Source organism: Thermobia domestica, chromosome 4, assembly GCF_964235325.1.
Source record: "Thermobia domestica chromosome 4, izTheDome1.hap1.1, whole genome shotgun sequence".
Lineage (NCBI taxonomy): Eukaryota > Metazoa > Arthropoda > Insecta > Zygentoma > Lepismatidae > Thermobia > Thermobia domestica.
Genome location: NC_137457.1, coordinates 168,559,694 through 169,531,692, shown reverse-complemented (window position 1 = coordinate 169,531,692; position 971,999 = coordinate 168,559,694). Strand labels below are relative to the sequence as shown.

At 34.8% G+C, this 971,999-nt stretch overlaps 1 long non-coding RNA gene across 1 annotated transcript; it reads left to right on the top strand.

Annotated features, from left to right (window-relative positions):
• The first annotated feature begins 412,930 nt into the window (after positions 1 to 412,930).
• LOC145683394 (uncharacterized) lies at positions 412,931 to 935,546 on the top strand. Its single transcript, XR_014131076.1, has 7 exons — positions 412,931 to 412,945; positions 436,996 to 437,019; positions 608,812 to 608,859; positions 744,993 to 745,040; positions 836,844 to 836,855; positions 896,073 to 896,092; positions 935,383 to 935,546. It is a non-coding gene; the product is annotated as an uncharacterized LOC145683394 (long non-coding RNA).
• Positions 935,547 to 971,999: the final 36,453 nt, after the last annotated feature.

Genomic DNA, 971,999 nt, shown 5'->3' with positions numbered 1-971,999 from the left:
CAACCTAGGCCAATATCGCTCAACTCAGGAGCCCCTGGGAAATTGAGCACCTTACACCGTGAACCCACGGTCTTTTACGAACTCCATTTTAGGGGTGAATTTGTTCCCTTTTATGAACACTTTTTAGGGGCTGAACTCGTTCTCTTTTATGAGCACATTTTAGGGGTGAACTCGTTCCCTTTTATGAGCATATTTTCCAACCCCTACGAACACATAGCAAAGCAGATAATACATAAGACTACGGACACAGCACAGCTAATAAAAGAGTATGGTATATTTTCCAACCCCTATTTGAACATAGCACATCTAATAAAAGAGTATGGCTTATTTTTCAACCGTTATTTTACGTGAACCCACGGTCTTTTACGACCTCCATTTTAGGGGTGTATTTGTTCCCTTTTATGAGCACTTTTAGGGGGTGTACTCGCTCTCCTTTATGAGCACATTTCCAAACCCCTATTCGAACATAACAGAACTAGTAAAGGAGTATGACTTATTTTTCTGAACATAGAGCATCAGACAGAGACTACGAAACATAGTGAACTCGTTTCCAACTCCTATTTGAACATAACGAACATAGTAGAGAATAGGAGTGGTGAACACACAGCTTTCCAACCCCTATTTTAATTACGAAACATAGCAAGGGTGTATTCGTTTTCAACCCCTTAGCATAAGACTATGTAACATAGCAGAACTAGTAAAAGAATATGGCTCATTTTTCAACCTCTATTTAAACATAGCACATAACACATAGCAGACATAAGACTACGGGGGTGTACTCGTAATTACGAACATACAGCAGAGCAGACCACCCTTATGGCTCATTTTTCAACCCTTATTTTACCATAACGAATTATAGCGAAGATTAAACATAGTTCGTTTTTTCCAACTTCTATTCGAACTTAGCAGAGAATACTTCAACCCCTATTTTAACATAACTGAAATAGCAGAGGTATACTCGTTAAAATGTAGCATCGCAGTTGGGTTTACTTTTCCACCCCTATTTGAACTCATTCCCTTCTATGAGCATATTTTGAACATAGCACAGAGGTTGTATTTAAACATAACAGAAACAGCAGGGTGTACTTATTCCAACCCTCTACAGCAAAGATTATTTTCTTTTACGGGGGTAGCAACCCCCAACCCTCCTCCTTTCTCATCCAGGGCTTGGGACCGGCAATGGCGGAGAGAAAAAAATAACATGATCATACTATCATAAATGAATAAAGCATAATATCATTAGCATCAATTTGGTAAGTGAGAATTTGTTTAAAAAATCGTGCAGTGAATAACCAGATGCACAACATGCTAGATATAGAAAACAGTAATGTCCACAAAATTGAGATAAATCACCTTGAATACCTCTATTATTCCATGTATAATACAGACAATTTCGTTTTAAAACCTTATATGATGTTGTATGTAGGGAGGTATACCATAGCTATCGAAATACTCTTCCACATACATATTAGATATATAAACAGCAACCCAATGTTCACCAGGCTTGTCACTAGAATTAGTATTTATAATTATGGCGGCTGGAAATGTATGAATAAACATAGGTAACTCATCAGCAGCATATACAACAATAAAATGATCTTTAGGCAAATTTTGTTGTAACGCTTCATAAAGTTCAATTGTATTTAACATTTTTTAATTAATATATATTTTTCTCTGGAAATCAATTTCTAATTCTGAAGATAATTCACCATAAATAATTGCTGTTACATGAGATGGCAGTGCTTCTTTCAAATGGACCTTTAAACGTACACTTCCTTGCTGTTGTGGACTAGTATGAAATGCAGCACTTGCGCTTGAATCAGGAGTTAAATCAAACACCAGTAGAGTTTAACTATTAGAATATTCAGCAAGTGAAATTACATTACCTTGAATAGAATAATAAATACTTGAACCTGTAGATAACGTAGAATATATGCTTGTATATATATATATATATATATATATATATATATATATATATATATATATATATATATATATATATATTATCAAAATCTGGTTGTAATGTTTTGGATGGGACCGGTGTTCCATCAATATACAGTGTAAAAAACGACATACTAAAATTTGGAAATTGAATGGATTTGTTTGATAAGTACCATTGAAAGCAGTATTAGTAACAAAACCAATAATAATAAGTTTAGGCACTATGCCTGAAAAGAGATCTGGAAGTGTACTATCCATAATTCCTTGTGGCAGAGTTTCTGTCTTCACCTTCACTTTTGTTCTACGATATTTTATTCTAAATTTAGGATTTTGTAATACTTTATTTTGTGCTACTTTAACTGCTGGTGATAATCAACCTTTTTCACAAGCAATGTTGCATCTGTAATTACAACTCTTCCACCAGCATCTGCGTCACCCGTTAGACAAAATGTAGGTTTAGCTGGAATTAGTGTAATACGCACTTGTACACCATTCAGTAAAAATTTATCCTGATTGAAAAAATCAGCATGAATATAACCCAATAATTCAAATGACTGACTTAAAGCAATGAGAAAAATCCTACATTACTATCGGCCACACTGTCCATATGCCCTGCAGTATCTTTAAACCACATTGATGTTTGAAAATGCGTTGTTTTAGCTTCAGCATTATAATTTAGTAGTTTTTCAATATACGATGATTTTCAATATACGAGAAAATCATTTACAGGGCCGACTTTCTTATCGGCAAAAGTTAAATTAGAACCATCTGATTTGGTGATTTTACCTTTAATATAAAACATTGGGTGGGGTAAGTCTTTATAATCATCCCCATGACCGGGGACTTCAAATTCTATTGGTGCATTATCAGATATCGAAGCCACAGGCTTACATATAACTATTTTATTACCTATAATACTGGTTTCTGTGGGTAAACCAGCAAATAAATCTAATTCTGATCTCATACACTCACACTGCATTTTTCTTACTATTAATATTCACACATGGTAAAATTTACAATACTGTATTACGTCTACGAAAATATAATTTTACACATACACTGCCATATTAGAAAGGAAGCGGATTACCTGTACTTTCTCTTAAATCAATAATAATTCGATCAAACTGTTTACGCTGCACGGGCACATAATGAGGATTATCAAAAATATGTACATTATTAATACCATGCTCTATAATATTTGTATTTATAATACGTAACAATGGAGCTATGGTGTCACCTACCATTTGTGGTTGTACAATATTACTGTAAATATACATAAGTGCAGGTAGCGCTTTTTGTAAATCAGGTGGATAACGAGCATGATGAGCAACTGCAATATTTTCCTGCTGTATATGATCAAACCCTAGTATTCTTGCTAGTTCAGAAGATAGGCGTACTTCTATATGCTTCTCTTGATATTTTATTACTCTATTAACCTCAATTCGTTTTACAGATGCTTTGACTTTTAATTGTAGATTTAATATATCACTTTTATGATTAATTTGAGGTAGAATATCATCAACATGATAATAGTGGTCTGTTAAGATTTGAGTTATGTTCCAGTTTTTTGTATTCATGATACGGTAATAAATATTACTTGTATATTTGGAAACATTCTGAAATGAACTTTTATAATGTACTTCAACAACAGCTGTTTCCCACACTCCCTTTTCCAGTACAATAGGATGATATAATTTAGTAGTATAACAAGCAAGAGTATTTTGAGGAAAATATTCCATAGAACTTTTGCTAGGAAGTGTTAGATAAAAACTACCACTTTGCACCATAATCAATCAAAAATATCTTTGGATCTTTTTAGCCGTTTCACACCACCACCACTAAAATGAACTTTCTTTCTTTTTCTTCCAGATCCTTCCAACACCTGATTTAATTTATTTTAGGCTTTGTTTTTTAAATTTGTTTTAGCTTCTTGCCACCGATTTTGTAAAGACTCTTCAATAGGTCTATTATTATATAGTACATCTCCTGCTACATTAATTCCTGTACGTATCCACTTTTTACCAACAGTTTTTGCACCTTGTTTTAATAAAGGAAATACAGTACGGAATAAACCTCCTAGAAAACTTCCAATGCCATAATCTTCTTGATATGCTGTACCTTTATACACGTTATAACCACCTCCTGCTTGATTAGTGTAGTATGTAAAGTACGGATCATTCATCTTTCTTTCTATATACTCACAAATATCAATAGATTACAATTGAATATTGTTATTATTGCTTATAAGTACACCATTTGCGTTTACATGGTGGAGGACCATCCTCTTCGTCCTCTTCGTTTTCAGTTAGTTTTCTAATATAATCTATTCGTTGAGGATTACCAATGTACTCTAGGGGTATATTGGCTTTTGCTAATAATGTAGCAAAAGGTTTACAACGGGCAACTGAAATATTTCTCTTACGACATCTAACAAAATCGGATATCAAATCCACTATATTTGCACCTGGAATTAATTTATTATTAATATTCACATTTCCATTATCGTCCCATTGAATATTTGGATTTTGTATCAATTTACGTAATAATGGTCTTGCTTTACGTTTACAAATTTCAGGGAGAGTCGATATTATTTCATCCTCCTCCTCTTTATCAATAGTAGTAGTAGTAGTAGTTGCTGTTGTTGTAACTGCTGCCGGTTTTTGAATTATATTTAAATATTTTTGAAAGACTTCTTTATATCTTATCCATTTTTCTTCTGCATTTAAACTTTTATTATTTAAAATTTCTTTCATTTTATCATCAATATTAGATATTGTTTGATAATGATGTAATTTTTCTGGTGAGATTAAAATAAGTTTTTGTGCGTTTTGCATAATTATTTAATTAAACTAGATAGTATACCTCCTAAAATAGGTGCAAGTAATGCAGTAAGAAAACCACCTTCCTGTATAATTATTCGTTTTTTCTTTTGTTTTAATGACGGACCTTTTTTCACCAAATACCTCAGTTCCTTTTTATATTTTTTTAAAATTTATATATCCCTGTTTTATTTAATGGAACATTTCCCTGTAACACGTTATAGGAACATTAACAAATAGAGCAAATTAAATCAGGATCTGCATATTGTAAAATTGTCTTACGTGCTTTCGGTTTCGACTTTGCTAAAAGTATTATCAAATGTGCATTTTGCTTACTAATCATTTTTACGGCTATTAAAGCACAAATAGTTGTTAGAATAAAAACCATATTCCAATTATTTTTTACAGGCACATAAATATAATTAAAAGAATCTGTTGGAAAGATATTTGTTCGAACTCGCTGCTCATCAGGAGTATTTTGTTTTAAATCAAAAATTAATAACCATGTGCAATTCGAGTTCCATCTTGATATGCTTCTTGAATAAATTTTGTATTAACTGGATACAATTGTCGTGCGAGATAATTAATTTGAGCTTGGTCTCTAGGATTTTTAAAACAAACAATATAATGACAATTTAACGAAATATTCCGCATTCCTTTTTGTTGATTAAAAATATTCTGTGTTATAAATATTACACTTATATTTCTATGATGGCTACCCTTAGTAAAAATATCTACAATCCGATGGTCACACTCACGCATTAAATCATCAAAATGATAAGATGTGGACCCTCGTGTGCTTGAAATTCATTATTTTGAGGTAAACCTTCTTTAAACGTACAGCTTGAAAGAGTATCGTACAATGGTTGCCATTCACCATAACACCATACAATATTTTTAAATAAATTACTATAATGGTCAAGAAATGTTTTAACAAAATATGGTTTTCCACAGACTGTAGGACCTGCTACCATACCTGTAAAAGGAATTTTCCATTCCATATTTTTTCTCTCTATTACAGATATATCACATTTATTTTAAATATCGTTTTTAAATATTTTGCCTTCTTGTCCCTTTATATAAAAAATAGCGTTTGTTGAAGAACAAATTTGATTTAATATACTTTTTACTTGTGATACTGATAGACCTCGTTATGATGATGATTATGACAATTTAACGAAGCAACGAAAATTTACAGTGTTGCTAGAATTTAAAGTATAAAATTCACTTTCTGAAATTATAAAATCTACAAGAAGTACTTGTGACGACATGCTTCATCTATAAATTCTTGACTTTTCTTTTTTACAATATAGTATGCTTTAAATCAATCCAAGAATTTTCACTTTTTGGCAGACCTAACCATTTCCCCTGGCCTTATTATTTTTATTTCGCAAAACTTTTTCAATTAAATATGTTTTTGGAAATTTCGTTAATTGTAATTAGTGTCCGTAAAATCTTTCTTCAATAAGTTTATTATTTGAGTCTACTAAGTGATATGTTGGAGGATTAGTGAAGAAAATTTTAGGAATTCGAAAAATTTCTGTACTCCAATTGCGTGTGAAACCCCTATCAAAACCAGGACGCTTAAGTTTACTAATTCTTACATATTCACCTACCTTAAATTTACTATTTCTTTTTATCACAGAAAACCTTTTGCAATAGATGATTGTCAATAGATGTTTTTCATTTTCTTCTTTAATAGCGTCGATAGGTTTCATTTTAATAGTGGAATAAATAGTATTATTATATTTATTTAGTAATTCCGGCAGAATGCCAATCCATTTATTATTTCCCTGCAGTGTAAATTGTCTCCACATTAAATTACGTAATGATCTATTAAATCTTTCAATAATACTTGCTTTCACATCACTGTACGTGGAATAATGTTTAATGTTATTTTGGTTCATCGCCTTCTGAAACTCTGAATTATAAAATTCTCGACCCCTGTCAGTTTGTAAAAATTTGGGGCTTTTGTTTGCTTTTCTCAGTACTGTTATAAATGCTTGTGTAATTTCTTTCCCAGTTTTATTTTTCACAGGAATAGCCCACTCATATTTAGAGAATGAATCTATCACAGTTAATAAATATTTGAAATTTCGATTAATGTTTGCCAGATCTTTCAATTTTCCACTATTCATTTCAACTAAATCAGCTTGCCATAAATCATGAATTCCTTTCGTTATAACGGGTATTCGAGGATAGTTTCGTCTTGCACCTTTATGTAATTCTGCAACTATTTGTTCTCGAACTGATTGTGACATATTTTTTGTTTATCAATACTAATATATAGAAAAATTAAATTGTCATATTTAAAATATACAAATCTCACATGTTAAATTTTTATTATGATACCCCCAAGGAGCAGTATGTATATTACAATTTAAAATTTTTCTCTTGTCATAATACGGATCTAGCGCTAATTTTGTTACCTGATTTGTGGTTAAATTGTGTTTTATAAATCGTTTCTGTTTGAAATTGACATGATTTATAATCGTCAAACGTAATTTATTCTTTAACTACATTTTTCTTGATCCCTTTACATTTTTTCAATTCTTTATTTTCATCAGTTTTTATTGCATAATTTTTCGCTCGTAAACCAACATATTCAATGATAGGAACTCCACTTAACTCATCTTTCACTTTACCCAAAACGTGTTTATTTTTTGTGCTATATAAAGCATGATTTTCCGCATAATTAGAAGTATCAAAATATTAGTTCATGTCTTTTATATCTTTATAAATATCGTCGGTTTTAATGTAGTAAATGAAAGAGTCAGTATCGATGTTAGTAATACTAATCTCATCTCCATATCGAGGTTTCATTATATTGTAATGGAATTCATATATTGCTAATTTTGATAGTTCTAAAAGTGTAGCTGCTACATAGATCGGTTTATTTAGAGTTACAGATTTTTTTAACATGGAATGATGCAAGATTATCTCCTAATTTTACCCAATTTTGAAACTGATCTTGCGCTACTAATTTTTTACAATTTTTTCATTGTTAATTAATTTTATATCAATGTGTTTTCGAACATTCTACATTGTCTTTCCGTATACAGAATTATTTACTAACTTATAGAAATGTTTTTCAAATTCAATTGTGGCATTTGCACGACGTTGAGTATTTTCTTGTATATAAGATGCAAGCCATTTAGATTGACGAGACCATAATATTTTATGAACTTTTACCAATATTAAACCTTGTTTTAGATAAAATTGTAATACTCTATAATGCAAGATGTAATTCGATTTCGATTTAAGTGTTAATAGTAATTTTGAGTATTTACCATTTGGTGGAACTTCATTAGTGGAAGCACACGGAAAATCAGAATGGTATTCGTGTAAATAATTTGGATACTCTAAGTTCACTTCTAGAAAAAAATTCACTATCAGTGTTCCAATTGATAATTTTGTTCTTGTCTTGCAAATTGTCAATTTTATCCTCGCACCGAAAACCACCATATGGTAAATAGTCAATCATTCATAGTCCGTACAGATTATTCATGTCAGTATATAGTAAAAAGGATTTTTCTTTTTCCGCATCAAAAATAGAGCTTGTGTAATCTCTCCCCGAATCGATTTTTCTACAAACATATACATATTGATATTTGATAAAAGTTCAAGTTCAATTTTTGTTTTATATAACATGGCTTGCCATACCAAACCAGGTGCAGTAAAACAATTAATTGGATCAACAAAAAAGTATTTAAACGCGTCTTTCGAAAATTTTCCAAAACATCTGCTGTGAGACGTACATCACATTTTAAATATAGATCATGGTAGTATCCTAAGTTTTGACACTTAAACACACGCCAAATCAGTTTTGCATATTGATAGTCGGTCTCGTAAATTTGTGTTCCATTCAATTTGCTATTAAATGCCTCTCTTTTAGGAAATTCAGTTTCTTTAAATGTATTTAAATTTGTTATGTAATCATAATAATAAATTCCTTTACGGAGAATTAAAGGAAACTTGTCATCAGAAAAATATTGCTTTGTATATACGAATTGCTCAGGTTCTTAATTTTGACACCAAATTTTCGAGACTGTACGGAAGAAATTTATATAAGTCTACAAAACGTAACTCGAGAGGTCTACCATTAAAATTAAAATGTTTAGAGAATTAGATGTATTTCTCAGTGCTTTCAGCAATTACAGATATATTGGCAGGCGTGCAACTTAGTTCTTTCACAAATAAATGTGCATCATAGGCAGATAAATTATGGAAGAATACAGGGATAAAATTACTCTGGCGTTTAATTTGCAAATTGCAATTATTGCACACCGTGGCAATATATTTACCAGTTAAATGGTTATGATCTTTAACTTTCCTATTGTTACTCACATATTTACTATCGCAAACACAGCACTCAGTGAATAGGTTATACTCCTGTAACTTAGAACTATTTAATAGTATTATTGGTTATTGTTGAACTAATATGTTTATTATTTTTCTTAGTTCATTCTCCATAGCAGACATAAACTTATTCGATACACATTCCCCCCGATAAATAACTAATTCTGATTTCATATATTTGTTGCTCCAACACACAATATAACCAAAACTGCATGGTATATATTCCTGAATTTGTATTGTACTAGATCCAATTTGTTTATTTATAGGTTTTAATAAACTTTCGAAATCTGCAACTATTATCATATCATTCTGTAATAACAATTTCAGATTTCGAAATTTTAAAACATATCCTTGTTTCGGCATGTTAATTTTGGTTGGAGTGTATTCTTTACATAATTTCTCATGTTCAACTAATTTTGATTTGTCATAAAAAGATACTAAACATCGTCTACAAATAAATGTTTGATGAGTACCTAATTGAGGTCTAACTAAACTATTTACATTTGTAATTAAACAATAATAAGTGTTTAAATATATTAAATCTATATGGTTACATACAGCTGTGTTTTCGCTTATACGTAACGGGAAAATGGTTTTATTATCATAATTAATGCCATATATATTAATAGAAATTTGTTCCTTAGTAAATACGGAATTATACATATGTTCAAATTTGCTTATGTGTTCTACTTGAGCGGGGAATTTTATATTCGTTTTTTCAAATAACGGTAATAAAGTAGTAATATATTGTATGCAATTATTCACGCGATGTGGATTATCTTTTACTAGATATCATGCAGCTAGAATGCAGTACATAAAACATCTAATATCGTTATTTTCAATATTTATCATTTTGTGGATAAAATCCATTGAGGCAATTTTACATAAGTTTTCTCTTTATGACTTTTCAATAACGCATTGAGATTTTTTATGACAATAATGATTATTGAAATTTTCTTCACAATACAGTAAATCTATACGTTTATCTACAGCTGTGTTTTCGCTTATACGTAACGGAAAAATTGTTTCATTATCATAATCAATGCCATATATATTAATAGAAATTTGTTCCTAAGTAAATACAGAATTATACAAATGTTCAAATTTGCTTATGTTTTCTACTTCAACAGGGTATTTTATATTTGTTTTTTCAAATAACGGTAATAAAGTATTAATATATTGTATGCAATTATTTACACGCAGTGGATTATCTTTTGCGGGATACAATGCAGCTATAATGCAATACATAAAACATATATTATCGTTATTTTGAATATTTAGAACACAATTCTTTTTAGATAAAATCCATTGAGGCAATTTTATATAAGATGAAGCTGACAGGGGATCATATTTACTGATTTTAATTTCTAAGTGATGGTTTGGTTCAGAACATAAAGACCACCCTGATTTCTTAATTGCTCTGTTTTCTTGTTCAACTAAAATTTAATTAAATAGTTTCTCAATTATGACATTCACATCTGTACTCGGTAAAGTAATTTCGTTACCACTACTTACAAAGAATCTACATGTTTCTAAATCTACTGGTTTTACAAAAGTTATAGCCAAAGAAAAATTTACTTTAAAAGATGTATTAGTTTGTTCCTGTTTTGATCTATCTAAACAGTCTTTTCTTTTATTATTTAAGAAACATCCACTATCCTCATTTAGAAGATTATCACACTTTAATTTTTTTTAATTATTATTAAATATAGTAACATTTGGTGAATTGATAGTATTTCGTTTTATCTTTTTGGTTGCCGTTTTTTAAACAAAGTTACTATAATATTTCAGAAGTGAGTTTTTATAATATGATATTATTGTTATAAGATGTCTTACCTAAAAACAACTAAAAAACATAACCACACAAAAAATCTTACCACGATTAAAAAGAACTTCTCTATCAGTTATTTATACCATTGTAATTTGCATTGCGCAATATTGCGCAATAGGGATGATATCATCAAGTCACGTTCGGGGTTTCCCTTTTTTACTCCTATCGTTTAATGGCAAGTTATACCGCGAGCGATCAACATATACCTGTGTGATTGCATTACGTAATATTGCGCAATAGAGATGATATCATCAAGTCGCGGTCGGGGTTTCCCCCTTTTTTAATCCTATCGTTGAATGACAAGTTATACTATTAAATCCGTATTGTCTGTTAAAGAGAAAACTAGATCAATGTTTTTAAAATCCGGATGAATGACGTAATGAGAATTATCCACATATGGCGGAAGTTATTATGTAACTCATAACAAAACACGGAAGTTTGCGTTCCTTTGCAATCTTTAAATAATCTCTGATATGTTCAAATATAGGTTAGAACAAGTGCACTCCTTAAAAGAATCTTTGCCATAGGGTTCGAATGTTTTATCTGTTATGTTCAAATAGGGGTTGAAAAAGAGAACGAGTACACCCCTAAAATGAGTCATAAGGGTGGTCTGCTCTGCTGTGTGTTCGTAATTACGAGTACACTCCCGTAGTCTTATGTCTGCTATGTGTTATGTGCTATGTTCGAATAGAGGTTGAAAAATGAGCCATACTCTTTCACTAGTTCTGCTATGTTACATAGTCTTATGTAAGGGGTTGAAAACGAATACACCCTTGCTGTGTTTCGTAGTTAAAATAGGGGTTGGAAAGCTTTGTGTTCACCACCCCTATTCTCTGCTATGTTCGTTATGTTCAAATACGGGTTGGAAACGAGTTCACTATGTTTCGTAGTCTCTGTCTGATGCGCCATGTTCAGAAAAATAAGTCATACCCTTTTACTAGTTCTGTTATGTTCGAATAGGGGTTGGAAAATATACCATACTCTTTTATTAGCTGTGCTGTGTCCATAGTCTTATGTATTATCTGCTTTGCTATGTGTTCGTAGGGGTTGGAAAATATGCTCATAAAAGGCAACGCGTTCACCCTTAAAATGTGTTCATACAAGAGAAAGAGTTTACCCACTAAAAAGTGTTCATAAAAGGGAACAAATTCACCCCTAAAATGGAGTTCGTAAAAGACCGTGGGTTCACGGTGTAAGGTGCTCAATTTCCCAGGGGCTCCTGAGTTGAGCGATATTGGCCTAGGTTGGCCTAGGTTGTTCCAGATCGATCCATTTTCTACTACTGTACAGAGAAGTGAAAAACGCTAACGTAATACTTCCGTTACAAAACAATCTCTGAAATCTGTACTTTCAAAGTTAAAAACTTCATTAACAACAGATTCTTCGGAGGTCGTCAGATAGTGAAGTAGATGTGAAAGCGCTGAATAGTCAGGAAAAGAGGAAGAAAAACAAAAAATAGTTAAGCAGGAGGCTAGTGAACCGGAAGTGCAGAGTCAGTCAAGTAATCAGGCACAAAGTCCAGTTAGCTACGATTAATTGCAGTCGTTGGAGAAAAAGTTAGAGAATTTAACTTTACAAATTAGTCAGCAACAATCTAATCAGAATAACAGTAATAGTAGTAATAAAAACAATGGTAATAAAAACAGACAGAATTTTCAAGGAAAAAGGAATCATTTTCTTCAGAGAAAACAGAGGAAATCAGAATCATAACTATAGTCAAAGAGGAAATTTTAGAGGTCGATTCCGTGGTAACTATAGAAATTTTAGAGGCCAGTCGAGAAATCAGTTTTATCCTAGAGGTAATTTTCATAATTACCAGTTCCAAATACCTATGTATGGTAGTAATTATCAACATTATCCGACTCAGGCACAAACACATCCCATTCATTCTGTTTCTGGTCATGGATTTCACACAGAGGATACATGTCTATTGCGAAAACAGTCTCTAAACTTGTAATGTCTGTAAATGTGGCAGGTACATTTACAGATAACGCAGTATTCGGGAAAAAGGGTCATGTCGTAAAATCCTCCATTACCACTCAAAACAATATGATTTTAATGCTAATGCTGATAGAAGATAAGAATGCTCATGCTGTGTTAGATTCTGCTTCACAGATATCAATAATTAGAGAAAATTTTGTCACCAAATGCTAAGATTCTGTATATTGATACACGCATAAAAGGAATTAATAAAAATTCTCTTTTGATAAATAAAAAGCAATTGTTCGTTTTAAGATTAATGGGAGAACATTTCATCATGCTTTTCGAGTGTTAAACAATTTTTCCCAAGACATGTTAGGGAATGACTTTTTAGTATCCCAGAGAGCACAAATAGACTTGAATAGAAATGTTTGTTGCTCCGTAGATTTGGGAAATCTCCTAGGTTTGCTATAAGTGGTAACAGGGATGTTTCAAAGGAATTATCACCACAGGCTAATAATTTATTTTGTAATAGTATGAACCCTTCGTTGGTTTTGGTTAATGATGTTACTATTCTGCCTCGAACGAAACAATTTGTCAAGTAAAATTAGCGAATTCAAAGACAGGAAAAGAATGGTTACTTGAACGATACAAATCGTTACAAGACAAGACAGGAATTTTGATTCCTATGACAGTTTTATCTCCCAAACAACACTTTGTACAGGTTATTTATCCTTTTGTGTCTTCAATTTCGTTAACGAACACGAGATTATAGGGTATGCCGAAGATTTAGCACATTTAAGTGATTTTCAATGTTTCAATGTACAGTCAGACGATGTAGATTCAGAGCAGTTGTTGAAAGATCAGAAATTGTTTGATAGCACAAAATTGGATGTTGGTACAGAGGTTAAACCAGAGATTAGAGAACAATTGATTTATTTATGCTATAGGTATGCCGACCTCTTTGCTTGGTCAGAAGATTCTATAGGAAGAATTAAGAATTATGAGCATGTAATAGAGTTAAAAACACAGGTTCCTTTCTGTAGAAGACAGTATCTTATTCCAGCGGACCTTAGACCACAAATTTGAGAACAAATCAACCTTCTTTTAGACCAAAAAGTTATTGAATATAGTGAAAGCCCATATAAGTCTCCCGTGCTGTTTGTAAAGAAGAAAAATGGAGATTTACGTCTATGTTTGGACTCACGTCTCCTTAATTCACACGCAGTGTTACAATCTGTTTCTTTACCAACAATACATGACATTTTATCTACTATTGGAGGAAGATTGTATTATTGTTCGTTAGATATCAAGAACGCATTTCATTGTGTTCCTTTGTCAGAATAATCTAGACTATATACAGCTTTTAATTTGCCACAAATTGGGTCATTTCGCTATCGTTCAATTCCCTAAGGTTTCTTAAATTCTCCAGCAATATTTAGTAGAATTATGTCCATGTCTTTATCGAACGTTTATCCTGAACATGTGATGTGTTATATGGATGATGTCCTGATTTCAACAAATTTTCAGGAGCAGATGATAGAATTTTAGAAAGAGTGTTTCAAAGATTACGTAATGTAGGTCTGAAGCTTTCTGTTGAGAAATGTAAGTTTATCCATGACAAAGTAATAGCGTTAGGACATGAATTATCCAGGTTTGGTTACAAAATTTCGGACAAGATCTTTAATTCAATCAAAACATTTCAGACACCAGCATCAACAAAAAAATTATAATCATTTTTGGGACTTACGATTTATGTTAGGAAATTCTTCAAGGTCTATGCAGAAATAGTGGACCCTCTTCAAAAACTGACGAGAAAAAATGTGAAATTTCACTGGTCAGACGAACACCAGAGATGTTTTGATAGACTAAAATCAGAATTGATGAACACACCCATATTGAAGCCCTACGATCCGAAGAAACCTCTAGCTTTGTACACAGATGCTTCCCGAAAATCTGTGAGTGGAATTTTGATGCAATACGATGAAGATAAGAAGTGGTATCCATTAGCCTACTACAGAAGGAATTTGCGAGACAGTGAGAAGATTTTGGACATTTATTCTTTAGAGTTACTCGCAGTGCTAAGTGCATTCAAAGCGCTTAGAGTATTTTTAATTGGTCGAGAGTTCAAGTTGGTTTGTGACAATAGGTCAATTACCTACTTGAAAAATACTCCTAACCTACCATCGAAGTTGGCAAGATGGCAATTATAGCTAGCGGAATATCACTATATTCCTATTCATGTTAAGTCTTCAGACAATATGGTAGATGTACTTTCCAGGGAAACAAGTAATCAACCAACAAAAGAGGACTTTGATGTTGAAGACCTGAATACATTCATTTCAATTAAGGAGGACGTTGATGTCGGCAAACTTCAGAGGGAAGACTCTTTTTGCGGTCCAATCATCCGAGATTTGGAAGGAGAAAAACCGAAGGACGCGAAGACGGAAAGACAATCGTACTACTTTGAGATTAAGTAGGGACGCCTTTTACGTAAACAAAAACATCCTGGAGGAATTAATTATTTATTATGTATTCTATGAGAGACTATGTTTTTGACTGTGTCCATTCTTCTAATCTAGGAGGGGAACATTTAAGTTTCTCAAAAAGGTATTCAGCCGCAGTCAAGAAAGTTTACATGCCAGCCTTAAAGCAGTACATACAGAAACGTTGTCAGCAGTGTATATGTTGTCAGGTGAACAAACGAAGATCTGGTCGAAAACCTACACATCCAGAAACCTATCCAGCATACTCTGCTATGAGTACGATAGTGATCGACGAGTGTGGGCCTTTTCCCTTATCCGCTACACACAGACATAAATACATTTTAACAATGGTGGATTCTTGTACAAGATATTTGGTGACTAAAAGTCTTCCTGACATTTCAGCAGAAACGATTACTAATGGAATTTATGAGAAAATAATTCTCAAGTTTGATATTCCTCAATTGATTTACTTATATAGATTGACATCTCACAAATCGAAGATCGTAAAAGAAATGACAGAATGATTCAACACCAAGTTGAAATTTGCGAATACAGCCAGCAGCTATACCATTGGATTAGCTGAGAAATATAATGACAACATACAAGCATGCCTTCGACATTTTGTAAACAAGAAATCAAATGACTGGGGCACGGCTTTGGCAAATAGCTCATTTTGTATTAATACCTACAAACATGAAGGTACTCGTTTTTCGCTTTTTTATCTTCTTTTCGGATTTGAAACGAGAACGATGTTAGATGCAAAGTTAGATCTTCCATGCAAGTTCATGGAGAACGAAGTCCAAATCAAGAATGTACAGGATGCCAGGGAGATTGCGCGAAAAATCTTTCCAAGAGATTTGAGTCGCAAAAGCAATACTTTCAGAAAAAAGTACTGCAATCAAAAATTTCATTTAGGACAGAAAGTGTTAATCCAAGACGTTAACCCGAAGAAAGGAGTTCCGGCTTGCTTTGGAAACAAATTTAGAACGCAATGAACAATTGTTGAAAAATTGAATGAGAATTCGTATCGAATTCGCTATCGAAATTCGAAAAATGGAGAAGTCGAGGATTCATTTGACATTAGAGGACTATGTCCGTTTTACGAAGATTCCAATTGCCAAATCGGAACGTTAGTGTAAAGAAAAGATTTATGAAATCTAACATTATCTAGTATAGGTATTAACTGGTTGTGGACTATCTTATTATTTTGCGTTTTGATATGCTTCAGCGAGTTCTGGACCCTGAACCTCAACCAAGTCCAGACAATCGACGGAAGTTGACATAGAAATATGTTAACATTTTCTAAATTTCAATATCAAAACGTAATTTAATAATCTTCAATTGTGTCGTTTTCTATTCTACCTTTTTGGGTTAGATTAGGAATTATGGATTTTTCTTCTACACTTAGAGAAACGAATCAAAATTGAGGAAACAATTATCCTGTAAAGTAAACATTATATTAGAGAACATCCTATAAATAAATTTTAAATCTGAGATTTCATTGTCAACAAGCCGCTTAGTGGAAATTTTTATTCATTTCAGATGAATTGGATTTCCATTACTCTGATTCTTGTGTGGTCCATGAGTAACTACTGTGAGCTAAATCTTGACCCTCAGCAACAAATTACTTTAGCAGAACTAGGCATTGCTTTTTTGCAAGCAGGCTTCGCAGCTCATGATGCAGAGAACATCTATACTACGCTTCTGATTCATCTGGATATTAATTTTACGTTACCACACAATGATAGTTATACAGATTAGACTCAATTCAGGCAAGAATTATTGGAACATGAAAGATAATTTTTTGCAGAAATCAGAGACGTTATACCATGTGCTTTCCAATTTTCGAACTATTCAGTTCATTGTGTACCTAAACAACGTAATCGTAGATCATCTTGGATACTTGGTCTTACATCTTTAGGTCTTTCAGGTTATAATTTTTACCAAACCAGTCAATTAAAGGCATCTGTAATTGCGTTACAGGAACGTGATCATTTGTTAACAACTGAAGTTCAAAATCTCAAGAAAGCTTTTAATCATGAAGTTAAAATTATACGCAATGTAGCCTTAACAGTCAAACACACTATGCTGAAAATGAAGTCACAGATAGTGGAAGAATTTTGTAAAGTAGTTAGCATAGAAACCTATTTGCTTGCAATGTTTACGTACTATCAATCACATCAAAGGGTTATGAGATTGTTATCCGATATTTTTCAAAATAGAGTGACTCACGAAATATTAAATTCAAAGCAAGTTTTAAGTTTAGTTAAAAACCATGCAATTTTAAAAGATACTTTGTATGTCCATGATATAGGTTTATTTTATTCAATTTCATCTGTAGTTTTGGTTAATTTCAATTTTGAGACACTGAATGTTGATTTAGTTTTGAAAACACCAGTAGTAACACCAAACCAAATTTCAAAATTATTTCAAGTTTCCAATTTAGGAATGTTACATTCTGATAAGCTTTTGAAGTATAATATTCCAGAACAGATATATGAAAGCGACAACTAATTCATGGAAATCAATAAGTTGTTATTAAAATTGCATTCATTTTTACTTTTATGCGAGACGTCTAGTTTACGAGTCGCTTCTCCATCGAAATGTTTAACGAACATGGTTTTCAATAAATCATTTACAGATTGGAAGTTCAAACTATCCACATAAGCTTGAGTATAGTCATCTTTACACTCCTGCAGGATAATTAGTTAACTCCTTAATACCCGGATACATTACAAAAAGAACATCTCGTAATGTTCTTCATTCTGAACCGTTAGTCTATGGTAACAACAAAACACAATTCATTTTTTATGTAAACTTTGAAAACATCTTTATAAAACACACTGTATTGCCCTCAAGGCAAACTCTTAATGTGGTCAACACAAATGTTGTTTTGGCAACAAATATCTCAGCTCCACATTTAAATGTAACGTATGCAATTAAATCTCTACATCAAATCAGTGCTGAATTAGAATCACTCAAACTCAATGAAAATAGTTTACATATGCTACATTTTGACAACTTGCATAGCATTTTTTCAATTGTAGTCCCGATTATGTTAGTATTGTTTCTTGCTCTATCGTTGTATTTGTTTTTTAAATTGCGAAAACTAGAAAAAAATTACGCTAACTCACATCCACACAATCTTGAAGGTAGTAATCATTGAACTACTTACCGAACTATGTATATTTATTTTACCCTTTTCAATATATTTATGTATTTAAATTTATTATGTATATCATTAACAGCATACATACCTGGAAAATATATTTTAAATAAGAAAAGAGAAACAAAATATTAGTTTTCTTTTTACTTAAATACTTCCAAATATTAGTAGAAATAAGTTAGTATTGTAAGTTAATAGAGATAGTTCACAGGAATGTGGGCACTGTACCTTGCATGAAGCACAAGTACACTTCCACACCTCATTCCAAAGTTCAGTAGCAATTTTGAGAACTTTTAAAGTTTCTTCTAAATAATTAAAATAGAATGACTATGGAAATAATTCATAGATGTATTTAATTTCTAATTTGAATTAATTCAATTCAAGATTTAAGGCTACGAAAGTGTGAGACGTCATGCTAAATTTGTTAGTCTTATTTTCATGTAATTATGTTAAGAGTATTTTTGTCTGCGTATTAAAGCGAAGGGAACATTTAGTTTTTTTGGAATATTTTATTAAGGATATACAATGTTAATAGTAAAATTAGTGCATTGAGGAATGAGATTCAACCTCTCTCCCTATTTTACAGGCTTGAGACTGTTCAGGACATACAGTATCCTGAGCTAGGTTAAGATTGAATAACGTACCTTTCTTTATGATGATTATAGAAACTTATAGTTGCTCTCAAAGTTTCAGACATATGAAGAGAACACAAAAGAAAGTAGTTCAGAACGAGAAAATAAGTTTTATTATTGCTTGTAGTTGTTGTAGATGTTATGTTATTTTATTTTGTTATGCGCAAAATATTTAGTAGTTCCTTCACTCTCTTTCTTTTACAGAGAATGGATCGAAATATTATTTTTATCATCGAAGCTACGACATTAGTTTGTATAATTATTACAGTTATATTACTTATAAGACTGTTGTTCAAATATGATTGCTCCTTCTCGAAATATTGTATGCAAAACTTGGCAACACCGCAACCCACTGGTACTCACGTACCTCATTATGTTTCTAATCTGTCATTCGAGTCACGTGACAATGCGTTTATTGTTTCATCTACGTCAAATTCATTACATTTATATGACGATGTCAATATTTCTATTTTTGGTAATTATGTTTCTAATATTCCTCTATCCAGTAATAACTTTACTTCCATTTCTTTGAATAAAACTCGTTTAGAAGTTTGCGATATGCAAATGACTATTATCTAAAACAGAGCTTTCCTTTACCCTATATATCCTTCCTTGGCAATGCAGGTCACGAATTTTTATAACAACTAAAAGCAACATGACTGATTGATTAGAGGATAATTTCTACAAGATAATTATAAGAGGACTAGCTATGAAAAGAAGTGAGGATGGATAAAGAAAGGGAAACAGTGGTTTCACGTCTGATGCACAACACCTCTGAACTGTAGTTGAATTCACGACATTTTTTTCACTTTTGTTAACAATCCACTACAACTTTTAAAACACAAAGGACTATCACTATATTATGTTGGAAGCACCATGAATTACAATAAAGTAAGAAACACCGAAAACAGCAACTATTATTTTTAATAAACTTTTGTGCTATTAACTAATTTCACACACAGACAAATAAAGACAAGATGCATTCAGCGCCAGTTTCTGTAGCGTCTTACGAGAGGATTCTACCAATTAGTGTCATTCTACGCTTCTCCAGTTTTCCCCGTGCTTCCGCTGTCCTTGAACACTACTACGCTTCATTTCAGCTATCAACTATAAATATTCAATAGTGTTGCTAACTCTGAATATTCCAGAGTTACTGAGATAGTGATGTGATTTAATTTACTTTTTGTTATTTACACATACTTAGTGATGAAATAAGTGAGTGAGTGTATGTTCCTAAACAATATTTTAGTGTTGTGTGCAAGCGCTTATTCCAGTGATTATGTTACTTACATACTTTGAGTGACTAAAATTTGGTGAATTTAAATACAGTTGGCAACGAGCTGTGAACATTCATGAGAACTTGGTCTCTGAGCCAACAACAGAGAATGGTTGTTTACTTCCCACACACATAAAGTGATAAGTCGACAGAAACATAATCTGTTATCTAACATGACTTCATACCATCTTTGCTTATTCTACGTTCCTGAACTGTTATGTGTCTGCTTTTTACAGACTTTAACGAACAATATTGCAGAGACTTATTTACCATTGCAATAAAATGTTTTTTTTTTAAATACAGGATAATCAAATGTGGACAAAATTTCACAACATTTTTTATTCTGAATCTGGCATTATTTTTATTCTTTTTTCATATTGACGTTCATTTTATACATCATGTATTACGTATAGGATACTTCATATAACACATATAGGGTGTTTCATAATTTATGGGTCAATATTTTACAGAGAATTAGTCATTATTATTATTATCATTTTAAGTATTTTTTGGTTTTGGTTTAACTTTTTATTATTTTTTCACGCTTTTGTTTCAACCACCAGAGAAACCAAATATTTAATTAAAGCACAGGGAATATTGTGTACCACAATGTGTAATAAAACAAAATATTTAATTGAATTGTAAAATGTGTATAGAATAGGCATGTATGAAGTGGAGTCAGTTTGAATATTCTTTGGCATTCATAATCCAATGGAAAATTTAAAGTGCCTTGACTTCTACAATGCAAATGACCGGCTATGACTTCTAGAACTAGGAAGGCTCAGAAAGAATGTGCAGGAATGTTGATATGACGGAAAAATCATATAAATATTTCCGGATTATCTTCGGGGTATGAGAAGTTCTATTTTGACGTCGAAACTCTGCGAGTCTGATTATTCATAATTAGTTTTGTCACTCCGGCATTCTGTCCATCAGAGGTTCTGCTCATCATCATTACCAAAAGTAAGTGATTATGCATTGTCTTCTCTAGTCTTTAAGTCATACCAGTCCATACCATGCTCTGTGAATATTCAATTATTCAAGATCAGATTATTAAATTCTTATTCTAAATTATTTATTCTAAATTACTTCTTGGAGGAACTGGGTGGATGTTAACGTCATTCAGTAGTTTCCATATATGAGAATTGTTTGGGGATCGCAACCCAAAATAAAGGTCTCCGTTCGATATGCCTCCGGAAGTTTCTAACCGCCTTTTACGTCACATATCCCGTTACGTTTAAGGTAGATTGTTAACCTATTTTTAAGGTTTTAGGTAATACACACACGCATACACAGACACACACACACACACACACACACACACACATATATATATATATATATATATATATATATATATATATATATATATATATATATATATGTGTGTGTGTGTGTGTGTGTGTTTGTGTGTGTATAAGTACTTAATTGCCAAAAACAACTTTAAAAAAAGGAAAACAGTTAATACTATACGAAAAAGGAAATGAAATTGATAATGATTCTTCGTAAAAAAAAGTAAAAATACAGATGATTTATTCGTTATAATAATATTAGCACAAGAGAAAAATATGTTTTCGAAAAGAAACATACTATAAAATATATATTGTTCATGATATGGAACAAGGAGTCGTAATTACGTTAATTGGTTTTTCAAATTAATTATTAGAGACGTATGCTGGCCTGTTCTTAATGCTTTAATGTTCTTTCTATATGTCAGTGAAACTTTAACTGGAATTCGAACTAAATATTGTTAAAACTCTTTCTTAGTTGGAACTTTACAATTACGAAATGTTTTGATACTGATAACCCTGATGATGTGAACTACAAGGGTAAATGTATTGAAGAATAATGAAAATTTAACACAAGGTTTTTATTCTATCCTCTTAAATGAAAAAATGATAGAACCCATAATTTAAAATTATTTTACGTATAATAAGGAAATAAAGAAACAATAATGTATGTAATTAATTATTGCAGTCACGTATATTTTATAAACGATGTAGTTAATCAAATATATGGAAGAAGATATAACAGAAATAAAACTATTAAAACTAATTGTAACTATTAATAAAACTGCAGTAACGTATACATTAAGGGACAATCATTTCTTTTGGATGTTGATGAAAGTTTATTATGAATATCATGTAATGATTTTCCCTTCAATTTATATAATAAATATAGGTATGAATAATGTGAACAAATTTTGAAATTTTTTACTATTGAAATTATAATAAATAGAATTTAAACGTAAAAATCGAAAATGCTGTAACGCATATCTAGTAAATTTATTTCCACGTTCCTAATTATATAAATGTTCGACGACTCAATGTACGTCTATTTTAGAAGAAGGCTTTTAATTTATTATAATAGCTGCAAGTAATTAAACATGAAAGTGTAATTTGTTAGCTGCAGCGTTACCTATTTAACGATTACAAAATATAGAATTTGATTGGATAGCATGGAATAAGTCTAGCGTAGAATACATCATGTATGTATAGATAGATAGATAGATACAACATACTTTGATACTGTCTCAAAATTGCATGATCCATTTCCGAAAGTGATCGAACTCTCCACTCTATTGGTGTTGGTTGGGGCCTCTTGAAGGGAATTTGCAAACACGAACGACCATGTTTGTGAGGTTCCAATGCTGCAGAGCGCTGCCTTTTCCAGCTGCGGTAAAATCAAATACGAAGAAAGTGTATCACTGAGGAAATTGAAATAGAGGTATGCTATTGTTATGGTTGCGAAAAAGAAATGACTGAAAGGCAGATTCAGGTGTGATATGAAAAATACGTAAAAGTTGTTTCCAAATTTTGTCATAATGATCTGCAGTAAAAAATTCTCCATCGTTATATAGTGGCATGGAATTAATATCAAAATGGATTTGAAATTTTGTGAATTTGGAGGTACCTTTTCTATGTATACATTATTCTGATTAAATGCCGCAGTCAACCGAAATAGTTGAACGAACATAAATACATTATATTATTTTTGTTTGTAAATCTTTCGGAATTGCGAATATCCTTTACATTGTAGTGACAGAATAATTTCGGAATGTTGACTGTAGTAATTTATATACCTTAGTTTATTGTAGAATTAACGGTGATGTTTTAATTTGTAAAAGAGGTAGACAAGTGCGATTACTATGTGCAGATAAGAGTATGAGGAGCTGTAAATAATTTGCATGGGGCAGACGCTCCCTATCACGATGACTGTAGAAAAAGATTCATGGGAAAACGGGATGTGGTTGACGGCTGCCGTATCTAATGAGAAATCTGAGCTATCGTCGGAAGATGATATTCTCAATGATGTTATTAATGATATGAAAGGAAATCGGAAAAAGAATTGAAACGCTATTGAAGTATATAACTTGTATTTACAAAGAGGAGGGTAACGTGTCAGGAAACTTGTGATTAAGAATGTGATTAATTCGCTCGGTTGCGAAAATTGTAGTTCTCTCTTCAGTGGGAGTTGCTAGCCTTTTAGTTTTCAGAGGAACTGCATCATCTCAGGTCCAATTGGTGGCAGATGATGAAGGTTCGTCTCACGTGCAGCAAAGAGCGTATACTGTTGCTGAGTAAGCAAGAATTCTTCGAAAACGGGCAGATAGTTATGATATTAGTTTGGACAAATAAAAACTAACTGGTAATGTGAATCTTGCATTGTTGTAGCTGCTTGGTGAAATATCAAACAGCCTTAACTAATCGTTACCAGCATATCTGGTCGCCAGTGTCAGTACGTCTGCTGTTAATCACACTTTCACTCCTCTTCAAATAGCACTGTAAGTCATTTTACATTTAAAAAAGTAATTAAGACATTTTATGATTAAGGTGTATGTTTTCGTACGTTTAGGGGTTCAGCAGCAGCTTCCGCAGCACAGCAGACTACACTAAGAGGCATTCCATCCAACAATGAAACATTTGTTCAGAGAATTGCTAATAATTTTGATTGTAAAATATAATCCCCCAATGGCTTGGCAAATACTCATTCAATGACACTGCTTGTAACTAAGCCAAAGCCTGAAAACGAAATTTCATCACCCATTATTACCAGCATTTCCCATCTTTCTAGAGGTGATTTTGAGTTCACATGTGGAGCAGATCATTTCCTTATATCACTATTACGGACCCAAGAAATCACAAATGCCTGAAAAAGTTTGCTATACCTTTTATATACCAGAAGAAGTTATGCGTCGACAACAAGTATCTTACACAAGATGAACACACCTTGATTTTCAGTTCCTGAAAGCCATTGCGACAAGTGACCAGTGTCTTGAATATGGGGTTTCAATGCTCAAGTATATTGCCAGTAAGGTTAGGCAATTAGGTCTATGACACATGGATATCCAGGAATGACAACAATTATGGAGGCGAAATGACTAACTGAGAAAGCAGATCAGTAACATGCAGCTTTCACAGCTGGTCAGGCACTGTATTTAATTGCTGTTGATATAACGTGGTCTTACTCTGAGAAGTTAAAGAATTTCACTGTTAGACTTGGTGGGATGATACTGTAATGAGCTTCGTGGGGAGTGCTGGAATTCTCATGGCAAATAGTGGGATTGAAGAAATATCCCCATGTTCATTTGGAGATCTTCATTCAATGTTTTCGGGATATAAATTTCCAAAAAACGTAAAGAGCGTTACGAATATTAGCAGAAGATACACTTAGGGCGCATATACGAAGTGTATCTATCAGTGATGAAAGGTTACTTATGGAGTACCTTTCATGTAAAACAGTCATGAGCAAGACATACAAGCTGTGGGTGAATTGCCTAGCGAAGCCTGTATTAATAATGATTCTGTTTGTGGGAGTTGAACGAAAGGCTAATTTTCCATTACCCTTGCATGCCCTGAAGGAAATGATTTCATATTTTTGGAAGCAGGACATTTCAACTGTGCTAGAAACTGTCTTTATTATCACTCTTCGATGTCCACATTGATAGTAATATATTGGAGAACTTTCTGAAAGGAGAATATGTTAGAAGACACAGACGAGGTATATGGAAAACTATTTGGAGTGACATGTTTATTGAAACTATCTTCAGGAGGTACGGGAAGAGTCATATGGGGCTTTGTTGGTGTCACTCTAAACGAAAGGATGGTTGCAACGTGGACACAAAATTTTCAGATTTGCACCCAACTGCAGAAAAACATTGAAAAATTACGAAATGATAAAAACTTCTATTTCTTTTTCTATATTCACAAAGAAGAAACTGAATACAGAAAGAAAAGAGACAACGAAGACAGAACAAAATTCGAGAAAAACTACTTCAGTTTATTCATCCCTGGTTTCATTGTAGCACACTCCTGAAATTATCAATATCGTTACCCGATGACTTGCAGCTGCTTGGAAAGCTAACGATTAAATTTCAAAGGTCATGGTCTGAAGCTTTTCACAGCACCATCTCAAAGGAAATCATAACCATTGCCTCAATGAAGAGAAATGCAACCATAACTGGGTTTCTGTTTATGACACAAATGTCATAGACACATGTGTGATTGGTTTATTGTGTTCCAGATGAGAAGATTTTCCGACTTCTTTAAGCTTGAACTAGCACCACTTCCAACCGCATTATTTAATGATGGTGTCTCTATGAGATCAACATCTAAGCCAATCTTAAAACAAAGTATAATAGATGAACTCTTTAATCGAGTTCGAGCTTATCCCAGTACTTTAGTTATAGACGGTTCTGCAGTTCTTTGTGTGACATTTTGGGCACCGAATGGAACTGTTTTGGATATTTTGAAAAATACCTAGAATATATCAACGCTCTTCTACAAACTGCTGACCTTTATGTTGTAATTGACAGGTACAATGATAATAGCATTAAAAGATGTACACGGACACACCAATGTGTAAAAGTCAGCACTAAGTATCAGCTGAGAATGAATACTCTGCTTTCACTACATGAATTTATTCTTGCAGTTTCTGAAAACAAGACTCAAGTAATTTAACAAACTACTTGCGTGAATGGAGAAAGTTTTTCCCTACTATTAAGAAGCTGATAGTATTTGGCCTCATATTACTACTATCGATGTGAAAGCAGATGGAGCGTTTCCACTTCCAGATCTAAGTAATGTAAATGAGGAAGGAGAACTTACTCATGTTCATCAAGCTAAGCTATTAGCTAGAACTTCTGCTTCTGATATTACAGTTATTTACGATGACACGGACGTATTTCTCCTACCCCATAATTATGCTGGAATTGTTGAAGATAGTAAAGTGTTTATGGAATCTGCGATCAGCCACAAGACAGCGATTGATATTTTAGTATCAAAGGAAAAGTTGGTAGATAGCGTTGAACATTTGTTAGAAGCTAACGTGTTAACAGGTTGCGACACTATTCGAAATATTTATGGAATAGGAAAGAAATGACACTTCTCGTTTAAAAGAAGTTGTGAAAATTGCAAAACTTAGAAAACCCTGCCGCAGATATCAAAACAGTCTTGCACGAAGCTTCAGAATTTCTTGCAACATACTATGGGCTTGAGCATCAGAGGAATATGTCTCAGGTACGGTACTCTATTTGGGACAAGAATTCAAGGCTGACGTCCTTTCATTTAAGAGTTCTTCCTCCAACTCAAGAAGCTTTCGTTCAACAGCCAAAAGAGCCCACTCATAATGTGCTATCTGGCATGATACCATACAATAAAGACCTCCAGTTATGGATCCAGTTGAATGTGGTTGCCTTCGAGACGATATAAGTAAGCCCTTTGTTCCAGTTATTCTTCCAGTTACTTCAGCTGTAGCTGCAGATGTGGTATTACGAATGATTCGCTTCCATGTTCACAAGAACGGAGTGTTTTACTGCTAAATGTGGTTGCTCAGCAAACAAGCTAAACTGTACAATGTTCTGTGTATGTGGTGGTAGTAGTAAATCTGACAATCCACTCACTAGAGCAGTGGAAGGCAATGTCAGTGACTCTGATGAAGACAATGATAGTGAACAAAAATAGTTCACTGTGTATGAAATTAGTGAAAAGAAAGTTCTGATAGTGTGGTTTTACATTGTGTGTATTATTGTCTAACAATAATGTTTTTTTTTTTAAAAAAAAGTCCACTTCATACTTCTAGAAGCAATATGAAATGAAAGGACACTACCAAGTTAACCTTAATCGCAGTATATGAGATCCTGAACTAGGTTGGTGCATTTATCAGTGACATTTAGACATTTCGATAAAGGCTCTTCTTACTTTTCACCCAGTTGCATCACTCAAATTTATGCAGTATTGCTATAGTCTGAATACATTTTTCTTTTGTTTTCTTCTGTACAAATAATATAAAGGTATACCTATATTTTCCCTTTACAACTTTATTAAAATCCCTAAAAGAAAATAGACATAAACGTAAACCATTATTTTGAACCTGATAACACAGCTGGCAGTCACTGCATTTTTTTCAAATTGGGAATGAGATTAATGTTAATGACTTGTTACTTCCTACACACAGAATATGATAGTTCTAGAATGAAAGGTTTCTGAGATATTGAAGAAATGTCTAAAAATAGTGTCGTAGCATGATTTACAGAGACCCTCAATTTGAGACGCTCACATCTCATTTTACCTAACAATGAGAGACCCTTATCCGACAGATTCTTGCTTAGCACACACAAAACTGAAACATGCAGCAAAGGAACTCGAGTGTACAAGAATTCAGGTTCAAATGTAAATAAAATAATTATCATTAACATTTCGTTTTCTTAACTGACAATAGTGCTAACAGTTACCGCAACTTTTCAAATTGGGAATAGGATAATGTTAATGACATTGATATTCACTTACGTACCGAATTGGTAGTTTTAGGATAAATGCTTCCCTAGGTATTGAAGGAAATGGTAGAAAAATAGTGATGTATCATGATCTAATAATACAACCAACTTCAGGTGTCCATATCTCAGTTTGTATGACAGATCGCCACCCGGCGTATTCTTGCTTAGCGCACTCAAATCAGTAAAAAAAGTAAATAACTTTGGGCATACCACAATTCAAGGTTTAATGATCTCGCTACCAGACTACTCGTTTCAAGCTTCACTACGATTCTTACACACTCTGCAAAAATCATTTGAGTAGATAAGATTATGTAACGTACATTATGTTGGAAATTGAATGACTTGGGCAATGATGCATCACATCACGTGTCTTTAGAAACTGCAGACAAGTAGCCCTGATGACGTTATCATGAACAGCATCAATTACCAGCTTCGCTGAGTTAAATTTAAGAAAAAATAGTAATACGTTTTGTTAGTCAGTCACTTCTTACTATTACTAAAAGCGCTCCTTGATATTGGTCCAACACCCTATCCTCCGCATGTTGCTGGAAACGGCATTGGAAGCGTCAATGTTCACTTAAGCGACTCCGAAAAGTATGAATTTGACACAGATATTTGTCATTTTGATTATATACATCCCCTCCCGCAATTTTTCGTTGTTGAGTTTGGATTTAAATGGCATCAGAAGTGTCACTGTTCATATAAACAACCTCAAGAACTACAGATTCGACACTAATACCGGTCACTTTTGATCATTTGCAAAGTCTTTCCCTTCCTTCAAGATACATCGTCAAAGTGATATGACGAAAATTGTCTCATGTTCGAACTTCATATAGGTTGAGAATTTGACAGAGATCATTCGGTGGTTCAAGAGTTAAGTTTTAGTTCTTTTTATACATCTCCCTCTCCTAGTTCCTTCCATAAGTACTATCGCCAAAGTAAATAGATAAATACCATCCCAGTCACTTCTTACTATTACTAAAAGCGCTCCTTGATATTGGTCCAACACCCTCTCCTCCGCATGTTGCTGGAAACGACATTGGAAGCGTCAATGTTCACTTAAGCGACTCCGAAAAGTATGAATTTGACACAGATATTTGTCATTTTGATTATATATATCCCCTCCCGCAATTTACGTTGAAAATTAGACCGAGGTTGGTCAAATTGTTAAAGACTAAAGTCACTTAGACAGTAGCTTTCATTTTTATTTTTTCAAACATATCTCCCCCCTCCCCTATGTTGCACTGTCAAATTTAAATGATAAAAAATATTCAAAGCCCGAAGTCATATATGTTGAAAATTTGATCAAGATCGGTTATGTGGTTCAAGAGTTATTAAGTTTTATTTCTTTTATATATGTCCCCTCCCCGACCATAAGTTCTACCCTCAAAGTGATACTATAAAAACTACCGTAGGAACGAACTTCATCCATATCGAAAATCTAAATAAGATCGATTTTGTTTTTAAAAGGTGATGAAGTGGCAAAAAGGTCACTTTTATTTTTATTATTTTTACATATATCTTCCCATCTCCTTACCCTAGGTTTCATAGTAAAAGTGAAATGACAAAAACATTCCAGGCCCGAACCTTATCTAAAGTCTTTCAAGCCTTAGAAAAAAGTAGACATATACAAAGCGAAATATATTACTCCGCGGCTCACACGTTCTAAGGCAACGAGAGACGTGAACAGCAATATCGCCTGCTAGCTTGCTGTCATCCTATATTTTCCAAAGTATAAAGCTAAGTTTGGTTGATAATAATACTGCTCTACAAAATGAAACATTTTGAAAGCTGTTTTTGATTTGACTCTTGATTTTATATAATTTGAGGTTGCTAATTACGAAAATGAAATTAGTTTTCCCCCATCACGTCAGGTTTTTTCACAAATCGGAAAACATGATTGCGTAAAATGTGCTATTTACACAGCAACGCTGCTAATAGCGTAACATTATGACTATATATTTCTAATAAAGGAACATTATTTTGCGTCAGAACTAATCCGAACATCGATATTCTCAATAATTAAGGTCATCAGTGGCGTGACTAGGGGGCAAACGAGGATTGGGCTCCGGGCGCCGGATTGGGAGGGCCCAAATTGGGCAAATATTTTGGTTAGCGTTTTGGTTTGGTTGGTCTCAGGGGGCGCTAACACGCGTTTTTTCCCACGCGACAACTAGCTTATTTACGTCGCTGAAGGTCATTGATAAACAATTTACCTAATTTTTGTCTCTGTTTCTACACTTGGAAGCTTCTAAAACTAGACTGCCTTTGTGAGTAGTGGGTGAATCTTCACGTACTAACGTTCCAACAGTAATCCGCCAACATTGTTGTTCTCCAACGTCCCTGATAATGGAATTCAATTGCTTTGATGTCCTGGTGAAATCTTTCATAATGTTCTTCACTTTAATCACCGAAATTAGAAGGAAAGCTGTCTAATTGTGAATACAAAAAGTAAATTTTAAGACTCATTTTGTACCCTAAGCTTTTAAACTTCTGGAGCATATTAGACACAATGTACTTGTAATTTTCGCCTCTGTTGTTCCCGGGAAAATTATGACGCGTCCCCGAATGCACTTCATGCTTCCCTTTCAACACTTGTCATACAATGTTCAAAGTCTGACTGATCTGAGACTTTCTGATCTGAGGACCGATGAATATTCTTTCTTTTAACTTAGCACTTGAAAATTGTGGGAATTTTGTCACTAGACGTTGGAAGCACTGCCCATCTTTATTCAGACCTTTGACAAATTGTTTCATTAGGCGCAGTTTAATATGCAAGGTGGTAATATGACTTGTGAAGGGTCTACGAGGCATATGTTTTCGAAATTTTTACTTCTTATATTGCGACTTTCGCTGACCAACAATTTGAGTTCAGTGTTTATTGTGTTCTCTGCTGTTCCATTTGCAAAAAAATGGCATGGATATTTGGTGTACCCTTACTGCTGTCAAAGAAGCATATATATCACCTTCAGATCGCCGCACAATAACCACTGATGATCCTCCTATTTTATTTTAAAAAAAAAACATTTCCATATTTTCGTAAATCTCCTTTATATGTACAGAATGAATAATGAGTATACAGAGGGTTGTTGGTTGCTATTTTGAAGAAGCAGACCGTTCAAACTTCTCTTGTTGGAATCAATGAATAGCCTCCATTCCTCTGCATTATAGTTCGCGCAATCACAGCTTACATAGCGCTGTTATTGCGTTCCCAACGTGTAGCGCGTTGTGATATCATTCAGTGCTACCAGATACAGTACATATTTTTTCAATGTTAGCAAAATAAGTAACTGCACGTCTTTTATTACAAATTCAAAGTTAATCAGAAGGCAATTGCATTGAAAGTATATTTTTATATTTGTAATTATAATCAGTACTTCTTCCGAAATATACATTTATACGGTTATTTTCCTCTCCCCCTCCCCTCTATTTTAAGAAAACTGTACGTGATAGCACAAAACTAACGACATTTTTGGATTTCTCAGGTCAAAGATATTAAGAAAAATTTTAAAAATTTCCAAACAGCAAAATTATTGTAGAGCAGTGAATTAATGCACTGACACTGACGACTACTAAGTTGGAAAAACATTTTCTTAAAATATTATATAAACGAGATTGCCTCTCTTCCTGTTGTCCTCTTTTGTGTTTTATAACACGTGAGGAAGAAGGATTATTATCACTCGTCGTCATGATATTCTGTATCCTACAATTTCAAATGAGGGATCAGCATGGTAACGCAAGCGCATGCGCAGCAGATACTATATGTCCAAGTACATGTATGGTTGAAATAAAGCTACATCTGTTGTTAAATACTATGTATTTTGCGTGTCTTATCTAAAAATGCATGATAAATTCAGATATTTTTATTCGAAACTATTATTTGACTAGGGGTGATATTGTTGTAGAATACTAGTGCAGTGAGAACAACAACCAATCACTGGTCATTGACCGACTCGTAGTAAGGTTGGTTTGTTTACGTCTACTTTTTTCTAAGGCTGGAAAGAGAATATGTTGAAAGTTTGTTCAAGATCTGTCTCGTAGTTCAAGAACTAAGTTCTGACAACCCGAATATTCGTGCCTAGAAATGGAGATGCAAAATTTGAATTGAGCAGATCACCTTCCACACACCATCTAGAATTAGTGGGCAAGTTACGGTTTTGTATGCGAGAGGTTTTGCATAAAGCACATTTCTGTTGGGGATTAAATCGAAATGACAAATCATGAATTCAATTATTGACTAACAGTTATATTTCTTATTTGAAAGTTTGTTGCTTGTGCAAATGTTGTGGATAATCGGATATTTAGAAACTTTCCCAGAAGAGCATTGCATACCAAACATTGAGCATTTGAACTCTGAATTCGAAGTCACACATACCTCGATTGATGTCTTCCGTTGATGATCCCTGATGATGCTCTCCGGGGTTGTTTGGTTGATGTTGATATCGCTAAGTTGATATCGATGCTGACAGGCGTCTCTGGTCAATAAATGGTCCACATTGGAGATGGCGTCTCAATCCAATGCTCTGGTATAACTAACATTAACCGTTAGTTGTCGGAAGATCGGATTACTAATGTTCTGATTCAGGTCGTACTTTCTATTCACATTCGAAACTTAATGACGATTAATTACTCCTTCCAATAACTCAGAACTTCCCCTCGAAAGGCTCAGCACTTCTTTCCTCTAAAGGCTCGGTACTTCTCCCTCCTAGAGACCTCCTGTCCCCTGGTTTTGTTTCAGTGTTGACTCCCGGAATTCGGTGGCGTTGTCTGACGTCAGGCACGTGTGTCCTCCTTTCTTTCGGAAAACAAGTCCTTCCTCAATTACGTGTTATTGCTTATTTTCATTTGCTGACGGCATAAGTAATATAATTTTACAAACTTGCATTGACCTGAATTATGACTGTTATTCTCCTTCACCAAACAATTTTAATATTTTACAAAAGCCAATATCCTGAAAAATAAATAAAATTAATCATTAAATTATAAATTTTGTTAATTAAAATACTGGCTCTGCCACATGCCCCTTCTTGAGAAATTGGTAGCTACCCTATCAAATTAGATCTCGTTGGAGATCGTGAATCAACAAACACCCTGTAGATATATAACAAAGTATGTGAAAATAAATGAAAACTAAAACATAATACTGACAAAATAAATAAAGAATATATATCTACATAAATAAATATTTATAGATCAACTAAATCATTTCCTACACCCAAAATTTACTTAATATATATATAATAATTATTTAATAATTTCATTCAATTGAGATACAACATAGAAAATATACAATTTAAAAGCGTACACTCACTCCATCTTGTGAGTGTAACTGAAAACAAAACAAGAGCATAATCGCTCTGTGCTCTGTATTAATTGCAACTCTCTTAGTTTCTCGCAATTAAGCTTTTATCTGTTGCCATGTTAGAAGCTGGAAATTTCCGTTACTTAATTGTCCATACTTGCCAACTTGGACACTTGTTGACAGTATAAGCAAAGTTTCATTTTCACCTTTCCAGTCGTATTTATTCTTTATTTTTAAAGAAAAACCGAAACCTTTCACTAATAATAATGACATATTCACTATTGTGACACTTTACTAACTAAAATATGTCACATCACAGCTTAACTTTATTTTTTTAAAAACAAACTGAACACTGAATTTTAACTGAAGAAGAAAATTTTTTTCTAGTCGTTTGCAACGCTGTAGGTGACTTTAAGCGGGAACCGCAAAATCAGCAGTTTTTAAAGAAGGTTAATCTGCACTTCCGTTGGCACATCCATTTGCGCGTCACCTTGATCCAATGTTAATACGTTGTCGAAAACGCACTTAAAATTAAACTAAATTTTCCAAAAGTCTTGCGTTTTACAATACTACGACGTCACAGGGATAAAAATATTCCCTGTTGGTGTCTATCGGGCATTCAGTTTTTCCGTGGTTTCCAGGATTTATTACGAAAACGTTCGATTCCATGGTCTTAACTTGTCCCTTCTGCGTTTTGTGGTTTTCATCTTTTCTAGTGGTGAATTATTTACTAGTATAACCCAAATTTCAGCATCAATGCTAGTGTCTAAGTATGTTTTGCTCAATCTGGCTTTTATTACTTATGTAGTGAATCAAAAATAGTGAATTAAAAATAGTGATGTCTTCCGATAACAATAAACCAAAATAATGGACATAAACAATGTGGATAATAAGAATCTACTATGGTAGGTACAGTCATTTAAATTCTAAATATGTATATATGTGTATGAGAATATATCTATAACCACTTAACTTATTCTAACTTATACTACAATGAACTATATTATATCTAATACTAGATAACTGAACACAAAACTCATTTAAGATTCAGGGATAAAATCGATGGAATCTCAAATTTCCTTAGGATTCGGCAGAGCTTTGGTTGTTAAACGGCTGCTCGACTAGCCGTCCATCCAAATCAAGAATTGGTTCCAGCTATCACATTTACAATCAATTAAAATATATATCTACAAAATTATAAAAATGTGACGAAATAATATTAATTTAGAAAACTTAATTCTTCTTCATACTCGATATTTCTTTTTTTCACTAAAACGACTTGTGACGAAAATATTCTTAATCTACCAACGTAATCAATAATTTCAATACATTTTAACACTTTGGTGAACATAGACATATTACTTATTCTACCTAATTTCATTGTTTTGGTTGGCCATTCGCAAAAACAAATTCATTAGCTAAAACTAAAATATTTATATATTAATTATGCCTTTTATAACGCGCGCATTAATTATCTTTTATTATTACATATTATATTATTATTACTTACTTATTATTATTATATTATATTTATTAATATTTATTCACTATTATTATTATTAACATATGCCTACAGGGCCTTGCGTCTGAAATGGAACCTCATAATCAGTCCTCAGACTCCATTATACTTGTCCATCTCTTAAATGTTGTAACTTGTTTAGGGATACATTTGCAGAATCTCCTTGTCTGCTTGTCCCCAAATCTATAATATTTTCTTCTTCTTTTGCGCTATATCTATCAACATATTTTATTTGTTATATTCATATACCATTACTTAGCGCTAATAACTCTTATATATATATATATCAACGTTGCATGCACTCTTTCTTTTGTATAATACTTATTTCTATTAATTTTCTTCTTCTAGTATTATTTAATAACTATTTATCTATTTATCTATTTATTTATTATTTATTATTAAATATCTCCATTTTTCTTTACACTCATATTTTTCTTATTTTTATGTCTATGTCATATTTATTTATCTACTAATGTTCATTAAGTCTATTTGACTCTATTTATCTAATACTTTACTACTTCTCCTATAATCCATTTTATTTACTTTTTCCTTCTTCTCACTACTCACATTCCTTCCAACATCTTCTCTATTTCTCTCTTCCTTCAATCCAAATACAAATATGTTAAAATTGAACTAGACTACTTTACATGATTAATAATAACACTAAAATAATGAACTATTTTAGTCTTTACTATTTACTCTAGTTTCACTAGGTACTTCTTAAAATCTCTTGTAATCACTCTTCTTCGCTATCCTATTCTTACGTACAAGGATACTGGATTACCTAATCATTACGCTAATTCTACCTTAATTTCGTATCGCTAGTTTCTAGTCTAAAAATGAAGGATATCTCCAGAAAAAAAATATTCACTGCGTTGCGCGTGATATACGAGTCAACTCTTGTGTCTCTTTGAAATTATCACGGAAGACTTATGTGATTCCATAAATAAATTATTCTCATCGATGTTCGGTAATCGCCCAATTTCAACTCGACGAGAATGGGATTTCCTTCCTAATTAGAGTTTCCCCTAATGAAAGGTTTGCCTAATTTCACTGTTTCCTAATTTTAATATTACTAATCTAGCTTAATTTTACCTCATTTGCATCATTCATTGTCTTTTGTTGTTTTATTCTTTCTTGCCTTCCTTAATTCTACTTTTCCCTGATTCAATTCTAATTACAAAAATCATTCAAAATTTTGTTCATTCTTCTCCATAGTCATGTCCGTAAAATTGATCTTTTCTTAAAATTAATTACGTCATTATGAACTTACTAAAATCTTATTGTCTAAAATTAACTATATGCCATAAAGACATAGTTAAAATCCTAATAAAAACCTGTCAAATTTCTATTTCCTTATTACTATCACTACAATAATTATATATATACGTATTCTCATATTTCTAACATTCATTTACTTCTTAAAACTAACTCGCTAATTAAAATAATTACTTAACAAAAATATTTAGTTTATAAATACTAATATTCCTATCCTTAACCTATATATCTCTCTATCACCAATAATAACAATAATATACTATATACACATTTCTTATGCCTACATGTCATCATCAACCTAATAACCATGGCGTCCTTTGTTTAAACAATGAGGTGAAGGCCACTAAATCTAGTACTGACTTATCGCTAGCTACTACGATTTTTGCCTGTTTTTCAAACTGCGCTAATGTAGTTATGAAATCTGAAATTTTCACTGCCTGACTACACACAAATCTGTTTCTGAAGCGATTTAGCCATTCATTCACCAACTCCTGGCTAGCTCCACAACTAAATAAAGCGCATACCTTATATTTCAGCTGTTCATCTTTAATCGCAAAAAAATACAGAATTGCGTATTAAGGTATTCGTCTCGGATATACCTGTTAATATAGACAAAAAATGCCTCCTAAAACCTAAATCAACCAGATCGTCTACATTAAAATTCTTGTCATAAAATTCAATTAGATAATAGTTCTTGTATCTTAGTCCAAGCACGTTACATCTGAACGTCTGTTCCTTAGATTCATTTAGGTAGGACAATATTCAATAAAGTGCTTAAGAACACCCAAATCTAAACAATAATACCTTGATTTACTGAACATTGTTGCGGGTTTGCCATTATCCTTTAAAACGGGATAATGAGCCCTGTGATTGTTCTTGAGAGATAACATTTTATGATCTTAATACTACTACACCCAATTTACTATTAACTAAAATGATTTAACTAATTTTAAGTGTATTTCTACGTCATTATTCCTCTATAGCAAAATTACTCATATGATTATATTGTTGTCTGCTGTTCAGCGCTCGACCTTGAATAACAGCGATAAATACCTCTCACGCAACGAGCTTCGTATACCGTCGTCTCCGATCGGCAACGTTCGTTTCTAGTCGCTTGGTTTGTGGATTGTCGCGCAATCTTGCGTTCGCTATGCAGGATTCACACAGCTCGTTCGTTCTAAACATACATTAACTTTCTTAAAAATATTTCACTTTGTTTATTATTATGTTATTTACTATAATGATGTCTTCAATTATTACTAAATATGTCATAACGCTAAATAAATATTATTGACCACGCCACAATCTAATTACTTTGTTCGTTGAACACTATTCGTCACTAAATTAAAAAAAAATATCACCACAACTCATCACTATAATGCAGTCGAGCATCGAACTCGTGACTGTCACTCCTTTATTGCTATTGTATGAGCTGTACTCTTAAGTAATTACGTGGGGCTCTAATGTAATTGTCCAACGACTGTATTATCCGTAACATTCGTAAGGGTGGGTGGGTGGTAATAAGTTATAATTACAGCAACTAAAATTAATATTAAAGAACTATTCTTCCAACATAACATTAGCGAGGGTGGAAGGGTGGGAATTAACTTGCTGAAGTTAATAATCCACATGAATTTGCTTGAGTTGTACTAAGTTGAGTTGTCTTCACAAAGTAGACTAGGATCGTTACCAAAACGAGCAATCGACACCATGACAACCCGCTCAATTCGTGCCTAGAAATGGGGATGCAAAAGTTGAATTGAGCAGACCACCTTCCACTCACCATCTAGAATGACTGGGTAAGTTACTGTTTTGTATGCGAGAGGTTTTGCATAAAGCACATTTCTGTTGGGGATTAAATCGAAATGACAAATCATGAATTCAATTATTGACTAACAGTTATATTTCTTATTTGAAAGTGTGTTGCTTGTGTAAATGTTGTGGATAATCGGATATTTAGAAACTGCCAGAAAAGCATTGCATACCAAGCATTGAGCATTTGAACTCTGAATTCGAAGTCACACATACCTCGATTGATGTCTTCCGTTGATGATCCCTGATGATGCTCTCCGGGGTTGTTTGGTTGATGTTGATATCGCCAAGTTGATATCGATGCTGACAGGCGTCTCTGGTCAATAAATGGCCCACATTGGAGATGGCGTCTCAATCCAATGCTCTGGTATAACTAACATTAACCGTTAGTTGTCGGAAGATCGGATTACTAATGTTCTGATTCACGTCGTACTGTCTATTCACATTCGAAACTTAATGACAATTAATTTTCCTTCCAATAACTCAGAACTTCTCCCTCGAAAGGCTCAGCACTTCTTTCCTCTAAAGGCTCGGTACTTCTCCCTCCTAGAGACCTCCTGTCCCCTGGTTTTGTTTCAGTGTTGACTCCAGGAATTCGGTGGCGTTGTCTGACGTCAGGCACGTGTGTCCTCCTTTCTTTCGGAAAACAAGTCCTTCCTCATTTCGAGAACAAAAACTGCAACACTTGGCATGCTTTGATTTCCCGATTCTAGGCAATTTCTATATATCCGTGAATGTGTCTCATGTTCACAAACATGTTACAAATGCAACTCGTAATTTTACAGAATGTTATAGCCGACGCATTTCATGGGTTTATTTCCTGCATTCGCAGACTACCAATTATGTGTTATTGTTTATTTTCATTTGCTGACGGCCAAAATAATATAATTTTACAAGCTTGCATTGACCTGAATTATGACTGTTATTCTCCTTCACCAAACAATTTTAATATATTACAAAAGCCAATATCCTCAAAAATAAATAAAATTAATCATTAAATTATAAACTTTGTTAATTAAAATTCTAGCTCTGCCACAGTTCTATTTATTTTTATGAATTTCTCCCCTCTCCTCCCCCTCCCTGAGCTCTACCTTTTAAGTGAATTGGAAAAAAGACCTCAGGCTAGAACCTCATCTATGTTGACTTATTCTAAGAACAGGTTTGTGGTTTAAGCGTAATGAAGTCACATAAACAGTCACTTTTATTTTTACTTTTTTGACATATATCTAACCCACTAATTTTCGTTGCACTGTAAAAGTGAAATGAACAAGTTCCTCCAGGCCCAATCCTTATCGATTTTGAAAGTTTGATCGAGATCGGTTGGATGGTTCAAAAGTTATTAAGTTTCATTTATTTTTATAGATTCCTCCCCTCCCCTCCCTAGCCCCTAAGCTCTATAGCTAGGTGATATGATAGAAACCACCTCAAGTCTGAAACTCATCTATGTTGAAAATTTGGTTAAGATTTTGGGGAGTTTAGACGTGATGAAGTCACAAAGATTGTCACTTTTAATTTTACTTTTTACATATATCTTTTCCCTCTCTCTCCCCTTCGTTGTGCTGTAATAGTGAAATGAAAAAAACATCCTGTTCCCGAATCTTATCCATGTTGAAAATTTGATCGAGATCGGTGGGATGTTTAAAGAGATATTTAGTGCTATTCATTTTCACATATTTGCCCTCGAGTATAGAAAACTTCTCACCTATGTGGTTTCAATTTCATACACGAGTTTTCATTTTCATATATATTGAAAATTTGATTGGGATAAGTCGGCTGTTTCAAAAGTTATTAATTCAAGAGCTTTTTGTTTATATTTATTGATTTTTGTTTATCTCCCCCTCCACCCGCTCCCCTACGTTTTCTCCGTCAAAGTGAAACAATAATAAACATGTCAGACCCAAACCTTAATTACAGTGAAAATTTGATCAAGATCGGTCGGGTGGTTCAAGAGTTATTAAGTTTTATTTTTTCCATGTCTTCCTCCTCCCCCTCCTCTAAACTCTACCGTCAAAATGAATAGCTAAAAGCACTCCCAGGCCAGAACCGCATTTGCCTTGAAAATTTGATCGAGATCGGTCTGGCGGTTCAAGTGATTAAGAGTCACAAACATAGCCAGTATATATATGGGTTGGACAAAAATATAAAGACACTTCATACAGGACACGTAAGTGCGACCCTCCACTGTTCACCAAGTGTTGCGGTTGCCGATCGTATTTTGCTTTCAATGTGTCGTGTGGAACTTCGTCTTCCGTCAACAGTATCCAGTTCACCTGTGAGTGTTGTGGTGTGGAAGTGATGCGGTAAAATGGGCGACCTAACAGACTTCCAAAGAGCCATGATCGTTTGTGCCCTTCTGGTTGGAGCTTCAATGGCAACAGTGGCGAACATTGTGGAGGTATCGAAAGGGACTGTGTCCAATGTCTGGGCACAATTCATGGGCAAATCACGTCTGAAAAGCACAACAGTGGTCGAAAGACAATCCTGCCAGATAGGGACCTGAGGGCAATAAAACGTTTTGTTGCTGCTAAAAAGAAGACCAATGCATTCAAAGTTACGTAGGCACAGAATGAAACTCAATTCCGGCCTACAGTACCCGGTTTCATCGAAAAGAGTGCGACGAGAACTTCATAAAATGAAAATTCATGGAAGGGCAGCTACCGCCAAACGCTTGGTCACAAAAGTAAATGCGAAGATGCGTATCCAGTAGTGCAAGGATCACAAGGCTAGGCCTCATGAGCAGTGGAAACACTTAATGTGGTCCGTTAAATCGACATTCACCTTGTTTCCAACAACAGGTCGTGTATGGAGAATACCGTCGCAGACGTATGATACAGATGTATGCTCCCAACTGTAAAGCATAGGGGTGGTTCTGTTAGAGTATGTTCAGTGATAGCCTGGTTTTCTGCAGGTTCTATCATAGCATTTCATGGAATGTTGAATGCTAATGCGTATGAGGCCATTTTGGGGAACCAGGTTTTACCTATGGTCCAAATATTGTTCCCTGATGGTGATGGCATATAGCAAGATGATTAGGCAAACTTTTACGCTGCAAAACGGTTAAATCGTGGTTTGAGGAGCACGACCAGGAGCTATCACACCTCCCCTGGGTCCCAGAATCACCAGACCTGAACATCATTGAGCCATTGTGGTCTGAGTTAGAAAAGCGTGTTCGATCTCATTACCCTCCACCAACATCCCTTAAGAAACTGGAGCATGTTTTGGAGAGAAAATTTTTACAAAATTCCACACACCACGATTCAGGAGCTGTATACGTCCACTCCACGTCGGATCCAAACTATTTTGGACGCAAAAGGAGGCCAATACCATAGTAGGTATGATTTTCACACTTTTGCAAACGTTTTAGCTTTTTTGTCCAACTCCTGTATATAGGGTGGTTCAGTAATGTTGGACAGCCCTGAATAAATCGAAAACCAGAAGAGATATTAGCAAGAGTTTCGTGGATCCAGATACTTGTGGAAGGGGGACGTCGTTTGAGGTACCACACAATGTTACCAGGTCAACAGTGTTGCCAGCTCAGTACAAAGTTGTATTTTTTTAAATAGAACATATAGAAGTTTATGCAATCAAAAGAATTAGTACAAAATGTGAATACCAATAAGCGAAACCTCACCTGTCAGTGTTGCCAAATAAGGAAGTCATAAAGCTTCAAAGATCAAGAAATTAAAGTGTCCGTAGAGCAAAACTAGCACGAAGGCAAGAAAAATAATACTACGGAACGAAAAGGAGTAACCGAAAGAGTAAACCAAAGAACGCACAGCATCCAGTGAGTAACAGGGTTGCCACAGCAAAGGGGGAAAACATTGAAAATTTTGCCGTTGCTATAGGAGGAAAAGTGCCCATATGACATAATGCTGGAAACACCATAGAAAGTTCATGTAAGATTCAGGAATCCTAATAGCGTTTGTTCGAAATCAATATCTCTAACAGTTTCCGAGAAAGGTGTGCGGAGTTTGCAACACTGCATAATAATTCCCTCGCCCTCCAAACTACAGGAACGAGTAATGAAAATGATACGCCCAACAAAATGTAAGAACTACACGGGTCTAATCGTCAAATCAATTATGCAGTGTTGCGACCCCGCACACCTTTGGTGTATCTCGAAAACGGTTAGAGATATAGCTTTCGAACAAACGCTATTAGGATTCCAGAATCTTACATAGACTTTCTATGGTGTTTCCAGCATTATGTCATATGGGCACTTTTCCTCCTATAGCAACTGCAAAATTTTCAATTTTTCCCCCTTTACTGTGGCAACCCTGTTACTCACTGGATGCTGTGCGTTCTTTGGTTTACTCTTTCGGTTACTCCTTTTCATTCCGTAGTATTATTTTTCTTGACTTTTTGCTAGTTTTGCTCTACGGACAATTTAATTTCTTGATCTTTGAAGCTTTATAACTTCCTTATTTCGCAACACTGACAGGTGAGGTTTCACTTGTTGGTATTCACATTCTGTACTAATTCTTTTGATGGCATAAACTTCTATATGTTCTATTTAAAAAAATACAACTTTGTACTAAGCTGGCAACACTGTTGACCTGGTAACATCGTGTGGTACCTCAAAAGACGCCCCCCTTCCACAAGTATATGGATCCACCACACTCTTGCTAATATCTCTTCTGGTTTCCGATTTATTCAGGGCTGTCCAACATTACTGAACCACCCTATATATATATATATATATATATATATATATATATATATATATATATATATATATATATATATATATATATATATAAAATGTGTGTGTTTGTGCGTGTGTATATATGACGCTATGAAGTAATTCTGATAACGTAATGACGTTTCATTTCCATCTTGTGATAAGTACTATATCATCCTGATGAAAAACCTTTGACAGATTTGTGTTCTAAATATTTCCAGTTCTTTTAGAAGCGATTCTTTACCCATGAATGCAAGAATTTACAAGTTTGAAAAAATGAAACTTATTTTTTCCAATTAAACTTTTGAAATAAAAATAAAAAATCAAATTACAACAGTATCAAAACAAGATTTTGAAACACTTTTTTCAGAGAAAATTAAATGATTTTTTTTCAAACAATTTTTAAACTAAAATGGTGGAGCATTAAATTCAATCAAAAAGCTTGAAATAAATATTTGAGAAGTAAAATTGAAACATCTCTCTCAAACTAAAAGAAATCTAAAAAAAATTTAGGATAAAAATTTCAAATAAAATTTTTGAACTTAAAATTGATAAAACAAAATTGATAATTTATAGAACTTGGAGGGAGGGACAATAAATCCATCTCAAATTTTTAAGGATTCACCAATGTAGCTATGTCTAATGAAAGAGAACATACATGCTGATATAATCATATAAATTAGTAAAACACCTTCAAAGGGTATAAATTGAGTGAATAACCACCGAATGTTAATTATTTGGCAATTTTTTAACTATGAAAGGAAACAAGATAAACCACACATATTTATATCTATATTTATTAGTGTCCTAAACTACTGTACCGAATTTTTAAATGCGACAGTTTCCAAGATTTGATGGTGGGCTAATGTAAACTTCCCGGTTAAATTAGGTGAAATCTCCATTCCAAAATATGAGAACCTTCGCTCACACAATCATGAAAAGGAAAAGAAGCCCTTGTTAGTACGGTGGTTGGTGGATGTTCATAGATGTCCTGTCGCTGGTTGAAGAAACATACACACGAAAAACTAGTGGAAGATAAAGACAATGTTAATACTTTTGTTGATTGATGTGACATAAACATTATTATTATTATTATTATTATTATTATTATTATTATTATTATTATTATTATTATTATTATTATTCAGGAGTGATTACAAGGGAGTTTAGGTTACAAGATTTGTTGATGATATTGTTTCAAAGAGGAACAATGGTGTACTGGCAATGGAAAATCAAAATTATTTTATGCTTTAATGACACTCTTCTGAACTGGAAGAGTGGAACTTCGCATAAATAATATATTAATTGCATCAACAGATGCAAAAAGGGGATAGGTGACATGTTTCTGCAAACATGGGATAATGAGAGGATTGAATTGTTAGGGATAGATACACACAACCTGTGCTAATAGGAAACATGCGATGCAGTTCCTTCCCGGTGAAAGAAGTGACAGTGTCCCGGGGTAATACAATAGAGTGTAGGTCAGTTGCTATGAGGTCTATTGACCTTTTTGGCTATTCCTAACAGTTGCGCAACAAAGGACAGCACTTACATTTAAATATTACCCCTTGTGCAGTAAAATACTTTATACTGAAAGATGGGCAAAATATTCTAGTGGGCGTAGTCCACCATATCTTACCACTGGTTTGAATCCCGCAGGGTTGAAGGGTACATGTCCATCCTCTTAGATCTCAGGGACTGTCCCCAATAATCCGATTGGAAATGTGTTTTAGGGATAAGTGCGATGTTTTGTGTTCCATATAGGAAAGTAAGATGGAATTGGTGTTCCTTCCTGGATTATATACAACAGGTTGAAACATCAGATTCATCTACCGTAATACGAATGTCACCTTCTCCCAGAATAAGCTTCAAATCTACCCTACTACCAATGTCGAAGACTACTCTGTTCCTCTGATCCTCCATACCATTGTTTTTTAACTTACTTAATATTTTGAATACATGTTTCTTTTTTTTAAAAAAAAGCGAAGATAATGAGAACGGTCTTGCCAGTCCTTCTCAATGTTGGTGACAGATTTGCACCTATGTGTATTACAACAGAAGATAAAACTTTTCGTGTAATAATCCATCATTTATTTATGTGTTTATTTACTTATTTATTTTATTTTTACATTCAGCACCCTTGAAACAGTTCAGATACAATTTTAAAGTCCATACATCGATACATAACAGAAACAATAACAACAAAGGTAATTATTTTGTGACGATGTAACCAGATACATTTGTTGTGCACAATCCTGATATGATGTGTTATTTTTCTGATAATACTAGGAATGCCTGAAATCCGTAGTAAGGATGGTCGGCGTTGATTGTAGGACCCATGACCTTCTAAAATACGAAGAAAACGCTCTACCAAATTAAATCGTCTTTTTACGATGTCACTATCAAGGGTTCCTTAATTGGAAGATCTTTAATCGAAAAACTAGTGTCAAATATATTTGATTTAAAAGCCTGTGCTATTGATAAAATAAGAAAACCAACTAAAACGTATATAGTGAAAGGCAGAAATGGCGTGGGTCAATAACAACTTGACCTATAATCCACTGACCCCCAGAAATTGTGACCCACGAAACATTGATCCACCACCCATCGTGGCCCACTCTGACCCATTGTCACAATCACTTCGATCCACCACCCACAATGATCCAGTCTGATCTACCATCCACCGAAACACATGATCATCAAATCTAACGCACGATCCATACCCTCCTCTTCAATGACTAAAGATATTACACTTGTAATAAAACAATGGTGTGAAATTATCACTAATAGGAGTTTCAATTTTTACGGTCAATCTCTCAATCACCGGTCTATTACAATAACGGTGGATCTGGCCTTTATGATGCAAATGATGAAGAGTTTGTCATTGGCCATATTACAATGAACTTCAATTTTATTGTTTTGCTTTATTACTTCCTTGTTGAAATAAGACACTTTTCAGTGGAAAAGGATGAATGTTACAAATCACATGAAGTAAGCCAATATGAAAGGAAATAAATATATAAATGTGGACTGTTTTTTGAAAGCCAAGTAATGAATCCTACTGTGTCAATCCTTGCAATATGATCACGAAAAAAGTAAAGTTGCCCTTCGACCTTTTCAAAAAAATCTAATTCTTCATGAATGTGTATTCTCTATTACAGTATTTCAAAACAACAATTATTTTTACAACATTCCATGGCGACGCAACGGCTGCCGCTATTTTACGTTTATCGATTTTAGGCGTTTACGTTATTTTGAATATGCCAGCATGTATTTGTCATAACAAATTGAAAATAGCTGTACGTCTCCAACTAGTGCAGAGCTAAAACTTAGATCTCTCAAAATTATTCCCTAAAACCGTTTTAAGTTTGTGAAATCAGGGCCTACAGTAGTAACATTTTTGGAGCTAGTTTGAGATTCTCAAAAACAAGACTTATCATTTGATAACGTTCTTATGATAAACTAATTTGGAATTTTTTACTTGATTACTCTCCTTAAATCTGCCATGAATGATAAAAGATAAAGCCGCACAATTGTTTAAAAGAGATTATCTCAATCACAAAACTGAGAGAAAGTGCATTTGACGTCCACTGTGTGCATTGCTATATGTAGAATTTTATATACAAGTTTGCATTTTCGACACTGTTCCATTTACGTGCATTGCACACACTTTTCCATCTGCATTTTTCAACTTACGATAAAGCAGATTGTTTGTTGATAAAATGTTATTGTTTATTTGTCCCTTTGCATATTTTTGTTGTGTCAAGGAAGAATTTAAGCAATAACTGAAAAAATAATAAATGTTTATTTCTGGGAGCTTAGGTGTGATTTATCGAAACCATCTATCCTCTATATTATTATTGAAATGCAGCAATGAATTGAGATACTTCTCTGCAACTCTACTTCGTTAAATGAGAGTTAAATATTTTCATAACCTCGAGAGCAGATACAAACAGGAGTTACTTACAACATTATTTTTGCTTTTCATCAGGTGTTCTACTAGTATATTGTAATATAATATTATTCTGGATACAAAGGTCATCACAATTTTAATAAACAGATTTTTCTAGTCAATATAAATCTGAATACGTTTGTCCTGATAGATCAGGTTATTAAATGTTAATTGATTACTTGGAAACAGTTTCAATTCATAATTCTCAAGAACTTCGATGTACAAAATAATTATATCGAGTTGTGGAAAGTCTAATAAATTTAAAAATTACTAATGTTATTGCCCTTGCTGTTAATACTGGCGATTTACTGAATCTGAAGTACAAAAAGAAGAGGAATAAACCCAATAACCTCTGTGAAAGGATCCTCAACCTATTTTTAAGTTTACGCTCTTATCCTGAGTTCTTCCACACATAACTTTTATATTGTACATCTATATAGACCTTACTATTTGTCGGTAATCATTTTTTTTATTTGACGGGAAAGAGATCTATCAACGAAACTTCACATATGATTTATAAGCTAGTAATGGGAGATGTTTTATACGTAAGTTCAAAAACTCTATTATTAGCCATTCGCAAGAGATATATCAGATTATACTAGATTTCACTACTTCTGGCCTCGTTTAATGGGAATTATGTGTTGTATTTAAGTATGTCATCCTTAAGTAGCGTCTCATTTTTCCACGTGATACCAACATAATACGAATTACAACATGCGACTGCCGTAATGTATAGTATGTGCTTATTTATAATTTCGTTAACACTATATAAATCTTGGATTTAAAAAAATACGTTGAATCAGAACATAAGCTATTCGTGGTAACAAAAAGCAGTTGTAGTTCCAATCACAGAGCAGCAAAGCAGCTAGGTGTCAGCATCAATCTGAATAATACACTCGTGCATTTGAAGCAGCTTGTTTGTGTAATTTTCAAAACGCACACAAAACTAATTAGAACGAACGAAATATACTTAGGTTTCCTCTTATTTGCTTGTTTGTCCTCAGTAGGGTGGCGTCACCTGACCCCAGGTAGCTGAAAAATCGCCTTCCTTCCAGGGTGTCCTGAGATCAAGGACTCAATTTTCCAGTGTCTCACGATACGCTATGACCCACTTACCGTCCACTCAAGGTCTTTCACGACCTCCAATTTAGGGGTGTATTCATTCTTTTTTATGAGCACTTTTTAGGGGGTGTATTCATTCTCTTTTATGAACACTTTTTAAGGGGGTGTACTCGTTCTCTTTTTCCCCCTACTTTAACATAAGATAGCAGACAATGACCATATTATCGAACACCTATGTAACATAGGAAAGACTCGTTCCCTTTTATGAGCAGTCTCCAACCTCTGTTTTAACATAGCAGAGACTACGAGCATAGCGGACAATACATAAGATTCGTTCCACCCATATTTAAACATAGCAGAACTAATAAAAGAGTACGACTTATTTTCCAATCCCCATTTTAACATAGCAGAAATTACATAAGACTACGAAATATAGCAGGGGTGTATTCATTCCCTTTTATGAGCATTTTTTTCAACAACTATTTTTAACTGTTAACATAGCAGACAATTAATACCTATGTAACATAGCAAAGGGAGTGTACAGAAGATTACGATCACCCAACTATTTAACATAGCAGGTTTGTATTCGTTCTACCTCTATTTAAACATAGCAGAAGTTACACAGAGACTACGAACACACAAATATGTAACATAGCAAAGACTAATAAGACAATAATGAGGGTGCACTCGTTACATTTGTGAACCTATTTTACCTTAGCACATAGCAGGAGTGTATTCAGTCCATCCCTATTTTAACGTAACACTGATTTCGTTCCCAACCCCTAATTTAACGTAGCGGAAATGACAAAATCATGTCCCCAAACTACTGACCATCGAGAGCAGAGGTCAAACTCAAACACGGAGTCACGTTTAGTAACAGGTATTCAAAGACCACATGTCTCAAAATGTTGACCTTCGAGGTCAAAGGTAAAAATACTTAAAACCTAATAACTCGAAAATGGAGCCACATATTGAGGTGCTGTTTCCACATTTAGTAATTGGTCATCAAGTACTGGAAGTTGAAAAAATACTGACCATCGAGGTCAAAGGTGAAAATACTTAAAACCTAAGAACTCAAAAACGGAGCCACATATTGAGGTGGTGTTTCCACATTTAGTAATTGGTCAACAACTACTGCATGTTCCAAAAGTACTGACCATCGAGGTCAAAGGTCAAAATACTTGAAACCTAATAACTCAAAAACGGAGCCACATATTGAGATGCTATTTCCTCATTTGGTCATCAACTACCGACCATCGAGGTCAAAGGTGAAAATACTTAAAACCTAATAACTCGAATACCGATCCACGTGTTGAGGTGCTGTTTCCACATTTTAGTCATTTGTCATAAACTACTGACTAAACGTGGAAACTCCACCTCGATATGTTTTTTGGAGTTATAAGGTTTTATTTATCTTTGGTAAAATCACTATTTTTTAAAACGTGACAATATTTTGATCCCCAAAACGGTTTTTCGGCCATATCTAGGCCCTATAGTCTCTGTAAGTTGTCTCCAGTTATAATGCAAAAAAAAAAAAATCACCAAGACATTCATACCGCAGATATTTCCGCTCCGTTAGTCATTGATAAAAACGAATAATAAATAACAAAACCAATATTTACATTGGAGGGGATGCAGTATCTCTTACCAGTTTATTATAATTTCTAAAAAGTGGAGGAGTACGATACCTAGTGTATCTTGTAATTGTCTATACATGAATAAAATATGTGACATTATAACCTGTAATATACCTGAATAGCGTTAGGCTCACGAATTGTTATACATTCACATACACATGCTCATGTAGGGTTACCACATGTTCGGGTTTCCTCCGGACATTCTGGGAATTAAACAATTCGTCTGGAGTAACATCTACTACGTATGCCAAACGTCCGGGAATATGAAAATTGATAGCCTAAATCTACGTTTCGTATCTGTATCTTAATCCGTAAGCCGTAGAAGTTCAAACAAACACTATCGTATACTTGTCTATTGTCTATTTTCTAATTCTTGTCTATTAATTTCCGGCTTCCGAAATTTTAAATACCGCTAGCTTTTTTATAGTTAATGAACTGTTTTGTACTTTATTCGGAGGTTAAAATGATTGGATGATAAGACGGGAGGGAAAGGAAACTATAAAATTATTTCATAGCCCTATTGCATATTAGTTTTCAGAAAACGTCTCGTAAATAAGAGTGAAAATTTACACTCAAATTAAAAAAATATAAAATCCTTCCGATGACAAAAGTTTCTAACTACTTTTTGTAAATGTTTACGAGTATAGATACTGTATAATAAGTGAGTCTCTCCACTTCACTCATCCGGAGAACTTCTGTTTGATTCGCGATCATATGATGTCTGAACAGGGTCGCATCCTAAATACCTAGGGGCCGAAACTAATTATTATTGTGATGACTCTTGATTATACAATTAATAATGTTTCGTTCGATTAAGCATCGCTCGTCGATTATAGGTACTTGATAATATTACATTATTTAGCACATTTTCTCAACTTTTGTCTCATTTATTCCAAACTGGAACCTCTGGATTATGGTGAATAAAGACTCAGCAGAGCTACATATCATTTGATAGCCTTTTGTATGTATTACGTCTCAAAATCTCTGAATAAAAGTGAAGAAAACGCTAAGAGAACAGAAAAAATCAACTCAACCGTTGATACGATTTATATTACAGATCTGCTTTTACTTGACATCTAGGAGTTAAAACCGAGTTATTATTGTTATTATTATTATTATTATTATTAATATTATTATTGCTATTGTATCCTATATTTTAATATTTATTTTAATTATCCAACACTATGGGATTGCTAATATTATAGATTTCCTATTCCTGTTTTCGATGTCAGATATAGGTTGTGATTGAGACGAGACGAGACATTCCAGTATCAAAAGATAGTGTTTCGATTCAGGATTCTATAATATTATTATTAGTAGTATTATTATAATTATTATAAACCTATAATTTATCCATTTTTCATGTGAAATAAGATATTGTCTACCTGATATAAGACGTATCAAGTTCTGATCCCTTGTACGATTATGATTATACAGGATACGATTCTAACATTTAGATTCTCTATTATAGGTGGTAGTTGTAACCCTTCCTTCCGTTTCTATATTGTCTACTCTAGTCTTTACTGCTTCGCCATGTTAGGGCCGCATCTAGAAGGAAACATACTACCTACAATCGCATCAGTAAAGAAGAAATGAATCGCTGGAGATTAATACTAACAGAATATTCCTGAAAACAGAATATTTCCGGGGAAGTAGTTCTTATTATTAAACTTCTAATAGTTGTCAACTTGACCATTCTTCTTTTTGAGGCACGGTTTAAGAAATGTTGTTTACATAACCTATCCGGAATTCATAACACTGTAGGCGTGAACAAATTACCAAAGCTTAGCCTACTGTTCGAAAGCTCGGAAGAGAATTTAGCTATTGAAAGAGGGAAAGGTCATCCAAAAATTGTTCAGAATACCAAAGTAAAATCATTTTTAATTTATTATAAACGATACGACGGACGGGTGTTTGCAATCAATCGATTCCCTACAATAATGAAATTCATCATAAAAGTTTAGGAGCTACACTCATATATCAGACAAAGAAAACAACCAATTTCCAGTGTTTCGAGAATATCAACTTTCTTTATAAATTTAGAAACATTATCCACGCAAACTGTTGGAAATCAAAAAAGGGACTACAAGAAAATTTAGGCTATAAATCACATTTAATTCTGCTTCAGAACAGAAACATTAAAGTCGATCTCAAACTCAAAATGACAACAAATCATTTTTCAACTTTAAACTCTTTTAGTATGCCTACTATTTTTTGGGGTCATGTAATATTAAAGGTTAGCACTAAGTCATAATCAATTTCCGAACTAAGAAAAAATCGACAACTTAGATCTACATTCCTATTCGTAAATATTAAATGGTCGAACAACAATCAATAAACACCAAAAGAAAAAAAACAATTAAACTACAACAATTTGAACTATAGTGCATCTTACATACTTCATATGCCTAGCTAATTTTACTAGATCTTCTCTAACAGCTAATAATAGCTTACATATGTCGACTAAAAGCAGGAAATATCTTGTCGTCGCCAATTTTGTCGAGGAATTTGAAGCTACAAATGTATAAAATGAAAATCATGCCTGTTGTTCTGTATGCTTACGAAACATGGTCGCTTTCTGTGAGGGAAGAACATAGATTCACTAAATTGCTAAATTTGGTATACATATAATAATCATGACTGTGTACGTACAACTATTCGCCGATCGCCTCCCTGTGGATTCGACCCTGGAGCTGTTGCACAACGACAATTAGTCTAGTTGTCTACGTATCAAACTGCTGAGCCAAAGGACGAGGGATCGAATCTCGGAAAAGGAATAGAAAATTTTATTACTTGCAGAATTATACATTTCAACCATAATGAAATGAGCATTCAAACAGTTTATGTTTCCCTGGAAGAGTAAGAATTTACTTCAAGTTAAACTTGTTAGCAGTGAAGCAAAACGAATTGGGCTCATGGTTATCCGAATACCTGACGATTTGAATAAATCATACGACACGTCTTTAGTATGGAATTAAAGAATTTTCTGATACGTATAAAGAAATCTCACTGGCCAAAAGTCCATTACGAAATAGGACCTACCAGAAGCTTCAACACCACACCTGCGTCACTTCGGTGACCGCTGCAGCGAAACCTTCTATATAAATTTCACTCACGTGACGTCTAGTCTGTCGACCGTACTTGGTTTGTGAACTAACTAAATTGAAGGGCTATAGACGAAAAATATGCAAACTCCATTTTTCAATTTTGTCAGGAAACAAAGAAAATGTGACGTCTTTATGTTTCAGAATTTTTGAACTTTTTTTGGGGTGGGGGTAGATTTCACTCATTTGCTGTAAGTAGTAACTACTGCTGTTAACCATTGCTTTCTTTAATTTTTCATTTACACATTCTATCCTCTTTCAAGTTCAGTTCCACATGCCATTCCATTTAGTTTAATATATTCAATTCGATTACATACACATTCCTCAATCCCTTATAATATGTCCAAATTAACAAAACGGTTCTCTTGCCTTCTTTCTAATAATGATGATTTAGATTTCAAGAAAGTTAATTTTAAATAAACATGCAACCAATTTGTTAATTACTACGAGCACTAAGTTCTTCCCCATTGTGTGTTAATATATATTCTTCAGTGTTTATATTCTAATAATATTAAATATTTATGTCAAACTTAAATATAATTGCAATATACGAAGGTAAAGTGGGTAATAAACCAGCTCAAGGCAATATCTTACTTCAATCTCTATCGTAGATTACAATTATCCTTAAAAGAAATTGAATATTCGTATCAAAAATTAATTTTGTCAAAGTAAGATGGATAGGGATGCGCACGAGACAAGATTTGAGGCCGTCTCGTCTCTACAATATGCTGTAGAAGTGATGTCTCGAATCGAAAATGTATATTTTTTCTATTGGAAAAACTGTGTCTCGACGCTAATTATGTCAGGAAAATTCTGTCTCGACTCGACTCTGTGCATCGCTAAGAATGGACAGTTTGAAGAGCCCAGTATTCCAAAGCTGCGGGGTAACCTACTACACCATTACGCAACATCTATTTCAGATACAACCATTATTATAAATTTCATTTTCACAAGCTTCTTCTTATAATAACAATATCGATTTCCTACTTAAATTCAATTATAGATAATTGTTTGTTATGTAGCAGCTAATATTCATGCTATACAGTATAAAACAAGTACACATTCAATGTAAATAAATAAAAATGTAAGATATTACAGATTACTGGCATTGCAATTTAATCCGATTTTAAACAGTTCATATTTTCTAAATACTTGTTCAAATTGCTTTATAAGAACCCAGATTATGAGGTACCCTAAGCTTTTATAGTAAGTATAAGAAGTAAGGTGACCTATATTATATAAAAACAAATTTGTGCTCAATAGACTGTACCTGAGGACCCTCACTACCCTAACAATACAAATGTTAGGTAACGCATTCGTAACGTTGCTTAAATATCTGCAGCAACCGAAAGAATAATAGTTTTGAGAGGTGAGTGATTCCGCACTTTTTATAGATGGTGGGCAACATGGAATTTGAAAACTTTTCTCATTCTTGATTAGCTGATTTTTACGTTGATATGATCTCATTTTCGTCTGGTTTCCCTTCTCCAAGCTAATTGCTATGGAGTCTGCTCTACAGAATTAAGTTAAAATGCAATGTATGACGCTACTCTTCTCTGTAACCAATGGTAGCTCTGCTTGGTTAAATCTTACGTTCAAATATGTAGTCAATGACGGGAAACTTTGGACTTCAGTGTCGGTGTTAGCATTTTGTCAACCGATACTAAATGTAAACTTAATTCGCTAAAGGCACGTCTATTAACCATATAACTATGAGCCTTACTTAGTAACGGGAGAGGCAATTAAATTTTATTTAGCAATGCTACTTTACATTGGCCCTTTCTCTGGAGACACAAAATAAAAAAATCTAGCACCACAACTAAACAGACCACTCAAACTTATTCTTTTGTTTATTTGAAACACTCAGAAAGGTATAAAATGCTACGCTAGTTAAAATGGAACTTCTTTGCTTTTCTTCTGGTTGGTACAAAAATAAATGAGCCACCCAAATTTATTCCTTCGTTTACTTGAGTAGCACAAAATTTTACAGAAATATTGAGCTAGTGGTAGTTAAAATGGACATTCTACGCTTTTTTCTTGGTTGGTACAAAACTAAATGAGACACCCAAATTTATTCCTTCGCTTAATTGATTAGTACAAAATGGTACTTCCTTCCTTTTTCTGCTTGCTACAAAACTGAAAAGATCAAACAAATTTATTACTTCGTTTATTTGAGTACTACAAAAGATATAAAATTCTGAGTTAGTTAAAAATGGTCCTCCTTCGCTTTTTCTGGTTAGTACAAACTTATTTCTTTGTTTATTTAAACAGCACAAAAAGGTATAAAATGCGGAGTTAGTTAAAACGACATTTCTTGTTGGTACCAAATTGAATAGGTCACTCAAATTTATTCTTTCGTTTATTTAAGTAGCACAAAATAGTACAGAGATATTTAGCTAGTTGAAATGGACCTTCTTCGCTTTTTTATGGTAGGTACAAGACTAAATTTGGCACCCAAATTTATTCCTTCGTTCATTTGAGTAGTAAAAATTGTATATAAAAATGGAGTCCTTTTTCGTTTTTCTGCTTAGTACAAATTTATTCATTTTTTAATTTGTGGAACACAAAACTACTCAGCTAGTTAAAATGGCCCTTCTTTGCTTTTCTTCTGATTGGTACAAAACTGAATAGATGACTCAAATTAACTCCTTCGTTTATTTCAGGAGTACTAAATGGTATAAAATACTCAGCTAGTTAAATTGGTCCTTCTTCATTTTTTTGGTTGGTATAAATTTATTCCTTCTTTTAATTGCGTAATAGAAAAGTTATAAAATTCTCAGTTAGTTAAAATGTCATTTCTCGTTGGTACAAAAGTAAATAAACCACTCAAATTTATTGCTTCCTTTGTTTTAGTAGTAAGAAAATATATAACATGCTGAGCTATTTGAAATGGTCTTTCTTCACTTTTCTGATTAGTACAAATTTATTCCTTTGTTTATTTGCGTAGCAAAAAATTATTGGTTAGTTAAATGGTATTTCTTTGTTTTTTCTGTTTGGTACAAATTTATCCCTTCGTTTGTTCAAATGATATAAAAGGTATAAGATTGTAAGCCAGTTAAAAATAGTTCTTCTTCGCTTTTTTCTCGTTGATACAAAAGAAATAGGACACTCCAATATATTTATTATTTTTTTAATGGCACAAAAGGTATAAAATATTGAGCTTGTTAAAATAAACCTTCATTGTTTTTCTTCTGATTGGTACAAAAATAAAATAGACCTCGATTATTTGAATAGCGCAAAAAAGATATAAAGTGCTGAGTTAGTTAAAATGATCCTTCTTCGCCTTTTCTGGCAAGTGTAAATTTATTCCTTTGTTTGCTTGTTTAGCACAAAATGTTAATTCTTTCCTTTTTCTGCATGGTACAAAACTAAATTCGTCATCCAAATTTATTTCTTAGTTTATTTGAATATTATAAAATGTTAGAAAATTCTTAGTTAGTTAAAATTCTTCTTGTTGCTACAAAATTTAAATGCCTAATCAAAAGTTATCCCTTTGTAAATAGTACGAAAGTAAATAGTACAAAAAGGTATAGAACTTCTGAGTCAGTTAAAATTGTCCTTTTTCGTTTTTTATAGTTAGTACAAATTTATTCCTTTGTTTATTTAAATAGTACAAAATAATATAAAATACTCAGATAGTTAAAATGGACGTTCTGTTTTTCTCGTGGGTGTAAAACGTAGAACACCTAAATTTATTCTTTCGTTAATTGGAGTGGTGTACTTTAGGGTCATGTGGTAATTGATGACCTATCGCTAAATGTGGAAACAGTATCTCAATACGTTGCTTCGTTACAAGTCATTCGGGTTTAAATATTTGACCTTTGACCTCGATGCTCAGTACTTCTGGGACATGTAGTAGTTGGCAACCTATTACTAAATGTGGAAACAGCTCCTCAATATATTGCTCCGTTTAAGAGATATTCAGGTTTATGTGTTTGAACTTTGATTTCGATGGTCAATACTTTTGGGACATGTAGTATTTTATGACCTATCATTAATTTTGGAAACAACACCTCAATATGTGACTCCGTTTACGTGTTATTCGTGTTTAAATATTTGACCTTTGACCTCGATGGTCAATATTTTTGGGACATGTAGTAGTTGGTGACTTATTACTCAATGTGGAGATAATACCTCAATACGATGCTTCGTTTAAGAGTTATTTTACCTTTGACCTCGATGGTCATTACTTTTGGGACATGTAGTACTTGATGGGCTATTACTAAATGTGGAAACAGCACCTCAATATGTGACTCCGTTTACGAGTTATTTGAACTTTGATCTCGATTATTAGTACTTTTACGACATGTAGTGCTAGATGAATGTTTGTGTAATTTCTACTATTTTACATAGAGGTTGATTAAATGGAACGAATACACTCCTGTTATTGGTTCGTGTTCTCTGCTCTATTAAATAGTGGTGTGTAATCTGTGCAAAGTTAAATAGTGGTTAAAAATAGGGAATAATCTTTCATCAGCTCTGCTATTTTAAAAATGCTTCTAGCCTTTCTTGTGTAATCTCTGCTGTGTTAAAATAGATGTTGATAAAAGGGAAGAGGTACACCCCCATTATTCTCTGTTATGTAATTAGTCTTTGCTTTGTTACATACTAGTGCTGCTAAAATATGCGTTCGTAATCTCTGTGTTCATTGTCTTACGTAATTTTTCTATGTTAAAATAGGGGTTGAAAGAAGTGGTCATAAAAGAGAACGAGTACATCCCTAGGCTATGATAAACAATTGTTAAAAAGTTGGCCGTAGGGGTTGCGAAGTGTGTTCGTAGTCTTATGTAATTACTACTATGTTACATAAGGGATGGAAAATGTGCTCATAGTATTTTATTATCTCTGCTTTGTTCGTAGTTTTATGTAATTTGTACTATGTTAAATAGGCGGTTGGAATATGTGTTCATAGTCTTATGTAATACGTACTAAGTTAAATAGTGGTTGAAAGAAGCTATATCCTTTTATCAGTTGGCTACATGTTCGTAGTCTGCTATGTTAAAACAGGGGTTGAAAAATAATCCATACTCTTTTATTAGCTATGCTACGTGTCGTAGTCTTATGTTAAACAGGGTTGAAAAATGTAATCATAGTCTTTCATTATCTCTGCTATGTCCGCAGTCTTATGTAATTTCTGCTATGTTAAAATATGGTTGAAAAAGTGCTCAGGATACAGAACGAGTACACCCCAGGTTACTAAATGTGGAAACACCACCTCACACTTCCAGGACATGAGGAAGTTGATGACCAATTACTAAAAGTCGAAACACCACCTTAATATGTGGCTCCGTTTCTGAGTTATAAGGTGTTAAGTATTTTGACCCTTGACCTCGATGGTCAGTATTTTTGGAACTTGTAGTAGTTAATGATCAATTACTAAACGTGGAAACACCACCTTAATATGTGGCTCCAATTCCGAGTTATTAGGTTTTAAGTATTATGACCTTTGACCTCGATGTCAATATTTTTGGTACTTGTAGTAATTTATGACCAATTACTAAATGTGGAAACACAACCTCAATATGTGGCTCCGTTTTCGAATTATTAGGTTTTAAGTATTTTGACCTTTGAACTCGATGGCCAGTATTTTTGGAAATTGTAGTAGTTGACGACCAATTGCAAAATGCAGAAACACCACCTCAATATGTGGCTTCGTTTTCGGGTTATTAGGTTTTAAGTATTTTAACCTTTGAGCTCGATGGTCAACACTTTTGGGACATGTGCTCTTTGATGATCCATTACTAAGTGTAGCTTCGTTTACGAGTTCCACCTTTGTTCACGATGGTCAGTAGTTTGGGGACATGCTTGTGTCATTTCCGCTATGTTAAATTAGGGGTTGGGAACGAAATCTGTGCTACTTTAAAATAGGTTTGAAGAATCTGTTCATAATGTTATGCAATTTCTGCTATATTAAAATAGGGATTGGAAAATAAGTCGTACTCTTTTATTAGTTCTGCTATGTTTAAATAGGGGTGGAACGAATCTTTTGTATTCTCCGCTATGCTCGTAGTCTCTGCTATGTTAAAATTGGGGTTGGAAACTATGCTCATAAAAGGGAACGAGTCTTTCCTATGTTACATAGGTGTTGGATAACATGCTCATTTTCTGCTATGTTATGTTAAAGTAGGGGTGGAAAAAGAGAACGAGTACACCTCCTTAAAAAGTGCTCATAAAAGAGAATGAATACACCCCTAAAATGGAGGTCATAAAAGACCATGGAAGGACGGTAAGTAGGTCATAGCGTATCCAGAGACACTGGAAAATTGACTCCTTGATCTTAGGAGACCCTGAAAAAAAGGCGATTTTTCAGCTACCGGGGTCAGGTGACGCCACCCTACTCTTCTCTAAAAATATCATCATAATCTAATTAAACGCTGTTGACATGAATACGCATATTTAACAACCTAGGGTAACATAGACTATTCTGCATATTTTGAAAGGAAATCTTAAAGTTTTACGTCCCAGTGTTATGCCGGTGAGGCTAAAGGAGACAGTGATGATGAGAGATGAGTGAAATGGAGGAAACGGGACAACCCCGAGAAAACGTAGAAGCACGGAGTTTGTCCACCACAAAGACCACACGGCGCGAGGTGGGATCGGAACAGGGACCCCAAGCACCGCAGGTGAACGCTCTACTACTAAGCAGCCGCGCCCCTCTGCATATGTTGTTTTATGTTTTTTGAATATTAGTTGAACGATTTTTTACATCATTATTTATGGGGAAACGATACAGCAATATATATATTAGGGTGTCACATATAAAGGAAAATTTGTCTTACGATAGGCACATTCGCGAACTGTAGTCTGTATTTCAGTAAACACACGTTACTGAAAGGGGAACTCCCTGTGAGAAAGTTTACCAGTTCCGTTTGACGACGAAATCATGAAATGATGTTTCCACATAGTAATATAATTTAGAATGTCCAAGCGTCATAACAAAAGCAGACATAGAAACGAAACTTTCTCCAACCAACCACCTAACCGTGTGGTGTCGGACATCACCGAGTGTTCACTGTTGCCTATCAAACATAAAGTTATGTTTCTTGAAAATTGAGAGACGTAGTTTAAGTATCATCACTGATACTTAACACAAAACTAAAAACAATACAGATGGCAAATGCAGATAAGTGTCGGTAAATTTTAGAGAAGTAACCAGAAACATGTGACAAAAAAGCCGTTGGCCTACGCTACTTTGTAACATCTTTTACAAACTACACTTCTCAGCTTTAACAATATAACGAATACCTCAGTCAGTATGTGGCTTATCAGTTTCACATACCCATTGTACTGCTCCTCATGCTTTACCATCCTACATTGTGAGTTTTAAGCAATACTGCACTAGGGACCTATTCCGAGTTATGGTACCTTTTCCAAACTCAACATCTCTTTTCTGTTGAGGGCAACACTTTGAAATGGACCCTTCTAAACAGGGAGACAGAGTAAATAGTACTTCTGAATATTTAATTAGAGGTGTGCAGAAATTTAGTACCTCAGTACCTTTGTGTGCCAACGGCGTATTTATTTATCGTATGTTTCGAGTTAAATTTCGAAAGGTTGCTACACTGATCTGCATTTGCCATTTCCTTTGTCCTTATTTTTCTTTCTGTTTTTCATATTGCTTTCCAATTTAGGACCTTCCATTTAAAAAATCAAAACTTTTCCGTTAATTAGCAACAATGTTCATCCCGGACAGATGTACCCCCTTCTCTACTTGCTTCCTCCTATATTTCTTCTCTCCTTCCCTTTTGGTTTCTGCGTTATTATGGTTGGTAATTGTTAATTGTGTAACAAAGGGGAAACGGCATTTGATGATTTTGCCGTCAAGTCGACACCGGTTAACGTTTTCTTAGGGAGCAGCTATTTCACTAAGGCGTGTTTACGGTCACATAGACCACATTTCGTGGATGTTATCTTAAAACGAAATTTCCTTGTGTAAAGGATACCGTAATGCGTAAAGAAAATGTATGCAGGGTGTTAATAACTAGACTGATGAACAGAAACAGTTGTTTTCTCACATTAAAATAAGGAAAAAAATCATATGCACTTGTGGGCAAAAGTGCATAATTACAGAGCTAGGACTGCAAGAAACCATGTGAAAATGAAGTTTGTCAGAGACTACCCCATACACTATTAGCTATTCAGCTGAGGGAGCATGTTATTTTGTTGGACCTGTAATCAGCTCTATCCAAGAATGCATGATTCTGAATCGTTCAGGTCGGAGCAAGGAAGTCCCGCACAGGTTAACGGATATTCCCCTAGGACAGATGAGCCCGATTAATGATAGGCAGAACAACATACCACTACGTAACACAAATCTATAAAAGACCATCAATATTATGAACAAAATCGTTATGGCGAAGGATTTTTAAATGTGCGTGGGTGCATAGCGACAGTTTGCACTGGATGTAGTGAGTAAATGGAAATAAAACAGAATATCGATGTCTGCAGGTTAATGATCCACGGTCGTGATCTGTGTGTTAAAGCATAAATACATTAATAACACGTAATGATTTTGGAAGAATAGATCCAATGAGAATTCGCGAGAAAAAGGGAGTATCCTCCTAAAACACGAAGATGGAAACAATGGATACAAACTTTTCATCAGAAACTCTCGTTTTCGTAGATCTAAATCGGAACTCCTTGCCATATAAGTGCACACTGACACTGAGTTACCATGTGGGAATTTTCTCCTTCCACATAGTGAACAACAGATTATTTACAACGTATGGAAGCAAATGACACATAAAAGCAACAGTACGGATTATGTAAAGAACAGGGAAAAGTCGTATTAAAAAGGCCGTAACTTATCCTTTCAGATTTGTTGGAAACAAATTAACATTGCACAGTGTTGCATCTTAGTCTAATGGAGGTGGATAATTAAAGAAATATGAAAAGAGTTGTGGGAATTAATATGCTATACAACAGAAGAACCGCGAGAAAACCCATGGAAACTCAATAGAGTTAGTTGCCTCTTCCTATCGTACTGTAAGGTACATGAGTGAAAGATCTTCTGGTATTGAATTTATACTTGTAATATTCATGACATATGAGAAGTAGATTGTTTTGTGTTACGTTCATTTGCAACCCTGCTGTCACTTCCCAACAAGGGAACTAGTGGATTAAATTTTCGAGTATGGAAAACTTGGTGGTTGTGGGCGACTGGCAGCCAGATTATATCAAGAAGATATCCCACGAGACAAACACCTCATCATTTCATCTTTCTAATTGCCTTACCACGGCTACGCAGATCTAGATCTGTGCTACCGGATATCCACGACACCAGTGTTCTGCAGTTGTCATCACTATTATTTGGAAGAATTTGTACTAAAAGCAGTTGGGCAAAGCTCTTGTTCGAATGCGAGGAACAAATTGTCAGTGTGAGACAAGTATTACGAGAACAACTGTTAAATTCGTTTCATTGACAATAAGTACATACCCTCTTTGACAATAATTACGGTCGGCATGTGAACTTCTGTGAATGGAATGTGTTAAAGCGTTCCAGTGTTTTGAACACAAATATTCAATAATGATGAAAGTGCATTGCAAAAGATATTGTGTTGAGTAGCCAGGATAGTCATGTATCGTGCGAGGAAAGTCCCTACGCCATAAGCCATATCACTCACCAATATACGATCACAGTAAATACCTGGGTTTGTGTTTGAAGAGATTAGTTCATTGGTCCATGTCTTTCACCAGCTTCATTAAATGGACAGTTTTATTGTTATTTTATGGCAAATATTATACAAGTAATACTTCGAAATATTTTCGTCAGCACATTTGGTTCCAACTTGAAGGTACCTCGTCCCATTTCTCATATGACACGTAATACCTGAATCATGTCTATCCGGAGCAATAGATAGAAAGATATCTTCCTCCGAGTAGTCCAGTTCGTTCACTGTATTACTTACCTTTGTTCCCATATAAAAAAATATACCACGATACTTTTTCTGTGTGATATATGAAACCCTGTTCTACGAAACACCTCTACTGTCTGATAGAAGATAGTTGCGTGAACTGTTACCACTAGCCGCAACGTCAAGGGAATACAACATATGCTAACACGTATTAGTTACTCATTACGTCGCCTTTGCAATGGCAGTATTGACTTTGGAGGACGGTGTTTTACAGACCTTCTCTAGCGATATAAAGTATTTCTTGCAATTGTAGTAGTGTTCTGATTTCATTGCTGTTGTGATTTATTGTTTTATTGTTGTACAATAAATACAACCCGCATGACCCGACAGGAAATGACCCACATCTAATCCCATCTCTAGATCAAATACTCAATAACACATTCGATCAAAGATTACATTTTGGCAATGTTCGAGTATGTCTGGGAATCCATTATGCCTTCTGCCTAATCGCTTCCTACTTACAGGACAATGGTGACCTCCGAATTTTGATAGCTTGTGTATTACTTGCTCTATGTATAGTCTGTTAGATTCACGGTTCATCCTGTTCGAAATAAAACGTGTTACACTATCGTCTTCTACAGTTTTAGGGTCTGCTCTAGGCCCAGTTGTGTTCTTTACTGCACTGGCTGTCTTATATTCTAATATTTTTCAGCACCGGCGTTACTACAAATATGGTATGACCATGTCCGTTGTGGTCAATATATGCACCCCAAAACAATGAGTTTAGAATGTTCCTTCAATTTGTTCACAGTATCAATCTAATATGTTGATATATCAAAGAGGGTGGTGAAGGGATTGGGATTACTTTCAGTGTAGATTAAGCTATTGCTCCCAGACATTACCTGTCCTTGTGCTCCTAAACCGTCAATAATAATCCCATCATTGTTTCTGTCTAGCAAAACCATGTGTCATACTTCCTATTACTACGTACAACATGACTCACATAGCAAAGAAGCAACTCATGTTGGTCATTGGTGCGAGCAGGTATATTTCCAGAAGTGCTCATGGTTTCCTCATTGTTCTTCCATTATATAGCGTATTTTCATTCCCACATATCTTTTTACATTTCCTTCATTATCTGCCACTTTTAGACTAAGAGTTAACAATTTGGGGTGTTAATTTGTTTCAAACAAATCTGAAACAACTGAGTTCTAAAGTTAGGAACAATTCACGAGGTATCTATCTTCTTAATATGATTTTTCACTCTTTTTGTAACACAATCAGTACTCTTGTTTTTATGTATCTTCAGCTCCCATTCAGTTGTAAACAATCTGTTGTTCGCTACTTGGGAGGGGGAAAACTGGCACATGTGGACTCAGTGTTAATAGTCACCTATAAGGCAAGGGCTTTAACTTTTGATTAACGTCGAAGGAAATTTGTGTTGAGAATCATTGTGTCAATTGCTTTATTTTAGTTTTCTTTTGTCGTGGGATATTTTCTTTCCATTTTTTTCGCAAATCCTCATTGGGTCAATTCTTCCAAAATTTTTAGGTATTATTACTGCCTGTCTCCTTTAGCACACAGCCTATGTCTATGAGTCATGAACCCGCGATGTAATGATTTTATTTAATTTCCCTTCATCCACCGTATTTAGTCCCAACTGCCATTATGCAACGACACACAACAAACCAAAAATGTTCGCCAACTTCATTTTGTTCAAAATAATTATGGTTTTTCAAAGACATGTTCTCACTTGGTTGCGCGTTTTCTATCTGTCTTAAGTCTGGCCCTCCAGAAAATCTGGGACCTCTTCCTGTGTGGGATTCCCTTGCGCAGCCACTGAACTATTGAGAATAGTGCGTTTTTGTATAGAACAAATTACAAGTCTAACATAATAAAATGTGCCCAGCTCAATAGGCAATACTTTTGGTTATATTCACCCCCTAATGTCTATTTGGTGTGAGGAATAACGTGTTTCAGTTTGTAGGAGTAGTTCACTAACACAATCACTCCACCTCTCTTTATATATATATATATATATATATATATATATATATATATATAGATAGATAGATAGATAGATAGATAGATAGATAGATAGATATAGCTATATAGATATATATTTAGATATATAAATAAGTTGATAGATAGATACATAGTTATATATATGAAATATGGGTCTTACTTAAACGTGACTTCTTGTTTAATTCGGAATAATTTTCTTATTTAGAATACATAAACCAATATGTGATTTAAGAGTGTGTATCAGCAAATAACATTATATATTTTATACTACACAAACACCCTTACGGAAGTGAGAACATTTTAGTAACTTTTGATAAAAGATAATTTTTAATAAAAAATGGAAAAAATATGTTCATATTATAACATAATTTTTATACTTTAACAGCACATTGCGAAGGTAAGTATTATTATTATGCTATATTGCAAATTAGTCTTAATAATGTTATAAATAATACTAATTTTATTATTGATGCACAAATTAATCTGAAATTATACAGCAGTAAAGTTGTTATCCCAATTAAATCTATTAATTTTCGGTATGATTCGGCATAACGGAAACAATTGTTTATTATTAGTAAAAAGAAAGCATTGTTCTTCCAAATATTTCTGAGCCTAATTTGTATATGTTTGTAGTATATTTCGATTGGTAATATTTAATAATAAAGGTATATTTAATGAATATAGTCTTAAACATAACACTGTGTTGTCATTCTGTAGAAATAGAGATATGACGCTTTGATGAAATATGTTAATAAACTTTAGAATCAAAGAAATGAAACCCTATATCATTTAAAGAACAAGAAAAATACTTATTTACATAGTGACCACGACATCGTAGCATATAATGACAAATGGACAACTGCTACTAGTTTAAGCTTGCTACTGTTCATGCGAATAGGCGTTACTGCATATGATAAGATACAAAAACGAACCTGTATATGATGCTCGATACGATATCAATATATTCACAAAAGCTATTTTTCGTATATGATAATTCCCAAAAATAAATTTATAGTAATCATTAAATATTATATTGCCCATTGCAAAACGCAAATATCGAAGTGACAGTTTGTCACGTACAGTTTACTGTTTCAAATTAATTTGTTAATAAATGAAAAGGCTTTAAAATAATATTCTGTATTTTTTTCTGACATAGCATTCAAATTCTTCAATAGTTCCAGTAAACTGCCCCGGGCAGGGCTAGGTTTCAAAAATTGATAATGTTATCCCCTCTAAGTATTGGGAGTTTCTAATTTGATCAAATCTTCATATTTCAGAAAGACCGCATTGCGCTACTTCATAAAATTTATACGTAAATATAAGCAAAGTAAGCGTTTCGTATTGTATTTGAAATCGGGCTGTGTATAACAGATATTTTGTTTTTGTGTTCAATCTCGTTGTCTTCAAAGAATGAGTGTCAGTTACAAACTAGAGATACGTATTTTTAACTAATATATCTGACTTAATGGCTCTTTATCAGGTTATGTGATCGCTCATCTATGATCTTTGCTTATAATCTTTGCTTATGAAGCAGAGTTAGATTTTGTAATTTTGCATATCATAAATAATTGTGTGAGACCTCCAGTCACTGTTTTCTTTTGTTGAAACAAATCCATATGTTCGGGAAGGACTGAGGTGTGAATAGTCATCCTACATATGTAATTGAACAATTTACGGTGAAATTTCCAGTTGGTCGGGTGCAAATATTGGGTGTTATGACAAATACTGGAAACGTTCAACACAATTTATACGCAAACTTTCAACCAGGTGAACATTTGGAACATTGTATCAGACTATTTCTTAGAAGTTAATAAAGCAAAAAGTATAGTCGGGGCAATAGAAAACAGAACATGAGGAATAGAAAACAGGGACACAATATCAGCATCACGGCACGGCCTGTTTTCTGTAGAGAGCCTGGCGGAAATTACATATTAGTGTATAGAATGCTATCGTATACGATACTGAGCTCATTGCTAGAAGGTAAACAAGTAAGCGTTTTTACATATATACCTTTCTCCACTAATAGAACAGTACCACTATCACTGCATTGAAGATTACCAAAAAAGTTCTCTCTACGAGCGTCACTACGAAAGTTTTGAGATACGCATTGTTGTGGCACAGTATTTGAAATCCAACAATTGCGTTCGGTAGTGGTATCCAGAGCGAAGAAGCGAAATAAGTTTCAACTCGCCTTCACTTGTTTGTTGATGTGAGCAGTATTCAACTGTCTAGAATGGAGCTCGAAAGGGAACATTTTCGAGCAATGATCCTTTACGATCTCAAAAGTGGTTTGAACGAGACACAAAGCCTTGACCTTTTGCAGCGGGCTTTTGGAGATCTTGTTCCTTGCCGTGCTACAATTTTTCGGTGGTTTGGTGAATTCAGAAGAGGCCTGACATCGCTTAAAGACAAAGAGAGAGCTGGTCGTCCGGCAACAGCTGTGTCAGATGAAAACATAGCCGCTGTGGAACAAATGATTCGAGAAAATCCTCGTACAACTTTCAAGGACATTGAATCTACAGTGAACATTGGATCGCCAGAAGTAACAAATATTCTTCATGATCATCTTCGGCTCAGGAAGGTTTCATCTCGTTGGCTGCCTCACATTTTGACTGAACAGCAGAAGCGAATGCGTGTGGAATGGTGTGAAGAAATGCTTGCAAGATTTTATGGAGGCAATTCTCGACGCGTCTCTGACATTGTTACTTGTGATGACACTTGGATCTATCAATTTGACCCTGAATATAAACGCCGGTCTACAGTTTGGATCTTTCCAGACAAAAATCCACCCACGAAAGTGAAGCGACCGCGAAGTGTGGGGAAAAGAGGATCGCAACTTTCTTCTCCAAATCTGGCCATGTTGCAACTATTCCACTTGAAGAACAAAGGCCTGTTACTGCTCAGTGGTACATCACTGTTTGCCTAACAAAAGTGTTCCAGAAGCTTCGGGAACGGCGTCCAAGAACTAGATTGCGTGGGATCCTGCTTGATCATGACAACGCGTCCGCACACACGGTGAACATCACAATTCAGTTTTTAGAACCTACGGAGGTCAAACTTATGTCTCATTCGCCGTACAGCCCTGACCTGGCCCCGTGTGATTTTTTTCTGTTCCACAGGATCAAAGATCGCATGCGTGGTAAGAGATTTTGCAGCCCTGAAGAAGCTGCAGTGACTTATGAGAATGAACTTTCAACACTTGAAGAAAAAGACTGGCAACACTGCTTCCAAAAGTGGTTTTCGAGGATGCAAAAGTGTGTACAGCGTAATGGTGAATGCTTTGAGAAAATGTAAGTGTTAAATTTGATTTTAAGTATGTAAGTTTTTCCACATCTCAAACCTTTCGTAGTGACCCTCGTATCTGTGAAACTTAATTCAGGAATCGTTGGAAATTTAGGATAGCAATAACATTGGTTAAGTAATGGATATAACTAATTATGTCATTTAAATTGAAAGTACCCAATTTACATGCACATTAAACTAAGACGTACCCCTTTGACGTAAAGTTATTAATAGCAGTAAATCTGTAAGTTAAACAAACTGCATAATGGGACACAACGAACAGAAATAAAATAACTCTTTTCATTTTGATTATTTGCACTGTCTACTTGTATTGTATCTTCAAGGGCGGTCTATAAGCTAGGTTCCGAGTATGTAACCGAAGCACCTCTAACATTCTCAATTGATTCATGGGCCACTACAGCTTTGAGTTGATCTGTATTTGCTTAAATTTTCTTATGTGTTAAATGCAATCCTACCTTCTTTTTAAATTATTCAAACCATTTTCACAGTCTTGCTGCTTCCCTAAACTACTGATTCAGATAATGGAGAAGAAATGTCGTGAGATGTTGCAGTAAGTGGAATCTGAGAAGCTCTTGCTTTGGAGGTATTCTCTATTCCCAAAACAATGATTTACGACTAGGAGTCAAGACTTGATGTAAAATGGGCGAATCTCATAAAATTTGGGGGAAGAAGTATTTACTGAATTCTGTATCGTGGTACCCGTGGATTGATACATGAAAGTAGGCACAGTCAGCACAGAAGAAACTCATTGACGCCCTGTAGCGAAGTAGCACCTTCGGATAATGTGTGGGTAACGTGTAAGATAAGCAGTTGTTAAGATATTATTAGCAGTTTCATATTACTAATATGCTGAGTAACATGGAGTGTAAGGATAATTCCTGCAGATAAGTGGAACATATTTAGCGTCAAAGGAGTTGTACTCACATGTTTCGAGCGCTGTAGGGAACAAGCTTTGATCATGTTATCCACCTGTTTCCATCTGAAGCAATTCTGAGGTCGTCCTATTTATATAACACTTGCCCTGTAACCGTGGATGAGTAATTTCGATGGAATTTGCTTTATTTTATAGGCATCATACATCATTAAACACAGGGAATTTGAACTTCTGATACCATTGCTCATTGTCTACCTTTTGAACAATTCCGTATATACTGAGACCAGAATTCAGAAAACTTATATCGAGTTCAATGGGGAGATCTGCGATACGCACACATGTAAATTTATCGGAAGCATTTTGAAGAACAGCAGTGTTAAGAGGATCTTACTTATAGGTATTTGGGAGTTACTGTTCGAAGTTTTATGGAGAACTATATTTTTAAAATAATGAAAATCAGCCGTTTTAATCTAATACTGTCGGTCTTATCCAAATTCACACCTAGCTGCTTACCCAGACAAGGATATTCAAACAGTCGGATGTATATGTTCCGGAGGCTCTTCGAATTTTACTGTGTTCTGTCGTAAACCACGTAACATGTTGCGCTCAAAATCAAACAATAATTGTCAATGAGCAATTAAAGGTTCAAACGGTATCAAAGCTGTAGCAGAATAACCGCTAGTAATTGTGATATAAACTAACACTAAACTAGTCATGCTTAACTGGCTACTTGGGAGACACAACGTTTGCACTCCTTTATACGTTCCAGTGAACTGGAAACCCCTGACTTTGTGTCCAATAAATAGTCCATACATACAGTGAATCATTGGATAGTTCTTTTACTTTGTTGTACGAAATCCTTCGATAATAATGGACAGGTAGATGCAATATATACGGATTTCCATAAAGCATTTGATACTGTGGGTCATGACATACTAATTCAGAAAATTGCCACTTTCAATTTTAGTCCCCCTTTTATAATTTTTTTTTCAAGTCGTACTTCAGTGAAGGTAGACAATCCGTTCTGTATAAAGAATTTAAAACTAAAAGCTTTCGTGTAAATCCCGGAGTCCCCCAAGAATCTAACCTTGTACCTCTTTTGTTTTTATTATGTATTAATGATCTGCCATTTTATATCCATAACTCTCACAAATTACTCTTTGCAATGATTTTAAAATATTTGCAAATATTTCCAACAGATATAGATATAGATGACGCAAATATAGATGACTGTCTACTTCAGCAACAGGACCTGACTGATATACTACACTGGTGTACTACCAACAGACTTCAAGTAAATATTAATAAGTGCAGAACCATGACATACAGTAGACGTGAAAAACGTATGACTTTACTTATTCGATAAACGGAATAATTTTAGAAAAGATTTGGGTGTGATATTTGACAAAAAAATAGCCATTTCTCATCAAGTGGCAAATATTACCAAAGATGCATATACAAATCTTGGGTTTCTTACCAAAAAATTTATAAACGGTAAACCTTTAAAATGGCTTTATTTTTCTTACATAAGATCAAACATTAAATATGCCTGACTTATTTGGAACACTTCTGTGAAAACACTACCAAACAAGTGGAGCCGATACAAAGAAAATTCATATGTTTTCTCATTTACAAGAGGAGAGCACTTTACCCCAAATACGAACCGTATGATAATTTATTTGATAACTTTACACTTCGGACACTTGAACTAAGACGCACGTTGAACGATCTCCTTTTCTTACACAGACTTTTGCACTAAAAATAGACTCTATAGACATAAGTACAAAAATAATGATACAGGTTCCAACCATCAAAACACGCCTGGGAAATAGTGCCCTATTCTACTGCAGAAAGGCACGTACAAATGCACTGAATATGTCACCTAGATGGAGAATTTGTGTTACATACAATAAAATCATTAAAGATTACGAAGATGTAGACATATTTCATTGTTCAGAAAAATCATTCAAAAAACTAGTATTGAATGTTTTGTAAAAAAGGTAAAATGTATTATTTTAATTTAGTATTATGTGTTCAAGCATCAGGTTCATGATATATATATATATTGGTATTCAAGTTTTATGTTATACTGTAACATTGTGTATTTAAGCTCATATATAGACACTGTAATTGGGCAGTAATGCCTGTTGTGTTGATAAATAAATAAATAAATAAATTGAAAATCCAAATTACTTTCCTTTCTGGCAAGACTTAAATTGAATTTAAAATATATTTATATACAATGAACCGTTTTCTAACTAATGAAGAAAGTTTTCGTGTTTTAATTGATGTCTTTCCCATTTTTATTTCTTTTTTCCCAAATACAGTTACTTTTCATTGTTTAAATTTACCGTATTTCTTAACAACATCGAATGTTCGTTTTCAATGAACAAGAACCCCTAGTGAAATGTTTTGTGCGTATAAGTTACTCATTTTGGAATGATTGTACTTCATCCTCTAATAATATACACTATATTCTTAAGTATATACACTTATATACAAGAAGAAGAAAGCGAATGGTCTTTTATTGGTACGAACACCAAAGTAAAACTTTACACGCGATGACGCGCCTCATACATTCCTGCTGTTGTAAGTACATACCAGAATATGGTGGAGTCACTTGGTGGAAGGTTTGTAACCAGATATCCGATTTTTGTAAACAGTTTCGCCAATTTTTGTACACTTTTATTACCTTTATCTTTGATGAAAAAAGAGTATGGGATGTGTCGTCTTTTTTTTTACAACTTCTTTATCGAACCCTACTTATCATACCAGATAGTACATATAATTCCTACTTTTTATGTAACCTTTTGTCAACATTGCAAATTTAATAAAAGAGTACGGCATATTTTTCAACACGTATGAAAAAGCAGAGTTGACTCGTAATTTTGATGTCTCTTTCTCTATGCTAAAAACGGTTATGGGGCGCGTACTTGTTCCTTTTATGGTACATTTTGCCACTTCTATTTAGCACACCAGAGATTACGTAAATAAAAAAGTATGACTACTTTTCTCAATCTCTAATTAACATAGCAGATACAAACAGTTGAGAGGGAAAGATAAAAAATAACGAAACAAGCAATTTCATATCGGTTATTACACTAAACTTCTCGTAACTAAATACATTATAACATCATTTCTCTTACTAGTAGTGTTGAAAAACAATGAATGAAACATAGGCAGTGAATAACCTGAAGCCCTAGAGACTAAATATAAGGAACAATAACGAACACAAAAAATGAGAAAAGTCACCTTGATTACTTCTATTATTCGATATATAAAATAAAGAGCGTCGGTTTAAAAATTTTATTTGATATTGCATATAGAGCCGAGGCCCATAACTATTTTCAAACTCCACGACATGCACATTATATGTAAATAACAACCAAATGTTCACAAGGTTTATTACTAGAATCAGTATTTACAATTATGGCCGCTGGAAATATATGAATAAACTGGGGTTGTATATCTGCAGCATGTACAATTATGAACTGATTTTTAGGCAAATTCTAATGTAATGCCTCATAACGTTCGAGAGAAATCAACATTTTAATTAATATGTATATTCCCTGCAAATCAATTTCTAGCTCTGAGGGAGAATTCACCAAAGATAACTGAGGAGTGTATTTCCAAAACGCGCTAACTCCAAAAATTTTGAATTGATTACGGAAGAGTAATCTATGGAACCTCCTACGTTAAATTGTTGATTATTTTTTGTGAGAACACGTTATTTCTTCTTTACATTCTCTTTGGAATATCACTTTAGTACGGAAACATGTTAACAATGAAAATAATTTATTTCTTAATATATTATCTCGAACGTCATAACATAAAATGTATGGTAGAAGAATCACAGAAAGAAACTTGTGTTACGCATATGGTGTATAGAGCTAGAGCAAAGCGTTGTTTTCAAAAATTTCATCCTAGGTCATATAATACAATTATGGTAAACTACGACTTAATGCAAAACCATCCTCTTCCGAAGATGTCAAAAAGATAGGCCTATTATTCACGACAGCTGTGGCAATACATCTTCTGAGTGGTTTTGGATGATAAACATGGCTCGCTTAAGAACGAAAATGTTCATCGTTTTAGATGGTTGGAAACCGAATGTGGACAAAGCTAAAAAAATGTATGATGTTTGTCAGTTTTATTTAACGGCGTGCTCACTTCAGTTACTTTCGAGGGAAGTACAGATTTCTGATACCTCTCAGATTCGTGCACAAGTGGAAACAAAAACTATGCTATGCTGTGGACGCACCTAACAGTAACAGAATCATATGAAATCATCTTTTGGTTTGAAATCAGTTAGAGACATTACACAAGCAAGTAAAGACAAAGTTAGGGATGTAAAGATTTTTTCTTACAACAAATGTACCTCGCGTGGGGCACAATGGACTACTACCAGGACTGCCTTAAATTTTGCAGATGAAAATGTTGATTTGTATATTTAAGAGGAATAACGCATGGAAGTGCAAAGAATAATATTTTGTAAGCACCTGAAAGAAAGAGCTTATTATATTACATAACCTGTGTTAGAATATTATGTTCACGTAAAGGAGCGTTAGTGTAAAGGAAATTTTCCTAATATTTCCATTAAATGTTCGTTAATATACCAGACAAGAAAGAAAAATGCTAACAACATTAAACATTTTTCTTGTTTTTGAATGCTTTCCATACATTTTGTAACTTTGTTTAAAAGATCAAAGACTTTGTTTAAAAGATTTGTGAAATCGTTGTTCAATACTTCGCTTTTTAGTGTCAAAATATACTAAATACTCAAATATTGTTTTCAAAACGTGCTAAACAACAAGTTGTTGCCTAAACATTTAACTAATTTTCCCTAGCCACCAGATCTTTGATCTGTTTAAAATTCTGCCATCATAATTCTCTTCCTAGAGTCTATAACTGTTTTTCGTCATTGCGATAGAGTCTCATTATAGAAAGATATAGTTTCTTGTCCTTTCTGAAAAGTTCTACCAAACGGATTTAGCATCCGTTGTAAGCACACTTTTCAATTGCGTTAACAGTAGATGTTATTGCTTGCTGAAACCTCTAATAGTACACTTCCTTGGTGTTGGGGACTAGCATGAAATGTAGCACCAGCATTATAATCGGAAATTAAATCAAACACCAGAAAAGTATAAACATTAGAATATTCGGATAGTGATGTATCATTACTTTGATTAGAATAATAAATACCATAATCTGTAAATAACGTAGAATATTCTTTTCTATTCAGTTTATTATCAAAATCGGATTACCGTAACTTGCTGGAGGCAAGCGGCAACTGCCCCTCGAGGGAAAACACCTGCTGGTAGAGTGTGTCACATTTTAAGACAAAATTTTCTTACTCTATTTACGATAAGAACATAAAATAATAAGTGAAGCATCTAACAGGTTTACTCCATTACATAAACAAAACAGCACACAAATGGTAAATAAACAAAAATGAGTCATGTGCAAGTTTCAGTGAAAATGTCTACTATTAGGGTCCCTAGGAAAATTATTTATTTTTATGGCTTTGAGATTTGACAATATTGTCCTCTTTATAAATTTGTCATATTTGGACCGGTCCAAGATTCTTAACTAACGGCTCCGCAAACCTGGCCGTGCTAGAGGGCCCACAGGCACGGGGTGCCCATAAAGGGTAAGAGAAGGATGGAAGAAGGTTTTCCAAGAATTAGAAAAACAACCTTTCCAGGAAGCCCAAATACGCAAAATAATGCTTGCCCCAAGAAAAAAAAAATTCAAATTACGGTGTTATCGGGTTGTAGTTGTTTGGATGGTACAGGCGTTCCAACAACATACAACGAAAAGAAAACTTACTGAAATACTTTCACTTAAAAGAATTTGTCTAACAAGTACCGTTAAAAGCTGTATTAGTAAGAAACCAAATGATAATAGCCTTGGCTCTATGCCTGAAAACAAATCTAGAGTGTACTATCCAAAATTCCTGGTAGTAAGGTCTGTTTCTTTACCTGCACTTTTGTTATAGGACATTTTATTCTAAATTTAGGGCTCTATAATACTTTATTTTTTCTACTTTAACCGATTGTAACACTTCAACTTTTTCACAAGCAATGCTGAATTTCTAGTTACAAATTTTTTCTCAGCATCGGCATCATTAGATAAAATGCACATTTAGCGGAATTTAATATGCAATTATATACCATTATGTAGAAGTTTCTTTTGATTCGAAACATAATCACGAATATAATCCAGTAACTCAAATCACTTAAATTAATAAAAAGTAATCGTTGTTTAAATCCTAAATTACTATCAGAAACACTATCCATATGACCTGCAGTATCTTTAAAGCACATGGATATTTGAGGATACCTCTATTTTGCATTGTCGTTATATATTATTAGTTTTTAAATATACCATCGATATGGGAGTAGAAAATACGTTGATTATTCAAATTTTTTGAATTTAATGAAAAATTATTTAGATCAACAATTTTGTTAATCAGATTTTGTTAAAGTAGATATATCTTTTAATAATTTTAACACATAACATTTTATGGAGTAAATCATTACGATCATCGCCATGATGTGGAAAGTTTATTGGTGTTTTATCAGTTATTGAAGCCATGGGTTTATATGGGACAATCATATTACATCTAATACTTGTTTGAGTGGATAAACCCATAAATAAATATAATTATGATTTCATACACACACACTGCGTTTTCCTTCCTTTGCTATTAATATTCTCATTAATTAGTTTAATAGTAACTTATTATTTTTATTATAACGAATCTCGTGATCGAAAATGCAATTTTACACATACATTACTATACCGAAAAAGAATTGATATATATGTATTATCTCTTAAATAACTAATATTTTGATCAAATTGGTTACGTTGTACAGTGATATAATGAAGATTTTGAAAAATATGCACTTTACTAGCACCGTGCTTTTAAATGTTTGCTTTTATAATACGTAACATCAAATCTACTGTACCGCCAACAAATTGTGGTCCTACAATGTCACTCCAAATATTCATGAGTGTAGGTAGAGATTTTTTCTTAATTAGGTAGATAACAAGAATGACGCAGCACTGCAATACGTTATTGTTGTATATAATCAAAACTTTGTATTCTGGCTAATTCGGGAGATAGTAGTACTAGTATATGCTTCTCCTGATCTGTTCTTACTATGCTAACCTCAATTCGTATTACGGATGCTTGAGCTTTTGATTGTAACTTTAATATAGCAATTTTATTATTAATTTGAGATAGAAGATAATAATAGTGTCCTGATAATATTTTAAATATGTTCCAGCTTCCGTTGTACGTGTAACGTTAATTTATATCATTCGTGTATTTTTTTTAAACTCTGAAATGGAGAAATGAACTTGTATAACGATTTTAAATGATAAATGTCTCCCACATATCTTTGTCTAGCACTAAAGGATGATATAGTTTGGTTGTAAACATGGCGGAGTATTTTCTGGAAAATATTCCATATAAAGTTATTGGATAATGTGAAGAAACTACTACTCTGCTGCATGTTTACTAACTAATCAAAAATACATCTCTCCAACTTCTTATTTTTACAACTTGTCTATGCAAAATGGTATTTTCTTTCCCTCGATCCTACCAATGCCTAATTTATTTTATTTTGAGCTTTTAAATTATTTTTTGATTCTTGACAGAATGATTTTAGAACCTCGTCAATCGGTGTGTTTTCATCTAGAACATATAAAACTACATTAATTCCTGTACGCAATATTTCTTTAGCTACTGTTCTAGCACCTTATTTCATAATGGAAATACACAACTACCAATGCCATAATTTTCTAGGTACAATGTACATCTATTTACATTGTAGCCACTACCTGCTTGATACTAATATTATCGAAAATGAAAATCATTCACCTTCGTGACTACAAACTCAAATATAACATTAATTTATAATATTCTATTGTTGCTAATTGCTCTTTATATTTGATAGAGGATTTCGTGAATTAAAAGAAGGAGGGTACCTCTGTCAACAAACGAATACACCTTTACATTTGAAGTTTAAAATTTCATTTATTTCATAAATTTTAGGCAAGGACACTTCTTGTGATTCATACCTTTACTGTGTAATCAATTACATCACTATTTAAATTTTCTAAAACAAACCATTATCTGTTCCTTATAATGTATCTGTTTTATTTTAAATATTTCCAGAATCCAATTTTCTTTGTAAACTTTTAAAAAATGACGTTTTGCTTTAATAACCCGTATAGTATACCTTTCTTTATAATTTTCATACTTGAACAATGCTAGTTTGAGACGAATGTTACCTTAAATTATTCCACATTTGTGGAAGCCTATGTTGACCAACAATAGAGGTTGGTAATTAAAGAGCACTATGTGGTACAGAATGATATGAGTAAAAAATTTATGTAGCACATCTATATTTCGGTAAGTCTTCTTTTTGATGTAAAATATTTCCCAATTCGTTTGTTTGGAGTAGGATTAAAACGTTCCCCACTCTTGCCTCAATACCAAAGTTTTGTGTAGTAAAGAAATGAATATTTTGCCATTTTTAGTACGACCGGAAATGTTTATTAACAAACTCTATACTTTCAAAATGTTACATTTGAGCATAAGGCCCGCTCTAAGCCGGCCGAAACTAGGATGTTGCTATACTGGAATAAGGTAGTATGCTCTTTAACGCCTACCGGATGTAGAAACAAGATGAAACATGTTGTTTTCCTCTTCTTCTTCTTCTCGTCTTGTATTGGGTAGCTATTCTGGACCCCGCCTCTAATGCAAAAAGCGTAAGTGTCCCTGGGAGAAGACTGTATAAAATGTGTCCTTTTATCGAACTGGTCATAGTTGCTAAGGTGTATATCGTACTTCATGATTTTTTGAAAACGTGACATGAGAATTGTTATATGCAGGTGCCACAATACATTTGACGCTGAGTTGTTTGTTGCTAGATGGGAACAACGTACTATGACTGTGGCCTTAGGCCCAACGTGAAAGTTGCAACATTAGAACTAGCGTCGAATTTTAGCTTTGGTCCTATTCCCCCAGTGATGCTTCTATAAACAAGATGAAACATAATTTATTGGTCGTTGCTATGTACAAGGGTCATTTGCCAGTTCTTGAGTGAATAGCTCTGGATAACATGATGAAAAGTAGCTAATAAAAGGATGTAGACGTCGTAAACGGAACTTGGTGTGTGCACATATGTGTTTGTGTAGATGATTTCGTTAGCAGCTCTCGCGAAGGGAGAAAAGTCAAATTAAAGATGGTCTCGTCAATGAATTTATTACATAAGCTTAATATGCCATCATAGATTCCTTTTACAAAAATGGGACATTTAGAGATTAGCTCACATTATGTATTGTAAACAGTAACAATATTTCAACGATATACGGCAGGAAGGAATCTATGACATTTGAAGGAGGCAAATAAGTGATTTTATCTGGACGGTGTACTGAAAAATCGGAAGAAGATAATATTGCATTATTAACGTATTTGCAAGTGGGAATGTATATTTAGCGATTTGGGTACAAAATCTCGCGGCCAGAACCTCGCGGACCAAAACCTCGCCTGGCCAAATCTCACCTACCAAAACCTCGCGGCCCAAAATCTCGCCGGGCCGAAATTTCGCGTGGCCAAAACCTCAACGCCCAAAACCTCGCCGTCCAAAACCTCGCGGGACCAAAACCTAGCCTGGTGAAAATCTCGCCACCCAAAACCTCGCGGGCCAAAATCTCGCCGGGCCAAAACCTCGCCTTGCCAAAACCTCGTCTTCCAGAACCTCGCGCCCCAAAATATCGCCATACCCAAAATCTCGCCTGACCAAAACCTCGTTGTAATGATCTCGTGACACAAAATCTCGCCTGGTCTAAATTAAGCGAGACGTAGTGTCGCCTGGGAAGAAATGTGGTCAGGATAAAACGTCTTCACGACGATTTCTTCAATGTAGAATGTACTAATATATGTATATATTTACTAATAACACATAGAAGAGCTGTGAGAACTGCGCCAACCTTTAAATAATATATACTTAAAATTTTGGCAAAAATCTAATACTATTTATGAAAGTATGAAATAATATATGAGTTACTACGACGTCCCTTGATTATGTCCTATAGGTTAAAGGAGACGTAGATGACAAAGATGAAGGAAATGATCGAATAAAGAAAGTGATAGGAAACAGGAGTAACCCGAGAAAACCCACGCACACGATGTTTTGTATCTTCTTCTTCTTCTTCTTCTTCTTCTTCTTATTATTATTATTATTATTATTATTATTATTATTATTATTATTATTATTATTATTATTATTATTATTATTAAATGTGGAAATGCATATTGAGAAAAACATTGGGTAAATTTTAAAGAAAAGTTTCATTCCGCAAGGTTTTGGCCAAGCGAAATTTTGGTTCGCGAGGTTTTGGACGGCGAGGTTTTGACAGGCGAGATTTTGGCCCGGCGACATTTTGGACAGCGATGTTTCAGCCGCGAGATTTTGTCCGTATCCCATGTCTAGCATATAAGGAATGGATATTAATTTATCTGGACGTAACATGCACGATCTTGAATTTACTGAAATAGTATGTTCATCGTAAGTGTATGGTGGGATGCATAAACAAGATGATACATGAATTTTCCTCTTTCATATCCCCTTTATGAATACACGGACACCTGTATGCATAGTGCTGTTATTCTGTGTTGATCAGCTACAGGAGTTGTTAAATGTTGAATATGGACTTAATTCAATGAAAATCAAATTAAATTCTATTGGACTGGATAGTCATACCTTTGAACCAGTGATTCGTATTGGGAATAGACTTGTGTTTGGAGTGAAGTTAAGTTTGAGAGAGTGGGAAACTTGTACATTTAACCCCGTTTGTTCCGGACTATTTAAATTCTAAAGTGGAATTACATTTATAAAATCTCTTAGACGAAAAAGCGAACTGTGGTTTGAAACTAATGGGTGAAAGTTAGTGATGTTACAGAAGAAAGGAACACCTCGAAGCACTTTGTACATAACTACAAGTGATAGGCTTTATTTCTTGAAAATATTAAAGTTTATTGAACATGCTGTGAAATAGTAGAATTTTCAGTATTGTGCTACGTGAATATATTGACTTGTGTACAGATACTATTCGTAATCACGTACAATCGCAATGCCTTACATCTAGAGGAGTTACCGGGATTCATACATGTGTGGATGAACAGAGCATTATTAATGGAATGAACATCAGGTTTCCAAGCGTATCCCTTGATAAAAACTTTGATTTGAACATTGATGGTGAAAGATTAAAATGTGTAATGAAATTATTTTCTGAACAAAAACTCATAGATTCAATTGTAGCTGATTTACTTAATAGTTCACAAAAACAGCAATGGTAGGGGAATCCTATACCTAACCTGTGGAGGGTATCGATAAATTTGAAGACTGTTCATAAAGGGGAAAAAGTGTTTTGTTTTTTAATGTATACTAAACAGTGTAGTAATAAAGTTACTAATAACAATATAGTGAACGTGAAATGTTTTATTTGGAAAAAATGTGTTTTGTGTTCGTTTCATACACTTTAATAATGAATGATTTTTTAATTACTGTACTAATGTTTTTACGATAAGAAAAATCCTATCATATTTTTCCTTCTATGCTATATGTATTATGTATAATAATAATAAATTCAAATACTTGAAATGTCTGATAAAATTTGTATTTGAATTCATTAATATTTTAGAACTTTGTCTTAAGTACGATAGACCTTTTTATTTAAAAAAATATAATAATTAGTTTTAAATTTTAAGAACAAAGTCCATCATATTAATAGTAGTGCTGAATTCACATACTTATTTTAATACGTAAGAATAACTGATTAAGTATTTGGATTTATTATTATTTTGTCATATGATCACATCATTGAATGTTGAAAAAAATCAGATCTAGATCCTGTTTTTAAAAACATAATATGAAATTCTTTGATTCAATAAGTTTACAAAATGTAAAAAATAGGTTTTATGATATGTTGTTTTAAATTAATAATTGATCATAAAACATATTTATTAGGAAATGGAAGAAAATAATAAATAAAACGTTTGTTTAAAAAATGAGGAATACAAAAATTTGGATAAAACGTATTTCAAGGGGACACATTTTTATCATCTCTTTCAATCTTCAACAAGAGAGCAAAAAGTCTTCCCTTGCTCATCCAACCGAGAAATGTCTTTGGAAGTAATCAGATAAGAAATTTTGCAGGTGTCCACTCAGCCGTGGACTCAACACCTCTCGTTATCTTTCGATCAGCTTTTTCTTCAAGGAAGTGATTCATTGTCACGCATTAAAAGTAACAAGAAATCACTAACTAGTTCATTTTTAAAATACTGATTCCATTTCACAGGTAGGGAGGTATATGAAGACACAATTATATATAAATCTCCAAAATTGAATTATAAATAAGATATTTAAAACAAAAAAATCTGTGCATTGAGATTTATATAAAATTCGTTTATATGAGTTTTACACTCGTAAGCAACAAAAGCTCAAGTTGCTATTTCGATTCAAATAGTCTAATATATATGATAAATACATATTCCTTTTTTGATATGCGAGACGGGACATAAGTGGATTTGAACCACTACTCAAGTTTGTATTTCCCCGGTTAATACGGTTCTATAATAATATCCGGAGGAATTGGTGCGTACATAAATAATCATACAAAATCAAATTCCTCGTAACGGGGAACAAATGCATCAATAATTATGTGCCCATTAACTCTACAATTAATTAGTAAATCAAAAATCATGTTATATGAGTATATGGTAGATTTTTCTCACTACTGTTTCTCGCTTCCAAGAGATGGCTTAGGGGAGCATTTACATCCATTTGAATATACGTATATACTCGTACTTTGAATTTTCATTATCTAAGTGTAAGTTTAGAGACCAGATTCAAATAAATGCAATACCTATAAAAAACAGAGTTAAAGAATAAGAATATAAATAGATTTTTCAAATGGAAACATAGAACAAATTACTAGAATACTTTACGATTTATGAAATTTTAGAAAAGGAGATGCTAGATGACAAAAATTGCAATTTTTGAATGTGGTTCAAGTACCAGAAGTAGGCTAAAAATACAAGTGGATGTATCCCAACATTCCTCTCACGAATCGAACACTAACATTTAGTATGTTTAAAGCTTTGAATTAAAAAAGTAAAAGGAAAGAAACTTTTGGATGTAATAGTACGCAAGAAATAAAAAAAACACATGTTGTACTAATATATCTAATTATTTATTGGAGGCAGTTAGTGAGGCCAGTGGGACCATAGGGGTTAAAACCTAGGATCATGTGTCTCTAATGGTGTCTTCTCGTTTGACCAATTTTCTTGTCGCCTACTGACTTAACTACCAGTTTACACTATGATTTTTATCTCATTTTAGACGGCGAAATGGTATGTCCATCTCACTGACGCTCACTCAGCAAAGCATATTTAGTCTGATGGAATTTCTAACAGAAATTTATTAAGAAGATGCATTTCTCAGAGTGAACAACAGCACCCACAGCCATCTATAACAATATATGTAGTGACGAGGTGGAAAATTTTCCGCTATATTTTTCCGGAAAATTTTCCCTTCTAAAAAAATAATCAGTAATCAAGTAACAATTCCTCAGCAATCATAAAATTGGTAAATTCATGTACAGAAATGCAAAAAAGTGAAAGATCGTTTAAAGAATCTGAACATTTGCATGGCTCACACAATTTTCAGTAGTATGTAGGAACAAGTTAAACAATTATTCATGAATCGAAATATTTTGTCTTATATGGAAAAATTGAAGAACTTTTTATAAGTCGGAAAATTTTCATCATTTTGAAGCAAAAGGTAAAACAACTTTTTGTGAATCGGAAAGTTTTATTGCTCTGTAGAAACAAGTGAAAGGAATTTTCATGAATCGGAAAATTTTCATCACGATGTAGAAACAAGTGGAAAAAACGTTTCATAAGCCGGAGAATTTTGGATATTATATATAGTGATGTTAGGTGGATAATTATCCACTATATTTAACTGCACATTCAGCTACAAAATTGAATTTCTGTAGAGAAAGTTAGTCAGCAATAAATTATAATTTTTCAATTAGCTTTCGGGAACCGGAAAATTAACTAATATTTCAAGTTCGGAAGTAAACTTTTACACAGTGTTTCTCTCTCTCTCTCTTCATCTGTGAGCTCCTTCGTTGCTAAGCGGTTAGCATACGCGCCTTTGGCATGGAAGACTTGGCTTCGATTCCCAGCGGGAGCTCATGTAGTTCGGATTTCACGTTAATCAGTTGGTCCCGTCTTATATAGTCTCGCTGCTGAAAGGGATGTTAAACTCAAAACCAACTCAATTCAACCTCTCTCTCTCTCTCTGTGTGTGTGTGTGTGTGTGTGTGTGTGTGTATGCAAAGAACAGAGAACATGAGCTCGTAGAGTACAAATATCCCATTCTATTAATTAAAATTTCAATTTATTAAAAGTCATGAATATTTTCCGATTCATAAAAACATACTCCACTTATTCCTACATCGTTGTTTAGCCGTAGAATTTATTGGTAATAAATATTGTCTTAAAAAGTTTCATGAAATGAAAATTTAACGATTCTTCATTTCAAGAATGTTTCAAAAACTTCAATACGTTCTTCCCTCAGAATCCACCTTTGATCTTACAATATTAGATTTCGTCAGTTTAATACGCATAAGACGGTTTTCTCATAGCTTTACTACTTTTATAGATTTACATTCTGCAACATTTAGAAATAAGTAGATATAAGAGAGAGAGAGAGAAACACTATGTAAATTTTTACTTCCCAACTTGAAATATTAGAAAATTTTCTGGTTCCCGAAATCTAATTGGAAAATTATAATTTGTTGCCTCTACAGGAATTGTAAAATGAAATGAAATTTTTGAGTTTTACGTCCCACGGTTATGCTAAAGGAGACGGTGATGATGAGTAATGAATGAAATGGTGGAATGAAGAAAGTGGGAGAACCCCGAGAAAACCCACGCACACGGTGTTTGCCCACCACAAAGTTCACTTTGCGGGAGCAGGGTTTGAACCCGAGACCACTAGCACCAAAGGTGAACGCTCTACCACTGAGCCACCGTGGCCCACTACAGGAATTGTATATCTCAATGTGTAGTTAAATATAGTGTAAAATTTTCCACCTAACATCACTATATATAATATCCAAAACTGTCCGGATTATGAAAAGTGTTTTCACTTGTTTATACATCGTGATGAAAATTTTCCGATTCATGAAAATTCCGTACATTTGCTTCTACAGAGCAATAAAACTTTCCGATTCACAAAAAGTTGTTTTAATTTTTGGTTCAAAATGATGATAATTTTCCGACTCATAATAATTTCTTCAATTTTTCCATACAAGACACAAAATATTTCCATTTATGAAACATTGTTTCACTTGTTCCTACATACTACTGAAAATTGTGTGAGCCACGAAAATTTTCAGATTCTTTAAACGATCTTTCCATTTTTAACATTTCTACACATAAATTCAATCAATTTTATGAATACTGAGGAATTGTTACTTGATCACTGATATTTGTTAAGAACGGAAATTTTTCCGGAAAAATATAGAAGAAAATTTTCCACCTCACATCACGGCTAAACAACGATGTAGGATTAAGAGGAGTATGTTTTTATGAATCGGAAAGTTTTCCGTTTCAGAATACTGAGCAAATGCTAGGTTAGTACCTTGATCTAAGGCTCTGGAGACCTTCCTTTCACTCCTTTTCCAATGTTGTTTTCATCTGTTGATTACTACAGTGTAAAGTGGCCTCTGAGGATGTATCTGGTAGCTTATAGTAAATAAGCAATAACGACATAATATATCTTTACGAAACGTGTGGGTTAATTTAACTACGGCCTTACAGTCCCAACAGATGGCTCAAGTTTTAATATCAATTTCCTGACTTTTAAATACTATTTTTTATATTGTTTTAGCTTCAAATTGTCTCATGTATGTTCCCACCGAGAGTTGAACCTGAGATCACATGAACAAATGCGAATATGTTAAATATTTTTGAACACTTTAATATACAAAACACAAAAGGCTTCAATGATACGATGCATTAATATGTTTTGGTTACGTCCTGCCATGTATGATAAAAGAAACTTGAGGGTGAAGAAAAATAACAGAAATCTCTTTTATATTTACTCCTTCAACAAACTCCCGACTTCAAAAGGGCAAGCCATAAAGTACGTGATAAAGTCATACAACGAACACTTTTATTAATACTAATATTACTACATAACCATATCGCTTTCCTGAAATTCTCGTGTGTATGTTTAAAAATCTACTGTTGTTCCACGCCAACCAGTCTATATTTTTGTTGTACCTTCGAAGTGAAAGATATTCATTATTACATTTGTTGGACTCTACTGAGTCACAAACTACAATTAATAAAGTGTTTGTTTTGTCTAGTATTCCTGCGATTAGAAGGGCCTTATCTAAAAGATATTTCATTTGCATATGAGAAAATAGTAAAGTTTATTTTCTAAGAATAAAATAAACATTTTCAATGTGAAGCTAACATTAAGTTTTGAAGAGGAGCTAAACAGAAGAATTTGTTACCATTTACATCAGTTTTCAGACAGTTCACTATACTCTGAAATGGGAAGAAATCAAACTTGGAAATATTTTACTAGACTTCGTCAGAAAGTGCAACATGTAAAGAACATTACAAGGTTAAAATAAAATAAAGAACAAAGGTAGCACAAACGTGTTATGGAAACATTTAAAAGCACAGCAACCTACTATATTAGTGAATCCGAAAAAAAGTTTTAACGAATTTTAGATATTCAATTTTATCATCACAATTTCAGATGTAGGTTTGGATACGAATCAACATCTGAGATTCGAATTTCGGATCCAGATCCGAGATTCGAATTTTGAATCCAGATTCGAGATCCGGATCTGAGATTCGGATCCGAGGTCCGGTTCTAGGTCCGGATCCGGATCTCATTGGGTCCGGGATATCCGGATCCGAAAATGTTTGGCAATCCCTACCTAATATTGCTAAAACTTATAATATTCAGAGAGATAAGAGATACATAGTATCAAAAATATGTTTCTCTAAGTATAATACTTGACTCTTTGACTATTGGATGGGCTTCGAAATGGCGATAATAAATGCTTTAAAAAAAGTTTCGGACCGAGTGTAAATGTGAAAGGCTGTTTCTACCTTTTGTCGCAGTCTGTGTGGAGAAGATTCAAGCATTAGATTCACGAGCTGTATACAAGGAAGATAAATCAGTGCGTACACGTAGTGAAATGATTTGTGCTTAGCACTTCTAGCAGTGAACCAAGTTGAAAGTGGCCTGAGATATATATGTAATGTAGAACGTATTGCAGAGCGTACTGAAGAATGAGGAACAGCGGACAGACTTGATAGATTATTTTGACTTGTGTAAGGAAATCTTTTGTCGAACTCAGTAACTAACTAAGGAACCGAACAGTAATGGCATTATATCTGCCAGCATAGAATGAATGTTGTCTATCACATACGAATAAATTCTGCGAAGCGTAAAACAAAGACTTCTCGCACTTGATTGGACATAAGCATGTGAATTGTAATACGAGGTATCAAAGAGGACCCAAGTTTTCGGAGCTACAATACAAGAGCAGACGGAAGTTGGCATTGAAAAAAAGGCAATACTTCGATTTGAAAAAGGAACTTAAAACTTATGCACTAGTCTAATTGGCAATAAACTAAGGAAAACTGATTTCTAGAAAGTGCAATACATCTTATATATCTAGATTAAAACGCACATGAGATGTGATTAACGTGCATTAAGTTGTGAAAGTAAATATTTTTGTCTTATTACAGGGCCCACAAAAGTTTGTCATATAGACAAGTATAACTAATGTAAAACTTTGAGGATAGAGAAATAAATACGTTCCTTTCTTGGGACATTGAATCCATATGAGAACAGTGGCGGCATTTCAGATTCAGAGACGCAAGATTATGCTCCGACAAGAGCTTGACGTTTTTTGTTATATATTAGTATAGGCTACATTTAAAAAAAATGTATTTCTCAAACTTAAGTAGGAACAATTGCTTCCCTGCCCTCCCAAATGACGGCCCTGTATTAGAAAGTCATTACTCGCTATAGTTTACAGTTTTTGATCTTCGGTGATCACATTTTAAACCGGAAGAAGTAAGAAAAATTAAACTCTTCCGGTTTTGTAGAGTGCAAATAATAGGATTCGTTGAAACGCTGAACCAATTTCCAAAATCCGTTCGTCTCTATCTATTACCGTTTATATGGTACGGCTATCAACGTTAAAACTAGAAATTGTTGATTTTAACACTCCCGGTTTCAATAGAAGGTTAACGGAGTAGATAGCATGTATTGTTGGAACGTTTAATGGATTCCAGGAAAACATTTCTCGGTATCTCTCGCCGTTTTTGTTTAATGGAAATCAATAATGAAACCAAAGGTACTAGTGAATTTCAAAAATGTTCGATTTTAGAAGAATGTTAAAAGTAGAGATGATATATTTTATTGAGAATTTGATTCAATTCTAAAAATACAGCTTCTAGCCATGTACTATCGCTTTTTGTTCTATGTCAATCAACGTAAAGCCCTAACTTCAACGTCCATACATTTCTACACTTTTATAAACTATTCCCAATGATCAGCAATAAGAAATTCAAAGCAAGAATATTTATTTGAAACATATACTAGACAACTTTAACTGGAATAGCACTGACGTTTGGAGATTCATATACCTATATAATTGTGCCTTTATATACCTCACTACTTGTGAAATGGAATCAGTATTTTAAAAATGAACTAGTTAGTGATTTCCTGTTATTTTTAATGCGTGACAAGGAATCACTTGCTTGGAGAATGTTTATAGTGATCTTAGAAGAAAAACGCTGATCGAAAGAAAACAAGAAGTGTTGGGTCCACGGCTGAGTGGACATCTGCAAAATTTCTTATCTGATTGCTTTCAACTACATTCCTCGGTTGGATGAGCACAAGGAAGACTTTTGCTTTCTTATTGAAGATTGAAAGAGATGATAAAATGTGGCCCCTTGAAATGCGATATATCCCAAAAATTTTATTGATGATAATAATATTTACACAAGAAAAAACGGCAAGAATAGTTTATATTTTTTAAAAAATTAATCAGTTCTTTCTTCTTCATGTGAACTGTGTGAATTATTTAAGAAAAGATACCTTCTTACACACACAGTATAATAATAATAGTCTTTAAATGTAGAAGATGATGACTTCACACTAAGTCCCATATAATGGTGCTGATGGTGATGATGGTACGTAGATGCAAACCCCACTGTACAATGACGCTTCCCATACACAAGCTGAAATCCGCTATTCTCTAAAATAAAAAAGGTAAAAAATAACAAAACTTATTTTATCTATAAACATGAACAAATAAAACAAACGAATAAATGATAATATGTGTACAAAAGACGTTGTAGTAAAGACGAAGGAGAAATTACTACCTGCAGTAAAGGATACAATATAAGGTTTGTTTTATCTGTAACAAAAAGTATCCAAAACAGACGAAGAAGAAGAAATAAAAGCCATAATAATATTAAAGACATGATAATATGTATACAAGAGAAATGATTACCTGTAACAATAGTTAGAATAATCGAAGATCATTTTTTCGGGTGTGGATCCCAAGGTATGAAAATCGTTTAAGAACTTTCCATTAGCTCTGAAGCAAAGGAATAAGTACGAATAATGCCCACATAGGGAAGATTTCGCACTTTGAATTTATTATTAAATGATTAAGAAAGTTAATTCCTACGTAGAAATTTAATATGTTGCATTACATATAGAGAAAATCCAGATGTTTCAAAATAGTCAGAACGTCCATCAGTATTAATATATACGGATACTCAATGAGTACCGATTCTACTAGCCGGATCTGTATTTATGATGATAGCTGCAGTTAGTGGAACATGCATTAGTAATTTGTTCGCTGCATATAAGCCAACGTAATGATTTTGAAATAATGAATTTGTTTGAAATGCATGTATTAAATCTAGTGTAGAGGACAACCTGTATAAAAATGCACATATGTACATATATGTTGCGGTATTTAAATAATAATAACGTACCTTTTGAAAAATGAAATGAAATCTTTAAGTTTTTCGTCCCACGGTTATGCCGGTTAGGCTAAAGGAGACGGTGATAGTGAGAGATGAGTGAAATGGTGGAATGAAGAAAGTGGGCGGAAACGGAAGAACCCCGAGAAAACCCACGAGCACGGTGTTTGACTACCACAAAGTTCACTTGGCGGGGGCTGGGATCGAACCGGGACCCCAAGCACCAGAGGTGAACGCTCTACCACTGAGCCAACGCGCCCCCAACGTACCTTTTGAAATCCATAGTTATGTTCACCTGATGATTCATTTCTAAGAGTGATTGGAATTCCCCACATGTAATGCGTGAGGCAGGTGCTGGTAGAGGGTTCTTAAAACGAACCTCCAAACGAACACAACCATGCCGTATGAGATTCCAATTCTGCACAGCGCTGGCTTCTCCATCTTGCGTAATGTCGAAAACAAAGATAGTGTATCCTTGAGGAAAGTCGAGACAAGGAATGTTGAAATGATTGGAACAGTGAATACCTGATCCACAGATAATGTATGATATGAAGAGATATATAGGTTGTTTTCGAAATTTGGTTGATAAGATTTTGTAGGTAAAGGTTTTCCAGAAATGTATAAGGAAAATAAATTGATTTGAAAACCTTTGAAATGAAATGGATTTGATGTTATCGTACCTGTAAGCATCAGTTTGTGTAAACGTCACAATCACTCGAGTTGGTAATACTCCCATAAATAAATTATCGCTTGTTATTGATCAAGATCCTTTGGTATGACGAATGACTTCATTTGCACTCTTGTGAAAGGATATTTGGCGGTTGTTGATTGTATCTTGATATGTGCTAGTTTTATTATAGGACTAACATTAACATTTTTAATATATGAACCAGCGTCTAAAATACTCACTTTAGCTTCAACATACGAATCACTAGCGATGAGACAAATGACTGGCTTTGCAGGAATTAACTTGATGCGTAATTATAATCTTCGGATTAAACGATATCCTGATTAAAAATCACAATGAAGATGTCGAAACATGTCGAATTTTGCACGGTTTTTAATTCGATTACAAATTATCACAAACAAGATGTACAAGCATGTCGAAATTCGCACTTGTTTTAAATTCTTAACGTTGTTGAAATCCTCTATTACCACTAGATGTTGAATCCATATGTCCAGCTGTATCTTGAAACCAGAATGCACATTGAAGATTAATATTTTTAGCAGAATCTCCATGATTTAGCAGTTTTTCGATGTATGATTGATATGAATGAGTATGAGATGGAAATGAGATCAGTTTGTTATTTAAATAGACTTCAACTTCACTGAACATGGAATTTAGAAAGCCATTAATTTTAACCACAGCTTTATCACTTTCAAAAAATGCTGATCCACCAGGCTTAACAAGTTGTGTTCGATGTAAAGCAGAGTATGTGGTAGATTTATGAATTCATCACTTGTTCCTGGGATGACAAATTCAATGGGTACATTATCAGCTTGTGAACTGATTGGTTTATGTGTAATACCTAATATACCTGTATACGTGTACACCTAATATACTGAATTGATTTATCTTTGTAGAAAATATATCTATTTCACTTTTTAGATACTCCCAAGATTGATGATGTAAGAAAGCCATGCTGAAGATGACAATTTAAAGAAAGTTATTGTGTCATAATTTCCTCTTCTTATAAGTCTGTTTTTTTTGTTTCCTTGTACGTTTCCACTTTTCCTTCTTCTTTTTCTTCCGCTTGATGATGTGTAATGAGGAAAGGTTAAAAATTGAATGATATGTAATTCTTATTTTCCTTCGCTGATATCCAGATCCTATGATAGATTTCAGTTTATGTTTTGCTTTTCTTGCAAGATGAACTTCGCTTCACTTATTCGTACAAGAAAGGATCCGTTAGTAGGTTGTTTATTGATGATGACATCATTAATACCATTTCCTCCAGATTTCAACAATTCCCTTTCTATCGTTTTAGCTCGTTGTTTTACTAATGACATGACAGAACGAAATAATCCTCAAGAGAAATTCCAATACTATGTCCAACTTGATAAGGTGATCCAAAATAAACCATTTCAGTTCGAGAAAGAGCTTGTTTTTTTTATAATATTGTAAATGTGGATCATAATTCTATTGCTGATATAGACTCACTGGTTTAAATGTAGTTTAGTGCATACAGTTCCGAAAGTAAATGCCAGCGGAGAGCCTGTACTATAAATTATATCTATTCAGATGTGTTCAAAATGTATCTTTTCTATAGGAACATAATGTGGAGGATTAAAAATTTATATAGCACAACTTCCAAATGTATAATCACAGGATTAATATTTATGATACGTAGTAATGGTGCTACCGTATTTCCAACAAACACGAATTGAATTATATCTCATTATATATACGTTGTAGATGGAAGTCCTAAACGTAAATTTGGAACTCTGGCCTTGTAGCGCATCCTTTTAATCAACGCTTGGATCAAACCACATAATCGCACTAACACTTGATGATAATGCAACGTCTACTTCTACGTCTTTATGAAGACGTCATATATAGTACATATTACTGTCACGAATGCAGGAATCATGTAAATTTGCGAATCTGTTGTGCGTACTAATTATCTTTATCAACCTTAAAAGGTCAGTGTAATAACGTAAGGAATAGTTACAAATTTCCATTCATCACTTTCTGTAGGTTGTAAAAAATATTTTGTTCATTAAATATTAAAAATTTAATAAGGGTAATGAATCTCAATAGTAGCAGCTTCCCATTTTTCCCGCAATTTCATTCTTTGATTAATTTCAGTTGTATATGATGGCAAGATGTTGTTAGGAAAATATTTAATAGAACTATTAGTGGGAAGGGTAACGTAAAAATCCCCATCTGGTTCACTTGTATTTCTTGATCTTCTTTAAGGATCATGCAGGTATCCAGGAATCGAAAGAAGAAGGATATCCTTTCCAATTAAGAAGATAGTTTCTGCACCTTTTCTTCTTGTGCATATGATGTATGTGAAACGATTTTGATAACGTCACAAGTTGTAATTATTTTATGAAGTAATCCATTCAGTGGTTCGTTCTTGAAATCTTCTATTTCATAAACAGGTGGGTCTCTATGTATTAACTTCTTCACCCTAAATATTTCACAAGTACAGTTTTCCATGTATCCTTAGTTAAATGCAAGTTCAGTCTTACTAATTCGTACTGTATCACCCATCTTAAAATATTTTCAGAAATCCGGATTCTTCTTCTTCTTCTTCATTTTAGTATCAAACTAATTATGATATAATTGTAATAGGTTAGTTTGTGAAACATTTGCAGGTTATCATTTTAATTCTTCACAAACTATTTTACAAGCAAAGCTATGTATGATTTCACAAGAAGAGGTAATACATTTACATAATTGCACGTTTCATACTTTGCGAAATACTTCCACAATTTTTCTTTTAGACTTCTGTTAAAAACGCTCTACAATACTAGCTTTACATCAGGATTTTTAGTATTAATATGTTTTATTTTCATTCCTTCCAAGTATTTCTGTTTTGTTTTATTAGTAAACTCATTTCCTTTACCTGTTCGGAATTTATTTGGTTTTCAGTCTTTGAAAACAATTTCTAATACTTTTAAGACATCATTTGTACTTTTAGATTTCAATGGCACAGCCCAGGAAGATCCACTGAACACGTCAATTACTGTAAGAACATAACGATATCCATCATTAAATTTATGAAGAGATTGAAGATCATTAATATCACTTTCCCACTCATCATCAATGTTATTCACTACATAGAAATCTCTTTTAAAGCGACGATGTACTACTTTGTGTAACGTATATGTTGTTCGCTTCAGTAATAATTTTCTTATACAGTGTATAGGAATTTTTCATTGTACCTGCGCATAATTTTTTAGCAGTTGAAAAGGAAGCAAAATGTGAAGAGTAGTAGTAAATTTTGCTTATCTGTCTGTTTGCGGTTTAAATCTTAATAATACTTGACCATCACACGCACGTTTGCTTTTCCTTATAGAAGATAGAACTTTTTTCTTTTCTTCTTCCTCCTTTTCTTCTGCATTTTCGTCTTTTGCAACCGATTTCAGAGGTAATGTTTTCCTTGGCGATGATGCTACTGATGATGTTTTTGTTCGTTATAAAATATATGACAAACATTTTGGATTTTCAATTAGTTCTTAAAGTGTGTTATTAGAAGATAAATAATTACAAATTGTTCCCACTCAAGTGGATTTGCGTGTTTCCGTGGTCGTGGCACACAGAAATTTAATGTGAGATCATTCTAGTTTATCATCGTCGATGTAAATTGTTCTTTTATTGTCCCATGCGATATTATCATCATGTTTCATTCTATGTGATAGTAACTCAGCTTTTTTACAATCATTTTTGGAATAGAGAACAATATTTCTTCTTCTACTTCAGGCTTCTCTGATTTAGTTGACTGCGTGTTCTGTTGCACTAACGGAAAAGTAATCTTAACAATGGACCTTTTAAAATAGCTGATAATCTTGATAGGAAACCACCGTGTTGCACTATTAAATGCTTCTTATTCTTTTCGATGGAGTTTTCTTTCTTAACAAGATATCGAAGCGTCCTCTTGTATTTCTTTAATTTGGCTTTCTGTATCTTTGTAAGAGCTACATTCATTTTAGTACATTATAACAACATTCGCAAATACTAAGAATCACTGAACAGTCTGCATTTGTCACTATAGTTCAACGTAATTTAGGATTTCCTTTGCTCAACGTACGAAGATCTCAATGCTTTCCTCTTGGAGACATATTGACAAAATTAAGAAACACTGTATACATCTAGCATTATAAGCACATGTTCTTCTTCTGTTTCGTTGGAACATAAAGGTAATGATAAATATCACCAGGAAAGATATTTGTTTCAAAAATACGTTCGTCTGGCGTATCCTGTTTTATATCAATAAATAACTATCCATATGGTAACTATTGCATCATTGAAACTTCCTTGAAGAAATTTTGGATTCTCAGGGCTAAGCTGAAAAATCGTAAGTTTAATTTCTGATGTATACCTCAGATTTTTAAATAATACGAGATAAGAAAAATTCAAGCTCCTATCCCTGCTTCCTTTTCCCTGATTAAATATGTTTTGTGTAATAAATAGTACACTAAGTTTTCTATGTTGAGAACCCTTTGTAAAGAAATCGAATATATTGCGCTTCACACCACACATATGATCATTAATAATAAAAAAGATGAAGTCCAGTTTCATGTAAAAAGTCGTTTGTTCGAGGTAATCCTTCAATAAATTGCACTTTAGTCAAAATTTTTCTGTATGTGATTTGCCATTCTTCATAGCACCAATAAATATGATGAAATAACTATACGTGATAAATTGGACAGGAACCGTGTTACAAAGGAAGCTTATCCATATCCACTTGGTTCTGTAACAACACATGAAAGGGGATGTTTCCACATCGTGTCCTTGTTAAGAAGTAAGATACTTCTCTCTTCACACGTATATTTATGAAGAGGCGTATTACATTTTTCTTCTTTTGTTGGAAGGATTGTAACCTTATGGAAATGGATCGTATGAATTTTGAATTTTACGTCCTTTTATATAATTCGTCTTACGGACTGTTGTTTCGGGCATGCTGACGATAGTAAGATCTTTCCTACATGAAGTTTTTTTTCTCATTTGTAATTTTTCTCATATGTAAATTTGATCGGATTCTTCTTCCTCTCCCTCCCCTTCATTACCTGCTACAATTTTAATTACTATATCAAAATATATGTTTGAAAGATTCATAATTTGATGAAAAGCCTCTTATTTTACAAACAGGGTACTCCTTTTTCGTATTGGGATCAAAAATACATTACGCATAAATATTCGATCCGGCTGATACATATTCTGTCTTTACAATATTCGAGTAATTCATTTGTTTAATCACTTAAAAATCACCAGTTGGAATTGTATCTTCACCAGGTTCTGTAGTATAAATTACTGAATCAGTATCATAATACAACATATCTTTATTTACTGGAAATATTAGTTTATCATGTATCATGGTATGATAATTTCTCATATAACTCCGTAGGGTCATTAATGATGTTCACATGACCCATGTTCTCACGTTGACCAAATTTTCCACAATATTAATTTACCATTAATTTAGCTAAACTCCTAAATTGTGGATAATGTTTAATTTTCCTTACATCTTGATGTATTCTTTCCTTATCATGAAATTGCTGTATGTACTTCACTTTTAGCTTACCTGTTTCACACCATGGTAGCCATCGACTACATTCCGTTTTTGCTTTCAGGAAGGTGTTTATGTATTTTCCAAATACTCATCCACTTTTTGTTTCTTCATCATATTCAGCAACATCATAAGCCCAAATTTCATGAATATCGTTTATTTTGTATCCTTTTTCGAATGCCTTTCTTACCTCATCTGCTACACACGTACCATGTAGAATTCGGTGTTCATCATTGTGAGAACAATGTGCCTTGTTTAATCATCAAAACATGTAACACAAACTGGAAACATTTATCTATCATTTCATTTCCAAGGGAGCACTGGATAGAACAAATTTTTGGGGGGAAGAATAGTTAACATTACTATCCTTCTACTTCTTCAATGCTGGGAAAATTTGAATCTTCAGGCAAATAAATAGTGGTTTGACGAATTGGAAATTTCTTACTTTTAGATTCGTAAGGGTACAATCAATACTTTGTGACATATTGTTTCTCTTTCAGACTCTCGTGCTTTATGATACAAAATTATGGCATTCACACAACCTCGATAAAAAGCGTCATAAGTATTTAACGGAGTTTTCTTTCAGCACGGACGATTACTGACATATTTGTTCATGTCTTCATTTCCTGTCACTTGCTTTTTTAAATCCACAGCCCCATATTTCGACAACCTAACAGCCTAAATCTCTTAATTTTTGAATCTTATTCTTTTTTGCTTCATATCGAAATTCCATGATGTCTGTAACAGTATTATATATGCCTTTATCTTTGTCGTTAGGGTACCAAAAAACACAACCATGTGTAAAACATCATTTATACTCCAACACGCGTATTGTTCCCATATCAGGGTCTCTACACTCACTATCTACTTTAATTGAAGAAATTAGTTTTTCCTTACTACGTACAGCATTGATAACACGGACGTTTCTTGTTTTTTCCAAAGCTATCCATTTTCCTGCTTCAATTGATTGCACTTCTCTCCATTGATATCCGTTCTTTGGTATGATACCAATAGTATTTTCCTATAATATATTTCTGCGATACACCATGTTACATGCACGAGCTGTTTTAATACACTCAAGTAAAAGATTTACATTCGTTTCTTATTCAAATGTATTCATAAAAGAATTACATGCTTGGCGTAAATCTCTGACATCCCGTACACAATACTTTATGAGTCCATCTTTCATTTCGCAGGTACCATTACGGTGTTCAGTAAAACATTGGAAAAGCTTGAGTCTTTCGTCTACCTTCATGCTATCTGCTCCATAATATCTAATGTTTTGAATTGTACGTTTGGTTCTCACGTCCATTGAAACCCAAATGCACAACTTAATTTACTTAAGGGCATAAGTAGAAAACTTAATGAATCCATGAAAGTTACATTCCCTACTTTCTGAAATATCATTTTCGCCCAATTCGTGATCACTTTTGTAGTACAATTTATCTTCTCAACCATGGTCCTTATGAGGAAATGTGCATCATAGCCCTTCCAATTATGGGCAATGCACATTACTGATTTAATGTTTAGACCTCGTTTCCTTAAATGTTTTTAGAAAGTCCTCTATAACAGTTTCTCCATCAAATATATTTTCTGATTTTCCACAATCAATACAATCATTTTTATGTTGTTATCTTCATAACATCGGTAACATGTATCCTGACTTTCCAAGATATTAGGTATATGTTTATATATGTTTGCGTCCTCATCTTCTATTTCCGTATCTTGTGTACATTCAATATTAAACTATACGATCAAAGCTTTTTTCTCGATGATAATTTATTCATTGGCTTTTCTGAACTTATTTCATTCACTTTCATGTAGCATTGGTGATGTGGTGGTAGTGCTGTATAGCAAATATTGCAATAAGTTTGTCGACATACGAGAGATCCTTTTTCTTTCACTACATAAATTTTCAAACACAATGAAAAATATTTCACAATTGAATATAAAGGCTTTACATCCTGATAAGGAGCCGACTTGTGATATTCATAGTATGACCTACCATAGAGTTCTCGATTACAATCATTGTGCGTAATACGACCTTCTCTAAACTCACATGGTGTCTTCTGATGGTATCGATAACACACAGTTATACATTGTAATAATAGGTGCTTGCTTTGTTGTATTTTTCTTATGACAGCTTTCGCAATAATAATCGTAGCTACAACATGATGTCAAGCTTTCAATGACGTATTATTGAATGTATGAAAAGTAAATTTAAAGATGTTCAGTCGTTATCACCTGGTTGAGCTTCAAACATGACATCACTTCCTGAAAATCCTCTATACACTGTGATTTTAAAATCCTTTAAATATTTCTGAAATTTACGAATTTCAGGAATTCCACCCGTATATCTCAGATATATATCGGCAGCTTCACACCGGTCTTACGCTTCTTCCTGTATTAAATATTTATTTTGATTTTTTCATCTATTGCAATGGGTTTGATTTCTCCACTTGTGTTTTTAGTCCGTTGGAAACGACAATTACATGTGTGAAACGTCTTTACCTGTGTTCCTAATTGTAATAATACAACGTTTTGCCTTTCCATATTCCTCGGTATCCATAACATGTTGTCTCAAAGGACCTTGTCATCTTGACATACGTAAACGACGAAAGTTCAAGATTCAGTCTTTGCAAATAAGAAATGAAGAGTTACTTTCCCGTACTTTCTCATAACTCGTCCATAAAACTTCTGCTGATAGATTTCTACCTTCTCTGAACAATAACCAAAAAAGTGTGATGTCCTTCTCTTTCATATGTTCGTGTTATACCTACGGAATTATGTTAGTCCATATTACGTAACAAATAATCTATTAGAACCCGTAAACTTGTTTCAATTGCAGTAAAAGGATTTTCTTCCCATTCTTCTTAACATTGTACACCTTTTTTCTGCATTGTCCGTTACGTTCTTCTATGCTACGAAATATATTGTCTACAAGATTACGCCTGTTATTTCCAAATGCCGCACATTTGTGTATCATTCTGCTTTAAATCCAGATAGCAATTCATCCATTCCCTTCTCTATTTCGTCTAAATCAACTTCTATTCCTTGATGTTCTGTTTTAGCGTCTGCTAATATTTCCATAAATGTTCGATATATTTCTTCTTCTTCCTCTTCTTTTCCAGGATTCGGAAACAAATTGTTAAGCCAATTTTGTAATTCATTTTTGTAAAACTCTTTTTCTCTATTCTTGTCTTACTCAATGCAAGACTTTCCTATTATCTGCGAAAACGTAACTTTCAACTTTATCAACTTTTCAACTGTGATATTTTCTATATGTAGAAGCTTCCTTTTGTTATAAATAAATACAAACTAATTATTTCCTGAGCAAAACTATGTAGACAATTGTACAGTTATCCTGTATCACATAATGTCTGATGAAGCCAAAGAGTTGTTCGTGAAACTGTAATCCCTGGTGAATTTTAATCAAAATATATAGTTTTGCTCAGTAAATAATTAGTTGGTATTTAACTCTTCAACATTTGTACTTTCTTCAACGTTTTCTTCTGCTGTTTCTTCTAATATTTTTTTTACTTTTCTCACTAAAGACGAATGCTTGCTTTTACTCTTCTTGTGTTATCATTCTATTACCTCTGTTTTCTAATATTTCTATTTCTTTTTCTTCCTCATCTTCTACAGCTTCGTTTATCATCTCTTTTTTCTTCTTCTTCTGCTATTTGAACTTCATTAAGTGCATCTCTTTCTTTGGCCATTACATCTTATGGTATTCTTAATACTTCCTTATGTGTTCTTTCTTCTTCTTTTCATAATGTTCTTATTTGTTTCTTCTTCTTCCGTCCTCTCGTCATGTTACTCTTCATCTTCTACTTCTATTACAACTTCTACTTCCATTAGAAGAACTTGCTTTACTTTATTTCGTACGCCCACTTCTTGTTGTTTTATGTGGTTAATCAAATCTATAATCTCTTTTAATAGTTCTTGTGTACTCTTCTTAATTCCCCTATATGTGCATAAGTAATTCAAAAAGGATGTTTTCTGATATGTATTTAAACGGGATATATACGTATATATGTAAAACGGGATATATATATATATATATATATATATATATATATATATATATATATATATATATATATATACTGTTTTATATGTATAAATATAAAACGGGATATATACGTATTTAAAGAGGAATAACAATACAGATAAAGATAAGGAAAGGAATATACACTTATCTTTGTTTATTTGTATTCAACGTAATATGAAAAAAAGAAATTTCTCCCGTTATTATTGAGAGGTTGTTCATTCTACATTTGGCCAATTTCGACTTACTTAAAAATTTAGAAGAATCCAAGGTCCGTAAGTGTTCGATGTGTCTCTCTTGGTTCCTAATAATAACCAGACAGCCTAAGTTCCTCTGTAATAGGCTTCTCTGAAAAACTGGGGGGAAATCTTGTCCCATTCAATTGCACATCTTTCCAAAATCCTTACACAGTTGTCACATGCGGTTTTCCCAGAGCCCGCTTCAGAAATCCAAAAAACAGTAGTCCCTAGGACTTGCATCTGGAGATTTAACAGGTACTTCATTGAATGGTATCACCTGCATACCACTTCCCTCCTCCAACTCCCTGTAGAATGCGAGGGACGATCGTGAGGTATGTGATGAGGTCTTGTCGATGTGAATGCGCAACATATTGGTATCCTTTCCGTACGTTGTTGGAATCTCATGCTCGTAGATCGGAAGCACGATCTGCCACTGCATATACTGCGACTGTCTGTTTGCAGTTCTTCGCCATCTTACAAATCTTCAGTTTCCCTCTGTAACAATAGTCATGAACCCTTTTGGGAAGGATTCTTTATAGACACGGGCCCACTTTCTGAAGTTCCTCGCGTCTTTCTCTCGGTACATGATGCCTCTCGGTTTGCCGCAGTCGGAAAGGTAAATCAATGCTCCATCGTTACGACGTACATCACCTTTGTTTTACCAGGTGCCGTTAGTACAGCTTCCAGGAGCTACAGTTTCGTTCCTTTTCGTTGTCATCCGTGAGAATATGACCGCGAGCTTTCATGAACATTTCCAGCTTGAGTTGATGGTGTAAGGTCCGGCTGACAGTCCCCAAAGACACGTCAAGACGATTAGCCATACACCTCTGTGTTGGCGTGTTTTCTTGCATTGATACTTTTTGAAGTTTCCTCAGCTTGGTGGAGGTGGCCTTGGTGCTTCGTAGGCAACTTCGTTGGTGATCCAAATGATGGAGCTTCGTTGTCTTGTACTTTTAATAACATTTTTACTCCACTTTAACTGATGTTGCAAGCATTTTTCTTGCACTGTTTTCTAATGACAGAAACACTCAAGTGAGTTTCATGAAGGTTCGCAACATAGCCTTCCCAAAACCGGCTTCGTTTGGGCGGCGTTTTAGTCACAGAGCGCAAACCCACACACTTGGAAACAAATTGAGCACAACACTCACAACAATGGTCCCGTTTTGTGTGTTGTTTTCGTCCGCGCGGAAAACCAACTCCGTTCCCAGGAAGCCACTGTACAACACTGCAGGATGCGACGAGCCAGGTCAGGCGAGTCCATTCTGTCTGGGAGGGGAAAGGAACGAAATCGGCCGAACGTAGGCTGAAGAACCTCTGTAAACACATTCGAAATAGTTATTAATCAGTATATATATATATATATATATATATATATATTATATATATATATATATATATATATATATATATAGATTGCAATACGTTATATAGAACAATTAAGGCAGAACTTTATGATATAAAGGAAGAAGCATACCTCTTAAGTTTCTCACGTGTATTAAAATGATTTCTTAATTTGTTTTCGTATTCCATGTGACTGAAACAAACGTATGTTTACAGTTTGCTTTATATGTCTTCTCTCATAAACAAACGTTCTGTACTTGATTTTTTATACTTATTGTTTCAGAGTTTCATCATTAATTTCAACGACAAGCTAACCTTATTAACATTCTATACGCCTTTTTTAACTTTAGAATTCATTCTCATTACCAAGAATGTGTCTTTCAAACTCTTAGTAGTTAAACAAAGATATAACATGCAGTTTAAAGCATCAGGCCTATTCATCGGACATAACATTTTAGTAATTCATTATTTATTTACTATTAATATTTCAAGTTTTTACTTACATATTTTAATACAAGCAGCAACCGAATTCGGATATTGAGTTCACTCCAAAACGAAATGAAATGAAATCTTTGAGTTTTACGTCGAATGCTTATGTCGGTTATGCTAAAGGAGACGGTGATGACGAGAAATGGATTTAGGAGTGGAATCAACAAACAGGGAGAAAAGTGGGGGGAACGGACATCAACGAGAAAGCCCAAGAGCAAGGTCTATGTCCACCACAAGTCCAAACGGCTCGAGCTGGGATCGAATTAAGGAACCAGAAACACCGGAGGTGAACTCTATTGCTTAGCTACCGCCAATGTAAGACGAGTCACTGCACACACCTGTACACTGTATCACTTATGAATTACAACTATTCTTTCAAACTTTCGTCACACGCACAGGTGAATACCTTCGACAAAACATGTCCTAAGATTAACCTGGGGCTTAATTATGAGATTTACGTATAAAGGACTTTTCACATTTCATTCAGACTAAAGAAGGTGGCTTTGAAACATTAGTTTAAGCATTATTCAACTTCAAACACGCCATCAACTATTAAGGGACGCATTAATCACAATCCATTTTTCTTGTGACCTCAAGAGCATATCAACTTCCAGTTCATTAACGTAGTTTGATACTTGGCCTATCTGAGAAAGTGACTTTGAATACTAGTCATAGCATCGTTTTATATGGGAATGTGCTTCGAAAAATATCTGATCACAGCATCAACACAGGAATAGTATTCGTTGATGTAGTTCTTCATCACGGGAACGCTAGGTAACTATGTTACTTGAGTATACAAATTTTCATCTTAGGTTGTCAAAACATTATGAAATGCTATGAAAAGCTTCCGTTCTTGGATCATGCTCAATGGAATACAAATAACAAACTATTCACTCAAGACCTGGAGAAGACATGTTCCATCTTGTTTCTAAAGGCATGTATTGGGTAATAGGACCAAGGTTAAATTTCGACGCTGATAATAATGTTGCAACAACTTTCACGTGGGACTTTAGGCCACAGTCATAGCAAGCTATTCCCATCTACCACCTAACAACTCAGCGTCCATTATATGGAGGCACCTGCATATAGGAATTCTCATCTCAGGTTTTCAAAAAAAGTCATGAAATATCATGTACACCTTAGCAATTTAAGCCCAATTCGATAAAAGGACACATTCCATATAGTCTGCTCCCATGGACACATGCTTTTGTGTGAGGTGGGGGAGTGCAAAATAGCTACCCCATACAAGACGAGAAAAAGAAGGAGATGAAAACAACATGTTTCTTCTTGTTGTTTTCAAGAAGCGTCCAAGAGCATACTATCTTATTCCAGCATAGCAACATACTAGTTTCGGCCCGTTTAGGCCGGGCCTAAGGGTCAAGCTTCATATTACGACCAAGTGTACTTTTCCTACTATTGCATTTATGTCGGTAAACTATTTCATTGATATTACCATAATATATAACTCATGTAAAAGGATCTATGTAACTAAAAACACTTCGAAATATAAATTCGAAAAAGGTAAGTAGGTGCAAATTATAAAGGTCTTTCCAATCTCTCATTTTTCTTTGTCACACACCACGCAACTTCCTGTAATAAAGTCTGGGCCGGCCTCCAAGTCGTCTGAATGTTCTATGGTATCATCTTCAGGTTCATCTTATTCCTCATCACTTCTTTCTAGAAATATTACATCAGCACTATCACTATAGTCTTCGCCACAATATATATATCTTCCAAAAATTTCTTATTTGGCTATTCCACGTTCTTTCTCACGTTCACCCCTAGTTTTACAAACAAGGAAAGTAAAATATAGTTATCATACTGAGACACATTTATATGCACTATTTATTGTCTAAAGTAATCATTCGTTACATATTAAAAATTTGAAACTAGATTTATGAAAATTGATTTTTAAAAAATTACACGGAGATAAACCTTTCGTAAAAAATACGAGTAGACCTTCAAAAAATGCATGATACAACCAACAGATATGGCTCTCAAACCAAAATTGTCCTTTGCAAGAGGTAAGACGATACTAGGGGAGGGCGGCCGCGCATATGGTTTTGGAGTATTCAACAATTTTGGACATGGTGTTTCGTAAAATTCACCAATTGTTTGAAATCCAGGGTTAAATAAAGCTACTTCTGTTCGTCAATATTGAACATTAATAATAATTTCGTCGAAATTATTTACTTGCAGGATTAAGCAATGTATATTTCGGTTGTTCATTTAACCGCAGTGGCACTCTGTGTAAAGATACTGATTTCTTCGCAGTTCTCCATAATGCCGTAACAGATGAATGAAAGGAGGGTGTGAAGAATTATTAGAAATATTAGCCAGGTTCCTCATAGTTACAATCAGGTCATCCATTCCAACTTTATTTTTACGTGGTGGCTCTTCCTCTTCCTCTTCCTCTTCCTTTCTCCCTTCTTTTGGATCTGCACAAATTGCTGTCAACTTTCGAATAAATTATATACGTTGAGGGATTCCCATATACATAAGGGTATATTAAATTTTGCTAATAGTACTGCAAAGGTTCCCAAGCTGTGAGTGGAACATTGTTTGCGACATCTAACAAAATCCGCTATTAAATCTACTATATTTTCACCAGGAATTAATTTCTTACAAACATTAAAACTATAATTGTAATCCGATTGAATGTTGGGATTTTTTGTTTCAATTTACGTAATACTTTACGAAGGGAATTTTCGGAGAATGTAGATATAATTACATGCTCTTCTTCCTCCTTCTTTGCCTGTAAACCGTTATTACCAACAATATTTGATGTTGTTGCGAAGGTTTTTGAACAATATGAAAACATTACTGTAACACCTCTGTATATCGTATTTCTTGTTCTTCAACACTTATACATTTATTATATATTTTCCTTAATTCAACATCTAAATTAGATATAGTTTGACAATGATGTAATTTTCTGGCGAATTCCATAGTCTCTTCTTTCAGTAGTCTTTCAGCAGTCTCTTCTTTCGTAGCGCCTCCTTAAGTTTCCGAAGTGAGTTTATGTACGTTTTGGTGTCAATTGTGCTAAACTTATACAGAAAATCAACAAGAATAACACCGTGTGTATCCCAAAAGACTGTTGCTATAATATTCTGTTTTGATCTGGAAGACTTGATTTTCTTCGGACGGGGCGAATCACTCTGACGCAATTGATTGGTTTGTATTTTCATCTCAGGGTGATACAGGTATGCCCACGCCTAATTTCCAATGACAACATTTTTGAAGAAGCCTTCATTTTCAACCGCAAATGCGTCCAGAAGCTCTTGAGAATTCTCCAGTCGCCTTCTCCGATTATCAACAGTCAATTGCTTAGGTAGCCTTTTAGCATGCACTTTCTGATTTCATAAGTCACCAATTATTCCTTTAGCAGAGCCATACGATATGTTCAAGGCATCTGCAATGCTCTGAACTGTAATGCGCCTGTCTCCTCGAATCAATTCCTCAGCACGTTCTCGATGTGATCAATATTGTCGGCCGGCCGCTTCTTGGTTTATCAGCAATTTCCGTTTCTCCGTTGCTAAACTTCTTCACCCAATGCCGTACATTGCTATTGTCCATTACCTCATCCCCATAAAAACTCTTCAAGCACATATGTACCGTGTCATGCGAAAACGAACTAAGCGCCACTTTCGTACTTTTGAGAAAATTACGTTTAAAGGTTGATGTCCAGCATTAGTGTAGCCGTAATCAAAAGTGAAATTATGTTTCTTTTTTTGGAAAGGTGTTGGTTTCCCTCTCTTTTCGATTGTGCAAAACGTTCTAATGCTTTTCAGGAACCAATCGTCGCATTTATGTGGATTTTCAAAATTTGGCGCTTAGTTCACTTTTGCACAACACGGTACATATAGATTTCTAAGGTGGACAACCTTCTTTCGTCCAAAATTCGAAGACCACTTCAGATCCATGGTTCTAATAACTCAATCTGAAAATGAATAGACTACATTAGAGGAGCAAGACTAGGTCTATAGCGTCATGCATATGTCAGTCAGTAGCTGTAATAGAAAAAAGACGAGGGAGGCATAACTTTTTCATCCTTCCTTGTATAGGGTGTGATTATTCCGCTGATAATCTTAACTTCTGGTAATCTTTTTAAATTTATAAAACATACGAAAAGTTTCATATAAGGGCTATTACTCACCATATATTATTTTTCCACTGTTCCATATAATGTTTTCATAAATTTAGTTTTATAACTTTACATTGTCTTTGTATAATGCTTCTGTTTACATCCTATTCACGTTTACTTATAGCATATTCACGTTTACCTATACTATATACTTATAGTTTACTTATAGCACAAGAAATGAATTATATACATAATTTCCCATTAACAGTTTTCAATTGCTACAAATAATATATATGCGTTATAAAACGTTCGATTAATCATTAGTATGTTTACGTTCGATTAATCATTATGAATATCAGACATAGGCTAACGAAGTTAAGAATCCAAAGACGAACTCTTATCCCATTCGGCTATATCATCGTCATCATTACTGTCAGTACCACCAATTTCAACTACAACATTTTCCACGGTATCGTCTATCAACTCTCTTTCTCCTAGAGCTGCTGTTCGACGCTGATCATGTGTTCGTTGTACCCCTCCCAATCCTCTGGTATCAGATACTTTAGAGCGTATCTGGATACTTCCTCCAATTTAGTCAAAGATAAATCAAACTTTATATTATTTCCCCTAACATTTCGTTTAATTTTTGCCCAAGCTCCTTCAGTGGCATCACGCTCAAACATGTAATTCAGTAGGTGAAATATTATACCATCGACCATCGATGGCAATCGATATTCAAAAATTCCTTAATCCGATCTACTCCCTCCTGTGGCTTATCTTGTTATATCAGCTGATTTCGCTCAAACGTCTTCATATTTTGAGAAAAGAGAACTTGGTTGTCTTCAAGGGATTGCATTATCTCTTGTTTCCAGAACACTTTGAGAATAGTTTCCTAGTTTCCAAATACGTCGTGGTATGGAAAATTATCAAGAACAATGACACTTTAAGTAAGATTCTGCACAAGTTTCTATCACTAGTATCTCAATATTAAGTGAGTTAATTTGTTCGTGAGAGTCTCCTAAACCCGTTAGAACTCTAAACTTTAAACTTCCCCATCAATAAAAACGCTACTTGCTCCAGCATTCACTAAAATTAACCGGTTCGAACAACATGTATTAGTGAACACGGCGTGTAAAGTTTCGTTCTGCGAACATTTCCCAAATGTGAGACTGTTTCTATCCGAATTTCGTCTATGTAAACGATATTTCTATTTTGTGATCTCTAAATTCTACTTTCTAACCGGTTCACAATATTTGGACACTCGATGAGAACCTTCTTATCATTGCGACATCTTTTGCATTGAAACCTGTTTCTGAGATGCAGCCGAAAGTCTAAACCTTCCATGGGGATTCACTTTCTTCTTGATGACTGACACTTATATAGTCGCTCTAGAAACAATTTTGTTCTCTATATCATAGTCTTATATAATAACACCTATATCCCACCTGTAAAGTGATAGTGACCAAGATGATTTTATATCACTTACATTGAACATCCACGATCATAACGAAATTTTATTGGTAGATAATAGACATAAATTATAGTGACCAATATTTTTTCGTTTCTGTGGAAAAACGGTTTGAAACGTCTATGGCCGTTCGAAATAATTTTTAAAGCTCGGAACCTGTAAAAACCTTCGAATAATAAAAAGACGTACATACATAATAGGTAGAAAATTAGCGAAAATCTTTCTTTGTGTGAGAAAACTTACTAAGGGGATAAACGGCACCCGGATAACAAATGACAAAGTCCAAAATTTGCCAAAAGGCGGAAGCACCTCCTAGAAAATTGTGCATAGTTACACTACATGTAAAATTAAATAATACGTATTTCTTAGCTTCTTCTAAAAACGGAAAAGAGCGGCTTAAGGGGGTCTAAAGCACTTACGAAGAATTTTCAAAAACTGGAAATATCTAAGAGGACGTAAACAATTGCAGAAAAAGGCGTATCCACATACTAGATATACAAGTTAAACATACGTTTTAGTTATTTGCTTTAAGGGGAGGAAATTCGTTTGTAAGGAGACGTGCATCCCCGACAAATGTCCCCAATAGTTGAGAAGACAAGAATCGACAAGATATCACAAACAATTTGGATCAAAATATGAATGGTCATATTGGACGGGAAATGAAGAAATGCATATTGGAAGTACTATACAGGCCCGTATCCAAAGGGAGGTCTCTGGGGCTGGGCCATCCTAATCTCTACAGGCCCCCTATAATGTCCACGGTAATCTTGCAAACGAACTATAATATGGTCGGGGCCCGCGTAACGTAATCCGCCCCCTACATTATTGGGCTGGCTACCGGCTTGGTATTATCCACTATTTATAACACCAACAGTTTCTTAAGCACAATATCTTTCGCAACAAATGCGTCACAATTAATGATATTCCACCAAGAAATGTTGTAAACAAAGTAGTCCCTGATACCAACCACAAGGAATCATTGAAACCTGTCCACAAATGTCACATGTCGGGCTACGATTCGTGGCAGAGGTGAACTCTGCTCAAATCTCAATTTGCTCCGGCTTATATGTTGTATAGCCAAAGTAATAACACGCCTATTTGGTGAGATCCTTAAAACTTGGTGAAGAGAATTATGTGTCAAAAATTGTAGTTTGACTATGTTATCCCGTAGACGCAAATTAATATAAGACTATTGGCGATAAGAGTGTCCGAAAAGACAATGCATTTACAGATGTCCCTAACAACTGTAAAAGGTACTTATTTAGTGGTTGCAGCTTCCACGTTAAATCTTGTGGTATTGTAAGCAACACATTATATCTTTCAGGTTCATAAGTGCGTAGATTACTTTCACAATATCCACTCCAAACGTTCAACAAAAGAAACTTTTGATGCTGGGTTGTAGGGAAAGCCAAGTGCTCTTGCCAACCACGAAAAGTTTCTTCGTAAGTTTTCGTTATTGAGGGGCGGTAAGCTGTAACTTATGGGAGCGAAAGAGTTTGTCGTGTATACGTGGGTCGAATTCACATGTTGGCTCCTTCAGAGGAATAAGTAGTGGTGGCAACAAAGCTTCATCGGCGAATATGTTCAGTGGTATTGTATAACTGTGTGTTGTCGAGCTCACGGATTGGAAAACAGTTTCCAATTTCTTTATTCCCCAGCTTCCAATGCTCGACCCTCATACAATTATAGCTCGAAACCACTTTGCTCTTAAATTTTACGCAATACCTGGCCGAATTTTACACAATACCAATAGTTGCCATATACTGTCACTAAAAGCATTTCTGTTCTCCATATCTCGTCTTTATCTTCAGACGTGTTTGTCGAAGAAATCCATTTCATCACATTCTTCGATACGATTTTATTTCCTGATTTAAATTCGCACAACGAGATACTTAATGCTTTAGGTTAAATGTTGGAAGGTTAAATATATTGCTGGCCTGCATAGCTCATCATTGTAGATCAGCATAATGTACTTGAAACTGTGATTCACAAGCGTTTGGAATTGCCGAGGAATGTCTTGAGAAACCTGCGATATCTTATCCTTCCGTTTTTCTCCACCAGTGACTTACCTTTTCCAGTGAACTAGCTACTACTTTGAGGTTACCTTTTTCAACTTTACTTGTAGGGATCGAAAAGAAAGCGGTTTCTTGTTACCACTTCTAAACGACAGCCTTTTGTTTGTACGTCAACGTAAGTCTAGTTGTCTATGTACGATTGTGCAGCCATCGTTCTCTTCTACGTCGTCATCCACTGGAAAATATTGGGGGGTATCCTCTTCCCTTTCCCTATCGTCCTTCGCAAATCTTATTCGTCCTTCTGTGTCCAACGTAATCATATCGTCCATAAAGTCTTCCAAGAGTCATTGCGATATGCGTGCTATGTGTTTTTTGTGCTGTTATTCTCGACTCTAGACGATCTACATTTTCTCTCATTTAACAATGACAGAACTACGCTTTAATATCATATACATGTGAGTGTAGCATGCTGTGGAATTAATTTCAATGTTATGTAAAGTGTACACATGGTACATATCGATATTTATTTTGTGCATGTGTGACTAATTTTCTTAAAGTTCTCTTTTTTGGGAGTCCTGTATCATTATCACAAATAAAGAAATTGTTGCTCACGAGCAGTACCAGTGAAGTATAATTGCACATCACCTTGTTCATTATGTCATGCATTTTGCAAACATATAATTAATATAGCTCGATCGTATCACTTGCAGTAATGGGCAAGATCACCTCGTAGCCTTGCTATGGCAAGATAAAATGATACACATTTCGTAATAAAGTTTATCTTATGCTGCCCAATTTTAAGCACACAACCTTAGGATAATACAGATATCACGCATTGTTTACTTATCAAGAACATTTTAAAAACTTCTTGTCTGTCATACAAAAAATACTTGTAAGTCCCTTATGAGGTTGTTTTTTATGTGTTGTTTCTCCCTGTGTTGGATTATACATTTATCAGTAATACGGAGACTAATCACGTCCCAAGAATGCGTTGGGAATTTCACGTTCACGCTAGATCAGGGTACATATTAGCATTTGATTAAGGTATAAATATATTTATAACGTACATATAATTATCACGTAATTTATTTGCATTAGATATTGGAAGTTTACAAGTTATCGGGGCCATTTGAGCCTTCTACTACGCATACTTCCTCCTTGCCAACATTCCCAAATATATGACATACTTCATATGCCATAGGTCCATTCCACAAGGTTTTTCGTGGATGCAAGGCAGACGTATTTCTTATTTTTGCCTCTAGTATCTGCATGCATTCTTTCAACTTAGTGGCTTGTACCCTTTTGTAGAATTTATTCTTTGCGATATTATTTGTGTATATTTGAATGAGGGGCTGTTGCTTACCTTGCAACAATTTTCTCACACAAAGGAAGAAAAACATACTATTTAATTTTCTATCCAGTATGTGTATAAGCCTTTTTCTGCAAATTATGTGTGCCATTTTTAAGATTTCGAGCATTTTAAAACGAACTCGCTAGAGAGACTTAGGCTCCTTCAAACTAATTTACCGGAGGAAAGAAAAAAATATGAACGTCTTACTTTGAAGATTGGTATCTTAATCTATAGTGCCCTTTGAATAGCTTGTGCAATTTTGAATACTTTAACTTTTGTCATATTATTTGGAGATATTTGAATAGGAATCCTTTCTTATAACGCAAATGTTTTCTAACACAAAAGAAGAAAGAACGTATTCCCTAATTTTCAAGCTAATATATCTGAGAGTCTTTTTTTGCATATTATTCGTATTTTTTGTTTTTCTCGAACCTTTTTAATATACCTCGGAAGGGGCTTAGGTACCTTCAAACCATTCACCGCAAAAACGAAATAAATATGGGTCACCTTATATCTACTATCTACGTGCGAAATTTATTTCAAACCAGCGTGCAAAAGTTTGCGGATTTTCCATGTTAGACATGGAACAAGTCACATTAAACATATTGAACAATAGGCCAGTTAGTTACATTTTTTCTAGAGAGGTAGATAGAAACCGTTTCTGTTTCTATCAAGCACCAGACGTTGTTCAAATGTGTGTCTCTCTTCTAACGTATTCGGGGTGGCACAAAAGGGATAATCCTGAGACGTTTCATCGGCACCATGCGCCAGGTTGTTGGTTTGGAACAACCAGGAAGTGAAAACTCCCTGACATCCATAATTACGGACTCGATGGTTGTATACAAATACTACCCAATTCTAGATCAGTACTCTTACCGGTTCTGGTTCAGTATCTAATTCGCTTGTAACTATACTTCCTGTTCCAGACCTGCTCACCCTCATCACATTTATTTACAATCCGTTATAGACTCTTTCCAATACTTGCCCCTGGAATGTGTCAGTCTCTAAAAGAACTTAGTAGAGCAGGATTCTTCTACACCTGCGGGTCGCTTTCACGGTTTGCTTTTATGGTAATTAAAAAACTTATTGTTGCCACAAAACGAATAAACCATGCATAGTGCATTTTCAATATATACAATTTTCAATCTATCTAGAACTGAAAATGGGGATGGAGTTAATATCAAAATATTGCCCTCAAACTGACAATTGAAGGTATTCGTAAGTCAGATACTGATCCAACAGGATCACCCGAAGTCCCAGAGGATAGAAGCCACGGGGTAGGATAGGCATGGTGGTGAACCAAGTGAGAAGGAATCATTGGAAATTAAATTACGATGCAAATATTGTTTGCCTGGAGGAAATACAAATAGTGTTTTGTTGCTCTTCGTCCTTTGTCACCTGCATATGTTGCGCAATAGCCTTTAAACAGAGTCTACTTTGCTCCCGAGACTTCTGCCTATTGCACAAGTTTTACTGGTCATAATCTCATATACCCCTTTGATTTTTTTCTGTTTAGGCTTAGGCAACACACATGCGTAGAGCTCATGGTATATAATGCGTTTAGTTCTAAAATTTCGTTTACAGTTAGTTTTTAGTTTTCTCATTTTTATAATACATAGTTCATAATCCACAAATAAGGAGTAAGATATACTAGCACACTATGAATATTATACGACTGTATAGACTAAAAATATAGGACTAATATTAACAATTAAACTAAATGACTATGTTAAAGGTGTCTATACTGGAAATAGGTAAATGTTTTATATGGAAGTAGACTGAGTTCCAAGTTATGTTCGGTTCGCAGAAGTGGTTAGAGAGTGTCTTTTAATGGCAAAGTGTACCAAATTTTTCCAGAATCTTTAGTCAATGCCTTCATGTGCCGCATCGACGCTTTATGGAAAAGGTATCATTTTTCAGTTTCTTGGCTGTGTAAAATGCACATATTCTCCCTTTTTTTAAGATTCAATTTTAGGGATAGCTTGAACTATACGTAATTCATTTTCCCAAATCCAACTTTTGTTCTGTCTTTGTGTTCGATTGGTCAAATTCTAACACTTAAGGCAAAAATGTTACGTTTTCCATAGGTATATATATATATATATAAAATTTATATATTTCTTAGCCTGAGAATAGAGTTAATTTTTTGCTCTATCATCATTCATTATTCATTATCAACATTCTCGAACATTTATCCTTTACCCAAAATAATCCAGACCTCACCACGATGATGTGACTGGACTGCGAGTTCCGCCCTCCCGCGATGTTTAACTTTCCGCCTTGGCTTTTCAATGTCCTCACATATAATTTTTACTTTTCTATACGTCATAGTCTCTTTTCGATCCAAAAGTTTTATTTTATTGGAAGAAAGGAAGGCACAGCGTACGAATCTGTTGAAACTTGCCGGAGCACACATGGAATGGGATGCTGGCGTCACCAATCTACCATTTGCTCTACTGCTTGGGTAAGAAACGGAAGCACAGCTTTATCTTCTAAGGGCAGTTGCACTGATTCTATTTAATCATTTCAACGGAGCGCAAAGAACTTGTTATTGATATAAACTTAGTTCAGAAGAGAAAAGAAAAAATAGCGTATTTGTTCAAGATAATGACAGCATAGTCGAAAAATATGTTACAGGAGTGTTCTTTAAAATATGTCAATATACAAACAGATTAATCAACTAAAATTTGTTCTTGTGTGTGCACGCTCGGAAATGCACAAACTTTCTTGCAACGTGGTGTGCGAGAAATTAGTGCAACTTAATGTGAACTTAACCTGAAATAACTGAAATTTTTACTGTTGATCAACATTGGCTTGTCGTATGAATAAAACATAGAAAGAACGAAGAAATCTAAGATAAACATTGTTTCGTACTCTACATAAGTTATTATTTCTGATTTTATTATTGTTTACATCCACAATGTAAAATATTTTGATAAAAAATCCTTGTTTTTTTAGTGTCCTATATACAAGACGTTGGACATTTAACTTACCGGTTTTTAAGATATTTCAATTCTGGCTAAATATATTAAGTAAAATGCAGTATGCAGTAATTATAAAATACACGGTAGACTTTCTTAATCTAAAATACATCATGGATAAATTTTCAACAAGAGAATTAACAAGAGGTGGGCCTTCAGCATGTATTTACTTTGCCTGAACACTAGTAGTACTGTGCCATTGCTCCTGTTCTCCCCACCAACAAGAATTCACCTTGGGACACAGTGACTCTGTGGTATGTTCTAGACCGAATAGTAATCAAACATACGTTAATACGGAATCGGAAAAAAGGATGCAAAACTGAAGAAACCGATAACATTGTATATTCAATTTAAAGTTCGATTCTGCAAAGTGTCATTGTTTGATGATGATTATCGCTAATGTAAGAATGCTGTGTATTTGTATTAGACCATAATGCACCAGTCTGTAGTCCTGCAAAAATATTAGTTTCATCAAACTGACATGAGTCGAAATCACGTATAACTTTTACTTGCTAAAAATTATCAACTTAAAAGGCCAATATCCTATATATAGGAAAGACTACCGGACGTATCCCGCTACACACAACCGAACTGTTTCCGTTTTTTGAATATGTGTTTCATGTATAAGAACATATGTAAGATGCAATAATATAATCCCTCAACCGGAAAGGTTATTTCTTGAGACGATCACGGATGCTAGTCCAAAAACTCTTCCACTTGGCTGGAGGAAGATTAAGATTCCAGCCACATAAAATGAAAATCAATCTAATAATTTAAAATTCCTGAAATAAATGTTCACTCGTACGATTACAGTGACATGGTGGAGTGAATGACCTTGTCCTCAACGTAACCTCCACTTATAAATATGTTCTCCGACGACGAATTTGAAGAAAATATTAGGTCAATTGCAATGCCCCGAGAAGGAATACATGCATTTCCTTGCCGTACTTAAGCAGTAGAGTGAATGGTGCGTTTTTTCGCGAACACTTCTCAATCCATATGTGGGCAATAAATTTGCGATGGATTCATACGTTGTGCCTTGCTTTCTCGCAAGCAAATGCCAATATTTTGATCGAAAAAAGACTATGCCATTTAAAAAATAAAAATTAAGAAAGTGAGGAAACATCAAGGCCATTGCCGAAAATTAAACAGCGCGGGGAAATTAAAAGGGAACTCTAATTGCAGCCACGTCCTCTTAGAGTGTTCTGTATTACTTTTGTGAAAGAATAAATAATCAGAAATGTTGCATTAATATACACAAGATATAGAAAACTAAAAGACCACAGGAGCAGTGTCTATCATCTAGTAAGCTCAAGCTACAACATGCAAAATGCCAGTAATACGCGTAGGCGTGGACCTCAGGTACGGCCTGGCCAGTAACTTACCACACAAGCGCAATTCGTGTCTCATCAGCGAATGAAGGTATTGCTCAAACATCATCTTACATACATATTCGAGGATACACAATAGCCGACTCTGCTCAACCTAGCGTTATGTACCAAGTCTATTACACTTGCTTATACTACTTATAATAAACACCTGAAGCTAATAACGCTCATAAAACTGCGGAATCGAAACTGAAGGAAGCAACAACATGTATTCAATTTACGTTAATTTTATCAACCAAGTTATGAGGCAAGCCTAATGTGAATAAATTTTTCAATTTTTAGAAAAGAATAATTAACTTATTTAATAACAACGAAAAACTTGATAGATAATATCATTACAAAACTATCACAGTAGAAAATTAGAACAACAATAAATAATTTTAATAACACTTAGCCTAATTTGAGAAATAGTAATCCAGAAGGGAAGATGATAAAATTACATATTCGTAAAATCTGTATAAACCAAACTACGGCACCACCAAATTATTATGGATAAAATGTTTCTGGATCAACGTAATCAGTAGTTTATTCCACACATAGTTAACATGAGCTGGCCATAGCAAAGAAACGCGGGATAAACTTAGTGTAAAATTAGGCCTTTGGTAAAGGAAATATTTTATCTCTTAATTTGTGTTTCTTTCTCATAATTCTTCTAAACGACCCAAAATGTATCAACTTATACTCCCGGGAAGACCTTCCAATACAAGTTACCACAAAACGGTCGTGATAAACAAAAGCTCGAAAAAAATATTGAAGATATTGATATAAGAAAAATATAAATTTGTAATATGAAGAAAAATTACTAAACCCATAACGAGAATCTATATCAATACTTATTTCATATGAATAAATCTTCCAAGATAACGAGACCAAAACTTGTTCTCACTTTGAAAAAAGGCTTTCGTGTGTAGATGTTCTCTTCCCTAAGCCGCGTTGCAATTGGCAGCGTCACTTCAAACAAAGATTGAGTTGAAAGCTAGTCATGTGATCCATGCGAGCAAGTCCTCTGCTCGCCGCATTAATTAACGAAAAATGCTAAACAACCTGACACTGCGATAGGTAACCCATTCCAGAATACTATTTAACATCTGAACCAGCGAATTAAAATATAATATTCAGGCAAATACATATTACTCTCTTCCACTTAACACACTTATAATAACCAGAATATTGTACACATATTCAAAGAGAATATTAAAATCCGTCGTCAATGTTCAACGAAACCTCAAAACAAAAAATTGACACCCCATAACATGAAGCTCATTATATGAAGAAAATATCACTGAATCCATCATTTTAATAAAGGCCCCACTCATTCCTGTGTTCATATTATTTTCCATTTGTGTTATTTCTAAGCTTTTAGTTCACATCTAGGTCGAGAAGCTTTCATTTTTTTCCAATTTTACAGAATCTAATCTCAGGTCGTTCACAATGACCATGCACAGTATAAGGGAACTCTTCAAGTCCAAATTGGGCTTAATAAGTAGCCAACCTACGTTAGGTTGTAGTTCTGGTACTAAGGTCAAAGGTAGAAGGCAGGCCCCGCTAGATCCAAACATGTCAGTTGAGTGGAAATTAAAGAAATAAAATATATATCCAGATACCCAGAAGGGCAGAGAGACCAAGAGTGAGAATGATGACACCATGGCATCAGAGCAAAATATTCTTTTCAGCACATTTCCTAAAATTGATTCCGTTCCTCCCACTTAAAGTTAATTTCTTACGCTATAAAAAGTTATTAACATTTCTTTGTTTTTTTACCTGAAGATTCAACATCAGATATAAGATCGACTTCAACCGAAGTATGAAATCAGAAAACCACATACTGTCAATCTTAGGAACGTCAAGAAATTACAAAAAGAAAATCTAAGTGACTACTGGTGATCATTTGCATTTGACGAAGAAAATTTTAGCCCTCGCAAATAATTGGAACGAAGCAGAAGTTTAAAATTAATATTTCTGGATGATTGGAAAATAACCCCACTTCACTATTAAAGTCCTTCATGCCACTTATAGAGAAAATACTTTAAATAATTCTGATATAAAATAAAAGCTATTCCTCCCTGTTCCAAAAATATTTAATGGAGAAGATAGTTATTTAGAGATAGTTTTAATTAAAGAATCACAGGTAAAATTACAACCTGGGAATTACAACCTGGATTAAATTAAATTACATTACAACTGGATGCAATAACATGTATGGGAAGACTCCAATTCTGTGCCGAGCTTACCAAGACATAATATTTTCTTCCAAATGTCAGACATTTCCTCAGTTTAGTTAAAAAAGAACTTGGACAACTATTTCACCCAATACTCAAAATTAAGACGCCTACAGCTATGTATAAGAGCATCATTTCTTGAATAAGCTATTTCCTCAGTTGTACAAAATTATTACTTACATTCCACTAGATGAATAAAAACTAGTGCTTATTAATTACCGAAGACACAACATTACACACAAGTACTCGAACCAGCGATTCAATCCAGTCCTTCTAAGATGGACAACTGTTCTTAAAATGTATGATTCCAGTATGCGTCAACAAATTAGTTTTAGTAGTAATACTAGCTTCAAAAGTATCTGAGGCAATACAATGTTAACCCACTACAAATAAGCCTTATGTATAAGAAAACACGAAAATAATTCAATATTATGGCCAGCCATTACAAACGTTGTGCTATTGACTTCATTAGCCTCAGGCCGTAAGGGTTTAAACCAAATATGGGAAGACTTGGCCAAAGTTCTAGTAGAGAACAAGTCTAATTCAGGCTGAGTAAACAACCTCTTAACGTCACCTTGACAGATTTATTCCAGTATGATGGGATGACCGTGAACTTCCACCCGTGAAAATAGCCAAGAACCAAACTACATTGTGAACTCTGTATATATGGTAATTCACATAGTTTGTCACACGACTACAGCAAAAGTTCACTACAATATCCTGAGAGCTTATTCATCAACGATACTGGAAGTTCTGTTTCACTGATGAAAAACTTTCCACCATATTTTCACAAAGTTAGCCACTACAACTCATATGTCCAGCAGCCCGTATGTTCTAAAGGTACATTCATTGATTTAGGCACTACACTAGATAGTAATAGTAAAGTGAGTGAAGTGGACTTTCAAGCAATCTAGCAGCATGGAACACTTTAACCATATTCAAGACCATGGTAAAATAAACTTAGACTCCAAAATTACTCAAACTCACTACCCTCCCCCTTAGAAGCTGCACATCATGAAGGTCATGCCAACCTATAAATTGGAACATACGAATATGTCGACCTACAATGAAAGATGGATCAACATTCTAGTGTGGACAGTGTAGTGACAACACAGGACAACTGGATGTACCTGCAATGTAATGAAAAGACTGCCGTAATTTGTTATTGTGGATAGTGATTAACAAATGATTTCAAGTGATCTGTGATTAGCAACAGTGACATCCAGCATTGCTAACAATTCATAATATGGAAAACACAGAGGGAAACCAAGAAGGTCGACAATTATACTTGTAACCGGAAGATATATATTAACGAGACATTACAAATAGCCTAATATAAAGAAATAAAAAAAACATGACAAGAAATCAAATACATCTCTGTTTGTTACCGGATTTTTTCTAAACAGAGTGACTTATTGTAAATCTTAATCAGGACACAACTGCAAGAATCGGACTATAATCATTTTGTACGGAGGCATGAAATTATTACAATTTGGGAGTCCTTAATCCGTTTAACTACTAATTTTAAATTGTTTAATTTTTATTGTCGGTATGATATATTGTATACTTCTAATTGATAATTGCTAACAGATATGTAATGTAATAGATTGGAAACAGATTCAAGATAGTAGAGAAAATAAGAATCGTATTCGAATATTACTCCCAAGAGGTACTATGCCTTCCTAAGGATGAAAAGAACCCATGTTTAGTAGAGTGTAACGTTTTGCACTTTTGTTGCAAATTGTATGATGGCTAGTTGCGGTAAAGGTGCTATTAGTGGCACCGAATTTTTTGATGGTTTTTGTTTATTTTCAAAACTTCTTACTCTGCCCCAACGGATTTAAAGTTTTTTAAATGCTTGGTGAGGCAACACAAATCACACGAATGAGAGAAAAACGACTTACGGCCGTTGTTAGAGTTACCTGATTTCTATAATACAATTATTTTATTAAAAGGACTTGCAGCAATACCAGTAAATATTTTAAAATGTTTATGAGTCAAAGTACAGCCATATTAGCTAAGTTGTTGGGATTAATATCCAGATTTTGTTTGGAATGCAAAGTTAACGATGACTATAGGCATAGCTTTTGATTTGTTTTGGCAATTCTTCGCTTGTTATGTACACCGACAGCAAATGCCATCTAGCGGTAGGCTACACAACTTGGTAGTTGCTTACTTTGGGCAAACTCTTCGAGCGTCGACGCAACGTAAGGCTTCGTCCACAAGATTCGCGCACCTCCCGCTCGTCAGATAGGCTCCAGAACCTCCGCCGACATTTCTAGAATATTCGCTCTCAAAGTTCGGCGGTGGTGTAAATATTGCGTACTTTGGCCAACCAATCGAACAGACCAGTTTATTGCAGCTTAAGCTTTAGCAGTTCAGTTCGCTACTGTTCCTTTTAAGACAGAGAATTTGTGCATTTACTTCAAGCTACAATCTTCTTAATGCAATACGGTTTAGAGACATTTTGTATACTTTGGTTTCCAAGTTCGGAAGCAATAGAAAGCAAAATAAAGAAAAAGTCTCATAGCAGACCAACTCGGGAAAGTGTGAATCGTGACTTCTTTGAGACTCCAAGTGAAATGAGTGAATTGCATTTACATATGTATGTTGACGTTATGCGACGCTATAATTGGTTTCAAAGTGGTTGAAGTGGGGAAGAAAGTGTAACTAAATTACCAGTGACTTACATTTGTAAACTACTTGGACAAACAGTTGTATATATTTGGCGTAAAGCAAGTATTTCTGTGGTTTCAAAAAAGAGAGTTTTGATATGCTGAAAACATTTTATAATAAGTTTCGCACCAAGGCAAAACATTTCAGTCGACAAGGAAGAAACAACACTTCCTGGAGGTTTTATTGTACACGGGGAAAAGTCTTTTTTTATATTGCGTCCGACAAATGTAAAAGTGCCGAAGATTGCAACTATGAGGGAACACGCAAGATTCTAGAAACGAGAATTCAAGTTTCTTTGGGACCAGAGAACATCACGAAAAATGAGCATTTGTAACGTTGACGTCCGAACAAGCAAATCTTTGTCAAATATGTTTTCCCGTAAATTGAGGAGATTTAAGGCGCAGACAACTAAGAAACAGTTTGAAGTATTGAAGCAAGTCAACCAACTACTGGGATTAGGCATAGGCACAGGTCAAAGATACTGGAGTCGTCAGAGGAACACAGGGAAGCTGTTGAATCAGGAATCACGTCGGGATCTGACTTCGAGCGGGACCAAAAAGCAAGCCTAGCCTATAGGGCACCTGTCTTCAAAATACAGCGGAGGCAGCGTTTAGAACTGGTACTTCAGACAGATACATTGCTTTTATGCTTCTGACGTACTTCAGGTCGCGAGACTCATAATGCCAGAGAACAAAAATCTTGTTGTTGATAGATCTAAGATACGAAGAGGAAAAGATAAACTGGGTGAGAAGATCCAGAAAGAAAAGCCTGAAGTAGACTGGGCGATTACAAGTATCTATTTCGACGGAAAAAATAATACAACTCTTGTGCAAGAGAAAATTAGTGACAAACTACGAAGACAAGAGGTTACAGAAAAGCATATCCACCGGCACCACAGTTCCACCGGAGCCCGGTTCAGAATACTTGGGTCATGCCATACCTAAGTCATGCACTGTCAAGGATATTGCCGAAATATATTGCAGCTTTTAGAGAAGAACCAGTATGACGTCACGTCTTGAGGCTGTCGGCAGCGATAGTGAACCCATGAACACGGGATGGGATTATGTCGTGATATTCAGGTACAAAGATCGCTAGAAAAGGAAGCGCAGAATCTCATCTGCTTTCCTCGTACCAACGATTTGCCATTTCAACACCTGATTACCGAATTTTATGGTAATACGGCCGGACCCAACGCATTTTCCGAACCCATCGGAAAGAAATTAAAGGATTTTGAACGTTTACCGATCGTCTCCTTTACGCCCATTCCCGTTGAATGGGTGTATGAAATGGAAAAAAACAGATGGTTTAAACAGCGACCAGAATAATCTCTTTGACATTTGTAAGCCTCTTGCTACAAGAATGTGTACTACCGATCTAGCAAATATAAAACCAAGAGCATTGTCACATTCACGATGGCTTACCTTGACCTGTAGGTTGCTTCGCCACTACGTCAGTACTGATAAACCTAGTTCAATTTTGTGCCTACTTTGCCAGTACAGTGTTAAAATATACGCTCCCGTCTTGTTTTCAACACGGCGAATCTTACGTGTGAAATGGGCGACATGCATCTGTTTAGCATAATTAAGCTATACTGTTTTCTGCCAGAAAATATACAACACATAGTTCATTCTGTTCTACAAACAAACGGATAAAACGCTCATCACGAAAACCTGCTGATAGCGATGACAGCAGATACAAATCAGCATATTCGAACGTTTGTCTGGAGAAGGATTAAAAGTGAAGCAGCCACAAGACTCCGAGATCAAGCCGCCCACGTGACTTCATTGTTCCGAAATTAAACTTTACAGCTCAAAATTACTACGACATAATTAATTGGCCTAAATGTCTAAAAGAGCCGCCAATCACACGAAACATAACGGACCAGCACCTTGTAAAAAACATTCCAACTTCAGCTACTTTAACAGCAACATTCCCTTGAAATAGTCAAGCTGTGGAACGCATAATGAAGCTGGTGTCCGATGCAGGGTCAAAAAAGTGCAGCAAGAGCTCGAGAGATATCTAAATTAGAACCAAACCGAAGACTAGAACCACAATCCCCTTCTTCCAGACCAAGGAAAACTGCGTGACCTAACGTCAAATGTAAACGTATGCCAGCTGAATGCATGGGTGCGCAGAACTCAATGTGCAACCAACTCCCCGTGGCGAGTTCTGGGATCTTTTCGTAAAGAGCAAAATAAGCGCATGAGTTGCACAAAGGAAACCGTGTTATATCAAGAGCTATGCCTATAATCATCGTTAACGTGGCATTCCAAACAAAATCTGGACATTAATTTCAACAACTGAGCTAATTTCGCTCTACTTTGACTCATAAACATTTCAGAATTATTTAATGGCATTGCTACAAGTTTGTTTCAATAAAATAATTGTCTAATAGCCATCAGGTAACTCTAAAAATGACCACAAGTAGGTTTTTCTGTCATTGGTGTTGTGCGTGTTGCTTTACCAAACACTGTTGGGGCAGGGCAGGGTATTCATTGCACGCTATAAGGGATTCCACAGAAGCAGTGTTGCAATCACAACATAAGTTGCAATTTTTCTAGTAGCACAATGTATGAGCGTACGGTATCTGGGGTTCTGCTGGCCCCCGAAATATTTTAGAACTTTTTATAAATAATTAACATTTTAGTACAATAAGGCATTTTAATATCTTTTTGAGGATAAGTGAGGTTAATCATATTTTCAAAAAATACAATGATCAAAAAAGTAACATACATGAATAAAGGCGTATAATTTTAATAAAATGTACTTTTTCTTTCATGTTATTTATATTTCAATTCAAAAATTGCAATGAGTTTAGTATCGTAGATATTCAAATTTAACTTCTGCTAAATCAATGGCACTATCTATGTAGAATTTTTGACCTTGTGTATCTGTCGTAAGTTTACACTACGAATAATGCGTAACGCAAGGACGTCGATCCATGGGGAATTCGTAGCGATAAAATTGAAATGGACCTCCTAATGGGGGAGAGAATGCTAAGTTGAAGCAGGTTCCCCTATTTCTATAGTACATAGTCATTTTTTTCTCCTGGTACTAATTTGTATCCTCCATAGGTCCCCCGAATGTTAACAGATATTAGCGCCTTTGCGGTGGCGGAGTTGAAATTTAAACATATATGATTTTGGAATTTGAACTGATCATGATTTCCTTCAAAAGAAGACTACTTTAATGTCAAATCAAGTCTTAAACTCAAGAATATTTTAGTAACTCAAGTCTTGTGTTGAGCATATGATACAACTTGGAAGTAAAAAGGGTCCAACGCTGCATAAAGGACTTTCTTTTTAGCTATTACCCTGTGGGTAAACTTGTGCGTATAACAGGAAATTAGCTTGTGATGCAACGAAATAGATGATTTCAGATCAACTGGTTGAAACAGTTTGCACGGCTAGTGTATTCATAATATGCGGTTTGCGCTCTTTGTAAAATATGTGTTTTATTCGGCAAAGAACTTGTAGGCAAGGGTTGTCATGAAATTGCAGGAGACTTAGTTGTTGAAGAATTCACAAAATACAAAAATGCACTTGAAAAATTTAAAGATCATGAAAATACTGCATACCATAAAGTGCCATTGACATGTTCACAGAACTTTGCAAAAGTTGTGGAAGGAGAATCTCAAAATGTATTATCTTAGATTGACAGAGATCGTCCTATTCAAGCATTAGGAAATGGAGAGAAACTTAAATCCATTGCGAGTACCATATTATTGTGTGGTCGGCAAGAAATTGGACTTAGGGGAAAAGTGGATTGTGGAAACGTACTGCAACAGGATGTGTCGCTCAATGATGGGAACTTCCGAGCACTTCTCTGTTTTCGAGTAGAAGCTGGAGATAATGTTCTTAAGCAAAACCTTGAAAATTCATAAGCGGTAGCAAAGTACACAAGTCCTTGAGCTCAAGATGAACTTATACACATATGTGATAAATCGTAAGAAAGCAAATAATTTAGAGGGTGAACAAAGCAATACTTGCGGATGAAACCACGGACATTGCAAAAATAGAACAAATGTCATTATGTCTGAGGTATGTTGATGAAAATTCAAAATGTGTCAAGGAAGAAGGTTTGGAATTTGTTCCAGTAGATAATCTCACAGGTAGTGGACTTGCTAACATTATTTTGACAAACCTCAAGAGGAATGAGGTTAATGTGGAATATATGATAGGACAGGGTTATGATGGTGCAGCTTCTATGAGAAGTGAAGCGTGTGGTGTGCAAGTTCATGTGAAAGAAAAATGCACTTAATCTTTTTATGTTCATTGCAGTGCTCATGTTTTAAACCTTGCACTTTCTCACTCATTCAAAATTACAGCTATTAGAAACTGTCTTGCCACAATTTTAAGTATTGGAAATGTTTTTCATGTTCCCCACGGAGAAGCAAGGTTCTCGAAAAGTGTATTTTCAAAGATACACCAGAAAAAAGTGCAGTAAATTACTTTCATTTTGTGAAACAAAGTGAGTATACAAGAATAGTGCTGTAGTAAGATTTTAGGAGTTATATATATGAGTTGTTCATGCTCTCGAACAACTCGAAGAAGTTTCTAACAGAGAAACATCAACTTCAGCACACCAACTATTACTATCCATACTAGATGGTCAGTTCATAGTGGCCCTCGTTCTAACGGAAAAAGCATTGTCTTGAATTTACAACTTTCCAAAGCTCTTTAGAAAGTAAATTGCGACCTTACGGAGGCGTATCACCATGTTGATGATACTTTAACGTCAATAGATTCCTGGCGTTCTAAAGGAAATAGTAAATTCAAGTTATGTTTTGAAGAAGTCAAAGGTATTGCCGCTAAAATTGGAGTTGTCGTCGAGAAAACAAGAACTGCTTCTCACCAGTGTTACAGGGTAAATATTAATTCATCTGATCCAGAGAGTAGAAGATCAGTTTTCATACCGTTTCTAGATTCTATCAGAATTGAAAGAGCGATTTTCAAATCACATACAGATTCTTTCAAATATTCAGGCATTTATTCCAAGCCATTTAGGTAAGAATATTTCTACCACTGAACTTCGGAAGTGTATATAGTTTCATCAAGGTATTTTGCCTAATCCCGTTACTGTACTTTCTGAGTTTAAACTATGGAAGTCGAAGTGGAACAACACTATAGAAAGTGGAAGACAACTAACAACAATTGACGCATTGATTCAATGCAATCAAATTTTATCCCAATATATGTACAATGTTGCAAATACTAGCTACTTTACCTGTGTCGACTGCTTGAACTGAAAGAAGCTTTTCATCACTGAAGAGGCTAAAATGCTACCTGCGGAATACAATGGGCCAAGGTCGACTTACCAGCCTAGCTCTTCTTAGTATTCCACGGGAAATTCCTGTAAATCCTGAAGAAGTGGTTTCAGAGTTTGCCAAAAGTGCACGGCGTGATTTATTCATACTGTAAACTGAGATAATCGTAATTATGTATCAGCGATGCAATATTTTAAACTTTTCTTTTTAAAAAAATCAAAGAAAAAATAATTTTAGTAAGGTTTATTGTTTCTGTTCGTAATTTAGAACTATATTTACGTAAGATGTGAGTCAGCAGATTTATATATATATATATATATATATATATATATATATATATATATATATATATAAATCTGTAACCTGTTTAATTTTGCCGCAAACTGTACATGTCCGGCAATATGTTGTCTATTTAAAGATGATAGGAGTAGAGAGTCTCTGTTCTATATAAATTTACAATAGTGGCAGCACACTACCTGTCATATATAATTACGTTATTCATGCCTTAGTAGTACCACAGGTAGTACATATTTTTCTCTAAACCGAGCAAAATTTCACCGTACGTCCTCGCACAACGTCTGGTTTTCGCAGCTATGGAATGAACATGTAAGACGTAAGGAAACACTATGCTTCTTGTCTGTCAGTTTTTAAAACTATGATCACCACAACATTACGAATATTGCAAGCGATTCATTGGAAGAAACGTACCACTACTTCCATTAATTTCATTTTCATTACCAAATAAAATGTTCAAATCACTGTCTTTTGCGCCAACCTCTAACAGGATTATTTCCACCATGCTATACTCGAGCTCACTACCTTCTATGTGAGACTCATTGAAAAGTTCTGCAAGTTCTTTCTCAATTGAACTTGGGCAAAGAGCAGCATTTGTCATTGTTCCAATATTGCTGCAATATTCCTACATACAATCACAGGTACAGACAAGCGAACTGAGAATTTCCTATGAAATATGCGTCTTCAGTAATGTTGCAGGCTGCTACTTGGAGATTTCATGATTAAAAATACTTGATAACGCAATAGGTGCACCAGCATAATTCTTTTCCACCAGTATTCAAACTTGAATCTGTGTCTTTGCTGATGTATATATATATATATATATATATATATATATATATATATATATGTGTGTGTGTGTGTGTGTGTGTGTGTGTGTGTGATTAAAATATAGTGACATATTTAGGTGTTAGCAGATTTGAAGGAATAAGCGAAAATAAAATAAATTCAAAAAACACCTGAATATAACAGTAAGCGTATGCGATTAATATCCCCCTTAGTATTAACAAGGGGTAGTCTGTGAGGCCGACAGCATTTTCTCTATTTATAAATAGAAATTACAAAACACTAAAAACTAAGCAAGTACGTTTTATGATGAGTGGGGTCATGCTTGACAATATCATTTTTTTGAGTTGTTGTTTTTTTTCAATTAGAAATGGTACAAAATGTAACAAGAATAATTTGTGGGCTAAGAGGCAACCATTACGTGTTCCTATGAAAGCGTTGATCACCTGATAATAACCACACATTTTGAGTCTGATTATTTACTTTCTCCTTTTCTCAAATTACCACACGGTATTTGTGTTTTGATTTAATACTCGTGTTTGGTGGTAACGAGAAAGTCTCTATTTTCAAGGAATTACTAATACTTTCATCATTAACATTTCAAGCACGTAGAATTATGAGCATAGACACAATAAAGATAATATTCCACTGCAAACAATCACAAAATTAATTGCAAAGAAAAATTAGCCGAACAATTAAGGATTAAGTGAACATTAAAAATTAATCATAGAAGGCAATTAAATACAAGTATTGATTGTCCAATATCTCCCTCAGTTTCGTCCCAATTCGGTGATATCGTTACTAGCTTCGTTTCCATTACGACACTGAAGTCACATTATTATTCCGTGTTCAATATAAATTGGAGCAATACAAGCATTACACCTAACGGTCGTTTAACAAATTTTATTCGGGGGTCAAAAGCTACACTTCACCCTTTTTGGCTCTGAACAGATGCTGGTACTTTTTTTTTATTGGGAAAGCCATAGACACTTCCTTATCTGAATCTTGAGATCATTCTTGATTATTGAAACCATTGTGGTTATTAAGTTTCTTGTGACAACCAGTGCGAGTTTTTTTCTCTTTTGGCAAAATATCGCCGGTCATTTGCTCACCCGTGTTGCAATTAATGTATAACGACAATCCCGCAGCAAGGACCACTAAATTATATAACAACATAATGTCCATGGAAAAATGTGATGTAATCCTGGAGTGGAAAACACCAAAATTATATAAGGTCCCCACACCAAATATTATGTATAAATGTTGTCGTTATTTCTAAGGTTCTCAGTTTGTTCTTTTATATACATAAAGCTACCAAGACACCCCAAAACATTTCATTGCATTCTAATATTTCCTTTTATATTTTTGGCACATAATCACTAAAATAAATACACACCTTAAAGATGTAGCGTGTAGCTTTCTATAAGATGATTGTGGAATTACATTTTATTTATATTGTGTTACTATGACAAAGAATCTCTCTAGCAACGTGTCAACAGCAAAACAAACTACAATTGAATCTATATATGCCTTCTGTACATTTTTCTTCTTCCTTTTCTAACATAGCTCCTGCTTCATTTTGAAGTACCTTCTACCACAAAGATATTGAAATATAATCATAAAATATAAGTAAATGACGATCTGAATTGTTGTAAATGATGATCTGAAAATTAATGGTACCAAATTCCAGAAGGTTGAAAAGGATTCTGGTTGACCAATGCTAGGATAGTCTTGCAACAATGTCGTTTGACTTCATTGTACCGACAATATCCACATACCCTTTTCTGAGATTGTAGAATGTCACAATTGTTGGTTTCTGTTTATCGCGAGATGTTTGATCAATTTCATCCGAATCATGCATACTTGAAATAAGAATTACTTGTAAATTTCTTTTTGGGGGGAGAGAAGTGAGACACAAGAAACAACGTATATTTTTCCCGGAAAGGAAACAGACTGCTATTCAAAATTCGTGGCTTGATATTTACGACTTCAAGTTGTAATTCTGACTTATTTCTTTTCTAAGTTTCAGGCACTGCCAAATTGTCTTGAGGTTCATCCGTTAGTAAAATGGACGAAAACAAAATATGTATTTTAATATTTCTTCCTGAGCTTTTGATAGGTTCAATCATCCTCTTGACGTCATCGCTTGATCTAGTATCTAACAAAGAGAACCCAACTGGCTGCACAGATAAATAAATTTCCATGATAGCGGTATCAAACATCCTTGAGTTTAGCATAGCAAATATTTTATTTTCATACTTAGCTGGCATTTTTTGAAATGTACTGTCTAAATGTACATCTGTCACGAAATAATTAAAGCATTTCTTCCATGGTAACATATTCACTAACGCTGTAAAGTTGTAAATGCGTTTGCACAAAATGGTTGAACACTTTGTGCAAAGTCTTTAAAATAAAGGAGCTCTCGCAGCAACATGAATCTTTAGTACGTAAAGGTAAGTCGAAAATACTCAGTTTCACGAAAAGCTTTAATACACACAATTCAGACCATACATAATTTCAATATATAAATTGAAAGTAAGTGAACTGCATTTCACGTAAAGTGTGTGATGTAATTTCACTGCCGCCATAGATCGAGGTACTAGCGCAGCGCTCACTCGTTTTACACTGTAATACAAAACCGGTATAATTCACACTGACTCTTACCGCAAAACTAATACCAAATACATTATGTTTGTAATAACTATCAGATATGTGACACCGCATTTTGGTAGAAAATTATAACTACCAATGGTGGCTGCAGTAATTGAAAGATCAGAGCTACGCTCACCCCTCGACTAATGGAGGGTTAATGTAACATGCATGCCAAATCTTGTAGTCACGCACTTATAATTTGCATAATCTGTTATATATTAGAAGTCCTGTATTATATAAAGGATTATCTGCTAGCCTAAAGAAGAAAACCTCGTCATAATCTCCATCACCCCTACGCGGGGCAACAATGTTATTGAAATTAACATGTTTCAGGAAAAACCCAAATATATTCACATAGATGAACGAATTCAGATATTCTTCATGAACCTCTGGTGACCATGACTTCAGTGTCTGTAGATTGCGGCTTCTTGAATTCTCTGTGCAAATTTATATTCCCATCTCACTGATGTCTTTGGTCTAAATGTTTTTTCTTCCTGCGTTTTCTAATAATTGGTACTGAACACAATATCTTCCAAGGTTTCTTCCCATTGTTTTTTTACCAAATTTCGAAAGGTGTAGTTTCATATCAGCAGAATATTTGGTCTAACTAGTTTGTTTATAGTTTGTCTAGTTATTAAATTAGTTTGTTTATAAAGTAGGTATCTTGTGAGCTCACAATATACTGTACCACATTAACAACATTATTACAGTCAATATTGTCCACTTGTAAAGAATTCTAATAAACAATTCGCAATATCCGAGATACCGTTGTTATATCCGGCATATTTTTTTTAAAAGGTGGAAACGTGCCGAAGTTATTACAATTCTCTTCTTTAGTGTTTCGCAATAAGGCAGGCGACTACGCAAGTTGACAGTCCAGAAACAGATTGCATGTTATTGGAAAATTCTGATTTCAAGGAAGGACTCTAGTTTTAGTAGATAAATTTCCATAAATTCCTTGCAAGTGGAAATTCTTCTTTGCAACATTTTCACAACATGAACCGGGAATGGCAGATCAATAGCTTCTGAGTAATTTACACATGTATGGTTAACGAGGGGACGTTGACTAACTTTCACCCCGAGCCAGTTCCGCATATCGTAGAGCAATAAAATTTTAGATACAAAATTCTCCGCACCAATGTAGTTCATGTGGTGGTGAGCACGTCGTACTCTCCACGGCTGTTGTGTTATAGCTCCGAACGTGAAGTAGGGTGTAGTGGTCCAAAATTATTACTACACCTCAGAAACTAACATGGCAACATCGCAGAAGTACTTGTCCCTAGAAAATGACTACTAGTTTTATGCAATGGCATTTTACAAAACATATTTTTATGTTTGGTTGTCTAAACTTATCATTACATGTTCCTTTACATTAGAACCAAGGTTTCGTTACGTATATGTATATTTATAATGCATATGTATATGAGTATATAATATTTTGTTATTTCAGCTATTGTGGACACTTTTAGACAGTTATACTTAAGCTGCTCTTCAATGTTATTTTCAAGTTTTGCAGGAAATTAATGACTACTCTTTCCTTCGAATTTAAGCAGAGTCATAGAAAAGGAATATAATTATTATTTGAAGATGTGATACTTTCGTACTGCTATTGTATATAATTGAGTATTTTAAATATTGTTCACTCCCATATGTGTGAATAATTCACCGAAATAACGGTATGAATTTAATGTTTATTAAGATAGTAATTAGGCAATATATTTTTAGAAAAATTTCTTGTTTTCTCATCTCATAAACTAAGTATATGTATTCTTCAATTTGTTATTCTAGAGGTCACTTGTAAGTATATATTTCCATGTGTTATTACTATTAGAAAATAGTTCGAAAATAACAAATATGCGAAGATGTATCTAGCTCAAACTCTTGTTTCATCTTTACACAGAGAAAAAGATGTCTGTGTTTTATCCTTACATGCGTTTCAAGTTATCACGTTTCCTTCATCTATTTTAAGAATAACGGAAGAATAATCCATATTCAATTTTATTCCAAGATCTTAAAGTAGTTCTAACTATTTAGTTTACATGAATGTAGTTAAAAACCCTTTACTGAAAATTAGAGTAAAATGTTCATAAGGCCTTAACTGGTGAATATTACTCATACTTAACCATTATATAAGGTGCTCGACCTTCAAGTAAAAGCTAACTTCGAGTTAGAACTGTCTTACCACCACAAGAACTCCAACTACAATTAAAACGTGAATTATCTACAACTCCTACCCAACACACAATGAACCCATTTTTATATTTATGTTTTTCCCTATGGTTTTACTTTTTCATTTGATGGATCGCCTTGTATAAAACAAAATAACATAGTTATGAGCATGAAATACTTAGTTCTATCAATACTTTATGTTTAAAAAAGTATGAAATTCAAAAACATTAACATAACAATTACTTTAACCATAGTAATTAGTAATGCTTATAACGTCTGATAAATTGAATGTTATTTACTGATTGTTTTCTTCCAAATTATCACAATTTAGCTGAAATATTATGGAATTATACATTATATGTCAAAAATAAAAGCAAAAATGAACACCCTCAAGCAACATAAACACCCCCAATGTAAGGGAGAATAGTGTTCTATATGATTTTGAAGTAGAGGAAGTGAAAGTCGATCCCGTATAAGATTCTTTATGTCTCTTAATATGTTACTTGAATCTAATATAAAAGTGCACATGGCTAGTTCAAACAGAACATACAAAGATTTAAAAATCTCTATCGCTTTTTGTGCAGTTCTCTGTTGAATTGCCTCTCACACCGTGAGTTGGGGCCAACGTAATATATACAACATACTACCAGGTTGTGGCAGTTCAGTTGGAACGTAAACTTGCTTAAGGACAGAAGGAACATGGGACTTTCACAGAGCGTCAGAGAACAGCGTGTATGCTGTACAAGTTCGAATTTGAGCAAACGCTGTTACAGCAAGATGGAAGATACTTCAGGCCTTTGGTGAGGGTGCCGTGATTTCGCTGACAGTGCAGCGGTGGTTTCAGAAGTTTAATTGACGGTGGCGAAACTCGCGAAGACTCATTACGTACAGGATGACCAAAAGATGTTCTAAATGGAGATGTTCAGGCAGAATTTGAGGCGAACTGTGGCCAGGCATGTGAGGAAGTGGACCAGGCATGTGCTATTCAGTGTGAGTGGAGAAGCCATTCGGGAGCACCTCCATTAACTTGGGAAGCACCGCAAGTTTAGTCGATGTGTCCCATGATTTGACTCCCACAGAAAGAATAGCGAAGAGTCACATGTGTTTATTTGCTTTCTCGCTTGTCGAAGGAGCCGTTTCTGGTCATGGCAATGACATGTGGTGAGATGTGGGTTCTCCATAAAGCTCCACGACGAAGTCATCATTGGTTAACAACCCACGAACCAGTTCTGAAACAGACGAAACCAGCACTGCATAAGACGAGGTTCCTTCTGTGTGTTTGGTGGTCTCCTTGCCGCATCGTTCGTCGGGAAGTACCACATGGTCAGAGCATCAATGCGACTGTGTACTGTAAAAACGTGAGATCTGTTCAGAAAATACTCAAAACTCTGGAGTCAGTGCTTCTAAATTGCAAAGGTTCCTAGTGTTGCTCCAAAACTCTAAGCGGTCGAGTAGCTAGGATGATTTGGGACACCATTATCTACCCTGGATTGGATAATTCCCAGGATTTGCACTGTCCAATTATCACCCGTACCATTCCTTGGACAATCACCGTCGAAGAGCCAGTTCAAATTCAAAATTGGAACGTAAATTACTACTGTCACACCTACCCATTCACTCCCGTTGTTTGAATATTGGAAGATGCTAGTTTAGAACGCTCCAAAGGGGAAAATAATGAGCGTTCTCGAAAACCAATTATATTACACTAAAGTTGCGAGTTAACATAAAACTGTCTATGTTAAAAAAAAGTAGTTACTTTGATTTGGAAATGATGATGTTATGAAGCGATACTAGACAAGTTTTATAGATTATACCTCACCTATGTATTTATTTCTATATTATACAAATAAACAAAGATTTTAATGTTTCATTTTTGGAAATGCGCGCATAAACGGGCTAATTGAAACGTTTAATACCTCTTGTGTTTATGAACCGATTGGTAAATTCCAACGATTATGGATTACAATTATTTTTCTGTTAATTCTCGGGTTTTCAGAAATTACCTATATCTATGGATGAAGAAAGCAAAAATAAAGCCTCTTAGTTGTTTATGAATTGGTTTGAAACATACAAACCTCAGTGAATTAATAACAATATTGTATTCCACCATATGGCCGGTTGGATAAGTATACAATTTATACATTTTAATTGCTTATCAACCAACCTTTAAAGAAAACAACAAAATGTGTGTCGTTTGACAACATAACTTTCTATTTTGCTAATGTACTGGTAGTTGAACATACCTTTATACAAAATTACAAAAACTCAAATATTTCTCGTTCGTATATTTTGTATTTAACAATAAACTAATCATAATTATCTTCTCTGATAGAACAAACGAACGATAGCAACAAATTGATGAGTGTATGAACCAGACGCTAGAATTTAAAAGGCATAGAAGAACTATGCTATTGCATCGCTGAATGATCCAATATTCCGTAGATACACCTGTGTTGTCTTCTTTGTAAGCCTCGTTAAGCAATATGTACAACGTAACAATTGCTTTCGCAGCATAGTTCTTGCTTCCGTAACTGATGTAACTTTCAGGGAAGTTTGTGCTGCTCTAAATCTTGTAATTTCTGAGTTTTCAGCGATACCGACCCACCAGCTATTGTCCATTACTTTTCCAATAACACGTAAAAATGCCTGTTTATGTGAAATGGTGCAAACATGATGGCACATGATGCATCTCCGTACTGTTTTTTATTCTTCCATTGTCTCTCCTAAAAGTGAACACACACACAATGGCACATACATGTATATAGCTTTTACTATTACATTGTTGATATCTTTTCAGAAATAATAAGCTTGTAACATTTCAACTCCGCTTGTCAATGGAAAGTACTCTTTCTATTATATTAGTGAGTATGTTAATTCATGTAGCTTTATACATTGAAAAGAAGAAGAGGATAGAGCCTAATATCCTGAAGTATATTTATGTTTGTAAGTATATTATTAACTAGACTTTGGATTAGTGTTCTACTCCAAACACGATCTACTTGGGCAACGTTTACAAAATTTCGATCTGAGGACGCTATTTAGGAAAATAGCAGGCACCTTGGATCCTAACAAGATATATTCGCGAAGTGTCCCCTCGGGATTCGTCTAAAATTTATTTAAATGCAAAGTTCACCGCAGCCTAAAGTATATTGTACTAATTTTAGAGGCCCATACGGGTAATTTGCATATTAATGGACCTCCATATATCAGAATTCATACACTACTATAACGCTTTAACAAAATTGCTTTTGGTTTCTTTAGGTGTAACTGAATATGAATGTGGGCATATGCAAAACAAATTGGAACAAATACTGCTTCTCTGACACGTATTATCCACACCAACCGCCATCTTGTATCCACCATATTAGATTCAACTTTCGTTTTTTCAAAAGGGAATAGGTGCATGTGGTACATCAAATTCATAAAAAATTTTCTCGGAAATTCATTGGTGTAGAGAGGTTTACGTTAACTTGTATCATTAGCAAGATATTGCGTGTTAAATGTGTGGCACTTCACAATTCAAAATTTGTGCACGGCCCCGTATGTATATGTGATCTTTTACGTGATTTATTGTTGACGAAATGTTTTTTGAACGTATATACACACACATACGTAAATAGGATATATTAGAATTTCACCAAAATCTGGTTGTATCTAGATTTACATTAGGCATTTTGTTCGTAATGCAATACTTCCTTGTCCGTAGTATAACATGGAAGTAATAACAATCAATCACAGAAATGGGAGATTATGACACCAATGTTGTAGAGAGTTTGTTTATACCTACAGTACTTTTCCAGTTAGAAATGGTTTTGATTTGTCATCATCAAAAAGGTAACTGTAACTGATATTATTCTGCATTGTCTATTCGCGAAGTGCATAGAGGGATGTGTCATGTAATATCTCGCAAATGGCACAATTTACAATAAAACTCGCTACACAATGAATTTCCGAGAAAATTTTATATTAATTTGCTGTATCACACACACCTATTCCTATTTGAAAAACCGAAAGTGAAATTGAATATGGCGGATCCAAGATGGCGGGCGGTGTGGATAAAAAACACAGAGAAAACAGAAATCAAGTTTACGATATTATAGCTCTAAAAGAGTCTTTTCCATTCCTTTGTTCTGAAATATCTTTTAAGAGCCTATTTTTTTAAATAAAAAGTCACATAATCTTCCCATAGCTTCATTAATACCATTAGTTTCATTCTTTTCCTTCTTTAAGGGCTGCAAGGTAGTAATACGCTCCCTAAGAAATCTATTGAAGTTGCTAATAACGGCAGTAGGTTTTGTACTTCCAGAAGGAGTAAAGACTCCACCTCAAACAAAATCTAAAATGACTGCTTTTAGGAACACACCTATAGAGTTACGATAGCACATTGCTAGAGAGCTTACATTTGGTTTCAAGAGTCGAAGGTTTGATCTCAAGCCATATGAGTTCCTGTGCGACATTGAGAGAGACAGACAGAGAGATAGATTGAAATATGGAGACAGAGAGGAATGATTTATATACACAGATTTAGAACTGGAGAAAAATGATAGGACAGCATTTGTATTATGACGAAAATTGTGATTTTGTGATACATAACAAGGGAAGGTTTCGCACTGCGAGGATCACATTAGGCAGTCGTCGAATTAAGGTAGAGCACACTTATGAGACCATCAGATGATTCCGAATGGAAAGAAAGAGGTTGAGAACTGAGGAATTAGGAATTTAAAAAAAAATCTGAAGCTTTCGAGACGCGTTTCGAACCGCAAACTTTGTAGTTATCGAACCACGACTTTATCCATTCTGCTACGGAGAACTCTCTACTCATGCACACACGTTTCCTTTAGCTACCTTGAAAGCTAACTTAATGGAATATTTCAAAAGTTGACTTGGTAAATGCGCCGTTCTGATAGGATATAAACCTCTTGTAACTTAGTTACAATGTGCATAATGAACTTCTCCTTGTTGAGAACACTTTCTAGGGAAGTAAAAGTTGTTACTATTGTGTTAATTAGATTACATTTGATAGAACCATCTGATAAAGTAGTGCTAAACCCTGTGCGTCATTGTCTGTTAGGTGAATGGTTAATGTCTGTTACTCCTACATGTATGGTCAGAACTTCGAATCAAGACCATTCTTATTGATTATTTTCTTTGAGCTACGCTCATACTGTGCAATTTCGAAGTAATGTAGTCACAGCTAGTTTAATTCGAAAGTATTTTCAAATATGATATTTGATATTACATGCGTTTCTTAAAATTGCTATGTTTCAAAATTGATATTAAATCTTACAACCTTAATGTAACTCATTTCCCTACGGTATATCATCATGAATGTTTGCACAACGACGACTGACAGGCGTTAATACAAAATTCAGTTCTTACTGTAATGTATGTAAATATATTTAGAGAGTTTGCCTAAGAAGAAAACGTACGCCAGAGTGTAACATTGACTCTTGGACGAATTTCAAAGGAATTTTTTATACGTATAACTTACCATCACAAAAATCTACTTTGGGGGATAAGGCACTGAAACCATTCCAGGAAGGGAAAAGGGATATAAGTAAAAAAAAAAGTAACAGATTACAAAATATTTTGGTGTCAAATTCATAGTTTTCTGGTTCGAAGAGATGAATAGTGTCTACCAAATGGCACTTCCCATTGTTTGTAGCCTTGCATAAATGGAAAATTGTTTTAAAAGTATACTTTACATTCAAGAATGATTGTTTAAAAAAAGCTTGTCCTTCAACATTATGTTTCATAATCATTTTCTACTGTATTTCTTATTTATAATAACATATTGTCTATATATGTTGTATTCTAGGTTATACTTTTCTTAATTACATTTTACGTCTTACATTTGAAGAGGAGTTTATGACAATTTAGAGCATCAGGGACATACACAGAATACAGGCATAGCAATCCAGAGCTCGTGCCCCACGAAATCACTACTTTTCTGTAAATGATATTTAATTTTAGAGATGATGGTAGACATTTTAGTAACACACGCCCTCAAAATGCCTTGTCTACTCCCCTGCAAAGCAGTAAAAATTTTAGAAAGTGAGCAGTTAGTAATGTTTCCCCAGAAGTTATATCTCCGATTTTTCCGAGTGTGATATCAGTATCTGTGCATTATCAGTTTTCAGCCGCAGGGTATTGAAACGTACTAAAAGGAACTGTTCTGAATTCTTCACTGTTTCCCCTTATGACCTCATGCCAATAGAGTCATCTTTGGATATATCCACATCTAAAATATCAAACTTTGTGTCAGAGATTACGCAAACTATACATTCGACACAAATATAGGATATTTTTGATACTTTTTGCCTGTCACTCTCCCATTGTCAACTCCATGACAACCAAGGCTTGATTTAGACTTACGCAGCATGCGCAGTGTCACTATTCTTCTTTGCACATGAATTCAACACTCATATTATTCGTAATTGACGTCTTTTACATGTCATGTTCATCTCTTGGTAGGGGTGGTTTCAGTGTCTATCCCCAATAATTATAGAGAAATTTCAATCAACGTAATTATAATTATAAATTACCATTTGAAAAATAAGTGTACAAGTGACCTTTTTCGGAGAGGAATTCGTTAACTACTTTTTCGATATCAATGTATTGCGTTTTTTTAAATAAGTTCCTATACTCAAACACAAATCATATCTTTGAAAGCTCTAATGGAAAACGAAACGAATCGCCGTATACATATTACGTTTTTGAAGAGAAAAGAGCAAAACGTATAATGGTATCATTTACATGCAAATATATAACTTATAAAACGTGTTGGCTTGATAGATGAGGCGTTGGTGAACGGATTTTCTGCTGCTGGTCCTACCTTCGAATCTCGTCCATTCTTGTTGCGTTTTTCTTTTAGCTATACTGAGTTTGTCCATTCCAGATCTTCAAGCTTGAACCAAATCTAATACCAGTTAGTCAATTAAAATCAGCTGATATTATTTTGAAATACGAGACGTTATTACATGCTTTTTGTTAGCTTACAGTACTCAACTTCGATATCAACTCTGCCATCCTTCCTTTAACTCATTTCTTGTCGTGACGGAAAAAATACTTTACCACTTAATGGTGACTGCTTTGAAAGCAAGTGCAAGGTATGAGAATTAAATTTTTGTCACATCTGTAGCTTCGTGTGTAGAAGAAACAAACTTGTGAACCAAAGGTTTAAGTACAACTCAAGTTATTAATATAAACTTTGCCGGAGATTATCCACTTATATCATCATAAAAGACGTACGAAAGACGTTCTGAAACGAAGAAATATAACATACAACATTGCAAGCGGAGGCAAAGAAACCTAATGTAACCAGACTAAAGACGATTTATTTACGGCGTAGTGATTGTGGTTGAATGGTCAAGGCACTGGATTAGTAATCTGGAGGTTCGTGGTTCGAATCAGCATCGGGATCTTTTCTACTTTAGGATTTTTGATAACGATTGATCGACGATGACAAACGTTTTATTATATTCAGATATTTCAATATTCGGATGTTTTAATACTTGAAAAATCAAATCTTCAGGGATAATAATAGTAATAATAATAGGTACTATTATCTCGTAGAAGATTAAAAGCTAGGAGCTAATTATCGCTGCGATCATACCATTGCAAGCAGAAACGTGACATTTGGCAAGAATATTTCTGTTTTATTTTTTGTTGTCCACGAGAAGAGAATTTTCTCATCTTGTTTCTAAAACAAACAAAACAACATGAGTATTAACATTTGACATTCGAGACGGGATAAGGGTAACTCAAATTATAATGTCGCTTTAGAGATGAAAATCGAGACGAGATGAAAAGTATAGTAAACATTTCTCGTCTTGTTACGATTCTCGAAATATTGCATGTCCATTGTTTAAGTAACAATTGCTCGGTAGACAATATACATTGGAACAGTTTCTACCTGAATCGTAAGTCGAAACATTTTATTTAAAATGTGGCTAGTTGCAGAGGTGTATCTTCAAGGTACGGAATCCCTTCTCCGAAATCCGTACGTTTAAGTAAGTTTTTCCAAATTTTAAATCTACTTTAAAATTTAGAAACGGGGCATCGTAATTCCATTCAAAAGTGAAACAGCAGACTCATAATACCTTCACCTAAAACGAAACGCGATTACGTTTGTCCGTTTTTTTCTACATTTTTTGTGAAAACATTTTAATGAGCAATAATATGCACATATAATTTTTATAATATGAGCATATAATTTTTATAATATGCTTTTTGATTTGGATTGGTTTTGGTTAACAGCTAGAAAATGTAACCTAAACGTTTAATGTCCCACGTTTATGCATGTTAGGTTGAGGAAAATTATGATTAAAACAAATGAACTATGATGGACAAATTAGTAAAATGAGAAAGTGGGAGTATCCCGAGAAGACCCACGAGCATGATGTTGTCCGTCTCAAGCTTACCTGCCTTGGGAACAAACCAGGCACCCCACCCATCAGATAGTTCAGTTGGCGGGGTCTCAGTTTCGATTCTCAATGGGAGAACCTTTGAAATATTAAATGTCCTCGATGTATTTCTGTTCGTATCCCTGTCGTTCAACGTTGCTAGAAATAAATGTAAAACGAGAATAACCGAATATAATAGACGTAAATTACGGAGATACTTTCGGTCTTTTTTTAAATAAAAAGCTTAAATTCTGTGGACTATAGTATTTTATCATGACCGAAATCAGTGTTTCATCGTTAATAAAATATTGCAATCGTAAACGTTTGCAATTTGTTATATAGATCAGTGCTTCTTGACTATTAATTAGAAGAGCAGTGTTAGGGTAGTGGGTTGAGCGGTCGTTTCGTGAATCAGGGGTCCGCGGTTCGAGTCCCGCCGAAGAAATTCCGAAATGTTTTATAATTTTCAAAGTTGATATTTCTGGTGTATAATAGCACCAAACATAGTCAATTTCTCTCGTTCTTACAAGTTAGAGTTGAAACGACTTCCTTCACAGGGGAAAACTAAAATGACGTAACAGTCTACACTCTCGATTCCTACTGTCCTACTACGTGTTTTGCAAACAATTCATGAATACAAAACGGTCATCCTTAAGGTCATAATTTTGTCTGAAATGACATTGTGAAATTGTTTCTACGTTCTTTCACTCTTACTAAAAATAATAATAATATTTCTTTTCGTCATTTTCAAACACGTTCCATATATTCCTTCAACCAAAATTGGTAAATACGTACTATTTTTTGTATATATATTTTGTTAAAATATCAGTATAACGCAAATATCATTCAATGTCTTTTACCCAAAGAAAGGGTGTTACTATGCATCATGATGCAGATAAATCCTACTTAGTTTCTGTTAAGGCATCCAAAGGTTCGATTTTCGTATTGTTCAATAGCTGACACCTTTTTCCTCCCATCTTTCCCTTCCAAAGTATCTCTAATAAGGCAATTCATCCTTATAGAGGGTCTAACAAATTTCTTTTGATTTTTCTTAAGTTCAGTATGCTCATTTGCATTGGAATAAGGCGTGATATTTAGGTCTCAAATATTCATTAATAACAACAACAACAAGCATAATAATATTAATAATAATAATAATAATAATAATAATAATAATAATAATAATAATAATAATAATAATAATAATAATAATAATGGTATTAAAAATTTAAAGTAGGTCTAAAATTTGGAAAAACTTACTTAAACGTACGGATTTCGGAGAAGGGTTTCCATACCTTCAAGATACACCTCTGCAACTACCCATATTTTAAACAAAAGGTTTCCGCTAACGTTTCATGTAGAAAGTGTTCTACTGTATGTTTTAAGAAAAATAAATGTAATAGAAACAATTGAATATCACTCAACAGTAAGGTATATAATATACGAAATTTTAGGATGTGCAGAGATAAGTATAACAGCTTTGTTAAAAAAATACCTAAACGGACCATAATCCAATGAGCTGTAAAATACAAAGTAACAAAAAGCTTGTAAGATTCCATCTACAGAGCAATTGTTACTTAAACAATGGACATGCACTATTTAGAAAATCGTAACAAGACGAGAAATGTTTACGATATTTTTCATCTCGTCTCAATTGTTATCTCTAAAGCGACATGATAATTTGAGTTACCCTTATCCCGTCTCGAATATAAACTGTTAATACTCGTGTTATTTTGCTTGTTTTAGAAACAAGATGAGACATTTCTCTTCTCGTGGACAACATTAAACAAAACAGAAACATTCTTGCCAAATGTCACATTTGTGCTTGTAACGTTATGATCGGAGCGATAATTAGCTCCTAGCTTTTAATCTTCTACGAGATAATAATAAATATTATTATTACTATTATTGTCACTGAAGAATTGGTAGTTCAAGTATTGAAACATCCGATATTGAAATATCTGAATATAATTATACATGTCAGCGTCGATCAATCGTTATCAAAAATCCTAAAGTAGAAAAAGTACCTGACGCGGATTCGAAACACGAACCTCAAGATTACAAATCGAGTGTCTTGACCACTCAACCACGATCATTACGCCGTAAATAAATCGTCTTTAGTCTTGTTACACTGTTAAAAATACTTACTTAAAAATGAGTAAAATTGACTCAAATTTGAGAACATTGTGTTCTCAGAATAGTTCCGAGTACATTGTTGTCAAAAGTGAGAAAGTGTGGGTGTTCAGAATATAAGAACAATATGTACTCAAATTTGAGTGAATTTTACTCACTTTTGAGTAAAAATTCTCTTAAAAGCGAGATAAAACATTCTTAAATGAAATGAGAAACTGCTATTTCTCAAAAATAACGAGAACATATTTTCTCAAAAATGCGAAAGCTAACCGTAAAATGAGATAAATGTAATCAACATTGAGAAACTCTTTGTTCAAAAGCTAGTCATGCTCTTCTCACAATTGAGAACATGTATACTCAAAAGTGAGTAGAAAAGTATTCGAAATGCTCAGATAGCCGCAAAATTGAGAAACACAAATTCTCAAAAATTGAGAATATTTCCTCTCAAATTTAAGAAAAACTCTTCTCAAAAATGAGTTTTTTTTAAAAAAAATGAGTAAACAAGTACTAAAAAATGAGATTTTATTAGTATTCAAAAATGAGAAAAAAATACTTATCCTGCTGCCTTGCTGGCACAAGGAAAGTTTCCTGGAACTAGAAAGGTAGATTACTCTCACACTGCACTGGACAATTTATAGTAAGTACGCCTTCTATACATTAATATTGAAGTTAAAAAATTTTCCTCTTAAAAGTTGGAAAATAGAAATCAGTTTTTGAAAAAATACGCGTACTTCAAAAATTACTTCTATTTCCCAGCTTTGAAGATGAAAATGTTTAACATCAATATTAATGTGTAGAAGGCGTACATACTATAATTCTTTAGTACAGTGTGAAATTCATCTACCTTTGTAATTTTGGGGAATTTTCCCTGTGCCAGCAAGGCAACAGAATAAGTACCCCCTTTCCTATTTTTGAATACTAATATAATCTAATTGTTAAAGTACTTTTTTACTCAATTTTGAATCTGCAATGTTACATTTTTATGCTGAGACCTGTTGTTTCCATAAATAGCATAGATGAGAATTTTAATTTAATCAACACACAAGCTCCTTGTAACTTAAAATTTTATTATGTTGGTTTGCGTAATTTTAAACAAGTAAGCCTGATATAGTGGACAAATTTTATGTGCACTGGTTTTCTCTATGTATTCTCGTTTCCTCCTAGTTTCTTCATTGCATCACTTCATTATCATTGCCTTCTCCTTTAGCCTTGAAACATAATCATGCGACGTTACACATACACACACACAAAAACTTAAATGTATATATATATTTCATTTTGATTAAAGGAAAATATGTTTGTACATTGTATTTTTTATTTGCCAAATAATAGACTAAGTCTATACATTATGTACTTCACATACACTCGAATATGTACATTCTTTTTACAAATTCCTATCTCTTATCCAGTATTCAGTTATAATGTTAGTGTGACTTCTTAACAAATGTCTTTGATAATTAAATAATTTGCTAAATACTTCAGCACAATTTTTATAACAACTTACATAAGACCATGAGGATACATGAACCCTTTGAATATGTACAAAGTACTATGACAGATGTATGCATTCGTTGGAAAACAGTGTGTGTCGTCTGCCAATGGTCAACGGCTATGTACGAGATCCTCCCAGATGTTTTTCATTTGCTATAAATGTGTCTATGCCTTCATCTCCCTGGAAACAAAGAGATTATGGAATTAGTGACAATAGAAATAAAAATAAAATGAAATACTTATAAATCTTATTCGTGTATGGCGATATCTCGAATAATATTAGTGTTGCTACGTTCTAATTTGAATTAGTATCAATTGAAATACGATTATATAGACTCTAGTAAAGACAGTAAAAAGAATCACGCAATATTTCTTCAATTAATATTGAAACCAGAAGTTGTAGTAGATCTACCATTTAGTGTTTTAGCAGAGTGATTAGAGTGGAAATGGAATATATTCTAGGGACGCTTAATCGATTAAAAAATATACAATGTGAGATTACTGTCTATTCTCTATAGTGATCAACGTTAAAACTGGAAATGATTTATTTCTATCACTACAAGTAGGTGGATCACATCCATTAACGAACTCCTCCGAGATAATTATCTAGCTGTTGATTGCAGAAAACGATTTTAAAATTATCTTTTGTTGAAGAGTTAGAAATGTAGAGTTGTAGAGTTAAAAGCGGTGTAACGGACGTACTAAGCCAGAGGTGTTTACCCTCCCGAGGATGGCCCTTTCGAGGGCATTCTCACCCTCAAATTCCCTCTCAACCATAATGACGCGATTGCGATGACAAGCTTGGACAGGGAAGAACAGGGCCAACTGTCACTTTCAGGACTAGAGCTAGGACAAATTCCCAACACGAAGGCGAGAGGATGACGTCCCTCAGCGAGCCCACTATACGATGAAAGGGAAGAAAGAAAGGATTGAGAAAGGAAAGAAGCAGCCTGAGACCATTATATTAGGTACCTCCATCCCTGCATTTGAATGGTATGAAAGAAGGAAACCCAAGAAAAACTTCACTCAAGATGGCAGGTCTAAAAAAGCTGTTACACTCTTTCGGCCGAGTGTCCCCACCAGGAGTCGAACCTGGGACCGCTCATCTCAAAGGCAAGAGCAGAAATAATTTCTTCCTAACGTTCACATTACAACTAACATATGAAAACTCGTCAAAAATTGTGTATCTTGCTCTCATATTTCTAAACCGGTGTATTTTTTTCGGAGAGTAATTCGCTGACTACTTCCTCAATATCAACGTGGTGCCATTCTTCGCTTTCAGTGCTCAGGATTGGCAAAGGGCTCAACCAATGCCGTATCCTTTGCGGGGGAATGGGGAAACTGCCCTCCCAATTAAGCTTCCAGTTGTTTGATAGGATTGATTTAAGTTAAAACGCCGTTATTTGTATGATGTGATATGAACAGGAAGGTATAAATAAAGCTTGGAATATGTTTACCACGTAACAGGGAAAAAAACGATACGAAAATGTGTTCCGAGCCTCATTCAATAAATTGTGTCTATTACAGCCCCTGACAGTATATATATATATTTAGTAAGGCACAACACACTGACACAACTTACCTATAGCTCTGCAATGAAATATTCGTGGCTCCTGTAAGGTGCCGACCTCCTCCTTATTATTTTTGCTCCTTTCTTACGTGTGATTACACCTTGTGGTAGTAGAAATGGAAGCAAATGTAGTGCGCAATTGATTGCTATAGAGAGAGAATATGACTAAATCAGTATATAATAATGTTTGGAATTAGCAGATATTGCTGTTGTCTACCAAAACTACTTCCATGAGTTGAAATATGGTTTTACTTAGTACATTGTGAGCTAGTGGTCTACTATGCCACGCTTAATTGCCTGCTTGGAGAGCATGACCGCGACCGTTCGTTCTATTTAATGGACGGGTTCCGCAAGAATGTAATGCACCCCGCCCGCTGTTGCAGAATATACACTATTACAATATACACCAAGTGCACCGTCAAGATTTGTCCCTTAACCTTGACACCAAAGTGTGTCACCCCCATTCTCTGAGGGAGTGGGATACGCCCACTGCGCGGCCAGACCGAAGTCCTGAGTGCCTACCAGTATACCTACTGGTTGAGGCAGACTGCTAACGAGTCAGTCCTACCATGCTCTGCAGGCATGGCGCTCGAGCGTTATAAGGCAAGCTCACCTCCCACCCGTGTTCACCGTTACGCAGATTCCTAGGATTGGCTCCCACAAGCTACCGAATCCCACGGTATGACCACAGCCCGGCAGAGTTCAAACCAATCCGGGGCCCCAGGCAAAAGCCCGAGGGGGCTTGTTCAATCCCCTCCCTGCCTACCTCTATCGTTCAACAGGAAACCGCCTTGTCGTGTAGAGGTACCACGCACACGTCGAGATACTCCCGTATCTCATCCCGGACCCAATAATACGTGTTGAGTCACCATTTGGGTTTGGTGCCGGCAATGTCCCACGGAACTTCCTCCCTATTAGCAGGAACAGAACCTTTACCCAGATTCCTGGGATTGGCCCCTCCCCCGCCTCCAGTTGGTCCTCCCGCAGGCTGGAATCCGACACTCCCCCCACTCGGTAGGGTCGTCCGAACAATACGGGACTTCCTCTAGTTACTGTAGAGGTACACCGTACATTACCAGAGCCAATGACTAATGGAGACCGTTTGCTCAAGGCAGACATTGTCATTTGGGAGCCGTGTCTCCCGAGGGAGCCGTGTCTCCCCTGGTAGGCCCGCAAAAACAATACGGGGTACCTATCTTTAACGTCTTTAGGTACTACGTACACGTTGTAGCGATGCTACTTGTCCGAATCCCAATGGTACGTGTAAGCCACCATTAGAAGGGACACCCACACCCTTCCTTCGGTAGGGTCGTTCAAACAATACGGAACTACCTCTTCTTACGGGAGAGGTAAACCGTACATTACCAGACCCAATGGCTGATGTAGACTATCTACCGTTAAAGACAATGGCCATTTGGAAGCGGCGGCTCCCCTGGTAGGGTCGAGGCTCTTGCACCCAGCTCAGACAACCGGGTCGAAGGAGGGACCCACTTCCTCAGTGCTCATGAGGTACGAGTATGCGTTACGATACTAGGTATCCCATTACGGACCCAAGAGAACGCATTACACTCTCTTTGAGGGCATCATCCTCCCGGTAGGACGTTGGATCCGCCCACCCAGGGACACCAACTACCCACTCTTTTGGCGTGTTGAGGTACCATGCAGCCTTATCTCCCGGGCCCAAGGGCAGGCTTAGTTGCCCATTTCAGGGGATACCCAAGGGCTCACCCCGACGGTAGATACGGCAGCCTAAGCTACCTACCCCACTAAGGACGTGATGGGGTCACACGTACTCTCTCAGATCCAATGGCACGAGTTAGTCGCCCATTTCATAGGATGCCCCCCGAAAGCTCACCTCCGCCGGTAGGTTGTGGACACCGCGTGCTTACCCACTACCATAGAGCAGTTAAAGTACCGGTAGTGAGTTCGGGTATCAGTGCCACCCTATCTCCCCGTGACGGGTTCACGGGTCACCACCGGGCATGTGACCCGGGATATACACAGGGGGTCCCTCCCCCTTTCTCAGCACGGGCCTGGGACCGGCCACTGCGGGGTTATTCCTTAGCACAATGATGAGGAAACATTTTGAGTCGCAGGCCAAAGAAAATCAAAAAAACTATAGGCGGGCCAATATAATTTGTAAAAAAGAACAACAGTCATTGTATTACTCTTTTAAAAGCAAGCTCTATTAATACTCGAAAGATGATGAAGGGGAATATGATAAATGGTATTGTGAATACATTTCTAAACATTTCTCATAATTTGGCTGGAAGTATAATCCACTGATTCTCTGAAGTGAAGTTATATTCGTCAGGAAATGAATCACATGGTAGGCTGGGTGGAAACGTTTAAGGAGCTACATCTAATTCGCGGGCCATGCTTTGCCCATCACTGGCTTAAGACGTGAAGATGATAAGCCCAAGATGTGCAATTTTGAGTTCATGTACGTTTATTTAAAAGGCATTACGTGTTTCAAAATACTGACTTATTTTTACTTCTCAAAGTAAAGCATATAAAAGCTACTATTTGCTGCGATTGAATTATAACAATAAAACAATGTTTGTGACAAGACACTGTAAAAATATAATGTAAAGAAAAAACGAATGGGTGCTTTGCCAGAAGTAGGATTGTGTTGATGACAAATAGACTCTTGTATACATATTTATACATGCAACCTGGAATATCATAAATATACACGAAAACTTGATCTTACTCACCAAGAACTTTCTCTAGGGAAACCTTAAAGAAAATTATCACTGCCAAACTGATGACATTGAAAACAGACTGATAAATTGAAAGTGCTGATTCTCATGAAGGTAATCAACTTTTGGTAGCTCTTTTCCATCTTGCAATACATTATGTTATGTCTTTCCGCTGGTCTAGTAGCTAGCATGCACGCCTTTGGTGTAAAGGGTCCCGGCTTCGATTCCCGGTGGGAGAGCGTTAAAATAGTGGTTCATTATGTTCCACTCTTCCATTTTAAACTGTAGGTCCACTCTCACATAGTCTCGAAGTTCAAAAAGAAGGCTCGCCGAACAAATATTTAAATTCAGCATCGATCTGAAATATAAAGATTTAATTGTTATACAAATATATGCTATTAAATAAAAAAATTTACATTTTTCTAGTCATGAAGTTCCAAAGTAGTTCATTGTCATAATGTTTTACAGCAATGTTAGAAATGCTCATACATGAATAATGTGAAGTAGCAATTAGACTCTTGTTTAGGCAAAGTAAATTATGATGAAACCAAGCAGATCGTACTGTTACTGATTGTACGTACAACTAATAAGGCAGTTATTCCCGAAATTAGTATGATAAATTTTTACCTAATAATATTTAATTTTATATTAATTTGGTATCTGATAAAACACTGAAATAAGCTACTTACTTTCTTTCGAGCTAAACGTGTAAACCTGTTCTTCAAAACCTCGAAATATTTTCGGTTTACTTCGTGTTCTTTAGTATTGAGTATTATATTCGTGACATTTCGGTAGCGCTTGCTATCTTCTCAGCTGCACGAATAACTCACACGGAAAATATTACACCTCTCACGATGTCATCGTAAAGTTTTGCATGTATGCTTTGCTTGTAAAATTCCCAACTCTAATGAGGAAGGTAGTAGGGGCTACCAAAATTGTTTGGATTAGAATACTGACTACTATAAAAGACAGAATAAAGATAAATGCCAGAATTATTTCGTTACTATTAAAAACCCTGCCAAATCATATCGTTGCAAACACTCAAATGAAACAAATGAAATCAAAGTTTCAGTATAATGCCTCACATTTATACTCTGTATGCTACAGAGGTTGAAGTCTTGAAGGCCAAAGTCCCGAAACAATGAGATCGTGTGTTTTGTAAAGCTGTATATGAGGATGGTTATTTCTTATTTTGAAGGGAAAGAAAATCAGAAGTTTATTGGTTTCTTCTGAAGCCTACTTTTCTTTAATTGAAGTAATAACTAAATTTGATACTGATTGATAGAATTGGATATTGGGGACTAGTCCTTTTCCATCCAGGGGCGTGTACAAGGAAATTGCGAGCGGGGGAGGAGTAGAATAGTACATAGTAGTCATAAGTATTGAATATTCTCAAGGCAGATTTTTAATTGTAGATTCCATTACAGGGAAAACGAAGGTAGTAGTTGAATAAAAAAAGACTAAAAAAATCTATCCCTTAAACAAGGTGTTTTTCTTTCATGTGTACGCAGGGGTAATAGCACATATTTTGAGAGATGAATTTGCCACTTGAGAAATAAAGGAAATGGGGGAATGAAGAAGAGGGAGGAAACGGGAGAACTCCGAGAAAACCCACGCACACGGTGTTTGTCTACTACAAAGTTCACTTGGCGGAAGTTGGGATCGAACGAAGGACACTATGCATCACCTCCGCCCTTGGTATGACGGATTCAAGAGCACTGTACTGTCAGATTCATATCCTGACTGAAATGTACTAGTATAAAGTCCCAGCATTGTACGGACAAGACATTAACCAGGTTGAACTGCACCAAGTCAAAGAATCTAACCAGACGGTAAAGGGAGACAGTGATGGATGAGACGTATGAATAATAATACAAAAATAGGTACAATGAAGGAATTGACATGAAACTCGAAAAAACTAACCTTCTGTGCAACTCGCCTACCTTCATTTTTCAGGCTCCCACACTTCCCGATGAGCAAAGAAACCAACACCCGTGTTAAACAATAAGTAATTCAGCTGTAACAGCCACCGTAGTGTTTGCAGTTTGAGGGAAAGTTCCCTAATCTAGGGAAATTTCATAGGTAAATTTAGCAAAAAGGAAAAAGGGAATTATTCGATAATACATAAAAAAAATTAAGGGGAATTCTCCAGTTAACTGATTGACAAATATCACTGCTTAAATTGTTCTTTGTTATTCAGAAATAAACCAATACAATTGCAATAGTTTGTGTGTGGTGCGAAGTAGCATAATTTGCACCCATTGTTAGCTGGTGGGGTGCACGGTGCCTCAGTGGGGAGCACTTACCTCAGGTGCATGGTTTCCTTGGTACGATTTTCACCCAAGCAAGCTTGTGATAAACAACATTGTGTTCGTGGATTTTCTCGAGATACTCCCGTTTCCTCCCACTTTCTCATTTTTCCATCATCATTCACTTGCTTTAATCATCGTCTCCCTTAACTTAAAAGCATAATCATGGGACGTTAAACTGAAAGATTTCACTATATTTGATTTTCTTGGGTGAGTGTATACTTTTGTAAAAAAAAAAGTAATCGTAAAAGTAAAAGGAAAAAGGAAATGAATAAAACAAATGTGGTGGGTAGCAGAAGCTTCATTTCAGATTTTGCTTGTCAGAGGGCAAGACCCCTTGATATTAGTAAAATTTTGCGTTTTTCACTGACTACTATTCTATTCAAAAAATCTACATAAATCTCAATCTCAGGGGTGCAATTTCTTTTATAACTGTATCTCACTTTTCCTGTGATGATAACAACATATAAGCGAGTATTCAGTGAATTAAATCACTGAAATCTATATTCATAGCACAATTGTAGAGATGAAGTTGAGCCCTTTGGCAATTTTTACCATGAAAGCAAAAAAGGCAATATATTGATATCGTAAAAGTAGTTAAGGAATTCCTCTCCGACAAAGATCACCTGTACACTTATTTTTCAAATAGTAATTTATAATTATACTTACGTTGGATAAAATTTCTCCATAGTTATGGGCTCGACACACTGAAACCACCCCTACCAAGAGGTGAAGATGACGTGTAAACGACGTCAAATACGAACGACATTAGTGTCGAATTTATGTGTAAAATTGAATAGTGACACTGTGGATGCTGTGTAAGTCCAAATGAAGCCTTGGATATGTCCAAGGTTGACCCTATTGGCATGAGGTCATAGGGGGAACTAGTGAACACTTCAGAACTGTTCCTTTTTAGTACGTTTCAATACACTGCGGGTGAAAAGTGATAATGCACAGATACTGATATCACACTCGGAAAAATCGGAGATATAACTTCTGGGGAAACATTACTAACTGCTCACTTTCTAAAATTTTTACTACTTTGCAGGGGCGTAGACAAGGCTTAATGAGGGCATGTGTTTCTAAAATGTCTATAATCATCTCTAAAATTAAATATCATTTACAGAAAAGTAGTGATTTCGTGGGGCACGATCTCTGGATTGCCAAGGCCTACATTCTGTGTATTTCCCAGATGCTCTGAATTGTAATAAGCTCCGCTTCAAGTGTAAGACGTAAAATGTAATTAAGAAAAGTATAACGTAGAATACAATATATATAGAAAATATGTTATTATAAATAAGAAATACAGTAGAAAATGTTTATGAAACATAATGTTGAAGGACAAGCTTTTTTTAAACTATCATACTTGAATGTAAAATATACTTTTAAAACAATTTTCCATTTATGCAAGGCTACAAACAGGTGAGGAGTGCCACTTGGTAGACACTATTTACCTCTTCGAATTACAAAACTATGAATTTGACACCAATAGTTTTCGTATTCTATTGCTTTTTTTAAACTTATAACACCTTTCCGTCCCTGAAATGGTTTCAGTGCCTTATCCCCCAAAGTAGATTTTTGTGATGGTAAGTTATACGTATAAAAAATTCCTTTGAAATTCGTCCAAGAGTCAATGTTACACTCTGGCGTACGTTTTCTTCTCAGGCAAACTCTCTAAATATATTTACATACATTACAGTAAGAACTGAATTTTGTATTAACGCCTGTCAGTCGTCGTTGTGCAAACATTCATGATGATATACCGTAGGGAAATGAGTTACATTAAGGTTGTAAGATTTAATATCAATTTTGAAACATAGCAATTTTAAGAAACGCATGTAATATCAAATATCATATTTGAAAATACTTTCGAATTAAACTAGCTGTGACTACATTACTTCGAAATTGCACAGTATGAGCGTAGCTCAAAGAAAATAATCAATAAGAATGGTCTTGATTCGAAGTTCTGACCATACATGTAGGAGTAACAGACATTAACCATTCACCTAACAGACAATGACGCACAGGGTTTAGCACTACTTTATCAGATGGTTCTATCAAATGTAATCTAATTAACACAATAGTAACAACTTTTACTTCCCTAGAAAGTGTTCTCAACAAGGAGAAGTTCATTATGCACATTGTAACTAAGTTACAAGAGGTTTATATCCTATCAGAACGGCGCATTTACCAAGTCAACTTTTGAAATATTCCATTAAGTTAGCTTTCAAGGTAGCTAAAGGAAACGTGTGTGCATGAGTAGAGAGTTCTCCGTAGCAGAATGGAAAAAGTTATGGTTCGATAACTACAGGGTTCGCGGTTCGAAATCGGATGCTGTAGACTTTTTAAATTCTTATTTCCTTGGTTCTCAAGATCTTTCTCTCCATTCGTAATCATCTGATGCTCTCAAAGGTGTTCTCCACCTTAATTCGACAACGGCCTAATGTGATCCTCCCATTTCGAAACCTTCCCTTATTCTCTTTCACAAAATCACAATTTTCGTCATAATACAAATGCTGTCCTATCATTTTTCCCCAGTTCTAAATCTGTGTATATAAATAATTCCTCTCTGTCTCCATATTTCAATTTCTCTTTCTGTCTGTCTCTCTCTATGTCGCCCAGGAACTCATACGGTTTGAGATCAAACCTTTCACTCTTAAACCCAAATGCAAGCTCTCTAGCAATGTGCTATCGTAACTCAATAGGTTTTGTCCTAAAACCAGCGTTATTTTACAGTTTATTAAGGGGGGTCTCCGCCGCCAAAAATTTTTCACTTTTTCATTAGTGTATTATTATATATTTGCTAAAACAATATTTATTTATGAAGCTCAAGGGAGGGGAACTTACACCCTCCTGTCCTGCCCAAATTTTGCTTGCAATTATTGAAAAGAAATTAAGTGAATCATTTAATAACACTCATTTCTGTCAGTAGATGTTCTCGAGCTCTGTGCGTGCATTGCAGACTTTAGGAAGCACAAAACGTACTGCTGTTATTGGCAATTTCCATAAATTTTTAGGGAGCATCTTACTAGCTTGCAGTCTTTAAAGAAGGGAAAGATTGAAACTAAAGGTATTAATGAAGCTATGGGAAGATTGTATGCCTTTTCTTAAAAAAATAAATTAGGCTCATTAAAGATATTTCAGAGCACATGAAAGAAAAAGCCTATTTTAGAGCTATAACATTGTAAACTTGGTTCCTGTTTTTTTTTTTTTTTTTTTTTTTTTTGTCTAAATGGAAAGAGTGTAGTACGTCACACACACTGCGTTAGACAAGGAGAGGTGGGGGAGGGAGGGAGTTGGATTGAAGACAAGAAATAAGTAATCGATTGAGACATGTATTTCTGGATTGCATAAGAAAACGGGGCAAGAGTTTGTTATTAATTTGGACAGACTGTACAAGAGGGTCAGCATTACGAAAGAAAAGTTCTTCACTAGCTTAAATATTAAACAGAAGTTAAAATTAAAAATATTACTATATTCACCAATGATTGTATCCCAAGTTTGGACAAATAAATATCACATGTTGCGAAAACCGAGGAGCACAAAACTCAAAAGCTAACTACAAAACAATCTTCGTTTTAGGGGTGTAAAGTTAAAAAGAATATTACTCGGCACAACACACAGTAAACAACAGCCAAACGAGTTTGTAGTGCTTTTTTCATTTAATCTTTCAAACTAATTTTAATCACTGCACCTAGATAGCTCTGAATTCAAGAAAAGCACAGGTATTCAAAGCTACATTGTTTCAAAGGTACAACGCCTTCCCCTATTTTGCGGGGTGACGAAATGTCTGATTTTTTTTAAGAAGGAGTTTTTTATCTTTCTACAATTATAAACATTGTACATTATATATGATCAACCCATGAATTAAGAATACTCATAAGTACTCTATTTTATATTTTAAGCGCTGTGTCATGGTAAGTATTGAATAATTTATATTGACAATCAGCATGAAAGTAATGTTTGTGGTTTACAAATATTAAGTTTACTAATGATGTTAAAACATCGTTAATAATAATTAGTACAAGATTGTTTATTCAATCTACATTTTAAGTTTATTCTCTTATTTTCTGCGTTATATGTAGCGTTTTAGCGAGAGGAAAACAAACCAGACCAAAGGCCAGAACAAAGGCCAAATATGCACCAATGAAAGAAAATCAAGTGTTCCCTTTCTTAAAAATTATATTTCCGCAAATGTATTAAGAAATATGATTAATAACAAACTTCTAGAGATTGGACGTAATTTTAATTAGTTGGTGTACTGAGAATAGTTATGTTTCTTGTAAATGATGTTTTGTAAAAACATATATTTTTATATAAGTTCGTAATGGTTTAAGGTTACAACAGGGGAAGTTATTACTGTAACATTCATTTGGAATATCGGTGAACAGTAATAAAACTCAATAAATAAATATCAAGCAGAATATTAAAACATGGGCTACGTTACTCCACTATCAAAATTTTGCTATATAATATGGAAGGAATTTCTAGTGGAAAGTGCTGAACCTTGAAACGTCAATCGGAAGAGAAGTAATATGGTTTAAGAAGCACCTAAAATCACTTCCTCACATCATACGTAGTACGTTCTGACATACTATACAATTATGACAATCATCATCTGTAGTAACATAACGTTTATTTCTAAGCTTTACGTAAAGTCAACAAGGAATATATCAATAAAATATTGCAAAAAACTTTCTTAGCTCTCTCTATACGTAACCGAGAAGATAACGCTAATTGTGATTTGACATTACTTCAGCTTAAAAATTAAATATATGAAAAAGAAATCGAAATTTATAGAACAAAAACCAGTCCTTCAAATCCACAGAACAGAAAGAAAGCTCAAATAAAACTACCTGATTTTATAGAACCTTATATCCATTACTCAGCGGCGGCGGTTGGACGTTAGAAGTGGGGGGCGGGGCAAAACATGATCTTAACAATTGTATATCAATGTTAGATTTCCTGGTTGTTTCTAACAGTGGTTGATGAAAGGTTGCATAACTAATAGGATACTATCTTCTTCCACTTAAAATGCCGTATATCGTATTTCTGTTTTATTAAGTAAATTCGTAAGAGCAATACAGGTAGGTACCTAGCCCTTTATACTCTTAAACAACGAAAATGTAAGAAGAGATTTGATTCCTTGCTCATGAATATCTTACAATTCTGTCTGGAAAATTCTGTGATCAGATTATTTAATAACAAATTTGCAAAACAAATAAATAGAAAGGACAATATTAATCATAGTAATGAATAATGATGCCTGTTTTGCAAAAGTTATATTAAAACTGGGAATTAATGTACAACTTATGCTTTTAATTCCACACATGCCATTACCTGAATGTTTTTACTCTTAGAAAATGTAATACAGTAAGTGCTGCAAGCATATGCTATGACATTTAAGGAAATATGCAATTGCAATATTAATTGCTTTGAACTGCAATTAAAACGCAATTCCTGTAGCTTTCTTCACTCTACGGGAAGACATATATCCAATACGTACTCAGGCAATGGCAAATATCATATGGCACCATTTGTTTTCCAATGAAACAATAATACATACAAAACCTTTAACAGGGTGTCCACATTGTTGTAAATAAGTGAAAGTCAGGGAAAATCAGGGAAAAATCGATTTAGGTCCATTGTTTAACTACTGAATTTATGAAATAGGGTTGATTTCTTAACTGTTACTGGATGCAAAATGTAATGTTCTCTTATATAGTTGTTGAAACTAATTTTCTGCGAAAAATACATCTAACTGCATCCTGTCATATTTGCTCAAAAGGGTAGACACTGTTCTAGAAGAATTGCATGGTGCCAAGAGGATATCTGAACAAGTGGCTGAGAATGCGAAGAAATATTATCTCCAGCTCATAGTAAAAGCTCAGACTGAAGAATTTAAAGAACACTCGAATGAATTCATAGCCAATGGTAGAGATGGTATTGGAATTCATGAGTTTTTTACTTAGTCTTAGGAAATGGGAAGAACTTCGTTGACTTATGGTCAGTTATGAAATTGTGTTTTATCTTCATTCACGGAAACGCATTTTTTGAAAGTGGTTTCACAATAAATAAAATTCTCATTGTTGACAACTTACAAGAAGACTCTCGGGTTGCTCAACGGATCATATATGATTCTGTGATGATAATATGTGGATAATCAGGATTAATAATTACGAGAGGTATGATAAATTCAGTAAGAAGTTTAATGAGAAAATACCATGTGTATCTGGAAAAGAAAAGAGAAATAAATGCTGGAAACGAGAAGAAGAGAGAGAAACGGAAAATTCAGCAACAACTAAAGGAGCTGGAGGAAGAAGGAAAGAAAATTAAACTGCGGAGACAAGAAGGATATTCAGATCAATGAGAAGAAAACTATGCGAGAAAGGATGAAAACAAATTTCTAAATGTGTTGCATTTAACAACTGTGTCTGTGTGTATTTTTTAAATAATAAGTAAAATAATGTATGAACTGTTTATTACTATAGGCAATATTATAATGCTGTGTAATCGGTATTATAATGTTTAAGCATATAATGTATATTTTTTTCATATCATAACTACTCTGTATACTGCTCACTTTTTTTTGTAATTTACATTCAGGCCTAATCAATATCGGTCTAATGCATATGTTTGTAAATTTACATTCCTTTGGAAAGAAAATTGAAAAAGGAAAGAAACAGAAGCGGAAGAGAACAAGCCCAGCTATGTGTAGTGTGCAGGCTGGGGTTTCTTTCTTTTTAAGTTATTCAGGGGTCAGGGAAATCTGGAACTTTGGTCATGGAAAGTCAGGGAAAAGACAGAGAGCTCTTCTCCAAATTGTGTGGACACCCTGTTTACATTTCTAGATGAAATTATATAAATTACGGCGTCTCTTCAAAAAACTGAGGGGGGCAACTGCCCCCTCTTGCCCCCCTCTAATCGCCGCCCATGCCATTACTGATGTATAAAAATACTAAATTTGTGTACTATACACTTATCCGAAGCAGGGCATTTTTGTACTACTTTGTTGCACCATAAAGTTACTACTGTTCCGCAAAGCAAATGAAAAAGCTATCTTCTCAAATTACATTTCTAACCTACAAGTAGATACTTCTGGTGCAGGCCTACGTAACAAGGATACCACTCTTTTGAAATCATTCTAAAACAACCACGTTAGCAGAGTTTTATATTATTATTAACATAAGTGTAATGTAGAGTGACAATCACATCTACAATACCTTAATTCTAAAACATACCGTCATCAAACCATGCATTTGAAGCTGGTAGAAAGATAGATTCAGGAGATTAAAACTTCTTTCCAAAGTACTTTATTAAAGTATTTAGGTGTATATTATATTAAATTAGTATATGGTTTTAAATATAAATTACATTTAATTATTATGTTTACATAAGTGCAAATATATCTTGAAACATGAAAAAGTGGTGAAATTGGTATACTGCTTAAAATAGAGTATGCACGAAAACTTTCAGAATGATTTGTTCCACAATAATACAAACTTACGGTCTTTCAAGTGTAATTACAATTACTCCAGAATTAAATTACTTAAAATAATCCTCAAAACTTTATCAGCCTTCACCACATCTCCAGATTGGTTTCAGATTCCATATTAGTGTAAATATTGTTGTGATCTTCGAATGTATTATTAATCATCTATGTAATTGTACGAAATAAATGTCATTTGTTTCTTTCCCTTTCTGAAATTTCACGCTTCTGAAGAATAACATATTTTCATAATTAGAAACTCTATTGGTTTTCTTTGGAAATAATTTATATTATTACTATACATTATACACTATAATGTCATTGCCTTGTCTGTTTCATATCCTATATTAATTTTTGGGACATTTGAAAGTTTTTAATATGTAAAATTGAATGATAAATGTATTGCAAGTTATGGTTTAATATATGTATTCGGAATTTATATTTCTCTGACGTGTTACTATTTGATAAAGTTCATTTTACGTAACATTGTTATTATAGAAGTGTCACATAAAAAGGCAAGCTGCTTATGTTAGTATAATTCAAACATTTAGCAATTGTGTCAATTAGTTTAAATTTTACGTATGTGTATGGCGATAAATGCCAATGAAAATCAATATACTGCAACCACTCATGACAATATATTACAAAAGGTGTACATTCTTGCGATTTTCTGTAAAGTGGAATGATATAAACATATGCTTATAGAGGCCGTGACAGTAAAAATTCATTGTTATTTGTGCCAGTTTAAGGCTCGTAAGTCACGCATGCTGAGGCGGTGCCATATCGTTAGAGGTTGAATCAATCTAAAGGAGGAATGTGATCAATTAGGAAAAGGGAAGAACTGTCTTTGGATATTAAAGTATGTGTGACAAAATTGCTGCCCTTATTAGCCAGGCCCTACGAAATTTCATCGATTGAAATTACGTTGAAAGGGTGTGTGTAAGCTCTAATTGTCCATCACTTACTTGTGGTATGACATTCAAAAGATGTGTTATCAGCTTGTCAAGTAATCGGGTCATATGACAACGATCCGTGAATTCAAACCTACTATGAGCTACTTTTTTCAGGAATATACGAAGGGAGTACCTAAACTACGAAAAAATCCGACATCTCCTGCACAGATCCTCCCACAATAAGGTTGGTTATATAAGGAAGATGCGGGGCTAAGGAGTTATCAATGCCTGAGCTGTACATTTACCTACAAAATCCTTCTACCCGTGCCGATATGTATATATTCCTTAATCCCTACTACCGGTGCTACTATAATATATGGAGTATAGTCCTTTAAATCCCTGTTTCCATGTCTGTATGAGCTACAGAACAATCTTCATTTTCGTCCAGTTCTTACTTTCTGAGTCCGCTTTAAAAATACTGAAATAAAGTTTCTACGAAAGGTCAATATAGGATGCCAGAGAATATTGTTTTTAATTTAATCACAGATAGTCTTTAGAGTGAACAAAAACCTAAGGAAAAACACTAAAATATATTGTGCAACAATCTATAAAAACATATTTTATACTGAAGAGTCAAGTATAAAATCCCCGTGGACTTTATTTTCAGTATATCTATAGAACCTTACTTGGTTGATAGGCGCGGTTTCTCAGTTATTTACATCGAACACTAAGGCTAGGGAAATTGCAATTGCGCATTATTTCGAGAATAAATTTTGACTTTGACTATTGAATAGACACCATTTTAGTTTAGAACATCCTCTTTCGGGTTCTAAGCAGTAGCAAACTAAGCCAGAAGTAGGATTGTTTTACATTTATATGTGATAAACTACCCAGGAAAAGAAATATTTATAGCAGATAGTTACAGCATCAGACCAGTCATACAAATTATGTAGGGTGCATCACTGACGTCTATTAACATTTCACATTTGAACAAGTCATAACATATCATAACAGAGGATACCGACCGAATTTTTATGTTGTATGATCATATGGTAACACAGTAACCCGGACAGCCGTCCTCTCAATGTACCTACAAAGGATACTGCTCTAGATTTCACGTTTAAGCTCAAGAACCAAAATCAGAACAATATGAAAATTTAAAGCCAAGACTAGTTGGCTTAAGCATACCGAGGAACCTCTCTAGAAAGTTGAGCAGCAACATACAGAAAACATATCAGATTAACGACAATTGACACTTATTTTCGTAGGAAAGTACATGCTATACGGCCGCTTGCGTCACATTCGTCATAGGAACAAACAAATCTCACCTTTGCTTCAAGTGTCTACGCTACTTTCTTAGGAAAATAGAATGAGAGTCATTTAGTATAAAGTAGGTTATTATACTAGATACGACACAAGAGTTAACGCAATAAAGTCACTACGTGGAGTTTTCTCAATGTCTTAACGCTTAGTACGACCAAAAATTACTATGTCACACTTCACTGGTAAGGATCCTTGTTTCCAGTACATTTGCTACATGAACAATTACCTGTCTTTTTACAAATACTATCCGCTCCACTCCAAAAACAATTTTTTACTACCACACCTGTATTTAACTAATCGCAAATAAAACTGTACTTATCCCCATCCTATACGGAGCCAGCAGCACTTAATCGAACAACTTCTATCAATTCGATCCTAGAGTATCACCGATAAAACCATGTACATCACAACAATAAAAGTTGCAGCCGCAGCACAGGGAACCGGACCTCAACTCTAATGAATAAACACACCAATAGAAAAATCCAACAAAGAATAATTTATATTCCCGTGCCAAGAAAATGGCCTAAGTATCCCTGCTTGTTGCGCAGATCACCACATACAACCGAAATGGAACAGGAAGGCAGGGGAGGTAAAAGGGAAACATACTTTATATTCAAGGAAGACAACATCAGAAAAGAGAGCACATAATATAAGAGTTAAACAACTCGGTTTATTTATCGACACGTGTCAAAGAGAGCTGCGTAAACGACAATGTGTTCACTGAACAAAAAAAAATACCTTAAGCAGTACTATAAAGCTAGGAATCCAATCTACCGGTTCTACATATTTCGTATCGTATGCCTTATCAATATAAGAGTTGTAAAATTTACAACCGCTGTTTAATTGACAGTATACAAAAAACAATTAGAAAGATAGATTAGATATTTTCACACTGTTTCAGCACAATGGAAAGTTTAAGTATCTGTCCATTTTTTTTTGCCCAAGACTTGACAAAGATTGTAAGTCATGATTAAACTGCCATGATCCCCTCAACTAAATATCCTAGAAAACCACTGTAACAGGGAAGTTGACAGGAAAATATATTATCAGAATACACTATTCACGTGCTTAAGAAATATGAACATACATGTTTTTTCACCGACAGACAACATATTGCCACCACGTGCTCATATAGTTTCCAGAGATAACAAAGAAGAACATTGATGGCTTTGAATATTCCTATTTGTTATTTGTTCACACCTAAATCGGGCTATTCACCAGAGAATATCAAAAGACACTTTGAAATTTCTTGTGTCAAATGCAAACAGATGTCCCATTTCTTTAAAGAAAAATGCACCATGAATATCGGTTGAAGGATTTTGGGATAGTCTTTACTTCAACGGAAAACGCACCTAAGTTGGAAGTCCTAAATTTCTCAAAGAATGAAGTTAAAAAGCAATTAAATACACACCGAAATTTGTTAATATTATTTTGTTCGATATCAATCCAGATGTAAGACAGTCTTAGACATCGATCGTACACAAAGAGCTCTACAAATACAGAGATTTGTTTCGTAAGCCCCTGATGGTATAGGCCATTTCTAGCACTACGTACACAATATGAGAATTTGAAATATACTGCATTCCACCAAAACCTTTCCACGAACTCTTTCAACTGAATAAATACACAAAACAGCTCACTATCATCAAAAGTATTCACATTACAGGAACAATATCTTTGGTTCCGAATGATTATCATCACAAGCCAAACTCGAATGAATTATAATTTTGATTATCTTTAAAATATAACGACTACATTAAATATCAGCATTACTTCAGTAAATATTGCCATTCAGTACCTCCTACTTTCAAATATGCTAAATCCAAAATTTCAGAGGTATATGACCTTAAGCAGCACTACAGTAAAACTTAACCATACTAGAGTTTTTTTTATGCATTTCTCAGAAGCCGTATGGGACAGACAACTTCTTCACAAGCGTTACCAATGGCCTGCAAAATGATTCTAGATGGTATGCCGGATAGAACAACATCATTTCCAGATGACAATATACTTGAGGGTCATAATTTTCAGCAAGAGATGTTAGATTTGCAAATTTTGTTTTATGAATTATAATAGCATGTTGTTCGTATAACGCCGAAAGAGGCGTAATTCTTTCAACAAAAAAATCGGAGTGTTGTCTCAAGAGTTTTAGGAAAATATATTAAAGTATCAAAGAAATGTTAATATTTGAGACTAAAAAGGCTGCAACAAAAGTAATTTGAAAAGTTTTATCGGCTTATCTAACTCATATATCAAGAGCTATAGTAAAAGAATGGCGTTATTTAAGAGCTTGGGTTTCAACGTTGAAAATTTAATTGGATTTAAAACAATATTTCATTTCAGAAATTGAAACAAAACTATATCGTAATCACTATGTCTTTGTCTCATTTTGACTAATTCCCGCACATTCAAAGGTACTAGTATTGCAGCGACATGAAGCTTCAGTTCCTTGGCATTCCATTAACAAAGCTAGGTTTTTGATGAAAATGTCTATATGCATATATTTACACATAGGGAAATTTCCATATAAACGCTAGATGTACTTATCCTTGACATAAGCAAGTAAGCCGTTTAAATTATTTTTTGCCAATTATCGGTTCTACATTGATTGCCTATCAGTTTCACGTCATTTGGTATACGTCATTAGCAAATTGGAACAAAGGGAAATCATTCGGCTCAAAGAGGGAAACAAAGCTGATGATTATAAGAAAAGTGTGGATGTTCATACTTTTCGCTTAATGAATTAAACGACAACATTACAGCTTGCATTACATTAATGGACAACAAGTTTCTATTGAAGCTTTCCTGGGACGCATTGTGCGACGTAGTCTTCAAGGGCTAGCAGCCAAGTAAATACAGTTATATCCTACGATGTTTCGCAGGTTGACATCGACCTCATCTTCAGGTGAATGTGGTGTGGCAATACTGTGTGCAAGTAGACTATTCACCATCTACTGTGTTCCTATTACTGTTTGTTAATTGGTTGGACCATTTCTATCACAAAATCTGTCAATGAATACAAATAGAAACCTTGCATATTTTTCTTGTTGTTGCGCTCAAAATGTCAAGGATTTACAGAAATATGTAACACAGTAACTCCGAGAATTAAGGTCCATTATTAAGATACAAACCACTATTGGAATTCTTGATTTTCTACTTGCACTTTCTTTATAAACATATAAATTCCCGCTCTTAAAAAGTTCCGATTTTCTTCTTTACAGAAACTATGCTTCTGATCCTGCTTCCTGTATCTAACTACATTCTAGTTTCTAAATTCATTATCACCTATTTCTGTGTGATCGTCTGTAGTACCGTGTACTGAGTGAGACCATAAGTTTTGCTTCTTACTTAAAGAACCATTTTGCTTTCTCCTTATATAAAATACACACATAATGACAACATAATTAGTGTATTCGTTTATACATATTAACTACGTAAAAATATTCCAAGTCCCACTGAGGGAGATGAAACCTTTCAGATAGATTCTATTTAGCTTAGATGGACTCACAGTTTAACATTTTGCAGTACTCTAAACAGTGTTTTCAAAGTTTCAGAGTATTCTAGTACATGTAGTATTTTGGTGTTTAGAGCATATAGAGTACTAGTAATGCTCGGTCATACAATACTGCTCCATGTACATATTTGAAAAACAATCTTGAGATTATTTTTCCTCCAGTATAGGCGTTCAAGGATCCATGCGTCCTCACATACCGTAAATTACCTGGCTGAATCACAAACACGCGCTTTAACGATTATAAACAATCAGTTGCAGAGGAAACTATACCTTTCAGGAAGAAACGAAGAAGATAAGGAATGCTACGAAAAAATCCGAAAACCCCTCCATAGGTCCGCCCTCAAAGAGAAGGTCTTTATCGTGTATAGAAGCACGTAGGAGCGTAACTCGCAAAATTGTCAATTTGAGTTATTAGCACAAGCTTCTTGTTTAACCTCCTCTATCTGCCGTAAGCTTTCAGAACTGAACTCCTTATATGAATGGAGATATGATTGCATGTAAAAGGCGTATCATGAAAGTCAGAGTGTAAAACATCTAAGAAAAAATGAAACTAACATATAACTTTTCTCCCTTTGATTAGTTCCTTCCTGATGTTTATTTGGGAACAAGTAAACTGGCATTCCTTATTTGTATGAAGAAAAGGGAGCAAAACAAAAGAAAAAAAATAGAAATGAAAGTTGAACACATTACATATTATATTATTAAAGCGTTTAGAGAATTTCCTCCTGGTCTTTCTTCAGTCGTACTTTATAATGAGTTGCTGAAGTCCAGGAATTAAGTGAGGAGCCGAGGATAATAATGGCAAATCATAACCAAACTCCATTTTGTAAAGAAGGTGACATCATCCTTTACACTCTAATGTTCATTTGCACAACATGTGGATTTAAAAGTGGAATATGCGAGTGGTAGGGATCCTATGTTTCTGTTCTTAAGAACCTATACCTGTCTCAAGCGCAGTTAATACATGCTATGAACATTACCTCCTTTAACATTTAATTTGATGAATAATGATATGATGAATATAAAGAAGTTCAATGTTTTGCTTGGTATATAATTTAAAAAGTGATTTAAATGTTCCGGGATTAAAGGGACACCGTATTTTACTCGAAACTATTAGCAATTGGAAGTTTTCGGATTACTTAAGTTGCATTTAAAGCCACATTTTTTAAAATTATTATTGTGTTGTAAAGTATTCTTATTTTGTAACGAGTATAACACTACAAAATTTCTTATTTAAAACATAAAGTGCGAGAAGCAAACTTTCTTAATGATAGTTCAATTTGTTCTTTTGAAAAGAAGCAACATATTTAGGTATATCAGGGGCATAACTATTTCCTAGCCGCAATTACAACCACACTGGAGTGTCGTCATCAGTGACGTACGGCCACGGTGATTACCAAAGCACCGAGGCGCCCAATCAAGTGTATTTGTTTCTTATTTTTATTGTTGTTAATATTGTTCTTGTTCATGTTCTGGGCTTGAAAAATCCACTCGCCTGCTCGAGAACTTTCTTTTGCATTGGCTAGTAAAATCACAACAATCAAAAATTTGAATTCAAGAACCAGATATCATTCTTTATTTCTAAAAGATATGCCAATAAACAAACAAAAAAATGTATTGACATGTTTACTGTGTTGCAAAGTGATTTTCGCTTATTGCTATAAACACTGTGACTGCAAAATAGTCTTGCTAATAATTTTTTGTTGCTAGCGAGTACTTCCAAGCAAGATTTCTCAACCTGTATTCATAGTACTAATTTTATTATTATTATTATTATTATTATTATTATTATTATTATTATTATTATTATTATTATTATTATTATTATTTTAATGTAACAATGACTACACAGACTATGGGACTTGCATATTTCTCCATTCAAACCGTGGAACATCAAAGCACAAATTGTCTCGCAAATCAATATAAAGATTGGTACTCATTACCTAAGAATCTACTGGGGCGCTGCCCTGGCAGTAAGTAAACTACTAGAGCATCGCTTAGGCGCAACCCTGCTCGACTTCGTTAATGGTCATCTGTGTATTCATGAATACATAACACTATAGTTGTATCTTATTTTCAATTTCTAAAGGGCGTAACTTAATCTTTTTCACTTAGAAGACGCGGCGGAAGGAAGTAACTGATTGAGGCACATTTTTTCCCGTCAGAAATAAAACGTAGTCAAACTTATTAACTTCAGAAACACCAAATTGAAAGATCTCATGGTACAAACTTTCGCAACAATGTTACACGTAGAATTTCAAATCGCTATTGTGTAAAATTAAAAACATGCAAATACGCCTGGACGCGTGAATTTACCAACCATATATGCAAGCGATAGCACGAAAAAATAATTAATGGCATTTTGCTTATTCACCTGAAACCCTCATCCCGAGGGCTCCATGGGCTACGGATGTATTTTAACATCTACTAATAAGACTGTTATGAAACACAAGGTATAATCCTTTGATTACCTAATCTCAGTGTTGGTATGACATTCGGAGTTTAACCTATTCCATCCGAGGCCGTTGTCAGCAAAGACAAATATCTTTTCTAAATAAAGGACGCATCGTATAATAGAGTATACATGACCTACTGATACGTAGCATGTTTTGAGTGATCAAAATTTAGAGACTTCTTCTATATACATTGTACAATATCGTATATGACACATATTTTATAATAAACAAAGTTAAGCCGCGCACGTTATGTTCAGCCTATTTACAGAAAGTTGAAATATGCAATAATATGATTATATAATATACTTGTTTGCTAACTATATGTGAAAAATATCTAATTCACTTCTTACAAAACAGCAGGACTGGTGATGTAAGTAAGCCGCGATGATCATGGTAATTTAAGTGGTGTCGTCTCAAAGTTTCTTATTCATGTAAGAAATATTTTATTCTTTTGGTGTACGTTTCCTCTGTTTGGCATTCTACTTCTTTGTCCCCTTTTCCCTTAAAGATGTGTAGTGATAAACAGTTGAAGACAGAATGTTAAGCGGCTTTTCTTTTCTTTCGTTGATATCCACACAAAACTAAGTTTTAAGTTTTTTTTAGCTTTTGTATAAATATGGAATTAGCTTCACGTGTTCCATGATTCAAGAACCAGTTAATAGGTTACCATCGCTAACGTTCTTAAAAAGGTTTCATTTTGCATGGTGGCTGAGTGGTAGAGCATTCATCCTCGTTCGATCTCAGGGAAAGGACTTCTGTCGGGGATAACATCTTTGTCCGTGGGTTTTCTCAGGTTAACCCCGTTTCCTCCCACATTCACATTCCAACAATTCTTACACCATTATACACTTACTTTAATTACCTTCCTTAGGCTAACAGGAATAATCGTGAGGCAATTAACTTAAATGTTTCATTTCATTTTCATTAACGTTTGTTCCACATTGCAATAATTTCATTCCTGTTGTCTTAGCAAAATGTTTTGCTATAGTACATGGCACTCAAACTGACGTAAGAGCTTCAGCGCCGCTCTCACGTCCACCAAACCGGTAGAAGCGACTTTGACAGCGCAACAAAGTAAAGGACTAAAGTGACACATAAATTTGACATTTTTAATCTGAAACAGGAATTGAGACTTGTAGAGCATATTTTGCTGAGAATATTTGTGAAACATACACGTTAGTGGCTTATTCGTTTCGTATTTAACAGCTGTTTCTATTTACCTATGATTTTACTTAGATTAGTATTTAATCATAAAAGTTTATTTTAGCAATGAAAATTAGCTTACAAAAGATTAATTTTATGAATCCCTTGTAACTATGAATATCTGTTGTGAAACGCGCTATAACACTTCGGTGATTACACAAGTTTCTTCCAGCCACACTTTAAGTAAAGAGGAAGGTAAAATTACAATTACTAAAATATTGATAGACCAGGTTGACGATCGTAGAAATGTTCTGGAGAGATTTTAGCCTTGGGCTTCCATCTGAAATCATCACTTGTCATCAGAAATATATTTAGTCTTTGTTCTCTACGAGCTTCTTGTGCCAGAAGTTTAGATTAACTTTTTAATTTTAAGGACGAAGAAAAAAAACTAGTGTCTCTATTATAGTGTTTTCAAATTTAGAATATACATATCTTCACCGATAAAATCAAAATATCAAAGGCAAAATTCTTATTTTCGGCAACTGTGGTTTAGTGGTAGAATACTCGCCTATGGTGTGTGGGCTTCTGATATCGATCCCAGCTCTTGACGTGTGCTTCCTGGATGACAATACCGTGTGCGTGAATTTTCTTGATGTTTCATTTTCCCATTTTCTCCATTGTGCCACTTAGTTTGGGTGAATGCTCGTGAAACGTTAAACTATAAACTAAATTATTTATCCAATGAACCTCGCATATTCCCTCTGTTTTAAAACAGAGAAAAAATAAGTAAAATTATTGATAATGGGTGAATTTTCAAAGCAATGGGAGGAATTAAAATAATGGAAGGAAATGGGAAAATCCCAACAATCCTACAACACATTTAAAAAATATTTAAAGGCATTGTTGAAATCTAAGATAATTATCATTAGAGGTCATGTATCCTCACTGGACCATCAAGCATTCCGTATGAACAATTTATGAATTGCTGGGTATCATGTTGTTTGCTTACTGAGATACCTTTTTCGCCTCTGATGGAAATATTGCCCTTCGCTTTGCGGACTCATACGTTTCATCCTCGGATGCATCTAAATAAAGATGAAAACAAGGTACCTTGCCAACTAATGTCAAGTATGTGTGCATTCATTTGCTTATCATGTGAATATTCGAACCAAACCAAATATAGTATTCATACCAATTAGAAACAGAAAACAATAGCATTAGTAAAATACATTCATTAATGATCATATTACTGTCAAAGATTTGTGTTTTATGGAATAATGGGTGTAGTTACTGAGACTTGTACCACACAATTTGCCTGCTAGAAGCTAAATTTTTCACCAGACATTTGCCAACATCGCGCTACGGACACGAAGTTGACACCATATGCGAGTTCGGCTGTCTCGGACTATAGAGTCATCAGTGAGCAAAACAATTTTCCAAGGAACCTTTCCATACCATGACCAACTTTATGCAATGATCCAACCTCCAGTTGCAGGAACAGATTGTCTTTGATAATATTTTAAATATGGATTATTCTCGATTTTTATGTTGTCGCAGTAGTTGGAAATTCAATTACAACACACTATTTCGTAAGTAGATCTCAATGAATAACTTATACTGACTCACACCTATTTTCATGTGTTGAAAATGGATCTTTTTTATGCACGTAATTAGGGAATTAAAAATTTATATTGCATTACTACAAAATGCATGATTCACATGATTCATGTTTATGCGATATACTATTCATGGCAACGAATTCCCAACAAATACGCTACCTTCAATACAATATCAATATAAACCCATCGTGTTTGGGAGACCTAAACCTAGAGCTTGATCCTCTGTCTTTGATGGAAATCAATTAATTTTGCTCTCGGCTCATGTTCTCAAATACATGAAAGAAGAAATAAATGAAATCTTTAAGTTTTACGTTCCACGATTATGTTGTAAATTTTCTCTATAATGTTGTTTATATATTGGGATCCTTGAACAGGTATATTTCTGGGCAATAACTTCTTTCGTTTAAAAAAATCGCCAGCCAGGTTTTGCATGTATCTTTTATGAAATTTACGCTTAGATTTATTAATCCGTATTGTATCACAGAACATGAGATGTTTTGTAAAGTTCAGATTTCCATTCTTTGTTTTCTTAGCTTACTGATTATATCACAATTTGAACCCACTCTTTTCGGAAACGTGTGTATATTGTAAACTTCATTATGATTTCAGAGAAGTTATAATTATTCCTCTCCTATTTTGAGGAATACTTCAATTTTTAGAGTTCTGATTAAACGATTTGTAATGCTAATTTTTATATCAATGTTATTAATTATAAAATGTGTTTTTCCCTTAAAGCAAATTCCTTACTTTATTGATAATTTGCTTTATTTATATGCTGGTAATATATGAGTGGACTTTTATCTATGAAGAAAACATTGAATGATTTAATACACCATTTATATTTTTTAAATTTTATTAACATACCCCCAAACATATCTGATGAGCAGGGCTATTACAACGATACAACGATACGTTGTATATACTTATGGGCAATGAGTATTTCTTTATATGTACTAACCCAGGTTATTTCCAAGAAGAAGTTAGTTACATATATATAATTGTAAAAATAATGAGTTTGTCAATATCTGGTTGGCAGACAACCAGATAAATAAAAATAAATAATATATAAATAAAAAATGGAATCAATATAAGAGACGAAGTGTGCGTGTTATTTAATGTGGCTCAGTAATAAAGAACCAGTGTCCAGATTTATCGTTGTAAATGGTACAAGAAACCCGGGAAGTTGAGAAGGAGCGTTTTTTTTAAGTTTAGTAAAAAAACGACCAAAATTGACTCAGACATCAATTATATTTGTTTAAGAAGCGGCCGAGTTATATATCGGAGCAGATTGAGTGACATAGATGGTGAAACGATGGACAGCCCAACAATAGATTCATCCAATATGTTGGAAATTTTGAAGGAAATGTCCCGACATCAAGCAGAACAATTTGCTCAATTGAATCAGCAACAAACGAAACAATTTGCTCAATTGAATCAGCAACAAACGAAACCATTTGCTCAATTGAATCAGCAACAAACTGAACAATTTGCTGAATTGAATCATCAGTTAGAAAAGCTAGATCAAAAGACGAATCACCAAGCCCAACATGTTGATGAGCGCTTGGAGCAATTGCAACAACGGAATGACGGTTTGCAACAGCAGTTGCAACAAATTAATCAACAGATCAAAGCTAAATTTGAACATCATGAGGATGAAATGGGCAAACTAGTTCAAAGGTGTACTGACATTCAAGATTCTGTGAATGCTGTCGAGACGGTCGTAGAAGAACATGAGAACCTGATTAAACAACTCCAGGAGGAATTGAATTTTATAAAAGAAAATCGTATGTCAGAAGGCGCAGTGCAAGATGGTGGGCACATGAATTCTGCACATCCCACTTCCAATGATTGGGTATCTCTACGTCATCACCGAACAACGCTTGAAGATAACCCGTCTTCGGGTAATGAAGATAGTACAGAAGGAGAAAGAAGAGTGAGGCGATCATTTCAGCAGAAGCGTGCCCATCACAGGTATTTAAGGGTTAAAGCAAATAAATCTTTGCGTGTTATTGAAGTGAAGTCAATCACAAAATTTAGTGGTATACCAGAAGATATAACTGCGAGGGGATTTCTCGAAAAGTTTGAAGATGAATGTGAGTTGATGGACATAGACGAATCTCAATATTTGAAATTACTGCCCCATGCATTGTTGCCACCATGTCTAACGTGGTTTAAGGCCATATGAAATAATCTCCATACGTATGCTGACTTTAAAAATGCATTGCTCTCTAATTATGAAAACGACTTCATAATAGCAAATAGATACGCGCTGTTAAGATCGAAACCCTTCAATCCAAAGCTGCATAAGAATATTACAGAATTCGTAATTTCTACATTTAATGAGTTGAGAGTGTTAAATCCGGGTCACCCGGAATCAAGGATTATCGCCTCTATCCGTATACTATTGCCCTTTAGATTACAACAGCTTTTAATGCCCACGCAATGTGTTAACTTTAGTCATTTAATAATGCTTCTTCAGGGTTATGAAAGTCAATTTGTAGCACAAAATTGTAATAGAGGACAGGACAAAGGTCAAAGCAATTCTATTCGTGGTCATGTACAATATGCCCCAGTGCGCAATTGAAGTATACATTTAGAAAACACAGTTGATGGCAGAACAAACAATGCTACCGGTAACCCGGTGCAAGCAAACCGTGGAAACGCAAACAGGAGAAATAACCACAGTAACAACAACTGTCGCTCTTTAGTGCAAAATAGAAATTCAAAATGGTAGAAATTACTTTGATAGAAGATATACAGATGGCTGTAATTACACATGTAGAAATCCGAGTGCTGTAGCAATGCATAATCACCAAGGAAGTACCCAAGAATGTGGAGTACAGTGTAATTTAACCGAAGTTATGAATCAAAGTAATTTAAACTAGATTGTGCTGATGTGGAAGGGGTTGTAGCCACGTCAGCGTTAGACACTTCCAATCAACTTTTTGATTGTGAGACTGGATTTTGTCTTTTTAAAAACCTTTTGTACGGAGAGAGTGAATATAAAAGTTAATGATATTTCCATTCATGCTTTAATTGATACAGGAGCTACCGTATCCCTTTTGTCATATGCTTTTTGGCGTGAAATTACCTAAAATTATTAAAATCCTACATTACAAAAGGTAGACAATTTGTTATTGGTTAATTACACAGGCAAGCATAAAAAAGAATTCTAGGCAAAACACAAATAGAAATTGAAATACAAAATTATAAAATCACGATCCCTATTCTAGTTATTAGTGAATTGAACGAAAAGATACTAATTGGATTAGACTTTTTAACGCAATTACGTACCGTTTTAGATTTTGAAAACAAGACCTTTACTATACGTACATTAGATGACGTAGTAATTCAGAAATTAATCCCCGCTAAAGATAACATCGCATCTCAATGTCAACCTTTCGTAAATAATGTTTTAGATGTTAAAGCTAATGAGTTGAAGAAAGCTAATGCTAGTAAAAGGATGATAGAAAATGGGGATCTTTCTTTTCGTAATTGTGTAGATGATATTCTAAATTCATTGGGTTCTCTTGATAACCGAATTATTTCATCGTTTAAAGATATAATCTATAAACATAAGAGAGTGTTTTCACTTAACCCAGGTTGCTGTAAGGACTTTGTATATACTATTGAAGTAGATACTAAAGATCCCATTGTGACGAAACCTTATATTATCCCATATCGATTTAGAGAAAATTTGCGTAAACAGATATCAGAGATGTTAGAGCAAGGAATAATTAGACCTTCTCAAAGCATACATTTAAACCCGTTGCACGTAATACCAAAGAAAGACGGAAAACTGAGAATAGTGATGGATCTCAGAAAATTAAACTCACATGTTAAGTTACAACAAGTAAGATATCGTTTGTTTTTGTTTGAAGGTCAGTTATATGAATATAATCGAGTGGTGTTTGGATTGATAAATGGTAGTGCAGCATTGGCATCTTGTTTAAATCAAGTGCTAAGGCAAGATTTATGTAGTAATGTCGTATATTATGCCGATGATATTTTGATTATGGGAAAAACACCCGAAGATTATTTGAAGAATTTAGACTTAGTTCTTCAGCGATTAGAAAATTTCGGCTTAACTCTAAATATTGAAAAATCCAAATTCTTTCAAAGGTCTATTGAATTTTTTGGGTACTCAATCGATGCAAGTGGAATGTGTTACAGTGATTCCAAAGTGCAAGCAATTAGAAATCTACCAGTCCCCATTAATTTGAAAGAAACTCGACAAATATTAAGACTTTTCAATTGGTTCAGGAGATCAATCCCAAAATTCGCCGAAATCGCCGAACCTTTATTCTCAATAACCAAGAAAGGAATACCATGGCGATGGGGAGATGCCCAAGAACAAAGCTTTCAACATTTGAAAACATGCATTATGAAAAATATTCGTTTGAATCATCCTGACTATAATCGTCCTTTCTATGTTCAATGTGATGGTGTACCTACAGGAATTTCTGGGATACTTTGGCAACCTGGTGTTTCTACAAATGAACCTTCTGTAATACATTGTGTCAGTCGAACTTTGAAAAACGCTGAAAAATGGTATACTATTACGGAAATTGAACTTTCGGCGGTACGTTTTTCGTTACAAAAATTCGCTGCATATCTCAGTGGATTCATTTTACGGTCATTTCGTACCACAGTTCGTTATGTCACTTGAAGAAAATACAAGGATATAATCGCCGTTTATTAAGATGGTCATTAGAGTTACAATCTTTTGATTTTGAAGTTAAACACATAAAAGGGGTGGAGAATGTTCCAGTAGATACGTTATCCAGATTGTTCCCTAGTGAAACTCACCATGTGTTATAGATAAATGTGTTCAAAATTTTACAGGAAGAAATTTCCAATATTTCCGTCGATGAATTGCAATATTCCCAAAGAGAATATGCACCTAATGCAAACATTATTCAACATTTGACGTCATGTGCAGATAAATGTGACTGTCCTCGTTCCTGGAACACTCTGTATCAAATGTCAAATAATATTTTGGTAATTAAAGACTTCAGATATGAACATAGAATCAAGATTTGTGTTCCACCAAAATTGGTTCCGTGTATATTAAAGGCGTATCATGATGATTATAAAAGTGTATTCCCTAATTAAAAAATCCTTTTACTGGAAATTGCTTAGATCCCAAATCAAGAATTATATTAATGATTGTGAAGGATGTATGAAGATCAAGCATAATAAATCGATCCATATATAAATCTATGTTGTCCATAATACCTGAACGTCCACATTCGTTCATTTCTATAGATTTGTATGGACCGCTTCCTAGAGCTCCTACTGCCGAAACATTTCTGCTTACCGTAATGGATATTTTTACGAGATATATAGTCGCTTATCCTCTGCGTAGAGCTACCTCATCAGCGATTGTTAACCGTATACTGAACGTTTACATCCCAGATTGTGGTCCGGTTCAACATATACTATGTGATAATGGAGGACAATTCCGCAGTGATATATTTTTGCGTGCCATGAATACTGCTGGCATTAAAATACACTTCGTAACGTTGTATCATCCCAGCAGTTCAGTTGTTGAGAATATACATCGAAACCTTGGAATGTTATTCCGACATTACTGTCGTGGTAAACAGAGTAATTGGGTCAAACATGTGACTGAAATTACATATTTTCTAAATTATTCGGTGTCTGATACTTTAGGAGTTGCACCTGCCAATATTCATAATGGGACCGACTATGTCGCACCAATTGGACAACATTTTGGGATTCAAACTGATGGAAATAATGAAATTGATTATTCACATCTTGTGAGTATGATACTTTTTCTTAGAATGCAAAAATTCAAGTTTCGAAACTTGAAAGTTGAAGAACAGCAATTGGGTAAAATTAAAATTAAGCCTAATGATTTGGTATTCGTAAGATTATATCCCCAGAGCGATGCTTCATTAAAAAAATACATACATTTTGCGATTTGTTTGCTGCACAGGCTTATGTACGAAACAAACTAATCCTAAAGTATTTGAACATATGGATATAAGAACTGGGAAAATTTTAGGATTACGAAATATTGATGAAATTAAGTTATGGCAGCCTACTAAAACACAAGAAAACGATGAATGGATTTAATCAAAACTTTTGTTCCTCCTGAAGTCATAACGAAAGCTAATGTAAAGAACACTTAACAGAATGGAAATATGTGAGTTGATTTAATGTATTTTTAGTTTATGCTATTTAATCTTGAGTTCATATGCCTTGATGTTATATTGTGTATTACTTAATATTTGTGTTTCATATTATTTATGCTTTTTTATTTTGTATTATCAATCTCGTTATTCGTGTTCCATTCATGTAACTTAGACTGGAATTCCGATGTTTGAACAGACCGTACTCAATTGATTTTGCTTCAACTATCATTATGATTTCTCGATTTTACTTTATGTTATTTAATCTTGAGTTTCTCAAATGTTCCATACTATTTATATGTTTTCTTATGATTGCCAACATATAACATTAATTTCATTATTCATGTCATGATGTTAATAAGATATTAATTAATATGCTATGTACTGATTATTATCGACAATTCAATCTCAATTTATATTTTGTTTAATTATATGTTATATTTGATCATTTTGGCGTTCAAAGAACGACTATATGACTATCACATACATCTTTTTCAAAACCTTCTTCATGATGCCCAAGTAAATAATTATTAAATTGTAACAAAGCATGTAATGGCCACGAAAAGGAATCAAATAACTCCTAAAAGCTTTTTAATGAACCCGAAAAAGGACTTAAATAATTTCTTAATCTAATAACGAATGCGCCTCATGATAATAAAGTTTAAAATAAATATGATAAATAAATATGATAATGATATTGTTATAGAATTAAATATGATATATTTATGTATAATTATATGATTTTTTTAATATACGAGGTGCATTTGAAAACTCGAATGATCCATGTGTATATAAACGGTCCAGAATTCTTTTCCTTTTCATGAAAGTTAATGAATAAAAAGGAAATTCCGTTCGGGTGTCATTATATACAACGATACGTTGTATATACTTATGCGCAATGCGTATTTCTTTATATGTACTAACCCACGTTATTTCCAAGAAGAAGTTATTTACATATATATATAATTGTTAAATAATGAGTTTGTCAATATCTGGTAGGCAGGCAACCAGATAAATAAGAAAATAAATAATATAAATAAAAAAATGGACTCAATATAAGAGACGTATTATTTAATGTGGCTCAGTAATAAAGAACTTGATTCATCGTTGTACTATCAGTATACGATTTTAACCCTTTCCAGCCAGTTGATAACTTTTGGAATCACTAAATATTTATAATCATAAATGTAATAATAATTCATGCCATTTCCCCGTGTAATCATTACATTCTTCATTCGGGTCAATTTCATAAGTTGACACCTCTGCTTACGCGCGTAGAAGGATCTTGAGCGCCAATGATGAAGGTAATGTGTTACTGCTGTGAAAGAGGAAAAAGTGGCTATGTTGATTTTGCTATAAATGAAGTAAGTAAGGTACATTTTCATAAATGTTTTCATGTTTTGCTATCGGAAAGAATCATAAATTACAATGACAAAACAAACAATTCATTCCGTATGAATTTTCTTTGTAAACAATACGACCTTGTTCGTTAGTTGCCATATGTCCTCAATTGACACAAATAATGTAGTACCAAACGTAATGCCAAACGCAACCTGACCGGAACGTTGCGACACAAGAAAAAGATATACTATTATTTTGGTTACGGTTTTGTATGTATGGAAACTATCTCCTCTTTTCAAATTCACACGTGAGTAAAGATTTTAACCCTTTTCAGCCCGTTGATAACTTTTGGAATCACTAACAATTTTTTTTTAAAAAATAAACTAACTAGCTCTATAGCCTATGGAACCCGGAGGTTCAATGCCGCGTTCAGAAAAGCTCTCCACTGACTTCTATCCTTAGCCAATTGGATCCAGTTTCTACTTTGTATTTCTATCTCTGCGAGATACATCTTAATATTGTCCTCCCATGTGCGCTTAGGTCTTCCTAATGCTCGTTTCCCGATTTATCTTCCAGTCAAGACTTTGAAAGCGTTTCTGCTTTCTTCCATTCTAGCTACCTCACCTGCCCACCTAAGCCTCCTAGATTTACTACCCTAACAATGTTCGGTAAACCGTATAAATTATGTACTTCCTCGTTATGAAGTTTCCACCATTCCCATTCCCGTTCCTCTTGGGTCCGAATATTCGTCTAAGGATCTTGTTCTCAAATACTTTCAGTCTATGTTCTTCCCTCAGAGTAAGCGACCATGTTTGGTGACCGTACAGAACAACAGGTACGATTATTATTTTGTATATTTTAAGTTTCAAATTTCTCCACAGAATTCGCGACGACAAAAGATTTTGAACCGAATAGTAACACGAATTCCTTGCTTTTAGTCGGCATATAATTTCTCGTGAATATGGTTTTCGTCTGATAATATTGATCCTAGATATTTGAAATTATTGACTTTATCAAATGTATTATTTAATATTTTAACGCATCCACAATTTGCCGTATTACGGTCCCGACGAACTTCCATGTATTTAGTTTTCTCCGCATTTAAGTTACTTCCAAACTCATGTCCCTGCAAGCGTTTAATAAGATCTCTGCATTTCTTTCTATTGTTCTCCTATCATCCCCTATTAAAATTTACATCATCAGCATATGCTGTAACCTGGTGAATACCGTTCAACCTGGCCCTGGTTGCTATCTTTGATTTTCCTTATAGCGTATTCCAGAATAAAGTTAAATAATAATGGCGACAACGCATCTCCTTGTTTAAGCCCATTTTCGACGTGAAAGTTCGTGGATTTATAATCATAAATCTAATAATATTTCATGCCGTTTCCCCGTGTAATCATTGCATTCTTCATTCGGGTCAATCTCATAAGTTGATACCTCTGCTTACGCGCGTATCTGCCACACAAAGGATCTAGAGCGTCAATGGTGAAGGTGATTTTGTACTGCTGTGAAAGAGGAAAAAGTGGCTATGTTGATTTTGCTATAATTGAAGTAACTAAGGTACTTTTTCTTAAATGTTTTCATGTTTTGCTATCCGAAAGATTCATAAATTACAATGACAAAACAAACAATTCATTCCGCATGAATTGTCATTGTAAACAATACGTTTTTGTTCGTTAGTTGCCATATGTCCTCAATTGACACAAGTAATGTAATTCCAAAAGTAATGCCAAACGCAACCTGACCGGAATATTGCGAGAGATGAAAAAGATATACTATTATTTTGGTTACAGTCTTGTATGTATGGAAACTATCTCCTTTTTCAACTTCACACGTGAGAGATACGTGTCGAAACGGAAATGAGTGAACGGAAATGAGTATATATTTTTTTGCGAAGGGATTATTATTATTATTATTATTATTATTATTATTATTATTATTATTATTATTATTATTATTATTATTATTATGAAAAAGAAGAGGAGGAGCAGGATGAAAACTATTTCTTTGAATTATATTTTATTCATAGTCTTTTCGGCATTTTGGCGCAGGTTGGGACAGAATAGGGTTAATAAAGACAGGATATAAGACAAGGACTTTTATAAATACTTGGCTGTTGAAGGTGAGGAAAATCGTGGAAAAAATGTCAAGATAGACATTCTTGGGGCTCGAAGTCACGCACTTACCCGCTGCAGGTTCAAAGACATTTTCTTTGAATGTGTACATTTACCTGTACACACATAACCCATCCACCCAGCCACAGCTTTTTGTTGAGGAGTGCTTTCAACACATCGGCTCACTTCATCCTGTTTATGCTGCTCTGTTGACCAGAGTTCGAAAGTATTTGTAGAACGATGTTCAATGATAATTGTATTAACAATAACAATTCTCGTTCCACTTTCTAGAAGAAACAATAAGTTCTCGCACCGCAGGCAAATTTACAATATGACCTGTTTGAGTGAATGATGTGGCATTGACACGGGTGCTTTTCCAGGAATTCAGACCTAAACATTTGTTGACTTTTCGACCCCTTCAACATTCTTCAAATTGCTCCTTGCCAAAACATTTTACTTTCCGCGTGAATAGATAAATATTCTAAGAAACAAAAGTGTGTGATTCTAACGGCTACAGAAAGGCTGAAAAGTGAGATGTAAAATAAACTGTTCGAGTTCAATTAAAAGTGTTTCCCTAGTTTGGCTAGCCAAAATAAGTCATTTCATCTATCTTCGTAGCCAGTCGAAAAAAATGTAGAAGAGGGAAAGTTATAACTGCCAGATATGAAAATTTTCTTCTCCAGGGAAATACGTTTCCTGAAGGGGTAAATTTCTAGCACCTCAATAAAGTTGCACGGTAAGGGTGACTTTGAAAAGTCAAAATTAAGTCGTTAACTTATTATCAAAACTATTCTCAGAAACGAGAAAAACGCATTTGCTCTTGACCATCTTTAGATGTTTACTGAAAATAAATAAAAACAGCGATTTTTATTATTGCTTGGAACAATTAGCTCAGATTTTTTTCAATTTGAAACAGTTTCTGAAAATTGTAAATTGATTTCGACATGAATTTATAATTCTAACAGTGAATGTAAAGAATTTGGCTGCATTTGAAAGACAAAAGCGTCTGGAACCCTCATGAAAGGAAATAAAAAATACCATAACATTCAAGCTAACACTAATAATGCAATGCTGTTTCCGATCAAACACATGAATTCTTTGAAAACTAGAGAAATTTTCTTCCCAGAATAGCAGTACCTCTGAAATCATCACTGAGCCAAAGAAATGGGGTGAATTTAACCCCAACTTTGGAGTTTCCGCATATAATGTGGGAACAGGTGACTTTTCTAATCGCTTCGGTAAAAAGTTTTAATTTTGATGTAACATAGTCTTTGAGGTTTACCTACCATCTTCATTGCTTCAAGATGATTAATCGTGCGCAAGAGAATTTTCCATGTTTATTTTAAATATTCTTTGTAATACAGTATTGCATTTCACAGACAGTTCACAGTGTGTTCAGAGCTGTATGTTACAAACCGTGTTCTTATAGTTGTGCATTTTTTAAACTTATGTCGAGTAACATTGCTGAAATTAAATGTATTAACACATCATCAACCTGTATCTGTGTTATAAGGGAAGATCGCAAAACTATGTCAAAATAATCTTTCAATTTTACGTTTCAATTTCAGTTTATGTCCTGTAGGTTTAAGGAGACGGATGGTTAATGAAACAAATGATTGCGTAAGAATTAGTGGAATGGCAATATTGGAGAAAAAGCAAGAACCGAGAAAAAATCCACAGACAAGATTTTGTCCTCCATAAATTCACATAAACTGAGATCCAACTGGGAGGGACCCTCGTATGAACACCATATCTCTGAGCCACCATACCCCCAATTCCCAGTCATTTCTACCACCAACTGTTGCTAATGGATGAGTTCAATACAAAGCTCCCTCATGGCTATATGGTTAGCATGGAGACCTGGGTTCGATTTATGTGAGTGCTCATGTAGTTCGGATCACATGTTAAGCTGTAGGCCTACATCTTATATAGCTCCGGTGCTGAAAGGAACGCTCAACTCAAAAAGAAAACGAATGCCAATCTTAGCCTAACATTTCACACGACATTATATGAGATTTGATTGTAAATATAGATGTGAAAACATAATCTTATTAACACCCACCAAAGATAAGAATACTTATGAGTTAACCACAATGCAGGTCGAGTTAGTATTTCTTAGTATTGGTTTTAGTAATCTATTCATTCTATCTTCTTAGAAAATTCCATGTATTTTTCAAATGTAATAATAATGATAATAATAATAATAATAATAATAATAATAATAATATGTTTCATTTCAGATAATGGCAGATTTCCAAACTTGAAAATTTATGCAATTTAATATTAACTTGAAGTAGCACATCTATACTATAACTACTGGTTCTTTATTTAACTTTATTTATACATATTTCTGGGTATTACCGATATCTATGGCATTATACTCGTTACTTGGTAGGGATGACGTCCATCGGCGAGCTCATTATCGAGGAAAGCAAGGAAATGTCCTGGAGCTTGTATATTAGGTACTATCCCGCTATTTCCTTAGTAAGCCAAGGGAAAACCTCACTTACAGTCAGGATGGCTAGCCTGAGAAACCTTTTGGACCGAGGTCTCTACTATGAATTGACTTCGGGACCGCTCGCCCCAAAATACCAATATTAAGTTGACTGCTATCCTACGCAGGGCAATGTGCTACTGATTGTAATAGAGAAATAAGATCAAAGGTAGAATCTGTTCCTCGAACTCTGAATCTATATGCAGAAGGCCATTACCCGATATCTCTTACTATTTTTCTCTATGAAAATCAACATTTAAACCAGATGTGTTCATTGATGTTTAACACTTTCGGTGTGTGAGATATGTATATACAATCAGAAACAATATTAAGTATAAGTTGGAGCTATAAGAAATGATAGCTCCAATCGATGTCTAATATTGTTTTTGATTGTACAACGTAACTAATGATAATAAGTATTGTAGGAGCGAAGTTATATGTAATGTTTAAAACTGCATTATAAAAATGGGTTAAAAGAACGAATCGCGTTTAGGCACCAGAGCCGAAAGGAATATAGGTTTTACCACTTCAGGACAGGGGCGTCATTTGGGGATTAAAGGTTCATTTGCATCCCTCTGAGATTGAAGAAACCCTATATATTTAATCAATGCGATAAGGATTTCGGAGTGCATTTTCAAATTTACCGGATTGACGTGCTATTGCCTCCTGGAGATGATGTTAATATTTTAATGGCTGTGTAGTTCCGAGGAACTATTTTATTTATTTTATTCAGTTGATTTACAATGACATTTGCTTTTCATGTAATGTTTATTTATCTTTTTTCCTTAAAGACCTATACAGGTAGTCATATTCTGTTAACTATATACAGCATATAGCAGGTGCGCACACGAATTTTTTGTTCGCAGAGGTCCAGTTTTTTTTGGGGTTTCCAATACGTTTATGTAGTATTATACCTGTGTTTTTCGGCACCCGAAAAAACGATAAGTAATCGTTAATTATTGCTATCTATATTCGCAGAAAATTTGATACGACTAGATTTATTTTTACGAGGAAACGAAGAGTACAGATGAGGAGTATAATCAAGTTATATCTCTGTGGCAAATGTGTACAAATGATAGTCGAGTTATGAAGTTTAGGTGAGAAAATAAAATGAAATCTTTGAGTTTTGGGATCTGGACCCGGTAGACACCATGTGGGTGCGCCCCTGGCGTAGGTATATTGACCTATAACCATTGAAAATCCTGTATGTTTGCAAATCTGGCACTCCAGAGATCGGAGTTTTTTTTTTCTTTGTCAACCTGTACTTACAAAATGCACTAATATTTGTTTCCAGGAATGCCTTATAATGCTGTAAAACCCGACAATTATGCCATGAGTGGCTATCTTCATTGATGCCTATAAGGAAAGACCTACAAATTGACGTGGTTTTGTGGTCTAATTCCTTCTGCCACAGTTGGAAGTCCTGTCTGTCATGGTATTGAATCCCGCTCTAAGCATATTAGCTATGTATTATCATCGTTTCCTTATTCTTGTATGGCGGACATAAGCTCACCGGACGTAAGCTCACCTGTGTTAACTAATTACATTTATAGGTTAACTAATTTAATTGCAAAGGAAAATAAACCTGAATAAACTTAATACGCAACGGAAAAATGGCATGCGGGAAATATGTCAGACGTGAAAACTAGATTTTGAATATTAAAATGAAGTAGATTTTGAATGTTAAAATATAAATTGAAAACAGATTTTGTCAAACAAAAGAATACTACTTTCTTTTAATGAAGAGAGCAATCCAACCCCCTCCCCTGTGCTGAAACTTTCGGTGCATGATATTATGCAGCAAAGAAATGTGGGTAAACGAAATTTTGATGGTAGGGTATCTCCTTGTTATTTTTTTCTCACCATGGCTGAAAGTATCTGAGATATACATTTGATTTTGCTTTAGAGAAACGTATAATGGGTATGAAGAGGTATTAAAATTTTGATTGTGACTAGTAGTAGGCCTAATTCAGTAGAAAATAGAGCTACAAATGCTATATATCAATTGGTAGACATCAGAAAACAATAAGGATGTATCAGCATTTAATGTGTTAAACGATATTTAAATATGGGCTTTGGCTACTAGTAAGCCTAGTTCCTCAATAGAAAATAGGCTATATGACTAATGTCATATAGGAGTTATCAGAATTAAACATTAAGAATGATGCAGAGTTTAAGTCTTAAGGCTGTCATCATACTTTCAGACCAACACTCATCAAATGAATCTCTTTGTTATTTACTGGGAACAAAACAACAACTTATGAAACAAAAAAAACTTGGGGTTAGTAAATAAGAAAAATATTTTTTGAGTGTTGGTTTGTAAACACGACCGCAGCACTAACGCAGTGATGAATTGTCCGACCTTTAAGAAAAATTTGGTTCAAAATTTCCAGGGCCAAAATTAGGCCTACTGCCACCTATGTTTAGCACATTAAACTTGCAACATCTCTATTTTATTCTGATATTTGATAACTGCTATATGCCATTAATAGCTCTACTTTCTACTATTATTAGGCCTACTTGTAATTTTAGTCAATGGTTAGATTTTAATATCCAGGACATTTTATTACAAGTTCCTCAAGGTCTGCCTACGTTTAATACAACGCAACTCAGCAAAGTCTTTATTATTTTTTATACCTGATAAGTAATGTAAGATAGTAGCTCCGTTTTCTGCTTAGGAAATAGCCAAAGCCTAAATTTCAATGTTCGGTGAATTTTATTACAAGTCCCTCAAGGGAGCTTATGTTTGCTATCGGTGAGATTTTGTCCGACCCTGTAATATAAGACTGACAATGAGCTTTTTGCCGGTGAGCTTATTTCCGACACCCGTATAGTCCCTACACTGTAAAAAATCGTTTTGTTATTTTAAGAACGTGACTATTTGTTAACATGATTGTGTTAAAATATAACAGAAACAGGTGGTTAGAACAATTCACTCTCCATTCGGAGTTGTGTACCAAATGCCGATAGTTGAAATGTCACAAAGCTTGTGAGTAAGGTGCATATGTGTGTTCTGCAGACACTTTCCCATTCCACTGCCTAACTACCAAAAAAAATTATGAAGCCACCACTGACCATTACACTTTAACACAGAAGGATAACCCAAAGTGAGATTTAATATGCTTTTATAAAATTTAAGATCATAAAAACTTACATCTAAAACATATAACTTATAGTGCTTTCTTTGGTTGAAAAAATAGTTTTTGTTTGATCGAAATCGGCCTACTAATAGCTGAGTAATACGAACGTAAAGTTAAGTATTTTGATTCGCTGTTACGTACATATATATATATATATATATATATATATATATATATATATATATATATATATATATATATATATAAATATATATAAATATATATATATATGTATATACTTTCAACACACGCATATACATATATTCAGTTGAGAGAAGCATGAGCATACAGGTACACGAGATTTATAGCCTCTCTCTTTCCTTCTCCGCACGCTAACATACATACATATACATTAGCCTCTTTTTTCAACACAACTTCTAGCTAGCAGCAGTGAGATGGCGCTGTATATCAATGACGTAGTATCCTCCAGGGAGCCAACGTAATACATGACATCACTGAATCCATGACGAAATATCTCTTGGGTCTCTTTCTCTCTTTACTTTCCATCAACACTCAGTGATAAACATAATGATAAGCAACACCATCTATTGAGTAAGTGAGCAACTGCTTGAATATGTTCACCTAGCTGGCAAATTTAGCTACAACTTCAATGTTCAAGAAAGAAAAAATGTCAGTGTTGCCAACCCACTCACCAAATATTAGTGTTTACCCAAAATATTTTTAAGAAGATAGTTTTACCCCTCCATAGTTATAATGTGCTAACTCATCAAATAAAAACTTGGCAAATTCCAGAAAAAAATATGAGTTGGCACACGGCAAAAAATAAAAATTCAGATATTTGAAAAATATAAAATACTAGCATAATCTACACAAAATTCTAAGACTTTTTAAAGAATAACATTTTTCCGAAAACTCAAAAATAAACCCGAAAAATTTCTCGAAATTTTGAATTAGTTATTAACATATGTTCAAAATTCAAACGGCAATCAATAGAGAAATAAATTTACTATCTGTCAAATGTCCTGTAGGTTGCATGTCTTGTAGGATATTATTACAAAAAATCAAATAAACCCCTTATTTATACATGTCTCTTTAAAATTCAAACGGCATTGTGTTCTGTATGCCCAAAGGTCTTAGTTTTTATAGTAAAGAAACCATAAAAACACTTATAACACTTAGAACACTTAGAACATACTTAAAATTGCAAGTCTGGATACTGATAATGGAATCTTCTGCTAACTTCGTTCATATTCTAATCATTTTTGTTATTTTTTGGATTCATTTCTAAAGTAAAACTGATGTATTTTATAACCATTATCTAAATCTTTTAAACCCTCATACTTAACAATTAGCTTATATTTTTTCAAATCTTTCAACACTTGCTCAGTTTTGTCATTATATCTTTGTGGTAATAACGTCTTATATTTCTCATTTAAATGTATTAAAACTCTTTGAACATAACGTTGTGTTTGAATCAATTTCCATAATGTTATCTCGTACGTTTTACTTTTTTCTAACTTATCTATGCGAAGGAATCTCAATGCTTTAACGTCATTTTTTTATTTAAATAATTAGCCATAGCTGCTTATTTGATATAAGGAAAATGTTCGTTTTATGAAAATATTCATAAAACCACTTCTCATTTGAAATTCACATACAGAAATCAACAGTTGGATAGTTATCTTTTAGACCAGTGTATTTGATTGTTATTCTCATTTGAAATTTACATACAGAACTCAACACTTGGATAGTTATCTTTTAGACCAGTGTATTTGATTTTTATTCCATTTTTAACGATCTCATCAATCATTTTATCTGTTAAGCGTTTTGTAAATCAAGGTGGAAGAAAGACCTTAAACTCCTCACACTCAATTAAAATGCTCTTTCCAAACTTAGTTTTAATCCTTTCCATTTTCACAATCTTATATTCTGTATCTAATTCTAATTCTCTGAATCCAATAACTTGTTTTTGCTCAAGACTTCCAAGTTTATTCAAAACCTCAATATGACACGCCATCGTATTTATTATATAGAAAATCAATGAACACTCCTCAACTTTTATCTTTAACAAAAAACCTTTTTAATCATTTTTTGCTAATGTCGTTTATGGAAAAACCTTCACAAACGTTACAAAAAGTACATGTAATTATCTAAAACTCTTCTACTACTTTCTCATTCTTAGGATCATATGTGAAATTCTTTTGTTCAATTAAAATCGCATAACATAGTATTAGCAGCCACAGCTTCTGCAAAGTTTACTACAATCTTTATGTTTTTTTCTCATTTACCCATACATTCTTCCTCTTACTACAATTATTCACATACATTGAACTATTATCTATAAACTCCTTAGGATCATAGTACATTTTTTAAATGCAGTATAACCTTCATACACCTTAAAATAATCTCTGTTAGCGATATCTAAGTTGCTTGATTCTTTTGAAAATACCTCATTCCTTCCATTCTTAAGACAGATATTCCTTACCTTACAATGATCGAACTTACTTGCATCTGCTGTATGTTTACCACTTCTATCAGTTTGGAACATTACAACTACGAAATCAGGCATATCAAATTGTATAGAATTAAATTGAGTAGTAACATCAAATTCTAAGAAAGAACCTACAACAGTCTTCTGAACACATTGATAAGTATGGAATGGAAACACGATTTTAGGTTCCTTAAGAATATTCAACTTTAACTGGTTTTCATAATTAGATTCGTATTCAACAATAGGAATTCTTATTTCCATACTTTTTATTGTTATTTTTACATCATGAGGAGCTGTTGCACCTGCTTCTGTTTAAGCCCATTTGTATAAGACGTCGTTATTTTTTTTAGCTTTTGTAAATGTTGTTCTCAATCCACCTTTCCACATAACCTCTTTATAATCTTTTAAAAAGCCTGGAATTAATCTTAATGGATACAAAACGCTAGAGTCCTTTCTTGGACCTAGTGTATCATCTGTTTCAAATCCTGCTTGTTTTAGATGTTCAAATTCTGGTTGGGAAATTTTTAATGTTCCATAGCTGTATATGTTATTCCTGGTAGTTCAATTTTATCTGTAACAACTCCATGCTTTCTAACCTCAATTTGAGAAAAGAATAATGGTAAGAAATTATGTGCAAGTTTTATAGTATCATTTGCACCAAATGTTCCTCCAACTGATGCACCAACAACTTCAAAAGTCATATGAAAATCTGCTTTGTGTGGATGTATGAAGCCATCCCCCACATCGAAATCAAACTCAATATCTTTGTTAGCTTCATTCAAATTATTAAATGTTCTTGTGTTAGCTTTAAAACTCTGTAACTCGTAACTCTTAATACTATACATTTATTATAAAGAAAATCTTGAAACAACGCTTTTATGGGATATACCCATAAAAGAATCATACATAATAACATTTAAAAACTTATAATCCCCATCCTAACTTAACCTTAGCATTCATTGCAGTACCAACTCCAAAAGCAGCTAATCGTTCACCAATTGATGCATCACTACTAAATGCTCTATTTCATGCTTTAGTTTCTAGTTCCTTATCTCCGATATGTCTTGACTCTGTATCTGTATTGTCTCTGTAGTATATATCGTTCTCTTTACAAGCCTCATCTAATGGGTTAATACCTTCATCACCTCTTTCTAATCTTTCTTGAAACTTCGTAATACCATATGTAACTCTGGTATTACCTTCATGTTTAAAATCTTCTTCATTAGTCCTTTTCCGAGCTTCTCATCATTCCACAATCGTGGTGGTAACGTATTTAAGATCTTAATCAAATATCTATACATTTCTTATCATTACGAATAGATTGTTAAAGCTTATTATTAATCGTACTCACTATACCTACTTTCTCATTATAAAGTTATTATTACCAGTCTTTTCTTCTCTATCTATAACTATTAGCCGATCAATTAACTTTCTCACATCATCCATCCATATATATTCTTTAGGTATCTCTGTATATTGTTTAATTCTTTCACCAGTCCTTTTAGGTGTCCTGTTCTTTTTAGGAGTTGGAGGTAAATTTGACTTAATATAATCATCCCAAATAGGCTTGATAATATTAATGTACTTAGAACCTCTATTAGATGCTACTTTTTTATCTCGATTATATTTTCTGGAAGGCAGCATGTGGTTCTATTATTATTTTCTTGTACTGTTCAATATCGTCATCGTCATAATCTTCAATGGTTTTATTAGTATTCATCGTTAACAATTCCCATAGTCCTTCTTTTCCTTTATAAGTTTTACCATTAATTATCAAATCATCACCACTCACTTTAACTTCAGAATTTCCTATCTTATTTACAATTCTTCCATCTTCTTCAACAGCTCTTATTCCAGATACACTATCATTTCTTTTACTATAATATTTTGTTGCAATATTACCAAATGATTGTGCGGTTGTTAAAGGCTCTACTCCTTCCACTTTGTTTTTAATTTGTTTTCTCATCTGCTTTATTACTCCTGTTATAGGTGTATCACTACTACTTGGAGAACTATCATAAGTTATATTTTTAGGTGTTTCTAGTAGACTAGTATCTATTGAAGCCGTCTTATGTACAGCTGGAACAAGTTCAGTTATTAGATTTTTATTTTGTTCTGCTACTTCTTTGATCTCACTTCCCAAGTTTTGAATAGCATCAATTATAGACTGTTCTTGCGTCTTAAATTTATCGTATATACCTGCTCTTTCTTTCTTCCATGATTTGAAGCCCTTTATCAAGAACTCCTTTAACTTAATATTCTTATTAATCTCTTTCTCACCCATTTATTATATAGAAAACGAAAAAACGTCAATAAACGTCAATAAACGTAAAAAAACGTCAAAAAACGTAAACCGTTAAAACGTAAAAACGTGAAAAAAAGTCAAACGTTTATAAAGTGTTTCATCTTGTTCCTATAATTACCATTGTTTACCTTTTTTGTCATATCAATTACTATAAAACCATAATCTTCCTGCTAACATTTTGAACAAACCTCTTTAAATTTATCATAAGACATATCTCCTCCAACAAACTCGTTATACACATGTTTAAGATTAGTATCATCTTGTCTAAATATGCATAGGAAGTTAACGTTATCTCTTATAAGCTGTTTAGGTACTTTTGAATATGTCTGTGCAAGATAGAAACAGTCTAAATATCTATGTCTACCTCTTGTAAAGTAATTTCTAACAGTATCTTGGTTCTCTAAAATGTAATCATCAAACACAATTACAGAATATTTTTCACATTCATCAATAGGTACAATACAATCATTACTGCTTAAGAGCGTTGCTATTTGTTTATTGAACTTTAGTTCTGCTTTTTCAAATCGATCTTTTAATTGTTCGTACTTTGGTTGATTCATGCTTTTAGAATATATGTAGAAGTTATTATTGTTTAACCAACCTGGATGTAATAAGAAGTTAAATAAGAATAATGTTTTGCCACAACCAGATGGACCCACAATAAGGCATCGAATATCATCAGGTATAAGTTCTCCATTTCTTTTCTTAGCTGTTGTTTCTTTAATCATTTTTTTACATCCCAATTAATAGTTTTCTTACTCATTTATTATAGAGAAAATCGTCCTGTCCCCCGATACCAATACCTTTTATGATCTTATATCTTTAAGTTGTTCTCTAAAGTTATGCAGCGTATCTTTTATATATTCGTTTACCATTTCACCATTTAATGTTATTATCATCTCTACCTGTTCTTTAAATGAATTAATACAAGTGACAATGGTTTTATATTCATCTTTTCTTTTGCTTATGTTTAACTTAGAAGACAAACCTGTTATAATAGCTATTCCAGTTGCAATAGATGTCGTTAATATTGAGTAAATTGTTACAGGTATAAAAATATTAATAGAATCAGTTGTTGCAGAAAGTATGACCGATAAAGTGATCAAAGTGTAGTATGCATATTTAACAATTCTTAGCTTTCTCTTTTTCTTACAGGATAGAATTATTCCCGAAGATGTGTTCAAGGTGTTAAATGATGACTTTAGAGATATACCAAAACATTTAATATCAACAAAAGATACTTAAGAAACTAGTTCTAGAAGTACTAAAGAAAAATAAATACACAAAATATTATGATGATGTCTATTTAATACACTACAACGTTACCGATCAAAAACCATTAAACTTACGACAGATGGAAAAAACACTTATAAACGAGTTCGAAGGCTTACACGAGACCTTTATAGAACTGTATCCGAAAAGAGTATTGTTCATTAATGTGTTTTGTACTATCTGTTCAAAAAGCATAATGTTCATGTCGATATTGATTTTAAACACTCACCTAAACGAATAGAGATGTTAAAGAAATGTTTTGAAAAATTAGGATGGGCATTTTCTGTATAATAAATGAGTATGGATATATTTGGTAATGTTAAAGATAGAAAAGGTGATGTTGATATTAGTGAAGAAAGATTAAAATTGTTGGAGAATTTAAATGATGTTGTTAGCGTAAGTCAACTTAGATCAATAGAAGCTCAATTAGAGAACGATATAAAACTATTTGAAAATGCATTAGAAATGTTACACGACACACACATAAAGAAAGAAGATTTTCAAAAGATTAGGATGTATACTCCTAAATTGATTATGCCGAAAGAAACTATACCTCTATTATATCGATTGAGAACTAAGAACGTTAAAGGCCCAACCTTTAGAATATTCAATCTTTCTAATGGTCACAAATTTCTCTTTAATGGGAAAATAATGCATATGGAATTAAGTTTGGATAAATACTTTCTAGAGGTATATTTGGGTGAAACTTTGATCGAAAATTTACCTTTTAACTCTAACAAGAATGATATAATTAAAATTAAACCAAATAAAAATTCAGCTATGGAAGAAGGACAATTATTGTTTGTTGTAATGTACATAGAAAGAGAACTTTCCTAAAGACGTTTGCTATATAATAAATATGGATATTTTTGGTAACATTAAAAGTATAAAAGAAGAATCTAGAGAAGTTTTTACATCCTGGGTTGATTTTAAGAACAAAAGATTGGTTAATGTATCTAATGCTATTGATAAACAAGATGTTGTAACATTAGAACAGCTTGAATCAGTGAAAGAAGAGTTTAATTTACTTATACTAAAAGAAATTGTTGAATTTCCATGTCGATTGGCAGAAGATGATCTTGGGAAACCAGCCTTTTTTGTATATAATTTTGCTGCTGCTTTCAAATTTCTTTATAGATGTAGGTTAATGCATATAGAATCAAGTCTTAATAAACATCTTATAGATCTATTTTTAAATGACGCTTTAGTTAAGGTTTTCCATTACACTTTAATATGCATGATCAGTTAACAATTAGACCATCCAAATATTATGAATTGAAAGAAGGTAAATTAATATTGCTTATTATGTATATAGAAGTAGAAGATGAAGGTGAAAACGAATCAAGTGATGATGACGATAATGTTAAAAGTATAGTATTAGGTAGTGATAAATTTTAATTATTTTGTTGATTTTCTATACAATAAGTAATGCTGATGTATTGTGTTAAATGTAAGAAATCAACAGATACGGAGAAAGATACCATTAGAATTGAACAAACAAAGAATGGAAGATATCTAAAGATAGATATTTGTTCTGTATGCGGTGTTACTAAAACTCAATTCGTTAAAAAGAATGATTGACTATGATGGTAAAGGTGTTAGAGAAGACATTATAGAAGAAATTCACAAACCATCTAGAAAAAACTTTGACAGATTAAGTGTGGTTATAAAAGGTATCGATGATCTTTGGCAAGCTGATCTTGTAGAAAAGGACAGTGGAGTATTAAAAGGTGTTTCCAAATTAAATAAAGGCTATAAGTATCTCCTAACGATTATAGATGTGTTTTCAAAATATGCGTTTGTTGTTCCTCTTAAAGACAAGAGCGGAAAAAATGTTACACAGGCATTGGAATCCATATTAAGAACGAGAAAACCTAGTAACTTACAAACTGATCAAGGTAAAGAGTTTTACAATAAAGAGTTTAAGAAGTTGATGGAGGAAACTAAGATTAATCATTACTCAACCTATAGCGGTAAGAAAGCTTTTGTTGTTGAGAGATTTAATAGAACACTTAAACAAAACATGTGAAAAAGGTTCACAACACAAGGGAATTATAAATGGATAGAGATATTACCAACACTGGTTAGTGAGTATAATAATAGAGTACACAGAACAATTGGTTTAAAGCCTATAGAAGTTAATATGAAGAATGAGCGGACAATATTGGAGAAAGTGTATAAGAAAGAATATAAGCGTGTTAAACCCAAATACAAATTAGGCGATCATGTTCGTATAAGTAAGTCGAAATGGTTATTTGAGAAAGAATATACACCTAATTGGTCAACAGAAGTATTTGTTATTAGCGAAGTTATTCCATCTAATCCGCTTACATATAGAATTAAAAATTTAGAAGAAGAAGATGTACAAGTTAGATTTTAGGAACCAGAACTATTAAAGACGAAACATAAAGATGAATAGTTGGTGGAAAAAGTGTTACTAAAGAAAGGTAACAAAGTATACGTTAAGTGGTTAGTATTTGATGATTCACATAATAGCTGGATAGATAAAAGTAATGTTGTAATGTAAATATAAATGCTTGTCTTTTATGGAATAATAACCATAAAGTGCTAGCGAACCGTTACTCTCTGTGTTAGATGATTATGTAAGGGTGTAAGGGTGAATGTAAGTTTGTAAAATTTTTAAACAGTCTTCAACTATGAAAAATAATGATGTGTTTTATGATAACTACCATAAAATTCTAACGTGTACAAAAAGATTAAACATATCATAGCAATACAACCTGACATATCAAAACAACCATTACACATACAATCTACCTTAAATACAATACAGAGCATTCATCTTAGTTTAAACATAACCATTTGATCTGTGGATGGAGAAGTTGATGAGTTTGTTATTGATTTGTTTTTAAGTATAAGAGACAATTAACATTAAGTTACGTATTTAGATATTCATTATGGTAGGGATAATGAGTTTTGGACATCCCTATCAGAAGGTGAAGATTTGGTTAATATCTAATAATTAAGGTTACGACTTTTATGGTATAATAGCTATAAAAGGTAATTAATTAAACATTAAACAAACCATCTGTTGTAACATCGAATGCTAAATTCAATATACTACCTAAATCAGAATTATTATTATATTTTCTTATTATAACTCTCCAATCTACAAAGTGTCTAAATACATATACAAACTCTACAGAGAAGTCTTTGTAAATTGAAATGTTATCCCAATAAACGCAGTCTTTGAACTCTGCAATAAATTCTTCTGTTAAATTTTGAAATATTGAAATCGTTCTCCAATCTACTTTATCAGCACAATCTCTTATAAGGTTATCTGATAATTGCTGAGTCCTACATAAGCGCTCCCAAGAAAGTTTATCTGCATGTTTTCGTATAAAGGCTTCAGAGAGTTTGCTTCCATAAGATATAGTATCAAAATCAACTTTGTCTATAAAACTCATTAATAAACTCTTCAGATAGGTTTTGATTTAACGATACTTCTTTCCAACCATCTCTATCTGCAAATTGTCTTATAAAGTCTCCTGATAAGTCTTGGCTTTCTGAAATAATCACCCAATCAACTTTATCAGCTAATTCTCTTATAAACTCTTCCGATAATTTTTTCCATGAACATATTTTACTCAAATTAACTTTCTCCTGATATTTGCGTATAAAGTCTTCTGTAATATGATCATAGTTATATTCGTCCTCATAATCATCATAACCTATAGATAACTATTGTTTATCAGTCAGTTAATCTAACATCTCATCGGACAAGTTCATAACGTTTGCATAGAGAATGTTTTGTATAAGAAATTAGTTATTTTCTTTAGTGGCTTTCTTGAACAAATGATCCAACATACCTATGGACACGCTAAAATTTATTTTGTCTTTATCATTATAGCCACCAATATCTAAATGTTTACATACACAATCAAATATAGGTTTGTAAGATAATATTTCCTTAGCACTAGTCATATTCACCTGTTCATTTTTATTCTTAGATTTTTTAAATTTATCTCATTTTTGTTGGTTTTCTATATAATAAATATGGAGAAAGATTTTGATTTATTACATGATAGACTTAAACTAATTCATCATGATCTTAAACTCTTAGCAGTACTATTAGAGAAACAAATACTGTTAAAGGAAAAGGATTTATTAATAATGCAACAAAAAACTCTTGAGGTGGATAGTGATTATGAATATAAATATGGTAGTGATGATTATGACCATGATGAGTAAGTTTACAAAAATGATTTAATTTTAATATATGTGTATGTAGCTTTGATGGGTTATTCCCATGAAAGTCGTGTTCTAATACAACACGTAATATGTAGACAATGGCAGGAGTGTACAATGGTAGGTGTTGTATTAGGAAGTATGGAAGTAAAAATAGTACAAAAATGATTAGAAATAATCTGGTGAAGATAAAAATTGAGTAATAGTAAGATTTTCTATATAGTAAATAAGATAAGCAATTATAGTAGATTTACTGTAATAGAGTTAAGGCGACAATGTAAAGAAAAGGGAATCAAAAGATATTCCCGATTAAGAAAAGCAGGACTAATAAACCTTCTTAAACAATATGATGATGAACAAAGCAGAAGACAGATTAGAAATATATTTCCATTTAAACAAGAAGTAATTGAAGAACGTAAACCAACACGTATACCTATAAAAGTAGAATGAGAAGAAACAGCAGTCAAGAAGCATTTACAAACTATTAAAGTTGAAAACATAGGTGGATATAAAGATCCAATAAAATTTTTAGATACAAGTGGAAGAGTTGCTATTAACAAAATCAAAGAAGAATTAAAATTTCACCCTGTTAAAGTTATCCTTGTTTTCATTTGTGATTAAATAAAAGATAAAGAAATACAAGAATGCAATTTCTAAACATCAAACGAGAGAATATTAGAGTCAAGCGACTTAAATGAATATATATCTTATGCAAAACAAAAACTTCGTAGAGAAATGGAAGAATTTGAAGGTAGAGGATCAGGATGGACATTACACCAAATTAAATACTTGCAAATCAGATTAAACAAGTATGTATCGTTAAAAGCTTCTTCCTATATTGAACATCCCAAACCAATTAAAGATAAGAAAGCAGTGATTAATATTAAAAATAAAGAGAATAAATGTTTCTTGTATTCTATTGCAAGCTATTTAAAACCTATAGACAGATGTTCCAAGTATTAAAGACCTTCACATTATAAACAGCTTGTTAATGAGTTGCAAAAGAAACATTGTGATAACATTGAATTTCCAGTACAATTAAAAGATATTCAAAAATTTGAAAGAAGATGTAATATTTCTATCAATGTTTACAGCTATGACAAGAACTATAATGTATATCCACTTCAAATCACAAAAACAAAGCAGGAAAAACATGTTAATTTATTATATATAAAAGATGATCAAAATAATAATAATTTTTGTTGGATAAAAGACTTATCACGATTAATAACAAGTCAAGTAACAAAACATACAGAGAAGTTATACTTTTGTGTTAGATGTTTAACAAGACACTTTCGAAATGAGAAGCAGTTACAGAACCATGAGCTATATTCTAAAGAGCATGAGGCTGTTAGAATATAACTTCCAAAACCATACGACAATCAAATAGAGTTTCAATACTATAATCGATCATTAAGAGTTCCATTTGTCATATTTGCTGACTTTGAATGTATCTTATGTGTTTTTGTTACTATGTCAAATATTCAAATGGAGATTATAAAAGTCCAGTTAGCTATATAGGTCCAGATGCCGCAAAAGTATTTATTGAAATGTTACAAAAAGAAGCAATAGAAATTATGGAAATATATAAAAATATAGTTAATATGAATACGCTTACCGTGGAAGAAAGAGAAGCTTATAACAATTCAGATACTTGTCATATATGTGAGAAAAACTTGAATGACTTACCACCAACCGTTGAGAAAAAAATAGATATATTAAGGAAGAAAATACAGTTCTACAAGGATAATGATGATAGGAGTGAAAAAATAAAAGAATGGAAATACGAATTAAGAAAATGTTTGTATAGGATAAATAAAAATAAAGCAAAAGTAAGAGATCATGATCATTTAACTGGAAAGTTTAGAGGTGCAGCTCACAGTTATTGCAATTTAAACTATAAAAAACCTAACTTTGTTCCTGTATTTCTTCACAACTTAACTGGCTATGATACACATTTGTTTATTAAGGAATAAGCTTATGATACACAGAAAATTAAACTGATCGCTAATAATGAGGAAAGGTAAATAACATATGAAAAATACATAAAAGCAGGACCAAAAAAGATGGAATAAATTTAAGATTTGTTGACTCATTTAGATTTATACCAAAGAGCTTAGCAAAGTTAACTAGTAATTTAAAACCAGAACAATTTCGAGAAACATTAAAGTTTTTCCCGATTAATAAACTTGATCTAGTTAATACTAAAGGTGATTGTCGATATGACTTTTTTGATTCATTTGAAAAATTGAAAGAACCTGTTCCATTATCTCCAGACAAATTTACAAACAGATTAACAGGAGAAAAAATGAGTCCTGAACGCCATAACCTTCATGTATGAGTTTGTAAAGAAATCGATCTAAAGTTAGGGGAGGACTTAACTGAACATTATAACAAAATAGATGTCCTTCAATTAACAGATATATTTGAAAACTTTAGAGATGTGTGTTTAAAGGCATATGGATTAGATCCTGCTTGGTATTATACAGTGGTATTATCGTGGGATGCAATGTTGAATATGACTAAAATTAAATTAGAAATGTTAACTGGTGATGATAAAATACTAATGCTAGAAAAATGTATACGAGGTGGAATCTCACATGTCCACCAGAATGTGAACAATCAAAATTATTAACCACACTTTATAATAAGGAAAGATATGTTATTCACTATAAAAACTTAAAACTATATATGTCGCTTGGAATGGGATTAAAGAAAGTGCATAGAATATTAGAATTCAAACAATCAGTAGGTTAAAGAAATACATTGATTTAAATACAAATATGAGAATGCAAGCTAAAAGTGAGTTTGAAAAAGATTTTTATAAGCTCATGAATACCCCGGTATTCGAAGAAACAATGGAAAATATTAGAAAGAGGCAGCTCATACAATTAGAATGTGATCCTGAAAGAGTAGAAAAATTAATTGCAAAACCTAATTTTGGTTACAGAACAATATTTACGGAGAATTTGTGTGCTATACATATGAAAAAAGAGGGTCTGACATCTAATAAACCAATATATGTTGGTATGAGTGTATTAGAACTATCGAAACTACTAATGTATGATTTTCATTATAACACTATGAAGCCGAAATTTGGAAACAATATAGATTTATGTTACCTGGATACTGATAGCTTTATATACGAGATTGAGAGTGAAGACTTTTACAGAGACATAGCACAAATAATTGATCAATTTGATACGAGTGAATACGAGGAAAATAACATATATGGACTGCCACTAATAAACAAAAAAGTAATAGGTAAGATGAAAGATGACAATAAGGGTAAAATAATGACGGAGTTTATTGGATTGAGATCAAAGATGTATGCTTATAGAGTAGAAAATAAAGAAGAGAAAAAAGCTAAAGGAGTAACTAAAGCTGTAATATCAAAAGAGTTGCAGTTTAATGATTATAAAGAAAGTTTATTTAAAAATGTAAAAAACATATATAGACATAAACCTCACTAGGAGTTATAAGCACTAGCATAACCATTCATAAGCTGCACTAGATTCCTGGGACGATAAAATATATATAGCGAGAGATGGTATAAATACATTAGCTTGGGGTCAATATGGGATAGAGTAAAAAGTGTAATTATAAGTAGTGTAGTGTAGTGTAGTGTTGTGTAGTTTTAGATTGTAAGTTTTTATGATTTAAATGTCATAAAAGCTTATGTGCAGTGCAATTACTCAATATCACTTTGGGTTATCCTTCTGTGTTAAAGTACAATAGTCAGTGGTGGCTTCATAATTTTTTTGGTAGTTAGGGGGTGGAAGGGGAAGTGTCTGCAGAACATACATATGTACCCTACTCTTGTGTGTTAAATTAACAAAAATGTAGAAAATCGGTAATTTTTTTGCGTGATTTTCCAATACGTTGGGCATCTAATTGTAAAGGCTTACGTAGAAGGTACAGACAAACACAGTAGAACGAAATACTTAAACAAATCCAAGTATTCGCAAAATTTCAACATGCAAACCGCGCGATATGTTTTCAATTGTCTTACATAATGTTTCTGAAGAAATATATCAACAGCGAAAAACAACACCATATTACTGTGTCACATCTTCACTGTACTTGAACTCACAGGTCAGCAACGTAAACTGTGTTTCAAAAATGGAGGAAAACAAGTAGAAAAACATTTAAGAGGCAAACACATTATAAGGATACAGATAAGAGTTTCCTATCATTCTTTAACAAGATGTTGTTGAAGGTTGTGTTTCGCACCATCAAGAAATACTTCACAATAAATGTTGGGAAGGAGAACAAAAAATTTTTGATGCTTTTCTAAATGAAACGTTCTGTAGTTTGCTATTCTTATTTTAAAATTAAAATGCTCGGTAAGCGTAGGCATGTATACCACAAGGCTTTGGCCGAACACATGGTTACATCAACACCGCACACAGACTTCTTTCAACGCCGAAATAGGTGTCATAGTAACACAGAAGTAGAGCCGAACTAACACTAAAAACGGTGTTAATCTGGTTGTCTGACTTCGAGTTTTAACACAGGGAATGTTGAATTAACACCAGAACGGTGTAACTTATAAGGCTTTGACCTTGAATTATAACACAGATTGTGTATTGAAATAAGACATTGATGTTGAAATAACACAGAGACCATCTTATATTGATACATGACATGATGTAATATTAAAACAAAATGATTAACACACTACACACTGTGTTATTTTCTGCGTGATGGTGCAACACCGCCACAAGTAACACTCAACACGTTTCCCCACACTACCGACCCTGACATGATATCGAATCAATACCGAAAATACTAACACATCAGAGTTTAACACCGCTCAACACCAGTCGTGTGTTAAAAACGTAACACACCTCCTGTGTTAAACGCCAACATTGCTGGCTCTGTGTTGAAGTAACATCGCATAGAGATAGGCACGCTGAAACCACTGCCCTGTGTTAAACGCCAACATCGCGGCCTCTGTGTTGAATAAACATCGCATAATGATAGGCACGCTGAAACCACTGCCCTCTGTTAAAATTCACTTGAATTAACACAATCATTTTACTGTGTATATAGGGATGCACGCAAGACGCGAGAAGCCTGGTCTCGTCTCGCATTTGCGAGACGAGACACGAGACAAGAGTGAAAATTTTATGCGAGACGCGAGACAAGACTAAACCATGCGCAACGAGACGCTAAACGAGACTCGCAGTCTCGCAACATTTATGAATTACATGTAATTGTATTTTTAGTGATTTTACATTTATTGAGTTTTCTATGTTGAGCGTTAATGCCTCCAGGAACAAAAAAGTGATTGGGGCAATAGGCATTTTCTGGGATTTATTATTATTCAAGATTGATTTTCAGAATTAAAGCCTTCTTTAGTTTCTAAGCATCATTAAAGAAGAAAAGCTGTGTGAATTGGAAATTTATTACAGCATCGATTTAGGACTATATTTTGCAACACAAACACATAGACGCGGGTGGGGACGAATACATGAACTTAAGTTTTTGGTCTAAAAACCGAATAAGACTCCCTATTGCTGCGAAATGTGATATTTGTGTTGTTTCTGTCTTTTTCACATTACTACTAGCGATTAATGTTGGGGGATGGCGGGGAAATCCCCTCTCGTCAAAGTTTATCCCCGGTCTGGTTCGCATAAATAACATGATATTTTTACATGGAATAAGGATTTTCTTTCTATATATTTATCAAAAACATCCTCCTCTAGTTCGCAAGTTTAATTCAAACACTGGTTTGGTAGGATGACCTTATAGGTTTGGTGCGAGATGGTAGGAATGTCCCTATATCTGTCAGTAATTTTATTTTCTAGATCTGGCAACACTATATAAGTTGAAAGCGAAAGTTGATAAAATGCGATAATGCAACCTTACTACAAGCGCGAACGAACCGAAAGAATTGGGTCGTATTGTGTTGTGACGAATTCTTTTGTTGTCTACAAGCACTTTTGGTGGTATAAAAACATCTTTATAATGGAAAATCACCCTTCAAGGAAACGACCAAACGTGTAAATGTTGATAGTGGCGACGGTATTTTAGAGGAGCCAAATATTGCTGGAGACCTCTAAACTGGAAAACAATGTTGGATTCAGCAACAATTTATGCTGGTTTTGCTGTAAATTATGCTATTAATTTGACGAAAATTAATGGTCCACCAATCAAATTCCAGCACAACTTTTCTTTTAATTTGGAGCGGAGGGACAGAAGTTCGGATACCATGTTGAACTCTAGGTTCCGTCTCCTTAGGATGTTATGAACATTCATCCCATGGAAAGCAATGGCAAACCACCATGGATTCACGTTGCCAAGGAACTTTTAGGTCAAATACCTCCCTTCGGACAGAATATCACATCATCATTCCTTAACAGCCATAGAACAACACATTGCAAAATTTTGAGCCAGAATATATGCGAGACTGCGAGACCATGCTAGAAAGTCTCGCGCGAGACGCGAGACGAGACTCAAAATTTTATGCGAGATGCGAGACGAGACTTCACATTTGCCAGACGAGACCAACATTTGAGGCTGCGAGACGAAATGAGAATTTTGCATTTCTCGTCTCGTCTCGTCTCGCGTGCATCCCTATGTGTATAGTCTCGTTTAACCAAAAGGGAACAATCATGAGAAGTCAATTTAATATTATGCAAAGTTAAAAATATCGGCAGTACTTACTTACTTATTTACGTATGTATTTTCTGTTTGTGATTGGATCTACATTCATTACAAAAATAAAAATTGCTTGGTTGATCAGTTTAATGCTTGTATTGTGATCAATACATTTGTTTAAATATTACTGAGTTTTGCGTTTCACAATTATGCTCTGTAGGCTAAAGGAGATGGATGATTAACGAAAGTGTGAATCGTATTATGGAAACATCTGTAGAACAATAATCTGAAAGGGAATATGAGAACACTCAGAAAAACATGGAAACGATGTTATCTACCACAGTTTTACATTGCCTGTGATCGAACTAATTACTTTTTGCACCAGAATGATAATACTTTGAAGTAGTTTAAAGTTCAAGGCACAATTCACCACAAAAGATATGTTAGACATCTACAGAGATCGATAGCTTGTCATGAAATTCGAACACATGGATTCCTATCAGGAACCGAAGCCGATCGTCAGTAGGAAAGGCGGTTACGTACGTTACTATACAGCTACGAGTAACCTATGAAATAATACTTACTGTAGGAGTAATTTACCAATATTTGTCAGTGTAATGTTCTATGGTGAACACATCAATCAAAGAAGAAAAAGTAGGAGAAGAATGAATGATAAATTAAAATTTCAAGCGTAAAGTTTGCATGGTGCTGCATTTCAATGCATTTCGCTTCCATCTATAAGTTGTTTATGTGAAATTGAAGAGCATTGATTCCTTTTGGTCTCAACAGTGTAGATCTACTGCCTAGAAGGAGACCAGATCCTAAATTTAAATTTTTATTGAAAGTTTCGTATTTTCATAGATATCGGTGCACATAAAGGTGCTTGAAGCCTTTAACTCACCTTTGATAATATGCAAAACTAAAAATTTACCATGTTAAGGTATGTTCACAAACACCTGGAATTAAAACTTGGGAGATTGAACTTTTTTTGACGAATTCCTGTGTACGTAGCTACACATGGGATCGAACCTGTAATCACACGCACAGAAAGCAAAAACAGCACTCATTTGGTGATGAAGGGATATATATACTACAATAATTCTGCAATAAAGAATAATGTAAAAACATAAGAGAAAACGACAGATTATAAAAATTATACTGCTTATTCTATACATTTTTCTTTATTTCACACGAAAATTCTTTTGAAACTATCGGGACGAGACGGAGATCGAAACGGCGATTTTCGACTCGGGATGTGACAAAGACCAATACAACTATTTGTCAATTAAGACGAGAATGAGAAGAAGTAGAAAAGAGACCAGAAATAAAAGTTCACCAAGTTCATATGCGATTGAAGCAGGGATTCTTTGATGTGGGTAAACCTTTTACCACTTTCCCCTGATAAGAGGATCGTCTCAAAAATGGAATGAAATGAAGGGGTGGATAACTTAATTCTATGCGCAATATTTGGAATTCATTGTCCGTTTCTGTTTCCTAACCCATTTCTGCACATGGTAAATAACCTTATTAGTCAGCGTAACTTCTAAAATGGTATCTCTGAATAACGTTATTCGCCGGAATATCCTTTACTTTGGTACTGTAGTTGAGTTGATTTTGAGTTTAACGTCCCTTTCAGCAGCGAGATAATATAAGATGTGTCTGTAGTTAGCCACCAAGGTAATAACGTTATGTTAAAATCTACCTGTGTCTTAGTAGCGTTATTTTGAAGGCTACCTGTGTCTTGCCTGTTTCAGATTATTAAGGTACCATCTCTCTCTCGAACCCAAGTTGTTTTGTTCTTTGGCTTAACGATATGAAACGTATTGGATTTTCCAGACCATTTTTGTAAGCAAACATATTTTCGTTATGATGCATACCATTTCTATGACTTTCTTTTCTTTTTCGATTACCTTTTATAAATGTATTCCTTTTTCTACAAATTCTGATGCTCTTGGTGTTACGCTTGAATAATATTATAAACATAAGAATCTCCATTATGCTGGTAAACTCTAAGTTTTTTTTATTTTTTCCATACTGAATGTTGAATAAGTACACTAGGATGAAGGCACATGTCCTATTCCTTTGAGAATAGAATTATTTTAATTGTTAAAAGAGAAGAGATTTTCAAGCAGGTTAACAGTGAATTTTTTAATTCAAACTTGTTGATAGGACTTTTATTTCCTTCTGATGATAGTGCCGATAAGGCTTGTGCTGACTTAACACCAGGAATCGAATCCGGAACCACATACGCCAAACGCACACGCACTAGCCACTAGACAAGCGGCTAGGGCTCTTCATTTGCTTGTTAGCAATATTATTTATCTTTACAATACTGTCGATATATCAGATATGATCTACAGCTTAATGTGATATCAAAATTACGGAAACCTAACTCGTGTATCATAGTTAGAATACTAGCTATTTAGCCACAAGGTAGCCCTCCTCATGATTCACGTAGTTAGGTAAACTGTTCATGTAAAAAAACAAATAGTTACAAACATTGTAGATGAGTGATTTCTAACCTGGACGACAGGAGCGTGAAAATCGATCAATGGGATGCAAGCAAGCGATTGACAGAAATGAACTGTTATAATACTGTATTTAAAAATATCTATACTGAAAAAATACTAAGCAAAATTTAAACAATTTATAACTGATTTACAAAGAGCCAAGAATGTAAATTAAAATTAAGCTGTTTCCTATGATTATTCAACTGACAAATATTACGAATGTTGTGACAAAGAGGTATAAAATACCAAACACAAAGTAACTACTGAGTAAGAACTGTAGTTTCAACAAAGCTGGTGTATCATAATAATAATAATAATAATAATATTACTAATACTAATAATAATAATAATACTGCACGATAGTGATATGAAGAAGTCTTTATGGAAATAAAAGTAAACTGTCAAAAATGTGGTTATTATTATTATTATTATTATTATTATTATTATTATTATTATTATTATTATTAAAGATTCAAGAAATCATGTTCCATCTGAAATCGTAAAATGAGTCAAACATAAACACGTATGAACAACGAGCGGGAGGGTGCATAAAGTAGGCAGGATTTATTGAAGGGAGCGCGAGAGTTCAAGCTGAAGAACTTCGTGAATAAGAAAGGATTGTCTCTGTAAAGCTAAACTAAAGTATGTTTTTGAGATGGAAGAATTCTTTAGTGTGATACCGTCAGACATCAGCATCAGAAGTAAAAATATTTGCAGGGAACTCTGCAGTCCATGCATAAGAAGGGTTGATACCGGTTGTGGAGTTGATTGTTTGAGAGGCTACAAGGTCAGCCATCCTTCTAACCACTGGAATTCTAGCAGAACTAGCTAAAATAAATTATTTTAGAAAGATAGTCAACATCCGATGAAGACAGAAGGCATATTTTTGACAAGTTTGCATAATAAAGAAAATGTTATTGTTGCTCTAGAATTGCTTAATTAGGATAATAATAATAATAATAATAACAATAATAATAATGTTTATTATTATTATTATTATTATTATTACAACAGTGATGCTAGGCTTGAAGTAGCAATCGATACTTTTCCTTCATATCACTAATTAGAACGCGAAACTATAGGAGTAAATCTTTAAGCTTGAACAAAACAAATATTATGTTTTATAAAACTCGAAGCTTTTTGCTTTTAAAGACTATGGACATCTCGTGTTCAAAAAGGTTCAACTTTTTACACTAGTTGTTATCTGTATTTAGTGATAAGAAGAAACTAACTATATGTAAGGTAAAAGACTGTTAGATAATAGGGTTCTTTCTAAATAACTTAGAAAACAACGACAATTTTTCCTAATGAAGGGCAAGTCATATCAATGTAAAGGCTAAGAAAGTTATCTATGGTAAGCTAAACTTATTATTGTCACGCTTTAGAAGATGTTCTACAAACTATACTTGTATATGATGTTTTAAATAATAACAATTATTATTATTATTTGTTTCAGAAGCATTAATTCTAAAAGGTTAATTAGTGGAGCTTTACTAACAAACAATGAGTGTTACGTTTACTACAACCTAATTTAGTAACTTCAATTTGCTTTCCACCAACGATTATTATACGCTGATTAAAAATTTTAAACAAATATGATAGTCATTTCATACAGGAAATTAAAATACTTAGGACAATTTAACATAGATCATCAGTCAGCATTCTCGTTTCACAATTTAAAGTAGTGCCGATAGACTCCCGTACTAGGTTATCCTTACATGTTTTCCTTGGGTTTATCTTCACAAAAAAGACGAAAAAGGTGCGGTTATAATATAGAAGCTGTTTGTCTATCCAAAGGAGTACCCCAGGGATGTATGGGGGTTTACATGCTCCCTTGAGTGACATATTATGGAAAATAAGCATTTGTTATATTACCACATGAAATGTGCGTTTTTTACACGAGCTAAATAGATTTATGGAAAACATTTCAGTTTTACCTCTACAATATTGTTTTTCAGATTTAAGTCATATGTTCACCAAATTGGTTGAAATTGCTTAAGGTGCTTCAGAGCTATGTTGGAGAATAAACACACAAAGCGAGACACATTCATCCACATTTTCATTTATATTGAATAATGATGGCCAGTTTCTAACGCACCATATGTCAGGACATAATAAGAATCAAACCTGGGGACCTTTTCCACTATCCTTCCATTCTGAAGCCAGAGTTTACTAAATGTGTGTAAATTGTACATTTTCTGAATCTTCGTTGTTCTACGTATCTTGCTTTTTTTGTGAGTAGGCCAACTAAAGCCTAAAGAACGAACACTTGAAAGTACTAATATGATACTTGCTTTTTTCGAACAATCTGTCCATTGTCAACTTGCAGCATGGCCTTGGTAACTGAAATGTTACGAAAATATTTTCACAATTAAAAATCAAGTCGCGAGTCAGATATATTTTGATGGTCAGCTACACACTGCCTCTTATGTCTGGAATTAAAAAGTTAACAAATCATACAATATTCAATTCCATTAGCGGGCCGAATCTGGTCTGCGGGCCGCCACTTGGCAACCGCTGAAATGCAATATTCCATTCTCTTCTCATGAGGTAACCAAAGAGTGTATTACTGAAATAGATAACCAATTTTAACTTTCCCGTCCTGCATGTTGGTGATAGCACCCATATAAACTGGTTTTAAAAATACCAAGACAACAAAAGTGTTTAAAATCCACTCCTCTCTTTTGAAGTTGTAACCAGCAACCACAACTTGATTCGCGGACTGTGTAAGGTACAGTTGATTTCGTATTCCAACAGATTTTAGGAGCTAAGCGTGGTATTTCTTATCTTGTAGTGTCATCTCGCACTGGTACTAATTCTGCGACTAGTAGCTCGATGATTCATGTATAAATGTGGTCGCACGATTTCACGCTCTACCAAACACCACAGGAAATAGTCTATTGTCATTTATTTAAATTTGAAACGTTCAAGGCTAGATGTAACATTTTATTTCTATCATTGTCTGATACTTGTCGCTGAACTAAATTCTTGTACGACAAACATTTTGTTAATGAACCAGTATACATTTTCTTAAAATTTGAGTTATATAGAAGCCCATTGAACACAATACGAAATTACAGAATAAGGCGTATTGAGATTTAAAAAAATGCCTGGAACAATAATAAAGCTAGATACAGTTAAAATTATTTTATTTTTGACAGTACGTAGAATGAAATTTTGTTTCAATGAGTTTTAAAAATAACAACTTTCAAATACTCAGCTCCGTTTTCAATATATTGAGAGCCTGTTTCGCAAGCTAGTCATGATTGCGAGTCATATTCCATGAAAAAAGTTTATTTCTTCAGCAATTTCAGACTTCAGTTCATCGATAGCTTGAAGACGATGTATGTACACCTTTCCATTGAGGTAGCCTCACATACAAAAATCGCACTTGTGAAATCAGGCCATCTACGAACCTCACTCGTATTACCCCACAGACAAAATGATCAGAAAATATTTGTCTTAGAATTTTCATTCAAGGACAAGAGATTTAGGACGTAGTATCATCTTGTTGGAAGCGGATATTTTGTAGGTCAAGATCTTAAAAATAAGTCATCTAACTTCGTTACAAGAAAAGTTCAGACCCGCGATAATTGAACAAAAGACTTCAATGTCTTTCAAAGAAGTAGGGACCTCGAAGACCATAATCGGAAACAGCGAACCACACCGCCACTCGAGAACTGCCGATGAAAATTCTGAAGGCTATCCGCAGCTCAGTTGAGGAAATTTTGTTTATTTACAGTATCGGCAAGTGAAAATGAGCACGATCACTTCAAATTAAAATAGAAGTCGAAGGGATATTCTGCAGAATGTCGCTACATAAATTTCTTCATATTTCAGTCACTCTCTTTTATTTAACTCTTGCACCAGCTACATCTTATAAGGATGCATTTTTAGAGCTCTATGAAGGATTCTTCTAACACTCCGGGTAGATAACTCAAGTTCAAAAGCGTGCTTGTGTGTAGAACACTTGGGGGATTGGGAGACTGAAAGCCACAATTGCTGCTGATAAAGTTCTGAACATTTTAAAAGGCTATGTTGAATGCAAGTAGTGCATTGTGAACTGTGTACTCTCTGCCATGTGAAAAAAATGTATTTACTGATATTCTGTTGTGGTAGAATGTTTGTCACATATTCAAGTTTTATAAGGTTGTCTACAAAAGTCCACAACAGAGCTCATTCGTGGCTAAGCGGTTAGCGTAAGTGCATTTGGCTTGGGAGACCCGCATTCAACTCCCGGCGCGAGCGCATGTGGTTCGGATGCCACGTTAATTAGAAGGTCAACATCTCATATACCCTCGGTACTGAACGATGCGTAAAACTCAAAACACCTCGCAAGTCCACAGTGTTGTTAATTTAGCTCCTACGGGAGATTTTCCTTCACAAAGGATTTTTAGGAACCCGCTATACAGCTGTCCCTAATTATTACCTAGTATTATTACGAGTAGTTATAATTATCATAATTAGCTTATACCATTGAGCTTGCATGCTCAACTCTTTCACTGGGGCGTGACAATGATATTTGTGGGTGTTGGTTAGAACCTATTTTCAAAATTAAGAATTTTTTTAGTTTTAGAATGTAATGTTTTTAAAATAAATTCATGGCATAGTTGCGTAAGAGGGGTACACCGTGAAATGCCACTGGAGACGAGGTGTTAGGTGCTTTCCTGGGACCAGAGTAGAAAGAGATATCGAGAGGGAAAGGAAATTCTTGAAAGTTTACACTTGTACCTCGTAGTACATAGAAGAAAGAGAAAAAGCAGTTGAGAATGCTCTAAGAGCATTGCCATAATGAACTTTAAAAAGAAACATTTGCTGTCCAAGACTAATTGCTTTTATTAAAAAATGGTAGGCTATTTGTCTCTTATAAGTAGAGGGAGAGTAATTGCATATGGAAAGCTGGAATACCTAAAAAGCATGTTGCTTGAGCCATGAACGTGGATATTAAAACAGTAAGATATTCAATTGAATGATTCGAACTAGAAGGGGAATAGGGATTACATACTAAACAGAAGCTGAGTAGACTGCAAGTGAAAGCGGAATACGAAAATGTTTCGATTATTTTTGAAGCTAACGCTTCAAGCCCGTTCGCTGCTGCAACAAACCTGAAAACAACTTTAGATCTGGAATGCAATGCAGACCTGTAACTGTACTCATATTAATTGTTCTGCTATGCAAGTCAATCTAACAGATGCACATATACATGGTGACTTAGAGTTCGCAAGGGCCCACATCAACAAGTCACAGGAAGCATGTAATCGGGAAATTGTTGAATTCAGACATATTCGCCCCCGGAAGGGGGCGAAAAAGAACTCCTGGAAGGAGAGGAGTTTGGATGAAGTAATTTCTACATTTTGTGATTGAAATTTTGGGAGTGTCTTCCGGGGAGAGATTTCTCTCGGGCTATCCCTGAATTAATCCTTGATTGTGAGTGATAAGAAAGTGTTTAGTTTATACCAAGGATGGTACCTGTTAAGAAGTTCTACGATATGTTTTACGGAGACAGGTGATCAAAATACAGGGCTCAAAATTTAAAAAGATACGCAAAATATAATCTGACTTACGGTTCCCGAGATATTGCTCCTTAAATCTCCCGAAATTGGATTTTTTGCCGAATATCTCGGGAACGGTAACAGCGACGGCAAAAATTCCATCAATTTCTCTTTTATCTTTTGATGCTCTAACGAATAGATTGCTCAAAATTGAAAAATTCGCAAATAACACACTCACAGACGTGGAGAATTCAGTGACGAACTTTTCAAGTTCGTTGAAAAATAGCCAATATCGGTTGGGGAACAATTGCACCTACGTATACCTTTTTTCTCTAATGTCTCAATTTGTAGTATAAAAGCATTTTATAAGAGACAGAGTGCAAATGCAAGGACAGGGGGCAGATCTTGTCATCTTGTAATAGAATAAACTCGTTTTTGGCCTAAAAATAGACACTAGCTTCATACAGTCAGTGCTGTTATTAACAGGCTCACCTCTAGGCAGTCAATTCACTTGACACGTGTAGTAGAAAATGGATCGATCTGGCTCAGCGTTTAACAACTCACGAGCCCGTGGGAAAATGACCACCGTGCACCGTGAGCCCACGGTCTTATACGACCTCCATTTTAGGGGTGAATTCGTTCCCTTTTATGACCTCCATTTTAGGGGGTGTACTCGTTCTCTTTTACGAGCACATTTTAGGGGGTGAACTCATTCCCTTTTATGAGCATATTTTCCATATAGCATAACATCAGACTACGTAACATAACGAACATACAGCAGAGAAGACTCGTTCCCTTTTCCAACCCCTATTTTAACATAGCAGATAGCACAGCTAATAAAAGAGCATGGCTTATTTTTCAACCCTTATTTTAACATAGCAGGCCTCCATTTTAAGGGTGAACTCGTTCTCTTTTATGAGCATATTTTTCAACCCCTACGAACACATAACAGAACAAGGGTATACTCGTTCTCTTTCATGAGCACTTTTTCAACATAGCAGACAATGAACATAGCAAAGGGGTACGAACACGTAACATAACAAGGGTGTATTCGTTCCCTTTTATGAGCATATTTTCCAACCCCTATTTTAACATAGGAGATAACACATAAGATTACGAACACATAGAAGAGAAGATAACACATAACACTACGTAACACACAGCAGAACAGATAACACATAAGAGTACGTAACATAACAAAGGTGTATTCATTCCCTTTTATGAGCATATTTTTCAACCCCTATTTTAACATAGGAGATAACACATAAGATTACGAACACATAGAAGAGAAGATAACACATAACACTAGTTTAACATAGCAGATAACATATAAGATTACGAACACACAAGGGTGTACTCGTTCCCTTTTATGAGCATATTTTCCAACCCCTATTCTGAACATAGCAGATAACACATAGAAGAGCAGATAACACATAGCACTATTTTAACATAGTAGGTAACATAAGATTACGAACACATATAAGAGCAGAAGACTACATAACATAGCAGGCCTCCATTTTAGTAGTGAACTCGTTCTCTTTTATGATTACTTTTTCAACCCCTATTTGAACATTTTAACATAGCAGAAATGACATAAGCATGTCCTCAAACTACTGACCATCGTGAACAAAGGTCAAACTCGAAAACGAAACAACATATCGAGGTGTTGTTTCCACATTTAGCAATTGGTCATCAAAAAAGTACTGACCATCAAGGTCAAAAATTAAAACTCGAAAACAGAGTCACATTTAGTAATTGGTTATCAGGTACTACATGTCCCAAAATCAGTGGCCATCGAGGTCAAAGGTCAAAACTCGAAAACGGAGCCACATTCTCAGGTGCTGTTTCCACATTTAGCAAGAGGTCATCAACTAGTACAAGTTCCAAAATAATGACCATCGAGGTCAAAGGTCAACATACTTAAAAAAAAAATAACTCAAAACCAGAGCCACATATTGAGGTGCTGTTTCCACATTTAGTAATAGGTCATCAACTAGTGCAAGTTCCAAAATAGTGACTATCGAGGTCAAAGGTCAAAATACTTAAAACCAAATAACTCTTAAATGGAGCCACATATTGAAGTGCTGTTTCCAAATCAAGTAATTGGTCATCAACTAGTACATGACCATCGAGGTCAAAGGTCAACATACTTAAAACCTAATAACACGAAAACTGAGCCACATATTGCGATGCTGTTTTCAAATCTAGTAACTGGTCATCATCTACTACAAGTTCCAAAAATAATGACTATCGAGGTCAAAGGTCAAAGTACTTAAAACCCAATAACTCGAAAACGGAGCCAAGTATTGAGGTGCCGTTTCCAAATCTGGTAATTGGTCATCAGGTACTACAAGTTTCAAAATAATGATCATCGAGGTCAAAGGTCAACATACTTAAAACCTAATAACACGAAAACTGAGCCACATATTGAGATGCTGTTTCCACATTTAGTAATCGACCATTAACTACTACAAGTTCCAAAATAATGATCATCGAGGTCAAAGGTCAAAATACTTAAAACCTAATAACTCGAAAATGGAGCCACATATTAAGGTGCTGTTTCCACATTTAGTAATCGGTCACCAAAGACCACATGTCTCAAAAGTGTCAACCATCGAGGTCAAACTCGAAAACGGAGCCAAATATTGAGGTGGTGTTCCCACATTTAGTAATAGTTCATCAATCACTGCAAGTTCCAAAATAATGACCATCGAGAGCTTGTAAACGGAGCAACGGATAAATTTTGTACAAAGCAGAAAAAGTGAAGGAGGAATAAATTTGAGTGGCCTATTGAATTTTGTACCAACGAGAAATGCCATTTTAACTAGCTGAGAATTATATGTCTTCTTGTACTAATTAAATAAACGAAAAATTTTTGTACCAATGAAAAATGCCATTTTTTCTAGACCATGTTCTAATATTTAAACAAACGAAGGGGTGAATTTGAGTGACCTATTCAATTTTGCACCAACGAGAAATAATTGAGTATTTTAAACAAACAATCAAATAAATTTAACCGGCTCAGAAGTTGAATACTATTTTGTACTCTTGAGTGAGCTTTCCAATTTTGTAGCAAGAAGGACCATTTTTTAAACTAACTCAGAATTTCATTTCATTTTGTAATACTCAAATTTGGATGGAGTGTTTAGTTTTGTACGAACTAGAAACATTTGATTGGATTATTTCCTTATGTACCAACTGGAAAAAGTGAAGGGCCATTTTATTTAATTTTGTAGTACTCAAAATATACAAAGATATAAATTTGTGTGACCCATTCAGTTTTGTACTAAGCAGAAAATTTGTTGGTTTTTGTGCTTTACAAATAAACAGAGGAAAAGCAAAGAGAGACCATTTTATGTGCCTTTTGTAACGAAGAAACAATCCTGCTGCGAGTAGATCAATATGGCATTATTGCGACTTTCATTTTCGAATACATACGGATTAAGCCACTATGGCAAAAAATACTACTCTCTCCTTATGCTTTAGAAACCCGCTAGTAGGGCGTCGATTCAGTAATCCATATTGGAGTATACCTTTTATACAACAAAACAAGCTTCTTAGCCCCACTCCAGAAATTAGAAAACAAATTCTTTCTTCTACGGTCTTCGGCAGCAAGATTCGATTCTCTCGATCTTCTGCTTTATCCTGCAACTTCAATAAGCATGTGTAAATATTCTTTGATGTGTAAAATTGGATCCACTCATCAGTATAGTGGTTAAAGATAATTGCTTCACATCTCGTAATACCCTGTAAACGCTTGTCTGAACAATGAAGAAAATCAATTAGATAGTTGTCATCCACGGAATCATCGTTATTACAAATAGTGTTAATAGGCATGTTTTTCCACACCAAAATTAAAATAGAAGTTCTGAAATTTTTCTATTGGCACATCCTAGTACTTCTTAGTTATATCTCCCAAATACTGTACATCTCTTGCCCATTTAATTTAGCCTTAAATCTGAGAAATTGAATCGTATAAATGTGTTCGCAGAATGGCGGTGTAATTGTTATCTTTACCTAATAACTCTCTTAGAGATCATTATTGCTGGAGAGGTTTACAAGCTCTCGATGGTCATTATTTTGGAACTTGCAGTGATTGATGAACTATTACTAAATGTGGAAACACCACCTCAATATGTTGCTTCGTTTTCGAGCTATTATGCTTTAAGTATGCTGACCCTTGACCTCGATGGTCATTATTCTGGAACATGTAGTAACTGGTGACCAATTACTAGATTTGGAAACATCATCTCAATATGTGGATCCGTTTTCGAGTTATTAGGTTTTAAGTATGCTGACCTTTTACCTCGATGGTCATTATTTTTGAAACTTGCAGTGGTTGATGAACAATTACTAAATGTGGAAACAGCACCTCAATATGTGGATCCATTTTCGAGTTATTAGGTTTTAAGTATGTTGACCTTTGACCTCGACGATCATTATTTTGGAACTTGTAGTACCTGATGACCAATTACTAAATGTGCAAACAGCATCTCAATATGTTGTTTCGTTTTCGAGATATTAGGTTTTAAGTATTTTGACCTTTGACCTCGATGATCATTATTTTGGAACTTGCAGTGATTGATGAACTATTACTAAATGTGGACACACCACCTCAATATGTTGCTTTGTTTTCGAGCTATTAGGCTTTAAGTATGCTGACCTTTGACCTCGATGGTCATTATTCTGGAACATGTAGTATCTGATGACCAATTACTAGATTTGGAAACACCATCTCAATATGTGGATCTGTTTTCGAGTTATTAGGTTTTAAGTATGCTGACCTTTGACCTCGATGGTCATTATTTTTGAAACTTGCAGTGGTTGATGAACAATTACTAAATGTGGAAACAGCACCTCAATATGTGGCTCAGTTTTCGTGTTATTAGGTTTTAAGTATGTTGACCTTTGACCTCGATGATCAGTACTTTTTAACATGTACTAGTTGATGAAATATTACTAGATTTGGAAACAGCACCTCAATATGTTGCTTCGTTTTCAAGATATTAGGTTTTAAGTGTTTTGACCTTTGACCTCGATGGTCATTATTTTGGAACTTGTAGTACCTGATGACCAGTTGCTAAATGTGGAAACAGCACCTTGATACGTAGATCCATTTTAGAGTAATTAGGTTTTAAGTACTGTGACCTTTGACCTCAATGGCCACTATTTTGGAACTTGTAGTAGTTGATGACCAGTTACTAGATTTGGAAACAGCATCTCAATATGTGGATCCATTTAAGAGTTATTTGGTTTTAAGTATTTTGCCCTTTGACCTCGATGACCACTAATTTTGGGACATGTAGTACCTGATGACCTATTGCTAAATGTGGCTCTGTTTTCGAGTTTTAATTTTTGACCTTGATGACCAATTGCTAAATGTGGAAACAGCACCTCGATATGTTGTTTCGTTTTCGAATTTGACCTTTGTTTACGATGGTCAGTAGTTTGAGGACATGCTTATGTCATTTCTGCTATGTTAAAATGTTCAAAATAGGGGTTGAAAAAGTTATCATAAAAGGGAACGAGTTCACCCCCTAAAAAGTGTTCATAAAAGGGAACGAATCTTATGTATTATCTGCTCTCCTATGTAATTTCATTAGGGGTGGAGAAAATGAATACACCCCCTGTGCTATGTGCGCCATGTTTCGTAGTCTCTGTCATGTTGAAATAGGGGTTGGAAAATATGCTCATAAAAGGGAATAAATTCACCCCTAAAATGGAGGTTGTTTTGTTTATTATCTGCTCTACTATGTGTTCGTAACTGCTATGTTGCATAGTCTTATGCTAAGGGGTTGAAAACGAATACACCTCTGCTATGTGTTCGTAGTCTTCTGCTATGTTAAAATAGGGGTTGAAAAATATGCTCATAAAAGAGAACGAGTCCACCCCTAAAATGGAGGTTGTTGTGTGTTACGTAGTCTTATGCTCTGCTATGTGTTCATAGTCTCAGTGTAATTTCTGCTTTGTTAAAATAAGGGTTGGAAAATAAGCCATGCTCTTTTATTAGCTGTGCTATGTATTATCTGTTCTGCTGTGTGTTCATAGTCTCAGTGTAATTTCTGCTATGTTAAAATAGGGGTTAAAAAATAAGCCATGTTCTTTTATTAGCTGTGCTATGTATTATCTGTTCTGTTGTGTGTTCATAGTCTCAGTGTAATTTCTGCTATGTTAAAATAGGGGTTGAAAAATATGCTCATAAAAGGGAACGAGTTCACCCTTGTTATGTTACGTACTCTTATGTGTTATCTGTTTTGCTGTGTGTTACGTAGTGTTATGTGTTATCTGCTCTTCTATGTGTTCGTAATTTCTGCTATGTTCAGAATAGGGGTTGGAAAATATGCTCATAAAAGGGAACGAGTACACCCCTGAAAAAGTGTTCATAAAAGGGAACGAGTTCAATTTGCTCTTCTGTATGTTCGTTATGTTACGTAGTCTGATGTTCTGCTGTTTGTTCATAGGGGTTGGAAAATATGCTCATAAAAGGGAATGAGTTCACCCCCTAAAATGTGCTCGTAAAAGAGAGCGAATACACCCCCTAAAAAGTGGTCATAAAAGGGAATAAATTCACCCCTAAAATGAAGGTCGTAAAAGACCGTGGGCTCATGGTGCACGGTGGTCATTTTCCCAGTGGCTTGTGAGTTGTTAAACGCTGGCCCAGATCGATCCATTTTCTACTACTGACACGTTGCTCCAATACAGACATCCCCACCAATAGCTGATTATTCGTAACACATTAGAAGACTTTGTGGATCTGTTATGCTATGAGCCTGATTTTGTTACGTTATAGTCAAGGTGCAGCTGAGGGGGATCGAATCTATCTGAGCCTAACTATACTGTTTCAGAGTTTGTAACCTATTTAACTACATTTTGGTAAACATAAAGAAGGTTCCCATGTCAGCTTCTCCCAAACATGTTTCCCGTCACTGGATAGCACTATGAATTATGAAGCGTTATATGTTCAAAAAGCAAAATCGAGTAAGGTGCGAAGAATCTTTAAAATAAAATTTGACAAAAAAAAAAAATACATAGTAATACGTATGCGATACTACTCCTAGACTCTACGTAGTATTGTAAAAATGTTAAAGAAATCCCTAGAAGCTTATACATGGATGATGATCATTATTATATTTAATTTCCAATAAGTTTTCGGTAAATCAAAATATTTCAATTATGTTTACGATTCTTAACAGTTATGTATTCACCAATCATCAAAAAACACGAATTTCGGCGATAGAGAGTTTATTATTATGTTACACTTTATTTTTGTTAAAGATTAAAAGGAAGGCGTCAAAATACCTGTATCATTAAGGAAAAGTTATAGAAAAACACCGAATATAGTTATAAAAATTTCGTTTAACAACACATTGTTTCATGCAAATTTGTTAATTTAATTAATGTTTTAGTAATGATTTTTTTACCGAAAATAAAAATGAATTATTCCTGTCCCTTATTTTTCTGATTACTATCTGAATCCAACCAAATGTCTCGAATTCTTGTTACCATGAATGTTAGCATGGAAATTAGTAAAGGACAGGAATACGATTTCAACAAGTGATCTCTCTGTGCAGCCGTCTTAAAACTAATATGCTATTTTGTTGTTTTTTTAAATAACAGACATAAAGCAAATCTTAAAAATATAATAATAGCTAGAAATTGGCTCTCTACATGTTAAGAATATATTGTATTGTAAATAAAGTAATAGGAACATTTTACTTCATTTGGTGTATAATACATAACATTGAAACCTAATAATATAAAATAAAACTGACTCATGATCTTCCGAATGAAAATTAGGGATGCGCACGAGACAAGATTTGTGGCTGTCTCGTCTCGACAATGTGCTGTAAAAGTGATGTCTCGACTTGAAAATATATATTTTACTATTGAAAGAGCCGTGTCTCGACTCGAATTTTGTCAGGAAAATCCTGTCTCGATTCCTAATGAGAATGCTGAATCTCCAAAGATTTCTCAGTTTTTACTAATAGTATACAGTATATGTATATACAATGATGTAAGTTAATAGCATATACTGACATGCCAGAGGCTGCGGAACCGTCCTGGCTGGCTAGGATATTGCCCGGTCAATATTTAGGGAGGTATCAATTTAAAAATTCACGATGTATTCAGAATAGTAATAGGAATCATTTAATGAATAACTATTTTCAGTTTTCCTTGAAATGAATTATTGACAAGAACGTGACAATAAAATAATATTCTGTTTTTAAAGATCGTATGTGTTGCTTTTTTTCAGTCATCATCCCTACCTCCGAATAGTTGTCCTTTTCTTTCTTTCTTCAGTTTTACCCACTCAAAAACTGTGTTATTCTGTGAAATAAACTAGGATATAAGCATAAGCTGTGTTGTTTGGCTTCCGCTTTGTCACTTGTCTGCTCCTTCCCTTTCCCTGTTGAACTCAGTATCCAAAGGGTGATTGACCACACATAGACACATAAATGAACAAGGAAGGAAATCTTCGGAAACAAAATCTTCGTGAGATAATTTAAATTATAATACTAATATTAAGTTGGTAAATTCTACATAGCGTAGTTTACGTTTGAAATCAAAATTACTTAATATGTAACGCAAACTTAGAAAGACATGAAACACAACCCTTTTGCACTCCATTCGAAAAAGTAAATAAAATATATGTAACTAAAAATAATGTGAGCCTGCAAAAAAAATCTAATCTAGTCGACATAATCTTCCCAAAATTCAAATTATAAGATAAATAATCACTAGTAAAAATTAGATACCCTTTCCATTGAAGTTTGAAGGCGTGAAAATGATTTCGAGAAGATGGAAGTTTTGCGAAAGGTTAAGTGAAGATAAAGTCGAAATGAGATCAATGTGAGGTGAGTGAGTTGAATTGAATGCGAATGAGTGTGATGTCGGACTAATAATATAAGCATGAGGTTGAGTAAGTTTGATATCGGACTAGTGATGCGTGGGCGTGAGATATAAAAGATATTGTGAGCATGAAGTCAAGTGAGGAGGATGTTTGGTTAACGATATGAGATTGAGGTGGAGTAAGTGTGATGTCGAAATGAGTTAGTAAGTGTGAGGCCGAAATGACATAATAAGCTTGTGTTTGAGTTTAGTCCAAAGTGAGCATATTTGAATATGTCATATTCCTGTTCTATTAGGTATAGTTTTCCGTCTGTTCCAAATTTTGCGTTTAAGTCCTATAGTGTAAAGAAATGATACTTCTATTTTAAAACTAAGTAAATAACAACAAATGTCATGTGTACACTACATGAAGAAGTGTAGACTGAATGGTGTGATATATCTTGATTATTATTTAAACCCGAAGTGGTAGTAGATTTATATCACTTTCGGTTTTACTAGAGAGATTAGAATGCACTTGGAATTTATTCTTCGAAGGATTAAATGCTTGCAGAAAACAGTTTGAATCTATCAACTATCACTTCTACTCTATAGCTATCAACGTTAAAACCGGAAGGGTTTGATTTCTGCCACTTCTTGTTTGAATAGTTATGAGTGTACATGAATCATTTTCGAAAGTAAAGTCTATTCCATAAACGCTTCTCGCTACCTTTACTTATGTTTAGCCTATAGATCAATATTGAAACTGGAAGTTGTGGTGATTTTCTACACTTCCGGTTTTAATAGAGTGTTAAAAATGGAGACAAATGGTATTTTAAGATTATTAATCGTTTGCAGAATACAACTTCTCATCTATTCCTTTTTGTTATGTAAGATACTATTGCCATTCCCTTTATATCTCCTCGAATTCGAACGACAAACTTGATTCTTAACTTTTGACCCTCTATATTCGGACAAAATTAGGTGGTAATCCCTCAAGATCCCTATACACAAAGTAAATATATGATGGAGCTCTTGTAAGCCAAAATCTTTGAATACAAAATGAAATTTGTTAGTTTAACGTTATAGGACTATACTCTTTCTGCTAAAGGAGAGGCAAAATTAATGAAAATAAATGATTGTAAAATTATGCAATGGTGTGCTATCTCTGAGGATTTAGCCTGTGACCCTGTTTACCACTGGCACATGCGATAACCACTAGACCAATGATGAGAAGGTTAGGAAAATGAAAACAATAGCTCAAATGGTATCAGTTAAATTTGAACTAACCATTAATATTCTTTCTACTTATAAGGGAGTGGTAAAACATGATGTGTACTGTACATTCAAACAGGTAAGTACATTTTAACATTATGAATTAAATTTAAAATAATTTCAGTTCACTGGTGAAAATGAAATATTGGTAATGCTTAACAGGAATACAGAGGCAAATACGTCTTTAAGTAGATCATCCGTTGAACGAATGTTATGAGGTCTTGTGACATTGATACGTCATACACGGATGCTTTTCAAAAAATTGCAAACTTAAATATTTCGTGACCTTTAGACACAGACAAAATGTATGAATTATTTGTCTGTTTGCATCTCCTTCGAGGATCTTTAGCTGGCTTCTGACAAAGTGAATGCATTTTCTGCATGAATAAATAAATATTTCAAGAAGCAGAGTGTGTAAATCACTAGTGACCAGGGGCGGATCCAGGACGGACTTATGGTGGGCTTTCCATTGTAATACTGCTACTTAGAGCTACTTTTAAAGGTTGTAAACTCTGGAATGGGTTTTATTTATATATATAATAAGAGTTTCATCTCTGGAATCCGCCCCTGCTAGGGACTGCAAAAAGATTGAGAAGTCAGATGTACAATAACCTTTTCTAAGTGAGATAAACGTACTATTTTAGTTTGGTTGCATAAAATAACTTGTCTCTACATGACCATTTGAAATAGGATTCTAGAGGGATGGAATTTTTCCTGTCATGATTAAGAATGTTCTCCAGGAGGAACAAATTTTAGTCTCAGGGTATATCACTTTTACCTTCTCCATCATTTCGTACACTGAAGCAGCTGATGGTTTACGATCGAATTACGCTCTCTGTGTCAACCAGGCTCTGTATTATAACCTCCAACAATAAAGTTCAGCGCTCGATTTGGCAATGCTGTCGCAACGACACACTGCGCGCGAGCAACGACACGTGCCGCCACTCTGGACCAACCGTTGTTCAGTTGTGAGTCAACTGTGTTCTGTGTGAGACGCGTTAACCCAAGTGGGTTTTCCAAACTGATAACGGTAAAATGTTAGAACAAAGGATCAATTTGAAGTTTTGTTTTAAATGGTATGACTGCAATGGCATAATCCACATCGAATTTCTTCCTGAGGGAACCACATTGAATGCTGATACGTACGTTGAAACTTTGAGACGTTTCATGTAACGTGTACAAAGGGTACGACCCCAGTACTAAAAACGAGGTTCATAGTTTCTGGTTCACGACAATACTCACTTTTACAGAGCTAATATCGTCAGACAATTGATGGTCCATAAGAAGTGGTGCAAATTGACCATCCACCATTCTTGCCAAATCTGAATCCATCCGAATTCTTCCTGTTCCCATGTCTCAAATTTGCGTTGAAAGGATAGATATTTGACAATATTCCAGACATCCAACGAAACGTGATGGAGCTGCTGAGCACCATCTCGAAAGAAGACTTCTCAAAAAGTTTTCAGAACATGTACCTCCGTGCTCAGCGTTGCATAGCTGCGAGAATAGACGACTTCGAATAACAGTAAGGTACGTTTCATTCATATTGTAACTACTTTCTTTTTACGGGATCATTCACCGAACTTTATTGTCAGAAGTTGTATTTCAATCATTTTCTAAAAATAATAACTTCTCAAACGGACATCTTTTGGAAATTCATTTTGATGATGGGTACTTAACCCATATTCAACTCCCTCAAACTCACACTAACTCGCCCTCATCCTCAATAGACTCCTTCACACTCACTCGCTCTCGCACACAATCAACTCTCTCACGCTCACACGCACCCACCCTCACCCTCAAATTATTGTTGACTCCCTCACCTTCTCTCACCGCCAATCTACTTCTTCGCACTCACTCTCAGTTGCCCTTACTCTCTCTACCAAAATTACAGTGAGTGAATGTGAGTATCGACTTCTTGAGGACAAAAATGTGTGTTCAATCTTTAGTTAGGAGTGATAAGTATTTATATTTTCACTCAATTCAAAAATCATATATTCGCTCTAGATAGAAGTGTATTGAGTAAAGTATAATGAGAATAATTAATATTCGCTCGCTTTTACATTAGTTGTTCCGAACATGATTCCGGATTGAAGCTTATTGTCTAGGATATCAAAACCTACCTAACAAAACACAATTTTTCTCTAAACATTTCCTCTGTTATCCTCTCTTTTGAATTGGCGTTACAGTTTACCTGTACATAGCGGCCTTATTAATTGAATTAATTATGATATATTTCAGTTTCATAGTCATTTAAGGCTCCCATGGTTTCATGTACGCAGTGGCGTATTTAAGGGGGTTTCCGGACATGAACCACCCCCGAAATCTTACTTAATATAGTAAAGTAAATGAAATATCTTGCAGAATTTTCACATTTTCCAGGCAAAGCCCTTTCGAAAGTTTTCCAAGGCACCCCGAAACAAAATCGTAAATTTGCCAGTGCATGTGCGTATAATTGCATTACTTCTGAGATCTGAGATGAAGGATATTTTCTCCCAATAGACTTAATCATACTATATTGCTTATTATAGATGCAGCTATTATTCATTATTACAGTCGTATCTCGCGTCTCAAACTGCATACACACTTTGTTATGATAATATTGTCCCACAAAAGAATTTCAGAGTTAAACGAAGATTTTCATGAGCAGTTCCGCTATATTAGCTCCGCTGACAGATCTGATGGCAGATATGTAAGTAACTCTCACTGCGGTTATTAATTTCAAATCTTCCTTGTATTTTCTATCAACCCTTATTTATTCGTATTCTCTACTTAGCTACATTTTTCTTTGGGACCGTTCGGCAAAATTTAGAGCCCGCACGAGATCTTTTGAACTTGATTGTCTATAGTTTAAAGAGGGTTTGATTTTAACATCAATATACCAATGACAAGAAAATAACATTCAGCAGCTTTTGTGATAATTCCATTGGCTATAGATGCAGTATTTCTTGTGTAGTACAAGAGAAAGTCTTAGTGTTCCTGCTTCTATTGGTAAAGAAGGAGCAGTGAAAATGAAAATGCTGAACCATTATACACCGTCACAAAATGAAGTAAAGCACTGAACTTTTACTTTCAAATTCTAGTTTCAATTAAGAAATTAAGTACTTTTTAAGGAATTAAAGATTTGATAGTTTCTTTAATTTTCAAGTATCCTTTTCTATTATTGAAATGAATACTCATTGATTGTTTTAAGAGTAAATAGAACGATCAATATAATTCCTTAATGATGTGAAAATGTTTAAGGGAAACGCCTACGAGAAGATGGACGTTTTCATTAATATATTGTTACTGTTACAGAACTAAAGATATTTCATGTATAGCACAACAGACTATCCAGTACATTGCTGTAAAATTCCTTGTAATTTCTAAATTAATAAAGCGATTACCCTATCATTATCGACATCAAAAAATATGCATCATATCTACCATTACATAACATTTATTATCTAAATAAGTTTTAAAGATACATGTCTAATACATTTTCATTAGAAAGTTTTTGAAGTACCCTACAATGATTGTTTGGAATTGTTGGTGTTCATAGTGCTTGCGAAGATATTTGACCTTAAGCATGAAAAACGTACTTGGAAATCACCCGTTTTCTCACTTCCTTGCACAATATTTAAAAATGATGGCAACATTTGGAATCAGTTTATCTTAGAAAGTAATTTCTCTTATGTTCTCTTAAAAGCCATACAAGAATATAGTCGCCATCTTAAAGTATATGCTTATAACAATGTCAAATTTAAGAGACGACTTCCGCTGGCAGCCATATTGATGACAGCATATCTGTTGCGTTTAGTGGGATTCCTTGAGACTTTTATTATGATTATTCATAAGTATAGTGGAATTGATAGTGCAAACTTCAGTTTGTTATTACGAATTTCCACATTTAACCACATGTGATCTAACTTTACAGGACTAATACATGGATAATACCACTGGCGGCTCAATTATTTTCGGCCAGGAAACACAATTCATGAGTGTTCACCCCTCCCGAACCATCATCATCTTTGTTGCCGTAATCGATGTTATACAACTTAGGGTCTTTGCGAAATACTACAATGTATATAAAATAACATAACTTGTAAATTTTAAGAGATAGAACTACCCTGCCAACAAAAACTTCAAGATTATTTTTAGATCTGCAGTTAAAATTATATTTCTCTGCTTTATCAAGATAAAAATTATTACTCTCCTTAGATATGTATTTGATTTAGTTCCTCAAACTTCGAATATTTTTACGATTTTTTGCGTATAATTGAAAAACACATTCTGAATGTAATTTAATTACATGTTAAATGAACAAACTAACACTCGTTACTCTTTAGTATAAAGGCCAGTCCAGCTCTAAGCTTCCGTAACATAAACAGCCACCTACGACTAGGCAATTCTTTTTAGTGATGTGAACTAAGACCATAACATTCATATATATTATTCACAACAAATCCAAAGAACAACACATAATGACAAAATTAGTAGCTGAGACCGAAATATATATCTATTCTCCCTCCTATAAGGGCTCCAAGAGTTCGGTAGTTATCGACAAAGGTGCAGGAAATATTCTCAGTTCACTCTTACTTATAAACGGACGTAAAAAAACATTTGCAGCCTTCCGCTACAAATAAACCTGATTTGTTCCAATATAATCACGTTCAGGCAGTCTGGACAAAACACCTACTTTCTTGATTTGAAACTTACGCCAATCTCAGACACGTTACACCCGAGATGTGCATACGTAAACATAACACAACAATTATCAAATTAAACTATTATTAGCCACCATATTAGTATTGGATATATGTAGCTGCCATCATTGGAGATTTTTCCTTTAGAGTATTATTCGCTAATTACTGAAATTAATATTTGTAACAAGGAATTACTTTACAGAAGCCCATAGGAATAGGTAGGCTAAGAAGCAATGGAAATGTTATAGCTCACGTGCTTTTGTTTTCGCCCTTTTAGAGGTGAAAGTGAACAGGAAATATCATAGTATAAATTTCTATATTCTAGAAAATTAGCACCGTTTTGGGAAGATTCGCAGATTGTAAGATTTTGAACTTTCGCCCTTGATGCAACACTTGGAGCCACCACTGATAACGATTCTTTAAAATAGATAGATATGTAATAGATATGTAATAGATATGTAATATCATGTTATACAATTCATTTATTTAAAATAAAATGTTGCCTGTTACTTACAATACCTATTTCTGGATAGCTTTGTGATATATCATTTTGCAGTAAACACATTCTTTCTGTTACTCAGCAACCGCATTAGTATTTCATTTTGTATCCTATCCTTAGGCTAATTTGAAACTGCTCAGAAGAGAACCTACAGTTTAGAATTAACGAACATTCTGAATTCCTTAAACGTGAACCCGAGACCACGCTCACGGAAAACAAGCGAATTTACTAACCAATAGGGTAAGCGTGAACCTTGACCGTATTTGTGCACTGCGTTCCTTAAGAACTACTTCCTCTCCGTATCAATGCGTATTAAAATACAAGGATGGTTGATGGCGTACGTGTTATATCAAACCCGTTGAATAATACAATAAAACTATTTCCGCCTAACTGTACAGCTAATGTGTTGATTTTGAACGAGAAGTCTAGTACGACGTCTAGTTTTCGATTTCCATTAAGTATTCATCAAGTGCTCCTTCGGATTCCAGTATAAACTGTCTAACCCCTCTTACAGGTGCTGAACGGGAAAAAAGTTAAGCTATGTTATTCATAAGGGTTATGTGGATGTTTCATAAACAACACCACTTCAAATCCTCAGTCAATGCTACCCTTAGCTACGCTTCTGACTTCATAAAGGAAACATGTACAGTATATCGTTTTACAATATAAGAACCTGCGGCATCCGCTAGAAATGAAAATCTGACAATAGCACTGGATTCCATGTGACTTTAAATTCTATATAAATATACTCAAAAAGACGCTAAATGGTAATAAACTTATAAATGGAATATTCTCGGACGCAAGATGACTTCAAAATGAAAAGACGCCACATGGAATGTATTATGTAAACACCCGAATTTATTATTTTATCGAAACTCTGAGAACGGGACATGGTTCTCCATATCTATAAACTATATATATACTGTAATCAAAATATAATATACTCCAGTACTTCAAGGGGATGCCAAATGACTGCAATATGAAAAGACGCCACATGGATAGCGAGATGTATATATATATATATATATATATATATATATATATATAGTTAAATTATTTTGTTTATTATTTATTGAAGCTCCTTTCTTGTTTTTACAGATGGCAGCAAGCCACTGCAACGATGTGATGCAGTTCTGTTTGAGGATGACATATGATACACACCTCGACTTATCAGAAGATGAAGACAATTAGTTGGTACATCTTCTTACTAAACTCAGGACACCTACAGATAGATCCACTTTAATTACAATGTGAAAAGGGTGGAAGATGTACTTTTCAACGCATTGAAGCCAAGTTGGTTCCAGTTGTTAATGCAGAGACACTTAGACCAAATACACTTCCAGAACCACTTAGGAGGGATATCGGTTGGCGTAAAAGGATCCCATTTTCCAGCTCACCTGGTATTGAGTTAACTCCGTTACAAAATTGCAAATAATTTGCACCGACGAAGGGATGGAGAACGTTGTAGAACAATCAAAGCTGTATTTTGTCCCTCAAACTGAGTGATCCCTGAATACTAACGAAAATAAAATAGAACACTATTAGGAATAAATATGTTGGCAGGTGTTAGACATGTATATTGTGAATGCCTGGATATTGTATCGCAGACCCTACATACAACACGATAAAACTAGGTACAAAAGTTTCCTGTACTTCAGTTTTCAAGTGGCTGCAACGTTGATGACGTCAAATAAGGGTATGACACTCAAACGAGGAAGACGTTTCAATAATGATGATAAATATCTTCCACCGGATAAGCAGAGGAACCTATTGCTTTAAAAACAATTGGTAATGTAACGTATGATGGTGTTGGTAATTGACCAGAGTATGCAACACAGAAGCAGCGCTGTGAACTTTGTTCGCAGAAAATCAAATCTAGACAGGGTTAATGGTATCCAGGATTAAATTTATTTAAATTTATTATGTGAGTCTGAAGACCACAATATCACTTTCCCATTGATCATCAATATTGTTGACTACGTAGAAATATATTTTAAAATTACGAATTACTGGTTCACGTATTGTATATATATTAATTTTTTTGCTTTACTATCCACTTTCTTATAGAACATATGCGAATGTTCTTCGTTGTAGCTGTAATCAACATTATAGCAATTAAACTATTTTGTGGTGTTTTCCTTTAACCTTTTTTTTGTTTCTAAATGTAGGATACATACTGGAAATTTACACATTAGTTTCCGTTTTTATTGAAGTTAATGCGCTTTGCTTTTTATTGTTTCAATCAACTTCCACTTCTTCTTGTTCAAACAATATTTTGAGTACTTTTGCCTTGACTATGAGCGCAAATCGGTGATCATGTTCTATTCTAGAAAAGGTGATAAACAATTTCATTTCCAAAAAAATCTTGAGAGGATAACTATTTGCAAAATTTATCGCAACTACTTACTTTAGTGAATGTCGTCGGTTGCCACATATCACTAGTAAAGTCTACAACGTCCGTTTTTTTATATAATGTGTCCTTCTTCTTTACTACCTCTAAAATAAACAGTTCCTTTATTATCTCACTTGATTATAACATCTTTTGATTAGCTGCTCTAATAATTCAACTCTTTTCTGATACATTTTGGGTATTGGCTCTAATATTTTTTCACCATCTTCGTTGTTCTCCGATTTAGGTGACGTAATTAAATATTGTCCAAAATTAGTTTTGATTATCTACTAAATGTAAATATTTTTGAAGATGATTCTTTTGGTAATTCAGTTTTTCTTCGTAACTAGGAAAGGGATTAATTTAACTTTTTCTTGCAATTCTTGATTGAAACTATAGTTACTTTTCTCCGGAGAACATAATCAATCTGATGGTGATATCCCATTAAGAACTTCAGGTGGAAAGGTTTCATTTAATCGTAGTGTGACATATTCAAATTTGAGACTTAACCACCACAGAAGTTTGTGCACATTTTATCCATTTTTCTCCAAACAACATTTTGTACCATTCAAATCAACAGAGGAAGGTCCTTTTAAAATTTGGTTAACTTGGACCACCAGCAGTGCGACTTTTTAAAATTCAAATTTTAACTTGCTTGAAACTTTGCCAAATTTGTGCAAACATTCTCCCAGAAAACAATAAAACATGTGCTATTCACTTCAACAAGAGAGTTCCTTTCAAACTTTGACCACTTTCATCGCTTACAGTGCAACATCTTCAATTTCGAAAATGTCCATATTCTCTCAATTAATGCCCAACCAATAAAACCAAGTTGTATAAAACAACAGTAAATTTATATTTATCTATTTACGTTCAATCGTGATGAAGATATTGCTATTATATCTATGTATTGCCCATTATGTCAGTTCCAGTGGCCGTTTAGCTTTTTTCTATGTTGTTGATATCTTCTTTAAAATTTGCGCTTGATTTACTGCATTATAGTACCGTACGGTAATATCCCAAAGGAACGCTTTCAGTTAACAGTGTCTTTTGGGATTTGCTCTGAAAAATCCATAAAATTTATAGTCATCATCAATGCAAGTATAATTATGGTGTATTAAGTAGCCCAGGCCACACGTCTTTTTCTCCCTTTCGAAAGTAAAATTTGTTATCGAGGCAGAGTAAGTGTTCTAAACCAACTTCAGACATTCACTTTTTACTAATGGATATATTATATGTTATTCCAATGGAAGGTATTTTAATGGAAAATAATAAAGATTTTCAATTCTGCAGAATAACATTTCGCTTTCAAGTCGTACGAACAGCAAGCGTTATTCAAAGCAGAGATTACATAACAAAGCGTCAGTGTGAAGAGCTCTTCGGTCTGACAATTTCGTATTTAAAAGTGCTTCCAGGTGTTGATAATAATTTACATTGGAAAGTATGCACGATATTGGATCAGTAGCCAAAATTCTGAGTTTGTAACTCTACTCAAGAACAGATAAAAAGTTCTCTTCTCCTATCCTAATTAGATAACCTGAGTTCAGTAAAGAGAAGATCCTTTATATTATTCTCGGCGCAAACATGTCTGGAGCATATCTGCTTGCAGAAGAAGAAAGGCAGTTTCTGTGTTGCTATAAAGTGTCCCGAACGAAGAAAGAAAATCACTTTTTTACTTGAATCATTTTTACTTTTTTACTTGATTTAACGATTAAAAGTCGACAAAATATACAGTTTCTCCAATAAGTCAGTAGTGGCGAACCTGACAAGCGTAGCGTGATCCTCCGCATAGATCCAGCATATTGCTAGTTAGTAAATTAGCACACGTTGAGAACCCTGGGTAAAGAGTGTTAAAATATTGAATTTAGAATATTTTAATCCATCTTTTAAACAACAGTGCTTGGGATTCACTAAAGGTGGATAATTACGAGCAAAACATTAGCAACATTATTTTCAGCGAGCACTATCGGAAGTGGATAATTCACAACATATGGATTTGGAAGTAATATTACTAAGGCTATATACATTTTATTAGTTTGATGTACTGTTTGATGATGCGAATGGATTGCTAATCGCATGAATAATTCCTGAAAATTTCATATTCAGATGTTTCTTCCTTCTACTGTAAGAATTCCAGTTGGTGTGAAATCGGGAGTCTTTATCAGTTGGGATTATTAACCAAAAAATTATCGTAGCAATTACGTTGAAAGTTTTTCTGGTTTCCTTTTTCGAGACACTGTAAGAATGAATATTCTCGTTTTGCTGTAAATACTTGCTTTAAAATAAGCTTTTAGTATATGAGAAACTAGTTGGTGATATGAAATACACTTTTTAACAAAGGGGTTGTGAAGGATAAATGTGTGTCTTTAACTGTATATCTATAATTGTTATGTGTTAAGTTTCGGCCTTCATGCTTGGATCGTCAAAATGTTTAAAGGGAAACTAACAAAACATAGACATATTAAAATCTTAAAATGCAACAATGCTGAATGTCTTTCGAAATATATAACTTTATCGAGGGACTACATTAATTATAAATAAGATTCCTAAAAGAGATTCATTTATTACTCTGGTTAAGAATAACTTATGAATATTGGATAATTCAGTGAAAATGGATGTTCGAAATCCAGTTGATTTATAGGATCAAACATAGTTATATTGGCATTGTATGTAAACTTTAAGAACGCAAAATGATACTTAATTACAAACAAAACGTTTCAAATATCCAAATCTGTGTAGGATACAAGTATATATTAAAAAAGAAGTATCTCAAAACACATTCTGGAAGTTATGATCATTCATAAGTATCAAACATATCTCATAGATCCACAAGAAAATACGTATATGTGTTTGCGGAATCATTTTAGGTAGCTTCATTCATTAACTACTTAAAATACCAAGTTTAAATGAAGTATTCTGTGATAATATTTAAAAGATTAGTTAGTTGTTTGTAAATAAAGCATTAAAAATATTCCTTGGGATTTCTATGGCACCACGATGTTGCACGAGACCTCGGAAGACAATACATATTATATTCAAAATGATAGATAAGAATATCACTAACGAATATTAATTTTCCAAACTTCGAAGAAGGTACTTATAATCAGGCTTTTCATGCCTTTGAGAGTAGAATAAATTTCTGTTAATGCAACATCAGTAGTACATGGCGACAATGTATAGGCATATTTATAAATGCAATCGTCTCTTATGACCAGAAAATTCATTTTAGACGAACAGCTTGTTGTGGCATAGAAGTTGAACTGTAATGTACTTCGAAAGAAATATTTTTTAATATTTCCGGATGGATATAGTGCGCAAAATTTGCCGTTTGTATAGACAAGGAAAAAGCCAGAAAGAAAATCTATTTATATATCTTCCGGTCCCGCATCGACGTTGGAATGTGCAAAATCAGGTAAAAACAATATTTTTTTTTCAAAAGGACAGACAAATATAGGAAGATGGTCCTATATACCCTAAAAATTTATTCAAGAATATAGAAACAACTTTAAAATAAGTAAACTATATTTGTATAGTACCTTCTGGTTGCTCATCGTTGTCAAAAAATTGGAAAATTTTCTAATTTAGGAATATTTGAAAGTTTAACATGTTTTTTTTTTTATATTTTCTTAAAACAAGTAAGATAAGGACGCTACGCACCACGAGGGGATGGGTCGACTCGGAGTTTTACTACCCAACCTCACATCCATTGAATTAGGCTGTATTATTTACAATTGTATTTACAAATTTATTATTTAACATAATTCGTTCTCTACAAATGTCATTTTTCCCCTTTTCTCAAAATGTGGGCATGGATGATCTTGACAATAGTGTAGGTCACATGAAGCCGTCTCTAGCACTGTGTCCACACACTATACCGGAAGCTTCCGTCACAAGCTTAATGCATCTTCCGACAGTATGAATATGACATGGGAACTACTTGAAATTCATAACTAGCTTAATGTCGGCTTATAAACAACCTTAGTTCGTCATTAGTCAATTCTTTTAACAAAGGAGGAGAAGTAAGATTACAAGTATCTGATTGTATTATTTCTGTGTAATATTTAGCTACAAAGTTAATGTGTGGTGGCGAAAATATCTAATAGCATCACATTCAAAAGCTGCTTTCTTTTCCTTCAAATGTCATCTGTACCTAAGCTCTCGAATGTGGTTTCTGTCATCAATTGCTATCGCCAGAGGCAAATTTTGGGGATGAGTGAAGTAAGCATTTCGTTCTATAAGGGGTTCTCTAACTTATATCAGCTCTTGTGGCAAAATACCAACTTTTCTAAATGGTCTTTGTAAATATGATTGGATTTTCGGTCAAATTGTTGCTCAACTTAATGAAAACCACATGGGCATACATAACATTAAGATAAAGGTGAAAGTTTGCCTCATTATCTGAAGGATTTTCCATACTAATGCATAGCCTCAGAGCTATATTAGCTGTAGTGAGCCAAGTTGGATGTGATAAAGGAACTGTAAAGTCTTCAGAGCAGTGGAATGAGATAAAAAAAACTGGAAAGTCTTCAGTCCACCTAGTAGTATTTATCATATTTTTTTTCAGATCTCTGCATTAAAATAGGTAGGTCCAGAGGGGCAAAAAGTTGGGAAAAGGGATATTTAGACCAAAAAATCCATTTCTTCGGGATTGTCCCGCCTTAGATACATGATGGAAATAGGTGAGTCGTACCGTCTCAAAGGCAGTTCTATTCTGAAGAGAATGATGGGCGAAACATGACACTAGACTAATTAGGGATGTCTCAGGGAATATTTATCAAAATATACTTCTCCATAGGGAAATATTGGACATTTTCGGTGTTGTTTTGGGGACTTATTTTTGCACCTAGATGATTTTAATTGTGCACAAATATTTAGTCCACCGAGAAGTATTTAGCAGTTTTTTTTCAGATTTCTGCGTTAAAACAGGGGGGGTCTAGCGGAGTAAAAAGTTGAAAAAAAGGGATATTTATACCACAAAATCCCTTTTGTCGGGATTGTCCTGCCTTAGATATATGATGGAGATATATGAATGGTACCGGCTGAAAGGCAGTTCTATTCTGACGAGAATGGTTGGCGGATTATAGTCCTAGTATATACAGAGATCTCTCAGGAAATTTTTTACCTGAAATCATAGTCTATAGCGGTAACTTGGGGCATTGTGGGGATTCTTGATAAAATTTCCCCCGCCCTTAGTGTTCAATATAGAAACATTCAGTGTACCAAGTACTATATATTGATTTTTTTGAGATCTCTACGTTCACACAGGGCCGTTCCAGAGGGGCCCAAAGTGTGAGAAAAATTTCCCTCCGAAATTTTCCTTTGACATCACTTTTCCCTCTCTTGGTATACGGTATAGACATGCAAGTGGTACCATTTGAACGCCATCTTCATTCTGAAGAGAATGAGGTATGAACCATGATTCTAGGATAAATAGTGACGATACATTAGCTGCTTGACTCAAAGTCTAAAAATACCCCCAAGATCCTTGTACCCGAAAGAGTTATCAGTTTAAATAAGACTACATGAGTTAGAACTGCCAGGGTATATTGAAGACTTTAGTAGCATCTTTTGAATGAGCCCATTAATCTTGATGCTATAAACCCAAAAACAAACTTATCGACAAGGTCTTTAGGTATAATTTGAATACAACAGTAAGTTTGATGCTCGGTCTATCAACAAAATGAATAAAAGTTAGTTTCTATGTTATGAAGTAATTAGTTTTAGAATTAAATGCATTCTTGGTTTACTAAAGAAGTAGGAATAGTGGTAATTAGCTATGTAAAAATACATTAATTGAATTGTATCATAATGTATAGAAACACAATATTGAAATACATTTTCGTATTCAAAAATAAATAAATAAATAAAGTATGGGTTACATAAAAATGTTTCTGATCTTGGTTGAAGTCCACTAAAAGTATCAAAATGGCATTTATACGTATTATAAAATACACAAATGTTGAAACGATAAAGGATAAAATGTTAAAGCAATGCGACATTTTTATATCTTAATATTAAGTGTACATAGAAACTTATGTCGGAAACACAAGATATGAATAATAAAGTTGCAATGAAATTTAAACGCTTATATGAAGAAGAGGAAAATATTGGAACAATTACAAAATGATGGTACAATTATTGGGGTGGTCCAAGTATTTCGTCGTACACCAAGACATCTATGCGTAGAATGCAGCTAGGAAAAGACATTTTATAACACCCTCATTAATATTACATAAATTGTCCTCCTTATAGATTGGTAATATCAGTATGCTAAAAAGGGAAAAAATGTTAATGAGAAGCTCCAAATGTTAGTATAGATTCAAAAAGTGTTTAGTTACGGTAACTTACAAAACCGAAATACACAACCGTAGATATTGAAGAAATGCCTTCTTCTGTTTCCTAAAAGAAGGAAAAACTAGGTAAAGTCTTAAATAATATATATCTTCAGAACTATATAATTTACGCAGCTTGCCAAATCTAAATATTAAAATATAAATATACGAAATTCAAAGCTATATAAACGTATTAATTCCGCATATTAATACTAACGTGCTTAGGACGAAATTTGCATACTAAAACGAGTTTTACATTTAAAAAAATATTTAAATACGCTAAGTCATATCCTGGTAATTCAAGAGTCAAAACTCAACTTTAAATCTCCATTAAGTCTGGTTTTTAATTTTATTCATTTTTTAATAATTTCATACAGGTAGTGCACATAGTTTTACTGCACTGAGAGCTTAAATTTATATGTAAGTAGATTAATAATCTGGCTTCTATTACTGATATTATAATATTAAATATCATAAACAAATTTGTTAGGATACCTGCTAGAAAAAACATCTCTCACAATTTTATCAACATTTGCACATACAACGTTATGTTCACAATATTTGCTAGACACTTACTTATCCATAGAATTTTGCACTTGCCAAACACGACTTTTTTCCTAGCCATTTCACGAAATTTAATGGACTAATTCACATGTAGGAGTAGTCCGAGTACATATTCAGAAATTCGAGTCACAGAGAGCAGACAGACAGAAGTCTATTACTAACGGTGGTTCGATGTGTATTAATAGTACTTCATCTCCAGTGTTGCCAAAGTCCTAGCTCTGGAGGGGGTTGAAAAATAGCACCATGGTGAACAAAACAGGGCTGAATTCATTATTTAATGCGAATGAAATACATGGCTGTAGAACACGAATCTAAAAGAGTTAGAGTTCTAAGACCACTCCCCTATTCACCTTCCAGAGGTCCGAATAAGGAAAGTGTTCGTTTCTTAAAAAAAAAAATTAAAAAATCATCCAAATAGGATTACCCCGAACAACCGTGGAAGTACGTGAATCTTTTCTCGCATGTAGGAAGTAACACAGAGGCTGAAAATGAAAAGAGAAGACAGTTATAATTTTTGGCATGTATTGTAAGGAAACAAAACGTGCCTCAATATTCAAAGTGAGCAATAAACCAATAGGGTACTATGGCCACTTATAAAAAGAGAAACAAATAAAATCTCCGAGTTTCTATGTAAACATTATGTTGTAATAAAATATTAAAATTTATATTATTACGACGAGTTCTCGCTTATTTCCCGGTATAGTTAGATTTACGAATTTGGCACATAAATTTCAACAGTTATAACATAACGGAATCAATATACAACAGAATTTTTTTAGATCAACACAAAGTATGAGTAATGTGAGATGTAGAAAAAGTTGTTTTTTAAAATTGTTAAGTATTCGTTAAAAGATGCTGAATTCAGAGAATTGTACCAATTTTTCACAGAAGGAGTTGTACAAACAATGACAAAAAGGACTGAATTTGGAACAATTTTACCAAGTGTTCACTGTTCGTCTCAATTTTTACATAATTTCTACATTACCTTACAAACTGTATTAATTTCATTCTTTCTAAATTAGTACTTGCTACTTTCTAGTGGTAATGGAAATGGAACTTAAAATTATACTATTGATTAGTTGTATAAATTACAGTCAACGAATTTTGTGTTTCTGGACATGCAAATCATATAAAACCTAGATGTAAAATGCAATAAACTAAAAGTAACCAGTTAGTCATGTAGCTTTTATCATTTGAAAAGAAAAGGTAAAAAATAGAAATAAATTCCTCTCCTGGAATTTATATGCTGGCAAAATCCGGGAATATTCCCATTTTGTTCTTTCCTTTCCACTGGGAATATTTCCAGGCCTCATCGCTAATCGTGACGTGTCCAGTAGAAGTTTCGATAACGTCTTTTCAGCTTCTTAAAAGTCTTAAATTTCTGTTCCCTGTTTAACACCAGCTTAACGAGACACACTCCAATAAATAAGGCATAACTTATACTAAGGTATTTTCTGCCAATTTATCAACTTGAGTTGTTAACGCTAATTTGCGAAAATATTAGTATACTGACCGAGTAGCAGGATCACCCTTAACATTAGGCGAATATTTGATAATTTTAGTCATAAGATGGTATCTCAATTTACCTATTTCCGTTTCCCTGTATCCATTTCTCCTGTTATTCAATCGCAGATTTCTATTTTGTGCTAATAGTCTCAGTATGTTCAGTACAATGTCAACCATTCTTAGGTTTGTATCTACTTCTTACATGAATGCCAATGTCCTATTGTGTTCTGATACTTGTGCCTGATATACTAATGCAAATCACCCTTAATCTCTCCTACTTCCCGCTGAGCCACTTAGATTTTAGCGTTTTTTCGAAAGCCACATCTCGAGTGACTCTTCACCCGTTTAGACCAGCTCTTTTGAATCTAGAAGCTTACTGACGCTCGCTAATGGCTGCACCTCAGACTACTGTTTATGACTTTGCTATGAGTGTTAACTTATTAAAAAGTAGTGTAGAGGAACTTACTTCCTATTGCAGCAGGCACATTCTACAGAGCACAACTCAATTCAAACGTTATGATTTCCTCAATATTATATTAAATTGCAAATAAACAATTTGCTCAAAAAAAAAACTTTATGGCCTTTAAAAATCATTTAGCGTGGATGAACAAGTCAGAACCATCATATGTTTAACAAACCTCGAATACAGACAGTAAGAAGGTAGAAAACATTAATTGGTTTATAAAAAATATTGAAGTAGAATCTTTGTTATATTCATTGTTAGTTGTTATTCCTTAAAGCTAAGAAAACGTTTTTAACGTAACGAAACACTGATCCTTAAACCGTAATACGATATACATCTACTTACTGAATGGATCAATGAGCAAGAGACAAACAAAGGTACTCAAAACTAGTAAAGAAAATATTTCTGAAAATTGTCCGATTCATAGAAACACACTTCACTTGTTTACATCGTTGTTTAGCCCAAACATTTATTGGTAATAAATAGTAATATCTGGTGGAGAATTTTCCTATATTTTTTCGGAAACTTTTCTGTTCTAAATAAATATTACTAATCAAGTAACAATTCCTCATAAATCATAAATTGATGGAATTCATGTACAGCAACTTTAAAAAGTGGAAGATTGTTTAAAGAAACTGAAAATTTTCATGGCTGAGAAGTTTTTCAGGGACAAGTGGAATTTTTTCATCAATCGAAAATTTTCTGCCGTGGATGGAAAAATCGAAGAACTTATTTTAATTGGCAAACTAAAAATGCATGTCATTTTATGGATGTACTTGTTCTATCGAATAATTATTGCTTACAATGACCTTTTCGATACACAATAACCTTACTTCTACAGTACAAAATATCTACTCTAAGATATATATTATACAAAACTCAATATTGTAATTATAACTTACGAGTGTTAAACGTAATAAAATCAAATCATTTCTTCTTATTTTCTGATACAAAAGTAGTCTTCATAATTACATTTTATGTAGTTACTGTATTACATAGGCAAACCTATATGTGAAGAAATAGTGGAATTGCATTCTTTTGAAATAGTTGATACATTCACAAAGGTTAATATTTAGATTTCTTGTTACATTATAAATAAGTGGAAAGAGGCATTTGTATCCTAGTTTCGATGTATCGTCCCTATACCTTACACACACATACTCAGGGAGAGAGAGAGGGAGAGAGAAAGAGAGAGTTGGGTTGAGTTGATTTTGACTTTATCGTAATTTCTTCAGCGAGGTTATATCAGACGAGATCTAATGATCAAAGTTTAATCCGAACCATATCAGCCACAGCTGGGAATCGAACCCAGAACTCCAATGCAGAAAAGGGCGTACGTTAACAACTTTACCATGAAGGACACGTAGAAAGAGAGTCAGAATTAGGGAAACAATATATATATTTTTACTTTGCAACTTGAAATATTAGAAAACTTTCCGGTTCCCAAAAGCCTATTAAGAAATTAAAATTTTTCAATGTCTAGCATTCGTCCGCAGGAATTCGATTGTATAGTTCAATGTGCAGTTAAACGTAGTTAAAAATTTTCCCGTTCTTACCAAAAGCTTTGTTGTCTCCAGAGTGTGTCTAAGTATGTGCATGCGTGATCATGTTTCACAACAATTGCAGTGCATAAAATTCTTTTCTGCAGATTTTGCATAGCACGTTCCATATAAATCAGTTTAGCAATGTATATCCCCTGTAATTATCCGTTGTTGTTCCAAGAACTCCAAAAGAATCATAATTCCTTCTTCTGAGAACTTATGTATAGCGATCTTATTTTTAATTTTTGTTTTGTTTTAGAGCAACTCGAGTTACAGATATACTACCGATTCGACTCTAGAGTTGTTTACGATATGTCGGTTTCATTCCATATCATGTTTCAAAAACAATCATTTATATACTCCCACATTTGGCTAGAAATTCAAGCGCAGCGGTCTCTGTTTGCTCTTAGCCAGCACCTGGCTGCATTTGTGAAATCACCATGCAAACAGTTTCATAACCTAAGCTGCCGTTTCTAGTTTGATGCAATGCTGTCACAGACACTTCTGGATGTCCTTTGGTGGTTCAGTAATTGTGAACCGGCGATGTGATCGCACTTTTTCATCAAGGCTTACTTTTCACCTTCATAAATATTTTTGTAGATTTTCCTCTACATTTGGCGAAATTTTAAATTATCAAACCCATTTTGAATTGTTGCTTTTCGCACTTAGGAGACCCATTCGTACAATTGTCTCTGTGGAAAGCATAGAATAAAGAGATAGTTTTCTCAATCATCAGTATTTAAATAGTGTAGGCAATACAGCCAAAAATATTGGCATATTTTTTACATAGATTCCGTATATTATATATTAAATGAATATAGAATTAACAATTCTAGAGCACACCTATACCAACTTAACTATTAAAACAGCTTTGGATATATGAGTTACATCAGTAGAATCAAACATAGATGAAATTTATGGACACATGGGATGACACATTTTTCGAACGTCTTAGGAATTTGAAACATGTATATTTTGTGATGGGTTAGAAGGCCAAAATGCAATTTTAAAGTTGAACTTGCAAATTTATAAAGCATTGTTTTCAGATCAGAAACTTTAATCAGACTCTTTGAAATGATTTCTTACGAAGGCAATGACATTGATGTTGAAATAAAACATTAACTTCAGTAGAAATATTTGCAAAAGCTTATATCATAATTTTTGGAATCAAAACAAAGATAATCTACATCAAAGTAATACGTATGGGTAAAAAAAATATATTTTTTTGAATATCTCATTTGAGGTTAAAACAATCCCTAATAACAAGTACAGGGCTTACCAAATGATTTCATAAATACGATCGCTCTCTAGTCGTTTTGGTACGCAATCAAAACACCATTTTAGTATACATATTGCATTATTAGGATTAGGATTAGGACATTATTAGGATTAGGTGTTCTTTGTATAACTTGATTGCATTTTGCTGCAAACACATACAGCAACGTCCGATTGGACAGCCTTAATAGTGTACTGTTATTAGAAACGTGTGAACTCTAATATATTTCAAATCATGCTACGGACATTCGTGAACCTCATTAGTTTAAATACTGGTATAATTCTTTACAGCGCTCCTAATTGACTTACACTAACACTTTAGATGTAATCTTCGACCACGATGTAGAATGACTCTGGATTTAGATATTAGTAATTGGAAATTAAGAAAATAGTTATGCTTCTAAATGCTGAACTTTGAAACTTTACTCCGAAGAACATGATTATCAACATGTGATTATCATGTATTTTACATACATTCGAATCTCACTATCGAATCTTCTTATTTTGATGCCTTGATATTATTAATAATACTAGAATGACAGTCCTAATATTGGAATTACACTAAATCGTTAAATTCAAGAAGTGGATGAATTTGAAAAATAATCGGAGAACAATAATAATGAAAAATAAGTAGAAAAAGTATATTTGGTAGTCTTTATATCTAAGCCAGTGACTACATACTAATGCTAAACAGAGAAATAAGAAAGGCAGAACACATAAGATAAAGATTAAAGTTCTGAATTAAGTCCACGAATTCGATGTTTTCTTGCTAAGTCAGTAAAATTAGGAAATAAGTGAAAATATAGTGGGATAAGATAAATTCTTATAAAATAATATTATCCATTCCAAGCAATTTTGCTTTATACAAAAATATAACTTTAACGAAGCAATAGCTATCAGTTTTCGTCATAGTTGAAATGTAGATGTTTTTACAGCAAGAACTTCAGACCCTAAAATGCAGTTATTACTGCGAAAAATGTCATATACTTCCTAAGTGTGTAATATGAGAACTTCCGATTGGAAATGAAACTCGCTTTTCTATTACCGAATAGTCAAAAGAATTAAAAATATATTTGTGTATAAATAACTGTTCATTATTTTCCAAGTATATAGCAGTAGAATACAACAGAATAAAATAGAATAGAATAATTTTATTGTCATTAAGTCTGTATACATACAATTCAAAACTAAAATAAAAACCTACAAAAAGTTCATATTTTACCTATACCAATATACGTTTATCTTCCTAAAACTCCTTAACATTATAATAGGGTAAAGCAACTAACCAATTATACATTTTGCTTTACATTTGAGCAATTGATACATTTTGCGTGTTTATTGGTAGCCTGTTCATGAATTATGAACCTTATATTGTACAGCTATTATTTTTTATTTTTGCTTCCTATACGATCTTAAAACTTCTTTAGCAGATTTCGTATCATATGGAAGAATATCTTGTCTTCGCTGCATATCTGACATATTTTGAGTTACACATACTGAAAATGTATATACAGGATGTTTCGAAACAACAAAGACTAAGCTTGGGAAGTCATTCCTGACACCAAAATAAGACAAAACGTTAAACCAACCTGGGTACACAAATGCTTCCTTTCGGATATATAGGCTGCCGAAAACGCGAAAAAAATGAATTTTAAATATCCATATCTCCAAACCTATGGGATCTAATGTAGTCCAGTCAAGTCTTTACTGAGGAACTAATATGCGCCCTATTTAAAAATCCATGTTTCATAATCCTAAGATACTCACTCACAATTTTTATAGACCTAGTTGGCTACGGGCACGTAACTTGTAGTACTTACCTACTAACCGTATAAAAATTATTGCGGAAGTACATTAGTATTATCAAACATGCTTTTTGAAGTAGGTACCCAAAACCCAATCCATGCTTGTTTCGTTCTACGTTCAACTACAATTTCAATTTTTCCTCGGTTAGGACATGGCCCTGAACTGTTCCTTCAATGTACACTTCTTGCTCAATCCCGTCTTTTATCTGAGGGACGAGTCCTACTCTCTCTCCCTCAATTATAATGGGACATCCAGAAACCACGTTCTCCCAATTGACTGAGAGTTTCAGCTTTTTTAAATTTCAACAAAAGAGGTATCCAGTCTCTCCAACTACTTGTTTCTTCGTCCACGCTTTGTAATAACCGAGATAACAAATACGGACGCAGACCGGCTAAAATTGTATAGTTTACTTCCAGGTCCATCGGTGTTCTTCCAAGTCTACGGAAATCTCTAATTAAGCGATAAATAAACGCTTTGACTGCATTCTCCATTAACTTGTTGTCTCATATTTATACTTTGTTTAAACGCGCCTTGTACCCTAAGGATTTAAATGCTTTCTTTAAAAGTCTTTGAAACTCGTCGTATCTGATAGATTCTAACAATTCTATTTCTAGCAAATGCCAGTCAAGTACAGATCCGCTCAGATATGCGATTACGTAACATGTTTTACATTCGTCATCCCAGCCATATATAGGGCAACAACAGAATATTCTTCTATTAACCGATCCGCGCTCACCAACAGTGAACCACTAAATTTTGGTAGCTTCAATTCGGTGCAAACACGTGCAAACTCTAGCTCAGATTCAGTTTCCGAAAAAATAGGAGAATCTGAATGCGGTGGAGGACTCAGATGGGTGGCGTCTCTTTTCGTGATGTTCGTCGAGATTCGTCCTAAAGTAACCGGCGGTTTAGAGTAGTTCTTCTCCTTATGTGCAACTGGTGGTTGATTATTACTTTCCATGTTTGGATTAGAAGTTTCGTTATTCGTTGGTAATTCAATAATATTGGACCTCATTGTCTGATTTGCAAGGATGGTCCCTAAGACCATCGATCGTTTTTTTCATACAGGTGAATTATAACTTGAGATTCTGCGCGGCCATCTAACAAAGGACCGATGTCGGAAGTTCGTGGCTGCTTAATATGTACATCAGGATACAAAGACGCGCCGCTGATCGAAGATCTTCCGAGCCATTGGGTATCCACTTTACCCTGCATCGTTTGCAAATTATCTGCAGGTAGTTTCATATCTGTTGAATGCGCAAATTTCCAGGTGCAGTATTCAGGGCTCCCCTGGTATGGCAAAGTAGTATTAGGATTGACCTTCACAGTACCATTGCCTGTATGTGATTCTTCAGTAACATCTTTATCCAAATATTGTTTTAAAATCCATACCGGAATTGTCTGCGAACTTAACGATACAAACTCTGGAAATCGTTCGTTTACACCCGCGTGGGCAGAACACGGCCGCACGAGCGCTTTAGGCTTTTGAACACTAGTGTCCACGCCTTGTAACGCTAACTTAAGATCTTCTCTATCATCGCCCTCATTTTCGTCCGCTATCGGGGAACTGCCTGTACATAGTCGGTTTGTATTGACCGTGTAATATATGTTTTTGGTTCCATTCCCTTGACCTTCTCTTCAATTCGTTCTAGAATTATGGTTAAATTAGTTTAGTCTTGCGTCGCAATTCTGGATGCATGAGTAATTTTCTCTGTCACTTCTGGAGGAATTGCATCATTCAGCAGTGACTCCGTATCCGATGAAGGGTTTGGGTCATGTATACCAGTGGACGTTGTAGACTGAAAGTCATACTTGGAGTCCCATTCCATACTAGGGAGTCGGGAAGTATCACTAAGCATGTTGACGGGAGAGTCGGTCGTCATGGCCGAGCCAGCTGAAACCGGTGTGTCGGCATTCTTCGTTCTTCTACTCGGTTCCACCGTTTCCCGATTTTCTATCATCGTTTCCCCATTTTCGAACAGAGGTGCGTTACTTTGACCATCCTCCATTAGTTGAGTTGGTTCTTTATTTGTTTGTTCCAGCTTTGCACCCTCAAAGCCTGCATCGCCAGGATATTGCATTGAATGAGACTCAGCATCGAAATCCCGGGCAATCCGTTGAGTCTCGACCTCCTCTTTAAAGAATGAATCTAATTCTTCGTCTCCACTGAGACTTTCAGCATTCTCATCGTCTGTAAACACGAGAAACTTTCGAGGAGCAGGGACAAGCTTTTCATTCTTTACTGAAATAGGAGAAGTCGAAGGCTGGGCATCGTCGACCATACTCGAGGCGGCTATCGGAGTTGGTTGGAGCCTTCTCCCTCTTTCTCAGCCATCGCGCGGAGTGCTGGAAATTGTGCCTCGATTGGGGAGCCGCTTTCTGCCCAAGTATCAATAAATCTTTTGTTTTTCTTATCATATTTCCATCTTCTCCATTGAGGTTTGCGAGTTCCTCTCATCCAGATCTGATTACAGGAGGTTTTTGTGCAATAAACATTACCAAGTTCGCCGATACAAAACGAGGGCTCATGATTAATTTCGTACCATATGTTCGGAATAAATTCCTTTCTATTTTCCGCAATGTCTCTCGGAATCTCATGATTATTCTCTACTAAAGAACACACCGAGGAAAATTATTTAACTGAGAGATCGCGCCTAACACCACACTATTGCTGGTGCGCGAAACACTAAGCATGCTGAAACAATATATAAAACGTATAGTACTTACATGAAAAATGAAGAATCCCTTTTGACGTAAACATCGGTTAAGTTTTCAGCACTAGCTTAGACTACACATATCACATATTAACTTTTTTCTTTTTATCATAACATGAAACAATTTCTTCGGTGTATAAATCGAACGAATACGTCCCTTTTTCAATTAACTCCAAACCAAATACACAACACAAATATCAGTTGTATAGAGGGGGGTCATCAGGGCGAGCGGCAGAAAAGTACAGTAAGGCAGTTGACGCAAGGCAATTCAAATACCCGGCGCCTCGACAAATTTTGTTACAGAGGCCCGTAAGTATAAGATTAACAATGTGTTGTAGTGACACATGGAGCAGCTTCAATAATACCTGGGTCAAGACATTCCCGGTACATCTCGATTTCACCCGAAAACTTGGTTGAACTCAAGCAGTCAAATCACACTTCGAGAGAACCCGAAGTGTATGGGATTCTTTACAAGGCTCGGCGTCCGTCATGTGCCATCGAGACCAAGAAATGGTAGAGATTTGAAGTTAATCACTAAACTTGGCACCTACGAGAGGTATGCGAGCGAAGCACTGGTATTTGAGGATTGCCCCTTCATACAACATGTCGTCCAACATAGGAAAGAAATTCGCTTCTTACTGCACGTCATTTCCTAAGGACTTCTCTAGAAATTAAATCCAGTCCCTCAATTAAATAACTTTATTAAAGAAATTGTAAAAGAAAAAATACAAAAATGTATTAACAACATACCACTCGGCTAGGGCTGAGAATGATCCTCTAGATTTTAAATTTCCTGTTTACTTTTGACTAGGTTTTCACATAACCTTTGCGTTGGTCATGAGTTTCCTTGGAACACTAGAAATAATCATAGAACAACGCTTTAGAATTTCAATTGATCTCGGGCCACGGTTCACAAAGCATTCAGAGAATTTTCGAGAAATGTCAACAATCCCCATGTGGTTTTTGCTCCCAATAGTCTACTATTGATGAGAATTGCCTTGAATTGAGATCAGTCGACCACAATCCAGTGTAATTATTAGTGGGAAGGCTTGCTAGTCGCAAAACCTAAGTTTTCAAGAAAACTGGAAAAATTGAAATAAATCTCCAAATAAACCAAATTTGCTTGGAACAATGGGAAAATTATACGCTCGTCGGGCGCTATTAATATTGGTGCTAACAGTTCTAATACAAGATGTCAACAAGGGACGAGTACGTTTCAGCTCATTCCGAGACTATCTCATTAAAACAGAATGAAAATTGATAAAGTTGTTAAAATTATTCTTTAATGCTTAAATTTTCGAGAAATCTAATTAAACCACATTACAGCATCAATTCAGACTATTTCAGCCGAATACAGCTTGAGTCTACAGTGCATAGACTTCTATACCATGCCTAGCTCGGCTGGGTTCAGTTTATGGTTGCTGACACAGCCGACCAAACGCGGCTAAATAGTTTCTGGGACGGAAGAGAAGGTTGCTTACTCTCGGTCTTGTTCTTAAGCTGGCGGATATGGTTGTATGTCGACTATCTTACTGGCTTTAACCACCGCACGCGAGTTTGTTATTTTCACATGTATTTCTTGATTACATACTTACTGCGTGAAGTCTACACACGTAGCGAGTCCAGATAAACACTGCGAAAAATCTTCTGTCGCGCCCGCGGGGCTCCGAACTCGCTTTTGTATACTCGGGAAGTAAGGTAACCATAACTTTGGGTCGGGCCAGAAAAAAGAGGGATAGGATTTCTGTAACCTTGGACACGCCTCTTTAAAGTGAGATGGGAGAAAACACAACAATAGAGAGAGAAATTTTATTTCCGTATTTGTCTGAATATCGGAAATCGCATCTTTTCATGAATTCCTGTATCCCAATTTTTTAAACAATTTTTTTTGTGAGAAACAGATGGAATTTCTTGAAGAGAATAATGATTTAGCAGAATGCATTAAAGTAAATTTAATGGGAGAGAATATTCTCCACGTACTTATCGTTTAGAACACCGTTTTTCCTCCTTATCTCCGTTAAAAATCAGAGATTGCCGTTAATTCTGCTTGCCATCACTCACATACAAATCTCTCTTTACTTTACACGTCCTTTATTTATCTCTTGTATTTCATTCATTACACTCCTAACGCAAAAGCCAGGAATCCAGGTTCCGACCGATTCAAAGCAAGTTTACGGCTTTTTACGGCTTCGACAGTAACTTAATTCGACCTAGGATAGAACTTGCACACATTAGGTATGATCATGGATTTACACGTCCTTTATTTATCTCTTGTATTTCATTCATTACACTCCTAACGCAAAAGCCAGGAATTCAGGTTCCGACCGATTCAAAGCAAGTTTACGGCCTTTTACGGCTTCGCCAGTAACTTACTTCGAACCTAGGATAGAACTTGCACACATTAGGTATGATCATGCAAACAGTCGACCAAGCTTCCTGTTGCGTTCAGCCAACCAAGTACAACTCAGTGTCATACTTGGTCCTCCTATTGCTTTATTCCGTAACATTTTAGTGTCTACAGAGCTTGACTGGGAGTCGAACAGGACGCCTCTCCTTCATGTTCCAACTAAGCAGAAAAACACCATTTTTCTACCCTGGCGTCACTGAGATTTTAAGATGAATATAAAATCTATCCACATTATCAACTCATTATTATGTTTTAAATTTTTATTGTTTTATTATTCTTTTCTGTTGCGTATGAGTATATTGTTTAAACTTAAAAAGAAGTAAAGTTCTTATCTGTCCGCGCTTCCAGTGCTAAACTCGGCGACGATTTCCGGCAACAATCTATATTAATGTTCAACATTTGTGTCTCTCTCAGCTTCACATATCTGGGGTACGTGTGTTTGATGCCCGGTTACAAATCTAGACAGGGCCGTATTCTAAAAGTATAGGTGCTCCTGAAACTATAGGTCCTTGTCTATGTTTCGTAGATTCTCTGGACAGAATATGTGATTTTTTAGCCTCATGTTCTTTTAATACTAATTGCAGGTTATATAAAATAAGGGCTGGTCTTATTCGTAATCCTAAGGTACTGTTAATTCCCTTTCTACGTTCTCCAACGTAACACGCTTGTACCAACCTTTCTTCTAAATTCCGTTCATCTTTTCCAAATCTTCACAACCTAAACCTCTTACCATAATGTCAGAACATGAACAGTGTGTGCATTTAGCCTATCTCTGTGCATCGAAATATACAATTTTCAAACAATGAAGAACAGAATAGTAATAACAATATCACAAATCTCTAATGATTTATGAATTGACAACTTAAGTTCGGAAATAAGTGTGTAGATCGAACGAGCTAGTGACTTAGGGCTCGTTGATAACCCAGCTAGTGACAACTAATTGAAAATAAAGAGTAGCCTCTGTAATATAGAAACCATAAATTTGTTTTATAGCAATAATTATATGGTGCATATGAAAATATGATAGCAAAAGACAAATGGAAGCTGTGAAAGTGCCTGATAGGTAATGTGACATTGACAATCGTTGCAAGTAGCGAGATAGGACTGGTAAACTCACCAGAAAAGAAAATAAATAAAATATAACATATATATATGTATATATATGTGTGTGTGTGTGTGTGTGTGTGTGTTATATAAAACATCCATATATATCAAGTGTTGCAAAATAAGTGTTACAACTCTTGGGAAATGACTCCTGCCACCGAGACAAGAAAAAAAGTTCTCTTGAACTTTCGGCTGTCGGACGTAGTTTCGGATCTACAAGGTGCCGAGAGCGTGAGAAAATGACTTCGGCGCCAATAGTTCGGAAACTATCCAACGTAAAGAGGGCGGGTAAAAAATTCACTGAAGAAGTCATACCTGCTGTATTGAATTTTGCATGTTTCACAATCCTACCATGCACGCGCAAGGGATTCCCCAAAGGAACATAGGGAGTCCCAAATAATCTGCCAAATGAAAATTGGTCTAAATGGATATGAATTGATAGGATTTCTACCAGGTAAAATAATTTGTTTGTATTAAGTCGATATCTGGAACAAATACAAAATGGCGGACACCTTCATCCCGTTGTGTGTGGATGTATAATCGCCAGGTATGGATGCTGGCCAACAGTGACGTATTGTGCTATTACATTTGGTGCATTTTTTTGTAGAACGTAACTAGAACATGATTGTATCAATTTCTCTCTTTGTTTGGGACATTGTTCCGCAGTCGAAACATATAAAAGGAAATCTCTTAATTCATGGTTCAAATTCTGATAGAGCGTGAAAATGTGCACTATGCCGATTTGTTTTATTTATTCTTCGTTGAAATGTGCACTGTACAAGTTTACGGCTTTATTTTCCTATATTTTGAGTGCGTAATATTGTCCCAGAAGAAGTGGGACATTCTAACATGTTGTTACTTTCAAGTTGTATCAGAATTTGAACCTTGTCTTTTAGAGAGTTATTTCCCATGTTTCGAGTGTGGGACAATGTTCCAGACGAAGGCATCATAGATTCAATTGTGTTCTATTTACCTTGTACCAGAGTGTGACTTATGTGTACTAGAAAATAACACAGTTATTCTCCTATGTTTCGAGAGTGGGACAGTGTTCCAGTAGAGGTGGGGCATGGATAGAATTGTGTTTTTTTACGTTGCACTACAATACGAACCAAGTGTAATAGCAGAATTTACAACGTTAGTTTCCCATTTTTCCCACGTGGGACGATGTCCTAGCTGTAGTGGGACATGTTAATATTTGTCCATTAGCAACATGTCGATATCAACACACACATTGGCCACATTTCAATATCGATCATGCGATCCCACTAGTGGCATTCATTTAGTTTACCCAGTTTCTTAGTGAGTCCCTTTGCACAATTTCAACTAGGCCTCAGTTGTTGCATCCTTATTGGTATGCAACTGTGCACATTATACTGCATCGGTTTGAGGGAATATTATTGGTGAATTGGCAATGGCTTTCATGTTCTTGCCTTAATCCTTACATTTCCGTTTCCACACATGTGAATCACCCTGCTTCATCTGTTGTGCCCTACCGACACTCCAGATGTCTTTCTAGAGCATATGACTACAAGTTCGCTACACTTAATACTCAGAACATCACTGTTGGCCAGCATTCGTACCTGGCGATTATGCAACCACTCACAACGGGCATGAAGGTGTCCGCCATTTTGTATTTGTTCCAGATATCGAATTAATACAAACGAAGTATTGTTACCTGGTAGAAATCCTATCAATTCATATCCATTTAGACGAATTTTCATTTGGCAGATTATCCGGGACTCCCTACGTTCCTTTGGGAAATCCCTTGCGCCTGCATGGTAGGATTGTGAAACATGCAAAATTCAATACAGCAGGTATGACTTCTTCAATGAATTTTTTACCCGCCCTCTTTACGTTGGATAGTTTCCGAACTATTGGCGTCCGAAAGTCATTTTCATACGCTTTCGACACCTTGTAGATCCGGAACTACATCCGACAGCCGAAAGTTCAAGAGAACTATCTTTCTTGTCTCAGTGGCAGGAGTCACCTCCCAAGAGTTGTAACACTTATTTTGCAACACCTGATATATATATATATATATATATATATATATATATATATATATATATATATATATATATATATATATATATATATATATATATATATATATATATATATATATGGATATATGAGAAAAGACTGACTTCAAACTTCATACAATATTTTTTAATTTTTTCTCTTTCCTACTATAATTTTGTCTGATGTTAATATATGTTAATAATTTCTATATGTTAATACTTTCTTTTGTACTATGCAATTCAAATAATTTATCTATATCCGTATTTAGATACCCAAGATTTTGTTTAAAGTTTCTGTTAATACATAGATATACGTCATCCGGACGTTATTGTGTAATTTAATATGTATATTACTACATTTTTTATATATTCATAGCATGTTCTCAACAATTTATATTGTTTTTTTTCTTTAATAGATGTATAAAATGTACAGTGAAATGAAGTTAGAAGGTTTCTTTGAGACTAACTTATCCATGTTTATACGCTGTTCCGTGTATATATATGTGTGAATCAGTAATAACTCTAGTTGTAAGTCGTAACAGTCACGTTAACTTATTGTAATGATTTTAAAAAGCATGGCTATGGTTATAAAGAATAAAGGCTAAAACTGATTACAATCGGCTCTGGGAGAAAAGCCATAAATGAAAGGATACGCCTCAATAAACGATGATCTTTGAGGAATGTCAAAATTTCCTTCGTGACAAATGTAGCCATTACTCAAAGTATTTTGTTCTGGCTGATTCGTATGTGTGATCGACCTCTGAATAGTGGAGTTCGAAGACTGGATACTAGGTAACATTCGTTCTAAAATAATGGATAAACAATAGAACCAAACTTTCTCGTACCCGGCCGGGTACAGTGCAACTCCTACTTGTGTAGTTGCCTGGATCCATGTCGGGGTTGTAAGAGTGAACATGTGTCTATTCCGGATCCCGCCAGTTTTGATCCTCGAGCAATAACATTTTGAATTCAAACTGCTTTTTAGAAATCATTCAAGGTTCTTCACCAAATTTCCCATAATTATCCAGTAATTTGTTCTCCTCAGATTTCCTATATTCTTCTTCTTTCTCTTCTTCACCTTGTCTTTTCCTTCCTACCTTCTTCGTTCCCTTTCTCACTCTTTCTTTCTCTATTTTCTTCAAAAACAAGACTGGGGTAGTCGCTATTGACACGGTCATAAAAAAATGTTTGATATTTCTTCGGAAGTCTGATACGAATTAGTCAACCCAAACGACAAGCATTTCAAGTTAGAATTGTAAAATTCCCATTTATTTTTATTCGCATTTAATTAGATTATATTCCATTCGAAAAGGATTTACAAACACAAAATTCAGCGACTTCATCCCGCTCACGACTTACATTCGCATTTCAAAGAAATGGCGGACGTTCGCCACCCATAAGTTTTTTTCCTTTTCCTCTTTTGAAACTGAATAATTCATTAGTGTACTAATGCAATATTCAGTTTTTTTTTTGGAATATGGCTAGGTACTTGTATCGAGCATCTTTGAGTAATACAATACCATTTAAATATATTTTAAATATTAATAGTTTAGAAATTAATGATTACTGTTTTAAGATATTTATTATATTTTTAAAACTCAAAATACTGTTTTATGTATCTTCATATTTTGTTTGCTTGTCCTCTACACAATTAGCATCATAATCGAAATGAGCAATATTGTTCCACAATAAGGAACATAACGAAAACACAAACCGTTCCAGTAAATCATATTTTCTTGTATCTTATGTAAGTATAATATGGATATATGGATATTTTTAATCACTTTCGAACGTTTTACAGATTTGTGCGAAGGTAAATATTGTTTTTATGCTTTATTGTCAATTAATGCGTTAATGATAACTTTAAAGAATACTAATTTGATTAATGGTGCACATTATATTTTGAAATGAAGCAACAGTGAATTTTTTAGCCTAATCATTAGTCTAATAATTTTAATCATTCGTGAAAACAAAACAACAAGTTTTCTTTAAAAAATATTTGTGAACGAAATGTATATAAGTTCGTAGTTTACCTTCATCAATAATATTTTAATGATAGTGATACGTTTAATGCATATTGTTATCAAATGTAACCCTGTGTACACCTTGGGTACAAGTAGTGTTATAATACAGTGATCAAAGCTACTTATAGGGATTGAAATATAAAAAAGACAAAATTTTTAATATTTAAAGAGTAATGAACAATACAAAACAGTAATGTCCATAGCGCTCATCTCAACATAACTTATAATGACAAACGGGAAAATGTAGCCTTTTCATTCAATTTATGTGTAAATGATAATGAAACTGACTAATGTTAGAAAAGTGTATCAATGTTAAACTTCAGCAGCAAAGAAAAATTCAAAGTTACAAACAAAGTTTTAACGTATACTTAACGTTTTAACGTATACGTAACGTAACAAAATTGAGAAAAAACTCCTCATACTCTAATCTTACGGTGAGCTTGGAGCAACATATTCATCTTCTCCAAATACATCGGTCCAGATCATCTACTTGAAATAATCAATCGTAATGTCTATAGAGTTAATATCCCGAATTCTTCTCGTCAGAAAATAAAAAAAATAATTCTGTCGACAGCGTTGGAACCTATTATGAGAACTTAGAAATAACTTAGTATAAAGATAATTAGCTTAGTATAAAGATAAGAGCGAAGACATTTAAAAACCTCTTAGGACAGAGATGCAAATCGGAACACATAAATAGACTTTAAACATTCACTACAAGCGGCTTCACGTTTCATTATATTTACAACAAATGAATACAAAGACAAGCATTCAGATGAATAAAACATCCGCCGATTTAATACAAGCACTTATTCTCCTACTAGAAGCTGATTCATTATTCTTCACTGCTGAATAATGAAAAAATCGTGACATAACACTTTCGCATTTAAAAGTGCAAATTATTTATAGGAAGGTGAGTAACCTATAATTTTTCGTTCACCTCGATTATTGTTTTCTTCCTCATTATGGATTTATTCAACATATATAGGATGTTCCAATGTACAAGTTCACAGTTATTTTATATATGATTTCCAGCAAACCTGTTCAAGTCCATCATTATAATTATCGTTGAAATTTAAAAATGTATTATTTTATTTAAATATATACGTTTAATGCAAGTATTTTAGAAGCATTGCACTTTACACAGTGTGTCAAAGAAATCACGAGGTTCTCATCACAAACTTAACAGTATGGACTATCTTAATATTGCAGTGCTAATTGCATTTTTTAGTATTCGCAATACTCTTTATCTCCTATCTTGTCTTGGGAAGCTTAAACATCGAAACAATCCCTCCTAGATATATCACTGGCAACTCCAATTGGTACTTTGAATAAAAATTTTATTTTAATGGACAGTCTGATTGATAGACTCCTACACCCCTTACCATTTATGGACAATTTTAATGATTAACAATCGAAGGATAAAGATTAAAACAACAGTTTCTCGTGTGAAATGCAATAACGCATTTAATATAACATGCACCGCCCCTGCGTGAGTTAAGGGAATACGTGTTTAATGCTTTCTTAAACTGCCTTACTAATGCTTCGACAGTGATTATTTTTAAGTGTCTATCGTCAAATCCAATTTTTGGATTTTGGGTTTTTAGGGTATTTTTAGACCTTCCGTCAAGCAGCTACTGCATCGTCGCTATTTATCCTAGGACCATATTCTTTACCTCATTCTCTCCACAATAGAGAAGGTTTTCAAATTGTTATATGGTCATAACATATACCAGGAGAGGGGGGAAAGTGAGGTCAAATAAAATTTTGGGGGAAAACTTTTTTCACATTTTGGGCCCCTCTGGAACGGCCTTGTTGGAACATAGAGATATCAAAAAAGAGCTGACAAATACTACTCTGTAGACTGAATAGGTGTGCAAAATTTCAAGTTTCTATGTTGAATAGTAAGTTGAATAGTATCAAGAATTCCCACAATACCACAAATTACCGCAAAATACCTTGATCTCAGGTAAAAAAAATCCTGAGACATGCTATTTACCTTAGAGTTATAATCCGCTAATCATTCCCTCCAGAATAGAACTCCCTTTCAGGTGATACCAGTCACATGTCTCCATCATGTATCTAAGGAGGGAAAATCCCGGAGAAAGGAATTTTTTGGGTTAAAATATACTTTTTTCAACTTTTTGTCCCTCTGGACCCCCCTGATTTAACGCAGAGAGCTGAAAAATCTGCTACATACTACTCGGCAGACTGAATGTTTGTGCAAAATTGGAATCTTCTACGTGCAACAATAAGCCCGCCAAAAAAATAATGAAAATAGGCTTAATAAAAGAAAACATATTGTTTAAAGTTATGACGTCATCGCCTCCTATGCCTCGACGCAAGAAAGTGTGAAAGCATCTGTAACGCCTTTTACAATCCTCTGGACTTGAAAAACAAAGAAAAAAGCGACGAAAAACTCAAATAGAAGAGTTATAACGCAATGTACCATTAAACACCTGTGTGGTACAAATTGTCCCATAAGATCCCGAAAGGGAGCACTCTCAGCGCGTTTAGTAATTTTTGTGTTTGGGCCGTTAGTGTTTCTCCCCAACCTGAAGAAAAAATAACTTTTTCTCTTTTATAAACAAGCAAGGGTGTGTAATATTCCACGTGGCATTGTATAGAAACGATACTTTACCCTTGTGTTTATAAACCAATTTGACGTACTGATTGATGATCAGCTGAAAAGTAAATTAGCTCATATTTTTAAACACATTAAATTCCATTCTTCACGTCGTGCCTCAGGGCACCGAGGAACAAAAAAAAATAAACCTTCTTTGTGTTTAAGGAAAAACTTCTTACATACGGTCGCGTTGGTAACATTGAGACTCAATATCTAGGTATCCTCGAGTAATCCGACGTGACCATGTGCTGAATTGCTGAAGCCAGAGATCCGTCGACTGGTGGTTGTAGTAAATCCACTTGCTGCGTAGTATCCTGACGTAAAACCATGTATTTGTGTTTATTGATGCATCAATGTGTTCATTTTCTCCAAAGAATCTGAAGAGTTTCAAATTTTGATGGATACGCTGGAAGTTTTACCTACTTAAGTCCGTTAATTTTCTTATCAGCTGATCATCACTCAGTGTATCGAATTGGTATGTTGCGTTTACTTGTAATATCAAAACGAAAACCAGGTACTGAAGATACATGGGAAGGAGTGTCTTCTTTCTCCGGCATTCCAAGAATGCAACAGCGCAAGGTTTTCGAACATGAAAAGCCTATCAGGAGCTTTTTAACGTGTCCAGAGTAACGCGACGGACATTAAAAGGTTGATTGGAGTTTTGTCTGCCATATTTCCGATGCCTTTCCGAAAAGTATTTTCCGCTGATCTCGTGGGAGCCATACACTAAAAATATGGTCACGTCTAAGTCACTAAGTTCACTGATAAGAAAAATCGCATAAATATGAATTTAAAAGTCTCGCTTATGGTTAATACAAATACCGAACTAGGAGAGTATTCAGTAAAACTGAGCTAGTCAAACCTTCTTCTATTTAAAACTCTGTCCCATATAGGTTGTAAGGAGACTAAGGTAAATAAATGGGTGTCCGTAATCGACTCCTACTACAGAACTTTATTATAAAACTAACTATATAACAATTAAACAATAAAGTTATTCTCGTCTACAGACGCCAGTAGTACGCTAAGCGGAATGGGAAAGGAGTTCCCAATGCTCCGTGGCCAGCAGTGAGGAGCTACTATTGATAGTGTACGGTGGCATGCTAGGTAACTAAGAGATGATTTACTATAGAGCCCCGTAGCAGGCTACGCCAGGTAGAAAGGAATAGCCAAGAGTCCCGTAACACAGTAGAGGCTTGAGGTTCGATTATTCCTAATTTACCGTGACTAACAATAGGACGGATACCAGAGAATTGAACAGAACTGTCGGTGGCGTCCCATCACATAGGCACCCTGGTGACCGTAGCGCTGCTGATCCGATGTCGCCATGCGCTTCGTACGGGGAGCAAAAGATCCATCTGCATGTTGTAGTAAATTCACTTGGTGCGTATTAAGTTGACGTAAAATGATGTGGCGCTCTTTTCAAACACGAGCGAAAAGCATTGTTTGTATACAACACCACGTATAATGGACATAATTCTTTTATTTTACTGATAATGATACATTTATATTTTGAACTTAGAATTGTGCTCAAGCTGTTGGTGATTTTAATATAGGAGACAGGAAAGGAGGAGGGATAGCAGGGTCTATTTACCATACACGATTATGGGGCAAGAAGGCTTATATCAGAAGGCCTAGCTGCACGGTGTTAGCTGTTACAATTTTCTTGATGCGGAGTGTATATGTGCAGTTCTTCAGGATGAATAGGGTCAACTAGAAGTGTTTTTGTAATGATTAACTAACATGGATTGTGAAACCAGTTTGAACAAACTGTCAAGGTTTCAGATTCAAGAAACTTTAAATTTTGAGGTAACGATTACCCCGAAAACTTTTTAGCCACAATTAGCATAGAGGACTAATATTAAAAAAGTAAAAGTCTGTGCCAGATGCTGAAGTCTTTTACTCTAAGAAAAAGAAGGATATATCTCACTTCTTGTTCTACTAGTCTTGTAGATCTATGTCTATGGCAAAAGTGCTAATAGGAATAAGGAATATGAATTACGATTATTTTGCAGAATATTCCACTTCCGTACAACACGAAATTATCTTTTCTTTGTTGTGAAAAATTATAGAGTATATCGCTATATTATGTAATGGCTATACTCTGTCTAACTTGTGATGGCAATGAGAAAATGCGTAATAGTTTTCGATTAATAGTTTTCTATTAAGTGGAAAGTATAACTAATTTATTTCAACAATTTGGTGGCTTAAAAAGAAAAATAAAGGCCATTTTAACTAGTTTAGCAGACGAAGGGTAAATTTGAGTGACCTATTCAATTTTGTACCTAGCAGAAAAAAGTGAAGAATGAATAAATTTAGGTGTCCTTGTTTCGTACCAAAGAGAAAAAAGCAAAAAAATGTTATTTTAACTAACTGAGAATTTTATACCTTTTGTACTACTCAAATAAACGAAGGAATAAATTAGAGTGGTCTATTTTATTATTGAATCAAGCAGAAGAAAAGGAAAGATGGTCCAGTTTAACTAGCTTAGCGTTTTATACATTTTTGAGGGATTTAAATAAACGAAGGAATAAATTTGAGTGCTCCATTTAGTTGTGGTGCTGGACTTTTTACTATATTGTATATTCTTGTATCACTCAGAGAAAGGACCATTTTAGTACTTTGCAGACAAATTTTTAGGAAGGAAATTACCAATTTACAATTTTATAGTATTTTTTGAACAAGCAGAGCCATATTACTATGTTTGTGCATATTTGTATACCATAGAAAATAAACGAAGAAAGGCCATTACGTTATGGTACTATATTTTAAAATACTAATTGTTGTACCAACAAAAAACAAATAAGCAACACATTGTTGTGATACTTCGTTTTTCGTAGAATTCTAGGATCGTAGGTCAAGTTCGTTATAACCACCAAGGTTAAACAAGTTGTATTGCTAAAAAAAATGTGCCTCTCCCGTTACAAAATAAGGCTCATAGTCATGTGGTTAAAAGACATACGTTTAGCGAATTAAGTCTTACGTGTACTTATAGGTTGACAAAATACTAACTGGGGCGCAAAAGGCCGAATTTTCCCAGTCCCTAACTAAATATGCTACCGTAAAAGAAATGCACTATATAAGCAGTTTTTGCCTAATGAAATTAAACTAAAGCAAAGAAAGAATATGAATAGCCGTTTGTCTTCCACACTAGTAAAGTACCCTATGATATATAAAATACGAATTTGCACCCGATAGTCTGTGCCTTAAGAACATGACTATACTATCAAAACATATGTTAGGTAACGCAATTCTTAACGTTACATTTTTTATTTTATTTAAAGTGCATTAATACTAAGAAGGCTAAATTTCTCCAGGAATAGAATTTTTAATATACACAAAATAAAAAAAATAATACCTTTGAGACCTGAATAAAAATGTTGTCAGCTAATATTTCAGCATTTCTATAGCAAAATTCTTCTTGTGTATCTCAAACGTAGGTTGTGGGCAAGATGGAAATTTTAAAATATTTCTCTTCTTTGGTGAGCAGATTTTTACTTCAATATGATATCTTCTTCAGAACTGTATCTAAATATTATATCCTGGTTTGCTTCTACCCTTTCCTCTATCAGCATGGTGCTCCAATAGGAGTGCCGAATAAAATGGCCAAGATTGCTGTTTCTTCTTCTTTTTTTTTTGAATTATCGTCATAATTCGTCCTCCTTCAAATAGGTTAGAAAATCATTTCCGCGTTACCGATTCCGGTGGCAACCAGATTTAATAACTTGTTGTGTTTTATTGCCCTTTTTATATGGTTCTAAAAGTCTTAAACCCTTTACAAAACTACAGTACTAGGCGTTTTAATTCTTGGATATTTTTAAATTGACTTGGAAAAATATATTGTGTAGAGAAATGTAGAGAAGCCTCATTCGTAAGCTATTTAAAAATAATATAAAAATAATTTAAATATTAAATTGTTTATAACCATTCCCTTGGGAATATGTTAAAAAGATAGATAAACCAAAAGAAGGGAATTACAATATAATATTCTTCTTTAGATAAAAAATAGTGTGAATAATTCGTTTTAGAATACGTACAGATTAAACCATTATATCAAAAAATACATCAATCAAGAAATTTTCTAATTAAATAAACAAACACAAATTTATAACAACAGTAAATACAAATCTCTCCTTATGCTTATTTGGGACAGTCTTAAGAGGACCAAGGTTTACTTTAACTTAATATTTAAATCTAGTTGCTTACCTTTTACCTCGTGCTCTACCCAGCAATTAGAAGCATACAATTGGGAAATACCTGCAAACTTTAGAGGGTACTGAGTTTTATCTCTATATTCTAATAATTGGATAGTCTCTATTAACAATTCAAGTCCTTCCTGCAAATTCTCTAAGCACTTGCAAGATCTCATTTTAAAATTAGTTTGTATTTTTTCCCATTAATAGAATATCGATCTCTTCCAAAGTAACCTCTTTCGAATTAAACTCTTCGCTATTTAAAAAAAATAACTATTAAAATAACTTACATCACCTGTTACAAAAGAAATAAAACTAATAAGTTTTGGAAAATGAACATTTCATGATGCTTTAGAAAACAAAATCCCTCTTTCTTCAGGTAATCTGTATTTTAATATAACTTTACAAATAATCTCTAATGACCACCTTTTAAATAACAATCTTATTTTCCTTGTAGTTCTTATTAGCTAAGAATGTACTTATATATTTAAAAGACTTAATCTCTCTAACAGTAAAAGCAAACATAAAATAAGTCGACTCAGTATCCATCTCGCTCCAGAAATTACGAAACTAATTCTTTAGTTCTTCTTCTGCCTGTTTCCTTTCTGTAATAATGGTTCGAAATTATATTTATGTACTCTTTCTTTTCCGGTCTTCTTATTTAAGTCTCGATATTCTGGGGTCATCTATTGTATTTTTAGCTCTTCTAATTTTTTCATTCTTTTCTTAATACACTGCAAATAAAACTTATTAAGTGAAGGCATTTCCCGAATAGTAAGTGGATACAAATAGTTGGTAATATTAAACCTTTCTCGAAACGTATATGGAAGAACATTCCCCGTGTCCACTAGACCAAGAGCGGGAAGATTAATATTTTTGGAAATAGTAAAGAAGACAGACTTTGCCTTAGTAAAATATGAATTCCTCTATTTTAAATAACACTTCTGATGTATAGGAATTCGATTCTTCTTACACTCTTTTATAGCAATGCGATTCAATTAAACAGACAATGCAATTAAACTAAACGCAGAAAGTACAAACATTAATAACGTCTAGAGATCTTCTGTTTTATCTCTCGATCTTTGCTCGCAACTTTATTGGAATCGTGTTTTCAGTATGTAACTTACCCCAATAAGCATATTTTCAAAGCTCTTTTGTCTTGAACTACAAAACAACTGTTCTGTAAACTATCTGTTAGCTTTATGAACATCTTAAAATCGGGATTTTATAAAAAGGAGCATCTGTAAAATAATCTTTGCTGTGTAAAAGTAGATGTAAAGAGTCTTGTATTCGACCCTACTTACTACAACTAGTCCACTCGTAAGTAGAATAGTTAAAGATAGTCGCTTCCAATCTCGTAATTCCATTTTGTTTTGCCAAGTTACTCTCGAAAGTACCCTCTAAACACTTGTCTTGAGAATGAACAAAGACAATTAGTTGATTAAACAAAATTTTAAATACGCATGGAGAGGTAATTTAGCAAATAAATTTCTTGTAAATTTTAATAGTAGAATTAGCTGTATTTCATCTAGTACAATCTGAACTCACGGAATCATCTAAGAATGGTGTTAATAGGCGTGTCCTTCTCGAAATTAGTTATAGGAGAACTTTCCATCCTAAAATTAAAATTATTGATAAGATACTTTTACATTTCTCTCTTAATAAAAATACCTGCAAAATCTTGTGTAACATCGAGGTCAAAAAGAAAATAATATTCTGTTTGTAAATGTCCTAAAATCTCTGGAAAATTATTTAGTAATTTTTCTATTGTCGAATTTTTTATTCCACCTTATATAGTGTAATGATCGTATCCTTGTATTTCTCAGTTATATCCAGCAGATGTTTTTACATAATATGCAGTACACCTTTTTATCTTTCTGTAGAAGAATTTAGAAGGAACGGTAACTTAGCCTTAACATCATGTAAAGCTAAAGAAAACGCAGAGAAATTAGATCGTATAAAAGTGTTAAAACAACTACAAGCTTTCTTCTTATTACAAACTAATTGTTAACTCTCTGTCTCTCGCAACATAGTTCCGCGTAGCTTACCTTAAAAAAGAAATAAATTATCACAAAATGGTGGTATAATTGGTTCTAAAGATTGTAATCTTGGTGCTCCACTAGCATAAATAATATCTCCAATGCTTGTAAGTGAAATATTATCGTGAAACTTTTCTAGTAATAGCCATTGGTTAAATCTCACTGCTGTTGTGTTGTTTTATCTAATAACTCTGTAAGAGAATAAACTGTAGTAATTTCAGCGTCCATTTACTATATAGAATGAGAAAAAAAGAAACAAATTCTGCCGCTATTATTGATAGCAGACCAGAAAAACACTTTTAAAATGTAGAGTATAATAAACAAATTTAAAACAGAAAGAATCTTAGGACATATAATAGAAACAGAGAGTTCGATAATTTTATGCAGTGGAATTTATTTAAAAAGTGATGTTTGTAAAACACCCTAATTATTGGAAAATATTTGGCAATGTAAACTATTTAATACTGCTGGCATTGTTCTTGTAGCTATTTAATACCGCTGGTTGGGACATTACCTAAGAAGAGATTGTATCATGACGGATGTCCTATATGACCCATTGTATCATAATATCATCCATTGTATCATGACGGCGGGAAAGAGAGAGAGGGGGTGATGAAGACTACAATTAATGGATGATATTAAAACAGAAAGATCATTCGCGAAAACGAAGAAGTTAGGGGAGGACCTTGGATCATGGAAGCTTCCCAGGTGCGGCAAGTGACCTACCAATAAAGGCAGAATACCTATGATGATGATGATGATGTTCTTGTAAAACCTAGTATTAATCGAGAACTTAAATACACTATAAAAGACTGTTATTATTATAGAAGTATAGCGTAATACCGTCCAATTACTCAGATGACTGCTACTAATTGGAAAATGTTGCGCAATATAACATATTTAAAACTGTTGGTAAGACATACTATTAATTGTACTACTATAGTCCATTATTGTTATCGAAGTATAATGTAATACCCGCGAAATTATCTTAAGACTGCAAGAAAAGCTTAAGGAAAAAGCGGTACTAACTATTGATTAATATATATTTTTATTTGTTTACTTAATTAGAATGTTGATTTTATTTTATATTTTTGTCGTCATAATGGTTACATTTGTATATATTCTAAATGAATTATTAAGCCTCCACTTATTTAAAGCAGGATATTGTATATTATATTATTATATTGCGATTCATTTTGTGTTTTATATGTCTATTTATTATATTGCGAAGCTATTGGTATATTCTGCTATAAAGGAATAAATATTATAGGATTGTTTGTTATTTAAAATCAATGTACTTACTGAGTTTGTATTTATCTCTACTCACTCTACACTACTACTACTAAATCTGGTTGCTGCCGAAATTAGTAAATTGTTTTCTAACCTATTTGATAATAACCTATATATACAAACTTATTCTACGTTATTTATAGCCTCTCGTATTTATTATTCTTATTAAGGTATTGGTATTTCGCTTGCCGAATAGACTAATGGTTATACTCTATTCATGTTTGACTTAATGTCAGATTCTAGTGCTAGTGCTTCTATTCAAACTAGTCCACAACAACAAGAAAGTGTACGATTAGAGGTTGCGGTAGCACGTTTCTCATTAAATACTCTATTAACTCTTATCGATTTCTCAATCAATACAAGAAAATTTTCACCTTCTTGAGGGGGATTTATGTCGATGGTGATTAAAGTGCGATTATCCTTAAACTGTTTATAATAGCGATAGGATTCGGATACTATAGTAATTGTTTCCACCCTTATGAACTTATAGAACCATAAGTACCATTTTATATAATATATTATTATGATTAACCTTCAGCATTTTTGAATAACCTGAAATTTTAAACAAAAAAGATAAATTTTCGATAGGTTACAGTTTACTATATATATCTTGGTTAATTTAAATAGCACAAAAGGTATAAAATTTGAGCTATTTAAAACGGTAATTATTCGCTCAATTCTAGTTGGTACAAAATTAAATAAGAGAACCTAATTTATTCCTTCGTTCACTTGAACAGTCAAACAGTATAAAATTCTCAGCTAGGTACAATTCCTCTTCTTCGCTTATATTTCTTGTTGGTATAAAATTAAATAGGCCACCCAAATTGTTTCCTTCGTTTATTTAAATAGCAGAAAAAGGTACACATTCCGATTTAGTTACAATTGCTCTTCTTTGCCTTTTCTCGTTGGTACAAAAATAAATAGGTCACCCTAGTTTATTGATTATTTTCTTTAAATAGCATAAAACATATTAAAGCCTGAGCTATCTAAAATCCGTGTTAAAGACGTAGGTATATTAATAATCAGGATGTTCGAAACCTACTTTACGCAGAATTCCATACAAATTGGTTAACATTGTTATAATAGGGTTATTCAACATGAACTATAGGACTAGGTAAAAATGAAGATTATCTTAATCAGCATGTTAGGAAACCTTCATATATATTGTTTCATCCAAATCGGTTAGAACCGTTTAAAAGGACTTATCCCATATAAACTAAAATAATATTCGTAAGTAGCATGTCAAGATAAGGTTTAAAAAGAACAAGATTTCTGCTACAGAGTGGGAAAACGGTGTTTGTAGCTTTTGATAATAGGAGTTAAGAAGAGGTCATTGTCTTTTACAATCTCTGCTGTGTTAATTAGGGGTTGATGATAGGTACCGTAAAAGGGAAAACGTACATCCTTCCATACTAAATAGGGGTTTAAAGGTTATTTTATTTGAGTATAGTCAACACTTTTGGGACATGTAGCACTAAATAACCTATTGTTAAATGTGTAAACATTACCTCAATACCTTGCTACGTTTAGAATTTAATCAGGATTAAGTATTTGTCTTTGGCGCCTATGGTCAGCACTTTTGCGGCATGCAGAACCTGACGATCTATTGTTAAATGTAAAAAAGAGCACCTCAAAACGTGGCTCCGTTTACGAGTTATTGTGGTTTAAATATTTGAAATTTGACATCGATGGTCATTACTTTTCGGACTTATAGTAGGTGATCCACTGTTATTAAATTTCAAAATTTCACCTCAATACGTGGTTCAGCTTACAAGTTATTTGGGTTTAAATAATTGTTCTTTGACCACGATATGTTCTCAGGCACGTAGTAGTTGATGAGCTATTACTAAATGTGAAAAAAGACCTCAATACGTTGCTCCGTTCACAAGTTAATCTGGTTTAAATATTTGAACTTTGTCCTCGATGGTCAGTACATTCTTACCATGTAATATTTTATGGCATTTTGTCAAATGTGAAAACATCTCAATACGTGGCTACGTTTAGGAGTTGTTGCGGTTTATATGTTTGACAAAATGCCATAAAACGTCATTATATCCAAACCTTACTAGTCCAAATCCTTACTAGTCGCTCCCAGACCGCAAGATTCTCTACATATTGAGGCGTCCACTAATTTCCAAGCACTATACCTACTAGAAGTAGAAGAAATGAAAATTCATGGACATTTGGGTTTCTGGACATGCTGTTAAGGTAGTACTAGATTATATTGTAATAGATTTACTAGATTATTTCATCCTATCCAGTTTGTCACCTCTACGAACAATAACAAACTTGGTATGGTCGGGTGACGAGGAAAACAATTTCAAAGCTGCAGAGTATTATCATAGATGCAAGACAATCTCATATATTTAGACTGTACCAATTCTGCAAACAACTATTCTGTTACGTAATTAACAGCGAGATATCAGGGATCCTTTGCTATATGCTTATTGTTTGTATTGTCAGAGTGGATCATAAAGTAACTGGTATATTTATAATGGAATGGCGTGCCACTACGTGAAAATACCATCCATCATTATTTACGTATCACACCACTCTCATATAAAAACACTACGTGATAATTAATACACTAAGAATATATATCAATATTTCGTAGCAAACTTTAGGACTGGGTACACATACACATGGGCGTCCTACTACTTATTCATACTTCTTATACACATTTATACACTAATAATAATATCATTACTCACTTATTCATTTATCTATGTACCCTTCTCTACAAGCCCAATTTATTTTCAGACAGCCTATACTTTCTCAAGAAGCCCAATACTGTTCAAAGCAGTCTGATTAACTGTATTAAATCAATAAATTATCGAAAACTGTCAACAATGCAATTGCTCACAGAAAGCAACGGATAAAGAGGATTATTAAATGTAGCGTGACAACAAAAACAGTTCTATATATATATATACATATATATAAACTTCGAGTTAAGTGGGACAGCGAAGTTAATTAATATTTTGATTACTAGGTTAGATAGACGATAGTGTATTTCAAGATAGGTAGTTCACGATGTGAGTGATCTAGAAATCCATTAATATACGCCTAGACTGATATTTACTCATTGTTTATAGCAAAAAGGAGTCATTTTCGTGTTGACAAGATCACTAGTTATTTGAGTAAGAGAACACTAGCAGCGAATAATACTGAACGAGGACGCGGTGTCGCTAGTAGCAGGAAACAACCTGTGCACGATTGAATATCCTTTAAACTACTAGTCATCTTTTTGCACTTTCGTCGTTAAATATAAGCTATTACTATGTAATTACGGTACGGAATTACTATCAAATATTCATTATGGAGTAACGTACTTATTATGGCGGAACAAAGAGATAAATAAACAAACAACAATACACTGCTCATCAATACATATATATTACTTTCACTCACACCTTACTACTAAAATCTTTATACTCAATCCACACGTACATTATGTTCCACATAACCAGGAAAGCAAATATTAGTACTCATCACTACGCATGTTAATCAATATTGCTACACAACTCAATTATATTTAAATCAAAACAATCACTAGATTCTCCCACATTCATAATCGGCCCCGGGAAAGTAGCGTCTTAATAATGGCCATTTGTCTTTCTATTAACTGTGTCATGGTTTTTCACTTACATAATAATTGCCAATGCCCCTGGAGGGACATATTGAAACTACTAGTGGAACAGGTCCCCTTCCTGATGCGAAAAGAACTGCATGTTTTTTTTTTTTTTTTTTGATTTAGCCCATTATCGTTGGAAACTGTGATCAATTCAGGAGAAAATGCGAGACCCTGTTAACGTATACTCTGACATAATAAAATTCAACATATCTACGAAGTAACCTACAAATACCGTCATCGTACTACTAATAATAAGAAATTACCTACACTCCATACAAAATATGTATAGATGGACAAGCTGCCGTAATTCTAAACTGGGCCTTTGGAGGGTAAAGTAAAATTTCAAAAGGAAGGCACTAATTTAAAACGTACGTTGTTGAAATCACACTATCAAATTTCACTTCAATGATCCTGTTCACAGCTATTAGTTAATGTAAACGTGGCGGCTGTTGTACAGCTTTCGGTATGTTACGCTTTTCAGTCTATTTTCATTGAAGAATTTTACTGTCAAATACGCTTTTCGGCTTCCAACGAGTTCATTTCTAAAATGAAAGTGAATTACCTTAATAAGGCAGATTTTCGGTCCAAATATTTCAAAATTTGAAAGAGCTGATGTAGCATGTTATGGTTTAATGTTTGTCCAGACAAGAATAAGAAATATCGCGCCTTAATACGTCAGAGTGAGAAAATATTTCAATCAGAACAAAGAGTTTTGGCGGCGAAAAATTATAACAACAACGAAATATAACAAAAACTGAATAAAACGTGGTATTGGTATAATATAGGCATCTCAGAGGGACGAAGTGGGTTTAAATTATTCTGCCAAATATCAGGTTGGTGGATAATTTCAAGAATTTCTGTCCAACTGCGGGCCTATGTTTTCGTATAACATTAAAGTGTATAATTTCAATACTGATTCATTTGAAATGCCTATATACGGGACTTCTAATTAAACAACGTATCAATAAAGATATTATTCCCCAAAATATAATTGCTACTAGATTATTCAAAGCTTCCACATTAATTTTGAGTTCAATAAGGAACGAATAAATATACTACAAGGACCAATGTTATATTTTTAAAAAATCACGTAGTACAATGCGTTAAAAATTATTGGACCACACCAAAAAATCCCATTATCTGTAATGGTACATTACAACCATACAGTACAATAGGCATGACTAGCATTGTATAAACTTTGAGATTCAAATTCCTAAACAGAATTTGTGACGACAAAAAATTTTTTACTGAACAGAAACACTGAACATAAACTTACTTAACCAGGGAGCGAAGGAAAGACTTACGCAACAAAGATAATGTAACATAATGTTTGGATTCCAATTCAAGAAAAAGAAATTTCTTGTTTCTATTAATAGTTTTATAAGTCTCGTCTAGTTTTATTTGCTCATTGTAGTGTGTTCTCATTTGTTATTATAAAAAAAATTCTAGTTCCAGATATTCGTATTTTTCTTCTTTTTAGTAGATTTCTCATCAGTAAAAGAAGAAATTTCTGGTCATGGCTAATAGTTTTGAAAGTGTCACGTTTGATTTATGAACGAAGAAACTTTTTGTCTTAGTACGATTATTGTGTAAAGCGAAATAAAATGAGATAACTGTTTCCCTCTATTTGGGTCCACTGTGAAATTATTTTCCTTATTCCTATAAAGCAAACATCGGAATGATACCTAACTTAAATAGTTTTCACCAGATAGTTTTCACTTACAAAGAAGGACAACATGAAGATAATTTTTCGTTTTACATACAATGTAACTAAAGTGAAATGTTCACAAATCAGAATCGGAAAACTCTTCTTGAGCTTTTTGTTCTCTTTTAAGTTAGAGGGAAGACATTACGTCGAACGTAAATCTTAAGAAGAGATAAGATAAAAAAGAACTTTTCATCTTAGTTAAATTCATGTGAAATCTATTTCTGCGTAAATGAGTTCGTATGAAACAAAACAATCATAAATTATCATGTACGTGACCAAACAAATCATTCGAAACTCAACAGGAATTTGCGACAAGTTATGTTGAGTCGATTTAATGTCGTAGAGCAGTGTTCTGCAATCATTTTCTACTCGCGACACAGCATAAGTTAAACATATAATCGGGGAGCGAATGTCGCATTTCTCTCTCTATTTCATCTTAGGATGAAAGAGGCCCACATTCGCCCAGTGGTACAGCGTTCAATTTTCATGCAATAGTCCTTCGTTCGATTATAGCTAAGGCAAGTAAACTTCCCACTTTAATGTCTAGGAGGAGCTTGATTATACAAATTCTCATCCTACGTTTAAAAAAAAACATGAAATGCGATATTCGCTTTAGAATCTATGACCAATTCGAACAAATGACAAATTTCATACAGTCTGTTAATAAATTCTGTTCCCACGGACACTTATTAGTGACTTCGTACTACCCCTAAAGGCCAAATTAAACCTAACAAATACCTTCAATGAAACACTATATTTCCCTTAGCAACTAATCAATGATGTGGTATATACGAGTCTCACCCTATGGCTTGAAAGCATTATGAAATACTGTGGAAAGGTTTGAGGACCAATTTTCACTAGATGAAGAGAAAAACGAGAAAGTTGTACCTTTGATCCTGTTTGATTCTGACAATTTCAATTCTCAAGTGGAAATTATATTTATAAATTCTCTTGGACGGAATAACGAATTGGTGGTGCGCAATGTAGTGGGTGCAAAATTAGTGAAGTTATAGAAGAAAGGAACACTGCGTGCATCTCCAAACACTATGTACTTCAATTTAAAGAAATGAAATGAAATATTAAATTTTACGTCCCAAAGATATGCCGGTTAGCCTAAAGGAGACGCTGATTATAAGAATTGAAGGAAATGGTGGAATGGAAAAATCCGTAGAGCTCCGAGAAAACCCACAAGCTCGGTGTTTTCCACCACCAAGTCCACCACAAATTCCCGGACGCAACAATGATTGGATTTTTGTTACCCTTGATCTTTTGTACAACACTTTGCCTGGAGTTGGGCCCGTAAAACTAAAGCTCTCTCGAAAGTATTTAACGCAAGTTTTTAGATTTGTTCCGTCATGATCTAAGACGAGGACTTCTGGAATAGACGTTTTGTAGGGCATTCGTCGAGCTCGATTGTAGAATAAAAGGGTATAATCGGTATTAATCTTAAAATATAGCTTATTATGTTACTTGTGTAATGCCGAATCAAAATTATTTTTTCCAGTTTTGTGCTACAGTGAACTTATTCCATTAGAATAACTATAAGTACCAATATTATAAAAGCGAATTATCTTTAATAGCGGGTATGAAACACTAAAGAGGAATGATTTCAACCACTTTCAGCCTTATTTATAAGAAGAGTATCATGTTTTAATAGAGCATTGGATAATATAAATCAGATTTGCGAGTGTGTGTTTACTGCAGGATAATTGTGGGAATCGTTACAGAACACCTGTACTTAAAAAATGAAATCTTTGAATTTTAAATCCGGCAGTCTAGGCTAGAGCAGAGGATGATTATGAGAAATGAATGAATTGGTGGAATGAAGAAAGTGGGAGGAAACTGGAGAATGAAGTTTCCTTCTTTTGAGCTGGTATGGAACCAGGGACCCCCATGCACCATTGCTAAAACAGTACCACTGAGCGATTGCTGCCTGAACTTGAACTACGAATATCAAATACTAACACGTCCATATATCATGTTAATAATATGATATATTCTAAACAATCTTGAAACTTCAAAATTGCATCGTACTGTTATTTAATTGATTTTGACCTTAATGTTTCTTTTAACCTGGATCAAGAGCCTGAGGTGAGATTCGAATCATATATGTTCCAACTGGGGATCCAATGCGGTTATCTCAAGACAAAGAAGTGTAAGTTATCTGCTTTACCTCAATGGAGGTCCCCTTGTTGTATCATATTAAAACATTAAACACCAGAATAAAAATTATCAGTTTTCACCAGATAGAGATCACACTTTTTTCTATGTAAATGAAAAAAAATCATTTTATCTTCATTCTATCTTACGTTAATAAAACCAGGATCATTGTTCTTTTACGTACTTTACCGAAACATTAACTGTGAGTAGCACATAAGTTTCATTGTCAATTTCAAATTTATCATATATCATTTTTAACACTTATGCATATTAATTCTTACAAGTATACCTTCGATATGCAAGTTGCATTTGAGGAAAAATAAAGGTAAGTAAATCGTTTAACACCGCATAAAAAGTATAGTGTATCTTTCATATTCTATCGTGGAAAGTAATTCAGAACCGTGCTTTGTTATGAAAAGCTAATGAAAAGTCTCTGGTTCTCATATCTTACTGTAATTATATATATATATATTAGAAAACTCCACCGAAAAAATTGGGGAGGTGATTCCCGACACCGAAACTAGAAAAAATCGTGTTGCACTTTTCTCTAGTACCCATAGTTTGGGTGCTACATGGTGCCGAAAACGTGGTAAAATACACTTTAGAGCGCTATATCTTTTCTATTGCGAATGATAGAGCATGGTCAACTCAAACAACGAAACCTGCTCTTATCAATGTCGCAATCCTGAAATCAGTGCAAAAGACATTCCCCAAAGTCCTTCCCGCAAAGCGTCACAAGAGGCTCGGACTCGTTGTTCCAAGGTTTGGATATCAGGCACCGGAGCAGCATAATCAACAGTTTTGAGATGCCCCATAAATAGAAATCCAGAGGGTTTAAATCCGGCGACCGGGCAGGCCATGCCATAGGACCGCCACGGCCGATCCAATTGCCCGCGAAAATAGTGTTCAAATATTCACGCAGGGGGTGACAGAAATGATCCTGGACACCATGGTGCATATACCACATACGTTGTCATAAAACCAACGGCACATCCTCCAAAACTGTTTTAAGTATTTCGCGCTAGAAGTTCAAATTGATAGGCCCAGTGAGTCGTTGTGGAAGAGCAACTGGTCCAATGAGATGGTCACCCAGAATCCCTGCTCAAACGTTGATACAATACTGGTGCTGGTGACGGGCCTGTATCATTCCAGATGAATAATTCACTGACCACAGATGACTATTATGAAAATTCTGGATACCATCCCTTCAAAATTGGGTTTCATGTGTGAACAAAATGGAGGAGAGAAAATTGACAGTTGTTGTCACCAAATGGAGATCCCGATAAGAAAATTCCAGCCTGGGAGGAAACTCCCCTGGCGATAGACTCTGTACCCGTTGCAAATGATAGGGGTAAGTATTATTGACATCAAGGATCAATAACACCTTCTCATGACAGTAGATAGTCAACCTAACTTCTGGCGCATTTCCCCTTCCACCCCCTAACCATTACACTTTAACACAGAAGGATAGCGCAAAGTGAGGTTGAATATGCTTTTATGACATTTAAAAAAATAAAAACTTATATCTAACTAAAACAAAAACTACAACTAAATTATTCTACACATTTACAAATATAATCATATCCATAATTTTCACATCTACTACATCTTCCAAAGCTACAGAAGTCACTTGTACAATCTTTTTTAGTTCGCGTTGCAATTGATTTACATGTGCAATAATATCGAAAGTAGTCTAGTTTTATTATGTTTTGTTTAGGCATTTATTATATAAATGAGTTGTATATATATTTCATTTTTCTTCTAACTTATAATGTCCCCATGGTAGGGTATTGATCCCATCCTTTAAAACACAACTCTTATCATCCACACAACTTAAAGCTAACTTATTTACTTCTATACTGTACAAATCGTGCTTATAACTTCTAATCAAATTCATCTTCTTATAATATTCTCTTTGGCTAATCAAACAGTCCTTATATTCGTTAAATGTAAGTTCTTTATACACGACACTCTTCTTAACACCTTTAGCTTTCTTACAACACTTTTCTTTATCGAACTTACCTTTAAAGTCTTTATCTGTTAAATCTATTTGAGGTGCTTTTATACTGTACATCTTACTTCTTAAACCCACAAACTCTTCTATGATTTTGCCTTTAATTTCATCCTTCATCTTACCAAGTATTTTCTTATTGATTTGTGGTATCTTATATTTGTTATCTTTAGGGTAATCACTCGTGTCGAAGTAATCAATGTAATTTTTCATGTCCCCGTACACATCTTCTGTTTGGATATGGTATATATAACTATCGGTATCTGTATAACATACTTCTATTTTGTCTTGATATTTTGGTTTCATCACATTATAATGGAAATCGTACATTAAATATTTCGATAAATCTAGAATTGACATACCAACATAAATCGGTTTGCTAAATTGCACTTTAACCTTGTTCATGTGAACTGCTACTAAATTTTCCGTAAAAACTGTAGTACTCTTATAATTCGGTTTTGCTATAAGCTTCTCATATTTTTTCTCATCACAAGTTTAATATTAACTCTCTTTCTAATATTCTCCATAGTCTTCCCAAATACTGAATTATTCATGAGCTTATAAAAGTCTTTTTCAAAATCATTTGTTGCTTTCGTTCTCATTTGTGTGTTTAAATCAATATATTTGTTTAACCAATCTGATTGTTCGAACTCTATTACTCGATGTATCTTGTTAAGTTTTAATCCAAGTGAAAGACATTGTTTTAGGTTTCGATAGCGAATTACAAATTTTTCTTTGTCATATAGGGTTGTTAATAGCTTCGATTGCTTTGAACCAGGCGGACATATATTTTGAGGAGCTAATGGGTAGTCTTTGTGATAGCTATGTAATTCTTTAGGATATTCAAGATCAACTTCTAATATGTAACCAGTATCAGAATCATCAGGTATATTTGTGAAATCTATTTCTCTTATCTCATCTTCACTTAACCATCTAAATCCCTTATACGGTAAATATTGACTGATTGCCCACCCATACAAGTTATTGGCATCTAGATACATTAAGTAAGAATCTTCTTTATTCTTATCATAATCTTCCATATACTTATTGTTTGCTTTTACATATCTTTTTGAGCATTGACTAATCCCACCTCTTATACCTTTCTCTACCATTAATACCATATAATAATCCCAAAATAATTCTAATTTTATATTTGCCATCTTTAACATTGCATCCCAAGCTAAACCTGGTGCTGTCATATACCTAGCAGGACCAAGGTCATAAGCAATAAGACATGTTTCTCTAAAGTTCTCAAACACACCTGCTAACAATAATACATCTGTTTTCAAATATAAATCATGGTATTGTCCGAGATTCTTAAGGTCAAATGTTTCCCATACTTTCTTCGCATGTTCATAATCCTCATCACTTATAGGTGTGTTCATAAGCTTGTTGAAGAATGCTTCCTTTATCGGTAATTTTCTTTCTCTAAACCTATCCCAATTGTTAACATAATCATATGGGTAATCACCTTTTCTTATTACAAGCTGAAACTGTTCTTGATTAGGATAAAAGTGTTGGGTATGTATCATTTGCTCAGGTTTCAAGTTCGATGACAATTTGTCTAAACTAGAAGCCATAAATCTAAACGAATCTACAAATTTCAATTTAATAGTTCCAACCTTTTTACTGAATGATATGTATCTTTCTTCATTATTGGGTATTAGATCTATTTCTTCTTTATTACATCCGAGCTCTTTTATAAACAAGTGTGAGTCATATCCTGTCAAGTTACGTATGATCACTGGTACAAACTTTGGTACTTTGACTTTTAAATTGCAGTTATTACATAGAGGTGCTACAAATTTTCCTGTTATATGATCGTGATGCTTCACTTTATGATTTTCTTTAGTATACTTCTGCTTACAGTAATAACAACATTTAGATTCATTGAACTCTTTTCTCTGACTTTTTGTTAATGGTAATTCGTTATTCTGTTTGTATATGTTCGATATGTGTTTAGCTTCTTTTGTTAACAGTCTTATAAATTTCTTAGCAGCGTTTTTACCTCTATACAAAACTGGATTGGTTTTACTTCCATCACTCTTTACTACATAATAACAAAATCCAGATGATTTATGTTGTTGATATTTTTTCGTATATGGCTCGTTATTCGGATAACATTCTTCACAACCCACAACTTTATGTAACAAACATTCAAAATTAGCATAAATCACAAATGGCATTTTCATTGTGTATTGGTAGTTTTTAAATTCAACACATTCACCTTCTTCAGGCATTATTATTTTTACTGGTTCATTTAACGAACAATCTTGCTTATGTTTATTTAAAGCGTTTTGAGAGTAAAAGTATAACAAACATATGTCACATAAATATTTTCGAGCTCTCCATTTAGTTAACTGTGTACATACTAGTCTGCTTAAATCCTTAATCCAACAATAGTGTGTTTTAACATTGGTCTTCATTTTGTTCTTTTATATATAATAAATTAACGATTTTCTTGCTTCTTTTGTGTGTGATGTAGTATATAGATCGAATAGTCTTTATCATATGCATAAACATTTATAGAAATATTAAGTAATTTTTCAGCTCTTGGAATATCGCTTAGTTTTACAGGAAAATGAATATTTTTAATTTTTCTTGTAAGTATTTGACAGCTTGCTTGTACTTGGAAGGTCGTTGTGGGTCTTTATTAACTGGGTATAGTGCAGAACAAATTGAATATAAGAAACATTTTTCATCTTCATTCTTTACATTAATTACTGCATTTTTGTTTTGAATTTGTTTAGGTAATTCTATGTATGTTGATCCTCTATATGGTGTATATTTGACGATTGCTAGTTGTAAAAAGTTAATGTTTATAAGAGCCCAGCCAGAACCTCTAGCTTGGAGCTCATCCATTCTTGTTCTTAATCTTTGTTTCATCTTAGTTATTTCTTCTTTTAAATTACTTGATTGATATATTTCTTGGTTTTCAGTGTTAAAATAGAAGTTTTGAGTTTCTTCAACTTTCTTATATGTGCAGCTTATATAAAGATTAGCTTTTAATGAACTATGTTTACTTAAGCTAATTTGTAATCTGTTTTATATTTCTTTAGATGTTGCAGTAATATATTGTTCAAGTGGATCTTGTGGTTTGTAATCTGTTGTAAATCTCCATCTTTCTAATCTTGATTTTAATGCAATGTTCTGACGTTTTACATCGATTGGTATTGATTCAACTTTGATTCCTGATTCTTCAATTACTTCTTGCTTAAATGGGAATATATTTCTAATCTGTCTTCTGCTTTGTTCATCGTCATATTGTTTAAGAAGGTCTATCAGTTCTGCTTTTCTTAATCGGGAATATCTTCTGATTCCCCTCTCTTTACATTGTCGTCTTAACTCTACTACAGTAAATTTATTATAATTATTCATCCTATTTATTATATAGAAAATCTTAGTATAACTCAATTTTTATCTTCGCCGGATTATTCCTATTCCTTTTTGTTAACTAATACAACAGCTAATATTCATGTGACCTGGGAAATCTCGATGTCTATTAGCATATTGTATTAGAACACAACTTTGATGAGAATATCCCATCAAAGTCACATATACACATATTAAAATTAAATCATTTTTGTAAACTTACTCATCATCATCATAATCATCATTACCATATCGAAAACCAACAAAAATGAAAAAATCTAAGTATAAAAACAAACATGACTAGTGCTAAGGAAATATTATCTTACAAACCTATATTTGATTGTGTATGTAAATATTTAGATATTGGTGGTTATAATGATGAAGACAAAATAAATTTTAGCGTGTCCATAGGTATGTTAGATCATTTGTTCAAGAAAGCCACTAAAGAAAACAACTCATTTCTTATACAAAACATTCTCTATGCAAATGTTATGAACTTGTCAGATGAGATATTAGATTCACTGACTGATGAACAATGGTTATCTATAGGTTATGATGATTATGAGGGGGAATATAACTATGATCACATTAGAGAAGACTTCATACGTAAATATCTGCAGAAAGTTAATTTGAGTGAAATATGTTTATGAAAAGTTATCGGAAGAGTTTATAAGAGAATTAGCTGATAAAGTTGATTGGGAGATTATTTCAGGAAGCCAAGACTTATCAGAAGACTTTATAAGAGAATTTGCAGATATAGTTGATTGGAAAGAAGTATCGTATAATCCAAACCTATCTGAAGAATTTATTAATGAGTTTATAGATAAAGTTGATTTTGATGCTATATCTTATAGAAACAAACACTCTGAAGCCTTTATACGAGAACATGCAGATAAAGTTTCTTGGTGGTACTTATCTGGAACTGAACAATTATCAGAAAACCTTATAAGAGATTACGCTGACAAAGTAGATTGGGAAATGATTGTGATGGTGATTGGGTGATGATGATTTGGGGATTTATTGCAGAGTTCAAAGACAGAGTTCATTGGCATAACATTTCAATTTATCAAGACCTGTCTGTAGATTTTATATATGTATTTAGACATTACGTAGATTGGAGAGCTATAATAAGAAAATATCATAATAATCCCGATTTAGGTGATATATTGAATTTAGCATTCGATCTTACAACAGATGGTTTGTTTAATGTTTAGCTAATTATCTTTTATGACTATTATATCATAAAAGTTTCTGCTGATAGGGATGTTCAAAACTCAATATCCTTACTTTAACGAATATCTAAATACGAAAGTTAATGTTAATTGTCTCTTATACTTGAAAACAAATCAATAACAAACTCATCATCTTCTCTCCATCTACATTCTTTAGATCTACATGACAACCATGCGAAATAACACAATCATACTTTTCTTTTACTTTATTGAGAAGGTTAACCGAGTTTGGGTCTTTGGTTTTAGACAGTATAGTCATGTCTGGATATTTTTCTTGGAGGCATTGTAATCTTGCCTTTATGTTACACTCTTGAATCCTTCCAACCCAATACCTGTAGCTCTCATAGCTCTTTACTTGTTCTCTTTTGTCTGTTTCGTACTTTTCTAATATCTTTTGTAGTTGAATAGGGGAGAGATTCTTTTTAATAATAACTAGTTTGTGTACTTTCCCTGGATCTTCTGTATGTTCAGCTGCTATGTCTCTAAGTTTTGTGTTTTCTATTCTTAAATCGTTCATTAATTGTTCAATGTCTTCTACTCTTGATTGCAACTCTTCTTGGTTTTCTTGAATCTGCTTAAAATTAGAAACGAAATAGTCTTCGATAATATCATAGCATTTGTCATAGAAGTCTTGTGATACCCATAAAGCAATAGCTAGAAATATCTTTTTATACATATATGTTCCTGATATTAGATTGTTTATTTCGTTACCAGCTAGTTTTACTGTGTAAGATGAGTTTCTGAAGTTCCTAGAATCCGAGGAACTTCGAAGTTTGTTGTACTAATCTAATAACTCTTTTGATTCTTTATTTTTCAGCCAGTTGTCAAACCTCTTACCTCCGCTCTGACACAGCTTAGTAGCATTGAAGTATCCAGTGTTCTTATCTATAATCAACTTGAAATCACCAAAAATACCATACCAATAATTGTCTTTAATCTGTTCATAGCAAATATCGTTTAAACTAGGACAATTATCCATAGTACTCATATTTATTATATAAAAATGTTTATTTAATCATTTTCGTTATGTTAGTGTTAACTTTATATTTGTCTCTCTTTCTCCACACGTAGTGCAATTCCTCGTATATGAGGAGTTGCTTATTTTTTGATCGTAGTATCTTATCAATTCCTTTGATTCTTTATTTCTCAACCAGTTATCAAACCTTTTTCCACCTTTGATTGTGTACATAGAGCGGTTGGTAGAATCGCCCCCCATAAACGTTCTGTAAGGGGGAGTAAAACTCCCCCTTGTCCATAAACATAAACAGGCTCGTTAAAATTTCTAGCTTGATCAGGTTCTTTGGAAGTCTTGTGATAACCAATTGGCGATGTCTAGTATTATCTTCTTGTAAACGTATGTGCCTGATATGGTGTTATTGATCTTGTTACCTGCTAATTTGACTTCATATGATGCTTGTTTGAAACCCTCGGAATTCCGATGATTAATTTTCTGCTCATAGTACCTCATTCGTCTTTTGGAACGTATATGTTCAAGCCAATGTTCGAGTTTTTTGCCTCCAGTCTTACACAACTTAGTAGCATTAAAATATCCTGTACTCTTATCTAAAGTCAAGTCCTTAAAGATAACGTAAGACCAAAGTTTCAGAGTAGATTTGAAGACCTGGAAACTAAGAGTGTCTAAAATACTGACACATTATTATCGATCGTGCACCCTCACACAACCTTCATCAACGAACCGGGCCTGTACTCTCTAATCATGAAGTCAAAAAAAGAAAGAGGCTTAGCGGTTTCAAGATTGGGTTTACGAAGACGTGTTACCAAAGATTAGACAAACAGGCAAGTACGAACTTACACAACCCAACGAGCTCTTCGAGATAATCAACAGTTTTCAAAACCATTGCTCAAAAAGACAAACAGCTAACACAGAGAGTAACGATTCGCTATCCTTTTATGGAATAATAGCCATAAAAGACAACATTTATATTTACACTACAACATTACTTTTATCTACCCAGCTATTATGTGAATCATCAAACCCTAGCCATTTAACATATACTTTACCACTTTTCTTTCTTAACACCTTTTCTACCAAGTATTCATCTTTATCTTTCGTCTTTAATAGTTCTGGTTCGTAAAATCTACCTTCCACATCCTCTTCTTCTAAATCTTTAATTCTATATGTAGGCTTTTGGATGGAATACTTCTGTTGACCAATTAGGTGTATATCCTTTCTCAAATAACCCTTTCGACTTACTTATACGAACATGATCACCTAACTTGTATTTGGGCTTAACACGCTCATATTCTTTTTGAAACACTTTCTCCAATATTGTTTGCTCATTCTTCTTATTAACTTCTATAGGCTTTAAACCAATTGTTCTATGCACTTTATTATTATACTCACTAACCAATGTTGGTAATATCTCTATCCATTTGTAATTCCCTTGTGTTGTGAACCTTTTCCACGCGTTCTGTTTAAGTGTTCTATTAAATCTCTCAACAACAGAAGCTTTCTTACCACTATAGGTTGAGTAATGATTAATCTTATTTTCATCCATTAACTTCTTAAACTCTTTATTGTAAAACTCTTTACCTTGATCAGTTTGTAAGTTACTACTTTCTCATTCTTAATATGGATTCGAATGCTTCTGTAACATTCTTCCCACTCTTATCTTTAACAGGAACAGCAAACGCATATTTCGAGAACGCATCTATAATCGTTAGCAGATATTTATAACCTTTATTTAATTTGGAAACACTTTTAATACTCCACTATCCATTTCAACAAGATCAGCTTGCCAAAGATCATCGGCACCTTTTTATAACTACACTTAATCTGTCAAAGTTTTTTCTAGATGGTTTGTGAATTTCTTCTATAATGTCTTCTCTAACACCTTTACCTTCTTCTAGTCAATCGGGCTTTTTAACGAATCGAGTTTTAGTAACACCACATACAGAACAAATACCTTTCTTTAGATATCTTCTATTCTTTGTTTGTTCAATTCTAATGGTATCTTTCTCCGTATCTGTCAATTTATTACACTTAACACAATACATCATCATTCTTCATTGTATAGAAAATCAACAAAAAAATTAAAATTTATCACTACCTAATACTATAGTAAGAATGAGTAGAGACCGGGTTCGTTAATGAAAACAGTTTGAGGATGAACCGTAGGGTGAGCGTTTTGCTCACCTTTAAAATCTCTATATGACCTTTGGGCTTCTTTGATGATAACACTAAGGAATACAGACCAGACTCGTTAATGAAGATTGTATGTGGTTGTGGATTAACGCGGGGGCATTGATTCAATGCCCCTAACTGCTGAAAAATTTTTCTTATCTTCTTCGTCTACATGATCTTGGATGGCGTTTCTAGGTTGTGAATACTCTAAAATTGTGGCAACGTCTTTATCTTCCATATTTATTACATAGCAAACGTCCTTAGGAAAGCTCTCTTTCTATGTACATTACAGCAAACAATAATTGACCTTCATAGCAGAATTTTTAGTTGGTTTAATCGTAATTATATCGTTCTTGTTAAAGTTAAAAGGTATATTTTCAATCAAAGTATCACCTAAATATACCTATAGAAAGTCCATACTTAATTCCATATGCATTATTTTCCCATTATAGAGAAATTTGTAACCATTAGAAAGATTAAATATTCTAAAGATTGGCTCCATAACGTTTTTAGCTCTTAATCGACATAATAGAGGTACAGTTTCTTTCTGCATAATCAATTTAGTAGTATCCATCCTAACCTTTTCAAAATCTTCTTTCTTGATGTATGTGTCTTGTAACGTTTCTAATGCATCTTCAAATCGTTTTCTATCGTTCTCTAATTGAGCTTCTATTGATCTAAGTTGACTTACGCTAACAACATCATTTAAATACTCCAACAATTTTCATTTTTCTTCACTAATATCAACATTATCTTTTCTATCTTTAACGTTACCAAATATATCCATACTCATTTATTATACGGAAAATGGCCATCCTAATTTTTCAAAACATTTCTTTAACATCTCTATTTGTTTAGATGACTGTTTAAAATCAATATCAAAATGAACATCGTGCTTTTTCAACAGATAATAAAATACACATTTGAAGTTAATAAACAATACTCTTTTCTGATACAGTTCTTTAAAGGTTTCGTATAAGTTTTCGAAGTCGTTTATAAGTGTTTCTTACATATGTCGTAAGTTTAATGATTTTCGATCGGTAAGGTGATCGAATTTTTTGTGTATTTGTTTTTCTTTAGTACTTCGATAACATCTTTTGTTTATATTAAATCTCTTGATATATCTCTAAATTCATCATTTAACACCTTGAACACCTCTTCAGGAATAATTCTATCCTGTAAAGCCTGCAAACGAGGTAACTGTAACTTAAATCTTTTTGTAGTATCATACCATGATTTTCTCAAACAAGCAGCTCCCATTCCTTCTCAAGTACTGTAAACAAAACCAATTGCTAGAGAATAATCATCAAAAATGTATGTGCTTACACCTTTTGTTAATGACTTGCTACCACAATTACTACATTTTAATGGTGCGGTGCTATAATTTGACAACTCCTTTAAGGTAATTATTGGACGTAGCTTTTCCAACTCTTCTTCCGTGTACAAAATTTTGGTATTAATATTTTCCATAAATCAATAACATTGTACACGTTGTTTTTATCTTTTAAGTCTATCTCGCTAACATCCTGAAAATACTGATAAAAATATATCTATCTAGTGCATCTAGTTCATCCTCATGCTTCTCAAAATAATCTAAAAATCTATTGTGTATAGCTTCCATATTTATCTTAAACAAAACTTTTATGGATACAAACAATAAAAGCACTTAAACTTAATCATTTTTAATCATATGCATAACATCACTAAAAGAATACCCTTGATTTAGAAGATTTAAAACCTTAACACAAAGATGACCACATATAACTGAATTAAAGTCTTGTATTCGATCGTCATTGTAAAATAAGTTTTTGGTACCAAGATATTGTACTAGTTGTTTAGGAGGAACACCGCCATAAGAATCGAACACGTACTTTATGTTGTTATCTTTCCAATAGCATATCCAGTGAGTACCAATGTCTTCTGATTTATCAAGTTTAACTACACCACACTCATTTACATAAGGTTTTTGTGGAAGTTCATCACTCATAAATACGCCTCTAAATCGTTTTATCTTTAATTCTTTAGCCAACCTCTCTATATCGAAGTTGGTCAATGGTTTTAGTTTTTTGACTTCTTTGGTTTACCTGCCCCCTGCTTTTCTTCCATAGCCGTATTGTGCCTTTTTTGTTCTTCAAGTTCTTGTTTATTCTTGTTAGCATCAAGTACAGTTTTAGTAATCGCTGCTGCACCACCTGCTAATGAGCCTACTGCTCCTAAAGCTGCTAAAATGGCTGGAATTGTAAAAATAAAACCACCCTTATTCTCTTTCTTAATCTTTTTCATTTGTGCAGTAGTTAAAGTTAAATCCATTCCTTTACCTTCTTTAATTTTCTTAGATTTATCACTAGGTTGTTTCTTTGTTAATACATGATCAATATTTAAATCCTTTTAGTTCGTTGTAAGGAACGCTAAACATACAACCTTTAATAGAACACATCTTCCTATTTATTTAAGAGAAAATCTTAGTTTGTAAAAGTACAGATGTTGTAGCTCCACCAAAATCAATTAAGGAATCATTCTCATCTGTTATCCTTATCCCAAAATTATCAACCTTGTCTTTGGATATAGGGAAAAATAATGGATAAGTAGGTTCATAAATAATACTATGTTTAAACTCGGCATCTGTTTTAAATGATGCTATAATTCCTGTTTCTCTATGTGTGTATTCTGTATCTTTAACAAACATACCTTCTGCTATATTACAGTGAACATTTATAGTATCGAATGGGTGAAACTTAGGCAACTTACTTCCAATATGTGTTTTGTTTTTTCTAAAGTTTGAAAATTCCTAAATGCAAGAACAGTATCTAAATTTACCATTGTGATATCAATATCACCTGTTTCTATTTTTACTCTATTTCTTATATAATCCTCTTTTAACGTTATGTTCAGGGAGCGAGATTTTAAATAATCATTAAGACTGTTTAAGCTGTATTGTCCATTTGGTATACTAACAACTCGATTTCCATAGCCAAACGACGCAAGTGTAAGGTTTGGTGTTAGATATGTACTGTAAAACCCAACTGGTCCTATACTTAAATTGCTGTTACTGTTGTCTAATTCGTAATGGACTTTCTTCTTTAAAACAGCAGTATCACTCGTTAACTTAAATACCTTAGCCATTTATTATATAATAAATGAATGAGTTTGATTTACATAGAGATATTCCAAGAGAGAAAGTAATCAAGTTATTAGAAGATGTCATTCAAAAGTTAGAATACAGTTTAAAGAAGAAAAAGAGAAAACTACGAATTGTTAAATATGCATACTACACTTTGATCACGTTGTAAGTTATACTTTCTGCAACAACTAGGTTTATTAATATTTTTATACCTGTAACAATTTACTCGATATTAACAACGTCTCTTGCAACTGGAAGTGCTATAATAACAGGTTTGTCTTCTGAGTTAAACATAAGCAAAAGAAAAGATGAATATAAAACCATTGTCACTTGTATTAACTCATTTAAAGAACAGTTAGAGATGATAATAACATTAAATAGTGAAATGGATAACGAATATATAAAAGATACGTTGCTTAAGATCAGAGAAAAACTTAAAGATATAAGATCATAAAAGAGACGATTTTCTCTATAATAAATGAGTAAGAAAACTAAAAATTGGGATGTAAAAGAAATGATAAAAGAAACAACAGTTAAGAAAAGAAATGGAGAACTTACACCTGATGATATTCCATGCCTTATAGTGGGTCCATCTGTGTGTGGTAAGACGTTTTTCTATTTAACTTCTTATTACAGCAAGGTTGGCTAAACAATAATTACTTCTACATATATTCTAAAAGCATGAATCAGCCAAAGTATGAGCAATTAAAAGATCGATTTGAAAAAGCAGAACTAAAATTCAATAAACAAATATCAACGTTCTTAAGCAGTAATGATTATATTGTACCTATTGATGAATGTGAAAAATACTCTGTTGTTGTGTTTGACGATTACATTTTAGAGAATCAAGATACTGTTAGAAATTACTTTACAAGAGGTAGGCATAGACATTTAGACTGTTTCTATCTTGCACAGACATATTCAAAAGTACCTAAACAGCTTATAAGAGATAACGTTATCTTCCTATGCATATTCAGACAAGATGATACTAATCTTAAACATGTGAATAATGAGTTTGATGGAGAAGATATGTCTTATGACAAATTTCAAGAGGTATGTTCAAAATGTTGGGAAGAAGAATATGGTTTTATAGTAATTGATATGACAAGGAAGGTAAACAATGGTAAGTGTAGGAACAAGATAAAACACTTTGTAAACGTTTGATGTTTTTTGATGTTTGACGTTTTAACGTTTGACGTTTTTTCACGTTTTTTACGTTTTTTGACATTTGTTCGTTTCCATATAATAAATGGATGAGAAAGAAATTAATAAGAATATCAAGTTAAAGGAGTTCTTGATAAAGGGCTTCAAATCTTGGAAGAAAGAAAGAGCAGGTAGATACGATAAATTTAAGACACAAGAAGAACCTGTAATTGATGCTATTCAAAACTTAGGAAGTGAGATCAAAGAAGTAGCACAACAAAATAAAAATCTAATAACTTGTTCCAGTTGTATATTAGACTGCTTCAATAGATCCTAGTCTACTAGAAACACCTAAAAAGATAACTTATGATAGTTCCCCAAGTAGTAGTGATACGCCTATAACGAGAGAAATAAAACAAATGAGAAAACAAATTAAATACAAAGTGGAAGGAGTAGAACCTTTAACAACAGCACAGTCATTTGGTAAGATTGCATCGAAATATTATAGTAAAAGAAATGATTGTGTATTTGGAATAAGAACTGTAGAAGAAGATGGAAAAATAATAAATAAGATAGGAAACTCTGAAGTTAAAGTGAATGATGATGATTTGATAATTAATGGTAAAATTATAAAGGATCAGATGGTCTATTGGAGTTGTTAACGATGAATACTAATAAAACCATTGCAGATTATGATGATGACGATTTTGAACAGTACAAGAAAATAATAACAGAATCGGATGCTGCCTTCCAAAAATATAATCGAGATAAAAAAGTAGCATCTAGTAGAGGTTCTAAGTACATTAATATTATTAAGCCTATTTGGTATAATTATATTAAACCAACTTTACCTCCAACTCCTAAAAAGAACACGACACCTAAAAGGACTGGTGAAGGAATTAAACAATATACAGAGATACCTAAAGAATATATATGGCTGGCTTATGTGAGAAAGTTAATTGATCGGTTAATAGTTATAGATGGAGAAGAAAGGGCTGGTAATAATAACTTTTATAATGGGAAAGTAGGTATAGTGAGTATGATTAATAACAAGCTTTCACAATTTTTTCCTAATGATCCAAAACGTATAGGTTATTTGGATAAGATCTTAAATACATTACCACCACGATTGTGGAATGATGAGAAGCTTGGGAAAGGACTAATGAATAAGATTTTAAACATCAACTGAATACCGGAGTTACATATACCAGGCTTCAGATTTTGCGGGCCTTTTACGAAGCTTCAAGAAAGGTTAGAAAGAGGTGATGAAGGTATTTACCCATTAGATGAGGCTTGTAAAGAACACGATATATACTACATAGACAATGAAGATACAGTGTCAAGACATATTGCAGATAAGGAACTAGAAACTAAAGCATGGAAAAGAGCATTTAGTAGTGATGCATCAATTGGTGAACGATTAGCTGCTTTTGGGGTTGGTACTGCTATGAACGCTAAGGTTAAGTTAGGATGGGGACTATAAATTTTTAATTGTTATTATTATGTACGATTCTTTTATGGGCATATCCCATAAAAGCGCTGTTTCAAGATTTTCTTTATAATAAATGGATAGTGTTGAGAGTTATGAGTTACAGAGTTTTAAAGCTAACACAAGAACATTTAATAATTTGAATGAAGCTAACAAAGATATTGAGTTTGATTTCGATGTGGGGGATGGCTTCATACATCCACACAAAGCAGATTGCCATATGACTTTTGAAGTTGTTGGTGCATCAGTTGGAGGAACATTGGTGCAAATGATACTATAAAACTTGTAGATAACTTCTTACCATTCTTCTTTTCTCAAATTGAGGTTAGAAAGCATGGTGTTGTTATAGATAAGATTGAACTACCTGGAATAACATCTACAGCTATCGGAACATTAAAGATTTCCAAACCAGAAATTGAATATCTAAAACAAGCAGGATTTGAAGCAGATAATAAACTTGGACTAAGAAAGGACTTTAGTGTTTTGTATCCATTAAGATTAATTCCAGGCTTTCTAAGTGATTATAAAGAGGTTATGTGGAAAGGTGGATTGAGAATAACATTTACAAAACCTAACAACAATAACGATGTCTTGTACAAATGGACTGGATCAGGAGCAAATGTAGCAGCTCCTCATGATGGAAAAATAACAATAAAGAGTACGGAGATGACAATGCCTAGTGTTGAATACGAATCTAATTATGAAAACAAGTTAAAGTTGAATATTCTTAAAGAACCTAAAATCATGCTTTCATTCCATACTTATCAATGTGTTCAAAAGACTGTTGCAGGTTCTTTCTTGGAGTTTGATGTTACTACTCAATTTAATTCTAGACAATTTGATATGCCTGATTTCGTAGTTGTAATGTTCCAAAGTGATAGAAGTGGCAAACAAACAGCAGATGCAAGTAAGTTTGATCACTGTAAGGTAAAGAATATCTATCTTAAGAATGGGAGTAATGAGGTATTTCCAAAAGAATCAAGAAACTTAGATATTGCTAACAAGGATTATTTTAAGATGTACGAAGATTCTACTGCATTTAAGAGAATAACATGTGGCAATACCGAAATGTACTATGACCCTAAAGAGTTTATAGATAACAGACCAATGTATGTGATTAATTGTAGTAAGAGGAAGAATGTATCGGTAAATGAGAGAACAAACATAAAGATTGTAGTAGACTTTGTAGAAGCTGTGGCTGCTGATACTATATGCTATGCGATTTTAATTGGACAAAAGAACTTTACATATGATCCCAAGAATGAGAAAGTAGTGGAAGAGTTTTAGATAGTTAAATGTATGTTTTTATTGTTTTATGGAAGTTTTTCCATAAAACGAAATTAACAAAAATGATTAAATATTTTTGGCGAAGACAAAAATTGATTTTCTATATAATAAATACGATGGCAAGTCATGTTGAACTTTTAAATAAACTTGGAAGTCTTGAACAAAAACAAGTTATTGGATTAAGAGAAGTAGAATTAAATGCAGAATATAAGATTGTGAAAATGGAAAAGATTAAAACTAAGTTTGGAAAGAGCATTTTAGTTGAGTGTGAGGAGTTCAAGGTCTTTCTTCCACCTAGATTTACAAAACACTTAACAGACAAAATGATTGATGAGATCGTTAAAGATGGAATAAAATCAAATACACTGGTTTAAAAGATAATTATCCAACTGTTGAGTTCTGTATGTAAATTTCAAATGAGGATCGGTTTTGCGAATCCAAAAAATAACAAAAATGAACAAAAATATGTCGTCAAAAGTAAAAAATGTAGTGGATAGAATGGATCCTCAAAATAAATTTATACTTACTAATAATTTCAATGTAATTGTAAAATATGTGCAAACCGAAATTCAAGTAGTTTTTGATATTAACGGTTGTCTATTCGGCTTGAATTATGACCAGTGGACAGAGTTTAAGAAGTCATTCTTTAATATAGAGAACCAGGTTAACCGAAGATTCCATTATCAATATCCGAAATTGTAATTTTAAGTATGTTTGAAGTGTGTAAGTGTTTTTATAATATCAAGACTATAAAAACTAAGACCTTTGGATATACAGAACATATAATAATGTGTCAGTATTTTGGACACTTGTAGTTTCGAGGTCTTCAAATCTACTCTGAAATTTTGGTCTAGACTGCAAATTTATTTGTCTATTGATTGCCGTTTGAATTTTGAAAATCGGTTAATATTTGATGGTTACAGCAAACTCGAAATTTCGGGAATTTTTTACGGGTTTATTTTTGAGTTTTCGGGAAAAGTTTATTCTTTAAAAAAGTCTTAGAATTTTATTTTAATTATAAAAGTATTTTTATTTTTTCAATTTGTTGAAATTTTGTAGTGATATTGAAAAATGGGAAAATATCCTTTGGGTTATGCAGCCATTTATGCATTTTTGAAAAATGGTTATGTTATTAGTATTCATCTGCCGTTTGAATTCTTGAAATCGGTTAATTAGGGACTGAGCTATTGAATGTTAACTTTATTTGGGGGTAAGACTGCCAGTGTTGCCAACACATTTTTAACAATTATCATATTTATTAGTAATGGGGTGAATTCATCCCGTTGTGTTTTAAAGCGTTATCTTGAAAAATTAAAATCCTGGAACGTCCCGAAAAAAATATTGAGTTGGATACACTGATTCTAAAAAAGATATCTAGTGAGAGCAGCATGTACAATTTGTGAGTTGTGAATTTCTTTCTTTTATTTGAGGAAATGATGTTGAGGAAATCATGTTGAGCTATATGCAAGTCATTCTCTCTCTTTCTTGCTGAAGGTGGAAGGATATAATGACGTGTATCAATTGCGTAGTCCCATCCCGTGGGATTACATCATAGTTATTACGTAGTCCCATGCCGTGGGATCACGTCATAGTTATTGCGTAGTCCCATCTCGTGGGATTACGTCATGACAGCTCCATCTGGTGTCTGCTGCAGCTAGAAGTTCTGTTGGCATGAGGAGAAGGAAAGAGGGAGGCTACAAAACAAATGCATATATGTATACTCTTTGCTTCTCTGAACTGAAACTGATTCGTAAGCTGAATATATGTATGTGCGTCTGGTGTAACCAGGGAATCAACATACTTAACTTTAACTTATCATCATTCAGCCATCTATGGGCCGATTTCGATCAAACAAAAACTAATTTTTCAATCAAAGACAGCACTATAAGTTATATGTTTTAGATGTAAGTTTTTATGACTTTAAATGTCATAAAAGCCTATTCGCCGTTCGCTCAACTCAATCTCGCTTTATGCTATCCTTCTGTGTTAAAGTGTAATGGTTAGTGGTGGGTTCATAATTTTTTTGACAGTTAGGGGGTGGAAGGGGAAATACGCCAGAAGTTAGGTTGACTATCTACTCATGACTGACATTGTGATGACGGGCAAGCTCCCAGGAACTTGAACTCGGGTCATCGAGCAGATTTTGTAAAATACGTTCTTCGTCATGCACAGTGCGTTCCTCACGTTGTCTTCTCGCGTCTTACATGGCAGGGTGGAACGTTGCGGTCTCATACCAACAACAAAATAGCGTTGCAAATGTTGTATGATCCAGTTGGCTTCTATTGGGATATCGATCGTTGTATAATCGGGCTGCCTGCCTACCTTTTCCATGTGCTTCTCCATACACAAAATCATCTCCGCCGGTTCCAGATTGGTCCCAAGCCGTGGCCGGTCCCAAGCCCGTACTGAGAAAGGGAAAGGGACCCCCACTGGTTCTATTCCTGTGGCATGCAACGTGGCCACAGTGTACCGGTGGGGGAGATTGGTTCGAGAGGGAGCTTGGAAACAAATTTCCATTTATAATGTCCTGTTCAGGTTCAACCTCTCATCAGTGTGAGTTTGAACACCCTGCAGGACAACAACCTACCGTGATCCTTCGTGTACCCTCTGAAATGGGCGGTTAACTTGTGCCATTGGATCGGGGAAAGTACGTGTGATCCCATCACGTCCTCAGTGGCGTAAGTAGTCCTTGACTGCCGTACCTACCGGCCGGGGTGAGTCTTCGGGTATCCCCCGAAATGGGAAACAAGGTCGTGCACTTGGGTCCGGGAAATAAGGCTGCGTGGTACCCCAACTCGCTAAAATGAGTGGGTAGCTGGTGTGTCGAAGAGTGTGGGCGGATCCAGCGCCCAAACTGGAGGATGATGTAGGTACAACTCTCAAAGAGAGTGTAATGCGTTCTCTTGGGTCCGGGATGGGACACAAAGTATCCTAACCCATACTCGTACTTCAGGAGCGCTGAGGAAGTGGGTCACTCCTTCGTTCCAGGTTTTCTGCTTTCTACTGGGTGCAGGAGCCATGACCCTACCAGGGGAGCCGCCGCTCCCAAATGGCCATTGTCTTTAAACGTAGACAGTCTACATCAGCCATTTGGTCTGGTAATGTACGGTTGACCTCTCGCGTAAGAAAAGGTAGTTCCGTATTGTTTGAACGGCCCGACAGAGGAAAGGAGTGTGTGTCCCTTCTAATAGCGGTTTACACGCACCACTGGGTTTTGGAAAAGTAGCTTAACTCCAACGTGTACGAGGTACCTAAACACGTTAAAGATAGGTAGCCCCGTAATGTTTAGGCGGGCCTACCAGGGGAGACACGGCTCCCTGGGGAGACACGAATTCCAAATGACAATGTCTGCCTTTGAGCAAACGGTCTACATCAGTCATTGGCTCTGGTAATGTACGGTGTACCTCTACCGTAATTAGAGGAAGATCGTATTGTTTGGACGACCTACCAGAGGGGTGTTGGATTCCAGCCTGCAGGGGGACCAAACGCAGGTGGGGGAGGGCCAAGCCCAGGAATCTGGGTAAGGGTTCTGATCCTGCTAAATGGAGGAAACTCTGTGGGACGGCACGAAACTCAAGTGGTGACTTTACAGGTACCATTGGGTCCGGGGTGAGATACGGGAGTATCTCGACGTGTGCGTGGTACCTCTACACGACAAGGCGGTTGCCAGTTGAACGATAGAGTTGAGTTGAGGTTACCGTCCCGTTCAGCAGCGAGGCAATATGAGACGTGGATCTACTGATTAACGTGGAATCCGAACCACATGAGTTCCCGCCGGGAATCGAACCCGGGTCTCCCACGCCAAAGGCGCGTATGCTAACCGCTTAGCCACGGAGGAGCTCTAGTTGAACGATAGAGGTAGGCACGGCCGGCATTGAACAAGCCCCCTCGGGCATTGCCTGGGGCCCCGGATTTGGGTTGGACTGTGCCGAACTGTGGTCATACCGTGGAAGTCGGTAGCTTGTGGGAGCCAATCCCAGGAATCTGCGTAACGGTGAACACGGACGGGAGGTAAGCTTGCCTTATAACGCTCGGGTGCCATGCCTGCAGAGCATGGTAGGTCTCGCTCGCTAGCAGTCTGCCTCAACCAGTAGGTCTACTGGTAGGCACTCAGGACTTCGGTCTGGCCGCGCAGTGGGCATATCCCACTCCCTCAGAGAATGGAGGTTACATCGCTTCGGGGAGTCAGAATTAAGGGACAAATTCTAACGGTGCACTTGTGCACGAGCAATCAATGGCGTATTGAGAAACTACGGGCGGGTGCATTACATTCTAGCGGAGTCTGTCCATTAAATAGACCGAACGGTCGCGGGCATGCTCCTCATGCATGCAACTAAGCGTGAAACAGTAGACCACTAGAATCAACATGTTCCTGATTGGTGTAAATGGCAATTGTCACAACACACTACACTATGCACGTGATTCACAACACACAACGTTGTAGTTTCCCGCTTCAACATCACGGATGCCTTTGACAGAGAAGGTACGTCTGCTCAATGGTGATGCATTGTTTGTTAGTTGTGCACTCAGTGTGTCTTCCGTGCTAACTCCGTGTGCATCGGAATTACCTGGACTAGTAACTTGGGGTTCCTCTCGAGGCAAATCAACGAAGTATGTATGTAGTGTGGTTTAGCCGTATGGTAGCTATGGCTCTTTGTTTGTGACCGTGCAATGTTCCCGAAAATAGTCAATGTTTCGATGTCGGCAGTGTTCGAATAAACGAGGGCTGCAAAAGAAATCACCCTCACGTAAATGCTTATCCCCGGGTTATATCATGAAAAGAACATAGTATCCCTGGAATGAATAAGCAATACCACTGTTGTTGGTTACCATCAGTACTTGGCGATTATGGATTTTCACCACAGCGGAATGAAACTCCCACTAATTTTAAAGTTTTTTTCATAATATCTTGAAAACAAATAACATTATTGGAAAAACAAAAAACAGGACATTAGATAATATTCTGCATGTGATGCTTTTATCCCAACTCAGCTATCTTCTTTGTGTGTGCCGCTATTTACAATACTCGCAAAAAATGCTAAACCTTGCGGCAGTTGCAAATGGAGTTGTGATGACGGCAACACATGCAAAATTATAATATCTAGCACACTATGTTTTTGCTTTCCCAATATTTGTATTAATTTTGAACATATTACAGAAAAACTATAAAATTAGCGGTAGTTTAATTTTCGCTGTTGTGAAGACCTTTATGCAACCACACATAGCGAATATGTCGTGTTCCCCATTTCGTCTCCGAGATCTCGACATCGTTACAACTAATTAAGGTTAAACCTATCCATTCACGTCAATATTTTCCTGACAGTTTCTCTGGGAGTCCCTACGCTCCATTGGGGAATCCCTTGTACACCTATATCACGATTGCGACATACCCATCTTTCAATGGAACAGGTTCCGTTAATTTGAGGTGACCATGTCTCCTTGGCTCTATCATTCGAAATAGAGAAGATATAGCGCTCTGAAGTGTAGTTTGCGACGTTTTAGGCATCATGTAGCTCCAAAACTATGAGTCCTAGAGAAAAGCGCAAAATGACTTTTTCTTGTTTCAGTGCGGGCAATCACCTCAAGAATTTTGTGGGTGCTGTTTTCTAGCACCCTATATATATATATATATATATATATATATATATATATATATGTATATATATATATATATATATTATGAGTATAGGGGTTAATTCCTGAATTTCAATAATGAATAACCAAAAGATAATGAACAAGAACTCTAATTAAAATGGAAAGAAATCCCCACTCACAGTCGTTACGTTCGGGCGAATTCGATAATTGTAAAAGTGTTCACCGTATGCCCACCGTTACTGACGAGTCCCGCATAATGAAAGTTTATCAATATCCTCAAAAGAAATTTTGAGGTTGTAACAACTAGCATCGGTATCACGAGATGGTTGCAGAAAGACAAAAATATAACTTTCTACTGCGCTACTTTCGATGTACTTTACCTGTAACCTGATGCTGGTCCAAATTATTGACATAGTATGGTTTGAAACTTCTTTCACTAACTAAAAAAAACACTAATGTCACACACAATAGAACTTTTGTATATTATCTCATGGTTAATAAAAATAACTTGTGCAACAAATATGTTGACTGGTATTTATATTTGAACTTTTACTAAAATTAGAACATACTAAATATCAGTCACAATACGTATATTGATCAAAACACAGAAAAATAATAATGATGGCTCTTCGAAATCAATAGGGACGCGCGTGAAACGATACCGACAGAAATACACGGATTTCACGTTAGCAGAACTTCACTGAATTTCATGAAGATTTTGAAGACCATACTAAAGACAGTTTGTTCTTCTTCGCTTCACCAGCAAGAACGCTTGTTACGATTTCCAGTTTGAGAGTCCTTCTATGTGCCATTTCAATCTGTTGTTCAATATTTCACCTTTTGTATTTTTATTTTGTTATTTTCGTTTTTTTACAACATTTCGCGTACTTTAACTTTATTCGAAATATTTACGCCATCAGATGAGTGCGTGTTGTCGCTGTTATTAAGTCTTGAAGAGCACTCCCGCGCCTCTTTTTAGCGTCACTTCTCTTGGTTCGTTTCGGAGCGTATGAATATACTGGTGGAACACAAAATAGTTCACCTAAAACATTTGGTTTTTATCACTGTTCCAATGATAGGAAATAATGGATTGATTACCTTTTGATTGAAAGTAAATTGATAATATTGCCATACATAACAATGTAAAAAAATATGTAATTATTCACAAAAAATCACATTCTGACGCATAATTCAGTACTGTTGGTTTAGAATCAACTTTATGTGGGTGTCAGCGAGGGAACAAACGAATACCTGACTAAATAAGGACCGACTAAATAAGGAAATAAGAAAAATTCCACTGTTTCGCTCTTCCGCGAATTCTGACTGGCTACACATTAATTCCAAGAACTAGCATTGGAAATATGAGGGTTGGTTAAGAAGTTGATAGAACAATGTCGTTATAACTGGCGCCTAGCAGGAATGTCCACTAATGGCACTAAATGAGTGGACAAGAACCTTGTAGTCCTATCCTTCCTAATGCACTTGATCGTGATAAAACAATTACAACACAAATTGTTTGCCTATTCCAGTAGTCCACTAAGGGTTAAAGTTATTGGAAGTTTGTTCACACCAAAATGTAACAATTCCCATGTTCACTCGGACACACGAAATCACGAAAATTGGAACGATAAGGTACGCGTGGGCCATTTGCGGAAACGCGTAGGCCATACCATAAATGTCTTTGAGTCTTTCAATAATTATTATTGATTCATATTTTCCTTTTATTTTAATCATCTCTTAAGATGTATATGCAAACACAAATGTAAATCAAAGGTTCCCTATGATCTGACATATTATTCAACATTGTACTCCATAATATGTTTCAAAATTTAAACTAAGTTACACAAATACTAATATTGTATTCAATGCCATTTCTAACAATGCACAATAAAATATAGGTAACACAAACTAAATTTATGGCGACTAGTTTAAAAACAATAATAATTAATTCAATGTCATATACTGAAATAATATCTATCTATTCTAAAATAAAACATGCAGCACTATTTAGCAACAATTTGTTCATCAATAAATGATTCAAATTACCATAATTTCAATTTTCATGAAAGTGGAAGTACTCGTTGCTATTGAGTACACAAAGAAATATTTATTACACTTGACACAGACAAAATATTGGAAACATTGACATTATCCATAAAAATTCAAAGTTATATATTCTTTTACACTCTAACATAGGATATTTATAAAACAATTTTCGAAGTAATTCGATACAAATAAAACATAAGACATAATTCACATAATTATTTTATCATGCATGAAGATTACACAATATAGCACATATATATACTTAACACTAAAAAATATTTCATTTATTTAAAATGAAATAGACTTATCAGATGCAAGCTCGTCATACTAGAAGTATATATAAAGATACCCCTTGCATTAAGTGTGTAAGAACCTACCCCAATTGTTTATTTATATGTTTCTATCCCCGAAGCAAAGTGGAAAAGATAGAAAATAAGGTTATAAAATCAAAATAATATAGAGGGGACAAATAAGAAAATTGCGTTTCCAACGCTTTAAATAATATGATTAAGCCACAATCTTGGAGGGATTTTGCTTCCGTAATTTCAAGTTCAACTTGAAGTGTTTTCGTATTAAACGAGAAGATTAACACAAGATAGGTGCAACAACAATTGCTAACAGTTGGCGTATGAGATTTAACTTTAATAAATTCACATCAACATCTATTGCTGTGCCCTTAATATTATCTGTCTCGCCTTTCTCATTCATCATTATTATTATTATTATTATTATTATTATTATTATTATTATTATTATTATTATTATTATTATTATTAGTATTATTATTATTATTATTATTCCTCAGATTCTGACTCAGTGGTTCACCACGTAGGCGTGTTTAGATGGAAACAAGGCTGCGGTAGCCTACCACATAAGTAGCAATCACCCTAAGTTGATCACTGTGATCTTACCAAAGTTCTAATTGAACAAAACGAGAGGATTAATAAAATTTACTAACGTAAATTCTAAATTGTCAACTTTACACCACAAAGATTTAAATTAATTTTTGAACCACATTGATTTGAAAGGTTTACAATTATACATTTTACAATTATGTCCCCATTTACGAATAGATATGACTTTCGCTAGCTCTTCCTGTTCAGTTGTAGTATACGCACGCTGAGCTTTATTTGGACTTTTACTGTAAAATCCAATAATATTGCGTTTACCGTGAATTCCTTGAAAAAGTATGCCGGCTACCGCCACCTTTGAACTGTGGGTAATTAGTGAGAAATGAGAGTCAAGCTTCGGATGATTAAGCAGAACGTCTTGAACCAAACTATCTTTAAGAGACTGAAAACTATGTTCACATTCTGGAGTCCAGATCCATTCTTTCCCTTTCTTGATAACTTCAAATAAAGGAAAAGCTAATGCAACAAATTTATGCACAAATTTTGAACACAACTCAAAAAGACCTCATACTTTTTGTAGTTGTTTCATATTCGTAGGACGAGTTAACTGACGAATAACTTCTACATAAAAAGGATCTTTACGAATACCTTCAGGTGCTACAACAAATCCCAAAAATTAAATGTAGTTTTACAAAATGAAGGTTTCGAAAGGTCAACAGTCGTGTTAGCCTCATTTAATTTAGTAAACAACTGATCTAATAAATACAATTTCTCTTCAAAAGAAAGAGTTGGGATACTGAGATCATCAATATATGAGACAAGTTTATTATATATCGCATAACCTAACACCTTTTGTAATGCGTAATCAAATCAAGAGAAACATTTATATATCCAAATGGGATTACTGTAAATCTGTACATGTGCCCATTCCACAAAATGGCTATAAAATCATTAGATTTTTCAGAGACAACAATTTTTGAATACGACGATGCAAGATCAATTGGACTTACATATTTAGCACCGTGAAAGTTTAGCAGTAAATCATCAATCTTATTTACCTTTAATTGTTTCAATTTAACATTGTCGATTTAACTCAGTTAAATCAACTACTACTCTAGTTTTGGTTGTATTTTTGTTAGGAACACAAAAATTGGGTGGCTATGTATCGAAACTGCCTGTTCAATAACATCTAATTTTAACCATTCTTAAATTTGCTTTTCAATACTTTCTTTAAAACGGTAAGTAAGGTATACTCTCTTTTTATAATGGTATCAGTAGTATCAACATCTTTGGAGTATTCATATTTATTGCATCTACCTGGGTAGTCAGTAAATATTTTACGATGTTTTACCAATAGATCAAAAAATTGTTGTTTTTCTTCGTTATTTAAATGATCACCTTTTCCCTAATTTCATTTATCGTTGCTACGTACATTATCGAATACAATGCCATTTCGTAACACCTTATTCCTACAGCTTTCCTGTTTTTTTCTGTATATTACCATGTGCATTTTTAATTTCATTATCAATTTCTGATATTTGTAAACCGTAATATTCGAGTAAAAAGTCTTACTCTACAGCTTGATTTATATTCAGATCCTTTATTCTAAAATCTTTGGAATATTTTCTAAATTGCGAATATGCTTGATTTCGTTCATTTAAAGCACGGATCCACTCTTGTACTAATTTATCTCGTTCTAAAACCAAACTCTTAACTACAGGACATACTGAAGATGAATGCTTGTGGTCGGATTCGAACTCTGAACTTTGTATTCCCTGAACTCTGAACTCGAACTTTGTGCTGTATTTCCACACAAACATTTATTTCACCCTTATCCTGCTTTTTTCGTTTACCTGAATAATCTACCAGGAAAATATCAGTTGCAGGTTTTAATTCCGGATGGGAAATTACGGAAGAAATACGTTTCCACGACTCAAAGCTAAGAAGTGATGCTGATGCACCTGTATTGCACATTGCTTTCATTTGAGTATCTAATATTTTACAATACATTTCTGAGGTACGAGGATCGTTACACTTTTCTACACCTTCTTTAATTTCGGTTTCATCTTCAGACACTTCAACATCCCAATTAATAACGCTATTAAAATTTTTACTCAGCATTACATATTCTACAGGAAAAGTTCGGGTGAGTGCGTTTTCATTAATAAAATTTTGAACATTACTAAAATTTTCATTAGCCCCAACAGAAGCACTCTCTCGGCAGAGCATTTCTAGTTTAACGATGTCTGTCTACTATGATTACCTGATGATGTAGGAGGAGGGAAGGTACGAAGTTGACTGAACCTTGGGTGGTTGAGTGAAGGGTACTTACCAAAATGAGGAATTGAAAAGGTTGGGGCATATGCCCACCACTATCAACGCGCCTTTCTTGAGTATAATTTATATCTTCCTCATTTCCATACGAATTGTGAGTGCCTGCAGTTTCAGAATTTTGCTAGGAATATACATTTTTAGTTTTGTACCCTTAGTTTTGGAATTTTGATTTTAACCTTTACCTTGAAATTGCTTTTTACCTTCATTTTTAGTTTGATGTTGCGATTCTTTTACCTGTTGTTCACTACATTGATTCTCCTGAACATTAACCTGATTCACATGTATTTGTTTCTTATCAAATGCATTATTCTTTTTAAAATTTTCATTATCTTTTGATAAATTTTCAAGGGTTTGAACATTTAACATGGTTTGTAAATCCAAGGATGGCAACAAAACTAATTGTTTTTGGAAATAATTACGTAACAACAAATAGATTGTGTTCAATATTGCTCTAATCACAAATTCTGGAAGAAATAGTACTGCTCTAATCACAAAGACAACCCAAAGCAGGCCTAGAATTAAAAGATCTTATGGTAATAATCAGTTACTAGTCATTTATATAACTTTAGTTTCTCATGGTTGTTACGAAAACCTAATGTCCATAAAAACAATGTACAGTGAAGATAATTCTTAAGAGTTGCTGTCTTTCGCTGATCCGTACGTAAACCTGTAAACATGAATTAAAATTAGGCATAAATATATAATCTGGTTCTTTTATGTGCTATATTGAGTTCTCCGTATGAGTATACTACAAATATTTTAGCATTCATTTGTAACAAATGCTATTTAGATTGTAATTCTTATTTTTCCTTTTGCATCATACGTTTTGTAATAAAAAAATAACAAGTAAAAGGTTGACTCCGTATTACACTCATCATATCATACCACGTTGCTCTAGAACACAAAATGTATTTCCGTTTGTTTTCGAAGTGGGTTAACTCCTTTTATTACTAGACCCTAGAATGATTACGTTTTGAACTTTGTGAAAAAAACAAGGAAATTCAGGTATCTCTAATATGATATATTTGACAGTATTTGGTAATATATAAACTACTCTTTCTCGCTTCATATTTGCCTGAATAATAATGTTCTCTGATACTTGTATAAGGTAATCTTGCATTGAAAGTTAGGCATGTATGCTGTGAAAATATATATCTGCTAGCGATTAAATCTGGCCTTCAGTACTGCATTTATGTTTTAGTATTAAATAATTCTAAGCATGGACTACGAAACTCGGAGATTGATTGGTGCGTTTACAATAGTACTCCACTGACTTCTATTCTTAGCGAACTGCATGAAGTTTGTAATTTGTATACTTTTTCTATGAGATTCCTATTCATTCTGCCCTCCCAATGGCGCCTAGATCTTTCTAATGGTTACTTACAGACTGGTCTTCCAGTTAAGAGATTGAAAGCATCCTTACATTCTTCCATTCTGGCTCTAAGACTTTCAAACCTGACCCCCTAGATTTACTAATTCTAACAATCTGTGGTAAACGACGTAATTTATCCAATTCCTTGTTATAAAATTTCCGCCACTTTCCATTGCCGTCCATTGCGGCTTACATCTGAATATTCTCTCAGGATCTTGTTCTCAATACTTCAGTCTACGCTCTTCCTTCAGAGTAAGGGACCATGTTTCCGAACCATTCTAAACAACAGACATGGTTATTTTTTCATACATTTTAAGCTTCACATTTGTAGACAGAATCCGTGGCAACAAGAGCTTTTGATTTGAATGATAACCCCAGGAAGTGACCAATTCTTAATATATTGACAGTTTCGGCAGCAGTAGTTGGTGATACACAATCACACTGCTAATCCATCTAGTATTTCTATCCTCCTATTATACTTTGTAGTTTCTCCTCACGTTAGATTGTTTAACGTTATACTAGTCCTGTATGCAGTATTAATCATTTGTTGGCGAAATCACTTGAGATAATTAAGTTATAGCATCTATTATCAACTAAGTAATCTTTGACATCTTTTTAAACATGGTTAGGGATGAATGTTTCAGACATTCGAGATTTCCTACATGGCAGCTTCGCTCGGTTTTTTCACAATATCACCCAGATTTCCTGGGATTGATGGCTCGCTGACAGGAATAAATCTTACATTGCTATTGCCTGAAGGATAGTTACACAGTCATTGGTTCCCTGTTAATTTATGAAAGCGTACATGCTCCTTAAGAGCACACATTTGTGTATGGGTTCGAATAACATTTTCGTCCTTACCGAAATGAAATTATGTAAATCATAAGTAGATATGTAATTAATGTAATACATGTATTCATAGTAGGTTATGTAACTCATAGAAGATTTGTGGAACCTTTAATATCTTTACAATTCAACTCTATACGCCTCCTTATAAAATTTATTACGAGTCTTCATTATCTGACATATATTGAGATATTCTTTATTATCTTGGTTTATCAAGTAGAGTTTAACAGACCTAAATCAACTCATACAACTAAATACAGTATAATTTAAGTCATTTCAAGTATTATGCTCAGTACTTTACATATCTTCTTTTGTTTTTAGTGTAAAATGTTTTATAAAGTTGAGATACAAACATACACCTTCGGAAAAAAATAACTGTTTTTAGGTCTTAATCTTCAAGATGTTAAAAGATATAACATTGAATCATTAACGAAAACTTAATCATCGGTCTGAGTTCAAGAGTTCCCTCACTCGCATCACAGGGTCATCCTTGGTTGTCGTGGATGGCCGTCCGGAAGGTCGTCGATGTAGACATCTTCACGGCCCTCCAAAAAGACCTTGTGCCACTGAAACAATTGCTGATCTGGCTGGGCATGTTCTTTGTAAGCAGTCGTAGTTGTAGTAACAGATTCCGTAGTGGTCATGCCAAGTCTTACTGAAAACATGATGACCAATCTTTGTTCTAACAAGCGCTGCATTTTCACATGCACAAGATCAAGAAACAACCCTCACGGAAAAGACCTCTCTTTACTCTACCGATACTTAGATCACAGTAAAAATCGAAGCGTTGCTTATCTCTGTTTCCCCATTAGCAGTTTCAGTCCCTCGGACGTATAGTAGCGTCGCAATCGCTGACAATACTTTCAGGACAGGCATTATATATATAGTTGGGAACGAAGAAAAAAATAATTAACTTACACTTGCCAGTGGTTTGAATATATAATTGTTTGTTTGTGATACACCAATTTCACAAAGATTAAATTGTAACTGAACAGTTCCCTTACCTTCCGGTAGCATAGTCAATGCACTGTTACTTTACAAACCATCAGATTAACTTTCGCAAGCAATAATACATGCATTGTTCTGCAGTACATATTTGTAAGCTACAGCTTTAAGCTGTGTCGTGTTGATGCTCTGGAATGAGAAAAATAGTCCATATAGGTTAGATCTAGTTACTCTTGCAGAACTGTGGATTATCAATTCTCCAGAACAAGAATTGAAGGAATACAACTTTCAGTCTTCATAATGTGCTGAAGAACCATTTAACTTGAAATTTATTGGCCGACGTATATCGAAATATGCAAGTTTCCGAATTAAAACTGATATTATGATGTACAATATCACGAATTATTGCCTGACTTATCTGGCAATAGGAAAGGATTGATCAATTACCTGAGTATCCAAACTGAAGTCCCATTCATTAACGGCCCATCGTCGTTTCATCTTGACTTGTTGCATACAATGTCAATTTCTAGAATGCATACAATCTATTATCATCACTGCAGAATGTAAATAAACCAGTTCACAACATGAAGACTCCTAAATTAGGATTTTGTAGCAAATGGTTGATTACCCAGTTATAAGAAGAAGCTGTCAGCATCAGAGATGGATACTATTACTCATTTTTGCCCTCACGAAGAGCGCCTCACCCTTATTTTGGTAGATGAGGGTGAGAGTAGCTGAAGGTGATGGTGAAGGAGTCGATTGAGGGTGAGGGTGGCTGAGGGTGAGAGAATCGATTGAGGGTGACGGTGGCTGAGTGTGAGGGTGAGGAAATCGATTGATGGCGAGGCTGGCTGATTGTGAGGAAATCGACTGAGGGTGAGCGTGAAAGAATCGATTGAGGGTGAGGGTGAGGGAATTGACTGAGGGTGAGGGTGAGTGAGGTTTAGCAGAAATACCCATCACCAAAATGAATTCCTGAAGGATGTTTGTTAGAAAGTTATTTCTTTGGAAGATGGTTGGAATAGCTCTTCCCTGCAAACTTCAAATAGAGTAGCAACCTAGTTGCCACAGAGTGACGTAATTAGGTCATAAAACATCTGCTGGTTCAGTGTACGAATTGACGGAAAAGGTGAAAGGGATATTCCCTGTGACAAAAATTTAGTTCGCTCCCTGAAGAACTTTTTGATTTTCCCCCTCTCTAGGATTTTTTGAGTGGTCATATAGCTAGAAAAAATAAAATGTCTTAATGTAACCAAACAAAAACATAGTATTTATATCTGACTTAATACAGATTATAAACATTTTTGCAGTCGTTAGAATCACACACTTTCTTTCTTGGATTAGGGGGGCGCGGTGGCTCAGTGGTAGAGCGTTCACCTCTGGTGCTTTGGGTCCCGGGTTCGATCCCAGCCCCCGCCAAGTGAACTTTGTGGTTGACAAACACCGTGCTCGTGGGTTTTCTCGGGGTTGTACCGTTTCCTCCCACTTTCTTCATTCCACCATTTTCACTCATCTCTCATTATCACCGTCTCCTTTAGCCTAACCGGCATAACCGTGGGACGTAAAACTCAAAGATTTCATTTCATTTTTTCTTTCTTGGATTAGTTACTTTCCCATGTGAAAAACACATTCGTTTTGTCAGAAGCAGACTTTATAGACTCGAGAGGGGAGGAAAAGTCACGAAAATTCTGTAATTCTTGGAAAGGTATACCTCGTAAGACGTGTCAATGTCACACGTTCTCATAGCATTCGTTGTAACGGATGATCTATAATTTAATAGTTTGTCGTATTAGCTTCTATATGCCTGTTTAGCACTATATATATACATATAAATATAACGTAAAGCTTAAATGCATATAGTGTAGCACATTTTAATCTTTCCACGGAAATATCTCGAAAACGGTCGAAAATGAACTAAACAAAAACTCAAATAGAAAATACTATGGGGTAAATCGAATGTTGATGTCCTGGTGCCCCCAGGGCCTCTCTTCAAGGTGATCGGGGCCCAAATTTAAATTTTTAAATGGAAACGTGGGGCGAGTAACTACTCGTTCGATAGATCTTTTAAAACTATATAGCGATGTGGCAAAAAAAAAAGTTCCTATCGGTCACCGCATTCAAAATCGCCTCCAAGATATGTTACCTATATCACAATAACGTCAAGTACCAACTAATATGAAAACGGTTGAACATTTGTAAACCAAACAAAAGCTCAGATAAGAAAAATATGGATCAAATAAAATGATGTCGCCGTGCTCCCAAGGGCCGCCTTTCATGGGGGCCCAGGCCCAACTTAAAACTTTTAAACGAAAATATTGATTAAGTGATACCGAATTCGATAGATCTTCATACACTAAACAACGTTCTTTCAAAAGATTGTTCATATGGGTCAACGTTTGCAAAATGTCTGCCAAGACATGGTGCCTTTATCAGATAATACGTGCAGTATCACTAATATGAAAACGTTTGGAGATAAACGAACAGGATAAAATTCGTATAGGAAACCACAGAGGGTATTTATCATTCCACGCTTCGAGAATAATCCAACGGAGAAAAATATTATTAAAATATAAGTGACATAATGCTAAAAAGGAAATATAATTCTTAGAAAATTATCTTTCCGATCTCCCTGTAGGGCCACTTTTTTGAAAACAGAGAAGGTACAGTAATTCTTGATTTCGGTAAAAATGAATGAAACCATGATGTGTTGTAAATATTGTGGTTCTGAGAAAAGTTTCAATGGGAACAACCACCAATCACTGACCGTTTGGTAAATATAGGGACACTTTCTTTAAAACAGTGGAAGGTAACGGCATTCTGTATTTCGGTAAAAATTAATGAAACCGTGATGTGTTGTAGATATTGTGATCCTGAGACAAAGTCTTAACGCACGTAACAACCAATCACTGACAGTTTGGCCACTACAGGGCCACATTTTTGAAAACAGTGGAAGATAATGGTATTCTGGATTTAAGTAAAAATGAATGACACCATAATGTCTTGTAGATATTGTGATCCTGGGAAAAGTCTCAATAGGCACAGCCACCAATCACTGACCGTTTGGCTATTGTAGGACCACTTTTTACGAGAGGAATAGGGATTTGAAGAAAATCGTAGATCTTTACGTTGGCGGCAATAATACTCCATCTGATTCTTATATTGACATGAACCATACCTCGCTGTGAAGGTTATTGAACGCAGATTCCAACGAGTTAACTTTTGTACACCTCGTGCCAAACTCGTAGAAGAAGAAGACAACGAAATGTTTGATGACAATGAGATTTTTTGTTTTTGAAAATTTGTCAAATCCTGGTATCACTTTTACTTATATCACTGCAGGAAAAATATTTTAACGTGTACGCCAGACATTGATTACCATCATGTAAAACAGTGAAGAGCGAAAGTTCAATATCAAGTGAGGAAAAATTCCCAATGTGTTTCCTACGTCAATCACCCTGTACATATTTTTCGAAATATTTTAGTCTACCCTGAAATACAGAGATATGATTCATACCTCATTTAAAAGCTTGTAGTACACACAGTGCAACGAGGTAACTTGTGTCCCTCATTCCCAACCCGTAAAAAATTTCAAGAAGAAATTTAAAAATATGAAATAAAATATATTTTCTTGACTTTGGCAACACTGTTATTTGTCGTGCGCAAGAATGGCCATACACAGGGTACCGTTAGTTAGGATGCTTATTTATCTTTTATTGGTACAACTTTTTATGCTTGTAGCTCCTTTGCAGGGAGTCTCCCTCCCCCAAATGCTGAGGGGTAGGGGAACTTGCACATCCAACTTATCTCTCACCCTTTCGTTGCTGGACTCCCGATGTAGATGAAATGGACACCATTCGAAAATTTGATCCTTCCTAAAGTGATGGACATTTAAGTCATCTCCTTAGGTTAATTAGGAGTGAAGTGATAGAGGTTTAAACTGCTGGCTCAACCTTGAGGCATTCGTCCTGTAAATGTTAAATGAGAAGGTAACGGTATTCTGTATTTCGGTGTAATTGTTTGAAACTGTGATATGTTGCGGACCGCTTGGCCACTACGCGGCCATTTTGTTGAAAACAGTAGAACGTAATTGTATTCTGAATTTCGGTGGAATTCCATGAAGCCATAATACCATGTGTTATTGCATCCTGAGAAAAAGTTTCAATGGGCACTACCACCAACCACCACCACAAACACCAACCACAACCACAACCACGAACCACTGACCGTTTGAACATTTAAGAGCGACGTTTTATGACAACAGCAGAAGGTAGGACTGGATTACAGTGGTATTGGTTGAAACTGTGATATCTTGTAGATATTGTGATTCTGAGGAAACGTCTCAATGGGCACAACCACTAATCACTGACCATTTGGCAACTACGGGACCACATTTCTTAAAACAGCAGAAGGTAAGGTTATTCTGGAATATTGGTGGAATTGCATAAAGCCACAAAAGTCCTATCCATCAGCCAGAAAAAAGAATATTAAGAGTAACTTCTAACATCATTTAATAGACTGTTGACATTACTACCCAGGTTAGGATTATTCTTGGTGTCGAAAATTCGACCGCTACACTAAAATTATTAGACATTACTTCTTACATTTCTCGTAGCTTTCGCTTTTCAGTCTGACCATTTAATGACACCATAATTTCAAAAGCAGCTAAACAAGCTGAACGAGCGAGCCATTTATCAAACTCGACTCGAGTCGACATTTTTGCACATGGTTTTGTTGTCCATATCAAAGGATATTATGAATTAATGTATGTAGCTAGAGTTCAGTGGAAGTTATTTTTTAAATTAGAACTGCTATAAGCAATGAATAAAACTACATCATACAACCTTTCTTTTCTTCTCCTTGGCCAAAAACTACATGAATACTCCATATTTTAAATTACGGCAATGAGGTGGCTCAATGGTAGAGCGTTCACCTTCGGTGCTTGGGGTCCCTCGTTCGATCCCAGCTCGCTCCGTGTGGACTTTGTGGTGAACAAACACAATGTTCGTGGGTTTTCTCGGGGTTCTCCCACTTTCTTCATTCGACCATTTCATTCATTTATCATCCTTACCGTCTCCTTTAACCTAACCGGCATAACCGTGGGACGCAAAAGTAAAGATTTCATTTCATTTTAAAATTACGGCAAAATATTTACAATCATCTACGAGCGTCTTCCTTACACCGTGTCGAGAGTTCAAGTCTTGATGAGATGAGCCTTGAAATTTGATCGTTTTACGTTGCTTACGACTCTACCTTAAATGTAAAGTCACCGTATCATATAATCTTGATAATTAACGGGATGCTCGAAAGGATTGCATTAAGCAGGCCTATCTGCTGGTGTAGAGGCTAGCCCGTATTTCCTTTATTGTACGTGTTTCCAGGTTTGATTCCCGGTAGGAGAGAACAAAGTTTAATTTTTCATCTTCATTAACCATTTATCTTCTTTAACCGAAAGACCATAATGGTGGGACATTAAATTAAGCTTTTTTATTTAATGAGCAATCGAATATGGTTTAAGTCTTTGATCTATATACACGGAAGAATAAGAGGCTTATTCAAAAAATTGGAAATGAATATTTGAAGAGAAATTTATTTGTTATCACAATCTTCTAGTAGGTTCAATATTTCTATTCATATCTAAAAGTTATCAAAGGTTCTACGGAGATATATTTCTTCTATTAGACCAAACTTGAGCTTAATTGTCATCTTAACTCTCACCAATCAGCTTAGAAACTCTTAAAAATGTGAATTTGACATGAATATAGATCATTCTCAATTATTTTTATATGACATCCACCGCAAGGGGACATGAGATGTCTTATCCCTACAATATTATTTTCTGATCTTACGTCATATGTGTACCAAACTCGATTGAAATTGCTACTATTATTCCAGAATTATGCTTGGACATACATAACATACTCTAGTGATGATACCGAGAACGACACTACTCCAAGTATATTGTTTCTCGTTTTGAAATTTCGAGGCGAAACCGATTTCGAGACAGACTTTAGTAAATCGAAAGGAGACCGAGAGTCAACATAACGAGCCTTTCTCGAGAGCCCGAAACAAAAGCATGAACGAGACAGACAATTGTATTTCGAGACATGCCGAGACAAGACCAAGCTCAATATTAAAAGACTTGGTCTCATGTCGAATATTAACAGAAATTACTGAAATTACATGCCTTGCTCAACATTTGTTACTGTTGTGTTATATGTTACTTGGTCGAACATTTGCACTTGGGTGGTCTAAGTCATAGTCGTGTGCACGGGAGAGAGGGAGAAAATGCCACCTCTAATAACTTGGTATTTAGGTATAACGAAAATGTTTTAAACAACATATAATTTGAATTGGGAATCAATATATTTTATTCTCTTTCCAGTCTTCAAAATGACCGAAAAACTAGTTTGCCAAAATAATACGAAACTTAGTTTTGTAAATATAAACATATAATGTTTGAGTTTGCAAACATTTCTTTTCACACAGCTTAATAATTTTCCTTGGAAATATATGTTTGTTTTATTTTACTTTTTACTGCAACTGCTCGTGTTGTATCAACTTTGTTCTAAAACTGAGAATAAAATTTTAAGATTGGTAGAGAATAGGAATTTCAGAATAAGACATGATCATGTGAAGAGAAAAATTATCATATTAAACCAGAGAATTGATTTAAAATATCAAGATGTAAATTGCATTGTTAGTTGACTTGGAATTTAGCGTCCCTTTCCGCACTGAGCAATACGAGATGTAGACCTACGATTTAAGGTGGAATCTAAGCTACCGTTATGCGTTGAAACTTTTCAATGACCTTTCACCAAAATTTGAACCCGGAACTCTATGCTCCAAGGCCCGTGCTCTGGCTAGTAGTATAGTAGTAGTAGTATAGTATAGTGTTAGTTAAGAATAATGCAATGCAAAGTGTTTTAATTAATTGATTAGGTTCAATGTTGATTTTCGATACCGATGATATCTCAACCAAAATGTTTGCTGCAAAATATCACTTTCGACCATATCAGCGAGGCTACATTAGATATAAACTACAGCTTAACGTGGGATCCTAACCGCTGGAAATGAAGGGAATGGAATTCGGATTTACCAAGACGAAGGCACGTACGCTAACCGCTTAGTTAAGATGGAGCTTCATATATTGATCGAAACGACACCGAGACTGATACATTTTTTTTAACTCGAGAAGAGACCTAGAATGTATTGAGTTCCATTTTGTTTCTATACCATTCCTAACGTACACATCCTTTTTATCCATTTGCATAGAACAATATGGATGTAGGAATAAATCGAAATAATATAACACCAACTGAAATTATTCCCAAGTTTGATTAAGATAAAGTTGCTGTTTTGGTTGTTTACTTTGTATGTACTTAGTTCAACAAAGTGGTAAAAATAACTGTGACAAAGCATCCTATATGCTAATACTATGGTGATAAATTTACCGATGACGAAATTACTGTGTAAGAATTACTAGTGACGAAATTACCTACATGCTAATATTTGGTTTCAAAATTACCTAAGTTCGGCAAATCACTCAGAATGGAGGTGGCACAATTTGATGCAAATTGTTCTGTGTCAAATTCACATGCGTTCCTTAAATGGAACTTCTATACAGTTGATCCTGAAACCACGTGCACGATCACTATGATCGCGCTAAATTTGGTCAACATAACTCAAACGATTTTCGAGAGAATTATCTGTAAATAAACGTTTACAGTCGATTCATAAGTTACGTTTCCCTTCGTTTTTTACTTTTCCCTTAAGAAAAAAATACATTGAATGTTATAAAAAAGAAAAGATCAGATATACTTAATACGAAGATAAATAGAAAGTGATTAAAGCTCCATAAATTTCCACAAAATCATCTTCGTACTTCGGGTAGATAATAAGTTTCTACTTCAGATTAAACTATAAGTCTCGATGATGAAAACGATCTTTGAAGTGGCACCACTTACAGGCCCAAAACATTCGACTTGGAAAGAGTATTCCTATCTACTGCTTTGGCATTCAATGATAAAACTGAAATATAACGTGTTTCTGTTCCCTGAGATAGAAGATGCTCGAAAATAATAATTTTCAGTACAAAACTTTTATTAATATCAGTAAATTTTTCGACTTTTGTGTAGTAGGCATGATGGTAATTACAATCTCATCAGTATTTAAGAAAAATTGAAGAAAATATCGAATGTGTAATACCAGCTGCCTTCTTGGAGATTTCCCTTCATGCGATGAGGAATAATTCTTAAAACCATCTAATTTTCAGCCTGCTTCGGATTAGGAATCTCAAAACCTAATATACCGTAAGCAAATTAACTTCGAGGAGTAAAATATTTCCAGATTTTTTTTAAAAGTGAGTGTGGAAATGGGAAATATCTAATTTATCTGTATATGTAAGATATATTGAATATGAATACTTACAAATATCTTATTTTAGTAGGTTGTCATTCTTCGAGAGAATTTTGAGAGGGCAACATCAGAATGTTAAGGGATGCACTGGGACACTATTCCCTAGAACAACGTTCACAAAAGTAACATATGTTCGAAACATATAATTTATCCTAGTTCCGAGGATTTTGCCTCAAACAGCTCTGTAGGTAAGAAAAGAACTCGCTAAAATGAGTCAGGGACCCAAGAGATACTGCTAACAATTAACTTATGTTCTTTAAGTGACTATAAAAGCAATGAAAACATATTGAATTATTAATGGAGGGTCTCCTTCCTGAAGGGAAAAGAACCCATAATAATTTATTTAACCCATGTTTACTGGGACGAGGTTCAAATCAGGATTAGATGAGAGCGCGTTAGTTTTGTTTACGCTGATATAATGAACATTATTCTCACTACACGAAAACCTACCGCCATGTTAGTAATGATAAAAAGTATATCACACTGACTACAAGTACAAATTACAGCTACATATATGGACAGGTGCATCGACCCTATGAATAGTTAATTTCTTAAAAGATTTTCCTGTCGTTACTGATTTTGGACTGAGGAAACCCAAAATGTACCTAGAACGAGCTGGCGTATTGCTGCTCAAATCGTTGCTGGTACTGAACTGGAGATTCTCGCGGCGTAATACCATGGTTTGTAAAATAGTTCCAATTACAGCAGAGATTTTGGCGGCGGAGAGTACAAAACGAATACATAATGGTAAACTCTGGATCAAACCGTATTGCAAAGAGGATATGGGCATCTCAAGAAGGACGAGTGGGGTCCAAAAAATTCTACCAAGTTTTCTATTCGTAATTTTTTATAAGAATTCCTGCCCAATAGCGGGACTAGTTTTTGTATAGCATTAATGTTTCCCTATTTGAAAAACCCATATACTGAATGTTATCGTGAAAATAATATATGAATAAAGATATTTCCCCAAAATATAGTTACAACAAAATTATCCTGAATATCCACGTTACTTAAAAGTATAATTATAATCAATTGAAGATCATATATAAATTGAAACCTATTTCGGAAAATTTTAGCAAGGTACAGTCGGTGATAAAAGTAGAGAGCCCCTCGGAGCGGAGACCACATTACGTGATTGTAAAGGTACATTGCAAGCCAAGAAGGCACACACACACACATACCGAAAGAATCAATTCCATATGGCACATCAAAATATAAACTAGATGAACTTATTTGAAGACACCAAATATGAAAAACAAAAGGTAAGAAACAGATGTCGATATTGTCATCTTAGAAATTATTTCTACATAAGAAATGAACTCTTTTTACGTTGAAAGCTATTCGTGATTTATGATGTTTAAAATGGGTTTATTAATTTGGTATATAGCATCTACTCTCCTGTGACGGTATGTCTTGATCCCTTAGAAACCAGAAGCAGTATGCCTTCATCATTTAAATACCAGCGCATAGCGTCTCACTGCGACCACTGAGTATATATTTTCCGTAACTCGTAATTTGCACCTTAAAACGTATCTGAAACCGGGTTTATTTCCTGTTGGCCTCGAGAAATTTTTCGTTGGAAATCCTCCGCAGTCTAATGATGTCCATCCTTAAGCATGTAGAGCCACTTTGCGGCCCCGTATTTCGGAAATTTCTGCGTATGGGCAAAACGCGAATTTACGTGTCTCCTACCTTGGTCTCCAGTAACAAACATCCGGACCCCAGCCAAATCGGTTGTGTACAAGTAACGTCATTCGCTTCTTACACTGTAAATCATATGGTGTAATGAAACACCCCAAAGTAGCTTTTTCAAGTGTGATGTAGCACTTATGAGGTGTTTTTCTGAATAAACCCCCCCTAGGTGTCACGTATACACCCTCTCCGTATTAAAGTTCCACATACAGGTGTAGCGAAAGAATAAGGTGTCACTTTACACCCTTTGAAAAGGGTGTAAAGTTAGTAGGCTAGGGAGTAAACGATTACGCAGAGGTGTAAACTGCTCAATCAGGAAGTTCACATTAGTCGTTTTATTATTCTGGTAAGTATATATTATTGTCAGGTAGGCAAATATAGTATTTTTTTCTAATGTAAATATTGTTAACTTTGATCTTCAAACGAAATGTACGACAAGTGTAAATAATAGCGGACGGTGTAAGAAATTAGTATGACTAGTTAATTCACGTAGTGCTGGAAACTGATTTGTGAGTTACATAATATTTTGCGTGTATCGTACGGGCTTTTGTAAGAAGCACATTACAGGTAAAGTTCATAATGTTAGTTAGTATCATTGGGGATAACATTTTTATTACTTAGTATTGTAAAAAGTTAAGAAATGTTTAAGAACGATATATTGAAGCAACTCTTGCATGCTGCATTCAAAGTTGGAATAGACGTTGTTATATTTAATTCGCAAAAGCTGGAACACGCACTTTTGTCTGCTACAACTTTGAACCTTGAGCACAACGCTACAATGGGATGGTCCTAGAATCTTTCATAAATGACCGCTTGGCATTACTGCGAAATAACATTTCTGTAACACTAGGTAGACCATTGCCACAGGTAGGCCTACTGATTTCAGGGAGCAAGTTTAGTAGGCAAGGTTCTCCAACACAGGTCTCCCTTCCCACTGAGTTGTAATAAAGATAGAAACAACGTATCCTGCGGGGCACTAACGCGCTTTCACTCCCTGACGCTCGCTCGCCAACCTATTTGTATGTTAGTGTATTACAAGAAATGCATATTTTTCTACCATTTTCTGTTATTCTCTGGGTCGATGAAAACAGTTTAACATTACTAAATACGGGGAGGGAAGAGTTTCACTCTGCAGTGTTTCCAACTATTTTTAAAGGTTACAGTTTAGGTCCATATGTTATAAGTAGCCCAATCTGTTTGTGCTTAATAAAGAACGCAATAAAATATATAGTTGTTATTGAATGGATGGATTGTTTACCATTCTTGTAGTAATGCAGAGCTATTTTGTATAATGACATATGCATGGAAATTACCAAATTAAGAACCACGTAAAACATACGTAAGTGAGATTCTACCATGTATTAAGCAGCGTGCGGGTTTACGTTCGATGCATTAATCGAAATAATTGTTGAAAAATTATAATTCTTTCACCAATTTCCTTCCTATTGTTTCCTAAAACATTTGTGCTGAGTGACATGACAATATCTCAATTTGCGTAGATAAAAGTCAAGGGGGCCACCAGAGATAATTGTTGAAAGATTGCAATTCTTTTTCTATTTGCTTATAAATACAGTTTCCGGATATATGTCATAAGAACTACAGTGAAAAAGCATAAATCAACCTGTGATAGGTGGTCACTAAAAAGCACGAATGTTACCTAACCGATTCAGATTAGGCGAAGCTGGTGTGCCCGCGCTGGGTGCGTACGAAGAGAGCAGGCGCGTCAGTGCTGGTGGGTATACGCGTAAGCGAAGAAATGGATTTTGGCAAGTATATGAATTTCAATAGCAGTTATCATGGTTTCACACTAGCAACGTTCCACTTGAAAACATAAAACACTGCTTCTGTATATTGTGGAGATTACACCGTTAGTGGAAAATAACATGTAATGGAGTAATCTCTCATATGCACTCACTTATTTTATCCACCGTAAGGCTCTTGTAATGATTGTACACTAGTAACGCTACATTCGTAAACTTAAGTACAGCTGTATTACTTTGCATAAAAATTTTTCGCCTGCAGAAATATATTCCTTATAAATATATCTTTTCGTGCAAAGTATTAAATTTTACCTGTAAATCTTTCAAAATGTGGTGCGCCAAAACTACACCACTACCTTAAGCAGATCGGTTAAAAAAAATACGTTTTATTCGAGTTCATTATAAAAGAGGAGCAACCCGAAAGCACAGCACTGACGATGTCAATGACTAAAAAAGTGCTTTAGGGTTGATAACTTAGAGACTTACACAATATCTTGTAACTGTAAGATTAAATCAATTTAAAGCTCACTATGCTTGAGTTTGTTTTAAGTATACATTTATCGGTTGACAAATGATTTCTTTTGTTTAACCAGGGAAGAATTCAGATATGTTTCCACTCGAGAACTGTGGAAGTCCTAGCCGTTGCTCTATCGGCTAGCGCATGTGCCTTTGCTGTACGTGGTTGTGGCTTGAATTCAAAGTGAGAACCAAAAATTAATTTTAGAATCCTTTACTTGCTAAACATCTGTCTTCTCTATCATAAAGAGGGTAAGCATGGGACGTTAAACTAACGAATTTTCATTTCATATTTTTTCGATGAATGGGAGTCCTTTGGGGGGAAAAGGAGGTGAAGAAGAAATTTTCCTTTATTTTTTAAAAAGGCTATGGGATTGGATATTTTCTCTTTCGGGATTGACTAGTGAAACCTGATTATAGTGCATCTTTCTTTTAGGATTATTATTGAAATCCAGCATCTTGGTAAATATGGAATAAAAATATTGATACAACATCAGCGTGTGGATAGTGTAAGGGTAAGTATAATTGCTTCAGCACATAATAAATTTACAATTCCTTTCAGATTTTAGGTCTCAAATGGAAAGAATTAATTTTATTGTTTTAACATACAATATAATTTTGAAACTTGGGAACCTAATGTTATCTTTGTGTCTGTTATACATACTTATTTGTCGATTGACTTCAGAGGACTGAGTTTAACCCATAAGCACAATTTGAATAAAGTACAAACATATCAGATGTACGATCGTCTTTAATAAAATCTGACCCTCTCTTTCCTCTACATGAAAAGCCGTGTATTGTTATCAACATATGAAATTCAAAGACAAATTCAATCGCCATTAACCAGTTGTATTTTTATTTCAAGTATAAGTATTAAACTGAGCTTCGTATGGTTGTAAAATGATTTTTTTCGTTAATCTTGAATTTAGGTACCTAATATTTGCATTCATCTTCTTCATGAATTGATGTAAGAAGAGTCCGCGTGATTTTCGGCCAATTGTTTTATCACCGGTATCTTTGAGCACTGAGGTAACAGTGGAAGATAAACTTCGTTCTTCTTAAGCTTCATACTTTGAAAAACTTATGCAAGTTGTTTTGTTATTGAAATACTCAAATAGAATGAATAAATAAGAATCGAGTCTCATTGTTATCTTCTACGGAAAATAGATGAGTTCGCGGTGTTTCAGTGGTAGAGCGTTCACTTCTGGTGCTTGGAGTCCCTGGTTTGATACCAGTTCGCGCCGTGTGCACTGTGCTGGACAAACACCGTGCTCGTGGGTTTTCTCGGAGTTGTCCCGTTTCCTCCCACTTTCTTCATTCCACCATTTCATTCATTTCTCATAATCACCGTCTCCTTTAGACTAACCGGTATAAGCGTGGAACGTAAAACTGAAAGATTTCATTTCTATGCAAAATAGAGTTATGTAATACTATCACCACTGTTTTAATTAAAAAAATATATGGCTACTCCAAGAAATCTGAAATGGTTTGGAAACCAACGGGGGACGCTGGAGTAAAACTTCTTACCTCGATACGTTGTATTTTCCTTTTTAATGATGATACACTTTGTTTCTGCTTTTCTATCTGTGTCACTGTTTCACATTTAGAGGAGGGGCCACAGACTTTAACGAAAACTGTGTTGAGATTTTGATCTTCCGCCAGTTGGCATAGGATTAGCGTAGAGACTCGAGACGGTATGTAGATACTGGAAACAAGTTAACTGTGTTGAGATTTTGTTCTTCCGCCAGTTGGCATAGGATTAGCGTAGAGACTCGAGACGGTATGTAGATACTGGAAACGAGTTAATTGTTCTGAGATTTTCCCTCTGATTTTAATAGCCGCAGTTACCTTTAGTATGAGTTACCTTCGCTGTGGCTTTTTGTTTTATTCTGTAGTCTTCGCAGCTTCTTCTCTAATTCTTTAACATTGCATTAATTTTGATTTTAGATTCCGGGAATTGTTCCATCTTTTTCTTTTAAGAATACCTTGCAAACGATGTACTAATTGGTTCCTCTTGTCATTTGAAAATTCTGTAGTTGAACCTTTACTGGAACAATTCCCGGAACTCTGTGTGAATTTTGTTAACTCGATATGTGATACGGTACAGAAATGAAGAAATACGTATTTTCTCGTTTTGACATCTCTTTTACGGGATGGCAGTGGACTTCATGTCCATACTGTATATTTAAGCACAGTCAGCATTGGTTTCTCTCTGAAATGAAAAGCATTTAGACAAGCAGATATATATATAGTTTGATATCGATTAGTTTGTTTAGGCTTAACACCCTTATTTGACCGCTGGGTTGGGGGAAGGGATCTCATCACCGGTTTGCACCCTCATAAGTTCCTAGCCCACCGGGTTTCGAGCCTGGAATTTTCTGATTAAAATTCGAAAAATAGATACAACCAACGTAGATGGATTGACTTTCACATATAGAGACATGTGAGCCTGAAGTTTACACGATAAACTATTTAAATAGAGCTTAATTCTGTGATGGCTAACTTCTCAGGACTACGGGGCCGCGGAGTGCATATTTCGAATCTCGAAGGCCGCAGTCCTGTTTCAATTTTTAGTGTCCCTTTTATTTAGTTCATCAAATAAATAAGGGAATCACTTTTGATTGGGATGGTTGATCAAACTCTTTGCAGCGGTTTAAGGCTTCCTTAGGAAATAAAACATTGCTTGTTGGTTTTCCGAAACCTCGGGGGAAAAATAGAAGTAATACCAGGTTAAAATACCTTTCTAGCTTCAGCAAGATTTAAGGCTGGAATTATTATAGAAACTTGCTGGGTTTTGCTGAATTTGCTCGATGCGGCAACAGGTTTCAAAACCCATCAGACATGCTTGAAAATTTTACTGTATTGAGCTGGATCAGGAAAGATTTTCCAGCGCAAATTTAAACCTGTGTAGTTAATAAAAAGACAAATGCTAAATCTCTAAAATTGTCAGAGATAGTACAAATGTTAAAAGCCTCCACAAGTTAATATTTATGCAGAGTTCCTACTGGTCAGGGAAGTCAGGGAAAATGACTTGAAATCAGGGAAATTTTATAAAACATATTTTTTCTAACATTAATTGTAGCTACACCAATTTCAGCTTAGCCAACAATTAATGATCACAGTATGGAACGTTACTCAGATTTATGTGGGTGGTAAGTGGAATGTAAGTATGAGCAATTGATTACTATTTGCCTCTAAATGTTCTCATATATAAATATTCACCGTTATTTATTCCTTATTTATGTCAACGTCATCCAACACCAGCGAGAGAAGTCAGGGAAATTTTATAAAATATATTTTTTCTAACATTAATTCTAGATACACCAATTTCAGCTTAGCCGACCATTAATGATCACAGTATGGAACGTTACTCAGATTTATGTGGGTGGTAGGTGGAATGCAAGTATGAGCAATTGATTACTGTTTGCCTCTAAATGTTCTCATATATAAATATTCACCGTTATTTATTCCTTATTTATATGTCAACGTTATCCAACAACAGCGCGGGACGTCAGGGAAATTTTATAAAACATATTTTTTCTAACATTAATTGTAGCTACACCAATTTCAGCTTAGCCAACCATTAATTATCACAGTATGGGACATTGCTGAGATTTTTATCGTAAGCAAGTGAAATATACATATGAACAATTGATTACTATCTGTCACTATAGAATAAATGTTCTCATATATAAATACTCACCGTTATTTATTCCTTATTTATGTATTGTCATCCAACACTAGTCATGAAAGTCAGGGACTTTCCTACCAAATGTCGGGGAAGGTCACGGAGAGGTAGTACTATTTATTAGAAGTACTAATTATCCAGCGTAGAAAGTGTGGCTTATTAAATCATTTAAAAAGGCATATATATCTGTTCTTTTTTGGGGGTGGGTCGCCATGACCTCCATTTTGTTTTCCGTTCTGTGTGCACCGTCTATATTTCTAAAGTTCAAAGAATTTCTCGATAACTTCGGCAATTTGTTTTCAATATAAGTACTATTTTTACCTGAATTTTAACCTGTTCTGTTTAAGAAATGGATATTTCAAAACTGTGCGGTACTTGCCCAAGAAAAGAGCTTGACGAGTCAACAGTAAATTTCATTGGTTCATCATAGCTCTGGGGAATCCCTTGCGCACGCATCGCACAGTTTCCAAACGCATTTTTAAAATAAAACATTTATGATTTCGTAAGTGATTTGTTAAGCTGCACTTTCTTCTACGTTGGATAATATTTGAAATATAGGCTTCTGAAAATCATTTCCCACCCTTTTGTATGCATATATCTCTGAAACGTATATTTTGTCCAAAGTTCAAGTACATTTTTTTTCTTGTTTTCACATCCAGTATCTAACATTCATTTTTTGTATACGTATTAATCTAACACCCTGTATACACCTAAAAACTTCTAAATTGTGACAAGGAAAAGGCTAAAAATTTTCGGTTGCCACAAAAGTGGGAATCCTGTCATATTTCCTTGTAGGTTACTAATGGTAAGGCATGAAGGCCTGTAGTATCTAAAAAATTGGGTTCAATTGGCGGATTTAATCAAAAGTAGTATACGTGAAAGTTTATGCAGCTTTTCAGATGTAAATGCTGACTACATCACTTCGCATGATGGGCTGTTCTCACTTTGTTTTTACTTGTCTGTGTGTTTTTCCTCAAATACGAAGAAGAAAACAAAATTTAAAGCACTGGCCCATCATGCGAAATGATGTAGTCAACAGTTACGTCTGAAAAGTTGCATAACCATTCACGTATACTATTCTTGATTAAATCTGCCAGTTGCACCCAATTTTTAAAGACTACAGACCTCTAGGCCTTATAATGTAAAGCAATATACAGATCAACACAAGACATTGCAGATAACGTTATGCAACCAGCATTCACCGGTACGAAGGGGGAACACCTGAAAAGTGATTTGTTACACCTTCGGTGGGAGCATATTCCATTACACCTTTCGCGTAGAAGCATTTACACCCTAAGGTGTAACTCAAGGGTTACACCCCAACCCTAATTTTCCACCCTAAGTTGTAACTGGGGTGAAACAAGAAAAAATTGTTTCACCCTAAGGTGTAATGTTACACCTTAATTTTCAGTTACACCTTCCAACTTGTCAATTGCACCTCAAAGGTGGCAGCATTTAGGTTCCAAATAAGGGTGTAAGTGAAGGCAGTGAAGTTACTCCTCAAAGGTGTTTGTTTACACCCAAGGGGTGATAGTTTGGCGGCAAAATTTGCAGGTTCGTTACACTTATAAAGTGTTAGGTAGCACCTTACAAGTGTTAGTTAACACTTTTCAGTGCAACCTTACACCTCGTAGGTGTAGTTGTGCGAACTCGATACTGTACACCTTTGGAGTGTAACAAATAAGCCGGTGGAAACTTTACACCCTTCACTTACACCTTTTTGATTTACTGTAAATCATATGATGTAATGAAACACCCAAAAGTACCCTTTTCAGGTGTGATGTAGCACCTATGAGGTGTTTTTGTGAATAAAACACCCTTAGGTGTCACGCATCCTCTCCGTGTTAAAGTTCCACATACAGTTGTAATGCAAGCATAAGGTGTTACTTTACACTCTTTGAAAAGGGTGTAAAGTTAGTAGGCTAGGGAGTAAACGATTACGCAGAGGTGTAAACTGCTCAATCAGGAAGTTCACATTAGTCGTTTTATTACTCTGGTAAGAATATATTATTGTCAGGTATGCAAATATATTATTCTCTTCAAATATAGATATTTTTAACGTTGGTCTTCAAACGAAATATACGACAAGTGTAAATAATAGAGGGCGGTGTAAGAAATTAGTATGGCAAGTTGATTCACGTAGTGCCGGAAATTGACCTTTGATTTACATAATTTTTTGGAGTGTATCATACGGGCTTTTGGAAAGAAACACAACATTACAGGTAAAGTATAACATTTCATAATGTTAGTATCATTTGGATTAACATTTTTATTATTTAAGATTGTAACCAGTTAAGAAATGTTTAAGAACGTTATACTGAAGCAACTCTTGCATGCTGCATTCAAAACTGAAATAGACGTTGTTATATTTAATTCGTAAAGCTTGGAACACGAGATGCACTTTTCTCTGCTACAACTTTGAACCTTGAGCACAACGCTACAATGGGATGGTCCTAGATTGCTCTTTAACCAACATCTTTCATACATGACTTCGCTTGGCATTCCTGCGAAATAACATTTCTCTAACACTGGGTAGAACATCGCCACAGGTAGGCTTACTGATTTCAGGGAGCAAGTTTAGTAGGCAAGGTTCTGCTCAGCACTGACAATGTCACCGCTGACAATGTCACAACCCTTCCCACTGAGTTGTAATAAAGATAGAAAACAACGTATCCTGCGTAAAGATAGAAAACACTCGCTGACGCTCGCTCGTCAACCTACTTGTATTTTAGTGTATAGCAAGAAATGCATATTTTTCTATCATTTTCTGTGATTTTCTGCGGCGATAAACAGTGGTAACAAACCTAAATACGAGGAGGGAAGAGTTTCACTCTGCAGTGTTTCCAACTATTTTTAAAGGTTGCAGTTTAGGCCCACATGTTATAAGTAACCCAATCTGCTTGTGCTTAATACCATAAAGAACGCCATAAATTATATAGTTGTTATTGAATGGAGGACTGGTTCACCATTCCTGTAGTAATGCAGAGCTATTGTGTATAATGACATGTGCATGGAAATTACCAATTTAAGAACATTGTAAAACATACGTAAGTGAGATTCTACCATGTACTACGGGGGTAGAATCGCACCATGCAGCGTGCGGGTTTCCGTTCGACGCACCAATCGAAATAATTGTTGAAAAATTATAATTCTTCACCAATTTCCCACCTACTGTTTCGTATGACATTTGTGCTGGGTGACATGAAAATATCTCAATTTGCGTAGATAAAAGTCAAGGGGCCACACGAGATAATTGTTGAAAGATTGCAATTTTTTTTCGATTTACTTATAAATACAGTTTCCGGATGTATGGCATAACAACTTCAGTGCAAAAGCATAAATGGTGATAGGTGGTCACTAAGCACGAATGTTACCTAACCGAGTCAGGGTAGGCGAAGCTGGTGTGCCCGCGCTGGGTGCGTACGAAGGGAGCAGGCGCGTCAATGCTGTTGGGTATACGCGTAAGCGAAGAAATGGATTTTGGCAATTATATGCATTTCAATAGCAGTTATCATGGTTTCATACTAGTTACGTTCCACATGCAAACATAAAATACTGTTTCTGTACATTGTGCAGAATACACCGCCAGTGGAAAATATCATTTAATAGAGTAATGTCTCATATGCACTCACTCATTTTATCCACCGTAATGCTCTTGTAATGATTGTACACTAGTAACCCTACATTTGTAAACCTAAAATACAGCTGTATTACTTTGCATAAAAATTTTTCGCCTGCAGAAATATATTCCTTATAAATATATCTTTTCGTGCAAAGTATTAAATTTTACCTGTAAATCTTTCAAAATGTGGTGCGCCAAAAATACACCACTACCTTAGCAGATTGGGTAAAAACAAATATTACGTTTTAGTCGAGTTCATTATAAAACAGGAGCAACCCCTAAAGCACAGCATTGACAATGTCAATGACTAAAAGATTGCTTTAGTGTCGATAACTTGGAGACATACACAATATCTTGTAACTGTAACTTTAAATCAGTTAAAGCTCACTATGTTTGAGTTTGTTTTAAGTATACATTTATCGGTTGACAAATCATTTTCTCTTGTTATAGCCAGGGAAGAATTCAGATACGCTTCCACTCGAGAAGTGTGGAATTCCTCGCCGTTGGTCTCTCGACTTCTGCATGTGCCTTTGCTGTATGTGGTTCTGGATTGAATTCAAAGTGAGAACCAAAAATTAATTTTAGAATCCTTTACTTGCTAAACATTTGTCTTCTCTATCATAAAGAGGGTAAGCATGGGACGTTAAACTAACGAATTTTCATTTCATATTTTTTTCGATGAATGGGAGTCCTTTGGGGGGAAAAGGAGGTGAAGAAGAAATTTTCCTTTATTTTTTAAAAAGGCTATGGGATTGGATATTTTCTCTTTCGGGATTGACTAGTGAAACCTGATTATAGTGCATCTTTCTTTTAGGATTATTATTGAAATCCAGCATTTTGGTAAATATGGAATAAAAGTATTGATACAACATCAGCGTGTGGATAGTGTAAGGGTAAGTATAATTGCTTCAGCATATAATAAATTTACAATTCCTTTCAGATTCTAGGTCTCAAATGGAAAGAATTAATTTTATTGTTTTAACATACAATATAATTTTGAAACTTGGGAACCTAATGTTATCTTTGTGTCTGTAATACATATTAATTTGTCGATTGACTTCAGAGGACTGCGTTTAACCCATAAGCACAATTTGCCTATAGTACAAACATATCAGATGTACAATCGTCTTTAATAAAATCTGACCCTCTCCCTCTGCATGAAAAGCCGTGTATTGTTATCCACATATAAAATTCACAGACAAAGGCAATCATCATCAACCAGTTGTATTTTTATTTCAAGTCTAAGTATTAAACTGAGCTTCGTATGGTTGTAAAAGGTTGGGTGGCTTTTTTCTGTTAATCTTGAATTTAGTTACCTTATATTGGCATTCATCTTCTTCATGAATTGATTTAAGAAGAGTCCGTGTGATTTTTGGCCAATTGTTTTATCACCGGTATCTTTGAGCACTGATGTAACAGTGGAAGATAAACTTCGTTCTTCACAAGCTTCATACTTTGAAAAACTTATGCAAGTGGTTTTGTTATTGAAATACTCAAGTAGAATGAAGAAATAAGAATCGAGTCTCAACGTTATCTTCTATGCAAAATAGATGAGTTCGCGGTCTCAGTGGTAGAGGTTTCACCTCCGGTGCTTGAAGTCCCTGGTTCGATCCCAGTTTGAGCCGTGTGGACTGTGGTGGACAAACACCGTGCTCGTGGGTTTTCTTGGAGTTATCCCGTTTCCTCCCACTTTCTTCATTCCACCGTTTCATTCATTTCTCATAATCACCGTCTCCTTTAGCCTAACCGGTATAAGCGTGGAACGTAAAACTGAAAGATTTCATTTCTATGCAAAATAAAGTTAGGTAAAACTAAAACTACTGTTTTAATTTAAAAAATATATGGCTACTCCAAAAAATCTGAAATGGTTTAAAAACCTACGGGGGACCTTCTTACCTCAATACGTTTTATTTTCATTTTTAATGATGATACACTTTGTTTCTGTTTTTCTATCTGTTTCACTGTTTCACATTTAGAGGAGTGGCCACAGACTTTAACGAAAACTGTGTTGAGATTTTGATCTTCCGCCAGTTGGCACAGGATTAGTGTAGAGACTCAAGACGGTATCTAGATACTGGAAACAAGTTAGTTGTTCTGAGATTTTCCCTCTGATTTTAAAATAGCCGCAGTTACCTTTAGTATGAGTTACCTTCGCCGTGGCTTTTTGTTTCATCTTGTAGTCTTCGCAGCTTCTTCTCAAATTCTTTAACATTGCATTAATTTTGATTTTAGATTCCGGGAATTGTTCCATCTTTTTCTTTTAAGAATACCTTTCAAACGATGTACTAATTGGCTTTTCTTGTCATTTGAAAATTCTATAGTTCAACCTTGTCTGGAACAATCCGCGGAACTCTGGGTAAATTTTGTTACCTCGATACGTGATACGGCACAGAAATGAAGAAATGCGTATTATCTTGTTTTGAGATCTCATTTACGGGATGGCAGCGGACTTCATTCCCATCCTGTATATTTAAGCACAGTCAGCTTTGGCTTCTCTCTGAAATAGAAAGCATTTAGACAAGCAGATATATATATAGTTTGATATCGATTAGTTTGTTTAGGCTTAACACCCTTATTTGACCGCTGGGTTGGGGGAAGGGACTTGATCACCGGTTTCCACCCTAGTAATTTTGTAGCCCACCGGGTTTCGAACCCGGAATCTTCTGACTAAAGTTGAGAAAATTAGATACAATCAACTTAAATGGATTGACTTTCAGATATAGAGAAATGTGAGCCTGAAGTTTACACGATTTGTTGCCCTAGTTCTTGGGTATAAACTATTTAAAAAGATGTGATGGCTAACTTCTCAGGACTACGGAGCCACGGAGTGCATATTTCGAATCTCGAAGGCCGCAGCCCTGTTTCAGTTTTTTGTGTCCCTTTTATTTAGTTCATCAAATAAATAAGGCAATCACTTTTGATTGCGATGGTTGATCAAAGTATTTGCAGCGGTGTAAGGCTTTCTTTGGAAATAAAAGATTTCTTGTCGGTTTTCCGAAACCTCGGGGAAAAATAGAAGCTATACCAGGTTAAAATACCTTACAGGTTTCAGCAAGAATTCAAGCTGGAATTATTATTGAAGCTTGCTGGGTTTTGCTTAATATGCTCGATGCAGCAACAAGTTTCAAAACCCATCAGACATGCTGGAAAATTTTACTGTATTAAGCTGGTTCAGGAAAGATTTTCCAGCGTATATTTAAACCTGTATAGTTAAGAAACGACAAATGCTAAATCTCTAAAATTGTCAGAGATAGTAAAAATGTTAAAAGCCTCCATAAGTTAATATTTATGCAGAGTTCCTACTGGTCAGGGAAGTCAGGGAAAACGACTTGAAATAAGGGAAATTTTATAAAACATATGTTTTTTTACACTAATTGTAGCTACACCAATTTCAGCTTAGCCAACCATTAATGATCACAGTATGGGACATTGCTGAGATTTTTATTTGAAGTAAGTGAAATGTAGGTATGAACAATTGATTACTATTTGTCCCTATAGAATAAATGTTCTTATATATAAATACTCACCGTTATTTAATCCTTATTTATGTATTGTCATCCAACACTTGTCATGAAAGTGAGGGACTTTCCTACCAAATGTCAGGGAAGGTCACGGAGAAGTAGTACTATTTATTTGATGTACTATTTATCCAGCTTAGAAAGTGTGGCTTATTAAATCATTTAAAAAGGCATATATATCTGTTCTTTTTTGGGGGGGAGCTCGCCATGACCTCCATTTTGTTTTCCGTTCTGTGTGCACCGTCTATCTTTCTAAAGTTCAAAGAATTTTGCGATAGTTTCGGCAATTTGTTTCCAATGTAAGTACTATTTTTACCTGAATTTTAACCTGTTGTGTTTAAGAAATGGATATTTCGAAACTGTGCGGTACTTGCCCAAGGCAAGAGCTTGACGAACCAACAGTAAATTTCATTGGTTCATCATAGCTCTGGGGAATCCCTTGCGTACGCATCACACAGTTTTCAAACGCATTTTTAAAATAAAACATTTTTGATTTGTTGAGCTGCACTTCCTTCTACTTTGGATAATATTTGATATATAGGCCTCTGAAATTCATTTCCTATCCTTTTGTAAGCATATATCTCTGAAACGTATATTTTTCCAAAGTTCAAGAACAGTTTTTTTCTTGTTTTAACAACCAGCATCTAACATTCATTTTTTGTATACGTATTAATCTAACCCTGTATACACCTGAAAACTTCTAAATTGTGACAAGAAAAAGGAAGAAAATTTTCGGCTACAAAAATGGGAATCCTATCATATATCCTTGTAGGTTACTAATAGATATATAGATATATATAAGGGTGTAAGTGAAGGCAGTGATGTTACTCCTCAAAGGTGTTTGTTTACACCCAAGGGGCGATAGTTTGGCGGCAAAATTTGCAGGTTCGTTACACTTATAAAGTGTTACGTAGCACCTTACAAGTGTTAAGTTAACACTCTTCGGTGCAACCTTACACCTCGTGGGTGTAGTTGTGCAAACTCGATACTGTACACCTTTGGGGTGTAACAAATGAGCCGGTGGAAACTTTACACCCTTTACTTACACCTTGAGGTGGAACCTAAATGCTGCCACCTTTTTGGTGTAAAGTTACACCTTTTTGATTTACAGTGTAGAAGCAAAAGATGTTTCGAGAAAATCTTAAGATAATTCATGTCACATTGCCTCCGCTACCTTTTGAAAAGCCTTCAGATGCCAATACTTGACAATCGAAATGGTTAGCTTTAACCGTGAGAAATTTTTCAAATTACTAAAGCTCGTCACTGATGGAAGGAGCCGATATAGCTAATGGATTTACGAAATAGCTAATGGATTTACAGATATATTAAATAAATAAGTACAACAATTTCTCAAATTCCTGTACGTGGTTTTTCTTATTCACATCTTTCTTCGCCATCCCTTTATCAGGTAGTGTTTTGGTCATTGACCTCCAAGAACAAATGTATCTTTTTGTTTTTTCGTTGAATACATTTTTTGGAAGGGGTGTTTATAATTATGTTCATATTCTTGAAGCTGTCAATTGTGGGTAAGGTAACCTTTGTTTTCTTCCAGTTAGCAATATGGGTCAGCTATTATTTTGCGAAGCTCTTTTTCCTTGAAACACTCCTTCTCAATGGAAATGTGTCCCATGCAGCGCAGACACAAGCCAAAGTGAAGATCTAATTGTCAAGATACATTACTTTAGGAATACACATGACTGGATGATAGTACCAGCTGCTTTGTCTGCTGCGTTTCTCTTCCGGTCTTGCTCTAGTAGACCACGAACAATGCTGAATATCCTCATGGGGGCAGATAACATGTTGTGCAGTGTAAAAAATGATCAACCAGATAGTCATATGTTGTATCAATATCTGTGAAATAAGTAGTATCTTTGTCATGGATAATACACATGCTTTTCTTTATTTTCCAGACAACAATTTATAATGTCAATCACGTCTGGACATACTGAAACTGGAAATAAAAAAAATGCCTTAAGAAGGCAGAAACTTCATTACCACAGAGAAAATGTTTCTTTAAGGAAATGACGTACTCAGAAATTCTTCATGGGGCTTAAGTTTCCAAATTCATATAAGTTCAAATGTACATCTCAATATGGTAAATAATTATTCTAGCATTCTATCTTACTAAAGAGGAAAGAGTTTAAAGACAGACATTACCCCTTGCTTCCGTCACCGAAATAAAAAGGAAAAGTAAACAACTTTTTACTTTACAAAACTTTTATTCAGAACAAGGATTAAGGTTAATTAATTTAATAAATCATATTTTACTCTTAAAGTAAACATTTTGTAGTGACAATTCAACCAAAGTAATTTAATAAACTACAGCATAATGTCCCTTCTTCGTGCTGAAAGTATAAGGTTTAGGAAAATATTTCATATATGAACAAATTTTCTTAATTTTGGTACATGTTATTAGAATTTTCATTTCACTGGGATTACGTAAATCTTCTCACATGTCCTCTCTAACTAACTTTTCATAACGCCAATGCTGATTCGGGCCGTTTATTCACACTACGGAGTAACGATAATTAGCAGTTCTTCACAAAAATAGTTATTCTTCATCCTATTAATTGCTCTGTTTGATGTCAGTTTTCGTGGGATCTTTACAAATTATCCTGTTGTCTGTTTGATATCTCAAACACGACTATTTGTAGTTTATTTGCCAGTAATTTGGTTCGATTCGGTATTGGGCCACTGATGGTAACTTGATTTCATTTACATGAAACAATTTCATTTTCATATATTGACTATGTTTATACTCAGATTTCGTGGGAGCTTTACAGATTATTCAATTGTACATTCTACGTTTGAAAGATGACAATACCTGTATGTAGATAATTTGGGAAAAACTTGTTTCGATTCCGTGGAGGGGCACTGATGGTAAGTTGCATTCATTTAGTTAAAATAATTATTGTTTATATTGACTCAGTTCATTGTTCGTTTCTGTGAGATCTTTACGGATCATTCAATTGCCTGTTTTACGTTTGATAGACGACAGGATATAGATAATTTCGGAATAGTTTGGTTCGATTTCATGGTGGCCACTGATGGTAATTTCCATTCATTTACATAAAATATTGGTTTATATATATATATATACTCAGTTTAGTGTTCGTTTTCGTAGTATTGTTACCAATCGTTCAATTATCAGTTTTACGTTTGAAAGATGATAGTATTTAGATAATTCGTGAATAATTTGGTTCGATTGCGTGGGGAATCACCGATGGTAATTTGCGTTTAATTACATAAAAGAGTTATTTTTTATATATATTGACTCAGTTTATTGTCCGTTTTCGTCGAATTTTCACGGTTTTTTCAACTGTCCGTTTTACGTTTGAAAGAAGGCAGTACGTAGATAATTTTCTAATAACTTCGTTTGATTCTGTGGGGGGCACTGATGGTAATTTCCTTTCATTTGAATAAAGAAGTTATTTTCTTATGTATTGACTCCGTTTATCGTCCGTTCTCGTAGGATATTTACGCATTCTCCACTTGTCCGTCTTACGATTCAAATATAATGCAAGTATTATGACAGCCTTAATAATTGAACTCTGCAACATTCTTAATATTTTATTCTAATGTCTTATAACTCCTATATGGACGGACTCAGGGTAATAGGTAACAAGTAGGTTTTTTTTTTCATTTTTCAGGAGAGTCATCTTATTCCCTTTTTCCCAGTGTGGATTCCATTGTAGCTTAATTATTCCCCTTTGCACGTCCCTTGTACTTGTTTTTGGTCACGTTTTTTTCATAGAGCTTTTCATACAAAAAAGCGTCATTTAAAATACTACAACTCTGTGTTAAAAACTAAAAATTGAAAAAAAAATGTGACTTGTTACCTTTTACCCCGAGTCTGTCCATATGACATTAGTCATATAGCCTACTTTCTATTGAGAAGGGAGGTTTTTTATTAGTCAAAGCCCAGGTTTAAATATGTGGATCATTTTATTACAAATTCCTCAAAGCCAACTCACATTTAACACAATAAACTCTGCAACATACTTATTCATTTATTCTGATATCTGACAACTGATATATAGCATTAGTACCTCTATTTTCTACTGAATTAGGCCTACTGCTAGTCAAAGCCTAGATTTTAATACTTTTTCATACCGATCATACATTTTTCTAAAGTGGAAATGGTGGCTGAGCGGTAGAGCGTTCACCTCTGGTGCTTGGGACCCAGAGTTCCATCCCAGCCCCCGCGACGTGAACCTTGCGGTGGACAACCACCGTGAGAGTGGGTTGTCCCGTTTCCTCCATTTCATTAATTACTCATCATCACCGTCTCCTTTAGCCTAAAACGCATAAACGTAGGACGTAAAACTCAAAGATTTCATTTTTTCTAAAAGAAATTGAAATATACATGAGTTCATTTTATCCATAGTGAAAAAAACAAGGAGATACCCTTCCACTGAACTTTTGTTTACCAATATTTCTGTGCTGCAATATTCGCTGTACCGAAAGTTTCAGCACACTGGAGGGGGTTAGATTGATTTTTTCAGTAAAACGAAGTAGTATGTTTTGTTTACCCAAATCTGTTCAATTTAAATTTTAATATTCAAAATCTACTTCATATTAATACTCAAAGTCTGGTTTTCATTTTGGTCTTTTTTTCCATTGTCATAAAAATCTATTGTACGTAAAAAATCTATTATGCCCCTTACAGAATTAAACCAAATTACTAGCAAAGTATCTACATACTGTCGTCGTTGAATCGTAAGACGGACAAGTGGAGAATGCGTAAATATCCTACGAGAACTGACGATAAACGTAGTCAATACATAAGAAAATAAATTCTTTATGCAAATGAAAGGAAATTACCATCAGTGCCCCCCACAGAATCAAACGAAGTTATTAGAAAATTATCTACGTACTGCCTTCTTTCAAACGTAAAACGGACAGTTGAAACAACCGTGAAAATTCGACGAAAACGGACAATAAACTGAGTCAATATATAAAAAAATAACTCTTTTATGTAATTAAATGCAAATTACCATCGGTGATTCCCCACGCAATCGAACCAAATTATTCACGAATTATCTAAATACTATCATCTTTCAAACGTAAAACTGATAATTGAACGATTGGTAACAATACTACGAAAACGAACACTAAACTGAGTCAATATATATATAAACAAATCTTTTATGTAAATGAATGGAAATTACCATCAGTGGCCACCATGAAATCGAACCAAACTATTCCGAAATTATCTACATCCTGTCGTCTTTCAAACGTAAAACAGACAATTGAACGATCCGTAAAGATCTCACAGAAACGAACAATAAACTGAGTCAATATAAACAATAATTATTTTAACTAAATGAATGCAACTTACCATCAGTGCCCCTCCACGGAATCGAAACAAGTTTTTCCCAAATTATCTACATACAGGTATTGTCATCTTTCAAACGTAGATGTACAATTGAATAATCTGTAAAGCTCCCACGAAATCTGAGTATAAACATAGTCAATATATGAAAATAAAATTGTTTCATGTAAATGAAATCAAGTTACCATCAGTGGCCCAATACCGAATCGAACCAAATTACTGGCAAATAAACTACAGATAGTCGTGTTTGAGATATCAAGCAGACAACAGGATAATTTGTAAAGATCCCACGAAAACTGACATCAAACAGAGCCAATTAATAGGATGAAGAATAACTATTTTTGTGAAGAACTGCTAATTATCGTTACTCCGTAGTGTGAATAAACGGCCCGAATCAGCATTGGCGTTATGAAAAGTTAGTTAGAGAGGACATGTGAGAAGATTTACGTAATCCCAGTGAAATGAAAATTCTAATAACATGTACCAAAATTAAGAAAATTTGTTCATATATGAAATATTTTCCTAAACCTTATACTGTCAGCACGAAGAAGGGGCATTATGCTGTAGTTTATTAAATTACTTTGGTTGAATTGTCACTACAAAATGTTTACTTTAAGAGTAAAATATGATTTATTAAATTAATTAACCTTAATCCTTGTTCTGAATAAAAGTTTTGTAAAGTAAAAAGTTGTTTACTTTTCCTTTTTATTTCGGTGACGGAAGCAAGGGTTAATGTCTGTCTTAAAACTCTTTCCTCTTTAGTAAGATAGAATGCTAGAATAATTATTTACCATATTGAGATGTACATTTGAACTTATATGAATTTGGAAACTTAAGCCCCATGAAGAATTTCTGAGTACGTCATTCTCTTAAATAAACATTTTCTCTGTGGTAATGAAGTTTCTGCCTTCTTAAGGCATTTTTTTATTTCCAGTTTCAGTATGTCCAGACGTGATTGACATTATAAATTGTTGTCTGGAAAATAAAGAAAAGCATGTGTATTATCCATGACAAAGATACTACTTATTTCACAGATATTGATACAACATATGACTATCTGGTTGATCATTTTTTACACTGCACAACATGTTATCTGCCCCCATGAGGATATTCAGCAATTTTCCTGGTCTACTAGAGCAAGACCGCAAGAGAAACGCAGAAGACAAAGCACCTAGTACTATCATCCAGTCATGTATATTCCTAAAGTAATGTATCTTGACAATTAGATCACCAGTTTGGCTTGCGTCTACGCTGCATGGGACACATTCCCATTGAAGAAGAGTGTTCCAAGGAACAAGAGCTTCGCAAAATAATAGCTGACCCATATTGCTAACTGGAAGAAAACAAAGGTTACCTTACCCACAATTGGAAAGCTTCAAGAATATGAACCTATAAACACCCCTTCCAAAAATGTATTCAACGAAAAAACAAAAAGATACATTTGTTCTTTGAGGTCAATGACCAAAACACTACCTGATAAAGGGATGGCGAAGAAAGATGTGAATAAGAAAAAGCACGTACCGGAATTCGAAAAACTGTTTTACGTATTTATTCACTATATCTGTAAATCCATTAGCTATTTCGTAAATCCATTAGCTATATCGGCTCCTTCCATCAGTGACGAGCTTTAGTAATTTTAAAAAAAAATCTCACGGTTAAAGCTAACCATTTCGATTGTCAAGTATTGACATCTGAAGGCTTTTCAAAAGGTAGCGGAGGCAATGTGACATGAATTATCTTAAGATTTTCTCGAAACATCTTTTGCTCCTACACTGTAAATCAAAAAGGTGTAACTTTACACCAAAAAGGTGGCAGCATTTAGGTTCCACCTCAAGGTGTAAGTAAAGGGTGTAAAGTTTCCACCGGCTCATTTGTTACACCCCAGAGGTGTACAGTATCGAGTTTGCACAACTAACCCACGAGGTGTAAGGTTGCACCGAAGAGTGTTAACTTAACACTTGTAAGGTGCTACGTAACACTTTATAAGTGTAACGAACCTGCAAATTTTGCCGCCAAACTATCGCTCCTTCGGTGTAAACAAACACCTTTGAGGAATAACTTCACTGCCTTCACTTACAAGCCTTAGGTGGAACCTAAATGCTGCCACCTTTGAGGTGCAATTGACAAGTTGGAAGGTGTAATTGAAAAGGAAGGTGTAACATTACACCTTAGGGTGGAAAATTAGGGTTAGGGTGTAACCTTTGAGTTACACCTTTGGGTGTAAATGCTTCCACGCGAAAGGTGTAATGGAATATGCTCCCACCGAAAGTGTAACAAATCACCTTTCAGGTATTTCCCCTTCGTACAGGTGAATGCTGGTTGCATAAAGTTATCTGCAATGTATTGCGTTGATCTGTATATTGCTTTACATTATAAGCTGTGAAGGTCTGTAGTCTCTGAAAATTGGGTGCAACTGGCAGATTTAATCAAGAGTAGTATACGTGAAAGGTTATGCAACTTTTCAGATGTAACTGCTAACTACATCAATTCGCATGATGGGCTAGTGCTTTAAATTAAGTTTTCTACTTCGTGTTTGAGGAAAAACACATCAACAAGTAAAGACAAAGTGAGAACTGTAATATATGTTTGTACTATAGGCAAATTGTGCTTATGGGTTAAACGCAGTCCTCTGAAGTCAATCGACAAATTAATATGTATTACAGACACAAAGATAACATTAGGTTCCCAAGTTTCAAAATTATATTGTATGTTAAAACAATAAAATTAATTCTTTCCATTTGAGACCTAGAATCTGAAAGGAATTGTAAATTTATTATATGCTGAAGCAATTATACTTACCCTTACACTATCCACACGCTGATGTTGTATCAATACTTTTATTCCATATTTAGCAAAATGCTGGATTTCAATAATAATCCTAAAAGAAAGATGCACTATAATCAGGTTTCACTAGTCAATCCCGAAAGAGAAAATATCCAATCCCATAGCGTTTTTAAAAAATAAAGGAAAATTTCTTCTTCACCTCCTTTTCCCCCCAAAGAATTCACATTCATCGAAAAAAATATGAAATGAAAATTCGTTAGTTTAACGTCCCATGCTTACCCTCTCTATGATAGGGAAGACAGATGTTTAGCAAGTAAAGGATTCTGAAATTAATTTTTGGTTCTCACTTTGAATTCAATCCAGAACCACATACAGCAAAGGCACATGCACAAGTCGAGAGACCAACGGCGAGGAATTCCACAGTTCTCTAGTGGAAGCGTATCTGGATTCTTCCCTGGCTATAACAAGAGAAAATAATTTGTCAACCGATAAATGTATACTTAAAACAAACTCAAACATAGTGAGCTTTAACTGATTTAAAGTTACAGTTACAAGATATTGTGTATGTCTCCAAGTTATCGACACTAAAGCAATCTTTTAGTCATTGACATTGTCAATGCTGTGCTTTAGGGGTTGCTCCTGTTTTATAATGAACTCGACTAAAACGTAATATTTGTTTTTACCCAATCTGCTAAGGTAGTGGTGTATTTTTGGCGCACCACATTTTGAAAGATTTACAGGTAAAATAATACTTTGCACGAAAAGATATATTTATAAGGAATATATTTCTGCAGGCGAAAAATTTTTATGCAAAGTAATACAGCTGTATTTTAGGTTTACAAATGTAGGGTTACTAGCGTACAATCATTACGAGAGCATTGCGGTAGATAAAATAAGTGAGTGCATATGAGAGATTACTCTATTAAATTATATTTTCCACTGGCGGTGTATTCTGCACAATGTACAGAAACAGTATTTTATATTTGCATGTGGAACGTCACTAGTATGAAACCAGGATAACTACTATTGAAATTCATATATTTGCCAAAATCTATTTCTTTTTCACTATCTTCGCTTACGCGTATACCCACCAGCACTGACGCGCCTGCTCCCTTCGTACGCACCCAGCGCGGGCACACCAGCTTCGCCTACCCTGACTCGGTTAGGTAACATTCGTGCTTTTTAGTGACCACCTATCACAGGTTGATTTATGCTTTTGCACTGAAGTTCTTATGCCATACATCCGGAAACTGTATTTATAAGTAAATCGAAAAACAATTGGAATCTTTCAACAATTATCTCTGGTGGCCCCCTTGACTTTTATCTACGCAAATTGAGATATTTTCATGTCACCCAGCACAAATGTCATAGAAAACAATAGGTAGGAAATTGGTGAAGAATTATAATTTTTCAACAATTATTTCGATTGGTGCGTCGAACGTAAACCCGCACGCTGCATGGTGCGATTCTACCCCCGTAGTACATGGTAGAATCTCACTTACGTATGTTTTACGATTTTCTTAAATTGGTAATTTCCATGCACATGTCATTATACACAATAGCTCTGCATTACTACAGGAATGGTGAACCAGTCCTCCATTCAATAACAACTATATAATTTATGGCGTTCTTTATGGTATTAAGCACAAACAGATTGGGCTACTTATAACATGTGGGCCTAAACTGCAACCTTTAAAAATAGTTGGAAACACTGCAGAGTGAAACTCTTCCCTCCCAGTATTTAGGTTTGTTACCACTGTTTATCGACGCAGAAAATCACAGAAAATGATAGAAAAATATGCATTTCTTGCTATACACTAAAATACAAGTAGGTTGACGAGCGAGCGTCAGCGAGTGTTTTCTATCTTTACGCAGGATACGTTGTTTTCTATCTTTATTACAACTCATTGTGACATTGTCAGCAGTGACATTGTCAGTGCTGAGCAGAACCTTGTCTACTAAACTTGCTCCCTGAAATCAGTAAGCCTACCTGTGGCGATGTTCTACCCAGTGTTAGAGAAATGTTATTTCGCAGGAATGCCAAGCGAAGTCATGTATGAAAGATGTTGGTTTAAGAGCAATCTAGGACCATCCCATTGTAGCGTTGTGCTCAAGGTTCAAAGTTGTAGCAGAGAAAAGTGCATCTCGTGTTCCAAGCTTTACGAATTAAATATAACAACGTCTATTTCAGCTTTGAATGCAGCATGCAAGAGTTGCTTCAGTGTAACGTTCTTAAACATTTCTTAACTGGTTACAATCTTAAATAATAAAAATGTTAATCCAAATGATACTAACATTATGAAATGCTATTCTTTACCTGTAATGTTGTGTTTCTTTCCAAAAGCCCGTATGATACACTCCAAAAAATTATGTAAATCAAAGGTCAATTTGCGGCACTACGTGAATCAACTTGCCATACTAATTTCTTACACCGCCCTCTATTATTTACACTTGTCGTATATTTCGTTTAAAGACCAACGTTAAAAATATTTATATTTGAAGAGAATAATATATTTGCATACCTGACAATAATATATACTTACCAGAGTAATAAAAACGACTAATGTGAACTTCCTGATTAAGCAGTTTACACCCCTGCGTAATCGTTTACTCCCTAGCCGTTAACTTTACACCCTTTTCAAAGGGTGTAAAGTAACACCTTATCCTTGCCTTACACCTGTATGTGGAACTTTAACACGGAGAGGATGTATGCGTGACACCTAAGGGTGTTTTATTCACAAAAACATCTCGTAGGTGCTACATCACACCTGAGAAGGGTACTTTGGGGTGTTTCATTACACCATATGATTTACAGTAAATCAAAAAGGAGTAACTTTACACCAAAAAAGTGGCAGCATTTAGGTTCCACCTCAAGGTGTAAGTGAACGGTGTAAAGTTTCCACCGGCTCATTTGTTACACCCCAAAGGTGTACAGTATCGAGTTCGTAAACTACACCTACGAGGTCTAAGGTTGCACTGAAAAGTGTTAACTAACACTTGTAAGGTGCTACCTAACACTTTATAAGTGTAACGAACCTGCAAATTTTGCCGCCAAACTATCACCCCTTGGGTGTAAACAAACACCTTTGAGGAGTAACTTCACTGCCTTCACTTACACCCTTAGGTGGAACCTAAATGCTGCCACTTTTGAGGTGCAATTGACAAGTTGGAAGGTGTAACTGAAAATTAAGGTGTAACATTACACCTTAGGGTGAAACAATTTTTTCTTGTTTCACCCTAGTTACACCTTAAGGTGGAAAATTAGGGTTGGGGTGTAACCTTTGAGTTACACCTTAGGGTGTAAATGCTTCTACGCGAAAGGTGTAATGGAATATGCTCCCACCGAAGGTGTAACAAATCACTTTTCAGGTGTTCCCCCTTCGTACCGGTGAATGCTGCTTGCATAACGTTATCTGCAATGTCTTGTGTTGATCTGTATATTGCTTTACATTATAAGGCCTGGAGGTCTGTAGTCTTTAAAAATTGGGTGCAACTGAGAGATTTAATCAAGAATTGTATACGTGAAAGTTTATACAACTTTTCAGACGTAACTGTTGACTACATCATTTCACATGATGGGCCAGTGCTTTAAATTATGTTTTCTTCTTCGCGTTTGAGGAAAAACACACCAACAAGTAAAGACAACGTGAGAACAGCCCATCATGAGAAGTGATGTAGTTAGCAGTTACTTTGCAAAGGGTGTAAAGTAACACCTTATGCTTTCCCTACACTTGTATGTGGAACTTTAACACGGAGAGGGTTTATACGTGACACCTAAGGGGGTTTTATTCAGAAAAACACCTCATAAGTGCTACATCACACTTGAAAAATGTACTTTGGGGTGTTTCATTACACCATATGATTTACAGTGTAAGAAGCGAATGACATTACTTGTACACAACCGATTTGGCTGGGGTCTGGATGTGTGTTACTGGAGACCAAGGTAGGAGACACGTAAATTCGCGTTTGTGCCCATACGCAGAAATTTCCGAAATACGGGGCCGCAAAGTGGCTCTACATGCTTAAGGATGGACATCATTAAGGTGCGGAGGATTTCCAACGAAAAATTTCTGGAGGCCAACAGGAAATAAACCCGGTTTCAGATACGTTTTAAGGTGCAAATTACGAGTTACGGAAAATATATACTCAGTGGTCGCAGTGAGACGCTATGCGCTGGTATTTAAATGATGAAGGCATACTACATCTGGTTTCTAAGTGATCAAGACATACCGTCACAGGAGAGTAGATGCTAAATACCAAATTAATAAACCCATTTTAAACATCGTAATTCACGAATAGCTTTCAACGTAAAAAGAGTTCATTGCTTATGTAGAAATAATTTCTAAGATGACAATATCGACATCTGTTTCTTACCTTTTGTTTTTCATATCTGGTATCTTCAAATAAGTTTATCTAGTTTATATTTTGATGTGCCATATGGAATTGATTCTTTCGGTATGTATGTGTGTGTGCCTTCTTGCCTTGTAATGTACCCTTACAATCACGTAATATGGTCTCTTCTGTACCTTGCTAAAATTTTCTGAAATAGGTTTCAATTTATATATGATCTTCAATTGATTATAATTATACTTTTAAGTAACGTGGAAATTCAGGATAATTCTATTGTAACTATATTTTGGGGAAATATCTTTATTCATACATTATTATCACGATAACATTCAGTGTATGGGTATTTCTAATAGGGAAATATTAATGGTATACAAAAACTAGGCCCGCTATTGGGCAGGAATTCTTATAAAAAATTACGAATAGAAAACTTGGTAGAATTTTTTGGACCCCACTCGTCCTTCTTGAGATGCCCATATCCTCTCTGCAATACGGTTTGATCCAGAGTTTACCATTTTGTATTCGTTTTGTACTCTCCGGCGCCAAAATCTGCTGTAATTGGAACTATTTCACAAACCCTGGTATTACGCCGCGAGAATCTCCAGTTCAGTACCAGCAACGATTTGAGCAGCAATAAGCCAGCTCGTTCTAGATACATTTTGGGTTTCCTCAGTCCAAAATCAGTAACGACAGGAACATTAGTATCTTTTAAGAAATTAACTATTCAGGAAGCTTCGAGAGCCAAACTAATTGATAATTCATCTAAGATAGGCCGAAAAAGTATAAAAAAAGAAGTCCGACTCAAGGACGCCAAGTTTCCACATACAAACAATGATGATGGACAGGATTCAGTTGCAGAGTGAAACATTTTCAAATCCAGTTTCGAAGATTAGTGGTTTTCCCTGAAAATTACTTTCCCTTGAAATTTATTCCTCTTTTCTCTTAGGGTCGATGCACCTGTCCATATATGTAGCTGTAATTTGTACTTGTAGTCAGTGTGATATATTTTTTATCATTACTAACATGGCGGTAGGTTTTCGTGTAGTGAGAATAATGTTCATTACATCAGCGTAAACAAAACAAAAACGCTCTCATCTAATCCTGATTTTATCATCGTCCCAGTAAACATGGGTTAAAAAAATTATTATGGGTTCTTTTCCCTTCAGGAAGGAGACCCCCCATTAATAATTCAATATGTTTTCATTGCTTTTATAGTCACTTAAAGAACATAAGTTAATTGTCAGCAGTATCTCTTGGGTCTCTGATTCATTTTAGCGAGTTCTTTTCTTACCTACAGAGCTGGTTGAGGCAAAATCCTCGGAACTAGGATGTTGCCCTCTCAAAATTCTCTCGAAGAATGACAACCTACTAAAATAAGATATTTGTAAGTATTCATATTCAATATATCTTACATATACAGATAAATTAGATATTTCACATTTCCACACTCACTTTTATAAAAAATCTGGAATTATTTTACTCCTCGAAGTTAATTTGCTTACGGTATATTAGGTTTTGATATTCCTAATCCGAAGCAGGCTGAAAATTAGGTGGTTTTAAGAATTATTTCTCATCGCATGAAGGGAAAGCTCCAAGAAGGCAGCTGGTATTAAACATTCGTTATTTTCTTCAATTTTTCTTAAATACTGATGAGATTGTAATTACCATCATGCCTATTACACAAAAGTCGAAAAATTTACTGATATGAATAAAAGTTTTGTACTGAAAATTATTATTTTCAAGCATCTTCTATCTCAGGGAACATAACACGTTATATTTAAGTTTTATCATTGAATGCCAAAGCATTAGATAAGAATACTCTTTCCAAGTCGAATGTTTTGGGCCTGTAAGTGGTGCCACTTCAAAGATCGTTTTCATCATCGAAACTTATAGTTTAATCTGAAGTAGAAACTTATTATCTACCCGCAGTACGAAGATGATTTTGGGGAAAATTATGGAGCTTTAATTACTTTCTATTCATCATCGTATTAAGTATATCTGATCTTTTCTTTTTTATAACATTCAATGTATTTTTTTCTTAAGGGAAAAGTAAGAAACGTCAAACGTAAATGTTTAATAATAATTCATTTATAAGAACTAGCAATGCCTTTAATTAACAGAAAATTAAATCCAAATTAAATTATTTTCCTTGTACAGAAGAAGTGGCGTACTGCAATTTCCAAATTAATATAGAGGTTCGCCTTTCATAAACCTCGTTAAACGTAATCAATCAACTAAGCTTTATTAAGCTGAACTAACGTAACTTATGCATCTACTGTAAACGTTTATTTACAGATAATTCTCTCGAAAATGGTTTGAGTAATGTTGACCAAATTTAGCGCGATCATAGTGATCGTGCACGTGGTTTCAGAATCAACTGTATACAAGTTCCATTTAAGGGACGCATGTGAATTTGACACAGAACAATTTGCACCAAATTGTGCCACCTCCATTCTGGGTGATTTGCCGAACTTAGGTAATTTTGAAACCAAATATTAGCATGTAGGTAATTTCGTCAGTAGAAATTCTTACACAGTAATTTCGTCATCGGTAAATTTATCACTATAGTATTAGCATATAGGATGCTTTGTCACAGTTATTTTTACCACTTTGTTGAACTAAGTACATACAAAGTAAACAACCAAAACAGCAACTTTATCTTAATCAAACTTGGGAATAATTTCAGTTGGTGTTATATTATTTCGATTTATTCCTACATCCATATTGTTCTATGCAAATGGATAAAAAGGATGTGTACGTTAGGAATGGTATAGAAACAAAATGGAACTCAATACATTCTAGGTCTCTTCTCGAGTTAAAAAAAATGTATCAGTCTCGGTGTCGTTTCGATCAATATATGAAGCTCCATCTTAACTAAGCGGTTAGCGTACGTGCCTTCGTCTTGGTAAATCCGAATTCCATTCACTTCAGTTCCAGCGGTTAGGATCCCACGTTAAGCTGTAGTTTATATCTAATGTAGCCTCGCTGATATGGTCGAAAGTGATATTTTGCAGCAAACATTTTGGTTGAGATATCATCGGTATCGAAAATCAACATTGAACCTAATCAATTAATTAAAACACTTTGCATTGCATTATTCTTAACTAACACTATACTATACTACTACTACTATACTACTAACCAGAGCAAGTGCCTTGGAGCATTGAGTTCTGGGTTCAAATTTTGGTGAAAGGTCATTGAAAAGTTTCAACGCATAACGGTAGCTTAGATTCCACCTTAAATCGTAGGTCTACATCTCGTATTGTTTCAGTGCGGAAAGGGACGCTAAATTCCAAGTCAACTAACAATGCAATTTACATCTTGATATTTTAAATCAATTCTCTGGTTTAATATGATAATTTTTCTCTTCACACGATCATGTCTTACTCTGAAATTCCTATTCTCTACCAATCTTAAAATTTTATTCTCAATTTTAGAACAAAGTTGATACAACAGGAGCAGTTGCAGTAAAAAGTAAAATAAAACAAACATATATTTCCAAGGAAAATTATTAAGCTGTGTGAAAAGAAATGTTTGTAAACTGAAACATTATATGTTTATATTTACAAAACAAAGTTTCGTATTATTTTGGCAAACTAGTTTTTCGGTCATTTTGAAGACTGGAAAGAGAATAAAATATATTGATTCCCAATTCAAATTATGTTGTTTAAAACATTTTCGTTATACCTAAATACCAAGCTATTAGAGGTGGCATTTTCTCCCTCTCTCCCGTGCACACGACTATGACTTAGACCACCCAAGTGCAAATGTTCGACCAAGTAACGTATAACACAACAGTAACAAATGTTGAGCAAGGCATGTAATTTCAGTAATTTCTGTTAATATTCGACATGAGACCAAGTCTTTTAATATTGAGCTTGGTCTTGTCTCGGCATGTCTCGAAATACAATTGTCTGTCTCGTTCATGCTTTTGTTTCGGGCTCTCGAGAAAGGCTCGTTATGTTGACTCTCGGTCTCCTTTCGATTTACTAAAGTCTGTCTCGAAATCGGTTTCGCCTCGAAATTTCAAAACGAGAAACAATATACTTGGAGTAGTGTCGTTCTCGGTATCATCACTAGAGTATGTTATGTATGTCCAAGCATAATTCTGGAATAATAGTAGCAATTTCAATCGAGTTTGGTACACATATGACGTAAGATCAGAAAATAATATTGTAGGGATAAGACATCTCATGTCCCCTTGCGGTGGATGTCATATAAAAATAATTGAGAATGATCTATATTCATGTCAAATTCACATTTTTAAGAGTTTCTAAGCTGATTGGTGAGAGTTAAGATGACAATTAAGCTCAAGTTTGGTCTAATAGAAGAAATATATCTCCGTAGAACCTTTGATAACTTTTAGATATGAATAGAAATATTGAACCTACTAGAAGATTGTGATAACAAATAAATTTCTCTTCAAATATTCATTTCCAATTTTTTGAATAAGCCTCTTATTCTTCCGTGTATATAGATCAAAGACTTAAACCATATTCGATTGCTCATTAAATAAAAAAGCTTAATTTAATGTCCCACCATTATGGTCTTTCGGTTAAAGAAGATAAATGGTTAATGAAGATGAAAAATTAAACTTTGTTCTCTCCTACCGGGAATCAAACCTGGAAACACGTACAATAAAGGAAATACGGGCTAGCCTCTACACCAGCAGATAGGCCTGCTTATTGCAATCCTTTCGAGCATCTTGTTAATTATCAAGATTATATGACACGGTGACTTTACATTTAAGGTATAGTCGTAAGCAACGTAAAACGATCAAATTTCAAGGCTCATCTCATCAAGACTTGAACTCTCGACACGGTGTAAGGAAGACGCTCGTAGATGATTGTAAATATTTTGCCGTAATTTTAAAATGAAATGAAATCTTTACTTTTGCGTCCCACGGTTATGCCGGCTAGGCTAAAGGAGACGGTAATGATGATAAATGAATGAAATGGTCGAATGAAGAAAGTGGGAGAACCCCGAGAAAACCCACGAACATTGAGTTTGTCCACCACAAAGTCCTCACGGAGCGAGTTGGGATCGAATGAGGGACCCCAAGCACAGAAGGTGAACGCTCTACCACTGAGCCACCTCACTTGCCGTAATTTAAAATATGGAGTATTCATGTAGTTTTTGGCCAAGGAGAAGAAAAGAAAGGTTGTATGATGTAGTTTTATTCATTGCTTATAGCAGTTCTAATTTAAAAAATAACTTCCACTGAACTCTAGCTACATACATTAATTCATAATATCCTTTGATATGGACAACAAAACCATGTGCAAAAATGTCGACTCGAGTCGAGTTTGATAAATGGCTCGCTCGTTCAGCTTGTTTAGCTGCTTTTGAAATTATGGTGTCATTAAATGGTCAGACTGAAAAGCGAAAGCTACGAGAAATGTAAGAAGTAATGTCTAATAATTTTAGTGTAGCGGTCGAATTTTCGACACCAAGAATAATCCTAACCTGGGTAGTAATGTCAACAGTCTATTAAATGATGTTAGAAGTTACTCTTAATATTCTTTTTTCTGGCTGATGGATAGGACTTTTGTGGCTTTATGCAATTCCACCAATATTCCAGAATAACCTTACCTTCTGCTGTTTTAAGAAATGTGGTCCCGTAGTTGCCAAATGGTCAGTGATTAGTGGTTGTGCCCATTGAGACGTTTCCTCAGAATCACAATATCTACAAGATATCACAGTTTCAACCAATACCACTGTAATCCAGTCCTACCTTCTGCTGTTGTCATAAAACGTCGCTCTTAAATGTTCAAACGGTCAGTGGTTGGTGGTTGTGGTGGTGGTTGGTGGTAGTGCCCATTGAAACTTTTTCTCAGGATGCAATAACACAAGGTATTATGGCTTCATGGAATTCCACCGAAATTCAGAATACAATTACGTTCTACTGTTTTCAACAAAATGGCCGCGTAGTGGCCAAGCGGTCCGCAACATATCACAGTTTCAAACAATTACACCGAAATACAGAATACCGTTACCTTCTCATTTAACATTTACAGGACGAATGCCTCAAGGTTGAGCCAGCAGTTTAAACCTCTATCACTTCACTCCTAATTAACCTAAAGAGACGACTTAAATATCCATCACCTTAGGAAGGATCAAATTTTCGAATGGTGTCCATTTCATCTACATCGGGAGTCCAGCAACGAAAGGGTGAGAGATAAGTTGGATGTGCAAGTTCCCCTACCCCTCAGCATTTGGGGGAGGGAGACTCCCTGCAAAGGAGCTACAAGCATAAAAAGTTGTACCAATAAAAGATAAATAAGCATCCTAACTAACGGTACCCTGTGTATGGCCATTCTTGCGCACGACAAATAACAGTGTTGCCAAAGTCAAGAAAATATATTTTATTTCATATTTTAAAATTTCTTCTTCAAATTTTTTACGGGTTGGGAATGAGGGACACAAAGGTTACCTCGTTGCACTGTGTGTATTACATGCTTTTAAATGAGGTATGAATCATATCTCTGTATTTCAGGGTAGACTAAAATATTTCGAAAAATATGTACAGGGTGATTATCGTAGGAAACACATTGGGAATTTTTCCTCACTTGATATTGAACTTTCGCCCTTCATTGCTTTACATGATGGTAATCAATATCTGGCGTACACGTTAGATTATTTTTCCTGCAGTGATACAAGTAAAAGTGATACCAGGATTTGACAAATTTTCAAAAACAAAAAATCTCATTGTCATCAAACATTTCGTTGTCTTCTTCTTCTACGAGTTTGGCACGAGGTGTACAAAAGTTAACTCGTTGGAATCTGCGTTTAATAACCTTCACAGCGAGGTATGGTTCATGTCAATATAAGAATCAGATGGGGTATTATTGCCGCCAACGTAAAGAACTACGATTTTCTTCAAATCCCTATTCCTCTCGTAAAAAGTGGTCCTATAATGGCCAAACGGTCAGTGATTGGTGGCTGTGCCTATTGAGACTTTTCTCAGGATCACAACAACTACAAGACATTAGGGTGTCATTCATTTTTACTTAAATCCAGAATACCATTATCTTCCACTGTTTTCAAAAATGTGGCCCTGTAGTGGCCAAACTGTCAGTGATTGGTTTTTTCGTCCGTTAAGACTTTTTCAAAGGATCACAATATCTACAACACATCACGGTTTCATTAATTTTTACCGAAATACAGAATGCCGTTACCTTCCACTGTTTTAAAGAAAGTGTCCCTATATTTGCCAAACGGTCAGCGATTGGTGTTTGTTCCCATTGAAACTTTTCTCAGAACCACAATATTTACAACACATCATGGTTTCATTCATTTTTACCGAAATCCAGAATAACTGTACCTTCTCTGTTTTCAAAAAAGTGGCCCTACAGTGGCCAAACGGTTAGTGATTGGTGGCTGCGCCTATTGAGACTTTTGCCCAGGAACACAATATCTACAACACGTCACGGTTTCATTCATTTTTACTGAAATCTAGAATATCACTATCTTCGGCTGCTTTGAAAAAAATGGTCCTGTAGTGTCCAAATGGTCAGTGATTGGTTGTTACATCTGTGAAGACCTTTTCTCAGGATCACAATGTCTACAATACATCACGGTTTGAGTCATTTTTACTGAAATTCAGAATATCGTTATCTTCGGCTGTTTTCAAAAAAGTGTCCCTGTAGTGTCCAAACAGTCAGTGACTGGTGGTTGTTCCCATAGAGACTTTTCTCAGATACACAATATCTACAACTTATTACGATTTCAAACAATTCCACCGAAGTCTAATTTCCGTAAGAATTATCCGGGGTGCTTTGTCATTTCGAAGGGAGTCATTGCCCACTGAAACACTTTTCTCGCAAAAACGACAAAACCCGTATTTCTTACTTTGAAGTCATCTTTGCATTCGCAGTGTTTCGTTTCTTTAATGTGGCCCTTTTAGTAAAGGGGGACTTTTTTGAAAAGGGCCCTTTGCCCCCCTTAACCCATTTTCCGAAAGAAAGAAAAAGAACCTACCGATTTATTTTCAGTCTAGTATATATGTGCTAAGTTTGTATTAGAAAATCGATCAGGGTAGCTATTTTAATCTTTCCACGGAAATGTCTCGAAACCGGTTGAACATCAATGAACTGAACAAAAACTCAAATAGGAAATACCATAGGGCAAATCGAACTCGGATGTCGCGGTTCCCTCAGGGCCGCTCTTCAAGGGGTCCCGGGGACCAACTTTAAATAGAAACATGGGGCGAGTGACATCTTGTCCGATATATCATTAAAAACTACAAAGCTATGTGGCAAAATATTGTTCACATGGGTCACCGTTTTCAAAATGGCCCCCAAGACATGGAGCCTTTATCAGATAAAACGTCCAATATCACTGATATTAAAACGGTTGAAGTTAATAACGAATGAACAGAGTAAAACTCCTATAGAAATCACAGAGAGTATTTATCATTACAGGGCTTGAAAATAATGCAACAGTGGGGAAGATGATTAGAGTAAAAGTGTCATAATTCTAATTCCTAGAAAATCATCGTTCCAACGTCCTCCGTAAGTGGTGAACTGGGACGGGAAGGAGCGGTGAATTGCAAATGAGAGCCTTAGCTTTATCAAATTGTCTTACACAAGAAAATTACCCGAAATGTATTTTTATAAGAGATAGATGTCTGTAATGGAAACAATGGTACCTTTCATTTTGATTGCAGGCAATGATTTGTGCAAAAATGAATCAACTGAAATGCGAAAGCGATTTGGTGAAGAATGCAATTTTATCAACGTGTACAAACGTTGGTTTTCTTCAAAAGTCGTCTGCACAATATCGGTTCATTACAATCCCAGTTACTTGTACAATCAATTGTTTTAGACAAACAATACCTATTGCAGGTAAAAGTGGGTTTCTCATTTGAGATTTTACCATTCACTCCCGCTTCACCCACTTAGGGAGGGAGATCGGAAAGGTAATTAGTGGTATTGAAATTTGAAATACTTTTAGGCCAAATTGAATTCAATAAGTGATTGTATTTCTTTTTAGGAGCTTTAACTTTTTACTTTGACAGCTCGCCGCACTTTAAACTGCCGAAGCGTTTGTCCCTTGCCCTATATCTGGCACTGATTATTGGATATTACTGTGATCTGGCTTAGTTGTATACATCATCATCATAGGTATTTTGCCTTTATTGGCAGGTCACTTGCCGCAGCTGAGAAGCTTCCATGCTCCACGGTCCTCCGCTAACATCTTCGTCTTCGCGTATGATTTTTCTGTTTTTATATCATCCATTAATTGTAGTCTCCTTCGACCCTTCCCTCTCTTTCCCGCCACCATACCCTCTAGGACGTCCCTCATGATACAATCTCTTCTTAGGCAATGTCCCAACCAGTTTCCCTTTCTCTTCCTAATAATATCTAAAAGTATTCTTTTCTCACCCACCATCTCTAACACTCTCTCATTCGTTTTCCGCTCGACCCAACTAATTCTTTCCATTCTTCTCCACACCCACATTTCGAAGCCTTCCAGTCGATTTTCATTACCTTTACGTTATGTCCACGTTTCCGCCTCGTTCAGTACAACACTCCACACGAAGCATTTTATGTATATTTTTTTCAACTCTTTATTCAAGGTCCCACAAAACACTTTTCTTCCTCCTAAAGGCTTCTTTCGCCATCCCTATCCTTGCTTTTATTTCACGTTCTCACTTCATGTTATTACTTAGAATACTACCCAGATATAGAAAACTATTCACTTCTTCTATTTTCTCCCCTTATACTTCTATATTTGGCACAGACGCCTTCGTTTCAATCACCATGGCTTTTGTCTTTCTAACATTTATTTTCATCCCATATTCTTGAAACCCTTTCTCATTGTTTCTAACATTTTATTGATTTTCTTTTCAGATTCTGCAAATCTTATGCTTCTAATCATTCTACCTCCTACGGAAATGCCATCATCTTCATGTAAACTCTTTTTCACAATCTCTTCTAGATAGACATTAAAAAGTGTTGGCGAGAGGCAGCATCCTTGTCGAACTCCCCTTCCCCGTCAGTTCTTCCCCTATCATAACGCTTACTTGTTGGTTCATGTATAAGTTTCTTATGAGTCTTCTATCTTTCCATTCCAACCCTATCTTCCTTAGAACTCCCAACAACAATTCCGAATTCACGCGGTCAAAAGACTTTTCTAGATCAATAAATATAACATATACCTCTTTTCGCTTTTCTATAAATCTTTCACCGATCGCCCTTAGTAATCCAATTGCATCTCTTGTGCCTTTGACTCTTCTGAACCCGAACTACTCCTCCAACAACTTATTTATTTGTTCTTTCATATAACCTTCTGTTCAGTATTCGGAGCAGAATTTTAGCTGCATGAGATATGAGATTAATAGTTCTATAATCCTCACTTCCTTTGGGTTCGATTTCTTAGCCATTGGTATCATGATCGTTTTCAGAAAGTCAGTTGGCCATTCTTCTGTTTCATATATTTCATTGCATAGTCGGAACAATTCTTTCTTTCCCTTGTCTCCTATATTTTTAATGAATTCGATTGGTATGTTATCTATTCCGTTTGCCTTACCATTCTTAATCTCTAGTATAGCCTTTTCAAACTCATCCCAAAGAATACTAAATCCTTTATCATCCTCTCCTACTTCATTTTCTAATTCAACATTTAGGCTACACTGTCTATCCCTACTCTCATATAAGTCTTCAACGTATTCTTTCCACCTTCCTGTGACTTCGTTTCTCTCGCTGACTACCTTCCTATTCTTATTTTCTACTGCCATCATAAAACCCTCTTGTTTCCTCTGAAATTCCATAGATTTCACCTCCTTGTACATGTCCTCATATTTCCCAACTCTTTCTAATTCTTCTATGTCCTCGAATTTTCTTTTGTAAAACTCTTCCCACGCTCTGTCTGTTTCTCTTTGTAATTCATTATTTAACTTTATGTACATCTTTCTGCCCTCTTCTGTATCAACCTGTTTCCACATCTTCTTCTCCCTCATTTTCTGCTACATCTGCTCTGTAAATCATGGTTTCTTAGCAGTTTTGTGCTCGCGGTAACCTACTGATTCTCCTGTAGCCTGATGTAATCAAAGTTTAATATGTTCCCACCGTGCGTTACTACCTGCATCTATTCTTTCCTCGTTTGAAAATTTTTCTTCGAATTTTTCAACGAAAAGACTTCTTATTTCCTCGTTTTTCAAGTTTTTAGTATTCAACACTTAGCTACCTACTTTTCTTCTGCCTACATTTTTCAGTTGAATATCTACTTCGGCCAGCACAAGATTATGACCAGAGAAAATATCAGCACCAGGAAGGGTCTTCGCGTTCTTTAAGCTATTCCGACACCTCTCCTGAATCACAACATAGTCTAACTGATATCTTCCGCCGTATATTGGTGATTTCCATGTATATCTTCTTCTCTTGTGCTGATTGAACCAAGTGTTCCCAATTACTAGTGAATTCTGTCTACAGAAATCCACCAGTCCCTCTCCTCTTTCATTTCGTTCGCCTAAACCGTATTTGCCTGTTACCTCTTATTTTTTTTCGACAACTGCATGGAAATCTCCCATTAGAATTATGCATGCACCCTTCTTCTCCCTATCTATAATTTCTTCTATGTTCTCATGATTTCTTTCTACTTTTTCAGTTGCATGCGAAGTCGTCTGTGCATATGTCTGTATCACCACTAGATCCTTCGTTTTCCCTTTAAGTCTTAACATCATAACTCTATCATCAATAAATTCTACTTTCACTACCTTCTCCTTTAAGCGCTTTCCAAGAATTGTTCCTACGCCATTATGACCACCCTTTTCATTACCTGAATAAAACATTCTATATCCTTCGCTGTTAAATACCCATTACCTTCCCATCTAACTTCTAAAACGCCTACCAAATCTAAATTATTTTGTTTCATTTCTTCTTTAAGATTTTCTAATTTTCCTCCCTGTAACATAGTACGTACGTTCCATATCCCTATCCTAAACCTTTTGCTCTTCCTTGTCTTTCTTTCTCTGTCTGTCTTTCCCCCATCATTACTTTCTCGTCCAATAGTCTTTCCCGAACCATCCTCCTCCCGGAGATTCGAATGGGGAGTTGTATACAATAATACAGCAATAAACTAAAACGTAAATATAGTGAGAATAATAACTACTCGCTCATTGTGCGAGCAGTTTTTCTCGCTTTTTTTCCTCAGCTGATCTAATTGTGACTGTGCCGCACTCAGAACACGTACAGAAGATTTGGCAACGCCACACGCGAGCTCGTCTGAAACAAATACGAGCTGAAGCTACTGAGTAATTTTTCCAAACTGCACTCAAGGTTTCTTTATAATGACAAACATTATATCGCATATTTTACGTTGAACTTCACTTACAATAGTTTGTTATTCTCTCCAAGAATTTAAGTTCAATCCTCTTCTTTTCTTTCTCCTCGTTGATAAAAACAAACGACCTTTTTACTTACTCGTGAAATGATTTATTACACACAAGACTGAACTTTGAATTTAACGCTTGAGAGTATCAGAAGCATACGAGCGTGATATTCCTCCGCGAGACCAACATCTACTCATAACTGAGTTATGTTGCTCGCCACTAGATGGCAATGTAATATACAGTTACAAAAACGAGCTATTACGATTAGAATTCCACTAATTTCACTTACAAATGTTAACCTATTGCGTTAGGACTGTATCATATGTTTTTCTAAGATAATGTATGTTGTCTTTTGCTTTTTCATTACTCTCAATTTCCAATGCTTTTGATCTTCACTAGCGCATTTTTCTTTCCATTTTAAATAATATTATATTTTCGTACCAGATAAATTAATTTAACTAAGATACAGACAACTTTATAGTTACACAGAAGAAATCAATACAATCATAATCTTGAAAGTCCGTGTCGTTTCGGCTCGAAAAGTGGAATAGTTTCCCATATAAATGAATGGGGAACATTTTGAAAATAGCAGCGGTATTAAGTCGTCTTAAGTGATACTGTCGCCGATCATTAGAAAGTTAATATGGGAGAACTATCAAATAAAGTAAACAGACTCGCGTCATTTTGTAATAAAATTACCTGGCGAGTGTATTTTATCTAATCTAAAGATGTTTTCGTCGAATATATATGATTAAAGGAGCTCTGATTAGCTAAATTAAAAATACATCAGCCATTTATTCCTCTAGACGAGAATTTTCGTTCGTCGGCACGGGAAGCCTGAAAAAAATAAAACTGTTTAGGTGAGACACAGACCCCTCCAAAACTTTGATTGTGAAATATCAAAAGTGCTAATAACAGTATGTTAGAAGTGTTGGAAGGACATGAAGAATTGTAACGACATCTTGTGTAAGTTCAATACGCAAAAAATAAACGAATATATTATTTTTTTTATTTTCTGCTGAAAAACAGTTTTAGGGGATAAAACCTCCACCCACCTATTCTGAAATTTGAGGTCGAAAAGCAAGAAAAATGAACCGAATCAAATGACATTGTGCACAGATATTGTAGAGCTAAAATGAGACAATTAGGTTTCGTATTTTCCTGAGAAAAAAATCGGTTGAGTGAGTCACGGACCTTTTAAACCGTTGACTACGAAATATCAAAAGTGCAAATAAGCATACGTCAACATTTCGTAAAGAATATGGAGAATTGCAACGAAACTTCGTATAGGGACAATTTGCAAAAAATAAATTAAACGTGTTTTAATCTTTGAGTAAAAACCGTGTTGCGGCCTAGGCCCTATCAGAAAAAAAAGTACATATTACCGTAATAGGGTAGGAAGGATTGGACCTAAGCAAATGAAATTGAGTGTAGATATTATTTTGTTCCTATGTAAAATAAGGCATTTCGTGTTTCTCAAATGTCTCTATCCATTTTGCTTCAACTTTGGCAGATCAACAGCAAATTGGACATAAATAGTTTTATTGTTTAAAACTTTGTTAGGGTTAAAGATCCCTCCTGAAATACTATAAAATACGCTATACTGTTACCGCTTGTAGTCAATCTGCCTAATTAGAAAAAAATCGGATGGAGGCAAGACACTTGTGAAACACAAAGGCCATGTTTTACATATCCTATACCTACATACAATTTCGTTCGCTTCGGTCCACACATCCCGCCACTCAACGCCTCAGTACACTCAACAGTTTTATTTTCTTTCATGAAAATACCCAACACGTATTCCCTTATCTTACCTCTAGAATATTTCTGCACATTTTATTCCTTTCGGTCCACTTCTTCTTGCCTTTTGGGTCAAATTCCAAAATTTTTGACGTGGGCTCTTGCCCACAAAAGCCGTTTTCCCCGAAAATTAAAAAAAGTATTCGTTTACTTTTTGCCTATTGTTCATACACAATGTTTCGTTGCAATTCTTCATGTCCTATACACACATCTGACACTCTGTTACTCGCACTTTTGATATTTCGTGATCAAATGTTTGGAGGGGCCCGTGCCCTACCCAACAGCTATTCCACTGAAATAAGAAACACGTATTCACTCGTTTTACATCTACAATGTTTGTGCACAATTTCACTCACTTGAGCTTGCCTTTCGGGTGTCAACTTTTAAAATTTTCGGTTTTTATATGAAATCTTTGCATTATATAACTCTTTTTCTTTTTTATGAGATTCGTTTTAGGGGTGAAGGAGAGAATGGTTAGCTTTGATATTTTTTGTTGCCATTCATATTGTTTGAACTGCTTAAGTAAGATAATTTTGTAACATTTGATGTTATCCAAATCAGTCACAATAGTAAAATTGTCATTCTTATCAATTTTTTTTATTGCGTTATTTGCAGTTTGCCACGCTGATATATCTGTTACAAAATAGAGGTTTGGTTCAACGCTTTTCGAATTCCAACATACCCAACTGCCGAGCTTTGTGGGTTGCCTGCTACTGCAGGAAAGAGAGAAATGCACTTTTCCAGTCGTGTATATATCCAAATATTGTCGAACATTAACACTGAAGTGTAATAGTGCCCTAAACCTTATAGTAACACAGAGCATACGAGAACATTACTGTAAACTGCACACCAAACATTAACCAAGTGTCAACTTTATTAAGGATAATTTCGATGACATGAGGTTATCTATTTGACAGTCCATCAAAACTAAATATATCCCTGAGGGAAAATATGATGTTTGTCAAGAGGTTAATTGTGTGTGTCGTGTGTGTGTAAAACATTCACAGAATTTAAGTCGTTTAACAAGTGCACGATGGGTACTGGTAACACTTGCATGAGTTGCATTATTTTGTTGTCATTAAATAGTCAAAGGAATAATGTTTGTATGTCATTCTCGCCCATCAAAGAAATTCGGGTTGATACATCTCACGTTGGTGACTTTTACATTTTTTATCACTTTCAAATGTCATACGATATATTATCGTGTCTCGTCTCGTTTTCAAATCTTATGCTTTCCAGAGACAACAGACTAGACAATAGTGAAAACGAAATTAGCCAAGACATAAAGTTTGCTAGTCGTGACTAGACCTTCGCATGAATAATAATATTCACTAACAGAACAACTTTATTTAATTAGTCAAGCAAATAACAAAAGTAGAGATTTGGTTTCCACTCCAAGGTGACCTAAGCCCTTCGGGTGAGTCTAGGACTGGAAAAGTATGCGGCCCTTTTGTGAGAAAAGGGACCGTCCGAGCATGCAAAGAAAAGGACTGAGGAAAACCAATTATTACTTTACTCAATCTGACCTTCGAAGGAGTAGTCCCGCCCACGTTTGAACTTCAATAATGCCATGTAGCATTTCAGCATGCTACTCGTACACCACATACTTGATAGTAGGTAATTAATCCGAATATATTCAATTTGTATCGAAACGTGACGATACAGACGCTTGATTTGCAAGACGAGAGAACAATTGAATAATGAAACAGCATATCTATGTGCATCGATAAGTAGAATTTAATGTTATCTTCAAAGTTGTCTTACGTCCTAGCAGATAACATTTCTGAAAAGATTACAGCTTACCCTGGATGTTTTCTATTAAAAAGCGTTTACAAGGCAGCAGTACTCCTTTAATGAAGCAGTTTTCTTTATCTTCTGCAGTATATTAGTATAAAGCACAAAAGGTTGGTCCAATTCCGAAAATTCCAACATTTTTATTAAAGCGTGTACTTTCCAATAACATCGATGCTTTATCATTCTTTGGAATGTTTAATATTTACCGAGATGGACCATGTAAACGTACACTATTTATCTATAATATATATTGGTACACACGAGGTTTTCTTATGTTCCTGAGCACAAGCCACTTTTGTATATTCGTTAGGCGAAAGAGGAATTTTTCGAAAATACCGACTACCGCTTTATCGTTTGAAATTTCTCTTATTTCTTTTATAGCATAGTGCAATGGAATTCTGAAGGAGGATATATATTCAAAGGTGATGTATTTGCAGCAGAACAAAGAAAAGAGAAGATAATTTATGAAGAATTCATTCTGTGGTATTTGTAATAATGTACGGGTACCAAGCCAAACAACGCATGAGATCCGTTGAATCCATCTTTAATGACATCAGCCGGCGGATTGGCATCACAAAAGAGGAGGAAGTCCAATAAGAAAAAGATAAATAAGAAGAGAATAGAATGAATGAATATCCACCTCGACCACTTCCTTTACTCCCACTTCAACTTCTGAGAGTGGTACTGCACTAGAGGACAGAAATTATTTGGTATAAAAAAATAGGGCTTTCCTTATTTAGGTTGGCTAGTTAGTTTAGTGTAGTCCTCTTTCTGACGATGTTGAAGCCTTCGGTATGGCTAAGACCTAAGTTAAGAGTCGTTTTACTTAGTAACTGTAATTAAATACAGTGGGCCACCTAACACTGAATCTTGTGGAATTTAGTATTCGGGACAGGCTTGTACTTGTTTATTCTTCCGTAACGGAAAAAATGTCCTTACTTACTGTAACTCACCATATTTATATATTTTCGATCTCGCTTTAGCCTCGGCATTAACGGAGAGATACATACAATTTGTAGTATTTAATAGTAAAAAAATTGGGGTTACTATGAGCCTATTACAAACAATAAGGTTCTGGCGACACTTCTTTATTTTGCATTCTTTACATTGGGCCGTAATTAGAATTTCATAATTTTTACACGACATCTCACATTCCTCCTTGACTGGTCGCCCCTAAGCGACATTTAAATATATCTTCAAAATATTTTTTCTGTTTCAGTTCGAGTTCGGAAATCAGAAGGAGGATTTTTGCATTCTTCACTTAAAATTAATATGACCTTATTATAGATCGTTACATAATATGGAACCGAAGAATATGTGAGTACATTTACGGATATATACATAAGGCAAGAGGTGAAAATCTCATATGGAAATGTTTCCGGTTTCGAAATCTTCGCTCATTGGGTTAGCCTTCAATATAATGAAGAAGTTCTATTACTTTCAAACTAGCATTGCAGGGACCTTCAATGACATGTAACGATGGCTTGCGGTAGGAGTTTCGAACTATGCAATAACAATTCATCTGCTACAAAGGAAATGATAGAAATAAAACATAGAAGAACATAAGGCATTTCACAATTTGGTGATTCATCCAATATTAGTACTATACGCTTTCCTACTGAATTTAATATCTAAGGAAATGTGATACTTTTAAGAACTGATGATAATCAGATCATGTGATCCGGTGTTTACTCTGATAGTCCTTTTCCTGACACATTCATGAGACAGAATGTTAAACCAAGAAACTTCGCTATACACAGAACAGGTATCAACGAAACGATGAGTCGTACCGACACTCGCAAGATGGAGAAGTCGTATAATATTATCAAGCTCAGTACTACATTGGCAACTGAAGAGATCCTTCATGATAGTAGTATGAAGATAGTAAGATAGCGACAGTTTTAGACCCCTATGTTAGTCGCGCATCATGTTTCCGGAAATGAAGAATATTCCTAGTGATTCCTCTGTAACACCAAAGGTCGGAATTGACTTATTCACAATTGGTATAATAATAGTAAAGTTTTCAACAAGGAAAATAATCTATTCGGTGATAATTAGTAGATGCGACAATTTAAGCACACTTAACCAAGTTATACCCAATTAAAATTATTAACAAATAAAATTCAGTAACCAACCCTTCGTATTGTGTGACACTAAAATAGCTAAAAATAATCGAAAGAGAGTTACACAAAATCACAGGGTAGATATATCGTAAAACCGAGCCTCTGCCTTTACACCAGCCCATTGTAACAGTTCCCAAATAAGATGGTTATCATTGTCTTGGCTTAAAATATAGGTAATTTAAATGGATATTTTGAATAAATCTTTAATATTTGTGCCGAGCATAGAAGAGACGCTGTTGCTTTCGAGTTGAACTAAACTTATAAATACTTTTTATTTATATACTCGGTACAACGATGTAATTATTAATAACGTCTAAAATGTAACGAATATAACGTATTATTAGTATATTTTTTCACGTTACTTTAGCCCACAGTTCGTGTGATTTTTAAATATTTGTCAACACGTTTAATAATACATGAATGATACACGTCACTTATATCACTATTACCTTCTATTATTCTTTCACAACCCCATTTATCATAATAATTTCTCCTTGCGGTTGTCAGAGCAACCCTTAGATAAACAAATATCTGGTGTTACGGTAACTAAAATAAGTGTTTATACATATAAAATCAACATAGACTTTCAGTCACTACTATTAAGTCTTATTTCTTTATATTTAGAATCAACAACATATAATCTCGTTTTCTTCTTTTTCTTATACTTAACAGATTGTGAACTTTTACGCAATATTGCCCAAAGAAAGATACAAAAATGGAAACAATTTATAGCATAGATATACAATATCGTTTTATATATGGCTTCCAACGATGCAACTTGAATTGGTTACAATTTAAGAAAAAATCCTGGACTGTTACATAGTTTTACATATATGGCTACATTATTTTCGAATAGTCTGTATATATAAATTACAATACATATATATTAATTTCATTTTACATCAACAATGATCTTTCATTATTTAATAATCAATTATATTTGAATTCTATAAATTATCGTAAAATAGGACTTATTCAAAAAATACTATCAACTTGTTAATTATTTAGTTCCTAAAATATATTATTTTAATCAATATTACGGAAGCTCGTTGACGAGTCAACTCAGTATTTGTTGACATACTATATAACTTATTTATTCCATTTGGGGAAAGGTGCAACACTGATAAGTAAAACAAATTACAAAGCAATCATAACAATACACAAAATTAAACAAAATAATCAAATACCATAAAAATTTAAGAAATTATTTTATTAAGAATTAATCTGAAAATTCAACATTATCTATGTTAATCTTGGATAAAACTTCTGAACATTTAAAACGAAACGATTAGTTTACATTATCCATGTGGAAGTTTAACAAAGTACGAATTACAAATTAAATCATTACGGCATTAAATTCAATTAAAGAAAACTCAATTGAATATTTTCCTTAAACGCTACAACATTAGCTTAAGTTACATTGCCAAAGGTTTCATAAAGCTCCACAATCTTGAATACAGTTCTGAATATTATGTACGTCGACGGTAATTAGATTTCTATTTTAAGAATTTCTGCTACCTATGAATCTAATACAAGATCGATTTCGTGAAAAATTAAACTTATTATTCGCTTGGTTCCTAAATGCATTACGATCATTGTTCTTGTTTCCCGTAAAATTAGATTTGGTTCTCTTACCGGTAAAATTGGATTCAGTTCTATTGTAGTTACTATGGCATGTTTTATTATTTCTCGCATTAAAATCGCTGTATTCTCTGACATGGGTGTTACTAACAGGTACATAACTAACTTGATTGCGATTAGTATTACCTTGATTTCAATTACTATTAGCCTGCAACATATTGACTTTCAAAATTTACACTATCATAATAAGGTGATTGAAATTATCCCATTGTGCGGAAATCAACATTTGCTACAACTTAAAATGTAACAAGATTCGGTTTGATGCTATTACTCTTGATTCTTGTTGGTACGGATTAATTAGCTTCAATTCATTATATACAGATATCAAAAAATCAGTGAGAAACTTATCCAATTTCGGGTTATAATTTCTATTTGAAACTAAGGCGTCTCTATTGGCCCCATGAAATCGCTTTAAAAATTGGAAAGTAAGGAATTTTTAAAATCTAAATAATTATGCAAATTACTTCTGATTGCTTTAAACCAGACGAAACACGGTGGTAATAAAAGATGTGGCAGAATTTTCAAAAAAATTAGATCTGTCTACTCCAATTAAAGCACATTCTTCCTCGAACTTTTCAGGGAATGTGCTGTCAGAGATGGCATCCGTCTTTAGACTAAATTTATTTAACGATCTAATTTCACTACATCAAAAATGCTTATAATGCCTGGAATTTACGGGAATGTGTTTTCGGCAGTGAGATGGATGATTTCTTTTCCCATTTCTCTCTATAGTAGCTGCACTACCATCTTGTTCTGAATATTCTTCCTATGAATTATTATCTTCTACTACTGCTCTGGATACATATGGAATAGATTCAACATTGATAGCTGAATTCGATCACTATTTGCAGTCTTAAACTTCTCCTTAATCGCATTTACTTCTTCCTGCAATTCCCTGATCTGATTCGAATGCTTATTATCCAAAGTTCGCAGAACTTCTACCGAAATTTGTACATCAGTAAATCGATTTAAAATATGTTCTAACATATGGTCTGTTTGTTCCGACTTGGAATGTATTTGTTGGTTTATTTGCTCAAATTTAGCGTCCACCTTTTGTGTTAGTTGATGTATTAGGGATTGGGTTATTTGATGGGACATTTGCTCAAGCTTGGTATCCATTTTTGTTGTTGCTGTGATATTTGCTGACCAAGCTGTTTTATAATATCAGCACGTTCGCGGATGAGTTCATACCTGGTAGCTCTACATCATCAGTTCCCTCATTTATATTTTCGTTCCTTGAATCACTCATTTTTATGTTCCTATAAATTCTTTTTCCACTTCTGAGTAAAATATAATTTGTGTCGAATGCTATGATGAGATCGCTTTGCTGAATTTCAAACTAATGTCAACGTCCTGGTCGGTAAATCACCATCCAAAATGAAGCGATTAATAACATATAAAATGTAACGATTATAACTTGTTATTCTTATATCTCTTGACCTTACATTTAGCCAACAGTTCATGTGATTTTTAAATATCTGGCAACACGTTCAATAATATATGAATCAGACCCGTCACTTATATCATTATTATACTTTATTGTTCTTTCACAACTCCATTAATAATAATTTCTCCTAATGGTTGTCATATCAACCTTTAGATAAAAACCATATAATGTTATGGTAATTAAGGTACTGCTTACACGAACAAAATCAACATAGAGTTTCAGCTACTACGATTAAATCTTGTTTTTTATATTTAGAATCAACAACATATAAGTTCTTTTTCTTTTTTGTTCTACTCAACAGATTGTGTACTTTAACGCACCGTTGCCCAAAAAAGATACTTAAGTGATAGTAATTTATAGCAAAGATATACAATAACTTCTTGTAACGAACTTCTCTTGAAACTCAGTAATATTGAAATTTCGTCGTCTATAACCTTCACGATTTTGAATTTTTGGGACGGCCTTCCAGGATAGAGACCGTTCATGCCCTATTTCAGATCATGATTGATGTAGATATCCGGGCCTAAATTGAAAATACCTTATCTACTACTTACATTATATAATATGTGCAGACCGGAAGGAACGTGAGACGTACTGAAATATGTAAGAATTGGGTTCTAGCTAGTGTAGTATAATTCCTAGGTATATTCAGGTCAAGCAATCTTCTGTGGTTGACACACTGCTAGGCTATATAAGACACTGTTTTAAGAAAAAGAATTATCAATTTGGATCAAGTCCAACCAAGAAAAGTAATTAAGGACATCATTGCTTAGTTCTTCATAAAATCTTATTGTAGCACGTAAAGGAGAGAGGTTGGAATAATAAGTGGAAGGAGTAGTCTGGACAATCACAGTTTGAAGGTAAAAATCACATATTAAATGGGTTATTTACTGAAGGATCTTTATGGTTGGGAAGTTTTTGAATTTCATGCAGAAGCTCCACCTTGCGTGACAAAACTACAGAACTGTTTAAGCTTATGGAAATCTTTCTTAACTTGATAAGAGGGGTCAACTCATTAAACAGTTGAGGCATTGGGTCTGAAATATCAAAAAAAGAGAATATTTCAAATTGGAAAATATTCTTTTTTACGACCGGTCTAACTAGAGCAGTGTGATGGAAAAATGATGGACGCATGTATTTTTCTTCACGTGTCCTAATGGAGCCGGTACTGACTCTACTGTTATTCGTTATTTTATAAAAGCGGGTGCGGTATTATCTCTTTGAGAGTAGTAGATTCATTCCAATAATAGCATTTAATATAATTAAGTTATTTTCATTTATATATATATTTGTGTTGTGTTGTGTGTGTGTGTGTGTTTGAGTTAGAATAAATTATTTTACAAGCTTCACCTGGTTATATAAGTAATTTTTGTGGAAGCTGTGAATTTTCAAAGACAGAAAATATTGTTTCATTCTTTGATGTATATTTTCTGTTTAAATCGCAAATAATTTCTTTTCTTCGATGATAACTCCTAATAACCCAATTTCTCTCCCACGAATTAGGACAATTGAGTCGTTCCTCGTTCTCCAATACATATATGTGAAACGTTTTTCATGGTGAGAAGATTTTAGTGAGTAAGAAAAACCACATTCAATTGGTGTGCTGTATGTTTGAGAAACTTGCATCGTATACCTGGGAAATTCAATGTTTCTTCTTTACTCATTAATATGCAAAGACTACGCTATGTAATTGTCTGGAGCAAAATTAAGTGTTTTCTTCTATTAGTTATGGTAACACTAGCATGACAGTCGCGATCTAACCAGACTGTCGAATAGCAATATTGTTCAGCCACTTTTCATCTTAAAGTTTTCACGATCTAGCTATCGTAGTCTTCTTCTACATTGCGGGTAGTGAACTGTGAGAACCCAAATTCTTGCAACATCTGCATAAAATTAACCAGAAAAGCGTAAGCCAAGTAACAGTCCATGAACTTGCACAGCAGATAGTTCCCATTAGGTAAAGTCCCGGGTCTTTTGAACCAGTTCGAATCAGTTTAATGTTTGCAGTAACATTTCGATTTTTATACCGTGCCGATAGAAATGCATTCCATTGATATACCACGTCTAGTTTTCGGTGAATTCTCAGCATAGTCGCAAGGAATTTACGTCATGGGATTACTTTCATTGTTGCTCCACAGTGCTAACAGATATGTGCATTATTTGTGGTGTGAGATAAGTGCTTGTGGTGAATCCAAAAATGTATATGTATGTGTGGGTGTAGTTGTGATACAATTTTAAAGAGGTACTGTGATTATCTTTCATGTAGTACACTTTTTTATTTAATGTGTTTCTGTGCCATGTGTGAGTCGTGTTTTTATGTCTCAAGGTTTGACCATCATCTAGATGTTTATTATGATTTCGAAACGATGCATCCAAAACCTGTCGGTGCGTTATGCTCATTTTATTACTGAGATAAAAGAGAGATCAGGGAACAAAGTTCTGTAATCCCTCTTTGGAAATGCTCTTTAATGTCTTTCAGGTAAATTCAGATCTCTTCAATGCTCTGGTTGGTGGGACGCCGGGAACAAATCCGGAAAGCTCTTACAATTTAACAGAGTATATAATGAAACCAAATGGGGTTAATAAAATTGATTTACCTTATGAATTTTATTTTTTTTTATTTCTTGTCTGGTTCGTGAATGGAAAGAAGCATGTATGAGCTATTGGTTGACTGCACAAGTAAATTATTTCCCGAGCTTTCCGAATGCATAATGGTTACAAATGTATTCTTGAAGTAACATTCCTCTATAAATTAAATGTTATTAGTTTTTTTAAGACAATAGAAATAAAAATTTGTGATTGAATAATTATTCCATTTGATGTTATTAGTGCAATATAACTTATGTTTTCTTATTCTGTTTTCACTCTTTCACCTGTCTCCTTGCAGCTCAGTGCTCTGAGTTGCCTGTCTTTTTAGAATCAAGAATCTAACCTAAGCTGTTTAAATATTAGGCACTCAAAAGTTGCTTTTATCTCTAACAGTCGCAGAATGAAGTATGTGCGCATTTCTAAAAGAAATAAAAAATTTCAAGTTTTCTACAGATGTTTGCTTAAATAATTTCTTCTTTCTGTCATAATCTTGCCTATCTGAACTTTCTATTTTATTCTTCTGGATTCTCTTTCCTATTGTCTGTTTACCTACAATAGTATATACAGTTTTAATATTCAAGAAATATGTCTCTACGCATGTACTTTTGTCCAGAATACGAACGGAAATGAGACTGGTATCCTGTATTCTTTTAAATATTGAGCTATTATTATTCTTTACGTTATTATACATGCTATTATTATGTTATTAGGTATGTAATTTAAAGTGTATTACCATACAGTGAGGTAAAACAGTAATTAGTCATTTTGTATATATTTGAAATAAATAAGTAAATAAATAAATAAATACCATGCTTACCGTTCTTCTCACTCGAAAAATTATGGAAATTTTATATTTGTCTTTAATTTATTCATCACTATTAACCCTCCAATACGCGCGCGGGCTACTATTGTAGCCCAGAGTTTTTGTTTTCCTTGCCGCAAAGTAATTCGAGATGCTAACTCAAAGGATGTCTGTGTACCTTTCTATCAACCATCATTCTGTGTGTTTAGTGTGTGGTCGAACGTTGAATCGAAAGGAGCTCATTTTTGTTCTGCTTGAAAGTTTCATGGGCTACATCTGTAGCCCGCGCGCCTATTGCTGTCACGAATGTTCCAAAACATCAAACTTTTTTCATTATAGTTTGAGTGTTAATCACATGATCAATGAGTTTGCAAAATGCCAATTCTGATTAGGAATGTTTTCTAGATGGCGATAGTGAACATTTTGAGACCGCAGAAATGCATTTTTCGGACACAGGAATAGTGAAAATTCAGAAGATGTGACTGAGAATTCCGGGCGGCAGGAATCACTGAAACCTGCTGATAATAGTAGTAAAGACAGTTGTGAAGTAAATTATTATGTACCAAAGGACAATTTCAAATACAAAAAACACTCCTACTTGTAATACAGATTTTGTATTCACACTCATGCTCATAATATTGTGCTTCGTTTTCCAGGATCTAAAGGTGAGGCTAGGTCTGCGTTATAGCAGCTTGAATATTTAGAAATGCTTTTAGATGCAAACAGTTTGAGACTTATTACCAATATTTACATTGACAGTGTTAGATTGAGATCTGTACTTAACCGTCATGCAAAACTTACAGGCGAGACTGTACATTCTCTTATTGACATTTTGATGCTTTTGATGAGTGGTCAATGCTTGAAGGAAACTGTGCATTAACCACTCATCACGCGTGTGCAGAACATGCTTAGAAAACATGAATAGGGAAATATAAAAAGAAAAATATATGAGTGTAAATAGCTTATGTATAATGGTCCAAAATCGTAATCAAACTTTGATACCAGAAAATCATTATGCTGAAAAAGTATGTTTTATGCATAATAGGTTTATTTGTAAGGTTTGTAAAATTTTAGAAATATTATACTTAATTTTTAAAGAATTCTAACATACATGTTTACGATGAAGGAAAGTTTAAAATGAGCTAGATTGGTCCATTTATTGCTAAATACAAATAACTTTTACAGTCTTATTCGTGTATCGCTTTTGAAACAATGAATGGTGTTGGTCTTATTTGTATATACATAGCTTTCAAAATAAACATATTTCTCAAATTGTGTATAAAAGCCTTAAAACAGTTTATAAATACAATTTTCTACAAGAATGATAGAAATATTAACAAACTACGCAATATAGTAAAATAAAAACAAATGGGCTACAGTGGTAGCCCGCGCGACTATCCACGTCACAAAAATCCACGCGCGTATTGCAGGGTTAATTATTTGTGTTCGTAGTTTTTGAAGTTTCGTGTCCCTTCCAGCACTGACCTACATGAATCTGTTATAATAGTTATAATAGTTTGTGCATTAGCACCTGCTTAAGTGAATCGAATGTAAACATTTATTTTTAAATGTTCCTTTTCTTAAGCAATAATGGATCTTAATAGTGAAATAATTATTTATTGCCTTAACTTGCAAAAAGTATGTTCTTTGGTTTCACATTTTTAAAGACGGATGAAGAAAACTGGGACTCAAGCACATATAATCAAGCACTAGTGGTCTCTTCTATACCAAAGCTTGTTTTTGTTTTCCTACTTCCTGGACAGATGTTTGGCAAAGCAAGTAAAATATTAATGTCCTAGATTGACACACTATATGATTAGGATGTTATGAAAATGTGCATATACGTTGCAGAAAGTTACATATTTAAGCACCCGTGCTTGATAACACACTATGTAATTCTGCTTTTCCTGGTTAAATTTCTGTGGATAAATGCCTTTCAGTATTATATTTACAGCTTATTTTAAACCCATTTAATTTGAAACTCATATCTTAAGCCTATATTAATGTTTAATGAATTTATTTGTTATAATATTTCTACTACAGATCCAGTGAATCTGTGTAGTGAGCTGTGTTTTCATCAGAGAAATTGCAAATGAGTGAGGGAAAATCTATTTAGGGGAAATCTTATAAAGTGTTGCAAATAATTGTCTGGAAGTTAAAGTTACGGAAAATTGAAACATTATGTTGATGATACTCTTCTGCAATAAATTTGGTGACCACTAAACAGGTAATATCTAATAAAGTTTTAACAAGAAAATTGGTGTTGGAATCAATACAGTGCACTTGCGCTAATTACATGTTAATAGAAATGATATACATTAGTTCAGTAATTGTTCCTATCAAAGACTCAAAATGTGAATTTTATGAATATAAGGAATCAAATGTCGTTTGAAAAAAAGGAATTAAAATCTTTGAGTTTTCGTCCCACGCTTATGCCGGCTAGGCTAAAGGAGACGGTGATGATGAGAAATGAACGAAATGGTGTTATGAAGAAAGTGGGAAGAAACGGAAGATTTTGATTTTGATACTTATAAATTTATACAATTATATATAAATACCAAATTGAAAATCTATGGTGGAGGTATTACTGACATTTGAGACTCAGGATTCGACGTACAGTCGAATCGAAACTGTGATCGATGATTGTAATTCATGTCTGCTTAACGTAATTAACTGTCAGAGTCATCTCGTTAAGAGTGATACTTATTGCTTTTATGTGATCCCTGTAGCCGCTACATAATGGTTACACCGAAAAGAATGACACATGATTCGAATCAGAAACATTAGTCGACTGTCCAGTAATTGTAACTGTAATACCTCAAATACGTGTGTGGACTTTATCATCGACTAATAGTCATTCATATATTTTCACGTATGAAATAGTGAACCCAGCGTACAGTACTACTTTAACCAAACGCGTTTTGGAGTTAAAGGGATTGCAAATCATGTCAACAACTAAAGCCAAATGTCATAAATTGATACATGTATCAGCTAGGTAAAATGATTTAAAGTCTTGTATTGATTACTATCGATAGAACATTTTGGAGTTAGACTTAATTTTATTACATAAATAATTCCCTTCTTATAGAAAAAGCGTAAAGTTAATTAAAATAACGTTTGATCTTTCGTATTCAATCTCTTCTCATATAATTTTAACCCTAGATGGGTAGACTTCATAAATATCACGTAAAGGGTAGATATGCGTAAAATTTACGTATTTTTTGTTCGTTGTTTTGTTTTGAGCTTACGCAAGTCAAACTTAATAATACAATACTTTCAAATATGCTGAATTTATTATAGAAATGAACAACTGAAAATAAATTACATTTAGAGTACAATACATAAAATACACAATACACAATAAAAATACAAAACAATAAAATACACAATTTTGGAATAGCAGAAACTAGATAATCGTGAACAAAGGGGCTTCCAGCCCAGTCTCTGCACCGGCCATGGAATCCAATGAGCTGTTCGTCAATGTTAAGGAAAGAACTGGGTCAGTACATTTTCTTGCAGTTTTCAATGAATATTTGGAAGATTTCTGATATAGAAGCGAATGTTGTAAGTTTTCTCCGCTCGTTTCGGGTACATTTAGCATCAAATCGCCGTGTGTTGATCAAAAAATTGAATCTTCTTTCAGACATGGTTGATTTCTATCGTGAGCCGCAATATGAAGAATTGAACAGCAGTTCACTTGACAGGTAATTGCTTTTTGTTTCTCCTGATAATACAAGCAAACCCAGTATGGCAAGCAGTTCATCCAAAGTTATATCGGCAATGGAAGGGTCACCTTTCTTTGAGTATGACTGACGTGTTCTTTAGGCTTCAAGATTTGTACAGCTCACAATATTCTCTAAGATGTCAGTTGATAAAAATAACTTAAAACAGTCACTAGGTGACTTAGCTTGCGTATCCTGTGTGGGGCCTGGTCGGCTGTGGACTATGTTCTTTTGAGGAACCTTGTCAACAAATCGAGTTGTTTCCGTTTTCCATACATATCCATTTCTTCCTACAAGTTGGGAATCCGGAAATTTTAGTATGTACTTTTCGTCTACTGTGGCAATAGAATTAGTATTTGATCTTTTCCTCTTTATTCCCTTTGTCTCTACACTGAAGACAGTCTCTAACAACCTTTCTTCTACTTGTTCTTCATTAAGTTCGACAGCGTCCTCTGCTCGACTATCAGGTGCATCGTAATCTGGATCATCCACATCATCGTCGCTTAGATCATTAATAACGTTATATTCTTCTTTAGAAACATCTTCACCAAATAATATCGCCAACACATTCTCGTCAGGCACACGTTCCATCCCGTTTCTCTCGGGTTAAGGTAGACATGCGAAAAAAAACTTGTAGATAAATGTATTCGTGTATGGGTAGATATGCGTAAAATTTACTCACTCTTTTTCAGAAGAGACGCAGCGAGAGCAGCAGCTGAAGCAAGACTAGGAAGTTCTCTCGGCTGCAGATAGAGATTGCTACAATGGAGGCATTCCAGGCAGTAAAGCCTCCTGCGCGAGCTGGGTGCGCAGTGCCATACATAAACACAAGGTGAATGCGTAAAATTTACGTAGTCTACCCATCTAGGGTTAATGAGACATTAATTATAGTTTGTTTCATTTTCTTTTGATTATCGATATGATTTATTATAACATGAAATATGTTTTCTGCTTTAAAAACAACTGTGCCCGATGGAAGAACAAGGCTAATTTTTATCCTATTGCATTGCTTACGAACTATGTTCTCTGATTTTATGATAAATTCACGCGAACATATGAACATCCTAACATTCTATTATAAATTTTAGTGGCACTAAAGTTAACAAAAGAAATAATTATTAAAAATAGAGTTCTACTATGGACCCGAATTTAATAGTTTTAATGTGTCCTTTTCTTTGTTGTGTAAGTAAAATATAGATAATTATAATTAAATAAAATATTAAAATGTGATATATTAAAAGTAGCCTGTAAAAGAATTAATATTAATGCATTTATTTGATGTATATAAAAAATTTCAAAAAGTAATGGGAGTATTATGTAATTAGTGTATGTAAAGTAGTCTTCGTTCCAGTATTCGTTCTGAAATTGAAAATTAATATAAGCACAATAATTTGTTAGGGAAGTATTATACAACGATAACGTTCTATATGCTGTATTTCGATTGCAATGGATTCAGCAGTGCTCAAGAACTATCCATAGACAAAAAAGAAAATATTTAGTAGATTGATAAATATGTTTATGAGTTCGTGGTTATGGTGATGATAGCAGTTGTCAATGGGATGTTTATAATATATACAGTAATTGTGTTATCATACTCGTTAAATGGATGTTTTAATAGTTAACATTGTAAGATGTAGATTATGTTGGAATCCAAAGTTTTGTATGTTTATTAAAGTTATCGTTAATGTGCGTAATAGTTAAAGTATAAATGACCCGTGGGCAATGTGTAAGGTAACATTATATTTTATTACTGATTTCAGTGTAAAAGTCAATGAAAACTGCACTTATATCAATATCTAGGTTTGTTGGAATATAGTATATGGCCATCCTACAAACAATAATTCATACAGAAGTTCCACTTTTAATTTTCTTTTTTAAATTGTGAACTATCATAGCATATGATTCGAGTATCTGCTCGGAATATTCAGGAATAATAGGGAGACATCAATCTCTGCCCTACTTCAAAACGTACCTAATTTTTACAAAATTCTGGAATACCCTTGAGCCTCATTAATGTATTATTTTCCTCACAAATCGTAATGTAACATATGCAATATTGGTAGGGTGGTTTAGTATCCACCATTGACGGTTAAGAGAGAGACACAAGCCACAAGTCTTATTCGTATATCTCTGTTCACTAGGAACGTGGGAGAATAAAGAGAGTGTCCAACACAAAAATTCAACACTATCGGTGTCTTCAGTAGCTTCTTAAAAGAACACACTATTCTTTAATTTAGAGTCATAAAATTATTACATAAAGATTTGAATAAGTTCGAAGTGTCTGGTGTAACTATTTTTCTTGAATAAATCTGCACCTTTTTCAGAGAAAAATTGCATATCTTCTACATATTTCGGAGGATAAGGCTATTTCGTTAGATCCTTCAACGGTTTAGGTGGTTACCACTACCACTTAATAGGCGCCGTTCAATTAGTTTTCTTTCTTTTTAAAATATCATGCGAAATTTACACTTCATAACCAAGAAATAGTAGAACCAATAAATATGATGAGGTCTCCGCAGTTTCAATCTAAATAGGAAGAAGATGACAAATGGCGTTAGATCGAGGTAAGGAGTTTGTGAGACTTACGTTATGTTATAGTTACCCGATATAAATGCTAAGTTTCATATTAGCTCCGATGCCACAGTCAAAATTGAAGGAACACTCCAATAAAACGATAGGAGTAATATATTAATAGCAGTTAACTCTTTTTCAGATGTCCAAGTTCTTATTAATTAAAACAAACCTATCTACGAATTGAAACTTATGGCGTCGTTTAAAACCATTGAATGCTTTAGTTCATATTCAAATGTTAAATTCGAACTTTGAGTAAATAATCCAGGATTAATGCGTACCATAAGGAATATTAAATTTATTAAGAAGTATGGGAGTTTGATGTGTGAACTATTATTATCCAATTTGATCCAAAATGTATCATCTAATTTGAATATTTTTTCATTATATTTCAAGGACCAATGTTTCAAAAATAATTGAACAGGTTGTGATAGAACAAACATACGATAATAATGTTTCTGGAATACTACTTATGCTTGTAAGGTTATAAATGAACATAAAAGAAAGGAAGTAGAACTAAAGAATATAATCGAAAGACGTTTACGAATGTAGTTTTTCTCTGTGTTCTATATATATATATATATCTGCTTATGATTATGACATGAAATATGATCCGAAGCTTTCTGGCATCCAGTGGAAAGCTTGGAGTATATTAATATTTGTTTGCATATATTGTTATTGTAGACTGTTCCCATAATGACCATCGACTTCGATTTTATAAAATTTGAGAGAGAAATTTAACATTTTATTTTGTGGTCAATTTGAAGGTATTTTATTACACTGTCATTAACAAACTCATATACATCATCTTACGAATCAATCATTATGGAAGAAGTGCATGTGTATGTTGCAGCAGTGGTACCAATCTTTGAAAATTTCATTTACAACTATTCTTTTTTTCTTTCTTAATTGATGTTCTGAGTAATTGTGCGTTCTGTGTAAAGGTGCAATAAGATTCTCTCTCTCTCTCTGTGTGTGTGTGCTTCCAGCTACCAGCATAGGCATATGGGAACTACCAGATATACTTTCGTGTGTACATAAGTTAGTGTGTGTGTGTGTGGCGGGGTCGAGGGTATGAAGTATTTATTACGATCATTTAGTGGAACTTACCATAACATTCCGCACGATAACTTTTGAACGAATACGAATTTTTTAATTCTGTTTTTTGAAATACATAAATAGGGTAATTAATTGGAGGGAGTTCGTTAACGGAGATGATTTAGTCAACAGAAAGTGGTATAAATGAGCCATTTCCGGTTTCAACGTTGATCACTCTAGAGCACATACTGTAATAGATAACGACAAACGGTTTTCGGCAATCGATTAAACGTTTCAAGGACAACTCCCATATTCATTCTTAACACTATTCCAAAACCAGAAGTGGTATAAATGAGACATTTCCGGTTTTATTGTTGATCACTATAGAGCAAAAACGGTAAAAGATAGCAAGAAGCAAATTTCGGCAATCGATAAAGCGTGTCAAGGATAACTTTCATCTTCATCATTAACATCCTAGTAAAACCGGAAGCAGTAGAATTTAACTATAATTTCCGACTTCAAATTAATCTACATAGGGAGATAGGGAGAAGCTGTTTTGGGGAATCAGTTTAGCGTTGCGGGAATAAGTATCGTCTCCTCTCTTAAACTTCTAAATTAACCGGGAGTGGCAAAACCCAACTACTTCCGGTTTTAGTGTTGATCACAATAGATTAGAAACCGTAATAAATAGCGAGAAGCGGTTTTCAGTAATCAATTAATTGTTCCAAGAATTTTCTAATTCGACTTTAATCATTCTACTTAAACCGGAAGTGACAGAAATCAATCACTTCCAGTTTAAGCATTGAGTGTTATAGAATATATAGCGAGAAGGGAATAGAATGGAAAATTTATTAAGTGCTCAAGAGTGTGTTCCATCTCGACAGTAATCACTCTACTCAACTAGGAAGTGAAAAAAAATGCTACAACTTCTGGTTTCCAAATCAATTGAGAAAATATTACGTAAATCTTTACTGTTTTTACTATTAGGATTACGTAGTGAAACTTATAACATCATAATGTTTGCACATACGTCCGCCCGTTACTCCGTACGATGACATTTGGATGGATGCGAATTTTTAAATTGTTTTTGCAATAGAAAGATACAATGATTTCCGGTTTTAATGTTGATCATTATAGAACAAAAACGCTAATAAATAGGGAAAAGCGGTTCTTGGCAATCGATTACACGTTTCATAGCCAACTCTTATTTTCATTCTTAATAGTCTAATAAAACCGGAAGAGGTACAAATGAGCCATCGAGAATGAACAATCGAAAAAGCGTTTCAAGATTAATCTACGTCTTCACCCTTAATACTCTAGTAAAACATGAACTGGTACAAATGAACCATTTCCAGTTTTAACATTGATCACTATAGAGAGAAAAAGGGTCATAGATAGTAAGAGGTAGTTTTCGGCAATCGATAAACAGTTTCAAGAATAAATTCTTTTCATAATTAACACCTTAGTGAAAAAGATGTGGCAGAAATTACCTATAACTTCCGGTTTCAATTTAATCTATATAGTGCAAAAACTATAAGTTATAGAAACTGTTTTTAGGAACTAATTTAGCGTTGTAGGAACAGGTATCATCTCTATTAAACTTCTAATCGAACCGGAAGTAGCAAAACCCAACTACTTCCGGTTTTAGTGTTGATTGCTATAGATTAGAAACTAACTAGCGATAAGCTGTTTTCTGTAATCAATTAAGTGTCCCAAGAATATGTTCTATCTCGACTCTAATCTTTCTACTAAAACTTGAAGTGGTAGAAATCAATCGCTTCCCGTTATAACATTGAGCGTTATAGAATGGATAGCGAGAATCCTTTTTTTGGTAATTCATTAAGTGCTCCAAGAGTATATTCCATCTCGGCAGGGATCCCTGTACTCAAATCGGAAGTGAAATAAATGTACTGGAGCTTCTGGTTCCCAAACCATTACACAAAATATAACATGATCCTCTTTAAGATTTTATTATTATTAGGATCACGTAGTGGAACTTGTATAATCGTAATGTTAGTACGTACGTACATACATACGTCCGTTACTTCGAAAGATAACATTTGAAAGGATGAGAATTTTCTATTATTATTATTATTATTATTAATAATAATAATAATAATAATAATAATAATAATAATAATAATAATATTTTCAATAAGTAGATAGTGTGATTTTTTCGATAGAGCTCATTAATAGAGGTGATTCGACAAACAAAATGGTAGAAATGATTTTTTTCAGGTTTTAACGTTGAACAATAAAAAACAAAAACGATAATGGATAGCGAAAAGTGGTTCTGGGCTATCGATTATACGTTTCAAGGGAATCTCTATTTTTATTCTTAACATTCTAGTAGAAATAAGCCATTTCCGGTTCTAACACTCATTACTATAGAGGAAAAACGATAACAGATAACGAGAAGATGTTTTGGCAATCAATTAAAATTTTCAAGGATAACCTTCTTCACATTTAACAAGCTAGTAAATTCTGAAAGTAACAGAATTGAGCCATTTCCTGTTTCAACGTTGATCATTATAGAGTGAAAACGATAATAGATAGTAAGAAGCAGTTTTCGGCAATCCATAAAGCATTCCAGGAGTAACTTTCATCTTCGTACTTAACACCCTAGTAAAAAGGAAGTGTAGAAATCACCTATAACTTCCGGTTTCAATTTAATTAACATAGAGCATAAACTATAAGATATAGGGAGAAGCAGTTTTATGGAATCAATTTAACGCTGTGGGAACAGGTAAGTTCTTATCTCTCTTAAACTCCAAACCAGAAGTAGCAAAATCCAACTACTTCCGGTTTTAGTGTTTATCGCAATAGATTAGAAAGGATAACAGATAAAAAGAAGCTGTTATCTATAATCATTTAGTGTCCCAAGAATATGTTCTATCTCGACTCTAACCTTTATACTAAAAGCAGAAGTGGCAGATATCAATCACTTCCGGTTATAAATTTAGTGTTATAGATTGGAGAGCTAGAAGGGATTTTATGTAATTAATTAAGTACCACAAGAGTGTATTCCACCTCGACAGTAATCTCTGTATTAATACCAGAAGTGAAAGAAATACGATACAAATTCCGGTATCCATATTAATTGAGAACATATTACGTCATCCTCTTTACGGTCTTTTCTAGAATTTATTTTTAAATTAAATACTAGCCGGATGTTTACTAAATTTTGTGAGCTACTAGCTCATTCCATAAGGAAAAAGTACTGGCATATTCTGTAGTCAAACTCGGCCAAGAACAGGGTGGACGCGGGTTGCATTTCATACCTTATTTCTCCATAACTACTTAATTAGCCATCAGCATTTTCTTGATAACTATTGGCCGAATCGGAACAAAAATCGGTGGTGGGCAGCCCTCAACCTAATTAAGATCTCTACATTTGCTGGTCGAGTTTGGACATGTTTTGGGTTTGATTTGCGTGTGGTAATTTATTTTTCGGTAATCTCTTGTCAGATCCAATCTAAAGGATTTGCCATTACAGAAAGCCGCTCGTAACTATTTATCGATTTTGCTTTATAGTGTTCAACGTAAAACCGGAAATGGTTTATTTCTACCACTTTCGGTTGGTAACGAAAGGAGATGAAAAATATTCTTGGAATGCTTAATCGATTACCGAAAACCGTTTCTGTTTTATAGTGGTCAACGTTAAAACTTGCAAAAGGTTGATTTCTACCACTTTCGGTTTATGGGTCAGTTCAATTAACTAGCTCCTCCGAAATAATTACTCTACCCATAGTTTGCAAATAAATAAATAAATAAATAAATAAAATAAAATAAAATAAAAATTTGCTTTCTTTCTAGAGCTATCGTGCGCAGTAACTCAGTCGCAGCAGCTATCGTGGTCTATTATTATTATTATTATTATTATTATTATTATTATTATTATTATTATTATTATTATTATTATTATTATTATTATTATCGCGTCTATGTTCTGTTATTCTTTTAAGTGTTAGAGGAAAGGTTCATTTCTTCTACAGTCTCAGTTCGGTGTTATACTTAATGTTTAGTTAACTCAAGAAAAAGCGGATCTAGTTGTGTGAATCCTCCATTTCATGTTAGCCTTCGGTGATCATTTAGTACTGTTCAGCGAGGTAAATTAACAGAAGTACAATGTTCTTCTAGAGTATTCGTTGTAGTGTTATAAAGTAGGAAATTATACAAGACGCTGTGTTTTCTAAATTAAAGTTTTTGGATCCTATAAGGCAATTGCTCCAACATTTTTAACAAGCGCCCACATTATTAAACCCTACATACTTCACGCCTACATCTTTCGCGATGTCTTTGACCGTTTCTGCAATTTTAGTTGCAGCATTGTATTCTCAAATCATCAGTAATAGAAACAAAAATAATAACAATAATAATAACCTATACCCTATATAAGACAATATAAGTAAGTTACTCATTATCGACCAAGCCATAATGTTATAATTAGCAAGAATAATCTTTTTGACGAAAGCAAGGGATAAAGAAGGATTTTTGGAAACGTGTATTCTTAGGGGCGTAAATAGGATAGTGTATCTTGCTAATCCCTGAGGTAAGGAAGAAGAAACTAGGCATATAAACTAACCATTCAAAATAACTGAACATGTTTCTCACAGTTTCTGGAAATTCCGCACCTAAACAAGAAAGGAGTATTTCGTATAACATTAATTTTCAACTGTATTTTATTTCATTTATTTTTAGAAAATGATAAATGTCATCATCATAGGTATTCTGCCTTTATTGCCAGATCACTTGACGCAGCTGAGAAGTTTCCATGCTCCACGGTCCTGCAAACTGCGTGAAACTTGGCCCAAATCGCAATCAAATTCGCTTTTGAGAATGTTACTAAATATAATGGTTTGTTAGAGAAAAGGTCATGAAACCTCATTTTGGAATTTTAGTATACACCCTGTCACTTCTGATTTTATTAGAGTTTTATGGATAGACAAAATGTATTCTTGAGATGCTCCGTCGATTGTCGAAAACAGCTTCTCGCTATTTATTACAGCTTTTGCTCCACAGTAATGAAAAGTAAACCGAAAATTCTTGATTTCTGTCGGTTCTAGTTTTATCAAAGTGTTACGAATAGAAATGAAAGCTGCACTTGGAATCTTTTAGTCAATTTCCCAAAACTGCTTCTCGCTATATATTACCGTTTTTCTCCATTCAATGTTAAAGCGGGAACTTGTTTATTTCTGCCACTTTCTATTTTAATACAGTATTAAGGATGGAGTTGAAAGGTATTATTTTGATGCTAAATCGACTGCCGGAAACCGTTTCTTGCTATCTTTTTGGTTTACAGGATCAACGTTAAAAGCAAAAATGGTTGATTTCTACCACTCCTGGTTTCTGATCCACAACCTCCTGGTTTATGATCCTCTACTAATGAGCTCTTTCGAGATAATTACTTTAGCTATCAATTGCAAAATAAGGAAGTTAAATTCAGTTTTGTTCAAGAGTTTCGTGCGGAGTAACGGACGATATGGACCAAAGCACTAACTGTACAATATTATTATAAATCTTACTCTGTAATCCCAATAATTAAATACATATTTCAGCGTTTTTCATTGTGATCTAGAAGGGAAGAAAAGGGTTTGGAAGAGAATAGAGAATTACAATTATTATTATACTAAGATGTTTATATCTCGGGATCCAGTGAAGTTGAAGACATGAAACGTGGTATTTGAACTGAAATTGGTGTGCTTCCAGTTATATAAAGTGCAAGGCCATAGGTCGAACAAACACGGTGCCCTGGCAGCAAAGCTCCGAGGTATTTCAACTGAAATTCAGTATACTTGCAGGTATGTGAGGTGCGAGGCCGTAAGCCGAGCAAGCACTGATGATTGCAGGTTTGAGATGCAAAGCGTTAGACCGAACAAATTTGCGGGTCTGAGGGCAAAGCCTTCAGCGAGACAAAGCCTTGTATTGAATAAACTCTGATGAAAACATTAAGGAGGATCACACAATATTTTCTTAATTAATAATGAAATAGGAAGTTATAGTAGATTTATACCACTTCCGGTGTTAGTAGAGGGATTGGATTGGTGACACAATTATATTCTTGGGATGCTTAACTGATTGCAGGAAACTGCGTGTTGCTACCTACTTCCGTATAGAGGTTGATATCTACCAGTTCCAGTTTTAGTAGAGGATAAAGGATGAAGATGAAGTGTATTCTTATTCGATTGTAAAAAAACGGGTTACGGTCTCTGCTCTGCAGTGATCAACGTTAAAACCGGAAAGGGTTGATGCCTACCACCTCCGGTTTTAGTATAGGGTTAAGAATGGAGATGAGAACGGACGGTTAATCGATTATGGAAAACAGCGTTTTGTTATCTATTACAGTTTTTCTTCCATAGTAATCAACGTTAAAAGCAGGAAATAGTTAATCGCTAGCACTTCCTGTTTTAGTTGTAGGTTAAGAACAGAGATAATATACATTCTTAGGACGCTTAATCGATTTTCAGAAACAGCTTCTAGTTTTCTACTAACGTCTTTTGTTCTACAGTGATCAATCTTAAACCGGAAGTCGTCGATATCTGCCACTTCCACTTCAAGAGTCACCTCCATTAATTTTAAAACATTTTTCCGACATAATTATGTAACACTTGGATTAATTCTAACTTAACTTGATGCATATATGTCTTACAATCTGGAAAGAAATACTCGGGAGGGTAAGGAACCTCTAGCATCCCAAGGAGTGGGGATGTGAGAGCTGACATTTTAAAAATAATTGTAATGATCGATATTTGTGTTGAATCCATAGTTTTCGGTGAGTCGCTGATATGGATAATGACTGTTTCCATGCCGTTCAAGTTCATCCCTGAAGAATCGGGAAGAGTGACATTTCAAAAGTAATCGAAAATGACGGATACTAAAGGCGAATCCATAGTTCTCATTAGTGTTAAGACGAATAGTGGTACTTTTGATAAAATTTAAAGAGAATTAAGAATGCAACTTTTGAATTTAATTAATGTAAACTTCTGCATTAATAAAAACTTGACTATTTGCCATCCAAAGTTGTAGGTGCGACTGTAGAGTTTATTATTATTATTATTATTATTATTATTATTATTATTATTATTATTATTATTATTATTATTATTATTATTATTATTATTATTATTATTATATACCTTTCAACTAGCACCACGACATGGGAGGGAGAGAGAGTGAGAGATTTCTGGCCTTTTCAACTTATTCTTAAGCGTTTATAAAGATTTTATTAAGATTTTCTTATAATTTTAATTTATGTTTGTTTCTTATATTGCAAGTACACACAACTTGTAAGATGTAAATACAATTTAATTTTTAAGAGACTCAAAAATGGTGACGCCATTTCCGGTGTTCTAGTAGCTAGCACGCGCGCCTTTCGTGCACGTAGTCACACGTTCGATTCCCAGTGGTGAAGTATGTTTATGATCGTAATGTCCATACATATTCATATATATATATATATAGTGATGTAAATAAATGACGAAATAAAGCAAAATAAAGGTTGCAACTGTAACCACGCATCCCTTAGATCCTCTCCCAATATCCTAGTCCACCCATTTTTCTTTACATCCCATTCCTAAAAGAGGGCTTCCCCCTCTAAAAGGTTGCTAACTTCCAAGCTAGCTTAAAAAATCACGATTACTCGATACTTAGCTGTGTTCGAAGCTTTCTCACTAGAGGCATTCCTGTAGTGTCAAGTCTAAGCTGAGAATATTACGCGTTTGTGGACGCAAGCGTGGCAGTTCTCAGTTTTTGGGTGAGAGAGATCAAGAGTTTTACCCGAGTAGAGGCTGCACTACCGTACATTAGTGTACTAATTTTTGGAAGCTTTTGCTTCATCATTCATCACATCATCTGTACTACAAGAGACATCTGCTACACACACATACACAACATCTAGAAATCATCTTGTCCGGCTACTATGGAGAGTGGGCAACATCCTTGTCTTCCGGCTGCAATTCCTACAGCTTCTATTGTCTCTACGAAGGTAGAGAAGCGCAAGGGTTACAAGTACGATTTTGTAACTTCAGATAGCGATCAAGGATTAGTGGGTAACCCTATTGTCGGCTACACAGCATCTAATCCAAAATCACCACTTCATAAAAAGCATCATGATGACAATATCAGCATCGCCAGTTCAGACGACAACTCTCGCCTTATGATTGTTGATGGCATTCAAAACTTTCCTCAGAAACCACAGATAAAACTCATAACTTTCTACTCCAGGATTATGATCCGAAATTCCGGAACACCAAACTTCTTCTACAGCAACTTCTCAAATATAACTGTTAGACCACGGTCTGGAATCACACAGATCATACAAACTCAAAACGGATACATCATTAAATCGCCATTACCTAACTACGCAACCACAGTTAGAGACACACATATTTTTGAGATATTCGGAAAAACAGCAAAACTCACAAAACTGAATGACCACCCTAAGAAACAAATGCCACCACGCAGACGAATTCCTATTATATCCGTAGTCATGCGCAGTGTTGATCCGTCTTACAGTGACGAAGAAATCGAACAAGAACTACACCACGACGTATACACCTTCAAAAAATGCATTCGTATTAGAAATAATCAAGGAGCTATTTATATGGTCAGGGTACTGACAGAGTCTCAGGAAACTATAGAAGACCTGCTTGAACATGGAGCATTCATATACAAGCAAAGACATAGAGTGGAACCATCCAAAATATCGCCTCCTCTTCCCATACGCTTTGATCCATGCCAGGAATACACGCATCCTACACCAAAATGCGTAGATTCGTTTAAATGTGCCTACTGTGGTGGCCGTCATCCTACCCGCTCTTCTCTAAATATACAACGGCCACCTGAGTGCTCAAGCTGTCAAGAACGTCATCCAGCCTATAGCTAGAAATGCAAAGCCAAATTTACTCCAGAAGAAGCAAAACCTGAACTAGTAGTTCCACTTAGAATGCATGACGCACAGAATGAAGCTTCCGAAGCCAGCACATCTGATCAACCAGTAACTATTAAACAGCTTCTTGCTTTCATTACTCTTACTCTACAAAACATCCATCCGTTTGCACGTCCCTTAGTTCTACAACACGTGCAGTATGCTGCTCAATCAGTCTTCCATCTTGAGATCCAAGCGACTTACAATGGTCCAACTGCCTACTTTCATTCATTTCCATCTTCCCAAACCTTCTAAATATAATCACAGTATGAACATTATGGGTATTGTTTTTCTGTTTGCTAACATACGCTCTCTCTGCACCCACAAAATACTATTTGAACGACTGTTACTCGGGGAGAAAGTCATTGCTTTCCTCCTTAACGAAACACATCTGACTCCTAATATGAAATGCAAAATAACAGGGTATACAATCATTCGCAAAGACAATACTTTACCAGCACGTCGGGCAAATGGCGGGGTAGCTGCTGGGTTTTCACCTCACATTCCATGTCGTATCCACACTCCAGCAATTCAGAACCTCCCAGAAAATCTAGTAATCACTCTTTACTATAAATCCGATTATATTACAGTGGCCACTATCTACGTCCGCCCAGGGCATACAATTCCTCTGTAATTTTTTTAAATCCATATGAAACTGAGCTCTACATCATTTTAGCCGATATAAATTTCTATAGTCGTTCGAATAGAGACCAAACTCATTTTTTGAATTTCATTCTCACCAGTACGACGGGTATTTTTCACCTTTCTAGACCAACCAAACATAAATCAAATACCACGCCCGATATCACTATCACGTATGCTTCTCTAACACCACCCTTCGCTATAGATGTCCTCGATCCTTTCGAGAGCGACCATGTGCCCGTAAAACTCAGTATCCAATGCCGTACCCCTCGACATCTCGACGTACCTCCCTCGCATGCTTCCTCGATATGACAAAGCGGACTGGGATAAATATCGAACATAACTCACGGAACATGTCGAAGGTCTAAATCCTCCTACAACAGAGTCAGAGTTATATCAATGATTAGAAACTATTACCAATCATATCAATCAGACATCTGCACAATATATACCACAACCTCAATAAGTACCACACAAACCTGTACTTCCACAACAATATCTTGCCATGGTAAAACGATCACGGCAGTTCTGCCGTGAATATACTCACGCATTAAATCTAGAGGCACTTAAACATCACCGAGCACTCCAGCGCACTGTTCACAATTATGTTAAAGCCTTCAAATTAAGACTTGCAATTCTCTCTCCGAAACCTCTCATCCTACACGATATTGGAAACGGCTAAACGCTCTGTCTGGCAAATATAACAAAACTTCATACCCGCTTATCATACATGACTCATCCTTAGACAGGGGTCCCGGGTTCGATCCCAGCCCCCGCCAAGTGAACTTTGTGGTGGACAAACACCGTGTGCGTGGGTTTTCTCGGGATTCTCCCGTTTCCTTCCGCTTTCTTCATTCCACCATTTCATTAATTACTCATCATTACCGTCTCCTTTAGCCTACCTGGCATAACCATGGGACGTAAAACTCAAAGATTTCATTTCATTTTTTCACCTTTAGACACTGATCTGGACAAAGCAAACGCCTTCGCCACTTATCTCCAAGATATCTTTACACCGCTCACGCCCAAACATCCAGTTCGCAATTAACCTTTGGATCACTTCGACATTTCTTCACCTCATCTTCAGCCAAACAGTGCTTATCCGCGTAATACATCACGTCCTCTTACAAAGCCCATCACTCCAAAAGATATCATCACAGCTATTGCACGAAAACGAAACACCGCACCTGGTACTGATAATATGAGATATTATCAGTACCAGGTGCGGTGTTTCGTTATCAAGGAAGGTACATACGCACTATTATACATTTTCTCTCTCATCTTTACATTCATCCTCCGCACCAGCTATATACCATTAGAGTGGAAAACTTCTAAGGTACTGATGTTTCTCAAACCCAACAAACCGGCCGACTGTGTCTCCTCATATCGACCTATACAATTGATTCCAGTATTCAGCAAAATCTTAGAAAAGATTCTAGTATACCGTTTTCATACACATCTTTCCAGATATAAATTATTATTATCACATCAAGCAGGTTTTCGTCCAAATTTCAGTATTAATGATCAGTTATTCCGCCTTCTTAACTACATCACAAAACACTATAATACTTCCTGGCCATCTTGTTTAACTCTCTTTGATGTTGAAAAAGCTTTTGACAAGGTTTAGCACCATGGTTTTGTATATAAAGTTATTAACTTTCGTCTTCCTCTTACTTACATCAGATTCATATATAATTTTCTGTTCTGTCGCCTAGCATACGTTACCATTAATCATACCTTTTCTTGTCCGATATTTCTTCATTCTGTTGTACCACAAGGATCGTCTCTTTATGCATTATTGTATCTGCTCCATGTAGTTGACTTTCCAACTCTGCCCGATAATATACATGTTTTCCAATACGCAAATGAAGTCTTTTTTAGTGCTGGGCAAAACCATCCATCAACTAAATACTTCTATAAAATCCGCCATATATTCATTTGTCCAATGGTGTAAAGTGTGGCGCTAAAGATCAACGCTCTCAAGACACAAAATATAGTTTTCCTACACCCGAAACAGCGCACAAAAGTACATAGAAATCCCACACTCCTTCACCTCACAATCAGCGATACACGTTTTCCACTCAGGAAAACAGTAACATATTTAGGACTTGTCTTAGACACACATTTCACCTGGAAGGTTCGTTTGCAGCACATCACCACCAAAGATTACAATCGTATTAATTTACTTAAACGTCTTACAGACACTACTTGGGGTCTCAGTCCAACAACTGTACTAAATACCTATAAAATATTTCTACGTCCGGTCATCACATATGCTCATCTACCCTCGATTGCCACACCCCTCTCATTCTACAATAAACTGAAGATATTGGAACGACATGCACTGCGCATTGCTTACAGAATCAAATTACCCAGTCCGACATACGAACTTTATTAACGCAATTCCTTTCCACATATTCCTTTCCATCTTGAGTCTCCCCGTCTTAAGAACATCACTACTCGTCTTGAGGATCGCCACCCACTCCTCATCGATACGATGACAGTACACATCGCCTTTTCACTTCGTGCCCATACTCTCCATACACCATTGGATTCCTTTTTACACTCTATCACTACACTCTTCCTCCAAATCACCACCATCTCGTGTTAGTCGAAGAATTGAAGTCCGACGTGACCCCACCCTTCATATGTCTATCATTCGCACAGTAACTCCTTTGTAACTAATCTGGGCTCCCGTTGTATTTTCATCAATAGTTGGAGCAGCCCCCAAGCGAGAAGAATAACATGCATCTGTCCACTAACATAACCCTGTATTTAGTTTGCTGTATATCGCACTTCATCACATCATGTTCATCACCTCTGTCATCTCTTCATGATTGTGATCCAAAGATCACAATGTCCCTTCCAAAAGTGAAAATAATAAATATATATATAAATAAATAATAATGCAATTCACAATCTTCCTTCTTTGTTTCACCATTTCCTTTCTCTTTATCCTTAACCATCTAGATATCAGTATTCAAATATCACATAGACCAACTCTCACTGTTCTCCTTATCAGTTCCCACACATCTACCTTCCCATAGAGGGCATAACCCTCGCACGGCTAGCAAAAAAAAAAAACACGAATACTACATACTGAATCAAGAGGCCTTACCTCCAGGATCAAGTAATGCAAAACGCGTTTGTGAGCAAAACACACGTACTGCACTTATAGGGTTGACGAAAGTTTTCACTTTCGGAAGGCAGCTTGCTTTTTGAACCTCATCTTATCATACTTTCCTTCACCTTCATCCTCATTTGGACTTCGGCTCTTGGCTACACTCTTACGATGACTGAATCTGGCAAAATCTTTGGATAAATGAATCTTGGCAGACATTCGGGCTTACCATCTTTATCTCCTTCCATCCCCAGCACATCAGTAGTACAACCATCCAATCGAACTCGGCATTTTTCTTGGGGCCGTTAACCGATTAGTACATCTCGAGATAGACACCCATTAAGTGAATCTACGCTATCCGCGAAACGCACCCCATCTCGCTCACCAATAACACAAATGGATATCGAGTTTGCATGACAAAATACAGGTGTACCTTCTGTAGTGTTTTCAACTATTTCGTCAAGTCACACTCCTGTATTTCATTTCATACTTACTGATTGTGACTCTAAGCACACGAACCGTAAAATGACTTTTATTCTAATTTCCAAGTATGTTCCTCGGGTGCGAAAGACGCTAGTTCAAATCATAAAAACCAAAAAATGGCTACATTTTAAAATCTAACGATCCAAAGTTTGGTATCGCAGTCCGTAATAAAGCTTCTTACGAAATTTTTAGTAAAAACGCTAAATTCACGAAATTCACACAAAGCTAATTAAACAACAGCCACCTCCTAGAAAACCACCGTTTCTGTTGGTTGTCATTAGAGTTTTTTCCCCGAACTAACTGACGCAGAAATGCAAGATGAATTAACTCAAGAAGGGATTTCAGTGGAAAAGTGTATTCATATTCCCAATAATAATGGACCTACGTATATGGTACGCATTCTATCACAGCGGCAAGATACCATTGACCATCTTCTTAGATTTGGGGCACTCATCCATAAGAAAATTAATCGCGTCGAACCATCTAAAACGCAGGGTCCTCCTCGAATTCGTAGCGAAAAGTGTTAGTTATACAACGACCACACTACCTCCAGTTGTGGTAATTAACCTAATTGTGGTCACTGCTCCGGACTGCATGACACCAAAACATGCCGCAACTTAAAAGGGCCACCTAAATGCAATACATGTGGTAGTGGGCTTCACCCTACATATAGCTACCGTTGTAAGGCTAAACCCGCGCCAGCACCTGAGCAACCGGAACTAACTGTTTCCTTAAAAACAGAACACAAAACTACATCACCTACACAATCACTATTGCCTCCGTCAACTATCGAAGTTCTCATATACTATGTTAGTCTCGTGTTACAAACCATTTTTCCTTTTCATCGAGCTCAAATCATTCAACATATCATTTCTGTGGCCAAATCTACTTTTAATATTATTCCTCATGCAACTTATTCTAATATATATGTGCATTTTCATATTGGAATCCTGGAAACCGCTGTTTAAAACAATCTACATCGTTTCTTCATAATGGGGATTAAGTTTCTTTTCGTCAATATTCGATCCTTTTCTCAAAATAGACTGTTACTTGAATCTTCATTAATGGAAGAACATATTAGTTTTTCTGCTTTAAATGAAACCGCCTTAAAATTGAGTATGCTTGCTCGTATTTCTGGATAGCAACTCCAACGCTGCGACTTTCAAGACCAAGCTCAACGGGCCCAAGGACGAGTAGCAATAGGATATTTCTCAAAGTATCCAGTCCCAGCCTATACTCCACACGCTTTAGGTAATCTCCCGGAATACATATTATTCACTATATACTTTCCATCGATCATTATCAACTTCAGTACAATCTATATTAGAGCACGTCAACGTATCTCATTCGAATATTTCAGCTATATAGCCACCAACTTTCGGAATATTATAATCATGGCGGACATTAATATCCACAGTAATACTGATCGCAAAAGAGCCGAATTTGAGGACTACGTAACTAACGATTTTCAGCTCTATCTTCATGTTCTTCCTGCACACACCAGAGCTATTAGTCAAAATACACCGGAAATCGTCATCACCTCTATGACTGTCAACTTACAATACTAGACACTATTGGCTCCGATCATCATCCAATAAAATTAACGTTCACTCGTGAACAACCCCAACGCCCTGTACGAGCACCTCATCGAGTTCCGAGGTTTGACCAGGCGAACTGGCCTCATTTCCGAGAAGACCTAGAGCACTCTCTTTTCTACCAAAAATACTGAAACTGAACTTGCTTCCTGTCTTACTGCTATTTCTGTGGCAAATCAAAGCAGTGCTCATCAGTACATTCTGATGCAGCAAGTACATCCGCAAAACCGGCACTACCACCGACATATCTTCCGCTCATATGGAAAGCCCGACAACATCTTCGGGAATATTATCGGACCGGGAATGGCGCATGTCTTCGTCAGCATCGCCAATGCCAACGAGCTGTTCATAGCTACCTTATTGCATATAAACGCCGACATTGGATTAAAACTTGCAATACCTTATCCGAGGATGCGCATCCATCTCGCTACTGGAAGCGATTGAATCAGCTTACTGGCAAAAACACCGCAATAACCTACCCGCTAGTTGCAGATGACATTCATATGTTCACCAACAAAGAAAAAGCAATCGCCTTTGCTACACAGCTCCAGACCGTTTTTACACTAACAGCGGCTTCTAAACACTCTGAGCGGAAAGACCTATCTAGTATTCCTGCTTTACAACTTTAAAAAAATAATGTCATTGATCCGGAGCATCCACTCGCTACACGCATTACCACCAATGAAATCTATTCTACACTAAAACGGAAGAAAAATGCAGCACCTGGTATTGACAACATCTCTTACCGACAAATAAAAGAAGCTACACACTCATCCCTCCTAAACCAGTCAACAATATATACTTTGATACTTCCAATTTGTTTCTATCCTAGTGATTGGAAAGTTTCAAAAATTTGTATGTTTCATAAACCAAATAAACCTATCCATTCTGTTTGTTCATACAGAACAATCCAACTCACATCTGTTCTCAGCAAGATCCTGGAAAAAATCATTGTTGCCGCCTTCATAAATACCTTGAAAATAATGGTCTATTACCTATTCATCAAGCAGGTTTTCGGCCTAGATCCTCCATCCATGACCAACTGCTTCGTCTCAGTACCATAATTTACAAATCAATTTTAAAAAGGCTTTCCATCTTGTGTCATTCTAAAGGATTTAGAAAAGGCATTTGTTAAAGTGTGACAATATGGGCTAATTCCAAAACTGGAGTCATTCAAACTTCCCGTCTGCTACCTAACTGTAATTTACTCTTTCATTACAAATCGCATTGTGTATATCGCAGTTGGTAAAACACTTTCTTGTTATATTTTTCCGTTTACTGGAGTACCCCTGGGGTCTGCACTCGGCCCATTATTATATATTCTTTACGCTTCCGACATTCCTTCAGTGCCACGAAATGTTTTCACATTCCAATATGTTGACGATACAGCTTTTCCTTGCACTTGACAACACAGTCCAGCAAATTAGTTTTGCTCTAGAAACAACACTCGACAATTTCATCAAGTGGTGCCACAGATTGCATCTGCCTATTAACAATGACAAAACGCAAGCGCTAGTTTTCCTACCACCTAACATTCGTTCCAGGGTTTACCGAAATCCCACACTCTTACTAGTAACTGTTGATGGGTACATTGTTCGTCCTACCAATACTGCTACCTACTTGGGCGTCGTCTTCGAATTCCAAACTGACTTGGAATGAACATTTGCAAAAATTAAAACATAAGGCACTATTCAATTAAATCTCTTACATCGTCTCACAGCGACTACTTGGTACCTCAAAACAGATGTTTTACTCCACACCTATAAGATGTCTCTCAGACCTATACTCACTTTTGGGCATACTGCCTGGTTCAATGCTTCTGCTTCCTTCAACTTTGCATATTGGAGCATAATGCTATTCGACTAGCTCAAGACTTAAGCTTCCATATCCCACATGGCTTACGTATGAGTACATTAACTTTCCAAAGCTCAAAGAACATCTTGCACAACTCCGCTTTCGGTACTTACTTCTCGCATTGGCCATCCGCTATTCCTGAACATTCTTCGGTCTGATACTGTAACTGACGCCGCATACCACTATAAGCATTCTCCTTTAAATGTACTCATTTCCTTATATGTCCAATATGCAAACCTCACAGAGGACGAACGGGACATCTATGTCATTTACATAATTCATGATCATATTCCTCATGTTTTCCCTATTAGCACAGAAATCCTCACAACTAACAAGGGCTTCCCCTTTGATCATTAGTCCCGAGTCGCCCCGGAAGAGAAGATTTAACTTTCATCTGTCTAACTAGTTTCTGTTTGTTTGTAATGTGCTGGCACTTCACCTCATCTTTTCTTACATTATCTTACATTTTCAATCAGTTAAAATACTATCTCCTATTGTATACATTTTTAATATATATATTCTTGCACATGTGCACCTATATATTCTTCACTTTATGTTTCGCTATTCACATGATAACTTTTATCATTTTATTGCCTTATTTGAGTTAAGTATTTTGTCATATATTTACATTTGGAACCTCGATTGCTCTGATTAGTATTGTGTACCTTATAATAAAAGGGGTGGAGCCAAGAGGGAGAGTTACGTTGCTATAAGCTAATCAGAAAACAAAATAATAATGAGCAGTATGACACGTGACCTGTATCAAACAATCAACATAGGAGTTGAGGTAAGAGAAGGCGGTTAAAGGAACATAAATTTTTCCTTCATTAGTAGGCGTTAACTTCACTCTAGGCCGTCGTGTGAATGAATTTCGTTCTCCACTTTGGTTTGTTCCAAAGATCAAAACTAAAGTAAATAATATTAGGCTTGTAACTTCAGGTGGCTCGAAAGTATATAGGTTACGTAATGGCCTTATGAATAATAAACTTATCTAACGGTTTCAAATCCTGTTCAGGAATTTTGTAGGCGAATGTATTTATATTCATTCAGATCTACATTTCTGTACAGACATCTCTCTGCGTAATTCGTTCGTATTCATATAAAATATACATACACATTTTGTAGTATTGTGTTGGATTTTCAAACTCCATTTACGGAACCCTTAGTGAGATGAGAAAAACATTACTTTATTTTCGGAATCAGCGAGACAAAAACGATTAAATTCACTTATCAAATTGAAAATAACTTTCAGATGACTTTCATTTGCAGCCCTGTGATATTATGGAGTCTTTTTCATATTCTATCGCCGTAAGTTAATTGACAACCGTTACTTTCTTTTGCAAAGTTAACCAAAACTCTCTGTTTTGTACATGTTACTGTTATTGTATAAGACCTTCTCGCTGCAAATGACTTTGGATGTGAACACTTATTTTAGCAACATATTATAAAATCTTGCAAAAACAGCAAACTTTGTACCTGTTTCTCCGTGTTGAATTATTTGATTCAAAGGCAGAAACAAACACTTTAAATGAATGTTATAGGATCATATCTTGAAGGTTACCATTTTAAAGAATAACATTTGGAACAAAATCCAGATATACTTTATTCTTAATATTAACATTTTCTTGTCCGATAAAAAGGAACTATCATTTGTGCGTCTATTGAATGACAATTTTTTATAACTTTTAATTGATATTTCTCTGTAATAAATGTGTAATTCTTTTATTATGTATATTAATTTCAGAAAGTGATCCAGGTAAGAATTATTCAATTATTCAATTAGTAATCTGCGTAGGCAGCTAATACAAGTTTACGTTAAATTCGTAAAAGTAATCTCTTAAGTATTGAAGTAAAATAATGAATAAATTTATACATGAAACCACTGTCCCTTTCAAATAACAAGTGTTGCATGATTCCCTTTCTTTTCTTTACAATTCAAGGTGTTTTTACTCTAAGATTTTCTTTAAAATATGCATTATATGTGTTTAATCTCTTAATATGTGTCTACGTATTATCATTCGGATGTCTTGAAATTAACTAAGTGTTTAGTGAATAAGGGAGAGAGCGGTATGCCACAAATGTTAAAAAGATAGTTTCCGATATTTCTGCTCTTCTACTCTAATGTCATCTATCATGTGAACTACAATCTCGTGACATAGCTCATGTGCTTTATCACCAGATATTCTGAGATAATGAATACATCCTCAACATCATCCTCAGTATCAACCAATCAACATAGGGGTTGAGGTAAGAGAAGGCGTTTAAGGGGCGAAGTGGGAAAGGGTTGGGGCTTAGGGAAGGGGAGAGGACGTATTTATGTTACCATTTCACTGTTACCTTGGGTAGAAACGGGGAAAGATTTGCTGACCTTACGAAAAGTAGTGCGGGTCTTACTACAAAAATATTCCATTTACTATCACCATAGGTCAAACCTACAACTTTTAAAAGTAGTACAAGAGATAAAATATTTTAGCCTAATTTATGCATTACAACTGAATACTTAATTAAACATAAATTTTGCCGAGTGTTTCAACAGAGTGTATATCCAGGTTATTGTCAATGTCGGCTATGATATTTCTTCCTAATACTAACAAAGGTACTGTTTCTAGAAGATTCCGTGAAACGTCACCGCATGTTAGAGGCAAAATAAATGTCTAAATGAGCTACTTTTGCACATTGGTTTTCTTCGTACGTCTTGCTACGTTTTCGGATGTCTTAGTACCACTACGTTTACGTCAATCATACTTGATGTTAAAGTCCACACAAGTACAAATAAAAACGTGACTGATAGAATTTTCCGAGTTCCAGTAAAGTTATATCTAACTAACTTTATGACTAAATATTCTATTTGAAAATGTGTCCTATTTCTCATAGAACGATTTTTCAGACTATGTGAGGTCGACATTGATCATGAAGACTTTTATATTACTCAGCACTTAGTTCTGATAATATGAACATTGTTTTTTAATATATAAACAGAAATTTGAGAAGACTTTGTAGAGAAAAAATGGTAGAGGAATTGGTGCATTCATTGTATGAAGAGTATTAATATTGTATGTTTGATACGGATTTATTGTAATTAGCAGTATCAGCAAACAATTAGTATCTGCATATATTAATTAAAAGTAATCTATATTTTTAACTTATGATATATTTTTTTACGAAAAAAAATACTAAATAGCTTGTGATTAACTTTAAACCATGTTACGTACACTTCCTCTTCTGCATAGTGCTGTAACAGCGTGTTATTCTATACTGTTGCTACTCTTTCCAAAATATTTATTTTTACACAAATACTTCAGAGTTCAGTATCAAAGCCAGCAAAAAATCCAACTAAAGCAGGGTAAAACGTAAACTAAACTTATATCTATCAAACGGTTTTGAAACGGAAATACATACAACTTTCCAATTAAAAGACTTAATCACTTAAAACATTAATAGAGTATCAACTATTTAACTTTAGGAAATGAAATCATGCTTGAAAATTGTTTAAAAACAATAATTTTCCAGATGTTTCTTACTTAAATAAGGTAGTGATATATTTTTGTTACAAAAACATTCAATAAAGACATACACTTTCAATACAAAAATTAATAAATAACTTCTTCTGAATTTTAAATTCACAAACGTGAAAATAATTAGCAAATACCTTAAAAATGTGTGATTATTTTTTTAAAGAAGTTTTAAGAAATCTTTTCAAAATGTTTATCTTATCAAGTTGCATCAATTTGAGCATGAAACAAGTGTAAGTAAATCTAACTAGGGAATGTCGCAAGTGATTAGTCTGAAATCATATTGATACTATGCTCAATTGACTAATTTTTACATATGAAACAATCACGCAAACGAAAATATAATCGATCGAAAGCCTGTTGGAAGTACGAGCGTTCAAAGTTCAAAATTGAACATATTTTATAAAAAATTTGAAGTAACTATTGTATTAGATTTGAACTTCACTTTTGTCACCGGCTTGTTTTCTTTGCTGACCATCACAAGAAAGAGTGGAAATACAGTATTTGCGTTTTGCAAGATAGTAACATTTCCTATGGTGGAGCTGAAGAGTATAAGGTAATGGTGTCTTTCCAAATTGCAATTTGCACTATGTTTGCCACACCAGGTCATCAGGGTGATAAAATGTATTTGCCACCTGTATTCGACTATAGTGTAATTCAAATGGCACTTTTCCGTGTGGACACCTTCAAATTGAAAATTACATTTGTCTCCGAAACACTTGGCCGCAGAACTAACGTAAACGAGACTCGAAAAGAGTCGGCCTCTGTGAAAAACCGTGTTTCAATATCTCATCACTACCATTTTTTGGTTTTAATGGCGATTCTAGGAAAATAGTGACAAACCTCAGGGTATATTTTACGACAATGCCAAAAAATGTGGCAAAATAGCAAACAATCAACTGGCGACAATGTATTCAAACATCGGTTGTCTTCAGAATAAAAGCCAATTTTCCGCAGCTTTGAGCTCACTTCGCCGCTAATAATTTCTTTTAAAACATTTCGGCTTCCTTTATCTCTGAAAATTTTCAAATATTCCCTGGACATTTTCCAATATTATTCCATATTCTGCATTTAAATTGGCTGGAAACTCAACTAACATGGCAAGTGATGATGTATAAGCATACCTTGACATTGTTGGGAGTACCGCAGAAGATAGTTACGCAGCCGACCGCTCTGGCGCATAATTAGTTTGAAGTGCCAATTCCACGCGATGGACTACAAATCAAATGCCTGTGGTATAAACTGATATTAGTATTCACTGGCAGTTGCAGGCGGTTGTGGATAATTAATTGGATTTACTTCGAATTAAAAATAGTCTATTTTTGTTTTCCACATGTGATACTTTGCTGTGGACACCAGTGCAAAATAGTTGTTGGACAGCGGGTCTGGGCAAAACAACACATTGTTGATGGAGTCTTTTAAGAAAATACTGGTTTCACTCCCACCTACAGAATGAAGGGAACACTTCGTATGCCTTGCAAAGCGTTCCAGAGAGTAATGTAATTCTTCAGTTTGAAGTTGGGCAGAAATAGAAGTGTTGTTTGATTGATAATGGAGTCGAATAGACGTACGAAATAAATTTTATTAGGGTATTGATACTGTGTGCGAAACAGGAGGCAATCTGCTATTTGTAAGACGTCACCCTTCATACCCCAATAAATGCCTTTATCTTGCAAACGGCGTATGGTTTTACCTCACCAGTGTGTTGGGTACGCAAGAAAACCCCCCTATAACAAAAATGAAGTGTCCCCATATTTTAAAAAGTGATAACTTCAAAGTATTCGAAAAATCGGTTCAAATTTTAACTTTGAACACTAGTAATTAGACAACTTCCGATTGAGGATTTATCCATTTGCTTAATTGTTTCACATGTAAAATCGAGTGAATATAGCTTAATATCAACGTGAAGTCACAGAAACATATCGTGATCTTGGGTAGTAACACTATTCTTTAGTTTTATTTATATATATAATATCTGTAACATTACCAATATATATATATATATATAAGTACATTTCAGTGTAGAAGCGAGTTAACGACCAAACGCAAAGTATCCCATTAAGGTACTATAATACTATATTTAAGAACTTATGACGTAAAGGGAACATTGAAAAGTAATTTGGTATAAGAAATAGCTGCAAACAAATACATAACCAAAACTTCTATATTGCCATTATATGTTTTACTTAATTTGAATCTAATGTTCACATATAATATAATATATTGACGTTCTATCAACATCTATCATATATTAGATGTTACATTTTAAATACAGCAAATATTTTTGTCGTGAAATTATTATATGAATATACATACAACATATTATTTTAATGTCATCACTTTATAAAATTTTCATGCATTGAGGGAAATAGATTTCCATACCAATAAAGTTTTGCCCAAACGTTTTAAACTCAGTTCTTTACGAATTGAACTTCCACGGTTTACCACTGAAAATATGAAGATAAGCTCTTCCTACGGAAATGAAACAGGATTTAGAACACAATGACACTCATATCCGTTTCAAATGCTGTCTCTTTCTCCATTCTCCATTTTACTGTGCATGAATCGTATCATATTTTCTATGTACTTACTTTTGTTGAATTTTTTAACCTGCAGAAATAGATGGTCATTTTTGGACATACTATTGCTAATTATCTCTTTCATCCCGAAACTATGAAGTCTACATTGGTATCAGTAGTTTTGAATCATTTTATGTGTTAATGCTTCCTGGATGTAGTAGAGGGTCTAAGTCTCACTTAAAGACCCAAAAGCTAAGGATTTGACACAAACTTTGATCATTTTCCATTATTTTTACATGTCAAAGCTTCACAAACATCTTCAGAGTGCGAATGAAGGCTGAACTTAATTGGCATCTGGAGTGCTATTCTTTATCAAAACACCCCAATGTTAATGGATTCGACACTAGTATCGTTTTTTTGGTCATCTAATGTCTGCTCTTTCCCAACTTTCTAGAAGGGCCAAGGAGAAATTGGATGCGCTAGGTCTGAATTTCGATTTAAATGTCATTACTGCTGTTACCAATTTACTTAGCTACACTTTTGACACTAATGTCTGTCGATTCTAATATTTTTACCTCACAATATCACTCCCAGGGCGTAAATTGGGGCTGAATCGAAGTTAAGCAGAATCGGAAATGACATTATTTACCAAAGCGACCAAGACAACCTTTCATTTGTCACTATTATAGAACGTCTCGTAGAATTTTTACATGTATTCCCTCCCACTCCCCACAACTAAAAAGCAGTGTATTTTGCCAAACCAGAATTATGTTTGAATAGAGATATATATACTTCCTACTTCCACTTATACATAAAGAGATTTATGCAGTATAAAAGAAAGAGATTAGAGCTAGCGATCAATGTGTGACCACTTCCATATACCAAAGCGTATCGGAATATTGATTTCAAACCCAATATATAAAAAAATCGTTCTGGCTTCCTAAAACAGAATTTTACTTTCTTCATCTGCCTGTGAGGTCGTGAACTTTTTGTGACTGTTTGTGATAGCAACTTTATTCTCTGAAGCTACGAATTGACTTTGGATATTCTCTACGTCTCTGATACCATTTGAAGAACATGAATCGCACGTTGTAATGCGAATATAGAGAAGTTACCAACATATGATAAATATATGGAGTTTTCTTAACCGCTATTACACGATTTTCTTAATATATATTTAGTATGTAAGTATAATATACATACATTGTTTCAAACTTACCATATTTCAGATGTTATAATTTAAACAAAATAATTAGTTATGTCCTAAATTTATGGAATGAATATATATATATATATATATATATATATATATATATATATATATATATATATATATATATATATATATATATATATATATATATATATATATATATATATAACAGATCTACTTTATTGTAGTTATTTTATATAATTTTCAAGCATTCAGTAAAATAAAATAACATACAAATCTTTTGTATCAAACGTTAATCAAATTCAGGAACTAACTATTTGAAGACCTGCCGGTTTCCTGCTCAGGAAGCATGACCAATAATAATAATAATAATAATATTAAAATAATTATATATATATATATATATATATATATATATACATATATTATGGATTCGCACGGCGAAATTACTGCAAAATATATTTTACTTCTGTAATTTTTCCTTCATTAGTGGGCATTACCTTCACTCTAGGCTGTCGTGTGAATTAATTTCGTTCTCCACTTTGATTCGTTCCAAAGATCAAAGCTAAAGTAAATAATATTAGGCTTGTAACTTCAGGTGGCTCGAAAGTATAGGGGTTCCGGAATGGCCTTATGAATAATACACTTATCTGTTCACTTATCAGTTTCAAATCCTCTTCACGCAAAGATATTTTTTTTACAAAGTGATGTGAAGAATTGACAAATCATACTGTACAAGCAATTCATAAGAATGTGGAAGCATATGCAGATGGTGATCAGAAAAATGGAAAAACCTGAACGAAATTGCAACTTATTGTATTAATATGGTGTCGGGCCACCTTTCGCCTTCAGAACTGCCATGATGCGACGTGGGATGGAGGCATAGAGGTCGTGAACGGTAGCAAGTGGAATTTTACACCATTCCTCGTGCACGGCATCGGCCAGTTTTGTGAGACAGGATGGAGGAAATCGTCGCCGTAGCCGTGTTTCCAAGACGGACCACAGATGTTCAATTATGTTGTGATCTGAGGATTGGGCGGGCTAGGGGAGGTGTTGAACTTCATCCCGATGTTCCTCAAACCACGCTGCAACAACGCCAGCTGTGTGAATGGGTGCATTATCATCCTGAAAGATGGCGTCATTGTCCGGAAACGACATCCGGACCATAGGATGCAAGTAGTCTCCTAAAATTGAGACATAATCGTTGGCAGTGATTCGTCCGCTAAGTGTGACCACAGGACCCAATGAAAACCATGATATGGCGGCCCACAGCATCACCGAGCCGCCGCCATGTTTCACAGTTGGGCGGAGATACTGCAGATCATAAGCTTCTTTGGGCGTTCTCCACACACAAACACGGCCCATGGTTGGGAGTAGGGTGAAGGATGACTCATCCAACCATATCACACGTTTCCAGTCCTCAACGGTCCAAGTTGCATGGTCGCGGCACCATTTGCGACGTGCGAAAGCGTTATGGTCCCTGATGAGCGGTTTGGCCCGTGCAACACGACCCCGTAATTTCATGTCATGTAATTCGCGGCGGATTGTGATTGTCGAAACAGGGTGGGGGAGGTGCTGATTGAGTTCCTCTTTCACTTGCTCGGCAGTGAAACGACGGCTCTGCGTGACAATACGCTTTAATACCCGGCGTGACTTGTCACTCATGATTTTCTTCCGCCCACTGTTCCGCTTCCCCGATGAGATTTTCCTGTGTGTTGTGTAGGCCGTCATCACCTTCGACACTGTCCCACGCTACAAGTAGCCACTGCCGTTACACTCACTCCACATAACCGCGCACCAACAATTTGCTCTCTTTGATACTCTGAGAGGTCTCCCATTTTACACTACCTCCGTCTGGTGCAGCCACTGAACACTGCTGTTCCACGGCGCCTGACGTAGTATGGAGACCTACCTAACGCACCACCACCAGCGGTCCGGCGCTGTTTGCGCCATGACACCACTGCCAACCCATACAGCTGACGTGTTGCCAACTACAGGTGTTTCCCTTTTTGTGAACACTATTTGTACCTGTATCATGATAGAAAAGACTCACGAATGATGGTTGGGAAAGGGTAAGGGAATTACCAGGACATTCCAAAGACATAATTGATGTAGAGTATACAGTTTTCATGTTATCGTACTCAGAAAGAAGCACTACACCATTTGTTAAAGAAATTTTAGCTAAAGCAATCGGTGGTGTAGTGGTAGTGTTCTACACTTTCAAATAAAAAATCAAGGTTCGTTTCCACATCGGATAGTATGATTGTTTCGCATAAATTAATGCCTGCAAACAGAGATTCATCTTGTGATGGAGAACTTACAAGCTTCACTGGCGATAATTTGCGTAAAACTTTTGTGTGTTCTACATGATACACTGCAATAATAAGTATGTTTCATATTTATACTAGTCCTCCCTCTCTCTTTGTTGACGTTTCCCTATCCTGTCTTTGTATCTTTCACTTCTCGCCTACTCTCTCTCTCTCACACGCACACAAGCACTTCATGTTCGAAAGTTAAAACGGAGCAAGAGTGCGATATACCTGGTGTGAAGAATCTAATTAACTGGGAACTTCGGCGTCGTGTTTTTCATGCTCTGGGAATAACATCTCCAGTCCTGGTCATCTCTTACAGAAATACTCTTTGAGCGCAAATTAATAAATAAAATCCCTTTTCTAATTCCCTGACTTACCGAGTCTTAGTTAAATTACCGGGTCATTATGGATTTGAATCCTCGACCCAGTGGTGGTCGACATCATTCGACTGACACGATGATCCGTTTGAGCTCTTGGTGTTGTCATTCTATCTGGGCAAATTACGTTATATCCGGAAAACATGAAATCAATGTTGAGTGTTCGGAACAGATATATCCTCCGAGAAGACTAGAAAATGGCAACCTCCTCGGTTATTTGAAAACAAAATTTTAATTTTACTAGTTCGACACAAAATTTGTTTCCATCCTATAATTCAATGTGTTTTTTTCAAGTTGAAATTTGAAAGATACTACATCTATGAGGAACATAAACTTTTCATTTCGAACATTTGTAACTTTTCATTATGATACAGTTTGGACTTTTCATATAGGGTATTTTTGATTACTCCTCAATTTTCTTTTTCTATCTTTTCTTTCTTCTCTTTTCTTTTTTTCAGTTTACATTAGTAGTCTGAAATGGAGCATATGACCAACGCTATTTGCTGGGTATAAGAATGTATTTTGGATCCGTACGTCCAACGAACACTTCGAATTTGCAATCAAGCCACGCGGAAAAAAAGCATGTGTGTTAAACTTTTGACATTATCCTATATGTATATCGGAGATATACAGTTCTAATGGAAATTGAGTATGCTATTCATTATGAAAGTGACATAATGAATGTTTAAAGCATTATCTATATATTCGACTAGTTCTGAAAAAATATGTAAAAACAAACGTCATTTCTATATTACTGTTGGATTTCTTTAAAAGGAACTCTATAATGTTATTTTCTGTTATTACGTTTGAATTCCCGTTTTATCTGTTTTCCGTTTTTTTCTTCTTCTCCTCTCCTCTTATCTCTCTCTCTCTCTCTCTCTCTCTCTCTCTCTTTCCGTCCCTCATTTATGAATCTCTGTGTAATAGACATTCATTAGTATCAATTTTTCATTGTGTGTGTTTCAGTTTCTCTCTACATCAAAATATGAATCTTACAGCTTTAGTTACTCCTTTAGCTTTTTTCTCTCCTTTATTTTCTACTCTATAAGCATACATCTTTGATCTCAATCCAATAAACTCTGTCATTATCTTACCTTTATTCTCATCTTTCATCTTACCTATTACTTTTTTGTTTATTAGTGGTAGTCCATATATATTATTTTCCTTGTATTCACTCGTATCAAACTGGTCAACTATTTCTGCTATATCTTTATAAAAGTCTTCACTCTCAATCTCATATATAAAGCTATCAGTATCCATATAACATAAATTTATATTGTTTCCATATTTCGGCTTCATCTTGTTATAGTGAAAATCATACATTAATAGCTTCGATAGTTCTAATACACTCATACCAACATATATTGGTTTATTAAATGTCAATCGCTCTTTTTTCATATGTATAGCACACAAATTCTCTGTAAATATTGTTCTATAATCAAAATTAGGTTTTGCAATTAATTTTTCTACTCTTTCAGGATCACATTCTAACTGTATGAGCTGCCTCTTTCGAATATTTTCCATTGTTTCTCCGAATACTGAGTTATTCATGAGCTTATAAAAATCTTCTTCAAACTTGTTTTTAGCTTGCGTTCTCATATTTTATTTAAGTCAATGTATTTCTTTAGCCAGTCTGATTGTTTGAATTCTAATATTCTATGCACTTTCTTTAATCTCATTCCAAGTGACATATATAGTTTTAAGTTTCTATAGTGAATTACATATCTTTCCTTATTATAAAGTGTTGTTAGTAGTTTTAATTGTTTAGATTCTGATGGACACATATTTTCTGGAGCTAATGGCAAATCAGAATGTTTGTTGTGTAAATACTTTGGATATTCTAAATGTACTTCTAATATGTAACCAGCTTCTGAGTCATCTGGAATGTTCATTATATCTATGTAAGGTTTAACCCACTTAAAATCTTTATAAGGCCTGTATTGACTCATCGGCCATCCATATAAGTTGTTTGCCTCTAGATATGCTAGGTATGTTGAATACTCATCTTTATTATAATCTTGCATATATTTGTTGTTAGCTTTTACATATCTTTTACTACATTGTGAGATTCCTCCTCGTATACCCTTTTCTAGCATTAGTATTTTATCATAATCAGTTAACATTTCTAAGTTAATTTTAGTCATATTTAACATTGCATCCCACGATAGACCCGGTGCTGTATAATACCATGCAGGATCTAATCCATATGCCTTTAAACACACATCTCTAAAGTTTCCAAATATATCTGTTAATTGGAGGACGTCTGTTTTGTTATAATGTTCAGTTAAGTCCCTCACTAACTTCAGATCGAAATCTTTACAAAATTGTACATGAAGCTTATGACGTTCAGGACACATTTTTTTTCTCCTGTTAATCTGTTTGTAAATTTGTCTATAGATAGAGGAACAGATTCTTCTATTTTTTCAAATGAATCAACATAATCAAATGGATAATTACCTTTAGTACTAACTAGATCAAGTTTATCAATCGGGAAGAACTTTAATGTTTCTCGAAATTGTTCTGGCTTTAAATTACTAGTTAATTCTTTGACATAAATCTAAATGAATCAACAAATCTTAAATTTATTCCATCTTTTTCTGGTCCTGCTTTTACATATTTTTCATATGTTATGTACCTTTCCTCATTATTAGCGATCAGTTTAATTTTCTGTGTATCATAAGCTAACTCCTTAATAAACAAATGCGTATCATAACCAGTTAAATTGTGAAGAAATACAGGAACAAAGTTAGGATTTTTATAGTCTAAATTGCAATAACTGTGAGCTGCACCTCTAAACCTACCAGTTAAATGATCATGATCTCTTACTTTTGCTTTATTTTTATTTAACTTATACAAATACTTTTTTAAGTCATGCTTTCATTCTTTTATTTTTCACTCATAACATCTTTATCCTTATAGAACTGTATTTTCCCCTTTAATATATTTATTTTTTTCTCAACAGCTGGAAGCAAGTCATTCAAGTTTTTCTCACATATGTGACAAGTATCCGAACTGTTATAAGCTTCTATTTCCCCCTCACTAAGCGGGGTCATATCAACTAGCCTGTTATATATGTCCATAATTTCTATTGCTTCTTTTTGCAACATTTCAATAAATACTTTCGCAGCATCTGGACCTATCTAACTAACAGGGCTTTATAGTTCCCATTTGAATATTTGACATAGTAACAAAAACTCATTGGTTCATGCTTTTGATATTTTACTGTTTTACTACAATTGTGCTCTATTTTTAACTTACATAAGATACATTCAAAGTCGGCAAATATGACAAATGGAACTCTTAATGATCGATTATAGTTTTGAAACTGTATTTGATAGCTGTATGGTTTTGGAAGTTCTATTCTAGCAGCCTCATGTTCTCTACAATATAGCTCATGGTTCTGTAATTGCTTCTCATTTCGAAAGTGTCTTGTTAAACATCTATCATAAAAGTATAACTTCTCAGTATATTTTGTCATTTGACTTCTTATTAATCGTGATAAGTCTTTTATCCAACAAAAATGACTGTTTTTTTTAATCTTTTACATATAATAAATTGATATGAGTTTCCTGCTTATTTTTTGTGATTTGAAGTGGGTATACATTATAGTTTTTGTCATAGCTGTAAACATTGATAGAAATATAACTTCTTCTTTCAAATTTAGGAACATCTTTTAATTGTACTGGGAATTCAATCTTGTCACAATATTTCTCTTGCAACTCATTAACAAGCTGTTTACAATGTGAAGGTCTTTGATACAGAGAACATCTGTCTATAGGTTTTAAATAGCTTGCAATAGAATACAAGAAACATTTATTGTCCATATTTTTAATATTAATCACTGCTTTCTTATCTTGAATCTGCTTTGGAAGTTCAATATAGGAAGAAGCTCTTAATGGTACATACTTGTTTAATCTGATTTGTAAATATTTAATTTGGTATAATGTCCATCCTGATCCTCTACCTTCAAACTCTTCCATTTCTCTACGAAGTTTTTGTTTTGCATGATGTATATATTCACTTAAGTCAGTTGATTCTAATATTCTCTCGTTTGATGTTTTAAAATTGCGCTCTTGCATTTCTTTATCTTTAATATAGTCACAAATGAAAACGAGATTTACTTTAACAGGGTTGAATTTTAATTCTTCTTTGATTTTGTTAATAGCAACTCTTCCACTTGTATCTAAAAATTTTATTGGGTCTTTATATCAACCTACGTTTTCAACTTTAGTAGTTTGTAAACGCTTCTTTAATGCTGTTTCTTCTAATTCTACTTTTATAGGTATACGTGCTGGTTTCACTTCTTCAATTACTTCTTGTTTAAATGGGAATATATCTCTAATCTGTCTTCTGTTTTGTTCATCATCATATTGTTTAAGAAGGTTTATTAGTTCTGCTTTTCTTAATCGGGAATATCTTCTTATTCCCCTCTCTTTACATTGTCGCCTTAACTCTACTACAGTAAATCTACTATAATTACTCATCTTATTTACTATATAGAAAATCTTACTACTCAATTTTTATCTTCGCCGGATTATTTCTGTTCATTTTTGTACTATTTTTACTTCCATATATCCAAATACAACGCTTAACATTGTACACGCCTGCCATTGTCTACATATTACGCGTTGTATTAGAACGCGACTTTGATGAGAATAACCCATCAAAGTCACATATACACATATTAAATTTAAATCATTTTTGTAAACTTACTCATCATCATCATAATCATCACAGCCATATTTATATTCATCATTACTACTCAAATCAGATGTTTTTTGTTGCATTATTAATAATTCTATTTCCTTTAACAGTATTTGCTTCTCTAGTAGTGCTGCTAAGAGTTTAAGATCATGATGAATTAGTTTAAGTATATCATGTAATAAATCAAATTCTTTCTCCATATTTATTACATAGAAAACTAACTAAAATGAGATAAATTTTAAAAATCTAAGAATAAAAACAAACATGACTAGTGCTAAGGAAATATTATCTTAGAAACCTATATTTGATTGTGTATGTAAATATTTAGATATTGGTGGTTATAATGATGAAGACAAAATAAATTTTAGCATCTCCATAGGTATGTTAGATCATTTGTTCAAGAAAGCCAATAAAGAAAAAACTCATTTCTCATACAAAACGTTCTATATGCGAACGTTATGAACTTGTCTGATGAGATATTAGATTCACTGACTGATGAACAATGGTTATCTATAGGTTATGATGATTATGAGGAGGAATATAACTATGATCACATTACAGAAGATTTCATACGCAAATATCTGCAGAAAGTTAATTTGAGTAAAATATGTTCATGGAAAAAGTTATCGAAAGAGTTTATAAGAGAATTAGCTGATAAAGTTGATTGGGAGATTATTTCAGAAAGCCAAGACTTATCAGAAGACTTTATAAGATAATTTGAAGATAGAGTTGATTGAGAAGAAGTATCGTATAATCAAAACCTATCCGAAGAATTTATTAATGAGTTTATAGACAAAGTTGATTTTGATGCTATATCTTATGGAAGCAAACTTTCTGAAGCCTTTATACGAGAACATGCAGATAAAGTTTCTTGGTGGCGCCTATCTGCAACTCATAAATTATCAGAAAATCTTATAAGAGATTACGCTGACAAAGTAGATTGGGAAATGATTTCAATGTCTCAAAATTTAACAGAAGGATTTATTGCGGAGTTCAAGAACAGAGTTCATTGGCATAACATTTCAATATATCAGCACCTCTTTGTAGAGTTTATATATTTATTTAGGCATTATGTAGATTGGAGAGTTATAATAAGAAAATATCATAATAATTCTGATTTAGGTGGTATATTGAATTTAGCATTCGATGTTACAACCGATGGTTTGTTTAATGTTTAACTAATTACCTTTTATGACTATTATATCATAAAAGTCGTAACCTTAATTATTAGATATTAACCTTATTTATCTTTTCTTAATTATTAGAAATTAACCTTATTTATCTTTATCTTTATTATATCATAAAAGTTGTAACTTTATTTATTTAATATTAACCTTAATTATCAGATAATAACCGATCATATAAAAAATCAATTTCTTTAACCAATTCTTTTTCTTATAGTGATGTCCAAAACTCATTACCCTTACCTTTACGAATATCTAGTTCTTGCTGCATTAGGTTGAATAGATTAATACTGTTAGGATCTCTAAACTTTTCATATATTATTACATGATTCGGATATTTTTTCTGCTTCATTAAGAGGCTTATATAGACTTCTCTTTTGACATCTGAGAGCATAATAAGGGAAAGGATCATTAGGTTTGTTTTTCTTATATATGATTAGACAATTGTCTTTTGAAACATCATCTGTATATGGTGCTGCAATTTCTTTTAAGCCCTCGTTTTGAATCTTTAATCTTTCAATTGTTTGTTCTATTTCTTTTACTTTTCTTTGCAGCTCTTCTTGGTCTTCTTGAATTTGTTTAAAATTAGAAACGAAATAGTCTTCGATAATATCATAGCATTTGTCATAGAAGTCTTGTGATATCCATAAAGCAATACCGAGAAATATCTGTTTATACATATATGTTCCTGATATTAGATTATTTATTTCGTTACCAGCTAGATTTACTTTGTAAGATGAGTTTTTGAAGTGGCCTGAATTCGGTCCGCTTAGTTTGTTATTGTAATATTTTAATATTTCATTTGAATTTTTATTTTCTAACCATTTTTTAAATCTTTTACCACCACTCTGACACAACTTAGTAGCATTGCAATATCCTGTCTTTTTATCTATAATCAATTTAGAATCACCAAAAATACCATAGCAATAATTGTCATTAATCTGTTCATAACAAATATCATTTAAACTAAGAGAATTATCAATAGTACTCATATTTATTATATAGAAAATGTTGATTTTTAACTTTATTTCGTTATGTTCCTCTTAACTTTATATTTGTCTCTCTTTCTCTACCTTTGATTGTGTACATAGAGCGGTTGGTAGAATCGTCCCCATCGCCTGTTCTATGTAATCTTAAACCAGCCTTTTATGGTTATTATTCCATAAAAGACAACATTTATATTTACACTACAACATTACTCTTATTTACCAAACTATTATGTGAATCTACAAATCCTAGCCATTTAACATATACTTTATTACCTTTCTTTCTTAACACCTTTTCCACCAAGTATTCATCTTTATGTTTCGTCTTTAATAGTTCTGGTTCGTAAAATCTACCTTGTTCAACCTCTTCTTCTAAATCTTTAATTCTATATGTAGGCGGATTAGATGGAATAACTTCACTAATAACAAACACTTCTGTTGACCAATTAGGTGTATATCCTTTCTCAAATAACCCTTTCGATTTACTTATACGAACATGATCACCTAACTTGTATTTGGGCTTAACACGCTTATATTCTTTTTGATACACTTTCTCCAATATTGTTCGCTCATTCTACTTATTAACTTGTATAGGCTTTAAACCAATTGTTCTATGTACTCTATTATTATACTCACTAACCAATGTTGGTAATATCTCTATCCATTTAAAATTTCCTTGTGTCTTGAACCTTTTCCACATGTTCTGTTTAAGTGTTCTATTAAATCTCTCAACAACAGAAGCTTTCTTACCACTATTGGTTGAATAATGATTAATCTTATTTTCCTCCATTAACTTCTTAAACTCTTTATTGTAAAACTCTTTACCTTGATCAGTTTGTAAGTTACTAGGTTTTCTCGTTTTTAATATGGATTCGAATGCTTCTGTAACATTCTTACCACTCTTATCTTTAACAGGAACAGCAAATGCATATTTTGAGAACACATCTATAATCGTTAGCAAATACTTATAACCTTTATTTAATTTGAAAACACCTTTTAATACTCCACTATCCACTTCAACAAGATCAGTTTGCCAAAGATCATCAATACCTTTTATAACTACACTTAATCTGTCAAAGTTTTTTCTAGATGGTTTGTGAATTTCTTCTATAATGTCTTCTCTAATACCTTTACCTTCTTCTAGTCAATCGGGCTTTTTAACGAATTGAGTTTTAGTAACACCACATACAGAACAAATACCTTTCTTTAGATATCTTCCATTCTTTGTTTGTTCAATTATAATGGTATCTTCCTCCGTATCTGTTAACTTCTTACACTTAACACAATACATCATCATTATTTATTGTATAGAAAATCAACAAAAAAATAAAATTTATCATTACCTAATACTATACTTTTAACATTATCGTTATCATCACTTGATTCGTTTTCATCTTCTGTTTCTATATACATAATAATCAATAATAACTTACCTTCTTTTAAATCAGAATCTTTGGTTGGTCTAATTGTTAACTGATCATGCACATTAAAGTGTAATGGAAAACTTTCAACTAAAACGTCGTTTAAAAATAAGTCTATAAGATGTTTATTAAGACTTGATTCTATATCCATTAACCTACCTCTATAAAGAATTTTGTAGGCAGCAGCTAAATTATATACAAAAAAGTCTGGTTTCCAAGATCATCTTCTGCCAATCGACATGGAACTTCAACAATTTCTTTTCTTGTAAGTAAATTAAACTCTTCTTTCACTGATTGAAGCTGTTCTAATGTTACAACATCTTGTTTATCAATAGCATTAGATACATTACCAAAAATATCCATATTTATTATATAGCAAACGTCTTTAGGAAAGCTCTCTTTCTATGTATAATATAACAAATAAAAATTGTCATTCTTGCATAGTTGAATTTTTATTTGGTTTAATCGTTATTATATCATTCTTCTTAAAACCAAAAGGTATATTTTCAATCAAAGTATCGCCTAAATATATGTCTAAACAGTATTTATCCAAACTTAATTCCATGTGCATTATTTTTCCACTATAGAGAAATGTGTAACCATTAGTGAGATTAAATATTTTAAAGATTGGCTCCTTAGCATTCTTAATTCTCAATCGATATAATAAAGGTATAGTTTCTTTCTGCATAATCAATTTAGTAGTATCCATCCTAAACTTTTCAATATCTTCTTTCTTTATGTATGTGTCTTGTAACGTTTCTAATGCATCTTCAAATCGTTTTCTATCGTTCTCTAATTGGGTTTCTATTGATCTAAGTTGACTTACGCTAACAACATCATTTATATTTTCCAACAATTTTAATTTTTCTTCACTAATATATACACAATATTTTTTATCTTTAACATTACCAAATATATCCATACTCATTTATTATACAGAAAATGTCCAACCTAATTTTTCAAAATATTTCTTTAACATCTCTATTTGTTTAGATGACTGTTTAAAATCAATATCAACATGAACATCGTGCTTTTTCAACAGATAATACAATACACATTTTAAGTTAATAAACAATACTCTTTCCGGATACAGTTCTTTAAAGGTTTCGTATAAGTTTTCGAAGTCGTTTATAAGTGTTTCTTCCATATGTCGTAAGTTTAATGGTTTTTGATCGGTAAGGTGATAGTGTATTAAATAGACATCATTATAATATTTTGTGTATTTGTTTTTCTTTAGTACTTCTAGAACATCTTTTGTTGATATTAAATATTTTGATACATCTGTAAATTCATCATTTAACACCTTGAACACATCTTCAGGAATAATTCTATCCAGTAAAGCTTGCAAACGGAATAACTGTAACTTAAATCTTTTTATAGTATCATACCATGGTTTTCTTACGCAAGCAGCTCTCATTCCTTCACAAGTACTGTAAAAAAAACCATTCGCTACAGAACAATTATCACAAATATATGTACTCCTACCTTTTGTTAATGACTTACAACCAAAATTACTGCAATTTAATGGTGCGGTGCTATAATTTCTTTTTCAACTTTTCCAACTCTTCTTCCGTGTACAAAAATTTATGTATTAACATTTTCCATAACTGAACAACTCTATATGCGTTGTTTTTATCTTTTAAGTCTATCTTACTAACATCCCGAAAATACCAATTAAAATTAAATCTAACTAGTGCATCTAGTTCATCCTCATGCTTCTCAAAATAATCTAAAAATCTATTGTGTATAGCTTCCATATTTATCTAGAAACAAACCTTTTATGAATATAAACCATAAAAGGTACTTAAACTTAATAATATTTAATCATTTTTAATCATATATGTAACATCACTAAAAGAATACCCTTGATTTAGAAGATTTAAAACCTTAACACAAAGATGGCCACATGTAACTGAATTAAAGTCTTGTATTCGTTCGTCATTGTAAAATAAGTTTTCAATACCAAGATATTGTACTATTATTTGTTCAAAATAAGAAACGAATTGACATTTAGAGCAAGACATGATTACCCTTTTCCCACATCATGAGTATTTCGTTGAAGCGTTCTCTATAATTACCCTTTCATTGGAAAGGGGAGTTAAAGCGGATGCCTTAACGGAATACTCATGATATGGCAACAGGGTAACAAATCTTGCTCTAAATGTCAATTCGTTTCTTATTTTGAACAAATAATAGTTGTTTAGGAGAAACACCACCATAAGAATATAACACGTACTTTATGTTGTTATCTTTCCAATAGCATATCCAATGAGTACGAATGTTTTCTGATTTATCAAGGTTAACTATACCACACTCATGTACATAGGGTTTTTGTGGAAGTTCATCACTCATAAATACACCTCTAAATCGTTTTATCTTTAATTCTTTAACCAACCTCTCTATATCGATGTTGGTCAATGGTTTTAATTTTTTGACTTCTTCGGTTTACCTGCTCCTTGCTTTTCTTCCATAGCCATATATTGTCTTTTTTGTTCTTCAAGTTCTTGTTTATTCTTCTTAGCATCCAGTAAAGTTTTAGTAATCGCTGCTGCACCACCTGCTAATGAGCCAACTGCTCCTATAGCTGCTAAAATGGCCGGAATTGTAAAGATAAAACAACCCATATGCTCTTTCTTAATCTTTTTCATTTGTGCAGTAGTTAGAGTTAAATCCATTCCTTTACCTTTTTTAATTTTCTTAGATTTATCACTAAGTTGTTTCTTTGTTAATACATGATCAATATTTAAATTCTTTATTTCGTTATAAGGAACACTAAACATACAACCTTTAATAGAACACATCTTCCTATTTATTTAAGAGAAAATCTTAGTTTGTAAAAGTGCAGTTGTTGTTGCTGCACCAAAATCAATTAAGGAATCATTCTCATCTGTTATCCTTATCTCAAAATTGTCAAACTTGTCTTTGGATATAGGGAAAAATAATGGATAAGTAGGCTCATAAATAATACTATGTTTAAACTCGGCATCTGTTTTAAATGATGCTAAAATTCCTGTTTCTCTATGTGTGTATTCTTTATCTTTAACAAACATACCATCTGCTATATTACAGTGAGAATGTATAGTATCAAAAGGATGAAACTTTGGCAACTTACTTTCAATATTTTTTTTTGTTTTTTTTCTAGAACTTCAAGAACATTAAACCCGAGGACAGTACCTATACCTCCAGTTGTAACATCATTACTATCAGTTTCTATTTTAACTCTGTATCTTAAATGATCCTCTGATAATGTTATGTTGATGGATTGACATTTTAAATACGCATTAAGTGATTTTAAATTATATTGCCCTTCTGGTATAAAAACTTGTCTATCACCATAGGAAGTGAGATCAAAGAAGTAGCAGAACAAAATAAAAATCTAATAACTGAACTTGTTCCAGTTGTACATAAGACGGCTTCAATAGATCCTAGTCTACTAGAAACACCTAAAAAGATAACTTATGATAGTTCCCCAAGTAGTAGTGATACGCCTATAACAGGAGAAATAAAACAAATTAAAGACAAAGTGGAAGGAGTAGAACCTTTAACAACAGCACAATCATTTGGTAACATTGCAACGAAATATTATAGTAAAACAAATGATGCTGTGTTTGGAATAAGAACTGTAGAAGAAGATGGAAAAATAATAAATAAGATAGGAAATTCTGAAGTTAAAGTGAATGGTGATGATTTGATAATTAATGGTAAAACTTATAAAGGAACAGAAGGTCTATGGGAATTTTTAACGATGAATACTAATAAAACCATTGAAGATTATGATGATGACGATTTTGAACAGTACAAGGAAATAATAATAGAATCAGATGCTGCCTTCCAAAAATATAATCGAGATAAAAAAGTAGCATCTAAAAGAGGTTATAAGTACATTAATATTATCAAGCCTATTTGGGATAATTATATTAAACCATCTTTACCTCCAACTCCTAAAAGGACTGGAAAAAGAATTAAACAATATACAGAGATACCTAAAGAATATATATGGATGGATGATGTAAGAAAGTTAATTGATCGGTTAATAGTTATAGATGGTGAAGAAAAGGCTGGTAATAATAAATTTTATAATGAGAAAGTGGGTATGGTGAGTAGGATTAATAATAAGCTTTCACAATTTATTCCTAATGATCCAAAAGGTATAGGTTATTTGATTAAGATCTTAAATACGTTACAACCACGACTCTGGAATGATGAGAAGCTTGGGAAAGGACTAATGAATAAGATTTTAAACATGAAGGGAATACCGGAGTTACATATACCAGGCTTCAGATTTTGTGGGCCTTTTACGAAGCTTCAAGAAAGGTTAGAGAGAGGTGATGAAGGTATTAACCCATTAGATGAGGCTTGTAAAGAACACGATATATACTACAGAGACAATAAAGACACAGAGTCAAGTCATATTGCAGATAAGGAACTAGAAACTAAAGCATGGAAAAGAGTATTTAGTAGTGATGCGTCAATTGGTGAACGATTAGCTGCTTTTGGAGTTGGTACTGCTATGAATGCTAAGGTTAAGTTAGGATGGGGACTATAAGTTTTTAAACGTTATTATGTATGATTCTTTTATGGGTATATCCCATAAAAGCCTTGTTTCAAGATTTTCTTTATAATAAATGGATAGTGTTGAGAGTTACGAGTTACAGAGTTTTAAAGCTAACACAAGAACATTTAATAATTTGAATGAAGCTAACAAATATATTGAGTCTGATTTCGATGTGGGGGGTGGCTTTATACATCCACACAAAGCAGATTGTCATATGACTTTTGAAGTTGTTGGTGCATCAGTTGGAGGAACATTTGGCGCAAATGATACTATAAAACTTGTAGATAACGTCTTACCATTCTTCTTTTCTCAAATTGAGGTTAGAAAGCATGGAGTTGTTATAGATAAGATTGAACAACCTGGAATAACATCTACAGCTATTGGAACATTAAAGATTTCCAAACCAGAAGTTGAATATCTAAAAGAAGCAGGATTTGAAACAGATGATAAACTTGGTCTAAGAAAGGACTTTAGTGTTTTGTAACCATTAAGATTAACTCCAGGCTTTTTAAGTGATTATAAAGAGGTTATGTGGAAAGGTGGATTGAGAATAACATTTACAAAAGCTAACAGCAATAACGATGTCTTGGAACAGGTTTGGAAGAGGAGCAGGTGCAACAGCTCCTCATGATGGAAAAAAAACAATAAAGAATATCGAGATAGGAATGCGTATTATTGAATACGAATCTAATTACGAAAGCCAGTTAAAGTTGAATATTCTTTAAGAACCTATAATCATGTTTTCATTCCATACTTATCAGTGTGTTCAGAAGACTGTCGTAGGTTCTTTCTTGGAGTTGGGTGTTACTACTCAATTTAATTCTAGACAATTTGATATGCCTGATTTCGTAGTTGTAATATTCCAAACTGATAGAAGCGGCAAACAAACAGCAGATGCAAGTAAGTTCGATCATTGTAAGGTAAAGAATATCTATCTAAAGAATGGAAGGAATGAGGTATTTCCAAAAGAATCAAGAAACTTAGATATTGCTAACAAGGATTATTTTAAGATGTATGAAGATTATACTGCATTTAAGAGAATAACATGTGGCAATACCGAAATGTACTATGATCCTAAAGAGTTTATAGATAACAGACCAATGTATGTGATTAATTGTAGTAAGAGGAAAAATGTATCGGTAAATGAGAGAACAAACATAAAGATTGTAGTAGACTTTGCAGAAGCTGTGGCTGCTGATACTATATGCTATGCGATTTTAATTGGACAAAAGAACTTCACATATGATCCCAAGAATGAAAAAATAGTAGAACAGTTTTAGATAGTTAAATATATGTTTGTATTATTTTATGGAAGTTTTTCCATAAACGAAATTGATAAAAAATGATTAAATATTTTTAGTGAAGATAAAAATTGAAGAGTGTTCATTGATTTTCTATATAATAAATACGATGTCGAGTAATATTGAGCTTTTAAATAATCTTGGAAGTCTTGAACAAAAACAAGGTATTGGATTAAGAGAATTAGAATTAGATACAGAATATAAGATTGTGAAAATGGAAATGATTAAAACTAAGTTTGGAAAGAACATTTTAGTGGAGTGTGAGGATTTTAAGGTCTTTCTTCCACCTAGATTTACAAAACACTTAAAAGATAAAATGATTGATGAGATCGTTAAAGATGGAATAAAAATCAAATACACTGGTCTAAAAGATAATTATCCAACTGTTGAGTTCTGCATGTAAATTTTATGTAAATTTTCTGTATGTAAATGAGAATCGGTTTTATGAATCTCATAAAACGAACATTTTCCTTATAATAAATAAACTATTGCTAATTATTTGAATAAAAAATGACGTTAAAGCATTGAGATTACTTCGCATAGATGTGTTAGAAAAAGGTAAAGCGAACAATATAACATTATGGAAATTGATTCAAACACAGCGTTATGGTCAAAGAGTTTTATTACATTTAGATGAGAAATATAAGACGTTATTACCACAAAGATATAATGATGAAACTGAGCAAATGTTGAAAGATTTGAAAAAATATAAGCTGTTTGTTAAGTATGAAGGTTTAAAAGATTTAGATAATGGTTATAAAATACATCAGTTTTACTTTAGAAATGAATCCAAAAAATAACAAAAATAAAACTTGTAGTTTTAAGTGTTTTAAGTGTATAATTGTTTTTGTAGTATTAAGACTATAAAAAGTTAAGACCTTTGGATATACAGAACATAATGTCATTTAAATTTTAAAGATACATGTATAAATAAGGAATATATTTGAGTTTTTTATAATTATATCTTTAGAGTTATGCAATTTATAAGACATTCGATAGATAGGAAATTTATTTGTCTATTGGTTGCCGTTTAAATTTTGAAAATCGGTTAATATTTGAAGTTATAACTAATTCGAAATTTTGGGAATTTTTAACGGGTTTATTTTTGAGTTTTCGGGAAAATGTTATTCTTTAACCCTTGTCCGCATGGTTCAGAAAATATACGTTAATGCATATGCAGGGCCTCCAAGGCCCTGTATGTTATTCAAAGGGTTTAAATAATTTTATTTGAAATTTGATGCAAATTACTACTTGCAGCCCTATTATGGCTTAATTTAATACACAATAGACTAACAATGGGCATTTTCATAAGTATACAAGAGTAGAAAATACAAAAAAAACGACCATAATGAACTATTTTCTTAAAATATATTTCTTTCAGTTTACTCATAATATTTTGTAATTTTGTACTTTATTTAAAATTCTGTCATACCTGTGAGAAATGGCACTATAATCATTAAAAGAGCAGTATTTATGCAATTGCTGATATTCTTGTATGCATATGGCATCATTGTTTAGCAGTTTGAAAAAAAAATGTTTATACAAAACATATGAATTGCAAATCATTTTACTGTGTTGTTTACAGATTCTTTTGCGACACTTGCAGTATGCCGATGCACTCTTTCTATGAATATTGTATGAGCAAGACTTTTTTGCATTAGTCCTGCTTTTTTCACTTGCTGATAGTTTTCAGTTCAGCATATCTTCAAAACACTAATATTTGCTAGTGGCAAAGTGGATATTTGTGACCTTAGAATCATCTAGGGTTTCATTAAATTTTCTGCCAGTTTCCGTAAGAATACACGATGATTGTCTTTCTCGTTTTCATAGTAATTTGGATTCTGCATTCTGGAAACAATACTACTATTTGTTGCTGCCACATCCATCATATTTGACCAAAGAGCAAAGGGCCACCTTCTAGTTTGTCTTTTGCATGTATAATCTCTAACTTCTTGACCCATAACATCAACTCTGCATTTAGTTTTGCTGTAATAGTTTATAATCACTACCTACCTTTTGGGTATTTTCATCGACTGCCTTATGATACAAGGTGGTTTTCAAAATCACTGCCTTTTTCTTTGGCACTTATTTGATCATAGTGACATTTTACCTGAATGCAAACATTGATAAACCTAGTTCTGTACGAGATGAGACTCATTTCAATTTGAATGTCGCGTTTGTTTGCCTTAGTATTCTCATAATCGCAAGTCATTGCTGTAGGATATACTCACCCAGATCAACACTATCAAAGAAATTATCCATAGTAATATTTCGTAAAGACAAAAAACGGTTTTTCATTCACAGATTTTTCCAACTGGTTTCTGTTGGTGTTCTTCGCGTGTATACAAAACCATCAACAACATATGATGATCGAGTGCCTTATAACCAAAATATTTTTAATACGTAATTTGAAGATTTTCTTGGCATGTATTGAGTAAACCCAAACCTACCAGGAAGTGGCACTTGCAATTCATCCACAGTAAGTTTTTCACTTGGAACAATCACGTTTCTAAAGTTTCCCAGAAATATTTCCTACCCAAAACGAATAGATATCTCTATCATTTTCAAAAGGGATTTGTCTTGTGCGTTTATCGTCAAATCGTAAGGCTTTCTTTGTCTTGAAACCTGTTGACAGACATTGTGGCTTTGAAAATTGGTTTGACTCCATAGAGAGGAACAGTTCCATGTTTGGTACACAGTTTTTTTCCATTCCTGCTAGTAAAAAAATGCCAACAAAAGCATTCATTTCGTACGGACTATAATATTTCACTCCTTTCGTTTCAATATGGCTACCTTTCTTCCCTCGAGTTTTCTATAGTGTAAAATTCCGTCCATGATTTACTTTGAAATGAAACAGTCAAAAGCATCTGTTGAACGTATTGTTTTCACTACCTTTGAAACACCTGGAAAATACTTCATTATATTGTGTGCTGGGGTCCGTGATGATGGAGTTTTTTTTTGCTCCCAATTGTATCGTTTCGACTAAAAAATGTATCGGAATCACTAATAGATTAATCATGGTTAGCTTCATTCTCACTAGGGCTTTCAGGGCCTGATGACATATCGAAATATTCATCACTCATACTTCCTTGATGAACTGTATTATTGGATTCTTGATCTTCAAATTTCTCACTACTACCGTTCAACAGAACACTATCATCAGGGCACTCATTTTCGAAACTGGCAAAATCTTCTTCACATACTCTCTTCGTAGTTGATCTTCCATTAGATATAGATACCATTTTCCACTGAAACTGACAACAAACACAAATTGCGCACCAATATAAGCAAGCACTGCAGATTGTACCTAGTCACAAAATAAAAGCAATGGTGAAAGATACATATTATATAGAACTTGATGGTAACAATTCTGTTGCTGCCATTGTTCGAACAAAGGAAATAAGTTAGTAGAAAAAATGTAAATAAATGGCTGATAGATTATATAAAAATCTTATATACAAACGATTGATAACAGTTTGCATATGTATTGCAATACCATCTACTACGTATAAAAAGCAACTATAAATAAGATTAATTACAAATAAGCACAATAATAATAAAAAGAAGTATTAAAACTAAATAAAATTTCATTTAGAATCAATTTTATTGACAAAAGTGTATCTAATAATTCCCACACCATTATTATTTCATTAGGGCCTCCCAGGCCCTGCATATGCATTTAAGGGGTTACTAAAATAAATCAAGTTTTACTCATTTACATATAAAGCTAAAAATGCTCTAATGTTACTAATGAATGCATAAAAGAATGATAAAAGAATACACAAATAACACGATATATTGATTGAATAGATCTGGAATAGCTTTCAAAATAAAATACCATAGGGCCTGAGAGGCCCTGAATATGTATACAAGGGTTAAAAAAGTCTTATAATTTTATTTGAATTATGCCAGTATTTTTATTTTTTCGATTTGTTGAAACTTTGTTGAGATATTGAAAAAGGGAAGCATATACTGAGAGTTATGCAACCATTTATGCATTTTATAAAATTGGCTATGTTATTAGTATTCATTTGCCGTTTGAATTTTTGAAATCGGTTAATTAGGGACCGAGCTATTGAATTTTAACGTTATTTTGGGGTGAGGCTGCTAGTGATTCCAACTCACTTTTAACAATTATCATATTTATTAGTAATGGGGTGAATTCATCCCTATATGTTTTAAAGCGATATCTTGAAAAATTAAAATCCTGGAACGTTCCGAAAAATATTGAGTTGGCAACACTGACTTTTTTCATTTTTTTTCGTCTTGCAACTTAGGATTTAGTTCTGATATATCGTGTATCGCTGAGTGTTGATGGGAAGGAGAGAGAAACTCGAGAGATATTTCGTCACGGATTCAATGACATCATGTATTACGTTTTCTCCCCGAAGGAGACTACGTCATTGTACAGCGCCATCTCTCCACTGCTAGCTAGGTGTTCTGTTGAAGGAAGAGGCTAATGCATATATATGTATGTTGGTGTGAGGAGAAGGAAAGAGAATCGGATTAGACAGTCCTGTGCTGGTACTGGAATCGTTCAAATGAATCAGTGACAGATCACCTATTCCAGTAAATTCTATTTTATTATACATTCCTTCTCATCAACTTTTTAAAGTTAATTTTTGACGAATTTTAATGATTCAAGTGTCAAATGAAAGCTTAGAAACTGGAAATTAAGATGCAGTAAATATATTTTGTGTAGGATTCCAATGTAATCTTTTAGATGCAAGTTTTTATGATTTTAAATGCCTTAAAAGCCTATGCAATCTCACTTTGGGTTATCCTTCTGTGTTAAAGTCAGTGGTGGCTTCATAAATTTTTGACAGATACGGGGGGTTGAAGGGAAAGGTGTCTGCAGAACATACATTTTTCTCCTACTCTGTTTTGATCCTAGCTATCGTAAAGTGGGCATTTAGGTAGATAAACATCCTATCCTATCCTATCAGGGTTGTCCCGAACCCGATTCATCTCACGTTCTTCAGTCTACCATGACGTTCATTATCACCATCACCGACTCCCATAACGTCAGAGCAGAATCGGAGACATCGAACTATCATAATAATAATAATAATAATAATAATAATAATAATAATAATAATAATAATAGTAATAATAATAATAATAATAGTAATAATAATAATCTGTATCAAACTAGTCATTCAGTGCAGTGCAGAATTTAGCTATTTTCTAAAATATTCTTGTTTTTATTAATTTTACAATTACATCGCCTGACCTTTTAATAATTTCAACAATAAACATAATAACTTCCATCCCATAATTATTTACATTCCAAGGAAAAACGTTACTCGCTTCATGAAAAGAAATTCGGAAGTTACTAGGAAACATATTATTTAATTTGAAAAGTAGAAGTAAACTTTGCCATTGAGTCATTTCATTAATTAACAACAGCTCCGGAAATCCTGGTAGAAACTGTACGCATTATATATATATATATATATATATATATATATATATATATATATATATATATATATATATATATATATGTTGTGGTGAAGCTTTTTATATAAATTCAATCTTCATCTGAATAATTTCAACTCCAAGTATTAAAGGAAGTCTGCTATTTCTAAACAACAATATTTTGCGTGATAAAATTTGGAGAATCTTCCGAAAATCCTCTTTAAATGTTGTTTAAACGACGGGAGAATTATGGAAAAGTCACTCCTTGATTGTTGACTTCTGTATTGTCGAAGCAAAAAAAAATCACGGCGAAATCTCTGAGACATATTTCGTGAAATTAAGAACATTCAGCAAGCTGGATTTAAGATGGAGGTTCATTTTTCAATATCTATTATGAATCTAGACAGACAGTCTGAAACGTGCCCCAAAACATATTTGTTGAAATGATATTAGCATATATCATATGATATTAAATACAACAGGATGCATAGAGGATACTAATTTTTGTTTAGTCCTATTGTAATAGCTCTTTTCACCGCAATGATATAGTAGGACACTCATTAACATATTTCTGACAAGCCACTGACAACCTAGTTATGTTACCTTATGTTACTAAAAATGCTCTTTAAACATTTTAGGTTATGTGAAGTATGTCTTTTGATAGCCCTAAGTTATTCAAGCAAAAAGCTCAGACATGAATTCTCAGCAACTTCTTAACAAAGTAGGTTGAGAAGCTTGAATGGGATAGTATGACCTCATTTGTAGGGAAACGACCTTTTAGTTGGAAATTGTGTTTTTCGTGGGTCAAGATAACGTTTTCCTGGGAAAAAATTACCTGTGTCGGAGGACATGACTAGTTGTAACTTTAAATCCCATACGTGCCACAAAATGACCTGTTGAAATATATATATATATATATATATATATATATATATATATATATATATATATATATATATATATATATATATATATATATATATATATATATCAGATCTGTTATCAGACATATTTTTAGGCGAATGTATTTATATTTATTCAGATCTACATTTCTGTACAGACATCTCTCTGCGTAGTTCGTTCGTATTTATATAAAATATACATACACATTATGTAGTATTGTGTTCGACTTCCAAACTCAATTTGCGGAAAACTTAGGGAGATGAGAAAAATTTAGTTCATTTTCGGAATCAGCGAGACAAAAACGATTAAATACACCTATCAAATTGTAAACAACTTTCAGATGGTTTTCATTTGCAGCCCTGTGATATTATGGAGTCTTTTTTCATATTCTCTCGCCGTAAGTTAATTGACAATTTTACTTTCCTTTCCAAAGTTAACCAAAACTCTCTGTTTTGTACATCTTACTGTTATTGTATAAGACCTTCTCGCTGCAAATGGATTTGGATGTGAACACTTATTTTAGCAACATATTATAAAATCTTGCAAAAATAGCACACTTTGTACCTGGTTCTCCGTGTTGAATTATTTGATTCAAAGGCAGAAACAAACACTTTGAATGAATGTTATAGGATCATATCATGGATTTGGATGTGAACACTTATTTCAGCAACATTATAAAATCTTGCAAAAATAGCACAAAGCATTTGATTCAAAGGCAGAAACAAACACTTTGAATGAATGTTATAGGATCATATCTTGAAGATTACCACTTTAAAAAATAACATTTGGAACAAAATCCAGATATACTAGATTCTTAATATTAACGTTTTCTTGTCCGATAAAAGGAACTATCATTTGTGCGTCTATTGAATGACAATTTTTTATAACTTTTAATTGATATTTCTCTGTAATAAATGTGTAATTCTTTTATTATGTATATTAATTTCAGAAAGTGATCCAGGTAAGAATTATTCAATTATTCAATTAGTAATCTGCGTAGGCAGCTAATACAAGTTTACGTTAAATTCGTAAAAGTAATCTCTTAAGTATTGAAGTAAAATAATGAATAAATTTATACATGAAACCACTGTCCCTTTTAAATTACAAGTGTTGCATGATTCCATTTCTTTTCTTTACAATTCAATGTTAATTTACTTAAGATTTTCTTTAAAATATGCATTATATGTTTTTAATCTCTTAATATGTGTATACGTATTATCATTCATATATCTTGAAATTAACTAAGTGTTTAGTGAATAAGCGAGAGAGCGTTATGCCACAAATGTTAAAAAGGTAGTTTCCGATATTTCTGCTCTTCTACTCTAATGTCATCTATCATGTGAACTACAATCTCGTGACATAGCTCATGTGCATTATCAACAGATATTCTGAGATAATGAATACATCGTCAACATCTATATGAGAGAGATAACATCAATCTCCAACGCGACTTACCTATGGTTACTAGTGTAGCAGTAGAAAAGGTACTAAGAGATGAACAGTGAACTAGCACAGAGTGGTGTTGCAACATACAGTGTTGGCTTTAATGTCTTGAATATAATTGCTGCGAAATTTTGTACAACACTACCAGGCTCACTTTTGTCCCGATATAGCTATTTTGGGAATTAACTGTTCAGAAAGATGTCGTTTCGCCGTTTACAAATCAGAAGAGATCTCATAGCTGAATATCTGTATGTGATACATTTATTCAAAATATACTACTACATTAATCACCTGGTCATCCTGTATTTGACCTCAAATGAAAAAATCTTATGGCAAGAATGGGTAATACTCGTCCAGTTTCCTATTATTGTTGTCGAAGACTAACAGCCGTAGAAAAAATGGGCAGGGAAGATACCTCTAACGAGATACTGTCTTTCTCTAGTTGGTAAGTAAGTAGGTGACACTTGGTGCTGTTTCTTGAACAACTGCGCCAGCTCAAACTGTTCCGATTCCAGTTCCGATTCCTGTTCCGCTTCCGGTTCCAACTCCGACTTTGCCTCCGACAAATGTTCCGACTGCGGTACCAGTGGCATTTTCGGTTCCGATTAAAGAGCACTAGCATTTGAGATCACTTTTAAGACTATGTCCTATTGTAGAGATCACCAAGCATTGTTAGAATTAAAAATACTGCAGCAACATGCTACGCAAAAAATAAAGAGGGCTGTGAACACATATTCCAACTCCAAATCTAGAAAGACTATGATCAATGTTTATAATGTTTCACTTCATGTACTTTGAACTATGTTCCTCTATGAATCAAGTTTAAATCTGTTTCCTCTGAGTTTTTAATCTAGATAAGACAAAATAATCTTCGGCGAAAGAGCAACGATGTCTAACCCGAACCATCTCATGCTGTCTTTTAATAATTCTCATTGTGTTTCAATTCGAACATAAATACGTTTCTTTGGAACTTTGAAGACACTCGTACTTTAATTTATTATTAAGTTGAACCCCTTCAAAATATCAAATGTCCACGTACAATTCAAAGTGTTACTTGAGCTATTAATGGATATCCAAAAAGACGTGTATGCTAACTACAAAAGGTACCAAGGCACTATTGTTATTATTATTATTATTATTATTATTATTATTATTATTATTATTATTATTATTATTCATTACTTACTTCGGCTAACTCTTTCTTCCGTTACCTGCTCTATGATACATATTACGCCTCACTGCTACAAAATATAACATCTGCTCTACATGAATGCCCGAAATACAATACAAGGAATGCAATATAACTCACATGATCCATGAAGTAATTTCATTACAACGTTATATTCCATTGACTATGCTTAACATTAAGGAGTGAATAAATAGTACTTAACAAACAATTTTATTACCAAGTCCTGTCATTATGTCACTGAATTATTGATTTGCATGATGTAATGATGTGATGATGTTTATTTCTCTTATTTGCTCCCAAATTTTCAAAGGAGTACACCACTGTACCTATGTCTTATAAACTGCAATGACCCATTGATTCATATAAGGTAATAGAATTTTATCAAAGAGAATAAATAAATAGTGCCAATAACAGGCATCCGGGCAAACACGTGGTCATCTTGTAAGTGGTGTTAATGAAAGTGCTGTTATTATTGGCCAAATTAGAAACGAATGTAATGGCGGGACTGTTACCTTGAGTAAAAAGGGGGAAAGATTTGCTGACCTCACGAGATGTAGTGCGGGTCTTACTACAAAAATATTCCTTTTACTATCACCATAGGTCAAACCTACAATTTATAAAAGTAGTACAAGAGATAAAATATTTTTTGCCTAATTTATGCATTACAACTGAATACTTAATTAAACATAAATTTTACCGAGTGTTTTAACAAAGTGTATGCCCAGGTTATTGTCAATGTCGGCTATGATATTTCTTCCTAATACTAACAAAGATACTGTTTTTAGAAGATTTCAAACTTCCGTGAAATGTCACCGCATGTTAGAGGCAAAATAAATGTCTAAATGGGCTACTTTTGCACATTGGTTTTCTTCGTACGTCTTGCTACGTTTTCGGATGTCTTAGTACCACTACGTTTACGTCAATCATACTTGATGTTAAAGTCCACACAAGTACAAATAAAAACGTGACTGATAGAATTTTGCGAGTTCCAGTAAAGTATATATCTAACTAACTTTATGACTAAATATCCTATTTGAAAATATGTCCTATTTCTCATAGAAAGATTTTGCAGACCATGTGAGGTCGACATTGATCATGAAGACATTTATATTACTCAGCACTTAGTTCTGATAATATGAACATTGTTTTTTAATATATAAACAGAAATTTGAGAAGACTTTGTAGAGAAAAAATGATAGAGGAATTGGTGCATCCATTGTATGAAGAGTATTAATATTGTATGTCTGACACGGATTTATTGTAATTAGCAGTATCAGCAAACAATTAGTATCTGCATATGTTAATTAACAGTAATCTGTATTTTTAACTTATCACGTATTTCTTTTTACGAAAAAATGTACTAAATAGCTTGTGATTAAATTCAAATCATGTTACGTACACTTCGTCTTCTGCAAAGTGTTGTAACAGCGTGTTATTCTATACTGTTGCGACTCTTTCCAAAATATTCATTTTTTACACAAATACTTCAGAGATCAGTATCACAGCCAGCAAAAAATCCAAGTAAAGCAGTGTAAAACGTAAACTAACCTTAAATCTATCAAACGGTTTTGACGAAATACATACAGCTTTCCAATTACAAGACTTAATCACTTAAAACACTAATAGATTATCAACTTTTTAACTTTAGGAAATGAAATCATGCCTGCAAACTGTTTAAAAGCAATAATTTTCCAGATGTTTCTTACTTAAATAAGGTAGTGATATATTTTTGTTACAAAAGCATACAATAAAGACATACACTTTCAATACAAGAATTAATAAATAACTTCTTCTGAATTTTAAATTCACAAACGTGGAAATAATTAGCAAATACCTAAAAATATGTGATTATTTTTTAAAATAAATTTTAAGAAATCTTTTCAAAATGTTTATCTTATCAAGTTGCATCAATTCAAGCATGACACAAGTGTTACTTGACTATGAACTGTAAGTAAATCTAACTGGGGAATGTCGCAAGTGGTTAGTCTGAAATCACATTGATACGTGCTCAATCGACTATTTTTTACATATGAAACAATCACGCAAACGAAGAAATAATCAATCGAAAGTTATTCAAAGTTCAAAATTAAACATATTTTATAAAAAATTTGAAGTAACTATTGTATCAGATTCGAACTTCACTTTTGTCATCGGCTTGTTTTCGTTGCTGACCAGCACAAGAAAAAGTCGAAATACAGCATAAGCATTTTTCAAGATAGTAACATTTCCTATGGTTGTGGTGAGGAGTATTTGGTAATGGTGTTTTTCCAACTTGTAATTTGCATTATGTTTGCCACACCAGGTCATCAGGGTGATAAAATGTATTTGCCACCTGTATTCGACTATATTGGGATTCAAATGGCACTTTTCCGTGTGGCACCTTCAAATTGAAAATTACATTTGATCTATCTCTTTGATCCCGAAACTATGAAGTCTACATTGATATCAGTAGTTTTGAATCATTTTATGTCTTCATGCTTCCTGGATGTACTAGAGGGTCTAAGTCTCACTTAAAGATCCAAAAGCTAAGGATTTGACACAAACTTTGGGCATTTTCCATTATTTTTACATGTCAAAGCTTCACAAACATCTTCAGAGTGCGAATGAAGGCTGAACTTAATTGGCATCTGGAGTGCTATTCTTTATCAAAACACCCCAATATTAACGGATTCGACACTAGTATCGATTTTTTTGTCATCTAATATCTGCTGTTTCCCTACTTTCTATTAGGGCCAAGGAGAAATTGGATGCGCTAGGTCTGAATTTCGATTTAAATGTCATTACTGCTGTTACCAATTTACTTAGCTACACTTTTGACACTAACGTCTGTCGATTCTAATATTTTTACCTCACAATATCACTCCCAGGGCGTAAATTGGGGCTGAATCGAAGTTAAGCAGAATCGGAAATGACATTATTTACCAAAGCGACCAAGACAACCTTTCATTTGTCACTATTATAGAACGTCTCGTAGAATTTTTACACGTATTCCCTCCCACTCCCCACAGCTAAAAAGCAGTGTATTTTGCCAAACCAGAATTATGTTTGAATAGAGATATATATACTTACTACATCCACTTATATATAAAGAGATTTATGCAGTATAAAAGAAAGTGATTAGAGCTAGCGATCAATGTGTGACCACTTCCATATACCAAAGCGTATCGGAATATTGATTTCAAACCCAATATATAAAAAAATCGTTCTGGCTTCCTAAAACAGAATTTCACTTTCTTCATCTGCCTGTGAGGTCGTGAACTTTTTGTGACTGTTTGTGATAGCAACTTTATTCTCTGAAGCTACGAATTGACTTTGGATATTCTCTGCGTGTCTTATACCATTTGAAGAACATGAATCGCACGTTGTATTGCGAATATAGAAAAGTTACCAACATATGATAAATATCTGGAGTTTTCTTTACCGCTATTACACGACTTTTTAAATATGTATTTAGTATTCAAGTATAATATACATACGTTCTATCACAACTTACCATATTTCAGATGTTATAATTTAAAGAAAATAATTACTTATGTCGTGAAGATATGGAATGAATATATGTACGTGTATATAAAACATATTTTCTTTATTGTAGTTATTTCATATAATTTTCATGCAATGAGTAAAATAAAATATCATACAAATCTTTTTTATCAAACGTGAATAGAACTCACGAACTAACTATTTGAAGTCCCGCCGGTTTGTCATTCAGGAAGCACGACCAACACGGCTGAATTCCTTCTAACGAAATATAACTGAATTAGTAAAGCAATGACATTCATATTGGATTAAATTTCTCTTGCTTTTTCTTTCCTTTTTTTATTTTACTTTGGATATGAGAGCTATGCTCTCTGTATTTACATTCATTGGAAGTATCAATTTACATAGCCAAATATAATTTTAAAATGGAAATTAATGTCAAAATGATCATGTGACTACCTAGTTTCAAAATATTCTATCACTTAGTGTTTCAATCAGTGTTAGTTTTCTCTACAATTAAGAACATTTCAACATGTCGTATCTTACTTAAAAGACGATAAAAGATATACGCATATTTTTTTTCTAGTTGTAATGTTTGGTTTTTACATTCTAACCTTGTTTACTGTCTTCCGAAGATAACCGATGTTCAGCTTGCATAAAAAAAATAATAAAGAATGAGCTCATCCTTTTTGTAAACGGGCGTATATACGAGATCCACTTTTTTTTCTGATCACTGTGATCTTTTAAGGATACTACTGAAATAATATGAGAGAATTCTTTAGCGACATAATATTTCTAGATGTCTCAGAATTTTACAATATCATAAGAAAATGCTTACACCTCAATGTAGAGTTGGTTGGGAGAAATTTACCAATTTACCAAATTGGACGTCCATACCAATATATAAAATATTAATTTTACCTAAGAACTTTACCTAAGGTACATAGTATTTGTCAAGCAGTACCAAAATTCAATATTCATGTATTCTGTAATTCCATGCAAAGTAATTCAGCAAACACACTGTCTAACCTAAGTCTAATGTAAATTTCTAAAAGAAATGAAACCGAAGTTTTTAACGACTATACCCGAAACAGTCGTCTTCACTCACTAAAAGATGGAAGTAATTGCATCAAAGTCGTTGATGTTCAAGTAATACTAGCTTCTAAAATTAAGTTGAAATGGGGAGAGGAGATATCGTATGTTGATTGGTACAGAAATAAATATTAACCGTGAATCAAGCAGAAAAATCAACAAATGTTGGTATTATGGGACAATTAGTTGCCAAATAATTAGAGATGACTTGATTGACCGATAAAATACGGGGTATAGGTAAATATATTTTTCAAAAATTCTGAAAAAGCATATATATTTATATATATATTTTAAAAATTACTTAATACTTTTGTATTTGCAAATATTTTAAAATACAAATATTCGAAAGTTTCCATCAATAAACTAATTGTTCACTAACGTTAACTAATAACTGCCAATACGTAAATGCCATCAAAATAATATTTACTTTTCTCTGATTTTTTAATTTTTTTTAAATATTGGACGCATGTTTTAAAGTTTTATTTTGATTTTAGGTATTTATTTATAATTAACCGTATTATACAAATAAATATTCAAAAATGTCGCTTTTCCAAATACTTTGAATAAATTCCCAATAGATAATGAAAACGTTTCTTATGTCCTGTATACTGTAAAGAGTTTAATCGGATCTAATGCATTTGCAGTTAAACCAATATTTGTGGATTCTGTTTACTTTCACATGTGAAGAAAGATTTTTTTCTATAACCACTGTGCAATTAAAACTTCCGTACTTATCATGCTAACTCAATCATTAAAAACTGTCGTCATTACTTTTACAGTTCCATAATTACTGAACTCAGTCTATGCGTTAATAATATTAATATTACTACTAAAAATTATTTTAATACTACTTTCCTTTAGTCTTATTTGAAAGCAACCATTGGCTTGAACAAAAATAATTTTTGCAAAATTACTTTTTGATACTGATATACTTGAACAACATTGATAAAATCTGTCAGATTGCTTTCTTGTTTGGCTGCCACTTGCGTTATCCCCTTCAATACCGCTTGATAATAAAACTTACAAAAATCAAAATTTGCATTACTTTCTACACCAGGTAACATGATGAGTTGATGAACAACTTCGAACATCATCATAAGACCAATTTGACTTGTAGTAACAACACGACTAATTTGTTCACTTTGTTTGTATTTCGTCCCGCTCAGATTATTATTACATATTTTATTCTTAGACAAATAAAAAAATGTGCGTATGATTCTGAGAAATGCAACAGTACAACACAAACATTTTCTATTTTTATTCGTTTACGCTTTCATAGTTACAAAAGGAATTTTCTTTGCAGAATTTTCCAGCCTTATGACATTTGTATTGAGAAATTACAAAACCTGTTTTATAATTGTGCACGTCATAGGGCACTCAAATATAACTCACAACACAATTACAATTTCGGCTTTTTTGTATTACTATCGTCAAACTGTGCTATTGTTAGTTCTTCATTGACGTTATTTTCTCCACCCAAACTTATTACCAGTATTGACATTAGGCTTGTCAACATTTAATTCAGTGTTAGACAAATCTGTCGTTTGTTCTCTTTGCTTCACACCACATAGTTCTCTAAAATAACACTTATAACAATGTTTCAGTGTTACTGTCAGGTATAGGCAGAAATTTGTTGTTTATTTTCATTCTGCTCTACCTTCATAACAACGTTTCGTGAATTGTTATTGTGATCTAAAAGAGCAAACAACTTTTCTCATTCGTAATATTTATTTTTTACACTCACATGTTCGGGTACTTACACTTCATGTTCATCTTCCAGTCTGACTCTTTTGCTCTTTAAAAAATATTTTGAAAATTACTAGATTCACAACACTATAGATATCAAAGTTTCTTCAATTGAGTTAGAAGTTACTTGCGCTATATAGTCCAGTCAAACTTCAAGACTATATGTAAATCTAGCATATTTAAACGTTTTAGTTTAGTCTCAGAATTTTCGAACTTTGGTTAAATGTTACGTATTTTATTTTCAGTGTCGTTACTTTTTACGAAACCTATTGGTTCGTTGTCGTTATCTTATTGGTTTGGCGGCAACAGTGCTACTTGTGCTAAACGTTCCGCATTAAATAATGCTATACGTTCATTATTGTGGCTGGGTATACTTTCAAAATAACTATTGATACTCCATTTGTTGAGATACATATTACTCATTTTTGTACTATCTGCTCTCCAACGTTTCTTCTAACGCCTCTTTCACACTACACGCCATGGCGCCGCGCCATGTATACAAAAGTTGTGCCACGAAACATACTGCTTTAGTCGTGAACATCACAGCGGTTTTTGTGTCGGACAAAATGATTTGCCTTTTTGACGATAGAGACAGTATAGATGAATGAGATAAGTTATTATATGTGTACTCGTTCTACGTAAAATATCAAAGACGAAGGCATAGGGGAATGAAATTGGTTCACTTCTTGAATATTCAAAGACCTATAATTTGTGCATTTCTGCTATTATTTATTGACCTAATAAGTGATGCAATGAAGTTCCTAAACTATATTCGTATGTCGATAGCAACCTTGGATGAGTTGAGTTGATTTTGAGTTTAACGCCCCTTTTAGCATCGAGGCAATATGAGAGGAGACGTACTGATTAACGTGGAAGCCGAATGAGCTCCCGCCGGGATTGGAGCCCGCGCTCACTACTTCAAAACCGAGTACGCTAACCGCTTAGCCACAAAGAAGCTTTTTGATGTGCTGTTAGAAAAAAATAAAAGGACAAATTTAAAGGAAAAATTCTCTCTTAAGACACGCCTTTTCAACAACTAAAATACTTGTCGTAGCTCTGAGATAAGTAGTTGAAAATTCCGTTTCCAAAATGTTTGATCTTCACATTTACACATGTGTCTCCAATTGTAAATTGATTTTGAAAATATATATCTCAAGTAATAAAATATAAATATAATTAAAAAAAGGATCTGAAATACATTATAGAAGTATGATCATACATATAAACTTGCTTTAATAGGGAAAGTACAAAACTTGAATAAATTGAGTACTATTAAGCATAATCTTAATGGCGAAGCGGTTACAGGAAGTTGGTTGTAATACTATTGATGTCCATGAGTATGGGTTCGATCACAATAATTTTACTTATGGTTTTTACTTTTTGCAGCTACATCGGAACGATATTTTTTTCTTTATGAATTATAAATGCTGTTTATATTCAATATAAGACTAATTATGGTGGCATTATCTCCATATATTTTTAAAATAAATAAAAAATTGAAGTCTGTACAAAGCTATAATTTGCTTTTCTTCATTATTGCTTAATTTATACAACGAATAAATGCAACACAGAACACGCATTACATTTCATCCAAACAAAATTATTTGTTTTTATCACTGTCGCTCAAATTCTCAAAATTTGAATTCAGTCTGGTACAAACCTCCCTCCAAGCAGCTGTTGTTTCGTTCTTGGACTTGTATCAATCCAAAGATTTGTTCCACAGTATGGGCCTGTCCTCCACCAAGCTAATTAATATTTCTACATCTGTAGCTTCCACTCTATATTTATAGCCAAAAGCAACTCCTTCTGGCAACTTTCAATAACCTAGCAAACAGAATTATGTCAGGCGCGCGCCATGTAGTTTGAAGAGAACCATAAGCGACAATAGTAATCAACACGCCATGATCTTTACTGCGGCAGCTTGGCCAGAAAGTCTGAAATGCCTCATATATACTAATGGTAATTAAATAATCACGACGCCGGGCCGGATGTGGCACGCGGCAAAAGCCAGATAGTCTGAAAGAGGCGTAACGCTTTCATTTTTATATTCCAATTTTAACTTCCTTTCAACAAACACAAAGTCAATGTCTTTGCTACGAACATACTTTTTCTTTAATTTTTAATACTGACACACGTACAATCAAATATATATTTTGTTTTTAATATTTTGTATATGTTCTCAGCTAAAATTGAACTCAGATACACTAATATTTTCTCTCGTGACTTTTTAGTGTCTGTATCCGTACCTTGTACATTTTCGAACAAATAAAAAACATAAAGTTACATAACTATGATTACACACACACACACACACACACACACACACACATATATATATATATATATATATATATATATATATATATATATATATATATATATATATATATATATATATATATATATATATATATATATATATATATATAATATATATATATATATATATATATATATATATATATATATATATAATATATATATATATATATATATATATATATATATATATATATATATATAAGCTGAGATCTGCTCTTCAATTTGATTCCTAACATTAATTAAATCGGAATGAAACTTATGATTTAATTTTGGTTTAAAAATGTATAGTTTCTAAATAAAAATGAATTACTTTAATACTATTGTAGCTTAATGCTAGCCCCTAATTAACGTCATCATTTCACCAAACCTAAGATTTACATCGCTTATCGTCGCTTTTACTTCATTATGAATTTCTAACATAGTTTTGTCTGTCTGCAATCACAAAGACTCAAGTTTCATACTAACCTGATTTAAATTCTTTGACATTGTCCCGATTGCTTTCTGCATCTAGGTGTAATTATGTTGGATTCGATTAGCGTTCTACTTCAGATGTGAATTTAAAATATCTAATAATTTTAGAAGTTTTTAATTTTATTTTATTTATCATGATGAATAAAAATATCACACTGAGAAGATACGCACGAAGAATAGGATATTGCCCTAATGTTAAGTCAAGAAGAATTTACCCTTTCCCCTAAGACAAATCAACATATTTACAAAAATTTTAAACCTAACATACAAATACACATCTCAAAGTTTGCAACTAATAACTCACCTGATCATCAAACATTAAAATGAGTTTTCCTGAACTACAAAGTAAAATTTCACTCAAAAAACAGTAGATTGTTAATACTACAATTTTAAATAACTAAGAATTTGGTTTGAAACTACAGAAATTTAATTTTCCCTACACAAATTACACAAGATTATTACACAATATATAAATATATTATAATTACATTCCCCCCCCCCAAAAAAAAGTCGCGAACATGATTATTACCAGAAATGTACGCACTAACTCAAAAGCTAATATACGCGGGAGAATGAGCTTTCATTTCACAGCGTTATCCTCCTCAAAGTGGTGACTTTCCTGTACGTCCTGACATTTATCTAACGACGCTTATATATTGTAACAAAGTTCTGTGTTTGCACTCGAATGATTCAGTTTCGTTTTCCTACCTCTTTATATTGAATTTTACTAAGCATTGTAAAAGATATTGACTTTAGTGTTAAAAAGCATTTTAAAATTCACTTCATCATCGGTGAAATTAAAATATGTACGATATTAAATATATCATGTTCCCTTTACTGCGTAAATATTGATTCACTTAGGTAGGTTGCATATTGAAGGACTTGTTGCGAAGGTGAATTGCTTCCCTCTAAAGCAGTGTCTACTGCAGTTTAAACAAAGACAAGCGGATAAAAATCATTGAAATTGCCAACAATATTTCAATTACTATTTCAGTATTACAGTTGTTAATAATGTTGAATTTAAAACGTACAAAAAATAATCTTATTTAATTAGGGGAGTAACTTGGAAGTATCCGAGTTTATTGAACACTAATTATTTTTCCAAAATAAGTATATAAAAATATTTTTATTACACTCAATTGTGCGTCCGGCATCTTTGTGAGTGTGAAGGTGTCGAAGTTTTCATTAGGAAAGGCTTCCAAATATGTCGTTTACAAGCTATCGTTCTTCAACTTTCCGACGACCCATCTGGTAGAAGCAGTCTAGAAGATACGGCTCCGTGGAATGTTGTTTGCTGAATCTTGGCTTTTGTTCTGGTCTATGGGTGAGGGCCATGTAATTCACACGCCACGATCGTAGCAACGTGGTAGCTGCCAGGACTGTATCTTTGATATGCAGGTATGAGGGCCATATGCATGACGATCACCCTACGGCGTGATAGTGAGGCTTGAGTGTCTCGTGGAGGGGTGCGGCCATGCTATTTTTCATGAAGAAGTGATAAAGCACAGTGGTTGGAGACACCAACTGCACTGAATAAAACTCTTCTTCATGCAGTGTTCGTCATCCGGAATCGAACTTGTCGAGAAAGCGGGATCCTTTGTGTGGAAACTGAAAGACAAGTCTCTCACTGACTGGTAACTAAAATCATCAGGAAGGTCGATGTATCCATATTTGCCGAAAGCGTACTTGATCATATCTTGGAATCTGGATGATTCCAAATGATTTCCTGTTACTCAGTGAGCACTGGAATACAGATTTGTCATGTTTAACTTGTTTCCAAGTTCTTCATTCCGAACATGCTTGTGGGCACGCTTCACCATCATATTTCTGTAAAGAATATATCCCACATCGAGTGGCTGTCCATAGGAAGTACAGCTTGGAGTGATTGTTCCTGGATGTAAGTCAGGACACACTTGATACAAGTCCGGATCTGTCATGGTGGCTGCGTCGTCTTTCAACAAAAGACACGGAGTTCCAACGTTTTAAACAAGATGTGACAGGTATTCCTTGAACATTTCCTTTGTCATCCTGACTTGTTGGCTCTGATTATGACTCCAGGGATCTGAGGGATTTTACGTTGGACCTTTGATCCAAATTTTCCGGATGGTTCGCGGAGCACAATGACAGTCGGGCTCACGAGCTTTCCTGATGCCGAAATCGCTTCCTAGACTGTATAAGAATGTGTCACTTTTTATTCGCATCTTACTTGAGTTTCGACATTTTATATTCCACGTTCAGTTAGAGTTCATGGTGTTAGTAATTCATAATTGAATCCACTTTGATCAAGATTCACAATTTGATCAAGGTTGTAGTTATCCTCTTCAATTTCCCGCCTGATTTGTTGAATGTACCTGTCGAATTCGTTTGAACGTTGCAGCGCTTTTGTTCTGGCTGTCATTGTCATTTTTTTTTGTGATTTTCCTGAAGCCCCACTTCATTTCTCTCAGTAGTCGGCGGATCCAGAATCGGGATGCCTTGAAGCAAGTAACCCCTATCTTCCGCAATTGTACCAAGGCTTCCACGGGCATGCCTTCTTCAGTGATTCTGAAAAAATTGGGAGCAGCGCGTTGATTTTTGCACCATGCTTTGACAGATTCTCGGAGTTCTGCTAGCTTGGTCCGCTTGGATGCCTTGTCCAGGAATAGTTTCATACGAACGATGTCACTTGTATAGATATCAACTTTTCCTACACGTTTCGCATCCTTGAGTTTGCGACCACTGGATGCGCTGTTATAAGCTACTATAGCAGCCCTCAATTTCGTTTCCCTCCATGATCTCCAAAATGCGATTTCCTTAGAAGGATTTAGATCCAGGTAGTTCTTTGTTGACTTGATGTCGTGTTCAAGGCTGGAATTGAGTATTATCTTCGTACGTAACATAATCGTCGACTGTCATTGTAATGTCCTGGAGAACAGAGTTTGTCACCATCAACTTGATGAGCTTGCGAACCTTCTTTGCAATGTAGAGAATCAATTTTCTAGATGTAAGTCAACGTTATTGCAAATTGACTAACACAACTTTTCATTCAAACTAATCACAGGCTATAAGTCAGGGTTGCTGGCTTTATAAATTCGTCATTGCAAACGTTCAATGTATGGAAATGAAAACATGTGCCCTAGAGTCCATATATGGGCGCGCCGGTCAAACTACACATTTTCAAATGGGTTAAGTGGTATTTTCTTTCAAAGTTTCTCAAAACAGACAGCGTATGGAACAAATCGTTTGTCTCTACGCTAATCCTGTGCAAAATGGTGGGTTGTTTACACCACGTCTACATACTGAATCTTAAATTTCATGACCACCTCTTACACCTAACGCCTTGAAACAAATGTCGAGCTATGTGGTTCTTCACATCAAAACCACACTTGTAAATTCAAAACAGCCACCTGGTCTAGAGGTTTCTAGATCGCTTCTACCAGATGGGCTGTCGGTAATTTGTAGCGGGATAGCTTTCAAACGATATGCTCCGCGCCCCTCTTTTCAATTGCCAATTTTGAGTTGGACCCCACCTGGGACCCAGGGGTAAACATTACCATTTCGATAAATAGGACTTTTCACATAATGAAACATATGTCTTAGAATTTTTACAGCGGTTTCACCCTTTTGGAATTCTAGTTGTGGCCATGCACAGTTAGCTGCAGACTGTTTTTAAATTTTGAATCTTTCGCCATTTCGCACCGAGTTTGATTAGAGCTGTGAAACTTCTGTTATCGTTTTTCTTTTAATACTAGCTTTCAAACGATATGCTACTTGCCCTTCTTTTCAATTGCAAATTTTGAGTTGGACCCCACCTGGGACCCTGCGGAGACCCTGGGGCAAATATTTTCACTTTGTTAAATTATGGTTTTACAATGATGAAACAGGTGTTTTGGCGTTTTAGCATAGGTTTCAACTTTTAGGGGTAGAAACGTACTTTATGCACACCTGCTATAGAAAATAGGTCAAAATGTTCTATATACTTTAGTCCCTGCAAAATCGGGGACACTTCCGGGCACGAAACGAACACCTGTTTTGGAACTTGCTCAACATGTCCTATGAGGAAATATATAGAATATCTCCCATTTCAAGGTACAGTTTCGATAACGTCCCTGGTAAGTGTTAATCCTGAATACAAACATCAAGATTGAAAGTGTAAGGAAAATGAAATTTTAAAATAATAAGGTTCCACAAACACTTATTAATTTTCTCCGAAAGTTTTATATCTCAAATCCAAGGTTTTAAGTTGATCAGAGTCTGTAAGCACTCATATTGCAAAATAGATAAATGTAAAGTAATTACTTTTAGGTAAACTTTTAAGGAATACAGTTTTAATTATGATCGAGAATCAGGGATTAATAAATCAGATTGCAACAACGTACTTAGACTATACATGTTTCTATATAATAAATGTCTTAAGATTTCGTATTATATCTGTATTTTAAAACTTGAATTTTATCCAGTAATATCATTACGGAAATATAAATTATAGTATTCAAACATACAAAACGTATAACAATATTTTACATAACAATTATAAGTATCTATTCATTACTTATTCCAATTTTTAATGGTAATTCAGTGTACTTCATTCAGAAATTTCAGAAGATTATCTCAAAGTAACATAGTTAAGGTATGATAATTCTGTATAACATCACATGCTACAAGCCAATGATGGCTAATTTTAATCATTATATACAAAATACGAATCAAACAAATGTTCTCCTGCATATAAAATGATATTTCTAATCATATTTTTTATCATTTTTACCAATAGTTGTGTTCAAGAATTGCCAAATAATTTCACAGAAATATACTCTATATTACAGACCTAGATTATATATATATAAATATATATATATATATATATATATATATATATATATATATATATATATATATATATATATATATATATGTGTGTGTGTGTGTGTGTGTGTGTGTGTGTGTGTGTATAGTTGACATTTGGAACAGTTAAGGAAATTGGGAATTTTCCAAATCCAAAATCGTACTGTTATCAATTTACTAATCTCCTGTGACGGAGAATTGATTCCTAAACGTTTTTATAAGCATATATTATAATAAAGAGTTGTCAGCTACAAAATATATTTGTTCCAATATTTATGAACCTTTCACAGTTCACATTTGGTTGTATGGTACAGAACGAAATAAAATCAAACAAACTAAGAGAAAATATATTATGATCATACGAAACGTCTATCAGTTTTCTTCTTGATTCTGAAGTTATAAACTCATTCAACCTAACCTTCCAAAATAGCAAATTGAATCTTTTAGACTCATATTCAGTTAATAACCATGTTATTCTTGATTGGACTCTATACTCATGTAAGCTAATAACGAATTAACAAGTTGGATAATAAAGTTTCCAACCACACCAGTGGTAAAGCGTGTTTGATATGTATTGTTAGCAATTTTTATTCATACTAGGAAATTAGATCGGCAAACCAAATTTACTATGATACATAGATGAGTTTAGAGAAAAAAATATGAAATATATATTTTTTAATTTTGAAAATTTATTGCGTCAGTCAAGACAACCCATTTGAAATTTCATAAGGATTTTTGATAAACCCATATGATATGAATAATATAGATTTTCTTTACTCGCTTTTATAGTATTATTTGATAAATAAAACTTACTAAAAACTTTTGATTAGGCCCAAATCAATGAATTGGGATTTCCGACTTATTTCTACATATTGAAGCAAACGTGATAATAATACAAAGTCCAACACGTACCTAAGACGGTCACAAGTTAAAGTTTTGATATTTTTTAAAAAGTTTGATGATTTTATAATTTGAGGAAAGTTGTATACATCTTCACTTCAAAACGTAATGGTAGAGTAAGGTACTCCATACTAATTCGACCATACAAAGTCATATCATGCGATAATGTCAGCCAATCAGAAACAATTTACCCATTAAATGGTAAACACTACTCTTACTGACATATCTGTTTTGTTACAAGTCAATTGTGGACAGGAAGAATATGATCTGATATCGAATAATGATTTAAAAAATATTATAGTATTACACAAATAAATAGATAGAAAGAAAGAAAAGTATAAACATACATAGAGTATAAAGATAAAAAGATAGTCATATGCATAGACAGATGGTTTATATTAAATTAGTTACTGTTTAAAGGTGGACATAGAAGGAAAACGGGTATTTGTCACCAGAAATGAAAGAAAACATGCTGTCTGGAAGTAATATTTTATTACGTAAACTTACGGGACTTTTCACAGTCCCAAAATGTTCATTTCGTGAAAAAGTACGCTTGTTTGAATGACAAACTTGACAAAATTCTTGTAACGACGGAAAAGTTATATATTCCTGGTCTGCATATACAGCCAGGATCAGTTTCTTTGTGCATATGACAATTGCAGGAACCAATTTGTGTGAAAACACGTTGTTTTAGTTTGGGACCAATGAGTCAACAAGATATAGATGGTATCCCCGTTGTTTGAAATGCTATCACAGAACACTTTATCATAAAACTCCTCAAGCTGAGCTTTCCACATATTCTCTGTATGGCATCAAAGGATTTTATGTTTGGAGGATCAGAAGTATATTGCTGGGAAATTTGCAGTTCTTTTCAGACACCAGCACATACACTGGCGCTGAGCGGGCTTCCTTAAGCCTACGGACAGCAACGGGGAGTCGGAGGCCCACATATTATTTTTGTTACCTTTTTAACATTTCTTATTGCATTAAAAATCTTTTTTTTAAAAAAATGATATTGCCAAACTCTGACCCCGTTCAGCATAAAACATATTTGCTTAGTTTTCAGTGCTTTTGTTTTTCATTTTAAATAAGGAAAGTGTTATTGCGTCAATGGCCCCGCACTTGGTATTACTAAGGTGCTATTAACCGAATACGCTAACTGTTATATTCCAGTGTTCTGGCTATTTATTTTATACTGCCTTGGAACAATTTTGGTATTATTTTTTCTATTATTCTGGTGCAATGATGCCAACTATACATTATAAAATTCTGTATATACATTTTTCTGATTATATTTTGGTATCTAAATATTTTGTTTTCATTAATTTATTAGTTTATTCCTTCAAAACTGCTAACACCTAAATATATAACTTTATATTATCACACACATACACACACAAAGAAAGACAGAGTATGATATTTTAATACTGATGGGAGAGAAGTTTGCCGCTGCACCTCTGGTGTTATCAAGTATTTCTAATCGTAGAATTTACAAGCAGCAGTCTGAAATACTGACTGAGGACGCATTTTTCATAGGAAATTGTCAGTTCGTTATTCTGTGACTGTCACTATATGTAGAAATCTGCAGCAGCATTGGAACAATGGCAAATCGTCATCTTCGCCAAAGTTACATTGAGAAACAACTTAACAAACGTTTAAATCAACATGTCTTAGAAGGTAGTGAGCTTCAATTTAGCAAGGTGGAAATAGCCCTGTCAGATTTGGCGCCAAAGACAGTGATTTTAACATTTTGTTTGATAATGCACATGCAACAAGTGGAAGCAGTGGTACGTTTCTTGCAATGAATCCCTTGTAATATTCATGATATATTTGTATTAGTTTACAAAACAGACAGAAATGTCGTAATTTGTTTGTTTACGTTTAACGTGTTCATTCTATGTTAGCTGAAACATGACGTTGTGCTACTAGAAAAATTTAATTTGTGTTGGCAACACTGGTTTCTCGGTGACATCCTCTATATTGTGTCCAATCAACGTCTCTAACACTCAATATCTTCACTCAGAAACAAAATTTGAAACCATTTCGACATTCCAAGGAAAACCGAGATGTAATTATAAAAGATTAATCCTGAGTTCATTGGAATATTGAAGCATTGCCACTCTTCACCATTCTACCCCACTTTACTGCACCACCTCCAAAATAATTATAGATGCCACCTTTCTATACACACTACACTGTACTAAGTTGCTATTGATCTTTATTATACTTTTCAACACAAAAAATTAAAATAAATAGGTCATAGTTACTCACATATATAAAAAATGGTAACTGAAAGAATTACACAAATATAGTGGTCAACACTGTACTTAGAAACCTAGTAATAATAGAGATAAAAAATGTATGATGTCTTAGACATCCCAAGTTCATATCAAACAAGATAAATTATTTTCTGTGAGCAAGACGTTTATACCATGGGTCACAGAGGCCCCCTTTAGTTTTCCATGTAACCCACAAATACCTTGGTGTTCCTAGGATTAATGGAGTAGAATGACAGCTATAAAAGCTCTGTTATGAATTTTGGAGAAACTTACAAAACAGGTGTTTCGATTTTTTTGGAAACAATACATATTCGCAGTCTTAACGCCTTCCACCACCTGTAAGCACATTATTCAACGCTTTTACGGTACTACGTGACGTCGCAGGTTCAAGGACAACCTGCTTGGCCTGAAATACATAAAACCAAGGCTCTGCTTCTCTCTGTGCATCGCTGACGTACGTGCGGCCATTTTGTTTGTAGCAAGGTTACTAATACAAACTCCACAGAATGTGCTAGTACTGCCCATATGCAACGACAACGGAGTAAAAATATACCACTAATTTGGCACTTTAATCCCTCACGAACATATGAGGAACCTCATATGACTACGTATCTAAGAGATTATTTTAAACATCTTTATCTGAAGCCTTCGTTGATTGTCTGTGTTGATACTTCTTTATCACCTACTAATTTCATTAACCACTGATGACAGGACGCGTTTTAGCCAGCCCTTGTCGTTAGAAGTGGTGGCATTTTTCATTAGATTTGCTAAGCGAGGAAAACCTACTTATATCGGATCCTTTCCTGTGGAATTGTATGTGACTTGAATCGACATCATTGCGCATTTTCTCACTGGTCTTTTTTAACGAGTATCGTGATACTCCCATTTTAGGACAATCATTACTAACTGGTATTACTCTGATAGTTCCTAAATATGAAAAAAACATGACGTCTATGACTTTTGACCTCTTAGCTTACTCGAAATTGGAACGCGTTGCCTTACTTTGCGTATGAAAATTTACATTGTTGGACCTCTGAACCCCCTTACAATATGACAATAGTAGGCCTGTCGTCTGCAGGAAGCGCTTTCATTTATTCGAGAATTTGTAGCATATTATCAATGTAAATTTGATCACATACTGGCTATTCTTCCAACAGACGATTCCAAAGCATTTGGTAGAATTCAGTATCACCATTGGTTTAATGTGATAGCTCGCCTTGATTTGGGTGACATCTATTTTCATGAATAATAATGAAATCCTTCAGAGTGACAGCATGTAAAGCACTTTATTTAGTTTATCTCTGATTCCTTTGTTATTTTCTGCTCTGTCTGCTTTACCAGAGGCTGTTGTATATTACTCGAAAATTGTTGTCCAAAATTAAATTATGACAATCATTACTTCATATACAGCATGGTCGAGATTCAACATATTCTGGATTTCCTAACTAAAAATCTAACGGTTTGTGCTGCAAAGGTAGAAGGCAAAAAAACGAATATTATTGATGAAAATGACAATTATAGGCAAGGGTACGAGGCTTATTTTGCGGTTGCTGGCTCCCTTAAAATAAAGGGAATTAAATGGTTTTGTAACGCAACACGTACTATCACTACTAACTACGCTCATGTTGCTTCAAAAATTTCAAATACTTTTTTATTCTCATAAATACTGTCATTTTAATTTATCTTGGCAGAATGTTGTTTCAAATACTTTTTTATTCTCATAAATACTGTCATTTTAATTTATCTTGGCAGAATGTTGTTCCCTCCTTCATAATATTGCCTGCTCCGTACACAGTTATTCGTTCTTTTTCCTTTGGCAACGAAAATGATTACGATTGGCTTCTTCCAAGTTACGGTAGGTCCCCAATGAGATTACATTAGTTTTTCTATGTAAACATAGATGTCAAATCTATCTTCCTTCATTGCAGTTGTAAGGTCGCGTATTGTAACCACAGCGCTTTCGCTACTGCCTTTCCGTAGAATGGTTTGCTTGTACTGACTTCGAGGAAGCTATTAATGCCTTCACGTGGTCTGGGAAGTATGCGCACCTGAAAGGAATCATAACTGACATGTCTTATGCATTTTCGGCAAAATGTGAAATAGAAATAATGTTTGGAAACGACTTATACTGTTATTATTTTAACATTCATCCAGCAATGATCATGAAACCCTTTAGCAACTGGTCTCCTATTTGGTGGTGTGTTTAAGTTATTAACGTTAATATTTGTTACTTTGTCCAAAAACCTCATTGATATGTTGTTCTTAATAACGAATATAACACAAAAGAACGTCGTTATCACTTAAATTTTGTTGCTGATAACTTGTGTAATGTTTGCCAACAAACTACTCTCTTAGTCATACATTTGAAACTTGTTCTTTGGTCAGACATTTGGCAACAGTTATATTAAGGTTTAGCAACATATGTCTCCTTAAAACTTCCTCTTTTAGTGCCACTGCTTTAACCCTTTACACAAATTTTAATTATTACCCTGTTACAAACAATAGTATTGTTCTACTGTGTGTTTATTGAACACATTTTGGTATATTTGTTAACCACGTCTGGAACTTTTGCCCCAAATCTGCTACAACCAGTACTTCTATACTTCATAAACGCAAGTATTTTGGAATAATTTAACTGCTTTAACTTGATTATTGGATCGTTTGTATTATCAAGATGATTATTTTTTATGTCAATCGCTGCTGTGACCTTCATGTACTAAAGGATTTTTTATACACTTTTGAGAACCCCGCTTTTTAAAGGAAACTTTTAGACTTTCAATGAAGCAGCTATTAAGTCGAGCAAATTTATCGTAGGATTATGGTTCATACCTTGTTTATGTTCGGAATAAAGAAATGTTTCTAAATCGTCCCAATATGTAACTAAGGCAATAGAATTCCCGCCCAAATTGTGAAAAAAGTATGTATTTAAAATGTCCCAGTTTCCCGTGAATTACTACCATCCGCTACACGACACAGCAATGTAAGTGTTATGAGAAAAAGAAATTTGCTTCGTTCTGACTAAACGCGGCATGAACCATGATCCTGGAGTAAATTGTCTTTGGGCTAAAGTTAGTTTACTCTTTTTCCCGACCCATTTTCCTAACTATTACTAATCTATTTTTATTCCATATGCTCTAGTGTCAAGAGTATTTATCGTACCATCATAATTTTTACCTAAGTGTGTTCGTAATGAAACAATGCTTCCAAGTATACCCAACCAAATTTCTCCATTATGTGCAAGAAGTAGAAAAGTCCCTCTAAAATTGGGAAAACCTCTTTTGTGTCAGGACAAAATCACTTATTCGTGAATTTGTTCCGCCAGGTATGACCTACTGCCACAGTTTGAAACGCTGTTTCATTACAAAAAATAAGGCACCATCATCCCACAATAAACACTTTTGACGCTAGAGCATATTGAGTAACAATACATTAGCTCTTATTACCCAAAATGGATAGAGAAATTTATTAATTCGGCTCCAGCAGAAAAAGATTTTCATTTTATAATTATGGTTTGTACCAAATTTTGTTACTAATAAAGCAAAGTTTCCAATCCTATTAACTGCATGTCCCTATCATATACCAGAAAGATGAATTCTCACCCAAAATGTATAAAGAAATAGCAGTAAATTCAAATTTTAAGAATTCTCTTTCTCACGAACTCGACAGCGCAAAAGTAGTTGTACCGTTAGATACGCCACACCATTACAAAGCAAATGAGGTACGACCAAATGATCCTATAAAAATAGGGGTGATACTGTAACTACTTCAGGAAACACATTGATTAAAAATGACTAATAGGTTAAAAATTCTTAATTTTGAAAATCTCTATTTACCGTATGATCATAGTTCGTTCCTTTTTACGTTTGCAGTATGCTAAGTTTCAAGCGACACCACTCACAAGTCGCATTCATATACTTGAGGGGAGGAATTCTCAAAGAAGAAAACATCTGAAAAGTACCCTTTTTAAAATTTGAGCAGAATATTCCCGCTTCCGGTTCATAATAGGAAAATTTTGAATGTTACACTTGAAAAGATTCCTTCATTAAGAACACCACGAGGTAAGGACCATGATCATAGAATTAATAGTGATGTGTCAAGATTTGTTTTCAAAATGCTGTAAAATTTAACATTTATATTTCAATATAACACTTCCTCAGTGTTGAAAGCTTTATTAGAGATTTATAATCAGTAACTAAAGTATGTAAATTTATGATTTACTTTCTCAATCGCCAAAATTTATGTTGGTGGGTTCAAACCTAGGAGGAATTTATTATTTATTCTTGAAGTATGTTCCTATTTTCACGCAAAAAATAAAAATCTTGGTTGAACTAACTTTTAACAAACTCCTTTTCTTTGAAATTCGATTAGAACGGAACATTAAACAAGTTGCAAATAGCTGTAAACAAAATATTAAATTTGTTTAAAATTACATTATTAGCCTTATATTTATAATGAAAAACTCTTTATAAGCTTTGGTGATTTCAGAAGATGTTCCCCGGTAGATTGTGAATATATGAAGAAGAGAATAGTGCTAGAGCAGTGTAGTTCACTTTAAGCATGATCAAAGATATGGCTCCAAAGGGGAAAGTTTTTTTAGGTCAACACGGTCTATAATTCTCCTACAGGTCACTCCTGGCATCATTACTGTTTGAAAAGATTCCTTATATATCACACATGATTCTCGTTTTACATTTTGAAATGACAAACTGATAACTTAAAGAAAATTATAATACGTAAAAGGACAAAGAATTATAAAGTAATGAATAAAAATTTTGAGTAATTTACAGATTTCTACACCATAGACTGACCATACACCATACACTTACACACTTTGCTTCTGCGATTTACTATTTGTTTATGACTCAAACAAGAAAATTCATCATTATGATTAAATATAATAGCATCATATTTTGGAAGTTCCAACAGTGATTTTTTCGCGTAGTGCAGAAAGTTTAATATGTTTGATTCCGAAGCGTTATCCTTTGTTGCCTAGCAAATGATCCTACCATGTTCTGTATTCCTGGCATGAAAAAAGTTTATTAGATTTTACTTTTAATAGTTTTATTAATTTTAAATGGATTTTATTACTGTTAAGAGTAAAACTAATAATTTTATAATAATTAACATGTTAATAACAAAATCGTAACTAGTCTTGTCATATTTACTGTGTCATCAATCTTTTCAAATATCTTTTTTATTATTCATTTCGTTTAAATTGAGCTGTACTAAATATGTAACTTTTATAATTATATACTATAATTTCAGTTGAGCTATCACGCAGAATGTCAGGTAAGAATCGTTAAAGTGAGTTTGATTTTCTTTAATGAATCTAAGTTAGCTACACCATATTAATATGAGATGACAATTAAAGCAAACTTTTGGACTAGTAATCGTCCCATTCAATTAATAGAGTTACCTAACAAAAAATAAACGGAATAGAAGTGCCTTTAAAATTAGAAGTACTCTATGAATCCATCATTTTTTTAATTATTAGTTCATTTTATTTAACATTTTTTTTTTAGATCTGGAAATTCATGTCTTAAAATTTACTCATGCCTTGTCATTCGAATATTATGGAAATAATTGTTTGTCGTTGAGCTATATAAATATATGCAAAAATAATAATGCTCTTTGTATATTAGTATAGAGCCAATTTGTACTAGAAGTTTAGTATATAATTATACACTGAATAGCTTTAGTAAATAACTTAGGTTTTCCCAGTTCCGTACATAGGAATCGTTCTCTTTGTTTAATGACTTCTACTGACCTATACATCGAAACCCCAGGATTGCTTCTTTAATGTACTTACAGTATTAAGTATGTAGGGAATTAGCTTATTCTATTTCATGAAATTACACGAAACTTTATTTTCGGAGTAAAGACCTGCATTTGTTACGAGTTACATTTCTTGGTCTTCTGATATTTTAAGTGTTGCTGTCTCTTTGCTGATTTTTGTTGTTCTAATGTTTACTTAAGGCGTCATACCGTACGTTGTGTTTGTTCATATTTGACTTATACACCTTGTGCAGTAAATTAATAGTTTCTTAGTTGAAATATATTCAACTCTATTTGAACAACCCTAAATCACAATATAATTTAACGGTAATTAGCAGAAGTATATTAACGAAATCTTATCAATGTACATCAACGTAGATCACAACCAGCTGGCAGTTCTGATCCATGAGACGTAATATGTGGATGAATGGGTAATCGCCAATATTTTGAAAAGAATTATAAGTAGAAATAAAAGCGTGAATTAAATTTCTATACACTGAGAAAATTTCATTCTCTGGACAGAGGTATGTTGTAAAATACAAAAGTATGGAATAATTTTCCTTCCTATACGTTATCCTTACGTTATCCATATGCTACATACGCAATGTCCTTAGATGTTACATCGTGCTGTTGCAAGAAGTCTGACATCTAACAGTCTTCCATGTATTACATACATATATGTATGTTGTATACATCGGCTGTATATATGTATGTTATTTATACGTCCATTTGTATGTACGCATTTGACTGCTTATATTGTTACATACGAAAAGTACATATAGACGGGAAACTTGTACGGGAAGTATTATGAATCGCGTTTTCAGCTGTATGTCTGTTGTAAGTTAAGTATAAAAGGAACAGGATTTACACATGTAAGACACATTTATACGTACGCCACATTCGATTTCTTGTCAGGGTATCTCAACCATTTTTGGAAATTTAATCTAGATTATATAGAAGCTTTTATATATTAGTTACATGTATGCTTTGCTAAAGCCTACGTTCCATGTTCTTGACATGTGCTGAATTCAACTTTCAAAAAATCTATACGGTTTTAGTTTCTCAAAACTCTAGCACTTTAGATATAGAGAGAGTAACACAAATACTTCTCCATTGCTACCCGCCCAGATTAATTACACGTTTCAGGTTGTTAAAATAAATCGTTTTTTAAAGAAAATCGCTTACTTTATTGATTCGTAATTCCAATAAAACACACTCTTTTGCCTCTAACCTCTTACACTGGTTACGCAAAGGGGAATAATCCGTGTTATATTTGACAATATAATCCGATCTGGTGACAAGGGAATGATACAATTTGCTGCAAACTTTTGGTTTCCGTAGGTCCTATCAGAAACGGAATAGCATTCTCTCACTTCTTATGTTTGGTTTTCTTTGTTTATTTGTTTGTTTTAAAAAGAACTTACCCACACATCAATGAAATATTTTCAAAACGTTTCTAAAACGTGCCATCATTTTCTTTCAGAAAATATATCCTACTTCCCTTAAGGAAATATATTACATATGTTGTTGAAAACATTTTCCACATAATACTGAAAATATTCTCTAAATACACTCAAAAACGATGTAGAAATATTTTATACGCCGTTAGAAAAGTTTTTCAAAAAATGTTTCCTGTACGATTTCCAAACATTACTGAAAGTGTATTTGAAACGTTTTATACAATGTTAACGGAATGGTTTTTAAAATGTTTCTCATGGAATATAGTTAGTGAATATTTTTTATACATAACAGCAAATATTTAGATAATAGTTTCTGTGCATGACAAAATATTTAGGGAATATTTTCTGTACATGACAAAATATTTACGGAATATTTACTGTACATGAAAGAACCCGAAGCCCATAGGCCAACTCGGTTACTATTGCAGATACGAAAACAAGGTAAGATACAGAAGGAAATTTTTAAAATGCTGCAAGTTTTGTTTTTATATTAGTATACCGCCCAATAGTAACGAAAAATACAAAGCTGCCACTGTTGGACAACACTGAATGAAAGAAAGTGTGGTTTGAAAAATTATTTGGACCAAAGGGAACGGAAAGACACAATGAAAAATGTAGTGCTAGACCCAATTTCGCGTCTTTCGTATCTACTCTCCCCTCCAATACCGTGGTTGCTACGCCACTGGCGTGGATATTGCATTTGCATGTTTATCCTTCACTGTGTCTCTTTTCAAGTCTTCTCAGCGTAGCTAATTTCAAACTACACATTCTTTCATTCGTGTAGCCCGACATGATGTATGGTAACGCATTTTCTTTATTGAGCGGTACACTAGTACAAAAGCACAAGTGTTGCTGGAATTTAAAAGAGTCCTTACATATCTCACCTTGTTTTCATATCTGCAATAGTAACCGAGTTGGAATATGGGCTCCGAACTTTTGCGTCACTCTACATATATAACGGCTTCTTGATGGGAACAAATAGTGGGTTGAAAACAAGGCGGCTGTGACATAGCAGCTGGAAGAAAACATAAGATCCTTCTGTACAATTTTACCTGCTTAGACGCCTTAGGCTAACTCTGTCTTCATGACGAGGAACCATTGCGGCCCACAGATTCAGACAAAAAATAAATAAATAAAAACAAAATAAAAATAAAAAATAAAATAATAATAAGAAACAGTGTAAATTATAACTACATAACGTTAGCTTACTCTCATAATTTTAAGCATTTTTTTACTCAAAATCTTATTTACACACAGAATGTTTCTGGGTGTTTCACTGGTACTACTGGTATGTGGCCACGCCGTGCATATATTCTGGGGTGTCCTATGTGACTTACGTTATTCAAACTGCATATCAGTGTGTTGACAATCGTCGCCTGCCAGTTTTTAAAGCGGCTGTATTGGATTAATTTTAAAAAAATACGAATAGGATTGAGGTTTAGACATCCAATTCAAGAAACAATTGTTGGCAATCCTTTTTCTATCTTATAAATAATAAATCCAATATAGCCGCTTTGAAAACTAGCACGCGATGATTGTGAAGGCTATAATTTGCAGTTTGAACCTCGTAACATCACATAAGACACCCCAACATTCATAGACGGCGTGGCTACATACCAGTGTTAGCAGTGGTACACCTAGAAACAATCTGTGTGTAAATAAGATTTTGAGAAAAAAAGAAGCTTAAAATTATGAGAGCAAGCTAACATTATGTTGATATAATTTACACTGTCCACTATAATAAACATATATATATATATATATATATATATATATATATATATATATATATATATATATATATATATATATATATATATATATATTTAAAGACGAATATCATTGTTGCACACATTACATTTCGCAGGATTATGGCAACCACTAGAAAACGTTAAGTATATTGATTTCTAAATGCGAATATTGTCAATGTCACATACTGTCAAAATAAAAATCGGTTTCGGTTTTCCAAATTCCCAGAAAAAATGTCACTTTTCATTCGATGAGTAAAGTGGAATCCGTTCATGTTATATGATTATGAAACCCGAAATATACGGTCCTACAAATTTTACTTTATTATCATTATGAAACCATTCAATGCACAGGGGTACCAACCTTTGCATTTGCAATATTTCTTGCCAATTATTTTAGTTATGCAAAACGACAGAGAGTAATAAAAAACAGGGGCAAACATTTTTGTTTCTTTTGAATTCTTTTCTGGTGTTTTGTTGGTATTCCTTCTTATTCTCCCTTTTCTCTATCCCACAAAGTTTAATTTATCAGAGAGTATATCAGACATAATACAAATTTCTACCACCGACTGATATCTCAGGAATCGAGTCGCTCGGGTTTGGTAGAGTCAACCCGACTCATTTAAGAGTTAGTCAAAAAGACCCCAAGAAACTTCGGACAATATCTAAAATTTTATACTCTTTATTTCCCTAGGGCAGGAGTGAGCAACATTTGATACGCGTGAAAAACATTGCAAACCGATGACTTGTTTCTGGCACGCCAAACAAGTTCTTGCTAAAATTATTTACATTTTTTTTGAAGATATCTCAGTCCAAAATTTTAACTCAGAAGAGAAAAGTAGAGTCTCATGACCTAGTAATTCTGGTTAGATGTGACAAATGTGCTGTGCCTAGATTCTTAGATGGTTGTCAGTACAAAAGAAACCTAGGAAATCATCCCCCTTGTAGTGAACATCAAACAAGACACACACATACATACATACTATTAGAAAAGGGAAAAATTATAGTTAACTGAAAATGGCTTTGTCCCTTCAAAACCCGAAACAAACAACATTCACTGAAAAGTAATGTTATTTGTCTTAGCATAATTTCAGTGGAAATTAACAACTATCCATTATATCAAACGCAACTCTCCGCTACAACTTAAACACGAAAATTTTGAAAATAGTAGCATATTTTTTTCTGGTTGGGTAGTATTAATACGAAATTTACTTAGTAGGCCTTCATACAAAATGAATGCAAAAATTGGTTCGAAACATCCAAGTAAAAAATAAGATCTCTTTCACCGGGTGGGGGGTGGGGGGATTTTGTATCAGAGATTTGCTAGACTTCGGCACGAACTCTCAGAAAGGTTGCCCTCCCATGTCTTTGGACTATAAATAAGTGTTGGACATGAGGTCAAGTGCGCTGAGGGACATGACTTCTAATCGAGCGACAGAAGTAGAATCCCCGGTGGGTGTGGAAGAAAAAAATTAGCTTAGGCCGGTATCTCTCAGAGATTGACACACTCTGAAAGTGAGTAGTTTGGTCCCTTTAGGCTTCCTTGAGACTAGAAGGATAAATAATGCACAGGAAATAGCGGTATGCTGACCACACACGCCTCTTAGATAGCCGCGTGACAGTCTCTGGCCTAAAAGGACTGTTGCGCTGAACAGTTGGGTTTGGTTTAGAGCTATAAGTAGAAAATTAGGTTTGCCAATCATGCTAACAGTAAGCGAGTAAAGTTTGCTGTCTTTTATCCTTTTAAGTGAACTTTGTGGTGGACAAACACCGTGTGCGTGAGTTTTCTCGACGTTCTCCCGTTTCCTCTCACTTTCTTCATTCCACCATTTAATTCATTTTGCATAATCAACGTCTCCTTTAGCTTAACCGGTATAAGCGTGGGACGTATAACTCAAAGATTTCATTCTTTATCCTTTTGTGTCTTCTGCTATACAGTATGTTCGTGCGCTGGTTTTGTACGGGAAATGAGCTTAATTTTAATTCCCAGACAATTGAAATCTAGTTTCTGTAATAGAAAAATCTTATGTTTGCAACAGGGTACAGGGCAGAAAATTTAAGATACATTTTATTAGCAACCCTTGTAAAGGGAGTAGCTATTGCATTTGGGTATGTGTCAAGAAAACATTTTGGGGGAGGATGAAACCGAACGGATATTACAGTTTTGAAAGTGCTGATCACGAATCTGGCTTTTATTTTTCAGTGCCGTCAAAAAAGGAAGCGCTTTTGGGTGGGAGGAATTGAGAAATTACGATAAATTATGGTATCCACAAAACACATTTCCATCAATGGAAGTGCATGTTATATTACATTTTCAAGCGTTCTTATTACAAAACTGAAGTTTATTTTTCAGTGGCGTCACTAGAAAGTAGCTTTTGGGGGATCAAAGCGAAAATATATGATAACTAACATAGCTTTAGAAATCTCCTGTTTACAAATAATTCTTGGGGAGAACGAAAATAAGCTGATTTTATAGATTCAGAGTCGTTGGTTACGAATATGACCTTTATTTTCCAGTGGCGTGGTAGAAAATTCTTTTCGAGGGGACAAAGTGGTAAATTATTGTAATTTTCATTGTTTTAGAGTTCCCTGTCTACAAAATATTTTGTTGTGGATAAAACTAGACGAGTGTTATAGTTTTGAAGGTGCTGATCACAAATTGAGTTGAGTTTGAGTTAACGTCCCTTTCAGCAGGGAAACTATATGAGGCGGGACCTATTGATTAACGTGGATGCCGAACCACATGGGCTTCTGCCGGGAATTGAACACAGGTCTCCCACGTCAAAGGCGAGTACACTAACCGCTGATCCACGAAAGAGCTCAGGTGTGATCACGAATCTGACGTTTCATGTTTCATTGGCGTCATAAGAAAGACAATTTTGAGGGAAGGGAAGTTTAAAGTTATGATGAATTATAACATTAATAAAACCATTTTCCAGCAACTGAATCTCTAATTATCTAACATTTTCCACTGCTCTGATTACAAGTATGAACGTTGTTTTTCTGAGCTGTGTCTAGAAAGTCACTTTTTTGGAAGGGGAGGACGGGTCAAAGAAATTTACGATAACTAAAATTGTTTTAGAGCTCTCTGTCTACTAAAAATTTGGAGAGGTTGAAACAATACTGATCTTATAGATGCAAAGGCGCTCATTACGAATTTAACCTTTGTTTTTCAGTGGTGTGCAAAGTGCTATTCAGGAGTGTTCGAAAAAAAAAACAGTTTAAATTTACAGGACATCTTATGGCAGTAATTTTGTATGCACTAGATACATTTCCACAATTTATTTTAAATTTTCCTAGATAAATTGTGAATAAAGCGTGTTCAATTTACATTTTTTTATAACACTAATCTCTGCTACGAACTCTCTTCAGTCCATACTGAAGAGGAATTCGGATCACTGTCAGGGACTGAGTTTGCTAGAATGAATTGTTCGCAATAATCTAGAAAAAATATTTAGTGAGTCTACAAAGTTTCTGAAATTAATATTAACTGTACCTATGGCGTCAGCAAAAGAAGAAAAGTTTTCTTTCACATCAAAAAGAATTGACACTTTCAAGGAATTGAATGTCCCAAGAAAGGTTATCACCATTGGTTATGCTTTCCATCGAAAAAGACCTGACAATAAGAATACTAGAGTTCAACCAGCATGTATTAGGCAGATTTGTTCCAATCAAAGAGAGAAGAATAAACTTACTAATTAAATAGGATGAATTAAATTATAATTTAAAATAAAGTGTGTTTTAAGCTTTGTTCAGTGTTTCTTTTGTTAAAATAATAAATCCAGAGCCATGGATAGTCTTACTAAATAAGGTGATTAATCGGATTAATTGTTCTGCATTTTTTATTTTTTAAAAACAGAATTTTATTTAATTTAACATGTCTCATAGCATTTGCATATAAAGTTATGCTGATTAGTCAATGAGTCCACTGTATATCTTCTGTCTCCGATCGTTCGTACATTTCAAATAAATATAATAATTATTATTTGTTATTCTGTCGGTAGTGAACAAATAAAATTAGAATAAAATATGGAATATTTTGTACTCAAAATATTGAAGGAACGCGTCCCACCGTCTCCCCGCCAGACACGCCCATGACTTGCACTACTGGAGAAAATAAATATAAGACGGGTAGTAAGATATAACTTACTCCATAATTAATTATAATTATTTATTTCAGTGTTATAAAATAAAAATATCCTAACGTTTTATATATTAACTATAACCTCTGTTCTCTCTCTCTCGCAATGAACTACAAATCTCGATTTTTTCTTTTATGTGGAATTATTCTAAAAGTATGTTTTAGTTCTCATGATTTTCCAACAGAAGGAAGGTGTTGGAAAACAATACCAAACAGTAGGCCTATATATACTGTATAATTCAATTCAGATTATACAAAATATATATGTACATATATTTGCTGCGGGTGTAGCACATCTCTTGGACCAAGTCATCGAGCGGGCAGGAAGGGGGAGAGCAGTTGTGGAGCCGAAGTCCATAATTGTGTATTGTCTTAACTGACATGCCGTCACGCACGGACCAAACACAAAACAATTCAACGCCTTCTGCTCAGCTGGCTAAGCAGAGCAATCACGCGGATTCGAAAGAAGTCGCAGATGGTGGCAGTGAATATAATGCATTTTATTAAGGTATCGTAGATTGTTTTAGGAAGCTAAATATTGCAGAGATCTCCATGCACTAGCAGATCCAGAATGATCGTTTGGGGAAAGGAAGTGATTAGCTTCCTGAAGGATGAGCGTCACCTCAATATGACCAGAATTTTAATTTGCAAGAATGGGACGCATTTGAAATGAAATGAAATGAAATGAAATGAAATTTTTGAGTTTTACGTCCCACGGTTATGCCGGTTAGGCTAAAGGAGACGGTGATGATGAGTAATGAATGAAATGGTGGAATGAAGAAAGTGGGAGGAAACGGGAGAACCCCGAGAAAACCCACGCACACGGTGTTTGTCCACCACAAAGTTCACTTGGCGGGAGCAGGGTTTGAACCCGAGACTCCTAGCACCAGAGGTTAACGCTTTACCACTGAGCCACCGCGGCCCCCTGTCTAACCCGTCGTCATTCGCTAACGCTCGCCCCGCAATGGTGTCTGAATTTAATGTTGATAACGTAATTTAACGTATGAAATCATAAAACAACCGCATCGGAATAGAATATCGCAAAAAAAAAAGTAGGTGCAAAAGCTGACCCCCAATGCTAAAGAACAGCCAAAATTAGCAAAGTAATAATTTACAAATGATGAAAAGGAACCATTTTGTAAAGTAATTTAGAATTATGTAGAAATAGAGATTAAATACTATCAATAATCCCTGGACCACCATTAGTAATAGACGTCGGTCTGCCTTCTCTCTCTGACTCGAATTTCTGAAGAGGTACTCGGACTTCTTTTACATGTGAATTAACGTATGGAATTTCGACATATAAATTTAAATTGTTACTATATAATTTTTCGCACATATTTAAGTGATAGAACATATTGTAAATAAATATACATTTATGCGTACTATCTAAATATAATAAAGTGTTAATAAAGTAACATAGTACCGTTCAGAATATACATTTTAAAGAATCCTCTGTGGACAACAGTAATAATATGCTGTGATAGAAAAGTTAATTAAACTTTGAAAACATAATATAGTAATAGAATGCAATTTTCTTTCTGATTGTACATAAATTCACGGATAAACTCTCATTCTGGGAATCTTCCCTGGAATAATCCCAGGGAATATTCCCGAAAAATATCTTCCCGGGAATTTATCCATCGTTATGATTTTTTCCCTAAAAAAACGCCTCCTCACTCAAGGGCATAGATCTTGTACAGAAAAGTGAAATGAATACACCTTCTAATGCATAATACTAATCATCTTTGCATTTAAACCTTATACTGTACTACTAAGAGGAACCCGGAGCGACGAGCGGTTCGAAGATAACGTATACGTATAAACCCTAGCAGCAGAGATAACTTGAGAACCGCTTGCTGTAAGCTTGCATTGCAAGTCGACCAAGCTTGCATCGAGTTAGATTGGAAAGCGTGCAAGCATGCTGTGAGCTGGATTCCAATAACGAAGTTACATGGGCGCAACGTTCCATACAGTTTTCCATTCAACCTTGACGCAAACATTTTACGCTGGCGTGATGATATGACGCCCTGTGAAGTGTCTAAAGCACCCCTTGCAAGTACAACAAAAGGCAGATTGTACGAAAGCATGCGTTGAAAGTGCAAGCATAGAAAGTCAAAAGCCAAGCACGGGCCAACTGGCCGAAAGCTTTCTTGCTACTTAGGAGCATATGAATTGTGAATATAAATCCTGTATGAATATAATATATTGCAGTACTCCTTATCCATGTAAATCACTAGTCACTGTGAAGGTAAATGCACAATTTATTCAATAAAATACGGCAAATAATGTAATAACAAAAATATCAATACTATACTTTCTGTTACACAAATTCAATAGAAATATTGTACATGAATTAAAATTATATAGTATCAAATATAAGCCATTATAATGCATAAAGAATTAAAAAGAAAATGAAATCCACTGAACGATTAGCAAAGCATGCAATAAAATGAATGAAATATCAGAAACGTAAAACCAAAGTGATGTTTCCGTTCAATACTGCACACAAACTATATTTCCTTAAACACACTGACTGGCAATATTATTTGATAATATCAGATGTTTGCGGAAAAAATGTTAATTAAAATTTAATTTTGAAAAATTCTCATCTTTCAACGAAATTACCAATTGAGAAAAATGTACGTTTAACTAGATCTTTTATTTTCATCTCAGATATAATATGGACCCTCGTTTGGCTCGCTCGCTAACACACTTTGCCTTTGGTGCGCGTGATCGCGCGTTTCAATTCCCAATTGGGGTTCAGTTGAACGAAAAATGTGGTTCGGATTCCACCATAATCTGTAGATCACGTCTCCTTTCGCCATCCTGGCAAAATCGTTTGACGTTAAACAAACATATCAAATATCATGTATAATAGAGTATATAACTTTAAAAAAGCAATTTAAAAAACTTTTTTGAGTTCGTCTTTCTTGATTTTGAATTCCACTTATATATCCATTTTTAGGACATAATTTTAAAATATACAATTTTAGTTCAAAGAGTGAGCCAACTTGTCCTCCTTCCTACAGCTATTCATTCAACGAATGAATCATTTTATTGCTCCTTTGAGGCTTATGGTGGCTATCTCAAGGAACTAAAGAATTCACAATTCAAATATGTCTGTATTAAGTACTATTAAGTACCACATATTTTATTAGACTCCGCTAGACATGTCACACAGATTGAATCGTTCGCTAAAAGACCATATTTGTATTTCCCAAAATAAATGCTGGATGTTAACAAAATAGACAAATAGATCTTCGGGGGGGGGGTTCACCTCCGCCTCCCACGTGGATCCGCCAGTGCCTTCATGTAAGAAATTCATGAAAGTTTCTATAGGATATATCCGATCAACATCTCGGGACATAAACTACCCTAATCTCATATGTTTATATATGAAAGTATGGATACCACATATGAAAATATCGTGTCAACAATCCCATAAGTAAAACTACAGGTGCTGACGGCGAGCCTCTACATATGGCAACGTACACTTTGTGGTGCCAGCTTTGTCAGCCGAGGCGAGTCTGACTCGTTTTTGGAACAGAACCCACTTGGGAGCCAATGATTGGTTGAAATGAAATGAAACGAAATCTTTAAGTTTACGTCCCAAGGTTATGCCGGCGAGGCTAAAGGAGATGGAGATGAGAAACGAATGATATGTTGGAATGAAGAAAGTGGAAGGAAATGGGAGAACCCCGAGAAAACCCACGCACACGAAGTGTCTACCACAAAGTTCACTTGGTGTGAGCTCGGATCGAACCAAGTACCTCATGCACCAGAGGCGAATGCTCTACCACTAAGGCACCGTGTCCCTTCCGATGATTGGTTGAGTGATGGTTGCTGTCACAGTGCCAACGTGGAGCTGTTCATGCCATTGCCATGACCTCTTGTAGCCGCCGACTTCCTCATGACACATTATGCTCTTCCAAGAATAAAGGTGAAATAAACAGTTTTCTTACGTGTAATGTCATGTCATCTATAATCCATTGAACCAAATGAAACGTAAAAACTACACGAAAAATGTTGCCTCCATACCGGGCCAAGAAGCACCTACCCCAACTTCTTTCTTATTTCTAAGTTCTGCCTTACCTCTCTAACATTTTCGCAGTGAGGCAATTGAAGGACAGTGCAAACTAGTACAACAGGATCAAAATACTGCATTTAATGAAACAAATTCGTTTGCCCACAAGTAGCTACCCAAATGCCAGTCAAAAGTAAAAAGGAGCCACCCGAATTTCTCACTAGAAATCCAATAGGACCGCCAGTTCCAAAATGGCCTCTTCTTCCAGATTTTTTTCAAACATTTATTCAAATACCTAATTTATATCAGAATTTTAAAACTTTTTTCTTTATGAATTGGTAGAGAATAAAATAAGCTCTCCAACGAATATAAATACACTTAGGTCTTTGTATACGTAACAATTATTGCCACCATTTTCTAATATGACTGTTGTAATACAGCGGCTTTCCCATAAGAAAGGACCAAAATACTGGTTTAATAAAGCAAATAATTCCTTTTGCATACAAGTAGGTACCCAACTGCTGCTCAAAAACTGATATGAAGCCAGCTGAATTTCTCACTCGAAATCTAATATGGGAGCCATTTCCAAAATTGCTTCTATCTTCAGGCTTACTTTTCACATTTTTGCACATACTGTGAAGTATCAGTGTAATCATAGTGACATGATTATGAGATAACTGTGTAAACTTTTAAATTACTTCGCCAAATTCAATTATTTATTAAATTGCGGTTATGTTCTACAGAATCATGAACTCTCTTTAAAATCCAAAGGAATAAAAACCTTTTATTAAGATTGTAAATATCCAGACAGCTTCTGTAATCACATATTTGTTAATAAACACGACTAGTTTACTTCTTCACTTTCCGCATACCTTACCCACAGAATGATACTTCCCTATTCATTGAACTCCCAAGTCATCATTTTGCAGCCAGACAAAACCACGGAGGACACATCAACTAGGGGTATTCGCCACGAAGATTAGGAAGGTGCAGGATCATCGGAGGCAAGCAGATCCTACCATTGGAGGACGACCCACTCCATGTTCCGAGAATACCATTCTGCTGGTTCATCGCCGCAGACACATTTTGAGTTTGATATCTAAGTAGTGACATGAAGTTGTAGAAGAGTATCATCGTAAAAGGTGCATCATCGCAGAGAGAACTGGACGCTCCTAGCAGTCCAGCAGGATTAAGATCCAATTGTTGGCTGATTCCAGAACATCCAGGCTCCTCCAGGGAAAACCATTCATCATCCAGATGACCAGAACGACACCAGTCTAATTGGCTAGTGCTCATCCTTTATCTTTTAGTCATCACCTATTTCCCCAACTAGTCATTTTCCAAATTAAAACATTTGAATTTCATTTAAATTTAATCATAATTTGACTGTTAAGTACCGTGTTGTGCTTAAATCTTTTCACATATAAGTAGGTATCCAAACATGTCGGTCAAAAATTGAAATAAAGCCACTCGAATTTCTTACTAGAAATCCAAAATGGCCACTATTTTCAAAATGACCTCCTTCCTGAGACTTCCTTTACACATTTTTGCATATAACCTAATTTACGTCAGAGTTCTCTAATTTCTCTCTAAGTATTGGCAAAGAATAAAAAAAGGCTTTCCAACGACTTGAAATCTACGTATGTATAGTCGCCATTTCCTAATATGGAGATTTAATAGAGCGGCATTCACATATGAGAATGTTAAAATACACCACTTAACGAAGCAAATAAATCCTTTTGCACATAAGTAGATATGCAAATGCAGATAAAAAATATATATCAAGCCACTCGAGTTTCTCGATAGAACTGAAATATGATCGCCATTTCCAAAATGGCCCTCGACATAGGGTTGTCTTTTTCTTCTGCTGCAATTGGTTAAGAATAAAATACCATTTCAAACGTAAACAAACCACATATATACGGTTAACAAATGTGACTACGATTTCCTAAAATGGCCGTTGTTGAAGTTCTTCTTTGTATAGGTTTCAGACTTTAATAATTCAATTTATATGAGAATTTTGTAGAATTTTATTTTCATCATTGATAAATCATCAAATAAATTTTTAGCAAATCGAAACGCTTAATAGTTCTGTTAACTTTGCAAATATGGCCGTCATGTATTAAAATTGAGTCTTCACACAGCACTTATCTTTGCATATTGTAAGACAAGGTATCAGCTCCTTTCAGCAGCTTTACTTCTCTTGATTTCCAATATATTATTCAACAATAAGGAAGGGGAATGATTTTCGTTGCCAAAAAATGTTGATAACGAGATATCTGTCGAAGAAATAGCCGACTGTTTTGCAGACTATTTTAGTTGGGTGTACATAAGGAGGAGTATAAAGAATGCATACCTATGGGAATGGGAATTAGTAATTTTGACAACTGCGTGGATAGCCTATCGGTTTCTCAGATAGATATGAGAGAGAACAGGCAATAAATACGTCAGGGAAAAAGGTAACTAGCCCAGATTGTATACTACCGTAAGTAGTGAAAGGACGCACGAAGCTGTAAAGTATCCATTACAGTAGACCAAGCAAACACGTTTTTTTAACTTCGTTTTAATGCTTAGTGTCCGTGTTTTTCTGTATTGTTGAAATCGGTTGAATAGTTTTTTTTTAATAATATATACCTAGGTATATAATAAAACAAAACTGTCGCTTCCAGTGCCCGAGGACCCATTTTCCGGGAAAAATGCAGCTTATCATCACTGGCGTTAGACAAGTTTTCCAACAGCGAAAGAATTTTCGAAAATGGTTCATTAGTTTATGAAAATTTCTTTTATATATATTGAAACAACAACAACGCCCACAGCGTTAGTGGCTCATTTTTCGGAATAAAATATAGCGTATCATTACTGTCATTAGGTAGGTTTTCCTACAGCGAAACAATTTTTGAAATACGTTCAGTAGTTTCTGAATATTTCTTACATATAACAAGCTGAAATACCCATTCTTCGAATTGGTCAGTTACAATATCTATATAAACAAACTGCACAACAAAAGGAAAAAAAAATCGGTCATTTCCTACTGCTCTTACATATCCTGGTAAACGCTCCCTGAGACCCTTGACGCACCTGGCCCCCAGCTGTTGGGGGCTATATTTGGAAGTCATTGCCTGGGGGAGTATCACCATTCATGTCAGCGAGCCCCAAAAATTATGGATTTGACACTAGTATCGGTCATTTTGGATTATTTTTACATGTCTCGGTATCTCCCGCCCCCGGTGATCCGCGGCTCGCAGCCGAATGCAGTTAATTTGAAAGTTAATGCGATCAGAGTTTCACGATTGATCTCAGCGACCGCGAAAACTATGTATTTGACACTAATATTGGTCATTTTGGATTACCTTTCTATGTCTCGATGACCCCTCTGTTGTTGCCCCCGTTCCTTAACTGATGGAGGCTAAATTTCAAAGTAAACGCGATCTTGAGTTTCACCATTGTAAGACGCTCCTTACGAGCCCCCAGTTTGTAAGTGGTCTCTACGCGCCCACTGTATTGCTAAGGCTCCCTCTACGAGCCCTCAGCTGTAAAGGTTATGAACGTACCTCTCTGCGTGCGAGTGCTATTACCAGACTCCCTCTATCTAAAGTTATTAACTCATCTACCAGTTAACAGCTATCCTTCCAAAAGAATATTCCTATGGAGGATTGATAGAACCACTAATTACAAGTAATTAACTCCACCAAAGGTTGTTTACGGTCAGATCGGTTTAAGATTCTCCTTTCTCCCGTATTTCCTCCTCTTTCCCTTATTTTAACTTACTCAAGGGAGGCAGAGAGAAAAGATGAGTTAAATATCTCTTAATCCATTAAATACCCTCGTTCAACCTTTTCTGTCCACCAATTCTAAATCAACCAATTTATTCACCGTGTTTGCAAGAATCTAGGGGAGTTCTTACTACAACTAGCACACAGACTCAAATTATAATGAAAACTTATCAAATTTCCTCTTTTAGATATCTTTATTTCAATAAAGTACGAACGATAGTTGAGAAAATAGTCTACGATCTCTAGATAAAATATTTATCTGTCTCTATTTGCCCTCCCGGAGACAGAGAGAGACTTAAGTATATCTTTATCCTAATCCTAGAGAATAGGGAATTAGTCCCTACTATAATGGATCTAAGATTCCCACTTCAGTCATTAACACAAGATTACATAAACTAATACTCTAAATCATCAGGGTTCACTCAGGAAGCGTTCTCTTACAAGCTGATGAAGTGAACCAATTTACTGTTCTAAAGGTACCTTCACCACTTATCTAGCACCTGGCCTAAACCTAAGCGAGGAAAAGTCCGAAACCAGACCTTCCGCAAGAAGGATTCTATCTAACAAAATTTACTAAGATTAGGTTCAGTGAGGATATAGGAATAAACCCCAATAACAGGCCTTTCTAGATCAGCACTCAGATCTATAGGTATAGGTCAAGTTTCACCCCGTTCCAGTCCCCTAGCATTCTAGAGCGGAACTAAATGTGTTTTTCAAAATCAATCTATCGGTCTGGCATTAAATAGCCAGACGTCGGCCGGACTCGTACCCGGAGCCCTCCAATTCAAAATCAATAAGCCTATCCACTGGACCCAATCTAGGAGCCCAGGCAAACTCTATTGTAAGCTACAAACACTAAATATCCTAATTAAAATGCTTAAGGAGAAATCGCAAGCTAAACATTATCCAAAATAAAAATATAATTATTTATTTCCTTAGATTCAGAAGTGAAACAAATAAAGCTTTAAGCTACCCCGTGGACTCACTTGTCCACTCGCTATACTATACATGAACTTTTCGGCTTATTCGAAGATACACGAACGACAGTCATCATCGCCTCAAGAGAATGCCTTCTCTATATATAAGAGGTTCGGAAAGGTATCCAACTGTTTTCTAGCAAAACTACCTATTGACCCATATAGACGGCATATGCGGAATAAAAGAAAACGAAAGTAAAATAATTTCCCCGCTGTCCTCTATTTGTATCCAAAACGTTGCTGGCAACGGATAATGTTTCCAACTAAAATTCGTTATCTATTAAAAAGGATTTTTTTTTTCATTTATGTGCTGCAGAAAAAAATATGCAAGATTAATATATGGATTATACATGGTAAATACAATATATCTTACATGAAATACTAATAATATTAATAATATATATCACATAACCTTTTACCTTTGAAACCAGCGCTGGTTTCTCTTATACAAGAATATATTCATGTTTATGCATATATATATTGTTACCTTAAAATATATATGAATAATAATAATTATAATAATTATAATAATATATAAGAAACTAGCAAGTGGTAACTTGCACCATTGAGCTCAGCGACTCGACGACTATGGATTTGACATTAATATAAATCATTTTGGATTATTTTTACATGTCTCGTTATTCTCCTCGTAACCGCGTCCCGCAGCCGAATGAGGAAATTTCAGAAGTTAATGCGACAGAAAAAAAATGAAATCTTTAAGTTTTACGCCCCACGTTTATGCCACTTAGGCTAAAGGAGACAGTGACGATGAGAGATGAATGAAAATGGTGGAATGAAGTGAGTGTGAAGGAAACGGGAGAACTCCGAGAAAACCCACGAGCACGATGTTTGTCCACCACAAAGTCCACACGGCGCGATGTGTGATCGAAACAGGGACCCCAAGCACCGAAGGTGAACGCTCTACGACTAACCCAATGCGCCCACCTTTTAATGCGATCGGAGTATCAGCATTAATCTCAGCGAGCGCGAAAATAATGGACTTGACACTAATAACATCCATTTAGGCAGCCCCCCCCAGATTTTCAGACTTAATCGGAAATTGTCTGAATCGTTTGTACATCGTTTGTACAGAAATGTGCAGGCGAAATTTTCGTTTGTACACAATTAGGGGCGCCGCAAGAACGAAAACAAAGTGAGAAGGCTCTCTAAATGGTAGCCCCCACCACCATGTCCAATTCAAACACAAAGTGTCGCAATCGTTTGTATATCGTTTGTACAGAAATGTGCAGGCGAAAATTTCCTTTGCACACAATTAAGGGCGCCGCCAGAACGAAAACAAAGTGGGGGCTGTCTAAATGATAGCCCCCCAGCATGTCCAATTCAATCACAAATTGTCGCAATCCTTTGTACATCGTTTGTACAGTAATGCGCAGGCGAACGTTTTGTTTTTACGCTATCAGGGACGTTGACAGAATGAAAACAAAGGGGAGCTGTCTAAGTGGTAGCCGCACCATGTTCGATTGAACCACAAATTCTCGCGATCGTGTATACATCGTTTGTGCGTTAATGTGCAGGTAAAATTTTCGTCTGTACTAAATAATATATGCAGGAGAGTATTTTTAATATTTGACCTAGAATTGAAGAAAAGGGATGGGGATTGCAATTATTATAATTATGTATATATCTCGGGATTGCTCAAAGTTAGAGATATGAAAGTTGTTATTTCGACTTCTCATTTCAAATGTTAAACCAGTGTATCGTATTTTAACGTTATCTGATACTTAACCTAAAAAGTAAGAAAGGGGGTTCACAAAAATGCTCACGAAATTCTCGATTTTGGATTTCGGATTAGTTCTATATTAGAGACTCAGAATGAAGACAAAATATTGCGCACAGTAGCACGTTGGACCATCTGCTAGTCCTAAGATGATAATAATAATAATAATAATAATAATAATAATAATAATAATAATAATAATAATAATAATAATAATAGTAATAATAATAATAATAATAATACTATAGTGGAAGCAATCAACTTTGAAAAGTACTGGTTAGTGGAACATTAAAGAAATGTGTCACATACTAGGGAGTATTTACTAACAAGACTTTGTAGGCACTATTGTGTCGATTGGTATGTTGACATTATCGTGTGATTCAATACATTGATCTTATTTCAACGATTTTGGAATCTAAAGTTTTTTTGTTTTTGTTTTTATATTTATTTTTATACTTACAATCATTATTGCTGAGTTAGTTTATCACTCCTCGGCTCTTATTATTAAACTTATTTATTATTTCTTACGAGAGCTGAATCCTTATGACAATTTTTTTTTCTTTCAAACTTGCACAGAAACCGTTATCCTCGTCTCGTACAGGAAATTGATAAGTGGAAGATATAACATATTCACAAAGTAGACTGTTAAAGGGAAAATTATAACACAGTATCTTGTTTTATGGGAACACCTTCATTAAACTCATTTTGCAAAAACTGTAGAATGCATAGTGAAGTATTTTGGTGCATTCAGCATTCTGATTTACGAGTAGGGTGGATATCTGGCCGGTATTTGACCGGCCTGGCCGGGAATATTGTTATGATTTTGATTAAGGCCGGTGACCGGCACAAACTTCTTATTAGGCCCCCTCTGACCGGTATTTTGGAATCTGCGATCCTGAATATAACACTGAACATCGAAATTTTCCAACAGTGCCTTTACAAACAAATTTCCGTTGTATTATACATTATCTATATTTTTTTCTAATCTATGGCAGTTTTTTCTTAGTTATTTATTTAACAAAAGAAATTTGATAACACTTAGATTCCATTGTAAAAAAATTTTATACTCTTCCCAACTACGGTATCTTTTAAGTCCGTACGTGTTTCACCCACTCCACATAATACATTCACAGTAGATTCACGATTATCGGAATAGGAGACAGTGAGAGCTGGTGTTTTGCAATCGATTTAGGGTTCTAATATTATGTACCGTTTCAATCTGAGCAACCGTTATTCAAACCGGTTAACGTTGGTCGCTAAACAGCAAAAACGGTAATACATAGCTTTAGCCCCACCCCCTTTCTTACTTTCTAGGTTAAGTATCAAAAAGCGTTAAAACACGATACGCTGATTTAACATTTGAAATGAGAAGTCGAAATACCCACTTACATATCTCTAACTTTGAGCAAATCCTGAGATATATACATAATTACAATAATTACAATCCCCATCCCTTTTCTTCAATTTTAGGTCAAATATTAAAAATACTCGCCTCCATATATTATTTAGTACAGACGAAAATTTTACCTGCACATTAATGCACAAATGATGTATAAACGATCGCGAAAATTTGTGGTTCAATCGAACATGGTGGGGCTACCATTTAGACAGGTCCCCTTCGTTTTCGTTCTGTCGACGAACCTGACAGCGTAGAAACAAAGCGTTCGCCTGCCCATTACTGTACAAACGATGTACAAACGATTGAGATAATATTCTTTTGAGTCGGACGTGGGAAGGGGTTACCAACTAGGCAGTCTATAGTTTGTCATCTTTTTGGCGGCCCCCCATTTGTGTGCAAATGAAAATTTCGCCTGCACATTTCTGTACAAACGATCTACAAAGGATTCCGACAATTTGTCATAGAATTGGACATGGTGGGGGCTAACATTTAAATTGCCCCCACTTTGTTTTCTTTCTTGCGGAGCCCTTAATTGTGTACAAACGAAAATTTCGCCTGCACATTTCTGTACAAACGATGTACAAACGATTACAACAATTTGTGGAAGAATTGGACATATTCGGGGCTACAATTAAGACAGCCCCCCACCTTGATTGAATTGGACATGTTGGGGGAACTACTATTTAGAGAGCTCCCCACTTTGTTCTCGTTCTGACGGCGCCCCTAATTGTGTACAAACGAAAATTTTTCCTGCACGTTTCTGTACAAAAGATTGCGACAATTTGTGATTGAATTGGACATGGTGGGGGGGGCTATCATTTAGAGAGTCTCCCCACTTTGTTTTCGTTCTGGCGGCGCCCCTAATTGTGCACAAACGAAAATTTTGACTACAAGTTTCTGTACATTCGATGTACAAACGATTGTGACAATTTGTGATTTATTTGGACATGTTGGGTGAACTACTATTTAGACAACCCCCCACTTTGTTCTCGTTCTGGCGGCGCCCTTAATGGTGTACAAATGAAATTTTCGCCTGCACATTTCTGTACAAACGATGTACAAACGATTGCGACAATTTGTGATTGAATTGGACATGTTGGGGGGCCTACTATTTAGACAGCCCCCACTTTGTTTTCTTTCTGGCGACGCCCCTAATTGTGTACAAACGATTGAGGCCATTTCCGTTTGAGTCTGAAAAGGGGGGGCTGTCTAAATGGACGTACACTAATATCGGTCGTTTTTTGAAATTATTTTTACATCTTGATCCCTCTATTATGGTCCGCTTTCTTAGAAGATGAAAATTAAATTTCAAATTACACGAGCTCTTAAGTTTCACCATTGCGTTCAACAACCTCGAAAACTATGTCTTTCTTTAGCGCGGAAGATGTCTCCTGTTAGCCTCCATTTTTCATGGTATGACGTCACGAATACCTATTAACCAACTACTTCCTGTGGAATGAGATTACACACACGGGCTAAGGCAGATGAAGAGCGAGCGAGCGAGAGAGAGAGAGAGAGAGAGAAGAGAAGAGAGAGAGGATTATACATCACGTGTGCCTGGGCAGGCTTTTATTTGGCTCTCGCTATTCCCTCCTATGAAATAATTAAATGCCGTTTCAAGCAGCGAGGCAAGAGTACCAACATTCGCGTTGGTTGCCATAATGCCGCTACTATGGATTCGCTGTCTGCCATATACGTATACAGTTTCCGATCGAAACGCTACAAGCGGAATGTACTCGAACTAAAAATTTATACGTTTTTCATATTTCATATGTTTTATAGTTACCAGTGCAATTTTTTCAAGTAAGTTTTTCTTGATAACTTGGCACATGAGGAGCATGAGGAACAGAATTTAAACTGACTACCGTATAAGTTCACTGTAGACAAGCGGTAGCTGCAATCTGAAAGATGAAGAGTAGAAAAAGCATGGAAAATGATACGACGACCGTATACAGTCGTCATAAACGGGTGGATGCCACATTAAATGTAATTTTTAAATATATGGGTTCAACAAGAATAACGGGTTGAAAATATATATATATATATAGAAAATATATATATATATATATATATATATATATATATATATATATATATATATATATATCAGTTTATATCAGTTAATAGTTAAATAAAAATATAAATGTACACTATTCTGGCTTTATTTATTTAAATTCTCTTCAGCAGCACCTTCATGCTGCTCGTATTATTTGTTTCTATACATTAAGAACAATCTTCTCAAATATCAGAAATTCACATTTTAACTTGTAACACTTGTTCTACAAAATTATGTCATTGACACTAATTAAATAAATTTCAAGAACAACAATATTTACATATGTTGCTGAAAATGTTCTACAAATATACGGCGCATGGGGAATAGATCTTTTCATGAAATGTCACTTTTTGCTACTTTGAAGAAATATCACTGCTGAATAACCGGAAATATATATTTGCTTCTTTATAATGTCACTTTTGATTACCACAACTAACAGCGCTTACCTATTATTGTGTTAGTGATTAATGAATGAAAGCTCTTTCCTTTTGCACCGTGCACATAAATTGCTCAGCTACTGCACTTGCCTTTTTCATGATGATTCTTGTGATGGCTTCTAAGCTGTGACTTCCAAGTTTTTCATTTCTTAGACCTGTAACGAAATATACACTAAGGACTCAAGTAGTAGTAATGGAAATTTAGAGCATATAATTGATGCCCTTAAACAAATTACATTGATTTTATACGGCAGTGTCACCGAGTCAGTTGCAATTTGCGCATCCTCAAAAATTAATATTTGCACTGACGTTTAGTTTTTCCAATAAAAGAAATTTACATACTAATTTTCAAGCAGTTGTACAGGGTTGGCAAAAACCATGGTTTTTATTTAAAAGAAAAAAATCTCAGTTGTTTGTTTATTAATTTTCTCTATGTATTTATATTAGATATGGACAGAAAATAGTTTGTTTCGTTTTGGTGTTATTATGTAACAATAAGGTTAAGCTGGAAGGGAATCCAAACCGCTTCTCGGCTTACATCCAAGAGAAATTGTCTATTTCGACACGAAACCAGGACTAATTGGTCACAACTGAGATTAACGACTCACTCAAGGACGCCTGATAAAAATACGTTTTACTGATCTTTACATAGGCCTAGTTGTTAATATAATTGTCAAGAGTCATTTCAGAATTACATATAAATCGTGAAAATCCCGCCTTAGCCATTGGGAAAATCCTGTTATTAGTTTAAATGTATTTGTATGTAAAAGTTTAAGATCAACGTATTATATTAAATTACAAATGTTTTATGTAGATAAAATTCAACAAAATTAAAACAAAGTCGAATCCAAGCTGATGTTGCAGGCTACGTAGGCCGTTGATACATTTTGCCAATTTCTATCAATATATTTAAGCAACCTTGGCTTTGTTTATAAAACAACAGGCATTCAGGCAAGTAGATATATACAATTTGGTTTCGTTTTGTATGTTTAGGCGTAACATCCTTATGAAATACCAAGGTTATCACGAAGAAGACTTTCGCTTAAAGGGACACCTCGAATTGCTACTTGGTTTACACTTGAAAGATAGATTGTGGTTCGACCGAGAGTTGAAAACGGGAGCCCTTGATTAAAAGGTGAAAAGGTGATAAACGTAATGCAGATGGTGTAATATATGAAGACTCCACCATGAAGTTCACACGATTTAAATATTTTTTTTAGTTTTCTTTTATGTTAAACCAGTTTGTTTTTTGGAAAAGAAACAGCTGATTTAAACCAGCCAACCCTGCAGTTGTAAATTAGGAACTTATGAAAGCAACGTATCCACAAAAATATTACGAAATCCACAGGAAGACAAGGAATAATTTAACAGTTTCAAAATATACACGGTGGTTGTAAACTCAATATCTAATTTTAAACTAGACTATCCTAGAAACTAGCATCAGCTTTAGCTGGCGTGTAATTCTGTTAACATTTTAGAAGTTGCTGAAAATGCGGGTGTATACGTTGAAATGTAACTTAATAACAAAATGGTACACTAATAACGTGTTCGATGAAAATAAAACTGTGATAGGTTGTTTACTTTTAGAAATATTCATTGTGACAAATAAGAACTGACTTTACACCCACGCTGTAATCAGGGAGTAGTAATGTAGAAAACACAAACTATTCGCGAACTTCAACTTGGATGAGATACGTTCCAGCATACATTGAATAACAAGTCACGTCTTTCCAAATTACTTCCAAAGCAAAACCCACACAATGTTGTTCTATCAGAATTCATAAATATCAAATTCTGCGGAAAAATGTAGGCACTATAACGTTAGCAACCTATATTAATACACTAGTTTAGCATTCTTCACAGATTGAAAATGTTATGTATAACTCAAGAAGCAGGTACTTGTACATGGAAATTAAGATGAAATTAAACATTTAGTTTAACTTCCAACGATTATGCATGGAGTTTAAGTGAGACGCTGATGATGAGAAATGAATGAAATAATGGAATAAAATAAGTGGGAGGAAACGGGACAGCCCCGAGAAAACGCACACGGTTTGTCTACAACAAAGCCCGCTTGGCGCGAAGTGGGATCGAACCAAAGACCCCATACAGCAGAGATGAACTACTTACTTTCTAAACGTTTCAACTAGGTCTAAACGTACTCGCTTCGCTGTCAGACCAACAATTAAGCCCCTTTCACTCTAATATACGGATTTTCAAAAACTCTCGAACACGTGTCTACTAATTTTTACGAGCTCCATTCTCCCTGCATAGCCGTCTGCGCCCTTCTTCTTCCCTTCTAGAACATATATTTAAAAAAGAAAGCCTAATTACGTATCTAATTATTTTAAATTAGAAGTCCAAATACCAAATTCTATGTTTCTAACCTTAAAACCAAAACCTTATTTTTCCCTTGCCCCTCTTTTCTTCAAATTTTTACTAAAATATCAAAAATCAGTGAAACACGTACAAGTTCTTTGATTGAGCAGCCTGAATGCAAAGCATCAAGTTTCTAAGCTTAAGGGATTCGGAGATGTGGCCATCTTGTTAAAATGCTTTTCACCCCATTCCGCGTATCCGCCCTTTTTCTTCCATTCTAAGTTGTGTAAATAATAATAATAATAATAATAATAATAATAATAATAATAATAATTAAAAAACTGAAATACGTGTCTAATTATGTTAAATGATGAGTCCAAACTCCATGTTCCTAAACCTTCAAATGTTCCGGGATATCGATATTTGGTTATAATAATTGCAAAACAATCTCCGGTATTTCATTTTCCCCTCTTATCTTCCCATTTTTACTAAAATATGAAAAAACCCTTAAAAACTTATCAAATTATTTTAAATGAAAAGTCCAAATAAAGCTTCAAGCATCTAAGCCTACGAGATTCAGAAATATGGACTCTTATTAAAGTACTTCTCACACCTTATTCCCCCTTTCCCGTAGAATTACCAAATCTTTCTTAGTAGTAGCATGTTATGCTCACTACGAGCGCAATTTTCCCCACCCAGTACTTTGACCAGCGCAGAAGGACAAAACTAATTATATAAAGTTAAAGAGCGCAAAGTATTTCCATAACAACAATGCTAAAGTGAGATTGAGTTAGGTGCTTTGAGCATAGGATTTTATGATGTAATAACCATAAAGTTTAAATAATTAGAAAATACATTTACAATTTAAACAATCGTCATTGCCGCATAAAGATTTGGAATTAATAAATATAATTCTATAACGAATTCGATTATATTCATTCTGGTATATATGTAATTTTCCGTTTTTAACATTTCTTTTAAGATGTTCATAATGCTTTTCGTATCTAGATGGTAGTTATATTACAGCTTTTTCTTCTTCTTCTTTAGGTGATAAAACAGCATAAATTTCTCCATTAATAATTACATAATCAAAAACGTCTTGTAGCTCTTCTAAATGAGTACCTTTAACAATAGTATATTTAAAGTCTGGTTGATTTTTCTACATTCTATACATTTTTAAGCATTTGGATATCTTCGGTTTATTTTAAATTCTTTTTGACACATTAAACATGTTAAGGGTGATAATGTTTCGTACAGAAATTCAAACAAATAGAATCTTTTTCTATATATCTAAACTGAGCTTTATATGTTTCTTACATTTCATAGAAATTTTAGTTTTACTATTTTCTTTATGTGTTTCAGTATTATTATGCTTTTCTATATCTAATAAGTATTTGTTACATGATTCACAAAGTGTCTTATTCATGCTCGTAAAATGTAATAATTTTTATATTTAAATTTCATTTTTGTTATATTACCCCTGTGGAAACTTTATAGTTATATCCATAATGTTATACTTATATCTAAACATAAAACTAACATATATCTAACTTACATCTACATCTCTTCTATCTTATAATGTCCCTATGGTACAGTATTTACCCCATTCTTTAAAACACGTCTTTTATCGTCTACACAACTTAAAGCTAAATTATTTACTTCTATACTGTACAAATCGTGTTTATAACTCCTAATCAAATTAATCTTTTTATGGTATTCTTTTTGGTTGAATAAACAGTCTTTATAATCGTTAAATGATAGCTCTTTACTTATAACATTTTTCTTTACTCCTTTGGCTTTTTTACATCATTTATCTTTTTCGAACCTGACTGAATACATTTTTGATCTTAAACCAACAACTTATTCTATGATTGTTCCTTTAAGTTCATCTTTCATCTTACCAAGTATTTTCTTATTAACCTGTGGCATCTTATATTTGTTATCTTTAGAGTAATCACTCGTATCGAAGTAATCAATATAATTTTTCGTGTCCTCGTAAACATCTTCTGTTTGAATATGGTATATATAGCTATCGGTATCTGTATAACAAATTTCTATTTTGTCTTGGTATTTTGGTTTCATCACATTATAATGGAAATCGTACATTAAATATTTCGACAAATCTAAAATTGACATACCCACATAAATCGGTTTGTTAAATTGCACTTTAATCTTGTTCATGTGAACTGCTACTAAATTTTCCGTAAAAACTGAAGTACTCTTATAATTTGGTTTTGCTACAAGCTTCTCGTATTTTTTATCATCACTTATAAGTTTAATATTAACTCTCTTTCTAATGTTCTCCATAGTCTTCCCAAATACTGAATTATGCATGAGCTTATAGAATCTTTTTCAAAATCATTTGTTGCTTTCGTTCTCATTTGTGTGTTTAAATCAATATATTTCTTTAATCAATCTGATTCTTCGAACTCTATTACTCGATGTATCTTCTTAAGTTTCAATCCAAGTGAAAGACATTGTTTTAGGTTTCGATAGTGAATTACATATTTCTCTTTGTCATGTAGGGTTGTTAATAGCTTTGATTGTTTTGAACCAGGCGTACATATGTTTTGAGGAGCTAGTGAATAGTCTTTTTGATGTTTATGCAATTCTTTTGGATATTCAAGATCAACTTCTACTATGTAACCAGTATCAGAATTATCAGTTATACCTGTACAATCTACTTCTCTTCACTTAACCATATAAATCCCTTATACGGTAGATATTGACTCATCGCCCACCCATACAAGTTATTGGCATCTCAATGCATTAAGTAAGAATCTTCTGTATTCTTACCGTAATCTTCCATAAACTTATTGTTTGCTTTTACATATCTTTTTGAGCATTGACTAATTCCACCTCTTATACCTTACTCTAATATTAATTCTAATTCTAATTCTATTTTTGTTATCTTTAACATTGCATCCCAAGCTAAAGCTGGTGCTGTCATATACCAAGCAGGATCAAAGTCATAAGCTTCAAGACATGTTTCAATAAAAGTTTTGAATATATCTGCTAACAATAATACATTCGTTTTTAAATATAAATCGTAGTATTGCCCGAGATTCTTAGTGTCGAAAGTTTCCCATACTTCGTTCATACTCCATACGCATGTTCAAAATCTTCATCACTTATATGTGTGTTCATAAGCTTGTTGAAATACGCTTTTTTTAGCGGTAATCTTCTTTCTCTAAACCTATTCCAATTGTTAACGTAATCATATGGGTAAACACCTTTTCTTATTACAAGTTGAAACGGTTCTTGAAACGGCATTTGTTCAGGTTTCAAGTTCGATGACAATTTTTCTAAACTAGGAGCCATAAATCTAAATGAATCTACAAATTTCAATTTAATAGTTCCAACCTTTTTACTGAATGATATGTATCATTCTTCGTTATTGGGTATTCGATCTATTTCTTCTTTATTACATCCAAGCTCTTTTATAAACAAGTGCGAGCCATATCCTGTTAAGTTATGTATGATCAATGGTACGAACTTTGGTACTCTTACTTTTAAATTACAGTTATTGCATAGAGGTGCTACAAATTTTCCTCTTATATGATCAGGATGCTTAACTTTATGATTTTCTTCTGCTTACAGTATTAACCACATTTAGATTTATTGAACTCTTTTCTCTGACTTTTTGTTAATGGTAATTCGTTATTTTGTTTGTATATGCTCGATATGTGTTTGGCTTCTTTTGTTAACAGTCTTATAAATTTCTTAGCAGCGTTTTTAAATCTATACAAAACAGGATTGGTTTTACTTCCATCACTCTTTACTACATAATAACAAAATCCACATGGCATATGTTGTTGATATTTTTTCGTATATGATTCGTTATTTGGATAACATTGTTGACAACTCATAACTTTATGTAATAAGCATTCAAAATCAGCATATCTCACAAATATCATTTTCATTGGGTATTGGTAGTTTTTAAATTTAACGTATTCACCTTTTTCAGGCATTATTATTTTTACTTGCTCATTTAACGAACAATCTTGCTCATGTTTATTTAAAGTGTCTTGGTTGTAAAAGTATAACGAACATCTATCACATAAATATTTTCGAGCTATCCATTTAGTTATTTAACTACTTACTAATCTACTTAGGTCTTTAATCGAACAATAATGTTTTAACTTGGTCTTGATTTTGTTCTTTGACATTTAATAAATTGACATGATTTTCTTTCTTGTTTTGCGTATGATGTAGTATATAGATTGAATAGTCTTTATCATACGCATAGACATTTATAAAAATATTAAGTAATTTTTCAGCTTTTGGAATATCGCTTAGTTTTACAGGAAAATGAATATTCTTTTAATTTTTCTTCTAAGTATTTACCAACTTGCTTGTACTTGGAAGGTCGTTGTGGATCTTTATTAACTGGGTATAGTGCAGAACAAATTGAATATATGAAACATTTTTCATCTTCGTTCTTTACATTTATGTTTGCTTGTTTATTTTTAATTTTATCAGGTAATTCTATGTATGTTGATCCTCTATATGGTGTATATCTGACGATTGCTAGTTGTAAAAAGTTAATGTTTATAAGAGCCCAGCCAGATCCTCTAGCTTGCAACTCATCCATTCTTGTTCTTAATCTTTGTTTCATCTTAGTTATTTCTGCTTTTAAATTACTTGATTGATATATTTCTTGGTTTGCAGTGTTAAAATAGAAGTTTTGAGTTTCTTTCCCTTTCTTATATGTACAACTTATATAAAGATTAGCTTTCAATGAACCATGTTTACTTAAGCTAATTTGTAATTTGTTTAATATAGCTTTAGAGGTTGCAGTAATATATTGTTCGAGTGGATCTTGTGGGTTATAATCTGTTTTAAATCTCCATGTTTCTAATCTTGATTTTAATGCAATATTTTGACGTTTTATATCGATTGGTATTGATTCAACTTTAATTCTTGATTCTTCAAATACTTCTTGTTTAAATGGGAATATATTTCTAATCTGTCTTCTGCTTTGTTCATTGTCATGTTGTTTAAGAAGGTTTATTAGTTCATGTTTTCGTAATCGGGAATATCTTTTGATTCCCTTCTCTTTACATTGTCGGCTTAACTCTACTACAGTTAATCTATTATAATTACTCATCTTATTTATTATATAGAAAATCTTACTATTACTCTTCAATTTTTTATCTTCTCCAATTTTTAAAAATCATTTTCAGTCATTTTTTCTAACACATCATTTACAAATCTGCACGCGCCTGTTATTCCTTACATATGTTTCCTTGATGTGTTACTATAGAGCTTTCATCGGAAGACACATCAAAGTTACATATACACATTTTAAAACTGAATCATTTTTGTAAACTTACTCATCATCATATTCGTATTCATTACTATCCAATTCAGGTGTTTTTTTGTTGTGTTATTAATAATTCTTTTTCCTTTAACACTATTTGCCTCTCTATTAACAGAGCTTGCCTCTCTATTAACAGTGCTTTCTTCTCTAGTAGTGCTGCAAGGAGTTTATGATATTCATGAATTAGTTTAAGTCTATCATATAATAAATCAATATATTTCTCCATATTTATTATATAGAAAACCAAAAATTGAATGTTTTTTTTAAATCTAAGAATAAAATCGAACATGTGAATATGACTAGCGCTAAGGAAATATTATTTTACAAATCTATATTTGATTGTGTATGTAAACATTTAGATATTGGTGGCTATAATGATGAAAAAGGAAATAAATTTTAGCGTGTCCATAGGTATGTTAGATCATTTGTTCAAGAAAGCTACTAAAGAAAAGAACTCGTATCTTATACAAGAAAATTCTCTATTCAAACGTTATGAACTTGTCCGATGAGATGATAGATTCACTGACTGATGAACAATGATTATCTATAGGTTATGATGATTATGAGGAGGAATATAACTATGATCACATTACAGAAGACTTCATACGTAAATATCAACAGAAAGTTAATTTGAGCGAAATATGTTCATGGAAAAAGTTATCAGAAGAGCTTATAAGAGAATAGGCTGATAAAGTTGATAGGGAGATTATTTCGGGAAGACAAGACTTATCAGAAGACTTTATAAGAGAATTTGCAGGTAGAGTTCATTGGAGAGAAGTATCGTTTAATCAAAACCTATGTGATGAATTTATTAATGAGTTTATGGACAAAGTTGATTTAGATGCTATATCTTATGGAAGCAAACTCTCCGAAGCTGTTTTACGAAAACATGCAGATAAACTTTCTTGGTGTTGCTTATGTGGGACCCAGCAATTATCAGAAAACCTTATAAGAGATTACGCTGACAAAGTAAATTGGGCAATGATTTCAAAGTTTCAAAATTTAACAGAAGAATTTATTCCAAAGAATTTAGTTCAAAGACAGTGTTCATTGGTATAACATTTCAAGTTATCAAGATCTCTCTGTAGAGTTTATATATTTATATAGACATTTCGTGGATTCGAGAGTTATAATAAGAAGATGATATAGTAATTCCGATTTAGGTATTGTATTGAATTTGGCATTCAATGTTACAGCAGATGGCTTGTTTAATGCTTAACTAATTACCTATTATGGCTATTTACCATAAAAGTCATAACCTTAATTATCAGATATTAACCGATCATATAAACCATCAATTTCTTTAACCAAATCTCCTTCTGATAGGGATGTTCAAAACTAATTACCCTTACCTTTACGAATATCTAAGTACAAAAACTTATTGCTCTCTTATATTAAAAACAAATCAATAACAAACTCATCATCTTCTTCTCCATCTGCATTCTTTAGGTTTACATGACAACCATGCGAAATAATACAATCATACTTTTCTTTTACTTTATTTAGAAGGTTGATCGAGTTTGGGTATTTGGTTTTAGAGAATATAGTCATGTTTGGATATCTTTCTTGGAGGTATTGTAATCTTGTCTTTATATTACACTCTTGAATTCTTCCAACCCAATACCTGTAACTCTCATAGCTCTGTATTTGTTCTCTTTTGTTTGTTTCGTACTTTTCTAATATCTACTGTAGTTGAATAGGAGAGAGATTCTTTTTAATAATAACTAGTTTGTGTACTTTCTCTGGATCTTCTGTATGTTCTGCAGCTATTGATTTTAATTTAGTTATTTCTTGTTCTTGTTCTTCGTTTCGAATTCTTAATCTCTCCATTGATTGATCTAGTTTCTCCACTCTCTTTGCAGATCTTCTTGAACTTCTTGAATCTGTTTAGAACTGGAAATGAAATAGTTTTCGATGATATCATAACAATTGTCGTAGAAGTCTTGTGATATCCAAAAAGCAATAGAGAGAAATATCTTTTTATACATATATGTTCGTGAGTTTAGATTTTTTATTTCGTTACCAGCTAGTTTTACTGTGTAAGATGAGTTTCTGAATTGACCGGAATTCTATGAACTTCGAAGTTTGTTGTAGTAATCTAATAACTCTTTTGAGTGTTTATTTTCTAACCAGTGATCAATCCTTTTACCACCTCTTTGACACAACTTAGTAGCATTGAAGTATTCTGTACTCTTATCCACAATAAGTTTAAAATCTCCAAAAATACCATACCAATAATTGTCTTTAATTTGTTCGTAACAAATAGCGTTTAAACAAAGAGAACTATCCAAAGCACTCATATTTATTGTATAGATAATCATTCTTTTTAACTGCATTTCTCGATATCTACTAGTTTTATTTCGTAAGTTGCTTTTTAAAAATATGTAGAAGAAAAGGTGCGTATTTCTTCTCCGGTGCTTTATTTCTCTGATTTTTATATCTCAACCGATATTTAAATCTCTTACTTCCATCATTTGTTATTAGTTTTGTATCATTAAAGTATCCGGTGCTCTTATGTATAATCAATTTGAAATCCCCAAAAATACATATCAGTAATTATCTTTAATCTGCTCGTAGCAAATATCATTTAAACTAAGAGAACTATCCATAGTGCTCATATTTATTGTATAAAAACATATCTCATTCAAACTAACCTATTATTCCATAAAAAACAACATTTATATTTACATTACAACATTACTTTTAACTATCCAGCTATTATGGGAATCATCAAATCCTACCATTTAACGTATACTTTATCACCTTTCTTTCTTAACACCTTTTTCGCCAAGTATTGATATTTATGGTTCGTCTTTAATAGTTCTGGTTCGTAAAATCTACCTTGAACATCTTCTTCTTCTAAATCTTTAATTTTATACGTAGCTGGATTAGATGGAATAACTTCGCTAATAACAAATACTTCTGTTGACCTATTAGGTGTATATCCTTTCTCAAATAATCCTTTCGATTTACTTATACGAACATGATCGTATAATTTGTATTTGGGTTTAACCCGCTTATATTCTTTCTTATACATTTTCTCCAATATTGTTCGCTCATTTTTCTTGTTAACTTCTATAGGCTATAAAACAAATGGTTCTATGTAGTCTATTATTATATTCACTAACTAATGTTGGCAATATCTCTATCCATTTATAATTTCCTTGCGTTGTAAATTTCTTCCACATGTTTTGTTTAAGTGTTCTATTAAATCTCTCAACAACAGATGCTTTCTTACCACTATAGGTTGAGTAATTATTAATCTTATTTTCCTCCATTAACTTTTTAAATTCTTTATTGTAAAACTTTTTGCCTTGATCAGTTTGTCAGTAACTAGGTTTTCTCGCTCTTAATACGGATTCAAATGCTTCTGTAACATTCTTACCACTCTTATCTTTAACAGGAACAGCAAACGCATATTTCGAAAACACATCTATAATCGTTGGCAGATATTTATAATCTTTATTTAATTTGGAGACACCTTTTAATACTCCGCTATCCATTTCTACAAGATCCGCTTGCCAAAGATCATTGATATCTTTATAACAACACTTAGTCTGTCAAAGTTTTTTCTAGATGGTTTGTGAATTTCTTCTATAATGTTTTCTCTAACACCTTTACCATCATATAGTCAATCTTTCTTTTTAATGAATTGAGTTTTATTAATTCCACATATACTACATCTACCTTTCTTTAGATATCTTCCATTCTTTGTTTGTTCAATTCTAATGGTATCTTTCTTCGTATCTGTTGATTTCTTACACTTAACACAATACATCCTGTTTATTATATAGAAAATCATTTAAGTTCTCTTTCTACGTTCATAATAACAGATAGTAATTGTCCTTCTTCAAAAGCTAAATTTTTATCTGCTTGGAACGTAATTATATCGTCTTTTAACGTCTAAATGAAAAGTTCCAACTAAAGTATCCTTTAAAAATATATGTAGATAGTATTTATCTAAACTTAATTCCATATGCATTACGTTCCCACTATAGAAAAACTTATAACCATTCGATATATTAAATACTCTAAAAATTGGGTCTTTAAAATTCTTAGTTCTCAATCGACATAATAGATTTATAATTTATTTCTACATAATGAACATATTTGCTTCTTTGTTTGATTTTTGGAAATTTTCTTTTGTATCAAATATATCTATATCATTCTTTCTAACAACATTCTCTCACGGTGATGATATTTCTGCTTTTTATTTATTGAACTCTGATATAGGAACTTTTGCAATAAACAAAAGAACTACATTATTATTAATCTTTTGGATTTCTTCCATATATTCTTTCCGAAAAGTGTTAATATCATCTATCTTTATGTATGTGTCTTGTCACGTTTCTAATACATCTTCAAATCGTTTTCTATCGTTTTCTAATTGAGCTTCTGTTGACTTAAGTTGACTTACGCTAACCACCTCATTTAAGTTCTCCAACAATTTTAATTTTTCTCCACTAATATTAATATCACCTTTTCTATCTGCAACTTTGCCAATATATTCATGCTCATTTTATTATAAACAGAATGTCCATTCTAATTTTTCAAAACATTTCTTTAATATCTCTATTTGTTTATGTGAGTGTTTAAAATCAATATCAACATAAAAATCATGCTTTTCAACAGATAGTACAACACACATTTTAAGTTAATAAAAAAAATACTCTTTTCTGATACAGTTCTCTAAAGGCCTCGTGTAAGTTTTCGAACTCGTTTAAAAGTGTTTCTTCCATATGTCGCAATTTTAATGGTTTCTGATCGGTGACGTGATAGTGTATGAAATATACATCATAATATTTTGTGTATTTGTGTTTCTTCAGTACTTCTAGAACATCTCTTGTTGATATTAAATCTTTTGGTATATCTCCAAATGTATCATTTAACACTTTGATTACATCTTTGGAAATAATTCTTTCCTGTAAAGCTTTTAAAGGAGATAACTGTAACTTAAATCGTTTTGTAGTATCATACCAATGTTTTCTTGCACAACCAGCTTTCATTTCTTCATTAGTACTGTAAACCCAAAAACTCTCTACAGAACAATCATTACAAATGTAGCTATTCATACATTTTGTTAATGACTTACTACCACAATTGCTGCATTCTAATGGTCTAAGGCTATAATTTGACAGCAACTCCTTTAAGGTAATTATTGGACGTAACTTTTCCAACTCTTCAACCGTGTACGAAAATTTATGTATTAACGTTTTCCATAAATCAATAACTTTATATGCGTTGTTTCTATCTTTTAAGTCTATATCACTAACATCCTGAAAATGCTGATAAAATTATATATATCTAGTGCATCTAGCTCATCTTCATGCTTCTCAAAATAATCTAAAGATCTATTGTGTATAGCTTCCATATTTATTTTAAACAAAATTTTTATGGACACAAACCATAAAAGCACTTAAACTTAATAATATATAATCGTTTTTAATGGTATTCATAACGTCACTAAAAGAATACCCTTGATTTAGAAGATTTAAAACCCTAACACAAAGATGACCACATATAACTGGATTAAAGTCTTGTATTCGTTCATCATTGTAAAATAAGTTTTTGGTACCAAGATGTTGTACTAGGTGGTTAAGACGAACACTGCCATAAGAATCGAACACGTACTTTTCGTTGTTATCTTTCCAATAGCATATCTAGTGAGTACGAATGTTTTCTGATTTTTCGACGTTAACTGTACCACACTCATTTATATAGGGTTTTTGTGGAAGTTCGTCACTTAAAAATACACCTCTAAATCGTTTTATCTTTAATTCTTTAACCAACATCTCTATATCAAAGTTGTCAATGGTTTTAGTTTTTTGACTTCTTTGGTACCTGCTCCTTGTTTTTCTTCTATAGCCATATTATGCCATTTTTGCTTTTCAAGTTCCTGTTTATTTTTCTTAGCATCAAGTACAGTTTTAGTAATCGCTGCTGCACCACCTGCTAATGAGCCAACTGCTCCTAAAGCTGCTAGAATGTCTGGAATTGTGAAGATAAAACCACACATATACTCTTTTTATTATTTTTCATTTGTGGAGTATTTAGAGCTATATTCATTCCTTTAACTTCTTTAATTTTCTTGGATTTATCGTTAAGTTGTTTCTTTGTTAATACATGATCGATATTTAAATCATTTAGTTCACTGTACGGAACACTAAACATACAACATCTAATAGAACACATCTTCCTATTTATTTAAGAGAAAATCTTGGTTTGTAAAAATACAGTTGTTATAGCTCCACCAACATCAATTAAGGAGTCATCTTCATTTGTTATCCTTATCTCTAAATTATCAACATTGTCTTTAGATATAGGGAAAAATAATGGATAAGTAGGCTCGTAAAAAATACTATGCTTAAACTCGGCATCTGTTTTAAATGATGCTACAATTACTGTTTCCCTATGTGTGTACTCAGTATCTTTAGCAAACAAACTATCTGCTATATTACAGTGAACATTAATTGTATCGAACGGATGAAACTTTGGTAACTTATCTTGAACATTTCGTTTTTTGGTCAAGTTTTTCTCAATAAAACCTAATACATATTTTAATGGTATATAAGGTTAAACCACAACACTCGCTAAATATTTTAACTCTAGTTTTTCTGTCTTCAGTAAATTTAATATCTTTTAAAGAATCTTTGAAGTATGGAAGATTTAAATTTAATATATTCTTCTAATTCTTTTAAATTATATTGACCAGGTTGAACTATGAGTTGTTTTATAAGATTAGGATATTTAGAAATGTTAGTACAAAATGTTAATTTATTATTTCTTTCTGTAATGTTTGGAGTTAGATATGTACTGTAAAACCCAACTAGCCCTATACTTAAATAATTGTTACTGTTGTCTAATTCGTAATGTAGTTTCTTTAAAACTGAAGTTTATTTAAGTATCACTCCTTAACTTAAATAACTTAGCCATTTATTGTATAATAAATGAACGAGTTTGATTTACCTAGAGATATTCCAAGAGAGAAAGTAACGAAGTTAATAGAAAATATCATTCAAAAGTTGGAATACAGCTTAAAGAAGAAAAAGAGAAAGCTACGAATAGTTAGATATAGATACTACACTTTGATCACGTTATCGGTTATACTTTCTAAAACAACTGGGTTTATTAATATTTTTATCCCCGTAACAATTTACTCAATATTAACAACGTCTCTTGCTACTGGAATTGCTTTATAACAGATTTGTCTTCCAAGTTAAACATAAGGAAAAAAAGATGAATATAAAACCATTGTCACTTGTAATAACTCATTTAAAGAACAGTTAGAGATGATAATAACATTAAATGGCTTAATGGATGAAGAATATATTACAATACGTTACATAAGTTCAGAGAACAAATTAAAGATATAAAATCATAAAAGGTGCTGACACCCAGGGCTTAATTATAATATAAGAATCAGACGAATTCTCGGGTCTGAGTCAAAATTTTCTTTATAAAAATGAGTAAGAAAACTATTAATTGGGATGTAAAAGAGATGATAAAAGAAACAACAGCTAAGAAAAAAAATGGAGAACTTATACCTGATGATATTCGATGTCTTATTGTGGGTCCATCTGGTTGTGGTGTAACTTTTCTGTTATTTAACTTCTTATTACTGCCAGGTTGGTTAAACAATAATTACTTCTACATATATACTTAAAGCATGAATCAGCCAAAGTATGAACAAATAAAAAAAACTATTTGAAAAAGCAGAACTAAAGTTCAGGAAGCAAATAGCAACGTTCTTCAGCAGTAATGACTGTATTGTACCTATTGATGAATGTGAAAAATACTCTATCTTTGTGTTTGACGATTACATATTGGAGAATCAAGATACTGTTAGAAATTACTTTACGAGAGATATTCATAGACATTTAGACTGTTTCTGTCTTGCACAGACATATTCAAACGTACCTAAACAGCTTATAAGAGATAACGTAAACTTCCTATAAGTATTCAGACAAGATGATACTAAACTTAAACATGTGTATAACGGCTTTGTTGGAGGAGATATGCCTTATGATCAATTTAAAGAGATATGTTTAAAATGTTGGCAAGAAGATTATGGTTTTATAGTAATTACTATAACAAGAAAGGAAAACGATGGTAAGTATAGGAACAAGGTAAAACAGTTTATAGACGTTTGACAGTTTCTGACGTTTTTCATGTTTATTGACGTTTTTTGACGTTTGTTTGTTTTCTATATAAGAAATGGATGAGAAAGAAATTAATAAGAATACTAAGTTAAATGAGTTTTTGATAAAGGGCTCCAAATCTTGGAAGAAAGAAACAGCAGGTATATACGATAAATTTAAGACGCAAGAAAAACCTGTAATTGATGCTATCCAAATTTTAGGAAGTGAGACCAAAGAAGTAGGAGAACAAAATAAAAATCTAATAACTGAACTTGCTCCAGCTGTACATGAGACGGTATCAATAGATCCTAGTCTACTATAAACACCTAAAAAGATAAATTATGAGAGTTCTCCTAGTAGTAATGATACACATATAACAGGAGAAACAAAACAAATGAGAAACAAATAAAAGACAAAGTCGAATCAGTAGAGCCTTTAAGAACAGGACAATCATTTGGTAAGATTGCAACAAAATATTATAGTAGAAGAAATGATATTGTATTTGGAATAAGAGCTGTTGATGAAGATGGAAGAATAATAAATAAGATAGGAAATTCTGAAGTTAAAGTAAGTGGCGATGATTTGATAATTAATGGTAAAACTTATAATGAACAGAAGATCTATGGGAAGTGTTAACGATGAATACTCATAAAACCATTGAAGATTATAATGATGACGATTTTGAACAGTACAAGGAAATAATAATAGAATCAGATGCTGCCTTCCAAAAATATAATCGAGATAAAAAAGTAGCATCTAATAGAGGTTTTAAGTACATTAATATTATCAAGCCTATTTGGGATGATTACATTAAACCATATTTACCTCCAAACCAACAAGAAAGAAAACACCAAAATCTGGGGAAGGAATAAATGTATACAACGAATTACGTAAAGAAAATATATGGACGAATGATGTGAGAAAGGTAATTGATCGGTTAATAGTTATAGATGGAGAAGAAAAGGCTGGTAATAATATTTTTATAATGAGAAAGTAGGTATAGTGAGTATGATTAATAATAAGCTTTCGCAATTTATTCCTAATGATCCGAAAGGTATAGGTTATTTGATTAAGATCTTAAATACATTACCACCACGATTCTGGAATGATGAGAAGCTTGGAAAAGGATTAGTAAATGATTTGATTAGTAAACTTCCATTTGAAATACATATTCCAGGATTTTCGTACTGTGGTCCAGGAATTAACTACAAGAAAGATTAGAAAGAGGTGATAAAGGTATTAACCCGTTAGTTGAGGCTTGTAAAGAACACGATATATACTACAAAGACAATAAAGATACAGAGTCAAGACATATTGCAGATAAGGAACTAGAAACTAAAGCATGGAAAAGAGCATTTAGTAGTGATGCGTCAATTGTTGAACGATTAGCTGCTTTTGGAGTTGGTACTGCTATGAAAGCTAAGGTTAAGTTAGGATGGGGACTATAAGTTTTTAAATGTTATTATGTATAATTCTTTTCTGGGTACATTCCATAAAGCGTTGTTTCAAGATTTTCTTTATATTAAATGGATAGTATTGAGAGTTACGAGTTACAGAGTTTTAAAACTAACACAAGAACATTTAATAATTTGAATGAAGCTCCCAAAGGTATTGAGTTTGGTTTCGATGTGGGGGGATGGGTTTGTACATCCACACAAAGCAGATTGTCGTGTGACTTTTGAAGTTGTTGGTGCATCAGCTGGATGAACATTAGGTGCAAACGATAATAGAAAACTTGTAGATAACTTCTTACCATTTTTCTTTTCTCAAATTGAGGTTAGAAAGCATGGATTATTATAGATAAGATTTAACTACCTGGAATAATATCTACAGCTATTGGAACATTAAAGATTTCCAAACCAGAAGTTGAATATCTAAAACAAGCAGGATTTGAAACAGGTGATAAGGTTGGTCTACGAAAGGACTTTAGGGTTTTGTACCCATTAAGATTAATTTCAGGCCTTTTAAGTGATTATAAAGAGGTTATGTGGAAAGGTGGATTGAGAATAACATTTACAAAAGCTAACAACAATAACGATGTCTTGGAACAGGGTTGGAACATGAGCAGGTGCAACAGCTCCTCATGATGGAAAAAAATAAAGAATATCGAGATATGAATGCGTATTATTGAATACGAATCTAATTACGAAAGCCAGTTAAAGTTGAATATTCTTTAAGAACCTAAAATCATGTTTTCATTCCATACTTATCAGTGTGTTCAGAAGACCGTCGTAGGTTCTTTCTTGGAGTTAGGTGTTACTACTCAATTTAATTCTAGACAATTTGATATGCCTGATTTCGTAGTTGTAATGTTCCAGATGCAAGTAAATTCGATCATTGTAAGGTAAAGAATATCTATCTTAAGAACGGAAGGAATGAGGTATTTCCAAAAGAATCAAGAAACTTAGATATTGCTAACATTGATTATTTTAAGATGTATGAAGATTATACTGCATTTAAGAGAATAACATGTGGTAATACCGAAATGTACTGTGATCGTAAAGAGTTTATATATAATAGAGCAATGTATGTGATTAATTGTAGTAAGAGGAAAATGTATCGGCAAATGAGAGAACAAACATAAAGACTATAGTAGACTGCAGAAGCTGTGGCTGCTCATACTATTTGTTATGCGATTTTAATTGCACAAAGAACTTTACATATGACCCTAAGAATGAAAAAGTAGTAGAAGAGTTTTAGATAATTAAATGTATTTTTCTAATGTTTATGGAGGTTTTCCATAAACGTTATTTTAAAATTAGCAAAAATGCTTAAAAAGTTTTTTTGTTAAAGATAAAAATTGAAGAGTGATCATTGATTTTCTATATAATAAATACGATGGCGATTCATATTGAGGTTTTAAATAAACTTGGAAGTCTTGAGCAAAAACAAGTTATTGGATTAAGAGAATTAGAATTAGATACAGAATATAAGATTTTGAAAATGAAAATGATTATAACTAAGTTTGGAAACAGCATTTTAGTTGAATGCGAATAGTTTAAGGTCTTTCTTTCACCTAGATTTACAAAACACTTAACAGATAAAATGAATGATGAGATCATTAAAAATGGATTAAAAATCAAATACACTGGCCTAAACGATAATTATCCAACTATTGAGTTCTGTATGTAAATTTCAAATGGGATGCGGTTTAATTAATTTTTCATAAAACGGACATTTTCTTTATAAATAAGCTTTGGCTAATTTTTAGAATAAGAAAAATGACGTTAAAGCATTGAGATTCCTTTGCATAGATGAGTTAGAAAAAGGTAAACCGTACGAGATAACATTATGGGAATTAATTCAAACAAAACGTTAGGTCAAAGAGTTTTAGTACATTTAGATGAGAAATATAAGACGTTATTACCACAAAGATATAACGATAATACTGAGCAAGTGTTGAAAGACATGAAAAAATATAAGCTGTTTGTTAAGTATGAAGGTTTGAAAGATTTATATAATGGTTATAAAATGCACCAGTTTTACTTTAGAAATGAATCCAAAAAATTACAAAAATGATTAAAAAAATTTTTGTAAAGTAAAAATGGAGTGGTTAGTTTGGAGCCCCAAAAGAAATTTATTCTTACTAATAATTTCAATGCAATCATCAAGAATGTAAAAGAAAGCACAGAAGTCTTCTTCGAAATTAATGATTGTATATTCAACTTAAACTACGACCAATGGACTGAGTTTAAGAAGTCATTATTTCCAACAGAGAACGAAGGTAGCAGAAGATTCCATTAGCAGTATCCAAACTTGTAACTTTTAAGTTTGTTTTAAACTATAGTTAATTGATTTTAAGAGTTTTATGGTTACAAATTCTATTGAAATTCTATTGAAATTTTAAAGATACATGTATAGATTCATTTGAATTTGTGTAATAATATCCTTAGAGTTATGCAACCTACAAGACATTCAAAATATAGTAAATTTATTTCTCTATAGACTATCGTTCGAATTTTGGAAATCGGCTAATAAACAATGGAGATATAACAAATTCGAAATTTCAGGAGTTTTTACGGGTTTATGTTTGAGTTTTCGGGAAAATGTTATTCTTTAAAAATTTTTAGAAATGTATTTAGATTATGCTAGTATTCTTTATTTTTCAAATATCTGAATTTTTATTTGCAGTGTTGCAAACAGTTTTTTTTTCTGAAATTTGTTAGAAATGACTTAGCGTATTGTAACTATGGAGGGGTAAAACTATCCCCTTAAAAATATTTGCGGTAAACACTATAATATTTGATAAGTGGGTTGGCAACAGTGATATTTTTCTTTTTTGAATATTGATGCTTAAGCTAAATTTCCCGGCTAGGTTAACATATTCAAGCAGTTACTCACTTGCTCAATAGGTAGCGTTTTATATCATTTAGTTTATCACTTTGCTAATAGATGGCGTTGCTTGTAGAAGTATTTCTTCATATATAAGGACCGATTTTCACTTGATTTTTTGAGTACGTGTTAGCCGAGCGTGCTCGCTCATTGTCTGGCCAACTGTGAGTAGTTATCGGCGTGGTCGTCGCTGGTTCGAATCCCTCCAAGCCGGAAGAAGGATTTTCCCTCTATCCTCTAGAAGCCAAACAGATCAGAGGGAGTTGACCTGAAAGGAAACTAGTTGGGAAAGGAAAACGGAGGCACAAGAGAAGCAGCAGCAGCAGAAAGAGAAGCATACAGAAAACGGAGCCTGAGAGGCAGCCAAGAGAAAAACCAAACAAACAAATAAGAGAAAGGCGTAAGTCTTCTCAGGCCTACCGATGCACAGGTTTGCTGCTTTTTACATTGAAAATTTATTTATATTATAGAGTTTTTAGATGTAAGTTTTTATGATTTTAAATGTCATAAAAGGCTATGCACCTACTCAATCGCACTTTAGCATTGTTGTTATGGAAATACTTTGCGCTCTGTAACTGTATATAATAAGTTGGGTCCTTCTGCGCTGGTCAAAGTACTGGGAGGGTAAAATTGTCCTCGTAGTGAGCATAACATGCTACTCTTAGTGGTACACATACAAATGCTATGTACTGTCCAAATTTCAAGTTTTTAAGTTAGTCTGCTTGGCTTGTGCGAGGATCAGTCAGTCGTCACTCAGACCTTTAAATTTTAGAAAGTCAACTGTATAAGATACTATTTTCCACCGGCGCCGTATTTCTGCACAGTGTACAGAAGCTGTATGACTTTCGGTTGTTTTTTGTTCTTGGCACTGTACTTCTTCTCGAACTTGTTTTAAAACTCTATTTAAATCTCATCTCTTTCATGTTTATATATATATATATATATATATATATATATATATATATATAAGAACTACATTATTCTAAGAATAGTGCATTTCCTATGGCAGTGAATATTTATAACAAGCTTCCTTCCACTTTAAAAAAACCAAACACGCGGTTTCAATAAAGGAATCAAGTACTACCTATTCGAGCACTGCTTCTATTCTGTAGGAGAATATCTTGCAAATCCATAATTACTTATATTAAAAATGTCTGTAGTAAATAAGGTTTCATGTGTATATATTTTTCTGCATATTTATAATGTAAGGTGGTATTTACAGTTATATTGTTTTATATCGTTATATGTAAATAAGAATAATGAAAAATTGTATCTCTTTTACTTAAATTGACGCTATTTTATTATGGCATTTAGATTTAAATGTACAAATATGTACACATTCAGTGTTCTTGTGATGTATCGAACTCATACGTTCACGTTGTAAACAATTTGTATGAAAACAGGTAAAAATAAATACAATATAATCAGGGTTTTAAAAAACGCGGGCTTTTTGGAAAAATCCAACCCATCTGTGCCCATAAGGGGCTTTTCGGGTTTAATTGTTTTTTCTTCGGGTGTAATTGAGTTTTTTTGAAATATTTTAATGCGTTTGGGGAAAAAGTGTTAAAATGTGATTTATATTTCAAGATTATGATTGTCACAACTTGCAACAATTTTCTATTCACTGCTGTTTTGAAAAATGACTGTCATTTTGGATCGCCGCCAAAATATATACAGTTAATGTAGAGTGTCTTGTGCTTCTACTCTGAAAATTTCAACTTAAGAAACAGAAAATTGAAATTGAATTTTGAAATTTTAGGTTAGTATGTCGCCAAAATCTGTACAGGAGATTTAGTAAGTCTCGTACTTGTACCCTGATAATTTAAACTTAAAAGACGGAAAGTGGTACCCTTTTGTACGTGTGGTACAGGCAGACGAACGAACAAATGTAGAACGAATCAGCCCAATTCTCTCAGTGACGTTCGCCAAATATGAACACCAAATATATTAATTTAAAACAACTCAATCTATAACTTATGTCTTATACAATAAATGTTTCAAAATGTCTTAAATAAAATTAAATGTTTTCTCGCGTAAAATAAATGGTTTTATTGTTGAAGTTCACTTCCGATACTTTGTGCGTTCAATTACGGGAATTTCCCGAGCACTTGTTGCAAGACCGTTCTCTCAAAAAAATAATTTAAAACAATTAACATATGTGCAGGGTGTTTCAAAACAACACCGACAACGATTGGGAGGTGATACCTGACACCAAGATAAGACAAACAGTATAGATCAACCTAGGTGAACAAATTCTTCCTTTCGGAGTTATAAGCTACCGAAAACATGAAAAAGAGGTAGTTGGTGAGTACTGCAAATTATATGTTCGTAGCAAAGCTCCCTCTATAAAAATTGTTGCGTGAGTACCGCAGGATTCTGAAAGTGCATTTGTGGATAGTGCACATTATAGTTCCTAAATGAAGTCTCGACACGACTACGATAGATCCAATAGTTTTGGCCCTATAGACCTTTAAAGTTCATATTTTCATATTTCCTGCAGCCTATATGTTCGAAAGAAAGCATTTCTGCACCCAGGTTGGTCTATACTTTTTGTCTTATCTTGGTGTCAGGAATAATCTCCCAAACGTTGTCGGTGTTCTTTTGAAACACCCTGTATAATTCATATTTCATAAAGTAAATGTTTCAATATGTCTTAAATGAAACTAATATTTTACAGCGTAAAATAAATAGTTTTATTAGGGGCGCAGAGGCTCAGTGGTAGCTCGTTCACCTCCGGTGCTTGGGGTCCTTCGATTCCAGCTCGCGCCATGTCGACTTTTTGGTGGACAAATACCGTGCTCGTGGGTTGTCTCGGGGTTCTTCCGTTTTCTCCCACTTGGTTCATTCCACCATTTCATTCATTTCTCATAATCACGGTCTCCTTTATCCTAACAGGCATAACCGTGGGACGTAAAACTGAAAGATTTTATTTCATCTTTTTATATAGTTTTATTTTTGAAGTATTCAGTTCGGGTGATTTGTTCGTTTAATTGCGGGAATGTCCCGAGCACTTCATTTGCGACGAAGGTTAATTATTATTTTCTGAAAATGCAAGCTTTCTTTACTGTACATGGAAAATTATACTAGTACGAAGTTTGAATTCAGCACTTGAAATAGTAAGCGTTACGTACTCTTCGAAACTCCGAGCATTAAGATTCTTAAATTTGAACGCTATTGCTACTGTTGATTCTACAGAAAGCTTATTTGTAAACTAGCAACAAATAACTAAACTAAACTGTTTAGTGTTAAAATCAAAGATAAGAAAATTATTTATTAATACACTACATATTTACTAGTAGTACCAGCACCTATGGCCCTTAACCTATCAGAGGTATGAGAGATAATGACCTTCGGCGTCGCCGAGTGGGCGAGCACACTATTCACGGAAAGTATTTTCTAAATTATAAAATTGCATATTTTACTTCAAATAGGCTATAAGCACAATCCATACATTAAATTGTTCGATAATCATGTCAATCTAAGGTACGGCTTTTTAATGCATTCAGAACTTTATAAAGGTCTTACGTTGTATGTTGTACATCTTAACGTGAAAGCACCTAATTCGCCCAAGCGAAGTCCAAAATTTGATAAGAATTACTTCCAATGTGGTCATCTTAATTGCACAAAGAATATACTAACGAAAAGTTCAAAAACCCAGGTGGGTGTTTCCGGGCTGGGCTCACTTGGGCAAACCCTGTGTATCATTTAGTTTATCACTTTGCTAATAGATGGCGTTGCTTGTAGAGGTATTTCTTCATATATAACGACCGATTTTCACTTGATTTTTTGAGTACGTGGTAGCCGAGCGTGCTCGCTCATTGTCTGGCCAACTGTGAGTAGTTATCGGCGTGGTCGTCGCAGGTTCGAATCCCTCCAAGCCGGAAGAAGGATTTTCACTCTATCCTCTAGAAGCCAAACAGATCAGAGGGAGTTGACCTGAAAGGAAACTAGTTGGGAAAGGAAAACGGAGGCACAAGAGAAGCAGCAGCAGCAGAAAGAGAAACAAACAGAACAAGGAGCCTGAGAGGGAGCCAAGAGAAAAACCAAACAAACAAATAAGAGAAAGGCGTAAGTCTTCTCAGGTCCACCGATGCACAGGTTTCGCTGCTTTTTACTTTGAAAATTTATTTATGTTTTAGAGTTTTTAGATGTAAGTTCTTATGATTTTAAATGTCATAAAAGGCTATGCGCCTACTCAATCTCACTTTAGCATTGTTGTTATGGAAATACTTTGCGCTCTGTAATTTTATATAATAAGTTGGGTCCTTCTGCACTGGTCAAAGTACTGGGAGGGGAAAATTGTCCTCGTAGTGAGCATAACATGCTACTCTTAGTGGTACACACACAAATCCTATGTAGTGTCCAAATTTCAAGTTTTTAAGTTAATCGGCTTCGCTTGTGCGAGGATCAGTCAGTCGTCACTCAGACCTTTAAATTTTAGATGCTGGTTAACTTTTGACGCACTACATTTTGAAAGATATAGAAGTAAAATTCAAAACTATAAATGGAAAGACACATTTATAAAAGAAACAGTTTCTGCAGGCGATACAATTAAATTCAAAGTAATATACATGTATTTTAGGTTTATAAGTGGAGCGTTACAAGTGTAAAATAATTACAAATGCTTTACGACGGATAAAATACGTAAGTGCGTATGAAAGACAACCCTATAAGATACTATTTTCCACCGGCGCCGTATTTCTGCACAGTGTACAGAAGCTGTATATTATATTTACAAGTGAAGCACTACTATTATGACTTTCGGTTGTTTTTTGTTCTTGGCACTGTACTTCTTCTCGAACTTGTTTTAAAACTCTATTTAAATCTCATCTCTTTCATGTTTATATATATATATATATATATATATATATATATATATATATATATATATATATATAAGAACTACATTATTCTAAGAATAGTGCATTTCCTATGGCAGTGAATATTTATAACAAGCTTCCTTCCACTTTAAAAAAACAAAACACGCGGTTTCAATAAAGGAATCAAGTACTACCTATTCGAGCACTGCTTCTATTCTGTAGAAGAATATCTTGCAAATCCATAATTACTTATATTAAAAATGTCTCTAGTAAATAAGGTTTCGGCAAATCTAGTCTGGTGTCCCCCTTGAATTTTATATATGCCAGGTGAAATAGTTACATGTGGCCTGCCGCAAATCATATAAGAGACACTTAGAAAATTAGCGAAAGAATTATAATTTTTCAACAATTGTTTCGAGTGGCATGCCAATAGTAAATCTGCACGCAGAATTAGGCAATACTCGAGTAGACTGTTTTACCAAATTTTCAAGCATTTCTTGCATCTTCCGGTTCCTTATTGCACAACATGCACTAAACGTAAAGAAATCCTTAAGTTTAACGTCCAACAGTTATGCTGGCTAGGCCAAAGGAGACGGTGATAATGAGAAATGAGTGAAATGATGGAAGAAGAAAGTGGGAGGAAACGGGAGAAACCCGACAAAACGTACGTGAAAGTCCATACGACACGATTTGAGATTGAACCTGGGACCCCAAACACCGTAGGTAAACCCTCTACAACCGAGGAACCGCGGCCCTCTATGCACTAAATGAGGATCACCAAAAGAAAAAGCGTAACAACTTCTGCTAGGTGCCCAGTAAAAAAGCACGAATACTATCTAACTGAATCACCGCAGAAGCACCGCAGGGGTGCTCGAGCGACAGCGTAAAGTGCAGACACGTCAGCGACAAGAGAGGGGGTACGCATAAACGAGAATGGTGGAGAAACATTTACAATATTTGTAATTATTCTTATCTTCAAAAACACTTCGATCCTTAAAAAAATACCGTTCACAGCTAATACACGAGTGTTACACTGTCTTTCTTTCTTACCTTTACGACAGAAAATAGTGTATGTAGGGCTATTGCCTCTGTTCTGAATTTTTCTTCTTGAATAAATCTTTTCCACACTTTGCGCAGTTGATTTTACGTGCTTCACCAACCATGATTCTACAGAAACTTTATAATCCTTCTCTGTTTATTACACAATTCGTTTTTTTTTAAATGTTTACATTACGGCCATTGCAGATGTCTACAACTGATGTATGAACCGCAAATTCCCGCCGCTTACTTCTACCCTATTTGCATTCAAAAGCAATTTCAATAAGCTGTGCAATGAAACAAATACCTTACATTAACACTCTCATTCCTTCACGAAAAATATTTCAGATCACATTTTATCTATAAAATTAGTTCTCCGTGTAAACGTCTGCTCGAGTGAACACAGAATTATTATAACTCAGTGGTGTATTTAAGGGGGGCTTCCGGGCTTAAGCTCACTGAAATTGCACTTACTATATTACAGTGAATGAATTATCTTTCAGAACAAAGTTAGCCAAGCCCCTCTCCCCTGAAAAAAATTGTAAATCGTAATTAAAATGGTCATATACGCGCAATTAACCCGTCACCAAAATAGAAATGTACACGCATGCTCCCTAAGGAAGCACCCCCTTGGGCCACCCGCCTTCAACCTCCCTGACTCGGTTAGATGGCATTCGTGCTTTTTAGTAGCCCGCTAACACAGATTGGTTTGTATTTTTTGTACTGTACTTCTTATCCACAGGAATCAGTATAAATACGCAAATCCTAAAAGAATTGTAATTTTCCTACAATTAATTCTGACGGTCCCCTTGAATTTTATCTATGCCAAGTGAAAAAATGTATACGTTGCGTGGCGAAAATCATTAACTAAACAATAAGAAGAAAAGTAGCGAAAGAATTACATTTCACTAAGTATTTCGAGCAGTATAAAAATAATACGTTTGCAATAATAACTAAAATATCATGAGCAATGCCCCCCGGAACATTACGTCTGAAAGAAACACTAACTTCGAGTGGCACGCCAGAAGTAAAGCTGCACGCAGAATTGTTAAAACATGACATGAAAATGGTAATGTATGCATCTTTGGTAACTCGTTACTTTGGGCAAGGCAGTGATATTATGTCAGTATATAGTATTGCCGAGCGAGCGTCAACGAGTGAAGGCGGGTTAGAGCCCCGCAGGGCACGTTGTTATCTGTCTTTACTTCTTGGGAACTGTAACTGCAGTAACTGGTTCAGATGAATTGGTTATTGTCACTGCCTCTCCTAAAGTATAGACTTGCCCGCATCTTTTCCCTTTGGAAGCATCCCCTCGCTCCTGCTGTCCTACACCTTTGCAATGCTTTGACTCAGATAGTATTAATGAGGGAAGGTTCTAGAACACAGGTCTGCCATATAGGTTAATAGATGTTTTTTTCGGTACCAAAGTAAAATATTTAATACACATAGTATTGGCGAGCGAGCGTTAGCAAGTGAAGGCGGGTTAGATCCCCGCTGGGCACGTTGATTTCTGTCTTTTTTACAGATAAATGGGAAGAGGAACCTGTGTTCTAGAAGCCTACCTATTATAGCTTTTTAGTGGCCACGTAGTACAGGCTGATTTGTATTTTTTTCACTGTAGTTTTTACGTCATACATCTGGCCTCGTATATATATACGCAAATCATAAAAGAATAAACGTAATTTTTCAACAATTACTTCTGGCGCTTCCTTTGAATTCCATCTAAGCCATGTGATGTATTTCAAATCGCCATGCGCAAATAATTTATGAGACAATAGAAAGAAAATTATCAAAAGAATCATAGAAATAAAATTATTTCGGACGGTGAGCCGAAAGTAAACCTGCACGATATTTTATGCATAGAGATAAAAAATAGAAATCTAGCATCCCACATGCCTTTATTAATTTGCAAACATAAAATTCTCATTTATGCTACTTGTACAGACAATAAAACTAAATTATTTTATGTAATCGTTATACTTACTGACTTTTCTTGTATGTTGTTCTTGTCTTGTCCTGTCTTGTCTTCTTCACTGCTTAGAGTGGTTAATGCACCAGTTTTAGTGTGCTGAGATAACTGCTCCGTTACAGCTTCTCAAATTCAACATAGCGCGCAAGGAATGCTGGTACTTTTGATAAACAAATGACGGTTGATGTAGTGATTTGCAATCTCACATAGATGCCTATGCGATGCCACACAGGATATCATAAATTTCAATTTTTTTACAAATATATTCCTTTGATGCTGCTATAATTAGTATAATGATTGGTAATAATGCTACTACGATACTCTCGTGAAAGAATTTATTCAACATTCGTTAAAATACTCTGGAAATACTTAATTCTCAAATATTGCATAAAATATTTCATTTATGTTACAGGACAAGGTAACAAAAGCATTTCCGTACAAAATTAATAGGCGTTTATAAAATATTTCTTATATTACGATCGAATTTATTTTTAAAATATTCGAAATGTTTTAAAAATTATATTTCACATGTTTTCTGGTAACAATAGAACACGTTGGAAAACATTTTATTCTGTTCATAGAGCTATTCTGTTGTCTTTATCATGTATGAAAACATTTTTGTGTTACTTCGAAAACATTTTCTCTCTCAACCAGGGAAAAGTGCGTTGGGACGCCGCCCCCACCTCGAAAAAAAATTTCCAGCGTCTCCCCAGTTCCAAAAAAATTACAATGGGCAAAGATAGGCAGGGGAATGGCGTGACGTCATCCGCTACCTACCATCCACCCACATTTTCAGATTCACTTTTACCCCTGCTCTCAACATTGAAAACATATTACATTACATTCAACAAACATTTCTATTCCAATTTGTGAAAATTTTCCTTACATTATTTTCATACTAACGTTCTAAAATTGCACATTCTGTCAGTTGCGTATTTACGATTTTGTTTCGTGGAGGGTATCTTTGCTAACTTTATTCCTGGAAATGTGAAAATTTTGCAGGATATTATAGTTACTTTAATATAGTAAAACAAATTTGAGGGGAGGTCTTAAGCCCGAAAATCTTCTTTAACGCAACTGCTTCCTGTACTTCATTAAATTTTCTCCAAACACATTAAAAAAATATTTCCGGCAAATATTTGGGATACTTCTCAGATATAACAAAGAATATGTTTTCTCCAGTAACGAAAGAGTATATTCTGAAAATGTAAAAATGTTTCTATAATAGACCTATATCAGAAAATGTTGTTCACTAAAGACACAAAATATCTTCCAAAACACAATGGAAAACATTTTCTATTCATTTTTAATGTTTTCTTTTATCTGTATTAAAGATTCATATTCAAAATTTGATACGATATTCTGGAAATAATACTAAAATATCATACGAAAATATTTAATTTAAGTTATAGGAGAAGATTACCATAATACTTTTGTAAAAATTAAGTAAACCTTTTAAAAACATTTCTGAAAAATATTTCTTATATTACAAAATAATTTATTTTTAAAATATTCTAAATGTTTTCTAAAATATATATTTAATACCTTTTCTCGTAAAAATAGAAAATATTGCAAATAACGTGTTAGAAAACATTTTTTAAATATGTGGAATATATTTCATTTCATTGTTTTCCGTATCATATATGGAAAACATTTTTAGTATTATTTCAAAACTATTTCCCTTCTCAACAGTGAAAACATATTAAACGAGATCCAAACCAATATATGTAATACATTTTGTGAATATTTTCCTGGATCTACTTTCCGGCAAGCATTCTCAAAATGTATTCCCGGTAATTTCTGAAATGTTTTACAAACATTTTTTTGAACATATTTTCGGGAAATGTTCGGAATACATTGGGGGAATCAGGATGGAAATCACCAGAGAAGAAAAACTTTTGGAAACCAAGGAAAATATTTTCTTTTGATTGAGGAAATATTCCTTGCCCTGTGGGTAGCAGAATTGAAATCACAGCCACTTCCGACCTGCTCGATACTCCTATAATTCAAAAACATTTGAGTTTCGTTTTACTTTCTTCTCTTCTTCTTCACTGGATGTGGAAGTGGAAACTGTTAATCCTCATTCAGAACCGGTCTTAGTTCAATGCACATGTTGCAAATGCGACATTTCTCTTTTATGTTCTTAGTTCGATTCTTGTTAATGTCACTACCACTACCTTTGTTTTCTTTTAATCTCAAGGTTTTAATTTACGTCATTCGGCTCTGTTACGGCTTAGCTTCCTCTTAATGTACATGCATCTTCCTTATTCCTTTCGTGGTAGTAATACACCTTCTCTTAGATTTAATAGATTTTGTGTCCTCTGATTCGCTCAACGTTTCTTGTGGCATCATACCTAACAGTGTGGTCAGCGATGGGGCATTGCTGCTGTGGACGTGGGCTGTAATTATTGAAACAGTAACCTCCAAGCTGACACATTGGAGAATATGGATTCACCATACAAAGTTCTATTGGATTTGCGTGTATATCTCAACGATGCAATAAGTGATGAGTAGAGGAAAACAATTATCAATCTGGGCCATATTAGAACACTCGATAGTACAGTGTCGGACGATGCGCCATGATCCACGTACACTCCAACAATGTGAACTCAAACTCTCTGAAATTGGGTGTATTCGTTACCTTTTATGACCACTTTTTCGGGGTGTATTTGTGTTGTTTTATGACCACTTTTTTAAACCCTTATTGGCCCAAGACCCACATACCATCCACCCATGGAAAATCGAACACCTCGAAAACTCGTTCTCTTTTAAAAGGTTGTATTCGTTCCCTTTCATGAGCACTTTTTGGGGGTTAATTCGTTCTCTTTTATTAGCACTTTTTCAACTTCCATTTTAACATAGTAGATATCACACAGAGACTGCAAACATAGCAGATAGATGAAGGCCAATGAACACATCTCCGAACCGTCTATTTAACATAGCACATATTACATAAGACTATGTAGCATAGAAAAGCCAATAAAAGAGTGTGGCTTTTTTTCCACCCCTATTTTAACATACTCAACGCGTTATACCTTTCCCCCTACTCAAACTAAACGAAGTAACAAATTGGAGTTGTCTATTGAATTTTGTTCTAACGAGAAATGCCGTTTTTAACTAATTCAGAATTTATAGACCGCGTCGTACTATTTAAAAAACGAAGGGATAAATTTGACTGACCTATTCAATTTTGTACCTACGAGATATGCCATTTTAACTAGCTTAGTATTTTAAATCGTCTTGTACTATTTAAATAAACAAAGGGATAAACCGAGTACCTATTCAATCTTGTACAATTGAGAAATACCACTTTAATTAGCTCAGAATATCTTACCTTTTTTTACTATTTAAATAAACAATGTAATAAATTGTACTAACGAGAAAAAATCGAAGTAGTTTCATTTTAACAAACTCCAAGTTTTATATCATTTTGTAATATTCAAATAAACAAAGGAAAAAATTGTTGGACCTACTCAGTCTAGGCAAGAGTGAATTCAGTCTTATCGTCGAACCCCGACTTGGAGACGACGAAATTAACTTAATTTCTATATATGTGTGTGCGAGGAACAAGAACTCTTTGTTCAAAAGATTGCTGAGAGATTTTTCTACTTCAGTTCCCATGAAAACGGAAATTAGCAAGTCACCTCAAGTGTCCATTGTGACATCCAAACTAATTTGTGATTGGACAATTTTTGCTCAGCAATCAATAGTGGGCAATGATATATTCAGTGAGTGGTTGTTATTCACGTGACCCTCGGTAAATAGGAGAAGCACAAGTTAGTCTGGCGAAGAACATCGAAACTCCCGTCACGCTAGAGAATCGGGCGAAGTAATTGAGGCGATACAGGAAATGTCCCCAAAACGCAGTGGTTATGTGGACAGTAACTCTACGAACTATTAGCAAATAACTGGGGGTTAATCATTTCAATCGAATGGCAGGTAGTGCCTAACGTTTGAGATGAGAGGAAAAAGAAATTACCTCCATTGGTCAGTGAACAGAAGACGCTCGGTAGTGATCCTTAAGTGCAGAGAACATTTTAAGTGGAGGACAAAAAAAAACGATCGAAGGACTGCTGAGTCGCACACCTTAATGGAGCACGTCGTCTCGTGGAAGCCTGCTTGGTTTGAATTGTAAGTAAACACACTAAATTTGTTCTGTGGTGGCGGCAGGAATATTCTAAGTGAAATATTTTTTGCCAAAGTTACATTTCTTTAACGATGTTAAAACCTGATGTTCAGAAAGTAGCCAGCACGCCTAATATGTATTAGAAAAAACATTCGTTACACACTTTTGTTTATGAATAAGCCACTTACATTAAAATAAATTAAAAGTATACACATTTCTTTGGTAGACCTTGGAGTATTAAAGAAAAAGGGGAAACGAGTTAGCTAGGTTAATAGGATCAGTTTAATGTTTTGCACGGCCACATAATGTGTTTACATTGTAAAGATAGTGTTGATATAATTTTGTGTAGTATTTTTATGTGCCTATAGCATCATATAATCTGAAATAACTGTAGGGACGTGTAACGTAGATATTTTGAGAATGAAAATATGATCATTTAAATATATAAGAAACTATCGTAATTATTTAACAGTAAATTTAACAATCCTTTCACATCGCGAGGACGTAGGTCATGGTATGTGCTTCTAATAGCCTACCAAAAGCAGTTGAGCTATCTCTCGCCACAAGTCCAGAAGTTAAAGAGAGGACATATAGTGTTAGTCATCACACACAAATAGCTCGCACAAGGCCGACCATGTTGCGTTTAACTTTTACTCAAATCTTCCCAAGTTAGAGTGTCTTTTGGCAAATCATTTTATGTATCTCGGTGGAGGAAGATGATTGAGAGACTTACAATGCACGTTGGTTATTGAGTATAAGGACAAATAGAAGCGCCCTTCCACACCAGCGATAACATAAATAATTGGTGCCGAAACCCGGGATCATATTAAAATAAAATACTTAATTGATTCAGTAGAACAGCGATTACAGTAACTAGTTAACATTTAAATAGTTCTAGCATAATTACTCATTTTATATGAACTACCCACTCTCCGCGCAAGCGCGAAAATTAATTTCATTTAAAAACCGGTATTGAAAGAAAAGAAAGAAAGAAATGTAGGTCAACGCGTATGGTGAATTGTGTATTGCAAGAGTAAAGCGTATGTTTATGATTGTTTTTGTGCATATGTATTAGAGATATTAGTTACAATTTAGAGAACTTTTATATATTTTTAGAGATATCATCATTTTGTTTTAAAGACAGTGAATAAAAAAAACGTAGACAAAAAATCAGACCCGTAGAGTTAAAGGAAATGCTTACTGCATTTGTTGATAAGTAACGATATATTAAATGACAGTATTACCAGTTTAAGGAAAGAAATGGGCAACAAACTTGAAAGTATAGACAATAAATTAAACATTAGATTAGAAGAAAATAATGTTAACTAAATAAAATAATTACAAATTTAAGAGAAAATTTAGAAAGTAAATTAGAGCAAGTTAGCAAAGATATTCTTCAGGCAAATAATTCTGTCACGCATATCACTACCCACATACATGCTATGGAGGAGAAAATAGAGGAATACAGAGTTGAATGTAAGAGAAATTTAGAGTTCACGAAGGTAGAAATTAAGGATTGCAGGACCGAAATTGCAAATGATCGCGAAGAAAATGAATAGAGCTTTAAAGAATTAAAAAATAGGCAGACGGTGTTCGAATTTAGCGTTAACAAACACCATGCACAAATTGAAACTCAGATTTTGTAATTTGAGGCAACGATAGGCATACAAAATAAACATACAGGTGACTATGTTAGGTTTACAGGAACAGTGTCGAAACGTATGCGATATTACCGCCAATATCACAGAGTTACCCACAGAAGTTTATAGGTTAGAGGAACATACGGCACAATCTGTCCAAAACATTATACAGCGAGTACAAGACATTCCATTACGATCAGCTGTTAAGTCAGAGGGGGAGCACGAAGTCAAAAGGAGGGACCTTAAGTTGTAACAAAGAATAGGCAACCTACAAAATAACATCAGCCAGATGCGTGATCATACTTTTGTACTTTAACACAAACTTGTTTTATTAGTGTTTCTGAATTGTTTTCTTCAAGTTTTTCTGGTTGGTTGGCAATTTCTACTTCTGGGTAGAGCAGAGGCAATGACTTTGCGTGTGTCGATGGGTGATAAGGGAGATCTCTGAGATTAGCTATCTGCTCTTCCGGCAAATGTTTCCCAGCCATACGAATCCAAGTGTTGCAGGTCTTTGGGGTTGGATTCCAAATTCTTACCCTATCTATGGAATTAAATCTTATACTCTGGCAATTGCAAGGTCCCATAATCCAACTGCACGGTTATTTCCGGTAACAGAAGTACAGGCGTACGGCCTGCGAAAAATCTCAAAGAATTTTACGATTTCTTTTTGACAAGACTACTCACGTTTCGTTGTCGAACAAACACTAAATCTCCTTTAGAAACAAGTCTTTTTCCTTGTTGGGCTTGGTTCCACTTTTCGTTGTGCGCTGAGATTTTTCTTTTTGTACGAAGAGCAGCCATGATAAGTTTATTGCTCCAGTCTACAGAATTTTCCGATGTGATTACTGCTTGAACGTTTATGCCAAAATGAGTGAATATAGGCCTTGACGAATTAATGTTCAAATGTAGACTAGCAGGTGAGACACCAAGACTGATAAACAGAGTAATTATACAAAAGTACTGCTTGGGATAAATACTCTGCCCATTCTTTATGTGCCGAAGAACACAACGTCCTAAGTGTATGTACTAAATATTTATTAACGTTTTCTACCAAAGATGCCATATGGTTATATGGGATAGTGTGACGTACGACTACGTTATACATTTTCATGGCTTTCAAAAGCTGTTTCGAGTGGAATACCGGGGCGTTATCAGTAATGATGACCCGAAATAATGCCAGCATCCGAAAATAGAATTCCTCAAAACATCTAACTACAGTTCTTGCGGTTGAGGTACGTAACGTGAACGCCGTACAATAACGCGTACAAAGATCCATTATTACTAAAGCAAACCTGTTTTGAGTTTGGTCAATCTGATAATTTCCTAAGAAATCTATGCTAATGGCGTCTCGTGTTGCGTTTACACAGATAGTATCCATTAATTTGGCAGGTTGGTGTTGGTCAGGTTTCATACGCTGACATACAATACAATCACGAATGAAATTCTTGACGGATGTTCGTAAACCTTTCCAATGGAATGCTTTAGAGGTAATTGATAATTTCGCTCAATACCTGGGTGGTGAATATCTGTGTGATAGATATGCAATCAATATATTTTGTATGAGCGTCGGAGGAACACAAATTTTCCACAGATCTGGTTGGTGAAAGTCCCTAACTACCAAAATGCTGTTGTCTAATTTATAGAACTTTTTCCATGACCTACCGTTTTTAATCTCGGCTTTATCCACACTGCCTTCCAAAACATTAATGACATTAATGTAATCGGGACATTCACGCTGAAGTGAGGCTAGTCGTTCTGGTGTAATGTTCATACTCTCTTCCTATAGTACCTGAAAGGTTTGGACTTTCAGTAGGCGGTGTTCGTGGGTGGGGAATAGATTATTTAAGGTGTCACTGCCGCTCAATGGGAGTTCAACTGCCCATCTGGGTAACCTATTGTTCCAGGATTTAACCCGATCTAGGTAAGATAGAGTGTGATGGTCGGTGAAGATGGTCACGTGATTGCCTAACAGGATTGATTTCCACTTTCTGATTGCAAAAATAACTCCAAGGCATTCGGCTTCAGTGGTAAAGTACCTCTGTTCTGTAGGTGTTTTAAAGTTCTACTAATGCACTGTATTATACGTTTCTCATCACCGTGTTTTGGCCATAGGACACTTCCCACTCCACATTGCGTGGCATCTGATTGTACGTAAAAGTCATTCGTAAAGTCTGGATAAGCTAACATAGTGTTATTACAAATATCCTGTTTAATTTGATTGAAAGCTGTGTCACATTTTCTGAATCAATAGATTGTACAAAGGGGCTGCTTCCACAGCAAAATTCGGTACAAACGACCTAGACCATGAAAAGAATCTTAGCACTGAAAGTAAAATTTAATATTAGTGGGTTTAGGTAATTCTCGAGCTGCTGTTATACTACGTTCATCTTTTCGTATCCCTTCTTTACCAAATACATACCCTAGGAATGTATTTGGCGCAAAACAGACACTTATTCATATTCAAAATAATACAACGTATCTTAAATTCCCTAAAAGTGTATTCTAACAATTGCGAATGTTCTTCAAAACGGTTTGTCACTACCAAATTATCGTCCACTTATCGTATGATTTTACTATGTAATTCTGGTCCCAAGACATATGCTATCGTTGCGTCGAATGCAGATGATCCGTTACGGTAACCAAAATGCCACTCTTTGGTACTGATAATATAAACCCTCAAAATTAAAAGCAAAATACGATTGTGAATATGGAGGTAGCTTGGTTTTTAGGTAACTTTGTTGTAAATCAAGTACCGTGGTAAACTTCTTCCATCGTAGTTTCGCAATTAAATCCTCGATTTGTTCCGGTTTAACATGCCGTAATATGGAGTACCTGTTTACCATATGTGAATCGATGCACAAGTGAAATTGGTTATTCTTTTTCGGTACCACTAATATCGGATTACTATGTATACTTTAACTCAGTTTTATAATCTGCAACTGTAATAACTTTTGAAGTTCGGCGCGAACAAATGAAATGGCCTTATACGAGATGGGATATTGTTTTCTTTCTAATTGATCGGCCGTGTTTATTTCTGCTTTATAGACGAATCCTTTACATTTCCCAGGGTAGTTAGTGAATATTTCCCGATGTTTAAATAATAAATCTAACAGCTGATTACGTTGATGCTGATTGAGGTCATCAGCTTTCTGGACTGCAGAAATCATTTCTTCGTCCGTGGGGCATTGTTTCTGGAAAACTTCTGGTTCGCTAACTCCTACGCGATTAATATGCTGATGTTCTGTAACATCACCACTGTCTGTTTGTTCACCGTCACTATCATCTAAGGTGGACTGTACCTGAACAGGAAGTAAAGATACAATAACTCTAATATTCTCGTGTTCTAAAGTAAATGTTTCCTGACTGAAATTAATAATACTTTGCAGCTGTGACAGTGCATTTACGCCAAGAATGAAACGTTCTTGCAAGCATTGATAACGTACAACTCAAGTGAGAAAGTTAATACATCAATTTGGAATGGAACTATCGTTTTATCTTTCCACTTTCGTTTAAAGCGACCGATGTAGTCTACCAAAAGAACGTGATCGGTTGATTGTAACTTAGGTGCAATGGTATCTCTACTAATTTCTTTCCAAAATCCATACAAAATGAATGAGCCATCAGCTCCCGTATCAAGTAACGTTTTGACTGGGATAGCATTTATTTTAGTCTCTATGCAGTAAAGAATTTTTTTCTTCGTGATCTTCCTCCAAGTCACTGCTTTCGTCACTATCGAGGGTCTCATCCGAGGCAAAAGTATAATTTCTAACGCGTATGAAATTTGGGGAATTTTCAAAATCACGAGATTCGATGGACGCCATCGAATCCGTCGGAATTTAGTTTCCCTCGTGCCCATCGGAATTTAGTTTCACTTGTCACTTCGGTTCCACCGTTTCGCTCGGGCGTACGTTCTTGCCAATTCTGACGTTCATTACGTGAGTGCGGCCTGAAGTTCCTCCTTTCCCTTCTATTATTTCTATTATTTCATCTTCGCCAATCGTTCCGGTTTCCCGAATTGTTATTATTAGCTTTACGTTGTTGCCTTGGACGATTGTCTGATTGTTCGTTGCTTGCCTGAGTACTGCCCATAGAATTCTCCTCACGCCTATTCTCTCGGTTATTTCTTCCATTGTTAAGTTGGTTCCAATTCCTGCTTTGTTCTGGATTTTTATTGCTAGGCCTATGGCTGGTTGGCTTACTACACTGAACTCTGACAGGTTAGTACAGTTTATTTCGGTTGTCGTAATTATTTCCTTTGCGCCTATAACCTTTTTATTTGATTGTCGCAAAGATTCAAACGTTCGGCGCTAGCAATAAAATGCGCAAACTCAGTACACGGATAAAACGCAAACATTTCCCTATACTTATAATATCTTCGCGGGTGAGCTTTCACGATTCAAATCACTCAACGTGCGGTATTGCGTGGTCGAAAATTCTAGACCTGAACTATGCACTCGAGGACCAAATTTTGTATTCCTAAGAGCGGTCAGCCTACTCACTACAATAGCTTCCGACTAAAATGCATCGACTAAAGCATCACTAAACTGTGTAAAAGTTGTAAACAAATGATGGCGCGTTCTGAACACTTCTTCTTCTCTACAATCATCGACTTTCTGCGTAAAAATACCTTAATTTCGATTATTCTTCTGATCACGCATCTGGCTAATGTTATTTTGTAGGTTACCTATTTTTTGTTCCAACTTAAGGACCCTACTTCTGGCTTCGTGCTCCCCCTCTGATTTAACAGCTAATCGTAATGGAATGTCTTGCACTCGCTGTATAATGTTTTGGACAGATTGTGCCGTATGTTCCTCTAACATATAAACTTTTGTGCTTAACTTTGTGATATTGGCGGTAATATCAGCGGTGATATTGACGATAGTTTTATACTACTGCAGTATTTGTGAAGGAAATTTGTCCCTAAAATCAGCTGATACTCATCCGAGGAGAAATGTTAAATACCCATCTGTATGCGTCGGTTTATTTTCATCTTATACTTGACATTGATATTGCAATTAAAATATACTATACGAAAAGGCTCCGGAAACGACTAGGTAATCATGGAGGGACAATTGAACGTGTAACACTTGAATCAAGAAGGGCTGTTGCTGACTTACTGTTTATCCACACCTTGACGGATGAAAGTTTATCTGTGCTTAAGCCCAGACCGTATATAGTTTCGTTTCTGTAAGTTGAAAATACGTTTACATTACAAGTGTTTACTTTGCAAGTATTTCTCACCCAAGTATCCATCATCATGGCAACATCGTAACAGTTGAATTATCTCATGCAATTCATTGTGAGCGGTTATCCAGTATAATTCCCCAGATTTTATTATCTCCTGCATTGCTTCAATCTTCGACACGAAAGCGTCCCATTTCGGGCCACGTGTTTTCCTATGATTAAAATCATTCGCTAGTTTATATGCATTTTTAAATCTTAATCCAATTTTAATTCTTGTCTTTTTTCTGTGTCCATAACTTCTGCAAGTTCTTTCAAATGTCTGAACAGTTCGTAATTTTATTCCCGACTGGTTCCCCGAATGTCCTGCAGTAATGAACGTCGAATTCTAATTGCGTATTATACGATGATGATGGGAAAGCAAGGTTCATTCGCTGTTTAATCCGATCAAAGGCTATTCTTGTATCTGCACTTGTTCCACTTAGTACAAAGATGCTAGAGCATTGAAGGCAGACAAGTGCCTGTACTTTTGTTTATCTGTCCAAATATAAAACAACCCTGCTAGCTCAAAGGCTTCTAAAAAATCGCTCTGTAGACTCGAAATGGAATCTAGAAAATCATGGTACCGTAATACGCGGGCGAGTTCATAATCGTCTATTCTGTTTTCGCTTTACAAATCAGCTGGAGAGGAAGGCAGTTTGGAGTATTTGGTCTCTCTTTCCTCTGTGATAGTCCAGGCTTCACATTCTCTAGTGGCGTTTCCTAGTTCTAGTCTTGTATTCTTCCTCTTGACGCCCCTAACTCCTGCTTTTGAGGTAACCTGTGTGGTGGTTTTCCATCGGTCTCTTTTACACCCATCGTTTCCTTGGAATGATTGACCTTGTCTAGAGGATTTGTCAGTTGATGTTATTGGCATAATGTTACTTCTTTGTCTAGCACTGTGACAGCCGGACTTCATATCCCTAAGCGATTCAAATTGCACAGGAATTTTGAAATCCATATCGCCCTTTTATTCTGATATTTATTACCTGCTGTTCCATCTTCCTTGGATCCGGTTCACAGAGTTTGATATACCTCTCTGCCCCAAATGACTGTGTTTCCTCCACTCCCAGCGTCTTCTTTTATATGTAGTGTATCATACATGCCCCACCAGAAGTCAAGGAAGGAACCGTACCACTAGTTAGATAATTTAATAATAAGCAATATTTCCTCGCATCATAGCAGCAGCATATACAACACATACATAACGGCACGCTATTAGATTGGATACCCCCCTTAGGCAGATATAGTAGAAACCAGAGGCTTTTCAAAATCAAAACATTATCCTCAATTAAAAGGTATACCAATGAACCATTTATTAACGAGATCATATAGAACAAGTAACCAACAAATATATATATATAAGTGAAGCTCATATGGAACAAGATGTAAATATATAGTATATATTCTCACATTTCAATTTCAATTAATCTCTCTCTATATATGTATATGTGTAACACGGTAGTAACAGTAGATTAATATCAAATTAGCAAAAATAATTGAATTTAATTATACATTAAGTTAACACTACTTTTACCTGCATATGAAAAAAGGGCAACTTCCAATGGTCAACTCGGGAACGAACGATGGCAGGAAGTTTCACAAACACAAAATATCATTATTAAAAAAAGAGAAAACACTGGAGGAAAAAAACTATAATAAAAAAAACCACAAACTACAGAACTAAATAACTGAACACTTCCGTCTTCGATCCTTTCCCTCGCTGTCCATGGAATTGCAAGGCACAATTTTACACTTAAAAAAAAAACAACCAATACGCACCCGATTTGAAGTCAATCTGACAAACGGCAGAAGGAATTCAAATCACGGAGCCAGACATGACGTCATGTTCTATACAATAGTGCCAGAACAATTAACTAATAGAACACCAGAATAAGAAAACTTATTTTTTTTAGAGATATTAAAGTAGAATACACTACATGGTGGGTCCCCCCGGAATTCAAAAAATGTAAGAAACATTTTTTGAATTACCAGAAATATGAAACACTTATGGAAATGAAAACGATTTTGTTAGTAAGGGTGATAGATGAATATGAAGTATGAAAAGACAAAACAACAAACCATAAATAAATAATGAAAGGGACCACCAAATAATATAAAGCCAAATTGACAAAATATATTGAAGCATATCATTAAATATATTGTAGTTTTGGTAAAACACAAAAACCAGAGTAGAGTACTACCATGCTATAGAATGTAAACATAACATAGGCTTGAATAAACCTTAAATATCCATAGACGATAAGATTCATATCCATTAGGCGCAGAATAATATATCTCAAATAGAAGTGTAGACTGGCCAGTCTTTACAAATTGGAACATACATGGATTTTTTTTATAAAAACAAACAGCTCCCTTACACCTGAAATAGAAATAAGTGTAAGAACCTCACAAATATTAAACCAAAATTTACAATTCGGGTTCAGGAGTTTCACGCATTTCATACTTTTTTAATTGGCTAACATGTGAAGAAAATTTTCGGTTTTTACTTTCGTCTAAAAGAATTATAGTATTCGGACCAGCAAAGGAGTCGATGAGGTAAGGACCAAGCCACAGAGGCGACAAAGATTTACTAACTTTATCTGTTATAGACGACTTAAAGTGAGATTTCCAAAGAACTAATTGGCCCACCTGGAAAGTAACTGGATTATTACGCTGCAGGAAAAGATTCTTTCTATCTTCCCAAGCTTTATGCATATTTTTTAAGGCATCGGACCATATCTCTACTGAATTATGTAAGTTCAGGTCGGAATCCTTTACAGACCATTTAACTAATAAAGGATCTAGAGCTTCACGTCCCAAATAAAGCTCAAATGGTGATGCCTTTAATTCACAATGTTCAGAAACGTTAAGAGAAAATTGGATCGGATATAGGAAATTGCTCCATACCGTCTGATTCTCAGAGCAATAACATCTTAATGCATTCTTTACCGTTTGAACATATTTTTCAGCTGCGTTTCCAGACGCAAAGTAAGCTGAACTACGTATATGTTTGATCCCTAGTCCAAAGAGAAAACGACGAAACTCCTCGCTACAAAAATAACTAGCCCGATCCGTGGATAAAGCAAAACAATGACCAAAACGACAAAATATCTCCTTCATTGCTTTAATAATAATTCTACTGGTCGCATTACGTAATGGAACTAAGTGCAAAAAACGGGAGGCGTTATCCAGAAGTAACATTATGTACCTATAGCCATTGCTTGGGATTAGCGGACCAGCCAAATCACAGTATAAATGTCCCTGGAGTTGTGTTACATATTTAGAAGACAAAAGACCTTGGGGCTTTTCAAAACGTGGTTTCGAGATCTGACATTCATGACATGAGCGCACGTACTGATGCACATCACGAATCAAAGAAGGCCACGTAAAATAACGTTTAATTTTACTAAGTGTTTTAAAATTTCCCGTATGATTTTCCACCAAAGTTCCAGAGTGATAATATTCCAATACCAAAGGTCGTAAAGACTTAGGCAATAGAACCTTGTAAGGATTATACCGTGCTTTTGTTCTTTTATATAATAAACCACGTGACAAACGATATTCTTTCAAGACATTTCCTGCAGCTTCAGTTTTCTTATAAATATCTGAGATATCCGGATCCTTTATTTGCTCTTCTTTTACATTATAAAATGCTAAAGGAGTATTCAACAGGCTTGAAGCCAAAAATTCACGTTGGTATACCTCCTCATCTATAGGTTCATCTATAAGGTCATACAAACTTGAATCATATATTCGACTCAAAAAATCTGCGTTAATCATCTTGTTGCTTGGTACATGTAAGATATCGAATTTAAATTCTAACAATCTATGAATCATAGTACTATATCGTGTAAATTTTTTAGGGTTACGCAACACGCAAGCTAAAGCATGGTTATCAGTTAATATTGTAAATCTTGAAACAAGATAGTGCTGAAAACGAGTAATAGTATTGTACAAGCTAGCCAACTCCAAGGCAAAGATAGGACGATTATAGTCCGAAGGTTTCAGTTTTCTACTATAGAACGCAACAGGTTGATAGAAACCGCTGGAATCCTTCTGTAGGATCACACTCCCGAACCCTCGCAAACTAGAATCAGCTTCTATAAAAAACCTTTTACTCATATCCGGTATCCTCAAGATAACCTGCTCTTCAAAAGCGTCCTTAATACGAGCTAATGCCTCAGATTGTTCTTTACCCCAAACAAAGGGAATTTTAGGTGATTTTAAGTCGGTTATGGGACGCATAATCTCAGCAAAATTACTAATAAATCGACTATAGAAAGACAAAAACCCAACAAGAGATTTGACACCCTTCCTATTACGAGGAGCAGGTAAATTTCGTATAGCTTCAAGTCGATCCGGAATCATTTGCATAGTTCCTCCACCTACACGAAATCCCAAATAATCTATCTCCGTTTGAAATAAGGAACATTTTTCTGGTGAAATTGTAAGACCTCGTGATCGAAGTCGATCAAGCACAGTCTTAAGTAATGTTTTATGTTGCTCAATTGTATCAGAACAGAGTACAATATCATCAGCATATACTTCGACACCTTGCTCCTTCAAATCACCTAATACAGTATCAATAGCGCGCGCTAAAGCCGCCGTCCCAGTACAGAGTCCCATAGGATGTACCTGAAAATGATAACTTTTATTGTCAAAAGAAAAGCCCGTATATTTCTGACAGGATTCATCCAATACTATCTGAAAAAATCCCCTTTTACAATCGAATCTCGACATAATACGAGCATTAGCCAGTGTAGCAATAGATTCTTCCATGTTAGGGGTGACTATATTATCGGCTTCCACAAGCTTAGATAATTTACCAAAGTTTAGAACTAGCCGTCCTCTACCTGCACTATTTTTGACAATAAAGCAAGGGGAACGATACTCACTAGTACTCTCCACGATAACCCCGTTATCCAAAAGTTCTTTTAAAATTACACGCATTTCTTGCTTTTGTTTACTAGACATAGGGTATTGTTTTTCACGAAACACAGTATCCTCCTTAACCCGAAACTTGTACTTAAAATCTTTAATTCTGCCGATATTTGATGTAATCACATCAGTATAATCAATTATAATATCCTGTACAAATAAAGGTAAGGTACTATCTTCTTTAATAAGTTCATTATCAATGTTTTCCACAATTAATTTTCTAGTTGTATTATCTAGTTGATTAACAGACGATTTGTTATTTAAATTATGCATAACTCTATTGTCAATCGCTAATACCTCATTGCTATTCGAAGGTACTTCTGAAACACCCTGTACAACATTACATTCAACAGGTGATTTAAGTTGTAGCTCATTTTTATATTCTATTACTTTTTTATTTTGAAAAAAAAATCTTTATTAGTAGCCTGTGACGTTAAAGACCAAGAATTTAAAAAAGAATTATAGTCATTAAATTGATTTAAAGCAGAACAAGCGTTTTTAAAAATAACAGGTTCTTCAGATAAAGCCAAGTTGTGTTTATATTTAGTAACACACTCTTTACCTTGCTGTAGTACTGCTTCCTTATCTCCAACAGGTTGTTGACCGGGAGGCAGGGCTGTATTACGTGGCACCTGGTCTAGTGAGAACTCTCTCATTGTATCAGGAATGTAACAGGTGTTATGACCTTGACCATGAAAAAAGCTCTTATCTTCGCTGCCCAGCTGATTTTGAACATTTGGTTTGTCGCAGGATGTGCGGTTCCTTGTAAGATAACCCATCAAATATGATATAGAATAAGGACCCGTCTTCCTGCAACCAAAAGGAAAAGGGCCAGAATATTGTCCACAAAAAGGAGGTTTGGAAACATACGTAATGTTGAAATTGTGATCAGGAAAGAATATACTTCGTTCTTTAACATCCAATTTAAAGGCAGTCTGCTCAATAAAGGGCATTCCTAAAGTAATATGTTGGCCACTGGGACAATGTTCGTTTATATACGCACAAACAGTTAACTCTTGCTTATTAATTCTCAACGGGAGCAAACAATATTTGTGTAACACTAAACGATAGTTTGTAGCAGTACGTCCCACAAAGTTCTTAACATGTATTTTTAGGTTCGAATCCCGTTGTAGTAAATACTGTAACACTTCGTTGCTTATAAAATTAACACTTGAAGCACTGTCCAAACATGCAAAGTATTTTTTATCATACAAATCGACTTCAATAAATATACCACCTTTCCCAACTAATGGAGGTAAGGTTCGTACACCACAGTCCGAGGTTCGAATCTGCTGAGTATCAGAATCATTTTGAAAATTAGACACCTGTCCTTTGTGCAAATTACCCGATCTGTTTCGTACATGAGGGTGAACTATACTACGCGATCTAAAGTCACTGCTTGTACGATTTATATCGAATGATGATCCACCAACAGTTGTTTGATGCTGCTTCGTAAAAAGTTCTAACTGTGAGTAAGCCTTTAAAGAGTTCATAAGTTCATCACACGTTTGAGGATGCTCACTATAAAATACATGCGATCTCACATCCGGTCTACAACCACTAGCCACCGTTAAGATGTACGTTTCGTCACAGATTTGAATATCCAATATACGTGATACTTGATCAAGTCTACGTGAATATTGCAAGACCCCTTCACTTTCGCCCTGAGGTTTATAAAAATATCTCGTGGTAAGTTGCTGTATAGCCACGTCAGAAAGCAACTCAGTCATCACATATCTACATAAATCTACCCAGTTCCTCGTTGTTTTAACACTATCCTTAAGACACTGTAGTAATGGATTTCTAGTTTTTGTTTGTAAAGCATATACCACACAACGAATTGGAAATTCATTACCACTTAAAAAATCGTCAATTTTACATATAAAATTGAACAACTTGTCAGGGTCATTACCATCACAAATTGGAAGATTTTCCACAAATCTATTTAACACCGTCAAAGCAGTATTATCCTCCAAACGAGAAGAATTGGTACGGACATAAGCGTCATCACCTATTACCTTTGTATAATCACTATGGCATCTACTACCAGATACTTTACTAGTACGTTTAGGAATAGCGCCCGTTGACCTATCAAATCCCATGTTATCTTTATTAACAGGTATCCCAGAAGACATCGGACCCACTTTTCCAGCTATGTCTTCTAACATTTCTCCTAATCTTTCAATTCCAAAAAATAACCTATCAATTTTATCTATATTTAGAGGCGGCGTTTTTACACCATCATCATCAAATCCGGATATAGTATCTGAGACTACCTTATCTTTATCTACACCTTCGGCCATGTTGAATATATATATAATACGAACAGCAAGGGCATTAACAAACTAATTCAATATGTAAAAAGCCTCGAATTGGTGAGATTGACTTCAAACCATTTATATGTAGTGTATCATACATGCCCCACCAGAAGTCAAGGAAGGAACCGTACCACTAGTTAGATAATTTAATAATAAGCAATATTTCCTCGCATCATAGCAGCAGCATATACAACACATACATAACGGCACGCTATTAGATTGGATACCCCCCTTAGGCAGATATAGTAGAAACCAGAGGCTTTTCAAAATCAAAACATTATCCTCAATTAAAAGGTATACCAATGAACCATTTATTAACGAGATCATATAGAACAAGTAACCAACAAATATATATATATATATATAAGTGAAGCTCATATGGAACAAGATGTAAATATATAGTATATATTCTCACATTTCAATTTCAATTAATCTCTCTCTATATATGTATATGTGTAACACGGTAGTAACAGTAGATTAATATCAAATTAGCAAAAATAATTGAATTTAATTATACATTAAGTTAACACTACTTTTACCTGTATATGAAAAAAGGTCAACTTCCAATGGTCAACTCGGGAACGAACGATGGCAGGAAGTTTCACAAACACAAAATATCATTATTAAAAAAAGAGAAAACACTGGAGGAAAAAAAAACAATAATAAAAAAACCACAAACTACAGAACTAAATAACTGAACACTTCCGTCTTCGATCCTTTCCCTCGCTGTCCATGGAATTGCAAGGCACAATTTTACACTTAAAAAAAAACCAACCAATACGCACCCGATTTGAAGTCAATCTGACAAACGGCAGAAGGAATTCAAATCACGGAACCAGACATGACGTCATGTTCTATACAATAGTACCAGAACAATTAACCAATAGAACACCAGAATAAGAAAACTTATTTTTTTTAGAGATATTAAAGTAGAATACACTACACCGTCCGCTCAATAGCGTACAATGTATTGGAGTATTTGCTCACTCCATTCCTCTTTCTATCTCTCCCAACCTCTGGCCATATGATCGTTTTCGGTCCAATTGGTTTTTATGTTTTTACCGCCATTCTTATTAACTTCTTCCTTAACTCAAATTCAATAAACGTTTGATGGCCATGCCTCCAGTTTTCCAATGGTGGTCTAATAACTAAATTTAAATATGGAACACTGTTCAGATACTAAATTCAGTTCGTATTGGTTGATTCTTCTAATTTTGATCGGCTATTCCTTCTATTTACGGTGTATGTTATGAAAAAATGTAGTCAGTGACACTTTCCCTGTCATATTAGGGACGTTTTTGGGACGTTTAGGGACGTCTTTATAACTTCTTGTGATATTTCTGCTTTCGTTCAGTTACATTATTGTTTGCTTCTGAATTCGAGATTTCTCCCAGTGGTGTGTTGATATTGATTAATTTATTCACTTGACCTATGAAAGTGTTCCATTTTTGAGTATGAATGTGTATTTGCTCCGTTTCGACATTTTCGTCATCTTTTCCTTAATTTGCAAATAGGTCTTCCTTTTTCTTCTTGACTAATATTTGCGGAACTGACTGTCGGTCAGACAGTTGGGCTCTACTTGTATCTGTTTTTACCTTCATGGCATTTATGCGTTTCTCGTGCAGGGTTCTTTTTGTCACCAACCTTCAAAGTTGTTCGCGCATTGTCGATGATTCGAGTCCTTGCAGGACTGCTGGTTCTTCTTTTTCTCTTCCCACTCCAACCCCTTCTAATATTGTAGTTCGACATCGCCCTCCCTCGCCTTCCTCTCAGTACTTTTTCTTTTAGATAACTGCGAGAAATAGTTCTGAGGTAAACCTTTCGTTTACAGAGAACTTGGGAATGTAGTGGAACTCTGGGGCTACTACTGATGTATCATTTCCTTTTCCATCTTTCTATTTGTCGACGACCTTCCACAAATCTATATATTATAAATTGTGGCTCGCGGCATCCCTGTGTACACAATTGCCCAGAAATCGATCATGCATATATGCTAAAAAGGGTGCCCAATAAGCGTTGGTTTCAATGTTTCCATCAATTTTATAAATTTCTTCGACAGACTCATGACTTTTCTCTATTCCTTATGGGACCCACTTATAATCTCTTTCCACTATGTGCTCTGTTCATGGACGTATATATATATATATATATATATATGTGTGTGTGTGTGTGTGTGTGTGTGTATGTGATAACAGAATGGTGCATATAGTTCAGCAGGGGGCTTACTCGTACGACTATCCCCTTCAGGTCCTGATCTTTCTCATATTTTCCTATTATCAGAGTGTAATTTTTCTTAATTCCTTTGCTTAACAAGTACTGCGCATACATCGTTAAAACTGTTCACTTAAATATGCTGCTACTCACACTTCCCTACTTTTTTCTCAGTTTCATTTTCTCATTTACTTTTTACTACTAATCGACCTATGCCAATTACTTCATATCATATCGAGTACTGCTATTAATCAATTCTGACAGTAAATATATATGATTAGATATTTTAGTATGGTTTATTCGGTTATAAGAGTGGAAAGTCCTTTAATACATGATGTTCCCATGGATAATTCCCGTCATGGGACTTCTTTCTTGGTTATTAACTTACGATCTCATTAGCACTGCGAGGATCTGAACGTAATAACCTCTTATCTAATATATATCATAATTAATATAAACGTATAACATTCAATTCGCGTCCTACACCAGCCCGTTGGTGGGAGGAAGTCGAAGTGGAGTCATTCAACAACGAGCTTCAAATTAGTTTCTACTATGAACTAATCACAATTTCTAATCTCTTCCTTCAATCTACCTCAAAAACTCTCCGTATACACAATGTATCTTACTTATCAACAAGAATTCTTTATGTGATTTCGGTGAACCATGTGGTAATGACATCAAGAGACATCTCGAAGATTTGCAGATACAGTCACTTCATCAGCAGTATCATATTATGTAAGTGTCCTTCAAATATACACTTCTTTCCCCAAGGGATATTATTATTTTAATGTGAGGTGTTTCATTATTCCTCTACCATAGGACGTGAGAATATTCTATTCTCCCATATGTAATGTATTCTCATTTCATTTATTTACTTATTTATTCAGTTACTTGTGTCCATGGCCCCTTTTACATTTATCATTGCCCTTGCATCTGGCTACAATTGCCATTAACGGAGTATAAAATCACCAAGGTCTATAGATTTCTAATTTTGTACTACGTAAACAAGTAAAAATTTAGGAAAACCAATTTTAACTATTGGGGGTGCACTACTATTATCACGGGCCTATAAATAACTTCTATTTGGTATAATCATTGGTAACTTCCTTTGTCTGATCCCGTGAGGTTGTTCTGAAAGAGCGGAACCTACCGTATAATACTCCGTAAACCATACTTATTCTGAATCTGTACTAGAATTGTTAAATTGAGGGATATATAGTACATAGTCATGGTCACTTCTGGGCCAAAACTCTAGACCAACCCATTTCGCACATATTTTTGAACAGCGCAGAAGGAACCAACTAATTATACAAAGTTACAAAGCGCAAAGTATTCTCATAACTACAATGCTAAAGTGAGATCGCATAGGCTTTTGTGACATTTAAAATCATAAAAACTTACATCTAAAACTTATAACTTATATTGCTGTCCTTGATTGAAAAAATAGTTTTTTGTTTGATCGAAATCGGTTTATTAATAGCCGAGTAATGCGAACTTAAAGTTAAGTATGTTGATTCGCTGTTACGTACATATATATACACTTTCACCACACGAATATGCATATATTCAGTTGAGAGAAGCAAAGAGTATACATATATGCATAAGATTTATAGCCTCTTTCTTTTCTTTTCCTTCTCCTCACGTCAACATGTAAGCACGATTGTTTCCTTCTCTCTTTCTTCTGAGTATGCAATAATAACAACACCAAAACTGTCTGTTCTACCTGTCCGTCCTGGCTGTCACGGCTTGTTGTCTGCCCCGCTTTTCTCGATTCAAGGTCATCACTTTGAAGAAAATCCTTGATGCAAAATCTGTCCCCAAATCTCTAGCTTTTAAAAGCCTGAAACATGCCGCATGTAACGCCATCTTTTGAATAAGTGAGTAACTGCTTGAATATGGTCACCTAACCGGCAAATTTAGTTTAAGCATCAATGTTCAAAAAAGAAAAAAGTCAGTGTTGCCAACCCACTTACCAAATTATCTAGTGTTTACCCAAAATATTTTTAAGAGGATAGTTTTACCCCTCCATATTAATAATGTGCTAACTCATCAAATAAAAAAATTGGCAAATTTCAGAAAAAAAATTGATTTGGCACACTGCAAAAAATCAGATATTTGAAAGATAAAAATACTACCATAATCTACATAAAATTCTAAGATTTTTTAAAGAATAACATTTTCCCGAAAACTCAAAAATAAACCCGTAAAAATTCCCGAAATTTTTAATTTGTTATAACTTTGTCAAATATTAACCGATTTTCAAAATTCAAACGGCCGTCAATAGAGAAATATATTCACTATCTACTGAATGTCATGTAGATTGCATAACTCTAAGGACATAATTAAAAAACTCAAAAAAAACATTATTTATACATGTGTTTAAAATTCAAATGACACTGTGTTCTGTATAGTCAAAAGTCTTAATTTTTTATAGTTTTGATACTATAAAAGCACTTATACACTTAAAACACAATTAAAATTACAAGTTCGAATACTGATAATGGAATCTTCTCCTAACCTCGTTCTCTATAGGAAACGATGACTTCTTAAACTCTGTCCACTGATCATAATTCAGGCTGAATAGACAGCCAGCCGTTAATATCAAAAACAATTGGAACTTCGGTTTGCACATTTTTCACAATTACATTGAAATTATTAGTAAGAATGAACTTTTCTTGAATATCCATAATAACCACTTTATTTTTCTACTTCTGGAGACATATTCTAGTCATTTTTATTATTTTTTTGGATTCACAAAACCGATCCTCATTTGAAATTTAGATACAGAACTCAACAGATGGATAATTATATTTTAGACCAGTGTATTTGATTTTTATTCCATCTTTAACGATCTCATCAATCATTTTATCTGTTAAGTGTTTTGCAAATCTAGGTGGAAGAAAGATCTTAAACTCCTCACACTCAACTAAAATGTTCTTTCCAAACTTAGTTTTAATCTTTTCCATTTTCACAATCTTATATTCTGTATCTAATTCTAATTCTCTTAATCCAATAACTTGTTTTTGCTCAAGACTTCAAAGTTTATTTAAAACCTCAATATGACTCGCCATCGTATTATATAGAAAATCAATAATCGCTATTTAATGTTTATCTTTAACAAAACACTTTAATTATTTTTGTGATGTTTATGGAGAACCTCCATAAACATCACAAAAAATACATTTAACTACCTAAAACTCTTCTACTACTTTTTCATTCTTAGGATCATACGTACTAAAGTTCTTTTGTCCAATTAAAATCGCATAACATATAGTATTAGCAGCCACAGCTTCTGCAAAGTATACTACAATCTCTATGTTTGTTCTCTCATTTACCGATACATTCTTCCTCTTACTACAATTAATCAAATACATTGGTCTGTTATGTATAAACTCTTTAGGATCATAGTACATTTCGGTATTGCCACATGTTATTCTCTTAAACGCAGTATAATCTTCGTACATCTTAAAATAATCCCTGTTAGCAATATCTAAGTTTCTTGATTCTTTTGGAAATACCTCATTCCTCCCATTCTTAAGATAGATATTCTTTACCTTACAATCATCGAACTTACTTGCACCTGCTGTTTCTTTCCCACTTCTATCAGTTTGGAACATTACAAATACAAAATCAGGCATATCAAATTGTCTAGAATTAAATTGAGTAGTAACATCAAACTCCAAGAAAGAACCTACGACAGTATTCTGAACACATTTGTAAGTATGGAATGAAAACATGATTTTAGGTTCTTTAAGAATACTCAACTTTAACTTGTTTTCATAATTAGATTCGTATTCAACAATAGGAATTTTTATCTCCATACTTTTTATTATTTTTTTTCCATAATGAGGAGCTGTTGCACCTGCTTCTTTCCCAGCCCATTTGTACAAGACGTCGTTATTGTTGTTAGCTTTTTTAAATGTTATTCTCAATCCACCTTTCCACATAACCTTTTTATAATCACTTAAAAAGCCTGAAATTAATCTTAATGGGTACAAAACGCTAAAGTCCTTTCGTAGACCAAGTTTATCATCTGTTTCAAACCCTGCTTGTTTTAGATATTCAACCTCTGGTTTCGAAATTTTTAATGTTCCTATAGCTGTAGATGTTATTCCTGGTAGCTCAATCTTATCTATAACAATGCCATGCTCTCTAACCTCAATTTGAGAAAAGAAGAATGGTAGGAGGTTATCAACAAATTTTATAGTATCATTTGCACCAAATGTTCCTCCAACTGACGCACCAACAACTTCAAATGTCATATGACAATCTGCTTTGTGTGGATGTATTAACCCATGCCCCACATCGAAATCAAACTCAATATATTTGTTAGCTTCATTCAAGTTATTAAATGTTCTTGTATTTGCTTTAAAACTCTGTAACTCGTAACTCTCAATACTATCCTTTTATTATAAAGAAAATCTTGAACCAACGCTTTTATGGCATATAAGAATCATACATAATAACAATTAAAAACTTATAATTCCCATCCTAGCTTAACCTTATAATCCAACTCCAAAAGCAGCTAATCGTTCACCAATTGATGCATCACTACTAAATGCTCTATCCCATGCTTTAGTTTCTAGTTCCTTATCTGCTTGACTGTATTTTTGTGTCTCTGTAGTATATATCGTGTTCTTTACAAGCCTAATCTAATGGGTTAATACCTTTATCACCTCTTTCTAATCTTTCTTGTAGCTTAGTGCCCGGACCACAGTACGAAAATCCTGGAATATGCAATTCAAATGGAAGTTTATTAATCAAATCATTTACTAATCCTCTACCAAGCTTCTCATCATTCCAGAATCGTGGTGATAATGTTTTTAAGATCTTAATCAAATAACCTATACATTTTGGATCATTAGGAATAAATTGTGAAAGCTTATTATTAATCATACTCACCATACCTACTTTCTCATTATAAAAGTTATTATTACCAGCCTTTTCTTCTCTATCTATAACTATTAACCGATCAATTAACTTTCTCACATCATCCGTCCATATATATTCTTTAGGTATCTCTATATATTGTTTAGATCCTTCCCCAGTCCTTTTAGGGGTCGTGTTCTTCTTAGAAGTTGAAGGTAAATCTGGTTTAATATAATCATCCCAAATAGGCTTAATAATATTAATGTACTTACAACTTCTATTACATGCTACTTTTTTATCTAGATTATATTTTTGGATGGCAGGATCTGATTCTATTATTATTTCCTTGTACTGTTCAAAATCGTCATCATCATAATTTTAAATGGTTTTATTAGTATTCATCGTTAACAATTCCCATAGACCTTCTGTTTCTTTATAAGTTTTACCATTAATTATCAAATTATCACCACTCACTTTAACTTCAGAATTTCCTATCTTTTTATTTTTTTTCCATTTTCTTCTAGAGTTCTTATTCCAAATATACTATCACTTCTTTTACTATAATATTTCGTTGCAATCTTACTAAATGATTGTGATGTTCTTAAAGGTTGTACTCCTTCGACTTTGTCTTTAATTTGTTTTCTCATTTGTTTTATTTCTCCTGTTATAGGCGTATCACTACTACTTGGGGAGCTATCATAAGTTATCTTTTTAGGTGTTTCTAGTAGACTAGGATCTACTGAAGCCGTCTTATGTGCAACTGGAACAAGTTCGGTTATCGATTTTTATTTTGTTCTGCTACTTTGATTTCACATCCTAAATTTTGAATAGCATCAATTACATATTGTTCTTGCGTCTTAAATTTATCGTATATACCTGCTCTTTCTTTCTTCCAAGATTTGAAGCCCTTTCTCAAGAACTCCTGTAACTTGATATTCTTATTAATTTCTTTCTCATCCATTTATTATATAGAAAACGAAAAAACATCAATAAATATGAAAAACGTCAAAAAACGTCAAAAAGCATGAAAAACGTCAACAAACGTGGTAAAACGTCAAACGTTAAAACGTTAAAATGTAAAAACGTGAAAAACATCAATGAACGTGAAAACATCAAACGTTAAAACGTAAAACGTCAAAAACTTCAAACTTTTATAAAGTGTTTTATTTTGTTCCTATACTTACCATTGTTTACTTTCCTTGTCATATCAATTACTATAAAACCATAATCTTCTTGCCAACGTTTTGAACATATCTCTTTAAATTTATCACAAGACATATCTCTTCCAACATACTCGTTATACACATGTTTAAGATTAGTATCACTTTGTCTAAATACGCATAGGAAGTTAATGTTATCTCTTATAAGCTGTTTAGGTACTTTTGAATATGTCTCTGCAAGATAGAAACAGTCTAAATGTCTATGCCTACCTCTCGTAAAGTAATTTCTTACAGTATCTTGATTCTCTAAAATGTAATCATCAAACACAACTATAGTGTATTTTTCACATTCATCAATAGGTACAATACAATCATTACTGCTTAAGAACGTTGCTATTTGCTTCTTAAGCTTTAGTTCTGCTTTTTCAAATTAATCCTTTAACTGTTCATACTTTGGCTGATTCATGCTTTTAGAATATATGTAGAAATAATTATTGTTTAACCAACCTGGCTGTAATAAGAAGTTAAATAATAGAAATGTTTACCACACCCAGATGGACCTACAATAAGACATCGAATATCATCAGGTATAAGTTCTTCATTTTTTTTCTTAAGTGTTGTTTCTCTTACCAACTCTTTTTCATCCCAATTAATAGTTTTCTTACTCATTTATTATAGAGAAAATCGCCAAGTCCCTATTTGCTAACATCTTTTATGATCTTATATCTTCAAGTTGTTCTCTGATCTCATGCAACGTACCTTTTATATATTCGTTATGCATTTCACCATTTAATGTTATTATCATCTCTAACTGTTCTTTAAATGAGTTAATACAAGCGACAAAGGTCTTATATTCATCTTTTCTTTTGCTTATGTTTAACTTAGAAGGCAAAACTGTTATAATAGCACTTCCAGTTGCAAGAGATGTTGTTAATATTGAGTAAATTGTTACAGGTATAAAAGTATTAATAAACCCAGTTGTTGCAGAAAGTATAACCGATAACATAATGAAAGTATAGTATACATATCTAACAATTCGTAGTTTTCTCTTCTTCTTTAAACTGTATTCTAACTTTTGAATGATATCTTCTCTTAACTTGATTACTTTCTCTCTTGTAATATCTTTAGGTAAATCAAACTCGTTCATTTATTATATAATAAATTACTAAGGTATTTAAGTTAACGAGCGATACTTCTGTTTTAAAGAAGAAACTTCATTACGAATTAGACAACAGTAGCAATTATTTAAGTATAGGACAAGTTGGGTTTTACACAACATACTTAACTCCAAACATTACAGAAAAAAATAATAAACTAACATTTTGTGACTTTCTTGGCTTTTCTAATCTTACAAAACAACTTATAGTTCAACCTGGTCAATATAATTTAAAAGAAGTAGAGGAATACATTAAATCAAATCTTCCATACTCTGATGCTTTTAATGCTAGTTTAGATATTAAATTTACTGAGGATAGAGAGAAAAATAGAGTTAAAATATTTAACGAACGATGTAATATAACCTTAGATACCATGAATACTGTATTAGGCTTTAGTGAAAAAAACTTAGCTAGAAACACAGAACATATTGGAGATAAGATACCAAAGTTTCATCCGTTCGATACAATTAATATTCACTGTAATATAGCAGATTGTATGTTTGTTAAAGATACTGAGTACACACATAGAGAAACAGCAATTATAGCATCATTTAAAACAGATGCCGAGTTTAAAGATAGTATTATTTACGAACCTACTTATCCATTATTTTTCCCTATATCCAAAAAAAGGTTTATAATTTTGAGATAAGGACAACAGATGAGAATGATTATTTAATTGATTTTGGTGAAGCTATAACAACTGTATTTTTACAAACCAAGATTTTCTCTTAAATAAATAGGAAGATGTGGTCTATAAAAGGTTCTATGTTTAGTGTTCCTTATAACGAACTAAAGGATTTAAATATTGATCATGTATTAACAAAAAACAACTTAGCGATATATCTAAGGAAATTAAAGAAGGTAAAGGAATGGATTTAACTTTAACTACTGCACAAATGAAAAAGATTAAGAAAGAGCATATTGGCGGTTTTATCTTTACAATTCTAGCCATTCTAGCAGCTTTAGGAGCAGTTGGCTCATTAGCAGGTGGTGCAGCAGCGATTACTAAAACTGTACTTGATGCTAAGAAGAATAAACAAGAAATTGAAGAAGAAAAGCAGGTAAACCAAAGAAGTCTAAAAAACTAAAACCATTGACCAACTTCGATATAGAGAGGTTGGTTAAAGAATTAAAGATAAAAAGATCTAGAGGTGTATTTATGAGTGTGGTGTAGTTAACTTCCACAAAAACCCTATGTAAATGAGTGTGGTGTAGTTAAATTCGTTAAAAAAGAAAACATTGGTACTCATTGGATATGCTATTGGAAAGATAACAACATAAAGTACGTGTTCGATTCTTATGGTGGTATTCCTCCTAAACAACGGGTACAATATCTTGGTACGAAAAACTTATTTTAAAATGATGAACGAATACAAGACTTTAATTCAGTTATATGTGGTCATCTTTGTGTTAAGGTTTTAAATCTTCTAAATCAAGGATATTCTTTTAGTGATGTTATGTATATGATTATGTTAAAGTGCTTTTATGGTTTATATCCGTAAAAAAATTGTTTTAAGATAAATATGGAAGCTATACGCAATAGTTTTTTAGATTATTATCAGAAGCATGAAGATGAACTAGATGCACTAGTTAGTTATAATTTATATCGGTATTTTCAGTATGTTAGTAAGATAGACTTAAAAGATAAAAACAAGGTATATACAGTTTTTGAATTATGGAAAATGTTTATACCTAAATTTTTGTACACGGAAGAAGAGTTGGTAAAGATATATCCAATAATTACCTTAAAGGACTTGTTGTCAAATTATAGCTCTAGGCCATTAAAATGCCGTTATTTTGGTAGTAAGTCATTAAAAAAGGTATGAGTAGATACGTTTGTGATGAATGTTCTGTAGAGAGTGGTTGGGTTTACAGTACTAATGAAGAAATGAGAGCAGGTTGTGTAAGAACACGATGGTATGATACTACAAAAGGTTTAAGTTACAGCTATCTCGTTTGCAAGCTTTACAGGATAGAATTATTCCTGAAGATGTGTTCAAGGTGTTAAATGATGAATTTAGGGATATGTCAAAACATTTAATATCAACAAAAGATGTTTTAGAAGTACTAAAGAAAAGAAACACACAAAAATATATGATGATGTTTATTTAATACACTATCACCTTACCGATCAGAAACCATTAAACTTACGACATATGCAAGAAACACTTATAATCGACTTCGAAAATTTACACGAGACCTTTAAAGAACTGTATCCGAAAAGAGTATTGTTTATCAACTTAAAATGTGTATTGTACTCTCTGTTGAAAAAGCATGATGTTCATGTTGATATTGATTTTAATCATTCACCTAGACAAATAGAGATGTTAAAAAATATTTTGAAAATTTAGGATGGACATTTTCGGTATAATAAATGAGTATAGATATATTTGGTAATGTTAAAGATAGAAAAGGTGATGTTAATATTAGTGAAGAAAATTAAAATTGTTGGAGAATTTAAATGATGTTGTTAGTTTAAGTCAACTTAGGTCAATAGAAGCTCAATTAGAGAACGATAGAAAACGATTTGAAGATGCATTAGAAACGTTACAAGATACAAACATAAAGAAAGATTTTCAAAAGATTAGGATGGATACTACTAAACTGATCATGCAAAAAGAAACTGTACCTCTATTATATCGATTGAGAACTAAGAATGTTAAAGACCCAATCTTTAGAATATTTAATCTCTCTAATGGTTACAAATTTCACTATATTGGGAAAATAATGCACATGGAATTAAGTTTGGATAAATACTTTCTAGAGGTATATTTGGGTGATACTTTGATTGAAAATTTACCTTTTAACTTTAACAAGAACGATATAATTACAATTAAGCCAAATAAAAATTCAGCTATGGAGAAAGGACAATTATTTTTTGTTGTAATGTTCATAGAAAGAGAGCTTTCCCAAAGACGTTTACTATATAATAAATATAGGTATTTTTGGTAATGTTAAAAGTATAATAGAAGAATGTAGAGAAGTTTCTACATCCTGGGTTGATTTTAAGAATAAAAGATTGGTTATGTATCTAATGCTATTGATAAACAAGATGTTGTAACATTAGAACAGCTTGAATCAGCGAAAGAAGAGTTTAATTTACTTACAAGAAAAGAAATTGTTGAATTTCCATGTCGATTGGCAGAAGATGATCTTGGGAAACCAGCCTTTTTGTATATAATTTAGCTGCTGCCTACAAAAATCTTTATAGAGGTAGGTTAATGCATATAGAATCAAGTCTTAATAAACATCTTATAGACCTATTTTTAAATGATGCTTTAGTTGAAAATTTTCCATTACACTTTAATATGCATGATCAGTTAACAGTTAGACAATCTAATGATTCTGAATTGAAAGAAGGTAAATTATTATTGCTTATTATGTATATAGAAATAGAAGATGAAGGTGAAAACGAATCAAGTGATGTTGATAATGTTAAACGTATAGTATTAGGTAGTGATAAATTTTAATTATTTTATTGATTTTCTATACAATAAATAATGATGATGTATTGTGCTAAATGTAAGAAATCAACAGATACAAAGAAAGACACAATTAGAATTGAAAAAACAAAGAATGGAAGATATCTAAAGAAAGGTATTTGTTCTGTATGCGGTGTTACTAAAACTCAATTCGTTAAAAAGAATGATTGACTATATGATGGTAAAGGTGTTAGAGAAGACATGATAGAAGAAATTCACAAACCATCTAGAAAAAACATTGACAGTATAAGTGTGGTTATAAAAGGTATCGATGATCTTTGGCAAGCTGATCTTGTAGAAATGGATAATGGAGTATTAAAAGGTGTTTCCAAATTAAATAAAGGTTATAAGTATTTGCTAACGATTATAGATGTGTTTTCGAATTATGCGTTTGCTGTTTCTCTTAAAGATAAGAGTAGTAAAAATGGTACAGAAGCATTCGAATCCATATTAAGAATGAGAAAACCTAGTAACTTACAAACTGATCAAGGTAAAGAGTTTTACAATAAAGAGTTTAAGAAGTTAATGGATGAAAATAAGATTAATCATTACTTAACCTATAGTGTTATGAAAGCTTCTGTTGTTGAAAGATTTAATAGAACACTTAAACAAAACATGTGGAAAAGGTTCACAACACAAGGGAATTATAAATGGATAGAGATATTACCAACATTGGGTAGTGAGTATAATAATAGAGTACATAGAACAATTGGCTTAAAGCCTATAGAGGTTAATAAGAAGAATGAGCGAACAATATTGGAGAAAGTGTATAAGAAACAATATAAACTTGTTAAACTCAAATACAAATTAGGCGATTATGTTCGTATAAGTAAATCGAAAGGGTTATTTGAGAAAGGATATACACCTAATTGGTCAACAGAAGTATTTGTTATTAGTGAAGTTATTCCATCTAATCCACCTACATATAGAATTAAAGATTTAGAAGAAGAAGATGTGCAAGGTAGATTTTACGAACCAGAACTATTAAAGACGAAACATAAAGATGAATACTTGGTGGAAAAGGTGTTAAGAATGAAAAGTGATAAAGTATACGTTAAATGGCTAGGATTTGATGATTCACATAATAGCTGGATAGATAAAAGTAATGTTGTTATCTAAATATAAATGTTGTCTTTTATGGAATAATAACCATAAAAGGCTCGGATAGATTAAAGGTAATTAATAAGTAAGGTTACTATTTTTATGTTAATTAGTTAAACATTAAACAAACCATTTGTTGTAACATCGAATGCTAAATTCCATATAGTACCTAAATCAGAATTATTATGATATTTTCTTATTATAACTCTCCAATCCACAAAGTGTCTAAATACATATATAAACTTTACAGAAAGGTCTTGATAAATTGAAATGTTATACCAATAAACGCGGTCTTTGAACTCTGCAATAAATTCTTCTGTTAAATTTTGAAATATTGAAATCGTTCTCCAATCTACTTTGTCAGCATAATCTCTTATAAGGTTTTCTGATAATTGCTGAGTCCTACATAAGCTCCACCAATCAACTCTATCTGCATGTTTTTTACAAAGGCTTCAGAGAGTTTGCTTCCATAAGATATGGCATCAAAATCAACTTTGTCTATAAACTCATTAATACATTTTTCAGATATGTTTTGATTTAACGATACTACTTTCCAAACAACTCTATCTGCAAATTCTCTTATAAAGTCTTCTCGTAAGTCTTGGCTTTCCGAAACATTCTCCCAATCAACTTTATCAGCTAATTCTCTTATAAACTCTTCTGATAACTTTTTCCATGAACATATTTTACTCAAATTAACTTTCTCCTGATATTTGCATATGAAGTCTTCTGTAATGTGATCATAGTTATATTCCTCCTCATAATCATCATAACCTATAGATAACCATTGTACATCAGTCAGTGAATCTAACATCTCATCAGACAAATTCATAACTATTGCATAGAGAATGTTTTGTATAAGAAATAAGTTGTTTTCTTTAACGGCTTTCTTGAACAAATGATCTAACATACCTATGGATGAGCTAAAATTTATTTTGTCTTCATCATTATAACCACCAATATCTAAATATTTACATACACAATCAAATATAGGTTTGTAAGATAATATTTCCTTAGTACTACCCATATTCACCTGTTCGTTTTTATTCTTAGATTTTTTCAAATTTATCTCATTTTTGTTGGTTTTCTATATAATAAATATGGAGAAAGATTTTAATTTATTACATGATAGACAAACTAATTCATGATGATCTTAAACTCTTAGCAGCACTACTAGAGAAGCAAATACTGTTAAAGGAAAAAGAATTATTAATAATACAACAAAAAACATCTGATTTGAGTAGTGATGATGAATATAAATATGGTAGTGAAGATTATGACGATGATGAGTAAGTTTACAAAAATGATATAATTTTAATGTGTATATGTAACTTTGATGGGTTATTCTCATAAAAGTCGTGTTCTAATACAACGCGTAATATGTAAACAATGGCAGGAGTGTACAATGTTAAATGTTGTATTAGTATATATCGAGGTAAAAATAGTACAAAAATGAATAGAAATAATCCGGCGAAGATAAAGAATTGAGCAGTAGAATTTTCTATATATTAAAATATTAGTAATTATATTAGATTTACTGTAGTGGAGTTAAGGCGACGATGTAAAGAGAGGGGAATCAGAAGATATTCCCTATTAAGAAAACATGAACAGATAAACCTTCTTAAACAATATGATGATGAACAAAGCAGAAGACAGATTTGAGATATATTCCCATTTAAACAAGAAATAATTGAAGAACCAAAAATCAAAGTTGAATCAGTACCAATTGTTGTAAAACTCAAAGGAACGACAATGAAATCAAGATTAGAAACATGGGAATTTACAACAGATTACAAACCACAAGATCCACTTGAACAATATATTACTGCAACATCTAAAGCTATATTAAACAGATTACAAATTAGCTTAAATAAACATAGTTCATTAAAAGCTAATCTTTATATAAGTTGCACATATAAGAAAGGTGAAGAAACTCAAAAGTTCTATTTTAACACTGAAAACCAAGAAATATATCATTCAAGTAATTTAAAAGAAGAAATAACTAAGATGAAACAAAGATTAAGAACAAGAATGGATGAGTTCCAAGCTAGAGGTTCTGGCTGGGCAATTATAAACATTAACTTTTTACAACTAGCAATCGTCAAATATACACCATATAGAGGATCAACATACATACAATTACCTAAACAAATTCAAAACAAAAGGGCAGTAATTAATGTAAAGAATGAAGATGAAAAATGTTTCTTATATTCATTATACAGAGCCTTATATCCTACAAATTCACATCCTGAACGAGTACCAAAAAATAATGAACTTTTGTTAAACTTAGAATCTAAATTAGAAAAACATTCATTTTCCTGTAAAACTAAGCGATATTCCAAAAGCTGAAGAATTACTTGATATTTCTATAAATGTTTATGCATACGATAAAGACTATTCAATCTATATACTACATCACACACATAATAAGCAAGAATATCATGTCAATTTATTATATATAAAAGAAGAAAATGAAGATCAAGTTAAAACACACTATTGTTGGATTAAGGATTTAAGCAGACTAGTATGTACACAGTTAACTAAAAAGAGAGCTCGAAAATATTTATGTGATAGATGTTTGTTATACTTTTACTCACAAGACGCTTTAAACAAACATGAGGAAGATTGTCCGTTAAATGAACCAGTAAAACTAATAATGCCTGAAGAAGGTAAATGTGTTGAATTTAAAAACTACCAATACACAATAAAAATGCCAATTTTGATGTATGCTGATTTTGAATGTTTGTTACATAACGTTATGGGTTGTGAAGAATGTTATCCAGATAACGAGCCATATACGAAAAAATATCAACAATAAAAACCATCTGGATTTTGTTATTATGTAGTAAAGAGCGATGGAAGTAAAACTAATCCTGTTTTGTATTGAAGTGAGAACGCTGCTAATAAATTTATAAGATTGTTAACAAAATAAGCTAAACACATATCGAACATATACAACAAAATAACGAATTACCATTAACAAAAAGTCAGAGAAAAGAGTTCAATGAATCTAAATGTTGTTATTACTGTAAGCAGGAGTATACTAAAGAAAATTATAAAGTTAAGCATCATGATCATATAAGAGGAAAATTTGTAGCACCTCTATGTAATAACTGCAATTTAAGTCAAAGTACCAAAGTTTGTACCAGCGATCATACATAACTTGACAGGATATGACTCACACTTGTTTATAAAAGAGCTTGGATGTAATAAAGAAGAAATAGATCTAATACCCAATAATGAAGAAAGATACATATCATTCAGTAAAAAGGTTGGAACTATTAAATTGAAATTTGTAGATTCATTTAGATTTATGGCATCTAGTTTAGACAAATTGTCATCGTACTTGAAACGTGAGCAAATGATACATACCGAACACTTTTGTCCTAATCAAGAACCGTTTCAACTTGTAATAAGAAAAGGTGTTTACACATATGATTATGTTAACAATTGGAATAGGTTTAGAGAAAGAAAACTACCGGTAAAGGAAGCATTCTTCAACAAGCTTATGAACACACATGATTTTATGAACATGCAAAGAAAGTATGGGAAACATTTGACATTAAGAATCTCGGACAATACCATGATTTATATTTGAAAACAGATGTATTATTGTTAGCAGATGTGTTTGAGAACGTTAGAGAAACATGTCTTAAAGCTTATGACCTTGATCCTGCTTGGTATATGACAGCACCTGGTTTAGCTTGGGATGCGATGTTAAAGATGACAAATATAAAATAAGAATTCTTGTGGGATTATGATGTGGTATTAATGGTAAAGAAAGGTATAAAAGATGGGATTAGTCAATGCTCAAAAAGATATGTTAAAGCAAATAATAAGTATATGGAAGACTATGATAAGAATAAAGAAGATTCATACTTAATGTATCTAGATGCCAATAACTTGTATGGGTGGGCGATGAGTCAATATCTAACGTATAAGGAATTTAGATAGTTAAGTGAAGATGAGATTGAAAAAATAGATTTCACAAATATACCTGATGATTCTGATACTGGTTATATATTAAAAGTTGATCTTGAATATCCTAAAGATTTACATGACTATCACAAAGACTACCCATTAGCTCCTCAAAATATATGTCGGCCTGGTTCAAAACAATCGAAGCTATTAACAACCCTATATGACCAAGAAAAATATGTAATTCACTAACGAAACCTAAAACAATGTCTTTCACTTGGATTAAAACTTAACAAGATACATCGAGTAATAGAGTTCAAACAATCAGATTGGTTAAAGAAATATATTGATTTAAACACACAAATGAGAACGAAAGCAACAAATGATTTTGAAAGAGACTTTTATAAGCTCATGGATAATTCAGTATTTGGGAAGACTATGGAGAATATTAGAAAGAAAGTTAATATTAAACTTGTAAGTGATGAGAAAAATACGAGAAGCTTGTAGCGAAACCAAATTTTAATAGTACTACAGTTTTTACAAAAAATTTAGTAGCAGTTCACATGAACAAGATTAAAGTGCAATTTAACAAACCAATTAATGTTGGTATGTCAATTCTAGATTTGTCAAAATATTTAATGTACGATTTCCATTATAATGTGATGAAACCAAAATATCAAGACAAAATAGAAGTATGTTATACAGATACCGATAGTTATATATACCATATCCAAACAGAAGATGTGTACGATGACAGGAAAAATTATATTGATTACTTCGACACGAGTGATTACTCTAAAGATAACAGATATAAGATACCACAGGCCAATAAGAAAATACTTGGTAAGATGAAAGATGAACTTAAAAAACAATCATAGAAGAATTTGTTGGTTTAAGATCAAAAATGTATTCAATCAGATTCGAAAAAGATAAATGTTGTAAGAAAGCAAAAGGAGTTAAGAAAAATGTTATAAGTAAAGAACTATCATTAAACGATTGTAAAGACTGCTTGTTCAATCAAAAAGAAAAATATAAGAAGATGAACTTGATTAGAAGTTATAAGCACGATTTGTATAGTATAGAAGTACATAAGTTAGCTTTAAGTTGTCTAGATGATAAGAGATGTGTTTTAAAGGATGGGATAAGTACTCTACCATGGGGACATTATAAGATAGAAGAATTGTAGCTTTAAATATAAGATTTTAGATTGTAAGTTTTTAGATGTAAATTGTTTATAGTTTAGTACTATAATGTTCTATTTGATTCTTATGTAAATCATTTGTAACTACATTTAATGATTTTTTGTAATTTTTGTAAGTAGATTTAGTGATTTTTGTAATTTTTATAACTATATTTAATGATTTTTTGTAATTTTTATAACTAGATTTAGTGATTTTTTGTAATTTTTGTAACTAGATTTAGTGATTTTTGTAATTTTTATAACTAAATTTAGTATTTTTTTGTAATTTTTGTAACTAGATTTAGTTTTTTGTAATTTTTATAACTAGATTTAGTGATTTTTTGTAATTTTTATAACTAGATTTAGTGATTTTTTGTAATTTTGTTACTAGATTTAGTGATTTTTTGTAATTTTTGTAGCTAGATTTTGTGATTTTTGTAATTTTTGTAACTAGATTTAGTTTCTTTGTAATTTTTGTAACTAGATTTAGTGATTTTATAAAATTTTGTAACTAGATTTAGTATTTTTTTGTAATTTTTGTAACTAGATTTAGTAAATTTTTGTAATTTTGTAACTAGATTTAGTGTTTTTTGTAATTTTTATAACTAGATTTAGTGATTTTTGTAATTTTTGTAACTAGATTTAATGATTTTTGTAATTTTTATAGCTAGATTTAGTGATTTTTTGTAGTCAGATGTAAGTTTTTATGACTTTAAATGTCATAAAAGCCTATGCGATCTCACTTTAGCATTGTAGTTATGGGAATACTTTGCGCCGTGTAATTTTGTATAATTAGTTGTTTCCTTATGCGCTGGTCAAAAATATGTCCGAAATTGGTTGGTCTAGAGATTTAGCCCAGAAGTGACCATGACTATCTACTATATATTGTAAAAAAATCAATAAGAAATTTCATACTTCCTCCAGTATCACTTTTAAGCGACATCGTTACTACACAGAGCACTGATTTAGTCACTAGTCAGTGTATTCTCTCACCCTATGAACAGGCCCATGTTTAAGTAAGTGGTATTCTGTGCTCGAGCAGAATTTAAAGGCTACAAAATTTTATAATTTTATAAATGAATTCCAATTAAATCTCTAACTTTTATGTCCCACGATTCTACCATGCTGGCGAGACTAAAGGAGACGGTAATGATGAGAAATGAATAGGACGATGGAATGAAAAGTGCAAGGCAACGGGACAACCCGAAAAAGCTCACATACACGGTGTTTGTGCACCACAAGGCTCACTAGGCGCTAACTGGGATCGAACCAAAAAACCTACTAATCTCAGGTGAAGGCTCTACCACTGATCCACCGTGGCCCTCATGGTTTGATGAAAGATTCACAATAAAGTAATATTTAAAACTAGCAGCCTGCAGATTCCCGTGCAAGCGCGAGAAAATATATTAATATGTTTATTTCGCTCTGATTACAGTTGTTACTAACTAGCTAGTTTATCTGATTATTTTTAAAAATTCATCTTCTCCCACCCTCACTCCAAGGGTTGAGGACGAACTTGAAGATCATGAAATCTAATAGAGTTAATCTCATCTACCTCGAAAACTAATTATTTAACACTAATATCTGCATAGATGGCCATTTTCCACTGGGCTCGCTCGGGCTCGCGCTCACCTATCTCAACGGGGCTCGCGCTCACTCGCGCTCGCGCTCACTCCTCTCAACTGAGCTCGCACTCACTCGGGCTCGCGCTCATCTCTCTCGACTGTACTCGCGCTCACCGTCTCAACTGGACTCGCGATCACTAGCGCTCGCGATCACTTCTCCCAACTGGGCTCGCGCTCACTTGCGCTCGCACTCACTAATCTTATCTGGGGTCGCACCCACCCGGGTTCGCGCTCACTTCTGTCCACTGAGCTTGCACTCACTCGGGCTCGCGCTCACTTGTCTCAACTGGACTCGCGATCACCAGCGCTCGCGATCACTTCTCCCAACTGGGCCGCGCTCACTCGCGCTCGCACTCACTGATCTTATCTGGGCTCGAGCTCACTTCTGTCCACTGGGCTTGTACTCACCCGGTTTCACGCTCACTTGTCTCAACTTGACTCGCGCTCACTTGGGCTCACGCTCCCTTCTCTCGACTGCGCTCGCGCTCGGGCTCATTTCTCTCAATTGGGATCACGCTCGTTCGTGCTCGGGCTCAATTATTGAGCCCGAGCCCAGTTGAGCGCAAGAGCCATGCTCGCGTGCTTGTACACCTTAATAGGCTAATTAATGGCGTATGCTTTCCAATTTCAACCCCTGAGGGAGTTGTTACAATTAATCGGTGTTTTCTAACTTTTCCTATTTTTGCGGCAGCCCAAACTATTATCTAAATCGATTTTTGTTAAAATAATATGAGTCACTTTTATATCGATCTTCATTGTTTCTGTTTGCAGAATCCATGTGGATAGGGCTATCATTTAGTTACAAAATAATGTTTTTTTCTTATCTCATAGAAATACCTGACACGTTAATACTAAACTTCGTTAAAACAGGTGCTTTAACAAAATGACCTAGTCCTACAAGTCATAGGTTGTTTATGAAGCTGAAATTTGAAATACTGTTGATTGATTAATTGATTATCTTTCACCGTCCCCTTTGATCAGCGAGGCTATATGAGACATGGACTTATAGCTTTAACGTGGAATCTGAACCACTGTCGTTTAATACTTTCCCACAGGGAATCTATCACGAAAGTCGCGCGTGCTAGCCACTAGACCAATGGAAGAGCTTGTAATACTGTTGTCCAATGATTTTTATTAGGAATAAATTATAGGTGATTTCTTTTTATCGTTTAGTCAGCGTAACGAAGATGTCCAAACTGATTGTGAATGTGATAATGCAAGTATTGAACCATTGTGTAGTCCACAATCCAGTATACACTTTCTGAACCCCTGTCACCAAGAAGTTCAAAGTGAAAGTGTTAGTGCTCTGAAGAATGTTAACCCTCCCCCCGTCCCACCCATTGTTAAAAAACCAACTATCCAACCCCGAGTCAGTGAAGTGGAGATCGATCTTGGCCGATGATAATTTTGTGCTCAGGAACTGCATGAATTAGTAAGTACAACAAAATTAGTAAATCTCAGATATGCTAAAAGCAGACGTTCGCCTTCAAGTTTTATTGTATTACCAAGCATCGAGGCTCATTCATTGTCGTGCTCTGTAGATAATAGCTATGCATCTGAGACTATGCTTCAATACCATACACTGAGAAAAATGTGTACGTAGCGTATGTAAAATCGTATGTTACATTTGTAAATCCTGTAGTTTTTGGACTGCAAACGTGTAGCTGAAAACGCAAGTTTTATAATACTTTCTAAGTATTCCATGTGTACGTACTTTCCGTATAAAACAATATGGGCGGCCAGGATCTCATATACAAATGGAGAAACAAGGGAACGTATAGCCTGTTGGCCTCTATCTAGAATTTGAAGGAGTGAATAGTTTGTATTAAGAAACAAGCAATATTTTCTAAAGTTAATTCTGCAGCAGTTTTTTTTCTTTCTTTACGTTTCCAACTTCTGATGAAAAAATAGGCCTATTAAGTGATATGACACTTCCATGAATACCGGGATGATATAGTCTTAATGTGACTTCTTTACATGTTTTTCTGAAACCTGGAGCCCCACAATAGTGTTCCCATTCGGGCCTGCATGTTCTAAGTCCATTAGATTACTTTTTGCCCTTACTTTGAAGCAAGAAAACCTTACTTTTTAACTATGTGACTTTCCTCAGGAGCAACCTCTACTTTTAATTATGTATTTGAAAGCATGTTGTACTGCTAAAATACATTAAATAAGAATATTTCTTAATTTAGGCTAAGTTTAAGAGTATTAAAACTGAAAATTTGAAAACATGCGTTGATTATAACATGCATTTTGTTAAAACACACCAAAGAAAATTAGAAGTTAATGAAAGCTCAATAAAGATGTTTATGAATAAATTTACGTCATAATATCAGTTTGAGTCGAGACGTTATGTGTAATACTTTCGAAAATGGGAAGCATATTGTGGTTCTAGTTTTCAATTAATCTTTACATTTCCTTATGTATATTAAAAGCCGGGTCTTTAATGACGTAACATAACGGAAAAATAGTACCTGTATAAAATGAGGTAATATTAAAAACTATGTTAAAAGAGGAAATGTAATTATGTCAATTTACGAAGCTATCGTGAAATTTAGAATGTTTTGTGTTTGTTTCTTTGGAGCTTAATATTCTTTTTCATCAGTGAGGTTATATGAGATCTCGCTCGTCTGGAAGTTGAGAATACTTACCACTTATTCAGTGAATCAATATGAATAAGTGCCTGGCAACCCATAGCTATTTCGTCAGGTATGTGCTAATCTTCACGGTAATAAGATTTGATAAATCCGCAATGAAAATATTGTGTCAACAACATCAAAATCGAATTGCAACCAAGGGTAAAAATGGATCTGAAAAGGTTGAGGAACACATGACGTTATGCTGTCCCCTGTGCCTGTCTTTGCCCACTATATTTTTTAGGAAGTGGAGGGACGCCATAGATATTTTTGAAAGTAGGGGATGACGTCCCTCGTCGTTTCCCTCACTTTTAACACTGGTTGTAACAAACGACTCGCCATCGTTTCAGGGTAGCTTTCGAAAAAAGACTTTAATGAAAGGAGATGTGTGTGTGTGTGTGTGTGTCTTATTTTTTTGGATGTTGAATTCCTATCTTTCTTTTTTAATAGCCCATTGAGTTATATGCGGAAGAATTTTTCTTTTAAATAGACGAGATTTTAATCATTCAATTTTACTAATTTCTTTTTCTGGCCTATTTAAGAGTTCCTTGCTATAAAAATATTCAATGTAATATTGTTTTAGTTTTCATTTATATATATTAAAATTGCATAATACCATAGTTAAATTTCGCTTAGAATACATTTAAAGATCTCAAGAAGAAGTAGTCAGTAAAATTAACAGTCTAAAATTCTTTTATTTCAAAAAATTAAAACAATGTTTCCTCATATAAATTAATGGAATGAATGACCATTATGGTGCAAGTTATCAACATTCTTAAGAGCTACTCTTGTTTATTGGGATTTAAAGAAGCTACAATTAAATAATACATAATTATTTCGCTCGATTTTTCTATGAACGCACAGCTTCATTAGTTGCTAGTAAATAAATTTCCTACTTCGCAAGGTCAAGTAGTTTCCTTACTCTATGATCTCACCAAAAAAAAAGAAGAAGAAGAAGAAGAAGCTTGGGTCATGGAAGTTGTTATTAAAACAACAAAAACAAATACCTGCCTCAAACAAATACCATCCTCTCATAACCATAAAAAAGTCGGTTCTCTATCGAAAGGTGTTTGAAGTCCTCTGGACAATAAAATGACAGATCAGACCTCAAGAGTGTGTTTTCTCTTTTTGTAAAGTTTTTTTTTCATTCTTCCTTTACAATTCTGCACATGGAATGAGTTTCCTATTTTTTTTTACTCTAAAGCAAATGAGTCCACGTGAGTGTTAAGTGAGCGCGGGCTCGCACTCAATTTAACTCGCGCTCGCTCGGGCTCATGCTCACTTCTCTCAACTGAGCTTGCACCCACTCGGGCTCGCGATCACTTACCTCAACTGGGCTCGCGCTCACTTGAGCTCGCGATCACTTCTCCTAACTGGGCTCGCGCTCACTCGGGCTCGTGATCACTTCTCTGAACTGGGCTCGCGCTCATTCGCACTCGCGCTCAGTTCTCTTAATTGGGCTCACGATCACTCGGACTCGCGATCATTTCCCTCAAATGGGCTCGCGATCACTTCTCTGAACTGGACTCGCGCTCATTCGCACTCGCGCTCATTTCTCTTAACTGGTCTCGCGCTCACTCGGGCTCGCCCTCACTAATCTGAAGTGGGCTCGCGCTCACTCGGGGTCGCGCTCACTTATTTCATTGGGGCTCGGGCTTAATTATTGAGCCCGAGCCCGGTTGAGCGCGAGTGCCGAGCTCACGAGCGTCGGGCTCGCGAGTTTGAACACCTATGAATATCTGTCGATTTCGATTACTTTTGAAATCTTGTCTTCTCAATGGGGAGTGGAGTATGACCTTGAGGTTGAATTCGTTTAAAACTGTCGCTATTCTTCTCAATGGCCTAAAAATTATGAATTCAACTATAATATTAGCTTTTAGAAGGGGCGAAAATTTTTTCCATGGTGCGGCATACAATTTAGAGCATAGATACGCAAAATATATAATTACGGGCCTGGTTATGAGTATGTTTCTCTAATATAACCTACAGTATAAATATACAGATACCGAATAAGTATAAAGTATATCGAAATTTCATTAGAAAACTTTGGATTGCATAAGATAATCTATAATGCTTTCGACTACATTAGAAAGAGGACGAAAAATTAATTTGTTTACTTTACAATTTTTGTTGTCTGTGTGAATAATATATTTATGTTCATTCCTTTGATAAAAAAAAATAATTTTCTTGGAGAAAAATAGTATTTTCAATAAAATAGTTCCTAACTATTGATAAAATTGACATCAGAAGCCACCGTTCGTGTTTACCATCGGCTTTGGATTTCCTGTCCGTCAACATTAAGTTCTTACACGGACTAAGGAAATAAGAAATATCGAAAATTTCATCGCAGTTTCGGCACATTACCTACACATTTACATTTAGTTTCGAAATGGAACTCGATTACTGTCTTATTGTTTAGTTGCTACATCTGAACCACTACCCGACATGCTAAAAATGTATGTTATTTTTAAATTTTGTGAATAATGAAGAATACCCGGAACTTGTCTCATTAAAATCGGATCTTCTGTCAATGTTGAATATATTATAGTAATAACTATTATTAATTTCGGTCGAACTTCTTCTCTCATATAATTTTCTAATTTTTCCTACTTTTTCGTGATTTTTGACTTTGTGCCTTAGTCCATATTTCTTATGAGGTAAGGTTAATGCTAAAATAAAATTTAGCAAATACCTAAAAGTCGTTTACTCAAATCTTAGTGATAAATTTAATATTACTTTGTTTTCGCTACATCGGAACTGATATTCTTGTTTTATTGCATTTCATTTCTTACTTTTAACCTAGTGTTAGAGACGGAAATAAAAGACTATCGAAGTCCTGCCAACTGCTAAATAGGCGAAATTATTTTAGCTTGGTCTTGAGGAAGCAAATTTCCGTCACGATAACAAATTGAAACAGTGTTTCCGTGACATTTACTGATATGGCGAGATTTTAGCTTTCGTCTTTCTTCTCTCTACCCACAACAGAACTCTCAATTTCTAGGTCTGAACTTAAAATGCTAAATTTACGAAAACTCGAAACTTTTAGTCCTAGAAATTGCTAGTTTCGACAACCTTACTTACAAAATCAAATTCTATGCTTAGATGTGCTTTTTTAAGTATGTAGAATTATTAAGAGTAGAATTTATTACAAATTTCACTGATTTTTCCATCTAAGTGCTACATTTCTACAAAATGCAAGAAAACGCATTTTACTCGTAATGGATTCTAATTTGTGTATACAAACGTCAGAAATGATGATTGTCACACGTTCCAATCACTTCCTGATTATTCACTCTGTTCAGTATCCTCACACAGAAATTTCAAAATCTAAGTTTTTTATTCGAAAATTCAAAAAAGCATGTTAAATTCTTTGTATCTTCGCTGTTATGCTTATAAAACAGTACATAATCAACATACGCGAATAAAATGTTTTTGGTATATCTCTTAACTGTAGTATTAACTTATCTAACCTCATCTTAGACTTCACACCTTTTAGATTATTTTTTAAAAAGTCTATGATGTGCAAAAAGTAAAACTGTATTCGATCACATCGAAGGAAATTCGAGGTTTCGCTATAAACCTTATAAAATGGTTTTTATTACTGAAATGAGGTAGCAAACTACTAACAGGCGAAATTCTGACATTTGATGTCAAACTAACGAGCTATATTTTATTCAGTTTGAAATCGTGTACTCTTGTATAAAATCCAAAAAAGCACTATAATACTTGGGGAATGCACGTGTATTAATAAAACACAAAACTTGCCAATCCTTTATCGATATTTCAATATCTTTTCATTAAGACTATTAGGACTATTAAGACTTGTACATTTTTTACATACTTTCTTTACTTCGCCTGTCGTTCACTATACCGGCTCAATTCGGCTTAATCTCCGATGCTTCATGCCCAGGAAGACACAGTGCTATATTTGTCTTTTCATATTGTACTCCTTATTTTCAGCCGGAAACTTCTTTATTTTCCTTTTCGTATTCACACACACAGCGGATGCCTTTTGCTTTAACTCTTAATGCATATTACACATTGTATATATAACATATTTTACAGCACACAATAGAACTACATCTGTAGCATGTACTAGCGGTACTGGCGTTTTGACTAGATTCATAGAATGCTATGTTAACCAATATTGTCACTACACGTTTATTTAAATAATACCAAAATTGCTTCCCAACTGACAAGAAAGAAAATGGCCAAAACAGGAAAAGAGACACCAAATAAGTAGGGATGTGAACACCAGTATGGATGTCTTGCCGCTACCACGTCTTGCCAGGTGCTCTCAATTATATTTACAGGAGGGGGAACATCAGGATTCGGGGAAGAACATTGAGGCCTGCTTATTGTCCTTTCGTGGCCGGTGGTTGTTAATTTTCTTTTTTTTTTTTTGTCAATCACACTCGTTCTAGCTTCAATTGTTACTTGGTTGATGAACACAGAACTCTTCACACCGCTCACATTGTTAACTTAATGAAAAGTACTATATTTCGAAAGTTGGCCACACAGTTTATCTAGTTTTATAACAGATTGCAAATGCAGAGTTCCGCTATAAGATTGTTATTACAATTTTGTTGATTAATTTCACTACAATACATTGTAACTTTCAATAGTATCCAATGCTCTCATAATCTGGAAAGTACTTGAGTAATTATAGAATGCTCAATTTAAATTTCTATCTCTCACAGAAACAAAATATTTTGTCAGATTTTAGAGTTTTCGTATTTTGTCGTATTTTAGAGTTGTATTTTGTCGTATTTTAGAGTTCTGTTATAACCATTTAGACAGAACCAGAAACTATTTATCGAAAAGAGATGATACGGCTTCTATAATCTTCCATTTGCTTGGTAAATTCCCCATAAACTGAGGAAAAGAGAAATAAAACCCAATAGATTTACTACCGCCACATTTTCTAAATAGAGTACTGGTAAAGTTAATTTGGTTGAGTACTGGTAGAGCTCCGAAAATAAGTGTGCTATTGTAATAGGATTCCACAGCCCGGTTGATTTGTCTTCAGACCCTTGGCTAGGAAGGTTGCAATTAATGCATAACATTTTAACCTCTCTTCTATAACACGAAGAAGGACACTTGTCAGCCTGAGACTGCCAGTTACTGGAATACCATCGTTGCAGACCAAATCAGAAATGTTACCGCACTTCCATGAATATGTTATATGGATGCCGCTAGCCAAATTCACTAATTCTTCATACTATTGATTATTCATGTTCACATTCAAAGTTCTCAAAGAGTAGTATTTGAGAATCTAAACTACACACGATGTTAGCATCACTAAATGAAGACGATCACTTCTCCACCGCGAGCCGCAGGGATGAATTTATTCTTTTCAGTTGTAAAAATAAATCTGCTTTTTTAGATCGCTTCCTGTTATTGATTCGTAATTCGAGTGACATGCAGTTTTGCCGAGAAGTCTTCCCTCTCGACACCCACTCAGGGTGATCCCTGCTTCAGGAGGGGGAATTGACAACGGGAGAGTAATGTAAGGGGATGGAAACTATTCTCTTACGAGGCTTCTATCAGAAAGGAAATACCTATGTTTCTCACTTCTCATTTTTGCTTTTCTTGGTTAATTTCTTTGTTTTAAAATGAACTGGGCAATCGCGAAATCACAGACACTTTCGCCCTTCTCGATACTCTTGTATTCCAACTCTTTTCAGTTTCGTCTTACTGTCTTCTCTTCTTCTTCACTGGATGTGGAAGTGGGAAATGTTCATCCTCATTCACAACAGGTCATTGTTCAATGTACTTCTTCATGTCTCACTCACTTTTCTGTTCTCAGTTCGATTCTTGAAGTTCTCAATATGAATATCTTTGTCCTTGTCTAATCTCAGGTTTGATTTACGTCACTGGTCTGTATTAAAGCTTACCCCTCTTTTTTGTACATCTAACTTCTTCTCTCGTTTCCTGGTGTTAATACATTTTGTAATAACTGTTCTGTTAAATTGAATGGATTTTCAAGCCACCTGAATCGCTCATCGTCTGTGATAGTATCTTTCCACCAGGAAAGAGTGATAGAGGAAATTCACCAAAAGACGCGCTGATGAAATTTGGTTATATCACTGAGGGGTAGAACCCAGAATCCAATGAAAATTTTCGTGGTCTAAATGGGTCTGAGCTCCTAGGTTCTGTAATAGTTCTTCGGAAAAGGAACTTGTCAGATTTTAATATTCGTTAAATGACTTTTGAAAATACTAAATATTGGTATATAGTAATTTATTAGTAAATATTAAAAATTCAAAATTCGAAAACACTAAAACAAGTTCCGTACTTCCCTTAAGAACTTATCCGTAATCACCTTAGGTTGAAAATATAACTGATGCTTAAATTTTTGTAAAATATTTCGGAAAATGTACACATTGAGACATAAGGAGAAAAGCTGACAACACAATGTCAATAATCAACAATTTAAAAATGAACGAAATTAACGGATAATATCAAATATAGAACCGTTAAGAACTAAATCTATAACACATTTTCTACCTTCATTTCTCTTCCTTAATTTCAGGATTAAATCGTTACTAAATTACTCCACTAGACATTATCTTTCATTTAGCACCATCCAACTGGAGCTCAGTTTTGTAAATGAAAGATTTTAATAAATTTTAACTCCTAGGGGGTAATCGAACCCGGATCACGGAGTTTGGAAACCGCAACGCTAACCCATCATTTAAAAAAATATTTTTCTGGCTTGCCTAAATAAAGAGCCTTTTCTGGTCGCTCAAAATAGTAGCTCGCTAATAGTCAAATCGATATACAAAACACAGGAATATCTACTTGAGGACTCGGATTGCATTATACAACCAAGGTATTCACTAAATTGTCAATATTACAGAATTTTAAAAGCAAAGTACAAAACTCCTTTATTTAGCAAATTTTTAGTATAGTCCTTTATTTAGAATACACTACAGCCGAATCAATTACCGAGCAGTAATTGTGATTCAGTGGTAAAATCGTCCATTAATATGAAGGCTCTCTCATCCTATCCACGAAGATAGAGTATTTTTTGAACTTCAGAATTTTTGTTGGCAACAATCGGCGATAACATAAGTTTTTTTTTATCTACAGATACTTGAATACTTGGATGATTCAATATTTGAACAACGAAATCTTCAAGAATAATAATAGTAATTACAATAAACTATTAATAATAAACTAATAAGAACAATAATTATCTCGTTGACGATTAAACGTTAGGAGCTTATTATCGCTCAGGTCATAGCATTAGAAGAATAAACGTGACATTTGGCAAGAATAATACGGTTTTGTTCATTGTTGTCCATGGAGAGAGAAATTTCTCATCTCGTTTCTAAGAAGAAAGTAACAAAATCAAGACTAGAATTAATATGTCACATTCCAGACGGGGTAAAGCTAACGCGGCAAATCAAATTGTCGTCTCGATTTGGAAATTTGAATCAAGACCGGAAGAAAAATATCGTAAACCTTTCCCGTCTTATCTCGATTCTCGAAATAGTGTATGCCAATTCTTTAAGTGACAATTGCCAAGTAGATTGAATCTTATACGCTAGTTTTTTTTTACTATGCAATTCGGAGCTCATTGAGTTTATTATGGTCTGTGTACATATTTCTGTAGCAAAGCTTTTACAATTACTTCAGCATTTCCTAGAATTTAGGTTATTATATGCCTTACTGTTCAGTGATATTCAGTTATTTTTATTATAGTAATTTTCCTTACAGTGTATAGTAGAATACTTTTTATACGAAACTTTAGAGGCACATTTTTGTATAAAATTTTTGGTAGTTACAAATGAGTGGCCTGTTGTTCCGAATACCCTCCAGAAATCCCAACCTATCAGTAAATTTCGAATAACTTTAAGACGACTTTACAATTATTATTATTATTATTATTATTATTATTATTATTATTATTATTATTATTATTATTATTATTATTTTTACGGAAGTGTTGTAAATTTAATTTTTCAGCCTGTTCCAAAAAAAGAGGTTAAGCGATTTCTTTATGGTTGTTTTAGTCGTATCAAGCTGAGCTTTTGTCTCTATATCTATTGCTGAAAGTGGAGATTGTGCTGTACAAAAACGCCGTGTGTGTATGTTTTCTCGAGGTTTTGTTGCCAACTATATTCTTTATTCGTCTTTTTATTTCACTCAAACTTAAAAACATATTTCTTCTTAGGTTCCTTGTGAATTCAGTAGCTTTACTTTGTACAATAAGTTAGACTGGAAAATTTTCGTTTAAAATTTTGCTAGTTGTAGGGACGTACGCAGGAGATACGTGCTGGTGTCCGGACACTATTCTCCAGTCCTGATTATTTATAATTTATTCCTAATATTACGGGTAATTTTACAGGTTTTAATAGAAACTGTCCTCATACCGAATTTGCCCTCGATATCATTACTATTAGTAGTACTATTACTGAAGGTTTGATACAACAATTATATGGCCTACTGCAGTGTATATAAACATATTGAAGTAGATATGAAAAACAAAAAGAAACACTTTTAGACCTTGTCTAAGGATAAAAGAACTTATAAAAGATACTTTGATAGAATTATTGTCCGGAAAGAGTTAGGGGTAAAATGAGAAGGTGTCAGTTTCTTTACAATATGAATATCGATAATTCGAACAGTTTAACAGAAACTAACTGTGTCACGATACATAGTATCCCCGTCTTTATAAAAGCTTTTTATTTATGTACGCATTATATTGATATTTTGACAAAACATACATACGAATATAAAATGAATATTTCCTATTTACAAACTCTTTGAACGGACATATGGAACGTGTAGTAAAATATTATTATTGCGAACGAAAAAATATTATTATTTCTAGGATTAAGAGTGATAGTGGGAGGCGTTCGGAATGATTGCTAGGAAACTATATCGTTACATACAACTTTGTGACTCATATTGGTCCTTGAGGATGACCTGTGTGTATTCATGAATTGTTTGCTGAACACGTTACGCCGTCAGACAATACGAATCAAGTGACCTCATGTTGGTATTTCCCATGTGAAGAAACAGTCTCGAATCTAACTTGTAAGATCGAAAGAAATTGAGTATTTTCATTTTGTTCCTCATCAGATGTATGAATATTGTAGTTGATAATTTTTTTTTTAAAGCCTCAGCGGAAATTGGACCCAGAACCCATAATTTACGATACGAATGTTCACTCCACTACTCTAAAAATGCTCTGTGAAGTAAGAGTCAAAAAACACTCGTGTATGAAGCAAATCGCACACCTTTACGATAAAGATGAAACACTGATTTCGGTCATGGTAAAACACTATAATAGAGAGAATTCAAATTTGAAATAGGAAACAAAATTATACTTAGAAGCACGCGAGGACATGAAGAAGGAACTGGTTTTAGAAGTAATTCGAACCATTAAATTTAACCTGGTGCCTCATACAACTTTCTTTTTTTCACTGGAAGTGTCTCGGTAACTTCTCTCTCGTATTCTTGTTAATTCTCGTTTCACAGTTATTTGCGCTAACCTCAAATAGAAGGACACGAAGACAAATACATATAAGACATACAGAAGTACAGATTATCTCCCACCGGGAATTAAAATATAAACTATGAGAGAGTGGGGTACCTGGTTCCCTCCCAAACAAGCAAGCATGAGGTGGACGACACTCCGCTTGGGGGTTTTGTCGGAACACTCCATCTTCTTACCACTTTAACCTTCCACCAACTCAAGGCTTCAATTCGATCTTCTACTTTCTTGCAATACCTTTGCCAACTGTAATTGTTTTCGGCTAGCTGCAAAACAATTCAAAGTATAATATTTTTTTGTAATTGTAATCACCATATTGATTTTCCTTTTTAATTTTGTAATTTTGAATTTTTCTGAATCAGCTGTTCTAAAACTTTTGTGACAATATGTATTCTTCTACATTAAATGAATTTTTCTTTCAATGCTTGTATACCACCCCAAACATTCAAAGTCTGGTTTCTACCCTTAAACCCGCACCATTGCCGACATTAAAAAAAGCCTGTCGACTATTTTTTTGTTCGAAAAGTATGCAAAGTTTCATTCAAATCGGTGAGTGATACTTCGGTTTGTGTCCTTGTCAATGGCAAAGCGCTCACCTCTGGTTCCAACGGTTGCGTCATGTGAGTAGGGCTAGTGAGCTTTTTCGGGATTATCTCGTTGATTCAACATTCTATATTCCACCAGTTCTATCATAACTTATTTTGATCATTATTCATCTTCGTTTTCCTTACCCAGCACAACCATGTATAGCTTAAAGTTTCATTTCATTGTTTAGCAATTGTAGTCTGCATAGAAAATTTCCATTCGTTAAATTTTCTTTTCTTATTTCTTTCACAGCTCTCAACAAAACCAATTTTTTGTTATGCTTACTATTGAAACCCCAGTAGAAATTGTGGTAAGCGTGAAATTAAATCTTTTTATGTATTATTTCTTTATATATAGAAAACATTTTTGACGTGTTCTTCATTTGGTTATTTTATGCCATGTTATTTTTAAACAACTATTACCTCAATGGCTCAAAGCGAAATGTTCATTCGAATGTTATTTCCTGTTTATATTTTTATACGGGAAAAAAAGAATTGATTGTCATGTTCATACAAAAATCGGCTCAATTCTTATAGAAATTGGAATTGCTTGAATCCGTGATATGTTGCAGGTACTGTGATTCTAAGAAAAAGCCTCAATAGACGAATAACGCAATCTCTGACCCGTTTAGCCATTAGAGGGAAACTTTTTTGAAAACGATCTGTTGTGTAAATGACAGAATCCGCCTTTCCAATTTTCTGAAAACAGGATAATGTAGCGATGTTCTGATTTTGATGAAAATGAATCAACTGTGACGTGTTGTAAGTATTGTGACCCTGAGAAAAAGTCTTAATAACAACAACTATCTGTGATTAACCGTTTGGCCATTTACGTTTATTTTTTAAAAGAAAACAGCCGTATATGACGATACTTTGGATTTCGGTGAAACTCAATGAAACTATTTTATTTGGTATGTGTGATCCTGCCAAAAAATGTTAACTAATGGCTTCCGAACAACTCTAGGTCAGCTAGGTGAGCATTTGTTCACATTTTGGGAAGTTCGGGCAAGAATGGTCATCCTATCTTGGGTTTTCCGTGGATTTTCTTTTCCCACACGAGGAATATCGGTAGTTATATATGCTCTTATGGTGTGGGTCTCTACTCTCCGTACCCCTTATACGGATTATGGGATAGAATAAGATATAATTGTTTGTTGGTTTCAGACACAGTTGATTGTTTCATGCAATTGCATTGAGATCCCAAATATCATTAAATTCTCATGTTTTCAAAAAAGTATGCTGGTAATGGGTCAGTAGTTGGTGAATGTTTCCATTGAAACTTCCAAGAATCTCTTTGTACCTCTTGTTTGTAGATATTAAAAACACTGAATATTAGTAGTTATATTTAGATATGTACAAAGATGGTTACCATTCTTAAACCCATTATATTCTGCAGGATTCTGGGAACCACTAGAAAACGTGTAGTATAATTACTTGTAAGTGCGAATATTGTTAACTTCATATATTTTCAGAAAAAATTGGTTTTCATTTTTACAATACATAGAAAAAGTAGTATTTGTCAATCCATACCTAGAGTGGAGTATTTGATTCATGTCACATGATTATGATGCCTGAAATATGCATATCCACCAAATTTATATCATTATCATAATGAAACCATTCAATGCACAGGGTTATCAACCTTTGCATTTGCAATTATTCTTGCCAATTATTTTTGTTATGCGAATCGACAGAAAGAAATCAAGAATTAAGGACAAATGTTTTTGTTCCTTCTGCAAGGTAGAGACCAAGACTAAACAACAAAAAATACTGTATATCTACTTTATTTCTTTTTCAAAATAGATCTTATAAATTTGTGTTACTTGTTGAACTCATCACCGCAACTGAAAGGAAAAAGGATCTGGAATGGTAGCGGTTGTATCCAAAATTTAAAGAAGCGAACTAAACGTCGTTATGAAATTATGTGTTATGAAGGAGAATCCTCGGAATCGCAAACCTCACAGACGACAGTCAAAATCTTGTTCAAGAAAGTTCCATATTCGCTGGTATGCGTTTTCTGACGCCAGTGCGTGACCTCTGTTGACCATATTTACTTTGATCAATCCGTGTGAAGCAAAAATCTTACTTCGCGGAATTACTGGACAGCTTCAACTGGCTCTCAGTCGTCTTGTTCGCTGGTCAAATGGAACTGGATTCCGCTTTTCCACCGGGAAATCCCAATGTGTTCACTTCTGTCGGCAGCGTACTTGCCTTGTTGACCCGGACTTGTACCTCGATGGCACCCGTTTGTCATTCGTTGATACAGTCCGTTTCTTGGGTCTGGTGCTTGACCGACGCTTGTCCTGGGCACCACATATTCAGAATCTTAAGTACTCTTGTCTTCGAGCTCTGAATCTCCTTCGTGTCCTTTCCCACCCCACGTGGGGTGATGATCGTACTGTTCTACTTCGTTTGTACCGTAGTCTACTTCGGTCCAAGTAGACTATGGCTCTATTGTCTATGGTTCTGCTCGTCCTTCTCTGTTACGACAACTTGACACAGTGCATCACCTGGGTATTCGTATTGCTACTGGCGCCTACTGAACTAGTCCAGTCGCCAGCCTGTATGCCGAAGCCAATTAACCTTCGTTAGCATATCGTCGCAGCAGACTACTTCTTAATTATTCTGAGCAGGTGCGTTGTATTCCAGACCATTCGTGTAGACCATGTCTCCGTGGTGGTCGGATATACGAGCGCTACGCTGCACGTCCTCGATCTACACGTCCATGGTACATTCGTACGTGTGAGAGTTTCCTTGTCGACGATTTCATGTGGCCTTATCTTTCGTTGGTTCACTTTTTTGCTATTCCACCGTGGCTACTTCGTCTACCTCGCCATGATTTACGTTTGTCTCTGCATTCGAAACGGGCTACTATTTCCCAGGTGTACCAGTAAGAGTTTGCCGCACTGTTAGATCAGTACCACGATTTTAGTGTGTTCTTTACGGACAGTTCTAAGGATAAGGATTATGTAGGCTGTGCCTTTGTCACCGACGAGGGCAGCTCCGAATTCCATTTGCATCGCCTGTGTTCCGTCTTCACTGCTGAACTGACTGCATTTAAGCTTGCCTTAGACCACGCTCTCACGCTTTCACTCTGTCGTGTGCTTATTTGCACCGATTCTGAGAGCGTGATTTTAAGTCTACAGAATGTCTTCAGTATGCACTGTGTCGTGCAGGACATTCTTGTGAGATGCCATGAATTGCAGCAACAGGGTTGTGTCGTCGTTGTCTGCTGGGTGCCGGGTCATATCGGCATCCGGGAAACGTATGTGCTGTCACAGCTGCCAAGAACGCCGCCTTGGCCGGGGTTGCACTGGAACATAGCCTTCCTTGCTTCGATCTTCAGCATCATTCCTATTCTTTGTTGCGCTCTCACTGGCAAGCAGATTGGAGCCTGGCTCTTGAGAATAAGTTACATGCAGACAAGCCACTCCTAGGAGAATGGCGTACGTCTTCGTGCCATCGTCGTCGAGATGAAGTGCTCATGGCGCGTCTGCGTATCGAACACTCTCATCTGACGCATGGCTACTTGCTGCAGAGATTGAACCGTCCGTACTGTGAGGAGTGTATAGTCCCGCTGAGTATTCAGCACATTCTAGTTGAATGTCTTGAATACTCAGCTCTAAAAGAACGTTTCAGATTGCTTTCTGTTCTTATCCGCGCTTTGGGGGATTCAAGTGATATAGTTCGCCCGGTTCTTGACTTTGTTAAAGCTTCTGGGGTTGCTCACGTTCTCTGAGCTGTTTTAGTGTGTTGTCGCTTTTTTATTGCTACTAAATTTTTAATTTCTCTTAGCTTTTATTGTTTTTCTATATATTGTTATTGTTATCTGTTTTACTTTATTTATTCTTTTATTTTCTCTTTTTCATTTTCTCCTTTTATCTAACAGCACTTGTTTATTGCGCTCTAGTCTTTCAACCTGTTTCTCTTTACATCTTTTAGTCCAGAGTAACCGTGTTAATCGTGACGGGGACATACAGCCTTGATTTGACGTCCCCATTTAACCCCCTATTCAATTCTATTCAAATTCAAAAATTTTACTTTATAAATTCGTACAATTCATTTGTCCAGTAAGATGTTTATAGAGATTAAATAACATTTATCTATGCCATAGCTTACGAATTCTGGTAGAAGATGGTTTTTAAGAGCTGCTATGCCTACCGCTCAGTGTCAATTTCTATCTAACTATTATGCTTCTTGCAGTTACTGTAGTCATCATAGGGAAGAAGTGTTTGAGAATAAATGTGCTTCCGCGCATGAGGTAAATCTTATCGCCTTACTTTGTGCTTTTACTCACATACAGCTGTTTGGCTGTATTGCCTGAAAACACTTACAAGTGCAAAACCCAAAATTGTGATAAAAGTTCGAAGTAAGAGTTGGGTTATGTCCAGAAGCTCTTCCTTAATACGCCACGGATTTGGAAATTCGAACGTCTTTGCACTCGAACTAATTATTATTATTATTATTATTATTATTATTATTATTATTATTATTATTATTATTATTATTATTATTATTATACATGTGAGAAAAAGTATTGAATACACAACCACTAGAGGGATCACACTATATGCACATATGTTATCAAAACAAACAGAGGTCCGTAACATGAAGTAGGCCTATGCAGGTTTTAAACAGTGACATTCAAGCGTTCCATTGTAGGCCTGTGCAGGTTTGTATGCGTTCCATTGTAATACCTAAAATGAAGTTTCTTATTAGTGCTTTCAAAGGGTTGAGTCACGGGCAGATGGATTGAAAACTACTCGATTCCTTGGTCATGAATGTTTGGCCCTTGATCTAACATGAACTGTTGAGAGACCTTTTTTTACTTTTCCCGAGTAGATTGAGTCCAAATTCATCCTGCAATATTATAGCCCAGCGATTTTGTTTTCCTTCCCGCAAAGTAGGTCGAGTAGTTCGTGTGATCGAACGAACAATCGAAAGGAGCTGTTATTCTATTTGCAAGTTTCATGGGCTACATCTGTAGCCCGAGCGACTATTACGGTCAAGAGTGTTGCAAAGCGTCGAAAATTTTTCCATCATAGTTTGAGTGCTGACCAGATAGTTAATGAGTGGAGAGAATGCCAGTTCTGATAAGAAATGTTTTCTAGGTGGCGATAGTGACAGTGAAGAATATTTTGAGGCCGAAGATTTATATTTTTCGGACACAAAAATAGTGAAAATTCACATGTGGCTGAGAATTCCAGGCGGCAGGGATCGCTGAAACCTATTGATGATAGTTGTAGTAAAGACAGTTTTGAAGTAAATATTTATGTAGCAAAAGACAATTTCAAATGGAAAAAAGACACTCCTAGTCGCAATATTCGCACTCGTGCTCATAATATTGTCTTTCATTTGTGAGGACCTAAATGTGAGGCTAGGTCTGCGTTGTCCCACTTTGAATGTCTAGAATTGCTTTTACATGAGAACATTTTGAGACTTAGTTTATATAGTTGTTTGTACCAATATTTACATTGACAGTGTTACAATAGGAAAACAGAATAAAATATATGAATGCAAATAGCATATGTGTAATTAAGCAAAATTGTAATCAAACTTTGATAGCAAGAAATTATAAAGAATATTTCGCTAAAACAGTATATGTTCTCTCGATAATACTCTTATGTTTCTAAAATTTTTCTAAAATGATACATATTTTTATAGAATTACATTTACGTTTATGATAAAAGGAAAGCTTAAAATTCGCCAGATTGGTACATTTATAGCTAAATACAAATAACTTACACAGTCTTATTCGTGTATTACTTTTGAAAAATGAACGGTGTTGGTCTTCTTTGTATATACATAGCTTTCAAAGCAAAATATTTCTTAAATTCTGCATAAAAACCTTAAAATAGTTTATAAGTGTTATTCTCCACAAGAAAGATAGAAATACCAACAAAGCTAGCGAATATAATAAAATAAAAACAAATGGGATACAGTGGTAGCCCACGTGACTATCCATGTCACAAAAACCTGCGCACGTATTGCAGGGTTAAAATATGCAAGTCATGCAATTGTCGTCTGCGTAAAATAGAGGCTCTGATTTTTTTAACACTTATTCTTACGCCTCTGTTCTTAGACCATGCTTAAATCATGCCCCGCTCTGTCTTTGTTTTGAGAACATACGTGATTATCGTATATCACTCTTTTCAAGAACTCAGTAGTTATTTCTCAAATCACTAGTAATAATAATGATAATAATAATAATAATCTAAGTAGTAGTAACAGCAAATTTCAGACTTGGCTTAAGTAGAGTGTGGGAGGTTTGCTTTCGAGAAGTCATATTTGTTTGAACCCCGCCCCAAGCTGTCATGATTGACTTTTTGAGTCTTACCAAATGAATACTGGACCGGTACTTAAATTATAGGCGCTGGCAGACGACTTACACAAACTATTTCTGCCTCTTTTCTTTCTTGGCGCACTATTCTTATATTTCGTACAATTATTTTTCCAGCCATGTACTTTATTGAACCATTGCTTCTGCAATCCCATAAACAAATAATACTGAAGCCCTTCCCTCTTTTCTGAGTCACCGAAACAAATTGCACCTCTTTGATCCATGCTTTATGCTGATCTCAAAATGGCGCCATCTCCTTTTTCCTTGTGATGAGTAAGTGACTCAGTGATGAAACACTTCTACGCGTGTTTCAAGACAAATCAGCTGTGATGTTTTCACGCAGTCAATAGTAATTGCATATTCGAGGAGAAGCCGGTGATTCATCTTACCGCTAGCCATTTACTGGTCGGTTTTTAGGACCCCAACGAAACATATTTTATGATATCCCTTAGAATTTAACTTCCGTTGTGGTGGTAGTTTCTGACTTTGCTTTCGGGATTTTATTGTGTATAGTGTTCTAATTTTTCTTCAATATGTGTAGGGGTTAGTGCTCACAACGGGTCGAGTAGAGGTTCAACCCGACCTGACCCGACCCGTGACCTAATTTGGTTTTACTTGACCGGACCGCTGAATCAAGTTGCTTGGGTCTGGTTGGATCAACTGGAAACTTTCGTGAGCACTAGTTGAAAGCGATCATTCTATTACCTGTACAGCTTGAAATAGTAGATAAAAAGTGTTAAATTAAACGTATAACATCGTTGTTACATAAATCAGTTCAGCTTGACTCAACTCTTCAACTGAGTTGCTGGACCAGACCCAACCCGTCACACGAATTAGTCTGACTGGACTCGATACGTGACCTTAGTTCCTATAACCCGACCCATTTCAAAGTACTTATTGAGGTCAAAAGTCCCCAAGTGAATTTCACAAATCTAAGATTTTACGCTTTTTATTTCCTTAGGGCAGTGATGAGCAACCCTTTGCGTTTATACCAAACATTGTTTCTGGCAAGTAAAACAATTTCTTCCCTAAATTATTTCCCATTTCTAGCGGTCATCTCTGTCCTAATTTTTTAACTCTGAAGGAATAAATAGTTTCATGACCTGGTTATTCCGGTTGGAGTTGAGAAATATGCCGTTCGTAGATTTCTAGATGGTCCTCAGAAAAAAATAACTAAAAATAAAACAGTCGTTAGTTACCCTACCGCATATGAGACTACCCATATACATACATACCTACTATTAGAAAAGAAAATAATATAATTAATTTAAAAATTGCTTCTAAACTTAAAACCTGAAAGAAACGAAATTCAACGAAAGATAAAATGTGATTTTCTAAGTGTAATTTCAACTGAAATTACCAACAATCTGTTCCGCCAAACATAACGGTTCCGCTATAGTTAGACATAAAAATATTTTGAAATCAGTTGTATATACTCATATACCTTTTATGGTTGATCAATGTTATTATGAAGTCTACTTAGAAGTACGTTTTATTAATAATGAGCACGAAAATTGTTGTTTAATATCCAAGTAAAAAGGAGAATCATTTCACTTGTTGAGTAATTGGTAATCTCAAGGTGCTTTAGATAAGGGCATTTGAACTTTAGTAACAATTTATAGCTTGTATTGTTCGTGGAAATTTATCTCATCGCTTGATTTTTAACATTCAGCTTTGATATCTGATAGATAAAATTATTGAATCTTATGGATGTAGTTATCACTCATAGTCTAAAGGCAATGTTTCAACACATTATACCTCATAGGCTACAGCACTTTAAAATTTAGTTACACCTCGCTCTCTAAGATAATGTAATCTGTTCGACTAATTACTGGCAGTTATTTTTGATACAATTTGATTAGCTGATCATTCTCTTTAATCCAATCTGATTGGTTGAAAGACTTTGAAGTCTTTGTGCCTAGCCGATCACTACCTTTTGTGCAATCGTTTTGTTTGTTGCTTTCCAAATCTTACCTGCACTCAGTTTTAAGATCTGTTAGTATAAATTTGGGTGGCCCATTTCGTTTATTTTACGGTTAAAAACTTGTTGAAAATTAGTACAACCACGTGTTTGGTTATTGTTCTATTAAAGTTTGTTAAACAATTATCTATTACCGTTTAAATATTTATTTATATATCTAGGTTTGAACATTTCATTCGTTTTCCAATCACTGATAAACATGATGAAAATCATTTATTTGTTAATCGAATAACTAGAAGTAGTTTATATACCTAATTACTAGCGCACTTTCCCCCTCCACCCCTGACTACCAAAAATTACAAATCCGCCACTGACCATTGAACTTTAATAAAGAAGGTGAGAGCAAAGTAGATTAGATATTGTACACTGCGCATATGCTTTTATGACACTTAAAATCATAAAAAACTTACATCTAAAACTTACATCTAAAAACTTACAATCTAAAACTATTTCTCTTCTATCTTATAATGTCCCCATGGTAGAGTATCTATCCCATTCTTTAAAACACATCTATTATCATCCGCACAACTTAAAGCTAGCTTATTTACTTCTATACTGTACAAATCGTGCGTATAACTTCTAATCAAATTCATCTTCTTATAATATTCTCTTTGGCTAATCAAACAGTCCTTATATTCGATAAATGAAAGTTCTTTATACACAACACTCTTCTTAACACCTTTAGCTTTCTTACAACACTTTTCTTTATCGAACTTACCTTTAAAGTCTTTATCTGTTAAATCTATTTGGGGTGCTTTTATACTGTACATCTTACTTCTTAAACCCACAAACTCTTCTATGATTGTGCCTTTAATCTCATCCTTCATTTTACCAAGTATTTTCTTATTGATTTGCGATATCTTATATTTGTTATCTTTAGGGTAGTCACTGGTATAGAAGTAATCAATGTAGTTTTTCATGTCCTCGTACACATCTTCTGTTTGAATATGGTATATATAGCTATCAGTATCTGTATAACATACTTCTATTTTGTCTTGGTATTTTGGTTTCATCACATTGTAATGGAAGTCGTACATTAAATATTTCGATAGATCTAAGATACTCATTCCAACATATATTGGTTTATTGAAAGTTAATTTTGTTTTATTCATTATGATCGCACATAGATTCTCAGTATAAATAATTCTATCTTTAAAATTTGGTTTAGCAATTAGTTTTTCTACTCTTGTTGGATCACATTCTATTTTTATAGGTTTACATCTCTTTCTAATATTTTCCATAGTCTTTCCAAAAACTGAATTGTTCATGAGCTTATAAAAGTCTTTTTCAAAGTCATTTGTTGCTCTAGTTCTCATCTGCGTGTTTAAATCAATATATTTGTTTAACCAATCTGATTGTTCGAACTCTATTACTCGGTGTATCTTGTTAAGTTTTAATCCAAGTGAAAGACATTGTTTTAGGTTTCGATAGTGAATTACATATTTTTCTTTGTCATATAGGGTTGTTAACAGTTTTGATTGTTTTGAACCAGGTGGACACATGTTTTGAGGTGCTAATGATTAGTCTTTGTGATAGTCATGCAATTCTTTAGGATATTCAAGATCAACTTCTAATATGTAACCAGTATCAGAATCATCAGGTATATTTGTGAAATCTATTTCTCTTATCTTATCTTCACTTAACCATCTGAATCCCTTATACGGCATATATTGACTCATTGCCCACCCATACGTTATTGGCATCTAGATACATTAAGTAAGAATCTTCTTTATTCTTATTGAAATCTTCCATATACTTATTGTTTGCTTTCACATATCTTTTTGAGCATTGACTAATCCCGCCTCTTATACCTTTTTCTATCATCAATACCATATCGTAATCAGTTAATAACTCTAGTTTTATAGTTGTCATCTTTAACATTGCATCCCAAGCTAAACCTGGTGCTGTCATATACCAAGCTGGATAGAGACCATAAGCTTTAAGACATGTTTCTCTAAAGTTCTCAAACACATCTGCTAATAACAACACATCGGTTTTAAGATATAAGTCATGGTATTGTCCGAGATTCTTAATTTTAAATGTTTTCCACACTTTCTTTGCTTGCTTATAATCCTCATCGCTTATATGTGTGTTGTTAAGCTTGTTGTAGAATGCTTCCTTTGGTGGTAATTTTCTTTCTCTAAACCTATCCCAATTGTTAACATAATCGTACGGATAAACACCTTTTCTTGTTACAAGGTTAAATTGTCCTTCATCAGGATAGAAGTGTTGTGTGTGCACCATTTGTTCTCTCGTTAGGTTTGATGATAATTTGTCTAAACTACATGCCATAAATCTAAATGAAACTACGAATTTTAATTTGATAGTTCCAACTTTTTTACTGAATGATATGTAGCGTTGCTCGTTATTAGGTATTAATTCTATTTGTTCTTTATTACATCCTAGCTCTTTTATAAACAAGTGAGAGTCATATCCAGATAAGTTATGTATAATCACTGGTACGAACTTAGGTATTCTAACTTTTAAGTTACAGTTGTTACATAATGCAACTACAAACTGTCCTGTTATATGATCGTGATGTTTAACTTTATGGTTTTCTGGTGTATATTTTACTTTACAGTAAGAGCAGGATTCGGATTTGTTGAACTCTTTTTATCTGTTTACGTGTTAATGGTAATTCATTATTTTGACTATATATGTTTGATATTAGTTTAGCTTCTTTCTTTAACATTCTTATGAACTTTTTTGCTGCATCTTTACCTCTATACACAACAGGATTAGTTTTACTCCCATCACTTTTTACAATATAGTAACAGAATCCAGATGGTTTGTGCTGTTGATATTTTTTGGTATATGGCTCGTTATCCGGATAACATTCTTTACAACCCATAACTTTATGTTGCAAACATTCAAAATCAGCGTAAATCGTAAATGGCAATTTCATCGTAAATTGACAGTTTTTAAATTCAACGTATGTATCTTTCGGTGGCATTTCTATCTTAACAGCTTCGTGAGTGGAACAATCTTTTTCGTGTTTATCTAATGCACATTGTGAGTAAAAATATAACAAGCATCTATCACATAAGTATTTTCGAGCTCTCCATTTAGTTATTTGGCTGCTTACTAATCTACTTAGATCTTTAATCCAACAATAGTGTGTTTTAACTTGGTCTTCATTTTGTTCTTTTACATATAATAAATTCACATGGATGTCTTTCTTGTTTTTAGTATGATATAAAACGTATATTGTATATTTTCTATCATCACTATATGTATAAACGTTAAATGATATATTGAGCCGTCTTTCAATTTTTGGGATGTCACTTAGCTTTACAGGAAAATGAATATCTTTTAATATTGTTTCTAAGTCTTTAACAACTTGCTTGTACTTTGGTGGCCGTTGAGGATTTTTTTCGACAGGATGCAATGCAGAAGCAATTGAATACAAGAAACATTTTTCATCTTTGTTCTTTACATTGATAACAGCTTTTTTCTTTTTAATTTCATTTGGTAGTTCTATGTATGATGATCCTCTATATGGTGCATATTTATTAAGAGCTAACTCTAAGTAGTTTATATTTGTAAGAGCCCATCCAGAACCTCTAGCTTGGAACTCATCCATTCTTGCTCGTAATATTTGTTTAGCATCACTTAAGAATTCTTTTAGATTGGTTGATTGGAATACCTCTTTGTTATTAATGTTGAAGTAAATGTCTTGAATCTCTTTACCTTTCTTATATTGACAGCTTATTAGTAGATTAGCCTTTAACGATCCATGTTTTTGTAAGCTGATGTTCAATCTATTTATTAAAGCTTTTGATGTTGAGGAGATATATTGTTCTAGAGGATCATGTTCTTTATAAGTTGTTGTAAATCTCCATGTTTCTAATCTTGATTTGAATGCTGTTTCTTTGAGTTTTTCATCAATTGGTACTGATTCAGTTTTTACTTTTGATTCTTCAAATACTTCTTGTTTAAATGGGAATATATTTCTAATCTGCCTCCTGCTTTGTTCATCGTCATATTGTTTAAGAAGGTATATCAGTTCTGCTTTTCTTAATCGGGAATATCTTCTAATTCCCCTCTCTTTACATTGTCGTCTTAACTCTACTACAGTAAATTTACTATAATTATTCATCTTATTTATTATATAGAAAATCTTCAATTTTTATCTTTACCAGGTTATTTCAGTTCACTTTCATTTTTTCTAACACATCGTTTAAACATCTGCACGCGTCTGCCATTGCCTACATATGTTTCCACGTTGTGTTAGTCTAGAACTTTCATGGGATTAACCCATCAAAGTCACATATACACATATTAAAATTAAATCATTTTTGTAAACTTACTCATCATCATCATCATCATAATAATCATCACTACTCAAATCAGATGTTTTTTGTTGCGTTATTAATAATTATTTTTCCTTCAACAGTATTTGCTTCTCTAGTAGTGCTGCTAAAAGTTTAAGATCTTCATGAATAAGGTTAAGTCTATCATGTAATAAATCAAATTCTTTCTCCATATTTATTATATACAAAACCAACAAAAATGAGCAAGAATTAATTCCTTAGTTACGTATTGACCAGTTATTTTCTTTGTTAACTCATCTTTATTATACCCAGTTACTTCGTAGCCGGCGCCAGATATCCCGCACCGGCTTTGATTTATGTAAGAGACCAACTCTATGCTATGTTTGAAAGGTGGCCAGTGCTGGTGGACCCCCAGTTGTAACCAAAACTTCTTCTGGTAGGGATGTTCAAAACTCATTACCTTTTACCTTTTTTACGCCTATTCATCTTTTAACTCCAATCCTTTTAATTTTTCGATTACTTCATCATCTTGAATTTCTTCTATAACTTCTTTGATCGTGTTGAGTTCACACTTGAAAAATTCACCTTCATATTTAAATTCATCTAATTGTTTATGCACAAGTGACTCCAACTTTTTAGCATCATTTGTCTTATACGTTTCTTCATAATAAAATAGCTCGTAGTCAAGTCTAAACTCATTAAACTGACCTAGACGTTGTTCAAGGTTTTTTGTATAACCCACTTTATATATACTCTTGTCTTGGTGCTGTTTGGTAGTTGCTATATAAAAAAACCTGACTTATCATTATCTTTTTTCAATTGAGACCATCTTTTTATTTCATGGAACAAGTCTGGATGAACATATGTACCCGTGATTATCCTTGGTCTTCCTCCTAAAATCATGTAATATATTTTTTTAGACTGATACTTTTCTTCTAATTTTTTTATCAATTCCTTTGATTCTTTGTTCCTTAACCAGTGATCAAACAATTTACCACCACTCTGACACAGTTTAGTAGCGTTAAAATATCCAGTGCTCTTATCTATAATCAAGTTGAAATCACCAAAAATACCATACCAATAATTACCTTTAATCTGTTCATAGCAAATATCATTTAAACTAAGAGAATTATCCATAGTGCTCATATTTATTATATAAAAATGTTGATTTAATCATTTTCGGAGTTTTTATCCACACAAATAAATTCTCATTCACCATCTTGTCATATCAAGTATAGTTTTGCTGGCTTAGATGTAAGCCAGCTAATTTTTTGAAAGATTTGATCGGCTCGCATTTGAGCCCTTCGGTCCACTTATTTTGTTATTGTAAATCTTTGATCACTGTTTGTACCTTTTTTGGCTCTATATAATACGTTGAGTTTTGCTGGCCGGGATGTAGGCCAGCTAATTTTTATCAAAATATTCAAGTAGTTTCTTACTTCTTACTAATCTTAAAGTCATCCCTACGAATTCGGCGCGATCACTTTATATATGAAATTAACTCTTTAGATTGTTTATTTCGTTACCAGCTAGTTTTACTGTGTAAGATGAGTTTCTGAAGTTCCTAGAATTTTGTCAAATCAGCCTTTTACTAGATACTTAGAGCGACCCCTCGTATATGAGGAGTTGGTTATTTTTTGAAAGATTTGATCGGCTCGCATGTGAGCCCTTGAAATATAATCTATTAGTTCTTTTGATTCTTTATTTCTCAACAGTTATCAAGTCTTTCTCCACCTTTGATTGTGTGCATAGGGCGGTTGGTAGAATCGTTCCCATCGCCTTTTTTTGATAATTTCATTTCCTATAATACCAGCGCTGGAAATATATGCTATGAGGGGTAACGTTTTGATACCCTTATCTCATTTAAACATTTATATTTACACTACACTAAGGAATACAGACCAGACTCGTTGATGAAGATTGTATGAGGATGTACACTTGACAATGTCCTGGAAAACGGGACCTTGATTTGTTTGTATGTAACTTTGTTTTTTGGAGCGACCCCTCGTATATGAGGAGTCGGTTATTTTTTGATCGTAGTATTCGTTACCGCCTGCTACTTTTTTGATAATTTCCACAGCTGGAATACCAACCCTGGAAATATATGTTATGGGGGTATCGTTTCGTTACCCCCTTATCTCATTTAAACCAACCTTTTATGGCATAATAACCATAAAAGACAAACATTTATATTTACACTACAACATTACTTTTATCTATCCAACTATTATGCGAATCATCAAACCCTAGCCATTTGACATATACTTTATCATCTTTCTTTCTCAACACCTTTTCTACCAAGTATTCATCTTTCTCTTTCCTCTTTAATAGTTCTGGTTCGTAAAATCTACCTTGCACATCCTCTTCTTCTAAATCTTTAACTCTATATGTAGGTGGATTGGATCTAATAACTTCACTAATAACAAATACTTCTGTTGACCAATTAGGTGTATATCCTTTCTCAAATAACCCTTTAGACTTACTTATACGAACATGATCACCTAACTTGTATTTGAGCTTAACACGCTTATATTCTTTTTGATACACTTTCTCCAATATTGTTCGCTCATTCTTCTTATAGGTTTTAAACCAATTGTTCTATGAATTTGATGATTATACTCTTTAACTAGTGTTGGTAATATCTCTATCCATTTATAATTCCCTTGTGTTGTGAACCTTTTCCACATGTTCTGCTTAAGTGTTCGATTAAATCTCTCAACAACAGAAGCCTTCTTACCACTATAGGTTGAGTAGTGATTAATTTTATTTTCCTCCATTAACTTCTTAAACTCTTTATTGTAAAACTCTTTACCTTGATCAGTTTGTAAGTTACTAGGTTTTCTCGTTCTTAATATGGATTCGAATGCTTCTGTAACATTCTTACCACTGTTATCTTTAACAGGAACAGCAAACGCATATTTCGAGAACACATCTATAATCGTTAGCAGATACTTATAACCTTTATTTATTTTGGAAACACCTTTTAACACACCACTATCCATTTCTACAAGATCAGCTTGCCAAAGATCATCGATACCTTTTATAACTACACTTAATCTGTCAAAGTTTTTTCTAGATGGTTTGTGAATTTCTTCTATAATGTCTTCTCTAACACCTTTACCTTCTTCTAGTCAATCAGGCTTTTTAACGAATTGGGTTTCAGTAACACCACATACAGAACAAATACCTTTCTTTAGATATCTTCCATTCTTTGTTTGTTCAATTCTAATAGTATCTTTCTTCGTATCTGTCGATTTCTTACACTTAACACAATACATCCTGTTTATTATATAGAAAATCAATAACTATCGCTGTTTAATATTATGCTATCAACATTCTCACCATCATCATCACTATCTTCGTCTTCTCTTTCTACATGCATAAGAAGCAATAATAATTTACCATGTTTCAGATCAGAATCTTTAGATGGTCTAACTTTTAATTTATCATTTACATTAAAGTGCAATGGAAAAGTTTCAACTAGAGAATCATTTAAATATATATCTATATAATACGTATTGTAAGATGACTCTATATGCATTATCCTACCTTTATAAAGAAATTTGTATGTGATAGATATATTATGTATTAAAAAGAAAGGAGTTTCAACATTTTCTGATATCAATCGACTATGAAGCTCTATAACATAACTCCGTTTGATGAAGTTAAGCTCTTCTTTCAACATAGCAATATCTTTTCTCACAACTGTATTATCTAACTCTGATGTCATTTTAACATTACCAAAGATATCCATATTTATTATATAGCAAACGTCTTTAGGAAAGCTCTCTTTCTATGTACATTACAACATACAATAATTGTCCTTCTTGGTTTAATCGTAATTATATTGTTATTCTTAAAGTCAAAAGGTATCTCTTTAATCAAAGTATCACCCAAATATATATCTAGAAAGTATTTATCCAAACTTAATTCCATGTGCATTATTTTCCCATTATAGAGAAATTTGTAACCATTAGAGAGATTAAATATTCTAAAGATTGGCTCCTTAACGTTTTTAGCTCTTAATCTATATAGTAGAGGCATGGTTTCTTTCAGCATAACCAATTTAGTAGTATCCATCCTAATCTTTTCAATATCTTCGTTCTTGACGTATGTGTCTTATAACGTTTCTAATGCATCTTCAAATCGTTTTCTATCGTTCTCTAATTGAGCTTCTATTGACCTAAGTTGACTTACGCTAACAACATCATTTAAGTTCTCCAATAATTTTAATTTTTCTTCACTAATATCAACATCACCTTTTCTATCTTTAACATTACCAAATATATCCATACTCATTTATTATACAGAAAATGCCTATCCTAATTTTTCAAAACATTTCTTTAACATTTCTATTTGTCTAGGCGAGTGTTTAAAATCAATATCAACATGAACATCATGCTTTTTCAACAGATGGTACAATACACATTTCAAGTTAATAAACAATACTCTTTTCGGATACAGTTCCCTAAAGACCTCTTGTAAATTTTCGAACTCATTTATAAGTGTTTCTTCCACATGTCGTAAGTTTAATGGTTTTTGATGGGTAAGGTGATAGTGTATTAAATAGACATCATAATAATATTTTGTGTATTTGTTTTTCTTTAGTACTTCTAGAACATCTTTTGTTGATATTAAATCTCTTGGTATATCTCTAAATTCATCATTTAACATCTTGAACACCTCTTCGGGAATAATTCTATCCTGTAAAGCTTGCAAACGAAATAACTGTAACTTAAATCTTTTTGTAGTATCGTACCATGGTTTTCTCGCACAAGCAGCTCTCATTCCTTCATTAGTATCGTAAACCCAACCACTCTCTACAGAACAATCATCACAAATGTATCTACTCATACCTTTTGTTAATGACTTACTACCACAATTACTGCATTCTAATGGTCTAGAGCTATAATTCGACAACAAGTCCTTTAAGGTAATTATTGGTCGTAACTTTTCCAACTCTTCTTCCGTGTACAAACATTTTGGTATTAGCATTTTCCACAAATCAATAACATTATATACGTTGTTTTTATCTTTTAAGTCTATCTCGCTAACATCCTGAAAATACTGATAAAAATTAAATCTATCTAGTGCATCTAGTTCATCCTCATGCTTCTCAAAATAATCTAAAAATCTATTGTGTATAGCTTCCATATTTATCTTAAAGAAAAACTTTTATGGATACAGCCCATAAAAGCACTTAATCATTTTTAATCATATACATAACGTCACTAAAAGAATGCCCTTGCTTTAGAAGATTTAAAACCTTAACACAAAGATGACCACATATAACTGAGTTAAAGTCTTGTATTCGTTCGTCATTGTAAAAGAAGTTTTCGGTACCAAGATATTGTACCAGTGGTTTAGGAGGAACACCACCATAAGAATCGAACACGTACTTTATGCTGTTATCTTTCCAATAGCATATCCAATGAGTACCAATGTTTTCTGATTTATCGAGGTTAACTACACCACACTCATGTACATGGGGTATTTGTGGAAGTTCATCACTCATAAATACACCTCTAAATCGTTTTATCTTTAATTCTTTAGCCAACCTCTCTACATCGAAGTTGGTCAATGGTTTTAGTTTTTTGACTTCTTTGGTTTACCTGCTCCCTGCTTTTCTTCCATAGCCATATTGTGTCTTTTTTGTTCTTCAAGTTCTTGTTTATTCTTCTTGGCATCAAGTACAGTTTTAGTAATCGCTGCTGCACCACCTGCTAATGAGCCAACTGCTCCTAAAGCTGCTAGAATGGCTAGAATTGTAAAGATAAAACCGCCAATATGCTCTTTCTTAATCTTTTTCATTTGTGCAGTAGTTAAAGTTAAATCCATTCCTTTACCTTCATAATTTTCTTAGATTTATCGTTAAGTTGTTTCTTTGTTAATACATGATCAATATTTAGATCCTTTAGTTCGTTATAAGGAACACTAAACATACAACCTTTAATAGAACACATCTTCCTATTTATTTAAGGGAAAATCTTGGTTTGTAAAAGTACAGTTGTTGTTGCTCCACCAAAATCAATTAAGGAATCATTCTCATCTGTTATCCTTATCTCAAATTTGTCAACCTTGTCTTTGGATATAGGGAAAAATAATGGATAAGTAGGTTCGTAAATGATGCTATGTTTAAACTCGGCATCTGTTTTAAATGATGCTATGATCCCTGTTTCTCTATGTGTGTATTCTGTATCTTTAACAAACATACCATCTGCTATATTACAGTGAACATTTATAGTATGGAATGGGTGAAATTTTGGCAACTTACTTCCAATATGTGTTTTGTTCTTTTCTAAAACTTCAAAAACATTAAACCCGAGGACAGTGCCTATACTCCCAATTGTAATATCATTACTATCAGTTTCAATTTTAACTCTATTTCTTAAATGATCTTCTGATAATGTTATGTTGATGGATTGAGATTTTAAATATTCATTAAGACTGTTTAAGCTGTATTGTCGATCTGGTATAAAAACTTGTCTATCACCATATGAGAAACTGTTTTTTTCTGTTGTTATGTTTGGAGTTAGATATGTACTGTAAAACCCAACTAGTCCTATGCTTAAGTAGTTGTTACTGTTGTCTAATTCGTAATGGAGTTTCTTCTTTAAAACAGAAGTATCACCCGTTAACTTGAATACCTTAGCCATTTATTATATAATAAATGAACGAGTTTGCTTTACCTAGAGATATTCCAAGAGAGAAAGTAATCAAGTTAATAGAAGATTTCATTCAGAAGTTAGAATACAGTTTAAAGAAGAAAAAGAGAAAACTACGAATTGTTAAATATGCATACTACACTTTGATCGCCTTGTCGGTTATACTTTCAGCTACAACTGGGTTTATTAATATTTTTATACCTGTAACAATTTACTCGATATTAACAACATCTCTTGCAACTGGAAGTGCTATAATAACAGGTTTGTCTTCGAAGTTAAACATAAGCAAAAGAAAAGACGAATATAAAACCATTGTCACTTGTATTAACTCATTTAAAGAACAGTTAGAGATGATAACATTGAATGGTGAAATGGATAGCGAATATATAAAAGATAAGTTGCTTAACATCAGAGAACAAATTAAAGATATAAGATCATAAAATTTGCCCCGCTGTATTCGGAGGTCCAAAAAGTCCAAGACTTCAACGTGTATATTTTTGGTAGCACCGATCGGAGCTCCCTATCTGTTAAGTATTTTCTCACATCTAAAGCTTGAAATCCAGCAGACCTCTTAATCTCAGGCACATACTACAAGAAGGCACTTGCTACGATCCTAACTCTATCAATCTGTTTAACCGCCTCAAAGAACAAGAAGCTATGCAAATAAAAGGTGATGATTTTCTCTATAATAAATGAGTAAGAAAACTATTAATTGGGATGTAAAAGAAATGATAAAAGAAACAGCAGCTAAGAAAAGAAATGGAGAACTTATACCTGATGATGTTCGATGCCTTATCGTGGGTCCGTCGGCGTGTGGTAAAACTTTTTTGCTATTCAACTTCTTATTACAGCCAGGTTGGTTAAACAATAATTACTTCTACATATATTCTAAAAGCATGAATCAGCCAAAGTATGAGCAGTTAAAAGATCGATTTGAAAAGGCAGAACTAAAGTTCAATAAACAAATAGCAACGTTCTTAAGCGGTAATGATTCTATTGTACCTATTGATGAATGTGAAAAATACTCTGTTGTTGTGTTTGACGATTACATTTTGGAGAATCAAGATACTGTTAGAAATTACTTTACAAGAGGTAGGCATAGACATTTAGACTGTTTCTATCTTGCACAAACATATTCAAAAGTACCTAAACAGCTTATAAGAGATAACGTTAACTTCCTATGCATATTCAGACAAGATGATACTAATCTTAAACATGTGTATAATGAGTTTGTTGGAGGAGATATGTCTTATGATAAATTTAAAGAGATGTGCTCTAAATGTTGGCAAGAAGATTATGGCTTCATAGTAATTGATATGACAAGGAAGGTAAACAATGGTAAGTATAGGAACAAGATAAAACACTTCTTAAACGTTTGATGTTTATTGACGTTTTACGTTTTAACGTTTGACGTTATTTGACGTTTATTAATGTTCTTTGACGTTCATTGACGTTTGTTCGTTTGCTATACAATAAATGGATGAGAAAGAAATTGATAAGAATATTAAGTTGAAGGAGTTCTTGATAAAGGGCTTCAAATCTTGGAAGAAAGAAACAGCAGGTATATACGATAAATTTAAGACACCAGAGCAACCTGTAATTGATGCTATTCAAAACTTGGGAAGTGAGATCAAAGAAGTAGCAGAACAAAATAAAAATCTAATAAGTGAACTTGTTCCAGTTGCACATAAGACGGCTTCAATAGATCCTAGTCTACTAGAAACACCTAAAAAGGTAGCTTATGAGAGTTCTCCACGTAGTAGCGATACGCCTATAACCGGAGAAATAAAACAAATGAGAAAACAAATTAAAGACAAAGTGGAAGGAGTAGAATCTTTAACAACAGCACAGTCATTTGGTAAGATTGCAACGAAATATTATAGTAAAAGAAATGATACTGTGTTTGGAATAAGAACTGTAGAAGAAGATGGAAAAATAATAAACAAGATAGGAAATTCGGAAGTTAAAGTGAATGGTGATGATTTGATAATTAATGGTAAAACTTATAAAGGAACAGAAGGTCTATGGGAATTGCTAACGACGAATACTAGTAAAACCATTGAAGATTATGATGATGACGATTTTGAACAGTACAAAGAAATAATAATAGACTCAGATGCTGCCTTCTAAAAATATAATCGAGATAAAAAGGTAGCATCTAGTAGAGGTTCTAAGTACATTAATATTATCAAACCTATTTGGGATAATTATATTAAACCATCTTTACCTCCAACACCACCAAGAAAGAAAACACTGAAGTCTGGTGAAGGATTTAAACAATATACAGAGATACCTAAAGAATATATATGGATGGATGATGTGAGAAAGCTAATTGATCGGTTAATTGTTATAGATGGAGAAGAAAAGGCTGGTAATCATAACTTTTACAATGAGAAAGTAGGTATAGTGAGTATGATTAATAATAAGCTTTCACAATTTATTCCTAATGATCCAAAAGGTATAGGGTATTTGATTAACATCTTAAATACGTTACCACCACGATTCTGGAATGATGAGAAGCTTGGAAAAGGACTAATGAATAAGATTTTAAACATGAAGGGAATACCGGAGTTACATATACCAGGCTTCAAATTTTGCGGGTCTTTTACGAAGCTTCAAGAAAGGTTTGAGAGAGGTGATGAAGGTATTAACCTATTAGATGAGGCTTCTGAAGAACACGATATATACTACAGAGACAATAAAGATACAGAGTCAAGACATATTGCAGATAAGGAACTAGAAACTAAAGCATGGAAGAGAGCATTTAGTAGTGATGCATCAATTGGTGAACGATTGGCTGCTTTTGGGGTTGGTACTGCTATGAATGCTAAGGTTAAGTTGGGATGGGGATTATAAGTAAGGTCAAAAGGAAGGTCGAGAGAAAGTCCAAAACTTCAACATGTATATTTTTGGTAGCACCGATCGGAGCTCCCTATCTGTTAAGTATTTAATTGTTATTATGTATGACTCTTTTATGGGTATGTCCCATAAAAGCGTTGTTTCAAGATTTTCTTTATAATAAATGGATAGTGTTGAGAGTTACGAGTTACAGAGTTTTAAAGCTAACACAAGAACATTTAATAATTTGAATGAAGCTAACAAAGATATTGAGTTCGATTTCAATGTGGGGGATGGGTTCGTACATCCACACAAAGCAGATTGTATGTCACTTTTGAAGTTGTTGGTGCATCAGTTGGGGGAACATTTGGTGCAAACGATACTATAAAACTTGTAGATAACTTCTTCCCATTCTTCTTTTCTCAAATTGAGGTTAGAAAGCATGGTGTTGTTATAGATAAGATTGAACTGCCAGGAATAACATCTACAGCTGTCGGAACATTAAAGATTTCCAAGCCAGAAGTTGAATATCTAAAACAAGCAGGATTTGAAACAGATGATAAACTTGGTCTAAGAAAGGACTTTAGTGTTTTGTATCCATTAAGATTAATTCCAGGCTTCTTAAGTGATTATAAAGAGGTTATGTGGAAAGGTGGATTGAGAATAACATTTACAAAAGCTAACAACAATAACGATGTTTTGTACAAATGGACTGGATCGGGAGCAGCTTCTCATGATGGAAAAATAACAATAAAAAGTATGGAGATAAGAATGCCTACTGTTGAATACGAATCTAATTATGAAATCAAGTTAAAGTTGAATATTCTTAAAGAACCAAAAATCATGTTTTCATTCCATACTTATCAATGTGTTCTAAAGACTGTTGTAGGTTCTTTCTTGGAGTTTGATGTTACTACTCAATTTAATTCTAGACAATTTGATATGCCTGATTTCGTAGTTGTAATGTTTCAAACTGATAGAAGTGGTAAACAACCAGCAGATGCAAGTAAGTTCGATCATTGTAAGGTAAAGAATATCTATCTTAAGAATGGGAGGAATGAGGTATTTCCAAAAGAATCAAGAAACTTAGATATTGCTAACAAGGATTACTTTAAGATGTACGAAGATTATACTGCATTTAAGAGAATAACATGTGGTAACACTGAAATGTACTATGACCCTAAAGAGTTTATAGATAACAGACCAGTGTATGTGATTAATTGTAGTAAGAGGAAGAATGTATCGGTAAATGAGAGAACAAACATAAAGATCGTGGTAGACTTTGCAGAAGCTGTGGCTGCTGATACTATATGTTATGCGATTTTAATTGGGCGAAAGAACTTTACATATGATCCAAAGAATGAGAAAGTGTTAGAAGAGTTTTAGATAGTTAAGAAAATATAAAAAACAATTCAAGGATCTAAGGGTCAGTATCACTGACCTTTTATCAGTTAGCCATAGGCGACTTCAAAGGGTATCGAAGAGATACCCTTGCATCCTCAAACTGTTTTCATTAACGATTGTTTTATGGAAGTTTTTCCATAAAACGAAATTGACAAAAATGATTAAATATTTTTGGGTGAAGATAAAAATTGAAGAATGACCGTTGATTTTCTATATAATAAATACGATGGCAAAACACGTTGATTTTTTAAACAAGCTTGGAAGTCTTGAGCAGAAACAAGTTGCTGGATTAAGAGAATTGGAATTAAATACAGAATATAAGACTGTGAAAATTTAAAAGATTAAAACTAAGTTTGGAAAGAGCATTTTGGTCGAGTGTGAGGAGATCAAGTTTTTTCTTCCACCTAGATTTACAAAACACTTAACAGATAAAATGATTGGTGAGATTGTTAAAGATGAAATAAAAATCAAATACACTGGTCTAAAAGAAAACTATCCAACTGTTGAGTTCTGTATGTAAATCCAAAAAATGATCGAAAATGAACAAAAATATGTTGTCACAAGTAAAAAATGGAGTGATTAGAAATGGATTCTCAAAAAAGTTCATTCTTACTAATAACTTTAATGTAATTGTAAAAAATATGCAAACCGAAGTTCAAGTGGTTTTTGATATTAACGGCTGTCTATTCAGCTTGAAATACGATCAGTGGACAGAGTATAAGAAGTCATTGTTTCCTATAGAGAACGAGGTTAACAGAAGATTCCATTATCAATATCCGAACTTGTAATGTTAAGTATGTTTTAACTGTATAAGTGTTTTATAGTATCAAGACTATAAAACCTAACACCTTTGGATATACAGATACAACTCAGTTATTGAAATCTGGTATCACTAAATGCTTCAATTCTAGAGATGTATGGGAGAAAGAGAGAGAAAAAGATGTGAGAAATACATTTTGTATATGGTACACTAGCGCGTGCATGTGGCACGTTTTGGAACTAAATAGTGGCTCTGTCGACAAGGCCGCCGTGTAACAGCGCAACATACTTCGCTCGAATTCTGATCGTTACGAGAGAAACGTTTAGCGAAGAATACAGCGCCCGAGCTATATACAGCCGTTAAATTCAATGTTAACTATATGTGAAGCGAGACATACTATGGCGTTAATCATTCTCTCTCTGTTTCTATTGCATAAACCTCTCTGTCGTTGAGAGCTGATGGGAAGGAAAGAGAGAGAGAATGAGAGAGAAAGAAAGAATTGGCAAGCGTACAAGTTTTACTTCCTCCTTCTTCTTCTTTGCTATATATGTATATGTGTGCTCGACAGCTGATATTGTAAATGTGTATGTGCGATTTAGCGGGAGTGTATATACATATATCTGTAGCAGCTGTATACAACATACTAAACTTTAAACTTTTATAATTCAGTTATTTATGATCCGATTTACACCAAACAAAAACTATTTTTTCAATCAAAGACAGCACTATAAGTTATAAGTTTTAGTTGTAAGTTTTTATGATTTTTAAATGTCATAAAGGCAAGTGCGCAGTATACAATATCCGATCAACTTTGTTCTATTCTTCTTTGTTAAAGTACTATGGCTAGTGGTGGATTTGTAATTTTCGGTAGTCAGGGGTGGAGGGGGAAAGTGCGCTAGTAGTTAGGTAACCAATCTACTACTAGAAACCTAACAAGATATGCCGCTTAACTGTGAAACGTGAAATCACTTAGTTGAAATTTTTTTTAAATCAAATTTTTAGTTTGAATATTTTAGTGCCAAAATTTTTGTTTGAAATTGTTTGAAAAAATATTTCTTTCAAAAGTTTGTTTAAAAGTTTTTTATTTTGAAAGCTTTGTTTAAATTTTTTTGCTTTAAATTTTGGTTGAAATAATTCCGTTTCAAAATTTCGTCTCAATTTTTTTGTTTAACCGTTTTAGATTAAACATTTTCTTTGAATTTGTTTTGCTTGAAATTAAGTTTGAAAATTTTTTGTTTCAAATTTTGGTTTAAAAATTTTAGAAAATTTTGTTTAAAAGTTATACTTGAAATTTTTTACGTTTCTAAATTCTTGCACCTGTTATTAAAGAACCGCCGGAACTGTTTACAACAATATCACATAGAAGCACTGTTTCATCATGATGCAACAGCACAGGTTAGATCATGGAGATGTACTTGAAGCGAAAAAAAACAAATCATTGAAATTGATTATTTTTTATACTGCACATATATCCATACCAGATAATAGATCTGGATATTGCTGTTATAATTTATTTGTACTTCCTGCACTATCTTGTCTTTAGCTAATGATTTAATTTCAATTGCAGTCTTCTAAGGTCAATTGCAATATACACAGGTGGAAACTCAATGGCCAAATGATCACAAATAAACTGTTTGTCAATAGAGGTGTGCAGCCATGAACGGTATTCACAACCACCACAGCCTCTATATACATATTTTATAATATGCATAACACATTTCTCCTAATAGTATTTTTCAGGCATATACTTGTTTTGCTACACTCTTCCACTGAATGTTTTACATACTGAAATACATTGATGAATTTGGTCCATTGCGTTTGTATTAGATACACCATATTATGAGAGACATGGAATGTACTCTTTCTACGAAAAAGCACCATCTTTTCCTCGTGGTCTGTACGCAGCACCACTTCATGATTTGAGCCCAATGAATTGACTATCGTCGAGTTTAGCTCATTATACAAATAATACTTCATTCGGTTGATTCGTGTACATAATATTTGCCATTCTTCAAAGTTCAGTTGTACACCATTTTTTTCGGCTTCATCCAATCGAATAACAGATTCAAACGTTTGGCACAAAAACAATCATCACATGTTTTGTTTTTAATATATTTATCGGATAATAGCTTATGAAAACAAATTCTTCATCGTTAGAAGTACACATCTTTTTTTCTTAAATTGCACTTGATATTGATTTCAATTGATATTGGCTACAGGCTGACAGGAATATCATAATGTTTGCATTGATGATCTCATCACGACCCAAAGAGCTTTTGCTGTTGTCATTGAAAAGGAATTTGGTAACTTTTGAATTCATGATTTCTTCACAAATCATAGAATTCTTCCTGACATGGAATTTCCTGGCCACTAAGCACGAACATCAGACTGTGTGCTAAATTCAAGTTGATGAATTCGAATCCAGGAACCCTTTGTAGCATAAAGATACATTTCAGTGTTAAGAAACGTAACAATTTTTCTTGTTTTGAAGGTTCCATGGGTAAATATCTTGCTGGTAAAATAATAATGTTATCATTTTGAAGCTTCACTACGATTGTTAATCCTAAACTTTGTAGGGATCATTCAGGATGCTAAAATTCTATTATATATATTTTGTTGCAAATCGGTGATCTTGGTAAACGACTTCATCCCATTAGGTGTAATTAGAAACTTTGACAAGTAGCCATAATGATGTCACTAAAACTATCTCGAACGATACTTATATAAAAGAAGATACGATGCAAAACTCATGACGTTGCATTACCATACTCTGACGTGTACCATTTCATCCTGATATACAGTGTCGAGAGATGCTTTAGTTCTAAACAATTCTTGTCCTTTAGCTATGAGTTCTAACTTAAAAAATCCAAACAAAAAGGTATGAAACTAAATGTTTCAAGCAAAAACATTAAAGAAAGAATCCCAAACAAAAATCTTGAAAATATTTTTGCAAACAAAAACTTCAAATAAAAATACTTCAAGCAAAATTTTGAAACTAAAAATTTGGAGAAATTTTTCAAACAAAAAATTTCAAACAAAATGTTGAAACGAATAATTTTTCAAACAAACTTTTGACGCATAAATTTTCAAACTAATTTTCGAAACTAAAATTTAATAAAATCTAACGAAAATTTCAAAGAAAACCGAAAGTAAAAATTTTTGGAAACAATACTTTCACCTAAATAATTACACTTTTAAGAATTAATCAAAAAACTTTGTCCGGTTTTTGACAATTCGATTAACAAATAAACGGTTTTGATCATATTTTTTTAGTGACTGCAAAACGTTGAACGAAAATGTTCAAACCAAATTCTTTAAAGAGTAAGCGATAAATGTTAAACAAAAAAAACTGAATGCAGCAAGAATTTGAAAATTATCAACCAATCACATTGGATTAAAGATAGTGATCATCCAGTCAAATTGCAATAACTTTGCCAGTGATTAACAAATCAGCTGCAACACCTTATACAGGGAATTGTGACTAAAGTTCAAAGTGTTGTAGCATATCAAACATCATGCGTTGAAACATTGCCTGTAGACCAAGGATAAAAATAAACAACAAAATTGTATTTGCCCCAGATAAAAGCTGCTGGTTAATCCCACTATAGAAATTATTTACATACTTTCGGTTTGATATTAAATACTCGCCCCCAGCGATGGACCATTCCCCCGGGCTATTGGGCGAATGCTTTTTTGCATCCCTGCATATACTATGAGTCATAAACACAACTCTGAATTTCAATAATGTTAATTGATTGTTAAAGCTCAAAGTAAAAATCAACCACCAATAGTGATATTAGAATATGAGTTGTGATTAAAGTTTAAAGTATTGTTTAATATCAATATGTTTTACTTATAAGCAAATCATTAAAACTTCGAGCCTCATACTAAAATTATGTTTATCACAATTCCCAAATTTAAAGATCTAATCATAATTTTCACAATTCCCAAATTTAAAGAATATCCTACGTACCTCTTCCAATGTCTCACATTTAACTTTATAATTATATGTTGTAGTTAGATTTCAGTTAGGTCAATAGCTTCCGGCATTGATCATCTTAGAAAGAAATAATCAGAACCAGCTGTGGTACAAAATAATATTTAGTAACTCCAAAACTTAATCCCGTCTTGTACTAGGAAAAAATTACACTAAAGGTACAATGGCGTCAAATTTGACCCTATTTGCAAAACACAACTATACAAATAATACTACATCTTGAAATATATTTGTTTATCCAAACATCCTCAATAAAGAATGTGAATAACATTTTCATTATGCTTCAATATCAGTGTGTTATTTTTTATTATAAATGGCTTGTGTACACTCATCTCTAGCACATTGCACATTGCATTTAAACAAGAGTATTCGTTATTTCTGTAAATGCTCCTTCGCAGTTCTGTTTAATCGTCCTCGCACACGTCGCACTGTACAATATTCTTACTATGCTGTTTGCATATAAAATTGATGAACTTGCTGCAGAATTATTTAGATTTTGCTTTAAAGAAGGTGGCATGCATCTCTTTTTTCTTCATGGTTAGACCAGTGTCAGGCCCCATGACTTGACATGATTGGCCAACGGAATTGATATATAATAATTGACCGTGGTAATGTAGCGATTGGTTCCACAAAGTACTCCTATCAAGTCGAATACAGCTTGAGTAGGAACTGGCAAACCAGGATCGTGAGTACCTTTACCTATATACACTTTGGAACACAACGAATAGAACGTCATACTATAAGATAACACGTACATTTTATTCCATACTTACTGGGCTTTTTCGGCATTTACTGTTTGAAACTGCATCTTCCTCGAAACCCTAACAGTGACTCATTCACGGTACATCCACTTCCCGACATGTAGTTTTCTCTGCAGGAGTCAAAAAGATCTCCAAAACATCCCCGATTGTGCCAATTTGTCAACAGCCCTACGCTGGTCTCCAATAGTACTGTCATCAAATCTCAAGCAGAAAAGAAGAAATAAGAACTGCTTCGGTCTCATAGCTGCAATGCAGAGCAGTTTTCCAGTACCATCCATTGCCCAAATGCTTCACATACTTTCCTTTGAATCTTTAATTATAACGAGAAAAAGTCATACTCCCAAAAGTTCTTTTAGTTCATCCTCATCAGTCTTGTAGGTGAAACCGCATCTACCCTTTCGCTCCTTTAGGACCTGGTTTTCCGCTTATCTAATTTCTTGCGGGTGTCCTTCTTGATCATTTTTCCTTTGTTCCCCAAACGTATCCATCCTCCTTCCCAAGTATCACATCACTTCCGTTTTCTTCATCGCACTCAGACTCACTTGCACTTTCCTCACTCTGGAATCAGCCGCTTCGTTGAATTCTTTAACAGTCTCATCCCAAACTGTCCTGAATAGTCTTCTTTGTCACTGACGTCCTCCATATAGGCCAATGTTTCTTCAACAGATAGCTTTTGTCCCGCCATAATGTTGTTTTGTTTACTTTTGCTTGATAACAATACGTCTACTGATGTTAGTGTTGCCAACTACAGCTGTCGTAATATTTTAGCCAAGCCTAGGAAGAAAATAGCTCATATTCCAGAAAAATATATTAGACTCAATATGATCCCATACTCAAAGAACTGTTCACTTTGCGATTGTAATAATTATAACAATTATTATTATTATTATTATCTCCTATTTATTTTGGTAGGAAAAATTAATACGTAGGGTCAAAGTCATAAAAATGAATCTAAAATATTACATAATTTCGAAGACAAGAGGTTCTATTTGGTCAATTTTAACCCCAAACACTTATACAAACAAATATATGTCATTATGTAAACCCGAGGTCAAGTGTGTAGTAAGCATAATTGCTGTCTGAAAGCAAACGTAAAATACAAAAAAAAGTCTTGAAGCTATTTCGAATGTATTAAAAGTTATAGTATTGGAAAGAACACTAGTGTCAAATTTGACCTTATGGTACCTGACGCGGGTTAAGAAGTTCTTTGTACCAAACCAAATTTGAAAAGGAGAAATAAAGGAAATGGATCTTTGTACACTACCATATGTTCATAAGCCTTCTCAATGTCAAGAACACCTTGCAAGTGGTAAATTGTATTGCTTACGTTTGTATTTTCGCCCATCGGCGGGAATAATCAAGGTGAGAAATATAAATTGCTTAATTTCAGTTTGATAAATCTCATATTTTAGCAAAGTGATCCTACAAAGTTTAAGAGGAAAGTATCAATGTACCAAAGTCCTGAACCCATAATCCCATCATAGGTCAATAACTGACCACGTGACCATACTACTAGTGGACAATGATTGGCCAAAAAATTGGATAAGCTGTACCACACAATTTTTATATTCACATTCTAAGAAAATTATTTTCAATTATTGATTTTACAATAAGATATGTACGCCTTCCAAAACTTAAGATTGGTGTACAAATATACTTGTGTCTTAAGAAAAAGTAATAAATTCTGTACTCATTCAATATCAAAGAAGATAAAATAGGTGAATAATTTTCCAAATTTGAATATTTGGCCATAAGAGGGAACAAAATAGTACACCAACATTTACAATCTGTCCTAGAGAACGTTTACCGAATTTAGTTATTTGGTAAACCCCGAATTTAAGAAATGGTACACTCCACATCAAAAAGTGACCCGGTAATTTGACTGAGACTCGGTGACCCAGATGATAAAAAAGATATTTTGCTTGCTCCCTTGCGTTTAAACTGTATGTCTTTCAGAGATGAGCAGGAATGCAGATGTTCTGCCCAGAGCACGAAAAACTCGACGCAGAAGTTGCCAGTTAATTGTATTTTCCAGACCAGAACTATCGGTCTCTTCCCCCGTTTTAACTTTGGAACATGCACACACACATGAGGTTCGAGTGTTCGTGAGAGAAAGGGGAGAAGTGAAAGATGCAATGACAGGATAGGGAAACGTCAAGAAAGAGAGAGAGGGACGAATATAAATATGAAATATATCTATCATTACAGCGTATGATAAACACACAGACTATTTATTCGAATTCTCGCCAGTGATGCTTTGTAAGTTCTCCAACAGAAGATAAATCTCTGTTTGCAGCCATTATTTTATGCTAAAAATTCATACTACTTGACGGGGAATCGAACCAACATTTTCAGCTTGGAAGCTGTATTTAGTTATGGGATAATACAGTTGGTGTGAGATACATGGAATAATGTGCACATGTTTACGATCCCAATGTTTTAATAAATACGAAACGGTTTCGGTCCAGAGAATTGAAATTTTAAGTAGAAACAGGCAGGGACATGAAGGAGAAAGTGTTATTAAAAAGGAATCGCACACTGAACTGGCAATCCTCTTACCTGAAGCCTGGTGATTTAGACCAGTTGTTTTTCTCTCCTGATTCAGCAAAAGTGTCATAGTAAGTTGTCTGTATTTGTTACTCGGTTATACTCATTTTAAAGTCACTTCAAGTAAGCTTAAACGACAGGGACACGAAGACAGATACCTCGAACACATTTACAATTTGAGGCTCCCCCATCGGAAATCGAACCAGGAACCCGACCATTGGATCTACATGATAAGTGGGGTACCTGATTCGTTCCAAATGCAAGTAAGATTGAGACGGAGGACATCGTGCTCTAGAATTTTCTCGGGATACTTCGGCATCGTCTTACTTTCTCATTCCATCATTTCGTCCACCTGACTTCACTTGCTTTAATCATTGTATTCCTTAACCAAAGAGACATAATTATGAGATATTAGAGGTAAAGATGTATTTTCAGTATGTTTTCAAACAGTTAACCGAAAGTAAACACAACCGAAAACATTTGCGTTTTCTAGTACTCCTTAACGTGTTTTCACAAAAATTAATAGGAAAATAATAATATGAAACCGTAATTGGAAATACACGCACAGAAACACACACACACAATATATATATATATATATATATATATATATATATATATATATATATATATATATATATATATATATATATATATATATATATATATATATGCAGCCTTTCTGGAACAAAATTTAAATATATGTCCTTGTTGTAACTTTACGATATAAGAGATTACGAAAATTATTGAATTTAATTATACATTAAGTTAACAATGCTATTCTTTGTAGAAGAAAAGGAGAACTTTTAAATGATCATCTAAAGAGAAAACGCTGGCAGGACGTTTTTACACTTACAAGATAGCATATATTTTAAAAAAAGAAACTGTTAAGGAAGGAAGAAATCCATTTTTAAAAAAACGCAATTTAATTACAAAGCTAAAAGCTGAACGTTCGTCGATTAATTCCCTCGGTTTTCACTGGTTAGGGAGACAATTTTACATTTAAAGAAGACTCAAAAGAATATCGATTTGCAGTCAATCTGACACCCGGCAGAAGGAATTGAAAACACGGAGCAAGATGTGACGCATATCATGTTCAAGAGTACCAGAACAGTATACCAATAATACAACATATAAAAAATCAAAACAACAATGCGAAAATAAAATATTTTTAGTGAAACAAGTAGAATACACTACATGATGGGTCCCACTGAATTCGAAAACTGTAAGAAACAATTTTTGAATTAACAGAATAAAAAAAATAAATTATAGAAATGAAAACGATATTATTAGTAAGGGTAATAAAGTAATATGAAGTATGAATATGCGGAAAAAGAAAATAATAGATACCACCAAACAATAGATACAACTATATAAAACTCAAACAATATGAAAAATGTTAAAAATGTACAAATTTATCATGAAATATGTTTAAAGTTGTATGCATGTATTATTAAATTTAATACAAAAACACATTAGAGTTATACCGTCTTATAGAACGTAAGCATAACATATGCTTGAATAAACTTTGAATATCCATAAACGATGATATCGATATAAATAAGACGTGTAATATAATATAATTCATGTAGAATTGTTGACAGCCAGTCTATAGAAATTAATATATGTTGTTACTATGTAGACAGTTTCCTTAAACCAGAAAAAGAAATAAATATATTATTTTTTCTCGTGTTATGCGAAAAATTTACAACTTGGGTTCAGAAGTTTCACGCATTTCATAAATTTTTAATTTACTAAAATGGAAAGATAATTTTCGTTTTTTTTACTTCAATCAAGAATTATTACAGTATTCGGACGAGCAAATAGGTCTATGCGATAAGGGAGAAACCACACCGGCAATAAACATTGATTATCTTTATGTGTTATGGACGATTTAAAATGAAGTTTTCCAAAGAACTAACTGTCCTGTGTGGGAAGTCACAGGATTGTTACGCTTCTAGAAAAAGATGCCTTCTATCTTCACAAGCTCAATGCATATTCTTTAAGACATTTGACTCCACTGAATTATATAATTTGAAAGTGGAATCCTTCCTACACCATTTAACTAATAAGGGGTCTAGGGCTTTACTTCTTAAGTAAAGCTCAACTGACGATACCCTTAATTCACAATGTTCAGAAACATTCAGATAAAATTTTATCGGATATATTGGTATCGCTTGGTACGTCGTGGTTCGGAATAACTTCCAGTCCTTTATTTTACTTTTTACTCTTATGTTTTTCTAGCAATGCCACGGCGGACACGATCCATACCCATGTCTGTATCTTCGTTGCACTGGGGCTGGGGACGCAGTAAAGTCGGATGCAGACACTATAAAAGATGTTTACTGAACTATATGTGGTTAAACTACGTATAAGATTTGTAGCAAATGATGAAACCAAATTTTATATGATGAATATAAAATGTTACTAAACATATATATCGTTACATGCACCCTAACCAATGAAACAAATGAGTTAATAACCCTTTGATTCCCTTGAATTTACGGCTGTTGTAATTCAAATATACCAACGAAGTAGGTGGCTCAATAAATGAACTAAAGAAATCACATTAGTCTTCGGCTAGCCAATGGTGCTGTTCTGTCACCGTCCTGAGGTCGAGTCTCTAATGCTGCTCCCGTAATTAATATTAAAGACTGGTGCCACGAATGTAATCCTTAGTACGTATGGTTGTAGACGAAGTCTTACGATAGAGTTCCACTTATCGTGATGTTTACCGCAATGAAGTATGAATTGTCTTTCTTAACACATACAAAGAATTTACCAACTTGGTCTTAACACTTGACGTATTACAAAATATATCTATATATATAATAGTACTATTAACTGTTCAAATCATATCAAACTGATGATGCGCTTCAATTCTTCAAAACCAACCACCGATCAACTATAACAACCTGTAGGTGTAACTGCAAGTGTCCCTATTCAAGAAAGAGATCATAAAGGGATACGTTGTTTCCACATCGTATGTCTATATTGTTGAGGGAGTGAAGCTAATTAGATTTTATTTCTAAAATTTTAATAATTGGATTGAATAAAGATAAATGAATGTGAGAAAATTAAAAGACAAAAGACAAAATTAACTGTCAATAAAGTACGACAATGCAGAATTAGGTTAAGAAAATAAATTTCAAAATTATGTTATCCAAGTATTCTTTTGGTTATGTCAGTTGTAAATACAGACGTGTGAATGTGCAATGTTTTGATTACAAAGAATAACACTGAAGTAATGCTGTGTCAGGAACATTGTAAGAGTAGTTGTAATGTTTATGTTGTTATTTGTCAATTGTTAACATCGACACAAATTTTAGCATGTGACAAAATTGTCAGATTACGGAGATAGACGTCTGGAGATTTTGTCTATTTGATGATCATTGCAGAAATGTGAATTTCGGCAATGAGATAGCAAACACGTGGAGCAACGTGAAGCAAGGTGGCAGTTTGGAGAGTAACAGGTTTCACATAAATATCCTACGAAGATGAGATGGTGATCATTCGACGGAGAGAGGTCTCAGACTATCATTCAACGAAGAAGAGACCCTCAGTTCAGTCATTTGACGTTTACAATTCAACGAGATTTACTTTGGGACCATTCATTAGCTATGGTGAACTAGTCTATAATATAAGTTCTACAATCTTTCTACATTGGAATATCTTAGCAGCTTTATTATCGCCAGTAGTTGGAGTTTACTCTGCTGCACCTTAGCTTCCTGAGGAACGACATCAACATCTATCCTGAAGGTATGTGTTTGCTATTCGTTTATCAAATAGATAACATAGTCAGGCTCCGTAGGTTGTGATCTGGTAACGTTTGTCCATCCCTCACACAACAAAAAGTATACTCGAACATTACAATTGATTACTGAAAATACAATGATTTTTAACGTAACTCGTCATGTGTTTACTTTCTTAGTTTTAGTAACTGAATTTTCCAGGACATTATAGAAAATGTTCGGAGGACAATTTTTCTGAGTCTTCGAACTACGTACTTGCAGTTAAAGGCACACACAGGGGGTTTGACAATATATAGCCATGGAATCAAACTGAGGCTTACCAACACAAACAAAAAGACTTACCAAAGCGATGAGGAAAGAGTTTCTGGAATGTTTGGAAATGTACGAGGCTTGGTTAATAAAATTTAAAATTTGTCAATGTTTTTCTTGATTTTCCTTAAATATATAAAATAGGCTTGGATCGGTGACATCCTCTTGACCTCGAACGGACCGAGCAAATTAAACTCTTCTAACATGTGGCAGAACCCTGGACTGTAAAGGGTTAAGGGTCTATATGAAATTATTACTGGGAAATCACTGTATTTGTGGAGCACCTTGTAGATGATCACTATTTGCTGAATGTTCACTATAGCATTCGGTATATTGGGACGGTTCTGTATATAACGGATCACACTTCACTTGATAACTATAAGGTTGTTCAAATTGTATGACGATAAGTCACCTTTGTTAAAGCCACATGTTACGTTCGTAAAGCCACCTTTAAGTCCTGAATAAGCCACCTTTATATCACCATTAACAAAGTGTTCATTATTATCTTATTAATTGTGTATGCAGTTCATAGATCCTTTTCTTTCTTTTATTTTGTTATTTATTTTTCAATTATCGGTTTCCCACCATGACTATGTGCGTTGACAACTTCCACTAAACATGTACTATAACATATGTAAAAACAGAGTGAATACATTAAATCAAATGAATATGCAAATAAACATTAACATAAAAATACCTAATAACAAAATATCAAAATTTGTGTATCGATTTCGAATATATTGCCTGACGACGGTATGAGCGGTATGGTCGAAATTCCTAATATGTGTATTTGGTGTAGTGTAATGTGTGTATATGCACCAATTTAAAACAAACTTAATCAATACTTAAACCTTCTTATTCAAAATTTTTTACAATATTCGACTACCAAGTATAAACATCTAATATAGCATCAAAATTATTATCAACTAATATATATATATTCATACACAAAAACATTAGTAAAACAAAATGATCTCCCAAACAAGTATCTCGTAAGACAATTATAACATTAACCTCATACCAATTACTTAAAGTACCATATTTTCAACTTACTAAATATCAAAAATACTAAAAGAATACAAAATCACTTAAAGTCTTAAGTCTCAATAATTGTATTGCTGAAACAACAAAACAAAAAAATTACTGAATTGTTTGAAATAACTCCAGAATCACATACCAACTCACATTTTTTATTATTATCAATATTACTTGCAACAAATGTAAAGTTTTATTTTATTTAATTATCAATTGCAACAAAAATGTAAGAATCATTACTAATGCATGGATCTTTTACAACATAAGCAAACGCACGATCATTAGCTGATACAATCACTACTTATTTTATCTTCAACAAAACTCCTCATTGACAATGGCAAAATAGAACTCTACTAACACATTTACGGCATTAATCGCAAACACATATCACATAACAAGAGGGATATACAATCCACCTCTAAAACATTAAACATTTACAGTAAACACTTCCTACTCATCCAGCATCCACAAGATAAGCATTCGGGAAGTAACAAGGGGTAAATATCTCCAAACGTGAGCTGCCCCTTAATGGCCTTTAGCACCACGTAAAAACACGCATGCATCACAACAGTAAATTCATGTAAGGATGTTTCAGTACTACAGCCTTTTGGCATCTTAGAAATAGCCCTAAATCATTTAGAATCCTCAATTGCATTCGGTTGAGCTGAAATGTATGCAGCACAAAGATACTTTATTCACAATCATTTTGTTCGCTATAACCCTTCTCAATATCTACGTGCCGAATATATTTATGCCTGATTTACTTAACATAACATAAGTAATGGGACCTGTCACTTACTAGATCTTACAACGAATCAATTTCTTTCTTTTTTTCATCTCAAAATTCTCAGATTCAACTTTAGTTTCATTACATATTATTACTATCTTGTGAGTTTATTGACAAGTGCTAATTCAAGACAATAATTTCTTTGCTTTCAAACCGATAATCATGAAAACAATCATTACAGCAACGAAATACTTGATTGATTACAACATTCTATCCTTATGAGCCATGTAGCGAAAGTTTCAACCATTGCTTCATTTGCATTGAACTAAATAAAACTTCGGTAATATGAATCAATTAAAATTTTTCATCTGCATGAATATTCCAAATAAAACGAAACGAAATTTAGGTTCTCTCTCTTACGTGTGATATTAAACTCATAAAAATTACGAAAACACATTTTTTAAATATGCTTTCCGCACTTAAATCACTGTTTCCATTTTAAATGTATACAAAAAGTAATTAAATTATCATAATGAGTAAACATTCGAACAAAACTTGAGTATTGATTATTTTTTCAATATTATATATTATGAAAAATTCTATTGCAAAATAGAAAAATTCAAAACTAAATAAGAATCTACATGTATAATATACAACCTTCCTGAATATATTATTACACACAAAATAATTAAAGCATTACATAACATTACATAATATCACTAAATGATTCTTTAGACATTTAATGCATATAGATAAGTTACTCGGCGGTTAAGCCTATGAGACGCCATCACGTATGTTATTGGTTGACTGCACAGGTCGTAAGTCATACATAAAAAATATAGGTTGTTGAATTGATCTCGAAGATCAACACGCGCAGACTTACAATTTCCTTCAGCAGGAGTGTGTAGGGTTGCTAAATGCCCTGACGATTCAAATGAATCGCTCCTACACTAGGACCTTATCTCTCCCAGCCGAACGCTATATGCGTTCCAGCTATGTCCCAATCGGATAAATTTTTCCAACCCCAGCTGGGCTGTCAGCATCTAGACCTTGAGGAGGTGTTTTAAAAAATAAACATATGAAGAGGACGATAAGAATACCCTGGGGGAGGAAATTCGATGGTAAAGCCCCGTATTTGAGTTACATAAAGTAAACCATTAAGATTACTTCAGGTTTGCTCGTACCTACAAAATAAGTAGGTTTACAAACAGGTAATTTTCTTCAAACAGCACTGGCCAATATATGCGCTGCCTAATTGAAGAAAATGGGCTTCTCTTTATCACGATTAAAGTCACATCCGATAATAAATCATATACGAGAGTGATTTGTCATGTCGGGCATATTTTCAAAATCAAAGGTCATAATTATTCTAGACAAATTACAGATTTGTAATTGCGTAAGTGAACGCTACTCGGCTTGCAGCACAAACCGTATCATGCTTAACTTTTATCCCAAATATGAAAAGTAAAAACACAACTGTAATGACCTCAATGAAACGAAAAGAACAAAGGCCAATACTAAAATTTTAACAATTGTAAATATCAATAGGTCAAATATTATACACGCGTTTATGTTCAACTAAGAACAAAAAATATCTGCTCATGTAAGAATTATCAAAAGAAAATAAACTTATCAAAAGAATATAATTCGCATCCAAAATTCGTCGTTATATTTGACAATACCATTTATAATCGGAATGTCATATTCATTATTTTATTAATTTCACCTTCACATTTTCTCGATTTCGAAAATACGCCCATTTCTAAATTTAAAACAATATACATCAAAATTTGTCCAGGATCAAACCAATAATGTTAATAAATTCAAAACTGATGCTAAATTTAATTATGAAATTTCTATAATGTGTATAACTTGTTTATATTTTATGTACTTTTCATTCTATAACTTAAGTTTATTATACGTAATACTACCTAACCAAAATAACCACTATTCTCGCCGATACCAACTCGTTTCAACTATGGTTGGTTGCACTGTATTGACAAGGTACTATAGCAAAACTTAAAAATTAAATAATAACAATATTTTACGTTCTCTAACCACATGAGGATAATATATATATCTATATACATACATATATATATATATATGTATATATATATATATATATATATATATATATATATATATATATATATGTATATATATATATATATATATATATATATATATATATATATTAATGCATCTTTTATTATTGTATCTTATTAATACCGTGCAGCCAAAGGAAAAAAAGAGAAAAGGTTATTTATTGAAATCCAAAACAAATGTAATTTCATTTTCTTTTTTAAGTTAAGTTAGGATAAATATCTGATAAAAATATAAAAATTTTAAGGGTCAGTTAAATAATACTACGTTTTGAAAGTACATAAATCGACAAAAGGCGAAATGGAATTTTGGAATGTGTGATTAATTTCCGAACACACGATTTCGTCAATTTAATTTTGGAAAGAAAATATCATCTAAGTGATGAAATATATTTTAACTTTTATGAATCCTTCTTAACTCGTAATATCTTTCTAAACTCAACTAAATTTGAAATCTCGTTACCATCGTGACAAATACTTATTGACTTTTGCCGAGCAATCATCATATGTGAACAAATTCGTAAACAGATTTGTTAAATTCAACATTATTATCAATTATTTTCAAGATCATGCCAACTAATATTTAATTTTCCATGTACGACACCTAACCAATCTTATATTACAAATTGAATATACTTTTACACTTAATAACAAAGTCAGATGAAAAGATTCATTGACTGAAAAGTACATTCATTTTTTTAATTACCCAGAAATCCAAATTTCGTAATTAATTGTAATAATGATTAGTACTTCCTTAATTAGATTTTCAAATATTTCTAATTGCCTAACATTTTTCTAAATGCATCATGGTATGGGGACAGCTAAATTTTTATATAAACGTAGAGGTGAATGAATAAAAACTCGAAAGAAAATAAATTTTTATTAATGAAGTCTGGTTCCGAAAACTGGAAGCACCTGAAAAGAAATAAAATGTAGAAAACATGAACATCGTACCAAGAATTTGATATAGAAGTTCCGTATCCAAAACGGGATAACCATACTTTTCAAAAGCGCAATTTTCGAAAGTCCAAATTCGCTGCATAAGTTAATTACCTATTCAAAATTCCCAATGCTGTCCTTTCCCTGCTTTCCACATTCATCCTCCAACTCCGAATACTGTAAAGAAATCACAAAACATTACATTTAAATAAACGTACCTGATTGTAGATGGATATTGGTGGTTCCTTTGGACGGGCGTGTCGGTGGCGGTGGGAACACACTTTTAACCTGAAATACTAATTCCTAACTTTCGAAATTCGATGGGGCATAGTTAAATAAATGAGCAATAATCTTGACTTATTCCATTCACTGGCCTAACAACAAAAAATTAATTTCACTTTACGATTTATCTTAGCTTCTCCTCTCTCAAACGTTTTTTAATGCCATAGTTAGAGTCCACTGGAATAATTAGGCATAATGACCTTAAAACATTCACTAGTTCACTCTTGAGGGCGCATACAGTAATCATTGACGCATAAGTCACGGGTCTTGTACAAAAAATTCAACTTGTGCATATTTTCCAATCGCACCGAACATTGTTTAATTTGTCTATCATTACCTTCTTCATTCATTGGTTCTTGATAATTATGGATTTCACACTCAGGTTGTAGCAGAGGTAACGGATCATCAATTGCCTCGAGGCGATGGGGAAGATTCTTCAATTTACCAATTTCATCCTCAGGTAAATACTTCTTGGCCAACGATAACAAAGTACCATATGTTTGTGGTGTGGGTGTTCATATCTTTAGTCTGTTCAGAGATTGATATCCTAAACTTTCACCATTCAGAGGGTAACACAACACGACTGCTTTGTCATTGCTAGCACATATGTATGGCCCGCGGTAAAGTTCAAAAAACTTTGCGATTTGTTTCTTTATAAGACTGCTCACATTTTGCTACCGCACAAATACAAATTCTCCGGCGCGCACTAGGCGTCTATGTTTTTGAGTTTCATTTCACCTTTTTTCTCTTTTTAATCTTTTCAGTCTTTTTCACATTGGCCAAAATTTATTTATTACTCCAATTTATTAGATCTTCAGAGGGGGTATATCGTTAGTCCAAGGGGAATTAAGAAGGGCGAAAGAACCCTTAAAACAGTCAGGGAATTACCAACACCCACCAATATCAGAAGTTTGCAGTCTGCACTAGGATTACTTAATTAGTGTCAAAATTTTATACCAGACTATGCTATGAAAGCTGGTACACTAAATGTGTTGACAGAAAAAAAAACGGAAATGGCAATGGACCTAGCAGTGTGACAAAGCGTTCGATCAGATTAAGGAAGATATTTGTGCTAACATTTTGTTCTTCCAAGCCTTTTTACGTGCAAGTAGACGCTTCAACTATTGGCATAGGATGTAAATTATTGCAGGTACAGGGTGATAAAAAACGGATTATCCAGTGCATTAGCCGTACTTTGACCCCATGCAAACGGAAATATTCAATTTCGGAACTGGAATGCCTTGCGGTCATAAACGCCTTGAGAAAATGGAGACGCATGTTCTTAGGAAGACGAATCATAATTGTCACTGATAACCATGCTCTTCTCTTCCTTCAACATGTAAAATCTTGGAACAATAGGCTATCGCGTTGGAGTGGAGAAATTAGTGAATTCCGACATGACGTAGGATTTGTGAAAGGTAAAGGCAATAAATTTTATGATGCACTTAGTCGATTATTCCCATCGCACGAACACAGACTGCTTAAAGTACATTTGTTCCAAGCGTTGCAGGATGAAGTTCTCAATATTTATCCTGAACGATTAGAAGATCTTCAAAGAGAATGTTCAGAGTATAAAAACGTCATCCGCGTTTTAGAAGGAACAGTAGATGAAATGAAATATCGAAAGGGTAGATCTTGGGAGCAACATTATTAATTAGAAAACGATATCTTGCTCGTTCGGTATTTTCACCATCCAGTGCATAATACCATTCGGTGTACCATCCACCATCCAGTTTCGGTATTTTTCCATGCAAATGGAAAATTTGCATACCACCAGTTTTGGTACACAACATACTCACCGCGTACCATAGTGATGTAGGACATTCAGGTACCGATCGGACGATTTCACTAAGTTCTAAGGCATTTCTTTGGAAAGGATTGAGAAACTGAGTTAAGAATTTCGTTCGAGATTGCGTTACATACGCTCGAATGAAACCAGACCAATACCCACCGGCCAGATTGCTAAGTACCATTCCATTACGGAGGCCATGAGATTGTATCTCCATTGATATGTTGGGGGCGTATCCGATTGGAAAGACACAGAAGCGTTTTGCTCTTGCCATTATGGATTTGTATACACGATATTGTACCGCATTTGCGTTGAGGAGTGCAACGGCGAAGGAAATTGTTAGATGTTTCGAAGAATATTATTTTCCTATGCTCGGGCTGCCTAATTTTATTCTGTCAGATAATGCACCAGTCTTTCATTCCAAATGTGTCGATAAAGACATAATAACACTATAAACTGTTTAAGACATACCAAACTGACGATGCGCTTCAATTCATCCCATACAGGGATATGTTGTACGTTTAGGAGAAAAGCACTCGAAAAGGCGCGCACTTTATAACAACTAGCAGGGTGGAGGGTGCCCGAACGAGGGTGCCGGAAGCACTGAAGCACTCCTTGATTAACTATTGCATATTAATCCGGGGGCTGGAGTCCCCCGTATGATGTTGAGTTCAAGCTATTTTGCTGAAGAGATGAGGATGCTTCGAATTAACCAACCAGCGATCAACTATAACAAATTGTAGGTGTAACTGCAAGTGTACCGTTTTCTGAACTCAAGAAAGTGATCACAAAGGGAATCGTTGTTTCCACATAGTATGTCTATATATAGCAATGGAATCAAACTGAGGCTTACCAACATAAATGAAAAGACACACCAAAGCGATGAGGGAAGAGTTTCTAAAATGTTTGGAAATGTACGAGACTTGGTTAATAAAATTTAAAATCTATCAAAGTTTTTCTTGATTTTCCTCAAATACAATAAAATAGGCTAGAATCGGTGACAATATAAAATTGATACGTTCTAAGTGATTCTCGGAGTAATAGTACCTCAAGGCACTCTATATCGTCTGAACATATTTTTCACTTCGGTTTTCAGACGCAAAATATGCTAAACTAACCAAATCCGTGGATAAAGTTGTGCAATAACCAAAAATACAAAATATATATGTCATTGCTTTAATAATAGTCATACTGATTACGGATTGATGATAAGTACAAAAAACAGAATGCACCATACACAACAATTTTATATTCCTATATTGATTGCTTTGGATGAATGGCCCAGCCAAATTACAGTATAGATATCCCTAGGACTGAGTTACATATTTGAAAGAGAAGAGGGTTTGGTGTTCTAAATGGCGTTTTTAACGCTGACATTCATGACATGTGGGCACATATTGTTGCATCTCACGAATCAATGTAGATCGTAAAGGAGTGTTTAATTTTACTGTTTTAAAATTTCCCTATATAACCCACCAAAGTTACAGAATGATATATTTCAAGACTAAAGGTCATAATGATTATTGCAACAGAAATTCATATGGCTTAATCCTTGCTTTCGTTCTTTTATGTAATAAAGCACGTCAAAAACGATATTCTCTCCAAACATTTCACATAGAGACATTTTTCTTATAAATATCTGAAATATTTCCATACTTCATATGCTCTTCTTTTACATTATAAAAAGCCAAAGTAGTATTCAAGAGCATTGAAGGAATAATTAATATTAGTATAGATCTCTATCTATGGGTCAATCTAAGTGATGACACAAACTTCAAGCATGTGTTCGAATTAAAAAATTGGAATTATAAAATATCGTTGTTTGGTATGTGCAATATATCAAATTAAAATTCTAAGAGTCTGTGAACCATAGTACTATGTCTAGTGATTGTTAGGTTTATTCGGAACGCAAGCTAAGGCATGGATATAAGTTACTATTGTAAATGTTGAAACAAGATATTGGTAAAAACGACTAATATTATTATACAAACTAGAAAAATCCAAGACACTAGCCAAATCCAAGGCAAAATAGAACGATAATAGAACGAAGGTTTCAGTTCTCTGCTATAGAACGCAATAGGTTGACAGAAAAAGCAAGAATCCTTCTGTAGTAATACACTCCCAAACCATCGCAAACTTGAATCTGCTTACATGTTAAACCTTTACCTTATTCCAGGAAATTTTAAGATAACCTGCTCTTGAAATGCGTCCTTAATAGGAGCTAATATCTCAAACCGTTCTTTACCACAAACAAACGGAAATTTATCTGACTTTAAATTTGTTTATAGGACACATAATATCAGCAAAATTACTAATAATACGACTGTAGAAAGACAGAAACCCAACAATACATGTAACACCCATTCTATTACAATGAGTAGGTAAATTTATTATACCTTAAACTCGATTAGGAATCATTGCATAATATCTGCGCCTACTCGAAATCCCAAATAAGATATATATCTCCATTCTAAAGAAGGGATATTTTTCTGGCGAAATAGTAAACCACTTGACTAAAGTCGATCAAGTACATGCTTAAGTTATAACGTGATTTGAGTCCTTGTAAGGGAATATACTTTACATTACCGTTCTATAATCGTAATCCTGCTGTACCAGAGAGGGCTTAGCAGAGATACGACGGTAATTCGGGTTCGGGTGTAAAGTTATACTAAAAACTGGGATTCGAAAAAATATGTCCCGGTCGGAAAAGGTCAAAACTTAAAGATGATAAAGGGGGAGCGGTGGCTCAGTGGTAGAGCGTTCAACTCTGGTGCTTGGGGTCCCGGGTTCGATCCCAGCCCCCGCCAAGTGAACTTTGTGATGGACAAATACCGTGCTCGTAGGTTTTCTCGGGGTTCTTCCGTTTCCTCCCACTTTCTTCATTCCACTATTTCACTCATCTCTCATCATCACCGTTTTCTTTAGCCTAACCGGCATAACCGTGGGACGTAAAACTCGGAGATTTCATTTCATTTTCATTTTAAAGATGATAAGGGTTTTGCTCAGTATACCCACCATCACTGACGAGATCACACTGTACAGTTACGGCGGGAAATTAAATTTCGTTCCTCAATCGTCTCAATTAGACTTAGCCTGGGCAATGATCATGTCTCTCACAACCTCGCTTAGAAATCCAGACAAGTAAAGTGTACTTAAATTGATCAGTCAATGGTTGTCTAGGAAGCGAGCGCAATGTTGTACTGTACTATATCAACTGCACGACCCGTACATCAATATAAAATTCGCACTATTATATTCAAACTATACCTGAGACCTGTTGATTAATAAACATCTCAAACAAATTTCAATATTGAATCAACAATAAATCACCTATCAAGCACACCAACAACACAATTTACACAATTTAATGGATCTAACCTAATCAATTTGTATTGAAAACGTTGATTTCAATGAGTCCAAACGAAAATTAAATGATGTAGGAATTATAACACTTATAACTTGAAAGCACAAATATATAATTTTGCACTACGCATATACGCTATGTGCGTATTCGTAATTGCTGGCCCGCAATTATTATTACCAGTCGCACTGTCCGCGTTACGCATATAATTACGATATTGAGAATTGGTGAAAATCTAAACACAATTCACTTATTCTTCCATTTTGTGAAGATTAGATTATCTTCTTATTTTAGGTAGTGTCTCCCAGTAGATAGCTATTTTACCACAGACAGGCTTGACATTTGGTCAGCTCATTTGCCTAACTCGCTTTACTTCATACTATTTTATATTACTTTTGAACTGGAAATGCCTTATTAAAAGAGCACAACATAGAACAATATTAAAAACACTAATTTTGCGTTATTTTCATTGTGGAAAAGTTAATTTGATTGGAATTTATCGGAGACACTTATGACGGTCGTTGTTCTCTGATTAGCTCCCATTAATTATAATATACACCTGGTTCGCGCTTTTTTAGAGCGTCTCAGCTCTCTGTCACAATGAATACACTATTAGAGCGAGACATAGTTCCCACAAAACGTTTAGTTGTTAAAGAATTGCTTCACTTAGAAGAATTGATTGAGTTATTACTACAATATTAAAAGCACATTAACCACATTCAAAGACATGGCAATATGAATAATCACTATTTATCACAAAATTTGCAAATTCTAATGCTGCCTTTTTACCTCGCAATTCAGCTTGTATAAGAGGGGTAAGAATCCTAAGCTGAGCTAAATTCTTCTTCAAAATTAGGCTATGCGTAGAGAAAAGTCGGCGAGCAACTTCAGACACACATAGAAAGACTAGTGAGCGAGAAACTACGCAGCTTCTTAATTTACAAGAATTCTGTCTCGGTCCGCACTGATTCTAGAAAACCTGTTTCCTATACGAGTGTTGTTCTAAAAGTACTATAACGATTACGTTTCAAAGTAATGTTTTATGCTGTTCAATTGAATCAGAATAGAGAACTATATCATCAGCATATACTTTCACACCTTGTTTCTATAAATGACCTAATACACTATTAATACCTCTCGTCAAAGCCTCCGTCCCAGTAAAGATTTCCATAGTTTGTACCTGAAGATAATAACTTTCTTGTCAAATGAGAAGCCCGTATATTTCCAACAAGCTTCATCCAAAACTACCTAAAATCTCCTTTTACAATCCTACCTTATTATAATTCGAAAAGTAGCCAGGTAGCACTAGATTCTTCTATGTTAGGGATGGCTATATTATTGGCTTCCACAAGCTTAGATAATTTTCGGAAGTTTAGAACTAGTCGTCATCTAACTGCAGTATTTTTAACGATAAAGTTAGATTAACTATACTGACTAGTAGTATCCACGAGAATCCCGTTATCCGGAAGTCCTTTCAAATTTACACGCTTCTGTTTACTTGATAAAGAATATTGTTTTTCTCCAAACACATTTTCCTCCTTAACCTAGAACATACGCATAATCCTTAATTCTTCCGATATTTGAAATAATAACATCAGTATAATTATTTATAGTATCTTATAGAAAAAAAAGGTAAAGAACTATCTTCATTAATTAGTTCATTATTAATGCCTTGCACAATCAATTTTCTATTTGTAATATCTAAATGATTAGCAGATTATTTACAATTTAAATTATGAGTAACTTGACTTTCAATCGCTAACAGCTCATTGCTGTCCGATTCTACATCTGAAACAAGCTTTAAAGCATTACACTCAACAGGCGACGTAGCTTGCAACTGCTTTTTTAAAGAAGACCCTTCATTGGGAACAATTTGAAGATTACATTTTGATACAAATTCTTTACTTTGGTGTTAAACTGATTCCTTGTCTCCAACGGATTGTGATCAAGTATTAAGACTGTAGATGTGGCTTAATTATGAGGCACCTAGCTTTGTCAAAACTCACTCGTTATGTCAGGAATGCAATAGGTGTTATGAACTTGAATTTATAAAAATATCGTATATTCATTCCGGCACTGTCTTTCATGAGCTGGTTTATTCCATGATGTGCTGTTGCTCGTAAGAAAACCCATAAAATATAAGGTAGAATAAGAACCCGTCTTCCTGGAAACAAAACGAAAAGAGCCAGAATTTGGTGCACACAAAGAGAGTTTTATAAGATACGTCATATTGAAATTGATATATAAAATATTATTGGTTCCGTTACAAACGAAGGGAATTAAAAAGTAGATAAATTTTAATTCAAAGTCAATTCTTGAGACGGAAGATATGGTATTTTGAAAATACTATATTCAAAATTACACTAGTGAATGTTCGAAGTATTAATGGAAAATGGTTCCGGTACTTTCTACGCTAGAATTTTTAAATTGTTTTAAACCGACTCCAGCAAGATTTAGATGGTTTGATGAATGTATTCCTGAGCTATGAAATAGCAAATATAAATAGTTAAAATTGCTGAGGTATTTGTCATCCTAATTAAGTATAATATGTATGTTTATGTTTGTATGTATGATATTTTCAATTTGCTATTTAGCAGTGAGGCAGAAGCAATAGGTATTTATTGAATTTACATGCTAAATGAAACATTATATTTTGGAGTAATTATTTCCTATACATTGATAATCGTATCTCCGTACGGTTTGCTAGTTATGAAGTTAATAGTTAAAATTTTGAATATAATTATCCTGCAAACTCATTTTTTGAGATATTAACACGAGGGTACGACTTTTATTCTGAATATTTACTTCTGTTTTTTTAATGTCAAAATTAGTATATATTTAATAGAGCTTGTACGTAACTTACTCATTGATTATGTGTGGTGTGGATTTGTCGAAGGGTGCACTCTTCCAACATTACAATGGATCCACTCAGGCACCTGATATATATAGGACGAGACCGCGTTACAAATATTAAACGTTGGTTCGTAGAAGTTCTTAACACCTTTCTTTTATATTTGAATCACGTTGTAGTAAGCATTGTAACATTTCGGGATTTTTAATATTAACACCTGACACATTGACCAAACATGCAATGTATATTCATTCACATCAGCTTTAATAAATATATCACCTTTCCCAACTAATAGATGTAGGGTTCGTACATCACAGTCCGAGACTCGAATCTACTGAGTATCAGAAATATGTTACAAATTACAATCCAACCGTTTTCGGAAATAATCCGATCCATATCGTAAAAATTGGGAAGTCCATATTGCGTGAACAAAAGTCACTGTTTCTACGATTTGTGTATAATGATAATTAAATAAATGTCAATTGATGCTGGTTTGTAAAAAAAATCTAACTGTGAGTGAGCCTTTAAAGAGTTTCACCCTGCGTTTGAATATGCTTACTATATAATAAATGCCATCTCATATCCATTTTACAACCACTCGCGACTGTTAAAGTTTACATTTCATCACAGATCTAATACACCCGTTAGGTAGGTTAAGTATAAACCGCCGGATTTTCAAAATAAAAACATTATTCACATTTAAAAGGCATATCAGTGAACAATTTCTTTAAGAAAAATAAGGAACAAGTAAACAGCATATATATATATATATGAGTGAAGCATATATAGAGTAAGATTTAGATATATATTCCAAAATACGAGTTTCAATTAATCTAGCTATATAGCGCGGTCGTAACAGTACTATATATCAAATTACTACAAAAATAATTTAATTATACATTAAGATAACACTATTTTTACCTGTAGAAGAAAAGGGCAAGTTCACATGGTCACCGCCGAAGCGAAAGCTTGCAGGAGGTTTTCACAAGCACAAAATAGAATATATTTAAAATAGAAACACTTTTGGGAAAAAAAAAATAAAATATAACCACAATTATATTGCAGAACTGAATAAATGAACACCTCCGTCATCGATCAATTACCGCGTTCATCATTGAATTGAGAAGCGCGATTTTGCAGATAAAAAAATTCCAACCAGCACATATCGTATTCGCAGTCAATCTGACAAATAGCAGAACGGATTGAAAACACTCAGCAAAATATGACGTCATATCCTGTTCAATACTACGAGAAAAGTAAACCTACAATCAAAATGTAACTAGCTGAGAGAAGAATGAAAAAATCACTTTCATTTAGTACTCAAGTTAAATACACTGCGCAGCGACTATTGTATGGCTAAAGCCTCTCACTAAAAATTACATGAACAATTAATCATATGTATCCTTAAGAAGAAACTATATTTAAGATCAAGTAAAGCGAAATTTGGTCGTACCTAGTAAGAATGTATGCGTATTTTAAATCTGAAATGCAATTTTGGTAACAGACCGTGTAACTAGACGGTTACAATGCAGAAACCGTGCGATTGTTTAAATATTGGTCCCCACATAGCAAGAAACTTGGATTGCTACATATAATTTCAGGACATATTGCAAATGCATAAGGTATTAATCATTTATATTTTTAACTAAACCTCCTTTTTGTTAAAATGAGAAAAGTTTGGAATTATGAGGAGTTTTAGATCGTAAATTGATACATAATAATTGTTTTCTACTCATTTATTATGTTTAGAGTTTTTCAAATACGTGCATGTTTATTATGTAGTAGTGATTTATGTATTATTATTCAAGGTAAATCACATTTCAAGGATTATATAAAAAGTCTCCCGATATTTACCAAGCTAATTGTAACATCCCTCATAACAATGAGATAAAAGAATTTTGGCTAAAATAAATTTATTCAGTATTTTTCTTCGATTTTCATCAGCCCCGCCCAAACTTCTGCACTACGATTGGCAACTTAACCCAACCATAAACAATAATGATGGTGTCATTTTTGCGCAAGTCTTCGACGAGTAAGAGCATTTAAATTTTATTAAGTACCTTTCGTTAGTATGCGAGGATTTCCGTCAAAACATGGTAATATCTCAAACAAATATATACTGAGAAGCCCTCTGGGTATTTTTTCAAAAAAAAAATAACTAATTTGAGAATGACAAATATGAAACATGGAAGTTTCGGTCAGGATCCACCGTGATGAAGGAAAGTGATTAGAGAACAGGTCCTTGTTACAGTAAATTCATTTTTTTTCTTGTGATAAGTGAGAAGAAATATTACGGAGATTCTTGCCTGTGATATTTTTCCTCCATTTTGAAACTAAACATAAAATTTCGGTAACCTCTCCACTAGTATAAGTTTGTAATTCATATGAAATGGTAGTTAGTGGTTGTTAGGTAGTTGACGGTATACTATGCGTTTGTTCTTATCAATATGATTCTTAATTATGCATATGTAGTTTGTTCTTATCAATATGATTCTCATTATGCATATGTACTCCTGCTTACTTGCTGCTGCTTGTCTAGTAGCGATGGGTTAAACACATTATTCTTGGTGGCTTCTTCCCCTCAGAATCTAGCCTAAAAACAACTTCAGTGTAATCTTATTTTTGAAAGATGTATGAAATTAAATGTCATTTTGTTGTTACATCTATTACTACAATTCAAATTATTGCAACAATATTAAACACAATATTCGCTAGTAATATGACTGATAAACCAAAGCGTTTACAGAAGTAGAATCAATGTATTACATTGAAAATTCATTTCATTTTACGATATTTTTTTCATTTATTACACTACGTCATTCTTTCATTGCATTTTTATAAAAAGAAATATGTGGACAGCAAGGGGGTCTCCCTCATTTGTTTTTACAGAGAAATGATGACCGGCGACATGGACTTTTTTCCATGGAAACGATCAGTTTCGTTGGCAATGGATTTATATATAACTAACACATTAAATTTAAATATATTAACAATAAAGATTAAATTTAGTTGCAGTGTATAGTATGGGAAGCTATAAAATCAAACGAAATTCTCTCAGAAAATCGTTGGATATGTCGCTGTTTTTACAAAATTGTTTTCGTTAGTTTTGACTAGTGGGGAAACGGGTAATAAAAGAGAATATTTTGTTTAGTCTAAGGTGAGCAAGGGGTACCTGGTAACGAGAGTATAAAATAAGATGGATAATAAGTACAGCTTGACATTGTTTTGTTTGTTTCTTCATGTGTGATAATAGTCTTAACAATATCGCAACAAATATTGATAATACTAATATAACATTTCGGTGGACGTTAAAGCTACTGACGTCCTCTGTAGTATGTGTCGGTTAGATGATGGAAAACGCATAATCCGTGTTGCACGTAGATTGGTTCGTTGCAGTGGAAATTACAAGTTAATAGTTTTCGGGTAGCATTAATGCCCTCCGTAGAGAATTCCGTTGAAAGATAAAGAAAGAGTAGGCGGTACTTGTAAACAGAGTTAAATAAGTAAATGTCTACGCTCTGGAATACCACTGGAAAGTGCGAACATACAGAAATAAAATTCTCGTGGTACCCAGAGCTTCGAGTAACGTACACTCATGTCCAAAATTATTGTCGCATGTCTATAAATAGGTTTTTCTAGGAATATAAGTTGATAACGAATTCGCCTGGTACTTCTTATAATGCTAGTATGTGTATAATCGGCAAAGACATGTATGTTGCAAATTTCATGTCAAAAGAGCAGTAAATAAGGACAATAAAACGAACATAAATTTTTCCTGTCTATTTAGCAACATTTTATTTTACTCATTATAATTTTCGTATTTATAATTCTTTTCGTATGAAATTTACAACAAATATACATTTCTCGATTATACACATAGTACCAGTATTAAAAGTACACTGGAAAATCATTATCAAATTATATTCTTACAATTAGACAGTTATAGATATGCGACAATAATTTTGGACATGAGTGTACATATGGTAATGGACCTCCGACACTTCAATACTAAAGTAATTGCTGCTCATGTCAACAAGATCCAATAACCGAATAGTTAAACATAGTAATGTAGTGTAGTGCGTCCTATGTTTGAAGTATTTATTATGGGGAAAGCTTGCATGAAGAATCTTATCCATGCAATAGTTTTATTCATAAAGGATGGAAATGTTGCATTACTGCCTTACGACAAGATTTATAACATATTGTCCAATTTGTGATGACTAAGTTCTTTAATGAGTCCACACATTATTTTGTTTTTCTGTATTTTGATCATCTATTAGTAAAATTATCAACTGAAAGTTCATTTACTATATTTAAAAATAGTGTTCGAAACGGTCAAGAGAGCAAACTTTCTGTTCAAGAGATAAAATTCTTAGTTCATTTAGTAAGTGGTAAGGCGATAAGAGTTGATTCGCATGTAAACAAAGAATTTCGTTGCTTTCCAGTACCGAAAACCAGTAAAATTTCTCGGTTTAATAGTTTGGACGCAAAACTTTATTTACAACTTTTTCGAACTTACTTATAAATTATAGGAATTACTTATAAATGATAAAATATTCATACTCGACACTGTAACGCTGGAATCATTCAGCAATCTGCGTGAAATTGTGAATAATTCCCTGGCGTTGAATCACCCAGACATTTCCCTACCCTTCCACATCCGAAGTGATACGAGCTTGAAGAAGTAAAAGGGATTGGTCGCGCAATTTCCCCCTGGCGAAGAAGATTCGTCAGTCGATAGTTAAAAATCTATGGAAAATCGCTCTTAATGATTCAACTAGAACTCTTGGCTGTCCTAGTACGTACTGCTTATATTCCGACAATGACGATGTGACTCATGCATCCACAGCAAAGAACCTTGACCCCAGAACAACTAGAATTTTGATAAAATTACAAAAGTTTAATTTAGTTTTTTCAACATTTTTTTCAGGAAAACAGAATTTTGTGGCTGATTCTTCATGCAGATATGCACCAGAAATACCTGTGGAGCCTGAAACGCATTTCGTATTTTTTGGCAAAATCTCAATACTTTTCCATAGGTTTCAAAGATTCTCGTGCAAATCAACAACATGGCGAGTTATGCAAAATAATGAAAATACAGTATGAAAGCAATCTCTCACGAAGAATATCTAAGACAGAATCACTATTTTCCAACATCTACTTTATACAAGAGCATTTAGAGAAAATCGTTGAACGTTAGTAATACCTGAAATTGTGTTAATACTATCACTCAAGCTATCAACTCAGTCGGCCATAATGGAGTTGTGAAATTTTATAAATTTTGCAGGTCAAACTTTTATTGGAATTTTCATAAACAACTATTAATATTTCATTCATAAGTGCATTGATTGTGCCAAAATGATATACGCTAATTGAACTATAGCTAAAACACTATGTCACGTCAGGCTAGTGCATACCATGAGACTAATTTCGCTTGATGCCCTACACCCAAAGGTTCTCCCGGAGAGGGTAACAATCTTCCTGTCAAAACGGTGCTAAAACTATTGTAATCAACTAAAAATAAAGCACAACGATCTTCTGCGAAACGGTTAAAAGTACGAAGCCATAAATAACTCAATAGACTTAACAGGTAAGAAAGAAACGAGGACCAAACTACTACGATAAGGAATCTATTGAAAATAGAAGATCTTATAATCGTCAATTATCCAGTGTGCACAGCCACAACATTTGTTTGCTATTCTGCAATTGGAATTTATAGAAGAACTTTCCCATAGCCAAAAAAATGGAATCCGTAGAAGACTGAAATGCATTTAGTGAAGTCACTGATAATTTAGAAAATAGAGAAACCCACTCTTTTTAACAGACTTAATAAAAGGAAAACCAATTGTTGGTGTTGAAACACATAACATATCTTCCGTGATAAAGGATGGATCCGCATAGTGGATGAAACGGGATACGGACAAAATCTCGCGGCCGAAACATCGCCGCCCAAAATCTCGCCGGCCAAAACCTCGCGGGACAAAATCTCGCCGGGCCAAAACCTCGCGTGGCCAAAACCTCGCCGCCCAAAACCTCGCGGGACAAAATCTCGCCGGGCCAGAACCTCGCGTGGCCAAAAGCTCGCCGCCCAAAACCTCGCGGGACAAAATCTCGCCGGGCCAAAACCTCGCCAGCCAAAACCTCGCCAGCCAAAACCTCGCGTGGCCAAAACCTCGCCGCGAATGAAACTTTTCTTTAAAATTTACCCAATGAGTTTCTTAATATGCAATTCCACATTACAAATAATAATAATAATAAGAAGAAGAAGAAGAAGAAGATGAAGAAGAAAAAGAAGATACAAAAAACATCGTGTGCTTTCTCGGGTTATTCCCGTTTCCTCCCACTTTCTTTATTCGATCATTTCCTTCATCCTAATCATCGACGTCTCCTTTAACCTACAGGACATAATCAAGGGACGCAAAAACTCATATATTATTTCATACTTTCATAAATATTATTAGATTTTTGATGAAATTTTAAGTTTTTGGATGCTCCCAAGTTCACGAAACTAACCCGTTAGTTGTCATTGCTTTCCTTATGCAGACTTTCTTTCCCTATAACCAGTTTAAAAACATCCTGTCGCCCTATCTTCACATTGAAATCCTCTAATACAGAAATAGAATTTTCATATGGTATCGCGAGACTTGGTCAAATACCCGTGATACTTTTTCTGAAACAGCGTCTTTTATACCGTCATCCTTATCATCTGTTGGAACATTTACATTTTGGTCAGGCGAGATTTTGGGTATGGCGATATTTTGGGGCGCGAAGTTTTGGCCAGGCGAGGTTTTGGCCCCGCGAGGTTTTGGGCGGCGAGGTTTTGGCCAGGCGGGGTTTTGGCCCGGCGAGATTTTGTCCCGCGAGGTTTTGGGCGGCGAGGTTTTGGCCAGGCGAGGTTTCGGCCCGGCGAGATTTTGGGCCGCGAGGTTTTAGGAGGCGAGGTTTTGGCCAGGCGAGATTTTGGTCCGCGAGGTTGTCGCCGCGAGGTTCTGGCCGCGAGGTTTTGTACCCAAACCGGATGAAACTATACATGATTCTCTATCTGGTCACGAAACTATTAAAAACAATTGTAGTGTTCTGTAATCTTAAGGGAGAAAGTATAGGGACACACTTTGAAAACCTATAAAAATTTGATTGCGTTCTGGTGAATAATATCGAAGCGATATATATTTGGATTACCTTCACAGCGATAAATTTTTGGATTTCCTGTACAACCTCAGCACACATGACTCATGCTTACGGTATTAATCGTTGATGTTTTAAATATAAATCTCCGTTTTGATTAAATTAAGAGATTTTTTGGATTATTAGGACTATTTGGGTCATACGTTGTTAAATAATTCCGTTTATTTATTATTTCTTTATCAGCTTTCTTCTTATATACGGGCACCTCGATTACTTATTAGAGATTTATGTATTACTATCGAAGGTAAATCACATTTCAGGAATGGATGAAAATTCTCCCAAATATTTGCCAATGCCGTGTCTGACAGAATACTCGTAACAACTCTCAACCCGATGATATACCCATATTTTAGCTAAAAAAAATTATCCAGTTAAACTATTTTTATTCTATTTTAAGCAACTACGCGCGAAAATTCTGTACTAGATTGGCAATGTATCTCAACCACTGTCATTGGCGCAATACGAATAGTGTGTTTTTTGTGCAAGTGTTTAACCAGCAAAGACCTGCAAAATTTTCATCTGGCTCTTTCGTTAATATTTGAAGAATTTCGTCGAAACAAGGTAATATATCAGAAAATAATATAATAAGAAGCCTTCTTGGCCAGCTTTACAGAAAAAAAAATACTTTACAAAAAATTACTGTATCGAAAATATGAATTACTGTATCTTCGTTTGGGAGCCGAAATAATGAAGAAAGTGATTAAAGAAGGGAAGGTCCGGTGTTATATAGAATTTAGTTCTATTTGAGCGATAAGTAAGAACAATATTTACCTGCCAAATTCTTACCAAGGATTTTTTCCCTCCTATTGGAAACTAAATCTAAAATTTGTGTTTGCTCTTACCAACAAGATTATTATTCTACATGTGTAGATTCCCTCAGGGATATCCCGCTACCTTGCTGCTCGGTTCCTAAACAGTGATGGGTTAAACAATTATATTCTGGGTCCATTTAACTTAGAAAAGGACCCAAACACCTTTCAGCATAATTCGATTACAAAAAATGTATAAGTTTCAGATATGAAATTTTAATACTCTAGTTTAAGCTCCTTTGCCCATAAGACTGCTTTGTCCAAAAATTAAACGATGACAAAAAGTGCAATAGTCCTTTCAGTTCAGGATGCGTAGGTTCCTATTTGTTTTCAAGTCTATTTATATTTTTAGATATATGTATGTGAATATAGATGCATGAGAGCAGGGACGGGCACGAGTCGAGCTTTAAATCTCTACTCGACTTTACACTCGACTCGAATTCGAATACAGTTTCTAGTCAAGCAAAGGTAATTTGCTCGCATTGATTTCCGAGTCGAGTCACTGCTTTTAGGTCGACTTTTGAGTAGAGCAGAGTTTGATTTATGGCTCGCTTGTTCAGCTAATTTTAGGTTGTTTTAAAATCATAGTCTGAGTAGACTCGAACGGAAAATTCATAATAAATGTAAGCAGTAATGTGGAATACTTTTAGCGTCGCTCACGACAGCGGATATTACCCGTTATAACGACACGACAATATACTTTTATAACGAGACAGTCTCAAATGTCTTGAGCATCAATATATACTGTTGTTCTTACCATTAACACTGAGACCTGTACGCTTGAGTGTTTGAGCCAAAGCAGAAGATCACCCCGGCTAGTGATATCTACTGGCTACGCTCGGTTCAATGAGCGAAAAGCTCGAGCCGTCTTGGGTGGGATGAATCATCGATTCGGTTCAATTGAGCCAATTGCTCTAACGGTTCTGTTAGCAGAGCCACCGATTCAACTCATATGAGCTATCGGCTCGAGGGAGCTAAGTTCAAAGCGAGTTCACCGGCTTAGTTCAAATCGGCTCAACTGAGACGTTAGCTAGAAGTGCATCGATAGGGGTGAGCCATCGAATCAGTTCGGTTCGCCTCCAGTGAGCCACCGCTTCAAGCTGGCTCGGTTGGGTGACCTGTTGGCTTGGCTCACTTTTCAGTTCGGTTTGATAGTACAGGAGCTGTAGCGAAGCCACTCGAGCCGTTGATAATCCTAAAACCGTGCCGAGCAGTTTTGAACAAGTTTAGTCGGAGCCATATAACCTTTAACAAGTACTTGTAATTCAAAAACTCAAATAAAGAGCATCTTGAATGACTTCCATGCCTTCTGAAGACTTCTCGATTACCGAGATCTCCAATTGAATAGTTTTTAGTTTCCAGATACAAACCGTCTACTTTTCATGGTTATACACTGCGTTATAATAATAATAATAATAATAATAATAATAATAATAATAATAATAATAATAATAATAATAATAATAATAATAATAATAATAATAATGAAGTTAGCACACCCGCACGTCCTGTGCAAGCACAGGACACTATTGCTGTATAAATGATTGAATATCATACAAAATTTGAAATATTTATCACTAGGAAAGTAGTTTCAAACACGTTAATAATATCTTTAATGAAGAATTTCTCGCTAATAACTCATAGTTAAGACGTCTGCAAAGCTAGGGTGCACCCCACTGTCGATGGGTTAAATTAAGGAAAAATAGTAATATGTTCCATTTTTACTATTACTAAATCATTAGTTATTTTCGGTGATTTTATATATTCCTCTCCTCTCCTCTCCTTATGTTGGGGGCATGGCATGATAAAAGTTACACCAGGCCAGAATGTCATGTATGTTGAAACTTTGATCGAGATTGGTTGGGTGCTTCAAGTGTTGAGCTCTATTTAGTTTTATATATGGATCTCCCCTTACCTCCCGCTCTCCTAGGTTGTACCACCAAAAGGAAAACTAAAAGACTTTCTAGGCTCGAAAGTCATCCATTTTGAAAATTTGATCGAGATCGGTAAGATGGTTCAAGAGCTATTAAGTTATATTTATTTTTAAATATCTCTCCTTCCTTATACTAACCTAAGTTCTACCGTAAAGGAATATGACAAAACCACCCCAGGTCCAAATTTCATCTATTTTGATAATTTTATTAAGATCGGTTCTGTGGTTTAAGCGTGATGAATTCAAAAAGAGAGTCACTTTTATTTGTATTTTTCTTACATATATGTCCCCCACGTTATTAAGTCACGAACATGTTCAAATTTATTTATATATTTATTGATTTTTGTGTATCTCCCTTTCCTTCCCAACTCCAACGTTGTTCTGTCAAAGTGAAATCGTACAATCCATCCCAGGCACCAACGTCATCTCTGATAAAAAATTGTTCGAAATTGTTTGTTTGATTCAAGAATGACTAAGTTTTATTTATTTTTTATAATTTCCTGTACTAACCCACCCCTAAATTTTACCGAGAAAGTAGAAAGTTAAAAACATACTACGGCCAAAACCGCATCTACGTCAAAAAATTGATCGAGATCTGTGAGGTGGTTAAAGAGATTAAGATTCTAAAACATAGTCACTTTGTATTTGCAGATTTTTTTGTTCACAGACACCGCTATTTATATATAGATAATAGTAATAATAATAATAAGTATTAGTAGTAGCAGTATTACTATCATTGATAACATTGATCGACATGGGTTTTGATGTTGGAAACTAATTGACATTTTGAACAACTAGTTTGATACTGATCCCAAAACTATGTTTCTTATGTTCCCATTACCCACAGTTCTTAAAATTAACCGAAAGAAATATGTAACTTTTTGCTGTTATAGCTAGTCTCATTAACGGATGTAATAAAGTGTAATTTTTTCATGTATCATATTACTTAATGTAAGAAATCACGGTAAGTGTCACGTAAACAATTTATGCATACACAGCTCTAGGATACGCTGTTCTGATTAAGTTTCTCTGCGGTTTGTCGCTTTGAAACATTGAAACAATGTCATTTAGAAAATGTGTGAACTCTCTAGACATTTTTTTGTTACATTTGTGGATGTTATGTAGTGAAGAGACAAATAGAACAAAATTTGTGAAGGATGCATACAATGCATATTTTGGAATGAAATTAGGTTGTCCAGGACAAAAAGTTGGCCCCACATTTAATTTGCAAGACTTGTGTGTAGGCTTTGCGATTGTGGACATGTGGCACAAGAAAGCCCTGCCGTTTGGAATCCCAATGGTATGGCATGAACTAAAAATAATGTTGAAGACAGCTATTTCTGTGCTGTTAACGTTAGTGGTTTTAGTGCTAAGAACAAAAGTAAGGTGAACTATCCAAACAACGTACAATCAGCTATCAGACCTCTAGCTCATGGGCCAGATATACCTGTACCATGTTTACCAGCAATTCTCGAAAGTTGTTCTAGTGACAGTGAATTTAAGGTAGAATTAGGATAGCGTGATGATGAGGCATTGTATCCTAGTACGAGTACTAGCACTCCAAAGTCACTTACTCAACATGAACTTAATGATCTTGTGAGAGATTTAAATTTACAAAAAGAGAGTGCCCAACTTATTGGTTCAAACACATTTTTTTGGTACAGGCACCGAGAGAAAGAACATCTACCATATTTCACTGAAGAAGAAAATTTAGTGTATTGCAACAACATAAGAAAGGTGATAGAATTCTATGGTATTGGATACAATGCAACATAATATAGATTCTTTATTGATGCTTCGAAGGCCAGCTTGAAAGGTATTTTGTTGAGCAACGGTAATGTATTACCATCGATTCCCGTAGCATATTCTGTGTTCTCGAAGGAAAGGTATGAAACGTTGAGACTTATGCTCGTAAAAGTGAAATATGAAGAACATGGTTGGTCAGTATGTGGCGATTTTAAAGTGATAGCACTGTTGTTAGGTCTCTAATCCTTAAACAAAAAATTTCCCTGCTTTTGTGTGAATGGAAAGTTGGGATAGAGAGAATCATTAGAAGAAGAAAATGTGGCCACGTAGAAAGTCTCTCTCCAGGAAAGAAGAATGTGACACAACAGCAATTGATGCCATCGTCTAAAATACTACTCCCTCCATTGCACATTATGTTAGGAAACATGAAACAGTTCGTTAAAGTATTAAATACGGATGGGGAATGTTTTTAAATACATTGCAAGTAAATTTCCAGCAATCATTGATGGGAAACTGAAAGAAGGCATTTTTGTTGGCCCTCAAATAAGAAAGTTGATGCTTGACCGTGAATTTGAGCACATAATGACAGAAACTGAAAGGGAGGCCTGCGTTAGTTTCAAACTGGTAAGTGCCCATTTTCTGGGAAATGAAAAACATAAGAACTATGAACATTACGTGAAAACCTTTTGGAAAATTTATGTAAACTTGGAAGCAAACTGAGCCTAAAGTTACACTTGAGAAACTCCCATCTTGATTTCTTTTCACGTAATCTCGGAGACTACAGTGAGGAGCATGGGGAGAGATTTCACAAGGACATAGTAGAGATTAAAAGGAGATACCAGGGGAGATAGAACATTAACATGATTGCAGATTATTGCTGGATGTTGAAAAAGGATGTCCCCGTTTCAAGCGTCAGCGATGTCAGGAAATCGAAGCGAATGAACTTTGATGCTAAGTGACGTAATATATTTATGATTTTGTATGTAGGTGTAAATGAAATTGTACATTTACATTAACATTAACATTAATTTTACAATCTTGCATCATGTCGCATACATTTAAGAACTGTACAAAAATTGTGAGGAATGCCTGAACTTAATATGTAATACGTTTCGTTAAGTCGTTTATAGACTTAGTAATAAAACAATACACCCGCTGATGCTAATATATTTTAACTATTTGGGAAAAATGTGACGTGATAGAGAGAAAGTGATTTTATTTTTGAAATCAGCATTTAAAATCAATTTCAAAACATCACTGAACTCTTGAAAAAATGTCGAATAATTATAATTATATTGATCACATAGGATATTTGAAAATAGCTCTTGAAACTATACACAGTATTTCGCTCGATTTTTCTCGTTTTGACTGTACTATACTCGAAACACGACTTGAATTCGAATTGAGTTAGGGAAATTTTTTGCCGAGCTCTCCAATCGATCTGAAAGAAATCTGTTTAGAATCGAGTCGAGTTTCAAACAAAACTCAATCGAGCTCGGTCGTGCCCATCATTACATGGGAGAGTGGGATACGTGAAACCTTCGTTATTAAGAATATGATAAAAAATTAATGGGACCATATTACCTTTCTGTGTAAATGTCATTATTCCGTGTCTGAATTTGTATAGCACCTTTTACATTTTTAGGTGTACGAAACTCTTTTAGGTATTATTATCAATATTGAAAACCTTTCGGCGGAATCTACTTAGAGCAGCTAGGCATTCTCTAAATGTACCAATGATAGATCGTTTAAAACATATCCTAACCAGAAGACCCCTTCTTTCGGCGACATAGGTGAAACTCATTTTCAAGCCGTCTCGTCTTCGGAGATCTCTTCGCAGAGCTCCCTCAAGGATTCACAAGAAGCTTCTATTTGGGCTAAATGATGATTTGGTAAAACTTCATCCCAACATCTCCTATAAGGTTCAATTAACATGTAAGAGTTAACATGCTTGTCCCAGTAAAAACGTTCTATGACAAAACTTTCAGCGCTAAAATTTACGTTATATTGTGGGAATTTGTACCTTGTAAAGAGGCACAAGTTGCTGGTACTTGTGTACTATAATTTAGTGCCAAGTGTTTGCTGAAAATGAGGATTCATTTCTCAATTTTTACTGATTCAGATCAGGTCAAAACCATGACTAAAAACTTATATTTAGGAAAATCTCTTTCATTAGGCGGCGTTTCTACACGAATCTCCCTACGAGGTAAGCCATAGAGTTAACCAAAATACACGACTCACTAACAACGAAGATAGGGACGATGAGGAAATACCTGATTCACATCAGAAATTAGCTCAAACTGAGCAAGAATTAGGTAATAGCTTGAATTTCTTGCCTAACTTAGAAGTTATAGAAACGAAATCAATTACATTACTTACTCATACACTTTCGAGATGTTGTAGCTTGTTTTAAACTTGTCTCACGCCCGCAAATGAAAAATGTATTTGCCCTTTAAAGGTAACTTCAGATATTCTCGGTTCTCAGCATCTATATGAAGTGACGTCGAAACAGAGATAAATAATCGCGACAGAGGTATAGAAAGTGCTATACAGCTACATTGATGGAGGAGTAGGAGCCAATACTCCAATCCCTTCATTGTGGTTTTAAGGAGGACAGTTCGTTACGCCTATGTTGCAACTATCGGAAATTAACCTAATTTTAAAGCCCAAACTTTACACAATTCCGCGGTTTGTAACGGACACGTTACAGAAAAAATAATAAGTATTGTATATTTAGATATATTATCTCTTCAATTATGTATCTATTCCTCATTAAAAAGGAAAGATAAACAGTTGAAAAAAATACATTAAAAAAGAATTGAGTGAGAGAGAAAGAAAGATTAAATGTGATATCGAATGTGAGAAGATTTCCTTTGCTTTCTGTCAAGTTCAGCCAAGGTCGTTTGCGTTCGCGCTGGTAAGCCGTTGCGCATGTTTGGTGTTCGACGACTGCGAGTAGCTCGCTTCAGCAAGCTGACTTGTGGTTGAATCGTGATTCTGGATGCATCGATATTGTATTGCTAGATTTAAGTGGGCAGCGCTTTAATGGAGGCCGTTTGATTTTTTGTCTTTTGATTGCTATCATGTTTGAGTTGGTTTCTTTTTGGTGGCAGAATTAGTGTCTCAGGAAAGTGAAATGAAATAATCAACTGTAGTGAGAATTATGTTGCTTCTGAAAATAAGTTTAGTGCTTTACTCCGTATACGTGATTTTTTAAGTTTGTGTGAATTCAGAGTTAACTCAAGTCTTGTTAAAAGACGGAAGGGGAATTTTAATTTATTATTTCCCACTGGTTATTAATAGTTTCAAGAGAATAAAAGAAAGTCCTTTTTTTGTTAACTCATAAGTATAAAACGGCAATTGTTAAAATATCTTTTAAATTTTTGCAGGAGAGAAATTGAGGATTTACGTCCTATTTTTCACTTTGTGTTAGTGAGAGAATTGGGATCAGTTAATTTGGAAGAAAGTGAAGCTCATTAGACCTTGGTTTATTCTCATTTTCTTTCTTATTGAGTCTGGAGCAAATTACGGCCAGGAATGTCGAGGAACTCGAAATAAAACTTAAAAAAATGATTAAAGGTGAGTTGAATTTTCCTTATTTTGACTGTAGCGTGTTATGGCTTCGTTCATAAGTGTTAATGTGGATTGTAATTTTGTTTCCACATTCGATTAGAATTGAATTGCAAGAATTGACGCGATTAATATTTGAAAATCCAGGGGAGACAAAAAGACAGCGGGATTGTTCCTAAAGCCTTAGCAATATAATTTGTTACTTGTTTCCTTAATGGTTTAATGTTCCTAAAATTGAATATTCCTGTTTATTATTCTTATTGTTATATAAGGTCAATTTCGAGATAAATATTCCGGGCGTGTGATGAAATTATTTTTTTTATAAAAAGTAAAAAGTTAGAGTTGTTTGAACTGTTTGGCTTTGTTTGCGCTGTTTAAGTTAGATGTATGCTCTACAAAATATATTTTTTACTCTTGGTTTATCGATTATTTTTCCGCCTATAATATTATTTAACAGATTTAAATTTTCCCGTAAAATTAATTTTTGATTTTGCTAATTCTTTATTTGCTAATTTATCCAAAGTTTTTTGGGAGGTAAGACCTCTTATTGGTCGGAATGCAAAGGAATTTTTCAAATTTTACTACAATAGTTCATGTGTAAATCGTATTTGATGCTTGACTTAAAATATAATATATTTTGCAAAAAGATATAATATTTGTGGTGTAGTTGTAAGGTTCTTGATTGGCCATTGAAAGTTAAACTACGATTGCCTATTTGTAATAAAGTTTTTGAACTATTTTTGTTAATGTTCCCCTGAGAATTGACCAAATCTCTAACTAACTTCAATCTTGGAATTGTTATGATCGACTGATAGGATATAGTCCTGAATTTAACAGAGCACATAACTTCATAATTTGTGATATTATTGTAATAAAGTTTTTTGAATTGAAAGTATTGTTTGTTATTTATTTAAAATATTTAACTGATTTTTGAGTAAATTTCTCTCTGGATTTTCGAAAAACTGAAAACAGCAGCGCATATTTGATGTGTCTTGTGTAAAGCTCCTTCTGCGGCTTTTATTGGATTTTTTATATATTTTGTTTTACTTTCTACTTACTCCAATAAGCTGCGGATGGTGGCGTTACAGCTTACACAAGGTCTTAACTTTCCCCCATGGCACACAAATTACCTTCAATCTGCATAGCAACGAATGCTCATAAAACCTAGGGACATAGGGTAATCTGCCTTTATCTGTAGCGGTTTTATTATCATATTTTTGAAAACCCCTTTTGTACCATCGACAGCGCTAAATATTTTCCAAAATATGACCAACAGACCAACGTTGTACTTTCCGTTCCAAAATGGGAATATTTAATGGCCTATTTGGAAGACCTTTTACGTCGCAGTCAGTTCTTTACAGCTCTTTTTGGAAAGAAAAAAGGGCTATCCTAATCTGGCTCAGAGAAGCCAATATCAAACCCAATCCTAAGAAGTATTTCTATGTCTATGCAGATTTTTCTTGTTTGGTTACGTTGCTGTCAAACAAGCATTCGTGTAGACCCTGCTAAGGTTGAAACTCTTTCTAATTTTCTTTACCCTACAATCTTCAAGATTGTTAGAAGTATTATTGAACTTTGTTAATCTACAGCTTTTATGTTAAATATTTGTGATGGCTAGTCAAACCACTCGTACCAATAATAAAAAAGAACGTCAAGTTGAGAAATCAAGCAAGCTGCTTGGGATATATTGTTAAGCAATGTCTCTTGTCTGCCCCTGTTTTAGCGTACTTTGATCTCAAGAAAAACGTAACAGTCTAAACAGATACCAGCAAACAAATCATCGGCCGATACGTAGCATCAGTTGAAATGGATACTCAGGAACGTCCAATAGCATGTTTTGGTAAATCCTTAGCTTAATTATTCTACTCCGGAATTAGAAGCGCTTTCAATAACAAAACCTATCGTACACTTTGATTTTCTCCTCGGATACAGACGCTTTGTAGTGATAAGAGATGCGTTCCAATCTCAAAAGCAACAAAATGTTAATCTCGAGATTGATGCGTTGTGCAATACCCTTACAGGAATTTAAACTTAAGATTGAACATGTAAGCGGCAGAAACAACGTGAATTCCGTCTTCTTATAGAGACGTTCACTAACACTTAAATTACCCAGTAAGTACGAAGAAAAGAAAGATTATCTTGATATTTGTCAGCTTACATTGAGTCATGGAATAGTGCGGAAGATGTTACAATACAAGGATCTCAAGATTAGGGAACTTATTCAAAAAGAGAAAGATAACCCAACTGATAATCCTCTAAAACCGTATGTTTTAATGGATAGAGTATTATGTCGTCTGATGAACGACCTCAATGTGTAAGTAGCACCATAACATGTTATGGAGTCTTCGCAAGAGCTTCATTCGTCACCCCTTTCCGGAAGCCTCTCAGGTTCTTTCGAACATACTCGAAAATGAATGAACTCTATTATGTCCCAAACATGGATAGAATTATCAAGTAATGTGTCCGTTCTTGTGACTAATGCCAAAGAGTTAATACTCAGTGAAAAAAGAGCCAAGGTTTCCTTATCCTTCTACTTGTGAAAGATGAGTAATTTCACAGATGGAGCTTAGATATCTTTGGACCAATTCACCTCAGTGAACAATATCAGTACATATTGGACGAGTATCTTAGTCACTTCGCAGGAATGGTAACAAAAGTTCACCCACGGATTTGAGGAATTATTTAATCGATAAGGCAATGGTCCATGGATCCCAACTTGACGGGCCAGAACGGGAATTTCTGTACAAAACTCATGGCTTAATTTGAAGATTTATTCGACAAAAGCATGTGTGAACCGCAGCAATTCAGCCTTCTACACAGTGTGAAGTTTTTAACTTTCTTATTACAGTTTTCAAGAGAAGTGTATTGCCAAATAGCCGAGACGTTGAGCACAGTATGTGCGGTTTGTGCCAACCCCTACCACATACCCACTCCCCCTATTAGAATGTATTCTACTTACGAGATAGTTTTCGGCCAAAAGGCAAGGTTCCGAATCAACTGGATGTTCAGTTTCAATTTACGAAGATACAAGAACATAGAAAAAACTACGTTTAATTCGTCGCCTAGTTCAACACGCTATACTCTCAGCATCGAACTAAATTACGTTTACACCAATATATACAAAGTTACTAAACTAAACGTTGGTGATTTAGTTTTATATATTGATTATTTGAAGTAAAAGACGTTAGTACGAAATTAGCCCAACAACATATTAAGATATTTTACTGAATAGCTCTCTTAGAATTGAATGTAAGATCGAACTCGTAATTCGACCCTAAGAGACGTGTAATAGATTTTTGATCTAGTTATAAGTATAATTCCCATATTTGGTCAATTTCAATTACCGGTAACTATTACACATTTTCTAACGCTTTGTGCAATCCGAAGGTACAGAACGTGCTAGTAACGATAAGTTTAGTAACTATGTGAGTACATCCATCATCATTTTGTTCCTCCATGTAGGAAAGTAGGAAAAAATTGACCATCATTAGGCTGTCAAAAATTGATTGGTCAATATTTAATTTACGTGTATTAAATTGAACTAATACAACTGGATATACTGTATCACATATACTTTACATTGTATATGAATTACTTGTAAAAAATGCCACCCTCTAGTTTAAAGACTCACAAAACTATCTTAATGCTAAGAGAATATTTTCATTGCATAATGCTCTTTATTTGTCAACAATTCATTGTCCTTCATTTAATTAACTATATGGAAATATATTTAACTATTGGTGTTCTTTCCAGACTAATATTAGCTTCTTGTTCACTTATAAACTCCATAGGTCGTCCTACACTCTGTTGCACAGGTAAATGATTTAATAACATATGCGAAAAAATACTTTTATTGCTTGATTACCCATATTATATTAGTTAATTACATAAAAAAGTTACTAGCTACTTTTAAACTCCATTGAATTTTATAACATACGTCACCATAATTTAAGTTTTAGTTTACGATATCGCATAGCGTCTCTACTTTATTTTTAAAACATGCACGCGCACGACTCTCTATGAATGTTTGATTAGTACGTTTGTAGGTTATGATTTCACTAGCTAAAATCAAATTCATATTAGTAAAAAAATACTTCCGTATAAAATTCTCCATACACATTGTGGACTATTAGAATACATTCTCCATACTGACTATTAGAATACATTCTGGAGTAATTAATTCGTACACGTTTTCCCACAATGGAGAAGGCTCTTCCATTGTTTGATGATATTTTCAATCTCAGAAAGTCTATGGCCATAAAACACTATAGTTTTGTCTCTAACGACAGAAACGAAGTTGCGATTTTTATTACTATCATTTTCCGTTCTCCCTTCTCTATTGATGTTTAATTTATGTCGAAATTAAATGCAAAGCGTTCTCATGCCAATTGGTTGCTTGGATTTTCATGATATCACAGTTTCTGAAATAGTTCTTTACCAATATAAATATTCAAATTACAATGCATGAATTTTGAATCATACTAAGTGGGAAAATCAGGGAAATAAGTCAGTGTTATGAAATGAACTCTCAAGGAAAGGAAACTAATCCGCTATGGGAACAAACTGCAGATGATAATGACATAAACGGTAATAATACTATTAGTCACAATACTTATTAGATTATTATATGAAAGGTAACAAAGAAATGCAACAAAATACCTCTATAACTGAAGTATTAGGAAGTTGAACGAGAGAATTAATGACACGTAAAGTTATGCAGAAGTGCATTTAAAAACCAAATTTACCAATACTTAAATGCAGACATGAGAACAATGAGACTAACTGAACATTAATTTATTTAGAGATACGTTTGTAATAGATTAGCTTTTTTTTCTCGTCACAACATGATAAGTGTCACATTTAGTTACACACATGTTGTTAAAGAGATATACTTATGGTATGTTAGTAACAATTTATTGCTACTATTTAAACGTTAACATTTTTTTAACGGTCATAACCCCCACACAAATGGACAAATCCCCCAAACGCACGAACGGTCAAAACCCCCACAGCCAAAACCCCCACACTCAAGAAATGTCAAAACGCCCACACAATCGGTCAAAACCCCCACACAAATGGACAAAACTCCCACACATAGCAACGGTCACAATCTCCACCTAAATGGACAAAACCCCCACACAAATGGACAAAACTCCCACACAATCGGTCAAATCTCCCACACTCTGAAATGATCCTGGTTGTATGTCTTGCCCTTGTACTTTTTAATAACATTTTTTATTCCACTTAAACCTATGTTGCAACTATTCTTCTTGCACTGTTTTGTAATGACAGAAACACTAAGGTGGGCGTCGTAAAGAGCCGCAACAAAGACGTGCAATCACGGTATTTTCAGAGTGTGGGGGATTTGTCCGATTGTGTGGGGGTTTTGTCCATTTAGGTGGAGATTGTGACCGTTGCTATGTGTGGCAGTTTTGTCCATTTGTGTGGGGGTTTTGACCGATTGTGTGGGCGTTTTGACATTTCTTGAGTGTGGGGGTTTTGGCTGTGGGGGTTTTGACCGTTCGTGCGTTTGGGGGATTTGTCCATTTGTGTGGGGGTTATGACCGATCGTGTGGGCGTTTTGACATTTGTTGAGTGTGGGGGTTTTGGCTGTGGGGGTTTTGACCGTTCGTGCGTTTGGGGGATTTGTCCATTTGTGAGGGGGTTATGACCGATCGTGTGGGCGTTTTGACATTTCTTGAGTGTGGGGGTTTTGGCTGTGGGGGTTTTGACCTAGACCCGAGAAAATTCATTCTAAGCCAACTATGCAATGACATGAAATATTTGCCTAAACTGTTTTCTTCGAAATATAGACTTTTGAACAAAATTAATCTCTTCTCAAAGAACATACACGTTTGCTGCTTAAATAAGATCATTATAAAATCTTCGCATTAAGGTTAAAAGAATTATATCAAACTAAATAATCCAATGTTCAGGTTGCACAACATGGTGATGCGTTTCTTTTCCATTTTCAGGATTAAAGGGAAAACGAGGACGGCCGTTACGCAAACTCTTTAAATCAGGTAAGTGAAAAGTTTAATTTTGTAACTGAGATTATTATTATTATTATTATTATTATTATTATTATTATTATTATTATTATTATCAGTATTATTATTATTGTTATTATTATGTAATAAATATGGGGCGCTGTGGCTCAGAGGTACAGCGTTCAGCTCCTTTGCTTGGGGTACCTATTTCGATCCTAGCATCCGCCGTGTGGAATTTTTGGTGGACAAACACAGTGCTCGTGGGTTTTCTCGGGGTTCCCCCATTCCCTCCCACTTTCTTCATTCCGTCATGTCACTCATCTCTCATCGTCAACATCTCCTTTAGCCTAACCGGCATAACCATGGGACGTAAAACTTAAAGATTTCATTTATTTTTTAAAGTAATTAATTAGCCTTTCTTTTAGAAGTTAATGAGGGTGTTAATTTATTTATTTTGATTTTGTGTGCAGATGTAAATCCCGCGTTTGTTCATTTGATGCTTCATCTTGTAACCCAATACTTTCGGGTATTATTATCAGCAAATTATCAAGCAGTTGCATTATTCTTATTTCCATTCCTTCCTATCTTTCCATCTATGGCTGTGTGAAAAAAATAATTTCTTGGCAAGATATGTCCAATCCTTTTTACTTTGCTATAAACGATGTTACTCTCTCTTCCTTAAACACCATATTTCGAAGTTTTTCTAATGTCTCTTCTCCAAATTCATTAATATCTTATTCTCCGAATAGTATAAGACAATATTCCATTTATGTCACTTCACTACTTCTTTCTTAGTCAAACAACAATCCCGCTAGTTAACAGTGATCTCTTCTTGTTGAATGCTTCCATGGTAATGGTATTACTTGACCTTATTTCTTGGTAGCACTATACGTCAATCGCCAAAATATATTTGAAATTATTGACATCTTTAGTTTCTCTACGTTTATTCCTACTTATTTCCGTTCGATGTTCCCATTGCTTCCGATTTTTATTTTGATTTTTATTCTGTATAGTTTTCTAAGTGTAAAGTATTTGTCAAACATTTCTTGCAGTTCTTTCTCGGTTGTACATAGTTTGTAACTTTTACATTAAATGCGAGTTAGGTTAGGTTAAATTCAGAGAGAGTAAAGTGTGACATAGATACAAAAGCGTTCCGTGTCCTACGGTTAGCTTTTTACAAATTCTAATGTCTCTGTAGACGCTCAAAGAAATGTTGAACAGGAACATCCAATCCCGCAAATTTAAACGTTGATTGAAATATTGTTCAAGACACTTGAAAAAATTCTCGAATGAAGTTGATACAATTTTTGAATGATCACGGAGGTATTGAGCGATCTTTTATATCATGGTTGATAGGTAGCAATCCCAAACAAGTGACCGAAACTATGAAGAGAGTTGGAAGCGAAACTGCGTACTGATTTAGATTAGACCTGAGCATGAATAGCTATAACATTAAAATTGATTTCTTAATTTTCGACAGTTATTTGGAATTTAATAGACTATAGCATGTATATCATTTAGAATACAGGGCAACTGACTTTGTAGCAACGTCATCGAATTTTCGCCAAATAGTTTGTAACTTTTACATTGAATGCGAGTTAGGTTAGATTAAATTAGGAGAGTAAAGTGTTACATAGATACAAAATCGTTCTCTGTCCTACGGTTAGCTTTTAACAAATTCTAATCTACACATTCTTCGTTTTTATGTTCTTTATATTAATGCATCGAATATTGGTTATTTGAAATGCTGAAAAAACAGGAAACCAAACAAAGGAATAGTATTTTCAGCTCCTGGACTTACTGCCATATATGCATCAGACTTTTATCACAAACCTATTCCATATTTGGTACTGGTAAGGAACATCCCGTCAAACAATTAGTAATTTTACTCTTAAAATTTGTGAGTGCCTATGAAAGAGGATTGTCTAGGATATAATTTCCTTTGTCGGAACATGCTTGTATAATAGGCAACGAGCATTTACGTTCAGAATATTAATGTTACTACTATCAGATCATTAAAATGCCTATACTTCAAGTGAGTCAAAAAGATGTTAAGGGTTTCTTACACTATTCATATTTATGCATTATTCTTATGTTTCTTTCACTATAACCTCCGTCGATGACACGATTACTCCCTACGGATATTGTCCGACGTGGACCCCTTCTACGCTTCGTCAATAACATTCTTATATAGCATTTAGTTTTTATGGACTTTCGTATGTATGACTTATAGCGCATTAGTACCTAATTTGAAAGCCCTCATAAAATTAATTTACATGCATGACAGCAATTCCTACCTTAGGAAATAAATTCTGAAATACTACGTGTGAGTTTCGTGATAAAATAATTACATATATTATAATCATTTCCAGGGTACCTAAGTTTGCGGTGATATCAATTTTACGCTATTATTTGCTATCATCCCAGATTAATAATAGTTCAAAACTTCTTACTAAGGCAAGAAAGATTATCTGTCAATCCATCTATCTATATATATAAATTTACGGACCCTCTTTTCTTATTCTTTTTCTCAAATAATTATTTTCACTTATCATTGAATCAAAATTTATCAAGAGTTATGGATATGCCAGTACTATAAATACGTGCATCGTGTATGTTATCAACAAAAATACTAACAGTATCTTACAGCGGATATTTACTTTTGTTTATATTACAATGCATACACTCAATATTAGGTAATTATGGAAAGGAGTAATAAAAAGATATTATTTCAACAACTTCCGCTCTGCCTCACGACGCCATCATAGTTGTTTTGTATTTTTCTGCGCTCTAAACGGAAGCTAATTTACTATTGAGTGGTCTGGACTTGGATTGTTTAGAACTTGGCAGAGATCAAATAACTTATACGAAACTATTGAATTCAAGACAATTTTTACGTCAGTGCTGAAGTCTTTTTAATCAAACACCCTAAAATGGTCTTAAACGTTAGTGTTGTTGAAGCTTTGTTTGACCGTCTACAAACAACATAATAGCCGTATCATTTGTACAACTAATCTTGTTAGTGATCGGCCCTCCAATCTTAAAGTCCGGACTTCCCATTAATGCTTAATTCGTTAAACATTTAATAAAAAAAATCAATAATTGGATAGAAATATCACACCCTTTCTGAAGCTTCTTCCTATATCGAATTATTGATTTATCTTTCATTAAAGCTTATACTTTACTCGTTGACCTATGTAGAGATAGCAAATGAGTCCTTGGTCTCTAGAGTTGATCTAAACTCATTTAAGTGTTTTCAAAAGTAAAGTCCAATTGACCAGGTAAAAAGCTTTTTGAAAGACAAGAAACCAAAACATACACCTTCATTTACGCCAACAACTTCTGAGAAAATTCTCATCAAGGCCACAGCATCTTTTGCTTTCCAGAGCAGAAATTAATCGTCCTGTAAGATCTCTTCTATTTTACATTTCGCTGTCTGTTAAGTAGGCGCGGAGTAACATTTCCAGTTTGGGGTATAAGGCTAATGATTCTGTGATCGCTTCACTTTTCGTTTGCATTTTCATGTGTAATGCAATCATTGTAATATCAAAAAAATCCTTCGTCATAAGTAAAGTCAATACTTCATTGAATTGTTTTCTAATCCCTTGAACAAATCTAATGATATGTCAAGGTCGTCAGTGGCTTTCTTTCTTGCATGTCGTTACGTCTTGTTTCACTTCATGTTTTAAAATTCTGCGTCATTTTTCTATGTAATACACCTCATTTTCTGCTTCGTTTGAATTACTGAACTCGGGTTTTTGATAGTGCAGATCTGTATTCATCACAAATTATAAATATTATATGCTAGTCAGTGGCCGCATGAGCCTTGAAATCTTCGATTCCAAACATGGGTATACATTTGTCAGCTATCCCTACTAATTCTTCTCCTTTCTAATATATGAGATCATATCTACTGTGTCGTTGAAGTTGAATTACATCATCATATATATGTTGCATGTACTCTCTTTGGCTTTGTCAATCTCTCTTCTCAAATGATTATTCAGCGTTCTTCGCCTTCCAAGAACATTGCTCTCGAACTTTTATGCCCCTCTACATTCTTAAGAATCGCTTCACTTATTCGTTTTTTCTCGGTGCTATTTTCATCCTCTCGATATTATTGTGGAGTGTGTCAAGGAGAATGTGTTTAAATTCACAAACAAATTTTATGCATCACTTACATGCCCCAATTGCACAGATTTTTCTTCAATCTCTCATTTCATATTAGTGTATATTTCTTAGTCTCTCTGATTTTCATTTTCGCATGTCTCCCCATACTTTTTGAGTTGTTGCAAACAAGGTTTGACATGCTCCGCTATTAGGTTGTGATCTGAATCATGTTTCGCACAATTCCTGAAATGTTTGTTAAGAAGAATGTATTTGAAGTAGTATCATTTCTTATTTCTAGGACTTTTCCACGAGTACAGTTTGTTTTTTTCCTGAAACCAGAACTACGTCATATTGCCTACTAAAAGCGATAAACATTTAGCTCTGTTAGTTTCTTCTAACTGTTAGAAATGATCCCGCCATCTTACAGGAGGTTCCGACAACTCCATTGAAGTCTGACTGTATGACATTCAACTTGCCTTTCCTATCCTGATGCAATGTTAGTAATGTCACCATCTATTACTTCTTAATACCATCATGACATCTATTTCATCGCCATGATCGTTGGGTTTTGTCATCAATATTTATATTATCACAATGCCCATGGGTTTTATAATTTTTTACAAACATCAGGAGGTCATTACAGCAATATATATTAGGGTGGGTCACTTTGTAACGAAAAAGTAAAATGTATAATTTATTGTACACATTGTCACGCTCCGAGTATCATTGATGTAATTTTTTTATGCACATTTCAAGAGGGCAGGGTAATATTTGATCTCTTTGTACAACTAATCGAACCATATCATTTTGCATTATTTAATTTTATTCTGATTAATTACTTGTATTTTTATTACGTGGTCGAAATTTTTACTGTTGAGTTAAATGAAGTACTTGCTTGTCTAATAAGGAGCTAGTGTCCCAAGTAGACGTGAGTGTTTCACCAAAAGGTCTTAGACTTGATCGTGCTTTTATATGTTGTTGCCGAAGACGAAACCTTGGCAGTAGGTACTGATGATGGTAGAGATGCGATTTTCTCTTCAGTGTAACTGTTTACTTCATTTCAAATTTAGCTTTATTGCGTTTCCGCTCATATGATTCATATGTTTCTCCTTTCGTACACTTACTGTTAGCTCTTATTTTCGAAGTTATAACCTTATCTTCTCCACTCAATGACGAACTCGTACGATCTTTTTTGACGTAATAAATTATTCCTCTTCTTTGTGATATGCTAGTCGTGTACATCACGTTTGGCCTGGAAATGTCTAGTAACTGAAGGAGATACCATTTCCAAATCTGTCATTTTATTAGCTTTATCTGTGTTTCGCGATTCTTCATTACCCTGAGTCTGGTATTCCTTGTTTAATTTCTGTATAGCAGTATCGGAATTCTACTCGTATTTAAAACATATATGTGATTTCTGCTACATAGTACTAGTACTATACTAGTCATATAGTATAGTACTAGCAGATTTAGTTATATTGCACATTTCATTTCGTTATGATGGTAATAAGGACTAACAGTGCTTGTTCCTTTGAAGGGAACCGAGCTTCTAGGAACTATCCTATAGATAGCGTATCTGGCAGTCAAATTCCTCGTTTGATTCCAGGTTTAAATTTCAGCTACTTGGGCAACATAAAAAATACATGAAATCCAATAGTACAAAGTACTCCAAGATTACAAATATCACTATTTTAAGATAAAAGTGATAAGTATGTACAAGTTATCTTGTTGTAATTTGAAATTTACGTCTCTCAAACTAGTGAGACACGGGGAGTAATTAAGGTCATATGAAAATTGCGTCTTTGAAAAATGATACACTCTCAAGACTCTAGTATGCATACAGCATAATTACTGGTATTACATAATTATCATTTATAATAAATGCATATGATTATTTTTAATTTTCTGCCTAAATTATAGAATAATCCCTATAATTTTACAAATACACTGAAAAACTCATAGGATTTAAAGACGACCATTCCTTAAATCTATACATCGCGTCCTTAATTACGAAGAAAACAAGAGCAACGGCACTTCTGAAGCGGACAACATTATAAAAAATGTATTTTGTAAAATGCCTTTTAACTCCTGCCTGGCCAGAGTGTTACCTCCTGATTATTATGTCACTCTGAGGTCATTGAGTGACGTCATTAAGTGATTTTTATTAATCATGCCAGAATGTACTCCGTGCATTTCCTTTCTGTAGCTTAAGTAAGGCTGATAATTAGGACAGCTATGTATGTAGTATCTTTATTGTATTATATCTTCTGCATATTAATAGAGCGCTACTATCATAAGGAATGACCGAAATACTGGATTTAATGAAACAAGCGAATCATTTTGCGTACTTGTAGGTGTCTATAGGTTGGTAAAAAATTTATATGGAGGCATCTGAATTTCTCACTGGTAATCCGATATGGCCTCCATTTTCAAAATAGCATCTTTTTCAAATCTCCTCTGCACATTTTTGCAAACATCTGAATTTATAGAAGATTTTTCTAAGATATTTTTATTGATATTGGTAGGGGATGTAACAAGCTTTACAACGAATACAAAACACCATATTTACTGAAACAAATATGACCACCATTTTCAAAATGGCGTCTTTTTCAAATCTCCTTTGCACATTTTTCAAAGAATCTCATTAACTCATATTGTACACTGAAAACTTACATATTAAACAACAAGACAATTTAAGTTTCTTGAAACTGCAAGCTTCCGTACGGCAACTTTTTCTGCACTGACATGTAATAAGTTCACGAAGTGCATGGGACAATTCTGGAAGTTCCGATCATATGGGCGACAGAGTAGTTCCAAGTAACTTCCATCCCCACTTTCCTAGATCTGGATAAAGAATGTGGAACTGAAGATCATGTCCCCAAATGTGTCCTGCTTGATAATGAGTTCTCAGTACATGTTGAAACAATGCCACTGAGGTGTGGGGTATATTCGTCATGGTTCGTTTGTGGGAAGTAAACAGATTTTTTCTGGCTTCATTTAGAGTAATGGCAGAGGAGAAAGCGCAGTGGGCGAGGATAATAAAACGCTCCAGCACATATAGCGCTGATGCTGGTATTTCACTGTGAGGACTGAATAAGAATGTAAAGGCTTCTGTAGCATCAGGAAATACATCCCACGTCTTCCGCATTGTTCGTTTACTACGGCCACAAAAATGATGTAGTATCGCACCCAGTGAAAGCATGAAAACCACAAAGGGTTACCGAATTTTTCTCATCCAGTTATTTCACAACAGAGTGCACTGGGAAATCTTTAATTTATGTTTTGACCCCAGATGGACGAAGAGTGACTGTAAACCTCTTTTTTGAAGATCAGCAAAATAAGATACCGCCAGTACTACAATGTCGGTGTCAACGGTGTGAACTACTGCGTGTCGGCTACCACTGTCTACTGCATCAGCAAGATGATGAAATATTCTTGGATCGGCCTCATGGTGGTTACAACTGAGCAAATTGCTGGTCTTTGCCTTACCATTCTTTTTCACCTCGTGTTCAAAAGTAACAATAAGCTGGATGTTCTGCAATTCTTGACAGGAAATTAGATCTTCTGCTAGTAAATTAAACAATTCTCGTTTATTGTCATCATTGCGAAGAAATTCTTGCCAGTTCTTCGGTATTATTCCGTTTCTTCTCATCTGTCTGCGAGCTCCTGAGCCTCTGCTAACACGAGCATATGATTTAGGGGTTACATCATCATATGTATCAAACACGACGTACACTCGCTGTAAAGAATGCCATGCTGTATGTAATTACTCACAACAGAGTATTCAGAAAACGTTTTGACTGATCGTGGATTCAGTCTATGAACAAGCCCTGGCCCATCATACAAAAAAACGTCGTGTGTCTTTGGTACAATTTCCTGAAGTATTTCTCTGGGCTCGTTGATGGTACTGAGCAGTGACGACGCCAGCTTTAAGTTCTTAGGGGGGCAAAGGAGGGGCAGATACATTTTCGGGGGGGCGGCTATTTGCCATACCAAAATGAAATATTTATTACGTTTGACTTATTTTACATTACATTGTGCATTTCGTTGCTGTTTTCATATTAGACCTATATGATTATAAATAAAACTTATTTCAAGTAAAATTTGTAACTGACAAATAAGTAACGTCTGCACATGAAATATTTTTCAATAAAACTTTTGAAGCCTGAATGTCAATTGAATTACTTTCGCGTATGCTACAAGTAACACATGCGTCTAGTATATCTCTACGTAATATATATATATATATATATATATATATATATATATATATATATATATATATATATATATATATATATATATATATATATACGTAGAGAGAGAGAGAGAGAATTTATGAGGAGCTGCTGAAAATATCGTAGTCCAATCCAGAAGGAGTGTAGGTACTAGGTAGAAAAATGAAACGTAGTTTAGAAAAACATATCTCTGTAGGTATATACAAATTCAAATTTTCATATTAATAATGACATTCTTATTGTTTCTCAGGCCCCTGAAGTGATTATGTGTGCCCAAAAATAATTTTACGAACATCCAGATCCTAACTGTTATAACATGTTTGTTCCACCAACGGAAGTCATTGAAGTAAATTAATTAGGAAATCAGTGAAACACGACGGGAGTCTCCGCCATTATATATAATGGTGAAGAAGTAAGTGGCTTAGTATAAACGTGGCGATTTCTCAACAAAATATACTTTACATCCATAATGATTAAAAGCAATGACTCTTCCCGAAATCATGGATGCAATTTGTGATATTATTCTTGAAAATTGTAGCATTTCAGCCAGTGGTGGATATAGCCCGGGGCCGGAGGTCCTAGGCCACCCCAGTTTTTGAGTAACAAAAATAATTAAAGCTATTATTTATATGGTTTTTAAAGTGTATAGTAAACTCACGATATTCTTATTATAGTCTGAGGTCTGGCTGCACCTCGCTTTCTCAGAAAAACCTCTCACCTCTTTTTTACCTTCTCAGCAAAACTTGTGTCAGAGATTCTGGGCATTTCTTTTGAACTCATCGGTAGCATAATTCAGAATGGCTTGGGTATGCTCAAATTCTCGACATAATGGGTTCCCAAAATATGTCAGGAGAATAAAAGAGTGACGGCATTAAGAGAAGTTTTCTTCCAATTTGACCGTAATGCTGATCAATTTCGCTCACGAATAGTAATCATGGACGAAATATGGTTCTACCACTATGATCCTGAAACAAAACATAAGTCAATGGAAAAAATGAAATGAAATCTTTGAGTTTTACGTCTCACGATTATGCCGGTTAGGCTATAGGAGACGGTGATGATGAGTGATGAATGAAATGGTGGAATGGAGAAAGTGGGAGTAAACGGGAGAACCGCGAGAAAACCCACGCACACGGTGTTTGTCCACTACAAAGTTCACTTGGCGGGGCCTGGGATCGAACCCAGGACCCCAAGCACCAGAGGTGAACACTCTACCACTGAGCCACCGCGGCCCCATAAGTCAATGGAGTAGTAGCACTCATTTCTCCCTCGCCCCAAGAAGTTGAAGACACAGAAGTAGGTTGAGAAATTGTTTGCAACATTCTTCTGGGATAAGTATGGGGTCGTACTCGTAGACTACCTTCGCTATGGTCAGATATTTAATCCAGAATCTCTGTATTACTTACAAAACTCAAAGAAAAATTCGAAGTTCAACGCCGCGGAAAATGAAAAGAATACACCTGTCCATAGAGCCCCTGCGAACACAACTGACATTACATAATCTAGGATTTCAATGTCTAGATCATCATTCTCATTCCGCAGATTTAGCTCCGTCTAACTATTACGTGTACTTATTTTTCAAACTTAAATAACACTTGAAAGGACGTCATTTTAGATCCGATAGGGGTAGTGCTACGAACAGTGGTGAAAGGAAATCTTCAGATTTTTTTAAACTTTTCTGCAAAAACTGGACCACTGTACAAGGTAGTATATTGACTCCGGGGGAAGTGTAGAAGAAGTTAAACTTCACTATTCCACGTGCACTTCTGGATTGGGCTACGAATTTTTCAGCAGTTCCTAGTCAATATGGTAGACGTCAAGTCAGTACTTTGAAACAAAGTAAGGGAGCACTGGTATAAACCAATTACTAACTAAAGATCAGCACTCTGACAACACGTTTTATTGGGAATCAATTTAATTCAATAAATTTATTATTATCATTTGCAGGAAGGGAAAACACAACTCTTTTTATCCCCTTCAAAAAATTAAGCTCTTGTAGTTGCAAACTAAGCTGTTATAAGCACATCCTCTGAATATTGAAAGCCGAGAATACTGTTTCAGAAAAAAGAAATATAAAACCTTTAAATAAAACAAAATATGAAACTGCAAACTTCAAACCTGGATAAATACAAACAAGTTACGTAACTGTTTTTATCTTTCTTTTCTTCCCTTCGAAGTTGATCCAATAAGAAGAAAACAAATCGACTAAATCTAGTATTGTTCGCTAGGCACAATAATTAAAAATCAAAGAAAGAAGTATAACTAAAATTTACCTCAAAAGCGCTAAATTAGAAAACAGAAGTATGCGTGCATACCCAGACGCTCAAAGAAAGCAGCTTGAGGACTAATCTGCCATATAGTAAATGCATGGAAAGTAGACTACAATTTGACGATGAGATTGGTTATGATACTGATATAAAATACTACATGTAGAATGTTTAAAGATTGTAGGAGTCTGGGGGGCAGTCTAGGTGGCAGTCAGGGGGGCAGAAGTAGCTACTAGGGAGGCGCTCGCCCCCTTGCTTCCCCTCTGGCGTCGTCACTGGTACTGAGGTACCTTGGAACGAGTTAGGCCGACTTACAGAGGGATCGTCTGATAAAAGATCCGGAACATTGAGAAGTGTCTCGTAAAACTGACAGGTTTATCGAAATCGTCATCCTCTTCTCCTTCATCATTCTCGTCTTCTTCTTCGTCTGTGCAATTTGATTCGACAGTATTCCCGTTCAAGAGACTCAAGAAACAGGTTGCAAGTGCTGATTTATTACCAGATCTAAGTGTGCCATGCTGCGATAAGGAAGGTGGATAAGGCTGATTTTTATGACTAAAAAACTTATCGATGTCTTGATCTCGGTTTATGCAACAAGAAAAAGTTTAGAGAACAAATCTACATCGGCCTTCAGATTTCTTTTTAAAAGTTCTGATTTCGTTGCTGTTTTAGCAATTTTAAATAAATGAATATTATTCCTACCTATACGCGCGTAGACAGATTCATTTTTGCTGCATATTCTGTTTCTTAAGAATGTTTCGAACTGTGTTTTACCAATTTCTTCGACTCTCATCACGTCAGCTACACATTCGCTAGACATAGCTATTCTGTGCGCCAGGGAAAATATGTCCTGCCCAGTTTCACAGAATGGGTTTCTCATAGTTTCAATGGATTTCTTCAGTGCTTCTACTTTTGTAAAGAACATTGTTTGAAATGTGTTAGTGTCCTCGTGATGGTGCATGTCTCTTTCAGGGTTTTCATAGTCCAAAAGTTTGAAGTCGGTAAGCAGGCGCATGATTTCGGGCCCAGCCAGCATCCATCTATTTAGAGCTGCTGCACTTTGGAGTAATCCAATCGCACCACCTATTGAAGAAAATGCCTTTTTGGTGTTTGTCACAACGAAGTTTCCGGAATCGAAGGATTTGTACAAACCCGGTTGTTTTTTCTTGTAGTTGCAGGAGATCTCTTAGATAAACACATAGCCAACGTGCATAGTTATGATGATCAAAGGTGAAAAACCATGGAATCAGTGCCTTTAGAGACTATGTATAGCTGAAAATTAGCTAACCGATGCGCTCTAACATACAAAAGGAACGTATCTGCATTTGAAGATTCGTTCTCCAATATTTGAACATGGGTATTTTAGCAGATTTCTCAACTGCCACTAATCAAATGCTAAGTCTGTAATACCATCAGAGAATTCCACCTGATGTGCACTTTGCATTAATTGAAATAGTGCAACTGCGGTTATCTGATGAGCCAGCCAAGATCTGGTAATGTGAGTTGCTTTCAGGTAAGATTCAGCAACTCCACTAGTTGTGATATTAACATCCGTAAGAGCATCGGTCCATTCGCTTCCGTCTACTTTCCTAAACCTTTCAGAAAATCTTGCTCTATGTGTAAGGATCCAAATATAATGAACATTGTTTCTTCACCATATCTGTCAGGCCAGTTCCACTGAATAGATTTTCTTATTGCATACAGTGGCTGATCCATACATATTACAGGCGACTGGCCAGGATTAAGGAACTCGGTTGCATCCGCAATCATATCCAACCCATGCTTCATCATTGGCACAGATTTTGAGTCCTCATTGCAGAGAGGTAACATACATGTTACTGAGTGCAGACGAGAAACCGCTTCTTGTTGAACATGATACACTGATCAGGATTTTCTGCTTCTCTGGGTACAAGAAGAAAGCCAGTAAAACTCAGTAGCAGTATGTCTGTCTATTATTTCATTGTTTGGGGAGAAATCTGCCTGCAATAGTCCTGTATCGATGGTTGAGAGGACTTTAAGTAGTCAGGTGCAACAGCAGTAAACCTTTGGGGAATCTTGGGAACAGACTTACGTTTAGTAAACGCATATGGTTCAATAGATCGGTCTGATCCGAGGTTACCTTCTTCTGGAAATAAGGATATGCTCGTTCCATGAAACGAAAAGTCACTGGTTGTACTGGACAAGTTGTGGTCTAAGTTATTGTAAGTGATGTGGTAAATACACCCAGCTTCAAATAAGGATGACACAGAACATTTTCCCTTTCAAACCGTCTTACCGCTGCATTACAAAATTCGAAGAAGTTTGTCATATGAAATAGACATCCCCATTGAGTAAAGATTATCTACTAGTTCCTTTTTCCAGGTTTTAGCGTGGACGTTTAAGGCAACATAAATTGGTAAAGGCATATTTTGTTTCTGGAGCCTCTTGCCTCTAGCTCGGTCACCTGGCTCAGTTTGTTTCTGTGATGTCATATTCAGAGCAATTAGCTGACAAATAGTTAAAGCTTCCTGCGTCTGTTGGAATGATCTTGAGGAGGAGCCGTGGAAAGTAAAAGAGAATCAACAGCTTTCTCTTGACACTGTTACGAGATTGTACAACCAAACTAATACTTTATTTTCAAAACATTTTTTCTAATTGTTTTTGCTACTTTTGAAGTAGTAATTGCCTCAGTATCACAACTGATAAATGATTGGCGTATACTACAACCAACACTCACATTGCATACTAGGAAATACTCCTTGCCAGACCGTTCCTCTCTCATGTCATGAAAATGAGCCAATATTTTTTCCCCTTAGTCCAGTTGAGTGTGGCTCGCTGACGTATTCTTGGGCTTCCTGCAAAGTAACTAGTTTGTGCAGTCGTGCGGTATACCTACGTACAAGTTCTGGCATCTGGAATACGGGATATGTGTGATTTAGAGTAGCATTCTTGCTCACATCATCAATATAGTTAACTATATCTGAAAATGCTATTCCTTGAAGAAGATCACAAAGTTCTTTTTCAGGGTTAATAGTATTAGGACGACAAGAATTCTATAATTTGTTGAGACATTTAAGATGATACATACATTCCCGTGCCACCATATCACCTTCTGCTAGTTTTGCAGAAAGGATGTGATTAACGGTGTCTGCCACACATTGACGAATAGTTTGCTCGATACCTTTGGTTTGTATGCGCCGCAAAGGATCATTAGTAGTTGAAGGTTGAAGCATATTTTTGGAAATGGAACATTAGGTTTCTGACACTTTGGGTGTTCTCGTGTGTTAACTATATCATTAGTTGTCTCTTCTTCGAAGGATATGGTACCTGACTTACGTTTCTGCTTCAAAAGTCGGTCGAGTTTTGTGTTATTGAATTTCAGTTGGCAGAATATATGATATTTAGCAGAGTTTTTAGCTAAAGTTTTAACTTTACTTAATTGCCCTTCTTTCCCACAAGTGAACCTTATCCTGCATTCAAATCCGTGGATCTCTTGTTTCCAGCTGGACACACTAAAGATTCACTTTTGCGGTCTCTTTGACATATTATGCAGAGAGACCAGTTAGTAGTAGAAAATGGATCGATCTGGGCCAGTATTAAACGCATTGGCCAACTCAGGAGCCCCTGGGAAATTGAGCACCTTACACCGTGAACCCACTGTCTTTTACGACCTCCATTTTAGGGGTGAGCACTTTTTAGGGAGCATTTTTTAGGGAGTGTACTCGTTCTCTTTTATGAGCACATTTTTAGGGGTGAACCCGTTCCCTTTTATGAGCATATTTTCCAACCCCTATGAACATCAGACTACGTAACATAACAGAAGATCAGATAACAGATAAGAATATGAAACATAGAAGGGGTGTATTCGTTCTCTTTTATGATTACTTTTTCAACCCCTAGCAGAGACTACGAACGCACAGCAGAGCAGAGAATACATAAGACTACGAAACATAGCAGGGGTGTATTCATTCTCTTTTATGAGCATATTTTCAACCCCTATTTGAACATAGCAGAAATTACACTCAGCCTATGAACACACAGCAGAGCGGAGAATACATAGCACTGCTAATAAAAGAGTATGGCTCTTTTTCAACCCTTATTTTACCATAACATAAATCACACAGAGACTATGAAACATAGCGAAGTCCGCCTCTATTTAACCATAGTCCATTTTAGGGGTGGACTTATTCTCTTTTATGAGCATATTTTCCAACCCTTATTTTAACATAGTAAAGAATACATAGCAGTTGACATATTTTTCCACCTTTATTTGAACATAGTCCATTTTAGGGGTGTACTAGTTCTCTTTTATGAGAGCAGAAATTATATAACACTTCGTTCCCTTTTATGAGCCCATTTTAGGGGTGTATTCCTTCTCTTTTATGAGATTATTTTTCCACCCCTATTTGAACATAGTATATTTTAGGGGTAGACTCATTCTCTTTTATGAACATCGTTTCCAACCCCTAATCGAACACAGCAAAAAACTAGAGAATAATGGGGATGTACTTGTTCCCTTTTCTAACCCCTATTTCTCACAGAGGCTACGAACATAGGAGATTACAGAGCAAAGAATTCTTTTTACCTGGGTCTTATAGTTTATGGGGGATACGCCATTTCTATGACAATTTTAACCGATTTGGATGAAAGTCGGCATATGGGGGTTTTCGGACATGCTGATTACGAATATCATAATTATTTTTACCTGGGTCTTATAGTTTATGTGGGATACGCCCTTTGTATGATAATTTAACCGATTTGGATGAAACTCTTTATATGGGGGTTTTCGGACTTGCTGATCACGAATATCATATTTATTTTTTTCCTGAGACTTATAGTTTATGTGGGATACGCCCTTTGTATGACACTTAAAACCCAATTAGTCGTAAACGTAGCAACATATTGAGGTGCTGTTTCCATATCTGGTAATAGTTCATCAACTACCACAAGTTCCAAAAATAATGACCATCGAGGTCAAAGGTCAACATACTTAAAACCAAATAACTCGAAAACGCATCCACGTATTGAGGTGCTGTTTCCAAATCGAGTAATAGGTCATCAACTACTACAAGTTTCAAAAATAATGACCATCGAAATCAAAGGTCAAAATACTTAAAACCTAATAACTCGAAAACCGAGCTACATACTGAAATGGTGTTTCCACCTTTAGTAATTGGTCATGAAGTGCTACAAGTTCCAGAAAATAGTAGCCATCGATGTCAAAGGTTAAAATACTTAAAACCTAATAACTCGAAAACAAAGCAACGTATTGATATGGTGTTTCCACATTTAGTAATAGTTCATCAACTACCACAAGTTTTAAAAATAATGGTCATCGAGGTCAAAGGTTAAAACACTTAAAACCTAATAACTCGGAAACGAAGCAACGTATTGAGGTGCTGTTTCCAAATCTAGTAATACGTCATCAACTAGTACATGTTAAAAAAAGTACTGACCATCGAGGTCAAAGGTCAATCTCTTAAAGGGAGCAACGTATTGAGGTGCTGTTTCCAAATCTAGTAATAGGTCATCAACTACTCCAAGTTTCAAAAAAATGGTCATCGAGGACAAAGGTCAATCTCGTAAACGAAGCCACATATTCAGGTGCTGTTTCCACATTTAGTAAATTTGTGTGATCTATTCAATTTTGTACAAAGCACAAAAGAAGTGAAGAAGGAATAAATTTGAGTGGCTTATTTACTTTTGTATTAATGAGAAAGAAATCAAAGGAACACAATTTTAACTAACGCAGAATTTCTGTAACGCAAAAATTAATTTGGATGGACTAACAAGAAAGAAAGCAAAGATATGCCATATTAACTAGCTGAGAATTGTATGTCATCTTTTATGATTTAAACTAAGCGAAGGGCTGAATTTGAGAAAGCGAACATGGATCATTTTACTCAAATATGGATGGAGTATTTATCTTTGTATGAACCAGAAAAAAATTAAGAAGGTTCAATATTTCTGTACAATTTTGTACTACCCAAATAAACGAAATTTTATTTTTGTACCAATCACAAGAAAATCAAAGAAAGGTCATTTTAACTAGCTCAGCATTTTATACCTTTTTTTGCTATTCAAATAATAGAGAGAACAAATTCCAGTGGTCTATTTTATTTTTGTACCAATCAGAAGAAAAGCAAAGATATGCCATATTAACTATTTAAATAAACGAAGGGATAAATTTAAGTGATCTATTCCATTTTGTACCAAGGAGAAATGCCATTTTTATCTAGCTTAGAATTTCTAGTGCATGTTGTATTATTTAAAAAAACGAAGGGCTAAATTTGAGAAAACGTACATGAACCATTTTACTCAAATTTGGATGGAGTATTTAGCTTTGTATGAACCAGAAAAAAAGTGAAGAAGGACCATTTTTACTAACTCAGACTTGTATACCATTTTGTACTACTCCAATAAACGAAGGAATACCAACCAGAAAAAAAGAAGTGAAGATTAGGTGGATTATTTTCTTTTGTACAAACTGGAAAAGAGAAGAAGAGCTACTTTTACTAGCTCATTATGTACTGTTTAAACAAACGAAAATTGACCATTATGTAACTTTTGAACTACTGAAATATTCTATTTTTGTATCAATCAGACCCTCACTATACTAGCAATACAAATGTTAGGTAACGCATTCATAACATTGCTTAAATATCTGCAGCAACATGGAACTTTGAAAACTTATCTTATTTTGATATGATCTCTTCTTCTGCTGTGATTCAAATTAGCCAAGCATGCTGTCACAATTTCTCGTCCTTCATCAGTTTTCTTTAAAACGTTTTAGTCTCTTAATAACCCTAATTGCTATAAAGTATGTTATACAGAATTAAGTTTTAATTGAATTATGACACAAAAATTTTAATCCCTCACAAAGGTATAACATTCTGAGCTTTTCTTCTGATTTTTACAAAAATGAAATAGACCACCCAAATTTATTAGAGTAATACAAAATGGTATAAAAATACCGAGCTTGTTATAATGGGCCTTCGTGATTGGTACAAAACTAAAAGGAGCTTTTTCTGCTTGCTATAAAAGTGAATAGGTCACACAAATTTGAATAGCACAAAAAGGTATAGAAATTCCTTCGTTTGTTTGAGTAGCAGAATATGGTCTTTCTTGGTTTTTCTCTGGTTGGTACAGAAAGTACATAAATACTGAATAATTACTTTCCTTTTTTCTGCTTGATACAAAATGAATAGGTCACACAAACTTATTTCTTTGTTTAAATGGTACAACATGGTCAAGAAATTGGGTAGACCAAAAACATAAAAAGTTACAGAAATATTGAGCTAGTTAAAATGGTATTTCCTTGCTTTTTTCGGTTTGGTACAAATTTTAACAAAGGGTATACAATTCTAAGCCAGTTAAAAATGGTTCTCGTTGGTACAAAAGGAAATAGGACACCTCAATAAATTTATTATTTTTTTAAAATGTCTTCGCTTTTCTGGTCAGTACAAATTTATACCTTTGTTCCCTTTTTTTCTGCTTGGTACCAAAACTAAACAATCCATCCAAATTTAAGTATTGCAAAATGATATAAAATTCTGAGTCCATGTTCGCTTTCTCAAATTTAACCCTTCGTTTTGTTTAAATAATACAACATACACTAGAAATTCTGAGATAGATAAAAATGACATTTCTCGTTGGTATAAAATTGAATAGACCACTCAAATATATTCCTTCGTTTATTTAAATAGTTAAAATAGACCTTCTTCGCTTTTTTATAAATTTTGAGCTAGTTAAAGTGGCATTTCTTGTGGGTACCAAATGGAATAGATCACTTAAATTTATCTCTTTGTCTTTCGTTCATTGAACTAGTACAAATGTACCTTCTTCGATTTTTCTGTTTAGTACAAAAAACAGGCCACTCAAATTTATTCCATCGTTTTGTTTAAATAGTACAAAAAGGTACAGAAATTCTCAGTTAGTTAACATGGGTCTTCTTCGGGTGTTTTCTCTCGTCTCACTGATATTTATGCCTTCGTTTATTAAACTATTTTAAAATGATATAAAATTCGGAGCTTATTAAAATTGTTCTTTTTTGCTTTTTTCTGGTTAATATAAATGTATTCCTTTGTTTATTGAAAAGATACAAAATGGTCTAAAATACTCAGCTTCGGTTTTTCTCTGGTTGCTACAAAACTAAATAGCTCACTCAAATGCATTACTTCGTTTGATTGATTTTGAGTTAGTTAAAATGGTCCTTTTTTAGAGTTGACAATAGCAAAGTATTCTTAGTTTGTTAAAATGGTATTTCTTTGTTTTTCTCGGTGGTACAAAACTAAATATTCCATTGTTTATTTCAGTAGTAAAATTTTGAGCCAGTTAAAAATGGCATTTCTCATTGCTACAAAATTGAATAGGTCATTTAAAATTTTTCTTTAGTATATTCAGCTAGTTCATTTTTTCTCGTTGGTATAAAAAAGTACAACATAGAAATTATTCTTTCGTTACAGAAATTATGAACTTGTTAAAATGATCCTTCTTCGTTTTTTCCTGATTGATACAAAAATAATATATTTCAGTAGTTCAAAAGTTACATAAATTCTGAGCTAGTTAAAGTAGCTCTTCTTCTCTTTTCCATTTGGTACAAAAGAAAATAATCCACCTAATTTTTACTTCTAAATACTCTATTCCTCCGTTTGTTGGAGTAGTACAAATGATACAAAATTCTGAGCTAGATAAAATGGAATTTCTCGTTGGTACAAAATTGAATAGGTCATTCAAATGTATCCCTTCGTTTGTTTAAATAGTTAAAATGGCATATATTTGCTTTTCTTCTGATTGGTACAAAATAAAATAGACCACTGAAATTTGTTCCCTCTATTATTTGAATAGCAAAAAAAGGTATAAAATGCTGAGCTAATTAAAATGACTTTTCTTTGATTTTGTTGTGATTGGTACAAAAATAAAATTTCGTTTATTTGGGTAGTACAAAATTGTACAGAAATATTGAACCTTCTTCATTTTTTCTGGTTCATACAAAGATAAATACTCCATCCAAATTTGAGTAAAATGATCCATGTTCGCTTTCTCAAATTTAGCCCTTCGTTTAGTTTAAACAATACAAGATGACATAAAATTCTCAGCTAGTTCATATGGCATATCTTTGCTTTCTTTTTTGTTAGTCTGTCCAAAATAATTTCTGCGTTACAAAAATTCTGCGTTACTTAAATTGTGTTCCTTTGATTTCTTTCTCATTAATACAAAAGTAAATAAGCCACTCAAATTTACTCCTTCTTCACTTTTTTTCTGCTTTGTACAAAATTGAATAGATCACACAAATTTACTAAATGTGGAAACAGCACCTATATATGTGGCTTTGTTTACGAGATTGACCTTTGACCTCAATGATCAGTACCTTTTTATTATGTACTAGTTGATGACCTATTACTCGATTTGGAAACAGCACCTCAATACTTAGCTCCGTTTTCAAATATTTGACCTTTGACCTTGATGATCATTATTTTTGAAACTTGTAGTAGTTGATGACGTATTACTAGATTTGAAAACAGCACCTCAGTATGTGACTCCGTTTTCGAGTTATTGGGTTTTAAGTATTTTGACTTTTGACCTCGATGGTCAATATTTTTGGAACTTCTAGTAGTTGATGACCAATTACTAAATGTGGTAACACCACCTCAATATGTGGCTTCGTTTTCGAGTTATTGGGTTTTAAGTGTCATACAAAGGGCGTATCCCACATAACCTATAAAACCTAGGTAAAAATAAATATGATATTCGTAATCAGCATGTCCGAAAACCCCCATATTCCGAGTTTCATCCAAATCGGTTAAAATTATCATAGGAAGGGCGTATCCCACATAAACTATAAGAGCCAGGTAAAAAGAATTCTTTGCTATGTAATCTCTTATGTCCGTAGCCTCTGTGGGAAATAGGGCTTAAAAAGGGAACAAGTACATCCCCATTATTCTCTAGTTTGTTGCTGTGTTCGAATAGGGGTTGAAAAAAGTGATAATAAAAGAGAACGAATTCACCCCTAAAAATGATCATAAAAGGGAATGAATACATCCCTGCTATGTTTTATCTGCTGTGGTAAAATAAGAGTTGAAAAAGTGATCATAAAAAAGAACGAGTACACCCCTTAAAATGACTATCTGTAGACCGTGTGTGGACGGTTCAGTAATCTTTGCTATATTGTGCTCATTGTCTATGTTAAAAGAGGTTTAGAACGAGTACACCCCTGCTATGTTACGTAGTCTTATGTATTATCTGCCATGGTAAAAACAGGGGTGGAAAAGTGATCATACGAGTCCACCTCTAAAAGATTATCTGCTCTACTATGTGTTCGTAGTCTCCATGTATTCTCTGCTGTGATAAAATAAGGGGAGGAAAAAGTTCGTAGTCTTATGTATTATCTGCTATGTTAAAATAGGGGTTGAAAAAGTGCTCATATAAGGGAACGAGTTCACCCTTTAATCTTCACTATGTTTTGTAGTCTCTGTCTGATGCGCTGTGTTCAATTAAGGGTTGAAAAATAAGTCATACTCTTTTACTAGTTATGCTATGTTATAATAGAGGTCGGAAAATATGCTCATAAAAGGAAACGAGTTCACCCTTAAAATGTGCTCATAAAAGAGAACGAGTTCACCCCTGAAAAAGTGTTCATAAAAGAGAACGAGTCTTATGTGTTATCTGCTCTGCTGTATGTTCGTTATGTTACGTACTCTGATGTTCTGCTATGTTAAAATAGGGGTTGAAAAATATGCTCATAAAAGGGAATGAGTTCACCCCTTAAAATGTGTCCATAAAAGAGAACGAGTACACCCTTGTTATGTTACGTAGTTTTATGTGCTCTTCTATGTGTTCGTAGTCTTATGTGTTATCTCCTATGTTAAAATAGGGGTTGAAAAATATGCTCATAAAAGAGAACGAGTACACCCTTGTTATGTTACGTACTCTTATGTGTTATCTGCTCTGCTGTGTGTTACGTAGCCTTATGTGTTATCTGCTCTTCTATGTGTTCGTAATTAACATAGGGCTTGGAAAATATGCTCATAAAAGGGAACGGGTTCACCCCTAAAATGTGCTCATAAAAGAGAACGAATACACTCCCTAAAAAGTGCTCATAAAAGGGAATAAATTCACCCCTAAAATGGAGGTCGTAAAAGACCGTGGGTTCACAGTGTAAGGTGCTCAATTTCCCAGGGGCTTCTGAGTTGGCCAATGCTGTTCAATACTTGCCCAGATCGATCCATTTTCTACTACTCCAGTTCATTGGCTTCAAGCATGGAACATCGGCTGCCAAACTGAACTTCTCCTAAGACGGCATTCAATCAGTATAAAATGAAGATGCAGCTACAATTAATAAAAATAATGGTTTGTTCTGTCGCGTAACAGAGAACAAAATATTTATAGTATAATAAACGTCGAATATCAGTCTAGTTTAATCTCTGGCTGTCATTATGGCAGCCTCAAGGATCTGCTCTTACAGTCCATTCTAGGTCCATGTTCCCGAATGCGTCGTGCCTGTCTGAGTCTGCACTCGGCTGTCGATATTTTTAATTATTTTCTTTACACACTATTTCTTTCTTTATCAATAACATAATATTTTGTCTTTCTATACGGTAGGATGAGTTGAAACGCTTGTCAACTAAAATGTCATGTAATGCTACTTATAATTGTAAAAACTGTTGTTTTGTACCAAATAATTCTAAAAAAAGGTTGCAAAAAGGACAAGAAGAAAACATTACTGACGAAAGTATTAGATTTTAAATATAATACATCGCGCGTACCTTGCAAGTGGAAAATTGTGTGAAAAATGAAAATAAAAATAACTTAAGATTAGGGTGCCACCTCTTGACACATTTTAAAAGTACCTTCTAAAGAGACAGAAAAATAACCGCAGTAGCGCACCTGAACAACGAAATTGAAATATTACAGCTGTTTGGTTAACAGAATATACATATATTTGTAATCGTTGGAAAGTTTATATAATGTTCTATTGACGCCAAAAGGAAAACTGCAAAACTTTTATGAAAATTAAGTTATTAGCGAAAGTCCGCAAAGGGAATTTGGAAGGATCCGCCATATTGGAAAGTAGCGGCCATATTTATGAAGCTAAACAAACAATTGTTTGTAATCGTTTGAAAGCTTATTTATCTTCTACCAATAACAACATAAAAAAAACTGACAGAATTGTTATATATCTGTAGATATTTGCAAAAATCTGAGCAGAAGATCTGGAAAAGTGGCAATTTTTAAAATGGCGGCCATCTTGGATTTCTGGAGAGAAATTAGAATGGCATCATATCAATTTTTGACCTACATATTGATATGAAATTACGTGCAAAAGGATTCGTTTGTTTCATTAAATGCAGTATGTTGTCACTTTGCCGCGGTACTACATGAGTACGAATGGCAGCAAGACCTTATACAGCGAGTGGTCTACATCAGTTAGATAAATGTATTAGATTGAAAGGATAGAAGATTCTACATTTTCGTAATGGAATTGCATGGACCTTGCTACGACAGCGGGACGCTCATTGAAGCAAGAAAATTAAACCTTTATTTTATTAGTTTTTCCAACCTATTCTAGTGAAGAGGACACGAGTTGGCAACAGTGAAGTCAATGTTATCATCAGTTTCGACTCAAAGGCGCCAAAATTAACTTTTTATTTATAGGTGAGAGTGCATAGAACAATAATTCTTTGTTCTATGAGTAGCTGAGATACTAGTTACCTAAGTGATACCCAAACTAATTTTTGATTGGATAAGTTTTGGTCATCAAAAAATAGTGGACAATGTTATATTCAGTAAGTGGTCTAAGATCATTCAAATTGCCAGCATGCCCATTAAAAAGAAAAAAGGAAAACTTCATTACACACATTATTTTGCGAAGAAGCCACCTGCGTCGAAAGATAAATTTACATATTTTGATTTAATCGATCTCTAAGTAAAAGAAAAAAAGATTGAGTTAGGACAACAGAATTAATTTTAATATTTTCACGGCCATATAAGTAAAATGGCAATGTATTTCTTACTTTGTTATGATGTGCATGTGAGATTACTCAACTAATGCAGTTATATAAATATGTAATCCAGATAATTTTGAGATTGAATATTGATCATTTAAAAGTATATTTTACAAGCGTAATTATTTACCATTGAATTTGACAATCCTTCATACCGCGAGGAAATAGGTTGTTGCACGTGCTTCTGATAATTTGCAGGAGCAAAGAGCTATCTCTCGCACCAAGTCCAAAAGGAAAAAAAGAGAACTTATAGTGGTAATTAACACACACAGATAGCTCGATCACGACCGGCCAGTCTGCGTAAAAAGTCTTACTTAAATTGTCCCAAGTTTAAGTCATGGTTGACAAAGCATGTTATGTATCCTGGTGGAGGGAAATGATTGGGATATTCACACGTTAATGCATATTGGTTATAGAATGCAATATTAAATAGAAGCGACATTCCACACCAGCGATAACAAACTTTCTCCTGCTTCTTCTTACGTCGCATACGCCTTGTCTGTAAGAGTGCTACTGCCAAAAGAAAGATGTCTTGTGGTACCTCTTAGCTAGCAGAACTTGATATTTTCATTTTCAGGACATTTTAAGACGAAAGAATATATAATACTTAGTATGTATGTTCAATGAATGATGCTTCTTTCTACTGCTCCATACTACACTACATTCTGAACATCATATGCAGTATCCAATGAAGTGTCTAACAACATGTACGCGAAATATGAATGAAATTTCCTACGAACTTTCCGTACGTGTATTACGTAGTAACAGTAGAATGGGTCATGGAAACCAGGTTTCAAAATCTTGCCTATAATGAACCGTGCAAAATAGATACAGAAAAAGGGATGATTTATCGAGAGAGTAAACGGCATTACAGCTGTCCATTAGCTAATACAATTTACTTTCAGTGACAGGGTAGAGATTTTCCCCCAAGTGTGTTGGGAGCTCTGGCTCGATTCCCTCTCCCGCGAAGTGTGGTTTTAGTAGACTAAAAATTTCATTTCGCTCAAACTACCTTATGCAAATTGGAAGGAGTTATTTCCATTCCCTATGTCAGAAAAAGATAGCACTGGATTGAAATTAGAGATAGCATTAAAAGTTCAGCAGTAGAAAAATTGGGACACGCGGAAATACGTAGGAACAAACCATGGTTCGACCAAGAATGCATTAAACTAGCAGAGAAGAGAAAACAGGCAAAATTACGGTGGCTACAAAATCCGAATGAAACAACTACACAAAATTTCGCAGATATCAGGCGGGAAACTTCCAAAACTTTTAGAACAAAGAAACGGGATTTTTTGAAAGCTGAAATTAAGGAACTTGAAGATAATAGTAAAAATAAAAATATTCGGGACATGTATAAGGGGATCAGCGAATTTAAGAAAGGCTATCAACCTCGTGCTTATATATTAAAGAAATCTGACGGAACAGTTCTCACCGATACGGATAGCCTCTTAAATAGATGGAAAGATTTCTTTGACGATTTGCTGAACACGCAGCCAAAAACTAATGTGCGTGGAGAAAAGGAGATACACACCGCAGAACCGTATATTCCAGAACCCAATCGAATAGAAGTGGAAGCCGCTATAAAGAAATTGAAGAAACACAAATCTCCGGGTGTAGATGAAATTCCGGCTGAGTTAATTTTAGCTGGAGGCGAAAAATTGTGGAACAAGATACACAAACTCATTCTCCTTATCTGGAACAAGCAAGAATTGCCACAAGAGTGGAAAGAATCAATCATTGTTCCAATTCATAAGAAAGGCGACAAAACTGACTGTAATAATTATCGAGGCATTTCTCTTCTGTCAACATCCTATAAAATCCTTTCAAATATTCTGTTAGCAAGATTGACCCCATACGCAGATGAAATTATTGGAGATTATCAGTGCGGATTTAGACGAAATCGATCAACTATCGACCAAATATTTACCATTCGCCAAATACTCGAAAAGAAGTGGGAATACAATACCCCGGTACATCAACTATTTATTGATTTTAGAAAGGCTTACGACTCGGTTAGGAGAGAAACATTATACAATGTTCTTACAGAACTTGGAATACCGAGAAAGCTAATTAGATTAATTAAGATATGTTTAAGTGAATCCCAAAGTAAAGTCCGGGTAGGAAAAATTTTGTCCACGAGCTTCCACGTCGAAAATGGCCTGAAACAAGGAGATGCGTTGTCGCCATTATTATTTAACTTTGTGCTGGAATACGCCATAAGGAAAATCAAAGATAGCAACCAGGGCCTAGAGTTGAACGGCATTCACCAGGTTATGGCATATGCTGATGATGTAAATTTAATAGGGGATGATAGGAGAACAGTAGAAATAAATGCAGAGATCTTATTAAACGCTTGCAGGGACATGGGTCTAGAAGTAAATGCAGAGAAAACTAAATACATGGAAGTGCGTCGGGACCGTAATACGGCAAATTGTGGAGGCGTTAAAATATTAAATAATGCTTTTGATAAAGTGGATACTTTCAAATATTTAGGATCAATATTAACAGACGAAAATCATATTCACGAAGAAATTAAATGTCGACTAAAAGCAGGGAATTCGTGTTACTATTCGGTTCAAAATCTCTTGTCGTCGCGAATTCTGTCGAGGAATTTGAAGCTTAAAATATATAAAACGATAATCATGCCTGTTGTTCTGTATGGTTGTGAAACATGGTCGCTTACTCTGAGGGAAGAAGATAGACTGAAAGTATTTGAGAACAGGATCCTGAGAAGAATATTCGGATCCAAGAGGAACGAGAATGGGGAATGGCGGAAGCTTCATAACGAGGAACTACATAGTTTATACGGTTTACCCAACATTGTTAGGGTCGTGAAGTCTAGGAGGCTTAGGTGGGCAGGTCATGTAGCTAGAATGGAAGAAAGTAGAAACTCTTTCAAAGTCTTGACTGGTAGACCCATAGGAAAACGACCATTAGGAAGACCTAGGCGCAGATGGGAGGACAATATTAAGATGGATCTCGCAGAGATAGGAATACAAAGTAGAAACTGGATCCAATTAGCTAAGGATAGAAGTCAGTGGAGAGCTTTTGTGAACGCGGCACTGAACCTCCGGGTTCCATAAGCCATAGAGTTAGTTAGTTATGTCAGAAAAAGAATAATGAAATCTTTACTTTAATATTCCACATTTATGTTTTTAGGACAAAAGCAACTATGATATTGAAAATGGAATGAGAGGTGAGCATATGATAATACAGTTAGTGCAATGGGAGATGGAACGTAACAGAATAAGATTGAGAAAATAGAGGCACACAGCGTTTGTTCACCACAAAGGCCAATTGTCGCAAGCCTCGATTGAACGATGAACCAAACGCACTAGAGGTAAACGCTCTAATTCTGAGATACCACGAACCTCGTTGAATTGCCAATGAAAACCTCGAATGCTGCTTATTATCTCACTAAACCTTCCTTTTACGTGTGTACAGTCACTTTCATAAGTAGACGAACACCTGGCAGTTATAATTCTATTACTTTTGATCAAGGTCATTTGTAGTTGTGAGAACGCCTAGACAGATGCAACACAACTTACACGTAACTTTTCTCGGCCCAGACAGCAGTTGGTAGCGCTGAGTCAAGACTGTATGCAAGTAAAATTGTGAGTAAAATGCGCACGAAACATTTCCCCATTCTGAGATTAATCACTCTGGTGCAGAACTTGCTTCCAATGAACATCATATGTATATTTCAATATTATAGTATCTCAATACTATAGCACAATAAACTGCAAGCAGACATGTTTAAGAAGGTCGCTCTCTCACGCGTAAGATTTCGCGTTTTGTGATTATAAAGCAAGTTAGTGACCTTAGGAACAACAGCTCCACATGTTGCTTGAATAGATGCTTTTATACTATTATGGAAAATAGTGCCAAGAATTTTATGAGTGTAAAGTAGAGGGAAGGGGAACACAAAAAGCAAGAAGACGTATTATTCAAACATAATAGTTTAGTTTTCGTGGGATGTAAGTTCGCACTGGAGACTTGACTAAATATCTAAAGATTATTAAGAATACTATCTAAATCCCGCTGTGAATCAAAGAAAGAGCATATATCAGCTATGTAAGTCTGACGTTTAATTTTAGTTGGAGGGACAAACAACTCCGTCATTTCAGTCCGGATTTTATGCAGAATCGGCATAACAGGAATGGTGTAAAGATTGGGGGTAAAGGGCACCACAGGTAATTGGAAAGACCGTCGTTAAGGCTCCATCCAGTTTAATTTGAGCAGTACGCTGGGCATGTAACGTCTTAAGCTTATTTAAATATATTGGACTAAAATGAGCCTCTGAGAACTGCAAATAAGTACTGATGGCATACTTTATCGAACGCTTGAGAAAAGTCAGTACTCAGACGGCATTTAAATTCGCATCACTCTCAAAATATGCTATTGTGACCCTAATACTTGCTAGAGCAAGATAGATAGGATGCTGCTGCTTGTGGCCCAGTAACAGAATAGAACTTAAAGCATTACGTAACCGGGGTGCTGGAACTTTGGCGAGAAGATTATAATCACAACAAGAAGTGATTGATTAGCGTGCTCTTGACCTGCTTAGAAATTATCATTAGAATACTGTGCAGAAATGTTTTGCAGACTTGACAAGTAGATCGAAGGACATTAAAAAGTCCGGTAGAAAAGGAATGAAAATATCTGGAAATGATTCGTAAAATTTATAATGTAGGGAGTCAATGCCTCTGGATTTATTCTTTTCTGCATGTTGGAGAGAATGCTGAATTTCTGCTTTAGAAAAGGAAGCAACACGATTTGCCTGATTTCAGCCGAGAGAGGGTTTAAGCTATCGAAAACACCGTCATCATTATACAAAACATCTTGGATGCTATATAAATCCGCAAAATATTGGACAAAATATGGAATAATATAAAATATGGAGTCGGACATAATATGGAGTTCCTTCATATAAAACACTTATTGCTTTCCTCTGCAACGTAAAGCACTGATATGAGGAATACTCGGAGGCTCAGTAGGAGACACTAATGAGATTTTGCTGTGGACAGTAATACCGCAGATTCTTGGCGGTGTAATGTTAAAAATCCTTTACCTGTTTCATTTGTGGAAGGAGAGGTTCACCGTTAAGAAATGCTGCATGATAGTCGTGCAGAAGTTGAAAAGTTGTTCATATTCACTCGTGAAGTGAAATCGTGGGGACTTTTGAAACACTTCGAAAACGAATTTGAAGTGTGTGAAGAGTAATATGGGCCATCTTACTCAGTCACAATCTTGTATTATACACAATAAAAATGGGGAGAAATCACCAAAATCCAACTGTAATCACACTTATTGAAAACCTTAAAGTACAGCAAAAAACTCAGAAAAAATCACCACTTGAGGAATCAGCACCAAAGCGCGAGCACCACAGGAGGAAAACTCAGCCGCAATTTTCACTCTCTTTCTCTCTTTTTTAGGGTGGGTCACTTTGTAACGAAAAAGTAAAACGTACAATTCGTTGTACACTTTGTCACGCTCCTAGTATCATTGATGTAATTCTTTTTATGCATATTTGAAGAGGACAGATAATATTTGATCTCGTTGTACAACTAATGAAAATATACTATTTTGCACTGTTATTTAATTATATAGGAATTTATTACTTGTATGTTTATTACGTGGTCGAGACTTTTTACTATTTAGATAAATGAAGAACTTGCTTGTCTAATAAAGAGCTACTATCGATCCCAAGTAGACTTGAGTGTTTCATCAAAAGGTTTCAATCTCCATCGTGCCTTTTGGTGCTGAAGAAGAAACCTTGGCAGTAAGTACTGATGACGGTAGAGATGCAACTTCCTCTTCGAGTATAACTGCTTTCTTGATTTCAGACTTAGCTTTATTGTGTTTCCCCTCATATGATTCATATTTTTCTACTTTCGTACACTTACTGTTAGTTCTTATTTTCGAAGTTATAACCATGAAGTGTTCTCTACTCAATGACGAACTCTAAGACCTTTTTTAAAGTTGAATTTCTTCTCTTCTTTGCGATATGCTAGTCATTTCCGTCACGTTTGGCCTGGAAATGTCTAATAACTCAAAGAGATAAGTTTTCCTAATCTGTCATTTCATATTAGCTTTATCTGTGTTTCGCAATTTCTCATTACCCTGGGTTTGGTATTGCTTGTATAGTTTATGTATAGCAGTAGGAATATTGTACTATTATTTAATAGAAATATCTGCTTTTCTCGGCATCATATATTAATCTCCATATAACTGTATATGTAATGTCTTATTTAAACATATACTGTATATTCAAAGAAATAAAATCACTGATCACACATGAACCAGAAAAGTCTTGAAAGTGGACGAAAATATCAAATCTAGAAAAACTGCGGAAATCATTGTCTCCATGGATAGGCCTTCTTCAGTTCTCCCTATTCTATCGTCTTTTCCTTTCTAGGGAAGAAAAGATAATGCTTGTCAAACTGAGTATTCAATGAAATTGAAACTGGAACAGAAACACTTGAAAAAGATTCAGCATGTCCGGGATTCGAGACCGGGTCTACCATTGAAAAGTTCAATGCGCTAACCACTCACATACCGCACCAATCATTTCATGGAAAAAATAAAGAAGACACGAATGCTTTGTGAGCAACACACTGACTTATTTGAGATTTCCTTGTTTAACTCAAAACCAAGTTATATAGCCGTTCCTCAATGAAGAAAATATCGCGAAACGCTCTTCAAGTTGAGGCTACGTCACGAGTTTTAGGAAGTGTCCTAACAAACATTAAATTTCATCTTTACATAGCTACTCATTTCCAAAGAAAAGAAACATAAATTATTTTCACATTTTCTGAATTGTATCAACTCGTGTAGGAATAGACATTTCTATGTTTATGTTCCATAACTACTAGTTTATTTTATAGTTTTTGGAATACGTCGAAAGGATATGAGGTGCCAGTGGCGAACACTACTTTGGTTGGGGCGATTTGTTTAAAAGGGTTGTAAAAACAGGAAACTCCCATTGCAGCTACTTCGGTTCAAACCCCGTCGTGGCAATTATTATATTTTTCTGAATGGAAAGACAAAGTGCATCTAACACTGTTCAACAACGAAAATGTAAATTGAACAAAATCAGCTAATTCTTATTGATTTTGTGGTGCTGATCACGAATTTGAAAGTTAATTTCGAATATTAGTTTTACTTTTCGTTTTACAGGCATGTCTAATAATAACGCTTTAAAAATAAATATATTCGCTTCGTTTGGGGTAAAATGTTACACTGATCCGGCAACACTGGACAAACTATATGAACGCTTGGTTTCATTGTATTACTTATTTCAGTAGTGTTCTGCCATTGTTAGAAAAGACAGGTTTAGTGCAGTTATCAGCGTTTTGGTGTGACGTCTGTGTAGTGCAGGACATAAAAATACAACTACAAGTACGCAAAAATACTGGTATTTCGAATATATATTTTCAAATATTTGTCGGAACTATTTCAAGTGACATTTTGAGGATTTCAATAAACAAAAATGCCGCGAAATTGTGTAAACAGTGCAGATAACTTCTTTTACGTCTGTGGGGAAGTGACATTTTCCTTACAAAAGCAGACTATAACACCACTAATAAGAAAAGCCTATCAATATTACTTCGGTTGTAAAATTGGAGACCAAGATAAATATTGGGAACCCCACATTGTGTAATACACTTGTGCTAGCAATCTAAGAAATTGAATTAATGGGAAGGGGCCCTCAATGCCTTTTGCAGTGCCCATTATTTGGAGAGAGCCAAGCGACCACATCACAGACTATTTTGGTATAGTTCCTTCCGTCAAGAAGGGAATTTCCACGAAGAAGAAGCGGGCCTTGATCTATCCTAACATTACTTGTGCAATGCGCCCTGTTCCACATGGAGAAGGACTACCTGTTGCTGACCCACCTAAAGAATACGATCTTTTTTCTGATGATGATCAAGAAGTTGAAGCTCCTGAATGAACTACTTCGAAGGACCCTACGTTTGTTGTAGAAGAACTTCCATGTGAACCACATGGACTTACTCAAAAGGAACTAAGTGATCTAATCAGAGACTTGGACCTCTCGAAAAGCTAAGCCGAAATTTTAGCGTCACGCTTAAAGCAATGGAATTTATTGCAGGAGAAAGTAAATACTTCAGTGTATCAGAATAGGGAGAAGATGTTCACTTCATGTTTTACTATGGAAGATACACTTGTGGCATGTAGAGATGTAAATGGTCTCATGAGGGCACTTAAAATTAATTACGAACCTACGGAGTGGAGGCTCTTTATAGATTCGTCCAAGGTGAGTTTAACCCTCCAGAAGTCGCGCTGAAAAAGTAACGCGAGTAGTCGCGCGCGGTCAAAAGGACCGCACGAACATAATGTGTTGCAAATATCGTTCTAAACATTTTTTCTTGTATTAGAAACGTAATTTTGTATATTTTCTGATTAAGAGGGATTAAAATATTTATTATTATAATAAGTTTTACAGTAGTAACTATTATTGGAACCTATTGTTAGACATGTACTGTTTCTTTTTAATTTCTTATTTAGAATAAAATGTTTTTTCGTTACATATTTCTTTAGATAGATAACTACGCACTGGTTTTATTGAAAATTTTAATTCTGATGACGATCCTTTGTTTTTGTCAACTCTTTGGTTCGTCTAAAATTAGAAATGCAATAGTAAATTACTAAAATTAATGCTATATACACATAACAATAAAACAAAGCTTCACAGCGCATTTTACATTCAATAATAGCTCACTCGTAGCTAAGCGGTTAGCATACACCCCTTTGGCGTGGAATTCCGGGTTCGATTCTCGGTAGGAGCTCATGTGGTTCGGATCCCATGTTAAGCAGTAGGTCTACGTCTTACATAGCCTTGATGCTGAAAGGGGCGCTAAATTGAAATCAAATCAAATTTACATTGAATTATTTTACGGTCCTATTATTTTGAAACCACCTATTCATTGAATTATTTTAGGTTATCTTCAAATTTACACTGTTTTACACTTCGTCGGCGCTTATTTCGTCCTCTGTTGCTCTGACCACATTCGGGGAATCGTTGGTCATTTCTGGGTTTGAGATCTTCAGACTTGCTCGCAGACCCCTCACTTCCACTTTCGTGTCCACTCACTTCTACATTTTTTTAAATGATCTTCCTCAGACAAAGCTTCCACTAGATGATCTCGGCTGATTTATCCGAAGAGTCCATTCCTAACATTTCCCTGCGTTCTTTTAAGCTGTTCATTTCTAATTTCCTCTTTTTCCAAACTTGAGATCAATTTTTTAACTTTGTCGACCTCTCTTCCATCCATTAAAATAACATTTATACTTATAAAGCTCAAAACATCTCCAAAGCAAAGGTCACGTGCAGAGCGTAACACTGAGAAAAAACATTACACGGTTAGTCGCGCGCGGTGGAAAGCACCGCAGAGTCACTAAACAGTCACTAGTAGTTAAACTAAACAGCGGATAAGGGTGTAATTGAGCAGGAATGTTCGGGAAGGTGAGGGGTAAGATTAGCTAGACGGTGGAGTCTGTCGGACAAACAGAGTGGACACACGATAAAGAATAATTTCCCTGCGGTCCTTTCGACCGCGGCGCGACTAATCGAGGGTTAAAGGCAGTGCTTTTACATATTGGAAATGAACTTCCTTCAATTCCTGTAGGTTACGCAGTTCATATGAAGGAATCTTATGAAAACTTGAAACATTTACTTCAAGCCATTAAATATTACTATTTTAAGTGGCTCATTTGTGGTGACTTAAAGTAATCGCACTGTTGCTAGGAATGCAGTTAGGGTATACAAAGTATTGTTGATTTATATGTGAATGGGACAGTAGCGATCGGGGATCTCATTACCGCAAAAGTGATTGGAGTACTAGAGAAACTCTTCACCGGGAGTGAAAAATGTGCAGGATGAACCACTGGTAGATCGTATCCGAACTTTGCTCCCTCCTCTACATATTAAATTAGGTCTTATGAAAAGTTTTGTTAAGAGTATGAACAAAGAGAATGAGACCTATAAGTACCTAAGACGACAATTCCCTCGATAAAGTTATGCCAAAGTTAAAGAGGGTGTTTTCATAGGGCCACAGATTAGGCAACTATTCAAAGATCACAAGTTCGACGAAATTCTCCAAGGTGAGGAGAAAGCTGCTTGGGAAAGCTTGAAGAGTGTTTGTTCACAGTTCTTGGGAAGACACCGAGCAACAAACTACAAACAACTGCTAGCAAAGTTGTTATTGTGCTACGAAAATCTTGGTTGCAATATGTCTCTGAAACTCCACTTTCTTCATTCACATCTAGACTTCTTTCCCGGAGATTGTGGAGCAGTAAGTGACGAACATGGTGAGCGTTTCCATCAAGATATTGCAGCCATGGAGAAGAGATATGAGGGAAAGTGGAGTTCTAACATATTGGCCGACTACTGTTGGACTATTGCAAGGGATGCTCCAGATGTAACCTACAAAAGGCAAGCCAAGCAAAGACGCTCAAAATAAAATAAACATAATCCTGTACAAGGGATCACTTGAAACTTTTGTCTACATTGCAGTGTAGTTCTTGCACAAAAAGATATTTGTACATATTTTTCATGTTTTGATGTTAATACTGATTTTTATTACGGAATTGTTAATGTTCAACTTGACCACGGTTACTTTATTTTCTGTATCGCTGTGAAACTGGTATTTGCGCAATTTTGAAAAAGGAAGTATCCTCGTCGCCATAAGTGCCTTTACATCGCAGTGACGGGTATGAGACCGCGCAGTACTCCAAGGAAGGGATGGTTGTATAAGAATTTGTGATTAATTTTGAAGAGTTTTTATTTTGACTAGGGAATTAACATAGCTGAAGGGAGTAAAGACACAGATTTGAAGCATCAGTTCACTGTTATTGAAGCATCAGTGCACGAAAAGATTCGTATTTTCAGTTTTTCTATTTATTGTTTTATATGTTGAGTTAAACACCACAATATGTATCACTGATATCGCAGATCGTATTATTTTTTAAAATCGTGTTTGTAACCTATTGTCTAAACATTCATCTCCAGACATGATGTAGAGAGAAGAGAAAGAGATACTACATCTGTAATATATGTATATGTGATTCACTAAGTAACTGTAGAAATTAATTAAAGCACACATAAGAGAGCGAAAAGGAGCTCTAGAAGTCTGAACTTTTTAGAAACGTCCTAGATAGGTGAAAATATAGTTAAAAATTGCGAAAGGTATCATGTAAATTAACTCTCTTCTCTTATATTCTAGTATACTTTTTCTTTCACATCCAAACATCTCTATTCAGAATTACGAGATAAAGGTAAAGAGAGAAACATTCCCATTTCAAGAATTATATAAGGAAAAAATCTTTTGACTTAGACTAGATTCGAACTCGCAACCTTTGAATCCATGCTTCAGCGCTCTACCGATTAAGCTAACAACTTCTGCTGGAAAAGCCTGATTTCTACAACTACTGGTTGCTGAATGGTGTGTATTAACCAAAAAATAAACACACTGCTGAACAAGACTGCACTTATTTAATATAAAAACACATTTACACGTGACGTTTCGATCTTCTAGCCAAGATCCTCATCAGACGTACACTCCGACACTTCGGCACTCAGACGGAATCAGACGTACACTCCGGCACTCAGACGTACACTTCTAGCCAAGATCCTCATCAGACGTGAGTGTACGTCTGATGAGGATCTTGGCTAGAAGATCGAAACGTCACGTGTAAATGTGTTTTTATATTAAATAAGTGCAGTCTTGTTCAGCAGTGTGTTTATTTTTCTGATTTCATTCGCAAGACGTTGACTATGTTTGTGTGTATTAACCAAGTTTGCCGAGATAATTGCTTCATATAGCTATTGCAATAATAATAATAATAATAATAATAAAGCAGAAGAAGAAGATCAGAATTTAAAAAGTCGCATATGTTAAAAGTTTGACGTGCAGAGTAAGTCCTAATATGAGATTTTATTAATTATACATAATAAATGTAAGCGTGGTTTATTCGTGCGTGCTACTCAAACTGCGCAACTCACCACCTAGTCCCATAAGGGTTGTACAGTATGGTACAGTAGCCTTGCGTCCTCCAACCGTGAAGAATGTTTCGGTTTGAACCTATGCGTGTCCTAAGAGGAAGGAGGAGATTGAAAGAAAGAAAAGTGGTTTAGAAATTATGCAAACGTAGAATATCTCACGAGGTGAGGTGATATAGAGTTCAGCGTGTCTTTCAGCTACTACTCTATACAAGGCGTGCATTTACGATTTAACGTGGAACCCGAACCACACGACTCCTGACGGGAATCGAAACCCGTATCACCTCTAGTTCTATTATGGGAGACACAGGAACATGTAAAAATAATCGAAAATGAACGATATTAATGTTAAATCCATAGCTTTTGAGTACATGAATTATGTATGATACCCTCTATATCGTTCACATCAAAGTTTAGCATTATCGGCATGGAGGTTTAATGGGAGGGGTGAAAATTAAAAATTCCTAATTGAAAGATATGATTGTCTATTCAATAGCTTTCGGGGTCGCTGAAATGAATAATTACACTCCCGATACTATTAAAGCCCAAAACTTTACTCTTTCGTTAGCAGGAAGTTTATTCATTTACTTAACTCAGGACACCTTAAAGTTAAGGATATGAAACTCGATTCAAATATTTCTAATTCAAAATTATTAGATACGTATTTTAGCTTAGACTTCTAAGGAGGGGAAGGGACAATTTACGCAATGATTTCCCTCACATTCGAATAAAATACTGCCCCATTATATTGCGAAAACTCATTTCGAGTGGTGTCATTGCTAACAGTTTTCCGTATTTGTTTATATCCCTACTCATTTATAACAGTATCTCACTTTTCCTGTGACGGGAGCAACACCTAAGCGAGCATTCAGTAAAGTAAATGCCATTAAAATCTATATTCATAGCACAGTGGTGCAAACAAAGTTGAGCCCTTTGGCAATCTTCAGAATGGGAAGCGAATAAAGCCACCACATTGGAAAAGTAGCTAATGAATTCCTCTCCGAAAAAGATCACCCGCACATTTATTTTACAGGTGGTGGTTTATAGCTATACTTAAGTTTGTTGAAATTGCTCCAGTGGGGCGAGACACTGAAGTCATTCGTAATAAGGGGGGAAGGGACATGTAAAAGTAGTCAAATATGAACAATATTAGTATCGAAATCATAGTTTTCGTGGTCGCAGATGAATAGTGACGCTGTCGATGTTGCTTAGGAACAAGTTAATCCTTGGTTGGCATGGAGGTCAGAGTGGGAGGGTGACAGGCAAATAATAAATAAATAAATAAATAAATAAATAAAATAAAATCAAAAATATCCTATATTTGTGTCGAATATATATTTTTCAGTATCTCTGACATAAATAGTAATATTCCAGATGTGGTATATGACCAAGGTCGGCCCCATTTGCATGCGGTTTCAGAGGAGAGAACCGGTGAAGATTTCAGAACAGTTCCTTTGACTTAAGTTTCAGTACACTGAGAGTGAAAAGTGGTAACACACAAATACTGGTGTCACATCCGGACCTATCAGAGGTATGATTTCTGGGGAACTGTCGTTGCTCCAGGGAGGCATTACCCCCTGATCAGTCCCTAAAATTCTTACTGCTTTACAGGGACGTAGGCAGGAATTTATTTCAGTGATCGAAAGCATTTTTAGGGGTAAATTGTCCAGATGGTAATGTATACGTATAGTAAATTAATTTGAAATCCCTCCAGGAGCTCATGTAGCATCGTACGTTCAACTGTACTTTTTCTGAGTCAAAACTTTGTCTCTCTCTCTCTGTCTCTCTGTCTCTCTCTCTCTCTCTCTCTCTCTCTCTCTCTATATATATATATATATATATATATATATATATATATATATATACATATATATATATATATCTATATATATATATATATATATATATATATATATATAAACATATAACAGTAACAGGGGCGGCTGTAGACATTTCGTAACTGTAAGCAAACAATATTTAGGCGCCCCGCCTATATGATAATAAAATAATAGAATGCTGTAATGGACAAAAATTCTTCAGATAATTGTTACAATTACAAATTTCTTCAATATATAATAATTCAGTCTTCCTGTGAGTATTAAAGGAAAATGGAGAAATTAAACCTAATTAACTGTGGATGAATCATGACCAAAGTTCCAGTTTTAATAATTTATATCTTTTTTTATTAAATAAGCACAGGAAACTACTAAAATGTATACCTAAGATGTATTTTGACAAATACAGTTGAAACAAAAGTCAAAATAGAATAAAACTAATGAGCTTCAAGTCTAACATTATCACAGGTTTGATTTTGACAAAGAGATATGCTCTTACACTTCATTAAAAGTATATTTAAATAGTGTTTTCTAGTGATAAAAATATGGTAATTAGCTTAATTTCTCGTTTTCTTTGTTACTGTAAAGTTCATGTTATAAAGACACTTTTCTGGCTTTCAATTTGGCACAATCTCTTATTATTGCATCCATATCAATTTCATTCAGAATGTCATTTTCAATGGCCATCAAAGCTAGTCCATTTAATCGTTCTTGAGATATACTTGATTTCAAATAATTCTTTTCTAATTTTAGTTAAACTAATTCAATACACAAAAAATGACAAAAGTGTGTGTCTTAATTTATATGTAATTTGTCCCCGATCAGTGGCAGAACTTTAAAATCAGGTTTCTCCGCAAAAATTCTTTTCAGGGCCCTTTATGCCTATAGAACAATTCAATTCTTTCATGTTTCTTTCCAACATAGACGTTCGAAATCAGGCAGTAACACAATGTAAACACAAGCAATGATGCACCCAAGATTTTTCTTTGGGGTCCGAATTGTTTTTCGGAATAGCCTACAAAATGCAAATAATTTTGTGTATTTGCCCCCTGAAATTGTGCTAATTGTGAGATCCAGACTCTCAGACTACCTGTTCAGTGTTTTGTCCACACATATTTTAGGGGCCACTCCCCCAGGGAGGAGATCAAAATAATACGTCTATAATATAATAATAAATAAAAGAGTACCAGCAGTGGCCCTCTGAATACTAAGTGTGCCCCCCGGAAGATTTTTTCTGAATGGAAAACTGCACCTATTAGGGATGCGCACGATACAAGATTTGTGGCTGTCTCGTCTCGAAAATGTGCTGTAAAAGTGATGGCTCGACTCGAAAAATGTAAATTTCTCTATTGGAAGAGCCGTGTCTGGACTCGAATTTAGTCTGCAAAATCCTGTCTCGACTCGTCTCGTGCACATCCGTAGCACCTATGTCGGTACATCCCTGAACACAAGTAACTAATAATCAAAACTCTACTTTGCATTAGAATTATTACTAATTTAAAATATAGCTCCATCTAAATTTATTAGCAGAAAATGGATTAATAATTATTGTGGAGTGGAGTGGATTTTAGTTTAGCGTCCCGTTCAGCAGCGAGGCTATATGAGACGTGGACCTACTGATTAACGTGGAATCCGAAACACATGAGCTCCCGCCGGGAATCGAACCCGGGTCTCCCACGCCAAAGGCGCGTACGCTAATAATTATTGTTATCAGTCATAATAAAACGAGCATCTGTATACGCTGCTGTGATTGAAAGTGAGAGTACTGAAAATAATACTTGTCATCCAAATGAACTTTCGTCGCTTTCGATTTTATCCTTCGCAAGTTTTATACTTATATGCCACGGGAAAAATAATTGTATTTAACAAATTTTGAAATACATGAAATTTAATTCAGACCCATAACCGAAATGAGCGTATCGTTCCATTTTAATTCAACAATTAAATTACTGTAATCAGGTAAAATAAATTTACAGAGTCAAAAGAATGTCGACCTGCAAATTCTTTCGTTAACAGTGACTGATATTGACAACTCCCCACCTCAATATTTGTATGATTTTGTCCAGCACTCGAAAGAAACTTTTTTCGATTCCCGGCGGGAGCTCATGTGGTTCGGATTCCACGTTAATCAGTAGGTCCACGTCTCATATAGCCTCGCTGCTGAAAGGGACGCTAAACTAAAATCAACTCAACTCGAAAGAAACTTTTTGGAGCCTTCGGTTTCCTCTTATCTTCTTTCACATTTTGTAGCTTTCTTTTACTATAAAATGCTCACTTGGTTTTATATCGTTGGTCGAGTAATGAATGAAATGGTGGAATGAAGAAAGTGGGAGGAAACGGGAGAACCCCGAGAAAACCCACGCATACGGTGTTTGTCCACCACAAAGTTCGCTTGGCGGGGGCTAGGATCGAACCCGTGACCCCAAGCACCAGAGCTGAACGCTCTACTACTGGTTCGTTAACTTGGTAGACGTATATGAAGAAATCACTAACATAAAATAGCTGATAGCTTAACGCCTAACCATCTCAGCGACCTCGAAACTATGAACTCTACATGAACATCGGTTGTCGTTTTCGATCATTTTATATGTTACTCCCTTCCAAGGTCGCATGGTGTCTTGCCCCTTATCCCAATGCATGAAAAGCAAATGATATTTTCGCAAACAGCCAGGGGCAGGGAAGGAGTAACAGAACGCACACAACTCGCTGTATATCTTTAGGGCAAATACCTAAAGGCACAATCAATAGGCCACTTGACCAAGAGCAATGTTGCCAAGCATAAGACAAGATAAGCCCACGCTCAGCCTGTTCGACACAAAATCACTGACCCTTCGAACAAGATAATATTGTCGCGCTCTCAGAGTCAGGTTTTAATTGCATTTGTGTTGAAGTACGTTTTCTTTGGTTTTTAAACATTTGATGAATTTCTTACACACTGTTGTGTATGATATTTTCTATGTGGAATATTATTGTATATTTTGTACTGTACACGTTGTGTAAATAGAACTCATCTGTATTTCTTACATTGACTTTGCAAACTTTAGCAATGCCCTCATGCGCTGTGTACGGCTTTAAAATGAACACACGAAATAGAAAAGTTGGTGAAGAGAATGTTAAGTTCCGTTCATTTCCAAAGCAGGGAGATATACAGCAATTGTAAAGCAATAGGGGTGTAATTTTGTCATCTGTGGTTGGAACCAAAAAGCCATAGATCCACACTGCTTATGCCCTTAGCAGAGCTGAGCTGATTTTGAGTTTAACGTCCCGTTCAGCAGCGAGGCTATATGAGACGTAGATCTACTGATTAACGTGGAATCCGAATCACATGAGCTCCCACCGGGAATCAAACCTGGGTCTCCCACGCCAAACGCGCGTACGCTAAGCTTGTGCCCTTAGTTTTATGAATTTTACCAAATTAATGAATATCTACATATTTTAACACAGTATATGAGTTCTTTGCTATACTGCTTCTGTAATAATATTTTTGTCATTAGTTTGCTTATTATGTATCTTTCTATATAAAATAACAAGTTCTAACTGGCTGATTGATCAACGCTAGGCCAAACCGCTTAAGCTAGAAACTTGAAGTTTAGAAAGAGCATATGATTTGTAATGTAAGGTCCCACTAAAAGAAGAATATTTGGAAATTTGAAGGGAAAAGGGAGAAAGAAAAGTGGCAATTATCTTAAAATGCCCATACCTTGGAATCTTTGAGTGTTAACGACATGAAATTTGGTATATGGACTTCTCATTTAAAATAATTAGATATGTATGTAAGCGCTTTTATGATATTTGCCCTAGAAAGGAAGAAAATAGGGTAACGTTACAATTGTTATAATTGGATGGTCATAACTCAAAAATCGTTAAGGTTATTGACATGAAAATTGGTTGAGTTGGATTTGAGTTTAACGTCCCATTCAGCAGCGAAGCTATATGAAGCGTGAACCTACTGATTAACGCGGAATTCGAAATACATGAGCTCCCACCGGGAATGAAAATTGGTGTTTAGGTTTTGCAAGTAAAACAATTAAAGACATGTTTCTGCGTTTTTTTTATTTTTTCTTAGAAAAAAAAGGTTTAAATTGTAATTGGTAAAATAGAATGGCCATATTCCAAAATCCCTTAAGAGTAGAAACATCTTGATTAAAGATGTATTTCAGTTTTTTGATATTACGGTTAGAAGAAAAAACAGCAGGAAGACAAAGTTGGGGGTTGAAATTGTTAGAATAAGATATGTCATATCTCGAAACCACTTAAGATGAGAGATCTTAGGGATATGAGAAGTGAGAGGCCGGAGAAAGAGCAAATGCAAGCGTCTGGGGGCGGACTCCCCGCCTAGCCGAAAGCAAGTTATGCAATTAAAAAATTTGCATCAGTTAAACTTTACACGGCGGTTTCTGGGTGTTGGTTTTTGAAGCTCCAAGTTAATCACATAACTTCAATTTACATGTGTTTATTTTCTAAAATTCAGCAGTTGTTTATAAGTGGGTATTTTGGTCTCAAATTTTACATTTAAATTCATATGTTTTTTCGTTATTTATATCTGGTATCAACTTTATTTTCTTTATCAGAAAGTTAGAAGATAATTTATTAGAATATTTTCATAGTTGAGGCTTTTGTTATACAGTAATGTTAATCTTAAGCACTCTCCTTTAATATGTCACATTAGGGTGGGCCAAAATATAAAACGAACAGTAGCCGATTGTCCACAAGGTTTATTTTATTCCTTGTGATGTATACAAATAACCAACGAAATTTCAGTACATTTAAGTCATATTTATAAGTCGCTTCATTTTTGCCTTGTTTTAGTTATTGTAGGGTTAAAAGTGGATCTGAAAAGGCATGGGGACGCATTCGGTCACGCTGTCCCTCGTGCCTATTTTTGCCATTTGTAATATTTTAGGAAGTAGGAGATGCCATGTATATTTTTTGAAGTGAGGCTAACTTCATCCCCCAATTCCCCCTCAGTTTTACCCCTGATTTGTTGCCAAAACTTCTAGAAAACTGTCACTATTTGTATCCTCAATTTAAAAAACGCTTTCTTCAGTGGAGTGGAAACATTTTTAAGATGGTTTTCGACCAATCGAAGAATAAACTGTTTCTGTTCCTAGTCTTTTGTCAAGGCTTCATTATACTTTTGGATGAGACTGATACCTCTTTCAGCTACATTATTCACCACAGCCATTTATTTTGATAATTCACAAAATTCTTGAAAAAAAAAGCATTATGTCGCCAGCGTTGTAGTGTTTGTTTGAGGAAAGATTGAGTGTTCTTGCTGTTACTAGATCCTCCAAATTAAGTTCTTCGGGTTTCTTTGTCAACTTAAGTCGTAGTGGAATGTTTGGTTATGCTGGCCGCTGCAGGCTTTGGACCATCTTTTCCTATGTTTCTTCTGATACTCTCTCATAAAAAAGAAGCTAATTCTGATAAAAATGCAGACAAAAACTAGAGATATCATCAAAATGCTGCACATGCACTCCTAGAAATGCAGTCCTCTGAGTAAGTTTTCAAAACTGACATAAAGTTAGTCATTGAGAGGGGTTTGGTTGACAAGGGGAGCTTCATTCCACTTTTTCACATAAACAAGGCTGACAAACAGCGCTAAACATGATAATTTTACTTTCGCGCAGTCATCCTAAATTGAGACTTAAAAAAATAAATGCTTAAATGCCTTTCCCCATCTATCTAGCGTGATGTTTTGGGTCTCGAACTCGAAATGACTGATTGTCGTTGCATCCACCAAGAAATATGAGAAATAAACGCAAAAGTTCCTTATAATCATCTCTAGGCTTCTTGGCTTAAGGAGCACTTGGTAAATATTTTAACATCTGATATGTTTGTGCATCAATGGATTTCGTGCATAGCATCTGTGCATCACTGGACTCTCAAATAGGTCTTCAGTTGTCTTTGTAAATCATCCTGATTTACTGATGACCACTGTTTATGAAATTGCTTGAACGATGAAGTTGATAGACATTCTGCCGGACTAAACAAACATTTGAAGATACTAGAGAGGGGCCGTGGTGTGTCAGTGTTAGAGCGTTCACCTCTGGTGCATGGGGTCCCGGGTTCAAATTCTGCTCTCGCCAAGTGAACTTTGTGGTGGACAAACGCCGTGTGCGTTGATTTCCTCGGGGTTCTCCCGTTTCCTCCTACTTTCTTCATTCCACCATTTCATTCATTTCTCAACATCACCATCTCCTTTAGCCTAGCCGGCATAACCGTGGGACGTACAACACAAAAATTTCATTTTATATTTTAAGACACTAGAGAGGACTACCTCCATAACATGATGACACCATCTAATGATCACAATGAAAGCTACGAACTTATCCGGCTATCCGGCTATTAGCACAGCAACTGTGTTAAATTACATTGTAATCTTGACGCCTATAATATAGTATACATGAATATAATACCCATTAGGAACCTAATATTTTTCTAGTGCAGCATATATTTACCTTAAATTTACGAATGAACGAGTATATACGGAGAAGGGTATACGCTATATTTTTGAGAACAGTCCAGCGTATACCTCAGAAAACTTCTAGCGTTAGTTCATTAGTAATACTACATAAACAAAAAGATTTAAAATGGAGCGACCTGTAAATATTAAGCAACAGAGCTGAAATTAAGCAAGTAAATAGGTTATGGCTAGAGGAAAAAATAAGCCTTGTGGACTATTATTTTGAACAAGTTGAATTTTTGCATTTGATTTTGGACCACCCTAATGTTACATGTATCGTTTAAAAAAATAATCCTATTCTTTCTAAAATTATTTATGTAAATCAAACAAGGAACAGAAAGAAGTAAAGTTCGTCCTTATCCGTTTGTATTTCAGCTGCTATTTGTTCCTTTCGTTTTGTAGAAAAATCAAAGTACAGAATTGTGCAGGAAAATTGCTTTTGAGAAAGGAATTAAATGAAGATTGTTTAGAAAATTGAAAGGGAATCAAAGGTATCGGCATTTGTGATACTGCAACAATTGCGGTACTTCGAGTATTGACTTTTGTGGTATTGGGACATTTGCGGTACTATTTGAAATAACTTCTTATTCTCTTTGCTAAGAGAAAATATTTTCGAGTGTTCAGTTACAGGATAAGCACGCAGTATCAACTGCTACACAACGACCAAATTTTATAATATTGGTGTAGCTAGACTTTGTTTTAGGGGAAAATAACATGACTGTTTTAGGGGACTCGGGTTTTTACATATTAAAAGCAGAATAAAAATCTTCTTTCAGAATATGAAACCATTATTAACTCACATACATACATACAAACTTTTCTCAGAACACTAAGAACATGTAAACTCAAATATAAGGATCAATTATACAGAAAAGTGAAAAGAGAAACATTTACTAGGATACATGGTAGACACATCCGAAACATGTAAACAAATGCTTGTTTGTGATTGACCAAAACTGGAAAATGTAAACAAATTCTTATCTCTCATTGGTCAAATGCCTGTCCATAATATTTAAAGGAAACTTCTAGAAATGTTTATATTTTTGTCTTCTTTCATAGCTTTCATTAACACTTTTCCAAGAACTACAGATAATTATGATGGATAGATTGAGACAACTTACAATCACAATAATAAAAACAATAAACAACGTAGCCTCTATTCTGGAAGAAACAATAATTACTCCAACTTTTGAATGTGTACCATTTTCCTCAAGAATTTCTTGACATCTTTTGAGGATACATAATCAGTTAATGCTTTTTCTATTCTTCCGTCCAATTCTATGTACGCTTGTTGCCTACGTTTCCCTTCAATGTTTAAAGGTCTTCTTTGATACAGCTAGCTGCTGTACACAGCCTCATTTTTTAGATACTTCTAAACAACACACTTAGGAGTTGATTTACTTATTAATGATTTGATTCTGTAATTCCACCTTCAACAGCATTATTCGTTCTGTGCTCTTGATTCGAGTAATTTCACGTGAATATGTCAATACCAGTATTATTTAACCGGCATTATTTCTTAATCACTGTTCTGCAAGATAATCTAAAAACCTAAAGTCTTTCGTGATGTGATGCATCTTCGATAATGGAAAGCCACCCAATAGCAATATCATCTACAGGGAGAAATGGTAGGGCAAAAGAAATTCTGAGGCGGAGCCTCATCTCTGGAACTGATTTATAGTTGAGTCCTAATTCCTGAACCTTCATCCACAAGCACTGATTAAAATGGAACTTACACCAAGTAATGTGCGTTTCCTGGAACAGTGTTCTTCGAGATGTTATTGCTTTTTGCTTGAAACGTAATTTGCTTAATTTCGGATTCCAATCATAATATTAACCTTCACCAAACTGAAAAACTCTGATATCTCTTACTATCTCTTGCTGGTAAAAGGACGAAGATCCAAGGGACAATATTTGTTTCCTTCAAGATATGTTCCCGTTCTGGAAATTTCAATATTGTCTGTACTGAAAACCCTGATGAGAAACGCATGGTTTCTTAGATGTTTCGATTATTGTGATAGTTTCCATTAAGCAGCCCGCGTGATCTTCTCTTATATATTCATGACCTACTAAAATCAGCCAAACAGAATGAATCACATATATTAGGCTGTTGCATCTGCATACCCAACCTATTTATTAATGTATTCATTCTAATTTAGATTAACGGGGCTGAAACGGATGATTTCGGCGCACGTACCACGGTGTGTATCGCAAATGTCCTACTGTTTAAGGGAAAGTTTTGAACAGTACCGCAAATATCCCAGAAAAACTGGTGTTCTGGTTTTACCGCAAATGTCCTGATACCTACAAAACTAATGAGTTCAAGCAATGACCATCCGGATTCTCTAAGATTTAAGTACAGATAAGAGGGTATATAATGGAAAACCATTCTACGTAAAAATATTGAAGCCATTGAAGAACCTTATACACAGCAGGGAACAGTCACATCTGCATTAATTGAAGATATATATACTTGAGAAACTCGGCACTACATGATGAATTATTTACAACAGTACGAGTGTTGTCAACGGCTTGAGCGGATCGGATCACGGCTCAGTAACCACCGAGCCGAGCCGAGCCGAAAAGTGAGCCAAGGAAAGAACATTATTAGAAAATTAACAGGCATCATTAAAAAATGAATTTGTTAGCAAGTGTGAACCGGAGGTTTTAACATTTTATCCCATTTAGAACATACATAAGTATAAATTAACTAAACAAGCAACTGAAAAGTTCTTCCTCCGAAAGAACATTTTACAAGCAAATGAAGAAAGTGATGAAGTGAGCAAATTAAAAGTTCTGGAAAGAAATTCTGATTGACAAACGCAACTGGATTAGGCCAACTGGGGATACAACTTAAGGAACAAAAATAAAAATGAAATCTTTGAGTTTTACGTCCGACGGTTATGCTAAAGGGGGTGGTTATGATGAGTAATGAACGAAGTGGGAGAACCCCGAGGAAACCCACGCACACGGTGTTTGTCCACCACAAAGTTCACTTGAAGGGGGCTGGGATCGAACCCGGAACCCCAAGCACCAGAGGTGAACGCTCTACCACTGAGCTGTCCCGAGCGAGTGTCAGAGGTGACGCCATTGCACGAGTAGGACAGAAACGCGTACAGTGAGGAACTTACCAAGGCAGTAACTACTGTATTTACTCCACGGAGTCCGACACTCTATAAAGTGCCTTTTATCTATATAGGATTATGCGCGATCAACATTATAACTGTTACATTTTTCATTCTCTGTTGCAAGAAAATAATTGACGTAAGGATACTTAAACTTACTTAAACGAAAAATTACATAAACGGTCTGGTAGTTTTAGATAGAACGATCCGTTAACTGGAGGTGTGGTAAGTTATCACACATTTAAATATACGACGTCTTATGTAGGTGCACTACGGAACCAGTTACTAGAAACAAGCCCCGAAGTAAGACTGGTATCAAAACGAGACAATACGAGACTACTTACAGTATTAGTCCCCTTTCAATTGACAAATAGCTATCTCAGTCTCGTCTCGATAGTTCCGAAGTAAACTGTGTGAAATTTTTGCACACTAAATTCTACAGTAGATAAATAAAATATACCTCCAAAAGTTCTCCCTTTTACTTCAGAATATATCCTGGATGCACCATTTTCTACTAGATAAAGTATGAATTAGCAATTCATATACAATATTCAAAAATGCATATGTCTATTTCCATTAAATATAACCATTAGATATATTTGAGATTAGTTTTCCCAGTAGAATACGTATTTGAATCGGAATGAAATAGTACGAATCCATTTCCCGCAGGAGCAACTGAATAAACTTGCCGCTAACGAAGAATAAAGCCTTGGGCTTTCTTGGTATCGGGAGTGTCATTATTCACTTCAGCGACCCCGAAAACTATTGAATAGACACTCATAACCTTCAATTACGAATTTTTAGGACGTCGAAAGCTTTGGATTTAACATTAATATCGTTCATTTTCGATTATTTCTATATGTTCCTGTGTCTCCCATAATAGAACTAGAGGTGATACGGGTTTCGATTCCCGTCAGGAGTCGTGTGGTTAGGGTTCCACGTTAAGTCGTAGATGCACGCCTTGTATAGAGTAGTAGCTGAAAGACACGCTGAACTCTATATCACCTCACCTCGTGAGATATTCTACGTTTGCATAATTTCTAAACCACTTTTCTTTCTTTCAATCTCCTCCTTCCTCTTAGGACACGCATAGGTTCAAACCGAAACATTCTTCACGGTTGGAGGACGCAAGGCTACTGTACCATACTGTACAACCCTTATGGGACTAGGTGGTGAGTTGCGCAGTTTGAGTAGCACGCACGAATAAACCACGCTTACATTTATTATGTATAATTAATAAAATCTCATATTAGGACTTACTCTGCACGTCAAACTTTTAACATATGCGACTTTTCAAATTCTGATCTTCTTCCTCTGCTGGATTATTATTATTATTATTATTATTATTAATTTTATTATTATTATTATTATTATTGCAATAGCTATATGAAGCAATTATCTCGGCAAACTTGGTTAATACACACCATTCAGCAACCAGTAGTTGTAGAAATCAAGCCTTTCCAGCAGAAGTTGTTAGCTTAATCGGTAGAGCGCTGAAGCAAGGATTCAAGGGTTGCGAGTTCGAATCCAGTCTAAGTCAAGAGATTTTTTCCTTATATAATTCTTGAAATGGAAAAGTTTCTCTCTTTACCTTTATCTCGTAAATCTGAATAGGGATCTTTGGATGTGAAAGAAAAAGTATACTAGAATATAAGAAAAGAGAGGTAAATTACATGATACCCTTTGCTATTTTTAACTATATTTTCACCTATCTAGGACGTTTCTAAAATGTTCAGGCTTCTAGAGCTTTTTTTCGCTCTCTTATGTGACCTTTAACTAATTTCTACAGTTACTTATTGAATCACATATACATATATTACAGATGTCGTATCTCTTTCTCTTCTCTCTACATCATGTCTGGAGATGAATGTTTTGACAATAGGTTACAAACACGATTTTAAAAAAATAATACGATCTGCGATATCAGTGATACATATTGTGGTGTTTAACTTAACATATAAAACAATAAATAGAAAAACTGAGAATTCGAATCTTTTCGTGCACTGATGCTTCAATAACAGTGAACTGATGCTTCAAATCTGTGTCTTTACTCTCTTCAGCTATGTTAATTCCCTAGTCAAAATAAAAACTCTTGAAAATTAATCACAAATTCTTATACAACCATCCCTTCCTTGGAGTACTGCGCGGTCACATACCCGTCACTGCGATGTAAAGGCACTTATGGCGACGAGGATACAAAGGGTATAGAAAGCTATAGGTTAGGGTACTTCTTAACTCCCCAGCTTATCACATCACAGTGAAGTAGATAAAACAGTGAAATAGATAAAACAATGAAATGTAGGTTTTTACAAGGAATTTGCTTAAATATTCTATAAATATTAATACATTTGTATATATACAGCTACTATTGTACAAAAGCGTTTTTTTCACAACCTGAGCTAAGAAAATTCTTCTATTATCATTTCCTTTCATATTATGCTTAAATGAATTTAAAAACCGCAATTTCAAAGTATTTACATACTTTCGATCAAAATTTGTTGAACAGTGTGGTATTGTAATTATATTATTACTCTTATTGTTATTAATACCACTGAAGGAAGGAAAAAGTAACATAGTCGAAGTTATTCATAGGAACAGAAAAGTAATATAGTATATTTGATGTTTCTCAAGTTTACTCATGAACGCAATAATATTAAGTTTATGGATTAACACATAGAATTATCATTTTATAACAAGAAATGGAATATAAATATTTGTTAGCTGATAACAGTAATGCATTTTGTTTCGTTCTTTTTCTAGTTAGAAAGGTGGGCTGACATCTCAAATAGGATCATTCTCGTGACTATCGTAGTAAGTTCGATCACTTTTGCAATTTTTGCACAGCTAGGAACAATTCCTTGGAACTCATTTTTGTCCCATACTACAGCAGTAAGAACGTTTTAGCCCTTATGTTTTCATCTATTATTGTCCAAAACGTTACTTCCTAGACAGTTAGGAATGAAGATTGATAGGGATGATGTAAATTTCTGTTGTTGACATTTCACCTATTAAAGAAGTCGTCTCAACTCTTAGACCCAAAGAAATTGAATATTTGTCTTGTTATTTTGTATAAGATGTATCAATATTGGAAACTATGAAATTTCCTGAATTGCCATAGCCGGAATCGGAACATAGTCCCCAAGATTATGAAACTAACGCTTAAGCCACTACTCTAGGGCATCACTGTTCTGGAAGAAGGAAAAAGCTGGAAGTGCACTGAATTCAGTAATTACACACTTTTACGATTCCAGTGTAAGAATGCTGAAACTTTCTGATTTCAGTTATGATAAATTCGTAAATTATTATGCAGAAAGAATACTCCAGAAAAATCAACTTTAAATTGAAAACTCATATGTACGGATGCGCTACCGTCTGCTGTTTCCTCAGGCACTTATTTTGTTTTTACGGTATGGCGTTTGACAATTACTCATATTGATTGGAATATGGTGTTTCAAGGCACTGTAAAGTTACTTTTAAACATTTTCTTTAAAGTTAAATAACTAAATGAACCTTCCTTAGTACCTTGTTTTCTATTTTAACTCGTTTTACACACATTTACACTTTCTAAACTAACATTTTAAGAAAAGGGAAAAAACAAAGAAACGTTGAGGTCAATACAATTGAGGTTTCCATTAAACAAGATTGCAATATTCTACCTTTATGCACTTTTCATGTTGTATAAGAATGGGAATCAGCTGGTATCTTACTGTGATTTTCTTTATTCGAAACACTTATTACTAGAAAGTAATTACAGTTGTTGACAGCGAGAAAGATACGATATTTTTGCACATATGAAACCTTAACTGATTTACGCAATACTTTACATGTTTTCAACTTCATTGTATTTCTCATGCTATGGAAATTATTTATTTTAGTATTTCCAGTTCCAACGTTAAGGTTGTTACTACTAGATTTTTTTACAAAAAATATTTTGAACAGCGGAACATGATGACAGGTGCATTGTTAGACTGTGCATTGTGACTTACTTTCACATCATGTTTTGCGTTTACTATGTTTTGTTTTTGCTGACTTATTGTTTGCATGTTGTGGAAATACTATGGATGAAATGATCCTATTGTTAGGACGTATAGTTGCGGACATACAAATTTTATATTTCAACTGTACTATAAATGCATTCTATTTACAATTTGGAAAATAGTGCAAATGTTCAACATGAACATGGTGTGAAATAAATTTTTGTAAAGAATGCGCCTTAACATGCAAAGTACACACCATAAAAATACAGTATTTATTGACAAAAATTCCTTAATAACTAGTAACGTTGAGCTGGCAACGGGAGACAATTAGTCCACCAACTTCCTTTCGCATAAAGTACAAACGCAGACCTCGTTTTCGTCTGTAAATACCACTGTGGCATTACTTTTGATTTCCTTAGCAACTGTCGCCCTGACCAATCTCGTACCACAAAGGGAGCAACCCCAGTACTGTCTACCTGTACGGTGTTTATATTTAAACAGGCAGTTTCACTATTAACTTTATTACCCTGATCAGAAACACAGATGTTTCCCAAAACATATGGATTTTTCAACTTGGATATGATACCTTGTAACTGTTTGCTATTGTAGTCTAACAATTGATATATCTCATTTCAATAATTAATTTACTTTCATTTTGATTAACAGACTGCACCTCATGAATATTAGACAACCTAACTGTCTTATTCTGGCATACGACAATCTTCACAACACTAATATGTACTTTTAAGATTTCTATTTCTAGACTTGGGTTACAACTAAAACGAACATATGCTAGCGGATCTGTATTACATTCATCAGCAAATGTGACTTTTTTTCAATTTTATTTTTATTTTCGGCCTGACCTAATTCGATATAGTAGGATTTACACTTTCATTCTTTCTACATTTTTTAAGAATAGATTTATTAGTACCAAATGCAATTTCTGCAGAATTTTGAATACCAGTTAACGGTACTTGTTTGTTATTGCAACTAGGTCTACTTTCATAATATCTAGAACAGCTGAAAATACTAGTCATTGAATTAATAACAGGGAGAAATTAAAAGAAATATAAATTTTCCCTGTTATTAATTCAATGACTCTATTTTTGACGTTGTTGTCATTGGAATATATTTACAATTTTCTAGCTACATATTTAAAATATGTTTTTGCTGCGACCACACTTTTCTTTCAACTTTTGATATTGAGAAGTTTTCCGTAAACCTTTAATACATAAATCTACTTCCTTTTCAAAATTATTTCTATACTCACAATAGAAATTGAATACGGATTCAAAGATTGCCATTTTAGCAAAATTTTTTAACTTATTAGGTTAACCGTGAATACCCAACACGTTTTCAAATTCATAAGGAATAAAAGGACTAACATTATATTTGTACATTCTAAAACATTTGAATTATGTAGTTCAATGTGTGTCCTAGTATTAATCAATTTCAATACCGACAGGTTGTATAAATATTTCTAAAACATACTGAAAATTTTTGAAACTATCACATGAATATAAAAATTCTAATAACGCTACGTATACAAGGAAATGTTTTCCTACAAAACATTAATTCCTAAATTCTCGTTTCAAATCTTCAGTTTTTCTTCTAATTTCTAGCTTGAATGCATTGAAATCTGTCTGCATTTGTTCAGTGACATTTATAGTTTTTTGCCGACAATTTTCATGTTCATTGCGCGCTTACGTTAATTCATTTTTGAAAGTAGTTAGATGGTTTAAAATTTCAACATGAGTACGTTGAACATTTTCGTATGTTTCTAACAATTCAACTGATACTTGTTTATTGCTTCAAGCAATGTTTTTAGCTTGTGTGTACCTGTCATTATGAAACAAAATATCACATTATGGAACTATAATACGTAGTAGTTTTTAGCATTGAATATACGAAAGCACAGTACAACGACTCCCCCTCTGTAGAGAAACAAAGGTCCACCGGAAGGAGCGTCATTGGAGTCCCTTTGAGGAAAGAGCTATCCTATAACATTCCTGAATTCGTATTCCTGTTGTGCCAGAGAGGGTTTAGCCGAGATACGAAGGTAGTTGTTGTTCGGGTAACATGTTATACCAAAAACTGGGATAACCGGTGGGAAAACCTCACAACATAAAGACGATTAGAGTTTTACTCCGTATACCCACCATCACTGACGACACCACACTGTACAGTTGCGGTGGAACATTAAATTTCACTGTTGAATCGTTTCCAATATACTTGATCCGAACAATGATTATGTCTCTCACAACCTCGGTTAGAAATCCACAGAGTTAAAGTGTATTTAACTTGATCACTCAATGGTTGTCAAGGAAGCAAGGGCAAAGTTTTACTTACAGCATCAACTGCACGACACCTAAATCAATGTAAAATTCGCACAATTATATTCAAATCTGACCTGAGACCTGTTGATTAATAAACATCAAAGACACATTTCAATACAAAATAAGCAACAAATCTCTTATCAAGCACACCAACAACACTATTTACACAATAAAATGCATCTAACCTAATTAATTTGCATTTTCAATGGGACCAAAGAAAATTGACTGATGTAGGATTTATTGATTTATTATAACACATAACTTAAAAGCACAAATATATAATTCTGAACTACGAATATGCACTATGTGAGTATTCGTAATTACTGGCCTATGATTCGGATCGATATTTGCCTGCGATTATTTTTACCGGTCGCACTGTCCGCGTTAAGTATATAATTACTGTGTTGAGAATCGGTTATTGAAAATGTAAACACAATTCACTAATTCTTCTATGATGAGAAGTTTAAATTCATTTCTTGTTACGTAGTGTATCCTTGTAGATTGCTATTCTACTACACAGGCTTGACGATTGGTCAATTCATTTGTCTAACTCGCTTCACTTCATTTTCTTTTATATTAATTTTGAACTGGAAATGGATTATTAAATCACAGCACAACATCGAACAATATTAAAAACACAATTTTTTGTTAAAAACAGTAATTTTCATTGTACAAAAGTTAGCTTGATTTGTTTTTATCGGAGACACTCAGCACGGTAGTCGTTCTCTCATCAGCTCCCATCCCCCACTTTTCGCGCTTTCCTATAGGGGTAAGAGAGCTAAGCTGAGCTAAATTCTTCTTCCAAATTAGGCTATACGTAGAGAAAAGTCGGTGAGCAACCTCACACACACATAGGAAGACTAGTGAGCGAGAAACTATGCAGTTTTTTAATATCTAATAGAACTGTCTCGGTCCGCACTGATTCAAGCGAACCTGTTGTGTATACGAGTGTTGGTCTAAAAGTAGTATAACGATTACGTTGGAAAGTAAGGTTTTATGCTTTTCCATTGAAATAGAATAGAGAACTATATCATCAGCATATACTTTTATACCTTGTTCCTTTAAATAACGTAATACAATATTAATACCTTTCGTCAAAGCCAACATTTCAGTAGAGATTTCCATAGAATGTACCTGAAGATGATAACTTTTATTGTCAAGTAAGAAGCCCGTATATTTCCAACATGATTCATCCAAAACTACCTAAAAAATCTCCTTTCACAATCCAACCTGATTATAATTCGAGCATGAGCCAGGTAGCAATAGATTCTTCTATATTATGGATGCCTACATTGACGGCTTCTGAAGCTTAGGCAATTTTCCAAAGTTTACAACTAGTCTTCATTTAACAGCAGTATTATTGACGATAAAGCCTGATGAACGATACTCACTAGTAGTATCAAGTTCTTTGAAATGTACACCCTTTTTGTTTACTAGGTAAAGTATATTGTTTTTCCCCAAACACAATATCCTCCTTAACCAAGAACATACGCAAAATCCATAATTCAACCGATATTTGAAATAATAAGATAAGTATAATTACTTAAGGAGGTATAATAAGATAAGTATAATAAGATAAGAAAAGGACTATCTTGATCAATTACTCCATTATTAATGTCTTGCACAATCAATTTTCTATTTGTAATATCTAAATGGTTAGCAAATTATTTGCAATTTAAGTTATGAGTAACTTTGACTATCAATCGCTAACACAGCATTGCTGTCCGATTCTACATCTGAAACAACCTGTACAGCATTACACTCAACAGGGGATGTAACTTGCATCTCATTTTAAAGCATCCCCTTCTTTGAAAACAATGTTTTGATTATATTTTGAAACAACCCTTTACTTTGCTGTTAAACTGAATACTTGTCTCCAACGAGTTGCTGATCGAGTAGCAAGACTGTAGATAAGGCTGAATTATGTGGCACCTGGCTTTGTGAGAACTCATTCGTAACATCAGGAATGCAACAGGTATTATGACCTTGAATTTATAAAAAATATATTTTCTTCATTCCCACATTATCTTTCAAGAGGTAGTTTGTTATATGAGTTGCTGTTCCTCGTATGATAACCCCTAAAATATGAAGTAGAATAAGAACCCGTCTTCCGAATTGAAAGAGCCAGAATATTCCCCCCCCCCCGCAAAGGGAGTTTGGTAATATACGTCATTTTGAAATTTATACAAAAATATTACTTCTTCCGTTGCTTCGAATTTAAATGGAATCAACCCAATAAAATTCACTTCTAAAGTAATATGATGATCATTTTGACCACGTTCATTCATATACACACAAGCAGTTAGCTCTTGCTTATTAACTCTGAAAGGAAGTTAACAATATGTATGTGACATGTAACCATCTATAGCGAAATGTTTAGAATCTTTATAGATCTTCACCTCCGATAACAGAACCAATAGAGGGGTTAGGGCGAACTAGATTTTTCGTTTAAACTTCTGTCCGAAGTCAACACCTCTTAGCTGTTAAATACGATAGGTACAACAAGAGAAATATTGCGTAGTGAACACAGTTCGAACCAAGTGAATTAAAAAGTAGATATATTGTAATGTAAAGTCAATTCTTGAGACTGAATAATACAGTATTCATGTAACCAATTCAGTTCGTGTCGCTGTCCGTGGCTCGTGGTCCTACCAATAATTATATTCCTGATACTTGAACTTACTTGGACAGGACGATGAAGGACCTCTCCAAGAAGAGATTTCAAAATCGCTCGTCGGTCTCAATAATGAGATGAGCATTAGGCGCCGAGAGGTTCAGGCGTCTCGTCTCGAAAACCTCACGGACGATCAGACGGTCATCCAGACCATAACGCACACAAACATCACTCATACAAACAACGAAAACACACTAGATTAAATGACAATATACTTATTTATTAGAACACTATTATATAAAAAAATAACGAAGAGGAATGAACACAACACTAAACACTGAATACGTATAATAATTTTTGTCGCTGAAATCACACTTTGCCCTTTTCAGGCAATATAGCCCTTTATATGATTATGATTCAGATATCACTACAAATGCTTCTCTAACACCATTGACACACTTGGGGTATTAGCACTGGGGAAAAGTTGTCAGGATCACCCCACGATGAATCCAATCGCTGTGCCCACAATCCTGCGGCGTAAAGATGAATCGTCAGCTAATAATAAAAAAGGAAGTCTCCACAGTGGAATGCTGATGTTGGAGGGCGCGTATATAACTTACATGTACGCACAAGGTCTGCGGATCTGCTATTTCACTAGTTGGGGCTAGCCGTAGGAAAACGTTCTTTACCGGCTAATAGCTTGTGCCCTTCACACACAAATGTACTTGGTTCCCGACGCAACGTGCGTGGTGGCTACGTACAGTATCGGAGTCGAACTCCCTGAGCATCCAACTCAAGGTACAGGTTGCAATGATCAACTGAAAAGTGTTGGAATTTCATTCCAAAAATCACTCAGTTAATTCACCTGTATGCACATAGAAACAGAATACGGAAAACAATTTATGTTAATTTAGTCAACTGCCTATAATGCACTAGACACGGCGATAACATTGGCGTGAGAAAGTACAGATAACGATCTGGAATACAACGCAGCTGGTGCCACTTTGGTTGCTGAACATCTGGTCAGCCCGTATTTCTCTAATGTATTATAATGTTTCCATAAGCGATTAAAGAAAGCACTTAATTCAGTTTCCAATAACTATAGAATATATACTGTGCTTATAATGAGTCAGGGAGAAACACTGAAATGGTTCGTCACTAACTGAAATGTTCTCACCAAAAGCAACGTTTTAAATATATATATATAAAAAACATGAAAGAATTTGTCCAATTGTGTGGGAAAGAAGTAATTCCCACCAAAGAAAGAACTTATATGCGTTGCAGAATAAAATATAAATCGAAAATAATGATTACTGTCTTTACGAAATATACAGAGTGTCCACAAAAATACTTCTATCACCTGGTAGCGGTTATATATGGCTTCTGAAAGGAAGCGACCTGTCAAGTGCACACGTAGACAGGTTGAGAACCATTGGCCGTCTGAAGAAATATGAATTGAAGTTAGGTTTTTCACCAAAAATTTAAAATTAGTTAGTTGGCAACACTGTGATATGGTGTGAGACTTACGTGCATAAACGATGAATGGTTTTTCACCTGAAAAATATCTATTTAAAATAGTTAAATAACTTGTTCACTCAGTAAAACATGATGAGGTTCCTGCATGAGCAATGTCCAATCCAAGTGTTCCATGAAGTAATAAGATACTCTTGAACAATTGGTGCAGTTGGGTTTCCTTATCTTCCGTTTCTTCACATGTTGAAACTATGCTGTCTTCCTGTGTGAGTATCCTCCATGGTTCTCCAACGATGAGGTGATGAGGGGAGAAGTGGAGTTTTTTTAAACACTGGTGTGAGAAACGAGGTATGGTTATAACACCTGTATGATAACTTCACTAAAAATGCACAAAAAGCGTTTGTAGGGCTATTAAAATTCTTAATATTTTTTAAACAGTATTTTTTAAACACTTGTAAATACTTCTCGTAAAATGTTTTAAGTGTTCCGTCTCGATCAGTATATTTTGTGTAATATGGAGTAAATATGCACACTCAATAACTATTCAAGAAAACATCGACTTAAAGAATTATCAAACATCTCAATAAAACTTAATGAATATACTGATATCGGTATTTAAAATATCAAAATATGAATGAATATGCAAATAGCGAACATGTTAAAGGTACTAAAATATTCAAATTATTGTCAAAGTTTCAATATTACTATAATATATTTGAAAAATATGAAATTCATTGAAAAAGTAAAACGAATGGAAATGTAAACACATGATAAACTGACAATATGTAAACAAAATAGGATTTTCGCCTGTATGTCCTTTTTTAAAAAAAAACTGTGCCTCGTGTTGTTTGGCAGAAAAGAACGAAAAATTGTTTTTCAGAAATAAAGAAAATATAAACTTAAGTGTCAAAAATGACGTTCATAGTGATTCCAAGAAACAAGCATGATTCTATATGTCAAAGAAAAGATTGTGATTTCGTTGAAATGTATGAAGAAAATTTGGAACGCAATAAGATCAAGTGCCATCTGCTCTTCGAGACTTTAATTCAATAATGCTCAATACAACTAATGGTTTCATTCTGAAACAAACATATTATTAGCTTAGTCCTAGAATAATGGTTGTTGTTTACTTCCAGAAACGTAAACATTGTAGGGTTACCAGAATAGATGGGTATTATCTGCAAAAAAAAAAATATTAATAAAGCGTTGGAACTATTCAATATTGATCCAAGTTTTTCAAAAGTCTGAATCAGGGAAGTTGACTCTAGTCCAAAAATTCCTGAAAATAAATGGTCATTACCATGAACTGACCAAAACCATAGGTGGGGAAAATTGTAATACTACACGTACTTACACACGAAATATGCCATCGACACCTGCGAGGCAAAACTAGAAACGTGAATAGGCCTGCAACCATAGGTACTTACAAAATGTTTTGCTATCGACCATCGATGCAAGAAAAATTAATGCGTACATTTTATTAAATTCATAATTGACTTTTGGTGATAAACTTAGCAGTTGGCAACCATGATCGCACTCCTTCAGTACATGACATCTTCTCGACGCCACAAACTGACTTTCCTTGTGAATGTGTGTGTGTGCAAAGCAACAGTTCTTTGTCTCGAAGACATTGGAACTTCCGGTTGTGCAGTTTCCCGAACACTCTAGAAGCTACTAGATCATTTCGTATTTCCGGTGACTTCCTAAAGTTAGTGATGATTGGACAACTTTTCCATTATTGACCAATCAGAAACGGCGTTACGTCCCAAGTATACTCCGCTCACATGGTTTGTGCAATCAAGAAGTGCGCCAAGTAATCGGGACCCAAGACTTGAGAAGTGCGGTACGTATCCCAATTCAGGAAGACATTTTGTCAGTGAAATCGAAAAGTTGAAAGAACATACATGCTTAGTTAGAGTGAACCAACAAATTTAGTATGTGCGAGTGATACCCGAAAGTAATAGTTGAAGTATTAATTAAAAAGGAACTTCAAAAACAAGGAATTGTGCCGAGTTTAAACGGAGCATACCAAAAAGGACAACGGAGTCAACACACCGTCTCTAGGGAAACGAAACCGTAAGTAGTATAAGTTGATGTGATGCGAGCAATCATCGAATGATTCTCATGAGCATTAGCCCAAACTTGTCTGACTCAGGAATCTGTTAACAGAATAACGTGATAATGATCGCGTCTTTCGAATTGTGATTTACGCGCCAATTACCTCGTCATCCATTATCAGCGAATGTCGAATTTAAAAAAAGGGGGGAAACAGTAACAAATGTAAGCTTACGATTAGCAGGCCACCACAAACCAAATCGCATGCGTATAATCACCTTCTGTGAATAATTTCATTTTTTACAGCCGTTGTTTAGCTAGATAGGGAATTTCATAAAGAAAAGTTGTCGTTTAATATACGAACTTTGATGTTGTTGTGTATTTGATACGAATAATGAGAATGTTGTCTTGTGATACTCATGTTTAATGCTTATTGTCCATTCCAGCTCAGGTGTACATTAATGTCAGAATTTCTCATGTAGTGTCCAGTGCATGTAAGATTATTAATTTCATCTTTTGTTAAATATGAATAGTTAATAACTAAATCCCGGCACTTCAATCTTGTTGCTTTCCTTATATTTTAGTGTTGTTATTTTTTTTTTAGTTTTAAACATTCACGCGAGAATAGGTCGCGGAATGTACTCTGTATCAATTGTGTATGTGTAGTGAACTATCCCTTCTCTCTTCATTAAGGCGAGAAAAGTAAATTCAGCACTTCTTTTTTTTAATCTTTATTTTTGGATAGTTCGGACGCGACCAAACACGTTGCCTCCAACCCTTCTACTTGAGTCGTTCCTAAGCCCAAGCAGAGGTTGGCAAAGCATGTATATGCTTCCAGGTGAGGAAGATGATTGGGAAAACTATTAATTAAAAATCTAATGTAATCAAGAGACGTTAGATAAGCTTGTGTAGCCTCCTTCACCAAAGCGATAGCATATTTAATTGGTGTTTCCGCCCGGGAGAGATATAAAATAGTATATTTAATTGGTATTTCCAAAACCCAGGAAAATATTTAAGTGACATCTAAATAAGCACAGGAGAATATTTAATTGGTATAGAAACAGACCCGGGACAGATTTACAATACGGTGACCTTGTTTACTTTATTTTTTGCACTGGTATTAATAAGCAAAACAAAAAGTAACGTACGCGACGAATTTGTGCATTGCTTAAGTGTGTCTTACTTTTAATAATTGTTGTTGAATGTGTGGTTTATTATGTTTATGTTCATTTAGAGAAATTATTAGCCAACCACAGAGTGAATTTTTAGCTTGAATTAGAGAAATTATTAGCTTTCTTTAATTATTGATCATTGAATTTTGTTCAAAATGTCAGAGTCCGAGAAATTAAAGAATATGCTTACAGCATTGTCTAAAAAGCAGTCCGCACAGATCAATGACATGGTCGTGAGTTCGAAACCAGAACAGATTGAAAGTGTTGGTAGTGTAAAGGAAAATGGTACTGGTTACTAGTTTGAGGGGAAATCTTGGAAAATGGAAATCAACATTAAACGCTTGAAATAGTCCAAGGTTCAGTTGTGAGTTTGTTTTTGTTTTTGAAAAAAAAAGTAAAACAAAATGAGGTCATTTGCAGTGTTCATAGATGAAAGTCTTGCGATATATATATTTAGATAAGAGTGAAGAAAATAACTATGTTACCTGGCGTAGAATCCATTTGTCAAAAAGTTTTGGGCCATTAGGTAAAGACCAAAATACGAATGTTCCGAAGGAAGTTACATTTACGGTACAAAGTTGGCCATTTATATTTAACGTTACGGCGGAAGTGCGAACGGATGATCGAAGACGAATTATAGTAATACGTAGGCGTACACTGCAAGAATTACAGTCTCTTTTTGAACGATATCAGGAAATAGGTGATTCGCCTTATGATCAATCTTTGTACGAACAAATTGTAAAAGAGCTCGAAAGTGAACCCCGTAGGCGTAAGAAACAAAGGACTACGAAGAAGCAATCAGCTGATACATCCAAAGTAGATGCATGCAAGCAGCCGTCATGTAGGTCAGTGTCATCGATTGACCCCACAGCCGTAAGTGAACTGAAAGTATGAATAGACATGCGTTTTATGATTTTGAGTTTACGAATTTTGAAAGATGTTGGGAATTAATGCCACTGTTGACAAGTGAACCGCAGTATGCGCGAGTAAGTACAGTAGACAATTCATGTCAGGAAACATATGAGATTTTGACTCCCGTTGAAATTCAGTCACCACCGTTAAACGTCAAACAGTCGGATAGTTGTGAAAGTAGGTCAATCGAGTTTGAGCATTTAGAAAGCCAAAAGAATTTAGTGGAAAAGCATGTAGAGCAAGCGCGAGCTAAAGTCATCCTCGTCGAAAACAATTGTATGGAGCGATGTAAGATTTTGACACCTATAGTTGTTGAACCACCACCTTTAATAGTACAGCAGGCTAGTGTTAGTGTAATTCCAAGCGTAGTATACGAAGTGGCAGATGATTTAGAAATTGAAGAAATCCCCGTGTACGCACAAGCCCAGGTTACGGAAGAAAATCTCGAGTTACTTGAAAATCATGTTGTACAGGAAGACACTTGTTTGTTTACACCGGAAGTTGTGGTCCAGGAAAATAGTGTTTGCGAGAGTTTTTAATACTATTCTGATAAACAACTTTGCGTAGTGGCGGAAGAACTGTTTCGCGAGGTCGAACAGGAAATTAATGCGTCGCGTGAAATGTTTGAAGAAAAGTCGACAACAAATACATATAGAGTCAAACAAGAGGAAATATGCAATACAGAGACAGTAATCGATCACGATCACGATTAAAGTTAAAATATAAGCTAGTTCATCCCGAACTAAACATCCAAACTGTAAAAACATCATTAGGCATTGCAGATCTAACCGTCGTAAACGTGGGCGTATCCGCGCGTGGAAATTCAGTAAGCTTGTTGTAAGAAGGAGAATAGGTCCGTGAATTGGGACGAACAATTGGAAAAGCGCTCGTGAGCGTGTAAAAGTACAGACATACAAGTGTAATCGGCATCGATGGAAATTGAAAGGGTTAGTGTGATTAAAGTGTAAACTTACCCCGAATTTTGAACTGAATCTCGAAAGAGACAGGAAACAAAGCCGCTATGACTAATTTTTCCAGTGGATTGCAATTGCTTCATTGAAAAAAAAAGAGCGAGCTAGGAACCCCACCAATCCGTGCGTTTAGTGATTTCTCTTACAGCTTACCAAAGAAGACCATCCATTCACCCTACCACATTTCTCATCATTACAACAGGTACGTGAGATAATAAATATGTGTAATTTAATTTTATTTCAGGACTAATTCAGGTTGAGGATGATCAGGAGAAAGGAAAGGGATCCAGGAAGGATGATTAAGGGAAAAGAAAGGTAAAGATAAATTGAAATTAGTTCGCGAATGTGCTTTGATTCAAAATTTTATAACCACAGCCCATTTTCAACCACTACTATTTTTATGTGGACGCCACCACAGTCAAGGAATTTCAATGATTTGTTTGTGTATTTGTGTTTATTTCAGGATAAAGGAGAGGACGTCTGAATAAAGTTACATCTATATCATTTCTGTGTTGTTTTATTATTGTAATATTGAGAAATGTGAAGTTTGAAACCTGTTAACCCTATTTGAAGTTCTTAATAGGAATTCTAGAGGTTGGTTAGGTACCCTTAGAGATTTTGATAGGATTTTTAGAGAACGTACATTACGAGTGCGAATACATGTATAATTAAAATTATCTGCCAATATTTTTGTTTAGTTTGTTGGTGGAAACATATAAACACAATTGTATGTTAGAATATGTCTTGAAAAAAAATGTGTGTTTCTTGGTTAATACTCTTTTCCATCTAACGTTCTTGTCATTGAACATACGTAAGAGCACGGTATATTCATGAAATTAGATTGGTTATACATTGGAATGTCAAAATTCTAAAATATTAAATGTGATTGGAAAAAAGAGAAAGTAAGAGAAAATAAGGTTGGAAATAATAAATCTAGTTACAAATTTATTCATCCGTATAGGTATTATCTAAAATTAATAAGTATTCATCATCACATTAATAGAGTTTGAAATTTAGTATAATTTAAAAAAAATATATAATATCGTTACAAGATAAGAAGAATGAAGAGGTCAAAATGTAATTTAACCCTCAGAGGCGTCACTATTATTCTCTTTCAAAATTAAAGTGACGAAATCGGGATGGCGTCCGATTGGGCCTCAGCTAGTGTGTGATTTGGCAGTAATACACATACACTTCAAAATTCACTTTCGGTTTGTGACGTTCAATATACATATATTTAAAAAGGAAAACATGTAATTGACACTTAAAATTTTATATTTTATTAGATATTTGCTTTTAATTGACTTAAGGAAAACCACAAATCGTAATTGTTTGGCTTTTGATTAAACCGATTCCTTCTTCTTTTCTTCGGGGTGCATCGCATTCATAAAATAAAATAATATATTATTTTTATGGAAATATAAAATGTGACAAGGTTATCATGTCATTTATGAAGGACTATTATATTATTTTGTGGGTACGATGGACCCAATGATCATCGACACAATTTGGTATCGATGTATAAAATGTTTTCTTTTAATTAGGTAGCGATTACCTATAACAAATTTGGATCATAAAATTGGAATATAATAAAATTGGCTCATAAAAATGGAAAATATATATAATATAGATTGGCCGTAAAACATTATGGAAATTGAATAATCAAAATTATTATCAACCTTGAAATTCATTAATATCGGTGATTTTGAACAAAATTTGATAAATATTGTTTTAAGTTTTAAAATAAATTTATTTTTGGGGAATGAAAAATGTGAATAATAATTGTTTAAAGTAAAGTCAACTAAATCACGAATATGACATTTCAATTTTAAATGATATTTGTTAATGTAACGATTAATTCAGGATGTGAAAATTTTCCAATTTCAGTTCTTTTTAATCTTCCTTGTATGAAAAGAGTCTGTTGGTTCTTAATTGAAAATTGTATAATTTTCAACCCACTGATTATCATAGTCAGGCTCGTAATGTTGGCCTCATTTACTTGTTTCGTTGAGGTTATTACTCTTTTATTCTTTATTTCTCAAAAAAATGGAAAAATTTAGCACGACATGTTTGTGCTGGAAGCCGATTAGCGTTCTCTTACGCATTTATAATTCTATCAGTCTACTGGAAAAATTGTTATTTCAGGTTGTGGATAATTGTGGTGTTAGATTGGTGGATGATTTACTCAATTCTGACTTTAATCTCGAATGTGACTATATACCCGGATTTGATAAGTGCATTTTGCCAGTAAGGCCGCACAGTCTTTCGTATTGGCTGGCGCTCTTTAAGAAAACACTTTGTAAACCTACTAATTTTGTAGATATGAGCGAGGCTAAAATAATTAATAGTTATTGAATGATTAATGATATTAAGATGCAGGACTGTAGTATCGAACTTCTTCCCCCCCAGGGTATCCTTATTGTCCTTTTCATATGTTTATTTTCTTGAAACACCTTCTGTAGGTCTAGATACTGACAGTCCAATTGGAGTTGGAATAATTTACCCCGTTATGACATAGCTGTAATGCTTGGTGCATTCAGCTGGGAGGGACTAGGATTTAGTGCAGAAGCGATTTATTTAAATCGTCGGGAAGATTGGCGATCCCGCACACTTCGAGCTGTAAAAAGAAATAGTAAGTCAGCGCTCATTGATCTTCGGGATCAAATCATTAACCTGCATTTTTGTTTAATTAATGACTTGCGACCTGTTTTGTCAATCAGTGACATACAGGATAGCGCTACGCAAGGCTTAACCGCCGTTTAACTCATACTTATACATATGTAATTAAATGTTTAATAGTTTATTAGTTAAGTTACATAAAGTAAGCGTATGTATGAATAGTTGAATTATCTGACCTATAAGAATAATATGTAGAAAGATTTAAATGCCACGTATTGCATACATAGATTATCATTAATATCAAACTACATAAGCCTTTTGAATATATTTTCTTTCAATATTTAGCAAACAAATATAGGATTTGAATTTAATCGTGTATCGTTTTATGTTGACATATTAGGTTTTTATGTAATGTTTCATGAATCTTGTATTTATAATCCAAAAGGTACGATAGTTTGTTGTAGTAAAATACATATAAACGCATATATATATATAAATACATACCATAGTAAGTTTTGTTTAGCTTCAATGTACTGGACTAGTTTTTTTAATATATGAATATAATTTACGTTACATGCAACTTAGTTGCAACGGTGCATAAAATACTGCAATTAATTTAGTTAGTATTTTTTTAGTTAGTTAGTATTGTTTAGTTAGTATTTTTGATAAAACATTCACTTACTAAGTAATGAATAGTCGCATTACTTGGGGAATTAGTATCGATATACGTCATTCACATTTTTATTTCTCGTTTATGATAGTTAAGGCCTAAGATATAAGCAACGCATGTTTCATATGAATGAAAATTTTGTTTATTTTAGTGGCTAATAATTTTTATAAAATATTTTAATAACTTTTTAAATCATATCATAGTAGTTCTAATAAGCAATGCCATATTATGTGCTAATTCATATTTTAAATTTTTAAATAAATGGGGTGTTTATTAATAAATATATTGAAGAAATATATGTAAGTAAGTCACTGAAAAAGGCTAGTTAAGAGTGCCCGAAATATAGATTATGTTAATGATTATACAAACACTTTTGAGATAGATATTCTTTTTTTTTGTTGAATTTTCACATTTTTGCTTTACTATTTTTATTGATTAGTGATTAAAAAAAAGGAAGGTAACGGAGACCGTCAGGTACATTTTTAAACTTTTGGCATTGACTTTAAAGTAAATTTTTCTGAAATTAAGAATACTTATTTGAAAAAAAAGGAGAATGGATAAATAAATAATTTTTTTTCGTTAACATAGTCAACAATCATCTGTTTTCATGAGAATAAAATAAGCCTGTACTTGAAGTTTGTTTTGGTCATCGAGAAGTGCGAGTGGTAATGGTAATGCATATGAGAGGTCAATAATTGCGAAAGAATAATAATAGGTAACAAATTATCTGAGGCATAAGGCGAATGTATAACGATGTTTGTAAATGGGTTTAGGGAATATTGCATACATATATATATACAACCCGTTGACAACGCATGTCCGAGAGAGAGATGTTACAAGGTGTTTTATGAAATTAGGCTATGCTCCGAGAGCAGTAGCAAGGCTATACGCTGATAGTAGTAGCGACGAATTGTTTTTGTGAAAATGTTTACCGAGGTTGACGTTGTGCCCTCGATGTAATTAAATGTGAATGCGATAAAAATGTGTTAATAGGGAAAGTGTTAGAGGTGATGTTTCCCAAATACCCATTGGAGAAAATATGAATAGTTATGTAGCCTCAATGTATGCCGTCATATTGTTACAGAATAGTTAAACGTTGCTAAGAACGAATCTTGGTTTTAAACGAAAAAAAAAATTCCTCTCAGATATTGAACCATATGAGAGTAAGATATATTGCGAAAGACAATTTTAGGATTGTTGAGTTTTATTCTAACGAATTGATAAGTAAATGATTTTTAAGGTTTAATGTTGTTAAGTTGTAATGATGGAGATTACTACATTGATAATATTTTTCATTTTGGACTGTATTGATTTTTTTTTTTTTTGGGAAATGCTTGAAAAGGATATCCATATCTTTTGTGGAAAAAAAGAAGGGTTTTCCAAAATTTGTTTATAGCCAATAAGTATTGAAGTTTCTATGTTGTAAAATAATGCACAGATTCGACAATTCCGTCATTGACTTTACCCTAATTTTTGAATTCCAAATTCGTCTCCGATACGTTTCTGATAAAAAAATCGTTTTGTCACGTATAAGTTCATTAGGTCGAAAGAATATTTTTTTATAATGTTATGTTTTTTCCCAAATGGGATTTGTATACTTGTTAAGTAATATTTTTGTAATGTTGTAGTAAATATATTTTGTCGCTAGTGAATAATTGTAAAACATGAGCACACGGTGAGAAACCATAGTTAAGAGTACTAAGTGAAAATTAATAAAGGACAGAAAGTTATATACTTTAATGAAAAGACATTAAAAGACAGAAAACATTTCGTAATTATATAAAAGTGGCCGAAAAAAAAGGTGGCTGAGCATACAGGTGTAAAGACCTATTACCCAAAATAATAACAAGGCGTATAAAATAGTGCAAAATGGCGTTACTAGTGCTTCGTAAATAATGATCCACAAATAGTGCTCCCTCAACAGTGCCAATAAGAAATTGTTTCCCCAAGTTACACCGTTAACGTTTTACATTTATCCCAAGCTGCTCCTATATAGTGTCATAGTGGCGTAGTTATCCCCACGAGGAAACATTGTGTTCATAGTTACCAGATAGTGGAATCAAACTATATACAGGGTGCATCAAAATCAAGGACCACATATGAGCAGTCCAGGGTTCTTCGCCAATCTTGCAAATGCAATATTGCCAATTCTCTGTGGGCGCCATTTGCTATCGACCATCGAAGCAAGAAAAATTAATGCGTACATTTTATTAAATTCATAATTGACTTTTGGTGATAAACTTAGCAGTTGGCAACCATGATCGCACTCCTTCAGTACATGACATCTTCTCGACGCCACAAACTGACTTTCCTTGTGAATGTGTGTGTGTGCAAAGCAACAGTTCTTTGTCTCGAAGACATTGGAACTTCCGGTTGTGCAGTTTCCCGAACACTCTAGAAACTACTAGATCATTTCGTATTTCCGGTGACTTCCTAAAGTTAGTGATGATTGGACAACTTTTCCATTATTGACCAATCAGAAACGGCGTTACGTCCCAAGTATACTCAGCTCACATGGTTTGTGCAATCAAGAAGTGCGCCAAGTAATCGGAACCCAAGACTTGAGAAGTGCGGTACGTATCCCGATTCAGGAAGACATTTTGTCACTGAAATCGAAAAGTTGAAAGAACATCCATGCTTAGTTAGAGTGAACCAACAAATTTAGTATGTGCGAGTGATACCCGAAAGTAATAGTTGAAGTATTAATTAAAAAGGAACTTCAAAAACAAGGAATTGTGCCGAGTTTAAACGGAGCATACCAAAAAGGACAACGAAGTCAACACACCGTCTCTAGGGAAACGAAACCGTAAGTAGTATAAGTTGATGTGATGCGAGCAATCATCGAATGATTCTCATGAGCATTAGCCCAAACTTGTCTGACTCAGGAATCTGTTAACAGAATAACGTGATAATGATCGCGTCTTTCGAATTGTGATTTACGCGCCAATTACCTCGTCATCCATTAACAGCGAATGTCGAATTTAAAAAAAGGGGGGAAACAGTAACAAATGTAAGCTTACGATTAGCAGGCCACCACAAACCAAATCGCATGCGTATAATCACCTTCTGTGAATAATTTCATTTTTTACAGCCGTTGTTTAGCTAGATAGGGAATTTCATAAAGAAAAGTTGTCGTTTAATATACGAACTTTGATGTTGTTGTGTATTTGATACGAATGATGAGAATGTTGTCTTGTGATACTCATGTTTAATGCTTATTGTCCATTCCAGCTCAGGTGTACATTAATGTCAGAATTTCTCATGTAGTGTCCAGTGCATGTAAGATTATTAATTTCATCTTTTGTTAAATATGAATAGTTAATAACTAAATCCCGGCATTTCAATCTTGTTGCTTTCCTTATATTTTAGTGTTGTTATTTTTTTTAGTTTTAAACATTGACGCGAGAATAGGTCGCGGAATGTACTCAGTCTCAATTGTGTATGTGTAGTGAACTATCCCTCCCGGCAAGCTTTCATTAAGGTGAGAAAAGTAAATTCAGCGCTTCTTTTTTTTAATCTTTATTTTTGGATAGTTCGGACGCGACCAAACACGTTGCCACCAACCCTTCTACTTGAGTCGTTCCCAAGCCCAAGCAGAGGTTGGCAAAGCATGTATATGCTTCCAGGTGAGGGAGATGATTGGGAAAACTATTAATTAAAAATCTAATGTAATCAGGAGACGTAAGATAAGCTTGTGTAGCCTCCTTCACCAAAGCGACAGCAGTTTCTATACATAACTGAAATATCAACACTAATATTCAGCAAAATACACGTATGTTCCCTGGAACTTAATATACGTCTTCCACCTACAAGAGATGTGTAAACACACAAAATACAAATGCTCTCGTAGCATCGTAAAATATGTCTGCAAGACAAAATACATGAGACCTGTGAAAAGAAAAACATGTGATACAATCAAATATATAGTCAACGACATTACAACTTTCTGGTTGGTCTGAAACATCTAATTAAATTCCCTACAAAACTGTTATGTCACTTCACGACAGTTAAACTTTCTTAGGCATCTTTGCTACAAAATATTCAAAATGGTCTTATTGACATATTAAAATCCAAAGTCAACAAGCATATGAAATAATTAACAAAATTTTCAGAAATCATTATGGGGTCATGCTGTTGGAAAGAAAATAAGTTTATTTTTCGGGATCTATATCGAATTCGAATAGTTTCTTGGACATACTGTGACTAAAATATAATTTTCTCAAAATTAACAAAAGAAATAACAAAACCTTAACATACAAGTACACAATATAGTTACGATTCATAAACATGAAAATATTCACTAGAATATTACTAGACAAAAAAATATACTCAAAATATTTAACGTAAGAATACGCATGCTTAGTTACGGGTACCATAAAGAAAGAAGAGAAAGAAAAAACTATATTTTGCAATTGATAGCGAAAATACAGTTAGCTATGGAATATCCAATGGATTAGCCACATCCATTTTTGCAACAAATCTCCAATTCCAGGAAATATTGCCTCCCTGAAAAAAATATTTATCCCCATAAAATATCCTACCCGAAGAAATTTCCCTACGGTCGTTCAGTGGTCTAGAGAAGACAAAAAAATGTTAATTAGAAATCACAAGAAAATATAGAAGTTAAACACGTTTCTGCATATATATCAATATAGGAGAGAAACGACCGTTTACCATCACATTATCTGTTCATATAGTTGCTTCTAAAATAAAAAGATTACAGCTTTCGTTCGGAGAATATACTATTCACACGACATTCCTGCACATACTATTAGCCAACAAGGAAATGCCTGTTTCACTCGTTTAAGGCTTAGCCTACTTTCCGTTCTAAACTTTTCTCTTCGAACAAAATATATTATGTCACATCTTGGAAATTCAAATAAGACAAAATCGGGAAAATACGTAAATGAGGTTCAATCGAATTACAGTAAACACTTCAAAATGAAAAAGAAAATCTAAGATTAACACTACAAAAGAAATTTAGCATTGATTATAAGTGTAAAGTTTCATATTCTACGCATGTGATTACATACTAAGTTACGATGACAAATATACGGTATATATGATTAACAACTAAAAATTTTCTTATCTATACATTTTCCTTTTCTTAAAAGGAAATCAAAGTGATTATGAGTCATACGTATGATAACATGTTTAAGAATTTGGAAGTGTGAAGGGATTCTAAAAAGAATTTAAAAAAAATAAAACATAATAGAAATATATTATAACGCTAAAATATCTTCCCACTAGCTGAGGGTACGGAAGTCGCGCCAAGATTTCAAATTGCTTTAAAAATGCAATTCCCCTACGTATGTGATACGTTAACTATTTACTAACAGTCTAAATTCAAACATCAAAAATGAAAACATGAAAAAATTAATAACATTAAACTAATAGTAAGTCATCAATAAGGTTTGCAACATTGGTATTCAATTTTGAGGTGCGACACGGAGTAAAGACCAAAAGAGGAAAAGAATCAATCAGCTGTATGTTGCTCGTCATTCATCGACATAAACAGGTGGGCAGAAATGCAGCGATTATCTTAACATACTAAAGAAAGAAAACGTGTTGTCTGCTCTCTGCCGAACAGTTAAAAGCTAGAAGCAAAAATTAGTTTATAAGAAATGCGTAGTTCTTCTTTCCGTGTCCAGGTATTCTAATCAAAATCTGAAAGCAAAACAAAGATTAAAAGAAATACATCGCTTTCCTGGCAGAAAAATTTGTATCAACACAAAAAGTCTTGGTTACTTTCTTTTTTAATGAAGTAAACCACACTTAACATCTGTTTTAATTTCTGCTCCCTACATAACTTCTACGTAATTGTAGTCCACCGGTAAGGTTAGGTGCGATTAATGGAATACACGTAGGCTCCCAATATGTTGAATTGAAGTAATAATGTAACCAAGGATCTCCTAAATAAAGAGATAACAAACGGGTGGTTGATAAGTTATTAACCTGTAAAGGAGTTATTCTCATCGGACTTGTCGTTTTCGGATTTTGACAAGTTGACTTCTCCACTAGGGGAAAAATAGATTGGTTCTGAGTTTCATTAACAGGTGACAAATTAAAGTCATGCAAAAGATCTTCTGGTAGTTGGCGACGTGCCAAGGCCATCCAAATTTCTCGGGTTTCAGGGGTAGGTTCCCATAGCTTGGTCCTGTCTATCCAATAAAGTCGTAAATATTCACCTGTGGAAGGGTCAACAACTTCAACAACACGGTCATTAATAACCTTAACACATAAAACGGGTCCTCGGTACAAATCAAAAAATTTTGATATTTCACCTTTCAATAGACTACTGATGTTACGCTGTTTGAGAAAATCAAACTTCCTTGTTTTATACGTCGTCGCTGTTGCAGACTGTCCTTCCATCGTGCGTTCCTTTTTTCTATGATGGCTTTTCGTTGGTGGTCTGCCATAAGTAATTTATTCGACAAACTAATCCCGTCTCCCTTATCAAAATCTTCAGATACCTGTAAACCAAAATGCTTAAAAATGGGACGAGAAAAATGAATATTAAGATACAAACTTGTTGGTGAAACACCAAGACTTTCAACGATGGAGTAGTTGTGTAACAGAACTGCTTGCGTCAGGTTCTCGGCCCATTTATTATGTGACTGACAACATAATAACCTAAGAGTAGATACAAGGATTTTATTAGAGAGTTCTGTGATGTTAGTCATGGGTGATACGGTGTTGTATGATGGACTTTAATATTGTACTCTTGCACTTTAGATAGAAACTTTTTGCTATGAAACACTGCAGCGTTATCTGTCAGTACTGGCTGCACGAGACCTAAATGTAGCATGTATATAACAAATAAACATTTGATAACTGAAGTAGCAGTGGAGTTCTTCAAGGGGTAAGCTGTACAATATTGAGTAAAGACATCAACAGTAACCAGTGCACCATTTTGGACCTAAAAAATCAAGGGCTACTAAAGCTTTAGGTTCTGAATAAGGATTACTGGACAAGAAACGAGCTGGTGGGTGATGATCGGATTTAAATAGCATACATTTCACACAATCCTTTAGATGTTTCTTCACATCTGATCTCATTTTGCTCCAATAAAATGATTTTGAGATGATCCGAAGTGTTTTGTCTACTCCCGGGTGATCTAAATCGTCATGGTAAGTTGTGAGAACGTTATTCACCAATGACCTGGGAATCCAAATTTGATATGAGTCTTGGAAATGAAAATCTCTGTACAAAAGAATACCATTATCGAGTTTGAAAATTTTTTCCCAATTGCGTAAATTCCTTGGAAGTAATATTTCCTCGCCTGCTAAAAAAGAAATAATGGGGAAATAATCAGGATCTTCCTTTTGTGCGTTCTGTAAATGTTCAACTGAAATATTTTTGATTTTGTCTTGAATAGCCTGTAAAAGATGAACACGTTTAGTTGGTAATTCTTTGGAAGGAAAGAGACGCGAAAGCGCATCTGCACAAAGGTTTTCGGAACCTTTCTGGAAACGTATTTTGGTAGTCCAGCTGCCGTAATTCCAGGGACCATCTAAGCAGACGATTGCTCCAAGGCTTGACCTTATCTAACCAACTAAGACTTTTGTAATCTGTAATAAAAATAACATGGTGACCAATTAATAATTGGCGCCATTTTCGGACCGCAAATACGATTGCAAGACATTCGATCTCACTCAAACTGTAGCGAGACTCAGCAGGTGTTAAAGTCCGACTAGCGAACTGGATTACCTTTTTCTGTCCATCACTGTACTGATATAGGACTGCACAGACTCCCAAGCGGGATGCATCCGATTCTAAATAATAAGGTAAATTCAAGTCAGGGTGTGACAAGAGAACATCTTTACAAATATCGTCTTTAATTTGTTGAAAAGATTGTTCGTGTTCTTCAAGCCATTGCCATCGTTTTCGAGAAGCTGAAAAAGAGGTTGCATTTTGTCTGAGAAATGGGGAATAAAATTTCATGACCAATTAAAGAGACCAACTAGAGATTGTAAAGATTTACTATTGGTGGGTCTGGGTAAGTTACGAACCGCTTCTATGATTATTGGGTCTTTTTTGATGCCTTCGGGAGTAATCAAGAAACCTAGAAAAGATATTGAATTAGTGCAAAACGAACATTTTTCAATGTTAAGAGTAAGGTTGTGTTCTCTAAACTTTTCAAAGATTTGTCTCAGCAATGCAAGATGTTCTTCGAAGCTATCTGTAAAGCAAGCCAAATCATCAATATATCGTAAGATTTTAGCATATAACTCTGGTCCCAATACTTTTTAGAGCATACTGTTTAAAACACTGCTACCATTTTAGTAACCAAAGCATGTGACTCGATATATGTAATGTTGGCCTTCGAAATTGAATGCTGTAAATATATTCCTGGGACTTAGGAGTAAGCAAGGCTTGATTATAACTACTTACATGATCCAGGGAGCTAAGGAAAGATTTACATTTTACTTTTAATAATAAGTCCTGTATGCCCTCAGATTTTGTTTGGCGAAGTTCCATAAACCGGTTCGGCAAACGAAGATCAACACATATTCTTGGTTTCCCGTTTTCCTTGGGAACTACAAGGATAGGATTGTTGTGAACAGAATTCGAATGACAAATTAATCCTAATTCTAATAATTTATGAATCTCATCTCGTACATCTTGGAGATACTTATGATGGATGGGATATTGTTTACGTACCAGTGTCTTGTCAGTTTTCAACTCCATCTCATAAACGAAGTATTTACAGAGACCTGGATAATTCGTAAAAATATCCCTATATTGTGACAAAAGAGAGTATAATCGCTTTTTCCGTTGGTTGTTTAAATTAAAAGTGTTGTTTACAGCATCTCTAATCTGTTCGTCTGTAGCACATTGTTTTACAAAAGTGGCAGCTGAAATAGAAAAATTGTTATCTATCGTACCTCTGTCTTCATCTTCGGAGATTTCCTGAAAGTCAAAATTTTCTGGTAAAAGATTAATAATGGTTTTCAAATTATTATATTCCATGGAAATCGTACCATCCGAAAGATTAATTTGGCTTCTCAAAGCAGTAACTGCATCAAGTCCTAAAATAAGATCTTGTTTAAGAGATTCTGTAACATAAACTTTTACATAAACAGAAATGGTATCAAATTGAATAGTGACTAATGTGTAACCTCTTACTTTTCTTCTGGTTGACCCACTGAAATCCAGTAAAAGTACATCATCAGCTGGAGTGAGTTTGGGTGACGTCACATCTGCGCTAATGCGTTTCCAAAGCGCTAAAGACATGAGGCACGTATCAGAGCCTGTGTCCGCCAGACATTCACCTTCAGTATTACAAACTAAAACTTTAAGTTTAGCAGACATAGCGTTGGGTTGCGCATTAATATAATGGCCTAGACAGTCTGTGTCCGATTCACAGTCACTTCTAGCTAAATCCGGATTATTTACACTACAAATGTGAGTATGCGATACCAGAAAATGCTTAGTTGGACCTACAGTAGGTTAGTATGTGTTGGCCGGTACCCGTTCCTCAGTACCGCCTTCTACTTGTTCTCCGAGCGGCCAGAATTCCAATCATTACGTCGGTTTGACCGGTTTGAGTTGTTCCTATTGTTATGATTTTTCCTATTGTTGCTATTTCGACTATTATTATTCCTCCTTTCATTATTGGTACTATTGTTTCGCAGATTCCTAGAATTATTGTTCTTTCGTTCAGGTCTAGTGTTAGAATTATCGCGCGAGTTGCGATTCCTGTTTCGTTCCTCACTATTTCTCTGATCACGTGATCTCGAGGGTCGGTTCCTATTATTCCTACTATTGTCATGTCGTGTACGACTTCGGTTCTGATTTCAATTAATTCTTATATTACTTACACGCTGATCCTGGTACCTTCGATTATTACTCTTATTATATGAAAAATTTCGTTGGTTACTTTGGAAACTGGAATTTTGATTACCATTATAATTATTACCCATCTTGTATCTTTCCTCTTTTGCTGAGCGGGTAAAGTTTCTAATTTTTAATTGCGGCCAAAAATTCCCTGATATTATTACATGAGTGAAGGAAAAGCTCAGTTTTAAATCTATTACGTAAAGTCTGTATTACTTCTGTAAGTATGAGAAATTCAGGTAATTGCGGCGTCAATTCACGAAGTTTATTGAATTGACCTAGCGCGAAATCGTGTACGGAACTATGTACCTTGGGATCAAACCTAGTACTCTTACAGGTTGATAGCCTGTATTGTACTGTAGCTTTTCCCGCGAAAGCTTCAATAAGTGCTTGTTTAATTTGATCATACTTAGAAAAGTCGTCTTTCCTGATATTGTACCAACTTAACGAAACTCCTTGCAACAAATGTGGGATGAGTTTAAACAGATCTTTATCAGAAAGGTTGGCTAATTGAGCTATAAGCTCTAGCTTTTACAAATAATTGTGAATTGATTCACTGGAAGGATCACCCTGAAATTTAGGAAAACACTGAATTTCCTTAAGCATGACATCGTCTTTTAATTTCATATTTTTCCCTGGCGATTAGTGGAAGTAACATTTTTGTCGCGCTTGCGCCTTCGGTCACATACAACCTTGATTTCTGAATCATCACTTGCACTATCACTACTACTGGTGTTTTTACATTCCGAATAAGCCGAATCACTATAGTGCCTATTTCTAATTTGTCTACGAGTATCTGCTTCTACTCGGGGTTCGAATACTGACAATCTATTTTCGGTACTTTCTCCTCTCTAGGCGAGCTCTACGATATCACGCCTAATTTCTTTTATGTTCTTATCTATTGCCTGTATTTTGGGCGCGACATTCTGCGTTAGATTCATTTTTTACTTTCATATTGTAACCTATCAGTTTCGCTTCTTCATATACAATTTTAATGTATTTACCTTGCCTTTCTACGCGTTCAGAAATTTCCTCAATACAGTCATGCATCTCATCTAATTTATCGATTGTATCTATATGCAAACTAACGCAGCGTTCCTTATTAGCCTGACACACATCTCGGGCTGATTCCAACTGCCCTTTGAGGGATTGTGTGTAATCGTACAAGCCTCCTAAATGATTCTGAATTTTACAGACTTTTGTTTCTATTTGTTCTACAAGATGACATGTTTCTTCAGTCTGTTGCCTGACTTCGACGCTGGTCTGTGTGGCAAGTTCGATTGCCTGTTTAGCTATGACTGACTTCGTGAAACTGGTCATTGAGTTTAAGTGTTATTCCATCGTATTTTTGTTCGAGGATTTCGTTCCTACGTTTACTTTCAGCCTCTACAGTCCAAATACTTTGTTCTAATGTTTGGTTATTTTCGCGAAATTCAATTTGTACAGCGTATAATTTCTGACCTAACTCACTCTTTAGTTCTTTTTCTAATCTAGCTAGGTTTTCTTTATTTTCCTTTTTTAAATCTTCAATATTCTTTTTATTGTCTTTCCTTAATTCTTCGAAAAGTGAATTCATCCTAGTAATCATATCTACTTCCTGGTGTGCCATTTTGGACAAGAATAAAACTTAAAATATACGATTAGAATAAAATATACTATTACAAAAACATATGATTAAAATCACCTGAAAGAAAAGTTGTTTTTTCAGATTACTGGTTCTAAGCAGGAAAAGAAGTGATATATTAAAATATAGATCTTATATGAATATTCGAGCACCGACGGTCTCGATTCGGGTCCCTGTTCGGGTGCCATTTATTTGTAACCAATTGAGTTCGTGTCGCTGTCCGTGGCTCGTCGTCCTACCAATAAGTATATTCCTGATACTTGAAATTACCTGGACAGGACGATTAAGGACCTCTCCAAGAAGAGATCTGTTTCCAAATCGCTCGTCGGTCTCAATAATGAATTGAGCATTAAGCGCCGAGAGGTCGGACGTCTCGTCTCGAAAACCTCACGGACGATCAGACGGTCATCCAGACCATAACGCACACAAACATCACTCATACAAACAACGAAAACACACTAGATTAAATGACAATATACTTATTTATTAGAACACTATTATATAAAAAAATAACGAAGAGGAATGAACACAACACTAAACACTGAATACGTATAATAATTTTTGTCGCTGAAATCACACTTTGCCCTTTTCGGGCAATTTAGCCCTTTATATGATTATGATTCAGATATCACTACAAATGCTTCTCTCACGCCATTGACACACTTGGGGTATTAGCACTGGGGAAAAGTTGTCAGGGTCACCCCACGATGAATCCAATTACTGTGCCGACAATCCTGCGGCGTAAAGATGAATCCTCAGCTAATAATAAAAAAGAAAGTCTCCACAGTGGAATGCTGATGTTGGAGGGCGCGTATATAACTTACATGTACGCACAAGGTCTGCGGACCTGGGATTTCACTAGTTGGGGCTAGCCGTAAGAAAACATCCTTCACCGTCTAATAGCTTGTGCCCCTTCACACACAAATGTACTTGGTTCCCTACGCAACGTGCGTGGTGGCTACGTACAGTATCGGAGTCGAACTCTCTGAGCATCCAAACTCAAGGTACGGGTTGCAATGATAAACTGAAAAGTGTTGGCAGTTCATTCCAAAAATCACTCAGTTAACTCACCTGTATGCACATACAAACAGAATACGGAAAACAATTTATGTTAATTTTAGTCAACTGCCTATAATGCACTAGACACGGCGATAACACTGGCGTGAGAAAGTACAGATAACGGGCTGGAATACAACGCAGTTGGTGCCACTTTGGTTGCTGAACATCTGGTCAGCCCGTATTTCTCTTATCTATTATGTTTCCATAAGCGATTAATGAAAGCAATTAATTCACTTCCCAATAACAATAGAATATATACTGTGCATATAATTAGTCAGGGAGAAACACTGAAATGGTTCGTCACTAACTGAAATGTTCTCACCAAAAGCAACGTTTTAAATATATATATATATATATATAAAAACATGAAAGAATTTGTCCAATTGTGTTGTAAAGAAGCAATTACCACCAAAGAAAGAACTTATATGCGTTGCAGAATAAAGTATAAATCGAAAATAATGATTACTGTCTTTACGAAATATACAGAGTGTCCACAAAAAAATCCTTCTATAACCTGGTAGCGGTTATGTTCAATATGTTATGTTGAAAATACTGTATTAAAAATTACACTAGTGAATGTTCGAAGAATTAGTGGACAATGTTTCTCGTACTTTCAACGCTACAGAATTTCTAAATGGTTTTGAATCTAATGCAGCATGTTTTAGATGGTTCCATAAATGAATTTCTGAGCTACGAAATAGCAAGTACAAATATTCAATAGTTAAAATTGCTGTGATATTTGTCATCCTAATTATTTATAATATATATGTTGATTTTGTATGTATGTATGTATGTATGTACAAACCTCAATTTCGTATGTATTATATTTTGAATTTGCTATTTAACTATCAGTGAGAAGCCATAGGATATTTATTCAAGTTACATGTTAAATGAAATATTATATTTTGGAGAATTAATTTTTTTCTTTGATAAATTTAACTATATACAGTTTGCTAGTTATATAGTTAACAGTTGAAATCTTGAATATAATTTTCCTGCAAATTTAATTTTTTGAGATATTAACACGAAGTTACGACTTTCATTCTGAATATTTACCTTAGTGTTCTTTCGACCTCAAGATTAGTACTGTAGCGATATACAGTTTTATGGTTTTATTTTGGTGATGGAAACTAATATTTTTTCGAATTAAAATTAAATAGATTAAATTGTAGCAATAATGAAATGTTGTCATGTCTTACAAACACGTGTATTTGTTTATTTACGTAAATGGTTGTATTTGTGTTGTGTTGTCACTGAATTAATGGCTAGATGCTAAGTGGTCAGTTTATTTGTTTTGTTTTGATTTGGAAAGTTGTGAACGAAATATGTAAAGTCATCAATGTGAAATATTGTCTGATAACATTGACACAATTTGAATGTGGCACAACTGTAAGATTTGCAAAGATTGTTAGTCTGGGAATTTGGTCACGATGTAATACGGGTTGAAACCAATGTTTCACCAATAGCTGAGATAAACAAAAATGATCAACGAAGCAAATTCCAGTGTCTGGAATCACGAACACAAACCTCTCGTTGGAGAGGATTGGGATCAGAAGTAGAGGAGAAGTAGAGACAAGGTGATCAGAAGTGGATCAGAGGAATCAGAGACACATTGGGAAGCAATTAGCAGCCAAGCAGTGGTCTGCAATCCATTCGACTACGAATAGATCAAGGGTGATCTATTCTTCTTCAACGACAACCATAGTCCTATAGTTATGGTTGGCTTCTAGTTGGACACTAGAAACTACAAACTATCCTGTCCAGGAGATACAGTATTGAGAAGTATAATTATCCAGACCAGACACTCATCGTTTAAGCAGGTATGTGTATCTCAGCTATGTCCGTGTTGATCGTGATACAATTTCTAGAGGTTTACGATTTGTGATCTGAATTGTTATGCTACATTCACACTCAACAGACACACAGACTTCATGATATTAATTTAACCAATACATTTTTTAAATGAAGTATAAATGTGTTATCACATCCTCTCAATTCACTTCGACCTACTCATTTCGGACAATGAGTAGTAGCAATCTCTGAACGTCTCACTTTGTTCATCCCCATGCTTTTAAGGCACGACGTTAGGAGGTTGTTATGGTGAAGATGCGTTTGGTTCGATTCCCGGGGCGCTTCTAAAGCATTTAGTAATATTAAGTATTCTTATTATGGTAAAGAAATGTTTGGTTCGAGTCCTAGCACGATTAAAATTAGGTTAAGTAATTAGTATGATAAAGATCAGTCAAGTTCAATTTTACGTTTACCATTGGTACAATGCGAAGTTTTGGTTCGAATCAAGACAGGCTTAAAAACGACTCAATTATTTGGTCTAGGAATTAATTCGTGTGGTTGGTACGCACACATTAAGCTGTAGTTCAAACACAAAATACATAAATACCTTAAGAAAAATATTGTCCATCGCTAGCCACCACTTTCGCCCATCTGTCAGGCAATGTACGGATTCCGTGGCGTAAGAAGTCCTCATCCTTGGAAGCGATCCAGTCAGAGACCCATGTTTCGATATCTTCTGAAGAAGTAAACCGCTGTCCAATCAAATCGTTGTTCATGCAATCGAACAAGTAGTAGTCCGAAGGAGCAACGTCTGGTGAATACGGCGGGTGAGGTAAAACTTCCCATCCGACATTTTCTAAATAGGTTTTGACCTGTGTTGCGACATGTGGGCGAGCGTTATCATGTTGAACAATAAGTTTATCATGTCTGTTCTCCCATTCTGGTCGTGTTCTGGCCAGAGCTTGCTTCAAACGCATTAATTGTCGTCGATAACGTTCTCCGTTCATAGTTTCACCCGGTTGCAGCAGCTCATAGTACACCACACCTTTCATATCCCACCATATGCACAGCATAACCTTTGCACAGTGAATATCTCGTGTTGGTTGTGATGGACCTGGTTCACCTGGTTTCACTCAGGCCTTTTTTCGTTTAGGGTTCTCGTAATGGATGCACTTCTCATCACCCGTAATAATTCGATGCAGAAACCCCTTTCTGCTCTGTCGTTGAAGCAGCAATTCGCAAATGTTTTTTCGTCTTTCAACGTCTCTGTCTTTCAATTCATGTGGAACCCAATGTGACATCTTTTGAATCATTCCCATGGCTTTCAAGCGTTTGGGGACTGTTGTTTGATCAACGCCTAATGCTGCTGCAAGTTGTTCCTGCGTTTGACACGAATCCTGCTCGAGCAATGCTGTCAATTCTTCGTCTTGAAATTTTTTTGGCTGTCCAGCTCGCTCTTGGTCTACCAAGCCGAAATCACCACTTCTAAACCGTGCAAACCACTTCTGACACGTTCGCTCAGCTAGAGCATGGTCACCATACACTTCCACCAAAATACGATGACTTTCAGTCGCACTTTTCTGCATGTTAAAGTAATGCAGCAGGACACCCCACAAAAACACTTTATCAGGCACAAATTGCGCCATGTTCACTTAACTACAAACTGGTGTTGTTGACGCTTTAATCCACTGCCCTATACTACGAACGATACGCGATGACAGGGGTTTGCAACACATGTGTGGATACACGGAACTGTGGGACGCTCCGTTCGTTGCGCCATCTCTTGTCCACCCGCACGAATTAATTCCTAGACCAAATAGTATTTAAGTTATTAGGTTAACCCTCACTACCCTCCCACACTAAGTTATTAAATATAAGTTATGATAATTGTTAAATATATTGATAAATGACAGCAAATACAGTGTTAACGAGGGCACAAAAAGCAAGTAAAGGTATTCAAATGGAAGTTAATGATTTGTTAAGTGTGAGGACAACTGAAAGACGAAGATATATTAGTAGTCAGGAAACAGCCGTTGAGCCCACGAGTCCAAAAATAGTAATAAGTAAGGAGCCAGTATTTAATTTCCCGAGTAGTCCGGTGGTGAAATTGTTTTCGGAAGATTTTCATTCAATTTTGAATATAGGCGAAAACTTGATTAATACTTAAAACGTAAATATGGCTTCAAATGTTACCTTCTATGCCGATGTCAATAAATTGCCAAAATTTGATTTAAAGAATGACGGAGATATTGTTTCTTTTTTCGATGAATTCGACGACGCATGTCAGATGGCAGGCGTCGCCGAAAACAAGAGAAAGGAACTAATTCCAAATATTTTAAAGGAGTTGGGAGACAGTGGATAAAGCTGTTCCTTAAACGTAAAAATGTGTCAGAAATTTCGTACAAAGAGTTACAGTCAGAAATAGTGGAAGAATTTACGAAATCAAATGTAACGCTTGATATCGAGGATAGAATAAGAGAGCAATTGCAACACGAGGACGAAGCAGTCATGAACTATGTTAATGATATGCTTGTCTTATGCGAAAGGTTAGATACAAACATATCGGACAAAAAGAAGATCGGTATAATAGTGAGTGGTCTACACCCTTACTATATGGAAAAGGTAGGGACTCTTGCCTACTCAAGCCTGGATAAATTTGTCGATGACTTACAAAAGATTGAACGGAACAAGTGTAAAATTGCAAAACGGGTTAAACGCGAAGCAGGGAAAGTAACGATAAAGGATTTAGTGAAAAAGATTCGTGAGGAAGTTGAAGACGATGAAAGCGAGTCCGAATTAGACCATGTAATAGTACGAAAGAGTAAAGATGATCACAAAGTAAAACAAGAACCGCAAAGTTTGACACAGCTTGCCGATTTAGAAAAGATGATTGATAAACTCCAGATTGTGTTGTCAGCGAAAACGCAGGAGGATGAAAAACATGAAAGTCAGGATAATAAGCAATCGAAAAATCAGAATTTTAGAAATAATAAACAATACAGATGTAATGGTAGGAACAATTACCGTAATAATAACAATAGGTATTGGAATAATAATGGTAACGCAAGAGGCCAAAATAATTTTCGAAATAGTAGAGAAAACAACGGATTTCCAAATAGGCGAGGAAATCGAAGCGGATAGTGGCGTGGTAATCGAGGTCGAGGTCAGCAAGGAAACTGACAAAGAGATAGTCATTGTCAGCATACGAGCTGTCATCAAAATCAGAACTCAAATGAACAAAAACCCGCAAAGATTCGTGCACGTTGTACGTGCACATGTGAATGGTACGGCGTACTATCAACCTATGGGTGCAAGTAATTTAAACTAGTCAGATCTGTAAATGAGCGAGGCACATTTACAAGTAGTAGAAATTGTAGAACACGTGACGTAATAGCCTCATGACGGAATAACCTGGTATATTTAACATTGGAAATCGAGAATAGACAACTCAAAGCTTTATTGGATAGCGTATCGCAAATATCCATTATTAATGAAAAATTAGTACAACCGAATGCGAGAGTTATACAAAAGCAGACGAAAATACGGGGAATAACAGAGAATGTACTTATAATTAATAAATTGGCGATAGTATAGTTCAAAATTTCCGATCAAACTTTTCATCAGGAATTTAGAGTGATTAAAGATTTCCCTTATCAAATGTTGATAGGAAACGATTTTCTAAAGTCTCAGAATTGCCAGATTGATTATGGTAATGGAACAATTTTGGTACAAAGTTTCGGAAGACCGAAAAAGAGAAACGAAAATGATCAGGAACCGAGATCAGTTTCTGATAACATTGCTGTTACTGTTAGAACTAGTCTAAAACCGAAATGGACATTGAGTCATAAAGTAAGGTTATTACCAAGAACTAGAACGACTATAGAAGTCAATCTAGTGAATTCTTGGAATAGTAACGAATAATTGTTAGAACCAGATACGCGATTAGAAAGTCAATACAATGTTTTTATACCTAGAGCAATTTTATCTAAAGAGAATCAGAAATTAGAAATCATAAACCTCTCCAATAAAATTATTATGTTGACGAGCAATTTGAAAATTGGAGATGCCGAGGAATGCGTAAGTGAGAGTGAGTTAAAACAGGAAGGTCTGACGGAGGATGAGATAGAGAAAGTGTTAGAGGCACGAAGGAATTATGATAAGGCTAGATTGAAATTTGGTGAAAAGACAAAGCCCGAAATTAAGAATAAATTAGAGAAATTATGTTTCGATTGTGTGGATGCGTTCGCATGGAAAGAGAATGATTAGGTCGTGTAAAAGGTGTGGAACACAGGATAGAATTAGAGACGGAAGTTCCTTTCCGAAGACAACAATATCCGATCCCCATTGCACTGAAAGAAAAGGTCAAGGAACAGATTAACATATTGCTTGAGCAGAATATTAAAGAGAAAAATAACAGTTCTTATAATTCTCTTATGCTGTTCGTTAAAAAACATCTGGTGCGATCAGAGCTTGTCTCGACTGCCGTCATCTCAACCGCCATGTTAGGTACCATTCAGTGGAATTACCGCCCATAAATCCAATCTTAACATGTATGGGGGTCACAAATTTTTCAGTGTCCTGTATATTAAAAATGCTTATCAAACGGTGGCTGTATCGAAAGACTCTACGAAATACACGGCGTTTAACATCCCTGGCGTCGGTGCTTACCAATATAACTTTCTTCCAATGGGATACATCCAATCGCCCGCAGTGTACACTACAATCATGGCTATGCCACTAGCTAACGTTAGTCCGGAGGCGGTGTCATATTACATGGACGATGTGTTCATATACGTGAACGAGCAAGAGAAAATGGTGTCAGTTTTGAAATCCATCTTTCAAAGACTGCGTAAATGTGAGTTAAAATTGTCCGTGGAAAAGTGTCATTTCATGGAGGAAAAAGTGTTGGCACTAGGCCATATAGTGAGTGAAGCAGGATATGAAATAAGTCCGAAGGTAATCCAAGCGATAAATGCATACAAACCACCGAAATCCGCAAAAGAACTAAAGTCATTTCTAGGTCTAACGAACTATGTACGGAAATTCTGCAAAGATTATGCAGAAATCTCAGCAATTTTCCAGCCATTGCTCAGGAAGAATCACAAGTTCGTCTGGACAGAGGAACATCAAAAAGGTTTTGAGAGATTGAGAAATGGGTTATTGAATGCACCTCTGCTAGTTCCTTTTCGTGAAAATTTGGAAACACAAGTATATACAGATGCTTCATCTAAGTCCATAGGACCGGTGTTAATGCAAAAACAAAAGAATGATGAATGGACTTCTATCACGTACTATAGTAGAGTATTGCGACCACAGGAGGCAAAAAGACATATTGTGGAACTTGAAATATTAGCCGTGGTGAGTGCATTTAAAGCATTTAATTATTACTTATATAATAAAGAGTTTGAATTATTTACGGATTGCCGCTGTATAAAATATCTGCAAACTACACCGAAACTACCACCTAAGTTGTTAAGGTATAGTTTGGAAATGGCTCAATATCAGTACACACCAGTTAATTGCCGTGGAGAGAAAAACCCCAGTGATGTGCTTTCTCGGAACACAGATATCCAACCAACAGCAGAAGACGTGGATTTAGACGTTTTGCCAATTAATAAAGAAGATCTTGAAGTGAATATTAAATTTGACGATGACGTAGATGTGGCGGAACTCCAAAGAAAAGACACATTTTTTGGACCAAGCATGAATGCTATCGAACACCCAGAAGTAGCTGAGACTAAGGCAGAAAGCAGGCACGTTGGTATGTGATTGAGGAAGGAAAACTGTATAGGACGCAAAGGATGGCAAGTGGAATGAAGTTCTTCTTGTGTATTCCTTTCGCGTTAAGGGAACAAGTTTTTAGAAACTTGCATTGCTCAATCTACGGTGGAGGTCACTACTCCTACACCAAATGTTATAATAGAGCACTCAAATCAATCTCTTTCCCCAATATGAGGAAGTTTTTCCAGGAGAAGGTTAGCCAATGTGTGAGCTGTTAAATTCAAAAAAGGAAGACAAGTCGAACGCCATTACACCCGCAGACATATCCTAGTTACATGCCGTTTCAGTATGTAACGATGGATGAAATCGGGCCATTTAAACGTTCAAGGAATAATCGGAATAAGTATGTCATTGTGTTTGTTGACAGTGCGACGATTTACGTAATTGCGAAAGCAGTTCCATCTATTACATCTGAAATAATAGCTGAAGTAATTTTCGAGGAATTAATCACTAAGCATAGTATTCCCGAAATTTTATCCATGGATAGACATAGTACCCACCGCAGCAAAGTAATGGAGAAATTGGCCGAACGTTTCGGTATGAAGTTGAACTTCCCAAATACCGATGCTTACTATAATATAGGAACAGCTGAGCGCGCAATAGGATCAATTCAACAGGTGATGAAGCATTACATCGATAGAGAATTCACGAATTGGGATGAGATTCTACCTTGCATTGTGTTCACTATGAATACTCAAGTTCACGATGGGACAAAGCATACGCCATATAATCTACTGACAGGACGTGAGCCCAGAACGTTCCTAGAACAAGATATGGACATTCCCTGTGAGTACGTTGAGAACGATGTGCGAATCAAAGCCGTCAAGGAAGCAAGAAAGGTGGCATATCAAAATTTACAGAAACGATTCAGGTCGCAGAATAGAGAAGAAATTTTCTCAACCCAACTGGACAGAAAGTTTGGATAAGAGAAATGCCAAGAGCCGGAATCCCAGCATGTTTTGGGGGAAGGTTCAACACCCGTGGCGTTATCTTAGAAAAGATGAACAACAATTCGTATAAAGTGAAGTATGAAACTAAGAAAGGTCAAAAGAAAATTGATACGGTTGACATTCGTCGTTTAAAACCTTTCATTGGACCGAATGATGGAGAGTCTGACAAAGAATAGGATGATCCGAATTCATATAGCGATGTCTAGAAAAAAACGTTAGAGTGAACCTTATGGTTTCACATACTCAAGTACCATAACAGTTAGCGATTGTTGCGATTAAAAACGAAAATAAAATAAAATTCAGTTTTATAAGTTTGAATTTTTTTAATAGATGATCTGTAGACAAAATATTTTTATCAGTGAATGGCGAGCTGGACCGCCGTTTATCATCCAAAGTCCATCCGAAGCCGAAGGAAATGTCGGTTTCCATCAGAAAACCCTGAACTGGTAAAAGTGTTTTGTTTACAGAAATTAGAGTCAATAGAGTATTTTTTTAGAGATTTCATAATTCTTTTTGTGTAGTAGATTATCTAACGTACACATACAACATAAATAAAGGGAATAAAACCATGATAAAATAAATAAATGAATACACAGTATAAGTGATAGCTAAATAAAAGATTTAAAATTTATTAAAATAAATAAAATAAATTCAATATGATAGTAGTATTTCAATTATGTACGATGTAATTTCAATGGGCTATTTAATCAATAGTACAAGAATATTCTGTGAATTACCAGAAGCAGTATATTTGGCGAAAGGTAAATATTATTCTTTGGATAAAACCAAGTGCGAATTTAAGTTTCTTATATTTTTGTGTAAGCATTACATTAGACGATGAGGCAAAATGCTTAAATAATATTGTATTAAATAATTCTTTAGAAGGATGACAACAAAATCCTGAAAAAGTTTTGGGGAAAGTAATGTTCAGATATACACATGCAGGTGTCATGTACACTTCTGTTGAACAGGATGCGTATATGACAAAGGTAGATGTGCATCAAGAAATTACTTCCACAAAATTGGAACAGACGAAGACTAAATTATATTTTATAAATTATAAATTTGATAATATAATAATAGGTGAATTAGTAAGACCGACTAAACAAATAGTACAAGTTCGGAATAAGCACATTAAATTAATTGGTAATTGGACGGAGAAACAAATTAATTTTTCTTTGCATACGCAAGAGTTAAACGGATTAACTGAAAAGCTATTAAAATTAAAAGTAGATACAATCCCTGAGTTACATTTAAAAACGGATTATATTATGTATGCAGTAGGTGGAATTATCATATCTCTAATATCAACGACTACGTTGCTTATAATATTGTACTGTAGACTCTACAAGTCGATCCGGCAATATAAAATTCAAAATCAAGAATATTATTATTATTATTATTATTATTATTATTAATGATAATAATAATAATAATAATAATAATAATCAACAACTAATAATAAAGTAAAGCGAATGACGTAAAACCATGTTGTATGTGCCTTGGGTTTGAAAAAAAAGTTTACATTTAGAGGTATGGAGAAGAAAACTATTTTTGAAAAAAAGAAAGTAATTGAATGTCGAAACGAAAACCTGAAAAAGAAACACTGTATTAGAATATTAAATAATTGGCAAATAAGTATAAATACTTACCAAGCGAAAGTGGTAGACATGAGTCAATAAGCCTAGGTCATAAAATCCTAGACTTCCTAGGGTCAGACTATCCATTGGTGGAACGAAAAGGGTATATGAACGAAAAGAGTCACGCGCGAGATAGAACGACAACACCCTATATTTTGGTTGTGCAAGAAACATTAAGAATAGAAATAGTAAATAGAACATCATAGATAAAAAATATATAACATCATGCAAATAGAGTAAGTTGAGTAACATCAAAACATCAATGATATCACTAGCTGAAAGCTACGTGAACATCGAAAATAAGAAATTAGTGTCTATAAAAATTATGAAAGAAGCTAGATAATAGAAAAATAAAGAATAATAAAATATAGTATAAGTGTAGAACTAGAAAAAGTAAGCTTACTAGTGAAATAAATAAGTCGTATAAAGTATGTGAAAAGTTTTTTTAAAAAATAGATAAACATCGAGAAGAAAATAGTAAAGATAATAGTTAAAAGAATAGTTAATAGACGTAAAATAGTCAAAAGAGAATACATACGTAGTGCATCTTGTATAGAATAGTCAAAATTGGTATGTAAACAAGGTATTTTGGACCAAGTTTATTTTCTAATTTCAAGTTTTTTTTAGAAAAAAGAGTGAAAATGATTGATATTTAATTATTTATATAATAACCAATTGGAATATTGATAGCTATCAATGAGAAGCAAAGTATTCATTACAGTAGATATTTAACTGTATATTTCTGGAAAAGAATCAACAAGTTGTGGTAGCTTATCAGCGGAACTGTGCATGAGAGAGACGGGATGTCAGTCATCTCTCACAGTTGTCAAGCCGCAGTATTCCGTGTCCAAGTAGGTGGAGCTTTGAAGCCATGTTGGTAGCTACATGTCACAGGCCACTCCCACATACCAGGAATACAGCATTTTCACGCGTATTTTGATGCAACACGTATGATTTCTGAATGAATAAAGTATTGTAACGTTATAGAAAGGTAGAAGAAACATCAATACATGCATTAGTACCTAAATATATGCGAATATGCAGACATAAAGTGTATTTAAGTAGAGAAATATGAGCGAAAATGTCTCGCTACTACGACTTTAAAAAAATGAGAAAAACGAAAAGAAGAGGAGATGTAACGAAAGTGAAGCTTAGCATTTGAATAGGTTACATGAAAGTTAGAACATAATTCATTGTAAAGAAATTATTTGTGCATTTATTATTATTATTATTATTAGCGTACTTTTGAACTTGCAGAACGTAATTAATTCATAATATCTTTTTATGTCTATAATTTTTCGTGGATTGTATGCTGTCTCCTTTATTAGTGGGAACTAATTTCTCTTTAGGTCGTCGAATAAATGAATTTCGTTGTGCACTTAGGTGCAAATAATCTTACAGGAAGAAGCTTGATCGTTTTAATAATCGAGGCTAAAGTAAGTAATGTTTGGGGTCTAGTTTCAGGTGGCATGGTAGTGTAGCGGTAACGTAATGGAGTTACGACTAACGCAGCTGTCCAGCATAGGTTCGATTCCTGTTCACGCCAAGCTTGAATTTTTTCCAAGTGACAATGAAGAATCGATTTCTAATATTATACGTTCAATGCTGAAGAATGTGGAAGCAAAAACCTTTATCATGATAGAGACAATTTACGAATGTTGGTTGGGAAAGGGCAAGGGATTTACCAGGATATTCGAAACACTACATTGATCTGCAGTAAACACTTTTCGTGTTACCGTTCTCGGAAAGAAATATTACAGCATTTGTTGAACAAAGTTTGGGTAAAGCAAAGTAGTGTAGTGGTAAAGTAACATACTTCCAAGGGGAAAAGCTGGGTTCGATTCTCCACCAGGTAGTATAACTTTTTCGCATGCAATAATGGTTGCAAACAGAGATTTGTCTTCTGTTGGAGAACTTACAATGCATCACTAGCGAGAATTCGAATAAACAGTGTGTGCGTTCTTCATCATACACTGTAATGATAAGTATGTTTCATATTTAAATTTGTCTCTCTCTCTCTCTCTCTCTTGACGTTTCCCTATCCTATCGTTGCATCTTTCACTTCTCCCCCTCACTCTCGCGTACACACGCACTTCACGTGCATGTTCGTGTTCCAAAGTTAAAACGGACCAAGAGGCCCACTGACCTGGTCTGGAGAATGTAATTAACTGGCAATTTCAGCGTGGAGTTTTTCGTTCTCTGGACATAACATCTCCAGTCCTGGTCATCTCTGAAAAAAATACCGTTTAAACGCAAGGGAATAAGCAAAATATCTTTTTATCATCTGGGTTACCGAGTCTCAGTCGAATTACCGGGTCACTATGGGTTTGAATCCTCGACCCAGTGGTGGCCCATAAGCTAACCAACATCATCCGACTGACCGTTAGAGCTCTAGCGTGTTCATTCTCTCTGTGCAAATTACAACGTTACATTCGCAAGAGATGAAGGTGATGCTGGATGTTCGGTACAGACAAATCTTCGGAAAAGACTAGAAAATGGCAACTTCTTTGGTTATTTAAAAGTAAAATTTTATTTATACTAGTTCGAGACAAATTTGTTTCCATCTTATAATTCAGTGTGATTTATTCACGTTGAAATTTGAAACATGCAAGGTCTGCTACATCTATAAGAAACATCCAATTTTCCATTTGAACATTTGCAACTTTTCATTATGATACGGTTTGGAATTTTAATATAGCATATTTCTGATAAAACTTTACCAGTAAAATAGCACTCATTCAATTTTATCTTCCTTTCTTTTTTCCTTTTTTCTTTTCTTTTGTTTTCTTTTTTTTTTTGTTCACTAGTAGTCTGGAATGGAAGATATGACCTACGCTACCTACTGGGTTTATTAGAACGTAGTTTGCATCAGTACCTCCAATGAACACTACCGAATTTACAACCGAACCACGCGAGAACAAAGCATGTGTTAAACTTTTGACATTATCTTAGATATGTCTGTGAGATCTACAGTTCTACTGAAATTTTAGTATGCTATCCTTTATGAAAGAGACTTATTGAATGTTTAAAGCATCCTCTATATATTCGAGCAGTCCTGAAAAAATATACAAAAACAAACGTTATTTCTATATTACTGTTGGATTTCTGCTAACGGAACTTTATAATGTTAGGTTAATTTCTTATTAAGTTTAAAGTTTCTCATTTTTGTGTTCTCCCTTTCCTTTTTCTTTTTCTCTCGCCTTCTCCCTCTTTCTCTCTCTCTCTCTTTGCCTCGTTTCTTAACCTCTGGGAAATAGACATCCATTAGTTTCAATTTTTCATTATGTGTTTCAGTGTCTCCCTAAATCAACTTATGAATCTTGTTTCGTCTCGGTTTTGTTATTTCATTTTGTCGATACTAATACATGTGTAGTTTGAAATTAGAATTGCGTTCATGTTGTTAGCTAATTTTAGTGTGGAAGAGAAGAAAGGAAGAGAGGGAAAGAGTCTCTCTATCTGACACGATTATGGGATAAGAAGGTGTATATTGGGTGGCCTAGCTACACAGCGTTAGCTGTCGCAATTTTTTTGATGCGGAGTGTACAAGGTATATTATGGCCTTGTACCTTTGAACAGACCCTCTTGTTCAAGTGATAATTACAATGTTTCTGTGCCAATAATATAAAAAGAAACCACCACAGTTATAAATTGCAATAAAAGGTTTAGCTATAAAAAGCTCCCCAGAATTAAAATTTTATCAATTAAATTAAAAATTCAAGAGAAGTTCTAACAAAAACTTGTGAACAATAAAGTTGAGCATAGACAGCTCTTAACATTATGTTATATAATGATCGAATATGTATAAACTACTTAAAATTATAATTTAAAACTTTATATCCTAACCAAACCTATATAAAACATATCAATTGTTTTAACTACTTTCATTGTGTAGCTTTAAACAGTATTATTTATCGTTCAAAGTTACACGATGCATTAATGTTCATAGGTACAAGAGGGTCACCATTACGAAAAAAAGTTCCCCACTAGCTTAAATATTGAACAGAAGTTAAAACTAAAAACATTACTGTATTCAGCAATGATTTTGCCCCAAGATTGGACAAATAAATATCACAAGTTGCGAAAACCGAACAGCACAAAACTCAAAAGGTAACTACAAAAATCTTCGCTTTGGGGGTGAAAAAATTAAAAGGAACATTACTCCACACAACACTCAGTAAACAGTAGTCAAACACTTTCGTAGTGTTTTTTTTTATTTAATCCTTCAAATTAATTGCAATTACTGCACCTAGATAGCTCTGAATTCGAGAAAAGCACAAGTGTTAAAAGGTACATTGTTTCAAAGGTACAACGCCTTCCCCTATACCTAACACGGTCGTAACAGAACGTAATCTCAAATTACCAAAATAATTGAATTTAATTATAAATATTTACAAATTTTATCTTTCAAATATTTGCAGAGATAAAACTATGTGATCTTTAATAAATCGAACGTCCTGAATTCGAAAATGAATTTCTATCATCCTATCATCCTCAGATTTTCTGCTATGATGACGATGATGATGATTCGCTTTTTACAAAATTAACATCATTTCAGATACAAAATATACATTGCTTATAAAGTGTTACTGAAAGAAATACATATTACATTACACTATTACATTATATTATACAATATTAAAAGTTGTAAACAGAACATTTATAATTGGTATTATTTGTGATACATTTTACATGAACACCTCCTTTGTGGCTAAGCGGCCAGCGTACGCGCCTGTGGCGTGGGAGACCTGGGTTCGATTCCCGGCGGGAGCTCAGGTGGTTCGGATTCCACGTTAATCAGTAGGTCCACGTCTCATATAGCCTCGCTGCTGAACGGGACGTTAAACTCAAAATCAACTCAACTCATATTTACATGAAGAATTGATAGAAACTGAATTACAGCAAAGACCGTTTGGAAACTCTTGTCCTTTTGTATGTTGTTGAGTGCTCTTTCAGTGAAACCAACAGACGGGTCCCATTTCCATTTATAACGCTGTTCCATCTGCAAAATGTCTTGTTGAAAACGCTCACCTTGTTTGTCGCTCATATCATCTAGATTTTCAGGAAAAAAGCTCAAATTGATATGCAGGTAGTGTATTTTGAGCGACATTCTACACCCTTGTGCCTTGTATTTTTCAACATGGTTATTCATTAGTATGCCATAGTTTTCCTCTGTTCGTTTACAGAAATAACGATCTCCATGCCTCTAGTTCACTTTCACTTATCTTACTATCAAAGACATTGTCGGAAAGTAATTTAGATATCTGAGGACCAATAATTACCCTTCTTTTAACTTTGCATTACTTAAACCTGGGAAGATATGGAAAGATATTTCGCAGATATTGAAAACCCTCACCACTTTTGTCCATACTCTTCACAAAGTTCTTCATTGGTTTAAGTTTTATATGCAAAAGTGGAAGAAGCGCGTTCTTCGGGTCAACTAGTGGTACGCATTTTACGTTATATTGGCCAGGAGTTAATTCACTTCGTTCCGGCCATTCTTTAACAATGTAGTCTTTCTCTGTCTCACGACTGTCCCACAAGCACAAAAAACACGGATGTTTTGTGAAGGCAATTTGTAGCCCGAGAAAAATTCATATAACTTTGAAGTCAGCACAAACCTGTCGCTTGTAGTTATTGTATTTAATAGCTTGTAGAATATTCGAAATGTTGCTGTAACTTTCCTTCATTGCTACAGCATATGCTACTGGCATAGAAATAAGCACCTTACCATTATGTAATAATACAGCTTTTAAGCTAACACTAGAAGCGTCAATGAATAGACGCTTTCTTCCGGTCTATGCGTAATAACCAATTTTGAAGATAACCCCTTTACATCATTACAGCCAAAAACACCGGTATCTGTAACACAGAAATATGGTAAAAACTCACTATTTCTGTTTCCAAAGACGGTCACCTTTGTTCCTTGATCCAGAACGTTCCATTGTTGCAGACGAGAAGCTGAAAATTTGGCTTCCTGCTTAGATAAGTACAGATCACTAACGAAATCGTTTAGTTCCTGTTGTGTTATCAAGTGAGGCCTGTTCTCTTCCTGTGGAACGTATTAATCATCAGACGCGGATGATCCCGTTTCATCCAGTAATGATGGATCTTCTTCAGGAAACTTGTGTATTGCAGTTGATGGAACAGAAATAGACAAATCTTATCGATGAGGGATTGATCGCTAAGCTGAAGTAAGATCATGGTATTGGATGGCTTTCTTTTTTTCGCAGAAAATCCTGTCACATTTGTAAAGCAGAAATAAGTATAATCTATATGATTAGCTGGTTCTCGCCAGACCAAGGAACACCGATGGGGAAGTGATCCTCTTTACCCTTGAGCCATTGAGTTAGTCTTACGTCACATCTTTTACAGGTAAAGTTGGGTGCCCATTTTCGACCATTATCACGAAGAGGACAATCGCAATAATATCTGTATGCAGTATTGAGAACATCGGAAATTAGTCTCCTCTGAGATTTAGGAGTAAACTCTCCACAAACATAACGAAATAAACCTGATCAGTTTTTAACCTTCGCTTCAGTTACTTTATTTCTTGTAATTCACCAACAAAAGGAACATGTAAACTACAAAGTAAGACCATATTTTATAAACAATCTCTTTTCATCTTCGTAAGTCACAATTACATTAACTCCTAGTTAGAGATTTCTCGAAACTCGCAAACCGGGTCGAGTTAGCAAATAACTCGAAAACCTGACGTGATAGGGGAAAACGTAGTGAATTTCCTCAATCAGTGCATCGAATTTACGGGAAAAGAAGCATCATCTTTTCTGCAAAACAAAGTGTGTTGGTATTTGTTATAGATTAACATAACACTATTTTTACCTATAGAAGAAAAGGACAACTTCAAATGCTCATCGCCGAAGGAAAGTTTGCAGGAAGTTTTCACAAGCACAAAATAGAATATATTTAAAGGAGAACACTTGAATGAAAAAAAACTAAAAAAAAATAGCAAAAATTAAATTACAGAACTAAATAATTGAATATCTCTTTCATCGATCAATTACCTCGTTCTCCATTGAATTGCGAAGCACGATTTTGCCCTTTAAAAAAACTCCAACCAATAGGTATGGTATTTGAAGTCAATTTGACAAATGGATTCAAAATACTGAGAACGGATTCAAAATACTGAGAAACGTATGACGTCATATCCTATTCAGTACTACCAGAAAAGTAAACCAATAATAAAAAATGTAACTAGTTGAACACAAGAATGAAAAAATAACATTCCTTTAGTACTCAAGTTGAATACACTGCACAGTGTCTAATTTTTGGCTAAAGCACCTCAATAAAAATTGCATGAACAATTAACCGTAGGAAGAAAGCATGCTTAAGATCAAGTAAAGCGAAATTTGGTATATGTAGTAAGAAGATATGCGTATTTCAAGAATTAGAATGCTATTTTGTAACAGGCCGTGTAACTATACGGTTACAATGCAGATACCGTGCGATTTTTCAAATAGTGGTCCCCACATAGCGAGAAATTTGGATTGTACGTATAATTTCAGAACATATTGCGAAGGCTTAAGGTATTAATAGTTCGTAATTTCATCTAAACTCCCCATTTGATCTAATTGAAAAAAATGTTTATTATTAGGACTTTTAGATCGTAATTTAACACAAAATAATTCCTTTCTACCCATTTATTATTTTTCAAACTTTTTTTCAAATACATGCATCTCTATTATGTAGTAGTGATTTATGTATTATTACTCAAGGTAAATCACATTTCAAGAATTATACGAAAAGTCTCTCAAATATTTACCACGATACAATGAGGTACCCACGATCCTTCATAACAATGAGATACAAATCTTTCGGGTAGAGAAAATTGAGCATGAGAAATATGAAACATGGAAGTCTCAGTTAGGAGACACTGTAATGAAGAATAGTGATTAGAGAACAGGTCCTTGCTGCAATGAATTCCGTTCGATTCTAGTGATGAGTTAGGAGAAATTTTTTCGGAGATTCTTATCCAGTGATATTTTTCCACCTTTTTGAAACTAAACATAAAATTTCGGTAACCTTTATAGTAGTATAGGATAGTAATTCATGTGAAATTATAGTCTGTGAATGGCGGTATACTAGGTGTTTGTTCTTAACAATATGATTCTCACTATGTATGTGTAGTTTCCGCTAGGGAACTCCTGCTTACTTGCTACTCGCTTGTCGGATAGCGATGCCTGTTACACATTTTTCTTGGTGGCTTCTTACCCTCAGAATTTAGCCAAGAAACAACTTCAGTGTAATTTTATTTTTGAAAAATATATGAAATGAAATGCCATTGGATTGTTATGTCGTTTACTACAATTCAGATTGTTGCAACATATATTAAACATTATATTCGCTAGTCCGATGATTCATAAATCAAAGAGAATAATTACAGAAGTATAAACAATTGATTACATTGGAAATAAATTTTATTTTACAATATTCTTTTCCTCTATTACACTACTTTATTCTTACATTGCATTTTATAAAAATAAATATGTCGACAGCAAGTGTATTTCCATAATTTGTTTTTACATACAAATGAAGACGGGCGACGTAGGATTTTTCCATGAGATCCATAAGTTTTCTTAGCAATGGATTTTAATATAACTAGCACATTAAATTTAAAAATATTAACAATAAAGATGAATTTTAGTTGCAGTCAATAGTATGAGAAGCTATAAAATCAAACGAAGTTCTCTCAGAAAATCGTTGGATATGTCACTGTTTTTACAAAGTTGTTTTCGTTAGTTTTTACTAAGGGGAAATGGGTATTAAAACAGAATAATTTGTTTAGCCCAAGGTGAGAAGAAAGTACCTGGTAATGACAGTATTCAACTAAGATAGGTAATAAGTATAGCTTGACTTTGTTTTGTTGGTTTCTTCATGTGTAATACTACTCTTAACAATATGGCAACAAATATTGATAAGACAAATATAACTTTTTGGTGGACATTAAAGCTACTGAAGTTCTCAGTAATCTGTGTCGGTTAGATGATGGAGAAGGCATAAGGCGTGTTGCACGTAGTTTGGTTGGTTGCAGGGGAAATTAAAAGTGGATCCATTTTGTATGTACCGACTTCGATGAAACTGAGGAGGTCGAAGAAAATATTACAAAAAAGATCGTTGTGTAGTGTAAAGAGTGTAACGAACAACGGAAGAAGTAACGAGATGAAATGAGTATGTCGGTCTATAAAGATAGTGACGCATATTCCAAGGATTTTGATCCAGAAAATCAAAATGGTTATTCCAAGGCAAACGAGCGAAACCTGGTATCCAACTTGAGATATCTGACCTCGAACAAGAGAAAAACGACTTTAGATCCATACATAATACTAACAACGATGAAACGGAAGCGGGAGGATATGGAAATTAGCTATAAGGAGACAATTGTATCAAGATACTGTCGCAGAAACTGAACCAGAATATGAATTGAAAGGACATGTGTCGATATGTACAGTGAAATGGCCAAACATGAATCTTGGGACGACAAATGGGTAGTGTATTGGTACTGTCAAGATACATTAATCCATCACGTTTCAAACTCAACTCTAATTTGTTCAAGAGAAATGACGCAAAAGCTACAAGTGGGATTAATTCATTTCTCAAAAATCACTCGATAGATTTTATTCAAACTTAGATGTACGAATAGATGTATACAAGGGATTTTGACTGAAAAAATAAAAACTTCCCCCGACCATTTCCCACTTCATTTTTTTTCAAATATTTGGGCCCTATTTCACCTATGATGGACTGCGAGCACAATTATGACAAATTTATATGTTGCTTTTACCGAACAATAACATACATATTTTTATCAAAATTGTATCACGGGTGCACCGTAGTAAACATTAGCGAAAACCAAGCATACCAGACATAAAAGAAGGCAATTCCAAAACAAACAGCTATTGTTTCTGAGGTTCCAGATTCAGTTCGGCCCTATTTGAATATCTGTGGTGCCCCAATCCCTAGTTTGGGATATTATATATCTGTTAATATTTAACAATTTATTTGGGATTGAATACCCCATACCACTTTAAAACAAAAAAGAAGAATGACTCTTTGTGGTTCTGTTAATTTATCGCAAGAAAAGTAATACCGACAGCCAGAAGCGTCTATTGCGATCTTTCTTGGGGAAGGGGACAAAAGCCTACATGTACATAAGAGTTGTACTGATATATTAGTAAATTAGTAGTCCATGGATTGAAATATAGACTCTGTAAAACTTCTATTGAGGACAAAGATTATGAAGTTCTATGTCTGCATCTAAGGCAAAAAGTTACATTTAGACGCTGCAGAAACAAATTATACACTTTTGTTACAAGAATTTCTTGGATATTTTAAGCTATACATGGAATGCTGAAAGAAAGATATAGTCGGTTGGATAAAATATCTGAGAATGAAATGATTGCTAGTATTGGCACGTACTATAGAATTGCTAGTATCCTACACAATAAATCCTCCATACGTGTCACGCCAGAAGAAAACCACTCCGCAATTATGAAATCTGCGAAAACTTCAGGAAACGAAAACATCTTTGCAGCCTTTATTGAACAGAAGAAATTGCGTATGGAGAAATTCATTTTGCATATACTTCTTCACAGCATCTTGAGGATTTTCCTCGATTGAACGAAAAATATTTGATTAGAAAGATTTTATGTGGGACCTTCCAATATAAACGGGTACAAATTAAACATAACTTTCTTACAAGGCTATCTATATTATTTATTATAAATTAACGAGAAATGTTACAGTTTCGGAACTATATCACTTCCTTCTTCAGACTACTATTCCAACTGAAATCATAATTAACATAACATAATTTGTTATCTCTACCAACCAAGAATTTCATTAAAATTCAAAATATATGCCCATTGTTGTGACAATTTTAAACTCTTAACAGAAATAATACGTTGTTAATTAATCTTTATATTTAACATATATTAACTAAATTAAATACTAATTAACTATCTAAATATTGAAATTTTCTACCTAATATTGAATACTAAATTTTCTATCTGAATATTGATTACTAATTAACTACGTGAATATTGAAAAACATATAAATAAAATTTAACCCTATATTGTCCTTATATGCTACTTTTCTTCTTTCTTCTTTCTTCCCTTTTCAAAATGTCCATCCATTGTTCATTAATACTTAAACAACTATTCAAGTTCATAGCTTTAACGTACACTTCTTTTATCCTCTTCGCTTCTTTCCACTTCCTAACCAGTTGTCTCCCTTCAAATTCCAATATTTTCACTCCTTCCCAGTTTACTCCGTGGCCTGTTTCGTCTACGTGCTTGTAAATGGCATTCGTGTCTCTCTTCAATCTTACATAATCTTTATGCTGTTTTAAACGTTCTTGCATTCTCTTCTTGCTTTCTCCTATATACACCTTATCACACATCTCACACAGTACTTCATATATCACTCCTTTCTTACATAATTCCGCTGGCGTTCTCATCTTTTTCTTGATGATATCTTTTATCTTCATTCCTCCTTGCCTGTACGTCTTAATACCTTCTCTCTTAACAATTCTTCTTATCTTCTCTGATATCTCCCTGCACTTTCAACACAATGCCATCTTTTCTTCTTGTCCTCTTCTTTCTCTTCTTCTTTCTCACTTTTCTTCCTTCTCTTCCTGCTCTTTTTCTTGTCCTTTTCACTGTAACCATTGTCTTTCAATTCTTCCCATAGTCTTTCTATATCTTTCTCCTTTTGATCTTCCTTTGTATTTATCATTTTGATCTTCTCTTCCATATTCCTAATGAAATTAATTTTTGTTCCTTCATCGACATCACTTCTTTTATTGCAGTAAACTTCTGATGGACATTCTTTTTGAAACCACAACGTTATAAAATTTCCTTCCTTTGTTCTCTTTACTTTGATATCTAAGAAATTTGTTACACGTTTTTTTCTATTTCCTTCTCTAACATGATACCTTTTCTTTCATCATTCAATTCTCCAAAAAAAATTTGAATTGCCTTCTGGTTCCTTTTAATATTCCAAAACAATCATCCACATACTTACAGAACAATATTAATTTATCACCACCTTTCTCTATCACTGTTTTCTCCGATTCATTCATTACCAGATCTGCTATTACTGGGCTTATACATGAACTAATGCTCAATCCATCTTTCATTTTCACTATCCTATCACTTATCTTGCAGAAACTATTGTCCCACACAAACCTTAAAGCTTTTTTCATGTTCTCCTTATTCCAGTTTTCAATTTTTCCCAGTTTTCATGTCCTTCATCACCTTGTCTACTACTCTTAGAACTTCTTCTCTCTTGAGGCTGGGGAACATACTTTCAACGTCCACACTAAACATAACAGTCCTTTCTTTTCTGATTCCTAAACCTTTTATCAATTCTTTCACTTCTGCTGAATTAACTACCCTCTTGCTATCCTGAATTCCTCTGAGAGCTTCTGGAATATTTTTAATCTTTTCTTCAATGCTTCCATAAAATTTCTCCTACAGTCTAAAACCGGTCTCAGTTTTACTTCCTTCTTATGAATTTTCGGAAAACCTTTCATCTCCGGTATCCTTCCATCTTCATCAATAAACTGATAATCCTTTCTTCTTACTTTCTTCTATTACCTGACTTCATATCTTCTTCTTTCCCTGCTTCTGCTATTTCCTCATATGTACTGTCATTCAACTTCTTAAGCTTCTCTTGGCATGAAATATTGGACGAGAAAGTAATGGTAATATGCAGCTTCTCAAGGATAACGACTAGATATGGAAAACCATAGAGTTTTCAAGACACACAAATGCTTCATTTAAAACCAAATACAGAATATTACAAAAGTTTCATTAGGCACTATTGCGAATGTACAAGTGGATTGCAAGTGTGCAAATGGATTCTTGCCTGCATGTTGCATCCGTTATTTATTACCTTAGTTACGGAATATATTTGTTGAGAATCCCAAAACAAACACAAATATTGAGCAAAATATTCGATTACGACAGTTATGTGGTCATAATGGAAAACCGTGAGAACGACTGAAGTACATACTACAATGCTCCTTTTATCCTTACTTGTTTCACACATTGAAATACCTGTACTTTTTATATGTAACTTGCTTTTTGTTTACATTATATCTTCTTCTATTTCTTGGATTAAAATACATTTTTATTCAAATGTTTCCGTGTTCCACTATTTAGCTTCTTCTCCCCATCCCGCCTTTCAGGACCTGTGGGATACAGTACAACAAAGATTGCATTATTTTATGGTGTTGTTGATGGTTATTCTCTTTACGGGCCATTTCTCATGAACCAATGTTAGTTGACGTTTGAAACGTGAGGAATAATGCATCAAGGATTACCTATATGCCACTCACTCGACGTGAAGGTACATCTCGGGATATATACTTATCCACCCACGCCCTTTAACAAATTGACACGACAAAATGACGATATTATTTTAGTACTGTTTGAAAATTTACTCAAAAATCTAGACAAACGGATCAGACACTTGAAGACTCGACTCAAAGCATTAAGTCGGAAAATTTATAAAATTTGTAAAATCTCCTTAAACCAAGTTATGTGGGAGATGATCACCCGGACTGAGCAAATTTAACGCCAAGCGCACCGTCACATCGACAATATTTAAAATAATGCAGGATAATAGTAAATTCAAAGAGGTTAATGTATACATCTCCAGCATCAAGTAGAAATCGAACCACAGAATAAAAGGCTGGACAACTTAGAAATAAAGTAAGCTAGTTCAGTACCTGGAAACGCAAATGTGGTCTTTCAGCGCGTTGAAACAAAATTAAAAGTTATGAACGAGTAAATTTGAGAAATTAAGGACAATGTCTCTTGTGAAAAAAAGAACAAACACCTGAAGGTGTGTAAAATAATAGAACAAAAATCCGAAATACTGAAAGAACATACTAATTTGGTTCATTTTAGCGAAATTAGTAGAGAACAGGCGAGAACCAAAAGTCGAGCGTAAATAACAGCCGCTTATATGATAATCCGTTATCTAATTCCAACGTTGACTTCCACCAATCCTACGAAACTCTACGATACAATCTCGCACACTAGTGTAGTTACTACTCAGTGCTTCGTTATTGTTCAGCGTTAACATAACTTTTAATTGGTTATTGGGAGAGTCGACACGAATCTCTTCGGATCTTCGGTCGCAGGGAACTTTTGTCCTTGGATCGGGATTAAGTCTCCTGAAACTACTAATGATGTCCCCTCGGAATACAATGGGGTGCCCTCGAAAACGACCACGTCGTCTATTACGAACCCGGTCATAAATCTAACCATTCATATTGGTTCCTACTAACTATTTTTTATTTTCACCGAGTATGAGGCCTAAGTTAAATATAAGGGATATAGATCGATTCCCGACTTTCGATGGTATTATTATCAGAGGACTACCACGTGCTTTTCTGAGTAAACTTCAGCAATATCTCGAAATGTATCGAACGCTTCGAATAGTGGAGAAATACCTTGTACTTGTATCTGGAGCGTGGTATGCCTCAATAAACAGCAGCAGTAAAACGTATATCGAATTCCCGGCCTTATGTAAAATATAATACAGCTATGATCATAACGAGTGTATTCAGAAAACAACACTACGGTCTACGCTGTACGATTGTCCAAAGTGTGGATCATTTTGTATTACTCGTGACAAGTAATTGAGTTCTACTACCAAATCGCGAAAATTCTTCTCAAGCCAGACTTGTAGACATCATTGTAAAAGCATTGCCTAACCGAGAAACTTGTGTCATTGCGTCGCACTTTTGTTAAACTGTATGTGAAGTTACGTCTCTCCTTGTAGCTTTCGTGTGCTGCAAAAAGTAATTTATCCGCCCTAATCCAGAGCAAACACAATCAGAACAAACAGTAAACACTTAGTAAAGTTCAAGCAAGCTTTACGTCCACGGTAGGGAAAAATAGTAAAAGAAACAGTGATGAAGACGACAATCTAAAGCAGCAATTACGGTCTACAATGTGGGAGTTTAGCTGCGAGAATTCAAAAATCATTACTATTGAAAATGCATGTTTAGGCGTAAAGGAGTACAAAATTTAAACTTAAGAATTCAAGAAAATATTTTCGATACGGTTATTTTCCTAATAAAATATTTACGGACTTATTTTATCTTGGAAGACCACTTTAAATATAAGTTCCATTTCACAATCGACCTGGAACGAAACGAAATACGAATGAAGGATACTTTCGGGCACTTAGTCACATTCCATATTGATCAACAGAACATAATGGTCGTTAAGATACGGAAAGGTAAGATTGCCATTAGTAAGCCTGGAGGACAGTGCTCAAACATCCCGCGCTTGACTCAAAGCTAACTTCCAAACCTCTTTATGCAGTAACATTTATCCGGAAGGGGTAGGTTAATGGGACTGTTAATGAGGAACAAGAAATGACTATTGATTTCAATGTCTCCGCCTAAGACATAAATGAATATATTACCACTTGCGTCGATGTAAGAAAATCGATTAGAAACGATCTTTGTAAATTACTATCGCATCACTGGTGTCTATTTTCTGAGTTTTAGGTAACCTTAATACCCTCCGTAGAGATTTCCGTTGAAGAATGAAGAAACAGTAGGTGATCCTTGTTTTTTCTTTTGTTCCACAGGGTATGCAACCCGGGTTCGAAGGGATTGAAATAAATAAATGATTACGCTTCTGAATAGCCCTGGAAAATGTGCGCATACAGGAAAAAAATTTCTGGTGGTGCCAAAAGCTTCGAGTAACGCACGCCACCTTCTGGACATCTGACCTGTCAATACTAAAATAATTGTTGCTCATGTCAAAGAAGTCCCAATAACCGACCAGTTAAACAGAGTTTCACAAGCAAAGTAATTTTCTTTGTTCCATTCCACAAGTACTGATTATGGGGATAGCTTGCACGAAGAATCTTATCCATGCACGAGTTTTATTCAAAAAGTTCGGAAATGTTGCCTTACTGCCTAGGTTTATAAAATAGTCCTGCTATTTTCCAATTTGAGAAGACTAAGTTCTTTAATGAGTCTACAAGTTCTTTTGTTCTTCTATATTTGAATCACCTATTAGTAAAATCATCAACTGAAAGATCATTTACTACATTTAAAAATAATATACGGATCGGTCGCGCGAGCAAAGTTTCCCTTCAAGAGTAAGTGGTATTACGGTAAGAGTTGATACGCAGGAAATAAAGAATTTCGTTGCTTTCCAGTACGGAAAATCCGTAAAATTTCTTTGTTTGATAGGTTGGACGCGAAACTTTATTTACAACTTTACCGGACTTACCTATAAACTATATAAATTACTTATAAATTATCAACAATTCATATTCGACGCTGACGCGCTGGAATCATTCAACAATCTACGTGAAATTATAAGTAATACACTGATGTTGAATCAGCCAGACTTTTTCCTACCCTTCCACATACGAAGTGATGTATTCTTCAAAATTTTGGAGAGATTGCTCGTGCAATTTCCACCTGACGATGAAGATTCGTCAGTCGACTGTTCAAACCCTATGAAAAATCGTTCTTAATGATTCAATTAGAAATATTGGCTGTTATACTACGTACTGCATATAACCACGTCGGCAATGCCTTGATACCGACAAGAGCCTTGACTCCAGAACAATTAGGATTTTGATAAAAAATACAGAGGCTTAATTCAATTTTTCGAAAATTTTTCAGAAAAATTGTGGCTGTTACTTTGAGCAGGTATAAACCAGAAATACCTGTGGAGCCTGAAACGAATATCTCAATAGTTAGAAATAGATTTGAATAATACTCGTGCAAATGAACAACGTGATGAGATATGCAAAATAATGAAAATACAGTTTGAATAAATCCAAACTCGGACAGAATAACTATATTCCAACATCGACTTTATACAAGACCGTTGAAAATGTTTGGCCGTTGGCAATGCCTGAGAATTGTATGAATTGGAGTTGTGTTGGAGAATTGTTTGGAGTTGTGAAATGTTATAAGTTTTATAGGTCAACCTTTTATTGGAATTTTCAAAAACAACTATTAACATTTCATTCATAACTACATAGATTGTGCAAAAATGAAATGCGGTAATCGAACTGGAATCAAGATTCCATGTAACGTCAGGCTTGTTTAGCACATAACATGGCAAGTTCACTTGATGCCCTACACCCAAGAGGTTCTTCCGGACAGGGTTCCACTGTTCCTGTCGAAACGGTGGCAAAAATATTGTAATCAACTAAAAAGGCACAACGATCTTCTAGTTATTTTCCGAATGCGAAAGGGATAAAGGTACGAAGCCATAAATAACTCAATAGACGTCACAGATTATACTGAAATGAGGACCAAACTACTCGGATCAGGAATCTAATGAAAATACAAACTCTTATACTCTTCAATTATCCACTGTGCACAGGCACAATGTTTTGTTAGCTATTCGGTAATTGGAAGTTATAGAAGAACGTTCTCGTCGCCAAAAATGGAATTCGTGGAACATTGAAATGTATTTTATAAAGTCACTTATAATTTTTTAAACAATAGTGAAACAAAATCTTTTAAACAGACTTAATAAAAGGAAAACCAATTGTTTGTGTTGAAACGCATAATATATATTCCATGATAGAGGTTGAATCCGCAAATGAGAAATAATTATACATGGTTTGCCTATGTGGACACGAAAATTTGTTCAAAAATGTATAGCGTTGTGTATTCTCACGGGACAAGGTACAGGAATGCATAATAGGGTGCATCGAATTTCCCCTTTTTTTAAATCAGCTTAACCTTAGTGATATTTTTTTGCAAAATGGGCTCCATATAACGCGTAAAAAATCGCAAGTCGATTGATCAATATCTTTAAGGGCCACCAACGGTCAAAAGATTTTAAATTTTGTGAAAAAATAAATGTTAAAAAAAAACTAACTCTATGGCCTATGGAACCCGGAGGTTCAATGCCGCGTTCACAAAAGCTCTCCACTGACTTCTATCCTTAGCTAATTGCATCCAGTTTCTACTTTGTATTCCTATCTCTGCAAGATCCATCTTAATATTATCCTCCCATCTGCGCCTAGGTCTTCCTAATGGTCGTTTTCCTATGGGTCTACCAGTCAAGACTTTGAAAGCGTTTCTACTTTCTTCCATTCTAGCTACATGACCTGCCCACCTAAGCCTCCTAGACTTGACGACCCTAACAATGTTCAGCAAACCGTATAAACTATGTAGTTCCTCGTTATGAAGCTTCCGCCATTCCCCATTCTCGTTCCTCTTGGGTCCGAATATTCTTCTCAGGATCCTGTTCTCAAATACTTTCAGTCTATGTTCTTCCCTCAGAGTAAGCGACCATGTTTCGCAACCATACAGAACAACAGGCATGATTATCGTTTTATATATTTTAAGCTTCAAATTCCTCGACAGAATTCGCGACGACAAGAGATTTTGAACCGAATAGTAACACGAATTCCCTGCTTTTAGTCGACATTTAATTTCTTCGTGAATATGATTTTCGTCTGTTAATATTGATCCTAAATATTTGAAAGTATCCACTTTATCAAAAGTATTATTTAATATTTTAACGCCTTCACAATTTGCAGTATTACGGTCCCGACGCACTTCCATGTATTTAGTTTTCTCTCCATTTACTTCTAAACCCATGTCCCTGCAAGCGTTTAATAAGATTTCTGCATTTATTTCTACTGTTCTCCTATCATCCCCTATTAAATTCACATCATCAGTATATGCCATAACCTGGTGAATGCCGTTCAACTCTAGGCCCTGGTTGCTATCTTTGATTTTCCTTATGGCGTATTCCAGCACAAAGTTAAATAATAATGGCGACAACGCATCTCCTTGTTTCAGGCCATTTTCGACGTGGAAGCTCGTGGACAAAAATTTTCCTACCCGGACTTTACTTTGGGATTCACTTAAACATATCTTAATTAATCTAATTAGCTTTCTCGGTATTCCAAGTTCTGTAAGAACGTTGTATAATGTTTCTCTCCTAACCGAGTCGTAAGCCTTTCTAAAATCAATAAATAGTTGATGTACCGGGGTATTGTATTCCCACTTCTTTTCGAGTATTTGGCGAATGGTAAATATTTGGTCGATAGTTGATCGATTTCGTCTAAATCCGCACTGATAATCTCCAATAATTTCATCTGCGTATGGGGTCAATCTTGCTAACAGAATATTTGAAAGGATTTTATAGGATGTTGACAGAAGAGAAATGCCTCGATAATTATTACAGTCAGTTTTGTCGCCTTTCTTGTGAATTGGAACAATGATTGACTCTTTCCACTCTTGTGGCAATTCTTCCTTGTTCCAGATAAGGAGAATGAGTTTGTGTATCTTGTTCCACAATTTTTCGCCTCCAGCTAAAATTAACTCAGCCGGAATTTCATCTACACCCGGAGATTTGTGTTTCTTTAATTTCTTTATAGCGGCTTCCACTTCTATTCGATTGGGTTCTGGAATATACGGTTCTGCGGTGTGTATCTCCTTTTCTCCACGCACATTAGTTTTTGGCTGCGTGTTCAGCAAATCGTCAAAGAAATCTTTCCATCTATTTAAGAGGCTATCCGTATCAGTGAGAATTGTTCCGTCAGGTTTCTTTAAAATATAAGCACGAGGTTGATAGCCTTTCTTAAATTCACTGATCCCCTTATACATGTCCCGAATATTTTTATTTTTACTATTATCTTCAAGTTCCTTGATTTTAGCTTTCAAAAAATCCCGTTTCTTTGTTCTAAAAGTTTTGGAAGTTTCCCGCCTGATATCTACGAAATTTTGTGTAGTTATTTCATTCGGATTTTGTAGCCACCGTAATTTTGCCTGTTTTCTCTTCTCTGCTAGTTTAATGCATTCTTGGTCGAACCATGGTTTGTTCCTACGTATTTCCGCGTGTCCCAATTTTTCTATTGCTGCACTTTTAATGCTATCTCTAATTTCAATCCAAGTATCTTCAACACTAGTGCACTCCGAGTCTTCTAAAACCGAGAATCTATTCGAAACTTCAACCTGGTATTCCTCTCTTACCTGGCTCTCTTCTAATTTCTTTAAATTAAATCTCTCCGTTTTCGGACATTGAGTATTACCTTTATTCAACGATAATCTCTCCCGTATTATCGCTGCTACCAGGTAGTGATCAGTGTCACAATCAGCCCCTCTAAACGACCGGACGTCAATTATGCTAGATTGTCTTCTTCTATCTACTAAAACGTGATCAATTTGATTATGTGTTTTTCCGTCTGGTGATGTCCAAGCATATTTATGAACGTCGCGATGTGGGAATTTTGCACTCTTCACGATTAGGTTTTTGGATGTTGCAAAGTTCACGAGTCTAACACCGTTGTCATTACTTTCCTTATGCAAACTTTCGTTCCCTATAATCGGTTTGAAAATATCCTCTCGTCCTACCTTCGCATTGAAATCCCCTAATAGAATCTTCATATGGTATCGCGGGAGTTGGTCAAATATACGTTCCACTTCTTCGTAAAAACTATCTTTTATATCGTCACCCTTATCTTCAGTTGGAGCATGTACATTTAAAACAATAATATCACACCACTGTCCCTTAAGAGTAATAAAAGAAAGTCTGTCAGTAACAAATTCAACCCGTTTAATTGCTGGTAATATTCGTTTGTGAACGAAAAACCCTGTTCCTAACTGATGATTTTTGTTTCCTTCCCCGTAAAAGAACGTAAAATTTCCGGAATTCTCAGATCCATTTCCTTCCCACCTAACTTCCTGAACTCCTACTAAGTCCATCCTGTATTTCTCTAACTCACTCGTTACAGATTTTAACGCGCCTGCCCTATAAAGACTTCTAATATTCCATGTTCCAAATCTCATGTCCATTTTCTTTTGCTGATGTCGTGCCAAGTTATCAGTCCTTGTCCGAGGCTTTTGTGAATGTTTCTGAACAAGTACCTTTTTTTACAGGATGAGGGTGTTAGCCTTACCCAAACCCCCAAGCTGGAGGACCACTCCAAGTCGTCTGTCCGCGACTGCTTATTCAGTATATTCGCAGCTAACCTCTATATCTAGAGGCCTTCTCCTCGATCCGCAACCTGAGGACGCGCCATGCCGTGGTGACAGGAGAAAAAATAAATGTTATTTTGCAAAATGTAAAATGTGTACTTTTATGAAATATGGTTATCCTATGTGGTTTTGTTTCTATAAAAAGTCTATATTTTACGTGAAAAAAATCAGTTTAACGTTTTAAGTTATTCAGGTACCACCAGTGGCTTAAAATATAGGCAAATATGTCCCTACATTTTTATTCCTTAAAATTAAGTTGCATTGTTTGTGATTCATCTGGAGAAAGATTTTGTTTTATATCTGCAGCTCTTTGCTTATTTCCAAACATTAATGATAGAAATAACCCAGAACGCACCACGAGGAGGTGGTTGCAGTTCGAGTTCCCCCCACTCTATAATAATGCTGCATATAGTAGTGCAAGTTCATATCCTTACTCGTTTACCTACATTTATTTTTTTGTATTAAATTCTCTTATGTTTTTTCTTGATTATAGTGTTGCTAGGACAAATTTATGTCGTGCTTCTTGCCCACATACCGCTGATCCCGCTTCTGTCACCAACTGCACCATTCTTTCTACAGCGCGAGTATGACAGGGTAAGGATGTAATAGATTCATCAGACATTGGAGCCGTCTTTACATTTTCTCTTAGCTTCTGAAGGCTCAAGTGTTTGTCAGTGGTGGCTCCACCAGCGTGCATGTTGACCAATTATTCATATCAACCTAGTTTGTCGCTTCTAAGTTGATTTCAGGGACGACGAATTCTCGTACCAGTACGCGATCACCAGATTGGGTCGTATGTCTTGCTTTTCGGACCGTCCTCCAGCCAAGTTCTCGTACTTTAGCATCTTTCTCTGTCAACATTCATTGAAGAGGTTCTCAGGATGGCCGTACCACGCATTTATACGGATCACTGGATCAATCATTTTCCTGTATTTCGCTTCCATGTGGCAAGAAGTCGTGAGGAGTTGCTACAAAGCTGCATGACGAGCTCCTTCTGCACACGATAGATTACGGATCACAGCAAATCAGAATGGCGCGTAGACCATCATGATGTACTGGAAGATGGTTTTAAGTTCATTCGTGGGTTCTTTTGTTCCTACGTACAAACGTAAGACTATTTTTGCTAAAGTTAGCAATCTGGATTGATGAATTTTACCTGGCTTTATGTGAGCTAATCCAACGAGGCATTCTCCTGAAGAAACCGCTTGCCAAATATTCAGAAACTACTTTTTATCTGTGCTTAATGAATCCTCAGTTAAGTTGAGGTCCCAGTATACTGGAACGGGCTGCAAACTCTGGAGTGGCAACTTTGCGCAGGTTGGAAGTGTTGATCCTACTGGTCCTCTAAATGTATTCGGTCCAGTAGACTTGCCGTCTATAAATTCAATCAAATGTCGAAATGGGAGCTTATTCGTATGTATCATACAAACGATTCTCTGAAGGGGTTCGTTCAGGAAAACTTCAATATATGCCATCGCACCATTGTTCCGACCAGTGTTTCTAGCAGTACCGTCGCAACCAAAAAAAAAAAAAAAAAAACAGATCGGACAGGGAGATATTTTACTGAACAAAGAACTTTGTGATGGCAGCCTGTATTCTCCTTCCTCTTGCAGATGAAGGAGAGACGTGGCCAAGATAGTTCGATTTTGGCTCCTGTAGCAGTACGTAGTGATCTTCTTTTTTCATTGTTCGGTGGTTGATGCTGTCTTTAGTCTCAAGGGTGAGAGTCTGATTTTTTCTTCCGTCGAAGTATAACGCTTTTACTTTGGTCGATTCAAGCGATGTACTCACCTCAACAACGATGGCGTTTCCTAAGGATTTCTTCTCTCTGCGAATCTTGCTTTTGTGGATCACCTTCTGCTTATGAACTGGGAAACCATTCCGATATCTGCCAAAAGCGACGAAGTGATAATTGCGGTCTTGCGGTCTGATATATTACATCTATATACTGCATTGGTGAATGTCGGCAATCTAACTATAATTTGTTTAGAATGGCTAGTCTTCTTTCTTTTAAGCGCAGGAACTGACAGTGGAAATGACTCTTCTCACGATTCATTAAGTAAAGGGACACTATCGTTTTGTCTTCTGGAACTACTAATTTCATTGGGCTTTGTTTGATTTTTCTGACCTCGATTTTTTGTAAATTAATGTTTGACACGTTTCTGTGTCTCCTTTCTCTAACGTCCTGCCATACCCATCTGTCGGGTGGTTCTCTGGTCAATTAAAGATTAAACCTTCAATTTAGGCACTTTCTTCTCTATCGCAGAAGTACAAGCAACTGGATCGATGCATTTGCAAGAAGCGATATCAAACAAAGTTTTCCTGGCGAAAAAAAGGGTTTGTCCTTGAATTTTTGCAGCAGACGGACCTTTTTTTGATAATGTGAAATCAACGCTATAACCCGTTGCTTGCTCAAAATAGCTGCGCCGTTGATTGATGCCTTTCTTCAAATTTGAGTTACTTTCCTAGCCACTGAATGAGCTAGCACTTTAGCAGAGGGTTCCTTCTGAGATGCTGCTTCCCATTTTGTGTCCTATCTTTCCCACAAGAATTGCTTAAGAACACCAGCGATTGTTGGAAGCTGACTAAAAGTGAATTCCGCAGGGGATCCAATTACATTATGGTCAAAGTTCCTTACATTCAAACGTGACTTCTTCTTAGGTGACATCTTTACGGACACTTAATACTTTATTCACAGAAACCAATTTTGAACAGTTAGACACTTTTGTCAACGCAAGACATCAACAAACTTGCAGCACCATTGGAATGACGAACTGACACATTCAATGACTGCAGACAAGCACAAGTAGGACCCAATCCTTCAAAATCGCACACAAATACAAACGTATTTTCACTTAAACGCAATCAGCAACGTAAACAGTTTCCACATCAAACACCACTTTTCTGTCTAGAAAGCAAAGCAAAATTACTCCTAACCTCATCTCCAGACAAACTAACAAGGAGTCACTTTTTTCTTTTCTCTCGATGCTACTCCAGTTTAAATTTTACGACAAACTAGCTTTTGGGTGACTTCATTCTATGCAGTGCAGATGTATTATCGAAACGAGTCTTTCTACAAAAATAATTACTTGTTATTTTTTCGCGCTATGAACATAAGCTTGTCAACTACCGGTATGTGCCTCATTTGATAACATTCAATCTACTGTAAAGTCTGTTTTTGTACCTTGATTGCAACATTTTTTTTACCTAATTAGCTATTTATAAGAGACGAAAACTCGATTTTTTAAACTAAACACTGAATAAAATATATTTTTGGAGAGTTTTGTCCAAATTTGAAGAAGCCTGTAACACCTGAAAAAATTGACCGATCAAGCTGAATTTTTTTTCACGTAAAATATGTACATTTCTGCCGAAACCAACTACTAAGGGTAAAATGTTTTTTGTAAAAGTAATTATGTATAATTTGTTTTTTGTTTAATGTATTTCTTAACAAATTTTTGAAACTTTAGGCCGTTAGTGGCACCTAACGACATTAACTAATCGACCTGCGATTTTCTATATGACATATAGAGAAAATGACGCAAAAAAAATTCGCTAAGGGTAAGCTGATTTCAAAAAAAGTGGAAATTCAATGCACCCTAATGCATAATTTTCAAAACTTAAAAACTTTCGATAGCATTCCGGAGAAAAGAGAAGAATTGTTAATTCATTACTCTAACATGTAATTAAATGGTTACCACAGCTGCGATAATGGAAAGCAAGAATGAATGAATGTGAATGAAAAATTAAATACACACACTCACAAACACACACATACACAGCGACACACACACAGACACACACAGACACACACACACACACACACACACATATATATATATATATATATATATATATATATATATATATATATATATATATATATATATGTGTATGTGTGTGTGTGTGTGTGTGTGTGTGGGCTACCACCTATATATGTGTGTGTGTGTATGTGTGTGTGATATATTTAATTGATGTTTACAAAAACATTTGATAGAATATGAAAATTTTTTTAATGACCTGGGGAAATTGTAACCAGAGAGTTACAATTCAAATGCAATCAGAAATGATTAATATTGTCTTCTCACAGCGATAAATTTTTGGATTACCCTTTGCAACTTCAATACAATTGCGAATGCTTACGGTTTTGATAGTTGCAACTTTAAATATAAATATCCATTTTAATCAAATTAACAGAAAAACCCTCAACACGATAAGATTAGTTTAAGAAGGTTTAGACACCCATCATTATTTCTTCGTTTAGGTGCAGAAACAATGAAGGAAAGTAATTAGGAAGGACAGGTCCAGTGTTAAATTGAATTCAGATCCATTTTAATGATAAGAAAGAACAAAATTTACCTGCCAAATTTTTACCAAGTCGTAATTTTTCACCTATTGGAAACTAAATCTAAAGTTTTGGAACCGTGTCTATTAGTACAATTCGTGTGTGTTCTTATCAACATGATTCTTATTCTACATGTGTAGATTCTCTCAGGGATCTTCCGCTATCTTGCTGCTCCTTTACTAAACAGCGATGGGTTAAACAATTATCCCGTGGGTTCCTTTCCCTTAATAAAGGACCCAATCACCTTTCAGAATAATTCGATGTTTAGAAATATCCAAGTTTCAGGTATGAAATTTTAATACTTTAGTTTAAACTCTTTTCTCCACAAGACAACTTTGTCTAAAAATTATACGTTGACTTAAAGTGCAACAGTCATTTCATTTCAGGATGCGCAGATTCCTATTTGCTTTCATGTGTATTTATATTTTTAGATATAATAGTTATGTGACTGTAGATGCATAACAACAGGGATGGGCACGAGTCGGGCTAAAAACTCGACTCAAAATCAACTCGAGTTTCGAGTGAAGTCAAAGTAATTTTCGCTCGTTGATTTCCGAGGCGAGCCATTGCTCTTGAAGTCGAACTTTGAGTCGAGTCGAATGACTCGCTTGTTCTGCTGACTGGAAAGCAAAAGTTGCCTGAAAAGCAAAAGTCTTATTAAATATAAGCAGTAATGTGGAATACTTTAAGCGTTGCTCACGTCAGCGGACACTACTCGCATCTTGTTTCATCTCGATGACGAGACGACAATAGACTTTTATAACGAGACAGTGTCAAATCTGTTGATCATCAATATATACTGTAGTTCTTATCATCAAGACTGAAACCTGCGCGGCCGAAGCAGAAGATCAACCTGTATAGTGATATCTAGTGGATAGGTTTTGTTCTACTGAGCAAAAAGCTGTGACACTGATTCAACTCAAACGAGATACCGGCTAGAGCCAGCTCAAGTGAAAGCGATTCCACCGGTTTGAATCAACTCGGTTCATCTGAGACGTTATCTCGAACTGCCTTGATACGGGTGAACCATCAACTCGGTTCTGTTCGGCTCCGGTGAGGCACCGGTTTGAGAAAGCTCGGTTGTGTGAGCTATTGGTTTGGCTCAATTTTCAGTTCGGTTTCATAGTGAAGGAGCTGTGGCCAAGCCTTTCGACCAGCTGATAATCCTAAAAAGGGGCCGAGCAATTTTGAACAAGTTTAGCATATAACCTTTAACTAATACCTGCTATCACGGAACCGAAACCCAGAGCATCGTGAACGATATCCTTTACTCCTGAATACTTCTCGATTACCAAGATCTGCAGTTGAATAGCTTTTAGTTTCCAGATACCATCACTGTAAATGCCATGGTTATACGCTGCGTTATAATAATAATAATAATAATAATAATAATAATAATAATAATAATAATAATAATAATAATAATAATAATAATAATAATAATAAACAAACCCGCACGCTCTGCGCAAGCGCAGGATACTACAGTTCTCTGAATAACTGAATGTCATACAAATTTAAAAATATTTATCCCTAGTAAAATAGTTTTGATAACACGTTAATAATATCTTTAATGAATCGAAATTAAGACTTCTTCAAAGCTAGGGCACACCCCACTGTCGCTGGGTTAAATTAATGAAAAATAGTAAATATGTTCCATTTTTACTATTACTAAAGTACTCTTCGATATTGGTCAATTTCCATGATTTTATATATTCCACCTCTCTCCTTATGTTGCGGGCATGGCGTGATAAAAATTTTCCCAGGCCATGATGTCATGTGTGTTGAAACTTTGATCGAGATCAGTTAGGTGGTCCAAATGTTAAGATCTATATAGTTTTATATATTAACCACATCCTCCCCTCCCACTTTTCTAGTTTCTACCACCAAAAGGAAAAAATTAAAGAAATCGAACTTCATCTATGTTGAAAATTTGATCGAGATTGGTAAGCTGGTTCAAGAGTTGTTAAGTTTTATTCATTTTTGTATTTCTCTCTCCTCTGCTCCTCATAACCTAAGTTCTACCTTCAAAGTAATATGACGAAACCTCCCCATGTCCAAATCTCATCTATGTTGCTAATTTACTAAGATCGGTTCGGTAGTTTAAGCGTAATGAAGTCACAAAGGCAGTCAATTTTATTTGCATTTTTCATTCATATATGTCCCCCCAGGTTAATAACTCACGAACATGGTAACTCTATTTATATAGTTATTGATTTTGTATATCTCCTCCTCCTTCCTAACTCCTACGTTGTTCCTTCAAAGTGAAATGGTAAAAAACATCCCAGCTAACAACGTCATCTCTGATAAAAAAAAGGTCGAAATTCTTTGTTTGATTCAAGAGTTATTAAGTTTTAATTATCTTTTTATAATTCCCTTTACTCCCCCAACCCTAAGTTCTACTGTGAAAGTGAATAGTGAGTAAAAACATTATCGGACCAGAACCGCATCTACGTCAAAAATTGATCGAGATCTGTTGGGTGGTTACTGAGATTAAGAGTCAAAAGCATAGTCACTTTGAATTTAGTTATATTTTTAGTTCACAGACACCGTTCTTAATATATAGATAATAAGAATACGAAGAAGTAATAGTAGAAGTAGTAGTACCGTTATAATAATTGCATTGCGTGTATAGAGTATTTGAAAATATAACTTGAAACTACATACAGGAATTAGCTCGATTTTCTCATTTTAGCTTTACTCTACTCGATACTCGATCTGAATTCAAGTTGAGTTAGGGGAAAAGTTTTGAGCCGAATTCTCAAGTCGAGTTGAAAGGAGTCTGCTTCGAGTCGAGTCGAGTTTCAACAAAACTCAATCAAACTCGCTCGTATCCATACCTACATGAGACTGTGGAATGCGTGAAAACGTGCTTATTGAGAATGTGATAAAAATATATGTAACATGTTGTTACAGTATTTGAAGCAGAAGTTTTGTTTTGGGAGAAACTGATATTGTACTGAGAAATTTTTTTACTGAGATTGTACTATGTGAATTTTTCCAAAAATATGTTTCGATTCTTATATTCTAATTACTTGATTATTATCATACTCAAAATTAATATTTATTTGAAATATAATTCAGTAGAAAGTATATATTGGGGAGAAATACTTTTATTTTTACATTATTTTATGTTAATTTCAGAGGCAAATGTATTTCTTAGGAATGATTATGGGAATCATCATTTTACTGCTATTTGAAATATAGGCCCGCCATTGAGTAACAATTTTCAGCATTAATTACCAATCCAAATTTTGAAGAATACTTTAGACCCCCCTCTCACTTCGTTTAACATACCATGATCCTCTTAAAATCCATTTATATCCAGACTTTTTCAAATTCTTATCCGGTTTATATTATCACCGCCAATTTCCTCTGATGTGATTGGTATTACTTACTGATGCTGGGGGAAAAGACGGCGTTCTTGTTTTTGTCTTACGCGGAATCCGATGAAGAACACACATTATTTTTGGCTCTTGTAAATTAGCGTTTCGAACTGATATCCCAGAACAAATTTAAGGTAAAATTAGTTTTAAGTAAAGAAATAAACAGTCGGGAGTAGCATGGAGCTATAAATTATAAGTTTTAAACAATAATAAACTGAAATAGTTGAAATTAGTGGGGTAGTGTAAGCAGCTTAGTCAACGCCATGTTCACCTTTATCAAAGAGTGATGGACAGGATTTTTTGTGAACTGTGATTTTACTATTTGAAGACAGTGCTAAGATAGTGTTTCAATTTAAAGATTCCGTCATACCCTCCCTAAATTTCATTCTAATGTCACGGGGGGCCTGTCCAAATATAGTCTTGTTTATTTATATGTATACGTAGGTAGTGTAATATTGCTTCATTGATAACATGGCGGTATTTCCAATATTTTGTGTAGTTAGGTTAGTTGTAAAAATAATGACTGAGTAAATTTAGACAGGGGTTCCCGCTCGCTACCGGAGTGAGTACCGTTTCCCACAAAAGAATGGGTTAATTAACATATTTAAGGGGTTCTTTTCCCTTTAGGAAGGGGACCCCAAACCATTTTCTGTTCTTCAGTTTTGTGATTATGTCAGTTACATTTACCAGATGAGTGACAGCATTATAAAGTAATTAATAACAGGGCCATTTAGGTCCTAGATTGGTTTACACCCTTCATTTTCCAACTATCCGACCAACACTACGATGATATTAGCTTTATTTTCGTATATGTTAATTATATGAGTATTGAGTGCTTTGAACAGTCGTGGATACTATGTATAGGGCGCCTAGTAGTGAATCTACTATGTAGTATTTATGAATATATATAAATGATAAATACATATGAGTATATTGAAATGAATATTGACGAATGAGAAGGCACTTCTGAATGTACATGTGATGTGTTTATTAATGTGAAAGAATGCTAAATGTTCTGTAGGATAAATAATATTATTGTTTCAAGTGTTGGTTTTCACAACAAAGCCCTGTACGAAAAGGTTAGAGTAAATAGAGGGCTACATTTCTGCTTCATAGTTTGGGGGAGATTGTTTACACTGGTACCTGAAAAGCAAGAACGTGGTCTGACAGGGTGGGCAGTGTTATAGGGTTGACATTTAAAACGTTGTTAGAATATTTATGGAATATAGTAAGCATCTGAAAACATGGTTTGGTGAAATATCTGCATTTAGCTTAGTATAATTCTGCGACTTAATTTTTTTCCGCGTCACCCAACAAGCCTACTTTACTATTGCTCATTACAGAAACAAATTGGATAGTAATGAGAAATTCAGTAAATAAATACAGTAAACTTTCTTAGGTTATGGTACCCAGATGTCGACCCCCTCTCCCTTCGCTTATTATCAATGTTTGCTTAGTTATAAAGCTGGTAGTTGTGGAAATCGATTGGCATCTCAAGACTTAGCGGCTCTTGCGTATGGGACGCCACTGGCGTACTTTGGCAATTAAAATCGCTACTACAAAATTAGATTTATTTACATTTTTAATCTTTTTTGCAAATCCCTTATAAGAATTTTCTATTCTTTTCGTTGTTTACTCTAGTTTTTTTTTATTCTGTTACTAAAACCTCTCTGTTTTCTGAGGGATCGGATATTTTTTTTATTTTAGAAATTCTAAATTAGAGATTACGCCACAGTTCCGATATAACTCGTGGACGTCAAGGGCTCGGCCAACGGGAATTGCATCGTGGCTTTGAAGTTATATATTTTAGAAGCTACATATTGGATTATTTCGGTCTATAAGAGAGTATTTGGCTGTAGGATGTTATATACGTATATTCGACCACTTAGCTTTGTAGTAGTAGTGTCCTAGTTTTTCTTTTGGCGCGCCGCTTTCTTCTTCTGCTCTTCTCTTCCCTATTCTTTTCTTCTGCTCCTTTCTCCGATTTTTTTTTTACCTTCCGCTCCTTCCAAGTTCTTGAATTTCATAATTTTTCATTTATGTAACATGTGTCTCCAACTAAAGTTAGCAACTGAGATATCGTGAGACGTGATTCGTGGAGGTAATTCATTATTATACCGTAGTGAGGGACTGGTTTTTATCGCAAATTGACCCATTGCAAAAGCGACTGTGATTCATTCCTACTTTTATTTTTTTTAACCTGCGCTTATGATGAGTCATTTTATATCTGTTTTCAGTTGTCCAATATAAATATTCATGTGGTAATAGTGTGGGTCCGGAAAGATTAGTGTATCAATTCAGGTGTTGGATATATATATTGTACTCACGTGCCTGCGGAGGTAGTTATTATTTATTCTAAATTGTATATTCAAAAAGAAATGTCAACCTATTCTTAATATTAGTTATGCGCAGATATACCACTAAAAGTTGTGTAGTGTCGGATTATTTTTCTTGCTTTGTTATTTGAAGTGTTGCAACCTGAGGGAAAAGTCACTAGTCGGGGAATGAATGTTAAAAGAGGAAACGAATATTTGTTGAATAAATGAATATGTAGAGATATATTGAAATGTGAGTATTGATTTATTAAGACGAATGACGTGTAAATAAAGTAGTAAAGTAATACAATGTGTGATAGTAAATTCTGTAAATATGTATAGTGTCGTCGTACCTAGTCCCCGAAAAGTTTATTGGTTGCCAAAGTGGAAACGTCCGACATAAATAGTAAATGTGTGAAAATACCACCGTATACTCGGTATAATTGTACTTTAATTGTGTAACTCCCAGTAGATAATATGGTTATTACTTTTGTGAATGGCATGTTAGATTAACTAAAAGCAGACTGCTTCGTGACTTCAACACCAAAGAAACATATTGTAAACCGAATATCCTTTTGGGTACCCACGTCTAAAATCCTTTACCGGTCCCACGAATCTCCAAGCTAAACCAGTGAAGTTTTTTTATTCTCTTCCTATTCTTCGAATATGAGACATAAAAAAGTGAATTTTCCTTGGACTCGAAAATGTGTTATGTGTGTCTATGAATATGATATTAATTAAATTGAGATAACAACAGTTTTGATTACCCAAACGAGACTACAGTAGGTTCATAAGCATACCTACAAATAATATTTCTAAATGGGAAGATATAACATCGTAACAATTAAATAAATGTTTCTCGTGAAAAACGCAAAAGCAAGGGTGTTTAATCTGGCACCCATGGACTGAAACTGCGTCGTGTGATAAATTAGTATGGATGCAATTATAACTATTGATTTTAGAATGAAATAATTCAACACTATAAATATGCCGTAGTTGCTAGGTGACCTCTGTGGTTCTAAGCCGGAAAAATAATATGTATGTTGATCAAATGAGATGTAGACTCATGAAAATTCAAATTAAATCTCCTTAATGTTCGTAAGTGAGAAAGAACTCACCTCTTTATAAACCAAAGTTTTCTCTTTATTTGATTTTTAAAAATCTAATTCCCAAATTATATTTGTTCTCTAGTAACATGAACATATAGACGGATATATGTAAATTTGTTGAATATGTACACGTTGTCTCAAAAAGGTTGAGCGCATTCTTTATTGGTGTTTTGAGGCAAAAATTTTCTAAGTCCACCTTCGGGTATCTTCGGATAATAGTGAACCTGGTTCGAACCTCCAAGCCAGCCTTTGCAATCGGGAAAAAGTTTGCAGATGTGTTTTTCTTCTTTTAAATATAATAACACTTGTAACCAAGTGTAGAACAAAAACCAACATTGATTGAAATACTTAATGATACAATATTTCGAAACCTTTTATTAATGTCAGCACATGCTCGTTTGTCATTTAGCTATTCATATGTGATATAACAATTAGATACGTAAACGAATCTTTCCATATGCATGAAAGATTATATAAAATAATTACAATAAAATACATCAGTTAGATATATATATAACATAATCATTGCAGAACATAGTAATTATTATGTTTAAAATATAACATCTGAAATAGGTAGGTGTTCACAGTAGGTCGGTATTATATACGAGAATGTTAAATACAAGTTAGGAAAATCGTTTAATAGCAATAAATAAATCATGTAGTGTATTTATTTGCAGCTATTAGTCATACAGATGTAACTTCTCAATATTCTCATTACAGCATGTCATTTACATTCGTGAAATACAGTATATTCCTACGGACATAGTGTATAAACAGAGTATCCAAAGTCGGATCCTCCTTCAAGACACATAACTTTTCCCAATCCCCTTAACGTCACGGAATGAAACACAAATTCTCTTTAGAACGGAATGTCGTTACTTAGAGTCTCATTCGAATACGTTGAATGCTTTTGTATATCCATCTCTCTCTCTCTCTCTCTCTCTCTCTCTCTCCCTTTCACTTTGTTTATGTGCGTGTGTGTGTGTTGAGGAATATCCCAAGTTGAATACAACATTTGCAAAGTATATGAGCATCATTGTCATTGAATACCGGAAATTGAAAGTCGTGTTTCTTCAGCCTCGGTTTGCGTGTTTATGTTTGCACACTGGTAGAGTACGGTCTTGGCAATGAAGCCTGCAGCGAATTATCATTTTTTTGTTAGTAGAATTGCACAGAAATCGGATACAAGGAGTGGTTTACTTCTAGAAATATTTTCAGAAGCGTTTAGGTAGCCCTGAAAAGGGCTGTTTTCGGGAGTTGAGGCGGAGACATTAATATTGTGTCCAAGACTTTTCTGATTTTATTACACGCCAAATTCTTCTGGGCATGGAATCTATTAAATGGTTAACAAATCTATCCCCTTCCCCTACCTCCAGACATGCTTCGGAAACAAGATGCCACAGGTCATCCTTAGTTTTTGGTGGATCTGCCTCAGGCCAACTGTCCCTTAAAGTACGCTTCACTTCTGCCCACATATTTTCCATGGGATTGAAGTCTGCTCCACGAGGCGGCCAGTCAATTAAATCAATCTCAGGCTGCCCTGTGAACTATTCCTGAACCACACGGGAAGTATGTATTGGCGACTGGTCTTGCTGGAAGTGAATTACACCATCAGGCTAAAATACTCGTACAGACGGCGCCATGATATTACTCATAATGTCTAAGTGCTGAGCACTGTCCTGATGTCCTTCAATTATGTGAAGCTGTCCAGCTCCGCGACTGGAAATCCAACCCCAACATGAAATAGATCATGGCTACTGTGATTGCAAGCAGCAACATATCCAGGGTCATATCGGATGCCTCTCGGACGATACACAAAACGGCGTCCGTCATTTGATGTTGTGAATATGGATTCATTTGAGAAAACTACGTTTTCCCAATTGCGAACCACGTTCGCCTGTGCAAACGCGAGACGGTAAATTTTGTGGTCGTCTGAGAGTTTTTCCTTCACGGCAGCAAAACGGCCACGTAACCCAGCATGACGAAGCCTTCGCAGAGCTGTATGCTTACTACCAGGAAAGAGAGAAGATTCCCTTAGCTGCCTAGAAGTCCTTAGTGGGTCTAACCGGGTTTCGTTTACTAATCTCGCATCTTCGGCTTCGGTTGACACATGCGGACGACCAGGAGATCGTAAATTACCAGTCTGGCCTGTAGCACCATATTTCCGAATCCATCGCCTTCCTGTAGAAGCTGGGACACTTACTCGCCTGCTAGCTGCATTTGCAGAATAGCCTTCCAACTCACATAAAGTAATTACCGCTTTACGTCTATCCATAGTTACCAATGTTCTGAGCTGTGAGCAGGAAGCAATAGGTAAAGGCTAGTACCTGACGTGTGATTAGTTACTTGCACGACACGCCTATTGTAAGGAAGGACTTGGTCAACGACTCGCGAAAGAAATCTGAAAATGGTGCGCCGTAATAATAATATTAAAAACAGTTTTTATAAAGGAATATTAATACATACGAAAAGCTGTTTAAAGAATGAATTGTTATACTGACTTTACACGTATAAAAACATATACCATATACCAAACAGATTGAGCGATATGATGATAGCTGTTTTGAGACGAACACTTTTAAAGTTTCACTTCGGGCATCTTCGGAAAAGAGTAAACTAAAGCTGCTGGTTCGAACTTCCAAGCCAACCTTAGAAATCGGGAAAAAATGAAAAGATATGTTTTGCCTTCTGTTAAATATAATAAGACATGTTGAAATGGTATTAAGTGTAGAAAAAAGGTAACATTGATTGAAATACTTAACGATACAATATTTCGAAACTATGTATTCACACTCTGGTTTCGTCATTGTGATTCCATACGGAAAAGAGCATTTACGTATGAGCTCAGTTATATTTCAGAAGCAGCGTCCGAAAAGCGGTCATGTGAGCTCAGTGGTGCACACCCGAGCGTTTAAATCGTGAGTTCGATACCCGTTCAGGTGAGTTTCTTTTATATTCTACTTTCCTCAATGCATGAAAATTATGTAAAATAGTTACATTACAATTCATCATTTGTATATATATCAGTTGAATATATATATATTCATATCACTTCACGACATAAGTAATTCTTATCTTTAAAATATAACATCTTAGGTATTGACAGAACGTCGGTGTGTTATATGTGAATATTAAATACAAATTTAAGAAACTCGTGTAATAGCAATAAATAAGTTATATAATGTATTTATTTGCAGCTATTTTCATGCGCAGATAACTTCTCAATATTCTCATTACAGCAAATAGGTAGAGCATATCGAAAATCGGATCGTAGTTCAAGACAAAAAACTAGCACGCCCCAAACTGTCGCGTAAGAAATTCACGAATCGCAAGAGTAAAGTGAAGAGATTGAGAGCGGTAATACCTTAATCGCTCTCTCAACTCTCTCTTATCTGCATTTATATATATAAAAGTGTATCTATGTATGTTCCAACATAACTCATGTATGCCTAGAGCAGAGTTTCTCAACCTGGAAGTCGCGGCCCCTAGGGGGTTGCAAAGATAAGCGGAAGAGATAAATATAGTTAGAATATAATGCCGGAAATTATTTTTAAATATTATTTTGAATTTTGCTCTGATAGACATAGATTTATTTTTGTACATACTATAAAGAACAATAAAAATAGTCTACTTAACATTTTCAAAGGGTACAGAGTTGTTTAAAAGTGAATTTAAATGAAAGAGATATGAAACTAATGAGAACTGTATATAGAAATACTAGAAAAATACACATGCAACAAAACCTGCACATGAAATATAATTAAAATTGAAACCTAATGAGATACCTAAGCATGGTGTAATTTCACTAGTGCAGCAATGCCCGGTTCAATTTTGACGAACATTATCAAGCCATTTTCAACTGATAAGCGATTTCTTGTCTGTTTTAATGTTTACCATAAAAAAAAACACTTTCGCACAAGTACGATATAGCAAATGGAATTTGACTTTTAAAGCAGCAGATACCAGACCAGGATATTCTTCTCTCCTCGTCAGGCAGAACTTGTCCAAGTCTTCGTTACAGAAAACCAGTTGCAAAGACTTGCCGCATGATCATTCTATTATTTGGTCAATAAGTTGTTGGCTTAGATCAGATACGTTAATGGCCTCCTCAATGAAGGAGTTTAATATCCATCTTGAACCAGCACCTTCGTCGTTGGGAATATAGATATTACAGTTACTGTATCCACTGTCAGTGCTGGGCGCAGAAAAAAGGGATCACAAATTTCGGAATGAAGTGTGTTACCCATGTTAGAAAAGTGCATGTGCACATGTATAAAATAGAAGGAAAAACGTAATCAAATGTGCTCAAAATCCCGGAAAGGCAGGGTTTACTTTCGAAAATTTTATTGAGCCTCGTGCCAATCATATTGGCGCTTCGCAGCTAGTCTGTCGACCTTACTCATATGTACGGAGACATCGTCGTATACTCTCGTCCCAGGTGCTGATTTTCCATATCAAGGCATTGTTCATTATAAACAAGAAATGGATTCTACTATTATGGAAATAGGTGTGTTAAAAATCCCACACAAGCTTATTATAAAGCACAAATTATAAAAGGGTCGCTGGCAAGAGGATGTGATAAAAGGGGATCGTGATAGGAATTAGATTGAGAACCACTGGTCTAGAGTACACAATAACACACTGAGCAAGACTATGCGATAATATGTAAAAAAAAACAGTATCACGTAACAGTTTCAAATTAATAACTGTGTCTTCATCAGACTTCCACTGCTTCCGGCTGCTTGGGAGTTGGTCATCACTTATATACTCTTCGGATATCAACTTTTAATTAGGCTCCGCCTCTTCATTAAAAAGTAACACTTGTGCAGCTTTCACTTTCATTTTTTAGCTGCACTCGTGTCCAATTAAAAGTTTACTTTTTTTGTTGGATACATTCTGTCCTCTAATTATCCTTATTTTCCTTACTAATTTTTGCTCTTTCTTTCTTCTTCCTTTTCATTTCTTCTTCTTTAATCAGAATCTTCTCCCACACTTTATTTATCGAGAATCCTGCATTCCATTTCATCACCTCGTCTCCTGCCTTCATAATCTCCCTGGCTTCCTTCCATTTTCTCACCAAAGTTCTGTTCTCTACTTCTATGACCGCTGCTCCTTCCCACCCTATCCTGCGGTTTGTCTCTTTGTGATGCTTGTATATCGCATTGTTGTCCCTTTTCAATCTTACATCGTCCTGGTGCTGTTTAGTACTTTCTTGCATTTTCTGTTTTGTTTCTCCTATGTAAATTTTGTTACACTCCGTGCATCCTACTCTATATATTACACCCCTTTGATCTTTGTCCGCTACTGCTTTTCTCTTGGTTCTTCTGACTAGTTCAATTATTCTACTTCTTCCTTTCCTGTACGTCCTAATTCCTGCTTTCCGAAGCATTATCTTTATCTTCTCTGTTTCTTTGCCTAGGCTTTCTATTCAAAACCATTTTTTGATCTTGTCTTCTTCCTCTTTCTTTCAATCTCTTGCTATGTCTCTTGTGATCTTATCCTCTTCGTTGTATCAATTTCTCCTAAGCTGTGTCCAAAACTTCTGTAATGTAATTTTAACCACTTTCTTATAGTCTGAAAAAGAGTGCTGTCGGGTTACCTATTGTGAATAGGAGGGGGATACATATAAAAGATTGCTAGAAATGATCGATATTAGTGTCGAATTCATAGTTTTCGGGGTTGCTTAGATAAATAGTGTGACTTTCGATTTCGCTTAACTCCGATTAAGCTCTCACTAGCAGGGATGGGCACGAGCGACTTTTCTTTGAAACTCGACTCGACTCGAAACAGATATCTTTCAGGTCTACTCTAGGACTCGGCGCGAAAAATATTCTCCAACTCAACTCGGATTAGAGTCGAGTTGAACTAAAACGAGTCAAATCCTGTGTGTAGTTCTACCTAGACAATACATAGACAATATAATTATTCTATTATCAATTATACTTCTATTACTACAAATAATAATAATAATAATAATAATAATCATTATTATTATTATTATTATTATTATCATTATGACAACACCGTGTATAAACATGAACGATAGACGGTTAGTAAAGGAATACTAAAAGCTAGTTAACTGCCGACGTCGGTAGTCAAGAAGTCTATAAGGCAAAGACATCGTTCATTACCCTAAGCTGTAATCGTCGGTGGACTACAGATGGTCAACTACTGACCTCTCGACAAAATTGGTGGCCCCGCAGCGACGATCCGCGGTGGCGGGGGCCTCAGTTCTATTTTGAAAACTTTACTACCAGCGGAAGAGACGAGATGAAATGCCAATGAACCAAAAATTACTCTCCCAAACTATGTTAAAATGCCTATATGTGTGATTTGTTTATATTTACGTGAGTCAAAAAAACACAAAACAAACACCCCGGGGTGGACGCGAACTATCAGTATTACGATTACTAGTCACATGTTCTTCTGACTTCCCCACGGAAACGATCATGAAAAGCTTGCTTGTTGAAGGATAAATCATTGACGTCTTAATTTAGCCAATCCGACACACCCCTACATCTCGAGTTCTAGGAGGTGATACCGTGAACCGTTTCAGATTTATTGCTTTCTGATGTGGTACTATCCATGTGCAAAATTTGAGCATAATAGCCGACATGCATCTTCGGTGCCTCTTATTTTCAGTACAATTTTAACCAGAGATGGTGTGGGTCAATGACCCACCATGCCCACTATCAACCACCACCCAAATGACCCATTGGCAAGCTCTGACGCATCATCCATCGTGATCCACTCTGACCCACCACCAACTATGAACTACTCTGAACCATTGCGACCAACTCCAACCCACCAAACCCCATTGACATCAACTCTGACCCATGATCCACGTCCTCCTCTCTATTGACTAAAGAGGTTACACTTGTAATAAAACAAGACTGTGAAATTATCTCGTATTGGAGTTTGAATTTCTACCGTCAATGGTTCAAGCACCTTTCTGTTAGAATACTGGTGGATCTGACCTTTATGATATATAATGACAAAGTGTTTCTCATCTTCCGAAATAAAATGAATTTAAATTTATCATATATAATTATTTCTTTGTTGCCTTACAGACACATTTCAGTAAAAATAGGATGAGATTTGAAAGTCTCAAATCAAGGAAAAGCAGACCAACGTAAAAAGAGAAAGAAAAACTAATTTTCTATATAATTAAGAATGCGGTACGAATTGAAAATGGCCATGTAATTAAGTTTACAATACAAATTTACGGCAATTTTTCTCTCAACTTTATGGCTTGAATACCTTATGCTCTGAACACTCCATATATTAAACACAAGCTTCAGCAATTATAAATAGAAAGCAGTGGGTATAAAATTCGAAGAACTGCAGTTTTCATTACTCGTTTTATTTCTCAACTAATATCAATCGTTTTCGATTATTTTTACAAATCAACCCACTATCAATTTCCAATATATAGAAAATGCATCCCCACCCCCCGCTCATAAAAGAAAATTTTAAAAAAATGCCAGGACATATTCTGTTTATTTTTAATAAAGAGTTATATACTGAATTTCAGCTCTTAGTTGAACTGCTTGTGAGATACTAAATTTTTCGCAAAAATTCGGACTTCTATTCCCCCTAAGGATATGGATTATAATGAAAATGATACGCGTGGGATAACTTCCTAGTTGGGATTGGGGCCTGATTATATACGAAACGTCATTTCATTTGATTTTGCAATTTGACCGTGATGATTACTCAGACATAGTTACTTTCAATTTTTTATAATATAATTCATATGTTACAGGTGAGTCAAAAATATTTTTTCAAGCAGTTAGCTCCTCTAGAAGCTCACAGGCTGCATCCCAAAATCCAACTCCTACTATCCTATGAAAATCCAAAAGTGACTGAACTTTTTTCATTAGAAACAAATGACAAAAGACAAAAAAATGGAGATCTTGAAAGTAAAATGGAGCTTACCAGTGTTCAGAAGATGTTGTCTACAATGCACTGAAGAGAATGGGTCGGAGGGTGAGTGTGAGTCTCGGTGAGTGGTGTTTCGCAGTAGGTGACTTCCTTTTGACCCACGATCCACTGACCCACTCACAAATCTTGACCCGTTTCACTCACTTAGCAAACGACCCATTGACCAACTCCATCTTTGATATTAACATGTCTTCTTTCATTTAAAAGACGAAACATACATCCACACAATTTTTTCGTCGATTGCGAAGATGGCTTCATATAGTATTGAAATGGTGATTTTTCTCACGATGAGAAATTAATAAGATTAAAACACCCATCTTGAAGTGGGTACAAATTACCTTCCAAAATTATTAGAAACGCTCTCTCAACACCGAAAACTATAAATTCGACAAATATTTTAGTAATTTTTTAGATTCTATTTTTATCTCTCCCAGGCCACCACCATGTAAAGATGGGGATGAATTTGGATGTAAAGTACATTCTGCGCATCACTATCCATCTCAACGACAGATAAAAGTATGGATAAAACACTAAGATCAGTCGTTTTACATTATTTTTACATGTCACACCTCCCAACTTCCATAACTTCATACTACCACAATATTTTCTTCTTAGATTGAAAGTAATATGTCCCCCAAGTTTGGTAAATGTTGCCCCAGACATTAAGGAGTTACGCTGGAATATACACTTATACAGAAACATTAAAATACTTAGAGCTGTGCGAGCAATGCCTTCGATGCTGGTCCTGTGAATTCAAAATCCAGCTGACATGTTCGTTCAGAAGTATTGCTATTTATCTCGGTGATAACGAAACTATGGACTCTACACTAATATTGATCGTTTTAAATAATTGTATATGTCACTCGACTCTCGACTCTCGTTATTAGATGTGCTAGGGGATTTTACTCCTACTGGAAGTTGAACTTAAAGGCCATCAGAACTGCTCCGAATGGACTTGGGGACCACGAAAGATATGGATTCGACACTAACATTGGTCATTTTCAATTACTTCTACATGTCAAAATTTCATACACCGCTTCAGGGTGCCAATGGGGGCTTAACTTACATGGCACCTGTAGTGCCACTCTTTATCTAATCCATCCCGAAAATTATGGATTCGACTCTAATGTCGGTCTTTTTTTATAATTTTAATGTCAGCCCCTTTCCTTTCTCCTAGGAGAGCAAACGGATACTGTCACCGTTAGGACTAAATTTGGTCTTAAATGACATTAAAAATTCTACCAATTAATTTAGCGACCAGTGTTGGATTTAAAAGCTCGGCGTCCCTACGAACTTTTGCTCTCGGCGCCCCTAATAACTACATATTTTTCCGCCCCTTCATCCCTAACTTAAAAATAAAACTTAATTCGTATATGCTTAATTACTGAATTTATTACAGTTAAATACCACTCACTACATGCTACAGCTATAACTACGTAACAAAAAATAACAAATGTGAAACATGTTATGGATTATTTTTAGATTTCTTACGCTATTATTAAACATATTAGAATAGTAAAAGAGGATTGTTCATGAAATAGTATATTTGCTCATGATTTTTAACTTTTTCATACGGAAAAAATTAACATAGTATGTAAGTTTTAAATTCTGCACTCTGCAAATATGTTGCCCTCTAGGCAATGGGACTGTGAAATATGGACTAATGTCGACTAATGGGAAATGCAGCACTGTTAGCGGCGCTGAAAACTTACGATTCGTTTCTAATATCGGGTGATTTCGATATTTTTATGTCGCTACGTAACCACCCTGTGTACGAATGGGAGCTTAATTGGACTTGAATTGAAAGTAGAACTATTCGCCTAAGCGACCACGAAACTATGGATTCGGTACTAATATCGACCCGTTTCTAGCATTTTTGATATGTATCCCGACAGTACCCTTTTCCAGATTGTAAGAAATATAGTTTAAATTGCTCTAGATATATCAGAATTATGTTGAAACACACAAATACGTCCACTTTTATATTCTGTATAAATAGAGAGTGAGAGAGCGAGAGAGAGAGAACGACTCAAGGCATCACCACTTCCACATTGCAAAAGCATATATCAGGAATTGAATTGAAAATCTATGTAAAGACTTTCTGCTGTGGCATGCTTCATAAGGACAATTCCAGTCTGCTAACGTGACCTTTGGGGTTCATGAGTTTCTTGCGACCGTTGCGACTTTGGATTCACTGTTTATAGCCTCTGTTTATGCATCGAATAATTTTTCAAGAACGTAAATGACATGCTGTATTATGAATGTTGAGAATTACCCTCTATATGACAAATAGCTGCAAAAAAATATACTACATGATTTATTTATTGCTATTGAACGAGTTTCTTAACTTGTATTTAACATTCTCATATATAATACCGACCTACTGCGAACACCTACCTATTTCAGATGTTATATTTTAAACATAATAATTACTATGTTCTGCAATGATTATGTTTTATATATATATATATATATATATATATATATATATATACACAACTGATGTATTTTATTGTAATTATTTTATATAATTTTTCATGCATTGCGGAAAATATAATTTTGAAAAAAGCATTGCCCCAGAAGAGAAACGAGCTCACAACCTTATGATTTGAAATCCGACAGCTTACCAGTGAGCTAACACAAGGACTTCTGGAAACATGCTTCTAGCGATGTATAAGGGTTCTCAAAGAAATTGTCACATTCATATCCACTACAAACGCGGTTTTTGTTCTACTTGTGACTTTTATTTTAGTACTCACGCGATAATTATGTTCTATGTCTTAACTTTGAGCATTTGTTTACATATGGAAAGATTCGTTTACGTATCTAATTGTTCCATTACGAATGGAGAGTTAATGACAAACAAGAATGTGCTGACTTTAATACAAGATTTCGAAATATTGTATCATTAAGTATTTCAATCAATGTTGGTTTTTGTTCTACACTTGGTTACAAGTCTTATTATATTTAAAAGAAGAAAAACACATCTGCAAACTTTTTCCTGATTACAAAGGCTGGCTTGGAGGTTCAAACCTGGTTTACTATTTTCCGAAGATACCCGAAGTTGGACTTAGAAAATGTTTGCCTCAAAACACCAATAAAGAATATGTTCAACCTTTTTGAGACAAGGTGTACCTGTATGTTGATAACATCTAAATCTAAGCCTTATATAAATAAACAAATTTAATTTTTTCATTATCTCGGTATATATATATATATATATATATATATATATATATATATGTGTGTGTGTGTGTTTGTATATATGTCCTTTTAAATGCGTCATCAAGAGGCTATTGTTTCTGTCTTGTGTATGCTTATTCTAATACATAAATTGGAATATTAATATATAAATATATGTGTAATTACTGCATATTGCGTAATTTTCTTGACTAAGTGTAAATAAGTGTCTAATAAATTGTAGTTGTTTAGAATCTTTTGATTGAATATAACCACTGTCCGGTATGATTGCGAGTGTGATTGAGAAATGGATCTAGTTTTAAGGTTCTACATTAATATTAATTTGTGGTATTTACACTAATTGTAGTTGTACGATATATCTTCTATGTGTTAATTTATTGTGTAGATCCTAAAGGCAAATTCCCAGTTAAGATAAATCGGCTCTAGGAAACAGCCAAGTTAATAAAAGAGCCAAATTGCTAAATTGATAGGATATACCAAAATGAAGGATACTCTCTTTAAAGGTTTAAAATTTTCGTCTATACGAGAAAGATATTTATTATGCTAAATAATAATAATTATTATTATTTTTCTTTTCCCTGACCAGCTCAAATGTGCGAACGATCTCAACGTTGATCCTTGAATACCTAATACTGGCTAATTATCTTTAAAAAAGGGAAAAAATAAATAACAGACCAACAATTGAACTAAACTCTCTCATCACCCGGGCCGGGTCTGGGCAACTCCCTTTTGTGTAGTTGTCTAGATCCAGGTCTGGGTTGTATGAGGAAACATGTGTATTCCTCGGAGCACTTCCCAATTGATCCTCTATTAATAGACTATTGAATTAATTCATTCTTTAACAACTAATACAATTCTTTTATCATACTTCCCATAATTACCCAGTATTTCTTTCTCTTTTACTTTCCTTCACTTTTCTCCTTCTCTCCTTCATCTTCTCCTCTTTTACCTTCTTCTTTCTCTACCTCTTCCTTCCTCTTTTCAAATAAAAAAACTAAAAACGAAATCTTTTGATGATTATTCTTCGGAAGTCCGATAAGAAAAGAAAAATACAAAACAATATTAGGTTAAAACTTAAGTTACCAAATTGTTATCATAATATTATTTTATTTTTTATTTTATAATTTATTTTTTCTTTCATTTCTATTTCGTTTTCATATATTTATTGCGAACATATTTTGTTTCTGTGTGGATGTAATTATTTCGTGGGCTAATTTGTATAGCACGTTTTACATTTTTAGGTGTACTAACCTGTATTTATTAGAATCACTATTACAACCCTTCGTCACAATCTACTGAAAGCTGCTAGGCATTCCCTAAATGTACCAATGATAGTTGGATGAAACCCTACCTAGAAGACCCCTCCTTTCGGCCAATTAGAGGAAACTCATTTTCAAGCCATCACGTCGTCGGAGGTCTCTTAGCAGTGTTCACTCAAGGATTCCCAAGAAGCTCTTATTTGGGCTAAATGATGATATGGTCAATAATATATATGGTCGTCTCTGAACATATTGAGATTTTATATACGATTCTTAATGAGCTTTTACCAAGATGTTGATAATTCCTTACGAGATTACGAACAAACTTTCGTTTGATCAAATAAATTTCATCTTTCAGTCACAAAGTACAATAGATAGTTTCTGTTACACATTTTATGAGTTCAGAGGAATTTAAAGTCATATAAATTATTAAAACTACCTGGTTAATTTCATAATCTAACCTGGTAATGGTACTTACTTTGTTAGGCTTATTATAAAGAATAAAGAATTTGTTCTTGTTCCCGAATGTAAACTATAATTATTTAACTCAGTAATCTTTAAATCCTTTTTTACATGGCGATTACAAAATTCTGATCCTAAATCAGTGTGAACGTGGAAAAGGTGATGATAATTGTTTTAAAATTGAAGTTATTGCATTAGACATTTGAGGTCCTTTCTTTGTTTTTTCAGGCATGCAGTACAAGTATCGCGAGAAGATGTGAATTGCAAACAAAATATATCAATATCCTTCTTTATACGTTGTAATATTTTGCATGTCTCCCAAATCGCATTGTAATGTTTCATTAGAACCGAGTTATAATATTGCTTCCGTAGAAATGATTCTTGTATTGAAGCGTTTAAGTATATATGCATCTTGTGAAGTTACTAATTCTTTAATTTTCTTTCGGGGATTTTTTTTTCTACGTTCTGATGTACTTACACTGGATAAGAATGAAACTCTGAATATTTATAGTAATAGATTTTTGATCAAGTTATAAGACAAATTCCTATATTTGGTTAATTTCAATCAACTCATACACATTATCTAACGCTTTGTGCAATTAGGAGGTACATAATGTGCAGGTAATGATAAGTTTAATAACGATGTACGTACATTCGTCATCATTTTGTTCGTCCATGCACGACTAACATAATCCAAAAACCAATCTGACTCCAATAGCATATCTAAGGATCGGAAATTATAAATCCCAAGATGAAAGATTTTACTATTTCATGAATGTTTTGCACATCGGAGAAGTTGGGACAGTTGTGTTCTTTAGGTTCATTTCTAGACATGCCTCCTTTACATGTTATTGTTGGGTAAAGAGATGTGATATCCAGATTGCAGACGTATTCATTATATTCACTATCCACATATAATATAACGTTTTCCGTTTTACATCTTTGATATGCAGATTTCGGACAACTAGTTTATAAATTGGGAATGATGTTTAAGTCCATGCGATGATACAGTAAATTTCTATTATATGGTAAAATCACAAGTATGCCAAAATTTATAAATATTAGGCTGTCAAAAAATTGATTGGTAAATATGTAATTTACGTGTATTAAATTGAAATAATACAACTGGATATACTGTATCACATATATTTTACATTGTATATGAATTATGTGTAAAAAATTCAACCCTCTTGTTCTAAAGGTTCACAAAATCTGCTAATGCTAAGAGAATATTTTAATTACATAATGAAAAATTCGTTGTTTGCCAAAAATGCATTGTCCTTCATTTAATTAATTATATGGAAATATATTTAACAATTGTTGTTCTCTCCACACTCCTATTAGCTTCTCGTCCACTTCTACATTCCATAAGTAGTCTTTCACTCTGAAGCACAAGAGAATGATTTAATAAGATATGCGAAAAATTAATTTTATTGCTTGATTCCCCATATTATTTTAGTTGATTAAATAAAAAAGTGCTGGCTACATTTAAACTACATTGAATTTTATAATATACGTCATAATAATGGAATGTTTAGTTTACGATAACGCATAACGTCTCTACTTTGTTTTTCAAACCATGCACGCACACGACTCTTTTGAAAGTTTGATTTAGTACTTTTGTAGGTTGTGATTCCACTAGCTAAAAATCAAGTTCATATTAGTAAAAAAATACTCTTGTATAAAATTCAACATACACCTTGTGGGCTATTAGAATACATTCTCCATACTGACTATTAGAATACATTCTGGAGTAATTAATTGGTACACGTTTCCCCACAATGGAGAAGGCTCTTACATTGTGTGATGATATTTTCAACCTCAGAAAGTTTATGGTCATAAAACATTTAGTCTTGTCTCTAACGATATGAACGAAGTTGTGAATTTCATCACTAACATTATCCCATCCACCTCCTTCTCTATTGATATTTTTTATCTCAAAATTAAATGCAAAGCGCTATCATGTCGATTGCTTGCTTGGATTTTCATAATATCACAGTTTCTGAAATAGTACATCACCAACAGAAATATTCAAATTAATATTCATGAATTTTGAATTATACTCAGTGGGAAAATCGAGGAAATAACTCAGTAACATGAGATAAACTCTCAAGGAAAGGAAGCTAATCCGCTATGATAAAAACTGCAGATGATAATGACATAAACGGTAACAATACTATTAGTCACCATACTTGTTAGATTATCATATAATATTTGATATTTGATTTGCAGTGGGTCTCTAAAATTCCAACCATACTTTCTTGAATGTTTAGTTACAACAATTTATGTGAATGCTAATTTTAAAAAGTGATTCAAACTTTACGAGTTACGTCATATATCGAAAAGAATTGGTACATTATATTCGTGAAAAATATATTATGGTGGCAAAATTTATTTTAAGCCAACTATGTAATGAAATGAAACACAGTTTTCTTCGAAATATGGACATTTGAACAAAATCAATCTCTTATCAAAGAACATCCATGTTTTCTTCTTAAAATGATTATATTTTATTATTCACATTAAAGTTAAAAAAGTGTATCAAGCTAAATAATCCAAGTGAATGTTGTACAACATGGTGATGGGTTTGTTTTCCATTTTCAGGTTTAAAAGGAAGTCGAAGACAGCCATGGCGCAAAATGTTTCAATCAGGTATGCGAAAAGTATAATTTTGTAACTTAGATTATTATTATTATTATTATTATTATTATTATTATTATTATTATTATTAAGTAATAAATTAGCTTTACCTTTAGAAGGTCCTTCGACTAGTGAGGGTGTTAATTTACTTATTTTGAATTTGGGAGTGAAAAGTTTTCTTGCGCGTTTCTCTATCTTCTGCTTCATCTTGTAACTCAATATTTTCTTGTATTATTCAAATCATCAATTAGTTGTATTCTTATTATTTCTATTCGTCCCTATCTTTCCATCTACGGCTGTGTCAAGAAGATAATTTCTTCGCAATATATGTCCAATCCTTTTTATTTTGCTATAAACCATGTGTGAAAAAGCGTCCTCTTGACAACTATCTGTATTAAAATATTTTCTTTTGTTACTCTCTCTTCCTTAAACACCATATTTTGAAGTTTTTCTAATGTCTCTTCTCCAAATTCATTAATATTTAATTCTCCGAATCGTATAAGACAATACTCCATATATATCAGTTAACTACTACTTCCTTATTCAAATTAGAATTTCGCTAGTTAACAGTGATCTCTTCATGTGAATGCTTCCATGGCTATGGTATTTCTTGACCTCATCTCCTGCTAGAAATAAATCTCGCTCGCCAAAATAGTTCATATATTTTTTAAATTATCGACATTATTGTGTTGTACTCCTACACATTTTCGTTCGATGTTCCCATTGCTGCCGATTTTTGTTATATTGATTTCAATTGTGTATAGTTTTCTAAGATTAAAGTATTTGCCGATCAGTTCCTGCATTTTTCTCGGTTGTACCTCTAATGCTCTTTGTAGACGCTTAAAGAAATGTTGAACAAGAAAATCCAATCTCTCAAATTTACACGTTCAAGAAAATATTGTTCAAGCCATTTGAACAAAAGTCTCGAATGAACTTGAAACAATTTTTGCACGATCACTGACCTTTTGAACTATCTTCTATATACTTGTTAATAGTTGACAATCCGAAACAAGTGACCAAACTATGGAAAGAATTGAAATGGAAATTGTGCTGATTTAGTTTATACCTAAGCATGAATAGCTACAACATTAGCATTTATTTCCTAGTTATTGACAGGTATTTGGAATTTAATATATTATAGTATGTGTGCCATTTAGAATACAGGCGAATTGATTTTGTAGCAATGACATTGAATTTTCCCCAGAGAGTTTGCAACTTTTACATTAAATGCTAGTTAAGTTAGGTTAAGTTAAAAGGTAAACTGTTACATATATATAAAATCGTTCCCTGTCCTACAGTTAGCTTTCTACAAATTCTAATGTTCATATTCTTTGTTTTTGATGTTATTTATATTATATCTACGATTGTTTAATTGAAATGGTGAAAACACAGGAAACCAAACGAAGCAATAATAATTTTGACCTGCTGGACTTACCGCCATATCTGCATCAGACTTTTTTCACGAACCAATCCGATATTTGATACTGGTAAAGAACATCCCGTCAAACAATTAGTAATTTTACTCTTAAAATGTGTGAGTGCGTATGAAAGAGGATTCTCTGGGATAATAATTTTCACTGTGGGAACAAACTTCTATAAAAAGAAACGAGCATTTACGTTCAGAAGATTAATCTTACTACTATCAAATCAATAAAAGGCCTATAATTCAAGTGTGTCAAAACGATGTCAAGGGGTTCTTACACTATTCATATTTACGCATTATTTAAATTCTAATGTTTCTTTCATTATAACCTCCGTCGATGACGCGATTGCTCACTACAGACATCCCCCCACGCGGACCCAATTATACGCTTCGTCAATGACATTGTTAAATAGAATTCATGATTTTAGTCTTTATGGACTTTCGTATTTGTGACTTAAAGCGCATTTGTGCCTTACGGCAAAGTTCTCGTAAAATTAATCTACACACATGACAGCAACTCCAACCTTATTAAATAACTTCTGAAATACTACGTGCGAGTTTCGTGATAAAAAGTTGCAAATATTATAATAGGATAACACATAATGATTCCCAGATTACCTTAGTTTACGGTGATGTCAATCTTTACGCAATTATTTGCTAATATCCCAGATTAAGAACAGTTCCAAACTTCTTACTAAAACTAGAAACATTATGTGTATATCTATGTATCTCTCTCTCTCTCTCTCTCTCTCTCTATATATATATATATATATATATATATATATATATATATATATATATATATACAATTTGACTGACTCATCTTTCTGATTCTCAAATAAATATATATACTTATCATTGCTTCCAAATTTAACAGAAGTTATGGGCATGACAGGGCTGTAAATTCATACATTGTGTATATAATAAACAAAAATTCTAACAATATCTTCCAGCGGAGATATTTAAATTTGTACATATTAGAATACATACTTTGAATATTTGATAATTATGGGAAAGAGTAATAAAAATATATTATTTCAAATATTTTCGCTCTCTCCCACTACGCCACCATAGTTCTTTTGTATTTTTCTACACTCGAAATGGAATCTGATTGGCTATTGAATGATCTGTATTTGGATTGTTTAGAACTTGACCAAAACGAAATCTCTGATACGGAACTATTGAATTCAAGACAATTTTTACGTCAGTGTTGAGTTCTTTTCTATCAAATACTCTCGAATGGTCTTGAACGTAAGTCTTGTTGAAGCTTTGTTTGACCGAAGACCTATGTCTACAAGCAACATAATAGCCACATAATCTGCACATCTAATCTTGTTAGTGATCTGCTCTCCAATCTTGAAATTCCCATTATTCATTAATGCTTCATTCATTAAACATTTAATACAAATTTTCAATAATTGAAAGGAAATATCACAGCCATTCTGACACATCTTCCAATCTCCCATTATTGATTTATGTTTCACTAAAGCTTATCTTTACTCGTTGACCTATGTAGAGATAGCAAATGAGTCGTTGGTCTCTAGAGTTGACCTAAACTCATTTAAGTATTTTCTAAAGTGAAGTCGAATTGACCGGGCCAAAAGCTTTTTGAAAGACAGCAAAGCAAAACACACCTCTTCATTTACGTCAACAAACTCTGAGAAAATTCTCATCAAGGTCACAGCATAACTGATCTTTTAATATCCAGAATAGAAATTAATCTTCATGTAAGATATCTTCTATCTTACATTTTGCTGCCTTTTAGTTAGGTGCGGAGTAAAATTTCCAGTTTGGGGTATAAGGCTAATGGTTGTGTCATCGCTTCACTTTTCGCTTGCATTTTCATGTGTAATACAATCATTGTAATATAAAACAAATCCTTCGTCATAAGTGAAGTCAGTACTCTCATTGCATTGTTTTCTAATCCCTTGAACACATCTAAAGATATGTCGTAGTCTTCAGTGGCTTTCTTTCTTCCATGTCTTAAGGTCTTGTGTCACTTCGTATTTCAAAATTCTGAGTCACTTTTCTTGGTAGTACACCTCATTTTCACAAATTCCAAATATTATATGAAAGTCAGTGGTCCCATTAATTTTAGAATCTTAGATTCCAAATGTGCGCATACATTTGTCAACTATCCCTACTGATTATTCTGCTTTATAATGTATTAGATCATATCTACTGCCCTTTTGAAGTACACTTATGTCATCATATGTTGTTGCACGCAATTTTCTTTGGCTTTTTCCATCTTCTCACTTGATTGTTACCTTTCTTCGCCTCCTATGACCATTCCTATCGAATTTTTCTGTCCCTCTAAATTCTTAAGAATCGATTCATTTATTTCTTGTTTCTCGGTGCTATTTTCATATTTTTGATGTTATTGTGGAGTGTGTCAAGTAGAATTTGTCTATTTGTCACAAAAGATTTTATGCATCATTTACGTACTAAAATTTCATAGATTTTTGTTCAATCTCTCATTTCATATTAGTGTTCATTTCCTAGTCCCTCTGAGGTTCATTTTCTCATTTCTTCCAATATTTCTTGAGTTGTTGTAATCATGATTTTACATGCTCCGCTATTAGGTTCTGATGTGAATCATATCTCGTACAATTCCTGAAATGTTTGGTATGAAGAAGGCAATTGAAGTAGTAGCATCTCTTATTTTCTGGGCTTTTCCACGAGTAGTTTTTTTCTGAAACCACGTGTCCGTCACTTCTATATCATATTGCCTACCAGAAGCGAGAAACATTTAGATCTGTTAGTTTCTTCTAACTGCTAGAAATGGCCCCGCCATCTTACAGGAGGTTCCGACTACTCCATTAAAGTCTGACATAACTATGCCATTCAACTTGCCTTTTCTGTTCTCATGTAATGTTACTAATATCATCATCTATTACTCCTTAATACAATCATTACATCTATTTCATCGCCATGATGGTAGCGTTTTGTCATTAATATTTGTATTATCACGAGACCCGTGGGTTTTACTCATTTTTCAATCATCAAGCGGTGACCACAGCAATAGTTACTATTTTTGTTACTTTCTTCTTCCTTACTCTTGACTTCAATTTTCAGCCTTAACATCACTCAAATAAACTATTGTGTAGTTTTTAAATAATATTTGAATTTTACTCCCATCGGACGTCTCTCAAACCAACTATACTAGTTGAACGTTCCACAAATCTTTGCAGAATAATTTACAAACCACATACACAGAAACACACACACACACAAATATCTATATTAGGGTGGGTCGCTTTGTAACGAAAATGTAAAACCAGTAACCCGGTAAAGTAAAATAACCCGAATAAGGAACCCAGCGGGTTTTCTCTGGGTTTTCCCGTTCTATCCCGCTTTCTTCATTCCACCATTTCATTCATTTCTCATCATCACCGTCTCTTTTAGCCTAACCGGCACATCGTGGGACGTAAAACTTAAAAAATTCATTTCATTTTTTTCAGGAGGGGTGGATATTTGCTCCGTTTGTACAATTAATCAAAACATACTATTTTGCATTGTTATTTAATTAGATAGGGATTAATTACTTGTATGTTTATTACGTGATCGAAAGTCTTTACTATTGAGATAAATCAAGTACTTCCTTGTCTAACAAAGAGCTACTATCGATCCGAAGTGGACGTGAGTGTTTCATCAATAGGGTTTTGTCTTAATCTATTTTTTTATTTTGTTACTGATGTCGAAACTTTGGTAATAAGTACTGATGATGGTAAAGATGCGACTTTCTCTTTCAGTATAACTGTTTTCTTAATTTCACAGTTAGATTTATTGTGTTTCCTCTCATATTATTCATATGATTCCCATTTCGTATACTTATTGTTAGTTCTTTATACTTATTGTTACTGAGAACTTTGAAATATACTCCACTGAATGACGAACTGGTACTATTTTTTATAACGTAAAAAATTATTTCTCTTCTTTGCGATATGCTAGTCGTGTATGCTATTTGTGTTTCTCAGTACCCTGAGCCTGGTATTCATTGTATAATTTGTATATAGCAGCACGGATATCCTACTCTTATTTAACAGAGATATCTGCTTTCCGCGACACGTCCCGTAGTATAGTACTGGCAGATTTAGCTATATCCGAAAGTGTATCTTTCATTTCGTTATGATGGTAATATGAACTAACATTACTAGTTCCTTTGAAGGGAACCAACCAAAAATACAAAAGAAGATCATTAGTACAAAACAATGCAACATTAGAAATTCCACTAGTTTGAGATAAAAGTGATAAATATGTGCAATATTAAGTTCTTTTTTTAATTTGTCATTTACATGTCTTACTTTATTGAGACAGGGGGCCTAATGAAGGTCATATGAAAATAACGTCTTTGAAAAATGAAACACTCTCAACACCCTAATATGTCAAGAGCATATGATTATTTTTAATTCTCTTCCTTTCGTAGAATAATCCCTATCATTTTACAAATAAACAGAAAAAAATCTAGTTTTAAGACGAACACTCCTTAAATCAATAGATCGCATCCTTAAATACGTAGAAAACAAGAGTAATGGTACTTCTGAAGAGGGCAACATTACCAACATTGTATTTTGTAAAACTGTGTTTAACTCCTGCCTGGCCGGAGTATTACCTCCTGATTATTATGTCGTTCTGCGGTCATTGAGTGACGTCATTAAGTGAATTTCTTAATCATGCCAGAATGTACTCCGTGTAGCTTAAGTATGGCCGGTAATTAAGACAACTATGTATGTAGTATCCTTGTTGTCTTATATCTTCTGCCAACCAGTACGAATACTTTGTGCAGCAGGACATTATGTACACAGTGTACTGGAGTGATCTATATCAGTTAGATGGATGTATTAGATTAAAAGGATAGATGATAGACCATTATCGTAATATAATTGCACATAAACTTCTCCTACTTCGTCGTAAGTCGCATACGTCTTGTATGTAAGAATGCTACAGACAAGAAAGAAAGATGTCTTGCGGTACATATTGGCTAGCGGGACCAGAAATCTTCCTTTTCAAGACATTTCAAGATGAAAGAATATATAATACTTAGTATGTATTTTCAAAGAACGTTGTTTCCTCCTACTTTTCCATAGTACAGTACATTCTGTACATCGTATGCAGTAAGACAATGCAGTGTGTACCAAAATGTACGTAAAATATAAACGAAATTTAATGCGAAATTTCCGTAAGTGCATTACGTAGTAACAGTAGAATGCGTCATACAAAGCAGGGTTTAAAATCTAGTGTATAATGAACCGTGCAAAAGACATTTATCGAGAGAGTAAACAGCATTACAGGTTTGCAATTAGCTATTCCAAAATTTCTTTGCTGACAGACTAGAGGTTGCTCCTGTGGTATGTTGGGACCTCTGGCTCGATTCCCTCTCTCGCGAAGTGTGCTTTCTAGTAGACTGAAAAATTTCATTTCGCTCAAAATACTTTGTGCAGATTAGAACGAAATATTTCCGTTCGCTGCATCAGAGATAGAAAATTGGAATCCTTACTTTAGTGTTCGACTTTGAGGTTTTTATGACAAAAGAAAATATGATATTGAAAATGGAATTAGAGGTGAGAATATGATAATACAGTTAGTGCAATGGCAGGTGGAACGTATCAGAAGATAACTGATAAAACAGAGCTACACAGTGTTTTTTTTACCACAAAGGCCAATTGTCGCAATCCTGGATTGAACTATGGACCCAAGGCACTAGAAGTAAACGCGCTAAAGCTGAACTACCACGATCCTCGTGGAATTCCCGATACAAACGTCGATGCTGCTCATGATCTCGCCAAATTTTCCTTTTACGTGTGTACTGTCACTTTCATAAGTATATGGACCTCTAACTGTTATAATTCCATTACCTTTAGTCAAGGTCATTTGTAGTTGTGAGATGCGTAAACAGATGCATTGAAATTAAAATTGAAACAGAAACACTTGAAAAAGTTTCATCACATCTGGCATTCGAACCCGGGTCTACCAAATTAAATTTCAATGCGCTAACCACATTATTAACAGTCATTTTTAAAGCACAAAAAACACACATATATGTAATATTCATAATACAGAGAGAATAACAAAACACAAAGGGTACAACAGAAAAACTAGCAAAAAGCAGTCGGGTAGTGAGCAAAATGACGTAAGCGGTGATCTGGAGGCATTGTTTCAAAGGAGCATTGTAATTTATAAATGTACATTGCTTGTGACGTCAGCTCATTTTTTCTAAGTAATACACACGCTGTGTCAATAGATAACCACACTATAGTATTGTGTTCAGAACGTGGAAAATATTTAAAATGTAGCAAAAAGAAGAACGGCACACTATTAACATACTGTGGATCAACATGGAGTATGCGTGCGACAATGTTTGTATAACTACGCCACATAGACTGGCTGTAAGGACAGGTTTGCAAGCGATGGGTAATTGTACCAAGTTGTTGACATCAGATACATTGAGCACCAGGTACTAAACCTCTTTTCCATGTTCTATGGTTAGTAATAATTATATGTACTAAACTATACTATAACTTTCCCATTAAATGTGGTAAAAGAATTAATATTATGCTAAATTAGCGCCCAAGAGCAATTTGGGTGTCATGTGACACATTTAGGGGAATGTAGAGGACATTTCCATAATAAGTATACATTTGCTTGACACTAGTAAGAGCATCTGCGATGTCTAAAATGACGGTGCTGAGGTAATGATAAAGTTGAGCCCAGCTCTGTATAGAAATAGGTGCACTGAGAGTCACGGGTCTTAAGACATCGCATGGTATGGCAAGCACAGAAAGACTCAGAAAAATAAGCTAAGAGTTCGCACGTGCGGTTTAATAAGATACAACGACCTTGAAGAGCCACGTCTTTAATACCTAACCCTCCTACTTGCGTACTGGTACACACAGTTCTATAATTAACTTGTAATGTTGTTTGATACCACAAAAAGGCAAAAAGATATTTGTTAAGTGTACTGGTGTGTGGTACAGAAATATATGTATAGTATAGTACAATAAAGTACAAGCAAACATGTTTAAGAAGGTCGCTCTCTCATGTCATGTAAGATTTCGCGTTTTGTGTTTATAAAGCAAGCTAACAACCTAAGAAACAACGGCCACATATGCTGCTTTTATACTGTTATACCAAATAATGCTAAGAATTATGAACGTAAACTACAGGAAAGGGGAACAGAAAAAACAAGAAAACGTATTATTCAAACATAATAGTTTAGCTTTCTTGGGATGTAATTCCTCACCGGCTATCTGACAAAATGTTTGCAGATTATTGAGAATAGTATCTAAATCCCGTTGTGAATGAAAGAAAAAGCATATGTCATCTATGTAAAACTGAAGTTTAATAGTAGTTGGAAGGACACAGAGTCCCGTCATTTCAGTCCGGGTCTTATGCAGAATGGGCATAACAGGAATGCTGTAAAGCATGGGGGTAAAGCGCACCCCGGTTAATTGGAAAGGCCCTCGTTAAGGCTCCATTCAGTTTAATTTGGGCAGCACGCTGAGCGTCTAACAATGTAAGCTTATTTAAATATATTGGACGAAAATGAGCATCTGAGAACTGTAAATAAGTACGGATAGTTTAGTTTATCGAACGCTTCAGAAAATCAGTACTCAGAAGAGTGGCATTTAAATTCGGACGACTTTCAAAAAATGCTATCGTGTCCCTAGCATTCGCTAAAGCAAGGTCGATTGGATGCTGCATATCGTGCCAAGTTTTTCCTGTAACAGAATGGAACTTAAACTATTACGTAACCGGGCTGCTGAAACTTTGGCGCCAAGATTATAATCACAACAGGCAAGACTAATAGGTCGAAAATGATTGATTCGCGTGCTCTTGGCCTGCTTAAGAATGATCACTAGAATACTGTGCAGTAATGTTTTGCCGAGTTGATAAGTAGATCGAAAGGCTTTAAAAAGTTCAGTAGGAAAAGGAATGAGAAATCTGGAAATGATTGGTAAAATTCGTAAGGTAGGGAGTCAATGCCAATGGATTTATTCTTTTTGCATGGTGGAGAGCATGCTGAGTTTCTGCTTTAGAAAAGGGAGCATCAAGCGCTGCTTGGATTTCAACCGCATGCAATCGAAAACACCGTCATCATTATACGAAACATCATGGTTGCTATATAGATTCTCATAATATTGCACAAGTATGGAATAATATTAGTTCCTTCACATAAAACACCTTTGTCATCCAATACATTTTTTATCATCTGTTGCTTGCCTCTGCGACATTCAGCACTGATATGTACAAGACTTGGAGGCTCTGTGGGAGACACTGATGAGATTTTACTGCGAACAGTAATACCATGGAGTCTTTGGCGGTGTAATGTTAAAAAATCCTTTACCGGTTAATATGTGGAAGCACAGGAACACTTAGGGAATGCCACATGATAGTCGTGTAGAAGCTGAGAGTAGTAATTATATTGTTCCTGATATCGTTGTGGCCGATCACTGCTGTATTCTTTAGAGATTTTTTCAAAGCTGGTTTGGCCTTTTGTTTCCACCACTGGATAATATTCACCCTCCTCAAATATTGCTAATTTATTTATCTTCAGTGCTGGCGTAGCAGCTGCTGGAATTCTGGCTCAGAAAGAATGCCGGTATTTAAATGCCATAAGCGATTATGTTTCAGAAGCTTTTGAAGCGCTAACTTGATAGTCATCACTAGCTCCATGTGATCCGAAAAAGGACTGGGATAATTTCAATATATTGCACAATTGGAAGTAAAAACTGGTAGATGTATAAAGAATCAAGGCGTGAAGATCCAGTGGTGTAGAAATACGTATGCCCAGGATTGTGGGGATGAAAAGACCCCAGACATCACATAAATTAAATTAGTTAATCACCTGTAATAAAGTAGGACAGAAGTTCGAAGTAGAAGTGGTATCTCTAGCGGATACTATACTGTTATGAACTCCACCCCATATAATCATAAGAGAATTGTCATGTAAGGCTGAGGCTAATTCGGAATTAAAGAAATTATGACGTTACGCCCTCTGTGTCTACCCGCTGGTGTTTATCAGGCGCAAAATCGAACATTATCCACATTTCGAGTAATAATCCTGGCGTTGGGATCCATGTATAGCTGTTCAAAGTTAAAATCGTTCCGAAATGTAAGAGCAGCACCTATATCGTTAAACGTTTAATACGTTGAGGAATAAAAGGTGTGCTGGTAAAGTCCTTGAAGTTGGGTTACGGTCACTTCCTGGGCAAACAGCATGTCAAGATAGTAGCATTTACTAAAACCCAAAACTGCACTTTGCTTGGTAGGAGATGGGAGACCATTAAAATTTACCGTTGCTATTTTAAAGGGGCTGCTATGAAAAGTGCGGAGCTGGTTGCAGAACACCAAAAACACAGAAGGCGCAAGGAAAGAAGCAAAAACACGCATTATAAACGACACAAAAGTCCTAAACAGACCACTAAGGATTTTCACTTTGTAGCGGTGGTGTCCAAAGTCTCGTGGAATAGTTGCCCATCGTTAGGGCAAGCAGTATCTTATATTTGAGATATTTCTCTTAATCTAGTTCAGGTTTCTCTGCTAGACGGACAATGATAGGTCTTCTCGGTCAGTCTCAGAGCTTTGTCCGTATTAATCTCGGGGCTGCAACGTTTTTCTTTTTAATTTGTTCACTAATAGGGGGTTCATTAATCAAATCAACACATGAAGTATCCATAATCTACGGACAGCTACAAGTCGAGTCGGGCACATCGGAGAACGGAGGCACTGAGTCTGGGTGATCACTAACAACGTGTTCTGGCTGAGTATTGTCTGATTATAGGATGTTAGTGGCTGGGGTCCACGACACACGGGCGTATCAGATATGTCACCTACCTTATTTTTTTCTGGGTTTACCTCAAAAAGAAACTGGCAAGCCCTACCATCTTCAGAAAGAGGGACCTGTGAGGATGCATCACTGGGTCGGAACACAGAAACTGCCTCGCAGGGGAATTTCGGTCCAGTGTCATCCAGAGTTGTCGGCTTGGTATTAGGAGCGGGACAAGTCTTAATCGGCAACACCGGGAAAACACTATAGTTATGAATACCAGGCTCATCCTTAAATCGCAGTATAGGTCCACCAATTCGGTTATCCGAAGTAGAATTTCCAGAAGGATCACTGGGCCGATGAGTTTAACGGCCGCTAGCTGTCAGGCAATTACCCTGCTACACTATATGCTTGTCGCTGTCACACTTTCAAAAGTTTTTGTGTGTTCGGGGTTCGTCAACCTTCAGCGAAAAGAATTAATAGTAATATTGGAAGGAATATTATTTTTAATAATCATTTGCACAATTATCGTGTAGTACGTACTTTATAGTAATGACAGTCAGTATAAATTTCGTTACCAAAGCTAAGAATGCCACCGAAAATTTAAAGCACCTGTTTCACTTGGGTATAAGTAATTTCCATAGGTACCGCGTTTATATGTAAAAATTTATAGCATGAGAAGCCGAGTCAAGCAGAAGGATGAAAGTGCCGTCGCCATCTACATACGTCACTTTATTGTCAAGATAATTAATATTCTGTTCACACAGCTGTTGCGTGATAAATTTGAAATAAAATTTACGTGGAAAATCGAGTTTGATGCTAAGAGCTCATCTTGTGGAACTAATTCGACTAACCTTAATATTGGCCATCTTATTCTGTCGTAATCTTGCAGTACATTCAACAAAAATGGGGAGACAACACGAAAATCAAATCGTATGGTCACTTGCTGTAAACTATAAAGCACAGCAAAAACTTCACAAAAAAGAAAAATACTCACTACTTGAAGGATGAACACCTAGACGAGACGAATAAAGGAGGTGTTGGTTGCCTCTACGAAAACTCATTCGCTACTATATATATATATATATATATATATATATATATATATATATATATATATATATATATATATACATATATAGATAGATAGATAGATAGATAGATATAGATATAGATATATAGATAGATATGTATGTATAGGGGTAAAAGTGTGAAAATCATACCTAGTATTGTGTGGGGCATCCATTTGCGTAAAAAAATCACCTTGAATCCGACGTGGAATGCTTGCATACAGACCCTGAATCGTGGGCTGTGGAATTTGGTATCATTGTTCCTCCAAAATATGCTCCAGTTCCTTAAGCGATGCTGGTGGAGGGTAATAAGAGGGAACACGCCTTTCCAACTCAAACCACAATGGTTCAAGGATGTTTAGATCTGGTGATTGTGGGACCCAGGCGAGCTGTGATAGATCCTGGTTATGCTCCTCAAACCATGATTACACTGTTTTTGCACCGTGAGAGGGAGCCAACCCATCTTGGTAAACGCCATCAATATCAGGGAACAATGAGTTGAACCTGGACCCCCAAAATGGTCTCATACGCTTTAGCATTCATCATTGCATGCAACGCTATGATAGGACCTGCAGAAAACCACGATATCACTGCACATACTCTAACAGAACCACCCCATGCTTTACAGTTTGGAGCAGACAGTGTGTATTAGGTATGAAACGGTGTTCTCCATACGTACACACGACCGGTTGTTGTAAACATGATCAAGGTCGATTCATCGAACCACATTACGTGTTTCCACTGCTCAAAATTCCACGCCTTGTGGTGCTTGCATTGCCTCTTCGCATTTTCTGCTGTTATCAGGGGTTTAGCGATAGACGCCATGCATGAATTTTCATTTTATGAAGTTCCCGTCGCACTGTTTTCGACGAAACCGGGCTCTATAGGCCGGAATTGAGTTCAGACGTAATTTGCATTGCAGTGGTCTTCCTTTTAGCTGCTACAATAAGTCTTAATGCCCTCCGGTCCCTATCAGACAGGATTGCCTTTTGACCACTGTGTGCCTTGCAGACGCCGTTTGCCCATGAATTGTGTGTACCCTTGTGATACTGGACACAGTGCCCTTCTATACCACTATATTTTTCGGCACTGCTGCCACTGATTCTCCAACCAGACGAGCAGCAACGGTCATACCTCTTTGCAAGTCTGTCAGGTTGCCCATTTTGCCGCACCACTTTCACACCACGACACTAACAGGTGAACTTGTTACTGCTGACGGAAGAGGAAGGTCCACACGACACACTGAAAACAAAAAAAAAAAAAAAGATCGGCATCCTAAACACGTGTTGTACAGTGGAAGGATATATATATAAGTGTTTGTGTATGTGTAGTAGGGTGGTTCACTTTGTAACGAAAAAGTAAAATGTATATTTTATTGTATACTTTGTCACGTTCCGAGTATCATTGGTGTTGTAATTATTTATGAAACATTTCAAGAAGGTTGGATAATATTTGATCCGTTTGTACAAATAATCAAAACATACTATTTTGCATTTAATAATGTAGGGATTTATTACTTGTATGTTTATTACTTGTATTACTTGTATAAATCTCCTAGTTATGTTTCCTCCCTTATTTTCCAAGTCACTTCACCAGGTCCTTTACATTGCCTCGTTCATGCCCTATGTGCTCAAAAACATATTTTGTCTGAATGAATATGATGTTTCATTATTTCACACTCATTAAATTTTATACCGTATTTTCTGGGCATATTTGGAACGTAAACATACTAAAGATATCTTCTCATGTAGGTACCAGTTACTGATCCATAGTTTAGACATTTCCAGATCAGTAGAAGTCATGGTAGTTTAGAACGAATGTTTCCCAGATTTCACGGAATGCTGATATCTTGTCTGTTTCCAGCATATTTTTGACTACTTTCAATGTTATGAAATCAACAAAAGCTAAGGACACAGTTGAAACGATTCAGCGACATCGTTGCTTGGCATATTGGACGTCCATTTTTACATGTCCACTATTCATTCAAGCCTTCTCCTGCCGATCTTTGCACAATGGCCAAAATAATGAAGTCCATGAACAAATATATTTAAGTTTCATCGTTTTCTGAGTTTCACTCCTTTACTTTCTGAACATAGAGAAGCTTCTACTTCCTGCACAATTAGAATTGCTAATTTTGGATTTTGAAAGCATGGAAGGCTCGTCGTTCATTCTGAATACATACTTCTGCTGGTTTGAAGCAACTTGATTCCTTGATGACATTTTCTGCCAACGTCTGGTGTACTGACGGGTCCTGTGCACTTGATTTTCTTCCACGTGGAGCTGTAAATTCTGTAATTTTTGTTCCGTGCTCTGTTGACATGTCTAAAATTCGGCTAGAACGCTGCGGAGGTCATAATCAGAAAACAAGTCCACGTCATGTTCATTGTAGCTGCCGGTAGTTTGGTCTCTTTCCGTTCCCCAAACAATTCACGTTCATACTCGTAATGGCTGTCATGCGATACAACCTCAGTTATCTCGGTATCAATTACTTTTACTTCTAACATCTGCAGAACACTTTCTTTAGGCAGTCCTAGACTAGACACTGCAACTAAATAACAACACTTTCTCAATGTAATTTTGACCTGAAACGCATCGTTTTCTGTATAGTTGAGTAGTAATATACTCCAGCAACTTTCTAATACAAATCAAATTGAAGAATTTCCTCACAAATATTATACAGGAGGTACACCTTTTGTTAAAGAGAATTTATTTGTTTCAAAAATATGTGAATAGTAACATCCAGTAAGGTATTCATATTGTAATAGAATAATAACACAAAGATCGTGCTGCTATCTTCTGACAATTTTTAAAACATCACAACTCACTTGTCAGGAGAATAAATATTTACTTTTATTTAGGTTGTCATTATTAGGAACAACTAATTAGCAAGCTTTATTTTTCTGTCTCCGCCTATGGAAGCATGGAACACCATGGGGTCCGTACGGACCTCGGATGTGCTAAATATGTTTGGTTCTTAAATATTTTTGTAATTTCTAAATACATAAGAGTACAACAAGTAAATTGTTATTAGTGAATTGAAAACATCTTAAAAAGAGATGTCCTAAGCCGCAGACAAAAACATGAAACAAATAGAGAAAATGTATGAATGTAATGAAGCCTGGAGTCCGCACGGACCCCAGGTTGGCGTCATAAGGTTAATGCAACGTGGCGACAAACAGATCACTCCATCTTACCATTTCTGCGTGCTTAGCGCCTATGAGTACGATAGAGTGTAATTTAAAAATATGCTTCTGAACACTGGTCACTTTGTCTACGTTTTATTTTCAAGGCCTCTATTTCCTTATTTCATTTGTTTCTGTTTACTTACCTGAGATGAGTGTCTCTCAGCGAAAAATAACTTGAGGTATTTTTGGATATTGATATTTTGTAATTATGTGGGACATGCAAGAACCTGATATGTTACAATTAAAACATTTTGAAATAAAGAGTTTCATAGTTTTCGGGCTATAATATCTACATTTACTGCTTTGGTCATTACATTTTGGTTTTAGTATTTAGTAAATGATCGTAACATAATATCCAGAAATTGCTGTCTTGTTATATAAGACAATTTTACGTACACAATTATTCAAAAGAAAAATGGTACTTTCAACAAACAGTTCTTAGAGTGTATGAACTAATATATTACATGATGGTAATACTAGTCTAGATTGTCACCAGTTTCTTCCTCTGCTAGTGTTTTTATTTCGCTTACTACGTATGGATCTCTTTCTGTATGTTGACCTGCAGAAAACCCGTAATTTCTTTGGCGCTGGAGTAACACTCTAAATATATCTGTCACGTTCAAATCGTTCTGAACCGGCTTCTTTTACACTCGCGTAGAACATTTACCCTAACCGCTCATAAATAACTATAAATGGCACAAGTGTGATGTCTATAGGACTGGCTGTTGCTATCGCTAAACTTATACCAAAAAAATGTATAATTTGCTAATGTATCTAATTGCAATATTGCTCTTTTACCACCAGCTCAATCGAAAGATCATCCTCAACTATAAGTACTTGTTGATTTATCTCTCTTATGTAATAAGGAAACATGTGACTTCAGCTTCCTTTTAACTGGTGTGAAGATGATTCGGTCGCGCTTTCTTAACCTCAGAGTAGTCTCGCAATTCTGGTGGAATATAAGTAAGAAGTTTCGCAAATCCTTTTCTTTCGCAGGAGACATGATTGTTCCTCCAAAGAACACAGTAAGCAATTCCTATAGATAAGCGTGCTGGCCACGCACGGCGATATTGATTGTTTGCCACTTATTTATATTGCGATATGGAATTCCACAATACCACATTATTCTAATTTTGGAAACTTTCTCTAACTGATTCACCTTGAACACATTGTTTGCAGAGGACTAGTGATGAAATAACAGGAGCAAGGGGATATAAATATTTCTAATCATTTCTATTACCTGGAAAGGTTTGGCTCTTTTTGATGTTCTAATAATATCGACACACTGATGTGACTGTATACTGCTGTTGTAGACTTATTCTTCTTTTCAATAATTCCAAACTCCCTCTCAAAATATAGTAAAGTACGACCAGGGAACGGAAAAAATGTGTTATACGCCATTAAAAGTCCACTACAATGTCGTTTGCATCAAGAGCGAGAAGAGTAGAATGCAGCGAGAACATATGAGGTTCTTGCACGCTATAAGCGTTTAATTCAAACTTCTGATACGATGTGCGCACCAGCTTTTGGTGGACTTGTAAACTTCCCACAACTCTGAATTTTTTTACAGGAAGTCGAATAACCTCTGGAGTCTTCAGTAATAGCTATAACTCACTTTTCACGAAAATGTCACACATCAGGTTCTTGCTTGTACCCACAGAATTGTAATAATAGAAATAGGACGTATACTATGACTTGGCTTTGAGACACACGGCATCTGAGTTTCAAAGGAACTAACTATTAGAAAAAAACACACTTCTGAGACTGTAAAATTCAATGTATACAAAAATAGAACGTAAATACATGTGCCTAATCATCACGGTCAAATTCCAATCAAATAAAATGTAATTTTGTCATATTACTTTGATTATAATAATATAATAAGGGATAGTGAGGATCCAAATATTTGCGCAAAAAATTGAGTATCTCACAAGCCGTTAAACTTACGGAGCTGAAATTCTGTATACTAACACTTTATTGAATATTAACCATACTGTCTCTAGCAATTTTTAAACATTCTCCTTTATGGGGATGGTTGCACTTTCTGCAAATAATAAATAGATAGTGTATTAGTTTGTAAAAAATGATTGAAAACGGTCGATATTTGTTAAGAAATATAGCCAGGTTCGATTTCCGGCGGAAACTCATGGGATTCGGATTTATGTTAATCCTTAGGACCACTTATCATATATCCTCGCTGCTAAAAGGGACGTTAAAGTCAAAATGAAGTCAACTCAACTGAATAAAAAATACAGTACTTCGCATCATATATCAATATATGCTTACCATGCGCTTTATTGTAATTGCTGAAGCTTGTTTACTATATGGAGTGCTTAGAGTAGAGGGCAATAAACAGATAAAATTGTGGGAAAACTATACACAAAATTTATAATGTAAATTATGTATGTTGGTCTAGTTACCTTGATTTGGGACTTTCAAATTTCATCCGTTTCTCCACTCAAAAGTATCGATGATCCAACAAGGAAATAATTACAGCATGATAAATAACTGAAATTTATCGTAATTTTTCCCTTGACAAATACTTTACAATTTTATATCTTAAAGGTCAGATCCATCGTTATTGTAACAAATCGGCGCTGCAGCGATTAACCGTAGAAATTCAAACTCCGATTAGTTAGAATTTCATAACCTGGTTTTGTTACAAGCAAAAACTCTTTAGTCATTAGAGAAGAAGACGTGGATCATGTCCCAGAGTTTATGATCGTGTGTTTCGGTGGCTGAGTGATTCATAGTGTGTGGTGATCCGAGTGGGTCATGGTGAGTGGTGGGTCAGAGTAGGCCACTTTGGGAGATGGATTAGTGGTCGTGAGTAATTTTCAATGGCCCATGCAATCTCTGGTCAAATCTGTAAAACCAATCCAAACAAAGAACAATATTAATACACAAAACGCTCAATATCTTACCTATTACTGACATGACTATTGCATGATTCGAATAACTGTAGTAACCACGAATCATCATTTGTCATATTTTACCGAAATATGTCATTTCTTTTCAGGCAACCTGATACTTTCAATGTTGTTAGTACGGAAAGTTCATTGATCTCATCACTTAATGTACTTCCCGTAGATATAGAAATGTATAATGCAGATTCCAGACTTGGTGTAGCTTGCAAGTAAAGAAATAAAACGCAAGGATAATACTTCTCTTCACAATACACCCTATAATGGATTCTGATGATTATTCAACAAAAACACTTGAAATTAAATCAGAAAATTCGTAAAATATAAACTATGTAGCCAAGTCTCGACATTGCAATAATAATAATAATAATAATAATAATAATAATAATAATAATAATAATAATAATAATAATAATAATAATAATAATAATAAAGGAATAATAGAATTACAAAATCAATTAGGTAAACAATACTTTCGAATTAAGAAAAAACTATTGTCAGGACGGGATTCGCACCCGTGTCTCTGCCATACGAGTTTCGTAATTTCCTAATCCACCACAAAATCCTCCTACAAAGATAAAACAATAAATTAATAGCTACGGAAGGTAAGCATAGAGCTTTCTTTTTCTTCACATGTTGATGCAATTCAAAGAATGCCGAAAAAATGTCTGCCGTATTGCATTTTAGCGAATTCCAGTAATTTCAGATATCCTCTGATCTTAATGGCCGATTGAGATAGGACATCAATCGTTATGATCTTGGTATTTCGAAAAGTAAATTGGACCTCGTAGCTGAGAGCGTTAGAGCAACATCCTAGTAAAAAAAGTAGTTTTTGGTGTGGGTTCATACAATGCCCAAGGATTTGTTTACTCTTTTAAATTTTCATAACACTTTTTCATTAAAATAGGATTTACAATAATACTCAAAAAAAGTGATTTACCGATATTTTAAAGAAATTTTGTAACACTTTTGTCATTAAAATAAGCTTCCATAAAATAAATACGGATCCATATTAAAAGTAGTAGTAGTAGTATTAGTAGTAACAGTAGTAGCAAGAATAGTAATAATAGTAATAATAATAATGGTGATAACCGTAGTGCCAGTAGTTATAGTTGTAGTAGCAGGAGTAGTACTAGTAATAGTATTAACAGTAGGGGTAGTAGTAGTAGTAGTAGTAGTTGTTGTTGTTGCAGGAACGAGTTAGAAGCAATGCATGATTTGGTTAATTTCTGCTCTCTTGCAAAACTTTTTCTGTACATTTTACAGGACCTGCTAGGCTAGGGTAGCACGTGAATACTGAAACTCTTTAGATCAGCGTAAATGAAGCCGACTTTTCTTCTTTGGAAATTAGAAGTTAAGGTGAGGAAGAATAGTAGTAAGGTAAATCGGAAGTAGCTAAGAACGATGAGGTACCCTCAACTTGAAGAACGTTTCGTAATATTTTCCTCATTGACGAAGGTCTATATAACTTGCTTTCGAGTTAAACGAGGAAATCTCAAGTCGGTCACTGTGACACTCATAATTAACGTCTTTTTATATGAGCATTAGTCTTACATGCAGCGATTTTAACTAGATAATAAATTAGACAAAAGACGAAGTGACGCAGTAGGTATGTGGGTAGCATACTGAACTTCTAATCGGCAGCTCGCATTCGAAGTATAGTCAGATTGAAACTGTTTCAAATGTTCCAATTACAATTTCAATACATTTTGAGTGTGACAAGCAAGATCCTCTCTCTTACCAGAAAAATGAAGATGTTGGAATGAGGAATATTGGGGAAGATCTCTCAATGGAGGCAATCATTTACAAACTTATTTCCAGCAGTTGTTCTAAAATTGATGTTTCCAGGTACTTTCAAGCATTTGTTGATTCATGCGTGACCAATATTTTATTTTGCTAAACATAAGTATATAAAGAAATAATATATTACATACAGAGCAATATTGAGATTAATATAAAGTGTTATTTGGAGAACAGGATTCGAACCATAGAGATTCATCCTAAAATGGATAACTGTTTCGTTAGTCACTTTACAGTTTTACCTGCACAAACACCTGGATCAATGGTACCAAATGGTGTCATTGCTGAGAAAAGTTACGTGTAAGTTGGGTTGCAAATGTCTAGACATTCTCATAACTGCAAATGACCTGGACCCCAAGTAGTGGAATTAAAACAGTTAGGGGCACAGGTAAACTCATTTCCAAAATTATGTCGCATGTCTATAAATATGTTGTTGTAGGAATATAATTTGATAAGGAATTCGCCCGATATTTCTTATAATGTTGGTATGTGTAAGATCGGCAATGACATGTATATGGAAAATTTCATGTCAAAAAAGAAAAATAAAACTTTCTTGACCCTTTAGCTATATTTGTTTTACTCATTCAAATTTTCGTATTTATAATTCTTTTAGTATGAAATTTACCACAAATGTACATTTCCCGATTATACACATAGTATCAGTATTAAATGTGCCCTGTAACATCATTATCAAATTATATTCTTACAAGAAGACAGTTATAGATATGCGACAATAATTTTGGACATGAGTGTACATATGTAAGTGGATGTACCTATATTGCGTTGTTCATTACAGACTAGAGATTTACATAAGCTAGTTTTATTGGCTTAATATCGTTGGTTAACTTAAATTCATAGCATGATCTATTAGCCTCTGTTCACAATATGTAATAAATACAATAATATGAAAGGAATAAAAAGCATGGAAGGTGGTTAAAGTAGTAAAGCAAAATTTAAAGTTCTACAAACAAGAATGTTTTGCTTCTTTATATAATACCTAAAGGTATAACTTCCTGTAAAAAGGAAGTGGTCCAGAGAAACACATCTGGCAGTTTAATACAACACGTACAGTATTTACACAATACATACAATCCTACGCATTGAGTGACATATTTTCAAAATGTAATTCTGATGTTTCGTCAAGATTCAATAGGTTCGAAACTAAAAAAAGCTGTAGTAACTATCACATTTTCCGAACGGGAAAACATTCTACACAATTTAGCAACAATACCCAGCTAAGTATTAAATTATTACATCAGTTGTTGGTATGAACTTGTGTCTTCAATAAAAGTGGAATTAACACCACTTAGTACCACAAATATACGGAACCCACACTGAGAAGTTAATTACATGGATGTTCTGTATGTTCCTTGCAAATCTGTTTCCAACCACGCCAAATTCTACATTATGACCTATATTAAAATGAAATAAGAAACTGCTTCTTCTCTATACTGAACATTGTGAAATGTATGGCGTTATTGCATCTTAACGATGGTTTGTTTCTGCGAGCTCTAACAGAGCTGTTATATACGATTTATATTTTGCAGTCTGAGTGCATTCGTAAATGAGAGAAATGACAACGGTTGCTGAAATGCCCTAATGTTGTAACAGGGGTTATTATACATTTGTTTTATGCTTTATGGGTATACCTCTAAGGTCAAAAAACTAAAATCTTAAGGTGGGTCAAACTTTCATCATATATATTAACAGGTATTCACCTGATGGAATAAAAAACATGATGGGTTGTAGACAACATAATTTTGCAAGGAAATAAATTAAAGTCGAACGTTATTTCTCCAGTTCTTTTCTAAACGTACTTCCCTTAAAACACTGCAAAGAGTGTATTGAAAGACACCAATATGCATATATACGGATCTGAAGTTGAACGCAAAGACAATTTGATAGCGGTAGGAAGTTATCTCAGATGTCGCCCAAGGATAATCCTGAAAAAATTATATAGCGTTTCTAAAACATATATAGGTCATTTTAAAGGTATACCTGTTACCTTGTTAGAGTGGTCACACAAGCAGTTGATGCAAAGATGTGGAATATGGATATGAACTGTGGTATCCCAGGTTCACTGCAGATCCCTTCCTTTGTGAACTCTACGAGCACACTGCTCTCTGGACACATCTTGTTCAGAAACGTTTCAACTGCAATCACCACGACTTCTGTAGGTACCTTCTACTTTGAGAATAGTGGTTCATATGAACGAGGTATACAAGGTGTTCTTCAATGCGTTTTCGTGCGTCCAAATTTGAGGCTTAGCAATTAGCCACATGGAACAGTAAGTAGAAAATTGTACTGAAGGAACAAATGCCGAAATATATACCTTAATTTACCAAAGTTTTCATTTTATGGATGCTGTTGGATCCATAATGAATTGCATAATAATTATAAAGGAATCATCAAATATGAAAAGTAATATAAACTAATTATATTTGTATCTCAAGAGCATACAATGTTAGAAACACAAAAAGATCTACATTTTTGAATAGTATTTATATATTTATACACTGGTGTACACATGAAGTACATACTTACGCGCATGCAGATGCAACATTTAATGCAGAAATTTTACAAAAGGTGAAGTGGCAAAACATATACTGTATACATTTAGCTGAAGCATTTGCACTTTAGGGTGGAACGACATAAATTGCATTTTAAAACTTTCTTCAATAGTATAATACGGTTACCTTTTGATGAGGAAAACACAAAAATAAAATATTCACAAAAGGCAGTAGTGTTAGAGTCAGTTATGATATCAATGTGATCACCATCCACGTACTCACAGAATATCAGCCCTTAAAATAGCTAGATATATGCAGTAAACATGGTAATTTTGAAGACATTTGAGGTTTCTGATTAAATCCTATCCTTTTATGGGATTTTCAAGATAAAAAATGAATTCCAAGCAAGTTCAAGGTCTTCAAGGTTAGTAGACACCCTGCACGCACAGCGTTTGCTGCAAGAATATGCTGGAAATGAGTTTATTCCGCAGCTGACCATTGCGACATGGCCATATACTGTTTTCAGCCGAAAGTAAAAAATGCATACTTTAATATATCTTAAGATTCCATCACCTATATCAGTTCTCGTGCATAATGAGTATTTCAATTACAAAACAAAATAGATAGCATTTATCTGGCCATCCTATTGCGAATAAAAGGAAAATCAGATAAATAACCTCTTTGAGGAAAAACGTTACGAAGTAAGGATAAGATCGTTTGTTTAATGTATTCTATTAAGTTTTATTCCTGCAAGTCCAAAAAGTACTATTAGTTTTGATATAACTTTCGTATTATACAAGCATAGACGGCTATATACATTATAGTGGTTTGATCAGAAATTGTAATAATAATGAAAACAATTTGAGTTTTCTACCATGATTTTTTGATAGTCTTCTTCAAGTTTAACGCACGTGCACGAATTTTTCCCTAGCTTCATGATTCCTTAGTGGAAATTAGTATCTTCACTCTGGGGCGTGCAGCATACTTGTTTATTCATCTTGTGACCTCTTTATATGAAGCAAATTTTCCTCCTCCAGGAAGTTTTGGAATACTTGCTTTTTATGTCGCATGGTTTTGGCGGGTAGACAAGAGGATACGATAGTGATCAGAATGAGTGAAATAGTGAAATGAAGAATGAGGGAGGAAACGGGAGAAACGCGAGAAAACCCATGCGCATATTGTTTGTCGAAACACTTCTGCTGAATAAACTACTGAACAATAAATTACTGCTGGAAAAGAAACGTATAACTTCATATAGATATGTCCTTAGCAGGATTGTTATATACTTGTATGCCAACGAAGTTCTTTATCAAACGAGCTCTCACATATACCATTTATAATAGTTCATTTAACTGTTAAACAAAGAGAAAGAAACATCTCGGACTGAGCAAGAGCACGGACTCAGGACCTCCGCCTTACTATGCCGAGGCGCTGCCAGGGAATCAAACAGTCTGCTTCCGGATAATCCATATATTCTTTCATTCTTTATGATTATGCTGTTTAACTCAATCCACAAGGGGAATACCACACGTTCTGGTCTGCCTAGAAAATCCAGTTTCTACATTACAGCACCTCTGAGGATTCAATTCACATTATAGGCAACATGAGGAACCGATTTTTTCAGCCTTCCTATGTGTTTGTTATCGCACCTACAAAGAATGTGGTGTGACAAAATCAGCTGTGTCTTTGATTTATAAATAATATGAATTCAACCGTCATAGGTGCTGTGATATTGACATTTTATTGTCGAAGCACAGCTGTGGTCCGACCGGAGGTCTAGGGTAAGAGTTGAATCTAAGTTTTTCAATCATTCTATATCTGATTTCCTAACCTCCATAGTATCTGGTGTGAAAAAATCGGATATTTCCTATACTTATCAACAAATTCATTTAATTTTCATTACAATTACAATTAGAAAATAATCCTATAGCAGTTTAGATACCTGTCACAAGTTCAAGAATTTCTGCGATTGATTTTGGTAGGTCCTATTACTTCAGTTATTATTATTATCATGTGCGGTATTGATTAGTTCGTCACGTAATGTGACGAATCTTCCAAATAATGTACACTCTTTCTCAGGATGTTGATTCGCAAAGTCGCTGTTGTAGCTGTTGATATAAGTAAAAAACGCCAATATGCAACTTTTTTGGAATTGAAAGTTTCTACATTAAAGGCATACACATAATCGTTTACTTGAATCAAATTTAGAATAAGTGGATATTGTGACACCCATTTCGATTCCTTTCGTTAGAAGATTTTGGTCTTTGCAGACACGTAGATTTAATGTTACAGGTCACATAATCCAACACGGAACTCACGCAATTCTTTTCATTTGGGGTAGGAAGTTTTTGAAAAAGGCCTCAGTAGAGGCCGAAAGAATAGAATAATAAAACTTTCAAAAGAACAAAAGACATGGATGCAAAGGTATTTCTCTTTTTTCTTATATTTATACTATTCTTTTTAAACCAGGTTTAAACAAGAAAGACTGTTTTTATAATTTGTTTTGGAACTTCGAGAGTAAAATAATATCAAATGCGTAACCTCCTAAGAGTTTTTCACCGTAATTATACATTTATTAAGAAATGCGAATGAATAGATGCCCTTACAAGTCTCTGCTTGTATTGCGAACAAAACGAAACTATATATTGTGATGTGGCAATACATAACGTTTTTGGGATTTTTGTACTAATTTGTACCATGGAAAACTCTAAAATTGACGTCCCATGTTTATGCTCGCTAGGTTAAAGAAGACGGTGATGAGAAATGAATGACAAGTGTTGAATGAAGGAAATGGGAGGAAACGGGAGGATTACGATAAAACCCATGCACATTGTGTTTGTCCACCACAAAGTTCATTAGGAGCGAGCCGGGATTGAACTAAAGCTGCATGCACCAGAGTTGAACATTTTACCAGTGAGCCACTAGGGAACTACTTGCGCCATGGATTAGTGTTGTCTTTAAGCGCTTATTTAGCTCATATAATAAGTATTGAATAAACTTTTGAGTTGGTGAATTCAAGCATGGGTGAAAGAACATCTCAGATGCGTTTTGAAACCAAATGGTCAACTTGGTGCAGCAAGTAGTGGTGGAGGAAAATTACATTCTATAATCAAATTTAAATGAATGTTTCCGCCCTTTGCATCTCAGATATAAGTTTGGAATTTTGCATTCGGATTGTGTGTATGGCTCCACATTGTTCAGGAAATTTTTAGATTCCTACCGACACCCAGGCTTGGCGAAAGAGGCGCTCATATTTTAAACATTTTTTTTAAAAATCTAAGTTTTCGTTAATTTTTCCGTTTCTGGAGTAAAATATTTACAAAAGACTGGTATGCTTGGAAAGGAAAAGAACGAGGCATGAGCCATGATCGTACGATAAACAGTGTGGAAGCAGTAGATGTTTGATTGAAAGTCTAAAATTGACCAAAAAAGGTGAAGGTCCAAAAGGATTTAACCAGTTATTTTAGAAAATGCTTGCATGTGGTGCAGTGTTAAACTTTGGATATTATACGAATAAATTCTGTTGTAAATATAAGCACATTTTTGTTGTCCTTGTACAGAGTAGAAACGTCTTATGACCTATATTTTTCTATGTATTCAGTCCTAATTATTGACCATGTTTCTTGGTCAAATTAATGAGCGTACCTGTTACAACAATGTTGGTTCAAGACATGGTGGTGGCTGGTCCTTACGTTTTGTTTGATTTTGTGTTTTATTAAGAATTTTTGTCTTATTACGGTTTTGTCTACTCTTAGACCTTCGTTTCAATTTTAGCTTTGGCCGTTAATATACTTCCATATAAGGGTTACCTTTTTCGATTCTTAGCGTTCAACTCAATGTCACCCGTGGTATACTTGAACGGGTGAAATGGTGAGCACATAACAAATTTAATCTGGGTCTGAACTTAGAAGTGGAATATCTACAGTTCGTCCAAAAGTAAGTCCGTCTCTTAGGTGGTCTTGTAGCGGTTTCTAAGAGCAAATAGTTTGGTTGAATGCAAATGAGAACTTTTGAATAAAGAAATTAACGAGGATCCGGTTTTGATCGTTTTGTCTATCTTTCAAGAAAGACATATTTAATCACATCCGGTTGCTACTCGTAAAACTCTGATGGTACTTCACATACACTACAAGTATTTGGGTCAGGTTTCCACCTATAACCTGGATTCGAATTGTAGACACGATTTGACTTCCTATAGAAAGCAATCGTGATATTTCGTGGAACACGGAAATCTAAGTGCCGGTATCCAAGGAAGCGTTCCTTATTCTCTCCCTTGAGTTAACGGAGAAGTGGGAAAGGTATACTAGATTTTAAATCTTTAACAACGCTAATGGCACGTAATTTCCTCTTGGTGTTGAGCAGCATCTTTGTTTACAAAAGAAGCCAGTCTACTACACGCAATTCTTTTCGTTTGGGGTAGGAAGTTTTTGAAAAAGGCCTCAGTAGAGGCCGAAAGAATAGAATAATAAAACTTTCAAAAGAACAAAAGACATGGATGCAAAGGCATTTCTCTTTTTCCTTATATTTATACTATTCTTTTTAAACCAGGTTTAAACAAGAAAGACTGTTTTTATAATTTGTTTTGAAACTTCGAGAGTAAAATAATATCAAATGCGTAACTTCCTAAGAGTTTTTCACCGTAATTATATATATATTATGAATGTGAATAAATAGATGCCCTTACAAGTCTCTGCTTGTATTGCGAACAGAACGAAACTGTATATTGTGATGTGGCAATACATAACGTTTTTGGATTTTTTGTACTAATTTGTACCATGGAAAACTCTAAAATTGACGTCCCATGTTTATGCTCGCTAGGTTAAAGAAGACGGTGATGAGAAATGAATGACAAGTTTTGAATGAAGGAAATGGGAGGAAACGGGAGGATTACGATAAATCCCATGCACATTGTGTTTGTCCACCACAAAGTTCATTAGGAGCGAGCCGGGATCGAACTAAAGGTGCATGCACCAGAGTTGAACATTTTACCAGTGAGCCACTAGGGAACTATTTGCGCCATGGATTAGTGTTGTCTCTAAGCGCTTATTAAGCTCATATAAAAAGTATTGAATAAACTTTTGTGTTGGTGAATTCAAGCATGAGTGAAACAACATCTCAGATGCGTTTTGAAATCAAATGGTCAACCTGGTGCAGCAAGTAGTGGTGGAGGAAAATTACATTCTATAATCAAATTTAAATGAATGTTTCCGCCCTTTGCATCTCAGATATGAGTTTGGTACTTTACATTCGGATTGTGTATATTCCTCCACATTGTTCAGGAAATTTTCAGATTCCGAAAGGGGCGCAAATATTTTTAACATTTTTTTAAAAAACTGGGTTTTCGTTAATTTTTCCGTTTCTGGAGTAAAATAATTACAAAAGACTGGTATGTTTGGAAAGGAAAAAAACGAGGCATGAGCCATGATCGTACGATAAACAGTGAGGAAGCAGTAGATGTTTGAATAAAAGTCTAAAATTGACCTAAAAAGGTGAAGGTCCAAAAGGATTTAGCCAGTTATTCTAGAGAATGTTTTCATGTGGCGCAGTGTTAAACTTTGGATATTATACGAATAAATTCTGTTGCAAATATAAGCACATTTTTCTTGTCTCATTTCTGCTAAATCCGTATTGACCTTATGAATAAAATACATATTTTGCACAAAGAATTGATACGAACTTAACGAAATTATCATAACCTACTTTGTTAAATATAGTTCCCTTTGGCTAAATTGTTAGAAAACTCATTGTCAACACGGGATAGCCGGATTCAATTCATATTAAGAGCATATACCTACTATAATATTTAAGAAATTAGATGTAAAACTTCGTGATGTTATTGCCACATCAATCAAATTATTGAGCTCTTTTGTGAGCAAATTAAAATGATCAAAAATTTCGTATAGTAAGTAATGCTACATGTTGACGGATTCTCTGTAGTTATACGTACTTTGTCAGCACTGAAACTATGTAAGGCTGTACCCACAACTTCACATACGATCAAATCCACATGTACTCCCATCAGGAATCGAATCCGGCTATAACATGCCGAAAACGAGTAAGCTAACCATTTAACCCACGAGTAGGGACGCACGAGTCAAAGGGTAAGATGAATGAGATGTTTTTAAAGCATGTGTTAATGTATCAACATACCAGACTCAAAATGATTGATGATTGAGTACAGATTTTCACCTAGGAACACTACGTAATAGTAAATATGAATTAAGAACTGAATTCCTACATCTAATATCTTAAAAATGGATAAAGACGTTTCAAAACAATGGAGTTTCGGATCAAGCTGAAACATACTCAAAAAGTAGGTGTCATGAGATAGAAGAAACCGTTTACAAATGTTCCGTCGGACAATCTGTGTCACGTCATATTCTCACTAGTTTCGTCAAAAGTGAAGCACAAGTCTTTCACTGTTTTGAAAGTGAATCCATCCGGTAAGTCGTTATAATCTTTCTCTCCGAACACATACGAGACCATGTTTCTGAATCTTGGTGACAATTGGTCATGTCGAGCCTCTAACTCAATCCATGATCCTGGATATACTTTTGGATCCTCTTCCAGATCTACACAACTTGATGAATGAAGAAAAAGTCGAAAGTCTGCAATTTTGCTATCATCCCTTCGGTGACAATTTTAACAACCATAACACATAAATTACATGAAGCTCTAGATCCACATGAGTCATGGATTATCATTCATGAGGAGCACATTTTTTCCAGTCTGTGCAACCAAAACTTCCAGCCAGTCTTTAAAATATGCTTTGAGCATCATGGTAAAAGTGTTTCCACGTAGAAAATGTTCTCAAAACTTCGGAGGTTTCAATATGACGCTTGACACGGAATCATTTTGCATAAGTAAATGGCTGATCAAAACGAGTCCCAGGCTCGAGTTAGGGATCTTCATTGAACACAAGTATAGCGAGACCAATAAACTTTACCGAAGCAATGATACCTGGTTGAAGGGTTAAAGAATGCTTCCTTCATCTCCAGACTTGAGGAAAATATACACATCTTTAAGTTCGCACTCAGCGAATGTTCTTCCAGTGTACATTTCGTAAGTGAATCTGCTCTTGTTGACATTCAATAATTGATCACGTGTATACTTTCTTTATATTCCAACGGATGTTGCGAACAAATGAAGCAGGCTGTACTGATCACTTGATCTTACTTTCCCTTCCAACTATCGTGAGAGATTTTGTTATTTTTCGCGAGTCAGCGTTCTTATTTTCTTGATCTTGGCACAGCCTTGAGTGGACTGCATTACACTCAACGAAACTTTGGCAAGCGGATTAGTCCATCATATGAAGAAATGTTCGTGAACATGCAGAGGTTGATCCCAGATTCCGTGTTCAGAACCGTGTACATCCCGTGTAAGATCATTATGTAAGATAACAAAGAAGGAAATATCTACTATAGATATGCTACATTCACTATATGCCTAGTCTTCCGTTGCAAACGCTGCTATCGGCTGAAGGAATTCCACTCGTTTTCTATCGCTTAGCGACAGCTGAACCATTACTGGCTCAACGCATGAGTGTGAGAGGGTGTAAGCGTTAATTCGCATTTTTGCCACGGCTTAATATATTTTGGCAGCACAATAGTGTGTTTGCTCTAAATATACTATAAATATAAGAAAGATATGTCAGAGAAGCATTTGAAATTAAAATTTGATAAATCAAACATAGGATGAATGAGGCCTTATTGAACTGATGTCCCATAGCTAGTTTAATAATAATCTGAATCACTTTCTAGTTTATGTGCTTACTCTATATATAGTATGACTGTGTATTGACTAATCATGTCGTTTTCTTTAGCAAACAACTTACAATACATCATAATCAGAAACTTTATCATTACAAAATGTTTCACATTCTGACGATCAGTTAGACCTCCAGTTCCCTTTTATTTTCATGCATTACTCGAGTTGGTAATCTAGGTTTGTGAATCAAAACGCGATAATACAAATCATCGAAAGTGATGAGAGAAACTATTTACAATTATTCATTAATACTAAGAGAGACTCACATACGTTTGATGGGTAGATGATGATGATCAAACAGTGAATGTTCAGATAAAGTGAAAGTATTGATAACATTTAGGTCACTATTGCCCCAAAACGTTGTTTTCTAAACATTGAGAATTCTAAATCATATTCTCGTCACATCAGTTTTAATCATATAGGACTTTAAATACCTAGCACATAAGGTGATAGAAAACTGCAACTGAGAGTGGTAACTTAGAGCAAGGAACCTAGATGGATTCTGATTACGTGAAGATTGATTGCATTGATTTGATGATTGTTAGAATATACATGTGTTACGGTGATAGGAATTAAATTTCTGCGCTGCAGATCATTGATATTTCTGGTGAATGCGTGATCTTTCTTACAGCGATGATTATTCGAACTTTAAGGACGATAATACTTGATGTGATTTTAGAGAGCCATGTTACTTACAAGGTGATGTTATATTATGCAATTGTTTGGTCAGTACCCTGATAAAAGTATCTTGCCTTCTACGACGTCTACGAACTCGATATTCCGTATGTTCAAACATATTAGAGGTATTAACTGTTTTAGACGTATACTCGTCGATTGCTCTTAAATTTGCTTGATGCTTCACACTTAATAAATTTGTGCATGCTGTAGTAAGTGAAATTCGGCAATCATTGCTTAAGATAAATTGAAGTGCTGGACTGTCTAGACCCTTTAAGAAATTGCAAATTTTTTCATGGTCATCCATACTATAGTTTGCCTTTTCACATTAAAAATGTATTCATTGGGTAGTTTCTTTCTCTGATACAACGCTGCAAATGCATCCTCAATTACTATAGGCGACTTAAACACGTGAAAGAGTTCATCCATAATCAGATTCATAGTGATCCCGTCTGTAGTCAGGTACGTGCTGCGGACTTTGAAATAGTCAGAAAGATATGAGAGTAAGTTCACCTTGTTTTTAGTGTCACTCCACTTAAAAGTCTGGACCGCACTTTGGAAGTCGACTTGAAAACTTATCACGTCCTTATTAGGTCTCCCAGAAATCACATCTATTCAGAGTAGTATAATTTCATTGTGAACTGCCACCCACGATACCTGTAGTAGGGATGTTTTCTCCTAATGTCTCCTTGGTAGTTTTAATATTACTGAGTAATGTTACAAGGACTAGATTTACAGTGACAACTTGTACGTGTTACTACTGGACTCTTAGGCATGTGTTACTCCTATAGTTATTAGAAGGTGTTTAATTTATTAAAGTTCTATAAACGTTCTGGAAGTAAATATAAAACAGTTCATCATTTTTGAGATTAAATAAAAGTCAACACAAACTAATGTTTTTTTTTTTACATAATTTGCTTAATCGAAGAATTTAAGGAACGGTATTGGAAGTATATGGCAGATAGAAACAAAGTCAATTATTTTCTTCTACATGGCGATAAGTGAAGCTGGGGCAAGAGTTTTCGGCGCTTGGGGCAAAGTAGAATACGGGGCCCCTATACTCACCTTACCAAGCTTTTCCTTTATTCAAACAAAAGAAGTAGCTTATCTTCTTATGCTACCCTGAACTTTATCAAGCTGCTGTAACAGACCATTGTAAAAGCAAAAATCGATAAAAATCTGTGGAGCTGCTTTCAAGAGACTTATTTTGGACATCTTGTTAAACTTGACTAAACATCCTTTACCTGTAGCCGGATAGCTGCAGCAAGTCATTAACCAGAATCCTGTTTTCTTCGTTCGGTCATATTCAAGAAAGCCATATTCAACTACATTAAGTTGCTTCTCGGAAAAAAATTGTGATCCTTCAAATAGAAACGCATCCACTAGAAGTATTTCGGTCAGGTTTCCATCTATAGTCGGATTTGAAATTGTAGACATGATTTGACTTCCTGTTGGGACCATTTAATTTAGTTCGTAACACACGGAAATCCCAGTGCCTATATCCAAGAAAACATTAGGCTTAGTGTACACAATCCACTTCAAGAACATTATGGCAATTTACAACTATTTAGGACGTTGCGTACTTTCGAGAGGAGATATAATTTCTTGACAGTAGAAACCATGTGCTTTTAAAATGTTCGAAATCAGTGACATAATTAATTTTCTGTAACAATTGTAAATTTTATTTTTTTCTTTTAATTCTATATTGCATTTGAAAATATAAATAGCATTTTAATTTCGTTTCCTTTACCGTACAAAAACTCTGTAATGTAAGGGAAGTTCACAAGAATACTTCTTGGTGAATTTATTAATATTTGTCGATGGAATTGACACTTACGTTTAATGTTTGTAGTTAAAATATAAAGTGTAGTTTGAATACTATATGTGTTTGAGATTCTGAATTTTAGGTTTCTAATTATTAATTAACATATTAAAAATACAATAACTTGCATGCATGTTTGTGTATCCTGGTGTTACAAGTAGTTGATGAAGAAATAATTCCAATAAATTGCTTCAAATTGAAAGCATTTCATATGCCGATGGAATAAAAACATCACTGATAGAGGTTAGTCTGAAAAAAGACGAAATTCGTCGGGCTAAGTTCTGAACCCTAAAGCTCCTACTCTACAACTGTTTTAAGTTCGAAAATGTAATCATTTACCTTGTTTTCCTTCATTTTTAATATTGAGATTGTCTCTGGGTCATTTGCGTTCTCAAAATGATTTCAATCCATGAACATTCATAGTAAGTTCTTTATGATAAACACCTCGAGTTCTTAAGAGACTGGGGTTAACAGTTAATACATTGATTATTTCCGAAGGACTAACAGTGGTTTCGCTCTAGTTTATGCGAACGAACGAGTTTTCTAGCATAAACTTTAAGGTAAGATTTTCACCATAGGATATTTCACTCATTAATTTATTAATCCCTTCATTACCTTTGGCTTGTATCTGCGACTAAGCTTTCTTAGGTACTTGGTTCATTATTTGAGTCTCATTTTGAACTTATCATATATTTGTTTATAATATAGCGTTTCCAACTCATTAAATAACTTCGGTTATCTACTGTAGGACAGCTCAAAGGGAATATTTGAATGGAAGTAATGTTTACATTAACTAACTAACTAACTCTATGGCCTATGGAACCCGGAGGTTCAGTGCCGCGTTCACAAAAGCTCTCCACTGACTTCTATCCTTAGCTAATTGCATCCAGTTTCTACTTTGTATTCCTATCTCTGCGAGATCCATCTTAATATTATCCTCCCATGTGCGCCTAGGTCTTCCTAATGGTCGTTTTCCTATGGGTCTACCAGTCAAGACTTTGAAAGCGTTTCTACTTTCTTCCATTCTAGCTACATGACCTGCCCACCTAAGCCTCCTAGACTTCACGACCCTAACAATGTTGGGTAAACCGTATAAACTATGTAGTTCCTCGTTATGAAGCTTCCGCCATTCCCCATTCTCGTTCCTCTTGGGTCCGAATATTCTTCTCAGGATCCTGTTCTCAAATACTTTCAGTCTATGTTCTTCCCTCAGAGTAAGCGACCATGTTTCGCAACCATACAGAACAATAGGCATGATTATCGTTTTATATATTTTAAGCTTCAAATTCCTCGACAGAATTCGCGACGACAAGAGATTTTGAACCGAGTAGTAACACAAATTCCCTGCTTTTAGTCGATATTTAATTTCTTCGTGAATATGATTTTCGTCTGTTAATATTGATCCTAAATATTTGAAAGTATCCACTTTATCAAAAGCATTATTTAATATTTTAACGCATCCACAATTTGCCGTATTACGGTCCCGACGCACTTCCATATATTTAGTCTTCTCTGCATTTACTTCTAAACCCATGTCCCTGCAAGCGTTTAATAAGATCTCTGCATTTATTTCTACTGTTCTCCTATCATCCCCTATTAAATTTACACCATCAGCATATGCCATAACCTGGTGAATGCCGTTCAACTCTAGGCCCTGGTTGCTATCTTTGATTTTCCTTATGGCGTATTCCAGCACAAAGTTAAATAATAATGGCGACAACGCATCTCCTTGTTTCAGGCCATTTTCGACGTGGAAGCTCGGGGACAAAAATTTTCCTACCCGGACTTTACTTTGGGATTCACTTAAACATATCTTAATTAATCTAATTAGCTTTCTCGGTATTCCAAGTTCTGTAAGAACGTTGTATAATGTTTCTCTCCTAACCGAGTCATAAGCCTTTCTAAAATCAATAAATAGTTGATGTACCGGGGTATTGTATTCCCACTTCTTTTCGAGTATTTGGCGAATGGTAAATATTTGGTCGATAGTTGATCGATTTCGTCTAAATCCGCATTGATAATCTCCAATAGTTTCATCTGTGTATGGGGTCAATCTTGCTAACAGAATATTTGAAAGGATTTTATAGGATGTTGACAGAAGAGAAATGCCTCGATAATTATTACAGTCAGTTTTGTCGCCTTTCTTGTGAATTGGAACAATGATTGACTCTTTCCACTCTTGTGGCAATTCTTCCTTGTTCCAGATAAGGAGAATGAGTTTGTGTATCTTGTTCCACAATTTTTCGCCTCCAGCTAAAATTAGCTCAGCCGGAATTTCATTTACACCCGGAGATTTGTGTTTCTTTAATTTCTTTATAGCGGCTTCCACTTCTATTTGATTGGGTTCTGGAATATACGGTTCTGCGGTGTGTATCTCCTTTTCTCCACGTACATTAGTTTTTGGCTGCGTGTTCAGCAAATCGTCAAAGAAAACTTTCCATCTATTTAAGAGGCTATCCGTATCAGTGAGAACTGTTCTGTCAGATTTCTTTAATATATAAGCACGAGGTTGATAGCCTTTCTTAAATTCGCTGATCCCCTTATAAATGTCCCGAATATTTTTATTTTTACTATTATCTTCAAGTTCCTTAATTTTAGCTTTCAAAAAAACCCGTTTCTTTGTTCTAAAAGTTTTGGAAGTTTCCCGCCTGATATCTGCGAAATTTTGTGTAGTTATTTCATTCGGATTTTGTAGCCACCGTAATTTTGCCTGTTTTCTCTTCTCTGCTAGTTTAATGCATTCTTGGTCGAACCATGGTTTGTTTCTACGTATTTCCGCGTGTCCCAATTTTTCTATTGCTGAACTTTTAATGCTATCTCTAATTTCAATCCAAGTATCCTCAACACTAGTGCACTCCGAATCTTCTAAGACCGAGAATCTATTCGAAACTTCAATCTGGTATTCCTCTCTTACCTGGCTCTCTTCTAATTTCTTTAAATTAAATCTCTCCGTTTTCGGACATTGAATATTACCTTTATTCAACGATAATCTCTCCCGTATTATCGCTACTACCAGGTAGTGATCAGTGTGACAATCAGCCCCTCTAAACGACCGGACGTCAATTATGCTAGATTGTCTTCTTCTATCTACTAAAACGTGATCAATTTGATTATGTGTTTTTCCGTCTGGTGAATTCCAAGTGTATTTATGAACGTCGCGATGTGGGAATTTTGTACTCTTCACGATTAGGTTTTTGGATGTTGCAAAGTTCACGAGTCTAACACCGTTGTCATTACTTTCCTTATGCAAACTTTCGTTCCCTATAATCGGTTTGAAAATATCCTCTCGTCCTACCTTCGCATTGAAATCCCCTAATAGAATCTTCATATGGTATCGCGGGAGTTGGTCAAATATCCGTTCCACTTCTTCGTAAAAACTATCTTTTATATCGTCACCCTTATCTTCAGTTGGAGCATGTACATTTAAAACAATAATATCACACCACCGTCCCTTAAGAGTAATAAAAGAGAGTCTGTCAGTAACAAATTCAACCCGTTTAATTGCTGGTAATATTCGTTTGTGAACGAAAAACCCTGTTCCTAACTGGTGATTTTTATTTCCTTCCCCGTAAAAGAACGTAAAATTTCCGGAATTGTCAGATCCATTTCCTTCCCACCTAACTTCCTGAACTCCTACTAAGTCCATCCTGTATTTCTCTAACTCGCTCGTTACAGATTTTAACGCGCCTGCCCTATAAAGACTTCTAATATTCCATGTTCCAAATCTCATGTCCATTTTCTTTTGCTGATGTCGTGCAAAGTTATCAGTCCTTGTCCGAGGCTTTTGTGAATGTTTCTGAACAAGTACCTTTTTTTACAGGATGAGGGTGTTAGCCTTACCCAAACCCCCAAGCTGGAGGACCACTCCAAGTCGTCTGTCCGCGACCGCTTATTCAGTATATTCGCAGCTAACCTCTGTATCTAGAGGCCTTCTCCTCGATCCGCAACCTGAGGACGCGCCATGCCGTGGTGACAGGAACCCACTGGCTGCAAAGGGAAAGTGTTTGTCCAATCGTTGTTGGTTACCACCAAACTTCGATTAGATATTTTCCTAAGGATTAGTTCCAATTTCCTACACTTCTCTTAGTGACTGAAAATAGCGGCTACATAATATCTCCCATATCTCTAAAAGTTTTGCTGATTCCTTGATCAACTAAAATGAGATTTCCTTGCGTTATCGGTTTGCATAATCAGTGGAAATTGTTACAAAGAAACAATATGTTTGATTACGAAGTTCAACACACTCCTTATAGTTATGGATCGCAAGGCTCGGGCCATTGTATATTTGGTCATCATTTAGGTTCAGGTGTTGATATACGAACTTGAAGGAGGAAAAGGACATACACCAGGTTTTATGCATTGAAATGAATCTTTATCTTCACTGGGCGAGTGATGCCTTGGTTAGGTGCACTGTTAGCATTTCTTTTCTTTCAAACATAACAAAATTTCAGACTACTTTCCCCATATGTGGGTTATACAGTGCTCCGTTTATCTTTCTATACACTGGTAAAACCGAAGTCCCATGCAATTCCGAATCATGGGATTTTAAAATAATCTTTGGAATTTCTTACTCCGTAACGCAAAGGTGAGTGTCACCGTCCATTCTCCTATACGACATACCATCATTTTACTCATGAAAACTTGCTACAGTACCTGTTGGGCTATCACGAATTTATTTTTAGGATCTTTGGAAAGCAGAGGTTCTATACTTCCTTTACCGCTATGGATTCTTACTATTAACAAAAAGACATTTTGCCGAGGATCCTACTTTTCTGAGATTTTGCTTTTTTTGAGTCATCTCAGTAACAGGAAAGCTCGATAAACATTCACTTTTGATTCATGAAATAATTCTTTTTTCCAGGTTTATGCATAACTTTGAAAGAATATTGCTGCAATGCTATAACTCATTTCCAATATTTCCCACGAAAAGAAGAGAGAATGCGTAGGTTGCCAAGACTTCATGCTTCTAGTACGAGACGAAATCAATCCCAAGCAAGTAATGGAAATGAAGAGTGCATTGCAAAAATCACAAGGTCTCAAGGAATTGATTAGTTGGATTCGGGTTTCATGAAGGTACTATTACTACGGCTAATAGAGTGGCGCTTTCCGTCTTTAATCGTTTTGATAACGGACTCATTGCACTTGTTACATGCACGTAGGTGTAGTTCAGTTTGGATTTCCGGGTTGAACATTTTGTACTATCGGGAATTCAGTTAATTTGCACACGAAAGTTTCGAATGCTTGTTTTCGTTTATTACCAAAATAAAATGGGACTGAAGGCTTCGTAATTTGGTGAGATGCTTAGCTACGTTATTATACTTTTATAGAATATATGGAATCAATTTAAAATCTTAAAATGACTGAAAATATTTATCAGTTTCTGCTGCAGGAATAATAATCTGATTTTACTATCACTTCCCTTCGTATTATTGGGGTTCAGGATCTTTATTTCGTGTACAGAGTAGAAACGTTTTATGACCTATATTTTTCTATGTATTTAGTCCTAATTATTGACCATGTTTCTTGGTCAAATTAATGAGCGTACCTGTTACAACAATGTTGGTTCAAGACATGGTGGTGGCTGCTCCTTACGTTTTGTCTGATTTTGTGTTTCATTAAGAATTTTTGGCTTATTCCGGTTTTGACTACTCTTAGACCTTCGTTTCAATTTTAGCTTTGGCCGTTAATATACTTCCATATAAGTGTTACCTTTACGATTCTTAGCGTTCAACTCAATGTCACCCGTGGTATACTTGAACGGGTGAAATAGTGAGCACATAACAAATTTAATCTGGGTCTGAACTTAGACGTGGAATATCTACAGTTTGTCCAAAAGTAAGTCCGTCTCTTAGGTGGTCTTGTAGCGGTTTCTAAGAGCAAATAGTTTGGTTGGATGGCAAATGAGAACTTTTGAATAAAGAAATTAACGAGGATCCGATTTTGATCGTTTTGTCTACCTTTCAAGAAAGACATATTTAATCACATCCGGTTGCTACTCGTAAAACTCTGATGGTACTTCACATACACTACAAGTATTTGGGTCAGGTTTCCACCTATATCCTGGATTCGAATTGTAGACACGATTTGACTTCCTATAGAAAGCAATCGTGGTATTTCGTGGCACACGGAAATCTAAGTGCCCGTATCCAAGGAAGCGTTCCTTATTCTCTCACTTGAGTTAACGGAACAGTGGGAAAGATATACTAGATTTTAAATCTTTAACAACGCAAATGGCACGTAATTTCCTCTTGGTGTTGAGCAGCATCCTTGTTCACAAAAGAAGCCAGTCTACTACACACTTTCCTGGATTCAACCATTCTTAAGATTCTCAAATCCCCAATTACATCTTCTAAAAAATAACTTCAAATTACAAGACCGTCCCAGGATGATGGAGAGTGAGCGCTCGAAGCAAATAATGTAACCACTCCTTTTCGGTGATGTCAGGTCATACTAGCAGCCATCTCGATTGAAAGTATAAAAATAAGAATACACTGCTTTAATGGGTTAACATTTTTACTCTCAAAGTTTCATATTCTGGTAATATCAATACAGTTCATCTCAAAATGTGGTTTTGAAGAGTTCTTTGAACTGAGCGAACGTTTGAATTTCTGCCATTTTTGTCGTACGACATTCTCCTATGTTTAATAAATTACTTGCTGACATAACGAGAAACAAGAGACTCTCCTCTCTTCACACCATTGATACGCTTGATGTAAAAGCTCACAATCTGCAAGGAAACGAGTGTCAGGGTGACTTGGACACCCTTGAAGATGAGAAATTTAATGTAAGAGTCTGCAGTAACTGAAATTCCTAATCACCTATCTACACACTGGATGTGAAGGTGAAGCCTACGAATTCTATTTCCCCCTTGGAATGTTCGTCCTCATTGCAGTTGATACTGCGTTATACTTGTAAGGGTGAAGTAACATCCTCCTTCATGGTGTTAGGAGGATTCCAAAGAGACGAGGGAGACAAAAAGCTATTTCACATATTTCCAGCAGAATTCTAAGATGAGTCCGTAAGTATAGTGAACAAAACGCTATTGGTTTCGACAACGCCTTGCTTTGCGTAATGTCCAATATTTCCTCATAAATCGTTCGACGGTAGTATGACTCAGTCATATGCTTTCCAGAGCATGGCGTTTATTGTATATTTTCCTCATTCTTAGGAAAGCTCCACATTGTGAACAGTACTATTGTGAACACTGAGACCGAAGACTTGATTAATGTAAAAAAAATAGTCTCCTTGTCCTTAGAGCGCCGCACAAAGAAATACATAAACGTAGCAGAATGGATCTTCAGAATGGGACAGAAAGGAATATCAAAACTTACACATATGTTAGATGATTAAACACTTACACATATGTCAGATGATAATACACTTCGTTGTATTTGTCACAAAACGCATTCTCAGACTTAATCGATAATCATACATTCTCTAAAAAATCAATCAGCCAAAGAAAAAACTTGCAAGGCATACCACAAACTTGCCCCGCCAAAAATTTCACGCCTCTACTTCCCCAGCCTGAGGGCAGAAAATTATGAGATTATATAAGTAAAATGCGTATAGAAATAAGAGGTTGAGGACAAGCTGCTCTAGTTTTACCTTAAATTATTTTTAGATGGGTTTAGGATTCGGACAATGGAATATTTACCTTTTCTTAATTAAGCTTTTTAGATTTAAAAAAATAATATTAAGTAACAATACAAATGGAAAGTGAATAACACAAAGTAAATTACATATTTGTTATGTAATTTGTGAATGCGGTTTGTTAGTGCAGGCTGTATGATAGCCTCTACAAATTACAGTGGCCAACAATGTTTTTGTCAAAAGGAATCTGAATAGTATTCTATGCTAAACCGAGGGTGGTAAATACGAAAATTAATTCAGTTTTGTTTGTCGGGTCATTTTTTTTGTGACGTGCTACTTCCTCCTTATTGAAATCCCTGACAAATGGTAAAAACGCTCCGTATGTTCTACTTTGCAATGACTTAATTTCTCTAACTTGAAAATTTGATGATTGAAAAAAGTTGAGAGAAAGTGAGATAAAATCGAGAAAAGTGCAAGGAATTTCAATGCACTTTGACTTGACATTTCACATTTGGCAACATTGGCGATCAGTGATATTCAATTACATGAATTGCGTACAGATTCTTGAAAATTGTGTCGCAGGGTTGGGAGTTCTGATAGCGTTGGAAGTGGTTGTGTGTTGTTCTAGTTAGTGAAATTTGAGTGTTGTTATCATTCAGAAGAAAAAAATGTCTCACACCTGTGTAAACAGCGCAAATTCTTTTTGTTATATTCTTGGAGAAGTGTATGTCAGGCAAAAACGGCAATTGACCTTGCTCTTAAAAGACAGCTACAAACTTTATTTCGGGTGTAAGGTTGGTGATCAAGACAAGAAATTGGGCCCTCAAATGCTATCTGATATCTGTCGTACTCCCGACAGGCTGGGGAAAAGTTCACGATAAATGCTCTTCGCTGTTCCTATGATTTGGCGGGAACAAACGGATCACACAAAAGGCTGTTATTTTCGTTTTAATAAATAGTTGGAATTACGTCCAAAACAAAGAATAGTGTGTAAACCCCTAATTTACCATGTGCTATAGGACCGGTATACCACAGTGCCTCCGCAAAAATTGATCATGATTGAAGAAATATGGTAACAAGCATGAAGAAGATTCAGAAGATGTACGATCCACTCAAGCCAACCCAAAACTTGAATTGCCATTTGAATCAAAAACCCTACACATTTTGACAATCTTAATAATCTTCATCGGAATTTCAATTTGACTAGAAAACTATCTAAGTTTTTAGCTTTGGATTGAATTTCCTTCCTCTCGGTGCAAATGTGGGTGGCTTTTGTGACCGCAATCCTTTTTTGTGAATATTTCTTGAAGGAACGTGATGTGTTAAGTATTTTTTTTTGGTAAAAGAAACAAATCCTTTCTGGGGATTATCGGCCTTGCATACAGTGTAAATGAGGGTGTCTGTCCATAGGTTCTAGTAAATTGAGTCTAAGTTCTTCACCACGATGGGAACAACTTTCCCTTTTTTTCGGATGCTCATACAGATTTTTAAACTCGTCTTACACTTATCCAATATGACAAATACAAATAGAATATCGGAAAAGATCAAAAGGTTGTTGCCATTCTGCTTGGCATGCCGCAAGGTTACACAAAGTATTGCTGCTTTCTATGTGAGGGGACAGCCGGGTTAGAAATACTCACTATTCTGGAAAAAATATCCTGTTTACAATGAACTGCTGCCAGGACATAAGAATGTGGCGAATACTCTTCTTGTTGACCGTAAAATGTTTATTTACGTCCACTGCATTGAAGTTTGTCTTATCAGGAACGTTGTGAAAAGAATGGACCAAACATGACGTGCATTCATTTACTTGCGACAGAAGTTTCCAATGATCAGTGATGTTAAACTAAAGTACGTATATTTGTAGGACTAGAAATTAGGAAACTAATGAATGATTAGAACTTTTTGACTTGTTGATGTTGAGGAATTGGCATGTCTGTCGTTTGCTAGTGTTCAAAAACGTTTTAGGTAAAGATAAAGCAGAGAATTATTCCAGAATTTCTGAACTCCTGAAAGAACATTTGGGCTTCCAGGATAACCTTGGTGCCTTTGGTGACGAACATGGTGATAGTTTTCCCCATGATATTTCTCAAATTGAAAAGCGTTATCAAGGGAAGTGGAAAATAGCAATGTTTTCTGAATATTGCTTGACTTTAAGAGGGACGTTCCTGATGCATATTTTCGTAGGATATTTAGGCAGAAATCATGTTTATATAAGATTCTTAACTTTTACTTACTTCTATGCTGATCATTCCTTTGTGTTCTAAAAATTGAAAAAAAAAACTTTAAGTAAGAATGTATTGTTGAGAGAACATGTCATTATGGCAAATACATATAATACGTAAAATGTAACACTAATCAACACAACACTTACAATAACTTTTAATTGAAGTTAATTTATACGGGATAAAACTGATGGTGAATTAATATTAGTTGTCCATTGCATTTTCTCTACGTTTGCTCGGAGACTGCTTCCCAAACACAAGAAACAATTTAAAATATGAATATTATTTACCTGAAAATAACTATCTTCAGGGTTGGAGCAATTGATGAATACTATGGTGTATATAGCACTTGCCTCTCTGAAAATCTGGGGATTATTCGTTTGTTTTGCACGAACCTGTCGTTCTTCGTATGTGGTGGTTGTTATATTATGAATTTTTGAATAATATAATACAAGTTTAATTTACACATGTCGATAAGTCACACAATTACTTATCCGGTACGCGTTTTCTTTAACAATCAAAATAAACAATTGTTTAATGTGGTAGTAAAAGAATTACAATTTTTTGTATAAAGTATCTGTCTTGGTCAGGAAACTTTATAACACCCAAAGCTAAGTGTCTCTCACATAAGTACATTGCACTTTTCTGATTTGCGTCACCAATTGATCCATATCGAATTCTTATTCTGTTTATTTCGAATTAAGTCATGTATAATTTGTCAGGCAACGTAACATGTAGTTGTTTTTCTTTCGGTTGTTCTTTTCCTGACTAGTCATTCAATGTCTGTATCAGGAAGAGGGCAAATGGTTTACATATTATATTCTAGGTCTACACGAAACTACATTTTGTTGATAATATAACAGCTATCTACTTGTATCCTCGAGTTACTCAATCCCCTTAAAGATCGCAAATTTAAAGGAAATGATAACCAAACATTAAGATTTTTGTTCCTATAAGCAGTTAGTTTTTGAAGCATACTAAATAATAATAGAAAGTTCTATATCAATTTAGAAGAGAATTTAACCGAAGGTCTAGGAGTAGCCACAATAATCACGAAAATAAAGACTGGGTCTAGATGGCCACATCACTAGATTGTCAATGAAAAGTTTAGATGTGAATAGAGGAAGTGAATTTTCAAGTACATGCTACAGCCCGTTTTTGTAGCATACTAAAAAGTCTCTGACCAATGTTTAGTAATTTTCTTCTTTTCTGTTTCCATGGAACCGCGTACGAGCTCTTAAAGGACTGCCAAGCTGTTAACTCAACTCCTTGTACAATATTTTCAAACGCGTCGTGCAAAACAACTTTTCTGATTGGGAAACTTATAAAACTTAATTTGTTCAATTTATCATATGTGATCTTGGGAAATAGATTTTTCAGATACATAAAAGCGTCACCATCCTTCTTGAGTGCTTTCACAACTTCTTCATCAATCGAAATTTTATCTTGAAGGAAGGAAAAAGACTTTAGGAGGAGCAACCAATGGTTCTGCTTTTATGTTACATACTCGCGGGATAAATTCTTCACGTTTTTCAAAATGTTTTGCCACATAATGTTTGTCTTTTGTGCGATTATCCAACAAACACAATAAACAACAATATTTGGTGAAACCACTTTCAAAACAAGGAGGAAGCAAATCACTTTAAGGTCAACACGTATTTTCTACCCATGATTCTTGTATTTTCTAACATGAAAAATGGCAGATATATTTTCACGGGTTTCTTTTAAACCAAAAGCATGGAAGTCTGGTACTGATGGCAAAGTTATGAAGTAATACGGTTTTCAAACTAAATTTTGAGAAATCGATAACAATCGTCACTGATCTGGATTGTATAAAACACCAACTGTGTTCATCAGACCAATAACGTCTATCTGAAAGACATCCTCCATAAAAAATTATTTTGCTAAGGGTTGAAGTCTGTGTCGAAACTCAGAAATTTTTTAACTGGGAAGAAATAATTTCCATTTGTTTAATCTTGATTCAAGAAGTTTGGATGTTCGTTTCATGTAAAAATAGCAATTTGCTGTTAACCATTGAGCAATTAGAAACATTTCATTAGGCATATATATATATATATATATATATATATATATATATATATATATATATATATATATAGGGTACATGTATGTGTATATACTATATTTTCAAATATTCAATTCATAATTCTATTATTTTCGATATACATTCCATCTCAAAAGTTCCGGAACGGCTATATATCTTGGTTATATAATGCGGAACGGCTATATAATGCGTTTTCGAAAATTTGAAAGATACAACAGTTGCAGGATATCAACAGACTCGTCAAAATGTGTGCAGTCTTCTGTGAGTCACAGGGGCCCATCTGATTTTTCAAATAAGCCCCCCATTTTCTGTTCCAAATTTCTGATCTACGGAACAAAAGCAGTACATTTTCTGATTTAGTTTGTTCAGTAGATACGGAATCTGGAATAAAATTTGAGGGCTCTGATTTGAAAAATCATAGATGGACCTCGTTGGGCCCAGACGGGGCCGCAGACATTTTGAAAGGCACCATCATCGGATAGTTCTCTTGATATTCAGCAACTTTTGTATCTTCAAGTTTTCAGAAAGACGCAATATACTCAAGACGTATAGCCGTTCCTCAACTTTTAACAGCATTCAACCTAATAGTCTTTCCCGCCCTGTAGGCCCTGATATTCACATGATATAGCTATGAGCACTACACATTCTGATTTAGTTTCTCCCGTAGATACCGAATTTGGAATAAAAGTGGAGGCTCTCATTTGAAAAATAACAGATGGACCCCGTGGGGTCCAAACAGAGCAACACACATTTTGAAGGGCAAGTGTACCCGAAAGTTCTATTGATATCCCCCAACTTTTGTATCTTACAAATTTTCAGGAATACTCATTCTACCCAAGATATTTAGCCGTTACGAAACTTTTGACAAGCTCTGTATACTTTCAACATGTTCAATATATATTTTCAATATTTTCAACATTTTCAATACTACATATTTTCAATCGACAAAAATACATATATGAGTTTAAATTTATACTTTCCAAGCGAGACAGCATGGTTAGTATAGAATGGTTTTTATTGCCGATCACTACGGAAGTAATATTTAATTTTCAAAAATATTAAACTGAATAATAATAACGAAGAAATTAATTATTTAGTTCACATTTCAAGTACACTCAATGATTTTTTGTCCCTCATATATATATATATATATATATATATATATATATATATATATATATATATATATATATATTCCTACTGAGATTTGCTCCGTTAACTCGTAAGGCTTACTCAAGAAATGGGACGAGTCACCCTGCGCTTTTCTGTTCATGTGTGGAGGAAAAGGGAGAGAAGGAGCCGGATCAAGCGAGGCAGTAATTGCATTGACTATTAATTGCTCCTGACGGCAAGTCACACACATGTATAAATAGCATAGCCCGGGCTTTGATTTACCCAAACCACAGAGCTTGGGTAGTGCTTTAATACTAAGAGGTATCAGTTATTTCGTATAAGCTGTGTGAATGGATAAAACCGTCGTTTATTTAAACAAAAACTTAAAATAAAAATATATTAATCAAAAGAAATAAAACGCATCCCTACCAGCTTGATGGAGTTATTCGTAGACAGCTGGAAATCTATATTGCTATTGGGCATGCGCGTGAAAGACCTTCCATCGCTCGTTCAACTTGATGATGTCAGAACTAGAGCTGCTTCAGAAAGTAGAAGAAATGCATGGGACGAACGCTGTATATAAGCGACGAACCTCCCTGAGCTTGGGTCTTTTCTAGGTAATCTCTTGGAGCGTCTAGTGAAACCTCTGACACCTGTGGTTGTGATGTTAAGGTATGTAACTTTAACGTTTCCCCCTGTGTACGCGACCATGACATTAGCACTTAGGTGTTTGATCACACGAGCTATTCAGCCGTAACATCGACATGAAAGTAGACATACTAACCAGGATAGCCCTCCCTTCTCCCCCATTGCAAGTTACTACTCTAACGATTCAAAGCTATTGCATTGTCCAAAACAAGAGATAACTTCGCGTTCTTTTAACATAGCCTATAGGGATTATACCTCAGAAACCCAATAGCTGAGTTGTAACCTCCTGAATTCGGACGGTTTGTAATTTAAAAATGTATACTTCCTTTGGTATTTCCTTTTTGTTTCTTCATTTTTGAATAAAACTAAAGATGAAAATGGCTTCTTTAATGTATCAATGCATTCCCTATGTATTTGATTAACGACGTAGTCTCCACATATTACCTTGTATTCAATCATAGGTTCGTGCTCTTTCTCTGACATACACCGTTCCATCATTATTCAGATCATTTGTGTAATTTCTCATCATCTTCAAACTAGTAAAGCTAAAGACGTACTCAGTACCAAGGCTTAAATGAAGTCCGACTATTAGTACCAGCCTTGGCATACGGGGTGAAGGAGAAAAACCAATTGTCACATAAACTTTTACCAAAATAAGACGTCTACATATGTATCATTTTTAATTGTGGAGGCCAAATTTGGATAATGAGATGAGTTGTTGAAGCTATAAAGCAAATTACTGATGCACGAAAATTCTCCAGTGAAATAAAAATCTCAATTCTGCTTTAGGGTAAATTGCGAGTGAAGCTTATCGAAGTTTTCGAATAAATGCTGAGTGTTACTGTGCGAAACTAAAGTGATTAAAACACGCGAAGTTTATCTTTCTATTAGTCAAATGGTGAATCAGTGCTATGTAAAGTCATTTAGTTCAGTGACGTACATTTCTCTCGGCTGCGTTCGGCTTGCGACGCTGATATACAAGTGTAGTAGTGGTGTGGAAAAAAAATTACTCTCAACTTCTCTCGCTTGATGCTGTTATCATTAAGTGTAAGTTTTGATATGCTCCAGCACAGTAAGACTGGATGGACTTTTGATGATTTTTTGTGTTGTGAAATGAAATGCAGACTGAGGCGCGATTGATAAGATAGAATTCAACTTTCTCTCATTTACTTGGAAACCGTAAAACGACTTCTGTTAGCTTTTAGGAGGATACAGTTATCTTATTTCTGGTGGAACAGGTCCCTCCTATATCTGGAGTGCAAGCCCGACGGACTCCCTTTAAATAATTGTCTCAAATCCTTACCGTCTAGCCTGAGGAGGTCACAAGTATCTTACCCCTAGTGCAGCAGATCTCTCCTATATAGGGAGTGAAATCCCAACAGACTGGTCGGGAATAATTGCCTAAAACACTTCTGATGCTAATGCTATATATATAAAAAAAACTTCTAAGCATGACTCAATGCTTGAATCTCTATAGTCCCTTGTGTGCATAAAAAGGAAAGAAAATTTTAAAGAATCATAAATAAATTAATAAACGTTTTATTTAAGTAAAATTAAATTTATCCATTTCCGTTTCGTTTTAAAAGGAAAAGGAAAAATATAAAGAAAGATAAGTTGAGTGTCCAAGTTGAAGGAAGTTTATTAGCTTTCAGAGATTAAATTCTTTCTTTATGAGAGGAAGTAGGTTGATCTTAGGCTGTTCTGGATTATGAGACCGCTAAAGTTATAACTACAAGTGAGCTTTGTTGAGTAAATAAAAGAAAAACTTATAGATTTAGGACAGTCTCATTGTCCTATTACGCCCACGGGCAAGCATTGTTATATATTGGATCAGTGGAACAATTATTACTGTATTGAAAGTAATAAAGGGAAAGAGCAGGGGCACGCTCCCTCTCAGTTTGTTCGTTGGAAAAATAATCCTCTACCAAGATATCTTGATACATACAGTCAGCCTAGACGTATCGAACCAACGACCCCTAACACGCAAGTTAAAGTTGCTCGGGCGAGTGGCTGTGAGTTGACGTCGTTATCCACATCTAGTTTTATAATGACAAGAAGTGACATCAAAATACCAAGATTCTTTGTCCGATTGATAAACCAACAAATGCACCTAAAATAATACATATTAATTCAGACGTGACGAAACACCACCCGGAGAGGTTCTGGAAGTTCTTGTGAACGACCTAAATTTAAAGGATAAGCTAGAAATCTCAAAATTAATATCTGCAGGTCAGTAATGCTTTCAATGTATAATTGGTATAGAATCAACACCAGGTGTAATGCCTAGTGTCTCGTCGATCCGAGGACTCTTATATGATAATAATTCGGCCTCCGAAAAAATCGATTAAGGAATGTAGTTTTAAGTACGGAAAATTAATACTGTTTTTTTTTAATCAAAGGAATCAGAAAGCTCATTAGTGTTACATTTTCCTGTTAAGCATGAACTATCAGAATCATATGTGCCGTCTGAAATCCGGCGACCTGCTTTGCACTCTTTTTATACTAGTATTGGTGCTAAACATTATGCTGAGATAAGCCCCAGAACAATGTATGGTAATATAGGCCCCAAACCAGTCAGGGAATAAAGAGCCAATTTACGATATTATTGACCTCGAACTACAGGCCTCAGCAAAGATAGAGGTAATTTATGCTAATATCGGAATCGAACCAACAGTGTTGACAAATAAAAGTCATGATAACGACAACAAAAATAATTTGCTCTGTTTGTCTGAAAAGAAGGATGAGGCAATAATCGAATAGGTTAGGCATTCATTACAAACGTAATTGAGACCTGAAGTACGGAACTTCCTTTGACCTCTAACTAAACAAATGTGGAACAAGTAAGTACAGGTTACAGTTGTTCCTTGCTAGGACGAACGAGAAGGAAAATTAGGTATCCTTTTTCAAGCCGACCCATCAGCCTCCGTTGAAGATTTACTATGTGAGGAAAATGTAGTTGGAAAATTTGTCATGAAAATACAGACTCAGGCGTGGCAACAGAAAAAGTTAGCGTTCAGACAGAACATAGGTTCCCTAGAATGATTAGAATTGATACAGATACAGAGCTCAAAGTTATTCGGACTGTAGTTGTTCAAACTAACCTTGTTGTGTTCGATTATATTCTCACTCTGCAAGAGACATTGGAATATTGGCTATTATAGATAATATACCTAGTGTAGTTAGTAATGTTATGTGGTCCAATGGAATGTTAGTAGTGCACATTCAGATGATAGTGAGTCTCTGAAAATGATTGGTTGGGTTACGAACTACAGCAGTTACAAGACGAAGAAACAGCCCACTCTGAATAAAATATTTCGGAAATAACTCCTGCGCCATCTCCGGACGACAAATCGAAGACGTTCCAGAACTCTGAAGATCTTAGTTACATTGGGACCCTCCTACTGTTTCCATCCCTCGTCCAATGATCCAGAACACCACCGTAGATCACACTAGTCAAAGAGATAATGATGTCGCCCTTGCTGCAGTTGAGAGGATTTTAGATGAAGAGTAGAAAAATGACGATGTCGTCACGTCCGTCCACCCAAAAAAAATGGAGAAAAAAGATGAAGACAACGATTCATGGCACGAAAGTAGAATAAACTTGAATATCGGTAGCATTTTTGAATACGCGTAATTTGGTACGTCAGTAATGTGTTTAAAGGAGATAGAAAACAGAAATGTTCAATAATTCCCCTTTCCAAGGAAAGTGAATCTACCGAAAAAACTAACCATTTTAGTAACAATAAAATGATGCATACTATAGCAAGTGCTACTTGTAATTTCAGTTCTAAGTTTGAGGTCAGCGAATCATCTGTCAGCAAGGAAATGAAGAACTACAAACAAGAAGAAACGTTAAACTCCTTACAGATAGTGTTTATTTCGTCAGCTAGTAGTGTAGTTTCTCCACGTTAACGGAGTTCAGTGATGGAGAGAGGTCGGAAAAAGTAGTATTTACACAAAAGGTTAGGTCATACACATCAGAATTTAGAACATAAAAACCTCAGAATTAGAAAGCGGTGCTATACTTTTGAACTAAAATTAAAACCTTTTGTAATTTTGATAATTCAGGCAAAATGTGTAAATTTAAAATAAATGAACTTTTAAAATATCCTATCTTCAAATGGTTATTTTAGAGTTGACTAATTCGTATCGGAAAAGATAGGAAAAGAAAGAATGAGAAAGAAGAATAACGTAGGAGAGAAGAAGCAAGGAGAAGGAGGAAAAGAAAAAGAATAAAGGAAGGTTTTAATGGAAGACAAGGAATCACTCGATAAATATGGGAATATGGTTGAGGAACTTGAACAGTTATAAAAAGGTAATTTATATCCAAATCCTATTGCATCAGGATGAATGTTAAAGTGATTCGGAAGAGACATATCTTCCCTCATAAGACTCTGACCTGGATCCAGGCAACTGCACAAGTTGAAATTGCCCCGACCCAGCCCAGCTGATGAGGAAGTTTAATATAGTTGTTTGTCTGTTATTTCCAAATGTTGCATAACCTTTACTTAGTATCAGAATTCCCATAGTGAAGATCCAACACACTTTCGAATCGGCCAGAAAAAATTCAAGTAATGGATATATCTTCCACATAAAGAAGTTAAGATTTCTGGAAAGACTGCCGCTATTCTGGCCCATGCTTTTGCTTTGGCTTTTCTCATAGAGCCAATTTTAAGCACTTTTAAATTAGGTATCTTTCATAACCTCTGTCATGCATCAATATATTATTACATATATATTACAGACACTATCATCGCTAATCAATATTAATACTAGCACTTAAAAATTAAAATTTGTCATTCACTCATGCACAGTCACATACATACAGGACAGCGTATCGACATTAATCAAAATAATGTAATATAAACCATCTAACTACAATTTTGTAAACATTTATTACATCTATTTTCAAATTAGACACTAGTTGTTATGAACATGCTATAAAAATACATATTGAAGTATCAATCTACATAAGAAATTGAATAATAGCGTTGTGGTGACACAAACACACACGCACACCCCAACACACACACACAGACACACACACACACACACACATATATATATATATATATATATATATATATATATATATATATATATATATTAACAAAAAGGATAAAAGAACATTTTATATTTGGATATCTATCTTTCTATCTATCTATCTATACATATGGTATGAATTGAAAAAAAAAATATATTTATATTTACAAAATCATTACTGAATGAAGAAAGAAAAGAAAAAAGAAAAATATATGATGATTTGAATGAGTATTTTCTCATATAAAGACGATTTTGAGTAAATGTACGAGTCCTGTCTCTTAGTTAACGATGTGTGTTAATATCACACTAAATATCAAAGCACTCTTTTGTGGTGTCCAAACATTTAACTTTACTTTACTTTTGTATGCCCACATGAAATTAGGTTACTAGTCGTAACGGGTACACATTATGTCTGTAGATATAGTTAGGAGTACATTTCTCTCACTTTTGGATAACAAGAAAAAAGTTTTGTCTCTACCTTTAAAGCTAATATTTCCCTTCTTTGGTCATTTCACATGATTTACTTTTTTCTTGACCAGTTTCGAATCAGTATCGCCTTATATCATGTAATAATCACATCCATTGGTAAATTCGCACAACTCAAGAAAAAAATTCAAACAAAAAATTTTCAAGTCCAGAAAGGTCTTCGTCGGTGAGAGCACTATTATAGAGGTGAAAGCACTGGTTTAGTTTTATGATTGGAAATCACAGGAAGGATGGAATCAAATGTATTTTATACAGTAGTATTTTAGTTTACTGGTCTGGGGATAGATTTGGTAATAAATTAGGGTTACGTTGACCTGCCTTAAACCATTGCTACATGCGGTTAGTGTACTAAATATATTGTTAGGTCTTATATATGTTATTGGGGAATATCACACAGATTGAAAGAATATACAACATAAGGCGATATTTTTAATATTTACATTTCACATTTATCGGATATTCCACCACGGTAGCAACCAAGAACCTTTCGGGATAAGGTACCAAGTCCCTTTACACTTATATTCTTTTACTCAATTCAATATTATACATTTTACTTCAATAATATATTCACAATCAATATATTTTTATGTTCAATATTTAACGTATCAACATGCATGGCAGTGCATGGCAGCCAAGTTCCGAGAAGAAAATGAAAATTGGCCTCCACTGCCATAAGCATATTATACACGAACAAGAGTTTTGAGTAAAATCGTAGATTTCCGGGCTTTGTAGAAACGATTCTGTTAAGGGCAGAAACATGAAATTTAGAATTTAAGGAGATATCCAAGAGATGTACTAATATGCAAAATATCACATTCCTACCTTCAAATATATTCGAGTACTGGACCCCTAAAATATGCAGTTTTCCGGCTCACTGACTTACTGACTCAGTCATCAAATTGATTAGGTTCTTCCCAATGAGACAGAGACGTGAAACTCTGCACAAAGGTACTTTATAATGACTTGAGTATGGACAAGGTCCGAAATTTGAAAAATGTACAATGGGAAAGTTTTTATGGGCAAAAAACTGTCCTTAGCCAGGAAAAAAATGGTTTCAGTCACTAACTCAACAAATTAATTACGTAATTCCCAATGAGACAGAGATGCGAAACTCTGCACAAAGGTACTTTATAATGACTTGAGTATGGAAAAAAGTCCGAAATTTGAGGAATGTTCTATGGGAAACTTTTATGGTCAAAAAACTGTCTTTAGCCAAGCAAGAAATCGTTTCACTCACTCACTGATCAAATTGATTATGTACTTCCCAATGGGATAGGGACGTGAAATTCTGCATGAAGGTACATTATAATGACTTTAATATGGAAAAGACCGAAATGTGAGGAGTGTGCGATCGGAGCCTTTTATGGGCGAGAAACTGTTTTTAGTCAAACAGAAATCGGTTCGTTCTCTAACTCATCAAATTGATTAGGTACTTTCCAATGGGATAGAGACGTGAAACTTTGCATAAATATAATCTATACTGAACTGAGCATACAAAAATTCTGATATGTGTAGCATGTGTTATGAGAATTTTTTATGGGCGAAAAACTGTTCTTATCCAAGCACAAATTGGTTCATTCTCTCACTCATTAAATCAATTAGGTAGTTCCCAATGAGATATAGTCGTGAAAGTTTGCTTAGAAGCATCCTGTAATGACTCATGTACAGAAAAAGTCCGAAATGTGAATAATGGGAATTTTTTTGGGGGGAGAAACTGTCCTTACCCAAACATAAATAGCTCCGTCTTCTCAGTCATCAAATTAATTTCGTGCTTCTCAATGAGATAGAGGCGTGAAACTTTGGATGAAGGTACCTTATAATGACTTAAGTGTAAAAAAGTCCGAAATATGAGGAATGTGCTATGGGAGTTTCTTATGGGGAAAAATTGTTTTTGGCCAAGCAGCAATCGGTTCATTCATTCAATCGTCACATTTATTAAGTACTTTTTTTTATGAAATTTTGACATAAAAGTCTGTATACTGGTACCTTATAATGTCTTGGATATGGAAGATGTTTGACATTCAAGTAATGTACTAAAGGATTTTTTGGGTGAAAACTGTCCTTAGCTGTGAAGAAATCGGTTCACGCACTGACTGACTCACTCATAGCATTGATTAGAGACTTTCCAATGAGATAGAGAGTCGAATCTCTGCATAAATGTACCTTATAATGGTTTGGGCATGGAAAGAGATATGGAAAACAATTATGGGTGAAAACTATCCTTAGTTAAGCAGAAATCGGTTCACTCACTCACTCATCCGATTCATTTCGTACTTCCCAATGAGATAAGACGTGAAATTCTGCATAAAGATATCTTATAATGACCTGAGTATGGAAAACGTCCGAAAAGTGACGAATACGTTATGCGAAAATTTTTATAGGCGAAAAATTATTCGTAGCCATTAGGTACTTCCCAATCAGATGAAGATGTGAATGTCCACACGAAGGTAGCTTTTAATGGCTTGAATATGAAAAATATCCGAAATTTAAGGAATGTGCTATGGATTTTTCTATAGGCGAAAAACTCCTTACTCAAACAGAGATCGGTTCATTTACTCACTCATCATTGACCAGGCTCTTCTAAATAAGATAGAGAATTGAAACTCTGCATAATCGTACCTAACTTACGTAAGTACTTGTGTGAGTAAAAGGTTCCAAATTTAAGGAATGTATTATGGGACTTTTTATGAGCGAAAAACTGTCCGTAGCCATTAGGTACTTCCTAATGAGATAAAGATCCGAAACTCTCCATGAAGGTACCCTATAACTCCTTGAGAATGAAATTTTATAATTTGCTATGGAAGATTTTTCATTGTCAAAAAACTGTTCTTACAATCAGAAATTGGGAACGATTCCCTTATTGAACACATCATACCCATAGTAATAATGTTGTCAATCGTCCGAGTGGTGGAGTTGGTGCCCTCCTCGCTGGTCTATTGGCTACCACGTGCGCCTCTAGTGTATTAAGTCCTGGGTTCGATTCCCGGTGGAAGAGCCTTTGGAATCTTAACTCTCCTCGATGTTTTTGTGTTCATGTCCCTGTCATTCTAGGTTAATAGAAAAAGGAGCTAAGGTCACTGAGAAAAATCCGTTATCCGGACAGTAGTATAGTGTACAAATATACGGGATCCTTATGTTTACTACAGAAATCCATACCTGATATACGTTATCCATATGGTACATACGTACTGTTCTCTTTCCCGCTTAGATGTTACACAATGTCGTTGCAGGATGTCTAATATATAACAGTCTTACGTCAGCTATAAGTTGCATACGGCCATCTGTGTTTGAGATCCTGACTGCCTACATACAGTTCATTTGTTCGTGTGGAAAGTAAGTTTATTCTGAACACTTATACGGAAAGTATGTTTAAACTATACATTTTCAGTTATACGTTTAGTGTATGTTAAGTAAAAAACTACAGGATTTACACATGTAACCTACGTGTTTACGTACGCCACACACATTTTCTCTCAGTGTGCGAATAAAATAAGTAAAAGCTAGTAAGTAAGCAATTAATGAGGCAGGTTCTGTGAATCAGTTAACTTTTAAAACGTGGGTAAAGATTCGTACATACAGCCGTAAATTTCGTGGTTCGAAACCCAGACAAGGAAAGCCAATATATATATTTCTTATTTTTTGGTGAAGATTGCAGTCATATCGTGAATTTGCTCTTCTTATTTCCTGAATTTGTTCTCCTGGGTGTTCGTCCCCACACCCCTGCTTTTGCTCGGCCTACCTTCTCACACCTCTGGAGCTGACAATTCCCGAATTTCAAGTTACTTCATTTATTTCAACTATCTAAAAGATAAGATTTTATATTCCAGGAAAACGCCTGTTCAATTAACACGGGGATTTCTTCATCTCAGTTTAGACTTCTTAAAAATTAACAATATTCACTTTTAACTTTTTTCTTATAGATTAGTCACGGGGGCTACAATCGTGCCAAATTTCATCATTCTGATCCTGGAAGAAGTGCCTAAACCTTTTGGGGTGTAGAAGACACCCAATATAAATAACATGGAAAAGGTTCTTCTGTTCCCCATAAAACCACTCCAAATCTGGCAATTTTTATTTTTACTTACTTACTTAGGTAATACTAACGAAAACGTTCAAGCATATCGAATTTCACGTTTGTATTCCGATTTCAAATACCTAAAATATGATACTATATGTCCAAAAAAGCCCATTTAAATAGCATGCGGAATTTCTTCTTCTCCCCTTTAGACTCCCTAAAAATTAAAAATATTCACATTTGGCAATTTTTCTGTCGGTTAGTCTCGAAAAGTTACGATCATGTCAAATTTAATCATTGTAACCCCACAGGAAGTGCCCTATAATTTTGGAGGTAAAAGGTCTCCCATAAACTACCATGGTAAAGATTATTCAGATCCCCATAAAACCACTATAAATTTGGAATTGTTTAGTTTTAGTGATTTACTTAGGTAACACTAACGGAAACGTACAAGCACACCGAATTTCAATTTTTTATTACAATTACAAGTTCCTAAAACATGAGATTATAGGTCTCTAACAAAGATCATTTTTTTAAAAAAAAAACATGGGGAAATTCTTCATCCTTTTTCATCATTTCATCTTTTCACGTCAAACGGAAGCACTCCTTTAATTTATGTCAGTTCATATAGTTTTATATACAGTTACGATATGCTGATGGCAAATATAATTAAGATTAAAAGCTATTTGAATGGTGTATATCAATGGAAGGAAAACCCGAGGCAGTATGAAACTGCGCAACATGCGCGTCATTTAATGAACTCCGTAATTTCGCAATGTGAAAAGGTAGAGAACAATTAAGTATATTGAAACACCAGCCATGCCTAGTGATGTAGCAGCGAGGATTCAGCATCAAGGGTTTTGGGCCCTGTTGATACTCTTGGTATTTAGGTAATGAAAAATGAGATATTACCGATCGTGATTTTGTAGTTCGGGTAAATGAATTAGTATCTCGTTTGGACCTAACTCTCTGACAGATATTTAATAGAATAAATTCTCCCCGCTGTCCTAGTGGCTAGCATATGCGCTTTCTTGTTCAGGGTCTTCGGTTCGATGCCCGGTGCGAGAGCCCTTGGGAATTAATGTTGCATGTGACACATTCTGACTCCTTTAAAATGTAAAATGTTAAATTTAAATCCAGCAATATGCCACAATTCAGAATCCCAATACACGATATTGAGATGGAGAACTACAAAAAGAAGTGAAACATGAACAAAATCACCAGAGGTATAAAAAGTGCTGCAAAGTTTGTCAGCCTCGAAAAGTGTTGAGATGAGGATGGATGAGCCAAGTTCCTTGGCCCTGCATCTGAAACGAACACTGGAACTTGGCGCGAGGTGTCAAGGAAAATGATTTTAAGGAACCTTAGGGATAGTGGTGGTGGGCGTGGTGGGTTTGGGACCAACACCAACCTTATGAGTATCAACTTCACTAAGGCGCTAAGGCACATATACCTAGTACAGCATACTGCAGTAAGATTGGTGGTTCGAAACCCATACAAGGAAAACTTACATTCCTCCACCAAGTGTCAAGGTAAATGATGTTAACGAGCCTTAGGGATATATATAAATTCAACCAATTTCCCGCGCATAATGACAAAATTCATGTTTCCTGATATTCTGTTGAGAACTGCGGACATTCAATGTGCGAGGTAAGCAGGTGAACACAAAGGGTAATTGATAATAAGTTCGAATCAAACCAGTATAATTGACACTAGATGTAATCAAGTCACCTCTTATGGCCCCATCCCCGCGACAGAGAAATTGCCATGCACCACATTCTTCTATTAACCTTTCCATCTTCACATAGGATTTTTCTGTTTAGATATCGCCAATAGGCTAATGCTGTTTCTATATAGCCTAATTAATCCCCCTCTCTTTCCTGCCACAATACCCTCTAGCACAACCCTCATGATACAGTTCCTTCTTAACCAATATCCCAAACAATATTTCTTCCTCTTCTTAATAACATTTTTCTCCTTACATTTCTAGCGCCCTCTCATTCGTTTTCCTCTGGACCTAGCTACTTCTCTCCATTCTTCTCCAGGCACATATTTCGAAACCCTTCAATTTTTTCTCATCATTTTTGCATAATGTTCATGATTCTGCCTATAAATACAGTAAAATACAGTACACAAAACATTTTATGAGTCTTTTTTCAACTCTATTCAAGGTCCCACAAAATAGTATTTTCTTCATCCTAAAGGCTTCTTTCACCATTTCTATCCTTGCTTTTATTTCACGTTCGCATATTATATCATCACTAACAATACTACTCAGATATCGAAAACTAGCCATTTGTTCTTTTCTCCCGCTCCTACTTCTATATTTGACACCGATCGCTTCGTTTCAATCACCAGAGATTTTGTATTTCTAACATTTATTTTCATCCCAAATTCTTCAGAAGCCTTTCTCAAGTTTTCTACATCTTATTGATTTTTTTTCAGATTCTGCAACAAAAACTATATCAACCCCAAACCGTATATACTTCATCATTTCACTCATTTTCGCTATGTCTTCTATATAGCTATTCTCTGTTGAATACATAATCTCTGTTGAACTCACATTCCAATTACACTGTCCGTCTACTGTGCATGGACGAGCGAATTTCCATGAAAGATGATGAATAAGTCTGATAATTTGTATAGTATTTATGGACGAATACGTAAAAGAACCTATATAAATAACATATATCGTTCCTCAAAGTAACGAATACGGTAAACATAAAAACATCAGTAGGCATATTACTTTAGGGCGAAATAGGCATAAATTTCAGACATTTGAAACAGATTTCATGCGTTCTTATTGCTGATCGCTGATAGTTGCTAGTACGTGTGCCTTTGGTGTACGGGGTCCCCGGTTCGATTCCCGCTGGGAGAATTTTAATTGACCTAAATATTTTTGCATTCGTGTTCCTGTTTTTGCATTCAAGCTTAAAAGAAATTATTGTAAAACGTGTATAACAGAATAGAAAATAAAGACAGCTTACTCAGATACGTTCAGTGAATCAGTTAACTTAAAGACAAGAAACAAAGTGTATAAGGCATTTGTAACTTGAAATGAACTCTTCAAGGTTAGTTCCCGTTCCACCAAAGTAACATTTTTCTTTTACCTGTTCTCGAAATTTCTCTTTGTATTTCTATCGGGCTCGAATAAATAAAACTTCTAATGAGACCACGTTGAATTCATTTATTGAGTAAGACTGAAATTCTAATAAAATATGGCTATGATTTTATTATTATTATTATTATTATTATTATTATTATTTAAAGTACGAAGTTTCAAAACAGGCGATGCAGTATTTAAGTAAACTAAATGAAAATTTATTTGGTAATATTCACTAGCCGACTATACATTTGCGGGGTTTTGCTTTGGGAAATGAAGTGTATACGACATTGAATAGTAAAAATATTATAATAAAAATATATTATTAAATATATTGATTAAGTAATTGGAGTTAAACATGCTTTCCAGTAAGAATTATATATAGAGAGGATTTACTTTAAAGTGCGATGGAAACGAATATTCTAGTTTTAATCCCATTAGAAACCGATAACTTACACAATACTATTTACTTCATTAGTTCTATAAACCTTTATGCTTATCGTATTATAATTATCTTTAAAATTATGATTTTGTCATTTCAAAACGTAGAACGAAAAATAAATGTAATATTCTACCTAGGTAGTTGTTAAGGAAACCTTTGAAACAGTGATAATTTCAGGGCATGACCTGTGGGAGAATTTGAGATCCTGTCGACACAAATTCGTGGCCATATCTTCGATCATGCTCAAAGTGGACTAATAATGTTCTATCAATTTCCTCTCATTCATATATTGAACATCACATGGAGAGAATCTTCTAAAATCATCAATGCTTATATTTAGTTTTTCATTACAAATCAAAAGATAATAATGAAATATTGAACGTACTTAATATTTTGTTTTCAGTTTTGGATTTTAAATTTGTAATTCATATAATGTTCCCTTCTAATCGAATTTGAGAGAAAAATAGTTGCCAAACATTTATTCAAAGAAATGTTTTCAGTCCTCTGATGAAAATAAGGAACACACTTTTAAGGAAAAAAAACGAATAATTCCTACAGGATTTGAACACATAAACTTATGATTGATAGACTATTGATCCAAACCTCTCTTTTTTTCTTTTAACAGTCAGTTTTATTGCAAGAAATTACAGTACATATATGTATATATAATAAGAATAAAATAGCAATCACAAATTACAAAAGGGATACCACTGCAATACAATTGAAAATCAATCACATGAAGTATACACACAAACACACACACGGAAAAAAAATTAGTAAACAGCAGTCGGGTAGTGGGCAAAATGACGCAAGCGTAGATCTGAAGGCATTGTTTTTAAAGAGCACTGTAGTCTAAAAATGTACATTGCTTGTGTCACCAGCTCATTTTCGGTAAGTAGGATAGCCGCTGTGTGAATAGTTAACCACACTATGATATTGTGTTTAGGACGTAGGAAGTATTTGAAATCAGGCAAAAGAAAAAACGGCTCACTATTAATAATCCGTTGATCAACACGAAGTATTCGTGCTATAATATGTGTATAGCTACGCCACAAATGCTGGATAGATGGACATGTTTGCAAGCGATGGATGAGTGTGTCAGCTTGTCCACATCGGATACATTGAGTATCTGGTCGAAAACCGAGTTCCCATGCTCGATGGTTAGTAAGAAATACATTATGCACTAACCTATACCATAACTCTCTCATTCCAGAGGGTAAAAAAGAGGAATTAATATTATGCCAAATTTGCGCCCAAGAACAATTGGGATGGCGAGTAACACATTTAGGGGGGTATAGAGATAATTTGCATAATAAGTATACAATTTCTTCACAGTCATATCTTCAATAGCTGTGTGACTGATAAGAGCATACGAAATGTCTAGAATGACGGTGCGCAGGTAATGGTAAGGTTGGGACCAGTTCAGAATAGAAACAGGTGAACTGAGAGTCACGTGCCGAAGGCAACGCATGATATGACACGCGGAGAAAGACTCAGAAAAGGAAGTTAACAGCTGACACGTGCGTTGTAGTAGTAGACAACGGCCTTGAAGAGCCACGTCTTTAATACCTAACCCTCCTACTTGCTTGGTCGTACACACAGTTCGACGATGTACTCGCAGTGTCGATTGATACCACAAAAAGGCAAACAAATGTTTGTTAAGTGTGTTAGCGTCTGAGACAGAAAGCTGAAAAATCTGCATTATATAGTACAATAGACTCAAGGAAAAAATATTTAAGAAGGTCGCTCGCTCATGTAATGTAAGATTGCGAGCTTTGTGTTTATAAAGCAAGTTAATGACCTTAGGAACAGCCACTCCATAGGTTGCCTGAATAGATGCTTTTATAGTGGTATGCCAAGTAATGCCGAGAATTTTATGAGTGTTAACGACAGGGAAGGGGGAGACAAAAGGGCAAGAAGACGTATCATTCAAAAAAAGTAATTTGGTTTTCGTGGGATGTAATTCCGCACCAGACAGTTGACTAAATATCTGGAGATTAGTAAGGATAGTATCTAAATCGCGCTGGGAGCGAAAGAAAAAGCAAATATCATCTATGAAACTCTGAACTTTAATAGTAGCCGGAGGAACACACAATCCCGTCATTTCATTCCGGATCTTATACAGAACCGGCATAACGGCAATGCTGTAAAGCATGGGGGACAAGGGACAGCTCTGAATAACCCCCCGGTTAATTGAAAAGACCCGCGTTAAGGCACCGTTCAGTTTAAGTTGGGCAGTACGCTGGGAGTATAACGTCTTAACCATATTTAAAAATACTGGCCCGAAATGGAGCTTCTCAAAAACTGTGAATAAGTACTGATGGCTTAGTTTATCGAAGGCCTGAGAAAAATCAGTACTCAAAAGCGCTGCAGTTATTTTCGGACGACTTTCAAAATAAGCGATCGTGTCCCTAATATTCGATAAAGCGCTTTTGAATACTGAAGTCGTCCGAAAATAACTGCAGCGCTTTTGAGTACTGACTTTATGTAGGATGCAGCTGATCGTGACCAAATTGTTCCGGTAACAGAATGGAACTTAAAGTATTACGTAACCGAGCTGCTAGAACTTTTGCGAGAAGTTTATAATCACAACATGCGAGACTGATAGGTCTAAATTGGTTGATGCGAGTGCTCTTGGGCTGCTTAGGAATGATCACTATAATACTGTGTGTAAATGTTTTGCCGACTTGTAAATTAGAACGAAAGGCGTTAAAAAGTTCAGTAAAAAAAGGAATGAAAAGATCTGGGAATGTCTGGTAAAATTCGTAAGGTAGGGAGTCAATGCCACTAGATTTATTCTTTTTTGCCTGGAGGAGGGCATGCTGAATTTCTGCTTCAGTAAAGGGAGCATCAAGCTCTGCTTGGAGTTCAACTGGGAGAGAGTTCAAGGTATCGTAAACACCGTCATTACTAGCTGGAACATCATGGTTGCGATATAAATCAGCAAAATAGCGCACAAAGTATGGAATAATATTAGTTCCTTCATATAAAACACCTTTATCATCCAGTATATTATGAATAATCTGTTGTTTGCCTCTGCGACGTTCAGCACTGATATGTACAAGACTCGGAGGCTCAGTGGGTGACATTGATGAGATTTTGCTGCGAACAGTAATACCGTGGAGTCTTTTGCGGTGTAATGTTAACAAGAAAGCCTTTACCTGTTTAATTTGTGGAAGTACAGGTTCACCGTTAAGGAATGCCGTATGATAGTCGCGTAGAAGCTGAGAGTAGTAATCATATTGTTCATGGAATCGCTGTGACCGTTCTCTGCTGTATTCTTTACAGATTTGTTTCAAAGCTGGTTTCCCCCGTTGCTCCCACCATTGGATAATATTGTTCCGCCGCAAAAGTTGCTGATTAATTTCTCTCCAGCGTTGGCGTAGCAACTGCTGGAATTCTGGCTCAGAAAGGATGCCGGTATTGAGGTGCCATAAGCTATTATGGTTCAGAAGCTTTTGAAGCGGTAGCTGGATAATCATAACTAGGCCCATGTGATCCGAAAAACAAACAGGGATCCTTTCTACAGATTGCACATGTGGAAGTAATGACCGTGAGATATAAAAAGAATCGAGGCGTGAAGATCCAGTGGCGTAGAAAAAAGTATGTCCAGGATTGTGGGGATGAAAATGACGCCAGACATCACATAAATTAAATTGGTTAATCACCTGTAATAAAGTAGGGCAGGAATTCGAAGTAGAAGTGGAATCTTGAGCGGAAACTATACTGTTATGATCTCCACCCCATATAATCAAGCGAGAACTGTCATGTAAGGCGGAGGCTACCTCGGAATTAAAGAAATTATGACGTTCACGCCGTCGGTGTGTACCTGCAGGGGCATACGAGTTGCAAAACCGGATATTGGCCACATTTCCAGTAATAATCCGGCCGGTGGGATGTTTGCATAACTGTTCAAATGCTATATCATTACGATATATAAGTGCAGTACCCGTGCCGTTAACAGTTTCGTTAGAAAAAAAGGTGTGCTGATAAAGGCCTTGAAGGTCAGTCAAGGTCACTTCCTGAGCAAACAGTATATCAAGAGAATAACATTTAATGAAATCCAAAACAGCACTTTGCTTGGTAGGAGATGTTAGACCATTAAAATTGACCGTTCCTATTTTAAAAGAATACATTAAGAGCTGCAAGGAAAGGCTTGGTGTGGAGGAAAAGGCACACACAAAAGAACCGGCAGGCCCAAGGAAAGCAGCAAAAAGATGCAATATTAACAAAAACAAAAGTCCCAAACAGACCGCTAGCATATTCTCACTGCGTAGCGGGTCTGTCCAAAGTCTCGGGGACAACCTCCCCATCATTACATGTAGTAGCATCTAATTGAGACATCTGTCGTAATCTAGTGCGGGTTAATCTATTGGTCGAATCATAGGTCTTCCCGGTCACTTTCAAAACTTTCCCAGTATTCACCTCGTGACTGGAACGTTTCTTCTTTTTCAGTTGTTCACTAATAGGCGGTTCAGGAGTGTCATCAACACTGGATGTAGGCGTAACGGGGGAACCACTACCAGTCGAGTCGAGCACATCGGAGAGAGGAGGCACCATGTCAAGGGAATCACTAACAACAGGTTCAGGCCGAGCAGGTGCTGAAGTATCGAAAGTCATTGGCTGGGGTCCGGAAACTCAGTCTTATCAGATAAGTCACCTACCTTATTTGTGTCGGGGTTAACCTCAAGAAGAATTTGGCTGGCCATACCCTCTTCATGAAACGGGACCTGTGAGGATGTATCACTTGGTCGGGACACAGAAGCTGCCTCGCAGGGGGCTGGCGGGGTAGAGTCACCCGGAGTTGTCGGCATGGTAGTAATAGCGGCCCGCTTTTTGTCGGCAAAACCGGAAACACACTATAGTTGTGAATAGCAGGCGCATCCTTCAGTTGTAGGATAGGTCGAGCAATGCGGCTACCCAAAGTAGAAATTCCAGAAGAATCACTGGACCGATGATCTAAACGGGCGCTAAATGTTCGGCGATCACACTGGGACACCAAATGCGTTTCACTGTCACACCTCGCACAAGTTTTTGTCTGTCCGGGATACGTCACCCAACAACGAAGAGAACTGAGAGTAATATAGGAAGGGATATTCTTTTTTAAAATCATTTTCACAAATTTGCGGCCAGTACGTACTTTATAATAATGTCCATCAGTATAAAGTTCGTCACTAAGACTAAGAATTTCACCATAAACTTGAAGAACTTGTTTCACTTGGTTATCAGAAATTTCCATAGGTACCGCGTGGATACGTACCAATTTAATTGTATGAGAAGCCGAGTCAAGCGGAAGGTCGTAAGTACCCTCTGCATCTATATACGGTACTTTATTGTCAAATTTAGTAATGATCTGTTCACAGAGCTGTTAAGTAATTAATTTGATATATAGAAGTTTACGTGGAAAGTCTAGTTCAATACTTAATACTGCATCTTGTGCAAGCTCAAAGGTGGTTCGTATCCACTCATGGAGCGAAATCGAATTGGGAACTTTGGAGACAGGTTGAAAACTAATGCGAAGAGTGTTAAGCCTAATATTGGCCATCGTAATCAGTCGTAATCTTGCACTTCACTGAACAAAAACGGGGAGAAATCACCCAAATCAAGTGGTAAGCTCACTCTGCTCAAGTCCAAAAAGCACAGCAAAAACTCGCACAAAAAAAAACTATCACTACTAGCAGAATCAGCACCAAGACGCGAGCAACACAGGACGTGTTGCCTCGACGAAAACTCAGGCGCAACTGACAACTCGACCAGTTTGTACGTCTTCATTGGGTTTCTTTAGATTTTTCTGTAAAGCAGTTTCCTTCTCCACACTTTTTTTTGTTTATGTCGATACCACTATAAGTTTGTGGTGAATATTGGGCGTTACAGGTCTTGCAATACATAAAGTTCCTTTTCGTATAAACTATATTCAATTTTACATCCTAATAACTTATATGCAACAGATTGAATCTGTGAAATGATTGGAGTGATCGTAAATGTTTTCATAGAAGCCTTGATATGGAAACCCGTCTAACGTGGGGATTTACTATTACGAAATTTGGTATATTCTTCAAGTATATTACATAGACAGTATAATTACTATCAATGACACTACTACTACTACAACTTTTTTCATTATTATTATTATTATTATTATTATTATTATTATTATTATTATTATTATTATTATTATCATTATTATTATTATTATTATCATTATTATTATTATTATTATTATTATTATTATTATTATTATTATTATTATTATTATTAATTGTAACAACTCTGTATGTAAACATGAAAGATAGGCGGTTTGTATTAGAATACTAAAAAAACTAGTTGACTGAGAACCTCGGTAGTCGTGAACTCAAGGAGTCAAGGACATTTTTCACTAGCTTCTGAATTTGGGTTGAGGGTCTAGGTTGAGTATTCGGGCTCCAGCCAAACACTGTTAAGAGTTATAGGGCACTGGCCAAATATCTTCAAAACTGCCCGGTCCGGGTTTAGAATTGTCAACGACTCGAGCAGCTCGGCCCACAGCTCATTCACTATCGACACGAACCGAGATATGAGCCAAGCCAACAGCTCACCCAACGACTTAGCTAGAGCCCTCGAGCCGATGGCTCACCCCAAGTGAGCCGGCTCGAGATATCCTCTCAGTTTTGTCGAGCCGAGCTGAGCTTGTTATGAAAAATCTCTTGTGGTTTCGCTATCGAGACGAGAGGAGATGCGAGCAGTGTACCCTCTGGTGAGCAACACTAAAAGTATTCCATATTTGTGTTTAGCTTACATTTCTCATGGTTTTCGTTTTTCAGTGTAATCAGGCGATGATTTCAAGACGAGTTAAAACGAACGAACCATTTATCAAACTCGACTGAACTCGACGCGAAAAACTGAATCGGCTCGGAACTCGAATCGAGGTTATTACCTTTGACTTGATTCGAAACTCAATTTGAATTCGAGTCGAGTAGAGTTTTAGTTTGACTCGTGCTTATCCATATGCGTTAGAAACAAATGTTGCTTATTATTATTCTGCTAAACTAATTATATAATAATAACAATAACAATTAAAAATACAAAATATAGAGAAACATTACACTACAACTAATAAAATGAGAACACATGAACTGGGAATGAATCAAAACTTGCGAACTCTAAAATCGATACATGCTTTTTAAAGCTAGTTTCAAACTCTATAATCAACGGGACTCTAGGGTAAGCAAACTGATCTGAAAGAACCCCAATATTACATACCATCACCAAACTATTTTCTAGTAATAAAGTAGGCCTGCTCATCAGAACACAGTTTATTTATATTAACCCCTTACTGTAAATCGTTAATTATGGCACCCTAGTTGTTGATAAATATTTTCCGCCGGGGCAGTTCAGACTGTTTACTTTTAAATTTTTCCACCATCATCCTCAGCTCTTAAGAAAAAAAGTATTCTTTCAAATGTTCGACGGTAAAATATTTTCGTTCTCCATCTTTATAAAAACAAGACCAATCAAAGTAGAATAGAGTACTGGTATCATTGCACTCCTAGTTCAGTCACTGAATGTATTGATTTGGAGCTGCCAAATCTGCGACAAAACCTTCCAGTTGCTTGCAATCAGTTCACGTGATTGCCCTAAGGCTGTCTTCATCTTCCAAAAACAGCAAGTGGCACTATGAACTTGGGAGCACATAGTATTTGCCTCCATCCAGCTATAACCAATGCCCTCAATTTCCTTCGTACAGTTGAGACCGATTTACCTCCAAGCTGTTACACAACGACAATTAGAAGCTCAGCGCTCGCAACAAGGCGAGTAACATCGTCTCTGCCGTCGCTCCAGTTTCGAGTGTTTGTTTACATCGCTACTTTCTTGTGAGAACTTAAAGTTTCAGTGTGACTTACTTTCAGTTTAAACGTTATAACTTTATAAGCATTTTCAGTGCACATTTATTATTGTTCATAGTTTGATGACGTTTATCGTCGAATTAGCGCAATGAGTTGTATTCGAGCTAATACATTGCGCATCAACTTTGTCACACATCAACTTTGTATTTAAGTTAACTGTTGATCAGGTGTTGTCCATTGAAATGGACTTTATACGTAAGAACTTATATCTGAAATTAATTAACAAACTGTTATAGGAACAAATCCAAGGTAGTACTAGTGGCGTAGTGACCTACTCATATAATAATGGGGACCATGTGTTGCCTATCGATTTGGCAGATAATTCTGTGGTGATAGTCAAGGTGTCCTTATGCCCCATGGAACTTAGTGACATGCAATTAACACGTGTGCTCTCCCAATATGGCGATGTCACTAGTATTGTTGATGAGCAATGTTCAAAGGAACATGTCTATGCTACCAGAACGGGTCGTAAGCTTGTTAAAATGACTATTAAACGAAACATTCCTTCGTTTATCACGGTCTGTTCTTTACGTTTGTTTACCAACTTTCCTGATCGACTTCAAACTTTCGTCATCTGCAACTCCCCCGACCATTTTGTTCAGAGATGTCACAAGAAGAGGAATTCACGTCTTACTGTGCCATCTACATCAACCATTTCCATTTCTCCCATTGTACGAGTACCTCATAATTTACCAGTGAATCCATCAGCTCCTGACACTGGTAGTTACAGTGTTTTTCCCGTGCTCCATAAGAATGTTCTGGAATCAACCTCGTCAAATCCACCGAACGAAGCAGACAACCAAACAACAGATCCCGACATTCACTTCGAATCTGCTCCTGCAGAACCTGTACCTTCTAATACCATAGAAGTGGAAACAAGTCAGGATACTAAAATTATTCCAGCACCCATAACACCCAGCACCGCATCAGCTGTTTCAACAGTCGTAACATCAGTTTCTACGGTAAGTGATTCTGGTTTAGTCGAAGAAGATTGTCCCGTCTCTCAGCCCGTACTTTTAGCTGTTCCACCAGAATAAACTCTCAACTTACAAACACGCTCTCGCGGTAGTGACTCCACAAGTGACTCAGATACAGAAACGATTCATAGTGATAAACGCGAAGTTAGTAAACAAAAAGTACTCAGTAGTGTGTGTAGTAAGAATTTGCACGATTTTTCTCTCAATCATGCGCACCAAACGCGAGCTTTCACAAAAAAGTTTAAATTAGTGGTTAGTTCCAAAGAAGGGGGTACCTAAATTGTAGTGGCATCATAATACTGTATTGTGTTATTTTTCTTTATTGTTTCTGCAGTAATATTACCTCATATTTATCATGTGTTGTTACGCTTGCATATGTTTCTTTTCTCTCCTCGTTTTTATGTTTACGTTCCGTTTAGCGACTGTTAATCACAATAAGTTCACTTCTTTAGTTAAGCACCATGCCCTGAGTGAGTTTATACATAAAAAAGAAATCGATGTTTTGTTCGCTCCGGAATTCGCAGTCACGGAATTCCATTACCTACCCAATCATTCTCATGTTACCAGTGTTAGTGAAACAGCTTCAGGAACCGTCATTTTTTATCGCAGCGATATAATTTTTTTGGCACGTTTAGAACATCCCAGTGAACGTATTACCACCGGTGATTTACAACATATTCGTTTGTGTAGTGTATATGCTAATATCTGGATCTTCGTATAAACGAGAACGAAATAATTTCTTTGCTACTGAACTCCCCCCAGCTTTGTATAATAGTCGCTCTCCATGCATTCTTGCCGGAGATTATAATTGCACCCTTTCTCCCCTCGATGCTTATCCTCATTTCAGTGATTCGTCTGTTCTACGTCAACTAATAACAACTTATGACTTAGTGGATGTGTGGCGCCATTTTCATCCTAATGAACCAGGACATACATCCTTCACGGCAGGATCTTCTTCCTCGCGATTGGACAGATTCTATATCAGTAAATCTGTTCTTCAAGAGGTTCGAGATGTACAAATTACACACATCTGCTTTAGTGACCACCTGCAGTTACAATGACCATCGACCTACCCGTCTCAACATTTTAAAAACGAAGTGGTTTGTGGTATTTTAATACCTTCATCCTCCAGGAGCCTGACTACATCCATCTTATTCACGAAGAATGGGCAGCCCTTTTGCACCGTCATCAATATTACAGAGGACCCCTTATGCATTTCTGAGAAACGCGAGTCAAACCGTAGTTTCGAGTGGTTACCCAACAATATTGTCGGGATCGGAATACTTCCTATTGTACTCAGTATCAATATTACACCGATCTCTTAAGAGACTACATCACAGAACAACTTCAAGGTAGCAATTTTCGACCTCAAATTCAAGAAATCAAAACACACTTATTAGCCATGCGCGAACGCCGCATCCAAGGTTTCATGACTCGGAGTCAAATACATCAATATGACGACTTAGAAACTCTCGAAATTGTACAAATCAGCAAAGAACTCATGCGCGGAAAGCAGAAATTTATATCTCAGCTTAAAGATGCCACAGGTCACGTTTATGTAGGTGAGAAAGTCATACGTAGGACCACAAATCATTATAAACAGCTGTATGCCAAGCCTAGTTCCTGCTGTGACAGTCCTGAAATTATCAACTATCTTCCTACAGTCTTACAGGAATTGGATCAAGAATATCTATCTAGTCCGTTTACAGTAGAAGAGGTTCAATCAGCCATTGCTTCCGGCCGTTGAGGAAAATCTACGGGGATTGATTCCCTACCTCTAGAATTATATATAACCTTTATCGATATATTAGCACCCTTTCTTACAAACCTTTGCAATGCATATAGACAGACTCTTGTTCTAGGTGAATCTCTCCGCACAGGTGTTACAGTTTTAGTACCTAAACATTCTCGCCCTTCCAGTGTTAATGATTTAAGACCTATTTCCCTTTAGTGTACGGATTTAAAAATTTTAACACGCTGTCTTACTGCACGAATAAAAGTGTTTAGTGACAAACTGCTAAGTTCACATCAATATGGAATAGGCCAAAAGAACCCGATCTATAAGGCTTTATCAAATCTTAGAGATTTCATTTCCTACCACGAATCCACTGATCCTTCACTCGTTGCTGTTTTAGCCACGGATTATTCTCAAACTTTTAATAGAATTAACCATGAATACTTATTTAAAGTCCTTGAGAAATATGGTTTTGAGTTCTCCTTTATTTCTCTTGTACGAGGAATTTATACGCATAGATTGACAAAAATTAAAGTTAATGGTGGCTCAAGTAACCCAATAAATATTAATAATGATATTTTGCAAGGTGACCCAATGTCAAGTTTATTACTCAGTTTGTCCCTTGCGCCAATTGTGTACGCGACTGAACGTTTATTCCCTGGTGTCTCTGTATACAATACCTAACTAACTGTACAAAGTTATATAGATGATTCCCACTATTGTTTACAAAATCGGCCGACATAAATTGCCTACAACGTTTATTAACCTTGTATCAACAGGCTTCTGGAGTGCAACTCAATCACAGAAAAACAAAAATATTATGTATTCATCCAGAATACAATGCTTCATATAGCAACTACTATGATATGGTTCAATGTGTCAAAATACTTGGTGTATGGTGGTTCAATAACATCAACCAAACCGTAGAACAGTCATATCATCTTACAGCAAGTAAAATCCGAAGTCTTCTTATTACTCATAGACAGCGAAACATGAACATTTTTAGTATAAACTAATTTCTCAAAACTTCTGTTTTTAGTATTTTCAGCCACATTGCACAGATTTTTCCAATGCCAGTTAAAATATCTAACCAGTTAACCAGTCAAGCTTTGTTTTTCTTATGGCATTCCAAAATCTTATGCGTGGCTAAGAATCAACTCTACCTCCCGTCACGTGAAGGAGGCATAGGCTTGTTGCACACAGAGGCACAGGCACGTGCCCTTCTTATGCACAGAAGTCGTAGCGTGTCTGTGAACACAAGACTTCCATTACGGCTGCTATTATCAATGTCTGCTTCCACTGTTTAGACCTTCAGACGCCAGTACACGTGTTTCCTTGGAGCTACAAATTTCCTCATTTACGTGATGTCATACTTGATATGATATACGCCTTGCTAGCAAAAGATCCCAATTGAAACTGGTTCGGTCAACAATCTTTACTGGCGCTATGTTCGCTTGTGAGTTCCTAGTATACCTAATGTCGTCTTAAAGCACCCACACAAAAATTGGAATGTTATATGCAAAAACATCAACAATTCCTTTCTCACCCACAACCAACGTACAACCTGGTATTTCATAGTCAATAATGTATACGAAACATTGGAAAAATTTCACAATATAGGTATTGTAAATAGTAATATATACCCATACTGGAACAATCTCGATACACTAGCACATAAGTTTCACGCCTGTTCCAATGTACCAATCATCTGGACGTATTTTTGTATTTTAATTAGTAAAATTTGTCGTATTTCACCTCATAGCTTACTGTAACACAACTTATCTTGTTGCCTGATTTTAATTATTTTCCGACATTTAAAAAGAAAGCTATTATCGGGATCACTATACCGACAATTATGTTTCCTGTGCATACTAATAGGCCGTATCATATACAATTATACAACCAATATTTGAAATATGAAGCCAGCCTTCTCTTTCCTGCACGAAAAAGGAAATTTTTTGCTAACTATATAACTGATTTTACAGAGTCTTTGTCCACGCATGTAATATTAAAAAAATAAAACAAAGCTGAAAACCCTGTAATATACCTTTGTCATATCAGCTCATGATAATGTAGGTATAACTCCTGGTAAAACTACTAATGATAATGTCACTTGCCTGCCCAGTGCAGACATATATATATATATATATATATATATATATATATATATATATATATATATATATATATATATATATATACATTGTTTTGTTCATTATGTCAGTTTTTTTGTTTTTGTTCTTTTTTCTCCTTTTTGTTTTGTTCAAATTTACCATATTCTTTTTTAAAAAATATATTGATTATATATGTTTTTAAATTCTTAATATGTTCATGTACTTTGATTCTCAATAAAGATTTAAAGTCTAGTTGTCTACGTGTTGAACTGCTGAGCCACAGGACGAGGGATGGAATCTCGGAGAAGGACTTGATAATTTTTATTACTTGCTGAATTATACATTTCACCCATAATAGAATGAGCATTCAAACAGTTCGTGTTTCGGTGGAAAAGTAAGAATTTATTTGAAGTTAAACTTGTGAGCAGTGAAGCAAAACGAATTGGGCTCATGGTTGTCCGAATACCTGACGGTTTGAACAAATCATACGACACGCCTTTAGTATGGAGTTAAAGAGCTTGCTGATACGTATAAAGAAATGTCACTGAGCTAAAATCCATTACGAAATAGGACCAACCGGTAACTTCAATACAACGTCTGCGTCACACGGTGAACGCTGTATCGAAACTTCTTATATAAATTTCACTCACGTGACGTCTAGTCAGTCGATCGTACTTGGTTTCTTAGCTAACTATATTGAAGGGGTATAGACGAACAATATGCAAAATCCACTTTTCAATTTTGTCAGGAAACGAATAAAATGTGACGCCCTTATGTTTCAGAATTGTTTAACTTCTTGGGGGGGAGATTTAACTCATCTGCTGTAAGTAGTGACTACTGCTGTTAACCATTGCTTTCTTTATTTTTTCATTTACACATCCTATCCTCTTTCAAGTTGAGTTCCGCATGCCATTCCATTTAATTTCATATATTCTGTTCGATTACATACACATTCCTCAGCCTCTCATAGTATGTCCAAATTAACAAAACGGTTCTCTTGCTTTCTAATAATGATTATTTAGATTTCAAGAGAGTTAATTTTAAATAAGCATGCAACCAATTTGCTAATTACTACGAACATTGAGTTCTTCCTCATTGTGTGTTAATATATATTCTTCAGTGTTTACATTCTAATAATAATAAATATTTATGCCAAACTTAGATATAATTGCAGTATGCGAAGGTTAAGTGGGTAATAAAGCAGTTCAAGCCAATGTCTTATTTCAATCTGTATCGTAGATTACAATTATCGTTAAAAGAAATTGAATATTCGTATCCAAAATTGATTTTAAGTAGGTAGGATGAATAGGGATGCGCGAGACAAGATTTGAGGTCGTCTCGTCTCGACAATATGCTGTAAAAGTGATGTCTTCACTCGAAAAATGTATATTTTTCTATTGGGAAAGCTGTGTCTCGACTTGAATTTTGTCAGAAAAATTCTGTCACGACTTTACTCTGCACATCCCTAAGGATGGACAGTTTGAAGAGCCCAGTATAGTACAACCCTTCAAATCTGAACTAATTGGGGCTGAAGCCTGTTCGGATTTCAGGGGTTCGGATTACCCGGGAAATAAAATTACGTACTTATTTCATCACTGAATTTGCGGTAAAACAACAACTGAGGTTAGATAGGGTGGCCCACTGCTCGAAAGGGCAGTGACCTTGGCTGGCGAGTGTACACTCATGTCCAAAATAATTGACGCATATCTATAACTGTCTTCTTGTAAGAATATAATTAGATAATGATTTTGAATAAGCATTAAATCTAGAAATGTTAAGACCTTAAAAAAACTAAATTTGTGTGATTAAATCTATTTTTTCATCATTTTCCGCTGTAGTTATTTTTTCACCTGAGAACGTGTTCGGAATTGCCCGGTTTTCGGATTTCCGGGGTTCGGATTTGAGGGTTTGTACTGTATTCCAAAGATGGCGGGGTAACGAATTACACCATTACGCAACATCAATTTCAGATATAACCATTATTATACACTTCATTTTCACAAGCTCCTTCTTATAATAACTATATCGATTTCCTTCTTAAAATAATTATAGATAATTGTTTCTTATGTAGCAGCTAATATTCATGCTATACACTATAAAACAAGCACAAATTCAATGTAAATAAATAAAAATGTAAGATATTACAGAATACTGGCATTGCGATTTAATTCGATTTTAAGCAGTACATATTTTTTAAATAATTGTTCAAATTGCTTTATAAGAATCCAGATTATGATGTACCCTAAGGTTTTGTGATGCAAATATATATATATATATATATATATATATATATATATATATATATATATATATATATATACAAGTATATTTGACGGGACGTCCGGGCTTGATCCCCCCAAATTTTATGTTTATTCAAATAAAATATTGTAAAGTGAATGAAATATCTTGTAGAATGTTCACATTTCCAAGAATGAAGTTAGGAAAGCCCCCCGAAATATATATATGAATAATTTTCATTTTGGACGTGTGGTTTTAGGTATTCTATTGTATTCACATTTCTAAATTTTAGCGTTTTCGTATATAAATTATGGACATGGCAGGCTAGTAAATGGGACAGGGATGTGAAAACTGACAGTTTATCGGATAGTGTGTTTCAAATCACTTCACAGTAGAAATTTATATTTATAAAAAAGGTCTCATATATTTAAAAAAAGGAAGAATAACTTTCCGCACGTAAGCTCGAACCGTCACTCTTCGTTTCAGAAATGCCAGTAGCAGTACTAAACCCGCTGGACCACTGGCGCAACTTTGAAGAGCTTGTATTATAAGATTGATAATAGAATTGCTCCAGCGCAGGTTTCTACTTGGATGATTAACCCTTAAGAGATCCGGGGTTTTTGGGCTATTTTTTAGACTTTCAGTCATACAGCTACTGCATCGTCACTATTTATCCTAGGATCATGGTTCATACCTCATTCTCTTCAGAATGAAGCTGGCGTTCAAATGGTACTACTTGAATGCTTATACCATATACCAGAAGGGGGAAAATGATGTCAAATGGAAAATTTCGGAGTAAAAATTTTTTTCTCGCACTTTGGGCCCCCCTGGAGCGACCCTGTTTAAACGTAACCATCTGAAAATATCTGATAAATAGTACTTGGTATACTGAAATTGTGTGCCAAATTTCAAGTTTCTATCTTGAATACCAAGGGCGGAAGAAATTTTATCAGGAATTCCCCCCATGCCCCAAATTACCCCAAAACACCATGATCTCAGGTAAAAAATTTCCTGAGATATCCCTAATTACCCTAGGGTCATGTTTCGCCCATCATTCTCTTCAGAATAGAACTGTCATTCAGGTGGTACCATTCACTGGTCTCTATTATGTATCTAACTCGGGAAAATCTCGTGAAAAGGATTTTTGGTAAAAAATTTCCTTTTTCAACTTTTAGCCCCTCTGTATCCCCCTGTTTTAACGCAGAAATCTGAAAAATTATGGTAAATACTACTCGGTAGACTGATTGTTTGTGTACAATTTCAATCTTCTAGGTGCAAAAATAAGCCAGCACAAAAATAGTACCAAAAATGTCCAAAATTCCCCAATACAGAAGTATATTTTGATAAAAAAATTCCCTGACACTTCGCTAATTACCCTAGGGCCATGTGTTGCACATCACTCTCTTCAGAATAGAACTGCCTTTCAGGCGGTACCATTCACTTGTCTCCATCATGTATCTAAGGCGGGAAAATGAGGAAAAACGGGATTTTTGGGTAAAAATATCCCTTTTTCAACTTTTTGACCCTCTGGATCCCCCCTGTTTTAACGCAGAAATGTGAAAAAATCTGGTAAATACTACTCGGTGGAATGCATATTTGTGCAAAATTTCAATCTTCTACGTGCAAAAATAAGTCCTCCAAATTACTTTACATAAACCCCCCAAAAAAGTATTACACGAAAATATAAATTTTAGACTTATGACCTCATCATTTCTATGTCTCGACACCGGAAGGTGTGAAACCATCCGTAATGTCTTCTGTAATGCCTCTGGACTTGAAAAACGAAAAAAAAGCCGGACGAAAAAGCTCAAATAGGAGAGTTATAACGCAATGTACTGTGAAACACCCCGTATGGTACAAATTGTACCATGGGATCCGCAAAGGGTTAAATATCCATTTTCTGTGGTTTTCAGCAATTTCTTCTTAAGATAATAGTTGATTGTGCATATTGAAACTGTGCATGAGGTATGGAATCAATATTAATCTAAAAAAAAAGGAGTTTGATTTTGTTTTTACATTTTCACATCGCTCGGATGACAGTACGATTTATAGCTAGTGTCTATATACTGAACGGCGAGAATATGCAATTCCCTCTGTATAGATCTGCGGAAATTGTGACGGATGTAGGCATAGTTTTTGAACGAGTTTCCAGCTTTTTGTGGACAGGTGTGTACAGTTATTTCCAGTAACCTTGAACGACAGGAACACGAACACAGATACATAGAGGCAATTTAATATTTCAAAGGATCTCCCACCGAGAATTCAAACTGAGATCCCATCTACTGAAATATCTGATTGGTGGGTTGCCTGGTTCGTTCCCAATGCAAGTAAGCTTGTGACCAGTCTTGGGAAGCAACGTAACGTAAATAACGCGTTACATTTTATCAAAGTAACTGTAATGGTCACGCGTTACAAATTTTTCGGTACCGCACCTAGTTTGCGTTACTTTTTCGCGTTACATTTCGGATGCGTAACTACAATATATATATATATTTGGAAACGAATGTTTCTTTCCTTTAAGTGAATTTCTCACAATGAAACAATCGAGCACCAGCTACGTATGTCAGTGTCCGACAGTCACAAACACACACAGAAACAGATAAGTTCGTAGTGCCACTTGCTGTTTTGGAAGAGCAGGAAGATGAGATGGAAAGTGTTCCTTTGTTTAAAATTATAACCGAAGGGCACTATTAGGTGCAGGACTAATTATCTCTCTTTCTCTCTCTCTCTTATGTTTCAAAAATATTACATGTTTCGGGTATTTTTGAATATTAGCTATGTTTTATGTCTGATTATTTGGTAGTAGTGTTTAGCAGACGGTTCTTCCAAATAAATGTTAAGTAACACAGTAGTAACCAATATTTTGTTTACTGATTTTCTGGAGGAGAAAGAACTTGGCTACCTCTTGGCAACTTAAAAATTGCGGCTACCCACCTGGGCCAAGGGTGGCCATTCATCCAGGTGCTTGACAAAAACAGGTATGTCTTCAGGTTTCGATTTGGAGGCGGTATTAACTGTAGCAAATTAAGTTTCGTCACTGCAATTCCATTATACGACATTTTCTCCCTATAGATATGTGCCTGTCTTTACATGTATTTATTTACCTTATATCAGTAACAAATTTACAAGAAACCCTTTTTTATTAATCTCGTAATTGGGGGCAAGGAATGGAGTTTTTAAGCATATATATAATTAACAGTGCCTCTTTTTTCTAATAAGTTACATTGTAATTCTCAAATAAATATGAATAACCATATTGCTGGAACATTCCTCACTAGTTCTTTTGATATGTCTTTCATAATCACATTTAACAGTGCAGCAAAACCTCTCGAGTATAGACATACAGAATCCTCTGTAGACGAAATTTTAAACAAATGAAGACCTTATTCCTTGCAGTGCTTCAAGGAGAACCAAAGAGAATATGAGCCACAGCAGTGCTTCCGCTGAATATCGATGTATAAACGAACTCGGTTGTTTGTCATCGCGACCACTGATTTACTCTCTCTACGGTCGACCTCTAGGTTGCAATGTAGCGTACCCGCATGTGCATACCCATTTGAGTCCACGTGTTTGTGCCAGTATCGAGAGTGACACCTCGACCTCGATCGCGAGGTCTCTTCCGTATCTTTCTACTCTTGGGCCTTATTTTAACAACTTGTGCCAATGTCCGGAGGTTCCAGACCTTCTGGCTCCGCCACTGATTGGTAGCATGCATTTTTCCTACACATCATCAGTCTCTGTTCACTTCTACTTTCAGCCATAATTTTATTCTTCCAAGCCAAAGAGAATACATTCCTTCTCTTTCGCATTTGGCATTCTTAAAAATAAAATTATGTTATAATTAAACGAGCGATTTTGCCATTTTCAATGTAAATTTCTGTCCCCTCCTGCGCAAAACAAATCTCATGGGCGCAACTTGCGTGTATGCACCCCTTTTTCAAATAAAAAAATGATTTTTTTTCTATATTTTCTGCAAGAGTATTGCCAAAATATAGAATTTCATATCCAGTATTTCTGTTTACTTGGTATACTGGAATTAATAAAATTGGAAGTAATTGTTTTGTGTATGTATAATTGTGCAGAACAGCCATGGATAAATGTTTTGTGCTGCTATATATAAATGTATGAAAATTGTATGGAAAGTTTCTAGAGGGTGGAAAATATTCTTCCCAGGCTGGGACAACAGTAATTAAGTTGGTGCCAGGGAAAGATAAACTATAGACGGGGAATTTCCTTAGCTTTTCCCCTTACAAAAAGGTTTTGTAAGTAACAAACGTTCTGTGTCTGACGTATGACTGCCTACTGTTCAGTGTGGCTTCTTGGATGAGTGAGTAGAGTCGTTGCTTTCTAATTATAAGTTCCACGGTTCGAGTCCTGCTCAGAGCAGTCCAATTTTTTCATTATTTGTTTCTAATATCTGAAGATGTTTCTCCCCCTTCGTAATCATCTGGTTCTCTCAGCTGAGTTTGTGACCGTCTGCCACAAAACTATGTTTTTGGACGAACAGTGTATTTCTTTTTAACTTTTACTCATGCAACGAAATTATTATTTTACTCATAGAAATGAAAAGCTATTTCTCTTTTGGTGAGAACTTCAACTCTTTCTGTGTATGCAGGTGTTCTTCAGCCGTTCTTATCGTTTCTCACAGTGGAACAAAGGACCTGTTGTTTTTCAATGCAACGCTTGTCGTCTGGACAGAGTGCTTCGTAGCAGCAAACTTATTTTTTCTTTCCCTAAAATAGTTTCCAACTTATAGTCTTCGTCACCATGACTGTTCCGCATATATGTTTTTCATAACAACATTTATTAAGATTTGGGAATATTTTTGGACGCGAAGTTGATATTGTGTGTGAATGATATTGTCGTGTTCTCACGCACTCTTATTACGTCATCCTTCCTACCGTGAGAACAAGTGTTCATGTCCTGCAGGAGCCATAGGTGAAATGACTCATTCACACAATTACCATCGTTCGCTCCTTTCCACTGAACTGTTTTACGTATAACAGAAGTGCATAAAAATCCAATAACCATGGAAAGAATTTATTAGTTTAGACTGCCACACGTTTTTAAACTATTATTTCCAAGCTTCACCCTCACGGGACCAAATCAAATGTTGCCAGTGTTCTCTATTATAACATCGACCTATTAGCATTGTGTATGAATGCAGAAAACTTTAGCATTTTCTTTATTATTTGATATAGTGCATTGTCAACCCTAAGTCTAGCGAACGGGTTGTTCCCAAGGGTCAGTAGAAGCGGAGAGTTAGCAAAAGGAATTCGTCGTAAGAGGGTTAGCAAGAAGTCATAATATGAAGAACATTGTGTTGCTATATTAACATATAGGGTGTGAAGCTAAAACAGTGAAGGAATACCTTATGGGCACGTAGCACCCTTTTGGAGTCAAGAAACTTCATCAATTGTATTTCCCCATTCCCCTTGTCATTATTACACAGTGAAAGTCTCGTCACAGTGCGAATAGTAAATTTATAGTGCAAGTGATATTTAAACAAGGGCTATGTTTCTAATGTTCGTATATAGTGCGGGCATATCTACATTTACCATGCAGTGTTAAGAGTTTTATTCTTCATTTCGTTTATTCGATTGCGTCACTGCAATTTCTTCTCTTTGAGCATCTACCTCTGTAAAGTAAAGATTTTGTGTTGTTAACATATTCCACTGCGCATATATGCGTGTTTAATAAATAAGAATTCACCTAAGTAAATATTATCGTCTTCATTCATGTATGTGTGAATTCCTGCGAGCAGACGGTTTGCCAGTTACGTATATGTATGCGTGTGCATACGCAAAAGTAAGTATAATACAACCTGAGTCTCAAAAGCACCAATGTGGCTCATGTCAAATCACTTGTCATATTTCAATATTATCAATCTGCGCCCAAACAGAGTATGAGCCTGGACCGGAATTGTTATAAGCTGTTTTCTTAGAGAGTTCTTCGGGAACCAACACCCTAGGGAAACGGTAGGTAGCAAGTTCTTCACTTGAATTCAACAATTGGTAATGGGATGCTCTCAGGTTTGCGTGAGCTTTTATATGTCTACTTACCAAATCAAAATTTTCGACAAAATATGGATGCTATCCGATCATTTTGTTTCAAATTCTAAATTTGCACATGCAACTGTATCTCTCTTTCATCATATTTGCATCTCTCGTTCTCCAATGTCATCAGCTATGGCATGAGATGGCTTGGGAGCAAAACTTGAAATCATAAAAGTGCCATACCAATGGGCTCACTCTCACTAAGCATTTAATTAAATGTATGTGTTTTCACACTGAAAGAGAGGGTATCCGCTCTTCCTACCCTCCTGAAGTGACAGAATGTTTTTTCAGACTCTGCAAAGTCATTTCAGATCAAAAGACAGAAAGAGTAATTATTCCAACAGAAACAGGATTGGGCTTTAATTTTTTGTTTCAATTTATCGTCTCAAATAGGTCAAATATCAAGTAATATGTTTGCCATAAGAACTACACGTATAAGATTTATTTATTTTTGGAGAAATTATGCTGTAGACGGTAGGGGGAATTTCGCCCAAGTGTACGGGAATTTTCAGCTCCTGGCGATTATGCCACCCGCCTTTTTAACAGCTAATTTGGTTGCGTACTTCCCGGCAGATGCTTCGGACTCAGTTGGTGGAACACCTTAGCCGTAAATCTCCATAAGGCTGTACCATCCAGAAGTGTCCCTCGCTGTACAATTATACCCAGTTCTTCATCCCCTTTCATCCCCCTTCATCACGTCAATCGGAAGAACTCCTTTAATTTATGTCAGTTCATGTAGTTTTATATACAGTTAAGATATGTTGATGGCAAATATAATTAAGATTACAAGGTATTTGAATGGTGTATATCATTGGAAGGAAAACCCTAGGCAGGACGAAACTGCGCAACATGCGCGTCATGTAGTGAACTCCGTAATTTCGCAATATTTAAGGATAGAGAACGACTAAATATGTTGGAACACTATCCATGTCTAGTGATGTAGTATTGAGGATTCAGCATCAAGGGTTTAGCAGTTCTGTTGACACTCTTCGTATTTAGGTAATGAAACGTTAGATGTTAGCGATCGTGATTTTGTAGCTCGGGTAAATGAATTAGAATCTCTTTTGGATATAACTCTCTGGCAGATATTTAATAGAAGAAATTCTCCCCGCTGGTCTAGTGGCTAAAATATGTGCCTTTCTTGCTCATTCTCCTGGGTTCGATTCCCGGTGGGAGACCCCTTGGGAACTAATGTTGCATGTGACTCCTTTAGAAATGTACAATTCTAAATTTAAGTCCAACAGTGTGCCACAATTGAGAATCTCAATATACGATATTGACATAGTGAACTACAAAAAGAAGTGAAATATGAACAAAACCCCAGAGGTGCAAAAAGTTCAGCCAAGTTCCTCAGCCTCAAAAAGTGTTCAGATGAGAATGGATGAACGAAGTTCCTTGGTCTCTGCATATGAAACGAACATTGGAACTTACGTGTCAAGAAAAATGATGTTAAGGAATCTTAGGGATAGTCGTGGTGGGCGTGATGGGTTTTGGACCACCACCAACCTTAGAAATATCAACTTTTCTAAGGCGCTAAGGCAAGTATATAGAGTATACTGCAGTAAGATTGGTGGTTCAAAACCCAGACAAAGAAAACTAATATCCCTTTGGGAACCTCAGTACAATTTGTACCATACCGGTGTTTCATGGAACATTGTATTATAACTCTCCTATTTGAGCTTTTTCGTCCGTTTTTTTTTTGTTTGTTTTTCAAGTCCAGAGACATTGCCGAAGACCTTACGTATGGTTTCACATTATCCTGCGTCGAGACATAGGAGGTGATGACGTCATAATTCTAAAATATATATTTTCTTTTATTAAGCCTATGTTCATTATTTTTGGTGGGCTTATTTTTGCACGTACAAAATTGAAGTTTTTCACAAACATTCAGTCCACCGAGTAGTATTTACCAGATTTTTCAGAGTATGCGTTAAAACACGGGGGATCTAAAGAGGCAAACATATGAAAAAATATATTGTTTACCAAAAATCCCTTTCTTCAGGATTTTCTCGCCTTAGATACATGATGGAGACACGTGTTTCATACCGCCTGATGAGAATGATGGGCGAAACATGACCCCAGGGTAATTAGGGATGTGTCAGGGAATTGTTATCAAAATATACTTCTGTATAGGGGAATATGGGGCATTTTCGTTATATACATATTTTTGGCGGGCTTATTTTTGCATCTAGAAGATTGAAATTGTGCACAAACATTCAGTCCATGGGTAGTATTTAACAGATTTTTTCAGGTGGGGTCTAGAGGGGCTTAAAGTTGAAAAAAGGGATATTTAGACCAAAAAATCCTTTTTCTTTTTAATTTTCCCGCCTTAGATACATGATGGAGACATGCGAATGGCACCGCCTGAAAAGCAATTCTATTCTGAAGAGAATGATTGTCGGATTATAGTCCTACGGTAAATAGAGATGTCTCAGGATTTTTTTTTACATGAGATCATGGTGCTTTCCGGTAATTTGAGGCATTGTGGGAATTCATGATAAAAATTTCTCCCGCCCTTAGTATTCAAGACAGAAACTTGAAATTTGGCACACATATTTAGTATACCAGGCACTATCTATCAGATTTTTTAGAGATGTCTACGTTCCAACAGGGCCGTTCCAGAGGGGGCCAAAATCTGAAAAAAATCCCCCGAAATCTTCCATTTGACACACTTTTCCCTCTCCTGGTATATGGTATGAGCATGCAAGTGGTACCATTTGAAAGCCAGCTCCATTCTAAAGACAATGAGGTATGAACCATGATATTCCTATTTTTGTCACTGAATTCTTAGCTGCAGCATTTGCTGCACTTTTGTACTACCCGCAACGGGTACATATCTACTCAGACAACATGGCCGTTGTTTATTGTCTCCAAAGAAAAATTAGTCGTGTATTCTATCTGCTTCCAGTTGCTCATCTGTTGTATTTGTTAGATAATTTTGTAATTTCTTATGTACAATCTGAAAAGAATAAAGCAGATGGAGTCTCACGCGCCTTTGGCGCGATCCTACAATTACCCTCAGCCAATCAGAGCGTTCCACCTGGCAGCCAGGCTAAAAAAACCTGGCAGCCAGGTGGGAACAGCTTAGTTTGAGCAAGTTGAGGGTGATGGTAGGGTCGTGCTAGAAGCGCGCGTGGGATTTCCGATTGATTTTCATAACAATTTCACCAGAAAGATCGACATCCGCGACACTGATTTGTCCATGTTGACTTGCCAAGTAAGCGAGAATATGACACTAAGAGCACTTTGTAAGTTCTCGGGGGTACCTATAAGTAGATTCTCCTTGTTGCACAGATTCCACTGTACTTTCACTATCACTATCACTACGGTCATCCTCTTGTTCGTCATCACTGCCTTCTGGAGTATCTTGACGCGGAACACCACTAAATTGTTCGATCAACTCACGCCAAATCAGTGTCGCGGTTGTCGATCTTTCTGGTGAAATTGTTATGGATCGCGCCAAAGGCGCGAGAGACTCCATCCGCTTTATTCTTTTCAGATTGTACATAAGAAATTACAAAATTATCTAACAAATACAACAGATGAGCAATTGGAAGCAGATAGAATACACGACAATTTTTTCTTTGGAGACAATAAACAACGGCCATGTTATCTGAGTAGATATGTACCCGTTGCGGGTAGTACAAAAGTGCAGCAAAGGCTGCAGCTAAGAATTCAGTGACAAAAATATTAAGCTCTGGGAGCTCCGTCCATTGCATAACAATTTCACCAGAAAGATCGACAACCGCGATGGAAGTTGGTGTGGCATCTACATGGCACTGAGCGGAGCATGTAAGACCCTGCCAGATCGATCGCGGTTGCGATTGAACAGTCCGTAACACAGAGGCAACAAACTGTAGATATTTACGATGTATCACAGAGAATGCGATGGGGTATATCAGGTTGGTGACTGGGGCGCACCAGACAATATATCCTGAAAGAACTTGTCGGGCCCGGCGAGAGCGATGCAAGAGGGCTAGCGGGCACGATCGCACTATATCCAAATAATGAGAATCAATTGTAAGCGAATTGTCGTCGAAGTCGACCCAGATTCCCAAGTATAGAAGTCGTTTGGTGGGATATAACACTGATTTGTCCATGTTGACTTGCCAAGTAAGCGAGAATATGACGCTAAGAGCACTTTGTAAGTTCTCGGGGGTACCTATAAGTAGAATATCGTCATAATAGATGAGGAACTTTACTAAATGAGCAACATGGGTATTTAACTCGTGCATCACAAAACGTTGCATAATGAGGTGGCTAAGAGCCCACCCCATGGGAAGACGAGTGAATCGATAAGTTTTCTCCCCACACAGTGGCCTCCACTAGGATAAATAGTGATGATGCAGTAGCTGTTTGACTGAAAGTCTAAAAAATGCCCCCAAAACCCCGGTTCTAGTAAGGGATATTCCTCCACGAAGTGTCAGGGTGAATTATGTTAACGAGCCTTACGGATGGTGTTTGTGAGCGTAGTGGATTTGGGGGTGACCACTAGCCTTAGGGCTGAAATATCTCGCGCGTGAAACTAGGAAGAGACATCTTAATGTATTCGAATATGTTAGACACCTCGCGCCAAGTTCCAGTGTTCGTTTCAGGTGCAATGGCGAAGGAACTTGGCTCATCCATCCTCATCTCAACACTTTTTGAGGCTGACGAACTTGGCTGCACTTTTGCACCTCTGGTGTTTTTTGTTTATATCTAACTTACAGCGCTAGTCACGGGAATAATCCTATTTAAAATGTCACATCACTTCTCCACCTAGAAGAAGGGCGAAACAAAATGCATTACTTCCCATTCAGAAAAATTAATTATTGCTATGACGGTATTTGAACCCAGGTAGTTGCAATGGGAGTTTCCTGTTTCACAATTTCTCTTAAACAAATCGCAACAGGAGTAAATGAAATGAAAGCTTTGAGTTTTCCGTCCCACGGTTATGCCGGTTAGGCTAAAGGAGACGGTGATAATGAGAGATGAGTGAAATGGTGGAATGAAGAAAGTGGGAGGAAACGGGACAACCCCGAGAAAACCCACGTGCACGGTGTTTGTCCACCACAAAGTTCACTTGGCGGGGGCTGGGATCGATCCCGGGACCCCAAGCACCAGAGGTGAACGCTCTACCACTGAGCCACCGCGCCCCCCTGCAACAACAGGAGTATTCGCCACTTACACATCATGCCCTTTCGACGTATTCCAAACACTACAGGAACACGAACACAGAAATACTGAGGACAATTAAAATTCCGACCTTGCTCTTCACAGGAATTCGAACCCCCAGTGGATTGCGTCTCATGATCATGTGGCCTTAATTTGCCACAAATTCTTCATATGGACATAAGAAAATAAACTAGTAGTTATGGTACATAAACACAGAACTGTCTTTTTCTACAAATGTTGATCCAATTAAAAGAATATGAAAATAATTTATGTCGTGTCTTCTTCTTTGAAAATTAGAAGTTATGTAAGAGACGAAAAGTAATGTAAATCTTGACAATCCCTGCAACCGATGACCAGCGCCGTAAGTTAGATTTTTTCTGAGGGAAAGCAAACATTAATAAGCTTATTTGGACCCCTAGAAAAAGTTGTTCTTCTGATTCTTGGGTCCCCTCTCTCCAACTTTCTCTTAATCTTTATAAAACTAAAGATGAAAATGGCTTCGGTAATTTATCAATGCAATCTTTCTTTATGTGATTAAGGACGTACTCTCCACATATTACCTTGTATTCAATCGTCGGTACGTGCTCTTTCTCAGAGATACACCGTCCCTCATTATTAAGATTATTTGTGTAATTTCTCATGTAAATGTCACAAAAACATGAAAAACTTCTACGAAAAACACCCGTCTACATATATAAATGTACAGAGTTTAACAATTGCATGGCCAAAGTGAAGAGTGATCCAAATAAGTAAAAATATTCCAATAAGCATGGCTACGATGCCCCTTGATTTACGAATTACGGGGTGTTCGAATGTCAAGTTCCTGCAATTGCGTACTTTAGGGGAGTAAACGGAAATGCTTAATATTCCTGAAATAATACAATAAGGTGGAATTATGACTCTAGAAATACATTTACATTAACATTGAGAACGAAACTAATCAACATTTGAGGTTATTTGCTTGTCAGTGTTGCCAACCAGTACATTTTTCCTAAATTTGAAAATGATCAAGTTACATTTCAATTGAAACCAAATTTGATACTATTTATATAAATATGATTGATATTAATTTTCTCCCAATATGTTAGGAGAAATCGCGTTCACAAATTCTACCAATCATACACAAGAACTCGCAAACAATATTATGTTCAGCTTTAATAAACGTTATCAATACCCTCAAATACTAACAGCACCCAGACGTCAATGTCTACCAGCTGCACTGTGAGAAACATTGGACGTGTCACACCATATCCGATGGTCTAATGACGAAAACTTTGTTGTTAAATGATAACATCTATAAAATAACATAAGGTGTAAACGCCCCTTAAATTCTACTTACAAAACATCATTATTCGGAAAGCGTACACAACACTATGGCAGAAATCACGTTCGAAACGTTTACGAATGACCATAACATTGAATTGTAAAATGGCATTTGTTTCCTATTAAGCGTTTATTAATGTTTATTACCCGCTAGATTTGGAGAAACACCCACAACATGTGTTATGATTAAGATAACGAACATATCATCAATTAGTATGGTCTAGGCTCTAGAACAAAATATTCATTTGCTCTCAATTGAAACATGGGGCACGTAATTCACCATTGGAAAGCTATTTTTAGTCTATTTAAGGTAATGTTATTTGTTTCCACACTCAATAACTTTTTGCCCTATCCCATGTTTTGAACTGCACTGCCAATGAAGTGATAAATTGGTAGTGTTCGTTGAGTGCTTCCACAAGGTTCTTCATGAATCGAAATTCTATGTTGAAAGAAGGAAAAAGAATTTATGAGGAGGAACCAATAGTTCTGCTTTTACGTTACATACTCGTGGGATAATTTTTTCCCATTTCACAAAATGTTGCCACACATAATGTTTGTCTTTTGCACGACTGACCAAAAACACAGAAATCAAATAAAATTCCGTGAAACCACTTTTAACCCAAGCAGCAAACAAATAATCTTCAGTCCATGATCCTTGTGTTTTATAACACGAAAAATTACAGATATATTTTCACGAGTTTCTTTTAAGCCAATGCCATGGAACACCAGAACTGATGGCAAAATTATGAACTAATAAAGCTTTCAAACTGAATTTTCAGTAGAGAAAAGTCGTCAATCATCTGGATTGTATAAATCGCCAACTGTGTTCAACAAACCAATAAATTATATAAAGAAAGATATATTCTCCTCTATAACAAAATACTTTTCAAACTGTTGTTATCGGTGTCGAATCTCTGAAATCTTTATACTAACTACCAAACTAAGTCTTTGGCCTATGGAACCCGGAGGTTCAGTGCCGCGTTCACAGAAGCTTTCCACTGACTTCTATCCTTAGCCAATTGGAGCTAGTTTCCACTTTGTATTTCTATCTCTGCCAGATCCATCTTAATATTGTCCTCCCATCTTCGCCTAGGTCTTCCTAATGGTCGTTTTATGATTGGTCTTGCGGTCAAGACATTGAAGCGTTTCTATTTTCTTTCATTCTAGCTACATGACCTAAACACCTAAGCCTCCTAGACTTAACGACCCTAACAATGTTGGGTAAATCGCATAAATTATGTAGTTCCTCGTTATGAAGTTTCCGCCATTATTCATTCACGTTCCTCTTGGGTCCGAATATTCGTCTCAGGCTCTTCTTCTCAAATACTTTCAGTCTATGTTCTTCCCTCAGAGTAAGCGACCATGTTTCGCAACCATACAGAACAACAGGCATGATTATCGTTTTGTATATTGTAAGCTTCAAATTCCTCGACAGAATTTGCGACGAAAAGATATTTTGAAACGAACAGTAACACGAATTCCCTCCTTTTATTCGACATTTAATTTCTTCGTGAACATGATTTTCGTCTGTTAATATTGATCCTTGATATTTGAAACTATCCACTTTATCAAAAGTATTATTTAATCTTTTAACACATCCACAATTTGCCGTATTACGGTACCGATGCACTTCCATGTATTTAGTTTTCTCTGCATTTACTTCTAAACCCATATCCCTGCAAGCGTTTAATAAGGTCTGTGCATTCATTTCTATTGTTCTCCTATCATCTCCTATTAAATTTACATCATCAGCTTATGCCATAACCTGGTGAATACCGTTCAAATATAGGTTGCTATCTTTGATTTTCCTTATAGCGTCTTCCAGAACAAAGTTAAATAATAATGGTGACAACACATCTCCTTGTTTCAAGCCAATTTCTACGTCAAAGCTCGTGGACAAAACTTTTCCTACCTGGACGTTATTTGGGATTCATTTAAACATATTTTAATTAATATAATTAGCATTCTAGGTATTCCAAGTTCTGTAAGAACGTTTTGTAAAGTTTCTCTCCTAACCCAGTCGTATGCCTTTCTAAAATCAGTAAGTAGTTGATATACCGGAGTATTCTATTCCCACTTTTTTCAAGTATTTGGCTAATGGTAAATATTTGGTCGATAGTGGATCGGTTTCGTCTATATCAGCGCTGATAATCTCCATTAATTTCATCTAGGTATGGGGTCATTATTGTTAATAGAATATTTGAAAGGATTTTATTGGATGTTGACAGAAAAGAAATGCCTCGATAAATATTACAATCAGTTTTGTCGCCTTTCTTCGAATTGGAACAATAATTGATTTTTCCTCTCTTGTGGCAATTCTTCCTTGTTCCAGATAAGGAGAATGTGTTTGTGTATCTTGTTCCATAATTTTTCAACACCAGATAAAATCAACTCAGCCGGAATTTCATTTACACCCGAATATATGTGTTTCTTTAATTTCTTTGTAGCGGTTTCTACTTCTAATCGGTTGGGTTCTGGTATATATGGTTCTGCGGTGTGTATATCTTTTTCTCCACGCACATAGAATTTTTTATACTAGGAAAAAATAATTTCCCTTGCTGTCATCTGTAAGCTAAAAGTTCCGATGCTTATTTCGACAAAATAGTCTCGTGCTAAATAAATTGTCTTCCTGTTTTTTCAAATGTATGTCACCGTCAGCATGTATTAGTATATTGTCTGGTTCTTTTGATGTACATGCACTTGGCTACGGTGAAATGTCAGATTAATTCGAGTGAAGTTTGTCCATAATATATGTGTCAGTGGGTACAAGTATTGTTAAATTGCCACTGTGAGGCACAGGTGGTATGGGTCAAGGAATATTATGGTATTGGATAACGTGTTCACTTTTAATAGACGCGGAGAAAATCTTAGTCATGCAGAAGTAAGTCATTAAGATGGTTTCTTGGTATCCTATGCACCATCGGTATAGCAAAAGCCAAGGTCTTTAGTTTACTATGTAGCCAAAATCTAATATTTGTTGTACAACTTATGCCGCACTGACGAGGAACTCATGGCTTGTCCTCGTCGTCAACTCGACAACAGAAGTACAAAAATAAGCAAATTTTGTAATGTTATATATTTTCTTCCTTTGTGCTTTATGTGTACATTTACCTAGTCACAACACACGTAACGAAACTTTGCCTGGATGATAAGTGCACGTTTGGCGCGGACGAACTCGTTTCATTATGTACCAATAATTCACATGATACATAGCAAATCATTCGATTATTTTAAAAAAATGCTTCAAACACGCTTAAACAATACACACGCAAGAGCGGAACCTGGTTCGATTCCCGGTCGGAGCACTCGGTCGAAGAAGAGCGAATAGTTTTTTATAGGCCAGTCATAATGAATGAGGTCAACCTTGGTTTACCTTATTTACAAAAAGCAAATGTCGGGGTTGTATCTAACTAGGCAGCTTCCTCCATTTCCCAATCCGTTCTTCCTTCCCTTGTCCAGAATAGTGTGAGGCGCGTCACCCCTCATATGTGATCGGATAAATGGCCATACATGTAAACAACCCACAAATCTAAATCTTAAATTCCAAAAACGTACTTGAAGAGATCATGTCAAGTATAATTTCGACACCTCAAGAAGAAATACATTTTCTTTGCAAGGAAAGGGGGACGCGATAAGACGATGGAGTATACGTTTTGTCACTTTGAATCATCGATGGGCTAGAACGAAAATACATAGTGATATGCAGCTCAAGTGAAAAAATAAATAATTCTTTTATAACATAATTGGCTTAAAATTAGTGTTGCTAATTAAGGGATTTTGTCACTAAACCTAGTAATTTGATAATACGTATACTTTAAAGACAAGATATGTTTCGTTTACCATTGTTAAACTAAGGATTTGCGACTATAGAGATGTCATACAGCGAATAAATTAGAATTATTTTCGTTTAAAAATTAATTTTTATAGCAAATTTTCATAGTTCTTTTAGTGATATTTCTTTTAACGTCTTGGGAACAGTACTTATGATTGCTACCTATTTGGAAAAAGTGACTTTTAGAGGTCCTATGTCCTTATGGCAAAGACTTTTAAACTTTTACTCTTCGATTCTTGACGGTTAACTGCGCTTACTTTACGTTGTTCATTTTAATACGTGAATTATATGTATGAGCGTAATATATATCTCACGTAATATCTCAAAACTGTGACGCGATGTGCAAAAATTGTTATCATTTTCGTTCTCTACGTACCAAAATCACTATTATTTTCCCGGAGGTAAAAAACATGTTGGGCACTGTAATCATTTATTTTAAGGTAACTTAAAAACATTAACAAGAAGAAGCTCTTTTGTATACAATTGTTTTCTTTTTGTTATATGTAACAATGAGTACTTAATGATGTAGAAATGTATGAATGGATATAATGTACCAGTCAATAAACACTGTATGCTGTGTTTTATGTATATGTAAAATATTTCTGGGAAACGACGAAACGTTTAAAATATTTAAGAAGGTGTTTGAAAGCATCTACAGTTAGAAGTATTGCATATTGTGTATATATATATATATATATATATATATATATATATATATATATATATATATATATATATATATATATATGTAGTATATTTACAATATTTTTCAGTAGTATATATTTTCTATCGACAAAAATACTTAATGAGTTTAAATTAATACTTTTCAAGGGAGGCGGCATGGTAAGTATACAATGATGTTTTGTTGACTACTAATATTAAAGAAATTATGCAGTTCACATTTCAAGTACACTCGATGATTTTCTGCCACACACATACACACACACAGACATATATATATATATATATATATATATATATATATATATATATATATAGATAGATAGATAGATAGATAGATAGATAGATAGATAGATAGATAGATATAGATAGATAGATGGATAGATAGATAGATAGATAGTGAGAGAGAGAGATATATATACTGACTGCATTACAAAGTCTCTATATTTGTAATTTATATTTACTGTGGCAACCGGGGATTCTGTCTGGCGTATGTGGTCGTACGATCATCACCCTTGTTTATCGCGCTCACAGCCATTCGAAGATCTAAAAGCGTAATATGCACACAAACTGTGTATGGTTGTGAACTCGCAAAGTGTAATACAACTGCTTGTCAAGGTAAACACTGAGAGAAGAAAGGATGCCTAGAATATAGAGTGCATGCAACGATGATTGATACTGTTAAAAAACATATTCATTTACCTGTTCGTGGACTTTCCGCCTATAGCGCTACTGTGGAACAACGTATATTATAACTGTATAACTGTTTTAGGTCTAGCGGTGGAAGTGACGACGGAAACTATGTTGTTAACATTGACTGCGATAAGACAATGCTTTGCTGCTTCTGAGTTTCGTTTTTGTCCTCTTTGAGGCGCCAAACTCGTTGTTTTGCTTGTTATGAGCGCTGAAGATGTTCCTGGGGAGCAAAGTGTTTAAAAATGTGGACATATATTCTTATTTACGATAGAAATATGAAATGCACTTTTTATTATCAGAAAGTATTAAATTGTTTAACTGTTGAAAAAATAACAAAATGAAGTTGTGCCTGTAAATGCATATTAGGCCAGGACGTAGGAATTGACAGTGGTGATTTCAGATTTCCTTGTGAAGGAACTTCATTACATTAGTAATGAAAATCATTATTGAGAAAATACTGGTAATTCAGATTGAGTGCGATAGGAGGCAATGTTAATTTCAAATTTTACCCTGAATAAACGATGAGTGAATATAGTACTGCAAAATTCTGGTAATTCAGATTGAGTACGATAGGAGGTAATGTTCATTTCAAATTTTACCCTGGGGAATTGAATAAACAATGAGTGAATACCGGTATAGTACTGCAAAAATCCACTTAGCCCACATTGACCAGGCCCAGAGAAATGCCGTGGAGGGAATTTAGAATATCTGGGACATTTTATGGTCTTATGGTGAGTTTTATGGTCGTATGTCCATTGTTCCATTCTCTGCGTCCCTCTCTAAATGGACACTGATACTTTTTTCTATGTCAAAGTTTTGTGCTAGTGTTTTTGCAGAAAGCCCTGACTTTTGTCCTGTAATCTTTATTTACTTAGTTCACTATTTAAGTTTAGGATTCTCTTTGAGCAGCAATGTTATATGAGACGTGAAATTCTGAAGAAAATTAAGTTTTGAGGACTGGAGACTTGCGACCCACCTTTAGAAATCGAAAGTTGTTTGCCATTGCTGTGATTTGCGACCCCTGAGTTTTGTGTTCTTGCAATTTCCAAGATATCACTTTCAAGCAAACGGGACACACATCTTCAGTCCCCCCACTTTAGAAATAGGAAGTTTCCTACAGTTTCTATCCTTGACACTTTGACGAAACTAGAAGGGATAGACTTCAAAATCAGCCATTTACGATTTCATTTTTGATCATTGTAGAGCGAAAACGGTAATAGATAGCGAGAACTGTTTTAACAATGAGTTGAGCATCTCAAAAATATAGTCGTGCGGATTTGGTCTATGTCTCCTACCATAAAATTAGCAGGCCAATACTGCCTTTCTTAAAAAATATAGTCGACATATGTGCAGTACTGATTATAAGATATGGAGCACTAACGAACACTAACGATGGGATGTGCGGCACTAGAGAGCACTAAAGAAACAGTAATGACAGATGTAATCAAAATTGTTGTCTGCATAGATTTCATCCCTGTTCTGCTGCCATAAATTTAGCAGGCAAAAAATGATTTTCTTGAAAGACGTAGCCGTTAGCTTTGAGAAACCAACGGTCTGACATGCGACACTAACGAGCACTCATGAAGCACTAATGAGGAGTGTAATCTAAATTGTAACCTGCTTTAGACTTGGTTCCTGTTCTGATGGCATCAAGTTAGCTGGCCAATACTTGCTTCTTAAGAAATGTAGCTGTTATTCGTGAAGCATTAACGATGGAATATGCGGCACTAACGAGCACTCGTTAAGCACTAATGAAGGATGTAATATAAATTGTGGTCTTCTTTGGTCCCTAGTATGCTGGAATGAAGTTAAAAGGCTAGTAATGGCTTTATTAAAAACGTAGCCCATATATATCGAATATTAACGATGGGATATGCAGCACTAACGAACATTAACGATGGGATGTACGGCACTAACGAAGATGTAATGACAGATCCACTAACGGTTTCATATGAAGCACAAAAGATCACTAATGAAGCCTAATGACGGGCGTAATCAAAACTGTGGTCTCCCATAGATTTCGTCACTGGTTTGCTACCATACTATTATCAGATCAAAATTGGCTTTCTTAAAAAGTGTAGTCCTTATCAGTGGATCACTAACGGTGGAATATGCGCGCCTGACGCGTGCTGATGAAGCACTAATTGCATATGTAATCAAAATTGTACCCTCCAGTTGATTTTGTTCCTCGTTTCCTGGGTTGAGGTTAGCATGGCAACAATGGATTTCTTTAAAAAATGTAGGCGTTATATATACAATACTAACGATGGGATATGCAGGACTAGGGAACACTAACGATGAGATGTGCGGCACTAACGAGCACTAACGAAGAAGTAGTGACAGATGTAATCAAACTTGTGTGTTGCCGTCTATTTCGTCCCTCGACTACTGGCATGAAGTTATCAGGACAATAATGGTTTTCTTCAAGAATGTACCCGTTATCTGTAAAGCACAAACGATTGGATATGGTGCACTAACAAGCACTAACGGGGAACTAATGACGGGTGTAGTCAAAGTTGTGGTCTGTTGTAGGTTTAGTGCGTGGCTTTTTTGCATGAAATTATGAGAAAAATATGAAGTTTGTAGAATTTTAGACCTTAACTGTGGAACACTAACGATGGCCAATAGTGACTGTTAAGAATTGAGACGTTATTTCCGTAGCACTAACGATGTGGTTTCTGGCACTAACGAGCACTAACATACCGCTAACGATCTGTGAAGTCGAAATTCTGTCCTGCCATAGGTGGCCTGCCAGTTCATTGGCATGAAGTTAGCAGGCCCATAGTGACTGTCAAAAATTGAGACCTTACTTTTGTAGCACTAACGATGGGACTTGTGGCAGTAACGAGCAATAACGAAGCAGTAACGACATGTAAAGTCGAACTTCTGGCCAGCCATAGGTGGCCTGCAAAGTTCATTGCCATAAATTTAGCAGGCCAATAGTGACTGTTAAGAATTGAGACGTTATTATCGTAGCACTAACGATGTGGTTTCTGGCACTAACGAGCACTAACGAAGCACTATCGATCTGTGAAGTCGAAATTCTGCTCTGCCATATGTGGTCTGCCAAGTTCACTGGCATGAAGTTAGCAGGCCAATGGTGATTGTTAAAAATTGAGACATTATTTTTGTAGCACTAAAGATGCGGTTTGCAACATTAACGAGCACTAACGAAGCACTAACGATCTGTGAAGTCGAAATTCTGGTCTGCCATATGTGGTCTGCCAAGTTCACTGGCATGAAGTTAGCAGGCCAATAGTGATTGTTAAAAACGGAGACATTATTTTTGTAGCACTAACGATGGGGTTTGCGGCACTAACGAGCACTAACGAAGCACTAACGATCTGTGAAGTCGAAATTCTGGTCTGCCGTATGTGGTCTGCAAAGTTCACTGGCATGAAGTTAGCAGGCCAATAGTGATTGTTAAAAATTGAGACGTTATTTTGTAGTACTAACGATGGGGTTTGCGTCACTAACGAGCACTAACAAAGCACTAACGATCTGTGATGTCGAAATTCTGTGCTGCCATATGTGGTCTACCAAGTTCACTGGCATGAAGTTAGCAGGCCAATGGTGATTGTTAAAAATTGAGAAGTTATTTTTGTAGCACTAATTATGGGGTTTGCGGCACTAACGAGCACTAACGAAGCACTAACGATCTGTGCAGTCGAAACTCTGGTCTGTCATATGTGGCCTGCTAAGTTCATTCCAGCTTCATAAAACGGACTCATTTTTACCCTAAAAGCTGTATATATGGAAGCACTAACGTTAATGTTTATAGCACTAACGAGCACTAACGTTGCTCGAACCTGTAATTTCACTTATGGAGTGATTTTGATATGTTGGAATGCTGGCATGAAGTTAGCAGGCCAATAGTAACTATTAAAATTGAGACGTTATTTTTGTAGCACTTACGATGGGGTTTGCGTCACTAACGAGCACTAACAAAGCACTAACGAGCTGTGATGTCGAAATTCTGGTCTGCCATATGTGGTCTGGCAAGTTCACTGGCATGAAGTTAGCAGGCCAATGGTGATTGTTAAAAATTGAGAAGTTATTTTTGTAGCACTAATTATGGGGTTTGCGGCACTAACGAGCACTAACGAAGCTCTAACCATATGTGAAGTTGAAATTCTGGCCTGCCATATGTGGCCTGCTAAGTTCATGCTAGCTTCATAAAACTGACCCATTTTGTTACCCCAAAAACTGTATATATAGAAGCACTAACGTTAATGTTTACAGCACTAACGAGCACTAACGATGCTCAAACCGGCTATTTCACTTATGGTGTGATTCTGATATGTTGGCCTGCTTGCATGAAGTTAGCAGGCCAATAGTAACTATTAAAATTCTGACGTTATTTTTGTAGCATTAACGATGGGGTTTGCGGCACTAACGAGCACTAACGAAGCACTAACGATCTGTAAAGTCGAAGTTCTGGCCTGCCATAGGTGGCCTGCTAACTTCATGGACATCAAAGCAGTGTAATATTAGTTTAGAAGAACTTGATAGACAACTTTTAACATTAAATATAGATTTTCCGAGTCAGTTGGACCAAGGCGCTAGTGAATTAAAGAATGAAACATTCTGTGTAGTTAATGGTAATAGGAATGACGATAGGATAAAAACTGAAGATATAGACCGAGTGGTGAATGTATCCCAAACTGCAAAACAACTGTCATTGGATGAATGCTCTTTGGGTTGTTCCGATATAGATGAAAACTTTTCTCATAGATTTCATGAACTTCTTAAGAAAATGGAAAACACGCCTATTTTGGAGTTGAAATCGAGCCAAGTAGGACAGTGTAAAGAGTTGATGAGTAATGTTTCTGCTAAATAGGTGTTGGATGTACTTCCAGGGTTAAAAAAATAATTCAGTGAAGAAACGAATGATTGGTTACACTCCGATCACGATATTCTCAAATTCATTGCTAAAATCAAAAATATTATCATGATGTTATTACTAATAAGGTTGGTTGTTTCAATTGATCTGACTGTAAGATCTATTTAAAAGAAAATAAATCTTTTCGTGAAAATTCTTTTCCCATACCTAGACAGAAGCAAAAAATATTTGATGATATAATAAAAAAACTTGTTGGAACAGGGTATTCTAGAAGAAACGAATTTTTCTCAATACGGAAGTAATAGTTTTTAGTTAAGAATAAAGATGGTAGCTGTTGCTTAGTAGGAAATTATACAAGGGCTAACCAGTTAGTTATAGGGGAGGTTTTCAATCTCCAAACATGAAGGAATGTGTGTCTAGCTTAGCGGGTTACCGTTATATAAGGCACTTGGACATGAAACTAATCTGCCACCAGCTCGTTTCGTCTGAAGATTCTAGGCCTATTACAACAAATGTTACACCAAAAGTTTGTAATAGTTATACCAGAGTTCCCTTTGGTATCAAAACTGCCAGTAGTATCTTGAATACACATGCAAATGATCATGAGAGAACCAAAAAAAAGCTGTTACTGTACATCTTTTATGAGAAAATAAAGACAAAAACAACATAAACAAATGACCAAACTGGTATTACATAAGTCAAGAAAAATGGTTTCACAATATCTCTGGATAAGTCGTTGTTTTTTTTATAAAAAAAAACATGTATTTGGGTTTCTTAGTGAATGGTAACAATATAGAAATTCAAGCGATTAAAAATATTCCGCTACTTTGAAATAGAAAAGGACTAATGTGTCTACTGGATATGGTAATTTTCTTGAGACTTTTTTTGCTTGACTTGAAAAGGAAATTGAGTAACTTGAGTGATCTTAGATCCCCCAAGAAACATTGTGTTTGGAACAAGGAGCAAGATGATGTCTTATATAAGATTAAACAATTGATTGAAGATCATGATTTATTAAAGGTTCCCGATTAAAATAAAAAGTTTTCTGTTTTCTCGGACGGATGCGGTAGATCAATTGGAGGATGGATCGGACAATATCATGTTCAAAATAATCTTCTTCCTGTAGCGTATTATTCAAAGAAAGTCTCAGATCCAGATAGACAGATATAAATATGTGAAATTGAATTTATTAGTTTAGTAAAAACGATAACTCGATTTAAGCATTATTTAAGAAACAATTTTGACGTTTATAATGATTACATATCTTTGACCTTTATATTAAAGAATCCAAAACGTATGTTAAGGTATGGTTCTTTAATAGAACAATTGTGCCAATTTGAATTTGATATCCACCATACTTGATCCAGTGATAATGTATTAGCTGATTACTTTTCGAGGATATACGATCCACATGAAACGATTTAGTCAGCAGTAAAATCGGCGAAAATAAAACGAAAATTTAGCTTTAGTCAATATATGGAGGTTACCTTTTGCGCATAAACTTATTCAAGAATATCAACAAGGAGATCCTACATTGTTAAACATTATACAGAAAATAAATGAAGAACAAAGAGTAGATGCATTTTTAATCCTTAATAATTTATTATTAAAGGAAACTAGAGTGGTAAATAATCCATACATGAGTGTCATCTCTACTGTATTAAAGAGTTCCTTAATGGGATAAAGGGCCAATTCCTAAATCAAATGGATATTCTTATATTTTTATTTGTATATATAATTCTTCACGTTTTGTCATGTTGGAACACTTGGGGAAGATCAATGTTAAACTAGTTTGTATTAACTGTATTCTTTGTTTTGCAAGTATGCACAGTATTCAAAGTAAATATGTACTGACAATGCCATATTTTTTGTTTGAGAAACTTTCAAGGGTTTTCTTCATAGTTTAGGAATAAAACATAAGACTGGCATCTTATCATGCTGATGCAAACATATCAGGGACTATATTAAGACCAAAAATGTTTCTATGAGAGCGTATTTTTTTCATTGTCAGACAAAATCGGCAGATAGTACCTATGAATTTCAATACCAGTTCCATAGTTCTCAACACTCCGGGTTAAAGGCATCACCTATCGAAGCATATTTAGGTCGACCGTATAACACACTTTTGGAGAATCGATGGTGTGTCTCTGATCAGGACTTGTATAAATCTAATAGAGTAGAAGTTTGGAAAAGAGCCGTAGGTAATACGCATAAATCTTGGCAAAAGAAAAAGGTTATTTCTGGAACGAAGGCAAGCAGTTTACATTAACATAGGTGATCAGATTTTAATTAAGACCCTTATAAAATCTTCGTTATCAGATAAAAATTCAGAAAGTTTATCAGATAAATGGTGTTGTAATAATGTACTAAATTAATTTTTTACTCAAAACACGATACTTGCAACTAATGTTAGAAACAATAAAGACGTTAGAAGAGCAAATGTTAGTGAAATAAAGAAAGTTTACCCCAGAAGAGGTGTAATTCCCTGATTGGTCAATACAGAAAATGACATTCTTCAGTAATGAAACTCTAGATCAACATGCACTGTAATGCATGGCAGCCAAGTTCCACAAAGAAAATGAAAACGGGCCTGCACTGCCGTAAGCATATTATACACGAACAAGAGTTTTGGTTAAAATCTCCGATTTCGAGAGTTTGAAAACCCATTCTACTAAGGGTAGAAACATCCAATTTAGAATTTTGGGAGATATCCGAGAGATGTACTGATATGCCAAGTCTCACATTTCTACCTTCAACCATATTCGAGTACTGGACCCCTAAAATATGCAGTTTTCAGCCTCACTGACTCACGCACCAAATTGATTGGGTACTCCCCAATGAGACAGAGAGGTGAAACTCTTCACAAAGGTACCTTATAAAGACTTGGGTATGGAAAATGTCCGGCATTTGAGGAATGTCCTATCTTTTTACAGGCTACAAACTCTCCTTAGCCAAGCAAGAAATCGAGTCACTCAGTCACTCATCAAATTGAATACGTACTTCAGAACGAGATAGAGACGTGAAACTTTGCAAAAGGTACCCTATAAGAAATTGATTATGGGAAAAGACGGAAATCTGATGAATTTGCTATTGGATTTTTATGGGAAAAACGGTCATTAACCAGGAAACAAATCGATTCACTCACTCACTCATGATATTCATTAGGTACTTCCTAATGAGACAGAGACGTTAAACTTTGCAGAAACATACTTTATAATGACTAGAGTATGGCAAAAGTCCTAAATTTGAGGAATGTGCTATGGAAAACTTTTGTGAGTAAAAACTGTTCTTAAACAGTAAAAATCGTTTCACTCACACATTCATTAAATTGATAAGGTACTTGACAATGAGACGTGAAACTTTGCATAAAAGTACCCTATAACAACTTGAGTAAGGAGAAAGTCCGAAATTTGAGTATTGTGCTTTGGGAATTTTTTTTTGAAAAAAAAAAACTGTCCTTATCCAAACAAGAAATCCGTTTCACCCACTCACTCATCAAATTGATGAAGTACTTCACAATGAGATAGACACGTGAAACTTTCATAAGGGTACCCTATAACAACATGTTTATCGATAAGTCTGATGTGCTACGAAAAAAAAATTATTGGCAAAAAACTGTCATTAGCCAGGGAAAAATCGTTTCACTCATTCACTCATCAAATTGATTAAGTACTTTCCAATGAGACATGGATGTGAAACTCTGCACAAAGGTACCTTATACCGACTTGAATATGTAACAGGTCCGAAATTTGAGGAATCTGTTATGGGTAAGTTTTTATAGCAAAAAAATTGTCATTAGCCAAGCAAAAAATCGTTTCAATCACTAAGTCATCAAATTGATGAAGTACTTCCGAATGAGATAGACACATGAAACTTTGCATCAAGGTACCCTATAAGGATTTGAGTATGGAAAAATTCCGAACTGCGAGGAATGTGCTAGTGCTATGGGCGGAAACAGTCCTTAGTCAAACACAAATCGGTTCATTCTGTTACTCATCAAATTGATTAGGTACCTCCCAATAAGATATGGCCGTTAACCTTTGAGTAGAAGCACCCTATAATGGCTGGTGTACATAAAAATCCAAAATGTGATTAAAGTGCTATGGGAACTTTTTACGGGCGAAAAACTCTTCTTAGCCAAACATAAATAGGTTTGTCTTCTCATTCATCTCTCATTCCTCTCATTGATTACGTGCTTCCCAATGAGGTAAAAATGTGAAACTTTTCATAAACGTATATTATAATGGCTTAAGTGTAAACAAATCCTGAAATGTGAGAAATCTGCTATAGGATTTTTTTCGTGGGTGAAAGACTGTCCTTAGCAAACCAGAAAACGGTACATTTACTCACTCATCATAATGCTTGGCTAAGTTCTCAATGAGATAATGACGTGAAGCTGTGCATAAAGGTAACTTATAAAGACCTGAGAGTGAAAAAGGTCCGTAATGTGACGAACGTGCTATGGGATTTTTTATGGGGAAAAACTGTTTTTAACCAAGGAGAAATCGGTTTATTCATTTACTCGTCACATTGATTAAGTACTTGTTTATGAAATATTTACGTATAATCTGTATATTGGAAAAGGTCTTAGTTTAAGTAATATACTAAAGGTCTAAGGGACTTGAGTATGGAAAAGGTCTAAAATTTAAGTAATGTACTAAAGGAAATTTTTATAAGTAAAAACTATCCTTAGATAAGCAGTAATCGGTTCACTTACTGACGGACTCACTCGTAGAATTGATTAGGCACTTCCCTAAGAGATAGGGATGAATCATTGCATAAATGTACCTCATAATGATTTGAGTATGGAAAGTGCCCAAAATTTGAGGAAGTGCTATGGAAAAATTTTAAGAGTGAAAACTGTCCTTAATCAAGCAGAAATCGGTCAACTCACTCACTCATCACATTGATTTGGTACTTCCGAAGGAGATAAGATGTGGAATTCTGCATAAAATGACCTGAGTATGGAAAATGTCCGAAATGTGCTATGGTAAATTTCTTATAGGCGAAAAATTGACCGTTGCCATTAGGTACTTCTCAATGAGATGAAGATGTGAATGTCTACACAAAAGTATCTTACAATGGCTTGAGTCTGAAAAATGTCAGAAATTTAAGGAATGTGTTATGGAATTTTCTATGGGCGAGAAACTGCTGTTACTCAAACAGAGATCGGTTCATCTACTCACTCATCATTGATTAGGTGCTTCCAAATGAGATAGATATTTGAAACTCTGCATAATTGTACCTACCTTCTTATAATGAGTTGTGTAAGGAAAAGGTTCCACATTAACGAATGTACTATGAAAATTTTTATGAGCGAAAAACTGTCCTTAGCCATTAGGTACTTCTTAATGAGATATAGATCCAAAACTTTCCATGATGGTACCCAATAACGGCTTGAGAATGAAATTTAATAATTTGCTATGGAAAATTTTTCATTAGCAAGAAAACTGTCCTTACAATGAGAAACGATTCCGCTATTGAAAACATCATGTGCAGAGTGATATTGTTGTCAATCGTCCAAGTTGTCGAGTTGGTGCCTCTACGCTGGACTATTGGCTACCACTTGCGTCTTTGGTGTATGGGGTCCTCGGTTCGAATCCCGGTGGAAGAGCCTTAAGAATTTTAACACTCCTCGAGGTTTCTCTGTTCGTGTCCCTGTCGTTCTAGGTTAATAGAAAAACAAGCTAATGTCACGGCGAAAAATTCGTTATCCTGACAGCGGTGTAGTGTATAGTCTGTCAAGAAAGTAAATGTACACCTACTTTTCGAGTCTGGCATTCCTACTTTTCGAGTCCAATATTTACTGAGGGGCAAGAAAAAAAGTCTAATCTGAATAAGACATTGCAAAGGGCCACAAGCTGTGAATACGAATAGTGCATAGTGTAAATAAAGTGTAAATAAAGGACGACACCGAAAGAGAAAGCCAGAAACAGCTACTAAACGGAGAAAAAAGTAAAAATTGTCGAAGTGGGAACATAAAACACAAATATAACAAATACATACCGACATCTAAACGTTCACCAAGCCATGATCTTGTTGTAGTGGTTATGGAGCTGAATTGCAAATGCAAAGGACGCCAGTTCGAATCCCAGCAAGTACATTTTAAATTTTTTTATTAATAATGCATACAGCTCATTCGAGATGGTAAAAGAGGCCGTATTTAGTCTTTCGTAGCAATTATTATTAGTAATATTTAGTACTGGTAATACGTTGTTTCTTAGCGTATTGCTTTTATTCTTGTCTTCATTTCGCAAGAGAAGAATATCCGAACAAATGCCACCAACATTCCTCTTATTTTAAATGTAAACGCCATTTGCAATTAGTAAAGAATGAAAATTGAACGTACCGTCGTAGCTGAAAAAGTAAAGAAAACATGGAAGTGAAGGAGTTTGAACCCATAGTCATGGTTCTTCAAAATACAATCACTACAAGACTTAAGCCTCTCAACCACGTTTCTACATTAGCTATTAAAGGTTTGTTTAGCTGAGGCTGGACAATACGTTTTGTAAAGAAGCCCGGTTTAGCTCTGACGCAGCACAGTTGCGAGAAGGGAGAAGGGAGCAAAACACTTTTTCTCTCTCCCTCTGTTGTTTATTTATCTATCTATCTGTATATATATAACGCTATTTGAGAATGCCATAACCACCCTAATTTCCAGCGGATTGAGGCGAAACTTGTCACAAACATTAATTGTTGAAATATCTTGGGTGAGTTCGTTAACCAGAATAATCAGATGAAACGCTTCAAAATGACGGCAATTCAAACTCTTAAAAAGTTCTAAGGGAACCAAATTTCGTCCATAAATAGGTATTCACAAAGTTTAAGTACCTTCTTCTCTTTTACTTAAATATTTGTGTGCAGGGACTTATTCTCTTTTATTGAAATATTGGACCCAATTACTTACCTAAAGAAGGTCCACGCCCTTTCGCTACTTTCAGGCATTTTCTTTTTCAGGGGGGATATTTTCCTATTGGAACAAGATGATTGTTAGTGAGGGTATGAAGATACACATTGAAAGTAAAGTAACTCGTGAAACATGTTATTTGAAAGAATAATATAATAAGGGTGCTTTCGCTAACAGAGAGAACTGTAAATCATGTATTTCGAGTTCGGGAGGGGTCTAGGTCAAAACCCCCACAGCCAAAACCCCCACACTCAAGAAATGTCAAAACACCCTCACGATCGGTCATAACTCCCACACAAATGGAAAAATCTCCCAAACGCACGAACGGTCAAAACCCCCACAGCCAAAACTCCCACACTCAAGAAATGTCAAAACGCCCACACGATCGGTCATAACTCCCACACAAATAGACAACTGTCCCAAACACACTAACGGACAAACCCCCACAGCCAACACTCCCATACTGAAGAAACGTCAAAACGCCCACACAATCGGTCATAACTCCCACGCAAATGTACAAAACAGCCACACATAGCAACGGTCATAATCCCCACATAAGTGGACAAAACTCCCACACAAGTGGTCAAAACTCCCACATGCAGAAATTGTCACAACTGCCACACAAATGGACAAAACCCCCACACAATCGGATAAATCCCTCACACTAAAATGATCGTGATTGCACGTCTTTGTTGAGGATCTTTATGACGCCCACTTTAGATTTTCTGTCATTAGAAAACAGTGCAAGAACAATAGTTGCAACATCAGTTTAAGTGGAATAAAAATGTTATTAAAAACTACAAGGGCAAGACATGCAACCAGGATCATTTCAGAGTGTGGGAATTTGTTCGATTGTGTGAGGTTTTGTCCATTTGTGTGGACGTTGTGAAAATTTCTGCATTTGGGAGTTTTGTCCATTTATGTGGGGATGGTTACCGTTGCTATGTGTGGGAGTTTTATCCATTTGTGTGGGAGTTATGACCGTTGGAGGTTATGGCCGATTACCAGTGTGGGTGTTTTGGCTTTGGGAATTATGACAGTTCGTGTATTTGGGAGATTTGTCCATTTGTGTCGGGGTTATGACCGTTTGTGTGGGCGTTTTGACATTTCTTGAGTGTGAGGGTTTTGGCTGTGGGAGTTTTGACCTGTTTCCTTCGTGAGCGTGAATGGCGAGAAGTGTTCTTTAATTTGACTTTTCTTAACAAATTGCACTGCAAATAGTGGTAGGCATCAATAGTGCTACGTAAAAAAACAACAACAATATTATTATTACTATTATTATTATTATTAATAATAATAATAATGAAAATAATATTAATAATAATAATAATAATAATAATAATAATAATAATAATAATAATAATAATAATAATAATAATAATAGGTGTTGTTTTTGTTCGAGGCAATATCTCTCTCAATTCTTCTTCAAATGTAATGATTGTAATGCCATATCTAACTTACAAACAAAATGTTAAAAATTTATATCGAGAGAACGGGAAATGGTTGAGTGATGGGAGCATTGTTGGACAGTTTGTACTTATAGTACTCAGAAAAATAAGCGATTTCAATGCAAAAAGAAAGAAGAGTCAATGTAATGGTGTGTTATGGGGCCACGAGGGCCCTCTTTAGGGAAAATGTCGATAACTTATATCAAGAGAACAGGAGGTGATACTGGGATGGGACCAACGGTGGACACCGTAGACCCATAAGGCTCATCGGAAAAATTAAGGAGAGGGAGCAAGTCAGCCGTACTTATTTCCACATGCTAATATAAAATTATATTGTGCGAAATTACACACACAAGTTGGCTACTAATATTTCATATTATTATTATTATTAATAACTGCGTCTTTTCTTTACGTTTGCATGTTTGACATGAAAGCAAAGAGAAGATCCATCATTCGTAGAACGAATAAGAATAGCTACTTTAACTGTGAAGCATGGCGAAAAATATGAAATAATGAATACCTGTAGCGAAACGAAACAAAACTTTCTCTCAAATGGATAAAAAATCAAGCCAAGATAGATTCAAACTCGCACGGACGGCGCGAAAAGCCAGTGTTTTGTATACTTTTTGATTTTTAACTGACTCACCGAACGTGTTTCGGTAAATTACTTATTGTTAATTTTACTAACTTAACTCGTTTAAGTTGCTTTTACTAATAACTTATAACGACAGGGACGCAGGGCTGGATTTCTCAATAGGCCCGGTAGGCCCGGGCCTATGGGTGCCAGCTCCCAGGGGGCGCATGGCCGAGAGAAAAAATAAAAAAAATATCTAAAAATGAAAATAAATAGCCATAACAACATATTTTTTGAATTGATTAAAAAAATCAGGCTAATAAAGCAATCTGATTTTGAAGTTTTTGTGTCACGTTATCAAAATCCTTTATGTAAGCTGTGTTTCTGTGATTAAAACTATTTTATAATGTATTCAGTTTTTTATTATTTATTTGCCCAAATAGCTAAATTGAACAAAACCAAAATTATTCACCAATCTTTTGTTAATACATTAACGGTATTTTGTTAAGCCCAGATCCAAATAAATTCCTCAAAAAACTTGCAATGACAAAATTGCATCGTGGAGTGGTATTTAAGCAATTAACATATAGGCCTGATATAATTATTAATAAAGGTTTTTAGGAAAGTAACTTTAACCAAACAAGGGGGCGGAAAAAATTATTGGGCCTAGGGGCGCCAAAATGCTAAATCCGGCCCTGCAGGGACACGAACGCAGAAACACCCGAAACGTGTTTAGCATTTTTGTAAGTTTGCCTAACGCTATGGGCGCATTTATAGATTTTAATACAATCTGTCCTCATAAGAAACTTATATTCTATATTTTTATTATTACTGAATATTTGAGACCTCAATATTACGTCTGAACTTTGTGGTGGACAAACATCGTGTGCGTGTGTTTTCTCGAGGTTCTCCCGTTTCCTTACACTTTCTTCACTGAGAAAAAATTACGGATAAAAAGTACGTAAATTCAAGTGATTTTTAGGACCTTTCGTAAGAATGACTTTCCAACATTACCGAGAATGTTAATTGTTCTTGTCCGTTCTATGTATATTTTCTCCTTACTTTTCCAGATAAAAATGATGACGTCAGAACTTATTAAAGATATGACGTCATAGTTAATAACAGTAATAATGGAGCGACACCATTACCGGTCATGTTAAAACTCAAGTGGAATGGAAAAATTACAAAACAGGAATGTTATATTTCCAGGTGTTGCTAGACATTTATCGAGGCAAACGTGGAAAAATCACATGAAGGAATGGTGGAAACTCCGTCCGTGACTGCATTTAAATCTGTATGTGGAGTCTTAAGCACTGTATAGTCCAGTTAAATCTGCATTCGCTACTGTGAAAATGCCATGACGAAAGGATACGAATACATGCTTTGACTGTATTGTTGTCCTTATGCATGGACTTTATTACCATAGTATAATGAAAAGCTTGCAATCAGTCAGGGACGAAAGTAATGAGATTAAGACTAAAACCCAATCCCGCAATGTCTTTTCCCATGTGTATAAAGACAATTTCTCCAAGCAGCGTAGTAAAGCTTGCAGTAATTACTGCACAAAAGTACTGATAGAATGTAAACTCCACTACATAGGACTGAAATATACTCCTTCGGAATGAATAATTGTACGTACGCATTTTGAAGAAATTATATTAGTTACTGATTATTTGGATAATTAGTACATCCACTATAGTTCATGTAACAGGAATTCCTGCAAATCATACGTATACTACGGACTTTATGCCATAAAAATTGGTGCTGGAAACATTGCATCTAGGAAATGTATACTTACAGTACGTACAAAATGCATGTTTTCAGGACAAAAAATCCAGGTTCTCCTGATGAAATAAAATTACATAACATGCAATAAGTAATTACTTCCGGACTTTGTGACATACCTTCATGTAAATATGTGCCTTCTGACCGTGGAAAAATAAATGATTTCATGAAAATATCTCTGTATTGTAATGTAGTCATGTACTTCCTACTATTCTTTATACGTATGTTACAACATTGCTTTCCATACTGAAGTTAATGTGTGCAGGATGCTTCAAAACCTTTAAATCATTGAACTGCTTGGAAACCATCAATAGTGTCTTGAATATTGTGCAGGTTAATGACACTATTTAGTTCGGAGAGTAACCTTTTCTTCAAAGTAAATATGTTTAATTTAAAAAAAGTAATTTTGAAAAACATTGTAAAAATCGATACATTCCTTACTGCAGTTAGAAAGAATATTTGTAAGTACACAAAATTCTGGCCTTTTGACTAGCAACCGGTGCTTTGTATTACATAATTAAGCATTGTATGTACCTAGTTCAAATTATACATACCATTTCAATGCAAATTATGACTTCAAGTAGAATCAACTTCGTCAGGTACACACAATGTTTAATAATGTTATTTAAAGTACTGGTAGCTAGTCAAAAGGTCAGGATTTGGTCTACTTACAAATATTCTTTCTAATTACCCAGTAGAAAAAAAACTCGATTTTCATGAATGTTTCTCAAAACTCTTTACCAATTGAAGCACCGAGCCGAACAACGGTATATGTTACATTTTAGTGCTTTCAAGAAAACCTTCCCGTTCTTTCATGCAGGCACGTTCAATTGGCGCTATTTTGCTTCTATTACTCCGATAAATGTCGCTATCTGCTGATTTTTTTCCATTGTTCTCCTGAAATATTCTGCAAGTTTTTCTCGTACTTCTCGAAATCTAAAATGTAACGAATGTCGTTGTTCGGCGTTGTGCTTCACACTGCTAATTCTTGACACTGCTAAAGTAAATATATATTTTTTTTAAAGAAAAAAGACAACTTCCAGCGTCAATATAACATACACAATAATTCGACATCATTGAGGCTTACTAAACAGTTTGATGATTTAAGTTTTGAACAATCCTGTACACATTAGGTTAAGTATGGAATGTAATATTGCAATGTACATATGAAGAATAGAAGGAAGTACGTGGATGTATTACAATATAGAGTTATTTCCATGAAGGAAATTGTTCACCATGGTAAAAGTGCACATATTTACATGAAACATAGTCACAAAATCTTGAAGTGGTTACAGTACATAATGTAAATTTATCTTATCAGTACCTGCTTTTCTGTACTAAAAAATGTACAGTCGTGTACAACAGGTGATAATGGGACGGTGCCCTGTTCGGGGAGTATGTCGGATGCACGTGTTTCCCATCCAAGGCCGGGTCATCCTAGCCACATGGGGCTTAGCGTTGTTCTGTAACAGGAGAAAAACTTTGCGATTTAGAAGTGCTGGCTCCACAGTTTTAAGGTTTTCTTGAACACGCCTCAATTGCTAACAGTACACAGTTACATTGATGCTCTGTTCAGCTGGTAACAGTTCCAGATGCACGATGCCGCGAGCAGTTCACCAATCACACAGAAGAATCTTCTGGTGGAGTGCTGGAATCAGCTGTTTGGAACCAGTTCACAGGATGCTAACCAATAATGATAGGACCGTGGAGCTTCGTACAGGACGCACTTCTCATCACATGTAAACACCCTGTCCAAAAAATGGTTCATTCCTCAGACGAGACAGCACAGAAACACAGGTGTTTGCTCGCGTTGCCTTCTGGTCCGGAGTAAAATCATGTGGACCCGTCGACCCAACTTGTAGTACTTCCCAAGCTGATGGAGATGGTTTCTCCGCCAAGCTGCCGAATGATTTCTCCACTCATACTGAATTGTAGTCCCAGTTCCTCACATGTCTGGCCATTGTTCTCAATTGCTGCCTGAAGATCTTCATTTTGTACATGTGTTGGACTTCCGGCACGTGGTGCATCTTCGAGTGTTTCGTCACCGTCCTTAACTTGTTAAATCACTGCTGCACTCTCCGCGTAGTTATGACATCCTCACCAAAGGCCTGGCATATTTTCTGTCCCGCTGCAGCAGCGTTACAAGCATACACGCCCTTATTACGCTCTGTAGAAGACCCATGTTCACTCTGTCCTTATGTAAGTTCACGGTGTAACTGAACTACCACACCGCTAGTATGTTGGATATACCACACCAATAACTGATCTTCGCTTTATCTCCATTGGCATTCAGCTCACGGTGTGAGAGCCAATGAACACAGACCTCCACAAAAAGCGACAGAACTTTCTTGGTTACCTTTATAGTTAACTGCCTTTTCACCATATGTAAATAGGAGATATATACATATGAATTTAAGAGAGCAATTTATATGTCACTTCAATGCTTTATTTGCAAAACACACACACACACATATATATGTGCAGTAGACAAGTATAGCTTCCATTAACCATCAAACATATGTAACAATCTAAATTTATAAAATATCCAAAACTACACAACACTTCTGTTGCTAACCATGTCAAATGGATGTCTATTTAATCTGTACATAAACACAAATAAACCTTGAATAAGCTAGTGGTTTCCATATGTCTGTACGATGTAAATGGAAGAACACGTGTGCAGCATATAATTTACTGGTGTTTTTTAAATAAAATTTTTTGTGCTTATTTATTTCACATGTATTTTATCATGTCACATCTGCTTTTACAAAGAAAAATACTTTACCAAGAGTCCTTATACATATATATTTGGTGTTTACTCTTCTTCCCTTGGGGCATTTTCTCATAGAACAACAGTACACTTGTATGGTCTTAAATTCTGCTTTAATACTACTGTACGTTTGTCTTAAACACCATTCTGAAACTACTACAATTTTCTCACATTTACACTGAAGTGATAATAGTCACTAGATATATTTAATTTTGAATACAGTTGCTTTGTATTGAGGTTATATATTCTCTTGACGACAGTGCAAGACGTTGTGAAACAAAGCATTTTCATCATTGAGTTCCTCCTATTGCCCTTATTATGGGCTATCCAAGCACTTAGATGACCTTGTCGATGTTGGTTAACTTTAAACAGTTCAAGTCATCCACTTCTTGACACTGTTGCTGCATATCTACCTACTTGATACTAATTTCAGCCACAATAAATTGTGTTTCACTACAGCAGCAGCCATGCAGTATTTTTCTATTAGTTTTTAACCATTACTGTAGTTTTTTTTTTTTTTTGTAAATAAATCACTGTATCAATGAACTTCCAAGAAGTCACAGGTTTAATATAAATTTTACTAAAACGTCGCATTTTTATTATTTACCTGTGTATGCAGTGCATATATCCCCCCTCACCTGAAAGCATTTTCAAAGAGGGCAATTGTCCATCGATCTTTACATTTTGACCTATTTCCAATACTAAAGTCCTGTGATCCTCTTTTTTTTCTTGGCTATAATATTCAGAGTATAGTTTAAGTAAAAGCATTGTAATGAGTTTTAACGATGTTTGTAATTAATTTAAACCACATAGTAAATATTAATTAAAAATGGCTACTTACCATGAATCCTCCCTTGGAAAACCTAAATATTTTTCATATGTTTCGGAACTCGCAGCTTGTTCGGAAGGAACCAGCTACGAGTTCCGAAACGTATGAAAAATATTTAGGCATTCCAAGGGAGGATTCATGGTAAGTAGCCAATCTTTTGTTAATTAAGAATCATCCTCTCTTGCGCTCATATAATTATATAGTGAATATTTTAGGGAAGAAAGAAGATAACCGGATTGCAGTCTATAAATTGGTTAACATGTGAAGATCGATGGAACATTACCTGCTTCGAAAATGCTCTCAGATGAAGGGCGAAATATCAGCAAACTATACACAAGTAAATAATAAAAAAGCCACTTTTTAGTAGTGTCGAAATAGTAGTAAGTATATAAAGATATACAGTAAGAAACCTTGTAAGAAGGATGATAGAATACACTTAAAATTAATTAACATCGACAAGATCTTCTGTGTGAGTTGACAACCCATGGAAAGGACGATATGACTTCATTAAAATATTGATGCTTAATAATATGAATTTACAGGTATGAAATATGATTACTTAGTAACACCATTACATAATTATTCATAAGTATATACTGTATACAGAATGATAACACTGATAATTTTGAGTTTTGTTTTATGTTTACACAACAACCAGTTTACAAGATTCACCAATTTCAAACTGTTTTCTAATCAATTGGCCATCGAAGTGTAATGTATTTTACACCATCAGTCATCACTGTGTAAGTGTGTGGCAGTGGTGTTAACAGCTCATCATACTTTACAAACAGATGGTTATTTGTTACACAGACGTCGTAAGCAAAAACATGTTCATAGAAGGCAATCGTGTCCAAAGCTACACAGGAAAAAATTATATCACCATCATGAATTATAATGTCTTTTACTTGACCAAAAACAGGAAGTCCATTGGATTCATCAATGTCAAGTGCAATTGTAGAAGACAAAGAAAAGGTATGGCCCTTCACTTTAACCTTTGTAACAGACATAAGGTCTGCTTCAGAGTGTAATGCATACCTCTGCTTAACCTCTATTGCTGTATCACTGTTAAACCTCCTCTTTTTCCATGAGAAATGTGATGTGTCAAATTGTTATTAAGAAGTAAGTCATTAACGAGTAATTGATTTCGTATTGCAATTGATTTGCAGACATTTACCCTGCTGTGTGAGACATTAGCCATGAACTTTGAAATTCTATGTCTTGCTTCAAATCTCATGGTCCATATTTGGTTCAGTGGTCCAAATTTTTTCATCATTGCAGGGTAGTGGGTGAGGAAATGAAACTTTGGTTTCAAATGACATGTTGTCAATGAACAGTACATTTCATTGAACTCTGCTATCAAAGTTTGTAGTTGAATCACAGTATCATCATAAACCCTGTTATTTAGAAGTCTTTCTGTAATTTTGCGTAATTGAATATACAACAGCCAAACATAATTGTTAGTGGGTACGTAATATCCCACCAATAGGCCAAAGTACCTCACCAAAATAAGCATTTCGTGAGCCGACGTCTTTATGTTTATGTTCCCCCATCAACCTGAATACAGTTTGTAGGTTTTGAATTGGAATCTGGACCATAATTAAAGTTAGCAAGGTTCATTTGCAAAGTCTCAATGGTAATTGCTTTACTTTCTTGTACCAAATAATTGACAATGAATGACATTACATAACGACAGCAACCTTCAAACCAATCATGCATTATGTCGACAGCAACATTGTTAAACAGGTCAAACCCTTCAAGGTTTAACCACACACATTTCTCCTTTATGCCAGTCTTAGATACATCATTTACCTGCAACTGATCTTCATATGTCAGAACACTCCTGAGCAAAGTGGGAACCTCTGTGGTTAATTTTTGTAATTCGTTCTTATTTGCATTGCATATCCTGCAACAGTGATTACCAACAAAATTTAAAACAAAACCCAGAATACTGTTCAACCCTAAATTGTCACCAGTTATAGCAGGAACAATGAATTTTACAACACCTTTAAAACAGCTTGTTGATACCTGTACGCCAGTTTTTCTTAGGAAATTCAGTTCATCTATTACCTTTTGAAGCGTAACTGCATTTCCAAATTTTGTTCTGTCAGCTGAATGAAATAAAGATACAAGGAAAATATCCTTCAACTGTGACACATAGTAAGGGGGCAGAAGTGGAAGTGAAAGATATATAGCACCTAATTTATGAATTCCAGCATGTGACCCCAGTGCGTTCCCAATTTCAACATCATCAAAGAAAATAATAACAGGTACTACTAATGTATGTCTTGAGTATTTTTGTGAAGGCTGCATGTTCTTCCATACAGAACCATGAATTATGTTCAAAAGAGGACTGCCATTGTCTTCACAGTTATTCAAATATTGCAAGTAGTTCAATGTTTCACGCATAAATGAGTCCTTACTGAAAAGTTTTTGTAATAGTACTCGCAGTGGAATCATTTGCATAGTACAAGGAACAGATTCTATGTTGCTACCACAAGCCGTGTGTCTTCTTTCCATGCGTTCCCCAATTAAAACTTCCTGTGGACTAATGTATGTGCCTAATACCTCAAAATATTGTAAACGCTTGTAATCTGTTTCAAATCCGTTTAGAGGTTCTATTGAGAGAACTTCTTCAAGAGCTAATTGAAACTTACCAGGCAACTCTTCTACACCTGCGTGCTCTAAAACCATTGCTTGTAAAGATCTCTTCACATTGTGACTAAATAAGGATTTCATTCCATCAACCACAACTTGTACATGTGAACGGCTAAAAGTTGGATGTGCATACAGTTTAGAAATGAATTTACTCATATGATCCTCCACTACATTTTGTACTGTATCGTTTGTGACAACTTGACTACTTTTCTCTACAACAGGCTGTGACAAATTACCACGTGACTGCAATACAGTTACATCACTGTCTGCTAACAATACACTACTACTCCTATTACTACATTGCTTTTTATTTTTATGTACATTGGATATGTGTCTTTGCAGTGATCTATTATATGAAAAATACCTGTAACAACCCTCATATATACAAGGAAACATGGTACCTCTTGCCATATTTTTTGCACACATTTCTTGTATGATATTGAATATCAGATGGACGATTGAAATTCTTTTTACATGCAAAACAGGTAAACATTATGTATCTTTATTGTGGTTCACTTATGCCTAAATCAGACATGAGACACCGAACACCTTGAGTCATTCTATCATGAACTGTTTTAATACCATAAAATCCCCTTTGCATTAACAACCAGACACTTTCTGACTCCTCAGAATACCTAGCACTAGTAGCATGAAAGATTTTGAAACATGTGTCAACAGCACTTTGTAATGATTTGAATTTGTACAAAGTGTTCTCGACGACGACATAGGAGCCTGTAACTGACGTTATGTCCTCACCCACAAGAACAACCAAAGGCTGAAATGTAGCCCCCAGTTTTTGTAGTTTTTCTTTCCTCTGTTGAATTGTGTTCTGCAGGTGACTGTCAGATGTAATGTGTGTGATGAATCCCTCACGTATTTCCAATTTTGATGGGCGCCATGTTGTCCTCTTACAGTTCCTCTTGATGGGTATCACAGGTAGCAACAGTGGCAGACAAATCAGAGCAACATTTGTCTTCACGTCAGGTGAAATGTCCTTATCTGAAATCAGTAAATGGTGAATTACATGACAGGTCTCCATATAAGTGAGGTCATTTTTATGTACTATCTGTGGCACATAAATGAAAACTTAATTCACTCTTATACGAAAGCAATTAAATAAGATGGAGAGGATGCTGACTCGGTAGTAACTTCAGTTTTACACACTTTACAAGCTGTAGATGTTTTAAAACTTTTTTCAACAGTGCCAATGATATGTCTATGTAATCAGATTTGTGGACTAAGTTCTCTTCCATTCAAGACTTCCTACAAGAAGTTGCAGTGCGTAAACAAAAATAAAGGCCAATTACGCACTACTTTTAAAACCAAAAACATGTCAATATCATTATGTGGCACTTCCCGGTGTGAGGGACGCTTACTATCTACCGATTAAGCTCAATACTTTTGTTTTCTCTCAAACGTCTATATAATAGTTTATACTCTATGTCTTGCAATACTGTAAACTTTGAACTTAAAATGCTATTTTCGGCAAATTCATAATTTTCAATTTAGCTGAAACTTCGTAGAAACACGTTTCATGATGTGTACAATTAAAATCAAGCAAAAGAAAATGTTTGATTTTGCTGTTCATAAATAACATCCGCTTAATAGAGTATCAGAGGAACTGTTCCAAAATTGCCTAATTTTCCCGTTTGCGTTGCGCACATACAATTTGATGTGAGAAGAAATCGTGGCCTAATACCTTCACATATAAATAATGGTGGCCATAACTAAGAGTGAAAGGCGCGCATTTGATTGACATATTTTTTTGTATATCGCTCAAAAGAGGGGGCGCACTCCGTTAGGTTTTATGCAAATGAGATTACACATTGAACCCGACAAGCACCATGAATTTCATCGCACTCGAGTGTGCGGAACAGATAAACAAATCGGGTCAAATTGAAGGGACGTACCATTTCCAATGCTCAGACTGGCTTGATATGAGGCAAACCTCCCGCAAGAGAATGCCGTAGCCATGTGTCGCATTTCCGCTGAATGGTCTTCTTATAGATGAAATAAGTGGAAGCGAATGCTAGTTAGGATTTTGCACATTGTACACCATATCTTTAAAAAAAAACATTGTTCGAAGAAACAAATGATCATTGCACTAGAGTAACACGTGCTATTGAAAGGTACAAAATGATTTACTCATTACCGGAGCTGTAGTACAAGGTTTTCCTTACTCCCAGTACCGCTCAAGCAGTTGAGGTGATTATTATGTCGACGTAATGTATTATACAAATGTACTTGTACATAAGTATGCAAAAGGGTTTAATTGCCGATTTCCTCATCCTCTGACGAATGGTTCATCGATATCGCTCAAGAGCCTAGATTCGTCTTCTTGTGAATAAAATAGTCTTCTTGTGGATGTCTTCGGACGTGCTACATTTCTTTGCCCATTCCTAAGTACCAAATAATGAGCATGACATGGGCACAACATCCAACTCTCCATGTTTCATTTGCACATTGACAAAACTATCCTATAATGCAATCGTCCCCACCCGACCAAGATCGCATAAAACGAAAATGCAGTACTTTAACCGATTACTGCGCCTTGAGTGGATATGCGCACGAACAACGTAAGGTGTTTGATTCATATAAAGCCACTCTGAGCATATGACTTTGACCCGATTTGTTTCTCTGTTTCGCAGGCTCGAGTGTGATGAAACTCATAGTGCTTGTAGAGTTCAACGTGTAGTCTCACTTCCATCAACCTTCAACGGAGCACGCCCCTTCTTTTGGGCAATATACAAAATATATGTCAAAAATATGCACGTCTTATGGGCATTTTCATTGTATTGTTGACCCATGTTTGGTCATGTTTCACTGAGCAATGCCCACCAGTGTTTATATGTGAAGGTCTTAGACCACGACCTCTTCCCACACCAAAGTGTATGGGTGCACCGAAAACGGGAAAATTGGCCACTATTGAAACTGCTCCTTTCCCTCTGGTCCCCTCCAATGATGTTTTAAATGGGTTTGACTAGGGTGACCAGATTCTGACAAGTGAAAAGTAGGACAGAAGCATAATAATAAGTGATAGCCTGTGCATCGGCAATACGTATCTCTTTGTTTCATTTTACGTTAACCTCAAGGCAATCATTCATTTTTAAGAAATCAACACATCTCCAAATACTTTCATGTCGAAATACAAGATTGTTGAAAGAATTTCAAACAATTTAATGGAGTATCAACAAAAACAATAAAAAAAGGTCACGATTGAACTATAAAGAATTTTCTCTCTGCCTATTCACAACAATGTATTTAGACAAGTAATACTACTGAAAGAAGCACAAGTACTTCACACTGCAAGTCGCAAATAGATGAATCAAATTTATTTGTACTATAATCAAATAATATCATTTGCATTATAATTAATTAGACACATAATTAATACATGCGCTTGTAGTTTATTTTTATGAACGTATAGTGAAACTTCGTTTAGGGCTAAAAACTTACTTTTTAAAATTGATTTTCAGAGCCTGGGATTATTTTAAGAAATGACAGAGAAAGACTGGCACGAGGAAACTCCAGTTAAATTGATTGGCGTCACTGCTGTGACTTGAAATAAGTGACAAATCCTGCCTTACCGACATCTCAACAAGACTTTCTCAGCAAAACCAACTGCATTACAAAACAATGGTTTGTCGATTGTTTTATTTTCCTAACAATAATTTTTTGAGCAGTGTTGAAAAAAAAAGTTTATCATTCAGAAAAAAAGTGCCTGTGATTCGATATGTTGTGAATAAAGAATGACACATTAAAGTATTGCAAATAAATTTAATCAGGACTTTTAAAAAAAGGACAAATCTCAATTTTCTAGATGTCTTTGGAACACACAGGAAAGCTATTTGAAAAATAATACTGTACTGCGAAAATCAGTACGCCTGATCACCCTAGGTTTGACTGTATTACAAAAATAAATAGTGCTTGAAGCACTGTACTTACCATGAATAGCACAGATGTACGGTGCTGAAAGAGAATGTATTTCTTTCAAATTTCTTTTCAACTCCAACAAATGCAGAATTTTGTCTTGAAGTAGAACGATTCTGTTAAACAAATTGTCTTCAGTACCAGGTAAAGGAAGGAGTAGTCCTCCAACAGCTGCAAAAAGAGCAACATTATTAGTAGTGAGGTATCACGATGAAATCTTAAATATGAAACAAGTGTAAAATTTCTCAGTAATGTTCCTACAGGAATGAAACATAAGGTTTTCCTATTCATTTTTCATAACAGTAATTAACGCATTAAAAGATAAGCAACCGATGTGTCAAACATAACAGGAAACGGGCAAACTTTTTTTCTTAAAAAAAATTAACAATTTCTGTACATTAAAATTACCTGCGTAAGTTTCTATTTTCCTTCAATATTTTGGTAATATACTGGAACCCTTTTCTGGAAGATTGCTACGATCAACATTCAAGTTGTGCAAAGCTCATGTAGGCCATTCTAAGTTCACAATGACTAAAACCAATCAAGTTCACATCCACTAAAAACATATGAACCTTTTGCCATGGTTCTTAAGAAAAATAAATAAATAAAATAAAAAATAAAAGACAAAATTTCACAGCACCAGCAAGCAAGTGCAAGGAGACTTCAATTTTAATCTACAGACATAGTTAATTATTTCTGTGTGTCTTTTTTTTAATTTCTCACTTTCAAGTGGTTCAAGTTACCAAATTGGAAAGAGAATGAAGAAAATCAATTACAAAACTCGCATTTTTTACACAATGTTACAATTCAGCAATTTTACATATTCACAAACAACCAAATATAATAAGATGAAAGTAATGGTCAAGGAAAGTAAAATCTACGTATCAAATCAAGACCACATCGTACCTTTCTCTAGCAGAATACATGATATAAAACTGTAGTATGGAAGGGAGAGAAATAGAATATAAAATACAATTAACATAATCTATATACCTATTAACAGTCAAAATTTTGATGCAAAAACTTTCACTAAATCTAGCTCTCACAGCTTAAAACTGTGCCTGAGCGCAATTATGGGTGGAGCTGTTTCCTTGTGATAGTGGTCTGTACACATGTAAATCTTACATGTTTTTCCCCACCTCATTATTCGACCTATATGTTTTAATGAGGACAGCGTTGAATTGAAATGAACACGTGTTTTGTGAAAAATGAGACACCTCACTCAGTTGTTAAATATTTTGCAATAGTACAGTAACAGTGCACTTACCAATGTATAACCTTGTGGTGTTTTCAAAACAGGGTACAAGTCAAGGTAAGCACCAACCGTCCCAGGCTGTTCCAGGGCTTTCAATCTAGCTTCTGCTGTTGCTCTCCAATTATCGCACAGAAGATGCCAGGGATCTAGTGACGTTCTGAGCCACTGTAACTTCTCATCTATTACTGGGTCTGGAATGGGTTCTTCAACAATGTCTGTGTCGTCACCTAGTCAAGATGTAGGTGATGCAGAAGAGGACCTTCTACTTGGAATATCTCCTCTCTTTCTTAGAACTCTTCTTCTTGAAATGTAGGCCTCATACAACTTCCCAGAAGCATTGCGTTTTGTTTGGTAGTTCGTGGCTCCAATGTAAGCTGCGTAATACACAGATGGTGATTCTTTCCCAAAAATGGTTGCTATTTCATGTGCCCAGCGTGTAAATTCACCTCGTGTTATTAGCCGTGTCGGATTTTCTTCTAACTCATGCTTTACTATAAGTCGTGCTAAATTACACCTTGAAGCATTATCTAGTAAACCATTGTTCTTTTCTCCTTTAGCAAGAATGGCTTTTCCATCCAGTGTGCATTGCAATATAGTAAGCACCTGCAAGCAACGAAAGCATTATGAACAAGGATATCCATGAAGTCCCTAATGAAAGAAAACGAAAACAAATATATTTCATGGCTTGCATCTCCATTTGAAAACCTAATCACAGCAAGATTTGAGAAAGTATACACTGACCTCACTTTTTCTGATTCATAAGCGTATTATTTTTATCTTTTTATTTCACTGTAGTTTGCATTTTCCTCTTACATTGTAAAGTGAACCTTCAAAACCTTTAATGAAATATAAATGTAGTGCAAATGTAGAGAATGAAAATGAATTATCAGTAAAAATAAGGTATAATTTCCCTTAAGGTTTCTTACACGAGTCCTCCAACTGGAAGTGTTACCTAAAATTACCTGAACTGAAGAGAATGTACATAGGGAAAACATGAGCATGAATATCTGATTATAATATCAGAGTGACTAATCACAAACGCAAAATCACAATCAGTGTCTTTTGGGGAGAGTTTGTCAACAGGAAAAAGTCCCTGTATGTTCCATTATCCCACATTAATAGTACAATACAAGAAGGGATTCGACAAAACGTTTCTTAAATAGCAGCAACGGAGTGTATCTGAAAATAAAAAAAAAAGATATGTAGTTTTACCCCGATTCTTTACCAAATGTTTATTTCATTTATAGTAAACGAGGTTTCACAGAAAATTACTGTAGATTTTTTATGTTTAGATTAAATTATCATAAACGAAAACAAAATTCTGTAGTAAATTGGTCCCAAATTGTTGAAGCAAAAAGACCATTTCGTATAGCTATTACATATAGAACTCTCAACCCTCATATATACATCTGGAATTTCTAAGTAGTTCGCTTGTTCACTCAACAACCCAGATTTTCAGCCAAGCATGCTTCATCGACAGGTGGATCGACGCTGGTGGATTTCACTACACAGATTTTCATTTCAGTGTTAGAGCAACTACGTTTTCTACTTTTCTCTCATGTTCACAATCTCAACCAAGTAGCTATAACAATATGTTTCGTATTTTATCTAGGTGCTCAACGTATTTGTAAACGTGAGAAAAAACTATACTGTAGTTCGTGTAAACCTTATGAAATCCACCTGTTGTAGTATTTCATGGATTCAGCTGACGACGAAGCACGCTTTGCTTTGAAACCTGGCTAGTGGCATGAAGTAACAGTGTAACTACTTGCAAATTCCAGCTGTATACAGAATGGGGTAAGGATAAAATGTCTGGTTATCGAAATAAGTGCAATTTTAAAAATTTGCTTAAGAAACTGTAATACCCTTTCCTTTATGATCTCCATGGTAAAAATGAATGTGAAATCCTTCTCCTAAATCTTTAAAATTCACATTATACACATGCTACCAAAATGTGTTGTACTTTACTTATAAACTTATAAGATCCCATTTATGATTTCTTTGTATCAAGAAGGAACATGGATTGATAAATACAATATAGAACCTAACATGTACGGAAAATTGTCATTTGGACATAAATCCACGTTCACACAGAAGAGGCATGCAAACAATTTTAAAAATGTTACATTCAGAAAGCCATATTGATGTATTTCCCTTGAGCGATGATTGCTTTATTCAGTCCCATAAACATTCATGATTAAAACCTGTAGACATTACACCAAAACTTACATGATTTCCCTCTGATTCGCTGTGCCTGATTTGCTTTTCGCCTTCCACTGAGTGAGTGCAAGAAGTTGAACTGGAATTGGAAGCAAGAGACTGAATGTCAGAAGTATTTTGTCTGTTTTCTTCCTGCTGGTGTTCCTCTCGTAAATCTGCGGATGTTCCAGGAGTTTATTCTAATCTATCTCTCTCTATTGCATTGAATGTTGATTTCCTTCCTTCACACCAAGAACTGTTTCCAAACGATGTTGGCGTTGTTAAGTCAAGAAGCAACCTATCTGCTTCTTCCTGCAACTGAGTACAAACCTTAAAATGACTCACAAGAAGCATGAGTATTTAATAAACATGTGAATGTCATTTGCTAAAACACTACAGAGGACATGACTAATTTCTTAAGTACCACGTCACACAAGAAGGAAACAAAAATGTGAGCAAACATATACTTGTGTTAAAGGAGGTACTATAATTCTAACTACTTGTCAATTTTCATAATGCGGCTCATACCAGGTACCACGGAAGGACCATTTTGCTGATATGAACGCATCTGATCAGCATTAGCAATGGCCAATGCAGATATGGATGCTTGCAATACTGATGGATGTTTGTGGAAAACTGAAGTGTGGGCAGTGATAAAGTCTGTTTGGCAAATCCATCAATGGTATATATCCATATCTAATGGTAGACATGGATCGTCAAATCAATAATATCGGTGTCGATAGCTAAGATTTCAAGAAGTATCAGAATGGTTGATAGCTAACTTCAAAGGTATGTGGTATCAGTTAAAAACAGAATTTAACAATACTAGTCCAAAATATTGATTTTTTAAAAAGAGATCAATGCACTTTTACACTCTAACATTTATTGAAACTAGTAATCCTTTGCAATATAATGCAAGACCAATGTTAACGACACTCTTGGCAACAGTATGACACTATTAACATTTAATAGTGTTTTAAAAAAGGGAAAGAGGAAGATCATTACATCTCTGAAAAGAAATAGAGAGAAATGATTGTCTGAAATGAGCTAATTATAATATCTCTCTCTTTTTTACAAGTTTAAAGTCTTTCATTTCCTACGGAAGCAATGCTCTTATGAATCGCAAGAAGAAGAATCGCATCATCAACTTGCCAGTTTTTGTGTAACAACTTAAAGCAACTATTATGTGAAATTTATCAGCGTAGGAGTACAGGAATTGGATTGGCTAATAGTAACATTCAATGGTGTTGGTATTGGCAAAATTAAGGTTAAATGGTATTAGCTGGGTTTCAATACCGCCATACAGGCACATTATTGCTATTGATCTATCACCAATTCTAGGGATGTATAGTTTTGTACACTTCACATCTAACAGATATTAGAAACATTTGTGGACGTTGACGCAAGAGAGCACACAGTCTATGATTTTCATAACATGAATGCGAAAGAGGAACTAAAAAATTGTTCTGGTTTGTATGTCTGCCTGAAAAAAAAGCACATTTTATTTATACTTATAACTACTGTGGTTAACATGCATGATCACAAATAGTGGTGTTCACAGATTGCGCATTGAATTGAGCAAAATGCCTTCATCTTGAAAGAAGTCTGTCATACCTACTGTGTAGTTGAAGCAGGTCACATCTACTTCCCGACTTCCATGTTAACGAGTCTATTTCTACTTTACAGTACGTGAACTACTGACAAATATAACATGAGGATTCCACTTATGATGTGTAGCTGACACACAAGAATAACCTACCCTCCTGTTTTCATCTGCTTTCTGAAGATCCTGTTTCCAATATTTCCAGTTAACCTTGAATTTTACTCTTGGCCCTGCCTGAGGTATTAGCTGTTCGATGTCTCTATCCTCTAAGTGTTGAAGTGCAAAAAAATCTACACCATTCTCTGGAAAAGAAAGATACTTAGCCTCTTAAAGCACTGTTCAGGTTGTTTCTGACCCTCATTCTCTGCTAACCATGCACCTACTTGTAGAAGCATCTTACATTACGTACTATTTTTCCTACACAAATGCAGAATGAGCAAATGTAATCATAATATTAACCATTTATACACTGCAATAGAGGTGGTGGAAGGGTAATTCAAAATATGACATTAACTGAAGAAATGCAACACCATAATGAAATATATGGAATGGAAATAAAAATGTAACTTCATTCCACATTACATCAAAATAAACTCTGCAGTTCATTACTAAAAATGATAACCTATATTCTCGTGAACAAAAGAATTCATACAATGATAAACTTGCTTAGAGTTTTTATTTATACGTTTCAAAACTTCTAAGATTGTTGTGAGTAGGTAGGGTGCTTTCATGCGGTGAAAAACTTTGGCATATATACACATGATTGTGCCTAGTAATTTAACAATGTCATCTTTTCCCTTGTGTATTTTTATCTCAGCAATATGATTTGTTATATTCTGTATTTTTCCACTAACGAAAATCGAATCAAAATATAATCTTATGGAGCCCTTTTTACGTGTTGGCCCAATCTGCGAAACTATGCTTAAGAAAGGTACAAATCAACGAACATACGTTGAGGAAGACGACACTGCCCTAATGCATATGCTGAGGATCTTTACAGCATGACAACAGACAACTTCTGCTTCCTTTTGTTGATTAACGTTTCCATCCACTGTATGCGAAGCTTTGTGTTTATCAACTTCAAATACCTTCTTTTTAATGAGAGGGGTATTAAACTTATCGTAACCTACTCACTTTTGCTACATTTTTCCTGTTTATTGAGAGTGCTCACCATAGCAAAATTACAATACCGCAAACTTTAGAGTTTTTTTTGCCATATCTTCGAATAAAAAAAAGCAAAAAGCAAAGATTCAAATCACTAGACAATCTGATTTTGCATGTGACACCCTACCATAATTCATGTATTTGCTTGTGGTGTGCTGCTATTTAGAGAACCTTCAAAAAATGCTAAATTTACCGACAGTTGCAAATCGAAAGCTGATATACGAGTCGTAATAACAATATCACATGAAAATTAATATTGTCTAGTGCAGTACTTCTTTGCTTTTTGAATATTTTTATTTGTTTTGAAGATATTACAGAAAATTTCTAAAATTTTCGGTGGTGAAGACACTTAAGGTTTGGAGTATATGAGCGGAATCAACCCGCAATTAATGCTGACAGAAAGCGGCGGCAACCACGCGTTAACCAAGCATTGTCAACGCCTCTGGGCGCGATAACGCTGGCTTATTGGATCAATGGCTATAACACTGGATGGACTATACGAGCGTTAATAACGCTGCAGCGTTAGTGCTGAGGATCTCAATTTTCTTAGCAAATAAATAAATTGAACTTCTGTAATGATTTACTAAAATATGTTGCTTAATCAGTGCCAGATTTACGTATAAAAGCAAAACGAGCTACGGCTTATGACCCCATTATCTTGTCCCCATTCCCGCAAAAAAAGTTACACACTATGCGAACTGCCTTATATATAAGTAAAAATTTCTGTGCCAGTTCGCCATAACAACAACAATCATCTTTATCAAAACAATTCTTAATGTTTACGTAATAACCTCCAATACCTAAGCTGAGGGTTTGGTTGGATAAGCACACTTACACTCAGATCTCCCCCCCTTGCACGCAATGCTCAAACTCTTAAGACACTAGGTTGCATGTCATGCTGAATGCTTGGAACAATAGTACAAAATTTCAAAGTCAGACGCACTCCCCAATCCAAAAATGATTGCCAGTGTCACTTACATACAAGTTATGAGCCTCCCCCATCTCGCTCGCGGCCATTGGTTTGACAAAGAAACAGATTACACCAGAGCATAAGATTTCAAAATCAGACAGTTAGATTCAGAATGTATTCACATATAATCCTACATCTACATTTACTTATTTACTGTACTGAAAAGAAAAGCAGTTAGGTGGCCAGTGATAACAGTATCTCGTGCAAATATCTATTTTTAAAAATATATTTTATGTATTTACTTATTTTATTTATTGACATTAGGGAGCCGCGGTGGCTCAGTGGTAGAGCGTTCACCTCTGGTGCTTCGGGTCCCGGGATCGATCCCAGCCCCCGCCAAGAGAAAAGGTGGACAAACACCGTGTGCGTGGGTTTTCTCGGGGTTCTCCCGTTTCGTCCCACTTTCTTCATTCCATCATTTCATTAATCTGTCATCATCACAGTCTCCTTTAGTCTAACCGGCATAAGCGTGGAACGTAAAACTCAAAAGATTTCATTTCATTTTTCGTTTTCTACTTACATTGTGACGTCATTGGTTAATCTATTCTAGGCAATGAGCTGTCCCCCAAGATGGGAAAGGAAGGGTGAATTACAACGTTGTGAAGACTTCACTTTCCATGTGCGTCGTGAAGACTACACATTTCGTGTTTTCTCTCAGTCAGTGACAATTAGTTTCGTGCCAACTAGAAACTGCGCAGCACTTTAAGTTTAGGCAGAAACCATTCCTGGTGAACGCTAGTCCCCAGTTTAGAAAATGAACTCCGTGAAGCATAATGTATGAACTGGATTGTGAAGCATGCCGTAGTGTATTCATGAATAGAGACGCAAGTAGGCTATAGCGTCCTTCAATATCCGGTTCATATATTATGCAGTGGGGAGTCCATTTTCTATACATAAATAAACTTTATCGCAAATGTCACTTACACCCCTTTGTCTCTCGCTGCCTCAAATCGATTTCTTCCGTTCGATAACGGGCGTATTTCTTTTAGCTAGTTAGGATTAAAAGTTTCTGGTTCAATTTTGATGTATTCAATGCCTCGTAGAGTTGATGCTATAATTAAATCAATGGTTATCCTACAAACTACTGAAATAAATTATGGAAGCGGCAACATTGAAATACTTTATAAAACGCTACTGTTCTACTACTGCATTTTGTACTCTATGGCAGATAGCTTTCTAAATGTAGTCACTAGAAGCAATACATACATTGAGGAGAATAGCGCATATTAAATTACAAGGTTGAATTCGAATAAACTATCCCATTGAATGTACAGAAAAACGAAATCCTTTCTTTATCTCCTACAAGTGCAGGGAGATACCGACGTTTGTACAAAGAAAAGAAAATGAAATCTTTCAGTTTTACGTCCAACGGTTATGCCGGTTAGGCTAAAGGAGACGGTGATGATGAGTAATGAATGAAATGGTGGAATGAAGAAAGTGGGAGGAAACGGGAGAACCCCGAGAAAACCAACGCACACGGTGTTTGTCCACCTTTTCTCTTGGCGGGGGCTGGGATCGATCCCGGGACCCGAAGCACCAGAGGTGAACGCTCTACCACTGAGCCACCGCGGCCCCTACAAAGAAAAGAGATTTCGTCCTCTGATACTCTATGTAAGGACTTTACCACCTGTTAATAGTTATCTGTATTTTACACATTAACCAGATTGTATCCTTCATTATGCGGATAGTAGTGTTGCCCACCAGACGAGAAAAGATACATGAATGCCTTTTAAAAGTGTCATTTTATTCGATTATGGATTTCTTTTATGCATTAATGGAAGCAGATTCAAAAACTACAAACGTTAAAGTTTTTTTTTTAATTTGTTGCTTAGTCTGCAGAACTGGATCGAAGAAAGGCACCTGGAGTAATGAACAGGGTGAACAGAACATGAGAACCTCTTCGGAATACATATTAAGAACCCTGTTAGAATAATGTATGTAAAATCATTTAAATTTGGATCTTTAAGTACAAGGGCGAGTGTTTGATTTTTGGGCTTATTCAGGGGCGGACTGGACCCTGAACATCGACCCGACCCGACTCAACCTGAATAGGTTTTAGCCGAAACGACGCATAAGAAGTTGACCCGAGCCGACCCATGGCTAGAGCAGCCCTGACCCGACCTGTGACCCAAGGAGATTCGACTCAAGCCCTGACCCGATGAAGCCTGACCCAACCCGTTTGAGAGCACTAGCTGTCGGCACTGGGCTCAGTAAGCGTTGGTGTACCTTCTAAAAGTGCTGATCAATTATGCTGTTTGTGAAATCAGTGTGTATATCGTGTAAATGTTAATTCCCCTTTAGTTATTTAGAGTTAATTTAAAATAAAAGTGTAGTAAAATGTAAAAAAATATATATTTGTGATGTCCAAAGTAGGTATTCATATGAAAAGAGAAGTTGGGGCCAACCGAGGAATGGGCGGACTACACTAGACGATAGACAATATCTAATCTTTCTGCGACATAAAGATATGATATTATGACTTACTTATGTCAAGGAAAATCTTACGTTTCGAAATCTATCGCAAATTTACCTCCAATCGCATTCTTCGTGTTGCATTGAGGCCACAAAGTTACAGCTTTTTCAAGTTTCCAACACTGACGCCATGTCTGTTGTCTCACCTCACAGGATTGGGGGGGGGATGTCTGCTAAGAGCTGGGCACACTTCCTCGAGATTATACAGCATTATTTAGACGAGTTTCTGTATGTGGTTACATTTTCTTCTCGCCAAAAAGACAGGTACTACAGGTCAACCCCGTAGTATGGCGTTAATCAGACTTCAAAACGGCTCTGCATAAGGCCCTATTTGTTTACTGCTTCTTGGCCAACTTCTAAGAGCATTTATAAAATCCTATGCGACTTTGTTATACGTAATTAACACGTCGTTACACGCACCCGCGGCAAATTGCCGCAGTTTTGCAAAAACACCTGCACTTTCCTTATTTTAAGACTATGGGTGTGGAGGGGCCGAGTTATCTCCTATCAACCCCACCTCCACCTGACCCTGACCGGTTTTGCCAATCACGCGCATAGTTCGGGAGTGGGAGGGTGTGTATTGGTCACCGTGAGCAAATTGCTAACAGCGCGTGTAACCACGTACAGATTGTTGTGAGCAGGCTGCTAACGGGCGTGTTCTCGTGTTAAGTGTTGTATTTTAATGGCCGTTTGCTCATTTTTTAAACATATTGTTTGAAGAATAGAACAACAGGTGGCACTAAAACTTTCTGCAAATTTCAAGAGTAAATTATGCTTTGGAAACAAGAAACTTTACATAAAATTTAACAAGATAAAACATAAAAAACTCTCTCTTTTTCTGTATAATTTTAAAATTATAAAATTGAAAACAGTTAAAATCCCAGAAGATTTTATTTTAACGCCTGCAACCATATGTGCTTGAAAAAGTTATTTGTAGTTGTGTGTTTTCTGTCGTTAAATCTGGATTAGCTTTAAATTTATTTTAGTAAATATGTCTTAGTGTAGTGGTGTATTAAGTGTCTTAGTGTAGTAGTGAAAATGGATAGCTACGAAATGGAGCAAGAAAGAGTTAGAGTGATGCTTGACGATCCTTCTAGTGAACTTGGAGATCCGGGATCGGAGTATAGTGATGTTGAGGATGAACATTTGATATCTAGTTACATAGATCTAAACAGTGATTCTGAAGAAAGTATAGAAGAGAATCCAACGGAAAATATGGATATCGATGAAGAAGGTTCCAATAACTTAGCACTCGCTGATCCTGGCCTTAGTGATGTACCGCAACCTATTGATTTATCTCTACAAGATAATTCTGATACAACTAATAATCCACAAAACCAAAGACTGCTTATCAACCCAGTGTATAAAGGAAGAAATAAACCTAATCCTACAATTTGGTCAAACACTCCTCAACCAAAACCTGGACGAACAAGAAAACAAAACCTTGTAACACAGCTTCCCGGGCCTAAAAGGCAAGCAAAACATGCTAAGAGTGAAACTGAGTGCTGGAATTTATTTTTCCCTGAAAGCATAATTGAAAAACTAGTCCAGTACACAAATATCAAAATAAGACAAGTTCAAGAAAACTATGTTCGAGTACGAGATGCAAGAGAAACTGATGTATGTGAAATGAAAGCTCTAATTGGGTTGCTTTATTTGGCAGGAGTGTGTATTTCTGCAAAACAAAACGTATTGGACTTGTGGAAACAAAACGGTCTAGGTGTGGAAATTTTCAGACTTACTATGGGAATAAATCGCTTTAGATTTTTGTTGCTAAATTTACGATTTGATGACGTAGCTAGTGAGGATAGACAACAACGGAAACAAACAGATAGACTTTACTGTTTCAGAGAATTTTTTGAAGATTTCTCTCTTCGATGTAGGGAAAACTATAGCCACAGCGCATTTGTGACAATTGATGAAATGTTCCCTAACTTTCGTGGAAAGTGTAGCTTCCGCGTATATATGCCGAAGAAACCTGGAAAGTTCGGTATCAAAGTTTGGGCAGTTACAGACTCAAAAACCTACTACACATCTAATTTGGAGGTTTTTATTCCGAACCAACATGTAGGCCCTTTTTTTGTGAGTAATTTCACCAAAGATGTAGTCAATAGAATGGTCTCACACATAGAAAATACTGGGCGAAACATAACGTGTGACAATTACTTCACATCGATTCCACTTGCTCAAGATCTTCTAAAAAAACAGCTGACGTTGGTTGGTACGATTAGAAAAAACAAAAGTGAAATACCAGTAGAACTCATAACGGAAGATAAAGAAAACCCTCGGCCAATAAATAGTTCAATGTTTGCATTCACTTTGAACGAAACACTAGTATCATACAAAGCTGCAAAGAACAAGTATGTTGTATTACTTTCCACATTGCATGAGGACGATGAGATTGATGAAAGTACAGATGATGCATGCAAACCATCAATTATCACCTTCTACAACAAAAACAAATGTGGTGTAGATGTAAGTGACGCCATGCAGAAAGAGTATAGCGTATCAAGAATATCAAATCGTTGGCCACTAACCATGTTTTTCTTTGAATTAAATGTTGGTGGAATAAATTCGTTTGTTATTTGGAAAGCCAACAACATGGGAGATAATGAATTCAACAAGCCTGCAAGAAAAGACTTCTTGGAATCACTTGGTCGACAGCTTATTTTGGATCATGCGCAAAGAAGAATAGCTGCAAACTATCCAATCGCAAGGTCAATAAAGAACCGGCTAGTTGAAATATTCCAACTTCAGCAAATTAGACAACAACCTCAGGCAGCACCTGATCAGCGAGGTCACTATAGAGTTTGCGGTATCTGTCCTCGTAGAAAGAACAGGAAAACTACCATCTTATGCATCAACTGCAACACTCCGATATGCAAGGAACACACAAGACCATCATGCACAAACTGCACCGAGCGTGGGCAAGGACCAGCTGCAAGCGATGAGGACGGAGAAGGTGATATGTAAATATACGTTGTAAATTTCACTGGACTAGTTTCATAACATTACTGTTCTAGTGCATCAATGATGTTTTTGTACGTTTTTTTTGAATTGGCAATAATAAAATGTGTGTCAATATAACGGAGAAAATTTCTTATAGCCCAAATAGCTAATGCGGCAAATTGCTCACAGCGCGTGTTCTGGCGATACTTTGTAAATCAAAGAGTGCAGCAATATGCTAACGTGGCGTGTTTTCGCGTAATAATAGAAAATTCAAAAACTGTGAAAACATAACAAAAATTTTGTCAAAATCTTTAGGTTAATATTTTTTAGGTACTGAAAGTGTCTATAATAAGCTAAGAAGCCAAAATTTCATAGAATAATTTTTTCACTCTCAATAAAAATGTAAAAGTATTGAAATTAACTATCAAAACTTGCGTGAGCAAATTGCCGTCATGGCGTGTCCTCATGTTACAATTGGGGGGCGTGTACTGACGAGTTAATACATTCAAATTCACGAACGACGAAACTGAAGGGTTTGGGGATACGTTTCCAAGTAATAACTGTAGCCATAATAATATACTTCAACTAAGCAACGGTGGAAACAGTCCGGAAATCAGAAGTGATCAAAACTGAATGGTTTACATCGCCCATTTCGAAATACGGCTAGCAGATTAAACTTACAAGAAATGACCAAAAAAGTGAAATTTGGCCTTATACTAAGCGTTGTTTGGGGGGGGGGAGGAAGCGAGCATCCTCGGTAGGGATACTTCAGTTGATTTATTCCGGAGCGAAACGTGATAGAGGGGGAAATTCCCCCTCAACCCCCCGGTAATTCGCACCCTGCACACCTGGCAATAAAATAAACTGCGCAATATTATACAAGCTTCAATCCAAATAGACCAAATAAATGATGTGAGTCACAACTTAAACACGTCAGTCTCTGGTTTTCCACATTTTATATAATACTTACTAAATATATTAAGCAAAGCTACTGTTATGTATTTTAAACACGTGAAAGTGAACATTACGGATTCCATATACAGATTGGTCAGAGCATACATTGGTACCTGTTCCGTGTATGTAAAAAGCACCCCATATAACAGCCTTTTTGAATAAAAAGAAGGGAAGAAAATAATACAAGGACTAATACTGAGGTATTTACAATCATTTGAAAAAAAAACTATTGAAAATCTCTAAGTTTTACGTCCCAGGATTGTGCAGGTCAGGCTAAAGGAGACGTTGATGGCAAGAAATTAATAAAATGGTGGAATGAAGAAAGTGGGAGGAAACTGGAGAACCTCAAGGAAACCCACGAACATGGTGTTTGTCCACCACAAAGTCCACACGGCGCGAGCTGGGATTGAATCAGGGACCTCAAGCACCGGAGGTGAATGCTCTCCACTGACCCAACACGCCCTCCATCATTTGAAAAGTGTAATTCCGTAAAATTACCGTAACTAATCCACTGAAACAAAGGAAAATGTGAATTTAGCTGAAAGAATCATATGTGTGTGTAATTTGAATGGGGCACAAACACCGGTGTTTACTCGAACAGACAGATCTACCAAACAGAAAACATAGGTAAAATACGATGGTAAAATTCTTCTTTTTCGGTGAAGATCTGAGAGTGTGAATATAAGTAATTACTGTCACTGCACAGCATATTGAAATGAATTTTGAGCGGTTGTGAAAGAATTGTATATGTGTGCGTCTGTGCGCTATTCCACTATCCTTGTTTATGCGTATATCCGCATCGTTGATGCGCCTGGTCCATACGAGTGCATTCCTCGCTCCTGCTCGGACCGTTGCTGCACTCCTGCCCTGACCCGGTTAGATAGCCTTCGTGCTTTTTAGTGGCCACCTAGCACAAGTTGGTTCATGTTTTATCCCCTTTACTTGTTGTCATACATCAACATTGTATTTATACTGAGCATCAGGGTTGACTGGTTTAAACCAGCTGTTTAAAAAAAACTGGTTTAAACCAAAAAACGAAAAATGTTCGTAAAAGTGTAACTATTCGTAAAATCTTGATGAACACACATTTGTGAACACAAGTGTGTGTATCACTTTTCACTCCCATATATTATTCGTACTATATTCAGACCTAAACACCCCATTCTTTACTCAAAGAGATTATATTACAAAAGGAACTTTTTTTATGTAACTTTATGGATGTGTATTTTGTGTTTTTTTTTAAAGTTTGTTATTATTGTTATGCAACCAAAGGGAAATTCAAAACATTGTATCGTTTTAATAATGTTTACTATTAATAAAATATATCGAAATACTGTACTTTTTGGGGAGGGGGTCATACAAACCCCACGAGAGGCAATGATTGCAATAACAAGAATATTTGGTAACTATTTATGTATAAATGGGTCAGAACCAAAGTGGACTCAAATAATTCGTATCTTTATTCACTTTCCTTACTGATACATAAAGTAACTCGTTATATTTCTTTAACTTGGTTAATAAATGAACTGACTTGGACTAAATTAGTTTTCTGTACTCTGTAGTACTTTGAAATTGTACATATGTAATTCTGTATAATGGTTCCACTTGTGCAATTGTTTATCTTTTTGTCCTTCTGTCCTAATGACTCCTGACAATTATATTAGCAAATATGTAAAGAACAGTTAACGTATTTTTATCAGGAGTCCTTAGTGACTCGGCAGACGTATCGCATTTTTGGCCAATTACTCCCGGTTTCGAGTTCAAGTGGAAGACAATTCCTCTTGGATGTAAGCCGAGAAACGGTTTGGATTCCACTTTAAGCTTATGTGACCCCTTCCAGCATAAATCGGTTGTTGCATAGTAACACCAAGGCGAAACAAGCTTATTTCTGCCTATATGTGATATAAATATACAGAGCAAATTATTTAAACCAAAAAACCTGGTTTAAACAAAAATTTTTTTTCAATTAAAATCCATGGTCTTTGCCAACCCTGCTAAGCAGTCCTCAAGCGAATTTGCAAGTAGTAATGGAGGTCCTTTAGTGCATACTCTACTAAAAGAAATAAAAAGCTCTAACGTAACCTGAAAATGTAAGAAATATATCAAAATTTGTAGAACTGACTGTTCAACTAATGCCAGAAAATCTTACATAAAGTGACAATTACGTAAAGTATAAGACGTAGGGGATGGTTCTACACAGGTCCACCTATATAGATTAGTAGCTAGGATGGAACCTTTCTGTACCAAAATTTTAATATTTAATTTATATAATATTGCTGAGCGAGCGCCAGCGAGTGAAGGGGTGTTGGAGCCCCGCAGGGCACGTTGTTTTCTATCTTTACCACAGCTAAACGGGAAGGGAGACCTGTGTCCTAGAACCTTCCCATTTAGTGGCAACAAAGACCAAACACAACGTGCCCTGCGGGGGCTCTTAACCCGCCTTCACTCGCTTACGCTCGCTTGGCAATAATATTTGAATTAAATATTAAACTTTGGTACAGAAAGGAATCAACGTACGTACTAATTTATATGGGGGATCTGTGTTGTAGAACCTTCCCCACGCATTCGCCCATAAGGTAAGTAGTAGTAGAGCAATTAATAAAGAACAATGTAAGGTGCGACGAATTTAAGGAGCAAACGACTTTTACAAAAAGAAATCTCCGTGTCGTGAAAGCGTTGGTTTTCCATAATGCTCGTTTACGCGTATACCCAACATCGCTGACGTGCCTACTCCCTACGGAGGCACTCCCGCGTGGGCCTCATTCTTAAGCTCCTTCCCAGATTCGCTTAGATAGCATTCGTGCTTATTAGTGTCCATCTAACACAGGTTGGTTGGTGTTTTACACAAGACCTCTTAACTGAATCTGCAACGATGATTGCAAGTGCGCACTACAACAATGATTGCTGAACGTACAGAAAGAGAATACAGCGAGCATTATGTACATTAGTAATACTTGTTGCCTAAACAGATTTAGAAGTTATATTCATAGGAAAGGCAGTTACTGAAGCAGGAACCTACAGAACTGTGCACTGAATTAGTATGTTCATCACATGCATTCTAACATGAGTGCAACCAACATACTTGCATGTTTTTACAAAAAATAATGGTAATAGTATACACGAGAACCCCCTGATCTGCGTTTCTTCTGTGTTCTATTACCACTTCTACACGAAATACCATAAATTTTCTACGTAGTGCAATAGTAAGAAGTACCCATGTGCACAAGACACGCGATATGCGTTAAATTCCCCCCCCCCCACACACACACAGTCATAGATAAAGTACAATGGCACTACACATGCCGATATAAAGTACAGGTACGTTTTTTTTTTCGTATGAGCCGATAAGTAAATAAAAGTCGCTTTCTTGCCCCCTTTGTAAGTTCGTACATACTCAATGAATAATCCCTAAAAGTATGAGCGTTCTGCTCCTTTGGGAACTGATGCAGCTTCACGTATACTATATCCAAAATAATATTCATGCGTACACAAAAAATCTCCAGCTTTTATGTAATTTCTAGATCGTTAGAAAATAATCATTACTTTCAAGCAGGATAGATTGTCTTCTGCTGTCATGCTGATTGATTCAGGTTTTCTTATTTCTAATGTTAATTACTTACCCTTAAAAATGTTAACGTAATTGTTTAGTTTCCAAGTAGTCAGCAAATCTTCCACATACGTATCCATATTTTGCTTATAACAACACTTTCTTTCTTCTTATTTCTTCAAGCGCGATACTGACTATGACTTTCACACGAAAAATGGAGGCTCCCGCGTTTTGCCATACAGAATGGAATTGTGGGTAATAAAAATTTTGAGCCTCTTTCTTTGCAACTTTTATAACAAGAATAATGCGTTACTGTCTGTATTGTAATGTTAAAGTAACATGACAGTACAGACTTTAATACCAAACAATTGTATGATTACACAGAGTTAGAGGACTTTTTCCATTACTTACTGTAAATTATTCATTACTAAATGTATTTTTTATCAATTTTCTGGGATATATAACATTATAATGACTTTCTATCATTCCTTTACGTACTTTTTTGTCCTGCTTTCCGAGTGAAAGATCAGTTGTACGTAGAAATTGTACGTAATCGTGCTTCCGTTACACAAATAGTAATGATAAAACAATTTGTCTCCTTACATAATGTCTGTATAGAACGGATTTGTTTGCTCTTTGCAGTGTAGAATGGGTAGATCTCATTATCATGACAAAATTTCATTCCTGACGTGAAGGTTGCACTTTACTACGAACATTTTTACATTATTCAGTTTCTTTTAACATTATAATGTAAAAAATGCATTACAAGGAAAATTTGTTCTTCTTCCTGCCATATTTTCCTTACTCATGTCAAAAAACACGTATTAGATAGGATAGCCTGTAATATTTTCATTCCTGAAAGACATTTATCTCTCTTGAATGACGTCACATTTTCATTCCAATCTGGAATGTACTCTTAACATTACAGAACTGAAAACCTTCCTGTCGTTACGTACATTTATTGCGTACTACAGATTTTTCATAAAAGACAAAATGCAGCATGTTGTATTTCCACTTCGCCACATGGTAAATTAACATTATAATTGTTTCAAGTCCAAATTTACGTAATATAAGTACGGAATTACGAAAAAATCAACTTTACATGTCTTTACTGTTAAATTTTCTATGAAAATTTTTCTCAGTGTTCATTCCACCATTTCATTCATTACTCATCATCGCCGTCTCCTTTAGCCTAACCGGCATAACCGTGGGACGTAAAACTCAAAGATTTCATTTCATTTCATTTCAATATTACGTCCTACTAAAATGCAAATAAGCATACTGAAGTAAGAAAAATGATAAGAAATGTTTTGGACTCTCTATAAGGATGAATTGTCTTATAAGATATACTTTAGAAGGAAAAGAAGGAGGAAAGAAGGTGTCTGCTCCTGGGCAACACAACTATGGAACCTTCAGATGCCTTAACAGAAATTAAGTAGAATTTGTCTCCATCACGATACATAGTAACTTTGAGTAAAAGACTTTGGATTATGTATGCGTTATATTTATATTTTAACAAAATATGCATACAAATATAAGAAAGAATAGTCCTATTTACAAAATTGGTTCAGCAGATATATGGACCGTATTGGAAATTCCGAACGAGATTATTATTATTATTTCTAGTAAGAGTAGAAGAACCTAGAAACAACTCCACAATGATACAATAATATCTCAGACACATTTATGACCCATACTTTATGTATTCATGAATTGTTTGCTAAGCACGCCAAGCTTTCTGAGAGTACGAATTGACATTGTAGAATGTGACGTCATGTTGTCAGTACTTCCCCTGTGAAGGAAGTTGTTTCAACTCTTACTTGTAATAACCAGATAAATTGACTACTTTTCATGGTAATATACGTCAGAAGTATCAACATTGTAAACGATAAAGAAATTCCTTTATTTCCTCAAAGGGAATCGATCCGCTGAGACCTAAGTTTTCAAACGAATGCTGAAGCCACTGCCCTAGACTGCTGTGTTAAGTAAGAGTCAAGAACACTCGTCTATGTGGCAAATTGTACACGTTTAGGATTCCAATATTTTATTAACGATTAAACACTGATTTCGGTTCTGATAAAATACTAAAAAAAGACCTAAAGACACGCTAGAAGTAGGACATGTAGAAAGTAGGGCTACAAAATCGTCGGGATTGGAGCCAAGTGTCAGGATCATCAGCACATACTCTCTTCTTACGACCCTACAACTAACTAAATGTTAAATGGAATGTTTTGAAGGCAAATTTCATGTAGAAAGTAGGGCTATTGAACTCACAAGAGTGATAAGAAAATTTGCTTTTAAGTAATGGTTATGCCGGCTAAGCTACAGAAGACGTCGATGATGAGAATGAAAGGAATTTTGGAATAAAGAAAGTGGGAGGAAGCGCAACCCGGAGAAAACCTACACACACGTTGTTTGTTCAGCCCAATGTCTATTAGGCAGGAACTGGGTGTAACAGGGTAAACCATTCAACTCAAAACACTTCAGTAATAATAATAATAATAATAATAATAATAATAATAATAATAATAATAATAATATCAAAAGCCTTAAAATTTGGCAAAACTTACTTAAAAGTAGAGATTTTGGGGAAAGGGTTCTGTACCTTAAACACACATCTCTGCAACTACCAAAATTTTAAACTACAGCGTTCCACTAAAGTTTCATGTAGAAGATATTCTTCTGTATGTTTTAAAGAAAATAAGTGTAATAAAATAACTCAATATCACGCAAGAGTAAGGCATATAATAAACTATTTTTTTTAGGATATGCAGAGGCAAATATAAAAGCTTTGCTACAAAACTACCTACATAGACCATAATTCAGTGAGCTCTGAAATACAAAGTATCGAAATAGCCTATGCGATTCAGTCTACAGAGCAATTGTTACTTGAAGAATGGACATACATTATTTCGAGAATCGAGATAAGACAAGACATGTTTACGATACTTTTCGTCTCGTCTCGATTTTTATCCCCAAAGTGAGACGATAATTTGAGTTAGCCTTGTCACGCCTCGAATGTAAAATGTTAATTCTGGTTATTTTGTTTGGTATAGAAACGAGATGAGAAATTCCTCTTCTCCTGGGCAACATTAAACAAGACTGAAATATTCTTTTCATATGTCACGTTTCTGCTTCTAATGGTATGACCTGCGCGATAATTAGATTTTAGCTGTTAATCTTCTACGAGATAATAATAACTATTAATTTATTATTATTACTATTATCATTCCTGAAGATTTGATAGTTTAAGTATTGAAACATCCCAGTATTAAAATATCTGAATATACTAAAACGTATGTTATCGCCGATCGATCGCCATCAAAAATCCTAAAGTAAAAAAAAGTGTGCGACGTGAATTCGCATAAGCACCTTGACCGCTGAACTGCGATCGCTACGCGGTAAACGATTCTTCTTTAGTCTGGTTACGTTAGGTTTCTCTGCCTCCCCTTGGAACGTTGCATGTTATATTTCTTCGATTCAAAACGTCTTTCGTATTTCTTTGTGAATAATCTTCGGCAAACTTTATATTAATAACTTGTGTTGTTCTTAAACCTTTGGTTCACAAGTTTGTTTTTTCTCGACACGAAACTACAGACAGATATATTTAATTTGTATACTTTGCATTTGTTTCAAAACAGTCGCCATTACTTGGTCAAAGACTTATGTCCGCTACGTCACAGACAAACCAAGAGAAATTCATTTTTCGGTAGCGGACGTTTCACTTTCCGGATTTAGGAAAATTATGAAATTCGATAAAATTCCGAAATTCAGAAAAATCCAGGAAGTCTGTAAAATTCCCGATTTTTCCGAAGTTCGGAATGTTTACAAAATCAGAAATTTCTAAATTCCGGGTTTCTTCCGAATTTTCGGATTTTTTCCAAAAGCGGATTTTCGGAATTGGTCCAGTTTTACATTCGGGAGTCCGGAAAGTAAAAATTCCGGAATTTTCTATCCCTAGTTTACACACAAGCTTTCAGAACAGTAAACTATTAACTTATGTAGTACATATATTAAAATCCGACAGCAGTTTCAGTATCTAACCAGTTTCGGTATCTAACCAATTTCTCCATCTGTTATCAACGGATCAACCCCGCGGACCACTACCGACATGGGTTCTGCCTATTACCAGTCAGTGGAGAAAGTATTGCGTTTCTTCCGAAGAATTCAATACTTTGTTTATAACCGACGACAGTAGCAAAGTTCTGTGATGGTGACTTGATGATCAAGCCCTTCTAGTTTCTACTATTTGATATCTCAGAGCGTGGTCGGTATTTCAGAATTAGTTGAAGAAGCATGTTTCGCATTCCTGTACTTAGGATGGTAGTGTTGAAAAAGATAGCTGTAAACTTCTTTTTGCAGCTTGGAGGAATCAGAGGAGGAAAATCCACATCAATGATTTGACGTTCATCTAGAGATGCTATAGGCATTTGTATGGTGTTTCTTGGATGTTGGCAATCTTGACGACGGTAATGACCTGCTAAGAGGAGAGCGAGATCAATCTGGGCTTGTTTCAATTTAGACTTTTCCCTACGAGGCTTCCGCTTTTCTATCTTCGTAAAGATAGTAGATGGACAGGAAACTGAAAGTCCTGGAGCCTGCCCGGTATCCATGGATATATATCATAAACGATGAGGAAGATTACACAGCTAACGGTGGAGTGTATGATGCAAGCGTTATGTGACGAAATAGGAAATGGACAAAAATACAGCTAATAGTGTGCTTAAAAAGGCTTTTACTAGGGCGAAACAACCGATCTCTCGTAACTTGTCTCTCAAAACTGAATATCGATCGCTGTGCGTCCACACTTACGGAAAATAAGACAGTGTAGACTTGTTATGAAAGCTATACTGCGATAGCTGGTTAAGTAGTAAGGATATATTTTTTATATACAATGCCCTTACAAGGGCCACGCCCTTTTTCTCGGGAAGAGAAGGAATAGTGAAATGGAAGGGAGTCAGCAGGGATGATCTAAATGATTTAATAGTTTATATAAAATTCATTGGTCATATACCATTGAAGTACCATAGCAAACATTATGACCTTTAGTCATAATCATTAGGATGGGTGATGAAATGTAGATGAGGGTGAGGTGCACTGGATACCACAACACAGTAAAGGGAAGGGTTAGTTAGACTATCGCATGTTACCTTCCGATCCTGGGGCTGCTCAGGATTATCAAGGGAGACACATTGAGCCCTGTTAGAAGAGATGGATTACTGTGCGTATGATGGGATGATGTACTGCGAATCTGAATGAATGAGAAGGCTGATGCGATGATTTGGTAGGAGTGACTATATATAAAGTAAAGAGGAGGGAAAGTGGCGGGTGGCGGACAGGATGTTGTGGAGCGTAGTCGATATCACTGTGTAGAATATCGAGGAAAAGGGGATGCTTCTGAGCCAGTCTCTTGGTGATGTAGGAAAGTCAAAATTTTCGATATGGTAAAGAATGTGAGGAAAGGAGATGCGATCATACAGATCTTTTGTAGTGTTAGGTAGCTTGATATGATTTCCAATAGGCATGAAAATCTTTTACAATCTTGAGCTTTTTGTAGAAGGCCTAATGTGCAGCGAACAACCTGTAAACCCACAGGTGAGGACGGGTCGTAAGAACGCGGTATATGTTGTGAGAATAGTATATGCTTGTAGGCTCCAGGTTGTGCCTGTGAGTCGGCGAAGAAGATTCAGTCTATTGGAGTCTTTAGTGATAATCTGAGCTAAGTGAGGTCGCCATGTTAGGTGAGTTTCAAATGTAACACGTAGTACTTAACATGTTTGGTAGGTTTGATGGGAGTACCAAAAGCAGAAGGGTGCAGGCGTGTTGGGTTCTTATGGATGCGGGACCGTCTCTTAGGGTCAAGGAAAAATATTGCATGAGTCTTCTCAGATTTTAGATGTAACCGCCATTTTGAGCACCAACTAACAAAGATATAAATGGCAAATTGCTGTGCTCTGTTCAATTGATGGGTCGTTTTGCCGAGAGCATTTAAGGCTGTGTCGTCTGCAAACTGAAAGAAATGTTCATCTGGAGGAAGTCGAGGAAAAATCGGCAACGAAGAGCATATACAGAAATGGAGATAATACAGAGCCCTGTTGAACACCGGAATGAATAAAGAGAGGATGTGATAAAGAATATTTTTTTTTAGATATATAAGTAATATTGATAGAAAGTTGAAAATGAATCGAATGTAGCACATTGGTAATTTATAGGACAGGAGGTTCAAGAAGAACGCAAGATGCCATACCTTATCGAAAGTTTTCTCAAGGTCGAATAAAAGTAAGCATGAAGGCTGTGAGCGGTTGAAGTGATTCGTAATGAGATTGTTGAGGCGTAAGAGCTGGTTGTGAACACCAATGCGAGGACGGAAACCTGCTTGATGGAGTGGAATGATAGGATGTCGAGAGAAATTGGGATGAAGTCTGTTTACAAGAATGCCTTCGACAATTTTTCAGAAAACAGTGGTTAATTGGATTGGACGGTAAGATGATACAGACGTAGCTGGCTTGTTAGGTTTAATAAACAATAAAGTCTTGGAGGTTTCCATTCGGCGGGAATGATAGCGGTGCGTAAAATGAAAGTGAAAATATCGGCTAACACTAGCAGTAAACAGAAACTACTCTCTTTAACGTGACGGTAGGTGATAAGGCCCATGTCTGGAGGAATGTTACATTTGCGAGCTTGACTTCACGAAATACTGGAATTGTGATAGGTTTGGTAAGATCGTGATGGGCAGGAAAAGTATGTTCTGTACTGGGTTGAAGATGAGGAGAATCAACATTAAATGTATATGCAGGATGGCGTCGTTCAGATTTTTCAGAAGGAAATGGCGTCAAGATGGTTTGGAGATGATTCGCAAAGGCATCAGCTTTGGCACTATCTGAAGTTAGTGGATGATCATCGTCAAAGAGAGGATAAAGTGTTCGAGTGAGTTTGCCATTCAATGCATTAAATCTCTTCCAGTATTTGGTAGGGTGTGATGTTGCATCCAGTGTATTGCAAGCTTTGACTCAGTTTCAAAGTTTATATAGGCTACAACATAGTTACGAACTGTACGTCGGTGTTGTCGGTGATGGCGTAGAGCCTCGTCGTTCCTTGTAACTACGTAATATCTTTATAATTGTCGAGAAAGTGTCATCATGTGATGGCACTGAGGTGGTATTCGAGGACGCCATGGATGTACTTGCCAGGTAGGTATATTCTCGGCAGATGCTGTATTCATAGAAAAGGTAATAGCATCCAGCGCCGAGTATAGTTCACCCTCAGTTGGTGGCTCGAGATGTTCAAGCCTTGAAGTAAGATTAAGCCTGTAGTTATTCCAATTAGCTTTGTGAAACCTATGGACCTCCCTAGGTGGAATGTTTACAGAACAATGGTGGCAGAAAGAAAGTTTGATAGTTAACTTGACTGGAAAGTGGTCACTGCCAAGAGGGTTTAAGACTTCGATATGGCATTTGCCGGCAATGGTAGTTGAGGTGATGACAACATTCGGTGTGGTATCTATGAGAGGGTGTGTAGTTTTTGGAAGTTTATGCAGAATGAAAAGTATGCGTGTTGTAACGAAGTCCTGGAATTGAGATTTCTGGCAAGTGGGTCTACTATGAATTTTGATATCGGCCATGATAATGAAGCGGCGAAAATTGTTTGCGATATACTGAAGAAAAGAGTATGGTACAGCATGATCGGGGCAGACATAGATGGTCGCCAAGGTATGTATAAAGCCTTCTTATAGACTGTTGTGATCAAATATTCTGGCAGGTTGGAAATAGGATCTTGAAAATACAACAGTGTTACAGAGAAGCAAATCCAATGAGTACGCTCGTAGGGTATGTTCCCCTGGTGTTAAATATTCTTCTGAGGAGCAACAGTTATCACAAATTTACTTTCAGCAATCCCTTGTTTAGAGACAATATTAGTACAATGAATTTGATAAGGATTTGCTTTAGGTAATGCTACTTTAAATCGATTCTTCGCCTTTCATTTTCTTTCCCCTTTCATTGTGGTTGCAATTCCATTGTACACCTTATATTCCTTCACCAAACAGGTTCTAATAACCCACTAGGACTTATCAGAAACCAAGATAAAATTCCTTCTCAACCTTACTTTTCAACAAAGGATGCTATCAGGTTTATAATAATAATAATTTTAATATTAATCACTTTTTGAAACCCCTACACACTGAGAGACCCAGAAAATTTCACTCCAGCTAAACCCCTACTCACTCCCGTACACATTCAGCCACAAATATACTTCTTATTTGCTTATGCTATTCTTCAGTCTATTGCTAAAAAAAATTAGGAGGAGTTATTGCGTTAGTAATATCAATTCTCATTTTAATAATTATACCATTCTTCCATACTAGAAAAATACAAGAATTACAATTTTAACCTATTAACCAAATCATATTCTGAATTATAATGTGCACAGTATTTTTTATTGGTGCTCGACCAGTAGAAGACCCTTACATATTAACAGGACAATTTCATACAGTTATATACTTTGCATGTTTCTTATATGTTCCTTACCTCTCCGCCATATGAGATTTTTTTATTAAATAAAATCTAGTTCTTTGGGTGAGAATAAGCATATGTTTTGAAAACATAAAACAAAGCGAAACTCTAAGAACTTATTCTTAATTTGATACACTAAATTAAAAAAATACATAAAAAGAAGTTTCAAACCTCTCAAAGATAAAAGATAATTAAGAGAAAGTGGTAAAGAACACTTACAAGCAAGATATTTTAACTTATCATAACGAATCCGAGGAAAGATACCTCGTACTCAAATAAATCCAAAAGAAATACATATTGCTTTACAAAAAAATAGAATAGAAAAAATGTCATGCCTCAAAAAGGAAATACTAAACAAAACTCTCATAAACAAAATACTGGCATATTCAGCCAAAGAGATAAGGGCAAACCCTCCTCCTCATATTCAATATTAAATAGTGAAACAAATTCTGACTCCCCTTCACCAAAATCAAAGGTGGTTCGATTAGTTTCTGCTAAACAAGAAGCAAATTACACTAACGACAAAGGAAATGTAATTCATAAAGTCATAACTCCTCCTGAAAATAACCGAAACTTTACAATCTATATCTCTCAGCTAAAAATACAAAGGATAATAAAATTAAAGCTAAACTAACTTGATAAGAAATAGCCTGTGCAACTGGCCGGAGTGCTCTTAACAAAGAATATGAAGAGTTAGAAATTAACCGCCAATCATTATAGTATACACACCCATTCTAGTACAACACAAAAAACAATAATCCTAAGGGAAAAGTCAACATAACACTTAAATAAGGAATTCTCAATCACACAAATAATGTTAAAAACAGACTTAAGACAGGGGCTAGATAATAAGGATAATAATTAGATATAATAAGGAAAATTTACTCCCTGGTAAACAACTTAATTGCATCCGCAAAAGGTTGTGGTAATCAACAAATCTCTACCTTATTAGGAACCCGCCGAATCTGAATATATCCTAGAACTTTCCGTTTCAACAAAGTTAAAAATGAAACTCCAATTAAGACACAAATAATCAAAATAAATTAACAAATAAAGCCTATAATATAATCATAATACACTACTACCTGGAATCACTACATTCATTATTAGATCCTAAATCTAATGCACTTATCTACCAAAGAAATGATCACTTATTTTTATTCCTCAACAATAAATATTCTTAGTAGTTGGTCCTTTCGTACTAAAGTACTACTTCAAATTAAGGGATAGAAACCGATCTGGCTCGTCGATCTGAACTCAGATCCATGTAAGATTTTAAAGGTCGTAGAGTATACTAAGCTTCTTCAATATACAATATACTAAGCTTCTACATTTAGACAAAATCTTAATCCAACATCGAGGTCGGAATCTCCTTTGTCGATATGAACTCTAAAAAGGAATCACTCTGTTTTCCCTGAGTTAACTTAGTCTAACAATCACTAATAAAGGATCATAAAAATACTCAAAAGTAATTATCATAAAAAGAGTTTAATTATATTCTCGTCGCCTCAACGCAATGCCCAAGCAACAAGTATATTCTTCTTCAATTATAAAAACTATTCCTCTGGTATAAAGATATATAGGGTCTTATCCTCTTATTAAAACATATAAGCTTTTTATTCAAAAGTTTAATTCGATATTATCAAAATAAAGACAGTCTCTCACTCGTCCAATCTTTCATACAAGCCTAGAATTAAAGGACGAATGATTATGCTACCTCGTACGGTCAAGATACCATGGCTGTTTAAAATCTCACCGGGAAGGCTAAACCTTATATTATAACAAAAGGACATGTTTTTGATAAACAGGTGGAGGGAAAATTTGGATTAGGAATTAGGATTAGGATTAGAAATTGGACTTCGGGGCATGCGGCGTCTAAAACCATTTAGCCCGCCACGTTTAAAAAATGACGTCCCTCGGCGAGCACACAATCGGAGGAAAGAGAAGGGTAAAAGGATTGAGTAATTAAATAACCTGCTTGATACCTACAAGTTAGATACTACCTCGGCATTTGACTTGTGCGAATGAGGAAAAGCCAAGAGAAACTCCTTGTAGGGCACTGCCCTAATAAAGCTTTTCACATTATTCCGACCGACTGCACCAAAAGGGAATCTAACCCAGAACAGCTTGCACAGAAGGCGATATTGTTAGTGAGTATGTTACACGCGGCCACTAGCCAATTTTTAACCATGAAAATGAATGAGATGGAGCAAGGAGCAAGCAATTTTATAGTGATATTTGTTAGGGACATATTGTTCAGAATTTTTCTAATTTTCAAAATTTAAAGGATGGACCAATCTACAACTCCCAAAGTTTCTAAGGGACTCTATATCTTAATAAAGAGTATATACATCTGTACACATCCGTATAATAATATAAAGGATTAAGACGTCATCAAATGTTATAAATTGGGTCAATAACAGACCTCATTTCAAAAAACTGGGCGTACTAATTTTTGGCATTTTTTATCCATGAAAGGGAACGAGATGGAATAATGAAATTTATTGTAATACATATTGAGGTTCTTTAGTCTTATACCAAATTTTTAAGTTGTTCAATTTCCTGAATTTAACGGAAGTGGTCCTATGTTCATCTGTCTAAATTTAGGGTCTTTATTCCTAGGTACCGCCGAGTCATTGACTCAGGCCTGGTGCATTGACCTTTTGTTTGTGATGTCACAAATGTTTTTGCGGACCTGGTTATCTATTCAACCCTCAGCACTACTAGTTATCTTTAGGTTAGCCGTATCCAGACGAGCATCTTTCTGTATTATCTCTCACTCACTTATTCTCATACTGATTGGGCTTCTACGTGAATAAAAATAACGAGTAATTCTTACATCCCTTTGGATTGGCTGCAAAGAGTGTGACAAATAACTTGGGCTAATAACAATTGTTTTGCGTTCCTGCATGCTGAGAAGTGATTATCGTGCTATGCATGCTAGAAAAAAGAAAGAATACATTATCTTCTGTAGTTGACCATTACTAAGGTCGGCGGAGAAGAGTACTAATGATTGCTAACTATAGACGAATGTTACTGGGCTCACGGTGGCTCAGTGGTAGACCATTCACCTCGGGTGCTTGGGGTTCATGGTTCGATCCCAGCTTGCGCCGTGTGGACTTGGTGGTAGACAAACACCGTGCTGGAAGGTTTTCTCGGGATCTCCTGTTTCCTCCAACTTTCTTCATTCCATCATTCCATTCATTTCTCACTATAAAAGTCTCCTTTAGCCTAACCGTCAAAACCATGGGACATAAAACTTAATTATTTCTGTTTTTTTTTTTACGAATTTTATCTTAAATAAATAAAATATCTTCAGTCGCAAAATTTTCTCTGCTTGCAGGCCTATAGCAATTTCCAATTGTGTAGTTCCGTGAAGATGGATTTAGATTTGCCCTTCGTTTTATTCATCAAAAAATTCCAGTACAACTGGTCACAAGAACGAATGGTATTTCAGTTAATGAAAATTAAGAGAAACTTAACGTTTTAACGTCCCTCGAGTATGCGTTTTACGCCGAGAGGCTGTTGATTAATGGCGTTAATGATTTTGAAATGTTTAGCGGAAGGAGAATGTGTGAGAAAACAACAGAACCACCACCAAATCCACTGGCACAACGTTATTCACCACAAATTTAGATGGACTAGGATCAAACCAGAGACACATCGCACCACTAGTGTTTTTCCACTGAAGGTTGTAAAGGTATTTGTTACTTAGATGAGAGGAAGTGTTCCAGGAAATTACGTATCTTATGTAAACCTTCGATTGCCATATAGCATTTATATTATTTAACAAATATGTTGTCATCAGAAAGAGAACTTTTATCTACTATTTCCGTATACTTCTACATAAATGGCTAAAGAGACTCGGTCACCCAACAACGTAAGCCTAACTAGTATTGATAGAAATTTGAAATTTCGAAAGAATCATAATGTTTTCGCGGATGCAATGAATAAGAAAGTATAAAATAAGATATCTAACCTAAGGAAAGAAGTATGTCCGAGAACACATAGCAAAAAAATAAATAAATAAATAAATAAATAAATAAAATAAAATAAAATAAAATAACGGCACTTCCGAACACAGCTCACAATTTCAAGTAGTCAGATCTCTTTCTATGACTTAATATAATGATACATTTAGAACATCACAGTACTTGGTAAGTGCAGAAAAGATCGTTGTAGGTAAACACACACCATTTTCGACCAAAAATACGTTAAAGAAAGGTGAGTTCTTAAGACTTTCTTTCTCTGTCCACAACATTGGAAAGAAACTTTGTAGTTGTTTCGATAGCTATGAGTGCTAAGTGCTTACTTTCTGTGGGGATTTAGTACTTTTGAACTTGGTTCGAATCCCACTCGATGTTCTTACTTTTTTATTTTGTAATTTTTCAATTAGTCTTAACGTACAATTTTTACTACATTACAAGGAGGTTACGGAGAATTTACTAATATTACGAAAATAAGGTGTACAGGCGTAAACATTTTTCTATATATCCCAATGTGATTCGTCACTAGTGCAAATTACTACTTGCATCGATCCGTAAGATTTTATAAACCTGAAAGTAAAGCCGGAGCTCTAGAGTCAAGGAGATCACTAGCAGCCCTAATACCTCATTCATCAGAAAGCGGTTCATATTATTATTATTACTCTTATTATTATTATTATTATTATTATTATTATTATTATTATTATTATTATTATTGTACTTGTCTTCGGTGTGGGAGACTCGTGATCAATTTCCGGCAGTAGTTATATGGTTTGTAAGCTACGTTAAATTATAAGTTCACATCTCGTATAGCCGAGCTGTTAAAACATCCGCTAAGGTCAGAACCAAATTTATTATTATTATTATTATTATTATTATTATTATTATTATTATTATTATTATTATTATAAGAACTGCGTGCTAGTAGTGATAGAGCAGGTATTAGGTCTGATAGTGATTTCCTGAACACTGCAACTCCGGATTTAATTATAGGTTTCCGAAAATGTACTGGATTGATGCAAAACGTGATATACAATAATAGGGAATTACATTGCGATATATAGAAAAGGTTTTACGCCTGTACACCTTCTTAGTTTTGGATAAATTACGAAGTTGTTCATCACATCCTTGTAATATATATACTATAAAAGTGTACGCCAAAATAACTAAAAAATTACGAAATGAAAAAAAAAAAAACATGAAAGCATCGGGTGGGATTCGAAACAGGTCAAAAGCATTGCTCCAACACAAAAATATATTACTTAACAGGCATTGCTATCGTAGATACCACAATGCTAGTTGAATTGTGTTGGTGCAGAACAAACTCTTTAACAACCCTTCTTTTCATCACGATCTTTTTTGTCGAGAAGCGTGTGTAACAATAGAGAACTGAGAATTTCGAACAGCAAACTTTGCGCTGTGTTCCTAAATCGTGTGTATTTTTTTTTTATTCCTTCCCCTAGTATCATTCAGAATGCGTTGTTCCGAAAGTTACAATTTTAAGGGACTCGACATTTTTTTATATAAATTGTTTACCTTTGTTTCCCACGTATACTGTATATCACAATCACTCATATTAGGGTTGTGAAGCTCAGCGCAGACACAGTTCTTAAAAGTTAGAACGTTTCCGAAAATTGCACTAGTAAATGGAATAATGGACATGGGCGACGAGAAATAGTGATGCATTACGTAAATTTTCTATATTCTGTTTATCTCTCGGGGTGACAAATGTTTCTAACTGTTTCAATAAACTATATTTCAATAAATAGAAATAATATTGTTAATCGACATATTGGGTCCCGGTTTCTCTTATCCCTGGAACCGTACAGCGAGGCACTCTGTACCATACGGAATTTAAGTTTGCCTTAGATTTTGGTCGGCAACATTCACCGCTCCCATCTACCGTGTCTTTTAATCGTCCTTGGCGGGTTATGAGTTGCTTTGTTTACTATGGTCGTGAAACATTTTGTTTGGACTATAGACTGTTGTTGAGATAGTGTAAGTTTTTCTTCACGTATACATATTTGATTACCACGTTATTATGCGTGATTTTGTGTACTCTATGCAGACTCCTAGCTACAACGGATGTACAAACTGAGCAAGATGTTTTAAATCACTCAATACGTTCTTTTGTGCGCGATCAACCGGCGTCATTTGACGATAAGTCTGAAATTAAAAATGAAGGATACTTTTTGGAAGAAGACGTTAATTTAAAGGAAAAAAAGGGTTGGGCGACCACATCGATCGGAAGGCTGGAAGATGAAGTATCGGTCCACGAAACCTGGATTCACAAAACACCATCCGATGCTTTAAGCAATTTACGTGGAAAACGAACTTCATAAAAGTTTGTATTAATTGCAAGGAAGAAAAATAGAAATATGGTCTCAAATATACGAAACTCCCAAGTCTTTACAAAAATGTAAGTCTTATTTATTTTGACACATTACAGTTTTCTTAACACTAGGGTTGCATTAAAAGTATGTTTTTGCAGAAGTTAAAGATCTAAATGATATTTAAAGTACTTTTTCAATATAACTTAATATTTTCCCATGAAACAATGAGCTTTTATTTTTAAGGTACCCAATACTCCAATGTACGGTTATTGTAATAGGAATTCAGGTGTACGGTTCCAGAGTTATTACTCCTAAATTCAAGATATTATGTCCTCCTTGAAATCATTTGTGCTCTACGGATTCAACTGGACATAAATGCACTGACGCCACTCACGATTACATTCAGTTGCAAATAACAATATTCCATCATCTGTTTCACTAAAGTGTCATATAAAATTGATTGTATGCTCCAGACTAAGCATACAAGTCTTGAGTGTACTCATTTGCGGAAACAACTATTGATATATTTCCCTAGAAGAGCTTAAAACATTTAAGTTTTACTATTGTTTTCAACTACTAAGAGATTGGTCACGTTTTTAACATAGACAATTGAACGTTATAACATATGTGCTACCATGAAGAACTAAACTGGACATAAGTTAATGCGTTGGATAGTAATAAACGTTTAAGAAATATGGACAAAAAGTATTGAGGCTATCTGAACTCTTTTGGAAAATGAAAACAAACTTATTAAAAATAAATGTTTCACTAATATTACAAACAGCATCTATTGGAAACATGAATTCACTTGTCACATTTCCCAACATTAAATCCGAACATATATTAATAGCATACAAAAGTAATACACAAACAACAAATATTTGGTAATTAGTTACTTAGAAAAATACTTAGAAAAAATAAATACATTACTTGATTGGAGTGAAGGTTTAGGAAAAGCATTAACATTGTAAAAATAATTCAATTTTCGTATGTTTTTCAGGGAAATAGGAGATCATCTGGGTAAGTTTAATTATTTTTTCATGATAGTATTTCAGACATTTCTGAGTTTGATATATGTTAATGGAAAATATGAAGTGTAATGGAAGGAAGCTATTGATCTCCAAATTGACAGAAAACATACACATTGTGCATTTTTAATCTCCAAAGACTTTCTTTTATTTTTTTTACGTTTTGCATAGTTAATGAACAAAGTTCTACTAAATTTTTATTCCAAAGAATAATTTAACACCGATATAGCATTTAATTTCATAGGATCGCATGAAAACGTTATTTTATACACTACCTAGTTTCAGAGACTTGCAAATACTTCTAAACTGCCAACTTTTGAAAAGGTTTCGGAATAAGGCAGATTGTGAAGAACTAATCTGTAATTTGATTCCAAATATCACTTGAACATGAGAAAGTTTCAATTGTGCAGAAATAATTGGAGAAAATGTGACTCCAATCAATCTAAAAAACACAGATATTGTTCGAATTGTCTTCTTTGATTACATTTGCGAACTTGTATCGTATTACAGTTATTAACAGTTGCCTTAAGCTGGAGTGTTTTATGTAATGGATAGCTGACGTGTTCTCTTTTCTCAACATTTCTGCGTATGCTATGTTACCCCAAATGAAAAGTCTCATTTTTAAATCCGAACTTGCCACCGGTTGCTGTATTAGGCTACCTTAACTGAGTGCATAATTGTTGTTCAATCATGCATGCCTGAATCGGTAAAGATAGGTTTTGAAGAGACCGTCACCATGTTTATGTTATTCGTAGTATTATAAGCTACTTCACTCATGTCTTCAAGTTAAGACAAATACAGTTTCAAAGTCATTTCAAGAACATTTTAAGGGACTGCAGAAAGCACACATACCCTGCATAGGGTACATATTAATTTTGGAATAACTTGCGAATAACTATCCTCAGTGTTGTGCAAAGAAAAATAACAACTTCGTAGCATTCTTGTGTAAGGCATTCCTAATTCTCGTATTAACAAATCCTCGAAGTTCATCTTTGTGACTCAAACTTATACTTCGGCAATTGTGCTTTTTATTGTTTAAATGAAGTTCTATTGTGTAGTTTTGAGATGAAATGTTTTGGAAATTGCGACCAAGTTGGACCATGCGATGTTCGATTGTTTAAACACTGCTTTGAGTAAGAAAAGTCTTTTGCATAGAGTTCATTTTCTGATTTCGTGTAAAAGTTCGATCAGAGAGAAACTGATAATCTTTCACCGCATCCAAAGGAGACTTGGATCCGCCCTTGATATTTGGCAGAATAATTTAGAACCCCTTCGTCCCTCTGATATGGCCATATCCTTCCAAAATCCGGTTTTATCCAGTTTTTAATATTTTCTATTCGCTTTATATTTTGATTGGAACTATTTTCTGACGCTCTAGTATTAAGTCGCGCTTCTTGTCAGTCCTCTACTTGGGAAAAGTACCGAATAACAACACTTAGTTTGCTTCAAGAATATTTTGATTTTCTTCAGAAACAAGAACCAGAAATCAGTTAAAAATTTATTAATTAGTTAAATAGACTCGTTGGGAGCAGAAAGGTGTGTTGAATAGTTAAATTCTGCTGTGAAACCAGCAACAACATCTAAAATTGGAAGTTGAAGTCGCGGACTCCATGGTCGTGCATAGAGATGGTGATAGACAGGATTTACAGTGTATTGTAGTAACTATCAATTTCAAGTGATTTTGGATTTAAGATTCAGCGAATTAAAACATTTAGTATAGCATGTTACCATTCCGATTTCATTTAGGATTCGATAGGCTTATCGTGTATATGTAGTATATGTGATTTCTTTAATAACATTTCGGTATGTGTAGGTTCCTTCGTAGTTAAATTAATTTTCATTATGTCAGTGTAAGTTAACACAGGAACTCTCATTTATTCCTAAATTGACGAAACCTCCAACGGAAATGGGCTGAACGATTTTTTGGTAAGGGTTTTTCCCATCAATAAAAGGACCTATGCTTCTTCTTCATTAAGAGTAATTGGAAAACATGATTTAGTTAATGATAGGGCTACTGGGCTCAGATTACATCTTTCCTTCCATAGTTCATAGAGCCCGTTCAGGATGGTAAAATTCAGTAATGTGTTTCATTTATGTATAGTTGAACTGTATAATAAGATCATCTAACATGTGTAGTGATATGAATAGGGTTGTGACAATTGGGCGAGTTTTTTGAACTACTGCGCATGCGCAAAATCTTCCTGTTCATGTTCCAGTTCCGGTTCCTGTTCCACTTTAGATTCCGGTTCCGATTCATTTCCGACCATTGTTCCCACTCATGTTCCAGTCCTTGTTCCGGTTCCCCCGGAGCAGACTACGCACACCGAGTAGTGTTTTACGATTATGAACACCACCGGGCCCCACACGCGCAGAAACATTACACACAACAGCACGACTACGAACATAGTAAAACGGGCATGATACTGCCGGTAGTGTTTCTTCAACCTTATATAACATCAGGGACGTACTCGTTCTCTTTTACAAGCACTTTTATCAATGGTAACAGAGTAGAGCAGAGATTAAAAAAAAACAGCCTTTATCAATATAGCATAAGTCTGGTTATTCACACACACACACATACACTATGATAGCTCATGCGCAGTAAAATTAAATTTCCAATTTAGTAGAATTACACGCATGCGAAGAAAAATTACAGTTCCAACTCCCACTACCGGTACGGATTATACATACCATCACCAGTAGCAGACTACAACATAGCAGATTATGACCACAGACTAAAAAGACTATATCATAGGACTATAAGCACATATTCCAACTCCTATTGAACATAGTAGAGCAATAGTTCGCTCCCGCTTGCGTGTGGTTTCCTTTCCAACTCGGAGCACACCCACAGAAACGCACACACACTTGGTTTACGGAGCAGTTGGTACCGAATGAACAAAGTGTTCCGGGTCCACTTCCGAATCAAGATCCAGTACCAGAACCGGATCCTTCGGAGAGTCTACGCAACGAGTAGGATGTCACGACCCCTTTCTTTGAACCATTATAAAATACTATGGGCGATTTTTCATTCACCCATACACACACACACACACACACACACACAAACATAAACATGGTTACTCATGCGCAGTTCGATTTTAGTAGAAATTACAGATCCAATTTCCATTTCCGGTTCCGATTGAACACAGCAGCAGCAACAGTCCACAGATTACAAAGGTTGCAAAATAGGACTATGAGCACATATTTCAATTCTTATTGAATATAGTAGAGTAGTGGCTCGCACTTTGCTTTCGTGTGGTTTCCTTTCCAGCTCTCTCTCTCTCTCACACACTAGGTATACGGAACACTTGGTGGCGCAAGCGCAAACTTTTCACACTCCTATTCCGGTTCCGATTACACAATACAAGAGAAGCTGCTGCCGACAACGAACATAGCAGCCGTTTTCAGATTACACAAGAAAGGATCTGGCAGAGGAGCAACATACTACGCAAAACATATTCCAACTTCTAGTCTAGAAAAGCTATTGCCACTGGCAGAAATGAAGAAGTGGTCCCTTTTAACTTGTTCAATCTTTTAAAACGAAAATAGTGAAACACATACTAAAACACACACACGCACAGTCTTCTTCCAGTTCCGGTGACGATAACACAGCAGCAGCAGCAGACTACGAACACAGAACAGTTAAAAAAGAGAATGATCACTTTTGAACACCTATGTAACATTAGAACCATTTTAACCTTTACATGAAAGGCTTTGGTATATTTTCGCATGGACCGTATTTTCCAGCCCCCAAAACCATGTTCTTTTTTCTAATCCCTATTTAACAGAACAGATATATAACATAGTAGAGATGAATTTGTTCTCTTTTAAGAGCTGGCAAAGAGTGACAGATCTGGGAGCCTCAAAATCGTGCTCAGAAGAGAGCTTTTATGGGTCAAGATGTCCTTGCAGGGACTGGGCGGTTTCAGATTTGTGATCAGCGTATACGATATCCATATTAATAGGGTGGTGTCGAATTCGTAATATTAAAACACCGTGAAAGCAAGTGCGGTTTTATTGGTCAAGATGACCTCGTAGCGACTCGGCGGTTTCAGATTTGTGATCAACGTATTTGACGTCCATATAAATCGGGTGGTGTCGAATTCCGAACCTTAAGAAACCGTGACCGAAGAACCGATTTAGGGTTCAAAGACCTATCTGGCAACGAGTGACAGCAGCTCTCTCTCTCTCTCTCTCTCTCTTTCTGCCTCTCGCACACCCGACATTTGGTTTACAGAGCACTTGGTGGCGCATGCTCACCACTTTCAAATTAGTAGTTGTTACACGCATTAGTAAACTCTTCCTGTTCATGTACCAGTTCCGATTCCTGTTCCAATTCTGGTTCCGAGTACTGATCCAGTACCAGTTCCTGTTTGTATAAACAACACACGAGCAGCTGCAGATTACGAACATAGAAGAAAGAGTATGGCATTGGTGGAAGTGTTTTGCATCACAATTATAGAAGAATATGACGTATTGTTCATTACCTAAATAACAGAGTACTCGTTCACTCTGTGTATTTTGGTGGACTCCTGGTAGCTAGATGAACATTAATACAAAACTCTGAAGCTAGTCCATCTCTTACTGGTCAACGGTCGTAAGCCTTACGCCATACTACAGAGGCTATATCATATTTCGCAACACATATTGCTCTAGAAAGACTGTGACGCTGGAGGCTGCGCTGACCCTAAATAACATTCAATATCTAGCCATAATACTCGTTTTTGCTGTGGAAAAAGACTATGCCACACTTATTTATTAAAAAGAACAGCACTATAAGTGTGATTATTCAGTTCTCTCACACACAGACACAAATACACAAATGGTTTACGAGGTACTTAGTGGCGTATGTTAAGTTCCAAATCCGGTTCCAGAGCCAGTTATGGTTCCGATTGACATGGGAGCAGACTACGCAACAAGTAGCCTTTTACGAGCATATTTTCATCTCATAAAACACCGGCAAAGACTCAGTGGTTCGTTATCAGGTCAAGTGTGGTGGATAAACCATTCTTATTTTGCTTATTTGGCATTACCATGGGCCGTAATTCTTTAGCTCACACACACTCATGGTTTACGAGGTACTCAGTGGCGCATGTTCAGTTCCAATAAAAGACAAATACCAAATGTTCATAGTACTATTTTTAAGCCAATGTAACATGAGGTAAGAAAAAGAGAAAAACTTATTGTTAAACCTCTCCGTAAGAAATACTAGAGCAATTTTAAACCCCTATGTAACATATGAAAAATATATCTTTAAAATTGCATTTGCTAATAAACGTTGCAGAATTAAGAAAAGAAAATGACTTATTTTCTCACCTTTGAACGCCTATGTAACATAGAAGAAGTGACAATCTTTTAAGCCCTTGCATGTAGATATTTTTATTAGGCTATGGCATAATTTTGCAGTTCCTACTTAACATACCATGTAACCGCAAATATTTTTCCCGCTAGAGGTGGGTTTTCTGCTAAAACAGGAGAACTGCAATTTGCGCTGTGTTCTAGATCTTTTTGTATTCTGCACGCAAAGACTGTTACGTGCGATGATTTATCACACTATATATATATATATATATATATATATATATATATATATATATATATATATATATATACAAAAAGTTAATATTGGTCATTGTTATCATAGAAGGTTATGTTATCAGTTCCTGAACCATTGGGTACTCGAGCGCCTCTAGTGGAAGTTTCTGAACCACATACGTTCGGATTCGAAACGATATGTCTAACTGAGCGAGGTTAATGTTTTATTGATTTGTGAATCTATAACGGCCTTTATGAAAGTTGTATAGTTTGAAAAAAATATTGTGTTCTAAATCGAGAATAATGTGAATTTGATAATAGTTATTAAATTATCTACCTATTTATTAGTGTGAGTATTCGAAGTTTCTATATTTGGATTGAATTTATATACGGGTTATAAGAGGCGTACCGAAACATTCGTCCTAAAGGTTATAACGATGGTTGATCATTACTTAATAAATTGGGTGAGTGTAATTTTTGATTATAAAATATTCTCTTATATATTTATATTTCTTACGGAACAAATATAGATTTCTAATTGGATTGATAAAGTTTAGGAGGTCTACTATATATTAGATTAATTATTGAAAGTTGTATTAAAGGTGTGTTTCTTGTTGTAAAGAATCATAATACCATTCAACCTAGCTTTAAAAAGCAAGTTAATTTTTAATAAATATTCTAATTTTCAATATAGCTTTAAATTGTTATATTTTGTTCAAAATCTATTTCTGTATTTCATATTTATTTTTCTACAAATTTTGTTATAAAATTTTTGAGTTAAAATTCATTATTTCAATTATCCGTATTACCTAGTGTTCACATTTTGTTTGGAGGATTAATACTATTTATAGAATATTTGTGCTAGATATAGTAAAAAATAACTCAAAATTTAGAATGATACCCGATAAGGATTTCACAGAAATACTTAAATGCTAACTTACAATTATTCTTTGAGATTACGAATCCTGCTAACCATTATTTGTCCTGGTTTTTATAACCAGCGGCCCAGGACGGAGCATTTAGAGGCACGTTATAAGACAGAGGACATCCATAATTTCGATTTAGTCAATTTCGTAATATTGAGGTGCTACACGGAGCATATCCTCATTCTGCACTTTAAGACTACCGTATTTTGGGACTACTGCAGCGTACTCGACGAAGTACATTGTGGGTACAAAGCCCCTTTCAATAGACCACTACGTGCGAATTGGCTGGCACGGTAGCTTAGTGATAGGGCACGTACCTTTGCCTCACTTTCTCATTCCCCGCGCAACACTCCTTTAGCCTAAAAGGCACAATTGAGTGACGTTAAAGTGAAAAAGATAAATTGAGGTGTCAGAGATTCAATTGTTAAGTTTAGTTTTCGAGAAAAAATTGTAAAAATATTCCTCACTTCCTGTTTTCCTACCACATTAATACCAAACTCTAGAGCCAGTCATCGTGTTACGGGACAATGCTAATCCACACGTGAAAACAAAATAACATCGGCCATACTCCACGGACATTACACCTGTTCCATTCCTTGGGAACGCCGGTTGAAAATATTTTCTTCGGGACGAAATTCATTGCCTTCCAGAACGTTAACAGATGGTCTTCGATGCTGATGGGAAGCATTTTCGATGTCTTAGGTGGCATATCGATGTTCCAAGTGATCAACTTGAGGTCAAATAAAGGTCAAATATTTGATTGCATATGTTGATGTCCGTATATTTTGTAAATCGCTCCACAAATTTAAAATTTAATTTTAGTTTTAATACAAACATGTCGAAGTCAACATGGGGAGCCATTTTTTTTGCACATATTTAGTTTTCAAGCCAGCACATAGAGATGATGTACAAAAGTGGTCAGCTCGAGGTCAAAATGCAATTACAAAATTGCAATTGACAACCCCAGGGACAGAATTAGCGTGGTCACTCTACAATATTCACCCTGTCGGAGGAACCAGAGGAGGAACTGAACATCCGCCACTGAGTACCTCGTAAACCATGAGTGTGTGTGAGCTAAAGAATTACGGCCCATGGTAATGCCAAATAAGCAAAATAAGAATGGTTTATCCACCACACTTGAGCTGATAACGAACCCTGAGTCATTGCAGATGTTTTACGAGATTAAAATACGCTCGTAAAAGGCAACTTGTTGCGTAGTCTGCTCCCATGTCAATCGGAACAATAAGTGGCACTGGAACCGGATTAGGAAATTAACATACGCCACTAACTACCTCGTAAACCATTTGTGTATTTGTGTCTGTGTTTGTGAAAGCTGAATAACCACACCTATAGCGCTGTTCTTTTTAATAAATAAGTGTGGCATAGTTTTTTTCCACAGCAAAAACGAGTAATATGGCGAGATATTGAATGTTATTTAGGGTCAGCGCAGCCTCCAGCGTCACAGTCTTTCTAGAGCAATATGTGTTGCGATATATGATGTAGCCTTTGTAGTCTGTGTAATTTCTGCACTTCTAGACTGAGTGTAATTTCTGCTATGCTCAATAAGAGTTCATGTCTCTCTGTACGGGTTGTTGTTATGTCTTTCTTGTTTAAAGTCTACAATAGCTCATAGTCTTTTTATAATGGTTAGAGCATTCTGGAAGGCCATGTATTCCATCACAAAGATGGTATTTGAACTGATGTATCCAAGGAATGAAACAAGTATAATGTTCTGGGAGTATGGCGGATGCAATATTGTTTCCACGTGAGGCTTACGACCATTGTCACGTAACAGGAGAACTAGCTTCAGAGTTTTGTATTAATGTTCATCTAGCTAGTAGCAGTTTACCAAATACACAGAGTGAACGAATTCTCTGTTTTTAGGTAGTGAAAAATACGTCATACTCTTTTATAATGGTGCTGCAAAATACCGCCACCAATGTCATACTCTTTCTTCTATGTTCGTAGTCTGCTGCTGTTCCTGAGATGTATATGCAGAAACGGAACTGGTGCTTTAACAGTAGTCGGAACCGGGAGAGTTTACTAATGCGTGTAACATCTACTAATTTGAAATTGCTGAGCATGCGCCACCATGTGCCTTGTAAACCAAGTTTGGGTGTTCGAAAGACAGAGAGAGAGAGAGAGAGAGAGAGAGCCGCTGTTTCTCGTTGCCAAATAGGAATCTGAACCTTAAGTCCGTACTTCCAGTCACGGCTTTTTAAAATTTCGAATTCGACACCAAGCGATTAATATGGATGGCAAATACGCTGATCACAAATCTGAAACCGCCGAGTCGTTACGAGGTCATCTTGACCCATAAAACCGCACTTCCGGTCACGTAGAATTCGACACAACATAATTAATATAGATGTCGAGTACGCTGATCACAAATCTGAAACCGCCGGATTTTGTACGAGGTCATCTTGACCCATAAGACCCCACTTCGGTCCACGATGAGATTCCGAATTCCACACATCCAGATTGATACCGATGTCATATACGCTGATCACGAATTTCACATGTCCCGGTGCGCCCTCAGAAACATCAAATTATAAATAAAGGTACAAGTTTATACATACAAATTCTTACAGTTGTTATTCTTAAAGAACCCGTAATAAGTACAGTGCGCTCTTTACATAAGGCGCCTTTGTGAAACTACATCAAAGACAAACGGTTTTTTTCTCGGTAATGCATAGTTCTGTAAAATGAATACATACACTTACGATTGGTACAGAATCCGTGAAAAATCAATGCGCCGTTCACGTAAGGCGCCTTCGCGACACCATATCGAAGATAAAACATTTTATTTATTCTACTGTATAACACAGTTCTGCACAATAAATATACTGTTCCTGTTGATAAAGGACCCGTGAAGAGTAGAGTGTACCCTTGTAAAAGGCAGCCTGCCAGATATATATATATATATATATATATATATATATATATATATATATATATATATATATATATATATATATATATATATATATATATATATATATAATTCTTCTGTATAGAAGTTTTGTATTATACATTCATACAGATGTTACTGGCAAAGAACAGAAAATGAGTACAATCACTTTTCAAAAAATATGTATAAAGCCAGTAAAGCAGCTAACATGTAGGTCTATTTGGTAAGGTAATATAGGAATTTTTTGTGCTGCTACTCATTTATTCACAAACAACTTTCAGCTCAGCGCAATCTGTATAGCGCAGTTTATTCAATTCGACTTTTTTAAAGCTCTTTATTTACAAATTTGGTTATTTCTGTGTGTTTTAGAGCAGTGCTTGTATAATATAGTTATTTTTTTTTATTTCTTAGTATATCTAGCTTTATTTTGATTGACAAAAAATGTATCACAAGAACTAAAAGTGTTTCTTTATTAATGACGTTTTCACAGTTTAGCTATTTAGGTTACTACACAAATTTGATGGTTTTAATACATAAAATGGCGCACGTATATATATACACACAATGTGTAACTTAATTAATGTACCAAACGTCGGGAGGTGATCCCTGACACCGAGATAAAACGAAAAGTACACACCAAACCTGGATGTAAAAGTGCCTCATTTCGGCGCTTTGGAAAATTTTCGGAAAAAGTAAAAACAACGACATTTCAAGAACAAACAGTTTGAGAACGACTGTGCATAGGACAAGTAGGCGGCATCAAAAGAAACATAATGTATGGCAGTATTCGCAAACGCAAAGATCATATGTGATAAGCGAGTGTACAAGAGAGTCTCCACATGGTACAGGGATTCTTAAATATTGTGTGAATACATATTGGGCTAAAGTAAGCTGCATTAAAGGGTTTCCTCCTTGTAATACTACTTCTGTGGAATATGATATTTCTGTGCACAGAAGCTACGAAAATGGAAAAAACAAGAGATGTTGTACACGTTACATAACGATTCAAAGAAATGCGCTGGGACAGTATACTTAATTTATCCGTTAGATGGATTTTCTTCCAGTTATACTTTCGAGGGGTTCTTCCCCTTCCTTGGAGTTGGCAAACCACCCCTTCCTTTCAACTACGAAAACTTCATTACTCTTGTGAACATAACAAATTGCGTTATAATGTACCTAACTTACACTGCTGGAGAAATTTTCTAGAAGAAAGCTCGTTTGGATTACATCGAAAAATAGGGAAAATCTTTTTACGATGTTCTAATGTACCTTGGAGCAGGATGCAATGCCAGGGAGGAAAGAGAATGGGGCACTTTTGTGTACACTTAGGAGCACTTACAGCGCTCATACTACTTTCACTAGGGGTTTGATTTTTTGGTCACACATTGGGGAACTATCGTCCCTTGTGCGCCAATTGCGAGTGGCGCACAGAAGGCTGTCTTGCAGTTTTGTTGTGGAATTGCATCAATTAGCATGGCTGTGTTGTAATAGGCATCGACGTAAATTCTGAATTATATACATAGTCTGATGCTCCGGAATTATGTGTGGAATTGCTGTATAACGGGATCGAAGTGTTGCGTTGAACAGTAGAGGGTTGTGTCCAGGTATTCACGGGGTTGTAAAAGTGTAGACGTGGTTTGTTACAAAACTTGATTGTTTAATCTGTACGTGCCTGCGCAAATGGCAGATTATCCCGTCCACGAGCTGGAAAATATGCACCTCATTTATGGAGAGGCAAGGGGAAATAGCCCAGAGGCGAGGTGTTTATATAGTGACCATCGCCATCAAAGGAGAATAACTTTATCTGTATTTTTTCCACGCCTCCATATTTGCCTTCGAGAAATAGGGTTTCTTCAATTTCCCCTATGTGAAATCGGAGGAAATTGCAAAATGCGAACAGTTGAACTTGAAAACAGGGTACTGGGATGGTTATAGGCAGTCTTGAAACAAGCAGTAGCCATTTGTGGTGGTAAAAAACTACATGCAAACCTAGTGAACGCTCAGCAGCAGCGATTCACTGTAAGGGTGCAGTGCGGTATGGGATAATTTTGTGGTAGGATCTTATTTATTAACACCTTGCCTGTGTGGGAGTACATATCTTTTATTTTTCATAAAGTTCTCATAAAATATTTAGAACATGTGCCCTTGAACATAACATAACAGATGTGACCCCAGTACGACAGTTCACCTGCACATTTTGACAGGAGTATGCAGATCTACCTAAGTGAAACATTCTCAGATCGTTGGATTGGGAGAGTATCTGTGTTATGACCACCTCGTTCATCCTAACTCACGCCACTGGATTTTTGGGGGTATGATACGCCCTTTGATTTTGACACTACCCACGATAGCCGAACACTTTATTGCTCGAGTTAGTATCGCTGAGGCAGTCATCTCTGAAATTTAAGGTGTGTTTGTCCGCCCGGGAAAAATTGCTTCGCTGAAGTCATCTTTGCAATCTGGCCACGGGTCGCAATATCTGACTGCGAACTTTTTTTCTTCAGAGCTGTCTCGTGTACAAATACTGCATTGCACAAATATTGTACAAGGTCCCTCTGATTATTTCACTATTATCCTACTTAGTACGAAACAGAGTAAGAAAGTAGTTTGAAACTGTATTTCTTTGCATCATTGTGCAACGCGTGGAACAGCTTGTATGTCGTCAAGTTCTTTGCTTCTGTGCTCGGATTTATTATCTTCCATTGAATTACGCATTACGAGAAGGAAATCTTTTAATACAGCTTAATTTTGCACAAATTGTATTCCCATAATTTTCGGGATTCACTACTGCCATGTGAAGAATCCTGTACTCTCGTTCATCATACATGATCTTTGCCGCCTGACTGTCTTATGCACAATCGTTATAAACCTAATCTGGATCAAAGTTTTTTTCCTTTACTCACTCCTAACTTCGAAGGAAGCCGCTCATTGATCATGCGTTACCATCAGACTAGAAGTTATAAGTATAATACACAGAGTCGGATTTAGGTTTTCTGGGGCCCTAAGCGATTGAAAGTAATGCTGTCCTTTATGTATCAAGATGAACGGAGACACCCTCTATACAGAAATGAAGATACTAGTGATATTTTAGGAAGCAGACTAGCAGAACGAGCCCCATTTCTTACATCATAGAAGCCTTCACAACACCAATCGCTGTTGCTATATGTAGATTTTATTTATTATGCTTTCATATTTTGGAATTGTACATCCAGTTGTTTCTTTAACTTTGGGGGCATCCAAGAGATCTGGGTCCCAAGCTATAGCTTGTTTAGATTATACGTATATCCGGCACTGGAAATGCGTTAAAGACATCTTTCCATTTAAATTCTTCCGAGTTATTTCTGTACTGGGTCAAAATAGATCATTCACACACGTGTGTCTCTCTTACTTTCGAATTCTAAGTGTTCTAATTTGAACGATGTACTATTACTGTTTATTGTTGAAATGTTGTACTTGTTTCCTGTTCATTTTCGTTATCCAACGTTTGATAAAATACCCGAAAGAATACTCCAGTTTCTTTTGGGGTAATCCTTGCACCGCCACAGTACTAATTCCTATTGTACACTAATGGAATATACGACTAAAAATAATGGACGTTTCTTTTACGCGATTTCGATCCGACATTTTGTTCTCGAGTATGGCTATTTTTGCAATTTTCCGAAAATGTTCGGGTGGTTCTAAGCTCTGAGGCATTTATACACCCAGGTTGGTCTATACTTTTTGTTTTATCTCGGAGACAGGAATCATCTCCAGACGTTTACTATATTATTTAAGTTACTTTGAATGTGACTGTTATGTCACACTTTGAATATGAATAACACAAAGAGTATTAACACAAAGGGAATTTATTTTGGTCATGGTTTATATTGATATGTTGTACATCTGACGCAGGAATCATTTTTTCGAAATGTCCCTTCAGGGCCTTGATGCGGGCACGAAGTCTATCCGGCCACTGGTCACTGGCATTACGCACCACGTCCATGGGAAAATTCTTCAGTGCTCGGCTCAAGGATTGTTTCAAACTGTCGACAGATGGATTCCGTTTATGACAGATCTTGGCGTGAAGGGCTGCCCAAATTTGTAGTTCAACGGGTTAAGGTCCGGGCTGCTAGATGGCCAATCAGCGATTGAAATGAAGTCGGGGACGTTCCGTGCCAGTCAGCCCTGGGTTGTTTTCGCTTTGTGGCTAGGAAAGAAATCCTACTGGAAGGTCTACCTTTCTCCAGGGAACATGGTAGCAGACATTGGTTTCACTATAGGTGTTGAACTGTGTCCTGGTACAGCTTGGCAAATGTTTTCACACCTTGTTCGCAAAAATGAATTTGGTTTCGATGGCAAAATCCTTGACATGTGCCAGCAAGTAGGAACATAAGCCCGTAAAACTGCAAAATTCTGTTTTGGTGGAATATTGAATTCTGTATTTTTTATTTTCTTGCAGATATTTTTATAGAATTGTCTTATACTATATATCCGAGAACATTCAGCTCTGAGTAAATTAAATTTGTCTTAGATAAAGCACAATAATTTCTTACTTTTCAAAACAAAATTCAAATAGGTATTGTTGAAAAGTGTAGCGACCCAGGATGATGTCATCAGCAAAAGATATTATTCGTTATTCAATGTAAAATCATGCAAGTTGTTATTATAAGAGCTTGCATTCTAGTTTTATGACCCATCACGCATATTAGAAATTGTAAGATTTTCTTATGTGATTGACCTCGAAGGTCACGTGATTGACCTCGGATGGGTCAAGATTTGCTGGTAGCTCGATGAGAGATCCAAGATCGTTATGTATTTTTGCCTTTCGAAGTGTCTAACACATACTCAGTTGACTGGAATAGCACCCACAGGTATTTAACTCTTTCGTGGGGCAATCAGTTCTACAAGTGATTGGACGATACCACCTCCATTTTCCGCAACACACACTCAATGCAACCAAACAAACAAAAGAAATAATTTCTCTAGCGCAATTAGCATTTCCATGGAGAAAAATGTATAATTAATGAGAATATTGCTTGGCGGGCACTGTTCTTCCTATTGCCCTGAAAAGGGTTAATGTATGTTTTACATAGCTATAAATTCAAAACAACTTTAAATGCGTTCGTATTTGGTTTCCTGATAATAATCTGTGGCAAGGCGAAACTATTATTGTCTGTAAGTCTTACAATTCTAGCATTAATGAGTTCTTTAATTTGTTTGTTTTCCTGATCTTTAGCATGCATTGAAAAAGTGGGATTTGTTCCGGGAGACTGTCGATCTATGGATTCTGATTTTGTGAATTAAATCCCAATAATATCCAGTGCCGTCCGGAGTATATAAAAATATTTTTATATTTGTATAATAATTCGTGAGTGAACTGTTTCTGTGACTACTCCAAATTAGGATTAATATCAAAAACATTATTTTTGAAAATGTTTTATCTATACTTCAACGCATTTCCAAGCTCCTATTTTCCTTTACAACTTTAATTTTTTTCTATAAAGTTCATTTTCATTGTTGCAAAAGATTAATCATTACATGCTATAGGATTCACCACTGATATATTTTTCCTTAAAGTTACAGGATAACTATTTGGAGTGGACATTACCAGTCATGTTGTTTACGTTTAAACTTTGCTTAATAGTTAGTATTTATCAAGAAAGTCATGGAGAAAGATACGAAGAAATATGCACAATCATAAATCTCTCTTTTTGCTATCACCGGAATAAACGCGTGAAAAGTGGAACTAATGTAACGCGTTTGTCGGTAAAAAGCAAGCTTATTTTCTTTATCTAAGTATATGAGTCGTGTTTTGTGATACAAGTTAAATGTTTTCCTGGTTCTTTTCGGTTAATGTTGGCTTCTTATGACTTTTAAATTTAGACATAAAAATCTTTGTTAAATCGGTTGTAACATATAAGCGTTTAAGCAAGCCTAAACTAGAAATAATTGCAATACATGATTTTTTCCTCATACGAAAGTAATGATAGAATGTCATTTTGCAACTTTAAATGATATCATTGCCCCATATTGCAAGTTCACAATTTTATTTTATGCCCTTTTAACCGCTGCTTTATGTGGTAGTAATTGAACATCAGGAAGTAAATATTCGAAAGGCCAGATGCAAATGCTGGATTCGGTGTCCATTAACACTGTTCTTCGGCGTAATTAAGTGATTATTCATAGGCTTTGTTCTGTCATTAGAATTGACTGATCTTTGACTCTTGGACAAGGGTCGGCCCTACTCACTTTTTGGACGTTTAAAATAGGTAGAAGCACAATACCTTCGCTTTCTGCATATTGCGAAGACCAGTATTGGTTCTTCTGTTGTGGATTTTGTTAGAGATTTTGTGGTTAGAGGATTAAATTGAAAAACTGAATTTTGTCTAGGTACTGCTAAATTGACATTAACGTTATCATGTAAAGATTCAAGAGACTGAGTTAATACTTTTATGTATATACAAGTATAATGTGACAATAATATACCGAATTGAGTTCTCTTGCAATAGAGAAATGAAAACTCAATGGGAGATCCGGGTTCGATTCCCGATGGGAGCTCATGTGATTCGGATTCCACGTTAATCAGTAGGTCCCGTTTCATATAGCCTCGATGCTAAGAGGGATATTAAAATCAAAATCAGCTCAACTGAAAGTATATGTCTATCAAGTGGGTAGCGCGAATATCAGTAGTCGAGCAGTAACAGAGTTGCACATTATTATTATTATTATTATTATTATTATTATTATTATTATTATTATTATTATTATTATTATTATTGAATAGAATGATGCAATTAGGTTTTTTCCCTAAGTTGGGAAAGTTAACTACGAAATCTCATAGGTAGTTATATAACGCTTAAATGAATTATTGTGAGACATTTGAGTTGAGTTCAGTTGATTTTGAGTTTAACGTCCCGTTCAGCAACGAGGCTATATGAAACGTGGACCTACTGATTAACGTGGAATCCGAACCACATGAGCTCCCGCCGGGAATTGAACCCGGGGCTCCCACGCCAAAGGCTGTGAGGCATTTGAGTTTCGCAATACTTCGTAAGGGCCGTGAGTCGTTGAAGCATGCCGGTAAGACATAAAATCAAGAGAACAATGATACACATATAGAAGTGACGGTTCAAGTTTTGTTGGTCACTAATTTTGGATTCCAATAGTCTCTGATCTTCTCTCATTAAATTAACAGTTGAATTCTTTGTGAGCAAAGGTATGGATTTCGTGGAGAGATCGAAGCAGAAAAAAATCTGTAAGAGCACTGTAAATAGGTCAAAGAAAAACGGGTAAAAAATTATCAAAAAAGGGAAGACACAGATTATTGCTAACTATTCGCATTAAAATTGACATTTTTTATTAGCATATGGTATGGTTTGTGTCATAGTTACTACGGCAAAAACGGTAAAATAGATAAATTGATTCGATTAGACAAATATATTATAACACTGTTCAACAAATTTTGATCGAAAGTATGTAAATTCTTTGAAATTGCAATTTATACGTTCATTTAAGCATAATATGAAAGAAAATGATAATATAAAAATTTTCTTAGCTCAGGTTGTGAAAAAAAAGCACTTGTACAACAGTAGCTGTATATATATAAATGTATTATTATTTATAGAACATTTAAGCAAAATCCTTGTAAAAACCTGCATTTCAATTTTTTTTATCTATTTCACTGTGATGTGATAAGCTGGGGAGTTAAGAAGTACCCTAACTTATAGCTTTCAATACCCTTGTACTTCCTTTTTCAAAACTGCGCAAATACCAGTTTCACAGCAATATAGAAAATAAAGTAACCGTGGTCAAGTTAAACATTAACAATTCCGTAATAAAAATCAGTATTAACATCAAAACATGAAAAATATGTACAAATACCTTTTTGTGCAAGAATTACACTGCAATGTAGACAAAAGTTTCAAGTGATCCTTTGTACAGGATTATGTTTTTTTTATTTTGAGCGTCTTCGCTTGGGTTGCCTTTGTAGGTTACATCTGGAGCATCCCTTGCAATTGTCCAACAGTAGTCGGCCAATATGTTAGAACTCCACTTTACCTCATATATCTTCTCCATAGCTGCAATATCTTGATGGAAACGCTCACCTTGTTCGTCATTTACTGCTCCACAATCTTCGGGAAAGACGTCTAGATGTGAATAAAGACAGTGGAGTTTCAGAGACATATTGCAACCAAGATTTTCGTAGCACAATTAAACTTTGCTACCAGTTGTTTGTAATTTGTTGCTCGGTGTCTTCCCAAGAACTGTGAACAAACACTCTTCAAACTTTTCTACGCAGCTTTCTCCTTGGAGAATTTCGTCGCACTTGTGATCTTTGAATAGTTGCCTAATCAGTGGCCCTATGTAAACACCCTCTTTAACTTTGGCATCTCTTAATCGAGGGAATTGTTTTCTTAGCTACTTATAGGCCTCATCCTCTTGGTTCATGCTCTTAACAAAACTTTTCATAAGACCTAATTTAATATGTAGAGGGGGAAGGAAAATTCGGCTACGATCTACCAATGGTTCATGCTGCACATTTTTCACTCCCGGCTGAAGAGTTTCTCTGGTACTCCAATCACTTTTGCGGTAATGAGATCCACGATCTCTACTGTCCCATTCACATATAAAGCAACAATACTTTGTATACCCTAACTGCATACCTAGCAACAGTGCTATTACTTTAAGGTCACCACAAATGAGCCACTGAAAATCGTAATATTTAATGGCTTGAAGTAAACGTTTCAAGTTTTCATAAGATTCCTTCATATGAACTGCGTAACCTACAGGAATTGAAGGATGTTCATTTCCAATATGTAAGAGCACTGACTTTAAACTCACCTTGGACGAATCTATAAATAGCTTCCACTTAGTAGGTTCGTAATTAATTTTAAGTGCCCTCATGAGACCATTTACATCTGTACATACCACAAGTGTGTCTTCCATATTAAAAAATGAAGTGAAGATGATCTCCCTATTCCGATACACTGAAATATTTCTTTTTCCTGCAATAAATTCCATTGCTTTAAGCGTGACGCTAAAATTTCGGCTTCGCTTTTCGAGAGTTCCAAGTCTCTGATTAGATCACTTAGTTCCTCTTGAGTAAGTCTATGTGGTTCACATGGAGGTTCTTCTACAACAAACGTAGGGTCCTTCGAAGTACTTGATTCAGTAGCTTCAACTTCTTGATCATCATCAGAAAAAAGATCGTATTCTTTAGATGGGTCAGGAACAGGTAGTCCTTCTCCATGTGGAACAGGGCGCATTGCAGAAGGAATGTTAGGATAGATCAAGGCCCGCTTCTTCTTCGTGAAAATTCCCTTCTTGACGGAAGGAACCATACAAAAATAACAGTCTCTGATGTGGTCACTGGGCTCCCTCCAAATCATGGGCACTGCAAAAGGCATTGAGCGCCCCTTCCCATTAATCCAATATTCTTACATGGCTGGCACAAGTGTTACACACAATGTGGGGTGCCTATTATTTATCTTGGTCTCCAATTTTACAACCAAAGTAATATTGATAGGCTTTTCTTATTAGTGGTGTTATAGTCTGCTTTTGTGAGAAAAATGTCAGTTCCCCACACACGTAGCAGAAGCTATCCGCACTGTTAACACAATTTCGCGGCATTTTTGTTTATTGAAATCCTCAAAATACCACTTGAAATAGTTCCGACAACTATTTAAAAATATACATTCGAAATACCAGTATTTTTGCGTACTTGTACTGTAGTTGTATTTTTATGTCCTGCACTACACAAACGTCACACCCAAAACGCTGATAACTGCACTAAACCTATCTTTTCTAACAATAGCAGAACACTACTGAGATAAGGAACACAATGAAACCAAGCGTTCATATAGTTTCTCCAGTGTTGCCGGATCAATGTAACATTTTACCCCAAACGAAGCGAATATATTTATTTTTAAAGCGTTATTATTAGACATGCCTGTAAAACGAAAAGTAGAGCTAATATTCGAAAATAACATTCAAGTTCGTGATCAGCACCACAAAATCAATAAGAATTAACCGATTTTGTTCAATTTACATTTTCGTTGTTGAACAGTGTAATATCCCAGAGAAACAAACATTTTAAGTGATATAAGATTACGACGTTCAATATTATATTAGTTATTGTATATTAACTAATAGTATATTACTTCAATAGTATAATAGTATATTTGTGTTTTGTTAGTATTAATGCAAGGAACACGATAATGTTAAAAAACTTTTAAAATTCCTTCCTTGTCAATTTGAAAGTTACAGCCGTTTTCGTTTTATTCTTTTATATTCTTGTTTTGCAGTATTTCCGCCGTTTAGTACTTCATTTTCGACGTTATAACAAAAATATTAAATTCGATGGTACGAATAGTTGAGTTAAGTCGATTTTGAATTTAACGTCCCTTTCAGCAGCGAAGCTATATGAGACGGGACATACTGATTAACATGGAATCCGAAGCGCATGAGCTACCGCCTGGAATCGAACCCGATACTGCAACCTGTTATTAATAATGTAACTTGTTTCGTATTTCTTGTAGGCATATAATATTGTTATGCCGCTGGTCTTTTAGCTAGCATGTCCCTCTTTGGTCACATAGTCTCATGGAAGCCTAAATAAAATCTGAACTATTATAGTGGTTCGGATTCCACCTTAAACTATAAGTCACCGTCCCATACAGCCTCGGTGCTAAAAGAAACGCTTACCTTCATGGAGCAAACAGATATAACCTAGTTTTGTCTCGCCATTCCACTTCAAAATGAAATGAAATCTTACAGTTTAACGTCCCATGATTATCCCCGTTAAGTTAAGGAAGGCAATGATTAAGGCAAGTAAATGATGATGAAAAAATAGTGGAATGAGAATGTGGAAGGAAATGGGAGTACTCCGAGAAAACCCATGGAAACGATATTGTCCACCACAAACTAACTTCTCCGGAGATTGATACAATGTGCTATTCCATTTGAAATTTCTAGTTTTACAGCCCTTGGTTATGCTCTATAGCTTATAATACATGGGTGGTTAATGAGAGTTAATGATTATGAAATAATTGGTGGAAAGAAATTGGAGGACTCATGAACGTCAACAGAATTAATCCTCGTGTTTCATTTGCTAAAAGTTAACTAGTGTTTAAAGCATTTGCTATAATTGAATTGCTCACTTTTACACACTGAAGTAGCATTTTACACATTTTACACACAAAATGTTTGTTTGTTTGTTACTGTCTTCGTTTGTTACAGTTACTCGTTTCGCAAACGCACAGTTAGTTTGGGTGTTCAGTTGTACGTACCCACTCAAGGTCGAGAGACTGCATTCCGGTACCTCTGGAAAGGTAGCTTTATCGCTGACGCAACTTTTATTAGCGTATCTGGAAAATAGCTTCATTAATAAAACTGATATAAGTGCATACTCTGCTTTTCTATGACTCATGTTGCACACAGCGTTTGTAGGCACAAACAGGGTTTTGTGTGTGTGTGTGCGTGAGAAAGAGAGAGAGATAGCTGGAAAAGAAACCACACACAAGCGAAGAGCGACCCACTGCTCTACTATATTCAATAGGAGTTGGAATATGTGCTCATAGTCCTATGTTGTGGCCTTTGTAATCTGTGGTCTGCTGCTGCTGCTGTGTTCAATCTGAACCGGAAGTGGGAGTTGGAACTGTAATTTATACTAAATTGGAACTGCGCATGTATAAACAAGTGTGTGTACTTTTTAATTTAGGGAATGAGAAACATGTCATTGTTTTCTTATAACGGTTCAAAAAAAGTATCGTAACAGCTTACTCTTTGTGTAGTCTGCACTGAAACCGGTACTGGTACTGGAAATTGAGTCGCAATAGGAAGCGGAACAGCTTGCGTAATCGCTACAATAGGTCACAGGCCTAAAAGGGCACTCGTTGCAAAGTCTGCTCCGGAATCGGAACTGGCACTGCAAGCGGAACAGATTGCTCATGCGCTACCAAGTGTGTGTATGTGTGTGTTTGAGAGAAAGAGAGAGAGGGGGAGGGAGATAATACTATGTTCGTGTGAACCACACGCAATCGGGAACGAACCAGTGTTCTACTATGTTCAATAGGAGTTGGAATGTATGTTCATAGCCCTATATTGTAGCCTTTTCAGTCTGTGGTCATAATTTTTTTATGTTGTAGTCCGGTGCTGGTGGTGGTTTGTTTAATCGGAACCGTAAGTGGGACTTGGAACTGTGATTGTTCAGCGCATGCGTTTAATTTTTGTTAAATTGGAAATTTAATTTTACTACACATGAGTAATGAAGTGTATGTGTGTGTGTGTGAATAAACAGACTTATGCTTTATTGTTAAAGGTTTATGTTATTTTTTTATCTGTTCTACTCTTACCATTGATAAAATTCCTTGTAAAAGAGAACGAGTACATCCCTGATGTTATATAATGGTTGAAGGAACACTTTGCGAAAGAGTAGTGTTTCAGAAAACTCGCCCAAGTGTCACCACCCTACTGATATGTATTATTATTTGTTTTCTTAGTTTATGTGGGATGTACAAATGTATGTGTGTATGTAAAACAAATGTATGTGTGTGTGTAAATTTAGTATTTTGATCGTAGTTATGAGTGAGTGATAATGTGATTTATTTTTTTTAGGGACAGTGTATTGTTTAGTTTATCATCTCTTTTAGTCAGTTCAGTGGATAAACCAATTCACAACGAAAATTCGTAGTAACGTTGTACCGTACCTACTTATTAGATTACTCATAGGTATCGAGGACAAATACAAATTTTATTTATTAATGGAAAGTTAGTTTTCGTACTATCAATCCCATCTCGTGTCGGATTGAGAACTGTTCGCCGGTAGGTTTTTGTTACTCCGATACTTAGTGAACTAGTCAACATGAAAATGGCCCTTGGTTTGCCATTAATGATGAGTAAATATTCGTTCTATCCCATATGAATAGGCATTTGGATAATTTACATTGTAAATTAACTTTCCGGAAAAGCACAGTCATTTATATAGTTCAGTAACCAAATGGTTAATAATAGTAAACTTTGCTTTTCCCCTTAGGTCGACGTTTGTCTAAATGGTTTTATTTTTGTTGTCAGGCTGCAGTTTCAGTTTCTCTCTTTCCGTTGCTTATTGTGAAGGATCGCATTATTAACATTTTCGAAATATAACTCCATGTAGTTAATGAAATTGACTTTTCGTTGCATACAAAATAATCCGAAGACGTAAAGTAAAATATACTATGATTTGTTTTGAAAGAATCTGATATCAGTTCATACAAGCTCACGCGTATTGGTTGACGTACTAGAGTAATGTGTTGATTTTCATATATATATAATAAGACTGCTTTGAACAGTCTTTGGCTTAATGATAGATTAAAGTGTGTCTGAAAAATAAATCGACGTTATAGAACAATGATAAATATATAAATGAATAAAGATAGTGATAATATATATGTATTTTAGTGAGTCCCGTACATATATATTATAAAACTCTCCTCCCATTCTAGGAGATGTTAAAGAAAAAGCCAGTAATTAGACAAAAGACGCAGCAACAAAAGTGACAGAACGAAATAGAAAAATAAGAAGGAAATATTAAACATTTAGGGCTTAGGCCCATATAGGGAGCAGTCAACACTATCATGTGTCGAAGTGGAATGAGGCTAAGAAAAATTCGACACTGAAGTCATCAAGGCAGACCCTTAAGAAAGAGCATTAACCAGAGCTTCAGTCCAGACATCATGAGGCAGAAGAACACCCATATATAACATAAACCGGCAAGGATGATTTACATCCATATAAAACAACATATTGCCTCTGAAATGGCTTCACAGCCATGTATAAAGTGCACATCTCATTTAAGTAACCAGAAAAACAATGAAAATGTAACATAGCTATACGAGGGTTTAAAGTAATAAACAGTAGCATGGAAAGGATAATAGAAGAAGGCAAGAACTTTTTTCAATTGCAAGGAAAATAACCACAGACATCAAGTTGAATCATTATGTTTTAAATATAACATTGATTACAATCAGCAGAATATCCTCAATCTGTGAGTAGTGTAAACATCATCGCTACCAATTAATTCAGAATTTTGAGACCAATGTAATTGGTCGATCATCGGAGGCACAAGTACCAAATGTACCTTTTGGAATCTTTTGTAATTGGATCACAGCTGTTAAACCATTGAAAGGAAAATGAGAGAAAAAACATAGACGCAGTCCAGGAATGAAACAGTTTACTGAGAATCACGGATATATTTATATGCAAAAGTCTCTTTCATTAGCAGATCATAATATAATCAACTACTATTATACCATTTGGTTCAAGGTATTGTTCTCTTCTGGATCCAAGCACCGCACGCCGACCAAGAACTGATAAAAGTGGGCTTTCAGAGAATGAAACCTTCATAGGACTTAAACGACTACACATAGGACCAAGTCAGGAAGTAAACGTGATGTTTACCTGCACCCTATTATGGACTGTACAAAGACAAAGGTGGGAAGAACGGCAAGTGGTCAGTGAAGTAAAATGGCTGCACTTGTAGTGAAGGGAACTGTCACGCTAACACTCCTATATTGTAAAGAACACCAAGGGATGTTATGTATAGATGTTGAGGTAAAAATAAGTCGAAATTTACTGACGTGAAATTAGAGGGCAAGGATTTGGATACAGTGTTCCAATTTGGACATATGGTGTCTTCTCACTGTTGATTGTATGGCCGTCTTGGCCATTTTGGCAAAGACAGCAGCAATTATCTGAATGACTATGAATGCGATGTTTCAGGCGGTGCAAGTAGCTATGATTGCTGCCATACTCACGATCATTGACTATGCCCTGTCGGAGATACTAAAGATAACACGGTCTACTTTTCCAAATGGTCTTCTAAAATTGTTCGTGTATTTAGCAATTAGGGTAATGAAACGCACCATCAGCTATGCAGTTAAAAACTGATTTTTCAATACAAAATCAAAACAACTATTTTAACAATTCCCCAAAGTCTTCTTGTTTGCGTCCCTGCGTCCATACTTCAACACTACATTTTCAGCTAAAAATTACAGCTTGGAGCAATTTTCACTTGTCCTGGTTTAAAAGATTGCAATTTCTCACAGTCTTTACGACATTTGTTTCCTGTAGCTTCTTGAACACTTCTATCCGCTTACCCCTAGTGGAATAAGTAATTCATTCTTAGAGTTAACAACCGCATCAGCTTTAATCATAACAATGTCCACACGATAAACACTAATTTTCTTATTGATTGCTGTGTTGGCACCAAACTGGTTTCGAACCAGAATAGTTTTTCTCTATTTCATCCCAAGTGGGTAGTTGTTAGTAACCATAACTTGATGAAATCTCAAATATGGAATTGTTCTTTCTTTTCTACTATATCCGCAGCAGGATTGAAAATACTGTTGCAAAGTTTTTTTTCTTTTTCTTCTGTTTCTCCCGCTGTTTATCTTCCTGTCTTTCCCGCGGCAAGCGTTCGTTTTAGCACCCTCCACTACGTCTTGTACATCTACGTCAATACATTCTTCTTCCTGTTCCTCGCTTTTCTTTAGTTCCTTCTAGGAATTGTTAACGTTTGTACTGCAATTAATTCTACCTTAAAACTTCCCCGTGCAGTCTTGAATGTGACAAAAAAGGAATTTGGGTGGTCAATATCCTGAATAATGCTAGGACCAAAACTCATTAATAGCTGTATTGCAAATTTCTCCATAGTGCTGTAAAAATCCAGACATTGTTACCGATTTTGAAACCGGGCTTTGAATGACGCTTTTAATAAAAATTTGGGGTGTCTTATTTCTCTGGAACTCTTTGTCAGGGGCTTTATCAAGTAACACTTCAAGTTGTCTCAAACGTTCAGCGTTCTTCTGAAATTGCTTAGTGGAGGATACTACATGGGTATGCAGGAAAAAGGACAGTTTCCAGTTTCCAAATTGATACTTAAATTGTGTGCCAACAAAACAGATGGAATCAGTTCAACCCATTGTCCTTGATCTTTGTTATTTTTGAATATTTCGAATGCTTAATCCCGCACTCCTGTTACCGTAATGTGTTTTAAAATTTACAAATTGAATATTAGCTCCAATCATTGCACCAATCTCCTTAAACAAGTCGCAAGTAAAGAATAGACCTATGTTAGTGAGGATTTCTTTAAAATCCCATAATCCAAAATTATATTCTCATAAAAACTACTTACAGAAGAAGCTGTAATGTATGTATCAAAATGTTACTTCGGGAATACATGCCTTTAATGTCAAGAAATAATTATCATAAGGAAGGTATATGTGTGCAGTGAACTAAAAGCATGCCCAAATTCATTCTTCCTCGTCTGACAAATTCAACATTCCTTGTATTTTTGTTAGATGTATTGTTACAAGTTATAAAAATACACATAGTTCTCTAAAATGTCATACGTCTCACAAAAACCTACCTGATTTGAACCAATGGCAGAAGTATTGCAAGCACTCGAAAGTTTATAACGAAAGTTGCAGCAGTTAATATTTTCTTATCGCTTGATGTTTCTTTTTGATTTCCATACAAAATTTCTTCTTTAACCGTAAAACGGAAAGTTCAAGTTTCGTGTTTTATTTACCAACCAATCAAAAATACCATTATTTACTTAACCTTGGTTTGTTCATCTGTAAGAGAAGATTCATCACTTAACATATTATTGCACTCTGTAAAAGTGGAAGAAAAGACACGAAGTTCTTCCTCGTTCTGTTGCTAGTGAGAAATATTTCTACGGGCACGACATATACATGAAAGGAAATCTTCCTATATATTGGACAATCCAAAAATGTGTGTTACAGTAAAATCAAACTGTTCAATGAAGTTAAGTCATCTCGCAAATTTGACTTCGCTTTTACTCTGTTTCGAACACAAAGACTTTTGCAGTTAGCTTTTAGGAAAACATGACGTCCTAATAGAAAATAACAAAAGGAAGTCGTAAACATTGCTCAAAAGTTCAAGATGAAACCGGTTGAAAAGACTGCTTACTTTATCTTAATGTACGGCTACAAAATTAATGGGTGCTGACGACGAAGAATAAGATATAGGTTGCTTGCGCATAACAGCCAGGCATCACAGAAGAGGTATCCAGTTTGTTGTTTCTTGTGGTGCCAGTTTGAGGTAATGTTTCTTAATTCATTTAAATAACTTCTTGGTGAGATTGGTACAGCAATCAAAACCGTTTACTCCCCCAAAATCATCAAGATCAAAAAAGCTTCTTCTGATTCGAGTCCTTCTAACGTCATCTTTACTAATCTGTCTAAATTAGCAAAACTTGGATGAAACCCTGAGAAAACAAAAGTAAGCTACTCATGGGATTGAATATTTGTGCCACGTTGCAAATCCCCAATAATCCTAATTTGAGACAAACCTAAAAATAAATCTGTACTACACAGGTCGCGACACATACTAAGGAGCAAAATAATGCTCTATATATAATGTACGAGAAAACTCTCTGGAGTTATGTGTCTGTTAATTCATTTTGTGTAAATTATTAAAGGAAATAATCAAGACTTCATCTTCATGAGAAGAATGTGGAATTGCAACTTGAAACAAATCTCCTAAGTAAACCTTGTTTGAGTAAAGTTTCAACCTGCATTATCCGCTTAATTGAGAATGATTAAAAATTGATTTTTATTTACCGGGGTGTTATCTAGCATTTTGATCTCATTTACATAAACTCTAGCTATCCCAAAATTTTCCTCTGACCAAAAAAGTGTTCTCTAAACTCTTCTATTACAGAATAAAACTCTTGTTTCTGACTATCAGAAATTTCGTTGTTAATATGTTCACACTTAACGTATAAACTGGTAGGAAGGTTACAAGTTTCTCGCTTGCAGACTAAATCATGATTTTGAATAATGTTTTTTCTATTTGTCAATGTCTAATGACAATAGTAGCATCTAAGTGAATATGTTTCTCTACACACAAGTTGTAAGTAGGCTTGATTATTCTTACGAATGAATTTTCAGATCTATTCTAGATTGATTCACAAAAAAGCAGCCTTGGAACAGATTTTTGCAATGAATTGCAAAATATTCTTAAAACTCATTAAATTTAAGAACAGGTACTGAAGCAGTAGATTTTGGAGGGAATATAACAGAATTTGCGAAATAAGGTTGCACTAATTTCGCTGTTTTTTTTTAACTGTATCTACAGCATGACTTTCAAGTAGCTTGTGGGGTAAATAGTAACATGTTGAGGAAGCAAAGAATCATTAAGCAACAACACAAAAGAAGCAAATTTTTCTACCACTCTAAAATTATGTGTAAAAGTATAACCTACAATTTTGAATTTTAACGCAGCTAACTTCTTAGTTTCTACGCCAAGGATTTACTGAAATGTCACGGGTATTAGTACAAGCCTGATATTACAAGGAAGAAGCTACCTAGTACAGGTTTGAATTTAAGTGACAGAATCCAACATGGCCTTATACTCTTTTGTCCAATATTAATGTTTATGCAAGTAAGAATCATATCCCTAACAATAGGCCAAGTAATAATGTGGGTTCTAAATGCTTGTCTTCCTCTATTCCCTGAAGTACTATCTCTATTTAAACTAGGGGCCGCGGTGGCTCAGTGGTAGAGCGTTCCCCTCTAGTGCTTTTGGTCCCGGGTTAGATCCCAGCCCCCGCCAAGTGACCTTTGTGGTGGACAAACACCGTGTGCGTGGGTTTTCTAGGGATTGTCCCGTTTCCTCCCACTTTCTTCATTCCACCATTTCATTCATTACTCATCATCACCGAGTGCTTTAGACTAACCGGCATAACCGTGGGGCATAAAACTCAAAGATTTCTTATCATTTCATTTTCTATTTAAACTGTCGAAATTATTAATACTGCCATTGCAACGTGCAATATTACATACTCGCACTATATATTATTATTTTTTGACGTGCTATAATGTTGCTGCGCATGTTATGTTCTTTTCTTGGACCGTACTCGTAGGAAACTCATTCTGTTACAAGAATTATTACTCATGTCGCTCTTACATACAGATGTGTAAGAAGAACAATAAAAGTCATATATTCCTGTTGTTCAAGAGAAATAGAATATACAAAGTACTGATTATTACACTCTTCCCAGTGGATTTATGAAAGTGCAAGCTTTTTTTTTCTTCACTCTTGTTTTCGAGAGGAAAGAAAACATGAGAGTTTTCACGCAACGAAATGTCAGCTATCTTTGCAACAAATTCCTGTGCGTTATACTGCAAGACTTGTTCTTTATTCTTTATAATTCAGAATTACAATTCAGAATTAACTCCTCTGACTGCTCATGTAAGAAATATTCACGCAAGGCATCAACAGATGTAAACGATTTATTACATGCTAGTTTGAAACACTAGCGCCACAACCTTTCAACCAAAATGTAATATGTTCCTGAATAGGAATCGCTTTATCAAATGTCTAGTTTGTCGTAAATATAGTGTATGTCATTATGGGTTCCCCCTTTTACTCTCTGGTCGCTTAATCTAATAATGCGTTCAGTAACTTGCTGAACTACGAAGCCACCAATCAATGTATTTATACGTTTCTTCATGTCAATATAAGATAAGTTTAGGAATTCTACCGTCCTGGTTAGTGCTAAAAACCACGAGAGAACCACGTCTCGTAAAATATTTTATATCGAAGCAAATGTCCCTTCTTGATTGCGTTAAACTTGAAAATGGCACAGTATAATCTAAAAAATTGAAAAGAAAAACAAATGTCTTCCACATACATTTCGTGAAAAAATGTTCGAGGCACAACATAATTACATAACATAAATCGAGTCTCCGACATGATACCAGAATTAGTCCTGTTCAAAAATATCTCTAAAAATTATGTCAAAACACACAAGAAAGTAAGCTTCAAATATGAGAGGTAGAGGGTGGGTGGTAATAAGAAATAGAATTTTAACAAATTCTAACGGTGAACGGAAAAAAATAATCCAGAAATAAATCCTAATTATCTTCATCTCGATGAGAGAAATTACAAGATCAAAAAACTGCAGAAAATCTCTGTCACCAAGGGCACAAACAAAAGAGAAAAATTGTGACAAAAGTGTAAGCATCACAGCATTACCCCATGTACAGCCCTCCCTTGTAATCTCGAAAGCCGAGATAGCATTCAAATAAAACATGACGTATGGGTGTCAAAACTGGCAACTTGCACCCAAAATTCTGTAAAACGTGTACGTGGTAGGGCGCAAAGTACGGAAACTGACCTAGGTTGGATTTCAATTAAACTGAAAACTTACAAAAATCACAGACTGTGATGTTAAAAGGTTGAAATTGGGTGACGGAAAGTAACTATTAGGATAGGTTAATCTACTCGTACTTACTTGCATTTTTTGGTTTTCCTTCTCTCACGGTTCCTTCGGTGGATCGACGTTCGTCTATTCGCAGGTTTTCTTAATCTTTCCTTTCTAGTAAGTAACGAAACGGATGAAAATTAAAATGCAATGCTACTCAAGCAGAGAGGTCAGTGTAGAATGTATTTACGGTGATTATTGCAATCGAAATTAATTTACTCTGCAAATGACGAGACATTGTCATTAACAATTTAGTAAAGTTAAAGATAGTAAGTTATCTCAAAGGTAAAGCAAGAAATAACTTTTAGAAACTGAAAATCCTAGTTCACACTGTTACATTTCGCTTCCCTCGAAATCAAACTTGGATACCTCATCAAAGCTCCTCCAATGGTTTATGTTTAACATTCCTGCTATGATATTTCCCGGTGCATCGACAATACCTTCCGTGACTTTGAAAACTCCTGACTACACAGATTAACCATAGGAGAGATGATTGCAGTAATGCAGACAGCGGAAACAATCTGCTGTTTATTGATTAAGAAATTATATATGCAAAAGTAAATTAAAGACAGCAATGAAACTCCTTTGCCTGTAAGTAAATGAACTTTAGAAGAAAAGGAATTGAAATGGGACTGCAACATAAATATAACAATGACTTTTTTCATTGGGTTCAGTTTATTATGTATTTATTTATTTCGGAAAAACAATAGACAAATGCCTAATTACAGTTTTCCTTATTGTATGGTAATACACTTTAAAATACACATATAACAACATAATAATATATCAATTGTATCCTAATACACTCTAAAAATACGTATATATTATAATAATAATATGAAAGCAAAACATACGTTAAAATACAGATAGTGCGATATACAGGATACAGCAAATATATATAGAATGAATATTTTTATTTATTACTAAAAATATCCATATCTGGGTGTTCTTGTCACACCTTCTTATACAATATATACATTTTCCTTACAGGAGATACATCTAACGCATTAGTCCTTTGTTCAGAGAAATGAAATATGTCATTATGGAGTCTTGTTGCTCTATGCGGGACGCGAATTTTGATTTCTAATAACGAATATTCTAAATCTATTGCACAGTGAATTGTTTTATGTAAGAGAGATAAAATGAAATGACTTCTGAATGTTGTCTTTACTGACTTTACTGAATGGTTTGTGACTTTATTTGGAATATTTTTGATTTTATTTGTATATTTCCTACTGTTAGAACCCATATTATCGCTGCATATTCCATCTTAGACCGTACATAGGTAAAGTATAATATATTGAGAACATCAGTGTTACAAAAATCACCTCCTAATCTCATCACAGAGCCAAGGTTCCTAAAGTCCTCAGCAACTACTCTGTTGACATGAATATCGAATGATAGGTTTGACTGCAGAGTGACTCCAAAATCAGTAACACAATCCGCTCTCTCAATTGGCTTTTGATTAATAGTATACTCATTGCGTGCATAGTTTATTTTCCTGGTATATGATACTACTTTCCACTTTTTAATATTTAGTAGCAATTTGTTAGATTCGCACCATTGGGAAATAGCGTTAATGCGTCTATGCAAAGAAATTACGTCTTCTTCCGTGGAAATACTGCGATAGATTTTAATATCGTCAGCAAACAATAAGTTGTGGGAAGATGTTATTAGAGATAGTAAATCGTTAGCAATTAGTATAAATAACAGAGGTCCTAAGTTCGATCCCTGAGGCACACCAGAAGCTACGGCATATTCCTTAGTTAAAATATTCTTGTATCAAACGTGACGTTCTCAATAAACGACGCTAGAAGTTGTTGAAGATTTTGTGCAAAATTGAATATCACAAGTTTGCTGAGAAGTATATCATGATTAATTACGTCGAACGCCTTAAAGAAAATGTGTAAATTTTATCTACTTGTTCCTTTTTATCAATTTGATTAGCTATAAAATGTGCGAGTTCCGAGAAATTGGTTACAGTTGTTCTCTTTGGCATGGAATCATGTTGAAAGGAAGATATTATTGGCCGTGCATGTGAATATTTTTTTTTCGTATATAATAATTTCAAACATTTTACATGGGACAGATAGTTGTGTTACCGGTCGATAACTTTTTATTTGGTGAGTAGGACAGCCTGTTTTGTGAATGGGACAGATGTTACCAATCTTCCGTTTCATAGTAAATGTAGACGAAGATATCGACTTGTTAAACAATAACTTGTAGGGGATGCTTTAGTATTTCTGAGTAGCCTTTAATGATATGTGGTGGTATTTTGTCCGATTTACAAGATTGAAGTAGTTTAAGTTTTTTTAATAGCGTTCTCCACATCCTCGATTTCTATAAATTTAATGTATAATTTATCTAGGATTTCAGAATTATTGTCTTGCTCCATAGGGAAAAGATCGTAGCCCTTTTTTATTGTGTGTCACTTGAAAATTTACCATGAACGCATTTGCAATAACAGCATCGTCACTCAAAGTTTGACCATCATAATGAAAGATATTACTTCCCGAATTACTTTTTATAATTCTTAACACACGAACAGAAAGTCTTAGGATTATTTATAATATTATCCTTACAGTTGTTTAAATACAATTTGTGTCCATTAGAAATTTCATTTTTAGAAGGAGCTCTCAATTCTTTAAATTTATTGTAGTGATAAAGTGCGTCCCGAGAACCCTGCTTCCATTTCTTATGGTTATATGATTTGCTTTTAATTAATATAATTATGTAACTTAAAAAACAAGTTGAATAATTGAATGTAGCTCTTTATCTCGGGATGCCGTCAAAAATAGAAAGGAGTATATTATAGAAAGAATCCTACTCTTGCACTTGAGATATTTTTAAAATGAAAATTGAAACCATAATTTAAAACTTTTGATGCATCAAATATATATTCATCATTGCTTAAGTGTTTGGAAAGAATCAAGGATGTAGCAAACTGAAAAATTCTCAAGTTGTCCGCTGCATCACACTCAAAGAGGATGCGAATATTTTAATCGTAGAAACAAATTGCAATGAAACTAAGATAAAGCAAACTCCGAATACGTCTAATCTAAAGTAATTTGCGATTGTTCAGGCGACAATGCAAAGAGATAAGTAGCCACCCGATTCTTCTATCCTATATAAAGCATATTTCATTTCGGACTGGCTTACATTCAACGAATATCAACAAGAAAGTACGGGAAGAAGGTGTATCGTCAGAGTATATATCAATGGTTTAGCAAGAATAGTTCTTAATGAAAGATAACTTTAATTATAAGCATTACAAGAGAAGGAAAAAAGGAAAAGAACTAACATCTCAAGATAAAATATGAAAAGTCCGTTGATATGCCGTCAAGAAAATAAATATATCATCTTCATCTCGGCACAATTAGATAATATTCCATCAAGAAGCTATATTTTCTTTCCTGGATTTAGTGAGTTACGTTACATAGAATAATGATTGCAATATTTAAAAAAAACATACTGAAGATAATTACTAGTATAGTTCATTTACTTGCTAGAATTTATTGGAGATACAGAAATTGAAAGGAAATTTAGATATATTTGCCTAATTCAAATTGTAAAGCAAAACGAAATGCATGCTTTAGTAATGAAATCGAGTAAAGAAACAAATAACATTGTTTGAATTGATCCGTCGTAATGAGCTTTACGTCAGTATCTAACAAATCAAATAAAAATTCCCAAGCATTAGACTAAAGAGAAGGAAAGCGATGATCATAATTACTAAGTACCATTTCTGAGGTATTAGAGTAATGGATTGGGGCGCATGAGGTAAACACAACTTAGAGCTATTTGCCTCACCTTAATATTTAAACTTCTCATAAATAAGGAAGCACGAGAAGATAACTTTACCCACTTATAACAATGTAGCAGTAGTTTTGTAAACCAAACCAAGCCTCTTTTAATAGTGCAGCACTAGCTTTGTAAAGTACTCCAAAATTAGTGCTGACAATACCACATAAAACGATAATTGTTATTTACGAAACTAGTGCTCACAATAGAAATAAGGGATCAATTGTGTTCTTCTCTAAGTTTCACTTGTGTCATAGGTAACTTTCACTCTATGCAGTATCGTCAGCACTAATTTAACATCAACTTCGTTTATGGGTATCACCTCGATAGGATTGGTATCAACATAGTTCACTGCAGATTATTTCTTCATTTTTTCACGTTTCTATAACATGACCTTATTTGAAACTCTAAATCGTCAAGACTAATCGGATATAACTCTTGACGTAAGTTTCGAAATTAGTGTCAGTGTGAGTGAGGCCAGGTTCACTTCGAGAGAACGTCCTTCACTTTTGATAATGCAACTAAGTTATGTTTGTAAGCTACCCTAATAAATAATACTGACAATACCACATGGAAAGGAAGTTACTGCTATTTATCTCAATACAGAAATGAAAGATCGATAGTTTTAGATGATAATGTCAAATATTCTTTGACCGTCTAAAAATAACCCCAAATCTATTTCTTTTCGTTATCGTTAGCACTAATTTAACTTTGTGTAACGTTTTATCTCGATGAATTGAGTGAATGGTGCCAACGTTCTCGTTATTCAACCCGATATCTCTTACGGTTTTTGACATTTGTGTAACAACGAATTTTTAATAAACGTAAACCTAGATCAAAGAAGAATATTTTTTGTTTCTTAACATTTGTGTAACAGCACAAGTTTTTCAACACTACAGATCATTAGTACTAACTGTACCCTAATTTTGGCATATGTTTTAAAATTAATGTAGGTGTGGGCGGGGTCATGCTCACGGACATGTTTGATAAAGCAACGACGAGTAATGATTCAAAGAAAGAATCTGTATTCTATATTATTATTTTTAAGCTATCTGCAAGCAAAAATTTAAATTCCGAAACGAAATAACAACACTAAACGCTATACTAAGTACGTTAGTAAACATTTATTTGAAATATAATAATAATTTACACATTTATTGAAACAATTATGTTTGTTATATATAAACAATATTAGACCAAGGGACCAGGGGGGTTATGTTTCCCTCACTAGGGACCTTTGCTACTACGTTCCTTAGGGTCCTTAGAATGAAAAATAATTGTTGTTCATCATATAAGTACAAACCTGGCTCCTCGGGCTCTTAACCATTTACCACCCGAGTATATTTGCAGAGATCGATGGGATCTCTTTAAATGACCGTACATCAGACCGTTAGTGCAACACTGGAACAAGTTATGCCTCGATCGATTTGTAAGACTGTAGGATTTCAGTTTATGTAATGAACAGGACATTTCTGTCTCAAAAGAAAAAAAATTGAGGAATATTTAAGAAAATTTCAATTAAAATCGTCCCTTGTCGCGATTCTTTTAGTTATTACTAGGCAACAATGCAAACTAGGTGAATACTAAATGTATTTATATGTCCTATTTTATGTTCGACTCAAACGGAAAATTCTATTTTTATCCATTAACTAGCAACAGAGGCAATATGATTTTTATAGTTTTCACAGGGATCATAATAATAAATTTTCGTGGAAGTACGAGTACGACTTTGTCTTAATGTTTAGACAATCAGTGCAACAATGGAACAAGTTATACCTCAATATATTTGTAAGGGTATAGGCTTTCAGTTTAAATAATGAACGGATCTGTTATGTGTACAAAGGAAAAATAATTGAGAGATTCTTAAGAAAATTTCAACAGAAAAGTCTCTTCTTAGTATTCTTTAGTTATTACGTGGTAGCACTACGAACTAGGCCAATAATAAAATGTATTTATTAGTTATAACTTTTGCTCAACTTAACCTGAAACTTTCGTCTTGATCCATTACATAGCAGCAGTGGAAATATGTATTTTCTAATCTTCACAATGTTCATGATAATTTACTTGATATAAGTACAAGAATAACTTTGTTTTAGTGTTCCGTTTTATTTTTCTATAGAAAACAGGTGATACAAATTATTCTAGTTGATTTTGTTATTCGTTAAAATATGGCATTTTCCCAGCACCGTGAAATCCCTCAGGAAATTCGTATGGTTTGTTGATCTATTGTATAATAGAAAATATTTCAAAGTAATAATTTTACTGTTGTGCCGTTATGTTATGTTCTTTTAAAAATACTTGTTGTTCTGGTAATCGCACTTAATATAATATGTAATATGTAATTCTTTAATATTCGTAATACTAAACAATTTTAATCTTTGTATTCTTGCCCCTGTGTAAGTCGATAATGGTAGTACATTCGTCCTGAAATCCATGTGTTCTCAGTTATTCTGAAGAAGAATGACAAAGAAACAAAGCCAGTCATAAAACTACAACACAACACGAAAAGGAATTGCTGTTGTGAAAAGTGAACATTCTGTGTGACGCACTACGCATAAAACGTAACTGAAATGATTACGATAAATTTCATCGAGAAAAGGTTCTATAAACATTTTAAGGTTAAAGAACTGCGGCAAGAGAGTGACACTGCAAAACGACACCGCTTACCATGAATTTGCATTTAAATTACAACAGAATACGACAAAAACAAACAAGATTTATCGCTGGGAGAACCAAAGTTTCACTAAATTACCACAATTGCTAAGTTAGTCTGCTGAATCAGGTGTGGGACAAAACTGTACACTGTTAGTGGATATTTGACCATATTATTAACGTACTGCTATACGATAGTATGTAGCAGACATCCTATTTAACGAGGAGCAGTGCGTATATTGCAAAAAAATAAAATAAAATAAAATAAAGCTAATGGTTATCACGGAGAAAGGGGAAGGATGTTTTGTTTGAAAATCTATGACAAATATCAATAGAATTGCTCAACGTGCCATTAAAGGAAGTCCCTATACGACAGGGAAATAAATCACTACTTCTACATATTCAAGAAATGGATTCCATAGCAGCTGAAATGAAGTACCATATCTTGTACCATTTCGTTGAGCTGAAATTGGTGATTGAGAAAACATGCCTAAAGATAGAATCATTGAAGATGCACTCTGTGTAGGTATGTCAGTAAGAGTGTTGATGACTGAAAAAGATTTACTGTTACTGCGAGCTGTTCTTAATCACAACCAACGCATGTGAATTCCTTCTTGACCGCCCAAGGCCGGAACGCTACATTCCAAGAGATCAGATATGCATCTTTCACACAGTTTACATTTACCCTTTTAACTGCAAGCGATACGAAAATAATAGGAAATTATCCCATCAAATGGGGGAGAACACCAATGATTCTTTTAAGACTGATAACTAGAGGCCATCATCGCCTTCAACAACATAATCATACATTGCTGTTTCTAATTCAAATATTTATGAATATGAAGATAAGTGGCCCGTACGGTTTTGCAGAGTTATAAATTTTGTAGTGCTTATGAGATAACCGAATCATCTCATCTAAGCATCTGCTAAGAGCATCTATTTTGACATCAGCCATGATACACTTGAGTCAGCTGGAGAAACATCTTGGAATTTATAAATTTGGAGACACAGGTTTCCCGAAAACTTTGGCCTGTATTACTTGCAGCTAAATGGATAGATATAAACTAAAAATTGAGATGAGGTAAGTCACAGACCTAGGGTGTAACAATTTTGCCATAGCCAGCCTCGAAAGATCAGATACTTGACAATGGTGATTAATAAAAGTTCGCAGTAACAATAAAGCAGCTTCAGTAACAAAACTCTTACTGACATATCTGTACACAGTGCGCTTTGAACGAATTTACCTTTAGGTATGTTACTTCCATGAACAAATATCATCTCGACGAGTGGTACAAGATGTGGTACCATAAGTGCCGCTTCTTGAATCCGTAATAGTAGAGATCTTGAATCCTTCGTATAGAATAGGTGTTCCTTTAATGGCACTATCATCTCTTCTAGTGAAACATGCCACTAGAGTCTCCAATGAAACATCCATTCCCATCTTGAGATCCCATTTTACTTTTTTTTTTTTGCTAAACACGCACTGCTCCTCATTAAACAGGATGTCTGCTATATACTGTCGTATAGCAGTAAGCATTAATATGCTCAATTTCAACTAAGAGTGTACAATTTTATCCCACACACGATTCATCAGACTGGCTTGGCAATCGTGGTAATTTAGTAGAATTTCGGTAGTCCCAGTGATAAACCGTGTTTGTTTGTATCGTATTCTGGACTTTGTATGCAGATTGATGTTAAGCGTTGCAGTTTTGCAGTGCCACTCGCTTACCGGAGTTTCTTGACCTGAAAGTTTTTATATAAGCATTTCTCGATGAAATATGTCGTCCTCATGTCGGTTTCGTTTTTTTGCGTGGTGTGTTACACGGAATTATCACTTTTTCGCAACAACAGTTCATTTTATTGTTGCAATTGCCGTCTGTGTGGCTGGCTCTTTCGCTCTGTCATTCATGTACAGAATAATTGATAAGACCTGGATTTCAGGCCGAATGTGCCACTATTATCAACTTACAGATAGAGAAGATCACAATGAATATATCAAATTGTTTAATACTACGGCAATTAAAAATCTATATGTTACATATTATATAAAGTTCTGTTAACTGTGTGCAAATATGATAAGAATACGTGTCCTACGAAATAACTTCGTAAGTTTTTTTATAACTTCATATACTAGCAGATATGTTTGGATAAGTTATATTCATTGTAAACTACCAAAATAACAAGTATTTTCAAAAGAACATAACGTAACCCCACAACAGTAAAATTAATACTTTTAAAAATTTTCTATTATGCCATGGATCAACAAACCAAAAAATTTTCCTGGGCAATTTGTCGGTACTGGAAATCTGTCATAATATAACGAATGACGAAATTAACTAGAATAATTTGTATTACTTGTTTTCTGTGGAAAAATGATACATAACACATACAAAGTCATACTCGTACTTAAACGAAAATCGAATGCAGATTCTGTATTATGTACCCTGTGAAGATTAGAAAATGCATATTCCACTGCTCTTATTTGACGGATCAAAATAAAAGCTTTAGGTTAAGTTTTAGGTTACATTGTCCATTGACACATTGTACATTGTACATTGTACATTGACACAAAGTCATACGCGTACCTCCATGAAAATCAATTATTATGAACGCTGTGAAGACAATAAAATACATATTTGCTCTTCTGCTATTTGGTGCATCAAAATGAAATTTTAAGTTGAACATAAAATAGGACACAAAAATCCATATTATTATTCACCCAGTTTGCAGTGTTGCCACGTAATAACTAAAAGAATCGCGACAATGGACGTTTTCAAGGGACATTTTCCTTAATATTTCTCAATTAGGTTTCCTATGCAGACAAAAATGTCAAGTTCAATATGTAAACTGAGAGCCTACACTTACAAATCGATCGAGGTCAAACTAGTTCCAGTGTTGTGCTAACCGTCTGATCTATGGTTAATTAAAGTGTTCCCATCAATGTTTGTAAACATACACATGTACAAGGGTTAAGGGTCCCAGGACTCAGGTGTTGCACTTATATGTTGACCAACAACTATCTTTTTAATCTAATGACCCCAAGGAATATTTCTAATATAGTGGTAAAAGTTCTCTAGTGCGGAGGAAGTTATCATTCCTTTTTACTTGGTCTATATTATTTTAATGGTTATAATTAAATCTTAGAAATTAGTTAATTACGTATTGTGGTTTAAAACTAACATGTTATTTTCTTCTAATTGCAGTCATTCCACGGCGAAAAATGCAGAAATCCTTAGTTACAATTTACAAAATGTTGATCTAGCACTGTAGGAATAATTTTTCACTATGAACTGGAAATATCCTGTAATGATACTGTGTTCTGAATCTTATGTATGAGAAGAAATAAAGTTATATAAGGAGAAAATAATTTGGTTTCTTACACTATCTTATCTAACAAATTTTCAAATGAAATAAAAAAAAGTTAAGCAAGTTATAGAATGTACATGAATTTCCGAATTTCCAAAAGTCAGTAAAAATGCATTTAGTAATTTTCAAATATACCAACTGGTATTGATACTACTAAGTAGAAATTAAAATAAAAGCAGATAATATATTTATTAATTATTATATCAAAAATTATATAAAATATATAAATTACAATAACAGCTGAATGTTGTTTGTATTTATTCCAATTAAATGGCAGGAATATCAGCCGTTCTTTCCCATTAACTTACCATACACATCGTATAGTATGCGAGGTCTAGGAAAGGCTTAAGCTGGTTTAAAAGGCATGGCTGAAAAGCTTTTCCAAAACTGGCACTTCGTAGCTGGTGGCCTATATTAAGCTTATACGGAACTTACTAGACAGCAGCTTCATAACTGGAGATGGGTCTAAAGCATGATAATAATTTAATTCTATCCGTTATTATTGATAATATTTTGTGTTTGGTATTCACCTCTGGATTTCCGATTTAAAATAAATAATTACACATTATTAACGAGTTGCTTCCTCGTGCGAAGCCCCTTCTGTGGCCATTGTTGTATTGGTGTTTTCCCCAGCTTGTCCGATAAGTTACGGATCAGGTCATTACAGCAAACTTCAGGTTAAACAATGACAACATAAACACATTGCAGGAAAATTTCTTTATTACAATAAATTACAATTTTAATATTTATCTTCGCCGCCAAATCACAACTGTCGCCTGTCAGTGTATTGTACCATGTAGAGTAAATACGGGAAGGATATAATGGTAGAATGGCTAGAAAGAAACCAGATATTACCCAAATTAAGAAATATAAGATACTTAAATTTTCTAGAGCTTTTGAAAATAAACCCAAAACCTGGTGGGAAGGTTTTTTATCGACGAATTTAAGTTAAACCTGCATGAATATGATGGTAGAATAATAGTTTTTTCGACAAGTAAATACACGAATAAATGTCAAGAACTTCCAGCCTACTTTAAAATACAGACGAAATATATCTTAACGTCCTTAGAAGGACTTCTAATTTTATTAAGATATTGATATCAAACAAAGTATATGTTGTAAAGAAAATATTGCTTTAAAACTGAACAAAAGTTCGCTAAACCTCACCACACCGTACCGGCTTTAATCTCATTGAGAATCTTTGGAACGAATTGCAACGTAATATTTGAGAAAAGCATTACGTAAAATTGGAACAATATTTCCCCACACTACACCAGGAAAATTGTAACTACGATGCCGAAATGCTTAAAGAAAGTTATAAATCGTTGTATGTTTGCTATTAAATACTAACTGTATTAACTTGGAGGGATAAAATAATTTTAGAGGACATTTTATATTAGGTTGTTTAATAATATCTGAATATTTATGTGATCAACAGTGCCCACATTCCCATTCAATGTGGTTTTTGCAACAATACACACTTGCAACATTCGCTTTTCCTTCGCCACATTATTATATTATTGTCCTGATACTTTTGTCTACTACACACTAATGTCAACCATAGCACACTTTCCTCGTAAAAGAATGAGGATTGGTAAAGAATGAACCATATTCTCGTTTGTAGGAAAATTCAATCCTAAATTGATGTGCTAAACATACTCCTTTCCATTTAAAAATATTATGTGATATCCATTATGGCGGAATCTAGGATGGCTGTCATTATGTCCACGCCCTCACTCAGTGCAGTTTTCGCATCAACATACCTGCAACCTTTTCCTTTTCTACATCTACGTGTCTCTTTGCCTGTCCAGATACTTTGGTCTACTAGATACACATGTCAGACGTAGCACCCTATCTCGCAAACGAATGAAGATAGATTTTTTTTTAAAAAAATGAGTTCTTCTCATCTGTGGTAAATAATAATATTGGACTACAAAGGTATTCAGAAGTCTTGCTAGAGGAAATATAAATATATTGAGATTATTATTATTATTATTATTATTATTATTATCGAATTGAAAATTTAATGGTGCATCTGAAATCAGATAAAAGATCAGAAAAAGTACGTGTAGCCAACAAGCGATAAGAAATGTGTGAAGTATTAAGGGCTTGCATTGAGGGTGCCAGGTAAACATGATTGGGAGCCACTGATATACGATATTGCATTGAGGACAACCCCTTCTGTACACGTCGTCCTTTGTCTAAGCCTTACTGACATGGAATCAAATAAAAAATAATGAAACAAGAAGTATATTATAAACAAAAAATCCTTACTAAAAACTATTATATATATTTTCTCCACTAAATCTCATCAAATTTTATATATATATATATATATATATATATATATATATATATATATATATATATATATATATATATATATATTAACAACTTGACTTCGTTGAATATTACATTATTCTTATTATATATTAAGGGTGCTAACCTAAAACGAAGCCTTATAATAAGGATTTAAAAATGGTTGAAAAACAAATTACAAACATTACAAACAAATAGCATTTGTTTGTATTTTCAGTTGCATCTGATCAGATTTTATACGTATATATTTTTTACATTAGAGTATATTTTTTGAACAACTTGACTTTGATTAACATTACATTATGATCATTATATTTTAGAAGTACCAATTTTGCATAAAGTTTTACAATAAGATAATAAGAGTGAAAAAAGACATTACTAACAAAATGTATTTTTGAGATAAACATTTATTATTATGTATTTTTGAGATTACATTTATTATATTTGAAAAGTACTTACTCTACATGAAACCTTAAAAACAAAGAACAATCTTCATATCTTGTCGATTAAATTATATATATATATATAATATGCGATTCGGGTCTAAAAGGGCCAATGTCACTTTTTGGCAAAAAAAAAATGAGATGTTCGTCAAATTTTAACGTCTATAAATGGATATTTTCTTATGCAACAAAAGCAAATGATAATATGAATAGTATATATACTCCAAACTATTTCGTGTTGACATTAGCCCTTTTAGTCCCAAGTCGCAGATATATAAAGTATGTAAACGTACATTGAAAAATTCTGGCTACTTTATTCTGTTTTGAAATTCTTCCAACTTATATTGGACATAAGTTTATTATCAGTTTTCTTAACTTTCCAAATACCAAATACGATTGACATTTGTCTCAAACTGATAACGTGGATTGCAAATTTAAATTGTTAGCCAAGCCACGAAGATAGTTCTCTAAAAGTCTTTGAGCATACTCGACTTCCAATTACTCTGTATTTTTTCTGCCGGTGGCCAATACTTGTCTAGCAACTTCTATTAATTTGATCAACAGAGTGCTCCTTTAACTGTGTGTATTCGACGATAACCGTTTGGGATAAGATAAAATTCGTTGCGCCATATAATTTTATGATAAAATTACGCGCATCTCTTTACTTTATTTCATAGTTCTACCATATTCACTTTTTAATATTCGGCGACAGTTGCCATCGAAATTCATACAGTTATACGCATAATAATAATAATAATAATAATAATAAATAATAATAATAATAATAATAATAATAATAATAATAATAATAATAATAATAATAATAATAATAATAACAGAATTACAATATCAATTACGTAAAAAATACCTTCGAATAAAGAAAAAATAACTGTCACGCTGGGATTCGAACCCGGGTCATTGAAATGGCAGTTCTCTGCTTTCACACTTGATACAAAGATAAGAAAATAAATTAGTAGCTATGTTACATAAACATAACACACTATTTCTACACGTGTTGATGCAATTAAAAGAATGCGAAAATAATGTCTGCCGGCTTTTCTTCTTTAGATATTAGAAGTTACGGTGAGGAAGAACTGCAGTAATATAAATCGGTACGAGTTAAAAACAATGAGGTAGCCTCATCTTGAAGAACGCTTCGCGATATTTTCCTCATTGACGAAGGTCTATATCACTTGTTTTTGAGTTAAAGAAGGAAACCTCGAGTAAGTCATTGTGACACTCATAAGCAACGTCTTCTTATACGAGTATTAGTACGAGTATTTTGTGTATAGTCTTACATGCAATGCTTTTAACTAGCTAATAGTTTAGGCGGAAGATGAAGTGACGAGATGGGTAAGTGTTTAGCGCATTGAAGTTATATTCGGCGGACCCGCGTTCAAATCCCACTCAGGTTCTAACATTTTCAAGTGTTTCAATTTCAATTTCAATTTCAATACATTCTCAGTGTGACAAGCAAGATTTTCTCTCCTGCAGAAAGAAAAAAATATTGGAATGATGAGTATTGGAGTTCTCTCAACGAAGGCAATCATTTACTAACTTATTTCCAGCAGTTGTTCTAGATTTGATATTTTCGTCTACTTTCAAGCATTTTCTGATTCATGTGTGATAAGTGTTTTTTTTCTTTGAATATACAGTATATAGTGAAATAATACATTACATACACAACAATGTTGAGATTAACATATGATGTTCATTGGTAAACACGCTCTGAACCAGAGAGGTTCATCTCAGAATGGAGAAATGTTTCGTGAGTCATCTACTCACAATTTTACTTGCACAAAGACCGGATTCAGTGCTACCAACTGTTGTCAGTGCCGAGAAAAGTTACGTGTAAATTGGGTTGCATCTGTCCAGGCGTTCTCACAACTGCAAATTACCTGGACCCCAAGTTATGGAATTAGAGCACTTAGGGTGGAGAAACTTTTGTGGTTGGGTGTAGATAGATTTTCCTAACACGAGTAACACTATCTGCTATTGACCTCAAATATTCCAAGTAATTTTTCCTCTTTCTTTTTCTTTCCTTCTTTCCATTTATTTCATACTCCCGAATTTTGCGCTACCTTATTTCGGCAGCCAGGGTCGTTGCCCCGCTAGCCCGCACCATGACAAGGCACTGATCAATACCTACCTGCAACACTTTTGTTTTTTCACATGAATCGTAAATTTTTATCGTAAAAGTTGTGAAAAGTGAACATTCTGTGTGACGCACTACGCATAAAACGTAACTGAAATGATTACGATAAATTTCATCGAGAAAAGGTTCTATAAACACTTTAAGGTTAAAGAACTGCGGCAAGAGAGTGACACTGCAAAACGACACCGCTTACCATGAATTTGCATTTAAATTACTACAGAATACGATAAAACAAACAAGATTTATCGCTGGGAGAACCAAAGTTTCACTAAATTACCACAATTGCAAAGTTAGTCTGCTGAATCAGGTGTGGGACAAAACTGTACACTGTTAGTGGATATTTGACCATATTATTAACGTACTGCTATACGATAGTATGTAGCAGACATCCTATTTAACGAGAAGCAGTGCGTATATTGCAAAAAAATAAAATAAAATAAAATAAAGCTAATGGTTATCACGGAGAAAGGGGAAGGATGTTTTGTTTGAAAATCTATGACAAATATCAATAGAATTGCTCAACGTGCCATTAAAGGAAGTCCCTATACGACAGGGAAATAAATCACTACTTCTACATATTCAAGAAATGGATTCCATAGCAGCTGAAATGAAGTACCATATCTTGTACCATTTCGTTGAGCTGAAATTGGTGATTGAGAAAACATGCCTAAAGATAGAATCATTGAAGATGCACTCTGTGTAGGTATGTCAGTAAGAGTGTTGATGACTGAAAAAGATTTACTGTTACTGCGAGCTGTTCTTAATCACAACCAACGCATGTGAATTCCTTCTTGACCGCCCAAGGCCGGAACGCTACATTCCAAGAGATCAGATATGCATCTTTCACACAGTTTACATTTACCCTTTTAACTGCAAGCGATACGAAAATAATAGGAAATTATCCCATCAAATGGGGGAGAACACCAATGATTCTTTTAAGACTGATAACTAGAGGCCATCATCGCCTTCAACAACATAATCATACATTGCTGTTTCTAATTCAAATATTTATGAATATGAAGATAAGTGGCCCGTACGGTTTTGCAGAGTTATATATTTTGTAGTGCTTATGAGATAACCGAATCATCTCATCTAAGCATCTGCTAAGAGCATCTATTTTGACATCAGCCATGATACACTTGAGTCAGCTGGAGAAACATCTTGGAATTTATAAATTTGGAGACACAGGTTTCCCGAAAACTTTGGCCTGTATTACTTGCAGCTAAATGGATAGATATAAACTAAAAATTGAGATGAGGTAAGTCACAGACCTAGGGTGTAACAATTTTGCCATAGCCAGCCTCGAAAGATCAGATACTTGACAATGGTGATTAATAAAAGTTCGCAGTAACAATAAAGCAGCTTCAGTAACAAAACTCTTACTGACATATCTGTACACAGTGCGCTTTGAACGAATTTACCTTTAGGTATGTTTCTTCCATGAACAAATATCATCTCGACGAGTGGTACAAGATGTGGTACCATAAGTGCCGTTTCTTGAATCCGTAATAGTAGAGATCTTGAATCCTTCGTATAGAATAGGTGTTCCTTTAATGGCACTATCATCTCTTCTAGTGAAACATGCCACTAGAGTCTCCAATGAAACATCCATTCCCATCTTGAGATCCCATTTTACTTTTTTTTTTTGCTAAACACGCACTGCTCCTCATTAAACAGGATGTCTGCTATATACTGTCGTATAGCAGTAAGCATTAATATGCTCAATTTCAACTAAGAGTGTACAATTTTATCCCACACACGATTCATCACACTGGCTTGGCAATCGTGGTAATTTAGTAGAATTTTGGTAGTCCCAGTGATAAACCGTGTTTGTTTGTATCGTATTCTGGACTTTGTATGCAGATTGATGTTAAGCGTTGCAGTTTTGCAGTGCCACTCGCTTACCGGAGTTTCTTGACCTGAAAGTTTTTATATAAGCATTTCTCGATGAAATATGTCGTCCTCATGTCGGTTTCGTTTTTTTGCGTGGTGTGTTACACGGAATTATCACTTTTTCACAACAACAGTTCATTTTATTGTTGCAATTGCCGTCTGTGTGGCTGGCTCTTTCGCTCTGTCATTCATGTACAGAATAATTGATAAGACCTGGATTTCAGGCCGAATGTGCCACTATTATCAACTTACAGATAGAGAAGATCACAATGAATATATCAAATTGTTTAATACTACGGCAATTAAAAATCTATATGTTACATATTATATAAAGTTCTGTTAACTGTGTGCAAATATAATAAGAATATGTGTCCTAGGAAATAACTTCGTAAGTTTTTTTTATAACTTCATATACTAGCAGATATGTTTGGATAAGTTATATTCATTGTAAACTACCAAAATAACAAGTATTTTCAAAAGAACATAACGTAACCCCACAACAGTAAAATTAATACTTTTAAAAATTTTCTATTATGCCATGGATCAACAAACCAAAAAATTTTCCTGGGCAATTTGTCGGTACTGGAAATCTGTCATAATATAACGAATGACGAAATTAACTAGAATAATTTGTATTACTTGTTTTCTGTGGAAAAATGATACATAACACATACAAAGTCATACTCGTACTTAAACGAAAATCGAATGCAGATTCTGTATTATGTACCCTGTGAAGATTAGAAAATGCATATTCCACTGCTCTTATTTGACGGATCAAAATAAAAGCTTTAGGTTAAGTTTTAGGTTACATTGTATACACGACTCCAAAAGTTCATTACCATCTGCAATTCTCCTTTTCCTGCAATAGTAGGCAACCCAAAACGCTCGGAGGTTGGGTTGGTTGCGAATTCGAAAGGCGTTGGACAAAACCTCATTTTTGTCACAAATATATCAGTGTGGCAAACTGCAAATAAGGGAATAAAACAAATTGAAAAGAATGGCAATTTTATTATTGTGATGGAGTTGGATGACATCAAAAGTTACAAAATGACTTACTTAAGCAGTTCAAACAAGATGAATGGTAAGAAACAGATATCAGAAGAAAGCATTTCTCTCTTTCCCCCCACCCCACCCAGAAAAAGAAACTCATAAAAAGAAAAAAAAATACATAATATAAAAGTTTCATATAAAAGCCTAAGAGCACAAAAACAAATATCTACACGAAACAAAAAAGACATAAACACAGAATAGGGGACACCAGTGACGTAGCAGACTTGCGGCCTTCCCATGCAAGTTAAACAGGCAAGACCCTAGTTGTAAACCCCATTGTTATAATAATAATAATAATAATAATAATAATAATAATTATTATTATTATTATTATTATTATTATTATTATTATTAAGAAGTCGTTTCCTTTTCTAAATCTCTGACTCTCCCTCGGAGCATAAATGCATATAGCGATCATGTGTTCACCTTTTGTCAATTAGGGGTCCCAAAAGCCAAAAGGGATGGAAATCTCCAAGGAAGAGAAACAAAAAACTTTCTTACGGTTAATTCTACTTCAAAGTTCGAAGTACTTGCTTTTCCAGGTGATTTTTTGTTTCTTTCTTCAGGGAACAAAAAAGTTTTGGCGCCTAAGAAATTACATCATATAATATTGCAAATTTGCAAGTGGATATATTTACATTGCAATGTTTGGTAATAAAGATATGATTAGAAAACAATCTTGCAAAAAGTAAGTTTAATTTCTTCATCTATCGCAAGTCTTAGGGGACCTTTATTCCTCGCATCCCCACTCCCCGAATATCGATATCGAAAATTTAGAATGATTATATTCATGTCCATATATTTGCGATATCGAATGTTGATATATGATAATATAGATATCGATGATAGCGATATATCGATATATCACAGGCCCAGATTCCGAGAAGTGATGCTTGAAATATACTGGAATCAACAATCAAATTCTAAAAAAGTTTTTCATTTCCTTATCCAATGTTGAGGGGGAATGGTGGGAGTCTACTTAGCTACAGAGACCATATCAATTGTATTCTCAAACCAGCCATTACACCCGATATTATCAAAGTGTTAAGTCAGCCATTGTCTGCGAGTTACCCCAGTTCTATTTGAAGTTTGAAGTGAAAACCTGAATTACAAAACATCCCAAGTTCACTCTTTTTCATCGTGTTTTTTGTTTTCTGTTTTTTATGTTAGCATCTATGTTTCAGGGCTATTCACTTGCATAATACGTAAGTCCAAGTCAAAACTTTAAAAAAAATCAAAATAATTTCAGCTAAACAGCATAGCATTCCAAGTATAATCTTGTGTCCGTCAATGGTTGGATGAACAACTGCCACGGAAGTGAATTGGTCGCCGTGGTCCCGTGGAGTGGCTGCCCAGATCCCCTGACTTAATGCCCCTTGATTTTTATCTATGGGGCAGGTCCGTAGCCAGGGAGGGGCTAGAGCGGGCAATGCCAGCTCTAAAATATTTTTTGCCCGCTCTAAAATATTTTTTCCGCTCTAAAAAGGACGTTGTCCAGAAGTTTCAAATTGTTTCAGCAAATCCCAAACAGGAAAATCTTGTGATTTTATTTACTAAATAAAATTGAACTTAGTGAAAATTTACTACTACTAACAAATGAAATTGAACGTGGCGTATATTTCTACGAAAAATAACAGTTATTCTTATTGCTAGATATACTCAATAATCTCCCATGTTTTACTTTTCCTCATTCCAAGAGTTTGAAGAATCACAACCACGACAAGCATTCAAGGCGTTGGACAAGATGCCCTTTCAAAGAATACCCATATGTAAATTGAACCGAAAACAGGCTATGTTACATGAATGTGAGTGCCTGGCTTCTGCATGTGTAACATTGCAGGTTAAAACATTTGTTTTGCCGACTTGACAATAAATGTCCCACGTGTGCCTGTAATTAACGTGTAAAACATGCAACATATCCATGTTCCTTACAGTGCAAGGAAAATGCAAGTTTCATATATGAAAATGGTACCGAAACTGTGATGTCTGGAGAAAACGTACATGCGCCTCTAGAATAGTCAGATACAAAAAAATCAGTGGGGAATTCGGAAGTTTTGTTTATTGTAAAAGCGGTAACAATGCTGTTTTTCACGTGATTTGAGTCTTTGCGGATAGCACCCACGAAAATAAATCAATGATTGCAAAATGTTTCTAAATAGCAGTTTGTATCTTCTCACTTTGGTTTACTGAGTGGCCCCGAACCATTTGTTTCACGATTTGTTTACAAAGAACGTTAATTCCACATATGCACTCAGAGAAATAAATCAAGACGGCAGCAGAACACCGAATCTATTATTTTAAAAAGATTTTGTCATACACCATTATAATTGCGCGCAATAATAAGTAGCAGAGTGCTTAGCGAATTTCCAGAAGGAAACAAAAACAGTAGAAAATGAACTACAAGCAAATGTACTTCGCCAGACGTTTCCAATTACTCTACTGACTATTATAACGCCATAAATATGAAGCAGGCATCCATCAAGTCATTTTTGGTGCAAAAGTTATCGAAAATGAAACTAATTCAGAAACAGGGACATCTGTACCAACATGTGTAGAAGGTCAAGAAGAAACTAAACGTCAAATATCTGATTTCCACTATGTTGGTGTTGATTTCCACCATGCATCAGACCTTGGCGATACAAAACCCGCTCAGCCGCATCTAGCAAATTTTCCAGGTTCCAGCATTTCTGGTTCAATTCGACGATTTCGTCCAATATGGTACAAATCGGTAACGGAACAGCTCAGGTTTTGCCGGCAAGACGAAGGAATATTTGAAAATATCCTTCACGATGCAATGAAGGCATATGCCTTAAACACTTCGTTTTAGCAACCATTGAAACGCAAATGCACATTCCCCAGTCGCTTAGCTGATTCGGTTGTTGATTTGGAAGGCATAAATTTGGAGAAGGGAAAGGAAGACGAGAAGGAGCTGAAAAGATTATTCTGCGAAGTTCTCAATATCTCCGTCGAAGATATTCGGAGCAGATTCAGTGAGATAGGAACAGATGTGATTGGTGCCATTCACCACTTACTGAGCGAGAAAAGAAGTGAAGAAAATTTGAAACCTCTGTGTGATGTTGGAAAGTACAAAGACCTGCATTGCAAAGTGCTTCAGAATTTGAAGCAGGAAATAGATCTAGCAAATTGACTGATCAACAAGACATCATCTCTGTAAGAGCTCACAAAACAAATTGGAAAATATGGCGAGGCTTTCCCTTGTCTAAAGATGCTTACAAAAGCTGCTCTAATTATTCCGTCTTCTATGTCCACGGTCGAAAACTGCTTCTCAAATCTGAAAGCTCTCCTTGGACCTCAACGTCTGTCTATAGGACATGAAAGAAAATCGGACCTCGTTCTCCTGGCTTACAACAAAGATATTCTGCGTGCAATAGATCTAGACCAGCTTGTTATTGAATTTGCGAAGTGCTCACGTAAACTCCTTTTGATGTAATTACTTCCATAAGAACTGTAAAAAATATTTATTTTACTTATGTCAGGATTGTTTCTTAATTTCTGTACATAAAAATATTCCGTAATCTCCTTGTAATAAAAGTATTGTAGTGCCAAAATACTATAATTTAGATAACAGTTAATAAATGTTCCTAAAATAAATTATTTTTTTTTTACTTTTAGTACTACTTAGTGTATTAAAATGTATATTGAATTATATACCATCATTTTAACAAAAAAATGTTAATGATGATATTTAATAGTCGTGGATTTGGTACTGTAATATTTATCAGCATAATAAAGTGTTTCAACTTTCTTATAGATTCCATAAATAATAAATAAATATATAAATGAACATAGACACTGACAACGACAAGTGCCCCAAGGAACAAAAACTATATATATATATTAGAGAGAGAGAGTTTTAGTGTTCCTTGAGGTCCCTGCCATTGCCCCCTCAGTATTCATCATTGCCCGCCCTAAGCAATCAGGCTGGCTACGGGCCTGCTATGGGGACATCTTAAGCAGATAGTGTAAGCTGAGACAATCCGTGATTTGAGACACCTGGAGGAACGCATCCAACAAGCCTATGGCCAAACTTCAGGAGTCATCTCCTCCGTGTGAGAATCCAGTCAGAGTGGTTGCAGTTACTACAGTTGTGCATTGCACGAAATGGACAACACGTAGAACATGTGTTGTAGCATTCGGTATCAAGGTAATTTCCCACCTTTCAACATTAATAACTTCTAAACTGTACTAGATAAGAAAAAACAAATTACCCCACTAAATTCCTGAGCTCAAGCTAGTGTTATTTGATGGGTCATACACCCCCTTCCCATTTTAAAAAATGACGTGAATCCAAAATGGCGGATTTCAAGATGACATACACTTCAAAAGTTGCGGCCCCTCATGAAACCTCTGTTCCCATCATTACTTTTTACTTTTCCCGTCGATTTTCACTTATGCAGGTGTCCAAGGACTTTTGACTCACCCTGTGTATTTTATGTATGTGTGGGAGTACCACGGTGGACATGGGAGGGTAATTACTTGTTTTTTGTTTGATTCTTGCATCAGCATTTTGGAGATGGCTTCCTTGGGTATACACTCATAAAATGCATATCAGCGGAAAGCTTAATTTTTGCAGAACACGTTGCTACTATAATTACCTTACTATCTTAATCAGAGTTTGATATATTGAGGTTTAAATTGAGACACATTAAGGAGCGACCAGAATGTGACTATTTCACACCAGTAGTCGGTTCAAAGGCCGTAATTCTGGAACGATGCATTTCCCGACATATGGTCATCGGAACGTTTTTGCTTGTCTACCAATAAGGAATCCACCCATGAAGTTTTGTCGTACCTTTTAGTTACACCCTCTATATACAAGATCCGTTTTGTTGATTTACGAAATCACTCTTTTTTCCTCAAACAATTTACAAAAAGGGTCTTGAATGAGGTGGTCGCACTAGTAATGACATTCCGTAGCGTCGTTACGTAACACACACAGTATAAATAAAGCTTCAAAACCACAAATTGCAAGTTCTGCCGCAGATAATTCGGTAAGATGTCTGCTTGTTGAGTGGGCAACCCAGATTCATATCATGGCTGGTACGGTTTGCTTTTTTCCCTTTCAAAATACGTTTCTATATGTTTATATTTCTTCTTAATAATTACTTTCTTGCAATCTTAAATTAGTCGGGGTTAAGTAGTCAGAAGATTAAAATACATGTATGACTACTTTATCCGTGTGTGTGTACCCATATATGTATCTTTACATATTTGTTTCTTTCTTGGGGCCGCGGCGGCTCAGTGGTAGAGCGTTCAACTTTGGTGCTTGGGGTCTGGGTTCGATCCCAGTCCCCGACAAGTGAACTTTGTGGTGGACAAACACCGTGTGCGTGGGTTTTCTCGTGGTTATCCCGCTTTGTTCATTCCACCATTTCATTCATTACTGATCATCACCGTCTCCTTTAGCCGAACCGGCATAATCGTGGGACGTAAACCCCAAAGATTTCATTAGTTTCTTTCTTTCATCTAGTGTTGCCACGAGACCAGACAGAAACCTTTGATACGAGACACGAGACGAGACACACTACTTGTTCCGTCTCGTTTCCGAGACGAGACGAGACGAGACGTCTCTTGAATTGCCTCGTATCGTCTCATGTCTCAAAAATGAAAAGACAGTTTTTGAAATTCTTTAAAAATTTATTAACTCGGAATAAATTATTGCCTTCGAAAGTATACCAGCGTTTATTATTTCAAATGAGGACTATCATAAAAGAACAAGGAAGACCTAAAGTTATTTTTTAAATGATTCTTAGAAACAGCTTTCATTTCTATTTTCCAACCGATTCAAGTTTAAATATTTAGTGATACTGTTCCAGATTCAAGTAAAATGTTAAACCATTCTTTGAGATCAGTTTTTCAGAATATTTCATTCCGAGTGCTGGTGGTTATATCTATGTATAAAAATCCTTTATAGAAATACAAGTACTCTTAATGCCAGTTTCATCAGCAACTAACCATTGTTCATGAGGTTTCTCGTTCCGAACAAAGACAGAAACGTGTAGGCCTTTTCCTGTACTGAGTTTGAAAGGATGCTGGTTTGACAATAAAATTTGGTTTCGTTTTATTGTTTTATGATGTTATTCGAACCAAAGTCATTTTTGAAATCAGAAAGTCACATGGGCCTTCTTATATTTTGAAGTGGCGCCAGAAGTTTTGAAAAAAGGATTTCAGAATAAGTGGGAAAGGCTTGCCTTTCGACTGTACCGACGATATTGACAAATATTCCTGGCGTAATAATTCATTACTGGAAACCATTGGCGCCCGAAGAATTTTTAAGGGGGTCATCTCCTTGATTGCTGTATTACGCCTGATATTTAATATACGTAGTTTGCTATAATACACATATTTTTTCGTGAGCAAGGGCGGCCGGGCCCCTTCCCCCTCCCTTCGGGCGCCCGTGGTCGAAACTAAGTAGTCGTTGTTTTAAGCAGTGTTTCTTCCAGACATGTTTTTGGGGTGCTGCCCCCTGGAACTCTAAGAGTACCCCCCACGGGGAGACCAAAATAATACATCTATAATAGAATAATACCAGCAGTACCCCGGAGTCCTAAATATACCCTCCCAGGAACATTTTTTCTGAAAGAAACACTGATTGGAAGATTGTAGTCGTGTTGTGTGTTGTGCTGATAACCAAACAAAAGTGGTTAAAAGCTGTAATTGTAACCACTTTGTATAACAGCTCCTTTTTGTGGGCCTCATCCGCTCTAGTGTTGCCACGAGACGAGACATTTCTCGTTTCTTGTCTCAGGAGACTAGACAGCTTGAAGTCTTCTCTCGTCTCATCTCGTGGAAACACTACTTTCAACCATGTGGGTTACTCCCTCGATCTTGGAAATGTCCTCGAAGGGATTGTGCTATGAATAACAGATTTTATTCGAACTAATTGACTGACTCCGATGCAATATTGTTCCAATTTCGCCTATTCGCAATGTAATGGAATAGACAAACATACGTTTATATGGTTACATGAAGGCGGTCCCGTGTTCGATTCCTGGTGGGGGCACTCGGTCGAAAAATTTAAAAGTTTTTCAGGCCAGTCATCTTGAATGAGATTTTCCTTGGTTTTCCACATACACACCAGGAAGATGCCAGGGTGATACCTTAGGTTTCAGATCACTTCCTTTCTTCCCCAATCCTTTCTTCCTTCCCTTTCCCCGGAAAGTGTGTTCGCCTAGAGACGTCATCCCTCGAACGTGACGGGTTAAATGGTCTCAGATGCCGAAAGCCCAGAAATCTAAATCCTAAATCCTAAATTTACAAAGTTACTTCTGGGAAACATTGTTCTTTCAAAATATATTTCAATATATTGATATTTATTATTATTAATAAGCTTTCTTGCATCTTTCCTACATTATTCTAGATTAGTTACCATCGGTTAGTTTAGTCACATTATGTATAGTTAAATACGGTTACGTATGTTTACCGTTTCTTTTCTTTTTTCAAAATACATTCCTATCTGATCACATGTATTGTTAATAATTTATTTGTTGCATTTTTTAATAATTTATTTCATACACACAACAGATAAAACAACTCATACATTTTAATTACACAGCACATAGTTCTTTGACATGGAGGGAAATCTCCTTTGGCTATAGGAGCATATAGTATTACCAATGGAGATTTCCCTCATCCCCCTTGTAATTCGCACATCGTCAACAGATATAGAACATTGTTGAACATTTCTTGAACCACTTCATCACACTCCTGGCCTTGTGACATGATGCATTATTTTGTCGAAAAATGCCACTACCGTTGGGAAACATGGTCGTCATCAAGGGGTGTACGTAGTCTGCAAGCAGAGTGCGATACGCGTCGGCCGTCATGTGCCTTGCTCGAGCTATACTAGATACATGCTCACGTGTATGTCCCCCAGAGCATTATTATTGTTATTATTATTATTATTATTATTATTATTATTATATTTGAAGTACAATCAAATATCACGACATTAATTATTAGTTTTAATTAACGGAATTGAGCTGAAAATTAAATCTTGATTTCGAAAGATTAACCATTAAGTTTATGCGTTCGGTACCTTTCTAAAGTAATAAATACTGGAATTGGTTTCAAGGCTGTTTCTGACTGAAAACTTTCTTCAAAATAATATTAAAAATTATAGAAAGATTTTCGACACATTCGAGTCGAGTCGAGATTTTTACGAAAAGTCTCGACTCGACTTGTGTCTCGGCTCGAAAATTAGAGTCGAAAAATAAATTTGTCTTGACTCGTCTCGAATTTTACAAAGTGTGTCAACTCGAATTTCAATCCAGATTCGAGACATGTCTCGACTCGTACGCATCCCTAAATATCCATATTTTAAATGTGCAATACTACCTCGCGAAAAATGACCCCGAAGTTAATTTACCAGTCTACTTTCTTCTTGTTAGATTAGTGATCGTGGTTATGATAGATTATGTAAAGTCAGACATGGTTATGTATGTTTACACTTTCGTTTCTTTCTTTCAAAACGCATTCCTATCTGTTCCCATTTATTATTAATTATTTATTTCTTGCATTTATTAATAACTATCAGAAAAACCCATTATTCGCATGGTGGCTGTATTTGGAAGTCAACGCCTCTATAGTATCACCGTTGATTTCAGCGAGTGCGAAAACTTTGGATTTGACATTAATATCGGCCATTTTGGATTATTTTTACATGTCAGTTATCATCTCCGGTACCCCGACCCTCAACTAAGTGGGATTAATTTGGAAGTTAATGCAATCGGAGTTTCACCATTGATCTCAGCGACCGCCAAAACTTTGAATTCGACACTAATATCGGTTATCTTCTACTACTTTTACATGTCCCTGTAAACGTCTCCTGAGACTTCCTGGTTCGATTTAAAAAAAAAACGCTTCGTCTTGATCCGGAACCTGGGCCAAGGTACCCAAGATCAAAATTTGGTAACTCTCGGTCCTCTTGTCTGGTCTCCAGGCAGCACACAGATACATACATACAGACAGACAGACACACAAACAAACTTTTTATTTTATTTATATTAGATTAGGTGTATTTCAAACAGTGCTTCTTCCAGAAGTGTTTTTAGGGGTACTGCCCGCCCGGAGCTATGAGAGTGCCCCCCGGAAGAGACCAAAATAATACGTCTATAATATAATAAAAAATAGAAAGTTATCGATAGTGCCCCCGGAATACTAAGTGTGCCCCCCCGGAACATAGTTTCTGAAAGAAACACTGATTTCAAACACAACAGATAGAACCAACGGCGCCGACTTTCCAAAATGTATGTGGGTGCATGTAAATGACGGGACGAGTTATATGTTTTCATTGAGTCTCGATTTTTTTTGATTGATTTCTTTTTAGTTAAAATCTTTTATGAACACTGTCATAAAGGGCTGTGCTGTGATAAAGTAAAATATACCGGTAATATAAGGATAAGTTGGGAATGTCCTAGCTCAGTCGGTAACACGGCTGACTTAAACGTAAAGAGACAGGTTGAAACCCGGGTTCAAGTTTAATTCCTGTAATGCATATTCCCAACATATATAATCGTGGTATTTAGTGTTTATTTTCAACAACTTACATGATGCACAATGAGTGCAAGAGGCAGTGATATTATCCAACGTTACTAAAAGAAAATACTACATTCATACAAATTAAAATGAAAATATCATCAGAAAAGAAAATAATTTTAATGGTATTGCAAAAAGAACTTGCAAGGATTTTGAAAATCAAATCTTTGAGTCTTGCGTCCCACGGTTATGCCGGTTAGGCTAAAGAAGACGGTGATGATGAGAGATGAATGAAATGGTGGAATGAAGAAAGTGGTAGGAAACGGGAGTGCCTCGAGAAAACCCACGAGCACGGTGTTTGTCCACCACAAGGTTCACTTGGCGGGGACTGTGATCGAACCTGGGACCCCAAGCACCAGAGGTGAATGCTCTACCACTGAGCCACCGCGCCCCCTGCAAGGATTTTGTTGTGGACATAAAGTATAAAGTGACTAACTTAGTGTGTTTCTTGGTTGCCTTTGCAAAAACACATTTGAAACAATCAATTATGTTTTAGAGGTTAGAAATTTTAACTCCCATCTCTGTTTTAATTGTTTATTTTTTAATAGTGTCAAGCGAGAAATATTTATTTTATTATGTTTATTATGTTTCCAAACTAACAATCTTGCCTACAGCGCCCTGACAAGATTATTTGTATGAGTGCTTTAACCAGGGAACACCAAGGAGGCGGCGCACATAGACAGAACAACCCCTAGCATTTCTTACACAGTACAACGTTGTTTGGCATATAACGTTGCTCCTGTACTAGCGAGTTCCAGCTAGTTAAGCCTTTTATTAACAGCCGGAGGCAGCATTCTGTTATATCGTTGTAATGAGTGGCGTGTTAAAATACTCCTAGTATCAGTTTTTTCATTGTTCGATTGACCTTGAAGGACCAACAAATGCATTTCGAGGAATACAAGTTCCCTTTAATTCATGAAGTTAATATAGAAATGACCTTCAAACCTGTACTGTGCATAAACGCTGGAAGTCTTGTAAAACGGTTTTATCCATCTGTCTGTAGACCAGAGCCCTGCAAAGCCAGGCCCGAAGACGGCCCGGATGGATCTGTATTCTGTGTCCGTCTCGACCCGATCCGGCCCGAATCTCGAGCCGGGCAGAGAGTGGGCCGGGCTGTAACCGGGCCGGGCACAAACGGGCCGGACTCTAAACTGGCCGGGCACAAAGGAGCCGGGCTCTAAAGGGGCCGGGCGTAACCGGCCTGAGAACAACCAAGTTGATAAATCAAGTCAATCCTTCAATATGTAATGGAAAATGAGAAATATGTGGTCATAATATTGCACTGTCTATTTGTCCTTCTCAAATAAGAAAAACCTTTGAAAAGTTACCCAAGGTTTGTTTTCTATATCCCTATACTGTCTGTCTATTTGTTGTTTGTGCTTGCTCTGTCCAGCCATGTTTATTATGCAATAATACAGCTCATGGACGTAAAAGTCTTATACTACACTCATTAATGCATTACAAGTAACAGAGAAGATATGTAAAACTTCTACACCGTATGTTATACTGCTACTATTATATACTACTATTATATACTATTATATACTGCTACTAGTTATACCGTATACAACTACTGCTACTACTTATTACTATACTAATACGACAGCGAATACCACTACTGCTATTACTAGTAATACGAAAACAAAACAATACAAACGAAATCTTTGAGTTTTACGTTCCACAGTTATGCCGGCTAGGCTAAAGGAGACGGTGATGATGGTGGAATAAATGAAATGAAATGGTGGAATTAATAAAGTGGGAGGAAACGGGAGAACGTCGAGAACCCCCACATACGGTGTTTGTCCACCACAAATTTCATTTGGTGAGACCTGGGATCGAACCAGGGACCCCATCCACCAGTGGTGAACGCTCAATCACTGAGCCACCGTTTCAGGAACACCTAATCCGCCCTAGCGTCTTGGTGATTTATTTTATCATAATATTTTGTTATATTTGTAGTATCATACTATGATATAAAGAATACAGGAACATGTAACATAATTTGGTATTTGGCTTGCTAATTGAACATAACTACAAATTGCACTGATCTTATGAGGACGCCAGTTCACGGTTTTGGCCTCCGTGGTCTAAAGGTAGCGTACCAAATTCTACTTAGTAGGTCAAGTACTTGACTTTGTCATACGTTTTTTAGGTAACTACGGCTCAGGCTGTATGGATGATGATGGAATGAATTGGTGGAATGAAAACAGTGGGAGGAAGCGGGACCACCCCGGAAACTCCCACGCACACGGTATTTGTCCACCACAAAGCTCACATAGCATCTGGGTGGTAGTTCTGTACGGATCCAATGAACTACGGAATAATGTAGCAGAAACTATCTACTCTGTAAATATATACTGCTAATATTCGTAAGTTTCAAGTTTGTAAAAGAACGTAGCTGTTTTGTCTTTCTATTAAGGTTTACGATATTTCTATCGCATTTTGTCTGAGCTGCAAAACGAGAGGTAATACATTTATCGATTTATGGTTAGGGATTGGTCCTTTAAAACATTTAATTAAATCGAGAGGTGATAGAAACATACTATCCCGCGAAAAATGTACATTTTCTTTTGTGACAGATGATAACACTACTTCAAGTTTCACTATTGAATTCATATTGTTTGGAAATCTTCGTTTCATACTGTGAAACGATACTCACTTCTTTTAGTTTGGTATTGGTACTGGTAACTCGTCTAATATATGCAACAAGTTGAAACTCTTAGTCATAGATTAAAAATGTAGCAATACACGTTGAAACCGAGCTTGGCTAACTTCAGCTACTTCTTTTTTGAATAGGAATTGGTGGAAAGTATTCTTGGGATGCTGAATTCTTGGAGGAACATTTCCTTACGACTCTGATATATTTAAAAAAGCCGTATCTTGATATCTTCTATTGTTTTGATTCCTGGAAACAAGAATTGAAATAGGAAATGATAGTTAATTTGAACCACTTCCTGTTGATCGTAAAAAAAACGTATCCTGATATCTCCTATTGTTTTGATCTATGGAAAAAAGAATTGAAATAGGAAGTGGTTTTAATTTCAACCAATTCCTGTTCCGGTAGGGTGTTTACAATAATTATGGTATGTTGTCTAGAGACGGTAAATCGTTTGGACAAAAATGTTCTATCTGTTACTGTTTTTGCTCTATGGCGAGGAACGTTCAAACATAATATGGCTAATTTTAACAAATTCTGCTTGGATCAAAGCTTCCACGGAAATGGAGTAGGCTATTCTTGAGACGATGAATCGATTGCAAAAAGCCATATTTTAATATCTTTTACCATTTTTGCTCTACTGAAATCAGTATTGGAACAGGAAGTACTAGTAAATTTGAACAATTTCCAGTTTTAGTAGAGTTATATGGATAGTAACGATATGTTTGTTGAGAGGCTGAATCGTTTGCTTAAAACTGTTTCTAGCTATCTGCTGCCGTTTTCATTCTATAGCAATAAACGTTGAAACCGTTATTGAAACCAGAAGTTATAATAAATTCTAACTACAGCCGAATTTAGTATTGTAGATATTTGTCTTTAGACTCTAAATCGTTTGCAGAAACCACTTCTCACTATCCGTTATCATTTTCTTTATATATCGACAAACGTTGAAATCGGAAATGGCTAATTTGAAGCAATTCCGGTTTGAGTAGAAGGTTAACGGAGGAAATAAAATATATTCTTTGGATACTGAATAAATTGCAAAAGACCACATCTTGAAGCATTTACTATTTCTATTAGGCGGAAATTGGAAATTGAAACCGGAAGTAATAGTAAATTTCAACCATTTATAATTTCGGTAGAATATTTTGTGTACCCATGATGTTGACTCTAGATGATAACTCGTTTTCAAAAATCAGTTCTCGCTATGTTACCGTTTTATGCTATGACGATAAAAGTTGAAACTGTTGTTGAGACCGGAACTAATAATAAATTTAAACCATTTTCAATTTTAGTAGAAATTGTGAATGACCATGATATGTTGCCTATACACGCGCAATCGTTTACAAAAAAAAAAAAACGTTTTCATGTATGTTACCGTTTTCATCTATGGGTTAAATGTAAGAACCGGAAATTGCTAATTTGAACCACTTCTGGGTTCAATATAAAGTTAACGGATGAGATGGAACCTATTCTATTCATTGGATGAAGAATCAATAGCAGAAAACCATTTCTCTATATCACTTTCTGTCTTTGTTCACTGGTATCTGTATCTGTGGTATCTGTCAACAGACACACGGATGAAACCACTCTATAAGATTTCCGACTTTATGCACAGCACAGTTTTGTAGTTTAAAACCTGTCTTTGGTTCCATAAATATTATTAACACTAACATATCAATGATAGTCTTGTGTATGATTCAAAAAGTTAGCCGTGAAATTTAATCTAGATTGGAAGTAGTTGTGGTAAGGCCTCTTGCTATAACAGATTTGTGGGTATTCAGATAAAACCAACATAATATTTCTATTTCACAACGGGTGAGTAATGCATAGGTCATTTCTACTGTATATCAACTTCACGGACCAAAGCGACTTGTGACTTCATGAGAAATCATTTGTTAGTTCTTCAAGGTCAATATCAACAAAATAGCTAATACTAGCACTACACGCGATCCATTACTTCGATAGAAGAGGCAGATTCAATAAACGTGTTTACGTATAAAAGAAGCCCTCCGGCACTTAGGCTGGGTGGAAGCAATAACATTCTATGCGAAAGAACGCTGTTTGTTCTATCTGTTCGAGTTTGCTTGTGTGCTGTATGTGTGCGGCCTGGGGATCAGACGAGTTGACAAAAAGTTGCTAAATTTTAATAACGGATACTTTTGTCCAGGCCCCAGACCAGGACCAAGTGGTTTTTATTTTTAAAAAAATCGAACCAGGGGTCTCATGGGAGGGGGACGTTTATCGAGACATGTAATAATATTAGAAAATTGCCGATATTTGTGTCGAATTCATAGTTTTCACGGTCACTGAGATCAATGGTGACACTTCAATTAGCGACGACTTTCAAAATCAGCTACCATTGCGTGCGGGCCGGGGGCACCGGGAGGGGGGAGATGTAGAGAAACACGTAAAAATAATCCAAAATGACCTATATTAGTATCAAACCCTTAGTTTTCACGGTCGCTGAGATGAATGGTGATTCTTCCACAGGCGTTGAATTCTAAATACAGCTCCCATCGCTTGGGAGCCAGAGGCGTTCTCTTTAAATTTTGAACCAGGGGGTCTCAAGGGGTGTTTCCCGCGTTATGTAAAAGTAGTAGAAAATTACCGATATATTTTCGTTTCGTTGTTCAGTTTGTTTACATAGATATTTTATCTTACCCATGCGAAAAGTGGTTATTTTCAGCTAGTTATTATTAAATGCAAGAAATAAATTATTAATAATATACAGGGTGGCCCAAAAGTACGTATACTGTACCGTACTGATCAGCTCATTGCATTTTATATAATTTCTTATTTTTATCCATCAGGTAGACTTAGTTTCTTTATTATTTGTTCTTAATATGTTTTTACTTACATCTTAAGCTCAGAAGAGCCGAAGCAAATAAACTCATACACTAGAATGTTATAGTTGATCAATACAGAGGTGTATGCCTACGTTTGGACTACGTGAACAGATAGGAGTGCATTTTGAAACAAAGAAACGAAAATGTAAACATACATAACCGTATTTGACTTTACATAATCTATCCTAAACCGCGGTCACAATCTAAGATAATGTAGGAAAAAATACAAGAAAGTAATTAATAATAATAATAAATATGAACATATAAAAATATATTTTGAAAGAAAAAAGTTCCCCTGGCAGAACTTGTTTACTCCAGACGCCGAAACGTTAACCAGAGTTGGAGTGGGTGAGTGGGTCAGTGGGTCGGTGGGTCGAGTTTTCTGAGTTGGACGTGGTGCAACAACATGTGACACATCACCCATCATGACCCACTCTGCTCACTGCATTGTAAACAGCATTTTCTGAACAGCATATTTTTTTCACCCTCGACTCTAGCCATAGAAAGTAAAAACTAAAAAGAAGAAGAACATTGAAGAAGCAGTTGAAGTTAAATTTATATCATGGCAGTCACGGTGGTTCATATCAAGGACTGCCTAATATCAATATTAGGCCGTCAACTAATATCGATCGTTTTCGATTATTTTTAGAAATCAATCCTATATATAGAAAATGCCCCCCCCCAAATAAAAGGAGTTTTAAAAAATGATATTGAGATTAGGGCCTAACTATGTATATGCCAAATGTCATTTCAGTTGACTTTGATGTTGGTGATCACACATACATAGTTATATTAAATTTTTATATAATAATTCAGACACTATAGGTGATTCAAAATAAAACCAGTAGTTAGCTCCTCTAAAAACTCTTAGGCTGTGCCTGAAAAGTCAAGAAATAAGTCCTATTGCTATTATTACAATTGCAAATACGATCAATTTCCTAAAGTTCTGCAAGAGTTCCTGAAGTTCTTTCTTCAATAGAAACAAATGAAAAAGAAGAAAAAAGAAGGCTTTGAAAGTAAAACGTAGACAAATTCACCAGTGCTCAGAAGAAGCTGTCTACAATGCACTGAGCAGAATGGGTTGGTGAGTCACAGTAGTTCGGTGGGTCAGCGTGGGTCAGAATGGATTGTTTGGTCAAAGTGGGTCACGATGTGTTGTGTGTCGCAGTGAGTCATATCCTGTTGACCCAAAACCCACTTAAAAATCTTAATCCAATTGACCCACTGACACTCCATTATTTCAGTCATTTTTACCGAAGTCCAGAACATCAGCATTTTCGATTACTTTCCAAAATTGGACCTGTAGTGGCGAAACGATCAGTGAGTAGTGGTTGTGCCTATTAAATCCTTTTCTCAGAATCACAATATCTACAACATATCACAGTTCCAGTCATTTTTACCGAAATCCAGAATATCACCATCTTTGGTTACTTTCACGTGGCCTGGTTGTGGCCAAACGGTCAGTAATTATTGGTTGTACCCATTAGGACATTTTCTCACAATCACAATATCTACAACATATTACAGTTTCAGTCATTTTTACCTAAATGCAGAACATCACCATTTTAGCTTACTTTCAAAAAAGTCATCTCGTAGTGTCCAAACGGCCAGTGATTATTGGCTGTGCCCATTAAGACTTTCTCTCAGAATCACAATATCTTAAACATATCACAGTTTCAGTCATTTTTACTGAAATCCAGGACATCAACATTTTCGGTTACTTTCAAGAAAGTGGCTTGTAATGGCCAAACGGAAATTGATTAGTGTGTGAGCCCATTAAGACCTTTTCTCGGAATCACAAGATTTACAACATATCACAGTTTCAGTCACTTCTGTCGAAATCCAGAACATCACCATGTTCCGTTACTTTCAAGAAAGTAGCCCGGTAGTGGCCAAACGGTCAGTAATTATTAGTTGTGCCCATTAGGACATTTTCTCAGAATCACAATATCTACAACATATCACAGTTTCAGTCATTTATAGCGAAATCCAGAAAATCAACGTATTCGATTACTTTCCAAAAAGTGGCCCTGTAGTGGCCAAACGTTGAGTGATTAGTGGTTTTGCCCTTTTCTCAGAATCACAAGATCTACAACATATCACAGTTTTATTTTTTGAAAATCCAGAACATCATCTTCGATTACTTTCCAGAAAGTGGCCTGGTTATGGCCAAAGGTCAGTGATTAGTTTGTGTGCCCATGTAGACCTTACAAGATCTAAAACATATCACTTTTCAGTCATTTGTACCTAAATCCAGAACATCACCATGTTCCGTTACTTTAAAAAAGTGGCCCTGTAATGGCCAAACTGTCAGTGATTAGTGGGTATGCCCATTCAGACCTTTTCTCGGAATCACAAGATCTACAACATATCACAGTTCCAGTCATTTTTACCGAAATCGACAACATCAACATTTTCCATTACTATCCAAAAAGTAGCCCTGTAGTGGCCAAACGGTTACTGATTAGGTGTTGAACCATTTTCTCAGAATTACAAGATCTACAACGTATCACAGTTTCAGTCATTTTTACCGAAATCCAGAACATCACCATCCTCGCTTACTTTCAAGAAAGTGGCCTGGTTGTGGCCAAACGGTCAGTGATTAGTGGGTGTGCCCATTGAGACCTTTTCTCGGAATCTCAAGATCTACAACATATCACAGTTTCAGTTATTTTTTTTTAAGAAATCCAGAACATCACCTTGTTCCGTTACTTTTAAAAAAAGTGGCCCTGTACTATCGTAACGATCAGTGATTAGTGGTTGTGCCTATTAAATCCTTTTCTCAGGATCACAATATCTACAACATATCACAGTTTCAGTCATTTTTACCGAAATCCAGAAAATCAACATTTTCGATTACTTTCCAAAATTGGACCTGTAGTGGCGAAACGGTCAGTGAGTAGTGGTTGTGCCTATTAAATCCTTTTCTCAGAATCACAATGTCTACAACATATCACAGTTTCAATCATTTTTAGCGAAATGTAGAATGTCACCATCTTTGGTTACTTTCAATTGGCTTGGTTGTGGCTAAACGGTCAGTAATTTTTTTGGTTGTTCCCATTAGGGCATTTTCTCATAATCACAATATCTACAACATCTCACAGTTTTAGTCATTTTACCTAATTCCAGAACATCACCATTTTATCTTACTTTCAAAAATGTGGTCTCGTAGTGTCCAAACCGCCAGTGATTATTGGCTGTACCCATTAAGACTTTTTCTCAGAATCACAATATCTACAACGTATCACAGTTTCAGTCATTTTTACCAAAATTCAGGCCATCAGTATTATCGGTTCTTTCAAGAAAGCGGCCTGCTTCTGGCCAATGGTAAGCGATTAGTGGTTATGCCTATTAAGACATTCCCTCAGAATCAGCAATCTACAACATATCACAGTTTCAGTCATTTTTACTGAAATCCAGGACATCAACATTTTCGGTTACTTTCAAGATAGTGGCCTGTAATGGTCAAACGGAAACTGAGTAGTATGTGTGACAATTGAGACCTTTTCTCGGAATCACAAGATTTACAACATATCACAGTTTCACTCATTTCTATCGAAATCCAGAACATCACTATGTTCCGTTACTTTCAAGAAAGTGGCCCGGTAGTGGCCAAATGGTCAGTAATTATTGGTTGTGAACAATTAGGACATTTTCTCAGAATCACAATATCTACAACATATCACAGTTTCAGTCATTTTTAATGAAATCCAGAAAATCAATATTTTGGATTACTGTCCTAAAAGTGGCCCTGTAGTGGCCAAACGGTCAGTGATTAGTGGTTGTGTCCTTTTGTCAGAATCACAAGACCTACAACATATCACAGTTTCAGTCATTTTTACCGAAATCCAGAACATCACCATCTTCGGTTACTTTCAAGAAAGTGGCCTGGTTGTGGCCAAAGGTCAGTGACTAGTTTGTGTGCCCATGGAGACCTTTTCGTGGAATCACAAAATCTATAACATATCAAAGTTTCAGTCATTTTTACCTAAATCCAGAACATCACCATGTTCCGTTACTTTAAAAAAAAGTGGCCCTGTAATGGCCAAACGCTCAGTATTTATTGGTTGTGCCCATGGAGACCTTTTCGTGGAATCACAATATCTACAATATATCACAGTTTCAGTCATTTCTATCGAAATCAAGAACATCACCATGTTCCGTTACTTTCAAGAAAGTGGCCCAGTAATGGCCAAACGCTCAGTATTTAGTGGTTATGCCGATTAGGACATTTTCTCAGAATCACAAGATCTACAACATATCACAGTTTCAGTAATTTTTACCGAAATCCAGAACATCACCATCTTCGGTTACTGTCAAGAAAGTGGCCTGGTTGTTGCCAAACGGTCAGTGATTAGTGGGTGTGCCCATTCAGACCTTTTCTCGGAATCAGAAAATCTACAACATATCACAGTTTCAGTCATTTTTACCGAAATCCAGAACATCACCGTGGTCCTGTAGTGGCCAAACGCTCAGTAATTATTGGTTGTGGCCATTAGGACATTTTCTCAGAATCACCACATCTACAACATATCACAGTTTCAGTCATTTTTACCAAAATCCAGAACATCACCATATTCCGTTACTTTTAAAAAAGTGCCCTCGTCATGTCCAAACGGCCAGTGATTATTGGCTGTGCCCATTAAGACTTTTTCTCACAATCACAATGGCTACAACACATCGCAATTTCAGTCAATTTTACCGAAATCCAGGCCATCAATATTTTCGGTTACTTTCAAGAAAGTAGCCTGGTTGTGGCCAAAGGTCAGTGACTAATGGTTGTGCCTATTAAGACTTTTTCTTAGAATCACCACATCTACAACATATCACAGTTTCAGTCATTTTTACCAAAATCCAGAACATCACCATGTTCCGTTACATTCAAAAAAGTCGCCCTGTAGTGGCCGAAGGTCAATGATTAATGGTTGTGCCTATTAAGACTTTTTCTTAGAATCACCACATTTACAACATATCACAGTTTCAGTTATTTTTATCGAAATCCAGAACATCACCATGTTCCGTTACTTTCAAAAAAGTGGCCTAACGGTCAGTAATTATTGGTTGTGCCCATTAGGATATTTTCTCAGAATCACAATATCTACAACATATCACAGTTTTAGTCATTTTTACCGAAATCAAGAACATCGCCATCTTCGGTTAGTTTCAAAATAGTGGCCTCGTGGTGGCCAAACGATCAGTGATTAGTGGTTGTGTTCATTAAGGCCATTTCTCAGAATCACAATATCTACAAAATATCACAGTTTCAGTGATTTTACCGAAATCCAGGACATGGCCATCTTCGGTTACTTTCAAGAAAGTGACCTCGTTGTGGCCAAACGGTCATTGATTAGTGTTTGTGCCCATTAAGACCTTTTCTCAGAATTACCACATCTACAACATATCACAGTTTAGGTGATTTTACCGAAATGCAGAACATGGCCATCTTCGGTTACTTTCAAGAAAGTGGCCTCGTTGTGGCCAAACGGTCATTGATTAGTGTTTTGTGCCCATTAAGACCTTTTCTCAGAATCTCAATATCTACAACATATCACAGTTTTAGTCATTTTTACCGAAATCAAGAACATCGCCATCTTCGGTTACTTTCTAAACAGTGGCCTCGTAGTGGCCAAACGATCAGTGATTAGTGGTTGTGCTCATTAGGACCTTTTCCCAGAATCACAATATCTACAACATATCACCGTTTCAAGCAATTGCTATGAAATCCAAAATAACGTTAAGTTCTGCTGTTGGCAAAAATGTGGCTCTGTAGTTACCAAACGGTCAGTGATTGGTGGTTGTGCTTATTGAGACTTTTTCTCAGGATCACAACATCTACAACACATCACAGTTTTACTGATTTTCATTGAAATCCAGAATATCACTATGTTTGGCTGTTTTCAAAAAAGTAGCCCTGTAGTGGCCAAATATCAGTGTTTGGTGGTTATGGGCATTGGGACCTTTTCGGAATCACAATATCTACAACATCACGGTTTTAGTATTTTTGTCCAAAATCTCGAATGTCGTTTTCTTCGGCTTTTTTTAAGAAAGTGGCCTCATGGTCGCCAAACGGCCAACGATTTTTGGTTGTGTCCATTGAGACTTTTTCTAAGGAACATGATATCTACAACATAACACGGTTCCAAGCAATTCCACCGAAATCCAATTTCCATAAAGATTGTTCGGGGTCCTTTCTCATTTCGAAGGAGCATTGCCTCTGCAAAACTTCTCTGTAAAAAACTTCAAAACCCGTGGTTTGTACTTTGAATTCATCTTTGCATCGGCAGAGTATCGTGTCTTTAATTTGGTCCTTTTAAATCAAAGGTACCCTTTTTAAAAAGAGACCCTTTGCCTCCTTTAACCTGTTCTCCGAAAGAAACAAAAAAAAAAGCATGTGTCCATTTATTTTCGGTCTAGTATATATGTGCCAAGTTTGAAGAAAATCAGATGAATAGAAATCCTTGTGAAGCTATCTCCTTTATAGTTTCACTTTTTGGACTTGACAAGTCGTTTATCCCGAAGTCCTCAATTTCTTTATTACCTCAAATTGCATTGTAAATAAATGCACTTGCAAATTTGCACTGTAATTTCTTAGCCGATACAATTTTCTGTTCCCGAAAAACAAGAAAGGACCCGTCAAAAGCAATTCCTCGAACTTTCCCCTAGAATTTATCATAAGAAAGTTTTTTTGTTCCTCTCTCTCAGAGATTTGCATCCTTTTACCTTTAGGGCCACTCATTGACAAAAGGTACTCACATGACCGCTATATACAGACATGCTCTTAGGTAGGTCAGAGATTGGGAAAGTAGACGATTTTTAATAATAATAATAATAATAATAATAATAATTATTATTATTATTATTATTATTATTATTATTATTATTATTATTATTATTATTATTATTATTATTATTATAACAGTTAGGTTTACAACTAGGGTCCCATCTCTTTATCTTGTATGAGAGGCCCGCTAGTCAGCTAAGCCATTGGTGTTCCTTATTCTTTGTTTCTCTCTCTTTCTGTGTCGTGTGGATGTTTGTTTTGGGGTATTAGGCTTTTATATTAAACCTTTACATTATATAATCTTTTTCCTTTTTACGAGATTTTCTTTTGGAAAAGGAAAGAAACTGCTTTCCTCTTATGTGTGTTTCTTACCATTCATCTTGTTTGAACTGCTTAAGTAAGTCATTTTGTAACTTTTGATGTCATCCAACTCCATCACAATAATAAAATTGCCATTCTTTTCAATTTGTTTTATTCCCTTATTTGCAGTTTGCCACACAGATATATTTGTAACAAAATTGAGGTTTGGTCCAACTCCTTTCGAATGTGCAACCAACCCAAGCGCTGAGCTTTTTGGATTGCCTGCTATTGCAGGAAAGGGAGAATTGCAGGTGGTAATGCACTTTTAGAGTCGTGTATACATTGACATATTGTACATTGTACATTGTACATTGACACAAAGTCATACGCGTACGTCCATGAAAATCAATTATTATGAACGCTGTGAAGACAATAAAATACATATTTGCTCTTCTGCCATTTGGTGCATCAAAATGAAATTTTAAGTTGAACATAAAATAGGACACAAAAATCCATATTATTATTCACCCAGTTTGCAGTGTTGCCACGTAATAACTAAAAGAATCGCGACAATGGACGTTTTCAAGGGACATTTTCCTTAATATTTCTCAATTAGGTTTCCTATGCAGACAAAAATGTCAAGTTCAATATGTAAACTGAGAGCCTACACTTACAAATCGATCGAGGTCAAACTAGTTCCAGTGTTGTACTAACCGTCTGATCTATGGTTAATTAAAGTCTTCCCATCAATGTTTGTAAACATACACATACAAGGGTTAAGGGTCCCAGGACTCAGGTGTTGCACTTATATGTTGACCAACAACTATCTTTTTAATTTAATGACCCTAAGGAATATTTCTAATACAGTGGTAAAAGTTCTCTAGTGCGGAGGAAGTTATCATTCCTTTTTACTTGGTCTATATTATTTTAGTGGTTATAATTAAATCTTAGAAATTAGTTAATTACGTATTGTGATTTAAAACTAACATGTTATTTTCTTCTAATTGCAGTCATTCCACGGCGAAAAATGCAGAAATCCTTAGTTACAATTTACAAAATGTTGATCTAGCGCTGTAGGAATAATATTTCACTATGAACTGGAAATATCCAGTAATGATACTGTGTTCTGAATCTTATGTATGAGAAGAAATAAAGTTATATAAGGAGAAAATAATTTGGTTTCTTACACTATCTTATCTAACAAATTTTCAATTGAAATAAAAAAAGTTAAGCAAGTTATAGAATGTACATGAATTTCCGAATTTCCAAAAGTCAGTAAAAATGCATTTAGTAATTTTCAAATATACCAACTGGAATTGATACTACTAAGTAGAAAACTAAAATAAAAGCAGATAATATATTTATTAATTATTATATCAAAAATTATATAAAATATATAAATTACAATAACAGCTGAATGTTGTTTGTATTTATTCCAATTTATTCCAGGAATATCAGCCGTTCTTTCACATCGTATAGTATGCGAGGTCTAGGAAAGGCTTAAGCTGGTTTAAAAGGCATGGCTGAAAAGCTTTTCCAAAACTGGCACTTCGTAGCTGGTGGCCTATATTAAGCTTATACGGAACTTACTAGACAGCAGCTTCATAACTGGAGATGGGTCTAAAGCATGATAATAATTTAATTCTATCCGTTATTATTGATAATATTTTGTGTTTGGTATTCACCTCTGGATTTCCGATTTAAAATAAATAATTACACATTATTAACGAGTTGCTTTCTCGTGCGAAGCCCCTTCTGTGGCCATTGTTGTATTGGTGTTTTCCCCAGCTTGTCCGATAAGTTACGGATCAGGTCATTACAGCAAACTTCAGGTTAAACAATGACAACATAAACACATTGCAGGAAAATTTCTTTATTACAATAAATTACAATTTTAATATTTATCTTCGCCGCCAAATCTCAACTGTCGCCGGTCAGTGTATTGTACCATGTAGAGTAAATACGGGAAGGATATAATGGTAGAATGGCTAGAAAGAAACCAGATATTACCCAAATTAAGTAATATAAGATACTTAAATTTTCTAGAGCTTTTGAAAATAAACCCAAAAACTGGTGGGAAGGTTTTTTATCGACGAATTTAAGTTAAACCTGCATGAATATGATGGTAGAATAATAGTTTTTTCGACAAGTAAATACACGAATAAATGTCAAGAACTTCCAGCCTACTTTAAAATACAGACGAAATATATCTTAACGTTCTTAGAAGGACTTCTAATTTTATTAAGATATTGATATCAAACAAAGTATATGTTGTAAAGAAAATATTGCTTTAAAACTGCCCAAAAGTTCGCTAAACCCCACCACACCGTACCGGCTTTAATCCCATTGAGAATCTTTGGAACGAATTGCAACGTAATATTTGAGAAAAGCATTACGTAAAGATTGGAACAATATTTCCCCACACTACACCAGGAAAATTGTAACTACGATGCCGAAATGCTTAAAGAAAGTTATAAATCGTTGTATGTTTGCTATTAAATACTAACTGTATTAACTTGGAGGGATAAAATAATTTTAGAGGACATTTTATATTAGGTTGTTTAATAATATCTGAATATTTATGTGATCAACAGTGCCCACATTCCCATTCAATGTGGTTTTTGCAACAACACACACTTGCAACATTCGCTTTTCCTTCGCCACATTATTATATTATTGTCCTGATACTTTTGTCTACTACACACTAATGTCAACCATAGCACACTTTCCTCGTAAAAGAATGAGGATTGGTAAAGAATGAACCATATTCTCGTTTGTAGGAAAATTCAATCCTAAATTGATGTGCTAAACATACTCCTTTCCATTTAAAAATATTATGTGATATCCATTATGGCGGAATCTAGGATGGCTGTCATTATGTCCACGCCCTCACTCAGTGCAGTTTTCGCATCAACATACCTGCAACCTTTTCCTTTTCTACATCTACGTGTCTCTTTGCCTGTCCAGATACTTTGGTCTACTAGATACACATGTCAGACGTAGCACCCTATCTCGCAAACGAATGAAGATAGATTTTTTTTTAAAAAAATGAGTTCTTCTCATCTGTGGTAAATAATAATATTGGACTACAAAGGTATTCAGAAGTCTTGCTAGAGGAAATATAAATATATTGAGATTATTATTATTATTATTATTATTATTATCGAATTGAAAATTTAATGGTGCATCTGAAATCAGATAAAAGATCAGAAAAAGTACGTGTAGCCAACAAGCGATAAGAAATGTGTGAAGTATTAAGGGCTTGCATTGAGGGTGCCAGGTAAACATGATTGGGAGCCACTGATATACGATATTGCATTGAGGACAACCCCTTCTGTACACGTCGTCCTTTGTCTAAGCCTTACTGACATGGAATCAAATAAAAAATAATGAAACAAGAAGTATATTATAAACAAAAAATCCTTACTAAAAACTATTATATATATTTTCTCCACTAAATCTCATCAAATTATATATATATATATATATATATATATATATATATATATATATATATATTAACAACTTGACTTCGTTGAATATTACATTATTCTTATTATATATTAAGGGTGCTAACCTAAAACGAAGCCTTATAATAAGGATTTAAAAACGGTTGAAAAACAAATTACAAACATTACAAACAAATAGCATTTGTTTGTATTTTCAGTTGCATCTGATCAGATTTTATACGTATATATTTTTTACATTAGAGTATATTTTTTGAACAACTTGACTTTGATTAACATTACATTATGATCATTATATTTTAGAAGTACCAATTTTGCATAAAGTTTTACAATAAGATAATAAGAGTGAAAAAAGACATTATTAACAAAATGTATTTTTGAGATAAACATATTACATTTATTATATTTGAAAAGTACTTACTCTACATGAAACCTTACAAACAAAGAACAATCTTCATATCTCGTCGATTAAATTATATATATATATATATATATATATATATATATATAAAATATGTGATTCGGGTCTAAAAGGGCCAATGTCACTTTTTGGCAAAAAAATCAGATGTTCGTCAAATTTTAACGTCTATAAATGGATATTTTCTTTTGCAACAAAAGCAAATGATAATATGAATAGTATATATACTCCAAACTATTTCGTGTTGACATTAGCCCTTTTAGTCCCAAGTCGCAGATATATAAAGTATGTGAACTTACATTGAAAAATTCTGGCTACTTTATTCTGTTTTGAAATTCTTCCAACTTATATTGGACATAAGTTTATTATCAGTTTTCTTAACTTTCCAAATACCAAATACGATTGACATTTGTCTCAAACTGATAACGTGGATTGCAAATTTAAATTGTTAGCCAAGCCACGAAGATAGTTCTCTAAAAGTCTTTGAGCATACTCGACTTCCAATTACTCTGTATTTTTTCTGCCGGTGGCCAATACTTGTCTAGCAACTTCTATTAATTTGATCAACGGAGTGCTCCTTTAACTGTGTATATTCGACGATAACCGTTTGGGATAAGATAAAATTCGTTGCGCCATATAATTTTATGATAAAATTACGCGCATCTCTTTACTTTATTTCATAGTTCTACCATATTCACTTTTTAATATTCGGCGACAGTTGCCATCGAAATTCATACAGTTATACGCATAATAATAATAATAATAATAATAATAATAATAATAACAGAATTACAATATCAATTACGTAAAAAATACCTTCGAATAAAGAAAAAATAACTGTCACGCTGGGATTCGAACCCGGGTCACTGAAATGGCAGTTCTCTGCTTTCACACTTGATACAAAGATAAGAAAATAAACTAGTAGCTATGTTACATAAACATAACACACACTATTTCTACACGTGTTGATGCAATTAAAAGAATGCGAAAATAATGTCTGCCGGCTTTTCTTCTATAGATATTAGAAGTTACGGTGAGGAAGAACTGCAGTAATATAAATCGGTACCAGTTAAAAACAATGAGGTAACCTCATCTTGAAGAACGCTTCGCGATATTTTCCTCATTGACGAAGGTCTATATCACTTGTTTTCGAGTTAAAGAAGGAAACCTCGAGTAAGTCATTGTGACACTCATAAGCAACGTCTTCTTATACGAGTATTAGTACGAGTATTTTGTGTATAGTCTTACATGCAATGCTTTTAACTTGCTAATAGTTTAGGCGGAAGATGAAGTGACGAGGTGGGTAAGTGTTTAGCGCATTGAAGTTATATTCGGCGGACCCGCGTTCAAATCCCAGTCAGGTTCTAACATTTTCAAGTGTTTCAATTTCAATTTCAATTTCAATACATTCTCAGTGTGACAAGCTAGATTTTCTCTCCTCCAGAAAGAAAAAAAATGTTGGAATAATGAGAATTGGAAGTCTCTCAATGAAGGCAATCATTTACTAACTTATTTCCAGCAGTTGTTCTAGATTTGATATTTTCGTCTACTTTCAAGCATTTTCTGATTCATGTGTGATAAGTGTTTTTTTTTCTTTGAATATACAGCATATAGTGAAATAATACATTACATACACAACAATGTTGAGATTAACATATGACGTTCATTGGAAAACACGCTCTGAACCAGAGAGGTTCATCTCAGAATGGAGAAATGTTTCGTGAGTCATCTACTCACAATTTTACTTGCACAAAGACCGGATTCAGTGCTACCAACTGTTGTCAGTGCCGAGAAAAGTTACGTGTAAATTGGGTTGCATCTGTCCAGGCGTTCTCACACCAGCAAATTACCTGGACCTCAAGTTATGGAATTAGAGCACTTAGGGTGGAGAGACTTTTGTGGTTGGGTGTAGATAGATTTTCCTAACACGAGTAACACTATCTGCTATTGACCTCAAATATTCCAAGTAATTTTTCCTCTTTCTTTTTCTTTCCTTCTTTCCATTTATTTCATGCTCCCGAATTTTGCGCTACCTTATTTCGGCAGCCAGGGTCGTTGCCCCGCTAACCCGCACCATGACACGGCACTGATCAATACCTACCTGCAACACTTTTGTTTTTTCACATGAATCGTAACTGGGCTGTCGTAATAACTTTGACGAACACTGTATACAGATCCAGATGTACGTTCTTTCAACACAAATCAGGTAGTGCCCACTGAATACTTTTTATATAATAAGCATTTTTATATTTCTCATGCTTTTCAGGCTATATCTCAGATGACGTGAGGCCCTTTCGTCGCGGGGACCTTTTGACTCGGGGCCACTTTTGGCGCAGGGCCTTTTTGATTCACGCCCTTTTGCCGAGGGCACTTTAGACACGGCATCTTTTGACTCGGGCCCTTATGACTGGGGCCCTTTTAACAGGGGCCCTTATGACCCGGGACCATTTGACGCGGGGAACTTGTGACCCGGGCCCTTTTGACTCGGGCATTTTTGTCGCGGGACCTTTTTGACCCGGGCCCTTTTGACGCGGAGCACTTTAAACTCAGGACGCGGAGCACTTA